This window comes from Lepus europaeus, chromosome 17, assembly GCF_033115175.1.
Source record: "Lepus europaeus isolate LE1 chromosome 17, mLepTim1.pri, whole genome shotgun sequence".
NCBI classification, from domain to species: domain Eukaryota; kingdom Metazoa; phylum Chordata; class Mammalia; order Lagomorpha; family Leporidae; genus Lepus; species Lepus europaeus.
The window spans coordinates 65,871,045-67,008,513 of record NC_084843.1 but is presented as its reverse complement, the minus strand read 5'-3'; the positions used below and the strand labels follow the sequence as shown (position 1 = coordinate 67,008,513).

At 49.7% G+C, this 1,137,469-nt stretch overlaps 2 protein-coding genes across 4 annotated transcripts; both read left to right on the top strand.

The window, feature by feature from the left end:
* The first annotated feature begins 29,687 nt into the window (after positions 1-29,687).
* DLG5 (discs large MAGUK scaffold protein 5) lies at positions 29,688-134,309 on the top strand. The gene is made up of 32 exons (XM_062214093.1): positions 29,688-30,001; positions 74,949-75,017; positions 84,260-84,422; positions 86,215-86,358; positions 86,968-87,151; positions 98,303-98,562; positions 99,800-100,112; positions 102,458-102,642; positions 103,981-104,106; positions 106,424-106,556; positions 106,896-107,023; positions 107,560-107,735; positions 107,970-108,073; positions 110,397-110,489; positions 112,717-113,736; positions 113,928-114,051; positions 114,446-114,590; positions 116,664-116,776; positions 117,229-117,318; positions 117,500-117,650; positions 120,201-120,363; positions 120,441-120,574; positions 121,132-121,278; positions 121,846-122,029; positions 122,347-122,495; positions 123,133-123,303; positions 123,897-124,093; positions 129,914-130,057; positions 130,162-130,289; positions 131,206-131,315; positions 131,921-132,030; positions 133,048-134,309. The coding sequence occupies exons 1-32, from the start codon at positions 29,698-29,700 to the stop codon at positions 133,149-133,151; spliced, it is 5,766 nt and encodes a 1,921-aa protein (XP_062070077.1). The 5' UTR covers positions 29,688-29,697; the 3' UTR covers positions 133,152-134,309.
* Positions 134,310-266,959: 132,650 nt separating this feature from the next.
* Positions 266,960-1,049,743, top strand: KCNMA1 (potassium calcium-activated channel subfamily M alpha 1). 3 transcript variants are annotated; one of them, XM_062214106.1, is made up of 29 exons: positions 266,960-267,343; positions 500,555-500,716; positions 667,120-667,181; positions 734,062-734,155; positions 734,988-735,099; positions 799,456-799,531; positions 810,842-810,917; positions 812,862-813,032; positions 814,576-814,667; positions 833,913-834,023; positions 837,253-837,358; positions 839,049-839,131; positions 842,321-842,390; positions 848,681-848,836; positions 882,174-882,283; positions 895,184-895,252; positions 904,541-904,627; positions 913,501-913,577; positions 955,090-955,183; positions 972,757-972,880; positions 977,322-977,546; positions 981,203-981,395; positions 1,011,807-1,011,920; positions 1,015,905-1,016,035; positions 1,033,330-1,033,524; positions 1,036,230-1,036,348; positions 1,039,978-1,040,202; positions 1,042,408-1,042,436; positions 1,049,421-1,049,743. In XM_062214106.1, exons 1-29 carry the CDS (start codon positions 266,960-266,962, stop codon positions 1,049,570-1,049,572), a joined length of 3,699 nt encoding a protein of 1,232 aa, XP_062070090.1. In that variant the 3' UTR covers positions 1,049,573-1,049,743. The 3 variants fall into 3 exon arrangements, with proteins under 3 accessions (XP_062070090.1, XP_062070088.1, XP_062070089.1); XM_062214104.1 differs by lacking the exons at positions 1,042,408-1,042,436; positions 1,049,421-1,049,743 and having other exon boundaries at positions 1,039,978-1,040,454; XM_062214105.1 differs by lacking the exons at positions 266,960-267,343; positions 1,042,408-1,042,436; positions 1,049,421-1,049,743 and adding an exon at positions 483,690-483,756 and having other exon boundaries at positions 1,039,978-1,040,454.
* The last annotated feature ends 87,726 nt before the right edge of the window (positions 1,049,744-1,137,469 follow it).

Sequence of the window (1,137,469 nt, the reverse complement as noted above, 5' to 3'; positions counted from 1 at the left end):
GCTGAGCTGGTTCCGGGAAGTCCCAGGTGTTCTGAAGGGAAAATGCCCTCCCAGGGACCCCAGTGAGGCTACGGGTCCCTAAGACTTCCCTTGCTGACCCAAGGCCCCAGCAGGCATGCCAGGCCTGGGAACAGCAGTTTCACAAAGTGGCCAGGGGGAGCCAGGCTCCCTGAAGCCAGCATTAAGCTGCCACCTGTGACACCCGATCCCGCGTGGAAGCACTGCTGTGAGTCCCAGCTGCTCCACTTCCCATCCTGTTCCTGCTAATGCACCCGAGAAGGCAGTGGAGGAGGCCCAAGTGCTTGGGCCCCTGCACCCATGTGGGAGACCTGGCTGGACGTCCTGGCTTCATCTGGGCCCAGCCCCAACCATCATGGCCATTTGGGGAATGAACCTGCAGGTGGAAGATCTCTCTCTCCCTCTGTTGCTCTGCCTTTCGAATACATAAAAATACATCTTAAGCCAGCAAGGTGGCCACTCGAGGTCCAGGTCTTCAAGCCGGGAGGCGGGGAGGCGGTGTCGCTTCCCTTTGGGGGAAATTGCCAGAGCCACCTGACACCTGTGCTTTGCTCCCCTCGGCAGGCCCTGGCTTAGGTCACCCAGCCCAGCTCCAGGGGGCCGGAGACTGGACTCTGGTGGCCATGCGCCCAGCTAAAAATAGGGGCCTCTTAGCAAAGAAGGAGGGGGTGGCAGGAAGCGAGGCAGATCATCTCACTGATCCCTGTGTCTCCGCTCTCCTGGGTCAGGGCCTGGTTTGGTTTTTGGGGGGTGTTTTTTTTTTCGTTTGGCTTAACAAAAGTCAAAATATTCCCCTTAAGCCCCTCAGAACTGGAACTCTGCTGAGCTTGGTTGAGCCCCAGGAACCACTTAAAAAAGGGCAGGGGGGACCGAGACCCCTTCCTGCCCCCTCACTCTCCCTTTTCCTACCCCTTTCTTGACAGATTTGTGCCTGTTCTTTTTTATAAGCTGTCCCTTAACTTAGATCATATTCCCTTGGCCGGCTGATGGAAAAATGACTTGCCAACGTTCATTCAACAAGGAACACTGCCTGCTGCCCACCTGCCAGGGCCTGGACGCAGTGCCAGGTTCTGGGGGCAGAAGTGCTGAGCAAAGCTGCCGTGGCACCTCAGCCCGTGCAGCCGTGACAGACTGCGAGCCTCGTGCCTCCCGTCACATCTCCCGTATCCGCCCTGGAAAGCGGTGAGCAGCTGGGCGTGGCTGTTACAGCACCACCTGTGCCCGCTTCCTGTATCGGAGGGCTTGGTTCCCGTCCCAGCTTCCTGCTGTGCACGCTCAGGTGCTTGGGCCCCTGCCACCCACGTGGGAGACCCAGATGGAGCTCCAGGCTCTTGGCTTCAGTCTGGTCCAGCCCTGGCTGTTGCAAGTATTTTGGGAAAGAACTAACAAATGAGAGATAGCTTTCTCTCTCTGACTCGAAAGTAAATCAATAAAAATGGAGAAGAAACTGGAGAAATTAATTTGAATGATGCATGTGAAATGTTCTAAGAAGCCATAAGCATATCGTGAATGAGCTGGTTTACGTTCTTGATGCTGAATTTTCGTGTGGAACCTTGACTGCACATTTCAGTTGGCAGGTACATGGGACCGCACAGCCCGAGCAAGTTTGCAGGTGGATAATCCACACTCAGAAAAGGCTGAGAGGCTGGCGCCGTAGCTTAACAGGCTAATCCTCCGCCTTATGGCGCCGGCACACCGGGTTCTAGTCCCGGTCGGGGTGCCGGATTCTGTCCCGGTTGCCCCTCTTCCAGGCCAGCTCTCTGCTGTGGCCCGGGAAGGCAGTGGAGGATGGCCCAAGTGCTTGGACCCTGCACCCGCATGGGAGACCAGCAGGAAGCACCGGGCTCCTGGCTTCGGATCAGCATGATGCGCCGGCCGCAGCGGCCATTGGAGGGTGAACCAACGGCAAAAAGGAAATCTTTCTCTCTGTCTCTCTCTCACTATCCACTCTGCCTGTCAAAAAAAAGTGAATGCTGGTTCCCTCCCCAAATGCCTGCAACAGCCAGGACTGGACCAGGTCAAAGCCAGGAGCCCAGAATTCCATCCAGGTCCCCTCCATGGGCGGCAGGAGCCATCATCTTCTGCCTCGCAGGGCCCTTCTTAGCAGGGAGCTGGATCAGAAGCAGAATGGTCAGGACTCAAACCAGGCTCCAGGTTAGAGGCAGGCATCCCAAGTGGCAACTCAGCCTCCGCGCCAGCCGCACCCAGGCCTCCATCCTTCTGGGGCCTGAGAGTCCCAGTCTACAACGGAGGCTCGGCCCCTGGCCAGATCTGTCTGCTGCAGAGTTGCTTGTGAGGCATCCAAACGCCGGAAGGCTTTGTGTGCCACGTAGCTACGCTGCCAGAGCACACGGAAGGAGCCAGACACTGCCGATGGGGCCCCCAGTGGCCACAACAGCTGAAGCTGAGATCATCTGAAGCCAGGTGCCGGGAGCCTCTTCCGGGTCTCCCATTGGGTGCAGGGACCCAAGGACTTGGGCCGTCTTCTGCTGCTTTCCCAGGCCATAGCAGGGAGCTGGATTGGAAGTGGAGCAGCCGGGTCTGGCACCCATATGGGATGCTGGCACTGCAGGTGGTGGCTTCACCCACTATGCCTCAGAGCCAGCCCCTGGGTCTGTGTTTCATATACGGCAGCCCTATCACAGTGCCTGGTGCAGTGTAGGTGCTTTGAAAACACTGGCCAAATAAATAAACGTGGGAAGGAGTGGATTCCATCTCAAATCCTCTCTTAAAATGCACCATCAAGACAGCATAAGAGGCCGGCCGTGTGGCCCAGTGGGTTAAGCCAAGGCCTGCAGTGCCCACATCCCATATTGGAACTCTAGTTTGAGTCCTGGCTGCTCTGCCTTCAGTTCAGCTCCCTGCTGATGTACCTGGGAAAGTAGTGGTGGAAGGTGGCCCAAGTGCTTGGGCCCCTGCATCCACGTGGGAGACCCCGATGGAGTTCCAGGCTCCTGACTTCAACCTGGTCCAGCCCTCACCTTTGCAGCCACTGGGGAGTGAACCAGTGGAGGGGAAATCTATGTCTGTCTGTCTCTCTCTCTCTCTCTCTCTCTCTCTGCCACTCTACCTTTCCAATAAATAGATACTTTTTGAAGACAGCATGGAGCCCCGGAGGCCTGGATAGAACCCCTGCCAGCCACCCCATGGCCTTCCGTGCTCATCCTGCTGCAGCTCTCGCCATGCAAGGCGTGCACGAGCCCGACTGCTTCTCATCCCTCCACCACTTTGCAAAAGGCTTCTTTCCAACTTTCCCAGAGAGGGCCCCTTGCAGAGCTGGACCGGGGGCGGCAGGCCCTGACCCCTGCCTCCCCCCTTCTTCTGCCTGTGGGCCTGGGCCCCAACCCTGGCCCCAAACACAAGAGCCAGAGCCAAACGTTCCGCGCATATACCACCACGGGTGATTTATTTAAGGGTCTCCAAATAATCGCTTAAGTGTCGCCATGGCAACCTGAGGAGTTGCCATGGAGACCGGAGCAGGAAACGTCCCCATGGAGACACCTGGGAGACTCCATAGGAAATCATTACCAGGTGGAGGGGGCGAGGGGAGGGGGTTTGGATAAATAAGGGAGGCCTGTGGTCTGCGTGCTGGCATGAGAAGGGGGGCTGAAGGGGTGAAGCGGGAGAGGCCAGCTTGGGAAGGCGGGCAGTTAATGATCTCCACCAGCGTCAGGGTCCCGTGCAACAAGTCACTTCCATTGCATGCACAGGAGAGAAGAGACAGCAAAGGCCCGACCGTGGTGGGCAGTGGTGCCCCCCAGGAGTCGGTGGAGGAAGGCCACTCGCTGTGTGTTCCTGTCACAGGCATTAGATTTCAGCTACCCCAAAGCATAAGTACGGTATCTACTCTGTTCGAGGTGTTGTATCCTCGGAACAGCCCCTTCTGATGGGCGTTGTCTGCGTGGTATGGATGGGGCAAGTGCTGTTGGGAGAGCGGCGTGGGGTCGCACAGGAATCTCAGGCGTCCTAAGTAAGTCTGCATGGGCTGATGTCAACGCAGCGACCCCCCACGAACACGCCGAGCGCCAGCTTCTCTCTGGCCTCAGTGTGGTGTGCGGGAGCCAGCATTGTGACTCAGTGTGTTAGCTGCAGCTTGCGACACTGGCACCCGTATCAGAGCGCCCGTTCCAGTCCCCGCTGCTCCACTTCTGATCCAGCTCCTTGCTAACGTGCCTGGGAAGGCAGCAGAGGATGGCCCAAGTCCTGGGGCCTCTGCCACCCACATGGGAGGCCTGGATCGAGTTTCTGACTCCTGGCTTCTGGCTTTGGCCCAGCCCAGCCCTGGCTGTTACGGCTGCTTGGGGAATGATCCAGCAGATGCAAGATTCTCTCTCCCTCTCGCTCTCTCTTCCTCTTTCTCTCTTACTGTCACTCTGCCTTTCAAATAAATAGATTTTTTTAAAGGTGTGTCTTTTAAAAAACACAATGAAATAGTCTGGCAGTTTGGGGTGGATGAACACCAAGGTCCCCCTAGCCTGAGTTCCTTAGGGCTGTTCTCATACCCTGAAGATTCGCTGCTGTGAGTGAGAACCCTGGCCTGCAGTGCAGGAGAGGGGAAGAGGAAGAAGATGGGACAGCAGCTCTCAGGGCCTTTGAGAAACCTGTGGATTCTGCCTTAGCAGAAGAGAGGGGACTTTCTCCACCCTCAAAACCTCCTCGCCGTCACCAGAATGGCTAAGGTAGAAAGGACGACCACAACACGGGGTGGGCATTGTGGTACAATGGGCTAAGCTGTTGGTTGTGATGCTGGCTTCTCATAGTGGAGTCCTGGCTGCTCTGCTTCTGAGCCAGCTTCCTGCTAATGTGCCTGGGAAGACTGACCAAGTGCTAGGGCCCCTGCACCCACAAGGGACACCCAGATGGAGTTCCAGGCTCCTGGCTTCGGCCTGGCCCAGCCCCAGTCATTGTGGTCATTTGGGGAGTGAGCCAGCAGGTGGAAGAGCTCTATCTCTCTGCCTTTCTAACAAGTAAATAAATCTTTGAAAAGAAAAAGAATTCTGGAGATTGGTATACAATATGAATGTTGTTAGTGCCACTGAACTTAAAAATGCCTGCCAGGGTAGATTTTGTTGTGTGTACTTTGCCGCAATGTTTAAAGGCACGTAGCTGAGCCGTCATACTCCTGCTGTTGTCCTGTAGAGAAGCTGCCCAAGGCAGTGGGAATTAATATTTAAAATGTCTCTCCAGCGGTGAGCTTCCAACACTTACTAGGATTCCCTTGGCACCCTGTCTGTGTCATGGGCCGCTTTGCCCCCTTGCCAACACTAGCTATTACCATGTCATTATACGCAACGTTTATAGATTCACACAGTTGACCCTTTGCTAATGTGACAGGAGAAATAATCTCCCCATTTTAATTTGGGATTCCTTTTTTTTTCTTTTAAATTATTATGCATTTATTTAAAAGACAGAGAGCTAGAAAGAGAGAACTCCCATCTGCTGATTCACTCCCCAGATGTTCACAATGACCACAGCTGGGCAGGGCCAACGCGGGAAGCCGGGAACACAGTCTAGGTCTTCCATGCGGGCGGCAGGAGCCCAATCACTTAAGTCATCTCTTGCTGCCTCCTAGAGTCTGCACTGGCAGGAAGCCAGAGCCAGGTATGGAACCTGGGCACTCTGGTATGGGCCACGGCCTCTCTCTCTCTCTCTCTCTCTCTCTCTCAAGATTTATTTATTTATTTTAAAGGCAGAGTTACAGAGAGGCAGAGACAGAGAGAGAGAGGTCTTCCATACTCTGGTTCACTCCCCAGATGGCTACAATGGCCAGAGCTGGGCTGATCCAAAGCCAGGAGCCAGGAGCTTCTTCTGGGGTCTCCCATGCAGGTGCAGGGGCCCAAGCACTTGGGCCATCTTCTACTGCTTTTCCAGGCCAGAGCAGAGAGCTGGATGGGAAGTGGAGCAGCTAAGACTTGAACTGGTGCCCATATGGAATGCCGGCACTGCAGGCGGCAGCTTTACCCACTATGCCACGTTGCTGGCCTCTGGCCACAGCCTTAAGCTTCCTCAACCTTTAGGCCACGTGCCTGCCCTTGGACTTCCTTGTTTACCGCTGGCAGTCCCTGTTTTATTGACTGTTTTTCTGCAAGTTGCCTGTTGCTAAAACTGAGAGAAAGACCTGCAGAGCAAGCGCCCAGACCGGGGGCCCTCAGCCCCACTCGGGTTTCAGGCCCGGTTGCCCTGTGCTTGATAACTTGCATCATCTTTGGCATCAGATGTATCAATCGCAGTTCCTGCTCACAAGAAATAGCAACCAAATCTGGCAAACACAGTGGAAAAGCTTTGTTTGGGTTTGGTTTTGGAAACATATCCCGAAACCATCATGAAGGCTTAGAAGCCTGGGATGGGAAACCGGGCAGGCACCAAGGGTGACTGGCAGCAGAGTCTGGCTCGCTCACCCCAGGCCTGGTCTGGGGAGGACTCCGCACCACACCTGGGCCCCACTGCCAAAGTAAGAGTCTCCATTCTTCCTTTGCAGGAGCCTCCAGTCAGCCACATGGGCCACGAGGGAGCAGGGGACGGGGTGCTGAGGACCTGCCTGCCATTCTTGTGCTGGTGAGTGGGAGGTGAGGGGAGGCCTTGGCACAGTGTGGGAGGGAGACTTGGATGCTGGGCTGCCCAGAAAACTTAGCAGGTACAAAGCATCTTCACGTGGCGGCTGCTGACCCTGCTGCGGACTGCGTCATTCGTTCTGAATGAGAACACCAAACCCTCCGTGGTTCCATCGCTTTCCCTGGCACACAGGGAATACAAACCCGGCTCTGCGTGACTCTCCAGCCACAGCCTGCGGGGTTTACCTGACAATCACAACACCCACACACCACCCCCAAAGGCCAGAGGTCAGCCAGGTGAGCAGGATACCACCCTGCCCTTCTGCCTGGACGTCTTGGCTGTGCCACAGGCCCCAGGCTCCCGACGCCAGGGCTCGGCATCTGACGGTCATAGGGAACACGCTGTGACCAGTCGTTTTCTGCATGGTCCCTGTTGCAGACAGCATGTCAGGGAAATGTATAAAATGTGGAGTTGAAAAGAGATTTTTTTTTTTTTTTTTTGGACAGGCAGAGTGGACAGTGAGAGAGAGACAGAGAGAAAGGTCTTCCTTTTGCCGTTGGTTTACCCTCCAATGGCTGCCGCGGTAGGCGCGCTGCGACTGGCGCACCGCGCTGTTCCGATGGCAGGAGCCAGGTGCTTATCCTGGTCTCCCATGGGGTGCAGGACCCAAGGACTTGGGCCATCCTCCACTGCACTCCTGGGCCACAGCAGAGAGCTGGCCTGGAAGAGGGGCAACCGGGACAGGATCGGTGCCCCGACCGGGACTAGAACCTGGTGTGCCGGCGCCGCAAGGCGGAGGATTAGCCTAGTGAGCCGCGGCGCCGGCCGGAAAAGAGATTTTAAAACTTCTGGTTCTGGGGCAGGTGTTGTGGTGCAGTGGTGAGTTAGTGGATGGAAGATTGTGTGTGTGTGTGTGTCTGTCTGTCTGTCTGTCTCTCTGTCACTCTGCCTTTCAAATAGATGAAAACAAATAAAAACAAACATTAGGGGCAGGCACTGTGGCGCAGCGGGTTAAGCTGCCATTTGGGACGCCCGTGTCCCATATTGGAGCATCCGTTTCCATCCCAGCTGCTCTGCTTCCTACCCAGCTGTGCCTCGGAAGGCAGCAGATGATAGCACAAGTGCTTGGGTCCCTGCCAGCCCCATGGGAGACCCAGGTGGAGTTCCACACTCCTGGCTTTGGTCTGGCCCAGCCTTGATTGCTCCAGGCTTCTGGGGAGTGAACCAGCAGATGGTAAAACTTTATGTCTCGGCCGGCACCACGGCTCAACAGGCTACCCTCCACCTGCGGTGCTGTCATCCCGGGTTCAAGTCCCGGTCGGGGCACCGATCCTGTCCCAGTTGCCCCTCTTCCAGTCCAGCTCTCTGCTGTGGCCCGGGAGTGCAGTGGAGGATGGTTCAAGTGCTTGGGCCCTGCACTCGCATGAGAGACTAGGAGAAGCACCTGGCTCCTGGCTTTGGATCAGCGCGGTGCACCGGCTGCGGCAGCCATTGAGGGGTGAACCAATGGCAAAGGAAGACCTTTCTCTCTGTTTCTCTCTCTCACTGTCCACTCTGCCTGTCAAAAAAAAAAAAAAAAAAAAACTTTCTCTGTCTCTCCCTCTCTGTCACTCTGCCTTTCAGACAAATAAATAAGCATTCAAAAAAGAAAAATCTTTTAGTTCCAGGCACAATGGAGTAGTTTGTGTCAGATTCATCCTGTCCTGACTTCCGGTGTAGACAACTATAAATCCTGGACAGAATGTGTCAAACCAGCTCTGGGACAAGAAGCGTCAACCTGTGCGGGGCTCCAGTCACCAAGACCGTCCTCCTAGCTTTGCCCTCGCCTTGGTCTGGATGTTCGTTTGGATGTTGAATGTCCCCCCTAATGCCCATGGGTTAAAGGTTTAGTCCCTCTGGGCCGGCATGTGGCGCAGTGCGTTAAGCTGCCTCCTGCAGTGCCGGCATCCTATATGGAGAACAGTTTAAGTCCTGGGGGCTTCACTTTTGATCCAGCTCCCTGCTAATACACCTGGGAAAGCAGAAGAGGATGGCTTGAGTACATGGGCCTTTGCCACCCACATGGGAGACCTGGAAGAAGCCTCTGCCTTTGGACGAACCCAGGCCCAGCCGAGTGGCCATCTGGGGAGTGAACCAACGGATGGAAGATTTCGCTCGCTCTCTCTCTCTGTAACTCTGCCTTTCAAATAAATTAATTAAGTCCTTTTTTTAAAAAAAAAAAAAAAAAAGGTGGGGGCAGAATAACAGAGAAAGAGATCATCCTGTTGGTTCACTCTCCAAATGGCTGCAACGGCTGGAGCTGGGCCAGGCTGAAGCCAGGAGCCAGGAATTCAACCTGGGTCTCCCACATGGGTGCAGGGGCCCAAGCTCGTGGGCCGTCTTCTGCTGCTTTCCTAGGTGCATTAGCAGGGAGCTGGATCAGAAGCGGAGCAGCTGGGACTCAAACTGGCTCTCTGATGTTGGTATCACAGGCAGCAAACCCGCTGGACTGCAGTGCCAGCCCCTGGGTATTGTATAAACATTTAAGCTGTGGGAAAGCTGATCCAGGAGGGATTTTCTAGGACTCAAAATGTTACAGTTTCTCCCTGTGTCACAGAAAATACCACAACCAGCAGGCTAAGATTGTGGCAGAGGCTCCGGCAGGGCAGAGCTCAGCCGCTCACCTGGACAGCTGAGACGGGTGCTCAGGGGCTTTCCACGTGTCCAGCGGGAGTGGAGAGAACTTGTCGCAGACTGGAGGTTTCAGCCGTGGCCCCAGAAAGCCCACGCACCTGCAGAAAGGCCAGGCCTTAGCAACAGAGCCGAGGACAGCAACCAACTACGCAGCTCCCTACCCTGGAAAGCAAAGGAACCAAAGGAACGAGCGGCAACTAACAGCAGATCCGAAGGAGCTGGATCCCCAGATGGCAGCGAGAAGCTACAAGCAACTCCCATGACTCTGGAATCCCCAAAAGGCTCCAGAATGGGGAGCACTGGAACTAGGGTGAAGGGTGGCGCTAAGGATGATTTGGCATCTCCAGAAGAAACTAGACACCCCAGGTGCCCTCTCCAGTTCTCCTGTCCACCTTTGTTCTCAAGTGAAAGTAAGCCAGGGGGTCTCCTCATGAGAGGATATGAGGCTCAGCTGGCCAGGGGCCCTGCGCGCTCTGGCAGCTGAGCGCCCCTCCGGGAGGCTGATGGGAGGCTCCACGCTGGGGACTCTGGGCAGCCCAACACCAAAGACCTGAGGATGCTGCAGTGAAGTCATGGGCAAGAAGCCCTCAGTGCCCACAGTCAGATGGCAGCCATCAGACATGTGGCCAAAGCCCCTAGCATGACAGAGAGCAAAACAAACAGAAAATGTAACCTGGAGGACATGGTTAGTGCAGGGAGAGGGAAAACATTTAAATATACGGGGCCAGCGTTGTGATTTAGTGAGTTAAGCCTCTGCCTGCAATGCCAACATCCATGTGAGTTCCAGTTTGGGTCCCAGCTGACGCACTCCTGATCCAGCTCCCTGCGAATGTAGGAAAGCAGCAGAGGATGGCCCATGTACATGGGCCTCTGCTAACCACACGGGAAGATTTGGATAAAGCTCCTGACTTTTGACATTGGCCTGGCTCAGCCCCAACTGTTTCAGCCATTTGGGGAATGAACCAGTGGAGAGAAGACCTCTCCGTCTCCCTCTCTCTGTAACTCTGCCTTTCAAATCGATAAATAAATCTTTATAATTTTAAATATAATAAAATAAACCTATCATTAATATTTCTTAGAATTAAAAAATATCATACATCTCTGAAGCAAGAACAAAATACCCTTAAATATATATCTAATATATATGGATATGGCTTTTATATAGACATTATATACATGTACATATAAACTTGAGACAAGAACAATGATACTAGTCTTTTAGTTTTTTTTATTTTTTTTTAATTTTATTTTTTTCACAGGCAGAGTGGACAGTGAGAGAGAGAGAGACAGAGAGAAAGATCTTCCTTTTGCCGTTGGTTCACCCTCCAATGGCCGCCGTGGCCGGTGCACCACGCTGATCCAAAGACAGGAGCCAGGTGCTTATCCTGTCTCCCATGGGGTACAAGGCCCAAGCACTTAGGCCATCCTCCACTGCACTCCCTGGCCACAGCAGAGAGCTGGACTGGAAGAGGGGCAACCGGGACAGAATCCAGCGCCCCGACCGAGACTAGAACCCAGTGTGCCAGCGCTGCAAGGCAGAGGATTAGCCTATTGAGCCACGGCGCCGGCCGTCTTTTAGTATTTTAACAATATTGTTTTTGTCTCATATTTTTAACTATACCATTATTTTGTGTTAGACAACAAAAACAAACTCTTTAGAATTAAAATTCAAAAACTCAATAGAGATTGAAATATAAAGTTGAAGAACTCTTGCAAAAAGTGATATAATTCATAGACATGGAAAATAGGAGAGACTAGATAAGGAAATTAGAGGAGTAATCCAGGAATCCCACCTTCTGAATAACAGGAGTTTCAAGGGCAAGGGGAACAGAGAAAACACATTGGAGGAAATAGTCCAAGAATTACTGGAAAAACATTTCCTGGAACTGAAAGACATCCATTTCCAGATTAAAAGGGTCCACTGAGTTCCCCCTGAAATGCATGGAAGACCCTCATCAAGACAGGTCATTATTCATAACACTGAAGACAAAAAGATCCTAGGAGTTTCCAAAGGGAAGGGAGAACAGGTCAGGAAACAGAATGGCTGGAATGTCTCCATAGACGCAGTGCAAGTTGGAAGACAAGGAATGCTCTCAAAATTCTGAAGAGAAATTACCTTGAAAGGCACAGTTACAGAGAGAGATATCCGTCCACCGGTCCACTCCCCAAATGTCCACAAAAGCCAGATCTGCACCAGGCCAAAGCCAGGAGACTGGAAATCCATCCAGATCTCCATGTGGGTGGCAGGGACCCAAGCTCTTGGGCCGTCTTCTGTTGCTTTCTCCAGCACATGAGCAGGGAGCTGGATTGGAAGTGTAGCAGCCGGGATGCAGACAAGCTGCCCCTTAAATTTTTATACCCAGCAAAATGATCAATTGAGTTTGAAGGTAGGAAAGATATGTTTGGTCATTTAAGGTTCAGAAAGATTTTTTACATGCTCATACACTGGAGTCTGTGTTTCCCCAAAACATGATAGTAAGCCAAGAAAAAGATAGGAAACAGGTATATAACACAGAGAAAGGAGAAAAAAAATCCCCCCAGGATGTTGGTGAAGAGAGATGCAGGGTGAAAACAACACAGCGGCCTTCCAGGTCAACCAACATAGACCAGATCATCTCAGACAGCTCCAAGAGTTCTCTGAGAAAATAAAGTTAGGAGAGTTCCCTGAACACACTGAGGGTAGATTTCAACAACAGGAAGAGTTTGATGTGGAGCACATAGAAAGCTAAATGAACGAGGGAAGATAAAGATGTGTGCATGAAATGAGAAGTCATGGCCCATCACACAGGGACACACAGAGGTAGTGGTTATGGCGTGGTCCTAATGTACACATTGGCTACTGCCCTAACCAGATTACTATCTGACCAAATTGAGGGGCCGGGAAAGGGATGCAGGTGGCTGGGAGTGGGGAAGACAATAAATAGAGCCTAAAACCAAAGAATCATATTATTATGATTTTACTTGTAATATGGTATTATTGTGAGAACAGATCACAGTGTAAAAGTCCAGGGTGGAGCTCTCCAAGGAAAGACGATGGCACAGGGCTCTTTTTCAGAAGTCTCATACCATTCCTCAACTTTTTAAGCTAAGCAAATGAATAACTTCAATAAAACCATCAACAGTGACTAAATTTCTCTCTCTCTCTTGGAACCTACAAGCTGAGCAGACAAGCCCAGGAAGCAATGCCACAGAGGTACACAGCATCTAGACCCCTAGGAGGAAAGTTGGGTTGGGAAGGTGCTAGGAGTGGAACTTCCAGAAATAGGCTGGGGATGAGAGCGAGACCTCCTTAGACTGACCTGGGAAGCAACCCGCCCTGGTCTGTTTGCTGTTGCTGTGACAGAACACCTGCGACCAGGTACTTGACGGAGAGTTGAAGCTCATCGGGCTCTCGGTCCTGGAGCTGGGAAGCTGCAGAGTGTGATGCCGTGAGGGCTCTTGCTGGGTCATAACATGGAGCAGGGCATCCCGTGGTGAGACAGAGCAAGCTGCTCGCTCAGGTCTCTCTCCTGCTTCTTATAAAGTCACTCAGGCCGTCACGGGGTGGGAATGGCGGGCCCTGCCCTTGTGACCTCATCTAATCCTAATTCCCTCCTGAAGACCCCACCTCTGAATCCCATCACCATATGAATGTGGGGACTAAGTTTCCAACACAGGAAACTCTCCAGGGCCATATTCAAACACAGCACCCTTATATGTAACATAACCCTGAACTTGACCTTCCAGGGTGCAACCCTTTTCTTCCAGGGTTGGAAGGCAGGAGCTTCCCCAAGGAAGGTGGCATGGGATAGAAGTCTCTCTGCCTGTTTCCTGCTGTCCTGTTCTCCATCCTGTCTGAGGCCCCCGCTCCCCACAGGCTCACATGGGACTCCTGTGCAGAGGCGTGGCCCTGTGCCTGTGTTGGCCGAGATCAGACCAGCAGAGGGGATTAGGATGTGTTTCAGAGCTAGCAGGCAAACCCAGCTTTCCTGCTGCTGCTACATCCTCCGTCCCCAGTCCTGTGGCTGGTGTCTGGGCAGCCAGCCCACCTGCACACCTCGCAGACACTCCACAGCCAGACAGTGGTGCCGGGAGGAAAGCTGCGGAGAGAGGGGAGGTATTAGGGGAGAATTAAGGTGAGGAAGTGACTCAGCCCAGCCTAAGCCTGCAGGCATCCGGAGGAGTTCTCACGAGGCAGTGGCTGCCACTTGTTTCAGCTTTCAAGTTGGCCCCGGGAGTGCCGCTGAAATGTGACCGCTCTGCCCCACGGAGCAGTCTGGGGGACAGGAGGGGCAAGCTGGCTGGGCACCTGTCTCCATTCTGGCCCCCGAGCTTGCCTGGTGGGCTGGCAGCGGTCTGGGTCCTTGGATTTTGCATGCCAACAGGCTTCTGTCTCCTGGATTTGTTTGCCTTGCATGGGGGCACCAGGTTGGTGACTCTGGGTGGAGGGTGACTTCAGCCCTGAGAAGCTGCTCACCCAGAGGACAGAGGCTGGTGGGTCCTGGGACCTGGCTCAGAACAGAGCCGCTGTTCTAGAGGAGCAGGGCCTTGTATGCAATTCAAATGCAGCTGCTGCTGCTGCTTCTGCTTCTTCTTCTTCTTCTTCTTTTTTTTTTTTTAATTCAGAAGGCAGAGACAGACAGAGACAAAGGTCTCCCATTTACAAAATCTACATTCATTTCATGGTAATTGCCAGTGTGGTTATGATCACCGTCATTCTTTTGTGGTTCACCTTGGGCAGTGATTAAGGATAAAGCTGAACCAAGTGTCTTCGTGTGGAATAGCCAAGAACTGGGTCATGTTCTTCCAGCCCTTTGGGGGCAGGGACGTCAGAACGGATTTGCTCACAGCTCAGTTTTATATGTTCCGGGGCTGGATATGTCATGTGTCTGGATTTCAATGCGCTATCTAAGGGGCTGGAGGTATCAGTTCCTTGGGGACAGACCCAACAGAAAATCTCTAGCTGTAAAAAATCAAAAATAGGCTGGCGCCGCAGCTCACTTGGCTAATCCTCAGCCTGCAACGCCGGCACCCCGGGTTCTAGTCTCGGTCGGGGCGCCGGATTCTGTCCCAGTTGCCCCTCTTCCAGTCCAGCTCTCTGCTGTGGCCCGGGAAGGCAGTGGAGGATGGCCCAAGTGCTTGGGCCCTGCACCCGCATGGGAGACCAGGAGAAGCACCTGGCTCCTGGCTTCGGAATGGCACAGCACGCCGGCCGTAGCGGCCATTTCGGGGGTGAACCAACGGGAGGAAGACCTTTCTCTCTGTCTCTCTCTCTCACTGTCTAACTCTGCCTGTCAAAAAATAAAAATAAAAATAAAAATAGAGGGAGATGACAAAAGTGTAACAGGGCTTTAAAAACAGTCACATGAGAGCAGCCACGTAGCCTAGAGGTTAAGACGTCTGCATCCCACATGGGGAGTACCTGGGTACTATCCCAGCCTCGGCTCCTGGCTCCAGCTTCCTGTTCATGCAGACCCTGGGAGGCCGTGTGGTGGCTCACGTGACTGAGTTCCTAGCACCCGTGTGGCAGACCTGGATTCAGTCCCCAGCTCCTGGCTCCAGCCCTGGCCATTGCAGGCACCTGGGGAGTGAATCAGCAGATAGAAGCTCCCCTTCTCTCTCTGTCTCTCTGCCTCTCTCTGCTGTGTCTCTCAAAACAACAACAAAAACAAGCCAGGTTGGGCACAGGTTCTAGGTGAAAAGACATTATACCTTGTAATATTTAGAGATGTGGCCTTGGGGCCGGCATTGTGGCATAGCAGGTTAAGGTATCACCGGAATCCCATGTGAGTGCTGCTCCACTTCCCACCCAGCTCCCTGCTAATGCACCTTGGAAAGCAGCAAAAGATGGCCCAAGTGCTTGGCACCTGCCACCCATGTGGCAGACCCGAATGGAGTTCCAGGCTCCTGAGTTTGGCCTGGCCCAGCCCTGGTCATTGCAGCCCTTTGGGGAGTGAACCAGTGGATGGAAGACCTCTCTCTCTCTCTCTCTCTGGGTGTGTGTGCATGTGCATGTGTCTGTCTGTCTCTCCCTTTTTTCTCTGTAACTCTGCCTTTCAAACAAATAAATATAAATCTTTAAAAAAAGAGAAAGTGGCCTTCCTCCATATGGATGCTACTTTCCTATACTCGGAGTTGTAGGAATTGTATTTTCGTAGAAAATGGAGTTATTCGGTAATTTTATCTTGGTGCAGAAACACTTGAAAGCACGCAGTTTTTCCTAACTGAGCTGCCTGTGAGCCTTGCACAGCTCCACCCTGTCTGCCAGGGCACTCACGGTGAGCGTTTCAGGAAAACTCACTCAGGCAAGAACATCGCAGAGAGATTGCTCAGTGTCCCGCAAGCCCATTCTCTCCTCTTCCTTAATGATGGGACTCCCAGTTTTCAGCTGGGAGCAGATTGCATTCCCCAGTGCCTCTTGCACGCCGTTGGGTCTGTGAGGTTCAGCTTGGGCGCCTAGGATAGGAGAGCGCCTCATGTGATCTTCTGGAAGTGTATTCAGGGGCCGGCGTTGTGGCACAGTAGGTTAAGCCTCTGCCTGTGACACCAGCATCCCATATTGGAGCTCTGTTTTGAGTTCACCTGCTCTGCTTCCAATCTAGCTCCCTGCTAATGGGCCCAGGAAAGCAATGGCAGATGGCCTGTTTACTTGGGTCCCTGCCACCCACATGGGCAATACAGATGGAGTTCCTGGCTCCTGACTTCAGCCTGGCCCAGCCCTGGCCATTACAACCATATCGGGGAATGAATCAATGGAGGGAATATATTTCTCTCTCTCCTTCTCTGTCTCTGTCACTCTGCCTTTCAAGGAAATAAACAAATCTTGAAAAGAAAAGAAAGTGCATTCAAAGAGAAAGAGTAAAATTTTCTTTTTCCTTCCTTCTTGTTGGCAGGACTATATATGTGACGTGTTGTGATGTGATGGCTGGAGCTCAAGCAGCTCAGGACAAGTACAGAGGATGATGGAACAAGATCAGTTCTACACCGTGTATTGCTTAGCGTCATGGACACTCATGGTCAAACAATAACAGCAAGGGAATGGCTCTCCCTGGAGGGAGGGAAGAGGTCGGTGAGGGCAGGACCGGGGCGGCAATGCTGTCGCGGAGCGGGCCAGGGCAGGCTTCCGAGGCTCTGCCCCGTTCTGGGTGGGAGAGGCGTGTTTGCTTTGAACTACCCTGGGTACTCTACACACACATTGTCTGCTCTCTTCTGATGTGAGGGATCCCGCCAGGGAGGAAGCACTGAGCTGCTGTTTGGACAGAGGAGGGAGAGGGGCGAATGCCTCCCCGCTCTCCCTTCATGCCAGCCTCGGTGGCTCTCCACGCTGCTGCAGTTACTGTTCCTGCTAACACGTCTGTCTCCCTCTGCATTAATTTATTCATTCAGCCGACAATAGCCGCAAGTCCCCGGAGCGTCAGCAGGAGGGAGAGGGCGACGGAATGGAGCCAGCGCCCAAAGATGCACAAACCTGGCCTCGCCGTCTGGTTGGGGAGACGGACAAGGCTGCAGCCATGCGGCTGGACGCGGCCCTGCACCCTGAGGCTGGGTTCTGACAGCCCTGACTTCCTGAGAGCTGGGACGGGTCTTCCTGCCACTCTGTACTCCACGTTGCCTGGCCCAGCTGTGGGACACGTGGCCAGTGTAACTCGGGGCCCGTGTGCGAGTCCGCGTGGAGCTTGTACAGCTTGGACTGTAAGCTGCACCTCCAGCCTCACTGACCATCCCTAGGAAAGGACTTCACAGGGTCCTGGGTCACTCGTCTTGTTTGTTGGCTTGTTTTTAATATAATTTATTTGAAAGGCCAAGTTAGAGAAAAAGAGAGAGAGAGAGGTTTTTCCATCAGCTGGTTCACCTCCCAAATGGCCACAACATCTGGGACTGGGCCAAGTCATAGCCAGGATCCAGGAACTCCATCCACATCTCCCATGTGGGTGGCAGAAGCCCAGACGCTTGGGCCATCTTCTGCTGCCTTCCCAGGCGCATTAGCAGGGAGCTGGATCAGAAGTAGAGCAGCCGGGACTCTATCCAGCACTCTGACAGGGGATGCTGGCATTGCAGGCGGCAGCTTAACCTGCTTCGGCACAAAGCCAGCCCCGGGTCCACTTTTCCCCAGACTTACTGATCCACCAGGGGTGCTAGTTACAAAAAACACAGCTTCGCAGGCCTTTGTGCTGGAGGGCCCTGCCTGCAGGTCTGAGCCGAAAGCCCAGGAATCTGGGTGTCCAGCCAGCCCTGCCCGTGTTCCGTGTGTTGTCCAGTAGCACAGACACCCTGCTGTCTTCTGAACGGGAGCCACAGTGACCACCTGCGAAGCCCAGGGCTGTGTGACTGGTAGAGGCTGGCAGAGCAGGGAAGTGTGGGCCAAGGTGGAGAGAGCTTTCGTCTGGCCTTCCAGTTCTACCCTTGGCGGTCCACGAGCGTTTGTAGGACCAAAGTGAGCTAAGAATGCACGAGAGCTATGAATGCATGAGAGCAGTCTCCGCATTCCTCAGCAATGTGGGTGACTTTTGCTCCCAACTTGAGAACACCCTCGGAGATGGCCGATTAGCACCCGCGTTCACCTGCGAGCATGCGGAGGGGGTACCGGCCGTGGTTAAGAGGTCATCTCTGGGCCCGGGTTGGAGTCCCTGTTCTACTTCCTGCTGGTTGTGTGACCATGCGCACACCGCTGGACCGCTCACTGACTCGGTTCCCCCGTGTGCTCAGTGGACATGCTCAGACAGCAGAGGACTGTGGGGGGCTGAGAGCAGCTGTCGGGACAGCAGGTGGCCCGGGGGGAGCAGGTGGATAGGTACTGGGAAGGAGGTACCGTTCTGGAGCTAGGGGGCCTCCCTATATCCAGGGGGCGTGGAGAGGCCTGCTGGGGCTTACTTTCTCTGAGTACTTTCTGAAAAGGCTCCTGGGCAGTGAGGAGGGAGGAAACCCAAGACCAATACTGGTTTCTTGGGACTGGCACTGTGGAGTAGCGGGTAAAGCCACCAGCAATGACACCAACATCCCATATAAGCGCTGGTTCATGTTCTGGCTGCCACTGATCCAGCTCCCTGCTAATGGCCTGGGAAAACTAACGGAGGATGGCCCAAGTATTTGGGTCCCTACCACCCACATGGGAGACCTGGATGAAGCTCCTAGCTCCTGGCTTTTGCCTGGTGCTGCGCTGATAAATGAGTTCCTAAATAAATCTCTAAAAAAAAAAAAAAAAAAAAAAAAAAAGACAGTTATTCTCATTTCAAAAAACTGGTTTCCTTTTCTCCTTTATTTTAAAGATTTATTTACTTATTTCACAGACAGAGTGACAGAGAGAAGAAGAGCCAGAGAGATCTTCCATCCGCTGGTTTACTCCCCATATGGTTGCAACGTCCAGGGCTGGGCCAGGACGAAGCCAGGAGCCTGGAATTCCATCCAAGTCTCTCATGTGAGTGGCAGGGACTCAAGCTCTTGGGCATTAGCAGGGAGTAAAACAGTGGGGACTCAATCAGTGGCAATTGTATGGGAGGCCGGTGTTGCAGACCCTGTGCCACAGCCACACCCGGTTTCTCAGGGACTTGGAAGTGAGGACCTTGGGTGAGTGAGTGTTTTCCTGCCTGGGCTCCACGTTCCTTCCCTGATAAAAGGAGGGAACCGTGCATGTAGCCATCCCCAGATGTGCTCACAGTAAGAGGGAAGCAGGCTATGTGGCACTGAGTTGAGGTCAGCCCCGCAGAGTGGGAAGCATCCTGTGGCCCCTCCCAATCTGGAAGAAGCAGACCTAGGATTAGCATCCCATTTCACAGATACGAAAGCTGAGTCACAGAGCAACTAGGAAGCGAGGGGGTCTGGAAGTAAACGAAGACCGCCCAGACGAGGACAAGCAAAGGTTATTCGTGCCGGCTTGCCCCGACAAGGGAGTCAGCCATGTCCCTCGCCTACAGAAAGCTGTGTAGTGGGAAAGCGGAAGTGTCAGGTGCCTGATTGGAGGTTGCCGGCCTGTGGCAGGGGTGCTGATGAGAAGCCAGGGCCCCCTGTGTGAGAGGCGAGTGGCCGAGGAGGGTGTGTTAGGTCTGAAATTGAAAGCAGGCATGCAGATGAGGGGAGCTGGCCGCTGGGGCCAATGTCTGCTGGGGCTGTGGTCTGGCTTCCTCGCCTGGCTGTAGATAGTGGGCTGGCTCTCAGATTGCAGGTCCGAGTTCTGTTTTTATACACAGAGAGTCTGGCCACTGTCCATTTGTAAATTCAGTTTCCAGAGACCTTCCTAGCCCTGCCCGTGCCCATCCATCTCTTCAAAAGCCCCTGGGTGGCTGGGCTTGCCTGGAAGAGGCGCCCCCTCCTCCAGGGGCACCTGCCCACCCAGGAAAACTGGAAGCACAAGGCCAGTGTTGCATCTGGTGCTGTTTCTCCAGCTGCTGCATCTGTACAAAGAAGCCTTGCTGGGCCGGGCAGCCGCGCCGACACCTGTGAGGCGTTGTTGGAAGGTGACTGGCAGCCTCGGCATAGGATCCTGGCACTGTCACTGCTGCGTGGTGGGGGGAGGCACAAAGGTTGCCAAGCAGCCCCGTTCCTGCCCTCGGGGCATTCTCATCACCTCCAGGAGCATCATGGGGCCCCTGGGTCTATTTGCATCTTATTAGCATATGTGTGCACTGAGGGCCCAGCACCATCCTGCATTTCTGACCGGTTCCTCAGGAGCTGGGTGCCATTTTTTCATTTAGCCATCTACTTATCTGAGATGTAAAGAGAGCTCCCACCTGCTGGTTTACTCCTCAGATGCCCACAACAGCTGGGGCTGGGTCAGGCTGAAGTTGGGAGCCGGGAACTCCATCCAGAGTTCCCCTGTTCAGGGCAGGAAACCAAGAACTTGAGTGATCCCCCCAGGGTGTGCATTAGCAGGGAGCTAGAATTAGGAGCAGAGGCAGAACGTGAACCCAGGCTCTCTGAGACGGGATGCGGGCATCCCAACCACAAAGCCAAGTGTCTGCCCCCAAGAGAAATGATTTTGATAATTTTTTTTTGGGGGGGGGGCTTCCATGGAAATGACATTGCAACCGAGGGCTTACAGGGTGGCAAGGAGCTTGCTTCCTTCTGCTTGGGTTCTTCCAGCTACTCCAGGTCTCCAGTCTCGTGATCACTGCGGGATGTGGGAAAAATGAAGACGCAAGGTCCCTGACTCCAGTGGGCTTGGAGGTAGAGCACAGGGCGGGAAAGACTCGTGAGGGAGGCGGGGCATAGTGACGAAGGGGGAAAGTGACTCAAAGCATAAGCACATCAGGACTTTGGGGAGGGAGGTGAGGGTCAGAGGAGGGTTTCCTGGCTCTAAAGTGGGGGTGGGGAATGTCACGAAGACTGCTAAGTCATTTGCTCTGGCCCTGCCAAGGCAACCACAGAGGGACTCAACATTCACTAAATCTACAGCAGGTTAATTTTTCAGTGGATAATTTGGTGTGGCCCAGAACACACACACACACACAGGCTCTCTACCCCGTCCCTAGAGAACGACAGGTTTGGACAGGCAAAGAGGAGCCAGAAGGCGTGGGCTCCAAAGGAAGTGGGACCCCATATATTGTTGGAGGACAGAGCGGTCCAGTCGCTGGACCAGGAGATGAAGCGGGGAGACAGCACGGCTCGGGCGTCCATCTGAGGGTTATGGGAATGAGTAGCTTAATTGTTATTCCGAATGCTCGCCCCCGTAGAGATGAGAATTCAAAGCAGAGGCATCAAGACAGTGCATACCTGAGAGCGTGAACACACATTCATGCGTGAACGTGGGCAGTCCCGCACGGAGAGACACCCATCCTGAGTGGATCAGAGTGGCCTATGAGCAGAGAGTGTGAGAGGAGGCCACAGAAGGACCCAGAAGCCAAAAAGTACAAGGGCCATTCCCACGCGTAGCAGTCCCCTTTATGGGGTAGGGGTGGTGCCCTAACCGAGTGTACACACAGGGTGCAGTTTGGGTGGGATTTAGTGTGTGTGAGGCCTCTGGGAGCTCCACGGCACCTGCACGTGGAGTTGGACTTCCGTGTGGCCTCCGTGGCGTCGCCTCCTGCCTGGTCCCAGATGAGGAGCAGGTGCACCCTGGGCAGGCGGGTGTACTGGATTGGCAGGTGAGGGGTGGAGTTTCAGTGTAGGGCAAGAGGCAGACATGACCAGGAGCCTCTTCCAGCTGGCCTATTCCTGCCTAATCGTCTAGCCTGTCTCGCCCATGTCAGAGGAGACGCACTTTGTCCTGCAGGCCACCAGGAGCAACATCCTGGGAAGTGACACAGAGCAGTGAGTCTTGCAATATGTGAGGTGTGGTGGGAGGTGAGGCCGGCCCGGATATGGGCTGCTTGGCTGGCGAGGGCTCACCAACAAGGTGGCTCAGACCTTCACTCTAGCTCCGTGGTCATTAAACTGCCAGTCCTCTGGGAGAAGTAGCCAGAAAGATGTTATCCCACAGCATCAGATCCTGTCCAAGTGTGACCTCAAACTGGCTTCTGAAGAAGACACACACCTTAGGAGTGTTTTAGCAGGTGGGAGGGACAACAGATGAGAGCTGGGGCGTGGGCCTGGGGGTTGCAGCTGGATGTTTGTGCAGGGGCCTGAAGGAATGAAAAACTGAGGTTTCGGACTCCAGAGGAGGCATGGGCTCCAGTGGAAAGAACCATGGATTTGGGTGATGGATGGTAATTGGCTTCGGGTTGGGGCTAGCGACTTCTCAGCTCCTCACTTGCAGAGTGAGGTGAGTAGCCTTAGGGCCCAGCTTGGTGCCTGGCACACAGCAGACACTCAATAAATAATTGTTTATTTAGTTGTTAACCATTAGTTAATCCTCCATAAGGCTTAATTGAAGGTTCTCAAAGGCTTTGAATCTCTGATCTCAGAAGTCTGTCTTGTTGCCGGCAGTCTGGGCAAGATTCCCTGCTAGGTACTGGCCACTTCCACAGCTGCTGGTTTTAAATCATAGGTCATCTGTCTCTGGGCCATGCCCGGAATAAGAACAAAAGCAGTCTGGAAGGACAATGTAAATTTATTGACTTATTTGAAAGGCAGAATTACAGAGAGGCAGAGGCAGAGAGAGAGAGAGAGAGAGAGAGAGTCTTCCGTCTGTTGTTTCACTCCCCAGATGGCTGCAACAGCCAGAGCTGGGCTGATCTGAAGCCAGGAGCCTGGAGCTTTTTCCGGGTCTCCCACATGGGTTCAGGGGCCCAAGCGCTTGGGCCATCTTCTACTGCTTTCCCAGGCCACAGCAGAGAGCTGGATCAGAAGTGGAGCAGCCAGGACTTGAACCAGTGTCCATATGGGATGCTGGTGCTGTAGGAGGTGGCTTTACCCTCTATGCCACAGCACCAGCCCCAAAAATAAATAAATCTTAACAACAACAATAACAAAAGGCCAGCTCCTGTGCTCCCATACGCCCACGTGTTCACATTCTCACACATCAGGTCTGTGCTTACAGAGGCACAGAGAGGCAGTCTCCTTCCTGCCCACAGAGCCCTGGCTTTGAACTTGGGGGCGTGTGCTCACACTCTCGCAGGCTGCCTCACGTACTTCCCAAGGGGCTGCACGCTCGGAGCAGAGCTCCAGGATCTGCTTTCTCCAGGGAACAGCTGTTGCTCATCCGTGAGGACAGAAAATCCAGGATCAGAGGCCCCTGGCGCCCGGAGAGAAGGTCGGGCTTCTAGATGTCGGCACTTGAACGCCTCCCCCCAGCCGGTGCTGGGAATAACCTCCCCAAAGCACGGCTCCATGCATCCATGCAGCAGGCGTTTCTGAACGTGGCCCAGGTACCAGGCACTGTGGTGGGTACACTGGCTACAGCAACGCGGAGCTCGCCGTCACTGGGGGCTGTGAGTCCTCCGTGGCGACCATAATGAAAGCTCCACATGGACCCATTTAGTGCTGTGCTGTGCTGTGGGTCGGGGGTGCAGGCTGGCTCCGCAGGCGTCTGCGAAGGTGCAGGTGGTGGCCGGCTGGGATCCTGCTGAGAGGCGCCGAGAACCCACGTCCCGGCTCATCCAGGTGGCTGACGGGGTCCTGTTCCTCGCAGCTGTAGGATGCAGGTCCACGTTTCCTGCCTGACTGAGCTGTGGGCTGCCCCTAGCTCCTAGAACCTCTCTCTGGTCCTCCCACCTGAGCAGCAATGGCTGGTTAGACCCTGCTCACCCTGGGCATCTCTCTCACGTCCCTTCTCCCACCTCTGCCCGAGATGACACTCTGCTTCTGAGAGTTCGTGGGACACGACTGGGCCCCCGTGGGTAACCCAGGGGCCTCTCCCTATGGCAGGTCCACAACCTCAATCACATTGCTAAGTCCCCTTAGCCAGGGCACGGGACGTAGTCACAGGCTCTGGAGACTCCCCTTGGCATCTTTTTTTTTCTTTAAAGATTTATTTATTTATTTGAAAGGCAGTTAGAGAGAGAGAGAGACAGAGACAGAGAGACAGAGAGATCTTCCATCTGCTGGTTCACTCCCCAAATGGCTACAATGGCCAGGGCTGGGCCAGGCCGAAGCCAGGAGCCTCACGCAGTTCTCCCACATGCGTGCAGGGGCCCAAGTACTTGGGCCATCTTCCGCCGCTTTCCCAGGAGCATTAGCAGGGAGCTGGATAAGGCCAGAGCAGCCAGGACACAGGATATCAGGCATACAGGATATCGGGCAGTAAAGGCAGCAGCCTTATCCACCATGCCACAATGTCAGCCCCCGGCCCCTCTTTTTCAAAATTTTCAGTTTTGACTGATCCATAAAAACTGCACACATGTATGGGGTACCACTTGATATTCCCATACACGTGTACACTGTGCAGTATTCATATCGGGGTAGACGTGTCTGTCTCCTTAAGCAGGGAGCGTTCTGTCCACCAGAGATGGCGAAAGACACTGGTAAGTGGAAGGGCAGATACTGACGCACGCTAGTAAAGAGGCGGATGCTGCACTGCACAGGAGCAAACACGCCAAAGCCTCCTGCGAGGCGGCTGGTAAAGCACGCCTGGCTTCCTACGGCGGCCCACTCCCAGGGTGTCAGAGCATCTGGGACGTCCCTTGCTTTGCCTCTGGTGCTGCTCCTCTTCCAGGTACTCACTTTCTCTGTTCTTTTTTTCAAGTCTTAATTTTTTTCTTATTTGAGACAGGGATCTATCTTGCATTTGTGGGTTCCCTCTCTGAATACCCACAACAGCTGGGGCTGGACCAGACTGAAGCCAGGAATCCAGGAGTCAATCCAGGTCTCCCACGTGGGCGGCAGGGACCTGAGTACTTGAGCCATCATCTGCTGCCTCCCAGGGTGTGCAGTAGCAGGAAGCTCGCTCAGAAGCAGAGGAGCTGGCACTGGAACCGGGCAACTCACTGTGGGCTGGGGGTCCCAAATGGCAGCTCAACTGCTGTGCCAAACACCCACTCCCATCTTCCCAGTCTTGGCTGATATTATTTTTAATTCAAGAGGCAAAGAAAGAAGGATAAAGGAGGATGAAAGGAGACAGAAACAAGGAGGTGGGAGGAGAGAGAAAGAGAGAGAGAGAAAGCGTGTGCGAGCTTCCATCTACTCTATTTTTTTAAAAATTTTTGATAGAGTTAGAGAGAGAGAGAGAGAGAGAGAGAGAGAGAGAGAGAAAGGTCTTCCTTCTATTGGTTCACTCCCCAAATGGCCGCTATGGCCGGCACTGCACTGATCCGAAGCCAGGAGCCAGGTGCTTCCTCCTGGTCTCCCATGCGGGTGCAGGGCCCAAGCACTTGGGCCATCCTCCACTGCCTTCCCGGGCTATAGCAGAGAGCTGGACTGGAAGAGGAGCTACCGGAACTAGAACCCCCGGCGCCCATATGGGATGCCAGCGCTGCAGACAGAGGATTAACCAAGTGAGCCAGGGCTCCGGCCCCTCTTCCATCTACTCTAAATGACCACAACAGCTGAGGCTGGAGCCAGGAGCTGGGAACTGAATCCAGGTCTGTCACTCAGGGGCAGAGACTCAGGTAGTTGAGCCAACGCCTGCTGCCTCCAAGGCTTTGCACTGTCAGAAGGCTGGAATTGGGAGCTGGAGCCAGGTCTTGAACCCAGACACTCCAATAGGGAGTGTGGGTGTCAGAGCCAGAGTCTTAACTGGTAGGCCAAATGCCTGACCCTCACTGATATGGTTTTGAAGTATGGTCTCAATATAAACCCCTCTAGTTTATTCATTCACTGGTCTCTTACTAGTGTTTACATTTACAAATAAAAATTTAAATAAAATTTAAATTTAGTCATACATTTACTAATAAAAAAATCTATTGAGCACCTGCCTGACGCAGTGCTAGGGGAAATAGAGCAGAGAACAGGTCTGGCACAAGCTAAATGGGAGTCTTTCAGGCACAGTTTACAACTGTTCGTTCAGGAAGCGCAAACCATCTGTGCAAACCCTGCAGCTCCAGGCCAAGGAACAGTGGCACGCGTCATGGGTTGAGCACTTCCCTGCCACTGTTGTCACCATCCCTTTCCTACATGGCAGGAGACAGGCACAGCAAGGTGTATACCACACTCCCCAGCTAGTGAGCTGCAAAGCCAGCATTTCCACCGCACACTCTAAGGGGCAGAAGTCGCCTGCTCAGGCCCTGAATCGGGAGCTCATCTAAGTACTCTGTATCCAAAGTGAGGCTTCTTCCCAGGTTCAGGTTGAAGACATGGGGAAAGGAAAGTCCAGCAAGGAACCCAGGACACACAGGCAGGGTCAGCATCTGCCTCCAGGGCGTTTCCTGTGTGTGAGGGAGGGAGGATGAGGAGCCCCTTCCAGGAGGGCTGACCGCTGGAGGAGGTGTGAGGACAAGGGAGGCTAAGCGGGAGAGCGCCGTTCCCATGGGCTCAGAAGCTGGACTGCAAACACGTACCCAGGAGTGAGCCGCCAGGGTGCCTGTGAGGGTCCCTGTGTCGGGCAGGGACTCTCCCTGAGGAGGTGGGAGAGGGAAGGGATGTGGGAATGAGCGGACGGAGCCCGTTTTGGACACAGGGGAAGGATGCCTGGGGGATGTAGACCATGTGTGCACACATGTGCAAGTGTGTGCAAAGGCTGAGGGTGCAGGACTGAATCCAGAGCCCGGGAGGGCTCCCATCAAGCAGCAGGGACCCTCTTCTTCCCAGCCCAGGAGGAACATGAAAGGTCACTGAGTTTACAGAGGAATCCTCTGGCCGTGGGAGAAGTGACAGGATGATACTCATATGGGGACATTCACCTTTTTAATTTTTTTTTTTTTTGACAGGCAGAGTGGACAGTGAGAGAGAGACAGAGAGAAAGGTCTTCCTTTTGCCGTTGGTTCATGACCCAAGTGGCTGCTACAGCTGGTGCATTGCGGCTGGCACGCTGTGCCGATCTGAAGCCAGGAGCCAGGTGCTTCCTCCTGGTCTCCCATGCGGGTGCAGGGCCCAAGGACCTGGGCCATCCTCCACTGCACTCCCTGGCCACAGCAGAGAGCTGGCCTGGAAGAGGGGCAACCGGGACAGGATCGGTGCCCCAACCGGGACTAGAACCCGGTGTGCTGGCGCCGCAAGGCGGAGGATTAGCCTAGTGAGCCGCGGCGCCGGCACCTTTTTAATTTTTTTAAAGATTTTTTTTTAAAAAAAATTATGAAGGCAGAGTTAGAGAGTGAGAGATAGAGAAAGAGAGCGAGGTCTCCCACCCACTGGTTCACATCCCAGATGGCTGGGCCAGGCCAAAGCCAGGAGACGGACCTCCAGTCTTCACAGCATTCTCGTCTGTCCTCTGTCCCAATGTCCCAGACGCCAGCCGCTGGATGGGAGCACACCCTAATCGGCTGTGACCTCATCGTAACGTGGTGACGTTACGTCCATGCACAGGTACTGGGAGTTAGGGCTCCGAGCTCTCTTCTTTTGGGGGCTGGTTTACATAATTCAACCTAGTGTAGGGGACAGAGGAGACAGTGTGTGGGAAGGTATCCCGGAATGGGTAAAAAAAAAAAAATGTGCAGAAATATATAGTCATAGGGCCAGCGCTGTGGCACAGCAGGTAAAGCCACCACCTGTGATGCCAGCATCTCATATGGGCACCGGTTCCTGTCCCAGCTGCTCCACTTCCAACCCAGCTCCCTGCTCATGCACCTGAGAAAGCAGAAGGTACTCGAAGTGCTTTGGCCCCTGCACCCATGTGGGAGACCTGGAAGGGGCTCCTGGCTCCTTAAACAAATTAAAAAAAAAAAAAAAAAGAAAAGAAAAATGAAGTGATACCAAGGTGCCCGGTTAAAGGAATCTTAAAGTTGAGTACATTTATAAAGTATCTGCTTCAGAATGTATGCTTTCCATACACCCCAGAGGGACCAGTACCGCAGGGCCTGGCAGCAGGCCGGCCTAGTACACGGCCCCGCACTGCTTCCGAGGAAGCACGCACCCTCCGCACCATGCCCTCAGGGCTGCTGCCCACCACGTCCCAGGTGCCTTTGGCTTCTGGGCTTATGCTCAGTTCTAACCATAAACCAAACCAGCCTCCAATTTTTCCTCGTTCCTTCTCCCCTGCTTCCACCTTCCTGCCATCTCCTGGATTCTAAATGAATGCAGCCGAGAGCACAAGGTCCAGGCATGCCCGGAGAGACGGACACTCTGCAGATGACCGTGGCTCTGTGGCTGCTGGGAAGGAAGTGGTGGCGGGAAGAGGAGGGGGAGGAAGGCAAGAGCTGGCAGCCTGTCTAGAGCCCTGGCATGGTGCACATGGCCCGCCTTCCACTCCCCTCACACCGGGCTCAGGGGCAAAGCCCAGGCCCTCTGGGCAGAGAAGTAGGGGACCTGTGAACAGGTGACTGCCCCCACGCTGGGATCACGGAGGCCCTAATAAACTCAGACAAAGCCGTGGACTCTCATCCTGCCCAAGTACATGAATGCCTGCACAAAAAGGCTATGATAAATTGAAAAGTCTCGCTGACTCCCTTGGGTGTTATTTATTTAATTCAAGAGGCAAAGAAACAGAGACAGCTCCCCTCGGCAAGGTCACTCCCCAGATGGCCAGGGTCCAAGCCAGGAGCTGGGAACTCCATCCAGGGCTCTGGGGACGGAACTCAAGCACTTGAGCCATCACCTGCTGCCTCCCAGGGTTTGTACTGGCAGGATGTTGGCCTCGGGAGCCGGATCTGGGAATGAAACCCAGGCACTCTGATGTGGATGTCCTAACCAAATGTCTGTTCACGAAGCCAAGCCTAGCACCCTTGCTCTAGTCCCCTCGACCCACAGTATTTCTCCTAGAGACAAAAAACAGATCAGCAAGGATAACTGATTTGTGCAGCTAGAGGGAGGTCCAGCATTAATCCGTGCTCTAAGCACTACGCAGGGACTGTGCTCTCATTAGACCAAAGAAGCAGCTTTTGCTTGTGGGGCAAGTGTGGGGATGGAAACAGCAGTGGCAGTAAACCGAGTCCCGGGCCTTGGGTGTGGGCAAAGCAGTTTCACCCCTTCCCACACAGGCCTCTGGAATGGACCTGGGATTCCACCCCAGGAGTGCTGTGGGGTCACTGGGAGCCCTGCGCAGGGCCGTGTCCCCCAGAGAGAGGTACGCAGCCTCTGTCCACACTCAGTCGGTGGTAATGGGGGACTGAGGACTGGGGCCTTCTTGGAGCTGGACCTGGTCCCTCTTGCAGTCATGGGGGGGATGCAAGGCAGCCCATTGATTTGCCTCCTTCAGAGACCGGCTACCAGCTGGGGGATACCATCCAGACAGGGCGCCTGGGGGTACCACCGCCACTCCTCTGCTTGCCCCCTCCTCCGGCCAGCACCCAACGCCTGTAGATTGGGGACTAGCTCCTCTCAGATGCGGGTTAGGGGAAGGACCCCATTAACAGGGTCTTAGTTTGAGTTTAGGGGACGCCCCCTTCCCCCCACTATGATCAGTACGAGGGGGGGTCTCCGGTAGCTCGGGGGCTGCAGCCAACCCGGGGTGGGGGCCGGGGACCCCTGCCTCTCGCCCACCCCCTAGCTCCTCGCCGCCTCCCGGAGGGACGGCCGGGGGAGGGGGAGGGGAGAGCGGAGGGGCGGGGCGCGGGCCTCGGCGGAGCGGGCGGCGGCCGCGGGGCCCCGCTGAGCCGGGCCGGAGTCGTCGAGGGGCCGGCGCCCGGGTCCGGGCCGCTTTTCCCGGGGCGGGGGCGGCGCAGCACCCTCGGCGGCGACTCCTCTCGCGGGCCGGCGGCGCGCGGGGGCGGAGGCGGAGGGGGAGAGGGGGAGGGGGCATGCCCGGCTGGAGCCCGGCCTCGGGGCGCGCCCCGGCCGCCGTCCCCACCTCCGCCTCCTCCTTCTCCTCCTCCCTCTCCTCCTCCTCCTCCTCCTCCTCCTCCTCCTCTTCCAGTCCCGCCGCCGCGGCAGCCAACATGGCTGCGCTCCGGAGCCCGGGAGGCGGCCGCTGCTGAGCGCCGCGCGCCGCCCGCCGCCCCGGGCGCCCCCCCAGCCCGCGCAGGCCCGGCCCCGATCCATGGCCCCCGGCGCGGCGCGGCCCCCGGCGCGCTAGGGCTGCGGCCCAGGCGCGGGCCCGCCGGCCTCGGAGCCGGGCGGCGCGGCGCGGCCGCCACCATGGAGCCCCAGCGCCGCGAGCTGCTCGCCCAGTGTCAGCAGAGCCTGGCCCAGGCCATGACGGAGGTGGAAGCCGTGCTCGGGCTGCTCGAGGCCGCGGGCGCGCTGAGCCCCGGCGAGCGGCGGCAGCTGGACGAGGAGGCGGGAGGCGCCAAGGCGGAGCTGCTGCTCAAGCTGCTCCTGGCCAAGGAGCGCGACCACTTCCAGGACCTGCGGGCGGCGCTGGAGAAGACCCAGCCTCACCTGCTGCCCATCCTGTACCCGAACGGCGTCGTGGGGCCGCCGCAGCCCGCCGAGGGCGCGGGTGAGTGTCCGCCCCCCGCCCCTCCTGCCTGCGGCGCGCGCGAGGGGGCATCTCGCCGGGGCCCCCGGTCCACCTGGCGGCGGCCGCGGGGGGGGCGCCCCTCCTTTAGCTCGTTCGGACCCTGAATTCACGCCCGGGGCCCCAGGCCCTCCGGTCGCCGGGTGCAACGTCTCCCGGGCCAGGGGCCCTCGCCCTCCCAGTGCCAGGCGGCAGCGTCCTGCCCCGTCTCCCAGGTGCCTTTCCCAAGGCTCTTCCCCGGTCACTGGCCCTTTGGGAGCCCGTGCTGTCCTTTGACCAGCGGACCCCGATCTCGCTGCTGCCCGTCCCGGCTCCCTTACCTCTGCCCGGTTCAGCCCCTTAGCTGGCCCGGACCTGTGGTTGGTTGTGCACAATGCCTGCCTAGGTCTCTTTGCAAACTGTGGGCCGGGAAAAGTTGGGAAGTTGCATTGCACCATGGGAAAATCCTAGCAAGCGGCTGGGGCTGAGCTCCCTCCCAGAACGCTGAGCTGCCCACGGGTCCCCTTGGGTGGTACCTTTTGGCGCTTCTGAGTTCTCGGTGTTGGAGGTGACTGGTGCGTGTGTGTGTGTGTGTGTGTGAGCTTGTGAGGGAGGGGGAGGCTTGTCCTGACCAGGTTGGGGAGGGCAGAGAACTGGTCATTTGTCGGGCACCTCCTATTGTGGTAGGCATTCTGCTCTGTCACCTTTAATTGTGGCTGCCACGCCGCGAGCTGCGACTGCTCCTGCTTGGCCATAGAGAAAGCTCGTGCCTGGGTGGTTACCATGCTCAGAAAAAGTGCTGGGCACCAGGAGTTCTGAGTTCTGACCAAGGGTTTTAACATGTTCAGAGCCAGGAGAGAGCAAGCGGCCATCGTATGTCTGTTTTAAGAGTGAGCCAATGTATACAGTAAAAGTAAATAAAGACGCATGCATTAAAGTTAAAGAGGATGAGCCAGGAGGGCCGAAGTGCTGCCCGAGCAGCTTGTGGGCTAAGGGCTGACGGGACCCATTTATGTGGCTGTTAAAAGCTTCTCTCATTACGGGGATGATTTTATAAGGTGTTCCTGGTAACAGCTCTTGTGTCTGATGGCCGTCCCGGCCTCGCTGATTTTATAGCAGACGCACACAGAGGGACCTGACGCTGGTTGCCCAGCTGTGGATTTCATCGGCAGCTGGTACATCTCTGTCCCTCAAACCTGCATTCCGTCCCCCGACCTGTGGGCCCGTCAGAGTAGAGGATGAACCGTGCCCTGGCCTGGGATAGTACCTTGGAAGCTGCTAAGGAGGGGCTGTTGATGTAGCCAGGGGTCTGAGGACAGGGGAGGGTCTCGGGGGGAGTGCCATTCTTTCCCCTTGTTAATTGCTCCGTCTATCCACTTGTGAAAGAGGAAGTTTATCAAAGATCCGTGTCCAGCAGTCTCTTGGAAGCACAGACGTGAGAGTGCAGAGCAGGCGTTCTCGTTGGATGCCTGAGACTCAAGCCCCCCCCCCCCCCCCCCCCAGTGATTGGCCCTGGATTCCGTGTCCCCTGAAGCTGTGGGAGCAGAGTCCCGACCCCTTTGCATTTTATCCCTCGGGGCAGTGATGTCGGACCCCAGCTTCGCCACATTGCAGAGTTCCGTGGCTTCACAGAGGGTCATGAGATTTTTTTTTTTTTAAATTTTAAAATTTTATTTATTTTATTTTTGACAGGCAGAGTGGACAGTGAGAGAGAGACAGAGAGAAAGGTCTTCCTTTGCCCTTGGTTCATCCTCCAATTGTTGCCGCGGCCGGCGCGCTGCTGCCGGTGAACCGTGCTGATCCGAAGGCAGGAGCCAGGTGCTTATCCTGGTATCCCATGGGTTACAGGGCCCAAGCACTTGGGCCATCCTCCACTGCCTTCCCGGGCCATAGCAGAGAGCTGGCCTGGAAGAGGGGCAACCGGGACAGAATTCGGCGCCCCGACCGGGACTAGAACCCAGTGTGCCTGTTGAGCCACGGCGCCGGCTTGGGTCATGAGATTCTTAAGACAAATAATTGCCAAGGGAAAGTTGACTTCATTTGATTCAACACTTCAGGAAGAAAAAAGTTCATTTGCCATTCTAGAGCCTGGGGGCAGTGAGTGATGTGGTGTGCAGGTCAGCAGCGGCACACTGGGGTCTCTATAGCTTTTTCATGGGGGCAAGGCTCTGTGCACGAAAGAGCGGCTGTGGTAGGAGGGCTGGAGGCCCCGGCCTCACCCGGGAGCAGCCACTGTCAGGGAGACCCAGCGCTGTGCCCTGCCTCCTTTGACTCCTCAGCGACTTCCGCAGCTTCCAGGTCCTGTTGGCATCAGCGTGGAGCCCGAGAGGAAGCGGCTGGCGCTCCTGGGACCCCGGCGTCAGAGGGTGGCTGCTTTGTCACCGTCTCTATGTCGGAGGCCACACCGTCTCCCACCTGGGGGCGTTCATGGTGGATTCAGCACTCTGGTCCAGAGCGCCATTCCCCTGGGCCCCTGTGCACTGTGGGAGTCTGCAGTGGCGTGGACACACAGAGGCGACAGCCCTCCACGTGGGGCTGGAAGGGAAGGAAACTGGGAGGGCTCGTGCCTGCGTGTGGCTGTGCCGGAAAGCAGACCGAGCCCCCTGGGCAGCTTGGGCTCAGTTAGATCCCCAGATGTTTATAACCCGCTCCAATCAGGCCTGGGCTACAGAGGTGACAAAGAAGCATCCAGTGTGGTGGTTCTGCCCCTGGCAGGGCCGTTCAGCACTTACCTTCTATTCTTTATTGTTCTTTTAGTAAGTCATTAGTTAATTCGAGAGACACAGAGATCACACTCCCATCTGCTGGTTCACTCCCCCGACAGCCAGGGATGGGCCAGGCCGAAGCTGGGAACCGGGAACTCAATCTGGGTCTTCCGTGTGGGTGGCAGGGACCCTAGAACTTGAGCCATCATCATCTGCCGCCTCCCAGGGTGAGCTTTAACTGGAAACTGGAATTGGGAGCATGGCTAGGACTCGAACCCAGGCACTCTGATACAGGATACAGGAGTCCCAAACAGCATTTTAACCTCTAGGCCAGATGCCTGCCCTCTGGTTTCTTACTCTCCTTTCTCACTGATTCTGTGGCTGAATGTGTGATGAGTGGAGTCTTCTGGCTTCATTGTATTGGGTTCCAGGGCCCTGTCTGTAAGGTCTAAGGAAGAAGTCACAGGACGGGGGCCAGTGTTGTGGTGCAGCAGGTTAAACCACTGCCTGCAACCCTAGCATCCTGTATGGGTGTTGGTTGGAGTATTGGCCACTCCGCTTCTGATCCAGCTCCCTGCTAATGCGTCTGGGAAAGCAACAGAAGATGGCCCAAGTGTTTGGGCCCCTGCATCCACCTGGGAGACCCGGATGAAGCTCCTGGCTCTTGGCTTCGATCTGGCCCAGCCCTGGCCATTGTGGCCATTTGGGGAGTGAACTAGTGAATAGAAGACTTTTCTCTCTCTGCCTCTGCTTCTCTTTCTCTGTAACTCTACCTTTTAAAAAAAATAAGTAAGGGTCTGGCATTGTGGCTCAGTGGATAAAGCCACCGCCTGCAACACCAGCATCCCATATGGGTACCAGTTCGTGTCCAGGCTGCTCCATTTCCAATCCAGCACCCTGCTGATGGCCTAGAAAAAGCAGTGTAGGGTGACCCAAGTGCTTGGGCTCCTGCTACCAGTGTAGGAGATCTGGAAAAGCTTCTGGCTTCAGCCCCATCTGTTGTTGCCATCTGGGGAGTGAACCAATGGATGGAAGATCTCCTGTCTCTCCCCCTGTCTCTGTAACTCTGACTTTCAAATAAATAAATAAATCTTTAAAAAAAGTGGAGCAGCTAGGACATGAACTGGCACCCATATGGGATGCCAGCATCGCAGACGGTGTTTTTACCCGCTATACTACAGCGCCAGCCCCTCAAATAAATCTTAAAAAAAAAAAAGTTTCAGGACAGAGGGTGCAGAGTTGAGGCTAAGGGCAATGTTCCTGCTTCCTTGTCGGGGGTGTCCCCTATACCCAAGGAGGCCTTCCCACCAGTGTCGGGACATTTCCTGCCGGTAGGGAACTCTGGGATTACGTGGCTCTCTCTTGTCCCCGATGCGTGCCTCTCTAGGGAAGAAACGACTGCTTTTGGCCCAGCTCGTGGCTGAGAGGGGCTGATGTTCTCTGGCTTGTGTGCTTCTCTTGGTCGTATCCTTGTTTGGAGGATACATAGGAGCCCAAGGAAACTCTCCCCTTGGAGTGAGCCCCAGTGTCTCCACCTGCGAGCCGGGTACAGCGTGCTGCTCGGCCTGTCTCAGTCCCTGGGAGGGCAGGATGTGTTTGCGGAGGACTGGCGCGCCTGCCTCTGTGCCGGGCCCAGGTGGGTTCAGGTGCAGAGAGACGCAGCCTGTAGCTCGCAGCCTTGGGGAATGGGATACTCAGAGCGCGACATCGCGAGTCAGGTAAGTGAGTAATACAGATACGAGAGCAGGCGCTCCCCTCTGCTAAAGGCTCACCGTGGCATGCTTCCCCAAATACTCTCATCCACCCCCGGTGCCTGCAGTACCGCGTGAATGTGCAGGGCTCCCCATACCAGGTCACAGCAAGCCTCTCTGGGGAGGCAGAAACGGCAGAGCGTGGCAGTCAGCTGACTGGAGAGAATGGAGCCAGCAGTGTGTGCTGGAGAAGCCGAGGAAGGCAGGCTCCGTGCAGGGCCTGGCCCTGGAGCCGGTGTCCAAGGAGCCTGGGTGCACAGTGGGCAGTGGGCACAGCAAGGAGTGAGACCAGCATAGGCCGAGCAGGGGATCAGCGTGGGCCCTGGGTGGAAGGGAGAAGGGGACCCTAAGGTGACGCAGAGGCCGAGGGAGGTGCGTAACGTCACTCAGGAGTGAGGTGTTGTGTGCTGGCAGGGGTTCGAGTTGGGAGGCGTTTTGTTCTGAGCTTTATAGGAACAGCCCTGCCAGGCCTTCCCGGCAGCGCCAGCGCAGGAGGTTGCAGACTCCGCGTGGGCTGTTTATTATTCAGTAGAGGTTACCTGGCCCTTGGTCCTCTGCCAGCTCCCTCAGGTGCTGGCCAGGCCTCCGTCCACTCGACCCTGCCGGGCAGCAAGGGCTAGAACAGGAGTGGAAGCCCCAGACGATGGTAGTTTTGTGTTTGGGCGGGGGCTGGGCTTGTTTGAATTGTTTCAGTTGACAGGAGGTAGCAGAAGAACCTGAAGGTAATGGTTGAGAAGAAGTTACTTTTTTTTTTTTTTTTAAGAAAGATTTATTTATTCTAAAGGCAAAGTGACATAGAAGGAGATAGATCTTCCGTCTGCTGGTTGACTCCCCAAATGGCTGCAACAGCCCTGGCTGGGCCTGGCCAAAGGCAGGAGCCTGGCACTCCATTCGGGTCTCCGGTGTGGCCGCAGGGGCTCAAGTACCTGGGCCATCCTCCGCTGCTTTCCCAGGCGCTTTAGCAGAGCAGCGGGGCTCAAGGTGGCGCTCGGCTGTAGGGAGTCGGGTCACAGGCAGCGGCTTAACATGACAGCTTTCTCAGTGAAGGGATTTTATTTGTGTGTGTGTGTGTGTGTTTGGGACACCTTGTTGCAAGTGATAGCGAAGTTAGCCCAAAGCATCTTATGCAGAAGAGAGGGATCCATTGGTTTTTAGTATTCCCCAGCCTGGGGATGCACAGGGGAGGGTGACTGCCCGCGTGCTATGGGCTTTTCCCATGGGCCTGGAAGGTGGCCTCAGGCCCCTCTGGGCTTCATGCTCACAGCTCCTTGCCAGAGAGGAAAGGCAGCAAAACCTCACAGAAGGGCTGTGACCAGCCTGGCCAGGTCCTGTGTCTGGCCAGGGCTGGAGGAGTACGACTGGCCCCTCCTTGGAGCTGCCCGGTGGGGGAGGGTGTTGGGGGGCTGTGGTTGGGGACCCACCCCTGGAGCGGGACAGTTAGCCTGTCTGAGCTCATCTCCTGCACAGGGTAATTCCAGTGCCGGCTGCTTCATGATGCTGTTTGACAGTCAGTGGTAAGAAGACAGGAGGAACCTTCCGTCACCATGGGGAGCAACACTGCACAGGAACAGGGGCTGCAGGAGACCGGGGCCAGCTTCCAGGGAGAGCCAGGCTCCTGGGAGAGCGCCCCGGAGAGCAGGCTGAGCAGGTGTCAGGGTGCCCCTCCTGTGGCTGTGGGTCGTCAGGAGCAGAGTGTGTCCCCCATGGGCGGAGTAGCTCAGGCGAGGTGTTGAATAGCTTTTTGTTGAATGGACGAACAGTCAGCTGCGTGTAGAGTGAATGGGCATCCCCGTGCCGATCCTCTGGATTCCTGAGTGGTGACTTCACCGTGGCAGGAGGCTGTGAGAGAGGAGGGAGCCCCAGATGTGCACCCCCGGATGTCACCACCCACAGAGCAGCTGTGATGGAGCAGGCGGTGTGACATTGGTGTCTGACGTCCCCAAAGTCGCCCGTCAGGTGCTGGCAGCGTGGGGCTGGCTGCCAGCAGCCATGTGGAGCGCCCATATTGCCTCTTGGAGAACTGGAGTCTTTCCCTTTCCGTACTTGGAATTTGAATGTCAGCTTGGTGTCCTCGAAAGAGCCCTGGCTGGGATCTGCTGCTCAGTGCAACACCCTGACCTTGGCTGAGCCTCCTCGGAGGTGGAGCGCTGCCTGGGGTGGTACAGGCCTTCTGAGTGCTTCCCGGGTGGCATTTGGTGCAGAGCAGGGTGGTGATGGACTTGGACCAGCTCCCTGGCTCCCCTCACAGCGTCACACCCCCATTACCGTTCATCCGATTTAATACTAGCATCGAGTCGTTTTCGGTACTCTGGCTTTCCAGTTCCTGAACAGTCAGCGGAGTAGGAAAAACATTTTGTCCCAGTTTTCTGTCCCACTCCATTGCAAGCCCCCTTCGTGTCCTGCAGGCCCGAGGGGGAGGGGCCGTCATCCTTCGAAGGTGTGAGCTGCAGAAGCAGCAGACGGAGAGCAGGAGCGGCGCTGCACCGAGAGGAATTTTGAATGGGGCCGAGCTGCAGGAAACGGGGTCCCTTTTTGCTGGGTGCCCAGTGCAGCTTGCCTGTCTCTGCTCCCTTCGAGACACGGCCCCACCACAGTGCAACAGAGGCGTTTTGAACTAAATAGAGATGCTCCGTGAATGGGGATTGGCCCTCTTAAATCCTTTGTGAGTTGTTACAGGTTGACTCTTGACCTGATGCTCAGTTCGTAACCCCTTTGCTGTTGTAAAAGAATCATGGTAAAGTGTATATAATATTCCATTTACCATGTGAACACTAATTATGGCAAAATATATGTAGCATAAAATTCTACTGTTTTAACCATTTATTTGAGAGGTAGAGAGACAGAAAGAGAGGGAGCGCTCCCATGCATGGGTTCCTTCCCCAAATTCCTGTGATGACTGGGGCTGGAGCCAAGAGCCTGAGATGGCACCCAGTTACCCGAGCCATCCCAGGGTGTGCGTTAGCAGGAAGCTGGATTGGAAGTGGAGGAAGCAGGGTTCAAATCAGGCACTCTGATACGGGATGTGGGTTCTTTAGGGTCCTCTTGTAAGTGGAAGTCGATACGGTATTTGTCTCTTTTGTGACTACCTTATTCCCTTAGCATAACGTCCTTAGGGTTCGTGCGTCTCAGAGCAGGTGCCAGAATTTGGTTTCTGAAAGGTAGAAATGCCCTGCTCTGCGTACCATGTTTCATTTCCCCATTCATCTACTGCTGGGAGCTTGCGTGGCTGCCACCATCTTGCTGCTGCGGGAGATGCTGCCACGGGCATGGCCGTGTGCTGTCTTTCCTGGTTTCACTTCTTTGGGGTTACTACCTAGAAATCGGATGGCTGGATCACACAGTAGTTCTGGGTGTAACTTTTTGAGGAACTGCTGGACTGTTTTGATTCATCAAGTGCGTGCTGTCCGTGGCACCTTGTGCTAGGATGAGTGGCCTGGCTGGGAGTCCTGGTTCCGACATTTTCTTTCCATTTGTCTTCTAAAATGTACGTGTGTGTGTGTGTGTGTGTTTCTCCAAATACCTTTTGAAAGTCTCGGGCTCGATCCTGTGGACTTAGAGGAAGCAGTGTGGTTCCAGCGGTCACCTGTGCCGCGTTTGGGCCAGGAGTTAGCCAGGCAATCCCGGCAGCATTCCTGCCTGGCCGCTAACGGGGTGTTCACACATTGCCCGTGTTAATATCTTCATCCCCAAAGACCCTGAAGTATGTGAGTTATTTCTGCCTTGTAGACACTTCTTCCTCCTCCTCCTCCCGTGTGGGGTTGGTTTGGTCTCTCAGTCTCGCACACAGGGTAACCAGGCCATGGCGATTTTTCTTTGTAAGAGACCGAGGTCAGCGTTTCCCAGGGACACATCCTCTGAACCCTGCTTTGCGGGGTTGTCGGTGGCGTTGCTTGCCAAGCGGCCCCTGCGGTCGTGTGGGTTTGGGCCGTGCTGCTCTGAGCAGCTCTCGCACTGTTGGCCTTGTGAGAGTTCACCAGAGCAGCGGTTCCCTAGTGGATTTGACCACACATCTTTTTTTTTTTTCATGGAGTGGCTTGCAACATCCATGTTCTGAGGAGTGCCCCCTGCGGAAGCTTCGGCTCTGCCACAGGGACCTGGAGCGGCGGTGGATACTGTTTACTGTTTATTTTTTTGACAGGCAGAGTGGACAGTGAGAGAGACAGAGAGAAAGGTCTTCCTTTACCGTTGGTTCACCCCTCACTGGCCGCTGCGGCTGGCGCACCGCGCTGATCCGAAGCCAGGAGCCAGGTGCTTCTCTGGTTTCCCATGCGGTGCAGGGCCCAAGCACCTGGACCATCCTCCACTGCCTTCCCGGGCCACAGCAGAGAGCTGGACTGGAAGAGGGGCAACCGGGACTAGAACCTGGTGCCCCAACCGGGACTAGAACTCGGTGTCGGTGTCGGTGCCACAGGCAGAGGATTAGCCTGTTGAGCCGTGGCGCTGGCCCTGTTTACTGTTATGTGCATTTCCCCGGGTGCTCTCCCTGTGGCACCAAGGCCTTGAACTTGAAGTTCTGATACCAGCCGGGAGAGTGCTTGTGATTCTCGGGAGCCAAGAGCGGTTGTTTTTCAGATGCTTTGTTCTTGCTCGGCCTCAGGCCTCCCCTATCCCCATGGGACTCGGCAGAGATGAAGCCTGGTTTCCTGGTCATTATCCTTGGAGATGGTTCAGTCTCTCATGCTTTTCTCTGGGCCTGAGTGCACTGGGTTTCTGGGGTCCCCGGCCATTTGCTGTAGGTCTGGGGATGGCACGGGCTCGGCACTGGGCATGTCCTGGACTGGGGAGCGGGGAGGATGGTCTGTGCCCTGGGAATATGTGTTACTTCTGGGAGGACGGGTGATTCGGGTGAACGACCCAGGTTGCCTGCACATAGTTGATGGGCTTGGAGTGGGGAAGGGGGGCAAGGCCTGGGGGCTAGAGACAGCTGAGTGTCACCAGCCCACTCTCGGGGACGCCTGCAACCAGGGTTTCAAATCTTGGCTCTCCCACCCCACGCTGGGTGATTTCAGCAAGTCTCATCACCTCCTGAGCGCTCTTGTCCCCACCCGTGGAGGCAGGGCTGACGCGTACCCGTGTTTTCCTCCTTGGGCTGTGGCGAGGATGGAGGTGCCTTACGGAGGACAGGGCCCCCGAGTGCAGAGCCAGCCCTCAGCCTGTGCGTGTGGTCAGGCGGTGTCATAGGCACGGGTGGCACGTGGGGTTAGAGCCACAGCTGCCCGAGGGAGGGATCTGCAGCGGCCATGGACGAGGAGGCCCACGCTTCTGTGTTGCACTGCTTTGGTCCTGAAGCCTACATTGTTGTCGCTCTAGTTTGAGAGGCAGAGAGCTCCTGCCCACCAGTCCACTCCCCAGATAGCCACAATGGCCAGAAAGGGTGCTGGGAACACGTTCCAAGTCTCCCATGTGGGTGGCAGGGACCTGGGTTCCTGCTGCCTCCCAGGCCTGCACTAGCAGGAAACTAGAACCAGAGCTGGGACTTGAACCCAGGTACTCTGATGTGGATGTCTTAGCCACCAGGCCAAGCACCTGCCTCCTGGAGTCCACAGCTCAAGGAGGGTGTCCCCGTGACCTCCGAGGAGTTTGGCCTAGAAAGGACCTTGGGGAAATTTTATCTGGGGGTTTTACAAGATGCCCTTTTTCACACGGACACAGGGCAAATGGAGGCCTGGTTCTCTTTGACCCCACAGAATTGAACGTGAGCTGAAAGACAGGAGAGGCTGGGAGGCAGAGTGGAGCTCTTAAGAAAAGACCTCTCGGGGCTGGCACCGTGGCTCACTTGGTTAATCCTCCACCTGTGGCACTGGCATCCCATATGGGTGCTGGGTTCTAGTCCCGGTTGCTCCTCTTCCAGTCCAGCTCTCTACTGTGGCCCGGGAAGGCAGTGGAGGATGGCCCAAGTGCTTGGGCCCTGCACCCGCATGGGAGACGAGGAGGAGGCACCTGGCTCTTGGCTTTGGATCGGCACAACGCCGGCCATGGCAGCCATTTGGGGAGTGAACCAACAGAAGGAAGACCTTTCTCTCTGTCTCTCCCTCTCACTGTCTATAACTCTACCTGTCAAATTAAAAAAAAAAAAAAAAAAAAAAAGACCTCTCTTCCTTGCTCTCCTCCTTCCTTTTGAACTTTCCATCATCAGTCTTTCAAAGACATGTATAAAGAGACAGGAAAATGCAAGGAACACCCATGCAGCCTTCCCCCACCTCTGCAACAACTTTTTGCTTGCTATGATATTTTATGTTTTAAGATTTATTTATTGGGGCCTGGCCCTGCAGTGTAGTGAGCACAGCCGCTGCCAGCAGTGTTGGCATCCCATTGGGCGCCGGTTTGAGTCTCGGCTGCTCCACTTCCAATCCAGCTCTCTGTTGTGGCCTGGGAAAGCAGTAGAGGATGGGCGAAGTCCTTAGGCCCCTGCACCTGCCTGGGAGACCCAGAAGAAGCTCCTGGCTTCAGATCAGCCTAGCTCTGGCTGTTGGGGCCATTTGGGGAGTGAACCAGTGGATGGAAGACCTCTCTCTCTCTCTCTCTCTCTCTGCCTCTGCCTCTCTGTAACTCTGCCTTTTTTTTTTTTTTTTAAAGATATATTTATTTATTTGAAAGGCAGAGTGACACACCAGGAGAGACAGAGAGAAAGTGATCTTCCATCTGCTGGTTCATCCCCCAGATGGCCCAACAGCTGGGGCCAGGCCAGGCCAAAGCCAGGAGCCTGGGATTCTATCTAGGGATCCAAGTACTTGGGCCATCTCCTGCTGCTTTCCCGGATGCATTAGCAGGGAGCTGGATTGGGACCAGAGCAGCTAGGCCCTGAACCTGTACTCCCGTATGGGATGTTGGCATTGCAGGTGACAGCTTAACCTGCTGTGCCCCAGCGCTGGCCCCTGTGGTATTTAAAAACAAATTGCATGCCTCACTTCATCCATGCTTACTAAAGGATGTGTTCCTAGGAGATAAGGCCTGAACAAAACAGCAATATTAACAATAATATCTTAATGTCATCCAGTACCCAGTTGACGTTCCGTTTTCCTTGTCTCAGAAATGTCCTTTCACGGGTGGTTTGTTCAAATCAAGATTTAACAAGGAAAAAAAAAAAAAAAAAACCCAAAGAGATTTAACAAGGTCCGCTGGCTGCGTTTTGTTGATAGTTTCGTAATCGCAGGCAGTTTCCCGGCCTAGGTTGTTTCAGGAAGAACTCTTACGATGTTTGGTGCCACCTGACTGGGGTGGTGTGTGCTGGGTGGCCTCCCGAGCGTGCCATGCGCAGGGGCTGGATGGGTCCAGCCTCAGTTTCCCTCACAGGGCCCCTGCAGACACTTGTGAAACAGTGGGTGAAGGGCCCGTGTCCGTGTGGCTTGTTAGTTCTGGCTGTGGGCTCCTTGTTCAAGGTAATGAGACTTGAAGGTGAAATGAGCGTTATGAGAGGCACAAGGGGTCCTGTGGTGACTGGGAGTCCAGCACGCGGCCCCCTTTCCCTGGGACTCCAGTGAGGCCCCTCGGCAGGGTTCCGTGGAACACGGCTTGGAGTCCCTTGGTCTGGACCTTCTGTTTGCAGCCGTGGGAGAGAGAAGCTCCTGGAGAGCCTGGCCTTGCCCGGGTCGGCGAGGCTGCTGGGCACGGCTGGACCCTGTGTGCCCTCCGGCATCCCATCTCCACCTGCCTCCTGGTAGGTGTCTGGTTCTCCAAAGGACACGTGACCACAGCGTGCCCAATAAAAAACCCCATCTGCTACCCAGGATGGAGATGTGGGGAGGCGTGGCGTGAAGCCTGATCAGACCGTCACTCTGTACCTGTTTCTGAAAAATACTCTCTCTCTTTTTCTTTTTTTAACCTCACCCTGCACTGCATAAGAGGACCGTTTGCAATTGGTGAATAATTCCGCCCCCTAATGGGATACCTGCTGCGGGGTCTCTGGAGCCCCCTGCGTGGGAAGCAGCAGTGCACTGTGGCCCTGTCTGCCGTGACTGAGCCCCGGTGGCTGTCTCCAGCCAGGCTGTGTCTCTGCCCAGGGATTTTATGGATGTGAACTGGCTCTCGGCAGCCCTGAGTCTCCTTGATCCACCTCAGTGCTTGTCTCGCTCCTCAGCATGGCCCCGGGGAACCCCACATGCCCCTTGTGTGACATTTTGGCCACTGCCAAGCTACTGTCCGAATGTGGTGAAGATCTGTCTGGCCAGTTTTTTTTTTAAGATTTATTTATTTATTTGAAAGGCAGAGTGACAGAGACAGAGGGGGAGACAGAAAGAGAGAGATTTTTCCATCACTCCCCAAATACCTACGAAAACCAGAGCAGGACCAGGCCAGAGCCAGGAGCCAGGAGCTCCACCTGCATCTTCCTCCTGGGTGCAGGGACCCAAGGACTTGGGCCATCGTCTGCTGCCTTCCCTGGCACATGAGCAGGGAGCTGGATCAGAAGCAGGGCAGCTGGGACTCAAACTGGCGTGCTGGCATCGAAGGCCACAGCTTAACCTGCTGCACCCCAGTGCCCGCCCCCGTGCAGCCAGTGTTGAGTAAGGAGATGAAACAAAGGGAAAGGAACTGTGTGTATTTCTGTATTGCAGTGTAAGAAGTGTACTTAAGATGCCTTAATTCTTTAAGAAAATAGTGACCTTTTTAGCGTCACGGTAGCTTCTGTTCTTTTCACTCCAAATAATTCTCTCCCTCTTTCTCTCTCTCTCTCTCTTCTCCCTCTCTTCCCTCTTCCTCTTCTTCTCCTTGTCTCTCCCCCTCCCTCTCCCCCCTCCTCTTCCCATTCTCTCCCCCATTCCTGTCTCTCTCTCCCCCTCCCCCCTCCATCTCCTGCCCCCTCCTTTCCCTCCTCCTCCCCTCCTTCCCCCCTCCCTCTCTCCCCCCTTCCCTCATCTCTGGCTAGACCTTTCTTTCCGGCTTGCATTTCTTACCTGCCCTGTGTGAGCCTTGTGGCTGGACAGGATCTTAGAGACCTCTTTGCCCATACTCCTCATTTTACAAATGAGAAGCAGTGGTCCAGAGACACAGGTGACTGTGGCTGAGCCTCCTGTGCTATCCATGCCTCTTCCCAGACTGGAGCCGGCTGGGTGGGGAGTCTCCGTGTGGGTGCTGGCTTTTCCTTACGTGGGCCTGGCTTAACAGCCACCAGCCTTTACCACGAGGGTGGGCAGGTAACAGGGCTCCCTGTGCATGGACTGCCCTCCCGTTCCTGATCATCGAACACAACCTTTTATGAGCCCGTGCACTTAGTACTTGCGTGATCTCATCAGGGGAGCCCGGCAGCTTCTCTGTGGGGCCGGGCAAGCTTCGGGGTCCTTGTGGGTATCTTTGTAGAGACCGCGTGTGCTCTGTGACCCCCCTGTCCCGTGAAAGTCCATGCTGCGATCGTGGTGTCCCAGGCCTGTGCGTCACAGCAGTCATTCCTTCTGGGCACCTGTCTCCTGATGGGGCCGACGCGTCTGCAGTTAGTGCTGAGTCACAGTGGGTCTGCCATCGGCAGGACCTCCGTGTCGCCTTCACTTATGATGCAGCAAAACCTCAGGGTGCTGTTGCCGTGCCTGCTCAGTGCTTAGTCACAGGACAGAGCTTGGGCAGGGAGAGGCCCCAGCCTCTGGACAGAGCCTTTGATAGAGATAAGAGGATAAAGGTCCCTGGACGCTGAGTTGGGACGCACCCTGATGGCCAGCCTCGGTGGGAATTGGATCCAGGAAACAGGCAAGAAAGTAAACAAAACCAAAACTTGCCGGTTCTGGGTCCTTCCTCTGACAAAGCCGCAGAGCCATGGCGGCAGAGCTCGGGGTGCTGAGTGTCTACACGCCGGTGTGTTTTCCACTCATTCCTGCCAGAGCTGCAAACCCCCTGTGTGTGTGTCTCACTGTGCCCCACTCCCCCAGTACTGTGGGCCCCGGGAGAAGGAGCAAGCCAGCGACCAGCTGCCCTGACCTCCTGTTTGCCCTCAGCCTCCTGCATGTGGAGGCTTCTCCCTCACCCTGCAGGGCTGGCCCTGGTGCCCGCGTCTGGGTGTGGACCCCGGGCAGATTGAGACCCAGGGTTTGGATGTTGCCCCCTGCCCGCCTCCATCAGTCTGTCCCTGCACCTTGCTGCCTCGGCCCTGCTCCTGTAGGCTCTGCACAAGTGCAGAGCACACAAAGATGAGAACGGTGCTGCGGTCCCTGGGGGACACTGCAGACCAGTGCCGCACCCTTGGCCTGGGTTTGTTCTCTTGGCTGGGGTGCGTGTCGTGGGGGTTGCTGGAGGTTTCCCTTTGCGATGGCTCCGTCTATCCTGGAAGGTCCTCAGCCTGGCTGACTCAGGGCGCCCTGAGTCTGTTACATTGCGAGCGGTGGCAGTGTAGATGGAGCGGGACAGATGTTGCTGCCCGGACTTGGGGCACCTAAGGAAGGAGGACGTCCGGTGAGTGGGGGACGCACAGGGCTGGGAGGGGCAGGCTGCTGCTGGAGGCTTGATGGCAGCCTTGCTCGCGCATTCGCTGAGCAGGCGCTGGGAGAGCCTCTGGCTGCCGCCCATGCAAGACGGGGCAGGCCTGGCTGCTGCTTCCAGCCCTGCTCCCTGGGGCTGGACGGAGGAACGGGCTCAGGGGCGGGCTGTGTCATGTGAAGGAGGGCCCCGTGGCCAGCGGTGAGTGGGTCAGAGTACAGGCCAGCTGGCTCTCCCAGGTGTGGGTGGGCTTGTGTGAGTTGTGGGTGGGTTTGCAGAGCTGGCTTTTTCCTGTTGGGAGTCTGAGAGTGAAAGCTGAGATGCTGGAGATGAGAGAGTGAGGCCTCTGGGGAGCTGGCGATGCAGTCCCTGCAGTGGACTTCTCTGTGGGGCGCAGGGAGTGGCCGAGGAGTGAAGTTGTGAGTGACCATGCTCTCCATTGGTGTCCCCATGGCCGCCGCACCTAGCCTCTCCAGACCTGGTGTCCTCTTGCCTTCCACGGGATCCGTGCTGCCACCTCCCTTCTGGAGCTGGAGTGCCAGGCAGGTGCGTGTTACAGGTCGATGGCACACATACACCATGCAGTGGCATGTGCACACGCTCGGCGTCACTGGAGTGCCGGGCAGGTGCGTGTTACAGGTCGATGGCACACATACACCATGCAGTGGCATGTGCACACACTCGGCGTCACTGGAGTGCTGGGCAGGTGCGTGTTACAGGTCAATGGCACACATACACCATGCAGTGGCATGTGCACACGCTCGGCGTCACTGGAGTGCCAGGCAGGTGCGTGTTGCAGGTCGATGGCACACATGCAGGCGACTGCGTGCACACGCTAGGCGTCAGCATTGCATGGCACGTGGTCTCTTTTCTCGTTCCATTGTACCAGCAGCCCTTGAGAGGTAGTGATCTAAAAATGAGAACCTGGTGGGGGTGGAGGCCAGGTGACTTGGGGATCAGTTTAGGGAGGTGGATCAGAGCCAAGGTGCTGGGTCTAAATCATGGCTCTGCCCTGGATGGTGACCCTGAACAAGTCACTTTCATTCTCTGCCTTTGTTTCCTCATCCATGCAGTGGAGTCAGTGAGAAGGCTTTGTATTGCGAGGATTAAAGGAGCTGCCGATGAGAAGTGTGCAGGGCAGGGCCTGGCACCATAAGCCCGTGTGCGCACGGACTGTGGTCTTTATTGCCCGGGCCATGGTCATTTGTTTCCCATACAATCTCACACTCAGGGTGTGGTCTACAGCCCTGGGCTGGTTTTCAGACTCTCGGTTCCTGGTCCGTGATGAGCTGTGCACGGAGACTTAGGGTAAATGTTTAGCAACCTTGAGAACAGCTTGCCTTTGCTGGGACTCAGTGAGCACACGGCTTCAGGTGCCGTTGGATCACGCGGTGAGTGCCATGTGGCATGGGTCACGGGACCACAGGACTGCAGGCGAGAGGGTGGCGTGATCTGAGGGGCTTGCGCCACTGCTGCCCACCTCTGGACGGTCAGCCTCCTGTGGGGAGCCTCAGCCAGCAGCAGCAGGGGGCACGGACAGCATGTTGCAGGCCAGTGCGTGGCAACTCCAGGCGGTGAGGTCCCGTGGTGGAGACTTTTATTAATGAGCAGTTGTCTCCGTTTCCCTCCACTGATGCATCCTGTGACAGGTGCTTCTCTCGTCTCGCCCCTGGCAGGTGTGGTTCAGGCAGCCTTGGTAGAGTCCACCCAGCAAGGCACAGGATCTCTTTCTACCTCTTAGACTGGTGGGGACTAGAAGCTGGAAACTGATGGTGGCAGGTGGGTGTGCCACCCCTGCTGTACAGCTGTCCTGAGCCAGCAGCTCCTGTTGCTGCAGGGCCCGTGGGGAAGGTCCAGGATGCTCACGGCAGTGCCATAGGAGGGGTGTAGCAGGTGGAGAGCAGGGGCAGGCCGCCAGCGCGACCGAAATGCGTGCACAACAGGCAGCGTGATGTGTCTTGAAGCCCGGCGGTGCTCAGGGGAAGGTAAGAAATGAGGCGAGATGGGTAAGGCAGAGCTGGTATGTAAATGAATGCAGAAACTGTGCCCTGGGTTGCCAAAGCAGAAGGGAGCAGACCTGCAGAGAGGAGGGACGCCCATAGGCGCAGGAAGGGAAATGAGAAGTAAAAGGAAACACGAGAGGGAGTGGAGAAGACACGCTGCTATCTTTGAGGCAAGGCCCTCGGCTGTCACTCAGCTCCTGGCACCGTGGCGTCTGTGTGTCTGGGCAGAGCTGGCAACCTCAGCGTGGCCTCAGTAGGGTTATCCGCGCTGTCAGAGGCTGGGAAAGGCCGGGGGTGGGGGCAGCGTGGTTCATGGCACAGGTGGCACACTAGGGACACGGATGATTTTAATGATCTAGGTGATTGCTGGTAGCAACAGGTGACCAGGCCTTTGATTAGTTTACTTTTACTTTTTTTTTTTTTTTTTTATTTACTTGAGAGACAGACAGAGGAAGAGATGGAGATGAACAGGTGGAAGAGTGAGCTTCTGTCTGGTGGTTCACTCTCCAAATGCTCACAACATCTGGGGCTGAAGCCTGGAGCTCGGAACTCGATCCCGGTCTCCCGCGTGCGATGGCAAAGATCCAGTTATCTGAGCTGTCGCTGCTGCTGCCTCCCAGGACATTAGGAGGCGGAGTTAGGAGCCAGAGCCAGTCCCCAAGCTGAGAATGCTGCTTTGTTATTGTCCTGAATGTCTCTGGATTTTTATCTACTTTAAAGGCAGCACAACAGAGTAAGAGTGGGAGAGAGAGAGAATCTTCCATCTGCTGGTTCACTCCCAGATGCCTGTAATAGCCAGGGCTGAGCCGAGCTGAAGTCAGGAGCCAAGAGCTCTATTTGGGTCTGGCATGTGGCCCAAGCACTTGAGCCATTGTCTCTGCCTCCTGGGATGTGTAAGTAGGAAGCTAGATGGGAAGCAGAGTAGCCAGGACTTGAACCAGGCACTCTGACATGTGACGCGGGCATCCCAAGTGGCAGCTAAGCCTGCCGGGCTGAACGCCTGCCCCAAACCCAGGCACCTTAACCGCGAGGCCAAACACCTGCCCGGTAGCACTTGATGTAAATGTGGCATTGCGTGTGTGCGTCAGTGATGCATACTCTTACCCTGGCCCTGGTGGAAATTCTGGGTGGTCACCCCTCCAGGCAGTCAATTAGGAAAACAGGTGCTCAGTTCCTTGTGCTGTGGACTTCAGGACATGGGACATGTAGGACAGGGACACAGGAGGCTTTTGCTATAGGAAGGGGAAATCCCGTTTGGCATCAGGAGCGGTGTTCTGACCGCCGGAAACTTGTTTTCGGGGAGAAAGCGCGCTCCTGCTGGCCAGGCGCGTGCCGGTGGAGCGGCAGGAAGTGCCTCCGCCAGTTCCTCGTTCCCGCCACCTGCGGCCCTTCCAGCTCTAACTGAGCTGGGCTTCGGGCTTTAGATTTGGGGCTGGCAATTCAAAGCACTCGAAACAAGATATTACTATAGGTTGAGTGTCCCTTACAGGAAACACAGGAGACCAGAAGTGTTCCAGATTCCGGGACATTTGTGTAGACTTACCCGTGAAGCATCCCTACTCTGCAGATCCAAAATCTACAGCCTCCTGAACCCAAGACCCTCTGAGCGTCATGTTGGTGCTCAGCAACTTCTGGATTTTGCACCTTACTGGATTTCGGGTTTTCAGAGTAGGGACCCTCAACCTGTATGTGATTAACCAAGTTTATTGTAGAGCATTTAGAAAACGCTGGTGATAGAACAGCATCAGTTGTAGGTAACGTTATTAACCAGAGATAGCCACTGGAAGGCTTTCTCTCTCTCTCTTTTTGATCACAGCGTGAAAAGGGAGGTGGCTCTTTGGGGTAGCAGCTGAGACGTGGCTTGGGACACCCAGATCCCATCCTGGAGCTGCCTGGGTTTAAGTGCTTGCCCTGTTCCTGATCCGGCTTCCTGCTCTCGTGCGTCCTGGGAGGCAGCAGTGGTGGCGGAAGTGCGTGGGTCCCGGCCACTCGTGGGAGACTGAGATGGAGCTCCTGACTTCAGCCTGGCCCAGCTCTGGCTATTGCAGGCATTTGGCGAGTGAACCCGTGGATGAGATCTCTCTCCTTTTTTGTAAAAAAAAAAAAAAAAAAAAGACTTATTTATTTATTTATTTATTTGAAATGCAGAGTTTCAGAGAGAGAGAGAGAGAGAAAGAGAGATCTTCCATCTGCTGGTTCACTCACCAAATGGCTGCAACTACTACGGCTGGGCCAGGCCAAAACCAGGAGCCAGGAGCTTCTTCCAGGTCTCCCACATGGGTGCTGGGGCCTGAGCACTTGTGCCATTTTCCTCTGCTTTTCCCAGGTGCATTAGCAGGGAGCTGGATTGGAAGTGGAGCAGCTGGGGCTCAAGCCAGCACCCATATGGGATGCTGGTGCTGTAGGTCCTGGCTTAACCTGCTGTGCCACAGTGCCGGCCCCCAGGGGGTTGTTTCTAATGAGTGCCCCGTCAAGATTTATGTCCCCCATTCCCCTTGACCAGAGATCAGAGCTGTCCCATCTTCCCGTACCAATGGCAGCGCACTGCAGCCCTGCATTCACAGGTCTCTGTCCACCTCTGTGTTTCTTCACGCTGAGACCTGGCCAGGGGTGCTGTGGGCATCAGAGGTGTGGACATGGCTGAGGCCGTGCATACGAGTTGCCCGGCTGCCCCGTGCTGGTCCTGAGTCGCTGCCTGGTTTCTCAAGGTGTGCTCTTCGCATGGCTCCTTCAGAACCACCTGGGAAGCTTCCAGAAGGCGACTCTGGGGTCGTGTCCCCAGGAGGTCGTTTGTGCAGAGGCCTTTGGGAAGTGGCACGTGGTGTCTGTGCCTGCCCTGGAAGGGACGCAGACAGGCCACACCTGTTCCCTCGCACCTGAGGCAGCGCCGCCACGCGAGGCCGGGTCCAGGGACAGCCAGGCCGGGAGACCGTAGCTGGGAGATGCGGCTCTGTAGGCCCCTTTCCTCAGACGGAAGTTGGGGCTTCGCGGTGGCTCTGCTGAGCCTGCGTGCTGTCTGGCATGTGTCTCACAGTGTCCCCAGGAGAGATGGCCCTCACAGTTGGCTTTGGGACGAACATCCAGAGAAGTGGGTCAGGACAGAGAGCTCCTCGTTCTGCCCCTCCCTAGGGAGCCAGCTGTTGGCCCGGGCCCACCCAGGCCCTGGCATCACTCTAGGTCTGCAGAGGAGCTGTCTGTGTGCCTCGGCTGGTGCCTAGGTTTGAGGGTGTCAGGTGGTGTGGGGGCGCCATTCAGCCAACGTGGGGAGGACGCAGAGGACGCCCCAGGATGCCTCTGGCGCTGCCGCTCCTAGCTGTGCAGCCTCTGTCCTGGAGGCCTCGCTGTGTGGGGCGTGCTGCTTCCTTGCACTGGGCTGGGGAGGCCAGGTGAGTCGCCCAGGGGCAGGCAGCCGAGGAGGCGCTGTCTGGCAGGTGTGAGCCGCGGGGCTGCTCTGGACGGCCGCTCACGGCCTGCTGTGCCTGCCCTCTGTCTCCTGGGCTGTGCTGCTTGGCGTAATTCACACAGCCGTGCTGTGGCGGTGTCAGCGAGTATCGGCCCACACGAGGAGCCCACAGCAGTGAGCTGGGCCCTGATGTGCCGGGCCCATCCAAGGAAGGGAGTGTGGGCTGATGGCCAGTCTGCTGAGGGAGGTAGCTTCAGAGCCGGGCTTTGAGGGCTGGGTTGCAGTCCGTCAGGTGCCAGGTAGACGCCTTCTGGGCAGGGGGAGTAGGAGCCCACGAGTGAGGTGGGAAGAGCCAGGCCCGCTGGGTTGCTGTGGACACGGCGGTGAATGGATGGTGGCCTGGCTGGGAAGGGTTGGAGGAGCTGAGCCGAGGGAGGAAGGGGTGCCCGTGCTGTGCTCGCCTCCGCGTGTGTTTCCCTTGCTTCTGGGCCGCGTGGCTCCCACAGGTCGCCGGCTGTCCGGGAGCCTTGGCTGTGTCCCCCGTACGACGCGGGCAATGGGGCAGCTTGAAAAGGAGTTTGTGTTGGTGATGTGAGCCACGTAAGTACGTGGCAGGGAACTGGGCGCGCAGTCAGATGCGCAGTAAGCACTTGTCTTCTTTGAACGTTGGGGTGGGACCGGGTGATTTCCCGTGCTGAGCCACAGGGAGCCCGGAAGGCTGTGGCGTGTGGAGTTGATAAGCTAATGCCCCTTTGCTGTCATGCCTGACTGTGGTGGTCTCGTGGGGGTACTTTGGGGGTGTAGGGTGGTGGGCGGGAGGCATGGGCCAAGGCCAGGCTGAGAGGAAGCGTCTTGCCCATCACGGGCAGCCTGCTGTGGCGGAGCTGCTGCCGTGCGATGCTGGTGCTCTGGGCACAGGTTCTGGAGGGGGAGGCCAAGGCTTGAGCTGTGGTCCGGTGAGGCCCGGCCGCCCCCAAGGGATCCTGGAGAACTGGACACTAGCTGAGTGGGAGTGGGATGCACGGCAGGAAGCCGGGCCACGATGGCCGTCGTGCAGCGTCATGGTGGCCGTAGCCAGCGTTTATCCAGCTCTTACTGTGTGTGCCTGGAAAGTGTTCGTGGTTCATCTCAACCGGACCTCCCAGCAACCCTGAGATCCAGGTGCTTGCAAGCACACGCGTGAGAGCCCATGGTGGGGCAGGAATAACCTCACCATGTCTTAGTGTCGCTGCTCCGGCCTGGGGGACCACGGAGACCTCAGACATCAGCCTGAGGGTGGGCTCTGGGGGCAGCTTGGCCAGGAAGTCGTCAGCAGGTGTGGAGGAGCAGCCCCCCGCTGGCTTCCCCTGCCCGCTCAGTAGCCAGCTGTCCCGGAGCTGCACACCTCTGTGCTGCATCTGGGGAGGGGGCGATCCCAGGACCCACTCCTGCCAGGGCTGGCCTTGAGCCAGAGCCCTTCCTCCTGGGGTCTTCCCGTGACCTTGCCCCGCATCGCACCGCTGCTTCCTCCCCTGCCCCACCTGCCGGCTGGGCCTCCCAGGCGTGCACGGGCCTGTCGGGAGCCAGGCCTTGGAGGGGCAGGGGCCACTTCCTCTGGAGCATGGGCAAGCTCAGGCTTGAAGGCACAGATCTGGGGCCCAGCCTCGTGACTTGTGCCCTCAGGAGCTGCTCCTGCACGGGTGCCAGGTGGTGTCCTCCGGGGGTCGGATTAAAAGATAACTCTTGGCAGGAAGCAGCAGGCCTCTGCTGGCCTTACTAAGCAGGCCTGTGGCGGCTCAGCGCGCCGTCTCCTGGGCCCTGCTCCTGGCTGCCTCTGCCTCTCCTGCTCACCCGTGCCGTCCCCCTGCTGCACGCCCGCCCTGGAGCCCAGGCAGACAGCCCCGCCCCGTGCGCCTCACCTTGTCACCAACCTCCCTTCGCTCCCCTTTCCCTTCCGCCGCCTTCTCCGAGAAGAGCAAAGTCCCAGAGAATCGCAGCCTCGAGGTGTGGTGGGAGGTGGAGATGCGGAAGCGGAGAGCAGGGCCTCCTCGCTGGGCCTGAGTGTGGCCCTGGGTGAGCTTAGTGTCATTCGTCACCAGCAGTGACTGCTGGGAGGAAGGTGCTTGTCTGAGGCCAGGGCTTCCTGGAAGTAGTGCTGGCCATGAGTCAGCCTGGGTGGCCCCCCGTTCCTGGACTGTGCGTGGGACGTGTGTGGGTCTCTGCGAGGCCCACAGGGCTGTACTGGCCTTGGGCAGTGGGGACGGAGAGGGCGGCCCTGTGGGAATGCCCGCCACCCTCGGGTGGCCCAGAATGCTGTGACGTGTTTTCAGACTTCTTCCTTGTGTCTCCGTCTTGGTGTAGACCCTCACTTTGGGAATCACGTACCTTCATTGTTTGACCCTACCATTAGGAAGCGGTACCATAGATTCTCTCTCTCTTTTTTTTTTTAAAGTTGCTCTTTATGTATTTTCCTAAACATTAATTTTCTAAGAGAGAAGATTATTTTAGGAATATTTTCCAGGGCCTGCACTGTGGCTCAGCAGGTTAATGCCCTGGCCTGAAGCACTAGCATCTCATATGGGCACCAGTTCAAGACCCAGCTGCTCCACTTCCGATCCAGCTCTCTGCTATGGCCTGGGAAAGCAGTAGAAGATGGTCCAAGTCATTGGGCTCCTGTACCCATGTGGGAGACCCAGAAGAAGCTCCTGGCTCCTGGCTTTGGATCAGCGCAGCTCCGGCTGTTGCGGCCATTTGGGGAGTGAACCATCAGATGGAAGACCTCTTTCTCTCTCTTTCTCTCTCTCTCTCTCTGCCTCTCTTCTTTCTGTGTAACTCTGACTTTCAAATAAATAAATAAATAAATCTTAAAAGAAAAGAAGGAATAGTTTCCTTTTTGGGTACTTAGCACATGGCTGCATACACAACAAGACTGACCTACTTTTATTTTTTATTATTTTCATCCCTCTCTCTTTTTTTAAGGTTTATTTATTTATTTGAAAGGCAGAATTACAGAGTAGAGGCAGAGAGAAAGAGAGAGAGAGAGGTCTTCCATCTGCTGGTTCACTCCCGAAATGGTCGCAACAGCCGGAGCTGTGCCGATCCAAAGGCAGGAGCCAGGAGCTTCTTTTGGGTCTCCCACGCAGGTGCAGGGGCCCAAGGACTTGGGCCATCTTCTATTGCTTTCCCAGGCCTTAGCAGAGAGCTGGTTCGGAAGTGGAGAAGCCGGGATGCCGGCATTGCAAGTAGTGGCTTAACCTGCTGTGTCACAGCACCGGCTCCAATGCCCCTACTTTTAAATCAACAGTGAAATAGTAAAAGTGATTTGTAAAGATTTATCCCAGTAGTGGGATTATTTGATTTTCTTCAGACTTCTGCTTTAAACAAATTTTGAGTGCTGGGATTTTTTTCTTCGAGTTTGTTTTGGAAACTGTTCAGATCTGCAGACGAGTTGATCGTAAGGAAGCTCTTGTCCAGTCTTCACCTGGATTCACTGGTGGCTAGCAGCTGGCGCGCCAGCTGTCTTATCCTCTCTCTCTCTGCCTGTGACGCCATGTTGATAAATTTCCTGACCCATTTGGGAAAAATGGTGTGGCCATGAGGACGCCTCTCCCTGGGTCCAAAAGCGTGCATTGCGCTCTCAGAGGGTGCGTGGGGAACCAGGATGCATCCCCTGCAGCACCCGGAAACGGGACCTGCTCATCCTGCCCTGTGCACCTGTTAGAGAGTTAGACTCCTGAGCAGCATGTTGTGCTTGGTGGCTGTCTTTATGTTGTTTTAAAAATACGGGGTATAGGCCGGCGCCGTGGCTTAACAGGCTAATCCTCTGCCTTGCGGCGCTGGCACACCGGGTTCTAGTCCCGGTCGGGGAGCCGGATTCTGTCCCGGTTGCCCCTCTTCCAGGCCAGCTCTCTGCTATGGCCCAGGGAGGCAGTGGAGGATGGCCCAAGTCCTTGGGCCCTGCACCCGCATGGGAGACCAGGAGAAGCACCTGGCTCCTGGCTTCTGATCAACACGATGCACCGGCCGCAGCGGCCATTGGAGGGTGAACCAACTGCAAAAAGGAAGACCTTTCTCTCTGTCTCTCTCTCACTATCCACTCTGCCTGTCCAAAAAAAAAAAAAAAAAAAAATACGGGGTATAGGTTTGGTTGTCGGTGATTGGCACGTGCCTGTGAGGTAGCTGTGTAGGGCCCCTCTGCTCTCTGCAGGCTCTGTGGCCACAACAGCCGGGAGACTCTTGCAGCAGCTCCAAGTTGAAAGTTTCTGTGTTCTGAATCCCTTCGGTCTCTGAAATTGACACCTCCAAGGCTGGACATTTTGAGCAGTCTTGCTACATTCCTTTAAGTACCCAGGGCTCAAATGTCCCATTGCCCACAGGGCTCCAGGTCGTTTGACATAAAACAGAGAAAGGCCAGGAGCCTCTCATTCCGAAACGAAGCTTCTCCTCCCCTCTCCTGGTAGTGTGGGGTCACTGGCCTCCTTAGCTCTGGACACCTCAGAGCACAGCGCCACCTGCCAGGGCAAGAGGGAAGCCCTGGGGAGGAGATGGAAGAGGTGACGAGGGTCTGGCTGGGGGCTGCAGACAGAGTGCCCCCTCACTCTCGCCTTCCCTTCCCCGCCCCGTGCTGGCAGGTAGACACAGTGAGGTCTGTGCTGCAGAGAATGGAGGGAGCAGGTTCGGGGAAAGGTGGCCAGGTGGTCACAGCCAGCAGCGTGCCACCTCCGCACAGCACGCTGCCCTGCCGCACCGAGAGCTTTGTTCCTTCCTGACTTAATCCAGCACCCACGGTGTTCAGTCTGAGCGCAAAGGAGGAAGCCAGGGCTCCACAGCCAGCTTTGTTTGCCCTTGGGTGTGTGGCTGCCTCTCCCTCTCCCCTTCCTCCCTCCCTTAAGATATATATATTTATTTGAAAGGAAGAGTTACAGAGAGAGAGAGAGAGAGAGGGAGAGATCGATCTTCTCTCCACTGGTTCACTTCCCAGATGGCCTCAACGTCTGGGCTGGGCTGGGCCAAAGCCAGGAGCTCAAAACTCCATCTGGGTCTCCTGCTTTCCTGCACCCTTCACTGCTTTCCCAGGCGCATTAGCAGGGATCTGAATCAGAAGTGGAGCAGCCGGGACTTGAACTGGCTCCCACCTGGGATGCCAGTGTTGCAGGCAGCAGCCTAACATATTGCACCACAATGTCGGCTCCCTTTATTTTTTCATTTTGAAATTAATTTAAAAAATGACAAATTGTTTATATTTGTACACATACTGTTTTGGTTTTGAATGTTTTAAAATTTGAGAGGCAGAGAGAGAGAGAGATGGAGAAAGATCTCCCATCCATGGGTTCACTCCCCAGATGCCCTCAGCAGCAGGGGCTGGGCCAGGCTGAAGCCAGGAGCTAGTGGCAGGGGCCCAACCCCTGAGCCTTCCAGGGTCTGCATTCACAGGAAGCTGGCATTGGGAGCAGAGCCTGCATTTGAGTGTCCCAGGTGGCCTCTGAACTGCTGTGTCCAGTGCCCGTCCACCACTGAGTCCCTCCTGGCTCCCCGGCCCTGTGGAAGCTGCTGGGGCTGCAGAGGTCTGGTCTCCGGAACGCACAGTGTGCTGTGGGTGGTGGCTCACGGACAGTGGCAACACAGTGCATCGATGCGGTGTCCAGGGCGTGCGTGCGGGGTGGGGTGAGGGTTCCGGAGCAAGAGGCAGCCAGTGCCTGACCCGGCTGGAGCCTCAGTCTGCCCGTCTGTCCGAGGAGCGCAGTGAACGGCCCCCACCATCTGTTACATCTCCTGGCTGTCCGTGGTGACCGGTGGTGTCTGAGGACCTATGTGTAGAAAGTGCTCCTGAGCCAGACAGACCTGTGTTCTCTGTGTTTATCTTTTCCCAGGTACTTCCTTATTCTCTGATGGGCCAGTGACACTTGTTTTGCATGGCCGGAGTGTTTTTCTCACAAGTTGGCTTGGCTTATGGCCGTGTGCTGGTGCCAGCAGGCCACTTATGGGTCACGGGGTAGAGAGGGATTGAGGGCACGTGTCAGATGTGCTGCTGTGATCGGAGCCAGGATTCGCTGTGACTCCATCTGCTGCCATGTCCCTGGCTTCCTAAGGCCTCATCCAGCCTGTTTGGGTCTCTGTCCTCCGGAGTGTGGACTGGGAGGACAGGGCCAGGTGGTCACCGTGGGCTCATGTCACAGAGCCCACCCACAGGAAGAGACAGGGCCCGGCCTGCAGGAGGGGCCGGGATCTCCCTGCAGCTCCTCGTCCCTGGGCCTCCTGCTAGGAGCCTTGGTCAGGGCTATACAGCCAGCAAGTAGATCGGTGTTGCTGTGTTCTGGAGCCACACAGAGAGGAGTGAGATTTGCAGCACGCCAGCTCACAGCCAGCTGCTCGGGGAGGAGCTCCTGGAGCGTGTGTGCTGACGCCATCTACGTAGGTCCTTGGATCTTTACCGCACTGCCCTGCGGGAGTGACGTGTGGCACGGGCTAGGGGACCGGAGCTCTTGGAAGTGATGTGAGCTGAACTGTTTTCATTGCGTGTGAGACAGCGAGAGACAGGCAGACAGGTGAGCTTGCCAACCTATGAATGGCTTGCCTGGGTGGCAGCTGCTCCCTACTGCGTGTCACCTCCTTTGCTGCATCCCCACTGTGTGTGTCACGCGCTGCTGCCTGCTGTGGGATGTGGAGGTTAGCCAGAGGCTTGTCCCTGGGCAGCTTTAGCAGGAGCACCCGGCAAGAGAGAAAACACAGGGCTTCTTGCTCATAAATTATTGAAGATTTCTAGCCGATGACAGCAGAGTATGAAGCCACCTGTGGGGCTTCCTGGGACTGCAGCAGTCACATGCCCGTGCAGCTGCCCTGGTCTCTGGCATCAGGAGAAGCCAGGCCTGGTAGACATCGGCTGAAGCTGCAGAAAGGCCCACATCTCCCAGTGGGGTGATGACAGCAGGTTGTTTCCAGGCGGGGTCTGGGGAAGCTCCAGAGCCTGGAGGGGTAGCCAGGATGCCGGCAGGGGTGGTGAGCGTGCTGGAAGCACCCGGGCATCAGTATGTGGTACGATGGCCGGGCCGGAGGCCTTGGGGGGACTGCACTGAGTCCTGCTGTGGAGACCCTAGACCGGCAGCTGCAAGGCAGCCAGGAGGAAGGTCCGGGGACGCACAGGGGACACGCTCTGTGCAGGTGGCATTTATAGGGGCTTGAAGTGGCCGTGCCAGAGCTCCCCCGTGACCCTTCCATGTGAACTGTGATTGTGATGCTCTGTGTTGTAAGATGCTAAGATGAGGAAGCAGAGGTACCCTGTCCCTTGCCATGGAGGAAGGTGGCAGAGCTGGGACCCTTGAGAGCCCAGGTGAACTGGGAGGCGGCTGAGATGGCTGAGCTGCGAGAGGTATCGACAGTGGAAGGAGTGGTGAGTGTGAGAGGCAGGGCGTGGTGGGAGGATGGTGGACCTTGTGGCTGCTGGAGTCATCTCCCAGTCAGGAGTTCCACCAGCTGTCCTGTGTGGGCCACCAGTGCTGGCAGGAGCACCCCAGTCGGGAGCTGCTTGCCGGTGTCTGGTAGACCTGCCAGGTGTTATCCCTCGAATTTGGCCCCCATCTGCTTGGAGGCTTCCCCTTTTCCTCATTGGCGCCTTTCGGGCATGAGGAGGAGGCGTGTTCTCCCGGACTTTATCTCGGCCTGCATACGTGGTTTTGTGCCAAGTGCAGCGCTGCAGGGGTGGATGGAGCCACCTGCGGCAGGTGCTGTGGCCTGCTGGATCTTGTGTACGATTAGGACAGTCCTTCTCTCTAGCTTCCACCCACAGGGGCCTAGTGCTCCTCCTCCTCAAACCAGCTGTGTCCCCATTTGTTTCTAGACACCTCCAGGAGGGCGGTTACCAGGCGGGGACCTCCCGGAGCTTGGTAACCCGAAACTGCCTCTTGCGCACTGTCTGCCTCTTCCATCGGGACCTCGGCCTCCTACTGGGCCAACTGGTTGAGCCACTGTCATGGGCACTCATGGGAAACAAGTGGCCTTTGTGGTGAGCCCGTGGACGGAGCGTGCCGTCAGCAACAGCGAGGTGGCCAGGCCCTGGGCAGCCAGCCTAGAGCCGGGAGGCCCAGGGCAGACTCGTTTTTCTCACTGGTGGGAGATGCAGAGCTGCAGGAACTAGCCTCCTTTTCAGGCTGCAACTCTAGACTATTTCCCAGTGTTTTTAGTTTCAGTTAAAAAAAATCAAAATTTATTTGAAAGAGAGACAGAGATAGAGCTGTGTCATCTGCTGGTTCACCTCCCTAACACCTACAGCAGCCAGGGCTGGGCAGGGCCAAAGCTGGGATTCTGAAACTCGATCCAGGTCTCCCATGTGGGTGGCAGGAACCCAAGAACCTGAGCCATAACCGGCTGCCTCCCAGGGTGTGTGTCAGCAGGAAGCCGGAATCGGGAGTGGAGTTGGCACTCAGCCCCAAGCCTTCAGTATGGGATGCAGGCACCAGGTGGCGTCTTAAGTGTCTGGCCAGACGCCCGTCCTGTCTAGCAGTTTCCAGGGGACTTGTGCCTTGTGTCTTGGGCTGGGCCTGGGCCTCTGGGACCCCTTTCCAGGCCAGGTGTTTACCTTTTCTGCACAACTTGCAAACGCGCAGGAGGACCAAGACTTTGGGAGGTTTTTTTCTTTTTCTTTTTTTTTTTTAAGATTTATTTATTTGAAAGTCAGAGTTACACAGAGGAGAGGCAGAGAGAGAGAGAGAGAAAGACAGGTCTTCCATCCAATGGTTCACTCCCCAATTAGCTGCAAAGGCTGGAGCTGCACCGATCCAAAGCTAGGAGCCAGGAGCTTCTTCCTGGTCTCCCACGAGGGTGCAGGGACCCAAGGACTTGAGCCATCCTCCACTGCTTTCCCAGGCCATAGCAGAGAGCTGGATCGGAAGAAGAGCAGCCGGAACTAGATCTGGTGCCCATATGGGATGCCAGCACTGCAGGTGGAGGACTAACCTACTGTGCCTTGGCGCCGACCCCATCTGAGTATCTCTTAATTTCACATTCTCGTGAGCTTTTGGAGGTTCCCCCTCCTGTGCATAAGAATGGATTCTCCATACCTCAGGACTCCGCCAGGTGGTCATGGGCCCAGAGTGGATGTGGGCATGTTCTTGTCTGTTCTTGTCCGTGACTGGCAGAGCTACCCTGTGAAATGGTTTCAGCGGGGTTGGTGTCATTCATTCCCTAGAACTGTGTCCCGAAGCTGTGCCCCGCGAGTGTCCGTGGGCCTTGCAGCCCAGCCCTGTTGAACCCTCTGCCCAGAGTTCTGCTGTCCTCTGTTGCAGGTGGGGTACGGTCTTTGGAGGAGGCAAGGGGGTGGGACCCTGGCCGGCCCAGGCCGTTCCTGTGGGGCTGGCTGAGGGGCTCAGCCTGCAGCCTGCACCAGCCCTGCTCTGCCGCGCTCCCCCCAGCCCCTCCCACCTTTGATGCAGTCACTGTGGGCAGAAGTGCTGGAAAGAACGCGTGTGGACTCAAAGTGTGCCCCTAGGACAGCACGTGTTTGCACACCATCCTCCCTGTTTCCGTCTAAGCTGAGAAGCTGGGGGCCCAGCAAGCCCCAGGACACAAGAAAATTGGCACTTTGTTGGGCTGTGTGCTAGTGGCCGCTGGGTGTCTGAGCCCCGTCTGCCATGAGAGCTGAATTTTCCAGATGAAAATGACTGGCCACGGCAGCCCCCCTCCCTCCCTCCCCCCTCGCTCCCCTCCCTCCCCTCCCTCCCCTCCCTCCCCTCCCCTCCCCCTCCCCCTCTCCTCCCCCTCCCCCTCCCTCTCCCCCTCTTCCTCTTCCCCTCTCTCCTCCCCCTCTCCCTCTCCCTCTCCCCTTGTTGCTTCAGAGCCTGTTTGCCCCTCAAGTTCTCCTCTTTCTTTTCCTGAAATGTGAGGAAATGGAACGTGCCTTTAAAAATAGGTATTTTCTGGAGACGGCCTGGCTGGGTTCCTGGCTGCGGCGGCTTCGCGGCTGCCCCACCATATCCCTTATCTTCTCCGCTAAGGGGATGTCGGCTGGGCAGCGCGTGTGTCTCCTTCATTCTCGGTAGTCTTTCCAAATTCATTCTTTTGGATCACTTCCTTCTTGGCACACAAGCTGAAGATTTCAACAGAATCTCTTTAACTGTTAGGTTTTCTTTTCCCCCTAATTAACCAAAGCAATATGATGCTTATGGAAAAAGAAAGATTCTAGAACTATGCACGGTAGAAAGGCCAGGTTCACTTTAAGTGTGTGCTGGTGCCTAAGGCTGGGAAAAAAGTCACAAGGTTTGGTGCTCACCCAGGCAGGTGAGGGGTGGGGACAGGGGTGGGGGAGGGTGGGACTTCCAGGTCCAGCAGTTGTTAAAAACTCAGGGCTTGAGGCTGGGTGCCTCTGGGCTGCTTCCCTGACCTTGGAGAGCCTCAGGGTCCTTGTCCATAAAATGGAGCAAACAGCAGCACCTCCCTTCCCGTTGCACAGTGGGCCCTGAGTTCGGTGATGCCCCCAGCTGTGGTCGATGCCTGCATGGCCCAGCACTGGGGGAACTGCCCAGCCGTGTGCCGTTGCCAGGGCTGCCTTCACATGGTACCATGGACCAGGAGGCTTAACCAGCTCACCAGTTTCTTGTCTCCAGGTCTGCAGGCTGCAAGCCAAGGTCAAGGTGTGGGCAGGTTGCTTTCTTCCGAGCTTGCACACAGCGTGCTCTGAATCCCTGGATGTGTGTGTGCTCATGTCCTGGTCGCACACAGGCGCCAGTCACCTGGGCTCATCCTAGCATGGCCACCTCTCCCAAGACCCTGTCTCCAAGGGCAGTCGTGTTCTTAGGTGCTGGGGGCTGGGGCTTCAATATGTGAGTTTGGGGGAATACAGTTGAGCCTGCAACAGTAACTGTTAATTTTCCAGGGTCCTAGGGTGACACCTGGGGGACCAGGTGTTTCTGGGTAGGCGTTAGCCAAAGGAGTCAGGACGCGCCGAGGGCAGGCAGGAAGGTTGAGGTGCCTGTGCAGAGGCCCTGGCGCCATTCCCGAGCTGCCCGTGCGTCACAATCGCTGAGCAGCTCCCGACAAGTCCTGGGGAGGGCGTTCGGCCTGAGGTACAAGTGCCAGCTGGGAGGCCTGCGTCCCCCAGCCACGTGCCTGGATTTGAGTTCCGGCTCTGCTCCTGGTTCCAGCTCCCTGATAGTGGGCACCCTGGGAGGCAGCAGGTGATGATGGGCCAAGTCCTTGGGTCCCTGCCTCCCACAAGGAAGACCCGGATGGAGTTCCTGGCTCCCAACTTAAGCCTGGCCCAGCCCTGGGCATTGCAGGCATTTGGTGAGTGAACCAGCAGGTGGGAGGTCTCTGTCTCTTCTCTGCCTCCCATATAATGAGAATACATAGAAGTCCTAGCTGCTGGAAGTGCTGATTTTGAGAGTGGGGCGAGGTCCTGAAATGTGGCGTTTTAAAAAAAGGCTTGAGACGCTGCGGCTCAATAGGCTAATCCTCCGCCTTGCGGCGCCGGCACACTGGGTTCTAGTCTGGTCGGGGCGCTGGATTCTGTCCCGGTTGCCCCTCTTCCAGGCCAGCTCTCTGCTATGGCCCGGAAGTGCAGTGGAGGATGGCCCAAGTGCTTGGGCCCTGCACCCATATGGGAGACCAGGAGAAGCACCTGGCTCCTGGCTTGAGATCTGCACGGTGCACCAGCCGCAGCGGCCATTGGAGGGTGAACCAAAGGCAAAGGAAGACCTTTCTCTCTGTCTCTCTCTCTCACTGTCCACTCTGCCTGTCAAAAAAAAAAAAAAAAAAAAAAAAAAGCTTGAGTGATTCTGAGCAATGGCAGCTTTGGGATCCCGGGGCCAGGAGCTGTGTTGAGTGACTGGCAGCTCCTGGAGCTGGTGGAGGGTGTCTGGGCACTGGCTGGGGTGCAGTTGCGTTACCTGCGTGGCCAGCACTCTTGCCTTCCCTGTGGGCACATCCTTCATCCCTTTGCTTCCTCATGTGCTGCCTATCAGAGGGGCTAGCGCGGGCCCATGCCCCAGTCAGGGCCCCCTCAGGATGTCTGGGGTACAGAGCCCCTAAGCCCTGATTGGCTGATGTCTCATTAGAACATGTGGCTCCAGCTCCTGGCCTGCCGTGCCTTGCACGGGGACCAGCCATTGCAGGCGTGTTGTGTAGGCTGATGGGTGTGTTCACTGCGTGCCCACCTGCAGCTGTGGGACATTGGGATCTTTGAGGGGCTGTGTGCCTTGGTTTCTTTCGGGGCCTCTGTGGTAGTGGATGTGGATTTTTTGCTTTTTGCTCATTGCACACCATACTGAAATACTTCTTCTCTTACTTAGACTGAAAGATAGCCCGCGGCCTTTTGTGCATTCGAAATGCGCTTTGATGTCCTCTGGTGTTTCTTGTGGTTGACTTGGGGGTGTCTGGGGTGCCGTGGGTAGGGGGATCTGAAGGGCATGGTTGTGTACTCAAGCCAAGACCCACACGAGCATTGGGCTCCCTGTGATGCAAGGTGTGGAGCTGCAGTCTGAAACCCAAGGTCTGCTGCAGCAGCTCCTCGCCCCTGCGTGGTCTCCACGGGTGAGCTCGTGCACCTGTCTGCTGAGTAAGCCATCTTCTGAGATCCCTGCGGTTTGGGAATGGACTCTGCAGCTGCCTGTGGCAGGCCACCACTGCAACGCACTTACCCAGCGCTGTGTGGACAGGGTGCCCCCTCCCGATGGTGTCGCTGTGCCTGTGCTGCAGCTACCTGTGGCAGGCCACCACTGCAACGCACTTACCCAGCGCTGTGTGGACAGGGTGCCCCCTCCCGATGGTGTCGCTGTGCCTGTGCTGCAGCTACCTGTGGCAGGCCACCACTGCAACGCACTTACCCAGCGCTGTGTGGACAGGGTGCCCCCTCCCGATGGTGTCGCTGTGCCCGTGCTGCAGCTACCTGTGGCAGGCCACCACTGCAACGCACTTACCCAGCGCTGTGTGGACAGGGTGCCCCCTCCCGATGGTGTCGCTGTGCCCGTGCTGCAGCTACCTGTGGCAGGCCACCACTGCAACACACTTACCCAGCGCTGTGTGGACAGGGTGACCCTCCCGATGGTGTCGCTGTGCCCGTGCTGCAGCTACCTGTGGCCGGCCACCACTGCAACGCACTTACCCAGCGCTGTGTGGACAGGGTGCCCCCTCCCGATGGTGTCGCTGTGCCCGTGCTGCAGCTACCTGTGGCCGGCCACCACTGCAACGCACTTACCCAGCGCTGTGTGGACAGGGTGACCCTCCCGATGGTGTCGCTGTGCCCGTGCTGCAGCTACCTGTGGCAGGCCACCACTGCAACGCACTTACCCAGCGCTGTGTGGACAGGGTGCCCCCTCCCGATGGTGTCGCTGTGCCCGTGCTGCAGCTACCTGTGGCAGGCCACCACTGCAACGCACTTACCCAGCGCTGTGTGGACAGGGTGACCCTCCCGATGGTGTCGCTGTGCCCGTGCTGCAGCTACCTGTGGCAGGCCACCACTGCAACGCACTTACCCAGCGCTGTGTGGACAGGGTGACCCTCCCGATGGTGTCGCTGTGCCCGTGCTGCAGCTACCTGTGGCAGGCCACCACTGCAACGCACTTACCCAGCGCTGTGTGGACAGGGTGACCCTCCCGATGGTGTCGCTGTGCCCGTGCTGCAGCTACCTGTGGCAGGCCACCACTGCAACGCACTTACCCAGCGCTGTGTGGACAGGGTGACCCTCCCGATGGTGTCGCTGTGCCTGTGCTGCAGCTACCTGTGGCAGGCCACCACTGCAACGCACTTACCCAGCGCTGTGTGGACAGGGTGCCCCCTCCCGATGGTGTCGCTGTGCCCGTGCTGCAGCTACCTGTGGCAGGCCACCATTGCAACGCACTTACCCAGCGCTGTGTGGACAGGGTGCCCCCTCCCGATGGTGTTGCTGTGCCTGTGCTGCAGCTACCTGTGGCAGGCCACCATTGCAACGCACTTACCTAGCGCTGTGTGGACAGGGTGCCCCCTCCCGATGGTGTCGCTGTGCCCGTGCTGCAGCTACCTGTGGCAGGCCACCACTGCAACGCACTTACCCAGCGCTGTGTGGACAGGGTGCCCCCTCCCGATGGTGTCGCTGTGCCCGTGCTGTGTCAGGAGCCGCGAGGGCTCCTTGGGTTGGGAGGAAGGTCCTGTGCTTTGGGCCCAATCTCCAGAGCCCCTCCCAGCCAGATTCTTACTCTCTCTTCCTCAGGGCCTCCCTGAAAGAATTGATAGAAACATTCTTTTTTTTTTAATTCTTCTCCCAGGACTTTCAATCCCAGTCTCCTCTCTCTCTCTCTGTCTCTGTCTCTCTCTCTTTCTCTCAAATATTTATTTATTTGAGACGCAGAGTTACAGATAGAGGGAGAGACAGAGAGAAAGGTCTTTCATCTGCTGGTTCACTCCCTAAATGATTGCCAGAACTGGGCAGATCTGAAGCCAGGAGCCAGGAGCTTCTTCTGGGTCTCCCACTTGGGTGCAGGGGTCCAAGGACTTGGGCCATCTTCCACTGCTTTCCCAGGCCACAGCAGAGAGCTGGATCGGAAGTGGAGCAGCTGGGGCTAGAACCGGTGCCCATATGGGATGCCGGCACTGCAGGTGGAGTCTTAACCTACCACGCATGCCACAGTGCCGGCCTCATCTATCCCAGTCATTTGAAGAATGTTGGAGAAGCAAATTGGATCTTAGACTTGATTCCAGGCAGCAGCTGATGGGCAGTAGTAAGCCCACCAAGCACCCAGCGTGACGGCATGGTGTTTCTAGAGGCAGCCTGGCTGTGGTAACCACTCTGTCCGGCCACGTCACCTGCCTCCCCTGCCTTGCCCATGGCAGACATCACTAATCCATCCCACATCCTCCCCTAGTGAGGGCAGGTGTGACCTCCTGTGCCTTTAGCACAGTGCTTGAAGCAGGCCTGGCGGTTCTTCCAAAATGCACCTCTTCCCTTTTCCAATCTAATCGGCTCCTCTCGCCAACCCAGTCAAGTCTCTCTGCCTCCTGAGTCCTCCCTGGCCTTGGGCAAGGCAGTGCACCCCTCGTACCGCCCGCACCCCGTAGCCTTCTAGGGTGCATTGCTCTCTCCCCCTTGACCCCCCACGTGGTCTCTGTCACTTCCAGAAGAGGTTCTTCCTCCTCCCTGTCAGCAGGCAGATGGTATTTCCCAGCATCCCCCCGGGGTCCTCCCTTTGGAGGCCTTGGGTGTGCCCTCCCCTCTGTTTTATTTTCTTACCCGAGGATTGAACGGACCCACTCTGTGCCTCTGGGCCCCTCCCTCGTGTGGCCCACACTTGGTGGAGGACTCCGAGAGGCCTGGGAGAGCCTGGGACTGCCTCGCTAGCTCCAGCTCCAGTTCTCGAGCTCCCGCAGCCCGTCATCCCGGGGGTTCCCCAGCACTCACACCTGGTGGGTCCCAGCCATCCTGTCCTTCCTCTTCACTTCCCTGTCTGTCCCCTTCCCAGACCCCCCTGCCCCCAGGCCGGAACCTCAACCCCCTCATGCCACCCTCCCCACCTCCGCACCCCGCGACCTGTGGCTTGGGGGCTCTGGCAGGAGCAGCCTGTGTGTCCTCTTTCCTCCCATGCCCTCTCCCTTTCCCGAGCCTTCCTGTCCACAACCTGGCCACGCGCTCCCGCTGAAGGCAAGGCTGAGCCCCAGGTTCCCCGAGGGAACACGGTGGGACCTTTGCCTTGGGGTTTTACTGCTGGCTTATTCCCGTGCCCCAAGCCCTGGCTTGCCTGAGTCCCAAGGCTGTGGCGCCTGGTGGGGTCTGGAGCACAGCTTGGACAGCGCCGTGGAGAGGGTTGGAGGCGAAGCCCTCTCTGCTCCTCCATTACCCAGTTCTGCGTGCGCTGGTTGTGTTGGGTCTTGAGTGGAAGTGGCAGAAAGGAGGAAGAGGAGGAGGAAGGGGCTGAGCGTAAAGGGGAGACGGGGACGGACTCGCAGGGACGTCGGAGCGGCCTGGGAACATGGCATTGGTGGTCAGCGGCACCTCGGCACACGGTACCTCCTTCTCTCAGCCCCACAGCCTGGGGAGCCCTCGGGTACGCTGGAGGGAACTGAGGCTCAGACTGTGTGTGTGTGTTGGCCACACTGGCGAGGGCCCAGGTCCGGGCAGCTCCTGACCCCGGCCTCCTTCCCCTGTACAGTCATTTGTCTCGTGCTCCTGCGGTAGGGGTCTTGGTGAGTTCTGGCCCGTGTAGAATGGTGGGCGAGGGATTCTCCACAGCTGCTGAGCTCTGGTTGGAGTTGCCTGGGTGGGCAGGAAGAGGGTGGTGATGACACTGATGGACAAAGCCTTTGTAGTTGTCCCCTTCGGCCTCTGGATGTCATGTCCTTGACATGTCCAGCCCGGGGTGTCACGGTCACCTGCCAGCTCGCGCTAGAGCTGTTCCCAGCTTACCTGGATCTGAGGTGAGTGGACACAGGTGGCCATTTGAGGGCTGATGTGGCATTTAAGGGACATTGGACAGAGACACCTTGCACACTCAGAATCACCAGTGGGTTCTTGGAACCCCAGTGTGTTTCCTGCTGCTTTGTGAAGACCTATGGTAGAGACGCTTCTCTAGCTCCTTCCAGAGATTGCCCTGGTCTCTTCCGGGGACCAGGAGAGGCTCATCCTTTGGTTGGAGGAGTGACAGGGAGAGAGAGGGTGAAGCAGGACCAGAGGATGACACCAGCAGAGCTGCGGTGGAACCTGTCTCTTTCTTTTTTTTTTTTTTCCCCCTAAGATTTATTTATTTGAAAGGCAGAGTTACAGAGAGGCAGGGGCAGAGGTCTTTTATCTGCTGGTTTACTCCTCAAATGGCTGCAGAGGCTGGAACTGGACCGATCTGAAGCCAGGAACCAGGAGCTTCTTCTGAGTCTTCCACGCAGGTGCAGGGGCCCAAGCACTTGGGCCATCTCCTACTGCTTTCCCATGCCACAGCAGAGAGGTAGATCAGAACTGAAGCAGCCAGGACTTGAACTGGTGCCTATATGGGATGCCAGCACTGCAGGTGGTGGCTTTACCCACTATGCCACAGTGCTAGCCCCCTGGAATCCATCTTTCATACGCTTGCCTCCCTTCCTTCCTGCTGTTGAGAAGGAATGACCTTGCCACAGTGCTGAATGCTGGCCCTGAAGCAGGTGCACCTGCTCCTCAGAGTTCCTGACCCATCAGGTGTAGCTCCCAGGTGCTTCTTATCACCTGAGTGGTGATTGGACAGATGCTGATGGTTCACATCCTCTGCTGGCCGCTGGAGAAAGAACTGGTGAGTACTCCTTGCTTTGAGTACTGAGCGCTCACTGACAATTCCCAGATTGTTCTTCTGGTCCCGATGTTCTCCCTCAGCTTGAGAGCTGCGCATCCAGCCGCCTGCTTGACACCGGGGCTCTGGCGTCTGTCTGCAGGCGTCTCACGAGCTCGTGCCTCCCACCCCTCCCCGCACCTCTTCCTCTGCATGGCCCCGTCTCAGCCGGGGGCCAGCTCCATCCTCCCCGCGTCCTGGCCCTTGCCTTGCCCTCCCCTGCTCGCTCTTCGCTGGCCCGCGCTCACTGCGTCAGCTGACCCTTTCGGCTCTCCCTCAGAAACATGCCCAGGGGCCGGCACGACACCAGCATCCTATATCAGGTTGCTGGTTCTGTTTCCAGCTGCTCCACTTCCGACCCAGCTCCTGGCTCACGCACCTGGGAAGACAGCGGAAATGACCCGAGTACGTGGGCCCCTGCCACTCATGTGGGAGCCCCGGATAGAGTTCCTGGCTCCTGGCCTCAGGCTGGACCAGATGTGGCTGTTGTGGCCATGTGGGGAGTGAACCAGTGGATGGAAGCTTGGTTGGTCAGTCTCTTTCTCTTTCTCTCTCTGATGCTGCCTTTCAAATAAATCTTTACAGAGAGAGAGAGAGAGAGAGAGAGAGAGAGAGAGAGAGAGAGAGAGAGATCTTGCACCCGTTGGCTCACTACCCAGATGGCCACGTTGGCTGGGACTGTGCCGGGCCAAAGCCAGGATCCAGGAGCTTCTTCAGGGTCTTCCACGCGGGTGGCAGAGCTCATGCACCTGGGTCATCTTCCTCTGATGTCCCAGGCCATTGGCAGGGAGCTGGGTCACAGGTGGTGCAACCGGGACACAAACTGGTGCCCATACGGGACACCAGCATTGCACAGAATGCTTTCACCTGCCATGACATAGCGCCAGCCCTGAAATCCAGCCGCTTGTCACCTGTGTCACTCGTCACCCTGGTACAAGCCACCAGCTCAACTTTCCTGGCTTCTTGCATCGGCTTCCCCTACTTCCATGCCTCCCTGGCTGTGGAGACAGCGTGTGTCTCTTCTACCCAGCCATGCAGAGGTTGCCGGTCTCATTTGGGCGGAAAGCCCGACATCCTCCCTGCTGCTTCATGCAGGTCGCTGCACCCGGGCCACACAGGGCTTCTTGCCTGGGTTGGCCCCAGGGCCTTTGTGTGTGATGCTCCACCTTGTGGAACAGTCTTCCTTCAGCACACACTTCCTTTAGGTCTCTGCTCAAGGGTGACCTTCCGAGAGAGACCTCCCCTGGCCACTGCACCCCAGTCTCCGCCTTCTGTTCTGTTCTCCTTTTATTATTATTATTTTTTATTTATTATTTACTTGAAAGGCAGAATTACAGAAAGACGCACACGCAGAGACCTTCCATCCTCTGGTTCATTTCCCCAGATGGCCACAATGGCTAGAGCTGAGCTGGTCCACTTTCCCCAGGCACATTAGCAGGGAGCTGGATAGGAAATGGGGCAGCCAGGACTCGAACCAGGGGCCATATGGGATGCCGGCATTGCAGTTGGCCAACGCCAGCCCCTCCAATCTGTTCTAACCTGCTGTGTTTTTCTTCATTGCGTAGTTACTGCCTGATACAATTTACATTTGTTTATCTCTCCTTGGCCGTGGTTACTGTATCAGGCAGTAAATGCTGCCGCCTGCAGTGCCAGCAAGCTGCGGAAGATGGCGCACGTGCTTGGGCCCCTGCACCCACGTGGGAGACCCGGAAGAAGCTCTTGAGCCCGGCCAGGGCAGGGATTTGCTCATGTTCTCTGCTGTGTGCAGCGCTCACTGCGCTCTCGCAAGGCTCTCTGCTCCCTGGGCACAGATGTGCCCACCGCGGGCGGGGGCGTCCTCTTGGCAGTGCCTTCACTCCCTCTCTCTTGAGGTGGGCTGCTGACGCCTGTGCACGGTGGTAGTGAGGACTGGAGGAGCGTCGGGGTGGGGCCTGCTGGGCTGCCAGGGACGCGATGAGCACTCTGCTGTGTCCTGTGTGTGTGTCAGAGAGCGGCAGGTCTGCGGAGGAGCCCGGGGCTGGGATTGGCTGTGGCCGGGCAGGAAGGTGGAAGGAGCCAGGAGCCCCCTTACCCTAAGGGAGAAGAAAAACGGAGCTTGTGGTTGGGAGTGGGGCGGGACGCTGGCTCCCGAGGGAGGTGGCACCGGCGGGCACACAGGGTGCTCTGCAGAGAGCCTCTTGCCGGCTGCAGGACTTTCAGAAGCAGAGGGGCGGCTTGGCGATCGACTTCCGGCCCAGGCCTTGCTCTGCGCTGCGCAGGCGACTGCGTGGCCTGCCTCCCGAGCAGTCCACGTCCAGGGCTCCCCCCTGCCCCTGTGTGCGGGCTCCGCCTCTCTGCGTACTGAGCCCCCTCGCTCGTTGTCCCTCCTGTTTCGTACACTCAGAGCGAGGCCCAGGAAGTGGAAGCAGCTTGCTCAGGCTTGCGTGGCCTGGTGCCGAGACCCTGAGCTGGTGGAGGGCGGCAGGCTGTGCCGCAGTGGCTGCTGCTGTCCTGTTTACTGCCGTGTGGCGACTGGGCCCCAAGCGAGCCGGCCTGCTGGCACCTTGCAGAGCGCCGCCTCCTGCTGGCGTGATTTCTGGTGCCCATCAGAGGTTTATCCCGGGCAGATGTGCCCACGGGGGGCTTGTCTGGCTGGAGCCTACAGAGGAGGGGCTGCCCCTCCCGTGTCCTTGCGTCTGGGTGTGGTAGGGGAGCAGGGGTGGGGGGTGGAGAGGGGACACTGTGGCCTGCCCCCCTACTCCCTCACCTGTGTTCCCTGTTTGTAGGTACTGGGCAGGCTTGGCCATCTTCCTTCCTCCCTCCCTCCCTCTCTCCTTCCATCCTTCCTTCCTCTTTTTTTTTTAAGGATTTATATATTTGAAAGGAACAGGAGAGATAGAGACAGACCGAGAGCAAGCGAGCAAGCAAGCCAGTCTTCCGACTGCTCGTTCACTTCCCAAACGGCTACAACATCTAGATCTCGGCAAGACCAAAGCCAGGAGCCAGGAGCTCCATGTGGGTCTCCCACGAGGGTGGCAGGGGCCCAGGTGCTTGGGCCATCTGCTGTCTCCCAGGCCCGTCGGCAGCGCTGTGGTCACTGTCCAGCTCCCTGAGATGCTGGGTCTCGGCGTCCACAGCCGTGGGCCGGATTTTGAAAGGTTAAGGAGTGGACATGGTTCTGTCAGCCAGGGAGCCCCACTCCCCCATGGCATCCTAGGAAGTCCTCAAAGCAGGGGGGCGCAGCTCCGTGGGAGGGGGCCAGTGCACAGTGGCTTCTCTGCAGTACCTGGAGTTGAGTGGCCTCGCTCTGGGACCTGCCTGTGCACCTAGCACGGGTGCCCGTCAGCAGTAACACTCCCCTACCTCTCCTTCCTGCATAGCTCCTGTGCCCAGCTCAACAGTGCCCTTTGAGGGTCCTCTCAGTAGGTGGAGGGGGCAGTGAGGGACAAGGCCACTGCCAGGCCCGCCCTGCTCTGAGACGTCTCGCCTGCACAGGGATGGTTCTGCCGTCTGCCTCAAGCTGCTCGGCCGCAGCCACGCTCTTCCAGGGCCAGCTCTGGCCCCTTCCTCTGTGGGGTCGTCCATGACCGCTTTTCTGTGTTTGGAGCCAGCAACAGGATTGTGGACTGGGGTTGGGAGCACATGCTCTGGACTGGACGGGCCTGGGCTTCTCCACCGTTTGTCCCCTTGCTACCTCTCTCAAGACCCAGAGCAAATGACTTCATTTTTCTAACCTTTAGTTTCTTCCTCTACAGAATGGGCCTAAGGACAAGCCCAAGGCTGTTGTGGGCGTTAACCGCGGCGCCGCCTGTCAGGGGCTTGGCGCAGCCCCGGCGCGGGCCATGCCGAGTCCCCGCTGGCTGCTGTTTCCGTGCAGTGTGCTGTGCCGCCAGCGGTTTGCCTCCCCGGGCTGCATGAGCTCCCTGTGCTAGCCCAGCAGGTGCTTCGGTCAGCATGCAGGACAGCAGGCCCCAGAGAACAGCAGCTTTCCTTCTGCCTCCCTTTTCCCGGATGATTGAGGTGGGGGCGCTGCACTCCCGGTGAGCCCAGTTTCCTGGCGGGCTCCCCGGGCCCCTCTGGGGGACATGGAAAACTGTGTATGCTGGTTTGGATGTCTTGGGTTCCATGGGGAGGAGACCGTGAGTCACTGGGGCCTTGTCCAGCGCCAGGTGGACGGAGGGGTGTGTTAGGGGCTGCAGGCATTGGGCCTTGCGGGCATTGGGAGGGCTGGGGCGTTCCCTTATCGCTTGGGTGACTTTACTGGAAGCTCTTTTGAAGTGGTCTCGGTGACCCAGTGGGGCTGAGTCAGAGTAAACAGAATTAGCAGAGGCCGGCTCCTCTCAAGGACACAGACAGCGCCTGGCCTGGCGTGGCGTGGAGGGTCCCCAGGTCAGCTCTCTGTCCAGGCTTCTGCACCTCCCGAGCCACTGCTGCCTCACCATCTGCTTCCCCCTTGCTGCCCCCAGCCATCCATGGTGCCCTGCGCCTCTGTGGTCTGTGGGCCACCTTCCCCAGGGCCGTGTTGTCGATGCAGAATCTCAGGCCCCACCCTCGTGGGCTGACTCAGAGCCTGTCCTGTGCCGGGCCCCAGGGAATTGCTTCGGCAATAAAGAATGCCCCGCTGGTGCAGCCGGCGGCGGAGGCTGGCCTCCAGCTCACCTGTCTGAGTTACTTCCCCACCGTGCCACTGGTGCTGACAGCTTCCTCCCGGGCAGCCCCGGGCCTCTCTGGCCACTGCCTGCTGCCCTGTGCCGGGGGGGGGGGGGGCATGCTGATAATGTAGCCCTCGGTAGCCTGGCCGCCTGAGCTGGAGCACGGGGCACTGGCTTCCCTGCTGTGGCAGCCCCGCTCGCCTTTGCACTGCCTAAGGTTTGAGGGCTGCCAAGGTAGACATGGATGTGTCTGCCAGTGACCCCGGGGATGACCCTCCCTCCTTAGGTTGGGCGGGGGGCCAGGAGCACGGGGCTGTGCGGGGTACGGATTCTCCTGAGAAAGGGCTCTTAGGGAAACCCCAGGCCCCACAGAGGCCACTGGCTAGGAAAGGACACCGTGTGACTCTGGGGAGAGAGGCTCCTTTCCCAGCAGCCCCGACCACGCAGGCGTCTAGGACAACAAGAGCCGCGGAGACAAAGCCTGACCACGACAATGTCATCTTGGGGCCCTTTTGTCCTCTTCGTGACGTCCAAGGCTCTGAACAAACTGGGTCCTGTCCAATGTCACTTGCTGTTTCCTGCCAGCTCCTAGGAGCCCTGCCAGCCACCTGGGGCAGGGTGGGGGGCGATGCCCAGCGATGCAGATGAAGATGTCACACCGCCCTGGGTCAGGCCTGGGGCCCAGCCAGGACTGCGGGGACAGAGACCAGGAACAGAATGTGTCACCCGGCCCGTGGACTCCCTGGCCAGGGTGAGAGGCGGGTGGAGGGAGAGAAGGACGCCTGCCAATTTTAATTATCGGTGGAGTCTCGCCACGGGGAGGAGAGACGGTTGCAGAGGAGGGGCGGTGAGCTGGGGGATGGGGCGCTGCCGGTGTCGGGGGGAGGAAGGAGTCAGGCCCCGGAGCGCGGGCTGCTGGTGTCGCAAGCAGTGTGGAGCCGGCCTGCAGAGACTGCTGGAGTTGGGAGTGGGAGGGTTTATTTGCGCCTGGTTTTCTGAGTAGGAGTCTTTCGAAAACAGTCCACCCACATACCAGCTGGCTGGCCTGCCTCGCCCCCATCAAGGAGGAACAAATGATTCAAGAAACAACAGCTGAGTTTAGAAAGTACCTGGACAGACATCGTGGAGGGTTCTTGGTTCTTATGTCAGTGGATTGCCCTAAAGTGCATCTGACTTAATCCCTCAGGTCTTGAACAGCACTCAGTGTGTGTTACAGGTAGGGGATGGTTTGAGCAATCTGCAAGGCTCACTGTTTGGGGGAGACGCAGGTGCAGAGACGCTGAGCACACAGCAAAGTGGACAGTGCGGGTTGGGCTTAGAGCACCGGCTGTGGGACGCCGCCTATTGTTTTTCAGTAGGACCACAGAAGTCTAGAGCTCAGTGGCGTTTTGGCTGCGTCTCCCCGAAGTGCTGTGTGCATTTCTGCTACGACGGCCGTGCCAGGTGCACTGACTGTCCTGACCCGTTCAGAGCAACAGCTTTCTCTGGCAATATGCTGCTGTCCCCGGCTCCTATGCCTGAGGCCCCTCTGACAGTCCTATGGAAGGACACGATGCCTGCCCTCCCCCAGTCCCCACTGAACACCTGCAGGCTCCTCAGAAAATGTCATGCACCCTGGCCACTGCCCCCGTTCCCGTGGCCACTCAATGTTCCCTTTCGCTTGTGTCCTCTCCCTGCCGTCCCTTTTCCCGCTGGGTGCACCTGCTTGCTCACCTGCTTGCCCGCCTACCTGTGTGGCCCTCACCGTCCACCCAAAGTCCAGAGTTTGGGAAGTGGAAGCAACTTTCCCCAGTCGCTGGGGTGCGGGCAGGGCTAGATTCAGAAAGTAGGTGCTCTGAGACAGGTTTTTCCCATGCCGGGCAGGTAGCACCTGATGTTGAAAACGTTGGAATTCATACCAAGCCGTGAAGACTATGTGTTCACAACCAGGAAGGAACCGGAAGTGCAGACCCAAGGCCAGGGGCCAGCGGGGTGAGGGTGGGGGACAGGCGCCACTCACTCCCCAGCTTTGATGACTGTAATTGCTCATAATGTTCTGGGTGACTTTTTTTTTTTTTTTAAGATTTAATTTATTTACTTGAAAAGGAGAGTTACAGAGAGATTGAAAGGGAGAGAGAGAGAGAGAGAGAGAGAGAGATCTTTCATCCACTGGTTCACTCCCCAAGTGGTTGCAACAGCTGGGGCTGGGCCAGGCCAAAGCCAGGAGCCTGGAATTCCATCCAGTTTTCCCACGTGGGTGGCAGGGGCTCAAGCACTTGGGCCATCCTCTGCTGCTTTCCCAGGTGCATTAGCAAGGAGCTGGATCGGAAGTGGAGCAGCTGAGATTCAAACCGGTGCCCAGATGGGGTGCCCGTGTCTCCGGCGGCAGCTTCACCCCCTGTGCCACAATGTCGGCCCCCACGGGCGACTTTTAGTAAGGGGGCAGATGTTGACTGAGTTGTTGGGTACTGAGCTAGGATGTGGTTAGAACATGAGTGCGGAATGGCTGGGGAGTGAGCAGGAAGTTTTAGTTGATGTTTAATTTGTGTTCTGTTACCCTCGGCGTGGGGTAAAGATCTGTAGGAAATCCCCGCCCCACAGCAAGTGCTGCTCCCTCGCTCAGCTGTGCCCCACGGGTGCCAACAAGCCCCCGGCCAACTGTCTCCCGAGCCGGGGGGTGTGGGCACAGCGAGGGGGCAGGGCCCGCAGAAACCGAGGTCCAGACCCTGCCCACTGCACTGCTTCCGCCCGGCCCCTTGGTGACAGGTCCCTGGCCCTGGTGTGACAGTGGCTCGGGCTGCAGGCGAGGGATGCCTTTGGACTCCATCACAAACAGTCTCCCCTTCCGTCCCCAGGTTCCACGTACAGCGTCCTGTCCATCATGCCGTCAGACTCAGAGAGCAGCAGCTCCCTCAGCAGTGTGGGTGAGTACCGTGGCGGGGCTCCCTCCCAGAGCTGGGAGGCGAGCCTGAGGGACAGGGAGCCGGGGGATGGGAGGCCAGTCTTGTTCTTGTCGAACCATTCTCTCTCTAGGAACCAATTGGAATCCACAAGGCCTGCATTACAGGTGCCTCCAGCAGCCTGACTGCCTCCCACTAGGCTCCACCACCTCTCACATGGCCCCACCACCACACACACCCCTGGGGACACTCACCACATCCAGGCACAGCCGTGGGCTGTGGTGTTGGAAGGCAGGCAGGTGCCAGGGATGTCTGTGTTTTGCTGTTTGCCACCTTTGTTGGGGTGGATGTCCTTCCCAGTGTTCTTGTCCCCCCTCCCACACAGAGGCCATGTAGGAGGTCAGGGGTCACCGTCTGCAGCCAGCCCTTCTGGGACTGTCTTCCAGACAGGAGCAGTCTGGTGGGCAGTTTGTTGCCTTGGGGACAGGAGTAGCCAGTCGGTGCTTCTCTGACTGTGGGGTGCAGAGGCCGGCCCTGCTGTCAGCTCACCGACACCAGTACTGGCAGGAAAGTCAGCCGTCCCTCCCCTCCGTGACCCTGGCCCCACTGCTGGGCACCCCCAGTGTGGTGTCCGATGTGCCCATCTGACCGTGGTGGGTGAACGCACCTGTAGTGCCGAGTCCTGGAGTGCTGGAGCCGAAAAGGCTCATGGAGCTGATCTGGGCACGGAGATGGGCATTCCTGGAGGGGAAGTGGCCCGCCCTGGATGCCAGCACTCTCCGGTGCAGACTGTCCGTTGGTCAGCCCGTGTACTGGACAGCTCCGGTGTGCTGCTGGGGGCGTGGGAGCAGCGGTGAATGGGGCAGACATGGATCTCGGGGCCCGTGGGGGGATAGTCACGTAGGTCAGTGTGGTGAGTGAGGGAGGAAGACAGGTATTGGTGTTAGTTTGCTCAGGCTGCCGGCACTCAGCACCACGGACAGGGTGGCCTGCCCAGCAGACATTCACCATCCAGGTTCTGGGGCAGAAGTTCGAGATCAGCGTTGGCAGGGCCACGCTGTCTGGAGGCACCAGGGAGGGTCTGTTCCAGGTCCCTCTCCCGCTTCTGGTGGGTGTGATGGCCTTCGGCGCCCCTGGCCTGCTGGACTCACAGCACTGATCCCTGCCCTCCTGTTCCCAGGGCGTTCTCTCAGCATGTGTGCCTGTCTCCAAGTTTCCCGTTTTCATGAAGGATGCTGGTCACAGAGGGTCAGGGGGCTGCTCCATGTGACCTTGTCTTAACCTGACCGTCTGCTGTCCCCATGCGTCCGTCAGCCTTTGCTTGTGTTAACTAACATACCCTAGAGGAGCGACTTGGGAAGTGTGCAGTTGGAGGTCCACGGTCTGAGCTCAGGTGGTTCCGTAGCGTGGCGTGGGGTGGGGGCTGGCGCTGGAGGGGCTTGTGCAGCAGGACGGTCACATGGTGGGCCCTGGAGCAGAGAGGGCACCGGAGGCAGGCTGCGGAGAACTGCCCCCAAACCTTCCCACTCCCAGATGCCATAAATCGAGCCTCCTCCCGGCCCCCGCAATCCATCCACATGAATCTGTTAACCCTTAGCATAAGCCCTCGGGGTTTGAATGTGTGCATGAGTTCAGGGGAGCTAAGTTCCATTCAGTCCAAGCACTACATATTCCAAGTAATATTTCACTTCCACGTCACCTCATTAGGACCCAGTATCTGTTGGGGACCACACACTTCGCCCCGTGGCTCTCGTGCTGTCTGGGGTTCAGGGAGGACCCTTTGGGAGGAACCAGGGCTCCTGACAGCCTCACATCACATCCTTGTTGTGCGTTACCCAGTCTCGGTCAGCGCTGGGCAGAAGGAGGGCCCAACGTGCTTCCGAGAGACCAGGTAGCCCTGCTGTGTGAGTGCACCCGGCATGCACGCTCAGCCACCTCAGTGCCCGTCTCAGAGCGCACCCCGACGCCCAGCGGGACGTGCCCGTGCTTTGTCCTGCCTGCTCTGGGGGCCACGAGGCACGTTCCCTGGGTGATGGGGTTGTTGGGGTTGGTCCTTTGGGGAGCGCATGGGGTGGGGCAGTCAGGGCAGTAGGAGGGGCCCCGGGGGGCTTTTGTGAGTCCCGATCGTACCCCTCTTACTTGTCTCACGCCTCTCCCTTCTCGTGGTCTGAGCGTTACTAAGTTGTGGACATTGACAGGGCAAGGAACGGGTGCCTTCTGAACGGGCTCCAGGGAGCAGGCTCAGGTTATCAGTTAAGCAGCTGGGGGCCTACACCAGCCTGCCTGCTGGCTACCTCTGGCTCCTGATCGCAGCTTCCTGCTGGTGTAGACCGCGAGGCAGCGTGATGGCTCCAGTGACCGTGTTCCTGGATGACCAGTGCTTGGTTCCTGGCTCTGGCCCTGGCTCTTGTAGGCATTTGGGGAATAAACCAGCAAATGGGGGTGCTCTCTGCCTGTCTTTGCCTCTCAAATCAACACTTTTTTTTTTTTTTTAAAGGAGGCTCCAGGGAGAGATGCTTAACTCCCAGTGCTGCTGTGAGTGGTGGCGTCTCAGGCCTGAGTAGGGACTTTGTGTGCAGCTGGAGGTCCGTATCCCCTGGAGAAGCATCAGGGAACGACCGCCAGTTGGCTGCGGGTGCACTGGCAGCTGGCTCGGCCCCTGTCAGCGTCCCCAGGTGCTCCCTGGGAGTCGCAGGCAGGTGGAGAACAAGGGCTCTGACGTGCTTCCCGGAGGGCTGCGCCAGCTGTGCCCACATCGTTGATGCCGAAAGCCCTGCCCCCTCTCTTTGGTCAGGCCCCCTTAAGTCTGGGGAACCCAGCGTGCCTTTTCCTGCTCTGCTGCTCCCTCATGGCTGACACTGTGCCTTGAACCCCGCTCGTGCTGCCTCACCCCGTAGGGAGACGTGGGACCTCGCACAGCAGGTGGCACTGCGGGCAGCATGGGCGTGTCAGGATGTGGCCCAGCCCCCCTGTGCATCTGCCTTCCCCTGGACTCTGGGTGGCGTGTTCAGCAGCAAGTCCAGCCATCCCATCCAGACCTGATGGTGCTCGGTCTGGGAGGTCCGAGACAGGCTAAGGTTGAATGGACAAAGCAAAATGGAAGTTTCTGGTGTCTAAGTCACACCAGCAAATGCTCTCAAGTCGCCCGTGGCTCAGCAGTGCCCCTGTGGGACGTCACAGTGAGGACCCTCTCCATCGTCAGGGGTGCTCCCTCTCTGTGTGAGCCACGGAGCCATGCCCCGCGTGCCTGCACGGTCCTCCTGCATTGACCACAGCTGGGTTGTCTGACTGTGCCCCAGCCCAGGACCCACACAGCCGGGGCCCTGGCCCAGCAGCACTTGGGCACTCGTTCAAGATGCAGGTTCTGGACCTTCACCTCGTGCCTGCTGTATCAGAAACTGAGCGAGGGTCCAGTGTCCATGTGACGGCCTCACCTGATCCCTGGCAAGGCGGCTGGAACATCTCGGGGGCTGGGAGCAGTGCCCCAGGGTGGGACCCCAGTGCGAGAACCAGAGCCCTCCACAAGCACACCCCTGCCCTGGCAGTTGGTCGGGCACTGCCCACTTTGTCTGGTCTTTGTGAATCTGAGGACAAGGAGAGCGAGGCCCTTAGCATCTTGACCTTCCCACGTGTATCTCCCTAAGAAGAAACCATGAGGCCTGTGTTGTGGCACAGCAGAGGTTAAACTGCCACTGGCGTTGCCAGCATTGGGTATCGGATCACCGATTCGAGTCCCTGCTGCTCCGCTTCTGATCCGGCTACCTGCTAATGCACCTGGGGAAGCAGCGGAAGATGGCCCAAGTACTTGAGTCCTTGCCACTCACATGGGAGACTTGGATGGAGTTCTGGAATTATGGCCATCTGGGGAGTGAACCAGCAGATGGAGAGAGCTCTGTCTCTCCCAGTCTCTCTGTCACTCTGATTTTCAAATAAATAAAATGAGTCTTTGAAAAAGAAAAGCCAGTATGGAACAGAATGGCAGGTTATATTCAGGAATCAGGAAGCAGAGCCTGGAGTGTGTTTTCTCTGATGGCCAGGTCCTGGCGGGCTCAGGTGGGGTGCATGGGGCCATCAGATGTCTGTCCTGTTCCCCATCTCCGGCCACATGGGACTTGTTCTCTTCTTAGATCCCGTGCTGCCAGGGAAACAGAGAGGTAAGCCCTTCTTAGGACAGAAAGCAATAGCTCAGAGTGGGGAGCAGTTAGTTCTGTTAGAGAAATCAGAGAAAGCTTTCTGGAGGAGGTGGCACGTGAGCTGGGCTTTCTGGGAATGGTGCTCCTGGATCGGAGCTGCCGGGAAGCCCTCGGCCACTGCTGCTCGTCTCTGTGCAGGCCGTGAGTCAAGGATTTGAGGGCAGTGTTCTACCTGGCTGGGGTGCCGGGCCTCGCCCCTTTCACTCCGAGTCCCTGATGCCGTGGGTCCTCCCTGCATCCTGCCCGCAGCAGCTGCTGGACAGCCAGTACCTCAAGCCAGAGAAAAGCTGCTCTGGCCAGCAGGTGCAGTGTCCCTGGGTCCAGACTAGCGCTGAGCAGGCGTCCAGCAGGCGTCAGACTCACCCGGAGGGCTCAGGACACTCAGTGCTGGGAGTCGCCCTCGGGGACGTCGTTCAGGAGGTCTGGGTGGGACCTGACGGTGCACATTCCTGATGTGTTGCCAGGTTCCGGGTGGAGATTGGGTCTTCCCTGGCTGGCTCCGGCGGCCCTGGGCTGTGGCTGAGGCTGGCTCGATGCCTCTGAGGCTGGTGTTCTGCCACTGACTTGCCTCCCTTGCCACCCGCCCCCCCCAGCCAGGACCTGGAGGTGGCCGAGAAGGTCACCCGGGCGTCTCCATGCCACCAGGCCACTTTTGGCCACTGCCGGCCTTCTCCTTGGTTTCAGGCAGCCCAGGCCCCCTGGGCTCTGAGGCTAAGTTGTGCCCGGTCCAGCTGACAATAAGATGGAGGCGGTGGCCTCTGGGGTCAGCAGGAGCCTGAGGGGGAGGGGTTGCAGGACAGAGGGCTCAGGGGCCCTCCGCTGTAGGCGAGCTCGGGTGCGGTGGGCAAGGGGCTCTGCTCCCGCCGCCTGCTGGCACTCCCCCTCATGCCCAGGCCCAGCTGGTGCTGCTCGCTGTCACCATCCTTACCTGTGTGGCCCTCCAGGTGTCTCCCAGCAGTGCACGGCGAATGCCCTCCCTCCCGAGTCCTGGGCTACACACTGGAGGGAAAGGGGAGGCCTTTCTCTTCTCTCTGGTGGGTTCTGGACGTGGAGCAGGAAGCAGTCAGGTCCGGGGAGTGGGCAACTGCGCATCTGGACGCGAAAGATGTCGCAACAGAGGGCGAGGCCTTTGGGGTTCCGCTGCCCGCCCGCTCCGTGGTCGTCTCCACTTCGCTTGTTTTCACACCACAGGGATGGCGGGGTGACAGTCCTTCCCCTGTCACAGCACCCCAGGGATGCGGCTTGGGTTCAGGCTACTGCCTGCAAAGTTTTTTTTTTTTTTTTTTTTTTTTTTTTAACTTAAAGAACATATTAAAAGTTGTATCCATTGGGGTGTGGATTCCATCAGCAGTTAAGGTGCAGAGCAGCGCCCTCCCCGGGAAGGTTCCCTGGTGTGGGTCCTCGTCAGCAGCCTTTCCCTCCGCCCCTGGGCCTGGCAGGGCCCAAGCTCTTTCCTCCTCTCATAGGTCTGCCTTCTGCAGAACGGCTTGTGTCACTCAGCCGAGATGCTGGGCGTGGGGGACAAGTCGCACCCCCCCCCCCACGCCGTGTGGGTGTGACGCACTGGACCCTTCACCAGCACTGCGAAGAAGAGCTGCACACTGCTCTTTACGGGGAGTGTACACTTGCTTGTCTCGTGGGTAAAATCAAATCCCGGGAGTGGGGCTGCCAGGGGGCACAGTTGGCTGGGCAGGAGGCTGCCGCCCTGTTGGCTGACACAACTGCTTCACTTTGTGCCCCGGCCAGCAGTGTCTGAGGGACCCGTTTTGTGAGCCCGGCCACATCCTTGCCAGCCTTTCGTGGTGCTGCCCTGGGTGTGTGCGGCCGTCAGGGCCCTGGCAGGGGTCCTTGCAGACCTGCAGGTGTGTTTTATAGAAGAGGAATTAGGTTTGCCCCCGTGGCCCTCGGCCAGGTAGGTCACAGGCCCACGGAGGGTGCATCCAGAGGCAGGTTCTACTGCCGTGCGGCCGTGGGCTCCCCTCCGCGCAGGCGCTGAAGCTGTTCTGGTGGTACCCGGCTGGACAGCGGGACTGCCCCGTCCTCCGGATGCCTCTCAGTCCTGAGCCGTCTCCGTGGTCAGATGGGTGGGGCGGGGCTTTGGCAGCACCTGCTGCTGTTGGGAACGTCCTGGCACAGCACAACTTGGGGCCTGGCTCGAGGTGCCTCTGGGGCCCTCCTCGGCCCTTCGCCTCCCTGGTGTTTTCTAGGAGCCCGGCCCCGGATGGGCTCGCAGGCCCAGCTGGTCCTGTGCTTCTGTCTTCCCGTGTGTGGAGGGGAGAGGGTGCCGCTTGTGTTGGGAGGCGGTGTCGCCTTGTGGTTGAGCCTTGCCTAGGACTCACAGCTGGGGGTTCTCCAGCCCTGTGCTCTTCCTGGATGTCCCTTTCTGGGGGTGACGCTGTCACACACCTGGCAGGAACCATGGGGACGAGGGGCATGAGGATGGGTGTGTTTAGCACAGAACGCAGCACGTGGGCTGTGCTCAGTACACATCGGGGTTCGGTTCCTTGCTGTCGTCGAGTGCATGGCCGGCTGCCCCCAAGTCCTGGACACCGAGACAGGACGTACCTTAGGACGATCTGCTCTGATGGCCCCTGCTCCTGTCTCCTCAGCTTCTCCAGAGCCAGGGGTGCATCTTGATGTTGCCTCATTTGCAAAGTGGAGGTGGGAACTCCTTACTTCCCCGAAGGCATCTGCTTTCCAGTCCTGAGCCTGGGCCTTTGATGTTTCTCTGATTACGGCCCAGAGCAGCTGTTGTCCAAGCGCGGCCTGTCTCCCTGAGGTCCTCTCAGGGCTGTGAGGTCCGAACCGTTCCCACAGTGGTGCCGGGACGTCACCGCCTTCTCCACGCTGGTCCTTGCCATTTGCAGAGGCTGCATCTGGTGTGTGGCGGCGTTGCCCAGTGATGTTGCGGCCAGCTCAGGGAGGCGGGCGTTAAATGGTGATGGAAAACGTAGACACTGCGACTCTTCTCACTGCGTTTGTGTGTTTTGTAATGGGGAAGGAAAGTTAGTTTTCTATTTAAAAAAAAATCTTAAGACTATGCAGTGGGTTTTGTTTTTAAATAAATACTTTAAAATCCTGTTAGTTTTTTCTGTTATGTTTTTAAAGGTTTATTTGTTTATTTGAAAGGTGGAGTTAGAGAGAGAGAGAGAGAGAGAGAGAGAGATCTTCCATTGCTGGTTCACTTCCCTGATCGCAGCAATGGCTGGGGCTGAGCCAGGTGGAAGCCAGGAGCTGGGAGCTTCATCCGGGTCTCCTATGTGGCTGGCAGGGGCTCAGGCACTTGGGCCATCTTCCACTGCCTTTTTCCAAGAGCATTAGCAGGAACTGGATTAGAAGTGGAGCAGCCAAGACATGAACTGGTGCCCATATGCTATGCCAGAGTTGCAGAGGGTGGCTTTACCTGCAGTGCCACAACACTGGCCCCCTCTCTGTTGGTTTTACTTTTTAAAAAGAGTTATTTACTTACTTGAAAGGCAGAGTTAGAGAGAGAGAGAGAAATCTTCATCTGCTGGTGCACTCCCCAAATGGCCACAACGACCAGAGCAGGGCTGAAAAGCCAGGAGCCAGGAGCTTCCTCTGAGTCTCCCATGTGGGTGCAGGGGCCCAAAAACCTGGACCATCCTCTGCTGCTTTTCCCAGGCACATTAGCGGGGAGCCAGATTGGAAGTGGAGCAGCTGGAGCTGGAATCAGCGCCCATATGGGATGCTGGCTTTAACTGCTACGCCATAGCGCTGGTCCTCTGCTTTTAGTTTTTAATCTGGTAGATGCTACTATATAGCTTCAGTGCATTTAAACCAAAGCTCATTGGAGTCCTTAGTTCTTTTAGGAGCATACAGATGTCCTAAGGTTGGAGCTTGGGAACTTCTTGGTAGTGCCTCGAGCTCCAGGTCTCAGTCCTGGCACTGAGCTCCCTTGGCTCTGAGACTGGACAGCTGCTTAACCCCAATGAGTTTGGTGTGTTTTTTTTTTTTTTAATATTTTTATTTAGTGGAGAAGCAGAGAGACAGAGATTGAGAGCAAGGGAGAGAAGTCTACCTGCTGAGTCACTCCTCAAATGCCCACAGCGTTGGCTATGGCTGGGTCAGGCTGAAGCCAGGAGCCAGAAGTTTGGTCCAGGTCTCCCAAGAGGATGGCAGGGATTCGGCTACTTGAGCCATCACCTAGTAACTCCCAGGTTGTGCATCAGCAGGGAAACTAGAACAGGGGATCCAGAGCCGGGACTTGAACCCAGGTCCTCTGATTAGGGATGGAGGTTTCTCAGCCACAATGCTAAATGCCCACCCCTCGGTAAAGTTTTGTTTCCTGATCTTCACACTGAAGACAGCAGAAGTATCTGAATGGGATAACATGAAATGCATTTCAGAGATGGCCACGCAGGCCAGGCACGCAGTCGATGCTGCTAACAGCTGTGGTTTGGGAGATGGTGGGGCTCAGGCACAGCATGTGCTCCCCATCCTGGCTTCCCTGGGCTCTGCTGTTGGCCTGGCTCATCATGGCTTTCTTGGTCGATTACCTAACCTGCTGGGACTTAGTTTCTCACCTGTAAAGTAGGGATGATACTATCAGCACCCACCTATGGGGTTGTTGTGGAGACTAAATTACTACCTGGGATGGCCGTGTCAGCTGCAGTTGCGTGGGTGGGTTGTGGGTCGTGGCCATGAACACTGAGCCCCCTTTCCTGGGTGCTCATTGGCTTCTTCAGCCTGCGCTGTCTCGGGGTGGTTGGGCCTCCGTAGAAAATTTCCCCCTGCACCTGTCTGGTGGGCGGGTAGTGGGCGTGTCCAGGGGAGGCCCCACATGTCAAGAGTCAGGGAAGATCCTCCGCTGCCTCTGAGCTTGTGATGGAACTGGACAGAAATGACTTCATGTAGTGGAGGAGGAGGAGGGGGAGGAAGCTGCCCAGCCTGCTCAGAGCCCACCAAGCCAAGACAGCGTCTCGCTGGGAAAGGGGATGCGTGTGGGACCGCCTTGTGGGGTTGTCAGGAGTGGCGAGCCGCAGCCAGGAGGTGTGAGCACAGGGCGGTGGACGGGGCCTGGGTGCAAGTTCACGCCGCTGCTGCCTCTCACAGGCACCACCGGGAAGGCGCCGTCCCCGCCACCCCTGCTCGCTGACCGGCAGGTGAACGAGAAGGTGGAGAACCTGTCCATTCAGCTGCGTCTGATGACCCGGGAGAGGAACGAGCTGCGCAAGCGCCTGGCCTTCGCCACTCACGGGACGACCTTCGACAAAAGGTAGTGACGTGCCTGTTGGCTGTCCTGCTGGGGCCAGGGGCCCGGGCTGCTGTCCCGACGCCACCCTTAGCTCTCAGGGGCCCAGGCTGCAAGGCTGGGCAGTCCTCTATCTCGAAAGCTCTCCCCCAGCGGCAGTACCTGCAGGCTGGGATGCAGGGATGGGGGCCCCAAGCTGGTTCTGTGTCCTCCAATCAAACTCAGAGCCTGTGGCCTGAATCCCACCCCCGGGGATGCGGTGGGGTGGGGGGCCATCCCTGGTGTGCTTTGGCAAGGCTCCTGACAGTACTGTACTTCTGTGAGCAGTGGTCTCGTGTGTGTCCACTGGCCAGTCTCCCAGGCTTTGTCCTGCCTTGCAGATAACTGTGGAGGGGGGCGGTGATCTGGGCAGCAGCTGGAGGAGCCTGGCCCTGCTCTGGTGCCCCTCACTGATTGCTGGGATGGCCTCAGGCTTGTCACTGCCCTTCTGTGGGCCCCCGCCTTGTGACTGGGAGACGGTCTTCCTCCTCCTTTGTTCCCTGTCTGCTGCATGCCGTGGCCAAGTCTGTGCGCAGGTGCACCTCCTGCATGTGTGTGTGTGTGTGTGTGCGCGCCAGCCTCTTCTCTCAGAGGGCCCTGGCTGGCCTTGTTGAGAGGAGCTCTGTGTGGTTTGTAAACACAGTGGCTGTTCCTTGCGTGTGTGTAGATTGAGGAAGGACACCTTGCACCTTGCATCTTGGTGGTTTTTGAAGAAAATATGTGCCTCCTCCGTGGGGCTCTAGAGGTAGATACCAGGGAAGGGCGACCCATGGGCTGGGCAGAGAGAGGGTCGTTCCCTGTCTGTGTGATCCCAGAGGGCTTCCTGGAGCAGGAGAGACAGAGTGTCAAGTGTGCGTGCCTCTGGAATGCCTGGGGTCTCTGCCTGGTCTTTGAGATCGTCCTCGTGGGGTATGCCCCTCAGTCAGATGGGCAGGGGGAGCGAAGACACGGGTGCTGGCCCAGGAGTTGGTACACCACGGCCCTCCACGGACCAAGCATGGCCTGCTGTCTGTTTACCCATAAAGCTTGGTTACGACACAGCCATGCTCGTGGGTCAGTACTGTCTGTGGCTGCTCTCGTGCCACAGGGCCCAGGTGAGTGCCTGCAGTGGGGCTGCAGTTTCCCGTGTGGCCCTCCTCCTGCTGGCCCTGGCACCCACCCCAGTCCCCCGCAGAGCTGGTGCTTCCCTCCAGAGCACCTGATTCAGGGGCTCTCGGGCTGGGCCTGAGAAAGGACTTGGCTGGTGAGCTCCTGGGTACTGCCAGTGCTGCAGGTCTACGACCCCCCACTCTGAGGACCACAGCCCAGTGCCAGTGTCCTCAACCTGGGCTGCTCGCTGAACCCCCTGGGGAGTATAAGCCAAGTCCTGATGTCTGGGTGCCCTCCTGGGGGACGCTGCCGTGACTGGCCTGGGCCTTGGTGCTTTAGTGGGGCCCATGATGCAGAGTCAGTGTGCCAAGGAGGGGAGAAACTCCACGCAGGTTTGTGGGAAGGCCCAGGCCTCTTACACGGACTTCTGACCAGAATGACCCCTTTTCAGTCCCGTAAACCCACACGGGGAGCTCGGGCCACCCAGGCTCCCTCCCTCCTGGGGGCTCTGAGTCTGCTGGCCGGGGTGAGGCCAGGGTACCCGAGTTTAGCAGGCAGCCAGGTGGTCAGGGTGTGGCAGAGACCAGTACTGGGGAACTCCTGGACTGGGGTGCTGCAGAAGATGGCTCCCCGGTCAGGGGGAGTCGCGGGGCCTGAGTTCTTGGGGGCTGTGTGTTCTCTGTGCCAGGCCCTCCCATAGGCTGAACCCCGACTACGAGAGGCTCAAGATCCAGTGTGTGCGGGCCATGTCGGACCTGCAGAGCCTGCAGAACCAGCACACCAATGCCTTGAAGAGGTGCGAGGAGGTGGCCAAGGAGACTGACTTCTACCAGTGAGTGCCGCCCGCCGGCCAGGGCATCCCAGTACCCGTGCCATGACTGCCTTTGTCCCTTGTGTCTGGACTGGGCTTGAGCCTGGGCCTCTGGTTCTAGTCCCACCTTGGCCCCATGGCAAGCCGTCTTTCTTCCACGAGAGGATTTGTGCCCTTGGGCCTCAGTTTCCCTAACTGTAAACTGAGGCTACCAGCCAGTCCTGCTCGTCGTCCGCCAGCTTCAGGAGCCGCGGAGACGGGAAAGTGGAGCAGTGGAGGCGGGAGGCAGGCGCAGGGCTGGGCTTTGGAGCCTGCAGCCTGCTCCCGGGGGGCAGGCAGATGGGTTGAGCTCCCTTTTGGTCTCCTGGTGCCCCCACCCCCCATGGTGTTTGCATGCCCACCTGTATGTGTTTGAGGGTACAGGGTGACACTTGGCTCCTTTCCTCAAAGATCCGTGTGCCCTGTTTTGGTGTTGCGTGTTTAAAAGACGGCTTAGGTCTTTGAGCATTCGGCCGTTGGTGGGTCTCTGCCCGCTCTGAGTGCTGGGTTGGGGGTGGTGGAAGTGTTGGAGGCTGCCTGGCATTCACGCTGCGTGTGTGTGTGTGTGTGTGCGCGCGCGGCGGGGCTCAGCACACTGCACAGCCGGCTCCTGAGCGACCAGACTCAGCTGAAGGACGACGTGGACATGCTGCGGCGGGAGAACGGGCAGCTGCTGCGGGAACGGAACCTGCTGCGCCAGTCCTGGGAGGACATGAAGCGGCTGCACGAGGAGGACCAGAAGGAGATCGGCGACCTCCGCGCCCAGCAGCAGCAGGTAGGCCGGCGGCTGGGGCTGCCCGCCTCCCCGCCTCCCCGCCCGTCACTTAGCGAGTGTTCTCAGGAGGTTGGCCTCGCATGAGATCCCGGGACCACCGGGATGCCTGTGAACAGATAGCACCTGCTCCCCTGGGAGCTGCCATCCAGTGAGGACGACACGTGTGGATCAGAGAGTGACACACATCGCAGCTCCATGTGAGCTCTGCAGGGGCTGCCCTGAGGGGTGTGACCGAGCGGTTTGACTTTTTCTGGGTTTGGGGGTCTGCGTATTTCCTGTGTTTGAATGGTGTGCAATGACTACCGGAAAGAAGCGTGGACGGTTGCTGGGGTTTTGGGCGTGGCAGTGGGAGCGTGGCCCGTTGCTGCCGCCGCTCTCTGCCTTCTGAGTTAGTTTCTTTGCTCGGTTTAGCTCTTGGCTCATGTCGACAGAGTGTCATGATGAGTGGCAGGCTGGCCAAACGCTGGCTGGCTTGAGTGACGTGGGCGGGTTCTTCCCCTCGCGCGGCTAACAGGCTGTCCGGGCTATCCTGGGATCCGAGGGGTCTGGCAGCCGAAGGCTGGGTGTTTGGGGTGGGGAGAGACAGCAGCGTAGGGCTGCCTCCAGGACAGCCTACACCCACCTGTTCATTAGCGTGACTGTCTTTGTTGCTTTCTTTGCATTTGAAAAACTCAAATGGGAAACTATTACAGGTGTATTAGAAGGTCGCTAAGTGGGAGATGAGGAGGCCGCCTCCTCCCTGCCGGAGTGCATTGCCGCCCTGGCTGTGCGGTGTGAGCGCGTTCTTACCAGCAGGCAGGCTCTCTCGGAGGCCAGGGGGCTGACCTCAGCCAGGGGGAGTTGACGTTGGCGCGTGGGCACCATCTAGTGCTCAGGCCCCGTCTTCAGGAAGCGCCTCTGCCTCCTCTGGCTGTCCTGTGTCTTCTGTCACCTTCATGCAAGCGTTCGGGGTCTTTGCTGACCTTCAGCACCTGGGTGCTTTTGAAGGCTGCAGGCCAGCGGTCCTGTACGTCGTCCACCACCTTGGCGGGAGCGTCCCGTATTCCACCCCATGCCTCCTGTTGACTGGGGCGTGGTTTGATTTGATTGCCGCTGGTCCCGTGACTGAGGTGACGTCTCTGGGTAGCTGTCCTCTCTCTCCATGGACTCCTAGCTCCCTGTTGTATTCAGCAGGTTGTGACCGCATGCAGCTGACCGCTCCGTTTTCTTGACCCATCCTTCCCGTTCTTTGAGTACCTCTTGTTCTCTGGCACAAGATGATGTCCCGCACGGCCCTGCCACCAGAAATCGGCCATTCCTCTGAGGCACCCTTGCTCCTTCTCGTGGAGCTCGTGGTTTGTCTGTTTAAGATTTACTTATTTACTTGAGAGGCAGAGTTGCAGACAGAGAGGGAGAGACACAGAGAGAGGTCTTCCATCCGCTGGATCACTCCCCAAATGGCTGCCGTGTATGGAACTGGGCCAATCTGAAGCCAGGATCCAGGAGCTTCTTCCAGGCTTCCCACGCGGGTGCAGAGACCCAAGCACTTGGGCCATCTTCTACTGCTTTCCCAGGCCATAGCGTAGAGTGGGATCGGAAGAGGAGCAGCCAGGTTTCGAACTGGCACCCATATGGGATGCTGGCGCCGAACACAGAGGCTTAACCCACTACGCCACAACACTAGTCCTTCTGGGACCTCGTCTTAAGAAACAAGACCAGGGGCCAGCACTGTGGCGCAGTGGGTTAAAGCCCTGGCCTGAGGCGCTGGTATCCCATATGGCCGTCGGTTCTAGTCCTGGCTGCTCCTCTTCTGATTCAGCTCTCTGCTGTGGCCTGGGAAAGCAGTGGAGGATGGCCCAGGTCCTTGGGCCCCTGCATCGCGTGGAAGACCCGGAAGAAGCTCCTGGCTCCTGACTTCAAATTGGCTCAGCTCCGGCCGTTGTGGCCACCTGGGGAGTGAACCAGCGGATGGAAGACTCTCTCTCTCTCTCTCTCTCTGCCCCTCTGTAACTCTGTCTTTCAAATAAATAAAATAAATCTTTTAAGAAAAATAGAAACAAGACCAGAATGCTGGGTGTTCCTTGGGGCGTCTGCTCCCAGGCCCCTGCAGTGCACAAAAGCAAGGAATATCTCAGTGTACACACACACGTGCAAACCAATATTTTTAATAAAAGCTTTATTAGTTTTATTTGAAAGGCAGAGAGACAGAGCTCCCATCGGCTGGCTCATTGCTCTGCCTACAACAGCTGGGGCTGGGCCAGGTTGAAGCCGGGAGCTCGGAATTCAAGCTGGGTTCCCTGCTGTGGGTAGCAGGGACGAGGTTACCTGAGCCATCAGTCCTGTCTCCCAGGGGGCACAGTAGGAGAACAGCGGAGTCAGGGCAGGGCTGGACTGACACCCCCCGCAGTCCCTGTGGGGGTGGACGTCCCTGGGGCGTCCGGGTTGCTGCACCAGATGCCGCCCCAGCCCGGCACTCAGACACTTTCAAGACCCCGGGTGCATTCCAGTGTCTCCCTTTTCGTTTTTGTAACTGCTTTTCCGCAAGGAAACCTGGTTCCTTTTATTCTTAATCTGTTTCTTCACTTGGTCCACGCCCCCTGTAGGACGTCCCTCCGGTCCCCCCTACAGCCCCCTCCCCTCTGCAGGCCCTGCCCACCCCCGACCCCGGTGAGCCCCTGTCTGGCTCTGCCTCTCCTGACGGCTTTAAGGTTAAGTTGTTCACAATGGGGAAGCCTTCTCATTTTTGGACTATTTTTTATTGCAAAATTAATATGCATTCTGTAAGAAACAACAAGGGTGTCTCACAATACAGAAATTTGTAAAATGGACGTCAGCCTCCCTGCAGAGAGGTGAGCGGCAGGGAACAGTCGAGTGCGTGACCGAGCCCCTTGCATCACAGAATGGAATCATACAATACCTTTTGTGCTAACTTTTTTTTTTTTTTTTGCTCAACATATAATGTGCATCTTTCTGTTTTTGTACAAACTCTGCTTCATCGTTTTCAGCCGCCGTGGGTATTAAGTTACATAGGAGCAGCCGGCACCGTGGCTTAACAGGCTAATCCTCCGCCTTGTGGTGCCGGCACACCGGGTTCTAGTCCCGGTTGGGGCGCTGGATTCTATCCCGGTTGCCCCTCTTCCAGGCCAGCTCTCTGCTATGGCCCGGGAAGGCAGTGGAGGATGGCCCAAGTGCTTGGGCCCTGCACCCGCATGTGAGACCAGGAGAAGCACCTGGCTCCTGGCTTTGGATCAGCGAGATGCGCCGGCCGCAGCAGCCATTGGAGGGTGAACCAACAGCAAAAAGGAAGACCTTTCTCTCTGTCTCTCTCTCTCACTGTCCACTCTGCCTGTCAAAAAAAAAAAAAAAAAAAGTTACATAGGAACACTGGATCAGTTTAGCCCGGCCTCCATTGACTGACCCTGGGTACTTTCAGTCTTTTCCCATTAGAAACCGTGTTCTGTTGAAAACCTGCTGCCTTCGTGTGATTTCTTTCTCTGATAGTCACTCACGGTAGGCCTGGGGACCTCAAGATGCACGTGTTTTTGAGTTATGGGAAATCTTTCTTTGTTTTTTTTTTTTTTAAGGACTTATTTAAAAGGCAGAGTGTCAGAGAGAGAGAGAGCCAGAGAGAGAAGTAGTTTATATACTGGTTCACTCCCCAAATGGCCCAACAACCAGGGCTGGGCCAGGCCAGGCTAAAGCCAGGAGCCTGGAACTCCATCCAGGTCTCCGCGGAGGGTGTAGGGGTCCAGGCACTTGGACCGTCTTCCACTGCTTTCCCGCGTTTTCCACTGCCGGATCGGAAGTGGAGCAGCGAGGACTGCAGCTGACGCTCCGGTACGGGCCGCCCGTGTCCCAGGCTGTGGCCCAACCCGCTGCGTCACGGTGCCGACCCCTCTGACTGGGGGTGTTGGTTTGCGTTCAGGCACAGGGCTGGTCTTTTACCCGTAGGCCTTGCCCCAGTCTTGGCGCTGGGAGAAGTTGCTGGAAGGGAGGGGAGTGTAGGCTGGCTGCAGCACCCCGGGAGGCGCACCCTCCGCCTTGCTGTCCCCTGCCTTTAACAGCCCCAGAGAGGGGGCAGGGGACAGGGTGCCCTCGCAGCTTCGCGCTGAGGGTGACCCGGGACAGACGCCAGGCGGAAGAGCCATCCCAGCTCTGCTGAGCGCCGATTCCTCCTGCGTGTCGGCGGTGATCCCTGGAGCAAATGGATCTCAAGGCTGTAGGCTTTCGAGCTCTCTAGTGGGAAGCATGTTTTCTACGTGATGAGAGGAACCGCTTTGGAGGAATGCGCGTGTGAGGCCAGCAAGGAGGAGCTGCTCTGGTGGCTCAGGGAGCCCGGGGGTTGCCTGTGGGGCAGGACCGCTCCAGCCGGCCACGAGCTTGTACCCCTCGTCTGCACTGGGCGGGGGCTGCTCCCTGTGTCCGCCTGCACCTCCCACCTTGCTCTCAAGGTGGCTGAATTAACCTTTGGCCTCGGGCTTCGCTTTGAAGTTGGCTCTGCTTTGAGAGGTTGGTGGTTGTAGGAGTGTCTGTGGCCGTCTTAGTCCGTGGGAGGTCCCACAGCCCCTCGTGGAGGCTGAGAGGTCGTCTGGGTGGAGGACACTCGGTAAACTGCTGTGGGTGCCGCCCAGTCCCGTCAGGCCCGCGTCGTCAGGGGCGCGGGGACACTGGGCCCCTCGTCCACTGCCAGGAGGAACAGAAAACGGCATGGCCACTGTGAAAACTGCCCTGGAGTTCCGCAGGACGTTACACCAGGTGCCAGGTGACCTGGCCCCTCCAGTGGCCGACACCCACCCAGGCGTGTCGGAAATGTGCGTCCTCACAGAGAGCGGAGGCGTGGCGTGTGCAGCCCGAACATCCATGGCCCCGTGGGTTTGTTCTCGCTCAGCCAGAAGGGAGTGAAGACTGGGCGTGCGCCACCATGTAGGTAACTCCCAGAGCCCCCCTCCTGTGACTCGCGACCTCGAGTGACCACGGTGACAGCAGTGTGTGGGTGTCTCGGGCTCGGGGATGGGAGGATGGCCACCGTGAAGCTGATGGGGTGACAGGAACGTCCTGGAATTAGATGGCAGTGGTGGCTGCACCGGCGTGTGGACTCAGACCCTCGCGAGTCCCCCAGAACACCGCACCGAAAGGGGTGAGTGGAATGCTGTGTAAATAACATGGGGCTGGTGCTGTGGCTCACTTGGCTGGTCCTCCGCCTATGGTGCTGGAATCCCATATGGGCCCCAGGTTCTGGTCCTGGTTGCTCCTCTTCCAGTCCAGCTCTCTGCTGTGGCCCAGGAAGGCAGTGGAGGATGGCCCAAGTACTTGAGCCCTGCACCCTCGTGGGAGACCAGGAGGAGGCACTGGCTCCTGGCTTCGGGTCGGTGCAGTGCACCGGCCATAGTGGCCATTTGGGCGGTGAACCAGCGGAGGGAAGACCTTTCTCTCTGTCTCTCCCTCTCACTGTCTGTAACTCTACCTGTCAAATAAATAAAATAAACAAATCTTAAATAACATGGAGGCAAAGAGACTTTGCCTCCGCCCCGCGCTCCTGAGCCGAGGCTTCTGCGCCCCCACTCCCCTTGTCTTGGGGTCTTGCCACCCCCACCTCCCCATACAAATGCCCTGGGGAGTCCCTTTGCCTCCGCCCATCCTCTGCTCCCCTTCTGCCCTGTGATTAACCCTGGTTAGCTCCCCAGGTCCGTTCAGCTGGGCCAGCGCCCCTCGGCCACCTGCTCCTCTCACCTTCCTGGAGTCTGGGGCAGGTGCCTTGTGGACCCCTCGGGCAGTGCGGAGGCCACAGGCCCGCTCCCTCCCGGCCCGAGGGCAAAGGTCGATCTTGCTGGACGAGGCAGGTTTTGTTGCCTGGTTCCTCCCACGCCTTGTAAACTTGAAGAGGCCCTTGCAGGGTGAGTGGTTCTGTGTGGCTTGCGTGTTTGCTTGGGGATTTATGGGCTCCCCAGCCCTCTGCGTGGTTGATCTCTGAGGAAATGAGGCAGCCCTGGGGAGGGGGTGGGGGTGGGGGTCGGGGCACCACGGGCCCAGGCCTCGGCCCCCTCCCGCTGGAGAGGAGCAGGCAGGTGCTGGGTCCCGGGTGTTTGGGGGCGGGGGCCCAGCCTGGTTTGTCCACGCCCCTTGTCCGTCAGACGGCTCCCTCTGGGGTCCTGTGGGCTGCAGCAGGGGTTCCGGCAGAGGGGGAGGCAGAATGAAAGGTGTTTTTGCTTCATTTCCCCCCCTTTGCTAAAATGCGTATTCTTCAGTCAAGAAAGGAAACTGCAGTGAGGAAGTCCCCCAGCAATGGCTGACTGCTGGCATGCGTCCTGGTCACACGCGTGAGCACACACACGCACACGCGCAGGCGTGTTTCACCCAGCACTGTGTCAGCGCTTCTGTAGGTTCCATAGGTGTGAGTGAGCGACGTGGTGGTCAGCCCTCACCCCCACCCCCCACAGGCTTTCAGTGCACACAAGTGTGACCTTATGCTCTCCTGTACATTTCTCCTTCAAAAAGTAGCAGAGGTCTTCCACCAGCTGGTTCACTCCCCAAGTGGACACAATGGCCAGCGCTGGGCCAGGCCAAAGCCAGGAGCCAGCAACTCACTCAAGGCCTCAAGTACTTAAGCCACCCTCTGCTGCCTTCCTAGGCGCATTAGCAGGGAGCTGGATTGGAAGTGGAGCAGCCGGGACTCGAACCAGCACCTGTGTGGGATGCTGGCATTGCACGTGGAGGCTTGACTTGCTGTGCCACAGCGCCACAGCGCCAGCCCCAGTACATACATTTTTAAGTTCTTTCCTTAGAGATACAGTTGCTGGGACCAGCACAGCACGTGTTTTCCGTCGGGCCTGCCGGTTTGTTTGAGATACTGCCAGAGTCCCGCGGACCTTTCCTCCTCCTTGTCCTCTCCCCCATCCTCGAAATACACGTTCTTCCTCTTGGAATTCACTCTTTTCTCCCAGATATCCCAGATGTTCCCTGTCTTCTGTCAGCCTAGCTGACTGGAGTTGTGAGTGTGTACGTGTGTGTGCATGTGTGTGATGCGTGCGTGCTCACGTGCACGCGGCACTGGCTGCTGGGAACGTGATCCAGAGACGACTCATCTGTGCACTGTCACTCAAATGCTCCGTGGGTGACCGTGCCACGATCGCTCGGATCAGAGGCCGGTGACGAGCGGGAGCAGCAGGACCCTGAGCCTCCTGCCCCGCCTCGAGTAGACGGTGGAGCACTGCGGGGGCCTGGGCGCCTCTCTGCGGATCGGGTGATTCCCGTGACTCCCAAGGCTGTGGGGAGATGGACCTCCCCCACGGGGATGCTGGCCGGAGCAGTGCAGGGCCGGCCCTGCCCTCTCTGGCCCCTGCGTCCCACCGTGTTTGTCACAGCCGGGTTGAACATCGGAATGGATTCCTGCGTCTGCCCTGGGCCTCTCCCTAGCTAGCCCCTTCTCCCCAGGAACTTGGGGCTCATCCTGGGCCCCGAATTGCCCCTGGATTGTTGGGCCTGTGAGCTCCTGGAGGCAGGGGCACTGGAGCACTGGGGGGACGGTTGCCCTCTGGGCAGACTCCAGGCTCTCCTGTAAGGTGCTCTCTGCCAGGCCAGGGCTCCGCGTTGGGTGTCTGTATCATTTCAAGGCCACCTTCAAGGCCGGTTAGTGAGGCTGGAAGGCAGGACCGCCCTGGGAGCACATCTGGCTGGTCTGCCCAGCACTGCCCCCTTGTGGAGATGCGGGTGATGGCTGCAGTGCCTTGGTCAGGCAGTAGGGCGGCTTCTAGTGGAGCCAGTGGGGTTCTCCCCCACTCCTTAGGGGCTGTCTAGGAGAGTCAAACATTACAGTTTTTCCAGTTCGTTTGTGAGGCAGACGTGCGCGCACACACACACGAGTCAGAGATCTCCCATGTGCTGATTCCCGGCCCAGATGCCCACAGTGGCCAGGACTGTACCCGGACAGAGATAGGAGCCCTGAATGCAAGTCTTCTACATGGGTGGCATGGACCCCAGTGCCTGAGCCCCTGCCACCTCCCAGGGTGTGCATTTGCTGGAGCTGGGGCCGAGCCGTCCGATCTGGGACATGGGTGAATGAAGATGTTCTCCATGGAGCCTGGAGGTGCTGCCCACCAGCCGGGCCGGTCCCATCTAGACCTCTGGGCCTCCTGCCGACGTGGTCACCTGTGTGGTCCGGGGGAGCCCCCTCACTTCTCGGTGGCGGGCACTGGGCCACGTGACATCCGTGGTGTCTTCCTGCTGTCGGCGCTGCCCGGCGCTCCTCGAACAGGTGACTTCCAGAGAATCTCGCTGCACCCGCTCCTCACACCGCGCCCGGAAGTGCATCTCTAGTAGTTTAAAAGTCTAAATGGGGAAAATGGAGCTTTTGTGCTTTTCCCCCAAAAAACAGTAGAAGAGTGTATTTATGATCGCGAGGTAGGAAGGAAAGAATTCCATAAATAGAACAACCAGAGCACAAACCGGGAAGGTGCAGTAGGCCAGTGCGAGAGCCACAGCCCCAGGGGAATGGAAAACAGCGGGAAGAAAGGGGTGGGGGTGGGGACACAGGGAGGAGGCTGGGGGGAGGGGAGAAAGTGAAGGCCTAGGAGCGGGCGGGTGAATGGAGGGCAGCGTGTGTCATCTGTAGACACACGGGCGGTTGCGTCGTCTCCTTAGTGATCGGAAGTATAAGTGACTAGAAAACAGTGATGCAATTTTTTTTTGTCCCTGAGATTGCCAGTCCCACGTGTCCATCGCTAATGAATGATGACCAACATGTGATACGTAGGTACGAGAGAACATTACTCAGTTGTAAAAGGAGGGGCATTCTGGGTGCTGGCGGCGAGGCACAGTGGGTGAAGCTCTGCTTGCAACACTGGCATCCCATATCGGAGTGCCCTGTGCCGGGAGGCAGCGGCAGCCGGTCCCCGTTCTCGTGCCCCTGCCTCTCTCTGGAAGACCCGAGTGCGGCTCCTGGCTCCCGGTTCCAGCCTGGCCCAGGCCTGATGTTACGGCCGTTTAGGGAGTGAGCCGGCGGGTGAAAGATCTGCCTTTCAAATAAATAGATACATAAATCTTTTTTAAAGAGCGAAGGCGATGTGGACCCGCGCTGCAGCGTGGTGCACATAGATGACGTTACGCTGAGTGACTTCAGCCGCATGGATTCTTCCTGTGTGAGGCGTCTGCGGTGTCAGAGTCACAGGACACAGAGCAGGCAGGCGGCCGTCAGGGGCGGCGGCAGCTTGGCGGCCGTGGCGCGCTGCTTTTGCAAGGTTTCTGGCCGTGCATTTTGCTCACGTGAATGCTCACGGGCGGGAAGGGTTGTGTTCCCATATTTTACTGCAAAGAGAAGCAGCAGCTGCCTGTGGGACACCTTGGTGAGGAGGTGGCGGCTGTGCCGAGCGTCCTGCTGATGGTGTGTGAGCTGGTGGGCTGTGGCCACTTAGGACAGCAGTCTGGTATCATACTGCAAGAGCGATAAGCCTGTGCGCCTTGGGCACACAGGGAGAGGAGACAGGTGCAGCCAGGTTGTGGCCGTGTTACGTGTGGTGGCAAACAGAGGCATATGAGTGTCCCTGGATCAGAACAAGGAGCACGTGTGGTGCCATCGGATTGTGAGACACTGCCTGCCTCCGTGATGCGTCTGAAAAGCAATGTGGAGGGACAGTCACTCTGGTTACCTCCCCCCCCCCCCCCCCCCAACAGAGTTCCTGGTCCAAGCCGCAGCTCTGCTTCCAGTCCCGCTTCCTGCGAATGGGGGCACCATGAGGCAGCGCTGTCGGCTCAGGTGTTACCCTCCTGGGAGGCCTGGGTTGCGTTCACAGCTCCTGGCTTCCGCCTCTCCCAGCCATGGCTGTTATGGGCATTTGAGGAGTGAGCTGTGGATGGGAGCTCTCCATATCTCTATCTCCCTGCCTCTCCGGTAAATAAATACAGCAACGAGAAGTTTGAGAGGCAGCGTGGAGTAAGAAGAGGCACCCCAGGTGTGCAGGCTGGCTGTCAGACGTGTGTGTGCACACGCATGGAGGTGCACAGCTGTGCGTGGAGACGGCGACGGCCGCAGCAGGCTCGGGGCCTGGTTAACCTGCAGGGGAGGCTTGAGCAACACCTGTTGTGTTTGGTTTCCTTGACGACACTTGGGGAGGTGTAGTAGCGAGATTGCAGTGAGCAGTGGGTGTGTAAACTGTTGTTACCGTGTTCAGGGTGCTTTCCCGGATGTTTCCTTGTCGTGGAGAAAGATGTGCAACGGCAGCATTGGGGCTCGGGTCAGGGGCTGTGTGCCTTTGCTGGTGCCCTTCTGTTCTACAACAGGGAAGCGTTTTAATGAAGCAGTGGCGATGCTAGGCCTGCGCGCTGGGTTTTCAGATGAGTCTTGTATTTTGGTTTCCTTGTGACATTTCCTTTGCAAAACAGAGTTCTGAATTAAAACAAAGAAGAAATAAAAAGGGGGCGAGATCGAGGCTGGGCTGGGGTGGGCTGATGGCCGAAGGGGCTTCCTGTCTCACCCTGAGAGCCGAAGCGTAGGTCTTGGGCAGAGAGTTGGCATCCTGGTCCCTGGAGGTCTGGTTTGGAACTAAGTCGTCGTCTGCTGTTTGTCCTGATTGTGTCACTGAGGGCCGGCCCTGCCGCCACAGGGCGTAGTCCGTCATCTCGAGTTCTGGCTCCCTGTGCTGCCGCGATCTGATAGCCCAGGGCCCGGGTGACTGCGGCGGGGCCAAGCAGGCCTTTCCGGTTCTGTCCTGTCATTTGAGGAATAGGGAGACTGAAGCCCGCAGAGGCGGAGTGACTCACGCCAGGGCTCGGGTCGCCTGCGGGGCTTGGCAGGAGTCAGCAGGCTCGGCTCGCTGCTGTTTTTTTGCTCCAGAGCTGCACCTCGAGTTAACTTCAGTGCCTTAATTCAGGGTAGAACCATCTCTCCCTTGGACACAGTCTTCACCATGCGCGTTGGAGCTGTGCCCTGGGCTCCAGCTATCCTGCCCCGTGCTTCTCTCTGCCCCCAGAACACGCCTGGTGGCCCCTGCCTCAGGGCCTTTGCACTTGCTCTGCTCACAGCCAGGTGTGCTCTTACCACCACCCTTCACACGTCCAGACTCGGGTGAAGTCACCTTGGTGAGGCCTCCCCGGGCTGTGGCCTCCCTCGCAGCCGTCCTCTGCAGCCCACAAGCCTGCCCCCCTCCCTGCCCTCCGTCAGCTTGACTCTCCGGCCCCCAGGTGTTGAAGCACAACGGGTCATCAGAGATTCTCAACAAGCTGTATGACACGGCCATGGACAAGCTGGAGGTGGTCAAGAAGGACTACGACGCCCTGCGGAAGAGGTACAGCGAGAAGGTCGCCATGCACAACTCAGACCTGAGCCGCCTGGAACAGCTCGGCGAGGAGAACCAGCGCCTGCTCAAGCAGACGGAGATGCTGACCCAGCAGAGGGACACGGCCATCCAGCTGCAGCACCAGTGTGCCCTCTCCCTGAGGAGGTAGGAGCCGGGCGGGGACAGGGTGGCGGGCACTGGGGGCTTGAGGTCATCCGTGAGAGTCCCTGCCCTGCCAGGAGGGAAGTCAGCTCTGGCCGCCCTGCTGGACGTTTCTTATTTGTTTTTTAAATTGTTTTATTTATTTAATTTATCTGAATGAAAGAGAGCAAGCACCCATCTGCTGGTGCTCTTCCGAGTGCCTGTGACAGCCAGAGCCGGGCTGGGCAGAAGCCAGGAACGAGGAGTGCAGTCTGGGTCTCCCGTGGAGGGCAGGGACCCATGCGTTTGCAGTCTTCTGCTTGCTGGGGTGTGTGTCAGCAGGGAGCTGGAAGCAGGAGTGGAGCCAGGACTTAAACCCAGGCATTTTGATACGGCACGTGGACATGGCAAGCAGGGGGTTGAGCGCTGTGCCGAACACTGCCCCTCCAGTTCCGTTTACTGTTAAGGAGTGTCCTCTGGGAGCCGGGACTCCCAGCTGCCCGCCGTGTTGTGTCAGGTGCATTCCTGGGCAGCACCTGTTCTCGGGAGTTTACAGGTTTCCCAGGAGAGATGCCCCCTGGATTCAGCAGGTCCGGGGTCTGCTGGGCTGAACCCAGACAGGTGCCCTGCTGCGGGCCTTCCCAGAGCCGTCCCCGAGGCCCTGTGCGCTGCCCTGCGGCAGGAGGCCAGGATGCACAGCTTCCTAAGCGTGGGTCATCGGGGACCCTTTTTGTTTCTCAAGTGGTGCCCCCTGCTGGTTTGCCGTTCCTCTGCTGTGGGACCCAGGCTTGCCTTTGCCGCTTGCCTGTGTGCAAGGTACCGCCTGGCCTGGCAGGGCGGAGCTGTGTTCTTGAGCCAACCTCATGACCTTGGGTCAATTGCCTGCATCCCAAGGCTGCACCGTCCGTGTCTGGTCAGACTGAGTGACCCTTAAGTCCGTGCTGGTCTCTGCTGGCCGTGGTTTTGGCATTGTTTCGTTCTGAGTATTATTAAACGTGCTGATATTTCCAGTAAAATAGAGGGCGCGCCGTCCTCAGTTCCGCTTCTGGTGTTCATAATAGGCTGAGAGAGAGCCCAGGCCCAGGGCACTAGGACCCCGGGCTGTTCCCTCACTGGGCTGCAGGGAGTGACCTCACCCGAGGCGCCACGCCTGGCCGCCGTCCAGCACAGTGGAGCTGGCGGGAGGTCGTGGAGTGGCCCGGCGGCCAGCCCAGCAGGCAGGTCTCTGCCCCGGCCACGTCCCGGCTGCCTTCCTCCGCAGGTTCGAGGCCATCCACCATGAGCTGAACAAGGCCACGGCCCAGAACAAGGACCTGCAGTGGGAGATGGAGCTGCTGCAGTCGGAGCTGACGGAGCTGCGGACCACGCAGGTGAAGACGGCCAAGGAGTCGGAGAAGTACAAGGAGGAGCGCGACGCCGTGTACAGCGAGTACAAGCTCATCATGAGCGAGCGCGACCAGGTCATCTCCGAGCTGGACAAGCTGCAGACCGAGGTGGAGCTGGCCGAGTCCAAGCTCAAGAGCAGCACGTCCGAGAAGAAGGCGGCCAGTGAGGAGGTGGAGGCGCTGCGGCAGGTAAGCGGGTTCGAGAGAAGGGCTCCTCGGGTTAGCCCTGACACTCCATGCCGGCCGGGTGATCAGCCGCCGCCCAGGTGACTCCTGGGCTCTTGTTAGAGTCCAGCTTTGGCGTGGGCTGCAGGACGCCCAGAGGTAGGTGCAGGTGCAGCCCCAGTCCTGGACGTCTGGGGCTTGCAGCCAGTGTCGATGGTGCATACAGACACTCTCATGCCCAAGGCCATGGTTATGTGATGGTGGGCGGGTCAGGCTTGTGCTGGAAGTCAGCACATGAGCCCAAGGCCAAGTTCCCCAAACCAAAGACCTGTTTCTCGGGGGCTTTTCCTGCTGGCCACGTGCATCTGGCTGTCAGCTCTTTAAACAGGGCCCTCGTCATAAAGCTTTGTCCTGGCAGTGTGCCTCCAGGCTAGGGATTATAGTGTGGGGCAGGGTCCGTGTTGAGCCGCCCAGCTCACCTCGCCAGCCCCCTTCTGGGATCCGCGCGTCCCTGCTATGAGACCACTTCCACATCTTCATGGACACTCGTCCTCCCCGGGTGCAGGGGTGCCTGCCGGGGCTGAGACTGCCGCGAAGAGTCCGTTCCTTGTGGGGAGCCGGGTGTTGCGGCTCTGATGAGTGCTTCTAGCTTTGATCATGAATATCGTTAGCGTTTTAGGCCGGGTCATTTCCCTCTCAAAATAGTTTTCTGTTCTGGTCTCCTTAGAAGGCAGGTTTTAAACGTGGTCTCTGGGAGGCGGAGAGCTTGTTGTTGGAGGTCAGGCACGTTGCAGGAAGGCTGTGCATTGGATGCCAGCAACGAGGCCTGGGGCAACCAAGGCTGTCCTGCTGCCAGCCAGTGCTGGAGGCCATCGGGCATGAGAGGGACGCAGGCCTGTGCGTGATACAGAGCCTCTCGCCTCTCCCTGTCTGCCTCTCAGCTTCCTCTTCCATACAACGGAGCTGAGAACAGCATGACTCTCAGGGTAGTTGTCGGCAGGAACACTGTCTGCCTGGGGTGCCCACGAGGCCGGGGCGGGGGATGGGGGGGAACGCGAGTCTGTGTTGCTGAGCTCACGGTGACGCCCGCCTGCATCCAGTTGGCCTGCCAGGGCTGGGTGAAATGGGCTGCGTGGTGTGGGTTCCCACGAAGGCTCCGAGCCGTGTGTGGAGGCACAGGCGCTGTGCTGCGGCCATGTGCCACCTCCGTGCCCCTGCCTTCCTACTGCCCCAGCATGCAGTGGAGGAGCTGGGCTGCATGGCCCTGGGGAGAGCCCACGGCAGGGAGGCAGGGGGCACCGCAGGCACTTTGCGGGCAGGTGCTGTGGCCTGACAGGTGCCCCCTCCTCAGGGACCACAGGCAGCACGCCTGCCCACCCTCCCCCTGGGACCCGTGGGTGTAGGGACAGGGTCTCAGCCTGGGCAGGGCAGGGCAGGTGTCTCCTGAAGCCGGCTCATCTCTTCCCAAGCCCCAGGTCCCATCCCTGGGCGGGCAGAAGGAGAGGCTGGGGTTGCTTCTGCAGAATAAGGAAGGTCTGACACGGCGGGGGTGGGGTGGGGGGGAGAGGTGTGGAGGGGCAGCACCAGGGGGCACACGCCCCACATCCCCGTCCCCGTCAGCATCCTCGTGGGTCCCTGCTATGCCCTCTCACCAGCTCCGACTGCTTCTTGTCCTTCAAAAGGAGCAGGCTCAGGCGTGAATGCATTTGGAGACCAGCAGTGACGGAGGAAGGGGAGGTGGAGGTGGGGCCGCCTGGACTCCTCTGGGCCAGGTGTGCACGGCCTGAGCTGCTCTGGGGTGGAGGCGTCCAGTGATGCTGGCTCGCTCACTCGGAAAGCCCGGGCGCCGCAGTGGAGTCCTCTCGTGGGAGCGGCCCTGTGGCCGTTGCTTTCCCATGGTTTCTAAGGGAATGGGGCAGAGGCGGAGAGAGGGCTTCCTGTGCCAGTGCTTCTGAGGGAAGCATCGAGACCCAGGCGCGAGAGAGCCACGGTGCTTCCCGGCAGCAAGGTGCACGCTCTCTCCTGGAACTTGGGATGCCCGTCATAAGGTGTGGCATTGTGGAAGTCATTCTGAGCATGCCTGGCCCTTCCTGGCATCCCTGCGTGTTGCCATGGGGTCTCTTCGGACAGTGCAGTGGGCTCTGCACCAGGTAAACCAGGTGGGAGGCAGGTGGAGCCGGACACAGCGGTCCATACGTTCTGCCCCGGGCTGTGGTCCCAGCTCAGGAGGGGTCAGGCTCTGCGTGGGGCTGTGGCCATGGCTGTGACCGTGCACGGTGCAGGAGCCCCACCCCTGCCCTGACTGGCAGGTGCTTCTGGCCCAGAAGGCTCAGTAACCTGCTACCCTTGCCTCCCCCTTGCCCCATCAGATCAAAGACACGGTGACAATGGACGCTGGGAGAGCCAACAAGGAGGTCGAGATCCTTCGAAAACAGTGCAAGGCTCTGTGCCAGGAGCTGAAGGAAGCCCTCCAGGAGGCGGATGTGGCCAAGTGCCGGCGGGACTGGGCCTTCCAGGAGCGCGACAAGATCGTGGCCGAGCGGGACAGCATCCGGTACAGGGCCATCGTGGGCCGGTGTCTCCCCGGCACTCACTGGGGTCTGCTGGGAGGGCCAGAATGGTGTGCTCCGTGTCCAGGTGGGTGGGAGGCAGCAGGTTCCTCTCTCCTCCAGATGGTGTCCTTGCCTCACGTCTTAGCCTTAGGGTTTGCCTCGTGCTGTGTCACCCTGTACATCCCGAGCGCACCAAGACCCCCGAGAGCTGGTGCAGGCCATTCTTTTCTCTTTGAGCAGCGCATCAGGAATGTATTCTTTCAGCATGTTCGCTAGGCACCTGCCGTGAGCCAGATGCCAGATCCCTGAGACAGGAGACCTGGGGAGAGGCTTGGGAGCGTGTGAGGCCTGTAGGGGCCTGCAGGCAGTGTGGACAGACAGAGATACACAAGGGTGTGCTCAGGGCTGGGGTGTGGGCCTGGCTGGGCCGGTCATGTGCTTGGGGAGTCACGAGGAGGGGAACTGACACAGTTCCTGAGGACAGGTGGTGAGGGCCTCCAAAGCTAAGCCAAGGAGTGTGGACATGATCCTGGGTGGGAGCAGAACTGGCAGGACCCCTGGTGCTGGTGGCAAGCAGCTGGTCATGGAGGGGTTTCTGAAAGACCCTGTGGCCGTTCAGTGTCCCTGGGGGTGGCGGAGGCCCTGCCAAGGCTGAGCAGCTTGGTGCCCAGGCCCCTGGAGCTCCCTCTCTGTCCCTGCTCCTACCTGTTCTGTAGGTTTCTCCATGGTACAGTCCCAACCTGGGCTCTGATTGAGGTGGGAACAGGACTGGGGCTGGGAGTGGTGGGGTCCAGCCCTCTGGGCACAGCCAGTTCTGGAGGGGGCATAGGGCACAGGCTCCCACTGTCAGGTCATTTGTCTCTACCTCCTCTCTGGCAGCTGGGGCGGTCTGGGGTCCCAGTTGTGCAGAGCCCAGCCAAGCTTGCACTTTGCACCTGCCTGGAGCCCAGGGCTACAGAGGTGTGTGAGGACTGAGTCCTGCCCCAGGGGCCCTGCATGTAGGAGATGGCAGAGCTGTGGTATGGGCTGAGGCTCGAGGGCCTGCCCCGTAGGCGGGGGGCTCCACTGCAGTGGTGAGTCTGCAGAGGGTGGTCCTTAGCCCCAGGCACGCTGGGAATGGACCTGGACAGGCGCTGTACCTCGCTATCTGACGTGTGTTGCCTGGTGTCTGTGGGCGTGTTTCTGGCACCCCTGGTCCTCTGTCCCATGATGGGGGCCGGCCTGGATGGTCTCATCCCCTGGCCCCCGTACACTCCTGCGCCTCTGGAGAGGGGGCTGCCAGGTCATCCGCGGCTGACCTCCAGCCCTCAAGGTGACCCTGCCGTCTGCCCCTCCACCAGGACGCTGTGTGACAACCTGAGGCGGGAGCGGGACCGGGCGGTGAGCGAGCTGGCCGAGGCCCTGCGCAGCCTGGACGACACCCGCAAGCAGAAGAATGACGTCAGCCGGGAGCTCCAGGAGCTCAAGTAGGTGGGCTGGGGAGGTGGGTGAGGGGCGTGAGCCTGGACTCCTGGGTGTGCACACCTGCCCGTCTGTCCCTTCCCCCACTGCTCGGCTGTCAGGCAGCCTCCTCTCATTTAAACTCCTGGGGCCCCCAGAGACCGGGGTCTCCACTAAGAAGTGGCTGAGCCTGGTATCCACCACCGTGGTGCTGAGCTGGACTCGGGAGGGGGAAGCAGCAGTTCCGTCTGAGTGACGCTTCCTGAACTGGCTGTGTGTGTGTGTGTGGCTAGGGGGAGTGGTGGGCAGGCCCTGTGTGTGTGTGTGTGTGTGTCTGGGGGGAGCGGTGGGCAGGCCCTGTGTGTGTGTGTGTGTGGGGGGAGCGGTGGGCAGGCCATGTGTGTGTGTGTCTGGCTGGGGGGAGCGGTGGGCAGGCCCTGTGTGTATGTGTGTGTGTGTGTGCGCGCGCCCTGCGTGCTGCAGTGATACCTTTTGGAAGGACCTGGCAGCTTCACCTCCTGCCTCTCCATGTCGCCTAACAAGATGCACAGCTGCATTGATTACGTACAAGCACAGACCCTCTGGCATGCTCTGGGCTGTTTCAGGCCTTAACAGGCAAAGTGACAGATTGCACAGGCCCCCACCTGGGCTCCAGCAGGTGATGGAATCAAGGAAGGGATGGGTCCCTTTCCAGGACGAACCTGGGAGGAGGTTTGACGCCTGGACTCCTGAGAAGTGTCCCCTTCCTTGTGTCCACGCGCCTGTTTGCACTGGCACCGCCTCTCTGCCAGGTGGTCGGGTGCACCAGTCCCCGCTGCTGCCCAGGTGGCTCGGAGCCTATAGAAGCCGCAGTGCAGTGAGCGCCCAGTTTAGCACTTCAGGCTGTGTGGGCTGGGAACGGGCTCCCAGGAAGGGGGCTGAGAAGCATCCTGGAGCCAGCGAGAGCCCACCGGGCCAGGGCTGTGAGCCTGGGCGCCTGTCCAGTGGAGCAGGAAGAAAGCAGGCCATGCGTGCCAGGAGCCCCGTGGGCAGCAGGGATGAGCAGGAGAGCTGGGTTAGGGGCAAAGGTCACGTGCCAGTCACCGGGGTTTCACCAGGTGTCTCGGTCTTTTCCCCACCCTCCTCCTTGAGTCTTTCTCAGAGCTCAAACTTGGAGTTCTGTTGAAGTCTGGTTTGCTCTTTTTCAATCATTTTAATGGATGAGTATGTCTTAGAGCCCCTTGCCTAGCCCTGGAGCTCAAGGATTCTCTCCTCTATCTAAAGGGTTTGGAGTGTTTTACATGCCACATTTAATCCAGGGTGTGGTTTGGGTAAGGCGTTGACATGCGGTGGGGGGTTCTGGGTGAGACTGACCTTGGGCCCTGGGTGTGGACCGGGGCCGCCTCTTGGGTTGGAGCCCATCCTGCTGCCGAGTGACTCTCCTGGTCTGTGCTGTGCGGCGCAGTTTCGAGGTTCTTTATCCTGCTATGTTGGTCTTTATAAATGTCTAGCTCCCTGGTCGTCTGAGGTGACCTTGTGTGGAAAAGTGCAGTTAACAGATAAGTTTATTTTGGTGCAAAAGATGGAAATCCTTGCACAGGTTTTTCAGAATAATCATTTTCTACAACCTTTTGGGATACACCTCAGACGTTACTACAGTTAATATAATAAGTCTTAAAATCAGATAGATTCCTCCCCCTTTCTTCTTGTTTTTTAAAATTTATTTATTTACTTGGAAGATAGAGTGTTGGAGAGAGAGAGGGAGAGGGAGAGAGAGAGAGAGAGAAAGAAAGAGATCTTCCACCTGCTGGTTCACTCTCCAGTTGGCCTCAATGATCAGGGCAGGGCCAGGCCAACGCCAGGAGCTAGGAACTCTACCTGGGTAGGGCCCCAGGTACTTGGGCCGTCTTCCATTGCTTTCCCATGTGAGACAGCAGGGAGCTGACACTTGAACCAGCGCTCCACACGGGAAGCCAGCAGCACAGGTGGTAGGTAGCTTAACCTGCTGCTCCCCAGCGCTGGCCCCTCCCACTATATTCTTCGTTGTCAAAATGGTTTGAGCTATTCCGACTCCTTTCTGTATAGGTTTTGAGATAGTCCTGTGTCTGTAAAAATTCCTCCTGGTGTTCTGGTTTGACTGCATTAAACCTCTAGATGAATTGGGGCAGGATTTCTGTCTCTTTTTTAAATCCACTGTGAAACCCCCTGGGATCCCAGAAGCTGTGACCGCTCGTCCAGGCTTGCTGGATGCCCGGCGTCGAGGACGATGGGGAAGGAGGCACATTGAGCTTTTGTGCGGGGCCCACCTTGGTTCAGCTGTGACCTTGTAGGAGGTGCCGCCTGCCCAGGGGCCTCTGTTCACAGGGAGCAGATGGAATCCCAGCTAGAAAAGGAGGCCCGGTTCCGGCAGCTGATGGCCCACAGCTCCCACGACTCTGCCATTGACACCGACTCCATGGAGTGGGAGACGGAAGTTGTGGAGTTCGAGAGGGAGACGGTGAGCCGTTTTCGGTGGCCTTTCTCCTTGTCCCCACCCCCCAGCTTTGAAGACTTAGGATGGGAGGGGGGAGAGGATGATTGTCTCACAAGGCGCCCCCAGGTCTCAGCTGCCAGTTTGGAGGTTTCACTGCTCCTTCCAGGGGTGCACCTGCACCCTGTCCCGGGGAAGAGGCTGGTGCAGTGCCTGGAAGGCTGGGGGAGGAGCAGAGTGCCGGGGGGAGATGCTGAAGGGGCCGGGGGCCAGGGGGTAGCTGCTCACGGGTTTCCACCATGGGAGTGGTGCAAGGGGCTACGAGCTGGGGGTTTCTCGTCCCCGCTTTATGACGTGTGTTGACAGGAGGATGTCGACTTGAAAGCGCTGGGGTTTGACATGGCAGAAGGTGTGAACGAGCCTTGCTTCCCTGGGGACTGTGGCATATTTGTCACTAAAGTGGACAAAGGAAGCATTGCCGATGGCCGCCTAAGGTGAGCGTCGAGGAGGCCCTGGGGGGGCTCTGCAGCCTGTGGCAGCAACGAAGCGAGCGTCTTCCAGCACCGGGGGGCTCAGTTGTCCACCACTCATTTCTCCCTGGAGGGCAGGCGCTCTCCTTGTCTCCTCCGGGTGGGAAGGGGCCCAGGCGATACTTGTGCCTTGCCCACGCGTGCCCTGAAGCAGTGAGGGTAGTGCAGGGACTCGGGCTCCCACAGCGCCGCTGCTCAGTACTGACGTGAGAGGTGCACTTTCATAAACCCATTTTCACGGAGCTTCGCAGGCCTGTGGCTGTTGCCCGCGTTTGACAGGTGGGGGTGCTGAGGTTCAGCGGGGCTGGGGCACACAGCCAGTGAGTGGTGGAGCCGGGGGGTGAGCCCAGGCTGTCCAACCCCAGCATCTGCAAGCTTTAACCACTTGTGCGTGGGCATGTGGCTCTGGAACGGGAGTGGCCAGCGTGGGGAGCACTCTGCCCTCCCCACCCCGTCCCGAGGCCCGTGTGGGGCGCTGACCTGGCCGTGTGCCTCCTCAGGGTCAACGACTGGCTGCTGAGAATCAACGACGTGGATCTCATCAACAAGGACAAGAAGCAGGCCATGAAGGCGCTCCTCAACGGGGAGGGCGCTATCAACATGGTGGTGCGCCGCAGGAAGTCGCTGGGAGGGAAGGTGGTCACGCCGCTGCACATCAGCCTCGGGGGGCAGAAAGGTAGGGGCTGCGCGGCACCGGAGGTGACCGGGGACCCGGGCGATTTTAATGCACCTGGTCCCCTTAAATACAGCCCCATGCACTTCCCTGGAAGGAGGGCATCTGGGTCCTGGGTCTTGGTTGCCTCTGACTCACCGGGTTGGAAGTGTCCTGCGGGGAGAGGGGGGCGCCAACCTCCAAGGAGGGGGTGGGCGGCCAAGCCGGGGGCTGTGTGGTGACCTCCTGTGGTTGCAGACAGCGGCATCAGCCTGGAGAGTGGCGTGTACGCGGCCGCCGTGCTGCCCGGCAGCCCTGCTGCCAGAGAAGGATCCCTCGCCGTGGGCGACAGGATCGTCGCGGTGAGTTCTGCGCGGAGCTGGGGTCCTTAGGGTGTGCTGGGCGGGTGCGCTGGACGGAAGCCGTGCGTGTTTTTCTGCTCACCTGGTTGTTGAACATGGCATCATGCAAACATCTAACATGGATTTCTTTTTATTACCAGTATAGTTCTATGTACTGTAGGAAATCAGGGAGTGTAGAACAAGCCTAGGAAGGAGCTAAGACTCACTCCCTCTGCGAGTGGTTTTTGTGTGTTTCTCTGTGCTTGAGTATATGAGAGTCTGCAGGAAATTCGTGGAAAATGTGTATTGTAAAGCAACTGCATGGATTTCAAATTTTTTTGCACTAAAATATACTTTTCTATTGATTTCCATTTTTTCCCATGAATTTTTTGAAATCTTGTATAAATTGACATTATCTGTGATTTTTTTTTTTTTTAATTTGTTTAAGAGATAGAGAGACATACAGAGGGGAAAAAGAGAGCGCCCATCACTGGTTCACTCCCCGAATGCCCACAGCAGCCAGGGTTAAGGCTGGATCTCATCAACAAGGACAAGAAGCAGGCCATGAAGGCTCTCCTCAACGGGGAGGGCGCTATCAGCATGGTGGTGCCGTGAGCTGGGCACACAGTCCCAATGGCAGGAGCCTAACTGTTGATCTGTCTCCGGTCTGCAGTAGCAGGGGTTGGGAATGGAGGTTAGGCATTCTGCAGGCATCCCAAGTGACATCTGACCCACTAGGTCTAGCATCCACCCTTGTGAGAAGTTTTTTTGTGTGTTTTGTTTTGTTTCGTTTTCTAATTTGAGAGGTAGAGTTATAGACAGTGAGAAGAAGGAGAGAGAGTGAGAGAGGTTCACTCCCCAAATGGCTGCAATGACTGGAGCTGGGCCGATCCAAAGCCAGGAGCCAGGAGCTTCTTCCAAGGTCTCCCATGCAGGTGCAGGGGCCCAAGGACCTGGACCATCTTCTGCTTTCCCAGACGCCTTAGAAGGTAGCTGGATCAGAAGTGGAGCAACCTTGGCTAGAACCGGCGCCTATATGGGATGCCAGCGCCAGAGGCAGAGGATTAACCTACTTTGCCACAGTGCCGGCCCTGAGAAGTTTTTAAATGTGGAAAAATTGTAAGGAAAACAAAATCCATCACTCTAAGAGAATCACTCTGGATGCTTTTTTTAATTCTTGGAAACAATTCGTTCCGGGGAATTCTGTGTCTGCTTCATCTGGCTTCCCCTGTTGGTGGCTTCATGTGTAACTGGAATGCGCGAGCCACAGCTGGCATCGGTACAGCGTGTGTGCGTGGTTCCTGGAGATTGTACCCCCTGCTGTCCCGTGTAACCACAGCCAGAGTCACACTTGCCATCACAACAAAGATCTCTCTGCTGCCACCTTTGACAGCAGCACCTCCCAGCCCCCACCGCTCACCAGCCCTGGCAACCAAGGCTTCCAGCATCTTCTCGATCTTGTCGTCGTAAGCACGTTGTGTAAAGGAACTCCTGTCGTCTGCGACCTTTCACGAGTGGAGCTTTCCACTCGGCATTGTGCCTGTGTACCTGCGCAGGGGGTTGCCAACAGTTTGTTCCATTCAGCGCTGAGTAGTGGTCTGCAGGGTGGACGTATCTCCGGTAACCTCTCCCCAGCGGCACGGCCGGCCCTCTGCACCCACAAGTTCCACATCCCAGGTTCCAGCCCCCCGTGTCCGTACCGAATACGTACAGACGTTTGTTTCTGTACTCTTGTTGTGTGGCGTGTACACCTCCGGCTGTTACACTGTCGTTGCGAGGTGATTGAAAGTGGAAGGGGAACGTCTGAGGCTTACATGCAAACGCTGCACGTTTTCTAGAAGGGGCTGGAGCAGCGGCAGATTGGGACCAGGCCGCCGGGTCTGCTGAGGGGAGTCTGCACTGGGCAAGCATCCCCGGCCCCGTGCGTGAGGGGCGTGGAGTCCCCGACGAGCGGTGTATTCGGCACTCAGCCTCTCTGAGGGCCTCTCACAGCCACAGTCCCAGTCTCGGTCTCCTGGCCACTCTGTGTGGTTCTCTCCCATCTCACCTGCAGAGGCAGGCCAGGAGGCTCTGAGTGCTGGCCCAGTGTCACGGGGTGGGAAGTGGCGAGGCCAAGGGGCTCCGCGGACCCCTGGGCAGGCTCCTTTGCGTCTCATGATGTGGAGGGTTTGTGTTCCAGTTGCCTCGGACTCTCCTTACCTGGACTGCTCAGCCTTGCTCCTGAGTTGGGCGCCTTAGGGAGCCAAGCTGTCTGACGTGGGCTTGTGCTGGGCCAACCCGCTCCCCCCCCCCCCCCCCCCCGCCACCTGCCGGCGGGCCTGACCAGCTCTCTGTTTGGCCCTAGATCAATGGCATTGCACTGGACAACAAGTCTCTGAACGAATGTGAATCTCTGCTGCGTAGCTGCCAGGACTCCTTGACCCTCTCCCTGCTGAAGGTACGGGCCCCGCGCTCGCTCCGCTTCCTCTGTGGGGAGCCCGGACAAAGGCAGACGCCCCACGTACCCCAGCTGCTTCCTGTGTCGCCAGCATCCTGGAAGAGAGGGCCCTGGCTTGCAGAGTGCAGGGTGTGCCCGAGCGCTGGGTCCTGGCTTAGACACACAGTTCTCCAGGCCAAGCTGGGATGCCTGGGTCCACACGAGGCTGAGCAGAGTATTTTCCTAGGTCCTGTAGTGGGTGGCTTGAAGGCGCTGGAGGCGCGTGCGTGGCCTTGTTTGGGGGAAGTACTTGCTAAAGCCAGGGGTGAAATGTGTCAGTTGTAACTTCCCAGTGTTGGGTGCTGTTGACAGATACGGACCATAAGACCTTGGTAAAACACTGCTGGATCCAGATGGGGGGTTATGGGCATTCGTTAGATGTTCTTTTTCTTTTCTTTCATTCTTTTCTTAAGATTTTTTTTTCAAAGACAGAGATACAGAGAGAGAGAGAGAGAGAGATCTTTCATTCGCTGGTTCATTCCCCAAATGGCCACAATGGCTAGGGCTGGACCAAGCTGAAGCCAGGAGCTTCTTCTGGGTCTCCCATGTGGGTGCAGGGGTCCAAGCACTTGGGCTATCTTCTACTGCTTTCCCAGGGGCATCTGCAGTGAGCTGGATCAGAAGAGGATTAGCCAGGACTTGAACCAGTGCCCATATAGCCCATATGTGATGCCAGCACTGCAGGCAGCGGCTTAGCCTTCTACACCACAGTGGCGGCCCTCTTTTCACATTTTCTGTGTAGTTGAAAACATCAGTAATAGAAAGTAGGAAAAAAAAGAGACCCATCTCTTTCATGGATAGCTGTTTTCCAAGTCAGTTGTCTTTGATTTAATAGGATTTTGAGAGAGCGGATTTAGGTGTGCAGAGAAGCTGGGCTGCTACAGAGTTCTCAGGCTCTCCTTGGCCCACCCCGGCACCCCGCACCCCCAGTTTCCCCTGTTAGTGACGCCCTGTGTCTGTGTGGCACACTGGTTACCAGGGAGGAGGCGATATTGCTGCCTGAGTGTTGTCTGGCGTTAACTGGGGTACATAGCTGATTGGTGCGTTCCCTGGGATAGGTGTGGGAGGACTCGTGTCCCCTGTTACCGTATCCTATGGAGGGCGTTGCTGGCCTGAGCATGCTCTGTGCGGGGCTCTCATCTGCCCTCCCTGCTCCAGCAGCCCCAGCAACCACTGGTAATTTCCCAGTGTCCACGTCCCGTCTTTTCCAGGATGTGTGTAGTGGGCATCGTGTCGTACAGAGCCTCTCCAGCCTGGCTTCTCTCGGGGATAGGCATAGAGGGTTCTTCTGTGTCTTTTTTTTTTTTTTTCCCTAAAGATTGATTTATTTATTTGAGTGGCAGAGTTACTAGAGAGAATGAGGGACAGAGAGAGAGAGAGAGAGAGAGAGAGAGAGAGAAATCTTCTGTCTGCTGATTCACTCTGCAAATGGCCGCAATGGCCTGAGCTGGGCCAGTCCAAAGCCAGGAGCCAGGAGCTTCCTCCAGGTCTCCCACGTGGGTCAGGGACAGATGCCCAAGAGGGCTTCAACAAGTTCGTGGAAAAATGGAATTCAAAGATGCTTATTTTGATGCAGAATTTTTGTGGAATCTGCCATTTTTCCATAGTATGCATTTTCATGAACTTTTTGTAGACCTGTTATGTGCATGGATTTCAGAATTATTTTTTGGTACCAGAAGAAGCATGTTTTAAATTCTATGTTTTTGGCCGGTGCCGTGGCTTAACAGGCTAATGCTCTGCCTTGTGGTGCCGGCACACTGGGTTCTAGTCCCGGTCAGGGCACCGGATTCTATCCCGGTTGCCCCTCTTCCAGGCCAGCTCTCTGCTGTGGCCCGGGAGTGCAGTGGAGGATGGCCCAAGTGCTTGGGCCCTGCACCCCATGGGAGACCAGGAGAAGCACCTGGCTCCTGCCTTCGGATCAGCGCGGCCATTGGAGGGTGAACCAACGGCAAAAAGGAAGACCTTTCTCTCTGTCTCTCTCTCACTATCCACTCTGCCTGTCAAAAAAAAAAAAAAAAAAATTCTGTGTTTTTAGGGAGCCCTGGTGCCTGCCTGTGTGTCTCTGCATGCATGCACTGTGTGTCCGCCTGTTTCGGGGGTGTGGCTCGTTGGGGCCGTCTTCATGGCTGTCCCAGGCCGGCGTGCCGTCTCACCTTGTCGCTCTCGCTGCTCTGCGCCCCCTGCCCAGGTGTTCCCGCAGAGCGCCTCGTGGAGCGGCCAGAACATCTTTGAGAACATCAAGGACTCCGATAAGATGCTGAGCTTTCGAGCCCACGGCCCCGAGTTCCAGGCCACTGGCAAACGGCACTTGATGCAACACAATAACTGCACGCAGACGGATGTCTTCTGCGCCGACCGCCTGGAAGACAGGAAGGAGCCCGGCCCCGCCGGGGGCAGCAGCCCCTATCCACACAAGCCGTTCCCCGGGGGACCCTTTCCCGTCTCCCCCCAGGCCTGTCCCAGTGCCTCGGAGCGTAGCCTGAGCTCCTTCCGCTCTGACGCGTCTGGGGAACGGGGCTACGGGCCGGCAGACGGGCGCGGCCGGCGGCCACTGCTGTCCTTCGAGAGCGAGCTGGGCCCCTGCGGGGCGGCAGATGCCCCCCTGGAGCAGTCGGACCCCGAGGGCTCGAACAGTGGCGGGACCTGGCCCAAGGCTGTGCTCAGCTCCACGGCAGGGCCCGAGAAGCTCTCCGTGTACAAGAAGCCAAAGCAACGAAAGTCCATCTTTGACCCCAACACTTTCAAACGTCCCCAGACACCCCCCAAAATAGACTACCTGCTCCCAGGCCCCGGACCTGCTCACTCCCCCCAGCCCTCCAAGAGGGCGGGGCCCCTCACACCCCCCAAGCCGCCCAGGAGGAGCGACTCCATCAAGTTCCAGCACAGACTGGAAACCAGTTCCGAGTCAGAGGCCACCCTGGTGGGCAGCTCCCCGTCCACCAGCCCCCCAAGCGCCCCGGCCCCCGACGGGGGTCCCGGGGAACCCATGCATGCCTCGCCCCCACGCAAGGCCAGGGTCCGCATCGCTTCCAGCTACTACCCCGAAGGGGACGGGGACTCCTCCTGCCTGCCAGCCAAGAAGTCCTGCGACGAGGACCTCACCTCCCAGAAGGTGGACGAGCTGGGGCAGAAGCGCCGCCGGCCGAAGTCTGCGCCCAGCTGTCGGCCCAAGCTTGCTCCCGTGGTGATTCCCGCCCAGTTCCTGGAGGTAACGTTCAGCCCCAGGCCGGCGGCGTCTGGCCAGGGGCAGTCCTGCCGGCGTCACCTGTCTTGCGCTTGGCCGGGCTCCTTTGCTTGGGAGGAGGCCAGGTGGCAGGGGGGTGCCAGCGGGGAGGGGAGAGGAAGTGCCTGGTAGTGGGAGTCGGATGCCAAGGAGGGAACCCTTCTGTGGGTCCGCAGGAGCAGAAGTGCGTGCCGGCCGGTGGGGAACTCTCCCCAGAGCTCCAGGACTGGGCCCCTTACTCTCCAGGACATTCCAGTAGGCACAGCAACCCCCCGCTGTACCCCAACAGGCCGTCTGTGGGTGAGCCGGGGACCAGGGGTGGGCAGGAGGCTTGGTGCGGACTTGGGGCTGCCAGTCCCTGGGGAGAGAGAAGGCAGGCATTCCGGGAACTGCCACGTGGCTGAGCCCCTGAGGCCCGCAGAACCAGCTGCCCTGTCCGGTTCGACAGTCTTGCATCCCTGACTTTGCTTAGCTTGTCGGCGTGCTTTTTCCCCATTGCAGCCTGGGAAGTAGAAAGCATGAGAGAGAGAGAATTACTCCTTTTCTACAGGTGAAGAGAGGCCAGTAGCCAAAGTGCCATGGCAGACTGGTGGTTCAGACTCTGGTCTCCGGGGTCCTTTTCCCAAAACCCTGTGTCCCTGGGTTACAGGGGAGGCTTACCCCGAGTGACTGTCCTCACCCCGCCCATTTCCAGGCACTGTTCCCCGCAGCATGACCCCCAGCACCACGGTGAGCTCCATCCTGCGGAACCCCATCTACACCGTGCGCAGCCACAGGGTCGGCCCCTGCAGCTCCCCTCCTGTGCCCCGAGACGTCGGCCCCCAGGGCTTGCATCCCAGGTATGCGAGGGCTCCCTACCCCCTGCACCCCAGGTGCCCACATCCGCCTGGACAGAGACTCACCAGGGCACAGAGGGGCTGGTCCCTGGGCAGAGGCGCTTCCTCGCCTCTCTGAGGGGCTGGGTGGAGCAGGGAGAGAACTTGCAGGGTGTTCTGAATTCACCAGTGTGGAGCTTCCGAGGAGGTGGGGGGGGGTCAGTTTCGCATTAGTCAGTGCAATGCCCGGCACAGCTACTTACGAACCAGGGGGTTTAGTTGGGCTCTTGATTGTGGCCAGAGGGAGTGGTGCATCTGTGACTGTCCTATAAAGCCACTGTGGTTCCGTCACATGCTCTACATAGCAGCCTGATCCAACGTCACCATTTCTCAAAGGCCCACCTTCAGTCTTCGAAATTGAGGTTTCTGCCTTCTCAGTACTGTGAACGTAAGACTTCAGGAGCCAAGGGCCAAACGGATATCCAAACCAAAGTAGTATTTATTTATTTGTTTATTTATTTATTTTTAAAGACTTTATTTAATGAAAGGCAGAGTTATAGAGAGAGAGAGAGGGAGAGACAGAGAGAGAGAGGTCTTCCATCCACTTGTTCACTCCCCAAAATGGCCACAACAGCTGGAGCTGGGCAATCCAAAGCCAGGAGCCAGGAAATGGGAGCTTCTTCCAGTTCTCCCGTGTGGGTGCAGGGGCCCAAGTACTTGGACCATCTTCCACTGCTTTCCCAGGCCACAGCAGAGAGCTGGACTGGAAGTGGAGCAGCTGGGACTCAAACCGGCACCTGTATGGGATGCCGGCACTGCAGGCAGCAGCTTTACCCGCTACGCCACAGCGCCGGCCCCCCAAAGTAGTATTTAAAGAAAGCTGGTAGTGCTCGCAGCTGACGGCTGAGTGTGTGGGTCCCAGGCTCTGTGCTCACACCTGTGTCAAGGTCGTCTCATCTCTCATCCGCATTGTCAGCCCGTTGAGCTGAGTGTACTATTGTGATCTCCGGTTCAGCAGTGAATGCACTGGTCAGGGTCACTGTTCATTCCTTGTTTTTGTGTTTTGGTTCTCTATACCGTGTGCCACGGGCCACGAACTAAAGAGAAACCTTCCTGTTCACATGGGGCTCTGTGTGCAAGTGTGGGAGTAGGTGGGGAAAACATGAACCAAGAGGGTAATAGCTGCTGGTGCTGAGGGGGCCTCGGACCTAGTGCAGAGGTGGCCAGGCAGGCTGAGACCAGAGGACAGTGCGAGTTAGCTTGAGGGCTTAGGGAGGGTGGCGGCCATGACCAGGAAGGTGAAAAGACCGGAGGAGAGCCTCCAGGAGTAAGGACTCCGGGCTGAGGTCCAGGCACCTGGGGACAGTGTGGGGGCAGCTTGGCCAAGGACCGTGAGTCAGGAGGAGGCAGACACCCTGTAGGACCTGCAGCTGTAGGAAGGAGTTCAGGTTTTATTCTGAGTCCAGAGACAAAGAGACCAACAGAGATCTCATATCTCTCGATTCCCCCCTCAAAAGCCTGCTGAGCCAGGCTGAAGCCGAGAGTCCAGAACTTAATCCGGATCTCCTAAGTCGGTAACAGACACTTGAGCCATCGCTGGCTGCTTTCCGGGGTGCACGGGAGCAGGAAGCTGGGATCAGGAGTGGAGCTAGGACTCGAACCCAGGCATTCTGATACGGAATGCAGGTGTCTAAGTGGTGGCTTTAACTGCTCTGCCAAATGCCCCTCCCTCCCCCAAAACCCCTTACACTGGGGGAAGAGCCATCATCTCATCCCAGCCGGGAAAAGAGCCTGTTGGGGTCTGATCTGGGGCCAGCCTGATGTGGGTGAGACTGGGCTCTGTGCCCATGCAGCCCTTCCCTGCCCACCTCCTAGGACCAGAGTCCCCCATCCCCAGCCCTCCCAGGTTTCCCCGCAGCTACCCCTTCCTGCCTACAAGCCCCATCCTGGCCCCATGGCTGAGATGCTGGGTGCCTCCCCATTGCGTGTCCCTCTGCACAGCAGCCGGGGCGGAGTCTGCTGATGAGACAGGTGGCTCCTGGGCCTCCCTCCTGTCCACTTGGTGGGGTCCCAGCCCTTCCTCTCTCTGGTTTTCAGTGTCCAGCACCAGGGGCGGCTGAGCCTGGACCTGAGCCACAGGGCCTGCGGCGACTACTCGGAGATGCGAGCCTCCCATGGGTCCAACTCGCTGCCCTCCAGTGCCCGCCTTGGTAACTCAGACCCTGTGCTGGGGGCAGGGGGAGGGCCCCTGCTGCCTGCATGCACTCCTCTCTGCCCTGGGCAGGCACCGGCACCTCCTTGGGCCACCGCCTATGTGCCACACCCAGGGCCCTCGCCTCTCACCGCCTGCAGCTCTTCCTGTGACTGGGTGTCTCACTCCCTGTCCCGGAGCTGGGGTGGCCTTTCCAGGGTGTTTCGCATGGCTGTTCACTTAGGGAAGACTCTCGGTGCTGGGGAGAGGAGGCCAGCAGCCGCTGTGCCTGGGTAGGAGTTGGGAGTGCAGTCTGTGCCGGCATGGCTTGTTCAGAGACCGCGGCCGAGGGTCTGCTGCTCCAAGCTGTGCCCCACCCAGGACCCTTGGGGTTGCAGTGGCCGTGTGGGAGTAAGGGTGGGAGGGTGGTGGAAATGACAAGGCCTAAGGTTTCGTCTCATGCAACAACAGGGTCTTCCAGCAACCTGCAGTTCAAGACAGAGCGCATCAAAATCCCGTGCACCCCAAGATACCCGCGCTCTGTCGTGGGCTCCGACAGAGGTGAGCACCGCCCCCGCGCTGCCCACCCCCCACCCCGGGAGGTCTCCTGCCCGGCCACTGTCTGTGCAGCCCCGCCCTGGGCCTGGGGATGTGGGGGCAGAAGGCAGCGCGGAGCCAGGTCCTGGCTGCTGCAGGGCTCAGGGGTCAGACCTGGGCCGTGACCCCGCCCCTCCCCCCGCAGGCTCGCTGTCGCATTCTGAGTGCAGCACTCCTCCGCAGTCCCCGCTGAGCGTGGACGCCCTGTCCTCCTGCAGCCAGTCCCAGGCCTCAGCCTCCACGTTGCCCAGAATCGCCGTCAACCCGGCGTCCCTTGGTGACCGCAGGAAGGACAGGTGAGCGCGGCTGGGCGTCTCCGGACAGGGCGTCGGTCCCTCCTTCCTGGGCCTTCGGCTCAGCGTCTTTGTGTGCTGGGCCGTGGAAGCCTTGTGGGGTCCCCAGCAGCGTCAGCTTCTTCAGAGAGTGGGAATGGTCCGCTGTGGTCACGTGGTTAGGGACTGGCCCAGCCCTGTGAGGGTCAGGCCTCGCCCCCTGCTGTTGCCCCTGTGGATGGAACTTAGCAGGCCCTGCCTATATTTAAAGGGTTCTCTCTGCTTCCTGGGTCCTCACGAGGTGTGACCGGGCTCAGACCTGCTCCTCTTGCCCACCTGAATCCCAGGAGCCCAGGCTGCTGTGCGTGTAGCCCCGACGGGCCGTGTGCGGGGTGGGCTCCTGTCTGGCCTCAGGCTGGGAACCGTCAGACAGCAGACGTACAACAGTGATGTGCCTGGACCGCCCCGCAGGGAGCAGCAGGGCACCTGAGCCCCAGGGCCCGGCCCTGCTGGGGAGCCAGGTGCAACTGAGAAGGAAAAGCTCATGAGTTCTTGCCGTGCGGCACACAGGGACACGGACGGGCGGCTCTACCGCTTTACCCAGCCCCGGCTTTGGTCGCTGGGAGAGCAGGGACTTGCCCCGCGTGGAGTGGTGCCCAGAGTCGGGGAAAGGCCTTGGCACACTCGGTCAGCCTCCCTACAGGGAGCTCCTGTGTTTGGGGAGGGTGCCAGGCCTGTCCCCGCCGCACGTCCCACCGGGGTAGACACCTGCTCCCAAAGCGGCCCCTCCCTCTCGGTGCTGAGGCTAACCATCATGCACTCATTAGAGGGAACCAGGAGGGGTAGAAAGTCGGAGGGGGAGAAAGTCACCAGCAGTCAGTCAGCTCTGTTCATCTTCTGAGATCATGTGTGTAAGTGCATACATATAATCCCGTGAAATCATACAGTCTCAAATGTACATACATGAGGGTTTTAGTTATATCATATATAATCACATCTCTCTCAGTATGGGTTAACCACTTGTAACATTAAAAGCAGATTTTACGAGTCTCATACAAAGCAGCCTTATTTTTGCGAGAAAACCTGTGTGCCTGTCACTGAAAGATGACAAAGTCACAGTGGCCTTGGCCCCCCTTGCTGGAGACCGGTTGTTTGTGTATGGTTCAGGCTGCAGGAGTCTGTGCACACGTACGTACGTGTGTGCAGATGGCAATGCCCAGAGCTGCGCCCTCCGTCTGGCCCTGTGCGCCATGTGGGTAATCCTGATTGACATTGTTGCCATAGCAGCCTCGTGGCTCCTGGCGTGGCCTAGTTACTGGCTGCTCTCTGGAGACAAGTGGGCTATGTGGCTGTGGGACAGGGGGAAGGGTGTTCAATGGGGCTTGAGGGTCCCCACTCAGGAAACCAGCTCTGTCCCCAGATGCGGGGTGGCCTGGGGAGGGTGCCTCTGCTCTGTCAACTTGGGCTGGACAGGAGGTGGGTGCTGGGATGACTGCTTGAAGGGTCTTGCCACTCACCACCTCCTGGCACCTGGCATGTGGTCAGTCACAGAGGTGACCGGGGCGGAGGGTCAGGGGACAGACTGTGGAGGGGTAGGTTTGGAGGTGAGAGACAGCAAGGAGAACTTGAGAATTTTAATCTCATTCCGAGAGGGCTGGGCCCTGGGTCGCGGAGGCCCAGGCTGCAGCCTGCTGACCTCATGCCTCCTGGCGGCAGGGGTGGGAGGGCTGGGGGTGCCTCTGGAGCCTCTGCCCTGCCGCTCCCTCACCACGTGCTCTGCAGGGACCGAGAGAGGTGGAGGTCAGGCTGCCCCTCCGGCAGCCTTTGGCCGTGGCTTTGCCCAGAGAGGAAGAGCTCCAGGGTTCACACCCTGGAGGAAGAAGGCCCCGGGAGCCAGAAGCGCCAGTCCCTCCTGTCCCGTCCTCCCTGTCGGTTGTGTCCTTCTGTGGTGTCTTCTCTGAGCGTGCTTCTCTTCTTCCTGACCTCTCGCACCGTCCAGACGTGCCCTCCACCACAGATCTCTGCTGAGGCTGCCCGTGGCCGCCAGGCCCAGGTCCTCCTCGCTGAGGAGTCTGAGGTTGGCCTGACATGAGGCGCGCTCCCGGCCCCCCGCCCCTCCTGCCCGTGGGAGTGGGGGCCCGAGTGCATGGTCACTGCCTTGTTCACTGCCTCTCTCATGGCTTGGGGTTTGCGGCAGCTTAGTTCCATCATCACCGTGCATCTCCCCTCGTAGCTGGGGAATGTAAAAACCCACATTCATCTCCTCCACTGGGGCGAACGTCACCCCAGAGCCATCTCTTGTCTAAGTGGTGTCTCGTGAGGCGGCCCCTCCCGTGCTGACCTCGGGGTTCCTCCCAGTGTCTCCCGTGTCCGTGGGATTGCATGAGGTTGCAGGAGTGTGTGTCCGTTGCTTCCTAGGGACAGGTCCCTCGTGTCGCCATCCGGCTGAGTCACCACAGGAGCCTCCAGGCTCGGGGGCCATGGCTGCCTAGCCTGCCTGCATGCCTCATCCCTGGGTCTCCCCGAGCCTCTGTTGTGGGTCTGAGCCCCACAAACCTTTGCCCCCTTCCCAAGGCCTTACGTGGAGGAGCCGCGCCACGTGAGGGTGCAGAAGGGCTCCGAGCCGCTGGGCATCTCCATCGTGAGCGGCGAGAAGGGCGGCATCTACGTTTCCAAGGTGACCGCGGGGAGCATCGCTCACCAGGCCGGCCTTGAGTACGGGGACCAGTTACTTGAGGTAAGGGGGCAAGCCTGCTTTGGAGGAGCGGCGCGCCTGAGGTCACGTCACCGAGCGCGCCCCGTGTGTCTCCCCAGTTCAACGGCATAAACCTCCGGAGCGCCACAGAGCAGCAGGCGCGGCTCATCATTGGGCAGCAGTGCGACACCATCACCATCCTGGCCCAGTACAACCCACACATCCACCAGCTCAGCAGCCACTCCCGGTCCAGGTGCGTGCGGCGGGTGGAAACGTGGCTGCGGCAGGTGCAGCCGGGGGCTCTGCTGCTGGTCAGGGGGAGCAGACCAGCCCTGGATGTCAAAAGGCACGTAAAGAGAGGATGCGAGCTCCAGAAGTGGGGGTGCCGGCGGATGGCTGGGGCCCCCTGGTGGTGTGTGTAGCTGAGGACAGGCATCTCCCCGGAGTGGTTGACACTCCACTCCTGGAGCAGGTGCTGGACGCCTGCCTCTGCCTGCCCCTGTGCTGTGGCTCATGTAGACAAGTGCAGGGGGAGACTGTGGTTCTGCAAGGCTCAGGGAGGGAGACAGGGTGCCCAGGGGACAGTGGACCATGGATTCACACGTGCCCTAGCCTGGACACCTTGGGAGAGGGCCCCTGAGTGTGAGCGCAGGCCCGGAGAAGGTAGGCACGTCCTATGGGCCGGGTGCTACATGCCTAAGCTGCTGATAGCGACTTGACGTCTGCACAGAGCTGGTGGCCCGGTCCCCGTTCTCAGCCAGTGGAGAGGGAGTGGCCGTGAGCTGCCTCACTCCTGTTCTCCATCCTCAGCTCCCACCTGGACCCTGCCGGCACCCACTCCAGTCTCCAGGGCAGCGGGGCCACCACCCCAGAGCATCCCTCTGCCATCGATCCGCTGATGGAGCAGGACGAGGGCCCTGGCACACCCCCAGCCCGGCAGAGCACCGCCGGCTGCAGGTCAGCACACATGCGCCGCGGGCCGGAGCGGCGTGGGCTGTGTACCGGGGCTGTCGGCACCGCACGCTCCTCGCCCTCCCTTCCTTTTTTCTCCCGGGCTGGCTTCTTCCTGAGCCCCGCTTCCTCCGTCTGCGTCGCTGTCCCGCTCTCTTCTTCAGTTTGTCTCCTCTCTCCAGCTTCCCTTGCTCGGTTATCGGTGCTTGACGGCAAGGCGCTGCCTGTTTGGGCATGGCAGAGTGCCTGGTGCACAGAGGCTAGGGAGCTGCTGTGCCCTGGACGGGGGGGCCGGCACTGGCTTTCCTTGTGCAGGCCAGGCGGGGGTGTGGGCTCCTGAGGCATGAGATTGACAGCTGGGCCCAGAAGCAGGGGCGCTGGTTGTGGCTCTGCCCCAACGGGCCTTGGGTCCCGGGGTCGTGCTTTCACCTCTGCCCCCTGGCACCCTGCCCGGTACTCTAAGTTGGTAGATCCCCTCTTCTCCCCGTGGTTCTAAGCCTCGAGACGCAAGGCTGCTCCTCACCCTCCTCCTTCCCCAAGCTCAACTCAGGCCTGCGCTTTCCTTCCCGAAAGGATTGCGGGGGACGCCCCCAAGAAGCCCCTGGAGCCTCGTGTGGTCTTCATCAAAACGTCGCAGCTGGAGCTCGGCGTGCATCTGTGTGGCGGGAACCTGCACGGCGTGTTTGTGGCCGAGGTGGAGGATGACAGCCCCGCCCAGGGTCCCGACGGGCTCGTGCCAGGGGACCTGGTCCTCGAGGTGAGCTCACGGCCACCCAGAGTGCTCCCTGAGTGGTCCCCGGGAAGCTGGGCCTTCCTGGCTAGAGTCCTGGGTGCCCTTGTCAGCAGCTGCAGTGACCCTCCTGTCCTGTAGGGGGGCCAAAGGAAGGGCCAGATTTTGAAAAGCCCTTCGTTGCTGGGGTCCAGGCTGGGACAAGTCCAGGGCAGAACAGCCCCCCGGCTGGGGCCCTGGCAGCCCGGGAGACCATGAGGACTCAGCTGCCCCGCAGAGGGAGGCTGTGGAGTTGCAGTTTGGGGGGTGCTGACTCCTGGCCGTGTGCTCCCATCCCCGGGCAGTACGGCGGCATGGACGTGCGGACCAAGACGGTGGAGGAAGTCTACGTGGAGATGCTGAAGCCCAAGGATGGAGTCCGCCTCAAGGTGCAGTTCCGCCCCGAGGACTTCGCCAAGGTCAGGGGCCTGCCGGGAGACAGCTTCTACATCAGGTACCGGCAGCCGGGGTCCTGGGGACTCGGGGCCTGGGCCGGGCTTTCCCTGGAGACCCTGGTCCTCGTGCGACTGTTCCGTGTCCCCGAGGCTGTGGCCGCGATGATGGGAGGGGACCCTCCGAGTCCCACGCCGCTCTGGATGAGCCGCAAGGGCTTGAAGGGCCAGGTGGGCACTTGCTCTGGGGAGTTTTGGGCCCGTGGGTCCCCCTTTTCCTGGGCTAGGGTTAGGGCGCCCCTCCCACAGAGCACCTCACAGTGTGGGTGGCCCCCTAGGTGATCCAGTGCCCCCGGGTCCTGTACGGGGCTGGCAGGTGCATCTCCTGGGAAGGGCTCAGAGCTGTCCTCACGCTCCCTGAGAGCTGAGACCCACAGAGAGACCGGTGACGCGGAGGTGGCCCAGCTCCCTGTTGTACCCGGGCCCGTCTGTAGGAAACCGGGGCCCCGACTTTGGGCAGAGGGCGACCGGGAAAGGCCCGTTGCTTTTTCCTGCCTGTCTCGGGAGGAGGGGCGAGGTGTCTGGCCTCGCTGAGTGGTACCGGGCACTCTCCTTGGGAAGCCGCTCCCAGAGCGGGCGGTGGCCTTGGGGGCCTGGCAGCTGGCGGCCGCCTCAGCGCCTGCCTGTCCCTGGGCGCAGGGCCCTGTATGACCGGCAGGCGGAGGTGGAGCACGAGCTGAGCTTCAAGAAAGACGACATCCTGTACGTGGACGACACCCTGCCCCAGGGCGCCTTTGGGTCCTGGATGGCTTGGCAGCTGGACGAGAACGCCCAGAAGATCCAGCGCGGGCAGATCCCCAGCAGATTCGTGTAGGTGGTTCCCACCTTCGGACTGGGTCAGGGCCGTCCCTCTGGTCAGGACCGCTTGTCCGAAGAGCAGGCGTGCGCGTGAGCCGGCAGCACGGCGGCGAGTCAGGCGGCTGGGCCTTTCCGTTTTAATGAGCCAGATTTACGGCGGCGCAGCTCCCACACCCCCCAGCCCACCCGGGGTGTGCGGCTCCGTGGCTTTTCAGGCACCTGCGGCTGTGCAGCCACCATCAGTCAGTTTGGGAGCGTTTTCCCCATCCCGGACCCATGACGCTGTCACCCCCTGCCCTGCAGCCACCCCAGCTGCCCCGGCCCCAGCCCTGAGCGGCCACTGACCTGCTTCCCCGTCCTGGACTTTGTGTGGGAGGGGCCCCACGTGGCCCATGGGGCCCGGCTCCTCTCTGCTTCCCTCCCAGCCATGGCAGAAGCAGCACGTGGTGCGTCCCCGGTCACCGGCTACGCTAGCAGCTCCTCTAGGCCCCGAGCTTGCGTCAGCCCCAGTGCCCGCCGGCACAGTGCCACAGGGTCCTTGGGCGTGGGGGGGCCCGCAGAGGTGAGTGGGGGCTGGCTCATGGCGTGGGTCTCTGTGGCTGCAGGATGGACCAAGAGTTCTCCAGGAGACTCAGCGTGTCGGAGGTCAGAGACGACGGTGGTGCCGCCAGGACGCTGTCGGCAGCCGCCCGCCGCTCCTTCTTCCGCCGGAAGCACAAGCACAAACGCAGCGGGTCCAGGGACGGCAAGGACCTCCTCGCCTTGGACACCTTCTCCGGCGACTCCATTCCACTGTTTGAAGGCGAGTGCGCTGCCTGGGAACATCTCAGCAGGGCCTCGCTCGGGGCTGCTGCGTTCCCAGTCTCCCAGCCCCGGAACCTGGATTCCATCCTCCAGGTCTCCTCATGAGCGCCACCCGCCGCTGTAGCTCCAGCCATCACATCCATGCTCCGGGCAGGACGCAGGAGGAAGGGGCAAAGCAGATGCTTGTGCCAGCTGAGCGTGCCTCTTTCATCAGCTCTCTGCAAGCCCCTGCCTGCTGTCGCTGGGTGCGCCGCTGGCCACGCCGCTGGCCCCAGAGACACAGTTCCTGCTGGGGAGGCAGAGCGAGGAGCTGGCCTTGGCAGGCGAGAGCGGCCCCACTCAGTGCACTGCCTCCTGCTCGGATTTTGGAGCTTGGGGGTGGCCATGCACCACCCGACTCTGCAGGCCGCTGGCCTTCTGCCCTCGCTCCTATTGGCTTACGAGAGCCCCCGAGGGCAGGGCGCCGAGCCGGGGCTGGAGTTGAGGATGGGGAGTGTCAGGCACCCCTGGCAGGAGGCCCTTCTGAGTGTGGCTCCCAGGACCCCAGTGTGTGCCAGGTCCCCGGGGGCGGGCTGTGAAGGGCCGCGAATGGCAGGGAGTGGACAGCTGACCGCCACCCCTCTCTTCTTCTCTCCTTTGTTCCTTGTCTTCTAATGTTGCCCAGAGGCCTGGCAGCGTGTGGCTCACACTGTGGTTCGTGGCTCACTCTTTCGCATGGTGCGGGCAGAAGAGAGAGCACGTGGGCTGTATCTGGGCTGCTGCCAGTTCTTGTGTGGCCCATGGGCTCCGCATGGGTTTTTTTTTTTTTTTTCTTTGTTAAAGAGTTATTTATTTATTTGAAAGAGTTACACAGAGAGAGAAGGAGAGGCAGAGAGAGAGAGAGAGGTCTTCCATCTGCTGGTTCACTCCCCAGTTGGCCACGACGGCTGGAGCTGCGCTGATCCGAAGCCAGGAGCTTCTTCCGGGTCTCCCATGGGGGTGCGGAGCCCCAAGGACTTGGGCCATCTTCTACTGCTTTCCCAGGCCATAGCAGAGAGCTGGATGGGAAGTGGAGCAGCCGGAACTCGAACCGGTGCCCATGTGGGATGCTGGTACTGTAGGCCAAGGCTGTACCCGCTACGCCACAGCGCCACCCCTCAGCATGAGTTTTTACTTTTTTTTTTTTTTTTTTAAAGATTTTATTTATTTGAAACACAGAGTTGCAGAGAGAGAGAGAGAGACAGGGAGACAGAGATCTTCCATGTGCTGGTTCACTTCCCCAATGGCTGCAACAGCCAGGGCTGGGCCAGGCTGAGGCCGGGAGCCAGGAGCTTCTTCCAGGTCTTCCACGTGGGCAACAGGGGCCCAAGCCCTTGGGCCATCCTCCACTGCTGTCCTAGGTGCATTAGCAGGGAGCTGGATCGGAAGTGGAGCAGCTGGGACTCAAACAGCTGCCCACGTGGGATGCTGGCATCACAGGTGATGGCTTCACCCTCTTTGTCACAAGACCAGCCCCGGGTTTTTACATTTTTAAACTTAAGGTTGAAAAATACCATCAGCCTTGTGGTGGTCCCAGGTGCTCACGCCAGGTCTCCCCAGAGTCATCGGTGGATGCAGGAGCGAGGGCAGCACGGCCAGTGGCCTTCTGGGACGGTGGCGCATGGCCACTACTAGGCTCTGAAGCCAGCGCTTCCCGCCTTTGACCTGTCGGGCAGGGCGAGGCGGTCCTCCGCCGTGCCCTTGGTGTTTCCCCTTTGTTCTCGAGCCCCCGGCTCTGACTCCTCCCGCCCCTTTCCCCTGGGGTGGTGGCTCCCGTGTTTGTCGTTCTCGGTGGATGCGCTTGTGTCTTTGGGAAAGGAAGCCGTTTGTTCTACCTTCCGCTTCTGCGTGTTTTGGAGTTGGCGTTGGACGGTGGCTGAATTGTTGCCTCCTGCAGGCGCATTGAGCCTGCTGTCGCCTCCCTGAGAGTCTGCGTCATGAGGCGTCCCCTGCCGTGCCAGTCCCCACGTAGCGCGGGCACGGCTCATCTTCCCTCCTTCTCTTCTGTGCACCATGTGGGCTTTGAAAACAAATCTGTGACGATCCCTCTTTCTAACATTTATACCCAAGCTCGACAGGACAGCAGAGTGTGCGTCCACAGCCTGGGCGCACCTGTGACGGTCTCACTCACCCAGGTGTCTCATCCACTGCAGGGCACCTGACGCACGGCACCGTCTTACTGTGCTGCTCGTTTTCCATTCCCTCGTCTCTGCTCTTACTTATTCTGTTTTTTGTTTATTTATTTATTTGAAAGTCAGAGTTACATGGAGAGAAGGAGAGGCAGGGAGAAAGGTCTTCCATCTGATGGTTGCAGCCTCAGAGGTTGGAAGTCCCATGTCGGGGCGTCAGGGCGTCAGTGTGGCTGGGCTAGGGCGAGGGCTCCCTGCCTTGTTGTGGACGGCCACCTTCTCCTCACGTGCTGGAGAGCTCTCTGCTGTCTCCTCCCCTTAGAAGGTCACAGTCCCATGGGCTCAGCGCCCTGCCCTGTAACCACCACTGCCTCCCAGAGATCCCATCTGCAGGTACAGGCATGTTGGCATAGGAATCTGGAGGGGACCCCGTGAAGCCCCCACGAAAGTTCTTGCAGCGAGGTCTATGACGGAAACCACTAAGGCCTCACCTTGGCCGCGCCCTGATCGGCTGTGACCCAGGAAACAGGGCAGGATTCTTCTCTGGGTTGGGTCAGTGCTGGACAGAGCAGGCTGTGCAGTGAGCAGACGTCTCCTAAGTTGGCACTCTGCGGTGTAGGATGTGAATAGTCGTTAAGTGCAAGACGTGCAGTACCTTCCGGCGTGGTGGCTGTGCGTGCGTGGGCTGTTCCCGGGCCCTCACTGGCCCACGTCAAGTCTCCCCAATGCTCACACGTACGCATACATGTTTTCTAGTATTTTTTTTTTTGACACTTGACATCAGTTTACAAGAGTAGCAGAAGCATGAAGGGACATGAAAGGCCACTTTAAAACAGGGGTGGGGAGCCTTACTGTGGTGCAAAAAGAAAAAAGAAAAAAAAAGTTTGGGGGCTGGCACTGTGCAGCAGGTTAAGCCGCTTGCGATGCGGGCGCCACATATCAGAGAGCAGTGTCCCTGTTATCCAGCTTCCCGTCCAGCTCCCCGCTGATGTGCTTGGGAGAGGAGCAGAGGATGGCCCAAGTGTCTGGGTCCCTGTCACCCACGTGGGAGACCCAGATGGAGCTCCTGGCCCCTGGCTTCAGCCTGGCCCAGCCCTGGCCCTTGTGGCCATCTGGGGAGTGAACCAGGGGATGGAAGATCTCGCACTCTCTCCCTGTTGCTCAGCCTTTCAAATAAAGAAATAAATCTTAAAAAAAAAAAAAAAAGCTTGACATTGTATATATGAAGGGATCTTCAGAAAGTTCCTGAAAAATGTATATTGTAAAAAACTTAAGCATGGATCTCAAAAGTTCTTTTGCACCAAAAGAAACGTCTCTCTCAATTCTGTTTTTTCTGCCGTACTCTGGTACTGTTTTTTTTTTTTTTTTTAAACAAATTTTGTTGGACCACTATTAATTTTTTTTTTTTTAAAGATTTATTTGTTTGGCCAGCGCCATGGCTCAACAGGCTAATCCTCCGCCTTGCGGCACCAGCACACCAGGTTCTAGTCCCGGTTGGGGCACCGGATTCTGTCCCGGTTGCCCCTCTTCCAGGCCAGCTCTCTGCTATGGCCCGGGAAGGCAGTGGAGGATGGCCCAAGTCCTTGGGCCCTGCACCCGCATGGGAGACCAGGAGAAGCACCTGGCTCCTGGCTTCGGATCAGCGAGATGTGCCAGCCGCAGCGGCCACTGGAGGGTGAACCAACGGCAAAATGGAAGACCTTTCTCTCTGTCTCTCTCTCACTATCCACTCTGCCTGTCAAAAAAAAAAAAAATTATTTATTTGAAAGACAGAGTTACAGAGAGGTAGAGAAAGAGAGAGAGAGAGAGAGGTCTTCCACCTACTGGATCATTCCCCAAATGGCTGTAACAGCCAGGCTGGGCCAATCCGAAGCCAGGAGCCGGGAGCTTCTCCTGGGTCTCCCACACGAGTGCAGAGGCCCAAGCACTTGGGCCATCCTCCACTGCTTTCCTGGGCCACAGCAGAGAGCTGGATGGGAAGTGGAGCAGCCAGGACTCGAACCAGCGCCCATATGGGATGCCAGCACTGCAGGCAACAGCTTTTCCTGCTACACCACAGTGCCGGCCCTGGTCCTTCCAGTTCTAAGAGTGGTTGCCTCCAAGGAGGCTGGTGGGGCCACACCTTCAAGGAGGGTGTTGGCTCTGTCGCTAGGGTTCTCATTTTTAGAACAGGAGACACACAGGGCTGCCAAGGCCATGATGTTGGCCCCCGTGCCCCGCCCCTGCCTATGGGTCTCCAGTGGGGGAAGCAGCCTCTGGGGAGTGCTGTGCAGGGGAGCCGCATTGACCTAGCACGTGGATCATCCGTCTTCAAGTTAGCACCCGAGGCAGGACCCGTGTTGGGGAGAGGCCGGGCCCTGCCCGCTGGGTGCTCTTCATGGAGCTCGACCTGGTACGCGGTGTTCTCGCCAGCCTCAGGCCTCCCGGCCGCTCCTTTCCTGTCTCTGAGCCACAGCTTGCTCCACCGCATGTTCAGGTCCCTCTGTCGCAGCCATGTACAGGCCTGCCTTGGTGTCTCCCAGCCTGCAGCTGTTGGGGGGGGGGGAGCCACCCTCCTCCCTGCCCCGCCCTGGGACTTGCCCCACCCCTGCCCGGAGCCATTGTGTTGCCGTGAGCTCTGTAAGGTCGAGGCTGCGCTTTCCCTGTTTCTGAGCTGCTGCCGCGGTGACCTACACCAGGTGTTGCCGACTTCCTGCAGGGGCTTTATTCACTGGGTGGCCGGGTGGGGGGGGTGTGTGTCTCCGGTGCACATCTAGAAGGCTGTTGGATGGGCTGCTTTGACTGAGACGACTTAACAGTGGCCAGGCCTGACAGGTCTGAGCGGCGGTGGTCTGGGCTGGGCAGCTCTGTCCCAAGGGTCGCCGGAGAAGCCAGCTCCCTCTGCCCTCGAGGCTCAAGGGCTGTCCCCATCTGTGCCAGCTGTCGGCACCCACTCTTTTTGCCCACAGCAGGGGTTGAGGAAATGGGAGTCTTACCTTTTTTTTTTTTTTCTTTTTTTGAAGATCTATTTATTCTGAGAAGCAGAGTTAGAAAGAGAGGGTGAGACACAGAGAGAGCTGGTTCACTCCCCAAGTGGCTGCAATGGTGGAACCGGGCCGATCCGAAGCCAGGAGCTGGGAGCTTCTGCCAGGTCCCCTACATGGAGCAGGGGCCCAAGCACTTGGGCCATCTTCCACTGCTTTCGCAGGCCATCAGCAGGGAGATGGATCGGAAGTGGAGCAGCTGGGACTCCAACCCGTGCCCATATAGGATGCCATTGCTGCAGGCGGAGGCTTAACCTACTACGCCATAGCACTGCCCCCCCCGCCCGAGGGGGGGGCTTGCCTCTTATCCCCTGGGCTTGCTCCCAAGCCTGTGCCTACCTGTGTGGGCAGCTGTGTCCCTGTAGAGCAGAGGTGGGGGCAGCTGCAGCAGTAGAAGATGGGCAAGGAAGACTTGAAGCAGAGAGAGGGGCCCCGACGCTGGCCAAGATTGGCTGGCTTCTGCTTCCACAGAGTGGGCTCCATGACTGCCCCAGTGCACGCTGGACATGCTAAACGTGGGGGAGCCCCAGGCCCCCGTGCCACTCTGGGTTTGTGGGCTGAAGGCAGTGGAGGTGCCTGGGCTGAGGGAGGCTGGGGAACAGAGTTCTGCAGGCTGTGCCTGTGACACGGCGTCTCTCCCGCCCACAGACTCAGCGAGCCTGGCCTATCAGCGGGTGCAGAAGGTGGACTGCACCTCCCTGAGGCCTGTCCTGATCCTGGGGCCTTTACTGGACGTGGTGAAGGAGATGCTGGTGAACGAGGCTCCCGGCAAGTTCTGCAGATGCCCCCTCGGTAAGGGGCCCCTTCCGTGCCCACTGGACTCTGTGTCCCGTGTCCCTGCCCCCAGCCCCTTGCCAGCCGTGCCCGGGCGTCCCGACTGTGTGTGTGCCCCGCAGAGGTGATGAAGGCCTCGCAGCAGGCCATCGAGCGCGGCGTCAAGGACTGCCTGTTTGTCGACTACAAGCGGAGGAGCGGCCACTTCGACGTGACCACGGTGGCCTCGATAAAGGAGATCACAGAAAAGGTACCTGTCACTCAACCCAGGGGCAGGCACCTGTGGGGGCCCCCAGGTGCTCTTCCCTCAGAGCTGCCCTGGGCTCGCCCTCGTGGCTGCTGGCTGCCCTCCAAGAGGTCTGATGAGAGCTCAACCCTGGGGAAGGGTCTTCCCCAGGACCTCCCCAGTGGGGGCCCCTGACTGCAGGAGCCAAACCTAGGAGCACAGTTCCATGGGTCTATGCCAGGGAGCACCGTGCCTGTTCCCGTCTTGATGCCTCGGAGTGTCCAGGGTCCATTTGCTGGGCAGCACTAGCATGGGGTGGCCATGGGTTTGTGGCCCACAGGGCGTGGGGCTCTGTCTTCCTGGCTGCTCCTGTACCTTGCTGGGCTGGCATCTCTTCCCATGAGACAGGCGTAGCTGCCCCCCGTGGCTGCCATGGCTCTGCCCAGGTGAGTTGGGTGAGCCCGGCAGGAGGCCCACCTGTGGAGGTCCTGGGGATTCAGACAAACCACAGGACCTTTGGCTCGCTCTCTGCTGGAGGCTCAGGGGACCCCGGCATGAATTTCAGTCCCAGCCACGCAGAGGCCACACCACTGCCCCCCCCACCCATGCATAGGCCCCCGAGTGCTGCGTGTGCAACCAGCCCTGTGCAGAGGAGCCTCAGCCTCATCTCAGTCGGTGCATGCACGTGGGTGTGCGTGGGTGTGCGGGCAGGGGAGCCCCCTGGGTCAGGTTCCCCATGGTTCACGTGTGGCCTTTGGGAATGGCTGCAGCTGCCTTTAATATGGGCAGGGCCATTCACCCATGGTCCATGGAGGAAGACGGAGCTGGCTGGAGCTGGGTGCGGTGCAGGTGGGCCCCCTTGGGGCAGGGAAGCAGCCGTGCTGAGTCCTCCGAGGGTGCCCCCAGGGCTCAGTGTGCCTCCCCCGCCCCTCCCCCCCAGAACCGGCACTGCCTCCTGGACATCGCCCCCCACGCCATCGAGCGGCTGCACCACATGCACATCTACCCCATCGTCATCTTCATCCACTACAAGAGCGCCAAGCACATCAAGTGGGTGCCTGGCTCTCCTGGGGCCCGGTGGGGTGGGGTGGGGTGGGGGCTGCGTGTGTGGATGACGCTTTACCTGGAGCCCCCCCAGTCCTAGTGCAGCCCGAGCACAGCCCCTCCTTCCCCTGCGGGGCCCTCTGCCTTGTATGGGTGCTGCCAGGGTTCCCTGCGCGTGGCGGGCCTTGTCTGTACGCTCGCCTCCTGCCCACCGCCCTCCGATCCCGTGCTACGAGCCCGCCGGAACTGGGCGGCCTGGGCTTGGTCCTGCTCAGCCGCACTCTAGCTTGCGACATGGACGGCCTCCGCTTTCTCTGTTCTTGCCACGCCAGTCGGGCGACCGCTGGGCTAGGCCTTGTCCGTCTCGCTGTCTGGGCTGCCAGGCCCCTGGTGCCTGCGCTGGTTGGGCACAGGCGGGGGTGCCCTCCCTCCCCGCCTCTGCCCGGAGCTCCCAGGAGCCTCGAGGCGTGTGCTGTGCTCTGCACGAGGGGTGTGAGGCAGAGCACTTAGAATTTCCCAGCACAACCCGCCCCTGCTGCCCCGGACACAGGAAGCAGGGCGGAGGGCCTGAGAGGCACGAGGCCCAGCTGCTTCCTTGGCTGTCCCCACAGGGAGCAGAGGGACCCCATCTACCTGAGGGACAAGGTGACTCAGAGGCACTCCAAAGAGCAGTTTGAGACGGCTCAGAAGATAGAGCAGGAGTACGGCAGGTACTTCACAGGTAGGTGTGTGGGGACACTGCGGGCAGGGGGACCACGGGGTGAGATGCACGGGCCTTCCTGAGACAGCTCCTGGGTGGCGGGGTGCACAGGTTGTGGCCACAGGTCCCTGTCAGGATTCACACAGGGTGCCGTGTTAGGCCCGTTCACTTCTGGGCCAGGATACCTGTGTGCAATGGCCGCACCACATGGGGAAGCTGCAGTGTCCCCGGGCAGGCCTCTGGTGCTTGGCAGCATGGGTGGTGGCAGCCAGGGCCGTCCTCAGCCCATCGTCCGTTGTCTGTAGGGGGTCAGTGCTGTGGGCCCAGAGCCCAGGGGATGGGTTTTCTCACCCTGTGGAGACTGTCCTCGTTTGGGCTAGCACTTCTGTGCCCCTGGAAGTTGGTGTACTGCACACGTGTGTGTGTTAGTTTACAACCCCCACTGGCTGATAGCCAGATGCATCAGCAGTTTCTAGAGAGGTGACATTTTAAAGTTACAGCAGGCACACGCACACACACGCGCACACACACACACACGGGAAGTGACGCCGTCCTGCCTCCAGAGTGGTTCCTTGCTGCTCGCTGCGCCTTCAGGTGCACCTTGCCGCCGCGGCAGGGGCGGTGTGTGTGAGTCTGCACACCCTGGGGCCGGCATCCCCCTCTCCTGCACCTGTGTCCTGTGCAGGACCGTCACAGTGGCCCCCACACTGCTTTATCACGTGCTCACCAGACATACACGCACACATGCAGTGACACCGTCCTGTCTCTAACACTCACACGCACGTGCGACACACACGCACAGAGGCAGCCCTAGGCCAGTCTAGCCCAGGGTGCTTCTGCCAGGGCGTGGGCAGTTCGTATGAGGGAGGCCAGCGCCCAGGGGGCCGCATGCTTCTCATTTTCTTCCCCAGTGTCCCGCTGATGGAGGAGCTGGGTAACGATGGGGCGGGAGTGCCAGGTAGCCCACTGTGGGTCTTGCCTTGCACTGGGGGCTCCCCTGGGCTGAGGGTCGTGTGTCTCCTGGGGGTTCTCTTGCAGGGGTCGTCCAGGGAGGAGCCTTGTCAAGCGTCTGCACTCAGATCTTGGCCACGGTCAGTGAGGAGCAGAACAAGGTCCTGTGGATCCCCGCCTGCCCGCTCTAGGGCCGAGATGGCGGCTGGCCTGCCCAGCGCCAGGGATCCAGAAGCTCCTCCTTTGTGGACAGAGGGTGGCCGCCTGGGACCCGGCCCAGGCCAGCAGGCTATGAGCCGCCCACGCGCGTGCTTGAAGACACGAGCTAGCAGACAACAAATGACTTTGGTGGAGGGCTCTCGCCGCCGCCTTCCTCGAGCCACAGCCGGTCCGCGGTGCTGCACACGGGTGCCCTGGGACCCCCAGTTTACAAGCCTTTTCCAAGTGTTGGGTTGCTCATGTTTACTTGAACGGCTCCCTGATGCCGGGGCCCAGCCCTTGCCCCCGTCAGCCCCCCGTGCTTTGGTGTAGGTTCTGTGCCTGTCTACGGCAGGATGACCCTGGAACCTCGTGGGTGGCTCTTGTCCCCAGGACCAGAGCCCTGATGGACCCCCTGTCCCCGGCGGCACCTCTTCTGGAAGGACATCACGACCGCAGGTGCTCAGGCCGCTGCTGGGGGCAGGGCCAGTGCCTTCGTGGGCCTCAGTCCCTGCCCGCCCCGGGCTGGGGGCGGCTCTGGGCCTGTGTCTCCTGCCTGCCACAGCCTCCCGTTTCCTCGCTGCATCCACCCGGCTCGCCGGAGCCCCGCGGTTCCTGGCGGGTGCCGAGTCCGTCCTCGGTTCCGGTTCCGTGGGCCGTGGCGGCCTTCCCGGTGCAGCACTGCAGGGCGGTCGGGAGCCCGTTGGTGCGTGGTGGGCACAGCCTTTCCCCCTGATGTGGAAGCACTCGCGTTTCAGGATTGGGCTGCACAGCAGCATCACCACATCTGAAACCCACAAAGACAAACCAGGGTCTGGTGTTTTTTTTTTTTTTTTTTTTTTTTTTTTTTGGTAGTTTTGGTTACCGGACTCTGCCAGGCTGGCTGAGGGTTTGTTTCTTTGTTTCTGTCTTCGTTCCTTTGCACTCTGAGCTCCATGTGTCGGCTGCAGGTGGGCGGCGGTTCCTGCTGGCACTGTGCCTCCCGTTAAACATAGGTACTGTACTGGGCTCCGTGTGTCGGTGGGGTAGGACCTGTATTTTAATACTGTTCCCAGCATTTCATTTTACTAGCAGGAGATCCTCGATTTCATTTTATTCTTTGTAATTCTAGATGCTAGATTATAGTTTAGCCATTACTGACTTTTTTTTTTTTTTAAAAAAAGGGATCTATTTTCTTGCACCATTGTTCAAAAAAAGAGACAAGTTTCAGCCCTCGATGCTGTCGCTTGTTTCACAGGTACAGGCAACTGAGAAAAACCCGAGGCCCCTCCCCACCGCGGGGTGGGCCCACGTGGGCCACGATGGTACTGTGCACCTGCCCGGACAGGTACTGATCCGACAGACTGGGCGTGTCTGTACTAAAATGTTACTTTGTATCAAAAGTTTAAAAGACTTTAGTACAACAAATAAAGGTCAATTTCTGTAAATGCCTGTGTTTGAAAACACCTGAGCCTCTGTGGGTTCCGCCTGCCTCCTGCGCCCCAAGCTGTGCCACGTTCCTCAGTCTGAGAAGCTTGGCCCGGCTGCAGCAGGTGGCCAGAGCAGCGGGAGGGAGAGCTTCCTTCTCGTCGTCCTGGTAATCGGAGGCCTTGCTGCCTGCTGCCAGGGCCCCTCTCTCGGACGCCCACCTTTCCCGCTCCACCTTCTGTCCGTCTGTCCGTCCATCCAGCACAGCAGCTGATCCGACACATGCAGCCTGCCCTCAAGGCCTCCCGCACAGGCCTGCAGTAGGGGCTGGGCCGTGGAAAGCCGTGGGATGTGAGCCTGGTGCTGTTGAAGGGGCTCTGGCTGAGGCCCAGGGTGGTTATGGCCCTGGCTGGCTTCACATCGTGACGTCACACAGCATCGCAGGGACCTCCAGAGCAACCTGGAGGCGGGGAGAGCCGAGAGGCTCAGCCTGTGCCTGCCAGGAGCTGGACCGGGCCTGGGGCACAGCAGAGCCCCCTGCTTTGCTCCTTCTCAGAGGAGGGGCTCAAGGCTAGACTGTTGTGCACAGCCTCCTGCCACTGTGGTGGCAGGACTGAAGGGCGCAGACTTGATGGGGGTGCCTCCTTGTCTCTTCCTGTTGGGTCAGGTTCCCCCTTGCCCAGCAGGCTTGGCCTCCCCTGTGTGTGTGTGTGGGGTGGGGGGCTCTGGCAGCTGAGGGTTGTGGAATCTGGAGTCCACTCCATCTCCCTGCCCCTCCTTGACCGCCCGGACCCCATGCCATAGGCTTGAAGCCCCGTGCCTGGTGGGGGAGGGGTGCGGCTGCTCTTCCAGAGCTGAGTTCCGAAGCTTTGGCTGTAACCCTAAGCGCTCCTGGCCTGTGGTTTCTCTGTGTTTCCCGGATTTTCTAGGGGGAGCTCTGCGCTTCGCCTCCCTTGTTCCGTGGGCACAGCATCTTCTCCGAGGGTGGTACACTTTTTCTTCCTTGCACCCTGTAATCCTCATTGCCTGTCTGTCTTGGTGTCTGTCCGGCACGTGCGTGGCTGTACCCTTGGGCATCTGCCTAAGTTCGGGCATGGAACATCGGAAAGTCTAGAACGAAGGGGATAGGGAGGGTGGGTTCTGAGTTTGGCTGGGGGCGGGGGGGGGAGGGGGCGGACTCCTGAGCCTTTCCCTAAGAGTTCCCAGAGGCCCCCTCCCTCCCTCCTGGAGCCCAGCAGCGACTCCAAGCCCCACGTGGGAGGAAGGCGGGGCCTCCTCGCACCCTGCACCATCATGGCGGCCCGCAGCCGCTCAACCCTCTTGTTTTCCGAGTGGTGCCGATTCTGAGACTGAGCTGCCCGGACGCCCTCTCTCAGCTCCCCAGGGAGCAAGCCTCCTGGCTGAGTTGAGCCATCACCGCCATGATTCCTTCTATTTAAAGCTCCTTTCCTCTGCGGGTTTGGCCTTGGGTCTCCCAGGTGCGTTCAGTAATTGGCCACTGGTCTGCTTTCCAGCTCGCGTGGTGGTTTTATGGCTGTGGCTTCTCCGAGCTCCCCTTGTGTTTCTAGAAACCCTTCCACTGTAGGCCCTGCGTTCTAGAGGTAGATCAGCCAAGGAGCTAACTGACGGTTGTGTGTCAGCCTGCTTTCTTAGCCCACAGATAAGTTTCATACCTTTTTGTATGCCTTTGCTATGCATCATTTTATTTTCATTGATGGGGGCCTGGAACCACAACGGCCGAGGCTGGGCCGGGCCAAGCCGAAACCAGGCGCTCCATCCGGGTCTCCCACCGTGGGTGGCAGGGGCCTAACTTGGGCCAGCTGCTGCTGCTTTCCCCGGGCTCATTAGCTGGGAGCTGGGTCGTAAGGGAGCAGGTGTGGCAGCTTCCCACCCACCCCCTCCCTTTTTAGCAGTAGAACTCCCTTCCAGTGTGCGCCTGTATGGGAAGCCAGCAAAGGACATACACGCCGTGCGCATTTGTTCTAAGGAATGGGCTTCGGGGATTCCGTGCTGGCTGAGAAGCAGAGGCCCTGGGCAGCATGAGCCAAGTGGGGGCGCCAGGCTGCTTTCAGGGAAGCGTCAGCTCTGAAGCCCCTGGCCCTGATGGAACGCGGCCCGCACGCGCCCCACCTTGTCAGCCAATCAAGGCTTCAGTGACACCTGCAGGCGACTTGGGCGGCAACTCCGCAAACAGCATTTAGTGCGGTCATTGGCGGCTGTAGCCCAGCCAGGCTGACCCCCCCCCCTCCAGAAAACCCCCCACACTGGGTTTACTGGCAACTTAAGTGGTTCCTATAAACAGACATCTAAGTCTGTTGTTTTTATACGCTCATCTTCTGGGAGCTTCTATGGGCAGTTTATGGACAAGGACTGTGTGGCTCGCCCGATCCCTTCCTTACGCCACTTGTCAATAGTGGCTTCACACAGAGGCTGCCTGTGCAGAGCAAGCAGACCGCCCAAGCCTCTTAAGTCAGAGACGGGCAGGGAGCCGAGAACCAGGTGGACGTGGTCCTGAGACGTAGGAATGGCAGGGCGCTGGGCCCACCTGCAGCCTGGAGGGCCTCGCGGGCGGGGCTGGCCCCAGGCACATCCGGGGTACCCACCTCAGGAAGCAGCACAATCGGAAGCTGCTTGGGTCCGGCAGCAGTGCGTGCCGGTGCTGGTTCTCCTCGCCAGTGCCAGAATGACGGATCCAGAATTACAGCCAATAATTTGCAGTGGGTTTTCTGGCTTCAACTCCCTCCCCTGGCTGCTGGAATTTGGGGGAGAAAATCAGCAGGTAGGAGATCTTTGTCCATCTCTTTCTCTGCCTCTCAAATCAACATTTTCAAGTTTAAACTTACAAGCTACTTTGCCGGAAATGACGGTAGCTTCTTTTCTTTTTCAGCAACAGCATATTTTTATTAAGAGTCTCTGCTAGTCATTAGAATGAAGATAATATACATTTAGCTTTTACATTTTAGAAGTTGACATTTTTCTTGAGGTTTGGTAACTTACATGTTTGTGTTTGAAATACATTAAATACTTAGCTTAACAGAGATACTAAATAGTTCATTGTGTTCTTAAAAGCCAATGACGTACCTTTTAAAAATGGCATTTTCAGAGCATCCTAAGTAATCTTATGTCTGCAGGCTCCCCGGCCTGGGGGCTGCGGCTTGCAGCGACTGTTATTTGTGGTAAACCTGCTTGTTTAAAAACCACCAGTTCTGGAGTTGTGTCTGAATGGTACAGGTAATAGAGACACAGAATCCATAGGACGTATGGATACGCTTATGAAAGACCATTGATCAGGTGGGGCAGGGGGTTGGCTCCTGTGACCATGGTAGCTGAGAGGTCCCATGGCAGGTCGTCCGCAGGCACAGAGCCTGGGATGCTGGAATGCCCGAGGCACCACTCAGTCCCAGTCCCAAGGCAGAAACAGCCGGGGGCCAGCTAGGGGGACGCGGGCATAGACCTGGGGTCAGAGGCCAGCCACTGATACCCCAGACGGGAGCCCCTCCCCAGGGGAGCCCCACAAGGAGGCCGGCTGGTCCCACTCAATCCCCGCGGTCTCACTTGGAAGAGCTCTCACAGGCACACCCAGAGGAGTGACGCCATCAACGCCATCACAGTGTGGATGTCCCCGGATGGTGGCAGTCAGCCCAGATAATCACCCCTTAGAAAGGGAGGGGTGGGGCCAGTTCCGAGGAAGCAATCGCCTCCTCGCTTGTTCGTTCCGGCCCCTCCCCACCGGTTTCCCAGCAATCAGCGCGCCGTTGGTCAGCACCTGACCCTGAGAGGTGTGCGTTGCTCAGTCGCGATCCACCGGGTAACTGTAGAATACCTCCATGCTAGACAAGAGGGCAAGAATGACCACTAACGGTGTGCATATGGCCTGAGAGTTTGACCCCATGCATCCCATATCCAAGTACCTGGGTTCAATTCCCCAGCTCCGCCTCCCAACTCCAGCTTCTGGCTCCTGGGAGACTGGGGGAGGCAGCTGTGACAGCCCAAGTGACTGGATTCCTGCCTCTCACAGGAGAGCCCTGGATCTAGTTCCTGTCTCCTGGCTTTGGCCCTAGGTGGGGCTGTTTACACATTAGGGGAGGGAATCACTGGATGGGGTCTCTCTGTCTCCCTTGGTCTCTCTGCCACTCAGGAAAAAACCCAAATACCTGAACCACAAAAGATGGCGCAGTATCCACTCCGCAGGCAGGGGGAGCAAGAAGGGGGGAGGACTGTGAACGAGGGGTGTCACTCTGCAGATGTGTTCGCGATGGCCTCCTTGGCACTGTCGTCAGGTCCATGGAGAAGAGAACTGCCAGTGCTGACCAGGTTCAAGGCTGTTGAAGGCTGGTTTTGGGGTGTCTCCACAAGCAGGAACTCACTCGACACCTGTTGGTTGGGACAGTGAGCATCATTGTGAGCCCACTCAAGTGCCCAGGGAAGGACCCCGCTGAGCAAGTCAGGGTGGCCGCACGTGTCGATGACCTCGGCCAGCGCCGTCCCGGGGGCACTCAGGCTGACACGCGGACAGGACATTTGCAGCCCCTGAGATTTCATTCTCGCCGCAGGGGTTCCCCGGCAGGGCAGTCCACAGCGCCCACTTTGCCAAATGTGAAGCATACATCCTCGTGGGCTGGGTCGCAAGCCCCAGGAAGGACAGCCACAGCTGCGGCTCCCAGGGTGGAGCCGGTGGAGCAGGCGGGGGACAGTGGGGTACTGCAACTCATCCCATCTGGAGGGGGTGAGCGGAAGACAGAGGCTGCACCGACAGATGGCGTGTGGCGCCGGCAGGGAGTACCTAGCTGTGGCCTCCCCTCCTCTGGGGCCAGGTGGGGGCCTGGCTTCCCTACTGCACGAAAGGACAGTGCCTGTCACACAGCAGCAGTGAAAGATTCCAGGATTTCAGGGTGCGCCGGAAACAGCCCCTGTGACAGACTCTGCACCGACTCCGTCATCAGATTTTCCTGGGAATTTTTTTTTTTTTAATTTTTTTTGGTTCCAAAGCAGGTAAAGATATAAAAATGTGTACATTGAGATACCTTGTCTACAGTGGAATGAGAAGGCCATGCCAAGATGGCCGCTGGCAACAAAAACTGCCTGGCAACAGGGTGTGATTGGTTAGGGCATAGACCGCCCCTTGACCGGATTGGCTGTCTTGGCTATATAAGCTGCTGTAGCACCTGACCCGAGTCTGCAGGCTTCTCCCCTCAGCTCTCACTAGACTCCCGGGGTCTGTCCTCGCAGAACGAATCCACCGCGACACTCCTCTGTCTCATTTCACCCCTTATCCCAGAAGGATAACACATTTTTATCCGTTCCTGTGTCCCTGCTGCTGTTTCATGCAGATGCCAGCTAAATCAGACATGAGTTCCTCTCCCCCGTTTCTCACCTGGAAGGTGACGTGCGTAGCGTTGCGTTTTTTCATTCTTTTCACGTGACACGACACGAGACACAGGTGCGGTGACTCTGGGCTGCAGACTCTCCTGGGGTGACCCGTGGAGCTGTTGGAGCCGAAGCCAAACGTTTTGAGATCCACCAGGCAAGTACCCCGGAAGCCGGGAAACAGACGTGCAGGTCAGGGAACCCGCAGGTGCTCAACGCCAGGGACAGGGGGCCCATCTCCATGGGCAACGCTGCTCAAACACCCACCAGCCCCTTGGAGAGGAGACTGGGAGGAATGCGCAGGTGTGTCGGGGCCCCACGGGCACCCCTGGGCTCTTGGGCCACTGAGGTACCACAAGCAATGTGGTACTAGAAGGAAAGAGTTTGGAATGTAGTTTCTGCCCCAGCACGAAACATCGTGCAGCTGTTTATCATCGGTAGGTTCTGGGGAACGTTTCATAGGATGGAGAAGGCGCAATGCTTATCCTATGGGAAGATACACAAAAACCATATGTCCAGGATGGTTTCACTCTTTAAAAGGATGCATAAGGGAACGAGGCGCGAGGCTCACACAGTGAGTGTGGCTACCTGCCAGCCAGGGAAGCGTCCGAGGGATGGAGGAAGAAGGAGCCAGCTGGCAGAGCAGGCAGCACACCGAGGGAGGCCGGGCAGGAGGAGCCGCGTTTTGTGCTGCCCCGTGGTTCCTAGGACTGCTGTGCTAACCCCATTGCTGCTCTCCTGAGTCCTTTGTTGCCGGGAAACGGCGCACGTGTGCAGAACATAAGTTACGCGCAGGCAAGCACCTGCTGCAGCGGCCTGCCCCGCCCCGCAGCCCCCGGGAACCCGGTGTGTGTGTGTGTGGGGGGGGGCTTCAGAGCAGCTGCTCTCCCACCTGCAGCTGCTGTCACCCTCCTTTTCCCGTTTCTCTAACGTCGTTTTCCTGGCAATTTGCCTTAAGAGGGAGCCGGGGGGGGGGGGATTTCCTTAAAAAACTAGGGCTCATCTCCTCTTGAGTTCTGAATTTGAGTGCTCTAGAAAGGCGGGGCCTCTGGAAACCCCGCCCACCCGTGAACAGAGCCTCCTGATTGTTGCATTGTGACTTCAGTCAGCTGGGACGTCCCTCCCCCCCCCCCCCACCGTGGAGGGGGGTGGCCCCAGCCCACCAAGGGATTCTAATTTGCAGCCCCTGAATTTAGGTTCTGTGGATCCACAGAGATCCACAAAGATCCACAGCTAACTCAGAAAACCGGTGAGGATTAAGCTGGACCCTGAAGTGTCGGGGCGTAACAGGAAGCAAACTGGAGAGCGACCGGCAGGCCCCAGGCTTCCAAATTAGGAATAAGTAGACAGAAAATGTGTGCCCGGGGCCCTTGAGAAGCCTCTGCTTAGTCCCGGCCTCTTTCCCACCAACAGCATCCCAGACACAGAACACGTGTGGAGCAGGTGAGAGCCTCGGGAAGCCAACCCCCTGGCCTCTATAGACATACCACCAGTTTCTCAACGGGTTGTTTGGCACTGGTGTGGACAACCAAGGGTCCCATGTCCAGTGTAAGTGGGCACTTCCTTCTTATTAACTTAGCGTAACTTCAGTCCAACCCGGCATGGGAGCTACTGCTGTGCCCTTTCACAGACGGCAGAGCTGAAGCACAGAGAGTCCAACTCGCCCAATGTCGTCCAGCCAACCAGCCGCAGGGCCGGGCCGCCCTTCGCTGTGCTCCTGCTATGGCTGCCAGGTTGGCTGAGAAGGGGATTGGGCCGGGCGGGTGGGGGGAAGACAGGAGGCACAGACAGGTGTGCTGGACCCCAAAAGACACAGAGCATAAGCACAGAGAGGCTAACACCCACCCGGACCTGGAGCCTATCCTTGAACTTGGTCAGTTACGGGGAGCGTCCTGGGCCTTTGGTTCAGGGGCTGGGATGGGCGGGGCGAGAGCCTGGGGCAGGGACAGCTGCCTTTCCTGCCTCTGTGTGCCCTGGGGAGGCAGTTTGTGCTGCCAGGGCTCACGGGTGTCTGGAGGCCTGAGGTGAACGGCCTTGCCAGGGCCACCCCCAACGAGGTGGCAGGGCTGGCGTTGGCCAGGGCAGGCACGTACATGGACTGCCCTGGGACCCCACCCATTAGCAGGTGTGGCCTGATCGGCCTCCTGAACACAGAGGGAGGTGTCTCTCCCATCAGGACAATGACATGAATACTTCAAATGTCATCTCACGAGAGGCCCTGGGCGGTGCTCTCTGCAACCCCCTCCCCCCACACCTCCTAGGGGCTGCTAGGGGAGTGAGGGTGGCCCGCTTCCAAAGTGCGTACTACTGACTTTGGGAGACATGGGCTCCCTAAAAAAAATCTTTTTAAGACAAAATTTTAATTGATTTAAAAATTTAAATTTAAAATGATTAAACTGCTGGAGATGCACGTGTAGGAAGGCTGCCTGGTGGCGATGTGTCTTTCAGAAGTTTTAGCAACAAAGCTGCGGTTTTCAAGCATTCTGCTACCTGTGTGTGCAGGTGGGAGCCCAGGTCAGGACCTGTGCTTGGGGCAGAGATCTCCAGAAAAGCCCCTCTTGGCTGTGTCTATGGGAGATGAGGGGGGCAGCCTTGCCCTGCGTGTAGGTCAGAGGTCTTGGACAAAACTCCAAGCTCATGGAGGCAGGGTGAGTCCATACGCATCCGTCCTGGGTCGAGAGACCCCCTTCTTGGGTGGGGTTCTCGGGCTTTGGGCCCTTTGGCCGAGGGCCACTGCGAAGAAAGATTCCCCAGGGAGTGCTCGGCCAGGCGAAGGGTGGCGGCGCCGCCCCAAGCTCAGTGGGGATCTGAACCATCAAGAACACCATCCTACCTGTGGGCGGGAGTGAAGTTTTGCTGTTCAGTAACAGTGGTGGGCCCCGGCCCTGTGTAGGAGCAGCAGAGGCAAGGGCACCAAAACGCTTTTGTTGTCTTTTTCCCTCTCTTACCAGGGACACCAGGGGCCTTCATTCTTTTTTTTTTTTTTTTTAAACCCCCAGTAAGAAATAAGACTGAGCCACCTCCTGCTTGGACAACTCCAGGGGACCAGAGGCTCCCCAGGAGACACACCAAACCTGTGTACTCATCTGGAACACAGAAGATCGATAGTAGGTTTGCATTGAAATCACATAAAACGTAACACCAGCCCAAACTCATGAAGCAGGTCATTATGTTCTCCCGGAGGAAGTCCCCCGAGCTGCTGCGGGGGGCTCTGGCCGGCTCAGCCTGACCCCAAGTGCTGAGGACAACCCCAGAGCTGATCAGGGACACAGCATGGCCTGCAGGTATCAGAAGGGCCAGCAGGACCCAGCCCGAGCGTTCTGGCGGGGTCCCCTTTTGCTCAGCATGGGGGACTTCCTCCCTGCCACTGGTTGGGCCAACAGAACAACCAGTTATGGGACCCCGGGCCCCGGTGTGGCCAGCCCATGACTCTTCAGAGCCACAGGTCCCTGGGGTCACCTCCCACCCCCACCCCCACCCCCCGTGCCATTCCTGGCACAATTTTCAGGTTGCAGCTGCCCTCGCCCTGGGGCACTCACAGTGTGCCTCTGGGGCCAGCTGCTCCTCCCTGGCTCGCTCTGGGGCGGGCAGCCCCTCTCTCTGCTCTCGCCTTCCTGGGGCACAAACAGAGGCCGAGGGAGGTTTCAAGTTCTCTCCTTGAGGGGCTCCTGGGAATGCAGTGGAGTCCATGAAGCCAGGCCCCGCCGGCAGCAGGAGGCTGAGAACTCGGTCTGGGTTGATCCACCACTGACAGGACTTCCGAGGTCCCAGCTTCATCTTAACGAAGCTGCTAGAAAGTAGGAGCATCAGCAGTCATAAAGCATCCCCGAAGCATTGGTACCTGAGGCTCCCTGCTGGAGGGGCTTGGGGGCTGGCGGCTGCTGCCCGGGTGACCCGTGTGGAGGGACTTCAGTCAGCGTGGGTGCTCTCTTGGGTGGCGTGGTCAGCTACTGCTCTGGGGATGGAAGTCCCCTTAGATGCCGGGGAACCTGTGCTGGGCGCATCCTGCCAGCGCCTCTGGGGCCTGCACAGAATCACCCCCGGGTCGTGGGTCCCAGGGTGCCCATCTGTAAAGACAGAGCTTCAAGACCCACCCTGGGGGACTCTTCTATGGGAACAGTCACAGCAGAGGAGTCCAGTCTGCCGGAGCCCGAACGGTGTGGAATTCCTTAGAGGAACACGTGGCAAGGCTGACGGCAGCTCCAGTAATGACAATGAGGTCATGGGTCAGAGGTGGAGCTGGGTCTGGGTGTCGCCAGAGCAGGGAGCTTAGGGTCTGCCTGCAGTGCTGCACCCCGACTGAGGCTGGGCCCTCTTCCAGACTCTTGGTCCTCGACTCCTGAGTGTTGGAGCAAGACCGACCCTCCCCTGGGCCCTGTTGCTAGCGCTCTAGTAGGCCCGCTGGGCTAGGCCAAACTGTGTAAGTAGTGTAAAACTGCTCTGCTCAGGTGATCCTGATGAGCAGAGAGTCCCCCCGACCCCTGTGTCACAATTTGAGACAAGTACATCCCTCGGGACTTAACAACCACGTGGCCGGTACCTCAATTCCTAATTCTTTTGGAATTGGACTTGAGACACGACAGCTCAAGCTTGCTTGTGTTCAGAGAGCACAGAGGAAGAATTGAAACATCTCCAGGAACGGAGGAGCTTGCCCGGTTGTCCAGAGCCTTCCACACACTCAGGGGCCGCCCGGGCCTGTCTCCACTTGTGTGGCACACGCCGCCCGGTTGTCCAGAGCCTTCCACACACTCAGGGGCCGCCCGGGCCCGTCTCCACTCGTGTGGCACACGCCGCCCGGTTGTCCAGAGCCTTCCACACACTCAGGGGCCGCCCGGGCCCGTCTCCACTCGTGTGGCACACGCCGCCCGGTTGTCCAGAGCCTTCCACACACTCAGGGGCCGCCCGGGCCTGTCTCCACTCGTGTGGCACACGCCGCCCGGTTGTCCAGAGCCTTCCACACACTCAGGGGCCGCCCGGGCCTGTCTCCACTCGTGTGGCACACGCCGCCCGGTTGTCCAGAGCCTTCCACACACTCAGGGGCCGCCCGGGCCCGTCTCCACTCGTGTGGCACACGCCGCCCGGTTGTCCAGAGCCTTCCACACACTCAGGGGCCGCCCAGGCCTGTCTCCACTCGTGTGGCACACGCCGCCGTCTGTCCACACACACCTGGGCTCTTTTTCATTTTGCTCAAATGAGGCAAAAACTAAGTTTATGTGAACTCACTGCAGTAAGAGAGAACCTCGCCTCGCTGGGCTCTTGGCCCCATCTCCGAAGGAGGCAGTCAGAAGTGGGAGCACTGTGGAGCTTGGGGGTTTGGGCTCACGGGGGCGGGCGGGGGCCCATCCAGACGCTGGCTGGGGCCTGGTCAGCAGCCGGGGCAGTGAGTCTTGGCTGTTGGCTTCCCCTCCTCCTCTCCCTTTCTGGCTCTCTGTGTAGATCCAAGTTTCCACCTGGAATCAGCCTCCTCCTGCCTGGAGAATTTTCATACCTTCCTACCCTGGAGCTGGTGCTGCTGCCCGTGGCTCCTCTCCCCTTTTGGTGGTGCAAAAAAGCCACCTTCATTTAAAAAAAAATATTTTATGTTATCGTTAGGCTTGTTGGGGTTTTCATGTTGACGCTAGGCGCTATTCACCACGCTGACTCTGAGCGCTCGTCTGTCTAACAATGGCGTCCCTATGTCTTCAAAGTGCTCCGTGTTCAACAGCTTGAGTGCCTAGACACAGCTATTTGAAAGCAGAGAATTAAGACTTAGAATCGCTATTTTTTTGTCTGATTTTTTTCCCCACGTCTTTTTTTTTTTTTCAGCTGAGGTGAAATTTACATAACGTAAAATTGACCATTCTAGAGTTACAATTCCATGACATTTTTCCCTTCACAATGTGTACAGCCGTCGTCTCTATCTAGTTCCGGAACATTTTCACCACCCCAAGCTGTCCCCGCCCATTCTACTCACCCCAGCCCCTAGCCATCACCAACCTGCTTTCTCTCTCTGCTCATCAAAGTATTCTGGAGCGCTCTAATAAACAGATTTACACAATGCAAAGCATTTTGCATCTGGATTCTTTAATGTTTTTGAGGTTCATGCACTTTGTGCCAACTATAATACTCAGCTTTTTTTAATGACTGAGTAATATTTCATTGTGTGCATATAACACTTTATTTAGCCGTTCTCTACTAGTGGACATTTGGGTTGCTGCCTCTGCTATCATGAGTAGTGCTGCTGCACAGGTGTTTATTGGGATATGTGTTTTCCATTATTTTCATTATCTATCTAAGAATAGAACTGCTGGTCATGTGAGGACTCTGTTTAGCTTTTTGAAAAATGTTTTCCATTGTTACAGAATTCCGAGATGGCTTTTTTCTTTGGATAATTTTTCTTAAAGATTTATTTATTAATTTAAAGGCAAAAGGGAAGAGAGAGGGAGAGCTGGGGATCTATTTTCCATTTGCAGGTTCAGTCCCTGAACGCCCACCACAGCCGAAGCTAGGTAAAGCCGAAGCCGGAAGTCAGTACCGCCAGCTGCGTTTCCAGTGTGTGCTGCCTCCCCCCTCCAGCGGGAAGTTGGGCTGGAAGTGCAGAGGGGCTGGGGCTTGAACCAGGCTCTCCCACGTGGGGATTTGTTGCCTTTAATTTTGGTAAATTTGGGGCCGTTAGTTCTTCAACTATTTCTTCTGTTTCCTCTCTTTGCCATTTGGAATTCCAATTGTGCTAGATTGTTTTGACATCATCCCACCAGCTCTCGGATGTTTATTTCTGGATTTTATTATTTGTTCACTTTTTTTTTTTTTCCTTCCTTTGTGTTTCCACTCTGGCCATGTTTGTTGACCAATCTTTCAGGCTCAGCTGTGTGCTTTGCTGATGAGCCTGTCCCAGCAATTCTTCCTCGCTGATGTCATGCTTCTAGCATTTCCTAGTTTCCCCAACTCGGCTTTCTGGAATTCCCCCTCTGTTCATGCCTGCTGTCTACCTCTTCACCAGGGTCATTTGACATGTTAATCACACTTGACTCAAAAGTCCTTTGACTGATAGTTCCAGGATGGGAGTCGTCTCTGAGTCCAGGTCTGTTGAGTGCCTCATCGTTCCACAAAAAGCCTGCTTTGTTTTCTGCGTGTATTGCAATTTTTTATTTGGTGCTGGACATCACTTCGGAAGGCCAGGAGACAGTGAGGTAAACTGTGTTCGTGTCCAGAAATGGGCAAACCTCTGTTAGCATCCCCATATAGTGAGTCAAGGATGGGCTGGCTAGGTTCTCTTTCTTTGGGGGATAGCATTACCTCGGTGTAGCAGATGTCAAATTCCTCTAAGCGGTTGTTCATCACTCTGAGTGGGGCCTGTGGAGCCACAGGGGGCAGGGGTGCCGGAGGGTTTTTTTGTCAGTGTTCTGGCTGCAGCATTAGCTTTCAGAGCCTTGGTGTGGCTGAGCCGTGGAGAAGGGGCCTTGCCGTGCTCCCGCTTCTCCGTCAGTGGGAGGCTGTGCTAATGCTTGTGACTTACTCTAGCCCATGTTGGGAGTGTTAGTGCATTTCTCTCTGCCTCTGGTCGTTCTTAATCTTCAGCAGGTCTGTCCGCTTGTGTGTGGGTGTGTGTTTCTTGGCAGTGGGTTTTTCTTTCACCATTTCTACCCCTCCCCTGCCGTGGTGACCAGACTCTGCCTTCTGCCTGCGGTTGGTTGTGAGTGGCCTTGCTTCCGGCTGCTCTCCCTGCATGGATGTGGTATGGGCCACAGGATCTGGGGTTCAGAGAGGGCTTGCTTTTTCATTGCTGCCTACTGTTCCAATAACTAGTCATCCAATTATTCCTCTAAAGGTGGTGGACTTTTCCAACAAAAAGCCATAAAAATGGTGCAAGGTCTATATGCCACTTGATTGGCTTACAATTTAGGGCTCTGAGAGGGGACAGAAGCGTGGCCTCGTGGTTAAGCCACCAGTTAAGATTGCCTGCATCCCACATTGGAGGGCCCGAGTTCCATCCCCAGCTTTGACTCCCAATTCCAGCTTCCTGCTAATGTGAACCCCAGAGGGCAGTGGTGGTGACCTTCGTAGCTGGTTCCCGCCACCCGTGTCAGAGACCTGGATTGAGTTCCCAGCTCCCAGCTTGGTCTCCTTTGCTGCTGCAACATTTGAGGAGTGAAAAAGTGGACGGGGGCTCTGTCTCTCAGATACTCAACATTTTAAATACACCTTTAAACATTATCTGAATTTAAAATTTTCACTTTGTGTTGACCTTCTTTCACGTTAGTAAAAAATAAAAATGCTTTTATTGATAGAAAGGGTTCAAACCACAAAAAGAGCTCAGTTAAGGTGCTGGTGCCAGGTTAGGACACCTGCCAATATCAGAGTACTTGGCTACGGCTCCTGACCCCAGCTTCCGGCTAATGCAGACCCTGGGAGGCCGCAGCAATGGCTCAAGTAATTGGGTTCCTGCACCCACGTGGGAGATCAGCTTTGAACTCCCTCCCGGCTCCTGCCTTTGCTTTGACCTAGCCCTGGCTCTTGTGGGCATTTGGAGAGTGAACCAGAGGCTGGGAGCTCACTCTCACTGACTCTCAAATAGAAGTCTTATAAAGGAGCTGTGATTAAAATTGGTATGTGCCTATGATATTTTTTTCAGAAAGGAAGAATTGTCTTTTTTTTTTTTTTTTTTTTGCTACGTTCCCATTCCACATCTTAAGCCTGTCTGATGGCCTTCCCGTGCCTCTTCAAGTGTCCACCTCTGCCATCTGCTTTGCCAACCTTGCTGCTTCTGGGCCAAGCCTGCAGGTCACAGCCACTGAGTGCCCAGGGCTACCAGAGCCTTCTCCACAGTTGGGGCACACTCCACTCCCCCTCGTACCATTCTCAGAATGCCTCACACCTTACCTCTGCAACAGTTAGCAGTCTCAGATGTGTTGAAGTTTTCCATACAATTATTTTAACTGAAAGAAAAATTTCTCACTCATTTTATAGTTGAGAATATATAGCAATACCCCATTGGTATAGAAAAGTCTTTGGCCTGGCAATCTGAAACAGTCAAGGAAAAGGAAAAAAAAAAATGCCAACCACAGTAAAAAATAGCTGCTAGCAAGCCATGTGCGTGGCGCTGCGTGGAAGAGGCCCTTCCAGGTCCTCGGGACGTTTCTTAGTCATTAACACACTATTATTGAGCACGCATGCACGCGCGCGTGTGCGTGTGCGTGGGTGTGGTTCCCAGCAAGGGCTGGAGAGGACAATTAAAGGCACAGACGTGCTGAACCCAACAGACTGAGCAATCACTGAGGGAGACCACGGTCCCGGGGGCAGCCTGGGCTGCTGGCAGGAGGGTGTCCTTGTGGGGCATGGTGGGCAGGGCAGCAGCAGTGAGCCGGCACCCAGGGCCAAGGGCACGCTCATGACGACGCTCATTTTGTCTTCTCAGAGACTGTCATGTGCCAGACGCTTGACACGGCTTTCTTGTGTCCCCAGAGTGATTTGGAAAAGGACCTGCTGCTTCTCCTACTTCAATAAACAAAAGAATCCCACAAGAGGCATTTGCTCCTGGGTCATACACCTTTTTAAGAAAGTGGCACAGCTGGGATTTGAAGCTAGGGGGTCTGCCTTTTACCCCTTCCCTTGTCCCTCTCCAAAGAGACATGACTTGGAGGAGAAAATTAAAGACTGCACTCCTGAAAACGGGGGGTGGGGGGGGCGCCCTGCACAGGCGGCTTCGGCATAGGCCCAAGAACTGCACCCGAGGCTGGGCCAGTGGGGCTGCGGGGGTCCTGGCTCAGGCAGTGGGGGCTCTGCAGGCTGGTTTTGCCCAAGCCCATGCTGGGACCTGAGGAAGAGGAGCACGGGATGACCCTAAGCTACCGAAGCTTCGGGATTAGCTGCGAACACAACACGCACCAAGAAAGATGGCAAAGGCCCCGCAGCAGGCCTTGGCTTTTGATCCTGTGTCCCTGCACGCGTCCTGTCCTGCGCGCACGAGGGGTTGCGTGGACGCCAGTCTCCTCCTGGTCAGAGGGAGGCTGCTCCTCTTGGGGACCTGGGGGAGCTCAGGGAGGCTGCCCAGAGACAACGGGTTGGAAACGGGCCTTGGCCTGTGGCCACAACTCTGGTAAAGGAAGAGCAGTGAGAGGCCGGCTCTGTGTAGTGACCCTCAGAAGCCCCATTCCCTTGGGTCCCCTGGGATGTTCTGGTTTAGTACTGGGCTGGCGGGCTGGAGAGCGACTTGTCGCCTATAGCTGCATCGTCTACAGCTGGAGATTCCATCCAATCCTAGTGGACAGTGGAGACCTGGCACGTGTCCCGGCCCTGCTGCCCCCACCAGCCCCTTTGGGTGCCGTCCTTGGCTTCCATTCACAGAGTCGCTTCCCGCACCAGCCACAGGCGAACAAAGGTGAATAAGACATGCTCCCCATCCTGCAGGTGCATGGTCCCAAGGGACAGCCACCACACCCCCTGCTGTGTGCTGGAGGTCTCAGCCCTTGATGGGGTGGGGCGGGGGGGAGCCCTGCCCATGCAGGTGGCTGTGGCCCCCAGGCCTCCTCTGTTCAGCAGGGCCCTTCTGTATGGCCACTGTCGCTGGGGCCAGGGTGCATCTGTTTCACTTCTGGCTCCCCCCACCCGACCCCACCCTGGTGGTCCCAATTATGCTACCCACAGCTCAAGGACCTGAAGGCCAAGGTGCTAATGGGGGAACGAATCCCGGGGTTTTCTCAGTGCTGTTGGGCCGAGGCTGTGCCCGCAGGGCAAGCTTTCAAAAAGAAGATGCAGTGGAAGCTCCTGGGCAGGCATAGAGCCCCGCTTGTGGGGGAAGGGGGGGTCTCTCCTTGCCAGTGTCACAGGTGCCGGCGGGCAGGGCAGGACGAAAAGGCTTCTCTGTGGATTGAGTGTCTTTGTCAGAATACTGTCAGCCATCCGTTGGGCAGCTGAAAAACTGCATATTTAATTGAGTATCTTTGAAGACAAGAAAACCCGAGATCTCGACACGCCTCCAGTTCATGGACCCCTGGCTCACCTTTGGCAGGTGTTGTGCGTGGAGCACCGGGGTGGGATTCCCGATAGAGGGGTGTGCCCGTGAGCTGCTGGTGCACAGGGCTCGGAGCACTGATCCCGTGCACGTCACCCCGACAAAGCAGAAAGGGAGCTTAGATGCCGCCCTGGGGTAGTGAGTCTCGGCTTGGTTCTAGGATGGGGCGCACGGTGTTCTGAGGTCGAATCCCTGGACTGGCGCTCAGGAAAGAAATGGAGTAAAATGCTCTATTTTTCGGCAGGGAAAGGGGATTTCCTGACAGTTGGATGGGATAAGATACCAGTTTGAAAAAATCCCCTATCAGAGCAACATGAATTCTGCCAACATTGAAGCGAGAGCCTCCATTGTATCCATTGTATGGCGAAGTTGGGGTGGGAGAATGGCGACATCATTGATGCTTTAGCAAAAAAAGAAAAAAGTCAACATTTTACAAATGGATAACTCATTTTGAGAAGGAAGGAGACAATGCTAAAGACGAAGCCCTTGGCAGCAGACCACACATACACGCTGGTTTGCGAGGACAAAAATGAATTCTGTTCCTGCCCTAATGGCAGTGGGCCAGCATTTAACCATGGAAATACGAGCCGGCACCCTTGACTGCTCAGACGTTGAGTTTCCTTCCACAACTGGGACCGAAAAATTGAAGTGGAGCAAAGTTGTGTGCCAACACCCTTGTGCCCTGATCCGCTATAGAAGCAAAAGTGCCGGTGGACATTCGGACAAGAGGGAGCTGCGTGCCCAAGCATTGCTTTGAAGAACTCGGACGGGGGATGACATGGGCGGACCAGTCCAGAGCAAAGGTCGTGGCAACAGCTTTTTGGGCTGCTGGGGGCATTTTGCTTGTTGACTCTCTGTAGGACCAGAGAAGGATAACATCTGCTCATTAGGAGAGAGTTTTGAGAAAGTGAGCCGGAGGTCAGGCAGCCACACGCCCTGGGGGAAGCTTCACCAGAGAGTCCTTCTCTACCATGGCACTGCTTCTGCTCACCCTGCTCATCAAACCAAGGGAGGCTCTGCAGGGTTTCCATAGGAAATTAGGCATCCACCTTACAGTTGCCATTTGGCTCCTTCTGACTGCATCCCAAGACATTTTTTAAGGGCTTTCATTTTTTCTTCAGTTAATAATGTAAAAAAAAAAAAAAAAAAAGATTGCATTCATGTCCTTGAATTCCCAGAACCCTCAGTTCTTTAGGGATGGACTCAATGCCCGGTATCATCACTCACAGAAGTGCTTGAATTTACGGCAGCTTTTGCTGACTCAATATGTAGTTTTCATTTTCAGCCTAATTCCATTTTTCCACAAACCATTTGAAGTCCCTTGGCACACCTCTTCCAGGCAGGTTTGCATTGCTTTGACGCTGTGGGAGAGGTCGTCTGTTAGAGCTTGGCCTCTTTAGCTTGTGTGTGCACGCGTGGGTGCGTGTTTAAAGTCACTCCAGGGACCCCCAAAGGACAAAGACCATGAAGAGGGAATCCCAATGGAGGTGACAGAAAACCACGTTGGTCTGTCTGGGTCACTCAGCAGATGTCCTCACATGGGAGCTGGTACTCTCTGGGCAGTGAGGGGACAAGTGGGAATAGTTTGAGGCAGACCTGGGGAGCTTGAGGTGGGGGGGGGGGAACCAGCGCAGGTGGGCGGTCCAGGACCTGCAGGGCGTGGGTCTGTGAGGGAGGAGCACAGCTGTTAAGATTGGCAACCTCTAGGGCATGGGAGGGACAAAGCTGGATAACTGATGGTTGAACATAGCATTGTGGCCTTTTCCCCTGGAAGCCCATGCTTTGAGTTTCAGAAAAGCTCACGTTGCCTTTGAGCTGATGGTCAAGTTTGTCCGCTTTAGAACTTGAAAGTGCCACTCTGCCCCCAATTTAAGTGGGCGTTGCTCTGCTGTTGGGTTGGGAGGGGCCAAGCCCAAGAGCAGAAAGCTGAGGACTTCTGGGGGTCTTAGGCATGCAAAGATAAAGGCAGCAGGACACCAGCCAGGGTCGCCTCTCTGTCACTGGTGTTTCAAGCACGAGGAGGCCCAGCTAGACACAAACTGGCCCTGCCTACCCGCACGTCAGCTCCAGGAAGTTATGTTCTTCCTCGTGCCTCTCTTGGCTTGTGCCATCGAGTAGCTTAGTCACAACAAAGACCGTGAATGCAACCAACCAGACACCTTAGCAGGGTGGGCCACGGGGGAGAAGCCGTGTGCTCCGTGTAGTTGGTCTTGTACAATAGCGGGTACGTTGTAGCCAAAGAGGGATGGGAATGTGTGAGCCACGAGAAGGGTGGCTGCTACTATCCGTGTGAGCTCAGTCCAGGGCCTCCCAGGGGCCTGCCAGCCCCGCCAGGCTTCAGAGCTGCCTGCAACACTGCACTCCCTCACTCCCTCCTCACCGCCCGCGCCTTGAACATGGGCTTGCAGAGCCACGGATGTTGGGGACCCCAGGTCACTCTGTGGCCTCTGGCCTGACTCTGCTGGGTTGCCCAGATTCTGCAGCGGTCACATGGCTTGTTGGTGGAGTGCTGATGGCATGCCACCATCTCTTCTGCGTGGCTCCCAACACAAGGGTATTGAATCAGACATGGGCCCCACCCTTGGGAGGCCGACAGCACCCTGCTGGCAGCAAGGTCCGGGGAGCCGGCTGCCACTTTCACACACAGACATCAGCGCCTGCCCAGAGTGCGGCATGCACTCTTCGTCCAGTGGGTAATCCCCAGCGAGACGCCGAGCGAGCCCCCCACCCCCGCCCCGTTTATGCTGCCGTCTGCCTGCCACCCACCCTTTGGGCTTTGCTGCTTCTGGGTGATTTACAAGATCCTCACTGGTCCTGTTAGATTACTTGTAGCTTCCCCCTGCCAACCTCACGCGTGGAGGAAAAATAATCCTGACACCACCCTCCCCGCCTTTCCCCAGACCCGCTCATCAGCCAAGTGTACATTCAAGCGCCGTCTGTCTTGGGAATTCCGTAGTCATAGTTTTAGAAGCAAACTGGCTCGTGAGACGCTCTCTCTCAAACGTCCTTGGTGTATTATCACAGACGCGGGGGCCGCCTCCGTGTTGCCCATGCTGGGTTGCAAGAAAGAGAAGAGCAAAACAGTGAAGTCCAAAGAGAGAGGGAGAGTGCAGGCCAGGAGACCTTCCCCGGAGCCTCGAGGCAGACGGGAGCTGGGTCGCGGGCTCTTCTTGGGCGCATCCTTCTCTGGGCCTCACACTCAAGGTTACAAACACAGCCTCGGTCTGTTATTTACGGCGCCCCTTGTAGTGAACTTGACGTGTAAAGCGAGGTGTGGAAATGGTGAAGAATGGAGAGGTTACTCTCAAGGAAGAGAAGGATATGGGAGAGAGAGACGTTCTCAGGTTGCTGCTTCTGCCGCGTGCAGGAGTTGTCGGTACCACCGGGCAGGGGAACTTTGTCACTGGAGAGTGTGTGGAAAGGTGGACTGTGTTACCTCCTGGACCGGGAGCTCATCTTCAGTCGGGTTTTCTTTTGGGGACTGCTGTGGAGCCCAGCTTTGGGGGAGGTCCTGTAGATGCTTCATTTGCTTAGGCCACATCTCCTAGGGATATGTAAGATTTAAAACCTTTTTTTGTGCTCTCCAAATATGAGGGTGATATATATATTTAAACTCCAAAATCTTTTCGTCCTAGACCTTGGGCGAGACTTATCTGGGGAGCTTTTCCTACCTGGACCCCAGGTGAGGGTAGGTAAGTCCCCTTGTCTTCCTGTGAGAACGTCCTAGTCCACCCTTTGAGAGCCCCCATCTTGTCTTTGTGAGGGGTGTCTTTGTTCCAATACCTCCTGGCAAGGCCAAAGGCTTCTGTCTCCTGTCTTAGTATGAGTATTCAAAGCCTCGCTTCTCACACCATTGCCCCGCCCACCACACCTCCCGCCTGCAGGCCACCAGCCTTTTCACGGTGTTCTGGCTCCTGGGGGAAATCTCCCTTGCTTTCTTGCAAGCTCAGCCAAGCATTGACAAAAACGTTGTGCTGCACCCAACACTCCCCACCCTTTTCTAATGCTGCAGAGAGCTCTCTAGCAACATGTCTGCCATGACCTGACACCAGGACAGAGAAGTTGCCTAAACATGAGTCATGTTTGACTTTTCTGAACCAAGGGGTTAAGACAGGAGGACTTTCCGGAGCCGTATAGAGGGCGTGTGGGCATTCATTCTCAAAATGTGTCGGTTGTTGAGCTATTTCATAATCAGTTTAAAAAAAGTGGTCCCAACATCATAGCCACAGTCCTGTCTGTTCCAAAGGGAGAGGGGCAAGTGCCCAGCCATGGCAGGGAAGGTAGATTCTTTGGTGGGAGACATTTTCCAGGGGCAGGACAAGCAGCTTAGCTTCGTTGATAGTGGGCAAAGGCAGTTGGCAGGCAACTCCTGGGGACTTGGCCTGGATGCCTGTGAGCTTATTAAGTGCTTGGCACCACTTGGAGTCCCATTCCGCTGATCAGCAAATAACCAGCTCTTCTTGCCCAGGGGGTCATCTGTCCATTAATATGGGGTATGGCCATTTACAGAAATGACTACAAACCCTTACCCTACTCACAACCTCAATATCATTTGTATCTTGGTGGCCAAGAGGGAGTAAGTAGCAAAACTAGCTGGATTGCTACTTCTTCCTTCTGATCCTTCCTGTCTTCACTCTACTTGAGGTAGGTAAAGAAAACTCCTTAAGGCACAAATGGCGGCCAAGAAGATACAGAAAGTAATGATAGCTGAGCTCCGGCATCTGTGGGTTACGACCATCTCTAAGGTGTGTTTGGAGGGCATGCAGCAAATTGTTGTTTTTTTTTTTTTTTGCTCAAAAGTGTGGGGCCCACAGCCTGACATCAATGTGTTAAGAGGAAAATCAAATCCTGTGGATTTCAGATTGCCTGTGGTAGTGGCTCTTTGGCTCTGTCATACCCAAAATGAATGTTCAATTACATTTAGAAATGTATGCATTCCACACACATAAATTCAGGAAGGGACAGTGTGAAACAAGGAAGTTAAACATACTTCGGTGATAGAAGTTTTTTTTTTTTTTTTTTTTTTTTTTAAAAAGCCCATATATGAAGTCACTCTGCTCCTGCAAAAACCGTTCTTTTCAGCTGTCACCAGGGAGACGTCTTCAAGCTGGAACACAGGGCAGGCAGGGGTGAGAGTTTCCCTCGAATATCTTAGTGTTGCTGCCCGTGGCCCTCCTTCTGCCCGCCCACTGCTTTTTTTTTTTTTTTTTTTTTTGACAGAGTGGACAGTGAGAGAGAGAGAGACAGAGACAAAGTCTTCCTTCCGTTGGTTCACCCCACAATGGCCGCTGCGGCCGGTGCACCGCGCTGATCCAAAGCCAGGAGCCAGGTGCTTCTCCTGGCCTCCCATGCAGGTGCAGGGCCCGAGGACTTGGGCCATCCTCCACTGCACTCCCGGGCCACAGCAGAGAGCTGGCCTGGAAGAGGAGCAACAGGGACAGAATCTGGCACCCCAGCTGGGACTAGAACCCGGTGTGCCGGCGCCGCAGGCGGAGGATTAGCCTAGTGAGCTTCGGCGCCGGCCTGCCCACTGCTCTTGATCCTTCCTCCCCGTGCTTGGTGAGGCAGACAGGTGCACTTCCGGGGGGTCAGGGCACATGGCCATCATGAGGAAGGCAGCTTCCTCCTCCTGAGAGTGAGGTCTCACGGGCTGAGATGGCTTCTCCAAGGATCACATTGCTTTCTAGCAAATGGACTTGGGCTGTTTTTCCCTGGCCTACCCTCGCCCTTCGCTCCTCTCGTGGGAACTCCTCAAGCCAGCAGGGTTCAGGCCCGGTCAGACTCAGCTCCTCCAGGGTCCAGTACTTTCTCCCCGCCTTGAACTGTCCCTCCATTCCACGTGCACCACCTGTACTGCTCATTTTACTCAAGGATCCCGGGTGACACAGCGGATGCTGTTCTCTTGCGACAAGCTTACCATCTAGGGCGGGCCACAAGTGGAGCAGAGGGACGAGCAAGGGAAACACAGGTGATAGGTTGAGTCAACTACTCTAGAAAACAGCAGGCGACAGACGGGGGTAAAGCCTCCAGCTTCCAGGCGGCTGGTCCTCACCCCCGCAGGTCCGCCTCACTCTGACTTCCCTCCTGAGGTGCTTTCTAAGGGAGTAGCCACTTCCTCTTGACCTCCCTTTTTTTTTTTCCCCTTAAGTATAAAATACGCAGCATGTTTCTGTTTCCACCTTTTATAAACAGCCATGAATATAACTATCAATCACTTTAAAACCAGATTTAAATGCACATATTTTTCCTATCATTTGCTACAAATTGCTATGGAAATTTCCTAACTTGACTACCTAACATAGTTCGCACTGTAAACACCTTTTTTTTTTTGCCCTCCTCCCCACAACCCGCCACCAAAGAAAAATTTTATTTAAGGAATACAGACTTCATGCACTTCGTAAGTACAACTTTGGGAATATAGTGATTCTTCCCACTGTACCTGCCCTCCCACCCAGTCTCCCACCCCTCATCCCCCTCCCTCTCCCATTCCCCACTAACATCCATTTTCAGTGAGACCCCAGGGAAAGAAGGGGCCATTAAAGAAAGTGGTACCTTTCTCTGAAGGGAGGAGAGAGCTACGTTTTGCTTAAGGCCCTGTCTAAATACAGAAGGAGTTTGTGGACTCAACAGGCTTCCATAGCCTTGGCAGCTCATGTCCAGGGCCTTGGGTGGTCACTGCCATCACACATAAGAGTTTTGTTAAATTAACACCAGGAATCACTGAGCACTAACTTCCCATGCAGGACCTCTGTCCACAACAAGTTGCATTATAATCACGTCTAAGTGGTCACAAAAGATGTAGCAGTCTGAAAAAAAAAAAAGTGAAATGGACTTCAAAATGCAATGACTTTGACCAGCCCTTATCTCGGCTGTTGAGGAGCAGTTCTTTTTTTGTTGCTGTGTTGGGTTTTTTGTGTGCGGATTGTTGAACTCTTTACTTGCATGGAGTTGGTCTTCTGTGTGTGAAGTTAATCGTTCGGTCCCTCCTGGCACTGACAGTGGCTGACGCGCCAGAGGTTACCAACAAATAAGTGTTGAACGAACGAGTAAATGGACGATTCTGGGTGTCGCGGGATGTGACCTTGTCAACACCCACACTTCTCCCCGAGTCCTCCCATTGCTGCCTCCTCGTCGGCCCTCCTCTCTCCTAGTGGCGCCCGTCTTCTCTGCCACGTGGCCGCCTTGGGCTCCCTTCCCTTGTCCCTCACCTGCCCGAGCCAGCAGCTGGCCCATCATTCCCCTTTTCCTTTGCATAAGCTGCCACCCGGGTTTTGGTGACAGCTCATGTGCATTCTGGACCCTTCTCAGCCGAGCCTGAACTTCATTGCAAACGCCTCCTGTTTTCGCCGCCTTGTGCAATGAGACAAGACTAATCTTCCTAAAACCATTTGCTGTTCAAGTCGCTGAACTACATTTCAAAAGACCCAGGGTGCCTGGGACCAGCGAGTATCATACAGACACTTTGGCCTGGGCTCAAGGCCTCTCCAATCTGACCTGAGCTCATACCCTAGCCCTCCTCTTCCTGCCCGTGCCTTGTGGACTGGTTTGCATTCTTGAGTCTCTTTGCTCATCCTGCCACAACCACCCTTGTCATTTGGCCTTTCTGAACCCTGCCTTTCATCAAAGCCTGGCCAGGGTTCAATCCTATCTCTCTGACACCTCTGCCAGCCATTTGCAATGACCACTTAACCTCAAGGCCCCACGGGCCTAGGCCTGAGGCCTTATTTCATGGTTCTAATTTGCGTTGGTTTCCTTAAAGATGATCTCTTTAAAGTTAAGAACGTCAGTCCAACGTACAGCTAGCCCTTAGCCCTGCTGCTGATCATCTGTAACTCTCAGGGTGGAGCTGATCTGGAGGGCTGGGTGCTGCCCCTGGCTTGTTACCCAAGAGTCCTGGAAGCTTGCTCAGAGCTCAGACGAGGCTCCTGCTGTACTTTTCGGGGGAATCTGATCCCCCGTTGTCTGTTGAACCTGCAATTTGTGCAAGACTTGAGAGCTTGTGGATACAGAGGAAGAGAAAGGTTTGTGCTTGGCACCAAGGCACAAGTTGTTGGGAGGGCTCAGTACAGATGGTCTGTGAAGGGAACGGGTAACACAGCAGCCTAAAGGAAAATGCCATGGGAGGTTGAAGAGATGAGCCTGGGGCCAGGTGTTCTACCTGCAGTCTCCCCACACGCCAGCAAGCATCCCATGTGTGCCGCCACCAGATCTCAGCACTGACAGTTAATGGGGGTTGGGGCGGGGCGCCGAGCCTCTTCCTGGTGCCTGGCTCATTCCCCACCCCCTCCTGCCACCTGGCTCTTTCCTGGCTTCCCCAGCAACTTGGACTGTCGTGCCCAGATCGTTAGATCCCTGCAGAGACCCCCAGAGAGTCGATTATACCGAACTGCAAAAGCAAGGTTTATTTGGGAGTGCAAGTCGCGACAGGGACCCCATTTAACCAACCGGCACAGAGGAGGAAGGAGTGAGGCCCCGTCTTTGTTTGGGAGAGTTTTTAAAGGAAAAAAAGGGCTACATCAGCAGGAAGAGAAATCAGAGTGCCTCCCAGCCTGACTTTCCAGCGGGCAGTCCTTTTAGGGACAGCAATGACTGCTTTTGCTTTGGTTTTTCAAGCCCTGTGTGTGCCCGTAACTTAACCAGAGCAAATGGCTGAATCTATGCAGCTTGCTCCAGATGAACAGAGGAAGAGAGAGGACTTCAGGGGAGGCCCCTGTGGGTGTAGAGTTCTGAAGTCAAACTTCACTAGCTCGGGGTCACCCTTGGGCTTCCTTGTGGGTGAGTCTTTTCTTCGATTTCCTTGACTTGGTAGCCCTCACCATCATCGCTCTGGGCAAAAATTCCCTTCGCACCTGTTTCAGGTATAAAGAAATAGAAGGAGGGGTTAAGGCTTATTGTCCTGTTCAAGAATCAGGAAGTACACTCTGCTCCTAAAACACTAGACCTTGTGCCTCCTTCCACCTGCCAAGGAGTGGCACGTCACTGTCCCCTTCTCTGCTCAGCGGCCGGGACGCCCCGAGCTGCAAGCTGTGCGGCGTCTCCAGCCTTCGGAGAGTAACTCTACGCAGTTACACTCCTTGACGTTGCTTTCTGCCAATTTGTGTCCACGAGCGTGGCCCCTTTATTTACACCAGTTGAAGCTGGTCTCCCTTCGTGGGAGACCCGGGGTTGGGGGCACCCAGTGAGGGCAGAGCCTTTCTTCCCTGTTGGCCCTGCCCAGGCCTCCCTGTGACCCAGCAGCCTTGGGAGGCCGCTGCCTGGATGAGACCCCTGTTAGGGTCCCCTGCCCTCATCCTTTCTCCCTGTCTCCACGCCTCTTCCTGACGCAGGAAAGCGAACAGCACAGAGGACTTCTCTGGAGCTCCTACTCCCCGTGGTCTACTGGTGCCGGCACCTGGTTGCCCTGGCAATGTGGGAGGGGCTACGCCCACCAACTGCCATTAACAGTTGTTTAAGAACTTTCAGTTGGTGGCACAGGAAGTGACCGTTTAACTGCCCATCACAGATAAGGGGCGTGGCTCCATCAGAGTCATTTTTCCTGGGACTAAAACCCAGATAGATGGTTTTCTTTTATGTTTTAAGAGTTGTTTTATTTCAGAATAATTTTTAAATTTACAAAATAAAAATTGTGAAGTGGCACAGAGTTCCCACGTACCCCACACTCAGCTTCCGCTATTGCCGACTTCTATATTGATATGAAACATTTGTCACCATTAACGAACCACTCCCAACTTCCCTCCCCTTCTTTTTTAAGCCCCTTCTGTCCATTCCTCCTCTCCCAGCCTCCAGGAATCAAAATTCTGCTTTCAGCTTCAATTCATTTTAGCTCCCATGTATGAGAGAGAACATTTATGTTTGTCTTTCTGAATCTGGCTTATTTCACTCAACTGTTCCATCTATTTTACTGCAATGACAGGATTTCCCTCTTTCTTATGGCTGAATAGCATTCCATCGTGTATATATACCACATCTTCTTTATCCATCTGATGGTGGACGCCTTGGTAGATTCGTATTTTGCATTCTTTCATGTACGTGTTAGCCATTTGCATTTCTTCTTTTAAGAACGGTCTATTCAGGTCCTTTCCCCATTTCTTAACAGGGTTGGCTGTTTTTTCTTTGCTGGCTTTTTTGAGTTCCTGATATATTCTGGATATTATTCCTTTGTTGGATAAGTGGCTTGCAAACATTTTTCTCTTTTGTCGGGTGTCTTTCGCTTCAGTGATGTTTCCTCTGCTTGTGCAGAAGCTTCTGATTTTGATGGAATTCCATTTATAGGGGCCGGTGCTGCAGTGCAGCAGGTTCAGCCACCATCTATGATGCTGGCATCCCACATGGACACCAGTTCGAGTCCTGGCTGCTCCACTTTTGATCCAGCTCCCTGCTAATGTGCCTGGGAAAGCAGTGGAGGATGGCCCAAGTCCTTGGGCCCTTGTCCCCTCATAGGAGACTTGGATAAAGCTCCTGGCTTTGTCCTGGCCCAGCCTTGGTTGTTGCGGCCATTTGGGGAGTAAACCAGTGGATGGAAGTTCTCTTTCTGTCTGTCCCCCTCTCTCTCTTTTTGTAAATCTGACTTTCAAATAAATAAACAACAGAATAACATTTGTACAGTTTTGCTTTTGTTGCCTGTGTTTCTGGGGTCCTATTCAAGATATCATTGCCTACACCATGGTCATGAAATGTGTCTCCTATTTTTTCTTCCAGAAATTTCTTATTTTCAGATCTTACAGTTAAGTGTTTGCCCGTGTTAAGTTGATTTTTGGATATGATGAGAAGTAGGCACCTAATTCTCTCTTTTTTTATGATTTTATTTATTTGAGTCAGAGTTACACAGAGAGGAAGAGGTCTTCCACTTGCGGGTTCACTCCCCAGTTGGCCACAACAGCTGGAGCTGTGTCGATCCGAAGCCAGAAGCCAGGAGCTTCTCCTAGGTCTCCCACGTGGGTGCAGGGACCCAAGGACTTGGGCCATCTTCTACTGCTTTCCCAGGCCATAGCAGAGAGCTGGATCAGAAGTAGAGCATCCAGGAATTGAACCGGTGCCCATATGGGATGTCAGCACTGCAGGCGGTGGCTTTAACTGCTACGCCACAGCACCAGCCCCAGTAGGCATCTAATTCTTCAACATACATATGTCCAGCTTTGCCCACAAGCCTTTCTCCAATGTATGTTCTTGGTACCTTTGTCAAAAAACAGCCTTCTGTATGTGTGTGGATTAATGTCTGGGCTCTCTATTCTGTTTCATTGATCTATATGTCAAGTTTCTGTGCCTACACCATGCTGTTTTAATTACTATAGCTGGGGCCGGCTTTGTGGTATAGCAGGTAAGATCATTGCCTGTGATGCTGGCATCCTATATGGGTGCTGGTTCAAGTCCTGATTACTCCACTTCTAATCCAGCTCCCTGCTGATGGCCTGGGAAAATAATAGAAGATGTCTCAAGTGTTTGGTATGTGGGAGACCTAGAAGAAGCCCAGTGTGGCCGTTGCAGTCATCTGGGGAGGGAACCAGTGGCTGGAAGATCTCTCTCTCTCTCCCACTCTCTCCCTCTCTAACTCTTTCAAATAAATAAATAACCTTTAAAAAAATCAACACTTAGGGGCTGGCACTGTGGTGTAGTACGGTACAGCTGCCGCCTGTGGTGCTAACATCCCATATGGACGCTGGTTCGAGTCCTAGCTGCTCCATTTCTTATCTAGCTCTCCGCTAACGCACCTGGGAAAGCAGCAGTGGATGCCCTGGGTCTTTGGGCCCCTGTGCACATGTGGGAGATCCAGAAGCCCCTGGCTCCTGGCTTCAGATCAGCTCAGCTTTGGCCATCGTGGCCATCTGGGAAGTGAAGCAGTGATGAAAGACCTCTCTCTCTCTCTCTCTCTCTCTCTCCCTTTAACTATCTTTCAAATAAGGAAAATAAATCTAAAAAAAAAACAAAAACAAAAACAAAAAATTACTATAGCTTTTATAATATGCTTTTTAAAAATATTTATTTTATTTTATTTATTTGAAAGTCAGAGTTACAGAGAGAGAGACAGAGAGAGAGGTCTTTCATCCACTGGTTCACTCCCCAGATGGCCGCAACGGCTGGAGCTGCGCCAATCCGAAGCCAGGAGCCAGGAGCTTCTTCTGGGTCTCCCATGAGGGTGCAAGGGCCCAAGGACTTGGGCCATCTTCCACTGCTTTCCCAGACCATAGCAGAGAGCTGGATGGGAAGTGGAGCAACCGGGACTCGAATGGCGCCCATATGGGATGCCGGCATTTTAGGCCAGGGCTTTAACCCTGGCCAGCCCCTATAATATGCTTTGAAATCAGGTATTGTCATGCCTCTAGCCTGAGATTTTTTTTTCCTGTGGTTCCATATGAATTTTAGGATTGTTTGTCCTAACTCTGTAAAGACTATCATTGATCTTTTGATAGGGATTGCATTGAATCTGTAGATTGCATTAGGTAGTACGGACATTCTAATAATATTAATTCCTCCAATCATGAACAAGGAATATATTTCCATTTTTTGAGTCCTTGATTTTTTAATCAGTGTTCTATAATTTTCTTTTCTTTTCTTTCTTTCTTTTTCTTTCTTTTTTTTTTTTTTTGACAGACAGAGTGGACAGTGAGAGAGAGACAGAGAGAAAGGTCTTCCTTTGCCATTAGTTCACCCTCTGCAGCTGGCGCGCTGCGGCTGGCGCACCACACTGATCCGAAGGCAGGAGCCAGGTGCTCCTCCTGGTCTCCCATGGGGTGCAGGGCCCAAGCACTTGGGCCATCCTCCACTGCACTCCCTGGCCACAGCAGAGAGCTGGCCTGGAAGAGGAGCAACTGAGACAGAATCCGGCGCCCCGACCAGGACTAGAACCAGGGGTGCCAGCACCTCAGGTGGAGGATTAGCCTATTGAGCTGCGGCGCTGGCCTAGTTAGTGTTCTATAATTTTCAATAGGGGGCTGGTGCTGTGTAAGTTAATCGTCCACCTGTGGTACAGCATCCCATATGGGTGCTGGCTCTAGTCCCGGCTACTCCTCTTCCAATCCAGCTCTCTGGTATGGCCTGGGAAAGCAGTAGTAGATAGCCCAAGTGCTTGGGCCCCTGCACCCAGGTGGGAGACCTAGAAGAAGCTCCTACCTCCTGTCTTCAGATTGAAGCAGTTCTGGCCATTTGGGGAGTGAACCAGTGGAAGGAAGATCTTTGTCTCTGTCTCTCCCTCTCACTGTCTGTAACTCTACCTCTCAAATAAATTTAGAAAATCTTTAAAAATTTTTTCATTAGGAGGTCTTTCATTCCTTTGGCTACATTTATTTCTAAACATTTATTTTTTGTAGCTATTGTGAATGGGATTTTTATTTCTTGATTTTCTACAAAGTCATCATTTGTGTATAAAATGTTCCTACGCGTTGTATATTGAGTTTGCACCTTGTAACGTCACTGAATTGGCTAATTACTTGTAACAGCTTTTTGGTGGAGTGTGTAGGTTCTACCACCATCATGTCGTCTGAAAACATGGCTATTTTGATTTTCTATTTTCCAACTTTGATCTTTTTTTTCTCCTCTCTAACTGTTCTTACTAATACTTCTGGTACTATATTGAATAAGAGTGATGAAAATGATGTTTTTCAAAAGATTTATTTATTTATTTATTTATTTGAAAGAGAGGGGGGAGAGACAGAGATCTTCCATCCACTGGTTCACTCTCCTAAATGGATACAACAGCCAAGGCTGGGCCAGGCTAAAGCCAGGAGCCAGGAACTTCTTTTGGATCTCCCCAAGTGGGTGGCAGGGGTCCAAGCATCTGGGCCATCCCCTGCTGCCTTCCCAGACACATTATCAGGGAGCTGGATCAGAAGTGAGCAGCCGGGACTCCAACTGGCTCCTATAATGGGATGCTGGTGTTGCAGGTGGCAGCTTTACCCGCTGTGCCATAAAGTCATTAGACATTCTTGTCTTATTCCCAAACTGAGAAGAAAAGTGTTTTCAGTTTTTTCCCATTCAGGATGATATCGGCTGTGAGTTCATAATACCTAATTCTGAGGTATGTTCCTCCTGTATCCAACCTGCTCCTGAACAGGCACTGAATCATTTTAACAAATGCATCTATTGAGATGATTTCATAGTTTTATTCTTCATTCCACTGATGTGATTTATTGCATTTATGGGTTTGTGAGTGTTGAGCCATCCTTGCACCCTTGGGATAAATCCAATTTGATGGTGATGTTTGATCTTTTTGATGTAGTGTTGGATTGAGTTTGCTAATGTTGTGTTGCAAGTTTTTGAATCTGTGTTCATCAAGGCTATTGGTCTGTAGTGGTCTTTTTTGTTTTTGTTTTTGGCTTTGGTATCAGGGTAATGCTGGCTTCATAAAAAGTGTTTGGTAGAGTTCCATCCTTTCCAGTGTTTTGGAATACTTGGAGAAGTATTGGAGTCAGTTTTCCTTTAAATGTTTAGTAGAATTCAGTAAAGTCATAAGGTCCTGGACTTTTCTTTGTTGTGAGACTTAAATCCTGCTTCAGTCTCATTACTCGTTATTGGTCTGTTTAGATTTTCTGTGTCTTCTTGATTCGCTCTTCATAGGATGTTAGTATCCTGTAATTCATTCATTTTCATATTTGTTAGTGTACAGTTGTGCATAGCTCCTCGTGGTCCTTTATATTTTTGTGTTGTCAATCGTGACATCTCCTTTTTCATCTCTAGTTTTATTTATTTGAGTTTTTTTTTTAAAGTCTGGCTATAGGATTATTTATGTTTTCTAAAAATCCCCTTTTTATTTTGTTCAGCATCTGTATTTTTTAAAATTTCAATTTAATTTATTTCTGCTGATTCTTATTACTTGCTGCCTCCTGCTAATTTTGGATTTGATTCATTTTTGGTTTTCTAAGTCTTTGAGGGAAGTTATGGGAGGGGGGAAGCCATTGTAACCCATAAGCTGTACTTTGGAAATTTATATTCATTAAATAAAAGTTTAATAAATGAAAAAAAAAGAAATGCATCATTAAATCATTTGAAATGTATTTTTAAAAAATATTTTACTTATTTGAGAGAGAGAGAGAAAGGTCTTCCATCTGCCAGTTTACTCCCCAAATGGCTGCAACAGGTGGAGCTGGGCCAATCTGAAGCCAGGAGATAGGAGTTTCTTCTGGGTCTCCCACGTGGGTGCAGGGGCCCAAGGACTTGGGCCATCTTCTACTGCTTTCCCAGGCCATAGCAGAGAGCTGGATGGGAAGTGGAGCAGCCAGGACTCCAACTGGCACCCATATGGGATGCCAGCGCTTCAGGCCAGGGCTTTAACCTGCTGCACCACAGCGCTGGCCCCAATTCCTTTTTTTTTTTTTTAAAGATTTATTTATTTGAAAGAGTTACAGAGAGAGAGGTAGAGATGAAGAGAGAGAAGGGAGATCTTCCATCCCCTGGTTCACTCTCCAAACGGCCTCAATGGCCAGAGCTGGGCTGATCCAAAGTCAGGAGCCAGGAGCTTCTTCCGGGTCTCCCCATGCGGATGCAGGGGCCCAAGGACTTGGGTCATCATCCACTGCTTTCCCAGGTCATAGCAGAGAGTGGAGCCGCCGGGATTCGAACTGGCATCCATATGGGATACCAGCACTGCAGGCAGTGGCTTTACCAGCTATGCCACAGAACTGGCCCCCTTAATTCTTTTTTTAAATTTTTTTTTTAAATTTATTTGATAGGTAGAATTCTAGACACACACACACACAGAGAGAGAGAGAGAGAGAGAGAGAGAGAGAAAGGTCTTCCTTCCGTTGGTTCATTCCCTCCCCAAATGGCTGTTACGGTTGGCGTTGCGCTGATCCCAAGGCAGGAGCCAGGTGCTTCCTCCTGGTCTCCCATGGGGTGCAGGGCCCAAGGACTTGGGCCATCCTCCACTGCACTCCCTGGCCACAGCAGAGAGCTGGCCTGGAAGAGGGGCAACCGGGACAGAATCTGGTGTCCATATGGGATGCCAGCGCTGCAGGAGGAGGATTAACCAAGTGAGCCACGGCGCCAGCCCTGGCCCCCTTAATTCTTTTAAACTCTTTTCTCTTTATTTCTTGTCTGCCAGGGTTACTTCAAAAGTCTTGTCTTCAAGATCAGAAGTTGTTTTTTCTTTGTCTACTATGTTATTTAATCTTCGATTCTATTTTTATTTCATAGACTGAAGTTTTCAACTTCAAAATTTCTGATTGGTTCTTTTTAATGATTTCTACTTCTTTGCTGGACTTGCATTCACATGACGTCACACACTGTTTCCTAATTTCCTCAGACTCTGCATTCCCGGGCAGCACACAGGGACTCATTACGATCGTTATTCCGAATTCGTTTCCAGCCGTTTGGTAGATCTCAGTCAGCTTGGGATCTGTTTCTGGAGAACTACCGTGTTCTCCAGCAGGTGTCCTGCTTCCTGGTTCTTCACTTCCTGTTCCGCTTGTTGATGCTGGCACATCTGGTGTGATAGCTCCCTCCGAATGTTAAGTATCGGTTGGGTTGTCACTCCGGCTGTGGTTCTGGGTGAACCTGAAGTATAGCCCCTGAGTGTTTTCCTCGACTGTGTGATGTAGTTGGGACCTTGCCCCAGTGCTGCGGGGTGGGATGTGATTGAGGCCCAGGCTTAAAGCGCCAAGAGCCCTAGTCCCAGCACTGGGCGTGTTGAGGGGACCTTGCCTCAGTTACAGGGGCGAGCACAGGTTTCCCTGAGGACTGCACACTTGCAGGTGAGGGTCTAGAGCAGCCTCATGCAGGCAGGTTCTTCCCCAGGTCCCGGAGGGTGGACGACTGTCACAGCGCCGCCTATGTGGAGCTGCAGGTTGCAGTGGGGTCCCTACCCAGGTCTCCGTGGGGAGTTATGGTGGGAGGTACATCACGGCCCCTCTCTGTTTGCCTTGTCTCTCGGCAGGGTGGCGTCCTCCCGGCTGAGGAGCCAAGGCAGGGGCTGCTTGCGCGCGCTGTTCCCCGCTCTCTGCTGGCTTGCAGCGTCGCTGTGCCCTCTGCTGTTCCCTGTCACTTTTCTACTGACGTTTTCCCTCTTTCAGCTGCCGGAAACACGGTTCTTCCTTTGCTGCTCCGGACCTTTTCTGTGGCCGAGATCCTCTGTGTTCCCCTTTCCTGATCGCTCTCTGCTTGTGGTCTTGCACGCCAGAGTATCTGCCATGGACCCCGCTCAGGTCGCCACTAGCGCTGCTAGTCTTAGAGCCCCTGCTAGACGATCAGAGAGGGGCGAATGCCAACCTAGGCAAAAAAATAAATAAATAAATAAAAATAAAAAAGCCCCTGGCAACTCCACTCAGAGCACAATGTGCTCAGAACCGTCTAGAATCCTGTTTCCAATGCAGCATCCTAGGCCCCATTTCCTGTGACACACTGCAGGGGTTCTTAAGCGAGCCTCCCTGGCATTAGTGCCCTGGCCTTTTGAGGACCACGGGTGCAGGAGACAAGGCTGCATGGGTGAGTAGAAAAATCTTACTGCTTTTAATTCATTTCAAAAAATGTGCTTAATGAGGTACATTTTTGCATACAAATTTTAAAGTATGCCCGTCTGAAACGGGCAGCTGGAAGGGCGCTGACGAACGTGTCAAGGTCGTCTCTCTGCGCCTGCATTTGGCTGCCAGCAGCCACCCCCCAGGCCCCGGGCGAGCCAACCTGCTTTTTAGAGCAAATGAGCTTTTCCTCAGCTTCTGGAACCTCACACGAACGGAATTGAACAGTGCGTCCTCTTGTGTTTGGCTTCTTTTGCTCCACGCAGCGTTCCGGGGACTTGTGCGTTCTTGTAGTGCTGAGTGATATTCCATCATTTGGATAAACTGTTTATCTGTTCAGTCATTGTGGTTTGAGTTGTTGCCAGTTTTTGGCTTTTGTGAGTAAAGTTGTTACAAACATTCTGCAAACCATCTCAAGTAAAATTTTGTGGAAGGTAAGGAGTGAGATTTTTTCCCCTTCTTTTTGTCTCTATAGGTATCTGATTTCCCATACGGTATTTATTCCAACAACATTCATTGAAAAGATTCTCCTTTCTCCTACTGAACTATCTTGACATCTTTTTTTTTTTAATTAATTGATTTATTTCAAATGCTGAGTGGCAGAGAGGGAGAGGCACGCACATACATACACGTCTTCCATTTGCTGGTTCATTTCCCAAATGACCACAAGAGCCCAGGCTGGGTCAGGGCAAAGCTGGGAGTCAAGAATGTCATCCCAGGGAGTGGTATGAACTCACGTTCTTGAGCCATCATCTACTGCTTCCCAGGTGCGTTAGCTGGGAGCTGGATCAGAAGCAGAGCAGCCAGGACTTAAGCTGAGATTCCAATATGGGATGTGGGAGTCCCGGGGAGCAGTTTAACCCATTTTGTGATAATGCCAGCCCCTATCTTGGCATCTTTATAATTTTTAAAAATTTACTTGAGGGGGCCGGCGCTGTGGCAAAGTGGGTAAAGCTGCCGCCTGCAGTGCTGGCATCCCATATGGTGCCGGTTCAAGTCCCAGCTGCTCATCTTTTGATCCAGCTCTCTGCTATGGCCTGGGAAAGCACTGGAAGATGGCCCAAGTCCTTGCTGGTTACTGTAGCTTTCTAGAAAAGCTAGAAATCCTTTAAAAAAAAAAAAAAGGATTTTTCTAGAAAAGCTAGCCATCCCTTCAGAGGAAGGCGTCATTGAACACCCGAGGGAGCTGCAGTTTGGGATGGAGCTTGTCCAGAGACCTCAGGGGTGTCAGGGTGTCAGGTGCATGATGGGAGTGCCGAGCCTGCCGCCACATTGGGTACTTGTAGCCAGTGGCACTGGGCACGCAGGGAAGAGGGTGGAACTTGGGTGTGGCAGAAGGGGCTGTGGCGCAGTGGCTGGCAGTCCTCGGTTCCTGTGATAATAAGACCCACAGTGTACAGTGTACTGGAACAGGTTGGTACTGGTTCAGCAGGCCCAGGCTGGCAGAGGTTGGCCTACAGCTCATTGTACACTCACTGTAATACATGAGCACGCTAGTCTCCCCCTGCTTTCCAGAAAATGCATGAATATTCCTCCCTTGTATTAGAAGGCACCTCCCCTTTCCTTAAGCACAGTTCAGAGGCAGAGACACGCCCCTCCCAAGGAGTATGCTTTTGCTTTCTCTTCCCTGCTCTCCAACCTGATTTTGTTCCCGAGGCAAAGCCTGGGTACTGGGCAGCTCACTGTCTGGCAGCTTACGCATTTTCAAGAAAGGAAAGAAAACAACAGCGTTGTTTAATTCAATCAGGAGCTGCTTAGATTTCCTAAGCTCCACACTACATAATCAGTACTGGTATACCAACGGTGAATTTTCAAGTCTTGTCTGTTGACTACATCTTTGGTTCATATTTATTGTGAACGGCTTTTTTGGATATTGAGGGACAAAATTATATGTCAGCAGTTGTTTTTTCAGTACATCAGGGAAGTCATCCCACTGTCTTTTTGATGCAGGCAGCCATACAGGTTAAATTGATTAGGTTTGTGAGCTGGAAGACCGCGCCTTTACCACGCCCCTGTGTGACCTCATGTCCTACCTGGCCACACCTGTGCATCCACCGGCCAATCAGATTAATTAACCACTCCCCTTTGAAAGTGGATTAAAAGACTGGAACACAGTGTGCCCGCCCCTTTTTTCTTTGGCCTTTTGCCAGTATGGGGTTTGTTGCCCCTGCGCCTCCACGCCTTTGGGATACCACCCCGTGCTTCCTGGCAGTGCTTCCTGGTCTAGACACTCCTCCACATGGCTGGTTCCTGGCACTCGGTATGAACCCAGATTTCTCTCTTTTAGATAAAGCCTTCACTCCCCTATGCATCTCTCTCACTGAATAAAAGCTTAAAAATGTGCCATGCTGCCTCGTTTATTTATGCCGGTATTTAGAATTCTCTGAATATTAAACAAGAACCCACACGGGCTTATTAATATTGGGAATTTATTAATAAGCATACGGTGATATTGTATGGCCCCCCAATTTCCGATTTCATTTTGGCCTCCATTGTTTCTTTTAAGAATTCTAATAGTCTAATTGGCCTCTGAAAACTTCTCTAAAGGTTTTCTCCTTGTCTTTTTTTTTTTTTTTTTTTTTTTTGCAATTTCACTATGATGTATCTAGATGTGGATTTCTACCCAGGGTGTATTTAGCTTCTGAGACAGGAGGATTGGCATCTTTTATTGGTTCTGGAAAATTCTCAGTCACTATTTCCGCACATCTGCCTGCGTTGACAGTTTCTCTTTGGTTGTCTTTCTTCCGGGACGCCAGCACAATGGTTGTGTGAGGTCTCCTCCCGCTCTCCCCTGCAGACACCGGTCAGAAGGAAAGGTTCTCAGGGCTCGCCACAGTTAGGGTTTGCTCAGCAAACCTTGCTGAGTCCCGAGGTTAAGGGAGGTAAAGCCTGGAGGGGCTGGAGCCATCTGTCCCATGCAGAGGCTAATCAGGCTTACTTCTGACTCTCCCTACCCCCCTCAAGTCAATCCCTGGTATTCTGGAATAAGGGTTTCCCTCCTTCCTTCCTGAGATAATAGGTTTTTTTTTAATTTAAATTTTTTTTTTTTTGACAGGCAGAGTGGACAGTGAGAAAGAGAGACAGAGAGAAAGGTCTTCCTTTTTGCCGTTGGTTCACCCTCCAATGGCCGCTGCCGGTGCACCGCGCTGATCCGAAGGCAGGAGCCAGGTGCTTCTCCTGGTCTCCCATGGGGTGCAGGGCCCAAGCACTTGGGCCATCCTCCACTGCACTCCCGGGCCTCAGCAGAGAGCTGGCCTGGAAGAGGGGCAACCGGGACAGAATCCGGCGCCCCGACGGGGACTAGAACCCGGTGTGCTGGCGCCACTAGGCAGAGGATTAGCCTGTTGAGCCACGGCGCTGGCCTAATTCTTTTACGTTTCAAGGGAGGGTGGAGTCTGGCACCACAGAACCAGCTGGTAATATTCCAAAAGATCAGAGAGTAAATCTTGCCCTCCCTCTCCTCCTCTTTCTTTTCCTTGAGAAAGATTGAGCATGGTGTAGTCTATGGAAGCTGCCAGATTCATCATTTTAGAATTTCTCTTCTGTGGTGTAAGTACCCCTTTGTGCGTGGAGACTGAGCCTCGGGGCTCTCCTTGTGCCTCTCTGAAGGTGGAACCAGTTGGTTAAAGCTCAGGCGAGCTGGGACTCTGGTATCCCTGGGTAATGTTGCTGTCTCTTTAACAGCCCACCTGCCCAAGATGTACCTGGGACCAGTGCAGGTGCTAAGACCCCACCCCGTTTGCATATCCAATTGGGCTACCACCCCCGAGGTTCTGGGTGGGCAAGAGCTCTCCCTCAGCTCGGTTCCCAGGTGTACCGCTCTCCCGTGCGCCCTCCGCTGCAGAGCCCGGACGGACCGTCCCAATCACAGGCACCACTTTCAGCTTTACTTCTCTCTGATTTACGGGCAACTCTTTGGCCCACTCCGGTTGGGTGTCCCACCCTCATGTGTGCATGTACATTTATTCCCTCACTGCCGAATAAACTCTGTTTCTATTTGCACACGATACCAATCTCCACTTAGCATCTCTGTCTCTGCCTGGATTAAAAATTGGTATAGCCATTGCCCACTTCATTTCCATTCAACATTATATATGCAGATACCTGAAATGCAGCACTTAGCTTTTCTTCTGTGTTTCCTGCCTTCTCGACTGTTCTCTGGACAGTTTCTCTGACCTGTGTTGTGGTTCACAGGTTCTCTCCAGCGTTTGTAACCTTCCATTCAACCTTTAGTTGAAATATCTTGGGATGATGGACATGTTGTATCTCTGTATTATGGTGGTAGTTGCATAAGTGTACCTTGTCACACGATGCACTTTAAATACTCGTAGGTTGATTTTATTGTATGTAAATTTAGATTTTGGTAAAGATTTTTTTAGAAGTAAAGAGGAAGATAGCATAGAAAAATCCATTAACATTTTGATTTTTATCGTTATTGTATTTTTCAGTTCTAAAAATACCATTTGTTCCCTCTTGTATAAGTCACATCACTTTTTATAGCAGCTTCTGGTTTTCCATCCCAACAGTGTAGGCTGGCTTTTATCTCCTTGAACATAGTAAACCTATCTGTTTTATAACCTCAGCTGACAATTCCATTATTTGAAGTCTCTCTGGGCCTATTTCTCTGTTGTTTCTGCTTATTCTCATTCATAGAGTCTTATCTTCAAGAGTGCCTGGTTATCTTTAACTGCATGTCGGACATTGTATTGGGGAAAAAATGATCTAAGGGCCAGGAGGTATGCTCCTCATCTTTGTGTGAAAGTGGGTTTTTTTCTGGTGCTTTTGCACGGGATGCACTAGATGACCCGGACTCCCCCCCCCCACCCCCACCCCCATCCAGGATGACCTTACTCCAGGTTCAGGTCTTGTTATTTTCTGTCATCCAGATAACTCAAAGCTAGATTTTCATGTGAGGGCTGGTTTATTTCTGGTTATTCTTATTTCTAGTGTGTAGCCTTTTGGGGTCATGGCCCAAAGTCAGGTCACATATTGGGGGCCATATTTGAGGGGTCCTAGACTCTAACAATGTCCCCATACTCCTCAGAATCCATTCAAAGCCCCGGAAGTGCAGCTCAGCCTGCAGGAAGTGCCTCACTAACCTCTCTGGGTTCCACAAGTCTCTAGAAGTCTGGCCAGATAGTTTTTTTTCTTTTATTATCTTTTGAGCACTGAGATACTTTTAAGCTATTTTCCCCCAAAATTGTCAAAAAAACTTTAAGCTGTTTTCAGTAAGAATTTAGTTTGAATTATCTTGTCTGCCATTAAGTATTTATTTTTTATTTTTATTTTTTGACAGGCAGAGTTAGACAATGAGAGAGAGAGAGACAGAGAGAAAGGTCTTTTTTCCGTTGGTTCACCCCCCAAGTGGCCGCTACAGCTGGTATGTTGCAGCCAGCAGGCTGCACGGATCTGAAGCCAGGAGCCAGGTGCCTCCTCCTGGTCTCCCATGCGTGTGCAGGGCCCAAGGACCTGGGCCATCCTCCACTGCAGTCCTGGGCCACAGCAGAGAGCTGGACTGGAAGAGGAGCAACCAGGACAGAATCCAGCGCCCCAATCAGGACTAGAACCCGGGGTGCCAGCGCCGCAGGCAGAGGATTAGCCTAGTGAGCCGTGGTGCCTGCTGCCATTAAGTATTAATGAAGATATTTAGGGGCCAGTGCTGTGACATAGTGGGTAAAGCTGCCGCCCACAGTGCCGGCATCCCATATGGGCACTGGTTCAAGACCCGGCTGCTCCATTTCCTAAGCACCTCTCTGCTATGGCCTGAGAAAGCAGTAGAAGATGGCCCAAGTCCTTGGGCCCCTGTACCAGCATGGTAAGACCGGGAGGAAGCTCCTGGCTCCTGGCTCCTGGCTTTGGATTGGCGCAGCTCCAGCCCCTGCAGCCAATTGGGGGAATGAACCAGCAGATGAAGACCTCTCTCTCTCTCTCTGCCTCTCCTCTCTCTATATATAACTCTGACTTTCAAATCAATAAATAAATCTTAAAAAAAGGTTTAGAAGAAAGGTTTTTCCATTAAGGAGACATTGATTTTTCTATTTAGAAAATTTACACATTTTTATTGAACAGAATTGTGAAAACTAAAATAGAAAAACAGAAAGGAGGAAGTACATAGCTTAGACCACCAAGGATGAGTTCTTGCTCATGTGGTGGTCCTTTTGCTAATGCATGTCAGTATTTTCATCTGTGTGTGTAACAATTCTAATGCATTACAGTTTTATATCCAGCTTCTATTTTCAAAAATCATATTGTCCATATTTTCACTCATTCTATGAAAAAAATTATTTTATTGGTGTTGTCAAGTTCAATGTAAATTATCAAAGTTCGTTCAGCCTCTTTTTTTTTAAAAGAAAAAAGTTTATTTATTTATTTGAAAGGCAGAGTTACGGAGAGGCAGAGAGAGAGAGAGAGAGAGAGAGAGAGATCTTCCATCTGCTGATTCATTCCCCTGATAGCCGCAACGGCCAGAGCTGTGCTAATCTGAAAACAGGAGCCAGGAGCTTCCTCCGGGTCTCCCACGTGGGTGCAGGGGCCCAAGCACCTGGGTCATCTTCTACTGCTTTCCCAGACCATAGCAGAGAGCTGGATCGGAAGTGGAGCAGCCGGGACTTGAACCAGCGCCCATATGGGATGCCGGTGCTGCAGGTGGTGGCTTTGCCCACTATGCCACAGTGCTGGCCCCCTCCAAATGGTTTGTTGCTGAACAGGCAGGTGCACGCCGTTCTTCACTGGTTGCACACCTCTGCCTGTACTGCCTCTGCTTCCTCTGCACACATGTGGCGCAGCTGGGGTTTGGAAAGTCATGGTCCCCACCCCACCCCCTGCAGAGCTCTGTCGACACCTAGCCTGGCTAACGGGCTACCTCTGCTCCCCAGCAGTGGGTGTGGGGCCACCTGACCCGCAGATCACTTGAATGCGTGTGGCTCCCAGTGCCCTGTCTCCCCCAGAAGTAACTCACGCCCTTGGCATGTGAGTTGGAAAACAAAAGCTTTCCGGGCTTTCAGCTGGGACCGCCTGCTGTCTCTGTTGCCCAGCTACGCTGAAGAATGTTGGCTCTTAGGCTCTTCCATTATAGGCAGCAAAGGATTTGTTCTCCGGATGCACTGCTCAAGGTGCACCCACCGAGTAATGGCCTCCGGAGTGCATTTTCTAACTTCTCCGTGAGCATCTCCCGAGTGCGCTACTCCCTAAGCAGAGTGAGCTCCCTCTTCTCTCTCTATCCCTTGCCTTGCCCACAGCTGCTTCTGGGTGGTGTCATGGGCAGGCCACAGGGGTTTGTGGCAGGAGGGGCCCTGGCTGTCACTTCTCCACTGTGGGACCTCGGGCTATCCCTTCCCCTCTCAGGGCCCCGGGCCTCCTGTTAAATGGGATCACAGCACCGAGGCTCCTTCCAGCTTGGGGGTTGAAGCCTCGGCTCTTCTCCCCACTCCCGGCTTGGAGCTGACCATTTGGGAGTGGCCGGGGGCCTCCATCTGCTACAACTGCGGTGGCCCAAGCTAGGACGGGCAGGCTGCTCAGCCTGTGCGCTCTGCCCGCAGCACGGGCTCTGCTGAGGCAGCCGATCCACGAGGCTCCTAATCAGACCCCAGATGTGGAGTAGTGATGATGACCTTCTGCGTGGCTACTCTGGGACCCCAGAGCTCTCGTCCAGCTCCCCGTAAAGCAGCACTTCGGCCAGACTCATGGCTGCTTCTCAGAGGCCGAGATGAGGCCTCTTCCCTTGTACCCCCGTGAGGTACAGCACAAGACTGGGGGCCCTGCAGGTATAGCAAAAGCCAACGGTAGCTGTGGCTGGCTGAGAAGCCCAAGGTCATTGCAGGTAGAATGACAGGGGGCATAGCCTCACTGTCGCATGCCGTGGAGAACTCACCCGGAGAGCTAAGTCTCATTTTAACTGCTGTCCATTCCTTAGTATCCATGGGCGATTGGTTCCAGGACTCCCCTAACCAAAGTCTTTAGACACTCAAGGCCCTTAAATAAACTGGCATGGCATTTGCCAATAACCTAGACACATCTTCCAGTACCCTTTAAGTCATCTGTGGCTCACCGATCTATCGGTGCTATGTGCACAGTTGTTCTACTGCGTTGTGTAAGACCCAATGGCATGGGGAAGCCTGTACGTGCTCAGTGCACGATTCAGTGATTTTCCTGAAGGTCTTGGATCCATGAGGGGTTGAGCCCACAGCCGTGGAGAGCTGAGGGTACCCACTGGGGCCCCCTCCCCCCACGGCAGCAGGCAGTAGGCACTGCGTTCGCCTCCTCTGCTTCCATATTGCCCGTACTTGGGCCCGCCAGAGTGCACAGGGGCAGCCCTGGGAGACCCAGGGAGCCTGACAGGCCTGCCCGCGGAGTCCATGGCTGCTCCCGCGAGGGCGGGTTAGGCCCTTAGCATGTGACTCCGGAGACAGGGGTGTTCTGGGATCCAGAGCTTTCTAACCATGAGAGCCACGCCCAGGGAGATGGATGTGGCTAGATGGTGAGCTCTCTGTCCCCGGGGGACCTCAAGCACACAGCGCCGTGAGAGAGGGCGGCTCTGCTGGGGGTGTTGTCCTGGAGAGGCAAACGCTGGCTGGGGAGGGGCACAGGGACCCCTGCTTTGTTTTTTTTTTTTTTTCTTCCCAGAAATCCTGCTGAGTACACCTTTGGCGGGGGCATCTCTCTGCATGCCCTGTGCTCCCTGGCTCAGCCCAACCCCATCTAGGATCACTTAGCCTGGTGGTTCTCCATCTGAGGGGCCAGGTGGGGCTGGCAACACCTGTGCTTCCTAGGAACTGGTTTGAGTCCTGGCTGCTCCACTCTGATCCAGCTCTCTGCTATGGCCTGGGAAAGCAGTGGAAGATGGCCCAAGTGCTTGGGCCCATGTACCCACCTGGAGGAAGCTCCTGACCCCTGGCTTTGGATCAGCTCAGCTCTGGCCAGTTGGGCCAATTAGGGAGTGAACCAGTGAATAGCTCATTTGCTCTCTCTCTCTCTCTCTCCCTCCCTCTTCCCCTCCCTCCCTCCCTCCCTCCCTATATATCTCTCTCTCTTTTTAACTCTGCCTTTCAAACACATAAATAAATCTTTAGAAAAATGTAAACTTCTGGGGGCGAGTGTTTGGCATACTGGTTACAGATACCACGGGAGGCACCTGCATCCCATAGCAAAGGGCCCGGGTCCACCCCTGCACCCCTGATTCCAGCTTCCTGTTAGCGCACACCCTGGGAGGCGACAGGTGATGACTCAAGTGGTTCTATCCCTGCCACTTACTTGGGACACTCAGAGTTTCCCGGATCCTGGGCCTGGCCCAGCCCTGGCTGCTGTGGGCATTTGGGATAAAACATCCCCTGTCTCTCTGTGTCTATCTGTCTGCTTTTCAAATAAATAAAAATAACTATACAAATTTAATTAAAAACGCAAGATCCTGGAGTCCTTATCATCAGAAGCTCTGCAACCTGCGACTGAGCGCCCCCAACCCCCACCCCCGGGGAGGGGGAGCCTCAGAGGGTGCAGTGGTCTCAGTGTCCTTCAAAAGCGGCTCTTGATTCAATCACAACACTCGAAGGAATCCTCCGCAGGGCCCCTGGCGCCTGCCTGGCAGGGGTTCTAGCTCCTGAGATCCTGGCACCTGTCCACTCACCAAGTGGATTTGTTTTCTTTGTCGAATCCCATTCTGATGCTTAGAACCAAGGAGGCCCAATGAGGCCGGTGGGGAGGATCTGGGCTGCTGGGCCAAGGGGCCCTTTCCAGCCCAGCCACTCAGAATGTGGGAGGCAACAAATGACCCACGGAGGGCCCCTCTCCCCGGAGCCGTGGACCCCGAGCTTAGGAAACCCGGCCAGGGTGAGATGCTCCGTGCTGACCAGCAGGTGGCGCCCGGCAGGCCACGTGCCGGCCTGAGGTCCATTTCCCCGTCTCGAGAGGAGACCCTTCCTCCTCTCCGTAGCTGACTTGAACGCACCGGTGACTAACAGCTGCGTGGGGCGGCCTGCGTGGAGCGCGGCCTGTTGGGCTGTGCGCTGTCTGACGACGGCGGCCCCGCCTTGGTGACGGGGGCCAGATGCTTCCGCGCAGACCCCGCCGACTCAGCCGCAGTCCCTCCCGGGGCTGGGGTCAGCTCTGAGCCAGTGCCATCTGCCTTCCCAGAAGCGTCGGCTCGGGTGGTGCGCGGAGGAGGAGGGGGGCGGGAAGAGGCATTTCGGGAGAGTAGGTGGTGGGCCAGGGTGGGCGGGGCTGGGGGGTGCCTGTAACCGGTGTGAAGATGTGTTGGAAAGGGGGCCGTTGTAAGGGGAGACGGGGGAAGTGTCTGCGGGGGCCCTCGGAGAGGCTGTGAGGCTTACGTGCACTTGGGAGGGGAGATGCGCACAGGCACCTGTTCTCCTGCGTTCCCTGTGGACCCGAGGACCGAGCTCCGGGCTGGGCCGTGTGGGCTGTTGGGAGGCCAGGCCAGGGGCCACCTGCAGATTCGTGACTTGTGTTCCTTCTGCCTTCTCCGGCTCTTCCTGACCCTCACTGCCACAGGGCCCTGGCTTCACCTCCTGCAATCCCTGCTGGCTTTGGCTCTCTGGGTCTCAAGGTGAATTACAGAGAAAGCTCGTGACCAAAAAAGAAAAAAAAAAAAAAAATCCCAGCACATAGTCACGATGATTCTAGCTCTGCCCAGGACCAGCGGTGTGACCTTGCGAAGGGTCACCCTGTTGAGCACCGGTTTTCTCATCTGAGAAAGGCGTGTATCAGAGAGACAGTTGTCTCTTACAGGCGGGGAGAGAGGCTCTGCAGCCAGGCTACTTGGCTTCAGCCTCAGCCTTGCTTCTTGCAAGCCGGGAGACCGAGCTGGGACCCCACGACCCCTGAGCTGGAGAGAGAAGAACAGCATCGCTGGCAGCACTGGTGTGAGGCGTGCGTGTCATTCCCACGCCGGGCAGGACGCGACTGTGGCAGGCAGTTGGTACAGGTTCGTTTCTTGCTGTCTCTGCAGCTCCAGACCAGAGAGAGTTAGATTCTGAAGAGTTAGAATTGCTGCTAAACCAGCCAGGCTAGGGGCCCTGGGCCACGCCCCCTCAGCTGGTGGCCCATTTCACTCCTTCCCCCCCCCCCTGCTCCTGGGGTCACATCCCATAGGAGCACTGGCTGGAGTCCCGGCTGCGCCACTTCTGATCCAGCTCCCTGCTAATGCACCTGGGGAGGCAGCAGAGGATGGCCCAAGTGCTTGGGTCCCTGCACCCACAGGAGAGACTTGGATGAAGCTCCTGGCTTCTCCCTGGTCCAGCCCTGGCTGTTAGGCCATTTAGGTAACAAACAAGCAGATGGAAGATCTCTCTCTCCCTCCCTCTCTCTTTCTAACTCTGCCTTTTAAATAAATCAAATCTGTTTTCTTTTTTTAAAGAATGCAAGAGAATAGGAATTCAGGAGATGTTCCTGTAGGAGTGTTCTCATTCATGCCTTTAAATAGTGCATCCTAGGGCCTCGGTTGCCTGTCATGAGTGGGTTGCCTTTAGGAATAGATTCTAGCCGGTCACTGTGTCAGATGCTCCATAGAGCATTCACGATTCCGTCTCACGGTCACCACCCAGCCAAGCAAGCGTTCGCACCCCTGTCTCCCAGGCTAAGGAAGCATATCTCGGAGGAGCACGGTTAGCCAGCTGGAGGGACACACCTTGGGGAGGCAGCGTGGTTCAGACCCAGTTCTGTCCAGTCCCCAAGCCCTTACACCTGGTCCTTGCCCTAGAGGCATCTTCTGGGGAAGCTGAGCCTGGATTGGGCAGGTGACGACGTTTCCTGGAGACTCAAGCCCCGGGGCTCCTGTCTGCCTCTGGCTCGCCACTCCCTGCCTGCCCAGCCTTGCTGGCTGCGGCTTTGTCCGTACGCCGCCTTGTTCACGCCATGGCCCCTGACCTGACTCGTTTTCCTACCTAGACCATGAGCTCTGTGTCCTGGGCATTCTGCCTGAAGTCATTGTCCCCCTCACCCGCTGCACCCAAACAGGGAGCCCGGCCGCTGCCCTGGGAACCCCGCCTGCCCAGGTACAGATCTGGGCTGGAGGAGAGCGAGGAATGGAGCGCGTCAGTCCTGCTCTGCACCAGGAGGTGGCGCCAGTCTGCAGGCCTGGCCAGGCTCTGCAGAGGTGGGGACGGGTTTGGCAGCTCCAGGTCTTCCCTGACGCTGGGGATTGGCATCGTCTGTGTGGCAAGGGGCAAGGAGAGAGGCCAAGAGCGTGGCAAGACCATTGCCCAGGGTGTGGATGTTCGTGTGTTCTGCCCAGAGGGATACCTATGGGTCATTGTTCCTGCTTTCTGGGACTCCAGGGTGGCCCCGAAGGTGCCAGCCCTGCAGGACTCAGAGCTGGGCCACCCTGGGCTGGGCATCAGGGCATTTCTGAGCAAGGTGGTGACCTGCACGGCAGCACTAAGGATCTGGTGAAAATCCTCCATCTCGGGAGTGCTGTATTCACCTGGGCCCACCCCAGTGATGCCACACCCTGGGGTTCTGCTCGGGCACAGGGGTGCGCAGGGGCAAAGCTGTGCATCAGAGGCAGGGAGGTGGTGCCGTGCTCTGCTGGGGCAAGCACCTGCCTTTGTGAGCTGCTCCGGTAGCTCCGACCCTGAGGGGCCCTTCCGCCTGTGTCTCAACAGGCTGGAGGTGCCAGCAGGGTGGGCTGGGCTGTGGGTTTTCTCCTTGCTCCCCACCAAAGGTAGACTCTTAGCTCCCCATAGGATCCTTTCTGTTTCCTGGCCCACAGCAACCGGTCCAGGACGATTGGTGAGACGGGGTGGTTTTCCCAGGCATGGTGGGGCAGGCTGTGCTGGCGGGACGCGCCGCCTGCCTCCCCGAGTCGGGGGTTCCACCAGCCTCGCTGGCAGGAGGAACTGAAGGTACAGGTTCCCCACGTGCATGTCTTTGGGCCACAGTGGGACTGCATTACTCTCTCTCCTGCTGTCTGATCCAGGGCCTGCAGGCTCGTGTGTTGCTGGAATTCTGAGGACGGCCCTGGGCCTCCATGGCAGAGATGGCCAGTGGTCACCAGCAGGCAGGCACTTCATCCTCTGAGGGTCCGTGTCCCTGACCAGAGGAAGGTGGGGGGCACCTCCTGCAGGAGAAGGCGTTCGGTGAGAAGTCTGGGCCTTGCTGGGCTCTGTGTTTCTTGCAGGGTTTTGCAAAAGCGCTTTGCGGTAAGCCACGCCCCTGAGTTTCAACTCCTGCAAGATAAAGGCTCTGCTCCCCACCACCAGGAGCCTGGGGCTCCATCTGGGTCTCCCACGCAGGTGCAGGGGTCCAAGGGCTTGGGCCGTCTTCTACTGCTTTTCCAGGTGCATTAGCAGGGAGCAGGACCAGAAGTGGAGCAGCCTGACTCTAATCAGCACCCATTTGGGATCCTGGCATTGTAGATGGCAGCTTAGCTCGCTGCGCCATGATGCCTGCCCCAGGAATTTAAGGTAGGGAATATAAACTATCCAAACAAAAGCATATAGAGTAAAAAAAAAAACTTGAAAAAAATGAGCAGCAACTCACTTCCCTGTAGCACAATACAGACTAATCCCACCTACGTATACTGGCATACTAGAAAGACGGTAGACGGTGAGGACACAAATAATTGAAGAAATAATGAAAATTTCCAAATGGGACTAAACGGATAAATACACACATATGAGAAACTCAGTATGCTCCGTGCAGAATGAGCGCAGAGAAAGCCCCACCGCAGGCACCCAGAGGATGGCTCAACTGACAGTAAGAGAGAGAAGGTGGTAGAAGCAGCCAGAGAGAAAGACACGGCTTAGTACAGTGAAGACAAGAACGCCTATGACTTCTCGTGAGAACCAGCGCGTGGAGGTCACGGAGATCCCCGAGCTGTCCTCCTCCCACAGCCAAGGGCAGTGAGGCTCCCAGAGACAGATGTGCCCGAATCACGCTGCAGGGCGCAATTTAAACTCAAGTCTGTTGGCTCCGAAGTCTCTCATTTTTTTTCTTTTTTTTTTTTTTCCAGTTTGCCTCTTTTTTTCACGTATGGGAATACCTGCAATGTTTTTATAAGAATGGATTTGTTTATTGCAAAAAGAAGTTCAAGAGGCAGGTGCTGTGTCTGCAGCCCAGGACACCCCCTTTCCATACTGGGGTGCTGGTCTGGATCCTGGGTACTCTGCTTCTGATCCTGTTCCCTGCTAATGCACCAGGAGGCAGTAGATGATGACCCATATACCTGAGTCCCTGCCACCCCTGTGGGAGATGCAGATGGAGTTCCTGTCCTGGAGAGTGGACCAGTGAATGGAAGATATCTGTTTCTCTCTCTGTTGCTCTGCCTTTAAAATCGATCAACCAATCAATCAGTAAATAAATCTTTTTTAAAATTCAACATAGAAAAGTGCAGAGAACTAAATAAAAGTAACTTGAAAACCCCATCCAGCGGTCAATCACAAATACATTGGCAAATAGCAATCAATCACAAATACATTGGTCAATAGCAATCAATCACAAATACATTGGTCAATAGCAATCAATCACAAATACATTGGCAAATAGCAATCAATCACAAATACATTGGTCAATAGCAATCAATCACAAATACATTGGTCAATAGCAATCGATCGCAAATACATTGGCAAATAGCCTTCCAGATACAATGATGCATCAATACTCATGGCACAGTGGGTTAAGGTGCTGCCTGTAACACCAGCATCCCATGTGAGTGCCGGTTCAAGTCCTGGCTGCTCCACTTCTGATGACCCAGTTCTTTGCTTATGTGGCTGGGAAGGCGGTGGAAGATGGCCCGAGTGCTTGGATTGCCAGGCTTTTGATGGAGTTCCAGGATCCTGGCTTTAGCCCAGCCTAGCCCCTGTCATTGTGGTCATTTGAGGACTTCATCCAGTGGATGGAAGATTTCTCTCTCTTCTCTCTCTCTCTCTCTCTCTCCCTCTCCCTCTCTCTCCCTCTCTCTCTCCTTCTCCCTCTCTCCCTCTCTCCCTCTCTCCCTCTCTCCTCCTACCTTTGTGTTAACTCTGCCTTTCAAATATATAAATAAATCTTGAAAAACCCCATATGTTGGGCCAGTGCAGGTTAAAGCCCTGGTCTGTAGTGCCGGCATCCCATATGGGCGCCTATTTGAGTCCTGGCCATTCCACTTCTGATCCAACTCCCTGCTGATGTACCTGGAAAAGCAGTGGAAGATGGCCTAAGTCTTCAGGCCCCTGCACCCATGTGGAAGACCTGGAGAAGGCTCCAGTCTCCTGGCTTCGGCCTGGCCCAGCCCCAGCCGTTGCGGCCCTTTGGGGAGTGAATCAGCAGATGGAAGACCTCTTTCTGTCTCTACCTCTCTTGTAACTCTGCCTTTCAAAAAGATAAAATAAATCTTTAAAAAAAAATCCATGTGTATATACAGTTTAAGAGATGTGGAATGATATCCTGTGTGACCAAAACTAGGAATGGCCTATTCTCATGTTTCCCTTTGGGAACAGGGCTCTTGGCAGTGTGCCCAGTAGAACAGTTCCATTTCCCAGGCTCCTTGATAGGTGGGAGTGACAAGTGGGATGTGTGTTGGAAGAGCTCCTGGTCAAGCTGTGTGACCCTTCGCTCGGCCTCCCAGGCCGTGGGCATGAAGACCAGAGCTCTTTCCCAATGCGGCTTCGAGGGCGGGGACCCCCTTCCAAGATGGTGGAACAGGGCCCCTGAGGCTGGCAGGGAGCTGCCACGCCCACGTGTGGGATGTCTGTCTCTAATTTCTCTTGGCAAGAGAAGAAACCATTTATCTTCAAGGTGTTAGGCTTAAAACACTGTGTGTCCCTGTGAAGACTTTTAAGTTGACAAAATTTTTGTGTTTCAGTATTTGCCAAGAATGTAGTTTTGACTCCATTAAACTGTTAACTCTAAAATGTTATATGTCATATCACTCTTTAAAATGCATTCATAGAGATATAAATTTCATAGTAACCTGATATTTATCATCATCAATTTTAAATACAAAGTCCTGGGGCCCGCATTGCAGTGCAGTAAGTTAAGCTGCCATTTGCAGTGACAGCATCTCATATCGGAGCGTGGGTTCAAGTCCTGGCTGCTCCTCTTCTGACCCAGCTCCCTGCTAATGCGGCTGGGAAAGCAGCAGAAGATGGCACAAGAACATAGGTCCCTGCCACCTACGTGGGGGACCTGAATGGATTTCCTTAAGCCTGGACCAGACCTGGCTGTTGTGACCATCTGGGGAGTGAACCAGTGAATGAAAGATGTTTCTCTCTGTCTTTCCCTCTCTCTGTCACTCTACCTATCAAACAAATAAAAAAAATACAAAATCTTTATCCATTAAATTTTTATAATTTATTTTTCTTCTTGAGCTCTTATTTCATTTCTGTATCATAGAATTTCATCTAACATATTTTTGTGCTTGAAAATCCTTATAGATTACATTATCCTGTATCTTTACAATAAGACTATACACATGCACACATGTACAAGTGAACCCATACATACATTAAAATATTTTTCTAGTTCTTGTGACAAGTCTCTGAGGATTAAAATTTTTTCTGGATTCAGCTATATTACAATCTGAATGAATATACATGATCAACATATAACACAACTATATTTAAAAACTTTGTAAATGATCAATATAAAAATTTAAAAAATGGGAAATGCATTCCTTAATAAAATGGAGAAGCATTTTTTTTTTTCAATAAGTAGGTCCATCTATCCATGGTTGGATATTACTCATTGCTAAGTTGAGACAGGATCAACCTCATCTCTCTTCCTATTTATTGTTTTTATAGAAGCAAGCACTCACATAAATAAGCCAAGAGAAATGGAACATATTTAAATATCATCATAATTCTTGAACCATTTTATGAATTACACGCTAAATACACAATGACATATCATCAAAACAATTTTTAATATTCTATCAGCTAATGGTTTAAATTCTCCTTTAGTTTGTTGAAGGCAAATAATTAGAAACCATTGACTTGCAAAAGATTTGGAACACAATCATTAGAAGAATTCATGTTCTTGATTTCTGGGAAGTCTATCAAAAAGACTATCAAGTGAACCAAATCCTAACAAATGGTTATTAACTACCCTCTGTGTCCTTTACAAAGTGGTACTTCTTTCAACTGCTATTCACAAAAAGAGTTGGGAAAAATCCAAACGTACCTTTCAATTTACCCTTATCAGCATAAAATTTTTTATGAAATGCTTTGTCTGAGAACAAGGTTTAAATATATTTTCATTTAAACCTTGGAAAACGTCCACAAAATATCCTAGATTACAAAGCCACTTCTTACTGCCAAGCCGATTAGCCAAGTCAGGTTTACTTATTCTGAAATCTGACACACACTCAACACAGTGCAGTAAGCGAACTTCTACATGCCCATAAATAATTAAAAGCAAATACATGTAATTATCCCTCTTTGCTGGCACCCTGAAAACCCAATCTCATGTCCCTTCCCAGTCACATCTTCTCATCTCCCCCCAGGGGATACCACTGTCCTGACTTTTATGCTTAACTTTGACTTTTTATAAATGGCAATCTTTCTGTGTGTGTGTGTGTGTGTGTGTTTCAACATTGTGTTTGAAAAATTCATACATATCCCTCTGTGGATCAGTTCTGTTGCATATTCATTTTCACTTTGGTAGAGCCGTCCATGGTATGGCATCATCACCATCTATCGATCCATTCTGCTGTTAATTAATGCTATGATTTGGATATGGTTTGAGTGTCCCTGAAGGTTTCATGTGTTGAAATTTAACACTGTCTCCCTGAGAGGCATTAAGAGGCTGGAAATTTAATCCAACCGTAGTGTTTAGATGTGGGGCCTTTGGGAAGTGTTGAGGATTAGGTAATATCATGAGGGTGAATCCTGGTGGCTTTGCAAGCAGAGAGAGACACACAAAGGCGCACATGGGCTCCCTGAAGGTTGCCATGGGTGCTGTGTACTTCCTTGGGCTTTGCCAGCAAGAAGGTACCACCAGTGGAGGCCACTGGATGTTGCATTTTCAGAACTATTAACCTATTTTAACATTAACCTATTTTCTTTTCAATTTTTATTTATTTGAATGGGAACTGTGTGTGTGTGTGTGTGTGTGTGTCATACTCTGGTTCACTACCCAAATGCCTATAACTACTGGGTCAGGGTCAGCCAAAAGACAGGAAGTAGGAACTCACTCCAGATTTCTCTCTCTCTCTCTTTTTTTAATTTGACAGATAGAATTAGACAGTGATAGAGACAGATAGAAAGATCTTCCTTCCGTTGGTTCACCCCCAAATGGCCTCCATGGCCGGGACTACGCTGATCTGAAGCCAGGAGCCAGGTGCTCCCTCCTGGTCTCCCATGCGGGCGCAGGGGCCCAAGAACTTGGGCCATCTTCCACTGCCCTCCCAGGCCACAGCAGAGAGTGAGTGGAAGAGGAGCAACCGGGACTAGAACCCAGCGCACATATGGGATGCCAGCACTGCAGGCAGACGATCAACCAAGTGAGCCACAGCACGGGCCCCAGATCTCTAGTGTAGGTGGCAGGGACACAACTACTTGGATCATCACCTGCTGCTTCCCAGGATGTGCATTGTCAGGAAGTTGGAATTCAGAGTGGAGCCGGACCTTGAACCCAGGCCATCTGACGTGGGATGTAGGTATCCCAAGCAGTGTCTTAACTGCAAAGCCAATGTCCACCCCAACGTCTTTTCTTTATACAGTAGACTGCGTAGGTGTTCCACTGTTGGGAGGAAAGCTGACTTGCCCATGGATATTGGAAGCATTCCCAGTTGGTTCTATAATGAATCACGTTGCTGTGAATGCGAATTTCACTTTGACTTAGAAGTAGGATTGCTGAGTTCTAGGACATGTCTACCTTCAATTATACTGTATAGCACCCACATTTTCCAAATTGACTGTTCCAGAATTCTATGCCTACCCACAACAGGAGAGTGCCCACTGCTTCCCATCTTCACCCACACTATGATTTGTCAACCCGAAGACTATAGCTTTGTACAGGCTTTGTAACTCCTGCGTGTTTGTCACTCTGTACCTGAGAGCTTAGGTACATTATGGAGGGCGCACGGTGAGAGCACTTGCTGTGGTTTGAATTTGCATTTCTTTGATCACGAATGGGACTGAGTTCCTCCTGTGAATTGCTCCAGACCTTGGCTGTTTTCCTATTGGAATGTTTGTTTCATGTTGTTTTCGAGGACCTCTTTTGATGTTTTGGGGATGAGTCTATCATCAGTTACAGGTGTTGCAAATATCTTCCCCAAATCTTCAAGTTATCTTTCAAAGCTTTAATTTGAGCAACAGAGAGATATAGATAGAGCAATTGATTGCGTATAGATGATCAATTGAGAGATAGAGAGAGGTCCCATCTGCTGATTCACTTCCCAGATGCCTGCCACAGGCAGGCCTTGGTCACCCAAAGGCAGGAGCTAGAAATTCGATCCCACATGCATGCGTGATAAGAACGCGATGACTTGACCCATCATTCGAGCCCGCAGAGTCTGCATCAAGAAGCTGGGGTGAAAAGCTAAAGGTGAGTATGCAACCCAAGCACTGGATATGGGCTGCTGCTAGAAGTAGTGCCGGCCCTAAGTGGCGGTTTTTGACAAATTGAAAGTTCTTATGCTAGTGGATTGTGAACAGCAACCTTTTTCCTCTTGTTAGTGCTTTCTGTGTCCTGATGCAGAGGTTTTCCACGCATTGCAGCCATGAGGATAGACTTCCATGAACCCCATCTGCTAGAAGCTTCATCGCTTCTTCTACATTTGGGTCCACAATATGCCTGGAATTTATTTTCTTATTTTTAAAATTGATTTGTGAGGGGGAGAGGGAGACAGACAGAGAGAGTGAGAGGGCACTCCCATCTGCTGGTTCACTCAAATGCCCGCAGGCTGAGGTTGTGTCAGGCTAAACCTAGAACCTGGGAATTGGATCCAGGTCTTCCACGTGGGTGGTAGGGAGCCAACTACTTGTATCATTACCTGCTGCCTCCCAGGGCACAGGGTGGCAGGAACCTGGAATTGGGAACAGAGCCTTGACTTGAACCCAGGCACTCTTACAGAGGATGTGGTTGTCCACTTAACCACTCTGCCCAACAGCCCCGACCTGGAATTCATCTTTATGTGAAGTGTGAAGTAAGAATTGTTTCATTCTCTCCTCTGAATAGAGTCCAATAGTACAGCTTCATTTTTTTAAAAGATTTATTTTATTTATTTGACAAGCAGAGTTACAGAGAGAGGTAGAGACAGAGAGAGAGGTCTTCCATCCGCTGGTTTACTCCCCAGACGGCTGCAATGGCCAGAGCTGTGCTGATCCGAAGCCAGGAGCCAGGAGCTTCTTCCGGGTCTCCCATGTGGGTGCAGGGGCCCAAGGACTTGGGCCATCTTCTACTGCTTTCCCAGGCCATAGCAGAGAGCTGGATCGGAAGAGGAGCAGCTGGGACTAGAACCGGTGCTCATATGGGATGCCGGCTCTTCAGGCCAGGGCGTTAACCTGCTGTGCCACTGTGTCGGCCCCAATAACTTCATTTATTACAAATGTTTTCCCTCTTCATTGTCTTATGGAGCCACATTTGTTAAGTGGTGTGTGTGTGGCGCGTTTTTACGTGCACACCCATATTGTAAGACTTCTGGGCTCTCTATTATTATTTGGTCTATTTGTCCAACACTGTGTCAAAACAACACTATCTTAATTATTGTGCTTTTGTGACAGATCTTGATAATAAAGAGAGCACAGTCTCCTAGCTTTTTCTTCTTCTTCTTTTAAAAGATTTATTTATTTGAAAGTCAGAGTTACAAAGAGAGAGGAGAGGAAGAGAGAGAGAGAAGTCTTCCATCTATTGGTTCACTCCCCAACTGGCTGGAACAGCTGGAGCTGTGCTGATCTGAAGCCAGGAGCCGGCAGCTTCTTCTGGGTCTCCCATGTGGGTGCCGGGACCCAAGGACTTGGGCCATCTTCTACTGCTTTCCCAGGCCATAAGAGCTGGATCAGAAGTGGAGCAGCTGGGACTTGAACTGGCACCCATATGGGATGCTGATACTGCAGGCAGCGGCTTTACCTGCTATACCACAGAGCCGGCCCCTGAACATTTTTTCATGTGTCTGTTGGCCATTTGAATTTCATCCTTTGAAAAATGCTCGTTCATGTCCTCTGTCTGTTTCTTGACTGGATTGTTTGTTTTGGTGCCGTTGAGTTCCTGGAGTTCTAGATATTAATCCATTATCAGTTGCATAGTTTGCAAATATTTTCTCCCATTCTGTTGGCTGCCACTTCACTTCGTTGAGTGCTTCTTAGTTTGATGTAACCCGATTTGTCTATTTTTACTTGTATTGCCTGTGCTTCCAAGGTTTTTCCAAGAAGTCTGCCTATGCCAATGTCTTGCAGTTTCCCCAGTGTTTTCCTCTAGTAATTTGATGGTATCAGGGCATAGATTTAGATCCTTGATCCATTTAGACTTGATTGCTGTATAAGGCATAAGACAGGGGTCTCATCTCATACTTCCATGTGCAGAGATTCGATTTTTCCAGCACTATTTGTAGAAGAGACTGTGCTTTCTCCAGGGATTGGTTTTAGAATGTATGTCAAAGATTGGTTGGTTATAGATGTATGGATTAATTTCTGGGGTTTCTATTCTGTTCCTTTGGTCTACATGTCTGTTTTTGTGACAGTACCAGGCTGTTTTGATTACAACTGCCTTGTAGTGTGTCTTGAAGTCTGGTACTATGATGTCTCAACTTTGTTTTTGTTGTTTAAGATTGCATTAGCTATTTGTGGTCTCTTGTGTTTCCGTTTGAATTTTATCATTTTTTTCTAGATCTGAGTAGAATGTTGTTGGTATTTTGATTAGGATTGCATTGAATCTGTGAATTACTTTGGGTAGTTTGGACATTTTGATATTAATTCTGTAATACACATACATGGAAGATTTTTAGATTTTTTTGTGTCTTCTATTTATTTAACATTTTATAATGTTCATTGTAGTGACCTCTCACATCCTTGGTTAAATTTATTCCAAGGTATTTAAATTTCTTTGTAGCTATTGTGAATGGAATGATCTTAGAAGTTCTTTCTCAGCCATGGCATTGTCTGTGTATACAAAGACTATTGATTTTTATGTGTTGATTTTATATCCTACAACTTTACCAAACTTTCCTATGAGTTCCAGTAGTAACTTTGTGGAATCTCTTGGTTCCTCTTTATATAGAATCATGTCATCTGCAAACAGGGATAATTTGACTTCTGCCTTCCAATTTGTATCCCTTTGATTTTATTTTCATGCCTAATGGCTCTGGCTAAAACTTCTAGAGCTATATTGAATAGCAATGGTGAGAGTGGGCATCCTTGTCTGGTTCTAAATCTTAGTGGAAATGCTTTCAACTTTTCCCTAATCAATATGATGCTGACTGTGGGTTTGTATATATGCTGCCTTGATTGTATTAAGGAATGTTCCTTCCATACCCAATTTTCTTAAGGTTTTTATTACGAAAGGATATTGTACTTTATCAAATGCTTTCTCTGCATTTATTGAGATAATGAAGTAGTTCTTATTCTTCACTTTGTAAATGTGATGCATCACAATTATTGATTTGCATATATTGAACCATCCCTGCATACCAGGGATAAATCCCCTTGTTCTGGGTGAATGATCTTTCTGATGTGTTATTAAGATTTGTATTTTGGGCCGGCACCATGGCTTAACAGGCTAATCCTCCACCTTGCGGCGCTGGCACACTGGGTTCTAGTCCTGGTTGGGGTGCCGGATTCTATCCCGGTTGCCCCTCTTCCAGGCCAGCTCTCTGCTATGGCCCGGGAAGGCAGTGGAGGATGGCCCAAGTGCTTGGGCCCTGCACCCACATGGGAGACCAGGAGAAGCACCTGGCTCCTGGCTTCGGATCAGCGTAATGCGCCGGCCGCAGCGGCCATTGGAGGGTGAACCAACGGCAAAAAGGAAGACATTTCTCTCTGTCTCTCTCTCTCTCACTATCCACTCTGCCTGTCAAAAAAAAAAAAAAAAAAAGATTTGTATTTTGTTGTAAGATTAGTGTTTTGACCAGCGCCGCGGCTCAACAGGCTAATCCTCTGCCTTGTGGCGCCGGCACACTGGGTTCTAGTCCCGGTCGGGGCGCTGGATTCTGTCCCGGTTGCCCCTCTTCCAGGCCAGCTCTCTGCTGTGGCCAGGGAGTGCAGTGGAGGATGGCCCAAGTGCTTGGGCCCTGCACCCCATGGGAGACCAGGAGAAGCACCTGGCTCCTGCCTTCGGATCAGCGCGGTGCGCCGGCCGCGGCGGCCATTGGAGGGTGAACCAACGGCAAAGGAAGACCTTTCTCTCTGTCTCTCTCTCTCACTGTCCACTCTGCCTGTAAAAAAAAAAAGATTAGTGTTTTGTTGAGGGATTTTTGTGTCTATGTTCATCAGGGATATTGGTCTATAGTTTTTTTTTTGTTTTTTTTTTTTCTGTTTCTTTTTCTGGTTTTGGAATTAAGGTGATGCTGGCCTCATAGAAGGAGTTTGGGAGGATCCTTCCCTTTCAATTATTTTGAATAGTTTAAGAAGAATTGGAGTTAGTCCTTCCTTAAAGGTTTGGTGGAATTCACCAGTGAAACCATCCAGTCTTGGGCTTTTCTTTCCACAAGGTCTTATAGTCTGTTGGATTTATTCCAGGGTATTTGGGATCTTTTGCTATTTGTTGCTAGTATAGACAAACACTGGATTGGAAGTAGGGGAGCCTGGAATTGGACCAGCACTCCAATATGGGTCATGAGTTTTCCAAGTGGCTTCACCTGCTACGTCACAACACCTGTCCCCCAAGTGGCATCTTAACCACTGTATCAAAGGACCATGCTCTCTATGAACTTTCTGAAGTAGTCTTGCATATTAATGATGATACTATAATGTTAATAGCTTGTACACATGTGAATAGTCGGTTCCTGAATATTAATTATGTAACATAATTACTTATTTCTTTTGGTTTGTATCTACCATCTTACTGTGTTCCGCTTTTTCTGCCTGTTCTAGTTCCCCTTTTCCTCCTTTCTTGCTTTGTTTTGGATTGAGTACATTATTATATATTGTTAGTACTATTATATACAATATCATATATTATTACTCATCCATACTCTCTGTTAGCCTCTCATCCCAAACACGTGGGTGTTTTTCTTTCACATCAACCAGAACTCTGGCTTTCCATACACAACCTGTCCTGTAGTTCAGTTCAGGTGTGACACTAACTTCTCAGAGTTAGTACAGACCCCACAGCTTAAGGTTTCAGCCCCAGGAGACTGCACCAGCTTCAGATGTCAATCAAAAGCATCCAGTGCCCAGAGTCTCAGCACCCCTTCCTTGGCTTCAGCACTTTCCCATGATGACTCCCAGAGCTCAGGGGAGCACTGCACCTACAGTTATGTTTATTACAAGGGATACCATACAGATGATGAGTGAACTCCCAGAGGAAGACGCACTCAGGGCAAGGCCCAGATGGGTGCTCCCCAGGCACGGGGGCTTCTGTTTCTGTGGAGGTGGGGCCTGCCACCCTCCCAGCACACACACCCACTCACTGGCCAGGAAGCCCCCCAAACCCTGTGGCTTATGATGTCCTATGGAAGTTTCATCGTGTAGGCATGATCAATTATTCACTCAATCTGTAGCCCCTCCCTCTCTCCTCAGAGGTTGGGAGTGGGTTTGAACATTCAAATCTGCTAATCATGGTTGTTCTCTGTGGCAAGCAGCCTCCATCTTTAGGGAGCCACCAAGAGTTGCTTCATTAGGACAAAAGATGCTTCTCAAGAAATTCCACAGGAATTTAGGAAACCGTCAGGACAGGCCAAAGATGGAATATATGTGTTTCTTATTCTATAATGGTATCACACTTTAACACTATCTCTGGGCTTAGAAATTATCCATACTATAATATTCTTTCGGTGTTCACCTTAGAAACGACAGTTTTCATCATGGACTTATCAAAAGTAAAATCCTCATTAGTAATACTACAGTTTTTCTGGACAACGGACGTTTGTTAGAACATTTTAGTTCTCTTTAGCCCTTTTTTGACTTAAATTTCCATTGTTGACGTGTATTTAAATTTCTCCGTACTTTAACAATAGACTGTCATGGAGCAATCTGTTGTCCTTTACTCTGCCCATAGTTCCTGTGATTTTCACTGCGCCTCCAACCTTCCATCCGCAAGCACTGTTCTTGGTTGGGGGCACCACTCCCTCTGTCCGCGGGCTGTCTGAGGAACTGTCTTCATTCTGAAAGGTGTTCTTTGCTGGGTGTGGAAGCCTGGCTTGCAGTCACTCCCTTGCTTCCTGGTTTCCCTGGTTTATTTTGAGAAGTCGGCTGTGTAATTGTTTTCCCATTGAACGTTATTATTATTTTTTTTCCTACCTGCTTTTGTGATTTTCTCCTTGTCTCTCGTTCTCTACGATTTTACTAGGATGAGGCTAGGGGTCAACCCACCCCCTAAACAGCTTGGTTGGAATTTGTAAGGATTCTTAACTCTGTCTTGATGTCTTTCATCAGTTTGGGTTCTCTGTTTATTATAAATGTAATTTTTGTTATATATTAATGTTAGCCATCGCAAAGCATACCGGACACCGGAGTAAGGGAAAGGGTTTATTGGGGAACACCCTACAGACTGGAGTGAAGGGGCGGCGAAGGAAAAAGAGAAGGAGAATGTAAGAGAGAGAGACAGAGAGGAGGGAGAAGAGAGACGAGAGGAGGAGAGAAGCCAAGAGAGGCCAATTGAGCAGGGAGCAGAGCCTAGAGAGCATGTGTTCAGGAACAGGCCCTTTTAAAACTTTGCCTGAGGGCGCACAGGGAAGTAGGAGCAGCGAATCCCATTAGGATGGGGGTGGAGCCTGGCTCAGGTAGCTGGGCCATGCGGCCACCTGGCTAAAACCGTGCCAGTTTCCTAATAATTATTGTTTTTGTCTTATTGCCTATCTGCTCTTTCTTGTTTCTGAGACTCTAGGAAGAAATATGTTAAATGTTCTCCATGTTTTATCTGATCTTTAACACTCCTCTCCCTTTCTTTATTATATATTTTTCTGTCCAACATTTTTCCCTGGTTGTTTCAACTCTAGCTATTCTTTCTAATCAAATTTCCAATTAACTAACTTTCTAAGTATGAAGGGATTTCAAAAAGTTCATGGAAAAATGGAATTAAAAGATAAGTTTTTTTTTTTAAGATTTATTTATTTATTTGAAAGTCAGAGTTACACACAGAGAGAAGTAGAGAGTGAGAGAGAGAGAGAGAGAGAGAGAGAGAGAGGTCTTCCATCCTCTGGTTCACTCCCCCAATTAACCGCAATGGCGGGAGCTGCACAGATCCAAAGCCAGGAGCCAGGAGCTTCTTCCAGTTCTCCTACTTTGGCACAGGGGTCCAAGGATTTGGGGCATCTTCCACTGCCTTTCCAGGCCATAAGATAAGCTTTTATGGTACAAAAATGAAATCTATGCATAGTTTTTCCATAATAAAATTCATGCATAGCATTTCCCACAAACTATTTGAAGATCTTTTGTATATGACTTGTCTACCAAATTAATACTTTTAGTTGCTGTATTTTTTCAGTTCTAGAATTCATATTTACTTATTTTTCAAATCTGGTGTATCTTTTTTATATGGTTTCCAGTTATTTGCTAACATTGTTAATTTTTGAATTTTATCTGGCAGTACATAATGAGCTTACATTAGAAAAAACTTTATTATAGAACTTTATGTATGGATTTGGGCATCAAACATACACAGAATGGGAAAGATATTATGAAGAATTCTTATGTATTCATTACTTTGATATTTATAAATATTCTTTCATTTTATTTTATTTAAAGATTTATTTATTTGTTTGAAAGGTAGAGTTACAGAGGTAGAGGCAGAGAGGGAGGGAGAGAGAGAGAGAGAGAGAGAGAGAGGTCTTCCATCTGCTGGTTCACTCCCCAAATGGCTATGATGGCAGGAGCTGGGCCAATCCGAAGCCAGGAGCCAGGAGCTTCTTCCAGGTCTCCCACGTGGGTGCAGGGGCCCAAGCACTTGGGCCATCTTCTACTGCTTTCCCAGGCCATAACAGAGAGCTGGATCGGAAGAGGAGCAGCCGGGACTTGATCTGGCGCCCATGTGGGATGCCCGCGCTGCAGGCGGTGGCTTTACCTGCTACGCCACAGCACTGGCCCCCTTGCATGTTACTTTTTAAAAAAATCTGTTCTCTTCCCACTGCTACTGTCCCTCTCCTCCTTTTCCTCATTCATTATCATCATCTTCTTCTCCATCCTCCTCCGTAGTCTCTGGAGTAATTTAAAACAAGTCTAAGAAGTTCATATGTTTCTCTAACAGATAGGGATTTGAAAAAAAAAATCAACACATTCAGTGATATTAATACTAACTCTTAAAGGTTATCAGGCTCACTTTGACGTAGTATTTCCAACTTAGCTTTAAAACTTTGGAGCTATTAGATTTTTCCAAGGCAGGCCATGTATGAGAGGTACATGTTGTACTTGGCTAACGCGCAATTCTCTCTGTAGTTACCTTGATGTCTGTTGATCACACGGCTATCCAGAGCCCCTGTGCACCTCTTTCTAGAGTCTACTGTTTTGCCTTCTGTCCTTCATGTTGTTTGTCTCATGCACTGTGTGCTTGAAGTTATTTCATAGAAAGATTTAAACATTGTGTATGTATTTACTTTCATTTATTTGACACACAGAGAGGAGAAAGAGAAAATGAGAGAAGTCTGGCCTCTGTCGGTTCATTCCGGCAAATACCCGAGCCAAAGCCAGGAGCCCACAACTCCCTTGCAGGTGGGTGGCAGGGACCCCAGTACTTGAAGCATCACCTACTGCCTCTCCCAGCCCCCAGGGTGTGCATTAGGGGAAGCTGAACCCAGAAGCAGAGCTGGGACTTGAACCAGGCACTCCGGTGTGGATGTCCCAGGTGGTTTCTTAACTGCTGCTTCAGGTGCTCTCTATCCCCTCTCCAAATAATGTTTAAGCTAGGAAGAAGTTTCCTTCTTGTAGAGTGGATTTTTTTTTTTTTTTTTTTTTTTTTTTGCTTCTTCCTGATGTTTGGGGCAACAACATCCTGGGTCACCTCACGCTGGCCGGGAGGTTCTCTGAAGGGACATTTCTGCTGCCAGGTCCGGCTGCCTTAGTGGGGCTTCTGCCCATGGTCCTGGGAGGTAACCACAGACACTCTTCTGCCTTAGCGTCACCCCTCCCCCCAGGTGTCTCTTATTATTATTTTTTATTTATGTGATAGACTTACAGAGAGAGGCAGAAACACACACACACACAGAGAGAGAGAGAGAGAGGTTTTGCATCTGCTGGTTCACTCTCCAAATGGCCAAAACAGCTGGAGCTAGGCCAATCCGAAGCCAGGAGATAGGAGCTTCTTCCAGGTCTCCTACATGGGTGCAGGGGCCCAAGGACTTGGGCCATCTTCTGCTGCTTTCCCAGGCCACAGCAGAGAGCTGGATGGGAAGTGGGGTAGCTGAGACTCGAACCAGCGTCTGTATGGGATGCCGGCACTGCAGGCCAGGGCTTTAACACATAGACCACAGCACCGGCCCCACAGTTATCTCTTCTGAAAACATCAGACACCCACAGGGGGAAACCAGACGACCTTCAGGGCACCAGGTCCACCTCTCTGGATTTTTGTCTTCTCAAGAATCTTGGCTGGCTTTTTGGGTTTGTCTTGTATTTTGGTTGCTATCTAGTTATGCCTTTGTTTTGAAAAAACCTGGTAGGGGCCGGCACCATGGTGCAGTAGGTTAATCCTCTGCCTGCGGTGCTGGCATCCCATATGGGCACCGGTTCTAGTCCTGGCTGCTCCTCTTCTGATCCAGCTCTCTGCTATGGCCTGGGAAAGCAGTAGAAGATGGTCCAAGTCCTTGGGCCCTGCACCCACGTGGGGGACTGGGAGGAAGCTCCTGGCTCCTGGCTTCAGATTGGGGCAGCTTCGGCTGTTGCGGCCATTTGGGGAGTGAACCAATGGAAGGAAGACCTCTCTCTCTGTCTCTTCCTCTCACTGTAACTCTACCTCTCAAATAAATAAATAACATCTTAAAAAAAAAAAAAGGGGGCCGGTGCTGTGGCACAGTGGGTTAATGCCCTGGCCTGAAGCGCCGGCATCCCATAAGGGCGCTGGTTCGAGACCCGGCTGCTCCACCTCTAATCCAGCTCTCTGCTATGGCCTGGGAAAGCAATAGAAGATGGCCCAAGTCCTTGGGCCCCTGCACCCATGTGGGAGACCAGGAGGAAGATCCTGTCTCCTGGCATCAGATCAGCACAGCTCTGGCCATTGCAGCCAATTGGGGAGTGAACCATCAGATGGATGACCTCTCTCTCTCTCTCTCTCTCTGTGTAACTCTGACTTTCAAATAAATAAATGAATGTTAAAAAAAAAAACCTGGTGGATAAGAAGCTGCCATCAAAGGCAGAAGGTGCTGAGAGACAGGAGAAAGAAGACATACTGGAGACTCCACAGAGTCTGTGATGAGCACGCGATGCTGTGGACAGAGGCACGGTCCTGGGCAGCTACGAGATGTGTGGGTCTCCCTCCCCGGCGCTCGGGAGAGGCCTTGGGAGATCCAAACGGCTGAACAGAGAGGCCCCCTGCTCTCCTCTGCTGCAGAGAAAACCTGAACGGCAAAAGATGGACCGCGCCTCCAGAACGCTGGCTGACCCCAGCCAAGGAGCAGTGGGAACTCTAAGCAGCGCAGAGACTCAGCAAGTCGGCAGGGAGAGATCAAAGCATGCGGCAGCTCCTACCCCAGCTCCCTGGCCGTGGGGTCTCCGTCTTGCCAGGACAAGGTAAGAGCCAAGCTCTAGGACCCCATCATTGCTGCAGACTGGCTGCCCCAGCCACAGGAGAGTCCCACAGTCCTCATGGCTTCACTGCCAGCCTGGAAAGCTGCCGGGGGGGGGGGGGGCAACGATTGCTTTGCTCCAAAAAAGAAATCCGCGTTGCCTCCCTCTGTCCCAATGCCTCGGACCCCTAATCAGCTGCAGCACAGCCACTATGGTATTAGGGGGCAGCAGGGAGCCCCATTGCCGCCAGAAGCTCCACCCCAACCCCTAGATGCTAGGGTGATTTATAGGGCAGAGCCCAGGCCCCTTTGCACCCTGCAGCTGTTAGATTGCTGGGCGGAAGCCCCAGGGCCGTGTTTGTTCTGCACACTCTAGGGAGGTTCCCGTCTGTTTCTTGGGAATTGGTGCCGGCAGCAAGCAAGACACAAGCCCAGAGGATGTGGCTTGAGGAAGTCCCTTGCGCAGCACCTCAGCGCAGGGTGCTGGGTAGTCGGGGCGCAAGCCACATGCCGTCTGGGAACCGGGGGCAGTCCCCATCATGTCCTGCAACTCTGGGACTCTGGCTGTTGGTGCTGTGACCCCTGGAGTGACTCAGACTCACTTGCAGGACCTGTTGCTTCAGACTGGCAGTGTCCAGTCCACAGTCTCCAGCATAGCCTACATTTGCTTGTCAGACCTGGGCAAGGACTCCACAGAATCCTTCAGCTTTGGGACTGTGATATTGGTCCTCCAAGTCCCGGGGGCACCTGCACTCCCACAGAGGGCCTGGAAAAGACCCTATCTGCCTTCTCCTGGTCCAGGCCTGCACCTGCTAGTGCACAATCCCCAGTGAAATGAGTGATTACCGTGGGGGACCTGGACAAGGAGCCCTCTGAGACTTGCAGCTCTGAGACTGCAGCTGTTAGAGGTACATCCCAGAGTCACCTAGGTTTGCTCTGAGACCTACGTGAGGACTCCACTGCTTCCTGAAGTTCTGGGTCTGCGACTGTGTGTCCTGTAAGTCCCAGAAACACCTGTGCTAAACCCATAGGGCCTGGGAAAGGCTCTGTGTGCATCCAGACCTGCACCTGCTAGTGCACGATCCCCAGTATAACCTGTAATCCAACTGTGGGGCTGGGCGAGCTACCCTCCAAGTCTGACACTCTGGGTCTGCCACTGTTCGGTTTTCCATAGTCGCCTGGTTCTCCTCCCAGGACCTTGCGAGGTTGCTATCTGCATTCTTCCCCTCCAGATCTACGCCTGCTGGTGCACAGTAACCCGCGTAGCCTGTGTGTTAAACACGGGCCTTGGGTGAAGGGTGCACTGCCTTCTGCAGCTCTGGGGAGGTGACGGTTGGTTCTATGAGTACCAGGAACACCTGAGCTTGCCCTGTGGGGTCTGGGAAAGGCTCTCTCTCTCTTTTCCACCACTGGAGGTCTCAGATTTCCTGTGCACCATCCCGAGTAACCTGCATTCGCCTCTTGGGACCTGGACCGGGTCTCTCTACATCCCCCAGTGTTGGGACTGGGACTCTTGGTGCTGTATGCCTTAGCCTCACCATGCTCACCCAGCAGGACCAGGGAAGGTTCCCATGCACATGCAAAGTTCCAGGGCCACATCTGTTGGTGACCCAGGCTCCGGCATCACCCAAGGCTTTCCTAGGGGGACAAGAGCACAGCCCCTTCTGTGTCCCCCCAGCACCAAGAATATGGCTGCTGCTACCACAAACCCTGGTGTCCTTGACACATAACCCTCTCGGGCCTGAAGACACACAACTCTGGGTGCCCATGCGTTCTTCAAAGCCATACCCCTGCCTGCATAGACGTGGGGAGAACAGACAGCTGTGGCGCTCAGACACTGCTGACATTGATTCCCAAGGAAGAAAGCAGTCAAGAGTTGCACTTCTGGGCTCAGTGACCCAACTAACAACCCGCATTCCCTCTAAGCAAAAGAAGCCTTTTCCAGTGAAAGCTACTCCATTAATAAGAAGAGACTGTTACACCAAATGTGCAGATATCAACATAGAAACTCAGGAACATGGAAAAGCTAAGAAGTCCATCACCTCCAAAACAATACAATAGTTCTCCAGAAAAATATCCTGACCTGAAAGAAATCCATGACATGTCTAAAAGAAATCAGGATTCTGTGGAAACTCAACGAGATGCAAGAGAATACACAGACAATTCAGAGAAATGAGAAAACAGTGCATGATACAAACAAGAAATTCAACAAAGAGAAAGAAAAACCAATCAGAAGGTTGGTGGTAAAAACTATAAAAAAATACAATTGAGAACTTTAATAATAGAAGAGACTATTAAGTAGAAGAAATTCTGATGTCAAGGACAAGATTTTTAACATAAACCAGTCAGGCAAAAATAAAAAGAAAATAATTTGAAGATTGAAAAAAGCCAACAAAAACATGGGATGCCATTAAGCCAATATATTTCATTATAGGGGGATACCAGGCAGAGAAGAGGAGGAAAAAGGCATTGAGAATATATTCAGTGAAAAAACGGTTGAAAACTTCTCAAATCTAGACAGAGGTGTGGACGTACAGATACAGGGAGCTTAAAGGGTTCCACCTAGACTCAACCACAAAAGGCCATCTCCATGAAATATTATAGTCAAATTGTTCAACCATAAGGACAAGGAGAGACTCTTAAAAAGACAAATATCAAGTCACGTAGAAAGGAAAACCCATGTGACAAATAGTAGGCTTCTCAGCAGAATCCCTACAGCCTGGGAGAGTCGTAGGGAAAAACAACAAAAGACAAGCAAACTGCAAAACAAGAATGCTCTACCCACCAAAGCTCACCTTTAGAAGTGAAGGAGAAATAAAATATTTCCTAGACAAGCAAAAAGTGAGAGTTCAGCCCTTGCAGCCCAGCCCAATAAGAAATCCTGAAGGGGTTTCTGCCTTAGGGGTAGAATGATTGTAACTGCCATGAAAGCACATGACATACACACCTCGCTAACAGAGCAGATACACAGACGAGAAAAAGGATCCAACTCTTTCATGACAGAAAGCTACCAAAGCACAAAGATAAATAATGAGAAAGGCAGAAACAGAGAGTATATAAAACAATGAGCGAGCAATCAACAAGATGACAGGAGTTAGTTCTTATCTGGCAGTATTAATGTACATAGATTAAATTCTCCAATAAAGATATAGGTTGGCTGAATGGATTAAAAAAATAAGACCCACCATATGCTGCCTACAGGAAGTTCATTTTGTAGGTAAAGATACACAGAGACTGAAAAATGAAGGGTTGGAAAAAGACATACCATGCAAATGGAGTAGCAATAATCATATCAGATAAAATTGACTTTAAGTAAAAAACTGCCTGGGGCCGGCACTGTGGTATAGCAGGTAAAGCCACTGCCTGCAACATCGGTGTCCCATATCGGTGCCAGATCAAGTCCTGGCTGCTCCACTTCTAATCCAGCTCTCTGGAAAAGCATTAGAAAGTGGCCCAAGTCCTTGGGCCCCTGCACCCATGTGGGAAGACAGGGAGGAAGCTCCTGGTTCCTGTCTTCGGATTGGCGCAGCTCCAGCCATTGTGGCCATCTGAGGAGTGAACCAGGGGATGGAAGACCTCTCTCTCTCTGCCTCTGCTTCTCTGTAACTCTGCCTTTCAAATAAATGAATAAATCGTAAAAAACAAACAAACAAACAAACAAAAAACCTGTGGAAAGAGACAGAGAAGGACATTACATATTGATAAGGGGCTTCATTCAGCAAGAAGACTAATCATAAATATGTATGTACCAAACACATACAATCCAGATATTTCAAGCAAAAGTCATTAGACCTAAAGCAAGAGAGAGCCTCCAGCCTGATCATAGTGGTGGACTTCAGCACACCACTGTTATCAGAGGACAGATCATACAGACGGGAAACCAACAAGGACACATCTGAGTTGACCATAAGAAAGAGCGAATGGACCTAACAGATATTTCCAGAGCATTTCATCCGTCAGCTACAGAATACATGTTCTCATCAGTACATGGGACCATTTTCTAGGATAGATCACATATTAGGCCACAACTAAAGTTCAGTAAGCTAAAAAAATAATGGAATTACAGCACAAATCTTCAGAGACCATAAAGTAACGGAAGTAGAAATCAACAAGAAGAACAATAGAAATTTATGAGGCCTGCGCTCCGGCTCACTAGGCTAATCCTCCGCCTTGTGGCGCCGGCACACTGGGTTCTAGTCCCGGTCGGGGCGCCGGATTCTGTCCCAGTTGCCCCTCTTCCAGGCCAGCTCTCTGCTGTGGCCAGGGAGTGCAGTGGAGGATGGCCCAAGTGCTTGGGCCCTGCACCCCATGGGAGACCAGGAGAAGCACCTGGCTCCTGCCATCGGATCAGCGCGGTGTGCCGGCCGCAGCGCGCCTACCGCGGCGGCCATTGGAGGGTGAACCAACGGCAAAGGAAGACCTTTCTCTCTGTCTCTCTCTCTCACTATCCACTCTGCCTGTCAAAAATAAAAAAAAAGAAATTTATGAATCCATGGCAATTTAACCTCATGCTCCTGAATGATCAATGGATTGTTGAAGAAACTAAAGAAGAAATAAAAAATTTGAGACAAATGAAAATAAAAGCGCAATGTATCAAAATACGTGGAATACAGCAAAAGCAGTATTAAGAGGAAAATTTACAGCAGAAAGTACATACATTAATAAAATAGAAAGATTTCCAATAAGCAATCTAGTGATGCATCTCAAGGACTTAGAAAAACAAGAATGAACCAAATTCAAAGTTAGCAGAGGCAAGAAATAAGGATCATAGCAGAAATGAATGAAACTGAAACTAAAAAAGCAATGCGAAAGATTAACAAAAAGAAAAAGTTGGGCAGCCAACACTGTGGGGTAGCAGGTAGAGCCACTGCCTGTAGTGCCGGCATTCCATTTGGGCGCTGGTTCGAGGCTCAGCTGCTCCACTTCAGATCCGGCTCTCTGCTATGGCCTGGGATAGCAGTAGAAGATGACCCAAGTCCTTGGGCTCCTGTACCCACGTGGGAGACCCAGAAGAAGCTCCTGATTTCGGATTGGCTCAGCTCCAGCTGTTGCAACCAACTGGGGAGTGAACCAGCAGATGGAAGACCTCTCTCTCTCTCTCTCTCTCTCTGCATCTCCTCTCTCTGTGTAACTGTGACTTTCAAGTAAAATAAATAAATCTTTTAAAAAAAAAAAGAACAAAAAGTTGGGTTTTAGAAAAGATAAACCAAGGGCTGACATTTTGGTGTAGCCAGTAAAGCTGCCACCTGTGATGCTGACATTCCACATGGGCACTGGTTCGTGTCCTGGCTGCTTCACTTTTGATTCTGCTCCCTGCTAATGGCCTGGGAAAAGCAGTGGAAGTTGGTCCAAGTTTTTGGGCCCTGCCACCCACGTGGGAGACATGCATGAAGCTCCCGACTCCTGGCTCCAGCTTGGCCCAGCATTGGCAGTGAACCAATGAGTGCAAAATCTCTCTCTCTCTCTCTGTAACTCTGACTTTCAAAATAAATAAATAAATTTTTTCTAAAAAAGATAAACAAAAATAGATTATCTTTTAGCCAGACTAGCAAAGAGAAAAAAGAGAACACACTCAAATAAATAAAATTAGAACGTGAAAAAAGAGACATTACAATGGATACCAAAGAAATACAAAGGATCATAAGAAATCATTGTGAACAACTATATGATACATTGGAAGATCTCAAAGAAATGGTTAAGTCGCTGATTACATAAGCCTACCAAGATCAAATCAAGAATACATAATAACTCTAAACAGACCAATAACAAGTAATGAGATTGGAAATGTGTTTAAAAGTCTTGCAATGAAGAAAAACTCAGGACCTAATGGCATTTAAACTGAATTCTACAAAACATTTAGAGGCCTAACTCCAATACTTCTCAAACTGCTCCAAAATATTGAAAAGGATAGAATTCTGCCAAACTCTTTTATGAGGCAAGCATTACTCTGATACCAAAACCAAGACAATACAAAAAGAGAACTACAGAAAAACACCCTTGATGGATACAGATGCAAAGTTTCTCAACAAAAGGATGGCAAATCGAATGCAACACTACATTTAAAAAAATCATACATCATAATTGAATGGGATTTATCCCAAGGATGTTTCAACATTTGCGAATCAATGAATGTAATAAATTGGATCTACAGAATGAAGACTAAAAACCATATGATCATCTCAATTGGTGCAGAAAAAGTATTTGATAAGATTCAACATCTGGGGCGGTGCCGTGGCTCACTTGGTTAATCCTCTGCCTGCGGCGCTGGCATCCCATATGGGCTCCAGGTTCTAGTCGCTATTGCTCCTCTTCCAGTCCAGCTCTCTGCTGTGGCCCAGGAAGGCAGTGGAAGATGGCCCAAGTGCTTGGGCCCCTGCACCCGCATGGGAGACCAGGAGGAAGCACCTGGCTCCTGGCTTCGGATTGGTGCAGGGCTGGCTGTAGCGGCCATTTGGGGAGTGAACCAACGGAAGGAAGACCTTTCTCTGTCTCTCTCTCTCTCTCACTGTCTATAACTCTACCTGTCAAATAAAAAAAAAATAGATTCAACATCTGTTCATTTTATTTATTTTTTATTATGGATTTTATTTATTTGAAAGAGTTACAGAGCCAGAGAGAGAGAGAGGTCTTTCATCCGCTGGTTCACTCCCCAATTGGCCGTAACGGCCAGAGCTGAGCTATTCCAAACCCAGGAGCCAGGAGCTTCCTCCAGGTTTCCCTTGTGAATGCGGGGGCCCAAGGACTTGGGCCATGTTCTACTGCTTTCCCAGTCCATAGCAGAGAGCTGGATCAGAAGTGGATCAGCCAGGACTTGAACCAGCGCCCATGTGGAATGCGGGTGCTGCAGATCCACTGAGCCACAGCACCGGCCCCCATCTGCTCATTTTAAAAATTCAACAAATTAGGTAAGAAGGAACAGGTTAAGTATGGCAAACTCACAGTCAATAGCGTATGGAATGGGACAGAGGTGAAAGCATTCCCCTCAGATCTGTGACAAGGGAGGACGCCAACTTATACCACTGTGATTCAGTATAGTCCTGGAAGTGTCAGCAAGAGCAGTTGGGGAAGAGGAAGAAACGAGGGCATCAAAGCTGGAAAAGAAGTCAAAATATCCATGTTTGCAGATGACATGATGTTGTGCATGGGAAAACCTAAACACTCCACCAACAAGCTGTTAGAAGTGATTAGCCGGGGCCGGTGCTGTGGCGCAATGGGTTAGGGCCCTGGCCTGAAGTGCCAGCATCCCATATGGGTGCTAGTTCCAGTCCTGGCTGCTCCTCTTCCAGTCCAGCTCTCTGCTGTGGCCTGGGCTAGTGGTGGAAGATGGCCCGAATCCTTGGGGCCCTGCATCCGCGTGGGAGACCAGAAGAAGCTCCTGGCTCCTGGCTTCGGATCGGTGCAGCTCCAGCCATTGCGTCCATCTCGGGGGGTGAACCGGTTTATGGAAGACCTCTCTGTCTCTCTGTCTCTCTCTCTCTCTCTCTCTGTAACTGTCTTTCAAATAAATAAAATAACTCTTAAAAAAAGTGATCAGCCAATTCACTAAAGGCTTAAGGTACAAATGCAACATATTAAAAAAATAGCACTTTTATACACCAAGAGTGATGTTGCTGAAAGGGAAAACAAGAAATCCATTCACAATAGCTACTGCAAAGTAAATGTTTGGGATAAATTTAACCAAAGAAGTGAAAGATCTCTACAATGCAAATTATAAAACATTGATGAAATAAATCGTCAAGGATACAAAAAATAGAAAGATATTCATTCCTTGTTCATGGTATGATGTCATGAATTTGTCACCAAATGATATAAGACGCTGTTGCTGTCAAAATTTCTTACTTACAAGTGGTTTTGTTTTATTTTGTTTGCTTTACTCACGGAGCATTCCTGCAGGAGTGATGCATCCTTTGACAATAGTTAGAGTATGGAAAAGGTGAGATCGTGAATTGAAAATTGTCATCACATGTGAGACACTTCTCTACACTATAGCCAAGTTGAAAACATGCCCATGTCCAAAACACTGCGTTTTCATGCCGTGCCTCACCTGGAACCTGTTTAACACAGGGAAAAGTCCTAAGCCATCTGGCAGCAGTGGCAACATTGGTGTATGGTACCTTGATTAAGGGCATTCTCATGGCAACAGGACTTCAAACGGTTCCTTGTTTGACACCCAGGGGCAATGCACTATACTATGAATGGGAATGGGTGGAGGCTGGTTTTCCTTCCGTATGGTAGGAAAAGGGAAATTTGAAAGATTTGGAAAAGGAGAACTAGCTAATGTGGATGTTTAGTTCTGGAAACTGATTCCCTTGAATCTATTTTGTCTGGATGTCTTTTGGGAAAGTTTTTATGTGTCCAAGGATAAACACACCCTGATATGAAGATTGCGTTAAGTCCCTGGAGTCCACTCCATACTACAGCCAATCTCAAGAGATTTTATGGTACAATGTGATGCTTTTGATCACTGGTCAGGTTTTCAAGAGATAACTTTAATATGATACAGAGAACATGAGGGGATAAACCTAGGATCTTGCCTCAACTCAACTCTTGGGAGCTGCTAACATCTTGGGTCTTGGTTTCATCACTGTCTGCTTAGGTGAGGAACTTAGTAAGAGCGTAAACATGAGACTCCTTGAAACGCTGCAGAATGTGCCAGGGGCCCTTAGGACTCCCCCTGAATCTCTGCAGGCTAAGGTTCCTCTTCGCACAGTGGCCGCACCCCTAGGCTGCTCACGTGACAGCACTGTCCCACTAACAACAGCTGGCATAGACGCTATCACTGTCATCTGGGGGAAGACAGACACAGCAGGACGGGCGTGGAGGTGGGGAAGGGGCTGGGGCTACTCCTCTGGAAAAGTCCCTTGGAGAATCTCTGTGCTGGAGAGGCGAGCCCTCCCTGTCTCCTGGGAAGTTCCTGTTTCCCCCAGCATTCCCCAAGCGTGCACACAGTGCTGCAGAGGGACTGTAAGGGGATTCTGGAAGGCAGGAACGGCCATGAGCCGGAGGGAGTGCGTGGGACGCTGAGACAGAGGCACCCCTCCCCCCAGGTCCCCCCAACTCTCCCAGTTCCCCCCAACGCTCTGACTCCACTGTGAACAAAGTCCTATTGGTGTTTATAGGTTTTCAGCTTTAACCTTTGTTCATCTCTGTTTTCAACAGGGAGAAAACTAATCCCCATGCAGACAGGCAGTCTTTGGGTAAACTTTAATTAACTGCTTGTCATTCTGTTTCCACTTATCTCTTAGTGTTCCCGGTCACGGAGGGGAGGGAGGTTGCCAGAGTGAGTCTCGTGGGTTCTTTTCTTCAGCTTAGTATAGAAATAAAAAGCTGGGAAACAATTTGTAAAGAGGCAGAAACTTTTATTCAATTGGCAAGCGATGGAGAAAGCGTCTGGTCCGAGAGGAGACCAGGCGGAGTGCCCGAGTGGGACATAAGCTTTGAGGACATGTCCCGGGTTTTTAAGGCATTACTATCTGTTCATTGGGTTATCCTACTGGGGGTGCCCATGGGACAGGGGGTCTCGTATATGTAGATTGATTGGCTTGGGGCTCATGGAGATAGTGGGGGTCTCCTGGAAACTGTCTCTTTAGGGGCTCAGACCCCCTTCTCTGCCAGCTCTGAGTGAAAGATTGCCCCCACCCTGGAGGTATGATTTAAAGCTGCAAGGTCACTCGTAGGGGAGATGCCTGTCGGCCTGGAGACAGGCTTTGCAGCCACGGCTGACAGCTTGCTTGGGAAGGACATTCTACCTGTGTCTGAGGGACCAACAGACTCGCAGCCCCACTGGCCGGCCTCACTTAGCAAAGGATTTGCTGTAAGTAGTAGCTAACACCAGCTTCTAAAAATGTTTCAAGTACTTTATTATCTGTAATTCACTTCCTTCTTACAACATCTCTATGAGAGAGGTGCTTGCAGTCCCATTTTACAGGTATGGAAACAGAGGCTCCCAGAGTTTTATTAAATTTCCCAGAGAGTGCCAGCCAGGAAAGGGCTGAGCTTAGATTCGATGCAGAGCTTACATTCCTGGCAAGTCTTCATCTGGACTCCTTTAGGGCCGTGTCTCTGTTTTCTCTAAGAAATATTTAATATAGAGTGAGCCCATGTAAAGGTAATACCAAAACAGCGAATGAAAAATAGTGCTACCAAGAGGATGGGGCAGAAATCCAGACAATGAAAAGAGCTGTGCTTGGGAGACAGCAACTTAGTCCATGGTTCCAGTTTAGACGTCCCCACCAGAGCTCGCGCTGAAGCTCAATCCCCAGAGCCACATGTTGGCGGTATTTGGAGGCGGCTGCTTTGGGGGTAGTTAGGATTGGATGGGGTCATGAGGGTGGGGTCTCTTCCCGGAGGCGTGGGTGCGTTTGTTAAGAAGAGGAAGAGCGAGGCAAGCGAGCAGCTCGCTGTCTCATCACTCGATGCCCTCCGCTGTGTTAGCAAGCTTCTCCAGGTGCTGATGCCAGGGCCGAGCTCTCGGGCGTCTTTAGAAGTTACCCAGTCCATGGTGTTCAGTTATAGCTGCAGAGACACTCCAGGGTCCGCTGCCCCAGCCCAGGGGCACAGAGCCTTCGGCTCAGGTCTGGCCTCGCTGGGCGGGGAGGCGGCTTGTCTGAGGGCGGAAGGAACGGGGCCGTTTTGGTTCCCATTTTGAGGCTCCTGAAGAGGAGCCCATTCTGGACGTGGGCTGACAGATATCCCTTTATCCTTTCTGTGTTTTCATCATGCAATTGCGTTACCAATTCAAGCCGTATGACATGATAATATATTTTAATATAATGTAATGTAATACAATATATAAATCAGGGCTTTTTCCAGTAAACCTAGCATAGTAAAGAGTCAAAAGGATTAATGTGCTAATACACGTCAAACATTTAGGGAAGAAACTCTAGCGACAGGTGCATGGGATGAGGGCTGAGGGGGAGTGGGTGGGGCTGGATCAAGGACTGTGGCCAAGGGGCTCTGCGCCTGTCCCAGACGAGGAAGGTCCTTAACAAGCTCCTACTTGTGCTCCATGGTTTGTTTTTTTTTTTTTTTTTTTTTTTTTTTTTTTTTTTTTTTTTTTGACAGGCAGAGTGGACAGTGAGAGAGAGACAGAGAGAAAGGTCTTCCTTTTTGCCGTTGGTTCACCCTCCAATGGCCGCTGCGGCCGGCACATCTCGCTGATCTGAAGCCAGGAGCCAGGCGCTTCCTCCTGGTCTCCCATGGGGTGCAGGGCCCAAGGACCTGGGCCATCCTCCACTGCCTTCCCAGGCCACAGCAGAGAGCTGGCCTGGAAGAGGGGCAACCGGGATAGAATCCGGCGCCCCAACCGGGACTAGAACCCGGTGTGGCGGCGCCGCAAGACGGAGGATTAGCCTGTTAAGCCACGGCGCCGGGCTCCATGGGTTTTAGGACTTCTCCCTGGCCTCTGGCAGAGCCAGATGGGGACCATAGCAGCACTCCACCCCGGTACCTGGAGAGGCGGGGTCCGACCCAGCTGACCATGGGTTACCGGGGTCAGGACGTCAGCAGGCTGCTGTCAGACACCTGCCCAGGGTGGAGGGCTGCCTGCAGCTGGCAGATGAATCGGGGAGTGTGTTTCCCAAGGCAGGCAGCATCAGGCAGAAGAGCCAGGGCTGCTAGAGCAGATGATTCTTGCATACACCTTAGGCCGTTAGCCTAATGTCAAGAGAACGGGATTCGGCGGAAAGCCAGCCTGCTCAGTGAGATCAGGGGCTGAGAGCTCAGGCACCCGTCAGGGTTTCATTGATCTGTTGAGCCCTTACCTTCTACAGTGCTCTGCAGCTCCCAGGGTAGCTGCAGGCACGTCCAGTGGTTCAGACGGGGCTGTGCGTAGAATGAACACGCGCACGTCACTTGCTAGAATGAACACGCGCATGTCACTTGCTAGTTGTCCAACCCTTGACAAATCGTTTGTCCCTTGAGGCCTTTGCTTCTTCCTCTGTGAAGTGCAGGGTGTAATTAGCACCTGGCTTCCAGGGCGGCTGTGAGGATCAAATTAGATGAGGTGGGATGGTGTGTGATCCATCAGCGGCGGCGTTGATTAGTGCTGGCTTTGCCGCACCAGGTAGGGGGGGTCCTGGAGCTGGTTTGACATATGAGGAGGCTGCAAGGAGGCCAAGTGACTCCTGCAGGAGCCATGGCTGCCGTAGGATGGAGACCTGGTTTCAAGCCCCACTGCCGTCTACTTGGGTATTAAGATCTGAGCATGGTGAGAGGCCTAGCCTAGGGGCCCCCTGGACTGGTGGCAAGATGGAGCAATGAAGTTCAAGACTGAGTCGGCAGTCTGGGAACTCTGTAGGTTTGTTTGATTTATGTCATGGCTTTGGTCAAAGTCCCCATTTGGGGGTGCAAACTAAATCAAGATGAGCTTTATTTTCACCTTTGTGGGAAAAGCTGATTGTAGGGGTTTCTTTCTTTCTTTTTTTTTTTTTTTTTTTTGATAGGCAGAGTGGACAGTGAGAGAGAGAGACAGAGAGAAAGGTCTTCCTTTGCCGTTGGTTCACCCTCCAATGGCCGCTGCGGCTGGCGCACCGCACTGATCCAAAGGCAGGAGCCAGGTGCTTCTCCTGGTCTCCCATGGGGTGCAGGGCCCAAGCACTTGGGCCATCCTCCACTGCACTCCCTGGCCACAGCAGAGAGCTGGCCTGGAAGAGGGGCAACCGGGACAGAATCCAGGGCCACAACTGGGACTAGAACCTGGTGTGCCGGCGCCACAGGCGGAGGATTAGCCTAGTGAGCCACGGCACCGGCAATCGTAGGGGTTTCAAATGAGAGGTTCTATGTTGTTGGTTGACTGCGCCAGAAAAGTGCCTTACATTTCCATGGTGTGTTTGATGTCCCCAGGCTTGGGAGCAGGGTTTTGCCCTGCCTGGGGTGCAGTCCTGCCCTTACTCCCACCCTGCCACCCTCAAGCTGGTCAGCCTCGGGCAAGCTTGGGCTTCCTCATGTGCAAGGTGGTGATGAGAGCGGTGCCTGTTTCACAGGTTGCCCATCAATGCAGATGAGGCTTAATAGGGGCTTAGCTGTAGAAGGCACTGAGCAGACTGGAGTGGCCCCGTCATGAGGGCTGTTATCCTAACGAAGACGCACAACCTCACGGAAGCTTGTAAAGTATCATCTTTGAGAGCCAAAATGCAAACAATTTGTTCTTTCCAGTCTTGGATGTGCACCCAAACACCTCTCATCTGGGCGGAGTCAGCCTCTGCATCTCGTGCGTCTCTGTACCTGTGGTCCCACCCCCACTCAGACAAGGTTCTCCATAGTGACCTGCCCGCTGGCACTGAATATGCTGTCCACCCCCCTGGGGACCATTTTTCTAGAAGGGTGGCACATGCGCCATTCCTGGGGCTGGGGCCAAGTCCAACAAAGCCAGCAGGAGCCTGTTGGACAGACAGCCGGCCGTGACTTCAGCAATGGCCTTTCTGATTGGGATATGGTACAACTGGGCGAATTAAAGTTGAGGTGAGCTGGCACTCCTGTATGCCTACAATGTAACCCTGTCTCTTTAACTCTCGATTTGATACGCCCATCTTCCCAGGATGCACCTGTCACATCCGGGACCAGGGCGCACGCTAAGGCCCCACTTCATCCGCATGTCTAATTGGGGCACCAAGGCCTTCCTTATAAAAAGAAGCGGAAGGCCGGAGAGAGCAGGCTTCCCGGCCTGCACCCGGCTGGAGGCGCCACGTCTGTTTGCGCACCTTGACCTGCAGACCCACCATGGATGGACCTCTCTCACCAAGGTACTGTTTTCAGTTTCTTCTCTTTCTCCCTAGTTTTCGGGTAATTCTCTGGCCCGCTCAGGTTGGGTGTTTCTCAGTGTGGGGCGGCCCACGCTCGCATGTAAATGCGCATTTATCCCCTCACTGCCGTATACATTCTATTTTATTACTATTTGTGCGTAGGAGCTGTCTCCATTCAGTATTTCTACCTCTGTGGGACGCAAGAACTTGGGCTTAAAAACTGGCATATTCATTGCCTGCATCAATTAGAAGTGGATGATTGTTTCAGCCCTGTGTTTTCTGTGGAGGAGCAGTGTCTTTTTTTTTTTTTTTCCCTTCATATTATTTGTTGAACTTTTTACTTAGTTTAGGGCTAAACTTACCTCCATTAAATAAACCAAAAATAGATCTTTGTAAAAATTAAGAGTGGGAATACGAGAGGGAGGAGGAAGAAATGTTGGAGCGTTGGCGGGAAGTACTACTATGTTCCTAAATCTGTGTATATGACTACATGAAACTAGTATAAGTTAAATAAAATAAAATAAAATAAAAAAGAAGTGGTCATTTTCAAGGAGCTGATCCTGGATCCATGTATGGTTCATGCCCGTCTGACTCAAGTCTTCGTCTGTAAAGATAGGAACAAGAAATTGCCTCCCCATGTCAGGTGACAGAAACCTGAGTCCTTGGGCCATCCCCAGGTGTGGTCCTAGGGAGCTGGGTTGGAAGCAGAGCAGCCAGGACTCAAACCAGTGCTCTGTTATGGGACGCCCATATGTTTTCTGTTTGTTTACCCTCCTGAAAGGCCGCTGGGCCTCCAGCCTCCTCTCTTCCTTAGATCAGCTTGATCCTGGAGAGGGAGAGGGGGAGGGAGGGGGAGGGGGAGGGAGGGAGGGGGGAGGGAGAGAGAGAGGGGAAGGGAGGGGGAGGGAGAGAGGAGGCTGGCAGGGCACTTGCTGGGCAGCAGGAGATGGATTGCCAAAGATGGCCGTGACCATCCGAGCAAGTTGTCTCCGCTGGTGGCTTAAGAAGCAGACATTTTTTAGTGCAAGATTCACCAGCTTAAGGCAGTCCTCTCATGAGGGCAAGCAACTGGGGGCCGCGGGCAGAAGGAAGCAGAAGCGTTTGCTGTGGGCGGGGGAGCCTGCTGACAGCTCAGTCCCTCCCGGTGTGTGCAGCCCTGGGCTCTGCAGCGCACTTCCGGTTCATCTGCCCTTCCCGGCATCTGAGCTGGCCCCTGGCCTCGCCTCCAGGTCTAGCTTTGTCATTTACAGCGCCCAATAAGCAATGATAGCAAGGAGGACTTTGTGTGGATTGTTTAACTTAGTTCCCACGACATCCCAGCAAGGCAGGTAGTATCACTATTCCTATTTGACAAGTTGGTAAACCGAAACACAGAACGATTAAAATGCACCCCGTGTTACACCGTCCTGTGCCTGGTCAATCAGAATTCACATCCTGCAGGTCTGATCCCAGAGTGTAAACTTTTGAGTCCCGAGCCTCACTGACTGGAGGGGGAGGAAGGAAGGGAGGAAGACCGGGGGAGGATGGGTCTCTTCCAAGTTGTGAGGCTGAAACGAGAGACTGCAAGCGCCTTACCCATCTTGGAGTGTAGGGATAGGCTGGAGGGGGTGGTGGTTTAGCCTAGTGGTTAAGACTCCCTCGTGTCATAGGAGAGTGCCTGTGGTTAAATCCTCGTTCTGGCTCCTGGTTCCAGTTTCCTTGGAATGCACGCTGTGGGAGGGAGTGGTGATGGCTCAAGTAATTGGGTTCCCGCCGTGCACACAGGAGACCTGCCTGAGTAAGAGCCAGGCTTCCAGCTTTGGCCCTAGTCCATCCCAGCTACTGTGGGCATCTGGGGAGTGAGCCGGCAGATAAGCGGGCGCTCCTTCTTTTTGTCTGTCCTTCCACACCTCAAATCTTAAAAAGTTATTAGAGAAATGAACCACAGCGTTATTGCTGTTGGACCAAAGCTGTCCCCTAGAGGGCAGTTTGCCTGTCTAGGCTGGGAGCTGGGCACTGCTGGTATCTGGCTAGGACACCTGGGGTTTCCAGTCCTGCAGTGTGCTTGCCTCACCCCAGCCCCAAGGCTTTCCCCTCTCTCTGGAATGTGGGCGCCAGGCTCGTGCCTTAGACTTGGGCGATTCTGAGGTTTTCTGTCTGTGGTCATCTTGACGCTGTGTGTGATCTTGGGTGGGTCCCTTACCCTCTGTCCCTGAATCTGCCTTTGCATCTCATGCAAAAACCATCGCAGCCCTACCCAAGCCATGGAGTTGGGGTGACCCATGAGAGTGTGTGTGTGTGATGGTGCCATGTTCTGTAGCCAGATGTGGCCAGTGGTGACTGTACTGCACAGCACACACAGGACACGTCCACCACCACAGAATATTCTGCTGGGCATGCTGCTCCAGGGTTTGACATTTGTTTGTGTTTTATTTTCTTTCGAAGTAAAACTTCCATACTGTCAGCTCTCTGTACACATGGCTTTCATATTCACCGAGTTGACCAATGCAGATCGAAAAGCCTGCAACTATCCTGAGCTTGTGTGGACTTTTCCCCTTGTCTTTACTCCCTAAACAAGATGGTATAACAACCATTTATATAGCACTTACACTGCAGTAGGTATTACAAGTAACCCAATATGTTGTAAGGTGGATGGGAGGATTGCATAGGTTATGCAAACCCAAGTCTTGTATTGGGGACTTGAATGTCCTTGGGTTTTTCCATCTGTGAGGGCCCTGAAACCAATTCCCCTAGGACAACAATGGACAATTGCACAGGGCAACCCACGTGGACTGGAGCTATGTTCAAGAATCTGGAGATGGCTTCAGGGTGCCTGGACCACCCCAGCTCTCTCTGTTCTAGTCTGACCCCTTGGAACTGGGCTGGTCCAGTTTCCTGCCTTGTTCCTTTCTCCGTGTATCCAGCTGGCGTTCCTGACGCAGGCTCTGTGCACCACAGGCAGGGCAGCCAGCTGAATGCCATGGGCCAAGGCAGCAGAGGCTGCCACCTTTTTTTTTTTTTTTAAGATTTATTTTATTTATTTGAAAGTCAGAGTTACAGAGAGGGAGAGACAGAGATCTTCCATCCACTGGTTCACTCCCCAAATGGCTGCATCGGCTGGAGCTGAGACTGGGCTAGGCTGAAGCCAGGAACCGGGAGCTTTATCCAGGTAGCCCATGTGGGTGACAGGGACCCACAAAAATTGGGCCATCTTCTGCTGTTTTCCCAGGCCATTAGCAGGGAGCCAGATCAGAAGTGGAGCAGCCGGGGTATGAACTGGTACCCATATGAGAGGCCGGCATTGCAGATGGCAGCTTAACCCACTATAGCACAACGCCACCCTCTGGCTGCCACCTTTTGAGGACTGTCCTGCCAGCCAGGGCTGACCCTAGGACACTGGCCCTCCACTGCTCGCTGGTGGCTCTGATCCTGTAGTGAGAGTTACAGGAGATGTGAATCACGGCAGAACTATGCAGTAGGGGATGTGGGCCACTTTTGGACTTGGAGTTCTGGAAAGGGGTAAGGAGCCACAGTATACCCTTTTTTCCAGGAGAGAAAAAAAAAAAAAAAAACCCACAACAAATCTAACCCTGTTCAGAAATTCTAGCGCCATGGATTGGGAAATCCCCAGGTGCTCATGTACCTGAGTGAGTGCAAACAAAGGAGCTCCACACATTGATAAAATTTGATGGTCCTTTATTGCTGGTGGTGGAGAGTGGGCTCATGCCCTAAAGAACTCTCACCCCTGAAGCCCAAAGCAACAGGGTTTATAAAGGCAAAAACCACAAAATCAGGAGGGGAATACATGGTTGCTAGGATGGCGGGAATACATGGTTACTGGGGTCAAGCTGACCTAAAACCTATGCGAAACTAGTATCAATTATAATCTTGACAATACCAGTTACAATCTTAACAATTCCAATTATAATCTTGACATTAATCCAGGTATTGGTTTTAATCATATGTAGGACATAGACAAATTACATTTTTATCATTAACCCAGGTGTAGCCTATCCACTTCCAAGCTTGAGTGATCATGCTGGGGGTTTCTATGCTCTGCCAAGTGTGATGTAGTGGACTGCTATTGTTCAACTGTTTTAGATCATAGTTTCAGACCAGAGTCTCACGGTGTGTGTGTGGGGGGGGGCACCTTCCCAGAATGGAGTCTCAGGTTCTCCAAAATGGAGTCCCTACTGTCAGGGTGCTACTTCACCCACAGCCTGCCCTTAGGCCAGCTCTCCCAGTGCCTGCTGTCCATGGGGGCTGGCCTGAGATGGCCTCTGTGTGCTCAGAGCCAGCCAGGAGCACAGGCACTGTGACTGCCGGGGCTCCAGAGCTGGTGGGGAGTGACCTTAACTGACTTTTCCTGGGTGAGGGAAGGGGACCTGCAGCGGTGGAGGTGGGAGGAGGGTGTGGGATAAATGTCACAGCACGGGGTGGGAGACTTCCTGAGCCATCAAAGGGGCGGGAGGATGGAGGAGTGGTTCAGTGCCCTGCAGGAGGGACTTGTCTGCAAAGCCTGGAAGCTCGCTTCCCCCTGCCTGGGGGTCCCGCGCCCTTTGGTGTGCACTGATTGGCAGTTAAGCCAGGATGAAAGCAAAGGGCCTTGTGACCTGGATCCCAGGAAGGCGGAGAGAGGGCGGCTGAGGACACGGCAGCCTGGGAGGCAGGAAGTCAGGGAGGAGCTGCTGGAAGCAGCAGGGCCTTTGAGGCTGATGGGCAAAAAGCAGGTCTGGGATGGGGAGAGGACCAGGGACACACCTGGCAGCAGGAGGACTGTGGGCAACCCTGGAAATGCAGTGTTGGCCAGGCCAGGGAACGGTGGGCAAGGGGTCTCCTTTGGAGCACCTGTAAGGAGGGGACCTTTTTCTGCTCTCTAGGGAGGGCCCCATGAGTGTATGCGTGTGTGTGTGTGTGTGCCACAAGAGACCCAGCCTCAAGGGTCTTGTGTGTCAGAGGATTACACAGAAAATTAGAAAACCCGAGAGGTGTGTGTTTGGAGAGGGTCCCAGGCTCTCCCTGCCCCCTTCTGGGACCCCGGGATTCACAGAACACATGCAGCTTACTCTGCAAGGTGCATCTGTGAGACAGCCTAGCCTTACCGGCCCTTTCTCCTTCTTCTGCCCAAACCCATAGAGCCAGAGTGACAGAAAGCTCTTGGCCTCCAGCTGGAACCTGGGAGTTAGCACACGTTGCATGGAACTTGGGATTGAAGCCTTCACTGGGTGTGGATGGCTCAGGCCAAATCCCATTAACACGGCATTGCATAGGATAAGGCTTGGCGGGGCGGGGGTGGGGGGAGGAGGGGGAGCAACTGTTGGACAGCATTGTGTCAACACTTTCTCATTTTGAATGTTGGAGCCATAGATTAGTAAAACCCACTAGAAAGGCAATAAGCTCTCCATCATTGGGGAGGTCCAAGCTGAGAATGAATAAATGGCAGAGATGTGTGTGTGTGTGTGTGTTTCATAAAATAAATAGGGTGATGATTCCCACAATGCTCCTTGGTTTGGACTAGGTTAGTGTTTCTCTTCCATGTACCATCTTTCAGATTTCTGACATATCTGTGAACCATTCCATTATATTTTTCCTTTAAATAATTTACTCTGTTAGACACAAATAAAGATGTACCTAAGGAACACATGAAACCAGTACCATGGTGGTCAATACCATGGGTGTCACAAAGAGTTGACAACCCCTCCAGCGACCGCCCTGCCACCAGGAGCTAAATGGCTCTGCTGGACAAGGTTTCCTGCCTCATTGTCTAGGTCAAAATGGAGCTAGCAAGTGTTGGTGTTAAAGAGAGATGCCCTCCAAACAAGGCTGTCTCCCAAAGATGATCAGATGCAGTGGGAAGGAATTGGGAGGCTGCTGACCTCTCCCTGTGTGATTCTCTAACACCCATGGGCCATCGCTGCAGTCACACAGCCGCCCCTCCTTCACTCCCCGTCTGCAAGACAGAGCTCTCGGCTGGAGAACAGTGACTGCAGCTCCGTCATTCCTTCCAGCTTGGCTCTCTCGGGCTCCTCCCACCACTGTCCAGCTTCTCCAAGGTGGCTCGCGCCAGGAGTCATCACTGGGGGGACCTGCTCGTCCAGGAGGCACAGAAAGCATCCTTTGTTACGGAGCTTCCGTCTTCAAACTCTCAGAGCCCGTCTCTCCGCCCACCCGTCTCCCCTGCTTCAGTCCGGCCCCAGGGAAAGCCTCACCAGGCAAGATGTGGATTTGAAAAATAGGATCGCACAGGAAGACTGTTGTCGGCCTTCTTACTCAAGCCACGAGATGCAGTCTGTCCTTATTTGATTTGGTTCAGGGGCACTTTCACAATAAAATAATAAAAGGACTGGGCCAGGGAGTCAATTTATCACCGAGAGGGAGACAGCCCGTAAGTCAGGCTTCATCTGCGGTTTGGTCTCTCCCTTGGCAAGGTGCTTTGTGATGTTTCCACCTGTGGGCAGGTGGGCGGTTGGCAGGGGATGTCCAAGCTAAGCACCACACCTCGGCCGGAACACGGCAGCACCTGGCTGGAAGCAAGTTCTCCACGTGGAAACTAGGCCGGAGGAATAAAAGGTAAATTAGTAGGTAATTATGCACTCAGCACAGGAAGTTTCTACAAGGAATCCTTTAGGCAGGCGATCCCTGGTGAGTTTCAAATGAAATTCTATTTTTTTTCTAGGGAGCGATAAGGACTTAATAAGATGACCGTGTTTCCAGCAGATGCATGTTGGGGGTGGCTTTCCTCCCGGAAAACACTGATTTCTTTTCTGTCTGTGGCATGCTCTGGGTGCTTCATAGAAATGGAATCGTATAGTACGTGGCCTTTTGAGCCTGGCTTTTTTCATTTAGCATGATATTTTCAAGGTGCGTCCACTCATGGATTAGAACCCCGTCCTTTTTTAAGGTGGAATCATAATATTTCATTGTGTGGGTATTCCTAGTTTCATTCACACATTCCTTGCTTGTTTGGCGCTTGGATTGTTTCTGTCTTTTGGCTGTTAGGACTAATGCCTCCATGAATATTTGTGTACATGTTTCTGAGCAAAAATAAATTTTTCATTTCCCTTGGGTATTATCATTAGTCAGCTTTTCGCTACTCTAACTAAAATACCTCAGAGGATCTTCTTGGGAAGGGAAAGGTTTACTTCCGTTTGTAGCTGGAGGGTCCAGTTCAGGGTCGGGTGGTCCCATTAGGTGGATTGTGAAGGAGCAGGTGTGGTGGAACAAGGACAAGGTGGGCTAGGAAGCAGGGAGAAGCTAGGCCAGTGGTTCATACAGCGACCCCTCCTGTGGGAACCACCTTCTGAGAGCCTGGCGCTGGTGGCCTAAAGACCTCCCGCCACACTCTTCTCCCAGACACCGTAGTTAGATCACGTGTCCACCCTGGATGCATCATCAGCCCTTAACGTTAAGAGTTTAAACACCTGCATGAATTTAGCAAGCCAAGTCCTATTCAGTCCTTAACAGACGTGCACCTGCGAGTGGACTTGCTGAGTCACGTGGTAGGTGTGTTTGCCTTTTTGAGGGCCTGTTAGATTGCTTCTCACAGCTGTTGTACCATTTGGCATTTCCACCAGCTACCTCGGAGGGTTCTGGGTTCTCCATTTCCAGCACCTCTCATTTTGTCACTGAGAGGCTATGAAGTGGTATCTCCTTGTAGGTTTGACTTACATTTCCTAATACACACCTGGGCGTCGACCCCAGCTCGCTCCATGCCCGAGTCTGTGCATGGTCACAATACCGAAGGACACAGATGAGAAGCCCTGAGGGGAGGGAGACCTCCCACCACTGCATCTGCTGTGTGTAAAGGGGGAGGGGTTTGTTCTGGTTAAAAATTACATTGAGGACGGGACGGTCTGTTTTAGTTGATGCAAAAAGCTCAGGCCAAAATAGACTTTAAAAGATGAGGGCAGGGAAGACACCGTAGACATGTGCAGCTAGCTCGTTTACGCCATGACAGTGATTGACAGACAAACCCACAGCGGCGACGTCCACCCCTATCTGTGGAGGACACGTCCCAGGACCCCTCTGTGATTTGGATGGCACCGAATCCCATATACACTACGTTTTTTCTTATAATTACGTATCTATATTAAAGTTCGATTTATAAACGTGGGCACATAAAAGATTGTATTAGTTAGTTTCTCATTACTACAGTGACACACCTAAGAAAGGCTACCTATGAAGGGAAGGTTTGTTTTCTCGTGGGCCCTTGGTTTAGCTGCCTGGTGAGGCCAGTGGGTGCTGGAACATGTGTGTGGAGGAAGGGCCATGTGGTGAGCCGGGCAGAGAGAGAGAACGGCTGGGCCTGACTCGGGCCCACCCAAAGACCACCCTCCAAGACACCCCTCCCACCATGGGTCCACCTCCTGGATGGGTTCAAGTCTGTCAGTATCTGTAATTTATGACTTTGGGGATTCAATGTCTACCTGGGTTCAGAGATGAACAACAATAACTAAGGATAAAATAGAGCAGTTAAAGCGGTGAACTGCTATAATAATGGTATGTGAATGCGGGCTCACTTTCAAATATCCTGTACTGTACTCACGCTTCTTGTGAAGGTGCAAGCTGGTACAACCCCTATGTCATAAGATGCGGGGAGGTGGGTGCTGTGGGCGTGGTGACGAGGCACTAGGCTACGACATAAGGATCACTTGAACACCAACACTGCAGAATTGTGACAGTCTGATGAGCCAGATGGCCGCTAAGTGACCTGTGGGTGGGCAGTGCATACAGCATGGATAAGCTGGACATGGGGATGCTGCAGGATGGAGCAGGTGGTAGAAGCTCTCATCACACTACTTGGCATGGCACACCATTTAAAACCGGCCAGTTGTCTACTTCTGGACTTTTCCGTGAATATTTTTGGACTCTGGTTGGTGCTGGGTAACTGAAACTGGAAAACCAGACAGTGGATGGGGGTCAGGGACTACTGTGGTGACCGACAGACAAGGGCCATTCACACTTGCCAACAGAGTGGCTGAGCACAGTGCTTGTCCTGGGTGCATGCCCCCCGCCCCCCTTCCCCTCCCCTGGAAGGCACGGAGCCACTGTCTCTGCTTGAGCTTGGGTTGGTCCCCCAAGAAGGCTGGGGCACAATCAGCATTGAGAACCCCTGCCCCTGGCCGGCGCTGTGGCTTAACAAGCTAATCCTCCGCCTTGAGGCGCCAGCACACCGGGTTCTAGTCCCGGTTGGGGCGCCGGATTCTATCCCGGTTGCCCCTCTTCCAGGCCAGCTCTCTGCTATGGCCCGGGAAGGCAGTGGAGGATGGCCCAAGTCCTTGGGCCCTGCACCCGCATGGGAGACCAGGAGAAGCACCTGGCTCCTGGCTTCGGATCAGCACGATGTGCCGTCCACAGTGGCCATTGGAGGGTGAACCAACGGCAAAAAGGAAGACCTTTCTCTCTGTCTCTCTCTCTCACTATCCACTCTGCCTGTCAAAAAAAAAAAAAAAAAAAAGAGAGAGAGAGAGAGAGAACCCCTGCCCCTGTGGCTGATATTTCACAGAATAATGCATTTCACCACTTCGCAAGTGAATTACCGGTCAAAGTAATAAAGTCTTTTTCAAAGGGCAATCCCCTAGTTTTTACCCTTTGACTCCTCCGTGCCTGGCATGCTGTAGGCTTCCAATAAATGTTTGCTGGATCCACTGTCTCATCTATTCGTCCAGCTGTCCGTGCAACAAATGTCTACTGAGAACCTACTTTTTTTGCCAGGAACTCTGCTAGACCTCAGGAGACAGCGAAGAGGAAAACAGCTAAACATTCCCTGGCACAAGAGGCTGAGAGTCTAATGCATGAATGAATACAGTTTAGGAACTTGTGCCTAAGACCATGGCTGTAATGGGAATCGCCAAGTTTTACATGAGACATTAAATCGGGAATGGTAGTCACACAAAGACATCATAAGAATTCTAGCCGCGTGACACGTGGTGGCATTGATGACATGCTTATCACTGTTCTTTTTTTTTTTTTTTTTGCATTTATTTATTTAGTTATTTTGTTTTGCTTTTAGTTGTTTTTTTTTTTTTTTTTTTTTTTTTTTTTTTTTTTTTTTTTTGACAGGCAGAGTGGACAGTGAGAGAGAGAGACAGAGAGAAAGGTCTTCCTTTGCCGTTGGTTCACCCTCCAATGGCCGCCGCGGTAGCGCGCTGCGGCCGGCGCACCGCGCTGTTCCGATGGCAGGAGCCAGGTGCTTATCCTGGTCTCCCATGGGGTGCAGAGCCCAAACACTTGGGCTATCCTCCACTGCACTCCCTGGCCACAGCAGAGAGCTGGCCTGGAAGAGGGGCAACCGGGACAGGATCGGTGCCCCGACCGGGACTAGAACCCGGTGTGCTGGCGCCGCAAGGCGGAGGATTAGCCTGTTGAGCCACGGCGCCGGCCTTTTTTTTTTTTTTTAAAGATTTATTTATTTATTTGAAAGTCAGAGTTATACAGAGATTGAAGGAGAGGCAAAGAGAAAGAGAGAGAGAGAGAGAGAGAGAGGGAGAGAGGTCTTCCATCTGCTGGTTCACTCTCCAATTGGCCACAATGGCAGGAGCTGAGCCGATCTGAAGCCAGGAGCCAGGAGTTTCTTCTGGGTCTCCCACATGGGTGCAGGGACCCAAGGACTTGGGCCATCTTCTACTGCTATCCCAGGCCATAGCAGAGTTGGATCGGAAGAGGAGCAGCTGGGACTAGAACCGGTGCCCATATGGAATGCTGGCACTTCTGGCAGTGGCTTTACATTTTACGCCACAGTGACTACCCCTTGTCACTGTTCTAATATCCATCCATTTCCTCCTCATCACAGCCATAACAGGTGGGGTTGTTACCACCTGCGTTTTACAGAGGAGAGAACTGGTGCACAGAGGGGTGAGTAACTTGTCCAGACTTACACAGCCAGTAGATGGTCAGTCAGAATCTGAACTCAGCGTGTGGAAGGCACAAGGCTACTTCAAAATGTTTGCAGAAAAAATGAGCTCAAAGATAAGTTTATTTTGGTGCAAAACATCTTTGGAAAGCCATGCACTTTTTTCATAGTATTCATTTTCACGAACTCCTTGAAGATCCCTCATACGCCCGTATTTCAACATCGATTCAAAGGCAACTTCTCTTTTCATTCCACTTCCCGTGGACTTTTGAAGTTCCTTCATAGAGCCTGTCTGGTTCAACCTTCTCGTTTTACAAGGAGGGGAAACTGAGCCGCAGCAAGCAAAAGTGACTCAGCTCAGCTCATATTTATACCTAACAAGTAGGCGAGCCAGAGAAGCGGGCCAGGCACCCGCGGTGCACTTCAGAAGCAAGGCTCGTTCCCTGGCTCCAGGTGGTGGAGCTCTGCGGGATGCCTCTCCTAGTGGGAGCTGCGAGTGAAGTCCCTGCCCTCCCCCCTCTGAGCTCCCAGAACACCTGCTAATTAGCAGCCCAAATTGGATCGTGGGAGGCAGGGAGGAACCAGTTCACTTTTGCAGTCTGAAGTGCTTTCATGGGAGGAGTGGGGGAACAAAGGGGAACAGCGGCAAAGATAGTGAGGTCCGGTTTACTGAAGATAGAGGCAAACAAGCCTCTTCACAAGGATTATTAATTGTTTATAACATTGAAAAATTTATTTATTTGAAAGAGAAAGAAAAGGGACAGAGCTCTCATCTGCTGGTTCATGTGCACAAGGGCCAGGGTAGGTGAAGCCTGGAGGCGGAAGCTGGGAACTCAATCCAGGTCTCCCACATGGGTGCAGGGACGCAAGCACTTTCAGTACTTTCACCATGACCGCCTCCCAGGATCCACATTACCAGGAAGCTGGAGTCAGGAGCTGAAGCCAGGACTCAAACCCAAGTACTCTGATATGGGGTACAGGCATCTTTTCTTTAAAAAAAAAAAGCTAGTTTTTTCATCACTATTTATTTGAAAGGCAGAGCTGGTCTCTCTTTCTTTCTCTCTCTCTCTCACTCACTCACACACACACACACACACAGAGCGCTTCCATCCACTGGTTAACTCCCCAAATGCCTGCAACAGTGGGGCTGAACCAAGTTAAAACCTGGAACCAGGAACTCTATCTGGTCTCCTACACGAATGGCAGGGACCCAAGCGCTTGGGCCAGCCTTTGCTACCTCCCAGCCCCATTAGCAGGGAGCTGGATCAGAAGCAGAGAAAGGTCTCCATCACAGACACTCTGATATGGCGTGCAGGTGTCCCCAGTGACTTAACTCAGACACAATGCAGGCCCCATAGGACACAGACATCTTAACTAGACTTTACACCTGCCACTATATTAATTTTGATTCTTCAACATTCCTTTGTTTTATTTCCCATGGTTCAATGGTCCTGGCCACTGCTTTCAATAAGGCAACTGATGAAAAATGTCTCTGTGTCTCTCTCTCTCACTATCTATATCTCTACCTGTTTAAAAAAAATGTGCATGTACAGGGTCTGGTGTTGCAGTATAGCAGGTTAAGCTACCACCTGTGACACTGGCGTCCCATGTGGACTCTGGTTCACCCCAGCTGCTCTGCTCTGACCCAGCTTCCTGCTAATGCGTCTGAGAAAGCAGTGGAAGATGGCCCAAGTGCTTGGGCTTCTGCCGCCCATGTGGGAGACCAGGATGAGGCTCCTGGCTCCTGACTTTGGTCTATTTCAACCCTGGGCATTGCAGCCAGCTGGGGAGTGAACCAGTGGATGGAAGTGTTGTGCCCAGATCACTGATCCCCAACAAGTCTCCAGCAGCCCAATCACTCCAAAATGCAAAAGCAAGGTTTTTTATTTTATTTTATTTTTTTTTGACAGGCAGAGTGGACAGTGAGAGAGAGAGAGAGACAGAGAAAGGTCTTCCTTTTGCCGTTGGTTCACCCTCCAATGGCCGCCGCGGTAGCGCGCTGCAGCCGGCGCACCGCGCCGATCCGATGGCAGGAGCCAGGTGCTTCTCCTGGTCTCCCATAGGGTGCAGGGCCCAAGCACTTGGGCCATCCTCCACTGCACTCCCAGGCCACAGCAGAGAGCTGGCCTGGAAGAGGGGCAACCGGGACAGGATTGGTGCCCCGACCGGGACTAGAACCCGGTGTGCCGGCGCCGCAAGGCGGAGGATTAGCGTTTTTATTACAAAGGTACAAGCCACGACAGGGACCTCATCCAACCAACCCGCGCAGCGGAGGAAGGAGGAAAGGCCCGGGTCTTTGTTTGGGGATGCTTTTAAAGGGCTTAGGGTGCGGGGCCTTTTGTGATTGGGCAGGGCAGTTCCGGGTTGCTCTTAGTCGGACTGGGTGGTTTCCAATCGGCCTGGGTTCAGAGAGTTACCGTACTTGGTAACCTCCACTGTGCTGCCCTTGGTGTGTCTGGAATGTCTGCTCTTTCAAGAACTCATGCCTACTGCAGGACAAGGGCCTACTGCTGTCCCTTCAAAATGGAGCCGCTTTGGCTCTTCAGGAAGATCGCTCTATCGCTCTCTCTCTCTCTCTCTCTCTCTCTCTCTCTCTCTCTCCAGGCTGTTTACCACGATCGCTGTGTCAGTATACATCCCATCAACAGTGTGTGAGGGTTCCCTTTTCTCCAAATCCTCACCAACATTTGTTCTCTTTTGTCTTTTTGATACTAGCCAATCTTACTGGAGCATGGTGATAGCTCATTGTGGTTTTGGTTTGCATTTCTCTGATGATTACTGATGTTGAATGTGTTTTTCATATACCTGTTGACCATTTGTATGTCTTCTTTGAGAAAATGTCTGTTTAGGTCTTCTGCCCACTTTTTAAAATTTGAAAGAGTTACAGAGAGAGAAAGAGAGACAGAAAGATTTTCTATCTGCTCTCTCAACTTCCCAGATGGTCACAACATCCAGGATGGCCAGGTTGAAGCCAGGAGCCAGGAGTTTCATCTGGGTCTCCCATGTGGGTTGCAGGGGCCCAAGCACTTGGGCCACCTTCCCCTGCTTTCCCAGGTGCATTAGCCGGGAGCTGGATTGGAAGTGGAGCAGCCAGGGCATGAACTGGCACTTGTATGGGATTACTATGTTGCAGGTGGTGGCTTTACCCACTGTACCACAACCCCGGCCCTGACTCCCCACATTTTAAAAAACAAAATTTAATTTTAAAAAAGGTATTTATAGGAGGTGTTTCATGACAGGGGAGCTTCCCAGGGAGTGAGTGAAAGGGCCTCATCTTCCTTCCAGGTGACAGAGCTTTATGAGTCGGCAGCCCCAAGGCAAGCTTGAAGGTGGTCCGGGGCCAGAAAGGTGGCCTGGAAGCAGGCTTCCTCCCAGCAGCTTCCCTCAGGGCACGGACCGCTGCTGACAGCCTCGCCCTGAGGTGAGGCAGGGACCTGGCCAGCGGCTGGAGAGAGTCCTGAGCATCTCTGATAACCTCACAGGACTAGGTCGTGCAGGCTGCGGCCAGGGAGCAGGTGCAGGAGGCTGCATTTGGCTCTGCAGTTGAGAGGGGACCCTGGTGACCTCTGGCGCCAGGACCAGGGAGTAGGGTCTGCCTCTGTGGGAGTGCCCGGCTGGCCCTCACTGCTCGGAGCGAGAGGAGTGTCCAGCAGAGGGAGTGAGAAGAAACCTGCAATGCCTGACAGGATCTCTTTCATCAGTAGCAGGATGGGGACACCGAGCCGATGGAATCTGGTGTTAGGAGTGCACAGCCGTCCCTCGGAGTCTGTGGGGGATTGGTTCAGGGGCTCCCTGTGGGTGACCAGGTCTGCAGATGCGTGAGTCCCTTATCTAGAATGAGACAGCGTTTGCACAGGGCCCGCGCACATCCTCCCGTACACTTGAAATCATCTCTGGATTACTTACAATGACCGACACAATGCCAATGTCATGTAATTAACTGTCATTCCTATTGCTTGGGGGAATACTGGTGAAAAAGGTGTGTGTACATGGTCGGTACAGGTGCAATTTTAAAACAGTATTTTCAGTTAGCATTTGTTGAGTGTGAGGACCTGGAACTCCCCGAAACGGCGGGTGCCTGTTCCTTGTGCCCGGGTGTTGGGCAAAACTGAAGTCTTACAGACCCATCATCAGCATATTTAAGTGTCATATAATAAGAACGGATCCGTATTTTTAAGAATTGTACAACACGAGCCAAAGCCCTCTTACCTGGAGTTGTCACTGCTGATTGATTTTAAAAAGCAAGCGCCTGGGCCGGCACTGCGGCTCAATAGGCTAATCCTCCACCTGCGGTGCCGGCACCCCGGGTTCTAGTCCTGGTCGGGGTGCCGGATTCTGTCCCGGTTGCTCCTCTTCCAGTCCAGCTCTCCGCTGTGGCCCGGGAGTGCAGTGGAGGATGGTCCAAGTGCTTGGGCCCTGCACCCCATTGGGGAGACCAGAAGCACCTGGCTCCTGGCTTTGGATCAGCGCAGGGCGCTGGCTGCAGTGGCCATTGGAGGGTTAACCAACGGCAAAGGAAGACCTTTCTCTCTGTCTCTCTCTGTCTCACTGTCCACTCTGCCTGTCAAAGAGAAAAACAAAGTAAAAAAAGAAAAAAAGAAAAAAAGCAAGAGCCTGGTTATAAAAATTGCATACTGGGGGGCCGGCATTGTGGCATAGTGGATTAAACTATGGCCTGCTGTGCCAGTTTCCCATATGGGCGCTGCTCCATTTCTGATCCAGCTCCCTGCTAATGTGCCTAGGAAAGCAGTGGAGGTTGGCCCAAGTCCTTGGGCCCCTGTACCCATGTGGGAGACCCGGAGGAAGCTCCTGGCTCCTGGCTTCAGTGTGGTCTAGCCTTGGCTGTTATGGCCATTTGGGGAGTGAACCAGTGGATAGAGGATCTCTCGCTCACTCTCTGTGCTTTTTTTTTTTTTTTTTTAAATTACATAGAATAGCTTTAAACATTTTATTCTAATTCACAACATAGAAGGTGGTACTAATTTGGCTTTTCTTTTTACTTTTTATTATGGGAAATATAAAACACACACACACACATGTAGGCAGAAGAGTATATTGAGACATCACGTGTCCATCATCCTGCTCAAAAAGAATCAAGCCCCAGCCGAACCTGTTCATCTCTGATCCCCACCCTCCACTGCCTCTGTCCTCACCGTCACATGGAAGCAAACCCTACAGGCAATTGTGCTTACACTTCTGTGTCTCCAGAAGGGAACATTTTCTTCTTCTTTTTTTGGAAAGCTTTTATTTAATAAATACAAATTTCATAGGTACAGCTTTAGGATTATAGTGGTTCTTCCCCCCCAATACCCACCCTCCCACCCCTACTCCCGTCTCACCTCCTACTCCTTCTCCCATCCCCTTCTTCATTAAGATTCATTATTAATTATATTTATTACAGAAGACCAACTCTATACTAAGTAAATATTTCAACAGTTTGCGCCCACACAGACACACAAAGTATAAAGTACTGTTTGAAGGCTAGCTTTACCATTAATTCTCATAGTACAACTCATTAAGGACAGAGGTCATACATGGGGTGCAAGTGCACAGTGACTCCTGTTGTTGATTTAACAATTGACATTCTTGTTTATGTTGTCAGTGATCACCTCAGGCTCTTGTCATGAGCAACAAAGGCTATGGAAGCCTCTTGAGTTCACAAACTCCAACGATATTTAGACAGGGCCGTAAGCAAAGTGGAAGTTCTCTCCTCCCTTCAGAGAAAGGTGCTTCCTTCTTTGATGGTCCCTTCTGGGAAAATTTTCCTAAACACAACAATACTATTGCAGGTATAAAAGTGCTTGATCTCATGGGTGTCAGGGGCTGGACTTTCCTGGTGGGGCTGAGGGTCTCTTCTGTGCATGTATTAGCTGATGTGTTCTGCATTGTCCCTCAGCAGACACCATGGGGCTGTTGCAAGGTGTGAGTTAGATTTCTTGGTCTTGGAATGAGAATGGAAAGATATTTTTGCAAGATGCTAGAACAGAAACCTCCCAGGATTCATCTCTCCCACCATCCTTTGCCGTCATCTGTCTCTCTCACATTTACGTTGACAATATCTTGTTTTTTTAGAAACTCACTTTTTCAAAAATGTTCTTTTTCTTAAAAAATATTCATTTACTTAAAAGGCAAAGTGACACACAGAGAGGGACACACACACAGAGAGCGAGAGGGAGAGAGGGGGAGAAGGAGAGAGAAGAAAAAAGAGCAAGAGAAGGAAAGAGAAAGAAAGAGAAAGAGATCTTCCACCAGCTTGTCCAACCCCTCGATGCCCACAGTAAAGCTGGGAATGAGTCAGGCCAAATTCAGGAGCCAGGAGCTCCATCCAGGTCTCCCACTTGGGTACAAGGGGCCCGGGGACTTGGGCCATCTTCCACTGCTTTTCCACTGCATTAGCAGGGAGCTGGCTCGGAAGCAGAACATCTAGGACTCCAATATGAGATGCCAGTATGGCAAGCAGCAGCTGAACCTGCTGCACCACAGCACTAGTACCTAGAAACTCAATTTTTAAAAAGATTTATTTATTTGAAAGTCAATGTTACAGAGAGAGAGGGAAAGACAGAGACAAAGAGGCCTTCCACCTGCTGGTTCACTCCCCAGATGGCTGCCGATGGCCAGGGCTGGACCAGGTCGAAGCCAGGAGCTAGGACCTTCATCCAGGTCTCCTGCATAGGTGCAGGGGCCCAAGGACTTGGGCCATCTTTTGCTGCTTTCCCAGGCACATTACAGAGAGCTGGATTGGAAGTGGAACAGCTGGGACTTGAACTGGCACCTGCACAAGATGCCTATGTTGCAAGTGGTGGCTTTACCCGCTACACCACAACACTGGCCCCTAGAGACTCAATTTTTATGGAGTATTTCTTTTCTTTTTTTCTTTCTTTTTTTTTTGACAGGCAGAGTGGATAGTGAGAGAGAGACAGAGAGAAAGGTCTTCCTTTTTGCCGCTGGTTCACCCTCCAATGACCGCCAGCCTTCTTTTCTTTTTTTAAAGATTTATTTATTTGGCCGGCGCCGTGGCTTAACAGGCTAATCCTCCACCTTGCGGCGCCGGCACACCGGGTTCTAGTCCCGGTCGGGGCACCGGATTCTATCCCGGTTGCCCCTCTTCCAGGCCAGCTCTCTGCTATGGCCCGGGAAGGCAGTGGAGGATGGCCCAAGTCTTTGGGCCCTGCACCCGCATGGGAGACCAGGAGAAGCACCTGGCTCCTGGCTTCGGATCAGAGCGATGAGCCGGCCGTGGCGGCCATTGGAGGGTGAACCAGCGGCAAAAAGGAAGACCTTTCTCTCTGTCTCTCTCTCTCACTATCTACTCTGCCTGTCCAAAAAAAAAAAAAAAAAAAAAAAAAGATTTATTTATTTGCAAGTCAGAGTTACAGAGAGTGAGGAATAGGGAGAGAGGGAGGGAGAGAAAGAGAATGTCTTCCAGGCTGAAGCCAGGAGCTTCTTACAGATCTCCCACATGGGTAGCAGGGGCCCAAACACTTGGACCATTTTTCCATGACATTAGCAGGGAGCTGGATTGAAAGTGGAGCAGCTGGGACATGAGCCAGTGCCCACATGGAGTTCCTACATTGCAGGTGGTAGTTTTACTCTCCACACCATGGTGCTGGCCCCTTATTGAGCATAAGACTTTCTAAAGCATAGAAATCTTAGCTTTCATAGAAACAACTCTCATTCTGTAGATTCTTCTTTTTTTTTTTTTTTTTTGTGGTATTTGAGTGCTACGCACCCTGCATCCAGAAGTTTGATCACATCTTCTGTTTTCACAAAATTCATAAATCCTAGTTATGAATGAAAACAAGTACAAGTGGCATCAACAGGCCTGGGAACACATGCAATGATTTGCTTCTGGACATTGCACTCAGCTTGTGGGAGAAGGGATCTGGGCTGCCGGAGAGTGGCAGTGGTCGTGGTGGTTATAACTTGGTCTGTTTTCTGGGGGGGATTCACAGCATCTAATGATTTGGTAAGGCTTAAGTGGAGAGGAAGTAAGCTCTCCCTGGGTGTTCTGGAGATATTTGCTTAGCACAAATGGCTCCATTTCATTCTTTTATACCACATCGTATCTATTCTATAGATGTACTATATGCCACTTAACCTGTATTTTTTTTTAAAGAAATTATTTGAGTGGCAGCAAAATAGACACAGAGACAGAGAGTTCCCATCTGCTGATCCACTCCCCAAATATCCACAGAACAGGGTGAGTCAAAGCCAGGATCTGGGAATACAGTCCCGTCTCCCATGTGGGTGGCAGGAACCCACTATTTGAGTCAGCACCACCACCTCTAAGAGTCTACATTAGCAGGAAGTCGGAGCCAGGAGTGGGAGCTGGGAATCCAACCCACATTCTCTGATGTGGGATGTGGGCATCTTAACCAACGTCTTAACTGCTGGGCTGAACGCCCACCCCTGTGGCTTTTATTTTAATGTCTTTATGAGTAAGCTTTAGTATTTTTGTGTGTGTTTAATGGGCGTTTGCATTTCCTTTTCTATGCCGTGTGAGTTTGCATTGTTTGTTCTGCTTGTCTTTTAGATCGTGGGACTCTCTCATAAGCTTGTCTAAGTGTGACATAAACCATGGTGCAGCCGAGATGGCTGACTGTCCATTAGAAATGGCCACTCTCCTTTCTCCTGTGTAGCTGTGCCAGTGAACAGCCTGCCAACTAGAGACTATGTTTCCCAGCCTCCTTTAGGATAGGTGTGAGCACGTGATTGAATTCTAGCCAATGGTCTCCAAGCATAAATGATAGCTCCACTGCCTGGTCACGCCCTTTACAATTTCCCATCTGCTCTCCTCCACGGTGCCCAGGGTGAAAACTGGTAGGGCATCTGTCATCCTGGCCTAGGCTGATCAGGAGGAGGTGAGCTGCCCTGTCCTGCTAATTGAAATCCCTGGGTTTGAACCATTTACATGTTAGGGTCCATTTCTTTGTAGAATAGCCATTAGCCTACTTTAACTAGTGCACAACATATTCAGGAAGTAGCTGACTCTGACTGTATGCTAAATATATTGAGTAGTTTTGACCTTTTCCATACCATTTTTGTAAACCTATAGATTGAAAAAACTTTTTCCATGATCAATATTTTTAATGACTTTTGGGGTTTATGTTATTTTTGGAGAAAATCTCCCAGACCTAAAATTATTTTTAAAGTCATCTATGTACCCTTATAGAACTTTTTTTAAAGATCTATTTTATTTATTTGAAAGACAGAGTTACAGAGGGGCAGAGAGAGATAGAGAGAGAGAGAGTCTTCCATCTGCTGGTTCACTCCCCAGGTGGCCACAACGACCGGAGCTGAACCGATCAGAAGCCAGGAGCCAGGAGCTTCTTCCAGGTCTCCCACATGGGTGCAGGGGCCCAAGGACTTGGGCCATCTTCTACTGCTTTCCCAGGCCATAGCAGAGAGCTGGATCAGAATAGGAGCAGCCAGGACTAGAACTGGCACCCGTATGGGATGCCAGTGCTTCAAGCCAGGGCTTTAACTTGCTGTGCCACAGCACCAGCCACCTTATAGAACTTCCCCAGGTTCACATTTTACATTTGCATTTTTGCTCCATTTGGGGCTTATTTTTGTGCTTAGTCCCCAGCCCCTAGGGGTTAAGCAGTTGTACCCATTCCATTTGGATTACACGTTTATCATAGACCAAAGTCCAATACACATTTGGGTTTGGTCTAGACTCACTGCTGTTTTGGGAATCTGTTTGCCTGTTAACGCACTGGGGCAAACTGTTTTAGTTGGCATAGATTTCAGTCAATACATTTAAATATCTGGTGAAGAGGTCCATCTGCTCAGCTTCATTTTCTCCATCATTCTCATGTATTTCTTTTTTCCAGATAGATGTTAGGATAAGTTTGGGTTGAGTATTTGGGGTAAGCTGTTGCTTGGGATGGTAGCATCCCATATCAGAGTGAATAGGTTCGAGTCCCAGCTCCAGTTCTGGTTCTAGCTTCCTGCTACTGTGCACCCTGTAAGACAGCAGGCGATGACTCAGTGGCTGGGTCCTTGCCACCCACATGGGAGAACTGGATGGAGTTGCAGGCTCCTGGCTTCAGCCTGGCCCAGCTCTGGCTGTTGCAGGCATCTGGGCAGTGACCCTGTAGATGGTAGTAGCTCTCTCTGTCTCTCTGCCTTCCAAATAAACAAAAAATAAGTTTTAAAAAGACATTATGTTGGTACTTTAACTTGGATTGCTTTAAATGAGAATAACTGAAATTTCTATAACACTAAAATTCTATATTCATGAATTTATGTCTTTTAATGTATTCAGATGTTATTAAAATTCCTCAGTGGTCGTTTAACGCTTTTTCTGTAGCGCTCTTACACAGTTCTTGTGAAATTTATTCTTGGGTTTTATCTTTTTTCCCCCTTATCATACATGACATATTTTCTTCCAGCATGTTCTCTTAACTGGAAGTTATTTATATAAGAAGAAGCCACCCAACTCAATTTTCTTTTTGGTTCTAAAGTTCTGATGGAGATACATAATCACATCATCTACAAATCACATTACATGCGCTTCCTCCTCTCTAATACAGTTACCACTTCTTTTTCTCCCTGTCTAATTGCATTGGCTTGTACTTCCAAGACAATGTCCAAGAGTGATGTTGATGGTGCCTTCCTGCTCCCCAAGACCAGGAGAGGGGTCCTGGCCATCTGCTGGCCGCCCGCCAGCCCTCTGAGAGAGGAAAGAGAGGCGTTTGCCACGGGAGGCCCCTCTGAGGACAGAGAGGCAGTGACCTGCACAGGGAATTCCCTCCCTGACCCCGGTCTCCCCACACCCCCCAACACTCACCTGCTCATCTGCCTGCTGTCAAAGTGACTGTGTGACCGCCAGCACCTTCCATCACCCCGCAAAAGTGTGAGCTCTTCGGGGCAGAGGCGCGTCCCTTCATCCTGGCTTTTGTCAGCAGCCTAGTGGGCTGCTGTGACGCCGGGACATAGAAGCAACACATATCCAGCACAATGACACTGCCACAGAACGCCTGGGCACCTCCTGTCACACGTGGTCGTCCTGCTGCCCGCCCCTCTCATTTCTGCAGCGCCTCCCGTTAGCAAAGCCCTGGCACACACACCACTCACACGCGTGTCTCTCTTCATCCTCACTGTACAGACACGGACAAGGAGCTTCAGAGAGGGTAAGCCACTGGCTCAAGGTGGCTCAGCTCAGAGATGGCAGGGCAGCGGTCCCTTGGGCTCTGCTCCTTCTTCACCAACCGAGCCCTGGAGGGCCAGTGCGAAGATTTTCCATTTTGATAACGAAATGGGACGTTTTATTTTTTTTTTTTTTGGCTGATTCCACATGAAGGGGAATTGGAGGAGGCACCTGGAAAGCCCCCCCCCCCCAGCCCCGCCCCGGGAAGGGCAGAAAGGCCAGAGAGAGCAGGCTGCAGGAGGGATGGGTGAGCTGTGTGGCTGGCGGTAAGGAGAGATGAGCAGGGTTAAGGCCAGGCGCTGCATGGAAGGAGTAACTGCTGAGTCAGCAGCACCGAAGGCTGGGCTTCCAAAGGGCTGCCCTTGGCTGTCAATGAAGTTCACCCCCAGCAGAGTCCAGGTTTCTCATTCAGCCCGGTGCTGTTCCCTGCACCCCCTCTCCGCCGCTCCTATGCCTCGTGCCCCCCGCATGCCATGCCAGGCGCCCCAGCTGCGCCTCTGCAGATGTCTCTGACACTGTATGTGTCGTCAGAAGCCACGGAGCCCTCCAGGCTGTCTACGGAGAAAGGTCACTGATGTGGGCATTCTACGGGACTCTCTTACAGTCACGGGGACCGCTCTGCCACTCCCAGACCCCACACGGGGGATCCTTGGACTTGGGAAGACACAGAGCTAGCTCTGGGAGAGGCTTTTCCCATCTCTGCCCTGGTACAGGACGGCTTATGACATTGACGTCCCTCTAAACAAGCAAACTGGAGCAGCAATCCCACGTGGCAGCCCTCCATGGCATGACTCAATTTCGCTATCAGAACGGAAAATCTTCAGGGGTTATTATTTTCCAAAGGGCTGGCCACCTCCCACCCCCATCTCCATTTAGTAACTCCTTAAAACGCAATCTAATATCTTGGTGAATATCACTTGGAAACCAAATCTGGTGTCTCCTGCTTCGCCCTAATCCCTATAAACCTCCTGCCTTTGCACAGCGCTGAGCCAGCACCTGTCCCCTGCAGCAAGGCCCCAAAGTGACTTGGCCTGGGCGATGGCACAGATAGACAGCGGCAGCTCACACGTTTAGAGGATGGCCCAAAGGGCCTGAACCTGAAGCCACTGCTCTACAGGGGTTGGGGTCCCCTGTAGAGGGCTAGTGATCCACACAAATAGGTAAGTCATGAGCAAACACAAACAATCCTTAGTTGAGGATGGCATTGGTACAGAAGGAAGCAGCTCCCCTCAAACCAACGCAGGGACCAGAGCGTCATTAGCCCTCCACCCCCAGCTGTTTCAACCCCCGCTCTTTAATCTACTCCAAATAATACAAACATTAGGGTAGCACTAGGAAGGCCCATAATGTGTGTCACCACGGTGCTGCGAACACACACACACACATACACACACACACAAGCTTCCAAAGACTCTGGATATGGCCCTTGGTGTGACCTTCACAAATAATTGAGCTGCCGTCAGCTTCCACTGCACCCCAGAGCCTCACACGGTGCACACTCCGTGTCCCTGACATTGAACCTGATACCCAGGACCCTTCTGCTTCCCCACTGCTCTGCTGTGCTTTCTCTCCATATCTTTCTCACTTTCGTTCCATCTCATTCACTTATTCATCCTCTCTCTACCTTGATCCCCAACCCCTTTCCTTTCCTTCTTCTCAGGGAAGACTTTCTCCCCATTCCTGCCCCATCCCTGGGTGTCTGACCCAGCCCTCCAGGCTACGCCAGCTGGGTCTCTGCTGTGGCCTGGGTCCTCCTCTTGTGTCCAGCTCTTCCTTTTCACAGGATGCCAGGAGCATACAGCCCAGGGGTAGACCCTTCTTCCTGCTGTCTGTCGGCCTCTCTTTAATTAATTAATGTGTTTATTTATTTGAAAAATGGAGAGATCTTCGATCTGCTCATTGCAGTTCCCAAATGACCATGACAGCCAAGACGGGGCCAGGTTGAAACAAGGAGCCGGAGCTCCACCATGGACTCCCACATGAGTGGCAGGGTCCCACATATTTGGGCCATCTTCTGCTGTCTTCCCAGACACATTAACAGGTTCCTGGAAGTGGCGCAGAGCGGCGGAGATTCAAACCAGCACTCCAATATGGGATATCGCCACAGCAGGCCCTGGCTTAAGCCACTGTGTTGCAACGCCAGTCCCCCTTCTGTCATTTCTTGAACTCCTTGTTCTGTGGGCACTGGTCCTTTCTTCCTTCCAAGATCACAGACTCCATGAAGACATGTGTCTTCCACCCTTCCCTGGTTAAGACACTGGTATCCCATGTGGGAGTCCTGGGTTTGATACGCTGCTCCGGCTCCTGACCCCAGTTTCCTGTTAAAGCAGACTCCGGGAGACAGCAGGTGATGGCTCAAATGCTTGAGTTCCCAGTTCTCAACTTCAGCCTCAGTTCACGCCTGGTGACAGAGAGCATTTGGAGAGCGAACCAGCAGATGGGAGCGCTCTCTCTCTCTCTCTCTCTCTTTTTCTCAAATAAATAAATAATTATTAAAAATACACAGAAAGTGAAGCAAAATAAATGTAATCAGGAAGCATTTGGGTATTTTCCACAAGATGTTCTAAGAGTGCCTGCTGTGTGTGTGTGTGTGTGTGTGTGCATGGATATGCTTGCTTTCATGGGTACACATATGGTACTTTGGAGCCAAGGCAGAATTAGACGCATTAACGTAGTTGCTGGCACCTGCCAGTGGGTGCATCCACACAGTCTTCAAATGGTCCTCATTTGAGATGCCTTTTTCTTAGCACACTCTAACAACCTTGCAGTAGCGGCAGGCAGCTGAGGCTGGAATGTCTAATGAGCTGTGGGTGAAGAAATGATGTGATAGCATCTTGCAGATTGTAATTAACACGCGGCCTCCATTGTGTCCTATCACAGCCACATCTTCCTGCTGACAAGCTGTTCTCCCAAATAAGTGCTGTCTTCCAACGTCTTGATGCGAGGACTAACTGTGAAGAGCTCCTGCCTGGAAAGGCCACCCGGAGCAATTCGGGGACAATTACACAGGAACCGGCGGCTGCTGGGCACAATTACCTGGCCTGGAGGACGTGGTGGGTGAGGCCGAGCGTGGGGAATGAGGCTTTGGCCAGGCATGCGGAGCACCTGCCCCGAGCTGCTGGCTCCAACACAGGGTTCTACAGAACCAACGTGTGGAAGCATAAAGCACTCATTAGGAAGACTTGAAAGGACTTGAATCATGTCTTTAGGATACTGGTCATGATTAACTGTGAAAAACACAGAAAACAAACAACAAGACCACTCCTGCTATCTCGGTTAGAAGAAAATCATCACCGTCTACATTGCTACCATCTGGAAGTTTATACTCCGCCCCACCTGCTGTGCTACAATACCTTAAATGTCATTTCTAGATCTAACAAAAAGCTTGCAAGGTAGGTAATGACAGTTACATTTTATAGATGAGAAAACCAAACCTCAGACCTGTCCCACCTCACACAAAGCAATAAGTATTAGAGTTGAGGTTTCCATTCGGCTCTGTTTGTCGGAAATTGGTGTTCCCGCTGCCATACTTGTTTTTCTTTTTATCTCTAAAATGGGATGAGTACTTTTTCTCTCCAGGCTGCCTGGGAGAGTTGAATGAGATGCTGAATGTGAACGTGGTTTGCAAACTCTGAAGTCCTGCACAGGTCCATGGCTTGTTAAGCTGGGCCTGGCATCCATCCAGACACCACATCTGCCGTGGACGTGGACACGACTCATTGAACGGCATATAATTGGGTCACAGTGCCACAGAGAGCCGGGAAGGTCTGTGCGCAGTCTGGGTAAAGGGAAGAAAGGGAGACGATCAAAGCCAGGCACATGGACACGGGCGTCAGAAGTTGAGGGACAATGACTTGACTGAATGGGTAGGATTGATGGAACAGACATTGTGCAGGGCACTGAGAACACCCTGATAATTCTCACTGGCTACTCCAGGTAAGCATTTAGTCTGAAGCTAAACAAGATACATGTGCACATGTATCCTCAAAAAACTTCCTTAGCATCTCTCCCTACCAGACTGTCAACTTCCTATATAAAAATTCTAGAGCCACCATGGGAGCCAGGGAGCAAGAGGGTCGTAAGTTTGGGGATGACAGGTGGGCAGGGTCAAGGGTCTGGGTGTGAGAGCAGGCCTGGGGCCAGCCTTGGAAGGAGGCTCTCTTGGTACCCGCAGTCTGCTTCTCTCTGCTTCCATGTCTCTGCTGGTCTTATTGCCTCTTTCCTCTGACTCTTGAATTTAGGAAATATGTGGGGTGCGAAAGTTTTGTCCCTGTCGTGTCTGTGAGAGTGTTGAAGCCAGGCTCTGGTCCTCATAGGGAAATCACAGGTAAAGAGGCCCCAGTGTCCTCAGTGTCCACCCAGAACGCCAGCCAGGTCCCCCGCCAGGCTTGGAAGCTGACCTCTGGTCCCATGTTGGAGGTCCTGATGGCAACCCGAGAAATTAATTGAAGTTCTGTTGGGCAACTCTCTGCCAGGGCAGCTCTCCAGGCCCCTGTGGCTTCTGCATTTGTCTTGGAAGGGGACCAAGCCAGGAATGGAGTTTGACCAAAAGTAGGTGGAATTGACTCATAAGAGTCAACTCGGGCAGTCACTACCATCCAAAAAGGAAAAGGGAAGAGGGCTGGGGAGGGAAATTAGAGAACATCGGTGAAGACGGACTTCGCTGGAAAGAGCCCACGGCCACAGCCGGGGAGGAGCTGAGAGTGGCTGCGTGCCACCATACATGTCCTCCTGCTGGGGCCAAGGCAAGGAACGGAGCTTAAACTTGAGCTTCACATCCCTCCACTGTGAAGGTCAATCTTCCCAGCCAGGGCCCTAGTGCTGGGCTGGGCTGGATTTGTCCCAGCATGCAGAAATAGCCAGGCATCTTGAAACCAGCTGAGCGTCCCTGAGTGCAGTGAACTGGGACAGTCACTGGGATTCAGTGATTCCTATTCCGTACAGCATCGCATGGTGGCATCCTTAAGAGTGGACACCAGAGGGTTCAGCTCTCTTTCCTGGTTCTTTGCTCATAATCGAAGACTACATCTACCTTCATTCTTAAAATTGCAGCTGGGCTGGAGAGGGAAGGGAGTGTTGATGTTAATTTGCTCTGTGGAGGTTTTCAGAAGTAACGTGATGCGAGGAGGAAGGTTAATGGATAGAGGAGATTTTCTCAATGCAAAGTAATGACTGAATGTTTAGGAAGCTAAACTGCTGAGTTGCAGCAGTAACTGTGCACTTGGATAATTAGGGATGAAAAACATAACATAGGACTACAAGATGTGCTTGTGTGTAATAGGCACATAGTCTAATTGAGGTCAGCACGACGGATCTGCTACCCTATTAACTTGGATAATAGGATCATCACTGTTAGCTACTATCATTCACTGGACCTTGGTGATGACACAACTGCTCTATCAGTCTATGGACCCCCAGAGATTTCCATGGGAAGGGGAAGGGCCACACTCAGTGTCCCTGCCTTGTCCAACTGCCCCTCCACTTTGTCCTGCACTGCCCCCAGCTTATTACAGGAATATGAAGGGTGGGCTCTTATGTTTAAGGGTGGAATGTAGACCTTGAAACATGATGTTCAAAGTCTTCATACCTCAGCTCAACTCTCCTTGCAAAAACAGAGATGGTAACTTTGAGAGGGTGTTGTGAGACCTCCCTGACTCCCCACGTAGATGGGCTCACCCGGACGTGAACTTCAGAAATAGATGCTGGAGAGCAGAATTCCCAGGGCTCAGCCATGGAACCCTACTGACCCCTGACTGCTCTTGGCCCAAGGCCAATCCAGACAGTAGTCCAGTAGTGGTGGTGGAAAAGGTCATGGTTCTGGACCAGACCTGAAGAACCATCTGTCTGAGCCTTTGAGCCAAGGAGTCATTCATTTCTCACGCTGTTCCCTCAATCTCTGGGTCCATCAAAGTCACCTGTATCCCATCCACTGTAGGCACTAGGAATCAAGTTTAAGGAAGGGTGTTTGAAGAATAATGAGATATTCAGATGGAAGAGAGGGAGACACCAGCAGGGACCGTTGCCTTATTAAACGTATCTGTGTGTCTAGAAGAATGGTCAGATTTGGGGTGGCCCAAGAAGTAAAATTATGACCCAAGGGTGGGAGTAGATTTGATGTTAATATAAGGAATTTAGCATCTCCAATAATTAGGAGGTGAGCCACCATCCAAGGAATCTGTCCTCAATATCACCATCATCATCATTATCACAGTCTTCATGACCTGTGTCCTCATCACCATTGACTGAGCTTTTACTACAGGGCAGGCCCTCTGCTAAGCACTTGACATGCGTTTTGTGTCCCCCACTTGCTGCCGCCTGCTTCTCTCCCTAGACTCATTCTCCCTAATCCTCCAGTGCCCCTGGCCTGTAACCTGCAGGGGGTCTGAAGCATGGGAAGTGGAATCTCAATGAGGCTGGATAGTCTGGAAAGAGAGTGAGGGTAGGAAGGTGACCACAGAACTGCAGGGCCAAACAAACCAGGAGTAGCTGGATCAAAAAAATAAATTCACTCTTCTCCATCTGACAACTAAGCCTCATCCTTAGTCAAGAAAGGAGGTACAGTATATCCTGTGGCCCCATTTTTGCTTTCTGAGCCCCTGGACTCATGAGATACACAACACTGCACTTTCTAGCAGTCTCTACCTGACCCCCACAGAAAGCTACAAATAGGAATGGGTCATTGCCAAGTTTATGTGCAACTTAAAGATTCTGATTTCCTATTCCAGGAAAAGCTTTTTCTGCAGGTTCAATGAAAGACTTTGTTCTGCTATTAATACATGACTGTTTGGGTTCAGAGGGTGAGTGGGAGCATTTTAGGGCTTAGCAGTGGGCTTGGTTCCCTTCAAACTGTGCTAATTGGCCAAGTGCTAGAATAAATGAAAAGGGGCCAGGGAGCTGGGGAGTTATGGTTATAGGCTGAGTTTCGGTTTGGGCTGATGAACACATTCCGGTGGTAGGTTGTGGTGATGGTTGTACCATACTGTGAAAGGACTTATGCGTTGGACTGTACACTTAAATTCAGTTAAAAGGGTTTTAAAAAGAGAAGAAATAGTTGCTAAACCTAACATTTGCAGACATGGGAGGCAGAGAGCAGAAGAAAATAACGAAAGGAATTAAAAGGGATTGCTTCCTCTCGTGTGTTGCTGGACAGGGTGCAGAATGATACGGCCTGGTAGGGAGTCATCTGCGATACTGATCACCACCACTGAGGCACGTGCCCTTTGACCCAATGACCTTACTGCTACTGAGAGTTCATTCTAAGACTGTGCCTGTTCTCGTGCACGTAGACCATGGTCAAGGTTGACACTGCAGCGGTGTCTGGAGCAATAAAAGATGGGAAACAGAGACATGCCAGGTGTCCATCCGAGGGGACTGGTTACATAAACTGTGATAGAGCTATGCAGTGGAAGACAGAGCAGTGTGTGTGTGTGTGTGTGTGTGAGAGAGAGAGAGAGAGAGAGAGAGAGACTGAGTGAGCTTCTCAAGTGTTTACCAAGGGACAGAGGCCGAATTATGTATATGTATTATCTTCTTCCTCACATGACCTTATGGGCATTAATGGTGATTATTGTAGATGAAGAAGCTGTGGTTCAGTTGCCAAAGGTCATACTTCCAGGAGGGCTTGGTGCTGGGATTTGAACCCAGATCTGTCTGGCTATACTCCCATGGTGCCAGTCCCCATGTTCCACTTCCTACACAGGGAACCTTCTCAGTTTTCCACATCACCTGAGAGCCCCCAGGCATGACATTGCCATTGATGGGGAAAACTCAACTCTTCTGCCATCTCCTTCCCTGTGCCATTCTTGGGGGGTGGGGGGTTAATGAGCAGCTTGACATCGCCAGGCTGCCGCGGGCCCTGTTGATCATCCTGTCTTCAGGAGGTATTTTTGGTTGTAATTTCCCCACAGTATCCGGATAGGTGCCATGGTGAGGCACAACACTTCCTTGTGGTTGCTCCCTAGTCTTCCCGAAATATCTTTCCAGGACCATGCTGGCAACACCACCTGGGATGGAGCCCGGAGGAAGTTTTTATGGAACACGTCTTTAAGCTGGTTAACAATTTACAAGAGTCTTGGCTATGGGGCAGTGCGCACACGGATGCACAACAGAACATTTTCCTGTGTCCAGGTGACCTCAGAGCTGAGCACTTCAGCCTGCAAATAGGGCCTGGTAATTACATAGTCCCAGAGGAGGCCCAACAGGGCAAGGAAAATTTACTCATAAAAATAATTAGATCACAGGATATTTAAAAATAGGGCCCAGAGGTAGAGCTGCAGGCTTCTGAGAAAGGACCTCAAGTGCAGAGCAGGTGCGGAAGCCACAGGGTGGGCCTGTGGGGGATGCAGATCCCGGGATCCTGGGGCACAGGCAGGCCTGCTGCTGGTGGGATTTCCCATGGAAGGAAAAACTTCTTCCATAGATTGCACTGGGGACGCTTGCAACCCGCGAGTGCCCGGTGTTCCCATAAGAGGAACTCACCCTTTCCCCAGGATTCTTGATGACCTGCCTCTCCCACAACAGTTTATAGAATTTTAAAGCCAATGGTGCTCTGTGCCCCATGGGCGAGGCAACTGACGTGCAAGTGCTTCCCAGGAGGGGTGAGTTATGGGATGTCTCATGGAGACTGAAGAGCTGGCCTGGTTCAGGATAAGTGGCCTTGTTTTGTTCTGTTTCCCTTATCTTAGCTGATTTCCCACAGCCAGCCCAGTGTGTTCTGGTGTGGTATTTAGGGTAGGAAGAAGAAAAAGCCGTTCATTGGTTTTTCCCATGGCAGCATCACCTTCCCCTAGGCCACATCCTCTCCTGGGATCTGAGCAATAGTAACAGTGCAGGGTGTCCTGACCCCTTCCTGGTGGGCACTGATTCTTCCTCCTAGGGATATGCACGTCAAAAATCAATGATTTAGGCCGGCACCGCGGCTCACTAGGCTAATCCTCTGCCTGCGACGCCAGCACCCCGGGTTCTAGTCCCGGTTGGGGCGCTGGTTCTGTCCTGGTTGCTCCTCTTCCTGTCCAGCTCTCTGCTGTGGTCCGGGAAGGCAGTGGAGGATGGCCCAAGTCCTTGGGCCCTGCACCCGCATGGGAGACCAGAAGAAGCACCTGGCTGCTGGCTTCGGATCAGCACGATGCACCGGCCGCGGTGGCCATTGGAGGGTGAACCAATGGAAAAAGGAAGACCTTTCTCTCTATCTCTCTCTCTCTTTCACTGTCTAACTCTGCCTGTCAAAAAAAAAAATCAATGATTTTTGCCAAAGTCACCAAGGGTAACTACAAAACAGGAGAAATCAACACAGAATCTCTCACCTCTTGTCACCAAAATGTGTGGCTTTTTCTTCCCCTTCTAGATTTCCAAGACTCATTGGGTGTCCCAGAGTTCAATTCAATTCTTTTTTTTTTTTTTTTAAAGATTTTATTTATCTATTTGAGAGGTAGAGTTACAGACAGTGAGAGGGAGAGACAGAGAGAAAGGTCTTCCTTCCGTTGATTCATTCCCCAAATGGCCACAATGGCCAGAGCTGCGCCAATCCGAAGCCAGGAGCCAGGTGCTTCCTCCAGGTCTCCCACATGGGTGCAGGGGCCCAAGGACTTGGGCCATCTTCTACTGCTTTCCCAGGCCATAGCAGAGAGCTGGATCAGAAGTGGAGCAGCCAGGACTAGAACCTGTGCCCATATGGGATGCTGGCACCACAGGTGGAGGATTAATCTACTGCACTACAGTGTCGGCCCCTCAATTCAATTCTGATATGGAGTCAGCATCAGATCCCACAGGCTAAAGACTCCAACCTGTAAGATTGCCCCCACTTGAAACACCAGAGGCGAGTTCCAGGTTGTGACCAGCAACTGTAAAAATTCAGGGTTTCCACATATCGAGTGTTTAAAATGCTTGTGTTTATTGGTTTGTTACAAAGGGTATTTGGTGGAGTGAGATGGAAGAGATGCATAGGACAGGGCGTGGGAGAAGGGGCTTGGAGCTTCCATGCCATCTCTGGATATTACCCTCAAGGCACCCCGATATTTTCAGCAATCCAGAAGCTTCCTGAACTCCATCCTTTTGGGCTTTTATGGAGGGTTCATTATGTAGGCATAATTGATTGCACCTTTGGTCATGGATGATCAACTGAACCTTCAGTCCTTCACCTCTCCCCAGAGGTCAGGGGCTGGAATGAGAAGTTCCAACCCTAGGCCGGCACCATGGCTCACTTGGTTAATCCTCTGCCTGCTGTGCCGGAATCCCATATGGGCGCCGGGTTCTAGTCCCTGTTGCTCCTCTTCCAGTCCAGCTCTCTGCTGTGGCCCGGGAAGGCAGTGGAGGATGGCCCAGGTGATTGGGCCCCTACACCCGCATGGGAGACCAGGAGGAAGCACCTGGCTCCTGGCTTGGGATCGCCGCAGCGCCGACCGTAACGGCCACTTGGAGAGTGAACCAATGGAAGGAAGACCTTTCTCTCTGTCTTTCTCTCTCACTATCTATAACTCTACCTGTCAATTAAAAAAAAATAAAGAAAAAGAAGTTCCAACCCTCTCTTCACATACTTGGTTCCCCTGGCAGCCAGCTCGCATTTCAAGGCTCTCCAAGAGACCTCAGCTATCTCATTAGCCCACAAGAATGCTTCTCTTTGGAGGAGTCAAGGGATTTAGAAGCTGTGTGCTAGAAAACCCAGATGGACAGCAAGTACATCCTTCTTACTGTACATAGTACTCAGCTTTTCACCACTACAACCAAATACCTGGGAGAACTACCCACGAAGGAAAAGAGAGGTTCCGTTTGGTTCACGGTTCGGGAGGTTCCTGGTCCAAGACCCACCAGGCCCCCCTGGATCCACATCTGGGGAGGGCATTCTTGCTGGCAGAGTCCCAGGGAGGCGTGGAGCATCGCAGGGCAAGAGGGAACATGTGTCTGTTTATGTCTATGAGCTCTCTTATAAAGCCACCATGATTTAATAATGCAGGCTCCACTCCAACGGCTCAATCCAATCCAATCCCTTCCCAAGGGCCCCACCTTCAGGCAACATAATCGAATTCTGTTTCCACACTCTTAATGCTGAGACAAGATAGAACCAGCCAGTGCTCGCCTGCCATGTGTCCATCTCCCACCAGAACACATACCCATTTCTGATGGCAGGTGGCTCCACCCAGCTCCAAACCAGCTGGGAGCAAGGAGCATCTACATCCTAACCTTGCCCAGGCCCCAGGTAACCCAGTGCGACCTTCCTGGGGCGGCGGTAGTCAGCCATGTTGCCATTTTAAGCGTGTCATGTGCAGGAGAAGCCACAGAGCCAGGGCAGAACACGGGCTAAGTGTCTTTCTAGGTGCCATGTGCTGAGGGGGAGACAGAACACTGCACAGGTGCCGTAGACAGAGGAGGTGCCCCACCCAGCTCCCCTCCCTGAGCTGGCCGGTGGAACCTAATTTCCAGCAAGCCTCGTCTGGTTTGCACGTTGACCTCTTGTCAATTTCCTTCACACAGGAGTCAGAGGTCCTGGGGTTGGTATCAGTCCCTCTGACAGAAGACCTTGGGGACCAAGCCTTCAGCACGTGGACCTTTCAGGGACAATCAGCATCCACTCTAACATCTAAACCATAGCTTCATACATCGCACTATCGTAGAAGCATGTGCTGTGATGGGTGCGGAACACACTGCAAAGGAGTTCCTGAAACAAGACCCTCTACTGACCAGCCCCAGGAACTTTGCTTCAGAAGGTCTGAACGTACCGGCTCCAGTGCAGGTCTTAGACACAAGGCAGGAGGGCTCCCATGGTGGCTGCTCCCTTCGGCCCAGGCTATGGGTGGGGTCTCTTTCCTGTAGTCCCCCAGGAGAGAAAGGCTCCATGGTGGGAAGATCTGTCTCTGCTGGCCAGGAACTGGGGGCAGGAGGAGAGCTGCTGCTGTGAATCCCAGTCTTCCTTGTAAAGTTCCTGGCCTGCTTTCTGGCAGCTCTTATAAGGTCTGTGTTTTGATATCACTCAAATTGGGAAATCACTATAAAGACACAATTATTCCTGGAGATTTTTTTTTAAAAACTTATTTATTTTATTTGAAAGTCAGAGTTACAGAGATGCAGAGGCACAGGCAGAGAGAGAGAGAGAGAGAGAGAGAGAAAGTCTTCCATCCATTGGTTCACTCGCAAAATGGCTGCCACGGCCGGAGCTGGGCCAATCTGAAGCCAGGAGCTCCTTCAGGGTCTCCCATGCAGGTGAAGGGGCCGAAGGACCTGGGCTATCTTCTACTGCTATCCTAGGCCATAGCAGAGCTGGATGGGAAGTGGAGCAGCCAGGACTTGAACCGGTGCCCATATGGGATGCTGGCACTGCACATGGTGGCTTTATCTGCTACACCACAGTGCCGGTCCCCCTGGAGCTTCTTAAAGAGAAATGTGGCCGGACAGGATTTGCCAGCCCTTGGTGATCTGGTCTGAACTCGGGTGGTACTTGAGAGTAGTTCCAAATCCTCTTGCCTGCGTTCCATGGTGGAATACCGGGTCCTACAACAACCATGTCACCTGCTGCTCCGTGCGACGGGCGTGCAAAGCCAGTGTGATCTCCAGGGTGCTCTCATTGGGGCCAGGCGCAGCAGAGCCCTGCTCGGTGAGTGCCGCTGACACAGGGCTGCGGTCGTCAAGCTGGCTGCAAGAGTTGACTTAGAAAAAAAAAAAAAAAAAAAAAAAGGAAGATCTTTCTCTCTGTCTCTCTCTCACTATCCACTCTGCCTGTCAAAAAAAAAAAAAAAAAAAGAGTTGACTTAGGAGGCAGACTTCTGCTGCTCTTTTCTTCCGTGGACGCAGTGCAGGCCTAGATCATTGCTTTAGGGAAGGCAGGGGGCTTTAGGGAAGGCACTGGATTTGCACAGTAGGCATCCACTCCCATTCCCACTTGATCCTCTAATGCAAGCTTTCACTGTGCTATTTGCAAATTGGAATAGGCGATTCTTTGTTGGCTAGGGTTGTTTCGTTCACTGAGGGATGTTGAGCAGCAACCCAGGTTCCTACCTACCAAATGTCAGTAGCAATGTCTCCCCAGTTCCCCGAATCTGGAAATGTGACAGCTAAAAAGATCTCCAGACGCTGCCAATTACGTGCGGTGGGGGTTTAGGAGTAGGGTGACAAAATCACACTGGTTGGTAACTGCTGCTCTAGTATGTCCACCTGCATGTCACTCTGTGTGAGCTTGCATCTTTGCTCATGTTCTTAGGGCCAGGAGTGCTCCCTGCTGCAGCCCCCAGCCCACCCTTGCTCTTTGCCAGGAAGCAAAGGTCATCCCTCCTTGGAGACTTTCTTGCCTGGAAACATTCCCTCGCGCTCTCCCTCCTGCCAGTGTTCCCACGGGTCGTCTGCATCCCTCTTCCTTGGCACTGACCTTCTTGGGACAAAGTCATTGCTTCAGCATTTGTCTGGAGCTCCCAGGGATCCAGGCCAGGGTGTCACTCTTACTGTGTATCCATCCCCAGGGCTAGTGCGGTAGCTGGCACACAGCAGGGACTCAGCGAGTGTTTCTTAATCAAAACCGAATGGGATCCATGTAGGTAACAGCAAACTACGGGAGAAGTCGTCTCTGGAGGGTCGGTACGTCGTGGTCATTTAAGACGGTCACACATGAGTTGGCCTCCAATCTTTTCAAGTCGATTAAATAGGCTGCTAATGCCGTCTCTTGGCGGGCCAGGTACTAACTTCTCCTCTTCTCAGGCAATTCTCAGTTTCCAGGGATCTGTGGATGCACTTCAGGAGGTCTGTAGAGTCCCTGGAAGTTTTGTATGTGTATAAAAACAGGCATTGATTTCTCCCATATGGGGGTGGGAGCCTATAGGCTTCATCCATTTTCCAAATGGGCCCATGAGTTAAAAACTGTTAAGAATAATTGCCTTATCCAAATAATGGAGAACACCTACTGGTAGCTCAGCTGGGTGTTGGGAGAAGACAGGGAGACACCAGCTATGAAACAATTAAAGATGGCTTCAGGGCTGTGTTGCACGATATAATGATCGATGCAAAGGGATTCTGAACAGGAAGATCGATTGTGATGCCCAGTTCACTGTTGTCTGTGGATGGCTTCGGGGAGGGTCCATTTGCTTCAGGATCGTTGGCTGTCATGTTCCTGGTCCCAAGGCTTTTAATGGCTTTCAAGAAAAATGGCCAATTATCTCCACATCCAATAGCTACTTTACCATCATTAATTAGCATATGTCTTGAGAACTTGCTCTAAGTGAAGTTCTGTGTCAATTGCTTGGAGAATCAGCGTAGCTTTTAAAGGAAAATAAGCTTGGTTTCCCGTCACCTTTTCCATGTAAGGAGATTGGGACTCTGGACAAGTGCTTTGGCTTCACTATAAAGGAGGATAGTAAAGTCTCATCTTGAGGAACTGGTGGTTTTATGAGTCTCCTTCGGCTGGAGAAGTAGCCCTTCCCTGCCCATGAGCTGCCACAATCTGTCAAGTCTCACATTGATCATGAGATGTTTGGTGCAGGTTTTGGTTGTGAGATCCCACGCTCCATGCTGTGTAAGCATTTTATATGAGATTATCCAATGACCTATCATCCCAAACTCAGTGAGGAGCTGGGTAGCGGGCATGTGGTCTACACTTTGTCCATCAGGGTCTTTACATGTTTTTTTTTTTTAAGATTTATTTTATGTATTTGAAAGACAAAGTTACAGAAAGAGGGAGGGAGGGAAGGAGGGAGAGAGAGAGTCTTCCATCTGCTGGTTCACTTCCCAGATTGGCGCAATGGCTGGAGCTGCACCGATCTGAAGCCAGGAGCCTTCGCTGGGTCTCCCACGTGGGTGCAGGGGCCCAAGGACTTGGACCATCTTCTACTGCTTTCCCAGGCCATAGCAGAGAGCTGGATTGGAAGTGGAGCAGTCGGGACTCGAACCGGAGTCCATATGGGATGTCGGCACTACAGGCAGAGGATTAACCTACTATGCCACAGCACTGGACCCTACATGGGGTTTTTCTAATGGGAGAGCCACCCCTGTCCTTTTAACTGGGACTGATTCAGATTTGATTTCTCCTTCCTATAACCAAGGTTGCACTGACTTACAAAGCACCTGCACTGAACAGTGAAAGCCTTTCTCCACCCACAGTCCCACAACCAGGGATCCAAACAACTACAGGTCAAAAATAATTGGGATAGGGGCTGGCACTGTGGCGCAGCGGGTTAAAGCCCTCACCTGAAGTGTTGGCATCCCATATGGGTCTTGTTCAGGACCCGACTGCTCCTCTTCCTATCCAGCTCTCTGCTGTGGCCTGAGAAGGCCGTAGAAGATGGCCCAAGTCCTTGGGCACCTGCATGCACGTGGGAGATCTGGAAGAAACTCCTGGCTCCTGGCTTTGGATCGGTGCAGCTCCAGCCATTGCTGCCATAGGGGGTGTGAGCTGGCGAATGGAAGACCTCTATCTCTGTTTCCACCTCTCTGTAACTCTGTCTTTTAAATAAATTTTTAAAAATTAGGCCGGCGCCGCGGCTCACTAGGCTAATCCTCCGCCTTGCGGCGCCGGCACACCAGGTTCTAGTCCCGGTCGGGGCACCGATCCTGTCCCGGTTGCCCCTCTTCCAGGCCAGCTCTCTGCTGTGGCCCGGGAGTGCAGTGGAGGATGGCCCAAGTGCTTGGGCCCTGTACCCCATGGGAGACCAGGAGAAGCACCTGGCTCCTGCCATCGGATCAGCGCGGTGCACCGGCCGCAGCGCGCCTACCGCAGCGGCCATTGGAGGGTGAACCAACGGCAAAGGAAGACCTTTCTCTCTGTCTCTCTCTCACTGTCCACTCTGCCTGTCAAAAAAAAATAATAAAATTAAAAAATTTAAAAAAGTAAATTTTTAAAAATTGGGATAAAAATTGTGTCTCTACTGAACAGGCACAGACTTTTGTCCTTGTCCTTATTCCCTAAATAATACAGTAAAGTAACTATGGTCATAGAATTTACACTGTGTAGAGTATTATCCGTAAGTACGTGGGAAGACATGCTCAGGTTATTTGCAGACATTGTACCAATTTCTAAGAGGGACATGAGCACCTGTGGATTTTGGTATTTGTGAGGAATCCTAGAACTAATTCCCCATGGTTACTGAGGGAGACGAGCTGTAGAGTAGTGACTATGGTGTCTGGCACCTAGACACTCAAAAACAATCCATGTTATAGTGAAGAAGGGTCTGCGTGTTAACCCACGCGGGAGTTTGAGCCATGGACCCCTGAAAGGCACGCTTGCAGCTTTGTGTTCCCTCTGCCTTTAGTGACTGCCCCTTCTGCACTGACCAGTGCCCTTAGATCTGTGCTAGTTATTCCTCAAGTCTGTTTTGTCTGATTGCAAAACTCCTAACTTGTTTTCTTTTGGTTCGAATCGGTCCGGTACATCATTTACTTTCAACTGTTTTTGCTCCTTAAGTCTCAAGGAACCAGGACCTTGTCTAAATACAGTCAGGTATTTCTTGAATTGGTAAGTTAAATCTGTCCACATTTATGGTAACTTCAGGTATGTTTGGATATATTCTATCATTTTCTGTTAGTATTTCTGTTTATCCCACTTCATGATATTTTTTCTGCTTCTTCCACCTTCTTTAACTTTTCATCCCTCAATGATTTTGAAATTATTCATTTGATTTTTGTTCTTTCAATGTAAAATTTTACTCCTAAGTGGCTGGCAGTGTGGCACAGCTAGTTAACCTGCTGTCTGAAGTGCTGGCATCCCGTATGGGTGCTTGTTTGAATCTGGCTACTCTAGCTCCTTACTAATTCTCCTGGGAAAGCAGCAGAGGATAGCCAAAGTGCTTGGGCCCCTACACCCATGTGGAGACCTAGAAGAAGATCCTGGCTCCTGGCTTTGGTCTGACCCAGTTCCAGCTGTTATGGCCATTTGGGGAGTGAATCAGTAAATGGAAGATAATCTCTCTCTCTCTCTCTCTCTCTCTCTCTCTCTCTCTCTCTCTCCCTCTCTCTCCTCCTTCCCCCCTCCCCCTCTCTCTGTAATCCTGACTGATGAATAAATAAATCTTTAAAAATTTTTTTACTCCTAAAATTTTAATATGTTTATTTAACAAAACCAAATCGATTTGTATCTCTATTTTCTTTCAAATAACTGTGAATCTTGATGTGCTTTAACTTGACGTAATGGTCTCTGCGTAACATGTTATTGCTGACTATTATTTTAGTTTCATCTCATTCAAGTACAAAGTTACCTTTAATATTGTCTTAGAAGTCAGTGCTTGGTTAGCATCGCCTCTACGGTGAACAGCACTTTGCCCATTAGTGCATTGTCTTCGTTACTCCTTCCTGGTCCAGTTTCTGTCCTGCTGAAATGTATCCTTTAGATACTCTTCCAGGCTGTGGAGAGTCTATGGTGACGGGTTCTCTCAATTTTTGTCTCTCTGCTTGTATTTTACTTCAGCTCCATGTTTGAGTCCCAGCATTGCTCAGCACGGACTTCTGGGAGAATATCTTCTACCTTCTGGGTCACTACCCAGATGGCTGCATCCAGGAGCCAGGAGCTTTATCCTGGTTTCCCAAGTGGGTGCCTGGGGCTCAAATGTTGGGCTGTCTTCTACTGCTTTTCTCAGGCCATTAGCAGGGAGCTGGATTGGAAGTGGAGCAGCCAGGACATGGGATCCCAGCATCACAGGTAGAGACTTCACATGCCACACCACAGTGCCAACCCCTGCTCCTGATATTTTACTCTTTGACTTTGGTGGATTTTGGGTTCTCTGCAGGGCATCTAAAAGTGGATTTTTATTTGTTCTGCTTAGAACTTGTATGCTCTGAGCTGTGGCTTGTTTTCCTTCTGTTCTTAGTCATTATCATTTTTTTAAAGATTATATTTATTTATTTGAGAGGTAGGGTTACAGACAGTGAGAGGGAGAGACAGAGAGAAAGGTCTTTCTGTTGGTTAACTCCCCAAATGGCTGCAATGGCCGGAGCTGCGCTGATCCAAAGCCAGGAGCCAGGAGCCAGGAGCCAGGAGCCAGGAGCTTCTTCCGGGTCTCCCATGTGGGTGCAGGGGCCCAAGGACTTGGGCCATCTTCTACTGCCTTCCCAGGCCACAGTAGAGAGCTGGATAGGAAGAGGAGCAGCCGGGACTAGAACTGGCGCCCATGCGGAGGATGGCCCCATGTCATTGTCATTTTGAGTATTTCTTCTCCTATCCTCTATGATCTTAGTCTGGAATTTAATTAGATATGTCCTTATATTTTCTGTGCCATGTCAATGCTCTTATTTCTATCATTTGGTTTCTATACCCCTCATTCTGAATATGTTTCTCAGGTTTATTATTTTTTTAAAAAAAGATTTATTGGGACTGGTGCTGTGGCATAGTGGGTAAAGCTGCTTTTTTAAAAAGATTTATTTTATTTATTTGAAAGACAGAATTACAGAGAGAGGTAGAGCGAGAGAGAGAGAGAGAGAGAAAGAGAGAGAAAGGTCTTTCATCTGCTGGTTCACTCCCCAACTGGCTGCAACAGCCAGAGCTGTGCCAATCTGAAGCCAGGAGCCAGGAGCTTCTTCCAGGTCTCATACGTAGGTACAGGGGCCCAAGGACTTGGGCCATCTTCTACTGCTTTCCTAGGCCACAGCAGAGAGCTGGATCAGAAGTGGAGCAGCCTGGTCTCGAACTGGCACCCATATGGGATGCCCACCCTTCAGGCCAGGGCTTTAACCCGCTGTGCCACAGCGCTGGCCCCAACCTCCTATGTCTCTAATAATCCTAAGCCTACTGGTTTTGTGTTCTCTATTTCGCTGGTTTTTTTTTTTTTTTTTTTTTTTGCCTCAAGATCTTGGTGGTCTTACGTTTCTATTAAGATTTGCTCTGGGTGTGGTTGGTTGTGGATTTTGTAGTTTTGGATTGTGAGTTCATATTTCATGAGGCTTCATGTTTTTGGAATCTTTTTTGTTTTGTGTTGAGGATCTTTATTATCACTTTCTAAGTTCGTGGTAATTAATACATTTTCACATGCATACTAGGTACTCAACAAACACTTGTGTTGATGACATGAACAACCTACAAAGAGACGCAAGATCTCACTTCCCCTTATTGGAAGGAGACCTCATTTCTTTTTTTTTCTTTTTTTAAAGAATCATTTATTTTATTTGAAAGTCAGAGTTACATAGAGAGAGAAGGAGATGCAGAGATGCAGAGAGGAGAGAGGTCTTCCATCCGCTGGGTCACTCTCCAATTGGCTACAATGGCTGGAGCTGTGCCAATCTGAAGCCAGGAGCCAGGAGCTTCTTCCAGGTTTCCCACATGGGTGCAGGGGCCCAAAGACTTGGGCCATCTTATACTGCTTTCCCAGGCTGTAGCAGAGAGCTGGATCGGTAGTGGAGCAGCCGGGTCTAGAACCGGCACTGCAGGCAGCGGCTTTACCCCCTTTGCCACAGTGCCAGCCCCAAGGGACCTCATTTCTCTACCACATTCCCTCCAAATGTGTTTCGCTTAGAAGTCCGTGAGATTCTCCTTGCTGGTTGGACATACATTCTCGGGACCTGAGAAGCAGGTAGCCTTGGGCAGAGAGGAATGAACAAAGTTTCTGGAAGGGGAAAAGCGAATGGGACAATCCTTCCTCGCAGGCAGGAGAGACGACGTTGCTCAGCAAAGATGAGTGCATGAGAGCAGCAGCCTTCCTGGCTCAGGCGGGGGAGAAAGGCAGGGCTGCACGGTTATGAAGCCACGCCGTGGAAGGGGTACCTCAGTGTGCATCCCAGGATGGAGGCCCAGGTGTTGCCGTTGATTTCTCAACAATGCTGCAGTGGGTTCGTTTCTGAGAGGAGCAGCGTGGTGAGGGCAAGAGGCACAGAGTCACCACACAGACTCCGGGAGTCGGGTGAAAGCAGGCTTGAGGCGAGCAGCCCGCAGACTCGTTTATTTGAGTTAGTACAACAGCTTATATAGTCCAGACCAGCCAATCCAATCAAGCGGCTGTCTATGCCCCAGCCAATCACAGCCTGTTACCAGGCAGTTTCCAAAGCCATCCAATCACAGCCTGTTGCCAGTCAGGCTCTTGTTGCCAGGCAGTTTCCGAAACCATCCAATCACGGCCTGCCGTCAGTCAGGCTCTGTTGTCATGTGGTTTCCTCTGTTGTCATGTGCCATCCAATCACAGCCTGTTGCCAGGCAGTTTTTGTTGTCAGCGGCCATCTTAGCATGACCTTTTCACCTCAGTGGCCATCTTGGCATGAACTTTTCACTTCAGCAGCCATCTTGATATGACCTTTTCACCTCATTCCACCACACCCAGGGGAGTGGGCAGAGGTGTCTACAACCACCCTTCTGCCTTTGTGAGTGCATCAGCAGACAGTGAGAGGCCAGCCCTTGTTGCGGGCCAAGCTGCGTCCTAACAGCTTTACCTGGATTCTCCCACTTGGGTCTCACCGCAACCTGTTGAGAAGGCACTTTTATTCTCTCTCAGAAAGAGAGGAGGGCGTGGACGTTTGAGCAGCTACCAAACCTAACCCCTGCCCAAGAGCTAGCGAGAGGGGCAGAGCTGTCATGTGAGCGGGAACTCGCCGCCATGTCAGGGCTGAGCTAGCACTTCCTCTGGGGCACGATGTCAGATTTTTTTTTTTTTTTTGGACAGGCAGAGTGGACAGTGAGACAGAGAGAGACAGAGAGAAAGGTCTTCCTTTGCCGTTGGTTCACCCTCCAATGGCCGCCGCGGTAGGCGCACCGCACTGATCCGATGGCAGGAGCCAGGTGCTTCTCCTGGTCTCCCATGGGGTACAGGGCCCAAGCACTTGGGCCATCCTCCACTGCACTCCCTGGCCACAGCAGAGAGCTGGCCTGGAAGAGGGGCAACCAGGACAGAATCCGGTGCCCCGACCGGGACTAGAACCCGGTGTGCCGGTGCCGCAAGGCGGAGGATTAGCCTAGTGAGCCGTGGCGCCGGCTAGATGTCAGATGTTTTAATCCACGTGGCAGCTCCCCCGAGGACCCCTGGTGCAGCGGGGCGGGGGCGGAGGTGGGGGGAGCAGCTGCAGGTAAGATGCTGGTCAGGGACAGCGCCAGTCGCACAATGCAAGCAGCACAGGGGAGGCGTGCAATGTGTTTTTACCTAAAAGGTTTTAAGAAAACAGTATTTTTCTCTTTGTAGAACTGAGGAGCTGAGCTCTAGGTGAGTAGACCAGGACATGTGACATGGAGAGGCTCTGTGCCTTCCCTGTGCCTCTTTGGCTTGAAGCACTGCCCAGTCAGCTGGAAGGACCATGGCTCACCTTCCCTGGCAAGGAGCCTGGGCTGGGGGGGATTCCTGTGACACATGCCACACAGCAAGCCACTCATGGCGAGCAAGAGACCCCGGCTGGCGTTTGTTTGGCAGCCTCTCCCAGCTCGGTGGTAGCAATTTCTAGATTCCATTTCTGTTGGGTCCTGATATGATCGGTCCTACTCTTGATGCTAAGAAGAGAATTCACAATAAAGGCGGTTTCTCTCATGTCCCTTCCTCGGACACATACTGCCCAGGCTCCCTGGAGCTGGTACAAACCCCGAGATCCCCTAGGGCCCAGATGTCAATGCTGTAGGGGCTCCCCGGGCACCCCAGGATCCCAGGAGTGTATTCCTGCAGGAAAGGAGATAGCCCCGTGTGTGTCTGTGTGTCGGGCTCACCTGCCAGAAATCTGTTCCTTTTCTTTCTACAAGACTTTTCTTGTTTCTCACCATGGGCGCCTTGGAAGCCACCTCCTCTTACAGGGGTGAGCTGACTGTGCTTTGCCAGCCAGGGATGGGTAGCACGAGAAAGGGTCACCAGCTCTGGCCCTTCTATACCCTGTTCTCCTCCTTGCTTCTCGGGGGGTCTATTTCTTTCTCTCCTTCCACTTTGTATTTCTTTTCTTCCCTCTCTGCTTTCTCACTTCCATCCCCATGCCTCACACATTGGTTTCCATACCTCCCCCCACCGCCATGCCGACCCCTCACCTCCACCAGTCTCCCTGGGGCCTGGAAAAGCTCCCAGCTTGCCTGCAACCCCAGGGCCCACTCCATGAAGGCTCTTCAAAGATCCCATCCTGGTGTGGGCTTGGAGCTGAGCTGTCACATGCCACGTCCTACACTGAAAGTCCCCTGCTGGAGGCATTTCCAGGGCTACCTGGGCTCTCCTGGCCCCTGCAGGGTGTACAGAGGCTCCCCTGCCTGGCCACCCCCAGCTGGGGACTTCTGAGGCTCCCTGCACTGGCTCACTGTGCGAGCTCCCCTGGCAGTGGGACTACCCACTGGGGCAAAGGGCCTCAGGGCCCGGGAGACCCAGATTAGCATTTTAAAGAAAGGTCAGCAAGAAAGGATTTCCCAGACCTGCTGGGAGCAGACTGGAGGCTGGCAGGAAAGTTCAGCGCCCCAGCCCGCCCCCCCTCCCCCAACAGGCCCATGTGCTGGCATTTGAGAGGATCTGAACAGGCAGAAAGGGCACCAGATAAGGATTCGGACTTCAGCTCAGTCACCGGCGAGCAAAGAAGGCGTTGGGCAGGTGACTTCATGTCTCCAAGCTGCAGCTTCCTCCCTGTAAAGAGACTCACCAAAAAAACCCTGTAAAGTGTCTTCCCTTCCAGAATGGTGATGGCCCAGGAAGGGGGTGGGGGCAGAGAGCTGGGTGGCCACCGAGGACCCTGTTTACTGACCCTGTGCAAAGGCTTTGGAACAAACACCAGCCCTTCGTGTGACTTTGGATGAGGTACTCACTCAACCTTCTCTTAACCTCAGTCTTCGCATCTGCATAGTAGGGGTTAAGTGACTGCTTGAGATTATGTAAGAATTACAACAGGCAGGAAAGCACCGTGTTTCACAGAAAGGTGGCTTTAGCTCATAGTCCATCCCTGGCACTGAAAAAGAGAGTCATGCCCTACTCCGTTCTCTCAGATCCCATTGCCACCGGGACCCGGAGTGCCTGCTTTGTCTCTGCCGCCCCCATCAGTTCTTCCTTTAGCAAAGACAAGTCACAGCTCAGTTAAGAGCCTTAACTTCAGTTGGGGCCAGCATTGTGGTGCAGCGGGTTAAGCTCCCAGCCGTTCAACCCCCAGCTGCTCCACTTCCAATCCAGCGCCCTGCTCATGCACCTGGGAAAGCAGCAGAGGATAGCCCAAGTGCTTGGGCCCCTGCCACCCACATGGGAGCCCTGATGGAATTCCAGGCTCCTGGCTTCAGCCTGGCCCAATCCTGGCCTTTGCAGCCATTTGGGGAATAAGATAGGAGATGGAAGATCACTCTCTCTGGCTCTCCCCCTCTCTTTCCGTAATGCTTTCAAGTAAATAAATTTTAAGGAAAAAAAAAAAAAAGACAACTTCTGCTGACAATATGAGGTGCTGATGTAAAAGCCTTCTTTTCATTCATCATGTTTATTTTATATTTTTATATACCTTTTATATTTTTCATCTTTTACTTATATTTTACTTACTTTTATTTACTTACCTTTTGAAAGAGTATATCTATATAATTTTTAACTTTTTAAAATATATTTGAGACACACACAGGAGACAGGAAGTGCTCCTATCCAATGGCTCACTTTCTAAATTCCCATAATAGTCAGGACCAGGCTGGGCAAAGCCAGGATCTGGGAATTCAACTCACGGCTTCCACCTGGGTGACAAGAACTCGGCCATCACTGCCACCTCCCAGAGCCTGCATTACAGGAGCCACAGCTGGGCATGGACCCAGGCACTCCAGTCTGGGGCCTGGGCATCCTGACTCACATCTTGACACCGAGGCTAAGTGTCCATCCCTTATTGACCTTGTATTTATGGCGATGCTGGTTTTCCACCACGGTAGTGTTACGTGATTTCCTTCTGGAGTAAAATAAAGAAGGGAGTTGTCTGATGACAACTAAGTACTTGAAATGGCAGCATCCGAAGGCGGGGTCAGAGTTGGGAAAATGCTAGCAGTCACCCTGGGGACATGGCAAGTGTCCACTGTGGCCTCTGACCTCAACACCGGGTAGTTGCGAGTCCAGCACCCTGGGAAGCAAGGCGTGTTCCACCTGCCTGACATCTGGGCTCCCAGGGAGTGCTGGTTTCACCAGTCTTCATGGAAGAGAAGGGAGGAGAGGGCAGTGTGGCTCCTCCAGGCAGTGGGATGTGTGGATAAATTCTGCTGAGTCTCTACATTGGTTCTGACTCAAATGGTCTCCCCACTGAATTGAATGGAAACTCATTTCAGTGGGCCACCAGATGATGAGCCATTGAGTTTAATGGGAAGAGTTTTTACTAGGCTCCCAGATTTGAACCACTGACTCTCTGCACTAATGACCAAGGGGTAGGAATACGGAATTCCCATCTGAGCCGTTGTACTTAAAACAGAATAGGCGTTGGCTTCCGAAATGAAAGCCACTTACGCGTCCCAACCGATTTATCTTAGTTTCATGCACCCAGGCGGATCTTGATAGAAGAGCCAAATGCAAGTCAAATAAAAAGCTTGACGCCTGTGACTCTGCAGCACCCAGGGAGTTTCCTGGGGTAGACTGTGGGCAACATCACTCAATGTGCAGCTTACAGCAAATGGGATTTGTAGATAACCAAAAGGATGCCTTCGCACACCTGCAATGCAAAAGAACGCTTTGTGGAAAATGCGTTCAGTACGTGCCCTGGTGCTCCTGGAGGCTTTTCCCAGAGCAAGGGCTCAGGCGCACGCCAGGGGGTGCTGACTTCTGACTGTCGCTCTCTTCTGGCTGCGTGGTGCTGAAGGCGGGGCGCCTTTCTGGAAGAGTCTCAAGTTCATGTTCAGATAAGCTCATGTTGGAAGTGCTCAGGGAGAGAGAGAGCTGGTGGGGCACTCAGCAGATGGCTCCAAACAGCAGGGCTCCTGCTCCCGGGGAAACCGCACTTCACTGCTCTCTGCGTGTGGGCTTTCCAGAGAGGCTGGGAGGTTGGTCTCCTCCACAGTCAGTTTCCTTCTAGATTCAGCAGGACAGCCATGCAAGTTCCCCCGAGGACTCAGGTCCCTGCCGAGGGAGAGGCGTAACCTCCCCTTCCTGTCCTCAGACAGCATCCCCAGAGTGACACTGCCCACGTTCTGGAATCTCCGACAGCGACCTGCTGCTGAAACGTGGCAAGCCCCTCCCATGAAGAGTTTTCCTGACCTGTCCTTTTGCACCCCGAGGCCTGTGGATTGGTCCAGATCTCCATTACGGTGTATTCTTTTTTTTTTTTAAGATTTATTTATTTAATTGAAAGAGAGTTACACAGAGAGAGAAGGAGGGGCAGAAAGAGAGAGAGAGAGAGAGGTCTTCCGTCTGCTGGTTCACTCCCCAGTTGGCCGCAACAGCCAGAGCTGGGCCGATCCGGAGCCAGGAGCTTCTTTCAGGTCTCTCATGTGGGTGCAGGGGCCCAAGGACTTGGGCCCTTCTACTGCTTTCCCAGGCCATAGCAGAGAACTGGATCGGAAGTGGAGCAGCCAGGACACGAACCAATGCCCATATGGGATGCTGGCACTGCAGGCGGCGGCTTTTCTCGCTACACCACAGCGCCGGCCCCCTTAGGGTGTATTCTTCTGTACCTAACAGGACATTGCTAGATTGGGCTTTTATTTTGCTTTTCTTTGCAAAAATGTAGCAAAAGCAAGATTTCTTGATTTCATAGAAATATACTTACCTCTCATTAAACAAACAAACAAACAAACAAAAAAACAAAAAACAAAAAACTACCACGGTGTATACTTTTTAAAAGCCATTCTATTACTGCCTCATCTTTGGGAATGGGAAGTCTGGGTTACTAAAGCTGAAGGGGTACAACATCAGAGGAGGGGAAGCGGCATCGAGGAATAAGGGGGCCCTGCTGTGGGTGACCTTGGGACAGAAGTATACACCAAGATGGCAAGCCAGGAACCACAAGCAAAGGAGACCCTCCCGGATGTCTGACATCCTGACTTCTCCACTTATTCCCAGGAGGGTTCCTAACCAGGACGAAGGACTCACTATTGTTCTTATTGCAAACATCACAGGAGCTGCCAGGCAGAGGTGGGATGAGGGCCACCCTGCTCGTGGCACCGTCCCTCTTCTACTGTGCTCATGAGGTGACCATGGAGAGCTAGGCTTGAGCAGGGGGGCCCTGGCCTAACCAGATCCCAAATGAATCAGGACCCTTGGGAAGGCTTATCTGCTTTGCTTCCCTCTTCTCCCACCGGTGGAAGTGGGTATACCGAGTTTTGCCCTGTCTGCTCTCCCAAGGCAAGACCCAGTGACCACACAGGTGTTCTGGTGGAGTGACAGTGATCTCAGGGTCAAAGGGAGGTGTGGGACTTGGCCTGGTTATTCTACAACTCTGCAGAATGGAAGTGGAAGGGGAAACCCAGCCAGGGTGTGCTCCGTGAGTTGGGTCCACTCCGACCCAGGCTTGGACTTCATTTTGGGAAATGAAGTATTTTCCTACACACTCGTGTCTTGGCAGCCTGGAGGGACCACAGCACTCTTTTCCCCGAAGGCACTAATTTTGGTGTGGTAGAAGGGAGAATATTTTGTAGGTGCTGCATCCTGGCTCATAAACTCTTCCCTGGGAGTTGGCCGGTCCCTGCCCCCCAGGAAGATGCACTCCCACACACCACTGCCTCTCACACATCCACTCTCTCCACTCTCCCTGCCCGGGCTGGACAACTTCTTTGTTTTTTTTTTTTTAATTTTTAAAAAAGATTTATTTTATTTATTTGAAAGAGTTACAGAGAGAGGTAGAGACAGAGAGAGAGGTCTTCCATCCACTGGTTCTTTCCCCAGATGGCCGCAATGGCCAGAGCTGTACTGATCCAAAGCCAGGAGCCAGGAGCAAGGAGCCTTGAGTCTCCCCCAGGTCTTCCACACAGTGCAGGGGCCCAAGGCCATCTTCTACTGCTTTCCCAGGCCACAGCAGAGAGCTGGTTTGGAAGAGGAGCAGCTGGGACACGAACCGGTGCCCATATGGGATGCTGGCGCTTCAGGCCAGAGCTTTAACCTGCTGTGCTACAGTGCCGGCCCCAACTTCTTTGTTTCTGCCAAGGGCTATTTGGAATGTTTATAGCATCATTTGTGGGCCATACAGTATGATCGAGTTAAACGAGGCCTGCTCTGGATGCCTTGAACTTCAAGTCTTGCCTGTGGTTGCCTTGGCAGGGCCAGGACAGACACTTTCCCGGGCGTATGTGGCCCGCGGACTGGACATCTCCCCTCCCCGACATCCACCCCGACCTGGACAATGGTGCTGGGGCTGGGCTATAAGGACATCAACAGAAACCGTCTGCACATCTCTCAGTCTCCTGTCAATCACTTGTAAACAGTTTTAGACCTCACTTTAAGATCTATTAAACTCTGGAATAGCCTAAATGTTGGCAAGATGACATCTACTGGAATGGTATTCAATTATTTATTTGTTTTTTGACAGGCAGAGTTAGACAGTGAGAGAGAGAGAGAGAGAGAGACAGAGAGAAAGATCGTTTTTCTGTTGGTTCACCCCCCCAAGTGGCTGCTATGGCTGGTTCATTGTGGCCGGCACACTGTGCCGATCTGAAGCCAGGAGCCAGGTGCTTCCTCCTGGTCTCCCATGCGGGTGCAGGGCCCAAGGACTTGGGCCATCCTCCACTGCCTTCCCGGGCCACAGCAGAGAGCTGGCCTGGAAGAGGGGCAACTGGGACAGAACCGGCGCCGCAACTGGGACTAGAACCTGGGGTGCCGGTGCCGCAGGCGGAAGATTAGCCTAGTGAGCCATGGCGCCGGCCTCAATTTTTTTTTAAAATAGTATTTTCCATGATGTTTAGTGACATGGTGAAAGTGCTTACAATATTAATGTTAAGAGAAGTAGAATAAACATTAGGTATTCCATATAAGCATAATTTTCAGAAGTACATGCCCAGAGAAAAAGCGTGAAAGAAATATGTAAAAATATGGTTTGAAAAGTAGGTTAGCCATAGGCAATAGAATTCCAGGAGATTTTTATAGTCTTTTGGGAAATGTTTGTATTTACATTATTTGTAGCAAGCTTGAAGTATTCTTATAAGCAGACATAAATATAACTATTTATAAAAATAATCAAATCTCAATTCTTGTTCCCCGAGGGGCTCCTCTCTCCATCCTGGGGTTCACTGCTCTCTTCTTGTATTCAAGTCCCTTGGGTATGGTGTAAAGGGATGGGCCACGTGGTCTTCCTCCTTCGTTAATAAGTCACAAAGAGACAATTGCTCCACAAGCAACAGACTCTCTGGTCATGTCAGGAATTCAACAAAGCTAAGCCTCAGTTTGTTCACCTGTAAAGTGGGAGAATACCTATTGCCCCTTCCCACTTTGCAAAGCAACCATGAAGACTAAAGGAAGTAAGAGAGGGGCGAGTACTGTCGAGTGTACTGGCGTATGGCTAAGAATTCAAGACATCCAGTCACAGTAACAACACGGGTCTTGTTAATGGCCTTTGTCAGAACAGCTTATGTTTTTAATTGACAAGTAAAAACTGTTTATGATATACCACTTGATGTTTTGAAATAGCTATGCTTTGTAAAATGGCTACATCAAGCTAATATATGTTAATTATTTGCTCATGGTGAGAATGTTTAAAGTCTACTGGCTCTGCGGTGCTTAGTCTACAGCACGTGGTCCCCAACCAGGGCCACCAAGTTCAATCCCTCTCCTGAGCTCAATCTTCCTTACTGAAACATCGTATCCCATGCCCTCACCTTCCCAGTTCCTCTCCCCACCCTTCTTCCCCTCCTCCGGCCCCCCTCTCATTCTCACAGCTGTAGTTTTTCATAGCAGATTTTCTTCTTTGGAATGTCTATATTTCAAATTTTAGAGTTTTTCAAAAGACTTCCTTTTTTGGAACACTCATAAAATGATGTCATGTGCTTGGGGAGGAAGCCACCAGAGGGCGCTAGATCACTTAGGGAGTCACCCCTTGGCTTCTCCATGGCAACACCTGGGAGATGTATGTGGAAGAGTACTGGGTTTTGGGTCCAGGTGGCAGAAAAATGGAATTCGCTCTCCATTAATCACAGTGCTGGGCCAGGATTTCAGTAAATGTTCTTGTTGGCTGTGGTTCATCCTTTTCGTTGTTGTTGTTGTTTGTTTGTTTTAGTTTGTATATTTATGCACTTCCTTTTACTTCTTTTAAGTCAGTAGGGGTTGTCTAGATTAGAAGACTTCAGAAACATGAGCTCTCTGGGTTGCTTTGAACGCTGACATAGACATAGACACAGGTGCACGTGGTAAAGCAGCTGCCCTCCCTCTGAGATCTGGAAATGATGAGTGGCCTGTATTGTTTTCAGAACAGGGGTGGCTTTTCTGCTTTCATTTGGTCTTTACACTTTTGTACAGTGCACTCAAGTACCAGCCTGCGGCACACCTGTACCAGGTGAAGCTACATAGCTTCCATAGGTGCTGCTCTATTCTGCTCTACATAAGGTACATAGCTTCCATAGTGCTGCTCTACTCTCTAGCTACCTCTGAGGCCATAGGGGCATGGCAGGACCGTCAGTAGGCAGGATGCCAGGGGTCTGTCCACAGCTTGGCTGTCCAGAGGAGCCCCTGGGCTGCAGTGCAATGGCCGTGGTAGAGTAGGAGCAATTGCTTTGCCTCAGTTCTCATGGGTGCAGATCAGCACGGGGACAGGGAGCCGCAGTCCTGCCACTTTTCACTTCCTGCAGGGCACTGTGCACCCACAACCATGACTGGCCTTGGGGCCGCAAGACCTGGTCCCAGTCTGACTCTCCCAATGTTGGGGTCAGAGTAGTGACAAGATTTGAGTTTTCTGTTTCATCCTTACCCATAACCACATGACGTGGACAAGGGAGTTCCCATTTTTTTCCAGTTTTACAAACAGGGAAACCCAACAAATGAACAATCATCACAGATCCTTTTAAGAATGAAGTCCTAGGGGGCTGGCGCCATGGCTCACTAGGTTAATCCTCTGCCTGCAGCACCGGCATCCCATATGGGTGCCAAGTTCTAGTCCCGGTTGCTCCTCTTCCTGTCCAGCTCTCTGCTGTGGCCCGGGAAGGCAGTGGAGGATGGCCCAACTGCTTGGGCCCTGCACCCGCATGGGAGACCAGGAGGAAGCACCTGGCTCCTGGCTTCAGATCAGCATAGCTCTGGCTGTTGCGGCCATTTGAGGGGTGAACCAATGGAAGGAAGACTTTTCTCTCTGTCTCTCTCTCTCACTGTCTAACTCTGTTAAAAAAAAAAAAAAAGAATGAGGTTCCATTGTGTCTGTACACAGATTGGTAAGGCCAAGTGCCAAGTTCTCTGAACATGGCACAGAAGGTTGGGGACGACGTAGAAGTGGCTGCACAGAGCTGGGCCAAGGCCTGAACATGGCTATTTCTGGTGGGTGGTGTCATTCTCTCATTCAATGCCTACCAGCCAGGCCATGCAGAAAGGTGGTGAGAGACTGGGGATTGGGGAATGGAGGGATGCTGATTTTGACATTGAGGGTCTCTGAAGAATCCCAACTAAGCTGAGGTTCTGGATAACACGGAATTTGCTAGATATTTTAATCAGCAAAGACAGGGGGAAGGAGGGAGGGAGGGAGGGAGAGAGAGAGAGAGAAACAGAGAGAGAGAGAACAGGCAGATGATGTCTGATGGCCCTTCCAGCCCCCTCTCCAAGCATGCTGAGAGCTGGGATCTCTGCACTGGAGGGGTGGAAGTCACAGCAGCCAGTGGCCCCTGCCTCCAGCCCCCATCCCCACATTTCAGGGGAAGCCAGGCTGTAGCAGATGCCTCAGAAGGTCCTGGGGTGGGGGACTTCTTGGTTTGCAGAAGTTCAGTTTTGTGGGTGGGGAACTCCTCTCTGGAGGCTGCATATCCCACTGAGAAGATAGCCCTGTTCTTTGCTGCTTTATTTTTAAAAAATGTTGTGAGTATTTCATTTTTAAGTTTGGAGCCATGAATTTGATGTAAGGCAAGTTCTTCATTTCCCTGGCATATGTGTTGAGGCACTTAGGCAGCAAATGCACAAAGGAGTGCTGAGGCCGCGGCCACCTTCTTGCTCATCCCCATGGTAGCACTGGCGCCAGCTCTCCCCAGCCCAGTGCTGGAAGACACAGGAACCTTGTGTGTGTGTGTGTGTGTGTGGGGGGGGGTGGTGACTCACACAGCAGGGGCGGCCTTCGGAGTGGCTGCTGTACCCAGAGGTCAAGGCCAGCAGTGCCACTGGTTGGCACAGAGGTAGACCCGGAAAGGTCCACTTTTCTGGAAAATGCTACCTGCAGCTCCCTTTGACACAGGCTCAAGAACTCTCACCCCTGTCCTGACTGCAACCTTGACTCTTTGGCCATGGCTGGGGGACTCCAAGCTCAGTGAATGTGTTCCCAATGGAGCCCGGCCTCCCTGCCCAGCTGGGCCTCCCTGGGGGGTCTCTTCCCCTGCATCCCCAGGCCTCCAAGGTCAAGGGGAGGGCTGATCTCCCACTCAGGTGGACCCAGACTAGAAGTAAAGGATGCTGACTCGGGTCTTTACTGCGGGCAGAGCTGAAAGGAACCTGAAAATGCCAATTAGGCTTAAACTAATGAGCTGCGAACTTCGGGGGAAATCACCAGACAGGAGGGGAGAGCTGATCATCTTCCTTCTAGTGAGCACTGGAAGAGCCGGAGGTCCAGCCCGTGGCAGGGGAAGGACGGTGTCCAGAGAGGGCAGCGTCTCTGCGAGTGTCAGAAGCAGGCTTCCCCTGGTGGAGCTCTGGGCGAGGCAGGTGCACAAGCCCAGGGCCTGCCTTCCTCATGACGAGAGGAGGGAGCAGTGAGACCCCTAGGTGGGTCCCAGCGGTCCTCCTCTCACAAGGGAGAGATGCAGTCTGACACCGGGTCAAAAGGGGCCACCCTTTAGGGAACCCTGTTGTCCCTCGGAGTCCGCACCACCCCAGGCGCCGGGGCTCCTGGGTCATCTCTGCCCGCTCTCTTAGGCGGCCTCTGTCGCTTAATGGGGAAACGGGGGAAAACCCACCTGCTGCTGTCGGAGGCCACGGCCCCCTGCCAGCCTCCCAGACAGCCCTACCCTGGGGCCGCTCGCCAGGCACAGGGGCAGATGAGAGATCAACTGGGGATCGTAGGTGTGTGTGTCGCGGTCGCGGGGTGGGGTCCTCCTCCCTCCCGAAGCCCGCGGGTCTGTGGCATCGAGTTGACAGCCGGCCCCTCCTCCCCTCCCTACGGGAGGCTCTTTTTTGGGGGGAAACAGAAAAACAAAAAGGAGACGGCCTGCCTTGGAGAAACGGCGCTCGGCTGGGGGCGCAGCACCTTGGAGAGAGGCGCCGGCCACGCGCCTGGGCTGGGGGCGCTCCACCCCGCGGCCTGGGGGTCGGGGGTGCGTGGCGGGCCGCGGCCGAGGGGCCTGTTTGCTCCTGCCCAGCCCGGGAACAGGCGAGCCTCCTCCCCTCCCGCCTCGGGCGGCCTGAGCCCGTGCCCGCTCCAGTTGCTGCAGCTGCCGCTGCTGGCGGCGGCGGGGAGCGCGGGGCGCGCGCCGAAGAGGCTCAGGCGGCGAGGACGGGGACGAGGAGGAGCCGGAGGAGGCGACGAGGAAGAGCGAGCGGAGGCCCAGGAGGCCCGGCGGCGTGGCGACGCGCCTCGGGGGTCCCGGGAGCAGGGGCCGGCGGGCGGCAGCGGCCGGGTGAACCTGCCGCGGCCGGGCGCGCCCAGGGGCGGCGAGCGGGAGCCGAGCGCGACCGGGGGAGGCGGGCTGGCGCGAGGGCTCCCGGGCCGAGGGGGCTTATGATCCATTTTTCACGAGTTGCCGCCTAAGAAGCCCAGAGCTGCCGGCGAGAGGTGCGGGAGGCGCGCGGGGAGGGGGTCCCGTGCCGGGGCGCAGCGCAGCGCACACACGCGTGGCGCACGGCGCGGCGCCGCCGAGGGCACCCGGGCCCGCGCGCGGAGCCGGGGCGGGCCCGGGGGGCGGCGCAGACCCCGGGCGCGTGCGGCCCGCGGCGCCCCCTGGCTCTGTGCGCTCGGGGCCGGCGCAGCCCGGGGCGAACGGGGCGCGGGCCGGGGAGGGGGAGCCGCCCGCGCGCCCCCTCCCCCTCCCCCTCCCGAGCGGGCGGCCGGGGGAGGGCGGCGGCTGCCCGTATATATCTCGGCGCGCCCCGCCAGGTCGCGCACAGCGCCCCGAGCCCGGCGCCTCCCCGCCCCCTCCCCGCGCCCCGCGGCGGCGGCGGCGGCGGCAGCAACATGGCTGTTGACGGGTGCTCGGGGTGGCGCTGGCGGCGGGAGGAGCTCCCCCGAGCCCCTGCGCCGGCCGCCCGTTGCTAGCTATGGCAAATGGTGGCGGCGGCGGCGGCGGCAGCAGCGGCGGCGGCGGCGGCGGCGGCGGCGGCGGAGGCAGCGGTCTTAGAATGAGCAGCAATATCCACGCGAGCCATCTCAGCCTAGACGCGTCCTCCTCCTCCTCCTCTTCCTCCTCCTCTTCTTCCTCCTCCTCCTCTTCCTCCTCGTCCGCGGTCCACGAGCCCAAGATGGATGCGCTCATCATCCCGGTGACCATGGAGGTGCCGTGCGACAGCCGGGGCCAGCGCATGTGGTGGGCTTTCCTGGCCTCCTCCATGGTGACTTTCTTCGGCGGCCTCTTCATCATCTTGCTCTGGCGGACGCTCAAGTACCTGTGGACCGTCTGCTGCCACTGCGGGGGCAAGGCGAAGGTAACGCGCGCCGCTGCCCGGCGTCCGGCTCGCCCAGCCCCTGCTCCTCGCGGCGCCCGGCTCCCGCCATCCCCGCCGCCCGCCCTCGCCTCCGCGCGCCCCGCGCCCCCGGGTCGGGGCAGCGGGCGGCGCGCCGGGGGCGCGGAGTTGCCCCCGACCGACCGGTGCGCTCCAGCACGCGAACGCCAGCTCCCGTCGCCTGGCTTTTTGTGGGCTCGGTGGCGGCAGCGGCAGCGGCCGGGGCGGGGAGAGCCAGCCCCGCGGGGACGGAGGAAGCGGGGGGCCGCTGGGTGCGCGTTCCGCACCGCGCGGGTGGGCTCTTGGCGGGTGGGCCGGGGCAGGGGGCTACCTGTCAGCCGGCACTTCAGGAACCTGTTGGGCAGCTGAGTTCGTGGGGTCTGAAAGGAGGAGAATCCTTGCGCCAGGGCACCCCGGGGCAGGGATGTGGCCGGAGAAATGTGGGGGCGCTCAGGGGGGAAGAAGGAAAGTTAAGGCGACCCATCCCAGTGCTGGAGGTAACCCAGGAGTGCGGCGACGTCGCGGATGCGAGGTCGCTTCCCGCCCCGTCCCTCAGCTAGTCTCGCGGAGCGTGCCCCCACGCCAAGTTTCTCCGAGGCCTGTGTGCTCTCGCCCCCAAGGCCACCCACTTTGGGTCCCCGGAAATGCCACCAGCGGCGCCCGGCTGGAGTGCGAGGTCCGCCCGCGCGGCGCGGCGGCCGGGGCCGCGGAGCCCCTTCCCGGAGCGAGCGGGAGGTGGCTGGCTGGCGGCTGGAGCTGTTGCTGGCGTGGGCGCCCACCCGCCCCGGAGCTCCCTGCGCCTTAGATGTAGGGTTGCTAGGCGGAGAGGCTGGGCGCGAGCCGCGTCCCTGGAGACGTCCGCTCGCTCTCTCCCCCGGCTGCGGGGAGGGCCGCAGGGGCAGAGTGGCACCCAAAACTGCAGAACGAAACAGGAGGAGAGGAGAACAGGAGAGAGTGCCGGCACTGCCTGCCTCCTGGGTGATTCCCGTCCTGGGAGGCGTCCCGGCACCCCCGTTTCTCCGCGGATGCGCACACCTTTATTCTAATAGAGTGAATTCGGGGGCCCCTGCGACTTGCTCGCGGGGCACAGCGACTTGTAGCAGCTTCGGCGACTGCTGGGGGGAGAGAAACAGGACAGCTGGCTGGGTGGGGGGGACTTAGAGGTGCACGCTGGGTGTAAAAACAAAGGGGAAGCCGAAGCTCGCTCTCCGGGTCATTAATTATACACGGTGCGCTGGGTGCCGGAGCTCAGCTGTGTTTTGTGGCAGCACATTCGTGTTTTGGAAAATACTGACGTGTTGGAATAAGGGAGAAGAAGGCAGACCTAGAGGCCCCCGGGGTTGGCCGGCCAGCTTTGAAGGGAGTTCAAGTCTCCGCTGGGTTTTGCTTGTGGGGGAACACCTCCCACGAGCCGGCGAAGCCCCCGCATTGAATGAAGTCCTGAGCACCAGGCTGTGCGACCCAGGCCCCTGCCTAGCTGAGCCTTCCTCCTGCAACACGCTGTTCCGGAGACCTTCTTATCCACACTCTCCCCTTCCTCCAGCTGCCCCCGCCAGTAGTTGCAGGCATCTAAAGTGTTCTCGGCTTGGAGCGATTTTGGTGAACTTTTTAACAGCCTGTTTTTTATTTTATTTTATTTTATTTTCAGGAAGTGGGCAATTTGGGTCATAATTTTTTTTTTCAATGAGTCAAAATAAGTTGTGGTATTTTTGTGATGGCAGGATTTTAAGCCCTGCTTCTAAAATCGTTTTATTCCAAGGGGCACAGAGAGGCCCCTGCAGTGTCTGTAATGAAATACTCCCCAGACAGTTCACGGAAAGAATGTCCTCCGTGATGATCAAGCACGCTTCTGGCGGCGTTCTCGAGAAAATAGGTGCTTTGGCAAGGATCGTTAGGAGACACAATCTCCAAGTATTTGGCTGTGTCTGGTAGCTCTGAGCCCAGCTGGGTGAACCTAGCAGGAAGTTTCTGTAAGGAGTCGGTGTGGGATGAGGGATGGTGGTGGGGGGGAGGAGGGCTGTGAGGCCCATGTGGAAAGACATCAGGATATTTCTGATACCATGAGTCCACTTAGAAGCACGCCCTGAATCTCTTAATACAGTTAAACCGCGTGTAGCCAGCTCATTATACCCAATAATGGCAAGTCAGGCCTTTTGTAAGCTCTGCCTTCTCCCCTTGGGGCCTGCGTTCTCAATCGTGTTCTTTTTGTCCTTTACTGTTTCTGCTTTCCAAGTATTTGGTAGTTTTGTTGAGACGAGCTTCTCGATACAGAAGAATGTATTTGGCTTAAGTTTTAGTGCTGGCTTTGCTGAGCAAACCTAGGCTGCATTCCACGGCGTTTCTCCCAGCCCTTGGACCCGTGGTTCACCTTCCCCTCACTCGGCCCCAAAAGGAGCTGCAGGCGGGAGGAAGGCAGGTTTTTTGTTTGTTTGTTTTTGCATTTGGAATTTCACGGAGAAATTTTGTCTCTGGGACTGCAGCTCCTTTTGGATCAAGGGCACCCAAGACTGTGGCCGTGCATCGTGGCCTTTGACCTGTGGATCTCATACAGCGAATGGCCTTAGCGTTGTGGACGCGTGCTATGTGCACTGTTAGAGAGAGTGCAGAAGGAAACTTCCTGCACTTGCCCGTGGGAACTTGGGCGCAGTCATCCCAGTGCTGTGTTCTTTGCTGCACTGTTTCACGTTGTTGGATTTTCTCCCCTCCTGGTGGAGTTCTTCAGAGCTCCCTGTTCATTCAGCTGTGCTGTTCTGATGAGCAGAGAGCCGCCCTGGCAGCCCGAGTAAGGTCATGACTTTGAAGCAGTCGTTCAGCCTCTCTGGTCTGCTTCCTTGTGTGTAGAATGCAGGGGCTGACTCCGCTGGCTTGTGACGGCCTCCCCTGCCCTGTGATGCCACAGAGGAGAGTGGCAGCCGTGGAGGAACCCTGGGCCAGGTTTCTAGCCCGGAGCGTGGTTTTTGCAATTCTCCTGCAGTTCTTTTAGGAATTCCAGCCTTGGAACACTTAGGTGCCTTTATTCCCTTCTTCTGCTCACCTCCCGGCACCGTCTACTTCTCTTTAGATGGCTGGGGAAACTGAGGCTAGCTTGCTCATGGAGGTTGGCTGAGAGGCTTGGATGTGGTGGGCAGAGACTCACTTCTGTGCTCCGTCAGAGCTGTGTGTGTCCTTGTGGCCACTGGGCTCGGTCAAGGATGGCCTGGGCATAGCGTGTGAGGTGTTATCTCCGTGGCTGTGTCTCAGAAAACAGCACGTGTGCTCCATCAGGCTTGTGACTAAGAGAAGCATCAGATCCCGTGATGGCTTGGGGATCACCCAGGGTCTGGCCTGATGCATTCAATTAGGGGCAGTGCTTCAGCTCCTTGGGACTCTTAATTCCAGATTGGCCCCGGTGCATCATCTTGTCCTGAGATGCCGGGCCAGGGCTCAGCTGCACTGGATGACCTTCAGATACTGGCTTTTGATCGGATCACTTGGCGTGGCAGTGGAGACATTCTTAGGTCCCCAGTCCCGGGAGGGGCTGGGGCGGGGGGAGAGCTGTGATTTCCCTGGGGCCTTTGTCTAGTGAGCTTGTACTTCTCATTCCTGGCTCTCTTCCTGGAGATGCACTCCATAGTACAGGCCCTGTGATCAGACAGAACCAAGTTCAAATCGTGGCCCTCATGTGATGAGCAGTGCGTCTGGCTGGCAACTCTGCCCAGCCTTGATTTCCTTATCTTTAAGAAGAGCATGATGATGCTTGCTTTGCAAGGTTCTTGCAAGGCTTGGCAGTAACGGGTAGAGAGCGCCTGAGGAAAGCCTGGAGCTGACAGGCCTCTTGTATGTGAGAGTGACTGTAGCTTCCCTAGGTGTTGAGTTAATGGCCCATGGAGGGGGACAGACTATGACAAACAGAGCATTGGAGCCAAAAGGATCTTGGAGTCTACCATGGCGGGTGGAGCAGCCAGGTGAGGTCGCACTGAGGTTTGGACTCAGGACTCTTGGCGCTGGCAAGGCCAGAAGCTTGGGGTGGGGCAGCCAGGGTGGTTTCCACGGATGAAGTCGTGGCAGCATGGCTCATGTTTTGATGGGGAGTATATCCGTGGGCAAGCAGTGACAGCATACAGGGTCCAGGAGCTGCAGCACTGGCCAAAAGAAACCCCGTGGCATTAGGTGGATGGGTGGGGTTGTTGTCTTGGCCTTGAGGAGCGACAAATGGCATGCCTGTTACCCTAAGTCTGTGCTCACCTCCAGTACCCCAAGTGATGAAGCAGTCCCTTGGCTGGAGTGCTCTCCACCCAGACCAGCTTTTCCTGGACCACCCCTAGGCTGGCGTTTCCCAGCGTGTGATCTGTAGTGCACTTGCCCTTGAGGTTACCTTGGGACGAAACATCAGCAGTCACGGCACAGCTGAGCCCGTCCCGGTGGAGGCTCACGGCACTCACAGCCCTGCGGGTGGAGATGCCAGTTACCCTGCCCTTGAGTGTGCTCACCTTGGGTAGCTTTGCCCAGGGGTCGGGTCTGCTGTGCAGTGCCCAGGAGCCAGCCTGTGACCTTGGGCAAGGACTTTGCTGCTTTGTGTGTCCTCATCTCCGAATTGGCAAAGGCGATAGAGCGCACAGTCCTCTCCCCAAGCCCGTGTGAGGTGTTTCCAGGGAGGACACCGAGCACCCTCGGCCTCCCTTTGCAAGCTTAGGGCTGGCCCTGCTTCCAGAGGACTGGACCAAGCGTGCATCAGGTAGAAAGGAAGCTGCCGCACCCTTTGGCCTGGGGGAAAAGGTGGTCCAAAGCCAAGTCAAGGCCAATTCAGCCCTCTCTGCCTCCTTGCCATCTCCCCCGCCCCCCTATGGGGAGAAAACACTTGCTTTGGGGCTTTCTTCCTCACCTCCTCTCCCTGAGGCACAGAAGGCTGGCACTGGATTGCAGGGCCAGGACCTCCTTCCCAAAGTGGGCAGCAGGGGTGTCCTGGCTCACACACCAGCGGTGGCTGCGCTAATCTGTGAATCACCTTCCCGGGGCTCCTAGGGGGACGCCTCCGTGGTTCTCTTGAAAGGGCTACATTTTATCTGTGATGCTGAAACCCCTGGGTGCCTGGGGCTCAGGTTAGGCCTCCCACAGAGCCCCAGAAACTCCACCACGTTCCCCTGCACAGTGGGAGCTGATCAAGAGCATCTCTTTTTGTAATATATATTTTTTATTTATTTGCGAGGCAGCGTTAGAGAGAGGGAGAGACAGAGAGAAAAGTCTTCCATTCGCTGGTTCACTCCCCAGATGGCTGCAATGGCTGGTGCTGAGCCATTCCAAAGGCAGGAACCAGGAGCTTCTTCCAGGTCTCCCACGTGGGTGCAGTTGGGCCATCTTCTACCACTTTCCCAGGCTATAAGCAGGGAGCTGGATCAGAAGAAGTGGCACAGCTGGGACTCCAACCAGCACCTGGATGCTGGCACCGCAGGCAGAGGCTTAGCCTGCTACAATACAGCACTGGCCCCAAGAGTGTCTCCTTTTCAAAAAAATGTTTCTTGAGTTCATGGAACGCTGGCCCTGGCCGCATGGAGGCTGGGTGTCCTAGCATTCGGGACAGAAGGCCCCAAGTGTGGGCATTCGGGACATTAGGTCTCCTCCTGCTGGTCACAGGGCTTCTCAAACCTTAACACACACGGGAGTCCCCAGGGGAGCTCTTCCAATACAGATTCGGATTCAGAAGGTCCAGGGCGGGGCCCGAGGGTCTGCATTTCTCGCACACTGCAGGCTGTGCTGAGTATACACAGAGCTGGGCTCCAGTCCCTTCGTCAGCCTCCAGCAACCCATCCCTGAAGACAGGCTTGTGTTTAAACGTGGAAATTCCCAGCTCTCCTGTGGAGGGAAGGGGGTGAGAAGAGGAAGGGTGTGGGTGCCAGGGAGCCGGGTGTGGCGAACTCAACGTTAGCCCTCCGAGGAGCTGCGATGTGGTACGGGCGCCTAGTGCTAAGGCGAAGCCTTCGGTGCCGGCTCCCAGGGAGCCCACAAGAGCACTGTTGATCTGGGCTTGGGTTGCAGCAGCCAGGGCAGTGTTCCGGAGTTTACAGGGTGTGGTCTGTGTGTTGCCCATCAACGTGTGGGCTCTCCCTCATGCCAGCTGGTCACACTGCAAAGGGTGCGGCTTCCCAAAGTCCAGGGTGGCAACTTGGCCAAAACCACCTTCTTGCAAAATTGAAAGGCTGGTTGGTGGCGGAGCCAGGGCTGCACGGTGGTGGTGAGGCTCCGGGAAGCCAGCTGGTGGCCACGCCCTCGGGGGGGAGGGTTTGGAGTCAGCCTACAGCAGATCTGCCAGCTTCGGTTTCTGCAGGACCTGGGTGGGCTTCGAAGGACTGGGCTCACATTCGGCTGTTGAGTGAGTGTGTGTGAGTGAGTGTGTGTGAGTGTGTGTGCGTGTGAGTGTGTGCATGTGTGTGTGTGTACGCATGGGGCTTTGCTTCCAAGAAATCCGACAGATCAAAGTGCAGGTGGCGCCCGGGCTCACCAGAGCAAGGGTTTTTCTCAGCTCGAACTGGCAGGGGCGTTTTCCCTTGAGAAGTGCTTTTTATGCTGCTCCCTTGTCGTAGGGGAGAATCTGGAATAAACTTTATCCAAGAAGCTTCACAGCCGCCAGAGTGAAGAAGGGCTTAGCCTGAGCTCCCCCCTCACTGCATCCCCTCCCCACAGTATGTCCTCACCTGAGTTCTTCTGGTTATTACTATTGTTGTTGATTTTATTTGCATTGCATATTAAAGTCTGGGCGATCAGGGAGTCATCGTTAAGACCCCAATATGGTCAGCACTGCGGCTCACTAGGCTAATCCTCTGCCTGCGGTGCCGGCACCCCGGGTTCTAGTTCTGGTTGGGGCGCCGGATTCTGTCCCGGTTGCTCCTCTTCCAGTCCAGCTCTCTGCTGTGGCCCAGGAGGGCAGTGGAGAATGGCCCGGGTGTTTGGGCCCTGCACCTGCATGGGAGACCAGGAGGAGGCGCCTGGCTTCTGGCTTCGGATTGGCGCAGCGGGCTGGCTGTAGCGGCCATTTGGGGATTGAACCAACGGAAGGAAGACCTTTCTCTCTGTCTTTCTCTCTTACTGTCTCACTCTGCCTGTCAAAAAACAAAACAAACAAAAACAAAACAAAACAAAAAACCCAACCAACCAAAAAAAAAAACAAAAACAAAAACAAAAACAAAAAAACCCAATCTGACACCTGTGGATCAAGGCTTCAACTTGTCAAGGTGTGAAGGGGGCAGTCACCTTCTCGTGGGTGTAGACACAGCTCATCTGAGGGGCTGTCAGTCTCTGAAGGCAGGGACGGAGTCATATACATATGTGTGTGCCGGGGAGGCTCTTTCTGGTTAGCTGGGGGCTAGGTGGGAATGTTGTGGGTGCACATACATTTTTGCTGCTTTTTTGGGTACTTTGTTCAATGCTGTGAAGAAACTGTGGGTGAAAGGGATGAGCTTTGTATGGTGACAAAATGATGTTTGAGTCATTCCTGGATTTTAGTTATTCATGCCACCCCTGTGCCTCCTGACCATTGGATAGCAAGGATTTAGTTCATGATAGACAGTTGTTTGTGAGGTGGATGAGTCAGGTGTGTGTGTGTGTGTGTTGGGGGGCGGGGGAGGGCAGGTGCAAAAGAACTCCTTCTTTAGGATGGCATTTGCCTTGGTTTTGGCATTGTTTGGTGATTGTCTTTGGGACATTATGTCTGATTGCCAATTTGGAACTCTGATTGGTGCTGCCTGGCCAGAATGGATATATTTACCGCCATCAAGCTGAGCCTTGGACTCCCCCAACCCATAGGATCTCATTACCTGTATGACTAATGCCTCTCTACATAGCCAAAAGCAGAACTACTGAAAGCCTCTTGTTTACCATGGATTCTTTTTTAAAGATCTATTTATTTATCTGAAAGGCAGAGTTGAGAGAGAGACAGAGAGTGAGTTAGTTCTTCCATCTGCTGGTTCACTCCCCAAATGGCTGCAATGGCTGGAGCTGAGCCGATCCAGAGCCAAGAGCTTCTTCCAGGTCTCCCATACAGAGGTGCAGAGGCCCAAGGACTTGGCCCATCCTCTACTGCTTTCCCAGGCCATAGCAGAGAGCTGTATGGAAGGAGGGCAGCCGGGACTTGAACTGTTGCCTATATGGGATGCTGGTGCTGCAGGCGGCGGCTCTACCTGCTACATCACAGTGCCGGCCCCTACCATCGATTCTTTATGCTGGTCCATTGGCCCCCTACTGGGTTTTCTTGGGGACCCAGATCCAATGGGTCCTGGGCATTCTGCGGTTGAGTAGGCAGGAGCCCTCAGCTTCCTGTCTTCTTCCCTCCCTCCTTGCCCTTCCTTCTGCCTCAGTGGCTCTCATTCCCCAGGGCTCTTGTGGAACTTGGAGTTGTTTAGCTTCAGATTCCAGCACTCTATGGAGGAATACTTCCATCTGGGGAAGAAGTCATTAAAAGGAGCCTCATCTGTATCACAGTTTGTTTCGATTTGGGGCAGGAGGCTTATTTGTTAAAGAAAAATACAACTGTAGATTCGTGGCTGGAAGCACTGTTATTTTTCACCTGTTGGCTGCTGACGTCTGGGATTTGATGCCTCTTGCAAGAGTGTTTTTTAAATTTTTTTAAATTTATATTTATTTATTTATTTGACAGGTAGAGTTATAGACAGTGTGTGAGAGAGAGAGAGATAGAGAGAAGTCTTCCTTCCGTTGGTTCACCCCCCAAATGGCTGCTACAGCCAGAGCTGCGCTGATCTGAAGCCAGGAGCCAGGCACTTCTCCCGGGTCTCCCATGTGGGTGCAGGGGCCCAAGCACTTGGGCCATCCTCCACTGCCTTCCCGGGCCACAGCAGAGAGCTGGGCTGGAAGAGGAGCAACCGGGACTAGAACCGGTGCCCATACGGGATGCCGGCGCCGCTGGCGGAGGATTAACCAAGTGAGCCATGGCGCTGGCCTTGCAAGAGTTTTTAAGGCAGGATTTCCAGTGTTGTTCTTCCCACAGTCACTGCTGACTGTGCCGCACTGTTCAGTCCCGATGGGGCTGCGTCTCTGCATGTCGTTAGAAGGCCAATTGGCTGCAGGCTGCTGGGATTCCCACGTGGGTTCAAGTTGAGAGTTTAAGATGAATATGTATCTTATTGTCTTGTCCCATGTCTTGTACTTGCGCCTTCATCTGTTTTTGGAGACAGGGCCGTCCTTTCCTGGTCGTTGGGAGTGAACCCGAGGGTGGGATAGGAAGGTTGGGATTTGAAGTTTGCAGGTTAGTAGCTCTCAGCTTTCCTGGTCATTGACTCTTGAAGTTTGCCTGCTGAGACCTGCTCTGTATTTTCGGGAGCTCTGGATGGAGGTTTTGGCTTTCCTTGGGCCGTAAAGTTGCCTCCTTATCAGTGACATGTGTCCTGCATCTCCAAGATTTAGCTTGGGTTTGGCCAAGATCAGATGTCATTTTGTGACCATGCCAAGAGTCCAGATGTGGGGTGTGCATCCCTTCTGTTCAGCAAACAAAGGCAAATGACAGCAATGGGCCACAGCCAGGAGGAAAAGGCATGCGGCGAGCAGGTGAGGAGGGAACAGCCTTTAAGCCAGAGGGACTGGAGCTGGGCTCTGCTTTCTAGGTGTCAGCTCCTTTGAGCTAAAGGGGAGGGGACAGGTGCCCCGTGAGCCTCCTTTGGCATCACTGGAGTGTTCAGTCTGGGTATCCCTTGTCCAGAATGTCTGGTGCCAGTCAATAGTAGTGCTTCCAATTTTGAATTTTTTTTAAAGTTTGGAATATTTGCATATATATATATATATATATATATATATAGCAAGATATCTTGGCATTGGGACTCAAGTCTAAACATGAAATTCATTTCTGTTTCATATACATCTCATACACACAGCCTGAATTTAATTTTGTGAATATTTCCAGTGCACCTGCATTTTGACTATGACTCATCCCTCGTGGAATTTTCCACTTGTGGCATTATGTTGGTGCTAAAAAAGTTTCAAGATTTGGAACGTTTCAGATTTGGGGGCGAGGGATACTTAGCTTGTCTTTGAGGCTCTTTGGTTTAAAGGTTGTTCCTTCCTCACCTGCTCATCTTGTGTCCTTTCTTCTTGGCTGTGACCCATTGCTGTCATTTGCCTTTGTTTGCTGAACAGAAAGTAACCAAAGGAGAAAAGAAAACATACCGGAGGAGAAGGTGAGGGAGAGTGGAGGTCGACGGACACAGGTTCACAACAGGCAACAGAGATTTTCACTGCTGGTGTCAGGAGTTGTATAAACAGGTACATGGATGCATTTGGTTTTCAGTCCCTCACCTTTGTTGTAATGAATAAATCATGTCAAGTGACCTCACCTCCAAGGAGTGAAGCATTCAGTAAAGACCAATGGGCAGAACAATTTCCCTTGGAACATTTTAGTTTTTCAAATGAGGAGTTCTGTTTAATTAGCTGATAGCATGGGGCCTCTGTGGCCCTGTGGCTCAGGCATCCAGGGTTATCTGGCTTTGTGGGGAATCTTCTTTGTGTGCTTGGTGTAGGAGAGTGGAGAATTGTCCTCCAGGAAAAATTGCCATAGTCGTCTTTATGTGGCTTTGCGTAGAGGAAGCACTGTGGCTCTGGAAGGGGGACAGGCGGGCGTCCAGTGGTGTTCAGATGGAGAACGCGGAGGTGAGGGCTCTGAAGCTTGGAGGAGAGAAGATTCGGAAGATGAGAGGCCTTATCCAAGTGCTGGGGATTTTTATGACCAGCGTTGGCTGGCAACAGCTGTATCTGTTGTTTTTCTCCTGTGTGCATCTGGAGCAGTTTCCCCATAGAACTTAGAGGAATCGTGTTAGCTGCCCTTGAATTATGGCTGCTCCTTTCATGGACTGTGGCAGTGGCAGCCGATTGGCTGATGGATTCTTGCACAATTTGGGAGCGATGTCTCCAGTTCAACCCACGGGAAAATGCAACAATTTGCCCAAGTCTTAAAAAAGAAATCCATTTGTGAAGTTCATGCGCAACCTATTTTCCCAGTGTTTTACATTTTCGTCCTTAATCCTAAATGTACTGTCTGTCCATTGAAGAAAATGTAGGCCATGCAGAGGCATTAATAAAAATGAAAAGGACACCTCGCCCATTAGGACAGATACTATTAAAAACAAAGCAAAACAAAAAAACCCTCAGAAAGCAGAAAATGACAAGTATTGTTGAGGATGTGGAGGAATTAGAACCCTTGTATACTGTTGGTGGGAGTCCCGAAGGGTGCAGATGCTGTGGAAAGTAGAATGGAGGTTCTTCAAGGAAAATTAAAATTCAGCAGTTCCACTTCTAGGTATATATTAAACGACTAAAGGCAGGGACTTGAGGGCCGACGGTACACCCACGTTCATGGCAGTGTACTCAAAATGTGCGGAAGTAGAAGCCAGTGCCCATCAGTAGATGAATGGATGAAGTAGGGATGGGTGCTGAGGTACCATTCAGATTTTTTTTTTGAAGATTTATTTATTTATTTGAAAGAGTTACATAGAGAGAGGAGAGGCAGAGAGAGAGAGAGAGAGAGAGAGAAGTTTTCCATCCGATGATTCACTCCCCTATTGGCCGCAGTGGCTGGAGCTGGGCCGATCTGAAGCCAGGAGCCAGAAGCTTCTTCCAGGTCTCCCATGCGGGTGCAGGGGCCCAAGGACTTGGGCCATCTTCTACTGCTTTCCCAGGCCATAGCAGAGAGCTGGGTCTCGAACCGGCACCCATATGGGATGCCGGTGCTTCAGGCCAGGGCATTAACCTGCTGCACCACAGCGCCAGCCCCATCATTCAGCTTTAAGAACAAGGAAAGTACTGCCACATGCAGTGACACGGATGAGCCACGAGAACCTTAGGCTAGACACAGAAGGACAGATTCCACCTACACCAGACACCCAGAGCAGTGCAAGTGCTAGACTCAGAGAGAGACTGGTGGTGGTCTCTGGGGACCAGTGGTGGAGGGAGGCTCTTGTTGAAGGGGTGTGCAGCTGTAGCTCAGCAGGGTGCAGATAGGGTGCCCAGCTGTGGGGATACGCCCAGCACAATCCAGCTATCTGCCCGAAAATGGGTAAGATGCTACATCTTTATGTTGTGTGTATTTTTATCACAAATAAAGATAAAATTGTAAAAATATTTTATGTTTTTGAAAGGCAGAATGAGAGAGAGAGAATGGTGGTAGGGGGATGGGAGAGAAAGAGAGAGAGAGAGAGATCTTCCATCTGCTGGTTCATTCCACAAATGGCCACAATGGCTGGGGCTGGGCCATGCTGAAGCCAGGAGCCTGGATCTCCATCCAGGTCTCCCACGTGGGTGCAGGAGCCCACACACATTGGCCATCTTCTCTTGTTTTCCCAGGTGCATTAGCAGGGAGCTGGGTCAGAAGTGGAGCAGCCGGGACTTGAACTGGTGCTCTGATATGGAATGCTGGTCTTGTAGGCGTGAGCCTAACCTACTGTGCCACAGTGCTGGCCCTGAGATAAAGACTCCCCTGGGGCATTCTGCACGTGGCACCCTTGATTTGTTGGTGTGGCTGCTTCCTTTCCTCCTCTGAGGATGGCAGCCGTGGAAGAGCACTCTGGCTGGCCTCATTGCTGTCGAGTGGTTCCCATCGAGAGGGACAGCACAGCCCTCTTTCTGCTCGAGGAGTCTGGCTCCGTGGTGTCCTAGTGAAGTTAAAGTGTCACTTTTTTTTTAAATATTTATTTTATTTGAAGAGTTACAGAGAGAGATACAGAAAGAGATAGGTCTTCCATCCACTGATTTGCTCACCAAATGGCTGCAACAGCTGGAGCTGAGCTGATCCGAAGCCAGGAGCCAGGAGCCAGGAGCCAGGAGCCAGGAGCTTCTTCCGGGTCTCCCACATGGCTGCAGGGGCCCAGCACTTGGGCCATCTTCTAGGCACATTAACAGGGAGCTGGATTGGAAGTGGAGCAGCCAGGACTAGAACCTGTGCCCATATGGGATGCTGGTGCTGCAGGCCAGGGCTTTAACCTACTGCATCACAGCACCAGCCCTTGGGTTGCTGGATTTTGATTTTGACATGCAGCATCCGTGGAGCTATGGTGTCTTGGACCAGTCACTGTCTCTTGGCCTTGGTTTTCTCATGTGTATCATGGCCTCTAAGTTAGTGGTTTCCAATAATGCCATTTCTTGAATCAAAGTTCAAAGCAATCTATTTTACCTGACAGAGAACCAAAGATGAGCTGAATCAAGGCAGTGGGCCCAGGAGCACTGCTTGCTCTGGTGTAAGTCCCAAGACTGACATTTGATGGCTTCGTCTCCAAAGCTCCAACATCGACTTCGGTGAGGCGATGTATCTAAGAATGACCACCTAGGGGTTCAGGCCCCATTGGCTATATCATTGAGACCGTCATTGTATTAAAAGAGTCAGTGTGTCTGGCCTTGTGACACAGCTGGCCAAGCCACCGCCTGCAATGCTGATGTTCCATTTAAGTGCCAATTTGAGTCCTGGCTGCTCCACTTCTGATCCAGCTCCCTACTAACGAACCTGGGAAAGCAGCAGAGGATAGCCCAAGTGCTTGTCCCCTGCACCCATATGGGAGATGGAGTTCCTTGCTCCTGGCTTCAGCCTGGGCCCTGGCTATTGCAGCCATCTGGGAAGTAAACCAGTGGGTGGAAGATCTCTCTCTCTTTCCTCTCTATAACTGTGCCTTTCAAATAAGTAAATAAATCTTTTTTTAAAAGAGTCCCAGTGTGACTCTGCTGCTCTTTAAAGTACAGTTGAAGTTTTCACTTTAATTTTGGCGTGGGGGGTAGACTGGAGATGTCTCTGATTATGGACTATAAATGGTGCGTGATGATAGACTGGCTCTGGGGAGGTTGGGCATAAAAAGAAACATCTTATTACAGAAGAGGTCATACAAAGCAAGGGATTCTGTTGTTTTCTTTAACTAACCCCAAAAGGCAGGCAGCCCCGAGCCAGGACGGTCTCCTCGGCCCTGTGCCGTGAAACCTTCCTGATACTGAAAGCGGGGGTAAGCTAACCCCGGCCTTGGTGGCAAAGAGCGAGTGGCGGGTGGCACAATCCCCACACATTCAGGATCCTCCAGACCATAAGCAACCAGTGCACCAGCACTTGCTGGAATTGTTCTCAAAGGCTGCATGACATCCATTGGATTATGCTCCTGGGGGTGTGCATTCAGTCTGAAGCTGTCCCAGAACCGTGACGTCAACACGTCTCAGGTCCACAGAGCACTGGGCGCTTTGGGGTCTTAGGGGAGTTGGGGAATGTCTAGGACTTTAGGCAGCCTGGACCAAAGAAATACTTGTGCACTTAAATTCTGTGTTATAATTTAATTTTTTTTTTTAAAGATTGATTTATTTTTTCAAAAGCATTACAGAGAGGCAGAGAGAGAGAGAGAGAGAGAGAGAGAGAAAGAAAGAGAGAAAGAGAGAGAGAGGTCTTCCATCTGCAGGTTTACTCCCCAGATGGCTGCAACGGCCAGAGTTGGGCCGATCTGAAGCCAGGAGCCAGGAGCTTCTTCTGGGTCTCCCATGTGGGTGCAGGGACCCAAGAATTTGGGTCATCTTCTTCTGCTTTCTCAAGTCCTATCCGAGAGCTGAATCAGAAGTGGAGTAGCTGGGACTCAAACTGGTGCCTATGTGGGATGACGGCACTGTAGGTGGCGGCTTTACTCACTACACCGCAGCACTGGCCCCTAATTTTTTTTTAAAGGATATATTTATTTACTTGAAAGGCGGAGTTACAGAGAGAGTGACACACACACACACACATAGATCGTCCATCTGCTGGTTCACTCCCCAAGTGTCACAATGGCCAGGGCTGGGCCAGCCTGAAGCCAGGATCCTGGAACCCTGTCCAGGTCTCACACATGTGTGCAGGGGCTCAGGTGCTTGGGCCATCTTCCACTGCTTTCCTGGGCACAGTACCAGGAAGCTGGGTTGGAAGCCAAGCAGATGGGACCTGAAGCTGCACAAAAGGATGAGATGCAGGCATCACAAGTGGTGGTTTCAGCCAGTGGGTCACAGCACAGGCCCCTGTAGTTTCTCTCTCTCTCTCTCTCTCTCTCTCTCTCTCTCTCTCTCTTTTTGACATGCAGAGTGGACAGTGAGAGAGAGAGAGAGAGAGACAGAAGGAAAGGTCTTCCTTTTCCGTTGGTTCACCCCCCAATGGCCGCTGTGGCTGCCACACCACGCTGATCCGAAGCCAGGAGCCAGGTGCTTCTCCTGGTCTCCCATGGGGTGCAGGGCCCAAGCACTTGGGCCATCCTCCACTGCACTCTCGGGCCACAGCAGAGAGCTGGCCTGGAAGAGGGGCAACTGGGACAGAATCCGGCATCCCGACCGGGACTAGAACCCGGTGTGCCGGTGCCGCAGGCAGAGGGTTAGCCAAGTGAGCCGTGGCATGGCACCGGCCCCCTGTAGTTTAATTCTTCTTGGGGGAGCACATGGCCTCCTCGAATTTCTTAAAAACCAACTAAAAACGTAGACAGTGGTAATTGCAACTGTAGTGCCCAATGCTTCCTTACCACCATGAACCAGTTGTGACAGGGAGTTGTGAACCTCAGGGAACCTTTTTCTTTTGCTGTGACAGTGCAAAGCACTCTGTTTTTAATTGGCCCCTTCTTTAAGTCAGGAGTCGAAATGTGATCATGCAAATTTCTCCTGAGTTGCAATGAAACTAATAAAATCGCCAAGGTTTCTATTTGTACTCTATGAACACAGACCGTAATGAAACCGAAGCAGCCATCTCCAGGGATGGTGCTATCTAAATGCCAGGCAGGGCTTGAAAACCCTTTGAATGGTGAAGACACAAACAGGCCAGCGAGACGTTCCTGTGCTTTCTGCCCTGCCTGGGTGGTGCCCGGTCCCTGGGGCTCCGCGTGGCCTCCTGACCTCAGACAGAATTCATTTCCAAGAGGGCCCTGCGTGTCCTGGGTCCCATCTCCCACCTGCTTTCAACACAGCCTTCTCTCGCAACCTGTTTCTCTTCCCTCACACCTCTCCTCGAACCCCAGTGCTTTGGATCTAGGAGGTCTGAGGGTACTTTGGAAAAAGAAAATCAAACTTTATTGAGTGGTTCCTATACTAAGTTCAGGACAGCTGTATCTCATTGAAGCCATTTTGTGAGTCCCATTTTACAGACTGGACAACTGAAGTGCAGAGTGTCATCGCTCTCTTCTCCTTGCTGTGGGTCACGAGCTTCGAGGGAGCTTTTGGTACGCCTCGCGTCATCCTCAACACAACCCAGGGGAGTGGGTCGTGCTGTCCCCGCTGTGCAGGTTAGGGAAATGAGGCTCGTTTGGGATGCCGATGTCATAGGCAGCGGTTTAACCCATTGCACCACAACTGTGGCCCCCAAAATCTCCTCATTAAACCTGGGAGCTGTGTATCCCGGTGTGGACTGATGCCTTGTGTTATTATCCTCACATGCTGCCTGCTCCTTCCCCAAAGTCTGAAAACGTGTTAGTAAAAGAATGGGGATTCTGTGAACGAGAACTAAATACACCTGAATTCCCTGGGCTGCTAAAATTAAGTGCATGTGGACGTTGGTGGCACAGAAAATTTAATCTGTACTCGCGGGAGGAGCAGTGGTAACTCACTCAGTGGTCATGAATCTTCCTTTGCCTTTGAGAGATCGATTCCTCGCCCTGTCCACCTGCACAGCCCGGAAATGCATTAGCGTATCTGATTATGGATCTCTTTCTAGACCACTGGGCTTTGTGGCCTTGTGTCTGCTGAGCTCTGGGTGTGGACTGTTTGAAGCAGTGGACACATCGGTCAGTCAGTGAATCTTTATTAGCGTGGCTGTCCTTTCCCCAGGCTATGGGGTCATTTCCTCTGTGGCAGTGCCAGGAGCCACACTGCATGGCTCTAGGGAGATACTTCACATTGTGGTTATGAGTCCTGCCCTCTGCAGTTGTGCAGTGCACAGCCCGAACATTCATACATGTGTCTCTTCCAGGCATCTGGTTGGGTTGGTGAAAAATATACATGGTGCAAGGCCCACGATTTTTAATGGCAAAATGAGCAAGAGGAACATCACAAGCGTGGGAGTCATAGAAGGCAGAGGAGACAGAATTGGTCTGAGAAAGAGTCCACTGGGGATGTGGGGGTGTGATGGCAGCCCCCACCTGCCCATCTCCCAGCCCAGCCCCACAGCAGGCTGTTTCCATGCTGTCTGACCACTGTACAGCCCCCGCTCCCACACTCATCATGTGCACGGGTGTTTGAGAAGGACACATGCTCAGGCCCAGCCCATGTGTGTCCCCACAGCTCATGGACAGGGAATAACAGGACCCTGAGGACTTAGCTCCTCTGTTGCAGGCTATGTTATTTTTAGCTCTCTCCCACAGCCCCTGCTGTCCCCAGGTGTTTGTCAGTGGGCATCCTGTGCCTATGTGGAAAATGGCCGTGGGAGCCCAGGCTGGCTGTGTGGTATGGGCTGCACACGTGTTGCTTGCAAGCGCAGTGGCCAGGCCTATGCTGGGAGGCTGGCAGACCGGGGCAAGGGTGCTTGCATAACTGGCCTTTCTGCTGCTGGTTCTGGGTGACCAGGTCAAGCCGGAGAGCGTGGGTCCACAGTTCACGGCCGCTCCCAAGCACTGTGGATTGGGCAGGCTCCCGGGCCTGGTGACAGCCTGCTGACAGCAGATGAACCTGTGGCTGTGCAGAGATGCAGGCCTGAGTGACACCTCGGGCTGAGACCTGGTTCATGGTGCATCTAGATGTGGTAGAAGGCTGGGGTGGCCTCACGGATCCATCTTTCAAGGTTTTTCCAAGAACGCCTCTTTCCTGGGAAGCCTTGTCTGCCAGTCCCAGCCAGCTCTCTTTCTCCCATCTCCATCACCCACCTGAAGCTGCCTCCCTGCTTACTGTGCAGGCCTCCTTTGCCGGAAGCGCCTTGTGGATGGAGTCAGGGCTTTCTCTTTGTCTCCCTGTGCCTGGCAGGTAGTCCTGGGGGGTGGTTAGCAAGTGTTGGTTGATCACTCACAGTTGGCAGCTGGTCCACTAGGAGGGTCCTCAGTGGTCTACAACTCCGGGTGCTCACACCCTGGAGTGGTCCCCTTTGGGTTGGGGCTGGCTCTGTGGCTTGCTTGCAGCCAGTAGAGCGCAGTGAGGCGATGCAGTGTGATGTCCGAAGCCAGGTCACAGAACTCCTGCAGCTTCCCTTTTGGTCTCTTGGGACACTTGCTCTCAGGGAGGCCAATTGCCATATAAGAAGTCTGATACTCTGAGACCACCAGGCTGTGGGAAGTGCAGGCCACAGGGAGAGGCCTTGGAGGATGAGATGCCACCTGTGTGCACGCGCACACACACACACACACACGGAGAGAGAGAGAGGAGTCCCAAGAGCATCAAGGCACTACGTGTGTGCCTACAGCTGCCATATTGGAAGTAGCTCCTTCAGCCTCTGCTGATGCAGATCAGGGATGCACCAATCAGCTGATACCCCCATGAATGACCAAATTAAACATCATCAACAAAATGTAATGATTATTTTAAGCGACAGTGCTTGGGAGGGTTTGCTGTACAGCAGTTAGTGACTGGCCCAAATAACTGCTCTCAGTGGGGTCCTTCCACAAGGTCCTGCTCTTGCCCTCTCTCTAGGTTCCTCTTGAGCTCTCTTCTCTCGGTCCACCTCTGGCCACATGGGACTGCCTTCATTGCATTCAGCTGGTTGGTTTTGTACCTCTGGGCTCTCCCTCTGCTGGAACTCTTTCCTTGTCTTCCTTCTCACCTTGCACTTAGCTGAGCCCCATTTATCCACAGTTGTGCTGGCAACTGGATCTCTAGAGAAAAAAAGCCCCTGTCGGTAATGTGTGGTATAAATACCTGACCCACATCGTGGTCAATTTCAGGATACCGGTGTGATGGCACAGAACAAGGAGGCAGGTCTTGTTTTGCACTTTTCCCTGGAACTTGGAGAAGTTCGGTCACTTTTCTGGGTAAATCACAGGCAGATATGGACTCTGACATGCTTGGCTTCTGAGACCGCCCCCTTCTCAATGCAGCACACTGTTCCTTGAAGAACCTAGGAGGCCCGCTGCAAGCAGGCAGTGCTGCTGCTGGGCTGACCTCTGCCTCCCAGACTGCTGGTCTTGCCGCTGCTTTTCCCGAGTTGCTCCTGCCGCTTCCTTTTGATGACTACAATTAGCTGGTTGTAGCTGCTGACTGCTCCCTTGCACCGTATTGTGGTGTCTCCTCTCAGGTGTGTGCAGTGGCCATGGGAGCCACCGGGGACCTGTGAGTCCTCTGAGGCATGGTTAACAGGCACGTTAGGCTGGACCAGCTGCTGTAACAAGCAACCTCAGTGTGTTGGTGACTTGGAAAAGCAGAATGTATGTGTTGCTCACTCATGGCACAACTGATGGTGTGTATTTTGGGGTGAGTGAGGACTGGCTCCATGAAGTTATTCAGGGACCCTCACTCCTTACACCTGTGGACCTAGAACCTTCTAGGGGGCCTTGATGGTTTCTGCTGGGTCTCCTGCTTCTTTTCTGGCTAGTAGGGAATGAGAAGTGAGGATCCTGAAGGGGGATAGTTCTGTGGGAAGCATTTGTGGAAGTCATTTGCATCGCTTCTGCCCACACTGAGTTCCATTCACTGGAGCTCAGTCATATGGTACTGCAGCTGCAAGGGATCCTGGGAAATGTAGTCAGTGCAGCTTGGAGTGGATTTGGAGAATGCTAGACTGCAGCAGTGGCTCCCAGGCTCAGGGCTTCTGCTCTGCCATGGTGGCGCTGCTGTAGTTCATGGTCTTTGTGACCTGATTGCAGATCTGGGTGTTGACTCAGCACCTGCTAGCTGCATACTGTTGAGCGTCGTACATCCTTTATCTCACCAGGTCCTTTCAGTTAGCCTGTGGTGATGACATCAGCAGCATTATACCCATCTTACAGGTGAGCAAGGATGGAGGCCCATTATTGCTGTGTCACTTGCCCAAGGGCATTGTTAATGACTGGCATAATGGGCATTAGAACCTGGGGTTTCTCTGGCTTCCCAGTGCTAATTCTTAGCCTCTCCCTCAGCTCTTCTGGGGTTCCCCAAGTGTTCCCTCTCTTTTTTTTTTTTATCCCTGCCTTCAGCTTGTAAGCTTCTCTGTTTCATTTTTATTCTTTATCTAAAGGGGAAGAGAAAGCGAGAGGGTGAGCACACTTCTGTGTACCAGCTCACCTACTAACTGTCCATGACCACTGCAGCTGGGCCAGGCTGCAGCCAGGAGCTGGGAACTCAGTCCGGGTCTCCCATGTGGATGGCAGGGGCCCAGCCACTCGAGCCTTCACCGCTGCCTCCCAGAGTCTGTATTAGCAAGATGCCGGAGTCGGGTGCTCCAACCCAGACACGCTGGTGTGGGACCACGCGTCCCAACTGGTGTCTAATCACTACGCCGAGTGCCTGCTGTGATACTCTGTTTCTTAAACATCTTCAGAAACAAGGGACTCATGGTCTTCACCACCTCGTCTCTCCACGTTGGCAAGGTGTTGCCCCTCGCTCTCCACTGTGGGAAGGGGCGGTGAGCTGACCGTGGTTGCCCGCACTCGCCCTTAGGGTTTGAAGGTGTCATCTGCCACTTCGCGCTCTCCAGCGTTGAACGTCACCTTGAGTGGCTCTTCACCTGCAGCATCAGGAGCAGAAGGGAGATGGGCACCGAGGTCCCCGCATCCCTTGTCCTGCTCCCATTGTGAAGTGCCTGACCCTTGGAAATGCTGCTTTACTGTAGTCCGTTCTACCCGGTTCCAAGTTCACGTTGGAGCAGAGCGAGTTCAGGAGTGCACTGCTGAGGAAATGGGATCGGATGTGAGCAGTAAGGCTGCTTTTCTGAAATCCAGTGTGGGGGCTGGCACCGTGACACAGCGGGCTGAGCCGGTGTTTGTGTCCTGGCTGCTCCGCTTCCTATCCAGCTCCCTGCTAATGGCCTGGGAAACGCAGTGCACGATGAACCATGTGCTTGGGCCCCTGCACCCATGTGGGAGATCTGGAAGAAGCTCCTGGCTCCTGGCTTTGGCCTGGCCCAGCCCTGGCTCTTGGGGCATGAACCAGAAGGTAGAAGATCTCTCTCTTTCTGTGTCCCTCTTTCTCTCTGTAACTCTGACTTTCAAATAAATAAATAAATCTTGAAAAAAAAAATATCCAATGGGCCAGAACCTAAATGTCCAAGTGAATATCCTGTTCATTCTGGTAGTACAGGGTGCACATGCAGAGCATAGTTCCTACCTTCCCATGCTCCTCTCTGTCTCCTTAGCAGCCTAGAGCAGTGTCCAGTGTCACAGAGCACTTTTGAATACATGCAGGACTGAGTGAATGAATGCTATCATCCTTGCTTGAAGAAAGAGGGTCTCTGTTGGGAACAGGCTGGACAGTGTTGATGTGGCCTTTGAGCATCGTCTCGGGTGACATCTCTCTGACTTTAGGGAGTGGAGGTGTCAGGCAAGGTGAGCAGGGCACCTCTGGTCCCCCCAGTGCGAGATGATGATGTAGCCACTCTGGTGGTCTGAGCAGTTGGCTCCCAAAGAAAAGCTGTAGAGGTTCTTTGAGTTTTGGCTGCATTGCCTTTGTGATTGAGTTGCTGCCCCCCACCCCAAATGCAACGTGGCAGCGCTCATTTTGAATGTTAACTTTCGTCTCTTAAATTCAATTCTGGGAGCTGCTTGGCTTAGCGTGGTGTTGGGTAAAAGTGGATTTGAATCCTTGACCAATTGACTTCACCTTGCCAAGCTTACCTCCTCCATCGGTAAACTGTGAATCCTAAAAATACTCAGCACACAGGGTTTTGGTGAGGGCGGAATGGGCACTTAGCGCCTTGTAAGTGCTCACTCGATGTCACCTGCTGGGTGAGGCCCCTCTCCTCTGGCCAGGCTCTCACTGAAGTGAGGAAGAGGAGGCTGCTGGCTCTGTGTGGGAGGGAGGCTGGCACTCAGGGCCCACTGTGAGTCCTAAGATGGCCCAACAAGAAGGCGATGGTTGCTGACCTTGGGACACTAAAGATTGAGGCAGAACCGAGGGCACAAGGCCGGAGCCACGGCTCACTAGGCTAATCCTCTGCCTGCGGCCCCGGCACCCCAGGTTCTAGTCCCGGTTGGGGAGCCAGATTCTGTCCCAGTTGCTCCTCTTCCAGTCCAGCTCTCTGCTGTGGCCCGGGAAGGCAGTGGAGGATAGCCCAAGTGCTTGGGCCCCTGCACCCGCATGGGAGACCAGGAGGAAGCACATGGCTCCTGGCTTTGGATCGGCAGAGTGCGCCAGCCATAGCGGCCATTTGGGGGTGAACTAACGGAAGGAAGACCTTTCTCTCTGTCTCTCTCTTTCTCTCACTGTCTAACTCTGCCTGTTCAAAAAAAAAAAAAAAAAAAAAAAAAAAACCGAGAGCACAAGAAAATGGGGTCCCTGCTCTCTTACCTGGAAGAGATGGAAAGAGAAGAAAGAAAATCTCACTTTCAGGGGGTTCATCATGGGGGGTCCTCAGGTTGCCCTCCTGTGAAGTGAGGATTGGAGGGGTTGATGCTGAGGGGCCCTCCTGACTCCAGCCATCCCCTATGTTCTATAAGAATCTGGATTTTACTTCTAGGCCATGCGTGCTGCACCAGCCACCTCCCGTGGCCTCATGCGGATGGAGCCAGGGGCCGGGTAGACAGTGCCAGGGGCTACAGAGAGGCTTCTCTCAGAGGCTGAGGGTCTGTGGGGAGGTTTAGGAGCCTGGGGGCCAGGGCAGGAAGGGCCTGGTGAGTCTTGGGCTGTGATGCCCACAGGGCCTGGTGAGGGTGCTGGGTGGGCTAGAGGTAGCTCTCGGGCTGTCAGGGCCAAGCCCTCAGCCTTCCTGGCTGGGAAGGGCTGGGGAAGCTTCCTTCTTAGTCTGCAGCGTTCCCTGTGTAGGATCTGTGCGGCACTGACCCCGCAGAGGCCTGCAGGCTGACACCTGTTGTGAGGTCTGCACAGCCGCTGCTGTTTGTCCCCACTCTGTCCTCTCTCGGGGCCTATGTGTCCTGAGGAGCTTGAAACGTCTTTGTGCACCGAACGCCCCCAGCAAGACTTGCACGTTGCCTTTCCTTCCTGCCCCCCGTCCCACTCTGATCTCCAGTTTATTCTGCCACTGTCGTTGAGTTAAATAATTGCTTTGCTGATTGACATCTTGCCCATCCTCAGGCTAGGCTGTGAAGAGGATTCCAAGAGCTTCAGTCACCGGGGAGTCTGGTGTTGGGTCAGGACTGGGTGCAGGACAAGGATGGGGGTGCTCCTTTCTCTGCTTGTGCTGTGGAGGGGCCTGGGTTCTGCTCTTGCCACGCAAGTTGTCTGCCCTCCCCCAGCCTCCCTGGCTGTAGATGAAGACCACAGAGGGAGGGTCTTCCTGGCTCCCCAAGAGATGCTCAGGAGACTTGTCCATGGGGAGTAACGGCGTTTAGCCGAAGCTCACCTGCCAGTCCACCTTACACAAAGCACTGTGTTGGGGTGGGGATGCAGGCGAGAATCCCCTGGGAGCCCGACATGGCCTCACACTCAGCTCTCCAGGTGGGCTCTTGGCAGGCTCTGGGCACGTGAGTGGACAGATAGGCCTTTAGGACGTTCTTGCTAATGGATCGACCCTCCACACCGGTTCAATGTATATTTTGGGCACTGAAGCTCTTTGTTGTCCGTGGCTTCTTTTGGAAGCTGAAGTGGAGCCTTTCAGGCCAGTAGATGAGACAGCCACCGTCGCCTGGGCGGCGGCAGGGCGTGGTGATCTGGGGGCGGCCCCCCAGCGCCACACACCAGTGGCTTGGCGCGGCGCTGCCAAAGCGTGTCACGCCTGACTTGCCCAGAAGAAAGGGCGTCTGTAAGCGCTGCTGGTGTGCGTGCTGGACAGCAGCTCCCGCCAGCAACAGTCTTTACCTGCGTTGGATAAAAGGACAAATGTGTTCTCTTCCTCCCCACCTCTCCCTACCCCCTTGTCTCATTCCCCGCGTGAAGGCGCTTGCCAGGCCAGCCACCAGCTGTCGAGAGAGGAGCCAAGTTCCTCATCACACGGTGCTGAACCAAATTGCAGCAAATTGGATGGAGGGGGCCCTTGGAGCGCGAATGAAAACATCCTGTTGGAGAGGAGAGCGATTATAGTCTTTGCGGCACACGGGGAAGTAACAGCACAGGTCTGCTTGCTGCTAATTAACCCCTCGTGCACACCGACAGCACCCTGTGAGCTGGCCTGCAGCCTGACCACGAAGGTTCAGTCCCCTCAGCTGGCCTACAGTCTGGGGGGGTGGAGGGGGCTTCGGGCTCCACTGTGTCTGATCTTAGACAAGAGCACAGCTTTTGGGCCGTATGAGCTTTGGGCTCTTTAATGAGGCACCAAGTGTATTGGAGAGAGGCACAGAAGTAGGGCTGGTCAGTTCTGGTCAGCCAGGGCTTATTGGGCTCCTGGGAGGTTTTCACCCTCAGACTATCAACTGGAAGGTTGGGGCAGGAACCTCTGTTGATCGAGGGCTTGTGTTATGCCGTGTTCTGAGCTGATCACTCGGCATCAGAGCGGGCAGAATGCTCACAGCGATCCTGAAGGGTCACAGTCGTTGAGGACCTGAGACCTGGGGTCACACGGGCATCCCAGAGGTGGTCAATTAGCCCAGACATCCAAGAACGTACAGACTTAACTGCGTGCACTAGAAAACCAGCCACTTTTTTAAAAAATATTTTTTTTATTTGAAAGGCAGAGATAGAGAAAGAGAGGCACCTTCCATCTGCTAGTTCATTCCCCAAATGGCTGCAACGGCCAGTTGAACTCCACTGGGGTCTCTTACGTGGGTGCAGGGCCCAAACACTTGGGCCACCCTCTACTGCTTTCCCAGGTATAACAGCAGGAAGCTGGATCAGAAGTGGAGCAGCCGGGACTCGAACCAGAGCTAATATGGAATGCTGGTGTCGCAGGTGGCAGCTTAGCTGTGCCACAACACTGGCTCCGAGTTCCAGCCCATTGTGAATTATCCCTGTGATGGACAACAACTAAATATCTACCATAGGTCTGTGGTCAGTGGAGGCGTGTGTGGGGGCATAGAAAGGATCCAGCCCCTGCTTTGTCTCCCAGAGGGGACTCGGCACTTTCATGGTTTATTTGGGGGCCAGGAGCTGTGTGAGGGGTGCGCTAGGGCCAGGCGAGGAGGCTGGGCCTTCTCTCGGGGAGTGGAGGAAAGAGCCCTGCCTCTGAAACCTGCCTTGAAGGAAGAGATGCACCTGCCAGGCTTCTGACTTGCAGTTTACAAACTGAGCGCTGACAGACACAAGGGCACGCACAGGTCTTCCATGCACAGGGTGTTGAATTTTTATGTGTGCACGCACTGTGCAGCTGCCCGTTCTTCAAGGCAAGCCCCCTGCCTTACCTTCTCTGTCCAGGCGGAATGATGAGATGCACACAACTCTCCAAGGAATTCGGAAGCAATGGAGCTCAGTGAACCTTCTGGAATCTAGTTCCCATCAGAAGGAAAAGGAGGATGAATATTCATGTGTCTCCCTCTCCTGGTACATCATTTACATTTTGCTTTCTCTGGATTTCTCTGGATTTGAGGCCTCCCACCCGCCCCTGTGTTCTGCAGAATAATTGTTTCATACACCACGTTCCTGATGGTGTTGGGAGGAGAAGAAATTAGGGGGGAAGCAGATGGGGGAATTTCTTGACAAGCGGTGTGTTGTCTGTGACCTGGAACACGCTGGGTTTCTGGCCGTGGGCATGAGACGGGCACATTGTTTTGGGGGTCTGCGGGAGTGTGTGAGTCACCTTTTCACCGCGGAAGCCAAAGTACCAGAGAGGAGCTGCTTGTGAAAGCAAGAGGCTTTGGAAGCCCCCAGTCCAAGGCTGGGTGGCACCTGGTGATGGCCGCCGTGGTAGCAGGTGGCTCGGGACATCACATGGCAACAGCGGGGTGAGCACGTGTGTCTCTGTGCTTATGAAACCAGCGGGATTCAGTCGTGGTCTCTCCACCCCAGTGACCTAATCCAGTCCGATCATTTCCCAGAGGCCCCTCCTTTAGACACCACAATCAGGTTAGGTTTCCACCCTACTGGTACCATTAAGCCTAGGGCTCCAGGGACCAAGCCCTTAACACACGGGTCTGTGGGGAACACCCAAACTGATGAACGAGGAGTACATTCTGGTGCTGGGGTCTGACGAGCTGGATCTCCCATATGTTCTTGGAAGGGCTGTGTTTGGGTCCGTGCAGACCCACAGGAGAAACAAGAAAGCCGTTAGGTTTCCATCTTTTTCTTTCTTGAATGTTTTTAGTTTTTATTGTCATAGTCCTGTTTGCCTAGTCGTGTCACTAGGCAAATATGTGCTTTATTGTTTTGTGGCCTTCCAGGTGAAGTTATACATTCCTCTGTGGATCTGTACTCGTTATCATCACAGCGCCTGACTCTGTCACACAGACGCCTGCCTCCCTGGTCCTCTCTTAGCACCCTGCACCCAGCACATTGCCCCTTGAACACCTGTCGTGTGCACTCACCTGAGGGTCTGTGGTAGAGCTGCCTGTAGCTTGCCGTCACAGGGACGTGGGGTTGGATCCAGTTATAAACCAGCAGAGGCGTCCATCTCTAGACACCTGGGTTAACACTGGTCTCGGTGACCAATAGAAATCTTTAGAAGGAACCGCAGGAACTCAGAGTTATGGAGGCCTCACTGTGTGCCAGACTAGAGGTGAAAGACTTCATGGACCTGATTCGGTTATCATGCCGGTAACAGAAATACTGGCGTGAATCGGCTTAACCATTCAGGGGACTTCTTTGGCTCACATACTCAGAAAGGTGAGTGGTTTCAGGTGAGGCTTGATTCAGGGGCTCAGTGGGGAGTCCAGGGACCCAGTTTTAAAGGCACGGCCTCTTGTGTGTATGCCAGTGCCCCACAGGGGTGTACAGTGAGGGCTAGCTAGTCTGCATTCCTCAGCACCCCTGTGTGTCAGGTTCTGTTAGAAGCCCTGGGAGGCTGCAGTGAAAAGGTTTGGGTTCGGCTGCGTCGTTTTTGGGGGCCGTGGTGCAGACAAAGCATCAATAAAATCAGTGAGATAATTTCTAGTGACTCCATGAAGACCCCTGAAGAGTGTGACAGGGTCACAGGTGACCGGGGCAGGCTTTTCTGACAAGGCGGTGGTCATCGAGCAGTGACACATGGCCGCAGGACTGGGGTCACTGAGTCCTGGGCAGAGGGGCAGCAGGTGCAAGGCGGGAGCCGGGTGGCCTTTGGGTGAATTGGAGGTGGTGGTCCCTGGCCACCTTGTTTCTGCTTTCCCTAGGTCACGGCCTTTCACCTGCAGCCTGTGACAGCTGTGGACAGGTGTGGGGAGCGTCCTCTCTGAGGGCCTTGGAGTCCCTGCAGGGCTCTAAGCTCACTCCCTGCTTTTGAAATTTGAGCCCTGACTTCCTCCTGCTACTGACTCGGGTCTCAGGGTGCCAAGCACCTGTTTTTTCTTGTTGTTGTTGTCTTTGGTTTTTGTTTGTTCTTAAAGGCAAACTTGATTATTCAGAGGTCTTTACGTTCTTTCTCTTAAGACATCGGGTCAGCCACATTTCAGGGCCTGCGTGCGGCTTTGTCCAGACGGAACCGTGAAGTCACTTGCGGGTGGGCATGACACCAGCCAGTGTGTGCTGAGTGCTAGGTGGTTGTCATGGAGGGAGATGGGGCTCTTGCCTCTAGGAACTCTCATGGTTGACGGGAGACACATTCCATGCAACCCCCATTGTTTTTAGATTTAATTTTTACTTAAAATTATTTCAGATATTTTAAACGGTCAAAACCTGGTATGTGTTTAGAATGTACCAAGTGATGTTTGGAAATATGGGTCTATTGTGGAATGGCTCAATCAAGCTAATTAGCAGGAATTAGCTCACATACTCATCATTTTTGTGATGCGAGAGCTCTTACAGTCCATTTTTTTTTTTTAATTGTGATGCTGTGCTGGTAAGTATTTGGACTGGTACTCTACTTTTTTTTTTAAATATTTATTTATTTGTTTGAAAGGCAGAGTTACAGAGAGGCAGAGGCAGAGGCAGAGAGAGAGAGAGAGAGAGAGAGAGAGAGAGGTCTTCCATCCACTGGTTCACTCCCCAAATGGCTGCAAACAGCCAGAACTGGGCCGATCCTAAGCCAGAATCCAGGAGCTTCTTCTGGGTCTCCTACATGGGTGCAGGGGCCCAAGCACTTGGGCCATCTTGGAGCATCTGGGACTTGAACCAGCACCCATATGGGATGCCGGCACTGAAGGTGGTGGCTTTACCTGCTACGCCACAGTGCTGGCCCCTGCAGTGTCCTTTCTTAGTAGTTAGAGTGTAGCACGTTCCTGTTCACCCTGGTCCTCATTGTGTATGACAGGTGAGCTCACTGCTCCTGTGTAACTGAAGTTTTATATCTGACGTCTCCCTGGGCCTGTGCCGGCCCCAGTACGTACCCACCATTCTGCTCCTGGTTTCTGTGAGTTTAAGGTTTTAAATCCCACACGTAAGTGTGATCAGGTGGTATGTGACTTTCTGGGCCTTGTTTCACTTCATATGATGTTCTCCAAGTTCATCCATGTTGCCACAAATGACAGCATTTCATTCTTTTAAAAAAAATTAAAAATTTATTAGGCAAGGAGGGTCAGAGGGGGAGAGAGGTGACAGAGAGCGTGAGGAAGTGAGAGCTCCAATCCCGTGGTGGGTGTTGGGAACTCAATCCAGGTCTCCCCTCTAGGGGGCGGGAACCCAGCTGCTGGAGCCATGGCTGCCGCCTTGCAGGGTGTGCGTTAGCGGGAAGCTGGAGTCAGGAGCTGGAGCGGGGAGTGAGCCCAAGTGCTCTGATGTGGACTGAGAGAGGACTAACCAGGGTCTTAACTGCTAGGCTAAACGGCCACCCCCAGGGCTTCCTTCCTTTTAAGGGCTGACCGTTGCTACACTGTACATACACCTCCTCTTCTTTATTCGTTCCTCTGTTGGTGGATACTTAGGTTGCTTCCGTATCTTGTCTGTTGCTAATGGAGATGCCGGAGGGTGGGAGTGGGGCTGCCTCTTCCAGAGCAGGACTGGAGGTGTACCCAGTAGTGGGATCGTGGACGATACGCTAGTTCTCTTTTTAAGTTTGTGAGCAACCTCGGCCCAGTTTTCCTCGGTGGTTCTATGGCAGAGTGCAAGGGTTCCCCTTTGTCCACATCCTCACCAGCAGTTCTCCTAAAAAGCAGCCATCCTATGATGATAGCAAAGTGAGAGCTCATGGCTGTGATTTGCATTTCCTTGACCAGTTCCGATGTTGCTGACTTTCTTCCACACCCGATGGCCATGTCTGTCTTCCCTGGAGTGGCCTGTTTTAACAGAGATGCTAAAGGGAGTGGTTCTGGGCAGGGGGAGACCCACGCAGGTGTGTGCCATGGAGTGGGTGAGTTCAGCTGAGCCCTCAGAGCTGAGCAGGCCCCCTGTCTGGGACGGGATAATCACTGTGATGGCCCGTGCACTGTGGTGGGAGTCCTCCCTCTCCTGGGCTGGGCTCAGGGACGGCTTCTCTGCAGGTGAGACCTGCAGAGTTGTGTTAGCCAGGCCCAAGGTGGTGGGTGGTATGCAGAGAAAGGGATACAGTCTTGCACAGGCCCTGAGGCCAGAGCAGAGCTTCATGGAGGTGCCCTTCTGAGAGGAGGTGCTGGTACCAGCTGTCCCATTGCTCCCTGCCAGACAGGTGGAAGTGCGACTAGGGCAGTTCCTAGGGCAGGGTGGTGGAGGGAGGCGCTCTAGACTGAGAGTCAAGTCTGACCTTTGAGCCGCATCACCTGTCACCAGCAGGGAGACTAAGGCAGAGGGGGCTGGGGCGGGTGGACTGCAGAGCCTGCAGGAGTGCCCGGCCACAGCCAGTGGGAAGATGGCAGCAGCGTGTGGGTACGTCTCGGGTTGGCAGCTTTCTCTGCTCCCGCTTGCTGTCAGGTCCTGAGAGGTGGGGTGGCATGGCGAGCAGTCGGGACTGGGGCTCAGCTCTGTGTTTGCAGCTGTGTGACCTGGGGTGACTCTCAATGTTCTGTTTGTGGGTCCTTCCGTTGCAGCATTTGTGTCCATGCAATGACCAGTTTGTGATGTCCATGCTCATGGCCATAGCACTTAGGAAACTCCCACCACACTGCCATATGTCAGCCAGTGCAGGGACCTTTGGAGTCTGGCCTGGGACATGCAGGAGCTTTTCTTAAAGAGGAGGAGGAGAGGGGCCATTGCTGTGGCCATAATGGGTAAAGCCACCGCCTGCAGTGCTGGCATCCCATATGGGCGCTGGTTCGAGTCCTGGCTGTTCCACTTCTGATCCAGCTCTCTGCTATGGCCTGGGAAAGTGGTGGAAGATGGTCCAAGTCCTTGGGCCCCTGCACCCATGTGGGAGACCCGGCAGAAGCTCCCGGCTCCTGGCTTCAGATCAGTGCAGCTCCAGACACTGTGGCCATTTGGGGAGTGAACCAGCAGCAGCAAGTGGAAGACCCCCCCCCCCCCCTTCTGCCTCTGCTGCTCTGTAATTCTGCCTTTCAAATAAATAAATAAATCTTCAAAAAAAAGGAGGAAGATACACTCCTACCCTCCCACTGCCCCCGGCCTGGCCCTGCTGTCAGAATGGAGTGTGGGCTCATGCTCATATAGGACACCTCTGGGATCATCGCAGCAGTTGGGAGAGGCTGCCTGCAAGCCCAGGTACCTTGTGTTGGGGGCTCCTTCTGGCACCTGACAGTCCATCCCCCCACTTCTCCAGGGGCCTCTGAGAAAGGATCAGGTGGGCACAGCCCAGTGCTGGGAGGCAGACACACCTCGCCTGGAGCTCAGTCATCTTCTACTTGTGCAACTTCTCAGAACCTTGGTTTCCCCACCTGAAAGATGGCAATCAGACCAACCTACAGGTGCAGGGAAGATGAAGGGTGCATTCGACGGGGGCCTTGCCAGTGGCAGGAGGCACGGTGCCAGCTTGCCTTACATTCTGTACTCGACACCCTTCAAGGCGGGCAGCTGGTGCGGTCCCTGGCAGCCAGCACGTGCTCAGCCAGGGGCCCCTCCTTGCCATACCCTGCGGTCCTGGGCTGCAGCTGGGTGGGGTCCTTGGCAAGGACGTCCCTGTGTGGTTCACAGGATGAGGGGGCAGAGCGGCCAGGGGTGTGTCTGCTGTCAGAACTGCCGGCTTATGGCTGTTTGTCGGGAGCTCACCTGCCACGTCTGAGGTCTCCCAGAGGCTCTGGAAGCCCCAGGTAACATAGGGTGGGCACCCAATGCCTGCCCGGGGAGCCTGTTTCTGCAGGACTGTGTTTTGCTCTCTGGCTGCTGACTACAGCCTGTGGACCCCAGGGAAGAGAAGGAAGCCCTAGCTCTGTGCTCTGGGACCAGTGCGTCTCGGAGGCTGAGGGGGAGAATTTGGCAGTAGGAGAGGAAACATGCCCCCCTGCTGATGGGCTTTAAAGAAGCTGTTTCCCCCTCTCGCCCTCCAGTTTCTATTTCCCTGCTCCTACCTGTTCTTGACAAGAGTGGCTGTGTCTATACTCTGCGGGTTTTGCAGAAGGCAGTTTAGGTTAGGGTGGTGGTGAAGGCGTGGGCTAGGGACAGACAGATCTTGGCTTGAAGCCTCCACCTTTCAACTTTTTTTTTTTTTTAACAGACAATTGTATTTTATTCACGTGACTGAGTGAAACACACACACAGGTTATTTTTGAAGTCATCTATGTACCCTTATAGAATTTTTTTTAAGATTTATTTTATTTATTTGAAAGAGTTACAGAGAGAGGTAGAGACAGAGGGAGAGGGCTTCCATCTGCTGGTTCACTCCCCAGATCGGCCGGAGCTGTGCCGACCTAAAGCCAGGAGTTTCCTCCAGGTCTCCCACGTGGATGCCCAAGAACTTGGGCCATCTTCTGCTGCTTTCCCAGGCCACAGCAGGGAGCTGGATTGGAAATGGAGCAGCCAGGTCTTGAATTGGCACTCATATGGGATGCCGGCACTTCCGGCCAGGGTGTTAACTCACTGCGCCACAGTGCTGGCCCCATCCCCATCTGTTTTGTTTTTTTGAAATTTGTGTTCATTTATTTGAGTGGCAGATGGAGAGACTAAGAGAGAGGCAGAGATGGACAGACAGACAGAGAAAAACAGGGAGAGGGAGCTCCTGGCTCCCATCTTTGGTTTTCTCCCCAGATGCCCACAATAGCTGGGGTCGGGCTGGGCCAGGCTGAAGCTGGGAGCTAGGGACTCAATCCAGGTCTTTCAGGTGCATGGCAGAAACTTGGCAAAGTGAGCCATCACCACTGCCTCCCAGGGTATGCATCTGCAGAGAGCTGGAGTCAGGAGCCAGAACCAGGAATTGAACCTGGCACCTCTGATGTGGGACACAGGTCCCAGAGCTGGGAAGCAGCAGCAGGATTGGAACCCAGGCAGCCCAGTGCCAGGCTCTGCACTCATGATCACCACAAACCGTGTTACCTTCCTGAGGCCGATCTTGCTCCAGAATCCTCGAGTTCTTGATGGATAACTTGGTACTGGGCAGCCCCCGTGGTGGGGGTGGGATTTGTGGAAAGAGTGGGAGGTGGCTCTGCCCTGCACGGCCGTGGCTTTTCCCCCCTCTGTCTCCTTCCTCTTGATGCCAGCCAGAACCAAGGAGCTGGATGTCCAACCAGGTCTCAGATCTGCACATCTCCCCTCTGCCCCCATCCTGGCACAGATGCTCAGAGCCTGTTCTCCCCAGGGGACACACACTTGTTCCCAAGTTTGGATCCCAGGGCCATCAGCACATCCTTGCATGGGGACATCAGAAGGAGACCTATCCCTGCCTCACGACCTGTGCCAACCTTTCCTTCCATCGTGGGCTCCTTGCCTCCCCCTGGGGCTGCAGAGCTCGGTGGCAGAGGTGATGAAGGGGAGGCAGGCAGACGGAAGGCGACCCAGAGCAGCCTGGCTCTGCGGGGGATCCTGAGAACTCTGGCATTACAAATAGCATTGCCTGTTGCCTTATTTTTAGCACTAAGAGGGGCCCGAGGGCAACAGGGGGATGTGGGAATCCTATTTTTTGCTCTGCCTTGCTAATGGAACCTCTAGCAGTTTTTATGCCTGATTTGTTTTCCTCTGAAGTCTGTCTGCCTGCAGCCCCGAGTGGTACTTTTCCTTTGACACAGCTTGGAGGAGCCAAACACGATGATGTCAAGTACTGGGCGTACAGTGGCCCTACCTATGGGCTGCAGCGACTCTCATCTCCATCCTGGCCTACACGTCTGCCCCTAGCCTTGGGCTCGGAGCAACCGTGGTTGCTAGGCAAGCAGCCAACTCTCCTGCAAGATGAATGAATATTCCCAGAGGTGCTGCCTCGGAATGTTCTGAGAACTTTCTTTGGCCTATGGGGTTGCCAGGGCTGGGCAAACGCAGGCTGCTGTGTGGGGTGCTGGTCCCACCCTGCAGGACTGCGAGGACCGCTTACGATGAGAGGTCCCAGTGCAAGGGTGGCACGGGAGAAGGCACGGGGCAGGGAAGCACCTCCAAGTACCCTCATGTTCTTCTCCACTGGCAGATTTAGAAAACAGAACAGATTGGGGCCTCCCTTGTGGTACAGTGGATTAAACTGCTGCATCAGACATGGGGAGACCATATCAGATTATTAGATCACTTGTTCAACTCCCGGCTGCTTCACTTCCAATCCAGCTCCCTGCTAATATACCCGAAAAGGCAGGAGGAGATGGCCCAAGTACCTGGGCCCTGCTACCCACATGGGAGACCAAGATGATGTTCTGGGGTCCTGGTTTCAGCCTGGCCCAGCCCTGACTGTTGCAGCCATTTGGAGAATGAACCAGTGTTTGGAATATCTTTCTGTGTCTCTTCTTCTCTCTTGCTCTTTCAAATAAATAAACAAATCTTATTTTTTAAAATGACCATTTGTTGAGATTTCACTTCCATATATAGTTTACTCTTTTCCAGTGGGTTTTGGTAGTAGTGCAGCCATCACCTTTTTCATTCTCCCGAGAGGAAACCCCATACTCACAAGCAGGTGCACGCCAGTCTCTTCTACCTGTATGGAGTCACCTTTCCTGAACGTTTCATGCAAAGGAGACCATGTAATGAGCGGCCTCGCCTTGCTCCATAGCATGCCACACTCATGATCCTCTGTCTTTCCTCTGGGCCCATTGGCAGCAGACACAGACTTATCAGAACCTCAAGAGTCAGTAGCCAAGGCATCTTGCTCTCCCCAGAACAAAGCTGCAGCACTAGGGCATAGGTGGGAGCCTGGGGTGTGTGTTGCTGCATTTTGCTGTCAGGCACTGGTGGCTCTGTGCGACCCACAGGTCAGAATTGAGACCCGCCCCACCAGCTGGTGTGTTGAAATGAAGGAAGCGTGTTCTCTTACTGCATGCCCTTATGGGAGGTAGTTTCAGTGAGAAGCAAGGTTTCTTAGGTATGAACAAGGGAGCAGAGATGGGGCTCCCATCACAGAACTCAGCACCGCCTAGACCTAAACCTTAGCACAGTCTGTGCCACCTGCATCCCTTGACCAGCTTGGATGTGTGCTTCAGGGCCCAAGAGACTGCCTGGAGGCCCACATGTTTTCTGGTTGAGTCACTGACAACTTAAGTGGCCTTGTGTTCAGCAGGGCTTGTGAGGCACCCCGGTGAAGATCCCCGACAATAAACAGATCGTCGCGATGAGACTGCTGACTCCCGTCTGGGAACCAAATGCGGAAGCTGCTTCGTGCTGGGGCCGATAGGATGAAGCTGCCCATGAATATTTTGGTGCCCAGCTTAGGAAGGGGGAGCGAGTGTATACCCCAAGAGTGATACAGGTGGTCCGAGCCTGAGGCTTGGTTGGCCGAGCCCTGCGCTCACTACATCCTCATCTGCCTTGGCACACTTTGGCCGTCACGCCCTGAGCACGTCGCCGCGGGTTTGGATTTGGAGCTGGGTTCAGTCATACCTCTGCTGTTTACTGGCAGTCTCCTGAGCCTCCTTCCTCTTCGGTCCCTAGGCTTTAGTTTGGGTGAGAAAATAAGTGTGGCTGGTGTCCCTTGACGTGGTGGGCCCTTGGGCAGACTCTCCATCTGTGAGCCCCAGGGACCTTCTCTGTCACAGCCCTGCCTCTCACCTGAGACCGTGTTTCTGGATGTATTTTGCATGGGTGGAAAAGGCTGGCTGTCAAAGCCACAGAGCTAGGCCATCCTATGTAGGAAGGGCTGGGATGAGGTCTCCCCTTCCCTTCGCAGGTGAGAAAGTTGTCTTTGCCCATCTCAGTTTGGGGTGCATCACGAAGTGCCATCCTGTGGCTATCGTGGAGTTAGGTGGTGTGACAGGCAGCTTCCCAGTCTGAAGCTTGGGAGGCAGCATGTTGGAATAGGGCGAGCACAGGGCTGGAGCAGGGGTCCTGGGCTCTGTCACCTCCAGACTCTGGGACTTGGGACAGAGTCACTTCTCCATGGGTGCTAACCCCTCAGGAGGTGGTTCTGAGGACCAAGTGACCAAATGCATGCCGGATGCTTGCAGATCCTGTGCTTTCGGGAGTCCGACCTCTTCCTCCTCTGCCTTGGGATTGGTCTCGTCACCCCTGACGTACAGAAGAGTGACCCCCGAGTCACTCTGCATCCGGTGCAGAAATACCCTCTGTAGCAAATCTCGAGGGCAGCATCCCCATCTCTGTTTAAATACCTCTGGCAGTGTGGCGCTGACGACCCCACTCCTCGCTGGACTGGCAGGCTTCATGTGAATCCAAGCAGGCTGACAGCGGAATGGTGAAGTATCTGCATGGAGAGCAGGAGCTGTTCAGCTTTAGACAATGATAGGATGGGCCTGCTTCCCACGGCACCTGCTTGGGAGTTTTTGTGGCATGGGGATGGGTTGGCAGTGAACTTTCTCTTGACATCACATCCCCTTGCTGCAGGTGAAAGCCCGTGGCATTTTGGGGATGAGCGAGCATTTGGGATGAAGGGGAAAGAGGTTAGCCCGGAGAGAGGAGGAGCTGCACACGGGAAGAAGGGAGCATCAGGAGGGCTTAGGCAGCCAAGGCAGGAATGACGTCCTCCCCAGGGTCAGAGAGCGCATTCCTTCTGACCTTGGCAGTCATCATTTGGGGAGGGGCATCCCAGTGCTCTGTGAGGCTCTTTAAAAAGTCCATTAGGGGAGAAACAACGTGTGGTAATCTCTCTAATTGCTGAGAAAGCATCCAGTATAATCAAGTGGGAACTTTCTGATGAAACATTGCAAACAGGGCACAGTGGGAACTTTCTTTCTTTTTCTTTTTTAAAGATTATTTTATTTATTTAAAGGCAGAGTTACAGAGAGAGAGAGAGAGAGATATCTTCCATCCCCTGGTTCACTCTCCAAATGGCTGCAACAGCTGGGGCTGGGCTAAGACAAAGCCAAGAGCCAGGAGCTTCATCCAGGTCTCCCATGTGGATGCAGGGGTCCAAGCAAGCACTTGGGCCATCTTCTGCTACTTTCCCAGCCCATTGGCAAGGAACTGGATTGGAAGTGGAGCAACTGGGATTTGAACTGGTGCCTATATGGGATGCAGGCATGGCAGGCAATGGCTTAACCTGCCATGCCACAATGCCAGCCTCAGTGGGAACTTTCTTAATCAATGACAGATGATTATCTATCTATCTATCTATCTATCACAAATATATCTGCAAATATCTATAACAAATTCATTTGTAATAGACCAACAGATGTATTCCTTTTGGGTTAAGAAGACAAGCCTGTCTCATATCACCTTTCTGGTTGAATATGGAACTGTAGGTCTGGGCCAGTGCAATAAGACAAGAGAACAGCAGGCGGGACATCAACATTGGAAAGGAAGAGACCCAAGTGTCTTTATGTGCTGGTGATGTGATCATCTGGCTGGAGGAAATTGTAGACTCTGAATCTATAAATTATTAGAAGCAACAGAGTTCAGCCAGGTGGCCAAAGGTCAAATACAAAAATCCATAGCTTTCTAATAGACTCACAGGAACTACCTGGGCGCTGCAGTCCTGGGAAGCCAGCTCTCTCTGGCGTGGGGTCTGGCCTCAATGCCCATTCCCTGGGCGAGACTGGGAACTTTGTTCAGATTTTGAGAGAGGAGGAGCCTGTGGCTTGGAGAGGCTGAGCCGGCCCTTGCTGAGGTTGCTCAGTGAGTGGAGGCAGAGCTGGGGCCTGACCCCCGGGGACCCTCCTCCTGCCTTTTTACTGCTCTCTACTCTTCTTCAGACCTTGCACCAGTTCATTGTATTTTGTCTACCGGCAGCTGAACTGGCGGAAACGCTAGTCCTGAAGCCTTTATCTATGGTAAGCACATACTCCATGATTTCTTTCATGAATGACAGTTGACAACCTCCCCCCGCCCCCCAGTACACCTGGTACGTGTGGTGCTGGGGGTGGGTGGGTGGCGTTCTTCCAAGGGCAGCTGGCCTGGCCGCCATGGAGGGCCCAGCAGCTATTGGATGTGATCTGGGTTTGCTCTCTGTTTTGCCTCACCTGCCCTCCATGCTGCTTCCTCTTAGTTGGATTTACACCTTTGCTTTTTACAATTTTTATTTAAAGCCTCTTCAGAAGTTATAAAAATAGCAAACATTCACTGCAAACTGGTGGGATCTTAATCCAGACAAAAGGAGGCTTCCTTATTTACCACTGACGACTCTGCTGCCACACGCGACGCTCCTGCAGCCTCACCCCCCAGCGCTAAGAGCCTCCCCCCCCCCCCCCCTGCAGACTCTTCCACTCGCTTCCCCAGGCTCAGGTCTAGGTGTGCAGGCGGGGCTCCCATTTGACTTAGTGCTTACGATGTTAGTAAGGTGCCTGTGTCCCACATCTGAGTGCCGGGGTTACTGCCCAGCTCCGGCTCCTGACTCCAGCTTCCTGCAAATATTGCAGACCCTGGGAGGCAGCAGGGGTGGCTCAAGTGGTTGGGTCCCTGCCACCCATGTGGGAGATCTGGATTGTGTGCCTGGTTCCTGGTTTTGCCTAGTCTAGTCTCAGCTGTTGCAGGCATTTGAAGAGTGAACCAGAGAACAAGAGCTGTCTTTCTGCCTCTCTAATACATTTTGGGAAGAAAGGTGTGCAAATAGGTTTTCCATTCACTCAGTGAAAATTAGCTGGGCATCTACTCTGCGCTATGTCATGGTAAAGTGGCTATTGTGGCAGCCAACAGTGAGTGCTTTAGAGAAAAATAAAGCAGCAAAAAGCCTCCCTCCCCCATCCCTATCTCGTTTGTGATTTCAGATGAGGGGTCTGGGTGGAGTTCACAGAGCACGTGAATTTTCTACAGAGCTCTAAAGGACATGCAGGAAGAAAGGTGTGCAGCTCTGTGGGGACAGAACACTGAGCCTGAGGGTGGGTGCAAAGGTCCTGAGGCAGGATGGTGCCTGTTGTAGGCCCCATACATGTGAGCAGAGAGTGTGGTGGGAAGAAAGGTAGGAGATGAAGCATTGGAGGAGAGGAAGGAATGGGAGGAGGGCAGACTGGGCAGGGCCTTGTGGACTTGGTACTGGGCTTTTCGGTTTTGTGGAAATGGGATCATAGTCTATACTTTCCTCCTGTCATTTGTTTTCGTTTTCTTTTTTTAAAAGGATTTATTTATTTATTTGAGAGGCAGAATGACACAGAGAAAGAGGGCAGGGAGGGAGAGAGAAATCTTCCATGTGCTGGTTTACTCCCAGATGGCTGCAACAGCCCACACTGGGCCAGGCCAAAGCCAGGAGCCAGGAGTGCCATCCAAGTCTCCCACGTGGGTGGCAGGGGCCATCTTCCACTGCTTTCCCAGACTCATTAGCAGGGAGCTGGATTGGAAGTGGAGCAGCTGGGACTCCAACAGGTGCTCCAGTATGGGATACCAGTATCGTAGGTGGCAGCTTCACTCACTGTGCCACAACGCTGTCCCGGTCTTATTTAAGAATGTCATGGACATCCCTATAGGTCTGCAGGTGCAGCTCTGGTTCTTTGAAATCTGTACAAACATTTCTGGTGTTGATGTACCATGTGGCTCTAATTGTTCTCTTTGGACAGACTTTCTGGTTCTTTCCACGGCAGTTGAACTAAATAGTCTTTTTTTTTTTTTTTAATTTATTTAACAGGTAGAGTTATAGACAGTGAGAGAGAGAGAGAGACAGAGAGAAAGGTCTTCCTTCCATTGGTTCACTCCCCAAATGGCCGCCATGGCCAGCGCTGCACTGATCCAAAGCCAGGAGCCAGGTGCCTCCTCCTGGTCTCCCATGAGGGTGCAGGGGCCCAAGCACTTGGGTCATCCTCCACTGCCTTCCTGGGCCACAGCAGAGAGCTGGACTGGACGAGGAACAACCGGGACTAGAACCCGGCGCCCATATGGGATGCCGGCGCCACAAGGTGGAGGATCAACCAAGTGAGCCACGGCGCCGACCTAAACACACAGTCTTGTATTTGATTCCTTCCATGGTGCTTTCATGCAGGGGCTCACAGCCAAGGGATTCCTAAGTCAGAAGGTGTATGTATTTAATGGCTGTTTTTAATAGGTACTCTGAGGTTTCTCTCCAGACCGTCGTAGCTGGCTTTTTCAGGTAGAATTGTGTTCCTAAGTTTCTGATGCCCGGTTTTGCCCCCTGAGCAGCGACCTTGGGAGGAGAGGAAATCCCGCTCACAGGAAGGGGTGAGGGCGAAGGTGTGTGGCCCTCTGGCTTGTGCTGCCGGGAGCAGTGTCGTTGGCTCCCGTTTGGAGCTTGTGTCTGATGGGCTGTGACGTCAGGAAAGCCCAGAGGACGAAAACACAGCTGTTGCTGCGCTGTTTGTGTTGGGGCTAATTTTCCATATGCTTAAAATAAGCACAACACCAGATCGCGCACGGCAACCGGTTCACACCTTGGCAAAGGACGAACCATGTCCCCGCAGCCCCGGGGGCGGGGGAGAGGCGGCTTCTCCCTTGTGGTCCCTCTTGTGGGCGTGGGAGTGCTGATAACATCTCACTGGGTGTCTGCTTGCCCTGCCCTGCTCCCCTGCCCCCAGGGTGTTCTGGAGTGGGATCTTGTGGACTGTCAGGTGCTCTTTCCAGCTGCTTCGTAGCCAAATGTACTCGGACGCTGAGCTGCTTGTTTGCAGTTCAAACAGGGAATGATCCCCTGCCTGAGTCTTTTCGTGCTTGGGTGTGCGGGGAGCCCATTTCTACAAGCAGAACAGGCTGTTGGGAAGGGTTTTCTATTTATATGTGGACGGATAGTACCCAGCTGACCTCAGGAGGAGGACCAGGGCCCCCGTCCACAGGCAGGTGCAAGCCAGCCCCCCTACATCCTAGGCACTGCTGGGTCTTGTGGGACTCCGACGTTGGCCAGCCTGTGCAATGAGATGTTGTATCTTGTCCTTTAAGTGCAGGCCTCTGTGTACATGTTCAGGACCTGTTCCTATTTAGTGTTTGAATTGGCTTTCACTTCCTTTGCCCGTGGTGGGCTCTTAGTCTCTTACCTGGCCCCTTCCAGCTCAGCTGCTGCCCAGCACAAGGGCATTGGACACTGTGATCAGGTAACCTGACCTGGCTGAGGAGCGACAGGTGGGTGCATGCCCAGGGGAGAGCATCTGGGTGTCAGCATGGAAAAGGCGTGTCTCCACACCAGCCATAGCTCCTATCGGTCTGGACAGGTGTAGGTGCTGATCCTCCCCCAGACAGGCTAGCGCACATGCAAGACGGGACTGCCGGACCCTAGGGTCTGCCTGCCTAGGGACATCTTCAGAAGATCTCATTTCCACCTGCTTACTGTTTTGAGTAAATACGAGCAGGCTTGGCTGTGTGCTAGGAAAACTGTTTGCTCCAATTACTTGAGTTTGCTACGCTGGGTGGGGGAGGGGGAGTCTCTTGCAGGAGCAGGGGGCCCCACCCCCAGTAGTTCATCATAGTGAAAGGGTACTTCCTGCTTCTGTGGCATCGATGATGATGGTGGTGATGATGTTCCTGGTGGGGCAGCCTTCCCAACATTTGGTCAAGGAGGCAGGCTCCTGCTATGGGTCCGGTCTAGATCCCCAGAGTCCTCCATGGGGTCCTTACCCGGAAGAGGGCAAGACGTGAGGATGAATGGGGGCAGGGGGTGATGGGCGGAGTGCTGTGCCCGCCCTCCCCTGGCCAGGACACAGTCTCATGGTTGGTGTCTCGGAGTAGAGTCCAGCCCGTGCCCTGGTCCTCAGTCCTGCCCTGGAGGGGCATGGCACGCAGCAGTGTCTGGGCACTGTGTGGGACATGTAGGTTTTCAGAGCATCTTCTCAGGTCATCTCGCTCTGTCCTCAGGGTTCTGTAAGAGGTAAGAAGAGAGTCCCCATTTGAGCCATGCAGAGGGGCACGTTGGGTGTTGAGTGCCTTGCACAAGCCTGGGCACTAAGCTGTGGACGCCCAGTGTGTGGAGCAGGCCTGAGAGCAATGCCATCATTCTGGCCATCTGTTCTCATGTGGCACAGAGTGGTCACCTCCTCGGCATGCTCAGTGGGTGTGGGAGAACGGGGCTGCTTAGTGAGGGGGGGTGGGATGCAGGAGACCGTATCTGCAGGCCTGGTGCGTGACAAGAGGGGAAGCTGTCTCTTACCGTTTGAGTGTAGCCACCGTGTGGCCTGGGGTGACAGAGTTGCTTCCGGTGGGAAGCTCGGCCAGCAAGGCCCCTGGAGGACAGAACCGCTGTGAACCTGGTGCCCCTGGGGATGCTGTCGCTCTCAGCTTCACTGGGGCCCTGCGCCCCGTCTAGCCTTTGCATGGAGCACTAGCGTTGAAATTGGGGTTTTTTTCCTTCACACTCGCATTTCCCTCCTTCTCATTATTTTAAGGCATCTGATGCAGCAGTGAGATCAGCTGTGGTATCTCATCTGTTCTATTTCGAGCCGCAGGGAAACAAATGTGGGATGCTCTCACCTCCCCTCTGGCTGAGGACTGTGCTCATCAGAGCTCTGGGCACCCTGGATGCTTCCAGTCCCCCGGTGGGGACTCCTGGGCTTCCTCACTACACGAATGCCCTGAACTCACCTGGTCAGCACCCGCACGGACAGATTTATATGTGGTTGCCTGGTGAAGGCAGCACCAAGCGACAGGAAGATGAGGCATCAGAACTGCTCAGGGCTTAGCACCGTCACTCCTCGTGGAATGACCACCGAAGCTGGTTTTCTCATCTGTGCGGAAGAAATAGCATCTTGGGGCCTGTGTTGTGTGCAGCAGGTTAATGCACTGCTTCCCACACCGGTGTCCTCTATGGGCACCCATTTAAGTCCCGGCTGCTCCGTTTCTGACCCAGCTCCCTGCTAATGTGCTTGGGAAAGCACCCAAAGATGGCCCAAGCACATGGGCCCCTGCTTCCCACTTTGAAAACCCAGATGGAGTTCTGGGTTCCTGGCTTTAGCTTGGATCAGCCCCGGCCATTTGGGGAGTGAACCAGCAGATCAAAGATCGATTCCCTCCTCTACCACTCTATTGAATAATTAAATAAGTAAATCTTTAAAACAATCCTTCTGATAACTTTTACCAGGCTTTTGTGAGAACGACACAAGATAATGTATACAGAAGTGCTTTGTGAATGGAAAATCACTTTGCAATTTCAGACATTATTATATTAACAACGACAATTATCATTTGCCGTCCTGGTGATTCACCCGATGTGGGAGCTCGGGGGCGCATCACTGCTACCCTTTTACCCTGTGCTGGGTCTCACAGCTGTCATTTCCTTGCACAGTTTCACTGCCTGTATTACTAATCAGGCAAAGGAGAGCTGGAAAGAATTGTGGGGACAAAGGAACCCAGCCCTATCGCTTTACAGATGGGGAACCCTGGAGGTGGGGACATTTGCTTGGGGTCCCTAGAACCCAGGACCTCAGGCTGTGGGCTCTGGGGAGCAGTCTGCTCTGCTTTGGGATTGTGGTGCTCTGTCTTTTCTGAAAGGCTGTGAGTGGGCAGCTTTGGGTGGGACGTTTATCCCTGGTCATTAGGTGGAGCCGCAGCCTGACTCATGTCTGCTTGCTCACACTGACCCCACTGTGAGGTCCAGGTTGTGGGCAGATTTAGACAGGGAAGGCCCAGAGGATGAGGTTGGTCACAGGGTCTGAGAGGGAGAAAGGAGGAGGGACGATCGCGGTTTGCCAGTGAGGAAAGACCAGAGCAATTCCAGAACAAGAGACAGGTGGTGCCGATGCTCCTGACCTTGGTCCCGGCTGGACCACACTGCCCTCCGGAACTCTCCCCGACTGCTGTCTCCGGGAGACTCAGGCCAGCTGTAGGATGCTTCTCAAGAGAGAAGACGGAGGGGCACCCAGACTCCCTCTAAGTATTTAAGGAGCAGTGGGACTGAACAAGCAGCCATGGATAGAAATCTTAGGAGACGACTTTGGCCCACTCTTCATCTGCAGAGGCCCTCGGGGGCTCCCTTGCCACCTGTAGGGCTAGCTCATACACCGTCTTCTAGAGAGGCAGCCCTCTGTCTCAGAGTGCAGCTTGCATGCCACTCCTGTTCACATCTTATATAACAGGCATAGCATAGAACGATGCTGGGACCCAGGAATTTCGTGCTGATGTAAAACTACGGCACAGACCATCTTCGGAGTGCACCAGCTGCCTCCCCAGGAGCCAGTCCAGGATCCCACATTGCATCTGTCTACCCTGGCTCCCTAAGCTCTTCCAGCCTGTGGCTCATCTTTCATGTCGCTGACGTCTGTGGGGAGCACCATGTAGATATTTTCACAGAATGTGCCTCCATTTGGGTTTGTCTGCAGTATCTTGTGGCTCCTACGTGGAGATTGACTTGCTGTTCATTGGGTTTCCCTTGCAAGGGTTCTTGTCTGTCTGGTTTGCTTGTGGACATGGACGGCTGGCACACATGTCCAGTGTGTATTTGCTGAGCAAATGGCCAGGGCGGTGGAGTCTCCAGTGTTAGTGGCCTGAAGTGAGAGGAGCACAGAGCACTGGTCACTGGGCAGTGCTGTATAGCCCCTGTGCACGTGCCAGGAGTGTGACTGGATGCCCGACGGTGGCACGAAAGCTCACAGTATGTGCGTGCTTGGGGCCTGTGCTGGGCCGGGTGGGAGCTTGGTGGGTACCTAAGAGCCAGACTCCGTGATGGATCTAGCTACCCTGCAGAGCCAGGAGCACAGGGAAGGCCCGAGAAGGGCCAGTGTCTTCCTGGCCGGTCAGAATCCAGACTCTAGATCCAAACTCTAGCCTGCTTCAGACTCACCGGAGGACTTTGTCACGACACCGAGAGCTGCGTCCTGCCCTCAGTTTCTCCTGTGCTTGGTCTGGCGTGAGGCCCGAGAACTTGGATCTCTAACAGCCCCCCGGGGGATGTTGCTCCTGCTGGTCCTGTGGCCCTGCTTCGAGAAGCACAGCTCTGTGTGTTCAAAGGAGAAGCAGGTGGCTGCCAGTTGGCAAGAGCCGGGAGGGCTTGGTGGAGGAGCAGGCAGGCCCGGGTAGGGTTGGATTATCACAGGCTGGTGTGGGGTCTCACCGTGCACAGCCAACTCGCTGCTAACACACGCAGTCAGTGGTGCCTTTCGCCTGTCTTTGTCCTGTTGGCATCTGGCTTCACTTGAAGCCTCGTCCAGCCCACTTGGTGCCACGAGCAGTCTTGGCTGGGGGGGAGCTTGAGCCCCCAGAAGAGGAGGCTGACTAAGCCTTTGACTGGAGTTGACCTTGGCCGGCTTGGATAAAGTCATTCCAAGGCCTGGACGTGTCCTGTGCTGCACGGCCTGTCTTAATGTGTTTATTTGCCTGGGCCGCGCTCACTGCCCGCTGGCACCGTGTGAGGTGTTGCTGCTGGGCTCCGTGGCTCTGTTTCTGTTTTCTTGTCTGGCACCAGCTCAGTGGGGGCATGTGAGGTGTGTGGCCACCCCTGCCTTCCTCCTGGCTCTGTGGTCTTCTTGGGCCCAGAACATAGTCAAGCAGAACGTTTGCATCTCCCTAGTGTGTCTGGCAGTGAAGCGGATGGGTCTCTTTCAGGAGAGAGATGTTCTAGAAGGAGGGAGAAAGTTAATGAATGATATTATGAGGACTTGAGGCACAATGATAGGAATGTTTACGTGTGTGGGCTTCAACTTCCAGGACTGTTTAGGAATGTCGACCTGAGCAACATTTGTAAATCCGTGTTAGAGGTGGGAGGAGGCATCGGCAAATTTGTGGGCGGACATATTGTGTGCGTCGTTGGAAGATGCTGGACAAGAAGGCAGCAGGTTCTCCAAACTACAGGAGTTTGGAGCAGGCGGGGCCGCGGTGAACTCTGACCCAGCCTTGCTTTTTTAACTGAGTCCCAGAAAAGCTCAGGTGCCTTGCTCTGCTCCAGTGCCACATCCCGACCCTCCCCCGCCGGACTCAGTGACTGCCTGTCTCTGGGCTTCAAAATCATTTTATTTGTAACACAGCTCTCTCCTTGTATAAGAAGTCACACGTGGGTGTGTTTTACCCATGAGATCAGGATCACAAAGTATAGCCTGCAGGTCAAATCTGGCCTTCCACTTGTATTTGTAAATAAAGCTTTATTGGAACACAACTGTGCCCATCTGTGTTAGTGTGCTACTGTGGTGAGTCCTGATTCCAGAGACCTACTGGCCTGCGGAGCCTGAAGTGTCAACTACCTGGCTGTTTATAGAGAAAGTTTGCTGACCCTTGCACCAGGTAGGGGCTTCCTTGGGGGCGGGAATGGCGTTTTGTTATCTTTGCATCTTCCTGTTCTGCACTCAGGGTGGGGACTCAATCAGTGGACTCCTATGTTGATCAGGCTTAAATACAGTGGATTTGTCAAAGGTCAGTGCAGCCACTGGACTGTCCAGGTTCCCCAGCTTTCCCCCTGTTGTTTGGTCACTTGGTGCCTCTATGGAAGGAACACAGTGTGGCCAGCCTTGTTGAGCTCCTTGATCTGCCGAGAGCATAGAACTGGGTATTCAGATGTCGGCCTGATGATTTGAACCAAGTCCAGCCCCCAGCACCAGGCTTCTCTGATGCTCCCTTGTTCCCCGTCCCACCCCTCCAGTGCTCCGTTTGGTCTCCAGGCTAAAGTACACTCCCTGTCACTCAGGACCTCCTCTTCTTTGCTCTTGGCCTCCCTGTCTGTCTTGATCTCCATTCTTCAGTGCAGCCTGTTGCTTGTTGTCTCCTACATACATGTGGCACCTTGGCCTGGGATCCTCGTCCAAGCCAGACCTTCTCTCACCTGCCTTCTGTTCTCTGCTTCCTGCTGTCCCTTGCAGGTCCTCCCTCTTTTTGACCTTGTAGGAGTTCTGTGACCTTGGCCAGCGTTCAGTGACTATCTCATTTGCCTCTGAGTAGAGTGTTTGATATTACTTTGATTTAATCCTGTGACTGTTTGTTAAACAGGAGTTCCGACTCCAGACTCATGGAATTAGAATCTTTGAGGTGTAATCCAGGTCCCTTTGTTTGGTGTTAAACAGGCTCCTAGAGTGAGGATTCTGGCTGCGGTTGGAGGCACACCCACGGAAAGAACAGTGCTCGGCCGTGTTATCGCCCTTGTGTCCCCAGATAGATTGTGCACATCTCAGGGACACACCCCAGCCTTTCTTCCCTTCGGAGAAGCATATCTACGTGAAGATGAGGGGCATGAGCTGGTTTGGGGGTGTGATGATCTCCCACCCCAGGCCCTGCGTCTGGTGGGTGTTCGTTGACTGACACAGGACGTTATAGAGTCTGGGAGAGCACAGCAGATTTCGCAAAGCACAGGATCATTGCTGCGAGCAGACCTGAGCCTTCTCTCCCAGTTCTGCCAAAGATGTCCTCAGAGCAGGTGGCTTAGACGCAGAGTCCACCCTGCTGGGAGACGCCTCCCTGGCGCTCTCCAGCTCTCCTCCTCGCCTTGGTCTCCCTATGTTTTGGCAAAAGGCTCTCTCTTCCTCCACCCTCAGCTTGTCCCGACAATGCAAAGCCATAGAAGTGCATGCTGGTGGGGGAGAGTTTATGTGGACACTTCAGAATGTAGAGGAGGGTTTAGCATGAGTAATGAGTTTTACTTTCCCATTTAAAACACTCAGAGAGGAGTGCAAATGCAAATGCTTTACCCCTGCCTGGCGGGTTAGGCGGCCTGTTTGCATGGCCTGCGCCCCAGGCCTCGGCCTATGTCGGGGCATGATGCTGTAACTTACTGTTGGGTTGCCAAGCAGAGACAGTGGTGCTCAGGCCGGCCTCACACGGTAGGAGGTGAGCTGCTTGGTTGTGTTTCAGGAAATGGAAGTTCTAGCTGTTAGTGCAGAATCGGGGTGCAAGGTTGTTGAGGACAAGGGGTGCGGCCCTTTGGTTGAGCAGTAGGAGAACATCGCGGACAGACCCATCATGGTGGTGAACCTGGAGCCCGATCAGGGTGCTTGCAAACTGGAGTAGACTCCTGCAGAGAGACTGGAGTCCAGCCGTGCAACAAGATGAGCCCAAGGCCAGCCAGGAGTGGAAAGTGAGGGTCGATGCAGGGTGTGCACCGCACTTCCTGGGGTCTTTATAGCCGCCCGAGCGTATGTGGGAGCACTCACAAATAAGTACCTCTGTGGCCAAGATAAAAACTCCGTCCACCTGCTGTCTGATTTTTCTGGGGAAGAAATCTAGGTTCTAGAACGTCTTCTCTCCCTGCCTCAGGATTTTATTCCATTTATATTAGACTTAATTATTCTAATGTACTACATTGAGGCTTTTTGCTTTAACAGATTGAATGGATTATTAGCTTTTTTTTTTTAAAAAAAAGATTTATTTTGTTCATTTGAAAGGAAGAGTTACAGAAAGGGAGGGAAGGAGGGAGGGAGGGAGGGGGGGAGAGAGGGAGGAAGGGACAGAGAGAGAGAAAGAGAGAGAGAGAGAGAGAGAGAGATCTTCCTTCTGCTGGTTCATTCCCCAGTGGCTGCAACTGCCAGTGCTGGCCAGGCTGAGGCTAGGAGCCTGGCACTCCTTCCAGGTCTGCCATGTGGGTGGCAGGGATCCAAGCACTTGGGCCACCTTCTGCTGCTTTCCCAGGTGCATTAGGAGGGAGCTGGATCAGAAGTGTAACAGCCAGGACTCGAACTGGTGTCCATATGGGATGCCCAAAGTGACTTAACCTGCTGCGCCACAACACCAGACCTGGATTATCAGCGTTTAAATAAACAATAACATTTGCTATCTATTGATGAGGGCTCAAGCCATTGAATTTATTACTGTGTCTCTGTTTTGATCGTGAAATGGAACAGAAGCCATTGCCCACCTGCAATTGGATGTCTTGTCTCTGCTTCCACGGCTGTGGACAGTGGAGGGGGCCCCTGCAGAATCCGGGCCACGTTTCCCACACAGCACAGCAAGAGGCCTCCGACACGTCACAAGAGCACCCAAGAGCTAGAGTGTTTCTGCCTGCACCATCCCAGAACCATGGGCGGGGGCGGGGCTGCCTCAGTGACCATGTGTACCTGTGTTGCAGCTGAACATGGAACCTGCACACAGCTTCTCCAGTGGCAACCGTGGAGCTGACTGGTCTCCTGCCAAGTCCAGACATGGACAAATATGACATCCTGATTCCAGGAAAATGATGGATGGAAATGGGGGCCCTTTGTTTTATAGAGGGGATAGAAAATGGGTGTCAACCACCATATTTGATTTGGACATTCAATTTCATCGTAGCATACAGTATGCAAGGTTAGACTGGCTTCTGTTTCTTTTTAGAAACAAATTTTATTTGAGAAGGAGAGAGAGAGAGAGATCCCATCATCTGGTTCATTCTCCAGATGGCCAGGGCTGGGCTAGGGCTGGGGCCAGAACCAGGAACTGGGAACACAATCCAGATCTCCCAGGTGAGTGGCAGGAACTGTTATTGGAGCCATCATCGCCTTCTCAGAATCTGAGCAGGGAGCTGTAGTGAGGAGCAGGGTCAGAATTGAAAATCAGGCCTTCCAGGGTGGGACACAGTATCTGACTGCTAGACTAAACACTTGCCTGCTCCTGACTGCCATTTTTTAAAGTAATTTATTTATTGGAGAGGCAGGAAGAGAGCGAGAGTGAGTGTACATAAGAGAGAACTCCCCTATCTGCTTATTCACTCTCGGAATACCTGCAACAGCTGGGACTGGGCTGGACCAAAGCTAGGGGCTGGGAACCCAGTCCAGGTCTCCCACGTGGGTGACAGGAACCCAATTAATGGAGCCATCACTGCTGCCTTCCAAGTGCTGCGTTAGCAGGAGCTGGAGCTAGGGCCTCGTTTCAAGTATAGACACTCTGATGTGGGGTATGGCTCTTCACTGCTAGGCCTCCATTTCTTAGAAAAATTTATTTATTTCCCTGGTAGGGAAAGAGAGAGACAAAAAGAGAGACAGAGAGCGTCTGCTCTATCATCTGCTGGTTCACACTCCAGATGCCTGCAGTGGCTAAGACTGTTGAAACCAGGAGGTGGGAAGTCAGTCCACACCTCCCTCAGGGGTGGCAGGAACCCAGTCCCTGGAGCCATCATCACTGCCTCCCAGAATCTGTACCGGCCGGACCCTGGAGTCGGGAGTGGGATGTGGAGCTTGGTATTGATCCGAGGTACTCTGGCGTAGAATGCAGGCTCTTAACTGCTAGGCCAGATGCCTGCCCCTGACTGCCCTTTCTGATAGGTGTTTCCTGGTGTGTGCCCAGGCAGGTGTATGGGTGGTGCATAGGGAGACAGGGTGGCACTGGAAGGTTCCGCCATGGATGGCCTTCAGTACCGTGGACACTGGGTTCTCTGTGAAACTTCTCAGGGTCAGCACAGCCCCTCCCCAGCTCCCCCGATGGTGTTTCTGTTAGAAACAGAAAAAGGGACTGGGTGGCCCACACCCTGGATTCCTGAGAGCATTTCCTTCCTTAGACATTTGGAACTGAAATCACTCATTCTGTGGCTAGCAAGATAACCAAGGGCTGCCCACAGGTCTTATCTGGGTGTTCATTGTTGGTGCTTGTTGCTGGGCAGGACCAGTGCATGGCGAGGCCCAAGGCCTGGCCCAGGCAGCTGGATGGCTGCAATGCTTCTCTAACCCTGGGTTGCTGATAGGCAGGAGGCCTCGGTCTCTGAGTTTTTATAACTGTGCTACGCAATCCAGATCCTTCTCAGAGCCCGACATAGGCAAGAGGACAAGAGGCCAGTCACCCTGCTTGCTTCATACAGCCCATACCTTCTTTGCTACCTAGAAAGCATTTCTAGTGTGGTCAAGACTTAGGATGGAGACCAGGAGGGCCCTTAGGCAGTGGGGATGAGTGCCCTGGCTTCCCCTGCTGAGCCAGCACTGAGGCTGCACCTGGAAGGTGGTGACAGGGATGGGCTCTCTGGGAGGGCCCCGGAGCCAACAGCAGTCGACACTCATATCCTGCCCCAGCCTCAGGAGTAACTGGATCCCGCCCTGCGGGTGTGCATCAGAAGGAGGAACCCGTTTTCTTCCAGAAGGGGCTCTTGGGCGGGAAGCCGTCACTGTTGTGCATCTCAGATTTCAGAGCCTAGAAAATTACAGTGCAGCGGTCCCCAAGACCACACTGCAGCTTTACAACCATCTTTTCGCGGGATGCGACTCTGCTGCTGTTAACCACCGGGACTCACACGCGCCATCTGCCTTCCGAACCGGTGTCCCCGTCTGAGAAATGATACCCACTCCAGCGCCTGCCCGCCAGGACCTGGATTCCAGCGGCCATGTGTGCCCCCATCCATCTTTCTGTGAAACCAGGTCGGTGAGACACTGACCTCATTCTCATGAGCTCCAGCTGCCCATCCGGGGAGCTGCCGTGGTCAGGGTGGGGCTGACCCAGCAGAAGCCCAGCCTGTGAATGCAGGGAGCAGAAGTGAAGGTCAGGGCCAAGGAGGAGCAGGGCACCCCAGGGACTCTGCCCTGGGCAGTCAGAGGGCAGCAAGAGCAGCCCTGCTTGTGAACTTGGCTCAGAGGTGCCGGTCGCCATGGCAGTCCTGAGCCTGTACGAGGTATTTGAAACCAACAGCAACCGGAGGCTCCCGGTGCAGCTGACGAGAGTAGGAGGGGACGGAGAGGCTGCATTGCTCTCTCCTTGCCACGGTCAGCTTTGCCCTGCACAGGGGCAGGTGTGACTGGGGGGCCGGTCACTGGTGCAGATGAACTGCAGGGGAAGTGGGGGCCCCTTGGCTGGCTGCTTGCCCCATGCTCAGGGGCTGTGCCCAAGTAAGCAGTCACATGCCTGTTGAAGCTCATCCAGAGCCAGATTCCAAGGTGTTTTCCAAGGTCTCCACCATCTGGGTCAAGAAGGCCCTTGTAAGCCATGGCTCTGTGAGCTGCCCTTGGGGTGCCCTGATGGGGCGCAGCTGGTCAAGAGAGGGCAGTGCTGCTTGCTTGTCTCAGGAATTCCAGAAGGGTGCGAGTGGGACCATTGGCAAGGAGATGCTGCTTCTTGCTGAGTGAGCATTTCTTCAAGTCCCTAAACAGGGCTCGAAACTGCTTGCATGGGGCTGGCGATGTGGCGCAGCGGGTTAACCCCCTGGCCTGAAGTGCCGGCATCCTATATGGGTGCCGGTTCGAGACCCGGCTGCTCCTCTTCCAATCCAGCTCTCTGCTATGGCCTGGGAAAACAGTGGAAGATGGCCCAAGTCCTTGGGCCTCTGCACCCACGTGGGAGACCCAGAGAAAACTCCTGGCTCTCGGCTTCGTATTGGTGCGGCTCTGGCCATTGCAGCCAATTGGGGAGTGAACCATCAGATGGAAGACCTCTCTCTGTGTAACTCTGACTTTCAAGTAAATAAATAAATATTTAAAAAAAATACTGCTTGCAGTTATTAAGCCCTTGTTGCACGTACATGAATGTGCTGACCCATCATAACCCTGGAGGAAGCACTGTGGTTTCTGTTTTATAGAGGAGGTAACCGGGGTATAATGACGTTAACTTGTAGCAGGCAGGTTAACTCCCCAGCCCCTGTGCCGGCCTCATTGTCAGCAATGATGCCGGTGACCTTGGGGATGGACTCCGCTTCTGCCCTGGTGCGTTTCATTTGATCTTGCTGGAGAAATTTCCAATCTTCTCACCCCCTGGAAACTATGAGAAGTGGAAGCTCAGAGCTGTATCCTGAGGGCATAGCTCCTGGTTTGCTGAATTTTTAAACAGAGGTTTTATACGACGCAGGCTTTCTTGTCAGGAGATCAGAGACTGATGGTGGCTGGTGGCATCAGCTTTGTCCCGGCTCCCTCACACCCCTCCTGAAACTCAGACAGTCTTTGAAGTTCTCTGTCTGTCTCTCGGGGAGCATGCGCATCTGTTGCTGGAGCCAGAGATGGGGGTGTCCCTCTGAGACCCTGCCCCCTGCACTGTCTGTAGCCACTGTCCCAGCGACTCTTGGCACAAAGGGTGTTCTCCAGGATGGAGGAAGGGCTGGGAAGAAGGGAGTTGGCCCTGGGGGCTGCATTGGCCCAGGCCACCAAGGCTTTGTCTTGCCTGGTTAGAAGCCTAGATTTGGGTGTCAGCTGGCTCCTGCTGTCTGTCCTGGCTCTGCCTTTTAGGCGCCTGGAATCAAGTGGGCGCTCCATGCCCATGCTCCATGCCGTGGTTGGCAGGCAGGTGTTTACCTGGGTTCACCTGGAGCCACGTGACCTGAGCACCTCGCTCTGAGCAGGACCGGCCATGTGATTTGCAGCAGCGTCGTGTGTGGAACGCACACACACCCCGGGGCTCATGTTCAAACACCGGGAGTTTATGATGGTGGCAGCAGTGTTGCCCGAGCACGGGACCCAAGTGCAGGGGTCTGTAGGCTTGCACAAGTGGTAGCTCCAAGCCGGAAGGGACTCTCGGTGGCAGCACTGCAGCTTCAGGAACAGGTTGAGGTTTTGTGCTCTGACCCTGGCTGCCTGTGGCTTGGGACTTTCACCTCCTGTGCGGAGCACAGATGCCTTTCCAAGGGAGCAGAGACCCCTCACCGTGTGCACAGCCTGATGTTGGAGACACCTGTCTCCCGGTGTGCAGGAGATCTCATGGCGACCAGGTCCTGCCCAGTGTTTCCTTAAGCCACGGACCAGGAGGAGAGCCAGGGCTGATGGAGCTGTTTTGTTGTGTTCATTCTTTATTTGCTGACACATGCTCAAGCGACTCACCAGCATCACAGTTTCACCCTAAAGATTTCATTATGTCTCTCTGAAAATCAGGACATTTTCTTACAGGCTTGTGTGCATGTTAACATTGTAAACATTGAAGATTTTTTTAAACAGTATTTAATGGGAAGTTCAGCTAGGTATTGTGGAGAGGTAAAGTGATAAATGCTTTCTGTTTTATTTTAAGGTATTATTTCTTTGAAAGGCAGAGTTACAGTGTAAGAGAGGAGAGGGGAGAGGGAGAGGGAGAGAGAGAGAGGCAGGAAGAGAGAGGGAGAGAAAGGGAGAGAGAGAGAGAAATCTTCCATCTGCTGGTTCACTCCCCAAATGGCTACAACGGCTGGGGTGGGCCAGGCCAAAGCCAGGAGCCAGAAACTCCATCTGGGTCTCCCACGTGGGTGGCAGGGGCTGAAGCACTTGGGCCATTTTCTGCTGCTTTCCCAGGTGCATTAAGAAAGAACTGGATGGGAAACAGGGCGGCCAGGACTTGAACTGGCACTCTGATAGAGCATGCAGTTTCACAAATGTTGGCTTAACTTGCTGCACCACAGCGCACCACCAAAGTGCAAAGTGTTGACTTTCCCACCTAGGCGGAAGGGCTGTCATCCAGGTGCAAGCTTGGTGTGTTGCCATTTTGTTTGATGGCCATTCAGATGAGACAGTGGCTCACCATAGTGGGGGCCGGGTCCTGGCACCTACCCCCGTGGATGAGATGGAAACCACCCCTGGGGGGCCGGCGCCGTGGCTCAATAGGCTAATCCTCCGCCTTGCGGCGCCGGCACACCGGGTTCTAGTCCCGGTCGGGGCGCCGGATTCTGTGCCGGTTGCCCATCTTCCAGGCCAGCTCTCTGCAGTGGCCCAGGAGGGCAGTGGAGGATGGCCCAAGTCCTTGGGCCCTGCACCCCATGGGAGACCAGGAGAAGCACCTGGCTCCTGCCTTCGGATCAGCGCGATGCGCCGGCCGCAGCGCGCCAGCTGCGGAGGCCATTGGAGGGTGAACCAACGGCAAGAGGAAGACCTCTCTGTCTCTCTCTCTCTCTCTCTCAGGGTCCACTCTGCCTGTCAAAAAAAAAAAAAAATAAATAAAAAAGAAAGAAAAGAAAACCACCCCCTGGGGAGACCCCGTCTCTGCTTTCCTTTGCTGGGGGCTCTTCCTTCTTTAACCTCACCTGACCCCCGAGGCCTCCTGTGGAGTCCCTGCCTCTGGAGCAACATCTGTCCCAGGCGTCCTCTGCCAGCCACCAGCACGGCCCCTGAAAATGAACCTGTGTCTTGTCCTCTGACCTGGAGCAGGAGCCCTCCAGTCCCCTCTCCCTGGTAGTCCATAAGATCAGAGCTGCTAATGTATCTGTAAATGGTCGAGGGGGGAGGGGGAACAAGCAAAGGGAGAATACTGTTTTTTGACATGTGAGCTTCATGTGAAATCCAAATTCCAGCGCCCATAAATAAAATTTTATTGGCCCTTAGCCACGCACACGTCATTTACGTATCTTCTGTGGCCGCTTTCACAGTTTTTGCCAGCTCTCAGCTGTAGGATGAGGTTCAGACTTCCAGGCCTGGCATGTACTGGCATGTAAGGCCCTCTGTCCCTGACGGCCACCTGCCATTGGTGGCTCTGGTGCTCGGGGGAGCCCCTGCCTGTGGGGTGGAGTCCCTGAGCCGGCCCCTTCCACGTCTGTGCTTGGCCTCTTCTCCTCTGCATTCCCCCTGCTTCATGGCTGGGTGCTCCTCTCCCAGAGGACTCCCGGCCTCTCTCCTTTGCCTTCTACCCTCTCTGGTTCAGCAGCTCCCTGATTGGATGGGAAGAAAGGAGAGAGTCCCAGAGAGTCAGGGAACTTGGCAGCTCGGTGCTCAGCACAGAGGAAGGAGGGCCAGGGTCTGAAAAGACTCTCCCGGTCAGCACACTTGGGTCAGGTGCCCGGTGCTCAGTGTTGGAAACAGCCTGGGCTCTGTCACTGTAGGGCTCACATCCCAGTGGGGAATGCACTGGGCTCTGGGCTGGGAATAGGACGAGGTGGAGTGGTGTTGCGGGGCAGGACGGTGTCTGGGTAGGGAGGCCAGGAAAGCCCCCGAGGAGGTGGGATCTGCACCCTGAGTGAGGCAGTGTCCTGGGCGGTGAGACGGGAAGTGAGCCTTCTTCCCTCTCTGGGAAGGCCGGCAGCCTGAGAGGTCACAGCTGGCAGCAAGGCAGAGTCCGCCCTCGTGGGTGGGCCACAGGCTTCCCTTGCAACCCTTCCCTGGAGCCTCCTGGCCTCCATCCCAGCCACAGGACTTAAGCTGTGCCCCCTCCTCTGAGGTCTGTGCCATGGCTGGGAGCTTTGTGTAGGGAGCAAGTTCAGTGATGATCCGACAACATGGCGAACCTAACACCCAGAGCAGGTGAGTCCCTCAGTTGCTGGGCCCATCCGGGGCAGAGCCGGGAGCAGAATCCTGGCTGCCCAACCCTCAGTGAACCAGATCACTCTTCCTGTGATTTTCCTGGGAGGTACCAGGAGACACCATTGGCTAGATTGGAGAGGAGGCCATGGCCGGCCACAGGAGGCCATGTAGCCCCCAGGACGAGGACCTGCTGGGGAGGTCCTCGCAGGCACCACCTGAGCTTTGTGCTGGAGGTGACCAGAAGCCCCGGTGTGAGGCCTCTGGCCCTGGGTCCCACCCCGAGGGACTTGGCTGTAGTTGTAGCGAGCTGCCCATGCTGGGCACTGTGAAGACGATGGAAAGCTCCCAGTTGATCACTCCCAGGTGTTTTACAAAGGCTTCTGTTGCCGGGCAGGGTTTGGTGGGGGCACCTCTAGAAAGTACCTAGAGGCCTTCAACCATGTGTGCTCTCTCTCTTTTTTTAAAAAATATTTATTTATTTATTTATTTGAAAGTCAGAGAGAGAGAGAGAGAGAGAGAGAGAAAATCTTCCATCTGCTGGTTCGCTCCCCAAGTGTCCACAATGGCCAGGGCTGAGCCAGGCTGCAGCTAGAAGCCAGGAGCTTCTTCCAGGCTTCCTACATGTGTGCAGGGGCCCAACCACTGGGACCATCCTCTGCTGCTTTCCCAGACACATTGGCAGGGAGCTGGATTGGAAGTGGCGCAGTGGGGACTTGATCATATGGGATGCTGGCATCGCAGACGGTAGCTTTACCCATTGTGTCACAGTGCCGGCCCCGAAATGTGTGCTCTTGGTTCAGTCAGGGGAAGCCATTGGGAACTGGGTGGGGGTCATGAGTCCCCTGGAAGCCCAACTTTCAGAGTGCGAGCCCTGGCTTTGCCACCAGCCAGCTGTGGGACCCTGGGAAAGTTGCTCAGCCTCTCTGACCTTCAGTTCTGTCATCGGCATCAGAGGTCTCAGTATGGACCTAATAAGGCTGTTGGAAGAAATGAGTCACAGAGATACAATGCGAATAATTTATGTGTATATACAAATAGTCTGGTATATTAAGTGTCATGAAATCATCTGCCGTTATTTATGATTATGTGAGATGGCGAGTTCCCCTTCAGCCGCAGTCTGCCCAGGCAGGGGTGCACCAGCTCACGCTGGAACGGGGCGGGGGGGTCTGGGTCCCCACCAGCAGCAGTACCGTGTGACTGCTGAGCGTGTGGGTTCTCCAACCTGGAGCTCAGTTCCGGCTCTGTTCCTTGCTGCCTGGCACCCAGGCCTCTCTTCCTCAGTGCCCTAAGGTGGTGAGCACTTTGTGCAGTGATGGTGAGCACTTTTCTGTGGCAGAGCCGTCAGCGCAGCAACAGCACAAAGCGGGCGCCGCACGGGGCAGTTTGTTATTGTTCTCACGCCTCTTCTTGTGTGACCTTGGTAGGTGCCTGGCATCTCCAGGCGGATCCCAACCTGGAGAACGGGGCCAGTGCCTCAGAGGGCAGGGGGCTGGCAGTCCTGAGACTCCGCCTCCCCTGCCCCAGCTTGAAGAGGGGAGGTGGGGAGCTCCTGTGCCGTCTTGCTCTGCACGCCTGTCTTTGCGGCTGTTAGCGCCACTCCACGTTGGGGCAGATGGCTTCCTGCGTCTCTCACTGTGTTCCAGCTGCGTTCTGAGTGCCCAAGACTGCACACGGCATGTGGTGGGCACTTCGGAAACATGGCCCCAATGCAGAGACTTCTTTGTTGTGACACGGGAAGAAACTCGAAAGGACAAGGGAGGCCAGGAGATGGACAGGGGACCAGAGACTTGGGGGCTGTCCTGGGAGAGGAGTGTGTTGGCTTTCTCCCTTGGCTCAGAGCGAGGATGTCGGCGTGGAAGTCTGGAGGAGGCAGAGCCCTGTTGGGGAGTGGGAGCTGCATGGTTAGGCCTGCCTGCAGCCAGAAGCCTGCTACAAGTGTGGACTTGAGGAGCAGGAGTGCAAGCCAGGTCCCTGCTCCTCACGGTGTGGTTGGGGCACCAGCAGCAGGGTCCTACCCCTGGCCTACAGAGCCTGAGTGGATGGTTACCCAGCTCCTCAGGTGTGCACACACACAGAAGGCAGAGGCTTCCAGACCAGTGGCTCTCAGGCCAAGAGCTGCCCTCCCAGCCCACAGCTGAGAAGACTGAGGCTAACCCATGGGCTGGCCCCGAGTGCTGCTTCTCTCCCCTACTCAGCAATATCAGCCCCACCTGGGAGCTTGCTAGGCCTGGAAATTCTAGGCCCCACTCCACATCCAGAGAATCAGACCCTCTGGGCATGGCTCCCAGGCCTGCAGTGCGCTGCCGAGGTTGAAAACCAGGAGCCTGGTTCTCAAGCTGCGTACTGCACTGGACCACCTGGATGGATAACAGAGCAAGCCCCCGGATGGAGCCCCTGGATGGAGCAGCGTCTGGCTGTGGCAGGGACACTGGCTACTTCTGAAGCTCCCTGGGTCTCGCTGGATTCCTGAGCTCGAGGCCTATGAACTAGCCCTTGCTAGGGATAGGATAGTGATAGGAAACTGCCTTGAGGAGCCTTGTCACTTAGTTCCCTGGGTCCCAGAGAAACACACAGGGCAAAGGGCCTCCTTCAGTCCAGGAAGCTGCAGCCAGGATTCCTGTGCTGGGAAGGGAACATTGGGCCCGCAGAGCCCGGCCCCCTCACCCAGGGTCTGAGTGCTGCAAACAGACCCTGCTTGATGCAATGCAGCAGCTCTGCCTGGTGAGCCCAGTCCCTGCATTTGCCTCCCTTCGTGCCTCTGCTCCCCCCCCCCCCCACCAGTGCCTACTTCTGGGAGTTGCCTCTAGTGGAGTCTTTGGCGCTGCACCCTCCAAAGCTCCTTGGGTTAGAAAGGTGGGCCTGCCAGGGGGCTGGCCACTGCACTGTGCACTTGGAGGTGGAACGAATGAGGTTTAGAGAAATATTTACCCCCCAAGTAATCCCTTTGCTATGGCACTGCCCGTCTCCCAGGAAGCTGGGCAACAAACACGGCGTCTTGATCATCATTTATTGAGCCTTTCAAGGACTGACATGAGGCAGGATACAGGGGATTGTGATGGTCGCCAGTGCCAGCGCCCGCAGCGGCCAGGGTCTAGCGGCTGCTGAAAGTAACCGTTACTGCCTACTGCTGTGGGGCAGGCTACACGAGCATCATCAGCGCTGGATTCTCTCCTGGAACACGAGATGGGGAGAATCATCATCATCATCTTATCTTAGAAACCAAGTTACACGGCAGTGCCCAGCTGCCAGGAGGCACCAGTCCGTGGGTGATTTCACGGGATCCTCGTGCCCTCTCTGGGAGTCAGGTGTTGGTCATTTTCCCAGTGCAACATGAGCAGGTGCACCTTGGTTGTCTGTGATGGTCAACCTTGCATTTCACAAAAAGGGGAAACAAGGCTCAGAGACCAGGTGGGTGTCCTAGCAGACATAAAATGAGAAGGCAGGTGGCTGTCGCTGAATAAGGGCAAGAGACCTGGTCTTGAGTCTCAGTCTGGGGTGACTTTAACAGGAGTGCCTGCATTATACAACACAGTGAAAAATAGTTTGCTGGATGTCTGTGCTGGAAAGAGAGTGCACTAAATTTGAGAAAATGTTAAACCGTGGCCCTCTGTATAAAGCATGCTGTATGTTGTGTGTATATTTGCATATTATAAATGATATGTACTTGCCCCTTGGCACCCACAGAGGACTGGTTCCAGGATCCACCGTTGCTCAAGTCCTTCATATAAAATGATGTATAATTTGCATGTAACCTACGCAGCCCTCCCATAAAACCTCTCTAGATTCCATTTAATACCTGACACAATGTCAGTGTGATGTGAGTCTGTTAATCTGTATGGTTCAGAGTATGACGACGAGGAGCATCAAGTCTGTACGTGTTCATATAATTTTTCCTGAAGATTTTCCTTCCACGATTGCAGAAGACCAACCGTAAATGTTGGAGCGCACACACCTGCATTATATGCACGTGTACTGATTTTATGCTCACATTACACTAGATATTATGCACACATGTCCCGCAGAAAGCAAAAACAAGGGCTGGTCTTACCACATGAGGTGCAGCTTGTCAGCCTGTTCTTTTATTGTTATAAGTACTAGTAGTATCGGTATCGGCTTATTGCAAAGGATACCAATGGCCAGATGGACATAGGGTGAGCTTGCAGGGGTCCTGAGCCCAGGAGCTCCTGCCCCTGTGTGGTTGGGGTGGGAGATAGTCTGTTATCATCCTCTGTATTACAGATATAACCCAGTCTGTAGATGACAGCATCAACCAAACACCCCCGACCCATCGTTTGCAAACTCTCACAGCTTGAGAAGGCTGAGGTTTTGCTTCACGCGCCTCTCTCAGCCACAAATCTGAAATTACATGCACCTGTCCTGGTCCCCACCCCCACCCCCGCGGCTGCCCTTGCACCTGAACTTTGCTCAGAGCCCATCCTGGCCATGGCCCGCCTGTCTTGTGGCTTCCTGCCCACACTTTGCCTCTTCCTACAGATGCACTGCACACGGTGGCCTCCAGGCCTGGCTAGGCTCTCTCTGGCCCTTGCCCATGCTGGAGTTTTTCTCTCCTCTGCTTCTGTCCTGTCTGAGAATACAGTTATGGATGTTGAGACCTGGCCCCTAGGAGTTTTGGGCTGCAGGATTTAAGTGTGAGATATTTTGAGAGCTGGCTTAGCCTCAGTGTGAGACGTCGCTGTGGGAGGGTTAAGGTGCTCTGTGGTGCCAGGTCCCACCTCATTCATTTCTGGAATTTAAAACACAGCTGGTCTGGCAGGTTTTGGGTGTGGGACTGCAGGCCAGTAGATACATTGGGAGTGTGTGTGCGCTATTGATTAATCAATACAGGGTTTCTGAGAGGGTGAAGCCAGAGATGGCAGGAATGGCTGGAGGGCCAGCGTGGGACTCTCCAGCGAGCCTGAGGGCTCTAGCAATGAAGTGAGCGTGGCTATGAAGGCACGTGGTGGAAACCACAGATTATATTTTGCACCTGCATAAGGTGTTGGGTGTGGTCTGATTTCTTTAAAAAATGCTGAATTGTAGTCTCCAAGCATACACTTTGCCAGCTTTCCCAGGGGCCCTGTATGTGTGTGTGGCTAGCGTGGGGAGGTCCCACCTGTATGGCCATGCCACAGGCTAGAGAAAAATCCAGAAAGGGGGGGGGGGTGGCAGGCAGGCAGGGAGGCAGCTGTCTCTGCTGTCATTGCAGATTCTTTTCCCATCTACTCTGCTCTCTTTGAAAACTTTCCTCCTTTGTCCTTCCTTCCTTTTTTTTTAAAAAAATATTTATTTTATTTGAAAGTCACAATTACACAGAGAGAGGAGAGGCAGAGAGAGAGAGAGAGAAGTCTTCCATCCGATGGTTCACTTCCCAATTGGCCACAATGGCCAGAGCTGTGCTGATCCGAAGCCAGGAGCCAGGAGCTTCTTCCAGGTCTCCCGCGCGGGTGCAGGGGCCTGAGGTCTTGGGCCATCTTCTACTGTTTTCCCAGACCAAAGCAGAGAGCTGGATAGGAAGAGGGGCAGCCAGGTCTCGAACCGGTGCCCATATGGGATGCCGGCACTTCAGGCCAGGGTATTAACCAGCTGTGCCGTAGTGCCGGCCCCATGTCCTCCTTCTTCATAATGTTCCATGGGAGGTGCCAATTGCTCACCTGTGCACTGTCCTCTACTTCCCGTAGCCTTGTAGGTCATTAAAACCTTGTTGCTGGTGTTTCGTTTCTTGCCCTGGAAAGGCCTACAAATTGCAAAGTTCTGAATGCTGCTGCTGCTGCAGTGAGCCCTGGGAACTCGGCTCCCGAGCCTGGAGGACAGACTGTCTAGCTTTAAAATAAGCACGGCCAGGGGCCGAGAGCCCAGCCCCGAGAGATTCTTGGAAATGCCTGGTATAAATCAGATTCCGGAGTGTCAGGATTGACAGTAGGACTTGATGGGTTCCCCGGGAACCAGGACTGGGCCCTGGCCAGCTGGAGAGTTGGAGATGAGATTCCTGCACAAGGCTGACCCCTCCAGAAAGGCTGTCTCCCTAGGGAACAGGTGGGTGGGTCAGCGTCCGCAGGAGGGGGAAAGCAGAAGACCGGGGGACTTGTGTGTGTTGGCTTTGGCTTGGGGCTGGGAGGACGGAGCCACCACTGGTGTGAGGATTTGGCAGGTGGAGCCGCTGTCCTGCAGGTTCGGTTTGAGTGCACACTACCTGTGGGACCCCGGAGACCCTAAGCTGAGACTTGAACCTGATGTGATTTGGGGTCACTGACACGCCAGGGGTTTTGTCAGAATCACAAGCAAATTCCCTCTGGAGGGACAGAATCACAGCTCGCTCCTTGAGGGGTTTCTGTAGGTAAAACCTGGCCACTCATAATACGTGAGTGTTCACCCCCCTCGTGTTACAAAACAGATGAGGAAACAAGTTGCCAGGAGACAGAGTCAGCAGCAAGATCAGGCTCCTCAGGGTGTCGGCTCTAAGACCTGCTGCGTGTACAGGGTATTTAAAATGTTTGGACACAGTGAGGAACAAGCACCATACTAATTTTTTAAAATCCATGAATATTTAAAGAATAAATAGAACTTCCAGAAATGAAAAAAAAATTTAATAACCGAACTAAAAAATATGATCTTTAGCAATTGGCGTATACTTTTCCAGATTATTTATTTACTTTTAAAATATTCATTTGAAAGGCAGTGTGTATGTGTGTGTGTGAGAGACAGAGACAGACAGACAGACAAAGACAGAAACCATCTGTCTACTAATTCACTCCCTAGCTACCCACAGCAGCAAGGGCTGAGAGAGGCCGAAGTCAGGAGCCCAGAACTCCATCGAAGTCTCTCACATGGATGGCAGGGACCCAAGAACTTGAGCCATTCATTACCTACTGCCTCTCTGGGTGTGTGTTAGCAGGAAGCTGGGATTGGAAGCCAAGCTGGGACTCAAACCCAGGTCCTCTGCTGTGGGATGAGGGGGTCCCAAGTGGCAGCTATTCAGACACCTGTCCCTTCAAGTTACCTACTAAACATCAAGACAGTCATTTTGAATAAAGATAAGTTGATGACAATATTTTGTAAGAGATAATTGTTACCATTTTGCAGGATCAGACTGTTTTTGTGTATTGAAAAGCATACAGACGTTGTAGACAGACCTGCCTATGTCATTGGGTAGCTAGACGACCATGGGTTACACTGTGGCTTCTCAGGTTGTTGGTCTCTGTGCTCATAATCTGATTCCAGAGATTTGCTCTGTGGGTCAGTTGGATGCTTGTGGAAGGCTCTTCATTTCCCTTTGCTTCCCTTGGTTCTGGAAAGGAAACTGTCCCCCCCCCCCACCTTCCTTCTCTCTTGGGAAGGGCCCTACAATTTCTCATTTAATTAAATTAGCTCCTCAAATGATGAGCGGGAATGTGTTCAGGATTGCCCAGGGACTGGTGCTGTTCAAGAGTTACTCCTATTTATCTGCAAGCCAGCAGGAGCTTGGCCGCTGAGAGGCGGAGGGTCAGTCCTGGGCAGCGAGGTGTGGCCCTGCCTCCTGTGCCGGGGTGGTGACGGATGGCAGGGCTCTGTCTTTAAGAGGGGCCTGAATGTGGTTAGCATGGTGACAGATACGCATCTTGGTCCAGGACAGTCTGCAAATCCCCATTAATCTAATCCCAACTCTTGGGAAATCTGAACTTTGCCTCGAGCTTGAACTCTAGGGCGCAGGGCCCAATGTGTTACATGGGCCCGCAGGCATCCTGTGTGCTGTCCCCTTGGTAAGATCTTGTAGAGGACATGATCAACCAGCCCTGCCCTGGGGCCCCAGCACCCTGGGCTCTGAGGGGAGGAAAGGGCAGGGACCTGAGGAGGGGTCTCCTTGCAGAGGCCGTCACAGGCCAGATCCATCCCTCCCTCCCCCCCCACCCCTTGCTCTCCCTCCTCCTCCTCTTTTATTTTTCTTTGCTTTTTTCTCCTTCTTTTTGCCTTTCCTTTGATTTTTCTCATTCTCCTTTCGGATTTCCTTTCCATATCTGAAATAGAGAACTGAATGACCTGCTTTTTCCATGCATGGAAATGAGTGTGGCGAGAGTTTGGGGAGTCGCTGTCATCTGGGGTCGCTTGGACCCTGGACAATGTTTGAGATGCAGTAAGTTTTTAGAAGTGGTCAAGAGCAATCGTCCCGGAAAAGGGTCTGACCCTCTCCTGGAATCCTACACAGGAGAGGAACTGGCCATCCCGAGCAGTGCCCACCTCGTGGAGGAAATGGCCGCTTCCGCCCTCCCCGGCGACAGCCTCGGCCTGCAGGGGCCCTCTGTGCCCAACCCCGCCTTGGAACTCCTCGTGGTCAGGCTTGCGGATGACGTCACTGGCCTTCCGCGGGACAGCTGCAGCCAGCAGCAGGGCACTCCAGAAATGCCAGCGGTAATTGGACACTTTATTTTCAAATGCTTCCCACGGCATCTGTGCATGGCGAGAAGAGCGTGTGCTGTGGGACTTTGCAGGTGGTTGGCCCTGGGCGGGGACCAGGCCGAGGTGGGGTGGGGAGGAGATCTGAAGCCCACTTCCTGTCTTCCCTGGGTCAGGACTCTTGGGCCAGGGGCAGAGGGGACCCTCAGTCCGTGCGATTCCTTCAGAATAGCCCTGCACAGGGCCTACAACCTAGGGGAGAATTTTCACAGTCCCTTTTTTGCTATTCTATCTAAAAAATATTTTTTTTTTGTTTATCCATCACTGCTGCCTAAGCTTGTGTGTGCAGCAGGTGAACAGAAGATAGGTGAGGGGGGGAGAGAGAAGCGTAAAGGCAGGTACTGGGGCAGAGGGCAACTCCTGAGACACAGCCCCTGCCTTTACATGTCTGGAGGGCTGGGCTGGGGTGGAGGCCTGCCTGTGCTGTGTGCATCGGGGCTGGGGAGTTGGGAGGTGGGAGGCTCCCATTTCTGCCCTGGCTGTGCCACAGCCCCCGTGCTGGGGCTCGCTCCATCAGGTGTTAGAGACAGGTGATGCCACAGGAGATAAACTCTGGCACAGTACCTGTCAGCTACCAGGTCCTAACCTCAGCCTGTGCCAGGTACCGAAGGCTGTGCCAGATCAGCTCATGGAATTCTCACTGCTACCTGCTTGGGCAGGAGCTATCTCTGTGATCATGTGACACAACGAGTCCAGTTGCCCGAGGTCACACATCTGCCTTGGCACCAAGGCTGACCACACCAGGACTCTCCGTGCTGGTCTCTTCTCCACTGGGGTCTGCTTCTCGATCCTGTTTTCATTTTAACCGCAGGTTGAACTTGCCCTGTCTTTCACATTCTATCCTTTGTCTTCTTTTTATCATTGTCTTAACTGTCCCATTCCCTTACTACCTTCTAAGACTGCCGGAAAGAGAGCACTCTGTTAAGACGTGCTTAGAAATGAAAGCTCCGTCCCTGTCCCCCAGTCCCTCTCCTCCCTGACCCGTCGCCGTCCCTTTGATGGGAGAGCTTATGATCAGAGCTGTCATCCACACACGGGGTGGCTCAGCCCTCAGGAGGGGCAGGTGGCCACTCAGGGCTGGAGGATGCTTTAAGGTCCCATCCAAGGAGGGCAGCCTCCGAGGTGGCTCCTGTTGGAGCCCTGCCCGGGTAGGACCTGGGTGTAGACACGGTCCTCTGATGGGCTGGGCAGGCAGTGGCTTCCCTGCCTTCTCCCCATCTGCCTGGAGATTGCATTTGCTTCCCGAGCACGCTGCCAGCGTTCCTGCACCCCCTCCTCCAGGCTGACCTGCGTGCAGCTGCCAGATTAGCCTCTCCGAATACTGACTTCATGATGTCACTCATTCCTCTGAACTCCCTTCACCGCCTGCGCCCCAAATCGGTGCTCTGCCCTCTGACCCAGCGTGCCTTTCCAACCTCCTCTGCCTCATGCCTTCCCTGGTCCCCTGTTCTTCCGGGACTGGTCTCAGCAGACCCTTAGACATGCCTTCTCAGTGGACTTGTCCTGGCCCAGGACTTCCTCCTCTTCTCCAGATATCCAAGTTCCTTGTTTGTTCAAGTTTCAGTTCGTTCCTTCGTTCACCTGTCCTGAGCCTGCTGGATCTCAGGAGGAGGCTGGGAAAACCGAGACAGAAGGCAGGTCTCCTGCCCTGGAAGAGCTCTCCGCCTAGGAAGCGCTCAGAGCACAAGGGCCACTCTGTGTCTGATAGAAAGTCTTTCTCTTCCAGGAGGCCATGATTGATGGCTCTGTTGCTGTGACCTCGCCCTTCTCTGGAGCCCTGTGGGTCTTGCTGCCTGTTCTTTTCCAAGTCCTTGTTTTCTGCCTGATAGAATTCACTTTCTTTTGATGCCAGTATTTCTTGGACTTTAACTCCAAGGAGCATACCACAGTGCATAGCACTGTACCAAGTGCCTAATAATAGCAATGTGCGTTCGCACCGGACTCGGATTACAGAGCCCCGCTCACACCCGTGATTCCTGTCGTCTTCCCTAGCGGCCCTGGGGTGCAGGCAGGACACAGGTGACGGGTTCCAGCTTGCAGAGCAAGCAGTGGCTCGCTCACAGGCACACAGTTTGTGAGGGGCAGGGACTGGGGTCTTGCCAGGGGTCTGCTATGTAGGATCTGAGAAAGATGGATCCCAGCTGGGATCTTCCTCTGGGCCCGCAATGTGTAGGGTGGTGCTGGGGGGGGGGGGGGATAAGAGGGCAAGAGGCAGATTTTTTTTACAAGGATTATTTATTTATTTATTTATTGACAGGCAATGTGGACAGTGAGAGAGAGAGATAGAAAGGTCTTCCTTTTTGCCGTTGGTTCACCCTCCAATGGCTGCCGCGGTAGGTGCGCTGCGGCCGGCGCACCGCGCTGATCCGATGGCAGGAGCCAGGTGCTTCTCCTGGTGTCCCATGGGGTGCAGGGCCCAAGGGCTTGGGCCATCCTCCACTGCACTCCCTGGCCACAGCAGAGAGCTGGCCCAGAAGAGGGGCAACCGGGACAGGATTAGTGCCCCGACCGGGACTAGAACCCGGTGTGCCGGACCGCAGGCGGAGGATTAGCCTATTGAGCCACGGCGCCTGCCAGGATTATTTATTTATTTATTTGTTTATTTAAGAGGTAGAGTTACAGACAGAGAGGGAGAGACAGAGAGAAAGGTCTTCCCTCCACTGGTTCAATCCCCAAATGGCTGTAACGGCCAGAGCTGGGTCAATCTGAAGCCAGGAGCTTCTTCTGGGTCTCCCATGTGGGTGCAGGGGCCCAAGTACTTGGGCCATTTTTTGCTGCTCTCTCATGCCATAAGTAGAGAGCTGGATCAGAAGAGGAGCAGGTGAGACATGCACCCTTGCCTATATGGGATGCCAGCACTGCAGGTGGAGACAGCGTACTATGCAACAGCACCAGCCCCAAGAGGCAGATTTTGTGGCTGGAATTTAGAGGGTATGTGAGGGACCAGGTGGATCCATGGGACAACTGGGGCTGATTGGGTAAACGTGATTTACACCCCTACTTCGTCTTACCTGGGCATCTCCTTTTCTTCACCATGGAGACTGAGGGTAGCTGGAGGAAGTGAGGGCCAAAGGGATAGAGGGTGAAGGCTGAACGGTGGGCTGGAGAGGATATACAGGAAGAGAGCTGGGTCCAGGGGCGGGTGGCAGACAGGCGATCGACCAACTCCCCACGGAGTGGCACTGGCTCTTGGAAGGACCGAAGTCATTTGAAGGCGGTTTCCTCAACCACCCTGCTTAAACACTGCAGAATTGATGTAGCTTTTTTTTTTTTTTAATTTTTAAGTTTATTTGAGATATACAGAGAGGAGAGTGAGAGAGAACATGTTACTCTTACCTGCTGGCTTAATCCTCAAATGCCCACAAAGCTAGGAGCCCCAAATTCAATCCAGATCTCCCGTAATGGTGGTAGGGACCCAAGTACTTGAGCCATCACTTGCTGCCTCGAAGGGTGTGCGTTAGCAGGAAGGTGGAATTTGAAGCGGATATTCTGACATGGGATGTGGGGTGCAAACCAGCGGCTTAACTGCTAGCCCAAACGTCTTTCCCTTTGCAGTTTTTGTAAGTTTTCTGGGGAGCTGGGGACAGTGTACACAGGGGTGGACTTTGCCACTGCAGCAGAGGTGCTGCCTTGGGAACACGAGCTGTTTGGAAAACTCGGCTTCTGAAGCTCAACCCTTTCAGCTGCCTATGTGTTAAAGAAAATCGTACCTTGCTGTAGCAAGAACAAAGTGTGTTTCTCTAGCCTGGGCATGAATCAAAAATAGTCGAACATTTTTTTTGGCTCAAGTTTAAAAATAAAAAAGTCACCTTTGGGCTGAGATCAAGAATGGAAAATTTCAGGGCACAAGAGTGATTTTTTTCCATCTGTTCTGGGCAAGGGACGATAAGGGGTTTGGATGGAAAAGTAGCGTGTAAACATCAGCTGGGACTCTCACTGTCTTGCTTTGTGAAGATGTCCTCAAGGAGGGGACCCTTGCTCCCCCAGCAGAACCGAATGTGCAGAGTATAGGGGGACGTGCAGAACTGGATGTGAGCAATTCGTCGGAAGGCAAAGAGGAGAGGAGGAGAACTAAACTGCAGTTTCTCCGACGGTGGTGTTGCCACCTCAAGTCTAGGTCTGCACCCCAAATGATCAATGATCAATCACTACAGCTCTGCTGAAGGGGCTGAGCCCAAGCAATACTATTGGCAAGCAAGAGTAAAGGCAGAGACCCCCCTCTTTTAAAAAGAATTATTTTATTTCTTTGAAAGAGTTACAGAGAGAGGTAGAGACAGAGAGAGAGGTCTTCCATTCCACTGGTTCATTCCCCGAATGATCGCAACGGCCAGAGCTGAGCTGATCCAAAGCCAGGAGCCGGGAGCTTCCTCCAGGTCTCTCATGTGGGTGCAGGGGCCCAAGGACTTGGGCCATCTTCCACTGCTTTCCCAGGCCACAGCAGAGAGCTGGGTTGTAAGAGGAGCAGCTGGGACTCGAACCGGCGCCCATATGGGATGCCGGTGCTGCAGGGTGGGGCTTTAACCCACTGTGCCACAGCGCTGGCCCCGAAGGGAACTCTTTTAATCTTCATTAAAGCATCTGAACAATTCTTGAAATCAGTAATAATGGTTAACTATTGAGAGAGAGACAGAGAGAGAGAGAGAGAGAGAGAGAGAGAGAGAGAGAAAGCAAACTCCCACTTACTGCTCCACTCCCCAGATGCCCACAACAGCCAGGACTGGGTCAGTTAGAAGCCAGGATCTCGGATCTCAATCCAGGTCTCCCACGTGGGTGGCAGAAACCCAATGACTTGAGCCATCACCGTCACCTCCCAGGGCCTGCATTGGCAGGAAGTTGGACTTGAGAGCTGGAGTCAGGCATCCAATGTGGGGATGTGGGCATCTTAACTGCTGGGCCAAACACCTGCCCCTGGAGTTGGCTTTAGTAGCAGCTTGTTTGAGAGCCCTGTCTCTGCAGTTCAATAGGAGTGAGGCATGGAGAAGCTGTTTTCTGTGTCAGTGTTAACGGTCTCTGACAGCAGCTTCCGAAGTATACGTGCGTGCAGCAGATTGCCTCGGATGTTCCTTCCACATTTAGGTGCCGCCTCCAGCACCTGCTCAAATCAGTTGCCCAAATTCAGGTGCTCACTCAAAAAATCTGAGCCCCACAGATGGAAATATGGGCAGCCAAGTCTCCGTCTTAGGACCTCTGGGGTTGGTAGGGTGTGGCCTGTCCCAACTCTGGGTGGGGCCCTAGGCGGGCACATCAGCATATGTTTATTGTCACGGATGGAGAAAAGACGGAACGCCTTGGACAGATGCCCAGATCACAGGTCCGGGCACCCAGACTCCCCAGGTTTTGGTCTTGACTCCTTCACTTGCTGCCTTCCTCACTGGCCATGTGACCTTGGACGTTGCCACCCCATATATAGCAGCCTTCATCTCGTCATCAGTAAAATGAGGGTGTTGAATCCTCTGTTGGCTGTTTCCCATCCAAAGTCACAGAGTTTCAACCAAGAGCTTCAGCTCTGTCTCACTGAGAGATACCAAGAACCCTCCTAACCCGTGACGTTAAACATTGCCCTGGGTTCTGCGGGCATCCTACTCATGCTATTGCTTACCCGCACGCCTGTGGAATGTCCAACCAGACAGCTGCTGGTGACTCTCTGTCCAGCATGGTAAGAGGGCTCCAGCTGATGCCTTCTGTGTCCACTCAGACTGGCCCACCGTTCAGTATGCTGGTTGACCGGCCCCTGGTTTATGGGCGCAGCCTCTGAGTGAAGTCGACACAATTAACAGCACTTTCCCAAGTGTCAGTTTCTGCACCTGCAAGGGGATCTACTCAGAAACAGCTCACTTAGAGGGGGTGGTTATGAGGGTGGGATCTGAAGCCAGGACAGTCTAGGTTTGCATCCTGGCCCTGCCATGACCTGTTAGCTGTGCAATCTTGGGCAGGGCACGTGGCCTTTCTCACCGATCTCTATTACCTGTGTGACGGGGAAGGTACTAGCACCTGCTTTAGCTAGCCGATGATGACATCAAATGATGCTGTGAAATACACACGGTAGAGCAAGCACTGTGGAAGTGGTGCAGCTCTGTGCATATGTGATATTAATACGCCTCTGTCATGCTTTGTTGCATGTGCATTAAGTGAGATAATATGTGCAAAGCCCCTAGGGAATCGGTTTTCCGTGGAGGTTAGTCCTTGGAGCAGTTTCTGCTGGAAGATGTTATGTTTCTAACTGGAAAACGAATGGTTTCAATGCGTGAGCAGGGGAAGCTCCTCTTCGGCCCCAGTCTCCCACCAAGCTCCCAGTCACACCCGAGTGTTCCAGTAATCACGGGGGTGGGCCACCTGTGGGGACAGGAAGCCAGGCCGAAGAGGGCAGCCTCTTCAGAGAAGAGCTCTAGATGCCTGCTTAGGGAAGCCTCCCTTGGGGGCCCACGGCCCCGCGGTTTGCTTAGGACTTCAGAGACTTGAGGGGAGGGGCAGTGTGAGGTGGAGGCTGGGCGAGAACCTGCTTCCTGTGTCCTGCTGTGGCAATGGCAGGCCTTAGCTGGGGCGTCTCCTCTCAGGGCCTCCTGGAAAGTCTCGGTGGCACTGAGGACCCCTCGAGTGTAGCTCTTAGGGGCTGAAGAGCTGGCTACGTAGCATCCAGGAAACCTGATGCCCTTGTCCAGAGCTGGGGCTGCTTGGGGGAGGAGTGAGGGCCACAGGCTGAATGGACTGTCAGTCACCTCTGTGCTCCACGAAATCTGAGTGGCCGTGGGTCAGTCAGGCTGCTCCCTCAGCCTCAGCGGAGTTAGCTACATCAGTGGCATTCCTGTTTTTAAAAAAGATTTATTTGTTTATTTGAAAGCCAGAGCCACACACAGAGAAGGAGAGGCAGAGGCAGAGAGAGAGGTCTTTCATCCGCTGGTTCACCCCCCAATTGGCCACATGGCCGGAGCTGTGCCGATCCGAAGCCAGGAGCCTGGAGCCTACAGCCTCCTCCAGGTCTCCCACACGGGTGCAGGGGCCCAAGGACTTGGGCCATCTTCCACTGGTTTCCCAGGCCATAGGAAAGAGCTGGTTTGGAAGTGGAGCAGCCGGGACTTGAACTGGTGCTTGCAGGTGGCAGTTTCACCCACTACGCCACAGCCCCCCCCCCCCCACGCCCCTTTTAGGATTTATTTATTTGGAGGGCAAAGTGATAGAGATCTTCCATCTACTGGTTCACTCCCCAAGTGGCTGCAGCAGGTGGGACTGGGCCAGACTGAAGCCAGGAGCTTCATCTGAGTTTCCCAAGTGGGTAATAGGGGCCCAAATATTTAGACCGTCATTCAGCTGCCTTCCCAGGCACATTAGCAGGGAGATGGATCAGATGCAGGACATCCTGGGCTGGAGTTGGTGCTCAGATGTAGGATGCCAGAGCATAACCCACTGTGTCACAACACCAGCCCCGGTCGGAGGCTTCCAGAATTTTTTTGAGACCCACACTCTGATACATCCTCTTTCTCAGCCTGATGCACACGTCTGTGTATATAATTGAAAGTTCCACACAGCAGCCTTTTCTATATGGAATATTGCAGCCCCTCCCCCACCTCAGCTTCTGGTTTTGTTTTCCACAGTTTCAGTTATTCATGATTAACTGTGGTCCAAGAATACTAGATGGAAAATTCCAGAAATCTGCAGTTCCTAAATTTTAAATAACTTGTATTACAGTCTATTGTTCTAATCATTGTACTTTTTTTATTGTTGTAAATCCCTGATTGTATAGGAAGAAACACCATGCCTATATAGTTGGATACTTTCTGCAGCTCCAGGCATCCGTGGGATATCTTGAAGAGTACCCTCCATGGACTGGGGAGGGGCGACTGCTGTTCTGTACTATTTTCTGCACTGTTGTTATTTCTATTTCAGTTGAAAAATACCAATTGTGAACTATTAAATTGCTTCTGTGACCTGCTAGCGGGTCATGACCTGCAGGTTCAGAGATGCCAAACTCCGTGGTGGCTGAGGGTGCCTGAGGGCTGTTGTGCTACGGTTCTGTTGGGACTGGAATGATGGGAACAGCAGCTTCCTCTGTGTCGGGCCAGACCCTGCTGAAATGTCTGCTGCATTAGACAGCCAGAGATTTAGTTCCAGGCGCTGGTTCTTTTTTTAAAAAATTGATTTTTTTCCCCTTAAAAAGAGTGGATAAAAATTAAATAAACACTAGGACTCAAGGGGTGGAAGGCTGGAGCTCTTCCTTCTGGTTTTTCTGTTCCAGTGTGGATGAATGTGAACCGGAGAGCAGGAGAGGGTGCCCTCTCCCCAAGGCGAGAACCGTCAGTGGTGGCGTCGCAACAGGTCCCTGACGACAATGGATCCTTCCTCTCCAGCAGTGGGTGTTTGGGTCCTGCTGCAGTGCCACCGGCTGGACACACGTGGAGGGAGGGTTCAAAGTGCCTCTCACTGGGGCAGGTGCTTGGGTAGCAGTTAAGACCCTGCTTAGAAGGGATGCTTCTCATATCAGAGTGCCTGGGTTTGAGTCCCAGCTCCACTCCCAATCCCAGCTTCCTGCTGAGGTGCACCTGCGAGGCATTCGTGATGGCTCAGGTAGTCGGGTCCCTGCCACCCATGTGGGAGACCTGGTTTGAGTTCCTGGCTCCCGGCTTCAGCCTGACCTAACCTCAGCTATTGTGGGCATGGGGGCAGTGAACTGGCAGATGGGAGATCTCTCTCTCTCTCTCTTTCTGTTGCTCCACTTTTCAGAAAATAAGGAAACGAGCAAAAAACTGAAAACTAATCTCCCTAAAACAGAAGCAAAATGTGTGCCAATCACAGAGCCTGGGCCCCGATGTAGTTCTGGAGCCAGCTCCACTTCTGTGCCAGATGCCAGCCCTTGAGTTGCTGGACCATGAGGCAACCTGGAGGGATGGTGGGAGGTATGTATGGGTTCAGGACAGCAGCTACTTAAAAGCATTTCAGTATTTTAAACTGGGTAAGGCTGTACCTGCACGCATCTCCCAGTCTCAGCCCTGGGCATTTATCCTATAGTCCTGGGTTGACTCAGAGAGAGCCCCGTTACACATTACCTCTTATGCACCAGCTGCCAGATACCCACCAAGTGTTGCCAGGGCTAAGCTGATTGGGAGCACGGAGGGCGACTAGCCTTCCAGGGCTGAGCACCCCCATACCCCAAGCAAAAATAACTTGTCAGATACTGTCCTGATGGCCAAAGATCAAAGCCAGACACTCAGTCCCCCTTGGTGTTGGAGCCCAAGCACACTTTGTTGTGCCATGAGGACATTGTATCAGCAGCTGTACACCTAATGGAATACAGGCTGTGCCCACTTTAAGGACAGAAAATCTCGCTGGGAATGGGTATTGTGTGGGGAGGTTTCAGGCCAGCGGGGACTGTGCCAAGGTTCTGGGTGGAGGTGCTGGGCTCGATGCTTAGCTCTGAGTGGCTACTTCTTGGGTTTATTTTGTGCCTTTTGCTGTCTCGCCGCTGGAGTGGGAGAGATCGGATTTGGAATCCTGGGACTGCTGTCCAGGCCTCTGCTGAGATGCCGCAGTGTACCTAGCTGACTGGGGCAGTTGCCGTTTGGGTGGGGACTGGGCTTCTGAGTTTTCCAGCCCGGGGCCATCCATTTCTGCCCCCTTGATTGGCCACTGCTGAGCTCTGTGGATGAGGGGACACGTAGTTGATACCCACTTTAGTGTAGGAGCCCAGCTCCTTGGAACAGGTCAGAGCCAGGGTCTCTTTTCTGCTAGGACACTCAGCAGCTGCCCAGCTCTCTCTGGCCGACATCCCTGTGCTGGATTCAAGCTGATGAACCACAGGTCCAAGTGCTCAGCTGCTGTCCCCCCATGGCCGGGACCCTTCCCTTCTCATGCCCCACCCCTACCCCCAGCACCATGGGGATACAGTGGGTCTGATTGTGATGCGATAAATGTCCACTCACAGCTCAGCAACAAGGGGTGCTTAGCACATCTCTGTCCCCTGGGCGCCCTCACTCTGAAGGGAGGCATTGCTGGGGTGTCACCTGTGAAGCTTGTCCACCATCTGGGTGTCTGTGTGCTTTAAGATGAGAATTACAAACTTGGTGGGAGCCCATTGGAATCTGGAGAAGCAAGAACCCGCCTACGTTCTGAGCCTTTCCCTTAATCATCCCAGGTGGATAAGAGTATCCACTTCCGGTTCATCCTGACAATCACAGGAGATGGAAGACCTGCCAAGGCTTTGCAGATACTTTAGTTCCGAGTGAAAGAAAGCGGTTTTTTATTTTATTTTTTAAAGATTTATTTATTTGAAAGTCAGAGTTACAGAGAGAGAGAGAGAGGTCTTTCAACTGCAGGTTCACTCTCCAATTGGGTGCAATGGCTGGAGCTGCGCCTATCCTAAGCCAGGAGCAAGGAGCTTCTTCTGGGTCTCCCACGCAGGTGCAGGGGCCCAAGTACTTGAGCCATCTTTTACTGCTTTCCCAGGCCATAGTAGAGAGCTGGATCAGAAGTGGAGTAGCCTGGACTCGAACTGGCACCCATATGGGATGCTGGCACTGCAGGCAACAGCTTTACCCGCTTCACCACAGCGCCAGCCCCATGCAGTTTTTATTAATGAATATTGTTATCATGTAGCATTTCTTAGAATGTCCACACCTCAGTGCCTCATTTGGTGCTTTCTACGATTCCAGTCCTGGAATCGTTTTGCTTAGAGAATGGTGAGAAAAGAAAAGTCACTTGGGAATCTGAAATTTGTTTCAAAAATATTTATTAGAAATACAGAGTGACAGAGTGCAAGAGACAGAGAAATCTTCCATCTGTTGGTTCACTCACCAAATGGCCACAGCTGATGTTGGTCCAGGCTGAAGCCAGGAGCCTGGAACCCTATCTGGGTTTTCCATGTGGGCAGCAGGGGCTCAAGAACTTGGGCCATCACCCACCGCCTTCCCAGGTGCAGTTAACAGCAAGTGGATCAGAAGCAGAGTACCCGGAACGCAATCTAGCTCTCAGATATGGGCTCCGGTCACCATGCCACAGCATCTTCCCTGGGAATCGGAAACTTTAAAAACTTGTCAAGACAGCTTCCAGTTTTTGAAGACCTGGGGAAGGGGATGCAGGATCACCCAGCCCTCTCCTGGTGGTACATTCTGTCCTGGTTTCCCACATCGGCTGCTCCTCTGTGAGGCCCTGCAAAGGATGAGTTACTGATGGCCACCGTTGCCAGCGTCCCCCATGAGTCACAGGAGGTAGTGAGATGCACACCAGTCTCATAAGCCCTGTTGGGCTGGGGTTACAGACCTGTTTCTGGCCCCTCTGGCTGTCTGGGCGTCTGTGTTTGTCCACACATCCTTCCTGCCCAGGGTACACCCTCCCAGCTAGAGGACGCCCATAACGCATGAACCCAACCTTGGAGAACTAATTGTGGGTCTTGATTGATCGTGCTCCTGAAAGCTTTGGGGCAAGATTAAAGTGCCTTTTGACAGTGATTGACATCTTTCAAGATTGAAATAATGAAGCCGGAGCCCCCACTTCCCTGCAAATCACTCTGGAGTTAATGTCCTTATGTAGCGCTTCCTACCTTTGGAGACCTGCTCCTTGTGCTGCTCTCCGTTCAATGGATGCCACATGTTTATCTCCTGCTCTTTTGCCAGAATGAATTGCTGGCATTATCCGAGGGAGTTATTTATTATTAGTCTCAGACCAATCGGTTATTACAGCTCGAGGACCATCCAACATAGCACACGTCCTGTTGCCTCGGTGACTTCCAGAGTTGGCCCTATTGGGGGCCATAGCAGGTTGGTTTGAGGAACAGGGGTTTGGTTGTGCCTGTGAGTGATGGGTTGCAGGCAGGAGCTGGGGAAGTGCCCCAGCAATTGCATTTTCTTAGGATGGTTTTGTCTCCCAAGTCTGCCTCCTCATGCTGTGACTGTTGGTCATGACTGTTGATGGAAGATGGCTCCTTGAGGACCCATGGCAAGAGGCCTTTGGCTAGGTGTGTCTGCTGCCATTGGTTACACTTTTAAGGTGTTTTTAAAAATCTATTTATTTTACTTCTTTGAAAAGCAGAGAGAATGATACAGAGACAGAGATCTTCCATGTGCTGGTTTACTTTCCAAAACTCTGCAACAGCTGGGGCTAGACGGAGCTGAAGCCTGGAACTTGGACTTGAACCTGGGAAATTTGGTATGAGATGTGGGCATCCCAAGTGGCATAGTCACCACTGGGCTAAATGAAAGCCTTCAGAGTGTTCTTGGCTCACAGGTGTGCATCACCACGGCATGACTGTTGTGCATTAGATAGAGTTGGGTGTGAGGCCCTGGATTGGGGGTGACCCAGGGATCCATGCTCATTTGATTCAGATCTAGCTGGGTCTAATCCATATATCCAGGGTCCTAGATTCCACTTGACACAGCGTGATCACGGCTTTGAGATTTCTGAGGAGTGGGGGCCCTGTCTTATCACTGTCTCCATCATCATCACTTGCATGGGGAGTACTTGAGAGGTGACTGTCATCTGTCATCTCCATTACGTCTTTGCTGCTTCTTGATAACTTTGAGAACAGTAGCTCCATTTTTTAAAAATTAATTTTATTTACTACTTGAAAGTCAGAGTTACACAGAGAGAGGAGAGGCAGAGAGAGAGAGAGAGAGAGAGAGAGAGAGAGAGACAGAGAGGTCTTCCATCCAATGGTTCAGTCTCCAATTGGCATGACAGCCAGAGCTGCACCGATATGAAGCCAGGAGCCAGGAGCTTCTTCCGGGTCTCCCATGTGGTTGCAGGAGCCCAAGGACTTGGGCCATCTTCTACTGCTTTCCCAGGCCACAGCAGAGAGCTGGATAGGGAGTGGAGCAGCCGGGTCTCGAACCAACACCCATATGGGATGCAGGTGCTTCAGGCCAGGGCGTTAAGCCACTGTGCCACAGCGCTGGCCCCTAGTGATTCCATTTTTAAAGATGAAGAAACAGGCTCAGGGAGGTTGTGTGACTTGGCCATGGCAAGTGACAGCTGGGGCTTGGAGCCGCCAGATGATAGCAGCACCCAAGCTCTTCGGCCGGGAGATTTCTGAGAGGAGCACGTTGCTAATGCTGCTCTCCAGCATCCGTGTTTGGCTCAGCTAATTCTCAGGTGGTGATGGTCAAGGCTGCCGCAGTTCGCTGGGGTTTGCCTTGTGGATTCCAGCACAGGACCAGGGCCCCCCAAGTAGAACCGAGATTCCTGGTCTTGCTTGCACCCACTTTGTCTCTAGGGCCACTCTCATGAGGCTCACGCGTGTGCCAGGGGTGGTGGAGAGCCGTGTTTGGGTCTCAGCACGGTTCCTTTCTCGTCTGTTTGGTTTAACCTCCTGAGGATTATGCCCCATTCTTCGGGCCAAATGGAAAATGGTGTTTGTGCCCGGATTCATACATCATTCTGACCCCAGCTGGGGACTGGGATGTTGGAACACTCGAAGACACTCATTACAGCTACGAGGAGCTCTAGGATTTTTGTTTTGCTAAGCTGGCTCATCTGGTAAGATAGTTTTACAACTGTTTTTTTTTAACGTTCGGCTCAGAAAGACAAGCTTGAAAAAGTTGGTGACGCTGGTGGGTCATGTTGATTTTTTTTTTTTTTTTTGCTAGAAGAGAAATTTGCTATTGCTCGATGCTGATTTTCAGATTATTTCTCCAAGAACACCAGTTCTGGCCTCTTTTCCTGCCTCCACGGAGTCTTCACCCCTGGATTCTCACTGCTTATAACAGCCAGGAATGACTCTTGATCCACCGAGTTTTATTTGGGCTCAAATAAAGTCCTAAGCAAACTCCACAGGCCCTTGTGACTTTGTCATGTGGTCACCGTGGCCTGGGAGGAAGGGCCCTGCTAATTCTCTGAAGTAGGTCAGTCACATGTCACCTTGCTGCTCCCCTGCCCGCCGGGTCACCTCCCTAGTGCAAAGGCCCCCATCCCCTTTAGATCTGGACTGGATCCGTGAACTCTTCAGGTGCGCTTTCCGAGGGTGCACACATGTGTGTATGTTGATGTCTGGGGGAAGAGACAGTGCACGCAGGGTGCGTGTGCAGAGAGCAGTGTGATGGGAGGAGTTAGGAAGCTGTCACCCTGAGCCACACCCACACCACCCTGTGGTTGCCAGTACCTCGCACCTCATTTGCCTTATAAATGCTTTCTACCTTTCATTTTTTTTTTTTTTTTGACAGGCAGAGTTAGAGAGAGAGAGACAGAGAGAAAGAAAGGTCTTCCTTCCGTTGGTTCACCCCCCAAATAGCCACTATGGCTGGCGCACTGCGCCGATCCGAAGCCAGGAGCCAGGTGCTTCCTCCTGGTCTCCCATGCGGGCGCAGGGCCCAAGCACTTGGGCCATCCTCCACTGTCTTCCCGGGCCACAGCAGAGAGCTGGACTGGAAGAGGAGCAACCAGGACTAGAACCCGGTGCCCCAACCGAGACTAGCACCCGGGGTGCCGGCACTGCAGGTGGAGGATTAGCCTAGTGAGCCGCGGTGCTGACTTCTACCTTTCCTAGGGCCTTTGGGAACTGTCTCGCTCAAGGGGATGCGCAGTCGGGGCTGACTCTGAGCCATGCCCTTGAAAGTGGGGCTACTGTAGACAACCCTGGGGAAGCACGAGGACGCCTTAGCCAGAGGCTCTGCAGACTCCTCCTCACTTCACCAGAGAGGATCGACCGCCTCATTGCCGGGGCATCGTTTTCAGGGACCCCTGGATCCTTTCTCTGCTCTGCCCTGTGGCGTAGCCCGGGCTTTCCGAGGGTGAGAGAGACAGCAGACCTGCCCCTGGCTATGGAAAATCTGGCCTTGGCCTGGCACCAAGGAATTTGTTTGGCCTGCTTTGAAGAGCTTGTCCTACTCTGCCAAGGACCCCTGTGGGCTTCTCCTTCCATTATCTGTGGCCAGTGGCCTGGTGGGTGGCTCCCAATCACGGCTGCAGGATCACCTGTTGGAACCTAAAAATAAAAATGAACTCAAGGCTTGCACAAACTGGAATATTCAGGAGTGGGAGACTAAACCCGTGTTGATTAGCCCAGACCTACACGGGGTTCTGATGCCCCTCCGTGCGTGACGACTGCTGGACTCCAGGCTCATCTGGGCAGGCATTCAGGGAGGGCAGTGGCAGGAGGGGAAGATGCCACTTAGTAACCTTAGATGACCTTCAGTAACCTTGGGACCCTCTGTCCTCTGGTCACCTTGAGCTCAGCCCCTGGCCACAAGCCTTCCTGCTGCTGGGAATAGCCTGCTGCTGACCTTGAGCCCTGGTGAGGGTCTGTGGGTCACTCCAGCCCCTGATGGGGTGTTGCCTGGGAGCAGCCCTGAGATGGGAGCTGCTTTCCTGGCATCACAGCAGGTGGGCTCCCCATGGCATGACTCAGCAGCTTCTCTTGGCCCCCAGAGGCACCCAGGCCCTGGCGAGCTGTGCATTATGGATGAACAGTTTGGTTCAGGGCCTGCGGGGTTGCCTGGTAACTGCCCAGCAGGAGGCTGGCACACTTGTTGGGCCCAGTGATGAGGAATGTGTATCTCACGCGGGCTGTGCCCCCTGCCTCTCCTCTCCCAAGTGCTGCTTTCCTCCCTGTCCCAGGAGAGGAGATGGACGCTGTGGGTGAAGAGGGAAGACTCGGGGACATGTAGGATATCCACGGGCTGCTGTGTTACAAAATGCAAAGCGGAGGTAGTTTCATGGAGTCTGAGATTTAGATTTTTTGATTTCACTCAATAAAAGAAGGCTATGCGGGAAATGGGCCTTACCGTTGCGTCACTTAAACGTTACTGTGTGTGCCGCAGGGAAGTGACTTACACATTTGCATTCTTAAGTGAGATTAAGGGCTTCATCAGGAAGGCCACAGGTGGTCCCCAGGCCTGGTGCGTCCAGATCAGGGGCAGTCGTGAGCGCCCTGGCCGAGGCAACAGGAGTGGCACTCTGCCCTCTGGGGACAGGGCATCTCCTGTGAGGGGTCAAGGCTGCGGCATCAGTCAAACGCTGGCTGGAATCCCGGAGCGTCAGTGAGCTTGGCAGACACGTCTCATTACGCTTGCTAGGATGCATCTCAGTGGTGTGCTGCCCTCAGCCCTGGGCTGTGCTGGTCAGATTGGAGACAGACCCTGCCCTCGTGAAGGAGCAGCTTCCGGTGGGAGAGGGTGCTGGGTCAGTGCAAACGACATTGATCACGGGGCTCAGGGACTTAGGGTTCATTCTGCCTTTGTTCTTCTGCTGGGGGGTCCCAGTTTTGTCACCTATAAAGTGAAGCTCTTAGAAACCTGGAGTATTAAGGAATTTTCTATAGAACATGTGAGTAGATTAGTCCAGGGAGTATTTTCGCAGCATGGTTTAGGGAGATCTGTGAGTGTCATTGCCACTGAAGGAATTGGACTTTGGATACACAATTTTTTTTTAAAGGTGGGAAGAGTGAAGGTGAATGAGCCCACAGTCACCCACGCAGAGTGTGGCATTCACTTCGTATACCTGTGCAGGTTTTACCTGTTGCTCGTGATACGTGTGTCTTATTTCATGTGAAGAGAGTATTCGGCACAGAGGTTTGAATCAGTTATATACGCCAGGAACGTTCCCCTTGGTAACTTTGTACACTTCTGACTCTAAGATCCCAGCCGGGGCTCTGCGACCTGGGAGGCGAAGCTCGGGTGTGGGCAGGGACTGTGGGCAGGTGGGTTCCTGGGGCAGATGGCAGCATAGAAGAGCAGTACCCCACGTGGACTGCCTTCTCGGGATGCCTCGGGCCCATGCTGCCCCCTGCTTCCAGCATCTTTCCTTTATAGACTCAATGAGTATGTCAACCACTCACCTTCCGAACGCTCTCCTTTTGCAATGTGCTCAGTCTCTGTGGGGAGGGGGCTTGCCCGAGTCCGTGCTGCGTTTTCCAGGGCCCCTTCCAGCCCGTGTGTTCTCTGGGTCTCCAAGAGACTCCATCAACGCCCCGGCAGGAGGCTGAGCCATGAGGCAAAAGAGAAAGTGAGGCAGGAGAAATGGAGTGAAACCCCAGGGGGAGCCCCAGGCCCCCAGGGACTTCCTGTTGCTCCCGTCAGCTCCTGGCACTGAGCACTCGGGGAGGGAGGTCTACGCTGCAGGTGCTGGGAGAGAGGCAGGGCCAGCCAGGGCCAGTGTCAGGTGGGAGTCTGTGGGGAGGAAGCACCCGACCTGGCCGTGGAGGGAACTGATCACTGGCTTTTCCCATCCTGTACCCTCTCAGTCGGGCGCCAGGGCTTCCCCAAGAGGTGCCTTCTGTCTCTTCTAATTTCTCCTTCGCTCTGCTTGGACCTGCTGGTGATCAGATCAGACACATGCCTGTCCGTGCCGAGCTTGGGAAAGTGTCCTGGACAGCAGGGGTGGGGGTGCCTCCGCAACCTTTCTTCGACACCTCGTCCCCTGGTCCTCTCGGCAGCCCCCTCCTCTATGCTCTCTGGGCACCCACAAGCTCCCCACCCTCCAGCACTGGCCCCATGGGGGCCCAAGGTGACTGAAGGTCACTGACTCCCCCGGGCTTTGCCCTCCTCTGGGGGAGTGGCTCATTGCTGAGTGCTCCCGCCAAGATACTGGATTTATTCCGCTGATGGTGGCCTGAGGGTCCGCTGATTCCTTATGTTGTGTTGGGGGTCTGGCTCCAAGTGGGATTTTACTGAAAATGTGGGGACAGCAAGGGGGAGTCATCGAGGGTAAGAGAACCAAACACAGTTGCCTTTTGGGGCAGGGCTTATCTCTGTCAGCTCACGGATCCCCTGGCAGACTCCGCGGGGTTTGTTTAAATTTTCTTGGCCTGCCTCCGCTGGCTGGGGTCAGTCCTCTCTCTGCAGCCACGGTGAGGTCTCTGGCCTTTTCAAAGTCAGCAGCGAGGAGAGTGAGGCGCTAGGAGGGTCAGCGCTTGCCAGGAGTTCCCGGCCTGTCTTCTGGATGGTGCTCTCTTGTTGGAAGTGGCCTTCTTTTGAGATCGTTGAAACGGAAAAGCGCTGGCCTAAAGGGGTATGGCCTCAATCCCTAGACAATGAAGAAGACTGTAGCCTCCAGCCCCCATGGGGGTACCCACTGGGCGGGGTGCTTGTATTTCCCTCTCAGTAGCAGAATAGTGTATTGGTTCCGTGTGCCATGTGTATGCCCTGGCATCAACTGCCTGAGTTATATAAGTTGTGTCTTTCTCGAGCTATAGCTTGATTGCTCTGGGCCGTGGCTTCCTTATTTGCTAAGTGTTTGTGTTGAGAAGGCTCAGTGCTGAGGGCTGTTTGCGATCCCAGGGTTAACACACATGGACATGTAGAGCAGTTGCTAGTCGATGTGGTTATATATTCTCAGGCACTCTACCCTGTGTGTGGGTTTTGCCCACGAATGGCCCAGAGTAGAAAGATGACATCTCCATTCCTGATGCAAGTGTGGCATCTCGTGATTTTTCAAAGGGTTCACACACGCGCATGTGTGGTAGGCTTTATTCTAACCCTAGGGTATAAGCTCCCCGAGGCAGAGAATTTGCCCATCTTGTTAGCTAAGTGCTTTGAGAAGTGTCTGGCCCATAGTAGATGCTCAACTATGTGAGTTAGAGGAGGAGGTGGTGATAACTCATTTGCCAGAGGAGGACAGGTACCAAGACAATGATGGAGTCTCCTGCGGTTAGAAGGAGTGCGCAGCAGAGCTGGGATGAGATCCCAGGTCTTCTGAGTCCTGGTCACGCCCTCCTACCCACAAGTAGGCTAGAATAGGGGCTAACCACTAGGCTGTCTCTGGGCAGCATCACAGAGCTCCACCCACTGTGTTGTTCTGGGTCTCTCTGTGTACAGTGGCGTGTGTGTGTAAGGGGGTCACAGGCTTGTGGGGCCTGGCAGCCTGGTGGCATTTGCTGCAAGCAATCCTACCAAGGGACAGCTTTGGGGAAGGCTTCTGTCTGCCTTCTGGGGTGGAGCAAATGCCCGCTTGCTTTCCTGAGGTGTGCATTGCCCACCTTGGGCACAGGTGTAGCGTGAGAGTGTGTGGGTTTGGTTCCTGAGATGGTGCACAAGCTGCCTTTATGTTGTCAGGATCATATCTCCTGAGGCCCTGGGCACCAGACACCCCACACCTGTCTTGACTTCTTGTGGGGTTGGGAAGGACATCTGGGATCATTTTTATCGTCCTTTTCTCTCCATACAAGACTGTGCCACAAATATTCTAGAGGAATTTGTTCTTACAAATTGTAAGAAACAGGTCTAACCCTGTCTGAAAAATTTTCTAAATCGAAGGTTGGTGATTTTTTTTTTTTCTGTAGAAAGCCGGAGAGTAAGTGTTTTAGGATTTGTGGGCTGAGTTATTGCAGCTACTTTGTGCCTTTGTAGCATGAAATAAGGCCTAGACAATATAGAACAGACCAGCATGACTGTGTCCCAATAAAGCTTTATTGACAATCCGAGGCATGGGGCCAGATTTGGCCTGCAGGTTGTTGGTTTGCCGACCTGTGTTCTAAAAGGTGGTATCTGGGGTCAGCCAGTTTCCTTCCCTCTTGCTGGTCCTGGGTACTGCCTGAGTCAGATAATCCATGGAACAGGCAATTAATCCCACGTTGGCTTCTTTCCTTGGCCTCTGCATCAAAACCCTCTCAGAAATACCCAAGGAAGGGCCTGGAAGGTTCTGGAATCATGGGACTTCCCTCCAGAAGGCTTTCTGTGCATGGAGATGCTGACGCGTTTCGCACATTGCAGTTGATCTACAGAGGCCACAAAAAGGTGGGCCGGGATCAGGGGTCTTGGGTGGGCCAGATTATTGTCAGTGCTCGGGCCTTTGGATCCTTGGCTTGGTACCTTCTCCCATTTTTTTTTTTCTTTTTTTTTTTTGGCCTTCCTGATGCCAAGAAAAACGAAAAGCCAGAGCTGTCCGAATTGGGGCATAATATTTAAGATTTAGTAGGTGGGATAAACTATAATGGAAGATTCTATTCATTCAGCAGAGCCCGTATGGCTCCTTAATAATTCAAGGTGAGGATTGCAGGCCTATGGGGAAGCAGCTTGGGGTGGAAGTCTGATTCCAGGGGTGCCGGCTTTTAAGAGATTCAGCATGAATTTTTTTTGGCTCACTTTTGCACAAGGAGATTTTTTTTTAAATGGAAATCTGAGCACGCCCAGCTCAGCGCCCTTGCCGTTAGCATCTATCGCTTGGAGAGAGGGCTTTTCCTGCCCTGCTCTGATGGATTCTCCCGGGCTGGGCTGGTTTCCCAGGTGGCATTCTCCACATACTTTAGAAGCAGCACTGGGTATGGTAGAAAGATCCTGGCTTCTGTCTGTCTTGGCCATGCTCTGTGACTTCGTCGTGGCCTTCAGGCAGCCTCCTGAACCTGAGTCTCAGGTCTCACCTGCGCTAGGAGGAGGTGAGAGCAGGCTCGCTCTTGCTGGAGGACCCAGTGGGAGTTGGTGTGCCAAGCCCAGGTCACTGCGCCTGACACACAGTAGGTGCCCTACGAAGGGAAAACAGAAGCTCAGCTGCTACGGTCCAGGGCCTCTTCATCTTTGGAGCTGTCTGTGTGCTTTCCTGGCAAGGGGCCAGCCAGTAATAGTGTTTCAGCATGGGCAAGGAGGAGGCGTGTGAGGACAGCCGGCTGCACAGCGGCCATTTCTGAGGGTTGCCTGGTCCCTTTCCTTCCGTGGAGGCGCTCAGCACTAGGGGCCCCAGGCAGCATCCAGGGAAGGGGCGCACGCCTGAGAATCTTGGGGGAATCACCTTCTCGTGTGAACTTGCCCAGAGGCGTCAGACAGCAGTGGCCTGGAACTCTGGGTAGCTTGTGCTGTCTGCTCGGAGGGCTGGTTTCCCACGCTGTTCCTGCTCTGGGGTTTTAGCAGTCTTTGAGGCTGTGTGTGTGGGTGGTGGTGGGGGTCCTTTGTTGTTCCCCTACGTGAGCCATCTTGAGACCCAGGCCCATTTGTCTCCCCCTGTTCCTGTGTCCCCCTGTCTGTGCCAGGCCGTGGCATGTCCCCATTTCCCGGTGGGGTGGACCGGAGCTTGCCTAGGGTTCTTGAGGGAGCTGGGACGAGGCGGGGTGGGGTGGGGGAGAGGCCAGCACAGTGTGAGCTGGGCATTCAGTGGGGGAGGCAGGCCTTGAGGGCTGAGGGAGGGGGCAGTAACGGGGAGCGGGGAGCGGGGAGCAGGAGGAGGCTGCTGTGTGCTCTCACTTACGCAGGCACTGTGCCGTCACAGCCGGCCCCACACAGGCTTCTCTCCAAATGAGAAGGGGGTGAGAAAATGTAATTTTGGTGTCTGGCTTTTGCCGGACTCCCTGCAAAGCTGCTTTCTGGGCTGTGGTGTTGGGTGTCTCGTCTCCCCTCTGAGGGACAGCGGGGCCTGGCACGGGCAGGTTCAGATGGTGCCAGGGGAGCGGCCCCAGGGAGGGGGTGGAGAGCCACCACGCATGTGCCCTGGCACCTGGGGGCGGGGTTGGGTTTCTGGACATCCGGAAGGTGACATCCAGGACTCTGCAGGGGGGATGTAGGGACAGGGCAGCAGGGTCAGCAGGCTGACTCAGTCTGGCTGGTGAGCCATATCAGGTCTCTCTGTTCCTACACCAGGGCAAGCTCTCCCAGGCACGAGGCTGTGTTTTCCAGGCCTGGGTCCATGGCCCCACGGCCAACACAGGTGTGCGGTTTGGTGGAGGCTGCTGACCTCTGCACGGTACCAGGGCAGCCGAGCGTGTGCCTGGAATGGGAGCTCCTGGAAGAAGACCCTGCTGGGAAGCCTGCAGACCCATGACAGTGTGTTCCAGGCGAGGCCGGGGCAGGGGCGGGGGCTGCACATGGCCTGTGGCTCCTGGCACAGGAGGTGAGATGCCAGGTAGTGTGGCAGTGGTACCAGGCTGGCTGGACAGGGCTGTTGCAGCCCTGTGTGAAAACCAGGTTCTGGGAGCATCTAAACCAAAGTGAGCCCCCATCCCCAGCCCAGCGGCTCCCACGCAGGCTACAGAGCTCCCTGTGATTGTGTGGGGGGGAGTCACACTTGGTGGAAAAATCTTAACATTTTCATCCTCCGTTCCCTCCCCCCTCTGCCAGTCAGTGTGTGTTAGGGGAGTAGAAACTCATTTAAATACAAGTCTATGAAAAGATACCACTTGGAAGATAAATGGAAAAATGCATATAATGTACTTCTGTGTCGGATATAAATTACTTGATGCACACCGCTGCACCCATCCATTAACGCACAGAGCTGCAAGTTGTCTGTGGTGTGAAACCCTCTTAGGAGACTTTCCCAAGGAACCCAACTATTAGGAGCTCCCTCCAAATGGAATTTAGAGGTTAGCAAATAGATAAGTGCATATTAAAACGTCACGATTCCGTTTCCATTCATCGTTTGGTGACTTCTTCGTGAGTTGGAACAAATGCAATCTTTTTACCGTACCTTTTGCACCTGCTGTGGGATCCCCTGAGGAGGACGAAGGCTGGAGAGGTGAGGTCACGGTGCTTCTTAGCTAGGGACCGGGATTAAACTTGTTGGCTTTGTGCCCAGAAAGCTGAGTCGGTGTCATTGTTTAGGAGGTAAAGAAAGGTGGTGTTGGGTTCAATACAGTGTATGATTTTGTAGCAGAGTAAGTTGCAAACACAGGCTCTGGATTGAACTGGAACATGAGCTGAAGTGTCTCTGTCTGCTACATCGGAGTGCCTCGGTTCTATATCCAGCTCTGACTCCTGACTCCAGCTTCCTGCTCGTGCAGACCCTGGGGGCCAGCAGGGATGGCTGCAGGACTTGGGTGTCTGCCACTCATGTGGCAAACCTGGGTTGAGTTTCCAGTTCCTGGCTTTGGTCTGGCCTAGTCCTGGCTATTGCAGGCATTTGGAGGATGAATTAGCAGATGCAAGCTGTTTATTTGTTTCTCTATTTCTCAAATAAAAAAAAAATTAAAACTTGATCGTTTAAAAAATAATCACTACAAATAATTTAAACAATCGTAAAATTCAGATAAGAAATTTCAGAAATTCCTTGATATCTTACCACCCAAAAATCATCAGTGTGAGAATTAGTAGGAAATTGCTAAAGAATCTTTCTGTGGATATGTGTGTATGCACACACGTGCATGCAATCCTTGATGTATGATGGGATTATATCCAGATAAACCCATTGTATCTTGAAAAGGTCCTAAATCTAAATGCATTTAATATACCTAGCCTATCAAATATCATAGTTTAGTATGACCTAGGTTTTAAAGAAAGTTTTTGTGTATTTGCGAGGTGCAGAGAGAGAGAGAGAGAGAGAGAGAGAGAGAAAGAGAACTCCCTTCTGCTAGTTCACTTCCCAGATAGCCACAATGGCTGGATCTGGGCTGAGCTGAAGCCAAGAGCTTGGAACTCAATCTAGTCTCCTATGCAGGCAGAAGCCCAACTACTTTAGCCATCATCCCCATCCTGCTGGGTCTGTATTAGCAGGAAGCTGAAGTTAGAAGCTGGAGACTGGCCTTGAACCCAGGTACTCGGATATGGGATGTGACCTTAACCAATAGCTAAATGCCTGCCCTAGCTTACCCTACTTTAAATGTGCTCAAAATATTTATATTATCCTATAGTTGAGCAAAAATCATTGAACACAAGCCTTCTTTTATAATAAAGAGTTGAACAGCCATGTGATTTATTGAATATTTGTATCCAAAAATGTCTGGCAATGTAGTACACCATAGAGTATTGATGGCTTTTCTCATGATCAGAGGCCTGAGCAGGGACTGCCCAGCCTCTGTGGCCATGCTCATGTGAACACAGATCACATATCACCGGCCAGGGAAAAAGACCCACATTCAAAATTCAAAGTACAGTTTCTACTGCATGTGTATCACTTTTGTGTTATTGTAAAGCTGAAAAATCCCTAAATGGAGCTATGATTAGGGACTGTGTGTACGCTTGTGTGTGTGCACATGTGTGCGTGCTTGTGCGTGTGTATGGTGGGACAAGGAGCTTTACAAGTCCTGTTTCGTTCACCCTCACCGCACTCCTCATCTCTAGAAGTTGGTGGCGTAGGGTATGCCAGTTCCGGTTCCTTGTTTGGTTACTGCTCATTTGTCTCCTTTGTAGTTTGCTTTTGTTTTGCCTAATTATGCATCAGGACAGAGAATTATTGTGGCGTGGCTGCGCCCTGCTGTCTCCAAAAGCATCCTTCAGAATCGTTTTAGAAAATATGGTTTCCCAGGCTCAACCCAGATATGTGGACCCAGATTGCCCTTGCCGGCAGAGAAATCAGTATTTTCACAAAGTTTCCAAGATAATGCCAGCAATCAGCCAGCTAGGATCCATTTTTAAGTTTCCCCTATGATTCTTCCCACCCCTAAGATTCTGTGATTCATGTGTTCTCTGTGAGAAGCAGAGAGGAGGTGTTAGCACAGGGACTCTGTCAGATGTTCCCATGCGTGGCTTCCCCTCACCATGTGGAGGAACGGGTCACACCCCACCCCGTATTCTAATGACTTCTTTTTTGAGTTGTAGGTAGGAGGCTCCTTGGCCCATTTGGGCTGCTGTAGCAAAAATACCCTAGGTCTTGTGACTTACACACATCAGACGTTTGCTTTTCACAACTGTGGAGGTTGGGAAGTCCAGATCAAGGTGCCGGGGGTTTCTGGTGAGGACCCACCTACTTCCTAAGTGGCATTCCTCAGGGACCAGGTGGCTTCGTCAGGGAGCTAATCCCATTCATGAGAATAGGGATTTCAACATATGGATTTGGCTAGGTGGGGTGGGCAGAGGCATAAACAGGCAGACCATGGCCCGGGGATGAGGCTATAGGGTCATCTGATCCCCGCTTCCTACAGGGACCTAGAAGTAGCTTTTATCTTTCAGCAAACTTGCCCTCAAGTTTGTGTATGGAGAAGTTGTTCTCAACTCTCAATTAGAATCATGTTGGATGCTTTTAAAGCATTGGTGGTGAGCCTCACCCCTGGACATATGGTGTTAATTGTTCTGGGCTGGGTTCCAGACCCTGGCCTTGTCTGAGGTGTTCCATCCGTGTCCTCCCAGGATTGAGAAGCAATGTGCGGTTCTTCCTTATTTCTTTAGTGTCCCACAACCCATTCTCCACTTTCCTTATTCATATCCAAGATTTGGCTATGGAGCATGCATTTTCCACCTGCCATATGCTTCCCCAGGTGATGAGACTTAGAACAACAGCCTTTTATGGCTGTGAGGATGAGCACTGGAGTAATAGAAACCCAAATGTGGATCCTCTTTCTGCCTCTGCTTCCTCTGTAGCCTTACTTCTCTGGTCCTTGGTCATCTTCTGCAAAAGAGGAATTTCTCATCTACCTTGCATCGTTTCGAGGACCAAAGTTAGTTCCCAAAGATGTCACTTACATGTCACACTGGTTTTATTTTGATTAGTGATTGCTTGGTATATTCTTTCTTTATTATTAACTCTTTAGTAGGGCTTTGTTTTAGATATAAGTCTTGTAATCATCAAATAATTGAATTTTGTTTAACTTTTTAAATCCAAGCTAGTAATCTCTGTCTTTTAGCAGGTAAATTTAATCCATTTATGTTTATTATAATCGCTGGTATGATATTTGAGTTTTACCTGCTCTTTAGTTACCCTTTTCTTTGCTCTTCTTTCTTCCTTTATTGTCTTATATGGAAGAGATTAGCTCCATAGCTTCTGCCCGATTCCTTTGTCCGCAAACTGTAGGTCATACTCTAGTCTGTTAGTGATCACTCTTAAATTTTCAGCATACATACTTATCCATTAATTTTTCTAGAAACATTAAAGTGATACAATATTTTTACTGAAATGTGTGTAAAGCATCCAGTATGTCTGTCAGTCTTTAAAATGATAATAAATCCTACGTAGTGTGCTGCTCTTATTACTGCCAATACTATACTTAGTATTATGGTTTTATCCAGAGAGCCATGAGACTTTTTTTTATCTGTAAGTACATGGTCTATAAGCTGAACACTTTGAAAATTATCCAGAAGAAATTCTAGTCTGAACAGTGCCAGCTTTTTCTCAATGGAGGGACTGTTAGGCAAGTCAGCCTTGTTTTTTGATGCATTTTGCCTGTAGACTCCTGATAGTCTATTTTCGGGTAGGTTTACCCATTTGTAAGCCGTTCCACTGAATTTTTCAGTGGGATAAATCTGGTGAAGTACATAGCACATAGGAGGTGCTTAATAGTTGCTGACTTTCATTTGCACTGTGAACTGAACTTTTATTTATTTATTTATTTGAAAGTCAGAGTTACACACAGAGAGAAGAAAGGCAGAGAGAGAGAGAGAGAGAGAGAGAGAGAGAGAGAGATGTCTTCCATCCGATGGTTCACTCCCCAATTGACTGCAATGGCCAGGATTGTGCTGATCAAAGCCAGGAGCCAGGAGCTCCTTCTGGGTCTCCCATGCTGGTGCAGGAGCCCAAGGACTTGGGCCATCTTCTGCTGCTTTCCCAGGCCACAGCAGAGCTGGATTGTAAGAGGAGCAGCTGGGACTCGAATCGGCACCCATGTGGGATGCTGGCGTTTCAGGCCAGAGCATTAACCTGCTGTGCCACAGTGCCAGCTCCCATGTGAACTGAACTTTTTTTTTTTTGACAGGCAGAGTTATTCAGAGAGAGAGAGAGAGAGAGACAGAGACAGAGACAGAGAGAAAGGTCTTCCTTCCGTTGGTTCACTCCCCAAATGTCCGCTATGGCTGGCACGCTGCACCAATCTGAAGCCAGGAGCCAGGTGCTTCTCCTGGTCTCCCATGGGGTGCAGGGCCCAAGCACTTGGGCCATCCTCCACTGCACTCCCGGGCCACAGCAGAGAGCTGGACTGGAAGAGGGGCAACCGGGACAGAATCTGGCGCCCCGACCGGGACTAGAACCTGGGGTGCTGGCACCGCAGGCGGAGGATTAACCTAGTGAGCCACGGAGCCGGCTGTGAACTGAACTTTTAAAACATCCTAGCCTGGGTCCCTCTGGCTCTTGGCCCCCTGGGAGCCAGTTTTGGGTCCCTCTGGCTCTTGACCCAGAGCTGCTGTGGACTGAGTGTGGATGTGAATGCTCTGATGCCCTTGTCTGGGGCACAGCTTGGTGGGGGGGGGGGGTAGGGGGAACAATCCAGGGCTGTGAAACTGATGATGATAATTTTTTGGTACACTTTATTTATTTATTTGAAAGTCAGAGATATAAAGAGCGAGAGACATAGTGATCCGTCGTCTGCCGTTTCATCCCCAAGTGCCGCAATGGCTGGAGCTGGGCCAGGTTGAAGCCAGGAGCTGAAAACTCAGTCTAGATCTTCCACGTGGGTGGCAGAGACTCAGCCACCTGAGCCATCACCTGCTGCCTCCCAGAACGCACGTTAGCGGGAAGCCAGCACTGGGAGCATAGCCAGGGCTTGAACCCAGGCACTCTAATATAGGCATGTGGGCATCCCAAGGGGCCTCTTAACCACTGTGCCAAATGCCCGCCCTGGTCCTGATGGTTTGGGGAGAAATTATTTGTGGTTGTGGGGATGCTGTGAGGGAGGGTGGCTCCAGATGGAGGTAGGTGTAGAGCCGAGCTTGGCTGGCTGGGGTTGTTTTGCACAACATATTGATCTCATCCTTGGGGTGAGAGAAAAGGAGCGGCCGCTCCTCACTGCTTTCCTAGAGCGGCGGGTGGGAGAGGCCGGGTGGGAGGCTGTGGCCCCCTCAGCTGGCTTTTTTTAGATGTACCATCCGGTACGGCCACTGTACTCGCTCTGCTTATCGGCAGATTAGGAAGCAGGGCTGGGCTGGGGGCAAGCCGTGCTCTGCTTTTCCTCGGCAGTGTTAGCCCGTGTTGGTGGATGGTGCAGGTACTCTGGGGGGGGGGCACCCCATGCCGGGGCCCACAGACCAGGCCCACAGACAGTCCTCAAACAGAAAACCAGAGCTGGGACTCCGCCCTCGGTTCCGCAGTGCCAGGGTCATTGTCAGGGGCTAGGAGGAGGGTGGAGCCCTCTGGGGAGCAGTGGTCCTGCCAGAGCCGTGCTCCATCCTTGAGTACGGGACAGAGGTCCGGTCTCCAGGCCTCGGTGCTGTCTCTGTAGGTGGTCCCGGGCCACTTACTTCTCCTGTGTGTGTGCTTTCTAACCTGTGATGCAGGAATTGCAGGTCTCTCAGTTGGGTGAGGGTCAGGAGCCGTGAGGGGGTTTTCATCCCACTCCATCGGGTGGGCAACCAGCTGGCAGGGGTGTGTCTGTGTGGAGAACGCGGAACAGTGACTCCTGCGTGTGCTCACTCACGGGGAGCTGGGGGAAAGGCAGCTGAGAGAGTGGCTTTGCTGGCTGTCAAGGGGAGAGGCAGCGACAGAGAAGAGGGCTCCTCAGGGCTATGGATGCTTCCTGCCCTGGGCGGGGGAGCTGGCAGATGGACCATCTGAGTCTCAGAGGCCCCGGCCTCTTCCCCAGGACACCCCTAGACCAACCAGCTGGTCCTGGCATCCGTCCAGTCCCGCCTGTAGATGCAGGAGCACAAGCAGCAGCATGAGGGAGACAGGTCCTGCACGGGAGGAGGGAGCTGCCGGCAGGGCCGCCCAGCCTTGCGGGGAACTCGTGCAAACAGGACGTCCTTGTTAGCCTCGTGCTAACCCCTGCTCGTGCAGCGTCCACCTGACCCGTGTCCTCCCAGCCGATCCCTCACAGGCAGAGACCGATCAGGTCAGGTTGCTTTTGTGGAGCTGGAGCGGGGTCCAGAGGCCCTCTGTTGCGTCGGGATTTCACCTTTGAGCTCTAAGCTTGTGGGGGCATCTCAGGGGCTCATGGAAGAGGGCCCAGGGTGGGGGCGTGTGCACGTGGGGGCGCCAGACTGGGGGCTCTAGGCTAGCCGTGAGGATCGGCTTCACGTTAGCCCTAGAGTTGATGCTGGCTCTCTAAGACACACTTAAAGAGACTGAGGTCCAGAGAGGCCAGGCGACTTTTCCAAGGCCATCCAGCAGGTAAGCAGTGGAGCTGGGATTCTGGCCCAGATCTGCCTGACTCAGGGATGAGTGAAACCCAAGGGAGGCTGAAAAGACCCGGGTACAGGGGACACTGGACTGCTACCGTGGCCAAAGGGCTTGATGGGGACCCCTGGCCCACAAGAGTAAGGTGGGTTTTCCTGAGGGCTGGTGGCCATGAGAAAGTGTGAGTGTATGTGGGCGTGCATACAGGGTTGGGGTATAGTCAGCATATAGAGTGTGTGTGTATAGTGTATGTGAGTGGGGGTTGTATTGTGTGTAGGGTATATGAGTGTATGCATAGAGTGAGAATGTGGAGTTTACGAGTATGTAAGTGTAGGGTGTGTGCATAGGGTAGGTGGATGTGTGGGTACATGTGTGCGTGTGTAGACCGAGTAGAGGGGGTGTATGTGGATTCTACGTGGGTGCATGTGTAGAGGGAGTGTGCAGAATATGTATCAGTGTGTGTACACGATAGAGTGTGAGTGGGCATGGCTGTGTGTGGGGTATGTGAGTATGTGGAGTGTGTGAGTATGTACAGGGAGTATGGGTGTGTGATGAGTATGTGAATATGAATAGTGTGTGGGTGTGTATGAGTGTGAGTGTGTATATGGAGAGTAGGTATGTGGAGTGCATGAGAGTGTGTGTATATGAGTGTGAGTGTGTGTATATGGAGAGGTGGTGTGTAGAGTGCGTGAGTGTGTATATATGAGTTTGAGTGTGTGTATATGAGTGAGTGTGTGTGTGTAGAGGGCTCACCACAGGCCCTGTGTCACCAGCAGCTTGCTCATCCAATACTGTAGCAGGCCGGGAACCAATTCTGTTCCCGCACACCCTTGCCAACATCTCAGGGTGAGGGAGCGCCATGAAGAATGTACATGGCTCGCAGAGCAGCGGCTATGTTTTATGGTCCGAATGGCCCATTGTGATGATTTGGGTGACAGTAGGGCCAGCGTTGCCACCAAGATTCTAATGGCTCCTTAGGAGCTGTTATATTCTTTTTTTTTTTTTTTTTTTTTTTTTTTTTTTAATTAAACTTTTATTTAATGAATATAAATTTCCAAAGTATAGCTTGTGGGTTACAATGGCTTCCCCCCTCCCATAACCTCCCTTCCGCCCGCAACCCTCCCCCCTCCCGCTCCCTTTCTCCCTCCATTCGTGTAAAGATTCATTTTCAATTCTTTTTGTATACAGAAGATCAGTTTAGTATATATTAGGTAAAGATTTCAACATTTTGCCCATATAGCAACATCAAGTGAAAAAACTACCATTGGATTACTAATTATAGCATTAAATAGCAATGTACAGCACATTAAAGACAGAGATCCTACATAATTTTTTTTCAAAATAATTAATTTTCTATGCCATTTCCATTTTAACACCAGGTTGTTTTTTTTTTTTTCATTTCCAATTCTCTTTATATACAGAAGATCACTTCAGTATATAATTAGCAAAGACCTCATCAGTCTGCGCCCACACAGAAACGCAAAGTATAAAAATACTGTTTCAGTACCAGTCGTAGCATCACTTGGCTTTAGACGACACATTGGGGACAGATCCCGCATGGGGTGTAAGTACACAGTGACTCCTGTTGCTGACTTAACAATTTGACACTCCTGTTCATGGCGTCAGTAATCTCCCTGGGCTCTAGTCATGAGTTGCAAGGGCTATGGAAGCCTTTAGGGTTCGCTGACTTTGATCTTATTCCGATAGGGTCATAGTCAAAGTGGATGTTCTCTCCTCCCTTCGGAGAAGGGTACCTCCTTCTTTGATGGCCCCGTTCTTTCCACTGGGATCTCACTCACAGAGATCATTCACTTAGGTCTTTTTTTTTTTTTTCCCATGGTATCTTGGCTTTCCATGCCTGCTATACTCTCATGGGCTCTTCAGCCAGATCTGAATGCCTTGAGGGCTGATTCTGAGGCCGGAGTGTTGTTTAGGACATCTGCCATCCTATGAGTCTGCTGTGTATCCCACTTCCCATGTTGGATCTTTCTCTCCCTTTTTGATTCTATCAGTATTAGCAGATACTTATCTTGTTTGTGTGATCTCTTTGACTCTTAGACCTATCAGAGCTATCAATTGTGAGCTGAAATTGATCACTTGGACTAGTGCGATGGCATTGGTACATGCCATCTTGATGGAATTGTGTTGGAATCCCCTGTACATTTCTAACTCCCCCATTTGCAGCCAGTCCGATTGAGCATGTTCCTAATTGTTTACCTCCTCCCTCTCTTTTTCCACTCTTAGATTTAACAGGGATCACTTTTCAGTTAAAATTTAAACACCTGAGAATAATTGTGTGTTAATTACTGAGTTCAACCAATAGTACTAGAACAACAACAACAACAACGAATACTAAAAAGGATAGAGTATTACATTGTACATCTAAAGTCAGGACAGGAGCTGATCAGTTCATTGTTGCTTATAGTGTCCATTTCACTTAACAGGTTTTCTCTTTGGCGCTCAGTTGTCACCGATCAGGGAAAACAAATGAAATTTGTCTCTTTGGGACTGGCTTAATTCACTCAGCATGATGTTTTCCAGATTGCTCCATCTTGTTGCAAATGACTGGGTTTCATTGTTTCTTACTGCTGTATAGTATTCTATGGAGTACATGTCCCATAATTTCTTTATCCAGTCTACTGTTGATGGGCATTTGGGTTGGTTCCAGGTCTTAGCTATTGTGAATTGAGCTGCAATAAACATTAATGTGCAGATGGCTTTTTTATTTGCCAAATTAAATTCCTTTGGGTAAATTCCAAGGAGTGGGATGGCTGGGTTGTATGGTAGGGTTATATTCAGGTTTCTGAGGAATCTCCAGACAGACTTCCATAGTGGCTTAACCAGTTTGCATTCCCACCAACAGTGGGTTAGTGTCCCTTTTTCCCCACATCCTCTCCAGCATCTGTTGTTGGTAGATTTCTGAATGTGAGCTATTCTCACCGGGGTGAGATGGAACCTCATTGTGGTTTTGATTTGCATTTCTCTGATTGCTAGTGATCTTGAACATTTTTTCATGTGTCTGTTGGCCATTTGGATTTCCTCTTTCGAAAAATGTCTATTGAGGTCCTTGGCCCATCTCTTAAGTGGGTTGTTTGTTTTGTTGTTGTGGTTTTTCTTGATTTCTTTGTAGATTCTGGTTATCAATCCTTTATCTGTAGTATAATTTGCGAATATTTTTTCCCATTCTGTTGGTTGCCTCTTCACTTTCCTGACTGTTTCTTTCGAGGTACAGAAGCTTCTCAATTTGATGCAATCCCAAATGTTAATTTTGGTTTTGACTGCCTGTGCTTTTGGAGTATTTTCCAGGAAGTCTTTGCCTGTGCCTATATCTTGCAGGGTTTCTCCAATGCTCTCTAATAATTTGATGGTTTCGGGTCGTAGATTTAAGTCTTTAATCCATGTTGAATGAATTTTTGTGTAAGGTGATAGGTATGGGTCTTGCTTCAAGCTTCTGCACGTGGAAATCCAATTTTCCCAGCACCATTTATTGAATAGACTGTCCTTATTCCAGGGATTAGATTTGGATCTTTGGTCAAATATAAGTTGGCTGTAGATGTTTGGATTGATTTCTGGTGTTTCTATTCTGTTCCATTGGTCTATCCATCTGTTTCTGTACCAGTACCATGCTGTTTTGATAACAACTGCCCTGTAGTATGTCCTAAAATCAGGTATTGTGATGCCTCCGGCTTTGTTTTTGTTGTACAGGATTGCTTTGGCTATTCGAGGTCTTCTGTGTTTCCATATGAATTTCAGCATCATTTTTTCTAGATCTGTGAAGAAGGTCTTCGGGATCTTGATGGGTATTGCATTGAATGTATAAATTGCTTTTGGGAGGATAGACATTTTGATGATGTTGATTCTTCCAATCCATGAGCATGGAAGATTTCTCCATTTTTTGGTATCCTCTTCTATTTCTTTCTGTAAGGTTTTGTAGTTTTCATCGTAGAGATCTTTAACGTCTTTGGTTAAGTTTATTCCAAGGTATTTGATTGTTTTTGTAGCTATTGTGAATGGGATTGATTTTAGAAGTTCTTCCTCAGCCGTGGCATTGCCTGTGTATACAAAGGCTGTTGATTTTTGTGCATTGATTTTATATCCTGCTACTTTGCCAAACTCTTCGATGAGTTCCAGCAGTCTCTTAGTAGAGTTCTTTGGGTCCCCTAAATAAAGAATCATATCATCTGCAAAGAGGGATAGTTTGAGTTCTTCCTTCCCAATTTGTATCCCTTTAATTTCTTTTTCTTGCCTAATAGCTCTGGCCAAAACTTCCAGAACTATATTGAATAGCAGTGGTGAGAGAGGGCATCCCTGTCTGGTACCAGATTTCAGTGGAAATGCTTCCAACCTTTCCCCGTTCAATAGGATGTTGGCCGTGGGTTTTTCATATATTGCTTTGATTGTATTAAGGAATGTTCCTTCCATACCCAGTTTGCTTAGAGTTTTCATCATGAAAGGGTGTTGTATTTTATCAAATGCTTTCTCTGCGTCTATTGAGAGAATCATATGGTTTTTCTTCTGCAGTCTGTTAATGTAGTGTATTACGTTGATTGTTTTGCGAATGTTGAACCATCCCTGCATACCGGGGATGAATCCCACTTGGTCTGGGTGGATGATCTTTCTGATGTGTTGTTGCATTCTATTGGCCAGAATTTTATTGAGAATTTTTGCATCTATGTTCATCAGGGATATTGGTCTGTAATTCTCTTTCAGTGTTGCGTCTCTTTCTGGCTTAGGAATTAAGGTGATGGTGGCTTCATAGAAGGAATTTGGGAGGATTCCCTCTTTTTCGATTGCTCTGAATAGTTTGAGAAGAATTGGAGTTAGTTCTTCTCTAAATGTCTGGTAGAACTCCGCAGTGAATCCATCTGGCCCTGGGCTTTTCTTTGTTGGGAGGGCCTTTATTACTGTTTCAATTTCTGTGTCAGTTATTGGTCTGTTTAGGTTTTCTATGTCTTCCTGGCTCAATTTAGGGAGGTTGTATGTGTCCAAGAATCTGTCCATGTCTGATAGATTTTCTTGTTTGCTGGCATACAAGTCCTTGTAGTAATTTCTGATGATTCTTTTTATTTCTGTGGCGTCTGTTGTTACGTTTCCCATTTCATCTCTGATCCTATTGATTTGGGTCTTTTCTCTTCTTTTTTTAGTTAGTTGGGCCAATGGGGTGTCAATTTTGTTTATTTTTTCAAAAAACCAGCTCCTCGTTTGGCTGATTTTTTGTAATGTTTTTTTGGATTCAATCTTGTTGATTTCTTCTCGGATTTTAATTATTTCTCTTCTCCTACTGGGTTTGGGTTTGGTTTGCTGCAGATTTTCTAGATCCTTGAGGTGACTTGAAAGCTCATCTATTTGGTGCCTTTCCAATTTCTTGATGTAGGCACCTATTGATATAAACTTTCCTCTTAACACTGCTTTTGTTGTATCCCATAGGTTTTGGTATGTTGTGCTGTTGTCCTCATTTACTTCCAGAAAATTTTTGATTTCTCTTTTAATTTCTTCTATGACCCATTGTTCATTCAGGAGCATGTTGTTCAATCTCCATGTGTTTGCACGTGCTCTAGGGATTCCTGAGTTGCCAATTTCCAATTTCATTCCTTTGTGGTCTGAGAAGCTGCATGGTATGATTCTAATTCTTTTGAATTTGCTGAGACTTGCTTTATGGCCTAGTATGTGGTCAATCCTAGAGAGGGTTCCATGTACTGCTGAGAAGAATGTAAAGTCCTTAGATGTAGGATGAAATGTTCTGTAGATGTCTGTTAGATCCATTTGGGCTATAGTGTCATTTAAATCTACTGTCTCCTTGTTGATCTTCTGTCCTGTTGATCTGTCTATCTCTGAGAGTGGAGTATTGAAGTCCCCCAGTACTATTGTATTAGGGTCTAAGTCTCCCTTTAAGTCCCTTAACAAGTCTTTTAAATAGGCTGGTGCCCTGTAATTAGGTGCATATACGTTGATAATCGTTATATCTTCCTGTTGAATGGATCCCTTAATCATTATATAGTGCCCCTCTTTGTCTCTCCTAACAGTTTTTGTGGTAAAGTTTATGTTGTCCGATATTAAGATGGCTACGCCCGCTCTCTTTTCATTTCTGTTGGCGTGGTATATCTTTTTCCAGCCTTTCACTCTCAGCTTGTATGGATCATTGTTGGATAGATGGGTTTCTTGTAAGCAGCAAAAGGATGGGTTTTGGTCCTTAACCCAATCGGCCAATCGGTGTCTTTTAACTGGACAGTTCAAGCCATTAACATTCAATGTGACTATTGAAAAGGAGTAACTTTGCCCTGCCATTTGCCAAAGATATTTTCTAATATCTGGTTTGAGCTTCTTGTGATCTTTTGCTCTGAGGTTTCCTTCCTTTACCTTCTTTCATATTGGTGACCGTGTTTCTGTGTTTCTGTATGTAACACATCTTTAAGCATCTTTTGCAGGGCTGGACGAGTGGCGACAAATTCTTTCAATTTCTGTTTGCTGTGAAAGGTCTTAATTTCACCTTCATTCACAAATGAGAGCTTTGCAGGATATAATATTCTGGGCTGGCAGTTTTTCTCTCTTAGTACCTGGGCTATATCTCGCCATTCTCTTCTGGCTTGTAGGGTTTCTGATGAGAAATCAGCTGTAAGTCTAATTGGAGATCCTCTGAGAGTAATCTGGCGTTTCTCTCTTGCACATTTTAGGATCTTTTCTTTGTGTTTCACTGTGGTGAGTTTGATTACGACGTGTCTTGGTGAGGATCTCTTTTGATCATGTTTATTAGGGGTTCTCTGAGCTTCCTGTACTAGGATGTCTCTGTCCTTCTCCAAACCTGGGAAATTTTCTGCTAGTATCTCACTAAAAAGGCCTTCTAATCCTTTCTCCCTTTCCATGCCTTCAGGAACTCCTAGAACCCGAATGTTGGGTTTTTTAATAGTATCCTGTAGATTCCTAACAGTATTTTTTAGATTACTGATTTCTTCTTCTTTTTTTTGATTTGACTGTTTCCTTTCCTGTTCTCTGTCTTCTAATTCCGATATTCTCTCTTCTGCTTCATCCATTCTGTTTTTAAGGCTCTCTAATGTGTTTGCCATTTGATCTATTGAGTTCTTCATTTCATTGAGATTTTTTGCCAGTACTGCAGTTTCCTGTTCCACTAATTTTTTCATTTCATTTTGATTCCTCCTTAATATTTCATTTTCACGGGAGAGATTTTCTATCTTGTCCATTAAGGATTTCTGTAGTTCAAGAATTTGTTTTTGAGAACTTCTTAATGTTCTTATGAAATTTTTGCCATCTGCTTCGTGCATTTGCTCTAACTGTTCCTCTTCATAATCTTGCATTGGCGTGTCTTGTTCACTTGGGGGCGTCATAGTGCCTTCCTTATCTTTGGTACCTCCGCTTCTACGTTTCTTGCTTGGCATGTTAGAGATAGTTTGTGGTGTTTTTGTTTTTGTTTTTGTTTTTGTTTTTTTCTCTCGTTATACTGTGCCTCTGAGTGAGCTGTCTGTTTTGTTGCAGCCTTAGGGGCTGTGATGGGTGTGGCTAGAGAGCTATGCTTGTTTCTTGAGGTTTAAGGCTGTGTAAAGAGCGACTCTCCCGGATTACTTGCTCCTTGCTGGGACGCTCTCTCTCTCTCTCTCTCTCTTTTTTTTTTTTTTTTTCTTTTGACTCAGTTGGGTGTGGAGTTGAGGGTAGTTGAAATCTAGCCTCTGTGGGTATTCGTTTGATTTATGCCTGGGAACATACACAGGGTTTATGCAGCCCTCAATGTGTTCTCCAGTTTCGCTAAAGATACTGAGTTTGGCTGAGCTTTACATATGTAAAATCGCGGTGCTCTTTGTTTTGCTTGGTGAGTGAAGGGAGAGGCCTCTGTTCCCCCTCCCCCCAGTGTCTCGGACTTCTCAGGTCTTTGTCTTACCGACCTCCGTTCCCGCGCTGGCGAGATTCTGTGGCTCTGGCTCCTCTCCCGCTCGACTCGTCTCGGTTGGTTTTCCACGCGGTGGGTTCCCTGTAAGTCCTCCGTGTCTCATCCACAAGATCCGGAAGCGTCTCTCTGCAGTTTTTTTTTTTTGAGTCTTTTCCTGAGGCTACAGTAATTCCACTTTTATGAGAGTTTATTTTCCCAAACTAAGGCACACGTCCTCACTATCCGCCATCTTGGCTCCGCCCCCCAGGAGCTGTTATATTCTTAATAACAGATTGTTCCTAGTTTCTCGATGCCGGGCCTTTATTTTTAAATTATTTCTTCCCTTAAAGTCAGATGAGAATGAAAAAGAGAGGGAAATGGAGAGTAAGATTGAGAGTGATTTCAGGCATCCTCAAGTCAATCCTGACACTATGGCAGAAGAAAGAGAATTCTGAAGGATTTTTATGTATTTGCAGTGACAGGAGATGCCTGTTCCTAATGGAGGCTGCTTTCTAAGTAAGCTCGGGCCCTGTTCTAGCATTTGTGCATGGTTTGGGGAAGGTGGGCCAGAGGTGTCCCCTGTAGCAAGGCTTGGGTCCTGCCACTTGGATTAGGTTCTGCTGAGCAAGCGGCCCTTGTGCGGAAAGGTATGTCCTTGAGTTGGCATCTGGTGGGTTTGGCACAGGGTGGACCCGAAGGAAGGCATTTCCTGTTACTGCAGTTACAAGTGCAGGGGCATGGGGAGGCGGGGTGGCCGTGGGGCGGAATTTGGCTCTGGAGGACCTGGAGCCCCTGGGGGTGCTGAGTTAGGTGACACAGTTCAACTCCGGGGGTGGGGGGGAAAGGGAGGGTCTGTGTGGTCCCTTGGGGATTTTAGCCATGTGTAGAAATGTCTTGGGAAAACTCACGTGAACATAAACTGAGAAGGGGCTGGCCCCACAAAGAAAGTGAACCAGAGTCATGCACATTTTGTAGACACCATACTGGGTGTGGCGCATCAGTGGACATAGCAGACACCCCCAGGACCTCCTGCTCTGTGTAGTTAGCGTTGTGTTTTTCCCAGTCGTTGACCGTGTTGAATCGTGCATCCTACTGGGTTCAACCGGATGCACTGTTGAGAGGTGGGCACAGACGTGGGCTGTGTTGGGAAGGAAGCCAGTGACAATGGAAATCCTATGGACCCACGGTTGGATTTGACTCGGCCGGCCTGGAAAGCAGGCCTCTGTCAGATGCTGAGCAAGTTTCTTATTTTCTCGGCCTTCATGTCCTCAGCTCTACAATGGGGGTGGCAGTCATGAGGCTGCTGCATGGGATAGAACCCCTGAAGCCATTCGCTTTGGACTTAGCACAAGCCGAGTGATGAAGATACCCTCTTGCTCTCACCCGTGAGGAAACTGAAGTCCAGTGGGGTGCAGAGGTGCGCTCATTGGTGGATTCCAGTCCAGCTTTTGGAGGTGGACAGAGAGCTTTTCCTCTGGTAGGAGCTGGGGAAGGGCAGGTGCAGGGGTCACACCCCAGCCTTGACCCCAGCTTGAGCCCCTTCTGCTCTCACCTGCTGGAGGGGAGGAGGGGGATCTTTGGAGGTAGCATCCTGCTGGGCTGCCTGTCTAGTGGGCCTCTGAGTCTCAGTGCAGCATCCTCTGTGCATTCCAAACCCAATGGGGAGAAAGTCTGTGTCGGGATGCACCTGCTGTGGACAAGCCCTCACTCGGATTTCAACAAGAGAGTGCTGGCTTCCTCCTGCGCAGATGCCAGCTACTGTGCCCTCACCTGAGGGAAAATTCTGAACTTTATCTGTGGATGTAAGTAGTTGCCAAGCCAACCACATACACAGAATACACCTGCCAGGGTGTCATCGCTATTTCTTTTTGTCTTTGTTTTCAAACTGAATTCAAACTTCTTCTATGTTTCTTTTTCTTTTCTTTCTTTCTTTTTTTTTTTTTTGACAGGCAGAGTGGACAGTGTGAGAGAGAGACAGAGAGAAAGGTCTTCCTTTTTCCGTTGGTTCACCCCTCAATGGCCACTGTGGCCGGCGGGCTGCGGCTGGCACACCGCGCTGGTCCGAAGCCAGGAGCCAGGTGCCTCCTCCTGGTCTCCCATGTGGGTGCAGGTCCCAAGGACTTGGGCCATCCTCCACTGCACTCCCGGGCCACAGCAGAGAGCTGGACTGGAAGAGGAGCAACCAGGACAGAATCCGATGCCCCGACCGGGACTAGAATCTAGTGTGCCGGCGCCGCAGGCGGAGGATTAGCCTAGTGAGCCGCAGCGCTGGCTTATATATTTATTTTTCAGAAGAGGGGTGATGAATTTCTTAGACTGAACCTGATGGGCTCTGGGAACCACTGATTAGATGACAGGGGCTCCCAGGTGGACATTGTGAGTCCTGGTGGGAATTGTTTTGGATGTTAGCTCTTTCTTTTAGAATCAAGATGGACTGCTGCTGGAGTGTGTGTGTGTGTGTGTGTGAGAGAGAGAGAGAGAGGACAGAGAGAGATTGTGTCTGTGTATAGATTAGAGAAACCATAATGATTTTGTGTCTCTCCTTCCTATCACGTCTTCGTATAAGAGTTGGCATTTGGATGCTCTCCATGACCCTGTGGCATGGAGGTGTAGGTTGCAGGTATAGGCCGTGGGTTTAGGACTGGTTATAGATTCAGGTTGTAGTTGTAGGTTTGGTCTGTGAATTGTAGATACAGGCTGTAGGTTGTGGGTTGTAGTTGTATGTAGGTGTAGGGTGAAGATGGGAGGCTGTGGATACAGCTGTAGGTTGTAGGAACAGAGGGTAGGTGTGGGTTGTAGGTATAGGTTGCAGGTTAGAAATACAAACAGGTGTTTTTGACTTCCGATGGTCACCTGCCTTTGTGAACAGACAGAACGGAACTCAGAACTCAGAACTTTTGATGCCAAGATCCCTGGTCTTTTTGAGTATCTTATGCTCTTCCGGGGCAAATGAGATGTATTTCACAGGTCATAGGTCATACTTTTGCTCTTAGAAATATACCATGTGGCGAGAAGAGGGACCTTGTTTCTCATTTCTACCTAGAGACACCAGTGGGTCACATTTGAGTCATTTCCTATAGGCCTGTTTGCTTTGTGCAGATTTTGAAATTACTTCAGTTTGGTTGGCTACAACCATACTCTTCCTCCAATCTTGTAGGCCATTTTTCCGCCTCAGTAATGACAATAGACATTTGCTTTGTCGTATTTATGATGATTGCATCCTATTTGGTGTGGTTGCGGCATTGTTCTTCAACCTGTCTCTAGTGGAAGCTATTTATACTGTTTGGCTATTATCAATATATTATCAAATAAAGCCACAGTCATCTTGGAGCTAGAAGTTTTCTTAATGTTCTTATCGTTAGATTTGCAGAGGGAGTATGGGGCTGGGTGTTTGCCAGTCCTAGGAGAGGCTGGGGGGAAGCCTGGCCTGGAGCTCCACAGCGGCCTGGCTCAAGTGTGCCCTTGGCAGGGCTGTGGGCCAGTAGGCCAGCACTGGGCAGCAGAGCAGGCTCACTTGGGGCAGTTGGGGCAGTAGAGAGTTCTTCTCCATGTGACCATAGAGCTAAGAAAAAATGGATATGCTTTAGAGATAGGGATTTATGGGGCCCACAGAGGTACGCATGAGATGGAAAGCAACAATCATGCATTCACAACCTCCCCTGGGTCATTCCACTGACATTGCTGCCCTGAGTTAGGTACCAGTGAGCAGTGGGTGCACTCTCCCACAAAGCCTAGACAGGGAGTCGACCCTCCATTGTCAGGGTTTGGGAAACCCTGGTTGACACTGGTGCTCATCAGAGGGGTCTATTTAATTTTTTTAATTTGAAGAGAGAGAAAGCGAGTACTTGCCAGTGCGCAAGAGCTGCCTTTGCCCTCATCCCCCTGCTGCGGTTTGCTGGTTCACTCCCCAGATGCCCACAGTGACTGGGGCTGAGTCAGGCTGGAGCTAGGATCCAGGAACTAAATCCAGGTCTCCCAGCTGCACTGAAGAGACCCAACTCCTTAATCCAACACCGGCTATCTCCCAGGGTGTACATTAACAAAAAGCTGGAATTGGGAGTAGAGCTGGGAATTGAACCCAGGTCCTACTAGGCTAAATGCCTGTTCCCCATAAGAGGTTTTTGAATATCAGCGGCTGGAGGAATGACCCCTAGCTAGGGTTGGTTGAGTGTTGCAGGATGGTGGTAGAGGGGGCAGGACAGAGCCTGGCACATAGGGAAGATAGAGGAAGAAAGACTGACCCCAGCACTTGTGGAGGTTGGCACTCGGGATGCCTACCCCTGCCTTTGCTGCTCTCTGGTGGGATGCCTGCCCTCCTCTTGTTTGGAATGCCTTTGCACGTGATGCAGCCAAGCCTGGGCAAGTGAAATGATTTGTCTGAAGCCAGGTACCCATTGAATGGGGATGGGAGGGTGGACTGGGAGCCCCTGCTTCCCAGTGCCCTTCCTTCATGTCTCTCCACACAGGCTGGCTTGTTTTCACAGGAGACCCTCAAGATTGCACCTGTCTTGTTGGACACCCCACACACGTGGCATGGCCTGGTCAGGATGTGGTGGGCACGTTAGCAACATGGAGCGATTTCCCAGGGTGAAGAAGGCGCAGAGCCCATCCTGGCACAGGAGGTCAGCCCTTGTTTGTTCCATGCACGGGTGTTTGCCCATGGGAGCACACAGTGCCCTCTGCAACATTTCTAAGTTCTCACCATGTCCTGAATGTAACAGTAGAGCTCCCATTCCTTCCTGTGGGGAGAAAGTCCTGCCTGAGAGTCATGGAATTAATTGATTGCAGATGGTAGAAGAGCTGAGAAGGAGAGAGAGTTCTGCTTGCCAAGAGGACATCCTCTGAAGTGCATGACAGCACCTGGGGGACGTCTTTCAGAATCATCAGAATGGCCCAGGCTGAGACGTCAGGATCTCCTGGTGCCAGGGAAGGGTTTCATTAGATCTGGATTTCTCCTTGTGGGCTCTGGTTTTGGCTCCACTGCTGACCATCTGGGTTACTTCGAGGAAGTCCTTTGCTGCTTTGTATCTTACATAAAGACGTGGGAAAATCCTGCAGTAAACAGTGCACCTGCCTTGTCACCACTGCCACTATGCCCATAGACACACACCTAAGGAGTGCTAAGCCTGCGTTAGGAACATTCAGCCCGTGCAATGTTTTACTGTTTGTCTTCTCCCTTGGCCACTGGCTGTTTTTTGGTGGGTGAATTTGGAAGGAGATGTTCTCCAAGATGATTGACTATCAGATCGTCACGGGGAACCCAGCTATTGAGTTCTGAAGTGGGATTAGGTGGAATACATGAATGAGGCATGGATGAGGAACAGCCTTAGGGGAGGGGTACTAGTGTGACCATGGTTCCAATTTCCTTTGCATCTGACATCTCCACTCTCACTGACGGCTCAATCCCTCCTCCACAGCCAGCCTCATGCTCTCCTGGGCTGGTCAGACAGCCCAGAGAGCCTGCTGCCCTTCCGAGGGGACTGTGTCCCCTTTGGTGTGCATCCTGGGGCCTCTCGTGTTGGTGTCAAATGACAGGCTCTCGCGCAGGCAGGCCTGCATGGGGGATCCCGCGGAGTCGGCGGATTGCATGACACGCGGGGGTTTCTCTCGGCACTCGAACGCGGGGCGAGCTCCTGGCTTCAAGCACGACTCCGCAGTGAGTTTTCTCCCCGACGGCTGCTTTCTGGAGATTATTTCTGATGCACATTGACTTGCTGCCGGGGGACGCTTCAGAGGGATAATGAGCCGAGCAGCTTTCCTCTTCATTTTTCCTTGTTATTGTTGTGACTTCGTGTGGGTAGTTGGGCTTTCCACTTAGGCGTTATTGATTCCTGAATTTAGGGGATGGCTCTGTAATTGACAATTTCATCTGTGCCACGTGCACAGAGAGAAGTCCTGTACCTGTGGCTGCTGACTCTGCAGGAACTGTGCTATTCCTGGACCGAGGCTCTGGCCTGGGACAGGGGCACTTCCTTCCAGCCCTGGCCTGACACAGCTGTGTACCCTTGGGTGAGTCCCTCGCTGTCTGTCTCTTTGCTGGCTCTGGTCTTGGGGTCAGGATGAATGACCTTGCGTGCTGGACTCTCTGGTTCTTGCATTTTCCAGGCTGGGGTGGCAGCCCTGTTTCTCACTGGCTGTGTGTGTGTGAAGGCCTGGGCATTCCTGTGTTCCCAGATGGCGCTGGTGCTCCTGGGTGCTCCTGCCATTGTTTTCCCCGGAGGCCTGATGGATGTGTGCTGAGTCACGCTCACGCGCAGCCAGAGTCCCTTGTGACTAAGCTGTGCATTCTGGGAGTGCTGGCAAGGCCGCTGGTGCAGCCTTTGGCCTGGGACAGCCTGGACCTGGTGTTGCCCAGATGGAGACTAAACCTTGACCTTGCTGGTGTGGGTGTGCATTGCCTGTCCACAGAGCTAACCGGTCTGGATTCACAGAGAGCTCTCCTGTCCATTCCGGCCTCGCTGGCTGTCAGCTTTACTTGGGCATAGATGAATTGCTCCTGTTTCAGATTATCATGGAAAATCTTGCTGTCAAGGTCTTAGGACCGGATTAAATAGAATAGGTGACAAAGGTCGTCGGCATTATTTTCAACCTCTTGGCTTTTGATCCTCCCTGGAGCCCGTGGTTGAGCTGGATGCTTACAAGAGTGGCAAAGACTCGGGATTTGGAGTCGGGCACACCTGAGTTTGAAGCCCAGCCAGCCATGTGCTCTTGTCTCATCACCGTAAACACCACCCTCATCGAGTCTCAGTTCACCATCTGTAAAATAACAGAAAGCAGCTTTGGCCTAAGAGCTCTGCTGGTGAAGACAAGTGACCCCCTGCTGTGTGCTCACGCCTTCCTGTGGGTGCTGCCTTCAATGCTTTGAGGAGGGGCGCACGGATTTCCTGCAGCCGAGCTGGTGATCTCACGGGCCCTGTCACTCGGGACCCTGCTAATGTGGAAAAGAAAGTGAGACAAACTCAAGTTGATGTCAAAGACAATATTCGGTGGATATTAGTTGCAGGGCGTGCAAATGTGACAGCCAGCAGGAAGGTGGGACAGAATGACAGAATCTTGGCCACAATCAGGCTGTTCTCCACTAGGGGCTGTCCATAGAAGACTTGGTAGGAGCAGAATTGGCACCAGTGTGTCTTTCCTATGCACTCCTGGATCAGCGACTCTGGAGGGCACTGGTATAAGATGTTTCCAAGCCGGCGCCGTGGCTCAACAGGCTAATCCTCCGCCTTGCGGCGCCGGCACACCGGGTTCTAGTCCCGGTCGGGGCACCGATCCTGTCCCGGTTGCCCCTCTTCCAGGCCAGCTCTCTGCTGTGGCCAGGGAGTGCAGTGGAGGATGGCCCAAGTGTTTGGGCTCTGCACCCCATGGGAGACCAGGATAAGCACCTGGCTCCTGCCATCGGAACAGCGCGGTGCGCCGGCCGCAGCGCGCTACCGCGGCGGCCATTAGAGGGTGAACCAACGGCAAAGGAAGACCTTTCTCTCTGTCTCTCTCTCTCTCACTGTCCACTCTGCCTGTCAAAAATTAAAAAAAAAAAAAAAAAAGATGTTTCCAGAGACAAAGCCATCACATCAGTGCTGTGAGTGAGTGAGTCTCACTAAGTGGTGATGGACAAGATATGGTTGTCTAGAAATTAAATAATTCTTATTTATACTAATTTTATTTCTTTTCTGGCCATTTTTCTGGCCATTTCTGGATAGCAGAATAGTCTGCGATTTTAACTCATTCATTTGTTCATGGAACTATTCTGTGCCAGGTTCTAGGAGTGCAGGGGGAGTTAGAGCTAGCTCTGGTCGGAAAGCAGCTGACAGCTGAGTGGGGAGCTTTGTCGCACTTGCAGAGAAAGGAGTGCACTGATGAAGGGAGCGGCAGGGGTGAGGTGGGAGCCCAGGGGTGGAGCTCAGCTCAGCCAGCCTGGGGAGGGCAGCTCAATAGACAGAGGCTGAGCTGGGTCTTGAGGGGTGAGGGGAGTTGGACAGGCAGAGCTGGGCAGGTACTAGAGGATGGGGGTGCACTCGCAGTGGAGGAAACAGCTCCAGAAAGACCTGGGGTGGGGGTAGGCGGCCTGGCAGAGAGGAAACCACAGGCAGTGAGGTAGGGGGATGGGGGGGACCAGCACCCAACTCACTCATAACAGCTGTCTCCAAACTCCCATTCCCGGTCCCTCCATGGCCCCTTCAGACACAAGGGGGCTTTGAAACATCCACGGAAGGGGTCGGCGCTGTGGCGCAGTGGGTTAAAGCCCCGGCCTGAAGCACTGGCATCCCATATGGGCGCCGGTTCTAGTCCTGCCTGCTCTTCTTCTGATCCAGCTCTATGCTATGATCTGGGAAAGCAGTAGAAGATGGCCCAAATCCTTGGGCCCCTGCACCTGCGTGGGAGACCCAGAAGAAACTCCTGGCTCCTGTCTTCAGATCAGCGCAGCTCTGGCCGTTGTGACTATCTGGAGAGTGAACCAGAGAATGGAAGACCTCTCTCTCTGTCTCTTCTTCTCTCTGTAACTCTGTCATTCAAATAAAGAAAAATAATTTTTTTTAAAATAAGAAGCATCCATGGAAAATGGAATTCAAATATGGTCACTTTGGTGCAAATACTTTTTGAAATCCATGCATGTGAAAGGTTTTCAAAAAGTTCATGAGAAATGTATATTCTGAAGAAACAGCATGGATTTCAAAACGTTTTTGCATCCAAATCAATGTATCTTCTGATTCCCTTTTCCATGTACTTTTGGAGGCACCTTTGTAAGAGGTCCTGAGGGAGAAGGGTCTGCGTGCTGTGTTCCTTTCTGAGTTCCTTTCTCATTGCAATACAATACATGTGCCATGAAACCGACCATTCAGTGTACACTCACAGCGCTGTGTTGCCATCACTGCCACTGAGTTCCAGAGCCTGTTCAGCACCCGCGTGGAAACCCTGTGCCCAGGAATAGGCCCTCCCAGGTCTCTCCTCCCTGCAGCCCCAGGGACCACGGGCACACGCGTTGCTACAGATTTCGTAGCAGTAGAATCACATGCCTGAGGGCTTTCTGTGTCTGGCTTGTGTCACCAAGCACAACCTTCTCAAGGTCCCCCATGTCGCAGGCTGTGACCTGCCCCATTCCTTTGGTGGAGCGCTGATTCTGCACCGTGCCTCGCTCTGTCTGTCCATTCACCCACAGGGCGGCCTTTGGGCTCCTTCTGCCTCTGGCTGTTGTGACAGTGCTGCTTCGAACACTTTGTCCCAGCTTTTGTTTGCGCACCGTTTTTAATTCTTTTGGGGCTACACCTAGCCGTGGAATTGCTGGCTCATATGGCCATCCTATATTTAACTCATTGAGGAAATTGCTGGATTCTGAGCGTGAGAGCTCCACCCGTACCACCTGCTCTGTTTAATGTGAGCTCCAAGGCACGAACTGGACGCCCTGATCCAGGCACAGTTTTATTTCCCTATTGGCAACCCCAGGAGGTGGGCACTATTCTTAGTCCTTGTTTTCAGATGGGAAGACAGAGGAATTGAGTGGTGAGATGCCATACCCAAGTCCACGCAGCTCTTGAGTTGTGGGTCTGGAACTTGAACTCAGACCAGTTGTCTCCAGAGCCCAGTCTTTCCCTCCACACACCCTGTGGTGCCTTAAAGATGGCCGTCCCCATGGAAGACACTGGGGACTGAGCCCTGGAGGCCGCCTGATTGCAGCAGGATGCTGCGTGTGCACCATGGGGCCCGAGCGAGTCCCTGGGTGTGGAGACAGCTGGACATGCAGCCCCACCCAGCTGTGTGCTCTCCTCATGCCCACCTCTCACTCCCCAGTCATCTCACTTCTCTCTCTTCATCAGTGGAAATGGCTTGTGGACTTTTCCAGAACTAGCTGCATAGGAAGACCCTAACATACGGTAAGACTTGGAGGAGAGGAAGGAGAGGGAGACAGACAGACGGGCTTCCGCAGATGTAGCAGAGCCTGTGGGACCCAGCTGGGGCCTCTCCCGGTGCCTGCAGGTCTGCCGTAGCAGAGTTGACCTTGCTCCGGGCTCCGGCTCTGCTGTCTGGGGATGCCTTCTCCCCCACCCCACCCTCGTGACCTTGCCCAGCAGGGAGCATCTTCTCTGTATTGTAGAAGAGCCCTGGCTGGGGCTGAAAGTGGGGATCCCTGGGGAAGAGGGGGCCTGGCCGCAGAGAGGAGAAAGGCTGTCCAGGGAGAGGAAGAGGGGGCCCCAGCCCAGTTTGTCCTGTGGGAGCTGGCCTTGGGTATGGTTCACAGTGCAAATCTGGGAGTGTGCCAGGGCCGTGTTAATACTGCATGAGGCGGTAAGGAGACCTCAGGCTTGAAACCCAAGCTGTGGCCTAGAATGGAACTGAGCAGCGGGTCTCGTCTTAAAGGGACATGACGTGCGCCTAGTGGCATGTGCCAGCGTGGCTTCCCTGTCATGCTGTTTACTATATTTGCATACAATGCCCCTGAAGGGATTCAAGAGGAAACAGCAGTGTTAGGTGGGAGGTGTTTTGTATTGCACTTGGTGGCAGCATTTAATGCCCGGCCACTGAAGTATAGCTTCTCTTGTTACCTTGGCTAGTGAGAGGGGTTCCATGGGGGAGGCGCCTTGGATCTCCCTGGTAGTTTGCTGAATGCTGAGCTCGGTGGCTGAGCGAGTTGAGAAACCAGGGGTTTGTGCACAGGTGGAGGCAACCGAATAGCACCGTGGGAGCTCAGAACTGCCAACGTGATTCCGAGTCCATCCGCAGGGCGCCGACAGCCAGCCTCCTGCTCCCTGGAGGGCCTGGCTGTGCTCGTGGCTGGTGTGGAGAAGTGTGAGCCCAGGCTGTGTCTTCTTAGAATGTTCTGGCCATGCAGTCGGTCTACAAAGCAAGTACCCGAGCAGTGCAGATGTCTGGCTGCTGCTAGCTTGCTGGGGATTTCTTTGAAAGGGTCGTGTGTACCTGGCTGCTGGCCTGGCGCGTTTTCCCAGACGCTACGGGAAGCAAAGGTGGAGTGTGGTACTCTGGGCATCACCAGTGCTTCACAATGCTTCCATTCTGTTCCACTTGCAGCCCAGCACTGTAGTTAGCATGCTGTTGATGACTAGTAATGGGAAGTATTATTGGTGGCTCAGGTGGGCTCAAAGAGGAAGGAAACGTGTCTCCCAAAAATAGAACAGAGAAGGGCAGGTCAGTGGTTCAGGGTCAAGGCCCTGGATTCTGGTTCTCCGCTCTGCTGTCCTTTCTGACAGCCTCATCCCACGCCTGGCTCCTGCCATGACTGCACGGTGGCTGTAGCAGTCCTGGACGGCACACCTGGACCTGGCCATGTCCAGAGGCAAGCTGGGGAGCGTCCCTTCTCTTGAGGGCTTCACAGAGAGAGGAACCTTTCCTCCAAGCCTCAATGTCTCACTGGCCAGAAGGAGGCCACTCGTCTGCCCCCGAGTCAGGCAGTGGCAGGTGGAAAGGGAAGGTTGCTGTAAACGCGGCCTGGGGTCAGTTTACCTGGGAACAAGGCCGTGCAGAGAAGCGTGGGAACCTGAACCAGACGGGGCTGTGCTAGCCTAGTAGAGCGATGATGTCGAGCTGTCTCTTGTGTTCGGGAATAGCAAAAGGCTACTTCCGTTGTTGCAGGATGCTAGAACATGGAGGCCAGCAGCTTCAACCCATTGTACACATGAAGGCACTGAACCCCAAATTGTCCAAAGTCATCAGGTCCACCCTGGAATCCAGGCTCCCATGGAGTGGGCAGGTGGGGTGTCCTGGCTCATGTTAAACAGCCTGTGGAGCTGTTCCGGAAGCTGGCTGGGGGGTGTTGGGCAGGCCTTCTGCAAACAGTTTGTAGGGCCTGCCATTTTCATTCTGCAAGTTCACTGGTCATCACTGAGCCTCTCACCCTGCACTCTGGGTGGCAAGGAGGAAAAATAAAGTCAAGGAAGCATCAAGGTGTTCATAAGGGAGAGTGTGGAGGCTGGGCAGGTGTTCTCTTCTGGGAGAACTCTGATTGCATCTTGCATATCTTCACTGCCCAATTCCAAGGACCCAACACAGTACAACAACCAACTGCGTGTCAGACGGCAGCAGCGAAAGCTGCACGAAGCCCAGGAAACGCTCGTTTCATCTGGTTCTGACCTGTGTACGTCGGCTACAGAATTACGTCGTGTAGCTGTTCTCCGCACAAGGTTGTCCAGGGGGAAGCAGTGGAGCACCCGGCCTTCCTGTTTCGGCGCCGTGGTCTTGCTGGTTGGCAGCTGTCTGGGTTAGGGAATTGGGCAGTGGTGTGGACTCAGCCTGCTGGTGCTGAGAGAGGCCAGAGTTTGTGTTCACGCAGGTCAGCTGTGACCATCAGATGATAGGGTTCTTCATACTCTGAGTTTGCTTAAAATGGAAAGCTATAAACAGGCAAAAAGAAGGAAGCTAAACTATAGTAAAAGCTAGCCAGGAGAGAAATTCCTGCAGCCTGGCAGTGCATAGGCAAGGGCAGATACTGACGCAACAGTGTCCAGAGGATGTCGGACTGATGCTAGTCCTCCTCCTCCTCCTCTTCCCTCCTCAGAGCCTGGGGTGTCCCCGAGGCTCCAGTTGTCCACGGTGCTTTAGCGTCAGTGGCGACGGCATGCGTGGGGACATAGCTCTTGGGCATATCTAGGCCCAGCGCCTCTGTCACTAGGCGCTGCCCCCAGTGAACCGACAGCTACATCAGTGGCCCTGGCTTGGCCCTTTTGCTCCTCCTCAGTGGGGTCTCCAGGGCTCACCGCAGTTCAGGACTCAGGACACCGCGTGCGCCGCCGTGCTGAGGCTCTCTGAATGCTGGCTCTGCTTTCCCGGGAGATTTCTGCGAACGTCAAAGACTTTAGGACAGGAGGAGCTTCCCAGAGGAGGAGGAAGCCGCTTGCTGAAGATTCAGGGAGAGCATGGTTTTGCACACTGTTTGCTTTCTTGACAGCAACCCCCATGGAAGCTTCTGGAACACTTCCTGCACCTGTCCTCTCGCTCCAGCATTCCGTGCACTTTCCACATCTCCCGGGCTTCTCCTGTGTTCCGTGTGTGGTGGGGACAAATGCACTTTTCCGGTGGTAACAGCTGAGCTCTCCACAGAGTGGATTTTTGCCACACGACCCCTATTCTCACATTAACTTCAGTTGGACGTTGATGATGTGTCCCCACAGGGGTGATGTTGTTTAATTTTTTTTTTTCTTTCTGAATCGAACTGTTACCAGGGCTGGCAATGCGGTGTCGTGGGTAAAGCTGCTGTTTGCAATGCCTGCATTCCATAGGGTCTCCTGTTCAAGTCCTGACTGCTCCACTTCCAACCCAGCTCCCTACTGATGTGCCTGAGAAGGCAGCAGAAGATGACCCAAGTCCCTCAGCCCCTGCCACCCACGGGAAAACCCAGAGGGAGCTTCACCCTGGCCCACACCTGGCTGTTGAAGCCATCTGGGGGAGTGAACCAGCAGATGGAAGATCTCTCTCTCTCTCTGTCTGCCTCTCCCTCTCCCTGTAACTCTGACCTTCAAATAAGTAAATAAATCTTTTTTTTTAAAAAGTATTTTAAAAAATTGAACTGTATGTTGAAAAGCACACATACCATAAGGCCTACAGATCTCCAAACCGAGCACACCCAAGCAAGGAACACCCAAACGGAGACACAGAACGGCTTCCAAATGTCTTGAAATAGATGTGGAGCTGGAGACACAAAGCACCTGCCTGTTCTTTGAGCATTTCTCCCCTCTGACATCAGCCTCGCCCACACACTGCCAGGCTGTGGGGATTTCTCCCGTGTGGGGGTTACCTGGCTTGCATTTGCTATAGTTTAGTTTCCTTCTTTTCATATATTTATATTTCTCTATTTTAAGCAAACCCAACATATGAAAAACCGCATTTACCAGTGGCAGTGGCTAGGGGCAGAGTCCTATTTAATGCTATCGCTGCTTGCTGTCTTCTGTTTTTGATGCTGGTGCTGTACACGGGGGAGCTCCAAGGTGATTCATTGTAACCATTTATAACCATTTCTTAGGCACGCACTCTGGCGCAGACTGTGTGTGCCTTTTTCTGTGGTGCGAGTGCAGTGGGGGCCAAACTCAAGACTTCGCAAGGATGTGTGGGTCTGGGAGGGGAGATCAGGTGTGCACTAGCTGCAGTGATGCTGCTATGAGAGAGAGAGAGAATGAGAAGGGAAATCCACCCCACTTGTGGGTGGCTGAAGGGATTCAGGAGGACTTCCTGGAGGAGGGGACATTTTACATGGCCATTTAGAAGATTCTGCCCCTTGCTGGGATCCAAGCTTTACATTTAAGGTGTGAAAAACAGAGGAAGGAGTTGTAGTATGCTTTAATAGCAGGTGCTGCTGCTCAATGCATGGAGCTGACTCCAGTGGAAGACTTGGTGTTTATTGAAGGAAATCAGAGGTCGTCCCTGTGCACTCCAGTTGGGATGAACTGGTTGACTTGAACGGTTGGCCACCCGAGACCTGTTTCTTTTGGAGTTGCTGGCTGTAGGTCTGTAGGTCGTGAACTTGCAAGCTGCCGGAAGCAGCTCCCCCTCCCACCCCTGAGGCCCCCACGGCTGTGCTGCCAGCCCTCTGCAGCAGCGACAGCTGGGCTGTGTGGGTGAGGGGCTGCTGCCAGGCAAGGGCGTGCCTTTGCTGACGTGTGCCCGTGAATTAGCATCTCTCCACGCACATCCCACAGTTATTCATGCTTCTGGGGCCTCGGGGGCGGCTGGGGGGGGGGTGGAGGCGGAGCAGAGGTGAACCGCAAACATTTGGGGGTGTTTGTGAAAGGTTAGATCAGGGAAGGAGCGTCACCAAGGGGGAGAGCACCTTCCAGGCCTGGTGCAGAGTGGGGAAGGACAGCGCTCCCATGGGGCCTGGCTTGCTGGCTTATGTGTGAAGCCCGAGGCCTCTTAGGGGCCCAGAAATTGTTATATGGACTAAGGATGCAGACTGGACACAGCTGAGTGGAACTTGTCCCCTGAGCAAGAGGGCTGCAGGGCTGGGTGAGGAGTGTGGCTGAGTGTTGTCCGTCAGATCGCGGGGCAGAACTCCCTAGGGGCCCGGTGAGATGGAATGTCTGATCGGAAGTGTGATGATGCTCCCAGCAGATCACAGCAGCGCCCACCTGTAGTGCTTACTGCCTGTGTGCTGGGGCCCGAGCCAGGAGCCTCCCAGCTGTCCCTCGTCTGATCCCCACAGCAGTGCTCAAAAGTGGCTCTCTGCAGTCCCTGGTTTGCAGGCATGTTAGTCTGTGTTCTGTGGCTCTCACCAAATCCCCGAGGCTGGGGGTTGGTAAACAGAGGAGGCGTATTTAGCTCACGATCCTGGAGATGGAAGAGCAGGGTACTGGCGTCTGTGGCCTCTGGTGAGGGCCCTCTGGCTGCAGCAGGCACAACAGTGACGCCATGGCTGGGGAGATATCTACGGTGCAGCTGGAGTGATCTCGGCAGGGGCTGGTTTTGCTGTGGTTCTAGCACTGGGGACGCACTGGGTCCTGAGCGAAGCACATAAACCCCTTCTCATGATCTGGGGCACGTGATCTACCTTTCAAATGCTCCGACGTGTCCCCCAAGGCCATGCTGGGGACCCAGCCTCCAGCACATGCGCTGGGGGATGCACTTGATCCACATTCGCCTCCCAGCAACAGATGAAGAAACGAGGCAGGAAGTGAGGAAGTCGCCCCAGCAGGAAGTGGCAGAACCGGCGTGGAAATCCAAGATTCCTGCATTAACCTGCACGCCTCTGAGCTTGTCAACGGCACCAGGAATTAGGCACAGGAGTAGAAACTGGGGAAGCCAGATATGAGGTAGAATGTGGAAGTGGCAAGTGGGAGGTGGGAGATGATGCTCGGGCAAGCTCCCTCAGTTGGACATAGTCTTCCTGTGGCGGCTGCTGCTGCTGCCACCGCCTTTTTTTTTTTTTTTTTTTTTTTTTAAGATTTACTTATTTGAGTGGTAGAGAGGGAGAGAGGGACAGTGGGAGAGAGGGAGAGAGAGAGAGAGGTCTTTGATCTGCTGGTTCACTCTCCAAATGGCTAAAATGGCCAGAGCTAGGCTGATCTAAAGCCAGGATCCAGGAGCTTCTTCTGGGTCTCCCATGTGGGTGCAGGGACCTAAGCACTTGGGCTATCTTCCACTGCTTTCCCAGGACATCAACAGGGAGCTGGATCAGAAGTGCAGTAGCCGGGACTTGAACCAGTGCCCATATGGGATGCCGGCGTCAACCTGCTATGCCACAGTGCTGGCCCCTCTCCCATGCATGCTGCTGCTTTTTTTTTCTTTTAAAGACTTATTTTGTTTATCTGCAAGGCAGAGTTAGAGAAAGAGAGAGATCTTTAATCCACTGGTTGATTCCCTGAATGGCCACAACAGCAGCAGCTGGGTCAGGCTAAAGCCAGGAGCTCCCATGGCTTCTTAAAGGTTGCTTTTGGGTGAGGGAGACATGAAAGTGCCGAGCTGTTCTGGACATCACCCAACCCCAGAGCTGTGTCCATAGAGAACATGCCTCATTCTTGTGCACCCCAGGGCCTTTGCATGTACTGTCATCTTTGGCTAGACTCATTGTCCCCTTGCACTTTGGAAACTGGCCCCCTTTCACCTGTCGTATCTTAGCTTAAAGCCACTGCCTGTAGACACAGCCCTGGGCTGTAGCAGATGCCTAGTACACGTTTGAAGGCCTTCGAGATTTGCACACCTTTCCAAGGCCAGAGTTGTTGGGGGAAATGGTGCCAAGGCAATGCGGGATTCCATCCATCAGGGTTCGACTCAAGCTCTTGGCCAGGACTTTCACCCAGGCTGGGCCTTTAGGTGGTCTCTTGGATTCCTCCTAGGCTGACTCTTCAGGGTGGGAGCAGTGGTGCCCTTTGCTTTCAGTTGAGGCTGGGAGAGTGGGTGAAGAAGAAGCAGGCCGAGAGTGAACCTGGGTCCCAGGGCGTAGTGTTGGGGGGGGGGCAGCAGCTTCCCCGGGACAGCTGCCTGATTCGGGGGACAGAGGACCTGGCCTTCTGAGTGGGCGTGGGGACCCCCTCTTCAAGATGGTACTGTTAATGATAACTGCTAGGCTTGCAGCTGATGTTGGGGACCACTGGGTGCAGGCTGGGGCTTGTGGGTGCACTGTGCTGCTGAGTCCGCCTGAACTGTCACGGGGTGCGAGGAGCCTGCCCAGAACCCCACACTGGTGGGGCTGGGAACTGCACCCACGCCATCCCCAGATCTCATGCCGCGGACAAGGGCCTTTTCCGACTGTCACCGTTGTCACGCACAGGAGGTTCCTCGCTCGAACCTTAGAAATGCAGGTTCCATTGTGAGTTTGACCAGTGAAGGCTTGCACTGTAACGACACCTGCCGACTTCCTGTGTGCCATTTATCCTTGTTACCATTAACAAAAGCTGTCCTAGCTCGGGCTTTGGGTTGGAAAGGCAGCGGGAGCCAGCCGGGTGACCTTGGTCGTGATGTTCCTAGTCTTTTCATTCTCCCCTGATTATCCAGGCTGATGGAAAGGCGGCCAGTGTCCACAAAAAAATCAATTCTCCATTCACGGGGAGACAGACCAGTAGGTACTAAGCCTTCTCTGAGGCCGGCCTTCAGGCACCACTGCTTCCCGGCTGATCTTTGGGAAGCCACGCGGGGGGACTTGGGACGTGCTTTGCCAGTTGAGGACAGAGAAACTGCTTGGCTTGGGCCCCTCGTCTCTGAGCAGCGACGGCGTGTGGGTATTGTCAGCTGCCAGGGTAGGGGGCCCGGCTCGCCCCCGAAGCACTTTGCTGGCTGCTGTGGCCGCATGGAAAATGTCAGCACGCTGGCCCGGGGCCGGCACCGGCGCAGCCAGCACGCCTCACGGCTCTGCAGGCTGACGTGGCGTGCGGCTAGAAGGGAATGGAAAGGTCAGGAAGGCCGGGGACAAGGGAGTGGACGGGCCCAGTGGCACTGTCCGGTAACATTATATGGAAGATGAAATTGTAGCGTGGAGCCGAGAGATTCAGAGCCGGGGAAAGAGACCTCAGCATTTTCCATGATTAACTTTCTAATAGTAACCGTGTGTGTACAGCGGGTGCCTAGCAACGGGAGCCGGTCTCCTCTGAGTGTGCAGTCGCTGAGTGTGTGTGGCTTCCCACAGCTACGGGGTCGGGGGCAGCAATTGGACCGCAGGCCTGTCGTCCTGGACGGCCCAGCGAGGAGGCCGCCCCATCTGTCCTCCGTCCTCGCTGATCCGTCCCCAAGCCTTGGGTGACCATGGAGCTCCCTCAGCTCAAAGTCACGACGCACCAGGCACAGGGGCGCGTTCCCAGAAGCTGGGGACGGAACCTCAGCTCTTAGATTTTGAAGCAGCCGCTAGAGAGAAGCGATGGCTTCTTGTTGGAGTCTTGCCTGCCTGGGGGCGGGCATCGTGAACCCCCATCTGTAGACGGAAGTCGGGCTGGCCTGTTCCAGGTGCTGGGGTGTCTGTAGGTGCCTCTGCTTGTGGGGAGGCAGAGACATCACGAACAGGAAAGAATGCAGATCTGCACAGTAGGGTTTGAGTGGGAGGCAGGCTAAGCGGAGATGGACCTGAGCGTGAGGGGGCGTCTGCTCTATGTGAGAGGCCAGGGAGGGTCTCTAAGGAAGGCACCGACAGTGAGCTGCCTGGGGGAGGTGTGAGGAACAGAACGGCCTCCCAGCATGAGGAACTGCAGCTGTGAGGCCCCCGGAGAGGGAGCGAGCTGAGTCGCGGCAGAGCCTCGCCGGCTGCTCTATGAATTGCTGCTCTTCCCGCCGCCCGGCCCTGTTCCATTTTCACCATCTCCTACTCTTTACGTCCCCTTATCAGTGGGGTCCGTTGCCTGTTCCCCAATTACATCGGCTGTTCCAACAGGGAAGTACTTCTGTCTGTTCAGTGCTGGGCCCTAGCAGGGTACCCAGAGCTGTGACGCTGAAATAAACGGATGTAAGACGCAGTGGAGGAGCTGGGGGCACCACGGTGGGAGGGAGTGGAGTTGGGGCACAGAGCAGGCAGTGGGGAGGGACAAGGAAGGCAGTCCTTCTGTCTCTGCTGCCTGGAGGGGCCAGCAGGGAACAGAGCTCCAGCCCAGGAGCCCCGGCTCAGCAGGAAGGACCCCGCTGGTCTCGGCATCTGCAAGCCTTGCTCTGCCTAGTGGCTGCCACACCCATTGGCTGGGTGACTGATGACCAGGCATCTGCATTGCCGCACCAGTGCCTCTGTGGCCTCCTGGAGTCACTAGGACCCCAGGGCCCCATGCTCAGGGTGCTGAGGTACCCCAGCGTGGTGTGGGTGTGTTTTTCAGGTTTTTTTCTGGTCTGCTCAGCTGCTGCTATGGAACTGCCTTCTGGGTCTTTCTTTCTTTTTTCTTTTTTTTTTTTTTTGACAGGCAGAGTGGACAGTGAGAGACAGAGAGAGACAGAGAGAAAGGTCTTCCTTTTGCCGTTGGTTCACCCTCCAATGGCTGCCGCGGCTGGCGCGCTGCGGCCGGCGCACTGCACTGATCTGAAGCCAGGAGCCAGGTGCTTCTCCTGGTCTCCCATGGGGTTCAGGGCCCAAGGACTTGGGCCATCCTCCACTGCACTCCCGGGCCATAGCAGAGAGCTGGCCTGGAAGAGGGGCAACCGGGACAGAATCCAGCGCCCCAACCGGGACTAGAACCCGGGGTACCAGTGCCGCAGGCAGGGGATTAGCCTATTGAGCTGCAGCGCCGGCCAACCTTCTGGTTCTTTCTACACCCTTGCCCTAACACACACACACACACACACACGCTCTCCCCAGCTTTCCCCATCCTCTCTTATCCTGCACACATCTGCTCCCTGTCCATTTGCTCACACACCTGCGGTGCCCCCAACACACCTGCACAGGTGGTCCTCTCCACCTCTTAGCTCACCTGCACCTCACGCCCTCACTGCCCCTCCCATGACCATCCCCCCCAACCTCTCGCACTTACACAGAGAGGCTTGTTGACCTGCTTTGTGGCACCTGGGTGCAGAAACGTGATGAGGCACAGGCAGTGGAAAAGTCCTGCAGGTGTGCTGCCCGCTGAACAGAGGAGGAGGGGAAGGAGGCCGGGGTCCTGTGCCTCTCGGCACAGCACACAGGGGCTCGGGGCCTCGCCTTGTGCGCTGCTGTTTGGAAGCACTGCACTTTCTCCGTCTTGGGTTCATCCGCGTAGCCGACCTTTGGGTGCACCTTCCCTGTGATGGCCACCGTGACAGGCACAGAGGCAGGGCAGAGAACAAGGCAGACACGGCCCTGCTGTCCAGGGGGTTAAGGTCTGGTGGTGGACCCAGACCGTGCATGGGACCCACAAGTAAACAGGGTGAATGAGATGTGCACGGGGGCAGAGGAGACAGGGAGACAACAGCCGTGCGGCTGTGTGGTCAGGCGAGCTCTGAGCAGGTAGCAAGGAAGAGCATCTCAGGCAGGAGGATTGGCAAGGTGCAAGCCTGAGGCTGGGGCGAGCATGGTCCTGGGCGGGGGCAGCAGCCTGGAACCTCTCTGATGGGGATTTCTTGGATATTTTTCGCCTCCCGAAAGACCCCAGGTGTGTCCCTCTCGTGTCAGGGGCCTTCCTTCTCTGGCCTTCGCTCTGCCTAGCGCAGACTTGGTGTTCACAGAGCCTTTGCCACCTAGGAGGGTGCTGGGCTCTGTTCAGGTCCACCCTGGTGTGGGGGGATGATGGAGGGGTAGCACCTCGCCCCTCCCTCGAGGAGCCCTTGCCAGTGATGAGTGCGCTGATAGGGGCCTGCTGGGAAGGTGCTGGCAAAGGGGGGTTGGTCTTGAGTGGGAAGGAACGAGACGCTCAGGCCCAGGGGTGAACCACAAGGATTTTGGGAAGTGGCACCAGTGCTGTGGATGCTGGGGGATTCCTGACGCTTCCTGGCTCCCGTCCCCAGCATGGTGGGAGCCACATTCCTGGCTCACGGATGGGTCCTTGCCCCTGAGCTGGGACTGTGTGTTTGGGAGGCAGCCCAGGAAGCCTTCCCTGGGGATAGGCCTCTGGATGGTGGCCTCTGACCATGTCCCCAGGACCCAGTGTCCCCTTCAGAGGGAACAATCTGCAAGTGTGTGTGGTCTGGCCTGCAGTTTCACCGTCTGCCCTGATTGCCTGCATTTACAAAGTAGGAGATTGGGGGGAAAGAATCTGGGTTAGTAGTTTTTCTTGGGAACAAGAGTGACGAGGCACATTTGTGGGCCCGTGCCCTTCTGGGGGGCGATCGGGGCAGAGCAGTTTCACCCCCTTCCTCCAGTGCAGCACCCCTCCCTCACCGTGACAGCCTGACTCCTGTGGGCACGTGAGCCCGCATCCTGTTTCTGGATTAAGGAAACAAACACCCAGGATTGTGCTCCTGCAAGTTCTCAGGGATGGCTCTTGAGCCCTTAAGCTCCTTTGGGGCACTCTCATTCCCCAGCTAGAAGCCAGCGGCTGCTAGCCTGCTCTATTGCTCTATTCTCATTTGCTGCCATGCGGCTGGATCTCACTGCATGGCAGAAAGACAGGGAGGTGGGGTGCCACTGGGAGACACAGGCCAGAGCTCCTGATTCTGCAAACAAGGCCTTCAGACATGGGTTTAGGTAGAAGGTCAGGGTCGTTTGGAATTGCAAAGGCTGGGCACAGGTGGCCAAGGAAAGCACCGGGGCAAGGACAGAGTGTTCTTTGCTCTTCTCTTGCTCCGGCCCTCCCCCAGTTCTGCTCCCCAAGCCAGGCACTTACTGAGCCTTCCTTGAGAAATAGAAGGGAGGTGAGGTTGGCCGATGCGGCAGAGCTTCTGATGAGCTGGATCCCTTCCGTCCACCTTTGGCCTGTGACACTCACACGTGGTCCTTTGCTGTAGCTGGGAAGTCTAGGGGCCACCGGCAGGAGGTGAGTGCAGGGCACCTGCCTCTTGTCATGTGCTGTCGGGAGGAGGCTGACCACATGGCACCTGGGCAGGCGGGTTTGATGCCACCCTGCATGGATGAGAGAGGGGTGTGATGATCCCCGCCCCCGGGAGGTGATAGACAGGAGGCCGGGATGTAGGCCCGTTTACTTCCCCCATCGGCTGGGACTTGCCGGGGTGTGCTGTTGGCCTGCAGCTTCTGGGGAGGCCCGGCTGGCACTGGGGGACGGATCAGGGCGCCTAGGGATGCAGGAAGGCAGACGGAGGGGAAGCCACGGGCTGCCTGCCACTGATGCCAGCTGGGAGGCCCCAGACCCCGGTGCCAGGCGGGTACGTTGCTTTTTCAGCCTGTGCAGCTTCTAAAGATAGGCTCAGTGGCGCTCTGCTGGCACGGGAAGGGTGGGCCATGTGTGATTCACAGGCCCACCCGCTGGGGGAGCGCGGGCCGCGGGGAAGGCAGTGCTGCAGTTAGATGAGAGGGTGAGTCAGCCCTGCTTGCCAGGCCAGCACCCCCCCTTCCAGGCCACCCCGGGGAGGGTGTCTGGCTGCCAGGCTCTTGGAGAACCCTAGCAGTGTCTGTGGCATCCACTCCTGCAGCTGGACTGGGAGGAATGGGTTGTCAGTGTGGCTGGCACCCCCCTGACCCTCCAGCCTCATGCATTTGACACACGGGTTGCTTGGCTCGCTTCTCCACCGGCCGGCCCCTGGAAGTCCCTCCACGTTCATCCCGAGGTGGCCCGGCCTCGTCTTTTGTCCCCGTTTCCTTTGCAGTACTTGGCTGTCTCTTTGGGATACTGGTGAGACTCCCTTACATGGATGCGGCATTTGTAGATGGTAAAAGCACTTTGGCATCTGTGATGCAGGTAACACCTGCCAGGCGTCTTTACAAAGTTCATGGAAAATGCAAATTATGTAAAAAAAACGATGCATAGGTTTCCAAGTTTTTTGCACCAGAATAAAATGTTTTCAGTCTGTTTTTCCATGAACTTTGGAAGTGCCCTCATATTTACTATGTTCTTTCTAGGCTATGAACGCAGCACTAAGAGCTGCTGGAGCAGCAGTGAAGTAGACAGGGTCCTGCCCTGAGGGAGATGCTGCCGCTGCTGCTGACTGCTAACAGAGAGACAGCAGTGTGAGGCCGGGAGTGAGGTTTCTTTATGATGGATGGGGAGTGCTGCTTGGAGGAGGAGATACTCAACCGGAGAGGCGGCCAGCCAGGTAGAAACCGGGGGAAGAGCACCCCAGGCTCCGGAAACAGCTAGTGCAAAGGCCCGGAGGTCAGAAAAAGTCTGCTTGTTTTAGAAACTGCAAACAAGCTCTCTGTGCAGGGCAGGTGTAGGGGGCATGTGGAGATGTCTGTGGGAGGGGTTTCTTGGGCGCCGATTTACAGGGCTTTGTGGTCAGGGGTGACGAGTCTGCCTTCCGCCTTGGTAGCATGGGTCGTTGTTGGGGACAGTGAAGTGGCTGTGTGTGTGATCTGATTTACTGTTATGCTTTTCATCAATGCTTGCGCTTGCTGCAGTGAGGTCGGGAAGTGAGAGTAGGCATGGAAACAGAAGAGCCCCCTTGGGGGCTGCTGCACTGATCCCAGCCGGGGCCAACGGGGGTTCTGGCTGTAGTGTCACAGTCCTGACAGTGGCTGCATGAGGTTCAGAGAGTACCAGGGACTTCATCCATAGCCAGGAAGCAGCTGAACGCTGCAGCCAGGGTCCCCGTTTAAGGACACTGTGCTGTGTGCGCACCTCAGCTTTGGTCCTCCTTCTGGGTAGCAAGACCCCGTGCAGGGTTCTGCACTGAGAAGGATCCTGTGAGCTCACCAGGGCTGTTTAGCATAGTGCCCTCAACAGGTGGCTGCTGTCTCCCGGGTCTGGAAGCTGGGGGTCCAAGACCCAGGCGGGGTCAGGCTTGCATTCTTCCGGGCCTCCCTCTTTAACTTGGAGATGGCCACCACCTCCCTCTGTGTGATCTCTTCTTACAAGAACACCAGTCACATTGGATTAGGACGCACTCTGTGACCTCCTTAACTTAATCACCCCTTTTAAAGACCAGTCTCCAGATCCAGTCCTATCCCAAGGGCCTGGGCACAGGGGCTTCCGCATGGAGATTTGGAAGAGGACATGGCTTAGTCTGCAACAGCCCCTTTCCCGAGAGAGCCAGTACGTGGGCAGCATGGAGCTGATGGGAGCACTTGGGCCCACGCTCGCTTGGTCTCTAGGTCCATGACCGGCCCGGTGCTAACAGATATTTGTGGGTGGCCACACAGAGAGTCCAGTGTCACAAAAGTTGGGCAGCAAAGACACCAAACGCACTGTGTATGCACGGTGGTAGACGGCAGGAACCGTGACAGGTAGCAGCTCTTTGGTCCCTGACTTTAAGAAGTGTCACCTCATAGCACCCAAGGGATGGACTGTTTACCAGATAAGGTGGGTAAACAACCACCTCATGAAAAAGCATAGCCAGTGTGGACTGAGCACCTGCTAGGTGCTGGGCATGCCCCCACGCCGTCTGCAGGGTCGATTCCAACAGCGCAGGAGTTCTGTGAGCTGGGCGTTGCCCGCGTTATCGGGCTGGCCAGTGTTAATGTGTCCGTGCTCTCTCAGCAGGGGTTTGCAAACAGGCCCTTTTATGACTCCAAAGTCCGTTTCTCTAACTGCGATGAAATGCTTCCTTGAACTGGTCCCCGAAGAGCCTGGCTATTTCAAATTCCGAAATAGACTGGATTCTTCTGGGAGCCACCGAAAGTGGACAAGGTTTCTCCTGGGGTCCTCCATTCAACTAGTTGGGGAGAGCTTTTTTTTTTTTTTAATCATCAACATCAACAGTTCTTCAAATAGGGTTCCTGGATCAGTAGCAGCAGCATCACCCGAGAGTTAGAGACGCAGATGATCAGGTGCCGCCCCAGAGCTACTGAGTCAGAAGGCGCAGCTGGGGGGCCCAGGGCTCTGGGTTGACAGCCCTCCGGATGATTGCCTGCTTGCTGAATTTTGAGACCACCCCCAGCATACTCCTGAGGGCTCGCATTTGGAAATCCAAGGGTGGGAGAAGGGCTGGAGGTAGCCCAGCAGGCCAGGTGGATAGTGTTCAGTGAGCCATTCTTGGCACAGTTGTTGAACATGATACTAATTTTTTGTTTTTCTGATTATATACATACCACAAGGAAACTCTGAAGATTCAGAGATGAATAAAAATGCATACCCATTCGGATCTGAAAAATCAGAAAACAGCAAGTGAGGCTAAGGTGTAGAGGAATTGAAGTCCTGTGCGTTTCTGGTATATCAAAACACTAAACATGGAATTACCACCTGATCCAGCATTGCCACTTGTGGCTGCACACCCAGGGAATGGAAGCAAGGGCTCGCACAGACATCGTACATTTGTGTTCAGAGCAACATCACTCAGAGTAGCCGCGAGGTGGAAGCAGTGCAGGTGCCCGTTCACAGATGGGCGCTGGATGAATGTGGCGCGGTTCAGGGGAATATTATCCAGTCTTCAGCAGGTAGGGAATGCTAAGGTGTGGCGCACACGAGATCCCTGAGGACGTGATGCTAAGTGAAAGGAGTCTGTCATGAATAGATACAGTCCTGTGCCATTCCGCTTAGTGGATCAACCTCGGTAGCTGGTTCCATGGAGGGGGAGCAGTTGTTGTTTGAACAGTTTGAGTTTCAGTGTGAGACGATGATGAGACAGTTCTGGAGATGGTGGTACGGATGTTTTCCCAACAGTGTGAGGGTGCCGGATGTGTGGAATTCAATACTTGAAGACGGTGAACAGTAAGTCTTACCTTATGTGCATTATCTCGCAATAAAAGAGGAAAAATGAAAGCAGTGATTATGTCCCGGAGATAATCACTGCTCACATGTGGGTAGGTTTCATAATCAGCCCCACATAAGCCAGTTAGATGCATTTATAAATTTTTCCCAGTTCATCAACAATTCTTTGAGATGTTGCTTTTTCATAGTGCGTATTAGGTTCTCAAGTGGTTGCACTGCAGTTTATTTGAACTATTTCCCTGTCATCTGATCAGTTATCATTTAAAAAAATTATTTATTTGAAAGAGTTAGAAAGAAAGATCTTCCATTTGCTGGTTCGCTCCTCAAATGGCCACAATGACCAACAACCAGGGTTAGGCCAGGCCTAAGCCAGGAGCTTCCTCCAGATCTCCCACGGGGGTACAGGGTCCCAAGTACATGGGCCATCTTCCACTGCTTTCCCAGGTGCATTAGCAGGGAGCTGGATTGGAAGTGGAGCAGCTGAGACTCGAACTGGTGCCCCTATGGATGCCAGCACTGCAAGTGGCGGCCTAACCTGATGCGCCATTAGGCTGTCTCCATTTTATTTATTTGAAAGGCAGAATAACAGAGAGTGAGGGAGAGACAGAGCACCAGAGATCTTCCAGTGGGTGGCGCACTCCCCACATGACCACAATAGTCAGGTCTGTGCCAGGCTAAATTTAGGAGCCTGACCTCCACCCAAATCTCATACATGGGTGCAGGGGGAAGTTGGGTCATCTGCTGCTGCTTTCTCAGGCATGTTTGTAGGGAGCTGGATCAGAAGCGGAGGAGTTGAGACGTGGATTGGTGCTGGCCCCCAGCGATCTCACACTGTTTTAGGCAGTGCTGAAGTCACGCTCTGTCTGTGCTCAGTTTGTTCACATTGTAGACCGTTCCCTTAGCACAGATTTCCAGAAGCAGGGTTTGCTGAGCCAAGGGATGTGCATTTCTCTTAGATTCCTATACACACATCAGAGGTGCTAATAGGAAGGCCCTGAACCTCACGGGAAACCTCAGCAGCAGCAGCAGTGTGTGGGAAAGAGCATCTTCTCCTGTGAGCTTTCCCACGCTTCCCAAGGGCGAGCCTTGGGGAGGTTGCAGAGGACCAAAGAGGCAGCCCGGTCCTTGGGATCTCAGAGCTGGGTGCCTCCTGGGTGTCGGGCAGTGAGTGGGGGCAGGGTGGAGGGGCACTCTGGTCCACCTGCAGGAAAGAACAGCCAGTTCAGGCATAATCCCTGGATATTGGTGCTCTGGTTCTGGTCTGGAGATTCCCATCAAGGCTGATTGCAAGTTCAGCCCTAGGCTGGGGCAGGGTGGTCGTCTGGCTGAGCCTCCTGTTTCAGCTCTCAGATCTCGTTCAGGGAAGATGCTAGAAAGATGTCTCTGTGTTGCTTTTCACTCTGATATGACATTTTAAGGAATGAGAAGACAGCACCTGCTTCCTCACAGACGTGCTTCTGTCTAACAGGGAGCAAGAATATGAATTTTCCCGTGTGTCCCACAGGAACGTCGACATTGTATTTGTTTTATAATACATTTTAATGTGTACATTTGAGAATTATAACATGATATGGGAATACAAATAGATAGTAAAATGGTTATGATAGTGAGCAGTTTCATGCAAAAATGAAACTCAAAGATACATTTATTTTGATGCAAAAAAATTTTGAAATGCATACATGGTTTTCCACAATATACATTTTCCACAAGTCAAGAAATTCACCAGAGGGTGATGGGAGAGAAAGGGAACATGAGTTGGTCTGTCTTGCACAGCCTGCAGTTCAGGGACCAGCTTCCTCCTGAGCCTTCTTTAGTCAGCTGCAAACCCTGGAGGCTTTGCCTCCATCGCTCTGTGCTGTGTGTTCCCTCCCTGCACTGCTGTTGTTGCTGTCTCTTGTCCAGTTTAGGTTTCTACTGCTGCTGGCTTGGACTGGTGCAGTAGTCTTCCTGTTGGTCTCCCAACTCCATTTCGGTTAGTCTGACTTCCACACGAAAGTTGCAAAAAGCCGATCATTTCGCTTTCCTCATCAAATACTCTTTCATGGTTCTTCACTAGCCAGGGGGAAAATACAGAGTCTGAGATTCTTTTCTTGATTTCTGAGTCTTCTGTGGTTCTTCCCTGTCTTCCCTGCCCCCTTTATTTTCTTACTTTTATAAGATTTTATTTTATTTGTTTGAAAGGCAGAATGACAGAGAGAGAGAGGGAGAGGCAGAGAGAGTGGCTTTCTGTTGGCTGGTTCACTCCCCAGATGGCTGCAACAGCCAGGGAGGGGCTGGGCTGGAGTCAGGAGCTAGGCAGTCTCTTCCATGTGGATGGCAGGGGCCCAGGTACGTGGGCCATCCTCTGCTGCTTTCTCAGGTGCATTAACAGGGAGCTGGATCGGAAGCCGAGCAGCTGGGACACGAATGTGAGCTCCGACCTGGGAGGCTGGCATCGCAAGTCTTGGCTTAACCCGCTGTGCCACAACACCAGCCTCCTGCCCTCCCCTTTATGTTGAGGGTCTCCAGCCCACGTTCCAACTCCCCTCTGTTTCCCTCTCCGTGTGACACTTCACGTTGTCCTTTCTGCTTCCTTGGCTGGTTCCTGCTGAATCCCACTCATTCTTCACGGCTGGGGCCCCAACCAGCTTTCACAGGAAGCCTCTGTTTGGATGCTCCAAGCCAGCAGTAACGCTCTTCATTTAATGAACTGGCTTTTCCCAGGCCCATACCCCCCAGTTCCTCTCTGAAGGTGCTCATCGTCTGTTAGAGTTTGCTGGATGCCACTCTAACCTCCTTGAGCCTTGTAAAGGCCCCATACACCTTTAATGCCCCATGTTGCCTGGGTGGGGTCTCTTGCACCTGGCAGGTACCCAGTAATGTCTGATGCATGAGTGACCCAGCGCCCAGGGGGGCCTGGTGTGGGCAACCTTTGTTTCCATCTCACTCCGCTCTTTGCCCTGCTCTCATTACACCTGTTCCTGCTGGTACCACTTGACTTCAGCACATTCTTGCACTTCCAGGCACGAAGAAGGGGCAGCGGGTTAGTGACTCATGAGTAGGTTGGAAAAGGTGAGCGCTTGGAGAGCTGCTGACTCAGCCACTGACCTGGGGCTCCTCGTTACGCGAATCAATGGGCAGATGCCGCGCATGAACAGATGGTCTGACAGTCTCGGGGGACCCTGCGCTCTGGGATCCGCACTTCCCAGCTTTGGAGGTGCGCAGCTCAGGGTCTCCCGGGGACTGCTAGAAGCTGCAATATAAACATGGCTCATTTTCCTGGAGAACCAGTTATTGAATGTCTAGAAACAAGTACTCTTTAATATTCAATCACATTTGTGATGGAGAAGCGTGAAAGATGGCTAGGTTTTTTTTTTTTTAAAGGATACTACAGTAAAGCCCCTTCCTGCCTGTGGATGACTTGCTTGGGTTCCAATTCAGACTCTGAGGTAAGGGCAGGGGCTGCGATGAAAAAGCATGCAAGGATTTGGGCCACTGTGGCCCCTCCATTGCTGGTTTGCCCATCACTGCCTCCCCACCACTGTGACTGCTCCTCAGCAGGTGTTGATGGTGAGGCCAGGTCAGACTTGGAGAGCGGACCAGATGGAGCTGGGTTTGGATCCATCCCGCTTTGCATAAATCACTTCCAGGGGCCGGCACTGTGGTGTAGCCAGTGAAGCCACCGCCTGTGATGCCGACATCACATATGGGCACCGGTTCAAGTCCCAGTTGCCCCGCTTCCAATCCAGCTCCCTGATGATGTGCCTGAGGAAGCAATGGAGAATGGCTCAAGTACTTGGGACCCTGCACTCCAGTGGGAGACCTGGATGAAGCTCCTTGTTCCTGGCTTCGGCCTGGCCCAGCCCTGACCATTGTGGCCATTTGGGGAGTGAACCAGCATATGCAAGATGTGTCTCTTCCCCCTCTCTGTGTAACTCTTTCAAATAAATTAAAAAGTTAAAAGATAATGATATCCAGAGGCTGACGGGAAAGGACTAGCGTACTCTGCCTGTCCAGAAGGGAGCAATGAGTGTTGGAAACATGATAGGGCTGAAAGTGCATGGTACGCATTGTATTGCAGGTGACGTGTAAGCCCACAGCATCAGTGGGAGAAACCCATTCCTGTCAGGCAGGGACAGCAGGGGCACTTCCGGTGACAGTGCTACTCCCTGTACCCCCGTATGGAGAGGACCTGCAGTGCTGTATCCCAGCCACCTGTGCCCTGACTCCCACACTCCCTGCGCACCTTCTGTCAAGCTGAACCTTGGAGAAACCACATGTGCTGTCCCCTCCCCCGGTGTGCAAGTTGTTAAGTGAAAAAGTGCTCAGGGAAAAAGGAGTTGTAATGATGCCAGTTGTGGTACCGCTGTTGGCACTTGATACAGGGCAGGCCCCTCTGACAGCACCCACGGCAGCACCCATGACTTGGGAACAGATCATGCATTTGCTCCCCTGAATGAGAGCGGGAGACTTACCTGATTTGCCACCAGATTCCTACCTGGATTCCAGTCTTGGTTCAATACCTGCAATGCCCTGGGCGCCTCTCGTGCCGAGGTGCGAGGCAGCTGTCCGATGACCGCATGCGGGCAGCAGAGCCACACACGCAGGAGGGCAGCTGGCACCAGGGAATTCACCCAGAGGCTCCGAGAACTTATTTTCCATTTTGCTAAAATGCTGTGGCTATCATGACTTCTTCCATTTGAAATGAAGCCACTGAGTTTTTCTGTCTTTAGGAGCCTAGAACTGAGCTCCTGACCTCATTGAAATGCCCTACCCAGTGAATAAGGCACCACCAAATACAGAAGTGTCTAGAATATAAGAAGCAAAAGGATCTTTCTCTCCAAGTTGCTGGGCCTAGGGAGGGAGAGGTGGTGGTGGGGAATTCCTTTCAAAGACTGAGCAAACTCTTTGAAGAAAGGAAAAACTTCAGTGTTGGCTAGATTAGAGTTTGCTTGAAAGATGGATTTCATTATTACATCTTTATGTTATTTTTTAAAGATTTGTTTATTAGAAAGGCAGAGTTACAGAGAGGAGGAGAGAGAGGGAGGGAGGGAAGGAGAAAGCTCTTCCATCCACTGGTTCACTTCTCAAATGGCCACAACAGCCAGGACTGGGTCCAGCTGAAGCCAGGAGCTTCATCCAGGTTCTCCACCTGGGTGCCAGGGGCCCAAGGACTTGGGCCATCTTCTGTTTTCCCAGGTGCATTAGCAGGGAGCTGGATCGGATGTGGCGCAGCCAGGATTCAAGTTGACAGTCCTATTGGATGCCAGCGACGCAGGCAGCAGCTCAATCAGCCATGTCACAACACCGACTCCATCATCATTACATGTTTATACCAAGAAGTCCGATCGCAGGTCATCTCATCCTCTGGCATAGAGGTTTGGAGTTGCTACATCTGCTGCATTTTTACCACGAAGGTTCTGAGCTGTCTGTGCTGCTTTGATACACTTGCCAGGTGGCCTTGCACCAGTCAGACCAATTTGCAAAACGTGTTATCTACTAGTGATGTCTAGCACCATCCCTTACTATCAAATTCATGTTTGTTAGAGCGACTTCCAGTTCTGAGTTGGTTGGAGCTTTGAGGCACGTGCTCTCGTTTAACCCTGATAGCAACCTAAGAGGAAGGCATTACCCTTTTCCGTGTGGGAAAACTGAGGCTCATGGAGGAGTGGCTGGCGCAGTCACAAAGGCTGGGTCTGTGGCAGAGATGAGATCCGAGCTCAGGAGAGAGTCCAGGCTCTGCTGTCAGAGGAGGGGTCGGGGGAGGCCCAGCAAGATGGTCTGTGGTTGAGTCTGAGCTCCGAGCCCTCCAGAGGACCCAGGGCAGCAAAAGTACGAAGAAGTTCACAGGGAGGGCTTCCCGGAGGAGAGGGCTCTAACACATGGGGGCATATGGGCAGATGGGGGAGGGGTGTTTCTGGAGGAGCAAGTGACTGAGGAAGGATCCAGGGGCAGTGGCCGCCGTCTCCACCTCTTCCTAGGCAGGCCTGACGGTGAATGAAAGGAGGCGAGGCATGTTCTCCGTGTGAGAAAGCCGCCAGGAGGGACACACGTTTCCGGTGTCAGGATCTCAGTCATCACTGGGAATGTCGGGAGATTTCCCCTCGCTTCGTGACATTTTCCCTCTTCCCAGGCAGTGCGGTTGCTGGATTCAGGGCAAACTGACCTCTTTGTAGGAGTCCGCAAGCGTGCGGTGCTAATTTTTTGCTGCTGTGTGAGCCTGGGGCTGCCCAGGGCCTGCTGGACAAGGAGGTGGCCCTGGGTGATCTCTGGGGGTGATCGAATCACGAGGAACCACGGTGAAACCCTCAACACGTCTCCCATTTGAATTGCGTCTATAAGAGGGAGAAAATCGTCTCCTGCCCCACAGGGCGTTCTGATTCCACTGGGGCACAGTTGAGGTCAGACTCCTTACGTGGGACCTCTGTCTGCCATGCCCTTTTCCCAGTGTGGTCAGCGGGGGCCATAGTGCTCTCAGGCAGTGCCCTGGGGCCCGCCGGGGACTCCCACGTGCTGGCTTGCCCTCCTCTGCAGAAACTAGGGCTGAGGGAGGAGAAACTGGGCTGGGGACTGGGCTGAGGACAGTGAGGGTGGGGAAGGAGGCCCTGGGAGTCACTCAGCCTCTCCAGCTGCAGAGCAGTGCGGCATGGAGCAGATGAAGAACCCGCGTGGGATAGCACTGACCCATTGCCGGGGTAGCACATCCCTGCCCCGGGTGCAGGCACTTGGAGTGGGCACACGAGAGCACTCACTGTGGGAGGCAGGACGGCGCTGGGCTGGGGGTGCGGCTCTGCCCTGTGAGTCCCAGAGGGCTGTGAATGCAGGGGCAAGATCTCATCCCAGCCTCACAGCCACACCTCGAGGTCAGGGCCTCACGGTTTGTTGGTGATGAATCGGAGGCACAGAGAGGCTAAGCGACGTGTGGGACGTCACCCAGCAAGGGGAGGGTCTGGTCCTGTGTTGATGGTTCTCAGCCTTGAACTTGAATCAGAACTGTGTGGAGGGCAGGGCCCAGCTTGGGTTTCTGACTGTGGTTTCGTCCAGAGTGGATCTGAAGATCTGCATCTCTTTTCTTTTATTTATTTATTTATTTATTTATTTATTTGACAGATAGAGTTAGACAGTGAGAGAGAGAGACAGAGAGAAAGGTCTTCCTTCCATTGGTTCACTCCCCTAAGTGGCTGCTACGGCCAGAGCTATGCTGATCTGAAGCCAGGAGCCAGGTGCTTCCTCCTGGTCTTCCATGCAGGTGCAGGAGTCTAAGCACTCGGGCCATCCTCCACTGCCTTCCCGGGCCAGCAGAGAGCTGGACTGGAAGAGGAGCAACCGGGACTAGAACCCAGCACCCATATGGGATGATGGTGCTGCAGGTGGAGGATTAACCAACTGAGCTATGGCACTGGCCCCTGATCTGCATCTCTTTTCTCGTCTTCCTGTCCCAGGATCTGCACCTGGGTGGGGGTGAGGTCTCCCCACTTGCCCAGTTACCTAGTTATCCGTGTGTTTTTACCACTCGTGTCTATGCACAGCTTTGGATAACTGAAAGACCAGTGGTAAACTCGCCCACTGCTCCCAATTCCTGTCCAGTGCCTTATTTTTTTTTCACTGTTTTTCCTTATGTGTCTTGATGATGCTCGGTGTGGGCACATCCTTGACTTGGAAGGAGAGCCTTTGTTTATCCATCCCAGATCTCCTGCCTTGTCTTGGTTAATGTCTGTGGTCTTCACTTTTACTTGCAGCCTGCAATCATTGCTTTCAGTTGATACGTTTCCCCCAGAAATATTGTATCTACTTTATTGCTTTGTTCAGGGTATATGTTTTATAAAAAGTATATGATTTTATGTTTACCATACACAAGGGTACTGAAAAAAGTTCATGGGAAAGATGCATTTTCTTCTTATTTCTATTTTCCTGCCACCTTTCTGAAGTGCTTTCATATTTTGGTGCATAAATATTTTGAAATGCATGCATAGTTTTTTCATAATACTCACCTTTTTTTTAAAAAAAAAGATTATTTATTTGAAAGGTTTTATTACAGAGAGAGAGAGGTAAAGACAGAGAAAGAGATCTATGTGTTGGTTTGTTCCCCAAATGGCCACAATGGCCAGGGCTGGGCCAGGCCAAATCTAGGAGCCAGAAACTCCAGCCAGGTCTCCCAAATGGTTAGCAGGGGCCCAGGCTCTTGAACGATCTTCCACTGCTTTCCCGGGTTACAGCAGCAGGGAGCTGGATTGGAAGCAGAGTAGCTGGTGTCTGAGGCCATAAAACTGGCCCCATAATACCCTTCTTGAGTAAACTTTATTATGCTTGGCTTTCATGATTTTTTTTTGTACCAGAATAAACTTATCTTTTAATTCCATAGTCCATGAAATTTTTGGAGTACCCTCATATATTGTGCCATGCTTTTTTATAGCATATTTTTTTTTATTCTAATAACCCAAATGCTCTGGCCTTTCTTCTTTGTTATCAGTTTGTTTGCTGTCTCCTTGTCTTTCTATAATGGGGTATTTTCAAAATGTCATTTTATCATTTTCTCTAGTGAATTGGAATGTTAGCTCTCCCCATATCTCTGCCCCGGCATCTACAAGTATCGTTAGCTGTGGTTAATGTGCAAGGGCATTTATTGACTTTCTGACGTGTAGGAGAATGAACAGTTCTTCCTTCTTTTCATTCCTCCACCACATAATATTACATTCATGCGTTCACTGTGTAGTCTGGTATGTTAAACCTCTGTTGTATTTAAATTTAACTTGTGTGGAGTTTTAAAATTTTTTTATATATTTTTTTTTCAAGATTTGTTTTTTTAAAAGTCAAATAGGGCCTGCCCTGTGGCATAGGGCATCCCATGTGGATGCTGCTTTGAGTCCTGGCTGTTCCACTTCTGGTCCATCATCCTGTTAAGGTACCTGGGAAAGCAGCAGAAGATGGTCCAAGTTCTTAGGTCCCTGTGCCTTTGTGGGAGACCCAGAAGGAGTTCCTTGGCTTCTGGATTTGGCCTGGCCATTGTGGCCATTTGGGGAGTGAACCAGTGGTTAAAAGATCTCCTCTCTCTCTCTCTAACTCAGCCTTTCAAATAAATAAAATAAATAAATCTTTTTAAAAAATGTCTGAAGTTAAAAATAAAAAACGAGTTACAGGGATACAGAGAGAGGGAATCTTTGATCTGCTGGTCCACTCCCCAGATAGCTGCAACAACTGGGGCTGGGCCAGTTTGAAGCCAGGAGCTTCCTCCAGGTCTCCCACATGGGTAGCAGGGCCCAAGCACTTGGATGACTTTACCACGCTTTTCCCAGGTCATTGACAGGGAGCTAGATTGGAAGTGGAGAAGCCGGACATGAACCAGCACCGAAAGGGATGCCAGCATTGCAGGCAGCAGCTTTATCACTTTGCCATAATGCTGGTCCCTATTTTTCATTTTATTTGAAAGGTGGAAAGATCAAGAGACAGAGAGAAATCCTCCAAGTGCTGGTTCACTCCCCAAATGCCTGCAACAGCCAGGGCTGGGCCAGACTGAAGCCAGGGGCCTGGAACTCCAATTGGGTCTCTCACGTGGGTGTCAGGGACTCAAGGCCTTGTGCCATCATCTGTTGCCTCCCAGGATGTATATCAGCAGGAAGCTGGATCAGAAGTGGAGTAGGCGGGATTTGAACCAGGACTGCAGTGTGGGAAAGGCGCATCCTAAGCAGCAACTTAAGCTGCTGTGCCAAGCGCCCTCCTCCTCCACTGGATGGCTATTACAGTTTGTTTTTAAAATATGTTCATCTTCTTAAAACTGTTCTAGCCTCCCTTTCCACTGCGATTCGTAATCCCAGGTGTAATAGTTATTTAAACCAAAGGCACCACAGGGCTCACTGCCTTGCCCTAGCATTAGCCTGAAGGATGCCTCCCGTTACTGAGTTTTGATCACCTCCTAATCCTATGTATGAAACCAGGAGCACCCGTGGGCCTCCGTGAACCATTTATTCTGAAAGTCGTGCCTTGTTTCTTCTGACATAAAGGGTAACTCGGCCCCTGCCTGTTGAGTTTTTGTGGAAGTCAGGCACCAGCCTGATGTTTCTTCCTTTCGTAGGCTACCTAACATCTTCTGCCGGCACGCTTATACTTTTTTACCATAAAACATAGTCATGGACTTGTCTAGGAGTCAGTGAGGCTCCTGGCCGTCTTTGATGTTAGAACTTTTCCTTGTGTTTTTGCAATTTTGTCATTTCAGTTCATTGTGCATTGGCCGTGTGACCCGCCATTCTTCCGTGTGATGTACCATCTCAGACCTCACAGTACTTCCTCTCCTGCCTTCCCCCTCCCTTCATTTTGGGAGTCCTTGCTACCGCAGCCTGTATCGCGTAACATCTTGCTTCCCGGATGAGCTCTCTTGCTTTCTCCGCAGGTGCAGAACAGTGGGTCTCTCCAAGCTTCAGCTCTCACGAGAGTCATTCCCCAAGCCCCGCCTTGAGTCTTCACGCCGTGCTGAGCCTTTTCAGAGCACAGCCTCCTAGGGTCCTCAGAACCACCCTGGGAAGCTTGCATTTAAGGAAACACAGACTCGGAGGTTGAGCCCTGCCCAGCCTCCCTCCGGGGGGCCCAGATCTGGCCGTGTTCACCGCAGAGCCCATGCCCTTGGCCGTGGCCTATGATGCCTTTCTAAGCAGTCATTCTTTGTAACATTTGGGAGTGCTGTCTGCTCTGCCTTTTATGCTTAAGAATGTTTCACAGGTCTGGTGGGAGGTTTTGGTGTTTCTCATCGGCGAAGGCACGCAGTCTGTGTATATACACAGGGAGGACCCATCCCCCTGCGTCCCACTGCTTTCTGCCTCTGCACTAGAGTGCTCCTCTTGGCTCTAACGCAGCAGCGCTGGCTGATTAAATGAAGTTGTGTGTGATCCAGCAACCCAGGGGGCCGGGCCAGGGAGCTCGGATCATGAGCAGTTCCAGAGGGGGAACTTAATCCCTGTGATACTTCTTCTCTGCTTTTGGTAAAGCCGCTGCGCCGTGTGCCAACTGTTTGCATCTGGCTTGCTGTATGACCTGGCTTCTATGCCAGGTACAAACTGTGCTTGAACTTGTCCTTCCTGGAGCTGCCACCTGCCGTGTCAGGACTAAGCCCCTGCCCCCAGCCTGTACCTGCCACATGATTCCTGGGGCTTCCCGGAGCTGCAGTGATGAGAGGGAGCCTGGTGCTGTGCAGCTTCTCTGCTGGACGCCTGGCTCACCCTCCCGACAGCTCTGCTGCGAAGTTCAAGGGCCCCCTCCTTGTTTCACAGCCATTCAGCCTCTTGAGGGAGAAGGCTACCCAAGGGCTTTACTGCCTTGTCCCTTCCTGCATCATTGCTTTTCTTTGCCCGAGATTCCTTTGTGTTTCTGGAGCATGGGTGGCGCCTGTTCCCGGTTCTCTAAGCTGGTGCAGGTTTTCCAGGCTTGCTGTATTCGTTGGGTGATGTCCACAGGAATCTGGGCACCGAGGCATTGTGTGCTGTGCCCACGGAGTCACAGTTCTCGTAAATGGGCAGCTACCCTGGAAGCTCTTTCTTCTGCACTGCCCATGCTCACCCGATCTGAGGCTGAGTCACTGCTTGCTCCTGACCTCTCCTCTACTCACCTGCTAGCTGCATCTCCCACCCTCCCCCTTGCTCCTCATCTCAGCTAGGAGGTCTTCCTAGGAGGGGATCAGAGGGCCCATGGCAGTCTCAGATGCTATGGCCCTGGGTAGTTGTTTTTGGTGATGTAAGGAGAAACCCAGGTCTCTTGTAAGAGACTTTATAATAGTGTGTCCACTTCCAACTCTCTTTGCACAGCACATGGTCACGGGTTGGGAACTTGGGTTTCAGATGGAGTTCCTGGAGCGCAGGGGTGTACAACAGCATTGAGCTGTTGGCAGGGGTGAGGGTAGCGGTGTCAGGAATAGACTTGGTGTCTGAGCTCCCACACTCTCAAGGGGCATCAACTTGGTGCATCACCTCCAAATGCCTCTGTGCCTGGCTCCAGGAATGGCTGCATCCTTGGCGTTTAGTTCCTGCAGTTGTTTCTACCCAGGTACCCGGCATTGCCGTGGACATAAAATGTGTTGGGCACATGGCTGTCGTGCCCAGGCTAAGAAGGCAGTCTCTCTTGGATTCTGGTTACTCGTAAATGACAGTTTGATAATCAAGCGTCGGCTGCTTTGGAAAATGCATTAAGCAAAATTGCAGGGTTTTCTCGGTGAGAGCTTGGACAAAAGGGAACGGGAGGCCACCTGAGTACCAGCGATGTCCTCCCCCGGTGAGCTTGCTCTTGGAGGCACTGTGTGGCCCCACGCGTAGGTCTCTGCCAGACCTTGGGGACCTGGTCCTCCCATCGGGCCAGCAGAGCACATGGTGGTGACCCAGGGAGCAGGTGGAGTCGGGTCAGGAAGAGGAGGAGGGTGAGGAAGGAGAGCAGGAAGCATGAGGAGGGGCACCGTGATTGGAACTGCGGGGTGAGTTTGAAGGGTGCACGGGGCACCAGAGAATGACAGCCCATGGGCTACAGGAGTGGGGAAAATGTTTGCAGCCTGGGACAGGGGTGGCCTTGGGCTCCTGTTAACTTTCTGTCTCTGGAAACTAACTTGACCCAGTCTCTTAAATGGGAATGGTCATGGCTCCCTCCCAGTGCTCTTGTGCAACTAAGAAGTAAATAAACATGATGTTACTTTGAGCACCCATGGGTCTGGTGGGGAGCTCAGACTGCCCTCTGTCCCTCGAAGGCTGCTCCTTCTGGAACATTTTTTTTTTTTTTTTGGCAGGCAGAGTGGACAGTGAGAGAGAGAGACAGAGAGAAAGGTCTTCCTTTTGCTGTTGGTTCACCCTCCAATGGCTGCCGTGGCTCACATGCTGCGGCCAGCGCACCGCGCTGATCCGAAGGCAGGAGACAGGTGCTTCTCCTGGTCTCCCATGGGGTGCAGGGCCCAAGCACTTGGGCCATCCTCCACTGCACTCCCGGGCCATAGCAGAGAGCTGGCCTGGAAGAGGGGCAACCAGGACAGAATCCGGCGCCCCGACCGGGACTAGAACCCCGTGTGCCAGCGCCACAATGCGGAGGATTAGCCTATTGAGCCGCGGTGCCAGCCGTGGAACATTCTTTATACTCTCCATGAGACCTGCTCCTGGAGAGAGGAGGATTGTGACCAGCAGGGCGACAGGTAGATGGGGTTTTGGTGGCCAGGAGGCAGCAGGAATGGTCTGGAGTCCAGGATGGTACTGAGTGGTGGCCGGGCGATCATCCTGTGTGATGCAGGAGCTCTGGGGACGAGGTGGACGAGAGTTCTCCAAGGCCCTGCTTCTTCAGACCGATGCTTGCCCAGAGTCTTTGCCACATGAGCACAGCAACCTCTGTGGCAGTTGCTTCCTGGGCAGGAAGACTCCCTGAGACTGGTGGCCTCTGGGCAGTGAGGCAAGGCAGCTCACCAGCCCTCTGCCTCCTCCCGGGGAAGAAGATGTCCATCGCTGTTGGTGCAGCCTCTTCCCCAACCTCTGCTCTGTGTGAGGCTGCCATGCACCAGCAGTGTCAGGGTGGTGACCCTGTGGGGCAGGCGGTGTCTGGCTGCACACATGCCAGCCCCGCTGGTGGTGCCCTTGACCTGGCTCCAGGCAGGCTTCCCGCAGGCCTCTCAGGGCACCCTGAGAGGTGCAGGAGAGGCTGTTTCTTCTCCCTTTTGCAGACATGACCACAGGGGTCTGAGAAGTCAGCCCCCCCTTGGCTAATGTCCTATGTCCTTGTTGGTTCAGAAGGCCAGGAGGAGCAGGCCACCTTCTTCTGTCCTCTGGGCAGTGGACAGCCACTGGGGACTCCAGGACAGGACGGTGGCATGACCAAAATGCAGCCTGGTAGTAGGATTCATGGTCTGGCAGCGTGATGGATGAGACAGTAGGGGGAGACAGACCAAAGCCAGGGCAACCGACAAGGAGAGTCACAGAGCCGTGCAGGTGTGAGGTCACACAGCCTGGGCTGGACGGGTCACCTGGACCTGAACCAGAAAGCTCTTTGAGATGTCCAGTTCCTCAGCACAGTGACCCGGTATCTTAGTCATGTTAGGAATTCTAACTTGCCTCTTAAGAGCAGCAGCAACCGTTTTTCTTTTGGGAAACCCAAGTATCATGTGTGGGATGGTGTCTCCTCCACCTACCCCCGAACGACAGTGAAGTCCTGGCCCTCAGTACCTGTGCACCTGGCCATCTTTGGATGCAGAATCTTTGCAGATGCTTAAGATGAAGTTGCTTCGGGTGAGCTCCTAATCCAAGGTGATGGTGTCTTCCTGAAAAGGGGATGTGTGGACGCGGCTGCTGTGGGAGGATACAGGCAGTGCAAGAAGCCCACAGGAGGCCTGCCCACAGGAGGAGCCGGCCCTGCTGCTACCCTGCCCTCAGCCTCCCAGCCTGTGGAACTGGGAGAGCCCATGCTTTCTGACAATGGTGCTCCTGCCAACATGTACACCCAGCGTCCCAGAGCCCACTCTTGCACTCCTTGGAACACTGCTTCCATGGTGACTCCCCCCGGCCCAAGCCTGAGAGGTTCACGGGTGACAAGGACTCCCCGAGCTGGGTGCCAAAAACCACTCTCCTGGCTGCAGAGACCTGTGTCCGCTCCTGCAGGCAATGGCTGCCAGTTTGTGACCTGCCTTAGGAGACTCCATCCGTTTGCTCCCCAGGTGCCAGTTTGCCCAGCCCCCTGGGAAACCCTAATGGGCCTGAGCCCAGCCAGGCACAGCCCTCCTTGGGAGTTTCCTGTGTACTTGTCCTTGGCCCCAGCTCTAAACTGGGTGATGAAGGCTGGGGCCTCGCTGTCAGGTGCTCATGGTCTGGTCCGAGAGGTATGATCTGTCTCTCCGGGGCCTTGGTGATAGCATTCATAGTCACACACCAGGGGTGTGTTCTTCCACCTAGCACGGAGTAGTGGCATCTTTTGAATGTTTGATTCTGCTCCCCTGAGAGTCCTTGCAAGCTCCTGGGAGCAAAGGCCTGGCCCCGTCTGGTCCAGGCTCCCCTCGGGGAAGCGGGCATTTGCACAGGGCTGGCCCCTTCTGCAGGTGGTGTAGGCTGTTTTATCAGCCTTGCCCTCATTGTGCAGGGGAGAAAAACAAGACTGTGGGCTGGAGGGGCTGGCTCAGGGCTCCACCGGCAGCAGTAGGGCAGGACTCAGAGGCCATCAGCTCATAGCAGGGTCACAAGAAATGTGGTAGTTGAGTGCCACTGTATCAGGGTTTTCTTGGTCCCCTCCATACTCCCACAGGTGCCAGTCTTCTGCCCGTGTCTTAGACCATGAGCCACTGGGGACAGGACTAACTCCCTGCCCTGTGCCCCCAGGCTCCCAGCTCTGGGTTGGGCATGCCCTCCCTCCCGGCACACCTGTGTTGATTGACAGGCATGGTGTTAAACTTCTGGCTTTTTGCAGGCAACTCTAGGAGGGTGATGAGCTTCACAAATCTGCTGGGTGCCTAAAATTGAACCACACGCATAATTCACCCACATGCACTGCTCAGCTGGGCCCGCCTGCTCCCTGCCATCCTGCCTCCAGCTCACACTGGATGCCTTACAGCTCTGGACTTCTCCTCCAGCACACGGCAGTGCTTACCCGAGCCAGCCAGGACCAGATTCCTGACCTTTGGGCCTTGGGTCCCCACGGACAGCTTGTTGCTATCCCAACACCAGGCCTGGCCCTTGGCAACACTGTCCCAAGTGTGGCTGCCCTCCTTCTGCTTTCGAAGCATGGAGCCTGTCCTGGGGTGGGAAAGAGAAGGAGGGGATGAGGTGGGGGTGCCCTGGAGGGGACGGGGCGGGTGCTCCAGACCTGCGGTCAGAACCCTGCATTTCAAAGCCTTGCCAGAGCCGGCTGTTGTGATTGAGTCTGTTTAAAGGGCCTGCCCCAGCGCCAGCGACTGCGGGGACTCTGACGACAGAAGCAGTTTGCTGAGACTCGTTGACAACTGGTAGAGGACTCGGGTTAATAAATGTGGACGTGTGTCAGGCCACCTGGTTCAAATCCTCACCAGCTTTGGCTTTTGTTGAACGGTTTTACTTCTCCATTCTTAATTGCCTTGCAAAATTTACTGTTTTGTGAGCATCAGATTACAGATGCAAAGTGCTTCAGCATAGTGCACAGTGCAGCGTAGCTTCTCGGTAAATCTTAGCTTGAATCCATGGCCCTGCAGCCCCCCTTCTGTGGCTAGAGAGGGCCTCTGGGCTGTGCCTGCTTTGTGCCAGGCACCTGCAAAGGGGCCCCGGAAGCTTCTCTGGAGCCCAGAGAAAGAGTGAGGCACTGATTCTAAGGAGCTTGTCTGAGGTTCTCAGGTGCAGAGCTGGAGTCTGTCTGGACAGTCCAGCCCCGGAACAGTTGCTCCATGGCTTTGCTTACAGACCTGGCTACAGGGAAGCCTGGGCCAACCTCCCTGTCCCCCAGGTCTCTCTTTAACATTGTGATGATGCAGGTTCCAGCTAGGCCCCTTAGGAGAGTTCCTGAGCTTTCTCCATTCCTTTTTTTTTCCTGCATTTTTGAAGGTTTGTTTATTTATTTGAAAAGGCAGAGTGCCAGAGGGAGAGAGAGAGAGAGAGATGCAGATATCTCATTTGGTTCACTACCCAAATATGCACACCAGCTGGGGCCAGGCCAGGCTAAGACAGGAGCCTGGAACTTCATCCTGGTCTCCCATGTAGGTGACAAAGCCCCAAGCACTTGGGCCATCATCTCCTGCTTTTCCAGGGAGCTGGATCGGAAGTAGAGCAGCTGGGACTCGAACCAGCACGTTGCAATATGGCATACAGCATCACAAGCGGCAGATGAACCCGCCGTGCCGCATTGCCAGTCCCTTGAACTTTATAAAGGGCTTCTAATGCTGCCTGGCGTATCTTAAGCACTCAGGAAAGGTAGAAATAGACATGCACAGACCACAAATTACGAATGTTGGATGTAGGATGCTGATAAGGTGACCCAATTCTCATTTTATACTGGACAGAACAATGGTGCATATTTATGGTCTATAAGGTGACGCCTTGGCACATGTATACATTGAGCAAATGTGGGCAATTAACCTCTTCATCACCTTAAACATTTATCTTTTCTTGGTGGTGAGAACATTCAAAATCCTTCCTTCCGGCTCAGTGCAATAGACAATGTGCTATTGTTACTTACTCGCACCCTGCTGTGCAATAGAGAACCAGGGCTGGCACGGTGTTACAGCTCTTTTGTTGTAGGGATTCAGAGTGTGGAGTTCAGCAGGGGCTGGGTTGTGAGAAGCTGGGAGGAGTGTTCCAAGTGAGTGTGTCAAGTGGGGTGGAGAGGAGGAGCTGGGAGAGCAGAGGGCAGAAGGTTGGGCACAGACAGCGAGGGCCCTTCACGGCTGTGCGAATTTGGAACCTTAGGCCACAGGCTTTCCCTTAGCAGGTTGGCTGTCACATGGCTTCTCTTTCCTTAATCCTGCTGCCCGTCCCTGGAGAACAGAGCAGCAGTCGCCCTAGGAGGGGTTGCCAGGGCACAGGAGATGCTCAGCCTCTCTGTCCATCTCACTGGGGCCTGGACGCACCCAGGACCATGGGTTTACTGCCTTTCAGCTGCTGTTTATGTCACAAATGCCTGTCACACAGGGGGCATTAAAAATAACCCAGTGGCTAATAGCATTTCTCAAAATAACTGTTTGCAAAGTGCTTTGCTGGGGCGAATGGCTACTAAAATTAGACTCCCGGGTAGTGTGTGTGTGTGTGTGTGTGTGTGAGATTTTTAAACCCCTTCCAAGCCCCCCAAGGTGAGGGCCACAGTTCACACCATTTGTTCCGTGGTCCCTCCTGTCATTGATGGTGTCTGCAGGGTCAGCCCATGGTGGCCTCTTCCCCCTTCCAGTCCTGGGCAAATCGGAGCTGCTGCCCTACCTTGCCTATCGTCCTGTCCCGAGGAGCCGAATTTTGAAGAATCTTGGAGGGTGGGGTGGCCTCATTGTAGGGGTGGCCTCGTTCCTCACCGTGCCAGGTAATAATAGCACGCCGTGGGAGGAATCTCGCTCTGCGCACTGTCCAAGCCTGGAAACTGGGCCACGGAACGGCATGGCAGCCCCGCTGAAGGTGACCCAGTACCTGAGGGCACGGACACGTGATTTTCCAGGCCGAGCCTCTAGGATCCATCAGTGGTCTCTGGGGCCAGTCCTTTCTGCCACCAGGCAACCGGGCCCTGCTCTTCGCCAATCAACTCTCCCTTCACTAATAACGCAGAAGGGAGTGTGGGATCTAAGAACAACAAAGTGAGTCGGCACTGTGGGGAGCTTTGGAGGCAGGACAAACACAACCAGGGACCCAGAGCTGGTTTTTCCTTAGAGAGTGACTTGCATTCAAAGAGCTGGGGCTTTACTGTCCCCATCTGTTATTCACACAGCAAGTAGTTTTTAAACACAGATTTGTTTATTTGAAGGGGTCACAGCAAGAGATCTTCCGTCCGCTGGTTCATGCTCCAGATGGCTGCAATGGCCAGGACTGGGGCCGTGCCAAAGCCAGGAACTTCATCTGGGTCCCACATGAGTAGCAGGGACCCAAATACTTGCGCCATCTTCTGCTGCTTTTCCGAAGCCCGATGGAAGGGAGTTGGATTGGAATCGGTGCCTGTATGGGATGTCAGAGTCGCAGGTGGCAGCTTTACCCACTATGCCACAGTGCTGACTCCACGTAGCAAGCATTTATTGAGCGCATTGCCTGCTGTGGCCTGGCTCTGCAGCAGGCACAGGAGTTGCAAAGAGAGGTTCAAGATAAAGACAAAGTCAAGAAACTGGCATCAGCGAGTCCTCGTGGGCACAGCTGGGCCATGACTCTTGACAGTTTATCTGAGGACTCTCTGACTCTATGGCCAGCAGGAGCTATGCTTTGAATTCTGAGCCTGGACCTGTTGTTGGGCTGGGGACCTGCCACCTGTGCTACAATCCTGTGTCCTGTGACTCCCAGGCACAGGTTGAGGGCCCTGGTGCAGTAGCACTCCTGTCACCAGCATTTGCTTTTTGTTCAGCAACAGTGGGCTTTCTGCTGTGGTTGGATGCTATGGCGTCCAACTGTAGGTGAGGGTAAATGGTCTGCCTACCATTTAAGGTAGGTCAGGCTCAGCCCTGGTATTTGGTAGGCTAACTGCATTAGGTGAGTTCTTGACCTATGATGTTTCAACTTACAGTGTGTTTATGGGGATTTAATGTCATCGTAAGTGAAGGGGCATCTCTATGAGAGCACTTCATGAAGTTTGTGGGGGGGAAAAGGAATTAAAAGGTATTTATTTGGGTGCAAAAGTTTTGAAATCTGTGCATAATTTTTTAATATACATTTTTATGGAATTTTTGAAGACTTCATGCATGGATTTCACATGCATAAGATTTCAGAATTTTGTACCAAAATAAGCTCTTTTTTTAAAAAAAAGATTTATTTATTTATTTGAAAGTCAAGAGTTGCAGAGAGAGAGGAGAGGCAGAGAGAGAGAAATGAGAGAGAGAGAGGTCTTCCATCTACTGGTTCACTCCCCAAATGGCCACAACAGCCAGAGCTGTGCTGATCCGAAGCCAGGAGCCAGGAGCTTCTTTCTGGTCTCCCATGTGGGTGCATGGGCCAAAGACTTGGGCCATCTTCCACTGCTTTCCCAGGCCATAGCAGAGAGCTGGATTGGAAGTAGAGCAGCCAGGTCTCGAACTGGTGCCCATGTGGGATGCTGGCACTGCAGGTGGCGGCTTTACCTGCTATGCCACAGCGCTGGCCCCCCAAAATAAACTCTTAATGAAATTTTCTATAAATTTTTTGAAGTACCCTCATTATGTGACCACACCATAAGGACTGGGATTCTTTGTGATCCCAGGTGAGAAATACAGCCTCATTGGGCTGGCTGCATGGCCGTGCCTGCTGGCTTTGTATAGAGGCTTGGGCCTCAGGGGAGAGCCTGCGAATGCTTCCCCAGGAGGGAGACCCACGCTGGAGTGAAGTCCCCACTGCCCAGGAAGCTGTATGTAGATGGAAGGCATCCATTGAGAAGTCAGGCAAACTCTGTGACCCTACACAAATTACTTAACCTCTCTGAACCTCTTTATCAATGGCTAACTAGGACCTAGCACCGTATTTATCTCCCGCGGCTGCTGTGAGGATTAAATGACATAAGGGACCCAGAGTGTGGTAGTGCCCTATATATTGTAGCTATCAGTGGTGGTATGCAGGGACATTACGAAAGATTATGAGAAAATGGAATTTAAAAGTGAGTTTATTTTTATACAGAAAAGATGGAAATTCATGCATAGGAGGGGTTTTCAAAAATGTTCACAGAAATGCATATTACCAAACTCTTTGGCTGGCGCCGCTACTCACCGGGCTAATCCTCTGCCTGTGGCGCTGGCACCCTTGGTTCTAGCCCCGATTGGGGCGCCGGATTTTGTCCCAGTTGCTCCTCTTCCAGTCCAGCTCTCTGCTGTGGCCCAGGAGTACAGTGGAGGATGGCCCAAGTGCTTGGGCCCTGCACCTGCATGGGAGACCAGGAGGAAGCACCTGGCTCCTGGCTTCAGATCGGTGCAGCGCGCCGACCGTAGCAGCCATTTGGGGGGTGAACCATCGGAAGGAAGACCTTTCTCTCTGTCTCTCTCTCACTGTCTAACTCTGCCTGTCAAAAAAAAAAAAAACTATTTGTAATTTTCAAAATTTTTTGTATCAGTACTTTTAGTTCCACTTTTTTTTAAGATTTATTTATTTGAAAGGTAGAGTTACAGAGAGGCGGCAGGAGTGGGGAGAGAGAGAGAAAAAGAAAGTCTTCCATCCACTGGTTCACTCCCTAAATGGCCGACATGGCCAGAGCTGGGTCCATCAGGATCCAGGAGCTTCTTCTGGGTCTCCCACGCAGGCATAGGGGCCCAAGGGGCCATCTTCCACTGCTTTCCCAGGCCATAGCAGAGAGCTGGATCGGAAGAGGAGTAGCCAGGACTCAAACCGGCGCCCATATGGGATGCCGGCACCACAGGGAGCGGCTTTACTTGCTAGCCCCCTTTTAGTCCCACTTCATAAAGTTTTTGAAGATGCTTGTATTAATATTAAACTAATAAAAATGTGTTTACCTGGGAAGTTCCAATAAATCATCGCCTTCAATCAGAGTGATAATAATTTCATTTTGTGGTATTATCAAGTCATTGCTGCTTGTAGGGCCATCAAAGAGCTGGAACCACCTGCTGGAAACCAGATAAGACCAATTTCTAAGTGCTAGAATAAGGATGGGGAGCAAGTGAGGAAGGGGTGTGTCTTAAGTGTTTCTGATCATGGCCAGCGCTGCGGCTCACTAGGCTAATCCTCCGCCTGCAGCGCTGGCACCCTGGGTTCTAGTCCCAGTCGGGGTGCCGGATTCTGTCCCGGTTGCCCCTCTTCCAGTCCAGCTCTCTGCTGTGGCCAGGGAGTGCAGTGGAGGATGGCCCAAGTGCTTGGGCCCTGCACCCCATGGGAGACCAGGAGGAAGCACCTGGCTCCTGGCTTTGGATCGGCACAGTGCACCGGCTTTAGTGGCCATTTGGGGGGTGAACCAATGGAAAGAAGACCTTTCTGTCTCTCTCTCTCACTGTCTAACTGCCTGTCCAAAAAAAATAATAATAATAAAAAGAGTTTCTGATCAGACCAGGGCGCTTCACATCCAGTGTTAGCTTCATGCTGGGGAGCTGGATACTGAAGAGGAATCTTTCCCACAAACCGAAATACATAACCTGAAAGTGTTGCCTCTCAACGTTGGCAGAGACCCTGAATGTGGGGGCACAGGGTCTTTTATTTTATTTATTTATTTATTTATTTATTTTAAACAGGCAGAGTGGATAGTGAGAGAGAGAGACAGAGAGAAAGGTCTTCCTTTGCCGTTGGTTCACCCTCCAATGGCTGCTGCGACCAGTGCACCGCACTGATTAGCCTATTGAGCCACAGCGCCGGCCATCACAGGGTCCTTTAACCCAGCAGTTCTCAGCAGGTACAAGACCTTGGGCTCAGCCGAGGTGGATTGCTGCTGGCATCCAGGGAGTAGAACCCGGGGATGCTGCTGGTTACCTTGCAATGCACGGGTATGGCTGCCATGGGCCACTGTCTCCACCAAAATGAGAAATCTTGTGGAAACCTAGAAATGACAGAACTGAGCCCCCTGGGGCGAGGGAACCAGACCAAGGTCAGGTGGTGCATCTGAGCTGGAGCTGGGCCACGAAATCGAGTTTCCTGACCAGAGGCCAGGTCTTTTCCTAGGTTACCTTGTGTTTTCATGTCTCTGTGTTATGTAAATCCCGGGTTCATGAAGTCCTACTCTGGGTCATTTTCAAGGCCCTTTCTCTTGTGATAAAATTCTGCTTTAATCCAGTTTCCCTTATTCTGGGCCTGCTGATAGAATCAGACTGGTGGATTTAGCAAATGAAAATACCGGATGCCCAGCTACTTTTGATTTTCAGATAAGCAAGAAAAAAAGATATGTCCCATTCAATATTTAGGAGATACTGAGGCTGAAATTTATTTCTTATTTATCCTGAAATTCAATGTAAGCAGTATCCTGCCTTTTATCCACCCACTGCATGATTTGTACCCTCTGCCCTAAGAGTGCATGCAGGCAGTCAGCCCCTCTGTCCCCAGGTGGGGCTCCCAGCATTGTTTGCAGGCCCTCTGCCCGCAGGGGGAGGGTGGGGTCCAGCAAGTGTCCTTAGATCCTGGCTGGCAGTGCCTGGGGGAGGGGCTGGCTCTCCCCACTGTGCCACAGGCCCCGTACATGGAACGGTCAGCTGAGCTGTCCCTTTTTATAACCGGAGACGAGTTCAAGTGAAGTGTCAGCCAGTGACCTGTGTCCCTGGGCCACCGGGTCTGGGAGAAGCCGAGGACTTTCTCCTGGACGGGGAGCAGGATGTCCTCACTGCTTCCAGAGAACGTGGCCGCCAAGGCCCAGGAGCACAAGGCTGCAGCCATGATGAGGTGCCGTTCCCACGGGGCCCTTGGGGCTGGACCTGGGCAGCTGCACCTGGCCCAGGGGAAGACAGGGCAGGGCGGTGCCCACAGAGCTGCCTCCCTGCCAGCCGGTCTTCCTGAGCCCAGCACCGTTGTTTAGAAGGGACTGTCCGCAGCCTGGTGAGGAGCAGGTGCAGGTCCGGATGCTGCACCTGCTCAGCCTTGCTCCTTCCAGGGCCCCGTGCAGCCCTGCTGCTCCAGCCCAGATGCTGTGACCCAAAGCCATGAGCAGTCAAGAGTCAACAGCCGGCTGCCTTGCCCCGGCCCCTCCGCCGCCGACCTGAGGCCTGGGCTGCTGCTCCCGGGCACCAGCATCCTGTCTCTCCCTTCATAGAAGCTTCTTGCTGGGTGGCTCCCCGACAGCGGCTCCTGACGGGTAGGCACCTGGCCTGGCCTTTCCTCTTGCTTGAGGGCCTTTGAGGGGTGGTGCTGACGGGGGGACTCACTGTGTGGCCCGCCATTCTGTGCACATGCGTGGACCTCCTGACAACCATGGCTAATTATACCTCACCTTTGTGAGTAGGTCCCTAATAAGGGTTTGTTGAATGAATATATGATAGCACAGCAAGCCCATATTGCAGAATGTCTCTGATGAAAATGAAAGGCCTAAGCAAGCTGGCTCCGTGGCTCAACAGGCTAATCCTCCGCCTTGCAGCGCCGGAACACTGGGTTCTAGTCCCGGTCGGGGCACCGGATTCTGTCCCGGTTGCCCCTCTTCCAGGCCAGCTCTCTGCTATGGCCCGGGAGTGCAGTGGAGGATGGCCCAAGTCCTTGGGCCCTGTACCCCATGGGAGACCAGGAGAAGCACCTGGCGCCTGCCTTCGGATCAGCGCAATGCGCCGGCCGCGGCGGCCATTGGAGGGTGAACCAACGGCAAAGGAAGACCTTTCTCTCTCTCTCTCTCTCTCTTTCACTGTCCACTCTGCCTGTCAAAAAAAAAAAAAAAAAAAAAAGGCCTAAGCAGATGTCGGCTTTGCCTGGGGGCCTTATTCAAACCCAGTCTCCATCCCTAACTTGGCATCCCTGACTGCCTATGTGGGGTGGACCATGAGGCTTGGTTTTTGCACCAAGCTCCCTGGTGATGCTGCCAGTCTGGAGCCACACTTTGAGGACCATAAGCTTAAGTTACTACCCTTCTCAAAACACCTGCACTTACACATGGCTTTTATTAAAATACCCATTCATTAACAAAATTAATAAAACCTCCATTACATACCCACTATGCCTCATGCATCAAATTTTGGAGATAAAAAGACAGAAGTGGCTGCAAGGAGCTCCCAGTGCCCCTTAACAGGATCCACGGCCTCTCCACATTGCTCTCCCTGAAGGTGCAGTGGGAGTGCGGGGGAGGGGCAGAGCCTTTGAAGGCTGTTGGGACGGGGCCCCTCTGGGTGTGTGGGAAATTACACTTCTACGTGGCTCCTCTCCTGGCTGACCTGTGAGATCCCAAAGAGCAGAGGCACCGTGGCTCTTGGTCTTCTGCCTGTCGCTATGCGCTCCTTCCGGGGACATAGCTGGTGATCCACGAACAGCATTGCCCAAAGAAAAGATGTTGTTATCCAAGAGGCAAATGTCTCATGGTGGAATTTCAGGCACAGGTGTATGTGTGTGTGAGGGGATGGCGGGGGTGGGGAGAAGGGGGTGAGTGCTTACTGATTTGGGTTCTCTCCTATCTACCTCGTTCCAGGGCTGAGCTTGGCCTTCCTGGTCCCCAGCATCTATTGACTGCTGGGCTTTGTAGGCAGTGCTGCTGGCGTTGTACCTGCAGGGGTTCTTGGCACCTGCCACACCTGCAGAAACGCATTTCCCAGGATATTAAGTGGTCCTGAGCTGATGCTTAGCTGGGTTCTTGCTGTGGCCCAAGAGATTGCACCTTAGAAACAGAGACAAGTTGCTTGGAGATTTCTTCAGAACTTGGGTGGCTGGGCAGGATGGGAAGCCCCTCCCAGGGCTGTGTGCTGTCCTTGGAAACTGAGACAGGGAAGGCACTCCTTGTTCTGGTGGGGGACCAGGGCTGGCTTCTGGTGACACTCCCACCCCACCCCTATGTCGCTGTCATCCCTCTGGGCATCAGGAGTAACAGACAGGGGCAGGACAAAGCCTTCCGTGTCCACCACTGAGAACCAAACCCTTGAGAACAGCTGGCGCTCACGGAGCCATGCTGCAGACGGAGGCCTGGCTCAGGACCCACCGCAGGGGCAGATCAGATGACAATGGTCGACAGAAGTTAACAGCCATCAGTCATTTATGGGCACGTGCTGCCAGACGTGATTTTGAAGCTTTCCACACGCCTTGCGTTGCCTAAGCTTTTGGACAGCCTGGGCAGTGGGGGTAAGAGTTGGCCCCATTTTAAAGAAAAGAAGACTGAGGCTGCAGAGTTTGAGTTAATGGCCCAGGGTTACTTTGAGAGAGTAGCACCGAGGTTTGAATTCCAACAGGAAGCCTGCAGGGAAAGGGCGTGTTTGGATTTGTGCCACATCTGTCTCTTCCTGAACACTGGCTTCCTCTAGGGGTGTCCTGGCTACACCATCCTACGTGATGCCCTCTGGCGTTGACCTCATGTGACACAGACCTTGGTTGGGCTTAGCATCGATATTAACTCTCCCTGGGTAGGATCAACACCTGCTTGGGAGCAGCTCTCTCTAGCTCTTGTAGGACACAAGGACACCTTCCAGTGGAGATCAGGGTGGGGCTCAGAAACACCCAGACTCACCCGGGGCTGGGTACCTGCCCACACCCAGGGTGCTCAGCCATCCTGGTATAGATGAGACTGTCCTGGGTTTTGCACTAAGATTCTGGCAGCCTGGGAGCCTGCAGGCCTGCCGGTTGGGCTGGTTGCTTACCATCCGCCTCACTTAGCAGACCATGCACTGGTGTCCAGGGGGAGGCAGTGTTACCCAAGCCTCACCCATGGCTGTTGGTGGAACCAATCCTGGGCCAGCTCTGTGACTCCTGATCCAGTGCTCACTCCTTCTACCACCTCTAGAAGTGAGGGCGTGGCCACCTGCTCCCCACCACGGAGTCACCGGCTCTCTCGGGCACCTGCCGTCTCCTCTCTGGAGGCCTCTGTGCTCATCACCCTGTTTTGGACAAATGGCCCCACCATGCAGGGTTGCTGTCTGGACACCTAGAGCTACCCACGCTGGGCTGGGCGCTTGTCAGGGTTAGCTCACAGAGAGGCAGCCCGCGTTCTCTAGGGGCTTGGAGCAAACACAGCCAATGGCTTCTGCCGAACCACAGAGAGCAGTGATTCCTCTGGCGTGACCTGGTGGTCCAGGGGGCAAGTTCTCAAGGGTGGATCCTCTAAGAGGGTGTGCGGACCTCTAGACCAACAGCCTCCGGGGAGGAGGGGGGTGCCCAAGCTGTTCTTTCCATTATGGGAAGAAAATGCTAAAAGGTCCATTTCTGTTTCAACTGATCACCCTGCAGGTGAATGTGTGTTCATTCGGTCATTCATGTAGCACTGGCACTGTGGGAAACATGGCCATACAAGCACACGTGGGAGCATACGTGGGAGGGAGAGCTCCTCTGTGTTTCCCCATGATGATGTGGTGGCGTGGCTGGGGAATGGAGGTCAGAATCCTTGAGTGTGTGTGTGTGTGGTGGGGGTCCAAAGGAGAGGCGGACAAGTCTTGGTGGACGTAGGCTTAGAACATCCCTGGGTGGAGGTTCGGGTGCTGCAGCTGTCACCTGAGCGTCACGGATGGTGCGCGCTGTACTTATGGGGGTGTCCTGTGTACCGCAGAGGTCGCGTCCCAGAGCCGTGCTGTGTGCATCTGGTTTCATCACCTCTCCACCAGAATGTTCCCTGTTAGCTGCTGGGTGACAGAAGATGAGCTAGCTAGCGCCCAGGGGTCCCTGCCGCAGCATCACGTGGAGCATCCCCAGCACTGTTAGCCGTGCACATACTTAGGCTCCACCGCAGGCCCAGGGAGTCCGAGCCTGTGCGCTGGGGCCCAGCATGCCTTGTTTGAGCCGTTCTTCTAGGTGATTCTGACACACGGGCAAGACTGCAGACCCCTGAGCTAGATACGGGCAGGGGCTCCAAGTTAGGGGATAATTGATGTCTAGTGCTTAGCCCTGGTCAGAGCACACAAGAAGTGCTCAGAATCTAGCCTCCGTTATTATTTTTCTTTATTAATTGGTACTTTATTTGAGAGATGGATCGCGTTCCTCTCTGCTGGTTGAATCCCCAAATGCTTAGCAGCCAGGAGCTAGGAACTCGGATCATTTGGATGTCAGGAACGCAGCTCCCTGAGCTTCTGAGAGCCTGTGTTTGCAGGAAGCTGGAGTCGGGAGCCAGGCCCAGCAGTCCAGCTCAGGTACTCTGATGTGCGACGTCTTCACTGCCAGGTTCAAAAATGCTCGCTTCTCCATTCCTTGTAATCATTGGTTGGATTAGAATGTGGTGGCATTTCTGTGAAGTTACTTCAAAAAGCTTCTGTAAAAATGGAATGAAGTGATAAGTTTATTTTGCAGTAAACTTCCTGAAATACAAGGATAAGCTTACTGTGGTGCAGAACTTTTTGAGATCTGGACGTAGCTTTTTCACAACGTGCATAGGATATGAACTTTTTGAAGACCCCTTGGGTGCATGGGTTTTAAATGTTTTTGCACTCAAGTAAACTTGTCTTTTAATCCCATTTTCCACAAGCCGTTTGAAGTGCCCTTGTGCTCTGAAGGAGGCCCAGGGACATGGGATTTTCCAGTTCCTTCTCTTACGAGCTCTGTGAACTTGTGCAAGTAGACCGTTGTCTGTTAAATGTGGATAACAACACCCACCTAACAGAATCCAGTGAGATGAGATCCCTGGAGGGCTTTGGTCTTTTTCAATTTACTTATTTGAAAAGCAGAGTTACACAGAGAGAGGGAGAGAGAGAGAGAGAGAGAGAGATCTTCCATCTGCTGATTCATTTCCCAAATGGTCTTAATGGGCAGGGCTGGGCCAGTCTGAAGGCAAGAGCCTGGAACTCCATCTGGGTCTCCCAAGTGGATGGCAGGGACCCACACTCATAGGCCATCCTCCGCTGCTTTCCCAGGTAGATTAGCAGGGAGCTGGATTGGAAGTGGAGCAGCCAGGACATGAACCAGTGCCCATATTGAATGCTGCTGTTGTGGGTAGCAGCTTTACCTGCTGTGTCACAGTGCCCGCCCCAGGACTTTGGACTTTTTTAAAGGTGTGGGCACTTGGCGCAGTGTTTGAGATGCTGCGGGGGTGCATGCATTTCATGCCAGAGTGCCTGGGTTAACGTTCTGCTCTGTTTTGAGTCCAGCTTCCTCCTAATGCACTTTCTGGGAGGCAACGGGTGATGGCTAAAGTCCTTGGGTTCCTATCACCCACATGGCAGTCCTGGACTGAGTTCTGGGCTCCTGGCTTTGGCCTGGCCCAGTTCTAGCTGTTACAGGCATTTGGAGAGTAAACCAGCAGATGGAAGATTGACATCTCTCTCTCTCTCTCTCTCTCTCACTCTCAGCAGTTCTTATTTTGTCCTCTTTGGAAAATACTTCCCCTCTGCCCGAGAGAGAGACTGAGACACCCCCCCCACCCATGTAAGGCCTGCAGGTGGACCCACAAAGAGCTATTTCACTCCACTTTTTCTCTGTGCCAGCCCTGCCCCCCCCCCCAACTGTCCTCCCAGGCCACAGCCTGGCCTCAGCTCACTTCCACAGTGCTCCGCTGCTGATTCCTTATTAAAATGTCATCCACAAGTCGTGAAAACCGTGCCTGGTTCCCTGGCCGAGCACACGGTGATGGGGACTGTCCGGGGTGTCCTTTTGTCATGATGGTAATTGCACAGGTGGCGGTGCCAGGACATCAAAGAAATTGCCTCCACCCCTTCGGCATCTCAGTGCTGTTTCTGCAACTCGAATTGTACCGGTGCAGAGATAAGCTGTGCTCATAATTTCGGTGGATCCTTCCATGAAGAAAACGGGGAGGCAGCTCTCCTTTCCCACACGCTCACTCCCACTCTTTCCACGATGGTGTCCAATGGCCACACGCTCATCCCCAGGGAGGTCCGCGGCCAGCCAGCACGGGCTGCAGAAGAGTGGCCACCGCCCTCTGGGAGTCTGCAGGGCCCAGGGAGGCATCTGGGTAGGGAGATCTGGGCATGGGGTGGTGGGAGTTGGCCCCTGCCCCCTGCAGCGCTTGGCACCTGGAGGGGATTGTGCTTGTCTCGGGGGCAGAGGCACCTTGCTGTCCTCCTCCTCACAGCCACTCCGGGGGTGAAGCGAGAGCTGCTGTCGCCACCACGTCTGCTCGTTTAGGCTGGTGCTGAATGGGGACGGCAGAGAAGGGAGCTGGCTCTGCTGGGCATTTCTCTACTTCCTGGAAGAGGGAAGGGAGGACAGGGACTGGAGCTGGGGGATTTCAGATGCGCTCTTGGGGGCACAGTGGATTAAAATGCAATTACAACAGAAACCTTGGCTGGCTGCTGGGAGGGACAGGTCTCCTCCCCGGGCCCTCTAAACCCTCAGGCAAGTCCATTGGGTGGATGTTGACTGACTACCAGTTAATTTCTTAAAAGCCTTTTCAGTTCTTTGCCTGGTGAGCAGAGAGGGAGAGAGAGGGGACCTTGGGGTGGTGGTGCTGGGGACGGCAGGGGCCGGCGCAGGGATTGGGAGCCTGCTGCGTGGCATTTGAGCACTGGAGGAGACACAAGCTGCTGGCATCCCATTCTGAAGATGATAAGGGGTTTGGGAGGGAGAGCTCCACTCTGAGGCAGGCAGCTTGGAGCTCTGAAGGACTCTTGGGCCCTGGTCCCTCTTCTCTGTAGACGCCCCAGCCTCAGGAGAGGCCCTTGGTGGCTGTGAGCGCTGTGTGCTGCTGGAACGGGCCGGGAGGGACCCGGTGGCCCCGTGGTGCCGTCAGCCGCCAGAGAGAGGGACGGGGTGACCTTGCCCTGATGCACGTCAAGCGTCTTTCCGGAAGCTTTGCTTGTGCTGTGTGCTCACTGGGAAGGAGGCAGAGGGAGGAGCCTGCCTCTCCTTCCTGGGGTCTGGAAGTTTTGAGCCACCTGGATTTCTTCCTGATCCGGTGATAGCTTCGGCCTGCTGTCCCCATCGCTGTTCTTTTCCCTTCTTAGGTTCCCTTGAGGAACTGAGCAAACAGCACATACGGCTCACTGACCACAGCCCATCAGGCCTCTGCCTCTGGCTTCCTGAGCCAGCTGCGGTTCCATCCCAGGGACAGTGGTGGCCTCCCTGGGAGCCGTCCCCTCCACTCACTGAGACATAAAAAATTAAGCCACAGGGTCATCAAATATTTAATGCTCCTGATGAATGAGTGCTTGCAGATTCTTATGAATTCTTTGCTTTGATTAAATAAAATTGAAGGATGGCCGTTGTCTGCCCAGCACTTTAACAAAAGGCAGCTCAGGGCAGTTGCTTGGTGCCAAGAATCTGGTCCCGAGTCCTGGAGAATCCTCTGGTTCATGTTTCATTACCAACTTCCCATACTTTGGAGTTTTGGACTTTTGCCCAAGTTTTGGAGTTTTGCCCAAGTTGCAGTTAAGAAGGGCGATCTTAGGGCCAGCGATTCTTAGGGCCAGTTGTGGTGCAGTGGGTTAAGCCACTGTCTGTGATGTCGGCATCTCATCTGGGTGCCAGTCTGAGTCCTGGCTGCTCCACTTCCAATCCAGGTTCCTGCTAATTTGCCTAGCAAAGCAGTGGAAGATGGCACAAGTGCTTGGGCCCTGTACCCATGTGGGAGACCAGGAGGGACTTCCAGGCTCCTGGCTTTGATCAGGCCCAGACCTGGGAAGTGAACCAGTAGATGGAACATCTCTCTGTCTCTCACTCTTTCTAACTCTGCCTTTCAAATAAATGAATAAATCTTCAAGGGCAAAGGACAATCCTAAGAATGACAGAACTTTACAATTTATACATCAGATGCCAACACCAGTGTGCTCCACTTTGGATGGCTTTTGTTCTTTATTTTCCCTACCTGTAGAAAGGGAATAATAATAACACCACCTAACTTATAAGAACGTTGCATGGGAAATAGGTTAAATGTGTCATGCCCAGCACCAACAGGTTCGAAGAAGTTGTTAATCTCAATATTTAATTCTAAAATATCACGATTAAGTGTGACATCAGCTTGGGTTGGAAAAATGCATGATTTTTGAGCAGGATAAGGATGTGTAGGCTGCTACTCATAGTGTCCTGGAGTTCTCAACTGACCCAGAGTTCTCAACTGACCAGTGACCTGGAGTTATCAACTGACCAGTCCATTAACACATTCACTTATTCATGCATGCATTCATTCATTCAAGGCTCCTGGCTCTGTTCTTCAGGTAGGTGTAGGAAGTCTAAGGCATTCGTTGTTGCCCTAAAGGAAAACATGTTTTCTTTGGAGAAGTAACGTGTGCACACGGTATATGCATGCATGTGTGCATGTGTGTGCTTCATATGTTCATCACACAGGGAGGGAAAAGATTCATTGAAGTTCATTGAAGTTGGGGTTACTATGGGCAGGGTTCCACGCAGCTGTGGCTTTAGCACCTTGTGGCAGAATCTGTGGATTCTAAAGAACTCTGAGAGGGGAGCCACAGCCTAGTCTGCGAAAGTGCACCAGCCTGGGGCAAGCTTAGACCTACAGGGTCTCCTCCTCTAGGCCTGCACGTGCCGAACCTCCTGCTTCGAGAGCGGGGAACCTGAGTCCCCAGCATGCTCCCGTCTGCCTGCCTCTGGCCCAGCTGGGAGACGATGGCTTCATTGCCACGCAGGAGGGCGCAGTCGGGCCCAGCACCTGACTGGTTAAGGTCAGCGTTTTATGACTGGGACATGTCTGCGGGAGTTCAGGGTCACCATGCCAGACCCAGCTGTAGGGCAGTAACTGCGACTGGATTCCTGAGGCCAGATGGGAGGCGGCAGGGCCAGCCCTTCCCTGTACCTGGCCTGTAGCCAGCTCAGGTCTGGGCCAAAGTGAAGGACATATCCTGATGTCCCAGGGCCCTGCGATTTATTGGCTGGTGGCTCCATCATGCAGGGGACAATCGGCAGTTGATATGCATTGGCATTCTGGGTGGTGGGGACATCAGGTCCCCAAGGGAGTAAGTCCAGCTTCTGTCTTGGTTGCAGGCCAGGGTTCCTATGGAGACAATGTCCTCTTGAACCTATTCAATTAGTTAATCAATGAGCAACGATTTCCTGGGACCCGAGGTGCTGAGTACTGAAGGAATCTCCAGGCTTCACTCTGTAGGGACAGAACTCATTGTAAGTCCAGGACTCCCTCCCCTGCCTGGGGAGGAATTGAGAGAGATAGGCACACATGAAAGGTTAGACAACTTGTTCTAGCCTGGAAGACAAGACCCGTGGGGAACAACTCAGGGAATGTCACGGGCAGCAGCTTCTCAGGGCTGCAGAGATGCGTGGCGGGAATGACTGGCTGGGGCGCAGGGCTGAGGTGCAGGCTTCTGGGGCACCTGGCTTGACTTTCCAAGTCTCAGTCTCCACATCTCTCAAATGGGCCCAGTACTACTCACCTTGCAGAGACAGGAGAAGGATTTAATGGGATAAGATATGGAAAGGATATCTTAAACTTCCCGACAAAGGGAAAGTCTCTCTGTGGGTGCTTTATTGTTGTTGGCTGGGGGGTGGGCAGAGCGTCTTCAGGGAGGTGAAATGTGAGCCTGACCATGTCTGACTCATCTTTCAGATAAGGTAAGGGGCGGGACTGTGTGAAGGCGGGATGCCCCCCGCCCACCCACCCCCATCATAGCTTGAGTGGATTTTATCCCGTATCTGCTGTTTGCCTAGCGTTAGACTGGCTGCCAGCACCAACAACCTAACATTTGCCTCCTTGGTAGATGTCTCTGTCTCTTTATCAGCTTCTCTATGTGAAAAGAGAGAAATGATCTCTTTTTCCAAATGACAACAAGAATGAATAGTGTCTGTGGACATTCTTCTCTGTTTCTTAGTACCTTGTACTGCTGAAGGAAGTTCTATGGGCTCATTGCAATCTATTTGTGCAGAATAGAAGTGTGCAGGGAGCAGGAATCGAACCTCCCATAATCACAGCAGAAGCAGCCAGTGCTGCTCCTGTTCTGCTTTATGCCCTCACGGCAATGTTCCTAAGTATTTTTTCTTCATGCTGAGATCCTAGAACACGTGCACTGTGCGGTTCAGCTTCTTCCCTTAACATCACATGTGCACCACCAGCATTTCCAGGTGCCGCTGGGACTCTGTAACCATGTAATGACTGATGTCCTTAACAATTATTTTATTCTGAAGAAGTGTATGGGGAGAGAGAGAGAGAGATCTTCCATTTGCTGGTTCAGTTCCCAGATGCCCACAACTGGGGCTGGGCCAGGTTGAAGCCAGGAGCCTGGAACGCAGCATGGAACTCAGTCTCCCGTGTGGGTGGCAGGGACCCAGGTGCCTGAGCCATTACCTACTGCTTCCCAGGGTGTGCCTTAGCAGGAAGCTGGGACTGGGAGCGGAGCCCAGGCTGAAACTCATGTACTGCAGTATGGGGATGTAAGAGTCGTAAGCAGCATTTGATCTCCTATATTGGAAGCCCACTCCTAAATGACTAACATCGCGTGGATACTTGCCTCTTTCTTATCTTTGCTCTTTAGCTTGTCCTTGGTTTTGGCTATTATATAAATAGCACCGTACTGAATATATTTCTGCAGAATTATATAAATTACTTCACTTGCTCATTTAATGGACTTCGAGTGCCTTCAAATAAAATGGACTTCTAGCCCTGAGAGAGAAAGGGCTTCCAGGTGCAGTTTAGTGTTGTGAATGATATGGGGGGGAAAGGCTTATTTTTAGGAGGGAGCCATCAACATAGCAAAAAAGTACATATATGAGATACTCAACATATACAGCTTTGTGATGCTGTTGGCTTTAGTAGTCATCGCTAGCTTACAGTAGGACCACAGGAACATTCTCAGTTTCCATGTCTGTAGTCACTAGGTGGTTTCTAAGCTACCTTCTTGCCTCGGGCAGTCTGTGGTTCTAACTGCAAAGGCAAGATCGCCCCAGGATCCATCCGTGCTCATGACTCACTCAGGCTGTTTGTTTGCACCGTTCCTGGGGCACAGATGATATGGATGGGCTTGGACACAGTCTGTTCCCTTCCCCTCTGAGGATCAGAGTGTTCATTTGCTCAGCTCTCTTTTTCCTTAAGTAGCTCAGGGCTTGACTGCAGCCCAGCTCTGATGGCAATTAACACAGATGTGATAGAGTTTTATAAAACTGTGAGCCAGGCAACGAAGAAGCCCAGACTCTTCGCTGAATCGGCTTGCCAAGCGAGAGGTCCTCTTGAAATCTCAAGCAGACTCAATCTTGGGCATAAAACCCACATTGAACTCAGAGAACATATTGTTCTGAGAAGTGGTTAAGGAAAAAAAGTAGAAACCATGGTTAAAAAAAAAAATACCCCAGAAGTAAAGGCCAAGAGGCTAACTGACACCTGCAGAGTATTTTTGCAGAATGACTTTGGGTGGCAGTGGCCAGGGTCTGTAGACCCTACATAACGGCATCCACGTTGGTGAGACTTGTTCTCGCTTAATAACACCAGTGAGACCACCTACCCCATCTAAACGACTGAAGGACCAGCTCATTGTCCACAAATAGCAGCGCCTTGCTGGAGATACATCTCTGGCCTTGCTGGCTCTAGAACTCAGTTTTCATTATGCACACAGAAGAAACTGAGTTCAGGAGACTGACAGCCTGAGCTCACTCCTAAGTGGCTATTGGATGTGCCTTTGAAGGCACACAGTAAGGACTGTAGGTAAGAGGGAAAGTCATCGGCTGAGGTCACAGATGACCAAGTGCCACTGTCCCAATCCTCACTCCCAGCCGATGCCCTACTTCCATCAGATTGCTCTTTCCTGCGGGGTCAGGGTGCAAGCCCAGAACCCTTCTGAACACAGTGCTCCGGCAGCCGCTCCCAGACAAATGGAGCTCATTTGCTCCGTTTCCTGGAGTAAAACCTTTTGTCATCCCCAGGCATAGATTCATTCTTTCTCCCGAGGGCAACACCAAATGAGAAAATAAGCCACCATCTAGAAGGTTCTACGGTAAGCATAAACAGCTGACTGATAAATTGTCTTTGTACTCCAGGGATGTGTGTCTAAGGAACTAGAGACTGCCTTGAGTGTGAGAAAACACAGGTACTCTTGTCACTCCCAGCCGTCAGAATCCCATTGGTTCTACATGGTGATTTTTTAAAATTTTATTTATTTTAAAGGCAGAGTGGCAGAGGCAGGGAGGGGGAGGGAGAGAGAGAATGAGAGAGAGAGAGAGAGAGGTCTTCCACCTGCTGGTTCACTCCCCCAAATGGCTGTAATGGCTGGAGCTGGACTGATCCAAAGCCAGGAGCCAGGAGCTTCTTCCAGGCTCCCCACACAGGTGCAGGGGCCCAAAGACCTGGGCCATCCTCCGCTGCTTTCCCAGGCCATAGCAGAGAGCTGGATCAGAAGTGGAGCAACTGGGACTCGAACCAGTGCCCACGTGGGATGTCAGCACTGCAGGCAGCGGCTTTAACTGCTACGCCACAGCACTGGCCCCTCCACGTGGTGATAAGGAGTTACAGGGCAGGTGCTTCTCAGGAGGCTTGCTGCTGTGTTTACCATGTGTTTGCTATGGCAACGCCATTGGGCTCCACAAGGTTGATGTCATCTCCATGGCACAGGAGGTGGGGGCTCAGAGAGGACCGTGACCTGCGGGAGGCACAGCACGCAGTTGGCAGCTTTTCCTGGAAGCCAGGCGTCCCACCTCCAGGGGCTCGTTGTCTTGGTGTTTTTGTTTTTTAGTTTAAATAATTTTTTTAGCCTCTCAGGTTTGCTTCACTGAGGGTTCTCGAAGGACACAGTATGTCTTAGTCATTTCTGGGTCTGTGACAGCTTTTCCTCCCTATTTCAAGCACTCTGACTAACACACGGGACATGCTCTAGAAAATATTTATGACATGCGAGTCAACAGAAGATTCATTCATTCACTCAACTATGAGACAGGGAGGTGCCCCCTCCTCCCTTGCGTGCTGGCTTTGCCCATTCCCCAGTGGGTGTGTGCCCTGAACTGCCATCGAAAGAACAGGGTTCTGGCTGGGAGGCCCCTTGTGCACACCCACTTCAGCAGTAGCTAATGGCATTATCCGTTTACTGGAAGCATTTGCTTGCACACAAAGAAGTTAGGCATTAAATCTTTATTTGCAGCCCATGAGAGCAGAAGCTAAGAGCTTAGACCAGCTCAAGACCTGGTAGGGTGGAGCTGTATGGGTCCTGAACCCAGGGGTTCTGTGCACGCCAAAGAGCTTCCGGGACAGTGTCCCCCCTCTCAGGCTGCACAGGAGGACGCTTGGGAAGCATGGGACCCCCCCATGCTGAACTGGTACATGGTAGAGCAGCAGGAGAGAGGCCAGCCCAGGAGGGGATTGGGACCAAGGTGGTGGGAGGGATCAGATTGGATTTGGGGCCATGGGGAAGGGTAGGAGGACAAACAGCCCGGGTTCCCTTTCTGAGGCCATCTTTGTTTTTGGATTTCAAATGCATCCCTTATGGGGATGGCCTTTTGACTTGTGCTAATTATAAATTGTCCTTTGGTGCATCCCAAGAGTTCTAATAATTAGAATTTCTAATTCCAGTCCTCCGAGCTGCTCCCAGCAGCCTTATCCTGGGAAAGGAACATTCGAGTCATTTGCTCTCCTGCTCAAAGTCACTGTGGGAGCCAGCTGCTTGCGCCCTGAGCGAGGGCCTAGGTGTGAGGGTGGGCTGGAAGCCTCTCTCAAGTCCATGCAGATATTCCAGAAGGCCTTGCTCTTAGGGGTTTGTGCATTTTCAAAAAGGGAAATGTTGAAGTCAAACAGACAAGGCAGGGTGGCCCGTGGATAGAACCTCTCCTGGCTGCAGCCATGACGCAAGAACTGAATCAGGTGCTCTCTGAGCCTCAGTTACCCAGGGAATCTGATAATGTGATTGCCAAGGGCCCTTCCAGCTCAGAATCTGTGAAATGGGGTGATGCCGTGTCCTGGGTTGAAGCCCTCCCATCCTGTTTTGATTCTGTTAGTGCTGGCCACGTGACTGCCTTTGCAAGTAATTTGGTACAAGATACTACAGGGTAAGAGCCCAAGCCCTATGTTTTTTTTTCTTCTGTACTACTACATTGCTTTGGTTAATTTCCTCCTGCCTTGACTGCTGCTTCTGTGAAATGGGAATGATACTCCTTGGAAGACATGTAGGGGAAAGCCCCATCTAACGTGCCAGGCACGAAGCATGCACAGGGATCTTCCTAAGTTCACTGTTTGCTTGCATGGGTCCTTTGGAGGAGGCCTCATTATAGCACCTCCCATGCCCTCACCCAGTGCAAACCTCAGTCCCAAAGCATCCTTAGGCCTGTGCAGCCATTTGGTGGGAAGGTGAAGGGCACGCTGGAATTTGCACTGGACTTGCCCTACCTTGCTGGGAAGCTGCCTCCTAGGGATTCTGATGGACTTGGCCGTCAGTCCTCAGCCACCAGGTGTCCACCCTTCCTTGCTGTCCACCTGTGGTGGTGACCACACTGGCTTGATAGGATGTTTCCTGGGGTACTCCCAGCTCTGCTTGCATTCCAGGAGACAGTGGAAGACGACTCAGGTACTGAGATCCTGCCAGGCTCATGGAGACCTGGCTAAAATTCTGGGCCCCTGGCTGTTGTGGGCATTGAGGGAATGAGCCAGTGGATGGAACATCTGTCCCTCTGTCTATCTGTTGCTCTGCCTTTCTGTTGCTCTGCCTTTCAAGTAGATGTAAGTAAATAAATCAATAGGGGCCAGTGTTGTGGTGCAGCAGGTTAAGCTGCTCGCTGCAATGCTGGTATCCCACATGAGCATCGATTTGAGTCCCGGCTGATCCAGTTCCGATTCAGCTCCTTTCTAATGTGCCTGGGAGGCACTGGAGGATGGCTTAAGTACTTGACCCTCTGCCACCCACCTGGGAGACCCACATGGGGTTCCAGGCTCCTGGATTCAGCCTGGCCCAGCCCTGCCCATTGTAGCCATTTGGGGATTGAACAAGGGGATGGAGGATCTTGATGTCTATCTTCTCCTTTTTCTCTGTAACTCTGCCTTTCAAATAAAAAAAATAAATCTTTTTTATTTAAATATTTATTTATTTATTTGAAAGAGTTACATGGAGAAAGAAGGAGAGGCAGAGAGAGAGAGGTCTTCCATCCGCTAGTTCACTCCCCAATTGGCTGCAACGGCTGGAGCTGCGCCGATCCTAAGCCAGGAGCCAGGAGCTTCCTCTGGGTCTTCCCACGCAGGTGTAGGGGCTCAAGGACTTGGGGCATCTTGTACTGCTTTCCTAGGCCATAGCAGAGAGCTGGATTGGAAGTGAAGCAGCCGGGGCTTGAACAGGTACCCATATGGGATGCCGGCACTGTAGGTGGTGGCTTTACCCACTACACCACAGTGCCAGCCCCCAAATAAATAAATCTTTAAAAAATAGACTAAAACAACAAACCTGTGTAGAGTCCATGTAAAACCGCATACCTTGTGAGCTCGCCAGGGAGGCCACGACAAGGCACCACAAGGCTTCAGCTGCAGGCTGTTTGATTCTCACAGCTCGGAGGCTGTACATCCTGGAGGAGTGGAGTCCATGGCAGGGGAAGGGGACATTGGTTGCTCTGAGGCCTCTCTCCTTGGCTTGCAGATGGCTGTTGTCTTCTCCCTGTGTCTGCACATGGTCTCCCTTGTGTGTGTGTCCTTATCTCCACACCAGTCGGGTGGCATTAGGGCCCACCCCAGTGGCCTTGTTTTAACTCTTTGAAGAGCCTGTCCCCAAGCACAGTTCCATCGTGAGATCCTGGGGATGAGGAGTGCCTCATCTAGGGTTCAGGGGCACAGAATTCAGCACTGCCTCTCCAGGTGCCCTGTGTCTGGGGTACAGGTGTTTGCTTTCTTGCCCCTGGGGACATTTCAGTTTTCACTCCCATCTTCCATTGGAAATCTTGGTGCATGATCAGGAGGGAATGTGAAACCCAGGATGGGATGAATGTCCCAGGAACACAAGAGAGGAGAGAGAGGAGAGAGAGGAGAGAGAGAGAGAGAGAGAGAGAGAGAGAGAGAGATCCAAAGGGCTGCCCCTGCACCTGACCTTTGTCCTGGTGACTGCTGTAAGGACTGGCCCTGGCCCTGAATGTGAGGTGGGGGAGCAGGCCTGCTGAGAAAGGGGTGGGCACCGAGGAGGGGGCTGGCTGTCCTTCCAGGGAGCAGGGCTCATTGAAATAACCATGTTACCTGGCCCTGAAAGCGGCGTATTTATAGCCAGGGTTGCACGTTATTAAGGATCTAATTTGGATCAGGACTCTGGGAATTTTATTTTTAGGCTCAGAGGAGAGCCCTGCAGGCGGGTGACCAGGTCTCCCGAGGCTTGGTGTTCATTCGTCGAATCAGAGGCTGTGAAACTTGGAGGAAGTGTGGAAGGTCACAGCACCCCAGGCTTCCACCTGCTGCTCCAGGGTCCAGGGAGGGGCCAGCGGCCAGTGCCACAGAGCCTCTTTCCCCCCAAGGAGTCTTCTCCTATCCTATGAAAGTCTAGGAATTCTCTTCTTCCTCAATAGGCCGTCTGCCAGTTCTGAGTTTTCTTCTGGGTTTGGGCAGACTCTAACTACTTGGCAGCCCCTCTGCCCATAGAAGCCAGGGCTCCAGCTCTTGTCAACGTTTGCTGGCCCAGGCGGAGGGTCCCCAGCTCATCCTATAGCAGGACCCCTCAGCAGATGGTTGCAGAGCCTTCCCACCTGTTGCTTGAGGGGTGTGAATGTTCGCATTGCGTCCAGCAGCTCCTCCAGTGCCTGCCTCCCGGGAGAGCTGTGACTCTGAGCGAAGATGAAACGTGGCCAGTGTGAGTCAGCTGGTCTTGTTGGGGGCCCGTGAGAGAATCAGGCTGTTTGTAAAAAGAACTCATTGCATATGGGGGTAGGGGAGGGAGGAGAGGTAAGGAGGTTGAGTGTTGATGGGGGCATTTGATTCTTGGGAGCGGCAGCACCATGCCCATGAGGCGACCTGGGGCAGGCCACAGCAAGGGAGAGATGAGCCAGGGCGCCCTGGTGGCAATGAGCATTTAGGTTCTGTTTTGCAAACTTCACCTTGCCCAGCCTGAGTCCAGGGGATGCTTGTCAGCCCCAGCTGCTGTGCCCCTGCCTGTGTGGACCTGGAGGGGCACCTCTGTAAGGCCATGTCCCTGGCTCCCAGCAGGCTCCCTGATGGCATTGCACTGTGTGGACAAAGCACACCTGGGAGCTGGTGCCAGTCCTGGAGCAGGGGTCCTCACCCCTTTGGCCCCTGATGAGATGGGACGGTGCCTGTGAATGAATGGAGGGGCCGGCACTCTCTGTGGATGTCAGGGTGGCAAGCCCAGGGTGATACCCAGTTGTGCACAGATCTTTCAGGGCCAAACGACAACAGAACAAAAAGAATGAATTCTGTTCTCACCTGGGGGAGATCAGGTTGTGGAAGGTGCTTCACAAGAGAAGAGGGAGCACTGGGCTCATCGAAAGTTCTCTATTGCATATTGAAAGCAGAAAGCAAACAGTGTACATGTGTGTGCCTGGTGTGTGGTGCATATATATATCTATGATGTGTATGTGGAATATGTGTGTGTTGTGTATGTGTGGTGTATGGTATGCACAGTGTGTGTGATGTGTGTATGTGTGGTGGATAGGCGGGTATGTGCCCATGTGTGTAGTGCATGTATATGATGTGTATGTAGGGTATGTGTGTGTTGTATTTATGTGGGGTGTGTGTGCATGTGTGTTATGTACCGTGTGTGTGTGATGTGTGTATGTGTGGTGGGTGGATGGATGTGTGCCCATGTGTGGTGTGCTTATGTAGTATATGTGTGTGTAATGTATGTGTGTATGGTGTGTGAAATGTATGTGTAAAAGTGGTATATGTATCTGTGTAAGTGTGGTGTGCTTACGTATGTCCTGTGCATGGTGTGTACGTGGGGTGTGTGTGTGATGCGTGGTATGCAGGGTGTGTACGTGGTATATGTCCATGTGAGGTGTGTGTGTGTGGTATATGTCTGTGTGAAGTGTGTGTGTGTGGTGTATGTCCGTGTGAGGTGTGTATGTGGTATATGTATGTGTATGTATGTAGTGTGTATGGTGTGTACGTGGGGTGTGTGTGGTATATGTCCATGTGAGGCATGTGTGTGTGGTATATGTCCATGTTTGAGGTGTGTGTGTGTGGTGTATGTCCATGTGAGGTATGTGTGTGGTGTATGTCTGTGTTTGAGGTGTGTGTGTGTGGTGTATGTCCATGTGAGGTGTGTGTGTGTGGTGTATGTCCGTGTGAGGTGTGTGTGTGTGGTATATGTCCGTGTGAAGTGTGTATGTATGTAGTGTGCATGGTGTGTGTGTGTGGTGTATGTCCGTGTGAGGTGTGTGTGTGGTGTATGTCCGTGTGAGGTGTGTATGTATGTAGTGTGCATGGTTTGTATGTGGGGTGTGTGTGTGGTATGTATGGTATGTGTGTATCTTTATTCCTGGACCCTCCAAGGCTGCTCCCGGAGCCAGAGACCCTCCTGCCTCCCTACTGACTCCTGCCACGGTTTCCTCCTCAACTCCTTGGCGAGTACAGTTGAGCTGAGGTCATCTCCAAGAATGAAAAGGGAGAATCCAGGTTGAAGGACGACACAGATGGCAGGTGCCGGTGCTCTTGGGACGTGGCTTGGCTGGCCGTCCCCAGGAAGCACTGGTCTCTGGACCTAGGATGAGCGTTACTGAGGTGAGCCCCGCAGGATGGCGAAATTGATTGGATTCCTCGTTCCCATGGCCAGGATTACAGCTGAGTGGCTCCTTTCCACTCTTCTGCCCTGCTTGAGGCTGAAAATAAGATTCCAGAATTAGCTTGTCCTCTCCCCCTCCACCAAAGTGCGCTCTTGGCCCGTAGCTCAGGTTTCTGGCACACAACCCTTCCTCTAAGTGAAGACTCTGTCTGGGGTGCCACCCCAGGTCTCCCTTTGTGGCACGCAATGAGTAGCTTCAGTGACCTGATTCTGGGATGTCTCCTCCTTGGTCTGCTCGCCTAGAATTGTTGCTAGGTAACATGAGGAACTAGGATCATCTTCATCTTGGTTAGGGTGCAGGCAGCCCATCTTCATTTGTAGGATAAATGAATGCATTTGCACCTCTAAGACCCTTCTCAGAGTTTGCCCGGGGACCAGAGACTTCCTCCTGCTTCTCTTTCCCGGATCCTGCCAGCTGGGGCCCAGAGGCAGGGGTAGGTCGGAGCCTTGCCCCTTGCTCATCCTGGCTCATGGGACTAACAGGAAATCCTGGCAGCATCTTAAGGTCTTCGTCTGCAGTTTTTGATTAATATTTCAAAAGTTAATGTGTATCCCTGGATAGCCAGTTCCTTGCTGCGAGTGAGGAGAGGCCAGGAGCTATCAGCTACTGCCTGGCTTCTGGGACCTTGCTTGTGGCCTCAGACCCATTGTGAATTACTGTCTTTTCCTGAGCTGGAAAACAGTTAACAAATTAAAGTCCCTGCAGAGTTAGAATGGCTTTGGGTTTCCAGATGACCTTAATCGTCATCACCACTGCCATGCAGGTTTGGAGGAAGCCACAGTTGCTGGACTTCTCACCACGTACCAAGGTAGGGGAGTGCTGAGGTTCTCATGGGCTGGCCAGGCCTCTGGGTTCACAGGTGATGCCTCTGCACGCCTTTCTGGTCTCCAAAGGCTTTTGTGCCCTTTCCTTCCTGGGCCTGTCCCAAACAGCATCTCAGGCAGCTGGGATGAACTTAATGAGACACTGTTCTCAAGGTGCCACACACCTGTTGTGTTGCCCTGGGGTCCAAGGGAGCTGTTCAGGGCTGTGTCATCCCCTCCTCATCTCTAAGGAGAGTACATTCACCAGATGTCCTCCTTCTGCAACCAACCAGAGGGGGAGTCTTCTCTTTTCCATAGTTTGGGGACTTCGCTGGTCAAGATTCAACTGCATCCTAGCTTTGATAATCAGGGGACTCAGGGGCCCTGTCTGGGCTGTTGAAGGCATTGGGTAGAGAGAGTATAAGGTTAGCAAGCAGGTCCTACAATAATGAGCAGGCTGAGTGGGCGGGGCCATAGGAATTCCATGCAGGTGCAGGCTTGGAGTCTAGGCTGTTTGGGCTTGAGGTCCATGGGGTGCAGGCTGGGTTGCGCTGGGCTTGCTTCCGGCACGTCCTCGTCTCTGCACTAATGGTGAGCCACTTTCTCACACAGGGGGGCCAAGACCAGGTTGGGTAAGCTCCTGCTTGGTAATAGTGCCAGGGACACTTGTTGGGCAATCTCCAGGTGCTGGGAGCTGGGCTCTCAATGCGTGGGGGAAGGGCTTTCATCATTTCTATCATCATCATCAACCCTAGATGAAGACGAGGCCCTGGGTTCCTGTGAGGACTGTGTGACAGCACCACGGAGCGAGGGCCCACACTGCACATGTTGCCTTTCTTAGTTGTAGAGGCTCAATTCCAAGATCAAGGCTGCTTGGGGAGGCCACAGAGAAGGATGTGTAAGTGCCCCTCTCCTGGGCGTGTGGATGGCCCTCTTCTTCCCGTGTCCACCTCATCCACGTCAGTGTCCTGATCTCCTCTTGTGTCAGGGTCACCAGGCAGGTCGAATCAGAGCCCGTCCTGGTGACCTGTTTTGACTTCGTCACATCGGCAAATGTAGTCCTGTTTGGAGGTCCTGGGGGTTAGGACTTCAACATGAAGATTTTGGGGGCAGGGGAGGTACATAAACCAGCCCGAGACAGGCACAGGGAGCCGAGTAACTTGTCTGTGGTCTCAGCTGCAGGGTTAGAAGTTGGACATTCAGATGCCAGCATCACCTGGTTCTGACAATAGTGAAAAGAAAAAAGACCAAAGCAGGGTTATAGAAGTTGTGGTAGTCTTTAAACTGTTTGCGTGGATTAAATAGTTGAGTTCTCTTAACAAAGAACATTAGACACAACGTGATCCTGCTATTCAGATGCTGGTTACTCAGTGTGTAAAGTTATTATTAATTCCTAATGTCCTTATACCAGAATTGGATCTGGTAAAAAGATAAAAGCTTTTTTTTTAAGAAATTTATTGCAAAGGTAGAGTGACACAGAGAGGGAGGGGAGGGGAAAGAGAGAGAGAAATCGATCGATCGTCCATCTGCCAGTTCACTCCTCAATGTCTGCAGTGCCCACTGCTGGGCCAGCCCGAAGCCTGGAGCCCGGAACTCCATCTGGGTCTCCCATATGGGAAGAAGGGACCCAAGCACCTGGGTCATCTTCTGTTTTCCCAAGTACATTAGCAGGCAGCTGGGTTGGAAATGGAGCAGCCAAGACTTGAACCAGTGCTGCAATAAGGGGTTCTGGCATTGCACAAGGTGGCTTAACCTGCCGTGCCACGATGCAGCCCCCAGGATAAGCTTAAGCATGATGGTCAGTGTCACCTTTTCCCCATTCCATGAGCTGTGAGCACATCTTCATGGGGGTCTGTATAACCTCCCGCAGGGCCAGCGTAGAGGTCGACGTTCAAAGCCCCTGTGAATGCAGCGGGCCTTGTTGAGTGGCTTTCCATGCTCCGCCCATCCCCTTCTCCCCCCGCATCCCCGTGAGCTGGTCAGGGCTGCCTCAGCCTGCTCTTTCTGACCACTGTCTTCTGTTCTCCCCCAAGTCTGGAAACTGGGGAACTTGCCTTGACTTTGCTGGCAGCAGCAGGGACCACGGAGGCCATGAACACCTCAAAGTAGCATTCCCTAGGGGCAGGTGAAGGCGCTGGAGTAGAGGGCGACCCCTGCGGGCCCCAGCAGCTGCAGACAAGCTCGCCGCTCTAACCCTGTGACCGACTGAGAGTTCTGCTGTAGTCGTGGCCGAGTCTGAAGTCAGACAAAGTGGCGACGCCCTTCCCCGTCAGCACCCCGGAGTCCCGTGCTGTCTTCTCATCACCCGGTGTTGCTTCTGCAGAGCTGTGCTGAGCATGCGTGATTGCAGATGACAGCTTGGAAGACGGGCTTTCCGTCATGTGGTCAATGGGGTTGATGACAATGGAGTTATTTCGTGTGAAGCCCGTCCTGCCAGCCGCATGGCGATAAGGCTCTGAATGAAGCTGAAATCTGGCATGCTCACTGAGAGCATCTGCAATGTAGGGTTGGGTTCTGTTTTTTCTTTTAGCCGATGACGGGGATGGCACATGTCACATGGAGGTGGCAATAGCTTTGTCGCGCGGTGCCCTTCACTGTCTGGCTGAGAGAGGTCAAAGTGCAGGCTCTGTGTTCTTTTGGATGAGTTCTTAACCTAGCGCGGGGCTCTGTTTGCATTTCTCTATTTTTCTCTGTTTTGCTCTCTTCCTTTCCCTCCCCTTCCCTTTTCTTTCCTCCTCTCTCTCCTTTCTTTTTATTTCTTCATGTTTTGAAAAATGTATTTGAGAGAGAGAGAGAGAGAGAGAGAGAGAGAGTGTTCATCCACTGGTTAACTCCCCAAATTCCTGCAATGGCTGGGGTTGGGCTGGGGCCAAAGCTGGCAGCTGGAAATGCAACCCAGCCTCCCACATGGGGTCCCAAAACCCAGTTACGTGGTCCATCACCTGGTGCCTCCCGGGCTCTACATTAGCAGGAAGCTAGAATCGGGAGCCAGAGCTGGGAACTGGATCCAGGCACGCTGATGTGGGCCACGGAGGCTAAATGCCTGCTCTGTCTCTTCTTTCTTTCAAGTCTTGCTCTATGATTTTGACACATTCCCATGTCCAAGGCCTCCCTTGCAGGCATCTCGCTCCGACGTGGCGGGTTGTGCTCAGTTCTGTGGATGGACATTCAGTATACGGAAACCCCTGGCCACACAAGGGTCTTTGGCTCATCATCTCCCCTCTCTCTTACCTATCTGGCCCCATGCTATCTTGCTAGAATTGGATCTAGCCTGTCTCTTGCATTCATTTTTCTATAGCCTTTGATGGTTGATCATAAAATACCGTGAACTCCTTTCTTGAAGTTGCCGCAGCTTAACACTGTAGAATCTATAACCTATGTTTGTGCATGCTGCTGGCTTTGCTGTCTCGTTAGAGTCTTGTCCTCCGTGAGGGCAGGGGTCCTGTGTGCCTTTTGCAGTCTTGCACTCCCAGAACTTAGCAGGCTTTTGATGCGTGTGTGTGTGTTGAGTGAGGGAGCTCCTTGGAGGCTCCGAACCCCTATGAGATGGGTTGGTGGCTGTGGCAGTCTTTCCTTGGAGCTGAAGAAGCAGGTTCAGAGAGCTGAGAGGCTTGTCCAAAGCGTCACTGCTAGCCCACAGGTGACACAGACCTGGTCTTTCATGGCTCAAAAGGATCATAGTGGCCTCGGTTGCTCCTCTGCCCACAAGGGGCCTACTGTCCAGTTGAGGAGACCAGGTGATGGAGGGGGAGGGCCGTGTGGGGAGCACCTGCTAGCAGAGTGAGGGGTATGGGGTGAGGGAAGTCAGGTTCAGAGGGGCAGAGATGTCCGGGCCAGGGTTGGGCAGGTGCACCCATGAGCCACATGACCTATCTTTGCCTCCACCTGCAGCAGCTTGTGTTAGCTCCTGCTCAGGGCACACCAGGTCAAGCTTCCACCTTCTGCCAGGTGTGCTTTTTTTTGGGATGGTCCCATTCCTGGCCAAGGTAGGTTTCAATCCATCATTGCTTTTTCAGAACTCCGTGGATATCTCCATAGACTGAGGCAAGGTATGGACTATGCAGCCCCAGGGATTCCAGACTTCTAGCTACTACTTCTAAGTCTGGAACTATTCCAGACTTCCAGACTACGATGTGAGCAGTGCCCCCTGTGGTTGTGCAGTGGAATAACCCTAGACTGAGGGATGGAACTGAGAATCTGGCATGGACTGGGGCCTGAGGGAAGAGAAGGTTCCAAATGGGAACTCATCACCATATAATTAATGGTTTCTCTCATCTTGGGAGAGGGGGGCCAACACTCGTTAGATGCCTGCTGTTCGCCAGACACCAACATGGTGCTTTGTATGTGTTGCTGATGGTCCCTGCAACCCTTCTAGGCTGGCTCTGTCATCCTCCTTTCCCTGATGAGAAAGCTGAAGCTCACGGTTTAAGGGGCTCACTCACTCAAGGTGGGTGCAGCTGGCTAAGAGCAGTGTGAAGATTTGAACTCAGGCTCTGTAAAACCCCAGGCATTTCTGTGATACCTCATAAGACCTGGGAAAAGCTAAGCAGCTCCAGAGGCAGGGGCTGCCATCCTGGAGCCAGGAGGGAGGGTGCTGACTGGTGTCCCTGGGCCTGGGGCTAGCAGCTTTGCCCTCAGTTGGAGCTGCAGCCTTTAAGCCCTTCCTGAAGCCCAGGGAAGGCCAAGGAGTTTGCTCCCGGCACTCTTGGTAACCAGCTGTGGACTAGGACCCTGGCTTCTGCTGTTCCCAGTGTCGGCATACACTGTGACTGGGGCCTGGGTGGAGGCCAAGAAGGGACCTGGCCTGGAATTCTCCGAGCTTCACATCTGAGCTACTAATGGGTGTGTGTGGAAGGCAGGTCATTGGCCATCTCAGCCCCAGGAGCTACAGGAGAGAAGCAATGAATTTGATGCAACAGGATCAGCACCAATTAAGGAACTTTCTGTCTAAGCTCCGTGATGTAATTTCCTCCCGTGGCATATTTAAGTTCTTATTTCTGTGCGAGCTGGGCCGCCCTCACAACGACTTTCCCCTCTCTGTCCTTCCTCTGGTCTGGGTCGGCCGTCAAGGACATGGGTACTCCGAGTTACGGAAGACCGTTTGCTGTGAGAGGCAGAGAGCCTGGCTCCTCATCCTGGCCCTGCGTCTCCCTGGCTGCGTGGCTTGGACCCACTCACCTAACCTCTCGGAGCCTCAGGAGCCTCATTTCCTACATGAGAATTCAGCGGTGACGCTGGAGCTGTCCTGGCCTCGTGCTCCCCAGTGACGTGCTGCAGCTCACTTGGCCTGGCTCAGGTCCCCTGCTTCCCCCTTTACCTGAGAGACATTTGGCCTTACGAAACCAGAAAGGCTTCCTGATGCAGTGTGTCCTTCCAGGATCACCGCCTGCCTCTGTGCACCGAGGGCATCAAGAAACGGGCAGAGTGCAGCCTGGTAGAAAGTAGAACCAATCATTTGGATGAAACGGATCTTTGCAGGTGAAAGATCTGACTGAAATCTTCCAGAACCCTAGAGAGAGAGAACCAAACAAAGCTCGCCTGACCCCTGGCCCAGAGGACCTAACTCTGGCAACCCGAGAGGTCAGGGTTTCCCACAAAACCACACAGCCAGTGGGTGGTGGTGCTGGCTGGGCCAGGACTCTGGGGTCCTCCAGCTGACCCGGAGCTTCTCAGACTTCGAGGTCAGGTCTGGGGTGGGGTCTGATGGTCTGTGTTTCTAGCAAGGCCCCTGGTGGTGCTGGGCCATGGGACCTGGAGCATCGGGGGCTCCGTGAAGCCAGGATCTTCGCATCCCAACCCAGAAGGGAGTCGCCCTTCATCCCGCGTGTGAGACCCGCCACGCCTCCTGCCGCTGACTGTCAGGGCCGTGTCTCCTTTCTCTGCTGTCCCCAGGGCCTGCGCTCTCCGCCAGTGCCTCCCCAGCCCATTTTCTCTGGTCTCCTCTCGCTCAGTCTTTCATTGGCGGATGTCAGCCAGTTTCTGCGAGGCTCACAGCCTTCGTTCCACGGAGACTCGAGAGCCTGAATTAACTCCCTCTTGGAGCAATAAACCACCCCGAGTGCTAACCTAGTTTGTATTTTTAGCGTGTGCGCCGTCAATTACTCAGCTCACAGAGCGGCTCCTGTCTGCTCACGGGGGCGGCATTGCCAAGCGCGCCGCTTCCCCAGGCTTGCACAAGCCCCCTCGCCCTCGCGGCTGGAGTCCGCCCCCTATGATGCTGTGTCCTTGGCCTCTGTACATGTGCAGGAGACACTGAGGCCTCGTGGGGTGGTGGGTCAGGCTTGGGCGGCGCAGCGCGACGGGGCAACCTGCAGGTTTTGAGTCCTTTGCCGCCCCTTGGGGGTGAGGTCATGGGAAAGGGGGCCTCCTCCAGGCCGCACAGGGCTGCGGGACTGTCTCTCTGAGCCCCGACTTTGCAGCACAGTGACCTGTAGGGCAGCCAGGTGAGGGGTGTGGCCCAGGTCACCCTCAGGGAGAAGTGAGGCTTGCTCTGGTTTTTATGGATCAAGTTCAGCCAGAAATTCCAAGTGCAGGCAGAACGGGGCCAAGGCCATTTTGGCCAGGGGCTGTGCCACACCCTCCCCACCCCACAGACAGCCACAGACAGGGTGCCAGCGTTGCTGGATTGTTTCATCACGGGCTGTCCCACCTCCAGCAGAGGCGTTAATGAGCCACACTCTGCCAAGAGGCCAGCTGGGCTGTGCTGGAGGAGGAGAGAGAGGGTCGCTTAGAGATTCTGGGGGCACATGGACAGTGGCGGCACATCTTAACCAAGCTGTGCCGGTAGACCTGAGGCCCACGGACCTGAGGACTTCCCTCCTTCCCCCACGGCTGGCAGGTGGCACCAGCCATGGCCAAGGCACCAGGAAGGAGGCTGTGGGTGTTCCAGGGCTGGGGTGCGCTGCAGGACACCCTTTCTTGGGGACTTTAGACACCTTTCCGGGATGCTATCCTGTGTTTATCTGTAGAGACAAAACTGAAAAGCTGAAAGCAGTGTGTGGGTGTGTGTGGACTCACAGTGTGTGTGTGAGCACGTGTGACTTTACCTGTCTGCATAGGTTTCTCTGTCTATCTGAGAACACACGTGTGTCTGTGTGGACTGTGAGAATGTGTTACTGTGTATATATACATGTGTACCTAGGTGCACACACATGTTCTGTGTGAATGTGTATGTTTATGTATAGACATATCTGGGTGTGTAGCATATGCATGTATATGTGTCAGATGCATGTAACTGTATATGTACATGTGTGCTCATTTGTACTTGTATATGTCAGTGTGTGTGTGTGTGTGTGTTTCTCTATGGGGCTGTGACTCGGAAGCCCACCCCCAGTCAGGGTGCCCCTGCAGTCCTAGCTCAGACCTGGATAACTTGGGGAGGGGGCAGGACAGGACAGGGTCTCAGTGCTGACCTTGACCTTGCCAGGCTGGTAGCTAGGACAGTGATGTCTCAAAGCTCTGCTTGGGGCTGTCCATGACATGGCTATTCAGGGACCAGCCTGCCTACCAGGACTGTCAGTCTCCAGCTGAGCGTCTCGAGCTCAAGTTAGCTCTGGGGCCGACATTAGCTGGGCATTGCTCGTGAGGCTTCTGTGTAAGGATTTCCCAACCCAGAGTACGGGCCCATGTTTGAGCGCTTGCTGCAGGCAGCAGCCTGTGTCCTAGCTGCCTGCTATAGATCAGAAATGCTGCGAAGGCATGTGTTGTCCCAGGGAGAATGGCGTCTCACCAGGTCACAGGGCTCTGGGGCCACAATCCTCTCTGCAGGGTGCTGTGCCCAGCGGCTTTGGCAGAGTAGAGGTGATGTGCTTGAGGGGCTGGTGATTGAAGTGGGTGCTGAGAACACTCGTGTCCCCCAGTGCTCCCCATTGCTGTCCCTCTCAGCTGGCCCTGGTGTCAGTGCCTCCCCCTCTCCCTTGCCAGTGTGAGCCAGGATGTCTCCCAGTAAGCTTCTGTGCCTGGAGAAGCCAACCTGATGGGGTTTAGGGTTGTGCTTTGCTTGTGCAAGCTTTGGGAGGGAGGTGGAAGTGATTCCTTGCCTCAATTTGGTTCTAATCGATTCCGGCTCTGTCTCCAAAGGCTGTGTGGCCTTGGACAAGCCACTAAGCCTCTCTGTGCCTCAGTCTTCAGAGAGGAGAATCCTACCTGCACCTCTGTCCCAGTGGCTGCCCTGCTTGCCCTGAGAACAGCTGGGGGCTCATAGGTGGGTCTGTTTGTTAGCAGAAGCCTGCACAGGGAGAACACATGGTGCCTGCGTGCATGGGACCATCTGGGGAGTCCCCTGGGAGAAGGCCACCTGCCTGTGGCTACTGGAACCCCGATGGTGATGACTTTAATGCCACAGCAGCCGCGTTGTTGCTGCCCCAGGCCTGGGGATGAGCATGCCCGGAAGCTGTTTCAGCCTCTCCGGGTCTTTTTGGCAGGGGGTGTGAGCAGCTGGCCTGCGCTTCCCAACTGGAACTCTAAGAACGTTGACCTTGGCATCCGCTGGATCTGAGTGATAGCATGATTGGGTGGGCGGCCACCCCAGGCGTCCTGTTTGTTTCTGTGATCCACAAAAAGTCAGCGGCAGACAGTTCAACTAGGGACTGACTCTGGGGCTCTTATGCTACACTTTATTCCAGGGGTGGAACTGGGCAGTATGTGTTGTCCCAGTCCGCATTTTCTTGTGTGCCCCAGGGGTTTGTGTCATCAGCTCAGTCTGGCCCTTGTGGGCATCCGCCGTGCCCAGGCTGAATGGAGGCTGATCCCTCAGGGACCACAGAGCTCAGGCTAAGCAGTCCAGGAGAAGGAATGTAGCTGGAGTGCTAATTACAAAGGTGCATGGGAGGCAATCCTGAGACCAGCCACAGCAGGAAGCTGAGGGAGATGAGAGGATCTGCTATCCCAGAGCCCAGCGTCCAGCAGCACCTGGTGAACGCTGGCGCTTCCCAATGTCTGCTGGTCCTGGCAGGAGCACAGAGGGCAGGCATCTGGGGAGAGCAGAACACTGGGAGATGGAGGAGTACTTTCTGCCTGTATGCCAATTGGTCAGCCCTACCCAGAAGGCAGAGAGCAAGGGAACTTGGGAAATGTAGTCCACAGAGGAGGGACCAGGACTGGTCATGGGGCCTGCGGATGAGCTTCAGGGTCTCACAGGAAGTGTAGGCACATTTTGCTTCCCATGCACCTGCATTTCTCTAGAGTTGGTGTCAGAGGATTCAGCATAATTGATAATCCAGCTGCCTTGTCCTGTACATGGGACATCTGAAGGCACAGAGGCACACCCACGAGTGCCCCCACTCTTGGTCTAGGCCCTTTCTGCTAACTGGGTGCTGTCGGTCACCTGGCCTGGCTGCATGAGTCTGTCAGGAAAGCTCCCTCTCTGCTGTCCGCTCTCCGGAGCTAGCTGTGCATCCCCTCCTCCCAGCAGCCTTCCCTGCTGCCCCCAGCATGCTCCTGTAGTCCCTGGCCGCCACGCCAGGGATCTCAATGCCTGATTGAGCGCCCTAGGCAGGCAGAGCCAGCACCAGACTGGTTCTCCCTCCCTCAGTCTCCCTCTTTCTGTGTACCTCCTGTGTGCCAGCTATTTGCTAACTTCTGGGGATCAGGGCTGATCAAGATAGATGTTGCCCCTGCCCTGAGGAACTCAGAAGAGAAACAGGGTAAGAAATCTAGAGGTGAGACAACTTCTAATCATAAGTGCCAAGAAGATAATCCTGCAGGGTGGATTATTATTATGTATTACATGTAATAATATGTTATTACAGATGATCCTCTAGGTAAGGAGGAGAGGAATACAGGAGAACCCCTCTGCCAGTAGGTTCTAGTTAAGCGGAGATGTGAGAGTAAGAGAAAGTGTGCCAGATGGGGGCAGTAGTAAGTGCAAAGGTCCTGGGGGTGGGAACAAGGATTGAATACCAGGCTTTCGTGGCTGAAGCTGAATGAGGGCTCCTGCCTTACAGTCTGTAATCCTTCTGACTGCCACCGTCTGGCCTTATGCAGGCTCTTGCTTCAGTGAGTGAACGGTGGCCTTGAGCCCCTTCCCACCTCTGTGTTTCCCAGGATGCCCTGCAGGTGGCCAGAAGCTGGCTTTCTGCCTCCTGACGCCCCGGCAGAATTTTGGCAGTGTCTCGGAGATGCTAGGAGGATGGCAGATTGTTTCTGTGCAGTCCATCAGCCACACAAAAGCTCCCAGATCAGAAAGGCTGGGCTTCATTTGTTCTGTTTACTTTGCCGAGGATATAGTGCTTCCTTGGGCCGAGAGCTCTGAAGACCAAAAGCTGAATGGAGAGGGGGAGTGTGGATTAAATGAATGGGCTGGCCAGCCCTGACCCAGTTTCCACCCAGCAGCAGGGGTGGGGGAGGGTATTGCATTCTGGCGCTCTGTGCCCTGGCCCAGGGGACAGCGCTCTGCAGCCTGCCGTCTCACAGGGGCTGGGCCTTCTGCACATGTCAGCTTGGTGGATGCGTGCTGGAGGGTGGCTCATGAGCAGAGGTGGAGGGTGCAGGGTCCGGCTCATGTCTTGCCCAAGTTCCCCCTCAGAGCCTCCAGCTGTGCCCGTGCTGCCCTGCTGCCCTGCGGTGAGGACAGGTGCAGGTGCAGGTGGTGTTCATTCAAGTGTTACAGGGTGAGATAAACCGGGAGGGAGCAGTCGGGATGCAGGAGTTCCCAGAAAGCCCAAGTGGGGAGGGCGGGAGACAGCCCCACTCCTATGGTGTCTAGTTAGTGCTATGATCACAGTGAGGGAGACATGGCTGTGAGAGGCTTGGTTCCTTTTTTGGTTGTTTTGTTTTGTTGAAAGATTTATTTATTGGAAAGGCAGAGTTGGAGGGAGAGGGAAAGACCTAGAGAAAGAGAGATCTTCTACTGGTTCATGGGCCAGGCTGAAGCCAGGAGCTTCATCCAGGTCTCCCACATAGGTGTAGGGGCCCAAGCATTTGAGTCATCTTCCACTGCTTTTCCAGGTAATTTAGCAGGGAGCTGGATCAGAAGGGGAGCATCCAGGGCTGGAACCGGTGCCCATATGGGATGCCAGCGCTGCAGGTGGTGGCTTAACCTGTTATACCACAGTGCTGGGCCCAAGGCTTGGTTCTGGGAGTCTTGGATGCATGTTCCTGGCTCCATACTTGTTGAGTTGTGTCACCTCGAGCTGGTGGCTCAGTCTGTGTCCCAGGCCTCCGCTTCCTCACCTGGGAGCAATGATTCCAGAAAGAATGCACGAATAATTGGGTAACTTAGGGGAGAGCACAGAAGGTTCAAGAAGGCTGAAACACTATGAGCTAAAACTGCTGAAAACCACTAAAGGTAGCCAAAGACCTTGTCAGAGTGCGGTGGTGAACATGCAGGGATGGTGCCTGCCTGCAAAGGTGACTGCTAAGGATGGAAGCAGCATTGAGTCCTTCTGTGTCTCCTCACCCGGGGTCACTATCCAGAGCAACCAGGACAGAGCAAGGCTCTGGGGGGGGGGGGTGCTGGGGCAGCACGTTAAGGTACATTTCCAAGGTCAGGTGCATTCCATACCAAGGTCCGAAAACAGACTGTAGATGTCATTGCAGGATTAGCAGTCTAGATGGACTTTTCTCTTTATTATGAGTTGAATCTTGCTGCTTTGAATGCCTGGTGATTCTTGATCCAATGCCAGTAGCTCTTGCGGCAGTGTTGTCCCCATGGGCTCCACGGTCCAGAGTTCCCTGAGCAGCCCTCTCCCTGTTGCCTGAAAGGACCTTCCTTTGTGCATCTCTGCAGTGGGTGATTAGCCCAGTAGCTGGATCCAGGCTTGTCGATTATAAATAAACCATCACTTCGCCTCCTCATCACCACCAAAACGCCTTTCACACCCCAATTGCATTAACCCACTTACTTTGTTCTCTAATAAACTTTTTCCAGAGTCGTCCCCAACTTTCTGAAAGAGAACCCTGGTGTGACGTCAGCTGTGCTTTCCTGCCTCGCTCCCCTGCCTGCCCGTCCCTGCAAGCACCCCTGTGTGAGGTCACCCTGCCCCATGCAGGGTCTCACATGTGGCTGGGGCAGGACCCTGAGGAAGGTGTATTGGGGAGAGGGTGGGGGCAGGCAGGGAGAGGCTCGGAGTCGGGTAGCCTCCCTGCTGCAGTGGCCAGGCTGGGTTGGGGGGAAGGAGAGGACCTTGTTGAGGTGTGGGAATGCCAGCTTGCATTGGAGGCAGCCGAGAGCAGTCATTCAGCAACTGTAGGATCTGTGTTCACTGCTGAGAGGAGAGTTTGGGGATAGGGGAAGGAGATGTTGAGTGATGTTTCATCAGAGCTGGGGTGTTGCATGGGAAAATTCTCGTTAGGCCTTGTTTGCTGTGACAAAAGACTAACACGTGTCACACATGTTCTGTGACTTTCACAATTTGTTGTTCCCCGTGGGTGTGTCATTGAGCTATATGCCCTGGGGAAAAAGTCTCTGGAAATACAGGTGGCCCGAAGCCATCCATCTTGTGCCCTAGGCTGAAAGTGGTCTTCTCCCCGCTCCAGGCCTCAACTGCTGTTTATCCAGAGCTCTGTGGTTTGGGCTCTGGTCGCTTTCTGCCTGGGGTCTGAGTTGGTTCTGTACCATCTCACCTCTCCACCTGGCTGGCACCTCTTCAGAGAACAGGGTCCAGGTCAGGGTCATCTTTGCCCATGACAGGTGTGGCTTCGCACAGGTGGGAAGATGGCCTTGAGAGGCATGAGGGTCCGCTTTGGGCCTGCCTCATGTTCTCCGGCTGGTGTGTTGCTCCGTCTAAGAGTAGAGGCAGGTGTCTTCTTTCCCTGTTGAATTCTGGAGTGCCTTTGACTCCGGCTCCATTATATTTCAGTGGTTCCCGGAGGAAGGGTGCAGCTTTGCCTGGGATTGGGGCTAAATCAGTAGGGTTTGGGTCTCCTGTAGTGAGTCCTGTGGGATCGCTTCCAGTCCTGCCATCCCTCGACTTGCCCAGTGTGACCCTCTGAGTGTGTCTGAGCCAGAATATGACTTTAAGGTCCTTAGGAGAGGCAGTGCATCCTCTCACTAGGGGTTAGTCTCATGTCTAACTGTGAGATGTTTTGTGATAATAAAATCATGTGTTTATGGCAGAAAACTTGGGTAGTAGTTAAGAGCAGAGAAAGCCAGGTCCTCTTAATTCTGCAGTGCACCCATCACATTTGGGTGTATTTTATTATTATTATTTTTTTTTTCTGTGTGTGTGTGTGTATTTTTTTTTAACTTTTATTTAATGAATATAAATTTCCAGTGTACACCTTATGGATTACAATGGCTTCCCCCTCCCATAACTTCCCTCCCACCCGCAACCCTCGCCTCTCCCGCTCCCTCTCCCCTACCATTGGCATCAAGATTCATTTTCAATTCTCTTTATATACAGAAGATCAATTTAGTATAAAGATTTCAACAGTTTGCACCCACATAGAAACACGAAGTGAAACATACTGTTTGAGTACTAGTTATAGCATTAAATCACAATGTACAGCACATTAAGGACAGAGATCCCACATGAGGAGCAAGTGCACAGTGGCTCCTGTTGTTGACCCAACAAATTGACACTCTAGTTTATGGCGCCAGTAACCATCCTAGGCTGTCGTCATGAGTTGCCAAGGCTATGGAAGCCTTTCAAGTTTGCCGACTCTGATCATATTTAGACAAGGTCATAAAAGACAGAGTGAGGATAGTAACCAATGATCCTAAGAGTGGCATTTACCAGGTTTGAACAATTATACAGCATTAAGTGGGGAAGAGGACCATCAGTACACACAGGTTGGGAGTAGAGCCATTGGTGGTAGAGTAGAGGTTATGATTACAAAGGAATGAGGCCCAAGTGCACTAGACAGGGCCTAGAACAAAGGACAGAGTCATTATTAGAGGAGCTAAGAAAGGTGCTGTCTAAGCTACAATTAAGTTTTCTGATTGAGAGGCAAATAGAACCTGATAGAAGGGGCTTGATAATAATCTGGTGGGCTTTAGGCCTTGTAAGTTAAGAGGCCCAGACCTATCTATCTCTTCACATGGGGTATATCCTAAGGGAGGTGTGAACCTCCTAGGGGAAGGCACTCTGTTGACTTTCATTACTTGGCTGGCCTGGGAGGAGAGCTGGCCAGGTAAAGGCAGGTGGCATCTCTAACAAGAAATTTACAGTACTGCCTGCAATGTTGCTGACCCTACTTGACCATCCCCTCAGCTGCAGTGGTCACTTTGGCAGTTGGGCTGAGTGAAGGGCTTTTCAGCTTAGAGCCAATAAGATCTGTGGCTCTGACCTGGGCATCCTTCGACTCCAGGGCAGGTCCATTTCCAGTGATCCAACTCTTGGCAGAGCTGCCAGGGCTCTTCACAAGCTGACTTCTGCTGAAGCCCAGGCTTACCACATTGAAAGCCACTGCAGTGGACTGGCCTGTTGGGTCTCCTTGAGGGCAGATCACTGTACAGATCAGCCATTAATAGGCCTGCCACCCATTGCTTCTGATGCCTAGCTTTCTTTTCCTCCTGGTTTGTGTTAAAGCAGACCAGAGGATGCAAGTCAAGGGAGTGCCCAAGTCCCATCTCTAATCTTCAGTGGCCTGAACTACAAGTCTATAGTCACAGGCATATTCTGTAGTAGTTTTTCTAAGGTAGACAATGCCCATGAGGAAAATTATATTCTCACTTTAAAACTTTCTTTCCCTTTGGTCTGAAAGGGAGGTTTTTTCTACTTACTGTATACTTCGCTGATGGCGAAGTGAATCTAGCTATGAGATTATTATTTAAGTTCTTATTTTGGCTATGCTATTGCAGAAAAATGTTAGCCATCTCTTTTATAAGGTCTAAAGATTAAATTGTGCATCCTACAGATTCCTTCATAATAGAATTAGTTTCCTACCTTGAAGAGAATAGAGAAATGAAAGAACAAGTTGGGCTTAGAATAGAGAAATGAGGGAGCAAGTCCTAGATCGCTTGCTGACAATAGCAATATCACATGAATACTTAGCAAACCGTTTCAACCATTAGATAACAACTTAAGAAAACATTTACTAGAAGGTCCAATGCCTTCTATAAATTTTAAGAATCATGTATTTGAAAACACCTCTTAAATATCTAACATGGTGTAGTTTGTTTAGCCAGTAAACTTAAGCACAACCATCTAAAATGTTTTTAGTTTCTTTCTACCAACAAGTCTAAAACATATGATACACAGATTCAGGTCCCACAAATTAAAATGTATCTTTGATTGATTTTAGCAGCTTAAATTTATGGACAATCTTATCTATAAGCCATTTAAAATAAAACTCTTAATAAAATTTCCCCATGTGGACATACAATATGTACACACATATAATATAGCATAATAGACCAATATAGCAATTTTAATAATAGCTTTTAAAATCTTTAACTCTTTTTGTAGATTGCCAATTGATTTGAATTGCTTTTTCTTTTTAGTAACCTCAGTTAACCATACTTTCTCTCAGTTGGTACTGTTAATACATTATTGGCTTCATCTGTTTGCAGAGCCAGCCCAAAGTACTGAATACAATAAACGGGGCTGGAAAAAGTCCATAGGAACCTATAGGAGGACAGCTAAACACAGAACCAACAACGCTTTAGTTTTATGAGCAGCACATCATATATAACTGTGGATGACAAAAGACTTTAAGTCGCCATGTTTAAAATTATAAACTCATCAACCAACAAGAGGCACTTGCTTACTTCACAGTATTTTTGAAAGCACCTGTAGGATTTTACAAGTATTTAACCCTTTAGGCCTCTGGGGCTTTCTCATTAAGATAACTATCATGTCTAGTAACACAAGATCATTAGACTTTTTAATTCTCAAACATTTGTATTAATAGCATTTTCCATTATAGAAACTTAAAGTCTGGTACCACATCACATCTTGACAGTCCTTCTAATATACTCCAAATAGCCTGATTAGATGAGAGACATAGGTCCTTCAATTTTTTCAGTTGGGCCCAAACTGGAAAAACCAAAGTCCAGGATTTACTGGAAATTTTAGAAACCAGATTGTTTGAAACTTTGATTTTTTGAATGCCTGTCAAGAATGCCAAGAAGGCTCAAAATCCAAAATATCTGGTTGAAATAAGATTTCTTAAAATCATGACATAACATAGACCAAATTTGATCATTGTTACAAGGTGATTATTCAAATTTTTGAAAAAAGCACATATTTAAATAACCCATAGCTCTTAATAAAAATTCAGCTGTTTTTGAACAATTAGAATTTAACAGACATCAAGAGAACATAATAGATTACTTTAACACATTGCTTTAACAGAGCATCAGAGTTTAATTCTATGTCAAAGAGAAATTGAGCTTCCTGTGATCTTTTGCTGTGAGGTTTCCTTCCTTTACCTTCTTTCATATTGGTGACCATGTTTCTGTGTTTCTGTGTGTAACACATCTTTAAGCATCTTTTGCAGGGCAGGATGAGTGGCAACAAATTCTTTCAGTTTCTGTTTGCTATGAAAAGTCTTAATTTCACCTTCATTCACAAATGAGAGCTTTGCAGGATATAGTATTCTGGGCTGGCAGTTTTTCTCTCTTAGTACCTGGGCTATGTCTCGCCATTCCCTTCTAGCTTGTAGGGTTTCTGATGAGAAGTCTGTTGTGAGTCTAATTGGAGATCCTCTAAGAGTAATCTGACGTTTCTCTCTTGCACATTTTAGGATCTTTTCTTTATGTTTCACTGTAGTGAGTTTGATTACAACATGTCGTGGTGAGGATCTCTTTTGGTCATGTTTATTAGGGGTTCTATAAGTTTCCTGTACTAAGATGCCTCTGTCCTTCTCCAAACCTGGGAAATTTTCTGCTAGTATCTCACTGAAAATGCCTTCTAATCCTTTCTCCCTCTCCATGCCTTCAGGAACTCCTAGAACCCGAATGTTGGGTTTTTTAATAGTATCCTGTAGATTCCTGACAATATTTTTTAGATTTCTAATTTCTTCTTCTTTTCTTTGGTTTGCCTGTTTCCTTTCCTGTTCTCTGTCTTCTAAGTCTGATATTCTCTCTTCTGCTTCGCCCATTCTGTTTTTAAGGCTCTCTAATGTGTTTGTCATTTGATCTATTGAACTCTTCATTTCATTATGATTTCTAGTCACTATCAGAGTTTCTTGTTCCACTAGTTGTTTCATTTCATTTTGATTCCTCCTTAATATTTCACTTTCACGAGAGAGATTTTCTATCTTGTCCATGAAGGATTTCTGTAGTTCAAGAATTTGTTTTTGAGAACTTCTTAATGTTCTTATCAATTTTTTGAGATCCGCTTCTTGCATTTCTTCTATCTCATCATCTTCATAATCTTGAATTGGGGTGTCTTTTTCATTTGGGGGCGTCATAGTTTCTTCCTTGTTCTTGTTAGCTTGGTTTTTGTGTTTGTTGTTTGGCATGTTGGAGATACTTGGTTTCTTCACTGTGGTGTTTTTTCTTGTTACACTATGGCTCTATATTAAGTGGACTGTCTGCTTTCAGTGGAGCCTTTGAGGCTTGAGATGAGTGTGGACTGAGAGCTGTGTTTGGTTCCTCAGGGTTGAGGGTGTGTCAAAGATGACACTCCCAGGTTAGGTGTGGTAAATCTCTCTGTTTCTTTTTTTGATTTAAAAGGGAAGTAATTCCGCACAGCTGAACGTAATTGGAGGTAGTTAGCAGGCAAATGATATACCCACAGGAGCCAGAGATCAGAAGCTCTTTCCCAAGGACCACACAGGGAATCTCTGCTGCCCTCAGTGTGGGCTCCAATTCTCCTGCAGTCTCCCACTGGGTTGCCAAATTAGATGCTAATCTCCTGTTATTTCACCCCTCCCCCCAGAGTCAGGTTTTTCTGCTAGGCTCAGGGCTGGTGCAGACCTGAGGTCGCCCTGCTTATGACGTATGTCCAAAATGGCGCCTGCTCTGTCTTGCTCGCCTTTGAGAGGTGAGCGGAGAGAGAGAAACTTGTGTCTGTATCGGTCACTTTTTAAATTTTTTTCCTATCTCTCTTCTAGTTAGCCTGGTGAACTTTTCCCAAGGAGTTTCAAGCCTCGTTCCCTCTAGCCTCCTCTTTCCGCTTGCCCGCTGGTATCTCGGGCTATGGAGGTTCGGCTCACCTCGCGTTCCAGCGCTGGTGCGTTGAGTCTGCCGCTGGTGTCCCGAACTTGGGCTCCCACGCTCTCCACTCAGGTCCACTGTGAATCACTAGTTCCGGAAGAGTTTCCTCTGCTGTTTCATCCCCTACTCTTCCTTGACCCTGCAGTATCTCCACTTATATTAAACTTTCTCTCCCCCCGGACTAAGTGTGCTCCCTGCCTATTCCGCCATCTTGCCCAAAAATCCCACATAGACGGGTGTATTTTATTATTAAATAAGGCAGAGTTATTCTGAAAACATGCTTGGATCATAATGAATGTAAATCTTTAAAATACATTGAGTTTTAAAATAAAAATAATGTGTGATAACCATTTGAATAATTTATAAAAATAAAAAATGTAAAGTAAGTATTCTGCCGATTCCATCCAACCTAATCCCAAAAAAACCTCTCTCCCAAGGAGTTTACTCCTGGTAGAGTCCTTTGCCTTTTTCTGAGGGAGGTGAATGTATATATGAGCATTTGCATCCTTGGATATCTAGCTTATTGGATGCTCTGTATGTCTAGAAACATGTAACAAGTGTTTCTCCCTGTTGATACTGTTTTAAAAATATTATTTATTTGAAAGGCAAAGGCACATAAGCTTAGAGAAAAGAGAGGGAGAAAGGGAGAGAGGGAGAGAGGGAGAGAAAGATCTTCAGTTGGTTCACTCCTCAAATGCCTTCAACAGCTGAAGCCAGGAGCCTAAGACTCTGTCCAGGTCTCCCATGTGGTTAGCAGGGACCCAAGTACACCTGCTGCTTCCCAGGTGCCTTAGTAGGAAACTAGATCAGAAGTGCAATGGCCAGCATTGGGATGGGCAGCGCCCTATGGGATGCAGGTGTCCCAAGAAGTGGCTTAACCCACTGCACCACAATGCCTGCCCCTGTCACCATTGTTGATGGACTGATGGCCTGTTCTTTGTGTCATGTACCACCTGCAGACTCAGGCTGAAATCGTGCTAGAAGGCTATTCCCTCATTGTGACAAATGCTGGCCCCTCTCTGCATGATTGAGTAAATGGAAATGCAGTGCGGTGAGCTTCCCCGTGGGAGATGGCAGCTGTCCCACCAGCTTCTGGCTGCTGTCCTTGGGTGGTTGTCCTAACCTTTGAGGGGCAACATCTCTTCATGCCTGTATGAGGAGGGACACACCTGGAAGACGTTTCCTGGGAACTCTGACTTTACAGAGAGAAGATTCAGCCAAGAGAGGTCCCTACTTAGATGGGCATTCTGGAGGGTTCCCTTGGAACGTCAGGCTGCTCAAAATTTAGACATGGCATCATATGTCCTGCTATGTATATTACACTAGACTCCACAAGTATCTTTAATAGCACGAAGCCCTGGGTGGTTTGAGTAGCATCTCTAATTATAACCCTGTTCCCGTGTAAGGTGCCATCATGCCACCCTTATTACAGGGCTGTGGCGAGCAGAGCTCTTTGCACCTGCAGGTGGCACGGCTGAGGGGGTGGTGCCATTGGAGCTGACCTTCCAAGGGGTAGAAGGCTGGGTCCTCTCTTAGGACATGGCAATGCCAATCAGCCAGTGTTCTGGATCCCAGGACCCACAGCCTCCTGGGGGAAGCACCTGCCCATGTGGTCTCAGGAACCACATGGTGTACAGTTCCTAGGGAGCTAGAGGAAGTCAAGTTCTTGCAATACTCTTTCCATTGCATTGGCCTCATGTCATCTCATTTCCCTGATTAGCAGCTACTGTGCATTGGTCTGTGAGAGCACAGTCATTCCTTGTGTATGTCAAAGGTGTATCTGGAATCTTCTGTGGGAGAAGCAGGGCTGGGGGAGCAAGGGCAGGGGTTGAGTCGGTGCAGAGGGACGGGCATGGGTGCAGATCGTGGTGTCCGAAAACAGGTACTGAGTGTGGGCTGATGATGCTCCTTTGTGATTTACACGTGGGACAGAGGGGAGAGGCAGGAGCGACCAAGGGCATGAGTCCAGGGCTGATGCAGGCTTCACAGAGCCTCCACCCAGCCAGCAGGGAGCTCTGGAGTGAATTTGCTGGAAGTTGGTCCCTTTGGGCAGAAACCACCGGGCCACATGGTCACCAGGTGCAAGGTGACGCTGGAGGAAGCCACTCTGTGCAGCTGGGTCAGATCCTAGAGGAGCAGAAAAGCTGGTGGCCCCACTCCCTGGAGCTGGATTCCTTCAGCTGGATCGCCTCTGTGTGGTAGGCACAGATTCATGCAGGAGATGACCTGGACCCTAAAGGACAGCTCGGGCCATAGCAGGCCGAGGGGGAGAGGATAGCTGTCCCAGGTGCACCGAAGAGTGTGGCAAAGACACGGAAGCAGGAGAAGGGCACTCGTGACGGAGACCCAGTGTGAACACCCGGCTGGAGAGGCTGTGGCTGTTGAGGCATGGCCAGGGCCACCTCTGTGCGACCTTCCCTGTTGCTGCTCTCTAGCGCAGCTCCCATGCCTCTCAGCAAACCCGGCTGCCCTGGGCAAGTGTTCTCCAGTGACCTGTGGTAGCCTTCTGCAATGTCCTCCGGCCAGTTCACCTTGAGAAGCCCTGGGATTATCTGCTTCTCCCCTCCTCAGCGTTGAGAAGTTCAAGGCTCAGCTCATCTTTCCAAAAGGTAGCGCTGACTTCCGGGACAGAGGACCAGGGCCTTGGAAATCTCCCTGGGCCCCGTCACCCGTTACCCTCTGTAGGCTCTTGTGAGGTGGCCGCAGGGCATCTGGGTAGAGAACCCCTCACTCCCAGGCTAGCCCTCTGAGACTGGCTCCCAGGCCAGAAGCTGCCAGAGACAGCCCAGTAGCTTTGCTGGGCCCCTGGCAGCCATCCAAAGAGAGGCAGCCCTTGGCTGCATGCCTTGTCTGGTCCAAGTCCTCAGATGTTCCCAGCCAAAGGAGCTTCAGGGCAGGGACTCGATTCTGCTTCGTGCTGGTCCAGGGTCCCTCACCCAGGCACTGGAGGCCTCGTGTACAGAGACTGGTTGGCTAGGTCCGACTAACCCCCTCCCTCGGCCTACTGAGGATCTTGGTCCCCGCTCACTCCCCTACCTCTCTGGCCCATGCTGCCTGTGGACCCATGAGGGCTGTAGCTTGAGTCCCTGTGGCTTGGAGTTGGGGCTCCGCTCGTGTGTCCTCAGAGGGCCTGGCTTGGGTGTCACTGTGGTATTTGGGGATTTGACAAAGAAGAGAGACAGTGGCCCCCAGCCTGTGTGTGGCTCACCTCCCGGGCCTCCACTAATGACTGAGGTGACACCTGTGGACAGTAAGCAGGCCCTGATGTGACTGTGTTTTCTGTTATTCCATATCAGATCGCTGGCTGCTGATTGTGCCTGCTTCTACCAGTTTAGTTCGGGTTTTGACTCCCGGCCTGGCTCCTCCTCCCTGTCTCAGCCAGCAATCCTGTTAGGATAAAACTCCAGTTACTTCACTGGTAGAGTTGACGACAGGGTTAATTAGAAATGGTCCTTAAAGGACCTTGCTTAAATCGCTCCTTTGTTGAGATTTTTCTGATCTGCAAATAAGCCATAGGCCACTTTGAACGATGGTGAGATCTTTGTTGTAATTTTTCAGTTTTCTTATAGGTGCTTGCAGTGTGTTTATGTGTATGTGAGACAGAGACAGAGATGGGGCTGTGGATTCAAGTCCCCAGCACAGCTGGATTCACCCAGGGGGCCCGCACCAGCTCTGCACACCAGCTTTGGGTTGCCGGCTTTTCCTGGAGCTGGCCTTGCCGAAAGCTGAGATCCCAGCCACGTACTTTCCCCAGTGGCTTCCCTGAGCTTCCGTGACCTGAACCAGGCTTACTCTCTATCTCTGAACACTGAAGGCTTGACCTGGCTGTTGAGGTTCTAAAATTCTGGCCCAGTCCCCAGAAGGTCTTGAGGACTTGCTCTTTCCCGCCGGTCCCCACTCATTCTCCTACCTCTCTGGCACAGGCTGCCACGGGTGCTCATGCAACCTCAGTGAGGTTGCTATAGAAACCCACCTCCCGTGTGTGTGTGTGTATGTGTGTGTGCCTGCTTTGTTCTCTAGGTCCTGCCCCTGTCTTGGGAGCTCATAGTGGTGATGATGGCACTGTTCAGTGCTCAGGGAGGGGATCCCCTTTGTCCTCCAAGCAGGGCTCCAAGCAAGGCTGTGAGCTGCTCCCCAGGGCTTAACAGAGCTCTCTGGGGCAGGAAGTCCTCCTCCAGCCTTGTGAGTACTGGGGAAGCTCCGGCTTATCACCACTCTGGGGTCCATAACCTCCCCTTGCACAGCCCGCACCGCACCTCTTGGCGTGGGAGGCAAGCGAGGTGGATCACGTGACTCTGTGGCATTTTGCAGCTCACGGGCCAGCTGATAGCATAGTGACTTTAATTGCTATATGGAAAACTGAGGGGGCTCGGAGCTAACAGGTGTTGTTTCATTATTAATTCCAATCAAGTCATTTGTTGCTATTTGAGGATCTAGCTTCGCGGCCACCTACACCATACTTGATGTGGTGTAGCACATCAAGCGAAAGCAGTCTTTCTCTCTCCCCTCCTTTCTTCCCTGCTGCTCAGCCTGGAGATGGTTCTGGGGGTGAAACACGGGGTGAGCCTCAGGACCAGCCTTCCCCCAGAGTGGGAGCCTGAATGAGTCACCCCCACTGTTGGTGGCTCGGGACCTGTTAACTGAGCTGCTACTGTGTGTGTGCTGACTAAATGACACAGCCTGTGGTCTCCAGGCAATCCCATGGAGAAGGCATTTTGAGCTGCTGAAGAAATAGTGGCTCAGGAGGGCACAGGGACTAGGAAGTGCCACAGCAAACATTCGCCTTACCTCTGGGTCCAAAGCTCCTCTCCTCTCATGTTCTGTCCGAGTGCCAGTGCAGGGCTAGGCATCCCATGAGGGGCCATCATCCTCTCGTCCTGTGCTCTGTCATTTCCATGAAGCCCTGCCCAGCCCAATGTCCCAAGTCACAACCACAGCCCCCTAGTGTCTCTGATGGTGCCGTGGTGGGCGTGAAGCTGGCAGGTGGCTGGGGCAGACTCTCTGAACACAGGTGCTTTGAGACAAAGAGAAACCCAGTCCATGGCTTGCAGGTGTGTTCTGGACACCTCCTGAGACCTCCAGGAAAACTTTTCCTTGGGGACAACGTGCAGGGGAAAACCCCCACATCCCTCCACCAGGAGCCAGTGTGACCCCTCAGTGGAAGTCTGATGGCCTCCAGGGCTTTCTCCTGTCCGGTTGCCCATCTACCCCTGTCCCAGGCTGTCACCATGGTATCAAGTCACCAGGCAAACACATGTACTGCAAAGCAAACATGTGCAAGGCAGGAGGGCTCTCCCCACACCTTTGCCACCTGTGCAGAGCCAGGAAGGGAGGAGGGGCAGAAGACAGAGGGTAAACAGCAGCTGTTGGGCTCGGAAGGCAACAGGTTCAGATTCACGCTGGACAGCGTCAGGAGCCCCAGGTGCTGACTGCTGTGGACAGTGGGCTGTGTCTCTGGAGTGGGGGGAGGAGGGCGGAGCTGAGCATCCAGCCACTCAATGGCTCTGTGCTGGCTTCAGTGCATCTGGGGCTCTGGGGATGGGGAGTACTTGGATAAAGGCCACCAGCGACACAGTTTAGGTAGTATTTGCCGTGTGCCAGGCTCTTGGTGAAACCTTTTAAAGAGTTTGATTTATTTATCTTCACTTTATTTAAAAGTCAGAAAGATAGACATAGACATAGAGATGGGAAGATAGCTAGAGATCTTCCACCTGCTAATTCACTCCCCTCGGAGGGAGGGAGGGAAAGAGGGAAGGTGGGAGGGGAGTTTTCCATCTGTTGGTTCACTCCCTTAACAGCCAGGGCTGGGTCAGGCCAAAGCCAGGAACCAAAATCTCCATCTGAGTCTTCCCCATGGATGGGGGCCGGGGGGCGGGGGAGACCCAATACCTGAACCATCATCTCTGCTTCCTGAGACATGTGTGAGCAAGGAGCCGGATTGGGAGCAGAGTGGCCAGGACTTGAACCAGGCATTTTGATGTGTGGTGTGGGTGCCCCAGGCACTAACTTAGCTGCTGTGCCAAATGCCTGCCCCTCGGTGACAACCTGAATAAGCAGTCCCGGGGGGTGGGGTTAGTACCACTTATTGCCCCTGCTGCATGGAGTCACTGAGTAATCACGACACTTGCCCAAGGTCTTAGAGTTAGTGAGGGAGCAGGTTCAGGAGCCAAACCAAGCTCGTCGGATGTAAAGCAGAGTCCCCGCTATGGCTGGAGAGCTGTAGGGCAAGAGAGGGCCTGGTGTGCAGCACAAAGGGCCCGTTTGGGCTGGTGAGAGCAGTGGACGGCAGTGACAGCTGGTGATGGTGAGGGGTAGGGGAGAGAACGGGGGAGCCATGGGTGCCAGTCTTCTTCTTGTGTGCACTGTTAGTGTTCGCTGAGCTTGCCTTCTGGTTCTGGGTCCGAGAATCCACTCCTTGCAGTGGCTGTAAAGGCTGGGAGCAGGCAAGGGTGGCAGGGAATGGTGAAGGCAGGTGCAGTGGGTGGTGAGGTAGGACAAGCCTCAGGCGACTGGATCTACGTCTTGGCCCCATAGGCAAGGGGAGCTTTCAGGTCTCCTGGGTTTCCTTATTCCTGAAACTCACCCCACTGTAAGAACTATGAACGACCCCAGCACATGGCCCTTCCTGGCCACCCAGGAAGGGACAGCCCCAGCAGATGCAGGGTGGGTCTGGAGCCACCTGAGGAAGCTGGACGTGGCCTGACTGCAATCCCGCCAGCAGGGGGCCCTGCGTTTGTTGGCCAAGACCTTCATATAAACTGCCTCTTACTAACACTTCTATTTATAGTTCCAAATAACTAAGCAGTTCAACTCGCCCAGGATCCCGAGGGTCGGCCTGGCTGGTGGGCCATACGGCCAGTGAGCCTGCATGGTCGCTGCCTGGTTCACGGGAGGGGAGAGGAGAGTGTGGACCTTTGGTAGAGGTTCATGTTTCCATTCTTCCCAGTACACTTCCGGTCAACAGATTAAAATAGCGTTTAAAAAAATTCTGTCCCCTGGGTGTGACCCTGGGAGGCTTTAGATCCCAGTTGCATGTTGTTCTGACGGCACCAGGTGCCAAGTTCTAGACGGTCCCATGAAGAGGCCCGATGAAGAAGTCAGGTGTCCCCGCTCAGTCCGAGGCATATCGTGACCTTAACCTCTCGTTCTCCTAGTCAAGGGCTCCTTGGCCAACACCAGTGAGGACCCATCGGGCTCCCCCTCGTCACCAGCAGGCGTCGTGGTTGTGGTACTCCTCCACCCTCCCTCGGATCCCTGCAAGGCTCCCTGCTGCTGCTAAGCTGCCCCTCCAGCTCTGCACCCCGCTCTCTTTAGCTGTCTTCCATCTCCAGGCATGGGGACTGCCATTTGAGTTTTGCCTCTTGCTGGAATGGTCTCTTTCTCCCTCTTTTCTGTTCAGATCCAGCTCAGCCTGCAAAAGCCAGTATATTCAACCCGCTGGTCTGTTCCTGCAATCTTGTGCTTGTGCTGTTTCTTTCTTTCTTTCTTTCTTTCTTTCTTTCTTTCTTTCTTTCTTTCTTTCTTTCTTTCTTTCTTTCTTTCTTTCTTTCTTTCTTTCTTTCTTCCTTCCTTCCTTCCTTCCTTCCTTCCTTCCTTCCTTCCTTCCTTCCTTCCTTCCTTCCTTCCTTCCTTCTTCCTTTCTTTCTTTCTTTCTTTCTTTCTTTCTTTCTTTCTTTCTTTCTTTCTTTCTTTCTTTCTTTCTTTCTTTCCTTCCTTCCTTCCTTCCTTCCTGGTTTGGACTCCTAGAGCAATTCTGTATGAATGCTTTTGTTGGACAAGCCTTGTGGCTTTCTCAAAGAGTCATTGAAATAGTTGCTCAGCATTTAAGCTCTCATGGTCATCCTACTCCCAACCCTAGATTGGCTATATCTTGGAGGGTGGGAGGGGGTCTTGGGCTTCTAGTGGGTGGTGGTACGTGGTGGTTGTCCACATGGATTATAGAACCCACTGCAGGGCCAGCCCTGTGGTGTGGCAGGTAAAGCTACTGCCTGCAGTGCCAGCATCCCATATGGATGCTGGTTCCAGACCCAGCTGTTCCACTTCTAGTCTAGTTCCCTGCTGTGGCCTGGGAAGGCAGTGGAGGATGGCCCAGGTCCTCTGGCCCCTGCACCCATGTGGAGGACCTGGAGGAGGCTCCTGGCTTTGATACGGCTCAGCTCCGGCCGTTGCAGCCATTTGGGGAGTGAACCAGCAGGTGAAAGACCTCTCTCTCTCTGACTGCCTCTGTCTCTCTATAGCTCAGCCTTTCAAATAGATAAATAAATCTTTGGAAGAAATAAAAAAAGAACCCACTGCCTGTGTTTTCATCCCCGCTCTGCCTCCTTCTAAGATGCATTTTTTTAAGATGCATTTTTAAAAATTTTTTAAATTTTTTATTTTTGACAGGCAGAGTGGATAGTGAGACAGAGACAGAGAGAAAGGTCTTCCTTTTGCCGTTGGTTCACCCTCCAATGGCCGCCGCAGCTGGTGCGCTGTGGCAGGTGCACCGCGCTGATCCGATGGCAGGAGCCAGGTGCTTCTCCTGGCCTCCCATGGGGTATGGGCCCCAAGCACTTGGGCCATCCTCCACTGCACTCCCTGGCCACAGCAGAGAGCTGGACTGGAAGAGGGGCAACTGGGACAGGATCGGTGCCCCGACCGGGACTAGAACCCAGTGTGCCAGTGCCACAAGGCGGAGGATTAGCCTATTGAGCCGCGGCGCCGGCCCCTGCCTCCTTCTAACAGTGTGACCTTAGGGCTAAGGTACACCCTCTCTGTGCCTCAGTTTCCTATCCTCTGCTATATGGATATAAGACCAGCTGCCTCCTAGTGAGACTGAATGGATTTGGTGTACCTCCTTCCTCAGCACCCCGCACCTGTCCATTGCCTTAGGTGTAGGAGACGGGCCAGAATTTGCTTGCTGTTTTCATTGGCTGTGCTGTCGTTTGTGCTGTGGTCCAGAGAGGGTGGGAGGGTTTCTTGAGGTCACACAACAGGAAGTGGTGGAGAGCCTGTGGTGGCAGGACTGGGAGTCCTGGACTCCCTGATTCCAGCCCCAGGGCCTTTTCATATGCGAGTCCCTGGCAGGGTTATTTTCCAGGGGGCCTGAGAACAAGCTCCTTTTGTGATTGAACCAATTTTTCACAGAACAGCTGCACTTGGGGTTGGCAAGGGTGCCCCCACCCTACAGGAACCTGGGGGACCATGTAAATTGCATTCTAGGGGACAGATGTCCTTGTAGGGGGACAGAGAGGCCTTGGCTGGGCAATTTCCCTGCCAACCCACCCACCTTGCTCCTGGGGCTGGTGAGGGAGCCTGAGGGGGCTCCAGAAACCCCAGAGCACACTGAAGGTCTCTGCAGGTAAGCATAGCCACCCTCTCCTGTGATCCGCCACTCTTGCTGGCCGCTGCTCCCTGTCAGCAAGCCCATGCGCCAACGTAACCCCTGGGGACCAGGAAGGTGTTTCAAGGTGGAGAGTTTTCCCCTCATAGTGCAGAGCTGCTTGACACATGTGCTGGGCTGGGCTGGGCTGCAGGGCCCTTCTCGGATGGAAACGCCCTGTCCCACCAGCCCCCACCCTCTCCTAGCCACGAAGGGAATGGGCTGAGTGCGTTTTGGAAGACGCCAGCGTCTGAGCTAAGCTCCACAAGCATTTCCCCGGCTGCTTCTCAGTGGGACGGAAGGAGACGCCCTTTGGGTGGTTTTGCAATGAGGCAGTGCCCTGAAAAGTGATGTTCATGGCGGAATCAGGTCGGGGTATGCGGGCATTGTCTGTGAAACACCTTCAGCCTTGCTGGGTGTTTGGCATTTTTCATGATAAAATGTAGCAGGCAGAAGGACTCTAAGGCTGGCTGCCTGAATAGCCAGTCCAATCTCTGCCCTTTCCAGCTGTGTGACCCCAGACAAATGAGCCTCTCGGAGCCTGTGTGATCACCTGTAAAAATGCAGCTAATCATGGGACATAGGACAGGGTGGTGTGATGAGGCATTGGAAGTCCTTAGGTGAGAGCATTCACAGGAGCTCCTGCCGACTCTAGGAACCGACCTGAGGAGCCCACCCTGCATTTTTCCCTTGCTCTTGTACTTGCCACCCTTGTGCTAGTGTCCCCCCACAGAGGCAGTGCCTTGTAGGACCCCAAGCTGAGCAACACCAGTGCAATGCATTAATTAACCTGGGGGCAGGCAGCAGGCCAGCTGGGCATCCTCCAATCATAGGGGATTTCTGGACTATCTAATCCAAAGAATACACCTGTGGTGGGTACTGCCTTCAGGGGGTTTCTGTTTGAAAATAATTAGATGCCAACAGAAAAAAAAATAAGAAGCTTTCTTCCCCTACCCCAAATAACTAAATCTTTAAATTAAAAAGAGGGGTGGCATTGTGGCACAGCAGGCTAAGCCACCTGTGATTCCAGCAACCCAAAAATCAGTACCTGGTTGAGTCTCTGCTGCTCCACTTCCGGTCCAGCTTCCTGCTAATGTGCCTGGGAAGACAGCAGATGATGTGTCAAGTGTTTGGGCCCCTGCACTCACATGGGAGACATGGATGGAGCTCCAGGCTTCTGACTTTAGCCTGGAGCATCCCTGGCCATTGGCGAGTGAACCAATGCGGGGAAGATCTTTTTATCTGTCTGTCTCTCTCTCCCTCCCCTTCAAGTTAATAAATAGTGGTTTTGTTTTTAAATGTGAGTGCACACGAAGGGTGCGAAGTCCAGCTGCTCTGAGTCAGCATGGGCTGCGCACTGACTGGGGTCTGCTGGCAGTTGCCGTGAGCCATTTCCACACCCCCACAGTCCCCAGGAGCTTTGCTACCAGGGTTTGGGTTTGTCAGCCCTGGGTGACCACAACATCCTGCCTCCCAGAAGAGGACCCTGGTCAGCCAAGCTAAGGATTCCCCCGAGGCATCTGTTTTCATGCTGGCTCCGGGGGTGGGATTCCCCATGCTGTATCCTGTGACCTCTCTTCTCTGGGGGTTTCTGGGCCCCGCCACCAGGCATCCCATGAAGCTCTTGGACGTCCAGAGACCTGGCCCTGCGGACCCTGGTTCCAACTCCCAGGACCTCTGGGGATGTGTCAGGGATGGGGGTTAACAGTGTTTTGTCAAATGGTCACCAACCAAGCTCTGAATTTTTCATTCATGAATGTTGTTAAATCTTTCCACTCCAAAAGGCTACCTGCTGTAAAAACTGAATAATAAGGACTTTGCAAGATGTTGACAAAAGCCGTCATAATCCCAACCCATAGCGCGGCACCTTTCTTTGATTTTTTTAAATGTTTGCCATCACAGAAAAGAGTATTTTTTGTGTGAATGTGTCCTGTGCCACTGACAGTATATTTTAAGGAAACTTCCTGCCTCTGACCCCCCTCCGACCCTTCCCTTCCTTGACTTTCAGGCCTTTCCATCCGTTCCCAGCTGCTCTGCAGTGGAAGACAAGTCCCCATCCACAGTTTATCTCTTGGAGGACGCCACAGTCACCCAGCCCTGCTCAGTAGCGGCCCCGGTGCACCTTAGAGAGTGGAGCTCTGTGCTCTGCTGTCTGCTGGGCCATAAGTCCCAGGTCCTGGGAGACGGAGGAGGCAGCACCAGGCTTGGGTGTGTGCTGGAATCAGGCTTCCCCGTGACTTCCTTTTCCATCCACTTGGTGTTTGGCTGAAGGATCCCATGTGTGTGCTGGTAAATGAGACTGGAATGGTGGGGTTTTCAGCACCCGCGGTTCCCGCCCTCTCCAGTCAGGTGCATTCAGATACTTTACCTTGGGTGTCTCTGACCTGTAGTAATTGTCATTTTGTTTCTGTCTATGGCTTCCTTAGCATTTATGCAAGTTCCTGTCAGTGGATAGTTACTACACTTTGGTACAAAGTAACAAAAATGCTTAGCGAGCCGTAGCAGCCATTTGGGGGATGAACCAATGGAAGGAAGACCTTTCTCTCTGTCTCTCTCACTGTCTAACTCTGCCTCTCAATAAATAAATACATAAATAAAAAACAAAGTAACAAAAATGCTAGGGGCTCTGTGTTTAGAAGGTGGTATTGAGGGAGCGGCCCATGCCCTTGGTGCTGTGAGACCTCGGACAAGGAACTACAGTTCTCGCTGCTTAGTTTCCTTGTCTGTAAACTGGAGAGTCCCAGCCTTGCTGGGAGGGTGAATTCCATGGGATTTTGTGAGGCTCTGAGTGCGAAGAATAGCGAATCAGGGAGCCAGGGGATTGCTGTTTCCTCCCCTTCCTTTGCCTCCCCTTCCTGTTGCTTTAGCGCTTGTGAAACTACCAAGTCGTTAATCATCTGTCGACAAACAGGTCAGTGGATGGGGGAAGCTCAGACCCCAGGGCCTGCTCTGGGAGATGAGGAATCTTCTGTGACGTCAGCACTCTGCTCCAGGTTGAGTTTTTGAGTCTGGGGAGCCTCGAGCTTCACCTGTTAGGTTTTGGGCTTGGCTGCTCTTGGTCTCGTGGCAAATCTAAGCTGGGTGCTGACAGACACAGGGGCCCAGGCAGACCGGCTTTGCACACAGGGGCCCAGGCAGACCGGCTTTGCTGTGGTCTCCAGACCAGGTCTGTTGTGCAGGCTTCCCCTGGTGGGTCTTAGGGACACCCTGGGACCCCATTCAGTCTTTCACAGTTCAGGTGTGCGCTGGACCTGCAGGACCTCAGCTGATGCATGGTCTCCATGTCTTCTTCTTTTTTGAGATTTATTTTATTTATTTGAAAGAGAGAGTGAGTGAGTGAGTGAGTGAGTGAGTGTAAGTGATCTCCCATCTGTTGACTCACTCCCCCACATGGCTGCAACAGCCCAGGCTGAGCCAGGCTGAAGCCAGGTGCCTGGAACTCCATCCGGGTCTCGCACATGGGTGCAGGAGCCCAAGCACTCGGGCCATCTTCTGTTGCTTTCCAAGATGCATTAACAGAGAGCCAGATTGGAAGCACAGCAGCCAGGGCTCGAGCCGGTGCTCCCATATGTGATGCTGGCATTGCAGGTGGTGGTTTACCCTCTGTGCCACAGTGCTGGCCCCAGTCTCCATTTCTTGAGGGCTGTTGAACTCCCCTGGTGGTCTGAGATAGGCTGGGTCTCACGGGCCAAATGCTGAGTAAGAATTCTGATCTCCGGGTCTGCCAGCTGAGGGACTAGATGTGTTCCTTCCTCCCCAGGCTCCTTTGTTTTCATCTGTAACCTGAACACCGCAGAGTTTACTTAACCTTGGACACGCTGGAACTCTGCAGACCTAATGCAGTCAATAGTCGTGTGTTGTTTTAGCATCGTCTCTCTTCCGTGTGCTTGGTTTCTTCGATGTTTGTGGTTTTACAGGATGTGGATGCTGGAGGAAATGTTAATGTTTGTTTAGGATTTATGGGTTCTCCAGGTTCAGGAAGCACACCAATGGCGGCATGCCAGGGACCTCCTGGTGCTACGTGGTCAAGACCCTGAGTCAGAGGATGGCACTGCCTTTTGTTTCATCCAGTCCCCCGCATAGTCCTAGGAAAGTGTCGGTTTGCTGTTCTGAACACCTGTCAGCCCTCACCTGTCACCCTGCGGAACACAGGCAGAGCCAGTCTCAGGAGACGGCCTTTGCGAGCCAGCAGTGGCGTCCGGCTGGAATTCCATAGCCTGCCTTTGTTTTGTGTGTGGTTTGCTGTGAAGGTTTCTTCAGAAGTGATGCCAAGTTTTCCCATATGGCAGGCTGACAAAGTTTCATTGCATTGATTTAAACAGGTGAGTCTGTTTAAAGAAAAAACGCCAAATAGTGAACAGTATAGTTAGGGGCTTTGATGGGGTATGTGCCTAGCACATTTAGGAATCACTGACCATGCCCTTCTGGCCTTCTAAAGTTTTATTTATCTACTTATTTTTTTAAAAAGACTAATTTAATTATATGAAAGGCTGAGGTAGAGAGAGAGAGAAAGAGAGACAGACAAACAGACAATATCTTCCATCTGCTGTTTCACTCCCTGAATGGCTGCATGGCCAGGGCTGAGCCAGGCTGAAGCCAGGACCCTGGAACTCCATCTGGGTCTTCCATGTGGGTGACAGAGGAGGCCCAAGCACTCAGGCCATCTTCCGCTGCTTTCCTAGGTGCACTAGCAGGGCGCTGGATTGGAAGTGGAGCAGCTAGGACTTGAACCGGCAGTCATATAGGATGCTGGTATTGCAGGCTGTGGCTTAACCTACTGTACCACAGTGCTTGGCCACAGTCCTTCTGACCTTGACTCTCTTTGTGACCCACGTGGTGACAAATAAATAAGGGGATGACATCCACCTGACAGAAAGTCCCCTGAAGGCAACAGTGGTATTGTTTATCCTTGCTTTCCAAGCATCCAACGCGGGGACCTCAGTATCTTCTTACTCACTTATTTGATACATGTGCTGGGGAGACGGGTTCTCAGTGATGGGCCCTGGTGCTGGCTGTCACTAGCTCTGCACCACGCTGCCTGACACAGGGTGCATCCTGGCCACTGGGGCTGCCATTGTCCAAGATTCCCAGTTCTGGCCCCTTTCCTGGCAGGCAGTTCTTCCATGGGGATAGTGGCCCAGGAGATGAAAGCTTAGCCCCGCTGTCTGGGAAGGTGCTCAGAGCCTCCCAGTGGTTGCGAGAGCATTGATGTGGTCAGCAGGAGCTGTGGCTGGGGGAGCAGAGGAGCTCAGAGTTAGATGGTGCTGGCGGAATGAGTCCTGTGTGGATGAAGAAGGGGTAACATTGGGATTGTGGCATGTTGGTGACATAAAACGTTTCACTGAGAGGTAGGTATTGTGAGCAGTGCATTAAGCCACGGTTTGGGACACCCAAATCCCATATTGGATTGGCTGCTCTGCTTCCAATCTAGCTTCCTGCTAATCCTCCTGGGAGGCAGCAGATGATGGCTCAAGAACTTGAGTCCCTGCCACCCACCTGGGAGACCTGGATGGAGTTCTGGCCCTTGGCTTTGGCCTGGCCCAGTCTTGGCTATTGCAGGCATTTGGGGAGTGAGCCAGTGTTTGGAAGATCTCTTGTGTCTCTCCTTCTCTCTGTCACTCTGGTTTTCAAATCAATCAGTCTTTAAAAAAAAAAACAAAAAACAAAAAACAAAAAACAACTCCACCAAGTTTCCCAAATGCAGTCCACCTGTGCTGAATGTGGCTCTGGTGGAAGCCCAGTTGCCCCCTAGCCTGGGATCCAGCCTTCACACTGCTAGGACATTGAACTTCATCCCATCTGGGTCACTGTTTGGACTGGTGGTATCAGAATCATCTGTAAAAAAACTGAAATCACTTTTTTTAAAAAAAGATTTATTTATTTGAAAGGCAGAGTTACAGACAGAGGGAGAGAGAGGTCTTCCATCATCTAGTTCACTCTCCAAATGGCTGCAATGGTTGGAGCTGGGCCAATCCTAAGCCAGGAGCTTCTTCTGGGTCTCCCACATGGGTGCAGGAGCCCAGGCACTTGGGCCATCTTCCACTGCTTTCCCAGGCCATCAACATGGAGCTGGATGAGAAGTGGAGCAGCCAGGACTTGAACGAGTGCCCACATGGGATGCCAGCACCATAAGCAGAGGTATAGCCTATTATGCCACAGTGCTGACCCAAAAATCACTTTCTTTTAAAGAATTAAAGCAAACATCATGACTGCCATGTGACCCCTGAGACCTGCTCCTCTCTTAGCTCCTTTGGCTGTGAAGTTTGAAATCGCGGATTCTTTCCCACTTAGGGTCAGATATCCACTGTCTTCCCTCACCTTGACTCTGCACGTCATGCTTCCTCAACCTTCCTTGTTTCACCCCTGACCTTGACCCCTCCCCGACCCTCACTCAATCCCTCACCTCCTCTTCTGGGCCTCCTCCTCTTCCTACCGCACTCCTGTCTCCTCTGTACATATCTCCCACCCAGGCCTAGGATAGGCATGTCTGTTTTGCATTTACTTGATAATTTTAAAAACTTGCACATTTAATAATTTAGGGATTTTATTTTGTGTTTTATCAAATTGCCCCAATCTTAAAACTGCCTCCAAACACAGAGAAATGATAAGGGTGCAATGCCCATTATTCTGATTTGACCAGTATATAGTGTATACATGTATCGAAAAACCTCCGTGTGCCCATGAATGTGTACAATTATTGTGTGTTCATTAAAAAGAAACAGATGACAGTTTGGGGAACTATGGTTCCTAGTGCAAGGTGCCTCTGGCCTCCCGCTTCCCCAGTGCTGTCTTCTCATTGTTGGGGTGGGGAAAGTGCTCGGGGTCCCTCACTGAGCGAGGCTCTGCACTTTTGTGTGTCGGTCTGCTCCCTCTGTGACAGTGCCTCTGAAGCTGGTCCAGTTCCGGGCCTCTGACACTGGACGGCTGCACTTGGCTTCCACGCTGGTGAGATGGGAGAGAGTGATACCAGATTGTATGGGAGGGATTGTTAAAAGAGAGTTTGCAATAAGATCAGAGCAACAGGTGAGCAGGGGCCTTCTCTGTCTTGGTCTCCACCACCTGCCCGGTGCCCAGAAGAGTGCCAGTAACAGTTGGCTGATACAGCGAGAGAGCACAGCTGACTGAGTGTTGTGCAAGGCCATTGGTGTCCCCCTAGGAGCGGAGTTCCTTCAGCCTCTTCTTAAGGTGTTCCTTTGCCCCAGGAACCTGAAGGTGCTGAGAGGGCGAACAGAAAGGAGAAAGAAAGTGAAGAGTGGCTGTTGAGCCCAGACTCCCAGGGGAGAGGCTGGCCATGTGCCTCTCCAATCTCTGGCAGAGCATCCCAGCCTCTGCCCCTTGACTCTGGGTTGGGGAAAGCTGCGAGGATCTAACAGTTGCGGCTGCACTGGTCTTGCAGCTGTCCAGACACCCTGTGGTTGCAGCTGCCCTGGGTCTGAGCCCTCAGCCAGCTGGTCCCCCTCAATGTGCTCTTCAGACTGGCAGGAGCCAAAGTGAACCAGAGGAGTCCTGCCCTCTGGCCCAGGCCCTTCACTATTCCTGTGTCCTTAAACCCCACTGTTTAGGCAGTCACACAGGGCTTGGAGCAGCCCCTGGGACCCTGTTCTGCTCCCCAGGGCTGAAAGAGGATCCCTGGGATGCCAGAGGCCTCAAGGTCTGATTAGATTTCAATCCCCATGCAAAATCGTAGAATGTGACACCATCCTGTTTCCCTGTCAATGTTATTTTTTGAGTTTTGCAATCTGGGAATGGGAGCCAATGCGTGGCCTCAGTTTGGCAAGCGAGACCTTCGAGAGTGAATGATCAGTCGGTGCATGCTGTCAGGTATGGAGTGACAGGAAATTGGTGCCTGGATGTGCTGTTGTCAGGGGAGGAGCCTTGAACCAGCTGATCTGAGCTGGAAATTGACCTCTTGGCCCCAGGAGCTGGTGGCAATATGGAGATGGACAGAGGACATGTCAGGGAAGGGAGACTTACCGTCTTATGAAGAAGAGTTCTTTGCAGTGTGAAAAGACCAGGGTAGGAGATAACCCAAGAAAATGACAAAGAGGACAGAGAGGAGTAGGAAGGCTTTCTTGTGTTACTGGTGACCTGTGAATTATAATGCAAGCATGTTGATGGACAGTGCCTTGGCTTTTATTAGCTGACAGCTTATTCCTTCCACTCAATCTAATGGAGACGCACTCTGTGGCCGTCCCCACTCAAAGGTGTACAGGTGATGCAAAGATGAGTCAGGCTCTGGAGCTCTCACAAGAATTGCACTGAGATTGGCAGGTGAGCTGTGCATGGACGAGACATGGAGTGGGTGGCACTCCCTCGGCATCCCTCGGCTGTGGGGGCCTCTTTAGCCATGTCTGCAAAAAGGATCTGCTTTATGTGCTGTCTTGGGGAATGCACGTGCAGGTTTTTCACCAGGTATGGCTCTAAGGCATGTGTTCTGGTTGGTGATGGTAGAGCCAAACTGGGACATGGCGGTGGGAGGATGGTTTCTTGCGTTTTGCCATGCTGTTTGTATAACAGGAGGAGGTAGACTGGGAATCGGGACTCCAAGCTTCCAGACATGGCTCTGCCATGCATCTGTTAGTGAGATTTAGAAGCATGACTTGCTTTTTGCTTCAGTTCATCTGGCCAATGAGGAGGTTGGGTTGCCTGGCATACCATATATGTAAGATAGAAGCTATGCTGCAACATATTCATTGACGCATCAGCTCTGAAAGATGTGGATAGATAGTAAGACTAAAGGGGTTTGTCTGAGAAAGTTTGCAAAATGCTAGGCTGAACAAAGTTCTTGGGTGGTTTCTTCTTCCTATAGATCTTTTCAGAGCCTTTATTAAACTAGCAAGCGGAGTCGCCAAAGAGGAATCTAGAATGCAAGGATTCCCAGGCTCAGTTGCCTGTGGGATTCTTGTGTCAGGAAGGAGTTTACTGAGCGAATGTTCTGGTCATCTACTTTGGGAATTGTGAGGCCAAATGAGCCATTCTCAGCTGCTGATAATTGTATTCTCTAGGGGACATTTGGCAATGGAGAGGCGGGGCTTGGGGTGCCACTGGCATCCAGTGGAGAGAGGCTGAGGGTGCAGCTGAGCTGGGGGGACAGCCCTCACACCAAAGCTTTATCCACCTAAAATGTCAACAGTGTGAGACTGAGGAGCCATGCACTTGACACTCCCCAAAACTCCCTTCCACTCCCAGCTCCTGGGGAGTGGGTGGTTTGAGGACCTGCTCCAACTTGGTAGACCAGTTCACCCTGGGCATCTGTGGCCCCTGAACAAGAAGGCAGGAGAGACAAGGTCCTTCTGCTTCGTCCACGCAGCCATTCACACATTCCTGGCATCAGAACTGTCTGTATCTACAAAAATGCACCCATGTACTCAGCGTGTGCGGTCTGACCTTGCTGGCAGCTCCAGGGCAGGTGGCTAGGTGAGAAGAGCATGCGGTACCCCTTTCCTTGGTCTCGTTTCCACCCTCGGAGGCCAGGCTGGGAGAGCTCACTTTGCTCTGTTGCCTGAGAAACTTGGATTCCAAAACCCACTGCCTGCCAGGAGCCCTTCCCACAGATGCAGCTGAGATTCCGAGAAGACTTGGGGGCTCTCAGACATGCATCATGTTTATGAGGTTTTATAAAATCACAAGATGGTTTTCATGGATGCTCAAGGTACCGCAGCCTTTCCTGCTTCCTCCTGACACTGCCCCCTCCCCCATCCCTTCCCCAAACACATTTTTCTCCAGTAACCAAAACACAATGGGTAATGAAAGTCCCATCAGAGCCTGCCCTGCAGAGACCCAAGTGGGACTGGTGCAATTATGTCTGAAGCAGCCCCTGTCAGGTCTGATTAGCGTCTCCCAGAATCGACTTTTCCTATACACAACTTCAGGGAAACCAGCTTGCAGCATCTCGAGGTACCCTCTTTTTCCACTTGCGCTCCCTTCTCTAGACTTGGGAGTCATGCTTTCCCACCATGAGGCCCTGGGAACCTTGGAGTCTAGGGAGGAAGTCTCCCCACCGCCCACCCTCCCGCACCCTGCTCACCCTGCAGCCCGTCGTCCTATGGGTACTCTCATCAGAAAGGGCTGTGGCCTTCAGGGATGTGAGCCACTTCTGAGCAGCTTACTTCTCCCTGGGAAGACAGTGTAGACAGTGGCCTATAGGGGCTGTCACTCCCTGTAACTTAGGTGAGGGGGGCAGCCCTGGCGAAGCCACACTGACACTTGCTGTATGTGTTTTCCCGTGTGTAGCAGGGAGTGCGTTATCCTGGATCTGAGCGATCAGATGAGACTGGACCAGTGGAATTCCTGCAGCAGACTTTATTGGCCACTGGGCTCTCAGGGCATTGCAGAAAATATTTACTCAATGGGGTCGGTGCCGTGGCTCAGTTGGTTAATCCTCCACCTGTGGCACCAGCATCCCATATGGGCACCGGGTTCTAGTCCCGGTTGCTCCCCTTCTAGTCCAGCTCTCTGCTGTGGCCCAGGAGGGCAGTGGAGCATGGCCCAAGTGCTTGGGCCCCTGCACCCGCCTGGGAGGCCAGGAGGAAGCACCTGGCTCCTGGCTTCGGATCGGCGTAGCGCCAGTTGTGGCAGCCATTTGGGGGATGAACCAACGGAAGGAAGACCTTTCTCTCTGTCTCTCTCTCTCACTGTCTATAACTCTACCTGTAAAATTTAAAAAAAAAATACTTACTTGAAAGGATGCTCAGAGGTGGATGACCTGCTGGCCCTCACAGCCTTGACTCGGACATTGGTTGAGGTGACCCATGTGCTACACAGTGCTGTTTCTTCTGACTGCTGCAGAACCTGTAAATATGGAGATGGAAGCACGGCCCTTGTGAGGTGTGGGGTTAGGCTTAGGGGGGGCCGCCAAGACCTCCCATGCCCACCCCCCAGCACCCTTCTGTACTTGGGTACAGTACCAAGTACCCGCCACCCCTTAGCTAACCCTACCACCACCCTTCATGTGGGTGGTACGCTGAGGCTCGCGAGGTTCAGAACCCGTCTGAGGGTCAGCCATTTAGCCTAGTGGTCTCGATGCCCATGTCCCACCCTGGAGTACTTGAGTTTCACTCTGGCCCCTGACACCAGTTTCCTGCTAATGCAGACACTGGGAGGCAGCCATGATGACTCAAGTAATGGGTTTCCTGCTACCCACCCATATGGGAGACCTGGATTGAATTCCTACTTCCTGGCTCAATTCTGGTTGTTGTGGGCATCTGGGAAGTAGACCAGTGGAAGAGAGTGACTCATTCATTCATTCATTCATTCTCTTTCTCTGTATGTCTCTTTCTGCCTCTGGGAAAAAAAAAGAACCTTTCCTAGGACATGTGAACTACTAATGAGCATAGCTGAGATTTAAACTCCGGTTGGCCCAATTCTAAATCATGCTTGTTCCCCTGTGCCTCCCATGAGGGCTGACTTGAATTGACTCCTTGACTCTAATCTGTAGAAGCTCCTGCCTCTGTGTCCCTGCCAGGCTTGGGGCTCGGGGGTGAGGGAGGGTCTGAGTGATGTCCCTGCTGTCATAGCTCCTGGGTCCTCAGAGGCAGGTAGGCAGGACTGCCTTTGGTAAGAATTGCTGGGTACTGTGCTCAGATGTCATGTGTGCTGGATGCTAGAACTAAGCAGATTTTTTCCAAGCTGTGGCCACAGGCATAAGTGGATTATGAAATCAATGTAGGGAGTTGCAACCAATGTTAAAAAAATAAAAATAGAATCAATCAAAGCTCATCTCTTGTAATAAGATTAGGTATTGTTCATGAATCCCATCTTGTAATTACCTGTGTAGTAGGTATATATGGGGCAGGATGTAAGACATATCTTGTAAAAAAGATTTATTTATCTGAGGGGGAGAGGGAGAGAGAGGAAAGAGAGAGAGAGAGAGATCTTCCATCCTTGGTTCATTTCCCAAATGACCACAGCAAGCATATCTGGGCCAGCTTGGACCTAGGAGCTTGATCTGGGTTTCCCATGTGGGTGGCAGGAACTCAAGTACTTGAGCTATCGTCTGCAGCCTTCCCAGGCACATTAGCAAGGAGCTGGAACAGAAACAGAGCAACCAGGACTTGAAATAGCACTCCGATGTGAGATGCTGGCATTGCAGGTGATGGCTTAGCCCACTGTGCCACAACGCCAATCCCAAACATATTAAGTTGGTTTTCGTTGACACATCATAATTGTACATATTTATGGCAGGGACCCAAACACTTGGGGCATGATCTACTGCTTTCCCAGGCACATCAGCAGGGAGCTGGATCAGGAGTGGAGGACCTGGGATATGAACCAGCACCCACATGGGATGCCAGTGCTGAAGACTGTGCCACATCACAGCCCCAAAGCCCATACTCTAGCACCAGACAACACATGCCAACTTTGGCCTGCGCCACTGTTTCATTTGAAGATGTCCTTTCTGGGTTTGGAGTGAGAAAGGACACTGTCTGCTCACTGGGAAGCCAGAGGGTTTTGAAGCACCCTGGCTCTAGGAAGTGCCCAGGTCCACCGTGGGAACCTGCTTTCCTGATGGCCCCCAGCCAGCCATACTGCATTGTGCAGGGGTCTGGAGATGGCTCTGGCACGTGCCCTCCCCTGTACCTGGCCTATCCTCTCTCAGCCTCAGGCCCCAGGATTGGTCTGGACACCCAGCCCTGTGATAACCCCCAGGCTGCTGCTTGCAGGGCTGTGTTGCGCCAGCCCAGAGGCCAGCAGGCTCCAAGCAGGAAGTGCAGCCCAGCAGAGACCCATGCATTTTTAAACACCTGCCTGCCTTTGCAGGACAGTCCTCAAAAAATTGCCAGCATCATTAGGGCTCTTAGTCATCCAGCTCAGCGGCGGGGAACTGAGGATCAAGGCTCGGTTCCCAGCAGGAGAAGTCCTGAGCCTGGGTAAGGCTGGAAGGGCAGCCCATGCTGCTGCACTGGGGGGATCTCAGCACTGACACTTCCGGGGTGGGTGTGGGCTGATTGGCAGCTAACCCTCAGGATCCCTGAGGACAGCCAGCAGGCAGGGCCTCCCAGCTCACAGCATGACAACAATGCAGAGGCTTTGACTGAGTGCCGACCCTATATCCAGGTCTCACCCAAGTGTGGAGGGCAGACGTGGAGAAGGCAGGGCTGCTGCCCACGTAGGGAGCCTGGTCTACGTGGAGACGCATCTGTGCTCAGGAACCTAAATCTGAGTGCTGTGGGAATCCCGAGGGAAACTGGAGTTGTCATACACAGCCTACTGCAACAGAGAAATCTCAGGTGAGGATAGCAAAGGTTGGAGAGACTATAACGGGAGATCTGGGTGGTGCATTTACACAACACTTTCTGTCTTATGGTAAGCAACCACCAGTCCTCCAACACTGACTCCTCCCTCCCTCCCTCATTCATTCATTCATAAATACCTCCTATGTACCTGCTCTGGTGCTAGGTCTTGGGTCAACAGCAGTGAGCACAGTTGCACTCTGCCTCTCCTCCTGGTTTACGGTCTCTAGACAGAGACTAGCATTAAATAAATCGGCACTTAGCTGGGCGATGAAAACTCCAGTGAGTCTGATGAAGGAAAAGAGTGAGTTGCTATGAGAAAGAGCAAGGAGGCCTTGATTTAGACTGAGCCGTGCTGGGTGCATCTGTCAAAATCGTGCCCGTCTTTGAAGGTTTGCGGAAGTACCACCTCCCTCATTAAATCTGGCTGTGCTGTGCACAGTCTCCTGCCATTTAACAGGTACTGAGCCACACTGTCTCCACCCCCCACTCCAGCATCATAGTCATCTGCCTTTATTTAGTGCGGGGCACTTACTTATCCTGACAGATTTTCAAACCTTGGAAGGAGAGGTTGTTTTATTGCCTGAGAACCAGTTGTGAGTGCTCCATTTCTGAGATGCACAGATGAATTTTTGAATGGATGAGTATAGTCTAATCCCAGAGACCCGCGATGGGATGCAGCGGACCCCTGTGGTGACAGCACAGGTCCAGAGCCAGTCTTCCTGGGCTCAGCTCTGCTGCTTACTCTGTGGCCACGGGCAGGCGCCTTCTGCAAGCCTCAGTGCCCACATCTGCAGGATGGGGAGAAGCTCGAGTCGTCGTGAGTACGGAAAGGGAAAGTGGATGCACAATTCCTTGGGTTCCTACTTGGCATGTCGTGCTTTATTAGCCAGCAGTAATGTGCCAGACAAATCCAACATCTCAGGATTTCCACAGGCCCACTGCAAAGCACTTGTCATTATTCCTGTCTTACAGCTTCCAAGACTGAGGTGTCAGAGGATTTACAAACCTGCTGCAGTTTGCATAGCAAATGAAATTTTAATACAAAACCAACTACTCACACAAACAAACAAGACGAGGCCCATCTGCAAACCAGAACCGTCTGAATTCCCAAGGCTTGTCTTCGGTGACAGTGCACCCTTCCCCTGGGAGCTGATTCTCAACTCCAGGGTCAGATTCTAAGGTGTTGGTGTTTGGGGCCTCTACTGTACCAGCCACAGGCTAATGCTGGCCCTGGGAGGCATGAGGGAGGGAATGTTTAAGTCCCAGGGATCTCTGCTCCATCCATCTCACACAGAGGCTTCTCATCTTCCCAAAGCCTTAGGGTGGGGTGGAGGGAGGCAGCATCCCCAAAGGGTCAGGATAGGGTGCAGCATAAACAAAACACAGACGTCTGGAGGTTTTCAGGTTCAGGCAGACTGCACGTGAGTGGCCAGCCCTGGGTAGGCTTTGCTTCAGATTGGCAGAGCAGGCGTTTGGTTGGTCCTGATTTTTCATCCTGCAGTCTCTGAGTGTGAGAATAGAGTCCCCACCCCCTGGAGTCCCGTCCTCTCCATCAACAACAACAAGCTGTGTCCAAATTCTCTCCTTGGCTCTTTCCTGAGGTATCGGGCACATAGCTGCCAGAGTCTCTTTTGGAAATAAAAAATTATACCCCTTATTTTCCAAATGGAGAGGGCTATAATTTATGGCTAAAACCAGGGTGCTCAGACTGTGAAAATGTCTACTGTTTGGCTGTTTCCATGTCGATTAGAGAAGGCATTTATAGCTCAGACTCCGAGGAGAGGAAGCCGTTTCCTTGTCACCAAGAAGCCCCTTGCAGGTGCCCCCTAGTGAGAGACAGGAACAGGGAGCCCTGCAGGAGGGAGAGCCAAGTCTCCTTAATTTATTCATTGACTTTTCCTCTTTAGAGTGAAAAATAATCACATGCTTTCTGCCAAAACCAGCCCCAAGGCATGGAGCCAACAAAGCATCACATATAATTAGATAATCTAATTTTGAGAGGGAGACCCCCCAGCTCAGGCACCTTCCAGCCGGCAGCAGCATCAACAGTGTCAGAAGGCTGAGGCCCGTTGCTCCTTTGCAGTTCATGTGGACACACACCAAGGACATGGCCTTGGCCGGAGCACCGTCTGTCCTCAAGACTAGGTTTCCTGGGCTGCAGTGGCCAAGTGCTGCAAAGTAGAGAGCTTAAAACGAGAGATGTGTATCGTCTCACAGAGCTGGAGGCTGTAAGTCTGAAGTCCAGGTGTCTGCAGGACCGGACGTGTAATGTGTTTCCCGTGGTGGCCAGCAGTCCTCGGTGCCCCTTCGCTTGTAGCCGCATCACTCTGATCTCTGCCTCTCTTGTCACATGGCCTTCTCCTCCCTGTGTTTCTCACTCCTCCTCTTGTAGGGCAGTCTTTTTGAATTAGGGATCAGCCTCCTCCAGTTTGACCTCATTTTGCAAGACCATGCTTCTAAATCAGGTCACCTTCCCAGGTCCTGGGGGTTAAGATGGGGTCCTATCTGTTTGGGGGACACACTGCAGCCCAGTATGGGTACCTGGTTCTGGCAGGATGGGTGAAGGATTTTTCTGCTGGTGTGAGGAGGTGGAGAAGCCGGGGTTCTCCCTGGGAATAGATCCTTGAAGGGCGATAGGAACCCCAGGTGGAGGACTTAGGCCCTTTTCCCAGATCCAGATCATTCATTCTCCAAAAGTGGTCCCCAGACCAACAGCACCAGTGTCAGCTGGGAACTTAGGAGGAATATGAAGTCTTAAGTCCTGTTGAGCCAGCAGCTCCAGGTTCGGCTCGGCAATCTGTCTCAGCTGTCGGGTACCGCTGATGTACGTTAAAGCTTGAGAACACTCGCCCACGTTCTTGTCCATCCTCACAGCAGCCCTTTCCGATTGGGTTGCCCGTGGATTCTGGTAGGTGTTTGGGGTTAAAGTAGGAAGTTCTTTGGTCAGGTGGGTTTGATCAGTACCGCGTTGGTCTGAGTCAAATATGTCCCTCGAGTGAAGGCCAGTTTTTGAACTTTTGATATGCTTTATGCACTCAATATCGAGTGTCTCTAGGAAGTGGAACTGCCTTATTTCCAAAGTGCTCTAGGGAGGGGCCGTCCTTTTTGTGTGGGGCGTCCTGTTGGATGGGTCTCCTGCAGCCTATGCTGGGGAAACACTATTGGTCCACACATCAAAGCCTTCAACAAATGTTTACAAATCACTTTATAGGAACTGGGCGCTGTGTTGGGGGATACATTGGTGAGAAAGATGCAGTTACCCAGGAAACAAACAGTCCAGTGCAGGAGAGGGCAGCCGAGGCCTAAGTCCCACCTGCCTGCTGTGTTCCTGTGGCTCACAGGCTAAGATCTGAAGATAGTTGAGAAAAACTTTAAATGGGGCATAGTTCATTAAAGGTGAAAATGATATGAAATTCAAATTTCAGTATGCATGAATATAGTTATCTTGGTGCACAGCCATGCTCATTTGTTTATGTAATTCCTGTGGCCACTCTTGCCCTACGACAGCAGAGGTGGGCAGTTGGGACGGAGCCTATAATATTTACTCCCTGGCTCTTGGCAGAAATGATGTGCTGATCCCTGGTGTGGTGAGGCACAGAGCAAGTGTTTGCAGGTGCAAGGTGCAAGGCTGGCCGGTTTTATTGACTCCCGGTGATGGCGCTAGAGGCTTCCTGGAGAAGGGTCTTAAAGATAAGTAGAAAGTCTGGAATATTCTGGGAGGAGATGGTTGTCACAGGCCAAGGAAATAGCACATGCCAATCTCTGAGGCAGAAAAGGGCCATGGAGGAAAGTCCAGTAGAGTGGCACATGGAAGGCCAGTGCAGGTGAGTGACCCGATCATTGGCCAAACACCCAGGCGAGACCGGAAGTGCCAGCGTGTCTTCAAAGGCCACACCGGGGATGGTGAGCTTTACTCCGAGAGCAATGGGAGTCACGGAAGAGTTTAAGCACAGGAAGGATGTGATTGACCCAAACTCTGTAAGGGCTCTCTGACTTCAGAGAGATTACATGGAGGACATGGTGCAAATAATCGTGTAGCTTAGTGGTCAGCAGGGGCTCAGACGTAATAGCTCTCTGTGAAGCCCTCCCCCGCTGGGCCCTTTGTGTTCCTTGACAACTAATGCACCCTGTTTCTGAGGTGCTGCTTCTGTGTTCTTGGACCCTGAGTGATTGATAAACATTTATTGCTCGTTGCTTACCCACTATGAATCCATTAGGCCCAGTGCTTGAAGCTATGTCATGTAAGAATTAATAAGCTCTGGGTCCCGGGGTGTGCATTTGGCCTGGTGGTTAAGATGTCCACCTCCTATATCAGAGTACTAGGGCTCAGTACCTGTCTCCAACTCTTGGTTCCAGCTTCCAGATAATGCAGACCCTGGGAGGCAGCAGGTGATGGCCCAAGGCTGCTGTCACTCACATGGGAAACCTGGACTGGGCTCTTCCAGCTTTGGCCCCAGCCCAACCCTGGCTGTTGTGGGCATTTAGGGAGTGAACCAGCAGATGGAACACATGTTCTCTTTCTCATTAATAAAAATAAATAAATAAAACTTAGAGACTAAGCCCTGGGTCCTGGCCTCCAGGTTCTTAGCTGGGGGAGTGGTTGGTGTATCCACAGGACTTGAATGTAGTGAGGGCTGATCACTAGAGGAATAAGAGATGCTCTTCTAAGAGGGTCGGAGGGGAAGTGAGTAGCAAATAGCGCTGTTGGATGTTGACTCTAATGAACAGATCTAAGGAGGCTTCCCCAGGAAAGCAGCTTTTCAATTGTACTTTGAAGAATGTGTAGGGTGTAGAAAAGCAGGGGTCAACAATGAACTCAACAGGAGTCTAACAATAGGCTTGTGTCAGGGTGTGATGGGTACAGGGAAGGGCTAGGGGAGCGATGGATCTGATCAGGAGGGCAAAGAAGTGGTCTGGAAACTTGAGCCAGAATCCTCATTGTTTCTGTTACTGGTGCTTTAATTCAGGTTGGGCCAAGACCATGAGCAAATCCAGGAGCGGGTCAGCAGGTGGCAGAAAATTGGCTCTTTGTCCGATGGCCAGGGCCCTGGGTTCCTCATCTCGAGACCTCCCATGGCAGGTGCACCCCACACATCCTCTTCCCATGACCTTGTTTGTAAGCATAGGCCTGAACTCTTGTATCAAAGTCAGCCTCTCCAGCCTATTTCTCCTCACCTTTGGCCTCTGCTTTCTCCTTTTGGCCCATCTAGGACTAATGATGCCACCTGAGGTTGTCTGCTTCCTGGTCCTGCTGACCAGGGCTGTGACACAAGGTCGCCTGTAGCCACCTGCAGTCTGAACTCTTTGTTTAAGCACCAGAAATGATGGCACATCCCTTAAAGGCAAATTTGACCAATTAAGTTGTCAAAGTCTTTTTAAAAATAGTGACTTGGTGAGAGAGATACATAGGGAAGCATCTAAAACACAAAGATACAAGACAGTGAGCGCTGATGAGAAAATCCATGTCACTACCAGGTGGCTCAGGAATAGAATACACTGTGTTCTCCCCATCTGTATGTTCTATGGCTGTGGAGCCCATTAACCTTGAATCAAAATTTTGTTGTTGTTGTTTTAAACAGTGTCTTCTGAACACGGACAGACTTTTTTCTTGTTATTCTTGAAACATACATAGCAGTTACATTGTGCTGGCTGTGATAAGTGGCACAGAGATGGTCATGGAGCATGGTGTCAGTTCTGTGCAGATACCACACCTCTGTCCATAAGGAACTTGAGCATGTGTGGAACTGTGCTGCCAGGAGTGCTGGAGCCAATCCCGCATGGATACCTGGGAGCAGCTCTACTAGTGATACTTGCATGAGCTCCCTGCCATGCATCCCTTCTGCCTGGCTGGCTTCTCACCTTTGATGTTCCAAGGCCCCAAGGCTAAGAAATCCTTCTATTCTAAAATGCCATTACCTTTGCCTAGCATCTAGGCAAAAGGAAAAAAAAAAAAAAAGGAAAGAAAGCCTCAGCTGAAGAAAGAGAGAAAAACAGAGCCTCGGGACTTGGGCAACAGTCTGACTTTTCCTCTGGAGCTGCCCACACAAAGGAGATCCCTAGGGGCCATGTTAGGGGCCATGCTAGGGGCCGGTTGTCATGGAAACGTGGGACTTAGGGGCTGCTGCCTTGCAAGGCTCCCCTATCCTTGCTGCTGTCCCTTGTTACCATAAGACACTTCTGAGGTCGGAAAGCCTCCCCCTGTTGTGTTACTGTCTTCCCAGGGCCCACCTGGTCAAGCCTCACCAGGCACAGGAAACTCAGCACTTCTGAAGCGAGACCACATTTCTCTTTGTCCAGATTGCAGTCCTCGGGCAGAAATGCAGCAGAACTGACAACAGTTGAGTCATAATTCACTGGCAAACTTGACATTCAGACGACAGTTTTGCAGAATGCATTTTTTTTTTTTTTGACAGGCAGAGTGGACAGGGAGAGAGAGAGACACAGAGAAAGGTCTTCCTTTGCCGTTGGTTCACCCTCCAATGGCCGCCGCGGCTGGCGCGCTGCGGTCGGCGCACCACGCTGATCCGAAGCCAGGAGCCAGGTGCTTCCTCCTGGTCTCCCATGGGGTGCAGGGCCCAAGCACTTGGGCCATCCTCCACTGCACTCCCGGGCCACAGCAGAGAGCTGGCCTGGAAGAGGGGCAACCGGGATAGAATCCGGCGCCCCGGCCGGGACTAGAACCCGGTGTTCCAGCGCCACAAGATGGAGGATTAGCCTATTGAGCCACGTCGCCGGCCAGAATGCATTTTCTAATGATTGCCTGGGTCCCCCTCTGGTTGGAGTTGGTATGCATAGGCGGAGGCCAGTCCCAACAGGAATGGAGGAAAGCAGTTCCGTGGGAGAAGTCTGACAGGCTTTGGTCTCTTTTTCCAAGAGAAATGAGTGTGCCTATCAGGATTTCGATCGTTGACTCCCTTCCAGCAGGCACTCTTCCATTTGTCCTGGATGCATTGCAGGTAGAGCCACAATTCAGAGAATTATGTGGCAGGGGAAGATGTACCCCATGCCTGCATGCAAGTGTATGTGGGCAGCGCCTCTGGGCTTCCTGTCGGTTCATTTTCTGTATGTGACTTCATCGCAGGGCTCTGTCCACTGTGGCCTGCTGACCAAGGTCTGGAGACAGGGAGAGGGTGTGGGTGCCCCGGGTGTAGCGTGCTGACGCTTCCAGACACTCGCTGTCTGGGTGGAAAACCTCATCCGAAGCCAGACTGAATCACACCAGTTTCTAAGACATTCCTCAACCATGTTAGGCAAAAGAGGCTCCCGCTGACAAGCCGGGGTAGAAGGAAACCTGATATCATTTTGGAAAAACCTTCCTTGAGCAAGGAGGTTCTCACAGCTGGTGAGTCTCTGCCGATGTCCAGGCCTTGGAGGGGTCCCAGGCCACAGGGAGGAGATGGATGGGAGTGTTGGGTGCCAAGTCCAGGGCCGAGGCTTAGCAATGCCGGGGCATTTGCCCTTTCTGATTCTTCTCAGGGAGTTTGAAGTAAGGGGGACGGAAACGCAAGTCCCCGCTCTCATCCCTAGTTGTTGGGTCGTTTTTACTTGACACGAGCAGCCAGTCCAGTCTCTCGTGCCTGGCTACTGTGCTTGCAGTCCAGATCCGGACAAGGGTGTGTGGGAACCCAGGAGGCTGAGGTTCCAGAAGGCAGCCAGGTCTCCCCAGGGGCAGGCAGCACAGAATGCAAGGGGCTGGGGTGCCCTGGGCGAGTGCCTGGAGGCCAGAGCCTGCGTGGCTTGAAGCGGCGGATCCTGACTGCTCCTGTGTGCCTGCTACCCTGGCCATCTCCAGCTCTGGCTGGCTGGCTGGGCCTTGGTTTCCCTCACGAGGGTCGTGTTTCACGTTGGGAAAGTCTGTCCAGTGGCCTCGTTACAGCATCTCTTCTGACCTGAAGCCAAACCCCGTGCAAGTTCAGCAAATGAGACCGAGGCGGAGAAATGTCCGGTCGCTGAGGTCTATAGGCGCATACTGGATTAGGTCCTAAATCACGGTGGAAATTTTCCTGGACGGGGACAACTCCTTTTGTAAACAAGGACATTCGTCTCTTTTTGACTGACGGGCCTGGGGAGGCTTGTGCCTCTCAGAAGCCCTATGACATCTGATCTTGTTTGGGAGCTGGTTTTGTATTTGAAAATGTAGCTGCACGGGGCCAGTGATGAGGAGCCTGTACTCTGTTGAAGCTCCAGGCCGTGGAAACTGGCCTGGTTTAACTGGATGGCGACTGCCAGGGAAAGCAAAGTCCTGCACTTGTTCAGTACGCTTCTGTTAGTCACTTTAGTGTCCTTGCCATAGGTCAAGGACTCTGGGTATGAAAAAAATATATAGACAGGGCCCACATTGTGGTGTTAGTGGGTTAAGCCCATGTCAGGGAGCTAGTTTGAGTCTTGGCTGCTCTGTAGCCAATCCAGCTTTGCTGCTAATGTGCCTGGGAACACGGCAAATGATGGCCCAAGCCCTTGGGCCCCTGCTGCCCATGTGGGAGACCAGGGTGGAGTGCTTGACTTTCGGCTCTGTGGTGGAAAATATCTGTCTCCCTCTCTCTGTCACTTTGCTTTTCAAATAAAAAAAAATCTTTTTTGAAAAAAATGCTGCCTTCCAGGAGTTTCCAGGCTAATGGGGTGGTATGACATGTGTGGATAGAAAAACAGCTAAGGCTTCTAGCCTATGACTGTCCAGAGCTGGGTTAGGGAAGCAGATTTTGGCCAGGGCTGGGCCAGGCTGAAGCCAGGAACCAAGAATTCCATCTGGTCTCCCACGTGGATGGCAGTGGCCAACGCACTTAGGCCACCTTCTGCTGCTTTCCCAGGCACATTAGCAGGGGGCTGGATCAGAAGTGGGGCATCCAGGATACAAATTAGTACTCTACTATGGGAATGTTGACATCGTGGGCAACAGCTTAACCTGCTGTGCCAGGACGCCGGCCCCGAGTTACTCAGCTTTCTGCTCCATCCTGCTTCTATCTGTGGCCTTGAATGAGAATATTCAACCACAAGCAAGTCACCTGCTCCCTGTGGGGAGTTCTTTGTCTCCATGTGGCCCCTGAATGGTGCCTTGGGCCATGTCCATCATTGCAGTACATCCAGGGAAGTTATTTCAGTGGTGTGCATTTCCTGCAGAAGTGGTAGGGAGGGAGCTCCAGGTGTGGCCCTGAGCTCTGAAAACGGATGCATTCCCTTTACACGTGCTCCCTGGACCACTGCTAGCTGGCTCTTGGAGCTCCGAGGGATCACGCTGCCACCGTCAGACCCTACCGTTCGTGATCCCGGCTGCTGTAACAGACATGCCCTGGGCAGCACGCAGGGTGACCTGGGCCACTATGAGTGCAGCGTTTTGGGATCTTAATCTTCCCATCTGTAGAATGAGGCATTTGGACCTAGGTGAGCAGTTTCTAGACTTTTTATGGGACGGTTAATTAAACTTAAAAAGACAATATCACAGAGCTGCCAGGTTTTTATTTTGACAGACAAGGGCATAGAAGAGAAACCGTCAAATGCCAGCTCTCCCGTCTCTGTCATTGCATTCAAAGGGCATGCTAATGCCCAACAAAGGAGTGACGACAATGTCAAAGAGAAGGACGGCCCTTCCTGGGAGAGGAGTGTCGCTTGTCTTTCACGGGTACATGCACGCCACATTATGCTGTGGCTTTTCATTTCCAAGCCTCATCCTGGAGCTGGGGAGTCCCTGGGAACCGAGGACCTGTGAGCCACCTCAGGAGACAGGCCCCTCCCAGGCCAGAGCCACCTCCTGCTCCATGGGGTGGCCCTGGGCCCCCTTCCTGTGCCTGCTCCCCTCTTCATCCTCTCACCGTTTTTGCGTGACTCCTCTCTGGAGGAAGGGTACCCCGACATCCCAGGGCTGCTTTTAGGAGCTGGGAGAAGATGAAAAATCCAACAGAGCGTCACTGACTGGGTGGACCAATTCCTCATGCACCTCGGAGACTCCTGGCCTTGGGTCACATTCGGTTTCCCAGCCACGTTCACATCCTTGTTCTAATGTGATTAAAACTTGAGCCCTAAGAGTAAACTTGGCCATGCCATGAAGGTTTCTTTCTGTTTTCTTTTATGAACATGAGGGTTTGGGATTTCCTGTGGGACTCAGTTGTCCACATCCAGGTTTTGCCTCCACTCTGGGTGAAATGGACAGACGTCAGGTTTGCTATCTGCAAGACCCAGATTCTGATATTCGAGTGGGCAGTCTGCAGCCCTGGGCCAGACAAGCACATTGCCTGGTACTAAGCTAATTACAACGGCCGTTTGTTATTTTTTACATTTGTTGCCGTGGTTGATTCTCACTATGGATTCCGTGTGATGAAGGCGTTTTTCAGCCTGTTTGGCCAGTGCAGAAGTCAAGGCCAGGGGGAGGGGAGTGACTTGATGAAGGCTGCACAGCCGGAGAAGGGGAAGCCAGGGCCTCTCACTCAGCAGAACGGGTGCTTCCCACGCTTCTTCCTGCCCCCCTCATTCATGGGGGCTCTCCAGAGCTCTCTTGTGAACAAGTTGTGCTTTCTTGCAAAGGTGACACAGGCTGCTGGGTTCCCTCTTTCTAAAGAGAGGGAAGCAGGCGGCAGACATGGGCTCAGCAGCTAAGACTCTGTTTAGGATGCCAACATCTCATATCCGATGGCCCGTCGTGGTCCCTGCTTCCATTTCGGCTAATGTACATCCTGGTAGGCAGCAGTGATGCTCAAGTATCTGGGTCCTTGCCACCCATTAGGGAGTCCTGGATTGAGTTCTTCCTCCTGGCTTCAACCTGGCCCAGCCCTGACTACTGGGGGCATTTGGAGAGTGAGCCAGTGGTTGGAGAATCTGTCTCTCTGCCATTCAAATAAATACAGTAAGTAAATGGCTTGAAAAAAAAAAGGGGGGGGGGGAATCAGGCCAGATGTGTTCTAAGGTCCCCTGAAGCTGTGACCTCTTCAGTCCCCTGAACTTGAGATCCATTTCTTATTTTGTTGCTGCAGTTTTACATGTTTTATTTGATGATCTGTGATCCATTCTCTTTCACATTGCCTGTCTGTAGGAGTTTTTTTTTTTTAAGATTTATTTGTTATGTATTTGAAAGGGAGAGTTACAGAGAGGCAGAGGCAGAAACGGAGAGGTCTTCCATCTGCTGGTTCAATACCTAAATGGCTGCAATGACTGGAGCTGCATGGATCTGAAGCCAGGAGCCAGGAGCTTCTTCCGGGTCTCCCAGGCGGGTACAGGGGCTCAAGGACTTGGGCCATCCTCTGCTTTTTTCCCAGGCCATAGCAGAGAGCTGGATCGGAAGTGGAACAGCCGGGACTTGAACAGTGTCCATATGGGATGCCGGCACTGCAGGCGGTGGCTTTACCTACCATACCACAGCGCCAGCCCCTTGCCTGTCTGTAGGTGTTTGAAAAGTAGTGGGCAGTACACAGGTGCAAAGCACAGGGCTTGTGTGCTGAATCTTTGTCTGCACTGTGTCTTCTGGAGACCTGGCCAGGGGTGGGATGGGTGCTTCTCTTAGCTGTTTGGCTCAGAGGGCTCTGCAGAGCCTGGGACCCTGCATATATACAGAGGCCCCTGTCTTGCATGGCACACTTCTGGATCTCTCTGAGCGCCTGGGGGACCTTCCATGGTTGCTCTTATGGAAGCTGATGGGATGCTCTTGGGCCACCACCTCACTGACAGCTGAACCCTTTCTACAAGGCCACAGGGCTGACCACAGCCCTGCGGGGGGTCTCGCTCTCTCAGCTACTCATCATGAACATGGGGACTGCAGTGCCCGACTTGCAATACAAGGTACCTCAAAAAGTTTGTGGAAAACGGAATTAAAAGATGAGCTGGTTTTGGTGCAGAAAAACTTGAAAACCATTCCATTTTAAAAATAAAATATACATTTTCATGAACTTTTTGAGGACCCTGTGTATGCATGGATTTGCATGCACGTGTTGCACACCAACAGAAACTTACCTTTTAATTCCATTTTCCACCAACTTTTTGAAGTCCCTTTATGGTATTGGCAGGATTCAGTGAGATCACTCAAGGCATCAAGGAAACTATGTCCATCATTGCTAGTCCTTATGAACTCCTAGCCCGCCTCGGGCATCCCTGGTGTGGTTACAGGTTACTCGTCCTCTGTAAAGAATGTGATTCCTGTCTGCCACCTGGGACCCTGCTGTGGTTTTCTGGCCTGGGCAGTTCTCTGGGGGCGGAGTGGGCTGCCTGCAGTCCGCCAGGTCAGTCTCTGCATCTCTGCAGGTGCACAGGCTGTCGTGGGCCTGGCAGGGGTCACCGTGCCTGGGAAATCGTGGCTGGGATCTGCTAATGTAGTTGGAAATCTCTGTGGGCCCAGTCATGAACCCTGGACTGTCACTCAGAGTTTGCCACTTATTGAGCTTTTTAAAGGAAAAGGAGACCATCATGTTGAAATGTGGTGACACGTGCATTGGCCCTGAAAGTTTGGGGGTCGGCTTCTTGATTTTCAGCAACAAATGTGGCCGTTTGAGAATGTACCTAAAGTCTCATGGCTCATTCTGTTCCTTGGTTGGCACCTCCTCCACTGGCCCATTGCTCCAACACCCTGTCTGTACTTAACCAAATTTAGATGCCTGTACTACCTAGTTCTCTGATTTATAAGCCATAGGGTGTAAGATAATTGTTTCAGTGGTAGTGATAAACAGCACTGGTTAAGGAGAGCCTCTGTGTGTGTGTGTCTGTGTGTGTGTACCTTGTGCCTTTCCCGAGGCAGTATGGAATAGAAAGAAAATGTAAAATGTAGCCTTTAGATTTATAGTAGATTGGGTTTAAACTTCAGCTCTGCCACTTAAGTGATCTTGGAGTTACACAGCTTCCCTGAGCCTTGTAGCATTCCCAGCTTGCAGGCTTGTTGAGGGAACTAAGTGAGTTGATGGGAAACCACCCAGCAGAGACTATGGCCGGTACACAGAACAGGGAGTCAGGGTTTCCCGAGGGCCGGCTGGCTGATCCCCCCACCCCCTGGTCCACAGTAGACTGGAATGCAGCTTAGAATGTGGCTCTCAAAGAGCTAAAAAGACCCCGTCTTCCTCCCCCAGGCCAGGAAAACCATGCCGACCGACTGGCGTGGTGTCGCACAGCCAGGACACATGCATGCCACGTCAGGGATTTCTCATCTGGGCTCAAGGTCAGGAGGCTTCGGAGCTCGACATGGCCTCTGAGAGCACTGACACAGCCCCTTGGATTTCGAGACAAGGAAACACAAGGCACAGAGATGGTCAGGACTTGTCAAAGGTCACCTGGCCTTCATCTGCCGACACTACTTCTGCCACAAAGACTTCCCATGAAGGGCAGATGCTCACAGCCTACGCCAGGGTGCTTCTAGCCTGAGAATCTGGACCGTGCCTGGGGAAAGCCGCCACGGCTGATGGCTGATGATGAAGCTCTTAGGGCTGACACAGATGTCCAGAGACCCACGTGGCTTCACAAAGTCCCACAGCGACAGGATTGTCCCCGCTTCGTTCAGAGCACCTGCACCTGAATCTGTGGGCTGTTTGTCCCCTCCCTTTCCTGAAGGTGTAGCCTGGAATCAGCACACACAGTTGCTGCTGGATGAGTTTTTCTGGTACAAATATCTCACCCACCCTTCCCCCAGCCATTGTGTGGTCTCCAGGGCGTAGAAGGAGAGAGATGTCCTTGGAGGCAGCAGGTGCACAGGGAGCCCTGGCCAGCCAGGGAGAGGCTAGATAGCAGATCGTCCCAATGACAGAAATGGACTCTGTGCCCGCTCATTCTGGCTCCTGGTGGGAGCTGTGCCCTCTGCTGCCCTAATTCCCCCACATGAGCCTCGGAGCGGTGCCTCCTCCCTCTCCATTCACAGAACTCTCTGGCCGGCCGGGCCACTCCCAGCTGGCGGTGCCTACATTATGCTTTGTTTGCTTGAGCCGCCTTCTGTAACCTGCCTAATCCCATAATATGCAGGATTACTGCTACCTGGGAGGATGCCCACCCTGCCGGCTGCCCGGGTGGTGAAAGGCAGGGGGTGAATTTCCTCATTGCTTGGGGTGGAGACCGGAGGCACAGGGATCTGGAGAGTGATCTGCGTGGATTCTCCATGAGATATTAAAATCCAGGCTTTTCTGGATCTCAGGCCACGCCGTGCCACAGAACGTCGTCATTACGATCATGAGCTCAAAGGACCTATGGGTTTTGGGTCAAAGGATTTCAAACTTTTCCTCCAGAAAAGCCCTTGCTCCAGATGCAGGGGAGCACAGAGACTGCCCCATACACAGATGATCGGTTGTCATGAGGGCAGGGGCCTTGCAGCCTCTGTCCTCCCGTGGTGGACCCCTAAGGCCCATCAGCAGGCTGGGCTCCAGGAAGCTGAAAACTATGGGATGAGTCATCTTCCTACTGTCCATCAAGATTTGGGCTCTGCTCAGAGAGGTTAAGTGCCTGCCTGAAGCCACACAGCCTATTCCTGGGGCCAACTGTGGGCTTTCTTTTCTTCTCTTTTTTAAAGATTACAGAATGAGAAATCTTCCATCTGCTGGTTCACTACCCAAATGGCTGCAATGGCCAGAGATGGGCCAGTCCAAAGGCAGGAGCCAGGAAGCTTTTTCTGGGTCTCCCATGTGGATGCAGGGATCACACACTTGGGCCATTCTCCTCTGCTTTCCCAGGCATGTAAGTAGGAAATTGGATTGGAGCAGCCAGGACTCTGGCACCCATATGGGATGCTGGTGCTGCAGGCTGTGGCTTTCCCCACTACACCACAGCGCCAGTCCTCCAACGTGGGCTTCTGGGCCAGTCCTTCACCTGCCCCAGCCCCTGACAGGAGAAGAGGGGGCTCTCCTGTTTGTGCCCAGCTATGGGCAGCTGCTGGGTCAGTTCTGGCAGAGGACAGGGCAGGGAAAGGCAGGGGAGCTGCCAGGCAATGCAGTGGGGCCCTGGGAAAGGACTCTGTAATGTGGAACAGGGAAGTCTGAGGACAGAGAGGGACCATGGGCACAGGAGAAGACAGACAGTGATTTCTTGGCCTTTTGCCATCCCATGGTACCAGGGGGAATTGGGGGGGGGGTGGTGCCTTGCCAGCCAGGCCACCTGCAGGCTCAGGATTGGGACCAGCAGGCTGAGCTGCAGGTGTGGGGGCCGAGGTGGCCTTTGTCTTCTCAGCGGGAGGGCCCCCTGGCCTGTAGGCCTGGCCACCTACACTTCCGGTTCTGTGCTTTGTTCCTTGGAGGGTGATTTATGGTTCTGGGCTAGATTTTTGGCAGAGAAAGGAACCATGCTCCTCTGCCCTTGATCTAGCCGCCCTCCCCACACACAGGGACCTGTGCTCAGAAGTGGGGGAACAGGGTGCCCACAGTAGGTGCAGACCTGTTCCGGGCCCGTGGCAGTGGCCGGTGCTCCTGCCGCCCACGTCGTCCCCTTTGTCCTCACACTGGCCCGTGGAGGACAGCAAGACTCACCCTTTGGGCATCAGACAGCGGATGTAAATGCTGGCTGTGTCTTCCTGGGCCAGCTGCTTCCCCCTCCTCGGTTCAGTGAGGGCATCAGTGCCTGTCTCATGGCGCCTCTGTGACCATGCTCAGAGACGGTGGCCGTTGTGATCACTTCTCTTTATTGGCAGTGTCATCGATTCTAGAGATTGTGCCCACCAGGGATTGACTCTCCCCTTGCTGTAGCTCCCCTCTCCCCCATCTTTCCTCTACTTTCTCCCTGCCCCCTCCATCCTGCCTTCTCTCCCTCCTCCATCCTTCCTACCGTCTACCCAGACGTATCAAGTGCTGACTCTGGACTTGCGGTGTTTCAGGGTTGAAGACAGAGCCATGAACAAAGTGGACCCGCATCCTGTCCCTCATGGGGCTTCCAGGCCATAGGGAACGATTCAGCCCCGTGTGTAGGCTCCCAGATGGATGAGCACAGGGACAGGGGACTCCCAGGCCAGAGTGGGCATCATTTATAATAGGGTGCCCAGGGAAGTATTCAGCAGTAAGGTGAGGATGCTGACAACAAAGCCCCAAGAGAGATGGGGGAGCAGCCGACTGGGCAGCCAGGGCAGACAGCGCCGAGAAGGGAGGGACCTGGAACCTGCTGGCCCCACTGGAGGCCTGTGTGGCCTTGTGGAGCAGGTTGAGGTGGAGTCGTGGAATGACAGGCAGACTGTGTGGAGACTGGCCTGCTCTCCCAGTGGGAGAATGAGCCGTAGCAGAGGGCGAGCACACAGAACCTGATCTGATTTGGCGATTTTAGAAGAGGATTCTCTCTCCCATGTGGCCATTGCCTGAATGACTTGCCAGTTCCGGGAAGAGAATCCAGTGCTTGAAGAACTAGGGCGTAATTAAACTCAAACTGACTTGGGGTGTAGGGGGTCAGCCCTCAGTAGGAGGAGGTGGTGGAGGGGTGGGTCTGGAACCCCCCCCCCACCAGCCCAGTTGGCCCCTTATCCCTGATACAGTCACCCAACATATGCAGTGCCCGCGGTGACCTTGGCACGATCTGACAGAGGTCAGTGCACCCACGCCTGTGGGCAGGGACACCCCTGGGGCCCCTGCCCTGCAAGGTGCATCTGGGTGGGGCTCTGAGCACGGAGGCACATGCAGCCTCTGGCTTTGGGGTACCAGACTCCTTTCTCCAGAGCAGCACTGCTACCTGCCTGGGGCTGGAGGACAGTGGCAGTCCCCCATCCAGCCACTCTGCCTCCCCAGGAAGCCGGTGCTCTCAGGAAGTGCTGGGCTCTACGTTACCAAATTAGGGTTCTATTTTTTTTTTTTAAGATTTTATTTATTTTTGAGGTAGAGTTATAGCCAGAGATTGGGAGAGACAGAGATAAAGATCTTCCATCCTCTGGTTCACTCCCCAAATAGCCACAATGTCTGGAGCAGAACTGATCTGGAGCCAGGAGCTTCTTCTGGGTCTCCCATGTGGGTGCAGGGACCCAAGCACTTGGGCCATCTTCTACTGCTTTCCCAGGCCATAGCAGAGAGCTGGATGGGAAGTGGAGCAATAAGGACTTGAACTGGTGCCCATATGGGATGCTGGCGCTGCACGTGGAAGCTTAGCCCACCATGCCACAGCACTGCCCCCTCCCCCAGCCCAGGGTTCTTACCAGAGCTGAGTGGGGAGCCAAGGCAGTGCTCATCCATTCGCAGAAGAGAACACAGAGGCTTCGAGAAAAGAATAACCTTGCTCAAGCCGCTCAAAACTGCTGCACTTGGACTTGAGTGTCTTTTGTTCCCGGAGCTCTTCCTGCCTCCCCACCAACCTGAGACGCTTCAGGAACCGGGCCCAAACAGGAGGGGTGAGGGACTGAGACACAGCCCAGATGTGCGAGTCAGGGGCAGTGGGGTCTAAGGACAGCTCAGGGCGGCCCTCACTGCTAGGCTCTTGGAAGACAGGTGGAGTGCTTCCTGCTTCGGTCCCTACACCTGAACCCAGTACCAGGCCAGGCAGGGCCGTCTACCAATGCTAGAAATGCCCCGGGCCCCAGGTTGCAGGCCGGGGCTGCAGAGGAAACTGTGCAGAGTGACAGGCTGCCTCCCTGTGGCCCTCAGTCTCTTCACCTTGAAAATGGGAGGTTGGTCTAGTGATTGAGCTTGGAGTCGGGAGGACTTGGTGTGGGCCTGCTCATTGTGGGAGTCCCTCCCCCAGCTGGCCTGCTGGGGCCTTCGCAAGCCTCAGCTGGGACTCCTGCAGAAGGCAGGCTCCTGGCCTTGCGGGGTCCTTTGCCTAGTAGCGGGGTACCAGCCGCCTAGAACCTCCTGTGTTGATGCTCTGTGTGGCATTATGTGGTGAGGGCCAGCAGGGGTGCCGATTTAACCAGACGCCTGCTGGGGGAGGTGCGCTCTGTCACGACAGCTGTGACCACAGTGCTCACTTGCAGGAGCGCCCCACTGCTGGAATGGGGTGATGGGGTTGTCCCTGTTTCCCTTGGAGGAGGCTCGGTTCATGCATTACATGCCCATGGTGGTCAGTTTGGAAATGGCAGAGCAGACCTGAGCCGAGGGGAGCTCTGGGCCTTCCCCTGAGAGGTGTCTGCCGTCAGTGGCCCTGTCTGTGAAATGGGCACAATGCCACCTGCCCGTGGGGTCTATCTCAAGGCCAAAGGTAGATAGTGCAAGAAACGGTTAATTCTTTGTTGCTGGCACCCAGTTCTGGCTTGATAAATGGTGGCCATCTCTGTGATAATGGGCTCTGTCCCTACCACTCTTTAACCATGACTAACGACATGCAAATCCTGCCCGTCGCGGCGAGGTCGCCGGATGCTCTGGCCCTCCCGCCCTCTCTCCTCTGGAGCGTGGGGTTCTGATGGCTGCCGCTGAGCAGGGGTGCTTTGAGCAGCACGAGGTGAGCGCCCTGTCCAGCCTGGCCGCGGGCATCACCCTTCCTGCGGCTGGGGCTTGCTGTCCACAGCCACCGCGGAGTCCTGCTTCCCACACTGCTCATTAAGCTCACACCCAGCATATGCAAATAATAACAAGGGCATTATCTCCTTGTAGTCTGTGTTTCTCCTTGCCTATCACAGAGTAATTAAAGTAATGAATGCCTTGAGAAACAATAGGTAAAAAGGCCGGCAAAACAGCATTATCTGCCGTTTACCCCTGCGCTGTGAATTATTGATGCGTTGGCCCCACTGTGGCTGCAGGGGACTCTCTACTTCCCAGCCTTTGCATGCTGAGTTCTCTGCTCCAGGGACTGCCAGGTGGCTGTGGAGTGAGGGTCCCCAGGGTGCAGGAGCCCTCCAGGGACCAGTTCAGGAAGCCTCTCTGTGAGGCGGTCCTCAAAGAGAAACCCAAGAACCTCTGATGGGAGGGTTTTCCCCCTACCCTCGTGTCTCCCTGTGTCCTCTCCACTGTGCATTTTTTTTTTTTTTTTGACAGGCAGAGTGGACAGTGAGAGAGAGAGACAGAGAGAAAGGTCTTCCTTTGCCATTGGTTCACCCTCCAATGGCCGCCGCAGCTGGCGCACCGCGCTGATCCGATGGCAGGAGCCAGGTGATTCTCCTGGTCTCCCATGGGGTGCAGGGCCCAAGTACTTGGGCCATCCTCCTCTGCACTCCCGGGCCACAGCAGAGAGCTGGCCTGGAAGAGGGGCAACCAGGACAGAATCCGGCGCCCCGACCGGGACTAGAACCCGGTGTGCCGGCGCTGCAAGGCGGAGGATTAGCCTGTTGAGCCACGGCGCCGGCCTTCCACTGTGCATTCCTGAGAGAAGCAGGCAGTCCTGTCCCTGGATGGATGAAGAGGCTGGGAGAGAGCCAGGGGTGAACACCCACGCTCCGTTTCAGATAAGGGCAGACTCGTGCTGTATCAGGATGGGCAGGAGCCGTAGTTCCCAAAGTGGGGTCCCCAGGCTAGCAGCATTGGCCTTACCTGGGCATTTGGTGGAAACACGGGTTCTGGGGTGGGCCCAGCTGCCTGTGCCTCTGGTGTCTGCTCAGACTTGGGAGCTGCTACTCTGCAGCATCAGAGGCAGGGCTGTGGGTGGGGGGATGGCATGAGGACCAGGAGCCCTGAGCATTGCTTGATCCTGCCACTGCCTGTAGGGTGGCAAGGCTGTCGCCAACCTACGGGTTCCGGGGTGGACACCTCCGGCTACTGTGGCTGCTCCTGGGTCAGGGGCTCTGCCTTGTCCTGGACGCCCACCTGCTGAGAGTCTCACATGGCTGAGTCTCCGGGATGAGGACAAATCCTAAGAGACCGCTGTGGATGGTGCCAGGAGGCTGGGGAGCTGGGTCCCACACACACTAGATGGCCCCGACTCTGCCCACTTCATGGCTGCCCCCTCCTGGACCTCCTCTTCGTTCCAGCTGCACAGGGCCTTAACACAGCATGTACGTGCTACCTCTTCCCAGGCTCCTTGCGCCAGGGGCAGTCAGAGACATCTGGGCATCAGGAGCAGCTTCCTGTCTGCCTGGCCGGGTCCCCCGGAGGATGACTCATCGGTGTGCTCTGAGCACCTGCCTCCCACACTCTCCTTGCCTCACCTGCCCTGCCCCCACTCCCTGAAGACAGAGCTGTCACCTCTGCCTGGGCTTTCTCCCCCCACTCACAGGCACAAGGGGTCCTGGGGTGGAGGGAGGGGGGATTTTCTTTGGAAGTGAATTCTGGAGTTTTAAGTGACAAACCTATTTGGCTGGCATCTCTTTCACCATCTTCATCGGCAGTAATCATCACATTTTTTTTTATTTTTTAATTATTTTTTAGCTTTTATTTAATGAATGTAAATGAATGTATAGCTTATGGATTACAATGGCTTCCCCCTCCCATAACTTCCCTCCCACCCGCAACCCTCCCCGCTCCCGCTCCCTCTCCCCTTCCATTCACATCAAGATTCATTTTCAATTCTCTTTATATACAGAAGATCAATTTAGTATAAAGATTTCAACAGTTTGCACCCACATAGAAACACAAAGTGAAACATACTCTTTGAGTACTAGTTATAGCATTAAATCACAATGTACAGCACATTAAGGACAGAGATCCCACATGAGGAGCAAGTGCACAGTGGCTCCTGTTGTTGACCCAACAAATTGACATTCTAGTTTATGGCGCCAGTAACCATCCTAGGCTGTCGTCATGAGTTGCCAAGGCTATGGAAGCCTTCCAAGTTTGCCGACTCTGATCATATTTAGATAAGGTCATAAAAGACAGGGTGAGGATAGTAACCAATGATCCTAAGAGTGGCATTAACCAGGTCTGAACAATTATACAGCATTAAGTGGGGAAGAGGACCATCAGTACACACAGGTTGGGAGTAGAGCCATTGGTGGTAGAGTAGAGGTTATGATTACAAAGGAATGAGGCCCAAGTACGCTAGACAGGGTCTAGAACAAAGGACAGAGTCATTATTAGAGGAGCTAAGAAAGGTGCTGTCTAAGCTACAATTAAGTTTTCTGATTGAGAGGCAAATAGAACCTGATAGAAGGGGCTTGATAATAATCTGGTGGGCTTTAGGCCTTGTAAATTCAGAGGCCCAGACCTATCTATCTCTTCACATGGGGTATATCCTAAGGGAGGTGTGAACCTCCTAGGGGAAGGCACTTTGTTGACTTTCATTACTTGGCTGGCCTGGGAGGAGAGCTGGCCAGGTAAAGGCAGGTGGCATCTCTAACAAGAAATTTACAGTTCTGCCTGCAATGTTGCTGACCCTACTTGACCATCCCCTCAGCTGCAGTGGTCACTTTGGAAGTTGGGCTGAGTGAAGGGCTTTTCAGCTTAGAGCCAATAAGATCTGTGGCTCTGACCTGGGCATCCTTCGACTCCAGGGCAGGTCCATTTCCAGTGATCCAACTCTTGGCAGAGCTGCCAGGGCCCTTCACAAGCTGACTTCTGCTGAAGCCCAGGCTTACCACATTGAAAGCCACTGCAGTGGCCTGTTGGGTCTCCTTGAGGGCAGATCACTGTACAGATCAGCCATTAATAGGCCTGCCACCCATTGCTTCTGATGCCGAGCTTTCTTTTCCTCCTGGTTTGTGTTAAAGCAGACCAGAGGATGCAAGTCAAGGGAGTGCCCAAGTCCCATCTCTAATCTTCGGTGGCCTGAACTACAAGTCTATAGTCACAGGCATGTTCTGTAGTAGTTTTTCTATGGTAGACAATGCCCATGAGGAAAATTATATTCTCACTTTAAAACTTTCTTTCCCTTTGGTCTGAAAGGGAGGTTTTTTTCTACTTACTGTATACTTCGCTGATGGCGAAGTGAATCTAGCTATGAGATTATTATATAAGTTCTTATTTTGGCTATGCTATGACAGAAAAATGTTAGCCATCTCTTTTATAAGGTCTGAAGATTAAATTGTGCGTCCTACAGACTCCTTCATAATAGAATTAGTTTCCTACCTTGAAGAGAATAGAGAAATGAAAGAACAAGTTGGGCTTAGAATAGAGAAATGAGGGAGCAAGTCCTAGATCGCTTGCTGACAATAGCAATATTACATGAATACTTAGCAAACCGTTTAAACCATTAGATAACAACTTAAGAAAACATTTACCAGAAGGTCCAATGCCTTCTATAAATTTTAAGAATCATGTATTTGAAAACACCTCTTAAATATCTAACATGGTGTAGTTTGTTTAACCAGTAAACTTAAGCACAACCATATAAAATGTTTTTAGTTTCTTTCTACCAACAAGTTTAAAACATATGATACACAGATTCAGGTCACACAAATTAAAATGTATCCTTGATTGATTTTAGCAGCTTAAATTTATGGACAATCTTATCTATAAGCCATTTAAAATAAAATTCTTAATAAAATTTCCCCATGTGGACATACAATATGTACACACATATAACATAGCATAATAGACCAATATAGCAATTTTAATAATAGCTTTTAAAATCTTTAACTCTTTTTGTAGATTGCCAATTGATTTGAATTGCTTTTTGTTTTTAGTAACCTCAGTTAACCATACTTTCTCTCAGTTGGTACTGTTAATACATATTGGCTTCATCTGTTTACAGAGCCATCCCAAATTACTGAATACAATAGAAGTGGCTGGAAAAAGTCCATAGGAACCTATAGGAGGACAGCTAAACACAGAACCAACAACGCTTTAGTTTTATGAGCAGCAAATCCTATATAACTATGGATGACAAAAGACTTTAAGTCGCTATGTTTTAAATTATAAACTCATCACATTTTGGCATTTGGATAAGGGTTCAGCGAGATTGAAGTGTTCCATAAATGGCGAGTAAGTGTAGGCTAGGTGAGTACTATTTAGGACAAACGTTTGGCTGCTTGTGTAGAATTCAGAGGTAGCTGGGTATCTTGTGATTTGCCGTCGTGGCTCCCTTTGAAGCATCCGTTCCTGGTTCCTGAGTCCCCTTTGTGCCAGGTGTGTGTTAGGCACCGGGGTAGCTGAGTGGGGGGGCCCAGATCATTAGTGAGTTAAGTGGTGAGCTACATAGTGTGTTAGAGGTGAGTGCTACCGAGAAAGTGCAGCAGCAAAACGCTGTTGGGAGGAAGGGATTGTGACTTTAAGAGGCGCGACCGTATCCAGAAGATGATATTGGACCGAGGCTTGAGGGAGCCTCTGAGAGAGAAGAGCATGGCAGGCTAAGGGCACGCCATGTGCAGAGTGGCACAATTTAGGACCCCATGTGCAGGCTTCATTATCTAATGACCTCCGCCCTGTTTCCCTAAGGGAATTTCAGCTATGCAAGGGAATTTATTGTTTCCTGTACCTGGAAAGCCCTGGTGTGGGTTTCAGGCCGAGCTGGAGCCAGGTGTTCGAATGATGCCCCCAGTGTTCTGTTACTACTTTCCTCTGAAGTAGCTTCATTTTCAGGGAAGGTTCACTTTTGTTGCTCTTTCCAGCAGGGCTGCCAGGCTTACAGGGTTGGCAGGGGCCGGGGGACCAGCCCTGGCCCAGTCACTCTTGCCGGGGGGATAGGATGGACTGATGGCTGGAGCCCGTGTGGGGCTTGCTGAACCGCATGAGCTGAGATGAGGAGATGGAAATTCCTTGTGGACAGTGAGGGTGCTGTTGTGAGGGGGGCACGGAGGCTGGGCAGGCAGAGGCCACACCTCTCTCCTAACAGCTCTGAGACCCCAGACGGGGATTTCCCTCCTGAACTTTGAGGCTTTTTTTTTTTTTCTTTAAAATGAGAAGAGAATAATATCATCCTTCTTACTGTCACAGAAGAAATAAAAGATTCATATTTTTAAAATATTTATTTATTTATTTGAAAGGCAGATTATAGAGAGAAAGGGAGGGGGAGAGAGAGAGAGAGAGCGAGAGAGAGAGAGAGAGAGAATCTTCCATCTCCTGGGTCACTCAGGCTGTTATAGTTGGGGCTGGACCAGGTCAAGTCCTGGAACTCCATCCAGTTTTCCTGTGTGAGTGGTAGGGGTCTAAGCACTTGGGCCATCCTCCACTGCTCTCCCAGGTGCATTAGCACGGAGCTGGATCGGAAGTGGAGCAGGGAAGATTCAAACTGGCACTCCCGTGTGAGATCGAGCATCGTGAGAGGCAGTTTAACACACTGTGCCACATATGCCGGCCATGATTCCTTTTTAAAGAACTGAAAATAGGGCCAAATCCAGACTCTGCCCCTTCTCCCTACCTTTGGACCTTTGAGTCAATTCCCAGCCCCACCAGATGCCCCTTTGAGTCTTGATTCTGCATGGGATGGGTGTGTTACGTAAAGTCACCTGTTCCTCGTGTCTCAACTCTCGTTCTCTCTGTTGCCAGGAGGCCCAGAAGATTAACAATGGCTCGAGTCAGGCGGACGGCACCCTCAAGCCGGTGGACGAGAAAGAGGAGGCGGTGGCGGCCGAGGTCGGCTGGATGACCTCCGTGAAGGACTGGGCGGGAGTGATGATATCCGCCCAGACGCTCACTGGCAGAGTCCTGGTGAGTCTTCAGCCCCTCCCACTGCCCGCTGGGCCGCACTTGCTCTGTGGACTCCGTGTGAGGTTCTCCGGGCAGGTGGCTGTTGAGAGAGGGGCATAAACAGCCCCACAGGTCGTGGTGTTCTCCATGGATTCCTACGCCAGTGGTTTGTGGAGGGATTGGTGGAGAGTGGGCCAGTGTCGTCGGCGGAGGGGGTCTGTTGAGATGGTGTACAAAAATAGGAACATACACTTGTGTGTATAGGTATACACATGTGTATACACACATGTGTGCATGCACACGGACACACACACACACTGCTTGACTCTCTTGGTGCAAAAGGGAGATCAAGGAAACGTTTACCAGAAACTTATGGAGGCCCAATAAATGCTGGGGTCCAGGGAGCTCTGTGTGTGTGTGTGTGTGTATGGTGGCTGTCTGGGGATATTACTGCTGTATTCTGGGGACCAGGCAAAGGGCTTCTCTTGGGTAGTTTCTGAATCTCTGGCCTGGATCCTGCCCTTGGTGGTGGTCCCCATTCATGGGATGGTGAAGCTTGGAGCATTGCTCACGTACCCTGGTTTCTGATGAAGTTTCCTGAACCCATCTATAGCCAGGGCCCATCCTGCCTCTGAGTGCGTGTCCTGCTTCTCTCTGATCTGCTTGAATGGAGATTGGCTTCACTGGCTGGCCTTGTGGGTCCTGGACTTTGGCAAGGAACGTGGGTAAGCCAGCTTCTAGTGACCAACTGTCCTAATTTGCCCGGGACTGAGGTGTACCTGGGACAGGGTGCAAAGACTGGGAAAGTTCTGAGCAAACAGGAGCGCATTGGTCACGGTGGCTGGGCCCATGCTTCTGCCACCAGATGGGCTGCTGCCCCGTGGTGCCCTGCCCATCAGCTTTCTTAAGTTTGTTCTGGGCCAGCAGTTTCTCTGAGAAGGAGTCTGTATACAGGGGGTTCGTCTGTGATCCTGGATGGCAACTGTTCTGTATGGGCCACCCTCACTGGGCCTGCAGCTGATACTCGGTCAAGAGCCATCAGACCCATAGATAGGGTGAACAGGGACATCCTGATGGCTGAGTGGTCCCAAGGTCAGGCAAGAACAGTGGAAAATGGATGCCATCACTTCAGCCCAAAGCCATGGAGGAAGTCATTGTAGATGGAGAGAGATGGCAAGGAGCTCACTGACCAGGGTCCCTCTTGGAATGAACTCTCTGCTGTGTTTTGGAGAAATTCCTCACAAACTGATTGCAGGAAAGACAGACACTGAATGCCATGGTCAAGGAGTCAAAGGAGCAGGCCAGAGAGCCGGGAGGACAGGCGAGTGTCCCCAAGGGGTGGCACTGAGTCTCCAGAAAGGTCTGGCTGAAGTCAGCTAGTGGCAAGGAAGCGTAGAGCTTGGAAGTTGGGATTCTGGAGGAGGAGAGAGACACGGGCGAGGTCGGTTCCTGCATGCAGAAGATAGCGAATGGGGGCAACTCAGGCCCGCGGGAGACTGTGTCTAACGAGCACTGGAAGGTGACTTGCTGCTGACTGCTCTGTGGCCCCTGCTGTGTGTCCTGCCTGCTGACCGTCCACTGATGTCTCCGCTTCTCTTTCACGCTGTGTGAGGGTCCTTCCAAAAGCTCGTGGAAAGTGGAATTCAAAGGTTACGTGTGTTTTCCATGAATTTTTGGAAGGGCCCTCATGGGGGAGTGGGCTCTGCATTGGAAACTTGCAGAGGTGGCATTCTGGGTCTGGCGTCCACCTGGAGCTCAGCGGAAGCCCTGTGTTCTGTGTATGTGGTGGTGACGGTGAGTGTGACACTCACTCCTCCCACGTGGCCCACGTAGACAGTCCTAATTACCTTCCTCTGCACCAGCTAGGAGTTACTGGGCACCACCTCTGGGCTGTGGAAAACCAGGAATGATACCGATTCTGCTATCCCACATTTACAGGTTATTTAAGGAATATCTGGAGGGTAAATGCCATGAACTACATGGGTGTCTTTGTGTATGGGTGTGTGGGGAGGGGGAGGAGGAAGGAGAGGGGGTCACAGACGTCTTCACAGTGCTTCAGGGGGAGGAAGGCTCTGAACCGAAACTTGCATTTTGAGATGGTCTGAGCATGTGCTCAGATATCAAAAACGACAGCATTCCTGAGCTTGGAGACAATGAAAGGTCTGCCCAGCAGGCCGGAAGCTGTGAAGAGCATTGAATAAGTCATATCGCTTTTCCAAGTTGCACTTTGAACTGGGAGTTAGGATCCTGAAAGTCAGAGGAGAAGAGATCCTTCCTGAGCCAGTGAGCCACGGGAGCAGAGAAGGAGCCCCTGTCGGAGTGGAGGGCCAGCCATTGAGACCCAGGGCTGCAAAACAAAGGCATAGAGACCCAGGGAGGCTGTGAAGGTGGGCTGGGGACAGCTTGCAGGCTCTCTAAAGCCAAGCTAAAGAATGCGGGCTGAGCTTTTAGGACAAAGAGCTTTCCAGAGAAGGGCATCATGGTTGGTCATTAGGCAGTAAATGCTGGCGGACCAGTGGCTGCCCAATGCGTTGGGCAAGGAACTTGCCTGTTCTGGGACATGTGAGTTGTCCCAGTGGATAGCACAAGAGGGGCTCACTGCTGTGGTCCTGGTGAGGCAAGGCCTGAACTGACACCAAGAAGTGAAGACTGATGGGTGAGTGTGGATCAGACATTGTGGGCCAGGTGCACCCAGCGGCTGTGTTGCCAAGGGCTTCTGCAGAGCTGGGCCCCATACTGGGCCTGTGCCACTGGTAAGCGTGCTACAGTCAGACTGGGGAGAAAGGACCATGTGGCATTCAATCCCAGTCTCCTGTATGGCTACCGTGTTACGAGGTTCATCACGAAGAGGCAAGCAGGTCTGTCTGAATTTGTCTCTGTTTTACAATAGAGAAAATGAAGGGACAGGAAGGACCCGGACTTGCCAACATTGATAACTCTAGGAATCAGAGCCAGGCTCATCCGCACGAGCCTCCAGACTGACAGCCTGGTGCTTTTTGTGTCATTACCTCCCAGCTGAAGACAATGCCTGTTCTTTGCCAAGCCTCTGCTGCCTGTCACTTTGGCTGTGATATTTTGACATGACCATCTCCAAGCCAGCTAGGTCCTGGAGCTGCCTGGCCTGATTCTCTGGACATTTGCATGTAGAAGCACAGTTGGCTTGTGCCGCCGTGCCTGGGCTGCCCAAGGTGCCAGCTGCTCTCTGAAGGTCCCCGTGGAGAAAGCTGCATCTGGGCTGCTCAGGGTGGAGTGGAACCTGCTGTACAGGGAGCAGGCATCTCTGAATTCAGATGGGACCTGGGCACAGGGCACAGGCCTCTTCCTCAGGAGAAGGCAGGGCCTCGCTCTGAATAAAGACCAGATTTCATTTAGAAGTTGCAGCTTGCGAAGGAAGGTAACTCTGCCCAACCAGAACCCAAAGCTGTGTTTGCCGGGAGCTGTCCAAATGTTGATTCCTGCAACAGTGGGGCCCCAGCAAGACCAGACACCAGCTGCTCAAAGTTTGCCTTTCAGTTTTTTGTTTCCCTTGACGCATGCGTGGGAGCTCAGGCTCCACATCTGGCCCCTTTCTCACTTTCTCATTGTCACAGGCGAACTTCTCGAAGCTGAGATATGTGGGTGAGATCCAGCTGGGAGCGGATTTGCCAAGACACCCTCAGCATGCCTGTTGGGTCTCACATTCATTCATTCATTAATTCAGCAGGTGCTTTTCTTACCTGTCCCTGCCTGTGTTTCAGGAACTGGGCATAAAGCCATGAGCAATAGAGAGACAGGCTGTGAAGTATGTATATTGATATGCTGGATATAGACTTATAAAGCACAGTTTAGAAAATGACAAGTGACAATTACCATCCACAAGTACTTTCTGTATCCAATGCGTAGAGATTCAGCTCCAGACTGATAAAAAAAAATTCCTTAACCCCTGGACTTCTGGTCTCAGAATAGTCTGTTTTTGCCTTGTCTCTTGCCTGGCCCTCATGTTTAGAGCTCCTGGCTGAAGGATTCTATGTTAAAGTACACACCAGGCTGTCAAGGGTTACTGTTGCCTTTACCCTTTTTTTTAAAAGATTTATTTATTTATTTGAAAGGCAGAGTGATGGGGGGCAGTGGGAGACAGACGAGATACAGACAGAGGGCTATCCGTCTTGAGATCTGCTGCTTCACTCTCCAAATGCCCACAACATCTGGGGCTAGACCAGGCTGAAGCTGGGAGTGTGGGACTGCATCCAGTCTCCTGCGAGGTGGCAGGGACCCAAGTACTTGAGCCATCAGCCTCTGTCTCCTAAGCCCATTAGCAGGGAGCAGGCTCTGAAGGCAGAGGGAGGACTCCATCCCAGGTGCTCCAGTATGGGATATGGACGTCCCAAGCTGCAGCTTAACCTGCTGTGTCATAACGCCTGGTCTGCCTTTATGTTTTTTATTTAATTGAAAAATATTATGTAATTATAAAAATATAGTTACCTCTTCATATTGATGGGTTCCACATGCATTCAATCAACTGCAGATCAAAAATACTTGAAAAAAATCTCCTCCATATTGACCATTTAGACTTTTTTCTTGTCATCACTCCCTACACAATACAATGTAACAACTATTTACACGGCATCTGCATTGTATTAGGTGTTATAAGGAAGCTGGAGATGACTTGCAGTGTGCAGGGGGATGTGCTGTGGGTTCTATGCAAATGAGATGCCATTTCATACAAGGAGCTTGAGCATCCATGAATTTGGTATATCTCTGGGGGTTCCTGGCACCAATCCACTACAGATAACGAAGGGTGGTGACAATGCAGTGCATGGCCATTTAGGACCTATGGAACACGCGGGAGAAATTGACGATGGATTCCCCTTTGGGAAATGTTGTTGGCCAACCTGAGGGACATTTCAGTGCAGCGTGGGACGTCACCAGCTTCTCCCCAGCTGAGTGGCTGCTATTGAAGACCTTGTTCAGGACACCTCAGGTTAGCTGCTCTAGGCACGCGCTCATGGGATAGCTCTTTGCATCAGAGGTGGTTGTGGTCCTCCTGGGGAGCATCCAGTGAATGCGGGGGATTGGGAGAGGGGTCGTGTCTGTCTCTCTGGTGGCTGCTCTGAGCCAAGATGATGGCCCACGGAAAACACAGAGCACCTCTGTGTGTGTTTTACATGGCCACACCCCCGGATTCCTCTCTGTGTCTCTTCTCTTGTTCCCCCTTTGCCCTGATCTCCTTATTCTCCCAATTGAAATTTACATGTATGCAGCTGTGTGCTCCATACATTTTTGGGAACCACATTAAATCTCAGAATAAGGTGCTATTCACCAGAGAGGGCAAGAAACACAGAGTAGGCTTCGGTGTAGTGCGGTTGTATTTTATAGCCAACATCAATAGAGGGTCTAGTTCAGTTGGTGCCTTTTTCTGGTAAATATTTTAGACTCTGGAGACCAGGACTCTGCCATGACAACTCCACTCTGCCATTGTGCCTAGAAAGCAGTCACTGTGTGACCATGCTCCAGGAAAAGTTTATTTGCAGAAACAGGGGGTAGGCCAGATTTGTTACACAGGCCACAGTTTTCTGACTCTTGGCCTAGTTCATCCTCTTGCTTTAAAGATAAAGACATTGAGAGAGACCAGGAGGGAAGCATTTTGTGAGGTCACACAGCATGGATGACCGTACTAGGGAACTCATTTAGAAAGTTGACCCAGAGATCAACTCAGGTGCCTCCACACAGCTGCACCACCTCCATGAATACTTGGTTTATGAATAGGCCTCCTCTTATCTCAGAACACCAACTCCCTGGGAAAGCTGTCTGGGGACCAAGGATGGATTCACTTCAAGGTGTGAGCCGTGTCTACACTGCATGGGTTTGACTTCAACCCCCTGAGAGAGTCCGTGTTCTGTGTTTCTCTTCGTAGGTTGGTCTTGACAAATACCTTAGACTCTTTATATTTGCTTTCCCTGTGATCTTGTGCGGCTGCATTTGAATATTGCTCCAGGAAACATCCACCTCCAGTTCTATGAACTGAAAATATTTGCTGCTTGCTTTAATGTCTAGGGGATGGTTTATCAGCGTATGGAGAAAGAAAACACCAGCCTCTCCCGTTATCTGACAAAAATATGTCACGCGTGAGGCATTTGACATTAGCCTTATGGACCTAGCCGGGCCCGTTTTGCTCTTATCTCTGAGGGCCCAGAAGAAACTATGTATCAAATATGCCTTCCAGGTAAACAGGGCCCGGTTGGTTTAATAGAGGCAAATGGATGTGCATTCACTGCTGTGCTGCCTGCACGTGAAATCCGCCCGGCTGAGCCAGACGGGGGTGCACGTGGGCACGCGCATGCTCAGATACGCGACACTCGTTGTGTTCGTTCCTCCCATTCGGTGGCTCGTTGTGCTGGGGACATTGCTCATCTGCGTCCTGTGCTTGTCTTCCCTTAGACACAGCTCACATTTCCATCTCGTGTTCTCCTTTTTCTCTTCGATGCTCTTCCTGCGTAGAATTCTCAAATCGTCTGCAAATGCCCCATGTAGCAGAAAGACCGGAGATTTCATGGGACTCTCTCTGTAGTAAGAATGGCTCCGCAGTGAACAGGTGCCTCCTGCTCGCTGTTCTGTTGGGAGTAAGTTGAGGTTTTATTTGAGTTGATTTAATACCCCCAAGAAAGGTTTCTATTGGAAGGAACCATGTGTTATAGTTTCCCTCCAAGATTTCATAATGGCTCTATGTTGTATCCTATACCTAGATGCAGATCTTGGTTATCAGTCAAAAAGCCCAAGAAGGTGCACCCTGTTTGAGAAAAAGACTAGATTTGCTATTTGTTAACTCAGGTGGAAAAACACGAGTTGGAGGAGTGACTGAATTGAACAGGCCCCCATGACGGGTCGTGAGCTGCCTGCCACTGGAGATGTCCCAAGAGAAGCAGGTTCTCATTTGGTGCTGCTGTTGCTGGCAATGGGTCAGAGTTCATCCTCGCTGCTTTCATTAGGTTCCCCAGAATTAGGTCCAGGAGATGTTCCAGGATAAGATTCCTTCCTTGGGAATGTACACGGACTTCATTTATCATTCCCCTCTTGAGGCTGTCAGTGTGTCAAGGGGTGGAAGTGCCCTCACTACAAAGCAGAGGTCTCCCTTTCGCCTGGCAGCTTCCCTGGGAATCACCAGTAGGCGTCCTTTCTCCCGGGCATCATGGGCCAGTCTGCCTCACTTCCTCTTTTGTGTGGTGTGTGTGAACCAAGGCTGGTTTTCACATTTTTTCAAAGAGTAAAAATAAAAAGACTATTTTGTGACATCTGAAAGTCATATGAAATTTAAATTTAAGTGTCCATAAACCAAGTTTTATTGGAATACAGCCTTGCTCACTCATTTACACGTTGTCTATAGCTGTTTTGTACCACGCTACAATGACAGAGTTGAGTAGTATCTGCAGGATCCAAAACACCCACCAGCCTAAAATAATTACAGTCTGTCCCTAGGTTTTAAAAAAAAGTTTTTTTTACCTTCTCTATGACAGTATTTCCAAGTGACTGATGGCATTTGATCCACAAGTTACAGGTGGCACAAGGTAATGGATAAGCTGTGATACCTCTCTCCGTTTCCTAGGGATGCACCTACGTTTACGTCTATAAGCTCAACAAATAGTGTGGTAGAGACGGCAAGGCAGAGGCCACAACCAGTGGGCCTCCAAGTTCCCCAGCAGGTTTCCAACTGGGCTTAGCATGTGGAATTCCACTTCCCGAGGTCTAAGAATTCTGTGACAGGGTCATTGCCTGGGTCTCCCCGGGTACCCACATGCAGCCTCTGCAACCCAGGCTCCCCTGGGAAGCTCAGGGTCTGGTGCTTAGCAGGTGGGGGATCCCTAATCCGAGTCCACCCTGGCTGCTGCTCTGCAGGCTGCACGCTCCGTGTGCCTGGCTCTCCGGTGCATTTTGCAAAGAGCAGCTGTTAATTTTACTAGCTGGTGTGTTGGCTCCTCTGACCTCCCCAGGGCTGCTGTGAAAATGAAGGCGAGTTTCAGAAATCAATCCTCGGGTAGCTGTGGGCAGAAGAAGAACCTGGTCTGGGAACAGCCCGCTCGGTGCTGGCCATTCATCTCCAGCTCCCATGGCCTCTGGGCACTGGTGACAAGTCTCTACACTGCTGTTGGCCCTCTTGGGGTGTTGGGGGGAGGGGTGCTGCTTTGTCCCCTCATCTCCTCTATCTGTCCATCCACCTGTATCTATTTCTCCCTCTGTCCAGTTCACACCCATCTATTGATGTTCCCCAGCGTAGCACGAAGTCCCTGAGTGCCTTGTCAATGAAACGGAGCTCGGGCAGGATCAGTGCGGTGGGCAGGCCAGGTTGCCAACCTTCGCAGGTCCACCTCGCCTCTGTTTTCCCGGCTGAGTCTGGGAGGCAGAGCTCCTGCCCCTTTGCCAGCCTGGCACTGGAACTCTTCCCTCTCCGTCTCCATCTCACTTCTTCACCGGAACCAGCACAGAGGAGAGATGGAACCCCTAGCACGCACCCAAGCTCCTGCCCCTGCTTTTCCTTTCCCTAGAGGATACAGCCCTTGGGCGGGAGTGGCTGTCACCCTGTGAACGAGCCAGGCTTCTGGGCGTGGTGCAGCTGGGCTGTGAGAAGCCAGCCTCTGTGGCCAGGCTGTGGCATGCCAGCTCCACCACTCCCTGGGGCTTTTACCTTGGCCCTGCTCAATTCCCTCATCTGCAAATGGAGGTAACTATGGTCAGTCCCTCTTAATGTCATGGCCAGGATTTAAGGGGTCAACACAGTCAGACGTTGAGAAGTGTGCCTATGGTGCTGCCTAGTGTTTCAGATGACTTTACTACTGTCTGTGTGAGGCCGTGGGGATGCACAGGGGCTGAGGGTAGAGAGTAAATCCTTCCCCAGGGGAAGAAATAAAGCAGGCCCCAGATATCCCCAGATCCAGACACCTCCTCGAGGGCTCAGCAGCTCTGGGCCTGGCCATGCCAAAGGCTCTGTGTATCCCAGGTGGGCCCTGGGTCGGGTCCAGCTGGTTAACGATGTTTGCTCTGTGAATGAGCTAAATTCAGGCTTATCCAGGCTCTGTCCTTTCTTCAGCTGGCTCATGCCAGCCTGACTCACCATTGTCAAGTCTGCCAGGAAATTCTCACTTCATATAGCCTCCCTGAGCTGGCCAGAGGCCGGAGGGCGGGTTGGGCTCTCTTTGGAGCTATACGTTAGAGGCCTGTGTGTCACAGGAAATGCCTTGGCAGGATGACAGATGAGTCTCGTGGAAAGAGGGTCAGTGCACTCACTGTGGTCTCCGTATCTGGTCCCTGGATGAGGGCTGAGGCTGACAGGGCAGAGACAGGCTGGCTTCACAGGGTACCTTAGCCTCAGTATATGGGTGTTTAGCATCTTTTTTTAAGATTTATTTATTCATTTGAAAGTCAGAGAGGGGAGAAGCAGAGAGAGAGAGAGAGACAGAGGTCTTCCATCCGATGGTGCACTCCCCAAGTGGCTGCAACAGCTGGAGCTGCGTCGCTCCGAAGCTGGGAGCCAGGAGCTAGGAGCTTCTTCCAGGTCTCCCACGCGGGTGCAGGGGCCCAAGGACTTGGGCCATCTTCTGCTGCTTTCCCAGGCCAGAGCAGAGAGCTGGATCGGAAGTGGAGCAGCTGGGACTCAAACCGGTGCCTATATGGGATGCCAGCACTGCAGGCGGCGGCTTTACCTGCTATGCCACAGTGCTGGCCCCAGCATCAATTTTGATGTGTAGTGACTCCAGAGCCATGGGGATGACATGAGAAAGTCAGCCGCATCACCCAATGATAAAGACACTGATCTACTCCACACACAGGCATTTCCTCTGACCTCTCCGTCTGTCCATCCATCCGTCCATCCATCCCTTCAAGCATGCATTCCTGGGACTCCCACTAGTCACCAGACACTATCCAAGACAGCGTGTTGGTTCTTCCAGCAACATCTCCAAACATGTTAAAAGATGTCACACTTGCATTTGCCAGAACGCTTTTGGGTAGCACAGTTTAGAAGTAGAGTTTGGTGATAAACCAGAGCCCATGGCCTATCCCCAGTCCTCTTTTTTTTTTTTTAATTTAATTTTTTTATTTTTATTTTTTGACAGGCAGAGTGGATAGTGAGAGAGACAGAGTGAAAGGTCTTCCTTTGCCATTAGTTCACCCTCCAATGGCCGCTGCGGCTGGCGCGCTGTGGCCAGCGCACCGCGCTGATCCGAAGGCAGGAGCCAGGTGCTTCTCCTGGTCTCCTACGGGGTGCAGGGCCCAAGGACTTGGGCCATCCTCCACTGCACTCCCGGGCCACAGCAGAGAGCTGGCTTGGAAGAGGGGCAACCGGGACAGAATCCGGCACCCCAACCGGGACTAGAACCCAGTGTGCCGGCGCCGCTAGGCAGAGGATTAGTCTAGTGAGCTGCGGCGCCGGCCTATCCCCAGTCTTCGGAAGAAGGAGGAAGGGAGGTTTACTCTTCCAATCTGATCTCACACCCTGTGCATTCTTAGTGCTGGATCTCTGGAGCCTGCGCAAATGTTCCTAGAGTTAGGTCAACCAAGCTACCTTCTCTCCGTCTCTCCCTGCTCCAGGAAAGCTGGAGCCCCCTGGAGGCTCTGTGGGGAGTGGGATTTCTGCATTTGGAGGCCACCACCTTGGGAATTTTCATACCCAGCACCCCCCTCCCTCCCCCAAGAAGGACTTCAGAGCCTGTTTGGTGGCCTGACAGTACTCTGTTGGTTAGAAAACTATCCTGGTGGCCTGAGACACTCCTTGGAGCATTCGTTTTAGCTGCGAGGAAGCTTGTTTAGCAAGAAGACTCAAAAATAGAGATGGGGATGATGACAGTCGCCAGCCTTTGTTGTGGTGGGAGCACGTGCGTGCGAAGTCACACGGGACCACACGCATGCTGGTGCTTCCCAGTTTAGCCACAGAGGCTATGTTTAGGAGGAGGCAGACTGACTCGTGCCTGTGGGTCCCGAACATTCTGATTTGGTGCACTCGAAGCCCTGTTTTTAGGGACTGGGTCCAGAAGGAGGCTTCCCCCACCCCCAGAAGAACAGCTGCTTCAAGGGTACAGCAACAATAGAAAACTACCATTTGCCCTAAGAACTGTATGGTAATAAATGTTCTCTCCTGCTTCTGGAGGGAGGGAACTGGGACATGACAGTTGCTTCTCTTTCTTAAGGAATTAGGGCACTTGAAAATGCAATTAAGTGCACACCAGGCTCTTAAGCGCCCAGGCTATCTTTTTACTCATCTAGTTAATTTTAGTTCACAAAATTGGCCTTGGGTTGACATGGAAGACACGGTGATGGATGGAAGCAGGGCAAGCTAGGACCCCAGTGCACCTGCCTGCGGGGCATAGAGCTGCCCCTGTAAGCTGGGTGTCTCCCCCCTGGGCAAGCACGCCTCTGGGCTTGCCTGGCTGATCACAGAGGGCTACTCCAGAAAGTGAGTGGCTGCAGGATCCAGCAGACGGACCCCAAGTGTTGAGAAACTGTCACCTTTCTAGAAGGGTCCTCGGACAGTTTCAGCAAAGAGCCTGGATTTTTCTCAGTTCTGATTTCTTTTTTTTTTTTTTTCCTTTTTAAGATTTATTATATTGGCTGGCACTGTGGCTTAGTGAGTAAAGCTACCGCCTGCAGTGCTGGCATCCCATATGGAAGCCGGTTCAAGTCTCAGCTGCTCCACTTCCAATCCAGCTCTCTGCTGTGACCTGGGAAAGCAGCAGAAGATGGCCCAAGTCCTTGGGCCTCTGTACCTGTGTGGGAGACCCGGAGGAAGCTCCTGGCTCCTGGCTTTGGATCGTTGCAGCTTCAGCCGTTGCAGCCAACTGGGGAGTGAACCAGCGGATGGAAGATCTCTCTCTCTCTCTGCCTCTCCTTCTCTCTCTGTGTAACTCTGACTTTCAAATAAATAAATAAAATCTTTTAAAAGAATATTTGTTATATTAATTTAAAAGGTAGGGTGCAAACATCTGCTGGTTCACTTGCCAAATGGCTACAACAACCGGGGCTGGGTCAGGCTGAAGCCAGGAGCCAGGAACTCCATATGGTTCTCTTACATGGGTGCTGGGGTCTGAAGTACTTGAGCCAACATCTGCTTTTTTTTTTTTTTTGGCAGAGTTGGAAAGTGAAAGAGAGAGAGAGACAGAGAGAAAGGTCTTCCTTTTCCGTTGGTTCACCCCCCAAATGGCCACTACGGCCAGCGTGCTGCACCAATCTGAAGCCAGGGGCCAGATGCTTCCTCCTGATCTCCCATGTGGGTGCAGGGCCCAAGCACTTGGGCCATCCTCCACTGTCTTCCCGGGCCATAGCAGAGAGCTGGACTGGAGGAGGAGTAACCGGGACAGAATTCGGTACCCCAACTGGGACTAGAACCCGGGGTGCCAGTGCCACAGGCGGAGGATTAGCCTAGTGAGCCGCGGTACTGGCCCATCATCTGCTTCTTTCTCAGGGAGCTGGATCAGAAGTGGTGCAACCAGGACTCGAACCAGCACTCAGCTATGGGATGCAGGTGTTGCAACCAGCAGCTTAACCTGCTGTGCTCCAATGCCTGGCTCTCAATTTCCTATGGAGTCCCCTCCCTTCCCCCTTTGTGGCTGCTGGGGAAACTGTTGTCCTAAGGCAAGCAGGGGGCCCTTTTCCTAGCGCCCTCCCTTCAATCCCATCTTGTTTACACTAAAAATACGCTGGCACCCAGGCTGCATCACAAAAAGGTCCCATTTCTAGGGGCAGAGGCTTCTGGCTCCCTGACTCCCACCCTAGCCTGCTGGGTTGGCTAGCCTGAGTCCTGCCTTGCCCATGAAGGTGGTGGGGTTGGGGAGCCCACCGGGGAGGTGTCCCGACCACTCACCTTGTTTCTATAGCAAGGGCCTGGTTGAGACCACGTGGGTCGGAGGGTCAGTCGGGGACTTATTACAGCAGCTGGCCACTCTCAGAACTGGGTGCCTGGGCTTGGGCCCCAGGGCTGCAACCTAACTTCTTGCAAAGGAAAGCAGCTGTTTGCAGGGGCTGGTTAACCCCACAGGCAGCTGTGAGGCTCCCAGAAAGGCTGTCCTCACCCACCCAAGGGTGAGCCATCTCCCTCTGAGATGGGCAGCTTGGGTGCATGGCCAACTTAGTGAGAGGATTTTATTCCTCCAGGTTCAGGCTGTGTGTCTGTCTGGGCCTTAGGGACAGGGGCAGAGTGGGGATAAGAATCATTTACTTCCATCTGGGCAGCTGTGGTCGGCAGAGAGCCTGGTTCTAATCCTAGCTCTGTGGTGACCTGTCTGGGTGACCCTGGGCAAGTCCATTGCCTCTAACGGGTTGGCATCCCTGTGCGTAGAACAAGAAGGTAGCTGTGGCTTGTTAGTAGTTGGCTGTCTTGCCACCCACAGCATATCTACAGGTCTATGTTTTCTTATTCATTTTACCTGTCAGCAAAGGCTGCAGGGTTTAGGTCCAGCCCTTCGTGCCCTTAGCACAGTGCTAGGCACAGGAGGAGCTGCAAAAGCAGAAGGAACAATCATATTTTTTTTTTAGCTGTCATTGCAACTGGAAAGCAGTGGGATAAATCAAGAGCTGCCCTTCCACAGCCCTCTGTGAGCACTATGTCCCATTTATCATAATATCTAAAAGTCTTCCTGCAGCTTGCACGGCCCTGTGAGATACAGGCCTGGCCACTGACTCATCGCCTCTGATTCATTTCTTTGCTGCCTCCTTTCCATGTGGAGCATGATGTGCAGAGGGGAAGGGAAGCCCTTGACAGAGCATCCGGAGGCTCCTGTGGTGGTGGAGCCGGCAGGGAGGACAGATGCCTTGGGAGGAAAAGGCCAGACCCCAAAGGCCAGTTCCTCCCTGGGGGAGTTGGCTGCTTCTTCCTTCTCCTTTCTCCTTCTTCTTCTTCTTTGTTTATTTGAGAAACAGAGTTACAGAGGGAGAGATGCAGAGAGAGGTCTTCCATACACTGGTTTACTCTCTAGTTGGCCACAATAGCCAGGGCTGGGTCAGGTGGAAGCCAGAAGCTGGGAACTCCATTTGGGTCTCCTATGTGGACACAGGGGCCCGAGCATTTGGGCCTTCTTCCATCACTTTCCCAGGCCTCATGCAGAAAGCTGGATTGGAAGTGGAGCAGCCGGGACTCGAACCAGCGCCCATATGGGTTGCTGTTGCTGTAGGAGGAAGCATGACCTACTACGCCAAAGTGCCAGCCCCAGCGTTGGCTTCTTGGCCACAAGTTCAACCTTGGAGTTCCCTTCTTGAACCATCCTCAAAGAGTGGGAACCCCCAGAGGGGATTGTGTTGTGACTTGGTGTTAAGGGTGGCACCCAGCCCCCAGTGGAGTCCAAGAGCCCCTTTTCCCACTGAGCAGCCCCTGTGTGAGAAGCCCCTGAGCAGGATGTGCCTCTGTTCTTTGCTGGTTGCCTTGCTTTGATGGACATGGCTGGAGCAGGTCATGGCGCTCCTGAGAACCTGCCCTGCTTCTGGAGGCAGAAGCAGCTCTGTCCCTGCCTGTGAACATTTCATACAAGGCAGTTATTTAAATCAATGACCAGTGGAGGCATCCAGGGATGCTGAGGATGGTGGAAAAAATAGCAAACATCATTTTTAAAAAGCATTATTTATTCATTTGAAAGGCAGAGTTGGGGCGGAGGGGGAAGAAGAATCTTCCATCTGCTGGTTCATTCCCCAAATAGACATAACAGTCCTGGTTGGACCGGACTGAAGTCAGGGGCCTGGAACTCCATCTGGGTCTCTTATGTGGGTGGCAGGGCCCCAGCACTCTGACCATCTTCTGCTGCCTTTCCACCTCACCTTTGGGCTGGTTTGGAAGTGGAGCAGCCGGGACTCATTACTCAGATGGGGGTGATGGTGTCACAGGTAATGGCTTAACCCACTGCACCGTGCCAACCCTGCAAGTCGTTTGTAACCTCTGGAGCAAGTTGGTGGACTTGGGGCTGGTGGGAGCTGCCAGGTGACCTCCATATTGACAGCGAACACCATCGATGCTGCACGCGGTGCCCGCCCAGTGGATCTGACATTGCAGGAACTTCCAGAATGAGGCTTCCTTTGAGATTCACTTCTGAGACGAACTTTGAAAATGGCTGCAACAGATCCTCCGTGGGCTATTTCAGATGTTCCCAGTTTCATTAACATGATTTAAGCAAAGATGGTCCCTATCCTTGGGAGGAAGGGCTCAGCACTTCCCTGGATGCTGAGTTACAGACCCGCACTGCTCCTCCAGCTTGTGCCCAGTTTGCAAACAGCGGCTTTAGCTGGGTGTTTTCCCTGGAGAGTTTGTGGAGGATGCTGGTTTCCATAGCAACCTGGTCCAGAGGGAGTTGCCTGTTGGGGGAGCAAACCCTATGGAGGCAATTGGGCAGGACACCCTTGCAGGTCTGAGAGATACAGTTCTTCCTCCGGGGGGCTGAGAGGGAGGGGTCTGGACAGAGAACGGAGTCCCCAGCTCCTCTTTCATTTACCTTTCATTCAGCAACAGCCTCTGGTGCTGATTATTTCTGCTGTGGATTTTTATCAGACTTTGAATCTCAATCCTTTTGCCATAGGTGGTATATTTTAGCGATGCAGAATGACAGAAAAAGAATTCTGCTTTCCTGGAAGATAATTTTGTGTACATTAAACAGACACATTAATCCATTTACAAGAGAGCTGTTTGTTCTCAGGAATCTGGGAGAAGTCTGCATTTCTAATTCTGGGCTCTTCAATAATTTTCTAAAACTCTGAGGGTAAGAATGAAATGTCTTTGCGCCTCCCCAGGCTACCTCCTATACCATGATCTCAGAGAACTGGGAAACTGCCCCTCGATGGAATCCTTTAGAGGGTGCAGGGGGCGTTAGCCGGAGAGGGGTGCTTTTCTGGAACAGGGGAGAGAGCCTTGGAAAATGCACACAGTCACTGTCAGAGCTTCAGACAGTGAGCCAGGGAGGAGCTCTCATGCCAGTTTTTCTTTCATGGCGTGGGCTGCTCAGACCGGGAAAGGGGCCAAAGGGAAACAGGTAGGACTCAGTTGACCAGGTCTGCCATGAGATGACATGTGAGGTACAGTGCTGTCTCATCCCAGTGTGTTTTGGACCTAAGGGAGACCTAGTCCAGGGACAAGAGTTTCCTCTCCTGGGTGCCCTCTGATCGGGGAGCAGTGGCTTCAGCTTTTCCTGCTAAAGTTTCAAGGCTCAGCAACAAGGAGCCTGATGAAGCTCTGTCATAAAGATGGCTGCGATTGATTAGTGATGTCTGCCACGAGTGAAGGCTTCGAGGGTGCCAGTCTCAGTTTGATTTATGCCTTAGCTCTCTGTTCCCTGAAGCTTATTGTGCTGTGGTTAACGTGCGGCTTGGCAGGGTCATGCAGTCCCTCCCAGGTGGTGTATGGGCTAGCGTCTGATACCCCAGCTCCCTCGGATGGCGGACAGCAGAGCCGTCAGCTGCCTGTGCGAGCTGTCTTTTCCTCTTCGCTTCTTTTTCGTATTGCAGGCTGCCTCCAAACTCTTCCATCTGGAGACTTTCCTTAGTGTCTGGAGAGGCAGAGGGGGCGGATTTCTGAGCCACAGAGATTCTACAGATAAACAGAAATGGAAGCACAAGTTTTCCACTTGTTATGTCTGCTCCTGAGGTTTTCGAGCCGATCACAGCCCTCCCACTGCAGAGTACTCCCAGCCCACTCTTGGAGCCCCGTCCTCTCTCTCTGGAGACGCCACCCTCCCCCGGCACCTTACAAAGCTTCAGTGGGGGTTGATGTGTCATCATTTCCTCACATCACTGCCTCACCTCCTATTTCTTCCTGTTTTCTCTCTGTTCGGCTGTTCATGCTCGGAGCTTAATGGCTGTGCTTACAAAGATAGACAAATACATTTTGTCTCTGACCAAAAGCCGTCTCTACCCTTGGATGGAACACTCTGCGGGGTGGGGGCAGAGCCAGAGGCAGAGACCTCCATTTCATCCTGGGAGCCATAGCGGTTGGGTTAAGAGCTTTTCATCCCCATCAGGATGAAAATGGGATCCCGAGACTTCAAATAGGGGAAATAAATTGGAAGGAAGTCTTCACATTTGCTGGAGTTCCGAGTTCACCTATTGTGCCTGCACCCTGGCATCTATCTCATTGTGATGTCACGAGGAACCTTCTCTGGGAATTCATGCAGAACCAGGACTGGATAGAGGATTGCAGGCAATTGGTACAGCTTGGAAGAAGTCTGGTGCATCGTGTGCTTGGGCCATAACTCACTCTCACACTCTTCATCCGTTCCTCAATGTTGCTCCCTGCTTTCCACGTAACGGGAATTGGAAGAGAAAGCCCCATTGGCTGGCAGACCCAGGCTGGGTTTAGACTGTGGGCTTGTGATTTATAGGGCGCTTTAACAAACAGGACTGCAGTCTGATGTCCCAGCCGTCTTTCATACTTGAGGTGGCCAGGATTCCTTGTCAGGATTGGATTTGCCATGTTGGCTTCCATACCTAGCTATGTGCAGCTGTGTGTCCGAGGGCTGCCCAAGAGAGCCTTGTGTTTCTACTTCCCTGGAAACCAGCGCTGCAAGGTGCCCATGTGCCGCCCTGGGTGGCCAGGAAGTGCCCTGGAGCCTGTTTCGGATTGGCATGATTTGGCGGGGAACTGGTAGGGATGTTGTCCATCTTGGAAGCAGCCAAGTCCTGTGGGTTTCCCCTCTGTGCTCCTTTCTCCATTGTCCTGGCTTTAGCCCTGTGAGCACCTGTGTCATTCACGGTCACAGCTTCTGTGTCACTCTGCTCCCTTGTGCCCTCTCCCCTCTTCAGTTCCTCTTGCATGCTCTTGCCAGATGAATTCTCCCCAAGAGCAGCTTTGCTGAGGTTCCCGCATGCCTCGAAGGCCTTCTGTGTGTCCCCTTGCAGTGGAGCCCAGGCTCCTTGTGTGGATGGCCAGGCTGCCCATCAGCTGCAGGCACCCGCTTTCCCATCGGCTGCCGTTCGGCTCTCCTCTGTACGCTTGGTGTCTGCATCGCTCAGGTGCAGGGCAGAGTGCTCTGCCATCCACCTGCCTTGTGCGCTTACTCGCTTACCCATAAGCACCTAAAAGGCAGCACAGCTGAGAGGTTGAGAGCCAGCCTGGCTTCATGTGACCTTGTAGTCCTGTGACCTTGGGTCAGTGACAGAGGACAATATTATACCTACCCTGTAGGACTATTATGCATATTAAATGACCTAATATTTATAAAGTGCTTAAAACAGTAGCTGGCACAGACCAAGTATTATATATAATTTGTTAATCAAATATCGTGAACTGCAAGTTCCTTGAGAATAGGAAACCTGTATTTTAATTTTATAATCTCCTTTGTCTTGTACTGAGCTGAAATAATCCTGAGCCAGATTGCTATGAAAATGAAATTTAAATGAAAAAAGGAAGAGAGAGAGAGAGGAGAGAGAGAGAGGAAATATATTGGAAGGCACTTTATCATCTTTTTATTCAACTCATATTATTGAGTATCTGGAAGTACCAGGCTCCCTGCTGGATAGGTTGGTGATCAAAGCCGAATGAGATACAGTCTTGCTATTTAGTGGAAATCGGTGTCTAACTCTATTGAATGTGCAGGAGACACGTGATAAACATTATTCTGTCCTCATCCCCACGCAACAGCGTAGAAAACCAAGGCACCGAGTTCCCAATGGTTAGGGAACGTCGTCCTCCCCTAGCATCACAGCTGGGAGTCCGGGCTGGGTTCTGGTGACTCCGTGGGGCAGACTCTGCTGCACCACGGTGCTCCCCAGTGAAAAGCGAGTGAAGGAATGAGTGAGGATGTGAAAGCATGACGTGGCGAGATCCCAGAGACACATGACACATGAAACCAGGGACTTGCCACTGGGGCTGAGTTCAAAGTCAGGTTGGGCAGGTGGTGAACCCTGGCATCCACCATCCACCACCATTCATCCTGGGGAAGCTTTCCTGTGATGGGGAGGTGGTGTGGTTGGTTTGCTTCCCTTTTTGGCATCATCTCACCCCTGTTGCCTTGCCTTGATGCACTCCAGCCACTTCTTTTTTTTTTTTTTTTTTTTTGGCAAGCATGGTTTTATTTGGGGGGGGGGGGGAGTAGTACCTGGGACAAATGGTGGATGGAATAGGTATATAATCATTGTTTCTTTCATCTACTTTTATCTTTTTTTTAAAATTGAATCTTCATTTTTTATTATTATATTTTATTTGAAAGGCAGAGTTAGTGAAAAGAGAGAGAGAGAGAGAGAGAGATCTTCCACTTGCTGGTTCACTCCCCAAGTGGCCACAATGGCCAGGGCTGGGCTAGGCCAAGGCCAGGAGCTAGGAGCTTCCTCCAGGTCTCCCACCTGGATGCAGGGGCCCAAGGACTTGGGTCATCTGCTGCTGCTTTTTCAGGCACACCGGCAGGGAGCTGGATTAGAAATGGAGAAGCCAGGACTTGAACCGGCATCCATATGGGATGCTGGTACTGCAGACAGCAGCTTAACCCAGCAGCTTAACAGCACCGGCCCCTACTTTTACCTTAATGGGCCCCTTTGGAAGGTTCCCATAAGGACAGGGACAATACTTCTCCACTGGGTTTCATCAGCACTGCCTGATCAAAGCGCCAGGCAAGAGTCTGGAGTGAGGCTGGCTGGTTCCCATGGCAACCACTGCTTGCCTGAACCCTGCACTGCTCGCTTCTCTCGTTCTGCATAGATATGTGTGTGTTTATTATTGGCTTAAGCGGGGAGGGCCCCTGCGGCTCTGTGGGTGCCGTTTCTGCCCCATCGCTGAGCTCACTAGTTTGGAGAAGGACCCGCACAGGGGTGGCGGAAGCTCTCCGTGAAGCCCCAGACCTCGTGCTGTCTGCACAGTGACAGCTGTTTCTGGGGAGTTACCGACGCCCATCTAGAACCATTCAAGTCAGATGCCACCTAGGGGTCTGCAGTGAATCACGAACTGCCCCAGAGAGTGCTGCGCAGACCTCAGTGCATGGGCGTGTGGCTCGCTCCTGGGATCCCAGGGGCTGGCTCCGGGTGCAGGGGCCTGTGCAGCTGAGACCCGGGCGCTCCAACCCTGGTGGCTGTGAAGCATCTGAAAGGGCCAGTCTGAGAAGTGGGAAATTCAGTATGAGAAGCCTGTAAAATATCAGATTCATGGTTTTTAGTCATGATTATGACTTAAAGTGATAATCTTCTACATGGATTAAGTTAAATAAGCCATAGTGCTAATATTCATTTCATTTTCACTTTTTTAAAAATACCTTCTACCTGGATGGAGTGATGGTTGCATAACAGTGGGAATGACCTTGGATTCATGGAGCTACATGTATGATAGCCACATTCCTCATCCATGGACTCAACCAACTATGGATCAAAAAATTGTATCTGTACTGAACACATACGGACTTTTTTCTCTTATTTCCCAAATAATAAAGTGTAACAACTACTTATATGACATTTACACTGTGTTTGGTACTATACCTGATCTTCAGATTACTTAAAGTGCCCAGAAGATGAGCAGGTTTTCAGCACACTGGTTAAGTCACAGCTTGTGACATTCACATTCCATGTCGCAGTACTTGGATTCAAGTCCCAGCTCTGCTCTGGATTTCAGCTTCTTTGGGAGGCATCGGGTGATGGCTCAAGTGGTTAGGTCCCCACCACCCGTGTAGTGTAGGGGACTTGGACTGTGTCCCTGACTCCTGGCTTCAGCCTGGCTCAGTCCTAGGGCTTGCAGGGACAAGCCCCCCCCCCCTCTCCCCCTCTCAAATTAATAAAATAATAATTTTAAAATATATGGGAGGATGTATGTAGGTCAAATGCAAATGCTATGCCATTTTGTCTAAGGGATTTGTGCCTTCCCTGACGTAGCTGTCTATTGGGGTTCCTGGAACTAATCCCTTGTGGCTACTGAGGGATGCCTGTCCTCACAAAGAGTTATTTTTAAGAAAATTTTATGCTATGTGTATTTTGCCACAATTGAAAGAAAGCAAAAGCAAAATCTCCAGGAGTCGGGACCGTGCTCCTGGAAGCCCCCAGCACAGGTAACCTCCTGTTACCACGGGGACCAGAAGTAGGCCAACTGCTTGTTTCTAAACTGGTTGCTGGGAAAGGATTGAGTCCACCTGGACTGCCTCTAGCTAGCTGAGGTCTGCCTAGCAGTGGGGCCGCGTCTGTTTTGCTGAGTTGCCTGCACCCCTGTACAAAATCAGGGTCCCCCGAACAAAGAAGGGAGGCGGCAATGGCTGATCAGGAGGCAGCCAGCTCCATAAGCCTGGAGGAATATGCGCAAGAGAGGAAGGCACAGAGCTACAGGTGAAAGCAATTTGAAAACTTCCCATTTAGAAAGCTGTTTATCTTTAAATATGTCTATAATTGTAAAGAAATCAGTTAAGTATCCAAAAACTATGTCTTCTAGAGAAGTTAAAACTCCATAGCTGCTTGTCTTATGTTTTTGGGGGGCAGCACAACTCTGCAGTGTTACTGGTTAAACACAGTCTGGGCTACCAGACTCTCTGATCGTAGCCAGGCTGCGGTTCTGTGCCTCCACTGCTTCATCTTAAAATGGGGTCGCAAGAACCCCTGCTTCACAGGGCTATTAGTTAATACCCGGAAAGCACTTAGCAGGTGTTCTGCATAGCGGCAGAGCTGAACACAGCTGAGCTCTCTCCAGGGGTGGTGTGGGGAGCAGTGGCTGTCCTGGGAACCCCCGGATGCTCCCTTCCTTGCACAGCACAGCTCCGGTAGCACTGGCAGGACAGAGCAGCGCTGACGGCTGTGCAGAGGATTCAGCCCACCGGGAGCTTTTCACAGAGGTGCTGATCGGTGCTTGGTGCACAGCCTTCCTACCCCGATGACCCCAGGAGGACTTTCCCTCCATGAGGGGGCTCCTCCTAGGCTTCGTGGAGAAAAAGTAAGAAGTTGAAAAAAGTCCGTGTGCAAGAAACCCTTCGTCGAGTGCCATCCCAGCAGGGTCTGTCTGAGTTAGCTGAGCCCTGGCCTGCTCTGAGCACGTGCATGGCTCCAGGAGGGATGGCACTGGAAACCAGGTTGCTCAGGGACCTTGCTCTCAGAGTCACACTTTTGAAAGATATTTGAGAAGCAAGAGACAGAGAGAGAGAGAGAGAGAGAGAGAGAGAGAGAGAGAGAGAGGAAGGCGGGAGAGAGAGCTCTTCCAATTGCTGGTTCACTCCCACAAAATGCCTGCAATGGCTGGGGCAGGGCCAGGGCTGAGGCTGGAAGCCCAGTGTTCATCCCAGATTTCCAGCAGGAGCTACGGGGACTCAGCTACTGGAGCATCACTGCTGCCCCCCAGCCTGGGTCTGCATCAGCAGGAACCTGGAGTCTGGAGCCAGGGTCAGGAATTGAGCCCATACACACTGGTGTGGGAAGTGGGCATCTAAACTGGCATCCCACTGCTCAGCTAAAACCCACTCCCATGCAACATCCATGACCCTTTTTAGGGGTTCAGGAAGGTTCCCTGAGGGGAAGACAACCTGGGCTTTAGGTTACTATCAAGTCAACAAGCGAAAAGAGTAACAGGTGGGTCTGTGATTGCCCTGGCAACTATGAAAGAGTTTGTGGAAAAATGGAACTTAAAGCATGAGTTTATTTTGGTGCAAAAGCAATTCTGAAATTCGTGCATAAATTTTTCATAATACACACTTTCCATATTTTATGAAGAACAGTTTGAGTGCCAAAATATTTTTTTACGTCAAAATAAACTCATTTTAAATTCCATTTTTTTCATGGACGTTTTGAAGTCCCATCATATTTTGGCCCAAGGACATGGAAGACTTGCTGGGGATACCAGGAATGTGGAATCACTGTGTCTTGACAGACTAGTGTCAATGGAAATTGCTGCCTCTTCCTTAGAGACATCATTTTAGGGCTAGAAGGTATCCCAGAGAGACCTAACACTGCAGATAAGGAAACACGGACTTGCGGCAACAGGTGCCCTGTCTATGCAGTAAATTAGTGCTAGATGTCTTGGTTTTAGGAGGGAGTTTTCTTTATATTTTTTTCTGTAACTTTGAATTACTTTGATGAATTCCTCCTTGTTTTAAATTGCTCCTATTCCCTATGCCCTGTGTCTTCCATAATTCTCAAATATACTACCTACTTTGCTCTTTTATTTTGTCATTGATCTTCCCTTGTCCCAACTAGAATCCAGTTGGCTCCATGAACACAGAGAGTTCCTTATCTTTTTGAGTCACTGCTGCGTCCTTAGCAGTTAGCTCCTGGAGCACAGTAGGTGGTGAATGAATGAATCAGTTGAATGAATGGGTGAGAGCCAGAATGGGTTTCTCAGAACCCATGGGTAGCAGTAAGTCCTCCCCTGGGGGGAAACAGAAAAGCCAGTTCCACCCCACATGTGGCTGTAAGGTCAGAGAGGCATGGCGTTGCCCAGGGCTAAGCTATAAATATTGACTTGTTAAGAAAGAGGTCGTATGTCTGGGGACTCTCTGCTTCCTCTTTTGACATAGGAAAGTCATCTCATCTCGCCATCTCCACTGGGCCACTTGGTGTAAACCGCAGAGAGGGCTGCCATCCTTTCCTCAGAACTGAAGGCATCGCTCCTAAAAAGCACCAGCAGGGTTTTGCTAGGTGCCGGAGATAGGAGCAGGTGTTCCGAGTGGAGAAATCGCAGAAGCACAGAGGACAGGACACACACATGCATCTGGGCGCCTACTACAGGAGACTTCAGAAGCTCATGGATAGTGGAATTGAAAGTTGATTTTGCTGCAAAAAATGTGTAATCTATGCATGCATTTATACATATATAATCTTTTCTGTGAACATTTTGAGGACTTCTCATATGCATAGCTTTCAAGATTTTCCTTTCATGCACCAAAATGAATTCATCTTTTAATTCCATTGTCCGTGAACTTTGTGAAGTACGTTTGGGCGTGCAGGTCTTTCGGGTGGGAGTGGGTTAATGGCTTCTTTGGGATTGCATTTGAGGGACCAAGGATTCATGAGGAGGACACAGAAGCCAAGAAGGATGAACACTTTCTGCCGGGTCCAGGAACTGTGTTTTACCTCCTTGGTAAGGAAGGCAGAGCAGGCAGCTAAAGCAAGGAGAGGGAGTCTCTTCAAAGGGTTAGGGGACTCCTTTATGAGGGAAATGAAGGAAGCAAAGGAGGGATAGCACTGGCTGAAGGTCCACCAGGTGTAAAGAGGATGCTTCTCAAAGTTTCCAGCCTTGAGCAGAGAGGGGCAGGGCTCAGTGTGCAAATCAAAAGGCAAAGGAGACATGGCACACCCGTGAGTGTGGTGGAGACTGAAGGATGCTCCGTAGAGAACAGGATGGCGCTGAGGGTGACGCCTTTAACCTGCTAGGAGAGGACTTTCAGGGGAGGCTAGAATGTTTTCAAAATGTGTTTAATCTGGATACACCTGGATACACACAGCCCTTCCCCGCCCACCCCCACCCCCACCCCCACCCCCACCCCCACCCCCACCCCAGAGCAACTATTTGTATCACCAGCTAATAACACCTGTTGCTGTTTAGTGAGGATTCACTGAGCCTACCACGTGCCATGGCAAGTGCTTCCCTGCTCTGAGGGGAAGGTACCACCTCTTCCTGCATATCCAGTGGGGGAAGCGGAGGCATGGAGAAGCTGGCTGTTTTCCTTGGTAAGTGGTGATCCTGATGGAAATATGGGCTCACACAGACCCCAAATGCTGAACAGTGACAACCGCATAGCCTGGCACCGGCCGACCCAAGAGCGAGGTGCAGTCTTGAAGTGATTTTACCTCATTAACGAAGCAATTGCCAAGGGAAAAGCGCTGGTTACTCTTGCACTTGCAAACCTGCAATATTGCTTTGAAACCTTTTACTGATAAGCTCCCCACATGAGCGGTTACTTCGAGAAAGTTTCTCTTGATTTCTCCTTGCATTGTTGCTGTTTCCTTTCCTGCCTGCCTGTGTGTGGCTTTCTCTTGCAGTGACATTTCTCTTCCATCACACCCTTTTCCATTTCTTTTCTATCACTCTGTGTTGTCCTATATACTTATCTAGATGTTTCTTCTTTGCTGTTTCCCTTTGTACCTTTTAAATGGTCATGGAAAAGAATTCGAGTGAGTTCTTATTGATAATTGGGTAGAAGAGAGTTTACTGCTTTAATTTATAAATGGTTGATGATTTAATAGTGCCTTTGTCTTTATAATATAATAACATTACTTTTTTTTAAAATTAATGTTAGAAGAATATTCTGATTCCCTGTTGGGCAGTGATCCTAATGGGGGAGGGGAAAGATCGGAACTTCTGATAGCCAGTTGTGCCAAGAGGTTCTGACTTGGTGTGTTGTCTCTCCTGATGATTTATTACTGAGTTCAACACAGAAATTGTTAAACATACACTGTTTTCTTCAATGTCGAGGGATAGCCTTGTTATTTCCCCCAAAATCAAATGAAAATGCACTGTGCTGGTGAACTGAGACCCTCTGGGCAGAGAGCAGACAGTTGTCTAGGGTGTCGGAGCGTCGCGTGCTGGTGGCTGTAGCTGAACGGTGACAACGAATGTGCATGTGTGGACCATGGAAGGAGGTTTTAATTTCAGCAGCAGATGGGGCCAAGAGCTGTCAGTCACAGCCTCATGCAAATAGCCTAACATTGAACAGTCATTCCCTCTTGAAATTGCCTCCTTCCTGCCTGTTGATCACCACAGCTGGGCCGGGGTTATAATGCTGAAAGCAGTGGCTTCTATTTGCATACAACGTGTTTCACACCTGTCAAGGTGCTCTGTCTTACACCCACTGGCCCTAATACTTGAGAGTTGTGCAACCTGGGACTTAGGCCTCCTTTCCTTCATGACGTGAAGAGGCTCTGTCACTGGCCTTGACTGCAGCAGGTCAGCAGTGACGGCAGACCCCATCCTGATGTAGCCCCCATCAGGAGTCTTCATCTGAGTGCATCCGGCCAGAGAGAGATCCCCCCATCCATGGTGCTGGCACAGGAAGCCCCAGGCCTTGGCAGAGTCAGTTGACCAGCTGGATGGCTGTCCCCTAACCAGAGACAGATTCTCCTTCAAATGTCTTAGACTTTTCCTGATGAAGGCAACCTCAGGCAGGATGCAGGTGCATAGGAAAGCAGCGCTCTCCCCGCCTCACTGGGTCTCTGTGATGCCCATCCCCGGAGGAGTGAGCCCACGCACCTTTCCATGTTCTGTTGGCTCCGTGGCGCCCCAGGGCTCTGCTGAGCAGGGTTGCTTTGCGTGGATGAGTACACAGAGCATGTTCAGAACCATGGATTATTTTTCTCAGAGTTGAAAGTACTGTAAACCCCGGGGATGGCTTTGAACTCGGTGCAAGAAATAAAGCCCCCTGTCTTTGTATCCCTGGAACTGGAAGCTCATTTTCTATTCCTGGTGCTGGCAAGGGCAGCTGCTCATTTAGAGAAGATGGAAAACATCTCCCATTCATTGAGGACTCGTGAGGAGCCAGGGCGGAGTGAAGCGCTCAGGTCTCCTGCACCTCTCGCCCCGGATAGGAGCTAGGCAGGGCTTTCATCGCCGTGGTGCACGAGAGGGAGCCTGGGCTCAGAGCAGTTGCGTGACTTGCTGGGGGTTACCCAGCTGCTGAGTGGGATCTGCAGCCAGGGATGCCTTTGGCAGAGGTGACTTTTACGCTTTTCAAGGCCTGGGACTCTGTGTACGCTGACAGGAGCAAGCTGCTTTGGTGAAAGGGCTGTGGGCTCAGGAAGAAGCTCCCTCCCCCAGAGACCCTGCAGGGGTTCCTGAGGGAGCCTTGTGCCCCATGTGGTGATGCCAGCCTTCCCTGGAAGTCCACCTCCTTTGAAAAGGACCTCAGGTGCACCACACCCAGGAGCCCTAGGTGTCAGCATCTGTCTGCCCTGACAAGGGAGTGGGAATTGGAATTCCATTTCCAGACAGAGAAGGAACCAGTGGCCCTTTCTCCGTTGTCTATCTCTTCCTTTTGTAAGCCTGCCCAAAGGAATCCCAAAGCAGTCTGCTGTGTCCTTGGGACAAAGCAGGAAAAGGGATCAGGCAGTGGGTGCGTGCTGGTAAGGAGGTCTGAATTCGCAGACAAGGCCCCGCCACAGGCTCCAGGCCTCACCCATGTGTGGATTGGCCCCAGAGGGGATGCAACCTGCTGCATCCAGGGTCTCCCTGACGGCCCTCCTCTAGGCTGCTCTTCTGGTTTTAAGTTTAATTTATTTATGAGCCCGGTATACCGACTGTTCCACTTCCCATCCAGCTCCCTGCTAGTGACCTGGGAAAGCAGCAGAAGATGGCCCAAGTGCTTGGGCCCCTCCATCCAAGTGGGAGACCCAGAAGAAGTTCCTGGCACCAGGCTTCTGCCTGGCCCAACCCTGACTGTTGCAGCTGTTGGGAACAGAACCAGCAGAAGGAAGATTCTCTCTCGCTTCCTAACCTCACCCCACCCCATCACTCCCTCTCTCTGTAACTTTGGTTTTTAAATAAATCAATTTGCAAAAAAAAAAAAATGTTTATTTGAAAGGTAGAGAGAGACAATGAGAGATCCTCCAGCTACTGGTTCACTCTCCAAATGGCCGCAGTGGTTAGGGCTGGGCCAGGCTGAAGCCGGGAGCCGAGAGCTCCATCTGGGTCTCCCACATAAGGCGAGGGCACGGGCAGGAAATGCCATTCTTCTGTGGCGAGCTAGGACGTTGGAGGCAAGTGGGTTTGAGCACAGAAGGAGCCCAAGAGGAGGCTGTTCGGGAAGGTGGTATGGATAGAGCTGCTTAGATCCCACTCACTCCCCTGCTGTCAGCTGGGCCGTGGGCTCTGACCTGTGGACCTGTGTGGGCTCACCCTTCCTCCCTCACCTCATTGCCACAAAGCTATTTTAAATCTCAGTGTTCCAACCCTTCATTCAAAAAGAAAAGCACTTCATATCCTTTTGAATGAAATTAAAAAAAACAAAACTTAGGCAGCAGTTGATCAAATAATCGTTGTGAAATTAGCCATTTATCTTCTAGAAATAGAAAACGCTCTGGCTCTTCTGATACCCGTAGGAGCTTCCTCCTCTACCCAGGTGACTTTGCAAATGATGCCCGAGGGGCTGTCCTCCATAGTTTATTTTTGTCTGAGCCATTCCACGCTCTCAGGGATTCCCAGTATAGAATTCAGACAAGGGCTCCCTCTCGGTGTGAGTCGTTGCTTCGCTATCTCCCCACCTGGGGCGGATGCTGCCAGCCATGTGGGGAAGTGATGCAGCTGGTGTGGTGCAGCAGGTCTAGAGAGCCGAGCCTGCCGCTGTGGGAAGACGACTGTATCTGACCATGGTGGCTCCCTAGGTGTACCCAGCACCACCACGTGTCATTTGCTTGCCCCATCTCTTAGCCGTGTAGGAGCAGCTTGGAACTAGAGGGGCCAGGGCCACATCTGGTCTGAGTATGAACTCTGGATGTAGCAGAGGCCTTGTTTCAGACATTCTTCAGTCAATAAACACTATCCAAGTGCATGGCAGGTAGGGTTCTTGGGAGGCAGCCCCGGACTCAGACTTGAGGATGGGGGGGGGGGTGAGTATGAGGGTGTGTCCATGGGTGTGGGGGCAGGTTCAAGACTGCACAGCCATGATGCAGACCCTGTGTGGCCTTGACCGAGCACCTGGGAGAGTGCTGGGGCTAAGTGGCCATGAGTGTTGTCCCCAGATGGGCGGATGAGGGCCTTTGTCCCCTTACCCTCTCTGTCCTAGTGCACAAGCTGAGCAGCTGGGCTCTAAGCCCCTCCATGAAGGAGACTTCTGTGTCTCTCACCAGACGATCTCTGTGTCTGTCCGTAGAGGGCTGGCATGCAGCGGCTCAGACTCCAGCAGATGCATGCTGCCATGGAGGGCTCTGTGGGGCCCTGCTCAGTAGCCCTGGGCGAGGTCCAGGTCCCCAACCACTTTGTGCTGCTAAACAGGAAAGCAGAGATCTTTGCTGTTGAGTAACTCCAAGGGGCCATGTAGCCAGTCAAGGAAGACACTGGGACCCAAACTCGGGTCCTACTCTGAACACAGTGTGTTGTCAGTCCTGTGTTCAGAACTGCCTTTGACACTGGAGGCAGAGCCAGCAGGAGTGATGCGATTGTGGTGGTACATGAGTGGTTTCTCTTCTGTAACCCCACATCCAACCTTGGTTCAAGCTGTCTCTTGCCTGTGATGCTACACCTCCTCCATGAAGCCTTCAGCACTTTCCCGGCCCATGTGGCTTCCTTCTCTTCTTGACTACTACACAACTACACATTGGCTGTGATTGTTTGCTGCTGTATTGGGTGAGTCCCACCAGTCTTGAGAGTGCACACTCGTGATGGACTGGTGTGTTGTGTGCATGCTGACTTAAGCCTGGGGTAAGACTCTGGGGTCATGGTCCAGGGAGTTGCGTGTTAGCAACTTTCTTCCCCTGACATGCCCTCTGCTGCAAGCCTTCTCTCTGGGACTCTGGTGTTGGGGTACTCTGGTACCCACTCAGCCTTAGAAGAAATGAGGTAATGCCCAGCTTTTCTCAACTGGTGAAAGAGCCCCAGGTATGTGTTTGGGGAGCTTGCATCCCCAGTACCTCTTGAACTTGAGAGAGGTGTAGGGTAGACCCTAGCCCTGCACATCAGTGGTTGGTGTGTGGGCCCAGAGGGAGACTGGTGCTTAAGACACGTTTGGAAAAAACCCAAAGATGGTATTGGACCCAGAGCCTTTTTTGCCTTCCTACCATATGACCACCACTTAATCAAATGGCCAAGGATGTGTTAAGAGGGAGAAACATGTAAATGTTTAGAGAGCAATGAGTTTGAGCTGTAAATGGCCCTGGCATGTTTATAAGAAATGAGCAGGCCAGAAATGAAACCCCAACAGTGCTCTCTCTCTCTCTCTCTCTCTCTCTCTCTCTCTCTGTGTGTGTGTGTGTATAAAATCACCAATCGGAGGGATGGAGGGAGTGTTCTGGTTGTTAAATATTTGGGCCTTGGGAGCCTTTTGATGTTGAACCTTGTGACAGCTGCTTGCAGAGTGAGCTCAGGCTGGCTGAAATTAGCTCAGAGCCACATGTTCAGAAAGGGAGGCTAGATGGTGGAGGCAGGCCTGCCGTGATGCTGTGTTCAGGAAGGGAGGCTAGATGGTGGAGGCAGGCCTGCCCTGGTGCTGTGTTCAGGAAGGGAGGCTAGATGGTGGAGTCAGACCTGCCCTGGTGCTGTGCAACTCCGCCTTCTAGGACTGTAGGACCTTGGGATTTCAGGGCACCTGGGGAAGGGTTTATCTCTGCCTTCATCCCCACATGAAACACCCATGGTCAGGTGCTGGTGGAGGGTGCATCAGGTCAAGGAGACTCAGAATCCTCAATCAGCTGTTGACATTTGAGAGGACCTCAGAATGCTTGTGGAAAGTATGTATTATTTAAACAGAAACTATGCCTATATTTCGGTTTTTTGCACCAAGATAAGCTTATCTTTTAATTCCATTTTGCACAACCTTTTTGAAGTCCCCTTGTGCTCCAAGACCAATGATCTCTCTTTCCATCTCCCTTTCCCCTTCCCACAGTCTTTTCAGTGACTTACCACAAATGCCCACTGAACACTATGCATGTCCCTTCCAGTTCCTCCTCCTGTAGGCCATGGGTCCTCCAGTTGAGTTGTTTGGCTTATTTTTGAATAATTCTGCCTGAACCTTCAGAGACCAGCTCACAATGGCATCTCCTCTACAAGGTCTTCTAGGTCCACTGGCTGGAAGCAGTCACAACCTTTTCAAAATGCCAATCAGCCAATTAGCCCCATGGCAAGGTCGAACCACCTTTTTGATTGTGTTACCTGCTGTTTGGTCCAGCAGACAGTAAAAAGATGGACGGGAGGATGAGTAGAGTGTCTCCCGGTTCAAAAAGTCTATGGCTCAGCTTTCTTAACCTCACCTGTAAATAGGGCTGGTAACTGTAGAACCTATCTTGTTTTGTTGAGGATTAAATAGGATAAGTGCTTGATACCTAGGCCTGGACAAGTATTAGCTGTTGCTATTGTTATTTTTGAAGATGTTAAACACTACAAGGAAATTATCTTTAGGATTCTATATTAAAAGCCACATTTCCTAGAGCTTGACTTTTCCAGCTACACCCAGTCCCTGACATGGCTGATGCGGAACCGAGTCCTGAGGGAGGAACAGAGGACCTTGCACACTCTCAGAGTCGGTGGCAGGCTGGGTGTCAGGGTATAATCTTCAACAGCTGGAAATGTGGTGTATGGGAACCTAGAATGTGCCTAAGTCAGAAAAGACAATTCGCTCATTCAGGAGGGACCCAACAAGATGGTAGACTGAGGTTGAATGAGCGCTGTAGAAAGAATGTTGGGGTGAGATCGTGCCAATGAATGCAAAGCTGGATATTGTAAACTTTGGGATATATTTTCTGCTGAATGGAAATCATTTGTATTTCTACTGTGCAGTGCTCCACGTGTAACGCCACAGACCCTGAGCCCTTAACTAACAGTAAAGAACAAGTCAATAAAAGGTGACTTCTCCTTGGATAATTAAATATTTATTGGGTGAGCTGTTAAGCATTGCTGCAAATATGACATTGAGAGGGTGTGCTGCCCTTTGCCTTGATCCTGCCCAGAGAACCAGATCTCTCCACCTGGGTTCTGTCAACAGGGACTCTGCTCTCCTTCCTTCAGTTTTCTACTCTCCCCCTACACGCAGGGAGCCAGGGACCCTGCTTCCAAATCCCCATTGGAAAAATAAAGATCATAACAATGCTGCCTCACACCAGACAGGTGATGGTCGTTTATGATTTGGGACTGGGCAGGCCCATGGAAGAAGGGCTACATCCGGAAGTGTTTGACATCTAAGAAGTCACAGGTGGACACATGGCTGCACTACTATTTGGCAATGAACTTGACAGACAAGAGCAAAGTGCTGCAGGAGCCCAGAGAGAATCATGGGAGAGAAAAGGACTGAGAGTAGGGTGTGGAACTTGGATTTTAAGGACCCCTAGGTGTATCTGGGGAGAAGGAAGAAGGGTAACTACATAGGCAGAAATGTCAGGTGCCTTCCGGTCACAGTGTATGTGTTGAGATTTGCCACATGCCAGGTTCTGCTTCTGAGCCTGAGATGTATGTAGAGTGCTGGAGATGAGAACACTCAGCAGCAAAGCAGAAAACAAGCCCTGGCCTTTTGGAACGGTTCCTGGGCACTGGGGTCCTGGGTGCATTTGGGAGGAGGATGGAGTGGAGACAAGAGAGGCTGGAAATGCAGGATAGAGTCCAGCCTTTCCCTGAATGATGATGTAGGTGCTAACCAAGAGGTTAATCTTGGTCCAGATCCTTCTCTGGGCTGCCCTCTGGGGAAAGCCAATAACTGGAAGCATCTGGTGAATGGCCCAAGAACTTGACAGTGTAGCTGGGAACAGGACCTGCTCACAGGTGTGATGGTGGCTTGGGTGGCCAGGAAGACTTCCTGGATTAGGCAGACTAAAGAGCAGGAGAGCATGGTGGGCAGGGAAACTGCCCCCAGCAGAGCCTAGAAGCAGGGAGAGTTTCGAGGGTCCTGGAGTCAGAGTTTGAACAGGGGCCTGGGGCAGGTGTTGAAGCCTCAGGAGGGTGCAGCTCAGGAACTGGACATCCCTGTGATATCAGGGGAGACTCAGATGCTGATTGGGGCTGGGGAGATCATGCAGTGAGGGGACCACTGGGGTGGGGGTCTCCCCACTAAAGGGAGCAACTTGCTCAGAGCTCCGGCCGACCATGGCCATTCGTTCAGGTTTGAGTTTTCAAGGGAAGTCAGAAGTCTACAATTTTGTGAAATCTCTAGAATTTTTACATTAATTTTTTTTTAGTTCTCAACTAATTTTTTTTTTTTTGACAGGCAGAGTGGACAGTGAGAGAGAGAGACAGAGACAAAGGTCTTCCTTTGCTGTTGGTTCACCCTCCAATGGCTGCCATGGCCAGTGCGCTGCGGACAGCGCACCACGCTGATCCAAAGCCAGGATCCAGGTGCTTCTCCTGATCTCCCATGGGGTGCAGGGCCCAAGGACTTGGGCCCTCCTCCACTGCCTTCTTAGGCCACAGCAGAGAGCTGGCCTGGAAGAGGAGCAACCGGAACAGAATCCGGCGCCCCGACCGGGACTAGAACCCGGTGTGCTGGCACCACAGGTGGAGGATTAGCCTATTGAGCCGCAGTGCCGGCCTAGTTCTCAACTAAATATTAAAATCAGTCCACAGGTCAAGAAACAGACCTCTGACTTGGGGAGGGGATGTGTGGGGCTCTGATCTTTCATTGTCCAGCAGGCAGTGTAGTCAGGGAAGGCCCTAGATTGGGTGTTACAAGGGCAGGGGGCAGAAGGAGGACAGGGGTGCTGACATGGAGAGCCAAATAAGGAGTGAATAGCATCTGGGCAAGGCCACGTGCAGTCATGGCCAGGGGTCATATAAGACTTAGCTGAGCTCACAAACCCAGAAGCACAGAAGTTAAAATAAAGGAGGAGGTAGATGAGGTGTCTGGTGCAGGTTCGGTAAGCAGCACAAATTCAGCTTCTTTTGCTTCCTGTCTTTAAAGAAACCTGGGAAGTGCTGGCCTGAACTTGTGAGAAAGCCAGAGTCACTTAATTCTTTTTTTAAAATAATATTTATTTATTTATTTGAGAGGCAGAGTTACAGAGTAAGGAAGAGACAGAAAGAGAGAGAGGTCTTCCATCTGTTGGATCACTTCCCAGATGGCTGCAACAACCAGAACTGTGCTGATCTGAAGCCAGGAGCCAGGAGCTTCCTCTGGGTCTCTCACACGGGTGCAGGTGCCCAAGCACTTGGTCCATTCCTCCACTGCTTTCCCAGACCATCAATGGGGAGTTGGATTAGAAGCGGAGCAGCTGGGACATGAACTGGCATCCATATGGGATATTAATGCTGCATGTGGAGGCTTAGCCTCCTACAGCATGGTGCCGGGCCCAGTGTCATTTAATTCTTAATCCAGGTGCACTGTTGAAGTCCTCAGGATCTTTGTGTGATGGAAATGACAACTGGGAGTCAGGAGGCTGGGGCTGTAGAAGTCACTGGTGTTACTTGATAATCCACTGTGTGTCAGGCACTTTCTGTGGTCATTTTCAATAATTCTCTAAAATGCCTTGTGGTGTAGAGGGCTCAGTGACTACTTCTTCTACTTTGCCAAAGTCAAAGTTATAGAGCTTCCCAATGGCAAGGCTGGGATTAGACTCAGATTCCAAAGGCCATATTCTTTTCTATAGACCGCACTATGATGTTGACTCATCCAACATTCCTCCGTGTGCTCCGTGTCCAGCCTTTTGTGTAAGCTAGGGTATATCACCTCTACTTTCCCATAAAAAAGAGAGGAAATCAGAGGTCTTCCCTGGTTGTACTTTTTAAAAAAAAAAGATTTATTTATTTATTTGAAAGTCAGAGTTACACAGAGAGAGAAGGAGAGGCAGAGAGAGAGAGAGAAAGAGAGAGAGAGAGAGAGAGGGAGAGGTCCTCCATCCTCTGGTTCACTCCCCAACTGGCCGCAATGGCCTGAGCTGCGCTGATCTAAAGCCAGGAGCCAGGAGCCTCCTCCACGTCTCCCACGTAGGTGCAGGGGCCCAAAGATCTGGGCTACCCTCCACTGCCTTCCCAGGCCACAGCAGAGAGCTGGCTCAGAAGTGGAGCAGCTGGAATTCGAACCAGCACTCATATGGGATGCTGGCACCGCAGGCGGCAGCTCCACATGCTATGCCACAGTGCCACACCCGCCTGCCCCCACTCCCACTCTACTTTAACATTGCCATTTTCCCTCTGCAACTGAGATATATATATGTTGGGATTTTATGATATTAGAGATCTTAGAGAATTTAGTCTCGAGGAGCTTAGGAATTAGAGATGTGTCAGTCTCACACAGGCAGTAACAGTGGTGTTGACAATGAACTTGGCAGTCCTGAAGGAAGGGATGTGTTCTCATCATACTCAGGGAGGATTTTGATAGGAAATAGGTTCATGGGGGTCTAAAACACAGGTATCCAGCATGGCTGTTACCAAGGCACCGACCTGGAGGCCTTGAATGCAGCTTTTTCTGTTTTTGCTTTCCTCTCTCGATGTTCCCAAACCCCCAGAAGGACCTGCAGCTTCAAAGAGAAATATTATTGATGCAGTTGAGTCTATTTTTAGCCTGCTGGAGTTGGTGCGCATCCAAAGCAGACGCATGAAGTTTTATATCTATTTTATCTGCATCATCCCCTCTTTCCCCAAAATCCATGAAAACAAACAGACACAGAGCTTGTGCTTTGAGGTCCGACATGTCATGCCCCACCCTGCTGTAGCTGAGATATGCATGTAGCTTCTCTAAGGATTAGCAGTAAATGACAGGAAAACTCCAGTCACCCTTAGAGATTAGAAGCAGGTTTTCACTTAAGGATGGAGTTATTCCCTTGAATAGCAGGTGAGGAAGATGGACATGCAAGTAAAGGATGCTTGCCTACCATGAATCAGGTATTTGGGGTCATAGATCCTATTGATCAGATGTAGGCAATTGGACATTTCTGCTGTACGCACACATGTTCTGTTTCTCCTTTGTCTCTTGCTAACCAAGTAATGTTCAGAGAGACTTCCAAGCAGACAGGAGGCAACCAGAAGATGAGCTTCTGGAGTGTTTGTTCCAGTTCCTGGGGTTGGGGAGGAAAAGGCAGTCCTCAAGTGTGGGAGATATGTTAGATTGTCAGAGTTAGGTAAATGTGTCAACCGGAAATTCTCCTTGACAATTCTGAGAAGAGGTAATGCCTGACCCCTGGGGATTCAGAAGAGCAGCTAGGGTTGAGAAACAATGGATTGATGGCCTTAATCAGACTGATTTAAAGAGTACAGGAACAGAGCCACACAAGTCCTGATTCTCATAAGCTGTCGTCTGGATCTAGAGTAAAGCTAAAATCTGGCTTCCAGTTACAGTCACTTGGAGAACTTGGAAAGAATTCCAGTGCTGGTCTACCTTCAGAGGTTCTTATTCAACTGGTTGGGGCGGGGCCTAGGCAGCCATACTTTGTAACTCTTCTCAAATGACTTCGCTCTCATTTCTACTCTAGAACAGTGTTTCCGAAACTCTAATATGCAGAGGAATTATCTGGGGGTCTTGTTAGGATGCAGATTCTGACCTGGTTAATGACAAGACATGCCATGTTTGTGAGCTGAAAGACTCAGCACAGTAAAGATGTCAGTTCTTCTAACATTTCTCTATAGAATTTGTTATACCGATAGTTTTAAGACTGAGGGACCTCTAAAACCACAGGATTTATTGAGTCATTACAGATCCTAGCAGAAAAACGATCAGGTCCTGAGACAAGATCCTACAATTAACCAGCAACAAGGCTAGACAGTGATTGCAAAAATGTACACTGGACTCAGAGCTAAGAATATTTTTTATAATGAAATAAAATATATTATATATTTTATAATGAAATAATAATTTTATAATGAAATATTATAATGAAATAATAATTTTATAATGAAAGAATATTTGGGGAAAGAAAGCAAAGTTGTTCATACTGAACCTACATTGGCTATAGATAATAGGGGCAAAGTATTGGGATAGGAGGGTGGTCTATAATGAAAGGTGTTTATTCCTTCTGAATTGATTGGTGTTAATCATCTAGAAAATTTATACATAAACAGGATTTTGTTGCCAGCCATGATGGGGTTTACATCAAGTTAAGAGTGTGAAATGGTCTTTTGTTGGTTTCACCTGTAGCTGTCAACCATTTATCTTTCTTTATCTCCCTCACCCCCATCCTCCTGCTCTTGTAATTAAATGTAGGACATCTCAGAATTTTTCTTTTATCAATTTAATGCAATTCTAATAAAAATATAAGCAGAATTTTTCATATATAAAAGCAAGGTAGTTTCTAAAATGTATGCAAGGCAGAGTAACAAGAGTAGCTAAAATAATTTTGAAAATGTATAACTTAAGAAGGAGCTGTATTACTTGATTTTTGTAAATTTGTGTAATCAAGGCAGTATGGAACTGACAAAGGGATAGACACATAAACCAATGGAATGGAACAAGCATCATGAAGTGAACAACACATATTGCCAATCGCCTTTAGAGGTACACAGATGATTCAGTGGAAGACAGTCTTTTCTGCAAATAATATGGACAAAACCTGGACATCCAAAGAGTGGACAAAAAAAACCAAACCTCCATCTAAACATTGCACATTATACAAAAATTTACTCAAAAAGGAGTCACAGATGTAAATGTAAAGCTATAAAACTTTTATAACAAAAACATTCTGAGACCAGAGGTTAGGCAGAGAGTTCTTAGACATGACACCAAAAAGATGTTCAATAAAAAAAAAATGGATCAATGAGATTTTATCATGATAGCAAGTTATTATTCTACAGCTAATATATGAGGATGAAAAGACTATGTACTAGCAGAAAATACTTGAAAATTAGATATATATATATATATATATATTTTTCCAAATATTGACTTATTTATTCGAAAGGCAGAGTTTACAGGGGTGGGGGAAAAAGAGAGAGAGATCAATCTTTCATCTGCTGGTTCACCCCCCAAATGGCTGTGGTGGTTGGAGCTTTGCCGGCCCAAAGCCATGAGCTAGGAGCTTCCTCTGGGTCTCTCATGTGGGTCCATGGGCCCTAACACTTGGGCCATCTTCTACTGCTTTCTCAGACACATTAGCTGGATCAGAAACAGAGCATCTGGGACTAGACCCAGTGCCCATATGGGAAGCTGGCATTGCAGGCAGTGGCTTTACCCACCATGGCACAATGCCAGCCCCTGAAAATTACATATATCTTAAAGGGCTTTATAGATCCAGGATATATTAAGAACTCTTAAAATTCAGCAGCAGAAAGACAACCTAATTGGAAAACAGTCAAGAGACTTGAACAGAGCTCATCAAAGAAGATATGTTGATGGTAAATAGGCATAGCAAAGATCATCAGCATCTTTAGCCATCAGGGAAATGCCAACTGAAGCTAAAATGAGATACCACCACTTATAGAATGACTGGAATGGTAGAGACTAACAGCACTAAGCAGTGTGAGGATGAAGACCAACTGGAACCCCCATACATTGCTGATGGGAATGCAAAACGGCATAGCTATTCCAGCAAACAGTTTCAAAGTATCGAAGGACAAAATTACAGCAATTTAGTTTAAGGATCTTAATTGGCTTTATTTTTGATGCTGGAATCAGGCAGCCCTTCATCCCATAAATCAGAGTAAGTGTTCTGATGAGTCAAGCAGAAGAAGTTGATATTATAGACAGAAAAGTAATGATGGAAGCAGAAGGAGAAGTGGAGGATTGGTCATTTCAAAGTTACTTTTCTTATAAAGCGAGGGCAGAGAGAGCAGGAAACAGCATGACAGGAAAATGGCTGATTGGTTAGCATCAGATGGCTTCAGGTCACTTTCTGTGCAAGGGTTAAGGTAGAGGGAACTTCATTACCACGCCGTTTGAAACTGGCCTGTTTGAGAAATTAGGTATCTCTCCACTCCTGTCTCTCTGGAACGTCAAATCAACAGTTTTATTTCAGTGTAGTGGTGGGCAACTTTAGCACGAGCGCCTCCATTTTAATTTTTAGCCTGCTCTCTGGGGGCCCAGTTCAGGGGTTTTGTCCACAGCAGTGGCCTCCTGTGATTTGTAGAAGTTTACTTATAAAGGTAAGCACACACCACCCATGCAACCAGGAATCCCAGTTCCAGGTATCTGAGGGCAATGAAAACTTAGGTTTTAACAACTCTATTCATAACTATCCCAAACATGAAACAGCCCAAATGGCCCTCAGTGGGTGAATGGTTAAACCAGGGTGGTGCACCCCTGCAGGGTATGCTCCACAGGAGGGCTGGTGTTGTGGAATAGCGGACAAAGCACTGCCTGTGACGCTGGCATCCCATATGGACACTGATCTGTGTCCTGGCTGCTCTGCTTCTGACCCAGCTCTCTGCTCTGGCCTGGGAAGAGCAGTGGAAGACGGCCCAAGTGCTTGAGTCTCTGCTCTCATGTGGGAGACCCAGATGAAACTCTTAGTTCCTGGCTTCATCTTGGCCCAGCCCTGGCAATTGCAGCCATCCAAGGAGTCAGCCAGCAGATCTGTCTCTTCCTCTCTCTCTCTCTGTGACTTTCAAATAAATGAATAAATCTTAAAAAAAAAAATACTCCACAGGACCAAAAAAAATGAACTATTGATGCATGACACATTTGGATGGATAGCAAAGACACTTGACTAACCCTGAGAAGCCAATTCAAAGGTTATGTATTATATGATTCCATTTCTGGCGCTTTCTTGGATTAATGAGATTGTAGTGACAGAATATATTGGTGGTTTTTAGGGGCTAGGGGTGAGAGCAGGGGAGCACAGGATAGCTTTCTGGGATGATGAGGCATTTCTGTTTCTTGACTGTGGATAACACCTACACAACTCTGTATGTGTATTAAAATTCCTAGAACAGTACACCAAAAAGGAAAAGTTAATTTTACCATATAATTATTTTAAAAAATGAAGCTTTAGAAAATACAGATTTTAATACAAGATGTCTGGTAGTGGGGCCTGGGATTCTGCTTTTGTGAAAAGCTCCCGGGGGTGCCATTGCCATTCCAACTGGCACTTTAATTGCAAGGCCAAACACTGGCCCCTCCCCAGCAAACTCTGGGTTTAATCATCAGGTTAATGTAGAGCAGTGGTTGCTAAAGCGTGGGAATTGCTAGAAATTCAAATTCTCCGACTTCACCCAAGTCCCAGCTAATTAACGTGCTGGAAGGGGACCCTGGAATCTATGTTGCTGCCCTCTTCTCCCATGTGGTTCTGCTGTTTGCGAAGTTGAGAGCCACTAGCGTAGAAACACGAAGAAAGCAGGAGATGGCAAGTCTTCTGGAACTTGGGGCAAGTCACATCCCGTCTCTGTGCCTCTCGGTTCCCTTCCCTTTACCAGGTGAGATAAGAACACTAGGGTACATCTCTGTGGCCAGCTTTTCCAAGGTGTATGTTGCCTGGCTGTGGGTCCGTGGTGCTGAGGCTCAGCTGCATGTTGGACTCCAAAGACAGAGGAGCCCCGGGCCTGCCAGGTCACTCTGCGCATGTTGGCCCTGAATGCGTCATATGACAGCCATAGCCCCTCCCTTCCCTGTTACAGTGCTGTGGCATCCCAGGTGCCAGTGGCTAGTTCTTACATACAGTGCTTCCACAGGTGTGTGCTTAGTCAGTGTTGCACCCTGCACACGGTTTAGCTCATGTAATCTGAGCAACACTGTGCAGGTCAGGACCCTTATAAATGTTTTCCAAATGAGACAGCTGAGCTTGGTTGAGGTCAGCCAAACATTGTGGCATACTACTTTTCTAAGGACCTGCTGTGGGCCCACCGGCAACCTTGGACTGACCCCAGAAGATGCTCCTGGTTCTACGCAGGAGAGAGGGTCCACCCATATATAAGAGTGCATTGCAGAGCAAAGCTGTAGTATCAGCATCACATTTGTCACCATCACCATCGTCCCTGTCTTCACCAACAGCACTCTTTTATGGCACTGTCACCACCCACCGCATCAGCAGTGCTGCCAGCTTCACCATCGGTCACCAACACCACCAATGTATGAACCATCGTCATCAGTCACCACCACTACCGCCGCTGTTGTATACCATCAACATTATCACCAGTACCACTGCATGTACCATTGTCATCATTGCCACCACCGCTATATAATGTACCACCACTGATAATGTACCATCAACATTATCACTGATTGTCATCAGTCACTATCATGTCTGTCTCTTAGTGTTATTGCAATTTGTGTGGCACAACAAAGACAATGAATGATGACTCTAGCAATGAAATAATGATTTTGAAGCACATATGCAATGACTGACAATATGTAAATTGTTTCCTTGGATCTAACTTGAGATGAATAAAAAGGATGCACTGAATTATTCATCTCAAGAGTATTTAGTTGTTTATTTGAAAAGCAGAGTTACAGAGAGGCAAAGGCAGAGAGAGAGAGAGAGAGAGAGAGAGCGAGAGCGAGAGAGAGAGAGAGGTCTTCCATCTGCTGGTTCATTCCCCAAATGGCCATAACAGTTGGAGCTGATCCAATCCAAAGCCAGGAGTCTGGAGCTTCCTCTGGGTCTCCCACGCAAGTGCAGGGGTCCAAGCACTTGGGCCATCCTCCACTGCTTTCCCAGAATAGCAGAGAGCTGGATCAGAAGTGGAGCAGCCAGGACTCAAACCAGCGCCCATATGGGATGCCAACACTGCAGGTGGTGGTTTTATCCACTAAGCCACAGTGCTGGCCCCTGATTCTCTTTAGATACTCTACATTTATGTGGAACCCCAGATAAGCATCCTCCCCATTTTTGGAGTTTGTATAATTAAGACCTTGGAAGGATAAACTACAGAACTCCAAAGTGAAAGAATAAGGAGGAAGCAGGTCCTCTCTAGGGCACTAAAGTGGGCAGGATCCCCGTGAGAGGCATGGTGGGTGGCCTGAGCCATCACAGAGCACAGGGACAAGGCTCTTAGTACTCACTTGGGAAGCCAGCTGCAAGTTCACACTCCAGGGCACAGGTGGCAGCATGAAAGGATGGGAGGGGGCACAGAAAAGAGCAAGTGGTGGGGAAGAGAGGAAACAAAATAACAAAATGTAGCCATCGAGTCGGGGCTGTTGTATACAGTAAAGGGCAGAAGGTCCGTCTTTGTCCAGTGGCTGCAGGAAGCCATACTAGTACCTTCTCCAAATTACCTCTCCTCCACCTCCAACTGAAGGAGGCTGGGCAGACAGTCCTTCTGAATGAGAGCCTCTTCAAGGGCCGAACATCTGGGGATCCATCCTGCCTCAGCCCATAGCTACCTTGTTGCAGGATCTTGAACTGATGCGTTGAAGCCTTGTCTCTGGAAGTGTCTTGGATGTGGTATCTGGCTAGCTCAAGGTTTGAGAATGGAGGGTGTCCATGAGTTACCACTGCACGCCTTGGGGTGGGCAGTGGTGCCTCTGAGGGAGGCAGTGACAAGGCGCCCCTGTTCCCTAAATTGGGCTGTTGGGTGTGGCGTGATGATGGCTCTATCACTTGGCCAGTTGCCACCTGCATGCAGCTGCGCTCTGGTTAGTAACCTGAGCTCATTCTTCTGTGCAGATGGCTCTTACACCTCAATTTTCTTGGCAATTACTCCCTGACAGTGCCCTCCTTGCTGCATAAAACCTCAATTAATCCTTCATTAAAATGCCACGGAAACGGAAAGCCTTTCCCCTTGCTTCTACTTTTTCTCCCTTGAGCAGATTGGATGTGTTGTGGCTCCACTGGAAAAGAAGTCAGCTTTGAAAGCAGGTTCAGACTCCAGCCCAGCTCCTGTTTATTTATAGCCCAGGTTATTTCAGCAGCTGCTGTCAAGTACAAACTCTGTTAAACAGGAGGCAGGTAAACACACGTAGGATCTGGACGGTTTGCCTTTTGGTCTAATGATCTTGGTGCCCCTGGGTGCCCATCTCCAGATGGGAGCTGGTTCACGCTAGGCCGGCCCTGCATCTCTGCTCTCACTCACAGGAGGGGCCGTGTGTGATGCCCCGGCTGCTTCAGCTGGGTTTGTGGATCGCCTTGGCTTAGAGAGCAGAGGGACTGTCCCTCCACTCAGTGCTCCCTCTCTTCCTTTAAGCAGGTGGTCTATGGAGAGATTTATCAGAGGCCCATTTGACTGTCTTTTTATAAGCTCCTCATCCAGAGGAGAGGCCTTTATTTTCACCACAAAGAGGGAGCAATGGCAGAGAAAAATTCTCATGCCACAAGGACGGCAGCTCTTGTGTCCCGCAGTGGCTATGATGAGTCCTGAGAGCCAGCTGGCCAGGTCTGAGCAGGACAGGATGGCAGGCCAGGCCCCCCGAAGAGCATGTCACATTTCTGGAGAGTCTGCTATGTCCTGACCACTGCACTTTCTTCCTGTAGGCTCTTATGTCCTCCCCAGGAACGTGGCATTACCCAGAGGGAACCAATGAGGCTCAGAGTGGCTATGCAAAGTGCCCAAAGGGGTAGAAGCTGGATCTTGAGAGCAAGCACATCCTTCTAGCTCTTTCTGTACTGTGTTTTAGTTGTTCCTAGCATCCTGAGTATTGCAGGGGAGGAGGCAGGGGGACGGTGTCGTGAGGGGTGGGTGATGCCCTCCTAGCACTAAGTCCTTGCCTGCCCTGGATTGGGAGGTCCTCCTTTTGTCTCTGGCCTGTCAGCCAGTCATCATTGCCTCTTCTGTGACACAGGCAGCACGCCTGCCTTGCAGGGGCCTGCTGGGAGTCACGTGGGATATAATGGGTCTGAATGGTCTTTAGGGAGGAAAGAGTGCAGGAGAGGCAGCCAAGGTGCCAACAGGCATCCCTGATGGCCAGCAGCCTGCCCAGGGGGACCTTGGACCTGGCTCAGCTATATGTGGGCTGAGCTCCAAGGCAATGGAGTGCCAGGACATGGTTTTCTGGGCGGGATCAGAAATGGCCTTTCCTGAGCCCGTGTCGCCAGCTCCTAGTTACATGGTCGAGGAGGTGCCTGGGTAGTCTGTTCCCTGCCTGCTCTGCCTGTGTGTGCAGGGTCTTATCTCTGCCTCTCACAGCCCAGTGTCAGCCAGTGGGCAGCTCTTGACCCATATGATCAACCACACAGGGCTAGCCATGGTCAGTGGTCACCCTTGCCTGGCCACACAAAGTTGCCTGGGCTCCTCCCAGCTTGAGCCAGCTTGCCTAGTGAGAGCCTGTGCCCTGCACCGCCAGCCCCTCTAGCTCGCCTCTTACTTCTGCTCTCTCCTCCCCTCTGTAATCACCCTGCAGTGGGAGTGGGTGGCATCGGAGCAATTAGGCGGAAACGCCCTTCTAGGAGGCGCTGAGCTTGGAGCTGCTGAGTCTCACCAGCACCGTGCTGTCTTCTCTGCCTTCATGTTCTTTACTGTTCGCAAAGGCAGGGAGCACGCAGTCTTGTTCCTGAGGCACCGACTGGGGGATACCAGGCAAGTGGGAGCACAGCACAGTTTGGGGGCTCTGGTCCTGCTCAGAGTTAGGGCCTTCCCTTCTCTTGTCTGGCTCTGAATGCAGAGTTGGGGTGGGAGGTGGCTGACCTTGAGGTCTCTGTCACCTTGACGATAGTGATCATAATGATACAAATGGTTTAAAAATAGCTACCATTTGCCGATTGTGTATTTTGCACCAAAAGCAATTTAGGTCTCATCATATGTAGCCCTAAAAACATCCCTGCAAGACAAGCATCATAGTTCCATTTGAGATGAGAGCATGGATGCTCAGAGAGGTTAAGGACTTGTCCAGGGTCCAGCAGCTAGAAGGAGACCGGGCTGACACTTGCACCCACATCTCGCTGACCCTGAATGCCTGCTCTGTCTGTCATGGTGCTGCTCCTTGGTAGGTGATGTCCAAGAGTTCCAGGGCCACTCACTGAGAGGTTCCTAGGGCTGGAGGGGCCCCAGAGCACCCTGACAGGGAGGAGACTCAGGCCCCTGCCTGTGCCAGTCTCCTGGCTCCTTGGGTCTCTCCCCTCTGTTTCCTTCCCTCTGTCCCCATGGCCTGCCGGGATGCTGACTGCTGCTTGGCCTCACCCACAGTGCTCAGCTGGGCTGGGGGCTTCAGAACATTCCAGACAGTGATAGAGGCAGTGGCTTGACTCAGCTTCTCTGCTGAGCTTCCCTTTGGAGACCTGAGAGACAGCCCTGGGTGGCTAGTGGGGAGATGAGAAAAATCGGCAACATGGGGAAGACGATGGAGGACGCTGGATGGATGATCTGTGTCTGATCATTGTTGGGTCTGTGAATGATCTGACCCGGGATGACTGTGCTGTCTCTCCCCTGGGCTCCAGGGAGGATTTGTCTTGAGAGTGGGCTGAGGGGCTTCCCGCTGCTTCTCTGGGAGAATCAGAGACCAGAAAGAGGACGGCTTTCCCGGCTTGGCCATCGCTGGGAGGGCAGGGAGCTCTTGGCTGCTGGGCCTGCACAGGAGCAGCTCCTGGATGCTGTCCTGTCTGTCTGCAAAGGGATCTTGCGTTTCACTGGGCCCCATCCTTCCTTGAAGGCCTGCCCAGCGTTAACTCTGCTGGGAAGCCCTCCCAGGCTGCTGCAGAATTACTGCACAAGACATTCATTCTAGATCAGCGATTGCATCATCTTGTACCCTCTGCTCCATGTATTTTTCTTCCAAGACAAGACCACAACCTCTCTTCTGTGCATAGTCAGTTCCAAGAAATATTCAAAATATCACTGACATAATTCATCCTATACAATGAATTCACACTCTTGTATGTTTAGATCAGATTATTGTCCCTGTCACTGCAGTGGATGTTCATCATTAATCTCCTTGTCATTTTGTTCACTTTGTTGCTTTTTTTTAAAAAAAGGAGATTATTTATTTATAGTGATAGAGAAAGAGGGCAAAGAAGCATAGACAGACTTTCTATCCACTGGTTACTCCCCAAAGGCCTGTAGCAACCAGGCTAAAGCCAGGAGCCTGGAACTCCTGTGGGTCTCCCATGTAGATGGCAGGGACCTGAGCACTTGGGCCATCATCTGCTGCCTTCACAGACTCATTAGCAAGAAGCTGTTTTGGAAGCAGAGTAGCCAGGGCTTGAACCAGACATTTATATGGGCTGCTGGCATCTCAAGCAGTGACTTAACTCATTGTATTACAATGCCAGCCCCTTTTTCATTTTTATGTCTTTACTTCCAACCCCACCCCCACCCTGTTTCCTGCCTTGACATTCATTTGTTCATTTAACAAATATCCCCTGGGCACCTGCTGGGTGCCAGACATTGTTTTAGGTGCTGGGGAGACAAAAGTAAACAAAAATTTGATTGGTTCATCTCATCAAAAAGCAGAGGGTTAGGGCTGACTTAGGGTGAAGTTCCATCTATTGGCTCAACAGTGTCATCCTCAAAACTGGTGTTCCTGTGGAAGCTCCCTCTGTGGGTTCCCTGAACGTGGGGAGCCTTTTTGAGTGAGTGTTTCAGGGGCTGGCGCTGTACCATCGTAGGTTAGGCCTCCACCTGTGATGCTGGCATCCCGTGTGGGTGTCAGTTCATGTCCATGCTGCCTCACTTTGATCCAGCTCCCTGCTAATGCTCCTGGGAAAGCAGTGGAAGATGGTCCAAGTCCTTGGGCTCCTACACCCAGGTGGGAGACCTGGGAGAAGTTCCTGGCTCCTGGCTTCAGACTGGTCCAGCCCCAGCTGTTGTAGCCATTTGGGGAGTGAACCTGTGGATGGAGGATTCTCTCTCTCTCTCTCTCTCTCTCTCTCTCTCTCTGTGTCTATCCTCCTCTCACTGTAATGCTGCCTTTCAACTAAATTAAAAAAATAAATCTTAGCTTAAAAATAAATGAGCATTTCAGCTGGTAATGAATGAGGCCACCCAGGCGCACACACACTTGTTCCTGGAGCGGGAGCCACCGTGGGAGCTTTCATGACGAGAACACACTTTTAGGGGAGCAGGTGCATGCACCGTGTACTCCCACGCCTCTGTTTTGTGATTATTCCCAGAGAACTGCACCTCTCCGCTCTGGTTTGGCTGTGACTGTTTTTGTCACCCCCACAGGGCTGTGTTGTTTGTTCCTGGAGCAGAGAGACATCTGTCATCCTTGCTGAGGGTTGACAGATGCTACACGCAAAGAACCAGCACCAGGTTCACCACTCGCAGCAGCTGCAGCAGCCCTGTCACTGCTGTGCTCTCTCAGGGACTGGCATCCTCATTTCCTCCTCCCAGGGGACAAACCTTCCCGCAGCTCCCCGCCAGCCCCTGCTCCCACTCAGCAGGTACAGAACCAACAGTGTCTGTGTGTGCTGTGATGCCCAGGGGACTTGAGCCGGTGGGCTGCAAAGGGGAGTCTGACAGCAGGATTGCAGGCTGTTAAGCACCTGCTGGGCAGTGAGCACTCCTCCGCATCCCCAGGATGAATCTGGGTTTGCAGCCGTTCATATTGAGCACAGGGGGGAAAGGCAGGCAGGACCTCCTCACGGGGATGCACGAGTCCCCTTTGGGCTGTTAGAGGGAACACCTTCCCTGGCTCTGTTTGTCTCTAAGAGTGAGAATGTGGGGAAGTGGTGTGGGCACATGCACTCACATGGGGCTTACTTTTAGTATTAGGGGAAACTGAGGATGCTCTGCTCATTGAATAGGGAGGAGAAGGCTTGATTGAGGATGGCCTTCAAGCCAAACAGGGAGCTGAAGATAAGGATGGATGAGGCAGGACCAGAAGGCAAAGAACCAGGCACAAATTCACGTGTAGCTGGCAGGAAGAACTTGGAAATATTTTTATAGGATTTAGAACCCATCTCCTTACTTTGTGAAATCACCCCTGGTTTTGGCATGTTATCACCCCCTCTCCTTACTGATCCCAGCAGGAATAATCCAGCATAGTGTCAATGGCCTGGCTTTGGAGAAGGCAGGGTTGAGGGTTGGGGTAGTAGGGTTTGTGGTCTGTTTAGCAACCTGGAGTGAAAAGGTGGCTTGGGAAGAGGCAGGTCCCTGGACCCTGGGAGAGAGAAAGGAAGAGATGCATCCAGCCTGAACAGGAGCTTCCTGGCTCTGGGATGTTGGAGAGTATTGTGGAGTGGGGACTGGCTCCGTGGTTCTCAACGCGTCCTCTCTGCTCCTCCATAATCCCCGCCCCCTTGAAAGAGCTGGCCCATTTGTATCTTTTTATTTTGTGCTTCTGCATAATATTTTATGTGGAAAAGGACTCTAGGAGCTGAAACCTTTCTTTGTATCCTGAATCAGATGACCTGCAGGCTTGCAGTGACTCTAAGCTGATTGTGTGACCTGGTGGTCCTGAGAACCAGCACCCCGCACCTCATCTTCCTTTTCATTTTTAAATTACTCTTTATTTTTTAAGCTGACTTTCCAATCCCTCGGTGGTTCTTCCTGCATTTCAGTGGATTATATTTGTGACTCCTCCTCCACATGTTGTTTTAAGTAATGAAGAGATCTGAATCCAGCAGTAACACTGAGAGCTATCTTCATAACAGTGAAATGTTTTGGAATCTATAAAGCATTGCTTTGTATATATTAGACTGAAGTTTTAAAAAGATGAGCTTTCCCCTTCATTTAAATTATTGCATCTCATGGGAAATTTAATTTTATAAATAGATCACATATTCCAATAAAGCAGAACCTCTGCTAGATAAACACGGAAGATGTTTGCTTAAGACATGATTCTTTATTCAGCTAGTGAAGGTCCAGGGGAATCGGGGAAGATAAAAAGTGCTGAATGGAGTACACAGACCAGATTGTGAAACCAAAGCTAAATTCAACATACGCCTCCCAAGCAGAGGCAAACAGAGACCGCTGACCCTCTGCCCTGGGTTCGGCACCCTCTGCTAGGAGAAGCTACCAGAATGACTGTCCCCAGTACCATGGAGTTGGGGTGCAAAGCCATGATCTGCTGACCGAGAGGAAGCCTCATCAGGAGTGTGTGTCTCTTCTGGGCATATTTGATTGCAAGTGAGAGACCTATGGATCAAGATGCTTACAGAAAAAAATTAAAGGAATTAGGCTTGGCTTAGACTGACTCGAGGCACCTAAATGACATGTGTGAGACTCTGGCTCTCTCCGATTCACTCCATTTTTCTTTCCATCTCGCACATCTGATTTCTTCTGTGTGTTTAATAGTTGGGCAAGCTTTCTTCAGTTGGGGTCCCTTAAAAGAATAAAATGCATATGATATTCACTTCTTTTTTGTTTGTTTTTACATGACTGGCAGCTTTATTATTATTCTTTGTGGTTATCATCCTTGTCCCTGTCCCCTGTGTAATTCATTGTTGTCACCAGGCCCAGGTCCCAGCCACACTGAGTCCTGACCCTCACAACTACCTGTTTGGTTCCACCCATAACTGGGGCCACCATGTTGCACAAGTTCAGAGGGTGCCATTCACATCTATGTGACTGCTTTCCCTGTAGTTGTGCAGTGCACAGCCTGTCCAGCTGTGCATAGCAGATCTGATTGGATTTCCCAAGAGCAGAGAGGGGAGGCTGCCCTCTTTCCACCTGCACCTGCTCTACAGGTATCCACCAGCAAGACCCCGGGCTGGTGGCAGCCTGGAGTGTGAATGGGAGTGTTGGCAGACATCTGGGCTTCCCTGAGGCCAGGGAGAGGCAGTGCAGGAACCTCCCAGACAGTCCTCAGGCCTGCTCAATGGGACCTGCTGGACAGGGAGCCTCAGGCAGGGTTAGAGTCCGGGCCTCTGCAGTGCTGCTGGGCTCACCTTGCATATCGCAGGCCTTGCTTCCCCCAGGAGGGGATGCTCATTCCCAAAACCCCCATTCCAGTTCCTTGCTTCAACTTAGGAAAGGTGGGGGGGGGGGGAATTCTGCACCTTCATAGCTCCTGTGGGGGAACCGAGCAGTTAGGAAACAGCTGCATGTAGACATCTGCAAAGGTGGCTGAGGTGCTCTGGGGTCAGTGCAGCCCTGGGCAGGGCCCCTGGGTCTTTTGGGTGCAGATGGGGCAGCCCAGTGGGTTACTTTCGATGCTGTGCCTGCAGATGGGGGGCTGGCAGCAGCTGGAAGGGAGTCCCCTTCAGATTGGTCCAGGCCCACTGGCACCTGAGCTTGGCTGGAGTCGGCCGTCGGGGCCACTTTGGGAGTGTCCCCAGCTTCAGGATCCTGTGTTTTTCCATCCTGGTGGCTGGTTCCACCAGCCAAGGGCAGGCTGCTGGGCCAGCGAGAGCCCCTTCTCATCCCAGCCCCGCCTGGTGCGCACACCCACAGCCTTCAGGATGCCATGCATCTGCTTGGCAGAGTCCAGGTGGCCGCTGACCTGCAGGAGGACAGTGGGTGAGGGCCAGGGGTATTCACTCCTTAACTTCCAATGCAAAGATAGCTTCTGTCTTACATCCAGTAGTTTCATCAAAAGTCCCAGAATCAACATTCACTGGAGCAGGTTGGTTGGGGTTGATTGGCTAAGCTGGTTACCCTGGCTGGGAAAATAAATAGGTCTGGTCAGTGTACCAGGCAAGCCTGGGTTAATCCCACTTCTGGAGCTGACAGGAAGAGGTAGGGCCTATTTTGAGCTTAAGGGATTTGAGAGCAAGGGGTACAGTCAAGTTTTGTTACTAGATAGGGCAATGGATGATAGGGGGTTAAAGATAATAGGGATCCAGTGTGTCCTGGTTTGGTCAGGTGTATTTGAGGGGCCAGCTGACCCTGCGATCCTGTGAGGTGACTTCCTCCTCTTTGGTGTCCTGGTTCTTGGCCCTGTCTTCCAGCCATCTTGCTCCCAGACCTTGAAAGGGCTTCTGGAGCCTGACTTACCAACCTGGGCCAGACTAGCACTATGCCCATCCTTATTCCCCAACGATAGAGTTAAGAGACCACTTCATTCAATAGGCTTGGTATTCATTTTTGCCCATCAAGATTGAGTTGAAAGCTATTACAAATTTTAAAAATTATTTATCAGTTTACTTTTGCTATTAAGCAAATTTTAGGGCAATTCCTGTAACTTCCTGTTATTGGGAGCTTACTATGTGCCAGGCAGTTGATTGCTTTCTCAGCGTGGAGTCATGTCTTCACCAGTCCTCCGACAGGCAGTTAGCCTTACTGCACAGGAAAGGAAACGGAGTCAGAGTGAAATGTGATGGTCAAAGGCCACGCATCCTGGGGCGTCCAGAACTCATGTGTTTGTTGTGGTTCCGATACATACCGAGATGGTGAGACTTTCGCTGCTCTTAAAGCTGGATACAGTTGTTTTATATTTATATTTACATAAAAGAATGAGTAATATGCATCTATGGGAATAACCTAAAGGAAGTGATTAATTTTCCCTGAGTGTAGTCTAGGAAACAGAAAGGAACATTTGAGCTGTGTCTTAGTGAGTAGGAGTTTCCCATGTGGATATGGTACGGGGCTGGGGGGGCCTGTTCTTTAACTGACTCATGCTTGAGTTCTTGTAACACACTTAACTCTGCCTTCTCATTTTGCCTGATGGGTAGCCAAAGAGATCTATATTTGTGTTAGTTTAGATGCTTTCATTTGCGAAGAACAAAAACTCAAACACAATCCGGCTTAAATAATAAAGGAGATTTATTGTCTCATCTAATTGAAAAGCGCAGAATCAGGGCTGACTTAAGGTGTAGCTTTATCCATTGGCTCAACAATACCACCAAGGTTCTGGCTTATGCTATGGTGTCTTCAATGGAGTCTGGCTCCTCTTAGATGACCAGGAGAGCCCTTGGGGTTATCTGTTTCCTTTTTCATGCTCAACAGGAAGGAAATCATGTCATTGTCCCAGCAAAAGACTTGAGAGCCACTCTGATTGAACTAGCTTGGGTCACATGCACATTCCAGAACCAATCAGGTTGCCACAGGAGATCATTGATGGAATCAGTGTCTCTGGAACCACTTGAATCCCCAGATGGAACTTGGGGAACTGATGGAAGGAAGAAGTACACAGTGGTTACAGGGAAGTAATCCTAGACATGTTTACCTCAGCATTTACAGTTGCATGTTTTATTATTTGCATGTTATGTTTGCATATTTGGCATATACTTCTGGCAATAGCCATTTTTGTTTTCTAAAGATTTATTTATTTATTTGAAAGGTAGAATTATGGAGAGAGAGAGGGAGATCTTCCATCTGCTGGTTCACTCCCCAGATGGCCCCAATGGCAAGGGCTGTGCCAAGCTGAAGTCAGGAGCCAGGAGCTTTATTCAGATCTCCCTCGTGGGAGCAAAGGCCCAAGCACTTGAGCCATCTTCCACTGCTTTCCCAGGTGCATTAGCAGTGAGCTAGATTGGAAGTGGAGCAGCAAGGACTAGAACCAGTGCCCATGTGGGATGCCAGCACCGTAGGCCACAGCTTAGCTTAATACTCTGTGCCACAGCACCAGCCCCTGACACAACACCTTTGATGCTTAAGTGGTATCAAACTCTAGGCTCTTCCATGGGTAACCCAGTCTTGAGCTACCTCTTTTTCTCTGTGGAGACTAGTCCCAGTTTGTCCTCTCTGTATTCATATGTGATGAATTTTATGGACAGACGAGGGTGCCATGGCCAGGATGGTCTAAGTACTGTGCTGAGTGATCTAGAAACATTATAGCAGCTGACCTCCTAGGCCTTTTCCAGAGCTGTTTTTTTTTTTTTTTTTTTTTCACAAAGGGCCACAAATTCAGCATTTTTAGAAATTCTTCCCAATCTGTTCCTCCCTTCTTGCTAAGTTTTACCTTAATTTATTTCCAGTCATGGTGTCGCACAGAAAAAACCTGGTGAAAGGGAGAAATGCCTGAGGTGATTAACAAACGGATGTGTTGACAAATTGTGCAGGGATTCTCAGGCGGGGTGGTTCAAGGAAAGGCTGACCAGGTTTTAAGTCCAGAAGTTACTTCCTCTTTTTTAAAAATTTATTTTATTTACTCAAAAGACAGAGTTACAGAGAGTAGAGACAGGTAACAAGAGAGAGGTCTTCTATCCGCTGGTTCATTCCCCAAATGGCCGCAATGGCTAGAGCTGAGCCAATCCAAAGCCAGGAGCTTCCTCTGGGTCTCCCACGTGGATGCAGGGGTCCAAGGACTTGGGCTGTCTTCCACTGCTTTCCCAGACACATTAGCAGGGAGGTGGATCAGAAGTGGGGCAGCTGGGACTTGTATCGGCACCCATATGGGATACTGGTCCTATAGGCCAGGGCCTTAACCTACTGCGCCACTGAGCCAGCCCTAAGTTCCTTTCTAAGAAGTAAAGTGCACAGTGTGGCACATTGGATTGAGCTGCGGCCTGGGGTACGTGCATCCCATACCAGAGTGCCTGGTTCAAGTATGGCAGCTTCGCTTCTGACCCAACTTCCTGCTAAGGGGCATCATGGAGGGCAGCAGGTGATGGCTCAAGTGCTTGTGTCCTTGTCACCTGCATGGGAGACCCAGACAGCTTTCTGGGCTCCTGGCTATTGAAGGTATTTGAGGATTGCACCAGGATGGAAGATCTCTCTCTCTCTCTCCAATAAATACACATTTGAGAGAGAATGAACGAATATGAATCAATGTGCTATGGGGACAGAAAATACACTCTGTATCCTGACTGCCTGAATTAGAATCCTGGCTCCACTGTTTATATCCCAGCTCTCCCATATTCTAGGCCTGGGTCAGGACCTGGTCACCAAGTTCTAATCCTTCAATCCGAGGATTGTTTTCTGCTGCTTAATCTTATCGTGTGACCTTCCTACTTAGTTGGGAGAATGGCAGCTGTATCTTCACCTTCTTGGCTTCCATTGTTTGATCTGTAAAACGTAGATATAATATCTACATCACAGATGATTAAACAACTTAATCCTATTTTAACACATGCATGAGCTATAATATATATTTCCATCGATAATGTCTATGGAAAACACCTGGACTGTCTTCTAGTCAGCCCTATTGTCATGGGTAAATAGATATATCTAATAGGGTTTCAGTAAGCCTTAGCGACACTGCATATATATTGCCTGGCCTATAGCAGACACTTGATAAATGTTAGTCATTATTAACAATAATTATGTTGATGGAATTGCTTAATAATAGTGCAGTTCACCTGGATAGAGCTTTGTAGCTTCTGGATCTTCCTTATAGCTTCTGCTTGCTGCCAGCATTGTCCTCCTGGGTCCTTAGAGCTCCTGGATAATGGGGTTCCTGCTCCTGTCCAGGGGATCTCAGGGAAGAGCGGCTGCCTTCCCGGGGTCTCCTTGCCAGGTGGTCTTCACCAGAACCAGGGAGTGCACTCTGATGAAGAGCTCCCCCGTCCAGGGCTCGGGCCAGACACCCCTTCTCTCGTCCTGGGGGCTCCCTGGGCGTTTGTCACAGCCTCATTTGAAGTGCTTGTGGTTCTCATCTGCAATACCCTGATTGTTCCATTAATCTCCCTGAAGCTTCACGAGAAATACAATGGGCTGGATCACACACAGTCACCCAGTTCTACTTTTGCATTCAGGGGACTGTTTGCTGTGGACATGGAGAGACGGATGTTTCCCATTTGCCGTTTGGCTTCCCGCCTAGGTCAGGAGAGCTGCTGCATTCTGAACTGTCACCCGGTTCACAAGGTTGCGTCTTTATCTCGCTGCCGATCCAGCTGTGCCTCTCGCGGCTTCTGTCTTCCTGTGCTCTTCTTCCTAGCAGAAGCTCAACAGCACTGCCGCAGGGGATGGGAAGGAAATGTCTCTTGACAAGACCAGCGAGCGGCAAGAGCCTAGAACTTCCACTCGTTCCTTTGGGTATAATCCTTCTAGAGTGGAGAACGTCTGGCCTGCAGGCTGGACAGGGCCTGAGAAATCTTCTGGTCCGGTCCTGCCAAGACAGCCACAGGCAGAACTTGAAATTCAATAAATCTACAGCAGGCTCATTTTCTTAAGTTGATCATGTTGTATGGCCTGTGAATGATGTTATAAATATCCAAACAACCCTTGGCAGAAAAAAGGTTCCCCACCCCTGTGACTCTGACCACAAAACAGGACCGATGACAAAGTGTTTATTTTGTCGAAACACACACGCACGTTGCACTAACCACATTTCATGTACTCAGTGGCCACATGTGGTTAGTGGCAACCATATGTTCGCTTGTTCGCAGATAGAGAACATTTCCTTCAGGGCATAATGGGTACAGGACGGAGTTTAGCATGAAGAAGACAGAGAAGGGAGGGGTGGCACGAGTGTTAGCATTTAGTTACATCATGTCATAGACCAAGATTTGTTAAGTACGGTCACGCACTACATAATGGCATTTTGGTCACTGGTGGACTGAATGTATGATCTTGGCTATCTAGCCTAGGTGTGTAGTAGGCTGTGCTATCTAGGGTTGTTTAAGTACACTCTGTGATGTTAACACAAAGATAACATTGCCCACGGTGTGTTCCTTAGAAAATACCCTTGTCTTAAAAACCCATTACTGTTAATTCTCTGAATGCATTTCCTTTGCAATTTCCAAGGGACCTGTATTCCAGGAAAAATGAGAGACGATTATTTCCTGATCTGACCACAGTATTCAGTGAAAATGGTATTTTTCCACCTTGTAGAGAAATACCAATGCATGTTTTGTGATTTATCCTGAACCTTGCACTTGGCTAGCAACAGGACGTGTCAGTCCATTGGTGACTGGCACGGGTGTGGCCAGAAAATCAGTGTGGAAGAACCTTGCTGTGTCAGAGAGAGGAGTTCAGGATGATTGTTCAGGCACATTGCCTGACAGTTCCCGGGCTGGTCACTCGCGCTTGACTACTCCTACCCAATCTGAACTTTAGCATTTTCTAGATGTGGATCACAGTTGTGGGCCAGTCTAATTGTGGACAGTCTGGGCCACTACCTCATTTCCCAAAAGCACGCGCAAGACATGACTGGAAGAGCAGACTTGCTTCGGGTAATGCCAGGTTGGCATTTGCTATTGTGTTCTTGTTGCATATCAATAGACCACTCAATGGCAACAGATCCAAGGAGAGGAACAGAACTGTATGAACATCACAAGGAACCTATGAGTCTCTTAAGGATTCTCCAGCCCCACTTTGGAGGATGATTCCTGTAATCAGTTTGCAGGGTTGAATTCACCTACTCAGATAAGCCTTACAAATTCTTCTGTCTTTGGGAGGAAGGAAAAGCAGGGGGTAACATTGGTTGTCTGGACTAACAAAGTGGGGTGAGGACCTGCAGCTGCCCCTGAGGCCTGAGATCTGAGTGACAGAGCCCAGGTCAGGGAGGAGATGACCTACCCGCCTGCCTGGAGTGGGCTTCTCTGGTGGTGCTCAGAGCTTCCGGTGAGTATCAGGGTCATTGTGTTCCACGTCATCTGTGGCCAGCTTGCCAGACAGGCTCGGGCCTTGCAGAGACTCTCCATCAGCTTTTGCAGAGACCAGAATCTCGAAACATGAAGATACTCATCCCCAAATGCCCCGGGAGTCTCTTATCACTTGTAGCATCCTGGGAATTTCAACCCACGCTAGGGGTCATGTTGCCGATGCCCTTTAACTTTTAGTCCCCTCGGGGTTGACTGGTAACGAGGAGATGAGGCTTTCTTTGCAACTGTCACTGGCTCAGCTCTTAAACTATTTATGAGCTTCTAAACATATCACAGCAATAAACAGAATACACTTGTGCAGCCGTTTGGATCAAGCCTTCCGGAAGCACGGTCCCAGGGGGTTTTCAAACTCTTTCCTTTGGTCCTGCCGAATCTTGGCTCAAACATCTTCTTGGCTAGACCCCAACGTGTGGCACAGATTGCAGTGGCGCTGTGACTGACGGGAGGGGGAGGGTGGATCCCAGCCCCCTGACTGCTGTCCCCCACGCGGTTGAGTCAGCCCCTGAGTCAGCAATGAGCAGTCAGTGCGGTGGCCCAGGGCGACAGCCCAGCGAGTCCGCCCGCTCACCAGGTAGGAATGTGAGGTCAGACCAGTGACTGGCACTGCCCCGCTCTGGGGGGTGAGGAGGCAGGAGTGGCCCCCGCACTGCTTTACTTTCCGGGGTGACAGGAATGCAGGCGAAGGGCCTCATCAGGATCACGGGTGGGATAGGGTGTGGAATCGTAGTAAATGCTTATCTGATACAGAGTCGGTTTCCAAACCGGACCTGACTCCAGTTCTATGAAGGTTTCCTAGGCAAGACAAGAGGGCCTGTGCTCGGGCCTCTGCAGCCTCACTGCAGTGGGCTGCCTGCTCCACGTGGGCCTTCTCTGGCGAGGACTCTCGGAAGGTTTGTGGACCCAGCCGAAACTCCAGGTGGCTGCACGTCCTCTTGCTGTGCAAGCCCAGGTGTGAGCGTTTGGAAGCCACTGCTCCAGTCCTCCCCAGCTGTCATGCTGTTGCCAGAAATAGGATGGAACAACCAACCACACACAGCTGGCCTCCGAAGACTCAGTCATGTCTCTGGGTGACATGTCGTGTGCCAGAGGCCTCAGTGTCCATGCCTGTGAAATGGGGATATACGTCCGTCTATTATCAGACTCACTGGGAGATCGAAGCTCTTAGGGAAAACTGGGCTATGGCAAGCATTCCCAAATAAAACGCTGGGCCCCTTGAGCCAGAGAGTTGGGATGGCTGGGTTTCCCCACTCAGAGACAATCGCCGCCATGCTCCGTGAGACACTGTTGCAGATATTATTCTGAACTGGAAACCACAGCTGTGGCTCTTTATCTGACCTTGGCTAATGATTTTTAGATTGACTCTACATGTGGGAGAATTTCTATCAGTTTCCCATAGGGGAAAGAATGCAGATAAAGGCAGAGTTCATTATCTAACCTTGGTTTCTCTGGCGATGCTCGGAGTGGCTTGGGGGCAACTTGCTGAGTCCTGGAGTCCCCAGTTCGCCCCCTAAGGATAGGGCGATGTTACCATTTGGCTCTGTTCAATGAAGGATCGGGGGTGGCTTGGTCCACTCGGGCTGCTACTACAAGATGCTGTAAACTGGGTGCCTCGTCAGCCGCAGGCGTTGATTCTCACACTGCTGGAGGCTAGCACGCAATGATCAAGGTGCTGTAGGGTTTGGAGCTGGTGAGGGCCCACTTGCTGTCCTCACATCAGGCAGCGGACAAGGAAGCTCTCTGGACACTGATCCCATTCATGAGGACTCCTCCCTGCTCCCCCACCCCCATGACCTAATCACCCCCAAGGCCGCATCTGCTCATCCCAATACATTGGTTTCAATGTAGGAATCTGGGGGCAGAGGGCACACCTGCTCAGAACACGGAGGGAGGATTCTAAGGGCTGCTTTAGGCAGGTGACCTGCAGGGGCAGTGTTGTGGTGCAGTGAGTTAAGCCACCGCTTGGCATGCTCACGTTTCAGGTGAGAGGGCCTGAGATCGCGTCCTGCCATCATTTCTGACCCTGCTTCCTTCCAGTGTACCTGGGAGGCGGCAGAAGATGACCCAAGTACTTGCATTCCTGGCATCCATGTGGGAGGTCAGGGTGGAATTTCTGGTTCTTGGCTTTAGCCTGGCCCAGCCTGGGCTAATATTCCCAGACTGAACCAACGAATGGAAGATCTCTCTTTCACTCTCTTTTAAATTAAAAAAAAAAAATCTTTAGAAAGAAAATGAGTTGCAGAGCAAAAGAACTACTGAGTTTTAAAGGTAAATACAATCCTAATAATTTTTTGAAAAGCTCTCCTGGTTTTAGAATTAGCTCCAAGGAATTTGGCAGCAGATTTCAGAGTTGCTGAGAGACAGAGAAAAGAGACAGGGGTGTTGCTTTTGTCTGGAATTCCAGTACTTTCTTTGCAAGGCCAGCAGTGCAAAGCCACACACTCTGAGAAAGTGTCTGCCTATCCAAGAAAGGAAATACTTAATTATTTATAATTGTGGCAATTTCCAGGAGTGTTTTAGAAATCCAGCAACTAATGTACATGGCCCTGTTCTGTCAGATCCCTATTGGAATATTCAGCATTCTCCTTTATATATTTATCAGTCAAGAGAATTCTAGACGCCGAGGCTGCGGCTCACTAGTCTAATCCTCCACCTTGCGGCGCCGGCACACCGGGTTCTAGTCCTGGTCGGGGCACCGGATTCTGTCCCGGTTGCCCCTCTTCCAGGCCAGCTCTCTGCTGTGGCCCGGGAGGGCAGTGGAGGATGGCCCAAGTGCTTGGGCCCTGCACCCCATGGGAGACCAAGATAAGCACCTGGCTCCTGCCATCGGATCAGCGCGGTGCACCGGCCACAGCGCACCAGCCGCGGCGGCCATTGGAGGGTGAACCAACGGCAAAGGAAGACCTTTGTCTCTGTCTCTCTCTCTCACTGTCCACTCTGCCTGTCAAAAAATTTAAAAAAAAATTAAAAAAAGAGAATTCTAGAAACATAATCCTGGAGCCTGTTAGGGATCAGAGCAGAGTTAGCAAAACCCCCCTGTGTCCCACCAGCCAGGCCCCATCAGCACTTATGACCTGCCGTGCTTGTGTTAAAGGAACCATTGATTCCTGTCAGGCTGTCAGGGTCTGACCTAAGCCTCAGTCCCCCAGAACTGTACCAGGCAGACCTCACGTCCTTGCTCCTACCCCTTGCTGGGACTTCCTGAGCCTCCACTCAGCGTGTGGCTGCTGGGTGCCCGGATTTGCAGGCGAGACACGCTTCTCCTGATTTAGACCAGAGGACAAGAGACGCTGGGTGCAGACCAGTGGCTGCTCACTCTCCCCTTTTCTTTTGCTTTATGCTGAGTGTTTCCAACAGCTGACGAGAGGACATTCTGTCTGGAATGAATGAGTCAGGTGTGATGCTTCTCACCTCACCCTTGCATTTCAGGGCATTGCAAAGTTTGTGGAAGGCTGTGACTCTATCGCTGCCTCGACATGGCCACATTGAAGACCATGGAACTCCCACAGTGCAGGGCCTTCTTGCCTCTGTTTATGCTAGAGGTTTGCAGTGACACTGAAATGCTAGTGTCTGGTGGGACTCAGTGCAGGTGGGCTGCTCACTTTGAGTGACGTTTGGGTGTGGCTGGGTGAATGGCAGACCTCTGAGTTTTCAGCATCTTGTTTTGAGATCTTGAGCAAGTTTCCTAACCATTATATGCCTCGGTTTCCCAGTATCTAAAAGGTAATAATAAAAAGTATGCGCAAGAACTTCATAGGGCTGTCATGAGAATTCAGTGCCTGAATTAAGCTTTTACCAGATTCACAGGAATGTAACACCTTCTATGCTAGCCAGTAGTAGTACTAGTAGCAGCAACAATAATCCCAACAATTATTGTCTGCTAATAGTTTCGAACACCCTGCTAAGAACTGTTAGTGTCTTCATTTTGTAGAATGGGATTCTTAGACGAGAATCCTACTTTGAGTGAAAGATGGCAGAGCACCACTGTTTTATTTAATCCGCACTGCAAGAAACATGCAATTGTTCCTGATCTACAGAGAAAGAAGATAAAACACACCTGAACAGTAGAGAAATCAGCCCTGAGTCACACAGCACATAACGGACTCGAATCCAGGCCTGCTGGCTGCAAGCCCACTCTCCCCAGGCATCTCTGCAGGACTGCCTGTTAGCCAACCCTGATGGGAACCCAAAGACATAGGTCTGCTCTCAGCTCTGGTAGGAGGCCCCTTCCTCATGCAGCCTCCTTACCTGGTTAATGGAGACCTGAGTTCAAATCCTGGTTCTAGTCCTTCCTAGCTCCTTGTCTTTCTTTGTGCCGGTAATTTCACTTCTCTGTTACGAAGTAGGGATGGTGGCACCCATTTCTATGGGTACAGGGAGGCTTAGTGACAACACATGCAGTGTTCAAGTGCAAGGTCTGGTGTGCAGTTAGGACTCCATAAGTCTTCCCTCATCACGATGCTGTGTCCCAGGTTTTGTGCTAGCATGTTGTACATGCATGGTCTCATGGAATCCTCACTTCACCACCAGGAAGTCAAAATTCTGCATGTTTCAAACAGGGAAGTGGGCTCTCTGGGATTAAGTGGTCCATCCAAGGCTGCAGATTGTGTTGGTGAGATTCAAATTCTCACAGCCTCACTTCATGGATACACCTTCCCACCTCCTCCTCAGAAACATAGGCTGGGATGCATGCAGGATGAGTGCGTGGCTACCTTCCTTGGTCAGCCGGGCAGTCTGTTACATGCATTTAATCTTGTCTGTCTGAGACGATAGTGCTATGTGGGCTTTAGGACAATGTTCCTGGCTCAGGAAAATGTGGCTAGTGCCGTTTTGCCAGGAGGGATGCACCAGCTCCAGTCTTGGGTCCAGTGACTCCATCATGGTTGGCAACCATTCATATGTACGTGGTTGGATGGGCTAAAAGTGCCTAGACCCAGGTTCCAGCAACCTCAGTGAGTCTGTTTGCCTGTTTAGCAGTCAAGGTGACCCAAAAAGACACTTCCCTGTAAGACAAACTAAGCACGTACCAGCCAGGCTTCCAGCTGTTTGGAGGGAGAACCCTCTGCATTACAGGGCAGTGAGAGAGGACATTTGAATGTGTTCCTAATCTGAATTCTCCAGATAAACTCTAGCTCACAGATTTGAAACCATGGATGTCCTCCAGCTTGGGGGACAAGAACAAAACAAATGATCCGAGGTACCAGCTACCAAAGGCCTAAATAGGAGAGAGGGAGGGCCAGGGAGAGTCCAAGATCACCAGCTTGCTTTCCCCACTAAATTGGCTTTCAGACTCAAAGGGAAGAACCAAGGTGGGTTATTAAGGGAGCATTGATTGGGATGTGCTGAGCGGTTGGACTGTTTGTGTTCCCTGGACATGAACGCACACTTGGCTTTGCATGATTGGGTTTTAAATCGTTCAGCAGAGCATCGCTCGGCGTTGGCCCGACTGATGCCCGGCAATTCAGAAGGAGTGTTTATTGCAGTACTCTGCATTGCAAGGTTCTTCATGGAGGAGCAGCGGTGTCCTCTGCTCTTTTAACACACTGTCCCCCTCTGACATTGCTATTCTGCCTTCCTTGGCTCAAGATCCTGGGAAGCATCTTTGTAAAAAAAAGAGGGGAGGGGAGAAGTAGTACGTATTCCAGGTCAGTCAGTCCATGCGTGTGTCTAAGATTTGGGTGGTTCTTGGAGATGGAGTCAGGTGCCACATGGAAGTTACGGAGGGGAATGATGGTGAGGCCAAGGTAGGTAGGGTGATGGGGACCCTCATTCATCTATCCAGTCAGCATTCAGTGTGCCAGGCATTGTGGGAGGCACGGGCATATGGCTGGCCTAGTGAGGTCAAATAGAAACAGTCATGTCAGCCCCTGAACATGGGAGCAGGGTGATGCAGAGGAAGGGGTATTGATGAGTTGAAGCCCTGCATTTTACGACCATGCTGCTAACTTAGTAACTCGTCTTGGTTCTTCTTCACGTTGGAACCAACTGAGTACGCAAAGCACTTTCTCTCTTCTCCCCCTCCCATCTGAGCATCTAGAAGTTCGTGCTGAAGGTATTTGGTTTGCCTTTGTCCCTTTGGATAAAGGATGGATGCAGATTGAAATCTATAGCTCGTCTCTCTGGGATTCGGTTTATGGATAGAGGGAGGGAAGGACACGGTCTGAGTCCATTAAATCGGAAGCACTTCTTGCTTTTCTTTTGAGGGTCCTGAGTCTGTGATTTCAGGTCACAGAGGCACCACCCGGCAGCCCTGCATGGTGAGTGCAGTTCTAAGTACCAGCCTGGGGACAGCTCCCATGGAGAGCAGGGAAGATGTGAGGGTTCCACTGAATGATGTAGCAGAGACTTTCAGACCATGCTTGGCACATGGGGGACCAGGAGAAGCTGAGCGGCAAGGAAGGCAGGACATCTAAGGCAGGCCTTTGTTCATGGTTCATTCAGTCAGTCAGCAAATATTTCTTAAATGCCTTTGTCAAAAATGCATGGATTCGGGAGGCCAATTACTTGGTTTCAAACCCGGGCTGTTTTATTTACTATCTGTGTATATTTGAGCAAATTACTGAATTATTCTGTGTCCCTATTTCCTCATTTGCAAAATGGCATTGATTAGTAATAAATAGAAGTTGTTACGAAGACTGAGAGACTGGGAGTATTATGTGTTCATCAGCATCCTTTCATTCATTTATTTGATTGTGTCCTTAATCCGTTGCCTGATGTTGGTCCTTTGTCGACAATATACAGCCAGTGGGATAGGCGAGATCCTCACTGCATCCACCTCGTATTCCAGTGGAAGAGCCAGCTTACAAAAGAGCAAATAGGTCAGTAAATACCCTACTTCAAGACTGAGACAAGTCCTCTGAAGCTAACAAAAGAGGATCAGAGTGAGGTGTCTTCCTATGTAGGGAGGACAAGGGAAGAGGGAAAACCTACACAAAATCGTTGAAAAAAAAAAAAACATGAAATAAGCAAGTCTTTGGAAGTTACCAAATATATATGTGTATCTCACTCCCTCGGTTTCCAAGAAGCAAGCAGGATGAGCAGCCCAAAATAAATACAATTAAATAAAGATTGATTCTGGGGCCAGATAAGCTTCAAGATGATTATTCTCTCCTGCTAGTGCATCACTGTAGCTCACAGATGAATCCATCTTCTCTTGCTTTCAATACCAAGGGGCCTTGAGAGATGCATTAATCCTCCGTTTCAGCTCACCTCCTTCCCCAGGTTCCCTCACCTCTTGTTAAAGTGAAGTTAAGGGCCATTCATTTGGAAAAACCTATTAACCTGCTGGCGTAGAAGACTTCCCCCTCAGCCTGACTGGGGCTGGAACCCTTGACCTCGGCTGTCCAATTTGGGGATTGGGGATGAGGCAGGAAGGGTCATCTTTTGTACCTTTCGCAGTCCCCAGGGTCAGGCAGGACCTGGGAACATAGGAGGCTGCATCTTATGCTGAGCTGAGGCTGGGGATCCCACCTGGGGTGATGCTCTGGGGGCTCAATGAAAGATGGCGGCACTTCCATCTGTCTGCGCCCCGAATGGGGCTAGTGGAGCAGAGTCTTTGTTTATTTTCGTGGGTCCCTAACTTCCTTGCTTCTGCAGAGCCTCTGTGACTGTTCCACCCACTATATTTCATAAGCAATTGAGAACTTCTTAACAAAGCAATCTCAGCCTTGGATAATCCTTCTAAATGTTTTTCTCCCGTTCTTAACACAAACTTTTTTCCTCTCTAAAATAACTGCCTCGTTTTATTTTCTTGATTGTTTTTTGACACTCCTTAAATGTCTTGCATTTCCATGTGATTTCCATCCTCTCAAATATAGTCTGCTGCCTGGTTTTGTCTCCTGCATCCTCACCTCCCCGTCTCCTTCTCCCAGCCTTGCGGCCTGGGCAGGGCCGGCTCATTGGTGTAGTAGGGTGTATGGTTAGGATGAGGGAGTGCAAGCCAGGCTTTGCCTGGGCTCAGCTGTGACTTCCTGCTTGTGTGACTTTGGATAAGTAAACCTCCCTGTGTCTTACTTCCCTCATCCACAAGGTCAGGACAGCACCAGTTCCTATTGCATAGGATTGTGTTTTAGATCCGATGAGTTGAGATGTGTAAAATCCTCATAAAAGTGTATGGTTGGGGAAGGAAAGGGCATATGCCCTAGCTGGGTCACTAAGTACCCTTTGGTAACCTGGAAACTTGTCCTCTTGTTGCCCACGTGGGAGCCGTTGCACAGAAGTATACAGTCACACCAGTGTTTTATCGCAGGAGGCAACACCTCCAAGGCTAGAGGAGGTGTCCCTGAGGAAGATGGACACTCTGGGCAGGGACAGAAGAGGATTTCTCAAGGTTGAAGCTGTCCAAGGCCTGCTGGGGACCTGTCCCTCAGACCTGTGTCCTTCCCATGGCCCGTCAGCACTATTTCCATAATTTTATTAAAAAGCAATGTCTGCCGGCCGGATGAGTGACACTTCCTAGCACTGGGCTTTGCTCTGCTCCTTGGGGCATGGAGAACTTGTTCAATTATGTGCCACCCCTGTGATGGGCTCAATCACAGACGCACATATTGGCTTCTGATTATACCCTTGTTGAGTTTCCTTTGACAGGAAGGAAATGAATTTACCTCCTGTCACCTCTGTATTGCACAAGCAGCCTTGGCTTCTGATAATAGAACTTTCATGCCTTGTATGACCAAGGAGGAAACGCTTTTGAGGCCGGGGGTAGTCCCTGGGTGTCTGAGCCTGGAGGTGGGCTTCAGCTGTTTCCTTATGGGATGATTGCCCCTGGGCCTTGTGGGGAACCCTGGGACCCATGGGGAGGGTGAGAGGTCTTCACAGCTATGGAGAGAAGAGCCCTAAATTCATACTATTAGGGTTTTGAATCACTAAATCCTTGGCAAATTTCCTGAATTCTCCTGGGCCTCCTTTTCCAGCTATAAAATGTGTGTAATGATGTTGGCTGGTGTGAGCGTCAATGAGCTGATATATGGAAAGCACTGCCGACAGTGCCTGGCATATAGTAAATGCTACATTTGGGATTTTCTTCATTACTAAAAATATTCTAATTTTTTTTTTTGCTATTGTTATTGTGACGAAAGGGATGGAACCTCACGTTCAAACATGTATCTCCATTTGATGGCTCTGTGACTGTGGACATGTCTCTTCCCCTGAGGGTCACTTGTGTAATGAGAAGTATGGTGCTTCCCTCAGGGCCACTGTGAAGGGTCAGTGGGTGAGCACATGAGCAGTGTGCGCCCAGAGGAAGTACACAGTGACTGTGAGTTGCCGCTGACTGGGGTTGGGAGTGGCCCGTCACCCAAGGGAAGCTGGGGTGCGGCGGGGACCTGCAGAGGCCAGGGAGAGCTGCATTCTGTCCACACTGGGCTGGCATAGGGACTGAGGTCCTGCTTTGCAGCTGGGACAGCAAACATCCCAAGTCACAGGGTTGACCTTGACCAAAGGATAGCAGGGTTGACCTTGACCATAGGAAAGTCCAAGTTCTGTGAGGTATCCTGGGAGCAGCCAGGGAGGGAGGCAGGAATGGGGTTGATGGTCAGTCCTGTTACTCTGTTCGGAGCCCTCAGGTTCAGCGGGGATCCAGGGGACTTCTATCTAAGACCTGTGACTGAGAGCCTAGAAGGGGCTTTCCCTGGACTTGGGTGAGGTCCAGAGTCCCACAGTCCCTTTTCTGAAAAATCAACAAACCAACCCTCCCTCAGCTTTTTCCTTGAAGTTACTTGCTCCCTGATTTTTAAATTTAAATTTAAATATACATTTCCTGTCCCTAAGCCAATGGCAATGTCATCTTGCTTGGGAGAACCCCTGTAGAGAGGGGGCGGTAAGATTCTGGAACGTTTTGGAATTTGGGTCTGATTTGAAATTCAGAGGCTGAGCAGGACACAATCTCAGGGATCCTTCCTGGCCTTCTGGGGCTGCCCTTGCTGGACTCCTGGGACGTCAAGCACATCCAGGCAATCCTAATCCCCTCAGAGGCCGCTGTGGTGTCACTGAGGTTTGAGGTCCAAGGTGGACGGGTTCTGCCGGCTCCTCTGAGCCCAGCCTCAGCCAAACCCAATAGCGACACCAAGAGATTTTGTTTCCAAAGGACCACTGGGCCCCCCAGTAAGCTGGGACCTCGTTCTGTGCCTGAAGGGATATGACCTCCAGACATTTATTTGAGCAAATTTGCTGCATCCTTCCCCTGTGAAAATGAAGGTGAGGGAGAGGGAGAGGGGAGAGCCAGGCAGAGACAGAGACACTGTAGAGAGATGGACATGCACGGAAAGGGAAAAGGCGACAGTGCAAAAAACAAGGAACAAGCAAACTCTTAGATCGTTAGAGTCGGGCAATGAGACAAACTCAGGAGAGGATGCAGACCCACAAAGGAGAAAATCATCATGTCGGCTGATTAGTATTGAGAGGAGAGTGTGGCCAGGCCCTGAGATGAGCACTCGACAGTCTCACCTAGTCCTTGCCACAGTTCTATGAAGTTCTGCAGTCACTCCATTTTAGTGTCAGAATGGTAGAGCCTCTTCCCTAAGGTCATGCTGGTTTTGTGGGAGAGTTGGGCTAGAACCCAGGTCCACCAGACTGCACAGCCTGTGTGCTTCCCCTCTACAGCGAGGCCCTGACCCTGGTACAGCACCTCTGAGTTCTTCTGCATCTGGACACGGAGAGACATGAGGCGTTCTGTCTAAAGTAGAGCTGTGTTTGTGAAGGCACTTGAAGGGTGGCAGGTGGCTGAGTGCTGTGCCTTTCATTCTTGCTTCTGTGTTTGGATACTTTGGGCTGCAAGGCAGAGAGAGAAAAAGACTTTTTCCCACAACCAGAATTCTGGATGTCGGTGGTTGCTGGTGCTGGTGCAGCCCCTGTGTCACTGTCAGATCTCTTGGTTTTCTCTCATGGTTGCAAGGTGGAGAAGCAGCTTCAGACTCTGGGTCCCTTTTGAGGTAGGAAGAAAGGGGTAAGGGCAGCCTCAGGTCAAGTTCCTCCTTACCAGGCTTCCTCCCCTGCAGAATAGTGGCATGGCCAGCCGTAGTCAGGAGAGGGGCTGGAAGGACAGTATTTAAATTTCTAGCATCTAGTAGAGGCAGACTAGCAAATGGCATTGATTGTCACATTCTAACCCTAACTCCAAACCCACCTGTGACTCTGGGCCTGAAGAGGGGAACATCTAGTTCTCTTGGGAGTACAGGCATGTCCATGGCTCGAGCACTCATCTGAGTTGATCTGGGTGCAGGGCAGTGGGTGAGTGGTGGTGGGATGTGTGTGCATGGGACAGGGGGTGGAGGCAGGGTGCTTGGGTGCTTCCCACCCTGGCATTGCCGGAGGTGGATGTGAACACAGTCACGTCTGTCGTCTGGGAAACCAAGACAGGAGTTCTCAGCTCTCCGGCGCCTGCTCTCCTTGCAGCTGACTACACGGCTCACATCCAGGCGAGGCTGGCAGATCGGATCAGCGGAGCGGCAGAGGGGGCCGGCAGCGGGTGGCGGAGGAAGGCACGTAGATTTGATAGTTTTCTAAGATATCCTGTTACTGATTTGGAAGAGACCTGAGGGTGGAAATGTAAGAGATGGGTGATAAGGAGCCCTGTGAGACAGGCATGCGTCTCCCTGATGGATGTGTGGTTGGAGACAGCCCTGGCAATCTGTTTTTCAGCCCTGTCTCCCTACTGGCCACCTGTGGAGCCTTTTAAACCCTGTTTTCCAGACCAGCCCCTCTCAGCAGCAGCTATCTTTTGTATCTGTTTACTTTCTTTTAAGATTTATTTATTTATTTGAAAGGCAGAGTGACAGAGAGGAACAGAGAGAAATCTTCCATCTACTAGTTTACTCCCCAAATGCCCACAGCATCCAGGGCTGAGCTGAAGCCAGGTTTGCCACAGGTGGCAGGGGCCCAAGTACCTGGGCCATCCTCTGCTGCCGTCTCAGGTGCATTAGCAGGGAGCTGGTTTGGAAGCAGAGTAGCCAGGACTTGAACTGACACTCCCACATGGGATGCCACTGCCACAGGTTAATGCACAGGTTAATCAACTGCACCACAACGCTGGTCCCTCCTATCTGTTTACATATTGGCATATGTTACCTGTGCTTATATGAAGGGTCTTCAAAAAGTTCATGCATAATCCATATTATGAAAAATCTGAGAATCTCACCTTTTTTGCAAAAAAATTGATTTATTATTATTTCCATTTTTCATAAACTTCTTAAAGTCCCCTCATCCAAAAGTGGAGTAAAACTTGTTCACTCTGCCCCTAAAAACCACTTTTTGCCCTCTTAGGCCATACATGCATTAGATACATCTCGGGGGTGGGGCACATCAGGGTTTTCGTGGGGAGGGGAAGAGCTGTCCCTCCCTGCCTCAAACTGGTGGAGTAGGGGAGCTGGGAAGAGTCTCACATTTCTCAAGCAGCTCTTTAGTGCCAGGCACCAAGACAGGTGTTTGGATATGTCAGCTCACCTGATGTTGGTGGCAGCTGAGTGGTCAGACCAGGGGCCAATGCTGTTTCACAAGTGAGGTCACAAAGATTCAGATGGTGGCATGAACAGAACAAGTGGGCTGGGATCCTGGTGGCACTTCTGGGAGGAGGAGTGGAGGGGCAATTGAACTGGGCCTTACAGAAGAGACAGGCATGGACATGAGAAAGGGGAGCAAGCAGTCCAAACAGGGGACACAGCAGGAGCAAAGGCTTCGCACTCATAAGGGACTGTGGCTAAAGGGGAGAAGATGGAACACAGATCTGAGACAGAGTTGAGGCAGAGACATTGCAGGCAGAGCAGAAACCTGTGTGTTTTATTCATTCTGATTACAATGAGCAAGGATGTGGCTTGGATAGACTTAGCATGGTGTTCATAGACATTTCTTCATAGGTGAGCATGGGAAACAGAGGCACAAAAGTCAGACATCTGGAGTTCCTAGCTCAGGGGCTTCCAGAAATGGAGTGATCTTTCCAGGGTATCCTAGTGAAGGAAGTCTTTGAAAGAAATTCGCAAAGTCTGTGACCAGAGAGATGAGGCTCTTGTTTTCTTTGCATTCCCAAGTCCCTCTGGCACACTCACCCCTTGCTTTGCTGGAGCTCTGACTGGTGTGATTGCATGAGCAAGGGAGGGCCCCTCTAACAACCCCCAGATCTCAGTATATTACTAAGGCAAAGATGTAGTAGTGATCTACTGAGATTGCTCCTCTTTGATTACCCCTCACCCATGCTTCGTGCTCTGCACAGGGTACAGAGAAGCCCAGGCTTCTGCATTCACACCTGTGCTTTGCTGTCGCTGCAGTGGAGGAAAGCAAGAACTGCACAGCTCCTAACATCTCAGCCCCTTCTGTTGACATTTTGTTGGCTAGCGTAGGTCCCATGGCTTAGCCTGACTTCCCAGGGGAAGGGCCAGCGAATTCCTGTCCTGTACCTAGGATGTGAAATATTTGTCAACAGCACACACATGACCACTGTTGCCTTTTGGCTGTCTCGGTACCACCATGACAGTTGGCAGGAACAAACACTTAGGAACGGGGATGAACAGGGAGCCGTTTTCTAACAGAGATGGGTATGATGTGAAAGTATCTATTGTGTCCAGTGTAAGAAATACAGGGAGAACACTAGTCATGAAGGCTCCAGGAAGCCAGTGCATCTGATGGCCTCAAGGCTGAGGCGTTTGAAGTGAGTCTTGCTGATCTGCAGATCGATGAAGTTGCATTTAGAAAATTCAAGCTAACTACTGGAGATGTTCAAGATAAAAGCTGCCCAACTTCCAGGCCATGGATCTTACCAATGGCAACCTGTGTTCTATGGTAAACAAATGGCAGACCATGACTGAAGCTCGTGCTGATGTTAAGACTGCTGATGGTTATTTGCTTCGTCTGTTCTGTGTTAGTTTTACCAAAAAATGCGATGATCAGATACGGAAGACTTCTTATGCTCAGCACTGATGGATCTACCAAATCCAGGAAAAGAAGATAGAGATCCCAATTGGAGAGGGGCAAACAAATGACTTGAAATAAGTGGTCAAAAAACTTGGTTCCAGGCAGCATGGAAAAGACATAGAAATGGCTTGCTTATCTATTCTTTCCATGACATCTTCATTAGAAAAGTAAAAACACTGAAGTCCAAGTTTGAATCCAGAAAGTTCCTGGAGCTTCATGGTGAATAGTAGTTGTGGAAAAGCCACTAAGGATGAAACTGGCTAAAGTTGAATGAGCTGATGTATGAGAACCACCAGTCTGAGAATCTATGTAAAATTTAGACTTTAATAGTGGCAAATAAAAAATCCTGTTAGTAAACGTTTGCTTCTGGGGAAAAAAGATGACCACAGTAAGGATATTAAATGATGAACATATATTGATTTTTTTCAAGATCAAGTTGAAATGATTTTTTCTCTATTTTCTCTGCAGCAGTTTGAATCTCTCTCTATTATCATTCATATTGAACCATTTGTTAAGTATTTATTTGTTGTCCCAAATAAAGTAAAAATTTCTGAGGGCAAAGAGCATTTCAGTGAGAGAAGTGCAGATATTTATTGAGGACCTCCCCTGTATATACCAGGCACCGTGCTAGACACACAGAGCATAATCCCAGGTTTCCAGGGTGATAGGTCCAGGGAAGGTGGCAGGTGACTTGCCTCTTAATTCCAGAACACCCTGAACATGTTTCTAGACTAGTGTGGACTAGTCCAGCTGCTTGTTGATTGACTCTCTAAGTAGGAAGTGAGAGGTAGGAGAGGCTTCCAGAAAGAGTTGGCCTATGAACCAGTGACCTAGCAGAGGCCCCCGCTATGGCTTTGGGCATGGTTTGCTCATCCTGTGTTCTATTTGTTTGTGTAAGTCGGAAGATGTAATTATGAGTCCCATTTGGCTGATGGGAAAGGTGAGTGTCTCAGTTGGCTTAGCAGCCCAGAGTGCTTGGTTCCTTGAAGGTGGGCATTCATCTCCACTCTGGTTATGTAAACTGAGCCAGACCTGCCGGTCAGGCTCCTATCACTCAGTTCCCAGTGCCATCAGTCAAGTGTTCTCAAATTGGTGGAGCTTAAAAATGACAGCCATTTGAAATTGAGTAGAATTCCATATTATTAAAATAGCATTCTAAATTTTAATCTTGTGCATCAGCTTTTTAATAGCTTCTACTTTCACTAAAAATTATGGGCTGTGCTCACAGACATTTAATTTAAATACTGTCAAGCAAGACTGATCTTTCTTCCAGCATTGCCAGATTTTCTTTCTTTGCCTCCATTTTTTTTTTTTTGTTAAAATATGGAATTAATTTCACTATTTGGAAATTTTACAGGGTAAGAAATCTAAGAAAGAGAGCACATCGTTGCTTTCTACCTTTTTATCCCTTTCCTTCTATTCTGGGGTCTTCTTTCTAGCTTGCCCGGGGAAGATGTGGGGCAGACCCCTCTGCAGAAGCCAGGTGATGGCTACTTTCCTCTGAAGTGTCTCTTACCATCACCCTGTCACTATCATGCCAGACAAGCTCAGTGGCCAGTGTTGGTGCTCTTGGGTGCTTAGCCTCTCCGTGACTTGCATAGGCTCCCAGGAGATGCTGACCATCCACAGAGGATGCCCTGCCCTGACTGCTGTTTCACCCATTGTTAAGTTTCCTTCCCGACCCATGCTGCATCCTCCCAGGCTGGGTTATCTTCACCCTCCTCCCATCCCCTTTCTCTTGAACTGTGATGGGGTAACAGAGACAGAGGGAAGGATTGAGAAGGAGTGCAAAGGGGTGCAGTGATCATGGATCTTGGAGCCACACCTGACCTGGCTGGAATTTCTTGCTCTATCAGTTGCTAACTTGGTGAACCTGGAAAACCAATTTAACCTCTCAGAGCCTTGGTTTGCTTTGCCTATGAAATGGGTGATGGTGTGGATCCAGTGAGAAAGTGCACATGAAGCGCATTATCCAGCTCCATGTGAATGGCCTCTCTGGACGGCCAGCTTTCTTTCCTCTCCTGTTCCCACAGCCCCATCCAATAGTTCTCAGTCCTAGACCCATGTTAGAATCACCCAGGAGCCTTGAAGAGTCATCCCAACACCCAGGCTTCACTGTAGACCAATTAAGTCAGAGTCTGGTGGTGTATGCTTGTAGCATCTTTACTTTTAAAATTCTCTCCAGGTGAGACACACAAGGATTGGGAACAAGGCTGAGTCCCTAGGGTTGCCTAAAGCAGAGAACACTTCTCTTTTAAGATCAGAAGAGCCTTATTTCAGTGCTGTGGGCAAAGATCCAGATCTCTCGTTAGTGCTGAAATGGGATTTTGCCTTTCCTGACTGCCTGAGAGAATTAGGAGAAAAGTGAAGGAGGATGGAGATTCTCGGGGCGGGGGGAGGAGGTGATTCCTCTGTTTTCTTCTTGGGACACTTAGGCACCTTGCTTCCACTGGGGTGCGGCCAAGGGGAGGGGGGATGGGGAAGGACAGGAAGGAGGAAGCAGAGAGGAGGGGCTTTCCTCCTGGGACCTTCCCTGGGGTCTCCGCCCACTGAGGTTATCCCCTCCTGTAGATTCTGAACAGCCTTTCTTCTAACCCTGAGGCATCCCGTATGGTCCAATGTGAGGCCATTTAGCCACATAGGATGCTTGAAATACAGCTGGTCTGAACTGAGATGGGTTGTGTCACATGCATATTCCAAAATTAAGTACAGAAGTGGATATCGCATTAGCTATTTTTTATCAACCAACTACATGTTTAATGAGATCATGTGCATGAATTGAGCATATTTTGAATACATTAGTTATGCAAATATTAAAATTAATTTCCCTTGTTTCCTTTTACTTTTTAATGTGGCTAACAGAAAATCTAAATTACCTATGTAATAATGATATTTCCATAGGACAACATTGGTTTAACCTCTCATTCAACATTCATTATCTGTTTCATATGAAAGCATGGCTTAACACTTCCATTAGATGGGGAGTTTGAGGCCAGGGATCTCAGAAACTTGTTTTCTGTACCTCAAACATCTGTCATCAAAATTCATTGTGCTCAGTAAGCATTGGCAAATGTTTTCTGGAATTATGGATGATGACGATGGCGATGATGGAATAGATATCAAATGGTATAATGAGACCAAATTTTTAAAAAATTAAGATTTATTTATTTGAAAGGCAGAGAGAGAGAGAGAGAGAGAGAGAGAGAGAGAGAGGAGAGAAATATCTCCCATCTGCTACTTCACTACATAAATGGCAGCAAAAGCCAGGGCTGGGCAAGGCCAAAGCCAGGAGCCTGCAGAGCTTCATCTGGGTCTACCACATGGGTGCAGGGGCCCAACTACTTGGACCATCTTCCACTACTTTCCCAGGCACATTAGAAGGGAGCTGGATCAGAAATGGACTGGCTGGGACTTGAATTGGTGCTCATATGAGATGCTGACACAGTAGGCAGAGGCTTAACCTTCTAGGCATTTGATGTAAGTGATTAAGGTGCTATGTGGGATGCCCACATTCCATAACAGAGGGCCTGAGTTTGACACTCTGCTTCCAATTCCAACTTCTTGCTAATATGCACCCTGGTAAGTAGTAGGAGAACCTGGATTGAGGTCCATGCTTCTGGCTTCAGACTAGCACAGCCCTGGTTGCTGTGGGCATTTGAGAAGTGGACTAGCAGATGAGAGCTCCACCTATCTCTTTCTGCTTTTCAAATAAATTAAATATTTTTATAAAAACATGCAAGATGAAATCACTACACTTTTTAGAATAAAGGTCTTGAAATACATCTCAACTTTTAAAATTATTATATAAAGATCCTTAATACATAGAGCAAAAATATTTTCATTCATTTCTATTGAGAGATGGAACAATTTAAAAAGACTCCTATAATGAAAAGTATCCTAAAATATTTACTGAACTCTTGCTTTTGGGTAGTACGAGATGATAGGGACTGAACAGTGAATTAATGAGAAAAAAAAATCAATGTTCTTTGGACTTTATGCAGTTATGTGAAGATAATCACCTTTCCAAGTAAAATGTTGCAGATGGTATACTCAGCAGGCTGGAGAAAAACAAAGCAAGGCAAAGGAAAGGGTATGGGGGTGGGCTTGGATGGGTGACCTATGGATCTTCCGTAAGGGGAGTCATTGAGCTAAGTGTCCATTGATCACACACTGAAGATGAACAAATCTCTGGAGGATCACTGGGCCTTCTTGCATGAGTAATTCACCAAATGAGTGTCTTTCATGTGTATATTCATTCAACAAATACCTGTATTGAAATCCTACTCTGTACTCAAGGCAAAAGAAGTGGGTTCCGCCTGTCCAGGAGCTCACAGCTTGATTCAGAAGCAGGGATATGCACCAGGGAAGTATCACATTCACATTCTCTTTGAAGCAGATCCTCAATTAGGCAGCACTTTCACAACTGCACAGGAACCGGGTGCATCTCATCTGGAATGTTTTCCCACTCAGATGTGCTGGAGCGGTTGCCTGGGCAGAGACTGCTATAGGATCTTGGATCCCTAAGCAGATACTATGAAGCTGTGTGCTGTGGTTTGGATATTAGTTTGGTTGTTTAATGTCCCACAAAGGCACATGGGTTAAAGATTTGGTCCCCAAAGTATTCTGTTAATGGTACTAAGAGAGTGGAAACTCAATACAGTTATGGTGCCTGGAGGTTGGGCCTTTGCGAGGGGACTGGATTGGATTAGGTAGTTAGGGTGGAGACCCTGTGATCAAATCCTGGTGGCTCTGTAAGGACAGACATAGGTACATGCTCCTCCTTGCTATGTGATGCTCTGTGCCAGCCCAGGACTCTGCCAGCAAGAACATCCTCACCAGATGCCCGGCTCATGCAGCCACTTGATCTTGGACTGTGAACCTCCAGAACCAGGAGCCAGAATAAACCTTTTCTCTTTATTCAGTTAGCATCTCTCAAGTATTCCATTGTAATGAAAAGCTATCTAACACACTCTGGATATCGTTTTGAGTCCATAATGAACTGAAGCCTAAAAATGCTGCAATTTCTTTGCAATGGGATAGTTTAAATTTTGGCACAAAAGTTATTTTTGAATTATGGGGATGTGATTGATTTGTAGCAATGTAGTTTGAAAGGCTCCTTGGGTTATTTACTGGCTGTTCTGCTTATTACATGTGTCTCACCCATTTAGTCCATAAAGAGAGGAGCAAACAGGCCCTCTGTCCAGGGGAGCCCAAAGCAGTCAGACCCCCACCCTGCTCTTTAGCAGCAATGCCATTGCTGTTTCCCCTTCTGGAATCGGCCAGCAGAATGTACACCCTACCTGAGCAGATGAGGCCGCCCTGGAGCTCCAGGTAGGAAGCAGATGAAACAGGTGTCTGTTTTACTTACACCTGATGAGCATACGTGCTCTATGTCAGGGCCCCTTTGCCTAAAGAGAAAAGACCCTGTTCTTTGTTTCACCCTTGAGACTAGAAAAGTTGTCTTAAACTACGGTAACACAGGGGCTTGTTGCTAGGTGAGTCCAATGTATCCGTGCATAATCTGAATCTGGGAAGCAGCGATGAGGCTGAGTGGTTTTCTTCTGAGAGCTGTGTGTTTCCCTCTTCCCTCCTTTTAACCCCTCGCCTTGCTGAGATCATCTCGCTTTCCCGCTGCCACCCCATGGATGTGTTCATCTCCAAATTCTCCTTGCTCTGCTTGGTGGCCCCACACCTCTCCTGTGCTCCAGGCCTGGTGCTCTCAGGAGGGGAGAAGATGGCAGAGCTGTCCATTCTCCCACTCAGCAAGGCAGGTGGATGGTAGCTATGGAAACAGCAGCAGGTGGGGAGGTGGAGTTTCTGGGCTGAGCCTGCAGGGGGCGCCACATCAACGACCCCCCCCCCCCCCCCCCCCCCGGGGGCAGAACAGCTCACCTGGAACCGGCGCTGCTGGCAGAAGGTGGCAGCCGCTGGGCTGCCTCTGCCCTTGACCATGCAGAGTAATGTTGGATGGGCGGCAGGAGCTGCTGCATTTCTGGATATCACCAGGGTATCTACACTAAGGTCCCTGAGCTCTGTGACAAATGGGATTGTGCCCGAGTAGTTCCTTGACCCTGTCCCCTTATCGTCCCGTTCGTTCTCCTACCCTGGACAACTCCTGCGCACCCTATGGGTCTCAGCTTTGAGCTTCAAATTCAGAAGTGCGTCTCAGTTGTGCTTCCCTCTCGCCAGGTCCTCAGCCTCCCACACTGCTCTGCAGTCTGTCTCGCATACCGGGCTTTGCTTTCCTTGATGGCAGGGACTGTGTCCAGTTCCTCACTCTATTTCCAGGGTCCTGAAAAGTCAGTATCTGTAGGCTTGAGTGGATCCTATCTCTGTGTAAAGGTTTATTTAATTAATTGTAGACATCTGTTGATGATCCTGGACGTGAAAGGACGCAGCATCTTGCTCAAGGCAACCAAGCTGATCAATTCAAAATTTACTTCTTTAAGGCTTTGCAGTGCTTCCCAGAGTAATTTGGGAGAGGGGATAGGTCATCTACTTCTTGGTCATTATCTTGTTTATTAAAAAGAAGTGAGGATTTGGGTGGTATGTGAATATCAATAATTATGAGATATCTTTCACTGCCTCCCTTCCCTCTTCTGATCCAGACAAGGATGGATGTTTATGGAAGTGGATATGTTTCATTGGCTGTTGTTGCCATGCATCATAAAGCACTATTGTGTAGAGCACAAGGAGGTACAACTTATGGTTCCTTATTAGCAATTCCTCACGCTCAGACCGCTGTCAGTCAGTGATAGAGGCCCGGGAGACTGGGTTGGAGGGGTGAACCCAGCCAGCATGGGGTGTGAAAGTTCCCAGATAAGCCACACGTGCCAGCTGAGCTCTGTGTGGCTCAGGTGTGTGACTGGCAGGCACACTGGGTGCGAAGGGCAGTAGGATGCTGGGGCTTGGTTGAAACTGGTGTGCCTACTGCCTCCTGTAATCTAGGTTCTACTTGGTGTTGTACATTGGAAAGTGAACAGGGCTGACCAAACAACAGCACTAGTGACTCCAGCGTCCTCGTGTCTAGCCCCATTTCTTTACCAAACAGTAAGCGCCAGGCTTTTGCCACATTATTGTTCACGCTCTGCATCCTGAGTGGAAGCTCCTGTTTCCATTTTACAGAGGCTAACAGAATCCTCCCAGGTTGAATCCCTTTCCCATCGTCACACAGGTAGTAAGTGGTGAAGCTACAGCTTCATCCAGTTCTACCTGACTGCTTTTTGCACTAAACCTTGCTGCCTAAAGAGCCACACTCTTTGCCAATCACTGCTGCCCATGTGTGTTTTAGCAAGCCGCATCCATCTCTGGGCCTCTGCTCTCTGCTCTCTATGATGAGGACGATGCTCACTGCCTGCTTTGGGAGGATGCTAAGCACAGGGAAGGCACTCGGGTGGATTGCAGTGGTTAGCAAAGTATTGGGAGGTCAGGAGAAGGTGAGATCGTTATCATTGTTTGTCTTCCATCCTGACTCCTGCAGTTCTGGGTCATGGGCTGGGAACATTGAGCCAGGCATTGAACAATCTTCAAAGGAGCAAAGCAATCCAGGCCTTAGTGCTGGTGATCTACACAGCCTGTGTGTGTGTCCTGTGAGCCTGCCGGGTGCCTGTGGAGGCTGAAGAGTGATGGAGAAGCAGAAAAGGGGGTTGCCCAGCCTGGCTGAGTGAGGGTGGGCAATGGCTGGGATCTGTAACTTTGCCACGGCTTTCGGGGGAATTGTGAGGTTTTGTGTTTGTCCCTAATTAGCTCTCAAGGTGCAGTAGGTTAATCCTCCACCTGCGGCGCTGGCATCCCATATGGACGCCGGTCTAGTCCCAGCTGCTCCTCCTCCAATCTAGCTCTCTGCTGTGGCCCAGGAGTGCAGTGGAGGATGGCCCAAGTGCTTGGGCCCCTGCACCCACATGGGAGACCAGGAAGAAGCACCTGGCTCCTGGCTTCAGATCGGCACAGCTCCGGCTGTTGCAGCCATTTGGGGAGTGAACCAACGGACAGAAGACCTTTCTCTATTTTTTTTTTTTTTTGACAGGCAGAGTGGACAGTGAGAGAGAGAGAGAGAGAGAGAGAGAAAGGTCTTCCTTTGCCGTTGGTTCACCCTCCAATGGCCGCCGCAGCCGGCGCGCTGTGGCCGGCTCACCGCGCAGATCTGAAGCCAGGAGCCAGGTACTTATCCTGGTCTCCCATGGGGTGCAGAGCCCAAGGACTTGGGCCATCCTCCTCTGCACTCCCAGGCCGTAGCAGAGAGCTGGCCTGGAAGAGGGGCAACCGGGACAGAATCCGGCGCCCCGACTGGGACTAGAACCCAGTGTGCCGGCGCCGCTAGGATTAGCCTGTTGAGCCACTGCGCTGGCCAGAAGACCTTTCTCTCTGTCTCTCCCTCTCACTTTCTGTAACTCTACCTCTCAAATAAATAAATAAAATCTAAAAGAAAAGAAATTTCCAAGTTCCTTTGTAGGTGGGTGAGTAAGCAGCCTTTCCCCCAGCTCTAACCTGCCCTGTGCAGTTTGTTCAGGAAGGGGCTAGGTGTTCGGAGCAGAGAGAAGGAAGGAAGGAAGGGCATCCATGCCAGCCAGCCGTGATAGGGGAGGGGGAAGAAGGCTGCTTCTTTGTTAAACCTGAGTTAGAACAACAACAGCCACAAGGTATAATATTAATAATATTTTTCTTTTCTGGGTTCTTATTACATAGCAAGCACTTTCTAAGTTGTTGAAGGGTATTTTTTTTTTCATTTAAAAAATTAACTTGCGAGTTCATTAGTATTTTATGGTAAACTTTACAGGTGGATATACTGAGGTACTTGACCAGCATTGCATCCTGGCTAGTGAGTTAGGACTGAAATTCTCGACCTTTGCTCTAGGTAAATAGTCCCTGCCACCTCTTTGTAGTAAGTCAGGAGTAGAAGAGGGAACTCATTTCATGATAGGAGATCTTGTTTGTTCAGTTTCTTATTACCCAAACCAGCAAAGGTGGCTATCTTAGTCCATTTGAGCGGCTGTAACAACAATATCATAGACAAGTGGCGTACTTAGCAGGCATTTGTTTCTCACAGTTTTGGGGACAGGGAGGTCCAAGATCATGGCACCGGCAGAGCGTCCGTCCAGCAAAGGCCCACTTCCTGGTTCTTGTCTTCTTGCTGTGGAAGGAGCAGGAGCTCTCTCTGGAGTCTCCTTCCAAGGGAGGGCTCCTCCTCGTGACCTAATCACCTTTCAGAAGCTTTACCGCCTCACACCGTGGCATTGGGTGTCCACGTTTCAGCCTATGCATTTGGGAGGGGACACAAGCATTGAGTCCCTGGCAGGAGCCAGTGATTTCCCAAATCCTTCCTGTCGGCTCTGGTGTGCACTATGAGGGTTTTTTTTTTTTTTTTTTTTTAATACATAACCTTAGAATCATGGGCACAAGAGGTAGAGGAGCACAATCCCTAAACTAAAACATACGTGTTCTCCATAATTGTGTTTCTTTGAACATAACAAAAAAATCTCTATTTAGTCCTTGAAAGCCTTCTATAAGTCACTACCTCCCATATGTACCGCATTCTATTACCTGTTGTCTTCACCTGGTTGCAAAGGGGGAAAAAGTGTCATGACCTCTTAGCCTCCATTTACTTAGCTATTTCAGGAGCACAGACAGGGTCCAGAGTGTTTGGGCACACATTTTAATTTAGGTAGCTAGCCCTGTGTCTTTGTCACAGCTTATGCTTCCAGAACACTGTCAGATCTTTGTAGGAAGTCACAGTAGCATTGTCTGAGTACAACACCTGCTGATATCAGAATGGATGATGCTTTAAAATATTTTTCGAGGGTAACCTGCATGAGTAACTGGCTCCTTTTGGCTCTCTGCCAATGTGGATGATGGCTCAAACCAAAGGAAGTAATAAGGACTTACCTGTTGATGACCACGATGATGTGGGTGATGATAATACCCATCACTGAGTGCTTACTGTAGGCGGCACTGCTCTGAGTGCTTTGCCTGTGTTATTTTATGCCAACAACAATCCCAGGGCGTTGGGGTATGGCTGGACTTAGAGATGAAGAAAATGAGATATAGAGACACTGAGTCAGTTGTACAAGTTGGGTCATAAGTAGCAGGGCAGAGTCCCTAGTCTGAACTTCAAGGTCTTGCTGTCTGCACGCCTACAGGGCCATCTCTTCTGTGTGTATGTGCACTTCATGAACACCTTTATCCTTGGTGACTGTCTCCCGGGGTTGTGTTGAGGCTGGAATCTCACCTTCATAGCAAAAGAAACTATAATCACACAGATTATAAAGAAGCCGGGCTTGTCTGCTATGGATCCCCTTTGCAGTGGGCTGTGCCTTTTCCCAGATTGTGCCTGTCTCTGTCATTGTCAAGCCTACCTTACAGTGAAGTGAGGCTTCTCACCATAGGGAGAGGTGTTTGGTACCTGACGGGATTTGATGCTCTGTCCCCTTCTCTGCTTAGGATCCGAGCTTCTCCAGACAAGAGGGGCTGACAGCTAGGGATGGCAGGGCAGTTGCCTTCTTGGCCATACAGTGTTGGTCCTAAAGCAAGGAGGGTTATGTCACACAGCAGGGTTAACGGACAGCTCCAGTCTGAGGCATTTTGCTGCAACATCTGTTGTGAACCCAGTGCTGGGAGAAGGAATGTGAGCTGTGCTGCTGCCTGGAGTAACCTTAAAAACAAACAAATCCTTTGCCTGTTATGGTGAGGATCAGTGTTCTGCTTGTTGGCTGACATAAATCTCAATTTCTGCCATTGCCTCCATGGCGAGCTTGCATGTGTGTGCCCAGCATACAGTCTGTGTGGTGTGGATAAACCTCACCAATAACCACAGAACTGTAACGCTATCCCCAGATGGGCCTCGGATCATCCTAGAGAATTCACTGAGGTCGGAGTGGGGAGTCAGGATGAAAGATCAGGGCTTGACCTCAAACCCAGCGCTCTTTCCATGCCCACTTGGTTAATATTAATAACATGAAAATGTTATCAGTATTATCAATAAAGCTTCCATCAGAGATCACATATTGGGTTATAGACCAGGAAGTTTATTGAGCAGAGGTGAGCAGTGGTTCTTCCACTCCAAGATACAAAACAAACCAAAAAATGTCGCCATGACCACCACCACCACCTCCATCATCATCATCGTCATCGTCGTCATCATCATCAAATAAACCTATAATGAGTGCTTCTGATGTGCCTGGCTCTGTGCTGTGTGATTTCTCTATATTGTGTCTTCATTTAGCACTTACGGCAGACCTGTTGTTAACCATGGTTGTGGGTTAGGGTCAGAGGTGTTAAGTACCTGTTACAAAGCCCTCATTGTAAATCTCCAAGTGTGGGATGCAGTTTGTCAGGCCCGATAGAAGCTTAGAGAAGACAAAGCAGCACACGGGTTTCAAGATGTTGAGGCTTGTGGGGGAACTTGAACTAAACTGCAAAGAGTGATTAGGGTGGTAACGAAGACATCCAAGGTGGACGGGACAGTCCAGATGGTGGTGAGCTACTGCAGGACTCTTGGAGTGAGGAAGTTTGAGGTTTAGACTAGGGAACAACGTGTATAGAGATCTGAAGAATGAATGGATGAATGGATGAATGAATGACCTTCTAGTCACTACTGAGCATGTTCTTTGTTCCAGGGCCCATGCAAGACTCTGGGCATGCAGAGATGAGCAGCACAGCTCCTGAGCTCAGGAATGGGGGCTAAGACCCCACACCAGCCCCAGCCGTCTCAGTGATTACAGCTGGGCAGCATGAAAGGCCTTGGTCTATTCAGAGGAAAGGGGTCTAACTTAACCGTCCATGGTTTGCCTCGGGTTTGCCTTTATACTAAAGCCACAGGGAACCATGGAAGATTCTGAGTGAGTTAGAGCTGGCCAGATCGTCCATCTGAGGAGGCCAATACTGTGGAGACAAGGACACCTGTTGAAGCAGGCACCAAGCACCACAAGTCTGTAGCAAAGGCAGTGCCGGTGTTACTCCAGAGACAAGACAGAAAGAGTTGGATAATGAGGGTCAGAGTGGATAGGGACTCACTGATGGCAGGGATGAAGAGGTCCCCCAGGGCCCTCGTGGCAGATGCATTTGAAGCCAGCTGGTCGTTGCCCTTCTAGGTCATCTTCCCTCCACGCCTGCCTGTTCTCAGCCTGTGAGCAGAGCTGGGGAGGAACTTCTGTGAAGGCCACCCCTGGCTTGATCGGCTGCCCAAGCTTCAGCCCAAAGCCCTCTTGTCCCCAGAGCCAGAGCGTGGGGCCTGTCAAAGCTCATTGCTCCCCATGAAGGCTGCCTCCACTCTGCCTCCACTCTGGTGTTTGCCAGGCACACCTGCTCTTCTCAGTTCCCAGAGCTGAGGCTAAGAGGCTGCTGCAGGGCGTGCTTCCGGGAGCCCTGGCTCGCTGTGGCCAGGAAGGAGGGGGGAGACGCAGCTGGTGCCAAGAGAAATATTAACTTGACATTTAGCAAAAGGGTGAATCCATTTACTGCGCTGCAACAATGAGGCACTTGCAGCCCGAGTTGCCTTCTGTTTTCCTATCATCTTTCCTCCTCGGTGGTCTGGCCAGCCTGCAGTTTCCACAGTTCCAATCAACATGGTAATGAAGGGAAAGCTCCTAGTCAGTTCAGTCAATGTCTGCCTCTCCTCCTCCCTCCCTCCCTCCTCCTTCCTCCCTCCCTCCCTCCCTCCTCCTCCTCCCCTCCCTCTTTCTTCTCTCCCTCCTCCTCCCCTCCCTCCTCTTCCTTTCTTCTTTCTCTTGCTTTCTCCTCCTTTTTTCTCTCTTTCTTTCTCTCTCTCTCTCTCTCTCTCTCACACACACACACACACACACAGGTGCCATCCTGATTATTCACAAGAACTCTCTTCACTCATTTTTAGATACTTCTAAAGTTGCAGCCCTGGGTGCTTGGAAACACTCATTTTAATGGGATTCCTTGGGTTTCTTCTGTTGCCTCTGCCCTGGCCTGGCTTTCCAGCTACCAGCAAAAGCCACTTGTAGGCAGGAAGGAGCATGGATTGAACTTCTGATACGCACATCCGGGAATGCTGAGAACATGACACAAAGTTCCATGCTGCACAAGGATTTTAGCATGTATGGGGCTTTTGTTGTCTTGTCATCTCATGGTGGACAAGAGAAGTGCCATCTCATGGTGGCTGGGTGGGATGGACAAGAGAAGTACCATTCTGGGTGAGGAAGCTAAGAACTCTTAGATGCTGATGATGTGCCAGTACTGTGTACTTTAATTGCATAACAATTTAATTCTCACCAGGGTACCCCACCAGGGGTGGGTCTGGTTGTCCCACTACATAGATGATAAAACTTGGAAGGAAGAGTTTGAGAATTTCTTCCGTGAGGAGTTAGCAGAACCAAGGCAGAAGCTCTAACTATCTGACTCTGAAGTGGCCACATCACTGCTGCAGGTGGCACGGGCGAGTCGGAGAGCTGCACTGTGTCCACCCAGAGCTGGCAGCAGTTTGTGGTGGAGTAGTGTGTTTTGAAGAAGGAGGAAACACTGATTTTGCTTCAGTGTCCATTCTGCCCCCACAGTCCTTGTCGAAAATGTCACATCCTGCCCTCTTGGCTCTTACCAACTGGATTGGGTAATTCAGGACCCCAATATCTAGCACAGGACGATTTAGAAGTTCATGGGATTTTTTACTCCAGGAAGTGCTTCTGGACTGGCTTTAGCCATGACCGCCAGACTACGGATGGCTCTATTGCCACTTCAATCTCCAGAGCAGCACTAACCCTGAATCTGTTTATCCCGAGTACCTCCCTTGATGGTGGGAGGGAGATCCTACAAGCCTGACATGAAACTTGACCTCTAAGGTCTACAGTGGTAGGTGAGGCAGGAGAGAGACGTGAAAAACACGTGTGAATATTGTGAATGTAACTTTGATCACTGAATGGGCACTCAGCTCTCCCACTGTCTGCATATTGGCATCACTTGTCCCACAGCTCAGCAAATAAATGTAATAAAACTAATGTTCTTGCAAAGAGATTGAACTGGCCATAGCTGAGATGAGACAGAAGAAAAACCCTAGATCCAAAGCTAATCCCTGTTCCTCTGTGCCCTATCCGTGCACCTCTCTGCCTCCCAGCTGGGTTTCCAAGTTGGCATGGAATGGGAAGGCAAAGGCTGACTAATGAGAGAGGCTTGGCTCCTTGGAACTTGTGCTCCACTGCACTTCCACTCTTGCATGGCCACAGACATCTTTTTGGCAAGTTCCACTTGTCACTTTTGCATATCTTAGTTTTCAAACAAGGGGACCAGTTGTACATTTGCTGTGTCAGCTTTGCCCTACTGTTGGGATACTATTGGGAGTCTTTGGATCTGCTCAGCTGATGGAATGCATCTATTTCCACTAGAAGCTGATGCACAAGTATACATAAAACAGTCTATGAGAGTGCCAAGGTCACATTTGCCTTCTCATTTCAAAAATCTTTTTATTTGAGAAGTAGGGAGAGAATCACAGAGATAGAGTGCTTGTATCCCTTTTATCCTCTGTTTCACTCCACAAATGCCCACAATGGCTGGTGCTTGACCAGCCTGAAGCCTCAAGCCAGGAACTCAATCCAAGCCTCCCATGTGGGTGTCAGGGGCCCAGTCACTTGAACTATCGCTGCTGCCTCTCAGGTGTGCATTGGCAGGAATCTGAAATTGGGAGTGGAGTCAGGACTTGAACCTAGGTACTCGGATGTGGAATGCAGGCATCTTAACCAATGTGTTCACTGCTAGGCAACACATATTCCCCTTCATAATCCCCATTTTGAAGGGAGCAGCTTTGTGTTGGAATAGAGTTTACATGAGAATCAGCTATATGGTTATGAAATCTGATCTAGGTGTGGTCCCAGCCAAATATTTGGTCTTGATTCTCATTTTGATACTGGGTCAGTCTGTCCCCAGCGGTAAACTCCTTCAAGGTGCCACAAATAATGAAGTTCTTGGGTTTTCCTGGAGTGCAATAGTGGCAAGATGTGGTTATTCATCAGGATTACCTGGCAGGACTTGCTAGAGTGTCCATACATGGGCTCAAGCTTAGACTGGCTGAATGAGAATGTATAGAATCTGTGTCCTTTTCAAAACAGTCCTCCTTCCAATGTTTGTGAACAATGATCTGGTTTGTCTAATAGCGTCCAGGCAGAGGAACATTTGCAGTGAGATTCTCCCAGCATGAGCACTCTTGGCCAATCCCCACTGCCATTCTCATTCAACAACTGTCATTCTCATTCTGTTTCTGAAGAGTGAGCTGTCATAAAAAACTCAAGGTGAGGGGCCGCGCCGTGGCTCACTTGGTTAATCCTCCACCTGTGGCACCGACATCCCATATGGGCGCCGGGTTCTGGTCCCAGTTGCTCCCTTTCCAGTCCAACTCTCTGCTGTGGCCTGGGAGGGTAATGGAAGATGGCCCAGGTGCTTGGGTCCCTGCACCCGCATGGGAGACCAGGAGGAAGCACCTGGCTCCTAGCTTCAGATCAGCGTAGTTCCAGCCGTAGCAGCCATTTGTGGGGTGAACCAATGGAAGGAAGACCTTTCTCTCTGTCTCTCTCTCTCTCTCTCTCTCTCACTGTCTAACTCTGTCAAAATAAAATAAAAACACCTAAAGGTGACTGCCTCCCTTGTTCCATTCTTCTCTTCCCAAAGCACAGGAAGTAATTCCATCTGACCCTCCTGAATTATCTAAGGATAAATGGAAGGATGCAAACTTTCAGAGTCTGGTAGACAAATCTGCACCACACATCTGGTGAGCTGCCCAGTGTCCTGAACCCCCTCTTTACTCCATGCGATGCTTTGATGATGAACTTGGGGCATAAACATTCAGAGTTAGAATTCAAGAGTTGCTAAGTAGAGTAGCAGCATCATAGAATCTAAATACTGCAAAGTGATACGCCGTGGGAGAAACACATAAAACCTAGCAAACAACCATGGACTCTCCTGTACTTCCAAAGCTCCTTGCAGCTGTGTGGATTGTTAGCAGACATGACAGGAGCCACTTCCAGCTGGAGCCAGTGACACACCCCTGCCTGCTTCTCTGTGTCTTGGAAATGATGGAGGTCATGTGTTGAGATGGTAGAATTAGCCTTGATCCCGGAGTCAGCTTTTAGAAAGAAGCTACCTTGGAGAGCAACCAGAACCCAAGTGACTTTGTATGAGCGAGTATGATGAAATGTTGCCTTCGGCATCTGGGGGCTCATGTGTTACTGCAGCGTAACCTTGCCTATCCTGATGAATGCAGTGGTATCATCCTAAAGCAGGCTTCCTTGTGGGGGAAACTTCTGGATCTTGGCAATTGTGGATTATTTTTCCTCCTAAAAACTGAATGGAGCTAGAACTTTCTAGGAACCCTTTCAAGCTGCGGTAATGATTTACTGAAGCAGAAAGGATGTGGTTATTTTGAGCTGCAGAAGAAAAAAACAAAACAAAAACTTAAGACTATTGTCTTCATCCTAGAAAAGAATTAAAAATAGAGACATATGGACAGGGAAAAAAAAAACAGCTCCACTGCCTAATCTGGTGTGGATGTGTTCTTCAAATGTACTAATTACACGCTCATGCCATTTAAAAATATTAATTTGAATGCACAGAGCTTGAAATCTCTTGTTCTGTTTGCTGGATGACTTGGGACAAAGCTAGCTGAGAATTAATTGATTAATAACACGCTGCAGACTGTGTCTGTTTTCACTAACAATATACTCAAGACAGCTTGGAGCCACGCTCTGTCTGGAGGGGAATTAGATTCCCCTTTAGGGAAATGAAATCACTCAGCAGGTTTCGGGTTGGATCCTTTCTCCTCTGGCCACAGCAAAGCTCACTTACTTGAGAATGGATACTTAGATGTTCTTTTTGAAGTTGGGGCCGGGAGGCTTACTTTGTGCCTGTGGCATTTAAACGACGTGTGGCGCAAGGGACTGTGGAAGGGATGCACTGGCTATCACTGCAGAACTACACCAGGAGTTACACATGTCTTTACATTAAAGGTGCGTCATCCCCAGAAGTGGCTTACTTAGATATAAATGTCTTCGCTAGGGAGGACCAAATAGACAGCCATTAGCGGCGTGGATCTGAAATTTCCTTAGAAAGAATGGACACAAGTCAGATAGGTTTTGATGCAGGATGTGAAATGGGGAGCTGAACTGCCCAGAAGAGGGTCTGCAGATGACCACGAGAAGAGTGTTTCAGTGGAAGAGCTGGCCAGCCGTACAGCGCTATGCCCTGGAGGGGCCGGTGAAGTGGCTTCCAGAGGATCTGGACAGGGCTATGAGGGCCGGTCTTGGTGTGTCGTAAAAGTCTCAGGGGGCTGACTTTTTTCGCATCAAATGCAAGCTTTCTGGATGTTTTACAACAGCATTCGGGCTGGAGTGATGTCATATGATTTCAAAATCTCTGCAGGTGAGGGATCTTCAACAAGTTGGTGGAAAATGCCCATTATGAAAAAAATATGCGTGGATTTCAAAATGTTTTGTGCTGACATAAACTTATCTTCTTGTAATACCATTGCCCAGGAACTTTCCATAGGATCCTTGTGTAGGTCAAGCGATCTTCCTGCCAGCCTTATGTGTGGTAGGGCTGGCAGGTGTGAAGGTAGGAGAAGGGGCCAGGAGTTTTGCTAGGGGTTCCAAATACTGCTTGAGATGCCCACATTCTGGGTTCCAGTGCCAAGGTTCATGTTTGCATCCTATTCCATTGTCCTGCATCCTGGGAGGGAGAAAGTACCTGGGTCCTTGCCACCCACAGGGGAAAACTGAATTGAGTTCCAGGCTCCTGGCTTCAGCCTGGCTGCTGTGGCCATTTGAGGAGTGAAACAGCAGATGAAAGACATCTTTCTTTATCTCTCTGTCTCTGTCTCTCTGTCTTTCAAATACAATTAAATGAATAAATAAAAATTAAAAAGAAAAAAGGAGAGAGAAGTGAGGCAGTGTTCAGATCAGGAGATGTCTACCCCTGTGCATCTCTGCCTGGGGGGCGGGGTGGGGGAAGGCTGCAGCGGGCAGCCCTGCCGAGCCATTGACGCTTGTATGGTGAGAAGAGTCTGATGCAGGATGACAGACCACCGAATGCCGTGGGGGTTCCTTCCACCTGGGGTCTCCCCCTGGGCTTTGGCATCCAGAGCCACATTCCAGCGAGGTTCTCAGAGACTGTCCCCTTCCTTGCAGATGCCTGGTGAAGGTCTTGGCATCTCATGTCCCTATCACCTCTTGTTTCCCAGGTCCTCACTGTATGGATGCCCAGCGTTCTGTGGCATGCACTAGAGCACTTTTTTTTTTTTTTTTTTGGTACTAGCTGAAGCCTCTGTTTCCACACTTTCACCATTTTGTTTAGAAAAAATGTTGATAACAATAGGACATTTAGCCTAGTGGTTCAGCTACCTGTGCCCCATCTCAGAGTGCGTGGATTTGATTCCCAACTCAGTCTGGCTACTCACTCCAGCTTCCTGTCAATTCCAACTGCAAGGCAACAGTGATGGCTCAGGTAATTGGGTTCTGGCCACCCACATGGGGGACTTGCATCGAGTTCTTAGCTTCTGATGCTGGGCTCAGCTCAGTCGCAGCCATTGCAGCATTTGAGGAGTGAACCAGTGAATGGAAGTGTGTGTTCCCTGTCTCTCTATTTCTCACTTTCTGTCTCTGCCTATTGAATGCATAAAATTTTTTTTTTTAAAAAAGTGAATGATGGAGCAGATGCTTGGCCTAGCAATTAAGATGCCACTTGGAATATCCACAGCCCATTTCAGAGTGCATGAGTTCAAGTCCCAGCTCTGCCCTCAATTCCAGCTTGCTGCTAACACACACCCTGGGAGACAACAGATGATCGCTCAAGTAATTGGGTCCTGCACTGCACCTGCTTCCCACGTTGTCCTGGCTGGAGGCAGGTGCAGTGCTCTGGCTAAGAGGCTATATGAGAAGGTCCACACATCACACTGGCTAGAGAAAACCACTTGGCCACACTTAACATCAAAGGAGACCAGTGTCCCAGACAAAGGAGTGGGTATGTGTGTGTGAATACTCCTCATGACTTCCACGAAGGGTGAAGCCCACTTCTGCAGGAAGGCAAGGGTCAGGAGGCTTTTGGAAGAAGAGTGGGGGACTCAGGATGTTTAGGGACATGTTTGTGCCTGGAGGGGCCGCGTGAGGCATGGCCAAGGAAGAACGTGCTCGGCTGTGTCTTGGTCTAGAGGGAACTAAGGTGGACACAGAGCCTGAGAGCCATCTGCAGTGAGGTGGGTGACCTCACGCCCTTCTCCACCTCACCTGGGGAGTCTTCTGCAGGCTGTGTTGGCCCTTAACACCTGTGTCTGAGAACACTGGGTGGCGTGGTGATGGGGGTCCTCAAGAAGTGCTTTGTTCAGGATGCAGATCACTCAGGGCAAACCGAGAGGCTGTGCACCTAGCCCCAAGATCTGGGTGTGCCAGAGACTAGAGTTCTTTGACCTCTTAGATTGCACATTCCTCAGGGTCCAAGACTGGTCATCGTTCAGATGTGTGTCCACTGCAGAGCCCAGAACTGCTCTGGATGCATGGGTTCTCAGTGGCTTGAGCCATGTTTGCAGGAGAATGAATGAGCAAACGTCTTTCTATGTCTTTGTCTCGCCGAGGCCCAGCAGTCAGGGGAGGGTGTGGAGTAGGCTGGGATGCTCAGGGCTCAGCACAATTACTCTCTCAATTCTATATCCACCCTTGATGTCTGAACCTGCTGAAGGAAACAGACTCAGAGTGTGCTCATGGTGGGAGCAGAGAAGCTTCCTGGACCCTCCTCATCCATGCCTGGGAGCAGTTAGCCCTTGGAGCGTGGCACCACCGATACATAGATGTGAGCAGCAGCGGGAGGAGCTGGACCAGGAGCTGGAGGGGGAATGGAAGACGGGAGCCTTCACGCCTGAGATGAGTGAGGAGTGGGCGTGCGTGTGACAGTCATGGCGCTGGCCTTGGAATCTGCCTTCCCTTATCTGCACTCACTCCTTCATTCATTTGTGTATTCCTGCCTTTGTGCCCTCTCTCATCCACAGTCATCAAAGAGGCGGTGCCTCGCACCTAATGAGCACCTAAAGCTGCACGTGGCTGGGTCCTTCATCTGCAGGGCTTCCCCCCAGGCCTCTACCACACCTGGAGAGACAGCCGAGCATAGACAAACACAGGTCTCTCTGCTCTCATGTTGCCGATGCCCAAGAGAAGCACTGGGTGTTCACAGTGTTCCTGTGCAGTGCAGTGGTCCCTCCCTTAGCTACAACTGCATGCTCCACAGTTTCAGTTGCTCACCATCAACCATCTGAAAACATTAAATGGAAAATTCTAGAAATAAGCTGTTCATAAGTTTTAAATAACTTTTATTATAGTGCTATAATTGCTCTATGTTATGATGACCTATCGTTAATCTCTTTTTCTGCCAGCTTTATAAAGGAAACTTTTATCGTAGGTATGAATGGATAAGGAAAAAAATGTGATGTTGACAAGAATAGGGGTTGGTACTTTCCATGGTTTCAGGGACTCACTGGAGTCTTGGGACGTATCCCCCAAGGATAAGGGGGAGCACTGTATTTATGATGTCCTGGTAATCCCTGGAAATGGACAATGTGGTCTCACTCTTCAGGGAGGGCAAATATTAGTAGGAGATAAAACACGCACTTAGGCTGTAAGATAGGAGTAAATGGTGTCTTCAGGGGCCTCCGGGCCACGTGGTTGCAAGTGTCAGGCCAGCAGTGATGGGGTACTCACCAAAGGCCTGAGGCCTCTGATAGGGCCAAGTCCTGGAAGCTGGCTGACAGGGGTCGGGGTGGAGGGCGTGGTGTGGATACGCACCTGCTCCACTCCGTCCTAGCTGTGGGACTGTGGGCAAACTGCTGTCCCTCTCTGTGCCCTGTCAAACCTCTGAGAAGCCTCCCAGGGCTGTTGTGACTTAGTGAAGTTCCTGGTACCTCCGGACATAGACAACTCCTGCATACAGGTGTGTGGTTTCAGCACGTGGATGGAAGAGTTGGGAACGCAGGCTCCTGTTGGAAGTGCTGCTGGCCAGATGTGAGGACAGCCTTAATCACGCAGAAAGGTTATGGGTAGACAGGAGTGCACATGGGCGCTCCTCCATCCACTCCTGGGCTCCTCCCTCTGCCCATCCCACCTTGTCCTCCACTGCATGTACCCCTAGTGTCTCTGGCAGTGTCAGGGAGACGGATGGTGTGTAGGCATCCTTACGTGATGGGAGGTGCACTCTCATCATGTGTCACCACGTTGCACGTAGTCTTATTCTGGGACTGGCCTCTGACTTCCAGGACCCCAAGCCCACCCACAGGCACTTGAGGAGGGCAGCAAGCCCTGCATGGACTGAATGTTGGCCTCCACGACCTCCGGCACACACTGGGGGAGGCGGCTCTGTCCTCAGTAGCACTCTGCTCCAGGCATTGCCGGCAACAGCCGGGCAGGTGGGGGATGAGCCGCTGGGCAAGGACGGGAGTTCCATCAGCTGTTGCCTTCATTTTCCTTGGAATGGTTCCTGTTTTCCTCTGGTCCTCCTGAGGGCAATAATCACCACAGTTGCCATCAGGACAGCAAATGGCACCGAGGGAGGTGCCCCTCTTCCCTTGTTACCAGGCACCAGGTCCTTCCCCTGCCTGGAGTAGGTGATCCCAGACCCCCCCCACCAGGGCCAGTCCCAGGGGTCACCTGAAGATGTCCTCTGAGCCTGGCCGCCACGCATTCCACACAGAGGGTGGCCTGTGTCCCGAGGGTGCTCTCTGTCTCCGTAAGGCAGTATGCGCCAGGCAGTTACCCTCCTGAAGTGACCCTCCACCCCGTGACAGGTGGGCTGCCCTTCCTCATCCTCAGGGAGACCCCCCCCCACACTCCTTGCAAGGCCCGCAGCAGGCCTGAGTCCCCGTCACCCACAGCGGGAAGTACCCCGCCACCCATGCACCATCCCTGGCTTCCTGCTTTCCTTGTCTGTCTTCTTGACCCCTGTTGGACTTTCCCTGGGTCGTCCCCCAAGTAAATGGCTTGCACCTGGCTCCTGGCCTGTGGGTCTGCTTTTAGGGGAAACCCAGCCATAGACTAATCTTGTCCCCAGCTGCAGACGTCTCTTACCAGGGTGATGGAGCCGGTCGGGGTGCAGCAGGAATGACCCTGTCCTGGGTTCAGAGTCTCCCTCTGACGCTGACTGTTATCTTAGGTGCTGCAGGCTCTTTGCTCCAAATCTTGGGGCTCTGAAAGCTGACCCACAGCACCCACATTTCCATAGCCTGCTCTCCTTGGGGACAGTCTCAGCACCGACTCTCTGCTTGGTCCAGGCAGGGACTCTGCTCCCTCCTTCTTTTTGTCAAATTACTGCCCTTAGTCCTTGATGGCAAGACACAGGAGAAGCATTCCTCAGTGAAAGGCACAGTGCAGTGACACTTGAATTCTCTAGGGAGCACTTCTGCTGTGATGGATAAACATGTTAATTACTCTGAATTTAACTCCCAGCTACTGCCTTTTTGGAACTCTCTCCTCTCAGCCGGAGTTTGAGGCCTGGCATGGAGGACTCTCCAGGAGTGCTCTCTGTCCTGGGAGAGCCTCCCCATGAATTCCGGGCCGTCTTGCTCTTGGGGGCACCTGGTGGCAGCCACTAGGCCAGGCCCAGGAGGCTGTGAGTGGACAGATGGAGGGCAGAGCTCTGCTGCTCGATGGTGTCGGTTGGAATCCCAGCTCTGCCACTCATCACCTGGGGGACCTTGGGAGAGTATGTCACTCTCTGTGCCTCACTTCTGCTATCTGTAAAATGGGTTGTTCTGATGATGAAGTAGGCTCGTATCTGTCAAGAACTTGAGGACTTGGCAGTGTGCCTGGTGCGTGAGGACAGGGAAGTGTGTGCGTTACCATGACTACCTGTGCAGATGGACACCTTGGTGCCCTGTTCTCTTGTCCATGGCATTTACTGATACTTTTCCTTTAGTGTCTCCACTTCCTTGCGTCTTAACTCTCTTGGGTGACTTGACTTCATCTTGTCCTGCGCCTAATTTTAGCTCCCACAAGCAGAGGAGTGGGGACACTTCCACAAAGCCTTCCAGGACTTGAGCAGGGATGGCCCATTAATTCACTTATTTATCAGATGTTTAAAGAGCGCCTGCCAGGTGCCAGGCCCTATGCCAAGAGCTGGGGCTACAGCCTCCAGTGAGATGTGTCCAGGACTGCAAGAAGCTTCCGTATGATGCTATGGATTGGGCAGGACTTGGCTCCCCAAACTCGTGCATGGTTTATACCCCCGAAGTCTTATCATTGATGGATTAGTGCTAATAGCTGATGGACTGGGGCAGAGGCTTGATCCAGTGATGGTATCTGAAGGTGAAGTCTTTGGGAAGTGATTGGATTGGGCTAGTTGTGAGGGTGGAGCCCATGACTGAGCATGACAGCTTTGCAATGGCAGGGTAGAGGGTAGAGGAAGAGCGTGTGCCCCCTGGCTCACCATGTCGTCGGTCCTGCACACCTGCTCTGCCAAGGCCAGCCTCCAGCAGATGCCGGACTAAGGGGGCTGAACCTCCCGGCTGTCGGCCAAGGAAAGCCTTCTTCCTCCTAAGTGGCTCCTCTCAGGTATGTTAGTAACAGTAACCAAAAGGTGAGCAGCACAGGTGGGAAGGCAGGATGGCAGGTGAACTGTGTTCACAGTGTGGAGAACTGGGTGGTCCAACAGAAATCCGAGCATCCCCTCCAGTCTTGCCCCATCAACCCCTGCAACAGGAGCAGCCTGTGGCAGCGTGAGCTGTAGGATCCAACAGTCGTGGATTCCACCACCAGCCCTGCAGCCTGTGTGTGCCTTTTTTTTTTTTTTTTTTGATAGGCAGAGTGGACAGTGAGAGAGACAGAGAGAAAGGTCTTCCTTTTGCCGTTGGTTCACCCTCCAATGGCTGCTGCGGCCGGCCCGCTGTGGCCGGTGCACTGCGCTGATCCGAAGCCAGGAGCCAGGTGCTTATCCTGGTCTCCCATGGGGTGCAGGGCCCAAGCACTTGGGCCATCCTCCACTGCACTCCCGGGCCACAGCAGAGAGCTGGCCTGGAAGAGGGGCAACCAGGACAGAATCCGGCGCCCCGACCGGGACTAGAACCTGGTGTGCTGGCGCCGCAGGTGGAGGATTAGCCTATTGAGCCGTGGCACGGGCCCTGTGTGTGACTTTGAGCCACATGCTTCATGTAAGCCTCAATTTCCTGCTCTGTACTGTGGGGTAATAGTGCTTGATTGATAGGCTTGTGGGAAATGAAAGGTGAAGACGCAGGGAAGTTCCTAAGCAGTTTTATGCAAAGCTCTTAATGTCAGCCAGCACGAAGCTGGGGCTGATATTGCTAGTGATAACCTCTCTAAGCTGGGATGGCCTCACCTAAAAATAGTGCCTCCTCCCTCAGAGCCTGTGATGGACATAGGATGAGTGCTGCAAGACGTGGAGCATTTTCTGTCTACAAAACAAGAACGGGTTAACATCTACCTACGGCTTCTGTGCCAATGCCCTTCTTCCAATAGCTCCTGTCTCATCTGGGCACCTGGTGGAGCGCAGGTCTGGGGTGTGGCTCAGGATTCCCCAAGGAGCCGCGCAAGCAGTCTGCAGCCTTCAGCCGTGAACTTCTGGTCTCCCCAGGCTGAGAATGGCTCACTGCTGATGGGATCATCAAGAGTGCCAGCCAGATCTGATCACTGCATTCAGCGGTTTATTAATATCACCTCGAATTTATCTTCCCTGCTGGGAAATTTCGCCGGCATCTGATAAAAATATACAGCGGCCTTGTGCCAACAAGAGCCCTTTCCCTGTCATCAGCCGTTAGAAAGCTCGTGCAGCGAGCTGCGACGGGACTGATGGAAATATAATGAGAAAAATGGGTTGTGCATCTTTGGTTTGGAATTTGGGCTTCATTCCTCCTCCCGAGAACCTACCGTCCCAGCTTGATTGTAAAAATACATTCCAGAACCTCATCTTCCGCCGAGAGTGTGGACTCTCTCCCCTACTCATTCTTCAGTACCCACGGAGACAGAGCACTCACAGGGAGACTACTGTTGTCTCCTCTAAACACATTGATGAATCCTGTTTGTCTTCCAGTCTAGAATGCAACAGCAAAGGAATATCAATGAGAGGCATGGAGGGGAGCTGGCGTGTCGATGAAAAGTAGAAAAATAAATATTGGTTGGATGCAGTAGATTTCAGCAAGAAAGATCTCAGGGTGAGCTGCCGTGGGAGTAGCCCCTTAGACTGAGTGAGTAGAATCAGATGGGGGGGGAGGGGCACCAGCAGCCCAGGGAGGGGTAACCCTCAAGGGCAAAGGATCCAGGCTGTGTTTCCAAGGTGGTCTTGAGTTACTCTGCTGGCGTTGACATGGGAAGCCTCAGGTGATAAGGGGCGTGTGGGGAAGCTGTGCAGATAGATGTGTAGTCAACAGCAAGGAGCCTTGAAAGGTTCTAACTCGAAGGCACCCTCAACCCAGGATGGAAAATTCAGCATTCTGATTTTATTCATCACAATGTGAACCCAGAGAGGTGAAGTCACTTACCCAGGGTCACACAGCGGCTTGGTGGTGGCACAACTGGAACAAGGATGATGTCTGGCATCCCTGACCTGCTGCCTTTCTTCCTTGTGTGGCTAATTTTTTTTTTTTTTTTTATTTTTGACAGGCAGAGTGGACAGAGAGAGAGAGACAGAGAGAAAGGTCTTCCTTTTGCCGCTGGTTCACCCTCCAATGGCCGCCGCGGTAGCGCGCTGCGGCCGGCGCACCGCGCTGTTCCGATGGCAGGAACCAGGTGCTTATCCTGGTCTCCCATGGGGTGCAGAGCCCAAACACTTGGGCTATCCTCCACTGCACTCCCTGGCCACAGCAGAGAGCTGGCCTGGAAGAGGGGCAACCGGGACAGGATCGGTGCCCCGACCGGGACTAGAACCCGGTGTGCCGGCGCCGCAAGGCGGAGGATTAGCCTGTTGAGCCACGGCGCCGGCCTTGTGTGGCTAATTTTAAAGAAGCCAACCAAACCCCACCTAAGCCATGGATGTTCTTTGGTCTTCACCGTGACACTCATGGGAAAGATGTCTTGACAGGATGGTGGTTGGTGTCCTGGGGCAGTGAGAGTTGAACTGACTTGCCTCCAGAGATTTCGTGGTTGATGCATGCGGGGCTGCCGTCAAGACAGCCAGCTGTGGTACCTTGCTTCTAGAACCTTGCTTCTATAGGCAGTCTAAACCAGCGCTTCTCAAAGTAGGGTGCCTGGAGGAGCAGCATCCCCTAGTGGTTGGTGTGTGTGAGAGATGCAGATTCCTGAATCAGAAAAGGGGTTGAGGGGCAGTGAGGGTGCTGGTGGTGTTTGGATAAGCCCTCCAGGCAGTTTCAAGGCACACTCAAGGTTGAATTGGTCTAATCTATGAAAGCTGATAAATCTTCCAGCTGCAGAGTGAGTCTTTCTTCCATGCTTTGTAAACCAAACAGTTGGCTTCTCACACCTGAGAAAATATCCAAGGTCATTGCTATTCTCAGCAGCCCAGTTTCTGGTGGCTTCTTTTAACCATGGGATCTTCCAGGAAGCCTGAGATTGGCAGAGGTTCTCTGCCACCCAGCGGGGCTCCTGAGCTTGAAGACAGCAAAATTGGTGTCGTTGAACCTTCCGTCGGCCAGAGGCGATTTTGAGAGTCCTGTGTGCTTTCAGGCAGACTTGGGCAATTTGGTGCAGTCAAGTGGAAAATTAACAAACCAGAAAGGAAGGAGGCACAATATGATACACCACATGTTCATTGCAACCAGGGTGCCTCTAGACTTCCAAAGCATTGCTCTTGTGAAACCATGAGGAATCCCACTCCGGTGATGTTTTCCTCTCGATCCAACAGATATGTATCCGGCACCCACCAAATGCGGGCCCCTTTGCTACTGATACTGGAAATATGAAATGAAGGGGCATGGTCACTCCCACAGGGAACCCACAGTCCAGTGTAATGTTCTGGTGATAGATTCTCCAGTGGGGAAAATGCTTTTCCATCGATGCAGTTTATATTGTCTGGTTAATAGAGTGTCACATAAAAATAAAGCCTTTGCTTATCCCTTTGGTGACAGATTGCCTGGTGGACCAATGAAGGCGGCTCTTCTCCCGTAGTGTGGGAGGGTAGAATTACAGTGCAATGAAGGACAGTCTGATGAAGACCTCATCACTTAATGAGCCATGTCACTGTGAACAGCTGTGGTGCAACCTAGCCAGGACAATTATGCCAGTTGGATTATGTCTCTAGTAAATTGATTCTACTTTATTTGATGAGGTTAGTTCTCCAAAGACAGATTCTTCCAAGTTGGGTTGGGTTGGGTTGGGTTGGGTTGGAGGGGGTTGGAGGGTGTTGAGGCTTACCATTCAAACTTTGCTTCTAACTCCTGGTCTTTAAATTGCTTTTGCCTTCAAACCTTAAGAGGAAACACACAAGGGCTGCTATGTTTGTATCAGCAAGAGAACGAAGAATAATCATGAATCTGTAATAGCTGTTAGTGTGCTCTGTGCAAGACTCACACTGTCTTTCCTTGATGAGCTTGCCCAGGACAGTGATAAGAGACAGGCAGTAATCTGTGACCATTTCTTTGTGGGGCCCCAAACAGTAGGACTGTAGCTCATGGAGCCGTTATCTTGCTTTGCATGCACCAAACACATGGCACAACACAATGGAAAGAAATGGGCTCCATGTCGAATTCTTCCATTGCCCCCATCTCTGACATTGTCAGAGAAGTAGACACCGTCTAGTGCGTCCAGTGTCACTGTGGGGTCGTGGTGCGTGGGTTCTCACTCAATATCATAAAGTATGAAATAGAATAGAATATCACAGTGCATCTTACACACTATGAGAGTAAGTACTGCTTCATGAAATGGCACGTTCTGCAAAATGTTCATGGTAAATGGAACTCAAAGATACATTCATTTTTGTGCAAATAGTTTTGCAGTGTGATTTTTTTCATAATTTACATTTTCAGTGAATTTTTAGAGATCCTCTCATGTGCATAGCTTTCAGAATATTTTTGCAACAAAGTAAACTTATCTTTTAAAAAGATTTATTTATTTGAGAAGCAAAGTGGCAGAGAAAGAGAGATCTTCCATCCCCTAGTTTGCTCCCCAAATGGTCACAAAGGCTAGGGCTGGGCCAGGCCAAAGCTAAGAGCATAGAACTCCATGTGGGTGACAGGGGTCCAAGCACTCCAGCCATCTTCCACTGCTTTCCCAGGTGCCTTAGGAAGGAGCTGGATCCGAAGTGGAGCAGCCAGGACTCAAACTGGTGCTCCTATGGGATGCTGGTGTTGCAAGAAGCATAGTGCCAGCTTCATAAACTTTTGATTCCATTTTTCATAAACATTTTGGAATAGTCTGATATTTTCTTTAGGATATTTGTTTCAGTCTAGGAAACTTCTTTGTATAGCATCTCTGATTGTCTCCAATTCCCACAGTAAACAGAACGGGCTGCTTGTGGATGAAATTTACTTCCTGTTACAAGAGGGGCCAAAAAGTTGGGACGTCACTTGTCTCCATGTGACTCTCAAGGGCATTTCTAGCAGTGGACTAATAGTTGGACTTGTCTGTGGCTTTGGTCTTCTTAAGGCACTGTACATCTCATACATACATACCCATTTCTTACAAGTTTGGCTTACTGTATATACGCGTGGGATACTTATTGCTAGTTTCCTTTCTAAAGCAGTCTATGTTGTTCTGCATTCTATTCTGTTCCAGTTCATTTCTATTTCATTTATAAAATAATGGTCAAGTCTCAGCAAATTAATTTCATGATCCACTAACGAGTTGTGCCCTGCAATTTAAAAAACATCAGATTAGGTTATTTGCAGATTCCTTCTCAACCCCCAAATCCTGTAACTCAATGCAAAGCATAGCTGTATTAAGGGATATAAAATTCTGTGTGCAGCAGGCTCCTAGATAAAGTTATTGACCAATGAAAGCCACCTGTTAATTCACTCACTCACTGAATCACTCGTTCATTCGTTCTACCCATAACTTATGGTGTGCCAGACACCGTGCTGGGCCCTGGTGTTGTAAAATACAGCTCCTGCACTCAGAGAATCCCCGGTTGGGTCTCCTGGGGTGTCTGAGTCCCAGCAGCTGCTTGCCCCAGGGCTCTCCTTGGGAGGGAGGTCTCGAAATCCTGACGGCCAGCATTTCCTCCCTGGTGCTCCAAGCGAATTGTCCAGCTCCAGAGACTTAGTCTAGCAGCCGAGACCTTTACATCTGCAGTTAAACTGGGAAAGCAGTGTAAGGGGCTGGCCTTGCGGCTCAGTGGGTGAAGCTGACACCAGCATCCTGTTTCACCGCACCAGTTTGAATCCCAGCTGTTCTACTTCCCACCTAGCTCCCTGCGAATGTGCCTGGGAAAGCAGTGTATGATGGCCCAAGTGCTTGGGTCCCTGCACCCACGTGGGAGACCAGGATGGAGCTCCTGGCTCCCGGCTCTGGTCTGGCCCAGCCCTCCTGTTGCGGCCATTTGTGAACCAGCAGAAGGAAGATCTCTTACTCTTGCTCTGCTTTTCAAACAAATACAAAGAATCTTAAAAGTTTAACACCCAAACTGAGAATAGACATACACTGGAAGACACGGACGGGCAATGCTGTGGAGGTCCTGTCTGTCCCTTAGGTGGCTTTAGGGGAATTGAATTGCTCCTCCTGCAGGTATTAGGAGCCCTAATTATTCATTGTTTAATGATTCATTTCTTGCACAGGCCACTAATGTGCCAGACCGCTGTGCAGGGCTAATGAATGAGATTGCCTGTGTTGGGAGCTAACCAGACTTCTTGTGTTTGGACAAGCTCTGTGTTACAGTATTGGGAAGCTCCTAACCCAAGCAGTGGGAATGCTCTGTTTAACCCTTTCCTGGCCAGAGCTGAGCTATCGTGACCTCCAAGGGGAGTCTGGGGGGTGAGGCATCAGGGCCTGGGGCATCAAGGCCAGCAGGTCCTGAAGGCTCACGAGCCACAGGAAGCCTCCTCCCATGTCCCATTCCAAGTTGCCCCTCCCTGAATGCTGGACTTGGAGGACAGTGGGAGGCTTGGCCTGTGTCAGTTTGAGTTAAGGGGTAATTTTTTCATGCTAGTTTAGTTTGCTTCCTAGCAAGATTGTGAACTGCAGGAAGGGAGTAGCTTGGTAGGTGGGTGAAGCTGCTACATGCGGGGACTTCTAAGCATTCGTGCACAATTCACGGGATCTTTGCATTCCATTTTTCCATGAGCTTTTTTCAGTCTCCTTGCACTTCTGAGTTGCTGTTTCTTTATGCCTCCCATGGGAACAGTTGTGTGTCCCAGTGAGTTCATGGGGATCCTAAGCTATAAGCCTGGCCCCTGGGCAGGGCCAATCCCCCTGTCACGTCCGCGAATACCAGCACTGGGCACAGGGCTTACACCTCCAGCCTCAGACCTCCGCCTTCTGCCCTAGTGCAGCCCTGGAGCACCCCGACACTCTGGCTCCTGACAGCCTCTGTGCGTTTCCTCTCGACTGTCCCCTCACGCCACACCCCTCTGCCCACCGTTGCCAGTCAGAATTGCCATGACTTCCCCATGCCCCAGGGGCTGTGGAGCCCACAGCGGCCTGCGTCTGCTCTTGGCTTTCCCTTGCTTTGCGCTCCACACCCCTGGCCTTCCCCAGCACTGTTCAGGTGTGTGGCTTCCCCGAGTCCCTCCTCCTGGGCAGCCCCAGCAGGCAGGCACCTAGCAGGCAGCGCCCATCTGGATTGGAGGCTGAACCCAAGGGTGTCGGTGAGATGGGAGGCAAGTGGCAGGTGCAGGAGGGTGGGTACCATGTGGCCTTCTGCCTTACCTGCCATAGCTAGCTACATGTTTCCAGGAAGCCTGAGCACCCTTAAGAATGTGTCCTGGGTCCCCTGTGACGGCTTCAATGAAGGGAGGCAGCCTGACTTGGGGCGGGGGGATGTCAGTCCCTTAGTCCCTGAGGAAGACAGACTGCAGTGAGACAGACAGCTGTGCCTGTTTATGTGTCTGACAGTGAAGGCTGCAAGTCCAGACAAAGCCGTTCCGAATGGCCAGCTTGGCCAGACGAGTCATTGGCTCCAGAGACGCTGTGGCTGGAGTGGCTGCTGCACTGGATCATCCCTGCCTCTGCCTGCTCCACGTATACATGGAGCCCAGAGCTGGGACGTGACTTGGGCAAGGTCACTGAGCACTGCAACTGTGGAAATGTGGGGTGGCAGCTGCCTGGACTTCGAGGGAAGGGAGCCTGCTGTCACTGCTTCCTCCAGTGGCCACCGTCTCCTCTCGGGTGTCCTTGTCCTTCCCTGGAGCCGAGAAACAGAGACGAAGGAGCACTCATTGCCATGGAAACCAGCCCACAGCACAGGCAGGCTGCTCCTGGGCTGTACTGGTTTCGCTGCTAAGCCTTGATGGGGTCGCTGGGACCAGCCACCATGTCTACCCGGAGAGAAAACAGGGGGTGGTGTCACTGCACAGGCTTAACAAAGTGAGGCTGGGGGTGCATTATGCTGATTCCTTTTGTTCCCTGAAACCTGGGACTCCTAACAGGGCCTGAGAATCGTTTTTAGATCAGCCTTGGGCAGACTCTGGTCTTTGGATGCCAGCACCAAATTTCTGAGCTCACAGCAGCTGTGGCTGAGAAGGTCGTGCTTGGTAGCCCTGCCAGGAGAGAGAAATCTCAAGTGAGGAGCTGGAGTTGGGGAGAGTGGGAAGGCAGGTGATGTCTTTGCCTTCAGACTTAGGCCCCCCAAGTCCCTGCGCAGTTACATTAGGGCTTTACAAATAAGTGAGCTTTCCTGTTTACACGGGAGTGCCGAGTCCAGGGGTTGGGCAGGGCCATTCTAGGTTGTCTCGTCCATCCCTCTGCCTCTGCTCCTGTCCTGATCCCTCTTGTTTATGAAACTCTCTGGAAACGGTGATTTCATAAGCTCCCACAATCATTTGTTCCACTGTCTAACAATGCTTGATCTTAAAACCATCTTCCTTGCAGCAGGGCCAGATTCCTCCTGCTGCCTCCAAAGCAGATCTGTCTGTGGGCCAGGGCCGCTGGGGTTTTATGAAGTGAGCACTGGGCTTGGATGCAGTTGTCTCTGTTCAAATCCCATCTTCTCCATTAGAAGGCCAAGCAGCTTTGGACAGGCCATGGTCAGTGTGATGGGTATTGGAAATTGTGCACATAACTGTGCCTCACATGGTATCTGCCACAGGGGGATGCTCTGTAAATGTGCCTGGGTTGGCATGGGACACCTGTTGGATGGAGAACTCAGGCATTGATGTTTTGGCTGTGGGGTGGTGGGCTCAGGGTGGGGGGTGGGAAACTGCAGCAGCAGGGGCAGCTGGAGGGGCACCCAAGGGGGGCTGCCCAGTGGCTGTTTACCAACAAGAACAAAAAGTTTCAGTATTTTAGGGACCAATTTAGCTGTTCTAATGCATCCTGTTGAAACCATCAGCCCCAGGAATTCCTTCAAGCTGCCAAGCGAATTCTTGCTTTCATGTCTTGTGTCGCTCACTTTGTGTATGCCTTCTCACCCACCCAGGAAGACCCAGCTCAAAGCCAGCCTCATCCGGGGATATGATTCAGCTCCCAACCCAAAGAGCCTCATGTGCTTTGTCAGGAGGGAACAGAAGAGGGAAGGTGGGGCCTGCTTGGCCTCGTGAGCAGTTGGCCGACTGGCACCACTGGAGTCATCAGCCACCATTCAGCCTACAGATCTCAGAGGAGGAACCAGGGCAGAAGGGGTGGGGACCCACCGCTGGCCACCCTGACCGTTCTCTTCAGGCCTAGAACCTTGGCCTCCTGACTTCTGCTTTGGCTTCTTGTCCCTGACTTTCTCCATGACTGAGGCTGTTCCTTGAACCTAGAACTGGGAGGGTGTCATCTCCTCCCCCAGCAGCACCCTCCCACCCTGCACCTGCTGGCTGAGTCACTTGGAGGGGAGGCAGGTGGTGAGGAGGAAGCATTCTTTGGCCTGGAGAATGCAACACTCCGGAAAAGTTTTGCCAGGCACAATCAGCATAGGTGGGGTCCCCACCCCAGCACTCACACCAGGGATGAGGCTCTGGAGGAAGGAAAAGTCTTATGCACCTGGGATGGCTGGCTTTAAGCTGCATGTCAAGAAAATGGCAGTTAGACTTTATGAGCTACCTTGCCTGGCTTAGCTTCTACAGCTTTTGCTTTTAGGTGGGCATTCCTTATGCACACTTGTTTTTTGCTGTCAGGGAGGTGCTAGCTGGTCTCGAAGCACCTGGGTTACAGAAACATCTGGAGAGCGTTGTTTGCGGTAGCTGCTTGTGGATTTGTGTGTATATGTGTGTCTGTGATCCCCTTTACTGGCTGCAGATTCTGTCATTACATCATGGAAAAATCCTTCCGAAGGAAAGTAGCAGGTGCAAAGATGCTGATGTTGGATCCATAGAGGAAGCACAGTGTGTGTGACAAAAGGGGTATTTATGCACTCATGTGGCACGTGGTTGACCCAGCTGGGGAAAACTGTTGAGATGGTCAGGTTCCTTTGGGCCAGGGAGATAGAGTGGCTTTCAGAGAAGTCAGGGACTGTGTAGGATGGGGCCAATTGGTGCTTTGAAGTTCACTGGACTGGAGTTCAAGTCCTGACTTTGCTGCCTTGTAGCTGTGTGGCCTGAGGCCACTCTACACCACCTTGAACCGGCAATGTGAGTGGGTGCTCAGTGTTTATTCGGGGTTCTTTTTGCATAGGGCTTTGAGGGAGAACTCTGGGCATCTCAGGGGAATATGGTCCGAAGGTTTGAGGCGCCAGCCTGACAATGGAGTGGACTCAAGGCAGGTAGGCACATGGGTGATGATGGAGAGACTCCCACTTACAGGGAACCCCTGGGCTGCTGCGTCGGCCCCATCTTGGCACTGGGAAGCTGCCAGCTGGCTCGCTCTGTTTCCTGGGTTCTGACAAGGCAGCAGCCGGAGCCGACTTCTTAGCTGTTATCTGGAACAGCTGCTGGGATTTAATAGTGCACTTAGAGGAATTACCTGGACTCACAGCCGGCATTACGAAATGGGAATGCATTTCTGTAAGCCAAGCTGATGTTTGAGGGTGAGAGAGCTCGGGCTTTCCTTCCTAGTGGATGAGACCTAAAAAAGGGCTGGAGTGTTGGTGATGCTGCCCCAAATATGGAAATCATTTCATCCCGGTTTGTGGGATGAACAGGTTGCAGGGGGTGGTATGTGAGAACGCATGGCTCGGATGGGCTGGGAGATGGACTTTCCCATCAAGTGCTTGGTGAAGCTATCAGCTTCGCTCTGCTCGGGGGAGTGGCAGCTGCCTTGGCCAGGACTTGGGGGCGACTCTGGAGGTGGCACAGCCAGTTCGCTGGTCGCCAGGCGTCGTAATAGACCCACTAGGACTCCCCACCTTTTCTGAGTGCAGAGGGTCTTCTCTCAAGGGAAGCGATTGCGTTCCCTGTCAGTAGGTACGTCCATGGTACCGCATTGCCAGGGACACTGGGCCTGTCTCCAGTGGCTGAAAGCCTATTGGGGACTAGGACTACGGAACATGCAATTATTAGACACCAGTGAAGAGAGCATACCTTGTGGTTACAAACGGAGTGTAAGCAAGGTTGCTGTGTGAATGGGCTGATAGAAGTGCCCTTGGACTTCTTCCAGGAGGGAGAAGCTTCTGCAGGTGGGAAGAGATGGGCTTCGGAATGAGTGCTGACTCAGTCTTCAGAAGAGATGCGCAGGACTCAGGGAGTTATGCCCCTCTGCCGACCCAGTGGAGGATGAACTTTGAACCTAAGGCTGTAGCAGAAGCCGCGTTACGTAGAAGGATGGAGGTCCAGCCTCAGCTGTCCTTTGGCAAGCTGGGGCTTCCGTTTGGCCTGGAGACCATGTGGGCTGCATGTGTTGTGCTGTCTTGTCCAGGTGGTCACTTGACATAGTCTCAACGCTGGCCATTGACCGTCTTCCAGTTATGACCTTGGGTTCAGAGCGCTTTGCAGATGCTGTGTCAGCTGAGCACCAGGATCTGTTGTGTGCCTCCTACCTGCCCTGCTCTTTTTGCATAAGCAGCCCGGTCAGCCCTGTCTCCTAGATACCGCCGTGGTCCATTCCCTTCTACTTGGTTCAGGCCGCCATCACTTCCTGTGTGGACAACAGCAGTGTCCCCGAAACTCTGCGCACGTTTCTACCTCCCCATCATTCTCCCAGCAGTGGCTGGCATCTCCTTCAGAAATGCTTTGCTGATCATGGCAATGCTCCTTTTAAAACTCTTCAGCTGCCCCATTGTTCTAAGAATAAAATCCTTATCATGAAAATCCTTAGAAAACAAAGTCTGTAGGAGAAAATCTTTTAGCGTCTTACATTGGCTGTCTGTGCCTGGACATTTCCCGCTTTGTGTTTGCCACTCATAGTAACTTCAGCTGGGCTCCACCCAGGCCACTCTCCTTACTCAGCAGATCCTCTCTCTCTCTCTCTCCGCCACTTTCTCCCACCTTCCACTTAGCTCCCTTCTCATCCTCCATCACCAGCATCGCCCTTATCAGTGCTTGGTGGCTGCTCCTGGTGCTCACCTCACAGCTTAAATACCTCTCCTTTCCGACACCTAACATCCTGCCCTGTGTGGTCTACATAGTTCTCATGTTGAATACCTGTGTCCACCTTCCTGTCGCTAGTGCAGTACCCTAGGGCAGGGACCGTGCCCATAGTTTTGGCTACTGCTCCAGACCTAGCATGGAAGCCTTCCATTCCTCAGGTCTCAGGATGCATTTGCTGAGATGGGGGTGAGGGGATGGGGAGGGTCTTTGGGCTTCCAGAACATTCTTGGCAGATTTCCACTGACCAGAGGACTCTGGGGGTAATGGCAGCTCCAGACAACCCAGTCAGATGTTTCCATCTTTAGATGAGCTTTGTGCCCAGGCTGTAGCCGAAGAAGATATTTCTGTTCATAAATGAAGCAAATTTATAGTGAAAATCAGGGCAGAGAAAACACATGAATCTCTCTGATGTTGTTTTATGGGCTGCTTTATACATGGTAATCACCCATTTAGACTTTGCAGGCTATTAATTTTGTTTGCAGTGAGCCCAGGACTCTTGGGGACAGAATTAGCAGAGCTGTAGTGTCTCACTCGTGGATCAAGGCCATGTGCTTCTGAAAGGCTTGGGTATGAAAGCGACAGGAAGCCTTTGGAGGAGTGGGGGACCCATGGATCCTTCCTGGGATTCTCCTCCTGAACAAAGGAGGGAACATCAACAAGTTCCTGGTAAATGGAACTCAAAGATGAATTTATTTTCATGCAAAAATATTTTTTTGACGATTTACTTATTCAAAAGGCAAATCATCACAGAGAGAGAGAGAAAAGGAAAGAGAGAGAAGAGAAATCTTCCATCTGTTGGTTCACTCCCCAGATGGCCACAACAGCCGAGTCTGGGCCAGGTGGAAGCCAGGATCCAGGAACACTATCTGGTCTCCTTCATGGGTGGGCCATGTTTTGCTGCTTTCTCGGGTATATTAGCAGGGAGTTGCATCAGAAGTGGAGTAGCTGGGACCCACCAACACTCCAAAATATGATGCCCGTGTCACAGGCGGTGGCTTACCCTACTATACCGCAACACTGCCCCCCCCCAAAAAAAAGTCATGAAATCCATACATAGGTTATTTTTAAAAATAATACCCATTTTCCATAAACGTTTTGGCGATCGCTTTTATATACAGTTTCAGAAGCTTTTGTACCAAAATAAGCTTACATAATTCCATTTATCCGTGGATTTCCTGACATACCCTTGTAGACTTAAAAACAGTTGTTTGCTGTCTTACTGTCTTGATTTTGCCCTGGTCTACAGGCTCCTCCTTCCAATGAGCTACACATCTATGTGGAGTTTGCATCCAGCCCTTGGCAGAGAGCTCCATGCAGACAGAAATGGATAGGACCCAGCTCTACTCTTTGGCTTGTGATCTTGAGCCACTTTCTGGTTGTTAACTTTTTGAACCTCTCTTTCTTCCTCTATAAATTAAGACCAAAGCCCTCAGCCTCAAAGGATGATGATAAAGGAGATAAAATAGCAAAAGAACTTGGAACTCAAAGAGAATTATAGTTCATAAGATGATTAGGGTGATTGCTTTGCTAAAGTTAGCCTGGTGTAGCAGGAACAAAGTGAAAACTAAGAGTCTGGACACCTGCTCCCAACCCTGTCCCTGACATGCTTGCTGGGTGACCTTGGGCATATTCATTAGCTTCTCTGGTCCCAGACTCTGCACTAGGGAAATGGTAGTGGATATCCCTGCTCCCTGACAGCTTGGCCAACTGCCGTACCCTGACCCTGGAGGAGTACCCTGCTGCGTTTTGGGCAGGGTCTCTCTGAAAGGTCCTGCAGAGGTGATTCAAGGAACCACACCCACTGCAGTGGCTGCTTTTACCTGGTTCTTTGTAACATTTTCAGGCTCCCTTGCACCTTCTGTCTTTAAGATATCTTTGGAGCCTCTATCAGGTGCACTGATGTATCAGGTGCGCCAAGTACCTTTGTATTTTCAGGAGAAAGGAACTGCAGAGGGGAAGGGGAGTAGAGGGTATGGAAGCAGGTCCCTTTTTGTTATAATTTGAAAGTCATAGAGGAGAAAGAGAGAGAGAGAATTTTCCATCCATTACATGCCCCAAGCTCTGAGCCATGCTAAAGCCAGGAGCTTCACCTGGGTCTCCCACATGGGTGGCAGGAACCCATGCACTCAGGCCATCTTTTGCTGCTTTCCCAGGCCATTAGCAGGGAACTGGATCAGAAGTGGAATAACTGGAACTGGAACTGGCAGCCTTAGGAGATGCCAGCATCACAGGCAGCAACAGCCCCTAAAGCAGGTCTTTTTGGGTGGTAGTTAGATTTGTCTTTGAGAAGACACTTTAAATAGTTCCCATGGAAGTTGCACTTGGCCTTGGCCTTGGCCTCATGCTGATTATGTACAGAGGTGGGCTGTGTGTAGTTAGCTCTGAGCAGTCAGATTGAGTTTCTCTTAATGCAGTTTCTGGGTGCCAACCATCCTACCAATCTCTGAGGACAAACCTAAGTTGGTCTTTCTGGGAACTACCCTGCCACACATGTTAGAGCCAGAAGAGCAGTATTTGGGGCAGCTGATGTCAATTCTCCCCTCCGTGCAAATGTTACGTGGTCTTTTGTTACTGTACTGGAGCCATGGATGACTAGAATCAGGTACCTTAAGACCAGTGACCCGTTTCTGGGTGGACAGAAGGCAAAAGCAAGCACTTTTTTGTCCATTCATCCCAAAATGCTCTCCCCAGGTCATTTTGCCTTCATAACACCTGTTGGCCCTGCCCGGAAGCTGCACTCTGCTGGAAAAGCAGCCAGAGGAGGGTCCCCTGCCATTGGCTGTCATTTAGAGCTCCCTGCTCCTGTGGCTTCAGGACCTAAGTGCTGTTGAGAAGGAGGTGGAGCCCTTGGTGCCAGGGTTCTCCCCACAGTGCAGGGGGAGGCAGCAGGATGGGGGGAAAACCAACCCAGCTTTGTCACAGTCTCTAAGACACATGGCCTCTCCCCAAGAGAGCAAGCTAACAGTATTTTTCAAGTCCCTTGCTAATATTCAATCATTTCTCAAAGCCCTCTCTAGTTGAGGAAGAAACCTGCAGCATGAAGATTGTGGCCTGCACTCTTTGTTAATTTTGAAAAAAACATTCATATACTTTCAAGGCCAGGTAATGGAGAGAGAGGGAGAGACAGAGAGATCTTCCATCTGCTGGTTCATTCCCTAGATGTGCACAACTCCAACTGGGCCTCCCACGTGGGTGGCAGGGACCCAAGCACTTGGGTCATCTTCTGCTCTTTCTCAGGTGCCTTAGCAAGGAGCTGAGTCGGAAGTGGAGCAGCTGGGACTCGAACCAGTGCTCTGATACAGGATGCTGATGTTGCAGGTGGTGGCTTAACCCACTGTGCCATGGTGCCAAGCTGGCGGCCTTCATTCTTTCTTGTTCTCATAGCCTCCCTGTATTTCCAGCTCCATGTTCAGGAAAACTGGGCAGTTGCGATATGATTTAAGGGACCCACTGTGGTTCTGGGGCCCACTAATGCCTTCGCGTGGCCCTGCGAAGCCCATGTGTGTTACTGTGGGTCCAGCCAGGAAGATGTCTGTCTTATCAGATGCCCTAGCATCTGAGGAGGGAGGCAAAGCCATTGACTGTGAAAGGCTGAGCATGTTTTTAGCAATAGAGGTAGGAGGCTGGAATGAGTGATGGAGTTGAGGAGTGTCCTGTTGAGGTTAAGGACGAGACTCCTGGGCTCGAAATCTGAGTCTGAGCATTTCAAGCTGTCCCAGGGCACGCCAACACTGCTGTCTCTGCAGGCTGCACTCGGGGCACAGGGAGGGAGGGGCTGTGCTGCCTTCCTGTGGCCACAGCGGAAGGTTGTGGTGACGTAGGACTGTGGATGGCATGGCTTGTGGGCTTTTCTAGAGTGGAGGTCGGAGGTGGGGAGGCGCATGGATGGGGTCAGTAGCAGGGATCTGAGGGTCACCTTGGGTTTCGGAGATGCTGTGCGGAATGCACTCTTCACTAGGAAATGGTGATGGCCAGGCTGGTATAGTGAACGGGACTCTGAAGGGATGAGAAAAATGAGCCCCTCCCTGAGGGGGCCTGCAAGATGCATGCTTTGTTTTTTAGAGGTATTTATTTGAAAGGCAGAGAGAGGAAGAGGAGAGAGAGAGAGAGAGAGAGAGAGAGCGAGAGAGAGAGCTCTTCCACCCACTGGTTCACTCCTCAAATGGCCACAATGGGCAGGACTGAGCCAGGAACTCCACCGGGGTCTCTCACGTGGGTAGCAGAGTCTCAAGTATATGGGCCATCTTCTGCTGCTTTCCCGGGTGCATCAGCAGGGAGCTGGATCAAAAGAGGAGCAGCTGGGACTTGAACCAGTACCCATATGGGATGCCGGCGCTGCAGGAGATGGCTTTAACACACTACACTACAATGCCAGTCCCAAGAAATGCACCTTTGAAAAGCAGATAATGCAGTCCCGAGAGGCTGCACAGCTGGAAACAGTGCCAACGAGGGGAGAAGGGACAGTCAGTCCTTAGCAAACATCTAATTCCATCAAAAATGGGCTTGTTTAATGTCCATAGCAGAGTAGATATTATTTCCATCTTAAAGATGGAAAGACTGAGGCCAGAGAGGTTTGGCTAACTTGCTCAAGGCTACACAGCTTGCAAGTGGTCAAATGGGGATTTGAACTCAGAGCTGCTCACAGGAGACCACTTGTTAAGTGCTTCAGGAGCAGTGTAGACAGGAAGCAATTATAGGGGTGCAGAAAGAGAGAAGAATTCTCAGCCAAGAGCTTCTCGAATTCAGAGGCGCATCCCACTCCCCAGGGATAGACCCCTGGATTGAGAGCAAATTACTCCACCTTTTGGTGAAAAGAGGCTTGGACGCCAGAGGGAACAGGGCTGATTGCATGTTCACCTTGTGGTAGTGTGAGTGCCTCCCTGGGCACTGTGGGAAGGAAGTGAGGTGAGATAACATCTGCTCGCCAAGCACCCACCCAACGCCTGGCACCCAGTGCACTCTGGGCAGTTGGTAGCTGTTCTCCCACTGGCCCATGGCGGCCCTGCTCCCAAGGCTTGCAGTGTGGGGCGAGAGGTCACCCTGCCTGGCTTTCATTGGCTTCGATTCACCACGGTGCTTTCCAGACGTGCCAAGACTCTGCGCGTTGGTTGCGATGGGTTGAACTCAGAGATGGGTTGAAGACAGGAAGCTGCTGTGTGATGCTCCCATTACTGAGACTGAAAAGCTGCTCCGGTGCCTGGTGTAGCTTTCCCTCTGGTTTGCAGGCTTCTCAGAGAATGCAATATTTTGTGCCCAATGAGATAATTTGCTAACCTGGATATAGGAGGAAGTATGTGTACCCCTCCATGTGATCAAGTGCCGCTGAAGGGGCCGGCTTTGTGGCATAGCCAGTAAAGCCACCACTTTCGGTGCTGGCATCCCATATAGGCACCAGTCTGAGTCCCGGCTGCTCCACTTCTGATTTGAGGAGTAAACCAGCAGGTGGAAGACCTCTCTCTCTCTCTCTCTCTTTCTCCCTTTCTCTCTAACTTGCCTTTTAAATAAATAAATAAATAAATAAATAAATAAATAAATAAATAAATCAGAGAGAGAGAGACATGATGCTGACTCCCTGCGATTCTCTGAAGCGGAGTAGTGGCTTGGTGGTTGCTGGGATGAGCCGTGTGTATGATTTGCTAGCTCTTTCTCTGAAGGTGGAAGGTGGAAGAGATACAGGATTTTTGCTGTAGAGAAGAGAAGGTGGCACGGGTGCCGGAGGAAATGCAAGGGGCAAAACCCATCCTTCCAAAGCAGGCCCAGTTTCCCTGGAAACAGATTTCCCTAAAACGCCAGGAGAAATTGGTTTCTGATGACTCCCAGTACTGTTCCCCGTTCCTTAGGGGACTGAGCCAACGTAGTTATCTTGCAGTCTCAGCATGGTGGGTTAGGAGAATTAGGTCATTTGTAAGTCAAAATTTTTCTACAGAATTTAAAATAGGTAAATTTCCAGGTATCTGAGCTTGGCTGGCTAGCAAGGAGGGCTCGGTGCAAGGCAGGCTCCCTGATTCCACAGCTTAGCTTTGCCTTCAAGGTCTTACACTGCTTTCACAACAACAAAGGCACAGCCTGGGGAAGAAGGCTGCTTTTTAAAAAGAAGTTAGTGAAGTCTTAGATCCTCCTGGAATCCAGGAAAAGCTGGCCTGCCGGTGTTAGCTGAAGGAGTGGAGGAGAAATCAGATGCCAGGTGAAGACAGGGCGGGCTGGAGCTGGAGTTCTCCATCCTGCCTGCTCATGACCCCAGGCCCAGAACCTCCTGGGTATTGGGCCCCCAAGGATGCCACTGAGTCAGCTGCACTGGCCAGTCCTCCTGCAGGACCCTGGAGCTGAGGGTTGCTAGCACTTCAGGGGGTCCTGTGGGGGCTGGGGAGCGAAGAAGGTGCTCGCTTGCATGGCCCCTATCCCTCCAGGGGTGTTAGTGCAGACTGCACTGCAAAAGAGAAAGGAGTCCCTGACATTTGTTCCTAGGCATGCAATGATAGTAAGAAGACCCCAATTCCTTGATTGCAAATGGCAACAGTTGGAGCACCGGCACTGTGGTGCAATGGGTTAAGAAGTTGCTTGCAATGCCAGATCCCATATTGGTGTGCTCGTTCAAGTCTAGGCACTCTGCTACTGACCCAACTCCCTGCTAATGCAGGTGGAAAAGCAGCAAAAGATGACCCAAGTCCTTGGGACCCTGCTACCTATGTGGGAGGCCAGGATGGATTTCGAGGCTCTGGCTTCAGCCTTGCCCTGCCCCAGCCATTGTGGCCATCTGGAGAGTGAACCAGCAGATGGACCATCTCTGTCTCTACCTTTCCTGCTCTGTCACATATATTTAAATAAAGGTATCGGTTAGAAAGATGCACCATGGACTTAATCTGGAGGATTGAGGTGGGAGAAAACTTCATTAAATATCTGTTAACATATATTTCAATTTCATAATTATTATATTTTGGAAAATGTGTCTCTTAGAACTGATCTAGCAATATAATAATACTGTGTTTTACATAAATTAGCTCATTTCATTGTTTAAACAACTTTACCTATGAAACAGGTGCCACCATTGTCCTCATTTTACAGGTGAAGGGGCTGAGGCCCAAATGGGATAAATAACCTCTCCGAAGTCACAGACAGTCCAGTACTTGTTGGTGATGGGACTGGAATTTGAAGTTTGATTTTCAGAGTTAGCCAAGAAAATTTCACGAGAGCCAAGGCTATACTTTCTCAGGCTCTTTACCTCCTCCAGAGCCCAGAGAGGCCACTTTCCCTTAATTACAGCCCCAACTCCCCTAAGTGTAGGGGTGTCCTGTACAGCTGCTCCTGTTGTGCACTGCACACGAGTAATGAGCTTACAGAATGAGTAGGGACGAATTCCAGCTTGAAGTACTGCACCACAGCCTGAACCCACAAAGACTCAGCCAGGGCTATGGATCCCAGTCTGAGAGAGAGAAGCTGCTGTGATTGGGTGAGAAGAGAGCCAAGAGCAGGGGCCTCGCCCCCCTGTCTGGTGGTTCCTTCTTGGTTCTGGCACAGCTTCTGGAAGAATCGCTCTCATGGATGGATTTGATGGCGGGGACCAGCTCCGGGGCCCCAAGGACTTCAAGGAAAGAAGTCTCCGCTTCTGCCAGTTTGGGATGGTAGTCGCCATGGAAATGAGAACAGGGAGAGCAACGTGAGCAGGACCCATGGGACCGGCGGCTTCTGACTGCTGCACCCACTCCTTCGGTGCAGCTTTCCCTCCTTGGTTTCCTCGTCTCAGGCTCCTTGCTGGGCAGGCAGCCTGACTCTCTCAGGAGCTGCAGTCTGGAACAACCTGGGGAACAGAAGGTACCAGAACCACTGCAGCTTATGCCCAAGGCATGACGCAGACATCTCACAAAGGGTCCCCTGGGACCCAGGACATGACGTCCCATTTGCAGGCTCGTGGTGGTGGTGGGGACAGGAGGACAAGAGTGTCACGCCACAGCTCAGGCATGGGCTGGATGGGAAATTCAGACCCAGGCCTGCCGAGCTCATGGGCACGGTCAAAGCAGCAGCCTTCCTGGGACCCGCACCACCGGCTCTGACATGCTGCTGCGTGGGGGAGTCTGGAGGGAGGGGGAGCGTTACTCGGCCCCTGCAGCATTTAGCTGGTGTTAGAAGCATGGCTTTTTCCAAAGAGAGAGCAGTGGCTGCAGAAAGGCAGGGAGGGGAGCTGCAGGTGTGGTCTTGAGCTTTCTTCTTTTTCTTATTCCAGAAGTCACTGTGATTCAACACACCGTCCAAATGAAGGTGTTCTAGTAATCCCCATCCACCCTTCCATCCATCCATCCATCCGTCCATCCATCTGTCCATCTATCCATCCGTCCATCTATCCATCCATCCATCCATCCATCTATCCATCCTTCCATCCTTCCATCCATCCGTCCATCCATCCATCCATCTATCCATCCTTCCATCCTTCCATCCATCCGTCCATCTGTCCATCCATCCATCCATCCATCCATCCATGAGGCTGAGAGACAGAGCCAAAGAGAGAGCTCCCATCCACTGGTTCACCCCTCAAATGCCTGCAATGACAAAGCTGGGCCAGCCTTTAGCCAGGTGCTGAGAACTCAGCTGGGGTCTCCCACATGGGTGGCAGGGACCCAATCAGTTGAACTCTCATCTGCTGTCTCCCAGGGTGCACATTAGCAGGAAGCTGGGGTCAGGAGCCAGAAGCAGAAACCCAGTCTCTCTGATGTTGGTCGGCGGGTGTCTGTACAGGTCTCTTAACCAGATGCACAGCCGTCTGGTGGTTGTGAGGGAAGCCTCTGGGTTCTCCTGTGCCACAGCACTTGCCGCCGTGGAGCCTGCACTGGTGAGCAAATGTGCATGGATCCCAACAGCAGCAGCAAGAGCAGCTGTTGCAGACGTACTTCGTGTTCCTCAAGCAGGGAGGCTGCTCTGATGTTCCAGGGTGCCAGTTCCTTGGGCGCCTGTAGAGTGGGTGTCCAGGACCATCTCTGCCTTGGCCAGCCCCTGCCCCAGTTGTCCACAGTGAGATGCCCACAGATGCCCCTCACTGCTCTGTGTGCAGACAGAAACCCGGGAGGCCACCGTTCTGGTAGCCATCACGCCAGTGGGTACCCATGAGAGAATCCTGGTGCTGAGGGCCCTTCCTCTCTAGACATGCCAGTTGGCAGACGGCGAGTGGCCTGGAGCCTCGGGTGAGTGCTGTGATGTGGCAGGGTCTCCACCAGCTGGACATTGGCAGTTCTTCAGGATTGATTTCCCTGTTGGAGCACACCCCTCCTGCCTTGTGCTAGGTCTACAGCGGTACCCAGGCTTCTGTTCTTTATAAGCTCCGTGGTGAGCTCTGATAGTTCAAGGAGTCCCTCTGATTGGCTCACTCCCCAACGGGCATTAATGGCCACTCTGTCCTCTTCCTTGACCAGCTGTGTCTGGTTGGGGAGAGCATGCTCAGTTATGATGACTGTGGAAATTTTATGGTGTGATTCCTGGACCTGACTTGGATACAAAAGTATATACATTGTTGTCTCTTGACAAGCTCAAGGGACTGGCATCCAAAGCAGAGGAGCTAAAGGTCTACTTGGCTGCCTTTGGTGGGACCCCCGTGTACACTCATCTGGAAGCCCGGTAGCACACAGAGCTCTTCATCTGGGTCTCCCTCTTGGAAGGCAGGCCGGAGGAATTAACCAGGGAATGAGATGCACCTGCCTTTGTCCATGCCCATCACATTCAGAACCCATGAATAAGACCGAGCCCAGCAAGGGTAGTCACCCCTGCCGAAGGAGGGAGTGTGTTCTATTTTCTGGCTCCCTTTCCTCTCATAGGTGGTGCCTGTCTCCTTTTTGCCACCTGTCCTAAAGGTGCAGCCACCGTGATTGCGTGTGTATTTTGCATTTGCTAGCCCTGTCACCAGGCGTGTGGAGCACCTTGCGGGTTACAAAGCAGGTTCCCATACTAATCTCTTCTGACTTAATGAGACGATGACTCAGCAGGTTATAAATCATCCATGTGGCATGAAGCATTGTACGTAACAAACACCGAGCTACAGTGAAGTTGCCACTTGAATGAAAGATGATAAAAAAGTGTGTTCCCCAAGCAGCAAAAGGAAATAGCTGTAAAACTTCTATTGAGGTAGTTGCTATTAGTAGTTTTAGCTCTTTTTAAAATAAATACTTATTTTATTTATTTGAAAAGGAGAGAGAGAGAGATCTTCCACCTGCTGGTTCCTTCCCCAAATGGCCACATGACTAGGGCTGGGACAGGCTGAAGCCAGGAGCCAGGAACTGGGTCTCCAATGTAGGTGGCAGGAGACTTGGGTGTTTTGGCCATTACTTGCTGCTCTTTCAAGCATCTTAGCAGGGAGCTGGATTGGAAGCAGGGCAGAGCTGGGACTTGAATGGCACTGGGATATGGGATGCTAGATGCTGCTGCACGCTGGTCCCCATGTCTTCAGCTCCTTAACAAGCTCATGTTTAAGAGGCCTAAGGATTTTTCCAACAACAGTAGATGAGACATGGACAGAGGCACTGACTGGGCTCCCAGTTGCATCATGTTGGATGTTTTGGGGACCACCTGCTTTGACTCTGTTCTTGAGACCAGAGACAATGGGCCTGTGGCTGGCTTTGTAGTTTTCCAAAAGCCACAAGAACACAATGAGGGTGAATTTCACCCCCTAGAAAAGCAGGGATGAGGTCATTAATCCCCACAAATGGGCCACCTGCATGGCCTTGACTTCTGGAGCAATGAGACAAGCCAAACCCTGTTGGCTGTCTTGAGTGCAACCAGGTGAGTGGTTCAATGCAAGCCTCCCCCAGGCCAGAGAAAAGCTCCGCTCCTCTCCACATTAGTCCCCTATGTATTCCTCTTACATTCCGTAACCCTTGTTAATTAAGCAGGTTGGCAGGTAGGGCTTCTCATCTGTTTCCTGCACATGGCCATGTCACAGCCTGTCAAGTAGGATTGACACCTGCTCGGGAACAGATGTCATTCTGTTAAGAGAGTAATGAAGAGGCCAGGCAGATGCTGAGACCATCCCAGTGGGCAGGGATGCCAGCTCTGTCCAGGAGTCCGCTACTATTGGACCAACTCTGAGCGAAGTGTCATTGACCAGACTTCATTGTAACTGATGTGTTCTGAAAAACCTGCCTGTCTGCAGCAGGGTGACCAGGCAGGGCTGAGGAGCTGCCACATGGCACGGGCCTGGCTGGTGGTCCCTCTTCTGACACATGGCCTTCAACTGATTGAAAAGGCATACTTTTGCATTTGTATCCTGTTGCCATCCCAACCAGGTATAGCACACACGGTGGCTTAAAATAGCACAAACCTATCCTACAATGTCTGGGGCCAAAAGTCCCACATCAGCCTCACAGGGTCAAAGTGAAGGTGCTGACCCCTGGGGAGACCTGATCCCTGTTCTTTCTGGATTCTTGGGGCTGCCTGCATTTCTCACTCATGGCCCCTTCCTCCTAGCACTCTGACCTCTGCTGCTGCTCTCACGTTTCCTTCCTCAGCTCCAGCCTCCTGCCTGTGATTACAGGAGGTCCATCCAGATAATCCAGCCTGGACTCCCTGTCTCAGGATCCTTAGCAGAACCACACCAGCAAAGCCCCTTCGTGGTGTCAGGTAACATGGGCCCAGGCCCCAAGGTGTGGGCATCGCTCATTGTTCCATGGCGGAGGACAGCACTTCAGCATACTCAATGTGAAGTCTGACTTAGGGCAGTGCCCCACTGATGCCGCAGGAAGGTGCCCGGAGGAGCTGGGCAGAGCACTGGGCTCTTGGCAGGAAAGGCCTGGGGAAGCAGAGCTGGGGAACACAAGCAGAGGGGCTTTGGAAGTTACCTTCCTTGAAGGGTTGAAGCAGAGCCGACTTCCTTGCCGCCGTGGCTCAGGCCGAACAGACCCCTCTGGTTGGCCACTGGGAGTCTCCTGGCTTCGTGTTGTTTGTTAAAACTGGCCCGTGTTGAAGCTCAGTGTGAGTAGATGACAGCTGGGAAGAGTGGCCTGGGCTGGGCTGGGCTGGTCTATCGGAACCAAGGGTAGGAGACATAGCAAAACCACGGCCTCCCGTGAATTTTGTGTAACTTCCAGTCAGTGACTCCCTGTCTTATCCAAAAGAGCTCCAGGAACATTGGAATTGCTCCTTTAAAGAATTGTTTCATAAGAAATAGAAGAGGTAAAATGAGTACGTGTGAAAGAGAGAAGAAAAAATGATTTAAAAAGCACATACATACAAATGTATCTGCATCTCTGGTTTCAGATGCTCCCTTTCTGCTCCCAGAGGTGGAAGCTGTATTCATTAACATTTCTGGTGTAGCCTTTTAGTGGGATTCCATGCATCTACAAGCATGTCTGCGTAGAAGCTTCCCGTTTGAAAAAGACAAATGATGGCATGTCCGTGCTGATGTATTTCTTTCTGTTTATTTTCACACACACACACACACAGAGAGAGAGAGAGAGAGAGAGAGAGGGAGAGAGAGATTGAGATCCACTGATTGAGAGACATCTTCTATCTGCTGGTTCACTATCCAAATGCCTACAACAGCTGCGGCCATGCCATGCCAAGCCAAAGCCAGAAGCTGGGAACTCAATTTGGGTGTCCCAGGTAGTAGCAGAGACTCAGTTACTTGAGCCATCAGCACTGGTTCCCAGAGTCTGTATTAGCAGAAAGCTGAAGTCGGGATCTGGAGTTGGGATGTGGGATGTGGTCATGTTAACCACCAGGCTGGATGCCTGCCCCATGATGCTATGTTTCTTAGTGATCTGTTCATTTCAAGACCTACACAGCTGCTCTGTTTAACAGCCACAGGGTTTTACGTTGCATCCATACATCAGAATAGTGTACGTAACTAGTCCCTTAGTCATAGACCTTAGCATTGTTTCTCATCTTGGACTGTAACCAGCAAATGTTGCAGCAAATGCCTTCTTACATTTCCCTACACATAGGCACCCGTATTTCTAGGGGTAAACTCCTATGGGTGGCATTGTTGGGCCCCAAGTTATAGGCATCTTCAATTTTGGTAGTTGTGGCCACACTGTCTTCCAAGATGGGAATGTGAGCTTGGAGACCGTAGCACCCATCCAGAGCTCCATGGTTCCCTCGTTGGGGGGTAAATGAAGGATTATAAGACATACCCCCGGCCGGCGCCGTGGCTTAACAGGCTAATCCTCCGCCTTGAGGCGCCAGCACACCGGGTTCTAGTCCCCGTTGGGGTGCCGGATTCTATCCCGGTTGCCCCTCTTCCAGGCCAGCTCTCTGCTATGGCCCAGGAAGGCAGTGGAGGATGGCCCAAGTCCTTGGGCCCTGCACCCGCATGGGAGACCAGGAGAAGCACCTGGCTCCTGGCTTTGGATCAGCGCGATGCACCGGCCGCAGCGGCCATTGGAGGGTGAACCAACGGCAAAAAGGAAGACCTTTCTCTCTGTCTCTCTCTCTCTCAGTGTTCACTCTGCCTGTCAAAAAAAAAAAAAAAAGGACATACCCCCCACCACCATCCCACAAACCCCTACAAACCTGGTCTCCACGTTGCAACCAGAACAGGTGTGTTCCTTCGAAAGGATATTCATTAGGAACCTTTGGCCAAGATACTATGTCAAATGCAGGGGACATAGCACGCCACGTCCCATTGAAAACCACTGACTGTGTCTGCAAGCGTCGGGAGCTAGGCAGCCGGAAGACTTTGATTTGAGCACTGCGGTGGCGGGGTATCCTGGGAGGGCTAGAGGTGAAAGAGGTACCGCATTTGCCAGTGCCAGCAGCCGTACTGCCGGGGGCCAGGGTGCTTGGATGGGACCGAGCTATTGTGTGTGGAAGAGACTGGCTGCTGCATTAGAGAAAAACTGCGCGGAACGTGACCGAGACGCCCAGCAGCCTTCTGATTCAAGGAGCACACAGCCTAAATGCCAGCTTAGCGGCGTGCGGGGGACGAACGCGTGCGCAGCACTGCCTTCCTGCCCCCGCCTTTCCCACAGCCTTGCTTGGTGGCCGACGTTTGTCGCTTGCTTTAAGGAAGTGAGAAAGGGACCAGCCGACCTGGCAGAGCAGGAGGGGAGCAGTGAAGCAGAGTTTGGAAAGGGGGAGGCGGGGGCTTTCTGGAGGCCACGGGGCAGGCTGCAGATTCTGTCCGAGTGTGCCAGCTCCCAGAGTCCTCATAAAAGTCCCAGTGGACCGCCTCAGAGCGCAAGGCTGTGCTTGTGTGCAAGGAGCCTTCCAGAATGGTTGAGCAGAGGGGAAGGACCCCAGGGTCCCCTGAGTGACAGGGCTGTCACGCACATGGCTGCCTCAAAGCCCGGTAGACCGCCAAGGCGATCTTCAGCTCTTAGCCGAGAAGCGCCGTGCTGTCTGACCTGGTCTAGCCCCACTCCTGCCACCGTGCTACTAGTTTCTTCCACAGTCCCTGCTAGGTATAATTAAAGGTGCGTTTCACTGGGCACAAAGAACTTTGGAAAGCCCATACATCGCTTTTGCATAGAACACATTTTCCTCAAGCTTTTTGGAGGTCTCTTGCATGCATGGATCTCAATTTTTTTTTTTTTTTCCACTGAAGTCAATTCCCAATTCCATTGTCCCTGATCTCTTCGGCATGTCCTCATACTGTTTGTTTATTTGATTGCTTGCCTGCCAGGGGTGTTTCTCCCCACTAGATTGTAAGTGCTTGGGAAGCAGGGATCCTGTCAGTCACAGTCCACGTCAGCAGAGGTCAGAGTGCAGTTAGGACATCCTGTGGCTCAGGAGAGAGAGTGTAGCATGGGCCTCTTGGAGGACTGGGGCAGGAAGAATGGACAGGGCAAACAGGCCACCTTGGGGACAACCCTGAAGTTAGCAAGAGAAGGGCCCTGGGCATGGAAGGGCAACGTGGAGGAGGTGGTGCCATGAAGGGGGTCCAGTCGCTGCTGAAGTGGGGTGGGGAGGGGAGGGAGGGGCAGGCACACTCCAACACCATCCTTCCTTCCAACTTCAAACCTCCTGTCTGGCTCCTGCTGCTTCCACCAAGGGGTGACCCAGTTGGCAAGGGTTGCCAGGGAGACCAAGCTGGTAGGGGCTGGCCCCTGTCCTCAAAAAAAGGCAGGGAGTCAGCTGAGAACCCTCCAGTGGTGGTGCCTTGCTTCTGCCCCAGCAGCATCAGCTCCTAACAGGTCCTCAGCCCACCTATTCTTCTCGGTCCCAGCATGGATTCCAGTAGGGGGAAGCTCCGAGGTCCGAGCTGGCTGTCACCCCTGTGCTTCTGATAGGTGCCCAGCCTGCCGTGTGTTCTCTCTGCTGGCCAGAGGAGGGAGAAGGAAATAACACCCCTTCACCAGCCCTTTCGTCTGAGCCCGCAGCACTCTTATATGAGCAGCGCTATGAGATCTGAGAAATTCCTTTGAAGACAATTTTAAACTTCCATTCCTTTGTTCACTTTTAACATGTGTAGCATTTGGGACCTTCCCAGAGCCCTGGGTTTATTCCTGGTGTCAGGCTGTGAAAGCCAGAGAGCAGCTGGGGGCAAAATCCCACATTCCTGCGGAGCATCACCTGGGGAGCGTGGGGTTTGTCTCACAGATCGTGGTCCTGATTTGTCTGGAGGGTGGCGTTAGGAGCGCCTTGATAGGAACGTGACATAAAGGTCCAAGTGAACCCAGCACATGACAGGCCCTTGGCCATGAGGATTCCTGTCCCCCAACCCGGGAGCGATCAGGTGTCCTCGGGCCCAGGTGTCCCCTGCAGCGCATCCTAGCATCTGTGCTGATGTTTGGGTTTCCTTCTGCTGAGTTTTCCTCTGTGGAAGAATTTGCAGTAAAGGAGGGGCTTGGCCATTTATAAATATGTCTCCTTCTCATTGTGACATTTTGCTCTTTTTTTTTTTTTACTTTTTAAAAATGTTTATAAAAGGGGGGGCCGGCGCCGTGGCTCACTTGGTTAATCCTCCTCCTGCGGCACCAGCACCCCATATGGGTGCCGGGTTCTAGTCCCGGTTGCTCCTCTTCCAGTCCAGCTCTCTGCTGTGGCCCGGGAAGGCAGTGGAGGATGGCCCAGGTGCTTGGGCCCTGCACCCACATGGGAGACCAGGAGAGGCACCTGGCTTCTGGCTTTGGATAGGCACAGCACCAGCCATAGCAGCCATTTGGGGGGTGAACCAATGGAAGGAAGACCTTTCTCTCTGTCACTGTCTAACTCTGTCAAATAAATTAAAAAAAAAATTATAAAGGGAACAAATTTCCTGTATTTTATATATGCAGTCTTAAGAACATAATGATACTTTCTCACCTTACCTTTCCTCCCTCCCTCCCTCCTACTCTTCTAAAGCTGTAATTGATTGCTGGCTTTCCATGACTTTTCCTTTAAGGGTTTGGTTTGTTTTGTTTTTAAATGCCTACACTGGTTTCTGTGGGTCATTTGTGGAGTGCATGGTTTTTCTTTCTTTCTTCTTCTTCTTCTTTTTTTTTTTTTTTTTTTTTTTGCTTGCTCTTTCCCTTTCCTTTCTCTGAGTTAGGGTTTCTGCTGCCTGGTCCCTAGAGTCCTGCAGGAGGGTTGAGTTTTTGAGCTGCAGCAGTTTTTCTCATTTAAATGTTAGGGTTGACTGGTGCTGGATCAAAGCTCTGTCAGTGGCTTTTATTATGGGAAATCTCAGCAGGTTAGAACCCGGGGACTGTTACTGAAACCTCTAATGTAACAATGACACCGGCCTGTAATTAAGGCATTGCTAGAAGTTTGTTCCATTGAATTGTAGAAGGGAAGGTAACAGCCCATTGGGCTGGTGCTAAGTTCTGCAGAGAGAGATGCAGTGAGTGGGTTGCGGGGTGTGTGTGTGTGTGTGTGTGTTCACTTCCCTGGGTTTCCACCTGCCTTGCTAACATGAGAGCAAGTGAGGAGCACCTTGTAAAGGATGCTGGATACCTGGTGCTCACCCTGACTCCCGGCACCACCCTTCCTGGCCAACCCTATGAGACCCTGAGGGAGAAATCCAAGAAATACGCTGCAGCTTTCCAAACCGCTCGCCTCTCTCCCACCCATTCACACACAGCCCTGGGCTGAGCCGGGCTGGTGATGACTCTGGTGAGGTCCCTTTGTGCGCAGATCTTCAAAAGCAGAGTCATGGTGTTTTGCTTTTTGGAGAGGCACCGCCAGGGAAGTGGAATTTCCCACAAGACGGCAATTTCATCAGCCTTCATTGGTGACCTTACTATTTCAGTTTTGAAGGACAAACTTGCCCTGTTTGGAGTGGGGAAGGAAAATAGCCAACTCCCAGTTGTGCATCTGTGCGCCGAAGCAATCGCCTAATGGGATAAAAGTGCATGAAAACACAACCCTTCTGGCGGTGCAGGGCTCCTGGGCAGGAGGGGCGGGCCTGGACCCAGGCCTTTGGACCCTCACTGAGTGGAAGGTTGTGGGGCCTCATCTGACCTCTTTCTGTAAGCGCTGCCACCCCTCCTACATCTTCCAGGCATGTTCCCTTTTAAAAGCATGTTAATACGTTGTTTCAACTCTCCTGTAACTCTGTCGATTTAAGATTCATTTTACATAATTGATAGTGTTCAACTGTGACCCAACTTAGAAGGAAAATGAACAATCTATGGGCCCTTAAACATTTTCTGTTTTAAAGGAGCGTACCGTGAAATGAGCACTGTTGTCTTCCTGGTGGGTAGGCCTTTGGGTTAGAGCACATATGTGGGTCACGTGACCACCTGGTGCATGTAATCAGAACCCAGAGTCTTACCCCCTCAAACTCCCTGCACCCCTCACTCCTGGCAGCCACGGGTCTGTTTTCCATCACCATCGTTGGTTCTTCTCAAGAATGTCAGATCAGTAGACTCCACAGTGTGTGACCTTTTCAGACTGGCTCTCTTATGGGCCTTGTATTTATTTTTTGATTAGAACTTTCATTGAAAATAAACAGTCCATTGAAATCACCTATTTGCCAAAAACTGGAAAGATGGCTTTGGATCAACAACTTTCATCATGAAGACATTTTTGGTAGAATATTTATTTTGCATGTTCTGTATTTGTTTCCATCCTGTAGCCATATCTGCTAAATTAGTGTCATGTTGAAATAACCCAATGATACATGTGTAAATAACCTTAATGAGGAAAAAAAAAAATGGGCTAGGAGGAAGAGTGAGGCCCTGGTTGGAGTCCTGGCTGCTCTACTTCCAATCCAGCTTCTTGCTGATGGGCCTGGGAAAAACACTGGAAGATGATTCAAGTGCTTGGGCCCCTACTACCCACATAGGAGACCTGGAAGAAGTTCCTGGCTCAGCTTTGGCCTGGCCTAGCCCCACCTGTTATGACCATTTTGGGAGTGAACCAGTGGATCAAAGATTCTCTCTCTCTGTCTCTGTCTCTCCGTCTCTCCTTCTCTCTCTGTAACACTTGACTTTCAAATAAATAAATAGATCTTTAAAGAACATACAACCTTATAGGCCAGGACAGGCGCTTAGTGAGTCCTCTGTCATCATTTAGCAATTAGAAACCTGATGGGCATCATCTGTGTCATTTTGGGATTTGCTGCTGCTTTTTTTTTTTTTTTTTTTTTCAAGCTTGGAAGAATTTGAATGGTTTTTTAAGAAAGAATTTTCTCAAGAAATTGGTGATGGGGTGAAAAAGTGGCTTTGAGACTTCCCTTTCTGCCCCAGACACCAACACCCCGTGGACCTTGGCAACTTCCGGCTGTTGCCTGTCTCCCATGCCTAAGCGCAGGTGGTGGTTGTGTGCTGCGCGGGAGGCCGGCTGGTGCTCCACACGCCTGCTGATCCTCAGAGTATCAGTGAAGTGTGCTGGAGACGCACTAACACAGCCTCGGGGAGCCCCTTGCCTTTGAGCCGGGCCGCGGCTGGGAGAATGGGGCTGCCTGCCGTGGGGGCCAGGCGAGCTGGATTCCAGGTGCAGGAGCTGCAACAGGGTGGTTCAACTGCCGAGGAGGCTAATTGGAAGGAGGGCTCAGTGATCCGATCTGACAGCCACCAGGAGACTTCCCGGGAAGCTGCAGGAGATAAGCTTGTCAAGCAGCTCCCTGCTACTTCAGGCCTGGGATTGTCTCTGCTGTAGCAGCAGAGTGGGGGAGCCGGCACACCGCCCTGGGCCTTCTCAGAGCCCCCAGGTGTCATAGGTGTGAAGGCTCAGTGAGGTGGGACCAAGGAGCTGCGTGGTCAGCAGACCCCGGCATCCCGTCTTCTGGTCTAGCCAGCTCACAGCACTCACTGTTCAGACATGAGCTCTGGGTGGCATTGTCAAACTGTCTCTCTAGGAAGCATGTTCCAATGTGAATCAGGGTAGCCTGCTATTTTCAGCCTCAAATCTCCTTGGATTGGTCATCCGATCGATGGACCATAACTGATAGCTGTTCTTGATCTTTACTGAGAGGCAGTAGGTTATCGAGAGGTAAGTAGTTAAGACTGGCTGGTCTAAAGTCCTACAGTGTCTGGCTGGCTTGGCCACTCCGGGGCAAGCTGTTGACCTTCCTGAGCCTTGGTTTCTTCATCTGTGAAATAGGAAAGATAGTAGTGGTCCTTAATCCCTAGACTGTATTAGTTCCTACCAGACTTTCGTTATAGGTTGATTTTGAGAACTGGGTGTCTGGCCACCTCCACGAGGACATGTCATATTCTGATTGAGAACTGCTGATCTGTCTGATGGTCTCACTTTACAGGGACAAAAGCTGAAGCCTGCTAAGGCTTAGTGACACGCCCAGTGACAGGCCAGGGCTAGGCTGTTCCTGGGGTCTGACTCCCTTGGGTCTTAATGCAAAGCAGAAGGCTGGTTATCTGTACCGGGTGTTGGCTCTTGGGCACTTGGTTAACCGGAAATTGCCAGTGAGTTGGCCTCCTGTGTAGTGTCTCTACAGTGGTAATTAAGCTTTAGGGCAAGGACTCCACGCCATTGGAGAAAGCTGTGACGGACTTTGGGAGAGTTTTGCTGTTGAATGTGTTTCGGCTGTGCTCATTTGTAGACAGGGATGCTCACAGTTCACTGGAATGTGTGCTCAGCGGGCTGTTTGTTCATGGACTAGGAGCAATATCAGAGGTTATAGCACTTAATCCCCTCAGCCAGCTCATCTGGGTCAACGTGTTTCGTTCTCTGATGTTGGCTCTTTCCATCAAGTTGCTCCAGAGACTAACGAGCTGGCTTGGTGATGACAAGTTTGTTAATAGCGGAGCTGGAGATAAGGTGGTGGCGACTGCCTTTGCCCTGAGAGTTTGCTGCCTGCCTGATGAGTGATCCGGGGACTTGTCAGCCCTTGGAGTTGCTGCATGAGGAAGAGCACTTGACGTGTGTTCAGCTTGCCTACGTGTCCGGCCCCACACTCCCCGACCCCTGCCAGGAAACTTTCTCTCCGTGCCGACAATCCTCACGCTGACTTCATCCGGAAAATAACTACTTGTCATTTGGAAATCACATTTTCTTAGATGTCCAGTCGGTGCCCAGAATTTTGACTGATTCAGTGCCTAAACTTGATAACTCCCAATTGTCCGTATGAATGATCTGTAGTCAAATTTAGGATCCCAAATCCACCTCAGCTGTCACCGATCCAGTTTCTAGATGCAGCAACATCATCTGACGTTGCCAGAATGAATGTGACAGGCAGAGGCAGAGGAGCTGGTGCTGAGGGGGCACCTGCCTCTCTCGGTGCAGGTGTAGAGTGGGTGCTTCCATGACACAGGCTCTGTCCCTGTGAGGATGGTTGGGGGGGAAGCGTGGGACATGGGCTTCCTCTGCTTCAGAATTATCTGGGCAGGGTGTGGGTCTCTTTAAACCTGAGGAGGCAGTAGTGGTCTGAACCTGCAGGGGAGGGCGTGGATGCCCAGAGAAGACTCCCAGCACTGGTCTGTCCTTGCAGGTCCATTCATCTGATTAGAGCAGGCAAAGCCTGGAGCGTGAATGAACTGCTCTTCAGCTGAATGAGCTCAGATTTGCTGCGCAGGCTGATTCAGGAGCTGTCCTTGCTTCCCCTGCCGCTCACCATGCGGCGACGCCTGTCCTAAGTGAAGGTGGTGTCTGTATTGGACGAAGCCTGTAACTCAGCATGAAAATTGATCACACGCCTGCTCTCATCCTCAACAGGATGCTTTTCACGTAAACCGTCTTAAAGGACATGTGTGCTGTTGGACTCGCACAGTATTGGGGTCAACAGTATTTAAGAGACAGAGATGGAAGTTGTGAACCATCCACTTAGAAACCTGACCTTAGGAGAGACAAAGATCTTAGTTTATTAGTTTTTAAAGATTTATTTATCTATTCAAAACGCAGAGTGACAGAGAGGGAGAAACAGAATGAGAGAGAGAGAGATTGAGAGAGAGAGAAAATGAATGAATGAGGATCTTCCACCTACCGGTTCACTCCCCAGATGTCTGCAACAGCCAGGGCTGGACCAGGCTGAAGTCAGGAGCCTGGAACTATATCTGGATCTCCCATGTGGGTGCAGGGGCTCCAGAACTTGAACCATCTGCTGCTGCTCTCCCAGGAGCATTAACAGGGAGCTGGATCAGAAGAGGAGCAGCTGGCACTCCAATATGAGATGCTGACATTGCAAGTGGTGGCTTAATCTGCTGTGCCACAACACTGGCCCTCAGGTGAGCATCTTAGCTTTAGAACCTACCCCCGAACACACAACAGCCCTAGTCAGAGTCACAACGACGTACTGATAAAGCCAGTGACATTGCTGCTTGCTAGGGGAGCTCCCAGATCTGTAAATTTCATGAATTCTAATGTCTCTGCAAATTTCAAGGTGAATGGGCAAGAATGAATTGGGAGTCTTCCTTCTAAGGGGATTTTGAAAGTGCCCTTGAGTGCCATGGAGCACTGCTGATTTCTGTATAGGAACCCAGGACTGCATTGGAAGTAACCCCAGATGACACCATGACATACAGCTATCACCAGGAGTATGGGGTATGATGTTAGGTGGTGCCCGGAGCCAGCCTCAGGGGACACAGACTCACACAATGACAGGGTTGTATTTCCTTTTACCTTCTCCTTACCACAGGCAGATGGTCCCCCTAGGTTCTACGAGGTTTTTAACATCTCTGTAAGTCAGCTTCATGCTGCAGGCTCAGAGTCACTGCTAGGTGACAGTGTAAAAGTAGGACTTAGAGGATCTGGGTTTTCTTTCTTGCAACATATTTAGGATTACTTTCCGGTGATAGCAAATGAGATGGGCATTCCATTTCCAATAATAATATAGATCTTCATATAAAAAGTAAATTCAGGGGCTGGTGTGGCACAGCAAGTTAAGCTGCTACCTACTAAGCTGGCATCCCATACGAGTGCTGGTTCGGGTCCTGGAGGCTCCACATCCAATCTAGCTTCCTGCTATTGAGCTTGGGAAAGCAGCAAAAGATGGTTCAATTGTTTGGGTCCCTGCCACCCATGTGAGAGACCTGGATGGAGTTCCAGGCTCCGGCTCCTGATTTTGGCCTGGGCTAGCCCCGGCTGTCACGGTCATTCAGGAGGGGTAAACCAGTGGATGGAAGATTCCCCCTCCCCTTTCAAATAAGTGAATCTTAACAAAATAAATTATGCCATTTAAAGAAAAAAAAAAAAGCGTGATTACTTGTGCAGTGGATCCACGTTATAGACCTGCTGTCGGGACATGAGCTATGAGCAAGGGCCGGGAGGAGACCCTGGTCCTGGGGGATGATGACAGCTTAGTTTGCAGGGGGAGGCAGGAAGGATGATGCCTCCCGTGTCTTTGTTTCAGCAGAAAAGAGATGACCGCCAGCCTTCGCAGAGGCACTGTGCTGAGCAGGCATTTGCCATGCACCTCATTAACCATCTCAACCACCCCAGGAGGAGTGGGTGGTAGCAGTCGCCTTGTTTTAAAGACGAGCCTGCTGAAACTTAGAGGTGGGCACTGTGTTTTCCAAGAACCCTAAGGGCCAGAACCACATTTGAACACAGGCAGTTTGAGTCCAGAGCCTGGCACACCACCGCTGTGCCACTTTGCATCGAACACTTAATAACCAGCCCAGGGATGTGCAAGAAGACAACATTCTGGTCATCTCCTTCACCTTCTGTTGGCAAACTGTGTTTATAGTGAGGGTAAAGAGAAACAGATCTTTTAGAGATCTGGCTGATAAAGATCTGAAAGATAGAGTGAGCCAGGTGTTGAGAGAGAGAGAGAGGTCTTCCATTCCCTGGTTCACTCCCCAGATGGCTGCAATGGCCAGGAAGGAACAAGTGAAATCCAGGTAGTCTCCCATGTGGGTGGGAAAGGGTCCAAGCATTCCGGCCCTCGGTCACTGCTTTCCCAAGCATGTTAGCAGGGAGCTGGGTCAGGAGTGGAGCGGGCAGGAGTAGAATAAGCTCCTCCTATGAGATGCCTGCATCACAGGCAGTGGCTTAGCCTGCTGTACTACAACAGCAGTCCGAGAAACAGGTTTTTTGAAATGGCAGCACGTACTCACGCATTGGAGACTCAGATGCGATCCCTGTGTGGCCTCCTAATGTCTGCCTCTGTTTCACCATCCAGTCTGATTGTCTCGTGGCACGGCCTGTTGGACGTGGATGTGCTCTCTTAAAATCCCCCGTGTACTCATTAACGATTGGATTTTATGAGTCTTTCTTCCAAAGCCTGGATCAGCACAGCCTTTGGGTTTGGAATACACTTAGCCTCCCATCAATATTTATACACAGGCAAGAAGCGATGTTGAACTCTGACAGAGGGGCTGTCTGACCACTTGACTTAGGGTCAGCAGTATTCTCACCGAGACAGCGTGAGCAGGGTCAGGTAATTTATGCTTTCTATAAATATGCACCATGCTCAGTGCAAGCAAATGCACTCACTTCTTTCTTCTTTTGTAAGTTTTCTATGTGAATTTCCGGACCATCAGGATATTCCTTAAGGTGGTAGATGTTATTAAACCTCAGGAACACAATTAACTCATTTTACAAATTGTTAATGCTTACAGAAACTCGTGATAGATGAGCCCACTTAAGACGATTTCGTAAGAAAACAAGAAGTAGCAGCTTGTTAATGCTACCCCTGTCCTCTGATATTTTGAGAAATAAATGGATGTTTATCACTTGCTATTATAGCCTTAATTTGAGAATCTTTAAAAGGCAATTACGTACATTTACAAAGGAATGACACTGACATTGAAGGCAGTGTGTTCAGCTTTACAGAGTCTCTCCTGAAAGAGGATTACAAAGGCAGCTAGAGATAAGTTTGAGTTGATTCTGCTGTAATTCTAACATTTTAATATGACTGTTTCACAACCCAGCCGGTTTTAAGAAGTAACCAGAGTTATCAATGGGCAACTTCCATCTGACTGCATTTTGCTCCAGGGTTCCTGGGGCCTGAGGGCTTTTGTTTCGGGAACTTTGATTCTAACTGCTTATTAGGGGGGCATATTTCTGGTGCAGGGTTTTACGGTGAACCCCTTGCTGCTTGATCGTGCCTATCACCAGTCTCCATCGCTGAACCCTCTGGAATTTTCATTCTCTTCTTCAGTCCTGCATTGTACTCTCCCCTCAGCGTCTAGGCTCGGATCATGTGGCTTTTGCCAATGTTTCATGGTTCTTCTTGCTACCTAGCTTGGTATATGACATTCCCTCTACACATGCTGTTCCCTATGCACACAACACTGTTCCCTCTGCTTGCAATGCTGTTCTCTATATCCTCTTCTCCTCTCTTCCTTCCCCTACAATTCACATCTTTGGCCCTAACCACACCTGCTTATCCATCAGATACCAACTCTAGTGCCTGTTCCTGGGACCCAGTCCTGCTCTCTGCTGCTCGCGTCTCACTTGGGGTTTACACAGTGGCTCACTGGGTAAGTGGCTGCTGCCCTTACGGTATTGATCCCTTCCCTACAGCTGCTGCTGTCTGGTTTTGGCCGCAGTTCTGTCCCCAGCATTTCACGTGGCACCCAGCTCACAATGAGCACTCAGTTAAGTGTTTATGGAACAGTAACCAGGCAAAGTGCATGCACATAGCATCCTGCCATCCTCCCTCAGTGCCAGGGACCCCGGTTCTCTGCTATCCTGCTTGCATCCTCGGAGCTGTGGCCTCTGCCACGGGGATGTCAGCATGGTAATTACATGGAGGGCCCACAGGGTCCCTGGCAGGAGCCAGACGCAGTCTGGAATCTGACAGGCAGCAGGGCGGTAACTGTTGCTGTCAAGCTCTCGGGGTCGACAAGCAGGCTCCAACCTGGTGCACGCTGTGGGGCCGTGGGGTTTTTATCCGGCAGCAGGGCAGCTGGGCTGCAGGGGGCCTGGCTGACCTGGAAGCGGAAGCCTGCCACCTCCTCGAGCCAGAGGGAGGTGGTCTGACGCTCTATCAGGAGAGCCCTGAGACTGGCAGAAGACGAAATACGAGGTTCTTACTGACACTGCTGATCCCAAAAGAGACAGGGGAAGGAAGAAAGTGGACGTTTTCTGAGTCTGTTACACACATCATCTTCCTTAGTTCATCGGTTGTCACAGATTAGCCAACGAGATCACCAGTAACTAGGTAAAAGGCTTGGATTTAGTTATTATGAGCAGTATTGTTATTATCGATACTATTATTTGAGAGAGAGAGAGAGAGAGAGAGATATCAACAGACACACACAGTGGGTGGGTCCCATCTACTGGTTTACTTCCAAATGGCTGGGGCTAGGCTGGGACTGAGCCAGAAGCTGAGAACTCAACCCAGGCCCTGTCCTGGACAGCAGGAATCCAATTGCTTGTGCCATCAGCACTACCTGCCAGGGTCTGCATTGGCAGGAACCTGGAGTCAGGCCCTAGGACTGAGAGCCAAACCTAGGGACTCTAATGAGGGATACTGGTGTCTTTACCACTCAACATTGAATGCCTGCCCCAGGACTGACACGTAAACCGGGCCTTGTAGCGCCAAAGCCTGTATATTTTCCACTATAACTTCTTTCCCGAAAGGAACTTGGCCCTCCCTGGTCTGACTTGGGAGTAGGCAGTGTTCAGTCTCCAGAGGTAGGAACACATATGGCCTCTGAGGCCATTTGGCTCCTTGCTGGGGAGCAGAAGCTGTGAGGTGGAAGAGATAGGACCCCAGGACAGAGTGCATGCAGAATTAATTACCCCATGGAGGAAGAAGCCTGTCCTCCTCCTCTTCCCCGGCCTCACGGAGTCAGGAGCCCCAGAGTCCAGGAGTCTAGCCTACGCAGATCGAGATACACCTGCCCTCCACCCCTGGGAGATGCGTTGCCATGACAGCCAGGGACTGGAGATCAGCAAAGGCTTCCAAGATGAACACCTGGCGTGGGGTCTGGAGGTGGGAGGGTCATCTGGAGAAAGGGCCCCGGTGGGAGAGAAAGTTCCTCAGGGCGGCAGCGTGTTAGCCAAGGCCGATGTGGTGCGCAGGAAGATGTTCAGCCACATCCGGGAAACTCGGGTGCAGCTGGGGGCTCCAGGAGCAGAGGGTGCCTGAGGTCAGATGTCAGAGAGGCCAGGGTGCTGATGGGGCAGGGTCTGCTTCTGCCATCCAGTTGGATAAAGGATAAAAGGGGTGAGGAGAGGGTATAAGGGCAGAGGGAGAAGTTGGGGAAACCTGGGGAGAAAGGGTAAGCAGTACTAGTTGAAAGCAAAAGTTGCCAAAAGCTTGTTTAATGCAGGCAGAACCAGCCGGTAATGAGGGTCAGGAAAATACAGTGTAGCAATGAGGTCTACTCTCTTGCTCACCTGCACTGCAGCCTCCCTGACTTGAGAGAGAGAAGAGAGAGAGAGAGAGAGAGAGAGAGAGAAGAGAAGAGAAGAGAAGAGAAGAGAAGAGAAGAGAAGAGAAGAGAAGAGAAGAGAAGAGAAGAGAAGAGAAGGGGAGTGGGGAGAGGGGAGAGGGGAGAGGGGAGAGGGGAGAGGGGAGAGGGGAGAGGGGAGAGGGGAGAGGGGAGAGGGGAGAGGGGAGAGGGGAGAGGGGAGAGGGGAGAGGGGAGAGGGGAGAGGGGAGAGGGGAGAGGGCGAGATGTTCTTTCTGCTGGTTCACTCCCCAAATGGCTGCAAGGCTGGGGCTGGGGCTGGGGCTGGGCCAGGCCAAAGCCAGGAGCCAGGAAACAGGAAATCCATCCAGGTGTACCACATGGGTGGCAGGGGCCCAAGCAGTTGGGCCATCTTGTGGTGCTTTTCCAGGAGCATCAGCAGGGAACTGGATGGGAAGTGGAGCAGCCAGGACTGGAACCAGTGCCCATATGGGATGTCTGTGTCACAGGTGGTGACTTACCTCACTGTGTCAACAATGCTGGCCCCTACCTGCCTTTTTCATCAACAGCAATGTTAAGATCCAGACACATGATTGGGGATGTGCTGGGGAGACCACTTCAACATCCACACTACCACTTCCCCAACCCTAGGCCACCAGTCCTCTGTTTTCTATTTCTGATAGATTTGCCTGCTCAGGACATTTAATACTTGGGATGACACAATATATAATCTATGTCTGGCTGTTTTGACTTAGTAAAATCATTTTGTGGTTTGTCTGTGTCTTGGCAGGTATCGGTACTTCAATTCTCTGGATTGCCACTGAGATACCTCTCTTTTTAGCATTATTTATTTCAGACACAGACAGAGAGAGTGAGAAAAAAAGACAGAGCTCCTATCTGCTGGTGCATTCCCCAAATCTCTGCAACGGCCAGGGCAGGGCCAGGCTGAAGCAGGGAGCCAGGAACACCATCTGCGTGTCCCACACGTGTGGCAGGGACTCAACGACTTGGGCCGTTACCTGTTCCCTCCTGGAGTCTGCACTAGCCGAAAGCTAGAATTGGCAGTGGAGCCAAATCTCAAACCCAGGCAGTGTGACACAGGACACGGGGGCCCCAAGGGCATGTCTGAACCACTAGGCCAAGTGCTGTCCCTTGGGTACTTTCAGATGCCCGGAGACAAGCACCAGATCGTGGGGCAGACACGGTTTCCCGGGAGTGGCTGCAGCAGGCTGTCAGTCAGCGGATGCTCCTCTGTCTTCTTGGGTCTTGGCTGTCTGGAGGGAGCCAGGCCTCCCGGGTTTTCTCTTGCCCTGCTCTGCAATGGCCATTCTGTAGCTCTGCATGCATCCCTGTTAGGGTTCTGGGTGTATTTATTGCTCCTACCCAGGGCCAACCTGTTCAGTTGTGTAGGTTGAGCATTGTGCAAGGGTGCCCAGCTGAAAGCCTAAGAAAAGACTCAAATGCAGCCTGCTCTCTACTTGCCAAGACATGGGCCACAGAATGCCCGGGTTTGAGATCTGGCTCCACAGGACGTGCTGTATCTATGAGGAAGGGGGAGGGTGCCTTTTTTTTTAAACTTACACAGGTCTTTTTAAGGACTTCTGGCTGCCCTTTGGACAGCATGTTGCTACGTATTTGGCGCATGTCATCACTGAGGTCTTGGGATCAGTTAACACGTTGATTTATTAAGACAGAAGTAGCAAAAACAAAGAGGGTAAAATTACAGATATTTTCTAATTCGTAGATTTAGTCCCCAAAGTAAAACCTCCTTACGGTGTGCTTAGATCTACAGCTCTACTTGCAAACGAGGGGGACTTTCCACCTGCTTTCTCCATCAGTTCCGAGCTCCAACATCTGTGTTTTTAATCCAGGGTAGAGCCTGTCTGAGGTCGAATGGGTGTTAAAAAAATAATTCCCACAAAAGGCGAAACTCATGACTTTCAGATAGCAGGATGAACATGCTTTAAAGATTTTACTCTGCTCCTAAATCAATGAGAACCGCAGAGATGTTATAACCAGTGGGGAAAAACAGATGCATTTATAGATCAAGGATATAAAAACGAAAGTGCAAATGAAGGCAAAACTGTATTTTTTTCCACAAGGGGAGAGAAATCAGCTGAAAGGCTCCTGGAATCCTGGATGGGGCTGGATTTGCATGTCTATACACAGGAGTTATTTACCACACTACCGTTTATCTACAGTTTACAGGATTGTAAAATGACTTCCCTACAGCAAGATCGGATAACCCAAGGCTGTGTTTTCTGGGGCCTGGCACTGTGTCCTTTGCAGGGAGGCACACGTTGGGCCTGGCTCTAATGATCTGTGGAGTCTCTAGCATGTTAGTGAACCCCGGGCTGAGAATTCAAGATTAAGGATGAGATTCCCTTCGGCTCCAGGTGCTCTCTGGCAGGTGGCGGTGGAAGAAGAAGAATCCGGAGGTTCCCTGCGGTTGATTGAAAGAGCGAGGGCTGGGGCTGCACAGTGGCGCTCAGGGGGGAGGCACCTGTTAGACCAAAGCCTGGGGGATAGGGCCTGGGTTTTGCTCTTCAGATCCTCATCTGCTTTCTGTGTGACCCTTGGGTGTGTATGTATCTCCTTGCCTCTTGGAGTCAGGAAAATAAGTGTTATTTGTCAGGAGCCTCACTCCTTGCCTTCCGGAGTCAGTTTGCAAGTGTTATTTGTAAGGTGAGTTGAGGTTCTCTCATGAAAGGTACCACTTAACTACAACATGTTATTAATTTGCTGAGCCCCAGGTTTTCGATGCCCTGGATGGGTTTGTCTGACACATCTTCCATCTCTTCTCCTCTTCCCACCATTAATCTGCACTGTGGCAGGTGGGGACCCCATCGTGGGATCAGGCGTTTCTGAAGGTGGCACTGAGACTTGTCTGTTTACCCTTGAAAAATCTTTTATAAAAAGCCTCAAACGTTTCTTCCCTTTCCTCAAAAATGCTGAAATAAATAGTTGATGGAGGGCCAGCGCTGCGGCGCAGCGGGTTAACACTCTGGCCTGAAGCACCGGCATCCCATGTGGGTGCCGGTTCTAGTCCTGGCTGCTCCACTTCCGATCCAGCTCTCTGCTGTGGCCTGGGAAAGCAGTAGAAGGTGGCCCAAGTCCTTGGGCCCTTGCACCCCAGATGGAGACCCGGAAGAAGCTCCTGGCTCCTGGCTTCAGATCGGCTCAGCTCCAGCCATTATGGCCATCTGGGGAGTGACCCAGCAGATGGAAGACCTCTCTGTCTCTCTCCCTCTCTCTCTCTCTCTGCCTCTCCTCTCTCTGTGTAACTCTTTCAAATAAATAAATAAATCTTTAAGAAAAAATAGTTGATGGAATAATTGCCCTAAATGCAGTAGAATTTGCATTGTCTTATGAGACTCACTAAAAATTCTGAACTAGCTTTGTCAAAGCTTAATGGAATTCTTGGGCTCCACCAGAAGGCTCTGCAGGTCCGTGCCGTGGGGGGTGGGTGGGGGGAGTGCTAGTGCTTCCAAAAATAAATGAATAACTAAAAGCACATCTGAGAGCTGCTCGTTGAGAACTGAGTGCTGCTGTTGGTGGCGAGGGGGACTTCAGGTGTATTTCTGCTTTGTGAGAAAAAGCCACATCATAGGAGAGTCTGTGATAGGTTTGCTATGTGTATCTGCTCAGTTAGCTTCTCGTGCATAACTGGTGAGCAGAGGGATGGATAACAGCAGTTAGAAGACTAATTCTCCCTTTTAGCTGTGATACTTTAATGACTTCAGTTTCCCCTGGGCTGGGGTAATACTCTTTAGCAAGTGAGGTCGTGGGAGTCTTACCTTTTCCACACCTAATTCTATGAGAGTACTTCAAAAAGTTAATGGAAAAAATGGAATTAAAAGCTAAGTTTAGTTTGGTGCCAAAAAATGTTGAAATGCATGCATTATTTTTCTTTTTTATTATTATTATTATTTGACAGGCAGAGTTAGACAGTGAGAGAGAGAGAGACAGAGAGAAAGGTCTTCCTTCCGTTGGTTCACTCCCTAAATGGCCACCACGGCCAGTGTGCTGTGCCGATCCGAAGCCAGGAGCCAGGTGCTTCCTCCTGGTCTCCCATGCGAGTGCAGGGCCCAAGCACTTGGGCCATCCTCCACTGCCTTCTCAGGCCACAGCAGAGAGCTGGACTGGAAGAGTAGCAACCTGGACAAAATCCGGCACCCCAACTGAGACTAGAACCTGGGGCGCTGGCGCCACAGGCGGAGGATTAGCCTAGTGAGCCGCGGCGCTGGTCAAGGGATCCTCCATTTCTAATCCAGCTCTCTGCTAATGTGCCTTGGAAAGGGACAGAAAATGGCCCAAGTGCTTGGGCCCCTGCACCCATGTGGGAGATGGGAAGAAACTCCTAGCTTTGGCCTGGCCCAGTCAGAGCTGTTGTGGCCACTTGGGGAGTGAACCAATGTATAGAAGATTCTCTCTCTCTCTCTCTCTCTCTCTCTCTCTCTCTGTCTCTGTCTCTGTCTCTCTCTCTCTCTCCCTGTAAACTCTGCCTTTCAGATGAATAAATAAGTCTTTAAAAAATTTCCACACTGCTGGGTTGAGGCTAGATTTGGGAGAGAGCTTTATTCTGCTCCAGACAAACGCAGGGATGAAGAGCAGGGGCCACAGTTGGCCCGGCACACAAAATTCTTGCAGCCGTCGGGGACACAGTGCCAGGACTCACTGGTGCGTCCCTTATTTATCACTTTGCTTCCTTTTGATGGATTATTTTCCCAGCCTCCCTATCCACACTGATGATTGGCTTCTCAATGGCTGAGGCGTTGCTGATCTCTCCTACTGCTCTTTCCATTTGGACCATACACAGTCTGATAGGGTTGTGTGTATTCGTTGGGTTTTCCTGTTGTCTCTCCATGGGACACACACATTCCTTAAAGGACAGAATTATATTTGTCCTCTGTAGTGCCCGAGCAGGTGGCCAGAGTCACAGTAGGTGCTGAGCAAATTCTTTTCCAATTACCTAGATGCAAATAGCATTGGGTAGACACATGCTAAGTTACATAGATCCTCACCAAGTTCTATTGTGCAGTAGGCTGATTATATACATAGCATCAGCATGACAGACTTCAGAAATTCACCGTGCTCATTTCTGAATGGCAATGGGCACAGTGTGAGGTTAGCCGAGTGAACAGCTCTTGGCATTGAAGAGTGGAAAATAAATAAACCTATAATTGTTTGGAGGGGGAAGGAAATCTCTCCAGTCTCCTTGTTACCCTTGAACTCTTAGAAACTGAAAGGTCTCAGTAACCCACGGACACAGGGACTTTGCAGGCAGCTTTGAACATCAGCACCCTGCCTCCCGTTGGTGTCTGGGATCCAGTGGAGAAGCAGGAAGACCAGTTAAGAGGACAACGCAGTAACCTGGTTGCAGGGAGGTGCCTGAGACCTGAGTGGGTACAGTAGGGGTGCTGAGAAGTGTGGTCTGTGAGGGCAGTTACACAGCTAAACAGTCACGGCTCTTTCAGTGTTTCCAGAAGTCCAGACACTGAGTCCCAAGAGGGATGTCCCTCTGTTTGGAATGCCTGTGTTCCTGCAGGCCAGCTGGGGCAGAGAGCTTGGGTGCTGGTGCCTAACTTGGGGTCAATCCCAGTTACGCTGGTGGATTGGCATGGGATCGGCCCAGAGCCTCTCAGCTCATTCCTGGCCCTGGGGAGGTGGCATCAATCATTCAGCAGTTTTACGACCACCCCCTTTGCCCCTGGACCTGGGCCAGCCACACCCTGGGCGAGCTAGCCTCTCTGCATTGTGCCTTAGTTGTTCTCTTTTTCTTGAGGGGCTGGAATCTGAGCCCACATCCAGGGATTGGACGCATGGTTCTGCGGGTGTGATTGACCCCTGAGAGTGGCTCCTCGCCTCCTCCTCCCCTTCCCTGGAGAACAGAAGGCCTTTCCTATGATGACTTTCTGAGAATATCACCATACACCCAGGATAGAGACAGCAAAAGGATGGAACGAGCCTTGTAGTTGGCTGGCATCACAGGGAAGCGGGTGTGAGTTGAAGAATCCTAGCTGTGTGCCATCAACTGGGAAAATCACCTCACAGCCCTGGGCCTCAGTTTCCTCTGCTGTGAAATGGGGATGATAGTTGAACTTATCTCCTAAAATCTTTTGGTGGGGATTGAATAAGCTAAAATACATAAAATATTTAGAGTTGTGCCTGACACAAAATAAGTACCCTATTTTTAAAGACTTTTATTTATTTATTTATTTACTTATTTTTATATGAAAGGAGTTAGAGAGCACTTCCATCCACTGCTTCGCTCCCCAAATGGCTGTAACAGCTGGAGCTGGGTCCATTTGAAGCCAGGAGCTTCTTCCAGGTCTCCCACGTGGTTGCAGGGGCCCAAGCACCTGGACCATCTTCTGCTGCTTTCCCAGGCCATTAGCAGGGAGCTGGATCAGAAACGGAGTAGCCAGGACATGAACTGGTGCCCATATGGGATGCTGGTGCCATAGGCGGAGGCTTAGCCTACTATGCCACAGCATCAGTCCCTAAGTACCATATTTTACTTGCTATTAGCATTTTATTTTATTATTAAATATTATAAAATGATACATATTTGTTATATTATGTATGTATTCTATTAATTAGTGTGTACTCAAGTCAGGCCTGGTCACTCACCTTTTGATAGCCACCGGCTGTGGCTTTGGTTCAGGGTAGTGACTGGATTAGTCTGTGGAGGTCCCAGACAGACCTCACTCCTGATACAGGTAGCCCGAGTGCAGTGTAACAGCTCCCCCCGCCCGCAGATTTTAATTACCCATCGTCAGTGCAGTGTTGAGGATATCACTTAAAGAGTTGCAGAAATAGCAACCGGCACTTTTTTTTTTTTTAAGATTTATTTTACTTATTTGAAAGAGTTACAGAGAGAAGTAGAGACAAACAGAGAGGTCCTCCATCCACTGGTTCACTCCCTAGATAGCCACAATGCCTGGAGCTATGCTGATCCGAAGCCAGGAGCCAGGAGCTTCTTCCAGGTCTCCCACATGGGTGCAGGGGCCCAAGGACCTGGGTCATCTTCTACTGCTTTCCCAGGCCATAGCAGAGAGCTGGATCGGAAGAGGAGCAGCCAGGACTAGAACCGGTGCCTATATGGGATGCTGGCACTTCAGGCCAGGGCATTAACCCGCTGTGCCACAGCGCTGGCCCCAACCCGCAAGTTTTAAATTGTGCTCCATTCTGAGAAATGCGATGAGCTCTTGTGCCTTCTTCCTGCTCCGCCCTGTGCGGGTGTCCATGCTGTATATGCTGCTGACCCGTTACTCGCTCAGTAGTCTTCTCACTTACCAGAATGACAGCTGAGGGGTCAGAGTGCTTGTATCCAAGGCACCCTTGTTTTCCTTCATAACTAAAATAATAATTTAAAACAGTTTATTGGCCAGTGCCGCAGCTCACTAGGCTAATCCTCCGCCTGTGGCGCCGGCACCCCGGGTTCTAGTCCCAGTTGGGGCACCAGATTCTGTCCCGGTTGCTCCTCTTCCAGTCCAGCTCTCTGCTGTGGCCCAGGAAGGCAGTGGAGGATGGCCCAGGTGCTTGGGCCCTGCACCAGCATGGGAGACCAGGAGGAGTCACCAGGCTCCCGGCTTTGGATCAGAGCAGCGCGCCGGCCATAGCGGCCATTTGAGGGGTGAACTAATAGAAGGAAGACCTTCCTCTCTTTCTCTCTCTCTCACTGTCCAACTCTGCCTGTCAAGAAAAAAAAAACAATTTATTAATAACAATAAAAGAAAACCCCTAGTTTACTTAATAACGGCCCCGAAGCACAAGAGCAGTGCAGAGAAGGTAGCGTGTGGCAACGCCATAGGGCATACAGAACAATCACAGTGCATACAGGGCTGAGTCTTACCTGCAATTTGTTGCAGCCACAGGGGCTCGGAATGTCTCTCCTGTCGATAAGGGAGCTATGACCCACTACACTTGCATCTGCGTTGGAAATGCCACACCAATGATCCACAAGCTGTTTGAGAAGTGAAGTAACGGAGACCAGAGGCCACCACAAGGCTTCACAGCAGGTGTCCTGACCCCAAGCCTAGTCTTTTGCCCAGGATCTCGGTCTACACCACTAATGGGCCACGGTTTCCTGAAGCCTGCTGCCCGCCTGTCACGGTACGAGGCACACCGGGGCAGTTATTCTCCACCAAGACCTAGACTCTGAGTTTGCCAGTCCGGGATTAGGCCTGAGCATCTGCATGCCCCGTGGCACCTGTGCAGGTGACCCCAGAAGCAGACTCAAGGCACGGTGGTGGAGAGTGGCTGGCCACAACTCCCAAGGGGCCTTATCATGGAGGTGCTGGTCCACGTTGGTGGCAGCGAACTGCAGGTCTGTGTGTGGGCCATGTTCACCATGAGAAGTGGCCTGGTTAAGCAGTCAGGATGGTGCCATTCAAATAGGAAGGGCCTGCCTTCTTGGGGTTGATCAGGTGACGAGGGGCCATGGAAGAACCTCCCAGAGAGGAAGGCCTAGCCCACACAAGATGGTCACCACCGAGGTTCTGCAGTGAAGCCCAAGCCTAAGCATGGATCTTGGCATTAACACTGCATGTTAACTGCCAAGGCTGCAGTGGGAGGCAGTCTTTTGGATTGCAGACACCAATCCCACCTCATCTTAATCTTTTGTTTGTTTTTAAAGATTTCTTTATCTGAAAGGAAGAGAGAGAGAGAGTCAGATACACGGTGAGATGGATCTTCCCTCTGTTGGTTCACTCTCCAAATGCCCACAACAACCAGGGCTGGGCCATATTGGAGCCAAGATCCTGCAACTCCATCTGAGTCTCCCCGGTGGGTAGCAGGGAGGGACCCAGATACCTGGGCCACCATCTGTTGCCTTCCCAGGTGCATTTGCAAGGAAGCTGGATTGGAAGTGGAGTGCTGGGACTCAGTGGGTGCTCTGATGTGGGATGTGGGTATTCTGGGCACAAGCCGCTGTGCCACAATGCCCCCAATCTCAAGTCTTACCTCTTTCCTTCTCAGCTTCTCCCCCTCCAGAGCTCACCACAGGGAGGTTTACCCTCCCCCAGATAGGAAGCCCGTGGCACTTGGCTAACCCACCACGCTTATTCCATTTCCTCTGACAATCCATACTCAGGATCACTTCCATTCTCCCAAAGTCTGTACATGGCCTTCCTTTTGTGTCTCCAGAACAGCAAACGCAGGTGGACTTAGCCAGCCAGGCTTCGCAGGCGTTGGAGCTTAAGGCTCATCCGTGCCCTTTGCCGGGATGAAATAGTGGGCCTTCCACTAGGCACGGCTCAGCAGCTCTGCTAGTGTCGGTGCTTTATTGGGCAATAAATTAATTCTGAGCACTGCCAAGGAAACAGATAAATGGATAGGACAGCAAACACATTTTTTTAACAAGGAAAATAGCTTTGTTTCTCGGCAGCGTCATTTAAATGATTAGCTCAGTTGTTGTGCGGGTTCCTTGATTGGTGATGGGGGAAGGGATCCTGATTAAATACTTCATTAGGAAGAACAGTGGGGGGCGTCTGCACTGCCTTAGGGGATTTGAGGAAGGTGGGGGCCTGTGTTTGGGTCTTAGGTCCTGGGGGAGGCTTGCATTTTCCTTGTGTGCGATAGACATTTTGCCTGGGTTTTTAGTCTATGAACTGCGTGGCTCACGGCTCCCTGTACCTGCTGGCCATACTCAGGACAGTCACCCCTGAAGGAGTTGGGAGAAATCTTTTATGATTTGTTCTGATCATTAATTGCATCCCTATGGCTGATAAGGGAGGGAGGGAAGGAGAGCCAGAAGCACAACTGACATCACAGGAAACTGGAATTCTAGCATCATCAGAAAGGAGGGCCTCCAAGACCCGAGGGGAGGGTGGGAGAAAAGAAAAGTGAGAAGAATCCCTCCTTTCCAGTATGGCCATGGAAACGTCGAATTGTGCATGTCTTTTCATAAGGGATTCTTTTTTCCCCTCCAAGATTTATTTTACTTATTTGAAAGGCAGAGTAGCAGGGAGACAGGGAGAGACCAAGAAAGAGAGAGAAATCTTCCTTTTGCTGTTTCAGCAATGGCTAGGGTTGAGACAGGCAGGACTCAGGAGCCAGGAATTCCATGCTGGTCTCCCACATGGGTGGCAGGGGGCTCAAGTACTTGGGCCATCCTCCACTGCTTTCCTAGGCGCATTAGCTGGGACCTGGATCAGAGGCAGAGCATCTGGACTTGAACTGGGGCTCATATGGGATGCCAGAGTCGCAGTTGGTGGCTTAACTCAGTATGCCACAACATTGGCCCCCAGAAGGGATTTCTAAAAGGGGTGCTTTCTCCACTAGAATATCAGCCACACAAGAGGCCTTCGTAGTTGGCTCTTTGTGATGTCCTCATACTGGGAATGGTGCCCAGCATATAGTACAAGATCAAAATGTGTGTGGGGAGAAAACACAATAATAAATGGACTATTTCCCACCATCCGAATTCTACTCCGCGTTCTTTCACAGCTCAACCACACTTCTGCCAGTGCCTTCCTCTCTGCCTTCTGCCCGAATAATTGTTCTGCCCTCTGCTCATCTGATTGACTCTCCTTTTCGCTTTTATTGGAAATCGAGGCCTTGCTTTGAGCCACATTTTCTATTGTCTCAATTTGACATTAAAATCTTACAGTATTGATCTTTTTTTATATTCATTCCACAAACCTTTTCAGGTTGCTATAAAATTTTTATCCGTGTTTCTGTAGGAATAGATGAGTTGTACACATGTGAATACAATCCATCTTGCAAGCAGGATAGCTGATCATAATAGCCTCTGTGTGTAATGTGAGAAGTACTTCAGAACATAGCGTAGGCTTTGCTGGAGTTTTTTTTTTTTTTTTCCACTTCAAATGTTTGGTCTGCATGCTTAATTGCTCACGAACTCAGCTTTCTGATCTAAATTGAATTTATGTTTGCATGTGACCAACCTACTGTTTGTTGTTTTAGAAAGACTGAAAGGAAGGAAGAAAGAGAGACACGGGAGAAACAGAGCGAGCGAGAGAGAATGAATGTGAATGTACACGTGTGTCTAAAGGTTTTTAATTTGAGGTCTTAGAGTTCTCTCCTAGAAGACGTTTACAGAAATTAAGTGCTGTAGGATTTGGAGTTGGGAAAAGGGTAAACAAATGCTCCCCCTGTTTTAGAGGATACGTTCTAGTAACTTCTGGCCAAAGGGACTTTCTCATCTCTGGTGCTGTGGCACGTCCATCTCTTCTTGGGAGAAGGTTTGGGAGAAACGGCAGCTCTCTGCCAAGGCATTGCTGCATTGGCACCAATCATTTGCAGCAGAAATGTGTTTATTAAGATAAGTGCCATTTTAAATGTAGTGTGCCGGAGCCCTGGCAAGGGATCTTAAAGATGAATCAAAGCTTTTTTGAAACACTGCCATATAATTAAAGAAAACCAACTTAATGATCTAACGTGTACCATTATTCTTTACAGTTTTACCCTCGGAATGGAAAATTGTTGCAAAAATAGCTTCATTTAATTAGGATGAGAAGCCCAATACACACATACAGATGTGCATATATATTTACTTCATTTTAAAAAATCATTGTTGTTAGAAACAGTGCACTGTGTGTCACTAAGAAAATTAATTGAGGGTCTGTGCTTTACCCTCTCATTCATTCATCAAGGATACGTCCTATGCTGAGCACTGAGAGCATCTCAGAGGAATGTGACGTTCAGGACACAACACCCAGGGGAAGTGAGATCTCTGCACAAGAGTAGTCAACTGTGTATGACAGGTAGTGTGGGTCGTGTGCTCCCAGGGTGAAAGCAGGAAAGTGACCCGAATGTCAAGCCAGGGGAGATGGGAAGGTATGAGCCAAAGAGGGCGCTCACTCATTCACTCACTCAACAATTGTCTGTCACGCTCGTACGTGCCGACCTGGCTGCTAGGGACACACCAAGGAGAAAGCAGAGCAAGTCTTTGCCCTTACAGGGTTCATCTTCCCTTGGGGTTGGATTAGAGGGAAAGAAGGAAATAAAAGGAATGATTGCAGGGAATGATGACCCATGAAGGAAATGAAAAAGTGTGAGGTGTCAGACTGGTGCTGTGTGCACCTGTGTGCACCTGTGTGTAGGTGCACGCCCACACACAGCTCACACACAGCCTTTGGAATAATCAGCAGGAAGGCTCACAGGAGGAGCTGGCCTGGACTCAGACCTGCGTCAGGGGAGGGAACCTGCAGGTGGGGTGGACTGGAGGATGGGGTAGGCCAGACATTCTGGAACGTTTCACGCTTGGAGCTGTTGTGCCCCACAGGGGACTGTGGTATTTTCCATCAGGTAAAAACTCACGTGAACCCGTGAATGACATCAGCAGCTGAAAGAGCAGTAGCTGTTTACAGGCCAAAGGGTTTTTTTGTTGTTGTTTTGTTTTAACATTCTGGAATGAAAAACATCAGTGCTCATTGCCAATCAGCTGTCACCATGCTCGGAACTTCCTTATCTACCACTTCCTTTGAGAGCCTTTACTGTATACCAGACATGGTTTTGAGCGCTTTCCAGATATGTTCTCTTAGTTCACCTGCACACCCCTTTGAGGGAGAAACATGTCTTCCTCCCACTGGGCAGGTGCTGCAACTTGAGCATAGAGAGATCAGCTCCAGTCACCTCTCTAGAGGCTGTCTGGCCACTCTGCCCTCACCACGGTGCCTCCTTCCCACAAGACAAAGGAGCGTGCACGTCACTCAGAGCCCTCCTGAGTGCCCATGTCCTGGATGGCCACAAAGAGAGCAGGGGCCCTTTCTTGTTGCGCACAGGGTCTAAGAACTTTCTGAGATAACGGGAATCTTCTCTGTGCTGTCCAGTACAGCAGCCACCATCATGCGCGTTTGTTGAGACCCGAGTCTTCAGTTTTTATGTAAGTTTCATTAAGTATAAACCTACAAATGGAAGCAATTTAAAATATTTTTGCTTTAAGTGCAACTCTGTTGTTTTGGTGTTTCTAATTGCCATAAAGTGCACCAACATTGCCCATGTAAAAACATGGTTTTATGTAGGTGGGGGGTATCAGGTGCACAGATTCTAGGATCTCAACTTGTAATATGAATATTGATTATATGTTGAATAAAATATTTTGGATATATTGGGCTAAATCTAAACTACTTTAAACATGAATGTCACCTATTTCTTTTTTTTTTTTTCTAATGTAGCTAAATAGGACATTGAAAATTAGAAATGTAGGGGTGAAAATTTGGCCTAGTAGTTAAGATATACACACTGGCATGCTGGATTAAGTTCCCAACTCCAGCTCCCAATTCCAGCATCCTGCTAAAGCCAGCACCCTGTCTCAAGTGATTGGGTCCCTGCCACCCATGAGGGAGACCTGGATTGAATTCCTGGCTCCTGACTTCATCCTGGCTTAGCCCAGCTGTTGTGGGCATTTGAGGAGTGAACCACCAGTTGGGACCTCTGTCTGTCTATCTGCATCTCACATGAATAAAATAAAAGGACAAAAGTGGCTGAGTTCCATTTCTGTTGGAGGGCACTGGCTACGCTTCACCCTCCTGCCTCTGGGAAGTGAGGGGTAACACAGTTTGTGTTGCGGGGGGTCACTGAGCTGTCCCCCTGAGGATGAGCCCTGCCTGCACTCCTGGGCCCTCACTCTGCTCATTCTGGTTCCCAGGACCTGGGACTGACATCTGCTGGTGTTCATTACACTTTGTGGGTGGAACACCGCAGCAAAGGTTTCGGGAACTCACCTGTCGCAATGACTCCTGCCTTGCTCTGAAGGAGTTGCACTCGGTTGGGTTTGGGGAGTCTCCTAACCAGATCCTGCTCCTGCCTCTGCTCTTGCCTGCTTCTTGGCGAAGGCTGAGTTCTGCATTGCCTCGACCAGGAAGCAGGTGTCCAGCCATCCCGATGCTGGGGGCCCCCAAACCCTGCACCTGGCTCCAGAGGTGCCTAGGAGCCGGCAGGGAGAAGGATGTGCTTGCCTAAGGGACCCTGACACTCAGGCTCCTGAAATCCAGGCGCAGCAAGTGACTTGATCAATGCTGGGCTCTGGCTTGGTGGGAGCTTTCACACTCGGTCCGTGTCCCCTATATGACCAGCTTGCTGCAGCCGCCCTGCCCCTGTGGATTCAAGGAGGGTGCGGGTGTGTGCAGTGAGAGGTGGGACTCCTAGGTGACCGAGTGCACTGAGGACCACTCCTGCAAGGTCTCTCAAGTGGACACCAGAGACCAGGGAACTCCCCACTTGGCCAGCACAAAGACTGGGCTCCTGGGCAGTCTGGGGCTGACTCTGCACATTCCCCTTCACCCTGCTGTCATCCCTTCCTCCCAGTCGCTGTCAGGTGACCATGGTTTTCCGATTCTTTTTTTTTTGACAGGCAGAGTTAGACAGTGAGAGAGACAGAGAGAAAGCTCTTCCTTCCATTGGTTTACCCCCTAAATGGCCACCACGGCCAGCACACTGTGCCGATCCGAAGCCAGGAGCCAGGCGCTTCCTCCCTGTCTCCCATGTGGGTGCAGGGCCCAAGCACTGGGGCCATCCTCCACTGCCTTCCCGGGCCACAGCAGAGAGCTGGCCTGGAAGAGGGGCAACTGGGACAGAATCCAGTGTCCCAACTGGGACTAGAACCAGGGGTACCGGCGCCACAGGCGGAGGATTAGCCAAGTGAGCCGCAGCGCCGACCATGGTTTTCCGATTCTTGACATCAGTGGTTCTCAGTCCTGGCTGTGCATTGAAAGTGCCTGGGAGTTTTATTTTTTTTTCTTTCCTTTTTTTTTTTTTTTTTTGATGGGCAGAGTGGATAGTGAGAGAGAGAGAGAGACAGAGAGAAAGGTCTTCCTTTGCTGTTGATTCACCCTCCAATGGCTGCCGCGGCCGGCGCATTGCGCTGATCCAAAGGCAGGAGCCAGGTGCTTATCCTGGTCTCCCATGGGGTGCAGGGCCCAAGCACTTGGGCCATCCTCCACTGCACTCCTGGGCCACAGCAGAGAGCTGGCTTGGAAGAGGGGCAACCGGGACAGAATCCGGCACCCCGACCGGGACTAGAACCCGGTGTGCCGGCACCGCAGGCTGAGGATTAGCCTATTGAGCCATGGCGCCAGCTATTATTTTTCTAATACTTCATGAAAATACAGATGCAGAGGGAGTAAGCCCAGCCACTGGATTTTTAAATCCTCATTTTCTCTTTCTCCAAGAGGATCTGATACATTAAAATTATCTTTCTCAAAATGTGTTGGAATTACAGGGGGTAGGGGTGGAGGGTGCTTGTTGGAAACACAGGTTGACCAGCTGTCCATCAGTCTTTGAGAATCGGTGCCCAGGTGGAGATTTGATACATTATGGTTTCAACATCACTGTTTTAAATCATTGACAGATGAGAGTGCATTTGTTTGTTACTCTTTGTGCTTTTTAAGAAGTTCAACTCATTAGAAGATAGAAAGACCACTGTGTGTGTATGAAATAGGAATATGGACAAGGGCTATAAGCAATAGTCAAATCCAAAGATGTCAATTTCACTCACATACGTTAAGCCTGTGAGTATCAAGTAAATTAAAAATATGTTATTGCAAAAATTAGGAAAGGAAAGAGGGAAAGAGGGAGGGAAGGGAAGAAGGGGAGGAACGGAAGTATCATACTAGAAGTGTACCTATGGGCCGGCGCCGTGACTCACTTGGCTAATCCTCTGCCTGCGGCACTGGCATACCGGGTTCTAGTCCTGATTGGAGCGCTGGATTCTGTTCCAGTTGCTCCTCTTCCAGTCCAGCTCTCTGCTGTGGCCCGGGAAGGCAGTGGAGGATGGCCCAGGTCCTTGGGCTCTGCACCTGCATGGGAGACCAGGAGGAAGCACCTGGCTGCTGGCTTCAGATTGGTGCTGAGCGCTGACAGTAGCGGCCATTTGGAGGGTGAACCAACAGAAGGAAGGTTGGTATAAAGCTCAAAGGAAGTAATCTCTAATGGTGAGACTTCAGGATCTCAGATAGGAGACTTTTGGAGGCAAGTGATCTCCCAGAAGCCCCTGAGGTGATGACATGGAAGTGAATGCCCACTTGTCAAGCCAGAACTGGAGCAGTGTGTCTGAGAATCATTCAGGATGGGGGTACTGCCTCCGTTGGGGGGTAAGCAGCTGCTGTGTGTCATGGCCAAACTCCTTGGATCACTCTCTTCCCGCGGGGCTGAGGAGTGCTGGAAGCTTCTGCCATGAGACGCTTGGGTTGCTTTGCTCTGCGCTGGTGCAGTGTGTCCTGGGCTTGCTGTTTTTCAGTTATTAGTGGGCTTGTGTTCAGTGAATCACCACACTCACCCAGGTACATCACAGGGACACCCTCTGCACCACATGGAGCCGGCCCATCCTGCCTGGGCACACAAACTTCCTCTGCCCTACCTACCCTGATATTGTGGATACAGACAGCCTATCACACAGACCCACACCCCACGTGGGAGAGGTCAGTGTGGGGTCAGTGGCTCGGGGCTCTCCCCCTACCCAGAAGTGATTATGAGAGTGAATTGGGTTAGGTTGTTCTTAGAGCCTGCAGTTAGCACTCCTGTGATCTTGGAAGCTGGCGTTCACAGCTGCTTTTGATCTGAAGTCTTGAGGTTTCCTGTTTTTCTCCTTGTCAGCATCCCATGACTCCATTAGACTGGATCAGTTCTCATCATCTCCAACAGTTTATTAAACATGTCCAGTGCCAGACAAGGCCTTAAAAAGAACAACAGTCACTCATCAAAGGAACAGTGGCATCATGGACAGACTACCAACTGCTCACAATTTCCTGTACTGGGCACATAGCATGAATCTCACTCTCGCTCTCTCTCTCTCTCTCTCTCTCTGTGTGTGTGTGTGTAAGAAGTAAGGAGGTCTCAGACCTCCTTCACCTGTTGCTATGCCTTATTCGTTGTTATTGAACAGAGAATTGGTCATTCTCCCCAAGTGGCTGAAAGACCTTGACACATTCTAAATTGTACTTGCTGCCTTTCTCTGGAGACAGAAGTCCGTATGTCAGGATGGGTTAGCCTCTCCACGGGCCCAAGTGCAGCTTAAATTGGAGGACTGTATTCTTAGACATCTGCACAGAACATGTAAGGGAGTGGAAAGAGCAGCTCCTGCCATCATTCTAGTACCAGCTGATGGGGAAGTCGAGTCACCACGGGCATCAGACCCGGCACACAGCTTGCTGCTCTTCTTGGCTTGTTGAAATACTGTCAGAAGACAGCAGCACTCTGGTGTAATAAGGAATTCCTTCCGTGGTAGTCTTGGCTGGTTGTCTTCTGTGTTGGCTTGAATCTCACCAGGGACAGATAGCTCAGTACCAAGTGTTAGTGGTTTGGTTGTTGGTTGGAGTCTCACAGATTGGGGTTCGATAGAAGACCTTTCCAGTATGGAGTTGGAAAAGATGCTAGTAGTGTGTGCAGTAAAGCAGTGAACATTCACTTTTCTTGGGAAGGAGAGAGGGATGATGTTGGTTTGGGAACAAGGTGGGCCAGTGCCTACTCTGAGTGTACTGATTCGGTTTGAAGGGGTCTCTGCCTACCATGGCCATCCCAGAGAACCTCCCAGGCTCGATGTGACTTCACTGTAGTGCTCACAGCTTGCTGAAGAAGCACCAGAGTCTCAGGGAGTGTGATGGAGAGGGTTTCCAGGATGCTGGAGGCCGCCTGCCCCCTGTTCAGGAAAGAGTTGAGGCCCAGCTCTGCTTCTTGTACAGACATTTTTAATTAAAAAAAATTATGTAAGGTAAATAAAGTTAATGTATTTCCCACAAACAGATTTAGGAACCTAGTGATACTTCCCACCCCACCCTCCCGCCTATGATCCCACCCTCCTCCTCCCTCTCATTCCCTCTCTTAATTTTTACAATGATCTACTTTCATTTACTTTATACTCATAAGATTAACCCTACACTAAGTAAAGAGTTCAACAAATAATAAAAAAAACTGCTGTTCCTCAATAGTAGAGACAAGGGTTCTAAACCATCATCAAAGCTCAAAATGTCAATTTCACCCCCACACATTACATTTTAGGTACTCTATTAGTTACCCCAGATCAGGGAAGACACAAGGTATCTGTATTTTTGAAACTGGCTTATTTCACTAAGTATATTGGTTTCCAGTTGCATCTGTTTTGCTGCAAAAGTCAAGACTTCATTAGTTTTTATGGCTGAGTAGTATTCCATAGTGTATATATACCATAATTTCTTTCTTTATCCAGTCATCAATTGATGGACATCTGGGTTGATGCCATATCCTAGCTATTGTGAATTGAACTGCAATAAGCATGGGGGTACAGATAACTCTCATTTGCTGATTTCATTTCCCTTGGGTAAATTCCCAGGAGTGAGGTTTGCACAGACATTTAAGCTCACTGTACCTTGGTTTCTCCACCCGCAGAGTGGAGGTGCCTTTTCCAGAATGAGGACAACAGGTTTTCATGCAGCTGATGTTTTGTAGCTCCTTCCATGCAGGGCTCTGCACCTGGCCCTGCTGTGTTGAAGGCAGAGCCCTGTCTCTGCTCCCCCATTCACTCAGCAAACATCCGTGGAGTGCAGTTCAGGAGCTTTGAGCATGCTGCTGTGGGAACAGGGTTCATCTGCAGCTGGTGGTCTCCACCTCACCCTTCCTTGTTTGGGGAAGCCCCTGCCCAGAACCTCTAGAGACTCCAGAGTTCATGGCTTCTCTCATATGCATCTTCCTCTCCATGCACCCATTTTGCTGTTTCAGGGGATCCTTGGCTAAGCATCTGTCCCACCTCCAGACTGTGAGGTTCATAAGGGCAAGGGCCACATCTCTTAGACTATCCAGGCATAGCACCATGCTTGGTAGACAGTAGTCACTCAATAAGTGTTGAGTGAACAAATCAATGAGCGACACACGTTCCACCCTCCAAGAGAACACAGACAAGAGAGTGGGAAGAAAGCCCGTGACGACAGCAGGCGGTGATGTGAGTGCTTTGATCTGAGTGTGCACAGCAGAGCAGCAGATTAGAGGTAGCTAGGGGAGGCTAAGAGTTGTCAGTGGATGATAATTCAACAGAATAAGCCAAAAGGAAAAGAAAACAGAACTTAAGCACACAAACAACCCAAGCACCCGAGGAAACATCATTTAAACCCATATCAAGAACAGTGACAAAATGACAGGTGCGACTGCTGATGGCATGGTTCTTACAGGGATGGCCCAGTGCAGGGCACCTAAGAGAAGCCAGATGGCTGCCAGGATCTGGAAGCCACGGGGCACCCTTCTCCTTTAATACATTTCTTTACAACTGTGAAGGAATCTGGATTGATGAGTTCCCGTTTTCTATTTGTGGCATCTTCTGATGACTTTCTTTGAAACTGAAGCCTCTTAAGCCACATGTATACAAGTCTTATAATCCTGGGTCCAAGTCCAGTTGGCCCTTCCTGCTTTCCAGCCATTTCAGCCAGTTGCTGTTTGAAAATATTCAGGGCGAAAATTGCATGTGTATGGAACACGTACAGACTTCTGTTTTCTTGTCATCATTCTCCAAACAGTACATTGTGACAGCTTTTTCCTTAGCGTTTGCGCTTACATTGTATTGCATATTATACAGCAATCTAGAGATGATTTTAAGCACATGGAAGGATGGGAGTAGGTATTATATGTGAATAGCATGTAATTTTATATAAGGGACTTGAGCATTCGTAGACTTTAGTGTTTGGAAGGAGGAAGCGCTCCCAGAACCAAACCTCCGTGGATGCTGAAGGACAGCTGTCCGTCTTCAGAAACCTAATCCCACATGTTTTAAGGGAGCCTTGTAGTCATTTCGATAGCAGAAGTGACATTGTATCTTATTTAAAATTACTTATGTATTTACTGATGTATTTGAAAGGCAGAGTGAGAGAGAGGGAAAGAGAGAAAGAGAGACATCTTCCATCAGCTGGTTCACTCTCAAAATGGTCACAACCATTGAAGTTGGGCCAGGCTAAAAACAGGAGTCAGGAACTCCATCTGCCTCTTCCACATGAGTTGCAGGAACCCAAGCACTTAGCCCATCATCTGCTGCCTCCCAGGTGTATTAGAAGGAAGCTAGATTGGAAGTAGAGGCAAGACTCAATCCCAGACAGCCTGATACGGGATGCAGGCATCCCAGCAGTGACTTAACTCATTACAACACAACACTCACTCCAGTGCCATTATATCTAAATATGTAAGTTATGTTTCTATGGAGGAAATATATCAACTTAAAAACAAAACACTTGTGAGGCCAGCACTGTGACGCAGTGGGTTAAAGCCCCAGCCTGCAGCACCGGCATCCCATATGGGCACCAGTTCGAGTCCTGGCTGCTCCTCTTCTAATCCAGCTCTCTGCTATGGCCTGGGAAAGCAGCAGCAGATGGCCCAAGTCCTTGGGCTCTGCACCCATGTGGGAGACCCGGAAGAAGCTCCTGGCTCCTAGCTTTGGATCAGCTCAGTTCTGGCCGTTGCGGTCATTTGGGGAGTGAACCAACGGAATGGAAGACCTCTCTCTCTCTGCTCTACCTCTCTCTCTAACTGTTTTTCAAATAAATAAAATAAACCTTAAAAAAAAAGACCACTTGGGGCTGGTCTTGTGGTGTAGCGGGTAAAGCTGCCACCTACAATACTGACATACCATATCAGTACTGCTTTGAGTCTCAGCTGCTTCACTTATGGTTCAGCTTCCTGCTAATGGCCTGGGAAAATCAGTGAAACCCAAGTGCTTGGGTTCCTGCCACCAACCTGGGAGACCTAGATGAAGCTTGTGACTACTGGCTTTGGCTTGGCCCAGTCTTGGCCATTGCAGCCATCTGGGTAGGGAACCAGCAGATGGACGATCTCTTTCTCTATCTCTTGCTCTCTGTAGCTCTGACTTTCAAAAAATAAATAACTCTTAAAACAATAAGTAAAGAAAACACTTGCTGGCATCCCCCAGCCCACTAAACTAGACTGTGGCAATCATTTTGAATAATACTTCAAGATAAAGAGTTGTAGGCTTTTCTCCATTTCAGAAATAGCACATAACTAAAAGCTAAATGATTTAAAATATTTTATATTTAAATTTGAAGAAAAAAGTACTTTAAAAAGATAAGCTTTTTTTTTTAAATGATAGCTTAAAGCAGTGATTCTCAATATGTGGTCTCTTGGGGCTGGTGCTATGGCGTAGCAGGTAAAGCCACCACCTGAGATACCAGCATCCCTTATAGGCACCAGTTCAAATCCCAACCACTCCACTTCCAATCCAGCACCCTGCTGATGGCCTGGGAAAGTAGCAGAAGATGGTTCAAGTGCCTGGGCCCCTGCACCCACATGGGAAACCTGGATGAAGCTCCTATCTCCTGGCTTCAGTCTGGCCCAGCACTGAGCCATGTAGCCATCTGGGAAATGAACCAGCAATGGTTTCTCTCTCTCTCTCTCTCTCTCTCTCTCTCTCTCTGTGTGTGTGTGTGTATGTGTGTGTGTCACTCTCTCTCTGTAACTCTTTCAAATTAAATAAATCTTTTTAAAAAGTGTGGTCCCCGAGCTGGGAGCATCAGCCTTGCCTAGAACTTGGAAATGAACATTTTCAGTCCCTTGAACTCCTGAATAGAATCTCTGGGTGGGGCCCCATTGTGTGTTAATAAGCCCTCCCTCCAATCATTCTGACACATGCTCAAAATGGAGAATCGCTGTTCTAGGACATAAGCACTTTGAAGCCAGGAGCTGGGAACGCTATCCAGGCCTCCCACGTGGGTGGCAGGGACTCAATTACTCGAGCCTTCCCTGCGTACACATTAACAGGAAGCTGGCATGGGAAGTGGAGCAGGCACTCATACCCATGCACTGAGATGGGGTGTAGATCCCATTCCTGCCCCCTGAAAACCTTTCTGTGGAGTTCCATGATCAGGCTGGGGCTGTGGTGCAATGCAAGGCAAGGTTATGAAAATGAGGTGCCCCTCAGCCCTAAAAAGATGATGGGTCTCCCCACATATAAAGTGGAAACACAGAGAACCCATTCAATAAGCTTAAGGAACCCCCACCTCGGTCCTAGTTTCTCCCTGACAGCTGTTGAAGCTCTTGTGCATAACAAATAAAAAATTCACACGTTCTCTGCCTCCTGCTTTGCTGATGCCCTGTGTACTTGGTCTGTTTGTTGGAGATGCTGAGGTGCAAAGCAGATCTGAGCTTCACACAGACACACACTCTTGCTCTGGTTACGTGATCTTGAAAGGACAAGTGACACTCCACGGAGGGTCTCCTTTTCCCCTCTTTCGCTTCCAAGCTAAGTATGCAGCTCAGAGAACCAGGAAGCTGTGCATCCTTTGACCACGTTCACAACCTCCCCACCCCCAAACATGTGCCCTGGGACAGATGATTTACAGCCTGTCCCCAGGAAGCCAGAGCTCCAGTCACTCCGTGTGGCATCATGGCCATCTGGTTGAGTGACAGGGAGATTGGGGGACCGTGGCAGCTGCATCTGTGGCTCATCCTTTGTAAATGAGTAATGCTGAAATGTTTGGTGGGGGTCTGCCCTTGCTCAGCCCGCCCACAATTGCAGGTGTTGAGGTTTATGCTGCTGACCTGCCTTCTGAATTTTCAGGCCATGAGCCCGAGAGTTTGTGAGCATGAGAGGTGCTATCTCGTGCAGCTTCCTACTTCTTTCAGAAAGGGTAGCCTACCTGAGAATTTAGTAGTTCATACCAGAAAGTCATTTAAAGAAGAAGGGAGAGATGTCAGAGCCTGACAAGCCAGGGCCTTCTCTTCGGAGACACTGGAAACCTTACGAAAAGGGGCTTGCTGGCTTCATTCTCTTCCCTGATCGCTGTTGTCAAAGCCACCTTCCTTGTTACAGGCAACAGTCAGTTCCACAGAGAAGGAAACTTGGGATTCCTAGTGTGTGAATGGGCGTGTCCACAGCCAAGTCCAGGGTGGGGCAGGTCAGTGCTGGTGTCACTTGTCAGTTGTAGGGTTGTTTATCATCTTTGGTCAACTCCCTTGGCACTGATGGGCTTTGGAGCTGTTGCTTTCTAGGGCACATTGATGATCCTTTTTGGAAGTGAGACCTTTAGTAGCAAAATCATTACTGTGAAAGATGGAAATTTTGGGTACTTTCATGTCCTACTGACCCACTTGAGAGCCTGTGACCAAGTTACTGCAGATTGAACTTGAAAGTTGGACTCAGTGGCCAGCACCGCGGCTCACTAGGCTAATCCTCTGCCTGCTGCGCCAGCACTCCGGGTTCTAGTCCCAGTTGGGGTGCCAGTTCTGTCCCAGTTGTTCCTCTTCCAGTCCAGCTCTATGCTGTGGCCCAGGAAGGCAGTGGAGGATGGCCCAAGTGCTTGGGCCCCCGCAGCTGCATGGGAGACTAGGAAGAGGCACCTGGCTCCTGGCTTCGGATCGGTGCAGTGTGCCGACTGTAGCGGCCATTTGGGGGGTGAACCATCGGAAGGAAGACCTTTCTCTCTCTCTCTCTCTCACTGTCTAACTCTGCCTGTCCAAAAAAAGAAAGGAAGGAAGGAAGGAAGGAAGGAAGGAAGGAAGGAAGGAAGGAAGGAAGGAAGGAAGGAAGAAAGAAAGAAAGTTGAACTCAGAGATGAAATACACTGTGCCTTTCTCATTATCTTCTGGGGGAAAGTATTATGAGTTTGTCAAGTGGTTATAGGATCGAGGGCATACTCTTGTTAAAATTCCAACCATTATAAGACTCTGCAGTTCACAAACGACAAAGTAAGTCTGGCTTTGGTTTGAGTACCCAGTCTCTAAGAAATTCATGATCTGCTTGTGCATTGGTCTTAGACTTTGAGGGGAGAGTGGAGACCCAGATAAAGTCCCCATTGGCTAAATGGGAATAGATTCTGGAGACTGAAGGAAAAATTGCAGCTTACTAAGGGAGAAGATCAGATGTCTGGAGAGGCAAGAGTTATTTGCAGAAATACAGGTTTTCTGGAGATAGCTACTGCTACAGAAAGGAAAGATATGAGGATACTTCTTTGAAAAGGTCATGGGAAATGCAGCTCATCTTTTAGTTTATTTTTCCCATGAACTTTTTGAATTTCCTTTGTAGTTAATATTCCCATGAGAGTGATTATGGTTGAATTTTTAAATACAAATGTACTTCTGGTTTCTACCTGCAATGTCTCAGTTTTCTTTCACCAAAAAATTATACCTATATATAAATTATATATATAATATATACTATAATATATACTATATATTATATATTATTATATATATTATATATATATTATTTTTATATTATATTATTTAATTATATAATTATTATTTAATTATATAAATATATTATTTATATTATAATATATATTATATATATTATAATTATATTATATTATATATGTCATATATAACATATATTATATTATATATTAATTATATAATATATAATAAATATTAAAAAATAAATAGGTATATAGAATTATACCTATTATAAATATAAAAAATTATACACATATATATGGCTGACTTACCCTGTTGGCCATCTGTAAGTGGACAGGCCGGTGACATTCAGTGCATCCACACTTTGTGACCATTCACCTCCATCTGCAGCACTCTTCATCTTGTCTATGTCTCTCTCACTTTGACTACTCTTGGCACCCCACATAGGTGGGCTTCCACAGGATTTGCCCTTTTACTATTGCCTGTTTCACGGACCCCCCCATGTTGCTGCCTGTGTCAGAATTTCCCTCCTCTGAAAAGCTGAGTGCATTCCATGTGTGTACAGCCCCTGCTTTGCACATGCACCTGTTGATGGACCCTTGGGTTTCTCTACTTTCAGACTGTTGAGCCTGGTGCTGCTATGAACATGGGTGTGCAGGTATCAGTTTGAGTGCCTGCTCAATTCCAATTGTGCTTTACTACAATCTAAGAACTGGCAAGGTTTGAGAAGTAGGGCAAAGATGGCCATAATTTTAGTCTTTGGTGACAGTGAGTGACAACTGGTGAGCTGACAGTGCCATAGATTTCTCATAAACCTAATTAAATTAAAAATCCAGTTGGCCAAATCCACATGTACTTAAGGCAGACAATTTCTCAAAAAAGCTCATTAGCTACAAACTTGGGCCTCCACCAGCAGATGGAACATTCTCCCCCAGATTTTTCAATAATTAGACAGGAAAGGTCTCTCAAACTTTAGACCTCAGATGGAAGATTTTTATCTTGCTTGCCAGTGCATCAGTTTTAATGTCGTTGGTAAAATTATGCAAAAAGTAACCTTTTGAGTTTTATGATGAAATGATGTAAGATGTCAGTGTCATTAACTCTCAGCTCTTTTTTTTTTTTCTTAATTTATCGATTTGAAAGGGGAAGAAAGGGACACACACACTGCAATGCTAAGAGAAAGGTCTCCCATCTGCCACAGTGGAGGCCAGGCTGAAGCCAGGAGCCGAGGACTCAATCCTGGTCCCCGTCCCACGTGGTTGGCAGGAATCCAACCACTTAGACCCTCACTGGCTGTGTCCCAGGGTCCGCATTAGCAGGAAGCTAGAGTCAGAACTCAAACCCAAGTTCTGTGATGTGGAATGTGGGCATCCCAGTGGCGTTACAGCTGCTGTGCCAAATGCCCGCCCCAAGGACACTGGGTTTCAGGAATGACTTCCTGGCTTCCCAGTGCAATGCCTTCCCTAATTTCAATTTCTTGATTAAATTATAATCAGCTGGCACCTCAGAGGAACACAGTGAGCTTTTCTGTATTTTTAATTGGGCAAAATGGGATGTCAACAAAAGTGCAGGATGTGAGACAAACACCCTTGCAGAATGTGAGGAATACTCACCTGCGGAGGTTCACCTAACTCTGGTGCTAGAGTTGAGTCAACATGATCCCTTGAAAAGGGTGATTAAGGAATTAGCTTGTAATTTATGTCCCATATGATTATCCTTTGGGGGACATTAAAAAGGAACGAGTCAGACCCTCTGTATCTATATGAGATAAATTCTTCTCTCTCTCTCAAACTGAGCCCTTTGTTAGGCTGTACACTTAGTTTTGTGTACATGCCAATGAAGGCGTGATTTCTAATAAAGACGTCCTTTATAGGTGACACAGGCGCCATTATCACCAGACAGTCATTTTGAAATGATATGATTTACAAATAGGGGCACACGGCTGGGAATGGAATTGAATAATAAATATGGACAGAGACCAGCATTTCTGATGCGTGCAGGATCCGTTTGTGTCTATGTCCCTTGTTATAAATCACACACACACATTACGTAACACATGGAGCTCGGCATTATTTGGGTCTCACCTCTTCATGACGTGTGCTTCCCTGTGTTTGCGTGGGTTCCTTGTCCAAATCCAAATCTACATTCTCTACTCCACCCAACGCTCGCTTCACCATCCTGGAGGCGTTGTTTCCCTCCTTCTCAGCAGAGGTCGCTGTTTGCAGCCTGGCGACCGCCAGACACTCTAGCCCTCTGCTGACCCTCCGTCCTTGTTGGAAACCCTTCTCCTGGGGCGGGCCGGGACCATCTGCTCTGCCAAGTCCTCTCTCCTCTACCCTTCCCGACGCTGCCTCCAGGCCCCCTCCATGCTTTCTTGTTTCCCCATCAGCTCCAGCCATCAACTTGGAGTCTGTGCCTGCAACTTTCCTCATGACCCCCGTGAGTGCCTCTTGGACCCTTGACTTCCAATGAGTGAGCTTCACTCCCACTCCACTTAGGCTGTGTGTACCCCTGGGTGCTGCCGTCACCTCGTCCCCACCCCAACCCTCCCCGGGGTTTTAAATGCCAGTCATTCAGTGACAGTAGTCCCTGTTCATCCACCTCTTTCTGTTGGCTTTACTATTCAGTGTCAGAATGCATTTTCCAGCCTTTTCTCCAAATATTCGTTTATTTAACCAGCACTGATGGAAGCACTTTGCTAGCTTCTGGGAATTTAGTGATGACTGAACATGGGCATGGACTCGGCCTTCATAGTCTGCAGTCCGTAGAAAGGTGAGAGCGATGCATCAAATGATTGTGAAAAGGAAATGCAACATGGCTGCTGTGCCAGCTGCTGGGCAGCCGTCCAGAGGCCAGTGTCCCGGACGAAGGACGTGCCCGTGCAAAGGCCCTGTGGGCTGGGAGGAGGCAAGTGGTGAAGGAGAAGAGAGAGTTCAGTGTAGCAGGAGCTCAGAGCGGGGAGGGGAACGAGAGCAAGGCAGAGAGGAAGAAAGGGTGAGTTTCTAAGGCCTGTAGGCTCTGGCAGGGAGGTTTTTTTATTTCCATAGTAACGTTATGGAATTCATTTGAAGTGATTTAAGCGGGGGGAGCTTCTCCAATGTCTGTGTGTGCTCTCAGAATCCGGTCGATTTTGCACTGAGCATGGCTTCATAGAATTGCACTTTTAGAAGTACAGACCCAAGTGCCTTGAAAATGATAAGCATTTTTACTAGGCTTCCTCGCAAGTGAATACGCCACACTTTGTTCTTGTCTGGAAGCCCCCTGCATTTTATTTTCATGCTGTAATTCCAATTCCCGACTATTGAAAGCACCCTTTCTTTTTCCTTTCTTTCATCCTGAAAACATCTCTCCTTAGACCATTGTTTGGTGTCTCGGTTTCCAGGGAATCAATTTTCAGTATTTTTATGTCTGCACATCCATAAGTCAAGTGTAATGTTCCAGAATGATAGGGTGGAAACTTAGGGGGACCTTTGGATATTTAAGGGACACTGTCAACATGTTGAGTTTTATACTTCACAAATGGCTTTTATTTATGATAACAAAAATACCTTTCTTTGGTAGTAAGATTGTGTCTTCTGTTAAGAAGCACAAATGATTTAGGGATGAGAACACATATTTCTGGACTAGCCAGTTTGTGGGGAAAAAATAAGCTTTTTTCCCTTTTTTGCTTAGGAAACACTGAGACTTAGCTGTGAGTTCCCAAGGACAAAAACCACAAGAGCTTTTCAAAGACTCACAGAGGCAGGAGAGGAAAGGTGGGGTCAGAGCAGAGTGGAGACTCAGGCCCGGGGGAGCTCTGCTGCGGCCCCTCCAAGCTCTGTTCTGTTCTGTTTTGGTTCTGTGGATGCCATGCTGCTTGAGCAACTGATTGTGCTGCTGGAAACACAAGCCATGGATCCAGGTGTCCATGGAGTTTGCACTTGTGATTTTGCAAAACAAGCCTCTTGGATGCAGATTTGGTGACAGGCGTTATTGCTGTCATGCTGAATTCTAATTATGCACACATAGTATACAGTTGGCATAAGAGTGCCACCTCTCCGAGCCAAAAGCTTTTAGTTCCCAGATTACTGCATACCACTGACTACTAACCTCATCATCATCTGTCTCAATCCCATCGGTTCACAAATTGGGAAACTGAGTCCTAGAGAACTTAGTGGCGTGCTTAAAAGCATACTGCTTATTGGAGTGTAACGCATTTCCTACCACAGATCTCTCACACAGTGTGCCTGCTGTCTTTCCCGCCCTAGGACAGCCAGGTACGCCTGGGGCGGGGGTTGGGGGTGGGTAGGGAAGGACTGGGGTCCTCTTTCTCACTTCTCCATCCTCCTCCTTGTCTTCCTTTCCACCTTGGGGTTTCACAGTGAAGGAGGAGTTACTTCTATGCCCCTTCCTTCCTGGGACACCCCGTAGGTGCCTGTTAACAGGTACAGCAATTCTTAAATCCACAAGGGACTTTTGCATCATTTCAGCTTCCAAATTCCATGCTCATTGAGAGCCAAGGCCAGGCCTGACTTAGCTGCTTCAACTTAGAACTCCCTTGTCCCTCTCTCAGGGCCTTGTGACAGGAGTTCAGCAAATGTTTGCCAGTAGTGTTGAATTCACCAGCCCGGACTTTATGATTTAGATTCTGGAATGATGTTCTCTCTCAGAAACACGATGTCCCCAGGAGGTTTTGCCTTGGGAGTTCTCATGTCTGTTTTTATAAGGTAGATTTTATTGTATATAAATTATACCTCTATAAAAAAAAACAGCCGTGTGTCTTTGGGATCATATAGAGAAAATTGTCTATTTTCTAAGAAAGGCTTCTGTTGCTAGGAGCTGAACTCTATATCAAACCTGTAGGATCATTAATTGGGGATCGAGGAGAATACATAAAACCTGCTCAGGAGAGAATGCACCCTCCTCTCTCCACTCTGCAGAGCCCTCCCAGCTCGATCCTCCCAGCCTGCAGGCCGCATGTGTATGTTCCGATGTGCTAATTGTGAAGGCGACATTTGTGAATTAATCTCTGACTGGAGCTAAGTGGTTTCCCCTAATGGCTTTAATTCAGTGACTCCCGTTCTTGGCCACACATCAGACTCACTGGAGGAGCTTGTTAAAAATAGAGAAGCCCGGCGGCTCCCGTCCCCGCCTCCTGCTCCTGGTGTGGGATGATGACTTTTAAGGGGAGCCCCCAACCAGGACGACAGGATTCTGGTGGGGACCCCTTTGGTGAGCTGTGCCTGCACTCCAGCACTGGAGGCCCATGGAGCCTCACGAGCCGACAAACCCAACAACTGGGACGCAGGTTCTAGAACAGGCGTTGTGTCTGGAGAGCCCAGTGTCTGGGTGCAGTCAGCGTCTGTGCCTTTGCCTTGTGAGGCTGCAGTGTCCTCAGGTCCCATTTTCATCAGTGTTCTCAGACGTGTAGAAGGTCTTTGTGGCCCGTGACAACATCCACCTGGGAGGATGGCTGTGAACTTCCCCCTCTGCTGTTTGTCACCACACTCCTCACATCAGGTGTCAGGGACAGACTTGTGTGTGTGTGCACTGTGTATGTGTGCACTCTGGAGACACCACTAGCGCTCAGCATCACCGCACAGCACATGGTTGTTTTCAGTAAACCTCAGTCAGCCAAGGTGATTTCGATGAGCTCAGACTGGGGCAGGTTGGGCTTCGGGGAAAGATGGCAGCAGTAGTGCCCTGAGAGACAGTTCTCAAATTATTCTGTATATATGACTACTGCCTACAAAGCTCTTATATGGCTGGTGCTTTGGAAAGAGCTTGGTCATTGTCAGGAGTAGTCCATGACTCAGCATTTCTCACTTGAGGTCTTATGCTCTCCTCAGCCTCACCTTACTTACCATGTCCCATCAAGGCTGTGGAAGGCACGGGAGGCTGCCAGAAGGCCATGCTCCTTACTGAAGGAGGAGCATGTAGACGACATTGAGTCAAGGACCCCTGTTGTTACGTTTCTAGAAGATTCACCTGTCAACAGCTTATTAGATTTTGTTGATCCCTCTGCTACACAGGTTGACCAGGAAGTGCATAATAGCGCAGGGTTAATCTGTACAAGCACTGTTTCCTAAATGGGTGTGTTTTACGACTCCAAGGGGACAGCCGTCTTTTGTTTTTCTTGGCCCTTATGCAGAGCGTGTGTTAAAGAAATAGTTTGATGCGTGTTTGGGAGTGTTCTATCGTAGAGCCATTATCGCGTAGTTTAAAGTCTGTTCCCTTTTGGTTCTCAACTGATGATTTTCATACTTCGAGTAGGGCCATCAGACAACGAGGGATCTGTCAGAGATGGAAAAAGAGAGAAACGAGTCCTTCTTGGTGGGTCCGCCACGGCCCAGTTGAGTCCTTCTTGGTGGGTCCGCCACGGCCCAGTTGAGTCCGTCTTGGTGGGTCCGCCACGGCCCAGTTGAGTCCGTCTTGGTGGGTCCGCCACGGCCCAGTTGAGTCCGTCTTGGTGGGTCCGCCACGGCCCAGTTGAGTCCGTCTTGGTGGGTCCGCCACGGCCCAGTTGAGTCCGTCTTGGTGGGTCCGCCACGGCCCAGTTGAGTCCGTCTTGGTGGGTCCGCCACGGCCCAGTTGAGTCCGTCTTGGTGGGTCCGCCACGGCCCAGTTGAGTCCTTCTTGGTGGGTCCGCCACGGCCCAGTTGAGTCCGTCTTGGTGGGTCCGCCACGGCCCAGTTGAGTCCGTCTTGGTGGGTCCGCCACGGCCCAGTTGAGTCCGTCTTGGTGGGTCCGCCACGGCCCAGTTGAGTCCTTCTTGGTGGGTCCGCCACGGCCCAGTTGAGTCCGTCTTGGTGGGTCCGCCACGGCCCAGTTGAGTCCGTCTTGGTGGGTCCGCCACGGCCCAGTTGAGTCCGTCTTGGTGGGTCCGCCACGGCCCAGTTGAGGATGCACCTCTGCTGTGTTCTATTTTTGTGCCCAAATCCAAAGAGCTGATATGTTTCTGCAGCACCTGGCCCCGGGCTGACTACATAATCCAGCCAAGCCTGATCCAGCTGAGAGGCTCTTAGCAAGTGTCAGCGTCATGCGTGTTTGCCTACAGAGTCTCTCCGCAGGTCACATGATGCGTGGAGACACTGGAATGCCCTGCACCTCACGGAATCACAGCCTCTCCAGTGGGCACATGGACCCAAGTATTGCTCCTCTCAACAGAACCTTCAGCCACGCCCCTGGATTCTTCCCTCACTGACAGATGCTGATGTTTGAGTCTGCCTCTTAACCAGGACCCCCTCTTGTCACTAGCTGATTTGCTTACACAAGCAGCACATTTTTCCCCAACACGCATGCCAAGTGCACACAGCTGGGATGCATTAGTGTCAACTACTGTGTGTGGCCATCCTGATGCTACTGCCGCACAGCTCAGATTTTGACCTCTTTAGAGAGCGACATAGATGCCATCTGCGTGGGTTCTTTTTCCTTTCCTGCAACTGTAGCTTTTAGTGGCATCCTCTCTAGCCAGCTGGGACAGAAGCTCAGCATCCAGATGCACAGGGAGCCCAATTGACAGGGATTAGTCTTGGATCAGCTGTTTATGAATGAAGAGAAGCCACACCCCTTCTCTTTGCAGCTTTTTGAGAATGGGGTCAGGACCAGGATCTGACACTTGTGTCTCAGAAACAGCAGCACTGCTCAAAAATTAATCTTAAGCTCTTTGTTTTGCTGCCTCCTTCAGATAATAGAGGAAAAAGTGGGGGCCTGCTCATGTTTTTGTTTTCGTGTAAACCTTTGCAAGGAATATGTGAATGAATGGGTGTGAGACGCAGTGAGCCAGCCAAGAGGGATTAGTGCTGGGTAGAGGGTAATTACTGACAGGCTGCAGGGGTTTCCTGGCATGCACCAGGAGCAAGTTTTAGTTTTTAAGACAAAGTGGAAGAATAAAATTGTCCCCAGTGGCACATTGTTTTTTAATACTTCCTTTCATAAATTTTTAATAGTTGCTCTGAAATTGCTTATTCCTTTAGGGTGTCCAGTTAATTTGATGGTTATTTTCCATCCTTTGTCACCTGTCATCGCTCCTCGGTAGCTCTGTGGGGTTTTGCAATGTTTGGATGAGTATCTCCTACAGATTTCACTTTCCATCCACCCCCTTTGGCATGCACACAAAACACACATGTGTGTGTGTGTGCACGTGATTCTCTTTCATGCTGAGTCCTTACACAATTTGAGACTCATGAGTATCCCCCAGCCAGTGCCAGCAGGTAGGTAAGTGAATGCTCTGCGGAGAGGGACATTGCCAATGTCCTTCAGTCTGCAGTTTGCTTATGATATTAGCTCATCTAGAAGGCATTTGTGGGCCACTTATGGGCATTGTTATGTGGCTAATAGTCTTTAATTTTTGTTCTCCGGCTCAGTTGTTGGCCGTTAGCTTCTTTTTCTCGGTGGGTGTTTTTGACCATCGCGTGTTTGCATTCATCTCCTCTATCAAAGCTTCAGTAAATTAGGATGCTGAGTGAGGACAGAAGTGTCAGTATCAGCCTCGTGCACTACCTGTTCATCTGATGGGCTTCAGTATCACATGTGTCCACTGAAGGAAAGCCAAAGCTCTCTTTCATATCAGTAGTGATTAATTCTGAATGAAGAGTATAAAGAGGAATGCAGATTGTCATAGAAGTGGCCTGATGTTATTACTTAACTTGGCATCCTGCAACTGAACTCTTTTCTTAAATGCATAGGAAGTGTTGTGGCCATATATATCTATGTAGTTTCTATATTTGTATATATATATATATATATATATATATATATACACACACACACACACACACACACATGGATGTTTTCACAAAAGCACATTTCTTGACAATCACTTTAAATAGCACTCTGATCTCAGATTCAGCCCTTAAGACATTCTGGTCTGGCTGAAAAGCCTGTGAGAGCATTTCAGGCTTGGAAAGCCAAGACACTGTGGCAAAAAGTGTCCTACATGATGGACCTCTGTATGTGATACCCCAGTGGAAAGAAATGGTCATCAAAAAAGGATGTACTTTTCTCTGAAGGGAGGAGAGAACTTGCACTTTGCTTATGGCCTTGTCTAAATACGAAAGGAGTCTGTGGGTTCAAAAGGCTTCCATAGCCTAGGCAGCTTATGTCAAGAGCCTTGGGTGATCACTGACATCATACATAAGAGTGCTAATTGTTGAATTAACAGAAGTCACTGTACACTAACTTCCCATGCAGGACCTCTGTCCTCAAAGAAGTTGGATTATGAGAGTTAATAGTAAAACTTGTTTGCAAAGATTTACTTCATTTTTTAAAACTTTTATTTAATAAATATAAATTTCCAAAGTACAACTTTTGAATTATAGTGGCTTTTCCCCCCATAACCTCCCTCCCACCTGCAACCATCCCATCTCCCACTCCCTCTCTCATCCCATTCTTCATCACAATTCATTTTCAATTACCTTTTTTAAAATTTAATAAATGTGAATTTACAAAGTGCAACTTTTGCATTGTTGTGGCTTCCCTTGCCACAACTGCCCTCCCACCCACAGCCATCCAATCTCCCACTCCCTCTCCCATCCCACTCTTCATCAAGTTTCATTTTCAATTATCTTTATATGCAGAAGATCAACTTAGTACATAATAAGTAAAGATTTCAACAGACTGCACTCACAAAGACACACAAAGTATAGAGGACTGTTTGGATAATAGATTTACTGTTAATTTGCATAGTACAACACATTAAGGACAGAGGTCCTACATGGGGAGCAGGTGCCCAGTAACTTCATTTTAATGTATTAAGTGGAGGATATTTTTATGTCTCATAAGCTATAGTTATGTCTAAGTGCTCACAAAATACGTATCATTCTAGGGTTCTTCGACAAAGTTAATAGGTTTATAAAAAGTTATATAAATTAAACCTCAGAAATGCTTATATTGAATTAAAAAGTACTTTTTTTTCCTTAATGTAAAAATAATCCTTCTGGTATTCTGTTGCACAGTAGGGTGACAATAGTTAACAATAACATACTGTATTTTTCTAAATAGCTAGAAGAAAGACTTTTGAATGTTCACACTACAAAGAAATCTTGGATAATCTGAAGTGATGGATGCTAATTATTCTAATTTGATCATTAAAATGTATGCATGTATTTAAATATTGCATTGAACCCCATAAATATGTACAATTATTACTGTCAATAAAAACAAATAAAAATCTGCTTTTCAAACTGATACTTCTTGTATAGGAAAAGGAAATAGTTGGTGACCTGGGCAGGGAACAAGACTGGGAATTAGGTGGTATGAGGGCTCTTACAAGGATGATGAGAATGTTCTGAAACTGGATTACGGTGAGGGTTGTACAGTTTGGGAAATTTCCTGGAAGGCATTGATTAACCATGTGTATAAAATAGATGAATTTTAGGTATACAAATTATACCTCAATAAAAGTGGTTGAAATGGATATTGCATTCAAGTCCCTTTGGGTCCTGGGTGACTTATAATGAGAAATTGTGTCATCACTAATTGTTATCTCCTCTGTTCCCACTCAAGTGCATTGACTTTAGTTATAGAGAGGAAGCCAGACCTTAAGGTAACAGGCCAGATTAAAACCCAATACCGTAAGATAGAAGGGGCTGCCCTGACTCCTGTCGGCAAGAGCAGGGATGTTCCCCTTGCCGGGTAAGGAGCCAGCATCAAGGTAGGGACTTTGTGGGGGCAGCAAGGGCATGAGATGTCCCAGCTGGTCCCAGAAAACAGGTGGCACAGGGCTTCAGAGCTGCTGCTTGTCAATGCCAAACAAATGGACGTCCCTGCATTCAGCCTTGAAGTGATGGCATTTTTCTCTTCTTTTGCAGGTTGTCTTAGTCTTTGCTCTCAGCATTGGTGCACTTGTAATATACTTCATAGATTCGTCCAAGTGAGTATTCAAACGCATTCTCTCGCCCTCTTTTCTAAAACGATCATGAGCCTTTGCATCTGTCAAGTTACTGACCTTGACACCAGCCTTAGTGAAAACCTCCTGAGTGTGTGAGGCAGGGCTGTTCCGTGCTGACATTTTGCATGGGCAAAGAGAGCCCCTCAGAGGGAGGGCTGCCGGGTTCTGCTGGCACAGGAGGGAGGGGAATCTAAGGTCGAGCCTTCTGGCTGGGTGCTGTTTGTTTTGAATGTTTCCTGATGAAGCATTTCTGCTGAAGGTGTCAAGAAGTTAAGAGGGCTTTGGTGGGGATCTACAGCCTCCGGGAGGGTGACGTTGTTCAATGGATGAGGGGTTGAGCCGTTCATGCCCTGGCCTAATTCTTCCTTCATTGAGGTTTCCCTTGCTTTGATCTTATGGGGGGGGGGAGCTCAACAAGCCTGGCACTGTCCTTTTACCTGCCCCCCGAATATTCAACTGAAGCATTTCATGCTGGTGCTTCTTGACTGGTGACATGTATGGATATGGGATGGTGGCATGTGTGGTGACTCCCAGAGGTGGAGGCCCATGGATATCTCAGAATTCCTAGAATAGAAACTAGCACAGATCCCTGGGGTGCCCACTGAGTGTGCTTGGGTGTGGGCTTGAGTGAAAGACGCTAGAGACCTTGCAAGCAGCTGGAGAGGGCACACCAAGGCTTCCAGGTGGCAGCCAGTTGTGCCCTCGCTCTTGCAAGTGCCGCTCCTGGGTGCATCTTTCGTTCCAGTGATTCTGTTGCAGTCTTCAAGTTGATGGCTTTGGGGAAATGTGTGGCGCGAGAGTCGGACTCGGTTTTTTCTTATGACATCAACATGGCAACTCTGGCCAAGGACAGTGGCTTTGAGCTGGTTGTCATCATTGTCCACTGTGAGAATGTTTTTAGCTCATGCAGCTCTGTCTCTGATCCAGGTAGATTCTAGACATTGATCCTAGGGAATCTATGTGGTGTCGCTGTTTGCTCAGACCTCTGTGTGCCTGAATTCCGAGCTTTCTCTTCTTTGGTGGCTCAGAATGTTGGCAATTTCATGGATGCCTAAATTCTGAGTTTCTCAGAGGGCCATCTGGTCACCAGCCAAAGGATATTTTGCATTTGAGTGCAGAGGCCAAAATGTCATGTCAAGGAAAATACAGAAAAGCCTTCTAGTAACCTGTCTCTGGGAACCAGCCAACTCTGAGTGTCTAAGGTCCTTCAGCCCACGCCAGTGCATGGCTGGGCAGCCCTCACCCATTCTGGATGGAGGGTCTTTAAACCTCTTCAGGAAATGAGATTTCTCATGCGCCCTCTGTCTGAAATCCCTGGCCAAGAAAGAGAAGAGCGTCCTTGAATTTGGAAGACTCCAATTGGTGTGTCCTTGATGGTAAGCCCCTTTTAAATATTTACTCTTGATGATTCTGGACCATATTTGAGTTGAGTGGGAGACCTTCTAATGCCCTTGATCTTGTCTCTCCCTTCTCTCCCCAGAGGGGTTCTCACATGTCGTGGTGTGTATAGCCTGTCAACTCCCACTCTGGGGCTCAGGAAAGAGGGCCAGGCACGTATGTATGTAGTCTGTGTCACCCATAGAGACACAAACTATGTGGAGGTGAGTGTTGGGATCGGTTAGAAGGACAGCTGCTTCGACCGTGCCTCCCCTGCCTTCTCCTACCTTTTTTGGCTCTGGATTTCTCATAAATAAAATGCTCTCCCCGGATGGATGTGGATCGTGTCCTTTTTTACAGTGTCTACTGTGAGGCAGTCCTTTGCACCATAGATCCCGGTGTTTCTCACCTCTGTGGGAAAGGATGAGAGGGACAATATCCCTCTTTCTCAAATGCCCTGCCTGGCTCAATGTGTTTTGTATTTCATGCTCATTCTGCAAAGCCTTGGGGAAGCCAGTGTTGAGGGCCCTCTGTGATTCTCGTGTGTGTAATGGACCTGCAGAAGAATCTGTTCCAAGGATAGACCATCAGTCCTATCCTCAGATAGGACTGTCTCCACTGTCTTTGGGGCTATCACTAAGCTGTGTAGTTTGGCTTAGCAAGACCCCTTTGTTTATAAGACCTTAAGGCTATTAGTGCAGCCATTTCCACTTTTCATCCCTTCCTCTGGCTCTGAAACCCTGCCCAGAGATTCTGTCTGGGGGCCCAATCGGCAGAGTCAGCATGAAGGAAGCTTCCGTCTTCCTGGGAAAGCCAGCAAGCATGCTCTAAGTAAGGGGGAGAGTTGAAGTAGGAGCTCTAAAGTCCCCTTTGTAGTTAAGCCAGAGATTCCCAGGAAGAAGGGTGACGAAGGTAAGGTTTCTCCACCTAGAAGTTACCCATGGAAAGAGAATAAGAAACAAGAATGTAAAGTCTTTTTAAAAATCTTACGAAGATATTTTTACATAAGTTAAGTCTTCCAAACTTCATTTATTTACAGAAGAATGTTAGTTGTCAATGCCGCTCTTTTTCATTCAGAAGTGTCACCAGCCTTGCACAGTTGTGGTTTGGTTAGCTATCCGGGCATCTTGGAAATACAGCTTTAACTTCTCTGGGAAGTTATACTGAATCATCACCCCAGGAAAAATACCCCAGATTTTCCAGAGGAAATTTTGGTAGTATTGACACCTTTCAAATAAAGAAATAAGGAGTGAACTGAGGTGGGCAGATCCTGTCTGTGTAATGACTTATCTCAGGGAATTTGAACCACGGATGCCTCTCCAAGCTGGTAGGAAATATCCTAGTCCCACAGGTTCCCCGTCCAAGCCTGCAGCCCTTTGAAAAGTGCGAGGAAGTTCCCTTAAGACACAGAACGGGCTCTGGTGGTGGGAAATGCTGGTTAATACCTAAAACAGGTGCTGACAGCCTGCTCGGCCAGCTCGGTCTCAGGACAGGCAAGTCCAGGCTGTGCAAGTAGACAAGCCGTCTCGGTGGTTACCCTGCTTCTGCTCGTCAGCCTGAGGGGCCAGGCAGCTCAGAGAAACATCATTTCTGGTGAGTTTGTGAGCTTTTGAACCTTTCAGATATCATTTTACTATCAAGAGGTGGAAGATAAGCACTTTCATTTCCATTGTTAACCCAAGATGGATCCCCGAGTCGATCTTTTGAATTCAAGAAGCCCTTCATTGGGTCTTCATTTTCCTGGAGTGATGGTGACGACTGTTTTCCTTGCCTGGAGTGATCGCTGTATGGCTGAGACAGATTGTCCTCCGATCTCCTGGAGTGGAGAGCCAGAGAGAGTTAGATTAGACTGTGTTAAAATCGTGCTTCATCATCCCAGCGGCAGACTCTGAGAAACACGTAAGGGCAGGGAGTTGTTCCCCCACGTCTTTGATAGACATACACGTCGGTGCTTAACGCAGGAAGTGCGAAGCCAGCCGCGCCGTCATCCCACCTCACAGTGACCCCCTCCAATTAGCCGTATCCTTTTGGATATCATCCAGAAGAACTCTTTTTCTTCTTAAAAGGCTTTCTGCCCAATGTATGGCACATGGCACTACGGCTCTTAATTCTGACTTTTCCTCATGCCTGCACCAACCCTCTGCTCGCACACACTCTGATCCCTATGATGCAGATTAAAAAAAAAAAAAAGTGCAACCAAGCCCCAAGTGCCCACAGACACCCTAGGATGCTAATGTCACCAGGTCAGAAGAGCTGTTCCATCCACATCGGCTTCCTCCTCTTGACACGAGCACAGTACTTGTTATCTAACAGATAAGGAAAATAAAAAGGCTTTATAGTGTCTGGGTGAGGGCAGGAAGTATGGATTGCATAATGCAGCAGCAGTCTGCATGGCTTCCAGAATTCCAGGAGAAAGTTGGAAGAAAGTGAGCTCAGAGCCTTGGGTGTTTGCATTTTTTCCAGGGGCATCCTGGGAAAGGATGACTCACCTGTGTGAAGATACTTATTCTTTAATGCATAGTTAAATGCTGCTGCTTCTTATGCTACAGTTACGTGGATTATGAATATTTAATGCTGCATATGCTGAAAATGAAGGTCAGGTCCTGCTCACTGGCAACTTCCATACAGGCTCCTGTCTCTGAAAGGCAAGGCACCTGCTGTTAGCAGAGTAAAGCCAAAAGGTCATACATTGGTAAAATTTTCCTTCATGACTCTATCTGCTCAAAAATTGCTGGCACACAGTAGGGGCACCTGCTGATTTTGCCAGGCTTTGGTCTTGGCTTCTAGTGTTAGCACTGGTGTTTTTGGGATGTGGATCTTAGGAAAGAGGAGAGAATGACAGCACCAGGTGTTTTTTGTTTTTTGTTTTTTTGGATTTGTTTATTTACTTATTTGAGAGGTAGAGTTACAGAGAGGGAGAGACTTAAAGGTCTTCTATCCACTGGTTCACTCCTCAAATGGCCACAACGGTCAGAGCTGGGTAGATGCAGAGCCAGGAGCCAGGACCTTCTTCTGAGTCTCCCACATGGTGCAGGGGCCCAAGCACTTGGGCCGTCTTCCACTGCTTTCCTGGGCAATAGCATAGAACTGGATTGGAAGAAGAGTAGCCGGGATATGAATTGGTGGCCTATGGGATGCTAGCGCACAGGTGGAGGCTTAGCCCATCTCACCCCAGGCCTGGGTCCAGTTTTGTAGAGCGTCTAATCCGAGGGCTGATTGCCAGGGTAGCAGTGGTGTTATGATTAGGAAAAAGCTGCTCTCTGATCTTTTGTAAGTTTGCTTTTGTCTTCATTCATTCACTTTGGATTCATCCTTTATTCATTGAAACATCTTCAGCTTGATAACGCTGGACAGTTTCCAGGGGGATAAAATTGCTCTGTGTTTAGGTATGGTTAAGGGAAACTATCTTTAAGGGTGTGGTAGAAATTGACCAGATTGTTTTCATAGTCTCTGAAAATAAAACTGGCACTGTTGGTGTAACAGAGATACCCAGAGCTTTATCAGAACTGGTTACAGTTGCCCAACCATTTCACCCACCCCCTTCTTCACACACCCTGGCTCTCCTGCCTCAGCCTAGGAGTTCTCTTTCAAGGGGGAAGAAAGGGCAGGTGTTTGGAGGGAAGTAGCATCCGTGGATCACGTGCCATAAGCCGACTGGAGTGCTGGGCACCTTTCTGCAAATAATGCAGGCAGGCTGGCTCAAGTCCTCTGACCACTGGTTAAGGTGTGCTTGTGGCCACTCCCATCCTACAAGGTGGCCAAAGCTGCAAACTTTGTCCCAGACCATACTGCTGACAAGTAGTAGATCCAGGATTGATTCCAACATAGCCATCTCTCTTCCAAGGGTCAAGAAGTGAACTTGCAGATCCTGGAAGCAACTGAAGGACATGTTGCAAGAGTGTTGCAAGAGTGGGAGGTGGCTTCAGCTCAGCCTGCCAGATTCGGTTTCTCTCTGTATCCGCATTTCTTACCCTGGGGTCCAAGTCTGTAGTGGGCTGTGCTTAGGAGGGACTTGTCCCTTGCATTCCCCCTAAGACCCTACCATCCATCATCTGCTGTGCCGTGTCTGTGTGGACTTGATTCATTTTTCTCTGATAATGACTTACCGAGACTCCCTTTAACTCAGCGCAGTGGCTGATGGGGTAGAGTCAGGCTAGCAAAGAACAAGGAAAGTCGATTATTTTCTCAAGTGGATCCTTCCCAGGTCGGAATGCTCCGAGGTCTTCCCACCTTGTCTCGTTTTCTGTGCACACTGAAGTCGAGATGCCCCATTTGCCTATCAGACGAATCTTTTCATCTTTTAGAGAGTTACAGAATTTAGCTGACTTGTTCTAATTCCCAAGGATGTTGCCTGATATTTACATGTCTTAGCATTCTAAGACTAACAGGCTTCAGAAACATTCGGCCCCAAAGAGGCCTTTGGAATGATGTAAGGTGTCTGACTTCCTTATTGTCTTAACTGACAACAGGCAGCCCTTGACCCAGTGCTTCCCATGTGCCCAGCTTCACAGCAGGTACCTAGCAGAGCTGTGAGGACACCACGGGTCACGTCCACAACGGCTCTGCAAAGCTGTGCATGGTGGGTGTCACCATCACCTATTGCACAGCCCCTCTCCATAGCCTGACCAGCTGGACAGTTCCTGGCGTGGAGAAGGAAGGTCTGAGTTCTTTCTCGCTTAACTCCTTTGTAGGACATGGCCTTTCTAGGTATTGTTCCGAAGAATTAGCTGCAGCTCCTCGCCTTGATGCCCTTTTTGAGAATTCAAGGCATGCATTTAACCTGCGTTGCCGAAGTCATCACAAATCACTGTGTGTGCAAAGCATCTCCCTGCTCTTTGCTCTTTTCCTTTTTTTTTTTTTTTTTCCTTTCCCTTTTTAAATACCCACCACCAATTTTCTGCATCCCTCACTGACATTTTTATTGCCAGGCTTTGGTTTGGAAAATTATGGGTAGGGAAAGTTCAAGGGCAGGGTGTTCAGAACAGCACTGCACATCTGTGAAGGGAACACAACAGGAGAGCCAGCAGCTGTTGCGAGAATGGAACGTCAGATGGTACAGGAGCTGAGCCCACTTAGGGATGGGGGAAGAGGAGCCGCCTTCAGGGCAGTGAGGCCATAAATAACCCCCCTCCCCGTGGGAAGAACTTGTCCCCTTTCAGAAGTTAACCTTTCATGGCAGTGCTCAGGTCTCCGACATGGAAGTAATCCCAGCCCAACCTGTGTACCTCAGCCAGTTTTCCAAAGTGCCGTTCTTTCCGTTGTTAGATGTAGACCTGGTTGAGAAGACGACAGGACAGTATGCCCAGGAGTAGAGCCAATTTCTATCTTGGAGGGTACTTCAGAAAGTTCATGGAAGATGGAATTAAAACATGTTTATTTGGGTGTAAAAAGTTTTCAATCCATATGTAGTCTTTTCATAATTTGCGCTTCCTACACACAGACTTTTTGAAGACCTCACATACCCATGGATTTCAAAATTTTTTGTAGCACATGAACTTATCTATCAGTTGCATTTCCCATGGATCTTCTGAAGAACTCTCCTAAATCTCTGTGTCATTGTAGGTAGGTACTGGGAGACAGGGTCTGTTCTGTGGTTGCCAGACTGACTTTGTTTGCGCGAAGTTCAGAGTGTAAGTGCTTTTCTTCCTTCAGCCTGGCATGTTGCCGAGGCGTTCTTGTCTTTCTCACTTCATTGTGCAGTTGGTACGTAGGCATCATTTGCAACAGCATGTAGAAGCCCTACGGGAACTCCTTATTCTGGACAATTCTGTACAAAAAAAAAAAAAAAAAATCAGGATTGATAGGAGTGGGAAGGAGGACTGAACTACACTTTGCACATTTGCTCCAAAAGATGACTTTACAAACCCATGCTAGAGCTTGAAGACACCTTGGAGTCCACTTGGTGCCCCTGTTCCCTGCACCTCATTGTGCCCTCTGAGGAATGACCTGCTCAAGGTCATCCCACCAGCTGCAGGCAGAGCCAGGACCGGAAGCCAGAGCCCTTCCCTCCCAGGGTTAGCCCTTTGTGATTTGATATCTTGGATTTCTCATACTAATTTTTTTTTTAAAAATGAACGAAAATATGATAGTCTACCTATTGAAAAGCATATATTGACTTTTTATACCAATTCTGGACTTTCTGGTTTTCATCCTGGGACAATTTTAGGGCCGTGGGGAAGAACAAAGAGAAAGCCAGGTGGGAAAGAGCAAACCCAGCCGGGCGGTGCTGGAGAGTGGATTGCTTCATCCAATTGGCCAGAGGTCTTGAATGCCTTGATCTTTCGCCCTGCTCCTCTCTCTTTTTCCTCCGCTATTTCAGAGGAGTGGTGTTGTCATTAAGAGTTTGGCCCTGTGGTGGGAGGTTCAGGAGGGTGAACACAGTGACTTTCTTGTTTGGAATGTGTTCTGCATAACTTTGGGGGACATTTTGCCCAATTGCTCATTTGTTCTCCTTGTGAAAACACTATCTGGTCTATAAATTCATATCTATTCAACCTTCCAAAATTAGAATTAATGATTTCTTCCTGTCTTACCACTTTCCACAATTCAACAAGAATGATCTGACACTTAGCCTTTTTTTTTTTTTTTTTAAGAATGACTGTTCCATGGTAAATGAAGAAAATGCGTTCCTTTTCTGGCTTAGTAGTCATTTATGTGCTCTGCAATTAGCTTGTGTCTACAGCATGTAATGGCCGGCTCTCTCCCCACTGCACAGTGCTGGTCCTCTTCTTCAAGTCACAGACAGTGTATTAGACACTGTGGAGAGATGGGGGCAGGAGCCAGCTAGAGGGAAACGCTATGGCTCAGAACAGTTTAATGCAAACACAACTCGGACCAAACTTGGCTGTGGTGGCGCTGCAGTGTGATGGCAGCCACCCCAGCTGCACTGTGCTGGTCAGGGCAGGAGGAGATGTGACCTCTTTCTTGTCTTTTACCCCCTTATCCTTTGTTCTGACAGCCTGACAAATTATAGCTTTGGGGAGACCCTGGTCAGTGATGAGTCATTTGTAGTTTAAAAATAGAATCCTTTGCAGCAAGGACAGCCTTGGGACCTTTTGATGCATATGTCACTGTGTGGAGGATCTGGGAGGAGGGAGGGAGGGAGAGAGAGAGAGAGAAAGTGAGTGTGTGTGTGTGTGTGTGTGGGTGTGGGTGTGGGTGGGTGGAGAGGACAACCAGGCCCCTCCTAGACTCACAGTGGGCAGCAGAGCATGAGAGATTGGCCATGAGGTTCATCACAGTAGCAATGATGATGATAGCTGTGTACCTGTGGCTTTAAGAAGATGTCAGTCAGGTAATAGATGTCTGTTGATATTTTGCTACCTCCTGGGGGATTTAAGGCTAGGCCTCACCCATTAAGATGTTTGAATTGCATATATTTTCACTCGGTTCAGAAAGTCCAGCATAAGTAAAGGAAAGGTGAGAGAACACAACTTGATGGTAGAGATGTCACTGGCATCTGATCCATTACTTAGAGGAGCATTGCTAACAGTAAATGCTGAACATTGAGAACCTGAAGGGATAGCGGGATGCTATGGAGAGGTTTGGCTTCGGGCAAGATGTTTGAGATGAGGAGATGGAAATTTCTGTCTCCCCTGCTCTCAGCTCCAGGAATCCACAAGGATGGACTCTGATCGATTTTTTATTTTCAATTTATGCCACATCAGTGAAACCCTGCCTTGAAACCAGCCACTGAGATTAGGGATTGAGAATTGTTCAAGAATGGCATAATAGAATCAGAAAGGCAAACTGGCTGCAGTGATGGTGGCACCAATTACTTGATTGCACCTGATTGAAATCCCTGGGAAGTTCCATTTAGAAATTTCTAGAAGTGACAGGAAGGCAACCACATGGTTCTAAAACTGAGATCAGTGTGTGACTTGTTTTACAGGGGCCTTTTTTTGTTTTGTTTTGTTTTGTTTTTTGACAGGCAGAGTGGATAGTGAGAGAGAGAGACAGAGAGGAAGGTCTTCCTTTTTGCCGTTGGTTCACCCTCCAATGGCCGCTGCGGACGGCGCATCTCGCTGATCCGAAGGCAGGAGCCAGGTGCTTCTCCTGGTCTCCCTTGCGGGTGCAGGGCCTAAGGACTTGGGCCATCCTCCACTGCCTTCCCGGGCCATAGCAGAGAGCTGGCCTGGAAGAGGGACAACCGGGATAGAGACCGGCGCCCCAACCGGGACTAGAACCCGGTGTGCCGGCGCCGCAAGGCGGAGGATTAGCCTGTTAAGCCACGGCGCCGGCCGGGGCCTTGTTTTTGAACGTGCTGCATGCACAGCATTGCAGGGACATGATGGGGAGGAAGGTTGGTAGCAAAATGAGGCTGAGCTGTGGACAAGTAGGCAATACATGGACCCAGAGTTCCAGACTGGAGGTCAGTGCTTGTTCCTAGCCACACATTGTGTATTTCTTGGGGTCTAGGAATTTTTGCTTTCTTGGGTCCCTTCTTCTATAAATTAAGAGTTATATTTCACAGCTGTGTTTGTAAAAAGACAGATGTAGGCTAAATTCATTATTATTTATTGTTATATTTAATTTTCTTCTAATTTTAATAAATTAAGATGAAGACTTTTTTACTTGGGTTTCTAGAATTGTGGTTGCCCCCGACCCTGGGCCTGCCAGGACTGGTGGAGAAGTTCTCTTACTTCTCCATTTACTGATAGCCCCATCCTTCAGGAAATTTTCACAGATAAGAAAGTATGCCTGGGTAGGCACGTGGCGCAGCAGTTAAGATGTCCGTTGGGAGGCCTGCATCCCCTATCCAAGTCCCTGGGTTCAAGTGTTAGCTCCACTTCCAATTCCGGCTGCCTGCTAATGTGCATCCTGGGAGGTAGCAGGTGATGTCCCAACTAGTTGAGTCCCTGCTACCCATGTGGGAGACCTGGATTGAGTTCCAGGATTCTGGCTTTAGCCTGGCCCAGTCCTACTGTTGCAGGCACGTTCGGAATGAGCTAGCAGGTGGGAGCTCTGTCTCTCTACGAAATAAATATATAAGTGAAAAATTTAAAAAGGAAACATGCTCAGAGACAGATGCCTCCCACCACACCCTTCTCCGTGTTGTCTAATTGTTTCAGATGAGAACATAAAAATAAACATTCCATTTCAAGCTCTGTCTTGTCACTTAGTTTTGGAACCCCGGCAACTTCCAACATTTAAAACAAATGGTGCTTGTGACTATAGCCATAATTTTAGGAATACCCGACGATCTTTTCTGCTGGGTTTTGGGAAAGCAGGTGTTTTTTCCAAACTTATGTCTGAGTATGAGTCTTACTGGGTTAAGAGATGAGCTCGCTGAGAGCACCACAGCTCTCACAGGCTGACACTTTCCTCCACAGAGGCTAGCAAGCTTAAAGAGGTTGGGGAGGCAGGTGCGAGAAAGGATGGAGGTGGACCCGGTGCAGCCTCTGGTGAGCTGAGAGCCTGGGCTTCCCCTGAGGTGGCTTCTCAGCTGCACTTGATCATTCCCCAGAAGAACCACAGGATCTGGTGGCTGTGGTCTTCTGATGTCTCAGAGGAGAAAGAAAACGAGGCTTTTATGTTGAACCTCCAATTTTAAAATACTGGTCACACATCCATAGCTTTTCAAATACTCTGCAGGCCAAACAAAACACCTCTGCAGGCCAGATTTGGGTCTCCTGTTTTCAGCCTCTGTTCTAAACTGCCTCTCTCTCTTGTCTTGAATTAGCTCTGCTCTGGGTGCCAGGAAATGTTCTTAATTCTTGCTCCCCTATCTCCCAAGAAGGGCTCTGCTCTGTGCAAGGTGAGGAGTTCTTAGTATCAGGGTATTCGAGGTTGCTTCCCATCTAATACGTTTTCAAACAGTCCTTAATTAAATTTCCACTTTTCTCTAGGCAAATACTGCATGTCAGCACAGTAAATCACCCAGAAGTTACTGTAAGGCCCAAAGCTACATATCACTGGCTCGACGTCATCTCTGAAAATAACGTTGTTAGAGCCTCATAAACATACACTCTGTTTGTTTAAGAACTGCAAGAGCTTTTTAAACATGGTTGCTAAGACACAAGGGTGTATTTTCCAGGACATAAATGGAAGCGAACAGGCCCTCCTTCAGTTGTCAGACTCTTTATAAGAAGACAGGCCCAAATCTGTCTGTTCTGCCAGTGTATGAACTTGACCAAAACAGTTGATTATAGGAAATGTGTAAGTGCTGATAGCTGTTGGAGACTGTCTCCTGACCTACTTAGTGAAGGTGGGCACATGATGTGAAATGTGGTTTAACATCTCTGTGCGTGTTTATAAAGCATGGCTGACATCAATAAATCCTGCTGGTCATTTTCATCAGCCTTCTCCTGCACCATTTGCCAATTATTGTGTTTAATATTTACTGATAACCTCTTAATCACGGTCATTCTAAAATAGAATCGGAGGTCTCTAGGCTTTTTGCCCTGGTCATAGTCTCAAGTCTGGGTGGTGGCTCTTTTCACTTTTTACGTGGGAACTTGGCAGTTCTTGCCTTGAGACCGCTTGCGCTCAGTGCCTACGGCTCAGCTGTGTTCAGAAGCAGGAACGTGGTGGCCACCTTGAGTCAACCTCACTTCCAGTAGAGCTGCGTCCTCATTCTGGTTTCCACGTGGAAAACCCTCTAGCACCTTTCAGGAGGAAACACTGCTTAGGGACCCTGGACCAATGATGCCGGAATCCAGCGTCAGGCATTTGTCCTGAAGGAGAATGCCATGACCAGGCAGAGGGCCGCCATCTCTTTCTTGGAGAGCTGGTGTTCTCGTCCTCTCCCCTCCCCTTCCTATGAACCCACGACCCAGTTGGAGATACCCTTGTTCTTGCTGCCCTGGAGGGAACCGCAGGGACAGTGTGTACAGAAAGAGAGAAAGGACACGGGTGCAATTAGATGGCTCCACCTGACACGTGCTTTTCCTCCAGCAGCGGGAGGAAGCGGGCGAGGAGTGCATTAAGGATTTTGCCCTCTTCATAATAGCAGGAATGGGAATAATAAGGCAAGGGCACAAACAGCCGCGTTAATAATTGAGAGGTGCCCCAGGCAGCTGTGCAGCCTGTCAGTGTCTTCGAGCACTGGGCATTATCAGAGATGTGGCTGGGGAGTAGACCAGGAGGCTGCTTCTGGTGCCTGCACTCGCGTGAGCTCAGAGGAAGCTCAGGTAGGAAGTGGGAAGCTCCGGCAAGTCAGCTTCATCAAAGGCAATGAGGATACCACGTGGACTGGGACTGGAGCAGGCACCCCTTTGGGATTGGGGGGGTGGGGCTACAGAAATTCTGCTTGCCAGGCACCGTGAAGTTGAGCCAGGGAACCCCAGCTGAGGATTCCTGCTCTGTGAGGTGTGTTCATATGCTCACTCACTCCAGTTTCTTCTCCGTGAAGACCACACGACCAACAGAAGGCCAGCTTCCTATTGAAGGGCAAAGAGAGATTGACCAGGAACCCACTTCCCCTTTCTGGAATACAGAACATGTCCAAGGGCAGATCTCTCTGCTGTGTGTTTTCTGTCCCTGAGCAAACTTTCCCTTTTCCATACCCACCCCAATGCCTTCGACATCCTGCCTATGAAGAAGCAACACTTGTGAAACCAGAGAAGGAAGGCCCTTGGTTTCCTAGCTTTCCTTCCAAACCTAGGTGACAGCGGAAGGAGTTGGTAAGGCCAGGTGCATCTGTTGGGCAGAGCCTAAGAGCTCTTTGTTTTCCTCTTGCCTGATGCATTGAGGCCTAGCACCTGATTTGCGAGGAAAACTTGCTCTTTTGGCTGCGAGCCTGGGATGTAAATAGTCTCCAGCTCATCTTTCTGCCCCGGACCCCCTGCCGCTGCACCAGGACCTGGGCACCGTGGGGGTGCCGGCACAGACATGAACAGCTGGCGCTACCCACGGCCAGGGAGGTAGATGCCGGCGAGGAGAGCCGCTGGGAATCTCTGCGGGCTCAACCCGCCAGTCTTCAGCCATTCTGATGGAAAACAGAGAGCAGTCGGCAGAGGCCCGGTCTCCCCTGAACCCCCTGCTTGCTTCGGATCCTTCTGCCCTCACCTGTCTCCAAGCCAGCCAGCCGTGACAGTTTAATTGGTGTGGGAAAGCCAGGCAGCAAGGCAGCAGGCAGGGGTGGCTGGTGTTCTGGAAGAAGGAGCCTCCCCTGAGATGAGTGAGGGGAACCGAGACAGACAGGCCCGCGAGTGCTGCACTGGGCAGAAGGTCACTGGGCCCTGCTTGGGCAGAGCGCCGGCTGACAGAACTGTTCGTCAGCTGCCTCCCCCCTGAGCTGAGCATTCCTTGTCTAGGCCTTCATCACCGAGGGGCAGCCAGATCTGCTGGGAGCCCCTGGACTGAAATGAAAACGGATGAGAGGAGGCCTGGTGGTCAGAGCAGGGATTGGGGTCAGAGCTTCCTGGCTGGGTTCTGCCGTGGCACTTGGTAGCCAGGTGTCCTTGGCCAGTCTCCATGACCTCTCCAAGCTCTGCAGTCTTGGCTTTGTGAATCGCGGTTGAAAGTGGTGATGGAGGATGAGGATGATACCGACCTCATAGCAGTGTTGGAAAAAAGCAAGGTGGGGCTTGCAGAAGCTGTTGGCACAGTGCTCAATGTGAGTGTGGCCAGCAGCGAATAAGAGACTAACGGCATTGTCCTTTGGAGGTTTTTTTTTTTAAGATTTTATTTATTTATTTGGAGGTTTTGGTCAGGCAAGCTGTGAACACAGCAAAGTTAAGAAACAAAGCAGGATGTGTCACGAGGCTGTAAGGTGGCCCATTATCAAGGTGGTGGACAAGGAGCGCTTCTTCAAGCTGCAGATCTCCACTCTAGTGGTCTGGGAAGGCAGTAGAGTAGGTTACAACAAGCTTTCAGAAAGGATGAGCTTGAACAGCCTGAGACAAAAGTGTAGCTAAAGTATGATTATGCAGAACTTTAGTTTGCCATACACAGAGATCTGTATATCAGAGGTTCTCAAAAATTTGTGGAAACATGGAAATAAAAGATAAGCTTATTTGGTGCCACCCCCCAAAATGAAATCTGTGCATAAGAGGGGTCTTCAATAAGTTCACTGAAAATTTGTATGATGAAAAAACTAGGCATAGATTGCACTTTTTTTTTTGCACCAAACATAAACTTAGCTTTTCATCTCATGTTTCCACAAACCTCATGACATGTCCTTGTAAGCTGTATAAACCATGTGGGTGCTGGTTCGTAGTGGAAAATGTATTTCTTACTGTGAGGTTTGCTGGAAAGTAGTTTGAAAGACACCAGCTTTGAGACCAGAGCATTGTGCTTTTTTGGCTGCAGTAATGTAGGGAGGACAGGTTGGCTATGTTGGGTCCCAAGGCTTGGGTAGAACTTGGGCCCTGCAGAAGAAGGGGATGGGTTAATAGGAGGGGCTGGCGCTGTGGCTCACTTGCTTAATCCTCCGCCTGCGGCGCTGGCATCCCATTGGGGGCTGGTTCTAGTCCTAGCTGCTCCTCTTCCAGTCCAGCTCTCTTCTGTGGCCTGGGAAGGCAGTGGAGGATGGCCCAAGTGCTTGGGCCCTGCACCCTCATAGGAGGAAGCACCTGGCTCCTGGCTTTGGATCGGCGTAGTGGCCATCTGGGGAGTGAACCAATGGAAGGAAGACCTTTCTCTGTCTCTCTCGCTGTCTATAACTCTACCTGTCAAATAAAAAAAAAGAAAAGGGATGGAGTGAGTGTCCCCTGAGACCGTCCTTACCTGGACACCATCTGCAAGTGTGGGGGAGAGCGTTCCCAAAGCCACCCTTAACCTCAGTGATTTGCTGGTAGGCCCGCAGAGCTCATAAGGGCTACTATACTCACAGCTACAGCTTACTACAGGGAAAGGAGACATTCTGACCTCGACTAAACGATGACGTGCACATGGCAGAGCGCAAGAGGGTTCCAGAAAGGGTGCTTCCTCAATCCCCTCCTTGGGAAGCCGTACACGGTGCCACTTTCCCAGCATTGATGTGTGACTGCACGCCAGGCGTGTTGCCCATCAGTGAAGCTCACCTTAACCTCAGAGTTCAGCGTTTTCCCTTGCACTTGATTGTTGTAATCTGAATGACCTCTGCTGGAGATTAACTGATACCCTGTGACTCAGGACCACCTTGCTGAAACTTTACAGCAAGACTTTCTGGGGTGGTCAGCTCCACCTGAAATTGCATGGCTACTGTCTAGCTGGCCCAAGATCCCAGACAGAGATATGTTCGTTGGGCATGGCATTCCAGGGGGTTGGGGATTGCTTCCTGGAAGGTGAAGGTAAGGGCAGGACCTGTCTTTGGGCAAAGTTAACATATTTGCGAAACAGCCAGTGCTGTCTTGTGAGGAGACCGGGAGGGGCTCCTTGACTTGCATGAAGAGCAGATGGGAGGGAATCACCACATCGTGAATTCGGCTGCTGCCAGGTTCTGTGAATGTCAGCTAAATCACTGTTGAAAACAACATGATTTATCCATTCTCTTGGCCCCTGTGCACCCCCAGGCTGAACAACTGGCCAGGTGAGCCTGCTGCTGTTAACTTAAAACTGGGCACAGCAGACACGGTGGGTGCTTCCTGTGTGGGTGAGCTGCCCTGGGCATAATGGACTGTAGGTTCAACCTTAGTGAAGTAAGCTAGACCTCTGGAAAAGAAAGAGCAGGCTTTGGTGAATGCCTGTTAGTATTACTCCCTGTGCCTTGGTCTTTGCAGCCCACAGGTGTCCTTAGTAACTCCAGTAAGGAAGATATCTGTCTCCCTGCTCCAGTGTAACTTCCCTTCTGCAAGATTTGATGAGGTCAAAGCCAGAAAGCAGGGAGACCTGGAGCTGGGACGCAAAGCAGATCTGGCGTGTTGTCTGGCCAACCTGACAAATGAGACAAGCTCCAGCCAGGGACAGTTTATAATTGTGCAAATTAACTTGCATTTCAGCTTAATGAAGTGCTTAATGTCCTGAATGAGGCTGAGCCCTGATACTGAGAGAAGTAAGCTAGACCCCAGGAAAAGAATGAGCAGGCTTTGGTTAACGCCTATTGGCATTAATTGTGCTTGCAAAGTAAACCTTTCCTGAATTTAACTCTTGTAGGAGGCGAGCTGTTAGCACCCAGCTGTTGTATTTTTGCTAAGGAGCTTTTCTGCTGTGGCTCATAAACAGGACAGTGGAAAGAACATTTTATTGGAAATCTCCACTGAACGCTCTGTCCTGGGGCACCTTATCAACAGGATCTCAGCCTTTTCAGTTGAGCAAGAAGAAAATGCTAATGCTGTTTTTCTTTGAAATTCACATCCTCCCCCCACCCCAACAAGTGTTCTGTTGTAGTTAAAACCTGATCAGCTGTGGACAGGTAGGTTGGTTCCACATCCTGACTCTGTCCCTTACTCCTTGGGTTAGAAGTTCATCCCTCTGCCCCTTAATTCTCTCAGCTGTAAATCTGGATGGGAAATATTCCTGCTCCTTGGTCTGAAAACAGTGACGAGGTACAGCACATAAAATGCTTAATACAGAACACAGGCTATGCTGGTGCCTAGTTCATCTAATGGCATTCAGGAGGGTATGAAGATAAAATCATTTTCAGCATGAATTGCATTTCATCAGGTCGGTATCAGTGGTCTTTGTTTTCATTATGTTGATGGTTTAGATCCTGTTTAGAAAGTCACATATGATTCATCCATTAATTGGATGACTATTTATTGATATTACTATGTGTCGGGCATTATTTTAAGCCTTAGACCCTTATATTTTAGTATCGGAGAGAGACAATAATAAACCAAGTCAACAATAAATAAATCAGAGAATATCAGCAGGGAAGAAAATAAAGCTGATGATTGGGGAAAGCAGGGCTTCTGCCGAGGACTCCTTTCTTATCATACTATCATTATTATTTTTAAAGATTTTATTTATTTGAGAGGTAGAATTACAGACAATGAGAGGAAGACAGAGAAAGGTCTTCCATCTGCTGGTTCGCTCCCCAAATGCCCGCAACTGCCGGAGCAGAGCCGATCTAAAGCCAGGAGCCAGGAGTGTCTTCCAGGTCTCCCACGTGGGTGCAGGGCCCCAAGGACTTGGGCCATCTTCTGCTGCTTTCCCAGGCCATAGCAGAGAGCTGGATTGGAAGAGGAGCAGGTGGGACTAGAACCAGTACCTATATGGGATGCTGGTGTCACAGGCAGAGGATTAACTTACTGCGCCACAGCACCGGCCCCATCTCAGCATATTATTTTTAAATGTCTAACAAAAACATGAGATTGAAAAAAAAAGGCAATTATACTAATACATAGTTATTAGTATATAAAAACAAATTAATGGCATAGTGTACTCAATTCTCGAGTAGGACATTTTATCGAGATCTAGCAGCAATTCTCATACACTACCTTAATTTTAACATAGGATTCATATAAATGATATTTTCAAGATATTTGTAATAGTTATCTTATTTGTAAATATCTGGGATTTCTCTGGCTAACAAAGCCACAATAAGCTTCTACTTATTGCCTATATTTGTAGTAAACAAAAATGCCAAAAAATTAATTAGAGGCTAATAAAAATAAAGATGTAATTTTTCTCACCGAAGCTCATTGTATCCTGAAAATTGAAATTGGTACAGACTTGTATCTCATATGGAATTAGTATCTAGAGAATGTGAAGACTCCTACAACTTATTTTAAAAAAAACTTATTTTTAAAAAAATTATAAAAATAAGCAAACGTTTCAAAAAGGTATTTTTCAGAGAAGATATTCGGATGACCAACAAGCACATGAAAAGATGCTCAACACATTAGTCATCATGGAAATACAAATCAAAATCACAGTGAGATACCACTTCATGCTCATTTGGATGGCTATAAGCAAAAGTACCAATCCTAGCAAGAGGTGGTGGGGAAGGAGGACAAATTGTAACCCCTGTGCCTTGTAGATGGGGGTGTAAAGTGGTGCAACAGCGTTGGGAAACAGCCTGATTGTTCCTCAGAAAGTTAAATGTGGAGATACTGAATGGCACAGCCATTTTCCTCCCAGGTATTTACCCAAGAGAAGTGAAAGCATACATCTGCAAAACTTCACCCAAATTTTCAGAGAAGCATTAGTTATAATAGCCAAAAGGTGGAGACAAGTTAAATGCACATCAACAGATGATTGGATTAACAAAATGTGTTAGGCTCATGCCAAGGAACATTATTAAGCCAGAAAGAGGAATGAATACTTTTGCCACAGCATGGATATACCTTGAAAATGCTGTTCAGCGAAAGAGCTGGTCACAAAAAATAGTGTATTATGTGATTCCATTCATAAGAAATATCAAGAACAGACAGATGTATTGAGATAATAGATGAGCAGCTGTTTAGGGATTGCACAATGACGGGATTGGTTGATAGCTAAAGGATACAAGGTTTCTGATGCAGATGTTGTAAAAGTGGTTGATAGAGTCTGTGAATATAGTAAAGACTATAGTATTGTGTGCTTTGAATGAGTGAATTGTCTGATTTAACTCCATGGGGCTGTTGTCCAGGAGTCACTCTGTGATGTGAAGCATGGAGTGTAGAGCAAGACAGAGGCCAGGAGCACACTTGGGGGACTGGATCATGACTTAGCTCGGGGGACGGCACCTGCAGCTGAGGGGTGGGGGGAGCACCTCTGTAAGTACTGTGGACAGAATGGCCACTCAGTTGAAAACAGAGGAATCGAGTGTGAGTCTGGGGTTGTTGACTTCAAAAGCTGGCATTATCCTCCTAGAAAATGAGAGTTTCAGTTCTATTCTATGGAAGTGTTAGGAGGAGTAGCAGCAGACCCAACACTACAAGCTCTTGGTAGAGTTGGGCAAGGTGTTCGGATCATGAATCTCATCATACCTTTGGAGAGCTGTTCATCTTCCACACATACATGCACGTGCATCTCTCTATGTGTGAGCTCATGCAGGCAAGGCAGAGCCAAAGCCGTGCCCTTCAGAAAGCCAAGCTGAGGGGAGGAATGAACCCAGACTCCCAACCTCTCATCAATGCTCAGTTTCCTCAGTGGAAACAAATCAATGATCAGAACAAGCACGAAAAAAAAATCGTTGCCAGAACTTACATGTCTGTTTTTATTTCTTTATTTGACAGGCAGAGAGACTGAGAGATGGAAAGATAGATCTTCCATCCTCTGGTTCCGTCCCCAGATGGCTTCATCAGCCAGGGCTGGTCGAAGCCAAAGCCAGGAGCCTGCAGTTCCATGTGGGTAGCCCTCATGGGTAGCAAGGGAAGGACTTGGGCCAGTCTGCTACCTTCCCAGGCACATCAGCGGGGAGCTGGATTGGATGCTGAGCAGCCGGAACTCATACTGGTGCTCTGCTATGAGATGTCCATGTCACAAACAGCGGCTTAGCCTGCTGTACCACGATGCTGACCCCAATAACAAATATTTCTCAAACATGTTTGTTAAGTAAATTTTCTCCCACTAGCATGCATAAATGGTAAAGGAGACGATATTATTTTAGGACCTTGGGTACTGTAGGGTTTTGATAATGTTAGCAGAATAATGGTTGCTGCCTTTCTTGGGCCCATCAAAAGCCCAGGCTAAATAACTTGTCAGCCCAGGTGTGTCAAAATCCCTGTTCCAAAGGGCTCTTCCCTCGAGACAGCGTGGCTTCCAGTAATGAATGAGCTCTGCAAATTAAAGATGTAATCAGATTGTTAATTGAGGCTATCTCAGTTGTTCACCTCAAGTGGAAGTAAATCAGATGGACTCCCCCTGAAGACGGGGAGGTGCCTTGTGGGCTGCAGCTCAGGCATTCTGTGATGCTGGGTTCCCCCTGGCTCCTCTGTGTGTGGAAGGACTGAGCCGTTTTCCCCAGGGGGTAGAGGAAGAGGCTGATTTCCCAGGCTTCTGAGCCTTAAGCCAGAGAGGCAGGAGTTGGGAGGATCTCAGTTATGCTTGAGGAAGATTTACTTCCCTCAATATCGCTCTCCTTTTCCTCCAGGGCCCCGCTGGGAGCCTGGGTGCCAGCTCCGTTAAATTAATTGACAGAGGGCTGATGTCTAACTCTGACTGTGCCAACACAACTTCAGTTGTATAATTCGAGGCGAGGTGGTTAGACTTACATGGCTCCTTTTCTTCACCCACAAAGAATATAGTGCAATAAGAGAACTGGCAAAATATCTTCTTGTACATTTTGCCACTCTTTTCGTATTTTTTTAATTAGAATAAAATTCACATACATAAAAGTAGCTGTTAACCATTTTAGAGTATATAGTCCGGTGGCACGATGCATGGGTACGTATTGTTACGTAACCATCATCAGCTCCTCTGGCAACCAGTGGTCTGCTTCTTGCCTTGACCAGTTTAATTCTTCTGTTTCATATGACCATATGTATGTCTTGTGTCTGGCTGCTCTCACTTAACAATGCTTCCACAGCTCACCCATGTTACTGCATGTTTCAGTACGTTATTCCCTCATGTGGCTGAGTAATATTAGATCCCACTGTGTATCTGTACTGTATTCTGTCCATTCATTACTTACTGGCCTTTGGACTATTCCTAGCTTTTAGCTTTTGTGAATAGAGCTCTTCTGAGCATTTCTGCCCAGCTTATTTAAAATTCTTGCATGCATAGGAGTGGCATCGCAGGGTCATCTGATAAGTCTATGTTTCACTTTTTGTGGAATCAACAAATTATTTTCTACAATGACTGCACCATTTTGCATTCCCTCCAGTGATGTACAAAGGTGGCAGTTTTCCCACATCCTCAGTAACACTTGTAATCTTCTGGGTTTGTTTGTTTTTGTTTGTTTTCTGCTTACGGCTACTACTGTTTGCTTTGGAGCAAGAGAAGCTCACAGTTGGCATTTGAAATCCACCTTGGTTTATCCCAGAAGGGTTTGATCCACCCATGGCGACAGCTTGGAGAGTGGACCAGAAAGGCCAGGTGGGTGGAGCATAGACTTTGGACTCAGACTGAGGTGGGGTTCAAATCCAAGTCTGCCTCACTCCAGGAGAGTGACCTTGGGCAAGTTACAACCTCCGTGAGTCCTGATCTCTCCATCCGAATGATGGCCGTGACATCACCCACCTGGATACTGGGGTGAAGAGAGGATTCAGTCTTCTAGCCCTGCCTCCATTCAATTGGCTGTATCAAGACTCTCCCTCCACAGTGATGGGTACCATACAGAGAGAGGAGATGGGTCTTAAACAGTAGGCTTTTAAACTTTCCTTATTGTCATGTTTGGTGCTGGTTCTTATCAGAGAGTGTTTTTTACAGGTTTCCTTGCCAAACCCTGATTGATTAAATTAATATTGAACTTCTGAGCTGTTTATTCTCTAGGCCAGTGGAATCAGGAAGATGAGCTGGGCTGACCCCTGATCTTGAGATTTCCAAGTGGCCAACACACCCCCATTTGCTTTATCTCCTGTTTGAGTTTCAGGGTGAACTTGAAGTGACCACTGTTCTTTGAGTTCCTTCAGAATATGGACTTCTTATTCATTCTAGAACATGGAACAGCGTTGACCACAAACTGCTTTGTTAACTTTGGAGGAGTCAGCACTCACCCCTGCATACCCAGTTTCAGTCACATCTTTCACATACCACTGGGTCCCAGGGATGTCATTTTCATGGTGAAATTGTCATTTTCTCGGTTGTGTGCACAGTAGCTCCTGGTACAGTAAGTGCTGAGGACCCTTCTTTCTTTTAGGATGGCTCTCATGGTGGTGAGAGCCTTAAATCCCATGGCATGTGGAGGAGGGCTGCCCAGGACCGGACTACGTGTGTCCAAGGTCGGCCTGTCTGATCCCTGGGGGTTGCTGAAAAAAGAGAGAGAATGAGAAAGGCAGTGAGAGTTAGACTCAGTGACCTGTTAGCATTGAGGAGACACCTGGGTGGGCTGATACTCTTGCATGCCTTCCGATTGATAATCTTTCCATATTTATTAACTAAAGAGTCAGCTTTGTGTGTAGGAAGGGAAGGAGGGAGAGGAAGAGGTGTGTCAGAGGCCTGGCCGGCTTCTCTTCAGAGATGTTCTGCAAGACCTAGAATCTGTCTTTATGAGTCTTACCTGCTCAGGAGCGGCTTTTCCAAGTGTTCTTCCTGACCACAGGTAGAGAGTGCTGTCTCTGAAAATCCCATTCTTCCATTCTCCAGTGATCTTTTGGGCACCTTATAGATGGACTGTCAGGAAACCAACCAGTTGTTTTTCTCCCTAATTCCTCTCTGGCTGAGGGTTTATTAAAAGAATTCCTAGTTAAATATCAACCTTATGGCTGGCACATTGCGGAAGGTCCTCTGTAAGTATCACCTCACTTAATCCTCACAACACCCTAGAAGGCAGGTGCCAGTATTAGACCCATTTTACAGAGGAAGAAACCGAGATACAGAGAGGGTTAAGTGGCTTGCTTAAAGTGACAGCCAGGAAGTGGCAGAAATAGGATTTGAATCCAAAATTTTAACTTTAATCCCTACATTGGGCTTGGGCAAAACCTCAACATATTTCAAAGTCAAGATTTCAGACCCCTGATACAGTCGGTGAAATGAAAGTGATTTGAGGACAGTCTCATCCCAGAACGTCCCATGCACCAAACTTGGTGATTTATTTTTGAATCGGGATTGACACAGAAATATCTGTACAGAAATATTTCTCAGAGATTGTGGGAGACACACCTCTACCAAGGTGTTTCTGTTTTACTTTTGGCTCCCAGAAGTAGAGCATTGTTGTCATAATTTGCATCTGGCATCTTGCAAGGGCTGATGTCAAAACCTTGGAGTGATAGGACCCTGACATCTACAAGCATCTTCTGGGGCTTGGTCAATCTCAGAACCAGAACCTGGGTCGAATCAGACAAAAGGGAAAGGACGGATCACGTTTCCTATCTGCACTTAATTATTAAAAAGAAAAGCCAAAAACTTAACGAGGAAACTTTTCCCTCTCCTGCTTGTCTCCAAGGACCCCAAAGTGCTTGATTCTTGCTGTTTCCAGGGTGATGATGTCAGTGGAAGCGGCACGCACGGAATAATTATCTTATATGCCGTAAACTCCATGCTATGGTCTGGCAAAGGAAAGAGCGCCCCAGGCAAAGGGAAAATTAGATGATATAAAAGGCAACACGCCTTTCCTTAATTACTCCCTAAGAAGGAATAGTCTGGCTTTTAAGATGAACGAAAAATACAAAATGAGCATATTTTGTAATGAGAGACATTCACCTCTCTCAAACACTCTGCAATTACTCTTCTGGACTTCGGCTTTAGTAAAATGGAGACACTGCAAAACCGCCCATCCTACACTTAGGAGTGTGTCGCAGTCCCGATGGCCCCCTCGGCTTCTACCTAAGCCCCCCTCAGCAGTATGACTCATTCCTCTTCTCTCCTGAAATCGTCAAGTCGTGGGCTGGGCCAGGGAAAGATAAATGACTCCCTGTGGCCACTCTGTAGATTACTTAGTGCTAGTTGTCAGCTCTTTTCTCCCTGGGAAGGGTTTGAAATGAGATTGTTTTCGACAGACTGTCCATGATAAATGATTTTCCGAGTAAGAAATTGCTTTCCAGGGCTGAACTTCAGCAAATCACTCTGACGAATGTTAGTGGCTGCAGGGGGCTTTCCCCTTGCTGTCTCACGCTTGGGAGAAGGGGAGGCTGGGATCTCGGGCCAGGAGGGGCCAAACAGGATATCTCTTGGGTGAATCCCAAAGGACACAGGGATTTTTGTCTCTGGAATGTGCGTTTGATGAGCTTCTTTGAGCTTCAACAGCTTAACTGTTGCAAAACCAACAAGTGAAGCCCAGAATATTGCAGATCCTAGAGAAGAAGCAGGTAGCTAAAGGGCCGTAGGTATCTTTAGTTCTGGATTATCGTGTTGTTTGCATGTTTAACTGTTCGGAGTGGAGCGAGGTTATAAATAGAACTGGGGTTGTGCGGGTAAGCGTGGAAGGGGCAAGGAGCTTCAGGCAATGTTCTCAACCTGCTATTAGTCTATGACCCTTCCTGAAAGATGGTAAAAATAGCATTCCCTCCTTTAGTATTATTTGGCATCTCAAAAAGGATTAGCTAGAACATCAGAAATCACCAGGGACTGTTAGAATTTGCCTCTTCCAGCTGCACAGAGGACTTCTGCAACAACAGTCATCCTCCTTGGCAACAGAGGCCCCGGGGCACTGGCAGGCAGGCAGCTCTAGTGCTACCCTCTGGGGTCTCTGTCGGTGGCATAATGAGGCTGCTTTGTCAGGCTCCAAGTGATGTCTGTCCTGTGAGAGGGGCCCACAGTGCTGTCTGAACTGTAGGCAGCACCTTGGCTATTCCAATTTCAAAGAGGGTCCGTTTTCTCCTTGACTGGGGCAGGTGGCCTCCAGAGCACCTTGGGACTTGCAAGGCCCCTGTCCCTGCCTCCTCTTGAGAGCACAGGAAGAAGGTCACACAAACCTCTCCTTGATGGCCACAGGAGGGTCACATGCTTCCTGCCATGTGGGTTCTGAGACAGCCCAGGGTGGTTCCACTGCAATCCGTGGGCCTGGGCTCAGGAGGAACAAGGACCCACAGCACAGCCTAGAGAATTACTGGGGACACCAGAGTTGCTTTGGTTGTGAGTTTAGAGACAGGGTCTGCTGAAGGCTTGCTAGTCTTTCCCAGCCATGGCGGAGTCTCTTGGGGCAGGTGCAGAAAGGTAGGTCCTGCTCCACCTCCCTCCCTTGATCTGCCTGGATGATAGCCCGTCTTTCCAGTTGTTGTAAAGACGAAGGAGGGAGGCCCGAGGGGAGGCGTGTGTGTCAACACTGCCCATCTGGGCAATTTCAAGGCCAGTCTGTTTTGTTTGACTTTGGCCACCCTCAGATTGCTGAGTTCCTCTCTGCCTGGTGTGCCTGCCTAGTGACATTCTGCCCTCTCCAGGGCACCACAGGGGAGGACTGTATAAGACAGCCATTCCCCGGTCGAGATGAGTGTAACTCATCTAGCACTGCCCTGCGCATTTTCTGTATTTGTTCGTCCACTGCTTCCTGAGCATGCGTCATGCTTTGTGCTGGCTGCTGCGGCCATGGGAGGGAATACGATTTAAAGAGTTCCTGATCTCCTGTGCAGTCTGAGAAGTGATAGTGCAGGTTGAACATCCACAGTCCGAAAATCCAGAATCTAAAATGCTCCAAAATCCAAAAGAGGTTGAGGGCTCACATGATGCCACAAATGGACACTTCCATATCGATACCTTGTTTCATGCACAGAATTATTAAAAACATTATATAAAATTACTTTCCAGCCAGTTGTATAAGGTGTGTATGAAGTATAAATGAATTTCATGTTTAGACTTTGGTCTCACCCCCAGGACATCTCATGATAGGTAAGCAAAGATTCCCAATTTCAAAAAATAAGTCAGAAACACTTCCAGTCTCAAGCATTTCAGACAAGGGATACTCGTAGGTGGCAAGAGCAACAACAGTGAAGGTGTATTGAGGGCTTACAATGTTCTAAGGCATTTTTTTTTCTTAAGTCATGCAAGTCTTGCCCTAAGCCTGTGGGGTGGGGACAGTTGTTATCTTTATTTTATATGTAGGGAAATCCCAGAGTCACATAGGTAATGGCTGACATCCCTGAGGTCTGAATCCCAGGAAACCGGCCTCAGGCACACAGGCCGTGGTTTGGTGCCATAGTGGAAGCAAGTCTACAGGAAGGAGTGGTCAGCACCAGGGACAGAGAGAAGCTGCAGGAGGGAGCTGGTGCTGGAACTGGGTCCTGTGTCTCCTCAAAGTGCCCCAGATGTCAGTATCACTGGGAAGCTCTGGGCTTGGTGCTTGGGTGCTAAGGTTGCCCCACGGCCCCTTTCTTGTTATGGGAGGAGCTGTACGGAGAAGGGAGCTCACTGGGGTTCTCCATGGGGTCCACTTGCGCTCAGCTCCATCCTTGAGGCACCCCCTCAGGAAATCAGCTGCATGGGCATGAAATTCTCTTAGGAAGGAACCAGCATCCCAATGTGGGTTTCTGAGCCATACGCCTTGGCCACGCCTTGCTGGTCAGAGTGGAAACTGGAATAACTGAGTGTCACGTGGGAGCAAATGCATCTAAAGTGAGTGAGAACTGAGGACTCTTGGGTGTGTCTGGATGTGCTGGAGCTGTGAATCCCAGATCCACAGCAAACGTGGCAAATAAGAGACAAAGGTTGAAATTCACTGAATCACAGACAGCCCCCCTTGCCCTGTGTTCCTGTTCAGCACCAGGCAGACATCAAAGGCAATGGCAGGGCAAATTTTGTAGCCACCAACCTGGTGCCAGGTGAGACACAGCAACGTGCCCTGGGACCAGTCTCCTCTCTGGTGGCAGGTGGATATTGCAAGTCATGAAGATTCCCACACACTTATTTGCCCAACTCCTGGCTCACTGGGCCCTTGGGTTCTGTACAGGAATCAGCATCATCAATATGTTCCATGTCCCTCCCTCTTCACCCGTGACCTCTGCCAGATCTGAGTGTCCCTCTTTGATACAGTGCTATTCGACCCTATGAAGCTATCCTTGGTTAGGGGACCATGTTCTCCCTCAAACAGGGAAGGGAAAGAGGCATGGAAACCAGGCAGAGCAAGGAGAAAATGAATGAGGCGCCCAGTGAGCTCCGTTCACCCTGACTGTGGCTCTTGGAGCCTTCACCTTGACCCCCTGGCCTCTGGGTTCCAGTCATCATGTCTTCATGGTGAGGCAAGCACTGTTACGGGGTTCTCAGTTTTGAATGACTCAAGGTTCCAACATGTCTGCCTTTTGTCTACTTGTTCTGGGGACAGACACCTTCTCTTGGTGCAGAGTGAGGCTGAAGAGGATGAAGTTAATGATGCGATTGAAGATGAGCAGGGATCATCTGAACAGCATCAGGATGAGCAAGTGCCTGTGTCAGTGTCGTCTGAAAGCCAGTGCCTCTGTATCATCGCATGGTCTGATGAGAAGAACCCCAACCACTGTACATGGCTTCCAAATGATCATGCTTGATAGCTAAAGATCATTGATTATTTCAATGCAGTTACAAATTTCATAATGTAGCATACGATACATAGAGAACAGCAATCAGCTGCAGTCCCCTTCCTCGTCTCAGCTAATGAGGTTAAAGTTCTTTTTGTCTAAGGGTGGGAGCAATTATGTCCTGGGAAATGGAAATACAGAGAATGGGCGCCTCTTCTATTCTCTCTGGAACCTGGCCCAGAAATCAGGAGCTGACTAATCAAGATGTTCCTGAGAGCCCTGCATCTGCTCTGAAAGCCCCAGCAGCCACAGGGCCTGGAATCAGTGCTGCTGGCACGGGAAGATCTGGCTGGTGGGTCAGGACCCCTGGCGGCTGGCTGTGCAGGCCCCCTTGGGCTGTTTCTGTACCTTTGGAGCCATGTAACTTCACATTTTACCTGATTGAAATGTTGGGGCCTTGCCACATTATGTTGGAGAAGAGGATAGAGGGTTGGAGGTTTATTTTAATTCATATTGGGCATTTCACTGTAAGAACCATTAAAAGGATTATAACCCAATATGCAGCTCTTCCTATCATGCTCTTATGGGTTTCCCAGTGGCTATCCCAACCTGGTTGTCCATGTAGCATGATGACTGTCATCTTTAATAGAGCCAGAGTGCACTTCCCAAACACAGGGGAGCAACTTCTGTGCAACTGAACTCAGATCTGCCTTTTTTCTCTCTCCTAGAGAGTTTTCATTTCCCTCCTTCTATATACACATGCAATGTACTTTATTGTATGTTTTCTATAATCAATAATCCTGCAATAAAGTAGTCATTATGGTTATCATTTTATGGATCCTGAAACTGAGGCTCAGAAAAGTTCAGACATCTGTCTACCTTCTTGCAGTTGATGAAGTGACAGAGCTGGGATTTGAACTTGGGTCCATCTGGCTTCAAAGCCCAGGCTCTGCTGGATAAGTGTTCCTCATGACGCAGGGCTGAAATAGGTGTGGATGAGTTCTTCCATGTGTGATGCTCTTTGTGTAGACCTCCTTCGGGATCGGATGAAGCTTCTGGACCTCTGGGGAGGTGGCCGTCAGGAAGCATCCCCACCTCCGTAGTTCTGCACATGATTTCAGGAAGTTCATAGGGTTCTTGAAGCCAGTCTTGGCCCCAGGGGCATCTCTGGATCCCAGGTTAAGCTAATGAGAGTCTTGGGAAAATTCATTAAAATTCTTTTAAAGGTTTGTATATTCGCAAGGCAGAGTTACAGAGAGAGAGAGAGATTGTCTTTCTGCTGGTTCACTCCCCAAATGGCCCCAGTGGATTGAGGTTGGGCGAGGCTGAAGACAGGGGCTTTATCAGAGTCACTCACATGGGTGGCAAGGATCCAAGTACTTGAGCCATCTTCCAGTGCTTTCCCAGGCATGTCCATAGGGAGCTGGATTGGAAGTAGAGCAGTAGAGATGCTGGATTCATAGGCGTAGCTTAACCTGCTGTATGAAAACATAGGCCCCCATTAAATTTTTTTTGAAAGAATGCTTGGGCCATTGAAAGGCCATTCCTAGGAATTTCATTTTGGATCTTCAGGAACAGAAAACCAGGAGGAGGAAAGAGAAGGAAGGTGAGGGGGCAGAAGATGGCCCAGTACATGGGCCTCTGCCACCCATGTGGGAGACCCAGATGAAGTTCCAGGTTCATGGCTTCATTCTGGTCCAGCCCTGGCCATTGCAGGCATTTGGGGAGTGCATATAAAAGGGGCCACAGAGATCTTTTCTAGACACAAAGAGCAGGAGGTTGTGTCAGGATCCCTCACTTCCCTTCTGATGAGTTTTCAAGATTTATTAATGTATTTGAAAGACAGGGTTCAGAAAGAGAAAGAGGGAGAATCACAGAGAATCTTCTGTCTGCTGGTTTACTCTCTTATTGCCACAAAAACCAGAGTTGGACCAGACAGAAACGAGGAGTCAGGACTCTGTCATAGACTCCCATGTGGGTGCAGGGGCCCAGGCACGTGGACTGTCTTCAGATGCTTTCCCAGGAGCATTAACAGGGAGCTGGATTGGAAGCGGAGCAGCGGGAACTCTATATGAGATGCCGACATTGCAAGCAGCAGCTTAGCCTGCTGTGCCGCAATGCCAGCCCACTTGAGGGTGGGTTTGAAACAAGTTGTAACAGAAAATTCAGGGGCCTGTGCTGTGGCTCAGTGAATTAAAGCCTTGGCATGCAGCTCTGGCAACCCACATGGGTGCCGATTTGAGTCCTGGCTGCTCCGCTTCTGATCCAGCTCCCTGCTAATACACCTGGGAAAACACCAGAAGATGGTCCAAGTCCTTGGGCCCCTGCACCCATGTGGCAGACCTGGAAGAAGCTCCTGGCTTCTGGTTTTCAGCCTGGCCCAGCCCTGGTTGTTACAGCCATTTGGGGAATGAACCAGTAGGTAGAAGATCTCTCTGTCTCTCCTTTTCTGTCTAACTCTGCCTCTCAAATAAATAAATAAATCTTTAAAAAATATTTAAAAGTCACCAAGCTCTTGGATCTGTTCTCGCCGCCCTTGCCATATAGTCGTTTTTGCTAAGAAGGCTGCCCAAGACATAAATGGCACCCAAACTCATGAGGCCACTTAGTTTTTCTTAGAAATGAGACATCCTGGGGCCTCTGAGACGTGTCCGGCAGTTACAGACCAGCCACCAGCAACTGGAGCCTACAAACAGTGGCCCTGGCAAATGCGGGGAAACTGTCACTCACTCACCCACACCAACCTTAATAGAAAATGGATGGATGGAAGGTTTAATCTGGTTCAGTCCTGGGGTTCACCAAGGGAAAAGATAAATACACCAAGACTCCAATTAATTTTAACCTGAAAAGAAATTGCTTGGGAGTAGCGCTTCAGCCAAGTCCCCGGGGTCTGAACCACCTTAATTATTCACAATGCAAATCACTTTTCCTGCCTGCTAGATAATTCCTTCATGTCTTCCCCCTGCTTCCTCTTTCCCTCACCTTCCTTCTTCTTTTTATTTTTAAGATTAAAAAAAAAATATTTATTTGAAAGGCAGAGTTACAAAGAGAAAGAGAGGGACAGAGAGAGCGAGAGAGAGCGCGCTTCCGTTTGTTGGTTTGCTGTACAAATGGCTGCAATGGCCAGGACTGGATCAGACTGAAGCCAGAGCCTGGGACTTCATCTGGATCTCTCACATGGGTGTTAGCAGCTCAGGCACTTGGGCCATCTTATGCTACTTTCCCGGGCACATCAACATGAGCTGGATCAGAAGCAGAGCAGCCAGGACTTGAACCAATGATTATATGGGATGCTGGCATCACAGCTGGCGTCCTAACCTGTGGTACTGCATCACTGGCCCCCAGAATGCATTTCCTATGAGCTTTCTGGAGACACCCTCACACGCACAGATTTCAACTTTTTCGGCACTAAAATAAGCTTATCTTTTAATTCCATTTCCATAAACAGTTCGAACTAACCTCGTAGGAGCCACAGTGCTATGCGAAGTTACTGTATCAGCTGAGAATGGTGTGTGACATTTCTAGCGGGTTAAGCAATGCCCCATCATGCATCTTCATTACTGCTACTGCTTCTTCTGCACACATAGCACAGAGTTGGTGCTGGCAGGGTAGTTGTCAGGATAATGAGAGAATTCACCTGAGTGCTTAGAGCACGCCAGGCAGAATGTGGGAGCTCAGTCCGCGTTTGGCTACACTAGTCCAAACTCCCCTGACAGGAAGTAGAACACAGGATTGCTGGATGGTTCTTATGTGGATTAAGAGTTAAAGTTTCTGCAAAACATTATAGCAGGTGAGAGCCTTGCAAACGCCTTCCTTTCTGTATTTTTGGCACTGACTGAAGCTGCCATGCACAGGGCTCAGACCCAAGGCAGCCCACCTCTTGCTACCCACACACGTGGCTGATGTGGGCCATGCACCTGCCCCCTAGTTTGGCCCTACTGAGCCCAAGTGTCTGTGCCCTTTGTCTATTAAGACTGTTGTCAGCCCACTGATAAAACCACTTAGAAAAAAAAAAATGAATACACGAAGAGTTCTCAAAACGCTCATGGGAAGTGTGTATTAGGAAAAAAACTATGCATGGATTTTGAAATCTTTTGCACGAAAACAAACTTACCTTTTAATTTCATTTTCCAGGAGCATTTTAAAGTGCTCCTGTATTAGAGGTCTTAGAAGAATGACTTCAAGATTGTATTATGTGGAGAGAAAGCAGAAAATGAAAAAAAATCAATATTTCTCTCTAGGCCCTGTGGTCTGAAAGGGTAAAATTAATTTATTAAGCATGGCTGTGAAGCAAAAGCTCCAGAGGCATGGCTGCCACGCCAATCACCTGGCAAAGCTGTGATACGGAGGCTGCCTCAGGAGCAGAGGATCAGAATAAATTTGGGATGGGTCTAAAAAAATTAATAACTTTTAAAAATGGAACAGTAATAGTCTCATCAGTGTTGAAATATGCACATTAGAGGACCTTCTTGTCCCAGGTGTTTGTGGGCCATTGAGGGGACTGGGTGAAGCTAAGGGTGCCTCCCAGCTACAGTAGCTGAGCCCCATGGGTGTGGGGGCTTAGCTCCAAATGGCCTACTGGGGTTTCAGTGAAAATGCCATGGCAGCCATGTATATGATGTACCTCAGGGAAGTGGGGACCATGGAGACCTGTCCACAGGTGCACCTGCTCAGCTCTTGTGAAGGATTTCTCAGGGCGGGACATGCAGCAAGTCTCAAATCTTCCATTTATACAAAGGATTCTGTATTTTTTTTTTAATTGTAATCTGGTTTTAAAAACTATGTGGGTGGGGGCCGGCGCTGTGGCGCAGTGGGTTAAAGCCCTAGCCTGAGGCGGCGGCATCCCATATGGGCACCAGTTTTTGTTCCAGCTGCTCCTCTTCTGATCCAGTTCTCTGCTATGGCCTGGGAAAGCAGTAGAAGATGGCCCAAGTCCTTGGATCCCTGCACCTGTGTGGGAGACCCGGAGGAAGCTCCTGGCTTTGGATCTGGGGAGTAAACCAATCTGGGGAGTAAACCAACGGATGAAAGACTCTTTCTTTCTGCCTCTCCTCTCTCTGTGTAACTCTGACTTTCAAATAAATAAAAAAAAAATCTTTAAAAAAAAAAAAAACTATGTGGGTGGCCAATTTGAAACCTTTGACTGCAGAGAAAGACCAGGGAGCTAGTGACTTTGTATTTGTAAGGAGGCTGTAGGGGTCACTTGGGATGGGATGCTGGACCTCAGCTTCTGCTCTGTTCCCCCTGCCATCAAGAGAGAAAGATGGTCTTATGGCCATATCACCATGAACATGCCCGCCTAGTCTACTATGATCCCTGAAGCTAATTTGTACTTGGATGGGAGGCCTCATGGAATACTGGGTGCTGTGGCAGGTGTGTGGAGGGTGGGGAGGGCAGGACGAGGAAGGCATGCTTGGCACTTTCTGTGGCCCTATGGGAGATGCTCTTATTTTTCAAGTTCCCCTTTCCACCCTTAAATAAGCTACTCTAGTGGTGGCCCTGGAATTCAATTCCAAGGCTCACCCAATCTCCTTTCTCTTCCAAAAAGCACTCCCTGAGACCCTCATTGTTTTGCCATATATTTAAAGCATCAAGGAAATGTCTGTTATAAATAGGGTGGCTGGGCAACATTTCTGAGCTTTTCTGAAGCATTTTATTCTAATTTCCCATGCATCCAGAGTACTGGTGGGTTATGAAATGTGTATGGATAGGCGGGCCCCACTCGAAAAGAAAAAAGCAAACCAACTTCACAGCAGAGATTGGGAATGAACTATTCTCAGCACAAATGGATTGCTCTCATTACAGGCGTTAGCATCACAAGGCTCCATCACAGCGTTCTTGTTGTAATGGGCTTTAGTTTGCGCATCAATTTGATCTACACCTAATTTCCAGGAAAACATCTGCAGCGTAAATTGAGGTGCACCTGTGCTTCATACACCTTCCTTCTCATTTTGTTGTTATTTTCCACTTTGTCTGTGTCATCTTTTAGCATCTCCATGTGGTGGTTCTGGCAGTTCCTAGGGGCTTCAGAGCAAATCCACGTGTTGAAGGTTGGGGATTCAGAGCGGGGGCTAAAACACCCTCCACAAATAGATCATAATCCTCATTGCTTTAATGTATGCCTGTTGATGTTGGGTGGAGATGACCATGGGAACAAGTAGGGGTTGAGATAATGGGGACTGATGAACATCTGCATATTTAAAGCTGACAGAAAAAAAAATCCACAATGAAAGCTTACAGGTTTTTACATTTGCATTTCTCATTCATCATGTGTGGCAGAGACTTAGAGATGTGGCTTAGAATCCTGGCTCTGCTACTCAGAAATTGTAGGAGCTTTCAGTCATCCATTTCCTTGCCTATGAAGTGGGAGTGTGAGGCTTATCTTGAAAGATTGTTGTTGAGGCTTACATGAATGATGCTTTCAGAGTCAAAGCCACATACACAACCAATGTCCATTGGTTGTCCATTTATAACATTTATTTGATAAATGTTAATTCCTGTTCTTATGAATAAATGAATTCATGGTTAATGAATTCCCTTTAAAGAAATAATTCCCAGGGCCGGGGCTGTGGCATAGCAGGTAAAGCTGCCGCCTACAGTGCCGGCAACCTATATGGGCGCCAGTTCTAGTCCCGGCTGCCTACTCCACTTCCAACCCAGCTCTCTGCTATGGCCTGGGAAAGCAGTAGAAGATGGCCCAAGTCTTTGGGCCCCTGCACCCACATGGGAGACCCAGAAGAGGCTCCTGGCTCCTGGCTTTGGATTGTCACAGCTCTGGCTGTTACAGCCAATTGGGGAGTGAACCAGCGGGTAGAAGACCTCTCTCTGTCTCTCTCTCTCTTTCTCTCTCTCTTCCTCTCTGTGCCTCTCTGTCTCTCTCTGTATAACTCTGACTTTCAAATAAATAAACAAATCTTTTAAAAAAAGAAATAATTTCCTTTTAGAAAGTTTCAGAAGGGGGCTGGACTGTGGCAAAGTGGGTAAAGCCACCGCCTGCAGCTCTGGCATCTTGTATGGGCACTGGTTCAAGTCCCAGCAGATGGAAGACCTCTCTATCTCCCTCTGTCTCTCCCTCTCTGTAACTCTGCCTTTCAAATAAATAAATAGATTTCAAATAAAATAAATATATCTTAAGGAAAACCTCAGAAGCTTGTGCCTAGATCTGACTACATATACCATATTTCATTAGGTCTAAGATTCCCCACATTTTAACATCCCCAAATCAGGAGCTATCTTGAAATTGATGGCTTCTTTTGGATATAATTGGCAGCATTTTTCTTAACTGATGGCAACTTATATTTAATGATACTGAGCATTTACATTTTTTTTTGACAGGCAGAGTTAGATAGAGAGAGAGAGAGACAGAGAGAAAGGTCTTCCTTCTGTTGGTTCACCCCACAAATGGCTGCCACGGCTGGCGCGCTGCCCTGTTCCGAAGCCAGGAGCCAGGTGCTTCCTCCCGGTCTCCCATGCGGGTGCAGGGCCCAAGCACTTGGGCCATCCTCCACTGCCTTCCCAGGCCACAGCAGAGAGCTAGACTGGAAGAGGAGCAATCGGGACAGAACCAGCATCCCAACTGGGACTAGAACCCAGGGTGCTGGCGCCACAGGCGGAGAATTAGCCTAGTGAGCTGTGGTGCCGGCCTGAGCATTTACATTTTTAAAGGTTAACATATCTATATGACATGTGTATGATTCTTTGTGCATCTCAAAACACTTGGAGTGAAGCCAGCTCATGTGATCCATGTGACGAAAGGATGGGCATTATTGTTTGCTAGCCACAGGACATTGTCACCAGACCTCAGAAGGATACTGCTGTTTGTAAAGCATACAGTTTAGTAAATGCAGCTACCTTATAGGTTCTTAAACTGTTTTGAATTTGATCCTGCATGTTAATCTTCATCTCTTACTTATTCAATTCTCTTCTCTTTCTCTGTCTACAAAGACAGATCAGTCAGCATCCCAGTTGTAAGTGTGAGTGTTGAAAGCTTAGCGAGTGACTGTATAAACTAACCCAGCTCAGCAGGTGCCCTAGTTGCTCTTGCCCTCTCCCACCTCTCCTTTCTCCTTCTCTTTCCTTTTCTTATTCACATGTAACATAATGTGTACCTACGAAAAGTGGTTTGGTGCTTTGTAGTATATTCAGAGTTGTGTAATCATTGCATTTTCAATAGCCTGAGAAGAAACTCTGGGGCTGTTAGCAGTCATGCCCCCACCATCCCTTCCACCAATCTTCCCAGCCCTAGGCAACCACTGATCTACTCTCTGACTTTGTAGATTTGGCTGTTTGCATATTTCACATCATTGGAATCTTAGAATAAGTGGACTTTTGTGACTTCTTCTTTCAGTTAGTATGTTTTCAGGGTTCTTTCATGTTGCGACCTGTGTCAGCAGTTCGTTCATTGAATAGCTGAATAATATCCCATGGTTTGGCTGCACCAGATTGTGTTGATCTGTTCATCAGTTGATGAATGTTTGAGTTCACTTTTTGCCAGCCATGAACAATGCTCCTGTGAGTGTGTTTGGGTTTTTGTCTGGATGGATGTGTTCATTTCTCTGGAGTCTGGAACAAAGAATTGCTGGGGCTTATGCTACCTTAGTCTACTTGGGCGTCTACAATAACGCACCACAGAGTGAGCGACGTGATTTCTCACAGTTCTAGGAGCTGAGAAGGCCGAGATCAAGATGACAGTGTGGTTGGTTTCTGGTGAGGGCTGTCTTCCTGGCTCCCGGATGGCTGCCTTTTTGCTGCTTTTCCTACTTGGGGTTGGGAGGTGGGAGACAGAGAGAGAGAGAGAGTGAGCAAGAGAGCTCTTTGCCCTGTTCTTTGGTTACTACTCCTGTCAAGGGACCCCACCCTCACGACTTCATTTAAGTCTAATTGTCTCCCAAAGGCGTCGTCTCTCAAATACTGTAACACCGAGGGTTAGGGTTTCACTGCATGAATTTGAAGATGGCACAGTTCAATACACAGCATATAGTAGCTGCATGTTTAACTGGTTGAGGAGTTTTTTTGTTTTGGATTATTTGTCTGGCCCAGCTTCTATGATGACCCTGAACAGATGTCAACCCTATGGTCATTCATTGACTCATTCAGCAGGAAGTTAATGCTCCGTGCTGGATGCAGTAAAAAAGCAAACAGAAGACACTTATGTTCTAGTGAGGGACACAGGCAAAAACAGGAGGAGAAAAATTGCCATCTGTTGTCATGCTTTGAAGGTGGAGGAGGACACTAGGCAACCAGAAAGTCATCCTGACTTGACCTGGAGGGTGAGGAATCGAGGGAAGAGGAAAAGGCATTTTAGATAAGGACCCGCCGAGGGATCGGATGGAAAGGAGGAATGGGGTCTTTCCGGGTGTTGGGATTGGATGACGGATTGGAGGCAGGCCGTTCACCGAGAATGGAAGGCTGGCATGGTGGAGGCAAGGGGTTTGGGGACGAGTAGGCATTCCCATCTTGTAGATGTGAAGTTTGAGGAGAGTGTGAGACTGAAAGAGGAGATGTCAGGTAGGAAGGTAGGCAGGAGAGTCCAGAACCCAGGAGAGAGGTATTGTATTTATATTACATTTGGGAATTATGATTTTAATCAATTTTATTAAATAACTGTATTTATTGGAGATGGAAAGAAAGGGAGGGAGGGAGACAGAACGCCCCCATTCTGTGGTTCACTCCTCTTAGGCCCGCAATGGCTGGGACTGAATCAGACTGAAAGCAGGGACCTGGAATCAGTCTGGATGGCAGGAACTCAAGTACTGGAGCCATCACCTGCTGCCTCCCAGGGTGTGCAGTAGCAGGAAGCTGGGGCCAGTAGAGCCAGGACTTGAACTCATGCACTCTGATATGGGATGTGGGGGTCCTCACTGCTAGACCAAATGACTCCTGCCAGTCAGTAGGATCATGTCGGGGAAGAGTGAAGAGGGGGAAGAGATGGTGTCTCCAGTGAAGGCAGCAGCACCCCATCACCTGCAGGGCGAATAGCAGGCAGAGCCTGGATAGGAAACTAAGGAAGAGCACTTGAGGGAGCCTGGGATGACAGAAGCCTGAAGAGAGAGCCTCTGGCAGGTGTATGTGGCCAACAGCCAAATACCAGTAAAACATCAGGGCAGATGAGGATCAGGATCATCTGCAGAGTTTTCGCCATGCATTGGCTTTGTTGGTGTCCTTGACAAGGAAAAGGCTTAGGGAGAGGCAGGAGGGGCCAGGGCGAGGCAACTGAGGATGCAGCCCGTGGCTGCCCTCTGTGAGTGCGGCTGACTGTGGAAGGTGGCTCTGCCTACAGAGCTCCCGTGGTGGAGAGGTTGTGAGAGCAGTGTGGGCAGAATGGAGTGGAGAGAGACGCTGTGGAGGGCGTGGCCTCTTGTGGAGCTGGGAACTCCCTCCACTGAATGAGGAGGCACAGAGAATGTGTGTGTGAGTGTAGGGTGGGAGGGCTGTGGGCAGAGAGAGAAACAAGTGAGATTTCCTCTGCTGTTTGACTCTCAAATGCTTGCAACAGTCAGGGCTGGGCCAGGCCAAAGCCAAGAGCCAGGAATGCTATCCGAGTCTCCCATGTGGGTGGCAGGGACCAAACTACTTGAATCACTAGCAGCTGCCTCCGAGCACGCACAAGTGCTGGAAGCTGGAATTGAAAATGGACCCAGGCCCTTTAAGATGTGATACAGGCCAGCTTCACGGCTCAATAGGCTAATCCTCCACCTGTGGCACCGGCACCCTGGGTTCTAGTCCCGGTTGGGGTGCCGGTTCTGTCCCGGTTGCTCCTCTTCCAGGCCAGCTCTCTGCTATGGCCCGGGAAGGCAGTGGAGGATGGCCCAAGTCCTTGGGCCCTGCACCCGCATAGGAGACCAAGAGAAGCACCTGTCTCCTGGCTTTGGATCAGCGCTGGGCGCCAGCCGTGGTGGAGGGTGAACCAACGGCAAAAGAAGACCTCTCTCTCTCTCTCTCAGTGTCTACCTTTCCAAAAAAAAAAAAAAAAAAAGTGATGCAGGCACCCCAAGCAGGTTCTAAACTGTGGGTCCAAAGCCCATCCCTTTTGGATGACTTAATGACATTGTGAGGGGAAGCTGTCAGCTGAGCATGGTGGTGCAGAAGAGGACATTGGGAGTCGAGAGGAAAGAGGAGAAACTGTGGAACTGTGACCTAGGAAAGCTGGAAGGTAAGCCAATTCAAGAAAGAAGGCAGCTTGGCAGCCAGGATGGAATACCATGTCCGGTGTCAGAACATGCTGGAAATTGATGCTAGTCATTTTACTTGGGTGCTTTTATCCTGGGATGTTCCCTGGCTCAGGTGTGGAGCCAGGCAGGGGATTTCTCTTAGGGGCCCAGAGTGACTGTGGGGATTAGGTGGATAATGCAGGTCAGCAGGTGAAGCAGAAGACAGATGGCCAGCAGGGCGATCAGGGATGGGGGTGTCCCTGAGGCTGAGCCAGCGGGCAGCACAGGAGTGAGAGGGTCATTTGTGGACTAGGGTGTCTGCAGCTGAGATAGCAGAGATCTAAAGTTGCTGTGGCTCCTCAGGGCTGCAGCTGGTGTGAGTGAGAGGTGCTGGCGTGGAGTACAGGGAAAGGGGGCACTGACAGCAGGGCGAGGAACTGCGAGGTCAGCGTAGTGGGCCAGTGACAGAGGTGACAGCAATGGGGCTGGGTGGGAAAGACTGGGAGCTGGGAGCTATGGCCCAGGCGTATCACTAGGCCTCTGGGTAATTGTGTGGTCTGGAGACGTTTTCCCACCCTGTTTCTTGTGCCCGGCTTACAATTTTTAAAGTGGACATGCAGGAATGGCAGTTTCAGACATTGATGTCTATCCCTTGCAGCCCTGTTTTCTGTTTAAGGGATGGTTCTTGGAGTGATTTTGTTATTTTTTTCTTTTATTTTTGACAGGCAGAGTGAACAGTGAGAGAGAGAGAGACAGAGAGAAAGGTCTTCCTTTGCCGTTGGTTCACCCTCCAATGGCTGCCGTGGCCGGAGCACTGCGCCAGCGCACCGCGCTGATCTGAAGGCAGGAGCCAGGTGCTTCTCCTGGTCTCCTATGGGGTGCAGGGCCCAAGGACTTGGGCCATCCTTCACTGCACTCCCAGGCCATAGCAGAGAGCTGACCTGGAAGAGGGGCACCCGGGACAAAATCCAGTGCCCCGACTGGGACTAGAACCCGGTGTGCCGGTGCCGCAAGGCGGAGGATTAGCCTAGTGAGCCGCGGCACCGGACATGATTTTGTTCTTGATGTGGGGGCTTCAGCCCTCACAATTACCTTCTTCTGGCCTCTGGCACTGCCTTGGATTAGCAGGGAGCATAGCACTCTAGGTTAGGTTAGGGAAGGTAAGGGGAAATGGGCCCAAGGGTAGATGCTGAAAGCTGCCCTCCAGGTCTCCAACCATAGCCACATTCCAAGAGGCAGGACCAGAGCAGTCTTCACTCTTTGCAGGGTACCCTGTGAATGTTACATTGTCACGCATCATAATTGTATCATTGCACGTCATAACAATGGGATTTCAGCAGTTATTATTGCACATTCTAATTATGTGATTACCCAGTCTTTCACCAATTATGTAATTAGATTTAATTACACCAATTGCACAAATAAGCGAGAGTCAACTACAAATTACTTAAAATAAAATCCAGAATTGTGCATATGTCGGCAGTTGCCCTGAAAACAAGAGGAGGAAGGAAGACAGGGAAGAAGGCTTATGTGTGCAGTCAGGAAAGGAATGCTGTGGTTGGGATTGACCTCTGGGGATAAGGGCAGGGAATCACCTTGTCTAGGAGGTGTCTGTGGGGTTTTTCCCCCTCCAATGCAACGTGGCTGTAAGAGCTGAGCACATCAGAGACCAAGGATGCTGATTCTCCTTTGCCGTGCCTTGATGTCCAAATGTTCTTGATTCATTCACCATGCAGCTTAATGAGTAAAGGTGCAAGGTGGGACAGCCAGAGTGAGAAAAGAGCAGGAGAACTGAAGGAAATGAGGTAGAGGTAGACAGAGATAGACAAAGGGAAGGAAGGAAAAGCCAGGGAGGGAGAGAATGCGACAAGGGTGCCGCTTAGTAATTAAAAATAGTACAGCATGTATATTTATTTATTTTTAATACAGTGTATTTTTTAAATAGTTAAAAAAAACACAGTGACAGAAATGGAGAGAGGGAGATCTTCCATCTACTTGTTCACTCCCCAAATGGCTATAATAGCCAGAATGGTGCCAGGAGCCAGGAACTCCCTCTGGGTCTCTCACATAAATTTCAGGATTCAAGTACTTGAGCCATGACCTGTTGCCTTCCGGGTGCATTAGCAGGGAGCTGGATTGGAAGCCAAGGAGCTGGAGCTAGTACAAGCATTCTCCTGTGGGGTGCAGGCATTCCAAGCAGTGGCTCATCCCACTGCACGGACATGTCCACCCCAGCACAGTATATTTTAATGTGGAGCACAGAATCAGTGCTAAGATCATTTAAACTTACTATTTGAACCTTAGTCCTTTCCTGTAGCACTCTGGTATTTCTGAGTTTTTCTTTCCTTTGCCCGGAGTTGAGTTCCTGAAACTCCTGCTGAGATTATTATCCGACATGGGGACATCAGGGCCCATATCCTGTGATGTTCTAGTCGAGCATAATTTGTGAGATCAGAAAGTTAGCAGGCAAGAACCCAGTCAGTGGTACAGGAATAGATGTTGTACTCATTAGTATTTTTCTTTTAAGTTACCTAACTTTGGGGGTAGGTTATTTAAAAGAAATTTTTATAAAACCTTGAGAACCTGGCATGATGTCACAGGTGACCTTGTATTTCCTATGGAGATGTCCTAGAGGCATGGTCTTTCCTGGAGAATAGGAAGTCTCTGGCTCAACTCTCAAAGCCAGCGGGGAAAAGAGTGACAGGGCCAGCGGTGCAGAGTTCACACTGCACAATGCTTTTGTGCCTGGAGCAAAGTGCACCTTGGAGCTGCCAGGGGCAGCAGGGTGGGGAGAGGGTTTTGTAGGTGGGAGGGGAGCACACAGCTGGGAGTGTGGGCACGCCGCATGGCGCACTTTCATAGAGACAGAAGTGGTAGGTACCGTCACGCACATATATACTCAGGGAAAATGACCCACCGACTTTGCCCAAAACTACATAATAACAGAGCTCCAGGATTGCTCGGTGTCTGCCTGGAGATCTTAATGCCATTGACAGGAGGAGCATTACTGTAAAAGTCCATGTAATGGCTGGTGCGCCTACTTAACTTTGCCATTAAAAATAAGTCTGGATGCTACTGAGGGTCACACTGGGAGATCCGTGTACTTGGTGAGCTCTTGACTGTACATTAAAAATTAACACATTTGCTGCAATAGCACCAAAGAGAAGAAAAAGTGCATTTCAGTTCAGTCTTTCCTGCCAGCTGTTTGCCGATAGAAGCCCCGACACAGACACTGGAAGCCAGGGGACTTTGCTCTAGCCAGAGTCATCTGTCCTTTGGTTTCCATGTAGCTCCAACATGGTGTTTCATGTTTTTGCTCTGCCGTCCTGGGCTTTCATTGCTGTGTGCAGTTTTAATTACTGGGGTGGTCAACCCACAGCTCTGCAAGGTGACACCTAGCATAGGGTCACGCACTTTTGTTGAAAATTTGAACAAGCATGTCCTGAGAAACTGGAACTAGGAGAGGGGAATTGGGCTGGGATTTTGCCACCCACATGTCTTCCCCCGTCTCTTAAAAATGAACAGGAACTGATGTGTGGTTAAGCCTGTGCTTATCAGCAGGTTTGCAGCAGTGTGGCATTCACTCTCCACCTTCCTTGTCAGAAACCAGGAATGCGTAAAACGGAAGATGTGCTGATACAGGGCTGTGGAAGCTATTTTCTAAATGAGAGCAAGGAAGCACTGAGCAGTGTATACGAAACGAGTGAACTCCCTGAGCAGTTACAATCTGCATTCCCGAATCTCGGTCCAGAGCCAGCCTTTCTTGGTTTGTTCTTCTCAACAGAAATGCCATTGCCAAGATTAAAAGGGAGTGCACTGATGTAGAGGCACGTGCAGAACCCAGGAGCAGCATCTTACTGAGGCATTTCTGCAGTTAAGCATTTATGAAAATGCATGCAATTCCAGCCCTCAGAGGCTCAAGGAAAAGGATCCTAGGGAATACATCCTACCAGTGTAGGAAGCACTGCAGAGCGCGAACAGACAGCAGAAAAGATGGGAGAGGAGGGGGCAGGTGATCGGGGTAGTGGTGGAGACATTGGGCTAGACGCCTATGTCCTATATCTGAGTATCTGGTTTCAATGACTGGCTTGCTTCTGACTCCAGCTACCTTCTAATGCAGGCCCTGGAAAGCAGCAATGATGGCTCAAATGATTGGGTTCCTGCCACCCACATTGTAGATTAGATTGTTCCCTGCTCCTGGCTTCACCCTAGCCATGGGTATTTGCAGAGTGAACCAGGGGATAGGTGCCTGCGTTCTCTCTCTCTCTCCCTTTCTCTCTCTCTCTCTCTCTGTCTCTGTCTCTGTCTCTCTCTCTTTCTTCCCTGCCCCTGTCTGTGGGTATGTGTATGTGTGTACAAACCTCTCAGATAACAATTTAAAAAAGAATGTAGAATTACCACACGGCCAGTAACCAGGAAGCAGCCCTTCATTCTGCAAGTGCTCATCAGCTGTGCACTAGGTCAGGCGCTTGGCTCAGCTGGCTGTCATTGGTGGATTCTGCCATTAGCTTTAATTCGCTCTCCCTGGGTTTATGAACAGTTTCTGTGTGTTGACAGCCTACTATGTGCAAAGCACTGTAATAAGGCCTTTAGAAGCTTATTCCACTCAATTGCATTACTGTCATTTTGTACAATCCATTGATGAAGCAACTGAGCTTCAGAGAGGTTCAATAATTTGCTGAGGTCATGTGGTTAGAAATTGAGACCAGATCGGAGTACTCTGCCTTCACTCTCAAATCACACAGTGTGTTATATTCTGAACCTAAGTGTACTTTAAGTATGGTGTTAAAATTTATTTAGGTGACAGGTACTCTTTTGTGAAATCTAGATAATAAGCAGAGCTTTGGGTTAACGTGGGGCAGGCTGTTAATGTCTTCTTCACATTACCTAGGAAAACAGTTGGGAAGGAGATGTTCCATTTGGCCTTCCCATGAGACTGGAAGTACATGGTTGAGTATAGGTCAAAGAGAGAGGTCAAATATATTTCCAGGTGTGTATATTACAGATTATTAAAGTACCAAGGGACTCCTTGTATTGCAGTAAGAGAGATGAAAATCCTTCCAAGTGGGTACAAGAGTCATACAGACGTAGGAACTGAGATATAAGCAACCTTGTAGTAGTTGCAAGTGTGGTTTGAAGAAGGGAACTACTAGAGACCTAATAGTGACTGCAGACTTCATCTTAGTGAGGTTGAACTAGGGTCTTAATCGTCTTTCCTTCTCTTTCTCCTTCCTTTCTTCATCTCTCCCTTCCTCCATTTATTTATTGATCTGTTGAGCACTTTCTGTGTGCCAGGTACTAGTCCAGGAATCAACAAACAAGACAAATAGAGTTTGTATTCGTAAAACGTGCATTTCAGGGGTGATGGACAAAATCATAGGGATTCAGAGAAACAGGAAAAAGGAGAGTTTGGTTGGGTGCATACTGGGAAAAGGGGAGAGGGACATGGGTGTGGGCAATTTTTGTAATTTTTGCAGAAGAGGTCCACTTTCTAGTTTGACTTGCCCAAGAGCAGATGGAGCCTTGCTTATGGTTTTACACCTAACAATAGTAACAGCAGCTAACAGTTAATGAGCCCTCACCAGGTGCCCTTGACTGTTTGAATGCCTGTCATTGTTTAACTCACTTAAACTTCACTAAGTTGAAAAACAGTGAAGTCAGCATCAGGTTGATAATTTTTCTTTCTTTCTTTTTTTTTTAATTTTTGACAGGCAGAGTGGACAGTGAGAGAGAGAGACAGAGAGAAAGGTCTTCCTTTGCCGTTGGTTCACCCTCCAATGGCCGCCGCGGTAGGCGCGCTGCGGCCGGCGCACCGCGCCGGTCCGATGGCAGGAGCCAGGTGCTTCTCCTGGTCTTCCATGGGATGCAGGGCCCAAGAACTTGGGCCATCCTCCACTGCACTCCCTGGCCACAGCAGAGAGCTGGCCTGGAAGAGGGGCAACCGGGATAAGATCGGTGCCCCGACCGGGACTAGAACCCCGTGTGCCGGCGCCGCAAGGCGGAGGATTAGCCTATTGAGCCGCGGCGCCGGCCTCAGGTTGATAATTTTAAGTACTCTTTCATTGAGTTAAGGAGTTAGGACACAATGAAATTATTTTGTTTCACTTTCAAGCAGTGATGATGCTTACTAATTTAAATGCCTTAGCACCAATAGATTTTTTTAACTGCGGAAAAGCATTTAGTATTAATGTGATTGTTTTTAAGCTTTAAATTGGGCTTGTGCTCTCCCTCCTCATGATGAAACTGTCTCATTTGCGAATGGCTCTGGGAAATAGCTTTATTTTGTTTTGTTCACCCTGTGATATCATGTTATTCAGAGTCTCCTTTTAGCCAAAGCAATGTATTGGTTCTTACAGCTTTGTCGCTGCTCTTATTCAACAAATATTACATCTTCACTTCTCTGCTAGAATCTCACACATCATTACGAATAGTTGTTTTAGCATTGCTTGCACAGAGCGTGGCTTTTCAGAAACTACTGACAACTTAAATTTTCTTTTTTACAATGTTAGAAAACAATCCTGACTTTTTAATCCACTTAATATTTAGAGACAGTACAGACTAGGAGGTGCTGTCCATCAAAATCTGCCAAACTGAGAGGACAAATTGGAGGGAAAGAAAACTCGTCAGGAGAGTTAAATGATTGGTTCAGGTGGACTCCCTGATGGAATCGTCATCACATGTGCAGCATGGAATAAGAACTATGATAGGAATCACCCTCAGCTATGTAAGGATGCATTAAAAATTATTATCTTTTTTTAAATGTATTTGACAGAGCTAGACAGTGAGAGAGAGAGAGACAGAGAGAAAGGTCTTCCTTCCGTTGGTTCACCCCCAAAATGGCCGCTACAGCCGGCATGCTGCGCTGATCTGAAGCCAGGAGCCAGGTGCTTTCTCCTGGTCTCCCATGTGGGTGCAGGGCCCAAGCACTTGGGCCATCCTCCACTGTACTCTCGGGCCACAGCAGAGAGCTGGACTGGAAGAGGAGCAACCAGGACTAGAACTGGCACCCATATGGGATGCTGGTGCCACAGGCGGAGGATTAACCAAGTGAGCCATGGCGCTGGCCCTATCTTTTTTGAAAGTTAGAATATGTTGTATTCAGCTGCATTTGAAGAATGAGAGAACACTGGCTCATATTCAATAAGGCTTATCTCTTTCTAAGAAGATTCTTGGAATCCAAGTCACCATCCAAACTCCTCTGTGCTCTCTTTTGTGGGCACTTTTATGTGTGTCTTTCCAGAGTTGATTGAATACTTGGTTCTGTGGGTTGGATTCCTAGAAACACGGATCATCAGGACACCCTTGAGCTGATTTTCTAACCTCTGTGTGTGCAAACTTCTTTACAATTTTAACTTATGCTGCTGGTTCACTCAATGTCAAGTTTTCAATCAAGCTTACTGAGCTAGAGCCCCCGAAATCTATTATTTGCAGGAAAGAGAAAAGAATGAACTGAGGCTCCAGTGAGCTCTGTGTATTATTTTCATCCTAGGCTCCCAGTTAGAGAAGATACCCTCATGTAAGACAAGATACCCTCATACGTATTCACTAGTTTAAGAGAAAGATGTTTTAAGCATTTAGTTTTTTTTAAAGCTTTATTTATTTGAAAGTCAAAGTTAGAGAGAGAGAGAGAGAGAGATCTTCTATCCACTGGGTCACTCCCCAGATGGCTGCCTCTGCCAGAGCTGGACTGATCTGAAGCCAGAAGCCAGGAGCTTCCAGGTCTCCCACATGAGTGCAGGGGCCCAAGCAGTTGGGCCATCCTCTGCTGCTTTCCCAGGCCATTTGCAGGGAGCTGGATTAGAAGTGGAGCAGGCAGGCCTCGAACCCATGCTCAAATGGGATGCTGGCACTACAGGCAGTGCCTTAACACACTATGCCAGAGCGCTGGCCCCAAACATTTAGTTTTGTGATACTCAGTGACCCAGAGAACTCAAACACCTGGGAGACGCCCTCCTACTATGGGTTTCAAGTCTCCTGTGATGATTTTGGAGGAGTGCCCTTTCATGGCTAGGAAGGTTGTATGGCTTTGCTGAGTGAATCTTGCTATACCTAGATCATTCCTGTCCTTCCCCTTATACACTAGGTGAGCTAGCCTCTAACTCTCATGGGATATGGGAGGGAGGAGAACAGAAATCAGCCCTGTGAGAACATCATATCCTCTAGGGATTGTAGTAACAGCACAGACGATGTCACTGTCATGGGATTTTAGATGGGAATCTGAACAGGATCCCAGAGCCATGGAAAGCAGTGTTGGAGGATGGAGTTTCTCTACTACGCCTGGCATCTCATCTTGGTGCTGTTGGAATATAATCAGTTTTTCCCGGGTTTCTCCCCTCCATCCTTTAATTTTTCCTCCTCTTTGCATAAGCATTTTTGGAGGGCCAACTGTGCAGACACTTTGTTGGAATGGAGCCACAAGGAGAAAGCCCCTCCCCTCAAGGAGTTGGCACAAGCAGATGCTACACAGCAAACTACTATGGCATGAGTGATCAGTGCTATAGTACAAGGGCCAGGAAGAAAGAGACAGCCCAGAAGCCTTCTTGCGGGAGATAACTACAGAGCTGGCTCTTCCAGGGCGGATGAGTGAGTCTGCATAGAAGTAGCCAGGAAGTGTAACAGGTGAGTGCGCTGTAACCTGTGCATTCTCAGCTGGTGTTGGAATGGATAACTAGGATAGGCCCCTTCTTCCTAGGAGGAGCATCCCAGTTCTCCAAGGACTTCACTGAAGAAGCTCATTTGTTCCTGAGCCAAGCTGCTCTGGTTGTTTATCCTCTAAGAAGAAAAAGGTGGAAGTTCTAGACCGTTCTGAGCCCAGCCACCTGCAGGGAGTAGCAGTGTGAGGTTAGCAGCAGGGATGGGTCTTGAATTGCAGGGAGGACTGTTTGCTCTTCCTGGATATTCGTTTCTAAGGCTTTGGTTCCAGGAGGTTATATTCTTTGCATCTTTCTCCACTTTTGTTCCTATTTGAACCGTCTCGAAAAATAAAAACTGTTGACATGTGTTTTGTGAAGTTTTGCAGTCTAAGGATCCAGCCTGACTGTTTCCTCTTGGCCTTGACTTAACTTCCAATAGTGTTGCCAGGACAAATGATATTTTCATAGGTGAGTGGATGGCCATCCATGGGTGATTAGGGAGTGCCACAAAGACCCTTACACTCCCCAACATTCCTTCTTACAACTTGAAACTTATTTGAAATTCCATGAGTAGATACTCATTTTGGAAGCCTTTCAGTTGTTTCTTAAAACCTGAGTGGTTTTTAAATTCATTAATTAACTTGAAAGACAGAATAAAGAGAGAGTGATCTTCTATCTGCTGGTTTTTTATTTTTTTATTTTTTTGTGAAATGTCCCCAGCAGCTGGGGCTGGGCTAGGCTGACGCCAAGAGCCAGGAGCCAGGAACTCCATCCAGGTCTCCCACATGTTTGCAAGGGCCCAAACACTTGGACCATCTTCTGATGTTTTCCCAGGTGCATTAGCAGGGAGCTGGGTTGGAAGCAGAGCAGCTGAGACTGGAACCAGCACTCTGGTATGGAATCCCTGCATTGCAAGCAGTGGTTTAACCTGCTGCAGGACAACATCAGCCTTGCCCCGTCCCTGCCCCACTCCAAGAAATTCTTAGTATAACCTTGTGTCTTACTTAAGCAGGTGTCACTTAGTGACTCCTTAGTATATAGCAAGCCCTGGGCTCTGGGACCAGGAGATGGATAACCTAGCCCAGGTCCAGTTTATGTGAAGTCAGGGGTCGTTGTTATCATTAACACTGGTCAGCACCTCCTGTAACCTGACATCTTACCTGGGGAGATGTCTGTGGATTCATTCTGGGAGCTCCCTGATGTTAATGATCTATATTCGCTGGCAGCTCTTTTGGTCTTCAGGGCTTGTCTCTAAGAGTTTGCCTAGTAAGTAAATAATGCCTTTGCTTCAATTGGTGCTCCTTTGAGAAAGGGAAAATAGAATGGTTACTATTGATTTGTGTCCTTGTGGTTTTCTATAGTTCTTTTGGAACTGGACACAGTATTACCCCTGCAGCAGGTGCCACAAAAAGGCTGTTCAAAGAAATTGGCTTGGAGATTTTTCTAAGACCACCGATAGATCACTAGCCTGACACTATTCTGGCTATACTAAAAGTCAATAGGCGAATAACTGATTTTTAAATTATAACTTTATTTTGGAATAGTTTAAGATTCACAAAGAGTTTCTGTGTGCCCTTCCCTAGGCCCCCCAAGGGTAATCCTGCATGTTATCCACCTATAGGATATTGTCAGGACATGACAGGTGATCTTGGTGCAATACTAGTAACTCCTGTGCAGGCCTTTGGTTGACTTTTGCCAATTTTTACAGCACTTTTTCCTGTGTAGTTCCAGGACATTTGATCCTGTGTGGATATGTGTTATCTCCTTGGCAGTCAGCAATGCAGTAATCAGAGCAAAGAAAGTCACATGTGAGAAACTGAGTTGTAGCAAGAAAGAAACAAGGCCGGCGCCGTGGCTTAACAGGCTAATCCTCCGCCTTGTGGCGCCGGCACACTGGGTTCTAGTCCTGGTCGGGGCGCCGGATTCTATCCCGCTTGCCCCTCTTCCAGGCCAGCTCTCTGCTATGGCCCGGGAAGGCAGTAGAGGATGGCCCAAGTCCTTGGGCCCTGCACCCGCATGGGAGACCAGGAGAAGCACCTGGCTCCTGGCTTCGGATCAGCGAGATGCGCCAGCCACAGCGGCCATTGGAGGGTGAACCAACGGCAAAAAGGAAGACCTTTCTCTCTGTCTCTCTCTCTCACTATCCACTCTGCCTGTCAAAAAAAATAAATAAATAAATAAAGAAAGAAAGAAACAAAACCTTATGATCAGAATTTCTATTAAGTCACATGGTACTCATTTCAAAGTGACTTAGATTGAGTTTTAAAATTAACTTGAAAACTACTGGCATTCAGCTGATTTGTTTTTTTATAAAAAGATTTTATTTATTTATTCAAAAGTTAGAGTTACACAGAGAGAGGAGAGGCAGGGGGGAGGGTCTTCCATCGATTGTTCACTCCCCAGATGGCCACAACTGCTGGAACTGCACCGATCAGAAGCCAGGAGCCAAGAGCTTCTTCTGGGTCTCCCACATGGGTGTAGGGGCCCAAAGACTTGGGCCATCTTCTACTGCTTTCCCAGGCCATAGCAGAGAGCTGGATAGGAAGTGGAGCAGCTGGGACTAGAACCAGTGCCCATATGGCCAGGGCGTTAACCCACTGTACCACAGTGCCAGCCCGCTCAGCTGATTTCCTTTAAACACAGGATGTTTGGGTGTGCCTTTTTTTCCCACCTGTTTTGTTTGGTCTTTTTAGTCCTCTCCCTCCACTGTGATAGAAGTATTCTTGAACCTGGGTCTGTTCTGATCATGCAACCATGGGCTTGCTATGAACTGAGAGGTCCTTCTCACTTTGGCGTGGTCGTGTCTGATCCCACACCAGTGCATACGTGTAGAAGTGCACAGTTCCTACTGCTGCTTAGCAGGACCTCTGGGCAGAGCGAGGCCCACCTACTGCTCTTGACTGAGTTGCTGGGAAACATACTGAGGGAGATGAACGGGAGCTTTAAGCCCTTGTGATTTCTGCATTGGGTTCTATTCCCTCCTGCCAGGTGGGTGACCTGGGAAAAGCATCAAGGCTTTGATGTTGCTGTGCTGCTCCCTTTGGGCTGTTTCATGTGTGTGTGTGGGTGTGCGTGTGTGGGTGTGGGTGTGTTCGCCGCCCAAAGGCACCAGGACAGAAAGAACTGCTTTTGTTTGGTTCCCATCCTTTTCCTCATTTGGCAGCAAACAGGGACGTGTCAGGTAGCTGAGAATAATTCACACTCTTGGACCAAGGCAGACTATCCCCTTCCTCTGTTCTCTGGAGGTAGCAGCCACCTGGATAGGGCCTTTGCTTTTCAGCTTTCGTTATGCCGTATTCCACTACCCACGGGAAGGAGCTGTGCTCCCACACCTCCCCACAAAAAGGACTTCCTGCCCAGAGACTGCTGCCCTCACCGTTCCCCTGAGGGCTACCAGGCAGCAAGGTGGCCACTGCTTTCGGGAATCTTGCTGGGGCTCCCATTCTGAGCTCATTATATCGTGGTTTCTTCTGACCCACAAGTTCATGTACAGAAGATTCCTGTCCCCATGTCAGCTTTTCTACTCTTGGTTTCATGGAAACCCCACGCCACAGTGGTCTTGGGACACACAGAAATCTACCATATACATGATCACACGGTCATAGCAATATGGAGGCAGGGTATTGAGTACCTGCCACACACAGACTCGGAAGTGGAGCCAAGTGAGCCACAAACATGCTTGGTCCCTTTCAAAAGAGAGCACATCTCATCAGAAAAGGACGTCTTCCTTCTTGCTGTCTTCACTCTCACCTGTTGAAAACACCATTCCCCAGATTTCACACCCTCAGTGCACTCTCTGGGAGCTAAACCCTGCAATAAAAGACCAGGTGAAGGAAGACCAGTCCTTTGTGATCATTGAAGCCTAGCTGTGCACAGGGTGGATGGACTTCTGAAAGGCATTTAAGTCAGATGGCTGTGTGGTCTTGCTAAGCAGGCTCTTACGACATAAGCCACAGATGCAGAAAATGTGCTTACCATACCTCTTCTGTGTGGCCGTGTGGGAGCACTTGTGTTAGCTGTCACTGTTGGTGTGTATCCAGTGTGTACACATCCCCCAGGGTCCTGCAGTATGTTCATGTCATGTAGATTCTAGCTATTAGAGACTGCTCTCCCAACAGCAGAGGATACAGCTCCTTAACAAATGTGTTCTTTCAGCCCTCAGGGGACCTGTGCTTTGACTGCTGTGTGCAACAGGCAGCTGTAATAGACTTGATGGTGAGCATGGTAGCAGAAGGATGCTGTGGTTTGAGTGACTGATTCTGTGATCCCGTTGGCCTAATTCCTTCTCACTAAAGAACCCCTGGAAGTCTGTGGCCCTGAGGAAGTGGTATTCTGTAGGACACTAGGATGCCTTATTTGTACTGCAGCTGTTTTCAGCTTGGTATCTGCATAGGTGACATTCTTCCTTTGGGATGTAATTTGACAAAGCGACCTCTTTACCTCCACATCTCCTGCTTCCAATTCCTTCTCCCTATTATCCCGAGAGTTAATTTGCCATAAAACACAGATAATAGCATCATTCTCCTGCACTTAAACTTTGGTTTCCATCCTTAAACTTCCATCAGCTCCCTGTATCCTACAAGATAAAAGACTAGACGTGCTGCCAAGGTTCATGGGTGCTCCCCTGTGCCCCTGGCTCCCATTGGGTCTCATTTTTGCCAGTCCCGCTGCTGATATAGACTTTTGTCCCACAAGGATGTCCCTCCATCTCCGAAACACAACATGTCCTCCTATGCCTCCATATTTCTGCCCACACTTAGCCCTGTGCTCCAAAACCTTACCTGCCTTTCGTCCCTGTACTCACCATTCAAGACCTACATCCAAGCTTAGGCTCAGACTGTCTTCTGCTTCCAGAAGTGTCTCTTGTCTGCCTTTGAGTATTGCGATCCCAGCAGCTGTCCCTTACCTATCGGGTTTACCATATGCTGGCTTCTAACAAAGTTGTGTATGTTTACTAACTCATTTATCTCTGTCTACAACATTGGGGAGAAGGCGTTACTTGCACAGTATGGCTGGGGAGACTGACGTGTAGACTGATGTAGGAGCTTACCCAAGGTCAGTAGAACCCTGAAGCAAACCACTCTTGCAAATATACGATCAGAAATGGAAATCTGGGTAACTTCCTCTGCTATATAGAAATCTACTCAAGAGCAGCAACCATGTTTTACAGAATTTTATGCTTAGTAGAAGCAGCACAATGCCGGCTACCAAAGAGGAGCCTGGAGACATTTGTTGAATGAATATACAGATTTGTATTTTCATTCAAAAATGTAATCCTTTTGTGAATGTCATTCAACTTAAGCTTTTAAGTTCATCCGTAGGAGGGAAGAATGACCCAGTGGAAATGGCTGCATGTTGAGGAGTGAGGAAGGTGGCGTTGAGAGGCATCTCATGTCGCATTTCAACCTCATTCGTCTACATGCTCTGGGCACTCAGCTCTCGCTGGGTATGGTGGGCTGAGACAGAGCACTGCTCATCCACCACGGGCCTAAGGTCTCCATCAAGAGGGTCATCATACATGGAGCAGGAAACGTTTTAGGGGGGAAGGTTTGTAAACATGAGGCTTGCTCTCCCCCTGCTGTTGTTTACGCTCAGGGGCAGGTGGGAGGAACTGCGACTTAGAACGGGACTGCACCCTTTTTGAGTTGTGTTCCATGTGTCAGAGCTCGTGAACGACAAGAGAGGCAGGAAAATGAAGACAGACATTCTGTCAAGCAGCCGTGTTAGATGACAGCAGTCTCCAGGTGCCTGTCATAGCCGTGGCAGTGGAGGGGAGCTTCTCGGGCCTCTGCTGGCCCCGTAGTGTATTTTTTTCCTTTAACCATGCACTTTATCTTTTCTGATCAATTGATTTAGATTAAAAGACACCTACAGAAATCTCACCTGTAAGTAAGGTTCCTTTATTGGTCAATGCGTGTGGGGAGAACTCACTGTGTGACCTGCTCTGCACGCTGAGATGAAGACAAGGCGACTCCCGTTGGGCGTGGGTTGAAACTCAGGGCCACTGGTGACTTCTGGGGGTGTGGTTGCATAGCGGTCGGTAGCCTTGCCCCACCTGACCTTTCATGGCTGTTCATGACTGTTCAACTCCATGTGACACCTGGCGAGTCATCACAAGCTTCGTGAGCAGTGTTAAGGTTGTTGGCATTTAACCGTCTCTTATTTATCTGACCAGCCTCAGCTCTGCCTCCTTAATGAAGTGTAACTGCAGGAAACCATGGTGTGTATATGTCACTGTTGTCCTACTCCTCCTAATTTTCCAACTGTCTTAACAATTACGGTTGATGTTAAAACTCTCAGGAGGTTATTTGTTGAAGCACAATACATAAGATGCATGCCTATGCAAGCGTGGCCGGGGAAACTTTCTCATCAGAGGAACAACTGGTTTTGTTCTCCCCTCGCCTCACTGTCCCTCTCCACCTTATCCCTAAAGCTGCCTCTTCTCACATGTAACACCAGCGCTCTGTACGGTGTACTGTTTATAGTGGTTTGAACGTTCTTGTGCCCGTGTGTTTCATTGCTGAAGTAACTCACCTCTCTCATATCGACTCTCGCCCAGGAGCCGCACAGCAGACTCTTTGATGTAGGTCTTTCCTGCATGGCAGCCGAGGCCAAGCTGTGGTTTTCATTGCATGATGCAACCTTACCCTTTGGGTCGTTGCCTCCAGGTTAACCAGATCTCTCCCTGCACTGCCCATGCATGTGGACACGCTTTTCCTGGTGGCCTGAATGTGGTGAGCACTGGACGCATGTGTGGACTTGAAACGGGGAGCGTTGCAACACACTGAAGCACTGGGGTGTCAGTCTCTCCTCGGACGTCATGGTGGCTCCTGGTGTTGCTGTGATACCACCAAGGCCACTCTGCTGTGTGAACACTCGAGACTAAACAGTGAAAAAGAGACATAAACCTCCTAAGTAGACATGTGCTGACCAAAGGCTAATGATTTAGAAGCTGGGGTCAGCTTTCCAGCAACTCCCGGAGGATCAGCCCTGCAGAACACCGACTGTACATGGTTGTGCCCAAAGTCACCACGCTCACTCTCTCTGGCACATCCTTCTGAACAGCTGTTACCCAGTTTTGTCTGGCTAGCATCTAGTAGATACATACACGTATGGACAACTTAAAAATGCTCTTTAAGCTAAATGCCTTAAACTTTAAACTACAATCATTTGCCTTTCTCATAGTTCTCATTGTGTTTAGGAATTCCATTCATTCAACTGTAAATATGTACAATGGCAGTACTATAAAGGAATATTCTATTTATTGAAGCTTGCTGGCACTGGCTCCAACATTATTGATTAGTAATTGTGATCATTTTCTGTCCTTGTTTAAACCATTTTTTGACTCAGGGCTGTCTAATGATTTTTTGAAAGTAAGTTCTTTCTTTCTTAGCATCTACTTCTTCCTCCCTGTATTCTCAGAATGGACTTTTATTAAACAATTGTCACTATTTTCTCACTACCTTTTTTTGTTATTTCAAATAACTAAATCCTTCACTTTTGAGATGCACTTTGGTTGTGAAATGAGAACAATGCTCAGGCCATCCTGGAGTTTCTGGGACTGGCTTGCCAGGGCCCCTTAGACTCAAACTCACCACAAGCCCCCCCAGTGACACCCAGGGGCAGGCTCTTACGTATGACCTGAGATTTCCTTCTATCTTCCTACACCCTTTATTCCCCTGTTCCACTAAACATATCCTACCCCCTCTATTGAATGGGATTTTACTTAGGAATTCACAACATGTTCTTTGGGTACCAGTAAAAAAGGCCCTTTGTGTGGGAACATTTCCCTTTCTGAAAAGAGCTTAGATGGAACTGTAGGTCCTAGGGACCTGTGCCGGCAGGTGATTCTGACCAGCTCCCCGCTGATGCAAGCTTTCATCTGGGGCTCGATAAAGGAAACATCTGATTCTCCTTTGTGAGAAAAGGTTCTTGAGAAAAGAAGCCCATTCCTCTTTCTTACAAAAACACAGTGCTTTCTGCCGCAGTGAGAGGGTTCTGAAGCCCAGCGGAGTCAGGGATAAGTGATCCTTTCACAGAGACAAAGGAGAAGAGCCTGCGCTCCCTCCCAGAGATGTTTGTACAGTCAGGGAGAGCATCTCTGGAGGACGTCAGAGCCGTGGCAATGGAATTAGAGAGAGGAAGCACAGGAGGAAGCCAGGAGAAAGAACCGTCACCCCAGTGAGCATGGAACTCACCATATTCCTTTCTAAACTGGGCCTGAAAGTCGAGTGGACGTTGCTGTGCTGGGAAGAGCTGTTCTTTGTGAGGCCTTGGCAGCACAGCATTAGTGTTGCTAAGTGAACGCTTGCCAGTGCTAACCAGAGGCAAGAGAGGCGGAAAGAAAGAAATGGAGGAAATGTTCCAGGGACAAAGAAGTTCTTCTCATGAAGTAGTTTAGAAGGCAATTATCAGAGTGTTTATTTGAAGATGGATTGTGTCATCCGTCATAGGGTTTGACAAGTCACTCCCGTGCCCCTGCTCATGAGGGCAAGTTGCTCCCAGAGGTAGCCGTCCCATCTGGTTTTCCGTGGCAGTGATGGTCTCCACCGCCCAGGTTGCTTTCTGCCACTCCCGAGGAATGACTCCCGGCTAGGACGCTGCAGACTCCTGGCTTGTAATCGGCAACATCTCAGATTCTGCTTGCTGTCTCTGAGGCCGCTGGGCTCCCAACCGAACTCCTAAATAGGGAATGCGTACAAAACGGCCACACCTCAGCTGCCAGCCCAAGGCAGAACTGAAGCACAGCTATTTTATTTCCTTGTGTAATAAAGGTATAACTGTTCTCTATGCCAGACGTCAGAAAGACTTATGCCAGGTCTTTCTCTGTGTCTTCTCAAAGAAAACAAAGAAAAAAATTCATGACAACCACAACACACACACACACACACACATAAACCTCAAGATGTCAGAAGCAAAATAAATACTGCTTAGGCATTCCTGCATAACTTTTCATAAACCAGCATCCCCCTGGAGAATATGTGTATTTTGTGATGTTGTTTTCTGCTCTTCAAAGTGACGTAGCCAATGAATGGAGCAACTGTTTCTTTCCATAATTATTCTTTTTCTGAGATGCTCTCAGGCTTCTTCCCATCAGTCCCAGGTGGGTCAGCAGCATTGGTCCTGCTTCTCAGTGCAGACCTTGAGAGGTTTTTGTGTCACTCTGCGTGAGTGCAGACATGGCTGGGAGGCATCAGGGCTGCCATTGTTGAGGGTCTCTTATACTTCTGGCTCAACGTTAGAGCTCATTGAAGAGAACAGGAAAGGGACCGGTCTCAAACATCCCCATTACTCTAATATGATTCAGCTGAGGGTCTGGGACCCAGAACAGGCTGAGCCTGGCCATGGAAGCAGGAGTTCGGGCTTTCCTACCCTTAGATAGACCTGTAGCAAGGCAGCATTGCCAAGGTCGCCTGTCCAGGTGTGTCAGAATGGTGTTAAAGCCAAGGAGGTGGGCAAGGGAAGGGAACTTAGGGCTCAGGAGGGAATAGTGAAGTGACCAGAAATACCCAGAGAGTGCAAGACAAACATCTGGAGAAGGCTCTGACAGGTGAAGGCTGCACCCAGAGTAGCCCAAAGAAGTCCCACCATGATGCAAAAGCCTGCTCAGCAGTGAGAATCCCTGCCCACATACTCAGCTTTTCTCCGAGTGGCCAGTCACTGGCAAAACAGAAGGCTTGCACTTTTTCTGAGGAGCCACTGCCATTCTCTGTGTCATGGAAGTGGCAGATTTGGGAAGCCTTGGTGCTGCCACGCCTCAGACTCTGAGATGCTTTCTCAAGGATGATGTCTTCTTCAGAAATGATGACATTGGACCATTGCTTCCCAACATACAGGAGCTGACTGTTTGCTGCTTTGGGTTAGAGATGAATATGGGCTTCTTTTAAAAAAAATATTTATTTATTTATTAATTTATTGTTTCAAAAGCAGAGTTACAGATAGACAAAAGCAGAGAGAGAGAGAGAGAGAGAGAAGGAGGTAGGAAGGGAGAGAAGTCTTCCATCCACTGATTCACTCTTCAAATGGCCACAACAGCCAGAGCTACTCCAGTCCAAAGCCAGGGACCAGAAGCTTCCTCCAGGTTTCCCACACAGGTGCAGAGGCCCAAGTACTTGAGCCATCTTCCACCGCTTGCCCAGGTGATATCAGAGAGCTGGATCGGAAATGGAACAGCCAGGTCTTGAAACGGTGCCCATGTGGGATGCTGGCACTGCAGGTGGCAGCTTTGCCCATTTTGCCACAATGCCGGCCCCAAATATGGGCTTCTTAACGTGTGTGTGGCAGCGTTTAATATCCACTTAAAAGAAGGCATCAGAGCAGAAGACAGCTGTTGGATTAATCCTCTATTCTTGCTCCTGCACATCTAAGTTTTTGTGGGTGTGGCAAGAGTATGTCTCTAGGGATCAAGGAACTCCATTTCCCTATGACAGACTTTGTGCCTGGGTTCCCACATCTCCATCAGATCTAAGACTTCCTCCCTTCTTCCCTGTCCTACCCCTCCTCCCCCCCATTTCTGATGACTTCCTCTAGGCTGTCCAGTTCTGAGGATGGCCCCAGGGTGTGGATCGAGTGATGCAGAGAGCATGCATTTGTACTGCAGGGTTGTGGTCATGGGCATGCACATGTCTGTGTGTGCTCACTCCCATGTACCACCCCGTACCTATCCATGGCTCCTTGATCCTGCCCTTGGAGGGCTTCCATCTGCTATGTGTGCAGGGCTGTGTGTACACTGAATATGATTTGAGTCATCTACCCCCACGCCTTTCTTCTAACTGATAAACAAGAGTTTAGTAAATAAGAGATGGTAAATAAGAGATGACTGGAATCAGTGGAGGTAGGGAAATGAGTAAGAATCAGCGTGTCGTGGTTCCACAGTTAGTTTAATGAAAACTAAATCAGGCAGCACTTGTTTGGCAAAACTGTTTTATGTAATAGCTTAACTCTGATTTATTACATAAAAGTTGGTGGCAAATAAGAACAGTAATTCTACTCTGGTGACAGCCGTGATTGAAATAATTGTAGACTGTAGACAAGCTGGAGAAAACAAGCACTAGTGGGTAGGTTGCCTTGGACATTGTTCTGGGAGTCCAATAGAGAAGAAATACATACTGTTACGAAAGTAATTGGAAGAGATATTTAGAAGACATATGACTGATGTGTCCCTCTGCTTCTCCTCCTACCAATCAGGAAAATGCAGCTCTCTCCTCTGCTTAACACCTGGGAAAAGAATGTACACCCTCCAATGGCTGTTCATTAAAGTGACTCATGGCTCTTTCTCTCAAGAAAATGTAGTTAATTATTTAGCATTTGATGAGACTGTGTGGCTCACATTGTGGAAATGTAATTTCCCTGTTTCTTCTTTAATATTATTCGACATTAATATTCCATTATGTAGATTCACCATGCATATTGATGAAATCTCTGACAGTAGCTTATTGTACATCTTGTTGGGCATTTGTGTTGAATCACAACCCCTACAAGGACATGATAAAGCAGATTTGAATGAAAAATAAAGTGTAGAAATAATTGATTGTATCAGTTTTCATTCATTTATATGACTGTATTTTTGGACATTTCTCATCAATAGTTATTATTATCACTATTGTTATTCCTTAGTTGTAAAAATAGCTCTTATTTATTGAGTGCTTATTCATCTGATCTTTATCCTTATGACAAACTTTGAAATTTGTATCCTTATCCCCAGTTAACAGATGAGAAAACCAAGGCTTGGAAAGGTCAACTTGTTTGCCCAAGATCATACAGCTAACAAGTGAGGGGGCTGGGGTTTTAAATCTTCCATTAAACTCCAAAATTACCCAACTGCTAAATGCTTTTAAGGTCAATTTGTACTGCCTACATTTTGCTTTTGCTTTAGGTAGGTGCATTAGTAGATAAAAAGATATGACATAAAAATGAAAAAAGGAGAATGAAAGCACGAATAAGATACTGAAATCTTCCTAAGAGAATATTTAGGAGCATTCCTTCAGGAAGTGACAGGGATCTCGCCACTTGAGCTTCTTGAAAACAAATTACCTGTGTGTTTCATTGACAGATCCAATATGTAAGGATCTGACATGTTTTGTTCTCATGTTCAGCAATCTGTGTCATTTTCTTTGTCTCTAGAAGAATGCTTCATTCTTAGGACTAATTGTTGAGGTAGACGCCCTGAGCCGTACAACTGTTCAGCAGTCTACCCTGATCATTGTTTCAGGAGACTATAATATTCAGAGCTCAAGATTCAGAGGGGATGAGGATTCCAAAGAAAATGAGAGTTAATATGCCACCTCCTATATGCTCCAGTTCATGTCAGTGTGGTCCGAACCATGTCAATGTGTGTGGTTATTGGATCACATCTTATTAATCTAGAAGAAGCATAATGAGAAGCCTTCTGCCATCAGAGAGATCAGCAGACCTATTATTACAAACACATAACTGAGTCCTTCCCAACAAAGCTGTCTAACCAGTTGGCTTAGGATTGTGATAGATCAGCATAGCAGAGGAACCAAAAGTGTTTCCTAGTCACACTAGAACCATTTCAATGTCTAAGAAAAACATTTTAAGATTCAACAAGTGATTCAGTTTGATGTTATTATCATTAATATTAATTACTGAACACAAACCCACCTGTCAAGAATAAAAATATCTTAGAAGATAATTACCCCAAGATGTTCTAGGATAAAATCATAATGCTATTCAACAGAAAAGATTTTATTCTGTTTAGTAAGCTCAGTGTAAACACCAAAAGAAGCAGTGTTTGAAAGGTAAACTCTTAAGCACAGAGCTTGACCAGGTCAAGAAGTAAGGGCACTGAGGACAGCTAAAGGGCACAAAGCTGTCAGCTTGGGTCTGCTCAGGGCCTGGGCAGTCCTGGGTGCTGTCCAGTGTAGGAGACAATGCTTTGTATACAGATGATTGCCCTCTCAGTGGTTAATAAGGATCATGCCATTCATACTAAATCCATTATTGTTATTATCTTGCAAGCTATTTTTTTTAAATTTACATGACTTAAAATTGCATGGCTAATAACACTGATTACTAAATTGGATTTTATTGCAAAGTCTTGCCTCCTGTTTGAAATTAGTCTCATTACAATCTAACTAGATGGCACTCCTCCTACTCTGTAGGCAGGGAAATGGAGACACTTAGTTTACCCAACATCTCCAGATACTACCAGACAGATTTCTAATCATGAGGATCTGCCTCCTCTTGGCTGTAGGAGGTTCCCTAGAACCCATGTCTGCAGGGTATTGCTTATTTTCTTTATTTTGATAGGATAGGATGGAGTGCCATGCTTATCATTGGTCTGCTCCATAATTCGGATGGCTCAAAGTATCTAAATATCAGCCTTCGCTATATCCACTGTTGTTTTTTTCACAGTAAGAAGTTGAGGGAAAATTAGGGCACCTTGCAGTCCGTCCTTCTTTAAGCAGGTTGATGACTAGGAGCTACTCCTCTGTAGTAGAACTTTCTCTCAGCATATTGGCTCAGTCTTCGTGATGTCACCACCCATAAGTACCAGGGAGGACTTTGCAGGATTATTAATGTCCCACAGGACATTCTTTGCAGAGCGATAACGTGTGGGTTGGACAGGTCTGCTTCCCGTGAATTTTCCCAGACTATCCAACAAATGTTTGGTTTTTTTCCTAGGGCAGGTTGACCTCCTCCATACTCAGTCAGACCTCATTGTCTTTATGATATCGAAGATGACCCCCAAAAATCTATTATCAAAATGTGGCCCCTTAAAGTTCCCCAGAAGTGCCATCTGGGATGCCACATATGCTACCGGAATTTGGGGTGCCATATGATATCACCATATGCTTATTAATAAATCCCCAATATTAATAAGCCCAAGAGGGTTCTTACCTAATATTTAGAGAAGAATTCTAAATACTGGCATCAATAAACGAGGCAGCATGGTACATTGTAGTCTTTTATTTAGTGCAAAAGATGCATAGGGGAGAGCTTTATTAAGAGAGAGAGGTAAATCTGGGTTCATACGAAGCACCAGGAACCAGCCACAAGGAGGAACATCTAGGCCAGGATGCCTAGGGTGGGTGGCCAGAAGGCCATGTGCCCTGGAGGTACAGGGCTACAGCAAGGCCCCTCTTGGCAAGAGGCCAGGGAAAAGAGAAGGCAGGACACACCCTGTCCCATGCTTTTAACTCACTTCCAAAGGGGAGTGGCTAATTAACCTGATTGGCTGGTAGGCACCCAGATGTGGCCAGGTAGGCGCATGAGGTCACACAAGGGCATGGCAAAGGTGTGGTCTTCCAGCTCACAAACCTAATCAATTTTAACCTATAAGCCTTCCTACTTCATTTGCCTATGAGCTCCTTGCAAGGCTCTGTAGATAACAGGGTCTATGAATTATGCTGCTTCTTCCTCTCCAAGTAGACTGCAATCCATCTGGGGAGAAGAGGAGGTGTGTCAGTCAGGCTGTTGGGTCTCTTTCCCAACTCTACCACTTAGCTACATGATCTTGGATAGGGATCAGAGCCTCTGCTTTCCGATCTACAAAATGGGGATTAAAGCAAAATACCTATTTTTGCCAAACTGTGAGGATCAAAATCCTCAGTATGTGTAAAAAATCCCCCAGTAGTATGTGTAAGCTTCATATTGCCTCCTATTATTATACAGTATTCAGAAGGAATCGACACTGTGAGATAGTTTAGAAGTGCTTGCTCCCAATATCATAGGAATCCACACATGGAAGAGGTCAGCGAAGACCTGAGTCATTTGCTGAGTTAAGTCTTTAGCATGGCCTCCAACTCTGTTGAAAGTGTGATGACAGGTGGAAGAGCATTTGAAGAGACCACAGCCAAAGTACAGATCTAGAACTGGGGCTATGAGGGACCTGTTCATGACATTATGAAGGTGCCAGCTCATGGTAGAAAGGGATTGGATTGAAGCACAGTGGCAAACGAAGTGGGAGAGGTAATGTGGGCTAAGATCTGAAAGTCCTTCCCAGCCAGGCTTAGAGCTGATGTATGAGGCAGGAGGGAGTCATGATGCTGGGTGAGTGGCATCTTTTGATTAATCTGGCAACATTGCAGAGGTGAGGCAAGAAGAGTCTAGACTCTTTAAGCACATTGGATTGACACTTGTCTGTAGTGCTGTGGGCCTGGACTCTGGTGGTCCTTAGTCCTGGTGGGAATTGAGATGGCCCAATTCAATTTAAAAAGGGACTAGGCACAAGAATGTGGAGAATTTGAATGCTGGGAATTATTTCACAAAGTGCTGCTTTGTTCCTCAGCCAGTCCCTTCCCTCTTAAATCATCTCAAATGTCTGCTGTTGTTGTTTTGTTCCTAAGCTGTTTAACGGTTTCTTTATCCCTTATAAACCATGGTCTCTGCAGCCACCTCCCCATCGATACTCCATCATTTTTCCTTTTAATCTTCAACTAAAAATGTGCTCAGCATGTATTCCCTGATTGTTAATTGCAGCAGGCACTGGTGAAGCTTGCGTGATGGTATTGTAATTACCTCCCTGGATCCTTTTAATTTTTACCCCCTTGTTCCCATCTGAAACTGAAAATATCTGTTCCGCCCCTTGATCTCAGCGAGTAGCTAAGTGGTGTGCAGCTGGTTATCTGGGGGCAGGCGCAAATGCTTAATCATCCCGGTTCAGGTCTGAGCAGCGACACCTGTAATTAGTGCATATCTGCAAGGAAGTTTTTCGGGGGCAGTGGTTCTCAAAGTGGGTTCTCTGGATGAGAGCCTCTGTGTTGTCTGAGACGTTGTTAGAAATGCAAATTCTTGGCTCCTGCCTCCCCGGACCTGTAAGTCACATACTCTGGGAGTGGTTGCCCAGCAAGGTTGTACAAGTTCTGCAAGTGCAAGCTGAAGTTTAAGAACCACTGTCTTTGAAATGACAGCATGCGTGGTTGGAGAGCCAGGCTCAGGGAGCTAGGAAAACAGACTTCAGGGAACAGCAGGAAGTGAGAAGAGGGGGTGACACTTCCCTGCTGGAGATAATGGAGATGGCCAGAGCCCTAGCAGTGAGAGTCTGTCCTCAGCCCCCCTGCACTTTGAACAAAACCCCAGGTAGCCGTTGCCAGCCACGTGCTTTGGAAAGACAAACTCAGCATTCAGTCTTCAGGAGGGGCTGTTGGATCCTCCTTGCTTGAGGGTCTTCCCTGGAAATTACATTGTGAAATAGAGGAAGAGAAATGAGACGTTTCCCACTCTAGCCGAGTTTCATTTTCCTTTACGGAGACGTCTAACTTCAGAGGATGTCCTTACTTGATGTTCAAGAGGAAATGGGATTTGTACTTCAACATCTCTCTTACACTGAAGAATCTTATAAATAGCAGCTGCTTGTTGAGGTTCTTTTGAAGGAGCCTGTCATAGAGTCTGGGTCAGGATGCGAAAGTTACCGGGGATTTTAGTATCATACTCAATCCATGCATCATGGGAGCCTAGGAATGGGTAGTCCATTAGCCTACTAGTATTTTGTATCCTGTAATTATTGAGTTGTTCATTATGGACAATTTAGGTTAAGTTCACGTTCCAGGTCAGAAATAGTGTCCTTCATTTGATTCTTAAAAGTATATATTTCTCCTATTTTCAACATACGCCCATGCAAAGCCTTTTCTGGGTGGGCCTGCCTCATCGAAATGGCCATCAGAATGGTTCAGTGTGTGACCCCGAAGCCCTTTCTTTGTAGTTTCAATGAAAGCATGATTTATTTGCTAGTTCTTGAAACTCCTGTGTGTCTAGACCTGAAAACTGTCCTTTGCACAAAAAAGGAAAAGGAGATTGTATTGCATTCTCTGTCCTCAAGTGGGCATTCATTATTAAGATAGTGTTTCCTGAGGAGAAAAATAAATCCTGATTGATACAGCCAGCCCTTTGGTTGTGGGTTTATGTATTCTCTTTTGAAAAGATCACTGAACTGCTCCATGGGTTGTTTCCATTTGGGTAATGAGATAAAGGGGCTTTGGACTCTCCACTCTGTAGTCTCTGATTGTATGAGTCCATGAACTATAGGCACTTGGAGGATTTATCTCAGAGGGGATTCTGATCAACAGCTCTGTTGCCCCTTGACAAATCCAAGCATCACATTTTTCCTTAGGCACTTACGGCAAGCATGGATGGCATAAAAGAGATAGAAAAGCATTCCCTGATTGCTGGTCCCACCTGGGTCCCAGGGCCTGGCTCTGTTTTGTGACAGCTTCCTGCTTTTCCTCCTTGCTGAACCTGTCCATATTATCAGGTGTGTTCCTATTATCCGTGGCTTCAGCCAGAGGAAAAGCAACTTGTCCTAGCAGCATAATTTCTTTCCTTTAGTATTTCAGCTGAAAGTCTAGGACTCAAGAAATGATAATGAAATGATTAAATCAGCTCTAAAATTTTTTTTTTTGGGAAGGACTAGAGGAACAGTTCATTATAATTTTAATGTTGTTTTCTATAACTCAATGATAATATTGAGGTATGTTTTATAACACAGGGTCTCTAGTGTCAAGACCCCTCATTGCTGCTTTTGTTATGGACAATGTAGGAGAGAAACCCAACATGACCAGGAAGGCAATGGTCAATAGAAAGAAGTCGCTGTAGCTCAATTCCTTTTGCTCTTTTGACTGTTTCCATTCCTGTTGAACCAAGAAATCCTCAGTGACATGGACTTAATATGTCTCTTTCCAACTATTCCATTCTCTACCACAGCGTTGCAAGTACTTTTCCGACTAAATATGTTTCTACAGAGACCATGGAATTAATAAGATATAGAAAATTCATGAGACACCCCCCCCCACACCGAGTATGCCATCAGTGACTAGTTTTGTGATGGCAACAGTAAGATAATTGGCCCTGGTGAAGTAATGGTGGATTTTCCATGAAATATTGGGAACCAAGGTTTCTCTCTGTTGCCTTGACTGTGCATACATCAGTCTTGATGAGTATGCATTTGTAATGCACAGCTAAGTCCCTGCTGGAATAAGTGAAAAGTGAGTGCAGCATTTACCTACGTATCTCCCTAACCTTGCCCACTTGCTCTGTTTTGTGCTCGTGTGTGGGCACTCATGTGCATGTGCACACACACAAACGTTTACACCATCTATTCTTCACCAGCAGAGGTGCTCCCATCACAGATAGGTGCTGTCTGGTCCACCGTTAGAATCTATAGAGGATTTCTGGTCAACCTAGTTCATGTGCTTCTTTTCTGTACAACTTGAGCAGCCAGGAACTCTGATACAAGTGCGCCTTATGGGTTCTGTTCTTAAAACAATCCAAAGCTCCACTACAGCCTGAGAACTGCAGCAGTGTCACGAATGAACTCTAGGCCTGGATTTTCCTTTTATCCATTGAATGAGTGCCTGTGTAGCAGATCCAGCAAAGAGCAGTGGTAGGATGTGCTCTTTAGCTTCTTCTGCTCCTGCCTCCATTCTGCATGGGTCTAGTTCAACCCCATATCGTCTCTCCTACCCATTGCCTACCTCAGTGAAAAGCTGGCAGCTGTCCTTTCTTTTAGAGAAGAACCGTTTTTTCAGTGTTGTTTTTGTTCAGTCTGCTTAGTTTGTACATGTAAATGTAGGTTACTCTTCATGCTTGTTTGGAGGTTTTACCACCTATTTGTGTTTTGGGGGGATAACAAAGGGCATGTTTGACTTGTAAGAGAGATGAAGAATGGATAAGTCCAGTGCATGTAACATGATCGGAGATTTCCGTAGTTGGACTGATCAGGCATCTAAATGGGCCACTCCCCTTCTGGTACTGCACCGACCCCTCCCTGCCTGTTGACCAGCCAAGCATTGTCCTTACAGAGGTACAACTATACTAACTGCTATTGCATACAGCCAGTTCCAAACTGGCAATGCCCAGAGACCCATTCTGCACTCCCCCCAACCCTGGAGGGATGAGGTCCATGCTGTGTCCCATTTGGGGAAAGTATTTTGCTTCCCCCTCAACTCCATCCCCTTTCCCTTGCCTCATATTGCTCTTCCTGGCTTGGGTATTACCATATGCTGATTGATAGTAGGGCACTATGAATTTTCATTCACAGCTTTGAAATGCGTGTGAGGCTTTCTTGCTTCCCACCCAGCCCAACTTTTGGGGCTTCTCACACACTGATCAGTGTGACGCAGGAAAGCACTTCAAAGCTGTGTACCAGTTTGTATAGTAGTACCCTTTTGAACGGCCTGTTCTTGAACAAAACAGAGCGTGCTGGGTGCTGGGGGTTTGCATTGGCTGCTTGACACATATATGAAGCCAGTTCATCTGCATGCTGAGAACAACAGCAACAGAATTAACCCTTAGAGTACTGCTTCAGCATTTCGGTTTTATGATATTTAAGTTTTCCAGTTGGGCAGTGCTGTTTTCCTCAGATCAGGGTGCTACATGGAAGTCCAGGCTTAGTCTACCCAGAACATCAACCAGAATCTTCTCCTCACAGCCTTCCTGACATGCTCCTGGGTCCTTGATTTATTACCCAACCAATGTCTTTAAAAGGCTCTAAAACAGAGCCACAGTGTTTGGTTGAAAATGGGCTCCACTTCAGTGTGCTGAAGTCCTCTAAATATGTATTCTCCAAAAGAAGTCAGTTCTTTAAGGGTTAATACAAAGTCAAGGAATTTGTTGGTCCCTCCTGCTTGTCCCTCCTCCAAGGTCTGCATGATCCTCTTTAGATTCTTAGTTCAACTGTTGAATGAAGAGAAAAATAATATATGTATAACTACACAATTAAAAATTAGAAGAATAAAACACTGAATGGTTGAATGGAAAGACCCCTTGGCAATGCTTGCTCGATGTTCCCAGGGGGCAGAAAGACCAAATGTTTTATTTTACAAACACTCATTCCACCCTCCACCCCGTGCACCACCATCTCGGCACAGTGGAAGATGTGACGATGATTCTCATTTACCTCTCGCTTTCTCTTCTTCCTGTCTAATAGCCCGATAGAATCCTGCCAGAATTTCTACAAAGATTTCACATTACAGATCGACATGGCTTTCAACGTGTTCTTCCTTCTCTACTTTGGCTTGCGGGTAAGTTGGAGCAACTTTGCTTAGTATCACAAGGGGGCGTGCGAGTCTCGTCCTCAGAGATCACCCTCCACCGGTCTGCTGCTCCCCAAAGCAAGGTGCAGCCCAGTATTTCTAGAAGGGACAGCAAACCTACATTCTGAATTTGGCTTTGGGAGAGTCCTTTCTTTAGCTAAGCATTTTCTCAAATGCACTATTAATTTTGTTTCAAGAAGGAGAAATAGTGGTGAAAACAAAGATGACATCTCTGCTGGCCAACTGTTTCTCCTCTCAGTTGTCAAATATGAAGGCATTGTTCTCCCCTGAAAACTAAATACAAAAAACATTTCAGCTCTTGAAATTACATTTAACAGTGCTCATCCAGCAGAGAGAGCAGTTGTGAGGGTTAATCAGGGTGAGTAGCAGAATTTGGAGCTTGGGGGAGTTACACTACACCCTGTCTATAAAATATACAGTACAGAATGTAATTATATTGATGTGTACAGTGTGTGTGTGTTTGTGTACATGGATGTATATGTATATGCCTTGTAGTCAATTTTATTTACATTAGAGATTCTAATGAATGTGAGATCGTTCACTCATCTGTATGAGGCTATTGGAAACCACAGAAAAATATAGCAGCTGACCTTACTCCAAGCTAGCATCATATAATTACTCTGGAGAAAAGGCCAAATATCAAAAAAAGCACATGATTGGCATTGATTTGGGAAGAATGAAATATCTCTCTCTAGACCCCTGATGAAGCTCAAAATTTGCCCTTGGGCAAAAGAGTATAGATTGAATGCTGGCACCATGGTTCTCATATTTTGTCTCTCTTATTTCTTCTTTCTCCTAGTTTATTGCAGCCAACGATAAGCTGTGGTTCTGGCTGGAAGTGAATTCTGTAGTAGATTTCTTCACAGTCCCCCCAGTGTTTGTGTCTGTGTACTTAAACAGAAGTTGGCTGGGTAAGTCAATCTCTCTTGTATTCTCTTTACTGGTGCCTGAGCCATGGCTGAAATATAGTCTCAGGTGGATCATGGGGCCGGGCTGTCCCCATGCAAAGAAAGTTTTATGCAATAATGGGAACAACTCTTTTGGAATTTTAGAAGTTGACGGTGACAAAGTTATTTGGCGCACTAGCCCAGATGGATTTGTGCAGTTAGTTTCAGGTGATGGAGGGTGATCATTGTTGAAGCAGAGCGGCCATCACTGTCACAGCCAAGACCTCTGTGTTCATGGCTCTGTCTCTTTTCATTCAGGAACTCAGAGGCAGAACTGGATAGGGAAGCCCAAGGGACAAGGCCAACTTTCAGAGTGGCTGAATGAGGTGTCTCTGTTAGCCTCTGTCTGCTTTGGAGTTTCCTGAAGAGTGGTTCCTGCAGTCTATTTAAACTCACGATTTCTGTGGTGGGATGGAGTGAGGTCCCCTCTCACATCCCAGGAGACCAAGCTCCCTTCCTGTATAAACGGGAAGGCTTTTGCTGGTGTTTTGCTTGGCAGTCACTTCCTGTGTCAGGACTGGGACAATTTGGTGGGAAAAGTGACTTGTTCAGAGGCTGGTCGTGGCAACCAAAGGCTTGGAGAGACCTTCAGAGTTCTCTGATGTGCTGGACTAATTTTTTCCCCTGAAATCAGAGTGTTCTACTGGGGTCTGGTGGGGGAAGTGGGAGGCTGAAACAGGACGTGGAGGACTACTGTGGGCTCCTCATCCATCACTGCCTTCTCCCCGAGATGCCTGGTGTTAACAGGCTTCCTTCCACATCGTCCATGCTCATGCCACCACAAACATAAATGTCGCATGCAATAGAGTTTAGGAGTTGGTGGTGTTTGGAAGAGAAATGCTATCAAATTATCATATCACACTGTAACTTGGCCTTTTTACTGAGGGGTACATGATGGACATCCCTTCAATTCTGTGATAGTTTATTTTTTAACAGTTGTACAAAATTCCGTGATTTGTTTGGACCACAGTCTAGCCATACTCCTAGTTATGACTACCTGAATATTTTCATTTTCCTTCTTTTCAACCACGCTAAACAATGTTTTAATAAACACCTTCACCCATAGTGCTATATTCTGTTTCTAGAAGTAGCTCCAGGTTTCTGGAAGAGGAATTGCTGGATAAAAGATTTTGTGTATTTTATTTTACACAGATATTGATAGATAACTTTCCAAAAATGTTATGTCAACATACTCTTTCACTATTAATATATTTTGATGCCATTTCTAGGACTGTGAATTGATTATATAACTAGTATCAAGTACTTTTAAAAATAAGCATCTTTTATATACAGTGTATGAGGAAGTCACAATACATGTGTATGTGTACAGATGCTGTAAGGATTGCATTTTTCAGTCGCTTCCATGGTAGAACCATATCCACTTGTCAGTAGAAGAAGTTTTATCTTTACCTGCTTGCTTAGATTGGGTTTTCTACAGTGTGATGAGACCATGATAGCCACACATGAATGTAGGAGAGTCCCGAGCATAGCCTACATATGCCTGGGCGCCCAGGGCTCCAGCTGCCCCAGCTGTACTGTAAGCTGGCTTTGTGACCCTGGCTCACTGGTGTTCACTCCACCTGTTGCTTTTCCTCTGTACAGGAAAGATTGAACTAAATGATCTCTTAAGTTTCTTTGAGCTCAGAAAGTCTTTAAGAATCTTGATTCACTGCCAGGTTTGGCATCTAGGTTGTTGGGGAGGACTGGGAAGTGAATACGGTTAATGGAGTTGATATTAGGATAAGCTGTTAACCAAAGCTCTTTTTTATAGTATGCTCTTGTTAAGAGTTCAAATACCAATGCATACATGCACGCGCACACACACATGCACCCCAAATCCTCAAATAGGTAGAGGAGAGGGATCCTGCCTTTTTTCCTGGCTGTGTTCTCATTACTCCATTCATGTGAGCAACCACTTTGCTTTTCAGGATTCTTCGTTTCCCATCTGAAAGTGAGGGTTTGGACTAAATTGTCTCCCAGTGTTCTTATTTGCTGGAGCTGACTTTTATTCCAGGTGTGCACTCGGTTGTGGTTGCTAGGTAGGATGACAGAAGGGCTGCCTCTTCATGACTGTGGTGGAGACATCCCCTCTGCAGGGAGCAGATCCCCCCGCCCCGGGTAGAGGTGTGCATATGAGTCTCTTCCTTGCATCAGGCATCCGTGGATGTTTTTAATTCCATGGCGTTTTTGTAGGTGATTTAATCCTGGTTTTTGGAGGATTGTTCTGATCTATTAGAGCAGAGGGGGAGAAAAAGAATAGAAAATGAAATACATGAGGTTCAACTTAATTTCTAACAAGAAACATCTTTGCATCAACTGTGGTTTCTCTTCAAAAGAAATATTCTCTGGAGCAAGGGCTTGGTGCAAGGCTTAAGGCACAGCAGGGAAGATGTTGCTTGGGACCCCTGCATCCCGTATCCGAGCACTAGTTTCAGTCCTGGCTTTGCTTCTGATCTAGCTTCCTGTTAATTTGTACCTAGTGATGTGGCAGTAATGGCTCAAGGACTTGGGCCCCTGCCACCCACAAGGGAGACCTCAGTTGAGTTCTTAGCTCTTGGCTTCAGCCTGGCCCACCTCTGGCTGTTGTAGGCATTTGGCGAGTGAGCCAGTAGATGGGAGTGCTTGTTGTCTGTCTCTCTTCCTTTCAAATAAAAAATGAAAATTTATAAATCCATTTTTAAAAGATTTTATTTATTTATTTGAAAGGCAGGGTTACAGAGAGGCAGAGAGAGAGAGAGAGAGAGAGAGAGAGAGAGAGAGAGAGAGAGAGAGAAAGTCTTCCATCTGATGGTTCACTCCCCAAATGGCCACACTAGCTGGAGCTGTGCTGATCTGAAGCCAGGAGCCAGAAGCTTCCTCCAGGTCTCCCACATGGATGCAGGGGCCCAAGGATTTAGACCATCTTCTACTGCTTTCCCAGGCCATAGCAGGGAGCCAGATTGAAAGTGCAGCAGCCGGGTCTTGAACCTGTGCCTATATGGGATGCCAGGCGACTTTACCTGCTAAGCCACAGCACCGGCCCCTATAAATACATTTTTTAAAGATGCCCCTTGAGACCCCCACATACTATATTATTGGAGCCCCTGAGTTCAAGTCCCACCTCGTCTCTTAATTCAAGCTTCTGTCTGATATGTACCGTGGGAGGCAGCAGGTGATGGCTCAAGTAGTTGGGTTCCTGCTACCTGCATGGGTGACCAGGATGGAGTTCCTGGCTCCTGGCTTCAGCCTGTCTCAGCCCAAGTTGTTGTGGGCATTTGAGGAGTAAGCTGGCAGATGGGAAATGCTTATTTCTCTTCCTTCCTCCTTTCTGCCTTCTCTCTCAAATAAAAATAGTTAAAAGTATGCTCTAAAATGTGGCTTCAATTTGCTTATTAATTGAATAATGGTTGTTGAGCACCTACTGTGTACAGGCACTATTGACTGACAAGTAAGAGTGAAGAAAAGCAGAGTGCTGCCCTCTCACAGCACAGAGGGGCAAGCAGGTGCCAGTGAATCAATGAATGGTGTAAGTGAATGGTGTAGTATATTTGAAAGCATATGTGCTATTGAACCCCAAAACGTAGACCAGTAACTTTGGGGGCCATAAAATAGCAACAATAACAACAATAAAAATAAATCTGTCCTCTTGTGGGCGAAAACAATTTTTGGCTCTTGGGTAACCCATTGCCATGGGTGCGATCCCAAATTGATCTGCCTTTTATGGAAAGGAATTAAGTGTAACAGTTTCTCAATTGAGGTCCCTATGCCTGGGTTCTTACATTGGGAAGCAATTGTTGTACACACGAGCTGACCGAGATACCATGATCCCCTGAGGTATCATGTTGAAAGCAGAAGGAATCATCCCATTGAGTGAGGGCATTTCAGGCCGGGCTGCCCTTCTGCAAGGTGGAAACTTGCCGCCTTTACTGGCTGTGGTTTGGGGGAAAATACAGGAAGCCCAGGTCTTTCACAGTTCTCCTGCACAAACTTCCTGAGCTCTGCTGAGGACTGGAGGTGGCACCCTGAGGATAAAACCAGAAGGGACAGGCCCACAGCTTGTTTGATTTCTTATTGTTAAGATGAGTGACCTTGGTTAAGCCACAGCCTGCAGCGCCAGCATCCCGTATGGGTACTGGTTTGAGTCCGGGCTGCTCCACTTCCTATCCAGCTCCACTGCTAGCAGCATAGGAAAACAGCTGAAGGTGACCCAAGTCCTTGGGCCCCTGCACCCACATGGAAGACCTGGGGGAAGCTCCTGGCTCCCAGCTTCGGCCTGGCCCAGCCCCAGTCATTGTGGCCTTTTGGGGAGTAAGCCAATGGATGGAAGACCTTTCTCTGTCTCTCCTCTCTCTGTAACTCTGCCTTTGAAATAAATAAATAAATCTTAAAAAAAATTTAAAAGATGAGTGACCTTCCAAAAGTTCAGAAGAAATTGGTGTTATCGATTCATTCCATTTTCCATGAGCTTTTTGAGGCCAGCTCATATATAGTTACATGTAAGCATTTATTTTCCATATTGCATCTGTGACCTTCTTTAATAATGTATGAAGCTGCTTCACAAAGATCATGGGAAATGGATTCATTCATTCATTCATTCATTCTTCAAGTAAGAGAGAAAGATAAAGAAATGGACAAACAGAGCTCCTATCTATTGGTTCACTCTCCAAATGCCTGCAAGGGCAAGAACTGTGCCCATCCCAAACTGAATACTGGGAACCCAACCTGAGCCCCTCAGGTTACTCAGTTACTTGAGTTGCCACTCACTGCTGCCTCCCAGGATCCACACGGACAGGAAGCCGGGACCAGGAACCAGAGCCACGGATCAAACACAGGCACTCTGATGTGAGAAATGGGCTTCCCAACTGGTGTTCCAACTGCCAGGCCAAATGCCCACTCTGAAAACATGGAATGAAAAGATTTCTTTTTTCCAGGCATAAAAAAATTGTGAAATCCATGCCGATGAGGGATCTTCAAAATGCTGTGGAAAATGTGTAACACGAAGAAACCATGCATGGTTTTCACAGTTGCACCAAAATGAGTATCTTTTCATTCTAATTTCTCACAAATGCTTCAAGGCTGGTGGGTATCCAAGTTCTGCTCTGTCCTGGGCGGTTCCATAAGCAGCTCGTGTACATGTAGGCTCACTTAATCCTCAGAGCAAAGCCATGAGGTAGGGCTTGCTCTCCCCCCACCCCCCTTTCCCAGCTGGCGGGATCTAACATTTCACCCGGGGGTTAACTCTTGCCCGTGGTGGGGGAAGGGATGTGTTGCCCCGGTCAGTCTTTCTGCACCCCCTTGCTCTGCTCTTCTGCTCTGCCTCCGTCCTTCCTCCTGCAGGAGTCGGGATTCTGAGCCGGCTGTGCTGCTGTGTGCTGGCATCCCTCCATCTCCTCTTACTCACTCCAGGCAGGAAGGTGGGGAAGAGCTCTTAGTAAAGATTTCACATCCTCGTGTCTCCTTTCTCATTCCTCCTGCCCACCTCCAGTTTCTAGAAATGCCACGAGGACCAGGCACATGCTCAGAGCCTGTATGTTGTCTTGTGAGTCTCAAGGTATTTGCAGCGTGGGGATCCAACCTGCTGTACCTGTGCAGGAGAGACCCGAGGAGGGTGGGGACGCCACCTGCCCTCCCTTAATAGAGTGCAGTGAATCAGAGACAAACTCTGGGCTTGACCGCCTCCGTTCATATCTTGACCCAGCCACTTGCTGATGGCTCACTTTGAGCAAGGTCATTTTTCCTGACTCAGGCTCACTCTTCTCACCTGTACGATGGGGTTAATAATAGCTCCCACCTTATGGGGCATAGTGGAGATTCCAGGAGGTCCTAGGAAGAAAGCACCACAAGTATGGTACGAGCTTAGTGAATGGAAGCCAGGTTGTCCCCATCTCATCTTCCTAACCTGCCTGTCATATCTTAAAACACCAGCGGAGAAAACAAACCAACATGGAACCAAAAATAAGGCAGTGGGATGTGAGGACATACGTGCCGGCAGGCAGGTGGCAAGTCACTGCTTATTTTAATTCCTGTTCCCACACACTGGTGTATTCATTTTTGTTTCCCTTACAAAATCCTTATCCTGCCTCACTAAAATAAGTGCACCTTGCCATGAGACATGCATCTTATTTTGAGACATGAACAACACGCTCTGGAGAGAACTCATCTGTCTGCCTGCCTTCTTCTTTGGGGAATTATTTCTCCAGGGCAATTCGTTGGGCTGTATTTCCTTTGTGTTTTTTCTAAAGATTTTATTTCTTTGAGATGTAGACTTACAGACAATGAGAGGGAGAGACAGAGAGAAAGGTCTTCTCTCCGTTGGTTCACTCCCCAAATGGCCACAACGGCCGGAGCTGTGCCAATCCGAAGCCAGGAGCCAGGAGCTTCTTCCTGGTCTCCCATGTGGGTGCAGGGGCCCATGCACTTGGGCCATCCTCCACTGCACTCCCGGGCCACAGCAGAGAGCTGGACTGGAAGAGGAACAGCCAGGACTAGAACAGGTGCCCATACGGGATCCCAGCGCCACAGGTGGAGGATTAACTTACTGCACCACGTTGCTGGCCCCTGTCTATATATTTTTGTTTAGGGTCATTTTGTGTGGTTCAAAGAAAGGCAGTAGCAAAAAAGTCATCATGTACTTGTTGGCCAGTTGTGTAACCTAGTTTGTTAAAGATTTATTTGTTTAGTCATTTGAAAAGCAAAGCAACATAGAGGGAGAGATTGATAGGTAGATAGGTAGGTAGGTCAGTAGATAGATAAATAGGTCCATTGATTTATCTTTCATTCACTGGCTTACTCCCCAAATGCTTGCAACAGCCAGGTTCAGGCCAGGCTTAAGCCAGGATCCTGGAACTCCATCTTGGTCCCCAACGTGGGTAGCAGGGGCCCAAGTATTTGAACCATCTTCTGCTTCCCAGGCACATTAATAGGGAGCTGGACAAGAAGTGTAATGGCCAAGACTTGTACTAGCCCCCTACTATGGGTTGCTGGCAATGCAAGTGGCAGCTTAACCTGTTATGCAACAATAAGGCTTTGTCCAGCCCATTTCTCTCAAGCACCCACGCTGCTCTGACACATGCATGGTCATTCTCCTTGGTTTTACTGTGACTTCCAGTATCCTCCACTTTTCTCTGATGCAGTCAGAAAACAGTAAGGAGACACCGTCATTGGGAAACTGTCAACCTGGTCCTCTTGTCCACATCACCTATCTCCTTGCACCTTAACACCTTCCTCAAACTTTGCCAGAGGATAGGAAACTGCCGGAAAACAGAAAAAAAATGAACTTGTACTCAGTTACAGGGCAATTAAAATGATCTGGGGTATCACCTAATAAACACATACTTGAGCAGGTGCTTTTTGTGTCAAAAAGGTGATAAGAACTAGTTTATTAAAAAAAAGTCCTTAAAACAGCAACCAAAGGACAAAACACAGTTTCTGTTGAGACCAAGGTTTCAGTGTAGTTTTAGAACCAAAATAATTGCTTCTTGGCCCTTTGGCTAAGATCAAGTGTAGAACCAAAATAAACACACATGCAGCAACAGCAGGTGACACTACCCACTTTGTAATTAAGTCCGAAATTGCAGGCTGTACAGGCAGCGGGAGTTCAGAGGAGAGCGAGCCCATTCAGTGGGAGGATGTGGAAAGGCTGCTGGGCTCAGCTGCGGCTCGTGAGGACGGGCAGGGCGGGCAGGGTGCGAGGAAGCAAGTGCTTCTATGGGCAAGGAGCCTCTGGCGTGTGGGGGTGGTTGGTGCCCATGGGTGACAGGTCTGTCCTAGGTAAGAGTGTCCTTTGCAGTGCCAAGCATCGGGGTCACAGCCCTGCAAGATGTGTGTGTTTACTTTCCATTGCTGCAGTACCAAGTGATCCCAAACATGCTGCCTCAACACATGCAAATGTATTTCCATGCAGTTCTGTGGGTTACAGGTCCAGCCTGGGTCTCTTGGGCTAGGATGACAGTACCTATCCGGCCACTCTGGAGAGGATTCTGTTTCCCAGCTTCCTCCAGCTTCCTGAGACCACCACATTCCTTGGCTCACAGCCCCTTCCTCCATCATCAGAGCCAGCAGTGGGGAGAGGGGTAGCTGCAGCCTTGTGTCTCTCTGATGGTGCTTTCTGCCGACTCCTTTCTCTGGCTCTCCTTTTCTGGCCCCTCATATGTTTGTAAGGACCCACCTGCATAATCCAGGCTCACTTCCCTGTCTCAGGGTCAGCTGATTATAACCCAAATCTGCTGCCTTGGTTGCCTTGTGCCATGTTGGTTACCATCTCCACAGGTTCCGGAGACTGGCATGAACATCTTTGGGGACCACTTGTCCTGACTACCAAAAGGGACACTGTTGTTATCATTCCCAGTTTTTCCAGTGGGGAAACTGAGCCTCAGAGCTGTTAAATCACTTTCCAGGTAGTGTTAGAGCTGGGATCTGTGCCCTGTGGGCTTTGCCAGTGGCTCTGCATGGACTTTTGGAGCCCAAATTCCCCAGATTTGCCTTTAGGGTCCTTCCGCATTGTCCTTGTCCTTGGAGGGAGACATTGGAAGGAAACCCTTGGGAAGATCTTTCCGGAGCCTGAGACCTTCCTGCACCCCGACCTGAATGTCATAATTCTTTTTCTTCTCACAGGAAGGGATGCATCACTAGGTAGACTTGCCTGTTATCCATGGTCCTGAGGACCGTACAGGTCCCCTTTCCTGTATGGCTGTAGCAGCTGCGAGAACAGCTTACGTCTGCACAGCCCCCGCTTAAAAAGCCTACTTCTTTAAGGAATTGTGCTTTCTGGTTTCCATGGGGGTTCTCAAGACAACTAGAGCCCGAGAGCCTATAAGGCCAATGAGTCATCGTGGTACCACCAGTTCCCCAGGGAAAGCGATGTATGGAGTCAGGACAATGCTCTCCTCTTTCAAGGACAGCCTGTTGGGGCTCAGCTGGGATCTCTGGAATCTGGCTGCTGTCCACTCACCTCAACAGAGTGTCTGGCCCAGGGGCCGCCCCTTTGGTTGAAGAACCACATCTTCAGAGGAGGTGGGGAAGGTCCCATTACACTGGACCCCACGCTGGAGCCTCTGCATTTGCCAAGAACAACCCAGGCCGGGACTGAAAACTGTGGGCTGGTTTCAGTTCTTGACATCAGTAATGTCCAGTGTACTGAGATGCAAACAAACAAAGCGGAGTGGTTGGCCAGAGAGTGGACCCTGCTCTCACCTCCTCCATTGCTCCAGGCACACAGCCCTGACTCCCTGGGTCCGTTGCCTGTAATTCCGGCCCCAGCCCCACCAGCTGCTCATTTTCATTTGCCTGGCTGCTTCTTCCCAGAGCCTGGCCATGAGGAAGCTTTGGCGCCCTCTGCAGGTTGTAACCCTTCTTTTCATTAATGCAGAGCTGGGGGCTTCCCATCACCCTAGTTGGAAGGAGTTCCTGTCTGACCTCTGCTTTTGCTGTGGCGATGAGTGCTGTAAGAGCAGTGTCCACAGTCTGCTCTGTGCCATCAGCTTAGAACACAAGTTCCATGATGCCAAGGAGGCAGGGAATGCCTTATTGTATTTTGTCCCTAGTACCTGGCGTGTAATTCCTGCTTGCTGAATGAATGAATGAACGAGTCTTCTCACAATAATGATAGGAATGAACAATTATTGATTGCTCATTAGGAGCACTCATTATGCTCAGCATCTCATATGTATTCTTTGAGGTCATCAGTATCTTTGTGAAGTCCTTGGAAAATATCTATCAAAAAAAACTATGCATGGATTAAAAAAAAAAAATTTGTGCCAAATAAACTTGTCTTTTGATTCCATTTTCCATGAACTTTTGAAGTCTGCTTATATTCATAGTAACTCAGCAAATCAGTTCTGTTGGCCTGATGTCACCATGTAGGAAGCAGAGGTTTGAGGGGGTTAAGTAACTTCTGTTGGTGGTGAGTGCTAACTCCAGGAAGCATCTCAGGTCTGTCCCATTCTGGAGCCCTTGCTTTTAAAATTCCTCTGCCAGTGGTTCTCAAAGCGTGGCTTCCCAGATCAGCAGCTTTAGCAACCCTGGGAACTTCTTAGACTTGAAGATTCTTAGAGCCCAACCAAGACCCACGGATCAGAAACAGTGAGCTCCATGCAGCCAGGTGTGTCTTAACTAGCACTCCTGGTGACCTTGAGCCTCACTCAGTTTTGGGAGCCCTGGTGCTAGGCTGCGCTGGGCTGATTATCAAACTTGGCTGTCCATTAGGATTCCATGGAGAACTTTTAAAACTCTCCATGTTCAGGCCAAACCTCCACCCAGTGGCGTCCAGTCTCTGGGTTGGTAGGGGTGACCCAGGCTGAGAGTGGTTAATATGCCCCAGTTGCCCGGCATGTGCAGTAAGGATGAGAATCACTTGTGAACATGTCTGCCAGCTATGGGTTTTGAGGTCATTCCTGCTAGAACAGCACTGTCAGAGCTTCAGGGTGCAGAGCAAACATGAAGAGCTCTTGTTAGGATGCACTTTCCGAGTCCAGAGGTCTGGGGGTGGGGTTGGCGGTCTCTACCCTGTACAAGCTCTTGGGTATAGCTGATGCTTCTGGTCTGGGGGCCACACTTTAAGGAGGAGGCTTTCTGGTCTAGACTGTGCTGTTCAGTCTGGTAGCTACTAGCCACATTCGGCTATTTAAGTGTAGGTAAATAAAAATTAAGCGAAACTAAAGACTCAGTTCCCCAGTCACACTAGCTACACTTCAAGTCTTGTCTTGGCCCATGTGGCTGGTGGCTTTGGTGCTGTACAGCAGCATTCTTGAACCAGCTCTAGAGATCATAGGTACCCTGTTAAAAGGAACCCCTCCTACCTCCAGCACCATATTCAAATTAAATACACTCAAGTCTTTGATAGGCAAAAAGCTCCGCACAAACCAACCAACCCCATAAAAGAGGTGCCTGGCCTGGCTCCAGCCCCAAATTAGACCTAGGACTCTTAGTCTGTGCAGCTTGAAACAGCTTTGTGGGCTCTGAAAGGAAAAGGAGGTCTCTGGTTCCCCCTACAGGATGGTTCTGGAATTTTCTGGGTTACTGTGAGATTAAACAGATAGCATAGGAGAGGGGCAGCTTGTGGTTGACAGAAGTGGGGTAGGCTCACTTTGAGCTGCTATAAGCAATCTGATGTCTGATGACTTGACTTGACTCACCTATATGGCCATGAACATCTGCCCCTTCCCCAGGGAATTCTACTTCAGTGCCCAAGGTCTGGAAGGAAGGGCCTTTGGGAGCCTGCGGAGGTTACCTGTTCCCTAGGCAGAGTTACAGAGAGGCATAGGCAAAGAGAGGAGAGAGGTCTTCCATCTGTTGGTTCACTCCCTAAATGGCCGCAGTGGCTGGAGCTGGACCAATCTGAAGCCAGGAGCCAGGAGTTTCTACCAGATCTCCCCCGTGGGTGCAGGGACCCAAGGACTTGGGCCATCTTCCACTGCCTTCCCAGGCCACAGCAGAGAGCTGGATGGGAAGTGGAGCAACTGGGATTAGAACCGGTGACCATACAGGATGCCGGCACTGCAGGTGGTAGCTTTACCTGCTACACCACAGTGTTGGCCCCGCCCCTAACCTTCAACTTTGATGTCTGGGTTTTCTGAAGTGCAAAGGCTTCTGAGTAAACCCCTTCCTGAAGGCTGTGGCTTAATTTTAAAATCATAAAAATAAAATCTGAGAAAGAGAAGTGTGACTCCCCCCCACCCCATACTGTCTTTAGGGAGGAGAGAGAGAGAGAGAAAACAATCAAAAGGAAAGAGTGCCTTTGTAACCAGAATACAGTTGGATGTGTTCACATTACATATATATGTGTATTGTGTGCGTGTTCATGTATGTACATATATGTTTGGGGGCACGTCAAAAGTTTGTAAGAAATGGAATTAAAAGATAAGTGCATTTTTGTTTGGTACAAATTTTTTTTTGAAACCTATGTGTAATTTTTTCATAACATCTTTGGGAACTTTTTGAAGACCCCTTGTACATATGATTTCAAAAACTTTTTTTGCACCCAAATGAACTTATCTTTTAATTCCATCTCCCATAAATGTGTTGAAGGACCCTCATATATGATGTGTAATTGTGTCAGTTCCCAGCAATGCCAGGAAATGAGTGCCACGTTTGGTCCTTTTTACAAATGGGAATACTGAGGCTTAGAGAAATTGAAGTCGTTTGCATCATGCACATAGTGAGCGAGTGGCAGAGCCAGGCTTTGAACCTGGGTCGTCTGCCTCCATGGCTCACACTGTGTGATGTGATCCTGTGCTGGCTCTCAAGCTATCAACTTATGTAGCTGTTATACTTAGTTAACGTCTTGTCCAATCAGAGTGAACACTAAACACAGCATCTTCCTTGGACTAGACCCTTGGCAAAAAGCCAAGAGACTCCTTGGTTGACTAGCACTGGTACTCCCAGGTGAGGGAGTTAAGAAAAAAAAGTAAATCATAGTTTTTTTTTTAAAAAAACTCAAGTTATTAGAATTTCTGTGACTTACAAACAACTCCTTCCCCCTCCCCACCCCCTTTGACTAGTCCTCTCTCCTGAACTTTCTGGCCTAGTCTGTGCAAGCAGTCACGTAAACAAAAATAATCCATGTTCTTATACTTAGTGTCTCTCAGCCCCACTTTGGTGAGATGCTAGGTTGAAACGTCTGTGTGCAGGGGTTTTGGAGACGGGGACTCTGGGAGGTGACTGAGTCACGAGGGCTCCACCCAGGTGAGTGGGCTCAGTGCCCTTGGAAAAGAGGCCCGACAGCCCCCCTGTCCCTCCACGGTGTGAGCACACGACAGCAAGGTGCCGTCCGTGCAGCAGACAACCCCCAGAGGCCCCACGTCACAGAAGCTGTGCCATGAGCACTGAGTGTCTGTTAATGACACATTGCCCAGTCTGAGGTACTCATGGCAGCCCAGAGGGACCAAGACATGCGACTCTACTGTCTGCCTGCACTGCTTTTTTCTTTGGAGGGGCACCCTGCACCCTGGCGATAGCGCTGGGACCGAGTTGCTGTCGTGTGGCTTGCGAAAGGAGCTCAGTATTGAGCTCTGCTGCTGTGATCCGGCTCTGAAGAAGGCAGCCCCAGCCAAGTGGATTGCTAAAGTCTGGATATATTTCAAGGAGCTGCTTGCAGTTCTGGTGGCTGCTGTAGCTGAGAGAGCTTCTGGAGAAATTATACCTCTCTGAGAGATTTCCAGTCGTGTTCCCTTGATATTGCTTTGTCTGGGCGACGCTTTCAATAAGATGCCCTCTGTAGGCAGCAGAGAGTCTAAATCCTCATTGACTTGCACAGCTCTGTTATATGCCAAATTGGAAATAGCATCCTGAAATGAATGTCTTCAAGGAACGATTTCAGCAGTGGGTTTTCACGGATGCCAAAACCTTTGCAGATGGCTGTACTTCATCTGGGGTGTTATTGGAACAGCATCCTCAAGCAAGCTAAATCTCTAGGGTTGGACAGATATTTACCTTTGCATCATCTTCAAGAAATAGATGCCTTGATTCTTTTCCATAAGACTGTGGCCATGACGGATCGACCTGGCTAGCAGATCAGGTAGGAAGAAAGGAAACACTGGGAAGCAGCCCGGAGACACTACTGCGCTTATTCAGTTGGACGCTTGTATGCAAATCATGAGTTCCTAGCAGTGACCTAACAATGGTCAAACATAGACCCTGCCCTTATAAGATGTGGATAATTTAATTAAGTGGGCCTGTCTATATAGGAAGAACACATTTATAGGAATTTAACGGAGAAACAGATGGAGGCAAGTTGGCCTCAACTCAAATCTACTGAGTCCCTTGCTGGTCACAACTAAGGATATTTGCTTTGGGTCACGAACACTGTATTCTAGATAGACCAGTGTTTCATGAGCTTTAATGTGCATTACATTTCCAGGCCCTATCCCTAGAGGACATCTGGGCTAGGGCCTGAGAGTTTGCATTGCTTACAAGTTCCCAAGTGCCATTGCCGCTTTGGGAGTTTGGGGGCCACAGTTTGGGACCCATTGGCTTAGCCTAGCTTGGAGCTGAACTTGAGCTCTAGTAGTGGTTGTCACCCAAGTTTCCAGCCCAAAGCAGATTTCCAAGATCTAAAAAGAAGCAGAGTTTTGCTATTGCAGCGCCACTCAGGGTGTGGTCTATAGGCTGGGACAACATCCTTGAGTTTGTTGAAATGAAAATTCTCCAGCCCAACTCCAAACTGATAGAACCCAACTCTGTGGGAGGTGGGGCTGGGGAATCTGTTGTCACAGACCTTCCAGATGGTTCTTATACAGACTCCAGTGACCTTGGCAGTCTCCTGGAATCACTAGGGGAGCTTGGCCACCTCTCCTATTTCAAACCAAGTCCATCAGGATTGCTGGAGTGGAACTCAGCCGTCATAATGGTTTCCAGTTCCCGGAGTAATTTCAGCACATAGCCAGGGTTGAGAAGCTCCACACAGTGATGGATCTTCAGCTACAAGAACACACCTGAATGCCTGAGAAACTTCAAGCAAAGCCAAAGCCCCTTCTCAAATCTACCGAGTCCCTTGCTGGTCATAACTAAGGATATTTTTTTTGCTTTGGGTCACGAACACTGTATTCTAGATAGACCAGTGTTTCGTGAGCTTTAATGTGCATCACATTTCCAGGCCCTATCCCTAGAGGACATCTGGGCTAGGGCCCGAGAGTTTGTATTGCTTACAAGTTCCCAAGTGCCATTGCCACTTTGGGCTGTCTGGGGGCCACAGTTTGGGACCCATTGGCTTAGCCTAGCTTGGAGCTGAACTTGAGCTTTAGTAGTGGTTGTCACCCAAGTTTCCAGGATCCTGGTGTTCCCATAAACCTTGATATTTGTAATGCTTCAAAACATCAGTATTTTTATTGATGTGATTCCTTATTCCTGTATATTTTTGAAAATAAAATCAAAATCCTCCACATTTTGAGATACACCTGGTGTATTCTATTCAACTTGGACCGAGAAGGCCTCTTGAGAAGGCTTTCTGACCTCCTGTGTGTAATCCCCTACTCGGGGATTCCAAGTCCAAGGTTACCAGTGAGAGTGAGCAGCTGGGCTTGTGCTCACGTGTCACTAGTATTTCCTCCAGAACCTGGACTCCCTGGAATTGGGATGAGATCAGCTTCAGCTCATTCAGGAAAGTAGGAAGTGTGTGTTGGAAATTAGGGGAGGGGAGTTGAGTGGAGGGGGATTTCCCAGGCCCAGTTCCATCTCTTCCCTGGAGCCTCACCGCTTCTCATTCCGCAGTAATAGAGCCTATGAGCGTGTTCATTCAGGAAAGATTTCTCTGCAGGCCCAGCCTCACTCCAACCCCAGGATAACTTACTTTCACAACCTCCTTTCCCTGTCATCTTGAGACACTGGGATGTCCAGGCCGGAACCCAGGCCTGCTTGCAGGAGTGAGGGCAGGTCTCGATTTCTCATAGGACTCCGTGGATAACTCAAACACCAGACCCCCATCATGGTGCTTCTTTGCCCCATACCGCAAACACCAAATTCAAGTTCTTTCACTGAGTCCAGATGGGAAGTTAGCAACCCACTCACAAAAGGTGCTATTGACTAGCTGTTTTCTGGGTAAGATTAGGGGAACAGCGAATTTCGACTTTTTTTTGGAAAGCTCAGTCTCACCATCTTTGTCTGTTATATTCTCGCCCAGTCTCCCTTTCCACTCCTGTTGTTTGCTTGTCTGTGAATCTCACGCTTTTTGACTCCACCCAGCCTACTTACCAGCCACTTCTACCTTGTTGGCAGGTGTAACACATCATCATGACTTTAGGAGCTCAAGGTCTAGCAGGTGCTCAGCCGCCTTCTCCTTACCTGAACTTAACAGTTACAGTCTTGCCTCTTCTAAAACCATTATCATCCACATTACTTTTCTGTTCGTGGTGGCCATCTAGTAGCTGTATCTTTATAAGTAACATGGATGTGCTCTGACTTAACAGCTGGATCAGGAGTCGGCCAATCCAGCATACTGCCTGTATTTGTAAATAAAGATTTATTAGAATGCAGCAATACCTGTTCATTGTCTAAGGTAATGAGACAGAGACCACAGGTCCCACAAAGCCTAAACAAAGTCTTAAGTCTTTTGCTCTTTGGAGAATGTTTGCTGAGCCTTCTTCTACATTCACAGCTACGTAAAATATTCTTCTACATTCCTCTAAATGTCTGGTAGTGTTTTGAATATAATAGCTACTAATGAGTTTTGACAAATTGGTCATGAGGTTCCTCTGAAATCATTAGAAAAGTAATAGTAGTGAAATAAAACTTATTTCTGCTATAATTATTATCATTAGTACTACATGTTGTGTGGCAGGACTAGGCTAAGCTCTCTGTGAGCGGTGCGACTTCAGCAAGGGATGCAGCAAGAACTTGAACTCAAGTCTTCGTAAGCTCACAGCTGAGCTTCCAACGCCTCTGGTTACCGGTTGCTCAGTACTAGCCTGTGTGCGATGAGAAGCAGAGATGGCGAGGATGCCTGTGGACTGGGACTAGGGTGAAGCAGGTGACTGAAAGGGAGGCCATCCTTCCGGTTGTCTCCCTGGGGGCCCTGTTCTCATGATTGCCGCTGCTCATTACTGTCGTCAGCTCCATGGACTCCTTCACTCCACAAACTCGAACACAGTGTGATAGGAACGAGTCAGTTCTGTTAGTAAACTGTGAATAAAGCATCTTTCCCTTAATGTGGGAGAGAGGAATCTACAAACTCTAGGCTGAAACCCAAATGTTTATGGGGCAGCAGGAGAGCACACAGGGGAAATGTGCAGTGAATCCCCTCTGAAATTGATCTAATTGTCTAATTCTCACCCTATTGACACCTAACTCCCTTTTCTTCTTCTTCTTCCTCTTCCTCCACATCCTCTTCCAGATTTATTATTTTGAACCACAGTAACTTGCTCCTTCCAGCTTGGTCGAGGCTGCAGCATTTACTTCTTTGCCGAAACACAAGGAATTGTGGTTTCTTCTTGTAGGACATGCTCGTCTTAGACTGTTTTCCTTCTGACCATGTCCACTGTCCGGTATCTGTTACCAAGCCTGGAATGTGAATTGCTGATGCCACCAAGGAGTTTATGTCAGACAAACACACAAGCAGGACTTCTTACTATAGTAGTCACAAAGATTTTAGCAAACTTAAAGCACTATAGCTTGGATTTACACACTGGAGCAGAAATCCTTTTTCAGAGCTAGCACTGGGTTAAACAGTGCTTTGGATTAAACAGCTACTAGTGACACCTGCATTCCCTATCTGAGTGTTGATTCGAGTTCCCACTCTTCCACCACTGATCTTGCTCCCACCTAATGTGCCTGGGAAGTTAGTGGATGATGGTCCAAGTATTCTTGGCTCCTGGCTTTAGCCTGGACCAACCCTGACCACTGTAGACATTGGGGAGCAGATCAGCAGATGGGTGGTCTCTTCCTCTGTCTCTCCCTCTCTTTCTGTCACTCTGTCTTTTGAATGAGAAAATCAATCTTAAAGAAGAAGTCCTTTCTCAGATCTTCTGATGACTGGAGCAAAGGGCGTGCTGTCACAGGCTTCTTCTTCCCTTTGTTGGCTTGTTTTTATTAATTGTATGCAATAAACAGTCTGCTACTAGTACCAGTGCTTCTAGTCTGGGGGAGGAAGCACCCAGGCTCCAGACCTATGGGAAGTGCAGCGGCCACAGGCTTGTCATACATAGGCTTTTACGTGCACTGACCTCCCCCTGGCGTGTGTCCTCCTCCCAGAGCCACTTCTTCAGCTCACTGAGTTTTCCAGGCCACAGTTCTGAAAAGATTTGCTGTGCAGGCCTGCCACCTAGTGAGAGCAAGTGGGAATGGACTGTATGGTTGCTGTTGCCCTCAGCATGCTGTCTGTTTGGATGCCGGACAACTTCTTGGCTAAAAAAGACCATGAGTTTTTAACCAGGAGAAGACAACAAATCCCTCACAATGTCCCCAGACTACAGGGGATGATTGAAAAATGCAAATATGTGAAGTCTGAGAATGAATTGAAGAGCTGGCAGTGCGGCATAGCAGATTAAGTCACTGCCTGTGGTGCTGGCATCATATATGGGTACCAGTTCATGTCCTGGCTGCTCCACTTCTGATCCAGCTCCCTGATACTGGCCTGGGAAAAACAGCTGGAAGTGCTTGAGCCCCCGCACTCATGTGGGAAACCCAGAAGAAGCTCCTGGCTTCAGCGTTGCTTAGCTGTGGCCGTTGTAGCCACCTGGGGAGTGAACCAGCAGATGGAAGATATCTCTCTCTCTCTCTCTCTCTCTCTCTCTCTCTCTCTCTCTCTCTCTCTCTGTGTCTCTCCCTTTTTTTCTTTGTAGCTATGACTTCCAGAATAAATAATCTTTAAAAAGAACAAACTGAAACCAACTACCCACAAATTCAACCCAAATAAACTCCCAGGGCAGGTCAAGGGGAGCAATTCCAGACTGACCCCAGGGCAAAGACAGTCACCTGTGTTCACACAAATAAGAACCAGCTTCAAGTGTTGATGCTACCTGTTGAAGCTTGGTGGGACATCTTCCGTCTTTGGACAGATTTAGAAATATTGAAGAGTTCTATCAGTTTACTTTTTTGCATGTCAAACTGACAAATTCAAAAAATGAAAGAAGGCACAGTTTCTGAATAGATGCTTCTCTCAAACCTAAACAGGAAAAGCAGGCTTGTTAAGAAAGGGAGTCTAGTTGTAATCAGCGTACCCCGATAAGGCAGAACTGATTTGTGACCCAGAACTGCAGTACTGCAATAAGGACTGCACGATGCCAGTGCGGTGAGTGACGTCACTTCATTCTTTGCTCCTAAGAGGCAAGGTAGGATGATGTTACCATTGACAACCACTGGGTAGGCCCCAGGGGTCATTTCTGGGGAAGATAATAGAGGCTTCCACACGATGTGCTTTGAGCTGCCTAGCAGACAGTGCAGAACAGGACAAGAGGCCAAAATAAAGTAGAGAATATTTTTATCCCGAGTTGTCATTGCTTGTATCAACTCATTCTTAGGGAAGAGAAAGCCTTTAGGTTTTTTTTCCCCCATTATGGCATTTCTGTCATTTTCCTTAACTCTCTGGCTGCCCTTCATTTCAGCAAAGTGGAAAAAGTAGAGCTTAGGTGGAAGAAAAAGATGGGAAAAAAGCAGAAAGGTGAGTGGTACAAGGGGAACCAGAACTCAGGATCCCTGTTCCTATAAGGAAAGCTCAGGATTTGCAAGGAGGAAACATGTTTCCGTAGTTGTCCTATTATTCCAAATCGCTCAGGAAGCTATTGAATTTGCTCAAGGAGCCTCTGTGGGAGCACACAAGGACCACTGTGGAGCCAGCAGCTTATGGGGCCAGAAAATTAAATGACCCATGGGTGCAAATCTTCTGTCAAAACCACTTCCACGGAGTCTAGACAGCAAAGGAAGACAGCTGCTTCCAGAGAGGGCAAGAGTGATGAAGTTATCATGGACTCGGGGTCCCAGGATGCCTTGTGTCCCAGGATCTAGCAAGTATGTGTGTGCGTGTGTGTGTGCAGGGGTGTGATTTATGTGTGTGTGTTTTAAAATGTGTACTCATACTGAAATAGCAATATTAAAATCTGTGCTGGAAAGAAAATCTTCTTCATTCTGAGATCTTACAGGGCAATTTATGAAGTCAGTGTCATCTCTCTTCCCTGCTGGTGTATGTTCAGCCTGGCCACACTGATGCCAAAGACCTTGAGCAGACCTTGGCTGAAAACCCAAGGTGTCCTCCCCACTCGCTGTCAGCAGTGATCTGTGGAGTGGATTGGTGTGGGCTGTCTTGCCTCGGGCAGGGTTCATGTGTCACTCAGGAGAAGATGCACCAGGCTGCCGAGTCAGAGGGAGCTGCCTTCTGTTCCCAGAGATGAGTGTATCAGAAAGCCAGTTGGGGGGCCAGCTCTCAGGATGTGAGAAATTACGGAGTGGGAAACTAGAGGGCTTAGGAACATCGAGCCTGCTAGATATTCTCCAGGAATGAGTGAATTCTTTCACTGATTCGTCAGCGATGCTCGGAGTAGCTCCCCTGTGTCTGGCTTTGTTCTAAAAAGAACATAAGGAGCAGAAGCATGTCACAGGTCAACCTAGAAGAGAAACTCAACTGAGGATGATGAGTTTTGGGGCAAAAAATGAGAGAAAGTTGCAAAGAAACCCCTCTTAGCACTGTGCAGTTTGGATCCTGCCTTGATCATGGTTCCTACTGATGATGGCTATCAGAGTGCAGTGGAAAGTCGCCACACCCACCATGCCTTGGCGGTCATCACAGCCGTAATGGCAAAGGTCCTCGTGAGATTCTTTGATGCTCCTCTCCCAGACTGCGAGTGCCTCATGGCAGGTGTAGTTCTCAGCTCTGTTTTCCCCCCAGAACTGAGCATCTGCTCAGAAAATAGCCATTGAGTAGACAACAGAATAAGTGCAAAATGATAAGAGTAGCCAGTTCTGTCCTACAGCCCAGGGGTGTGTAAAATTATTCCAGAAAGGACCAGGTAGAACATGTCTTTGGCTTGGGGACACATAATCTCTGCCTACACCATGCAGTCTGCCATTGTGGCATGAAAGCAACTGTAGACCCATCATGAAAGAGTGGTCTTGGCCGTATCCCAGTGAAAGTTTATTCATGAACCCTGATGTTCAAATTTCACACTATTTTCACATTCCATGAAATGTCATTCTAAGATATTCCAGACAGGGAGGGGGAAGGAGAAACAGAGTGTCTGTATCCAAATCCATAAAAACTCCAGTCTGAAAGCCAGCTGGGTTCCTGGTTCTTTCCTAAGACACCTGCCTGGTCTGTCAGGTATATTCTCTTCATTCAGCTTGGGTGGTATGCTTAGTTCTGATAAATACATAAATTAAAAAAAAATTTGACAGGCAGAGTTAGCAGAGAGAGAGAGAGACAGACAGACAGAAAGGTCTTCCTTCCGTTGGTTCACCCCCCAGATGGCCGCTACGGCCGGTGCGCTGCGCCAATCTGAAGCCAGGAGCCAGGTGTCTCCTCCTGGTCTCCCATGCGGGTGCAGGGCTCAAGGACCTGGGCCATCCTCCACTGTCTTCCCGGGCCACAGCAGAGAGCTGGACTGGAAGAGGAGCAACCGGGACAGAACTGGCGCCCCAACTGGAATTAGAACCCAGGGTGCCGGCGCCACAGGCGGAGGATTAGCCTAGTGAGCCGGGGCGCCGGCCATACATAAATAAAATTTTAAAAATAAAAAAAATTAAAATGTGAGGAAAGGACAGCATTCTTAGTGTGTGGGCTGTCTAAAACCAGGTGATGGACAGATTCACTCACAGGCTATAGCTGATGGAATGTTACCGGAGGGAGATGAGTGCTTAGGAAAGAGATTTTGTGAAGCTTTTAACTGGTTGTTCCTTCTTGCACTCATTCCTTAAGCACCTGCTCTAAGTCAGGTCTGTACCAGGTATGGGACATGCAAGCAGAAATAATATTTGTCACCAATATAAAGTCAAGATCATTAGCCTTTGCAGGTCAGCTCTTTGAAGCATGAGTCGTAACTGTGTAGTGAGTAAGGACCCCACAGCCCATTTAATTCATGGATGTGAAGTACTAACATTAATTGGGGATTTCTCGGTAACTCCTTTTAAATGTCAGAAGCATCTTTTGAATGTTACTCATTTGCAGATTGGAAAATCAATGGAGAAGGCAGGGTTCTCCCACTGGCTCTAAGTCAGTGTGCCTATCCAGCTCTCAGAAACTTTTGATTCCTTCTATCTCATTCTTTGTCAATTGCACAGTGTCACTGGATTTTTAGATAATTTCTTTGGGATCAGAGAGAAGGATTTAGAGAAAAAAAAGTCAGCTCCTTTCATCTAACTTGGGTCTTCCTGGTCTTTATCTTGATTGAAACCAGAGATGAAGGTGTTATCTCTGGATTGTGCTCAGAAAACATTGAAACTCCTTGTTTTGTTTTCCCCTGAAGATGGAAAGTGGTCAAGGAAAATATTAATTAAAAGAGAAATAAAGGGGTGGGTGTTTGTTATAGCAGACACCACTCGGGATGCCTGGATCACACATCAGAGTGCCTGGGTTTGAGTTCTGTCTCTGCTACTGAATACAACTTCTTGCTAATGCAAACCCTGGGAAACACCAGTATTGGGTCCCTTCACCAGTGTGGGAGACTTGGAATGACTTCCCAGCTATTCCCAGCCCTAGCTATTGTGGGCATTTGAAGAGTGAACCATTGGATGGGAGAGCTCTCTGTGTCTCTGTCTTTCAAAATAAAGTTTTAAAAATAGAAGTAAAGTGATGTTATGATCTTAAAAAAAGATTTTGCATCCAGGGCCCGTGCTGTGGCATAGTGAGTTGTGCCTCTGCCTGTATTGCCAGCATCCCATGTGGGTGCCGGGTTGAGTCCCAGCTTCTCCACTTCCAATCCAGCTCCCTGTTGATGGCCTGGGAGGGCAGTGGAGGATGGCCCAAGTGCTTGAGCCCCTGCATTTGTGTGGGAGACCTGGGGGAAGCTCCTGGCTCCTGGTTTCAGATCTGCTCAGTTCCTGCTGTTGTGTCCATCTGGGGAGTAAACCAGTGGATGGAAGACCTCTCTCTGTCTCTCCATCTCTCTGTCTGTAACTCTGCCTCTCAAATAATAACAAAAAATCTTTTAAAAATTTTGCATCATTCTTTTTTTTATTTGTTTCTGGCCTGTCTTTTAAAGTTTTTTTTATTAATACAGGAAAAGAGAATTCATGTATTTCACAGGTACAGTTCGGAGAAGATAACCATGCTTCCCTCCCCCTATCCATCCCCAACCTCTCTCCTTCTCTCCCTTCTCTTCTTTTCATTAATTTTGGCAAAGACATAATTGCAGTCCACTCTATAATCACAGGCTTAATTTACCACTAACCATAATATTCAACAAGTAAGAAGTACGGAGACCGTAGTTCCACAGGAGCATAAATAAGGGCTAAAAATGCCAATCATATTATGAGATATCTGTTTCATTGCTTTATTTTGTGTGTGTGTGTGTTCTGAATTAAGTGCCACGTGTCAGAGAAAACATGGTATTTGTCTTTCTGAGACTGGCATAATGGTTCCTAGTTGCATACAATTTGTTGCAAAAGACAGAATTTCATTCTTTTTTATGCCAGAGTAGTATTCCATAGTGTGTGTGTGTGTGTGTGTGTATCATATTTTCTTTATCTAGTCATCACTTGATGGACATCTGTGTTGATTATCTTAGCTATTGTGAATTGAGCTGCAGTGAGCATGGGGGTACAGATAATTCTTTCATATGCTGATTTCTTTTCCTTTGGGTAGAGTCCTAGGAGTAGAATGGCTGTGTCATATGGTAGATCTATTTTCAGATTTCTGAAGATTCTTCATACTCTCTTCTGTAATGGCTGTGCTAGTATATGTTCTCACCAACAGTGGCAACACCACACACATCCTTGCCAGCATTTATTGTCTTTTGATGTTTGGATGACAGTCATTCTAACTGGGGTGAGGTGAAACCTCATTGTGGCTTTTATTTGCTCTTGCCTATGGCTAGTAATCTTGAGCATTTTTTCATGTGTCCGTTAGCCATTTATATTTCATTATTTGAAAAATGCTTGTTCATGTCCTTTGCTTTGTTTGTTGTTGAGTTTCTTGAACTGTTTATGGATCCTGGATATTAATCCTTTATCAGTTGCATAGTTTGCAAATATTTTCTCTCTTTCTGTCAGTCACCTCTTTGTTGAATGTTTGTTTCTTTTGTAGTACAGAAGCTTCTTAGCTTGATGTTATCCCCTTTGATTATTTTTGCTTTTATTGCCTGTGCTTCTGGGGTATTCTCCAAGAAGTCATTGTCTATGCCAATGCCTTGCAGAGTTTTCCTGGTGTTTTCCTCTAGTAAATTCATGGCATCAGGTGGTAGATTTAGATCCATAATCCATTTTGAGTTGATTTTTTATAAGGTGTAAGGTAAGTGTATGATCTTGTTTCATACTTCTGCAAGAGACTGTTCTTTTTCCAGGGATTGATCTTAGCTCGTTTGTCAAAGATGAGTTGGTTGTAAATGTGTGGATTAACTCCTGGGATTTCTATTCTGTTCCTTTGGTCTACATTTCTGTTTTTGTGACAGTACCAAGTGTTTTGGTTATGACTGCCCTGTAGTATGTCTTGAAATCTAGTGTTGTGATGCCTCTGGCTTTGTGTTTGTTGTGTAAGATTGCTTTAGCTATTTGGGGTCTCTTGTGTTTCCATATGAATTTAGTATCTTTTTTTATAGATATGAGAAGAATGTCAATGGTATTTTGATTGGGATCATACTGAATCAAATGCTTTGGGTAGTGTGGGAATTTTGATGATATTAATTCTTCCAATCCACGAGCATGGAAGATTTTTTAATATTTTTTGGTGTCTTCTTCTATTTTTTCTTTAATTTTTTAAAGATTTATTTATTTGAGAGGCAGAGTTACAGGGAGAGGGAGAGAGAGAGAGAGGTCTTCCATCCGCTGGTTCACTCCCCAAATGGCCACAACAGCCAGAGCTGGGCTGATCCAAAGCTAGGAACCAGGAGCTTAATCCGGGTCTCCCATGTGGGTACAGGGGCCCAAGCACTTGAGCCATCCTATACTGTCTCTCCTGGCCATTAGCAGGGAGTTGGATCAGAAGAGAAGCAGCCGGGATATGAACCGGTGCCCATATGGGATGGTGGTGTTGCAGGTGGAGGCTTAACCTATGCCACAGCGTCGGCCCCTCTTTGTTTAATGTTTTATAATTTTCATTGTAGGGATCTTTTACATTCTTTGTTAAATTTATGCCAAGGTATTTAAATTTTTTGTAGCTATTGTGAATATTTGATAATCTATTGTACTCCAGCCATTAGTTTTCTTTCTTCATCACCAACAGGTTTGCAACCATCCAGAATCTTTTGAGAATATCAGAGCAAATGGCCTTAAACAGGAACTTATTGTGTGAGAGATTTTATTTGCTTATTAGCATGGCTTGGTCCACAGCATTGTCTGCATTTGGGAATAATTCCCTTAGCTGCAACCAGGCTTAGAGCTTCTTGCTCATAGAATTACAGTTCTTTTTACATAAAAGGATTCTTGGAACAAGGTCACCCAGAGTGACAATTTTGGGTGCCTTTAACTAGGTCCAAAGTAATAACAATTCAAGGAGAATCCATGTGCCTCTTGAGGTCTGGAGGAAGAAGCAGAGGAGGAAAGAACAAGATTTGGTGATGTAATGTGCAGTTAATCACTGATTCATTCAACAGATGTGTACTGATCACAGCCAGGTGCTTGTTGTGCAGGGTATACTGTGAAACGTCAGGCACAAGTTTAGTGTAGAGTAGCCTAACCTCATTATGATACAGGATTTCAAAATACCTTATCTGCACTGAAAGTTTAAAGTCTTTGATTAGTAAATATAGCAGGAGTGAATAAGCAGGTCAATAACAAAAACGGAGGAGTAACCACGAGAAGATCCGCATTGACATGCCTGCAAATGCACATTTTGCTTTAGGTATACTTCACATATTATCCATGTGTTGGCTGCATGTTACACACATGTATCCATGCATACACATGGTTGAGCTCAACTTAGTGTGGTGGTGATTGAATGAGGGACTCCCTGCACCTGACTTTTCTCAGGTCAGGTATTTGGATGGCACAATGCAATAGCTAATACTAAAACCAGTGAGTCGTATACCCTCATAGTGGGTTCAAATGAAAACGTTCCACCTGTCCTATTCACCTGGCCCTGCGTGAGTGAACACAGATGTTCATAAAACAGATGCTATTTATTTCCTTACCTCACATCTGTCCTCGAAGGCCATCACAGACAAGGATTGAGGACTTTCCATCCACATGCAATGCAAATCGGGTCTACGTTCGGCCACAGTGAATTACAGAGCCTTGGAGGGACTGGACCACCGAGAAAAAAGGGCTCATAATTCAAGAGCCGGGTGTCCGCTCCCTGTGTGTATTTCACACCGAGGCTGAAAGCAGACCTAAATTATGAGCTGTTGAGTCTCCTGCTTGAATCTGTTCAATTCTTGATGTGAAGGGAAGCTTGTTGCCGAGGGAGTGCCCCAGAGGAGAGGAGTCGCCTCGATGGCTAACAGAATCGAGGCCTATCAGAGATGCTTGAATTTACTTAGGTGCATCTCTGAGACTTACTCCTTTGCTACAGCTGGGCAGCTATGGGAAAACATCTTGCACACTCTCGTGTGGTATCAGCTCTGTGAGATGGGTGCTGCTGTTATCCCTGATTTGGCAGATAAAGACAAGGACATTCGAAGAGGCCTGTGATTGGGTCAGTGTCACATAATTAGTATAACCAGGACCGGAAGTAGGAGGCCTCTAACCAGCCCCATTCCCACTGTGCAGTGAGAGCCGTGGCAGGCCCCTGGGCTCCCAGTGCTGGACCACCAGTTTAGGTATAGGAGTGTTTTCGGGTGGGGAGGGTGATGATCTGGGCAGAGGCCAGGTGTGGCTCTGGCTGTGGGGACTTGAGAGGGGATTTGGACTTGATTCGAGCTTTAAAGCAAGGGCAAGGTTTGACTGAGTGGAGCAGAGGGACAAGAGTGTCCCAGAAACAAGAATGAGGTGAGCAGGAGAGGAACTGGCTCTGCTGCTTCAGGGAGCCACTGAGTAGTGCAGTTGGGATATTCAGAGCTGATGGCTCTGCTGGGGGTGCTGACAGCAACTGGAGCAGATTTGCTCTGGGGCAGGCAGGCCCCCTGAAGCCGGTGGGGAGACTGGGGAAGTGGGAATTGGGTGGGAGCTTTCTCTTTCCCTCTTGCAGATGCGCAGTAGATAGAATTCAGCCACCTGTGCACCCACCCATTCCCTCATTTCGTACCATTTAGCTTCATCCAGCAGACGTTTATTATGGACCCACTATGTCCCAGTCATCATGTTCAGTCTCAGTGAAATTACCCAAAGGAAAACTCAATTCACGTTTGGTGAATTCATACATGAACCAATCAACAAAAGAGAAGGGCTGGGGCTGGTGAGCTTGCAGGGTGAGGTGGGAGTAAGTAAGTAATTCTTCCAGTGTGGTCTCTAAATAAGGCTGCATGGTGCTGGGGAAACAGGGAAGAGACGAGCCAAGGGCCCCAGGGAGGGCTTTCCCTAAAGAGGTGGTGGCTCTTTGTTTGGTTCTGGGGTCTGAAGTAGAGATGGGGAGCGTGGGCAGGTAGAACAAGGATTCGTGTTTGCAAATGCAGGACAGCCTGAGAGTTGGGAGGAAAGTAATAAAATGTAACTGAGGTTGAATGGGGGGAGCAAAATAAGCAGAAAGATGGGGGGGGGGCAACATGTTTCCTCCTCAGACTGAACAGGATATCGGTGGCTCCAAGGTCATTTCTTTCCTGCATCCTCTTAGGCAAGCCCTGGTGCAGCTCTGTAGCTGGCATCCAAGCCGTGCTGGCCTGAGAAGCTCAATGGGAATCCCACCTGTGGCTTCCTAAGCAGCTGCCCTGCACAGCCCCTTTGCATCCCCTGGGAGGTGAAGCTTTGTACTCAGGAATGGTGCAGCTCCGGGAGGTTTCTAGGTTCTCATAAGAAGGCGGAGGGAGGCGGAGGGAACACCTATCTAAGATCAGATGCCAGTAATCTGAGTGAGAAAAAAGGCAATGATCCAGTGTGGAAGGAAAGGAAAAGAGGATCTGACAGTGTTGATGGACTCTTATTTTCCTAAAACAATAGCCAGAAATGAAGCACCTTTTAACATCTGGCCTCGAATGCCATTCTAGGGGCTTAGGGAAAAAAGCCCTAAATGTAACAGAGCCTGCCCAGACCTTGGATGGTTTATGGTGGCCTCTAAAATTGCTGGTAAAATTATGGCCTTGTACTTCACAGCCATGGTGTAATCTACGTCCCCAGTCAGGTGCTTTGAAATGCACACAACAGGAAGTTTATGAAGTGTTGTTATTTAAATGTATAAGGTCTGTAGCCTACACCTGTGGTGTTCAGAGGAGGGGTACACTGCTGGTCAAGGTTATTACCATGTTGCTGCAGGGTGGGGGCGTGTGTGAAGCTTACTTGTTACACCTGTTTTTTCACTACCCAGGCTACTATATGCAGAATACACAGTTCTCCCTCCTGCCCTCCTCCAAATAAAGTTCTTGCCTTGAACCTCTTCTTCCCTTGACGGGGCAACTACCGAAGGTTGTTAAACCTGAGCACAAAGCTTGACCTGCCCTGGGAAGCAAAGGGGCTGTGCAGGGCAACTTGTTAGGAAGCCACAGGTGGGATTCCCGTGGAGTTGAGCATCTCAGGCCAGCTATGGAGCTGGAGAGGGAAGGAGCTGGGATCCAGCTAGGACCTGTGGAGAGTCGCAGATTCATGTGATTCTCACTTCCCTGAGCCAGAGGAGGGGCGAGCACAGCCCCAGCCCTGTGATCAGGAGAGCAGAGGCCCAGGCTGCACCCTTCCAATCTGCTTGAGCGGGAGCAGCGTGTATGGTGTCTCTGGATCCTGTCTGTAGGACCATGAGCTCTTGCTTTTGCTAGCTAAGGGAGTCATTGTGAAGATCAGAGGAAATATTATATCTTTTAACCCCGAGCCAAGGACTGGGGTTATTATTTTCCTCTTGCTCTGCCTGTGTCATTTTCTCCTCGTTGCAAGCAGCCCTTTTGCCTGAAAGAAGATTCTTAAGGACAGTGGAGTGACTCAGACTTCCTTTTCCCAGAATGTGTTTCCTTTTGCTCATTTCTGTCATTCCTGCTATTACTGCTGGCTTTCTCTGGCCCTGTTAGAAGTCTGGTGGCTTCCCTGTATCGGGCCCGTTTGCTCTCCCTGGATGGGGCTGCATGCTCTGTAGCTCTGCTTCTTAATTCTTTTGCCTCTGTCCCTGCCTGCCCTTGACCCACCTGACACCCGCTCACTGGTGTAGCTGTGAGGAAGGTGAGCAGAGGTCAAGCTCACCGCTGGAGCAGGTGCCATGGGGTTCCCATGGGAGGTGGTGGAGCTGGCAGACACCGCAGCCCCGAGCCGAGCTCAGGAGCGCCCATCCTTGGGCCCTCACTCCCAAGTCTTGCTTAGCTCAAGGCTGGATTCAGGGTGAGTGTTTGGGTTGATACATTACATCCCAGAAGTCATGAAGATGATTCCAGTCCCCCCAAGTTAAGGAAGCTCTTCTTTTGGGCTCAAGGAAGGTTTTGCATTTTAGGGTCAGGTAGAAGAAATCTGAACATTTTCGTTGTATATTTTCATTGTCCCTTTTTAAAAAAAAATATATTGCCATTTAAAAGAAATGGAGGAGGCCCCACATTGTGGTTCCATGGGTTAAGCCTCTGCCTGCAACACCTGACATCCCATATGATCACTGATTTGAGTCCTGGCTGCTCCATTTCCAATAGAGCTCCCTGCTAACGTGCATGGGACAGCAGCGAAGATGGTCCAAGTGCTTGGGCCCCTGCACCCATGTAGGAGACCTTGATGAAGCTCCTTGCTCCTGGCTTGGGCATTAGAGCCATCTGGGGAGTGAATCAATGGTTGGAAGCTCACTCTCTCTCTTTCTCTAACTCTGCCTTCCAAATAAATGAATAAATCTTAAAAAAAAAAAGAAAGAAATGGACATACACAAAGAGCAAAAATAACATAAGCAAAAATAACATAAAATTTGATCCCATTTGATGAATATCATTCTAGATATCTTTCCATGCATTAGATATACATAAGTACAAGATAGACAAATAAAAATTTATACAAATTTATATTAGGTATGCTTTCAAATATTAAAATGTTAAATTTGAATTTACTTGAATAGAGGAAAAATGAAGAAAATGAGAAGAAACTGTGAAACTTTGGTAACTATCATTTCCTAAAACTTGCTAAGATTACAAGAAAGAGACTAGGAAAAATAATGCAGGTGGAGTCACGGTGTTGTCTGTTTAAAATTCAGGTAATACAGACAAACTTCCCAGTGTAAAAGGAGAAAAGCACCACATCCACCTTCCCTCCTTCATGCTCCCCTCTCATGTATTATTGTTTCCATTTTGTTAGATTTTCTAGCATCATCTTCTGGGGCTATAGTTTCCCTTTTGATTTAGTCTTGGGTAAGTACTATAATTGTTGTTATTTTTTTATTGCGATGAGAGACAGAATGTCAGACAGAGAGCTGCAATCCACTGGTTCACTACAATGACCTTGCCTACACTCCCAGGGCTGGGCCAGGCTGAAGCCAGGAGCCAGCCACTCCATCCTGGTCTCCTATATGAAAGACAGGCCCCCCCGAGTATTTGAGCCGTCACCTGCTGCCTCCCAGGACCTGCACTGGCAGGAACGTGGAGCCAGGAGCTATAGCCAAGAATTGAACCCTGGCACTGCAGTGTGGTATGTGGGCATGTTAACTGCTGGGTTAGGTTTCTGTTCCAGCTAAGTATTTTAAAGTGTTCAGTATTCATCCTGTGTCTATCCCCCCGACCCCCTAAAATGAAATGTTGTTTAAAAGGAACAGAAGTGACATCTTACTGTGTCAGTTCAGCTCATAATGGTAGAGAAACTGCCTCCACAAAGCTGGGGAGAGGGGCATTTGGTGTGTGGGTTGGGGCTGTGAAGGATGAAATGTCTGGTCCACGGGGGAGGGCTGGCTTGAGCAAGTTCCTGGGGAGGCAGAGGGCCTCGGAGCCCCACTGCCTGGTCGTGAACCCCTGACTGCTGGGTGAGCTTGGGCAACCTGTGCCTAAGGTGCCATGTCCCTGAAATGGGCACCACCACAGCCACCCTATGGAAAGGATGTGTGTGAGGTGTTAAATGAATTACTTACAAATTGTTAGAAACGTCTCTAACCCTCCGTGTTTGCTCTTAGAAGACCACACACGGCTGGGAGATCAGGGCAGGCAGGGAAGAATGCTCCGAGATTCTCACACCCACGCCCCTCCCCTAGTTGTTTTCAGGGACCCTTTAAGCAGTCAACTCCTTGTCGTCCTGGTCACACTGCTCACTCTACATACTCTGTATATGCTATGGATTTCCATGTTCTTAGACTAAAGCCCAGTCCCCATTATGTCCTGTAACACCTGCCACAGCCAACCATCGCTTTCAGCTACAACTTCAGTCAGGCCCGGTTATAACCCTGCCCGGGTTATCCCAGCACAGCACATGCTGGCACCAGCAGGTGCCCAACAGATACGTATGGAATGAAAGGCTTCTGTATATCTGTACCGTGTCTGTATCTCTGTCTGCAGGTATAGATGGGCATTAACTGTATACAAATTAAGCTATTGACTGTGTGTAGTGGGTCACCAGCTATCTATGCAGGTAGATGCTCACTAAGTGACCTGAAGTACTCGGCCACCATATTCTCTCACCATTGTTTCTTCTCTTCATGCGGTCATTACCTAAGTCAGTCAGGGAGTGAGTCCGGGCTCTGAGCGGCTGCGGGTTGGTTAGAGGAACACAGGTGCCTTCACTGAGTGTTAGCTGGTGGCTGCACTGTGCCACAGGCTTTGTGCTGTACTTCATTCCATCTTTGTAGCAGCCTGCGAACTAGAATCATTTTCCCATTTTAGAAAGGACACTGGAGCTACAGACGCCTGCCCATTAGGTAACGCTGTCTATTAAAGAAGTATGATGTGGGGCCGGTGCCGTGTGGCTCACTTGGTTAATCCTCTGCTTGTGGCGCCAGCATCCCATATGGGCACCAGGTTCTAGTCCCGGTTGCTCCTCTTCCAGTCCAGCTCTCTGCTGTGGCCCAGGAAGGCAGTGGAGGATGGCCCAAGTGCTTGGGCCCTGCACCCCATGGGAGACCAGGAGAAGCACCTGGCTCCTAGCTTCGGATCTGTGCTTCGGATCTGTGCTTCTGGCTGTGGCAGCCATTTGGGGGTGAACCAATGGAAGGAAGACCTTTCTCTCTGTCTCTCTCTCTCTCTCACTGTCTCTCTAACTCTACCTGTCAAAAAAAAAAAAAAAAGTATGATGTGAGAAGTGCCAGCCAACTTCACACCGGCTGCAGGAAGCCTTGCCTTTGGAGATATGAGCCGCTCATGTGGGTCCCAGAAGGAGCGATTTCAATTTATTTTAATTTAATTTATTTGAACAGGAAGACAGAGAGACAGACACAGACACTAGTTTACTCCTCAGATACCTACCCCATAGCTAGGGCTAGACCTAGCTGAAACCAAGATCTGGCAACTCATTCTGGGTCTCCCACGTGGGTGGCAGGGCCCCAAGTGCTTGAGCCATCACCTGCTGCCTCCCCAGGTACACATGAGCAGGACCTGGGGGCAGAATGTAGACTGGGACACAGGCCCTCAGATGTGGGATGTGGACCTATCAAATGGCATCTCGCCTGCTGTGCCAAACATCAGCCCCAGAAAAATCAATTTCAAATTGCAAGTTAAATACAGCAGAAATAAACCTCAGAAATGAAGGGGATCATCAGGGTGAGTTTGGGTTCATCCAAAAAAGGACGCGAATGCAGAAGATTGGGGCGGAGCTAAGGAAATAGATTTGTCAGCAGAATTTGGGGGCACAGCTGGGAATTATGAAACATTCTGCTGGGTAAAATTTATGGGTGTCAGGTCTTCCTTTCCCAAAATGTGCCTCAGGAAACGCTGGATTACACTGAAATTTGGTCGGCAGTATTTGGAAAGGGAGCTTTGTGGCCAGGTGGATTTGGGGAATCCTCTTCTAACTACAGAGCTTCTGAACCGAGGGAGTAGAGCCTCTACCACGTCACTTTCTAAGGACATCTAAGGATGTGGCATCTCTCTGGACCTCGGATGTCTTCAGATGCCCTGGGAACAGTGTCCTCCCCAAGATGCGGCCTCCAGCAGTACTTGGGAGGGAGCTTCACCCGTCCTCGTCCTCTCACGAGAGCAGCAAGCTCTCAGTACGCAGAGGCCCCGTGCAGAAAGGAGTCAGAACAAGTTCTTTCCGTACACTGCTTCGTGTCAGCCTGACAGCAGTCTCGGAGGGATCTGTGGTTACTCATTTCCACAGAGGGGGCCTGGTAGGTGCCCCATCCGCACCCGCTTACCTGAACCCTGGTGCTGGGTCTCCGATTGCCACCTTCAGCATTGCTTGCCTGGAGTGCTTTCTGCACTCACTGAAAGCTGCCGGGAGGCCTGCCTGTGGGTCATATGCTGGCGTCAGTGCTCCACTCAGCCAGTGACTGCCGGAGGTGGTCCGTGCACCTGCAGCTCCCTGTGCCCTCAGTGCGGAGCTGTGCTGTGTGCACCGTGCCCTTCCCTGGGAGACTCGGCTTCCGTGGCACACAGGGAACTGGCCTGACAACACAGTCTTCATGGCTGCTTTCCAATCCTTTCTCACTTCCCCAATTCTCCCTGGTGTTTGCTGAGACCACCTCCAAATACATGTAATTGAGTCTTTTTCTCAGGTTCTGCTTTTGGGGAACCCAAGCAGAGAATCCTATTTTATAAAATAAAAACAACAGAACACTGAACATGGTTTGCAAGAGGCTACAGAAGGTGTCCCAGCTCGTAGGGTGTGTATGGTGGAACCAGGATTGTCACTTAATCAGCACACCCATTGAACATCCATTTGCATCCTAGATGCTGAAAAGGATGGTCTTGAACTTCAGACAGAAGTACATTAGTCTTCCAAGTCTATGCCCTCATTAGCTATGGTACTCCACTGATTCTCCAATGGTAGACATTTGACCCCCATTCCAAGTGGAAATCTATGCCAGACTTCGATGCCTTCTGAGCTGCACGGTTCAGCTCCTACACTTCCCTCTGGGACACAAAAACCAGTGCCTCCAATCAAAGTGTTGGCTCATGCAACGTGCTGGAAAGAAATGCAAGATTTGCCGAGTCAGTGATTTTTCCACCCAGCCTATCATCTCTCTTCCTGAGTGAGCTGCAATTAGCACTTATAAGAAGAAATCCTTCCACAAAATGAGCCCGCTGAGATGTAGCATCTTGTTCCGAACGCTGTCCTCCTGGTGTGAGTGGGATCATTCAGAAATTAGGCCTCTTAATAGGCCTTGTGCTCCAGTGTTCAAAGGCATCTGGTCCAGCGGGGAGGGCACAGGCTGAGGCAGCGTAAGGAAGTTCACAGGAATGAGTCAGTGCACTTGTTAAGAATTGCTAAGTAGCTATGGAAACTGCAGATTTGTGAGAGTGATTTTTAATTTACTTGCTTTGGCTCTATTTAAAGTGAAGTAACGTTTCTTTGTTTGTGAGTGACTTCCAGAAGCAGAGAGCCACATAATCATAGAAATTTGGTCTGAAAGGGATATTAAATATTAGGGAAACAACACTTTCCCTTCCCTTTCTTACTTCCTCCCTCCCTCCCTCCCTTCTTCCCTCCCTCCTCCTCTTCTCCATTCTTTCCTATGAGAAACTGGACCACACAGAGGAACTTTGACTTACCTAAGGTGACACAGTATTTTGGAAGACTCCTGAAATTAGGACCAACTTTGTTCCTCAAGCTGTCACCCGGTTCTTTCCACACAAGTGTATTTCAAAAACTTTGCAGAGGGGCCAGTGCTGTGGCATAGCATGTTAAAGCCCTGGCCTGCAGTGCTGGCTTCCCTTATGGGCATTGGTTTGAGTCCCAGCTGCTCTACTTCTGATCCAGCTCTCTGCTACTGCACCTGGGAAAGCAGGAGAGGATGGCTTAAGTTCTTGGGTCCCTGCACCCGTGTGGAAGACCCAGAGGAAGCTCCTGGCTCCTGGCTTTGGATAGGCTCATCTCTGGCTGTTGTGGTCATTTGGAGAGTGAACCAGAGGATGGAAGACCTCTCTCTCTCTCTCTCTCTCTCTCTCTGCCTCTACCTCTCTCTATAACTTCAGTCTTTCAAATAAATAAAATAAATATTTTTTTTAAAAAAGTGTTTTCAGAAACATAGAGTTAAAAGATGGCTTGTTTTGGTGTAAACAAATTTTGAAATCCATGCCTAGTTTCTCATAATATGCAGTTCCCATGGACCTTTGTGAAAGCCCCTCATATGCCTGGATTTCAAAAAATTTTTGCCCCAAAATAGATGTATCTTTTAACTCCATTTTCCATGAGCATTTTGAGGTACCCTTGTAACCATCAGAAACAGTTTTATTTTTTAAAATTGTCCCGGTCTCTCTCAGAAGTTCTGACATAAGGATTTGCATGAAAGGAAGTTCATCCTGTCAACCAGTTGAGGCTGCTGGTTTTCATTTTTGTCTTTGTCTTGTGTGACTTCTTGTGCATCTGTGGAGTGAGGACCCAGCGTTCCTGGCTCTAACCATTCCCAGGAAAGAACTTAACATATGATAGCAGTGCAGTGACCTTGGGCTGATTAATTCCTTTCAGATATCTGTATTCATCTCCTCTGCTTCCTGGGTTTGAAAGTTCTGCCCATTTCTTTCTGTGTTGGCTCCTCATGTCATCAGTGAAATTATTACAGAGAAGGCATAGAACAGAATAGCCTTTTGCATCCCCTAGTTGGATAATGGGTCTGGAATAATGGCGGTCAGTCTGATTTTCTTTGCAAACCTGCACACTCAGGCAGTTGGTAAAGAAAAACAGGTATGTGCCAGTGTCGGTGTGGGGTTCACTTAACCCTTGGCTCATCTGTGACAGGGAGACACGGGCCCTTACTGCTCACGATACAGTAGCAGACCCTCTTTATGTATTGTCACCTAAGTCGTGCCTTGGCAGGCATTGCCATTGTCTGAGGGCAACTTGCTGGTTTTTTTCTTGGTTGTGGGATTGTTGTAGATGAGCTGGGTCACGTGTGCTCCATCTCATCAGTGCAGTGACATGTGGGCATGGCCGAAGCACTGCTGGTGGCCACCTGATCGTGGAGTGGATGGTTTTTGGTGCTCCCCACTGATTCGGGGAGAAGAGGGAGGTTTCAGTCCTCACTCTCCATCACCCTCTGAGTCGGTGTACAGAGACCAGGAGGTCATGGAAGCCCGGCACTCAAACACACACTAGGGATCTCCTTGCCCCTGGGGATGGGGATGCAGGCTGAGCTTGTGCCACACGTACATTTGAACCAGGCAGAGCGACAGCACAAGGGCTTGCCTAACAGAGTATTGTAAGCACTGGACCATCTGGCAAGGGCCTCTCATATAATTAAGGGTTTCTGAGCTAAGTCCAACTGCACCAAAATAAACATCTTTCAACTCCAGTTTTCACAAACTTTTTTTTTTTTTTTTTAATTAAGAGAGAGAGAGAAGACAGACTTTTTTCTCATTCCTTCAACACACAGGAAGATACTTCAGGTGGTTCACAGAGGTATGGGTATTTGGCTCAGTGGTTAAGACCCTGGTTGGGCACCCATCTCCATGTTGGAGTGCCTGCATCCGAATCCAGTTGTGATACTGTATTTTGGGGGAGAATGATGACAAGACAAACAAAGGTCCAATTCCAGGTTCTTCCTAATGCAGATCCTGGGAGGCAGCAGGTGATGGCTCAAGTACATGGGTCCCTGCCATCTGTGTAGGGGACTCAGATGTGGTTCTGGGGTCTGGGCTCTGGCTTAGCCCAGCCTTGGACATTGTAGACATTTGGGGAGTGAACTGGCAGATGGGAGCTGTCTTCTGTCTTTCTCTCTCTGCCCCTCAAAAAAAAAAAAAAAACAACAACAAAGAATAGGTTTGTGGATGATGAATGGAATTATAGATAAGGTTTTTTTGGTGAAAAAATTTTTTGAAATGCATGCATAGATTTTTTTTTCCTAATACACATTTTTTGTGTACTTTCTGAAGACCCTTTGTATTTATTGAATGCTATTGTGTTCTGGACGCTGGGAATATGATCAAATTAGGTGACAGAAGTTATATAGCCTTGTGTATATAGGAAACAATGCCAAAATAAGCACATGACCTAAGGCCTTTGGATTATGTTGGACTTACTAACTTGTTTTTGATTGGGAGGAATTAGTTCATGCCTTGAACATAGCTTTATTCAAGAGTGATGGGAAGTGTGGTGCTTGCCGAAGGGGGGTCAGTGTTTCCTTTGGAAGACACTCCTTCTCCTCTTAGGTTAAACTCATCTCCATGTCCTTGGATGTCAAAACCAGGGATGTGACTCACACTCATTCAGCAAAGGAAACATCATTCTAAAGCAAACGCAGAGTTCTCAGCTGTGCAAAGCACTGCAGGATGCACAGGAAGAAGGGGGACAGAGACCCTGACCTTAAGGAGTTCACGCCCGGTTTATTTCTGTAGAAATGATTTACTGCCGCCCCTCAGTATGGGCAGGCGATTGGCTGCAGGATCCCTTGAGGATACCAGATCTGCGGATGTTCAAGTTCCTCGTATAAATGGATGCAGTGTCTGCTCTTGTCGCCCACACACATCCTCCTGAACACTTCAGATCATCTCTCTGGTACCTTTAGAGTACCTAATACTATGTAAGTAGTTGCCATACTGTAGTTTTTAGCGAGTAATGGCAAGAAAAAAAAGTTTGTATATGTTCAGGACAGGCATAATTTTTTCCAAGTACTTTTGATCGACTCACAGTTCATTGAATCTGCAGATGTGGAACTCAGGGATATGGAGAACAAATTATACCCAAATTTAAAGAAATGAAAGCAGCGTTATAAAAGGGAAGGAAGTACCGTGCATTGTGAATTATAGCCATTTACCTCGCAGAAAGCAGGAGTGATTTTGGCAAATTAACTGTTCCTTCTTCCCTCTGAAATGTTCACCAGGTCAGAGTTTGACAAACTATATTGCCTGCTGGCTAAATCTGGCCACTACCTATTTTTGGAAATAAAATTTTACTGGAATTGGCTAAGCTCGTTCATTTAACGTATCATTGACGGCTAATTCTTACGGTTGTAGTGGCCAACTTGAGTAGTTGAGATAGAGATCCCGTGCCTCACAAAGCCTGGAATATTTGTTAGCTGGCCCTTTATAAAAAAAAACATTTGCCAACCCCTGATTTAGATTACCCACATTGATCCTGATGTTATTTGGAGCATCAGAACTCAACATGGCTGAGATGTGCCTGGTGGCAAATTAACACCCCCACCACCACCACACACACTTTAAAAAATAACACTTAATTTTCATTTTCCAAGTTCACATTAAATTAATTTTGAGCATCAAAATCAAACACAGCTAACTCCCATGAGACCTGCAGCCCTGGCAAAGATGTTTTTTCTAGAATGAAGATTCAGTGTTATGTGTTCTGCCTTTATAGAGAGCTCGATCAAGAGTGCCTGCTTGGAAGGAGCGCCTGTGTTCTTGGTAAACTGTAATTGAAGATGTAATTCACTCTACTCCTCAGCCTGCATTCACAGCTGCTGGCACAAACATTCTGCTGGGATTGAATTTTAGGATAAAGCTGATCTCTGAATTAGCGTATAAGGTTTCCCCAGTTGGCAGCCATCATAACTTAGTACGTGTCTGTGTCTCTCCTGCCACAGGTGACACAAGATACAGAGCCACTCTCAGAGATGCACTTGGCAGTAGACTCACTACAGGAAACCCACTGAGAGGTCTGGCGTGCAAAATGTAAGGAAGCACGCAGGCTCAGGGTTGCTTTGCAAAGACAGGTCAGCCTTACAAAGGAGAGCCTCCTTAAATGTTGTGCCTCTCCCTCACTTGTCCTGATGCTGACAGTTGTCTGGTAACATCTGTCTGTTTTTGGAAGGTGGGGCTCTATCCTGGTTAATCCCTGTAATTGGGTTTTGCATTTTTATTTTTTAATTGATTTGTATTCTCCATGCAATTGCTGGGGTACAAATCTCAAAAATCAAGCCCAATGTGACTTGAGGGACCGGGGACTGCCATCTGTCCCTTGTGGGTCCAAATGTCAGGCAGGAGGAGGATTCGGGGCCACACGTCAGCTGCCCAGATGGGGCTCACCGTGGGAAGAAGGATTATGGGAGATTATCCTTGTTCTCTTCTTTGAGCTCAGCTAAGAAGAGGGAGATTGGATGCAATCAGATTCATTTGTCTCCAGCATCACACACGGTGTGCAGGACAGACAGTGCCTCTGGGCACTGAGAGGAAACCACAGGGACCAAGAGGTTTGTGATGGTCAAGGCTATGATTGGTGATAAGAGGCTGATGAGGAGGGAGGAATGGCTGCATCCGAAACTGCTCCACCTCCCAGATGGCATTTCTCGGAAAGGAGGCGAGAGAGGGAGGGTGGGGAAGCAGATTAACTGGAGATTCTGGGGGATTCTCCTGTATAGTTAAAATCAGAGGCCAGGGCAGAACATCTCTCCCGCTGGTAACCTGGGGTCTGCCTGCACCACAGGCTTCTGGCTCCCAGTTTTGATAACAGCATGAGTGTAGGGAGATGACCTGGGGCATTTACCTCAAGTGTCCTGGGCTCCAGAGTGCTCACTACCTTGCATCTGTGAGCTCTGCATCCATGGATTCAACTCACCTCAGATAGGGAGCAGTTGAAAAAAGATGAGGTCAGGTTGTGGCACAGCAGTTAAAACCCACTGCATGTCACGTTAGCATCCCATATGGGTGCCAGTTCGAGTCCTGGCGGCTCCACTGCTGATCCAGCTCCTGCTACTGCAGTCGGGAAAGCCCTGGAGGGCGGCTCAAATGCTTGGACCCCTGCCACCCACGTGGGAGACCTGGATGGAATTCCAAGTTCCTGGCTTTGGGCTGTCCCAGCCCATTGTGGCCATTTGGAGGGTGAACCATTGGATGGGGGATGTGTGTGTATCACTCTGCCTTTCAAATTAATAAATAAATCTTTAAAATGATTTTTAAAAAGAGAGCATTTTGTTTATACTGAACATGTACAGACTTGTTTTCTTGTCATTAATCCCTAAACAATATAGTAAAGCAACTACTTACATAGCACTTGTATTGCATTACATATTATAAATAACCTAGAGATGACTTAAAGACCTGAGAGGATTGTGTAGGTTATATGCAAATACTACTCCATGTTATGTGAGAGACTTGAGAATTCATGGGTTTTGGCATTTACAAGGGATCCTGAAACAAATGTCTCATGGACACAGGAAAGTCTGTATGTGCCTGGCCATAGATTTAGTCTTGACCCTTGTTTGTGTTCATTCTTTCAAAATGCAGACTTTGGATGACTTTTGTCAGCTAAATTTAGGACTGTCCCTTGCCAACAAGTGGAATTGGGTGTTCATTCACTGTTTGCTTCTTGTTGGCCCCTCTCCACTTCTTTCTCTGTGCCTGCACCCGGCCCATGCTCAGGTGGCTGCATAGTGTCTCTCCACCCATCAGCAACACTTCTGTCTAACTAAGGATAAATGACTCCCACGGAGATGGGCATTTTACTAGACACCAGTCTATTAAACCCAAGAAAGAGGGGCTGAGTGCAAGCCCTGGGCTCAAAAGGATGGAGAGTGGGTAAAGCCTCTGCCTGCAGTGCCGACATCCCATATGGGCACTGATTCGAGCCCCGACAACTCCACTTCTGATCCAGCTCCCTGCTCACGTGCCTGAGAAAGTAGTGAAATATGGCCCAAGTGCTTAGGCCCCTGCAGCCGTATGGGAGACCCAGAAGAGGCTCCTGGCTCCTGGCTTTGGCCCATTCCCAGCCATTGTGGCCATTCGGGATGTGAACAAGCAGGTGGATGCTCGCTCTCTCTCTCTCTCTCTCTCCCCCTCTTTCTCTACCTTTCAATTAAATAAATAAACCTTAAAGAAAGATGGAGAGCCTGGAGTTCTGATACCCAAGGGCAGAGGAGAGGGGTGGAGAATTGGTCCTTTCTGTGTATTTTTGGTTCTATCCAGGGTCCCAGCTGACTGCATGGGCAGAAGGGGTCTTCCTCCTTGTGTTCAGCTGATCTCCCCTGGAAGCACCCTCACAGACACACTTAGGAGGGATGCCTTCCCAGCTCCCTAGGTATCCCTCAATCCATCAGGCTGACACCTACAAAGAACTGTCACACCCCTTAGAGGTATGATTTTTATCCTCGTGGTTTTACCTGTGGTAGCAGGTGGCAGGTTTCCCAGAGCCAGCTCTAGTTCTCACCATGCATCAGGAGTGGAGGCAGGATTCCAGTTCCCTTCTGTCTGACTCCAGGAGCCCAGGCCTTTCTATGTAGTGCTTCTGCAGGTACAGGGGGAATTATGTAGGTTATAGGCATCAGCGAACAAGTAAGGGAAGAGGGCTAGCATGGGATGGGGGTGAGGAGTCTTCCCTAAGATAAAGTGATACAGTTAGTCATCCTTCCTATCTCAGCTGAATACAGGAGCGAAATGTCAGCTGCTCCACAGGACTGGGATTTGTTTAAGAATGCAAGCAGGCAATGTGGTGCAGCAGGCTAAGCCATTGCCTGAGACACCCTCACCCCCTATCACAGTTACTGAGTTTGAACCTTTCCTTTGCTTCTGAGCCAACTTGCTGCTACTGCACCAGGGAGGCAGGAGATGAGGGCCCAAGTAGTTGGGTCCCTACCATGTGGAAGGCCCAGATGGAGTTCCTCATTCCTGGTTTCAGCTTAGCCCAGCCCTGGCTATTGTAGTCATTTGGGGAGTGAACCAGTGGATGAAAGTGATTCTCTCTCATTCATCTCTCTCCTTCTCTCTCCCTCTCCAACAGCACAATGGGAATAGTAACAGTAACCTGACTCATAGGTTTGCCATAAGGAACAAACCAATGCACCTGTAACAGTTACAGTGGTCCTTGGCACACAGTCAGTGTTGAACAAATGCTTCTTATTACTATGAGCCATATGCTGGGTTAGGCATACTGAGGATACAAGTGTGATTTGGTATAAATTTGTATTTTTAAAACATTGTTTATTTATTTGCACGGCAGGGGAGAGAGAGATATCTTATCCCCTGCTTCACTCCCCAACTACCTATAACATCCAGACTGAAGCTAGGAGCCAGGAAGTAAAGCCAGGTCTGCCGTGTGGGTGGCAGGGACCTAACTTCTTGCAACTTCCCAGGGTGAGCGTTAGCAGGAAAGCTTGAACTGAAAGCAAAGTCAGAACTCAAACTCAGGCACTCAGATATGGGATGCATGCATCCAAAGTGGCAGCTTGACCGCTGTGGCAAATGCCTGCCCCATCTCAGGTTTTTAATGGGGCATATTGTATGAGGGTACTTCACCAAGTCTGTAGAAAATGGAATAAAAAGGGAAGTTTATGTTAGTGCAAAGTTTTTTTGAAATCTCTTTGTGAGGTGTCTTCAAAGTGTTAATAGTGGGTCGGCCATTGGGCTTAGAGATTAAAATGCCCATGTCCCGGCTGGATGCCTGCCTCCAGCTGCTCTCTTTAGCTTCTGGGGCACAGGGGTAGAGGTGGAGGACAATGATGGCTCAAGGAATTGGGTCTCTGCACCTTGACTGGAAGACCAGGATTAAATTCCCAGCTTGTACTCTCAGGCTCAGCCCAGCCCCAGCTGTCAGGGGGCATTTGGGTAGCAAGCTAGTGGGGGTGGGAGAGGTTTCTCTCTGTCTCTTATAAAATTAAAAAAAAAAATCATGGAAAATGCATATTATGAAAAAAACTTTATGTGAATTCAAAATCTCCTGTACCAAAATAAGCTTGCATTTTAATTATGGTTTCCTGTGAATGATTTGAGATGCCCTCATGCATGTGATGGATGCATGGATCTCAAGGATGCAGTCAGGTGAGTGTCGGCAGATGTGTGCACACTGAGTAGTGTTCTGTTGCACATACTGACATAGAGAGCGTCTCCATTACTCTGCAAAGTTTCTTTGTGTTCATCCCTAGTCAGTGTCTTCCTTCTGCCCTTGACCATAGCAAGTCATTGTCTTGCTTCCTCTCCCTATGGACTGTTTTTTCTGCTCTTGAACGTCTTGTAAATGGGCCCACGTGCCGTATTCTCCTTTCTGTCCTGTTCCTTTTGATATTGGAATATGGGGCGCCATTTGATATCGCCATGTGCTTATTAATAAATTCCCAATATTAATAAGCCTGTGTGGGTTCTTGCCTAATATTCAGAGAAGAATTCTGAATACCGGCATAAATGAACGAGGCAGCATGATAAGTTTTAAGCTTTTTATTCAGTGGGAGAAATGCATAGAAGAGTGAGGGCCTTGTCTAAGAGAAAGAGAAAAATCTGGGTTCATACCGAGTACCAGGAGCCAGCCACGTAGAGGAGCTCGCAAGCCAGGAAGCAGGGGGCGGGTGGCTTGGAGGCCACACACCCTGGAGGCACAGGATAGCACAGGCCCACGATGGCAAAAGGCCACAGAAAAAGGGCTGAGCCCACCATGTCCCAAGCCTTTAATCCACTTCCAAAGGGGAGAGGTTAATTAGCTTGATTGGCCAGTGAGCACACAGGTGTGGCCAGGTAGGGGCATGAGGCCCCAGAGGGGCATGGTAAAGGCGTGGTCTTCCAGCTCACAAGCCTAATCAGTTCTATCCTATATGCCAGCCTACAACACTTCCACTCAAAAGAAGGCTTTTGAGATTCATGGTTGTTATTTTGTGTTTTACTTTTGAACAAGTTTGTTACTATTTATTGCTAACACTGTTCCTTTATAGGGATGTCCCATAATTTGTTTAGCAAATCAGTTACTGGTGGTCACTTAGGTGGTTTCTGACTTCAGTTATTTGAAATAAAGCTGATATGAGTATTCTTGCACAACCAATTTTGTAGACTTTGATTTTTGTTGGGTACATACTTTGGAACTGAATTCCTGGGTCATAGGATAATTGCCCGTTATCCAAAGCAAATGTGATATTTTATACGGCTATCAGCCATGTGTGAGGGCACCAGCTACTTTGCTTCCTCATCAGCACATGGTATTGTCATCTTTAATTTTACCATTGGAATGGGTTTCTGGAGGTATCTCATAGTAGGGTTAATTTGCATTTTTGCAAGCTTTGTCATGTAAGTGTCCTGCACATCTTGTCTCCCAATCTGTGGTTTATCTTTTAATCTCATTAATTGTCTTCCTGAGAAGTTCTTAATTCCAAGGACATTTAATTTCTGAGCATTTTTTTTATAGTGAGTGGTTTTCTTGGAAATGTTCGCCCTGCTTCAGTGTCCTCCTGGCACTCTCTCCTGTTCTTCTCTTGGAGGCTTTACACTTGGCCTTTACATTTCAGCCTGGGGTCCTCTCACACTGGTTTTGTATGCAATGCTAGGTGAGAGCTGAGATGTCTTTCTTCACCTTTGTAGATATCTGTTTGTCCAAACACCATTTGTTGAAAAAACTTTTTTTTTTTCCTCACTGAATTCTACTAGTGCTTGGTGGCAATTTAAATGACCGTGTGAGGGAACTTCCAAAAGTTTGGAGAAAATAGAAATTAAAATGTAACTTTATTTTGGTATAAAAAAATTTGAAACCCAGGTATAGCTTTTTCTTTTTTTTAAAAGTTTTTTTTTTAATTTATTTATTTGAGAGGTAGAATTACAGAGAAAGAGAGAGAGAGAGAGAGAGAGAGAGAGAGAGAGAAAGGTCTTCTGTCCATTGGTTCACTCCCCAATGGCCGCAACAGCTGGAGTTGCGCTGATCCGAAGCCAGGAGCCAGGTGCTTCTTCCAGGTCTCCCATGCAGGTGCAGGGGCTCAAAGACTTGGCCATCTTCCACTGCTTTCTCAAGCTACAGCAGAGAGCTGAATTGAAAGAGGAGCAGCCAGTACTAGAACTGGCACTCATATGGGATGCTGGCACTGCAGGCGGAGAATTAACCTACTGAGCCATGGAGCCAGCCCTAGGCATAGCTTTTTCATAACATGCATTTTCCATGAATTTTTTGAAGACCCCTCATATATGATATATGTGAATTTACTTCTGGGCTTTCTGTTTCACTAATAAACTTGTATTTCTTTAAAACAATAACACTATGGTAACGTACTGCAGCTTTAGAATTTTTATCAGAAAGTGGATATTGTAAGTTTGTCAGTTTTTTTATATCAATTGAAATGGTTTTGTAAATTTTTTTCTTGTCAATGATATTGTTACCGGAGAATGACAGGGTTCTTGTCTTCACTCAAGAAAGAATTCAGGCGTGAGACAGAGAGTAGTGGGAGGTAAAATAGCAAGGTCTATTAGGGAAGGGACATCCCTAAGAACAGATGGGCACCTCTCCAGACAGAACCTGAGGGAGAGTGCCCAGTCGCTCGGACTGGGAGGGGAGAGCGGGGTTACATGGTTGAGTGGAGAGAGTACACCTGGGCAGGCCAGGCGGGCGGCTCAGCGGAGAGGCAGAGGGCTGAGAGCCCAGTCTGGTTGGGGCCAGGGGTTTTTAAGGAGATGGGTCTTTGTCTTCACACATCTCCTCCCGAAACAAAGGATTTTATGGATGTAAATATTAAGAATCTCCTATCTAAGTTTTCCCCTGAAGGTATCAGACAGGAGGAAGCCTAGCTCGTGCCTGCCAGTCCTGAGTTTAGAGGGAGGGTGAGCAAGACCCCCTGGAGAATTAGGATCCAGAGAAGGGTGTTTGAAATGCAGATGCTGGGCTGCATCTGGAAGGTTACCAGGTAGAAGGGGCAGGGACCCCCACCTAGCAGGTTATCGGGTAGGAGGGGGCAGGGCAGGATGAAGATACTGGGCTGCCCCTGAAACATTATCGGGATGACTTTGAGATGAAGATACGTATGCTGGCCTTTGTCACACACACATAAGCTCATATCTGACTTCCTACCTAACAGTATGAATTAAATTAATGGGTTTTCATCTGGTAAACCAATCTTTTATTCCTGGGATAAACTTTACTTCCTTGGCCATGTTGAATTATTCTTTTTATGTGCCACTGGATTCATTTTACCAGTATGTTTTTAAGGATTATTGTTGGGGCTTGTGCTGTGTCGTCGCAGGTAAAGCCACTGCCAGTAGTGCCAGCATCCCATATGGGTGCCAGTTCAAGTCCCAGCTGTTCTACTTCCAATCCAGCTCTCTGCTGTGGCCTGGGAAAGCAGTAGAAGAAGGCCCAAGTCCTTGGGCCCCCACCCACGTGGGAGACCTGGAGGAAGCTTCTGGCTCCTGGCTTTGGATCAGCGCAGCTCTGGCTGTTGCGGTCAATTGGGGAGTGAACCAGTGGGTGGAAGACCTCTCTCTCTCTCTCTGCCTCTGTGTATCTGTATTTCAAATAAATAAATAAATAAATAAATAAATAAAATTTTTTAAAGGATCACTGTTGATGAAATATATTGTCATGTAATTTTTTTGTTGTAATTCCCTTATCAGGTTTTGGTGTTGTGGGTATACTGGCATCATAAAACAAGCTGGGAACTTTCCCTCTCTAATCTCTGAAAAAGTTTGTTACATATTGGTATTTTGTCCATTAATTTTGGTAGAATTTTCCAGTAGCAACCATAGGAGTGTGGAAATTTCTTTGTGAGAATGCTTTAAATCAACTTTCAGTTTCTCTAACAGATAAATGGCTCTGAAAATTTTCTATCTCTTCTTGTGTCTGTTTAAGAAAATTATATTTTTAAGGAATTTGTGCACTTTATCTGGCTGTCAAATTTGTAGACATAATATTGTTCATACTGGTTTTTTTTTATTATCCTCTTTGTGGCTGTATAATGTCTGTCATTTACAGGTGGACTTTGGAATTAAAAAGTCAATTTCCCACTGGTAACTTCATTTTAAGCACCTTGAGTTCCTTTTTAGGTGGGAGCAGGGCATTTTCTTCCCTCATCAGCGTATTTCTCATGCTGTTTCCTAAAAGTTGCCATCACCCTTTTCACCTGCTGTCCTGGTGTTCAGCCAGTAAGATTCAGAATTAATGTGAAGCCCCTTCTGACACACACTCACAACATCTTGCAGATGCATATCCATCCAGACACACACTGACGTAGCACACACATCCACACACACTCGAACAACTACTTGTGATTTTCCTTTGTAGCACTTTACCCAAATTACTAATTGATGATAGCATGCCTTATATTGCTTCTCTGCCCTATAGATTATAACTTCATGCATGGCTGGACTTGTATTGTTCCTGTTAACACGGGCACAATACTTGACACATGGTAGATGCTCCATACATCATAGTTGCATAGATGAACTAATGCATTAAGAAATAAGTTGTTCCCTGAAAATTCTACCTAATAATTTTAGTTTTCTTAGAGGGCTGCAAAACTGTGTGGGAGCAGAATTATGGGGAGCCTTGAGTAACAACTTCTTGAATGTGGGTATTCCTTACTTTACATTTTCAATGCTTGCCCTCTCTCTGTCCTGGCTGTATTTCTTTCTTTCTTTCTTTTGACAGGCAGAGTGGACAGTGAGACAGAGACAGAGAGAAATATCTTCCTTTTTCCGTTGGTTCACCCCACAATGGCCACTGCAGCTGGCGCAGTGTGGCTGGCGCACTGCGCTAATCTGAAGCCAGGAGCCAGGTGCTTCTCCTGGTTTCCCATGCGGGTGCAGGGCCTAAGCACTTGGGCCATCCTCCACTGCCCTCCTGGGCCACAGCAGAGAGCTGGCCTGGAAGAGGAGCAACTGGGACAGAATCCGCGCCCTGACCGGGACTAGAATCCAGGGTGCCGGTGCCACAGGCGGAGGATTAGCCTTTTTTTTTTTTTTTTTGACAGGCAGAGTGGATAGTAAGAGAGAGAGAGACAGAGAGAAAGGTCTTCCTTTACCGTTGGTTCACCTTCCAATGGCCGGCGCGCTGCGGCCGGCGCATCACGCTTATCCGAAGCCAGGAGCCAGGTGCTTCTCCTGGTCTCCCATGTGGGTGCAGGTCCCAAGCACTTGGGCCATCCTCCACTGCCCTCCCGGGCCACAGCAGAGAGCTGGACTGGAAGAGGAGCAACTGGGACAGAATCCGCGCCCTGACCGGGACTAGAATCCAGGGTGCCGGTGCCACAGGCGGAGGATTAGCCTAGTGAGCCGAGGCACCGGCCTGTCCTGGCTATATTTCTGTTAGCACTCAGGACTCTGGGGATGGAGACTATCTTAGTTAGCTTTTTGGGCTGCCAAAATAAAGCACCATGAACTTGGGCTTGAACCACAGAGGGATGTTTTCTGTTTGTTCTGGATACTGGAAGTTCTAGATCGGAATATCAGCACAGTTAGATTCTGGTAGGGCTCGCTTTTGGGATTACAGACGGCTGCCTTCTTACTGTATCCTCACATAGCAAGAGAGAGAGGGAGAGAAAGGTACAGCCGCTTGGCATCTCTTCTTAAAAGGACACTAATGCATTCACGAAAGCCTTACCTTTATAACTTTGCCTAACCTGGCTACTTCTCAGAGGCTTCATCTTAAGGTATCACTCCATTGGAGTTAGGGTTTCAACACTGAGATGTGGGGAGGGAGGCATGGTTTAGTCTGTGGCAGAGACACAGCTGGGGCTGGGGTTGAACGTGGGAGTAGACGCGGAGGTCTGGAGGCCCAGGGAGTGGGGGTGGGGGGAGGTGGGGACCTCTGATGAGAGTATCCCCTCCCACCTCCCCCTGGAAAGCCTGGTGTCCCCTCTGCTTCAGGTCAGCTGGGTTAGCAGAGGATTTGCATGTTGGGGTTAGGTTGGCAGTGGGAGGCAGGCCAGGAGGAATGGGGCCATGCAGTGGCTCGCTCTCATTGGGCATCACATCCTCTGAGGGAGTCCTCCCTGTGAACCCTCAGTTGTGAAGCAGGATCACAGAACTCAAAAACATGGCTCAATGGGCCCTCTCTCACACTCTGTTCTGTACTGTCTGATTTGCGGGATTATAGGTTTTTTTTTGCTCTTTCCACCCCCCTAAAACATGTCCAAAGGAGCTTACATGGTAATTTCCAGAATGAAGCTGTTGGATCAGCTTGTAGGACATAACGGATCACATGGTTCCCCCTCCCCTCTCGACCTCCTTTCTGACGTGGCTGCTTGTATCTGGTGCCCAGAGCATGTGTGGGGATCTTACAAGTGGTGCTGGTGGCAGAGAGAGGAGGGGTCATTTTGCTCCTCCAGGACCTACATGCTGGAAGCCAGTGTGCAGGGCAGGAGGACCTGGGTGCAGCTCTGGGTCCTTCCTGGCCATCAGCTGGTACAAGAAGTGGACTGAGAGGAGCCTAAAGCCCAGCCCATCTCTCTGCCTCCACCATGATCCCCAGTAAGATTCTGGTGTACCATCACCCCCCCATCAACAGCCACACGGAGGCTTACACACCCACCAGGCGCCGCAAGAAGTCCCTGGGGGACCTGTTCCATAAGGGCTACCGGGTGAAGTCCGGGCCCGCTGCTTCTGAGAAAGAGGAACCGGAGAACTTCTGGCAGTCCCTGGTGTCTTGCTGCCGGGTTTGCACCTCTTGGGGTAAGGTCCCTGCTGGCCACAGCTCTTCTCCCTACAAAGTGTCCTGTGTTCCCAGATGCTGCCTGTGCAGGTTGGGCCTGGATTTAGGGAGGTGTCCAGTGGAGAGGCACCCAGCACCTCTGCTCCTGTTGGCTTGGCATACTCACTTTCCTCAGCTGTGCACACATCTTGTGCTGCATTTGGATGAGTGTAGCTGCCTCCATCCCCAGAGCTGCTGAATGTCATTATCTCTTCAACAATATATTTCAGAAATAGTGGGGAAAGTTTGATAAGTCACAGGAACTGACGACTTTGTCTTTATTCAATGGCAGTGATTTCCAGCTAGTTGGTACTTTCTGAAGAGGCTTTTGGAGCTACCAATAACATTGCTACGGTGGACCCATCACAGTTGCTGTTTACTTTGGTTTTTTTTTTTTTTTTTTTTTTTGGACAGGCAGAGTGGACAGTGAGAGAGAGACAGAGAGAAAGGTCTTCCTTTTGCTGTTGGCTCACCCTCCAGTGGCTGCTGCGGACGGCGCACCATGCCGATCTGATGGCAGGAGCCAGGTGCTTCTCCTGGTCTCCCATCGGGTGCAGGGCCCAAGGACTTGGGCCATCCTCCACTGCACTCCCGGGCCACAGCAGAGAGCTGGCCTGGAAGAGGGGCAACCGGGACAGGATCGGTGCCCCGACTGGGACTAGAACCCGATGTGCCGGCGCCGCAAGGCGTAGGATTAGCCTAGTGAGCCGTGGCGCCGGCTGAAAGTTGCTGTTTACTTTCTCCTGCCTTACTCCTGGCTTTGGGAGTGTGTGTCACCTGTCCTGAGTGGTGCTTCATTCTCCTTACCTAGAAAAGACCATAAGAAAACTCATCTGGATGGATTTTTTTTCTTCTCTCCATTGCTTTCCAATTGGGATTTGGTTTTATCTGGGTATCCATAATGTATGGGAGTTTCATATAAATGACTTAAATTTACATTTCTGCACCTAGGAAAGGATAGCTTTTATTTCCAGAAAGGTTAGCGGTACCAGGAGCTTCTTTAGAATGAAGTGTAGTCCCTTTGAAATCCAGCTTAGGCTCCTGACACCCATAGTCACAGCTCAAATACCTCTGCATTATATAAGTATGCATGGCAGAATCCCAGTTAGCTGGCAATGTGTTGGTGCTAGCCAATTATTTTCATTAGAACCAGCAGAAGAGGTTTCCTTCGGCTGAAATATTAGGAATCTAAACATCCATGCCTCTGTGCCTATAGTGTTAGAGTAGGCTGGCCACATTGTTACATTTCCCTGTAACATCTAGCCGTGCTGAGGGCCAGTGTTGAAGCAGCCAGAGAGGGGAGCATGAATGATGGGAGAGAAGAGACTGTTTCCTGAGAAAAAGGGGTGATTGAGTAAAACCATGGATTTCACTGCGTATCCAACACCTTTCTTCCTTTTCCTTGGAGAGGATTTCTGAGTGCACTCACTCGTTTGCAGCAGTGAGTGTTTCCCACCTGCTGGTCGGCACTGTTCTGGAACATTCTGGACTCCGTGGTGAGTGGGGTGTGTGCTCAGCTAGAGCAGACATTCTGCTGGGGACCGGGGAGGAAACACCCCAACAAGCCAACCAGGTGATTTTTAGATAGTGATCAGCACCATAAAGTATAAGCTCTTGGTGGGGGAGTCATGGGGTGGCCAAAGAACACTTCTGAAGCCAGCCGTGCAGGGACCTGGGGAAAGAACGTTCCAGAGAGAGGACACAGAAGGGAGGATACCCTGGGGAATGTTCTCAGAGCAGAGAACCAGCGGGAAGGGTGTCAGGATGGGGGAGTGGTAGTGAACAGGGTCCTGGCCAGCCTTCCAGGGCGCGATAAGGGAGCAGAAATGTATTGTTAGAAGGAAGCTGCATGGTGGCTTTTCGGGGGAGGCGATATGATCTGGCCCGTGTTTGAAAAGACCATGTTGGCTGCTTTCTGGAAAATGGTGTTGAGGCCAGGTGGGCTGGGGGCACTGGGGGAAGCAGGCTGCCTGGCAGCGGGCTCTTGACCATGATTCTGCCACTGCAGAAGGGACATGCAAGTGCTTTCACATCTATTAGGAGACTTCACACAGTTCATAGAAAATGGGATTAAAAGATAATTTTGGTGCACAAAATTTTGAAAGCCATGCATAATTTTTTCATATTATGCATTTTCCATGAGCTTTCTGAAGATGCCTGATATTCATGAATTTCAAAAAAATTTAGCACCAGAAACCAAGGTCTTTAAATTCCATTTTGTACAAACTGTGAAGTCCCCTGGTATTAAGAGGTAAAGTCACTAAGATGTGTTTGTTTCCTTTTGCAAAATTGTTCCTCTACTTTCTGGCTTCTCTATTCCAATGGAAGATCCTTAAAGTAGGAGCTTCTCCCCTGCCCCTTCAGGGTCCAGCACAGAGAGTGACAGGTGTAGCACTCAGGACGCTTGCATGAGACGAGGGAAGGGATGAGGGAACGAATGGATGGATGATTATCCCAGGTTGAAAACATCAGTTGAGGGGCCGGCACTGTGGCTCACTTGGTTAATCCTCTGCCTGCGGCACCGGCATCTCATATGGGTGCCGGGTTCTAGTCCCGGTTGCTCCTCTTGCAGTCCAGCTCTCTGCTGTGGCCCGGGAGGGCAGTGGAGGATGGCCCAAGTGTTTGGGCTCCTGCACCCGCGTGGGAGACCAGGAAGAGGCAACTGGCTCCTGGCTTCGGATTGGCGTAGTGCTGGCCGTGGCAGCCATTTGGGGAATGAACCAATGGAAGGAAGACCTTTCTCTCTCTCTCTCTCACTGTCTATAACTCTACCTGTCAAAAAAAGAAAAAAAAAATCAGTTGAAAATCTGCCAGAACAGGAGCCAGGACTGGGGTAAGGTGAGGAGCCTAGTGGCCTGAGCAGTTACCCAGAGGAAAAATGGCGAAAGGTCAGACAAGCAGGAGCTGTGCGTAGAGCACAGAACAAGCATTCTGACTGGCGGCACAAAGATCCAGGAGCATCTGAGAGCAAGAAAACCAGTCCTCTCCCTCCTGCTGGGAAACACTCTGTTCTGGGACTGAGGAGCGGTGCCCAGCAGGGGGTTGGAGGTGGGACTGGCCACAGTGGCAGCAGATCACACGGGACCCCTCTGAAGAAGTCCCCCACCGCTTATGTCCCTCTATCCTGATAGTCTGGTCCTCAGTTCGATCCCTCGCCCTCCCGGGTGCAGGGATGGACGACGATGATCCATGACCCTGTCAGAGCCCCCCAGAATAATGGGTCTCCAGGGTTTGTGTGGAGGTGCAGGGATTGAAAGTGGCTGAGGTTTGTTGCAATCTTTTAGCCTTTTGGATTTAAAGATTAAGGAATGACCAGGAAAGCAAGGTAGGAAATCAGAAATCTCTGGCAGTCTTCCGCCACAGGCAGAGATGTGTTCGCTGTCCTGTCTCCTGTATGGTGCTCTCTGGGGACCTCCCGTGCTCAGATCTTCCGAGTCATCTTGCAGGGGGCAGTAGGAACCCCGGACTGTGAATGATCTGCCATTGACCTGTTTATCTCCGCTGGGATTACAGCAGTGCACCGCCGCCTGGGAGAGGCGCCTGACTCCCTTCCTCTGTCCAGCTGGTGCCAGTTCTCAGCTGGTGTGAGGCCCTGGGGACCAAGTATGACCCTCTGGGACAGCTCTGGGGGGCCTTCCCAGCGGCTGAATCTTGGGCGTAGATGCAGAGCTTAGGGTCAGAAAACCTGTGTTCCAGTCCTCACTCGACACTGACTTTGTAACTACAGCAAGAAGTAATTGTAAGTAAAATGTAGGGACTTTAATGTAAACATTATAAACTGAAAAATTTGAAAACTGGAGAAAATGAAAGAAATCCAAAATTTCTGCCTCAATAATACAACCACTGTCACTATTTTATGCTTTTCTTCTACTTTCATTTTTCAGATACCTATGTTTTTGTCATAGGAACATGCACTTTATGTTTTACTTCCTTTTGTAAAAATTACTTCATTTAAATTAAAAAAATATTTATTTATATGAAGGGCAGAGTAGAGAGAGAGAGAGAATATCTTCCATCTGCTGGCACACTCCCCGAATATCTGCAATGGCTGGAGGTACGCTGGTCTGAAGGCAGAAACCAGGAGCTTCATCCAGGTCTCCCATGGGGGTGCAGGTGTCCAAACACCTGGGATAGCTTGCTCTGCACTCCCAGGAGCATTAGTAGGGAGTTGGATTGGAAGAGGAGCAGCTGGGTTTTGAACTGGCACCCACATAGGATGCTGGCGTCCCAGGTGGCAACTTTACCTGCCAAGCCATGATTCCACACCCATCTTTGTTTTTCTGATGTTTTCACTTTGCTATTTAAAGAAAAATGTTTGGTAAAGAACACATAGCATAAAACTTTGCATCTTAGCTAATTTAACCTCCATAGTGTTAAGGATGTTTGCATGTTGTGAAACACATCTCTAGAGTATGTTCATCTTGCAGACCTGAAACTCTACATATGAGACAATTCCCCTTCCCTTCTCTCTCCAGCTCCTGGTAACTACTCCTCTAATTTTTATACCCTACTTTTCTTTTTTTAAAGAAAAAGATTTATTTTATTTATTTGAAAGAGTTACAGAGAGAGATAGAGCCAGAGAGAGAGAGGTCTTCCATCCTGGTTCACAATAACTCAGGGCTGAGCTGATCTGAAGCCAGGAGCCAGGAGCTTCTTCCAGGTCTTCCACATAGGTGCAGGGGCCCAAGGACTTGGGCCATCTTCTACTGCTATCCCAGGCCATAGCAGGGAGCTGGATCGGAAGAGGAGCAGCTGGGACTCGAACAGGTGCTCATATGGGATGCTGGCACTGCAGGCCGGGGCTTTAACCCGCTGCACCACAGAGCTGGCCCTATACCTACTTCATTAACTTAACAGTATAGAATAAATTTTTTCACTGTTGCGTTTTTCTGAACATGTACAATGTCCTATAAAGAAGTCAAGAAGACCTAATTTTAGATATTAAGTTGCTTTCTATTTTTCTGGTTAATGAATAGTTTAGCAATGAGAATCTTTGTTCCTGTAGCATTTTCCCATATTTTGTTAGGCTATATTCCCATGAGAAATGAAATTACTTTGATTGGTAATGCCAAATTACTTCCTGGAAAGACTTCATTGGTTTATAATTCCACCACCAAATTAGAAGACTGTTTCGTTGTGGAGTGATCTCCACTCGGCAAAACTTAAATACATTGCCAGTTAAATAGGATAAACTAGTGTTTACCATATTTTTGTCTAATTTGCAGTAGTTTTTAAAATTTTTTGGCATTTCCAAGAATGCAATATATTGTGATTAACTATAGTTATTATGCTGTATAAGAGAGCTCTTCAACGTACTCCTAACTGAAACTTTGTGACCTTCAACCAGTATCTTCCCATGAGTCCATATCTTAGCCATCGTGAATAAAACTACAGTGAACATGGGAGTGCAGGCACCTCTTGGGTTCTGATTTCTTTTCCCTTGGATATAAACTCAGCGGTAGGATTGCTGAATTTAGAGTAGTTCTTTTGTTAAATTTTTGAGAAACCACTTTACTTTTTCCACAATGGCAGTGCTACTTTTTAAAGATTTATTCATTTATTTGAAAAGCAGAGTTAGAGAGAGAGTGTGTCACTCTTCCATCCACTGGTTTACTCCCCAAGTGGCTGCAATGGAATGACCAAGGCTAGGCCAGGTCAAAGCCAGGGGCCAGGAGCTTCTTCTAGGTCTCCCACGTGGGTTGCAGGGACCCAATCACTTGGGTTATCTTGCACTGCTTTCCCTGGCCATGAGCAAGGAGCTGGACCAGAAGTAGAGCAACCAGGACTCAAACTGGCACCCATCTGGGATGTTAGCATCAGAGTGGGTTTGCCCACTGTACCATAGTGCTGGCCCCTGGCCATTGCTAATTTATATGTGACTGAGGGGATTTCTCCAATTTGGAATTTGATACAGTTTCTTTTGGTCAAATGTCATGGTCAAGTTTTTTTGGCTGTTTGGTGGTTGTTATTAGAGAGTGCATGTTTCTAGATTTCTCAGTAACAGATATATATGTTCATTCAATCAGATGTTTAGAGATACGAATATATCCCAAAAGATGAACTAATGCATAAATATCTTATATTTATGTTTAATTTTAGCTAATTAATTTCTGAAAAATGAACATTAGAGCCCTCCATGGGAAGGTGGAATTACCAATTTTTTGTTATTTGATGCATCCGTGTCACATTTTGCCTTATTTATTTTTTGGGTACAGTCTTAGGTGTTTAGAGTTTCTTCAGCTGCATGTTCATGGTGGAACATGATGATTACTCTATCAATATGACACAGTACTGCTTGTTTCTTTTATAATTTGTCACAGTAGCTGCCACTTTATTTTATATCAGTATTGTTCTGTTTGCTGCTTTTTGTCAGCACGTTCATGGAATGTACTTCTCATCCTTTTATTTCTAACTTTCCTATGTGGTTTTTTTTTTTTTTTTAATTTTACAGTGTTTTATGAGCAGCACACATCTAGAAGTTGTTGTTCTTGTTGGGTGTTAAGCCATCTGATGCTCTTTGGACGTGCTGAGGTTACCCTGTCAATGTTGTAATTGCAAGCTTAGTTGGATCCTTTTTGCTGTTGCAAGTCTGTATTCTAATCAATATCCTCTTCATTGATTCTTTTCCCCCCTGTAGTTGGAGGAATTAAATTCATTTTCTTTTCCTTCTTGGATAACTCCTTTAGTTTTTTTTTTTTTCGCTTTCAGATTTGGAATTTATAATTTCAAATATGCTCAAGTTTTTCATACACCTCCTTAACCTTTCTGTTTTCTGTTAGGACACAGGACGAGTCGTCTCCTGCCCGCTCTCCTTCGCGCCTCCTTCGTGGGGTTCTCGAGGTTTTCATCTCAGATCAATGACACTGTTTACTCGCTAAGAAAATAACCAGGCCAACCAGTCACTTTTATCTTTTCCCACACTCTTCTGAAGGCATCTCACTTCTTTCAGATTTATTTTGCTTCCAGATAGCTTAATGTATGGTGCTTGGTTCCACACAGTTTCTCCTGAGTATTAAGAAGATGTCCTTGGATTTCTTGCATCCACTCCACCCAGGGAAATGATGACATTGCTTTGGAGGGATTTAGTAAGTTTCACAGGATATGTCTGGATTTAGGTCTTTTATTTTATTTTAAGATTTTATTTGTTTATTTGAGAAGTAGAGTTACAGAAGGAGAGACAGAGAGAAAGGTCTTCCTTCTACTGGTTCACTCCCAGATGGCCTCAATGGCCAGAGCTAAGCCAATCCGAAGCCAGGAGCTTCTTCCAGGCTTCCTACGTGGGTGCAGGGGCCCAGACACTTGGGCCATCTTCTACTGCTTTCCCAGGCCATAGCAGAGAGCTGGATCGGAAGAGGAGCAGCCAGGACTAGAACAGGTAACCCAAATGGGATGCCGGCACTGCAAGTAGAGAATTAACCTACTGTGCAGAGCGCCAGCCCCTGAATTTAGGTCTCTTTAAAAATAAAAATAAAAAAATTCAGTCTGCAGGACACTTAACAGACCATTCTGTCCTGAGGGTATATATGCATCATTGTTTTGGTCTAGGAAATCTTATCCTAAAATAGTTTTTGAATGTTTTTTCTCAATTTCCTTCATTTTTTCCTGGAAACTGAGTCAAGTAGAGGTTGAGAATTTCCCCTAGTTTTCCGTTTCTCTTTTTTGTACTTTTCATCTTTTTGAATGAAGGATCCTTTGATTGACACTCCCGCCCTCCAGTTTGCTAAGGAGCTATGTCTACTCTTCTGTTTGGTTGCCCTTTGAACATTTTGTTTCACAGTTTGAATTTCTAAAGTAACTAGTTGAGGTTCTCACAGCTTTTTATGTTTTTCAGTTAATTTTTTTCTGAATCATTTTTTTCTAAAAAAAAAAAAAGCAGCAATTTTATTTGTTAATGTTGTATCGCAGAGTGTTAGGTTTGCTGGAATGTACGTACCTTTCTTCAAGGAAAGCTTGCTTTTCCTGAAATGGTTTGTGGTTCTTGATTTTGTGCTCATCTTTGGAATTGGGTATTTTCCCTTAGCTTATATGTGGATGCCTTTGTTTATTTTTAAAATGCTTTTTAAAATTTTATTTGAAAGAATGAGAGAGAAAGAGACAGACAGAGCTCCTATCCTCTGGTTAACTCTCCAGAGTCCTTAAACATCAGGAACTCAACTGGGATCTCCCGCGGGAGTAGCAGGGACCCAAATACTTGGGCCATCATCTTTGGACTCCCAGGGCTTACATGAGCAGGAACCTGGAGTTGGAAGTGGAGCTGGGACTCCTAAGTCCCGAGTGGCATTGTAACCACCGCCCGGAACACCCACCCTATCTTTGTTTATTGCAGCTTGTCTGGGGATATACTGCCCCAGTTTCTTCTGGTTGTCACAGGTTCCCTCAGGGTATTGCAGTTGGCACGCCCACACTTCCTGCTGTGTCCTGGCTGCTCCTGTGACATTCCAGTGTCACTGGTACCACCTCCCGCTCCCCAGGAGTCCTCATACCATTTCACCCTTGGGCTGTCGATTTCTTCTACACTGTAGTCTCCCAGCCACCACCCCCTCCAACTTCTCTCTGTAGGGAACTCCTTTGGAATCTGCTGGCTCAAAACAGATCTCATGTTCACTTACTGATGTGGAAGCATAGGTAGATAGGTGTCCCCTGGTTGGTTCCAGGATGCCAAGAGCTGTAGGTGCTCCAGTCTCTTCAGGAAAATGCCGTAGTCATGGTGTGTATCACCTACGCATACCCTCTCTGTACTTTAAATCCTCTCTAGGTTACTTAGAATTCCTCATATAACATGAATGCCTTGTAAATAGTTGTTGCACTGCATCAATTAGGGAATAATGACAAGGAAAACAATTGTGTTATGTTCCAGGTGAAATTTTTACAAAGTGGTTACAATTTGGGGTGAAACAAGTAGAAAAGCCTGTGGCTGTGGGGAGCTGAGTGCATGTTTGTATTTTTTTTTTTTACTATGCATATTATATGCACATGAGACCAGGTTTCTTAGCTCTGCCAAGTGAGTCTCTAGCAGAATATCCACATTTTATCTACCAGCGTTTTGTCATGTTCTCTTAGGTGCTATAGTCTCCAGTTCTATTCTCCCTTGTTCTTGTGGGATTTCCTGGTTTCTGCCTTTAATATCACTTTAGTGAGGTTTCCAGACGTGTCAGAGATTAACTGCTGTATTCCATTGCCATGGCTAACCAGAACACACTGCATTAGTATTTCAGTTCATTGATGAATTGTGCATGTTGATATTTAATATTGAATTTTTACATTTATGACTTTAGTGATATTAGAATCTTCTATTTTGGGGGGTACTTTGAGGGTCAGTGTTTGGTGCTAGGTTTATGTTTATTTCATAATAAATTCAGTAGCTGTCCATTCCTTTGGTGTTATGGCACAATTTAGAATTTTAATAAAATGTTTAATATCAATTACATGAGTGAAGAGTGTTTGAGAGTTCCCTGTGAACGTATTTTCAGTGTCTGTTCCTGGAATGGGCGTTTGGCTTGGTGATTAAGATGCTGCTGGGGATGCCTGCCTCTCACATCTCGAGGGCTCAAGGGCTCGGTTCAAGTCCCTGCTCCACTGTCAATTCCAGCTTCCTACTAACGCATAGCCAGGAGGCAGTAGGGGATGGTGCAAGTGGCTGCATCCCTGCCACTGACTGGGGAGACCTGGAGTGAGCTCCCCATTCCTGGCTTCAGCCTAGCCCAGCCCTAGCTGTTGTGGACTTTGTGGAGTAAGCCACAGGATGATTTTCTGTATCTTAAGAGTGTGAAAGAGCATACTTGTACAGCTGTCTAGGAGAAGTACTTTTTTGGGGATGGGGTGATTCATGGCTTCTGGTATGGATAGATTTTTTTAAAAGATTTATTTTATTTATTTGGAAGTCAGAATTATAGAGACAGAGGGAGAGGGAGACATACACACACACACACACACAGAGAGAGAGAGAGAGAGAGAGATTGTCTATCCACTGGTTCACTCCCCAAATGGTGGCATTGGCAGAGGCTGGGCAAGGCTTCAGCCAGGAGCCTGGAAATCCATCTGGATCTCCCCCATGGGTACAGGAGCCTAAGGACTTGGGCCATCTTCCTCTGCTTTCCCAGGTGCATTGGCAGGGAGCTGGATCAGAAGTGGAGCAGCAGGGACTCGAACTGGTACCCATATAACCAGCATTGCAGGCATTGCCGATGGCAGCTTGACCCCTTATGCCACAATGCTGGCCCCCTAGATTTTCTCCTTCACAGCTTTGGTGTAGACATTTTATGTTTTCCTAGATCATTTTGTTTCAGAGATTTTCGTGGAGTAAATAATAAGAAAAAAGTGTGATGAAGCCAGGAAGACAAGTAATGTGTCACTCGGGAATGTCCTTTCCCACCTCACCCTTTCTCACCCCTCTTTATGTGGCACGGAATTGTTGTCTCTGCTTCCCTGGGCCTTTCTGGGTGCAGCAGCAGTGGCCATGGATTGAGGCTCTTCTCCAGTTTGGCTGCGTGTGGTTCCTGAGAGTGTCAGCCTTGACCTCTCTCTGGTCACCCCTCAAAGCTCGTGGCTTTCCCTCTTAGTAAGCAACCTATAGTCTTAAAAATCTGAATGCAGATTCTCGAACCGTCTACTCTCCACCACCTGATTCCTTCTCAAAGCCCCAGTTCATTCATTCTGCTTGAACAAATACCAGATACTACATCAGCAACTGGCAATACAGCCATGGACAGGCATCCGCCCCTCTGGTGCCTCAGACAGGGGGACAGGAACTGCATAGCATCAGTGAGATGCTGTGCTTTCTTTTTTCTTTTACTATTTATTTATTTGACAGGTAGACTTATAGACAGTGAGAGAGAGAGAGACAGAGAGAAAGGTCTTCCTTCCATTGGTTCACCCCCCAAATGGCCACTACGGCCGGCGCGCTGCACCAATCTAAAGCCAAGAGCCAGGTGCTTCTCCTGGTTTTCCATGCTGGTGCAGGGCCCAAGCACTTGGGCCATCCTCCACTGCACTCCCGGGCCACAGCAGAGAGCTGGACTGGAAGAGGAGCAGCCGGACTAGAACCCGGAGCCCATATGGGATGCCGGCACCACAGGCGGAGAATTAACCTAGTGAGCCACAGCGCCGGCCCCAGAGATGCCATGCTTTCTGCAGAGGAGAGGATTGGAGAGTTTCAGGGGCGCTGTGGGAGGAGCTACACCCCCAGGTAGGGTAGCCAGGGACGGCCTGGCTGATAAAGTGACATTTGTGAAAATGTGAAGTAGGTGAGGAAGGAAGCAGTGGTTCAGGCGCTAAGCCCAGCCTGTGCAGAAGAACCATCCTTGTGTGGTCAAGGCTCATTGAGGAAGGTACCCAGGTTAAAGGGAAGGTAAGAGCAGGAGAAGCAGAAGGCCATCAGATCCAAGAGGACATAGTAGAGGAGATTTGCTTCAGGTATTGGAAGGACTTGGACATCTTCTCCATGTGAATAGAGGGACAGTGGAGCAGGGATCGCCAAGGATCCAGGGCGGAGAGCGGGATGCATACTTCAGACCCTCTGCTTCTCCAGGTATCTTGGTTTGACCTGAGCATAAGTGGAGACTGACTTTTAAAAGATATATCTTTGAGAGTCAAAGTTTTACACACACACACACACACACAAAGGGGCAAGGGGGAGGAGAGAGAGAATCTTCCATCTGCTGGTCAGTCACTCCCTGAATAACTTTAATGGCTAGGGCTGGGCCAGGCCAAAGCCAGAACTCTCTCTCTGGGTCTCCCATGTGGGTGCAGGGGCTCAACTACTTGGGCCATCCTCCACTGTTTTCCCAGGTGCATTTTTAGGAGCTGGATCAGAGGTAGAGCAGCAGGGACTGAAATTGGCCCTCATATTGGATGCCGGTGTTACAGGTCGCGGCTTAACCCACTGCCCCACAATGCTGGCCCCTAGACTGAATTTTTAATTCATGGAGAACTGAATGCACCCATTTCTGTTGATGAAAGCCAAAGCTCTGAAAGCGACCTGTACAAAACAGATCAACAGAGCTCACCATTGTTCAGCTCTGAAGAGTCTTGGTCCTGTGTAAGCCTGGCTCTCTTTGAAAGGGATGCATTTCCCACACCTGAGGACCAGTTTGTTTTCCCTTTTTGGGTAGACAGTGTTAATCTGAGGCTATCTCTCTACTTCTGCCAAGGTGCTTAGAGCTAGATCTGCAGATGGCCTGTAGGTGGATTGCAGAGCCCTCCATCCTCGGCGTGTTTTATCCTAGCCTGATTTCCATGTGTCTCAATTAAAGCCAAGTTTTTACTCTACTGTACTTTTGATCCTGTTAAATTTTTATGTCACTAAAATGGGGGAAAGCTACAAATAAATGATATAGGATGCAAATGCCATCACTTAAAATAAAGTCCAATTTGGAGTTTAGGTCCTTCGTATTCGACTTTAACTTCTATAAATGAGAAAAATGATGCACACACAGAATTTTCAGGATGAAACCATGAGTAACTAATATATAATGTGTACCTTTCACTCTTGGCTAGGTTTTGGTGCCAGCTGCCAGTCTTCCCATTTCAAGTTTCTAGGTGTGTTATTTTATCACATAGCCACACATGACAGCGATGCTGGTGTGAGATTGGCAGTCTGGGTTTGGCTGTATGCTCAGTGCCAGTTGTGGAGTCTGTACATTCCAGCTCTTGCTACCCATTCTGATTTAGTGAGTCTTGCAAGCCTCTTTAGAAAATATTTTGCACAAGCTGAGCAAACAATATATTTTTTGGAGATCTTGGATATTTGAAAGAAACTTTGTTTTTGCTGTCTTTACTTGTAAGCCACCACCTGACTGAGCAAACAAATCTTGGGTCAGACTCTTTCTGGAAGCTGAGGGTTGCCCAATTGTTGCTCAGCATTAATACAGGGTAGCATGAAAGCCGGATATCCTTGGCATTGGTCCCTAAGAACAGGTCATTCATTTTACCTTTGAACCTCCAGCCTTTATTCATGCCAGGGAAGGTCTTTCCTCTTGTGTCCTTGCCGTTGCTGAAGACCTATGTGTTATGCTTCCCTTTGCACACTCCATATTCTTTTATGTATTGATTTTTTCCCAGATACCTTTTACTTAAGGTATACAAACTTCATGCATTTCATAATACAAATTTAGGAACATAGTGATTTCTGCCAGCCTACCCTCCCTCCCTCTCACACCCCCACCCTTCTTCCTCCTCCCTCTCCTATTTCCACTATTGTTTTTTACTAAGATCTATTTCAATTAACTTTACACACAGATTAGCCCTATACTAAGTACAGAGTTCAACAAATAGAATGACAAAAAGAAAACCTGTTCCTCAACCATGGAGACAAGGGCTGTTCAAAGTCACTGCCTCTCACAGTGTGCATCTCACTTCCGTAGGTTACCTTTCAGGTGCTCTATCCGTTACCGCAGATCAGGGAGAACGCGGTATGCATTTACTGGTTGTGTCTCTGTGATCTGCACTCCACTTCTCGTCTTTGAAATTTCATCGTTTCCCCTCCCGTTTCCTTACATCCTCTGCTTTCTGAGATGACCCACCAGCGTTGCCCTCTGCAGGAAATTCAGTTCTCAGCACTGCAAGGCAGCCGTTCATCAGTTTGTTTGTAGCTGTTTAGGCTCTGGAACCTTTTCCATTTTGTCAACTTCCCTTCTCATCTCTGCAACTTCTTGTTTAATAAAAGTTATATGAATATTGTTTAGCGTAGAGGGTGAATTTTTTAATGCAAAAATCTGTTTATGAAAAGACTCCTTTTCAGATGAGAAATACACCTTTCGAGTCATATCCCTCCTCCTCCTTTGCTTTTACAATCAAATGTTTGCTCCTTGCCACCTAACAGTGCCACTGTAGGCCGTTAGAGGAGGCCTTGTCCCAGCAGGAAGTAGGGAGGACTTACCCTGGGCTCCTGGTGGGTGCCTGTGGCTTCTGCCACCACAGGGTGTCAGACTTCCTTTTATTGCCTCCCCTTGTGGGCGGAATAAAGTCTTCCCCACTGGCACGAGGCTGTCTGACAACTCAGTTCCACCTGGCGTTTAGCACTGCATTGGCCCAGTCTCCATTAAGAAGATGCTTCCAGGAAACATTCAAAAGACATCTCCCTGGGAGTGGGTGTAATAATCAGTGTGTCTCAGTGCTGTAATGTTCAGCATCTTTATAAATAATTCTGCATGATGACTGAGGCACTAATGCCCACGACTGACTAAGGAGGTTTTTGAGTCATGAATTTGACCTTAACAGAAACATCATTTACTCCTGGCTATTAAGGCATGAAATAATTTGCATTTTAAAAATTCTTGATGATGTTTTCCTTCTGTCTCTTTTACCATCGGGAAATACTTCTCTTCCATTCACGACAGGTGGTTGCTTTAGCAAACACAGGCATTTATGTTGAGGTTGAGTAAAAGTAGAGTTATCTAAGTTTTTTTTTTTTTTAAAGATGTATTTATTAATTTGAAAGTTGGAGTTACACAGAGAGAGAATGAGAGAGAGAGAGAGAGAGAGAGAGAGAGAGAGAGGTCTTCCATCTACTGGTTCACTCCACATTTGGCCGCAACAGCCAGAGCTGTGCCAATCTGAAGCCAGGAGCCAGGAGCTTCTTCTGGATCTCCCACGTGGCTGCAGGGGCCCAAGGACTTGGGCCATCTTCTACTGCTTTCCCAGGCTGTAGCAGGGATCTGCATCAGAAGTGGAGCAGCTGGGACTCAAACCGGCGCCCATATGGGATGCTGGCACTGCAGGCGGCAGCTTTACCCACTATGCCACAGTGCTGACCCCATCTAAGTTTTGAATCCTGAAATTGCAGCGTGTCATATCGTACTGATCTGAGTATTTGCAAATTTTCTTTTTTATTGATTGGGAGGAAAATGCAGAACCCTGTAAAAAACAGACAACGCTGTGGGGGCATAGTCTTCATTTTATCAGAGCTGAAGATAAAGATAAAAAAAAAATCCATCAAAGATGTAAGGTTATCCGATTTGTTCTTAATCTGCTCTTGGCACAAGGGTTACCCTGTGCTATCACAGAGCCTGGTAGTTTTGAGAGAAAAAACCCTGCCAGACAACTCGGTGACTTTAAACCGGAGATGGAAGATGGGAAGCCTGGCTAACCCGGACCCCCCTCCCCCCCCCCCCCCCGGCCTTCCCTCGCCCGCTTCCCGAAGGCCACCTTCCATGCAGAAGTCAGTCTAGCAGCTGGGCTGACATCCGCCACAGATCAGCATGCAGCCCTGTACTCAAGGTGCCGGCTCCTCTGTCTCCTGCGAGAACTGCCTGCCCCTCCAAAGCCAGGCAGCTGGGCGCCAGGTGGCAGACTGCAAAGATGGAAACCACACGTGGAAACTAACACGTCTCGCTTCCTTTCTCTTTCCAGGTTTGAGGTTCCTAAGAGCTCTCCGACTGATACAGTTTTCAGAAATTTTGCAGTTTCTGAATATTCTTAAAACAAGGTAAGATGTGCTTTCTCCCCTCTTCCCCATCCCAGTCCCCAGGCGATAAATACCAGGTGTGTTTGCTTCCATCCCAACGGAATTGTAGCTATATCTCAGGCGCATTGATCTCACTCAGAGATGGAGGGAAAACGCACAAGATGGCTTTGTTGCTGTTCTCTGCAGGGCTGGGAAATCTTGACCGACAGCTGCACATGTTGGGGGGCATGGACAGTTTTGGGGGGATGTGTGGCTGGTCCCTGGGTACTGGCTGGGCTTGCTCAGAGATGAGCCCCGGCATCACTGGGAGAGCGGTGCACAATGCATGAGCCATAGATTTGCTTGTGGACTGGGAAGTCCTGCGGTCAGGTGCTAAATCGTCCCTTTATTACATCACTAAATAAGAAATTGAATGTGGTCGTAAAGGCAAGAGAAGCAGTGCTCTTTGAAAGGCAATCACAAACCTCATACGGCAAACAGAAAATCATTTCATTTCCAAGTACATTTTAGTTGTTCACTTTATATCCGGAGAGCCCTGGGGGCCTGCTCTGCGAATTGCCTGTTGGGGGAAGATGGAAGAACCTCCTGCGAATGCAGCACGGCCACTTCTGTGAACTCTGATCTGGAAAACACAACTGGACGGGAGGAAGAGCCCCCAGGGGCTCCGTCCTGATGACCTGCCGGTTTGCAGAGCCTGAAACCAGGCTGCCTTGATAAATACACTCATAAGAGAGGTTAGACGGACTCTAATGGAGAGTAAGTAGGGCTCGTAAACTTCTAGGAAATTGCACTTGAAGAGGCTCGCTTCTAATGTTCCGTTTCCTCTCTGGTTGTCCTTCATGTGTTTGCTGCATGATTAAAAACAGGACACCTCTGTATTTGGTGATTTATAACGAACATACCTGCGTTTGGAAGGCCTGGGTTTAGCATAACTTCCCCAGTAATGCGAGGCTAAACTCCTGCTCCTGAACCTGGCCCGTTTACAGCTCTCCTCCTGGGGTGCCAGTGTTGTTTGTTAATTATCTGAATCTCTTTCCTCTCCCCAGATAATCATCTATGGGGCTGTAAGGTAAAATCCTCTGTCAGCCATGTGTTAAACAGAAAACTGGCATCCAGTGGCATGAGGGTGTCCTACCGCTCTTTACTTTTCATTATCCTGGTGGTAATACTGTATCGATCTTCTGTTTATTAATGAGTAGTACTCTTCAACCATGAGGATACTTTGCAGTGTTTGTGGACAATGCATGGATTTCAAAATTCATGTAGAGGCTGCAGTTATTTTTCCTGTTTCCTCGGAGCAGTGCGCATTCTGATTTCTGTCTTTTTGTGGCTCTTCAAGCAGTAGACTCCTGTTCCTCTTGACATGTCAATGATCACCAAAGCTAGCGTCCCCAGTATTTGCCTGGATCACGTTTGCTCCATTAGGAGATATATGTATTTAATATTTATATTTATATTTATATTTGGACAGAGAGAGCTTGCACTCCTGTCCACTTGTTCACTCCCCAAATGCCTGCGAATGCTGAAGCTGGACCAGGGCTAAAGCCAGGAGCAGGGAACGGAATGCAGTTCTCCCCCGTGGGTGGCAGGAATCCAATTACATGAGCAATCACTTCTTCCTCCCCAGGTCTTCTTTAGCAGGAAGCTGGCGCCAGGAGTGGAGCTGGAGTCAGACCCAGGTTCTCTGATATGGGATGCAGGATTCTTAATGGACATCTTCACTGCCAGGCTAAATACGGAGCTTTTACACTGTATTTTTGATGGCAGAATAGGGCCTTGTCCTTAGAGATACATTTTTTTCCTAGTTGGCTCACTCGCACTTTCTCTCTCTCTCTCTCTCTCTCTCTCTGGCCTCCACCCCACGTTTACCTCATACTTTGGGGGACTTCCATTCTCTGACAGCAGCACTTTGGAAGGTTCCAGTACCCTGAGGAATAGGGAGGAGAGAACTGTCTTCTTGGCCTCCTCACGTCCCCCCTGGCTCTCTACTTCAGAGAGTGATGTGACAACTGGATCTCTAATTCTGACCTTCTGCTAGGACACCCATCTGTTTCCCGTTCTTTGGAAAAGATTCCTTTCTTTGCAGGAAACAGCTCTGGCATCCCTGGTGAACACTGTACCTGGTAACTGCACCATCAGGGCTGGTTCCTTTTCACAGTGTAGAAAGGAGAGAACTGAACAGGCAGCTGTGGAATCATGGCCGGAAGCAGGGAGTGAGCAGCCCTAGGGAAGACTCCTAGGAGGCAGGCTGGTGGGGCACCTGCCATCTGAGCCCCCAACCACATTTTCCCAGCACCCCACTATGCACTGAACTCTGATTGTCAGAGGATGCTTTTCATTTTAATCCCAGAACTCGGATTTTTCTGAGCTTCCATTGCTTAGGGTCACAGACAGGTGACTGAATCAATCCAGCAAGGCAAAGTGAGTGCTCACTGTGCCAGCAGCAAGGTGGGCGTGCAGATGGTGTTCTGCTGCCCACGAGTTCCCAGGTGGACGGGGCGAGGGGCCTGCCTGTGTGGTTGGCACGAGACAGGTGCCCAGGGCTGTGAGGCACGGCGGGGAGTGATTGTGTCGGGAGTAGCATGAGCTCTGCAGCTGCCAAGGATCTTTCCAAGGAGCAGGACTGTCTCAGATAAAGCCCTGGAGAAAACCAGGTGCCATCTCGGTGAGGCTGTGGGATGGGCACTGGCCGGGTAGAGAGGGGGAGGCTGACTTCCAGCCAAGTCTGCAGAAATCACAAGGTGGGAGACACAGTCCTTAGGGGCCATGTGTGTCAGCCCTGTGCTTCTTTTTTTTTTTTTTTTTTTGGACAGGCAGAGTTAGACAGAGAGAGAGAGAGAGAGAGAGACAGAGAGAAAGGTCTTCCTTTCTGTTGGTTCACTCCCCAAATGGCTGCTATGGCTGGTGCACCGTGCTGATCCGAAGCCAGGAGCCAGGTGCTTCCTCCTGGTCTCCCATGCAGGTGCAGGGCCTAAGGACCTGGGCCATCCTCCACTGCCTTCCCAGGCCACAGCAGAGAGCTGGACTGGAAGAAGAGCAACCGGGACAGAATCCGTTGCCCCAGCGGGACTAGAACCCAGGGTGCCGGCACTGCAGGCAGAGGATTAGCCTAGTGAGCCACGGCGCCGGCCAGCCCTGTGCTTCTGCACACTGGGGCTCTGGGGAGGACAAATGGGAGCGTCAAGCAAGTAGGCAAAGACCGGAACCCCAGATGAAAGCTTCCGTGAGTTGGAAGAACTTAGGAGCTTCCAGAAGCTCTGAGCCCCCACGCTCTTCAGGTGCTGCGGCTCCCTCAGCCCTTCCCCTCCCCGCACCCCAGGTGCTGACCCTGGAGCCCTGCTGCAGAGAGCTGGAAGCCTGGGCTCCGTGCAGGGCACTGGACTTTTTTTTGGAGCTGGTCTCCTGGGACCCCTCTGACCTCTGCTGGTTTCTTGGTGACTTCTGACGGATGGGTGAGGTCACATTGTTGTCTCTAGGGAGAATTTGTCTGCCTCTGCCTTTGACAGTGCATCCCTGCCAGTCTGTGGCATTTGGTGGGAATGGAGGGAGGCGTCACAGATGTGATCGCAAGTGATGCTGTGGAATTGCGGCTTCGTTTTCCTGTCCTTCAGTTATCTCCTTTGTCTCGGAGCTGGATGAGAAGCAGAGAAGCTCAAGGGAGGAAAGAGAGTGCTAAAGAATCCAGAGGGCCGAGGCCGGGGCCTTGGCTCACTTGGTTAATCCTCCACCTGCGGCGCCGGCATCCCATATGGGCACCGGTTCTAGTCCCAGTTGCTCCTCTTTCAGTCCAGCTCTCTGCTGTGGCCCGGGAAGGCAGTGGAGGATGGCCCAAGTGCTTGGGCCCCTGCACCCGCGTGGGAGACCAGGAGGAGGCACCTGGCTCCAGACTTCGGATCGGTGTAGCTCTGGCCGTAGTGGTCATTTGGGGCGTGAAACAACCAAGGGAAGAACTTTCTCTCTCTCTCTCTCTCTCTCTCTCTCTCTCTCTCTCTCTCTCACTGTCTATCTGTCAAATCAAATAAAATGCAGAGGGTTGGGAAAGGAGCAGGATGACATAGGCAGGTCCCATCTGCGTGAGCAGCGTCAGGACCGCTCCTCACCACTGCGAGCTGGCAGAGGGCCTCAGACACTCCACATCTTGGACATGGCCCATTCAGAGGGAGCCTGGGAGGCTCCGCGGTGTGGGTCTTCCTCAGTGCCCCTGCAGACTGGGGAGCTGACTTGCAGGTGGTGGAACACTTAGGCTACCGTCAAAGCAGAGTAAGCAGCCTGTTTAAAAGTGATGACGCCACATCTCGCTGGATGCGGTAGACCCTGGTGATTAAAGCACGTGCCACCTAGCAATATTTTTTCAAAATGAAAATTGTCTTATTACAGTAAAATAATGTTCCTTGTAAACATTTCAACAGTACAGAAAATTGTAAAGGATAAAGTGAAGTTGCTCTCACAACCTTATAATAGCTCCTACTGACCACGTCACATTCGTTTCCCACGTAGCATCCGTAGGTACCACCCTTTAGCTGGTTGGTGCATCTGCAGGGGGATCGGTTTGAGAACTGAACTGCACTCAATCTGTGACCTCAGAAATGGCTCCAAGGTGAAGTTTGTGGGCAGAGCATTTGATGTGGAAGCTGCAAGGGATGCGCAGGCAGAGGCCAAAATCAGGAAGGTTCTTAGATTCCTGGATTTTACGGAGAGAGCTGTTGAAGGATTTCACTCTAGGGGGGAAATGTGGCCATTATCCCACCAATTGTTAAGAGTAGGTTTGAAGCCCTAAAGTCTTCCTCTAGTCAGGGGCAGGTATGTGTATAGTCAGGGGCAAGGTTGTATGTGTGTGTGTGTGTGTGTGTGGTCAGGGTTCGGGGTGTGTGTGTGTGTAGTCAGGGGCAGGGGTGTGTGTGTGTGTGTGTATGTAGTCAGAGGCAGGGGTGTGTGTGTGTGTGTTGTGTGTGTAGTCAGGGGCAGGGGTGTGTGTGTGTGTAGTCAGAGGCAGGTGTGTGTGTGTGTGTATGTAGTCAGAGGCAGGGGTGTGTGTGTAGTCAGGGGCAGGGGTGTGTGTGTGTGTAGTCAGGGTTCGGGGTGTGTGTGTGTGTAGTCAGGGTTCGGGTGTGTGTGTGTGTAGTCAGGGGCAGGGGTGTGTGTGTGTGTGTAGTCAGGGTTTGGGGTGTGTGTGTGTGTGTGTAGTCAGGGGTAGGAATGTGTGTGTGTGTGTAGTCAGGGTTCAGGGTGTGTGTGTGTGTGTGTAGTCAGGGGTAGGAGTGTGTGTGTGTGTAGTCAGGGTTCAGGGTGTGTGTGTGTGTGTGTGTGTGTGTAGTCAGGGTTCAGGGGTGTGTGTGTGTGTGTGTAGTCAGGGTTCAGGGGTATGTGCGCGCGCGCGTGTGTGTGTGTGTAGCCAGGGGCAGTGTGTGTGTGTGTAGTCAGGGGCAGGGGTGTGTGTGTGTGTGTGTGTCCAGAGCTGTTGGGGAGCATCCTAGAGCAGTGCTAGGCAGGGTAGGGAAGCGGAGAAGGGATCCAGAGACAGCTAAGTGGTAGAATTGCCAGGACTTGATTTTGCTCCACCCCAGGTCTTGTAGCTCAGACCAGTCTGCTCACTGTGATGCAGCCCAGCTGATGTGGCAGGGCTGTGTATTGTACATCCATCCAGCAGAGATAGCAGTAAAAACTAAGGCCACTGGCACCTGCTGTGCCCTCAGCCAGGACCAAAGAGGAAAATTGGAGGCAACCAGGACAGGGACAAATCTGTGCTTCTGTGTGCAAAGCCAGTGACATTTTGTGTTAAGCAAAGCTTGCTAAACACGTGGCAAGCAGACAGTGCAGCTGCGCTGGGTTTGCAGCTATCATCTCCGGAGTCAGACTCCCTCCCAGCACCCACGGACTCCTGGAAAAGCCTCTGATGTTGAAGAATCCTGTGGCTGCCCTTTGGCTGCGTCTCTGTGTGTGTTGATGTGTGCATCACTCGAATGGCCAGAGGTGTGGGACAGAGCAAGGGATGGGTCAGGTTTTCATGATAAGGTCCCAGTGCATCCCTCCCTTGGGGCCATAGCAGGGAATCTAGAATCTGAATGGTTCTGAGTAATCCACGCATTGGTAGCTTCGTGCTTGGCCCAGAGCCTTTGCCCCAGCTCCAGCGGGCTCCTTTGCCACACAGCTGTGCTCCGGGCACCCCCTCCCTGTGTCTCAGGAGCCTGCTCACCCTTGCAAGGTCTACATTGCAGAGGCTGTAGAGGGTCCCCAGGGGTTAATCTTGCATCCCTTGTAAGTAGTTTTCACATGATTGCTTAGACCTGGGGTTTAATTTGGAGAGCAAATTCCTAATACTGGGGATCTGTGATAATGTTGATGTCATAAAAATAATCAGATTCCAGGACCGAACACGGACTGTTTCAGCAGCAGTGATTAAATGCGCCACACACAGCAAGAGCTCCCTTAAGCACCATTAATATCACAGTGACAGGCATTTAGAGTTTAATAATCACCACATTCAGGTCATTCTTCCAGAGCACCAAGGGGCTTGGAGCCTCCAGTAGGTTTTGTATCTCAGGAGGACTCCACAGGGTTCTTGGGGGCACCTGGCCTCGTTCAGGGCTCAAGGACCGGGGACTGTGTAAATGAATCAGCTCGCTATCTGATGGGCTGCTGAGCCTTGGTCTCCAGCTCTCAGTTCTCCATCCATTTCTTCCTCTCCAGTGTTCGAAACACATCGGAGAACCTACAAGGCGGAGCAGGGGAGGGACCTGCTCCGTTTTGGTTTTCCACTGAGAAATGTGTTGAGAAAAGGATGTGGTGGTGAGATAGTCAGGGAAAGTTCAGCTTCTTTTTTTTAAAAAAATATTTATTTGTTTTAGAGGCAAAAAAGTCTTCCATCCAGTGGTTCACTTCCCATATGCCCATGGTTTCCGGAGCTGAGCCAATCTGAAGCCAGGAGACTCTTCCAGGTCTCCCACGTGAGTGGAGGAGCCCAGGCAGTTGGACCATCTTCCACTGCCCTCCCAGGCCATAGCAGAGAGCTGGATCAGAAGAGGAGCAGCTGAGACAGGAGCTGGTGCCCATGGGGGATGCCGGCATCTCAGGCAGAGGCTTTGCCTACTACGCCACAGTGCTGGCCCCAAAGTTCTCCTTCTTGATTTCCCATGTCGCTTAGCCTGATAGGGCTCATTGGGTGGCTGCCTTGTATCTATTTGCCTTATTTCCCACTTGTGGAGGAGGCTGTCCTTCCAGAGAGAGAAGACTCTGGAAGCTGGGAACAAAGGTGCTCAGACTCCTGGCTGCTTGGGAGCAGACAGGCGAGAGCTATGTGGATCTCTCAGCACTAGGAGAGGCTCCCATGGAAGAGAGTTGGTGGGCTGTACAAGCCACCTGGAGGTGAGGCTGGGGTAGCATGGCCCATGGTGGTATCTAGGGGACCAGGGATGAAGATCAGGCTGTAACAGACCTGTAGTTGCTCTTATGAGTGCCAACTGTGCATCTCAGCTTCTAGAGCCACAAGAATAATTGTGCCATCAGACACAAGAGGGGGTGGCACAGGAGGCACCTTCCTGTCGGGGATGGAGACCCCCTGAACCCCTTTTGAAGACTTGATCAGTCATTACATTCTCAAAGAACCTTTTTGGGTACCACCCACTTTTTTGGTAGGCAGATGAGTCTTAGTGGCCAGTGGCAGAGCCGACCTGGAGCTAGCCTTGGTAATGATAAGGGGTCCAGGAGGGAACCGGCTGACTCCAAGCACGTCTGATCCGGGAGTTCAGCCTCTGCCCTGCGGCTTCCCCCTTTGGGGCTCATTCTCACAGAGGCGTTCTCCAAGGCAGATGGCCCTCTCCGTGTAGAGCTCTAGGCTCGCCTTTTCACAGCCACATCGCAGAAGGAGACTTCCTGTTCCCCTCAGTTCCCTGAAAGGTGACTCTGATGGGCCCTACCTTGTAGCTTTCCACAGCCAGGAGCGCCTTCCTTTGCCAGCCTGGATCAGGCCACTGTGGTCAGAGGAAGGTGTGGGAGTCCTTGAGTGACACCTGCCCAGGTCAGAGGCTGTGCAGGGGGCTGTTGTTAGGGAAGAGACGTTGGGCAAACCACGAGGGACAGCAGGACAGGTCCCCATGGCTTCCCCTCACTGTATCTCCAGTTACCTGCGTGAGCAGGCCTTGGCTCCCTGGGCCTAGGGGTGAATATCAACCCAGCACTTGCCAGTCACACGGCCCTGGCCAAGCTACGAGGCTCATTCAGCCTCAGCTGCTTGATCTTGTTGGTGAGAACAATGGCCGTACGTGTCTAAAGGGCAAATGGTGAGAATCCGGAGAGATCATCACAGTGCCTAGCACAGAATAAGGGCTGTATGCGTGTTGGCAACTACCGTGCTCTGACAGCTCTGCAAGACAGAAAGGACCTTTCTGTGGTTCTTCTGCCTGACTCAACCAGGAGGAAGTTATTCTACACATCTCAAACAAGCAGCTCACCCACAGAACTGAACGCGGTCTGCCAGTTCTTTCCCGGCTGTCAGAGTCAACTCTGGGTAGAGGAAGCCCACAGACTGCTTCCTGTGTTCAGTTCCATCAAAGAGAAAGGAAGGCTGCACTCAATGGCCAGCCTGGCCTACAGCCCGTGACCTTGACCTCCACGGAGGGACTCCTCCTTCAAGTTCCAGGGCTGCCTGGGGACCACAGCCCCCTCCTGCACTCCTGGTCCCGCGGTGGCCCCTGGGATAGAAGTCAGCAGAGTGGGTGGCAGTTGAAAAGGACAGCCTCTCTCCTCCCTGGGGCAGCACCCTTGACCTTTTCCTTCCCTGTGCGAGGAGTGGGGTGAGGCTTGGCTTCAGCAATCCAGGCAGATGTTGTCTGAGCACCTGCCAGTGCCTGTAGTGCACCTGTTGTGGCTCAGAGTGTCCCTCTGTGGCCAGACTGCCTGGGTTCACCTTCTAGTCCCCCCCACCCCTGCCTGGGTGAAGTCGCTGCTTTGTTTATATTGGCAGGAGCTCCAGTAGTCCTTATGAGGACTAAATGAGTGCGTGTACCTATAGCACTTAGAAAGGTAGCATGTGTGGTCTGCAGGGCTCCGTGCTTTCAAACTCTTAGACTTTATTCTTCAAATTTGTATTTATTTCAATCTTCCTGAAGAGCAGAGAGACAGATTTTCCATCTGTTGGTTCACTCCCAGATGGCTGCAACAGCCATGGCCGGGCCAAGCTGAAGTCAGGAGCACAGACCGCCAGCCAGGTTTCCCACCTAGGTGACAGTAGACCAAACACTTGGGCCACGCTCGCTGCCTCCCCGGGTACAGTAACAGGACGCTGGATGGGAAGTGCAGGGGCTGGGACCTGAGCTGCCACTCCAGTGTGGGATGTGGGTGTCCCAAGCAGTGGCTTACCCCGCTGCTCTACAACAGCTGTGCCAACTCGTAGTATTGAAATCACGGGTTCCCTGAGAGAGCTGGGAGAGGGTGACGGAGATGCAGTGACCAGGGGTAGGGAGCTGAGCAACCCTGTAGGCTGACCTGGGCCACTGCTGGGGGAGGGGTAGATAGTAGACTCTCTGCCAGATGCCGCAGGGACCACAGGAGCCAGACTGGGTTCTCTAACTTCACAGGGATGGCGGACGATAGCAGGCTGACTCCCAGGGGAAAGGAATGCAGGTGAGAGTGAGGTTAGAGGGGTCACTTTATATTGCAGGTGGGCATGAGGGCTTTAAGGAAGAGGTAGGGACCACACCAGGCACGGATATTTAGATAGGTAGCAGATATTTAGATAGATGGGACAACTTTCAGTTTGAGTGACTGCATCGACAGAGCTACAGGAAATAGGTTTGCCTGTGACTGACACAGTCCTAAGAGTTTCCATGGATGCAGTGGTGGGAGGGTCCAGGACTTGACAAGGTCAGCGGGAAGCCTGTGAAAGTCAGTGTCCCACTGCCCCCAGTGCCAAGGAGCTGAGTCCCAGCAGGAGTGGACAGCACGCAGTTTAGTAGGAGTAGCATGGAGGGGGCCACCAGGTCTCTCAGAACAGATTCATAGGGGCCCTGCTAGGCGTAAGGGAGTGTGGGCTCCTGGGATGCGGACAGGCAAGGCCGTAGGTGTCACGGAGGTTAATGTTTGTTCTACTGGAGCAGCACCAGCGGATGCAAAAGCTATTAGGTAGGAGGTTGTGGGACAACTGGCTATTCCGGTAGTCTGGGGTCTCACCCAAAGATGGCGTATTTACCACTGTGGGGAAATGGCCACTTTTAGTGGAGAGCCCTGACATTCCCTTCTTGGCCAGGAAAGTGGACCTGGCCTCGCTGAGGTGGGGTTTCCCAGGGCGGTGCCATCCCCACAGGTATTTAAATAGAATCTAATCCTGGAAGCTCACTGAGACTGACTGCAGGACACGGGGCATTCTGTGAGGTGGTGCAGGGTCACGCAAAATCAAAGGTCTTCAGAAACAAACCAGAAAGGAAGCGGGTGTTGTTACTTAGCGGAGAGGCTAAAGCAGAAGTTGACACACTCCAACCCATGGGGGGATCCAGTCTTCCTTTGTAAATAAAGTTTTCTTGGAACACAGCCACATGCGTTCCTCTACCTGTGAGCCAAGGCTGCGTTTATGCCATGGAGGTGGAGATAAGAGTCACAACAGAGAATAAATGACCCGAAAAGCCAGAAACAGTGAGTGAGTATCTGTGTACAGGGAGAGGGTGAAAGGCTTCTGGCAGCAAAAGCAGTGCGTGAGCTTTGACTAGAGCCTGGACCTGGTGGAAAATGCAAAGGAAGCATCACTGAGCCGTGATCTGGGGGCAGCTGGGGGCGGCTGAGTGAGGACAGCACGTGGGGTAATGTTTCCGACGTCACCGCAGTTCTCAGCTGTCACAATGGTGTTGAGTGAAACGCACAGTGCCCTTAGGAGTTGAGTGCTGAAGTGTTTAGGAGTTGTGTCTCGATGTCTACAGCTTATCTGGAAATGGACAACCAAAGCATTTGTTTTTTTTAAAAAAAAGAAAGTAAGAGAAAAATGATTTGAAGATAAAGCAATATGGGGAGGGGCACTCAGTGTTCCTTGTACCATTCTCTCCAGTTTCTGGCAGATTTGACAAGTTTCAAAATGAAAGTTAACTTTTAAAACAGTTGTAACACAATGAGAGGGTCTACCTGGTTGGGTGGCCCAGGTGTGATCTTCCTGCGGGCTCTGTCTGGGTTTTCAAGCCTGACCCAATTACTTTGTCTTGTCTAGGGAGAATTCCCTTACAATGGAGACAAGGTTGGCAGCTGGAGGGGGCCCGCCTCTCCCCACAAGGGGGCGCTGTTCCCCACCCAGGCAGCCCCAACAGAGCCTTCCTGCTATGACCTGACCATTTGGCTTGTTGTCTCTTTGCACAGTAATTCCATCAAGCTGGTGAATCTGCTGTCCATTTTTATCAGCACGTGGCTAACTGCCGCCGGGTTCATCCACTTGGTAAGTATCCTGGCTTGCCTGGAACAAGCCCCTGTATGAGTCATTTTGTTACCAGAAATGTCTCTTGCTAGAAAGAAACTCCAGCCCAGTGGTAGACAGGAAGAGGGGAAACAACTGCTCCACGGCCTGGGTTTGCAGCCCTTTGACCCCAGGCTACTTCCAAATGGGGAGTCGCGGCCACAGTGTTAACCTGGCTGTGTTCTGTCGTTCAGTTGTGCAGTGCGTGCTTTGGTCGATTTTTTATTCTATCTGCAATGACCCAAGAGAGCCACAAGATGGCAGTGCTTCCTCAGCAAACGCCCAGCAAAGATCTGGGGACAAGGTTGAAGTTCCACCCGCTTGTCTTAGTAAACAACAAATTCAGATTCCCCAGTTTCTCTCCACTTCCCCCTTACAGAAAGTTACATCTGACTCTTTTGTCTGTTTACCGCACATTATCCTGTACCTCCACCGTCCCAAAGCCTTGCCTTAGCAGCTCAAGCCCTTCTCACCTCCCTGTGGCTAACAGAGCCCGGCTATGTGAACTGGAACAGCCTCATCCAACTGACGATGAGATCTTAGGTAAAGGTGGCCTTTCCTTCCCCAGTGGCTGGTCGCAGGCACAGCTACCCACCACGTGGGGTTGACGTCATTGTTACCCAGAGGAACACAGGCCTGGGGAAGGGAGCCAGGGGCTCGCTTTCAGTCCCCAGATCTGGGGGTCCCCACCCAAGCCTTTATGCTAATGGAATTCTTGGCTGGAGTCACTCTTGAGCTCCCTAATTCTTGCTGTCACCAAGCACCACAGATGTGCGGGAGATGGTCGTCTTCAGGGAGCTCATGACTGCACCCCCTTTATTCTGTGCCGTGCCCTCTGGCTCACCGGGAAACCCCGGGAAACGGTGTGTGCTGAGGGCGAACTTGGACTTGCGAAGCAGCCCCAAGCCTGGGAATGAGAAGCAGAGCTGGATGCTTGGGGGGCCCCCTTTGGGCCATGCAGGGGATCGTAGGCATTGGCTTTTCAGTGTTGGGAGGGAATCTGGATAGAACTGGCCCGGTCACTCGCTCCAACCTGGGAGTATCTAAACGACTTCTGCCCATTTCACAACCTGTGGGCAAATCAGATGTGCTGGGAGGGAGGGCAGGAAAGAGTTTTGTGAAGGCTGAAGCAGAGGTGGACAACCTGCAGCTGGAGCCCAAGGGCTCCAACCCAGCCACACCCATTCACAGAAGTGCTGCCTCCTGCTGGTGTCCCACACAACTGCAGAGCTGAGTCGCTGGGGCAGAGACTGGGGACCGGAGGGCCCACAGCAGGGAAAGCCTGTGTTCTCCCGCCCTTCACAGCGACAGACTGCAAGCCCTTGGTCTGGAGCGCTTTGCTCTGCTGAGCTCACTGCACTCCTGGGGAGGTTCCTGCTGCCTGAAGGGTGGACCCGCTGTTGGCTCGCTACCAAGGAGAAGGAGCAGGATCTGAGGCCGGAAATGCTCTTTGGGGTCTGGGCTGGAGATCTAAAGAACAGTTCCCCCGCCCCTTGCAGCTCCTGTGCCAAGAGCATGAATGGGGGCGCCCCCTACAGGAGGCTCCTGGACTTGGGCAGGAGGAGAGAGCGAGGCCCCCTGAGACTTCACAGGGCCCCACAGAGAGAAGTCAGGGAAGGGAGAGAGCGCTGGCAGATGTGGCCAGAGGCCCTGCCCTAACTTTCAGCGGGCTTCGAACCATTAGCAGTGGGAAGAGCCACCGATGAGGGATCGCTCCCTCAGTCCCTGTGCCCCCGTCAGCCAGGAGAGCATCCTCTCCACCTGCTCAGGGCTTCCATGCTGTGGCTCCCAGAGCTCAGGGCAGGGCGGGGAGCGCCAGCCAGGAGCCCACTGGAGCTGGGCTTCCCCATGCGTTGTGTAAGGAGGCCGATGCAAAGGTGTAACCATTTTCTCTTTTCTCCTCCCCATCCCCCGCCCTTACTTTAGGTGGAGAATTCAGGGGACCCATGGGAAAATTTCCAGAACAACCAGGCTCTCACGTACTGGGAATGTGTCTATTTACTCATGGTCACCATGTCCACAGTTGGTTACGGGGACGTTTATGCCAAAACCACGCTTGGGCGCCTCTTCATGGTCTTCTTCATCCTCGGGGGACTGGTAAAAGCCCTTTATTATCGCCTTGGTTCTTATGGCCGTGGATATTTTCTGTTGTCCATTTCCGTAGCTCTTCATACGCTGTTTCTTTACTGGAAGCTAGCGGCTGCCTGGGCGTCGCAGTCAGGTTCAGGAAGTAGAAACACAAGGGTGACTTCCCTGCCCACTCCCCTGGGGTGTTAGGCGCAGCCTGAAGACCCAGGCGTGTTGCCTTTTTCAGGGACAGCTGGTCAACCTGTTGTAGGGAAGGGATGTGGTAATAAGCCCGGCTAGCACCCCACAGTCATGGAATTCAGCCCTCAATGTCCTGCGAGGACACTGGCTGTCCCTTAACCCTCGGGGGCACTGTCCACAGGGCGTAGATGGTTTGCGGTTTCAGGAGCTCCCTCTCCCCAAGATGTTCCTCCCCCAACTTCCAACAAACACTGTGGCTGGTGCCTGCCCTGAGGAACAGGGTCCTCCCCGCCCCCTGGTGGACAGGAGCTTCTGTCCCCAGTGAGCAGTGCGTGCCTCTGCAGCCCCACGGAGGGGATCTTTCCTCCCCTCCTTTTGCAAGTCCGAATATTTCGCTTCTTGCTTTTCTGGGCCGTACAGCTCCTTGGACAGCAATCAAGCGTCCACGTGGTGCTGTCCTTGGGGACTTGGGCAGCTCTTTGGGGTTGCAGCCTTTTGTTTTCCCTACTGGCTGGTTCTAAGTTCAGATTTTTGCTGTGTGTGAGGTAAGTGATTAAAATCCCACTTCCCACACAGCTTTCACGGATGGACACGGCATGCACATTTATATCTCACGATGCATACACGTCTCCCTGTTAGGTATGCATGGAGCACATGTGTGTGGGAGCTGTGCATAAATGTGCCCTGCGTGCATCCATACCAGTGTTTCTGCAGTCGGCACGAGGGCCCCAGACTAGGACTCCCCCCTACCCAGCCACAAGCACGATGTTTGTTGGACAAAACATGGCAGATTTGTGTTTTTTCCCTGCTACCCTTTCCTCCTGTGTGACTTCCTTGATTTACCTTTTGTGCTTTTTAGTGATTTTTTTTTTACAATGAAACTAATTTATTTTTTAGTCTTCTTTTGGTGTTAATTGGCTTTAATCCCAGACAGAGACATTGGTGCTCCTTTGATTTTAACTAGAAAGATCTTTTTGCAAAAATATGTCAGTGTGTATGCGCGCATGTGCGTGTGTGTGCCTGTGTGCGTGTTTAATTTCACCAGCATGCACCCTTTTTTGCTTATTTATCTTCAGAAAGAAGAGATAGATGTCCACGTATCCATCCCTTGTATTTTTCTCGATTGTGATTTTTAATTTTTTTTTTAGTCGCCTGCATTGGCCAAAGTTTGTTTTGCCCTGTGTATTTCCAGGATGTCACCCTTTTTTATTTATTTTGTGCTTTTTTTTTTTTTATAACCCAACATGTGAAGGGATGCCTTCCGAGGTCTGGTCCTTTTGTGTTTTCAGATCTTAGTATCCGCTTCTGGAGAGACGCCCCTCTCTTGGGCCTGTCGGTTCAGTCTCTCTTCTGTCTCCTGTCTTTTCCTCAGGCCATGTTTGCCAGCTACGTCCCTGAAATCATAGAGCTAATAGGAAACCGCAAGAAATACGGGGGCTCCTATAGCGCCGTTAGTGGAAGAAAGTAAGTACGCCGCGGGGCCGGCCGCCCTGCCTGCGGGAGAACCCCCTCTGCATGCCAGGTTTTTTTTGGCTCTTGTTTCTTTGTCTCATGCATGTAGGCAATGTTTGCCCGCTACGTGCCCGAAATTGCTGCTCTCATCCTGAATCGGAATAAATTCGGCGGGACTTTTAACAAACATGGAGGCAGAAAGTAAGTCAGTTGCATCAAGAAGAGATGTGTTGAGTGACTTCCGAGAGCCCCTGGGCAGTGACTTTGACTCCTGCCCCTCCCCCACCCCGCTCCTCGGAGGGAAGGCCCAGGGTCTGCATGGGGGCCACGCCAGAGCTTACCCCAGAAGCTGCCCTGCTGGGACTGACTCCCTGGGCCTTGTCACCATTCAGTTTCCAAGAGACAAGTGGATTTATCCGGGCAGAGCTCCGTATGCTGCTGGGTGTACCGAGCTCCTATACTCTGCACAGCAAATGGCTCTGTGATGAAATTCTGGTCCCTCCAGCTAAGGTGGTGCCGTGCTACGGTGGGTTTTGTGCGGCAGCAATGCGGGGTACAGCTGTAGCTACAGAGCCCAGGGCAGGGGGCGAGATCCAGGTCGTTGTCCATCCTGTCTGTGGTCAAGGCCTCGTGGCCGCCAGGGAATCAGTTCTCCTTTTCACCGACCCCGTCCTCAAAGGGACTCACTTCTCGCTGGAGTCCCTGGGGCAGGGACCGCTGTGTCTAGGGAAGGTCTGTGGCACCGCCTGCTGCCCCCGACGAGTCTCGGTCTGGCTTCCCACACACGCGTGCGTTCTGTTTCCTGCTCGGCTCACTTGAACAGAATCAGCATCCATATCAGCGTGTGGGTCCAGTGTGGACCGGAAGTTTCTCTCCCGAGAGCACGGTCTCAGGAGAAATGTTGAGCACATGGAGTGACCCCATCCTTCATTTACGTTCCCGAAGATTTTCTTTGGGCACTCAGCTTTTTTTTTTTTAATAAAGATTTATTCGAAAGGCAGAGTTAACAGAGAGACAGAGACAGAGGCAGAGAGAGATAAAGAATTCTTCCATCCACTGGACTGCAATTGCTAGAGCTGGGCTGATCCAAAGCCAGGAGCTAGGAGCTTCCTCTAGGTCTCCCCCGTGGGTGCAGGGGCCCAAGGACTTGGGCCATCTTCCACACTTTCCCAGGCCACAGCAGAGAGCTGGATCGGAAGTGGAACAGTCAGGTCTTGAACAGGTGCCCCATATGGGATGCTGGCGCTGCAGGCGGCAGCTTTACCTGCTAGGCCACAGTACCGGCCCCTGTTTTGCTTCTGAAAAAAAATAGACCATGCATGGTGCACATTTTCAGTGCACAGCTCAGGGACTTTGCGGGTACCCAGTGTCTCCCATCCCTCCATCCCAATCCAGATACAGAAAATTTCCATCACTCATGCTAGTCATAGAAGTTGCTGTCACCAAGCTGTGGGGTTTTTTTTTCCCTTCTCATTTATTTTCAAGTAAGCTCTTGATTTTTTTTTTTAACTTATTTTTTTAACACTTTAAAATAAAATTCCACTGGCAGCATCGGGTCTCCTCCGACCTTGACAGTTGGCCGTGCTGGAGGACGTGGGCCCCCCTCTGCCCAGTGACTCCAGTGTACCCTGAGCTCAGGTGTCCAGTCCTCCACTCAGAAAATGAGGAGGTGGGAAAACAGGCTCATTTTCTTCAACTACCCACAAGACACCCGTTTGCGTTCAAAGGCACAGAGGACTGTGGGCGAGAGGTGGCCAGTTGGCGTCTTGTCAGTGGCCACAACACATCCCTCCATCTTCCTTCTAATGGATCCCTCCTCTGTCTATTACCTTAACAGCCCTGGATGAGGTTAGAACCAAGCTGTTGTGATTTCTGGGCCATTGGTTGGATCCAACAGGCCGAATAAGTCCAGAGATTCCCTTTGGTCATTTATCCCATGCCAAGAGGCAAATAGCTCCTCAATTCATTTTGCCTTTAAAGTGTGGACAGGTCTCCATAAAGCAGAAGGCATTCCCAGGGCCCCAGGCTCGGCCAGCATTTCCTTATCGCTGTCTCTGAAGAAGTCAGTGAAATCAATTGCCCTCAAGTCCAGATTGAAAATATTTCTTGACTCGCATTCTGGGTTGTTGGCTTATTTATTTATTTTGTCTAGGACAGTTTCGCCCCTCTGATGTGGGCAGCCTTTGTCGATGATGGGCCGGATGAGGCTGTCATTCCAGCACTCGCTCGCTCACCCCCGTTCAGCTCTGGTCATCTTTTTGCCTTGGCATTTCTGCCCACCCCCACCTGCTGAGACTTCAATCGCAGGCTTCCTGCCGTGTTGTTCTGGCTCTGTAATCTTTCTTCACCACTTTCAGCCCGGCGTTCTCCCTCTTTCTTCCCTCCTTTTTTTCCCTTTGTCTTTATGAAAATGCACTTTGCTTTTCATGTTCTTACTGGGTCTCCAATGTCCCCCAACCCTGGGGACAGAGAGGCCGTCCTGTCATCAACACGGGGACTGTTCGCTCTACTTTCCGCATGGTTCCCCAGTTCAAAAGCTAATTACTAAGTAGTTTAAAGCAGTCCTTTGGTCACTTAGATCTTTCATCAGAAAATATAAGCTTGGGAAAGGAGCGGTAATAAAGGGCCATTAGCACCCTTTGTTTGATGTTGTTTTTCCAGTCAGTAGAACAAGATTGATGAAATGTTATGTTTGGCCAAAATTTGAGTTTTCATTTGGAATTCAGTGTTGAGAGAATGGGCTGTCAGAATCAATAAGTTTTCTTTCGCTTGGGATATGGGCATGTGGTAGTAATTAGCAATATAAGGTCTTTAGTTGAGCAACCAAGCATGGATTCTGGCAGCAAACATAATGAGAAACTACAGTTGTTCTATTTCTAACGTCAAAAAGTTTCCAGATAAAATTAAATGCATTTGCAAAAGGAAAGCAGCTAAACTTTCTTGAAAGATAGAGTTCAGACTCTTAAAATAGCACGCTGTGCTCTGAGTGTTTGTGTACCCATAAATATATGAGCAGGACCCACAGACACTCATTCATCGTCCCCTCTCCCCGGGGCCGAATCCGATGAACGTCCAGAACGTGATTAAAACGCACAACACAGGGAAGGGGTTTATTTACGTGTGCATATTTTACTCGGAAATATCTCTCTGCCGATGCATTAGCTTGTCGCACAACTCAAGGTCACTCATGATCCAAAGCTGTGGAGATACAGAACTCTGGACAAAGATGATTTAAACTACAAAGTGTAGGCAGAGAAGCTCAGCGTTTTGTGTATGCAACACTCAAGTCCAGGAGATAGGGACGACGGAGATCTCACTGGCACTTCATTCTCCGTGTCAGCCCACGTGTTTGGCGTGACGTAAACACGCCGTGCAGCATCCCCCAAACGTCCTCACCCCCAGCAGGGTATCAAAGGCAAGGGAGACTCAGGCCAGCATTTCAGCACCTCCCATGTGACCTTCAGACCCGGCCAGAGATGTGGGCTCATGTGCCTGTGTGTGTGTGTGTGTGTGTCCGGGGGACGTTCGTTGTCTGATTTATCTTATGAAGATGTGCGTGGGAATCCGAAAAATGGGGCTGTGAGTGTCAGTAGCCAAGAGTTCAGGGAATGGTAGAGACAAGCAATCTCTGAGCTGCAGGCATGAGGGGCGATGTGCCCCGTGGCCTGAGACCTTAAACCCTACTCAGAAGACTAGCCCAGCCTGCCTGCCTGCCAGGGCCACACCTCCTCCTCCTCCTCCTCCCTTCGTGGGAGGTCAAAGCTGCTCAGAGGTGGGGAAGGGCCTGGGGGTGCTGAGGCTCCCATGGCCTTTGGGATCCCCGCCTCACTGTCCTTCCGGCCACAGCCCCTTGCAGCCTCCCCAGAGGTTTCCTCCCTGAGTGTGACTCATTCCGCTCCTGGATCGTTTATGAGAACTGACAGGATCATGGCCTAAGGTCATGTGGCCAAGGACCACTGAAAATAATAGGCCACTGAGAGGAGTCCAGCTGCTGTGGCCCCCTTCCAGGGCAGCCACCCCCGGGAGCCACTCCGACCTGTGTTTCCCATCATGGGGCTTTAGTGGCCCCCACAATGAGGCAGTCCTGGGCCAGGTGTTCGGGACAGAGACAACGGAGTGATTTGGGATTGTTCTGCTGGTTCTTGGTAGAGGACTGAACCCTGAAGACAGGGAGGAGAGTGGAGTGACACACGGGGAAGGGCCCCGCTCAGTCTGGGAGTTGCTATCCCGGACTCACTCATCTCTTGCTCCAATTCAAGAGAGCCCTCTTGAGACCTAAATGCGGTGGCCTCTTTTGGAACGCTCCCTTAAGGAGACGGAAGGACTGTGCATCCTTGCAGAAGTGAGAGTGTGAATGAATACGGTCCGAAGCCCCAGCACGGTTGCCCTCTGTGATGGTAATAGTACCAACGACGGTGATAGTACCCACGGCGGTAATAGTACCCACGACGGTGATAGTACCCACGGACGGACATGCTATACCGCGCAGCCCTCGCAGTCCCTGTGTGGGGCAGGACTTACCATCAGCTCTGTTGGGAATGGGTGAGGAAATTGAGGGGATCAGCAGCTTGCCCGCCATCACCAGCCATTAAAGGGAAAGGGGGATTTGCTCCGCTGTGCCTGGAGGCCTGTCCATGCCATCTCTCGAGGCCCTTTCTGCTCTAAGCTCAGGGATCCTGCCTTTCTCCCTCTTTACCTCTAAGTGGGGCCAGTGCATTGTGCCTGTGGTGGAGAGGAGGAGAAGGCATGGGTTTTAATGTGGGGCTGTCTCTTCCTGCTGCTCACCTATTACACCTAAGGATCCTGACCTCAAAGGAAAAAAAAATGATGGGGAGGGGACAGAACATGTCTTTGTTTTTCTCATGTGGCCATACTTGAAATTAGTTACCACTTGAACACTTGTGGCAGTGAGGAGCTCTCCAAGATGGGCAGTGATGGGTAGGTGGATCTTGCCCCAAATGAGACCAGCGCCTTCTGAGTCCCATCCTCTCAGGGTAATTCATCTCCTGAGGGTCTAGCCACAAAACATTGTAGTGGTTTGCAAGCATAGTGACTCTCTCTTAGGCGGCTCCTACCTGCAGAACGTCTTAAGAAACACGTTTTCTGTCTTTGCAGAGGTAGCTACCCATCCCCTTTCCCTCTGGTGTTGGTTTGTAGTACGCTACAGAATAGTTCCTTGGTGATGGTTTCTTAACTGTAAGTGGAGCTACTGGAGTAGGAGCCCCTCCCCGCAAAGGTGTTCTGGAAGGTATCCTCTGGGGTTGCTTACAGCTTTGATGTGGAAATTAACTGTCAGGAGGCTGTGTCCTTCAACAGGGGGTTAGGGAAGTCTGTCTTCAACCTTAGATGTGGCCTCACTGAGGAGTTAAGAGAATTGCTCATGCTTTGCAATGTAAAAGTGAAACCAGAGTGCTTTACCATGTTCCCCAATGTAAGTGGTCAGATTTTAAATATGGAACACTTGACAACCAATGGTTGCGTATTCACTAACTTGGATCAAAATTTCAAGAATGCAAATCAGCTGGGCAGGGCTAGTGAGCTTTCTCATTGGTCCATTCATTGCCTCCAGGAATCAGTGGTGAACCAGCCTCTCCTGGAGCCTGTCCTCACCCAGTGGCAGTGTACGGTCTCCAGGGAATTGCTGGCATTGAGCAAGGGTACAATGAAAGAAGACACCATTACACATGTAATACCTGTTGCCCAAACCAAATCCCCAAAGCCCAAGGTTCTCTGATAGAGAAAATCAGCGATTATTTACAGTAGATCAAGCCGACCAAGGAAGTGCCACCTGGGAGGAGGTGACATGAAAGCGTGCTCAATGACCATTTAACCCAGTGTGCATTACCCAGTAAGCGAATGAAGCTAAGACTCTAGGTTTAAAATTCAGCTAATGCCATTCCTCTTGCACCTGTAGGTCTTTAGTTCTCCTTCCATTGGAGTAAAAAATCTCATCTTCTTTGTCCATGGGTTCTGCATCTGCTGATTCAGCCAACCCTGGAGTAAAAGTTGGCTTTTAAAAATTGTGTCTGTATTGAAGATGTACAGACTTTGATCTTGTCATTACTCCCCAAACATTGCAGTATAACCATTTCTATCGTATTGACGTCTTCTTAGGTATTACAAGTAATCTAGAGATGACCTGAAGTGTAGGAGAAGTTGTGTATAGGTTATATGCAAATGCTGTGCCATTTTTTATAAGGAACTTGAGAACCCTCAGATTTTAGTGTGTGCATGTTGTGTGTGTGTGTATGCTGGACTTAGTCCCCCCATGGACTGAGGGATTATTGTATTTCTCTTTCACGCTCTGATTGGCCTGAACTCAATACTCTGACTTAAAGGAGACAGCCTCCTGCATGTTTTCCCTAGTTCGTTACTATTGGGTACTTTTTTTAAAAAAAGATTGATTGATTTATTTGAAAGTCAGAGTTACACAGAGAGAGGAGAGGCAGACAGAAAGAGAAAGAGAGAGAGAGAGAAAGAGAGAGAGAAAGAGAGGTCTTCCATCCGATGGTTCACTCCCCACTTGGCTGCAATGGCTGGAGCTGTGCCAATCCGAAGCCAGGAACCAAGAACTTCTTCCAAGTCTCCCACGTGGATGCAGGGGCCCAAGGACTTGGGCCATCTTCCACTGCTTTCCCAGGCCATAGCAGAGAGCTGGATTGGAAGTGGAGCAGCCGAGTCTTGCACCAGTGGCCATACGGGATGCTGGCGCTTCAGGCCAGGTGTCTTTCCTCTTATCATAAATAGAATGTTCATCTCAATCAGAGCCTTTGTTCCTTTCTGGGATCATGTTTCATTTTCTCTGGCTTGGCTGTCTTGCATCAACATGAAATTCCTGTCCAGTTTCTTACACTACACTCTGCTTTTGTCCGTCATAGTTCTAGACCAGTTTCTGAAGGACTTGAACTTGTGGAGGCTTTGCTGTGCCAGAACGTGGATTGTGTATTTGCAAAGACTCATGTAACCACCCACTCCCCAATACACACCCATAGTTCACCCCCACTGTAAGAATTAAAAGAAGTTGTGTCTTCATGTTCATCCGCTCCATGTATGTCTATTGGGTGCTTGCTACGGGCCAGGCCCTGGGCATGACAAGTGGATTCCTGCTCCTGTACTCTCACCCCCCAAAAAAGAAAAAAAAAAAACAAACACCCAAACATGCCATAGCTCTCTCTAACTCATACTATTTGACCACCAAAAGGGCTGGGAAGTTTAAATTCAGAGCTTATTTAGACACACACTTGCTACCCCACCCCGTGCACCCTTCTGTTACTGGAGATGAGAGTCTTCCTACAATAACCCTGTCCTCTCTACTCCTTCTGAGGAGGCCTGGCCCCTTGCACTAGGGAACAGGACCTGGGGTTAATGCCTGTGGTGTTGGCTTGAACTGATCCGTGGGCCTCCTTTCCTTTCCTCTTGGTGTGCATCTCGGGCAGCAGTCGCTGTGGCTGCTCCATGAGGCGAAATGGGCGGACTGCTCCCGTGAGCCATGTCTTCTACCAAACGCCATTGTTGACTTCTCTATCGCAGACGTCATGTAGGTAAAATGTGACTGGAGCTTTCCATTTTACAGACTTCGCCCCTTGTCGAGTAAGCCGTTCAGCCCTCTTGTTGCGTGTCCCACGTGACTCCCAGCGCAGGCTCTCCAGCAATGTCTTCAGATTCCTAGATTTTAAAAGCCATAAATTAGCAAATCATCAACATATCACCAGGAAGGATCATCTGGTAGCGATTCTAGTCAGAAGGAAACACAGGCCCCAATAACTGATCTTCACAAAGATATGAAGAACTGTAGACAGACAGATCCAGTAAATAGGAAGACAAATAGATAATTCAAGCTGACAGACCATCTTGGACTGATTAGGCATTCTGCTTTGATTAGCATTAAACTTTTTGGAGAAGGGAAAAAAAATGAGATTTCCCTAATATGGGAAAATGACCCCTTGACTACTTCTAGAATTCAGCACTGAGAGGCAGATACCAAAACACTTGTCATTAGATACCATATCATACAACGCAGTGTGCCAGGCATCCCTTCCCAACGAGAGGGGTCTTGGTGAGGGTGCATGTGGGCACGTCTCTCTTGGCATCTGCTTTGGATTCTTCTAAGCCACATCGTCAGTCCCTTTCAAACTTGAAGCTCTATTTAAGGAGACTTGGGTGCATATTAAGTCAATTTCCTGATAATACTGATGGAATGAAGGCATGCTTCCCCCCACGTTCCTGCTGTCTCCTCCCTTCCACATGCTTATCAAAATGTTCCAGCTATTGTTCTGAAAACAAGAATAGAAATGTAGGTGGGAGATGAACTGTGTTCCTTAAAAAATGTCTTATTCAAGCCTAGATGTTTGCTCTCAAATATTCTTTCTTCCATTAAAAAAAAGAATTCCAAGTATGACTTTTCTAATCATAATCTCCCGGGATTTTTTCTGCTCAGCCTCACGGTTGATTGGGTGAATCCTTAGATGGATTCAGAATCCAAGGAACAAATGAAACTCTGTGAGACTAAGTTGCTGTGCTTTCTGTTTTCCTGGTCTGTTATTCATTCTGATAGAAGTCTTTCCAGAGCTGTGCAAAGCAGCTCCTCAAAGATTTGGGGTTCATCCCACTGCTGCTGTCATCATCCTCTGAAAATAAACCAGGAAACTTTCTAATTGGCCAAGTCCAGTGTCTGTTTTTATTAAAATGCTATAAAGGCCAATACAGTGTGAAAGTCGTGGAAATCTGATGCTGTTGCTCTCAGGGTTAAGCCTTGCCCTGGTACTGGTCTTGTATCACAGTGATGTGCTCCCAGCCCTAGAACCACTGGGACTGGTCTCAGTATGGGTACCAATCATTGGTAAAAGTCACCTTGATCTCCCCTTCCTTGTACCTTTTCAGTAAGGACACGTTGCGTACCTGTCTGGGTGAAAGGGCTTATGACCTTCATCACTGACCCCCAAAGGCAAGTGTCAGCTTTAGGAAAGTTCTTGTTTTAATGTTTTTGTTTCACATACAGTTACCTGAACCCCTGCCACGTGCCAGGTACTGTATTAGGTACTTTGGTTAAAAGGGATGAGCGAGAAAATGAGATTCTTTCTTTCTTGGAGCTGATTGAGACATTGATCAATCAGAGCTATCCAAGGAGACAGTGCCAGCTAAGCCGAAGCTTGATTATGCAGGAGCCCTGTCCCAGTGCAATCCTCTTTTGGCAGATATTTCATTCAATGAAATCATGAGGATCTGACATAATCACAAAGTAGGGGGCATAGCAGAGTGTGTGATAATTCACACTGCTGAATGTACCCATTAGTACAGCTGAGGGCAAATATAATTAATAGCAGAATGCTTTATGTACCTGAAAACTTAGAGATCTAATGAAAGACCTAGGCAAATGGAGGTGCAGAGGCATTTGGGAGGTGGTGATGCTGCCCTGGGGTCTGTTCTTTCCAGACCCCCCAGATGTCCTGTCATGGAACATCATGCCTAAGTGGTAAGCCTTTGAGCCCATGGCTCCTGTCAATCCCTATGTGTGTATCAGATGCTGGGAGTTAACCAGGGCTGTCACAAATATAGCTGCTTCTCAACTTATGATGGATTACATCTCAATAAATCCATTGCAAGTTGTACTATCACATTTAGTGCCCCTGGCCTACTGGACATCATAGCTTTGCCTAACCTACCTTAAATGAGCTTCAGATCCTAAATTAGCCTACAGTTGGGCAAAATCATCTGGCAAAAAAGCCTATTTTATAATCAAGTGTTGAATGTCTCCTATAATGTATTGGCTACAGAAAGTGGAAAACCAAACAGTTGTATGGACGCTCTCTCATGCCCCTGTAAAGTTGGGAAATCATTAAGTTGAACTGTCATGAGTCTGGGCCCTCTGTACATTTGTTGGTTCTACTCACAGTGAATGGATGGCAGCTTATGCTACCCGGGCCCTTGGGTGTGACTGGAGAACAAGGGAGGAGGATGTGTTGACCCGATCTTCATTATGGGAGGATCTTCCCCACCAGGATATGCTCTGGTGCCATGGTATATGACTTCCCAGGGATGTTGGGCAGGAAGGTAGGGCTCATTTTGCAAATCCAAACCTTCTCCATGGCAAAGTTACCAATCATTTCTTTGCTTAGACTCATCCCCCATCTATTCCAACTTCATCCCCAAGGGGATGGCCTTTGTCTCCCTTAGTCTTCTCTCAGTCCCTTCTTATGCAGAGGTGGCATTATCAGATGGAGACAAGCAAATCTAGTCTGACCTGAAGAGAGGAAAAAGCCACTGAGTGCACCAACATCTCTGCAAGAGCAGGGAACTACTAGGATGGGAAGAGTCAGGTCAAGAAAAGACTGACTCATTGTAACAGGACCAAAGACCACCAAGCACTGGCTAATGCAAAGAATGAAAGGCAGAGGGGTGAGGGTGATGCAAGGAGACCCAAGGAAGAACCAGGACAGTTGTGGGGTTGTTGACTTAAGAAGGCTGTTCCTCTTCCAGGGAGATAGGAGGGAAAGGATCCAAAGTCATAGTGATATTTACGTGATGGCCATTGTGATGATTAAATGAGAAACTGAAGCAAAGCTCAGGAGATCTACCAATCAGGACTCAGGACTCATTTTTTTTTTATTTGACAGATAGAGTTAGTGAGACAGTGAGAGAGAGAGAGAGAGAGAGAGAGAGAGAGAGAGAGAGAGAAAAGTCTTCCTTCCATTGGTTCACTCCCCAAAAGGCCGCCACAGCCGGTGCTGTGCAGATCCGAAGCCAGGAGCCAGGTGCTTCTTCCTGGTCTCCCATGCGGGTGCAGGGCCCAAACACTTGGGCCATCCTCCACTGCCCTCCCGGGCCACAGCAGAGAGCTGGACGGGAAGAGGAACAACTGGGACTAGAACCCAGTGCCTCTATGGGATGCCAGCACCGCAGGTGGAGGATTAGCCAAGTGAGCCATGGCGCTGGCCCCAGGACTCAAATTTTTTTGCCAACTTCATCAGAAAAGGAAGTGTGTGTATGTGTGTGTGTGTGTATGTGTAGTGGGGTGGGTAGGAGGCTGGTTTGAGTACCTGACAGACTCCAAAGGAAAGCTGAAGGACAAGATCCCAGAAAAGACACAAAAGGGCTAGAAGCTCAGCTAGAGACCCAGGAAGCGAAATCCAGGGGCAGTCTTCACAGGGTGCTCTGCCATCAGGAGGAACCAACTCCCACTGTGACCTCAGCATCCCTGCTTTTAATGTTGGAAAGCACTGATTAGCTTCACTTAAGCAAGGGACCATGTATAATTGTGGAGGGCTGGTTCCCTAAATTGAAAATGAGGCAATGTTGACAGAAGGGAGGGTGATGTTGCACAGACAAAAACCAGCAATATTTCCTACACTGAGGTTCCCAGAATTTATTTTTAAGACTTGGACTGAGGCTTCACATAGGCTGCAAGCTACCGAAGATGTGTGAGCACTCTCCCATGGTCTAATTATGACCATGTGCATGGTCTGACTATGGAGGGGTAATTATGAATGGCCTGGTAGAGGTGCAAACCCCCCTCCCTTGAGGATGACTTAGCTCCTGATTGTCTGCATATGGTAAGATATATCACTTTCCTGCAGGAAGTTCTGGTCTGGCCAGGACATCCGAGTGTTTTCTGTTGCGGCCGCCAGCAGTCTGTCCTCTGACCTTGGGGCTCTGTTTCACAGAGGTGACTTTGCTGCACTGTTGAGATCTATTTGCTCAGCCTTCTGCCCTGATGTATGGAACCAGCAGAGCAGCCTGCCTTCCCCAGAACGGCTCTGCTGACAGCTGGATACGATGACGACTTTATTCTCTTCCTCACTAGGAGGGAGAATGCATTTCCTTCCTTTGTGATTAGCAAAGTACTAGATGAGGCCACTGGAAGGAAACTATCTTATTTTTGAACCTGTTTGTTTCTTTTTAATGTGTTAACCAGAAGAGGCTGTAGTCAGGATTTGGGGTTATGGGTTACACACTCTCAGCTGCCTTGTTTTTGTGTTTCTCTTTCTGTGTACAGCTCACTTGCAAACTTAAAATGTGATGGTAGATTCAAGGTGGCGGGATCATCCAATGTACTAATAGGCTTAGAGTAAATTAATTGTTGAATTTCTTCTACACGTACTGTGACATAGGGTATCCATGCAACACGTACTTCGCCAACCAGTGTCTGTCAACAGACAGTTCTGGAAAGCCCAAGCTTCAGGGGCTCTGTGCTGGGCGCTGGGGTAGAGTAGAAGGATGAGGCCAGCACTGCCTGGAGTGTTTCTTTGCCAGCCCTGATCCCCAGCACGGAGGGCAGGCCCTTGGGGACAGGCTCTCAGTGAAGGAGGAAGTAGAAAGACAGAACCTGGATTAGCCTCCTTCCTTTACAGCAGTGGGCCAATGAGCCTCACGGGGAAATCTGGGGGGGCAGTAACCCTGAAGGCCATGACCCAGATCAGGGAAAGATGCATTAAGACCAAGTAGTCAAAATTGCAGCACCAGGAGAGATGGAATCTGAGATCCACCTTGCATGAGAGCCATGGAGAGAAGGTGATGCAGACCCTGAGCGGGGTCAAGTTTAACCTAGAAGTGGAAATGTGGACTTTCAGTACTGACCGCTGTAGTTTGGGTTGGTAAGGCCTGTAGCCACCCCACTTCCTTCTGGATAAAATGCTCCGACCCCCCCACCCCTTGACAAGTACTTCTTAAAATTCATTCCCATCATGTCAGGAGCTACCAGCGGTGGGAGGCCGGGGGTGGGGGCCGTGGGATGAGGAAAGTGTGATTAGAAGGCTCAGCAGAAAGGCAGAAGAGAGTCTAGCATATGTACTTGATATAAATATTATAGTTTTACAGAGACATCTAGATCAATATATGCCACATTTCATCTACCTCTTTGACAAAGTGAGCACAATGTATTCAGGGAAAGCTGTATAGGATTTTCAATTTACTCTGTATGATTTATTGTGACAGGATAGCTATGGGTTTCTTAAGTTCTTTATACTTGTTCCAGTAAAAATGGATATAGTATCTTTAAAAATAAACAGCCCAGAGCTGTGCATTTTACATTGTCTTCCGAGAGCGAGGCTCTGCTAAGGAAAGATCTGAGACCTCCCCGCCCTTGTGGAGCCCGATTGCGGTCAGATTTGCTTCAGTCCTTGCTCTTCATCTATTTTTTTCCAGGCTAGAGGGGGTTGGGGGGCAACAGGCGAGTAAACAAGGAAATCAATTAGGAAGCTACTGCAGACGTCTAGACAAGATAGGGTGATGGCGTGAGCTGGGATGGGGGCAGAGAACTGGAGCTCAGTGTAGGGATTCATCATTGTCTGGCAGGTGCAGCTCAGTTGTCCCGGGCCTTTCCATTTGACAGGAACTGGCCCTGCATCACACAGGCCTGCCCCTCACCCCCAACCCCGCTTTCTCTGTTCCTAGGCCAGGGTCCTTTCACACACCAGCTGCTTCTCTTTAGAAGGCATCAAACAGTCAGAGCCATTCTGTCTTTGGTCTGGCACTGAAATGCCAGGCCTCAGTTTCCCCACCAAACAAATCAGGCACTGGGGTAAACAGGAACCAAGAGCCGTTCTGATGCTCAGATGCACTTGAGGATGTGGAAGGGTCTTAGTGTTACCCCTCTGTCCCAGTTCCCCTTTTCTAAGAACTACTCTCTGAGTGTTTTTAAAAGCACTGTGTGTAGACTTTTGTCCTCAGAAATGCACCCTCAGTGGTCCAGAGCTTTGAGAGGTCGATGGTTCGAGGCCGCCCCTCCCATCTTCCTATGCCCCCTTCCATAAATCGGCCTAAAAGGCACCCATGGAAGTGAGCTGTGAACCCCAGGTGCCAGCTCAGCGTGGGTGTTCAGAGCTCCCTGTGTGTCACAAGCCATGCTTAGAATGGTGGAACAGGTAGTACGGGGTTTCATTCTACACGTGGAGAGGGTGGACAACAGGAGAAGCCCATGGGTGCAAGTGTTTTTAGCGAAGAAAACCCACAAAATAAGCAGTTGGCAAATTCCTGGAGTCCCCTCGTGGAGCTCATTGTCAAGCATTATTGTTATCCTTGTGAAATCGCTTTCAACTCCATGGGTCTGCTCCACAACCCGACAGAGCCCAGCTGGTGTGCGTGGAGCCCTTCCTCGGGCCCAGGCACTGCCTGGCCTGCATAAGTAACTCCTTTCAAAAAATAAAAAAGTCCTTGGCTACTGATTGGGCATTTCAGACGCTTCGTTGTGCACCTAAATCATTTACATTTGTTTATGGTCAGTTGATGTTGCCTTTGCCCAGGAAGTATTTGTTCATAGAATTAAGCAAAGCCTTGAAAAACCAAAAGGCCAGTCATATCTTTTTTTTAAATTTTTTTTTCTATCTTTTTTAAGAGTTGTCCATTCATTTGAAAGAGTTACACAGAGAGAAAAGGAGTGGCAGAGAGAAAGAGAGACAGGTGTCTTCCATTTGCTGGTTCAATCCCCAACTGACTGCAACGGCGGAGCTGTGCCAATCTGAAGCCAGGGGCCAGGAGCTTCCTCTGGGTCCCCCACGTGGGTGCAGGGGCCCAAGGAACTGGGCCATCCTCTACTGCCTTCCCATGCCATAGCAGAGAACCGGATTGGAAGTGGGGCAGCCAGGATATGAACTGGCGCCCATATTGGATGCCGATGCTTTAGGGCGCTAACCCGCTGCACCACAGCACTGGCCCTGGCCAGTCATATCTGACATGATTACTGGTATAGGGCTGTTGGCCATCTTCAGACACCAAGTGGGCAGGCCCTGTGGATGTCAGTCATGACAATGGCCAGCCATCTAAAAAAGTTCAAATTGGGAGTCATGGGGACAATTTGAGCTGCTTTCATGGCCTAACTTTCCTAAACATTCCATGTTTAAAGGGGCCACTGAGACCCGTGCTATCCTCTGGATACCAAGCTGCTGAGACAGTCCAAAGCCGGGTGTGGTGATGTGGCAGATAATGTCTAAAACGGGCATCTGCATTAATTGGCAGCCCCGTGGCTCACCACACAGCCTGGCTAAAACAAAGTTGAGTGTAGAGTTTCTCACAGGTGGGAGCTGGGGCCTCTGCCCATCGCTCAGCCTTTGCTGAGTCTTGTGATATCACCTTTGCAGCCGGAAGGGAGTGATGCTACCACTGTGATGTTGTATCCACCCCAGGTCCCAGCCCACTGAGGACCCACCCAGCACCCCCTTCTCAGGCACCCATGAGGGCTTGTTGGTCTAGCCCTGCCTGCCCGCCCGGAAGGAGCAAAAACTGAAACACCCATGCCTTTCCCCCACTCCCTCATCTTTGTGATACTGGGTGCTGTATTGCCTGCTCTGGGATGTTGGGCGCACAGCTTATAGGCCTTGGAGTCCCGAGGGGTTATCTGAAAGGACAGAGTAAGAACACAGGGTGCTTGAGGATTAGATGTGGTCACAGGGCCACAGAACACCCTGTGTTTGTTTCATGTGGATGTCACCTGAATCCCACCACGTTGTGCTTACATTGGGCCAACCCCTGCATGAGACCCTTATCTCTTTAAATCAGTTCTCAGGATAATCTCATGAGTCCGGGAGTAGCTCCAGCCTCTGGGAGCCCGACTCTGACTTGTTAGTTGTAAAATGCAGAGTTAGTACCTTGTCCAGGACTCTCAGTTGTTGGCGAGTGAGTTAACCTGGGGCTGTCGGGTGTGAATCTCACGTGTTAGATTTTTCATTGTCAGGGGACCCAGCAGAGGTCATTTGGGAGGAGGATCTTTTGAGTGTTCTTCATATCACACCCTGTGAACACCCACCCCTGCTCTTAACCTTTGACTGGTTTTCTATCGTATTTGTAATCATTGAAGATACCATAAATTCTGCCTCTGTTTTCCCCATAATATCTTTCCTTAAGCAATCGCCCCTGGAATTTTCAGTAATTTTTCCATAGTCACCTTCCACCCTTCACGCTTCTGCAGGGCCTCCAGTGGGTGCTTCCCCAGACCCCGGCTGGTGGAAGCAGATCTAATGCTGGTGCTGACTTAGAAAGGGCGGCCTCTCCCATCCGTCAATTCCAAGTGCATTTGAACATTTTCAGTATGTGAGCTCCTTGCTAACTTTCACTACAGGGAAAGCAAAATGGAGGGGGATGGTTATTGGCATAAAAGGGGGAGGCCGTACATCTTCAGATCGGATACAAGACAGATTGGAACAGTATGGGTCCTCCAAGGTCGCCATGATAATGTACCTAATAACTCTCCCTGGGCAAAAAGGCAACCTGCTTTCAATCAATCTCGCGTTTTCTGAGCAAAAATACCAATTATGTTGAAGGAAGTTTTTTTTTTTTCCTTCCTTTTTGATAAAGACTGCTCTCCACCCCAGAAATCAGGTTGTAGTTAAAAGATATATATTTTCAATTGTCTAGAATGGTATTGGACAGCTAGCGCCAAATGGAAAAGCCATTCCTTTTTTTTTTTTTTTCCCTTCCCTCTCCTGCCAGCATTTGTCTACTTCTTAAGAGAAGTGAAAGCTAATTAAAGGCTTAAGGGATAATATTGATTGCATTGGAATATATTTTATATGTACCCAGCACATTTCCAAGTAAGAGAACCCTGGCTTTTTCTAAGGCTGAATAAATCAACCAGCTGAGCCTTTGATTCCAGAGTTGGGTAGCGGGGGGAGGCTCGTCTCCTCCCCTCCCACTTCACACACATCTTTTCCAGGATGAATGATTTAAGAGGAGGGAGAGAGGCTGCTGGCAGATGTGCCTGCAGTCTTTCACGTACAGGGTAGGAAGGATGGATGTCAGGCATTTCCACTGACCTATCACTGACTGGGGTCCAGCTTTGAGTAATACCTGGGCTTCTACTATGAGAGAGCTTTGAACTTCACAGTGCCCTGTGTGGGCGGCTGGCTGGGTGGTTTTAACCTCTGAGCTTCTTTTTGTGTTAAATATGGATGAGAAACTTGACCAGGGTGCCACGCACCTTTGGAAGCAGAGAATCCTCTGTGACTTTCACATCCATAAGACAAGAACAGCCTCAGCTACACCTGGCCTGTGGGGATACCCGTGCATTGGATTTGTGGTGGCCTTGTTCTTAAACTTGGAACTCTGTGGGCAGAAAGCAGTAGAATGGTATTGAGCAGCTGTATTGCATTTGTTGGCAAGGTCGGGGGGGGGGGGGTCTGGTCTGGAGGGGGAAACCTGTTTCCTGGTCAATTTGAATACATTTGGGAAGTTCAGAATCAAAGACCTTATCTAGCACATGTAAATTCACTTGCAGCCTGATTTTAAAATTTATTTAGTTTATTTGAAAAGCAGATTGGGGGAATATATATAGCTCCCATCCACTGATTCACTCTCCATGACAGGAGATGCTGGGAGCCAGGAACTCAATCCAGGTCTTTCCTAGAGCCGGCAAGGATCCAATTACTTGAGCCATTACCTGCTGCCTCCCAGGGGTGCACATTAGCAAAAAGCTGGAATTGGGAGCGACACCACTGGGACTGGAGTTCAGGCACTCCCATATGGGACACAAGTGTCCCAAGTGGATCTTAACTGCCCTACCAAATGCCCGCCACTGCAGCTAGATTTTTCCCTATAAAATCACATGTGCCACAGGAAATATTTAAAAATATGATATAGTAAATAGTTATGTGAGTATAACCCAAGTGTTCACTGGTATCCCATAGTCTGATACACTGTGTATTTCACAGCCTTGTGGTCAAGAGGGACCTTGTGAACAGGCTTCGGGCATACGAGAGCACTGGCTGCAGGGCAGAGGGATCCTGGCTCTCTCCTTAAGAACCAGTGACATCTCCCCTCCCCCTTGACGGCCTCCGCTTGCCGGATCGCTAAGTGCACCACCGTAACAATAACAGTCCATAATGGAGATATTATTAACTGCCTCGTGCATTTTATTGATTTACTCTTTGTTCTGCATCATTATCCTTTCACCAATGAGTTTACTGCATTATTCTCACATACTTAGTCAAGCACCAAATTACAACGAAAGGGCAGGCTCTTGTAATGGCATCTAATGGAACATTGCAGAAGCCATCATTGCTGCCTCCCATTATGAGCTGCCTCCAACCAATGAGCTTTCTGCCTTACTGGAATGTGCACAGAGCAATTATGAAGTGCAAAGGACCCAGCCGTGTTAAATTTTACCCAGGAAATTACCGTACTGCGTGCTCACCACCTGCCCAAGTCTTAAAGCGCACATAGCGATCCGTCCTCTATCCCTGCCAGTTAGGGGAGCCCAGGGTCATACAGCGAGCCCCGTGCTACACACAGTCTCATCTCTGGAAACTATCAGCTATGTCTCCACAGTCAGTCCCCAGCTTTTGGTTTTTGGGGTAAACTCTTGCTCCAAAGTGCTTACTCCTAATTGGGGCATCATGTAGCAAATAAAGTGGACACGGGGTAGCCTAGTGCCAAAGTTAGACTGGACCAGGTGGCCACAGGTGTCGGAGGGACACTGCTCTCAACATTTCTGGAGGAAGTTCTCATTTCCTGGGCCCAGACACTGTTACCCAAAACACCAGTCTAGGGCAAAGCAAGCAGTTCCAACTCTACTCATTCCTTGCTTCTTCCCATCTTGAAGCCAGTACCTTCGCCCTTCCAGAAATCACAGGTACCCTCTGAGCGTTGCAGGGACGCATGGCTGCCGTGTGATCTTTGATTTCGTAGGCATTCTCTCCCCATTTAGCCCTGAGTAATGCTCACTTACTGTAAAGTGTTCCATGCCCCCATTGTCGGAGGAGTTATGGTGGAAAAATGCAAAATTTCCTTTTTACTGCTTATGACCAGCAGAGCCTATAACGTGTCAAGCCACACATTAGCCACCCTGATAAAAGTCCGCTTTCTTACACACAAAATCATCGTTTCAGCAAGATTTGTTATCTCATTACCTGATAAGCTCTATGTCATAAACCAAGACTCATACTGTAAATCTCCCGGGAGGACGCTTTGTGGGCAGAAAGGGAGAGATATGAATCTGCAAGGGACTTGATAGTGCAGCGTTTAAGCACAGGCATAATGTCACTTATTGTTAAATGCATAAAACCACTTGGCCAAATGGTTGGGCTTTTAATAGGATTTTGTGCAGCATCAGGTGAGAAGCCATATGCCTATTCTGTCTGGGAGTCTCTGAGCACCTGCTAGCACCGCCGCTTTGCCTCACAGCCCTCTGGGGATGCGAGCTGGCTTTATTGAAGAGGAGGGCGGAGATGAACGCTTGCCCTGCAGCTGTCTTGCTTCTTCTGCCTTGCCAGGGTTGGGGTGTGGGGTCATGGTGCTGCGCCTGGCCTGAGCTAACTGGCCTCTCCTGTTCAGGCACATTGTGGTCTGTGGACATATCACTCTGGAGAGCGTTTCCAACTTCCTGAAGGATTTTCTACACAAGGACCGGGACGATGTCAACGTGGAGATCGTCTTTCTTCACAAGTAAGAAGCAGCTCCTGCTGTTACTGGATGCTCTACCCAAACCATGCACCCTGCCAGGGCACTCCCTGGGCATCTCCAGGGGTGGCGGTGGTGGGGGTTGTTGGGGATCAGGGCAGAGTTGAATAAGCCATGATCCCTGTTGACCTTGGAGAGAACATTCCAGAATCAATAGAAAGGGAAACAACACTCAAGTTCAGTGATGAGAACAGAACCTGCTTCTGCAGAGACAATTCTGGGACCACATCTGAGTTGCTCTTTGGGACAAATGCTAGTGAAGTCCCTATGGGTCCTACTCATTGCTGTCCCCCCAGCCAGTGGGACCTGCACAATCCAGGTGTGTGTGCAGTGTCTGGTGTGGGATAACTAGCTGTAGGATGTGTACATATCAAGAGTGTAGGAGTAAGACAGCAACCAAACTAGACACCAATACCAGAGGAATCAGGATGGAAAGTAATGATAATAACAACTGCTATTCCTAGGAGCCTAGGGCGGGACCCTAGGCCAGTCTTTCACTTAATTTACAAATGGAGTAAAAGTCCATGCTGGACTCACGTTCCTCTAACTGAATTCTCACTCAACAATTAATGGAGGTTAATCAAGTTAAGCAAATAATCTATGTAAAGTGCACAGAGCAGAATCAGCCATGTTGTTGAGGGCTCAATAAACGTTAGCTGTTATCATGAATGATCAAACAGATTGGGCTGCACAGTCAGCTTGGAGGTCGGTCTTATCACGTGTGCTTCCCAGGTGAACAGAGCAGAACATCTCCCCTCTGCCCAATGCTGTTGAGGTGTTAAGCTTTGCCTGATCCCCCTGTTAGGGAAAAGCTAGCTTGCAACAGGAAGCTCTGCCATGTTCACAGTGGGAGGACCGCCATCCTTCTCTTTCATAGAGATGGAGCTAACATGGAGCCAGCCCTGGGACCACATTGCAGAAGCTCCCATGTTGGCGTTGGCATGACACAGTGCTGACCCCCCGGGCTCAGTCTGCCCTGCAGGCTCCCCATTCTGTGGATCTGTCCCTCGCATGTTTGTTCACAGAATGCCAGACTTCTGACTTGCCACCGTGTTGGATGGAGCACTACCATCGTCCTTCTCTGCACTGGGTACTCCACGCTCTAAAAAGACAAAGCCATAGTCACACAGCAGTGAGCGCCCCTAGTCTAATTCAGTGCTCAGCTACTGACCCAGTTCCCAGCTGAGCGTTTCTGAAGGTTCAAGAGAGGCCTAATCTGTAGGTTCTCCCCTCACGTTGGTTGAGCATTTCTGGGTGAGTACACATGCAGCAATTAAAGGACCTAGATCCAGGATTGTCCAGTGAATGCTGAAGTCAGTTTCATCAAGTGGCAGAAGCACATAGGGCGTCCCTATCAGGGAGCCATCAGGGCTGCTTGTATTGTCAGGGCAGGCTTCTGTGAGAGGTGTGACCCACGTGGATCTGGAAGATGGTCAGATTCACAAAGGGGCCGTTCTTCTCTCACCTCCTGTTTAAGTTGGAATAAAAAGCCGCCTGCTAATGCTTCAATCGCTAGCATTCACCTTTGCGTCCTCAGCATATATCAATAGCAGATTTGCAGTAGATGACCCAGTTCATTAACCTCTTGAAGCTTTGACTTAATGATATGAGTTTAAATGAGCTAATAATTGCCAAGTGCTTAGAATAGTGTCCGCCACTTAGGAAATGTTCAAAAACGTGAACAATGATTGTTGCTAAATAAGTGGCAAGCAAGAGTTGACTTAGCACAGTAGCTGACATGCTAATTCCTAACACGGTACCTTATAGGTAGTAGATATTTTCTGTCTCTGCAGAGTTAATCAAGGAGTACATGGGTCACTTGTTACATCCTTATTCTCCAGGGGGTGTCTGCACAGTCCTGCCCTAAGAATGGTCGTGAGGACCACGCACACGTAAAAACAAGATCGGTGCTAAGTAAATTAAGTCCCGTGCTTCACAGAGGTGACTTTTTGGATCTAGGCCTGGGGAATGAGAAATCTGTCAAGCTGGGAAGCCTCCTAAGAGCAGAATGGCTCTGCTGGGGGAATCTTGGGCCAATCTCTACTTGTATTAGTCAGGGTTCTCCAGTGAAAGTCAGTAGGTGAGAGCTGCAGATACAGGGGTAGAGGTAGAGATTATAGGTAGCTGGCCCTCTGTATCTGTAGGGTCTGCATCATTGAATTTAGCTAACCATGGGTCAAAAATTGTGAGAAAAAATAGCATCTGTACTATTCCTATCACAGTTTGTTTTTCTTGTCATTAATTCCTAAACAATAAGGTATAATAATATCGCATTTACATTGTTTTAGGGATTATAAGTAATCTAGAGGTGACTTATATTGGAGGACATATATAGTTTGTATATGAATAATACAGCATTGTATATAACAGATTCCCTTATATAAGGGACTTAATTATCCTTAGATTTTGGTCCATGATGGGTCCTGGAGCTAATGTCCCACAGATACTGAGGGACGAATCTGTCTATCTATTGATCTGGAGATTGATTATGAGGATTTAGCACACTTGAATCTGGAGGCTGTGCAGCCCCACAATCTGCTGTTTGGAGGCTGGAGACTCCCGAAAGCTGGGGTGTAATTCAGTTTGAGTCAACAGGCCTGAGAACCGGCGGCAGGAAAGGGTGGGGAGGCAGGTTGTGGGTGCTGTACCTCCAAGCCCAAGGGTAAGAGAAGATGATGTGAAATGTCCCAGCTCAAGGAAGCAAGCAAGAAGCAAAAGGAGCAGATCCTTCTTCCCTCTGGCTTTTGGTTTCTTCAGGCCCTTAAAGGATTGGATGAGGACCCTCCCTGCTGAGAAAGGCCAACTACTTTAGTGAGTTTGCAGACTCGATAGGAATCTCATGCAGACACACCCAGAGATAATGTTTAATCTTGGCACCTCACCTGTGATGTACTCACATGGACCCACAAAATTAACCATTGTCCTGCATCACAGCCCCAGCTTCTCACAAAATGAAGACATTGCATCCTGTAGGTCTCAACCTTCATAAAGACCATGAACGTCTTCCTTTTACATTGGTGCTGGTTTTGGTTTTATGCTGAGCTGGATTTTACCTTTCTTGAATGTGAGCCTTCTATTTATGGCAAGAAAAAGGGCTGCTTTGAAGGTGGAAGTCTTTCCCCAAGTCCCAGTATGGAAGAGAGAGGGGGAGAGGGGGCATGTCAGCTGGAAACCCCAGCTCCTGTATGGTAATGCCTGTCCCTTCTCTCTGCAGCATTTCCCCTAACCTGGAGCTCGAAGCTCTGTTCAAAAGACATTTTACTCAGGTGGAATTTTATCAGGGTTCAGTCCTCAACCCACACGATCTTGCACGAGTCAAGGTAAGGAGGAAGCGGTGACTTCTGCATTTATTCCATCTTGGGGGAGGGGTGGGTCTTGCAGTCTGACTCTTTGATGAGGGGAATATGACTCCCGGAATGACCAATGTCATCTCCTAAACCCCTAATGAGATAAGTCACATCCCAGCCTTGATGTCACCCTTCCATCGGCTGTAGGACCTCATGCTACTGGCATGTACTAGACCACCTAGAAGAATTCCTCGCTGGGACTTAACATCTTTCAGCATGAAACTTACATCTAAAGGAGTAGACCAGTTGTACCCATCCAATAATCTTACATGTAACGTAATAGCCAAGTAATTCCCATCTTGAATGCTTACGTTGAGCTCAACATAGCTGTGACACCTAGTTTTCACATCTGAGAGAAACATTAGGGTACAGTATGAAATCGAACTTTACTAAGCCATAAACCATTGTGAGCATTTTCCACCCCAACTAAAGACTCAGGTGGCTGAAGTACACCTGCTGGTGTTGGACATCACTTGGTAATGAGCTCATCTTTCTTTCCAGATCTTGCTAAGTTAGGGTGTTCTCGTGCAGCACGTCTGAAGCTTAGAAGGGAAAGGCAAAATGGCTTGTGCTGCACTCTCATTTTGTAAGCGTACCCAGCGTTTGCATGCCAGCGGGTGGATATTAGTATTGTGAGTTCACTGAAGCCTAGTGCTGGCTGTGGCCATCACTAATTCTGTAAGTAATAACGTTGGAAAGGATGAGCAATCCAAACGCATTTGGGTAAATTGCTGGCATTGTCAAAGGAATCTTGAGACAATTTGTGACACACCATGGAGGGGACTGCACCTTCCCAGCAGATGCAACCGTGTCCTTTCTGTGAGGGACAGCACACCACGCAGGACCGATTTCAAACCTGAACCAGCAGGAGAATTCTAACGCTTACATAGTCTGGTTCCTATTACCCAGGCATGACCCAAGTGGTGAATAAATGAAGCCTTGTGAGAACTTAGAGAAGGTGGTTATTGTTCATGGACCTAATTTAAATGCAAACAATTATTAGCACATGGAGCTCACAGTCCCCCCTAAGGAAGAACCCCCTTTCGGCTCATGTTTAGATAAGTTGTGTTTTGAGTGTGCCTCTAGCAACCCCTTTTATGCACATTGATTTCTTGTCTTTTGAATGCTTGAACACTACTGGAATACTAAGCCGCGCTGCGGTGTCTGGCTTGGGATGCTGATCTCTTCCTGGTCCGCAGACAGTGACGACGTAGCGCTTGGCAGGCTAAATTTCTGAACTCCTCACCGCTCAGCTAACTGGCTGACCAGAGAGAAAGGCTTAGCCCCCCGGCCTTCATTCCCTACCTGGAAAAATGAGGACAGTGAAACAGATGGTTGAGGAAGGAGGTGAGGGGCGGACTGGGGCCTTACTTAATTGTTTCTTAAAGAAATCTGGAATTTCTACGTGTAAGCAAATGTGCCGAATGAAAAGTACAATTAGCAAGGTACACGTTGTCTCCTCAGACAGAAACAGGATGAAATGTTTATCCCGTAAGAAGAACGCACGACCTACACTTTTGACAAAAACTATAATCTCTCAGGATTGTTTTGTGCTTTTTTGCAAAGCACCAGGCTCCCCGAGAGCTGTCGAGAGAGAGAGGCCGCAGTGGAGCGTGGCTGCTTATATGTTTGTGTTCTGTGATTTTTCCTTTTGGTGTCTCAGATAGAGTCAGCAGATGCGTGCCTGATCCTTGCCAACAAGTACTGCGCCGACCCCGACGCTGAAGATGCCTCCAACATCATGAGGTAACCTTGGGGGCTGTGTCCCACTCGCAGCCCTTTGGGATATTCTGCAGGGGGCTATGTCTTCCAGGCCTTTTTTCCTCCAAGAAGTCCCCTGCACGGGCCTGGGGTGGAGGACGAGCCGTGGCTGTCCTGGGCGAGGAGGCAGGGCCATCCAGGGCTACTTGCGGCCCCACCTCCGGCCCCATATCCCTTTCTCATTTCAGAAGCAAAGTTGTTGGGTGCTTGTCCTTTCCCTACACCCCTGGCCACATCCCACGACTATGAAATGACTTCAAAAGTCAGGACATTTTTCTCTAGGTAGTTAAAGGCCCTTTGCACATTGTCTCTTCTTTAGCATCATTGCAGAGCACTTGTTTGAGCTGGACGGGGATAAGACAGAGAATCTTTGGGAGAGAAACATCACTCCCACTGTCCTCTCAGGAACCCTCACCTAATTGCACACAGCAGTCCTTTGGTCCAAAGACCCCCCCTATCCCTGCAGCTTGGGTTTCTGAGCCCTGGGAATTGACCTGGGGCCAGGGCCTTTGTCTTTGCTTTTAATCAGTGGCCCCTAGAGATAGGAGCTTTCCCTTCAGTGAGGTGAAGTGAATCCTCCTGTCCATTCCGGATGCACGAGCTCTCCCCGCAGCATCTGGTCCTGATGTCTCGCAGGCAACATCTGGAACAGGCTTCTCTTTCCACTCATTTTGCTTTGGCAATGTGTGCAATAATTTCCCGGAAGCTGATGGGGGAGCTCCTTCCAGGCTGTGCAGAGGGCGCCATGGGGCCTGGCTTCACACCTGGGCCCTTCCCCAACTAGACACACCTGGGAAGTGGCTACACCAGCCTCCTTTTAGGGTGTGTCACTTGTCCTTCTTTTTTTTTTTTTTTTTTTTTTTTAAATAAATAGGATATCTGTCCTGCAACATGTTTTCCTATTATTTGAAGTGATGAAAATGCAGATTTTAAGAAACTAGGCTTCATTTGTTTTCAAATAAAAAAAAAAAAGATGAAGCTTTATGTTGTGACTCCTCAGAGAAGTTTGGGGCTGGCCCCATCCTGCAGAAGTGATAATAAGAAAGGGTAACGGCTTTGACGTGGACATCTGTCTTCATCATAATACTGTATTTGCACTCTGTGATGAGGTCAATATGAAGGCGTTTAGGTCCTAGGCATAGAAATGTAGTATCAGAAATGTAGTGACGCCATCCATGAAGGAGAAGCAGGACCAAGGGCCAGTTAGCAAAAGGAGATGGGAAGCTCAGGGTTAAGAATGGGCTCTGTCTTCCTCTTATTTGTATAATCCTCTTTCCTGCTTAGTTTAATGAGACCAGTCTGCCCCCTCTGAAATTAAAATGTCAAAGATCCGTTTGAAATGAGGGAGTGCGGAGAGCATCCTGGTGCTGGGAACTGCAGGGCCAGGCTGACAGGGGCTCAGAGCCCTTGAGTTATAAGCATCGCCCAACGCAACACTTCTTCAAAAATAAAATGAAATCCGTCAAGTGCAAAAGCCCAGGGTGGATTTGTGCAGGGCGAAGCTGGGGTGTGATCCATTTCCTGAATTCCCAAGTTGCAGCTTTTCAGCTGAAACTGCTCCCCGGCTGCCTTCTCTCCCCGTCTTTGCACAAGAAGGGGTGAAGCAGGGAGCGTCGCTGGGTGGGAAGTTTGTGGGGGCGGTCGTAAGAACTGCGCTTGCATCTCTGATGAGGCTTAGGGGGTGGGCCTTTCGGTGGAATTCCATTTGTTAGCCTCCCTTGTCACAGAAGGAAATGTACAATGTCACCTCTGACAGAGTCGGTAATGACAAAAACCATAACTTACACGTGGAGAGAGCTTTTAATGATTTCAAAGCATTCTCACATCTGGTCTCCCATTTGCTGCTCATACCAAGCCTGTGAAGTAAATAAAGCAGGTACCGGTGCCCCCAGTGACCAGATGAGGAAACAGGACCACAGAGCTCAGGGATTTCCTGAAGGTTGCCCCTTTCCTTAGCACAATAGCTGTGACTGGAGCCCAGGTGTTTCCATTCTGCTGCTCTCTGCCCCTCCCCTCTCAGCACAGTGATTGACACTACCGAGAACCAGTGAGGGCTGGGTCGGGGCAGGCGATGTGGGTTACTACAGAGTATGGACTGAGATTTTCCACCGGCTCATGACCCCCCTTAGGGCCTTGGCACTTGTCATGAACCAGCCTTGTGTTACTGTTTAGACTCGGTTAGCTATGGGACGCTCAGTCCCAGATCCCATCCTGAGAACTCTGCTTAGCCACCATTTCTGTGAGTGGCCAAGTGTGTGTGATGATTAGAGCCACTTGGCATGCTGCTTGTCTGCTTTGTCATTGTTGTCTTAAGTTATGAACTTGGAGAACAGACTCAGAGCACATTATCTTTAGGTGGCCCCTGGAAGGTGAGAGCTGACACATGCCCAAGACCCCAAGCTCTGAGCTTGCTTTCCATGTCCATATGGGTAGTGTTAGGAAAAGAGGCGCAGAATAGAGAGGAGGCAGTAAACCAATCTACAGCCAGACCGAATTTACCCAGAGAAAATAAATTCATATAGGTAGGTGACCAACTGTTGGCATGCATGTTGATGGAACACGTGGCAGAAGGCCCTGACCCCAGGGGCCGGGCCTTTTTATATTTTAGGAGGACTAGGGATGGAGATTGGGGGTAGGGGGCATCAGGTGGAGGTGAATTCCTGGAACTGATCTTTCAGGTGGTCATGTGGCGCCTTGGGAACCTGGGAAAGAATGGAGGGGTGTAAAGGCAATAGGGTGGGAGACACGATTGAGATCCAAGGGCAAGGGATCAATTCAAGTGTCCATCTATCTTTTGGGTGATGAGTGAGAATGGCTAAGGCTTATGTCCTTGTTTCATCAGGTAGTAAGCCTGTGGCTCCTGTTCCAGAATTCCTTCCCAAGTCCTCCAGTTTACACACACACACACACACACACCAGCACCAAGGCATCCCACAGCTGCTGCACACTAGCCCAGGAAATAGCCTGTGACAATTTTGTGATTTCTCTTCCAACACCACCAAGAGGTAAGGTGGTGGAAATGCTGTTGAAGTCGGTCCAGTGCTTAGAGCCCCTCCGAATGGCCTTGGCTGCTGGCCCCACGTGTGCCCCTTTTGGAGATAATCAGGTTCATCTTCCTCTCAGACTCTGTGGGACAGGCCCTTCCTGCCTCAGCATTGGTTCTTTCTTTTGCAGAGTCATCTCCATAAAGAACTACCATCCGAAGATAAGGATCATCACCCAGATGCTGCAGTATCACAATAAGGTAGGCCAGTGAGGGCCTGGTCCAGGCTTGAAGACATCTCCGTGGCTGTCATTTCAGTCCCTGCCACCTCTCCATGCAGCCACACATGAGTGTGCCCACACACAGACACCAGTGCAAGACAAAGGCCTGAGTGAAGATAGAAATCTCCCCAGCAGGGGTGGATGTCTGGCCTAACGAGTGAGACACCCACATCCCACACTGGAGCGCCTGGTTCAGGTCTCTGCTCTGGCTCCTGATTTCAGCTTCTTCCGAATGTGCACCCTGGGAGGCATCAGGTGATGGCTCAAGCAGCTGGGTCCCTTCTTCCACCCATACCAGAGACACAGATTGAATTCCCAGCCCCTGAATTCAGCCTGGTACAGACCTGCTCTTTGAAGGCATTTGGGGAATGAATCAGCTAATGAGTGCGCTTGCATACGATCCCCAACCCAGCCCTCCGGCTCTGTCTCTGTACCTCTCAAATAAGTTAAAACCAAAAAATATCCCTGGCACATTTCTTTACTCCGGACAACTGGTTTGCAGCTGGCCACTAGAAGGGAACTCCTTCAGGTACTGATTTGTTGTTTCAGGAAGCATCCATTGAATGTCAGGGTTGGCTATCTTGATGTGTTCTTAGGTTGCAGCCATACCTTGGTTCCAACAACTTCATCATTATGCACTGCATTTCTTCATTGCGTAGTGATTGACTCGCTAGTGTGCAACCAGCACTCTCTGATGCCCAGAGGGCTGTCATTGAAGGAGGGGGCTGGATTTGTGCCCTCAGCTGAGGAGTTCCGGTGTAAAGCCAGCCCCAGGCAGCTGACAGGGCGTCTCTATCTGACATCAGGTGCCTTGAAGGAGCGTCGCGCTGGACACGGGATGTGCAGCATGGCATTCTTGCATTCAGGATGAGAATTTGAAGAGCTGAATTCGGGAAGATAGTTGACTTTCCAGAGGTTGAACCTAAAGGAATGTTTAGCTCGGGATTGATTGGGAAGAAAACACACGTCAGAGTCTGCGTTGTTTCCCGTGGTTACCCCTCAGCACACCGGGGTCCAGTCTCTCATTCAGGGGTGCTGCTCCTTTACTCGGCCAGTCAGTAAACTCCCCAGAAGACGGCTTTGGGGGAGGAAAGGTGGCACCTTGCTCTGCGTGACACGGCACCAGCTTTCTCCTTTAATGAAGCTTTGAAACTGGAGGCCGTGCCATACCTGGGGCCAGGTGTCCTGTCTGAACAGAATAACTCCCTGCTGGGTGATGAGTGAGAGTGTGCCCCATCTTACAGGCCATATTCCCTGCGAAATAGGCCATCAGGTGACCCAGGGAAATCCCCCTTCTGCCAAATGCACCAGCACCATGCCATTAGCCTGTAATTGCTGGCAGTTGCTGGCAAACGCTGGCCCATTGTGGAGGCCCAGCAGTGGCCATTGTTGAGTGGAGCCTGCTGTCAGTGGCTGGCCCACGGCTGGGAGCTGCTACCCGCTGCCAAGCACTGGCCAGCCCTCGGCAGGTGGCTCTGCGGCACACGCTGCTCTGCAGCCAGTGGGCACCACCAGGTCACGTTCTCCTGTCTGGAAACTCAAGGACACTGAAGAGAGAAAGTGAGGACATTGGGAACCCACAGGCGTCAGCCCGGGGCTGTTTTTTGACAGCAGCCCTTGTAGGCGGGGGTGAATTTTGTTAATAAGATTGTGACTGGTGACAGCTCCTGCCGCTGTGAATGTTCCTTCTTTCACTTGTTATTTGAAATTTCCTTTAGTGTGGGAGTGCTTTAAGCTGTTGTTTAGATTTTTGGCTGAATTTAGATTGAATAGGAAAATTAATGTTGTATGTTTAGAAAGGGATGTCAGTTCTTTCTTTTTTTTTTGTCTCCTTCCAATGAGTGCTTATGTAGTGCCTTCAAGAAATTAAGGAGAGTTACTGTTATGTGGTTCTTGTCAAACTCAAAGTAGCTCACTGGCCTAACGTCCAGACGGTACCTGGCCAGGAATCACATGATCCTAGCATCTGATGTCTTTGATGAATCTCGGCATTGAGGTACCCAGAACAGCAAAGAAGCCACCCACTGACCCATAATTATTTGCTTAGAACACATTTTGTTTAGAATCATCTAGGAGTATTTGGGTTTGAGGGTTAGGCAAAAATCACTTACAGATCCCTGTAAGAGTAGGATGGACCAGGGATAGTGTGACCTTGACCCAAAGCGTGTTTTTCTGCCATTTCATCCTCTCTCTTCCAGCAAGAGGACGGACACCCTGGTCATCGCTTTGACCCCATTCCTTGTAGGGCTCCAGTAGGACATTCTCCCTTTTCCTCCACAGTTTTGCTGTGTACCTTAAGATGCTTCCACCTAACCTTTCCACGTGTTTTCTTTCTTTTCCCTTTTGATGTTTGTTTTCTTCCTATCTTGATAGTTTCTCTATACCTGCCTTAGATGTCCAGAAATTTCTACCCATTAAAACTTGTTTTGGGGAAGACCTGGGACATGCATGTAAATTCATGTTACAACGAACATATTCCAAGAGATAGTTCATTCCATCATTGGACACCAGCCTTGAACTAGAAAACATTTCAACCCTTTGTGATCTAGTGATGATGTCTAGAGCCCAGAGGGATAAAGGGAAACTGCCTGCTTTCGCTCTGTGTAAAACTGGCCCACATTTGTCATCATCATAACCATAGACATTTGTGTCGTATTTTATGATTTTAAAAGAGCTTTGACATCCATTATCTCATTTAGTCCTCATTGGACCATCTGTGCATTTTAGCATCCCAGTGTAACTTCAGACTAGGGAGTCTAAGCTCTGTCATATGGAGAACAACTCTGTTGGGTACAAACCATGCTCGTTCAGAGCCAGCAAGCTAAGAGATGGACTTGCAGCTGCCACCGTCTCTTTCGGTGGAGCCATAGCCCCTTGGACCAAGCTGTGTTTCCTGAGAGTAGGCCTTACATAGAAGGGCTGTTGCTCTCTAAAGAGATCTTTTATATGACCACACTTCCCATGGAGAGAAGCATATTCAGTCTGGCCATCTCTGAATGCAAAAGAAAGGTGGGCCAGAGCTCCTTCTAATGTGAGCTTAAGTGGCTCGAAGCTCTTCAAGAATGGTTCATGATGGCTGGCAAAGTATCACTCCCAATAATTTACCTATTGATTACCTTTAAAAAAATTTTCCCAGTAGACTCCAGCAAAAGAGGCCTTTGTCTCTGACTTGGAAGCCGTGTGCCAATGGCCTAACGCCAATGGCCTAATGCAAATGCAAGCCCTTTGAGCTGCCTCGCTGGAAACCCTTATACTTGTGCAGTTGTATTAAGGTGCTTCCTTTTCCTTGGCCTTTTTTTGTTCTTCGTGGTGGCTTCTCCGAAGTCCGTTGTCCATAGTGAGAGCTGGAACTAGGGCTGGAATGCATTTCCCAAGACAGCCTATTTTCACATTCCTTCTCCATGAGATGAGGGTGGTGCAGTAGCAGAAGTGGAGGGAAGCCTTGATCCTGGTAGACCTGCTCTTTATCATCTCCACATTAGAGAGGATTTGCCTCCTGACTGCTGTGTATTTGGTGAGGCTGGCATTTTCTACCAGACTCGAACGAAAAAGGACAAAGTTGTCAGAAACAAAGAATGTGAGTTTGTGGGTCCATCTGCTCTCTTTGTTCCATGCACACAGACCTCCCTGCTAGTCTCTGGCACATCACCCTTACTCCCTGCCCCATGCCTGGGGAAAACAAGAGGGCCCGAGAGGAGACCATGGAATTCTGAGACATGAAACAAACTTGATGTTCTTGTGCAATAACATGTAAAATATGTCTAAAGAACTCAAACCAGATGAGGGCATGCGAGACCCACGGCCTACACGAGTGTTAGATCCTGGATGACACTTGGGGGATAGGAGAGATTTCCTTGGAAGGGTTTTCTGGGTGTGTTTGAGGGTGGCATGAAGGCTATGTGGTGGTCTCTGGGGCGTGGACCACCCAAGTCTCCTTTCACTCACAATGATTTACTTGGTCATTACTCAAGAGTTAATTTCTCTCCATTCTTCTCAGATGATGTGACTGCAAGTCAATATTTATCCACTTAAACTGACATGCTTTCCACAGTGCTAGGGCCATGAGGTGGGAAAGTGGCTTTGTAGGCCAGTGACGAGTAAGGAGAGAAATGGGCCAAAGGCAGGGCCAGTGGTGGGAGGGAGCTGACTCCAGGATGGGGGGCAGTTCTCTGACGCTCAGCCCCACAGATGTTCCCTTCTGCTGTGTGGCCCACATGCAGAACTGCTTCAGCCATGTTCACATCAGGGAGGACAGAGTCCTCTCCCCCAGGGGGAATCAGTGCTGGCTTAGGACTCGGGGTTGTCACAGAAGTGGATTTTGCAAAAAGGGAATTTCACAAGAGTGGCATTTCTGACAGCAGCGCACGAAGCCCTTGACCTTGTTCTTTGCACAGCAGCCTCCTCCATCCTCCTGGTACAACTTTGTGTGCTGTCTTGAAAGTGAGAGAGCTCCTTGCATCTGCTGATGCATGGGGAGAAATAATTTGAGGGCCATGGACTCTTGGCACATGCAGGGGCTTAGAACGGCTCTCGGATCCACCTTGTCATGCAATGCTGAGTTCTCTACAGCCACTTGGATGGAAACCTAGTCATAGGGAGGAAGACCTTGTGTGTTTTGTGGCAGTCTTCTCCATTTATTAGACACATTGTGTCTTTAGAAAGTTCCTTTATGAAACAAGCCTAGAAACCTGCTTTCTTGTGATATTTGCCAGCTGGTCCTGACTCTGGCTCCTTGAACAAAGCAGGATGAGCTGAAGCTCGCTGCAGCAGCAGCACCCGAGATGCTCAGATACAGCCTTCCTATCTCCATGGGGATGAGGCCATTCTTCAGACCAGACATTGCTGGCCTCTTTTTTATTTTTATTTTTTTGGACAGGCAGAGTTAGACAGTGAGAGAGAGAGGGAGAGAGAAAGGTCTTCCTTCCGTTGGTTCACCCCCAAATGGCTGCTATGGCTGGCGCGCTGCGCCGATCCAAAGCCAGGAGCCAGGTGCTTCCTCCTGGTCTCCCATGCGGGTGCAGGGCCCAAGCACCTGGGCCATCCTCCACTGCCTTCCCGGGCCACAGCAGAGAGCTGGACTGGAAGAGGGGCAACCAGGACAGAATCCGGCACCCCGACAGGGACTAGAACCCGGTGTGCCGGTGCCGCAGGCAGAGGATTAGCCTATTGAGCCGTGGCGCTGGCTGCTCTGTGTTATTGTTTTTTTGTTTGTTTTCTCTTATGTCTGCTACCAAGTGAGGTCTTCTCATTTTGAAATTATGGGATTGGTTTTTTTAAACCAAGTTGCTATACTTGACATTAGGCCTTGTAATTATTTTCTGTTTTTTTTTTTTTTCCCCTCTGATTTTTCCAACTCCAGAGAACTCTGAATTTCACTTGTTTCACCCAATGTATAGGGAGGATTTTCAAAAAGTTCATGGAAAATATATATTATGTACAAACTATGCGTGGATTTCACAGATTTTTTTTGCACCATCATAAACTTATTTTTGAACTGCATTTTTCTATCAAGTGTTTGCAACCCCCTCTTCTTGTCTGCCAGTCTCCCCTGTAAACTGCTTAAAAATAACTAGGTAAGCGTTTCTCCAGGCCCTCGTCTCAGGCTCTGATCTAATTGTCTATAGGAGCACGTTGTGAAAGGTCTACACGGTGATTTACCCAGTGATCTGGGGCAGTGGTTCTCAGAGTGCAGCCCCCAGCTCAGCAGCAGCAGCAGCAGCATCCCCCCAGCACGCCAGACATGCAGGTCCCCAGCTGCACCCCAGATCCACTGAGTCAGAAACGCAGGAGTGAGGCCAGCAGTCTGAGGGAGGCTGCACAATCTGTGATTTTGTTGCCTGCTCGAGTTCGGGAGTCCCTGATCTGGAATACTAGAAAGGCCCCTTTAAGAAAATCCAAAATACTCGGGCATCTGATATCTCACAGTCCACGTAAGGAGCCAGAGCATGAACAAGCTAGTCAGACGTCCTCGTCTCCCAACTGATATGTCTGTCACCACAGGAAATCCTCTGTGGGCTCTCTCTGGCTCCATAGCAAACCCAAGGGGAGAACTTGGACTCCCCATAGGTGCAGAAGTAGCATCCCAGAGAGACTGGAGTCTGGCGGAGCAGAGAGTAGAACAAACCACCAAATGCCAGACCCAGGCAAAGCAAAGCAAGGATGAGTCTGGATGACCCTGAGTAATTGGGCAGTGCAGCGTTTCCCAGAAGAGATTCTAAACAATTGAACATTTCACAAAGCGAGGTCTCATACCTGGTTTTGTTTCCCCAGGCCCATCTGCTAAACATCCCGAGCTGGAATTGGAAAGAGGGTGATGACGCAATCTGCCTTGCAGAGCTGAAGTTGGGTTTCATAGCCCAGAGCTGCCTGGCCCAAGGCCTCTCCACGATGCTCGCCAATCTCTTCTCCATGAGGTCGTTCATAAAGGTAACGTCTTCTCTTATTAGAGTGCGTTAGCCTGGGATTCCATGTGTCGTGGGGTTGAGTAGAGAGCACGGCTTAAACTCAAAACAGATCGATGGGCCTTAACCACTTTGGTTAAGAAGAAATTCCTTGTTATGGATTTGGGCACAAGGCCAGCTCCTTTCAAAATTATGTTTTTATTTTTATTTGGCACATCCATGGCCATTAAATGATTGTTCAAAGCACAATCCTCTCTTTTTTTAGATAAACCACATGTTTATCTATCAACAAAGCCTCCGCTGTTAAAACAAAAATATGATTTATATACATTCCATATGGCACCAGAGTGCCTAAAGAAAAGAATTATCATTTTGCTCTTTTATATCAAGTGGCTGGTGGACCTCTCACTGTGTGGATAAATGCAAACCATGTGTTTGTGCTGAAGCCGAAACCCCAACAACATAATTCATTTATTTATTTCTGTACAATCAAGGAGGCCAGCAGGGCTGACATGCCATGGTTATTTGAGTGGAAAGTGAAGCGGTGAACTGAGGCCTTCATGCTGGGAGACAACAGCCTGGATGTGTTCTTCTCCTTCTCAGCCAGTACTCCATGGAACTGGCAGGACAGCCTGTCCTAGGTCCCCAGAGTGGCCGCTACCTGCTGAACAACCCAGGCAAGGAGAGAAAGGCCTACCTCCATCCTCACAAGCCAGGCCAGCCCAGGAATCTGTTCCCAGGGCTTTGAATGAAGGCCCCAAGTCTTTGCAAGGAAACCTTCTGAAGCCTGGGATAACAGCAACTCCAATCTAGTGCCATGAACATGTCTCGTTGGGGCTTTTCTGATTTGCAACTGATAAAACTAGCCCCTTATCTGGTTTGCATCCTCCTTCCTGTTGTATAAGCAGCTGATGTAGTAGTGGTTGAAGATAGAAATTGACAAGTACCCACAAAGTCCTAGAGGCTCTAAAATCTAAGATGTGAGACCTCCCTCCACCACCAATGGACTATTGGTTGGGTTTGAAAAAAAGACCCTGGATACAAGAGAGGGGTGGGTGGGAAGCTTGAGGATGAGATTTGTCAACACTCACCCTTGGCATCTCTGAATTGTTAAATGGAGCAGGAGTTTTCCTAGGTCCTTACCCTTGTACCCACCCAATTAACATTATTTAACCAATAGATAATTAACATTTCCTACAAGAAGAACAAATTGTTTTGGAGCTTCCTCGGTGATTTTACTAAGACTCATTGTGATTAATACCTTGATTTTAAAACCCCTCCTTTTCTCATTATGCACCCAAAGACTGCAGCTCAACAGCATTGTGAACTCCAACTCAGCTCACCAAGAGGGGGACCACCTTGCCTTAAGTGTCTTCCTAATCCAGGCTGCCATTTGTCCTGCCTGGACAAATCTCAACACAGTCAAAGGGGAGGCGGCAGGGGGGTCCTTTGTGACTTGGTTTGGAGGCAAGTCCCAAAGCCAGACGTAGCCTTGTGTCTCCCAGGGCTCTTGTGTTCAGCGCTAGCAGCCCAGGCCTAGGAGAGAGGACGGTCACCAGGAAAACTCCTCCGCCTCCTTCAGCTGAGCCCTGGTGGTTTGCTGCCCACAGGGGATTGCTCACAGGACCGAGCACGTGGCCTGCGGAGCTGGGCTCTGCTGCCTCGTGTTGATGTGACATGGGGCTTGGCAGGGCCCCACCACAGATGGGGCCACTTGACATGCGTATGTTTTGATTTTGTGGTGCCTGCATGGTAACTAGAGCTGCCTGTCAAGAAAATTAATAGAAGGGCTGTGAGGCTGATTCTTCAGTGTTATTCCCAGCAGGGAGAACTTCTGCCTGACTCGCCTCAGGACGCTGAAGGGCCTCACCTCCACAGCCAAGGATGGCCCCTCCAGCTCTGCCGAAACCATTGCCAAGTTCCTATTTAGGAAGAGCCTGGAAGGCTGGGCCAGGCCCTGATGTAACTGGAAACACGTTTCCCTCCCAGGGTTATGTTGCCACAGTATTTCTGTCCCTGGGCCAGCTCCCCCGTGTTTGGAAGTCACTCTTTGAATATGGCCTTTTGACCTTGAGGTGGCCTTTGAGTTGGAATTCGCTAAGGTGGGTGACCTGGAAATGACAAGGCCTCCATCGTATAGTTCCTTTAGTTACCAGAGGGACTGTCCTCCACCTTCTGTCTTGTGCTTACCCTCCGGATTCCAGGTCTGTGTCTCCTTTAGGTCATGGTGAGCACTGCGAAGGTGCTTTCCTTGGTATGTCTTATATATATAATACACACACACACACACATATATATACATATATACATATATATATACATACATATATATATATATATATATATATATATATATTATCTCTTATTCCAGCGTCACAAAAGCTCTCACTTATTTTTCTTTGGTGGCAGCAGGTGGAAGAGGAAATCTATAAAAGGGTAATTGTTTACTGAAATTGCTTACTTCCCCAGTGACCCCCCCCCCCATTTTCTTTGGTGGAGAATTCATCAGCACTTGCATGGGGCCGGGGGGCCATTAGCATGGAGAAGGAAGGAGGCTTCGGCAGCCCTTGGTCTGTTGGGAACACTTAGCATTTCTGGCAGCCAAGGGGACAGTGTGAGCTTGCCCTCTCCCTGGCCCGGGGCAGGTATTGTGTGACTCTTGGTGCGCCAGATTGCACTCTAAAGTAGAAGAAATGCAGCAGGACTGTCTGGCACAGGTCTGCCCCAGGCAGAAGCACGGTGACTGTCCACTGGGCTTTTTATTAGACATGAAACCAAAAAGGCAGAACTGAAAGTGAGGGGGTGAGGTGCACGAAAAAGAGAAGAATTGCTGACATAGAAGAATCACAAGAGGCCCAGCCTAGCAGAACCAATAAGTATGGGGCAAACTTATTTATCCTTCCCACCAACGTCAGTCTCAGAGATGCTAACCATAGGGCCCCAAGTCGTTGCCCTGAAATGCTAGTTTCCAATTGGGTATGTTACTTCTGAATTGATGTAAACTTTTTGGGAATCCATTTATATTTTTTAAAAAGGTTTATTTATTTGAAGGGCAGAGTGACAGAGACAAAGGGAGAAGCAGAGAGAAACAGATCTTCCGTCTGCTGATTCCCTCCCAAAGGGGCTGCCACAGTTGGGGCTGAGACAGGCTGAAGCCAGGATCTAGGGACTCCATCCAGGTCTCCCACATGGGTGGCAGGGACCAAAGTACTTGGGCCGTCTTCTGCTGCCTTCCCAGATGCATTAGCAGGGAGCTGGAACAGAAGAGGAGCAGCTGGAACTCAAACCAGCAGTCTGTTATGGGATGCCAGTGTCGCAGGCAGCAGCTTAACCCACTGCATCACAACACCAGTTCCCTAGCCTACCTACATCTTTGGGAGTAATAAATTCCTCAAGTTTTCTAACTAATGTTTAGAAAAAAAAAATGTTTTTCTGTTTGTTCTTAATTTACTCCATTTCAACTTCAAGGCAAGGCCTCTGCAGTTTCTAATGTGCTGGAATTCAACAAATCCACTCTAATCCTTTGTCCAATATGTTCAGGAGAGCCTGAGATTGACAACCCAGGAGTAGCTGTTGCTAATGATGGCCTGTGCATTTTGTCTTCACCCTTGAGTTCCTATAAGTATTGTAGGTGAATGTCCGGGTGCTTGTAACTTATCTACCTCTGCATTATCAGCTGGGCCTAGAACAACCTGTTCATTTGCCGGTATCTAATCTTCTGCCCCTGGCCTGTCCTATTCCACTGAGGAGCTCCCTGACGTCTTCTATGAAGACCAAGACAATGAACTTATTTAGCCAAGCTGCCATTGTGCCTTCCCTGCGTGAGTGGCCACAGTTGCTCTCAGCTTGGCTTTCTCACATGATGTCATTTCAGATCTATTGCTTTTCTTGTTTGTGAGTCTTACTATGTATAATACTTAACTTTCTCTTCAACATGTAAGGTTTCAAGTCAGGGCTGCCCCTGCCATTTTTATGAATTGTGCCATTATTCTTGCTAGGATTAACTACCCTTGGACATGATAAATTGCATGTGTGTGTGTATGTGTGTGTATTTAGAAAGAGATTATATCTTTTTTTTTTTTTTTTGACAGGCAGAGTTAGACAGTGAGAGAGAGAGACAGAAAGGTCTTCCTTTTTGCCGTTGGTTCACCCTCCAATGGCCACTGTGGCTGGCGCATCTCGCTGATCCGAAGCCAGGAGCCAGGTGCTTCTCCTGGTCTCCCATGGGGAGCAGGGCCCAATGACTTGGGCCATCCTCCACTGCCTTCCCGGGCCACAGCAGAGAGCTGGACTGGAACAGGAGCAACTGGGACGGAATCCAGCGCCCCAACCGGGACTAGAACTCCAGGTTGCCGGCACTGCAGGCGGAGGATTAGCCTAGTGAGCCGCGGCGCCAGCCTAAAAGAGATTAAATCTTAAAATTCTTTTTTAGTCTACATTGAGACTTTGAAATGGTTCTTACAATTGCCAACTATTTTGACTCTGTTAATCTACCATTTTCCAAATACACACACACACACACATACACACACCTGCATGTGTGCAACCTGGAACATGATATGCAGTCCGTAATTATTCCTTTGGAGAAGATACAGGATGGACTTTTCTTTTGTCCTCTTTTTCTTTTATTATTATTTTTGACAGGCAGAGTGGACAGTGAGAGAGAGAGACAGAGAGAAAGGTCTTCCTCGTGCCGTTGGTTCACCCTCCAATGGCCGCCGCGGCCGGCACGCTGTGACTGGCGCACCGCGCTGATCCGAAGGCAGGAGCCAGGTGCTTATCCTGGTCTCCCATGGGGTGCAGAGCCCAAGGACTTGGGCCATCCTCCTCTGCACTCCCAGGCCACAGCAGAGAGCTGGCCTGGAAGAGGGTCAACCAGGACAGAATCCGGCGCCCCGACTGGGACTAGAACCTGGTGTGCCAACTCCGCAAGGCGGAGGATTAGCCCATTGAGCTGTGGCGCCGGCCTGTCCTCTTTTTCACAAGATTTTGGGTTTGTGGATTTTTGGATATTAAATGTTATTTAATATCAGTCAGATAAACTTCAAGCAAAACATAATCCTTGAACTAATCATAGCCAAGGGAATCATTTCAGTACCAAAATACAGGTTATATTAACATGTATAAGTATTTGTACATATGCATGTATATAAAATCTAGTTCAGGTTCTAGAAATATATATATATATATATATATATATATATACCCTGGAAAATTGCCCAAAATGCACAGAATCCTCACCATGTACTGAGCCTTCTGTTGACACTTTATGTACATTGTCTCATTGAATTCTCACCATGGCTATGCCCACACTTGGCCCTGCTGTTATCCTCACCTTACAGCAGCAGACAGAGTGTAGTAAGAGAAGTTCAGCATCCTGCACAGGGCATAGAGCTTGGAATTAACATTTTTAAGCCTTCAGTCCCAGGGAAATTGGCCCTAGGTTTATCCTGAGGATGCTGGAAGAACATAGGACACTTGCTATATATATATATATATATATATATATATATATATATATATATATATACCAGCATCCTTAGGGCTAGAACTGGGATGTGTGGATACATGCTTGCACAGCCTTACCCTGTGGGTCTTGTCATCTTTCTTTCTAACCAGCTCTACAAGGGCAAAGTTCAGTGTTTCAAAGAGGTGAGAGATTTAGCGTAGGCTTGGCTGAGTCTGGGTAAGGAATGGCTTAGGTTCCCAAGAAGGGCTTAACATCACACAGGGCTATATTTGATTGCTAAAACTAATTGAAGTCTGAACCAAGTGAATCTGAAGGGGTGGGATGGCTTAGGTAGGCACTTCTAGGAAAAAGTAAATGTATTAGGGTTCTCTAAAAAAGTGGAATCCAGAATGTTTACCAGAGAGAGAAGGAGGGAGAGAGGGAGGGAGGAAGTGGTGAGGCGGAGGGGAGAGAATAGAGATCACTGTAGAGAGTTTGTCTGGCAGAGGAAGTCCACGTGGTGGAAGTGAGGTAGTGAAATGAAAACTTCTGTTTATCTCACGATATATGGATGATTTCACTCTAACATTGGTGTCCTGACAGTGGACTTGCACACATATTTCTCAGCAGCAGAGAACAGCCACCCAATGCAGTTATACTCACTTTTCTTGGTAGTTGCAGTTATTCTTAGAGCTTTTAGGTACACAGATGACTTCAAACACAGGTCTGTCTGTACCCAGAACCTTCCCCCTGAGCCCATGCTTAGCGTCTCCCTTTGAATGTCTCATCTCATCTCAAACTTAACAGACTCAGGATTGAAGTCCTGTTCTTTGTCCATAACTCCGTTCTTCCATTTTGCTATTGGTGTTCTGCTGCTCAAACTAGAAGCTTTGGAATCATCCACAGCTCCATTCTGCACTCCCCACCCCCCCAATCAATATAATCCATTTCAATTCAGCATTGAAATCTTGGTTCAACTCTGAAAATATGCCCAGAATCTGACTGTACTTACCCAGCGCTACTCCTGCAACTAGATCCAAACCACTGTCCTCTCTCTCCTAGACGGTTACATCAGCTTCTTAACTAGTCTGTCTGCTCTGCCCTTATCCTCTGCCCTTACCCTCTCAGTCTACTCTTTCCTGAACAAATGCTTCTCACTTGGATGCTGTTCCTCTTCAGTGTAAATCTCTCTGTCACATCTCATCTCACCAGAATCAAGTCCTCATGGGGGCGGGTATTTAGTTTACTGGTTAACACACTGGCTATGATGCCCACGTGCAACATTGGAGTGCCTGGGTTCAATTCCTTTCTCCATCCTGATTCCAGCTACCTGCCAGTGTAGTCCCAGGAAGACTGCTGTTGTGGCTTAAGTAATTGGGTTCCTGACACCTATGTGTGAGACCTGGGTTTAGTTCTTGGCTCCTAGCTTTGTCCTACACCTGACCCCAGCCAAGTAGGTTTTTAGGTAGTAACCCAGCAATGGGAGGTGTCTGTTGCCCCCACCTCACCTCTCTGACTCATGGATGATTGAATGATTGGGTGAATGAATGAATACCTTACAATGGTTTATAGAATAAATTTGGGTTCCTATGATCTTGCTGGCTTTATGTCCTAAATGCTGTCCTGCATATTAGCCATGCTCCCTTATGTTTTTCTAGGGCTCTGTACTTTCTGTTCCTTCTGGTAGGGATGTTTGTTTTTATTTGCAAGGTAGTGTTCAAAGGGAGAGACAGTGGGAAAGGTCTCCCAGCTGCTGGTTCACTCCCCAAATGGCTGCAATGTATAGAGCTGAGCCAATCCGAAGCCAGGAGCCAGGAGCTTCTTCCAGGTCTCCCATGTGGGTGCAGGGGCCTGAGCACTTGGGCCATTTTCTTCTACTTTCCAAGCCATAGCAGAGAGCTGGATCAGAAAAGGAACAGCCAGGACACAAACTGGTGTCTGTATGGGATGCCGGTGCTGCAGATGGTTACTTTACCTGCTATGCCATAGCACCAGCCCAGTGTTTTTCTCTTAAGTTGCTGCTTGACTTCCCTCTATGAAACCCTTTTTTATTTTTTTCTCACTATTAGTTTTCCATTGAGACCTTCTTCTAAAAATTTGCTAGAGATGCATTTTGAAAGGAGATTAAAAAAAAACTTCAGATGCAGACTTATTTATTCATTTATCTAAGAGGGAGAGAGCAAGAGCTCCCACTGTTCCCTAAAAGCCTGTAATAGTGTGCGTTGGGACTGCAATCAGGAGCCTGGAACTCAATATGAGTCTCATATATGGGTGGCAGGAACCCAACTGCTTGAACCTCACTACTGCCGCTAAGGGTCTGCATTAGTAGGAAGTTGTGGTGAGGATTTGAAGCCAAGGATCAAACCTCAGTACTCCAATGTGGGATGCTGGGAGTCTTAAGTGGTGCCTTAACCACAATGCTGAATGCCCGCCCATAAAAAGAACTTTTAATTGAAGTATAATATTCAAACAGAAAATAAGTATAACAAAATATGCATGTTGTTAAGTAGTCATAAATCCAACTTTCTCACATAAAACATGACATAGATTAAGAAACAGTATATTATCAGTGCCTTGGGCTATTTTTATAAACCAGATGATGATATGTGATTGGGTCTGTTTCTGGATTCCCTTGGGGAGAATGGATGTCTTCACAATGTCAAGCTCTCCGAATATGGTGTATCTCTCATCAAGGAGTTTCAAACTCTCTGATCTATGAATATGGTATATCTCTCATCCAGGAATGTTTTATGATTCAACAGTTTCCCTTGAAAGTACATAAAAATCATGAAGCAAGTGACTAAGTTCATCAACTTTTCTGGTGCTTTGGGGCATCACTACAGGGAGTAGGTGTCCCACTGTATCTTACTCTCTAGGAAGAATTTAGATGTTCCCCTTGATGTCATGTGGATGGAGAGAGTTTCCATGTGGTAGATAACGTCAGACTCATAGACATTTGCACCGCCCTTCCTGTACAACCCAGATATTCTCACATCCACACCTGCTCTCCTAGAGTTTTTTTTCCACATCATCATTTATTATTCATTTCTCTAATTCCAGAAGTCATGTTTCAGCAAAGGGCTACTTGCTGAATCCTCAGTATGTGCAATAGCACTTGATTGCATAATGAACCAATAATAAATGTTTGTTGAATGAATGAGTGAAGGAACTGATTGGCCTCTGCCTGTAACATAGAATGGGCAGTCAATGTTATAGACAACTGTGTGAGACCAGGACCAGCAGGGACTTACAATTTGGTGTGATTTTGGTGCTGAAAATTTCTTCTTTTGCTACTGCATGTGATTCCTTTGCCAAATTAAAGAGCTTTGACGTGGTGTAGAGACTTGGACTGCAAAGCTCTATAATCCTGGCAAGGATTTCACAGAGGCTGGGTAGATTTGGTTATAAATCATTTCAACTGCCAGAAAATCCAGTCAATGTGTTGTTTCAAGTCAAATCCAAACAAACACCCATGAATTTGCAATGAATTTGCTAACCCTCAGTATCCCGTTTGGGTTAACATCATTGGGCATCCCTTTTCTTCCTGCTTGAAGCTCATTAGATCAGAGACTTTCATACAAATGCTGCTCCCTTGACAACACTCATTCTGCCCAAGATCACTAGGCCCACCTGAAAGCAGAACAACTTTTGTGAAAAGTTTTTCAAAGAAAGAGAAAAGTAATCCATAAGCTATTAACAGGGACTCGGTTCCCTTATGACCCTGGTAATTTCTAGAACATTGAATTAAAGAGTTCTCAGACCTTTACAAATTCTCAAGGCAAACATTATTAGCAAAGAGAAGCCCATGCAGCGTGTTAGAAGATTGCCAGAAAATGTCAATGGAACTTCTGGATAAAATAAAAGAAGTTGGGGCTCCTTCTCCACATCTTCCTCTCTTCTTCCCTCCCCCTAACATGATTAGAAAGTCATTTCATGTGTCTTATATGTTTGGTCAATCAAAGCCAAACGTACATGATTGATGGTGACAGGGAACACATTTAACTCATTATTCTTTACTTTGCAGCAAAATGATTTGTGTAAACTGTCTGCCTAGCATTAAAGGTAAAACAAACTTAGAAACCCCAAAATGTTATATTTTCATCTAATATTTTCCTTTTGGTTTTATAGTTGTAATCACATATGGATTCTTTTATTTGGCTTTTGGCATGTGCTGAACAAAGAGGCAGGCAATATAGAAAGATTACGTAACATGAAAACAGAGCGGGTGCCCAGAGAGATTGGAGCTGCAAGAGCCACACAGGCTGGGCTTGATGTGAACACCCAGAAGAAGCCACGGCTTCCCTGGGCTCTTATCAGCTGGCAGGATATTGTCGCCCAGGCGAAAAGGGCCATCTCCTTGAATGAGCCGATTGTCCCATCAGACTGAGCTCCTTTGGACAGTATAAGCCTTTGATTAATTTTACGCCTTCCTGAGAACACCTGGGCATCCACAGGTCGAGTCCACCTGGCCTCCCCAACTTCAGTTTTTTAACTTGGGCTTTAGGAAAACCATCCGCTACTTCAGATTGTTCAAGCAAAAATCTTAAAATGCTTTGGAAACCATAAGGAATAAAAATCTCAGATTCCCTTATTACGTCTGTGGGCTATCACAGCTCTAAAGCAATACCAAGTGATCAGTGCCCAGAACAAAATGATGAGACATTTGGAATGTTGATGCAGCTTTCCAACAGATAGAGGTGGTGCTCACGACTGATTTCTTACAGTGGATATTTTTTCAGAGACTTTAGAATTATACCAGGACCCTGAGTTTGAAGCACACTTTTTAGTTTATAAGATACATGTTTCTAGGCCGGCGCTGTGGCTTAACAGGCTAATCCTCCACCTTGCGGTGCCGGCACACCAGGTTCCAGCCCCGGTTGGGGCGCCGGATTCTATCCCGGTTGCCCCTCTTCCAGGCCAGCTCTCTGCTATGGCCCGGGAAGGCAGTGGAGGATGGCCCAAGTGCTTGGGCCCTGCACCCGCATGAGAGACAGGGAGAAGCACCTGGCTCCTGGCTTCGGATCAGCGAGATGCGCCAGCCGCAGCGGCCATTGGAGGGTGAACCAACGGCTAAAAGGAAGACCTTTCTCTCTGTCTCTCTCTCTCACTATCCACTCTGCCTTTCAAAAAAAAAAAAATACATGTTTCTATTTCAGGTACTTTTATTTGATCAGGTACAGAATCATTTTCTTGAGTATCATGTGGAAAATGTGCAGATACAAAGTAGCTAATATCTCTGACTCTCCCTCAGCTATAGAGAAGGAAGAAATAGCACCCACTTCCCCTGCTTTCTGGAGGGGGAAAACCGGAAGATGACTTCTGGTTGCACAACAGGTTGGGGGACAGTAGAGCTAGGGCTGAAGTCCACTAGATTATTGATTTCTTAGCTCTATGTTTTCTCTACTATATTCATTGCTTCCTCTAGCAAAGTGTTTCACATAGATAAACAATGCTTGGTTTTATTTGCAGATCAATAGCTTCTAAGAATAGAAACGTCTCTGCAGTATTTGTGAAAGTAGTATCCTGGGTTTTCTGCCAAGCATGCCAAACAATGTGATATAAAAATTAAGATTTTTGGGCTGGCGCTGTGGCGTAGCAGGTAAGGCCGCTGGCTGCAGTGCCAGCATCCTATATGGGCACCGGTTCGAGTCCCGGCTGCTCCACTTCTGATCTAGCCCTCTGTTGTGGCTTGGGACAGCAGTAGAGGATGGCCCAGGTCCTTGGGCCCCTGTACCCATGTGGGAGATCCGGAGGAGCCTCCTGGCTCCTGGATTCAGATCGTCCCAGCTCTGACCTTTGCGACCATCTGGGGAGTGAACCAGTGGATGGAAGATTCTCCCTCCCTTCCTCCAACCCCCTCCCTCCCTCCCTTCTTCCCTCCCTCTCTCTCTCTCTCTCTCTCTGCCTCTCTATAACTCTGGCTTTCAAAAATAAATAGATAAATCTTTTAAAAAATTAAGATTTTTTTTGAAGGTAGGAAATACATATTCTGCCCTGTTCTCTGTGCGATGCCCTAGTTTGAAAGCAATCTCAGGCATTTATGTGTTGGTGAAGCCATAATGCCTTATAGCATGGGAGGATGTGTTGCTCAAGCAGGTGGTGCAGCTGAGCAAGGAAGGGGGTGACTACTTATTTAATGAATGAGATGTAAGACATCCAAAGAGCTTAGTCTCAGCCCTCTGAAGGAAGGAAGGAGTGGATCAGAGCACAGTATGGTGGACTTGCAGCCCGGAGGAGGTATCAGAGAGGGTGAGACCCAGAAGGTTAAACAGTGTTGACAAAAGGATGAAAAGAACTTTCCAAGGAAGAGAAGTGTGGCTGGCCAGTGCTGCGGCTCACTTGGCTAATCCTCCGCCTGCAGCGCCAGCACCCTGGGTTCTAGTCCTGGTTGGGGTGCTGGATTCTGTCCCGGTTGCTCCTCTTCCAGTCCAGCTCTCTGCTGTGGCCCGGGAAGGCAGTGGAGGATGGCCCAAGTGCTTGGGCCCTGCACCCACATGGGAAACCAGGAGGAAGCACCTGGCTCCTGGCTTCAGATCAGCACAGCACGCCAGCCGTAGCAGCCATTTGGGGGGTGAACCAACGGAAAAGGAAGACCTCTCTCTCTCACTGTCCACTCTGCCTGTCAAAAAAAAAAAAAAAAAAAAAAAGTATGGTTAACCCTAATCCTCAGGGAGTCCTAATGATCATAATAAAAGTATTCAAGTAACTCAGACAATTTGGGTATTTGGGTGCAGGTGATAGGATTTTGAACTCATAAATCTCCAAGGTTAATAAAGAAATTGAGTTGTGTCCTATTTAGCATTTCTTTTGGCCATTTTCTGTGATCTCATAGTAAGTGTAGTGGCATGGAGGGTTCAGCCGCTGTCTGAGATGCCGGTAGCCCATATGGGTACCTGTCCAAGTCCTGGCTGCTCCACTTGGGATCCAGCTCCCTGCTCATGTGTCTGAGAAAAAGCAGCGGAAGATAGCCCAATGGTATGGGACCCTGCCACCCATGTGGGAGACCTGGATGAAGGTCCTAGTTCCTAATTGCAGCCTTGCCCAGCATCCCAGCATCCCAGCATTGGTCATTGTGGCCATCTGGGGATTGAATTAGCAGGTAGAAGATATCTCTCTCTCACTCTCTCCTCTTGCTCTTTCAAAATGAAGTAAAAAAAGATATGTGGTTCCACTAAGTCTTAGAAATGATTATACTTATGCAGATATCTATTTAATGTTATTTAAAAAATATAGTAAAATTGATTTGTGTGTGTGTGTATGTAGCTGCATGCATTTTAACACTTAGTATAGAGTCATGCATTCACCATCAAAACAGGATTTAGAATAGTTTCAGTACTCCCCAAAGTCCCTCACACTCCCACTTGGCAGTCGCAAAGCGATTCTCCCACCACATTGAGTCCCTGGTAACCATGTTTCCACTCCCTATCACAAGATTTTTGTCTTTTGAGTATGTCCAGTGAATGGCATCATGTAGAATGTAACTTTTTGGCTTTGCCTTTTTCCTGTATAATTCCCTTGTGATCCATCCTGGTTGTTGCATGTATTAATAGTCCATTCCTTTTTTATTACTGAATGGTATAGCATTTTGTGGATGTACCACAATTTATTTAGACATTCATCCATTGGACAGGATTTAGCTGGCTTCCAGTTTTGAGTGATCATGAATAGAGTTGATATAAATAATTGTGTAGAAGTTTGTGTGAATATGAATTTTAATTTTTCTGGGTTAAACACCATAAGTAAGACAGCTGGATTATAGGGTAAGTTTATATTTAAACTCAAAAGAAACTGCCACAGCATTTGCTAGAATGGCTACAGCATTTATCATTTATCACTTCTGTCAACAGTGTGTGAATTGCTCTGCATCCTTGTCAGCACTTGATGTTGCCAGTCTTTTGATTTGAACCATTCTAATAGGTGTGTAATGATGTCTCATTGTGGTTTCCACCTGTGTTTCCCTAATGGCTGCTGCTATCGAACATCTGTCCATTTACTTATTTGACATCTGTGTATCCTTTTTGGTGAAGCATTTGGCAGAGTTTGTAGTTGGTTTGGTTTTACTGCTGAGTTTAAGAGTTCTTTATATATTCTGGATATATTGTTGGATATGGGATTTGTAAATACTTTATTCTAGTCTGTAACTTTTCTTTTCATTTTATTAACACTATCTTTCCTGGAGAAAAGTTTTTGATTTTGAAATTTTCTCCCTCAAAACGTTAAATGTACAGTTACTGCATGACCCAGCCGTTCTCCCCCTTGGCATCTATCCAAGAGAAATGAATCCATATGTGCCTGTGTTGGTTTCCTATGGCTGCTGTAATAGATGACTGCAAATGCAAATGCAGTTGCATAAAACCACACGTAGGCCGGCGCCGTGGCTTAACAGGCTAATCCTCCGCCTTGCGACGCCGGCACACCGGGTTCTAGTCCCGGTTGGGGCGCCGGATTCTATCCCGGTTGCCCCTCTTCCAGGCCAGCTCTCTGCTATGGCCCGGGAAGGCAGTGGAGGATGGCCCAAGTCCTTGGGCCCTGCACCCGCATGGGAGACCAGGAGAAGCACCTGGCTCCTGGCTTCGGATCAGCACGATGCGCCGTCCGCAGCAGCCATTGGAGGGTGAACCAACAGCTAAAAGGAAGACCTTTCTCTCTGTCTCTCTCTCTCTCACTGTCCACTCTGCCTGTCCAAAACAAAAAACAAAAAAACCACGTACATTTTTCCCCTTCCTTTTCTGGAGGCCAGGATTTTTCTTTTTATTTTTTCTTTCTTTTTTTTTTTTAGGTTTTAAGGATTTTATTCAGTGAGAGAAATGCACAGGAGAGTGAGGGCTTTATTTAGGGGAAAAAGAGAAGTCTAGAAGATAAGTCGGGCCCATACCAAGCAGAGAGCAGGCCAGGAGCTACGTGGAGCAAGTGCGCAGGTGGAGAGAGGGACTGGGCGGCCCGAAGGCTCAGGGAGACAAGCATGGCCAGGGCAGTAAGAACAATAAAAGGGAGGGGCCCACTGTGTTCCAGGCCTTTGATCCACTTCCAAAGAGGAGTGGCTAGATAGCCTGATTGGCAGGTGGGCATCCAGGTTTAGTAAGGTAAGGGCATGAGATCACACAGGGGCGTGGTGAAGGCCCCGACCTCTAGCTCACAAACCTAATCAATGTTATCCTATCTGCCTGCCTACATCATTCCCCCCTCCTGCCTGTCCTGGGTCTGGAAGTCTCTGCCTATCTCATCTAGCAAATTCACTTTATGAGCTGTAGTAGCCTGGTCACCACCAATGGCTGTGTCCCCTGCATGGTTAGTTATTCCCAGAAGTTGTTGAGTTCTGAAACATATAAGTTTGTTAATTAGCATAAATAAAACTGGAACAAAACCAGTTGCGAGTGGGGTGCCTCCTAAGATGGAAAAAACATATCTTACAGACTCCCAGAGAGTGGGCAGTGATTGGCTACCCTTACGTAGGTTATAAAACCATTTAGCTTGAGCATAGAGAGTTATAATAGAAGAACCCATTAGAGATTTTATTGTCAATAACAGTTCCCAGAGAGAATCAAAAGAAGAGATACGTTCACTCTGTTTGCCTTAAAGTACAGCATTCTTGATGTGACAAAAGCGAAAGCTTTACTTTCTTTTTGCGTTTTGAAGAGGCACTTAAGGTCTCGATTGGCTTACAGGACTAATCAGGCGTGTCTTTTGAGTTCACCTGTGAAGATTTAAGAGGTAGAAGCTTAATCCTAATTTTACTGAGGCGGTCATGTGCAGTAGCCCCTGGTGAGGTTCCCTTCATTTAAGCTGCAGAGGCCAGGATTCTGAAAAGGAGTATCGGTGGACTCATGTCCAGTAGCTAGCAGGACAGTACGTGGAGGAGTAGGTGTCTCCTTGCATTTTCTAGCTTTGCAGGCTGCTTGGGTATCTGTCTCCCAACCTCTTCCTCACAACACTCCAACATTTTGCTGCTTTTGTCACATCTCCTAGCTCCTCTTCCTCAGTCAAATCTCCTCTATCTTCCTTGGGGTTACATTTGGGTCTGCTTGGATTAGCCAGGAGCATTTCTCTATCTGGGTCCTTAACGTAGATCTGTCAAGTCGTCTTTGCCACATGAGGTGACGTTCACAGGCCCCAGGGGTTAGGGTGTAGGTATCTTTATTCATTTTACTGAAGCCTGTCCCTCAACCTTCATAGATAGATCCCCATCCATCCCATATGCAAAATACATTCTCCTCATCCCCAAATCCCCGAAAGTCTGAACCTTGCAGCATCAATCTAAGCCTGAAATCTCATCTAGAGAGCACCAACTCAAGTGTTCCAAATGTCATCATCTAGATCCTTATGGGTGAGACTTTGTGTATAATCTATCCAGGGATCTATAAATCTAGAAAACAGTATTCTGCTCCTCCAGTACAATGGTGGGACCGCCATAGGATAACAGTTACATTCTCATTCCAAAAGGAAGAACATAGAAGGAAGAAAGGAGCTAACAGCAACCTGAGATCCAATCAGGCAAAATCCATTATGTTTCAAGTTCTGCTAATGAACCTATGTGTTTTGAAATTGGCTTTAGGTAATTTGATTTCTCTAACTATGTTCTTTTTTAAAATTATTTTGACTATTCTAATGTCTTTGTCTTTCTGTATACATTTTAGAGTCAGCTTGTCTATGAATTCCTGCTGGAATTTAAAAATATCCATCCTTTCCCCATCCATCCATCCATCCAGAGTGACAGGGAGAGGGAGAGAGGAGGGGGAGAAGAATAGAGAGAGGAGGGAGGAGGGAGAAGAGGGGAGAGAAGAGAAAGGGAAGAGAGAGAGGGAGGGAGAGAGATAGAGAGATCCTCTCCCTGCTCGTTCATTCCCCAAATGCCCACAACAGCCACAGCTGGGCCAGGCTGAAACCAGAAGCCTGGAACCCTGTCCAGGTCTCCCATGTGAGTGTCAGGGACCCAAGTACTTGAGCTGTCATCTGTTGCCCCCCATGCACATTAGCAGGAACCTGGATTAGAAGCAGAGGCAAAGTATCTGGGATTCAAACTGGCTAATAATTAACTCATTGTATAACGATACCCAGTCTCTTGCTGGTATTTCAGTGAGAATTGTGTTAAACCTACAGACCAACCTAGGAGAGCACTGATATTTTTGCTGTGTTGAGTCTTCTGATCCATGATTAGAATCTTCTCATTTATTTAGGTCATCATTGTCTTCATCTGCCAGTGTTTCGTAGTTTTCATTACAGAGAGTCTATGTATCTTTTGTTAGATTTATAGTTAAGTCTTACATTTTTGAACTATTATAAATGACATCATACAAATGTAGGTTTTCAGTTGTTCATTGGCGGTACATAAAAATACATACTGTTTTCCCATACTATAGCCATATTGTAGTGGCTAGTTCTTTTTGCAGAATGTTGAACAGGAGTAAAAGTGTATGTGTTTACTCCATTCTCAGTCTTAAGGAGAAAACATTCGATTTTTCACCATTAAGTATGATGTTAGCTGCAGGTCTGTTGTATATTCCTTTCTTTTGAAACTGAAGAAGTTCCTTTTTATTCTTAGTTGGATGAGAGTTTTTTTTTTTTTTTTTTTTTTTTGACAGGCAGAATGGACAGTGAGAGAGAGAAACAGAGAGAAAGGTCTTCTTTTTTGCCGTTGGTTCACCCTCCAATGGCCGCCGCGGTCGGCGTGCTGCGGCCGGCGCACCGCGCTAATCCGATGGCAGGAGCCAGGTGTTTATCCTGGTCTCCCATGGGGTGCAGGGCCCAAGGACTTGGGCCATCCTCCACTGCCTTCCCGGATGTTTTTGTTTTTAAAATCACTTACTAATGTTGAATTTTGCCAAATTCTTATTCTGCATCAGTTTATATGATGGTATTTGTTTTATTTGTACTAATAATAGGGTAGTCTGATTAACAATAGAATAGTGAATCAGCCTCCTTGAATTCCTGGGATTAAATTGCATTTGTTCATAGTATAATTTTTTTTTAGATATATTGGTGGATTCGATACACTAATATTTTAATGAAGTTTTGTATTTTTATGTTTTGGGAGAATATTGGTTTATAGATTTTTTTTTATCATATCTGTCTTGATTTAGTGTCAGAGCAATGTTGGATTTGTAGGTGAATTGGAAAAATTTTCCCTCCCTTTTATTTTCTGCAAGAGATTCTGTAGAGAATTGATGTTATTTGTTCTTTAAATGTTTGGGTGAATTCAACAGGGAAATCTTCTGGTCCTGGATTTCTTTTATGAGAGGTTTTTAAACATGAATTCAAATTCTTAAATATTTAAAGGACTGTTCTGGTTATTTATTTAATCTTAGGTGAGTTGTGACAGCTCAAGGTTTTTGAAAAATTAGACTAATTTATCTGAGTTGTTCAATTTATGTATGTAGAGTTATTCACTGCATTGCATTATTGAATTTTCAGTGTCTGCAGGGTATACAGTGATATCCTCTTTCATTTCAGATTTTGTAATTTGTGTCCTCTCTTTTTTTTATTCATCACTCTTAGTAGATATACATTTTGCTGATCTTTTCAAAGAATTGCCTTGTGTTGTTTTCGTTCTACTTGCTTTGGATTTATTGCTCTTTTTCCCCCTAACTTCTTAAGAAGAAGCTTAGACTGTTCATTTGAGGAGCTTCCTTTTTAATGCAGGTATTCAATACTATAAATTTCCTTCTAAGCACTGCTTTAACTACATGAAACAAATTTTTGGTAAGTTGCATTTTTGTTTTTATTCAGTTAGAAATATTCACTAGTTTTACTTGAGTCTTCTTTGATCTGTAAGTTACATAGAGGTTTGTTGTTTAATTTCCAAGTATTTGGAGATATTCCTTTTATCTTTTGATTATTGATTTGTACTCTGATTCCATTATGGTTCAAGAACCTACTTTGTGTGATTGCGATTCTTTTGAATTGTGAAGTTACATTTTATGGCCCAGAGTGTGATCTTCAATCTGAGTTTAAGAAGCATGGGGATTCTGCTTGTTGTTGAGTAGAGTATTCTATAAATCTCAATATCAGCTAGTTTTTTAATGGTGTTTGGTCCTTCCACACCCTTGTTCACTTTCTGTCTACTAGTTCTACTACTGGTAGTACCATAATACTGCATACTACCTGTTATCACCCTGGATTCTTATACCTTAGTTCTGTCAGGCTTTGCTTTGTGTATTTTGAAACCCTGTTGTTAAGTATGTATACATTTGGATTGTTGTGTTTTCTGGGTGAATTGAAATCTTATTTTATTTATTTTATTATTGTATGAGAGAGAGAGAAGAGAAAGAAGAAAGGAAGGGAGGAAAGGAAGGAAAGAGCCTAAAAGGAAGGAAAGAGAAAGAAAATCAATGATTTCCCCATTTCTCTAAATGTTAGGAATCCCGTTTTGTATTCCTTAGGCCAAATTGACAGCTTCTAGAACTTTCTCGGTCCACATTCTAACGATCATAACCAGCTTTTGAGCTGCTGTGAGATCAGGCCAGAGGCTACCAGAGGAAAACACTGCTGATTGGTGGTGCTTCAACGCTGGTCTTCTTCCTTAATCCACCTGCTACTGTTTACTTCCCAGAGTCTTCCAGTAGCTTCTGCGTGCACTCTCCAAGTCTTATAGCTGAGAGACAGGATGGGCTGTGTTTGCTCTGTCTTATGCAGAACCAGAAACCCAGCTACTTCTTTAGGAGCCTATGTTTGCTCTTCATGGTCAGAACAGGGAACATATTTACCTCCCTTGCAGTGCTGTCCATATCGTGTCTCTCCAGCATATTCTAATAGTTACTTTCTTTGGGGCAGATTTGAGGTAATCCACCTTTGTATCATTCAGCAAGCTGCATTACAAAACGGCATCCGGCCTATCTCCTGGTAGAACAACGTGAGGTGGCTGCTCCAACGTCAGACTCGTTTGGCTGATTTAGAGAAACTTTGGGACGCCTCTACAATGACTCTGAGATCAATTTAGGTACCAACTGCCGTCTTGGAAAAATAGCATGCAATAAAACCTTTCAACTGGGTATCATTTTTGTAGTTTTTATCATTAACTGCCACATGTATTTCATGGTAACAAGAATGATGCCGTCCCACTGATTAGGCTTTCACGGTCAGAGAAATATGGTTGTCCTGACTCGATCGCTGTGCACTAGGAGATGAGAAGTGGATGGAGCTAACTGACAAACACGAGAGGTAACGCTCCATCCCTTTTCCTGTTTCCATCAGTAGATTTCCTGCCCACTGAGGGATAGCATGCGTCTCTGTGCCCACAGAGCTTGGCGTGCGAAGGTTCTATCTCGGTCTGCCAGGGAAGTCTGTGTTTATCCCTAGCCTCCATGTCTGTGACATTGCTTTTTAGGACTCATTTCCCCCTTTCTAGTCTGTGACAAAATAGGTGTAGTTTCTTATTTCTCATTTTAACTCAAGTTTGGAAATGAAAAGGTCATTTCCTTCAGTGGTGGGATTTTTTTTTTCCCCTTGACTAGACTAGTGAGGAGGGAAGCAGTGAAAAGGAATATTTGGTGCTGCCTTTAGATTTGGAGTTAGCTGTTCCAATCTATTAGGGATTAAGCTTGGTCATCCAAAGATCTCTGAGGGTGTTTCCTTATCCTTGTTTATACTTGGAACACCGTGTTATAGAAACTCACTGCCACAGTCCTCGCCCTCCCTGTTCACCCCCATTTGTGAAGTGTGAGGGGAGTTACGTAGTGTGCAATGGGAGGGAGAATGGGGTAGGGTCCAATGGAAGACTTTGATTTGGGACCTGATTTGCTGTTAGACCTTGGGAAAATTCCTCAAGCTCTCTGAGCATCATCTTTCCTTGCTGCACAAAATAAAGAGTGTAAATTACTGTTAGGAAGCTTACCCAGTGCAGGAAGGCACCTAACACATGGTTATCTATGCATATCAATGGTATACCAGTGCTGCTCCCTCCCCCCTTTAAAGAGTAGGTAGTAAGTGCTGCTCAAGTTTCTCTTTGTGGTGAGACTTGGGTGACTGGCAGCAGAAGATAGAGGCATGGACCTGGTATCAAACCTTCCTCTAGAGCAGAAAAAAGGAATCCTTGCCTGTGATGCTTAGAATTCTGTGTCGCTGACATTTGAATACGTTTCCTAGGGCAGCAGGGGCATCAGTGTTCCTCAGCCTGAATGACACTGGTTTCCTCAATCTTGTCAGCTTTTTGGTCACCCTCCACCCCCAGGGCTAGATGATTTTATCTGTCAGAGTACCTGAGAGGCACATCTGTCTGGCTTTTCCCAAACCTCTACAGTGAGTGGAGATTTGCTGACTGTTCTTTCTCACATGCTAATGAAAACCCACCCAGCAAGTGCAGCTGTGCCCAGGGAGAGCCCATCGTGGAAGTGACTGGAGGAAGACAGCTGGAATGAGGTATCTGTGCAGAACTCAAAGAAGGTAGCAACCTCCTGGTGCCTGCCCAGTAGATCGAAATCTGTAATACAACTTGAACTTGCTCATGGCCTGAGTGAGCGAGGGGGTGGAGAGAGCTCCCTCTACTCAAACTGGATCATCTCACATGTCTTTCTGTCCCTTCTCATCTTATGCTAACTATAGGGGGAGAACCAGCCTGGCAGTTTTTTTGGGGGGGATACTGAACTATCATGAGGCTAAAGCTTCCCTAGAAATGCAACAGATTGAGGTTAGAAGAATTACTTTGGTGAGCTATATGGGATGAGAGGGATTGAGTCCCTTCTCCCAAGAGGAATGTGCAAGTAACTACAAAATTTTCTGACCTGCAGAGAGCAGGGGTCCAACTCAACTGTATGCAGGATGGGGGCCAGAATTCAATTCCAGATGGCAGCAGGGGCTGAGGACTCTGACCACAGATCACTCCTCTTCTCTTCCCACCTGGTGCTCAGCCTCTCCTCCAAGTACAAGTTGAACAATCATTTTAATTTTTTAAAATTTATTTTCATTTTATTTGAAAGACAGAGAGAGAGCAATCTTTGATCCATTGGTTCATTCCTCAACAGTCAGGGCTGGGCCAGGTTGAAGCCAGGAATATGCAGCTCAATTCAGGTCTCCCACATGGGTGGCAGGGACACAAGTATTTCCTGCCTCTCAGGGTGCACACTGGCTGGAAGCTGAATTGGAAGAGGAACAATCAGTACTAGATCCCAGGCACTCCAGTATGGGATGCAGGTACCCAAAGTAGCAACTTCTGGGCCATATTGCCCCTACAAGGTCTTTTTTTGTCAATGATTTGAACAAGTACCAATTTATTAGCATTTCCATCCTGTGTACCAAGGATATACCAGGTATCAAATAAAAAATCCCTCTAGAAGTTGAGGTTTGAAGTATGAGGATACTTCAAGTACTTTGCAGGAAAATGGAATTAAAATTTACTTTTTTTTTGCTGCAAAACCTTTTTGAAGCCTATGCGTGTCTTTTTCATAGTGAACAGTTTCCATGAAGCTATTCAAAGAGCCCTTCTATCCATGGATGTTGAAAATGTTTGCATTAATTAAAATAGACATCTTTCAGTTCTGCTTTCCATGAACTTTTTTATGTACCCTCAAGAGGAGCAAAGCCATTTGATAGGAAGGAGGATGAGAGGTAAGAATGAAGCACAGGAAGCAGCAGTTGAGGGATGTGGGCAAACAGCCCACCCAAGACTCAGCAGGAGCTAAGTCATTCTGGCCACCAGGGCCTTGCTGGCTAAGGGCTGCAGCCTGGGCCACCCTGCACCAGCATTGATGGTGCTGCGCAGACATGGCCTCTCCTCTATTTTGGGAAATCATCAAGTCCTTCAGTTACCTTATGGTCATATCTGTGCAGAGTTTACTTATTACCATTAGGAACATCAATGGTGGGTAGAGAGGAGCGCCAGAGAATAAAGCTATCTTCTGGAGATGGATTCATACTGCCTAGTGTTTTTCCCAATGCAGAAAATCATTTGATGATGCAAACTTTTGTAACACCAGCTAAGCAATAGGAAGTCATAAATCCCAGGCCCAGTGTCTAATTGGCTTATGTTTCTTCATCTGAAAAGTAGAGATATTTTCATGGTCACCTCCATCACACCCTCATCTCCATCACTCATTGCATACACTGATAGATGACATTCATAGAATGAATACAATGTAGTTGCACCATCAATGCTCTCTCTTAGTATAATTAAGCCACACAAGCGCCTGACTCGTGGGAAGTGGTCCACAGATGTCTGCTGGTTGATCAGCGCTCTGATAAGCACATTAAATGCATCACATCCTTTCAGCTGTCTTCCTAGGAGATAGGGACTAGAGTTGCTCTCATTTTGCAGGTTAGGGGAGTGAGGCTTAGAGATGTCAGACACCTTGGCCTAAGGGCCTAGAATGAGGCTGGGGTTGGCATCCAGAGTTTGCCTACGCTTTGCTACTTCCCATCCCTGCTACTGTACTCAGTGAGTGCTCCAGATTACAGTTCCTCCCTTCAAAGGAAATAAGCCCAGCTAAATACCTTGGCAATTTATAGGCCGTCCACTTGCAATCTCTGAACCAAATGTCTTTTTGATGAGGCCTAAAATCCACAGTAGGAAGCGACAGAAGGGAATTTCTGAAGTCGTTTCTAACTTCCTGTGAAAATATTCTCTAACTGGCAAGAGATTGTCCTGGTAACAATGAATGCACAGTGAAGCGGCTGCCTCTGCCTTGGATACCTGGCTCACAAGGAACCCATTTGGCTTCCCACTCACTCGGCTACCTAAAACCAGCAGAATTTATGCTCGGGGCTGAAATGGCTCTGTTCAGCCAGAAAGCAGAAGTTTACGACCAAAGCCTTTGCTCTGAGATGAGATCTAGTCTCTTTGGCTGGCCTTTATTAGGCCATATTGTACAAGGATAGGAGACATAAGTATCCAGAATCTGCTGTCACTGAAACAGGACTGGGCTGGCGAGCGCTTTCGTCCTCGCACTCAACACTGTGTGTCCTGACACAGAAAGTTGAATGGAAATTAGGGATGCAAATCAGGGCTATTTTCTGAAACTTTATTTTTAATTGACTTCAATATAGCCGTGCCCTTCTTTATCTACACAGCCCATTCAAATGGAGATTAGGCTTTTGGGGTCACTGGTTCAGTGGAGAGATTAAGTAGATAATCTGAGTCCCTGAAATGTTTGTAGTAATTAGCACAACAGCCCAAACACTTGGATACCCATCTTGTGCTTAATTCTCTACAAGCTTTCTTTGTAAGAGGCCCCAGTATTTAGCAATACGTCATGTAAAGCACATTCTTTTATCACAAAATCAAGTATTTTAGGCCTCAGTGGATTCTGCTGATCTCTGGTCTTTAAAGTCCTCATGGAGAAGATGTATTTCCTGGTCTTTTTTGTTAATGGGAATAGCTCCTTGCTACTCAAACTGTGGCCCATGTGTGGGGAACATCGGTATTGATTGAGAGATTGTTCAAAATGTAGTCTTAGCCCCCACTCCAGTACTACCAAATCAGAAACTGCATATTATCAAGCATCCTGGATTATGTATGATGCCCATCAAAATTTGGGAAACTCTGGACTTTTATGATGCAAGCCCTAGGACATGTCCACTGGTGAGAAATTTTCATTTGTCTACATCAGTGAATGCAGTGGGAATCTCACCAAATTGTCTAGAGTCCTGAAAATTCTTCAGAAGCAGACTCTTCTTTGGCTGTTTGTGTCATCACAAGCAAGTTTATAATCCCTAGACTGATTCAAATGTTATTTCCTTTCTAATTCCTTTCCTTTTCTTCTCCTTCAAAACAAAAAAGATCAATGCCTCCATCTTTAATGTAGAAGTAAGGAAATTGCCAAATATAGCTTTGGCTGGGCTCAGTCTATTTCCTGTTGAATTGTTGTTTGACTTGACCTGGGAATCCAAAAAGTAAAGCTGAGGAGAAAGCATAGGAGCTTTGTCCCTCGTGGAAGGCAGCATGAACATGAGCTTGGAAGAAAAGGGGATCCTTGCTGAAGGAGTTGTAGCCGGTAGGAAGCACTCAGCTCGATCGTGACAAAGCACCAGTTCCCTCCAAGTTACTGGATGCAGAATTTAGAAAACCATAAGCCACTTGCTAAGTAGCCCAAGATGTTCCGTGGATGACAAAATTTTCCAGAAAATATTGCTCATAATAAGTTTTCTGGGAAGTATTAAAATGACCCAATTATACATACTCCCTGTCCTATCCTCAAATGAAGATTTCTCAGCACGCAGAGGCAGAAACTGGTTTGTTTCGCGCCCCAGCACCAAATGCTGCTGCGTGCTTACTTATGGCTAGATGCCTGGACAAGTAGTTCTTGCTTCTTTGTGTTGCTCTCTCCAGTTTTATCTTGTGTAATTCAATCAGCAAATGTTAATTGAGCACCACTTATTTGCAAGGTAGATGGCAGCAAGTTCTAGAAAATCCAAAATTGATTGAGATAGCTCTTCCCTGCAGGAAGTTACAGTCTACTAAGGGAGTGGCTCGGGTTCATGAGACGTCAGCGCTCTCATGGTAGCGCGTGGTAGTTCCTACATTCTGCTCACTTACCGTGTGTCAGGGACTGTCCAAGTATCTCATACGGATCACTCCTTGGCTCCTGTGGCCTCGCTGAAGTAGAAGGGTAGACTTTGTAGTCCCATTAGAGCAATAGGGAGAGCATCTCCAGGAAATGAGGAAAAGCCTCACAGATGAGGTGGCATTGAACTTGAACTTTACAGAAAAGGTTGGATTTTGACAACCGAGAATGACCATGGAGAGAAATGTCTGACAGAGGGACCAAGGGGAACAAAGAGACCATGGTGGGAAGCCAGAGAGATGAAGTTTTTAGGTTGTCATTTCTCATCTTCATGGGCTACCCTGTGAAGTAAAGGATTCTGTGACTGACCACCACGTTCCCTTGGAGATTTACGGGTCACATTAACATGTTAAGTACCTAAAGAGCATCGCACTGAAAAATAAGATAATATAAAATGAAATCAAATAAAAGACCCAGTTTGACTTTGTTAAATCGCAGTGCTTCCCAAGTTTGTTTCATTCATCCAAAATGTACTATTGAACTATTACTAACGTTGACACTTCAAACAGTCTATGGAAAAAATGGAATAAAAAGATGTTTATTTTGGTGCAAAAACATTTTTAAAACTATGTATAGTTTTTTTATACTGTGCATTTCTGTGAACTCTGAAGATGATTGTGAAAACCTATTCATGCCTTTTAAATTTTTTTGTACCAAAATAAGCTTATCTTTTAATTTTATTTTTACAGAACTTTTTCCATACACCTTGTATCATACCCTGTTTTTAATCATACACCTTGTGCCATATCTTGTGCCCCGTTTCAGGCACTGGAGACTCAGATTTTAAAAAAAAAGTGCCTTTCCAATAATCTAGGTTTTTTTTTTTTTTTTTTTTTTTTTGGTGTGGGGAGGCAGAGTGGACAGTGAGAGAGAGAGAGAGAGACATAGAGAAAGGTCTTCCTTTTTCTGTTAGTTCAACCCCACAATGGCCGCTGTGGCTGGCGCACTGCAGCTGGCGCACCGCGCTGATCCGAAACCAGGAGCCAGGTGCTTCTCCTGGTCTCCCATGCAGGTGCAGGGCCCAAGTGGGCCATCCTCCACTGCCTTCCCAGGCCACAGCAGAGAGCTGGCCTGGAAGAGGAGCAACCAGGACAGAATCCAGCGCCCTGACCGGGACTAGAACCCGGGGTGCTGGCGCCACAGGTGGAGGATTAGCTTGTTGAGCCGCGGCGCCGGCCAACCTAGGTTTTAATAGGGAGACAGCACAGAATCTCATCCTCATCCTCTTTGTTCTAGGTGACAGCTGACAGGAAGTTTTATCAAGTTTGCTTTGTGACATCTTAGTTGAAAGAGATCTGTCTTTCTGAAGCTTAGGGTTATTTGTGGGAAGGAAGGGCAGCAACATAGAGTGGTGCCCTGTTGTTGAAGCACAACTCTAAAAGGAGCCCACAGTCTGTGGATGGATGCTGGGATCTCTTTGTCACTCATCTGACGTGAGTTAAGAGCAGCGAATGAGAGTGAGTGCTTAGAAACTTTCACAGCAAATGATGGATTAATTTATACTGATTGAATCTAATGGCAGAGGGTTTGGACTTGTCCTTGGCATGTGTTTTCTTTCTGGCTCCTTTTCTTGTTGTTGTACTTTATTCTTATTGGATTTTGCAGAAGTATGGTTCTACGGAAGAATGGATGTTAGGAAGCAGGGTGAAATTCTGGTCCCTTATGTCAGATAGGCTGCAAAGGGCTGCCTAGGAAATCATGCATGCCAAGCTAAGATGACCTCAGGATGGCTGGGCAGGCACTGGTCCAAGATCATTGACATCCTGCTCACTGCACCCAGATTTATTTTGAGTGGTATTGTAAGAACTTCATTCTTTGAAGCCTAAGTGAAGATGTTCTTGCCTATAGGATTATAAAACTAGATTTCTATTTGGACAGTTAGCAAATAGACCAATCTTTAAAAAGTTCTGAAATTTCTTAAGCAAAAACAATTTTTCTGCCTTGAAGAGAAAAATGAGAGGGTGGAAAAGCCTCCTTCATGTTGGAAAAAAGTGCCAATTTCCTTCTATATGGCTAAAATTTCTTAAATAGTTTATAAATACAATGGCTCCTCAAAAAGTTCATGGGAAATGCAAATTATGAAAAACTATGTAGGAATTTCTAAATTGTTTACACTGAAATAAACATATCTTCTAATTCCATTTTCTGTGAACATTTTGAAGCCCCCATCTAATTATCCCTTATGAGTTCTGATGCCACTCTTTGTGCTAGCCCTTTGTTGGCCTTCAGGCTGACACTGTCTCTCCAGAGGTAATCTGGGTTGAGGTTACAGAGTAGGGGAAATGCCATGTATTTCATACTTTTCAGTGTGGTGTGGTCTGTTAATCTCTCTCTGAACACCTCATGTGGGCTGATTTTTTTCCTCTGTAGTGCCTGATGGAAGAAATCTCATTTGATAGTCTGCAGCCCACTTGTCTGGGAGGATTTGGCTCAAGTCCACCCTGAAATGAATCTTCAGAGTTGTTTATTTATTCGTTCAGTGCTAAAGCAACCAGTTATCTGGCATTCTATCAAATCCCAAATAATTTGTTTTAATTGACATTGTCCTGAAGCCTTTGGAAAAATCCGAGATCCTTTTATCCTATTTGCACATTCTGGAAAATGTGATCTGAAATAGGCTATAATCATGGAATGCCAAATTGTTATAGGGCTCCTGAAATCCAACATTGCTGTCAGAAAGGCAGCCGACCTGAGTCTGTGTCCAGTGAGTACAGTGTTACTAGGCACTTTGGCACAGAGAAGAAAGACATTCTGAAAAGGTGCAAACCTCCATTCTCCTCTGCTTCCTTCCTTTGGTTTCAACTTTATCACCAGTCTGCCCCACCCCAGAAAGCTGTGTGGAGAGGAAGTCTCTGTGCTGACCCCCTTTGGACCTCAGCTAGCAAGATTCAAGCCTTGGCCAGTGCTGCGGCTCAATAGGCTAATCCTCCACCTGCAGCGCCAGCACCCTGGGTTCTAGTCCTGGTAGGGGCGCTGGATTCTGTCCCGGTTACCCCTCTTCCAGTCCAGCTCTGCTGTGGCCTGGGAGTACAGCAGAGGATGGCCCAAGTGCTTGGGCCCTGCACCTGCATGGGAGACCAGGAGAAACACCTGGCTCCTGGCTTCGGATCAGCGCGGTGCACCGGCCGCAGCAGCCATTGCGGGGTGAACCAACGGAAAAGGAAGATCTTTCTCTCTGTCTCTCTTTCTCACTGTCCACTCTGCCTGTTAAAAAAAAAAAAAAAAGATTCAAGCCTTGTGTTTTCTAATGCTGTGGGTAGCTTTTAGGATTTGTGACTATACCTGCAAGAGCCTTGAGGCTTAGAAGGGGTGGAGAAGGAAATGCCCACATGCTCTTTGATGAAAACAGGGTCAGTTTGTTGGCATTGGAACAAGGAGTTGGAGAATAGAATCTAGGAGTCCAGTGAGCACGTCTTCCTAACACCCAGGGCCCTTAATATCATTCTTTCCATCAAGAAGTGAGCAGATGCTACGTTCAGTCAACTTTTCCCAGTGACAGAGCATGCTCTTGATGAATGACGCCACTCACCTTGGTAACCAGCCCCCACACTCATCAGATTGAACCCTGCAAATTCTGATTCCGTGTTTATTGTTGTGGTCAAGGGCTTGACACATTCGGTGCATGCCATCTCTTTTTGTCAAAATAAATATCTTTTTATGGGATCTGAGATACGTCGGTCAGTTCATGTCAGCACTCTCTGTTGTAGGCTGTCATATTATAAAGGACAGTGGCGATGTTATATAATTTATAGGTACAAATGTTTGTTCAGATATAGCTAGTTTTTTCTTATTAAGCACTTCTGTGAGTTAAAAATGTGGGTCCTTCGGAGGAAAATATTCACTGAGAATTCAAATAGATTTTTAAAAATAGTATGTGCAGTAAATAAATAATACACTAACTTCCTACGACCCGTTTGGGCAATGTTCATTCGTGTATGTTACGACTCATCTCCTCTTATTGCTGCTATTAACATAATGGTCATTGGTTTTTATAATTTCCTTTTAGTTCTTTGTTTTTGATGTGCATAATATAACATATATTTGGATTAAAACAGGGTACTTGTTTTCAATTAAATGAGGATTGGTGTATGAAAACCTTTGGAATTATTTCCATGACTCCAGAGGTAGGGATGGACATTTGCAGAATTGTTTGGCTGTAATCAACATAGTTATCCAGACTCTTTACTGGGGACAGAAATCACCTGTAACATACCCTAGCCAGGAGAGTTGAATTTTTCCCATTCACAGGGCTGTTAACATTAGAGAAACACAGTTTCACTCTAATCAGAGGAAGCATAAAAAATAAAAGCCATCGTTACTGACCCACCATTAGCAACACATACAGAACCCAGGACCAGGAAGGTGTGGCTCTCCTGGGGACATGGCTGTGGTTTCCAGTTGGAAGTCACATTTGATGGTGGCGCCGCCTTCCTGTGGATTGGTGGAAAACCATTTGCCAGGGAGGATAAACTAGACTGGCTGAGAAATGAGATGATGGAAAGTAGATAAGGAAGAGCATGAAAGGTGTGGACAGACTATCCCAGTGGCTCAGCTAGCTACCCTTCCGCCCCGACAATGCTGTGTGTGTCTGACGACTAAGGACCTACAGTGCATCACCTGCCCACCTTTGCCAGCTGCTCCTCTGCAGTGGCTAGGGTTTGATGTGACAGGCAGAGGACAAACTGTTGCTTCAGGAAACACTTTGCCTTTGACTGATTGCTGAATGGCTGGCTAATGAATTTTTGGCATCTCTCCCTGAGTCATTTTGGTCCCATTCCTTCATTTTTCTGCTGGGAAGTGTCTTCACGTTATAGGCAAAAATACATTGACAACACGAATGTGGAGACCAGCATGTACTATTTTAGAAAAGAAGGTATGAGCTGCAGTGGTTCCATTTTATGTAACAGAAATGAGGCTGGTGTGCTTTGACAGGAGGCCTGAATTACCCTCCCAGCCGAAATCAAAAACAGTGTTGCATCTTACTGACCTTTTGGTCTTGGGCTCAGGGTTGGAGCTCTTGAGTCCTTAGGGAGCGTCTGTTCTGATATTTACCACTTAGGTATTTTACAAAGCAGATCTCCCCTTTCCCAAATCCTGGTACTCCAACTCCCCTAGGCATCTATCCTGTCCTCTCTCGCAGGAATTCCTGTGGTGAGAGTTAAGAGCATCAGTTCTGTATCCGGCCCACACCACTAACTGGTTTTGTGACTTTGTCTGTGTTGCTAAACCTCCGCGCCCCTGATTTGCCATCTGTGAAAGGGGAATCCTGACAATGAATCCATCCACTCTCCCCGGATTTCTTTCTTCACCTTGATTTTTTCAGGGTTAAGACAAGATTTTAAAATCTGACATATTTTACGCTGATTTTTGCCTTCCTAAGAGTGCATGGGCTGAGGCAAGGGGGATGTACACTTCTATTTTTGTTTTTTCAAAGTGAGTCAAAGGTATTACGCTTGGGGCTTAGAAACCTTGCCAGGACGTAATGATTGAAGCCCTTGCACAGGTGTGAAGATTGCAGCCCTGCAGCCCGAGTGAGCCGTGCACCCCGGTGTCGTGGACTTATTCTCACCCTTGTTCCAGCACAGCCTGCCATTCTTGCTGTAAGGATTAGAGGGGCCCAGCCTTAATTATAATTCCTGATTCTTCTACTCTTATATTTTGCATATGAGATTTTTTCCACTATTTTTTTCTAATTGTAGTAAAATATAGAAAACATGAAATGAACTATCTTAACCTTTTTAAGTGGTATTAAGTACATACACATGGTTGTATGACCAGTGCCACCATTCCCCTCCAGAATTTATTTTTCCTATGAAAGCTGACATCTTACAGCAGTTAAACAATAACTATACCTTCTCCCTCCCTCAACAGCTGATAGCTACCATTTTATTCTCTGATTTAATGGATTTGACTTTTCTAGGAACCTCATACAATGGAATCCTAAAATATTTGTCTTTTTTGCGATTTAGTTGTTTCGCTTAAGGTAATGCCTTCATTGTTCATCCATGCTGTAGCATGTGTTAGAATTTCCTTCCTTTTTAAGGCTGAATAATCTTCCCTTGTTTGTGTACACCACACTTTTAGCCATTCTTCTGTCTGTGAACACTTGGCCAATATGACCAGTGCTGCTATGAGCATGAGTGTACAAATATCCCTTATTTCTGATTCTTTTGTTTATATTCTAGGAGTGGAGATGTTGATCATATGGTAACTGTATTTTTAATGTTTTGTGGAGCCACCAGCAGCTGTATTTATACAGTCGATTCAGTGCTACTACACACATACTGTTGCAGATACCATCTGAGAATCCACATATGGAGATAGAAGAGAAAGTTTGCTTTACAGAATGTTCCACACAGTTTTCTGGTTACTTGACTTGTAGTTCCCAGGCATTTCTAATTAGCCACAAAAGCAAACTTGCAGGAAAGGAGATGTGGAAAAATCCATAATAGTCAGTTCTACCTGTGAGATATACCTTAGCTAGAGAGATCTGATGCTTTTCCCAGCAAAGAGAAAAATATGGGGAAATTAATGCCAGTTTAAAATAAGACTTAATCAGCAACTAGAACAAATATAAACATACGATATATACTCAGCAGAAATTTACTGACTGAATGGACCAGTGAAACATTTTTCTCTGAATTTCAGTATTCAAAGAAATCTGAATAACCTGTTTCCTTGTATTTAAATGATTAGTGATTAACTTAGAATAAAATTTTCTTCAAAGAGTAGGTTCATTAAGACATAGAAATATGAGAACACTGACCATAACTCAAAGAAATAGTATTAAAGCCATATTAATTGAGGACTACCACCAATAACCAGTAATAACGATCGAGGTTCAAGGGTGGGCATTTGGCACAGGAGTTGAGATATTTGTAGGGATACCCTGCATCCTGTGTCGGCGTGCCTGGGTTCAGGTCTCAGCTCTGCTTCTGATGCCAGCTTCCTGCTAATGCATAGCCTGGGAGTCAGCAGGGGATGGCTCAAGTACTGAGTCCCTGCCAGCGGCACAGGGGACGTGGGTTGAGTTCCAGGCTCCTGGCTCCAGACTGGCCCAACTCTGGCTCTTAGGAGCATTTGGGCAATGAACCAAAAGGTGGAAGATCTCTCTATGTCCATCTCATCTTTTTCTCTCTGCCTTTCAAATAAATTAAAATGAATAAGTAAGTTTCAAAAAGATAGTTAAGTTAGAACCTACAAACACTTTATAAAATACATGTCTGCTGAAAGAATAAACTGAATTCTCCCACTTCAGGAATACTATGAGCATTTTCCAATAAAGCCCTAGCATAAGATTTATAACTAGCAATGACTCATCTAGTATCCTATTTACTTGGAAAACAAATGAACGTAATATTGTTCCTCAAATATTCTATATTTCAAAAAAATTAATAATGTAAAGTAAAATAGACTTTCTTCAAATTAGTTAGAATTAGTGACCTTTGCTTGTAAATCAAGAATATTTTTCATTTGAAAAAAAATTGAGATCTTATGATTTGGGGAAATTAAAAGATTTGTGCTTTGCTAGACACATTGCAATTAATTTTTAAAAAGGTGTCGTTTCACAATAGAAGTGGTTGAGTAACTTTTTATTTTGGAGACTTCACTCTGAGAGGACCAACTTAGAGATCACCAAGCCATTCCCAGAAGCCTTGCAGAGCTCATGTCTAGCTTGTGAGAGTAGATTAGAAGCAGCTCCAACCAGTGGGACCAATCCACAGCATCTAATGGCCCAGGACCAGTGCAAACTGACAAATAGCATAAGGGCTGCAGAGGAGCAATCCGTTGGTTTCCAGATATTTTTCTTTCTGGTTTCTGTGTGCCAGAGTGTCACCAAATACAAGTGTTTTTTCAGAAGGTTCATGGAAAACTGGGGTGAAAAGAAAACATGCTGCATTTGCTGTGAACTCTTTGAAGACTTTTTGCAGATGGGCACTGTACCCTGTCCTGCAGTGGCCCTGTGTCTTTCGAATCTGGGTGTTGCATTTTTCCCAGTTGACTGACTGATGAGGCTACAGGAAAGATGCCTTTTGATTCCAGATCAGCACAAGAGATTCTGCAGAGCCACTTCCTGTTGGCTGGGTGGCTTCCTCTCCACTTCGTCTTACTAGAGTCCCCACTGGAAATGAAGTCTGGAAGGCTGCAACCTGAGTTCCCTGGAAGGCAGAAACCTGCCTTCCTGCAAGAGACCCGTGACGTCCCTAAGCTCCCAGAGTGCTTTCGAGGCCCTGAACCTCAAGTCTATGAATTAAGTGTCATTGGCAGCTCCCTTGGGTTGGGGGTGTGTGGTTGTGTCCCTAGGTGCTGAGGGTGACCACCATCATCTGACTAGCCCCTTCATTTGCTGGCCAGAGGGTCTGACTCAAGGTGCCCCTCACAGCCTACCATTCTGTTTTAAACCTCTTCCTGTGTTCTTCTCCTAGATCGAGGAAGACACGTGGCAGAAGTATTACTTGGAAGGAGTCTCAAATGAAATGTACACAGAATATCTGTCCAGTGCCTTCGTGGGTCTGTCCTTCCCTACTGTTTGTGAGTAAGTGACCACTAACTAGACGCTCTTTGGCTCCCAGGGATGTCTTATGTGTTCCTTGCAGGAAAACTGCCCCCTTCTTTTCAGAACACTCGGGACACTTGGCGATTTCCAAAGGCACTCTTTGAGTTTAGCTCTTTGCAATGAGCAGGACAGCAAGGCGTTATACCATTGCTCTTGGCCTGAAGGATCTCTGTTGGCCCTGTTTCCCCTCCAGGCCTGAGAATCTTGGGCATGGACCCTTGTTTCTAGTAACATGCACGGTAGTTATCCTGCGTTTCTTGAGCCTTGCTCCTGTGATACCTGTAAGGATGGTGGCATGAGCCCATGTCTGTCTGATTCTAATGAAAGCAGCACCAAATCCTGCCACCCCTTGATGAAAGGAATTTTAATCTGTCTCCCATTCAAGTCAGATCCTCGAGATATTGCAGAAGCTACTGAAATAAACTCAGAGTGTTTTTACCTTTTTCTGAGGACCTGTGGACCCAAATATAGAGAAGGAAGACTTGAACAAGCCCTTAGCAATCTAGTCCCAGTGGACAGCTGCCATGGTGTAATAGCGGCAAGGCCGAGCTTCTCCTAACTGGCTCAGCAGCGTGGATCAGAGCAAAGGGCAGCCCCAGGCTGCTGTGTCCCTTCCCAGTAGAATAGGCGATCCCTGACGGCCGAGGACCTCAGGAGCTCCAGGTGGCCAGTGTGAGGCATGGCTGTGTCTGATCCCCGCTTAGAATCTCAGATGTTGGGTTTATTCCAGACGGGGGCTTTGTCTTCTATTAAAATGCAAACTTCCTGAAAATGGTGAAACAGAAAGCCTGATCCATTGAGACCTTAACAAAGGCTTTGATAAATGCTGTCTCACTGATGATAACTGGTTGGAAACAGAGAGATCTGAGAACGTATTTGAGGAAGAGAAGCCATTCCCTCTGCTCCCTGCCAGCTCACAGACAAAATCCACCTTCTGGAAAAGAAGATCCAAAGGTGCTGAGACGAAAGCAAGTGCCCTTTACGACAAAGGGGAGGTTAGTCCCAGGGCTCTCGCGCTCCGGGTTCACGTGTTCTGTTCTGTATGGAGCAGGGAGAGGAGGGAACAGAGCACTTGGTTGCTCTGTGTTTACCTGGAGACTCCTGTCAGTGAACATAGCGGGTGCACTCTGCCAGTCCCTGGGCCCAGACCCTCAGCAATCCAAAATGGTTCGGCTGTTTACTGAAATTTCTCACCCTGTCTCTAAGCAAAAGTTTAAATGCTAAATGGACTGGAAAAGTGAATAGGTAATTGATTCAGAAGGAGTTATTTTCTGAAAATGGATGCCCTATTGTCACTCCCACGTGTTCCTTTCTTTGAAAGCAATTTCTGTTTCTGCCACGGAAAGAAGTTAACCATGCAGAGGCCTCGAGTCTTGGAACACTGAGGCTGTCCTGCGGGGTTTCTCTTCCTTGGAGCTTGCCCTGGCTAGGATAGAAACCCCGGGGAAAGTTGGTGCTTAAAACAGAAGCTGGTACTAAAAATGCAGTTGAGGTCTCTTGTGTCCAATGTGGGGGTGGCTCTGAGTACGCAGCAGAGCTGCCAATGCCAGCAGGGCAGAGTGGGGTGTCCCAGGCCAGAGGTCATGGGACATCCTCAGCTGTTGAGTTTCCTAGGGTTGTCTTGCTTTGATGTCTAACATGACTGTGCCTTCCACTGCCCCCTGATTCTTTCTGCTTTCTCCCTCTTCTTATTTTGTGGCTGGGAACTGAGTCTGTTCATTTTAAGTCAACTAGAAGGGTTAGGACTGCTCCCAGTAGAGGCTCTGACTGAGGATACCCGCAGGGTGCTGTGCACTCACATAATTGACCTACAGTGTTTGATTTCTTAAGATCTAGTTACTAGTATTTCAAAACAATGATATTTCACATAGACACCAGACTCCTGGCCTCCCCCAAAGGTATGATGTGGCCACATGAAACCTGCTTTTTTTCAGGAACTTAACTGGCTCCAGTTTACTGTATCCAAGGGGTTAGGGCTGTCCTTCACCCCCTTACATCTTAAATCAGCCCAGATTTGCGTCTGTATCCCCCGCCTGGCCCGGCCCATGTACCTGCAAGCTTGCCAACGCAGGCCCTTGGCAGTGTGAAACTCCATTGCCTTCAAGGAGCAGCTCGAGACCTGGGCATGAGTGGCTGCTTTGACTATTTCCTTTAATCGGTTTGTGTATTTAGAACATGTTCCAAAAGAGGAGAAAATTCTCCAGACCTGATTTATCAGGGAATTTAACATTAATTCAGTAAAAGCTTCTGAAATAGCAAAAAAAAAAACAGAAAGAGCCCAACTTCTGATGTGAGTGAGAGTGTGTCCAACTCCATGCTATTATTCGTTTAATACAATGATACAGCAGAGGTAGAAATAATCAATAAAGAAAGGACATTTAATGAGATTTAGGAACATCCCAAAACATTGAAGCTCTCCTCAAGCATTTGATTATCTGGGGGCTTAATTATCTGTGTTTTCTACTTTAAATTAAAGAAAAGCCATAACTCAAAGTTACCAGCAGTTTAATGATAACACTCTTCAATTCAGGTTAATTAAAGCACAGCTGTAATTAGAGTGTAGTGTTGTATATCACCGGGCTGGCGCATAAGTATTTTCATTACAGTAAGAATTGGCTATTCAATTTCAAGATGACATAAAGGACGCCAAAATATATTTTAAGCTGGTTCATGGAGAAGAAAAAGAATCGGGGAATATTCTGGGTGTAATAAAGCACAGATAAAATATACAGATTTTCAGAGCGGTTTCTGTAATTATGCGCTGCACTAAAACAACATGCAGCCAGTAATGTCTTCAAGCACGAAAAGAAATAAATTTGCTCTTCCCCTGGGCTGGCAGAATGTCCGCTTGCAGGGGACGATCTCCTCACAGCAGAGCTTGAGAGGTGGCTCAGAAGCTGGGAGTCATTCTATGAAAAGCTAAGAGTTCAGGATACATGGGTGAGATTCAAGGTCATCTCCCAAGAGAACAGGAAGGGGGTAGAAGAGAGGCAGGAAGGGCAGGAGGACTCCCCCTCTTCCACCGACACACATACCCCGAATGCTAGCTCTTTAAAAATTTTGAGGAGGAGACACTCCCTCTCATCCAAGGTGAGACCTCCAGCATCTGTCTGCTTTGACATCTCTGTACCAGCCTTTTGGCTGCTCCGTTGTGTACCCCAGAACTCACTGGGTGCTTCATCCCAAGAATAGAAGCTAATTTCGACAAAATGCAAACTTATCTCTAACCTTTCATCTACACTTTCTCACTTACCTACAACAATCCCAACATGTGTGTATGAATGTCCCTGTTTTATAAACAAGGTGACATAGGTACCCCTTCCAAAGCCAGACAAGTCACAGAGCCAGGATTCCAGTGTGGGGCCTTGTGTGACTGGGAATGACTTGGTGTGGGTGCTGTTTGAAGGCTGGCTGGTTAAGAGTGTCCTCAGGAGCTTAGTAAATGCAGTGACATCTAGGCTGTATCTCCAGATATTAATATTCGGGGTAAGGCCTGAAGGCCTGCATATGTTTAAATAAGTAAGCCAGGTGGTTCAAATTCAAATGTCTAGGAGCTAGGAACCCCTCCCGCACCCCACGCTCTGAAGCAACCACTCATTCTCACTTTGGGCTCAGTCATTGGAATGTTTCTTCCTGATGGTGGCCTGATCATCCAGTCATGGGCGGGCCACCTCGTCAAGCCAGCCTTCGTTTAAGAATCTCCCCATCAGTCCTTCTTCACGCAGAGTGCTCTGCAGAGGCGTGGAGGGGTGAGGCTGCTATCTGCCATGCCAAGCAGACCCCTGGCTGCTCCCCTGTCCCCCCAGGCCTAATCCACATCAGTACAGCGGAAAGATGTGGGGTTTGTAAGCCAGGCTGGCTTTGCTCTGGGAATTAGGAAGGTAACATCTGGTTGGGGAGGACAGGGAAGTGAGGACAGCTCATCTCAGCCTTGCTGGAGGCCATGGTCAGCATGTCCTGCACCATCGCCGGGATTCCTCTAGGATGCTCTCTTTGACAACCAGCAGCTCTAAACAGCTTCCTTTGGTTTTGCACAGCTGGCTAGCCCCTGAGTCTGTGGGCCAGAACACCAAGGCACAGGAGCTTTGGGGCCAGAAGGAGACGACAGGGTGCCATCCCCTGTGTTCTCTGCTAGCAGACCACTTCCCGCCTGCCTCGGTAGGTGACTGGGGAAGCGGCAGTGGCCAGTGCCAAGCCTGCAGGAAGCAAGAGACCCTGTTTGCCTCTACAGAGTCCCACAACGAGGGGTTCCCACAACAGGGTGCAGTGGGATGCATGGAACATGAGCCGTGGAGTCACAGAGGCCTGGGGTCTATGACTTGGAGCAAGGTGTTTGCTTTCTGGGCACCTCCCTCAGTTACCAACTGCCTGACCTTGGACTTGGGCTTAGCCTGGTTGCCTCACCTCTGAAACAAGGAGGAACATTATCTCTTACAGTGAATCAGCATCCTTTTCCCTTCCTCCCACCACTCAGCCTCCCTGTCAAATACGACAGAAGCGCCTAGAAAGAATGACACTATAGCATCTCCACGTTCTGTTTGCTCTTCCACTTCAGGAGCTTCTCGGTCGGTCAGGCGTCAGGAATTGACCAGATATTTGATGAACTTGGGATCTTTGCAGCTTGTGCAGGTTTGTGCTATTCCACAGGAAACTGCAGTTAGACTGGATCAAAGTTATGCACATGGAAGATAGTTTTGTTTCTTGATGATCTATTTGTTTCTTTATTTGAAAGGCAGAGTGACAGAGAAAGAGTGAAAGGGAAGGTCAGGGATAGAGAGCTCTTCCATCCACTGGTTACTCTCCAAGTGCCCACAACAGCTGGGCCAACTTCCACTGCCTCCCAGGTACATTAGCAGGAAGCTCTGTTGAAGGCACAAGAGCCGGGACTTGATCCCAGGAGCTCCCACATGAGCAGTGGGAGTCCCAGATTGCAGCTTACCCTGCTGCACCTACAGTTTTAAATGCCAGATAAAGGACTCTGTTTCCCTAGAGGATCTGCCTTCAGAGTTTGTAGTGTGGTTTAGGAAGTAAAACTTATCCCCAAGGAGATGTAGCACCCACTGAAAAGTCATTGATGGGTGCACAGAATTGGAGCACAGCTGCTTCAAGTTATGGGAAAAGCTGCAGGTGAGCAGGGAGACTTCCTGGAAGAGGTGGCGTTTGAGCTGCCCCTTGTAAGGCGACTGGATTTAGATAGGAGATAAAAAGGGAAGTAGGCATTCTGAGTGTAGACTCAGGAGCCTGGGCCACACGCAGTATCACACAGAACTCTCTTAACACTGTAGTCTCTGTGGGAGTTTGAACGAGAGCTGATGAAAGGGTTCCCCTGTGGATGGGAGAGACACATCAGAGGTATTTGATGTGAGATGCTTTTGGGGGTTTTCTTGGGAGACCTCGCTGAAGTGAGGATGTGCTCCCCTGCCCCCTGCCACAGGACAGTGAGGGCAGAGGGAGGAGGGGTTGGACACGGAGGACCTGGAGAAAACCACAGGTTCAGCAGCGAGCTGCCACAAGAACACTGCTCCTGGTTCTGAACCTCACAGCGAGCCCATTAGTCAGCCATTCATCACTTGCAAAATATAAAAGCTTAATTGCATCAGGTTTTACCGCTCAGAGGGGATTAGGACAAAAGATGTATTTAAAATATGGTGTGTCTCTGTCCCTCCGCAGCTGATGGAGCTGTTAAAATTCAGATGTGATGCGGAGTGTTTCCTGCCTGGGGAATGCCAGTCCCCTCTTCCTCAGCTGTGCTGAAGGGCAGGTGTTCTGTCCACAAGTGCAGGCTCAAGTGCGGACGCTCCTGTGCCCGTTTAAGACAGTACAGGTGGTGGGGCTTCTCCGTCCCCCCAACCCCCTACCTGTGTCAGTGCCTCTAAAACCCAGAAAATCCTGCTGACATCCTGTGGTGCTTTGCTTGGACAGATCTTTCAAAATAAGCCTATCAAGGAAACTAAGTTAATTTTGCCCAGTGAAAGCTACGGCTAGTTTGGCACGAGCTCTGTGAAATCATTACTTTTTAGAGAAAGTTCTGAATCTGGACAGAAAGAAGCCACCCAGACCGAATTGGTCCGTGGTAGATTGCTTTAACCTGGCTGCAGAAGTGAGCATTTTAAGAGAATTTACAGGGAAGCTCAGATCTCATCTTGAAAAAAAAAATTTTTCCCTGCCAGAACTCGCTCTATGTGTGCAGTTATTTGGGGAGTATTGTCATTCAGGCTGCATTTGGATGAGCAGAGATATGAGCTCAGTATGGATGATTATTTCTAGCTTAGGTGACCCGTTCTCTTCCTTTTGCTAGTGAATAAGCCAACGACCATACATGCTACTGAAGTTCTGAATGGCGGGCTACAGAGACTGTGGCAGGTGCATTGACTCTCCTGCAGGGGGTCAGGGAGGGAATCTGGTTGGAAGTGGGGCAGTTGTTAGCGCCGTGACTCAGTGCTGCATATGCAGGACAAGCATTTTATGGATGTGATTCAGAATGATAGCAGAGATTTCTACAAATGCTTTTGTTACACATTTGTCCGCATCGGAGGATGTAATGAGTTTTGGACTCAGATGTCTCAGGTGCTGGTAGAAATACTTTGTGTATGTGTGACAGAGACAGAGAGTATATGTGTGTGAGTGTGTGTGTATGTGTGTTTGTGCGGGAATGTGTGTGTGAGGTGTGTGTGTGAGTGTGTGTATGTGTGTTTGTGAGGGAGTGTGTGTGAGGTGCGTGTATGAGTATGTGTGTGTATGTGTGTTTGTGAGGGAGTGTGTGTGTGAGGTGTGTGAGTGTGTATATGTGTGTGTGAGGGAGTGTGTGTGAGGTGTGTGTATGAGTGTGTGTGTGTGAGTATGTGTGTTTGTGAGGGAGTGTGTGTGAGGTGTGTGTATGGCTGTGTGAAGGTGTGTGTGCATGTGTGTGCGTGAGTGCGTGTGTATGTGTGTTTGAAGGAGAGTGTGTGAGGTGTGTGTATGAGTGTGTGTGCGAGGGAGTGTCTGTGAGGTGTGTGTATGAGGTGTGTGTATGACTGTGTGCGTGTGTGTATGTGTGTTTGAAGGAGAGTGTGTGAGGTGTGTGTATGAGTGTGTGTGTGTGAGGGAGTGTCTGTGAGGTGTGTGTAGGACTGTGTGAGTGTGTGTGTGATGGGGTGTTCTCAGGTCATCCCACTCCAGCCTTCCACAGCCACGGGGAAATGCAATCTTAACAAGATCCCCATAGGATTTTAAATCACTGCCATTTGCTTGGTGCTGAGTCTTACAAGTCCTGATGTGTGGGGTTTTCTTTAACTGGATGTTTCCATCCTGAGACCCTATCATTTTAAATCAAAGTTCCTGCATGTGAATATTTTCCATTTTAGCCCCTTGATCCTGAAGACCTGGATTCCCGGCGTGCAGTGTGCACACTGCAGCTACTCTGATGAGGCGAATGAGCCTGGCCTTCACCGGGGCCCTCGGAGAGCTGGAGAGGGGCTGGTGGCCCAGGGTGGGGCCAGGTTTGGAAGGACATCCTGGAGGCCAGCTCTTCTGCCCTCATCCGCTCCCTCGTGGGGCCAGTCATCTTCAGCAGCGTCCACCTCGTCTTTGCCCGCTCTTCCCAAACACATTAGAAGGTGCAAACGCTATGACAGGTTTCCATGCTTAATTCACACCCGAAAGCAATCTTTCCAGGCAAAGGGGGGTGATTTAATGGCAAGAACAATTTATTTCCCTCTGGGTAGGTAGAAACAGTTGGACTCTAATTCTTAAGAGCCTTTGTTCAGGAACATCTGGGTTGAAACTACTGTAGTTAACAGATGATGCTGGCAGTAAAAAAATTTTTTTTAAAAAAAGCTTTGTATAATGTCATTGTCAAATGTGGTAGGCCTCTACTTAATAATTATCAGGAAAGCAATCTAACTTGTTATTACAACAGTTTTATTGCAGATTGCTGGTTTAAGACCTTTTTGTGACAAGTGGCATTTTTTCCTTGAAAAATAGGAGTCATTGCTATTCCCCTGTAATTATTTTTGTAACCAGTGACTACTTCCTGCATTGGACATATTGGGGCATTTTATTTTAGAAACCGAGAATTAACTTCTTGCTAACCTAGGGCTGTTTGTATATTCAACACTTTGTGAAGGCGTCCTTGCTTCTTTCTTGCACCTGACTTGATCCTGGCCCAGCTTGCTGATCCTGTGCCATTGAACCACTACAGCCTGCATCAAGCCAGAAGAGTGACAGAAAACCTTAGGTGGCTGATGCCCATTCCATTTTACCAAAAAGAAAAAAAAATGCTGAATGGTACAAGTAAGTAATTAACTGTAGAATACAGATTTCGGATATTGGAAAGGTATAATCTTAAGAGTATGTTCCTTGTAACAGGATCTCTACAAGATCCCAAGGATGCTTGTCTGCATCTCAGAACTGGAATTGTATCATGGCCTAGTGGATCAAAGGCAACAATTAGACTCCCAGAGTGTATCATTACTATTTCATCCTTCTTTTCTGATCTGTCTGCTGCTAGCCTATGGGACAAGTTAAAAGCGTCTCATTTCAGAATCGGAAACTCACTTCCAAGCCTTCTCTATGTAGGTTTCTCTAACACTGCTTGGAAACCTGCCCCCAGCTCATTCATGCATCTACTTAATCAGCCTTTATTGAAGGCTTACTCTTTTTCCTTTGCAAAAAGGCCAAGGAGGTCAAGCTTGCATCCCACGCTAGAGAAGGGCGCTTACAGGGAAGAGAGACAAGCAAACAAGTGACTGCCGCCCAGGCTCCCCGTCAACTCTCTGGGCTGCTCTTTTCCCCTGGACACCTCCCTCTCCAGGTAGAGGCAGCACCTCTGCAGCCTTCAGCCTCGGATCCTGACGTTGGCCAACTCCTAGTGGCAGGATGCAATCTGAGCACTCATGGAGAAGCCACGGTTCTGCTTCAGGTTTCAGTCGTGGCTTATTATTCAAGACTCGTGTTTTGCCAATATCCACAGGATACCCATTAAAGTGAGGAGTAAAGGCTCAGCGGCCTGTAGGGGGGCAGGAATTTGGCTGTGGACAGGGAAGAGTGAGACCTGAGCCACTTGGTGGTGGTGGGGACTGTCCCATCAGAGGGAGACAGCACTGGTGGAGAACATACTAGAGTGCTTTCAGCTTCCATTCCTCTTAGCCACATGCGATGTGGTTCTACTGTGATTTTTTTTTTTTTTTGACAGGCAGAGTTAGACAGTGAGAGAGAGAGATAGAGAGAAAGGTCTTCCTTCCATTGGTTCACCCCCCAAATGGCTGCTATGGCCGGTGCTGCACCGATCCGAAGCCAGGAGCCAGGTGCTTCCTCCTGGTTTCTCATGCGGGTGCAGGGCCCAAGCATCTGGGCCATCCTCCACTGCCTTCCCGGACCACAGCAGAGAGCTGGACTGGAAGAGGAGCAACTGGGACAGAATCCGGCACCCCGACCGGGACTAGAACCCAGGGTGCCAGCGCTGCAGGCGGAGGATTAGCCTAGTGAGCCGCGGCGCCGGCCTCTACTGTGATTTTTAAGGATGGCTGAACAGGCAGTTTTTATGTGACATCACCCATTGGATTCTGGTTTCTATTTTTAAAAACATGGCCTAGACCAGAGACTGTGTCTGCATAGTGGGCTTGAGTAGTAAGCACATCATTCCCACTGTGCAGGCACCTAACTTGATCTTCACGTTTGCCTTGGCTGTAAAGACGTCATTTGACCTTGAGCCAGTTGCTTCCTCTCCTTTGGGTTTCAGTTTGTCAAGTGTATAAGAAGGGCAGGTCCCTTCTGGAGTGTCTGGAAGGGCCTGAGACGGAACACCTGCACCTGTCACTGCTCCCCATATCCACTTTGTTTCCCCCTCCTGTCCATCTCCTCCTCATCGCACCTCACCTTGGCCCGTGAGCAACAGTTTGTTTTGGACCAAAGGGATTTTTAAAATGAAGCCTCTGTAAGGTAGTTCTGACTCATCCGAAGTGTGGATTTGGAAGTTGCAAAGTTACGCGTTTAAAACTAGAAGAGGGTAGGGTAAGAAGTCTCATTATGCTATCAAAGTATCACATCGTACCCCAGATATATATATATAACTCTTCTGTGTCAATGAAGATGAAAATATACTGAAATGGTTTAAAAAGAAGAAAGACATGAAATGTGTTCCCTTTATATAAATACAAAAAAAATTCTAAAGGTTAAATTAAAAAGTGGAAGAAGACTGAGTTCCCTCCCTCCCTGTCCAGTAAATATTAAGGAAAATACACAGGTCGTGTTGACTGTCCTGCAATAGGAAGTTCCTTTCTTCCTAAATCCAGTTGGTTAATGGCATCAGAATAGCTTGGAAGACATAATTCACCGGGACTATGAACTGTTTCTTCCCTTCTCAAAGTAGGATTACATCCCCAAAAGAGCATTCAAAATCTTTGATTCCATGAACTACCTCACTCCCGGATTGGATTGGTCCTTGCTCATAAGATACCAGCACAATTGCCCGTTGGATAATCCATGATAATTTAAGGCCAACCTTCTCCTTGAGTTTTTGGCTTTTAGCTACTATTTACATTAGAAAGCTGTTAATTAATCTGATACTTTGGTTCAATAAACACTGCATAAGCTATCTGATTTTTTAAGCAATTTAAGCTCCAGAAGTAAGCCTCATCCAGGGTAGGTTTAGCTGTGCTCTATGGTACATACAGTAAGAAGGGCATTTTTCCTAGCTGCTCTTGGATCTGTGTGTTGGTGTTTCAACAAGCCGTAAGAAAGCTACAACAAAGCTCAGCACCAGAAAACCTGCAAATCATGGGGAGAACCCCAATAAGCCTGGGTGATCTTTTGCTATGTGTGTGTTTTAGGCAATACTAGGGCATCACGACCTCACAGGTAGGAATGGGAAGTTGGACCCCTTCCCCTTCACCAGCATCTTCCTGGGAAACAACACATCTCCATGACCAGCACATCGGATTATGTCACTTCTGTATTTAAAAGCAACTGAAGCCCACCCACTCTTCAGGGATAAACTGCAGACCCCTTGCTGTGGCAAGCCGAGTGCTCATCACCTTGCTTCTCTTGCCTCACTCTCTGATCTACGCACGGCCGCTCTCAACTTTGCTCCTCGGCTCCAGCCCTGCAGGCTTTATTGCTCATCCTCACACCCTCAGAACTCCCTTCCACCGCGGGACCTTTGCGCTTGCCATTTTTGCTTCCCAGAAAGCTCCTTCCTCCCGTCTTCCCACTGTCTGCACCATCTCATCGTGCCCAGGGTTCTCTCTGCATCCTTAGAGCGATCCTCCTAGCTCATCATCGGGAAATACCCCTTCCCAGTCACTCTCCACCTCACAGGTGGTTTTGTTCTGCACAGCGCTTGTCAGCATCTGGAGAGTTAGTGTTTTCCACTTTTATGTTTGCTTATTGCCTGTCTCTCCCAATGCAAAATAGGCTTGACTGGAGAAGAGGACGTATCTCCTGCGAGGTATTAGCTAGAGACTCTAGGCGAGTGAAATAGGCCTTCGGAGCTTTAGAATCATCACCTGTGAAATGGAGATGTTAGTAGAAGTCTGCATACCTGGGGTAACAACATCTTAGGGATGTTGTGCAGATTAAATACCACCACCCAGAAAGGCCCTGCCCCTTCACCTCATCCCCCTTTACGATGCTGGGACTCAATGACTTCAGCTCAGTGTTCAATCTTTCAGCTAATCAATGTTTTATGATTTAGAGAGACCTTAAGACACAAGTGATAATGACCATTAGATAAAGTTGTAATCTGGAACATATATAAGTCTTTTTGTTTATGTGAACATTTATTTCTGGAAGTATATATGTTTTCATTTAACTGTGAAATTACTTTTACGTGTTTATATCTTTTTATATAATATTATTTTGTTGGCCTTATATCTTGAAGTGTTCTTCGAAAAGTCATCTTGAATGCTAACACCCTATTGCACCACACTTTATTTAACCACACTCTTTATTGGACACTTAGGTTGTTTTCAATTTTCCTACTGTATATAAATAACACCACCCTGAACATCTTTAGGCAAAAATATTTAACTGCACCTCCTGTGAGTTTAGTAGAACCAAAACCCCAACAGAACTCAAAGAAGTTGCCGTGGTAAAGGAGGAAAAGTTCTGACACAGGAAACAGTAGGGAACATGCACAGCTGGTGGGAAGCTGGCTGAGGGCTCCACGGGGTCGTGACAGACACGGTGCCGGTTAGTCCTAAGAACTCAGTCTCTTAGGGGGCTGAGCTGGGGAAGACCCACTGCCTGGAGCCATAGCTGTGCTGTGGCCTGGGAGGGGAGAGGAGAAGGCATCTGGGGGGAAGAAGGCCCGGGGTAGGCATGGAGGCCACACAAGCTGGCCCATGGTCGGGAGCACCCGGCAGACGAGGTAAGACAGCTTGGATGGAGCCAGGAACGACGAGGCCATTGTCAGGCGGTGGGCACTTACACGGAGGCTAAGTATTATTACCATCATTCCATGCACACAGGGGTCTGCTCGAAACAACAATATGAGCCATTTGCACAAAAGACCGAAATGCACTCCAAATAGCAGGTCCAGCTGCTCCAAATCCCTCCCTCCCCCTGCAGTTAACATTTTACTACCTGACCAAGTAACTAATGAATCTGGCCCAGGCTAAGTCCCCAGGCACAGATCCCTGCTTGGGGCCTGTGTCTAGACATCCAGACCTGAGTGCAATTGGCACTGTGAACATCTAGCACCTTCTCACGTGCGAGCAAGCAGGTTTAATGGGGAAGACAGGGGGTGGTCGTCCCAGCCCTGCCTTTGGCACAGCAGCCGTGGAGTGCGGCTCCCTTGGATAACGACTGCATTAGGAGACGGAGAGGCCATGAGAGGGTTTGTTGTGTGACTTGGGTGTTCAGAAGCAGTGACTGGGAGGCCTTTCTGTCTCGTTGCAGGCTGTGTTTTGTGAAGCTCAAGCTCCTTATGATAGCCATTGAGTACAAGTCTGCCAACAGAGAGAGCCGGTAAGTTGGTGCGACCCGCCCAGTGCCCGGCTGAGGTTAATGGTGTGAGAGTGGGCTCTGAGAATGTTCGGTCCACTTCTTTCTGGCACATTCTGGCTTGGAACACAGTGCAAAAACACCTGTCCCACCCTAGAAGGCTTGCTCTGCCCAATGCTGCAGCTTCTATCCCAGACCAGCCTGGCGTCTCAAGCCCCCTGGGTTTTTGAGAGCATTTCCCCGGAAGAGAGAGCTGAGCCATCCAAGTGTCTCCACCCACCCATGCCACCCTCTAAGTGTCAAACTGGGCACAGACCTCATCCGAAAACCCTTCATTACTGCCGTGAACAAAAAGCAGGTGGACTCGGCCTTGTTTCCAGAAAGCCTGCGGTACAGCCGTGATGGGAGACACCGGCTCTCCTGATAGCCAAATTACAAGCAGCCTATTGTGCACCATATGTGCTTCTCCTGGTGCAGCCGAAATCCGGGTGGCAGAATATCAGCTGCATGCAAATTAGCCGGGAGAGCAGGACTCAGAGGCAGGAGCTCTCCATTTATTTATTTATTTATTTATTTATTTTGCACTTAATTACGTGCAAATCAGACTGCTGGGGGACTGGGTCTGGTGGAGTAGATAACACCCCAGTCAATATATGAGTTCACCTCTGGAAGAGGAGAGCGTCACATGAAGAACAAATTCTGTCGAGGGGGTACTGCGTGTGTTATATGAAAACCAGGGTGATCTTTGCTCCCCAGTCCTTATCAATAGTTTTGGATGAAAGGGAGTTCCTTGAAAGAGGTTCATGCTTTTGTCCTCTGAAGTGGCGTCCATCGTTTGTTCCTGCTATAGTGAATCATTGGTTCCTGCAGGTGTGCAAGTACTGAGTGCAGCCCCCCTCCAGCACATGTCTAAATCACAGCACGGTGCAGAGCAGGACCCGAAGCCTCCTGCTCTCATCATTTAAGGGTTTCTCATGGTCTGGGTGAATGAATCAAGCCAGACTTCCAAATGTACAGCCTGTGTCTCTGACCAACTACAACAACGCTGGATTGGAAGCAAGTCAATCCAATGTTTCCTGTTGCCTTAACTACCAGATCAGATTGCTCATAAAGCCAATCTGATCAAATGTTAAGCTATTTCAAAAAATCCAAATCCACCACATGGAAAACTAAATGGTAGATTTGGTGACATGTAGAACGTGACCATGGCTGTGAACAAAGACGTATATGGATACGCGTTTCTCTTTCTTGTGTTGGCAAAGTGAAGCATATCATTTGCAAGACACTGTGAGAGTCCTGGCAATTTGCTGTTCAACAGATGAAGTGGAATTTTCTGGGATTACCGTTAGCCCACGTTTGTGCCGATTCTCAGTGCACCTGTGTAGGGGAATGGTGTCTCCTGCATTTTTGCAAATGATAATCTTCGTGTTGCCGCATTAGTCAATCTTTCAGTGGCTCAGTGTTCTTTACCGCCTTCGTGTATCTCTTCAAAAAAGTGTCATGATGCAGATGATGCTGATGCTAAACCGTGTTTTTTGACCACACTGGAATAATTTCAAGGCAGGAGACTGCACCTCTATCTTTGAACTAACACTTCCGGAGGATGAGCGGCTATTCCTGGCTCAGCATTCATCTGAGAAAATGAACCTAGAGCTCTCAATGAAGACAAACCTTTTTTTTTTTCTTTTTCTTTTTCTTTTTTTAATGCTGGATCCTCTGATTGATTCCGGAATCTGAGATGTTTTCAACAAAGCCAAATTTGTAGACATAGAGAATTTGGTATATTTTTTTTAAAGGGCAAAAAGATATTGTTTGGCCTTTTTTTTTTTTTTTTTTTTTTTTTTTTTTTTTTTTGGCTTTCTTGTGCATTGGCCAGCTGTAGTCCTCAAATGTGGCTTGGTCTCAAGTGTGGAAGCACACTGGTTCTTGTGGAAAAAAGTGTATTTGAGGGAATGCAGATCATGCCCATAAGCCAACACAGGGATTCCCAAACAGAAGTACCATGTGAAAGATAATGTGATTATTTGGTCCTTCCCGAGATAATGATGTCAATACCTTTCTTCATTGAAAAATGTCTCATTTCCTTTCCCATCCCCTTCCCCGGTGGACCCTTGCCTCGACCTGTGTTTAGCTCCCTCTTCTGCTGTTGGATTGCCCCCATGGTATTGTTTTCATGCTTTGCTGAAAACCTTGTTTTCACATGCCTCCTTCAAATGACTTGAAACAAAGGTTTTTACTCCTTCTTTCCTTCTGGTGTCAGTCAATTTACGATCGAATTGTTTGATTTTCAATTCTTTTCTTGTCGTTTTGCAGAAGCCGAAAGCGGTATGCCCTCGCCGTTACCTTCCCTTCCTGCCTCCATCCTCTCTCTTCACTCCTAACCACAGGACTAACCATTTGCCACGAACTCAAGAAGAGAGAGATTATATATCTACCTGTATATAATCTCAGCCCTTGTCTAGTGTGGATATATGTATATGATATGGAAATTATATACATATATGTACACCTCCCTCCAAGTGGAGTACAGAAAAGTGAACGTAGTCTATTGCTGTTCTTGTTTGACTTGTTGGTTCTCTAGGATGACGCACTAACTTCTTTGCAGGAAACCTAAAGAAACAGGGGAAAGGCACAGTCCTGTTTTCAGTCATGGCACCAATGTTGGGAACAAATACCATCAAAGCTGAAAAGGAGGATGCTTCCCTCCAGCCCTTTGTGTTTGTTTCTGTACCGTCCTGATGTGTCTTGGTGTCCCCTGGACTCTGATGCCATTTTGTCTGCATCCCACACCCATGTTGCCAGTCACTTCTTCCTCCTTGGGTTGAGCAGAGTTCATGTCCTTTTATCCACAAAACAGAGACCAAGCCCTTACACTTCTGTTTTTCTTTACACTTATGTTTACTGATCTCCTTTGAAGTATTTTATTTCTTGGGCAGTGTTCAGTAAGACTTAAAACACTGCTACTACATTGCCAGGTGATCACACTTGGCTTGCTGAATGAGTACTGTTTATTGGGACAAACTTGTGACTGTTCTCCTCTAGTGTGTTTGGGCATATTTCTTCGTAGAAAGTCTCTCAACTTTCACCACGTGACCCCGCCCTGTTTTGCTGTTGTTTTGTGTTGCATGAAGCATGACTAAACCATTGTCAGTGGTTTTAATTTTTTTTTTAACTTTTTGGGTTAATTTTTCTGGCATAGTTTTTCAATAATATGTTCTCTAAGACAGTGTCGTTGAAAACACACTATTTAGATGCCTCCTTGTTCAAGAGTTGCTTTTTTTCTGTGGTTGTAATCACTGTCACGTGTTTGTGTTTGTAACTCTGTGTGTGTGTGTGTGTGTGTGTCTGGAACTCTTTCCAAAGGCAGATCATCTGTGATTTCTTGAGTAGATGTATACAAAGAGAGGTGGCTTCCTGTCAGTTTGGTATTATTGAAATGATCCAACTGCGAGAAGTTACTGCAACACTTTGCATCTTCCATGGTCCACAGTGGTTGCACCTCTGCTTGCTGTCTTTTGGCCTTTGAGTACCTCTATCTTGTGGTTGAAGGCATGTTGTGATGTAGGCATGAAATGTCCCAAAGTGTCCCAGAGAATGACATGGCTTGCTCCCAGCCTTTGCTTTCTTAAATCAACTCTGACTTCCCAACTCCAAGTGGCTAAAATTTTTCATACATGTATGATATATTTTAAAATGCCATTTCTACAATTATTGAGATGGATTAAGGCTAAACAAGCCATTGCCCTTATCACTGAGGGGCAACAGTGATGGTGGTCATTTGAATCTGACCAACTGGGAGCAACCTTTCTTAAGCTGTCTCTTTGTAAGTGGATTGGGCTCATGTATACTGAAGCATGTAATGTGCAGTTGGGTCTCCTGCATATATCCTCAACTGAAAGTGTGTGTCTAGGTGTGTGGGACTCCAGCAGTATATATGTGAAAGCCTACAAGAAAGGAAAAGTTTCAGACGGATAATAAAATTTGAGATTTGGGGTGTTCCCACCCAGCTCACAAACTCCAGTGTGGTCATAGTCCCCAAGAGGGGACACAATTGGTTCAAAGCCCCTAGTGATAGCAATTGTATATGAACTTGTGTGATTAAAGAGTCCTCTTCTGAGAGGCATGGCTCATCTGGGTATAATATGAACTGAGGTCCTAGGTGGTTCTTAATTGTTGCTCTAGTTAATGAAGTCCCATTAGCTTACTAGACACAAATATAATTACCATGTTACTAAGCAGAAACTATATTCTTGTATGAGTCATCATGTTTCTTTAATAGTCTGAGCAATGGTACATGACACCTACCAAAAATAGAAGAGAGGAGAACAATTCATATACTATTTATCACATTCACCATCATGGATGCTGTTTGCTTTAAAACAGTATGTTTCAATCAAATTACTGATCATTGGTAATCCTCCCAAATAGTTAACAGGTAAAATTTACAGTGATTGAAGTAAGATCACTAAGTGTTCCCCAGTTGTTATGCACATGTGGACAAAGGGAAACAGGAGATTCTCCATGTGTGCCAGGAAGCTTGAGAGTCAATGCTCCCGTCACAGAGGGACCTGATCAGACATTTCCGTGTGGGACTGAGCTCTGCTAGCCAGTTCCATTGGATGCATTTCATGTTTTTTAAATAAATATTTCAGCTGCAAGTGAGTTATGTTTTCAGTATTGAAATCCATTACTCCAATTCTAAAAGAGGCTGGCTTCTTAGATATGCATATTTATACTTAATACCACTGGGGCACCATTGGCTTATGGGTCAACCTGCTGGAAGGATGTGGTCACTACTTCGGTTAGCCTGACTGATGAGAATCACAATTTGTTTTTTGAAAGAACAGTGGTGGGTGACTGCCTTTCCCCTTACTAGAGGGAAAAGCAGAACTTTTGGAACTGAGATCAATGACTTACATTTATCATCCATTCAACAAACAGTTGAAAAGTGCTTATTGCCTGCAGGATTCTAAGCTTTCCAGTTTTAAAAGCCTGAAGGTAAATAGAATGTGATCATGTTTTCACCTCCCTACTCAAATATAGGTTCCTTCCTGAAAATATCTGCTCAATGTAGTTGTGAGTAGGTAAAGAAAAAGCCTATAGGTAGAGCTAGTGTGTGATCCAAAGAGAAAGGGGGAAGGAACCACACCCATGTGGTGCTCCCAGCTGTCACTGGATGTTTTCTGTAGAAATCAACAAGGTCACTGAAGAAAGAGGGTCATTTATAGGTTCCGTAAGTGAGCGAATGGCCACCCCAGCCAAGAAGATGTCCTCACTGGAATTCTGCTAATGGATAAATGGGCTTTTTTTTCTTAGAGACTTTCTTGGTTCTTCACATGACACATCTTGGATTATCTCTGATAAGCTAGTGAATTAGAGAAACTTGGACCCACTCTAAATCAAAAGCACACAGGAAGGGAGACTTTTAGCAATCACAAGAACAAAACAAACTTGACATTGGATAGTCTCCTACAGAGATCAAAAAGATCCTTGGAAAAAATGTATGTACTCACTTTCGGAGGTCTATAACAAATTCTTGGGGTAGTTTCGTTTTGTAGGAGAAAGAAAAATAAAGTTATTTATGCCTAGAATGCTGTTTTTGCATTTTTCAGGAAGAGGAGGATTAGCGCTTTAGCTTTTGGAATGTAGATAGAAGAGCTAATGTCTGAATTATCAAAAAAAAAAAAAAAAACAACTAATATATCTCCCCAGAGTGTCTAAGAAGTGCTGCACCTCATGTAGATTGTGTTCTATGCCATGGTCTGTTAGAAACAGGAGGATGTACTTTACCAAACCCAACTCTATGAGCCAAAAACAGCACAGTGAGCGTCTTTATGTATCCAGGTTCTTTTCTTTCATGGCTCTCAAGGGTTGGGCTCATTCTTTGGATTCCCACCAGGAAGGCTGCCTTAGCCTTATCTCGATATCGTTGCTGTCTCACACCTCACATAGAGGTGATTTAAGTTGCCCCACCCATATCCACAGAGAGTAAGAGGGCAGTCAGTGAGGCCACTGGGGATGTTTTCGGCTTCTTACCCAATCAACCACAACAGTAAAGGAGCACGAGATGTCCTCTGAGCAGCCTAACTGAGCCCACCTTCAGGTGGTATGCAGGTATAAAATGCACTGGATACTGCAGTCAGGGGAAAGGTCTTTCCAGAATGGTATGGTACCTTCTGGGCAGTTGATTAGCACCAAGAGCAAAATGCAGATTCGTATTGCTATCGGATGTACGTCTCATTTAGTTTTTTTTTTTTTTTTTTAATTTGACAGGTAGAGTTATAGACAGTGAGAGAGAGAGACAGAGAGAAAGGTCTTCCTTCCGTTGGTTCACTCCCCAAATGGCCACTACGGCCGGTGCTGCACCGATCCGAAGCCAGGAGCCAGGTGCTTCCTCCTGGTCTCCCATGCAGGTGCAGGGCCCAAGCACTTGGGTCATCCTCCATTGCCTTCCTGGGCCACAGCAGAGAGCTGGACTGGAAGAGGAGCAACTGGGACTAGAACCGGTGCCCATATGGGATGCCAGCACCGCAGGCAGAGGATTAACCAAGCGAGCCATGGCGCTGGCCCCGTCCCATTTAGTTTTACAACCACCTGGCTCACCATGAATAGCAACTGTGTCAGAAGGACCTACTTTGTGATACTCAGTGTCTTAGACACACTGTAAACTAGTGATTTTTTGCCCCATGTTACAGATGAGGAGAGTGAGGCTTAGCTTTATCCACATGCCCACAGCCAGGACCCAAACTGGGGAGGCCTGATTCCTCTGGCTGAGTGTTGAAGCACCATCAGTGGTGAGCCTGTGATTCGAATACAGCCTTACCATATATCAGCATTCAGTCTCTTTCCTCTCTGCCTCAGTAACAGAAATCCAAGGGCTATGATAGATTGTCTAGAATTTTCTAGAGTGCTAGTCCCACATTGTCACTGTAGACCAAGTCTTGTTCACAGTAGATAACAAACAGAGGAAATGAAAAGAAACCTTCCATTGAGAGGAGACTTGCTGTCACCACATTTCAAAATGACCTAGCGGGCTTGATTGATAGCATACAATGAATGAGGTCCATGATGAGAAAAAAAGAAGTAGAGTTCTATGTGGGGCTTATTTTAAAATGAATATATGTCACCAAGTTGATGCGGGTCAATTTCTCCTCTTGAACTATGTTATTCAGATCATTTTTCACCCAGAAGCTTTTCTTACATTTTGAAATAAAAACTTATCAAAAGGTAGACTTTTCCAACTTTAGAGAACTAACTCCTGTAGGCTCCAGAAGTAAATGAAATGTTTGATGGATGACCTTGTAGATTATTTTGGAAGGTACAGGTCTTCGTCCTGTAACTTCATCTCATTATGGGCAGGGCATTTCGATAAGAAGCCTTAAGTTCCATTCCATCTTGCCATCTAAAGACAATCTATGATAATCTTACTGAAAACAAAATATCTGCTGGTCTTTTTGTAAGAATAAGATATATTGAATTTGAAACGTGGAAGTAGCGATGACCAGCATCCAGTACACCTTCTGCACATGCTCTCACTGCATTCCCTGAAGCAAGGCTGTCGTCATTGTCCCCAACTTGCAGGGGGAGAACATTGAGTTCTTGTCCAAAGTCACAGGGCTACTGAGTTGCAGCACTGGCATTGGGAAGCAATTTCTGATTGTAGAGCCAGGGCGTCTAGGAACTGCCTGGAAGGAAGGGAAATATGAAAATGTGCAAAATCCAGAGTTCTGCTATTCTGAAGCATCATCTTTAATTGGCTTTGAGAACGAGATCCGTGAGTTCTGTAGGTGCTGTGAGCCTTTCCTGGCGTGAGCTTGTGAAGTCAGAGAGCTTGTGTTGCCCACGTGAAGAGTCTGTGATGGGTAATTAGGAGGCGCCTGCATGAGGTGTGCTATTAGTGTGTCCTGCTGCTTTCTGAGTTGGGTGGAATCTCACTGCTGCCTGTAGTTCGGGGACAGAACAGTCAAAGCATCTAGACTCTTGCTATTATTTCGTGTTAACAACAGTGATGAAACAGGCTTGGTTTCCTTGTGTCGGGTCTTGCTGTAGATAATGGTGGATGTTCTTGTGACCTCAGACAATTATTTTGCCATAATGATCTGCCCTGAGCTCTCTCAGCAGAACTCAAGTTCACCTGTTTTGCTATGGCCATATCGCTGTGTTGGCCACAGCACTTTCCTGGAGTGGTTTTACTGGCAGTAAAGGTTACATGTTAATTATCCTCTTCCATTTTGATTGTTTTGGACAGCCAAAGCCTTCCTTTAGTCTGGTTCCAAATATCTACTATGTTAAACGGCAGCTTTCAGATCAAAGAATACTTTTGTTGTGTATTGCTTCAATTTAGAGTCCCCAAATTCAGGACCCATTACATCCAAAGCCTCATTTCAGCCCCTTTGTAGGACATTCTTGTATCCTGCTTTTGATCTGCATGAGATTAAACTTGTTTGTTTCATTCATTTATTAGGGTAGGGTATATTTATCTCTTCTGTCAGTCTGAACACAACTTGGTCAGCTAATCTGTTTTACTGCTATGAAACAGGACAGTGTATATTCAGGTTCACACTTCCCTAGAGGGCAAGGATTTGTTTTCTAACTACAGTTTGTCCCAGTTAGGACATGTTGGACATGCCTCTTATTCAAATACCCTATACAGTTTTATCAGTGGCACGCTGGAATCACTGAAGATGTCCAAAGGCTGACAGTTTTCTGTCCTGCTCATGAGGCAGATCCAATACATAGGGTGCACACAGCCTCTACTGCCTTGTCCTATCATTGCTATCAACACGTTTGCTTTGCTTCTGAATTGGTGATGGGTGTCGTGTACCATTCCCCATAGTAATATGTGGTGTGTATTCATGTATGTTTCTGAGTGCATATAGGGGTCCCATTAATACTCTGTCTCCTAATGGAAAATTGGTGCAGCAAGAGCTATATTAGACCAATCATGCTTCAACATTAGCCATCGAAAGCACTTTCAAAGGATTCAGAAGAAAGTTGCTTCAAGTCAGATGCCCTTGATGGCAGCAAGACTGTCCCTTTATACAAACCCAGGCCCTTGTCAACCCTAGATATGCTTTGGTTTCCTCAACTAGGAGTGTACCAACCTGGGAAATCAAGCATAGAGCTTAATGATGGCCTCATCCAACTAAAAGTGTGGGCCAATGTACGTCAAGCTCGAGACAAAAATCTTAGGGGAAAGCATTAGACTAGTGGGCCCCCTATAGAAACAGCAATATGGTATAGCCTTCAAGGTTTTATTTGAACATGGCCTCACCCATGTGTCTTCTTTGTTTGTTTTTGTTCGTTGAGCAGTATATTAATTAACCCTGGAAATCATCTTAAGATCCAAGAAGGCACGTTAGGATTTTTCATCGCAAGTGATGCCAAAGAAGTTAAAAGGTAAGCATTTATTTTCATTTGCCTTTGTTTCTGGCCCACTCATGGACATCTTGACCTGCTGAAGTGAACGTGCTTCCATGGGCATGGGGATCTAGCCCTGAATACTGAAAACTTCCAGATGAGTTCTAGATAATAGGAATGTCAGATGCAATGTTTTAGAAAAAGAGGAGTAAAACCAACAAAGTTCTGTCTTCAAAAGGTCATTTTGAGATGAGCATTTGGAGATTTGTTCTTTATTCCTTGCCACCAAATATTTTTCCTTTTAAATAACCTTGGCATGTAGTCTTTAATACAGGAATCATGAAATGGTGGTACATTCACCCAGTTTGGCTTGCAGATATGATTCTTGTATATCCAAAAAAATCAATGATGATTTTCAGTGCCTCCATGGACTCCCTTTCAATAGTGAATTTCATGTTGTTGAATTAGAATAATACCGTTTTAGAAGTGGGAAGCCTAGTTACCTGCTCCTTCATTTCACAAGGTGGGAAACCAAGGCCCACAGATAGGAACCGACAGGCTGCTTCAGGTCATTCTGATTCTTAAAATTTCTTTTTTATTTATTTGAGATAGAGATGGGAGTGGGAGAGGGAGATGGAGAAAATTTCCATTTGCTAATTTACACCCCAAATGACTAGGACAGCCAAAGCTAGGCCAGGCTGAAGCTGGGAGCTGGGAATGTAATCCAGGTCTCCTGCATGGGCAGGAACCCAAGCACATGAGCCATCAACACTGTCTCCCACGGTCTGCATTAGAAAGAACTGGGAGTCAGAAATGGAGCCAGGACTTAAACCTGGGTGCTCTGATGTGGGAAGTGTGTCCTAACTTGTGTCTTAACTGCTAGACAGAATGTCTTTTCCTCTTTCTGACGCCTGATGATCCAGAACAAGACAACTGGCTCCTTGTCTAGCACTCCTTGTTTAATATGATCTGGACAAGTTTCCTTGAGAATGATCAATTTTCTACTGCAAATGGGATTTCAGAAGGTTTGGAGATTTCAGATGAAATATCTTCCTGACTGTATTTCTATTTGTGGCTTTGCAGATAAGTGGCAGCTTCAACTGTTAATCCCTGTAGGGACAGTCTAGGCTTTCACTGGCCCCAATGTTTCATCATGCCCTTTTTATTAGTATCCTTAAACCTATCTTTAAGTTTAAGCAGCCTAGGAGTCATAGGGCTCACTGCAGAACAACATGTGTTCTTGTTATTCTATGAGAAACATTGTAAGTGAATCGTGAGTTGTGAACATCTGTAATTATCTGTATGAGCCTATTGTCTTCATTTAATGAGCTCCTCATTAGAGAGAGGCCTGTGATAGGTGTGTCACATTCCTTATTAAAATTCCTCTAAATAACCTTGGAAGGCAACCTTGCTAAACACCCAGGGCCTTGGTTTCCTCATCAGTAAAACATCAATCAATTCTTTACAGCCACATAGCACATAAATAAGTGTCAGAGTTCCAATTGGAACTAATTTTTCCTTTTCTAAAACCAAATATTTCTACTAAATTGAATGACTCCCACATGGCTTTTTTTGGAGGGCTGACTATGTACCAGATAGGAACCCATCTAGGTGCTAGGTGCTTGGTATTTATGAGTTCAGCTCATCCTCATGACCACCCTATGTGATAGGCACTATTGTTGTTTCCTGCTTTACATAGGAAGAAACCATGGCTTAGATCGATTAACTAACTTGTTGAAAATCCTGCTGCTGATGAGAAGCTAGAATTTGAGGCCAGGAAGTCTGGTTCCAGGGCCTTCATAATTTTCTCAAGAGTGGGCTTGACATGCTAGAAACAGAGTGGAGTTGTTTGTAGATGCTTGTGTTTTCTCTCTCCTCTCCCAGTTGAGTAAGCCAACTGTGCTAGAGACAAAAGCTTTCAGGAAACTAGTAACATGGGGCGGAGGAGAAAAAACAGAAGCAAAAACTGAGCTCTCTAATAGCAAGTTTATATCTGCAAATGGTGGGGAAGGCGCCATTACTTGATGGCAGGAGAGAAATACTTCCTGTTCAGTACCTGGGAAAGCCTCACTGTTCTTCAGGAGTACCCTGAGAATGATATTCACCTCAGAAGGTGAAGTGGGGAGCATGGGGGCTGAACACTGCCTCCTGCCCAGGTCTTCGGGAAGGCAAAGTTGTGCTCTCGTTCCGAGAGTCACAAAAGCTCGAAACAGCATCTCGATGCCAAGTATAGGAGGCCGGGGAGCACGGCGGCCCCATACATCATGTGTACCTCCCAGATAGCAAATATAACATGAAGCTCCCATTTGTGTAATTCTGTTTCCTATTGCATCTCTCACTAATGAATGTCACAAATACCAAGCAGTCCAAAAAACAAATTACCTCCTATATTAGGGAGTGCACTATGTCTCATTTCAGTGCTTTATGGTATTCACAAACACATGCTGACACAATCAGCTCCAACAGCAGCCGGTAATTTTCCATGGTGTGTGATGTGTCAGAGCAAATGCTGTCAGTTAAGGGATTTCACAGAGATGAAGACTGCCGAAAACCACAGAAAGGACATTGGAGATTTGAATGAAACTAAACAAGTTTTGTGAAAATGGAAAAGTAGATTATGATGATCTAGTGTGGAGTCTGCACCCTCTGCTGCAAACAGCCACAAAAGGAGTTCATGAATTCGGGCTCAGAAGCTTCCCGATGCGGGGCTTTAGAGAAAGGACTAAAGCCATCCAATGCCAGCCTTGAAAGGCCACTTTGGGCTGGGCATTTGGGGACTTGCTCTCTACTCTTGCCACTGAGTATTTTTCTTTTTATTTCTTCTTATTTTTTAAAGATATTTATTTATTTGAAAGGCAGTGATGGAGAGAAGGAGGGAGAGAGCGAGTGTGTGTTTTAGATTTTCTGTTTGCTGGTTCACTCCTCAAATGGCTACAATGGGCAAGGCTAGACCAAACTCAAGCCAGGAGCCTGGTGGCCCATCCAGGTCTCCCACATGGGTAGCAGAGGCCCAAGCACTTCCTCCATCTTCTGCTACACATTAGCTGGGGGCTGGATCAAAAATGGAGTGGAGACTAGAACCAATGCTCTGATATGGGATGCTGGAGTTACAGGTGGCACCACAATGCCAGCAGCCCCAGTATTTTCCTTTTTTTTATATGACAGGTAGAGGTATAGTTAGTGAGAGAGAGAGACAGAGGGAAAGGTTGGTTCACCCCCCAAATGGCTGCTATGGCCGATGCTGTGCAATCCAAAGCCAGGAGCCAGGTGCTTCTTCCTAGTCTTCCATGTGGGTGCAGGGGCCCAAACACTTGGGCCATCCTCCACTGCCCTCCTGGGCCACAGCAGAGAGCTGGACTGGAAGAGGAGCAACCAGGACTAGAACCTGGTGCCCATATGGGATGCCAGCGCTGCAGGCGGAGGATTAACCAAGTGAGCCACGGCACTGGCCCCAGTATTTTCCTTTTTAAATAGCATTAGAACATGGTCTTTGCTGTAGAAGTCACAAAATGGTAGTATGCATTCCTTCAGTTGTCTGTAGGTCACTCACTCTTCAGGACGCTCCATACTCACTAGGTGCTGGACAAACACTGGTGAGCAAGAGGGGGAAGCCTAGGGCTCATGTTCTAGGGAGAAGAGAATGATGGGGTCTTTAAAATTCCTGGCGGAAGAAGCAGTGCCACTGAATCCCTGTCTTAGATGGGCTTACAAGTGAAGACTGCTCTGAGCGAGTGGCATCTGAGCAGAGAGAGAGATGAGGGGAAAGGACCCCCACGTGGAGGTCAGTGCAAAAGAATGTGTGACTAAGGGAGTAGAGGAGGGGAAATGGGCAAGGGGTAAGAGATCAGATTAGGGGAAAAGGCTGCTCCCTGTAACACTTCATAAAGAGCTTGATATTTGTTACAAAATGGAAGTTATTGATGGTTTTAAGCTGAGAGTCCCATGGTCTAATTTGTATTATTGAAAGGTTTTCAGAGCCTGGGATGTAATGGAGCAGGAGGCTCAGAGACTGTTGCATGGTTTGTGAGAGAGATGAGGGATCATCGACTGACTGGTGGACAGAAGTGGAAGGTCCCCTTCAGGATATCCATACATTATGTATATGCAATGGACTGCATAAAAGAAGTGGAGAAAGAGTGTCTGGGGTGAAGCCTTGACTTGAGCCCTAAGCAGGCTTGTGGATGATGGCTGCAAGGTGAGAGCTAGGGAAGAAAGTTTTGGGTGGTGAGGAGTTGGAGAATCTGCTTTGGCTCTGGTACATTGGAGATAGGTACTGAACACACACTTGGAGATATCATAGAGGCAGTGGGATCTAAGAGTCTGGAGTTCCAGGGAAAGATCAGAGTTAGAGATGCAAATTTCTGGCATCTGTGAGGGTCCTAGTAAGAAACAGGGGACATGTTTCAATGCAGAAAAGAAGCAGAGTTTTAGGAAGAGGCCAACCGTAAAGTCGTGGGCATTAAGTTCAGGAAAGCCAACAAGGCATGGTCAAGCACCCCAGACCTAGCAACAGAGGGGTGCCCCACCTCAGTCCATATTTGCAGGGTCCCAGGGAAGGAGTGCTTGTCAGGAGCTGGAGAGAGAAGTTGTAATGATGGAAGGGAGCCCAGCAAGAGCTGTGTCTTGCGTGGTTCTGTCATTTCATGACCTGGCAGGGAGCGAGTCCAGGAGTAAATGTGGTGAACTCATCCTTCCCACTGTCCAGTCTCCTGCTGGCTCCCCGCATTGGCCAGACACGCCAGAAAGCAGAGGACAAAGGGAGCCTCGAGGCCAGCCTCGCAGGACCCAGAGCTGGTCTTCCCGATGATGTGCGAGGCAAGGTCCTTGCCACCTGAAGGCTGCTTGTGGAGAGGATGTGATGACAGGAATATGTAGAAAGGTGAGCAGAGGGCGTGGCTCTGGAGAGTGGGAAGGGAGCACCAGGAGAATGCAGTAGTCCCAGGAGTGTGAAAAGACCTCTGGCGTGCACAGCCATGCATGTGAAGTGCGGGAATGCGCGGTCCTCAGCAGCACTAAGTGCTCGGGTGCAGGTGTACAGTAAGTTGGGGCTTGGCCAGGTGGGCACGACAGAGGCAGAGCCAGTGGTGCTTGTCAAGCAGTGTCAGCCGGAGCTTCAGTGCTCTGCCTCCTCCGGGGGGGGAGGGGTGTGTGCCTCCAGGTCACCAGGGACACCCCAGACTCTTGCCTCATTTCCTTCATTAGCCTTACTTGGCTGACCCTGAAAGATATTACATTCAGTAAGATAAGCCAGGCTTAGAAAGACAAATCCTGCATGATCTCACTTATATGTGGAAATTTTTAAAGTCATTGAAGCAGAAAGTGAGTAAGGTAGTGGGTACCAGGGCCTGAAGGTGGAGGAGATGGGGGATGTTGATCAGTGGGTACAAGATTTAAGTTAGGCAGGAGGAGTAAGTTCAAGAGATCTATAGGACATCATAGGGACTATAGTTAATAACACTGTATTGTATACTTGGACATTGCTACTAGAGTAGAATTAAGTGTACTTATTCCCCCAAAATGGTAAGTATGTGAGGAACTATATGTTAATTAGTGTGATTTAGCTATTCTGTAGTGTATACAGATTTCAAAACATTAAGCTGGGCCGGCACTGTGGCTCAATAGACTAACCCTCCACCTTGCAGCGCCGGCACACCGGGTTCTAGTCCCAGTCGGGGTACCGGATTCTGTTCCGGTTTCCCCTCTTTCAGGCCAGCTCTCTGCTGTGGCCAGGGAGTGCAGTGGAGGATGGCCCAAGTGCTTGGGCCCTGTACCCCACGGGAGACCAGGATAAGCACCTGGCTCCTGCCTTCAGATCAGTGCAGTGCGCCGGCCGCAGCGCGCAGGCCGCGGCGGCCATTGGAGGGTGAACCAACGGCAAAGGAAGACCTTTCTCTCTGTCTCTCTCTCTCACTGTCCACTCCACCTGTCAAAAAAATTTAAAAAAATAGAGAAAACATTAAGCTGTATATCACACACACATACACACACACACATATATATATAATTTTTCTTTTTTTATCATTTGAAAAGTAACAAGACAAAGAAACAGCCAAAAAGAAAGAGAGCTAGCTATCTGCTGGTTTACTCTCTCAAATGCCTGTCACAGCTGGGCTGGGCCAGACCAAAGCCAGGAGCTGGAAACTCAATCCAGGTCTCCCACATGGATGACAGGGACCTGCATACTTGAGCCATCACCTGCTGCCTCCTGGGGTGCACATTAGCAGGAAATTAGCATTGGGAGCAGAACTGAGATGCAAACCCAGATACACCAATATGGGATATGGGCATCTCAAGGAGTGTTTACTAGCTACACCAAATGCCTGCTCCTATATAGTTATTAATTGTCAATTAAGAAAAAAATTAAATTGAAAAAAGAATTCAGCTTTAACTCCTGAGGTACTTGCATTTTCAACAGCCCTTTTAGACCCACATCATCTCTTGAACGTAGGGGTGATTAGGACCTTAGACTCTGGTGCCAAACTGTAGATTTGAGTCCTGGCTCTGTCACTCTTAGCTGTGAAGCCTTGGGCAGACCACTCATCGGGTCTGTGCTTCAGTTTCCTAATCTGTATAACAGAGATAACAGTCATACCTCCACAAAGGGTTGTTTGAAAATCAAAGACATTCAAGCTTACGAAATGCTTAGAACGTGTTGTCTGTGACCTGTAACCGTTAAGGGCTGTCTTCATGGCCGCATTACTATTATGTATAGGATCAAATAGGGAAGAGAATGGCCAAAAGCACTGCCCCAGCCAGGATTTCTCCTTTCCTGTCCCATTTCAGGCAGATCACCAGTGACTGGAGCCCTGTTGTCACATAGGGCAGATAGCTAGCTACCCTTCCTTTTCCTGCAAAATGATGTTAGTTGGTATTTGAAGCACAAGTAGAATTGCTATAGTAGAAAGAGCATTGATGGGCCAGCACTGTGGTGTAGCAGGGTAAGCTGTTGCCTGTGACACCAGCACCCCATTTAGGTGCTGGTTCAAGTCCTGGCTGATCCACTTCCAGTCTAGCTCCCTGATGATGTGCCTGGGAGGGCATTAGAAGATGGTCCAAGTGCTTGGCCTGTGCACCCATGTGGGAGACCTGGAAGAAGCTCCTGGCTTCAGCCTGTCCCAGTCCTGGCCGTCGTGGCTATTTGGGGAATGAACCAGCAGATGGAAGGTCCCTCTCTGTCTGTCTCTATCTGTCTGTCTCTGTCTCTGTCTCTCTCTCTCCTCTGTCTCTGTTCTTCTCTCTCTGTCAATGAAATAAATACATTTTTTAAAAAAAAATGTTATAAAGAAAAAGAACCAGATGTGGGTTTAGACGTCCTGGGGCTGGCCTAGCTATAGATTGGGATGACTTTGGGTGGGCCATGACACCTCCTCAACTTACAGATGAGGACACAAGTCCCAGAGGTTTTGACTGTAGGGTCTCCCAGATCTCTTCCAGATGCAAAAGTCTTGATGTTGGTAACAATCATAAATGTAAATGCAGTGAGAAACAAAAAGGAACTTTGGAATCAAATGGTCAAGAATTGTGTTCATTTCTTTAACCCTGGAAGACCATATTTGTCTCTGGCATTTAATTTCATGTCAAGGGTAGTGAAGATGCGAAGCCAGGGATTTTTTAGCTCCCAGATCTGGAAGTGGAAAGGTTGTCCCAGTGAGTTTTATCACATTTCCAGTCCAGATAGGCTCCTTGACATAGAATGAGGCTGCCTGTGTTCCCCTAAAACCTTCCTAACTTGAAAACACTGCAAGTTGAAAAATCCTTTTAATGCAACTAAGCTACTGAACATCATAGTTTAGCCTGTGCTCAAAACACATTGTCTCAGAGTTGTGCAAACTCAGGTAACACAAAGCCTCTTATAATAAAGTGTTGAATATCTCACATAATGTATTGGATATCATACTGCAAGTGAAAAGCAGGATGGTTGCATAGGTCTGCTTTAACACCCACATAAAGCTGAGAAATCCTATATTGAACCATTGTAAGTTGGCAACCACCTGTATGGAAAGGGCACAGGCCTCTGGCACTGTTCTTCTAGGCATCGTGATTTTAAATAGTACTTGAATGATCTTATTTTGTCTCATCCAGAATATTTTTGACATAGTCAATGCATTTCACAATCCCATACTGACACTTAGGTCAGATTAGAGGACTTTCTTATTGACTGCTCCTTCTAGATTTCCTTCTACCCTTCCCTGCCATAGCCTCTGCTCACCATATCCCAGTGGTCGGCCAAGCTTGCTCCCTCGTGTGAAGAAATCTTTCATTTATTTCACGATCTCAGGGTTGGAGAGTGTGGGGGTTGGGCTAGCCAGCATTGGAATGAAATGTGCTATGACATCGCAGGGGCAGTTTGACAGAAGAACCAACTGCTCAACTCATTGCTTTTGCTGTTGGCTCTCCAGCCCCCTCCTCAACACTCTCTCTCTTTGGCTGACAAGAGAAGGTGCTTTCAAAGTGACAAGGTTAATATTTGTGCTTGACGGAGGAGCGTCAGACATGTGTCCCCTTTAATATAGATTTGACCAGACTGTGGGGTTTCTGAGCTACATTTAACTTCCCCACCAAGGGCCCAGAGCCGATTGCCTGCTCGTTCTCCTGAGCGGCTCCCGAGGCGGTTCTCACTTGAAAGGCAAGCGAGCGGACACCGTGTGTCACTGATGCAACCTTTCTCCCCGTTGCTTTTCAAGTGGAAGTTTATGAAAAGAAGCACTAACTCAAATCACGGAATCCTGTGTTTGAAATAAATGGTCTTGCAACAAACATTTCCGTCTGCAAATGTCTAAACTTTTCAAAAGATTAAAGGAAATTAGTGCTGGCATGTTTCATTAATTTGGCACCACCGCAGAGGAAATGTGGTACTCGTTTCGTTTGGGTGGGTTATGAAACGTGTCAGTTTTTCCATTCTCTTTCTCCAGGGCATTTTTTTACTGCAAGGCCTGTCATGATGACATCACAGATCCCAAAAGAATTAAAAAATGCGGCTGCAAACGGCGTAAGTAGTGTTTCTTCCCCCCTCCTCTCCCCTCTCCCTCCCTCTCCTCTGACTCCCCAAACTCCTTTTCCTATTAGAGAAACACTAAACATCAAGAGTTTTCTTGGCTATGTTTATGTTTCACCCAACAGTTTAAAGACACAGGAAATAAATTCCATCCTCACTTGGTTACAGCAGAGGATGAAAAGTCACCACTGTTGATCCCTGGTCTTTGACTGTTGACCCCACTCCTTGACTCAGAAGAGATAGATCAAGGTATATGGGTCAAGAGAGGTAGCTATGTCCAGCCTCACATAGTCAAGTGCAAAGCCTAAAAAGGAAGATAGCTAAGGTTATAGAGCAGGAATGATGTGGTATAGTGATTTCCAATGGATAGGAACCACCAAGTGCCAAGAAGGCTGTACTGGGGTTGTACTGGAGCTGTACTAGACTCAGTTTCCAAGATCAGAGTGGACTCACTTTCCATTTGGGATTCCTGCAGCTCTTGGTGCCGAAAGCCACAGTTTTCCATTGTGATACACTTGGTCTTCCCCAAGAAAAGCACATTGCCATCATCCATGGGCTCTCATTGCCGCGTCTCAAAAGGTCAACATCAAGCACCATTGCTCTCTGGGGTAGACTCCAGTGAGCTCAGGAGCCTCTGGCTTATCCTGTCTCTAAATTGACTTGCCCTGGGGGCCTCCTGAGATGGCTTTGCTGAGCTGAGAGCCTCAATGACACCTTGACTTACAGTGTGCTTTGCCTGGGGCGGCTGTTCCGCTTGCAGCAGTTGTGCTGTTGCCCAACAGAAATTGGTCTCAACACCAGAGAAAGCAAAAATCAGGATGCCTCCTTTCCTTGGTGACTCAGAGTTTTAAAGCCTCCTTATGATCCTTGTGTAGATCCTGTCAACCGTGCATAATTGGCGGGAGTGTTATTCATCCCATTTTACAAAAACAGAGGGAAGGTAAGCTTCCAAGGGTGGTAAGAGGATGAAATGGCTGACAGTCACACAGCCGACACCCAGGACTTCAGCTCCCCTGAGGGCCTCTCCTGAGGCTGCTCTCTGAGTACCTTAATCTTTCTGGCAGGAGAGAAGGGCGGGATGGGCGCTCTTGATTCTGATGAGTAAGAACACAGTTAAGAAAGATCACTCCATAAAATACTTTTTCACAAGCCGAAACCAGACCGAAGAGCAGCATTGTGGGAGATGCCAAGTCAAGCAAGAGCCCTTTTCACTGAACTTCTAAAGGGGGCACACACAAAGCCAGTGGGTTACAATATTGCTCTGCTGGGGCATGAAAATGCCACCCGGTCTCAGGAGCAGATACCCTATGGGACACAGTCGTGGCCCACAGAACTTTCTGTGGACCTCCTTACAAGCTGATTCCCAAGGTTGGGGTAATTTAGTTCCCCTGTTTTGCTCCCCTCTCCTTCCCTGACTTAACACACAAGATTCCCATCTCCCATACTCTGTCACCTCACCAAGATGAATACTTACTGACATCTTGGAACAAGAGCCTCTAACCTCAGGGCCTACAAACACCCTGGTTCTGACCTACCATGAACAGCATCTGACAGTGTAAGGCACAGAGCAAACCTCATTCCCTAACCAATCCCTGTAGACTCCATGATTCAAAAGGCCCCTCCTACCAGGAAGTCAGCCCAGCTCCATCCACAGCCCAGCTGACCAAGCATCTCCAGGCATCTCTGGGATCATTCCCATGAGAAGTAGTACAACATTTGGAGGCAAGAGAAGTAGCAAATTCAAGAGGGTGAGCTCTTTGGAGTGTGCGTCTTGGGAAAGGCAGGGGAATGTTGAGACCAATAACTCATGAAGGGCTATTTGCAGGGGACTGCATCCCATAGTGGTATCAACGAACTGACAAGGCTATGATTTGCTAATTGGTTAGTTGTGCAGCCCTTTTCTAAGTGCCTTCTTTGTGCAACGTGCTATTCTTGGTGTCAGAAATGGACAGTAAACGCAACAAAGTCATGTCCTCCTGAAACCTTCACTCTAGTGAATGGAGCCAACCCATCATCATGGACGCAATTAAATTCAGACAGATAAGTTCTAGGAAGAGACATGAGACTTCCCAAGAATGTGAGGAATCACGCAGGGATGCTGCTGCTTCTCTGTATGGAAGGCCAGGAGGTCCTCCATCGCTGCTTGACGTTAAAGCCACGACTGGGTTCAGGTAGGAGGAAGAGCAAGGCCTTCGGCAGAGAGGCATGACTCAGTTTGCAGTGTTTGGTGGGCAGAAGGACAGCCAGAGGAGTCGATGACATTGGGAGAAGTGTGATACAAGATGAGATCTGAGGAAGGCAACAGCCATGGCAGGAAGCGTGAGTTTGGGTCCTCTCCTAGGAAGCTGGTGGAAGATCTTAAGCAAGGAAATGGCATCATCAGTTCTTCCCTGTAAAGATCTCGATGGTGACTGAATGGAGAACAGACTTGGGGAGGTGAGGGTAGAAGTGAAAGGGAGAAGAGAGCTTCTTTGACTCTCACTCTGGTACAGGACACAGCAGGGACATATTAAAGTCCTAGACAAAAGGATTTGGCCTGTGGGTTATTTTTCCATATTCCTTCCAGGCAAGTAACAGTGGTTTTTAGCTATATCCTGGAGGGAAAAAAGCACATAATTTTTGAAAATTTTATTTTCTTGATTACCTTTTAATGTTGCTTGAGCTGGTGAAGTGAATCATCTCCTTTCATGCATGGCACCGATGGCTGCAGAAGTGGTCCCCGGGGTCTTACCCCCATCTCCCCACATCCTCCCACTGCCTTGGGCTCCACAGCTCACAAAAGCCCTTGGTTGTGAGGTTCATATTTGATAAAAACCAGAGTTGTCCAAATATTGTTCTTCTTAATTATAAAGCCATAGCACTAATGGTAGGATGCAGATATGTGTGTGAAGGAGGGGAGGATGGTTAGAATAAAATGAATTATTGAACACAAATTTCCCATTGCAGGTCAATCCAATGAGGACGTCAGAGATATGTTTTGGTGGCAAAGAAACTTTCATGAGAAGGAGTTAGGGTTGTCAGTAGTGCATTGAAGTGGCCCCATGCCATTGAACTGGCGTTGCCTGGTGCCCTAAGTGAGAGAGAGCAGCTGACCCACATAATCATTGGTCAGAGCTGTTTGTCCAGGTCATTATGAGTCACCTCCTTGCAGACAGAGTGGATGACAGTCCCTGGCCTTTACCCAAAGCTTCCTGACCCTTCTCTCCCAACCCAGTCCTTTCCCTTCCTGTACCACCCTTACCTCCCCATTCATTTTCATTCAATAACCTTCAATGTACTGTGTTGTGTTATCTGGAGAAATATGGAGTGTGGTCATTCCATTCCTGGAAATCCTGTGGTAGTACAGTTTAACGTTTTCATTTCTTTCCATTTCTTCATAGCTCTGCCAAAAGGAAGTCGGTCCAATGCATCTGTCTGGCCAAGGAGCAAGCTCTTGGAGTTTACTATTTACCCCTTTTCTTTTTCTGTTTAACAAACCTACCTGGTCTAATGATTTACTTTCCTCCCTCCTCACCCCTCAGCTTCTCAAATTTGCCAAAGGGTGGACTCTTAGGGGGCAAGTCATGTCTAGATTGTTGTGTTTGAAGGCATTTTCTTTAACTTCTAATCATTGACATATCTTTGATTTATTTTTTCCCCTGTGCTGCCTTGGAATACGGCCCCTACTCTATATTAACTGCACACTGGTAGTGATCTATTGTGAGTAAAACGGGTTCCCAGCAGCCCTGAGTCTAGTTTCCCCTGTCTCTCTCTAGAAGAGATACCTCTTTTCTTTTCTGTACAGTTTCTTTCTTTTGGTATTTATGTTGCATGTAGCAATGACATCATGCCCAACTCCCTCATCCCTCAACATGGTCCACGGAGTAGCCTGGAGCCGGGGAGTATGTAGGAAGCCTACTCCCCATTCACCCACCCACCCTGCCCCCAGCCTCTGGCCAGCTTCAGGCTTTGTCTTATTTTTCTCTTTGAAAATAAGACTTTGACAACCATGTGTTTCTCTCGAAGGCCTTGTCTCAGGAATTTTAAGGGACATTGATTAGGCTGAGGTAATTGCCACCACAGTTCTAGAGGCCTCATCAATTGGGGGGGTCATTGTCATGCCTGCCTTTGGTTAATTATACTTGATCTCCTCTGCTGTTGAGCTTGAATTCCTTTCCTGAAGGAAACACACACATGCTACATAATTATTCCTGTGTTGTGGTATATATATGATATATACCCAGATTTTATATGTAAAAATGCATATTTTTATATATAAGTGTAGAGGTAGTCCGTAGAGAGAATGATGTATTTATTACAGCATACGTGCCTCTCTATCCAAGAAAGCACTTGCTAGATGGAATTGATTGGATACCCAAGATTGGGGCTGTGAGTACCTAAACTGCCTTCCTGGAGACAGGCATATCCACAGTGGTAATTGTTTCCTGCAGTCTGAGATGTTCCTTTGCTTTAAAAATAAAGTTTCCCTTCTAGTCCATAACCAATAGAATGTACCCAGTTCCTCTAGGAGTATTAGTCAGCCATCTTGGAAGATGACTTCCAGGAGGGTGTCCCATTTCATTCATGAATTCTAGCGAATGAAGTCATTGTCAGTCTCTGGGCCTCTGACCTCCTCAAGGAGCAGGACCCCATCTCACCCAACAAGATGTGGCACTTGAGGAGGAGCGTTTAAAGCCAGTATTTCTGTGTGTGACTTAGAGCGATGTAGCGCTCAGTGGAAGCAGCACTGAGCACTGGGTGTTTCCTCATGTACCTAAGAGTCTTTTGAATAACAGACCCAAACTGGAGACCCATGCAGTCCGATAGCTCTGGGATTCGGAGAAGATGTTCGAGCTCTCGATCCTCTGATACTCCTTTGCAGCAGAAGGACAAGTTGACATCTGATTTTGGCCACTCTTCAGTGTGTGTGGGATATAGAATTCTCAATGTAAAAAGAAAACAATGACCTTCTTCAACTCAGCGTGTACTTCTTCCAGAATTGGCTCTGTGGTCCCCTTCACCTGTAGAACACATCTGAGGATGGCTTGAAGGCATGAGCCATGATATGCCTGCACAGCTGCCTACTGTACCTAATGCCCTTCAGAATCAGATGGAAAATGAGATGCCACCAACAGATAACCCTAGTGCCAAATTCTTCTTTACAGGACTTGAAAGAATGTTCCGTGATCCTCAGTGCCACGTAACACAAATGCCTCAACCTTAAATCTCAGGGCACTTTTTATTCCCTGGGTATTTCTATTTCTAATTTTAGTTGCTTCCAAGCCCATGGAGAGCAGCTCCTATGCTCACACTTGGAAATACTCCTTCCTTCAATTTTCCTTTAATTGAAAAGTGAGGCTGCAATCTAAAAAGGTGTAATTAATTGAGTGGCATATTTTATCTTTCACATGAGTCCTCTGTTGAGCTTGCTCCATTTGAAACTTAAACTATCTCCTCCTTCCCCAGCAGTTGGAACATTCTACCTGGGTCTCTCCGGTCAGTGTTGCTTTTCCTGCCTCCTCCAATCCACCCTACAAATTAAGATTCCACAATTGGAAATTGGCTGACAATTTGGTTCCTGATGCAGGAGGCAGATGGTGTTGAGGACAGGATGGAATCCAATTCCACCTTCCACTCCAGGCTTGGCTGGGAAGTGCTCACCAGCAGAGAACCTGAATTTTACAGCTGATTGTCAGTTTGACTCAAGGAAAAAGCAGTAGCTAAGCCACATCTTCAGCAGCCACTTTCTTATAGTTTGCTTTCTCCTATTCACAAAATAGAGAAAAAGCTGTCCAATGGATCTTTCCATCCTAAATATTCAGTAGTAAATGGAGAGATTGGATGATAACCATAAGATGGGAAAGACTTTTGTTTATACACAGCACTCGGAAGTCAGCATGGAACTGCTGGGTGAATGTACACTTCACTGTGGTGAAGAAAAGCCCATGGAAGCTTCCTCTCTAGTGTGACACAGCTAGGACAGAGGTCTTTGGAGGAGGGGGAGACCCAGGCTCTGATTCTTGGCAACCACAGAACATCTTTGAATCTGTGGCACTGGTCCAAGAACAAGAACCATATGATGTGGGCCAAAGAGCAGACAGAGCCCCCAGAGGCTTATATTTCTGATTTCCCAGGGTTAAGTTGGCCTATGGGGACGATTAATTGAGCGTGAAGTTCCCAGAGCCCTAAGTCAGAATACTAAGCAGCTAGGGCATTCGCACCTGCCAGAGACAAGCTCTGGGCTGCTCCCCGTCTCAAGACGCTGCTGCAGGGCCTGGAGGAGCCTAGCCAGCTCTTGCAGAACACTCCATTGGCCATGGCTACAAAGCCAGTGCGCTCTCAAGTTGCCACTTTAGACCACTCCAGGACAGTCTCCTAGGACCCTCCCCAACCCCTTTGTCCCACGTTGCTGTGGATCATGAGAAACCACTGAACTGACATGACGCTGCAAACATTTCGGTTCTCGGAGTCCAATTCCTGCTCTCTTCAGAGCAAGGCCTGCTAGTTCAGTTCCTTTTAATGAGCTGCTCTTCCACCCTGCTCCACTAGATGTCCTCGTAGATCTGTATATCACCAAGGAATCCCCAGCCAAAACCTGTTCGAGGATTGGGATTGGAAAGAAAATCAACAAACACGGAAGACGAGGGGGCACTTTGTGTGGCTGGAGAGTAGTTAAGAAACTTACTTCTGTTTTAAATAAATACTGGGACTTTCCAAGTTGATCTTTGAAACCTAACCTTAGGAGTTGTGCGTGGAACTCTGATATCTGAAATTTGCTTTCTAAATGAAATCGGTTCTAGAAAAGGAACCAATCACCAAGAAATGGAAATGAAATGCTAAGAGTTCTGAGGTAATTTCCAAATTAAGAGATCCGTGGCTCAATTTTGATAGAATTTTATTTTTCAACTCAAGAGTGTAATTTTACACCGAGGATGTTCACGTCTGCTGGAACATCGACCATTGGGGTGGCAAATGCCCATCCGTTTTTTAGCTGAAGACCTCGTTCATGATTTATTCAATGGCCCAGAGGAACTCTGTGGCTGGTCCACACACCCTTCAGGACCAGTGGCTCCCCCTACCAGATGGGAGGTCAGAATCAACCTTGTCTTTTAAGAAAGTGGACCTGGAAGTGGATAGGTGAAGACGCCCAACAAGGATCAAAGGAAATGGACTATCCTGGAAGTAGAGAAAAGGCATCACTCTCCCATTCAGTGACGCCTGGGTCTAGAACTTGTGGTTGGTGAAGGTTTGTCAGTAGGTGGGGGCTCAACCATTTATAACTGTCTCTGTCTTGTCTCTGAGCCTCTCCTTGGTCCTCCTTGCTGCTTTTGATTTTTTGTTTTGTGTTTTTTAAATTTTTTGTTTGTGGTGGTGTTGTTTGTCTTTTGAAATTTCCACTTTGCATTTGGTGTGAGTGTCAAAACGACTGAGATGATGAGTAATAGCATGTTTTCTTTTTCGTGCATCTGCTGCTTCGGAATGTGACTGCTTATAATTAACAGTTAATCTTCTTATAGCAAATGGTTTTTTGCTGCTTCGATGACCAGTTTCAGCCTGTTCCTGCATGCTAACAATATGAAACTGTAGAACAGTGCATGGTCTCCCCAACAACCACACTAGCAGTCACAAACAGTCCCTGAGAGCCGCTGGTCTGATGCTGTGTTTCCTTTGGAACTCTTATCAAGGAGGAGACTTACCCCGCCCATGATGATGGATTTCCCTCTGACAAAGTAGTTTCAAAATGTATTCCATCACTTTCATCCCTCCCCTTGTCCTTTAAGATGATGATGATGATGATGTGTGTGTGTGTGTATGAACTTATATATATATATATATAAATATATATATATATATATATATATGAACTTTCTTTCCCCATAACTGTGTCAGATTCTATTATTGTCTATGAACCTAAAATGGCAGTATGGAAATGAAAACCAGGGACTGTTGCTAATGAGAAGCATAGTGTTTCAGAGTTTGATGGGCTTCTCTTCTGCCACAGCATTTGATTAAAAATTTTTTTTTCAAAACCATTTATCTACAGCAAAAGGAAAAATCATCTTCATTTCCCTCCTCTGTGTAAATAACAAACCAATATTTTTAGTAAAAGAAGTAAGGAAGAGAAAACCAGAGAATGTCCTCCCTGTTACACACTAGATCCAGATGCATTTGAAATAATTTTTTTTTTCCTGTCTTCAGTGGAAGACTTTTTTTCTCTTTTCAGTTTTCCTGACTTCAACCACTGCTGTTCATTTGGGGTGTCTGGGCATTCACACCATGCCTTCTAACGCCCCCTGACTCAAATGCTATCGTGGAACTTTTCTCACTCACTCTGTCTCTTCTTTTGGAAAAGCTAAACTCTAAGGAATGATATACCACACATTGAACGGGGCTGAGACTGCATGATGACACCAAACGCTCACGAGCTAGGATGCTAAAAGAACATGTCACAAAAAATGGGATCCAAGTTTACAGGAATGGGATTGTTGCTGCTGAGACCCCTCATTCATCTCCCCCAGTGCCTGTTCTTCACAATCATAACGTTACCCTTGCTTGACAAATATACTGTATGGCAAGTCATAAAGGTCTTAGAACAGGACTTGACCCATTTGAGAGATTTAAACCCTTCTTCCTGGTGACTGTAACATTCAAAGAGGGCAAAACCACAAGCCATATTTTAAAATAAGACTGCAACCATTCTGTACAAAGGAAAGAAAGAGGGGGAAATGGCTTTCCAAAAGGAAGGTGTGGGTGCAGGGAACAACACCTCCCCAGGTCAGCTTTCCTCTTGGGCTGTGATGCATGGAACAAGTACGAATTTCTCTCCCATCCTGTGAGAGAAGCAGGTGGTTCATGCTAAGTGATAAGCAAACACATTTGCCTGTGGTAGCATTAAATTGAGGTACAAAAAACTGCTGTTGTACTGAAAGATAAATTGGCTCCAAGGGTCAAGGGCAGTGGAGGCCACTATGGAGTCATCCAGCAACTTCTGTAGGCCAGCACGTGGGTTCAGTCCCTGGCACTGCCACTAGAAAAGCCAGCAATGCTGCATGCATGTTTCAGTGCAATATTTCACGTGGAACCCCTTCTTGTATATCTTGCTTTGTAATTTTTTATCTGTTTGGACCACTATTTTCTGTACAAGGGAACAAAAGAATGATTAGCCCACAGCCCGATTGCTGTCTGAATTTCTGGCAGGTGGGGAGAGGAAGGCAGATCTAAGGATCTGATTCTTCCAGCTTTAGCCATGAGTAGCTAAATGCATTCCAATAGACCAACATCTCATATGTTTTTGGTGATTTCTTATTTGTGAACTGCCTTTAATGTCAAATACGCAGCGTTAGCCTTGAGTAGCTGCATTTCTTATACGGACAGATTTGGATATTTGTTCTGTCAAGAGTAAATTTAAATTCCTGCAGCCATCATCCAGACTCACTCTCGGGAAGTTCAGCAAAGCCATCCTCAGATTCTGTATTAACACATAATCGTTTCACATCTAATTTGATGAAAGCTTGTCCCAGGCGCTGCCCAGAAATGGATGGAAATTAGAAAACCTCCAGATTAGATAGTTTTACATCTTGCAAAAACCACTTATTGTACCAAATAAGCAATCCATTGACTTGATTGGCAGTGTGTCTATTTTGTTCTCCTGTGTTAATTGTGCCAGGGGAGAAATGTTGGGTACATTATTATTATTATTATTTTGCTGTGTATAATTTGCTCTTCTTTTCATGCAAGAACCTGATTGTATTCAGCCATGCCCTTTTCCTGTGGTCACCGCTTTACAGAGGGGGAAAAAAAATACTATGCAACAGCTGTTTTGATGTACAACCAAACTGTTACTGACAATCACTGAGTATTTTCCTGGGTCAAGACTGTTAATGTGAACTAAGACCTGTGTTAAACGCCTTCAGCTCCCTTCCAGCTGCCTCGCTGTGTGTGACCTTGCCATTAACTGCCGCTCTTCCTCTCCTCCCATCCAACCACGTGGTTATAGCCAAGATGTCCATCTACAAGAGAATGAGACGGGCATGTTGTTTTGGTTGCGGACGTTCTGAGCGTGACTGCTCGTGCATGTCAGGCCGTGTGCGTGGTCACGTGGACACCCTGGGGAGAGCCTTCCCACTTTCTTCTGTCTCTGTTAGTGATTGCTGCACCCGTTTCCGTGCCTGTAAGTTTAACCTCGACGCACACAGTCCTGTGTCCGTGCTGTGCGTGGTGTTATCCGTGTCTTGTGTTGTGCCCCGTGGTCCTGTGAGTCAGTCGGGCTGATGTTTGCTTCTTAACGTGCTCTCTCACCTGGTGAAATGTAGCCCTGCTGCCTGTGTCTGTGTACGTGCGAAGGAAGACCTTCACTCCAACCTGGTTGTCTCCTTGTGCTTCTCACAGTCACATGCAGGCCTGTGACACATAAGTGGAAACTAAAATGACAGACTAGCAGAGCCTGTGTGAAAACAGAGATGTGCAGTAATGTATGCGTCATTGGCTTGGAAGTGGATATAAGTTGGGTCAGATGGACGGGAGGAGGGAAAGGGTGGATAGAGAGCAAGTGAGCTCTAGCGTTGAGTTGTTTTCGACAAGTTCGGGTGGTTTCTGCAGAACAGCAGAGTTTAGATGCAGAGGGACGTGTGGTGCTGAGTCTCATTCCCCAGTGCTGGACTTTTTCCTGTGAGTATCTGGATCTGCCCACCAACACAGGTTGGTGGCTTCTAGGGCTTCTCTTTAAAAAGACAACTAATTCCGAGGATCGTGCCATTAATATCTTTTGCTTTTCTTACTATATATATATATATATATATACACACACATATATATATAGTTAAAATGATGTCCCCATTTAACCATGGATTCTTGTAGCAATTATGATTCCAAATAACAACCAACAATGCAAATTGCAAACCTTCTTGATTTCCTTTTGTCTATAGCACAGGTCAGTCTTCTTGGTTGCTCGTCATTTAACTGGCAGCTGGCAAGGCTGAGCTGGGCAGAATTTTTTGAGAGCTTCTCATTCTTATCTCCAGGATACCAAGATCAAAGACAGCAGCAGGTGTTGGGGGGGGGGAGTAGACAAAGGAATGAGCTGTGAGGGTGCTGTTTGGTTTCCACTCTTTGATAGGCATTGGTGAGTGTAACCACCAGCAGCTTGGGTTGCCCTTCTGCCGAAGGCACAACTTCTTCTATTCTCAAATAACAAGGCTCTAAAATACTGGCCAAAGGCTTGGCGGAAACCAGGAAGGAGCCACTCTGGCTCTGAGCTGGGGTGCTGTGGTCATGTCTCGGTGCTGGCCGTCCCAACAAGTCCCAGCAACATCTGTATCCCCTGCGTGGGACCCGTGATGCCCAGCGTGTGCAATTTTCATGTTACTCAAGGGAAACCATAATGAGAGGGACTTCTCAGCTCTGTAATTCCATCCAAGCACTGGTGGAGGCCAGGAGGAGAAACACTTGGGGTGGGATGGTCCGATCCTCTGAGAAACGCGCTCTGCGTGACGTGGTTGTCTTGAGCGCCCCTCAGTGTCAGTCCCCACCGTGGAAAACGTGGCGCTTTGGGCTGTGTTTGAACCTTAACTGGTATTGACAGCTCAGGGGGTGACTTGCCGTCTCTGTTTCATCGGTCTTCCCACGTCGTCACTCTGTCAAAGGAAAGCAGATTTCATCCATCCCCGTGTGAGGCCACTCACCTTTGACCATTAATAAGTTAGAAAACTCCATTCCGCTGGGAGCCCCTTCATGTGCCCACATGAGCGCTTCTTCTCCAATCAAAGCATGCCTGTCGCCGTGCAGAACTCCACTGGCAGGGCTCCCGTAGCCATCCCTGGGTGTCCCTCGCTGGGGGTGCGGTTGGGTGGCGCCCACTTGACAGAGCGAGTTGACTCAAAGAGCAGTGGTGAGAGTAGGCTTTTCATTAAATATGAGCAGATGTGAAATGTAGGGGGTTTGACAATTAGAAATGGCAGGAGAAGGGTCCTTGAATCAAAGTGAGGTCAGATGGGCGGATCAGATTACTTCTCTTACATTCTTTAGTTGTTCTGAAAATCATTTTGAATTAGTGTCAGCCGAGTCATGATGGGTTTTGCCCTTTGTCTTTGATGCTAGGGCTGTATTGTTTCCCAAGACACTCATTAAGGGTCATTATACCATTACAGGGCTTGCTTTGGGCGCAGTTTCTCAGTTGAGCCAGTGTGCTCCAGAGACTGCCTAATTCGTTTCTCTCTTGCCTTTCGTCTCCCTCTTTACTTTTTTTTTTTTTTTTTTCCTATAAGGGGAAAGATTTCCGTTTTCGGGGGATGTTAAATTGAAACACAAAAGTCCCATTATGTGTTTTTCTGAAGTGGGAAGAGAAGTAGCTGGTTCCCAGCGGAGTGGTAATATATTAAAAGTGTTCACACAGTTTTAAAAACCTGCCTTCTCGCAGCATGGCCTGCCTGCTGCCTGCTGGGCGCACCTCTCTTTGGAGGCGTGGCCGTTACTGTGGGTCTGTTGTTGCTAAGTTCGGTGCTGATGAACAGTCTCTTCTGTTGAGCTCAGGAGATGTGAGGCCAACTTGTGTTGGCACGAAGACCTTCAGAGAGGCAGGACTGGTTTGGAAGACAAATAAATGTGTCTGAAAAGTAGGACAGAGAGCAACCAATAAGAATTCATCATAAGACTTTTTTTTTTTTTTCCCCAAAGATTTATGACAGACAGAGAGAGAGCTTCTACCTACTGGTTCACTCCCCAAATGGCTACGCAGTCGGGACTGGGCCAGACTAAAGCCAGGAGCCAGAAACTGCGTTGAGGTCTCCCACATGGGTGTCAGGGACCCAAGTACTTGGGCCATCATTCACTGCCCTCCCAGGCACATTAGTAGAAAGCCGGAATCAGGAGCCAGAACAGCCGAGACTGGAACCGACACTCTGCAATGGTATGCAGGTGTCCAAACAGTGGCTTGGCCTGCTGGGTCACAGCACCAGTCTGATTTCCTTCTTCTCTTCTCTTCTCTTCTCTTCTCTTCTCTTCTCTTCTCTTCTCTTCTCTTCTCTTCTCTTCTCTTCTCTTCTCTTCTCTTCTCTTCTCTTCTCTCCTCTCCTCTCCTCTCCTCTCCTCTCCTCTCCTCTCCTCTCCTCTCCTCTCCTCTCCTCTCCTCTCCTCTCCTCTTTTCTTTCTTTTCTTTTCAAGAGATTGATTTTCTATTCATTAATTGATTTCCCAAAGACTTGCAACAGCAAGAAGCCAGGAATTCAGTCTGGGTCGCCCATGTGGGTGACTGGGCCATTACACTGCCTCCCTGGAGGCACATTAGCAGGAAGCTGGAATTAGGTGCAGAGCTGGGACTTGAACCCAGACCCTCCAATATGGGATGCAGGCATCCCAAATGGCATCTTAAGACTATTTTGTACTTTGGCATTTGATACTTGATCATTTCCATTTTGTTTCCATGTTGGTTGGAAAGAATGCCAACTCTCTTAAAGGACACCATGATCGTAAGCCTTTTCCAAATAGCTAGGTTCTAGTACTATCAAATGTAAAAAATATATATGTCTAGTAAAACACACACTCATATTTATGTGGATTCTAATCAGTTCCACTCCTCCCCCAATATAATTTTGGAAAGTGGACCTCTCCCTGTAGAATTTTATTCTTGTTGTTTCAGTCTTGCCTGATATCTGATTGCTAAGTGTAATACAAGGGGACAATTAAAATTAGGATTCAGTGACAGCCTAGGACCATATTGATTCAAACCTGCTGAGACCTGCCTGACATGATTCTGGTCACAAACCATCAGTAACCCTGGCACGAACAAATTCATCATGTGGTAGAAGAGAAACAGATCTTTAGACTTGTACTTGGAGCTAGTTTTAGCTAAAGTACATGTGCGATCACTCACACCGAACTTTCAATTTACTAATAGTTTAAACCTGCGCCATTACATGTACCTTCTTGCAAACTACTGTAGCAAATTTTAAATGGTGCATGACTTCTGTGACTTTTATTTGGGGTGCGAATATAATACAAGGAGGCATTCAGCTCTAATGGTTAAGCTAGGGGAGAAGTCCAATATGATTAGGTTGAAGGGAGACGTACCAAAATCGGTTTAGAGTAATCTTGAGTCTTGTCAGATAATAAACAAAAATCAGCTTATCCTGAGTAGCCTTTGGTTTGCACAGGCAGAGAATTAACATTGTCAATAGAACTAAAGTCACTCGAGTGAACTAATGGCATTTTGAAGTACATGAAATCAGATACTAGGGCAGGGGTGGCTGTGGCTTTAGGAAGGTGTCTATAGTAGGACACGCCCTGTGCTGACAGTCTGCAATGCCTGTTATGGGGAGGTTTCATTTAATTGGCTGCACTTGCAAATCAACAGCCTATAATGACCTCATTCCCTTTGCTCATTCCCAAGTTCCCCAACCCTAGATTTTTTTCCTTTTATCGCTGGTCTCTTGTACCCATGCCCTCCTCTTCTCCTCAACATCCCACTGATGACAGAAAGATAGAAACAGGACAGCCAAAGAGTTCCCAGCACACATCAGTTTAAGGAGAGTTTTGCATGTGTTTAACTTTTAAATTTATCCATAATGATCACACAAGATTATAGGGTCCTGTGTCGTGTTTCCACACCTATATAAACTGGTAAGTCGGGGTCATTAGCCTTTCCATCTCCTCAAACATGTACATTTCTTTGTGGGGAAACATTCAGATCTTTTTCTTTTAATTTATTTATTTGACAGAGTTAGACAGTGAGAGAGAAACAGAGAGGAAGGTCTTCCTTCTGTTGGTTCACCCCACAAATGGCTGCTACGGCCGGCGTTGCGCCGATCCGAAGCCAGGAGCCAGGAGCTCCTTTCCGGTCTCCCATAGGGTGCAGGGGCCCAAGCACTTGGGCCATCCTCCACTGCCTTCCCGGGCCACAGCAGAGAGATGGACTGGAAGAGGAGCAACTGGGACTAGAACCCAGCACCCATATGGGATGCTGGCGCCACAGGCGGAGGATTAACCAACTGAGCCATGGCGCCGGCCCAAAAAATTCAGATCTTCTAGCCATTTTGCAGTATGCATTGTTGTTGACCATAGTTGCCCCCTGTGCAATAGATACCAGTATGTACTCCTCCTAACTGTAACTTTGCACCTGTTGTCCCACCTCTCGCCACGCCCCTTCCCTGTACTTTCTCCCATTTTCTCACGGGTGTCATGATGATGGGTTCTCTCCCTCTCCTCTGTCTGTCCTCCAGTACCCATTGCACACATTCACACCACTCCCAAGGAGCCTTTGGCTTCTACTCTGATGCTTAGCCTCCCCTGGCCTGATTTGGCCATTTGCATTGACTGCAAAAAGTGAAAACCGAGAGGCAGATGGACCTGGCCCACCCCTAAGCCATTCCAGGTGACAAGGCTGATTCTGTCCCTGGGACGGTCCTCTTTAGGGCACTTTTGCTGGTGGCAGGTGAAGCCACAGAAGCCAGTGCCTCTCATTGATTCCACGGTAGCCACATTGAGCACAGAGTTGACCAGATGCACACCTTCCTATGTGTGGACCATAGTCACCACGATACAGTGGTCACTCCTTCCATCAGGATCAGCAGATGAAAATCATGCTTGGGCGAGATTTCCTTTGAAACAAATCTCTTTAATTGCCTGTCTCTAAAGAGCGACACACAAACCAGTGCTCCGTCCAGCATAGAGAGCTGTTTTCTTTCAGTTTAGGGCCGGTGAAGCACTGGACTCACATTCGACAGCCTTCCTGTGCCTTCCCCCTTTCTTCTCTGCTCCAAAGAAGCAGTGTAGACTCCCTCAAGGTAAACCTGCCGTGAAGATGTACCATAGGCAAGTGCAGGAGCAAGGGAACAGTAGGCGAAAGGCAGCCAGTGTTTTTAAAGAAACTGAAGCAGAATTGGGAGATAAGAAGGAGAAAGGTCAGAATGAAGGGGACCAGATGTGTGCCCCATCCCTGAGACACCCCCTTCCCAGGGTCACGGTGCTATAATAAGCGCCTTGGCTCTTTAAGAACAAACCAGAGAAGACAATTGCATGCCACATGGCAGCTGAGCAGAGGTCCTTATGCAAGGTGACATGGAAATTATGTTTGCATTTTTATTTCAGGACAATGGTCAGTAGTCAGGGTACTCACCCTGACAGCTCCTACCACCAGCCAGAGGATCCCTCCCTTTACCTCTGTGGTGCAGGACAGCTGTGGCCAGTTAGCCCTCCATCGTCCTTCGTCCTCCGCTATCTCAGGCGACAGATGCCAGGGCTGGCCCGCCTTCCACTTGAGCTTTCTTGTCAGGGCTGTGCCTTAAGCCCAAATCCTGACCTTTACAGTATGAAATAAAGTCCTGATGAACAAGCAGAGGTTTGAATTAGAGCAGGCTTGGGGCAAATGTCAAGTCCATCTCTGGCTCCGTCCTCCACCTGCACCAGGAGCCTGGATTAGACCCAGTCCGGAGTTTGCAGTGCCTTCGGCTTTATGGGGTCTGGGGAGACATAACTTATTAACAAAGAGTTATTAAATTTTTATCAATTTTACAACACAATGTAAATGCCTCCTATGAATCTACATTGTATTCATTATCATTTAAAACGTTAATTAAGTCAAAGTTGCATTTAATTTCTCCCTAAATGGGCCTCTGGGAAAAGGCTTTTAGAAACATCTGTGGGAGCCTGCAGCTCGTGGAGCCAGGGAATCCCCCAGCCCACATTTAGGATAGCCCCCTGACTTGATTGCTATGGCATGGCAATGGCTAATGTGTTGTGATGCGATTGAACATTGGCTCAAATTAGTATCAGAGCAATCAGGCCATAAGGAACTTGAGAGGGGCCTGCAGGGTGGCCTTCCAATTGCCTGCGGACAGAAGCGAGCAGGTGACCCACAGCGCCTCTGCTCTCTGTTGCATATTGGGGTTCTCCCTTCTCATATGGTCCCCATTGTTTCCGTCAGATACTTCCTTCCTCTGAAATGGACACTTGTCATCCGATCCAACAGACTTAGGGCATTTGCCAGCATGCTCGTTGTCAAGATGGTGGTGGTGGTTGGGCTCCTTGACTCTCATCTAAGCTCAGAAGCCACAGGCACAGAGCAGCCAACTGGGAACCATTTTCAGAATGCAATGGAGGTAGACATTACAGACGGGCCATGTTCATTGGTGAGGAGGGAATGCAGGAGGCAGACAGAGTGGCTGGAAAACTGCTTTCCCTTTTCGGGGCTAGAGCAATGTTTTTGTCTCGTCTGAGCAGAAGGTGGCTACCCAAACAGATGTGTAATTATTCAAGTGTGCTGTGGACTACTGCCCAAGAACTGAGGCTTGTTGGCTTGGTGGTACTAAGACGTAGCCCAGTAGATTCACTAGGATTCTTGTAAAGAGAACCTCGTGTCATCTCTTCTCTTACTCTGTGCAGAGTATTCTGCCAACACAGCAAGGGTGTGTGTGTGTGTGTGTGCTGCTAAACTCAACGCCTATGTAACATTTGTTACATTGCCGGCACTACTCCGTGTCTGTATCCGTATATCCAAACGCCGACTAATTCACTCCTTCTTATGAGGTACTTGCTAGTACTTGTTGTCGAGGGGGCCATGAAGGGAGGCAGCTGTGCAGGATCTCGTTTGCAGGTGAAACAACTGAGGTGCAGAGGCCGTGGCCTCATGCTGGGTCACACAGTACATGTGTGGCTCTGTGGTCCGTGGAGCAAGGTCAGTTGCTCAGTTGCTGACATGGCTGCGCGAGATCCACAGGCCACTTCAACTCTGCAGGAGTAAACGTGAGGAATCCCGTAGTGACAACTGGAGACAACGTGTTGAGAACCACGCAGCCCAAGAAGAAGGGCCTGGCGATGCGGAGGCAGGTGTGTGGCGGCGCTGCTCTCGCTCGAGAGAAGACGGCAGAGCTGAGGCTGTGCTTGGTGGGGCCGGGCTGTGTCCTGCAGAGAAACCTTGGGCAGGAAGATGCCACCTACAGCCTGTAGGACTCCACAGCTGGGGCACATTATCCCGAAGCAAGTCCGCAGAGTTATAATCTTTTTTAAAAACCGTCTAATTAATGGCTCTGAAGCGGTTGAAGTGCCTTGGTTAAGTTCTTCCTAATTCTCCCCAGCTGACCCAGCAGCCATTGTGGCTGCCGTGTGGGCTTGGTGGGTTGTCACTGGAGGAACAGCGCTGAGACTACCAGGCTGCATCCACTGTCACTGCACTGCTATTTCCGTTTCCTGACCAGTATTTCTCCTTCATCCTCCACCATCTTCCCCGGTTTGAATACGCAGCCCGTCTTGAGGGTGTTGAATGTGACAGAGGTGGGCAGCTCTCAGCTGCTGGCATGAGGGGTACTGGCCCAGGCCCAGCAGCAGGCACAAAGCCCCTGGGGGCCACCAACTGGGACACGTCCCCAGCCCTGAGGATTTGGCTCCAGCTGCGTGTGGTAGCCCCAGTTAGCATCCATGGGAATGACTTTTTAAATCCATGTGTATGGCATTGAGGCTTTTCCCCTCCCTTCTTTCTCAGGGAGACAGCATGTCTCCTTCCATCTATGAAAGGGAAAAATAATACAAGTACTTCACATCCCATTCCCTGGAAATCCACTGTAGCTTTCAACCACTTATGCTAGTCCAGTGGAAACACGAAACACATTTCCTGTGAAGCAACGCCGCAGAGACTCCGAGGATGTCATGGGACCGTGCTGAGTGCCACGCACGATTTTCCGTTTTATTTCTTTGTGCATAAGACCTTTGTCTGCGTTCATTGTGTCTCGGCGTCACCAACCGTGACTGTAGCATTTGTGTACACCATCGACCCCAAAGGGTCAGACAGCATGGAAAAATACTGGAGCCTGGGTTTTCTCACAGTGCAGGGTGTGCCTGCTGAGTATGCTCACTTCTGGAAGGGGCAAACTGTGCTTTGCTGACCAGCTCTGCGTTTGTCCTTCTCCCAAACCACCGCGTTGAATAACCTGGATAAATGGGAGAGCCCAGTCCCTGTGCTTGCTTCCCGGAGTTCAGCTATCCCAGCTGACATCTCCCATAGCCATTCTGAGTGCACGGAGCCCAGCCCAGCACTGGGAGACCCACACTTTGGAAAATGCAGAAGTGGTTGAAAAGACTCTTGTAAATAGCTAGACAGTACCTAGCTGGAGTTGCTATGCATGCTCGTAGATTCTTCTGGAGAAACATTCTTTGGATGTCCAGCTCAGATGAGTTGGGCCCACAGCAGTGGCCTTTCTTCTCTGGCCATTGCATTCGGCCATCCTCTCAATCCAAGAGAAAGAGCAAGGGGAAAAAATCTCCTGCGGCCTCTCCTAGAGAACCTCGTTGCCCGCTTCTAGCCTGTGCAGGGCAGCACGAGGAGGACCACCAAACCTTCCCAGAGCTGCAGAGAAAGCCCTGTGGAAACACAAAGTGGGATGTTTGGGGGCAGACCTGTGTCAGGGATGACCAGCTGCCCTGAGAGCCATTTGAATGAAGTGAGACGACTCCGGCTTCAGAACTGGAGCTGCACTGGATGTGTGGGCAGTGCACAGAGGGGCACCTTTAGGCTACAGAGTGGCCGTTTTCTGGGACTGGAGCTGACTGCTTTGCGTCACAGGGGATCTCTGTTTTGGTGCATGTCAGCTTTCTGGCTGGAGCCCATTGGATCACAGTCAGTCCAGAAAGAACCTAGGGACTGTCTACCTTCTCTCCAGGGTCGGATGTATGGTGTGCTGGCATCTGTGGCTGGGATTCATGCATTGGCAAGAATAGTTGAGTGGGCAGTGGCCTGAGGATTCCAGTTCAGTAACTATTTGATGAGGAAAAGAAGGAATAAATGAAGAGATGCTGAACCGTGACTGGAGTAGGAAGTGATGGGCCAGAAACAGGGCTGCTGCAGGTCTGTAAAGGCTCCTGAGGCTTCCCAAGCAGCTTCATATATGGACGATACGTAACCAACATAAGGAAATGGGATAAGCTGGGAGATTACAGAGGAGAATGGTGGTAAGGAAACCTAGGAGATGAACTTCATTACCGACTAGTGGGTACGACTGATACTCTTTAGGAAAGATAAATTTTGGGAAAGAAGGGCTAGAAACGGTGTATGGTTAAAAAAGCAATCATGTAAGCCGCATTCTGTCAGTGTTTCAGATCGGGAGAGACAGAGACACCTCCACGTTGACAGCATCAGTTTTGGGTCAACATAATGACATTTGCCCTTGGTTGTCTTCATTGCTGGGAAGCGGCTGTTTTCTGAGTCGGGGTTCCACAGTGTGGTGGGGCCGATGTGAGAAAAGGGGGGCTGTTATAGAGAAGTGTACCATTTGGAGGTGATCCCCTCCACTCGCCCAAGTAGGAAGAAACGCTTAAGGCCACTCAGGTGTATTAGGGACCAGTGACTCTCATTTGAAGAACGCAGAGCAGGTTGGGCAGCAGCACCCAAAAGACACCTCCTCTCACCTTGAGGTTCCAGAGCCTAATGGCGCCTCACCGTTTCTTTCTTTTTTTTTTTATTAAGTGTTATTATTCTGTTTATTTCTCTTTTTTAATATTTGGAACTTTAATTACTTTGGTTTTATTTATTTATTTATTTTTATTAGATAGAGTTAGACACTGAGAGAGAGAGAGAAAGAGAGGTCTTCCTTCTGTTGATTCACCCCCAAAATGGCCGCTACAGCTGGCAAGCTGCGGCCGATCCGAAGCCAAGAGCCAGGTGCTTCCTCCTGGTCTCCCATGCAGGTGCAGGGACCCAAGCAGGTGGGCCATCCTCCACTGCCTTCCTGGGCCACAGCAGAGAGCTGGACTGGAAGAGGGGCAACTGGGACTAGAACCCAGTGCCCATATGGGATGCCAGCACCACAGGAAGAGGATTAGCCAAGCGAGCCATGGCGCCGGCCCCCTGTTTATTCCTTTTGAGACAAGGAAGAGGTCGCGCACTCTCTGGACTGCTCTCTGGCTGCACCAAGCCTTGTCCTGCCTTTGAATGCCTCTGAGTCGCTCTCGGCTTTTCGTCAAGCTGAGCGGAGCTCGCCATTTCTTCGGTGCAGAGGCGTCCATCTCCACATATGGCCTGCGACACTTCCCACCGAGAGAACCTGTCCAGCAGGGATGCTATGAAGCCAAAGCCCTAAACAGGTGTTGCTGAAAAAAGGCAGAACAATGACCTGCAGAGAAGAGAGACAGGAGGTGCAAATGGAACTATGAAATATGTTAGGAATGCCGACAGGGAGGAAGGGGCTCAGGTGAAGTCTCTAGGGACATGAATGTAAAATTTGCAAGGGACTTGTTGCTGGAAACCTCACTCCTTCACGGATTTCTTCTATTAAGATGAAGCTGGCGATGAGTTAGGCAGACACCTGTCTTTTCTCTACGTTGGAGAGTTCCCTAGCCATTGCCTTCACGTCCCAGCGAGCTAGGTGAGCTCATCGGCAATTGAAACCTGAAATTCTAGTGACTCAGAGCAAAGAAAGAAAGATGTCTGTTGTTTTCTGGAGACTTTGGCAGTCCATCCTGGGGGATCCCGGTTTCGTATGTTCTAGGGCTGCTCAGCTGGTGATGACTGCTATAATAAGATCAAAGTGCTTTCATAAGTCTCAAGGCACAGCCTCCTCTCGTTTCACCTAGTGACCCCAGAATAGATGTGATTCTTGCTTTTGGGGAACTTCCCTATTGTTGATCTTCCCTTCTGTAAAATGGAGATAATAATAGGATTATTGTGAGGGGTGGTGTCAAGGATTAAATATGTGAATATATGTAAAATTCTTACAAGGTTGCTTGGCAGATGTTGAATGCCACGGTTCATTATTGTTATTATCAGCAGCACCCTTTATTAACACGTGGAATGACAGAAACAGGAATGAACTTGACCAAGATGACACAGTGAGTGGATTGCTACATCACAGAACTGCCATCTCCCATAATATTGATGGAAATAATGATAAACCATTTTAACTGTCGCTAATGCATCTTTTTTCGAATGATTGAGTCTTGTCAAGCTCGTCTTACAAAGGACACATCAGTCCCAGGGAAGTCCATGGGTAGTGACTGAGACTCAAACAGCTTAGGGGAACTGACTATAAAATTAAAATGGAGATAATTTAGTTAATTTTTAATCATAGTCTTAACAGAAATAATCCAACAAAAATGCCAGGAGGCAGCTAACAATCCATTGATCCCAATGTTGTCTACCCAGAAAGCCCTGCAAAATTTGCATATAGAATGAAAGAACTGGAGGGTCCTCTCTCTGAGGTTCCCTTAAACTCAGACGGATTCATTTCCCTGTTGCAAACAGAACCTGAACATTGTTTCCACACTTGCTGGAGGACTTGCTGGCGGATGTCTTTCTAAGATGCTGACATCTCCTTACCAATGCTCGTAAGCCCTGTAGGGAAAAACACTGCACACCTGTGAGTGTAGAAGTCTTCGTGTGTATCAGTGCTGAGCTTCTAGTAGGAATTCTCAGCTTTCAGGCCAGGAGATAGAGGAGCAGGGAGAAGACGGGCAGCCCAGAAGATTCTCATGGGTCTGTATTTCATTACCAGTTTGTTCTCTTTTAAGGTGTTTTTGTTGTTTTTTCTCAAGAAAGTACAATTTTTTTTTTTAACTTTCCAGCGACTTGAGGGTCATCCATAGTCAGATCACTGTCAGCTTTTGAAGAAATCAAAGACCAGCTCATTGGTAATTTCTCTGCAACTAGGACTTAACCCCAGACAACCTCCCTGGCCACGCTGACTCTGCCTTGTTTTGTTATCATCAGGTCTCCAGGAAAGTGATTTTGTGATCAAGTAGGGGCACCCTTCTCCAGGCAAACGGGACTTCCCAGCTATTATAGTACATATTTGATAGCTGAAAAACAAGTCTTTTTTTGTGAAAGGACTTCAAAAAGATCACAGGAAATAAACTCAAAAATAACTATTTTCTAAGAATTTCATAGCCAGGCGTAGATTTTTAATAAGTATATATTTCCCTTGAGCTTTTTGAAAACTTAGCTCTCAAAATCCTTGGTAAGGTCTTCTTTGGGACTAGGATCCTTGGAAAACTATGACGTTGGTTCCCATAACCCCTCATCCTACTGAAAGCCTCGCCTCTATGACTTCTGCATCTCACAAGTGCACCTGGAGGGAACAGATGGGAGGTAGAGATGGCATGTCTTTTCAGGTCTACCGTAACTTCTGTTCTTGGTGATAGCCCTGTCCTCATCCCATCTGATTGGTGTTGGGACTCAACACCATCACTTTTCCTAAATTCCATTATGAGTACATGAGCTCTGCATCTTATTGGTTTTCTCACTGTGATATTAGTACCAGAATCAGGGCTAAGGCTGGGCTTGTGCCCTTCCCTCATGTTGCCACTGCCCCTTTCTTTGGGCAATGTGAGGGCAGGTCTAGAATGGGTTGCATGAATGTTGATCTGCCACTCCGAGTGTTCCACTGTCCCTCTCTCTTATATGTCCACTGATGGCCAGGTCCTTGGATTGGCCTCCTCACTGCCAGACCATCTCTCACCATCACCATCGCCCTTCAGCTAATCTCTCTTGCCACCAGACCACCACCACGCTTATTCTTTTAAAGCACAGCTTTTATCATGTTATATTATCCCATTTTAAAGAAGTTTAAAAATACTTTTGATGGCTCCCTAGTTTCAGTAGTGCATCTTCTGTTATTAACATGACATTAAAAATCCTTCTGAATTTGGCCAAAAATTTTCTAGTTTTGTTCTCCACATACCTATCCTCCATCTAACCATTCTTCAGAAATTTCCTGTTCTTGTTACTCTGCCCATTTCTGTAACTTTTTCCTGTGCTTGATTTTCCCCTCCTCTCTTGTGCCAATTGGAATTTACCTTTCTTTTAAGATGGAGATGGGCCAAGTGGCCACTGGGGCAAATCTGGCCCACAACCTGTTGGTAAGTAAAGTTTCGTGGTAATCCAGTCAAGCCGATTCACTTGTACATGTCCATTCAAGCCACAACAGGCAAGCTGAGTAGAGGCAGCAGAGAGTGTATGGTCCGTAACTCCCAAAATATTAACTGACCTCTTGGGAAACAATTTTGACAATCTCTGCTTTGAAGCTCAGTGGTCACCACTTCTGTGGCATTGTGTTGACTGGCCTGTTCTTGAGTTCAAGTCAAAATGAGTGAGTCTCTCCTCTGTAAGCCCTTGACACTTCACAAAAACCCTTACCAGAGCACTTTTCATGTTGAGTTTCTCAAAGAGAGAGCAACAATAACCAAAAAAATCTCACTGGCCTTTGAATTCTCAGCACACTCTGTGCAATGGCCAAGGTGCATGGTGGGAATTCAGCATTGTTGAAGGACATGGCCACTCTTAGAAATATGCTCCTGTCGTTTATTAGACGTATGTCTCTAGAGAAAAGATGCTTTCAAGGCGGGGGACCTTCCTTCTTGCTCCTTTATCTTGAGCACAACATTTGTCACTGAGCAGCCGATCCCTTGGCCTGCTGTGCATCATTGGAATGAATTGATCTAGAAGTGGTCACTGCTTTTTCTGAAGGTGACATTTCTTCTGCTGCTGATACACACACAGTGGCTGGACTTCAGGCTGGATCTAGGGATGCCTTCTCCCGACTAAAGAACTTTATCGCTACTGCCCTGAAGGCAAGGCTTTTATCTACAAGTTCTCAGGCTGCAACCTGCTGTATAGACATCCTCTTTCTGGAATAATTCACTGCCTGGTACACTAGCATCTATGCAGTGTAGTTCCCCTCCCCACCCTAGATTCAAATCTTGGCAGCTGGAACCCCACCAGACTCCCCCACACCCTCCCCATTGGTTTGAAACTGCTCTTTGCAACCTTTCCTCTTCAGAGCGAGTGGGAACAGGTTGCGTGGGGGTGCCCATTGCCCATGCCCAAGACTCTCCTAATCACGCTCTGTGTGGATGAAACTGTGAACACTTGAGGCTCAAAGGAAGCATTGGGGCATTTGGCTCTCTTCAGTGCATTCTCCAGCTTAGACAGATGGAAGAGCTCAAGGCAAAGAGATTCCACCATTTCTATTGGAATAACAAAATCATGTGTGTATTTCTTAAGGGACACTGCTACATGAGCAGTTTTTTGCTGTCATTGCTAGAGATTAAATCTCAATAACTTTTTGAAATTAGAGTGGGTTTCCCATCAGCTGAATGGGCCATGGTGCTCACCTCCCTCCTGTAACAATCTAAGAACGCTCACCCTTCTTTGAATGCCTTGGGATGTTATCAGCACGGAGATCAAATCAGGGCAACATAGGAACTGTCATTTTTCATTCGCTGGCGCCCTTTGATCCCATTTGGACTTTATTTGTTCCAAGTGAAAAATATGACCCCCATTGCATACATCTCGCCTTTGGAGTCCTCTTTAATTTTTATTGTTTTCTGTTAGAGATCAAATCGCAATTGTAAGCAGAGTGGCCATTCGTTATCTCCACTGGGTTTCACCGCCCGGGCTTCATTTCTGCTCTTACACAATCCCCAGCCTTCCCTGTTGCGTAGCAGTCACTCGCCATGAAGCCACGATACGCCTTCCGTGGGTACTTGGGTGTTAATTTATTTCACAGTTTCCTTTGCAGATATAATCAGAGTCACCTATCACATTCCTGTTTCTTCTTTTTATTGTGTTCCTTTGCTATCACCTCGGTGTGATCTTTTTCTGAAAAATGACAGGTGGTGTTTCTGTGCTCTTTGTATCCATGACTTACAGGCTTGTGGCTTCTCTATTGCCATATAGATTACCATATATATATATATATATATATATATATATATATATATATAAATAAATACATAGATTTTATAGATGTAATCTCAGTTATTTAGAACTCAGATTTCGTTAGATGAGCAAATTTCCTAAATGCCACCTTGGTTTAGGTGCACTTTTTTTTTAAAAAAAGGAGGGGGAATGCTTTGCAAGATATTTTCCTCTAAATTGCAAATGAAGGTAAAGCTCTCAGATTATGCTGTCTTTTTCCTGATCTCTTAGTGAATCGAATGCATGAACATTATTTTCATGTAAGTGATCGAGTTGTGGTGTTTAATAAGATGATGTTAGAACAAAAAGAGCTTTCCCTTTTGATTTATTTGGATATTTACTGGGTGACTTACAGTGCTTTACATGTTAGAATTGGTTTGTCAACAATTAACATTCTAGGTTTTTATATAACCCATACTTCAGGTAATGGAGGATTATTAAACTGCAACCAGTGTGTTAGAAATCTGCCCACTGGTAATAAAATTCTTATGTATAGCAGCGGCTGAGAAATACTGCTGTGTATTTATGCATAGATGGCAAGATACATGGCCACAAACCACAGAGGGCCCTGAAATGCAAGTGGGCCAGCAGGTGGCGCTGCTTCTCTATAAATGAGATCCTGTCCCTGGCCCGATTCCTCGTTCTGTTCCCCTGCCCACTTTCTGGTTTTTCTCATCTCAGTTGATTCCCTCCTTGATGTCCCTAAAATGAATACCTAAAGCTGGTGGTTTTTTCGTTTCTTTGAAGAGATAGTTTCAAAAGTTCATGGGAAAAATAGAGTTAAAAAATAAGTTTATTTAGGGGCAAAAATTTTTTGAAATCCATAGTTTTCTTGTAACACATGTTTTGCATGAAATTTTTAAAGACTCACCCCCAAGCCCCCCAGGCCGGTATTGTGGCGTAGTGGATAAAGCTGCCACCTGCGACACAAGCATCCCACATGGGTGCCTATTTGAGTCCTGGTTGCTCCACTTCCCATCCAGCTCCATGCTAATGTGCCTGGGAAAGCAGCAGAAGATGGCCCAAGTGCTTAGGCCTCTGCACCCACTTCAGAGACCTGGAAGAAGCTCTTGTCTCCTGGCTTCAGCCCTGGCTATTGTGGCTATCTGGGGAGTGAGCCAGTGGATGGAAGATCTCTCTCTTTTTCTTTCTCTCTCTCCATCTTTCTGTCTCTTCCTCTCTTCGTAACTTCACCTTTCAAATAAATAAAATAAAACTTTTTTTAAAAAAGACCCCTTCCATACCTCTCCTAAGACAATCCCTCTCACCATTAAGACTCAGAGTACCTGTGCTGTAGGTACGATGGGGCAAGCCCGTGTTTTTATCTAACACTTATTTAAGCCTTGGTTTACACCAGGATAGTGAGGGACATTGTTATAAAGGAGACCGATGTATTGCATTAATGTCCTGTATGAAGATATTATAACACGGTGCTCTTCCATCAAGAATCCAGGTGAACTGACGAATACTGCTTTTCCCTGCAGACCAGAATGCAATTCTGGCATACGAGAAGAGGTTTCTCATTGTTTGTTTTTTATGCCATTTCCCCATTAGCTGAACAGTTCAACACGTTGAGTATCATCCATGGGAAGGAGGGGCAAGCATACATACAAGCAAAACCAATTTTTATCCTTTCGTCCACACATAGATTACTGTCCAGCTATGTTTTTAAAGTCACAGCTAAGTCTTTTAACACATTTTTGTACAGGATGCTTGGGTACGAACGTTGACCTGTATAGGAGACCATGGATTTAGTGATGTTTATGGAAAGTGAGAATTAAAATACATCCCAGGAGGACTCATGTATTGATTTTCTTTGGTGGAGTGCTCCGCTTTTTCCATGTACAACATCCATCATCTGATATTTTGACTTCCTCTTTTCCGATTCTCATGCCCTTTATTTCGCTCTCCTCCTCAATTGCTCTTGCTACTCCTTCCAGGACTGTATTGAATCCGAGTGGTGGAAGTGGGCACGCTTGCCCTGTACCAGCTCAAGGGGAAATGCTTTCAACTCCTCCCCATTCACTAGGAAGGATGCTGGCTGCTGGTTTTTCATATGTAGCCTTTATAATTTTGGGATATGTGCTTTCTGCACCTAATTTGTAGAGGATTTTTTTTGTTATCATAAATAGGTATTGAATCTTATCAAGTGCTTTTTCCCTGTCTATTGTTAAATTCTACCTTTTGGACCATAAAGAACTTTGAATGCATATACTTTATTCCTTTTGTAATTGAATCATGTGAACCTGTTGACTTTTTAGAGGCCAGTGGAAAAACCATTTTCTCTGTTGAGTTATTTGACTTTTCGGAGGCCTATGGGGCTCAGAGTTGCAGAGGGAGGATCTAGATCTCATCATGTATGTTTTACTCCTGTATGTGGCTTTGACAGTGAGCTTCAGGAAGGGGAACTGATTTGGGAAAAGCTCCAGGAGCAGAGGACTGGGGAGACATTGCTTTCTCGGTGTCTGCTCTTGAAAACACCGCTTTGTTGAAAATGTGCTTTGAAAACATAGGTTGCAAGCACTTTTCAGGCAAGAGTCAAACCCTTACAGCTTTCCTTCCAGTTCTCTTTGAAGGGGACAGAATCGACCCAAGTGCCTGACGGCAGCAAACAGGCCTGCTGGAGTCGAGGCTAGGGTTGCCCGGCTGGGCTGTGAGAAGTTGGCCTCGGGAGCTTCACGGGAGCCCTTTCCAAGGCATTCAGGGCAGCAGTCAGTTCGTCTTCTGTTGACTGTGTCCTCCAGGGTAAAGACAAGACTTCCAGTGAAACAGGACATTTGCTCTGTGCATGTGGCTGGACCCTTACAGCTTTTAAGTAGCCAGAAACAAAGTAGGGTGAGCTAGGCCATCTTTGATAGACTTTTCCAAGATGCAAACCCACCCACTGTCCTCTTCAAATCTGTGTTTTTAAATCAAAGGAAAAATAATGTTCCAAGGATTCAGATTGTTACCCAAAACGGCCCAAATTCTGTCCCCATGGAGGGAAGCCTTGCCCTTCCAGCCCTCACTCTGCTCTCAAACACATTTTCCTGCTCCAACTAACCTGGCTTCCCAGCAGTTCCCTGGTTTGGTGTCTCCTGGCCTCCTTGCCCTGGGCCAAGCTGTCCGTCACCCACAGGCCCTCCTCACCTGCCTCTGCCACCCTTCATTCACCTGGCATAGGCGGGATGAGTCGGTGCCCCCCCGAGGTGTGCCGCACCCTGGTGTATGTGGGTGAATCAGATTGACATCTCTCTCCATCCCATCTGCTTTTCCCAAAGACTACCCCCCACCCCAGCACTTGCTGATAGTCTGAGGCACTTAGCCCTCCACTTGCCCTTGTGTTGCAGTATCTTTTGTGCTGTTGTTTTGTGTCACTCTATGTTTGGAAGATTTTCCAGTTAGACTTGTAGTTCTCTCTAAAGTGTGCATCTCCAAAGACAGCAAAGGGAAGAAAAGGGAGAGACACACGCGATGCCTCCGAGCTCCTGGTGGAGTGAGGCCCGGTGGGGCTGGAACACCAGCGTTCTCTCTGGAAGCTGGGGTTCAGAACCACAGAGCGGAGCCCCACTTTTCCCGGCCCAGGAATCCTGCACTTCCTGTTCTCTGGCACTTTGGGCTGATTGTGCTAGGAAATTCTGGGTAATTGTTTGTGGCTTTGTCGTTATGAGGCTCTTAGGCCCTGGCTGGCTCCTGTGATAGCTGTTGAGTAACTAGAAACAGCGTGAATCTGGAATCATTACAACTCAGGGCCAAAAAGGTCTTCTACTGAATGCCAAGTCCCACCCCCCTCCCCAGGAGGGGAAGGGTCCTGCCACGGTCACGTAGTGGATCCAAGCCACGGCCACGTGGTGGATCCGAGCCAGGCCCAGGCCCCGGGGCTCCTAACCACTGGGCTGAGCATCTCCCCTGGGCAATGCTGCCTGTGTAGCCACTGGGAGCAACGTGCTGGGAGCGCTCCCAGGGGCTGTGAGGGATTCAGAGAGGAGCAAACTACGGCAAAGGCGCTTCAAAGCAAATGTCAGGGCATGAGCTGAGAAGGGCCAAGGAGGTGGCAGGCATGGGAATACTTCCAGGAAGAGGCAGCCTAGCCTGTTCCCCATAGCGAGGTGAGCAGAAGACATCTTGGGAAGTTCCCAGTGAAGGAGTCGCTGGCTCCCTATCCCAGCCTCCCCCGCCCCCTCCCCCCTGCCCCCCACAAGCATCCATCAGCCCCTTGTCCTCCCATGGAAATGCAAGGGAAGGCGCCCTCCCCATTGGCATGCATTTCCTATGATTTGAGGGAACCGTGGGGGTTTCTCCACATTTCCTTGTGACTTTCATTTGTTCCCACCCTGAGTGCTCCCAGCCTCCTCCAGTTGAGGTCCATTTAAGCATTTTCTGGCTTTGCTTGTCTTTATGGCACTTGGCAATGCCTAACCATTGGGGCCACATGACACATGAGACAGGGTGACAGTTGAATGGGGAGCAGAGCATGGGGACGCCAGCCCATTCTAGTGGCTGGGTACTGGGTTCACGTCAGGCAGGGTGGAGCCCATGAGCCGATGTGTGTGGAGCAGCAGCACACGGGCCAGTGGCAGAAGCCTCTGACTTTTCAAAGCCAAGATATTAACAATCGATAGCATTTGGTGAGAGCCTACCACAAACTCCTCTCATTGCTTTACATGGTTTCAGTCCATTCTCGCAAGAACCCTATTAGTTATTGTAATTATACCCATTTCATAGATGAGTAAAATAAAGTTAGGTTCTTTACAAGATACCCAGTTTAGAACCCAGCAGGGTGGCTGCAAGGCCTGTGTACTTGACCATTGCCCTTCCCACCACTTAGTGTGTACTGACGATTGTAGGACAAGGCCCATGCCTTAAAGCCCTTCTCTCAGGGGTAGCAGGCTTGAGTGTCCCTGGAGCCGAGGCTGGGATGCAGGTGTGGGCTGCCTGCCAGAGAAGGCAGTAGCGGAAGTCTGACCAGCTGGTAAGCTTTTGCCCCAGGAGACGGGGGTCCCTCTGGAGGCAGGCCCACTCGCTGCAGGATTTCTCAGTGGAAGTCAGAAGTTGAATGTTTTTAGGGGCCGTCTCCAGCACTGAAAGTTGTCCCATGTAGAAAACCCTATGTAACAGCGGTTGGTGGGTGCCAAGTAGAGGATATCCATGGCAGTGTTAGGTCCTCAACTTGTCCATCTGTGGCCACTGGATCCCTCGTTTAATCCTATAGCCGCTCCAGATGTGGTGTCCTGACCGGTCCTGCAGGGGCAACGTAGATCTTAGGACATCGGGATGCTGATGAACCTATCTGAGATCAGGGCTCTAAAGAGGGTCAGAGCTGGGGCTTGGACAGACAGACAGATTCTAGAAGCTCTTGGAATCCTGGTGGTTTATAGGATCTGAGTGAGAAGTTCACAGACCTGGACCTGGTTCTGCGTTTGGGTGGTGGTCTTGTCTTGAGGGTGAGGCCACACGTCCAGGACATCCCCAGACCTCTTCCCATCCCCGCGGCTTCACACCACAGTGTCCTCTCCCTTTGCTCACCAGCCAGGGGCCCGCCCTGCGCTAGCACTTACAAGGGTGGCACACAATGTGCCTGATGATAAATTATAGGAGAATATAGATAACGATTTTATAGTTCAGGAACATCTTTAGAAGGTGACTATGCCCTTACACAGTAGACTAAATGCTGTGTTTAGTGTAAAATCGCAATCGAGCCTGGGCCTTCCTCCCAAGGTTAAGAGCACACTGTATTTCTGTAGTGTTCTGGCAGAACATTCTTCATCGGGCACCTGGGTTGTGCTAAAAAACCCATGCATTTTACCTTTATCAGCTCCTGACAAAGTATCGGGGCAACCATCTGGAATACGCATTAGAATTCCAGGGGGCTCTCGACACCCCTGGCTCGGTGGGGATATGGTCTTTATAGATGAGCCGATAATAATAACAGTGTTAATAGTAATACCAGTCCTTATCAGTGTCACATTTATGGCTTAGAAAACAATATCACATGCACACAATTAAGAGTCCAAGAATCGCTGGGGCAAGCATTAATTTTAAAAATGTAAATAGCAAAGAGAAAGTGGAAATGAAAATATGACTGACGTCTTCTGCCAGTCATGCGTATTTGAAGCTGTCTGGGAGAAGGGGGAAAATCAGAGGAAAAAAGCAGCCTCTGTATCCAAACATAGAAGAAAATGGAAACTTGGGCCCCCGAGTGGCGATGTAAATCAGCAGACCGCGTTCCGCAGGAGCCGTGGACGTGGGGTGTGAAATCAAGTCCCTGAGACACCTGACCCCTTCTCTCCTTTCTGCTTCTCACCCTGGGCAGGTGGCACATCTCAGACTCCTGAGGCAGCGGGATCTTTTCCCCACTCCTTTGGATACCTGACAATTTGTAAATCCACGAGGAAGCGCCTGCTACAAGGGCTCTTCCTTCAGGAGCCCATGCAAACAGCGTGAAATGATCCAACAAAACAGCTCCTCCTTTGTGTCTGCCTGTCCAGCTCTCTGGGGTAGCAGAACCAGAGCCGTGAAAACCCTTGAGAATTCCACAGGGCAGGGCTGGGATTCGGGTGGGGTACGGGAGGCCCTCTGCCCTAGGCTCTGAATTTAAGGGGTACCCAATTCCTCAGGAATCAAGATGAAAAAAATCCAGAATGAATAAAATGTCATAATTTTCAGGATAGACAGGGAAAATAGTGATTTTCAAGCTGTTATTGAACTTGTGAGTTCAGGAGGACGAACACAGTTAACTAGCCGGTGCAGTCGCCTGTGGGAGGGAGCCCTTTCAGGGTGCCGGGCATGGTGTTTGCTGTTTGACAGGCCTTTCTCTTGCTACGTATCAGAGGGGACCCGATCTGACCTATGGTGAATCCGAACCTCTTTGATAAGAAGGTGTATTAGGAAGAGAGTTCCTCCACAGGCTTCATAAATTCCATTACGCTCCGTTCTGTCTTTGTTAAATGTAAGGGTGGAAAATTGCACTTCACCCATTCACTGTGATCATTTTAGACACAAAGCTCAAAAAATCAGCATTAACTTAAAAAAAATATATTAGCACGCTTGTATCCATTAAGCACCAGGGCTTTGTAGGCTCCAGCTGATGGTCTTTATTAAGTATACTTGCAAGAGGGGAAAAAAAAATCAAAGATAATTATAAATTCATAAATACATAATTCATTGGCACAAAATGATTTTAATGGGGTGGATGTGGAATTATCTATTTCCCCAAGAAAATAACAGAGATGCTCTGATTAAGTCCATAATCTAGTATATGTGAATTTCTAGCCAAACTGATGGGGCACATTTTCTTTTCTGAAACTACCTTTGATAAGAAATGCATTACAAACTCATCAGTTTGGCTTCCTGTTAACAAAGAGACAGCCGCCGTCTGGATCATTCTGGATTCACAGTGAAACTGCCACACCATGTATCCTCCAACTAAAGCTGTGTGAGCTTGACAAGGGGCAGATGAATGCAGGAGTTATTGTGCAGGGGTTTAAATCTATGCGGCAGCTGACGGTTGAAATAATCATCTATATATCGCTCTGAGCTAGCTGGGGAAAGGTTGAAGCTGTATATTTCCAGCATATCTAGTCTAATGGTTAATCTGTTGTCTCGGACGGGCCTCTCACAGGGTGGACTGGCAGCACACACTGACAGCTTCGAGGCATGGCTCACGGGAGCTGGGGTTCGCCTTGATCCTCAAAGTACCAGGTGGAAGAATCTAACTTAGCTGGAGCCGGGAGACGGGAGACTCTCCTGACCCGTGTGCTCAGCCGCAAGGACAGCAGCGGGGCTCGCGGCAGGTTGCCTGGTAGGGGCGCGTGTCGCCAAACCACGTGGGTCCCTCGCTCCTGACTTCCCCGGATCTGCAACACTTCACGTGGCCTCCAAGTGCTTCTCTCTCTTGTTTGGCTGTTTGGGCAGTTTGGGAAGAGCCTTGGCCTTTTGGAAAGCTTGGGAAGCCAGGAAAATGTGTGACGATTAAACGACTGGGGGAGTGGAGGGGGACTTTTTCTGGGCAGGGCCAGCTAGTTCACCTCTTAGACTTCGCAGGCCATCTGGCCTTTATCACAGTTAACTCGGTTCCGTCACTGCAGAGCGAAAGCAGCCACTGGCAACAGATAAACAAGCCGCTGTAAATGGACAACATTTTATTGATAGTCACTGAAGTGTGCATTTTACATCACTGGAATGTGTACAAAAGATTGTTACTCTTACGTTTCTGCCCCCAAACCTTTTTACAAATGTGAAAACCCTTCTCAGTTCTGGGCCATTGCCTGTGGATGGCGTAGGCCACAGTTTGCTGCGAAGGATGAGGCCACTCTTGGTGAGAGGGACGTGGCACGTCCTCTCCTTGCCCTAGAAGTTGGCCCCCACACACATGGACTGCGCGCGCTAGGGCCACAGAAAGGGGTCAGGTGTACCTTCGGGCCTCAAAGCCGTAACTATCTGGTTGATGTCGGGAGCGGGGAGTAGGAAGAGAAGAAGTTGGAATGAGGCTGTTTCTGTTAGACTCGGGTACCCTCCGCCCCGACTGCCAGTCTCATTCCGACAAAGTGAGAATGGTTCTCCGTCTCCTATAAGCTTCCTGAGCTCCAAACTGCTTAGCAGTCAGGCCGGGGTGTTCTTGCCTCTCTGATTGCAGCCGTAGATTTCCCCTTAGCATTCCATCACTTGTCTCTGGGACTCATCTCTAAGAAGCTAAATACCTCACGAGCTTTGCTCAAAATGTCTCTTTGCCCTTGAGGCAATAGCGATAGTGTGCTCCGGGCAGAAAGAAAAGGCCGCAGACTACTGGATCTTCAGAAGGAATTTTCTACCAGATACAGAGCAGGGCCCAGTGTTAGACAAGCGATTCCGGCAAGTCGGCTTTTGAGTGGAGAAACTGAGCTGAGATTCTGCTGCCAGGAGGCTCTGGTGGGTGCTGGACTCCTACCAAGTTCAATGTGGTTGGGGAAGAGGGTGGTGGCAATATGTGGATTGTGTCACCACCAAATTTGATTCTAGTGGACCCATTAGGCCTACGGTACTTATATAAAAAGCATTGCATTCCAGGTCATGTGGATTCTGTTAATATATTTATATAGTGTTTTTTTTTTTCTCTCTCTCCCAAGTAGGAGGTGAATTCTTTCATTACTCTGTGTTGATGGACTCAAACTTACACAATTCAGGTTTCCCAGGCAGTGAATAGAGCCGGAAATGTACCCTGTGATTAACTTCTACATAACCTATTGTTCCTTAAAGTCTCCCTCCCCATCCTCCTATTAGCTCCACAAAAGCCAGAAATGAAATAGCTGCAACAAGCACCCCCCCCCCCACCTCCTCAGCCCACTGTGGGGTGGGCGCTCCCTGAGCTGGGGCCAGCCCAGCCCAGGCCAGGTCACTGGCAGGTCCTTTTTCACTCACATTTTATAGAACCACAGATTATTGTTTTAAATCTACACCCTTTGGGTTTTCCGAATGAACGTCTCTTCTGTTTCTTGGCTAGAAGTTTGTGAAATTAGTTGCGATAATGTGATTGTTCAATTTTACAGAATTTGATAACGCTTGAGATATTTTGACGGTTGAGGTTGCTTTGGGGGAGTAGCAACCTTTCTCTTTTCTTTATGTTAATATTTGCATGATTGGCAATAAATAGTTTCATATGTTGCTTTGATCAAGATTGCCACCAAGTGGTCCTCAGACTTCTTAGAGATATAAATAGAGGTATTTCACAAAGTTCATGGAGGTGTGGGCGTTCGGCCTGCTGCTTAAGATGCCCACATCCCACATCGGAGTACCTGGGATCGAGTCCCACCTCCACTTCCCATCCCAGCTTCCTGCGAATGCAGACCTTGGGAGCTCAGGCAGTTCTATCTTCCGCCCACATGGGAGACCTGGATTGATTTTCTAGCTCCTGGCTTTGGCTTGCCCAGCCCTGGCCATGAGGGGCATCTGGGGAGTTAATCAGTATATGGGAATACACATGCTCTCTCTCTGTCTCTCTGCCTTTCAAAGAAAAGTTCATGGAAAATGGGATGAAAGGAAAAGTTTAATGTGGTCCAAAAATATTATAGATCTTCAAAAGTTTATGATAAATGAGTATTATGAAAAAAACTACATGAATCTCAAAAATTTTTTCACACCAAAATAACCTTTGATTCCAGTTTTCCATGAACTTTTTGAAGTACCCATGTATTATCTCAATCTTGTTCGACTGGAAACTCATTCCAAGGGAATCACCCATTTTAACTGCCCTGTGCTCTGACACTGAGCTGCTCACTGCCCTCTAGGTTCAGAACCTGACCCTCATGTCCATTTTTTCTTATCAGAGATGGACTTAGCTCATGCCCATTGGTGGGCCCGATGGTCTCTCCTATGGGATTCATCTTGAGACCGTAGTCAAGTGCTCCCTTGCAGCAGTTATAACACCAAGCTCACAGGATGGATCACAAATCTGGCGTTTTGTGGTTGTTGTTTTGGTTTAATCATTGCTTAAGGCAACATTCACACTCTCTCCCCAGACTAGGCTGTGTAACAGGCAGCCAGGGTCCTGGCGGTTCTCAGAGATCAGGACAGGAAACAGCCCCTGTAAAGTGCTGCCATTCCATGCTCCAATCCCTGCTGGCCCTACTGTGGCCACGTAGACCTTCCTGGAGAGTCTCAGACAATATCAGAGGAAGGTTGGGTCAGCTTGGGCGTTCTGTCCATGGTGGACTATCATATTACCAAGTGACTGTGTTACTAAGTCTTCCATGATTTTTCTTGTGGAAAAGTTTGGTAAGCCCATAGAAAACAGGAAGCACGCTATTATAGCTCTGTTCTAGCAATGTCTCCCTCCATTTTTCACTTCAATTTTAATACAGCAGAATATGCAGCCTGAAAGAATAATAAAAACTTTTCATTGATGTCTCTGTGATTCAAGGAGGTGCTTCACCACACTCAGACCAGTGGCACACCCACGCCATCTAAGTTAGCCAGTGACGTCACAAACGGGGGACCTGGCCATGCCGGCAGTTCACGTGGATCGCAGTAGCTTAACAGTGAGCGTTGTGACGTCGAAGCAACGATTGTTTAGGAGAATCCCCTTCTGCAGACTTCGGGAGATCACGGGGCTGACTCTGCTGTGCAATGGAGGTGTCTGTGTCCATGTATGTTGTAGGGGAGAGGGCACTAGGTATTGTTATTGTAGTGCAGAAGTCATTGCCCATAGGCTAGCTTTTGAATTTCCACAGATATTCTTCCTATTGATGTTGATGACAAAAACACAACAAAAAGAGCTGGAGGAGGTCGTGAGCACCAGCAAAAGGGGAATTTAGCTGGGAGGGACAAACCTCCCTTTCCATCCCGCGTTTTGATTCTATTCAGTGTGGAGACCGCTTTGGAACTTTTCTATCAGCAGATTTCACTGAGGATTAATTTCCATTTTCTTTTCTTCTTATTGTTTGGCAGTCAAGCATGGAGCTAGATCACGCTATCCCAAAGACCCATTTGAGTGCAAGAACGCAACTCCCAATTCTCGGCTTGTGAGCGAGCCAGGTGAAGGAGTCCTGGGATCCATCCCAGGTTTTAATAACTGCACCCCTCAATGCTCTACGTTAACATGCTGAGCCCACTTGAAGCAGAGAGATGTCCTAATGCAGATTTCAGCATGCATTTAGCTTGTCGGGCAGAAAAATACCAAACAGGAAAAGCTTAACCAACAATGAATAATCATGAAAATGACCCCACCCTCCAACTCGAAGCCTGCTGGAGACTCCAGTAGGACGTCCTGTTAGCTAGAAGCCTTTGTGCTCAAACCACTTTGCATGATTCTTACTCCGAGTGATTCCAGTGTGAATATGACGTTACTAATGACCTGCTAAGTGTGTGCAGATGTGGGTTTCTCCAGATGTGGTGATTAATAACGTAGGAGAGATAGCCAGCTGACTCACGATTACAGATTGTTTGCCTCTCACTATGTTTCAGAGTTTATTTGCTTTGAACTTTTGTTTTTTTTTTTTTTTAACTCCAGCCAACAAACTCACCTTTATGTATCAAACAGAATCAGCCCCCCGAAGTCTCATTGGGGAAGCAGGGAACCGGGATTGTGGTCCAGGCTGTAGCTGAGCATTGGTCCCTGCGTGCAGGTACTGGATTATTTGGGAAAGCTCAAAATTGCAGTCGCTGCCCCATTTCACTTCAAGGACCCATAAAGAGGCATTAGTGAACCCTGACACGGTATTTGCAACCTGGCTAGCCTGATAAAAGAAGATATTTCTTTTAAAAAAAAATCTAGTAAAATATATGATCATTTTGAAGTAAGCCCAGGCTTCTGGCCAGTGTTTCTGGAAGACGTTGCCCAGCTTTGTGCTGGAAAACAGCACGCTGATGAAAAGTGGAATAAAATGTTGTTACAGATGTTCGACTCTGCATTAGGGCTGTCGGAATTACCACCACATCTTAAATCAATTCCCAGAACATTGTCTGGAGGTTATGTCATTGAAATAATGAATCCTCTTTAGTCAAGTATAAGCAAACATGTTAAAACATCATTGTAACTTTAAACTCCAGCGCAAACCAGGGGATCTGAAGCCTCATTAGACTTGCCTGACATTTTTCTGGTGCTGAGTCTTTCCAAACTGTAAAACTGTTAGATTCAGTGCCTATTAGACAAGGGAGCGCTGGGAAGTTACAACAGCACATTAAGTGTTATACTTAGGGATGTGCAAAAGCAAGCCCTTGAATTTTATGAGTACTTGGAGACTGGATGGAGTTCAGCTCCTATAAAAATTCCACATTAGATTCCTGAGCTTGTTTGTGTTTTAAAGAAGCTGGTAAGTCAGATTTCTTTAAAGGATCATATCTCTGGGTAGCTTCTCCAGCACGAAGGCAAATGCAAATGCTGGAGACAAGAGGTGTATTGCAATTAGCAGAGAATGAGGTTAAATAGGAGCCCGTCAGTAAGCATTGTCATGAGGTAGTGGCCCATTACTCCCACTCCTTCGTCTTTCCTGAATGTAAGTAAATTGAAATCTCCCTTTTAATTCCATTTTTATTCCTCTCATGGAGTCACAGAAGCCATGAAATGAAAATTACATTTTATAGTTTAACTAAAAGTTTTCCTAGATCTGCTTTCTTTGAATACGTAGACATGGATGGAATCCATATAAAGGCTAATACTTAAATATGGTTTATATCCTACTTATGAGGATGAAGTTATCACTGCTTCTCTTGTGGGACCTAAGCCATACGTAATGGTCCCTGTCACACAACGTTCATATATTTAAGCTGGAGACATTGCCCCCATCTCTGCAGGGAACAGATCTGCATTTCCAAGCCACAAGTGCAGGAAGAAACCTTTGATCTCGAGTTGCGTTTAAGAAAACAAATCCCAGTTTAAATGCAATATGATTATGATGGATGATCTCTCTGAGTTGTAATGAAAATAAAGTTTCCTTGCATAGAAGGAGGCAGAACTGTGCCGCCACAGTGAGGTGTCTCTCTGGAGCTGGCTAACTGGTATGAACTTGCTAGTGTTCCATCAGAAGATCAGGGCTGTAAACAGCTAGTGACCAGCTGTAGAGATAATGGGTCCTTAATCAAAGAAGAGATCATTTATTACAGACCCTGTGCAAACAGGGAAGCAGAAAAATCCAGCAAAAATTCCAGTAAGAGTGACTTCTGTTCAGGTCTTAGCTTGTATAGACTCATTGTATAACTGAGCACAACCATTGGTAGTATCATGGACTTGAATAAAGTTAGCCATAGGCGAGGTTAGGTAAAAGACCTTTCGGGTATTGCATTAGAGGCTTAAGAAGACGATGTAGAAGAGAAGAACAGAATCGGATCCCCACAAGACCAACTCTAATGAACACACACACACACACACACATTCAGCTCAGCCTGCTACACAGCTAATCCAGGACATCCTGAATACAATATAACAATTGCAAGTGACCCATATTAAAAGGTGACCTTGTATTATGGGTGCATTCATTGTAAGACTTTCCATTCCTTCCAAGGTGGGAAACATGCAAAAGTATACTTACACACATTTCTATCCCATAATTGCCTGGAATGCCCGACCCCTATCCTGTGAAAGGAAGATGGATTCGGGTCAAGCTCAGGGTCCCTGTTTGCTTGCGGAGAGATGCATATCAACTCCAAGGGATTTTTTTCAATACCATTTATGTGGCTTGTATTTTTTTTCCTTTAATCTTTTAAGTGCTGTTTAGTCTCTGTGTGATTTGCTGTGGATACTCATTTCTGATAAGATGTGATACCCTCTGAGCCACATAGTCCCTGCCTGGAGCACTAAGTGACTGATATGGTAGTGGCTTGAGCAGAGGGCCTCTGGTGGGGGCAGGGGCAGAGAGGGGTGGAGCAGAGGGAGCAGGTGGTGGAGTGAGTGGGCTGAGAGCCTTAGCAGGTGCTTTCTTGCCGGCATTCCTTTCAGTATCACTCTAACCTCACACCACTCTCTGGTTCCCTTTCTCTGTGTCAGCCAGAATTTGGCCTACACCACACTGAGAGTAGGATAGGTTTGAACAGTCATTGGATTATCATAATCCCTTTGGAACCATGCACCCTAACCTGCTACATTTATTTGGGGTTTTCGGGAAGTACCATATAATGCATGCTCTGGTGTGGGTCTCCCTGCACAGCGTCATGTAGCTGAAATGGCATCTTCTCCCCCATCAAAGACACACACACCATTAACATATTTCTAGCTTCTTTCAACATGGTCACTGCTAACATTTCTCTTCTTAGCTTGAACATAACTGCCGTGCATTCTGAGTTTCAGGGGTGCTACCTGCTAGCCTCTGTTGCAGTCAACTCTAGAAATCTGAAGATTCTATTTTTCCTTCTTAACATTACAGCTTTAGCTTGAATTATGGGGTGGGGGTGGGAAGAGGAGGACTAGCATTTTGCTGCTGATGCCCTTAGGTGATGGGCTGGGTATGCATCTGCTAATTATTAAGCAGCACTCCTAAAAAGAAGCATGATAACAGGTTACTACATCTGCAAAGCTTTTTAGCAGGTTTCTTGGGGCAAGAGCAGTAGAGAGTGCCGTGCTGTTGGTGAGTGACGCTTGACATCGCTTAGCAATCTGTGTGGTTCAGACATTTGGAAAACAGCCTTTGGTTTCCGATCTCCTACGCTGCCCTCCATCCTGCCCCCTCTGCCACATTTTCAGAGATAGCTTTCAATGGCAGTCTCCTCCTTCACTCTGTCACTCTTCTCCGACCCAGCTCGCCAGCCTGGCCCTCTCTCTTCCTCCTGTCTTCATGCATTAAGGAAGGATCCCATTTGAAGGGATGAGAGCTGAGTTGGTCTGGGGATTCTGTGCCAGCATGCACCAATGTTCCCAGTCCTGACTGACGGGAACATTGGCTGGGAAGGCCCTGAATCCTTGCCTCTCTTCAAGGCTCTTTCTCTGGTGTGCAGGGACCAGGAACCTGTCAGCTGGTTCATCCGGAGAAGCAGCAGGCTGCCAGTTATCATGCTGCTTTGTCACATACAACTCTATTTCTGATTTGGGTTATGAGAAAACTCATTCGCTGAGCCAGCTAAGCAAAGTAACCCAAAGTAACTCGAAGAATACTGATGGTGTGTTCATAGATAAATCTATTTGTTATACAAGCAAATCACAATTTCTCCCACTCCCCCCACCCCGTAGGGTGTTGACAAACTCTTGTAGTCTTTGAAGTGCATGTTCAAAGGGTGGCGTGGAAAGGGCCCCCCCCACGCCCCCTAGGCTGGCCTCCCTGACTAACTCATTCGCTCTTTGCCATCGGGTCTAAAAGACAGCCATGACTTCTAGTGAGTGACTGAGCCTTGAGTGTGTGTCCTTTGATATCTCGCCCGTGTCTCGCCCTCTGCCCTCACGCCCTTCCTGATCTCACGAGCTGCCTGTATTTCCAGTTGAAGATGAGCAGCCATCAACGCTGTCACCCAAAAAAAAGCAGCGGAATGGAGGCATGAGGAACTCGCCCAACTCCTCGCCCAAGCTGATGAGGTAAGGACGGGGGCGGGGGCTGGGGGGGGGGGGAGGCGGCCGCGCCCTTGTCTCTCTCTAGCTCCCTCTCCTCTCCTGGTCCCCTCCCCACCCTGCCTCGGCCCAGAGCCGCCCCCACCCAGCCAAGAGTGAGCTGGGGGGGGGGGGGAGGGGAGCGAGACGCTTAGACGGCAACTTAAAGGCAGGAGTATTTACTCTGTCAGCTTGTCAGCAGTTAATGATAGAGCTGGAAAAATTCTGTCATGAAAAACAGTTTGAAAAGCTGTTTGAAAAATACATAGGCTTTAAAGTCTTAGCTGTCACCATGTCCTGTCTGTGTGTAGCTCCTAAACAGCAGTGGCACTAATGATGGCGAGAGCCAATCGGAGGAGCTGGCGGGCTCGGCTTGCCTGCGGCAAGTCTCTTTCTGCTGGAGCCCCTCCGAGGGCTGTTTTCTGTACTTAAGGCCATATGTGAGATGTATCATCACAATCAAAAATGAACCTGAAGATTACCTTCCTTTTATCCTGTCGATTGAAATCAAATTTCTGCTAATTGATTTTGACCGATAAAAAAAACCTCTAATAATCTGCGGACTTGCCAAAGCAAAGTTCAAAAGTAATCCCATTCTGCTCAGGCTAAAAGCAATATTAATTATGAAATACAGTGCGCTCCCTCGCTTCTTAATTTCGCTCTCTCCCTTCTTCCTGTCCCCTCCCTCTTTCCTATCTCCCTTCCTCGATCCTCTGCTTCCTCCCTGCTGCCCTCTCGCCTCCCTCCCTCTGTTCCTTCCTTCCTCTTTACCTCTCCCTCTAAGAGATAGTAGGTGAAACCGTCTCTCACCAGAGCTCACCGCAGGGTCCTCTTACTGACCTGTGTCAGTAAGGGAGTCTCCCCTTTTTGTCTGCTATTCGTCGGCCAACCACAGTGTGAATTTCCTCTGACATCCTAACACACACCTTGGAGACACAGGACGGATTCCATCCCTGCTCACCCTGCCTGGTTCCTCCCATTGTGATGTGGCTTCCTCTCTTGGTTGCCGTTGGCCACGCCCCTCCCTTTGATAGCTGAAGTAAAGCAAGGGCGATTTCTGTTTCCTGCTTGTTCATCACCTCTGCATCTCCCTCCACGTGTCTCTTTGTGGGACGTGGGCAAGGGCAGTCCCCGTTCACTTCACCTCCTGGGGGATGCAGGTTCTCGGTGGACGACTCACCCAGCCCTGTCCCCGTTGGCATCAGGACCACCTATTCCTGCTTAACATTTGCCTCCAAGTTCTCTCCGATCCCCTGCACTCAGCCTTGCCGGGATGTGGCTGATTTACATGCTTGTTTACCGTTTACGAGGAAGAATAAAACGCACCAACTGCCAAGCTTCTCATTTTTATGACGCCAGTTGTCATGTTAGCACTCATTTCCTATTGACTCACCTTTAGGTAATCGCCTTATCTAATGCTAATAGCGTTCTCCATGTAAAGGAGAGAGAGGGCCTAGGCGCTCTTCTTTGCCTACATTTAGAGAAGCAAATAAATAAATAAAGAGAAGTCTGAAAAATCTGAAACCTTTGGAGCCAAATTCCCTGTCCCTGTTTGCTATGTAAAGTATGGCTCATTTCTTTGATCTTGAGTAATAATAATTCTGAGGAGTTATACTGTTTTCATATGCTTCAAAGCTGTGTCAGACTTTTGCTGCTTAAGGGTACTTCTTTATTCTGTTGGCTCTTGGGTACCAGGATGACAAGTCTGCTGTATGAGGTGGAGGCTTTTTTAAGTCGTAGCCTTCAGCAAAACATCAAATTACCAAATCCAGGGTAACATACTTCTACACAAATGCCTTTCCTGTAGATATATTATACCATATATATTAAATACTTTAGTGTTACACGCTACATTTTATGTGCAATAGAAAGTGATGGTTTGAGGTAGCCTTGGGGGACTTTTTTTTCCACAAGCAGAAAAAGCTAGTGTATACCGTATCAAGTATGGTTTTTACAGGACTTTCTGCCCGAAGGCTTTTGTAAATAAGTAATGATCAACAGATTGGCTGTGGGTTTTTGAAAAGCATGCCTATGTCAGTTTGCATGATGGGGGAGAATTTTCAAAGTGGATCTTGCTTTCATTGCTTGCCGGAGAGGGGCTCAGGGAGCCAGTCATCCCAGGCTGGAGCTGTCTGCCCCGTGGTGCAGTGGAATTGCTAAACGTGGGTCAGGTGGTGGATGGAACTCGCCATGCTGCAGAACTCCGGCTTCGCAGGCTCGCGCGTTTGGGCTGCCGCTTTGGCCATGGCGGCTGTTGTGCGGCTGCTTTACCCGGACAGCCCACAGCAGCCTCTGTCGCAGTGTGGCAGGCATGGGTCATCCCGTGACCAGTCGGGAAGTCTAGATGCTCCTCCTTTGCCTTGACTTCCTGTATCCCAGGTACCCTACCACCTCTGATGCTGGGCCAAAGGTGGACCCCACTCCATTTTCCTTCCCCTCCAACCCATGAAAGAGGCACCCAACTCAAGGCTCTTGGGTTGGCATTAGAAGATCCCACACTGGCGCGGAGGCTGCCAGGGCCTAATTTTGCAGGATCGCTCTTGTTGATTGGCAGGAAACAGAAGGGCTCACCAGCTTCTGTGGCTTTTTCTAGTTCCCCTACCTCTTCCAACACCCCCTTTCTTCCTCTCTGCTTTGCAGAAGATAGGACTCCCAGGCCCTATTCCTTATGACCTGAAAAACCCATAAAGGAAGCTAATGACTTACTTGAAGTGGGTTTTTCAACACGAGTTTGTGGCTTGCTGTTGGAGCAGAATCAATCATTCTGAATGCAGGTGGGTTTTAGTGGCCTGTGGGCAGTGATAGCGATAGCTCCAAGAGAAATCCCGGTGCCCAGCATGGGCTAGGATGGGCTCTGATTTACCACTGTGGCTTCCGCAAATAAAAACAGGCTTCTGGGTGAGGGTTCCTCCTGCATCACCTGCCAGCAGGGAGTGCCACGGGGCCTCTCCACTAATGGGCTTTGTCTCCCCTTTGCTATGGGTCCGGGCTGGCTCTGGGTTTTAAGTGTCACTGAATTCTCTGTGTGCTCATCAGGTGAACAGCCTCGTTTATTGTGTCTGGATCCTGAGGTAGCGTGTTTCGTAGTCAGCCTGACAGAAAGCAACCCTCCCTGCCCGACTGAGCCAAGGCGAGCATCCGTGCCAAGCTCGGGGCAGGGAGGGGGGCATGCTGGCTGTGACAGATGGCCTCCGGCTGGACACTCATCCAAGCAGACAGAGCCATGGAGCTTCCCGAGACCTTCACTCTGCCTGCCTCGTTGATGTCTTAACATGAAATGATCTTGGGAGTCTCCCCTGTTTTTTCACTAAAATCATCAAGAACCTTGCTATGGGTTGGGCAGAGCTTGAGTGCCCCTCCAGGCTTTGTGCATTGAAACGTAATGCCCATGTAGAGGGTGAAAGCTGCACCCAGCAATGGCGAGTGGGGAGTGATGAGGATTAAAGTCATTAGGATGGAGCCCCCATGATTGAATTCTTATGGTTTTATATGCAAGGAAGGAGATCAGAAGACATGCACATGCACACACACATACACACTCACATGCACACACCCCTATCTCTCGTCAAATGATGCTGTGTCCCACCCTCGGAACTCTGCCAGCAATAAAGTCATTACGTGGTACGATTCCTCAACCCTGTACCTCCAGAACCGGGAGCCACAGTACACCCGTTTTCTTTATAAAATAGTCTGCCTGAGGCATTTCACCATACAAATGGAAATGAACTAATGCAAGCCTGTGCCCGGGTCTCCTGGCTTGGTGGATCTGTGCCTCCTCAGGGTAACCACGCCTCTCTTCAGATGCAAAGCATTGGAGGACTAGGAATGTGTCTCTCATTAGGCGACTGTAGCGTTCTTAATTTGAGGCCTCACAGAACCCACCGAACATTCAATGAAGGATCTTCCAGGCAGTCTCTCTCAAAAACATGAAGTATAATAGGAAGCATTTTTGTAAAAGATTTATTTATTTAAAAGGCAGAGTGATGGAAGGAGGGGGAGAGAAAGACAGAGTTCTTCTATCTGCTAGTTCACTGCCCGAAATGTCCTCAACAACTGGGCACAGAAGTCAGGAACCAGGACCTCCATCTGGGTATCCCACATGGGTGGCAAGGACCCAAGTCCTTGGGCCATCTTCTAGTGCTTTCCCAGGAGCTTGAGTAAAAAGCTGGATCAGAAGCACAGCAGCCTGAACTTGAACTCTGAGTTGAGATGCTGGTGTCTCAAGCAGCAGCTTAACCCACAATGTACTGGCCCAGCACTTGGTGTAATTTTAACTACCACTGAGGCGAATTCATGGGTTCCTGCCATATGCATTCAGGACCCCCAGTGGTGATCATTCATTTCATGGCCACCTTCAAGGAGCAGCTTTCTGAATGATGAGAATATTTCTCCAGTGGGCAGGTGGCATAGATTCAATGCCTGAACTCTCATGCTGTGTCCTCAAGTGGAACCCCCAAAGACTGTGCCTTTCAACTGCCTGCTTGTGTTCCTTTTTCCAGACGAATTCCTACACGGTCCATGTTTAGTGAGGGCTGACTGTGCTCAAGGTTTTGTGGAAGGCCCCTGAGGGATCTAAAGCAGGATGGGTTAGATGAGATCTCTGTCTTCACAATGCTAATGGTTTAAAGTAGGAGGCAGAGAAGGAGGTACAGTTGGCTGTCTGCATCCGTGGATTCAGATCTATGTTCAACCTAACTGTGGATCAAGGATATTTGGGGAAAGAATGTGTCTGTACCAAACATGTACAGAGGTTTTTTTCCTTGTCATTTTCCCCAAATAAGACAGCATGACAACTAATTCTATATTGTTTACATTGTGTTTTTAGCTATTACAAGTAATTGAAGTATATGGGAGCATATGTGATTTGTTTACTGTGTGATTTTACATAAGAGACTTGAGCGTATGTGGATTTTGATATTTGAGGGAGTTCTTGGAACCAAACCCCCATGAACACTGAAGGGCAACCACACTGGAAAATAGAGCAAGAATGACTTGTGGACTCTACTAACACTACTAACTCTACTAATGCTACTCACTCTACTCACTCTTCTTGCTACAAGAATAGGAAAAACCATCTTTACCCCTGGTTTGGGAGGCTGAGCCTGGAGTAGGAGATCTCATTTAACTAGCCCTGTGTGGTAAGATTTCTCTCCTCTTGTTCACTGTTCACCAGGTGTCAGATATCATTCTTAGAGTGTAATGCCTGTGAACTCATTGACTCCTAACTACCAGTCTTCCCCCGTTTTACAAATGTGGAAGCTGACGCACAGCAATGTTCAGTCTGGTCAATCTCGTTACAGAGGACACAGGCAAAGTGCTGGGGCCATGGTAAATGGTACAATATGGCAGGAGCAAGTGATCTTTGGACTGGCATCACTGGCGTTGAAAATGTGAGCGTATTCTCATAGCCAGTCATGAAGGCTGTGCCTTTCATAGGTACTAGGGACCCCTTACAGGTTTCTGGGGAGGTAGTATCCTAAGTAGCATTTAGAGAAGGTCCTTGGTGGCAGCCTAAGGGGTAGCATCTCTCTCAGGGCCCCTTTGATGCTGTCAACATGGAAGTGTCAAAGAGAAGGCCCACCCAACCTCAGCCTTCACCAAGGTTCCTTGGAAGCCAAACCATTCAGGGGCTACTGGCGAACAGTGCACCAGATGTGGGGTAGACAGTTGGACGGTGTTCTTAAGCAGCACACACAGCATTCCTGACATCAGTCCTGAGACTTGGAGTAAGGTGGAATAGCCATTCATGAGGGTTTATGTAGGATGTGTCGGGAAGGCAGTCAACACAAAGAGGGACCCCTCAGCTGGCCTAGCGTGGATAATCAAATGACATCCCAAGAGAGTCTCATGCCGTGAGTCTTAGAAAGCATTAGACATCAGTTTCCTGAACAGGAAGGGAAATATGATTGGACGAAAGCACATTATCCTCTTAGGCATCAGCTAATCATTAAGTGAAATAAACTCATCTGCTTGTTAAGTCTCCTTTCCTCTCTTGTGACTCATCCTTTTCTTGGGGTCTTTATGTTCGGACTTCCCACATCAGCGCCTGCCAATGTGACAGGTCCTAGTATAGAAAATGGCAAAAATGGCCTGAGTGAAGTCAGAGTGGAGGACAGAATGTCACCTTCACAATTTCTTCTGTGGGCAGAAAAAAAAAAAAAAAGAAAGACAAGACAGCCTCGCTAAGTAAATTCCCCTCATGATGCACAGACTAATAGCATATGACAGGCCCTCCTAGGGCTGGAGAAGAAGGAAATAGTGGGTGTCATGATGCCAAGGCATGGGTGGGCTTGACGCAGGCCCCTGAACAAGTTCATAATCAGCAGAGGGTCATTAACCTGTCTGCCGGTTTCTCGAGCATCTCACACAATCTCCTCTAGGACCGAGGAACATGGCAGTTCTTCAGGGCTGTCCCCCGAACATCAGCCAGTCATTTCCTTCTTCCTCTGCCTAACCAGAGGTGACCTATCAGATAGCAGCAGGAGTCAAACACCCAAGTAGTTGGACACAGAGAAGCAGGAAAGGACCCTAGTTTTGCCAAGGTGGTTCCAAGGATGGCCAGCAGGTGGGCGATGAGGGAAGGGTCGGGGGAAGCTCAGGGAACAATGATAGTTAGCAGGAGGGTAGAAACAGTATTCAAGGATGAATGAATTAAGGCAGGAGCCAGAAACCAAAAAAAGTCAGAGTCCTTGCTAAGTAGCAGGATATGGCTCACCCAAAAGTAAAAGGCAGCCAACAACGAGGCAGATCCAGTTGGGACCAGTTATGGTGGTAAACACCCAAATATGAGCCCTTTTAAAGGAGACTATGTTTAATGTCCTGTGTGTAACCCAGGCAGGGACCCACCCTTGTGGCCTGACACTTGTAAGTGCCAGATTGTTTTCTACAGAATGGAAGCAGAGGTGGGTGACAGCAGAGTAGAACAACGCCTTATGGTTGGTAGTTTTGTACTTTATGGGTACTAATACTAGTGTTTTATTTTCTCCTTTATATTTGTTTATTTGTGGATTGGCTCATAGAAATGGAGCTCTGGGCTGGCGCCGCAGCTCACTAGGCTAATCCTCTGCCTGCGGCGCCGGTACCCCCGGGGTTTTAGTCCGGTTGGGGCACCAGATTCTGTTCCGGTTGCTCCTCTTCCAGTCCAGCTCTCTGCTGTGACCCAGGAAGGCAGTGGAGGATGGCCCAAGTGCTTGGACCCTGCATCTGCATGGGAGACCAGGAGGAACCACCTGGCTCCTGGCTTCGGATTGGTGCAGCGCCGGCCATAGTGGCCATTTGGGGGATGAACCAACGGAAGGAAGACCTTTCTCTCTGTCTATGTCTCACTGTCTAACTCTATCTGTCAAATAAAAAAAAGAAATGGAGCTCTGCAGGAGAATCATTAGCATTGCATCCAGGCTGATAATTCCCATCAAGTACTGACACAACCCCAGCAACCATATCCACAAGCTTAGGATAGGCAACTTGGAAGCACCTTTGCTACCAGGCTGGTAACTCTTCATTCGAATAGCAGGGCCAGGACTAGGGTGAGGCTCCTCCTTGTGTTTTACACCCTGGGCACCTGACTTGCTTCAGCCCAGTCTGGTCCAAACCTTACTGAGTAGAAGTGTAGCCTTGCAGCCTGGGTGCTGCTGACAGTGGATACCATTGCCGCCTGGGTGCTCCTCTTGGACAACATTGTTTGGAGGTGGTTCTCAAACCTTAGCATGTGCCTGATTCTGACCCTAGAGGGCTTTGTTAAAAATGTCTCTTGTTGGCACTGTGCCACACCCTGCCGTATATGGTTCAGTAGATCTGGGCAGAGGCTCTGAATCAGCATTTTCTATCAGGTTCCCTGGTGATCCTGATAGAGCTGGCGGTGGACAGTGCAGCCTTTGAGAACAACCACTTATAAGAGAGAAACATGAAGGTGTAGGTGCCCACCTCTCAGAAGTGATCAGACTTTACACTGGAGCACTAAAGAGCTGCCTCATTAGAATCATCTGTGTCTATCACCATCAGCCTTATACCTGGGTCTTGTCTGCTCATGACTTCCAGCCGCAGGCTCCATGCGGACTCCAGACAGTCTTCACTTACAGTCCTGATGCTGTTACATCCCGATTCCAATGTAGCCCCTGTAAGTGAAAACCAAGGCAGGAGTCTAAAACACATTGTCACAGTATATCAAAGTGAACGGGTTGTCACCAGGTGCATTTTCTGGTGTCTGCAGAAGGTCTGGTGAGTTTCTGCTGACTGTGTCAGGGGTGTTCAGAGACCAGAGATCATGCATCAGCTCCTTACAGTAGTTTGGTTGTTTATTGAGTGTCTACCATGGCTTCCAATGAGTTCTGAAAATCCATGGAGGAGAAAATTAGAAGCAGCTCACTGTCTAGCAGGTGCGGGGAACATTTTTATCTGCCAGAGGCTAGTTGTCACTTCATTTGTTGACCATGCAAAATTATCAAGTTAAAAATTAGCCTTCTATGGATTTCTTGAATTTGGAGTCCCACCGGCGGTTGCCTTGGCAGAGCCAGACATGATGATGGTGCAGGTCTTTTCTGGCCCTGGCGCTGGATGTTTCCCATGAAAAAGACATGCAAATTGTTATCTCTGGCCGGCGCCGCGGCTCAGTAGGCTAATCTTCCGCCTTGCGGCACCGGCACACCGGGTTCTAGTCCCGGTTGGGGCGCCGGATTCTGTCCCGGTTGCCCCTCTTCCAGGCCAGCTCTCTGCTGTGGCCAGGGAGTGCAGTGGAGGATGGCCCAAGTTCTTGGGCCCTGCACCCCATGGGAGACCAGGAGAAGCACCTGGCTCCTGCCATCGGAACAGCGCGGTGCGCCGGCTGCAGCGCGCCTACCGCGGCAGCCATTGGAGGGTGAACCAACGGCAAAAAGGAAGACCTTTCTCTCTATCTCCCTCTACTGTCCACTCTGCCTGTCAAAAATTAAAAAAAAAAATGTTATCCCTGAAGGGACAGCTCATCCCGCTCCAAGTGCTCCCAGGAAGGGAAGTCGATGCCAGTGTTGGTGAAACACTTCCGCCTTGCTGGCAGGTCTCAGAAGTGCTCAGCTATCCCCACTACAGTGCCTGATACAACAGACACGCAAGTCAACCAGTATGCCATGATGGACTCCCTGGAGAGGGCTGAGACCTTGGCTCCACGGAAGAATTGGCTTTGAGCTAGGGGGGTGCTTGCAGTGACTGACAAGACCTTAGAACGGGATGCGGCATGAGGTCCTGCAAACGAAGCTGAGGAAAGCGTGCAATCCTCAAACGCATTTGTAGCTTTGCTCTTTCATAGCTGTGGTTGGTTGGTTACTTGCATTTTAGTGTACATTTCCAAAGTCCAACACTGAACCCAGTGCCATAGGACACATGAGGTTTGCTGTATTGTCCTGTAAGAACTGTGCTCTTTAAAATATAATACTGGCTTCCTTGCAGCAGGTTTGCTAGGAAGGGGATTTGTGGTTTAGCTCTAGGCTGTTGTCTTCAAGGCAGGCTTTTTGTGCTCCTGCTATGGCAGGCATTTAATTCACTTCCTGAGATTAATTGATGGCAAGTGGCAGTCTTTGCTCTGCAAACCCCCAAACAGAGATCTTTGATTCTTTATCTGAAGTCAGGCATGCTTAATTTCTAGCTGTGGATGTTGGAGATGTGAGCTGAGATGCAAGGAGCATTGGTATGAAAAATTTAACTCACTGGGGCTTCTCTGTTATAAAAAAGTAGGTATTCCTAGACTAAGCCTTCGGATATTTGGGACATGACAAAGACTCACCCAGCCTTAATTGCGTACTGAGCCTCTCCGTAGCACATTGTCTTGACAAGGGCTCATGGGAAATTTTCTACTATTTATTCATGCAAGCTGTGCATTTCATAAATGCCTGCAACACTGGTTTCTCTTTCCTTGCAGCTTAGAGCACTGTGGCTTGGGGCGCTCTGATGGAGAAGGGACAGGTGGAGGGTGCAGGTCAGGGGCCCAGCAGTACTGGCTTCCAGACATAAAGACCTTTCCACAAAAGCCTTGCTCTCCTCCAACTTGCTGGGCCATCTGAGCCAATTAGCTCACCGCCCTGTTTCTTGTCTACACCCAGGGGTTGATAATAATAGAACTTACATACAAGGATTATTGTGATGGGTAATTCATAAAATGTAGGCAAGAGTTTTAGTGCGGCAGCATTTGCCAGGGTTCAGGTCATGTTGGCTGCCCAACGTGGAGCAGCTGTAGAGGCAGTAGCAGATATAACAGATCATTATTGGTGGACTGAACTGCCTTTCCTGTCTACTTTCATCCTAACCAGGGCTAGGATATGAGTAGATCCTGAGATAAGCATAAAGAATGATAATGCTAGTGGTTAACATTTCTTGGGACCTGTTCTGTGGCATGATCTATATTCAAGGTATAGCATGTCTGTAATCATGAAATCCTCAAATGCAATCCATTGAGTAATGATATTGAATATTCCCACTTTATAGATAAAGAACAGAACCTGAGCAAGATACAACATGGCAAGTAGTAGGTGAGGCAAGATTGGAAAATTGGCATTTTGGTTCTGGAGCTAGTGCACTTAACCAGTGTGTTATGTTGTCACTAAGGAAAGGGTTGTTTCCTGCCCTCAGTTGTTTCAATTCCAAAATTCCTCCTTTGAAGGTTAATTCTCTCTCATTTTTTAAGATTTTATTTATTTACTTGAGAGGCAGAGTTACAGACAGAGAGAGGGAAAGACAGAAAGAAAGGTCTTTCACCCACTAGTTCACTCTCCAAGTGGCCACAATGGCTGGAACTGGGCCAATCCAAAGCCAGCATCCAGGAGCTTCTTCTGGGCCTCCCATATGGGTGCAGGGGCCCAAGCACTTGGGCCATCTTTTACTGCTTTCCCAGGCCACAGCAGAGAGCTGGATCAGAAGAGGAGCAGCCGGGACTAGAACTGGCGTCCTATTGGGTGCTGGTACCACAGGTGGAGGATTAACCTACTGCACCAGAGCACCAGCCCCTAGAGTGTTATTAAAACCATTCAAGAAGGGCAACCAGAACCATCCACTGAGGACTCTCTAATACCCTGGATCCTAGTTTCCTTATTTTGTAAATTTGCACAAAATGCGGTAACAAAGTACCATAGATGCCATGTCTTAAATAATAGAAATTTATGTCCTCAGCTGTGGAGGCCAAAAGTCCAAAATCAAGGTCTCAACATGGTTGGTTCCTCCTGAGTGTCATGAAGGAAAGATCTGTTCCAGGTCTTGCTCCCTGACTTGTGGGTCTCTGTCTTCTTCCCGGATCTTTACATGGCTTTCCCTCTGTTCATGTCTGTCAAATTTTTCTTTTAAAAGGCCACCTCATTTTAGCTTAATTACCTTTTTTAAAAGCATATCTCAAAATACAATCGTGTTCTGAGCTACTGTAGCTTAGGACTTCAACATACAAATTTTGAATGTGGGACATGATTCAGTTTTTTTTTTTTTAATTTGACAGGTAGAGTTATAGACAGTGAGAGAGAGAGAGAGAGACAGAGAGAAAGGTCTTCCTTCTGTTGGTTCACCCCCCAAATGGCTGCTACGGCCGGCGCTGTGCCGATTCAAAGTCAGGAGCCAGGAGCTTCTTCCTGGTCTCCCATGCAGTTGCAGGGGCCCAAGCACTTGGGCCATGTTCTACTGCCCTCCCAGACCACAGCAGAGAGCTGGACTGGAAGAGGAGCAACAGGAACTAGAACCTGGCGCCCACATGGGATGCTGGTGCCACAGGTGGAGGATTAACCAAGTGAGCCATGGTGCCGGCCCCATGATTCGGTTTTTCACAGTGATATATCAGGTATCCATCACCTAATGGAGTTATTTTTGCTTTAAAATAAGGCATCCACATTGGCTGCTTCATGACAAATGAGCTTTGAATTAATGATGGTGCATTTTAGGGGAGTTGGGAATTACTGTATGAGTTGAAAAAATACAGGGAATCATTATGAAATGAAAGGCAAAATGTAGTATAAACCCTTGGTTGCAGCTAAGTGGTCTTTATGGAGTTCTCTGAGAGCCTTTGAATGAAGTTCTTGGGATTTTGTAAACTGATGATGTTGGCTTGCCTTCTTCAGGGAGGTTTCTGATGATCCTTCTTTGCATGTACAACAGGCTGCCTAATCGCTCTGGGTCTCCCCAGGTCATAGCAACATTGATTGGTGTGCTCAATCAGAAATGCTTGGGATTTTCTTACAGTAGCCCAAACCTTAATTTGTCAGCAGCCATTCATGTGGATAACTGACTCTTCACTCTCCACCTATGTCAGAGATCTCCTTGAAGCATAAGCCAACCCCAGATGCTTGACATACAGAAACATAAATGGTAAAGAAACGTATCCTGGCTGTACTGAAGTAATTACCAACTCCATGTTTCTGGAATGAATCATATTCTAAGCTTCTTCCTACATAGTGGAAGACAGTGAATGCAAAATAGAGCTGGCCTCTGATGCAATGATGAAGTCATCCATTGCCTGTGTTTCTTATCTCCCATCTTTGCTCCAACAGTCTTTCTTCATGTACTCAGTATACCCAGGCTTTTGAATGCCCAACAGTGGTCCAACACTTCCAGAATCCTTCCAGCTACTTCTCTGCTCAGTGAGAACACACTACTTCAAACCTTCAAGATCTTCAAGGCACACTCAACATTAATGGTGAAATCTCTATAGCTCTAGCTCTTCTGAAGTGTCTCAAATAGTAGGAAATCCATGGTCTTGGGAAACAACTCATTTCATTTTTGAAAGCTGTCCATTTTTTTTACAGCATTCTTCCTTTTTTGGAAATGTGTTTCTTTTTCTCTGAACTCATACAGAATTTCTAGAGTTGTCCACAGTTGATCCTGCGGAACCAGTGGAATCCACCTGCCATTTGGTGATTGCCAGTGCATCCCTGAAAACTTCTTATAGACCTGGTCCAAGTCTCTTACACCTAGACAAGGCAGTTCCATATGTGACATTTCCAACCAAGCTTTTGGATGTCATTACTTGGCCTTTTTTATTGGGATCTCAGTTCTCTGAGGGGCCCAAAATGGCTACTGATGGATCAATACTAAAATTTAAAGAGGTTCCTCTTTACATTTCATGGCTCAGGCCAAATGCTACCTTCTTTAAAGTCTTCCTTGATGGGACTCAGTTGGGCAATGAGCAGCATCTTTTGTGGTATCCTTGTACCACCTAGGACCTTACTTTGCTTATGCACCTACCACAGTATATCATAACTATTGATTTATCTTTGCTTTCTTCTGTTACATGGTGCCCTTCTCTTTGACAATGGACTCTATCTTAATCATTACAGTCCCTCCATTCCTGGCTTAGAATAGAGGATTTGTGCTGATTGATTGCTTTACTGATTCAAGAAACCAAAATTGGAGTTCCAGATACTGTGGCTGGTCAGAAAAAGAAATGTCTTTGTGCGGAAGATTGTTGATGTTCCACAGATGAGACCCTTTGGGGGGAGTCCTGGATGTTGCATATTCACATTATGCAGGCTAGGCTGAGAGATTTGTGGGGAGCAGAGTGTAGACTGGCGTGCTTCTGAGACTTCCTGGACACTGCTGTGTGTCCCAGTGCCAGTCATGACAATCAAGACTAGTGTCTTCTTCAGCTCCCCAACACAGGTAACAAAGCATGACCTTAGCTGGTTTTTTTTTTTAAGATTTATTTATTTATTTGAAAATCAGAGCCACACAGTGAGAGGAGAGGCAGAGAGAGAGAGAGAGAGAGAGAGAGGTCTTCCATCCAATGGTTCACTCCCCAGTTGGCTGCAATGGCCTGAGCTGCGCCGATCTGAAGGCAGGAGCCAGGAGCTTTCTCCAGGTCTCCCATGTGGGTGAAGGGACCCAAGGACCTGGGCCATCTTCCACTGCCTTCCCAGGCCACAGCAGAGAGCTGGATGGAAGTGGAGCAGCCGGGTCTTGAACCGGCACCCACATGGGATGCAGGTGCTTCAGGTCAGGGCATTAACCCACTGCACCACAGCACCAGCCCCATGACCTTAGCTTTTTTTTTTTTTTTTGTACTTTTTACCAAATGGCAATTGATCATCAAACTTACTTATTTACTTTTCTACAATGAGGATTGCAGGTCGTTATGCCCAAGGAATGAGTCCTTCCCAGGACATGTATCTTCTTCTTTAAGATTCATTTATTTATTTAAAAGTCAGAGTTACACAGAGAGAGAAGAGAGAGAGAGAGACCCTCCATCCACTGGTTCACTCTACAATTTGCTGCAGTGGTCGGAGCTGCACCCATCTGAACCCAGGAGCCAGGAGCTTCTTCCAGGTCTCCTACATAGGTTCAGGGGCCCAAGGACTTGGGCCATGTTCTACTTCTTTCCTGGGGCCATAGCAGAGAGCTGGATGATAAATGGAGTAGCTGGGACTAGAACCGGTGTCCATATCAGATGCTGGCATTGCAGGAAACAGCTTTACCCGCTATGCCACAGCATTGGCCCCAAGACATGTATCTTCTAACAGGAATTTTCACCAGCTTGCTGTATCATTTGCTTGTTTGCAGATACTATGTGAATGTAGTCCTAGCTAAGACCTAAATACAGAAAATACTAGGGATAGGTCTCCACTCTACCAGACATAACACTTTCTCTCCACTAGACAAGCAGGGTGAGAGAGAATAAGTCTGGCTCAGTATCTTCAGGGCAACATTATTAACAGCCTCTTGCAACTGAAATATGTTCTTCAGGGGCTGGAAAGTATTCATTTTGTTTATTTTCTCAAACCTCTTCTCTATGGTGGCTTTTGTCTAGCTACCTATCCTGGAGACTAGGTTTCTATAGAGCTACTAGAGATTCTTCAAAGATAAAAACCAAAACTCAAGGCTCAAACTTTTCCCTTACCCTAATCTGTTATCAGCAACTTCCTTTTTATTTTAGCATTTTTGTCCCAGTTCAGTATTTGAAAGATGGCCAAGTGTTTTACAATACCCTAAAACCCCCAAACCACCCAGCCATTGAGATGCTGCTCTGAGTTGGTGGGTGTTAGACATGGCAGTTCCTGGAGTAATCTAGCATGTGTGTTGAGGATAACCTTGGAGGATGGTCTCCCATGGAAGCTGGCAACTAGTATAGCTTCAAAGCAAATTATCCAGAATAATTAAATGAAGTCAGAGTTTTTCCCACTTTATGAGAGGGTGGGGAACATTTGGGGGTGGGGGGTGGGTCACAGTAGGTATTTAAAAGGTTAACTCCTGGAGCTGGCATTGTGGTGCAGTGGGTAAAGCCTCTGCCTACAATGTCAGCATTCTATATGGGTGCTTGTTCAAGTGGCTGCTCCACTTCCAATCCAGTTCTTTGTTAATGCACCCGGGAAAAGCAATGGAGGATGATCCAAGTGCTTGGGATCCTGCCACCCATGTGCGAGACCCAGAAAAAGCTCCTAGCTCCTGGCTTTGCCCTGGCGCAACCCTGGCCGTAGGCAGCCATTTGGGGTGTGAACCAGTGGATAGAAGATCTCTCTCTCTCTCTCCAACTCTGCCTCTCTCTAACTTTGACTTTCAAATAAATAAATCTTAAATAAATAAATAAAAGCTTAACTCCAGGTCTGAGACCATGTCAGAGACACTACTGTCCCAATCTCCATGTCCTGGACATATAAATGAGAAATATAAAAATTTCAGGGGATGGGGCCAACGCTGTGGCATTAGGGGGCTAAGCCTCTGCCTGTGGTGCTGTGGTGCTGGCATCCATATGGGTGCCAATTTGTGTCCCAGCTGCTCCTCTTCCAATCCAGCTCTGTGCTTATGGCCTGGGAAAGCAGTGGAAGATGTTCCAAGTCCTTGGGCCCCTGTATCCATGTGCAGAAGAAGCTCTTGGCTCCTGGCTTCAGCCTGGCCCAGCTATTGTGGCTATTTGGGGAGTGAACCAGGGCATGGAAGATCTCTCTCTCTCTCTCTCTCTCTCTCTCTGTGTGTGTGTGTGTGTGTGTGTAAGTCTGCCTTTCAAATAAAATCTTAAAAAAAAATTCAGAGGGAGAAATATAACATAGTATGTGAATATCACCTTTTGATTCTTTGAAATGGGTCATTTAATAGGTAAAATCACTTTATAATAAACTTTTGGAGTTTGAATCTATATTATTTTCACTATTTTTTAAAAATGTATTGACTTGAGAGAGAGGGAGAGAGAATGCTCCTATCTGCTGGTTCACTCTTCAAATGCCTGCAGCACCTAGGACTGAAGGTGGGAACAGGGGACCCAGATTTCCCCAGTGGGTGGCAGGAACCCAATCACTTGGGCCATCGCGTAGGGTGTGCATTAGCAGGAAGCTGGAGTCAGGAGCCAGAAGCAGGACTTGAACCCCAGCACTCCTATATGGAACACAGGCATCTTAGCCTCTAGGTCAAATGCCCTCCCCACCTACTTATATTTCCTACCTTGGTTAACAAATATTATGTGGGGGAAGAAAGCTCCATAGTTAGGTGTGCCTGGCAGGGTCCTCATTGTATGTGGTCAGTGCAGAAAGCCACAGCGACCTCCCCCAACAGTGCAGTGCTAAGACCACCGTGGGCAGTGAATAGGACCCAAGATGCAAGCGTTGATTTGAAGCTTGTCAGATGTGCCTGCTTCTGTGGTAATTCTTAAGGCTGTCATGTCAGTGAGGCTCCACCAACCCCTGGGAAGGGGGCCACTATGGAAGTGTCTTCCTTTTCTTCCCATAAACACATCACGAGAGGGTAAATGTAGCCCTGTGAGTTTGCGACAAGTTTATTAAGATGCTCCTGGGCTGAGGCTCTCATCCAAGAAACGCTGCAGTTGGGAGGAGAAGGTGGAGATGCTGGTGGAGGGGGAGGTGTCATTGGGTGGTTAGTGAAAATACAGTTGTCAAGGCAAGGAGAGAGGGTGGTGTTTAGTATTGAAATCATGTATCCCAGATGTGGGCATTTGGTAGTCAGTCTGCTCTGAAGTGGCACGCTGCTGAATCTTTAAAGGGCTTCAGCCGGAGAGAGCAAAATCTGATTGGGCAAATTGCTAAAATATTTAAAGAGCAGCCTGTTAAAGCTTTTACTGCGAAGAGCATCGCGTCAGAAGTTGTAGTCAGAAAGAGTGAATAATTGGCTTTCCATCCCCACACCAGTCAGTCAGCATGAGGCTCTATTCCTATTGTTTCCTCTTCATTGCCAATGCTAATAGCAACCCTTTGGTGAGCGTGTGCATGCGTGTGTGTGTGTGCATGCGTGTGTGTATGTGTGCGTGTGTGTGTTCTGGAAAAATTGGATAGTTGGTCAAGCAAGAGTCCAGGGAGCAAGAGAGCCCCATCAAAAGCTAGACTGAGTCCATGAAATGATGTGGCTGAAGAATATTTAGGGAAAGAGAAGCAGAAGAACGGTGACTGCCTGACAAAGGTCACCTGTACTTCCAGATGAGTGGGGGTGGTTTAGGGCTGTTGTCTTTCAAAGGATAGATTCTGTAAGCAAAAAACCAAACCAAAACAAAACTCCACAAAACTCTTCAGTGACAGCCACTTCTTTTGCATCTTTCATCCCCTCTGAAGGGGAACTCAGGGGACACTTTGCATTTATAATTTATCACGTTTTCCACTTAAGTTTTCCTGTCCTTTCCTTCCCAGACACGACCCCTTGTTAATTCCTGGCAATGATCAGATTGACAACATGGACTCCAACGTGAAGAAGTATGACTCCACGGGGATGTTTCATTGGTGTGCACCCAAGGAGATAGAGAAAGTCATCCTGGTGAGTGAGGAACCTGGGAATGATGCCACAGCTACATGTGCTAGCAATGAGGTTGTGTTAACTGAATAGTGGGCATGATATAGTCCCTGGCCAGAGACTGAAGCAGATAGAACTCTGATTAGAATATGAGCTGTGAGTAGAATTTTCAATCCATGAATATTTATTGATTCATTACAATAGCGAGTGGTCAGGTGCTGTGTAAAAGGCATCATGGGAATTCTTGAGTCCGGGCTCTGGAATCAGAACTTGCCTTTGTCATGTGAGCCCATGGCCTTGGGCATGTTGCTTGACTTTTTTTTCACATATTTCTTTTATTTGTAAGATGAGATAAGAATGATCCTAACTTACAGGGTTGCAATCTGACATATGCTTCTATAAAGTTAGCTGTTATTATTCTCATCATTATTAAAAGCCATGACGAAGTCTGGGTGCTGCCTTCTTAGCATATGGTGTGGACAGACAAGTGCATTTGCTGACAATGACGGTGAACTCTGGTCCACCTTGGGAAGGTCAGGATCTTGTTTTGTTGTTGGCTCCCGAACGTCCCCACCTCAGCAATGGGCTTCTTCCTGTCCCAGGAACATCAGCAGAGCTAACACTGCATCCTGCTCTCTACCTTTGTCATATTAACAGCTTTAGGTTTTAATGCCAGTGTCGGCTTTCCTAGAGTGGATTGTTTTGCTAATCCATGAAAATGGATTAATAATCAAGGAAGGTCACAGGGAAGGTTCCTCTCCTTAGTGTTTCTAATCCTCAGACTGCTGTGGGCTTCCTTGTTCGCCAGCCAGGGAAGTTGACCATTTCTGATGACGGGACTCCCTTCACTAAATAAGAATGGGGCCAGATCGCCACAGTGGCTTTGTACTCTAATCCAGCAAGTTCCCCCTCTGTTTTTATCCAAGTGTATATATTTTTTTCAACTTAATTATAGGCAAGCATGACAACCGATACAGCCTCATGCTGGAGGCTCTCTCTGAGGTGTCAAAATTGCAGACAAAGGCACAGAAAGTCAGAATTCTCAATACTCATTGTCCAATATATGAGGAGTACAAGAAGTTCTAACCACAACGCTGCTCTGTGTATTTACCTTGTGGTGTTCTGTCCACTACGCTGTTGCTCTGGTGACATAAGCTTAGCTGTTACCCACCTGTGGTAGGTCATAGGTGGAGTGCCCAATCTGATACCCAAGGTTGTAATGATTTGCTTTGATATTCCTGAGGAGCACTTGCTAACGGACATCCGATCAACATCTTTCCATTGGGAAAGAGTTTAAACAAATTCATCTGAAAAATAGCATCCTTTACAAACTATTTATGAGAAGCCCATTATAAATGCTAGGCAGCGTTCTTGTTGTTAGAGATACAAGCCCTACTGAGTGCTATTGTAGAGCTGTACTCTAGTGGGAGCAAAGAGATCTCCAGGTAGGCAAATGAATATGTGATATATTCCAAATACACGTTGAACATCCCTCGTTCAGAAATCTGGTGTCTGAAATGCTGGAAAACCGGAAACTAACATGACACCACAAGTAGAAAGTTCCACATCTGACCTTAAGTGAACAGGACCCAGTCCAAATGCAGGTGCACTAGAGCTATTGTATAAAATTACTTTCAGACTAAGTGTATAAGGTATATATGAAACATAAATGAACTGCTTGTTTAAACTTGAGTCCCATCCCCAAGATATATCATATGCAAATATTTCAAAATACAAAAAAATCTGAAATCCAAAATAGGTTTAGTCCCAAGTGCTTTGGATAAGAAATTCTCAACTTGCATTGACGAAGTGCTATGAGGAAAATAAACCAGGGTCTTAAACTAGAAAGAGACTGGCAGGTACTGTTGAGCCAGTGTGATAAGCCCTCTGCCAAATGATGTTGGAGTAGAGATGAGAATTGTAGAAAGGGCCACGTGGAGATGCTTTGAGGTATTACATACCCACTGGGCACAGGACACTAACTGCTTTGGGGATCTGAGTATATAAGAGATGGTCCCAGTCTTAGAAAGAAATGATCATCTAATTGGAAAGAAGATGTGAATGTGAGTGTGAGGCAAAAGTGGTGTTCAAACCTAGAAGAAAAGGACCATCTATGTTTAAGTAGCTCAGCAACTCCCATCAGAGGCAAACAAGTTGCACTTCAAAGAGATTTGAGGCTGTGAGGGCCCAGCTCCTTGGAGGATGGGTAGAGAAGCACACGAGTAGTTTCTCTAGTGGGTTTTAGACCTGGCAGAATCGGGCTCTCCAGGGCAGAGGTGCAGGCATCAGGATCCTACAAGGTTCTCCAGGTGATGTTTTTGCAGCTGGTCTGAGGATTGATGTGTTGAGTCCCTGTTCTAAGCTCCTGGGATCAGCATCTGTTTCCAACCCACTCTGTTAAATGGTGTGACTTTTCCATCTCCCCGTTTTGGGTTTCCAGCTTCAACTCTAGACCCAGTTTGTAGTTCTCCAGCTTTTTGAAGGGAGTCAGCCTCTCAAGTGACTTGGCCAATTAAAAATAATTAGGAGGCCCAGTGCAGAATGTGGCATGCTGGTTGACTCTCTGCTGGTAGTACCCAGGCATTCCCAATTCCATGCAGCCCAGATAACTAACTCCATGTCTTCTCCACGGAGTGGTGATAGATTGTGTGAGCTCCCCTGGGCAGCCTCTTTGGTCACAGTTTATAAGACGTTTCTTTTAGCCTGTGTCTCAGCTTGCCCTGTGCTGTTACACAAGGAAACCAATAATGGTGACAGCCTTGCTTTATTCTAACGATCAGGGAATGAGCGCTAGCTTCCTGCTCTCCTTGGGGGTTACTGTAATAACCCTGACATTGTAGTGAATTGCAAAATTGGCATTTAAACAATCAATACACCGGTCAATTCTAGGAATTAAATCAAGCAGGGTTTGATGTGTGCAGTGGACATTAATATGCCTTCCCTGAAGCGTTGTAAGCCACACGGTTCCATGCAGGCATGCGGTGGGTGGGCAGGGAGGAGGGGAGGTGAGGCAGGAGGCACTGGACCAGAAGGAGAGGCAGAGACAGGCTGACAGCTGGCATCCTTGTGCTGTTCTCTACTTCTGTAGCATGGTGAACATCAGGGCCAGCAGTAGCAGGGAGCCACTCACACTGCCTGGGTTCCTTCTCTAAAGAGAGTGACTCTGTAGTTTCTTTTGTGTCCTTCGGAAATACGGACTTGGAGTTGACCTGTTGCTCTTACTGATCTTTCTTTAGACCCTTTTAATGGTCATTGAGGAGAGGAGGGCCTTTCTCTAAATGGCTTATACAAGGTGGACCCTCATTGGACCAGGTCAGCATTGTTTGTCTATAAAGTGGCATACGGTGAATAATTTAGGTTTTGTGGCTTTAAGATCTCAGGCACAACTAATCAACTCTGCTGTTATAACCTGAAAGCAGTCATGTTCAGTACCTAAATGAGTGAGCTTGGCTGTGTCCTAATAAAACTTTATTGGATTTTGAATTCTAGTCTTTTCAGATAATGTGAAATAATTTTTCATTTTTTTCCAACCATTTAGAAGTATAAAAATCATTTTTGGGGGGCTGGTGCTGTGGTATAGTAGTTTAGGCCTCCACCTGTGGTGCCACCATCCCATATGGGCACCGGTTCATGTCCTGGCTGCTCCTGTTCCAATCCAGCTCTCTGCTATGGCCTGGGAAAGCAGTGGAGGATGGCCCAAGTGCTCGGGCCCCAGCACTCTCATGGGAAACCCAGAAGGAACTCCTGGCTCCTGGCTTCAGATCAGCCCAGCTCTGGCTGTTGCAGCCATTTGGGGAGTGAACCAGCAGATGGAAGCTCTCTCTCTCTCTCTGTCTCGCCTTCTCTCTCTCTGTAACTCTGCCTCTCAAATAAATACATCTTCAAAAAAACATCTTTAGTTTACAACGCACAGAAGCCTGCAGTGGGCCATGTTAGGCTGTAGGCCTCGATTTTCAGCCCCGGGCTTTAGATGTTGTGTTCTACCTGCTGACGTTCTGTTGCAGCTCACTGGTAAGTCTGGAACGGAAAACTCGAACTTCTCTAGCTGAGACCAGCATCGGAATCGGAGCATTTCATCGTCATCACTGCAAAAAAGCTCAGATAGATAGGCCTTTCACGTTATCAACAAGTTCACATTGATAAACCAAGACTTTCCTCCTTAAATAACATAACCATTCATCTTCCCTCTGCAAATCAGTATAGAAAATGGACTCACGTGCATGGAAGCTGTGTCTTTATCAAAGAAGTGGTGAGTATAGGTGTGGGTTTGTGCTTACATTTTTTCTATCAATATAGTACTTTATGGTATATGCGTGTAAATAACATTGATAAAATAAAAAAACAATAGCACGTAGGAAGCACCTAGCACTGTTTCCTTGGTCTCTGGCACAAGCGATCTTTTTTCCTCCTTATGCAACCCTCTGGAGTCTTCTCCCTAGCGCTCACTCCCATCTTCCTGCCACAGACGCGGAGCGAAGCCGCCATGACTGTCCTCAGTGGCCACGTGGTGGTCTGTATCTTCGGCGACGTCAGCTCAGCCCTGATCGGTCTCCGGAACCTGGTGATGCCGCTCCGTGCCAGCAACTTCCATTACCACGAGCTCAAGCACATTGTGTTTGTGGGCTCCATTGAGTACCTCAAGCGGGAATGGGAGACGCTTCACAACTTCCCCAAAGTGTCCATATTGCCTGTAAGTCCAAGGTCACATCATTGACGCCCTTCTGCTCGTTCCCAAAAGACAATCCCAGAGGGACGTCCTTGTGGCAGCTTTGATCATACCTCGGCTTCTCCATCTGGATGTGGGTCTGAGGACCCGGTCCTCCCCTCTGCTCTGAATAGGAAAGTCCAAATCCTGGGAGACTCTATTAGGATGAATTTACCACCAAGTTCAGCCCCTTGGGAAGGGTGAAGTTTAACTGATACCAGGTGTATTGACCGTATCTGTGTCTAGATACTCTCCCTCTCTCCTATCCCAACTGTAGAACATTGCAATATTGCGATGGTTATAGAAAGAAATTGCTTGTAGATCTATTTGAAGCATTCTGCTGTCCTATTAAGGCATAGGGAGGCTTTGATCTGTACCACCTTGTATTTTTGACTTAGTAAGTGTAAACAACAGAGTTCTTTATCTTGGCTGTAGCCAATCCCTACTGTAAGCCAGGCCCTATCGCCATTCATTCAGAAACCTGGCAGTGTTTCCAGGCCACTGTGTGTATGTCTCTGTGTGTGTACACTATATGCATGTGATGTTCTTGATTGCAAAACAGAAGGACCTCAATCTAAAAGGAACAGTTTGAGACTCCACAATTTAGTGTGAGCATATAGGACACAATATAGCTAATCAATTCCTAATCATAGTCAATGTCTTTCCCACAAATTACAGAAAGGGTATTCACTTAAGTGCTTGACACTGTTTTCCATGTCACAAATCACGCAAACATCATTTATCCTTCGGACATTTTTCTCATAAGTTCGTATCTGTAAAACATAGAAACTTTTCTTTTTTTTTTTTTTACATGTCAAGAGGTCTGAGTTTCTCCACTCTTAGGAAGCCACATCTGTTATTTCTATCATGAGCTTCCATAACCCCAGAAAAGCGGGGAAAGCAGTCAAGTGTTGTAGTTTGTTAGAGAAGACATGAGGCTCTGTCCTCAGATAGTACTCATTAGTGGCCACCGCTCGTCTTTGCATAGTGCACAGTAGGTACATAATAAATATTTAAAGGAAAATGTCAGAGCTCTCCTCGATGCAGGGCCCAAAACCTACTGCCTTAGAAACCCATGCACTAGGCAAAAATAGTCACCTAGGAACCAACAGGCAAGCACAAAGCAAAGCATAAATATATGCATAGTTGGCTAATTTCAGAAATATGATAGATTTGATTATTATCTTCCTATACACTCCTCCATGTGGTTCCCTAACCACTAACAGTCCCTTTATGAAGAGCTTATTATTTTAGATGGATATTTGAGTCTGTGTGTATGTGTGCGTATGTCTGTATGTAAGTGTGGGTGATGCTTTTTGTACATGTATATGCATGTTGTATATGTGGATGTGCTTCCTTCTCCCTGCTCTTGTACACATTCCTGCCTTCATATGAGTGATTGAACTCTCCTATTTCCAGGTCCTTTTCAAACCCTCCAAAAATCTGACATACATAAGCACAAGAGATTTGTACAAAACGGGCCCTCATCTATGCCATCACATATGTCACTGTTTAAACAGTATCCTACAGATAGGGCCAGTCCAGAGAAACTCAAGAGGCTCCTGTGTATGTCATTTGTATTTCTTATGGTTTGGAATCACGTGTCTATGACTGCACAGGGAACGTCCTATATCACAATTACTGCTGGAGTCCCTACAAGGTGAAAATTAAAAGAATATGGATGTAGGCACTTGGAGCTTATACACTGGCAGAATGATTCAGGAAGTTGATCAGAATTATTTTGTACTATGAGGAGAGAATATTCTCCTCCCTGTCTTGAAAGGTACTGCTCCACAGCCTGGAACCTGTGTCTCCCAGAACCCACAGCACTACAGGCGCCTCCCTCCACAGCTACAGTTTCCAGCATTAGTTTGGAGTCTGGGAATGGCATCATGACCACCACCAGTCATACAATAGGATCAGTGGGTTCCATATCTTCAGACAGGTCATGGTCTCTCAAAGTCACTTCCCTAGGAACAGGGGTGAGAGGAAGATATGCAGAAGCAGTTGGCCACGTGGTCAGTGAGTTGAAGGTGACACAGGTCCCCAGGCTGGCAAAGCAAAAGCTCAAGTCTGGTTGGTGACCCAGGAGGCTCTTGGCCCCTGGGAATCCCGAATGATGCTGCGTGGCCGCTGGCAAGCTCTGACATGGGGTGTCTGTCCTGGTTCTCTCTGCTGCAATCCCTCTTGAGGACAGAGAGCTCGTGCAGGTCATGGCCCTGTCCTTGCACCTCTGTGCAGGTTTACCTGTGGTTACATCCCTGGATTGTCTGCCATTACTACCCCGAGCTGGGTATTTTTTCATTATCTTTTGTTGTGGCATTAAAAAAAAAAATCTGTTTACTGGCTTATTTATTTTTAATTATACCAGTAATATAAAAGTACATCCTTGTTATAAAATATTCAAATAATACAGAAATATATAAAGTCAAAGGGAAACTTCCTCCTTCACTTTCTCCATCCTTATCCCCTTCCCCAGAGGTAATTACTGGTAATAGTCTAGTGTGTGTTTTCCTGTGCTTTCTCTCGGAATTTACATACAATTATAAATGGATGGCTTTATTTGTGAGGTTTTTTTTTTCCCCCACATAAATGAAACAATTCTTTTTGAATTGTCCTAGGACCTTTTTTTCCCCTCTTCTTCTTTGAAATGCTTGATGGCTAGCAGGAACATGTGCTCAGCCGCTTTCTTGGTGACGCTTTTCCACTGTGGACATGTCTGGTAGCACGAGGGTGTTTCAGAAAGCTTGTAGGAAAGTGGTCTTGAAAGGTAAGTTTATTTTGGTGCAATTAAAAAAACTATGCATAGTATTTTTTTCCAAAATATTTATTTTTGTGAATTTTTGGAGGCTCCCTCTGATGCATGGATTTCAACTTTTTTTTTTTTTTGCACCAAAATGCATTTGTCTTTTAAAACCATTTTCCACAAACTTTTTGAAGTACCCCAGTATATTTAGTCATTCCTATATTGTGGAATAGTTAGGCAGTCCCCTTGTATTTTTTTTCTTACTGAAAATGTATTGTAACATTGTATGACCTGAAGCTTAACTCTTTTGCATCTCCCCTTTGCAAGGTGCACATTAATTCCACTCCCTCCCCAAGCCTCCAAACTGAGCAGAGCTTTCCACCCCCACCTCACCCCTCTCCCTGCTCAATGGCGATTTCCCCCTGGCTGCCTTGGAAATTTCAGATGGAACTGTTGTCTTTTGCCGGAGACAGAAGCGACCTGGCATTAAATAAACAGGCATTGCAAACCCACCCCCTCGCCGCATTCTGAAAGCCAGAGGTTGCCACAGGACAGTGACTTAAATCAAGACAATTTCCAGGCAGGAAGAAGATGTAGGGCCCTGGCATGACTCCTCTCCTGCGTTTGTTAGTAATAGCTTGATTGAGTACTGAGAGCAAGGCTGAAACGCTGCCATCAGCACTGACTACCCTTTAGATTAGCACACAGTCCCTATTCCCTGGAATGTAGTTAGGCCAGCTTAATGTCAAGGCATAAAAAAAGATACTTGTTAAATAATTTCCCAAAGCTCCGGCTCAATCTTTAATTTGTTTTTTTTTTTTTTTCCCCTCCTTCCCTCTCCTCTCTCTCCCTCTCACTTTGGCTTCTTTCTCCCTTTCTTTCCTGTATGCCAAAGGGTACGCCATTAAGTCGGGCTGATTTAAGGGCTGTCAACATCAACCTCTGTGACATGTGCGTTATCCTGTCAGCCAATCAGAATAATATTGATGATACTTCGCTGCAGGACAAGGAATGCATCTTGGCGTCACTCAACATCAAATCTATGCAGTTTGATGACAGCATCGGGGTCTTGCAGGCGAATTCCCAAGGTAAGGACAGCCTGTAATACTTCTTTGCTGTGCCTGTGGGGGACAGGGACTGGCAAGAGGGATATCCTTCACTCAGTAATTCAAAGAGGCTCACATCAGCCTGCCTAGCAGTAAAACCTGTGGTTGCTTTCAAAGGGCGTCTGCTACCCCTTCTGCTGTCCCAGGACATGGACCTGAGATGGCTCACCCCCTCCCCCACCCCCCGCCAACACGTTAGGTCGCCTTGCCTTAGAATAAACAAGCCTTTAAGTGGCCAGCCCCCTCAGTCACCCCAAACCGTGGCTTTGCGACCAGGGCCGCCGAGTAAATGTCAGAGCCCTGAAAAGATGCTGCACAATTCTAGCATTTTCTGCCAGTGTACAAGGGGACTTCAAGCAGTTCGTGGAAAAATGGAACTAAAAGATAATGTTATTTGGGTGCAAAACATTGAAATCCATCCATGCTTTTTTTTTTTTTTCTTCATACTACACATTTTTCATGTATTCTTAAAAGACCTCACATGTATGTTTGCCACTGTGCTGGGATGGGATGTCAAGCTTCGCTATTTTTAGGGCTCTGTGTAAGACTCTGCTCACCACGGGGTGTGTGTGTCTGGCAAGTGGGGTTTGTATGGACACCCAGAGTCGCTTAGCAGGAGGAGCTCCTTGTCAGCGTGCGCATTTTCCCGGGGGAGGCACAGCAGCCTTGACTGACACACATCTGTTTTCTGCTCTGCCCCCATTCTTTCCTGTCATTTGCTCTGGGACTGTGGGCAGGTGGTTATCAGTAAAGATGTCATCCAGGAGTGTCAGAGAGGCTGCGCAGCAGAATCGTCCAAACAAACGACTTCACCATCAGGACCTGGCAGGATGGGCCGCATGGCCTGTCCCTCTGAGTGACGCCTCCGTGTGGGCTTCCTGGGAACTGTAGGCTGGTCGTCATGCAGGGTCTACCGGATGGCTGCCAGTGTGTCTCCCTGCTGGGGCCTGAATCCTAGCATTCCCGGATAGAAGGCTGAAGGGGCACAGCCATGAGGACTGATGCTACCGGGATGCAAAGCAACGTTTTAGGAGAGCAGGGCAAGTGTCTGACCACCCTGGTCCGTATGCAGAGCGTTCTGGAAGCTCAGCTCCATCGTGCAGCCTAGGGTTGTTGTATGCTCCATGATCCCTTGTCAACCTCCTCCTAGCGTGTGCTCAGCCTTGTAGCAAAGCCAGGAACAGTAGTTCCCAGAATCCTCTTCCTCGCGCGTTTTCTACCTTTCACCAGTTCTGGACTAGAGTTTGCCCGTGAAAGAAGGGCCCTGGGGTGTGACTTTGAAAGTGAAAGAGAGAGAGAGAGAGAGGCCTCGACACTGGAGGCAGCTGCAGCCATACTGGAGGCTGAGCAGACTGGTAGTGCAAAGCGGTTCTTGGAGAAGCTGTCTGGAAACAAATGGTTGTGCACTGGGGACTGAGAAAGGTGGGATCTTCGGGGAGGACCTCCCATGTGGTGGTGCCTGTAAAATGCCCTTGCCCTGCTGCTGACAATACTGATACAGCCAGAAGTCGATTCGCGATCTCTCTACTCTACGGTCCTCTCCTCTCCCCAAGTCCTAAATCATGGTATCCCCTTGCTCAGCTGTGCCTGCGGGAAGATGTAGCAAGTCCAGGCCCCAGGAGGAGCCCAGAGCTGGTCCTTCCAGCTGCCCGAGGAGGCAGAGTCCAGAGTCCCAGGCAGGCCAGGTGAGAAGGGGTTCAATAGCACACCGAGACGGCCTTCCAGGAGGAGAAAGAGGCAACCTGGCATTTGGTCCCCCCCACTTAAGCCCTGGCCCCTCATGACATGACCCTCCACCTCACCTCAGGATCAGCATCACCTGGGGGGAGCTTGCTGGCTAGGGAGAGCCTCATGGCCCAGCCTGGAGTTTTGGGTCAGAATCTACCTTCTAACAAGATCCCAGGTGACTCACATGTGCTACTTTAAGGTACAACCGGTTTTCATGGTAACAAAACCAGTGCCACAAGCCAGATTAGGCATGCCTCCTCTCCTGGGGAGTGGCGAGCACGTGCCGTGGACAGAAGTGGAAGCAGCAGGAGGTGGAGGAGGCAGGAGGAGCAAGAAACACTCCTTTTCTCTCCTCTCTGTGCCTTGTACCCCTAATCCAGGCATCAGGGTTGCCAGGGTCTATGGGTCAAAATGTCCGTGTATCCTTTGGTTGCACTTGCCTCTGACACAAGTGCTTCTCCCAGCTCGCATAACCCCTGTCCTGCCTCTCAGATTCCTTGTGTCGGCCAAAGGGACAGAGAGGCTTCCCTTCGCCAGTGCTCAAAAGCCTCCTTCAATGCCTTCTAGCACAGGGATAAGCAAGAATCATAAAGTTTGGCAGGGGATGTAGAGCCAGGGAGCTTATTTTTCTTCTAAAGAAAAGAAAGAGGAGCTTCCCTTGGTGCACACACTGCACACTGCTGTCATGTGGAGTTCCGTTTCCCTGCCCACAGTCACACGCCGAAATCCTGACGCCCAGGTGATGCCCCTCCGTGTTTGCATCCCCTCGCTGCTCTCCACTTATCCTTGTTTGTGACCCTCTGGTCACCTTCTGACCTGCCAGCGGCGGTGGTCCCATGATGGCCGTCGACACACCCTCCCAGTGCACACCTCTGGCTAGGAGGCCCAGCCTCAGAGACTCTTGTTACCATAAATCTGGGCATTTGGCATGACCAGGCTCTGCGAGGATTGGAATGACAGGGGACAACAGGGATTCCAGGTTACTTTTTTCGTTTTGGGAAACAAATTTAGCTCCACTCGAATGATAGCTACGTAGATTTCTTGCCAGTGCCACACCCTTGATTTTCATTACCATGAACTCTGGTCTGTACATCACTCCATCCTCCACCTTTCTACAGAGCTCTGTTACCCTCTCTCCAGACCCCAGCTGGACAGACAGCTGGGCTCAGGACACATGGGCTCTTGGGCCAGGATGTTCCTATAACGGAGATTTTCTAACGTGATCCAACCGAACGTGAAAAACCTGTGTTAACCTGGAGAAAGTAGAAACTTCCTTGGGAATTGTGTCCAGACCCTCACTCCTGTGGTTATCAGGGCTCTCCTCTTGTCCTCCCTTTTCACGTCCCCTGCCAGTGTCCCTTTTCTAGCCCACATGGTGTCAGAACTGACCCAGCCTAAGGATTCTGGCCCAGCCAGCCTCTGAAGAGATGGGCAATGTGATGGCTGGTTGTCAAAAACAATTACAGAAAGCGGTGGCATAGCCCATGCTGGATGGTCTATCGGATGTGACATTTGGGTCTATGAGATGCAGTTTTAATATACAGCAGGCAAAGCTGCAGTGACAATTATATAAAGCAGGTGAAGCCGCTTCTTGCTGGTCAGCAAACATCAGCTCTGAACCACTTTACAGCTCTTTACCAGCAACTAAGAGCCTTTATTTACAGAGTGCCTGTCACTTCCCTTTGGCTGGAGAGCTGGTGTATTATTTAGCACGCATTTATCTGGGGAAAACATTTCCATTTAAATCAGCTGGTACAACAGTGGCTCTCACCAGACTGTTTCCCTGTGGTTCTCAAAGACAAGAATTGAGTGTGATCTTCGAAGGGAGGGTGAGCCGATGGAGGATCCAATCTCAGAGACCCACTCAAGTCAGTATTTGGAGAGAGGGCACCCATGGCAGGTTCTCCCATTCTGCTTTTTAGATCAAGATACAAAATGAGGATCGTACAGTTTCTTCCTGCTTAACTTCCCAAGAACAGTAACTGAGGGGAAAGAAAGAGAAATAAATGGGTGTCTCCTTATGTCAGGTGCTATAAAAACCGAGGGCACAAAGATGACCTGGATGCAGGCACTCAGTATCCTTGAGGGGCTCAGGGGAGTAGTAGAGGAAGCCCCCTCCTCAAACAATGACAAGATAATGAGACAATGACCAGGCTCCAGAGAGGGGAGCACAGAAGGCTCCTCATTTGGTTTATTTCAAGGAGCTGAGGACGCTTCTATGGCTCAGGAGCTCCTGAGATGTGGTCAGTGTGACCAAGGAACTGCATTTCCCTTTCATTCAGTTGTAACCAATCTCTATAGTCACTCACGGCCAGCGGCTACCATATTGGACAACACAGGCCCAGAGTGTAGACCTGTTGCATTGCTAAGGGTTTGCATTTCAGGGAGTCATCAAATATGTATAGGAAAATGGTGATTCAGTCCATCTTTAGAAAAGATACCAGGCAAAAACATGAGTATATAGTTAAAGGTAGGATGAGATCGAGGACCAAACTGTGTAATCAAACTGCTGCAGAGGATTCGAAAGGCTGGGATTAAGGCTGACAACCTAGCCTTCTCGATGTAAGGAAGGGGCTGGTGCCGCGGCTCACTAGGCTAATCCTCTGCCTGCGGCGCCGGCACCCCGGGTTCTAGTCCCGGTTAGGGCACCAGATTCTGTCCCGGTTGCTCCTCTTCCAGTCCAGCTCTCTGCTGTGGCCTGGGAAGGCAGTGGAGGATGGCCCAAGTGCTTGGGCCCTGCACCCGCATAGGAGAGGAAGGCAGGCATGACAGAAATTGGGATGGATTTGAAGCGCAGAAAAGAAAGTGGTTGAAAGTCATTTGGGCATGTGGGGTGGAGGCCTGAGTAAGGATGAGGATTGGGGAGTGAGTTTTGAGCTTGGCAATTAGGTGGATGTGAAGCAATTAAATAAGCCAAGTCCCGACAAGAACCAAGCTTGGGGACCAAGGTAAAGGGTTCAATCCTGGCCTCTCTCCGTCCGTGAGGACCAGCTGAGCATGTTGTGAAGCTGGTCAGTGTAGGCCTGGGTTTTCCTGGAAGTATTTGGCAGGATGAAAAGCAGACGTTGGCTTTAGGGCAGGGTGGGGGTCCACAGGAAGCAAGGGATTCCATGAAAATGACAAAATGAGTGGTCACTGCATCTGAGTTGCGAAGTGAAGAAATCAAACCAGGAGTGTGGGGCTTATAGAGCTAGAGGCCAAAAGCAAAGCCAGAAATAAGGCCCCGCGAGGTCAAAGAGCAGGGGGTGTGCATGAAGCGTGGGAAAGGCAAAGGGCGGAGAGGTGAGCAGAGAGAAGAATAGGGATAGACTGGGAGAGCCGTTCCTGGTTTAGCCAAAGAGCTCGGCGGGACTACACTGGGAAGTGCATACTCAGGAGAGCTCCAAGCCCAAGCAAAGTTCATCTGAACCCTGCTACCGCCACCACCACCAACAGCAACCATAACAATAATATCAGTGTTAATGAGTATTTGCTGGGATTAGGTGGTAGGCAGGAAAACACGTATTTTTCTTTTTAGATGTATTTATTTACTTGCAAGTCAGAGTTAAAAGAGAGAAGGAGTGACAGAGAGAGAAAGATCTTCCATCTGCTGATTCATGCCCCAGATGGCCACAGCAGCCGGTGCTGGGCCAGGCCAAAGCCAGGAGCCAAAAGCTTCTTCCAGGTCTCTCACATGGGTGGCAGGGTCCCAAATGCTTGGGCCACCTTCTGCTGCTTTCCCAGACCATTAGCAGGGAGCTGGATCAGAAATGGAGCAGCTGAGACTTGAACCGAAGCTCATATAGGATGCTGGCATCGCCAGAGGCAGTTTTATGCTCTGTGCCACAGCACTGGTCCACAAAAATATTGATGCTTGGGTTGCAGCTCAGCTGTTGTGAGCTACGGAGTTTGAGGCACAGCCTGGACATCTGGAGTTTTACAGGCCCCCGCTGAGTCCCATGTGCAGCCAGGGTGGAAAAGCACTGCCCTCGTGGCCCTCAGAGGAGGTGTGTCAGCTGTGGCGGGTACTGTTGGAGCTGTAAACAGGAGCACGCCCTGGGCCTCCCAGCTTCGGCAAGTGGGGATTCTGTCCCTTCAAACCATTTTGCTGCTTTAACACAGTTCTGTTGTCTCAGCTTAGTGGTATGCCTCCTTCCTTTCATACAGATGTGTAGAAAATTCATGCAAAGTACATACTATGAGCAAAACTATGCCTGCATTTCAGAATTTTTGCACTGAAAATTGATTTGTCTTTTCATTCCACTTTTCTACAAGCTTTTTTTTTTTTTTTAAAAAAAAAGATTTACTTATTTACATGAAAGGCAAAGTTAGAGAGAAACAGAGATGGAGAGATTCTCCATCTGCTGGTTCATTCCCCGGATGGCCACAAGGCCGGGCCTGGGTCAGACTGAAACCAGGCACCTGCAACTCCTCAGGGTCTCCCACATGGGTGGCAGGGGCCCAAGCACCTGGGCCATCCTCTGCTGCCCTCCCAGGCACATTAACAGAGAACTGGGTAGGAAGTGGAGCAGCTGGGATTTGAACTGGCACCCAAACAGGATGCCAGAAGTGCAGGCAGTGGCTTAACGCATTGTGCTACAATGATGGCCTCACTACAAGCTTTTTGAAGTAATTTTATATTAGTGGCGAGGTAGACAGTCCTGCTTGGTGACATCAGCTTTTGAAAGGTGACAGAGTTGAGATCCAGCAGTGCCCTGATACCAAACAGCAACGTCACTTACTCCAAAACCAGCATCAAGCCCCCCTTCCAGGAGCCTGGATTTCTTTGCAAAGATAGGGATATGTGTGTGTTTCAGTGTCTGGGCTAAATCTGGGGTCAGTGTTAAGGTTTCCTTTCCCATTACATATGGGTTCCCAATCCCGTTGCATTTGTCTGATTTGTGTTGCCTGTTTGAAAGTGTCAATCCAGGCCGGCACTGCGGCTCAATAGACTAATCCTCCGCCTGCGGCGCCAGCACCCCAGGTTCTAGTCCTGGTCGGGGCACCGGATTCTGTCCTGGTTGCTCCTCTTCCAAGCCAGCTCTCTGCTGTGGTCCGGGAGTGCAGTGGAGGATGGCCCAGGTCCTTAGGTTCAGCACCCACATGGGAGACCAGGAGAAGCACCTGGCTCTGGGCCTCAGATCAGCGCGGTGCGCTGGCCACAGCATGCCTGCCACAGCAGCCACTGGGGGGTGAACCAACGGAAAAGAAAGACCTTTCTCTCTATCTCTCTCTCTCACTGTCCACTCTGTCTGTCATAAAAAAAAATTGTCAATCCAATTCCACAAACCTTTATTAGGCACCTGTGGTGTTCCCAGGCTGCGTGACAAGCATTTCTGGGGAGACAGGGGAGCATAAGATGTATTCCTGGCTCTAGCAACCTTCTTTACAAAACTGTGACTCTACTTAAGAACGCTGGTTTATTACTGTGACGGGATTACAGTCTCTGGGGGTCTAATATTGTGGACAGAAAGAGGAGCATGGGTTTGACAGACGCTTTGGAAAAAAATTCAGGAAAGTCCAGCAAGTAATGAAGAGGGCTGACTTGAGTTCAGAGGGAGCAGAAGCGTGGGGGCCGAGGTGTGGAGGTGCGTGGGGTATGTTTGAGAAACAGGAACGAGAGTGATATGGCTGCATTGCAGGGTATCCTAAAGACAGCATAGAAAAAACAAACAAACAAAGACAGCATAGAGAGATGAAGCTGAAATGCAGGTTGGGCTTTAAGGATTTTTTTTCCTTTGACTTAGTAAGCTGTAAATAATTTTGTAGGCACTGGGGAGCTACAGACGGTTTCAGAGCAAGACAGTGATGGGCTCGGACCTGAGCTTTAGGGAAGCTGATGTGGCAGCCCTGTGAAGCAATGTTTGGAATGGGAGAGACAAGGACGCAGGGACACTGGACAGGAGCTGTGATCTTGCAGAGGAAGCCAGAAACTGAAAAAAGAGTGGGGGTTTCTAGCAAGGAGACACTGTCGCCGTGACATGGACTGCATGGATGTGAGCTTCCTTCTCGGCCGTGGGGGCTGGTGATGCCACTCACAAGGAGAAGCCTGCGGAGGGGAGCACCAGGTTGGGGAGAGGGATGATGGTAGAGTTGGGGTTCATCTTGGGTCATGTTCCTGAGGACGTGGGAAATCCATGTGGGTGTGAATAGGAGGTGGGTGGAAATGAAGCCCCTAATCCAGTGCAGTGTGCCAGCGGGAGATCCGGCCCCTGCTCACGTGCCCAGAATGAGAGCTCAGGGAGAGAGTTTGTGGGCCAGCTTAGAAACAGATGGCAGAGGGAACTGTTGCTAGAAGCAGTGGAGCCGCAAACTGAGTGTGGACCCCAAGATCCCAAGGAAGGAAGAGCAAAGAGACCTACCCAGGCCTGATTTCCCTTGCATTCTCTGAGTTTATTGTTCTATGTCCTATATGTTTTTATTTTTTTTATTATTATTTTTTTATTTTTGACAGGCAGAGTGGACAGTGAGAGAGAGACAAAGAGAAAGGTCTTCCTTTTGCCGTTGGTTCACCCTCCAATGGCCGCCGCGGTAGGCGCGCTGTGGCTGGCGCACCGCGCTGATCCGATGCAGGAGCCAGGTGCTTCTCCTGGTCTCCCATGGGGTGCAGGGCCCAAGGACTTGGGCCATCCTCCACTGCACTCCCTGGCCACAGCAGAGAGCTGGCCTGGAAGAGGGGCAACCGGGACAAGAACCCGGTGTGCCGGCACCGCAAGGCGGAGGATTAGCCTAGTGAGCCACGGCGCCGGCCCATCCTATATGTTTTTATAGGCACCAATTTAAAAGCAACACTGCAGTGGCTTGTGGACACATGTGTGCATGAATGCTCTGGTTCCTCTAGCATGCCCTGACACGGAGCCACACTTACACCAAATGGAAACAGTATTGAAGGTGCCCTTACAAGTCAATGCTGTCCTTTGTCTGCATTTCAGAGGTTAGCAGGCTCACCCCGGCACTGGCCATTTCCTGGGAGAGCGGGCATTCATCAGGGACATCGGACACACCTGCCCTATGAGAACGTCTGAGATGCCTTTACTATTCCAGAGCAGAGAGTGTGACTTCTGTGTTCTTTGTGTGAGACAAGCTGGATTAGGCTCTCTCGACTATTGGATGGCAAAATACAGGATTGAAAAAGGTCCTAAACTGAAACTCTGGGACAAAACATCCTGGCTGTGGCAAGGACCTCAGAGTTCCTGCTCAAATGACCTCTGATGACGGGCTGGACAAGCCTTATTGACAGAAGTGTGATGCATGTTGAGCAGGGATTGTCTCATTCTGGTTGGTATGAGAAGGAATATGTCAAGGGCTTTGCAGATTTGAAGGGAACACTGACAAACAAAAGATCCCGCAGTGGGCCCATGCCCAGTGGGGAAGGCTAGTGGACCTAAAGGGCTGTTTTTCTTCTCTGCTGGACAAAAACCAGAACCAATGGCTGATGATTAAAGAGAACCCTGCTTTGACCCAACATAAGGAAGACATTTCCAGAATAGAGCAGATTGCCTAAAAACATATTGAGAACCTTATGGCTCCAAGTTCATCTGCCCAAGGGAAGTTATTGACATGATCTTTGTGATGAGATTGGGTGAGATGAGTTCTGTGGTTCTTTAGAACTGAGGGTCTCCTGGACTTTCTTGGTTTTTATTGCACAGGGGTCTGCGTTTTATATGATCCTCTCTTGTACTCCAGAGGGAGAGCTATGGTGTTTGGCAGGATTGGGGTCATGGGTCTTCCCCTGGAAGCACTCACATCCTTCCTGAATGGTGCTGTCTTTGTGTCAGGATGTGGAGCGGCTGGTGTCGGGGTGTGCAGCTGCACATCTGGTGTTTCCATTCCTTGACAGCCCACCCCATCCTCAACTCCCACGCCACCCTTCCACACCTGCCCTTTCCCGCTGCCTCCCTTCCTCCGATTCCCTGCGCCTGGCTTCCCTCGCCCCCCTCTTGATCGCTGTCTCTTGCAAACACACCCAGACACACATCCTCACACACGTTCTCCCTCCGTGAAATCAGAGAAGCATTCTGTCAGCTGCTTCCATATAACATTTCATTACCACAATATTCTCTCTCAATTCTGCAATGGCGGTGGGGGAGAAGCCATTTCTCTTTATACCCACCGAACGAACAAAGCTCAGTGCTAAAATATTTTTCTTCCATTGTAACTGAAACTGCTGTTGGCTTCTATCCCAAAAACCAGAAAGACAATTATACTTAACTGTTTAGAGATTTATAAATACCACACTCGAGTAGCCTCTAGGTAGTAACTTTAGATACCCAGTCCAATAATTTTCTTTTATTGGTTTGTGATTTAGATCTTATTTTGAGTCCTCTATAATAAGAGTAGTACATTTCATTAAAAGAGCTTACTAAACAATAAAGAAAATCTGGCTTAGGGCTCGGAGCAGGTCTCCAGTACAGAGCGGGGCTCGCCCTGTCACATTTCTTCTGTGGACACCACAAGATGAATCTCAGCACAAGGGTGCAGATGTAATTCAGCAAAGCACAATTGCAGCTGTTTTCTAAATGACTTCAACTTAGGAGAATTTTTCCTACACAGCATAGTTCATCCCATGAAAGATCCCTCTTAAGAATGCCACTTACTATTCTGGCAATAGATTCCCAGGCAAAACAGGCACAAGCAGCCACAGCCACGGGCAGAGGCTGGGAAACCTGGGCCGCTTTCTGAACCCGAGGGCAGTTCTGTGCCTCCCCAGTCTGAATGCCTTTCAATTTTTTTTTTTTTTTGGACAGGCAGAGTTAGACAGTGAGAGAGAGAGAGAGACAGAGAGAAAGGTCTTCCTTCCATTGGTTCACCCCCCAAATGGCTGCCATGGCCATTTGGGATCGGATGCTGCACTGATCCGAAGCCAGGAGCCAGGTGCAGGGCCCAAGGACTCAGGCCATCCTGCACTGCGCTTCCGGGCCACAGCAGAGAGCTGAACTGGAAAAGGAGGAACCGGGACAGAATCCGGCGCCCCGACTGGGACTAGAACCCGGGGTGCCGGTGCCGCAAGCAGAGGATTAGGCTAGTGAGCCGCGGCGTTGCCCTGAATGCCTTTCTTAGGGGGTGGGGGAGAGAGGAAGAGAAACTAAAAATGGACAGAATCTTCAGTTCCTTTCCGCTGCACGGAGAGCAGATCCACTTCCCCAGCAGGCGGTCCACTGCCTGGGACGGCTGTAGAGACAGAAAACAGGTGGCATTGGGCTGACTTCGTCCTGGCCTTTGCATCAGGCTCTTATGTGCTGGTTGATTCCTCGTTAATGCCCTTCTCAACATTTGCAATTTCTTCCGTTTTTTTTTTTTTTTCCAAATGAGCTATGTACCAGGCACATATCTCATTTAATCTCTACAACCTGCTAAAGCAGAGGTTACTATTTCCATTTCACAGATGAGAAGACAGAGGCTTGGGAAAATTAAGCCCTCAGAGCTGTTCAAGGGCACATGGGGTTGATCCCCACACTGCCTGGTTACAAAGCCTGTGTACTTCTCACCGTAATAATCTGGCCCCCAAGCAGTACCCAAAAACCAAGAGTTATTCTGATGAGAGTGAGCCTACAGATAATCAACACATAGGCTTTTTTTTTTAAAGATTTATTTATTTATTTGAAAGTCGGAGTGACAGAGAGGAGAGGCCGTCCATCTGATTGTTCACTCCTAATTGGCTGCAACAGCTGGAGCTGCACCAATCCAAAACCAGGAGCCAGGAGCTTCTTCCGGGTCTCCCACGTGGGTGCAGGGGCCCAAGAACTTGGGCCATCTTCCACTGCTATCCCAGGCCATAGCAGAGAGCTGGATCAGAAGAGGAGCAGCTGGGACTAGAACCGGCGCCCATATGGGTTGCCGACGCTTCAGGCCGAGGCGTTAACCTGATGCGCCACAGCGCCGGCCCCAACACATGTGCTTTTAAGGGCCATGGAAGCATCTCCAGGGACAAAGATTTGAGCATTTAGTGGGTACCGGCCTCACTCCACGACTGACCGTGGTACCCAAGCGGTTTGGGGTTGTTTTGAATGGTTCTTGCCTCCTTGAAATTCCATCTTTTGAGTGCCTGCACTTCCCTGACCCATGACAGACACTTGCATTCCTTTGGCCTGAGCCTTTCTTACTACAAAACTGGACAAGCTAGGACAGAACTGGGAGACGTGTGAAGTGTTCTGCTCCGCTTGTCACTTGGGAATATCTGAGTGCCCTCTCCGCCCAGTGCATACAGATTGGACTCTGGTACTGTCAGGAACAATATGGAACACGTGAGACCGAGCCATTGCTTTCTTGTGTCAAGAGACTTCAAGATAGCTCCAGGTTTCGTCTACTCATTTCCCTCTCCAGGTGGAAGTTCCCACAGAAGTCAGTAGATGAGAATGAACAGACCACGGCCGCCCCCAAAGTCAGGATTTCGGGCCATCTGTTAGGCTGAGAACATAGCCCAGAAAACAGCCTCACGGGAGGAAAGTACAGTTGTAAAATCAGAGAGGGGTACAGGAAGTCTTGTAATCCCATGGACTTGCTAAGGCCGCTGATGAAATTCTGCTTACGGCTGAGTCAATGAGCAGTTCTTTTCCTATGCCTGAGGTTAGTGTCCCTAGTCTTTCCATATTCTGTGCCATCAAGGAGCTAATGGGTTCTATAGGCAAAAGCTCCAGAGACACGTGAAACAGTCTCTAGGACACAACTTGAATTCGTATAGTTAATGATACAGGCTTTGTGATATTCCACCACACTTTGAAAAGTTAATAGTATGAGCCATTTATAATTTTCTGAGACATGGATCTGATCTACCTGGCGTGAAGACAGCACGCATGCCTCTAGCCAATGTGCTTAGCCAACCATCCGCTGCATTTTTGTCTTTGCTCATCTCATCTCTTTATGGGCAAAAACCCATGTAAAGTCCTGGATCCTTCATTTGTTTCCTTCAAAGTGACCCTGTGTATAAGTCAACTGATTTATAAGTTAGCTGACTTTAATTCTGAATTTATAGAATATTTACGTTTATGAATCGTTCTCAGATGCTTCAGTTATTGTCCATGGAATGTTCTAGAAGAAAATAATCTCCAGTTCTAGAAGAGTGGTGTAGTAGTCCTTTCGCATCTTGCTACATATAGCCAGGGAAGATTTTCTGCATGCTGTATTAAGTGTCAAATGGATGATAACATGCAATGTGATGTGAGAAGGCAGAGAATGCTTTGGGCCATGATCGTTAAGGAATACCCAGAGTAAACCGACTTGAATTTGAAAATAGAAATGATTATTTTAAACAAAGGAGCTGGAGGACATGTGGAAGGGGCTGAAGCCAAGTAAGAGAAGGAATGTAAGAAGGTAAGGCATTTCACAAAGGGTAACGGAGCTGCGTAGCACCTAATGATATAACCAAGGGACTTAAACCAGCTCATCATGTCAAAAGCAAAGAGTGTGGATGAGTTTCTTGTTGACTTGAACATGCCCTGAAAAGAATACTGATTTCCCCACCCCACACGATGTCAGAAATGTACGTAAGGGCTTAGCATAGCATCTTGCACCTGGTGAACACTTACAGAAGTGTGTGGATAAAGGAGTGAGGAAAGGGTTTAATCCTGCAGTCTGGTGTTTGTAGCCCGCTGTCTTAGCGGGCTTGCAGATGAGCTAAATCAGTTCAATGTTTTTATTAAATACATACCCTTTCCCACCAGGCTGTAGTCAGCCTTTATTTGTTTGACAACTGGGCACTGGGCACTGGGCGAGGGTTACAAAGATCAAAGACACCTGCTTGTCTGCAGGAGTCTTGGGCAGAAGGCCAAGTCTTCTCTAGTGTAAATTGTCCCAATCTTTCAGCCTTTGCTAATAGCTCCTCATCCCTAACCTTTGATTGGCCTCATTGGAGGGAGGTACTGGTGCAGGGAATCAGCCCAGGGCTGGGAAGGCAGCAGGATTGCAACCTCCCAGTTTCAACAAAGAGCAGAACATTTTGCTACTTCCTGCCCTCGAGAGCTTCAGCAGTGCCTGAGAGCTCCCATGGCCACATGGGAAGGACACTCCTCTCAGGGCAGGAGAAACTCAGAAGATAGGCTCTTTGCATGGGTTCATGATGGTGAATTACAAGCGTGGCTGTCAAAGTGATGACATAACCATGTAGGGGAAGGGAACCAGGTTGAAGTCTGTCATTTGATTTTGGATAAACACTCTATGCTTTCAACTCTCCATTTATAAAGTGGGTTTATTAAAGTGGTCCCTCCCAAAGACCCTGAGCAGTCAGTGTGAATACAAAGAGCTGATGGCTGCAGAGGCTTTTATTGTACATCAAGGGCTGTGCAAATGGCACTTGGCAGTCACGTTTGCTTGGGACACATGTGGGCTCTGGAGCAGACCGCCCGGATGTGAATCTAAGCTGTGCCACCTACTAGGCTGAAAAAACTATTTAACTCTCTGTTCCTCTGTATTCTCACTAAGGATACTAATTGTACCTGATGCATCGAGTTTTTGAAGTGTTTCTATTGTCTGTGCAGTGTCTTCAAATGCGTCAGGAGAAGTTGCTCCTTTATGAAGACATGATTTCCATATATTGAAGAAACATTGTCATAATGTACTGATTAGGTTCGAACAATACACTTGTCTGCCCGCTATAAAAATACTGCAACGAGTATGCAAATATACACTATCCACAATCGGAGTGGTGTCAACTTAGATTAGCGATTGTGCAGTGCCCACCCTTCACAACGATTCATGACAGCCTTGTGTGAACGGATGTAAAGCACTGGTATTTAGCGGGTAGTTAGAGATCAAGCAATGTTAACTGTGTTTGTTGTGGTTATTGTTATTGCATCTTCTTTCATTTGGGCCCACAAAATAGCAAGTAACAAGGTAGGGTTATCCATTCGTACAGAGCAGCCAGAATCACCATTGACTCCTTGTCCATAACTGTGTAGAGGAAGTGAATGATAGTGGGAAGAAGGATACCTGTGGGAGGGAAGCAGGCTGGGAAAGGTAGACCGAGAAAGCCTGTGGAGGAGTTGGGGAAGAATTGAGGTAGATGGGCAGTGACCTGCTTTCTCTCCTTTGCTTCTGTTGTTTCTTAGTGAGTAACCCTGGCCCTCAAGCAGGACACCTGTAGCACATTAGTTCTTCATAGAGGGAGGAGTCTCAGACTCCAGTAAATACCTAATAAATTGGCATTCTTCTTTTTGCCCCCCGTACTGATGTATGAAGGAATATTCGCGTACAAGTTCAAGAGGTTTAGCTAACCCAACAGTTTGGGTATATTGAAATATATTTGGCATATAAGAATTATGTATATATAAGGTATATGACATGTTGATTTGATATTATGAGATGATTACCCCCAGTGTAGTGCATGAACACAGCCATGACCTCACATAGTACTGTGTTGTGTGCATGTGAGGGGGCGGGGACACTTAAAACCCCTTGTGTTTGCAGATCTCAAGTCTACCCTGTGGTATTATGGACTGCAGCCATTGCACTGCACACTTCGTCAGCATCTCCACAAGGCCCTCTGCACTTTGGCAACCCCTTTCTGCTCTGTGCCTCTGTGGGTTTGACTTGTTCATATTCCACAGGTTCCTGAGGTCATACAGCATTTGGCTTTGTCTTTCTGCTTACTTCACTCATCAAGGCATTCTCACGGTCATCTGTGTTATTCAAGTGGCTGGTTTTCCTTATGGCTAAATGATATTCATAAATGCATGAATATATTTTCTTCCTATGTTGAGGATCCATAGATCATTTCCACTTTTTTAAAGATCATTTCTCTATCTTGGCTATTGTGGAGGTGCTGCAATGAAGGTAGGGGTGTAGAGATCTCTTTGCACTACTGCTTTCATTTCCTTTGGATACCTTTGCAGAAGTGGGATTGCTGAATGGTATGGCAGTGTTTTAAGTTTTTGTTGTTTTCCATGGGTCTGTACCAATTGACATTTCCAATGACCGTGTACAATGGTAATGTTTTCTTCATACACTCATCAACACTTGTTACCTCTGGTGTTTTTGGTAACAGCCATTCCAGTGGGTGGGACTTAATGTCTCATTGTGGTTTTGATTTGCTTTCTCTGATGACCAGTGAAGGTGAACACCATGTAATATACTTGGCCACTTGTATGTCTAGAAAAATGTCTCTTCAGATCCTTTCCCCATTTTTCATTTGGGTCTGTGTGTGTGTATGTGTGTGTGTGTGTGTTTCAGGCTATCTGTGTTTCTTACGTGTTTTAGATCTGAACCTCTTACAGATATATCATTTAGTAAACATTTTCTCCCACTTCATAATTTGCCTTTTAATTATGCTCATTTGTTAGTCATAGCTTTTAGGTTTTTATGCAGCCTTAATTGTTTATTTTTGCTGGTGTGGCCCATGCCTTTGTGCTCATATCCAAAAAAATCAGTGCCAAGACCAATTTTAAGGAGTATTTTCCTTGTTGTTTTTTTTTCCTATGAGTTTTATGGTTTAAGGTCTCACATTGGAGTTTTTAATTCATTTTAAATTAATTTTTAGATTGTATGAGAGCAGAGGATAATATCGTTCTTTTTCATGTGGATATTGAGTTTGCCCAGTGCCATTTATGAAATCTTTTTCCTCATTGTATTTCTTGATGCCTTTGTCAACAATTAGTTGATAGTTGATTCTGAATGAGAAATAGCCTTGGTTGCATGTTGTCATCACCTGGGGGACACTGATCATTCTCAAGATGCTTATGCTGCGCCCCAAGGCAACTTAAAGAATGGGACTTAGGCGTGGATGTGGGCAGCGGGGATTCCAACTTTCAGCCAAGCTGAGACGCACCAACATCCACTTTTTCCTGACCCAGTGCAGCAATCTCTGATCTTCGTATCAGAGCTGTCGATTCACTAAAGCTTGAATCTCCTTAGAACTGGCAGCCTCCGGAGGGGTGGTAACTGGGAAGTTTGAGGGTGGGGAAGGAGAGCATGAAAGTGGCCACTGTATGAGAGTCCAGCTTTGATTGACAGACTTCCACACGGTTCCTAGTAGAGAACCTGAGAGGACAGGGAACGTAAAGCAGAGGAGCGTCCACGTGAGGGGTCAGGGCAGCTGGGCACAGGTGGTTCTGTGAAGGTCTATTCGGCAAAGCAAATGGAAGAATTCTGAAAATGTAGCAGACCCTGGATCTACAGGCAAGCAAGGCAAGTGAATAATGAGAACATCGGAGTTGAGGTTTCACACTTAATCTATAAACCTACTTTTCATAGGCCCCTGGGTGATTATAAATTCAGAGTGGCTTTCTTTTTATTGGATTATGTGGGGGCTGTTCTACATTTCCAAAGGAACCCCTCCTATTCAGCAGGTGTGTCTATTTATTATTTATTTATTTATTTATCTGCATTTAAGATACTGATCACTTTAAAAAAAACCCACTTTTTCAATGAGTATTAATTATATACTGGGCAGGGAAGCAATTGCCTCCATGTTATGAAATATTAAATCAAAATGCTTCCATTCCCACATGTCTCAGATAAATACAGCAGTATTTTGAAGCCCCTCTTGGAGCTGTTTTGCCTGCAAATTTATTGTTTTGTCTCTATTTTCAGAAAGCCCTGTTTTCTGTGAAGAATAGCACTCTAGGCAGTTTTTAAGGCACCGGCTCCTCCGGAGTTGCCAGTGTCGGCAACAACTCTTACGTGGATGGCACACGAGGGATGGCGGGCTGATCGCCTGCTTTAAGATGACAAACGGGCGGAGAGTGTTATTGTCTTTGATTGCACGCTTTACATCATCTGTATGTAGGAATAAGAGGACCATCCTTTATCTTTAGCCATTTTATAAATATTTAAGTCCTTATAGTTGCCTAAAGATATTAAAGCATATTTTACAGTCGTCGGAATATAAATATTATATATAGCACATGATAGCAAAGTAGTTTAATGAATTCATAATTTTCTGTTCACAGTTATTGGAATGTGTTTTATGTTCCAAAAGTTCCATTTAAAGAATCAGATACCACTGGGCTGCCTGACAATGTGCACGGAACACGGGCGGGGCCTCACGGGCAGTGGCTCAGAGGCTCCCTTAAGAAGCAGGGAGGCAGGAAGTCGGCCCTAGGACCGACTTCCTCGCTCGCTGGGTTTTAGGAAGATCTAGATAAATAATTTTTTTGAATAAACAGTCCTGGTGCTTATTTAAGTCATAATGCGTTTTTCAAAGCGAAAACTTTTTATAGGCCCTTTTCCTCCATTTCAAGGAGATGAATTTGAAAACCGAAGTTAAGAACACTCGAGAGGAAGTTTGCAGTTCTGTGCTGGCTGCTCCGATTGCCTTCTCTACCCAGGGCTGCGGGCCCTGTTTGCCCAGCACGCAGTGGGGATCCAGGCTCTCGATCTGGACAGAGACTGCCCCTTGCGGTCTGAATTTTCTCCCTAAATTAGGGGCTTCCAAGTCACTTTGTCCTCTTGCAGTAGGCTAGGGAGTGACAGGGAGAACATTACCGTGCCTCTTTTCAATTTCCCAGTGAAATATACAGACTTTTCCCTTTAATATTTCACAGAGTTTCCCCTGCCTCCCAGCGGGAGTCGGTGCTGGGTAATGTTTGCTAATTACCAACAACAAAACTAGACATACAATGCTGAAAATTACCTGACCCTTTCCATTTTAATGAGACAACAAGGATTTCTCCAAGTGGTGTTGTTTCGCTGGTTAATGGTGTCAGCGATGTTGTAATTGTGGGTTGAGACACATTAGCTGAACAACCACATGTAGAAAGGGCTTTCTCTCGACAAGCCCTTTGGAGACTAGAACCATATCATCATTAAGCCTTTGTCATTTGCATGCTGCTAATCACTTACTTTATTATCCCGCGTATCCATTGTCTTTCTTTAATTGCTCTTTAAATTAAAATTAAAAATAGTTCTGCAGCCTACAATGGCTGGGATAGCATCTTGATTATGAAGATAACTTCCAGAAAATGGAACAACTGGTAATCTAGTGCCAGGATGATGGGAGTCCCAATGTTACCCACGGTGCCTGCGGGCCTCGGGGGCCTCATTGTGGTGGTTTCTCTTCTGTCAGCCCATACTGTTTGTTTAATAAATGGTTATTTATGGCCTCTTTGGCCAAGAGAGCAACTTTGAAGGAAGTCCATCTTTCTCACCGGTTTGGGCACTGAAGGTTTGTTGTCCAGGCAACAAAGGTATAAAACTAAATGAAAGGCAGGCTCTGCACTTGAACTAGAGACAGCATCCAAAAGTGGACTTCCCGTCGTGAGCTTGCTCCGTCTGAGCTTTGCTGCAAAAATAGGCAGTGAGGAAAGAGACGTAAGTGTTAGAACTAGAAGGACCCTTCAGGTCATCGCCACTTTACAGGTGAAGAAGCCAAGGACCCCAGAAGAGCCAACGGCAGCATCTTGTCTGTTAGCAAGCGGAGTGGATGCAGGACTCCTGGGCGGACGATGGAGCCCTATGGGCTACCTGTCGGGGAGAGCATGATGTCACACCTCGCACTGCAATGTGCACGCTACGTGGCTGTCACAGTACGGTGTATCTAGTGTGTGTCCCTGGCAGGCAGAGGCCACTGTGTGTGTGTTGATACAGACCCTGTCGTAGGCTGCTCCCCCCAAAACAGTAACCCAATGAATGATGCTGCAGTCATTCCGGAACAGTGAGTGACTAAGTCAGAGTGATTATGGCTTTGACGTTCCGTCTGGTGCATCATAATCTCAAGGAATCCAGGGCCTTGCCTTTGCCTGATTTTCAGGATGAGAAAACCAGGTGTGGATAAGACACTGAGCCCCTCTGTGTTCTCAGAGTTAGGGGTCGACCTCAAGCTAAAAGCTGTCTCTTTGTCCATTCTACTCCCCTGTTGTTGGTACACAATAGGAAGTCAGTACTCACCAAGAGCCCGGTCTGTGCTGGTCCCTGTTGCAAGTGGTTTCCCTGTGTTAGTATTAACTCATTCATTTTTCATGACCTGTTACTCTTCCCATTTTACAATGAGGAAAATGAGACACGGAATTTAAGTAAATTGTCGCAGGTCACAAAACTAGACGTTGGAACAAGCAAGGCTCGGAGGGAATCAGTCTAGCTCCAGAGTTCAAGTTCTTAGCCACGTGTTCTAGATCATTTCAGGCTGTGGTCAGAGGGCATTGACCATGCTGCAAGCAGAGTCACTCAGAGTCACCCTGGGATGGATGAAGCCGCCCTCTAGCGAGGACTTGTGTGGTGTACATGTGTGTACTTATGAGGGACTCATCTCCTGACCCGGGACCCCAGTTATGCATTCACGCACTACCAAAATCGTAGATACAGGAAACCTCTTAACGCTTACAAGAAGAAAAGTGAAAGTGCTGCCTTTGAAAGGACCATTGCAGGTTTGGAACCTCAGCCGCTGTCTCGGGCCAGGCATCCTGTCGCTAGACCTGTGCGGGGACAGCTGACTGCAGGTTGTCCGTGACGGGATTCTGCCTTTCCCAAGTTGCGTGGCAATGGCTTGGATCACTTGGCAAATCCATCTTTTGCAGCTACTTAATTTCCTGTGTGCTTAACGTATGGCAGTTTTAGCTTGCTTGTGATTTTGTAGCTCTGGTTTGTCCTCCGCTGGCCATCGGTTCATGCTAAACCAAACAAGTGGAGCCCATTTGGCATTTAGTGTTTTAAATGGAAAAGGACATTTGAACCACATGACAAATGCTGAAAAACAAAGCCCACAGCACTGAGAACATAGAGGAACTGTTTATAATGAAAAGGTGGTTACATTCTCAGTCAATCTATCACTTTAATGAGCTCTTTGCATTTCTTTGATTAATGCTCACCAAAGGGGGAGAAAAAAAAAAAGGATGTAATGGAAACAAAATGGTATATAGTCTTGGCAGCAGGAGGGGGGTTTCTGCGGGTTTTATAAGTATCCACTTCATATCACTGTCTTGCAATGTATACTTCTGCCTTCTCCCCAGCACGGTAAGCCTCTGGTTTACTGGTAACGTGATCCGGCATGAAAGAGGAGGTCCCGTGTGAGAGGCAAAACCGACTTTGTCCTCTGGTGGTGACAGCAAAGAGGGAGGGTCTCAGGACAGGAATTCAGAATAATGACCAAAAAAGGCCGGCATGGTCCCTGCCACATTGCAAGGAGGACTCCAACAGATGTATGAAGATCAAAAAAGGGAGAAGTAAAAGATGTTTCAAAATGTTGAAACACTGGCATGTAGTAATTAGTCCATAATTGAAAGTCATCTGTACATTTTAAAGTAGCCAACAAAAGGAGTAGACAAGCACCCAGGAAGACATCTTTAGGAAATAGCTCTGTGCAAATGAGGGGAGAGAAGTTAGTCAAGGCAGGCTTCCTGGAGGAGGGGGAAGAGGGGCAGGAGCTGGGCTAGAGAGAAGGCGTGGAACAGGACTTGTGAAGCAGGTGAGGCGTGGCAGGGATGAGCAGTAGCAGGTGCCTGTCTTCTGTTCCTCCCCTCTGTGTGTAGTGAGCACTGTGGCTGTCCGTGGGCTCGTAAGCAGTCTGTGAGAGCATGCACATTCTGTGGCCTGTGCTCTGAGACTGAGTGGCTCGTACAGACTGCTGAGCAGTGGGAGGCACAGGGGGCTGGACAGCCCGAGAGCTCTCTTGGGGCCTCTTTGTTCTGCTGCCCCTCGGCTCTGGGACCCTGCGTGGGTCAGTTCCACTGCAGAGCTTCAGACCCTTGCCGCCGAGTGGGGGCCCGCGTCTGCCAAGCCCAGCAACCTCTCCCGCCCACGGAAGTCACCCGTTTTGCATGCTGGCCTACAGTCTGGTCTAAGTGTGCAATTCAGATCTGGTTTTTTCATTGTACAAATAAAACATATTCATTGTATCAACTCATTGGAGAATACCTTACAAAGTTAGTGGAAAATGTTTATTAAAAACTATGCATGGATTTCAAGAACTTTTGTACCAAAATAAACTTATCTTTTAACTCCATTTTCCATGAACTTTTGGAAGTACCCTCCTATAAGCAAAAGAAGGAAATACACATTTGTCATGATTTTGCCACTTAAGTATCAGAAAATAGATGTATTCATCAGATTCCCATAGATACAAACACTTTCACCCTCAAAAAGAGGGATCGTATGATGTAATAAGTGATATGCATTTTTCACAAATATTTAATCATAATTTTTCCATGTCATCCAGTGTATTTGTGTATTTTTATGGATATGTATTTAACATAACCAATTTCCTAAAATTAAACATTTATGTTTCCAATTCAACATTGTTACTTAGTAACTATGAACAAAGAACACCATAGCCAAGTATTGAATATAATTATTAATTATAATTACAGCTACATATGTTTTTTATACATGTATCTTTTTAATTCCATTTTCTGCAAACTTTTTATTTATTTGAGAGAGAGAGAGAGAAATATCTCATCCACTGGTTCCCTTGCTAAATGTCCACAACAACCCTGGGCCAGAGGCTAGAAACTCAGTCCAGGTCTCAGAAGAACGGCAGGGCGCCAACTACTCAAGCCAGCAACACTGCCTCCCAGGGTCTGCACTAGCAGGAGGCTGGAGGCAGGAGGCAGAGCTGGAACCCAGCCCTCGGATGTGGGATGCAGGATCTAAATGTCTGACAGCGCATATGTATTTTAAGACGTGAAATTGCTTAGTCCAAAGGGTAGCTAAGATTTTAAGTCATTTGATTTGTAGTATCAGAGTTAGGATGTGTTATTTTTAAGTCCTAAGATGAATTAGGAGGGGGTAAGAAGCAATTGAGAAGTTGTGGGACATGCACTGTGACCCTCTAAGCTCCTGGGTAGGTGAAGGCATGATGCTGAGTGAATGTCGGGTTTCTTCCTAAATCTGCAGCTTTGGTTCTATGTGAGTGAGGGCGGGCTTTGTCCGTTCCTTTTTTCCTTTGTTTCTTCCTTTGTAAACCACTCTCTCTGGCAGGTGGCTCTTTGAGCTGATTTTAAGGAAAGAGAGAGCTTGGAGAGAAGAACCTTGCAAACATGGGGGGACTTCAAAAAGTTTGTGGGACTGAAGAGATCAGCTGATCTCGGTGCAAGCATTTTTGGAAATCCATGCATAGTTCTTCCCAGAATGCACATTTCTCATGAACTTGTTGAAGACCCCTTGTGTGTAAGAGACTTGTCTGAGTGTGGAATATATCTTCAGACTGAAGGGGTAGAGAGCTGTAGAGGACATCTGTTTCGTTGGATTAATTTGCTTACATTTGGGTCAGACCCAAAAATGCAAACTCTTAAGATGGAGGCAGCATTTAATGTCATGGGTGGAGCCCACTCCCCCAGGCGCTAATCAAATGCAGTCCGTAGAAAAATGTAGTGCTGAAAATGTCAGTGTTACTTATTGTAAATAGACAGCAACGGAGGCAGGCGTAGTAACACAAACCTCGCCCCTGGTCTCTGGAACTGAGCGGGAAACCTAGAATGAAGATGCACTCACGGGTTTCAGTGGGAAATCAGGCATGCAAGAACCATTCCACTAGAACAGACGTTTGTTTTTCTCGGCCACTATACTAGTTGGAACATTTTGGTACAGGTGACAGAAGCCCAATCTGAAATAATAGGAGAGTCGCGTAACTGGGGTGTCACTGGCTTTCAACACATTTGGGTTCAGGAGCTGCAAGGATGCAAGGGCTCTGCCTCATGATGGCTTTGCTCTGTTTTCATCTACACAGTGGTGGCCCCAAGGGTCACCCACAAGCCCGTACTTGCAGCCCGCTGCCTTGTCGCCACAGGTCCTGGGAAGAATGTGGATTGAGGGGCACAGGGCGCTGGAGGACCCTCTTATTAGTCCTGGGAAGTCACACTGCCTGGTTTCCCATTGTGACTGCTATGTCCAGGATTGGGGCAGGGTTGCCACCACCGTGACCACACATTGTGGCATGGTTTCCTCCCATGGAGAAGGAGTGGAAAGGGAACAGATAACAATAGGTATCCACTATGCGGATCTGCCACCGACTGGTCCCATCTCCTTGGATCTGTTTCTCTGCCCTGGGCCTCGGTTTCTTCATCTGTACAATGGGTCCCAAAGCTCTCATATCTCTCTCACATAGAGGGGTTGGCAGAGAGACGAGTGAGACCCAGTGCTGCAGTTTAGGTTTCAAAGGTTGTCTGCTTGTGAGGAGAGGACAGCTGTCAGCTCCTGTTTCTGTGCTACCAGGTTTCCTTACTGGCAAGCAGTGGGGTATTTGACATAGGGCAGTTATAGCCACATAGGAAAAAAATGCAGGGCTCCCCACCTCACCCCCTTCCCTCCTCAGCACTGGCTTGCAGCACCTTGCTGGGCTCTAGAGCACCTTGGGCTCCTGAGTGGAAAATGGTTGCTTGAGGTGACCTCTGGGCAGTGCCAGGAGCACTGGCCACCCCGAGGAGTAGCCGTGGTCAGCCGCCTGGCCCCCCTGACTCCAGACTCTAACCTGGTGGGAAACCACTGAATGCTACCAGGTTAAAACGGAGGGCTTTTTCCCTTTGGGTGGGGTTTTCTTGCCGGTTTTTCTTCCCACGTAGTTATTTTCCGAATCAACACTGGCGCGTGGATTGTTCCCCTACAAGACAGAAGGCAGTTTTTCTCCAATAGGTGAAAGTTTCTTTACTTTAGCTGCTGAAGAATTGGTTGGCATACAAACTGCAAAAATGAGTGTTGTGGCCATTACTGTGGTTGCTCAGGGGAGCTATTCAGATGCCTCATTTATTGGAGCTTAATAGATTAAAAGTCCAAATGGAGTCTCATGATATAAGCCTAATCAAGTTCTAATCTGCATAATTTTCCCATAAGCTGCAATGGGAAATTTGGATAATTTATGTTTCAGCAGTTGCCAATCATGTGTTAAATAGCATTGTTGCATTTACTTATCAAAATATTTCTATTGATCTTCACATCAGCTGACATTTGGCTTTGGGATTCTTTTTTGCTCTGGCATTAACAGTAAATGTAATTCGTCTCATAGATGATGTAATAGGAGATGTTTCTCTTGATTGTAACACGTCGTTATAGATCATTCTGAACGGTGATCTTTCCCTTTTTACAACTTCATATCGAATACCTGTCTCAGCAAACCTAGATGACTGGGCCTAATTTATTTCCGAGTTTAACGTAGCATATGGATTTCTAACCATCATTTATATGCACACAATAAAAGATAATTTGGTCCAGCATTTGAACCAATTCCTTTATGTTAAGCCTGTGGGGGCGACTGAAGCACTCACATTCATTTCTCCAGCTCTTCTAGGGGAGGTGATTGATAAGAATTTCCATCTCCCTCTTCTCCTGGAAAGGCGTGGGGATTTAACTAGTGAAGATTTAGAAAGTGCTTTGTGTTTCCCCCATGGAAAAGTACTGTAATAAAGCATTTATTATATGTACTGAATTCTGCATGCTGCCGTACTGAAGCAAGTTAAGCATAACTGCAATGGGTCCCAGTTGTGATCTGCTATTGTTTAAAAGTGAAAACAATAAAAAAGGAAGACTGGCTCGAGCCCCCGACTTGCCTGCCGGGGCTGGTACCCAAGCAAGGAGAGGGAGAGCGAGAGCGCGAGCATCCCACGGGGAGGGACCACTGCAGAGGTGACTGTCCCAGACTTGGCACCCGCCGACTCGGTGTGCTTGAGCGAGTGACGTCACTGCTCTCAACCTTATCTCCCTCCTGTCCGAAATGGGAACATGAGCAGTATCTAAACCCACTGGGGTGCCACGAGGACCTTCAGCACGGCGTGGTATAGTAAGAAGCGGCGAGGTGTGCTGGCTGAGGGGATGCGACGGCTGCTTTGCTGTGTTCAGCTTTGCAGCCTGCTCATCCTGAGATCTGTGCCTTTGGGCAACTCGCTCAGCTTCTCTGTGCTTCTGTTTCCTCATCTATAAAACGGTCGTATCTACACGGGAAGGTTTTGAGAAGTGAGTTCTTACGGGAGCAGATCTTGTACGTGGTACGCACTCGGGAAACGTTGACTATTATTTTTCTTCCTTGAGATTCGATGGCAGCCCCCACGCTGCCCATCTTTGTTCTCAGTTGTCTCAATCAGTGCACGTCTGGAGCGTTCTTAACTCTGTGTTGTGTTCCACAAGGCCCATGGTCCCGAGCCATCTGTCAGTTTTGAAAGCCCTGTGTCAGCTTCATCCTGCGACTTTTTATCCAGCGTTCCCCTCCGGCTGATCTGGTCTGAGCCACACGGTGCCTCTTAGATGCCGCGTGTGCATACCTATGTGTAAGCATGCAACAGCTAGCAACAGCAATTCGTTCGAAAGATATAACCTTGGCAAGCCTCTTATGTCTTTGCTCCTTGAACTTCTTAGGATTGGGACTAAGTGTCTGTGGTATTTTTTTTTTCTTAAATTTCAAGCCATCCTAAATGAAATACCAGTGTCTGAACCTTTCACTAAAGGTTCCGTAACCGTCCAGTAACCTCGCTGGTTCAGGCCCAGTGCTATGCATTCCAGCCCCTGGAATGACCAATGTCATGTAAAGAACCTCAGAAGCTGCTGATGTTGTCCAGTCAAAGCCAGCAACCTGGGCTCATAAAAGCTGGGGAAGAATGCAGAGAGTGGAAGAAATCATTTCAGGAGCTAGAGAACCAAACGAGGAACTTGATGCTCCTAAATAATTAAAGAAACTGGGGGATTAAGTCTAGAAAACAGAGGGCCCCAGAGAGATGTCACAGTTGCTTTGAGGAATGAGGAACTTTTCTTTCCTGCAGACTGGCCTCCAGTTTTTCAACATCCCCAAAAGCAAACCCCAGGCAGCCTGCTATCCAGCCTGTCTTTGGATATTTGGGGCTGAATTCTTATTACAAGACTGATCTGATTATTTCTACCAGAGGATATCCTCAATGCTCATTGCTTGCTTGTCAGTTTTCCAGAATTTTCTCAGGGTGAGAATTCTTTCTAGAAAAATCCATCAAATGCTTCTTCACGTCTTTTGCCATAGGAGAGGCATGGCAATGGGTGCTGTACTCATCCACAAGAAGGTGTTGTGCATCTCGTAATTTATGAACATTGGCAGCCAGCACTTTTGAGGATTTGCTTCATGTCAGGCACTGTGCTAAATGTTTTGAATGTGTTATTTGATTTTACCTTTAAAACTGCCCAGTGTAAGAGGTACTTCCTGTTTATGGATGAAGAAACAGAGGCTTGGAAAAAGTCTATGCAATGCCAGCAGTTTTGTGGTTAATAAGTAGGTGAGTCAGACTTTGAACCCAAGACATCTGACTGCCAGGTCTTACCTGTGTCACTGCATTTTGGATCAGCATGTCTGGAATTTTGTAGACAATCTGGGAGGTTCAAAGAAACAGAAAACCAAGGCATTGGCTTAAAGCTCTCATATAACCTACGGAATGGGAATATTTGGCAGGAGATATCGTCGGTCAAGGCTTGTACACCTGATGCCTGGTGAATAAAACAGATAACAGACACCTGCCACATCTGTGGCTGGACCCTGGGATGGGGAGCAGTGTTGGGCTAAGAAGGCGATCAGGTGGTCTTTGGTGGTCCCTTTTAGTTCAGCCTTGCACCACTACCCCCCACCCCCCAACAGCCATGTTCAGCAGAGACCCTTGGGTACACATTAAATGCATCAGGAGCCCATCTCAGTGGAAGCTTGAGTCTTCCTGGGTGAGGACTTCTCGTTCCAACACTCCGATGCTGATGTTCTTAGTGCTGTCTTTTTGGCAAGTGCAGTGGTTGTTTCCAAGGTTAATTTCAGAGTGTTCTAAAAATGAGTAAAGTGCTTCCCAGCTTCACAATCCTGGAGCTGGGGATTTCTGGAGGATATTTTGTGTGCTAGAGTTTTCACACGTAGAAATGGACCATTGTTTGACGTAGAGAGACTCAAAGAGTAGCCAAAGATACATCTAGCGCCACCAGATATCTACACTGGGAGGCACGACAGACTCCTGGACACCTGTGCTTGGTGACCTGCAGCCGTGGCGTCGTGTGGCATCCAAAGACCGGATTGCCTCATCCCTTTGGATGGACAGACCCTGCATGTTTCTTCCTTTCTAGGTGGTTGAGGGAATCTGGGCCAGCGTTGCCATTTCCAACCACACTTGCCACGTAGTTTACAAGTCCTCAGAAAGAACAAAGCTAATAAATTCTACTCCTCTTTAATACAACTATTCACAAGAGAGAAAGAACAAATCTGTCTTGTTGTTGTGGTTGGCTTTGTCTTTTAAAAGATGTGCATCTAGAAAAGTAGTGGAATAAAAAGAAGCATTATCATTGCTGAAGTTTTCTGGCCAACGAAAGCACCCTGTTCTTGGGGTCATGCACAGGGGAGAGACAGACCCTCTCTGGAGAGATGTCTTTGGACACTCACCCTAGTTTGTCAGGCGCAGATGCTAATGGAACCAGGCTTGGTGACTGAAGGGGAAAATGGAATATGAAAGCAAAATGAAAGAGGCCCAGGAAGCAAGCATGTCATTTCTAAATGAAGGTTTCATGCAAAGGAATTGAGTCTTTTTCACAGCTGAAAATGGAATCTTTAAATAAGATAAAATAAAAGGATGCTTCGGCTTGTTGCAGCTTCTGTAATGAAATACAGTTTTCCTAATACCGTGTGCCCTGCATTTCTCCCTACTGTATGGGTGCTATTCCTTGACGTACAAACCCGTATTTTCTCAAGTCAGCATTTGATGATGGATGTCAAAATACAGGCCATGTATTATGCATATAGCATTACCGATTTAAGGTGTTTACTTGTCAAGTTGAAGAAATTCAAAAACGTCACATCCACGGAATCTGCACAGCTGTCACTTGCAGTTTTTCATGCTTTTGAATGAAACTTCTGAAGAAAACAGTTTAGTTTTCCCCTTCGCTATTCTGGGGGAAGAAAACAGCTAGCATTTAAAATGCATGTTCTCGGTTCTATGGTTGGCTGAAAAACATGTGTCCCTAAGTTTAGAAAGATGGACACTACAGTGCCATTCAAAATGACTCTGCTTCTTCGTAGTACATTAACGCAAAAATAAAGTGAAGCGCAATGAGGGAATGGATATTCAGTCAAACTTTTTGCTTTCTGAGTGTGGCACTCAATATGAAATTTATACACTGGAGAGCAGAAAATAAGGAAACCCTTTTATAAGTTTCCAGCACTTCGTGCAGTATATGCTTCTAAAACAACAGGCAATTATTGAGCACCTGTCATTGCATTCCTGGTTCACACGTAGCCAAAATGCCAGCTTCAGCCCACTCTTGTCACGTTCCGGGGAGTGAGTCAAGAATCCCGTCGTAAGATCTGTTTGGAGTTTTGTCCTTGGAAACTTCGCAAGTGGCTTTTCACCTGCAAGTCCCTAATTCATTGTTAAAACTCACAGAGCAACCCAGCAAAGGCAAAGAGGAGAAACACCTGCCTCCCTGGTCCTGTCAGGTGAGAAGCACATTTGGCCTTGCAGCCACCACAGAGCTGATGGTGTCATTTTCCATAGGCTTCCCTTGAAAAAATTAGTTTTCACCCAATGAACGTATGTAGCAAATAAATGTTCCTGTGTCTCTATGCACAACGGTCATGCAGCCTGGCTGTGCTGATTTCTCTGTCTCCCTACACTTGAACCTATGGTTGGTCCAAGTTCATCTTGATGTGTACTCAGGGCTTGGGCCTGAGACCCAAAGAGGCCCAAACTGCAAACTCATAAACCTGCCAGGCTGATTCCCATCTCCTCCATCCCACATCTACCTAATTACCTCCATGTCTGGCACACTGAGAAGTTCAGGGGTCCACAGTTAGCAGGTGGCATGTACATTAGTCAGGAGAATTTTCACTGCAATTAAAGAAAACAAAGAAAAAACGTGTACCTGTTACTATGCATGCGTGTATAAACACTACATTGTACATGTGTGTATGTCTGTGTATAAAGTCTCATAGAGTAAGAAATTCTGAGGTAGGAGTGTTCCAGGGCAGCTACCCCAGGAACTCAAGGAAAGTTCTTTCTGACATTCAATTCAGCCAATATCCTTAAGTTAGGCTGGTGTCACTATAAAATGCAAGATGACTGCACAGTCCCAGGTCCTACAAGTTCATAATACCAAGTCCAGTGGATTAAGTGAGAATCTCTTCTGGTATCTTTCTTTTGAAGAGCAATCAAGTATTTCCTGAAAGCCCTCAGATTGATTTCTGCCCACATCCCATTGGCTAGGATTGTGTCTAAATTCAAGCCTAAATCACCCACTGGCAAAAAGTTAAGTAACTCATTTGTTTAAGATAACAACCAGGATAGGGTTGGTTATATGATAATAATAACAAACACTCTTCAGTGGCTTATAGCAACATAGCTTCATTTTTCTCTCATGCAGAATACTTCACGTTCTAGGCAGCTGGCCAGGTCCGCTCTCTGGCCCTTATGTCCATAGTAACCCACGTCCCCACAGTCACCATGACCAGGGAAGGGCGAGGTAGCAAGTCTAATGCTTGCACTACCCTTTCTGCTTTCCATGGGCCAGAGCATTCCACAGCTCACCTGGTCATGTCTAGCTGCAAGGGGCAGCACAGTTCCTCCTGGGTAAGTGGAGGCAGAGTGGACATGAAATCTGAAAGCACAATAGGTGATTGGTGCAGTCTGGTCTTTGAGGGAGCCATCCGAGTGAGTTGGAATGACTGACAGTGGTTTGCTTCTGTGTTCTTCTAAGACAATGACTCATCAGGGCGTATCCCAGGAGTGATCGTTGTTAACCTGCAAATAATGCACATGCTACTTTTGGGGGGATGTATATGTGCATGGTACTCTCATTCTTTCCAAATTTTCTGCCTCTCTGATTCTTATTCCTGTTTTGTTTCCATCCCACCAGGATTCACACCTCCAGGAATGGACAGATCCTCTCCAGATAACAGCCCCGTGCACGGGATGCTACGCCAGCCGTCCATCACGACTGGGGTCAACATCCCCATCATCACAGAACTAGGTAGGGGTGAATGTCAGCTCTGGGGACATTATTATTTGGTCCTGTCTTCCAGCCTGCGGGATATGAGGTCAGCCTCTTTCTTAGTCCTGTCAGCCTTGTGGGTTTATTTGGGGGGAAGTTGGTGAGAGGTATAGGGAGATATGGCAGATTATCCAAAGGAAAACTGATCTATCTTCCCTGAGTTGAATAGACAGTTTCCTTCATGCTGGTCGCTGTTTTCAAAGAAGCATGAGATAATGGCCTTGAGACTGGGGTATGAATTCAGAAAGGGGGAGGACGGGAGGAAAGGCTTAGTCCATGGAGCCTTTCTGATGATAGTCGCCGGACACACCTCTTCTGAGCATTGTGTCTGGACAGATAGTACACACCAAGCCCCCTCCACTGATACGCAAAACTAAGATCCCAGCCAAATACGTTTTGACAACTGGGTAGAAACGTTGAGCTACTATGTAATCACTCGACATTGAATCCTCTCTAGTTGAACTTTGAGCCAAAGGCCATTTTCAGCAAATGGCCACCGTGGTCCAAAAACGATTAGGTTTTGAGGGCCATGATTCTTGGCTCATGGAGTCCAGCTTCTAATCCGGCCGTGGCATCCACTGCGACTGTTTGCGACTTTGCAGAGCTGCCCAGTGGCTCTCTCCCCGCAAGACAAACGCCAGGTTTCTGTGCTCCCGGGTCTCTTGACTTGAGAATGTTTCTCTGCTACTCCCTCACCTTTTTCTTTTTCTGTACTTTCCTCCACTCCCTTTCCCCACCCCTTAAATGCCGTATCCAATTAGCTAAACCGGGCAAGTTGCCTTTGGTATCAGTCAATCAGGAAAAAATCAGTGGGACGCACATTCTAATGATAACTGAACTGGGTAAGAAGCACTGTTTTCCTTGACATCAGCATCTCCTTTTGTTCTCGGTGTTTCCAGCTCTCATCGGCTTGTTTTTTATTTCACCAGCTGTAACAGAAAGGCTATCCCATGGCGCTGCTTTGAATGTGTTTTATTTGTGGCTCTGGTTGGAATCGACTGTCTTGTTCTGGCCTTTCTTAATGATTTTTTTTCCCTACGCAGCATCCGTAAACCTTTGATCGCACCCATCTGACCTGGCAGTTGTTTCCAAAGCATCTTTGCACTAATTCATTTTCTATGGTCCAATCATTTTTTTTTCCACGTGTGCCCTGCTCTCTGCCTTCTCCCTCGTATTCCTCTTCCAACACACTGTCAGTTTGACTGACACGTCTTCACAGCTCTCAGAGGAAGTCAAAGGAGAAATATAAAATTTTTAAGATAAGAAATCTAAGACCGTGCCTTCCCTCCAGCTGTTTATTTTCCTTTATTCTGACTTTATTTGCCTTTTTTTTTTTTCCCCTGCTAGGCCTTTCTCAGAAGCTCTGCTTCTGAAGCCATAAAAGTAGTTGGTTCCTAGGAGACTCTTTTTTGTTCTAAAGCCGGATTTCAAGAAGGATCTAGAAGATGAGACTGGCAGGCACTGGCATGTAGCCCTGCTCTGACCCCCACTTCCTGGTCCAGAACCCTCTCTGGGTGTCACAGTGGACTCATCGAGAAGAGGAAGGCTTCCAGTCACCACTGCGCTTGCCAGACCCATCCACACTTCCCCATGATTTGGGGGATAACTCCATGAAGGAGCCAGCAGCAGGGGCTCAGAGCTGGGGCTTGGCCTTCTGGGCAGAGACAGTGAAACGTTGCTTGGCAGGGCCGTAGGCAGAGGGTGGGGAGCTCCTGCCGCCAGTGTCTCCAATGTCCCTGGCCCCCAGATATATTTCAAAATAAGAGAGGAAGCTTTCGACACAGGTGTCTTTCTCGGGAGATGTCTAGAAAGTATGAAAGACATTGCTCACCCATTCTGGTGCATGTGGTCTCCAGTTTACATTTTCTGAGTCACAAAACAGAAAGACCAAACTATGGGACCCACAATATGTCTTTGGACTGTTAGAAGACAAAATGACAACAATATAACTGATCTTAACTGGTTTTGTTTGTGATTCTAGCATCAAGCAATAGTCACGGCAAAAAAAAAAAAAAAAAAAAAAAAGGTTCAGAATGCCTCACCCCGCCACCTGTCAGATTATATTGGTGGCCAGGGAAAAGGAAGTGACATACCCAACCTGGAAGTGAAGCGATTCAGCCTGTGTCTGTCTTGTTTGAACCTGGTTTGAATAGTTGGCTGCTTGTGATTGGCTGAGACCCTTTCCTTATTACCAGCATAGGTTACAGACTATTTATACATCGAGTTATGTTACAGTTCACTAGGAGAAACCTTCAAGCCAATCTTAACATATGCACAGGGGCAGGTTGAAGTCAAACCTAATTTAACAGGACAATGAAGGGCGATGAGGAAAAGCTACCACTTGAAGGACCCATGAAGTTTCCAAGAGACACAGAGGGCAGCTGGGCGGGTTTGTGAAGCAGTGGGTGGATGGCAGGGTGATCAGGATAGCTGCTCCCATGTATGTGGTGCACAGTGTGATCCCAGAGCTGGGTCGAGCTATCAGGTACCATTTCCTAGGAACCTGCTAACAAACTCCTGAGAGAGCTGCTCGAATTTCCCCATTTTATATAGAGAGAAACTAAGGGAGGGGAGGATGAGATGCTTTGCCCTAGGATGTTGGTGGTTGAGCCTGACCTTAAATCTGAGTTATCAGAACCTAGAATTTGGACTTACTTACACACACACACACACACACATCAGCCTCCATGCAGTTCATAGGCTGATTAGACAGTGGGTACCCAGAATCAATCAACTCTGGAAAAATCACGCAAAGATTTTTCCCTCATTAGAACATTTCTCTGGGGAAACAAGATGATGTCATTTAAAAATAATTCCCTGCCTAGCCTTGTATCCCATTATCATTTATTCTGCCTCATGCAATAAACAAACAAAAGTTTTTCTAAAAGAAAAAGTTCTCAAGAAAGTTACTTTCAAAAAAAAAATTAAAACAATAACTCCAGGAAGGAGAATTAGTTGCTGATGCATTTGGAAAGGAATCAGAGGGGGGAAATGTCATCTGTTCTCTTCCTAAAAGCACGATAATTATTTCAGGAGTCATGAGTGCCCCCTCTTCTCTTCCCCTCTCACCCTCCCCCTATTACTTGCTCTGCAAAACTGATCGTTTCTGCAGCCAAGATGGGAAGGGAAATTAATTTGTCATTTAATTTTTAATAAGTTAATGACATCTGAGTGACACAACTAATCAGTCTGTACGTGGTGCGGGAGAAGTCCTGGAGGAATCCTGAAATGGAAAGGAAGTAGTACAGCATCCAGGGCAGAAGCACATGAGAGAGAGAGAGAGCTGTTTCGAAGGGGAAAGGGAGAACGCTGGTGTAGCCTGGCAAATCAGCATATGGAGCAAGTCATTGCAGCAAGCAGCAGGGGACAGCCAGGGAGCCACCCCACCTGGGGCTTGCTGTGTAGTCAACAGGGCCTGGAACATCCCGCGCTCCCCAGGCCAAGCCCCAGGGCAGGCTGTGTGGGTCCTGCTTGCAGGTGAGGTCCTTGCTGTTTGCCTGTGCTGTGCTCCTGGTTCATTGCTGTTTACTCTCCATACACTGCTTTCTTTTCTTTGTGCTTAAACTTACATCCCAGCATGGCTTCTCATCATTGAAATATGTCCACCCCTCAAAGGATGTGGCTACCAAAAAATAATGCGCCAGGGTGGTTTTTTGGGGCCATGATTCTAAAACTGTACCTGAGGATGGCCAGTGCTGTCTCCTGGACCTCTGGCAGCTGCCATGGAGCAAGCCTGCTCTGTCTCATGCTCTCCAGATCTCAGAAGCTAAAACAATCACACAGGAGCAGTCGCTTGAGTCTCACTGCCTCCACCCCAAAGATCCATCTACAGCTCCCCCCCACCCCCACGCTCTGCTTCCTTTTCAGTGACTTCAGTGTTTCTACACCAGTAGCCTGGTCTCTCCGGCTTTGCCGCACGGGTGTGGTCTTGAGAGCTCATTCTGACTTTCACACTTTTCCCAGTGAACGACACCAACGTTCAGTTTTTGGACCAAGACGATGACGACGACCCCGACACAGAACTGTACCTCACACAGCCCTTTGCCTGTGGGACAGCCTTTGCCGTCAGCGTCCTGGATTCACTCATGAGTGCGGTGAGTCCCCCCTGCTCCTTCCTCCCTACTCAGGGTCGCAGGGTGTGGCCATGCAGCCCCTCCAACCTTAGAGGCACTGGGCTGGAGCTTCAGCCACAGTGGGAAGCGCAAGTTCTCGAAGGTCGCAGTCTAGGAAGGGCTAGCAACATTAACCACGCTCTCACACAAGTCAAGGTTTGATTATAAATTCTTCCAAGTGCAAGGATGGCAAGACAGGCTGTGAGTAAATGGGGGGGTGGGTCGCAACGTCTAGTTCTGGGGATCAGAGAAGAAGTAATGTACAGAAACTTCAAAAAAGTTCATGGAAAATGGAATTTAAAGATAAGCTTATTTTAGTGCAAAAAAAGTTGAAATTGATGCATGCAGAGCTTCCTAAAAATGTTAACAGAAAATGTGTTTATGAAAAAGCTATGCATGGGTCTCTATAGTATCTTGCACCAAAATAAACTAATCTTTAGTTCCACGTTTCCATGAATGTCTTGAAGTACCCTTGTGTATTTTATGCTGAGCCCTAAAGAGGGGAGACTTTGTGGGGAAGAATGTTTCTCAAAGGACAAGGTGAAGCCGTGCAAATGCCTGGTGGTGGGAGGAGCCTGGGGTTCTGGGGTTCTCACGGAAGGCAAGAGAAGCCTGTGCACTGGACCACAGTGAGAAAGGGACTGGGCCAACGAGGCAGGGTTAGACCTGAGTGACCTCAAAACCCATTTCCACGAGTTTGGTCTTTTCCATAAGATCAGCGAGGAGGCGTCGAAGGGTTTTAAGTTGGAGAGTTGGCTGATCAGGTTCATGTTTTAAGGGGGTTGCCTTGGCTGTGGGAGACAAGGTGGAAGCCGGAAACATCAGAGGCTCCTGTAGCTTGGACTAGGTGGACCAGGTGGAGATGGAGGGAGGTAGATGGGTTTCTGTAGCGTTTGTCAGTAAAATCGGTAGCACTTGGGAATCGATAGAACATGGGACAGTGTGTCCAGGGGGACTCCCAGGCCACTGCCTGGCCCTGGGGCGAAGCTGTTGGGCATGAGGACAAGTGCTGCAGAGGGGGGCGGAGTGGAGGTAAAGGGGAAGGGTGGGCTGGCTGAGCCCAAAGCAGCTTTGGTTTCTTAACACCAAGCAATCAAGGCATCCACTTCCTCATTTTTGAAACAAATAGCAATTTAAAAAGCCGATCCCAGCTTAATGGAGCAATCTTTCACTGCAAAAGATAAAAGCAGGCATGTAGAATGGGTCATAACCCGGGTGCTCTGAAGTGTTCCTACTGAGTGTCTTTATTTACTACACAGCAAATCCTCTTTATTTTGGAGTTGTCAAATTCCCAGTTTGTGAAAGTGCAGACATAGGCTGGATAAAAACTGACCTTTGGAGAATCCACAAAAAAGAGTTTTATCAAACACATTAAAATCAGAATTTGGAGTTTTTTACACAGACATTTCTTAATAAGTTTGTGCTCTTGGATGTGTTAAACAACTGATATGCTAATTATGCATTATTTTCATCTGTTCATTAAAGCTAATCCCAGAAGGACCCTCTGTTTGTGGGGAGGGGAAAAAAATATGAAGCTTTTTAAAACTAATTTAGGTTATTCTGTATTCTTGAACATGGTCTAACTGTAAGCCTATCATAGTGAAAAATCAAAATTACGGATTTAAACATAATTATGAAACAGTCTCATCCCAAGGCCTTGCCACTGCCGTCTAAGCCAGCAAGGAGATACAGTGGTCCCTGGAGAAGAGCACCCTTGCTTGTCTGAGGTTGTGGCTGCTCTGATGGCCTTGGAGTCTGGGCTGGCTTTTCGTAGCTGGAATCAGTGTGGGCAGACTCCTCTGGCAGGCAAGAAGGAGTGATGGAGGCCTTGAGGTGATGTCCTCATGAGGGTGCCAGATTCCCTGGAGAGGGCCTCATTCTCCCCAAATCTAGTTGCAAATAGATGTTTAAGATTCATCTCTTTAGAAACTGCATGTTAATTTTGAACATAATTAGAGAGAATGCAGAAACCTCCTGTTCTCACTGAGAGATTATTTGCCTGTTTGGTAGATCTTTATATTTTCTTTTTACAACTACAAAGTAATTTTGTTAAAATTGTTAAAAATCCAACTTTTCAGCTTCTTGATGTCAGACATTCAGTATATGTCAAGCAGGACCAGCTACAGAAGGCTATTTTTACCTTTTTTTTTTTTTTTTAGATTTTATTTATTTATTTGAGAGGTAGAATTACAGACAGAAAAAAAGATCTTCCATCTGCTGGTTCACTCCCCAAATGACAGCAACAGCCAGAGCTGGGCCCATCTGAAGCCGGGAGCCAGGTGCTTCTCCTAGGTCTCCCATGGGAGTACAGGGGCCAAAGGACTTGGGCCATCTTCTGCTGCTTTCCCAGGCCATAGCAGAGAGCTGGATTGGAAGAGGAGCAGCCAGGACATGAACTGGCATCCATTTGGGATGCTGGTGCCGGAGTCAGAGGTTTAGCCTACTATGCCAAGGTGCTGGGCTCAAGGCTGCTTTTTCATGAATTATTAAGAATTTCTACATGGTGATGGGTGAGTGTTTAACAGACTGTGGACCCCAAGCAACCACCTAGACAGAACACCCCACCCCTGAAGCCAGCTCTGGCTCCAGCAACTACAGTTGGTTTAAGCACCAGAGAACTTCATCTCTTCATAGCCAGAGCGGTCCACGGGAGCCATGGAGTAGAGGAGGGGGCCCATCTGGACTTGAGTTGCACAGCTGTCAATCTATAGCTTCCCCAGGGAGTCAGTTCTTAGAAACACAGGTAGGGAATCAAAATGAATTTATTTGACATTTTTCTAAAAAAGACATCAACCAAAATGTTTGGGAGAGAATGGCTAGGGCATGTATGGACACAGTAGTCTGAAAACACATCTCTTCCATGTTCTAGCCTGGAGAAAAGGGGGGCTCTGGAATCTGCTAGCACTCCTTGTACTTGTCATCAGCATTACCCTCTATGCAGGGCCCAGAACAGCACTAGGCATCCCGGCTACGTTGTCTGATCTTTTGGACAATAACATGAATGAACCTGGTCGAAGTATTGAAGGACGATACATTGAACTGACCTGTGAATGGTGGCTTTGAAATCATTGACCACAATGTCTATCAGATGGTTGCAGACCTTGTTTTCCTGGTCTGGGATGAGCAAGTTCTATAGTGAGGTCTTGAATTGAGTCTCTTGAATCGGGAGGTCTAGACTTTTCCATCAGAGCTTACCTGTGATTCCTTTGTATTCCGCACTAACCCTTATTTATGAAACAGTAGATTAGTCAAGTTCCAAGGCAGCCACTAGAAAGAGCTAAGAGCGTTGGCAAGAATATTAATTGAGGAAGTGAGGCTCCTCCACACAGCAGGAGCCAGAGGCAAGCTTCCATCTCAGGCGTTCTCTCACAGGCAACATCACAACATCCACACACAAATCTCGAAAGGTGCTGGCAATCTCCTTTTTTCTAGCACTCCTCCCAAAATTGCCATTTAATCATGTGTCTAAACATTCCCTGAATATTGTCCTTCAATAACTCAACTCCTGCTGCTCACGGCTTCATTTGTTAAAAGAATAACGTCTCGATTCATCACAAGCATTCCAGGTGAGACAGGGATGTTACAGATGTGGCCTGGTGGCGTTCTCCCGCAAATCAACAGCAGCAGCTTTTTTTTTTTTTTTTTTTTTTTTTGACAGGCAGAGTGGACAGTGAGAGAGAGACAGAGAGAAAGGTCTTCCTTTGCCGTTGGTTCACCCTCCAATGGCCACCGCGGCTGGCACGCTGCGGCCGGCGCACCGCGCTGATCCGATGGCAGGAGCCAGGTGCTTCTCCTGGTCTCCCATGGGGTACAGGGCCCAAGCACTTGGGCCATCCTCCAATGCACTCCCTGGCCACAGCAGAGAGCTGGCCTGGAAGAGGGGCAACCGGGACAGGATCAGTGCCCCGACCGGGACTAGAACCCGGTATGCCGGCGCCGCAAGGTGGAGGATTAGCCTAGTGAGCCACGGCGCCGGCCAACAGCAGCAGCTTCTGAAGAGAGGCAGTCATGATGAGGAGGAGGATATTTCTCTAGGAAGAAGATCACGACTTAGAAATGTGTTTTTAGAGTGACATCACCTTCCTGCACAAGTGCACATGTGCACACACACATACGTACAGAGAGAGAGAGAGAGAGAGAGAGAGAGAGAGAAATTTTAACAGAAACCTGCATGCTGTCAGGGCTGAAGCCAGCATGTGAGCATTCAGACTTGTTCTCTATCCAGCCACCACGTCCTCCTAACTCCAAGCCCAGTTTTAGCTCCACTTGCGAGAATATAAGACGTGGACTCAAGAGCCAGACTGTGTGGATGCAGTGGCCATCCACTTGTCCTCTGACCCGGGGAGGTGGTGCTCAGGAACCTTCAGCCCTGCCCCAGAGATCTACCACACTGAACCCTCAGCATCAGTGGAGAAGGAACAATGGAGAGATACTTCCTTCGGGGGAGAAGAAAGGCCATCCTAGTCAAAGTTTGAGGTTAATGAATTCCTGTACATGCAAGTCACCTTCTGCCTGTCTGTCTGTCTCGTTCTCAAGAAAGTAAGATACAAAGTTTTAGGTTTGCAAGGTCACCTAATCTGGAAAAATACAGAAAGAGTATAGCCTTACAGTGTAAAGAGAAAGGGCAAGGCAAAACAGAGAGCCACTTTGTGAGTGCAGGATACATCTGAGTCCTAGAGGCAGGGCAGGGCACGCCTTCCCCTGGACAGACCTCCGCCGCGCAGCCCTGGCACAGAGGAGACTGAGTGTGAGAGTCTGACGCCAGCTGTGTCTTTGCTTTCCCACTGCTCCACAACGCCCAGGGCGCGGTTTGTGCAGGCAAGGAGTTCGTATTTTCATAACAAACATGGCAGAGGGGAACAGCATGGGGCCCGGCTGTGATTTAGGACTTACCGCCCTGGGTTCTGGTTCGCTAGCAGCCCTTACCTACCTTTTTTCCTTGTCTGGGGCTCATTTGGGTTAGACTGTTAAATGGGAATGATATTAACAACCACTTACAGCTTTAGCGTATTCAGGTATAAGCAATGGTATATGAAAATATTTCACAGAACAGGTAAATACTTCTTAACATCACATGTATTTACAGAAAAGAGATTGATTATCTATGAGGGGTCATCAAAAATCATTGGAAATGCATATTATGAAAAAATGCATGTATTGATTCAGAAATATTTTGTATCAAAATTAAGTTACCTTTCCATACCATTTTTCAATGGCCATTTGAAGCACAAACATGTTTGTGTATGTGTGTTTTCATGAGCAGTCTCTTTCTCTCTCTCTTTCTCTGAAAGATTTATTCATTTATTTGAAAGAGTTACACAGAGAAAGAAGGAGATGCAGAGAGAGAGAGAGGTCTTCCATCTGCTAATTCACTCCCCAGTTGGCTGCAACAGTTAGAGCTGGACCAATCTGAAGCCAGGAGCCAGGAGCTTCCTCCGGGTCTCCCACACAGGTGCAGGGGCCCAAGGACTTGGCCGTCTTCTACTGCTTTCCCAGGCCACAGCAGAGAGTTGGATCAGAAGTGGAGCAGCCAGGACTTGAACTGGCACCCATATGGGTTGCCTGCACTGCAGGCGGCAGCTTTACCTGCTACGCCACAGTGCTGGCCCCCAAGCTGTCTCTCTTTTTCTACCTCTGCCCCCTGCTCTCATATCTTACAGTGGTGAGATTTGGGACCTAAGTGGGTGATGAGTCTGGGGTAGCCTGTTCTGATGTTCACATCTCTTGTATCAGAAGGCTTGCTTCTGTTTGCCAGAAAAACTTCGCAAGGCCGGAAACTGGGTTCCCGGGAGTTACTGTCATGAATCCACTGGACTTCCTGAGGGCCCCAGCCCCTGGAGTGATGTCACAGGGAAGAGTGAGCTCCCCATTAGTGCCATGTGATGTCAGCCGCATCCACAACGGACTGGCCCTGGTCCTGTGGCTTGCACACGGGAGCCTCCACTTCATAACCTCCCTCCTTGCGCCACCCCACCTCTTCCTAGCCTCTAGTAATCTCCATTCTAAGTTCCAATGGACTTCGTAATACTTGCACATGGTTGTAGTCAAGTATGGCGTTAGAATTTAAGAAAGCATATTTTTGGAAAAGGGCTTCTTTTGTTAACTGTACACAGAGGTTAGGTGGCAAAGGATCCACCTGAGGCAGATGGGTGAGCAGCAACGTCCCAGTGACAAACGGTAAAGGAAGTTCAAAAAGTTCGTGGACAGGTTGACTTAAAGTATGAGCTTATTTTGCACCAACAACCTTTGAGATCCACACCTGTTTGGTTCATGCTATGCATTTTCCATAAACTTTTTGATGACCCCTAGTGTTCTGCTGGCCCCGGGAGCGTGCACCGCTCTCACATCAGGCCCAGCAGGCCTGAGAGAGGGAGAAAAAAACTCCAGTAGTTCTCGTCCCTCATGGAATAAAAACACTAAAAATAAAAATCTACACCATGAAAACCAGCAAATATAAAAAATGGCAGCTATGACATGGAAAATGACAATTTTAGAGCAATTATAAACGAAAGGCAGAGTGCCATTAAAGTTAAGGCAATGTTATTAAAAGATGTGTTAATTTTCAGTTAAATTTTCTATAAAAGACCAATTAGTTTAAAAGGCTTGACAGCATTAACTGTGAAACATAAGCTCTGGTAATTATACTGTAAAAAAATAAAAAGAGGAGGATGCTGGAGCGTGGTGGAGGCGCGTGCAGAGGGGCCGCCCCAGCAGGCTAGATGGCGCTGCCCGCCCAGGTTTCCGGGCTGCAGTTCTGTGGTTCTGTCTTTGGCTTCCAGGACCTGAGACTCATCAACCTTGGAGGTCAGTGGGGTCTCATGCGGTCTGGGCCAGCTCTCTGATGTCAGAGATGAAAGCAAAGAGGTGACAGGAGAGGAATTTTCTAAGCCGATTGCGTTGCCAATTCATTGTCCTTTTTATGAACCACCGTTTATGTACCTATGAGCTGTCTAGTGCAAGTTAGGCAGATTCTCTCATTCAATCTATTAGCTGTTGCTTTGTGTTTCATTTTTTAACCCCTGTTATATGGATGAGGCAATGACAAGGTGGGCAGCCTTCCTGTTGTCATAGCTATAGAATGGCAAAGCAGGGATTAAAAACCGGCGCCGCGGCTCACTAGGCTAATCCTCCGCCTTGCGGCGCCGGCACACCGGGTTCTAGTCCCGGTCAGGGCACCGATCCTGTCCCGGTTGCCCCTCTTCCAGACCAGCTCTCTGCTGTGGCCAGGGAGTGCAGTGGAAGATGGCCCAAGTCCTTGGGTCCTGCACCCCATGGGAGACCAGGAGAAGCACCTGGCTCCTGCCATCGGATCAGCGCGGTGCGCCGGCCGCAGCGCGCTACCGCGGCGGCCATTGGAGGGTGAACCAACGGCAAAAGGAAGACCTTTCTCTCTGTCTCTCTCTCTCTCACTGTCCACTCTGCCTGTCAAAAAAAAAAAAAAAAAAAAAAAAAACACCATGTGGATTCTGAAGGCTCTGCTCCTCATCAGGCACCAAGTTGTCTTACTCAGAAGAAAGACTTGCTTGGCCAGATGTGGAACCCTAACCTAGGCAGTGGGAAGCAGGATTTCTATTTTATACCTGACACTACACGAGTCTCCTAATTCCAGGTACAGCACAGGACCCTAACTCAGCTCTCTTTTGCTCCCCAATGCCCATGTGACACAGGAACAACCCTCAGGAATGTCTCTTCCCAAGACATTAATCCTGCCAGGCTCGTGGTTCCAGGCAAGAGTCCCTCAAGTCTTCTAGCACAGGTGCCATGAACATGGACCATGGGAAGGCATGGGACAAGCTGGCAGCATAAAAGCTTAGCAGACGAAGGATCACACCTGCACAATACAACGCTCCCTGGAGGATTGTGTCTTCCTTCAATTCTAGCATTTCTTTTAACCCAGGAAAGAACTGTGCCTTGGGATCAGGAGCGTTGTTACAAGGGCTTGTCTAGCTGGCCCATCCTCTTTAGAAACAGGTAACTCACATTTGAAATCCCGGCACCGGCTCTGGCCCATGATGCTGAAATAGCCCGCTTCCTAGACTGAAAGGCCTGGCATGGTCTTCATTGCTGAGTGCTCTGGGATGGGGTCCACACCCCCAGCCACACAAACAGATCTGTGTTCTCTAATATGGCCAACTCTACCGCTTTTACAGGGAAGACACTGTCTTTGCACCAAGTCATTCAGATCACAAAGAAACCCCGATAAACGTGCTCAGAGCATGCACTGAGTCGTGTGCAAAGTACTAATCTGCATGGGAATATCAGGGCACGGGAACAAGAGTGTTCTGCTGATAGCAATGCACCACTATTCTCTGCTCTCAAATCACTGCTTCTTGGTGCCTCTGTGGAAAAACCAACAAGAGCTGTTGGGGTGCAGTGTCCGCTCCAAGTGTAGAGTCATGAGTGGTCCCAGAGTTACACAGACACCAGGGAGAGTCAGTGGGCGACTTCTGGATTGCACCTGTTGATAGGCAGTTTTTTGTTTTGTTTGTTTTTTTTTTTTGTTTTTTTGTTTTTTGACAGGCAGAGTTAGACAGTGAGAGAGACAGAGAGAAAGGTCTTCCTTCCATTGGTTCACCCCCCAAATGGCCACTATGGCTGGCGCTGCGCCAATCCGAAGCCAGGAGCCAGATGCTTCCTCCTGGTCTCCCATGCGGGTGCAGGGACCCAAGCACTTGGGCCATCCTCCACTGCATTCCTGGGCCACAGCAGAGAGCTAGACTGGAAGATGAGCAACCAGGACAGAATCCGGCGCTCCAACCGGGACTAGAACCCGGAGTGCCAGCGCCGCAGGCGGAGAATTAGCCAAGTGAGCCGCGGCACCGGCTGATAGGCAGTTTTGAAAATGAAACACCCATAAACTGTACTTTGGAAATTTATATTTACTAAATAAATAAATAAATGAATGAATATATAGGAACTTAAAAAAAAAAAAAAAGAAAGAAAATGAAACACGCTCTGAAATGTGCACAGTGGCAGGCCACACCGAGGCCTGTGGAATAGTAGTTGCTCAATTTATGCCAGTGACGCGTTATCAAAAGATTATGCTGTTTCATCCTACCTGATTTCTGTGCAGAAGGGGAAACATGTTGAGGTCAAATCCCAAAGATCTGGTAAAACAGTAACCATCCTGATTCACCTTCTAGACATACTGAAGTGGAGAACTTTTTAGTGTTCTTTGCTTAAATGCATGGACTATTTCCATTAGAGTTGCTCATGCCCTTGTAGTCAGTTTGAAAGCCACAGAAACAACATACAGGAAATTTAACGGACTCCTGTTCCCACTACCAAAGATAGAGCTGGTTGATGTTTTGGTGTGCCTTATTTCAGAGGGACAGATAAATATGGCACTGTCTAGTTTTCTGTCTTGGTCCCTTCTTTCCTTTCCAGTTAATATCTTATCAGAGTCTTCTGTCCTGTCATATTCTCAGGTGTCATGATTTGAAAATCTCTGGGCCGGCACCGTGGCTTAACAGGCTAATCCTCTGCCTTGCGGCGCTGGCACACCAGGTTCTAGTCCCGGTTGGGGCGCCAGATTCTGTCCCGGTTGCCCCTCTTCCAGGCCAGCTCTCTGCTATGGCCCGGGAAGGCAGTGGAGAATGGCCCAAGTCCTTGGGTCCTGCAGCCGCATGGGAGACCAGGAGAAGCACCTGGCTCCTGGCTTCGGATCAGCACAATGCGCCTACCGCAGCGGCCATTGGAGGGTGAACCAACGGCAAAAAGGAAGACCTTTCTCCCTGTCTCTCTCTCTCTCACTGTCCACTCTGCCTGTCAAAAAAAAAAAAAAAAATCTCTGTAGGATGTGACATGGCTTCATTCTCTAGATGACCACGAATCCAACTATCAGTCTTTTTTGAGCATTTTGGTTTTTCAAACTTTGATAAGAATGAACCCTGTGACACACACGGTTGCATAAAAAATCTTTGACCAAGTAGCATCTTGAAATCCTGAGGTAAAACAACTGGTTTTGTTTTTTAAACAAGGGAGCGCATTTTGAGAGCTCTTACTCTATACTGTTGTTTCCAAGGAAATTACGCTTGTGCAGTCTCATCACCGGCTGTAAACGCCATCTCGGTGCTCTGGTGGGCGCTGATCGCTGTTTTCCCTAGGAGCCCCTTTAATTGTGTTTATGATGGTTCGAAGCAGGCATTTCCAATTTGTATGTAATCATATACATGTATATTTTCTTTTATGAATTATTCTATAGTCTTTATGCTTAGAAAGTGCTTGCTGAATGAGAGAACCATCAAGTATCCTGAAGTGAAAATTTCCCCTATATTTTCATGAGGTTGTTTGTGGCTGCTTTTTGGTCTTTAAGTATTTTATAGCATTTTCTGTTTTTAGCCATTTAAACATATTTTCACAGTAGAAAATGTATAAAGCAGAGGGAGGCACTTGGCCTAGGGTTTGAGACAGTGGCTAACACACCTGCATCCCCTATCAGAATACCTGACTCTGGCTCCTGACACCAGCTTCCTGCCAGTGCAGACCCTGGGAGGCAGCAGTGATGGCTCAGATAACTAAGTTCCTGCCACCTGTAGAGGAGATCTGGTTTCAGCTTTGGGCTCCTGGGGTCAGCCAAGCCCAGTTCCAGCCATTGCAAGTACTGGGGAGTGAACCAGTGGATGGGAACTGTATCTGTCTCCCAAATAAATTAATTAAACAAGTAAATGAAACTTTGCATGTAAAGATACTATGTGCGTGTGCACACACACGTGCAGTTTTTATGCCTTTACTTCCATCTGTGTCCCTCCTTTTTCTGACTTTAAAAAATAATTTTAATAATATTGCATTAGATTATTTTCCATCTTATATTTCTTTCTCTGAAGAATTACTTTTGACATCTGCATTCAGTATTATAATAATATATACAATAGAGGTCGGCATGTGGCATAAAGCATGCTACCTGGAGCACTGACGTCTGATACAGGCACCAGTTTGAGCCCTGGCTGCTCCACTTCTGATCCAGCTTCCTGCTAATGTGCCTGAGAAGGCAGTGGAAGATGGTCCATATGGGAGATTTGGAAGAAGCTCCAGGCTCCTGGCTTCAGATCAGCCCTGCTCTGGCTGTTGCGGCCATTTGGGTAGTGAACCAGCAGATGGAGGACCTCTCTCTCTGCCTCTGCCTCTCTGTAACTCTGCCTTCAAATAAATAAATAAATCTTTATATATATATATATATATATATATATATATATATGTATACATAGTCTTCCCAAATTCAATGTTTTAATAAATTTTATTTGTATTTTTAAACCAAATTTCTTATTTTTCAATGTTAAAGCTTTTAAATTATTTTTAAGGAAGCTGCAGTGTTTTGTTTGTTTCTAAGTATTCTTGATAATAAAGTTAATAAATGCTTAGGTACTCAGAGATTCAAAAATGTTGCTGTTGCCTTTGCAAATGATTGCCAGTTTAGCTACATGTAGAATTCTTGGAATAAATGAGTCACTTCAGAACACAGTTGACATCTCTTGTGTTTTCTAATGAAGCCCCACAATGGCGTGACTTTGTACCTGTTTTGTTGTAGTGCTGTTTAGGCCATTTTAATTCTTCATTTAATAACTTACTTTTCAATTTTTAAATTCATTTACTTGTGAAAGAGACATCACTGGTTCATTCTCCCAAATGCTTATAATAGCTAGGGCTGAGCCAGGCAGACTGCTGCAAAGAGCTGGAACCTTAATCCAGGACTCCCACATGGGTGACAGAAATCCAATTCCTTGGGGGCGTCATCACTACTTCCCAGGATCCACATTAGCAGGAAGCTGGAGTCAGGAGCCAGACGTGAGTATCAATTCCAGGCACACCAATGTGGGACATGGGTGTCTTAATTCCCAGGCTAAACACCTGCCCCTGTCTAATATTTAAATTCTAATATTCACCTGGAACAAGCCTAGGTGATGGCCACTTTCACTTAATAAACATTTTTTTAAGATTTTATTCATTTATTTAAGAGGTCAAATTGCAGACAGAGACAGGGAAAGACAAAGAGAGAGGTCTTCCATCTGCTGGTTCACTCCCCAAATGGCCACCACAGCCAGAGCTGGGCTGATCCAAAGCCAGGAGCCAGGAGCCAGGAGTTTTTCCAAGTCTCCCATATAGATGCAGAGGCCCAAGCACTTGGACCATCTTCTACTGCTTTCCCAGACCATAGCAGAGAGCTGGATCAGAAGAGCAGTGAGGACACAAACAGGTACCCATATGGGATGCCAGCACCACAGGCTTAGCCTACTAGGCTAAGCCCCAACAAACACAGCACCGGCCCCAATAAACATTTTTGATCTGCATGCGAGGTTCATTTCCTACCTCAGGCCACATTGCTTTTGTGTTTTTCCTTCTTTTACCTGTTTTAATTTTGTTTACAGCTTGTAAACACTTATATTTATCAATCTGACCTCTATTGCCTTTCTTCAGTAAAATATTAGTATTCTCTTAAACAAAAGAAGAAAAGAAAGTCTCTACACTTTTCTATATGTAGTGTAGAACTTTCTGGTTTTACCTCTACATCTGTGTGCGAATTTCAGTTCAACAACTCGCTGCTGCTTCTTCTTCTTTTAAAAGATTTATTTATTTATTTATTCAAAAGGCAGAATTACAGAGGCAGGGCCAGAGAGAGAGGTCTTCCATCCACTGGTTCACTCCCCAGATGGCCACAACGGTCAAAGCTGTGCCAATCCAAAGCCAGGAGCTTACTCTGGGTCACTAATGCAGGTGCAGCGACCCAAGGACTTGGGCCATCTTCTACTGCTTTCCCAGGCTATAGCAGAGAGCTGGATGGGAAATGAAGCAGCCAGGACTTGAACTGGCACACATATGGGATGCTGGCGCCACAGGCAGAGGCTTTACCCACTACACCGCAGCACCGCCCCGATTGCTTCTTAATAGATAAAAATGTGGCCATTACAAATTTAGTTACCATTCAGATATTTATTTTTAAAGACATCTTTATTGCATTATGATTAACCAACCTGCAATTCACCCACTTAAAGTGGACCATTCAGTGGTTCTTAGTACAGTCACAGATATGTATGTGCAGCAACACATTTGATTTCAGAACATTTTTATCACCTCAAAAAAAATCCCCTATCTTTCCTTCTACTCCACTTATCCCCCACACCCATTTCCGAATCTGAAGCAACCACTAATTGATAAACTGTATTTGTAGATTTGTGTCATCCAAATAGTTCATATAAACGAAATCTCACTTAGTATATTGTTTTCAGGGTTCATCTGTATTGTGACATGTTTTGTTACTTCATTCCTTTTTAGGGCTGAATAATACTTATTGCATGGGTAGAACACATTTTGGTTATGTAGGGGTCATTCCCATCCTTTGGGTATTATGAATAACGCTGCCAGGAGCATCCATGTGCAGGGTTTTGTGTGGATATCTATTTTCATTTTGGGTGGGTTGTATAAATAGGAGTAGAATTGCTGGGTCATGTGGCCATTCAGTGTGTAGTCATGTGAGGATCTGCCAGACTGTTTTTCAATGTGGTACCACCATTTTCCATTCCCACCATCAGTGTAGGAGGGTTCCAATTCCTCCACAGCCTCACCAATTTTTATTATCTGTATTTTTGGTTACAGCCATCCTGGTGGGACAAAATGGCTTCTCCCTGTAGCTTTGACTGGCACTTCCTTGATAACTAGTGCTGTTTAAAATATTTGCCTTATGTTTGTTAACAACTATTGAAAAAAATAATGTTTATTCGGCTCTTCTGCTCATTTCTATTTTTGTTTGTTTTTAAAAAGTTTATTTATTTGAAAGGGAGAGTTAAAGAGAGAAAGGGAGAAAGGGAGACAGAGTGAGAGATCTTTCATCCACTGGTTCGTTCCCCAAATGATCTCATCGGCCAGGCCAAAGCCAGGAGCCAGGAGCTTCTTCCATCCACTGACTCACTCCCCAAATGCCTGTAACAACAGGGCCTGGACTAGGAATTAGGAGTTCAATCTGAGTTTCCCACGTGACTGGCAGCCACCCAAGCACTTGTGGTATCATGTGTTGGATCCAGAGTGTACATTATCAGGAAGCTGGAGTCAGAAGCAAAGATGGAACTCCAGCCAAGGAATTCCAATAAGGGATGCAGGTGCCCCACAAGACATTTTAACTGCTATGCCAAACCCTGTCCCCAAGAGTTTTTACTACTGAATTCCAGACCTTATCAGATATGTGATTTAAAATGCTTTCGCTCATTCCATCGATTGTCTGGATAGTGTCCTGTAATGACAATTAAAAAAAAGCTTTGTCTGTTCCAGTTGGTCTGTTTTTTTGTTTTGTTTTGTTTTTGTAGCTTATGCTCTTGGTATCATACTTATCAAAAACCAACACTGCAGTCAAATCTAAAGTCGTGAAGATTTACCCCTATTTTTTTTTTGTAAGTATTTTATAGTTTCAGCTTTTGCATATGGTCTTTCACCGAGTTGGAGTTAATCTTTGCATTTGGTGTAGGTACAGGCTCAGCTTTATTCTTCCCCATGTGGACACACAGTTATTGCAGCACCATTGTTGGAGAGACTGTATTTCTCCATTGAATGGACTTGGCACACTCATTGAAAATCAGTTGACTGCAACATATGCATGCATCCATGGACCCTCCATTCTGTTCCATTGGTCTGTGTGTCTGTCCTTAGGCCAGTGCCCCACTGGGCTGGTTACCATAGGTTTGTACAAGGTTTTGAAATCAGTAAGTGCGTTCTCCAAGTTTCCATGTGAGTAGCGTTCATTGCAAGGACAGAGGAGATCATGCCATCTGTTGAGTGGGGATAGTTCTGCTTTCTTCTTCCCAGCATCAGCACCTTTTCTGTCCTGGTGCTGGGTGGCACGTGCTGCACCACGGGGACTGCACGTCATGGGAGCAGCTTTCCTCGTGTTGTTCCTGACCTTAAGGGAAGCCCTGCAGTCTGTGATGACGCACGATGTGAGCCGTGGGGGATTCTTCACCCAGCCCCTTCTTTTCCCAGCTCTTTGAATGTGTTTATCAGGAAAGGAAATTGGATTCTTTGAACTCTTTCTTAAACACATTTTAATTCTAGCACCTCATATAAAAAAATAATAATTGGCCAAGATGTATGAAGTCATCTTTCTTATTATTTTATCTGTTGCTGTTTATTATACATACTTTATATTCTTTATTTTAATTCCAAAGCAAACATTTTCCCAATTTCTCTTTTATTTCTTCTGGGAACTCTTCACCCAGTCAGAAGGTGGAAGAGTTTTCCTTTACGTCCTGGACACTGGGGTTCTGTGTCGGAGGACACTTCCGTCGCCTTGTTGCCTCCCTCTGTATTTGAGCCAGAACAGGTCTGTTCTGAGTGCACGAGGTCCTGAATGTCCCACAGCCCCCTTCCATGCTGTTAGGGTTCAACCTCATCTTGATCTAGAGTGGTCCTCGTGGCACAAAGGCCCGTGTCTGTTTAACACACGCACGGGGCTGAGGAGTGGCTTATCCGACTGTGGGGAAGAGGTTTACATCTGCATACGTGCCCTGAACCAGCCTCCTCCCGCGTGCACCCCTGCTGCTGTCACAGTGCAGGAAGCAGTGCCCAGCGCCCTGCACCGTGCCATTCCTGAGCCCAAGTGGAGCTCCACAGTGCAGGGGGACTGAGAAGCACAGGTTCAGGGTAAAGTGAAATGGCCTCCGTGTGCCCCCCCCCCCCATCCTCCCTGCCGGTGAAAGATCATGACAGAAAAACTTAGAGGTCAAAGGAAGGTTGGAAATGAGCTTGACCGTTCCTGCCCTCAGTGAAGGCACCGAGTCTCCGACATCAGGTCAAAAGTATCTCTCTGTGCCTCCTGTGCACACATCACATTTAGGTTCCCTATAGTTGCTCTATTATTACATTTTACAGATTGTGAAACTGAGGCCAGGAGATGATAAATCACATTGCAAGGTCGCACAGCTGCTGAAGTCAGCAGGAAACCACAGCCTGACTGCGGATCCCTGCACGCCTCCAGCCACCCTTCCTCCCACGGGGGACCTGACCTCCGCCCAGGGCACATCTGAACTCGAAGTATCAGTTGCCTTTGCAGCCGGGGGGGTTGTATCACTCCGAGCTGCCCTTGGAGTATTTTCCTGAGCAAAGTGAATCCAGCTCCGCTAGCGACTATCGTCCTAACTCAAAGAGTCCTCGTGGGATTCTTTGCATATAAAGTTGATCTTAATGAGCGTGGTTATTTTATGGATGAGAAACCCGAGCCCCAGAAGGATTAGGCAGCCTCCTCCAAGACACAGAACTAGCGATGGCAAAGTGAGGATGAGTGAGCTCGTCCTCACCTGGTTTGCTCCCCACTACACTTTCCAGGTAAACCATTTAGAAACTGCTGAAGTACAAATGCATCTGTCTTTCCTAACCTGCTCCCAAAGGCACATCCATCCTGCGAAGCCACAGGCAGAATCTGGCTTCCTCTTATTTAGCCTGCTTGATTTCTTCTCACACAGCAAAATGGAATGCACACCTTTAACCGAGCTGTTTCTCAAATGAGGCTGGATGACAAATATCTTTTTAAGTTCTTTTATTTGACATCCTATTAATTTTTTTTTAAACTCCCATTGTTTTGTTCTTGACAGACCTGCTATATTTCAGATGTGAGGCAAACGTGCACTTGGAGGGAAACCTCTTCCATAAGCTGTTCTCGCCTCAGAGTACTGGGTTTTTTTTGTTGTTGTTTTTGTTTTTGTTTTTGTTTTTGTTTTTAAAAACAGAAGCCCAAGTACACTCAGCTGGGTGCTCAAGTCATTATCAGTTTATCTGGCTTGTTTAGTGGACGGAGACTTTTGGGTTGGACTCTTAGCAAAGCATGTGATACATTGTTCAGCCATTAGGATGCTTTGCCACCTGGATGTACACAAAGTTTGGTCATGGCTGGGGCAGGTGGCTTTCTGGCGCATGGGCAGTGGGCCCGAGGGGCGGCAGTGGAGCAGACTGACTTGGTCACACATGTCCAGCGTCCCACGGCAGACAAGTAGACTTCCCGCGGCAAGGCAGTGTTTGCATCCCAACGAACACCAATGCTGGTAAACACCAATTAGGCAGACGGTAGCCCTTGAATAAAAATCCCCTGGGCTGATTTTTAAGTCAGGTGGGGCGGCAGCGTGAAGCGTGGAGCAATTGCAGACTGCGGTCTTTCGCCTTCCCACGTGAAATCATTTGAAGAGACAGGCCAGAGCTTTGAACAGCGGTTTCCAAGGGGCGTCATCATTTGCATGTCGGCTGTCGTGACTGGAGTGTGTTTGCTGAAAGGATGCTTTTGTCGCCGTCCCTGTCCCCCGCAGACGTACTTCAACGACAATATCCTCACCCTGATACGGACCCTGGTGACCGGAGGGGCCACGCCGGAGCTGGAGGCTCTGATTGCCGAGGAGAATGCGCTTCGAGGGGGCTACAGCACCCCCCAGACGCTGGCCAACAGGGACCGCTGCCGCGTGGCCCAGTTAGCGCTGCTGGACGGGCCCTTTGCGGACTTAGGGGTGAGTTCGTGGCTCGGGGGAGGTCACCTGCGTGCACTGTCTGGGCAGAGTCGGATCCGAGTACACCTGATGTCAGACCCTGCCAAGCAGGGCTTCCGTCTTTTCTCCTTCCTGCCGTAAGCAACCAGTGGAAGCGGGGTTCACGGTTTACTGTGTATCAGGCACTGTACTTCAGGTGTAGAAGTTCATTTCCATCTTTGATGGGTCTGTGGTCACTTACTCTAAGGCAACTGGAGGCCAGAGAGGCTGAGACCTGACCCTACGGGAGTTTGCCCTGGGGTACCCTGGCTTGAGGTGTGTGGGCTTAATTACGCCTCAGCTATTGTCCATCATGAGCTGGGAGGCCGCAGGTGATAACAATACGTGGTCAGTGGTCCTCATTTCTGCAGGGAATGAGTGTAGCTCTCAGCTCCTCGCCCCCCAGCATTCTCTAATGGCAGGTGGCCCAGCCCCACTTCCCACAGTCAGAGGTTCTGCCTCTGAGTATGACCTAGGCACTGGTGTTTTTCTTTCTTTCTTCCTCCCCCCCCCCCCCCCCAGGATTTATTTTATTTATTTGAAAGGCAGAGTTATAGAGAGCATTCACTCCCCCAAATGGCCAGGGCTGGGCTAGGAGCCAGGAGCTTCATCTGGGTCTCCCACATGGGTGCAGGGGTCCTAGCACTTGGGCTATCTACCACTGCTTTCCCAGGCACATTAACAGGGAGCTGGGTTGGAAGCGGAGCAGTGGGGACTAGAACCGGAGTCCATTTGGGATGCCGGCATCGCAGGCAGCAGCTTTACCCATTACGCCACAAAGCCGGCACTGGTTTTACAAGCACCGAGGTACTCACGTTCTAAGACCCAGTGGCCAAACTGGGTCTCATGTGGCTCCTTTAAGGCCTCTGCTCCAACATCTAGGTCTTGTCATCACTGAGCTGGGACCCAGCCACCCTCCTGCAGACCCTCCCTGCGGCAGAGGTGGCCAACACCTCCCTTTGGGACTCACGTACAAGCTGAGGTCAGGCACTTTGGCAGGAAACTGTGGCCCTGATCCTTGCTCCCACCTCAGCCCCAGGGAGTCTTTCCAAGAGGGAACCCTTGAACTGCACTAACAGTAGCTACCCAGAAAGTCCAAACAGCAGCAGTGTTGCCAAGGCAAAGGGCCGCCTCCATTTTTCTGAACCACGGAAGCCGACTGGCACCCTCTCTTAGTTTGGGTGTGGGCCAGGAACTTGGTTAGACTGGGCTTTTCAGCACGGGCACTTCCAGAGCCAGCGTCTGTACCTATCACTGAGCAATATCCTGAACTAGGGTAAAGACTTCTAATACTTCAGACAGTGATTAAATGTGGCCCCATTAAAACTTATGTGAGAGGGAGGAAAGGGGCGGGGGGACACCAGGTTCCCATTTTCTGGTCCTTTTCTTTTTTAAATTTTATTTTTTTGACAGGCAGAGTGGATAGTGAGAGAGAGAGACAGAGAGAAAGGTCTTCCTTTTGCCGTTGGTTCACCCTCCAATGGCCGCTGCGGCCGGCACATCGCGCTGATCAGAAGCCAGGAGCCAGGTGCTTCTCCTGGTCTCCCATGCGGGTGCAGGGCCCAAACACTTGGGCCATCCTCCACTGCCTTCCTGGGCCACAGCAGAGAGCTGGCCTGGAAGAGGGGCAACCGGGACAGAATCCGGCGCCCCGACCAGGACTAGAACCCAGTGTGCCGGCGCTGCAAGGCGGAGGATTAGCCTGTTAAGCCACGGCGCCGGCCTGGTCCTTTTCTTAAAACCTGCAGTGGCTTGAGCTGGGCCAGGTGAAGCTGGGAGCTAGAAGCTCAGTCCCAAATGGTGGTCCAAATACCATCACCTGCTGCCTCTCAGGAAGCCGGAATTGGAGGTGGAGTTGAGACTCAAAGCCACACACTCCGAGATGCGGTGCAGCGGCCCCAACGGTTGGCTTGCCTGCTGCACCGAACAAGCACCCCTGGCCTTTCTGATAGGAAGCCCATCTGGAAATTCCCAGGATAAGAAGGATAAACACAGCGCCTTTCTGTCCCGTGGAGTCATCTTGCAGCGCCTCCTGGGTACCGCTCCCTCCCTGGCGCCCCCTGGCTGCGGGCGGCCCATCTCTAAGGCAGTGTGTCTGCTTTCCCCTTTGGCATCAGCGCTGGAAGCCGGGGAAGCTGGTGTGTGCTGATTACAACTGTGAATCCCAGCTCCTGAGGAAACACATTGTCTTCTATCCCTGCCACCTCGGAGGTCTGCAAATTGTGCTTTTCACACAGTCCCTCCCTGAAGTTGTCTATCACCCTAGGACCTGGTGGGGTCTTTTCTCCTCCGAGTGATTTCCATTAGCACTCAGGCTGTTTTGACAGCAGGAGCTGAGCACCGAGGCCACCATTGAGCTGGGGCAAAGCCCCTGCCCCTTCGAGGGTACCTTAGAGACCTTCCACCCTTCCTTACCCCTCCCTTACAGTGAGAGGCTGACTCATTGCTGCTGGTAGAAAACGGGTGCGACCCCAGAGGAAAACTGCATTATTTTCTGATCCCTCAAATCCCGCTGGTTGGGTGCAGGCTGTTAACCACGTTGGGTTCTTTGGCCACGGTCCCTTGACACAGACCCTGCACCCTGGCAGACACCAAGACCGGCTTTTATAGATAGGTCTTCACCCCCTTGGAGCTCCACATTCAGGCACGTAAAAATGATGTTTCTCTGTTCTTTCGTTGTCTCCCAGGACGGCGGTTGTTATGGTGACCTGTTCTGCAAAGCTCTGAAAACCTATAATATGCTTTGTTTTGGAATTTACCGGCTGAGAGATGCGCACCTTAGCACCCCCAGCCAGTGCACGAAGAGGTGAGTGTGCCCACTCTGCTCTCCCGCCTAAGTGCTGATTCTCAAGCGTCCCTTCCTGTCCCCGACCGTAAAGGCAAAGGACCATGTAGGCACACGCTTGCAACACGCAGATCACTGTGGCTACCTTAAATCACCCTGAGATGGGAGGTTGTGGGAGACATTTCTCTTTACTTCTAATAGCTGGATGTAAAAGCCTTGTGGCAAGAATCCAAGTTCTGTAAAACAGTTCGCTTGCCCAGTTACAGAAGTTTCCCAAACCCTGGCTACTGGAATAACCTCTGTGGGTGCCTAACAGAGATATTTCACATCGCTGGTGTTTAAGATAAATGGTTCCTTTGCCATTTGTTAGAATCCTATATGCTTTACTGTGCATATTTTTAATTGATTCACATTTTTACTCTTACATATTTATTTTTAAGAAAATTGTATATTATCACCCTAAGCAGAAAAATAACAGTTTAGGCATGCTAGTTACATTTTTTTCTAATATGCATTAAAGTAAATTCATAGCAGGCAAAAATTAAAAGTGCATCCTAGAATTACTGAAATCAATGAGTTTGCATAATATACCCCAGGAAATAATGCCATAGAGAAGAGTGTTTCCCAGCTCTGTTTGCATTTTTGAATCACCTGGGGAGTTTTTTAAAAATACTATGTTTACCCTGATTTAACTGGTTTGGAGCCAAAAAAAAAAAAATTGCAAATGAGAATACATCAAAAGGTTCATGGAAAATGGAATTAAAATCTAAGTTTATTTTGGTGCAAACAGTTTTTTAAATCATGCACATGAGTATGTACGCACATTTAAAAATAAATAAGAATTATATCTACACGATGCCCAGGAATTGCGGAATATAGCCAGAGTTGGGGGCCACTGCTGTCTGTCAGTGGGTTCTCACAGTTTAGGGAGAGTGAGCATCTCCTGAGGACCTTGTTGAAACAAGAATTGCTGCGCCCTGCCCTCACAGGTGACGACTGGGGGGGGGGGGTGTCTCAGTTGGGTTGGCTAAGAATTTGCATTCTTCACTTTGTTGCTTGTGTCCTTTGCTGTGCAAAAGCTTCTTAGCATCATGTAATCCCATTTGTCCGTTTTTTCTTGTATTACCCAAGCTTCTGGGATCTTATCCAAGAAGTCTTTGCCTAGGTCAATATCTTGCAGTGTTTCTCCCATGCTTTCCTCTGCTAATTTGTTGGTGTCGGGACTTAGGTTTAGGTCCTTCATCTACTGTGGATTGATTTTTGTATACAGTGTAAGGTGAGGGTTTTGTTCCAAACTTCTGCACGTGAGATTCAATTTTCCCAATGTGATTTTTTTTTCTTTTTAAGAGACACTGTCCTTTTATCAGGGAGTGAATTTAGCTTGTTTGTCAAAGATTAGTTCTTGATATCTGGTGTTGCAATGCCTCTGGTTTTTTTTTTTTATTGTTTAAGATTGTTCTGGTTATTCAGGGTCTTTTGTATTTCCGTATGAATTTTAAGATTGCTTTTTCTAGGTCTAAGAAGAATGTCCTTGCCATTTGATTGGGTTCACATTAAATTTGTAAATTGCTTTGGGTAGTATGGACATTACGATGATATTAATTCTTCTAATCCATGAACATAGAAGATTTTTCCATTTTTTGTGTCTTCTTCTATTTCTTTCATGAGTGTTTTGTAATTTTTCTTGTAGAGATCTTTCACATCCTTGGTTAACTTTATCACAAGTTACTTAAATTTTTTGTAGCAATTGTGAATGGGACTGAGCTTACACATTCTTTATCAGTCAGAGTACTGTCGGTATATAATAATGCAACTGATTTTTGTATGTTGATTTTGTATCCTGCAACTGTGCCAACTTCTCTTATGAATTTCAAGAGCCTCTCAGTGGTGTCTTTTGGTTCCCTTACATAAAGGACTATGTTATCTGCAAATAGGGACAATTTGACTTCCTCCTTTCCCTGTATTCCTTTGACTTCTTTTTCTTGCCTGATGGCTCTGGCTAAGAGGCAACCAATACAATGGGAGAAAATATTTGTACACTATGCATCTGATAATGCATACATATCCAGAATATATAACGAAACTCAAACATCAAAGCAAACAGCTCAATTAAGAAATGGGCAAAGGATATGCATAGGCATTTTTCAAAGGAGGAAATACAAATGATCATCAGATGCATGAAAAAATGCTTGGGATCACTAACCAACAGAGAAATGCAAGAAAAACAGCAATGAGGTATCTTCTCACCCCAGTTAGAATGACTATCATCCAAAATATCAAAAAATAACAAATGCTGGTGAGGATGTGCAAAAAAAAAAAAAAAAAGTACCCTAATCCACTGTTGGTGGGAATGTAAATGAGTACGACCATTAAGGAAGACAGTATGGAGATTCCTCAGAAAACTAAAGATAGATCTACCACATGACCCAGTTGTCCTACTCCTGGGACTACATCCAAAGGAAATGAAAGCAGCATATGAAAGGGTTCCCTGCACTTCTGTGTTTATGGCAGCTCCATGCACAATGGCTAAGAAATGGAAGCAACCTTAGATATATTTTAGCTGATAAGTGAATAAAGAAAATGTGGTATGTATACCTGATGGACTCTTACTCAGCCATAAAAAGAGTGAAATCTTGACGTTTGCAGCAAGATGGATGCAGCTGGAGAACATTTTACTAAGTGAAATAAGCCAGGCCCCAAAACAAAATAACAATTGCTTTTTTTGTGTGGTAATTAACATATATAGAGAGGACAAGATGTCAGATCATTTGGATTGTAGTTATAAATGTTACTTCACTGAATCATAGCATGTAAATGACAATATACTCTTGTTTCACGCATTGAGAAAAAGAAATGGAGTGGACAGGAGTAGCGAGGACTTTGGGGGAACTACTAATGTTGTGTTCCTAATTTGGATGTTGGTTATAAGGGTGAGCAGATGACCAAAAACTCATCGATCTGTATACTTAAGTGCCTTTCTTGATATGTATGCTGCATTTTAAGAAACTATTTTAAAAAATAAAAGACGTGCATTTTAAGAGTTCCCTGGTGATGCTGATTGGTCTGGTCTGAGGACCTCGCTTTGAGACCCACCGCTGTAGAGGAAACAGGTCATTGCCATCCCTTAGCTGAACCAGAGTGCCTGATCTCATGTGGAAGAGCAGTAGAGACTGAGCTGACAAGCGGGGAGCTGTGCTATGTTTTTCCATGGAAGTGAAGCTCCTCCCAAAGATACTATAAGCAAAGATTAAGGGCCGTCGAAGGAGACTTTGGGTCCTGGTAAATAAAGATCTAGTGATGGGTGTCTGGGATGGAAAATTCAAGAACCCAAGTTACAGTGTAGTGCATGACACCTCCTGCCTGTGGGATGCTGGGGACTGAAAGTGAACATGATCTTCTATAGAAAGGTGTATGTAGACCATAGGAAGCATGGTTTGGTCCTCCCATTTCTAGCTGTAACTCAACATCTTTGCCTGAGCTCACGTCTGGCCTCCTTAAACAGAGGAAGATTTCATCGAACTTGGAAGAGAATGCTAAGGTGTTGGACCAGCTAGAAGAGCAGCGATAGAGCGCACCTGGTTCAAGGAGCTACAAGTTCTCCATCCGGTTGCCCTCAGGCTGTGACATCTGTCTCTGCTTTCCCCGTCTAGGTATGTCATCACCAACCCCCCCTACGAGTTTGAGCTCGTGCCGACGGACCTGATCTTCTGCTTAATGCAGTTTGACCACAACGCCGGCCAGTCCCGGGCCAGCCTGTCGCATTCCTCGCACTCGTCACAGTCCTCCAGCAAGAAGAGCTCCTCCGTGCACTCCATCCCGTCCACAGCAAATCGGCAGAACCGACCCAAGTCCAGGGAGTCGCGGGACAAACAGAAGTACGTGCAGGAAGAGCGGCTTTGATATGTGTATCCACCGCCACCGTGTGTGACACTGTATCTGCCGTTCATTTCCCCAGTTGCTGTCCCCAACAAAGTCACTTTCCCGTTCTCCCCTCTAGTCCCTTCCTCTTTTTTACACATATTTGCATATGTATGATAGTGTGCATGTGGTTGTCATTTTTATTTCACCACCATAAAACCCTTGAGCACGATGGCAAATAAGCAGACGGACCAAAACAGTTATTTATGATTCTTGCGGGGGGTGGGGTGGGGGTGGGGGAGCCCCACAGCATGCTCCACACAGGAACAGCTCACTGCAGATGAGAGGGTAGCTCTTGCCATCCGTGTCGGTGAGGCAGAGCCAGTTTATTTCATGGGGCAGAGAATCAGAACTATTGGGGTGCTTTGGGTTTTGATTTTTTTTGTTATTGTTTTCTTTTTTATACTCACACAAGAAGCTAGTGCACATGTATTTGAAACAAGCTATCAAAAAAAAAAAAACAATGAAAACTTATCGATTATTTCCACTCTTTGGGCAGAAGTATTGCAAAGCCTTTGAAAAGCTTTCACAGTTTTTTAGATGATTACTAAGCACCTACTTCTTGCAGGGGACATCGAGATTTTTTTAGTTACTCACCAAGGCCTTTTGTCCCAGCGCCAGCTTCCTTTGGGAGTTCTATGGACATTTCTCCCACTTACAGTGCAGGAGAGAATAGTATTCCATTCATGGATGGATCAACTTCTAGTCCTTTAGTTTAAGTGAAAAGAGGCTTGATTGTACATTAAATTGTTATTCTGTCTCCTTATGCTGCCATATGAATAGGATTTTTTTTTTCTTTCGCTTTTGACATTTGGGATGAAAAGCCATATGTATCATAAATATCAAATGTAAGTCATTAAAAACTGCCTTCCTGGGACTTTTACATCCTTTAAAAGGTGAATTCCTTACCTTATGTACAGAATAAATAATGCTCAGGAAAGAGCAAGTATTTTTCCACGCATTCTCAGGGGAACGTTTTACTCCCCTTTGTTTGATCAGCAAGGGCCCCAGTGCAGGTAGGAGCTGAGGGCTGGAGAGAGGAGAAGATACACCCAGTGGCAAATCGTGTTTTTCCTAGGAGCCCACTGGCTAAATAAACAGGATGTGGGAAGAGCCAGCCTCAGTGGTCTCAGCAAAGACCATAGCCAGCTAGCACAGCTGCATGGTGCTGGCTGTTGGAAAGAGAGCTGGGAGGACAGAATTCCTTGTCCTCTCACACAGCCAAGTCACCTTGGCGGGTGAGTGACAGTAGCAGAGGACTGCTCCTCCTTATTATGTGATGAGCAGTAAGAATGCCACAGTGAGCCAACAGGTTTCAGGATATTTTTTCTTTTGTTTTCTCTCTCTGTCTCTGTCTCTTTTTGCAATTAGGAAGCACGAGAGGAAAGGTAGAAAATTTCCCTTTTGGACATGGAATTATCAGATGTTTCACACATGCAGATCATGTTTTAATCGGTGCATCAGATACTAAGCATTGGCCATCTCCACTATTACCAAACTCTGGTATGGATGGCCTAGCCCTGGGCTGGGAGAGGCATGCTCACAACATTTCCTTTCAAGAAGTCCATGAAAGCCAGTAGAGGTGAAAGGGAGGAGACGAAGTGTCACAGATGGACCTTGTCTAAGAAAAGGTGTTTTTATGGTGAATGCTTTGGGTTTAGATTTTGGATCCCCTGTCCCCTGCAGCATGACAGTTTGGAAGATTTGCTTGCTGTGTGAATTGACAAGCACTTTTACTGACAAAAAGAGTGAGGCTTGGTCACCACCTTCCACCTTCCCACATCAAAGACAGGGGTAGTGCAGTATTGAAAGCAGTTCCTGGGAGGGGAATACTTGTATACCTGTATATTAAAAAGCCCTAGGAGTGGAAGAATTTTTTCAAAATTATTTTTGCCCCTCTATGTATTGATTTATGTATTACGTATAACTCTTTATATATAACTATATATATATATATATGACTATATATAGATAACTATACCTACATATCCCCTAGTTTTGGATCATAAAGAGCTCTATATGCATTCTTTGCATAGGAGGTTATAAAGTTATGCCCTCAGAACATTTATAACTATAAGAATGTGCCAGTTAAAGTGCTCAACAGGAAGTATGACAGTTTCAAAGCGTTGTAAAACTCACATAGCTTACTTCTCTCTCTAAAGTGCAACAAGGATGAATAGGATGGGCCAAGGTATGACAATTAATGGTTCTGCATGACCTAGCCACTGCTGGGGGTTTTCTTCTATAACGTTGTCCTTGTGAAAACTTTTGTGAAATTAAAAAAAAAAAGGAGTTACAAATTTTATTCTGTTATTGGTTTGTTTATTTTTGTTTATATTGTTCTGTTTGTGGTTTTGTTTATTTTGTTTGGCTTTGATTTTTTTTCCCCTCCCTTTTCCCTCTCCTGTTCCCTTCCTTCTTCTCTTCCTCCCTCCACTCTCTAAACTGCTCAGCGCGATGAGGCTGTGCTGCTGCTCTTGCTAGATTCCTTAGAGTTTGTTTTGGTGTTCTTGGGTTTGGGGTTGGGTCATTTGGGGGGAACTTCTCTCCATCTGGCTTGCCTTTAAATCTGCACGTGGCCTCCCTGCCCACCTCGGTACCTTGCTCCAAGTCCAAAAGCATTTTCCCATCAAGAAACCCAGCTTCCTTCACTGCCCCACCCCATCACCCACAGCCCACCCCGGCCCCCACCATCAGTCTGTTCACATCTCTGTGTTTATCTTGGCGAGACCCTAGCACCTCAAGTGATGATGTTTCTGGAAAACATGGACAGCTATTCCATTTGGCAAACTTGCTTCTCTGAATGTTCTGTCCTCCTTGTCTTTGTACCAGGAGGGTGGTTAATGGCAAGAGCATTGGTCTCTTTGATGTTTGAGCAGTGTGACCCGGAAGTAAAACTGTTCAGCTGTATGGATGGACTCAGGAGCCCCCACACAGGGTTCTGGGGGCTGATGGCTCAGTTTCTGTAATACCCACAGCTCTCCTGCCACCTGCCTTTCAGAGACTTGTGAAATCCCCACCTGAGATTGGGCAGATAGAAAGAAGTAAATCAAAAATCTGTTTTATATTCAGTTTGTTAATACTCTGATGCAATGATACTGTGATGGGACTAGAATGAGAACAGACTATGACATGAGATGAATTTTGGGGGTTTTCCCTGGACTTGGGGCACGTGAACCCCATTGGGAGATAATTAAGAATTGACTGCATTTGAGTTATGATGTATTTGATGATGGAAAAGGTATTGTTATTATATTCCACTAGAAACTTCTCTCTTACACTGCACGTCGTGGAGGGAAGAGTCTCTCCCACTGTTTTCCATTGGACCCAGACTTCCCCTTCTTCAGGGGCATATCTGCTTCCTTAGGAAGGAGGCTCACAAGTTGGTCAGATTGTCTCCCTCCCGCCTCTCCACCACCACCACCAGAAAAAAGGAAATAAATGGATTGGGATAGAGAGGGAAAAGTTCTTTGAAGAGAAAGAACATGCATTTTAAAAGAACTAAGCCAAGAACTCAGTTTTCTGCCCCATTCTAGATGCAAAGCGATTTGTAGACCGTTCAAACTACTTTGAATGTGAAACTGGTAGACCAGGAGGCAGGCTGAAGCTTTCTCAACCTTAGCGGGCATCATGGATAACCCAAGACCCTCAGCATCCTTCCTGAAGCCGGTTCACATGCATTAAGAGACAGCTGGACTCTTATATACTCGAGGGGTCTTTAAAAAGTTCATGGAAGATACACATTGCCAGTTAGTCTTATTTTTTCCAGGAAGTATTTGAAATATCCACATATATTTAAATTTCTATGACAATCAGGAGAGGTTTAGAATTCTAATCTGAATATTAAGGATTAGGTCCCTGGACCTGATTTGCAACAGGTGCTCAATAAATATTTGAAATAAATTGACCTTAAACAGTGTTTTAACCATTCCATATACTACTTCTCCTTGTCCCCTTGGCTTATCTTAGCAAAAGAATACCATGAAGGCCTCCCACTGGCTCACCATGCTATTGTGCTGGTGGCACTTTCCCTATTTGGGCACACAGCTTCCGAGAAAGTGGATGGCCCTGTAAGCTCAGTGCTCACGGAGTGGAGAGACTGACTGTGCCCCTTGGCTGCATCGTCAGGATCCCAGATGACCAGAAGAACCTTTTGACAGGCTCTTCTTCAGCATGGGAAAAGCCTAAAGGCGTGTGCATCCCAATAGAGACAATTAAATCCAGCAGCCAGGTTCCTATAGCAACAGGCTCCTGGAAGGAGAAACCAGAGACTGCAGAAACTTCAGGGCCTGTGGAAGTCAAGACAGGGCAAAAATCAATTTCTCCATCAGTTTCTTTCAGCCCATGCCTGCTTTGTCATAATATGATAAAGAGGTAGCTGTGGGCACCTGTCACTATCCTGGCTGGCTCCCCGAGCAGATTGCACATTTCATTGTAACCATGGCAGGTAAGCGGGATTAGCCCCTGACATCTGAGAAGAGAGAGTGAAGAGGCACCCCCACCCCCTGCTGGAAGGGTGTTGGCTGAACTAAGGCACACAGAGCAGGACTGGCAAGGGGCAGTTTGCTCTGCCCAGCCAATGGCAGCATGAGACTTCCAGTTCAAAGAGACAAATAGAAATACGGTGGACAATGGCAAAGAAGGGAGGTGGTTTTAAGGGGAAGCTGCTCTGGCTCTGGTAAAAAGGATTTTCATGTCTATGAGGTAGCCATACTTTGCTCACAGAGAGGAGAGGAAGCAGGAAGTGTGGGTGGGATGGCTGGGAGCGTCAGGCTGCCTGTGAGAAATGGGAACTGAAACCACAGAGCCTTGCCTGTGAAGGCTGTGGATCCCTGTTAGCCCTCATTGTTGTCAACTGTTCTCTCTCTCCAAATGGCATCTTCTCCTTGCAAACCTAAGCTTCAGCTTGTGGTGCAGCCAGCAGAGGCCAATTAGTCCCGACGCCTTGGCTGTATCGCTGTCTCCCCTGCGCTGTGCTCTTCTCTGGGGAGTAGTCATGGGAAAAGGCTAAATCCTACAGCACTGACAACCCACAGAGCCAGCAAAGGAGCTCCGTCTTAGCAGTGCAGCCTGCTTGTTCCTCTGCTTGTGGGACCCCAGGCAGCTCGGTCAGCCCAGGGCTGGGGCCCTTCTCCACCATAGCCTGCTCTTCTGGGATCGCAGCTGACCTGCAGCAGCGTGACAAGAAGAGGAGGTTCTGACCTTTGTTCTGAACCCTGGCCCTCAGTACTGTCACTAGCAATGGCAGGCACTAGTGTGGATTCCTATAGTGAAATCCAGGTGGTCCCAGGGAGGCTAACTGCCTAGAAGTCCCCAGACGTAACACCAGGTGTCCCCTCCCTCTCCTTTACCTTGCCAGTGAAGACCACCAACCACATCCCCTCAGTCATCCCTGCCAGCACAGTCCTTAGGCCAGTACGCCAGCACGTACACCGCCACTCTTTACCAGCAGCTCGTCTGCTGAAAGACATCATTTGCAGCCACACCCAAAGGGACCACACGTCCTTAAGTCTTGCCTTAGTATGGAGAGTGCTCACATTAATGCTAAAACTAACACCCTTGTGGTGACTGTGGACCCAACCTCCTCCTTCATACTTTCCATGTGGTATTAACTCTTTTGATCCTCATGGAAACCTTTGTTTGAAAGGTGCAGACTCCAAGGACCCTAAATCCTGTGACATTAGCCACTATAATTTAAGGCCTGCTAGTATTCTTATTAATCCTGGTAGCCTTAACCAACCCACATTTGCTCACCGTGTATTTCATCCTCATGGGCACCAGCTCCCTTGAGCTGAACACTAGTATTAGCATGGTCATGTCATGAACCCTGTTTAACAGAAGAGAAATGACGCTAAGATAAATGAATAGCTGGCTCAGAGTCGTGCAAGTTGTATGTAAGAGAGCCAAGTCTGCCTGACTTTATCTGCTACCCTGTGCCATCTCCTTGGCCTACCCCTCATCGTGTGTCCGAGGTGGACAGTTCCCAGCAAAGCTGGTCTGGAGAGATGACGTCTCCCAGCGGTGGTAGCCATTGTTCTCCAAGCACGTCTCTGCAGTGATGTGATCTATTTTACTAGTTTCCGTGCCACACGCCGGGAAATACCACTTTTTCCCTAGCACCACTGGCTCCTTACCGGGCACACCTTGTGCTCAGAGCAATGGCACTGTGCATTTCACCCTTACGGAGCTTATTTAGAGGTTGGGTTCCTTTTCTCAGGCAGTGAGGAGGACCTCCCAGCCGCCAGGTCAATTGCCTTTCTCATCTTAGGGATGAAAATGAAGCTCCCAGAAATCTTCCTGGCATGTGGGACCGGGCAGGGGTGGAGATAAACTCAGGGACTTGGAATTGTGCTCCACCACTTCAGCATTTGAATTCAGTCATTTGAATTCCCTCTCTGAGTCTTGTCCTTTGTGGCCCATTCTGTAGCCACCCACTGGCACAGTTCCTTCTCTGGAAGCCACGGTGCCATGAGCCAAAGTGTCGTTGTCTGGCCTGAAGCACTCTGTTGAAGCCAAATGGCTGGTGATCATGAATAGCCTGTTCCTTTGAAGCTGTCTGGGAGAAATCTCATCAGAAAATACCTCTGCCACTGGACATTTTAGCAAAACACCCGCGGCATGCATCCATTACCATTTTCCCAACATCCTCCCTAGCCGAGTCTTCAACAACACACAGACCATAGGAGGCACCCAAATTAAACAGTCATTTCTCACACAGGGTGAAAACCGCAAGCACACGCCGGGGGTTGCTTTCACACTACACCCTCCTTGTGTTGAGGCTGTGTGGCCAAAACACAGGGGCTAGGCTACTTAGGTGTTTTTTAGTGGAAAGACATTTAGAAAGGAAAAAAGAGAAGCTTAAATGGGGAAATAATGCTCTTTCTCACAGAAAGCAGAAAGAAATTGATATTCTCTCTGCTGTGGAAGGTCGCAATGCCAACTCGGAATGGAACTGCGAGGACTAAATTCTAAACAATTACTCTCTGCAGCAGTTGTAAAAATTTCAGCAAATTGCCGCTGCCTTGGATCTTTTGCCCAAACGACCTCCTTGTTTCCATCAGCAGAGTCCCCTCTTCCAACCTGGCACGACCAACCTAGCTCTAAATCCCTTTGCAAAATCTGTCCGCGCAGCAGCGGGGCCAAGACCGCGGGCAGCGCAGGCCCCGCCTCTGAAAAAGCACCTTTACCTATGAGCCGATGGAAAAAGTCGTGGTTTGAAATTGTTTCGGAGGCCTGGCGGTGCTTTTAGAAGGTGATAACCATCACACTTTACTCCTCACTGAAAGGTTAGTTTAATCGTAGATCACAAAAAATTGGTTTCCACAAATGCATAATGGTTCATCTATGTCACACTTGAACTAAATGGTTTTTTAAATGGAGCTGAAATTATTTTGATGTGTACACAGTCCTGGATTTCTATACAACCTTTTTTAACCAACCCATCAGGAGCCTTGCCTCCAAAGTCTCATTAATAATTCAATGTGCTGATGACTTTAAAAGATCTATGGAATTGAAGCTTAGGAAAAAAAAAAAAAACTGTGCTTGACAAAAAGATAAATGAATGTAGAAAGAAACTGTAGGAGCCTGGCAAGCTGTAGATCATCTCAGAACAGATTGTAACTTTATCATTCTGTCAGGGGGAATAATTTAAAGCACTTAATCAGTTAGCTTCACTGTGAGGATGTAGCATTATGAATTCCTATCGTCCAATCTGTTCAAATCAAAGTGAACTTAATTATAATAGGTGAGAGAGCCAGAGCGGGAAGGGGGCAGGGAGAAGGCTGCCAGAGGTAGCCAGCTCGGAGAGGAGTAAGCTGAGTAGCCGAACAAAGGGCTTCACCCAGGCACACCCCGGCACACCCAATTTCAGCGGCAGAACCTTGGCGACGTTAAGACCGCAGGGCGCTTGTAACAGTAAAAGGATGGACCGAAGAGAAACACACAGTGTGATTTGGAGCTTATCATAAATTCTGTTTACAAGCCAACAACACAATGGATACACACACACACAGAGGCACACACTCAGCCAGGTGAGCAGTTTTTATGAACATCCAGGACTAGTGACAGGGCATCTGCGAATTGTGCCGATAGGCAGGAGACAAAGCTGGAGGGGCCATTGTCTCCATAGCATGGGGTGTGCTGAAAGACTTTGCGGTTTCTCCTTCCTTTCCCTAAGCCACTAACATGAGACATGGGATTCTCAGATCAGAATGTCCTATGGGCCCAGTCCCTTCCTGTCTTTACACATGGCCAATCAGACAACTTCCATTCTAGAAAGAGGCAGGGATGAGAGCTGAGCTGTATAAAATAGCGCTGCCCCACTGAGAGGATGCTAAGACCATTTTTGTTCTCACCCTAAGCCCGAACACCCTGACTCAGCATTGTCTCTCCCATTTCTGAATTTAGGGTGGAAATGAAATGCTCCCCTGTCAACAGCTTGGGTTAGTATAGTCCTTTAAGACAGTGCCACTTGAAACTCTTTTTATAACTTGATACCAACCCAGAGGTCTGTTTCTTGAACTAAAAAAACCATCTCGAAATCCTCTTGAGAATATGGGCTTCCATTTTGAGTTTCACTCTCTTTGGCTAGCAAGTGCTGCGGACTTATTTTAAGATCTCCAAAAGTGACTGCAAAAGAATCAGAAGAGAGGGTTGAGATATAGCTTGAAGTCTGGTTGCTATCAGGAGAGCAGGGTAAAAGGCTGGGCGGTGGCAACCCTGAGGAAGGGTCCAGATCATTCGCTCTGCAGGACGGACGAGGGCCTTCTGTCTTCTACTGCAAACCAAGGAGGCACAGGCCTTTCCGCAGTGTCCAGTGTCCATACCCAGTATCTGATACAGGCAGCTTCTTCTCCCCACCAGCTTTTCAAGCCACTCACATAGCTCAACACTGCCAGAGCTCATCGTCCAGCCCCTCGTGTTCTCTGAGGTCCATTCGTGGTAACTGCAAGCCCCAGAGGCACACTGTGTTGGGCCCCTGCTGCAGGAAGCAGAGGTATGTCTCAGATTCTGGGTCCTCCCCACACTGCACTGGCTCCCTCGGCAATGACTCACTGTCGGCTTCTGTCAGTTACCTTTTTGCATTTTTCATTGAGCTGTCCGAAAGCTTTACCCTAGGACTAATTGAGCTTCTCGTTTCTCCTTCTTGTTCTCTGTCCATTTTGCCCTTCAGCAGAAAAGAAATGGTTTACAGATGAGCCGGATAATGCCTATCCCAGAAACATTCAAATCAAGCCCATGAGTACTCACATGGCTAACCAGATCAACCAATACAAATCCACAAGCAGCTTGATTCCACCAATCAGAGAAGTTGAAGATGAATGTTGATTCCCAGGAGACCAGAACTATTTTTTTAAAGCCTGACAAACTTCATAATGGTGACGTGACTTTTCTTCCTCTTACATCCTGAATCACTGGTGGAAACGTTAGGATAAGCAAGAATTGCAAGAAAATAAAGTAGACAGATCTTTCTCGTGGTCGGCCTTGAATATTGCTTCCATGTACTTTGGAAACGAAAATGATTTCATTTATAAATGAACACACTAAAATAGTCATGTATAGCCTCTAGCATTTTAAATTATTTTTATTTATTAGAAAGAAAATATATTTTTCTTTTTCTCATTGTCAAATATCTGCCCTATATCTACACAATGCAAAATCAAAATGAATCAAGTGGCCAGACTCCTTAACACATATTTCTCTTCTTTCTCTCTTTTTCTTTGAGGAGAATGATGGTCACATCACCACAGTTAATTGTAAATTAAGGGAAATGGAATATTAACTTTAAAATGGCCAACGATGTATACATGTATTTTAGTAAAGCCAAAAAGATAGAAAACAAACAAACAAACACAACAACCACAAGAAGACAAAAGGGGGCAACTGACTACCTGCTTCGTTCCTGGATGGGTGTGTATTTTGATCAGCATTGACACCAGCTCTTAATAAATGGAAAGCTTATTTATTTTCACAGTTGAAAGTCATATTTTTGTAGTTTTAGTTTCCATTCTGTATTTCTCATCCCTTGGCTCATATCTTTTAAGGGAAGACCTTCTTGCTGCTTTATTATGACTGCCAGGTGAGGTTTACCTGGCCAACTAATGCTGCCAGGAAGGTTGTGGGCACCCCTGGGGTGAGGAAGTTGATGACCAGATAGACTCATGACATGTGTCTAATAGTGGGGACTCCTACACGCTGCGATGCTTCTCATTTCATATAACCAACACCAGAAGGAATTTCAACTCTGGAGGGTATGGTGGACTTTTCCCCCACTCCTCAATTCTCAGAGCTTGCAGTCTAAAAATTTGTAATCATCAATGAATTGTTTTAATATTAGGATATGAGAATGCATTCATTCTTCTTACTATGTTTTTGTTTAAATGCCAGAGAATTGCTGGAATCAAGGAGACAACTTTAGCCCAGATTTTATTTTGTAGACTTTATTTTGTTGCTGGAACAAAATACACAAAGTTGCTACAATAATTAAAAATTAATATTAATGAAAAAGGAAAGCAACAAATGTACTGCACGCAGACTGTTAGAACAGGCCTTTGAAAATTACCAGCAGTGAAATCAAACGTATCAACCACTTCAAATTGTGGCCAAAAGGTTATTCTAGCCATCAGAGACAATTATGGCTCAGAGTTCTGCTGTCACTTGCATGCTCACTATACAGTCACCCAACAACCATTTTGTTCCGAATGACTTAGCAAGTCTTTCAACTTCAAAATGATCAATCTTTGATACGATCGTCAGGGTCTCTGGAGAAGCATGAATGTGATCGTGATTTTTATTTTCTTAAAAATTTTAACTGTGGACATGTAAAGAACCAAGCTGACCAAAGTATCCCACAAAGTCCAATGATATCTACTGCATTAACACCTTAGGCCATGGCCCTGTGGTGCCTAGTTCTGGTAGTACAAATCAGATCAGAGCAGAGCAGTGAGATCACCATGCAAACATGTCCACTCAATACTCCAATTACCAATGTAGGCAAAATGAGCTTCCACTGCTGTCCACTCCCTGCAGAGCCAATGTAGCTGTGCTTCCACCTCGTAGGCATTGTCCTGCAGTGACTCGTCGGACTGTGGTTTCTCTGTCGTCAAATTTTGTAGACTTAGTTCTATAAAAGTACTGTGAATATAATGTATGTCCAATTGGATTGTTTAAAAACTACTTATAATTAACCACTAGTCTACTCAGCAGATGAAAATGATGTCAACGGTCTATATTCAGACTTATACACATCTCTTGGTTTCTAACAGAAGTCAAACGTGTTTGCGGGAAGAACTCTGCTAGGATTTTGATGACTCTCCTGAGAGCTGGGCCTTCTTTTACATACTGATTTTGCATTGGGGTCACCTTAGTCCATTCACGTCAATCCACGCTCTTTTTCCCTTCATGAACCGTAGTGGGCTCCTTCTTCACTTCTGTTCCTCACAACTGCCTTGTGAATTTGTCACAGCTATTTGGTCTCCTCTCGCAGGTGATGGTGGCCACCAAAGGATCTTCCATTATAGGAACACAGCGCAGTTCTCCATGTCCCCCACCTTGTCCTCCCTCTGTTGTCTTCAAACCAAGACAGTCCAGAAGTAGAAGTACAAACTCCACCCTCATCTCACGTCCATTTACGGCTAAATATTTGAGTCTAATTTTTAAAAAAATCATGAGGGTTAAGATGTTTTCCCACAGCACCCCAACAACCCAAATTGGTAGAAACACTTTTATGCTTGGTAGAGTATTTTCTGCCAAGGTAGAGCAACACATTCATGCTTGCCTTTGTAACAATGAATTGTTCTGGACCAGGGAACAAGATCAGGCATTTTTTTTTAAGAAGATAAATAAAATGATGATGGCCCCTTTGGCGAAAATTGGTGCTGGGTAAATTAACAGTGAACTGGAAAAGGGAGTAAGATTTGCAAGGCTACTGGAGGGTTCAAGGGAGTATAAGAGCTTCCTTATTTGTTTCTATTTGTTCAGTTCTTTGCCTCTAGGTCCCCCTCCAGCTCAGCTGTGAAAGAGTTTTGCCACTGCCATCAGGTCTGAACCAATGATGATCTTCTTTGGAATAGTCCCTCTTATGAGACTGTGGTCTCCCCTTCAAGTTTAGAGTTCCAGAAAATCTGTTTTCTGAAATTGATGACTCTTGGATGCTTTGGGAATAGCTTACCAATGGACTGTTGACAAAGCAGAAAGTATCTCTTTACAACCATAGCACCACCATCTTCACCTTTCTAATTGAGAAAAAAAAATTATTTTTGTCTAAATATTTGAATAATTTAGAATATCGCCTCTAGCCAACATAAAACACCTTAAATAAAAGTGCTTGAGACTAAGATATGTTGGAAAATATTCAAGCTCTTGAATTCTAAGGATAATGACATCTTATAATGCACTTTGGGGAAATCTTTATCAAAGACATTAAATGAACAGAAAACCAGAACCATTTGATTAGGTTTGGAAAGGGGGAAAAGGAAAAAGCCTAAGATTTTGGGGATATTTTCATGTTGAATGGAGGAAAGAGCTCAAGTTCTCTACTTCCGGTTTAACATGGGGGTTTGAGAGCCATATCTGCAGCAAACTAGCTATAAGCTTTGAAAACTCTTTCCGCGCGCCCCAGATTTCAGAGGGGAGATTCACGGAGACGGCTCCCAGGTGCTTCCAGATCCGAGAGGATGTGATCTAAGTGAGGGATGGAAACCTGACTGGCTGCCTCTCCTTGGCCAAGCCCTTGGAGACCATATTGCCTAGGGCTGGAATAATGGTCATTCTTGCTATATCATCCAAGCCATACTTCTGACCTTAAGATTGTGTACAATTGCTCTGCACATGGTGTACTTAGGTTCACTGTTGCATTTTCACTTTGGAGTCTCCTTAGGTCCAACATGCAGATATTTCTAGATCAACATACCCAAATCACATAGACCAGATTTTTCCATTTCTAGTGGTTTCTTCTCGATATGATTCCTGCCTGCTCTTTTCCTTGGTTTAAGGTCAGGGTTGAGTTAAGCCCTTCATCTTAACTCCTGTTGTAAGAGGCTCAAGATGCCCAAATTTCTCCTGTCTTCCCCATTTTGTTTCTTAGTTTGGATCTTGGATTCCAGAAGTAAGCAACCTTAAATTCTCACTTCATTCCATTATTTGTGTGTTTTTATCTTTTCATTAATATACTAACCATCTCTTTGCTACTCACATTCACATATGTAATTTGAATCTATCATTTTTCATTGTGAAAGAAAACCTGATGGAAGAGACTGATGAAGGAGAAAGAAAGGAAGAAAGAAAGAAAGAGCGGGCTGGAGGGAGAGAATGAGGAGGAGGGAAGAAGACAGGAAGGCAGGAGGGGAAAAGCAGAGGAAGGAGGGGAGGCAAAAATCAACACAGTGACTAGCAGGTGAGCCATCTTGGCTTCGGAGAGCCCAAGCAAATCTATTCAACTTGGACACTGAGTTCCAGGGCAGACCCTGTCGTGTTTCTGTCCCATTCCTGTTTGCCGCTTCGGGAACATTGGCAACACTCCCAACCACTCTGGCCCTCCAAAGGGTTTTCACTCATTAGCTCTTGGCTCAGCCTCTTTCAAAAAAGCAAAAGAGACTGAGAATTCACATATAGCCTTTCTCCCCTCTCCTATTTACTTCATATTCCCAAAGAGCAACATCCCCCATGTCCAGCAGAGATGATGTAGCATTCACGTCCCTTGGCCATTCAAAGAGGTGCTGAAGCCCTTTGGATTTGTTTCTGAGCAGGTAGGCCTCACCGATGGTTTCCAGCCAGCGTGTCCCTGTGTGGCCATATTGGATGTTTCAGCAGTCTGTTTTGATTGGTTGCTGCCCATGCAGTACTAATTGTTAGTAATTTCCATATTTGCATAGAAATAAGGCAGCTCATAGAATGTTTTTAATTTCATTTCTTAAGAGACTACAGAGCGAAATTTTCCACTCCTGTTTCTTAAAACACAGACAGACAGGAGTCCATGCATCCCAGGGCAGGAGCCCTCGTGAGCCCCACTGCGCTTGGAAGCTCCATGATGTCATAGCCTTCATAGCTGGACTGAAGGGATTCCAGCAGGACTGTCTGTACTGGGCCTTCCTCTATATTCTTTAATCAGGAAAATGGGCCCAAGAATCCCCCTAAAACCAAGCCCCTGACCCCAGCTTCCTGCTGGCGCAGACCCTGGGAGGCAGCAGTAGTAGCTCGGGTATTGGGTTCCTGTCATCCATATGGGAGACTTGGACCGCATTCCCGGCTCCAGCGTGGGCCATTGCGGGTACTGGGGGAGTGTATCAGTGGGTGGGGAAGCTCTTTCTTTCTCTTCCTCTCTCACTTACTCTTACTCTACATTTCTCTTTGCCTCTCAAATACATGAAAAATATGAAAATTAGAAGCTTTCTAAAAACAAATGAAAATAAGCCAGACTTGAGACATCTATTAAGGAACTGAGAAGAAAAGAAAAAGAAAATGTGAAAAGCGGCATTTAGAAAAACACTTTATTTATTTGGTGGGAGGGAGGGGTGGTGGGGGGAGAGAGAGAGAAAGAACTTCCATCTGCTGGTCTACTCCCCAGATGCCCTCAACAGCCAGGACCACGTTAGGCTGAAGCCAAGAGCTGGAAACTCAGTCCAGATCTCTCACACGGGTGCCAGGAACCTAATTACTTGAGCCATCCCTGCTACCTCCCTGGGTTGGCACTGGTAGGAAGCTAGAGCCAGGAGTTTCAGCTAGGCCTCCCTCTAATGGGGGACACACAGGCATCTTAGCCTCTATCCCAAATGCCCGCTCTTCTAAGCAGCAGCTTAAGAAATGTGAGCCAAGGGCACGCTGTTTGTGGTGCCAAGAGCTAGTGCTTTAGATTGGGGGGGTGGGGAGGGGAAGGTGTTGTATTGAATTGCATAGTTTGGGAAGAATGCAGAGCAAGGTAATGCTTGATGGACTTTGGGGATATTTCAATAGGAAATGAGTGGCTAGACAGGAGAGAGGTGCAACACGAGGATTTTCCAGGATGAAAGGGCTTAAATGGGCCATGACACATTGGTAAGAATGTGATTGCAATAAATAGACCATTTGCCCATGGTGATAATTTTATGTAGGGGAGCTGAGGAAAACTAAGACAAGATTACTTAGAAAGTTTGGCTGAAGAGTAGGTAGTCTAAGGGCAAGCTAAGGAGTTGAGAGTCGATTTAGAAAGACACAGGCAGCCACGACAAGTTTGAAGCTGAGAGGGATGGGCAGCACTGCCTGTGCACTTTTTAGTGTGACCATAGCTGGAAGTCCTCACGGGACTGAACACAGTGCTGAATGCTGGGGTGCCGCACTGAGCCAGCAGCTCGCCCTGACAGTTCCTCTCTCCCCCCATGCATTTTGCCTGATATAAGGCATCGCTGCTCCACTGAATTACCCGATCATCAGTAACAGACTCACATGTAGATCTGAGGGAAGGATAGATGTTCAGATGTCTTCAAAGTTTACTGATCGTGCTATAACAAAAGCACTTGCTATAACAAAAGCATGAGGCAGGCCATCGGCAGATTGTACAGAGTAACCCATATCTCAGAACACCAGATGAGGGGCCCCATTATTAAAACCTCCTGCAAGGTTATCAGGAGACTACTGCTTGGGAGCCAGTCAACGTTCAGTCAGTATTTATAAAAGGAGTGCAAGTGGGCAAAGGGATGGAGATTCTAAAGGCATTGCTATCAGTCAGCAAATAGCTCAACTAAGAAGAGAAACACACACTCAAAAAACCACTAAGGGGCCGGCGCCACAGCTCACTAGGCTAATCCTCTGCCTGCGGCACCGGCACCCCGGGTTCTAGTCCCGGTTGGGGTGCCGGTTCTGCCCTGGTTGCTCCTCTTCCAATCCAGCTCTCTGCTGTGGCCTGGGAAGGCAGTAGAGGATGGCCTGGGTCCTTGGGCCCTGCACCCGCATGGGAGACCAGAAGGAAGTGCCTGGCTCCTGGCTTCGGATCAGTGCAGCGCCGGCCCTGGCGGCCATTGGGGGGTGAACCAACGTAAGGAAAACCTTTCTCTCTGTCTCTCACTGTCTAACTCTTCCTGTAAAAAAAAAAAAAAAAAAAAAAAAAAAAAAAAAAAAAAAAAAAAAAAAAAAAAACTAGGGAAAGAGGCAGCACTAGCACTAATGGCAGAGTCATCTCTCAAGACTGGGGGGACATCTGGGGTCTGAAGTGGTTCCAGAAGGTTGGCTTCATAGGAAAAGGGGAGTGGAGGAGTTGGGTGTGTATGGGGACAGTGTTCCCGGTTTGAGGGCAGGACCACCTGTGGCAGTATGGGTGACCTTAATCAGTAACAGCCAATGGATACCTATTGAGTGCTTACTGTGTGCTCGCTGCCCCATAAGACTTTTAGGCAAGATGGCCCTAGAACCTGGGAAGTGGGAAACAGAGGGAGAATGCTGAGGACAAAAGGGAGAGTCACCGTGAGACTGGAGATGAAGCCTTTGGGAGATGGTGACTCAGAAGGAAACAGATTCCTTTGGAGGGCGAGGGTGTTGCTTCTTTGTCTTTAGCCACAGAGTCGGGGGTGAGGCTGGCCTGCTGGGCAGTGCCCCCACCCCTCTGTGCGACTCTTGGTGTCCCAGGGAATGGAGGTTGCACAGGAGCCTCGGTCACTGGCACTCTGGAGGAGTCGAAAGACAGGGATGGTGAGGTGGCCTCATCCTTCATCTTCTGTTTATGTCACTGCATTGATCCTCATGCCACCACCACACAGAACATGCCCTGGCAGCTTTGGTTTGCAAGGTCTTAAAAAAATACGGTCTCCTCTGCTTCTTTTGGTGGGCTTTCTGGACAGGCAGTGCGAGGAGAGATGCCTGGGCCAGCTGAAGTCTGATCTTTCTTGGTAGAATTGTACGCTTAGGTTTCCTCCAGCCCTTTCGTGTCCTTGAGGATTTCCGTGTCTCTTCTCCGTCTTGTCATTCAGCAGGACAGGGATGTGAGGGACAAGAAAGCTCTCCAATGCACCTGCCTTGGCAAGCAGTTGTGGCCCCATTGTTTGGAGTCTCAGATGCAAACGCACACACGCACCAACACACGCCTGCCAGAGTGACCCAGTGCTCCCCTCCCTGGGTCAGTGTGAGAGGCAAGCAGCAGAGAAGCAGCCCTAATAGGAAGGTAGACAGCACCCCAATTCCCCTCAGCACCAGCCGACCCCCGGCCACCTCACTTCTCTTCCTGTCCTTCTGAAACACGCTTGACCAAGCTGCACTATGTCCAACATAAACCAAGATCTGCCTGGAAATCCTAATTAGAAAGCGTCCATTGCCAGGTGACACCTATCACATGCTGCCTAAAACTTCTGGTCACCTCCCACCACCCAGACACTAACAGGCAACCACTGAGCTCTGAACCCTGCACTCACAGTTTCTTCAGGGGACAAAGAAAAAGAATACAACACAGGCAGAGGTCAGCCTTCATGTTCATTAAGGAAAAAGAGCGTGGCTTATTCATCTGTCTTTCACACTTTTGATTGTTGGCATGAGGATGATGGCGACGACGATGACGATGACCTAACAGGCATTGCAGAAGAGAAAAACGCTGGTGCTCTGACATGCTCAGCCCAACTCTGTCATCTGTAACAACCAGTGATAACTCTCTTGTCTTGTAAAAAGGGTTTGTACATAACTTGTACATGGTTTCATTTTGTATTTTTCACAGATTAAAAATTTATGTATTTGTGTTCTAAAACCCGGAGTGTTTTTTTGTGTCTTTGTAGCAGTCGCACAGCCCTGGGGGGTGGGGAGGCTGGGGGTGGTGTTGGCAAAGTCCTTGAGTTCACTTGGGACTACTCTGTTCTCCCTCTCCCTCTCTCTCCTTTCCCCTCTCTCTCCACGTCTGTGGTTCTCTCTTTCTCCTGTCTCCCTCTCTCTCTTCTCTCCCCCGCTCCTTTCTTCCCCTCTCCCTTCTCCCCCTCTTTCTTCTCCCACTCCCTAGCTCTTATTCTTTCTCTCTACCTCTCTCTTTCTCTCCATCCCTCCCTTTTCCTCTCTTTCTCTGTGTTTCTCCATCTCCCCTCTCTTCCCTCTCCCTCTTCCTGATGTTTTCTCTCTTGCTCTTGCTCTCTCTCTCTCTCACCAAAACCCCCCTACAACTCCAAGTGCTGCCCAAGACTGCAACGGGCAGTGAGGGAGACGAAGAGCTGCTGCCATTGGCTACGGTGCCTGACATGCCTACGGAGTTATACCATGGTCAGGGGGACCACACACCCCCTCACAGAAGGTTCCAGCATACAGGCTGTGAAGAATTGGGTGGCATTTGGCAGACCTTTAAAAAAAAAAAGAAGCTAGGATGTTGGCTCTTTAGCCATCTGCTCTCAAGCTAGTTATTTTTGTATGCCATCTGCATGGAGAAGCAGTGTTCTTTCCCTTGCACTTGCTTGTCACAGCCCAGGACAACTTGCTAAAGATGTGCCTCATCCAGGTTCACCCTCACCTCCAACAGCATAGCAGATGAAACTGGGTCTCAAGGCCAAAAAGACCTCCTAGAAGCCAGTGCAATTCGGGGCTGGGTTTGAATCTGTTTCAAGATCCTGTAGGGGGGAACTCCTTTCAGGAGTCTGGACTTCCAGGTTAAGGCTGGATTGGTCTTGAAGAAGGGGAGGAGCTGGAGCCTGGGGAGTACTGTCCAAGTGTTCTACGTACGCACAGAATGTGTCGGCGTTTAATGTCTTCTAGAGAGTGCCTCATTGGTGCTCTCGCTACCCATTTACTGCGCAGCGGCAACGTTCATGCTCCTCTGCTGGGAGCTGCAGATACAACAGAGTGATGTGATGACCCCAGGCCTCCTCCTGGGGAGGAGGGGACCAGCAAACAAGCAGGTACCAGTCACGTATTAAAAACTGATCTGGCTGGACAGCACGGGGTGCTCCCCAGAACTCGTGGGAGGGACACTTAGCTGTTTGAAGAACAAGCTACCAATTGATTGATACTTTCAAAAACAAATCCCCATCCTGCTGAAGCCAGTAAGAGCCAGGGCCGGGGCTGCTTCCCTGGGGACAGCAAGTGCAGGCGTACCTGTCGGAGTGTGCCAATTCCCAGCAGTCCCTTGCGCTGCAGCCTCTCAACGCGCCTTCTCCAATATTTGCTAACAAATCTGAATGTTGTTGGGGAATGTAATCGCAGAGCATATGGTCCCCATTAGTTAGGCAAACTTCACTGCCAAGTCCAGCTCCAAGGAAGGAATCTGCAGAAAGGATGAAGTATTAGGAAAAGATCAACAGTGACAGAGAAGGCAACTCAAAGAGACGAGACAGGGAGATACAAACAGCAGGCGCCACACACCCGGCCCAGTGAAGGCAGGGCATACTTCCCTATGTGTTGAGAAAAGGATATTTGCAAATTTCTACTAAAACCATCTCTGGAGCAAAAATCAAAGTAGATCGTTCACTGGATTCAATGATAACCATGTTGCAATGTCAGACAAGATAGATTCTGCCTGGGAGGAAAAAAAAAAAAAAAAACATGGAGGCAAACAGAGCAGACAGGATGCTAAGGACACAAAGCATGAATGACTTAAAATGTAAATAGGGACCTAGTGCTTTGAAGGGACTCTGAAAGGTTCATGGACAAATGGAATTAAAATGTAAGTCTATTTTGGTGCCAAAAAATATTGAAATCCATGCATAGTTTTTTCATCACCTGCATTGGTTATGAATGTTTTGAAGACCCCTGGTATGCATACACTTCAAATTTCTTTTTGTTACTAAAGTAAACTTTTGTTTTTATTTTCCATAAGCTTTTGGAAGTACCCTCATGTTTTAAATGTTACTGGACTGGGCCTTTGCAAAGAGAAAAAGAGCCTCATGCCGGCTACTCTTTCATATTCAGAGACTTGCAAACTATAGGCCAGGTCCCTAGAGATCCAGAAAAGCTGATGGTGCAAGGTGGGGGGTATGGGGTGTCATCAGGCAGAAAGCATTCTCCCCATCCCTCACCCGTTAGTTGCTGAAAATCATGGAAGAAGCAGGGTGGTACCACATGGGCCTACATCCACTACCCATCACATATGCCTACGTTTTTGGTCTGCTGTATTAATATCAACCCTATACTTAATTTGACAGATTTTTTCCCCTTTTTGTTTTCTTATAAGAATGATTTGTTTATATTTGAAAGGTAGAGGGGGAGAGAGAGAGAGACAGAGAGAGATCTTCCATCTGCCGGTTCATTCCTAAATGGCTGTAATGGCCAGAATTGAGACTGATGAAAGCAAAGAGCCTAGAACTCCATCCTGGTCTCCCACGTGGATGTCAGAAGCCCAAACACTTGGGCCATCTTTCACTACTTTCCCAGGCACACGTGCGGGGAGCTTGATGGGAATTGGGGCATCCAGGACTCAAATGGGCGCTGTGATAAGGAATGCCAGTGTGGCAGGTGGCACCTTAACCTGCTGCACCACATGCTGGCCCCATGACAGATCTTCTTAAGGCACTTTACCTTCATTGAGTTTCCCCAAAAATAAACAACTCATTTTTTCTAGAGCCAACATCCTCTTTCTCATACCACTATTTCTTTGGTTAATATACTATTCAACTAAACCTCATACCACTCTAATGAGCACACATGTTTAGACAAAACTTGGACTGCTGGTAAGTTCAACTTGAGAAAGCTCACCCAACAGGGTGCACAGTTTCAGCGACCCATAGGGAAGGGTTGACTTACTCCCAGTGGAAAGATAGAGACTAATCTGGCTGCCTGAGAAGTGCTTGGTTTAAGGAGCTTTGATCTCATAGAAGTTAAGAGAATAAAGGTGATTACCAGAGGCTGGAGGAAGAAGGGGGAGGGTGGGACAGAGAAGCATGATTTCAGAGCTACAAAGTTGCGTATGCATAGGAATTTCTGGTTTTCTATTGCATAGTAGAGTGACTATCAAAAATGATCATAAACTATATTTCTCGGAAAACAAACCAGCCATAAAAAACAAAAAGAAAGGATTTTGAAAGTTTTCACCATAAAAATGAAATGTTTGCAGAGATAGTTATGTTTACCCTGATTCGACATGACATGATGGATATATGTTTCAAGACATCACAAGGCACACCAAAAATACGTATAATTTTTATGTGTCAGTTAAAAATCATAAAAAAATATTCAAGAAGAACTCCTAATGGAAGTGACTTTTGCTATGTAAGGGGGACTAGTGAAACGAATTTATCTATCCATCAATAGAATACTAGGTACCCAATCAAAAGGATGAGATAAACATACGTATAGCAGAGGCTGACGAACTATGTCTTAAGAGCCAAATGCAGTGTGCCTCCTATTTTCTCAGCAAAGTTTTATTGAACCCCTTCTATGCCCATTCATTCATGTATCACTCATGACAGTGTTCAGTAATTGCAAAAGAGACTGTATGGTCCATAAAGCTTAAAATATTTATAGTCCGGCTTTTTTTACAAAAAAAAAAAAAAAGTTTGCTGATTCCTGGTCCACACTGCATACTGGGATAAAATAAAGTGTATAGAAAGATCCACTTCTGTTAAACAATTAGGTATATTCACACGTTTGTTACAATTTAGAAGCAAATTACGCCAAGCCAAAAATAGTGAGTTTTAGGGCAGGGCAGGCAGGGGAGGGAAACAAGAGTGTAGAAGGGATTTTCCCTTTTTACTTATGCATTCCTGCTTGCTTAGGTTTGTGTAGATCAAACATCGTAATTGCTCTCATCATCAGGAGAAATGCTAAAAACACTTCCTTTTAGGAAAGAAACAGTCAGGGCCTAAAGCTACTCTTGATGGAAGGGGCTTCATTGGAAGGGGACCCCGTACTGATCGCACTGAACATCCTAGAGCTCTGTGTCTCCCAGCTGCCCTTGCCCATGTGGCACAGAAGCAGAAGCCTGGAAACATGTGGCAGTGACACTTTCTCTGCACTCTGGTAAGCTGCAGCTTTTGTGCTCTGGACCCTCCAGGTTACAAGCGGGGGGTTCCTGTTGTAACAAACGCTGCCTCCTGCAATTGCATCCCTAGCATCACTCAGCACCCTCTGTGCACCTGCAGCACTGAGCCCTCCACCCGAACCTGAACTCCTCTGCTCTGACTGTATTCCTCCCCAGGCCTCAGCTGGGCAACATCAGTCTGAGTCCCGGCCACATTCCGTTCTACATAGCCTTCTCTGTTATCATTTATCCACTAATGAATTATTTAAAACAGGAGTTGATTCATCAGTTATAACAGATGATGCATATTAGTGACACACTTTAAAAAAAAAGATTCATTTGAAAGGCAGAGTCAGAGAGAGAGAGAGAGAGAGAGAGATCTTCCAGCTGTTGGTTCACTCACCAATTGGCTACAGTGTCCAGAGCTGAGCTGGTCCCAGTCTGAAGCCAGGAGCCAGGAGCCAGGAGCCAGGAGCCAGGAGCAGGGTACAGGGGCCCAAGCACTTGGGCTATCTTCTGCTGCTTTTCCAAGAGCATTAGTAGAGAGATGAATTGAAACTGGAGCAGCCAGGACTTGAACCTGTGCTCATATAGGATGCTGGCATCTCAGGCAGTGGCTTTACTGACTATACCACAGTGCCAGCCCCCAGAGACACATGTTTTAAAGATATACAATAAACAAAGTAAATCTTGCAAGAAATAATGGAATAAATTAATGCAGCATACTTGAAAAGGGGTTAATAAGTAAATGAAACCAACTTTAGAGAAGCAAAAAAAAAATTAAAGTAAAACTATTTAAGGAGATATCAATGAATTAGACAACAAACAAGTTGTGAACTAGTGTTCATAAAAGATCAATTCTAGGAGATCAAGAAACTGAAATATTCACAACAATATGAAACAAATAATGACAAATAAAAATAAAACAAATTTCAAGTATTTTTAACTTTGTTATGGGAAATTTGAAAATCTGGCTGAAATACAAACTTTTGGAAAATGGAAACTAAATCTAGAATAGTGATAAACAGAAATTAATCTGTTGTGGGGGGAAATGGAGTCCATTGTTAAGGTATAATCACCTCTAATGAAAACTTTGTAAGGCAAATGTAGTTTTCTATGTGAATTCTACTCAAAATAAAGAGAGGAAATATTTTCAATGCTACTTCCAAGCATCTGAAAAGAACTAATACTTCCAATGATTTTACCAAATTTTCAAAACCATGCTCTCAAAATCTGATGACTATAGCTGAAAAGTCCCTTAAAGGCCGGCGCTGCGGCTCACTAGGCCAGTACTCCGCCTGTGGCACCGGCACCCCGGGTTCTAGTCCTAGTTGTGGTGCCAGATTCTGTCCCGGTCACTCCTCTTCCAGTCCAGCTGCTCTCTGCTGTGGCCCGAGAAGGCAGTGCAGGATGGCTCAAGTACTTGGGTCCCTGTACCCACATGGGAGACCAGGAGGAAGCACCTGGCTCCTGCCTTCAGATCGGCACAGCGCGCCAGCCGTAGCAGCCATTTGGGGGGGTGAACCAACCGAAGGAAGACCTTTCTCTCTGTCTAACTCTGTCTTTCAAAAAAAAAAAAAGTCCCTTACAACCTGATTTCAGTTATGAAGTTATTCTAATATATGAAATATCCCAATGAGCTCTGTAGCCCATATAAATAAATGTTTCAATGTAAGGGCTTGCTATATTATAATTTTCTATACTAACATGTTAGAGACACAAATATTCTCATTTCTATATATAGTGAAATATATTTCATAAAATCTAACAGTTATTATTAATGGAAACTTACAATAAAATAGGTATCATAGTTTTCCTTTTTGATAATATTTATTTTAAAATTTTAAAATTTAATTAGTTTTTGACAGATTCAATGTACTTTGTAGATTCAGTTCTAAGAAACTGTATCCATCTCTCCCTTTCTCCCCCTCTCCCTCCCAGCCTTCTTCCTTCTCGCTTTCTTTCTTTTGTAATTTTTGAAATAGCATACTTCAAATTGACATTATAGTAAAAGACTTAATACTTCACCAAATAAGAAGTTTGACAGTAAAAAATGAAAAGATCCTAGTTTAGTAGGAATACAGACAATGGCTATAAAAATAATTTAAATGAAAAAAATGGCCATGTCACCCATATACAAGAAATTTAAAGTAATCTCAGGTCATTAAAACTACAGTAGCGTAACATTCTTAACCATTGGTTTCACAAAGGTATAAAAAAGTTTTATAAAACTCTATTTGCAGCAATACTGATACACACATTTCTTTCTTTTTTGTTTGTTTTTAAATCTGAGCTCCCACATTTTAGGGGGACCAGGTAGTATTTGTCTTTCTGGGTCTGGCTTATTTTACTTAACATAATGTCCTCCAGTTGCATCCGTTTTGCTACAAATTGTAAAATTTCACTCTTTTTGATAGCTTAATAATATTTCATTGTGTATATATACCACATTTTCTGTATCCATTTATCTGATGATGGACACCTTAGTTGATTCTGCATTTTAGCCGTTGTGAACAGTGCTGCTATGAGCATGGTGGTGCAGGCATCTCTTTGATATAGTGTGTTCAAGTCTTTTGTGTATATATCCCATAGTGGGATTGCTGAATCATATGGAAACTCTATTTCTAGAGTTTTAGGAAATTTCCACACTGTTTTCCACAGGGGTGCTCTAATTTACATCCGACCAACAGTGTGCAAGGGTTCCCCTTTGTCCACTTCCTCACCAGCATTTGTTACTTTCTGTGTTTTGGATTGTAGTCATTCTGACAGGGGTGAGGTGATACCTAATGTGGTTTTGATTTGTATGTCCCTGATGGCTAGTGATGTTGAACATTTTTTCATATATTTGTTGGCCATTTGTATTTCTTTTGAGAACTTTCTGTTGAAGTCCATTGCCCATTTCTCAACTGGATTGGTTATGTGTTCATTGTTGAGTTTTTGAAGTTGCTGATATATTTGGGATATTAATCCTTTGTCACATAGATGGTTTCCAAATATTTTTTCCTGTTCTGTGGATGTCTATTCACTCTATTGATTATTTCCTTTGCTGGGCAAAGCTTTTGAGTTTGATATAGTCCCATATGTTTAGTTCTGCTTTTGTTGCTATGCTGTGATGGTGTTGTTCAAGAAGTTGTCCACTACACCAACGTCTTGGAGTGTTTCCTCTACATTATCTTCCAGCAGCTTCATGGTCTCAGGTCTTAAATTTAGGTCTTTGATCCATCCTGAGTTGATTTTTTTTTTTGACAGGCAGAGTGGACAGTGAGAGAGAGAGACAGAGAGAAAAGTCTTCCTTTGCCATTGGTTCACCCTCCAATGGCCGCCGCGGCCGGCGCACCACAATGATCCAAAGGCAGGAGCCAGGTGCTTCTCCTGGTCTCCCATGCGGGTGCAGAGTCCAAGCACTTGGGCCATCCTCCACTCCACTCCTGGGTCACAGCAGAGAGCGGGCCTGGAAGAGGGACAACCGGGACAGAATCCAGCGCCCCAACCGGGACTAGAACCTGGTGTGCTGGTGCCACAGGCGGAGGATTAAGCTATTGAGCCGTGGCGCCGGCCCTGAGTTGATTTTTGTATATGGTAAGAGATATGGATATAATTTCATTCTTCTACATATATTAATCCAATTTTGACAGCACCATTTTTTTAAAGATTTATTTATTTATTTGAAAGTCAGGGTTACACAGAGAGAAGAGAGGCAGAGAGAGGGAGAAATGTCTTTCATCTGATGTTTCACTCCCCAATTGGCCACAATGGCAAGAGCTGCGCCAATCTGAAGCCAAGAGCTTTTTCTGGGTCTCCCATGTAAGTACAGGGGCCCAAGGACTTGGGCTGTCTTCTACTGCTTTGCCAGGCCATAGCAGAGAGCTGGATTGGGAGAGGAGCAGCTGGGTCTCGAACCGGCGCCCATATGGGATACCGGCACTTCAGGCTAGGGCATTAACCTGCTGCACCACAGCGCTAGCCCCTGACAGCACCATTTGTTAAACTAACATTATACTTTGAATTTCATTAAATATGGGCATTACACATAGTGAGGGAACTCTAGAGTCTTCGCATTCAAAGAATTATTCAAGAAAGAAAGCAATACTTTGTTTATAATGTCTAGCTTATTTTATTAGATGGTAAAAAGGTGAGATGTCCTTAAAAATTGGAATGGGATTAAAGTTTTCACTATTTGTAGATTATGTCTGTGTAAACCCAAGAGCAACAACTAAACCAATCATAAGGGAATTAAATTTTAGTAAAAAAAATGAACTCTAAGTCAATAATCTTTCTAAATAAAAATCACAAAATATGAGACATGAAAATTTTAAGGAGAAAGAAAATATTTCATGTAACAACAGTCAGGGTCAGTCTTGGACTTGGTGGTTGAGATGCCATGTGGGCTGTCCACGTCCTATAACAGGATGCCTTGGTTTGAGTCCTGAGTCTTCAGGAATCCAGTTTCCTGCTAATGCTTGCCCTGCGAGGCAGCAGCTTATGGTTCAAGTAGTTGGGTTCCTGCCACCCATGTGGGAGACCCAGACTGAGTTCTAGGCTCCTGGCTTCAGCCTAGCCCAGCCCTGGCTCTTGTTGGCATTTGGGAAAGTGAACCAGCAGATGGGGGATCTCTGTTTCTCTGCCCTGTCTCTCTCTCTCTCGCTCTCTCTCTCTCTCTCTCTCTCTCTCGTGTGTGTGTGTGTGTGTGTGTATCTTTCTCTATGGCTTTGCCTTTCAGTTGAATAGACATAAAAAACTTGAAATATTGATCATTAGCTAAAAACATACATTCAATGAAAAAGACTAAGTATCATCAGGGAAGCACAAATTAAAACTACAATGAGATACAAACTTCGTATCCACTCAGATGGCTAACGGTAAAGAACAACAATGCTATGAGAATGCAAAGCAAATAGAACTCCCATTCTTAATCTGTTTTGTGTTGCTATGATGAAATACAAGACGGGATAACTTATAAGGAGGAGCAGTGAGTGTTTAGCCTGGTGGTTAAGACACCCACATCCCAGTTTGGAGTACTTGGGGTTGATGTCCAGCTCTGGTTTTTTGAGTTTTCGGCTCCTGGTTTCAGTCTGTGTGCAAAGCCAGCTGTTGTCCGCATCTGGGGAGTGATGCAGTAGACGGTGGCATCTGCTCTCTCTCTTTCTCTCCCCCCACCCCCTTCTCTCCCTTTCAAATAAATTTTAAAACTTCGAACAAATGAAGTGAAGAGATTTAGTTCACTTAGGATTCTGGTGGCTGGAGGATCCACACAATTTGTTGCTGGCATTCTGATGAGGAGCCTCCCAGGTGCATCACAATATGGCAGAGAAGGAGAAGGGGAACTGGGTGTTGCAGGAGCCAAGTGCATGGGCTGTCTTTGCTTTATAAAAACACACTCTTGCAAAGACAGCATTAACCCTTTATGAGGGTGGTACCCCCATGACTCAATTACCTTCTAATAGCACCCCCACCCATCCACCCCCATACACAGCTACAGGAGGAACCACCTTAACCACCATGCTAGGACCAAGCTTCCAACACATGACCCTTCCGGGGCCAAACCATAACTAGACCACAGCATTCCCAAACATTGTTGTGGTAGCTCCACTTTGGCAAACAGTCTAGAAAGGCCTAGCAAATTTATACACACCCATTGTGTAGAATTCAAGAACTCTATGTACTATTTAAATTAAAAAGATATTCATAACTTCAAACTGAGGGCAACCCAAAGGTGATCAATAGAACCATGTATAAGCTTATTGTACTATATCCATATCATGGATGACCATGCAACAATAAAAAGTAATTGACTAGCGATGTGTGCAAGGCGAGATGAATTGCAAAGTATTAGGCTGAACCAAATGAGCAAGACAAGAGTGATACACTCTGTACACAGGGTTTCATTGATTAGAAACTCCAGAGAAGCCTTTCCTATGGCAGATATGTGATTGCTTAGGGACGGACATAAGAGTACAGGAACAACTGGGAAAAGATGAGAAAAAACAGGGGGGATAGAAATTTGCTCTCTTGATTCTGGTGGTGGTTGGGGAGAACACACAGAGATGTCCTCTCTTTCATTTTTGTTATTGCAATCTGTGCCTTTCTTTTTAAAACCCAACCCTGCTTTATTTATCTTTGTGAAGAATCAGCTTTTGTCTTGGAGCAAGGAAGTTTGTTTTTTTTTTTTTTTGACAGGCAGAGTGGACAGTGAGAGAAAGGTCTTCCTTTGCCATTGGTTCACCCTCCAATGGCCACTGCGGCTGGCACGCTGCGGCCGGCGCACTGCACTGATCCGAAGGCAGGAGCCAGGTGCTTCTCCTGATCTCCCATGGGGTGCAGGACCCAAGCACTTGGGCCATCCTCCACTGCACTCCCGGGCCACAGCAGAGAGCTGGCCTGGAAGAGGGGCAACCGGGATAGAATCCGGCGCCCCAACCAGGACTAGAACCCTGTGTGCTGGCGCCATAGGCGGAGGATTAGCCTAATGAGCCATGGCGCTGGCCCAAGGAAGATTATTTTAAAAGTAAATGCAATGCAGAATGAAGGGCCAACCCAGAAGTTAGTAAACATGTGAGGAAGCAGGAGAACCAGGACTGTAGAAAAAGGAAAGCAGTGATGATACACTAAGGAAAAAAAGTTTAACAATATAAGTAGGATGTAAAATGATGATCAGAGTTAAAACATCCCAGATTCTTTAAACTATTCAGAAGGGCAGAACTATTCATTATTTTTAAAATTATTAAGTGTAATGTTTACAATATTAAAATCTGAGAATAACCATTAAAAGTGAGAAATAAGGTATAGAACTCCCAAATCAGCAGATAGATGCCACAACAAAAAAAAGCTATCCAAAATAAGCCAGAAATCAGTTGTATTAAAAGCTGAATTAAGAAGATAGTACAATTAAGATCACAGAAGTAAAGATAAGCAAATATATATAGACAGGAGTGACTAGAACACTTTGTAATTGAAACCCTGATGATGGAACTTCAAGAGGTAACCATTACTGTAGCTACTTTCTGACTTAGTACCAAGTATTAAATTATTGATACTGATTACTAAAAGCTCTGCTGAAAAAGCAAATACTCTGAAAAGTATTTTTTAAAAAAAAGTAGTAGGAAGACTGAGAAAGTAGAAACATGAACAACTAATACTATTATGAGACAGAGTAGAATAAAAACAAAAAAGACAGAATAGAAATGTGGAATGTGCATATAGGTAGTTTACCAAAAGTACATACAATTATAAAGTCATAAGAACCTAATAATCTCACATCCGACCTTAAAATACTTTTAAAATTATAAATTTTTCATTTTAATAAAACTTTTTTCTCCATGTAAGATAGATCACGTAGACCAAACTTAGGTAAAATTAGAAGCAGTTTGGTATAAAAGTATGTGTAAGAAAACTAAGAAGCTTATTTAATTATATTTTAGGAATACATATTTTTCTGCAGTATGCAGGATATATTTAGGAAAAAAAATGGCTGTATAACTAATGCATAAAGCAAGCCTCAATAAACTTTAAGGAAATAGTCTTAGATTAAAGAACAAATCATTTTGTAGATCAGAAGATGTTTGTACCTGAACATCAGTAAGTACTCTATGCATGGAAACATGGGGGTGCAGATTAAATGGCATTGACAGGTCAGGTTAAGGTCATGCATTCATATGCTAGCAATGAATACAGGCTCCAACTAATGCTCTCAGCACTTCTCTTAACACTCAGAGAGAAGAGAAACTCAACAAAATAAAAAAGAAAATAGTTAAACAAAAAATTGTAAAATTGAAGATATAGTAGAAAGCATATGTTTTAAAGCCAAGAGTTATTTTTTTTTTAAAAAATCAAACATTAGCAAAAAATTAAGCAGGGAACAAATTATCAATATAAGATGTACCTAAGACTGAAAATATTGAGAGAAATATGCTACATGTTCTCCCTTTTATGTAGGAGCTAAAGTTTTTTTAAAAAAATGAAAAAAAAAATCCAAAACAAATAAATGCCTATGACTATCAGTTTTGCTGTAAAAGTAATGTTTTTGTCAAACTTTGTTTTGCATCTTTGTCAAATTATTAAGAATTACATACTACTTTAGTTATATGCTACCATACTTTTCTTTAAATGTATGCTAAATACTACTATATAAATTCTGTAAACTATACAATATAAACTACTATATACCACCATACAATACATGAATAAATTTAAATGCTGTTAAAGTTTTAATAAGAAACAAAACATCGAAACTGGCTTAAGGAACAAGAGAGGGGGTGGCACTGTGGTACAAGGGGTTAAGTCACCACTTTGCAATGCGGGCACCCCTTATCAAAGCATGGGTTCAAGTTTGAGCTATTCTACTTCCGATCCACCTTCTGGCTAAAGCTCCTGGGAAGGCCCATGTTTGGACTCCTGCCACCCATGTGGAAACCAGGATGGAGCTCCAGGCTGCTGGCTGCTTTTTTTTTTTTTTTTTTTTTTTTATTTTTGACAGGCAGAGTGGATAGTGAGAGAGAGAGACAGAGAGAAAGGTCTTCCTTTTTGCCGTTGGTTCACCCTCCAATGGCCGCTGCTGCCGGCGCACCGCGCTGATCCGATGGCAGGAGCCAGGTGCTTCTCCTGGTCTCCCATGCGGGTGCAGGGCCCAAGGACCTGGGCCATCCTCCACTGCACTCCCGGGCCACAGCAGAGAGCTGGCCTGGAAGAGGGGCAACCGGGACAGGATCGGTGCCCCGACCGGGACTAGAACCCGGTGTGCCGGCGCCGCAAGGCGGAGGATTAGCCTAGTGAGCCGCGGCGCCGGCCCAGGCTGCTGGCTTCTAACCTGACCCAGCCATGGCTGTTGGGCCCACTGAGGGGAGTGAACCAATAGATGAACGATTTCACTCTCTTTCTTCCTGCCTGTCTGCTCTGCCTTTCAAACCAATCAATCAATCAATCTTCTTCAACAAAGGAGAAAAGATATCAAGAGGGGAATGGATAAGGGAAGAAAGAAAAGAAGGAAGAATGGCTGGCTTAGGAAGGAAGAAACAAGCTACCTCTTGGGTTATTTGATGCTTCTCATTCTTGAATTGTGAGAGTTCTTTATATATGCAGGATATCAACCCTCTTTGGGATACCTAGTTTGCAAATCTTTTCTCCACCCCTGCAGATCGGTCTTAATACTGTGTTGTGAAAGGCTCATCCACACTGTGGCAAAGATCAGAGCATCATTCCTTTCTATGGCTGGGTAGTCGTTCATCCCACAGATACGCTGTTTTACTAACTGATGGTGGCCGTTTCGACTTTCTGACAATTGTTCGCTGTAATGAAGGGGTCTTCCCTCCCCTTTCCATACTCTGCCTGCCACGGGCTGGCTGCTGTGAATCGCAGTATTTGGGTGGACATTTCAGGAAGCTCCTTGCAAAGGCAGATCTCACACCCAGCTGAGCAGAGGGCGGCGTCCATCAAGTGCAGACAGCTGAGCACCTAAGACGCCTCCGCCCAGGTGGACCATCATCAGAACCAAGTTTGAAACCTGCTCGATGATCAATTGAGTGGGCTCTCTTCCCTGCCCCCCGCCGGCGGCTACCCTTTTCCTTTAAAAGCCCTTTGTTGTTGGCCTGGTGGGACGGAGAGAGCACGTCATGGGTCCAGAGCGCACTCTTTCCCCCAGACCGCCGAATTAATCTTCTTCCTCTGACCAGCTCTTGTCTCTGGTGGCCTGGCCAGCCCGGCGGCGCGCGAAGGGCCTGATTATGCGTCCACTCCAGCGCTGTAAGTAATACCGCTGTGAACAGTCCTTGGCAAGTGTTTGTGGGGACAAACACCACGTCTCTTAAGAAAATGCATAGGGATGGGGTTGCTGGGTCAGATAGTAAATCTGCATTGAACGCGGGGAGGAGCTGACAGTCTGTTTTCCAAAGGGGGCTGTGCTGTCGTGCGTCCCCACCGACACCGTGGGAGGGTCCCAGACCCCACGTCCCCACCAGCACTTGCTACTAGTCCCTTCTAGCCGGCCTAGAAGACGGGGCGTGGCATCACGTTTTGGTTTTATGCCCCGTTTTCTGATCAATGTGGAACATCTTCGCAGGTGCTTGCTATTTGTCTTCTTTCTACTTCTATTTGCGCGTTTTAATTCGACTTTATCACCGACTTGCAGCCATTGGTCATACACGAGTATATTAGTCTTTTATTAACTATGCTTTACAAAATGTTTCTAGCATGTTATGTGTCATCTTTTTACTGTTAATCATATTCTTCAATATTAAGATTTTCAATATTGATATAATGATTTTTGTCTAAGGTTTTCAATACTTAATCATTGATTTAATTTGTTTGCTTACACTTCTGGTGTCATTTGTAAGAAAACTTGGCCTAATTCAAAGTCCTGAAGCCATACTCCTGTATTTATTGTGAGAGCTTTTATAATTTAAGCTCCTACCTTTGGGTCCTTGAACTATTTGAGTGAATTTTTGTATATGAGGAGTCTTCAATAAATTCATAGAAAATGTGTATTATGGAAGACATTTGCATAAAGTAAACATTTTTTGTACCCAGATGTATCTTTTATTTATGAGCCTTTGTAAGTTCATGTAAATGTGCATTACCTTTGAATTTCATTTTCCATGAAACTTTGAAGTTTCTGTTTATCTCTCATCATTTTCCCCTCTATCTGTTACTGATTTTTTTGCCTTAATTGAATATGTTCTATTATAGTACTTCAATTATTTAATATTTTCAGTATATTTTTCATCGTACTTTTTATGGTTGTTCTTGGGCTTTTAATACACTTACCATAATCTAATTCTGACAATCGCAATATGAGGTTACTGATAAATAGTTCAATTCTCTCTTCATTTCTATGTCACTACTTTATATATGTTACAAGTATATTCATATATGCTGACAACCCAGCAATGCATTGTTGTAACTACTATTACTAATAGTAGTTACAGTAGGCTTCTTAAAGGACTAGAAAGAAGAATGAAAAACAAGTATATATTTGAAGAAGATTTTAATAAGATAAACTAGCATTCAGAAAAAATAGATTTATTTAAAAGGCAGAATGACAGTGAGAGAGAGATCTCATCCACTGGTTCACGCTCCAAATGCCCACAACATCAGGACTGGGCCAGGCCAAAGGCCGGAGTGAGGGACTCTGCCTGCCCAGGTCTCCCATGTGCCTGGAAGGGACCTAGCTACTTGAGCCATCACTGTTGGCTCCAAAGATGCACATTATGAGTAAGCTGCCATGGCAAGTAGAACTAAGACACGAACCCGGGCATAAGAGCATTTTTGATACCATCCTTGATATTTAACATGTCTGGTTTCTTTATTTTGTTTTAATTCTACTTATCTGTTATTTCTTTATTCCAATATAACTTTGTTCCAGACTATTTGCTTTGTGCTTTATTATGCATGCTTGTTTCTTTGCTATATGTTCAAAAATACAATTATATGTAATTTATGTAGTCACTGCACAAATCAGGAGAATAACATATGTGTATACATTTAAAGTTGTATAATTGTACAGTTACATAATTACTGCACTGTATTTTTACCTGGATTTTAATTACTGAGATCACTTGCCTCCAACCTGAAGATACTCATTAAGAATATCTTGAAAGGTATGTCTGATAGCAACCAAGTTGAGGTTTTGTGTTCCTGGCAATGTCTCTTTTTCTCCCTTTGTGGGAGATCGCTTTGCTGGGTCTATGATTCTTGTAATCGGTTATTTTTAAAGTGCTTGCAGTACATGACCCGAGTGCCTCCTGACCGCCGCCGTTGCTGATGAGTAGTTGGCCGTGGATCTCCATGAGGAACACCTGTGTGTGAAGGATTGCTTCCCTGTTGCTTTCAAGATTTTCCCTTTGCCTTTCAACATTTTTATTGTGATGGGTCTGGGAGTGAATCTTTGTTTATCATGCTTGGAGTACATTTGACTTCTGGATGTGTAGATGAATGGTTTTAATCACATTTGTAAGACTTTCAGCCTGTAGTTTTTTTTTTTAATTTTTTTAAAGATATATATTTGAAAGGCAGAGTTACAGAGAGGGAAAGACAGATCTTTCCTCTGCTAGTTAGCCATTACTTCTTTAATAATTTATCTCCTCCACTTTCTCTTCTCTGTCTCAGTGGTGTCCCACATTTTTCTAAATCTGTTCATTTTTTTCCATGCTTTTTTCTCTGCTTTGTATGTTTTTCTGTGTTCTTTGTGTTGAATGATTTTTTTTTTTTTTTGACAGGCAGAGTGGACAGTGAGAGAGAGAGACAAAGAGAAAGGTTTTCCTTTGCCGTTGGTTCACCCTCCAATGGCCGGCCAGCGCACCGCGCTGATCCGAAGGTAGGAGCCAGGTGCTTCTCCTGGTCTCCCATGCAGGTGCAGGGCCCAAGCACTTGGGCCATCCTCCACTGCACTCCCGGGCCATAGCAGAGAGTGGGCCTGGAAGAGGGGCAACTGGGACAGAATCCGGCGCCCCGACCGGGACTAGACTTCTGTGTGCCAGCGCCACTAGGCGGAGGATTAGCCTGTTGAGCCACGGCGCCGGCCTATGTTGTATGATTTTTATCTATCTTCTAGTTTTCTGTTTGTTCTGCCAATTCACATCTACTCAAGTTCTTACAGTAAAATTTTAACTTTATTTGGTTTTATCTTTTTAAAAGCTTTATAAAGCTTTTTATATATTGATATTTTCTGTTATGACATTGCCAACATACCTTCCTTTACTTCTTTAAGCATGGTTTCCTTTAGATCATTGCACTTAATTATAATGGCTTCTTGTACATTTTTGATTGCTAACTCCTACAACAGCCCTCTTTGCTTTATCTTGCCATCTTATTACCTTGTGTATATTCCCTCTTTCCCCTTCCTTCACATGTTTCATAATTTTTGCTGAAATGAGACATTTGAGATAATGTAGCAACTCTGGATACTGATTTTTCCCTTTACTTGATCATTATTATTTAAGTGATTTTATGTATTACAAAGAAACAAAGAGAAAAGGAAAGCAAGTATATATTCATATCATTTAAAAAATATTAACCTCAATTAGTTTGGTCTCTTAAGCATTATGTTACAGCTATTTGTGCGATGATCTGCCTGGGTTATTTTAGTAAATTCTGTTTGCCCTGCTCCATGAACTCTGATGTCCCTCCTCAGAGTGCCACCTAGGGCATGGGGCTAACCTCCTCAGATGGCAGTGGCCTCTCTGGCAGTCTCACTCTGGATGTTTCTGTTAAGCTTCCCACCTTTCTTGGTCCCACACTCAGCAGTCAGAGCAATCCATCTGCAATTAGTGAATCCTATCTTTTTTGACAACACCTTGGAGTTTAAATTGTCTCACTGTTTCATCCAATGATCTTAGGCCCCTCACAGCATGGGTATTGAAGCAAGTCACTGCAGATTGTTTTGACCCCAGGTGGGCTCTTCTTAGCTGCCCCTGTCTCTGGTTCTGCCTAGTAACCAGCTGGCCTGCAGTCCGATGCTGTCATGGAGGAGTAGCTTCCTTTTGAACAGTTCACAACCCAAATCTCTATTCTTTTTAAGAGTAGTCTTAAGCTTGGGCTTTTTGCTTTTAAGATTTATTTATTTGAAAGGCTGAGTAACAGAGGCAGAGAGAGAAGTCTTCCATCCGATGGTTCACTCCCCAAATGGCCGCAACAGCTGGAGCTAGGCCCATCTGAAGCCAGAAAACAAGAGATTCTTCTGGGTCTCCCACATGGGTGCAGGGGCCCAAGGACTTGGGCCACCTTCTGCTGCTTTCCCAGGCACATTAACAGGGAGCTGGATCAGAAGTGGAGCAGCTGGGACTCGAACCGGTGCACATATGGGATGCCAGTGCTGCAGGCAGTGGCTTTACCTGCTACGCTACAGTGTCAGCCCCTAAGCTGGGTCTTTTAACAGTTCTGTTCTAAATGGAGTCTACTCCCTTAGGGGGAGATTCAGAACTCCGTGTTCCTGTGGTGTGCTTCTCCTCCTGAGGAATGTCTGTAGGACCTGCCCCAGAGCGGGGCATGGGGACAATGGCATGCTTCTCTCCAGCGACAGTTCCAATTAATGAGCAGTGCGCTGCGTGAGCAGTAATTACTGGCCTTTTCTTGCCTCCACAGGCATGAAAACTCTACCTCACTAGCATTCTCAGGCAAGGATGATCAGGATCCCAATTGTAGCCTACTGCTCCTGAGTTAAAGCCTTTCTGAGCAGGTGCCAATAGGAGAATGGAGTCTGTGACATCTTGGCCACATTCATCTGTAATTTAGCTTCTGCAACATGGAGCTAAAAGCATCTGAGATGTGCTGGTGGCCTGTCACTTGTAGGAAGATACAGTAACCCTGGCTAGAAACTGGATGGAAAGGGAGAGCCCCATCTTCTTGACCGAACCTAACCTGAAGGGTGCTTCTGTTATATTGAGCTGGGAAAAATGAGGGAGGGACAGACTCTCATAATCCTCACCAAGGTTTAATAGATTGTCTTGCATAAGTATTGCCTCATTTGTCATATGCCTTTAAGACTGTTTATAGAGACTTTGAATGGATGTTCTTTTTATAATTTTGACTAATTACAGTTATAGAGAAGATCTGCATAGCTCCTTATACCACCATCCTAGATATTATCTTCTCTAGAAATTTCTTTGCAACACAGAAAAAGGTACAAGCTACAGAAGAAAATAAAAATACACTTAATTACATTAAAATTTAAAAATTTCTTATTTAAAAATATAGTTATCCCCATCATCTTGAACCTACCTTTTTATTATAAGTTTTTTGAAACAAATATAGCCACCAAAGAACTGGTATATAGAATATATAAAGAACCCCTCCAAAGTCAATAAGAAAGACAATCCCATGAGAAAATTAATAACAGGTGAAAATCTAATTGGTGGGAACAGAAAGCATAATGAATAGAGCACTCCTACAAATATTCAACCTAAGTAATTGTCTAGATGATACAAATTAAAACCACAGTGAGACAGCATTATACAGCTGTCCCTTAACAAGAACTAAAATACATCATGAATAGTTCTCTATGCTTATACTGCAGGCTCCAAATGCTATCTCCCATGGAAGGAAATCAGGATTCCTTAGGGAAATAAATGATTTTGGATCCAGGCCAGGATAGTATGAGCATGAAGTATTTCATTGTAGTAAATATCAAAGACATCAACACTCCCAAAGGGACTTGGGCTCATCAGCGAATATTGAGAAATCTCAATATCTTTTTGATTTGAACACAAATTTTAATTTCAATTGAATTCAATTTGAATTGAAAATTTGAGATTTCAGTTTGAATCAAATTGAAATAGATTGAAACCCATCAAATATATGTAAATTCATGTTGATTTTACAAGTATTATTGTGAATTAAAAATAATACAAATAATCTATAATGTCAGTGTTGAAGGATGGTTGTCAACCAAGTGGTTTGTTTTTCAGGAACTAGTAAACAAATGGGAAAATGTCATCTTTGTCTCATCTTTTGTGTATAAAATTTATTATGTGAACTAAGCCACTAGCAAAAGAGGTGGAAAATTATTTTTATAGAAGTATCTCTGCTACTTAATTAAGGAGGAATGCAAGAACCCAAAAAGCCACATCTTGCAACATCAAATTATGACTGAGCACCAAATGCAAAAAGCACAAGGAGTCAGACAAATGGACATCATGATGGAAAAACAGTTCCAGGCCTGTAGTTCCTAGCAATTTTCAGGAATGTGTCAAATGACATCATAGAGATGCACTCAGCAAAATCCAGCCTGTGGAAAGTTCTGCAGGACACAGCAGCTAATTTAGGTAACAAGTAATGGGAAGGAAAGTGGAGGGAAAATAAGAAGGGACTCTATTAGACTAAAGAGACAAAAGGAAAGAATCAATTGAAATATTCTTTATGTTTAAAGTATTTTAAAACACCAGAGTTGTTGACAACAATAAGTTTAAGTGAGGATTCAGACAACCTAATACTTTTCCATATTACTGGGAAAAGGGAAAGTGCGTTCCCTTTGAGGGCAGGAAAACAGTAATGACTAGTGTATTTGAAGATGTACAAAGTCTATAACCAAGCACATGTGCTCCTGTAGTTCTGATGACTACAGAGGTATCCCTTGCACATGGGTACAAGGAGGCAGGCAAAGTATTTGAAAAGCAGCATGTCTCTATGTGTGTCCAAAATAGGGAACAAATGATGTCCATCAACTGGAAAATAGACTTATTGTGGTATGCTCATCCAATGCATTTCAGTAGAGCAGTAAAAGTTAATGAACTGTAGCTAAATAAATCAACTTTGAGTCTCGCAGCATGATTATAAAGTGAACAAAAGGAAAAGGGAGAAGGTAAAAATATAGTTTAGAAGAGTCCATATATTTTATATAACACTTTAAACATTTAGTAATGTTATATTTATGAATATATTACTGCAGATGTCATAATATTATAATGATATGCAAATGAATTGCAAGTACCAAATCATGGATAATGTGCTCCTATGTGGCAGAGAGTGAATGTCTTCTGGAAAAGATACAATGGACTTCAAATACATTGGTTATTCATTAATTGGAATGCTCAGTGTCTACATGTTAAACAAGTTCTTATTTTAATATTATACAGCATTCTAAACATCTGAAGTTTCACTATTTAAAAATGACAGAGTAAGTTGAGATACTACATGTCAGCATAGTAGAGTAGGAATGTGGGAAAAAGGAGCACAGTCCACCTAGGTGGCTATGGGATGCTCCAGGGAAGTGAATATCTGTGCTGACTCTTGTTAAAGATTTTATGTTTTATTGGGAAGGCAGAGTGATGGGAGGGGGGCGGAGAAAGGACTGAGAGGGAGATACACAGGGAGCTTCCATTCTCCCAGATAGGCAGGGTTGGGCCAGGTAGAAACCAGAACACTTGAACTCCATCAGGGTCTCTGACATGGGGAGCAGGGACCCGAGTGCTTGAGGTGTCATCCGCTGCCTCCCTGGCGTGTTAGGAGGAAGCTGGAGGGGGCGTGTGGGGCAGCCAGGATGGAGCCAGGGACTCCGACGTGAGATGCGGGCACCTCATGCAGCAGCACAACCCCGCCTCCTGTGCCGATTCTTGAAAGGCAGCAAACTCCTTCTTCTGAAAGGAATCAATGAAAGAATGTTCCATGCAAGATGTGTTATTTTTCGATAGAGTTTGAAGACCAAATCTAGGCAGCTGATAATTTTTATAGCCTGGGATTTATTAGGTTTTTTTAAATTTTTTTTTAGATTTAAACCATTAGAATTTGAAGGGTGTCTTAGCTTGGGTTGCTGTAACAAAGTTGCCGAGACTGAGTCCTCTCTGAAGAACAGGATAAGCTGTGTGGTTCTGGAGGCTGGGCAGGTCAAGCTGAGGCTCTGTAGGTTTGGTGTCCAGTGAGGACTGCTCTCTGCTTCTGAGATGGCGCCTTGTTAGGTTTTCCAGAAGGAAGGAGCCCTGTGTCCTCAGATGGCAGGGGGGCTGCTGCCTTTAATCTCAAGTCCTTTTATAAAGGAGCTAATTTCAAATACAGAGGACAGAGCCCCAGGTTGGTGTCATGGCAGAGCAGGTTAAGCTGCCACCTGTGACACTGGCATCCCATATTGGTGCCAGTTCAGGTTCCAGCTGCTCCCCTTCTGATTGAACTGTTTGCTAATGGCCTGGGAAAAGCAGCAGAAGATGGCCCAAGTGCTTGGGCCCCTGCCACCAGCATGGTAACCCGGATGGGGCTCCTGGCTCACACTTGCTCAGCCCTGGCTGTTGTGGCCATAGTGGGAGTGAAGCAGCATATGGATGATCTCTCTCTCTCTCTCTCTCTCTCTCTCTCTCTCTCTCTCTCTCTCTCTGTCTCTCTCTCTCTCTTCCCCTTCCACCCCTAGTTCTGCCTTTCCAAAACAAATCTTCACCAAAAAAATTTTTGTAAGTCCTAGGACTTAAATATTTGTTTCCCAGTAATTCTAGGGCTATCTTCCAGAAAATGGTACAGGGAAAAGAAATACTATGTTATCAAACTTCTCATAGGGTGTAAATGCAGTTTTATAATAGACAATAGCAAAGGGCAGAAATACAAGTAAAACAACTTAACAGCAACTCAGGCAAGATCTCCTATGCTGATGGAAAACGCAGCCAATGGCAACCTCAGATGTATAGCTGCACAGTAGTGTAACATCCCGTTCACAACTGTTCTAGGAAAAGTCTGAGGATCTGTGTTCTCTGTCCTGGCTTTGATCTAGTGGTCACACCAGGATCTGGGGGTGTGCATCATTCTTTCTTGAAAAACATGACCCAAAAGTCTAGAAGGTAATTTTTCTAAACGGAAATAACAGGACTTGTGTTAGTCCATTTACTGCTGCTTTAACAAAACATCTGAGAATGGGCAATTGATAAATTTTAGAAGTTTATTGGACTCCAGGTTCTGGAGGATGGGAAGTGCAAGACTGAGGGGCCGTCTCTGATGGGGGTCTTCTAACTCTGTCGTCACCTGGTGAGAGACAGAGATGGCCAGAGGTTGGGCTTGTAGCCTGAAGCACTGTTTTTTTTTTTTTTCTTTAAAGATTTACTTATTTTTTTGAGAGGTAGAGCTACAGAGAGAGGGGGAGACAGAAAGGTCTTCCAACTGCTGGTTCACTCAACAAATGGTCACCACAGCCAGAGCTGGGCTGATCCAAAGCCAGGAGCCAGGTGCTTCTTCCAGGTCTCCCACGCAGGTGCAGAGGCCCAAGCACTTGAGCCATCTTCTACTGCTTTCCCAGGCCATAAGCAGAGAGCTGGATCAGAAATGGAGCAGCCGGGACACAAACTGATATGGAAGGAGCCTTAGCCTACTACACCACAGCAGTGACCCCTTGAAGCTCTTATATAATTGACATCAGTCCATTCATAAGGGCAGAGACCCTGTGGCCTCCCAAAGGTCTCAACTCTCAACACTGTTGCACTGAGAGTTAAATGATAACACATGGACTTCAGGGACAAATGCAAACCACAGCAGGATTGGATGACCAGAAGGAAGGGTCCCACGTAGGTAAAACTTAGTTGTTTTTTTAAACTCTGCTACAGCGTGATTATTTCACCTCCACTCCTGTCCCTTCGCACTGCTTGGGTCTACGTTTTTTCCATATGTTGTTTTTTCTGCTCAGTCCTTGGCACACCAACGTTCAGATTGCCTCTCTTTTGGTTTTGGTCATGAATACGTAGCTTTAACTCACGTTTGCCACATTGCTGCAGCTCAGTGACACTTATGCTTTGGCTTCTCAACAGTCCTTTTGAATTTTAAACTTTTTCCTTTCCTATCTATTCTACACATTAGAAGAAACAGGTATATTTCATGCCGTCTGTTGCTAAGGCTCCATTACAGATGCAACAAAGCGGTATGTTCACGCTTCCCGTGTGACTTAATTGTGGCAGCCAAGACCAGAGAAATACAGAAAAATAAAATAGGAAGAATATGAAGAGAATTTTTGCAACTCAGAAATAACTTTGCCAACAGCGAAGAATCTGACTACAATGAAGGATTTAAAGTTTAAGTTTACATGAGAACTATTGAAAAGTCACTTCCTCTACACATGTACTTTCTGGTTGATTCCTCCTTAAAAAGCTTTGAAAGTTAAAAAAAATGAAGCAAAAAAACTAGTAAGAACTGTGGCATGTGCGTAAAACCAGCACTTAACTGACATTTGGAACACCTATAAGGCAAACCTTTGTTTTACCATATTTTCAAGATAATTAAAATCTCTTTAGATGGTCATCTGCTGTTTTGACCAGTTTGTGCTGGAGTTCAATTCCCAACTAGGAGTAGAAGGAGGTGAGAAGGTTACAGTGTGCTGCCACACCAGTGAAAGCTGGCTAAAGACTGATGTCCTCAATTCTGCATAGCAGTGGAGTTTTCCGTATTAGTGACTGTCACTACCATGCCATCTGATTAACTTCCACAGACTTTAAGTCATGCCGTGCCATCAAGCATGGACAAAATTTTCAGGCTTTGAGACCCTTCTTAAAGCAAGAAATCTACCAAAAGAAATTTCACAAGGAAATAAAAATATAGACAGAAAAACAAATATACCCTCTAACATCATACGTGTGGACACGATTTCAGAAGAGTTTCACCTTTGGGTTGAGCCAGACTAAAATCATGACTATCAGACCAATCTTTGTGTAGCCAACTCCAAAGAATGTCTGCCGGAGACTCTCTTCCCAGCTCCTGATAGATAGGACCTTGGGTCCCCAACTCCTCCTTCCCTAAGAGTTATCACATACACCCCGTGTTTATGAACATCTCCTTTAGAAATGGGTCATTATTCCATCCTTGACACTGTGACTCCCTTCCTAGCAATGGGTTCACCTAGTCCTTCCTGCAGGCAGTTTTATAACTAGAACTTCATTGGTCCCATTCCTAATGTGATGCCTGGTCACGTCCCTCCTCAGAGCCTAACTGCCTGGATTGGAATCTTGCTCTGTTAACCATGCAGCCTCTATTCCACCTCCATATCTCAGAGTTACAGAGTCACAGAGAGGAAGAGACAGTGAGAGAGGTCTTTGGTCTGCAGTTTCATTCCCTAAATGGCCAGAAAGGCAGGAGCTGGGCCAATCCAAATCCAGGAGCCAGGAGCTTCTTACAGGTCTCCCAAGTGGGTGCAGGAATCCAAGCCCTTAGGCCATCTTTCACTGCTTTCCCAGGGCATAGAAGAGAGTTGGATTGGAACCAGTACCCATATGGGATGCCAGCAGTGCGGGCAGAGGCTTAACCTATTATGCCACAGTGCCAGCCCTTTGGTTTCCTAATTTAAAAACATGGAGGTGTTAATATGCCACCAATTATGATTATTGGGATAGAGCAAGTTAATATTGGTTGCTACACCCAAGACAATGCCTGATGCATAGTGCTGTGTGTATGATGAAAATCCTAGTCCATCAGAGTCTAAGTCATCTTTAGGTGCATCTTTTTGGTTTCTGAGACACAGCATCTGCATTCCCAAGACCAGAAGGGAAACCATCAAGGATAATAATGGGCTGAGAAGGGATTGAGTAGAAAGGAAATCTGGAAAGGATCAATGTAAATGGCCCTTCCCAGGAAAGAACACAGTTCCCATAAAACTCATATCTAAGACTTGAATTCCACTCTTAAAAATGGAGACAGAGCCAGAGAGGAGGAAGCAGAGGTTTCCCACAAGGGAAATAAGAAGCCTGTGTCCCTTAAAAAATAAAAAGAAATTAGGCAGAAGTCTCTAGTTACAGGTACCAAGTTGCTTCCTGGAGGATGGTGGCTGATTTTTATCAGATGTGCCACCTGGTGAAATAATTGCTGGCAATACTGGTGGGATAGCAGCTTGCTCAATGTAGTGTTTATCTGTGTTGGTTTTATCTCTCAACTGCCCAGAGCCCACTGCTCCTGGACACATCAAAATGCCATCACCAGTGTTAATGACAATGGTCTAATGGAACACAAAGATGTCAAGCGATATCTCTAGATAGGCAGGGAAAAACAACTCACTGGCTAATTAGTTGTGTGTATATCCTGACACTGTTTTCCTTCACAGTTGGAGAATGGAACTGGATTGTAGATGTACACATCTTAGGAAAAGAGAGGATCTGAGGTGGGATATGGAAGAGTGATGCCAACAAAGAGACTACAGGCAGGAATTATTTCTCTGGTTCTCCCAGTAATTTGTTCTCATTTTGAGAGTGACCAGGTTTCTTTGTGGTATCAAGAAAAATATGGACTGAATTGTGAATAAGAATCCAGGAAGCTACCATTGAACTTTTCTGAATTCCACCTTGGGAATCTACTTGCACTGTAACATCTCTGACTACCTCAACTTCCACTTCTCCTGCCATTCGCTAGAGGAAACTGACACTTAGATATCATTACATGCTCAAGTCCCTTAACTTGGGATAAGGCTCCTCAACAATCTGTTCCATCCTGGGATCATTTCTACACTATCTGTGAGGTGAATTGGGTTGAATCAAGTCAACAAAATTCTCTTAGGAGTTGGCTCTTGGACTCCTCCGTTTCTTCTGCTTGGTCTTATGCTCAGGTGACCAACTGATTTCACCTGTCCTAGGTCAACTCACCCCTCCTTTTTGAACTCAACTCCAAGCTCACTACCAAAATCTCGCACAAGAATCACATAGTCATGATAGTGGGCGCTACATGTGATGATTTCCAACTTTACCTGGACCCATCATCTGGATTACTTTCCTCACCTCTGGTTAACTGATGTTTCATATTTCTACAACACTGCTTCACAAAGTTTAAAGTACATAGTGGGCAGTTGAAGGCTTATGGAAGCCCATATTTTTAGGCTTCATTTCAGGAAACTTTGATTCAGTAGGTTTGTGATGGAGCCTAAGAATTTGTGATTTATGAATCTGTAATAGGCTTGCAGGAGATAGTAAGGCCATTGGTCCATCGGTCACATTCCTAAGAGCATTAATATTAAGCTCCTGGCATGTAGTGAGTTTTTATTAGATAATTGTTTGTAGATCTCAATCTTGCCTTTCCTCTCTTCAGCAGACTTCTACATGGTAATAATACAATTACCATAAAGAATGAATTCTTTTAATTTACTTTTTGTCCCCTCAACTTGGGTTTGTATCCACTGCTAGTCCTCCCCTTCCTGTGTCACAGGAGGCAGTGGTGACTCAGTGGCTGGCATCTTTGAAGAGTGTGTGTGTGTGAAACGGGAATTCTGCTGAGGGAGCCCAGGGTCAGGTCCTCTGCTGACAGGTCGTCTCGCTTCTCAGCACTGTAGGGAACCAGAAGCTGGGAGTATGGGAGATTCAAAAGCCAGATTCCAAAGCTTGACCCAGTTGATCATTTTCCTTTTGACTCAAGAAAACTAGAGTGCATACTCTAAATGAAGCAGTAGCCAGTGCAATGATCCTGGAGCAGGGCAGACCTTGGCTTCCACAGAAGCTCCATCATCGCCTGGCTGCCCAGTTATAAGCAGTGGTCCCAGGTATTGCAAGCACGGTCTTTGGAAGCAAATTGAACAGTGCAAGAAACACACCTTCCTTCATTTTCTGCAACAGTTACCTCCTCCGTTGTGCTGGTGGGAAAGTACATGATCTTGATCTTTTCAGGTTTCCTTCTCTATTTCTTAAGCTATTTTGTTTTCCAGGACTCATACACTCCTGAAGTTTGAGTTGAGGATTTCTGACCCTGGGTTAGTCAGGATCCATCCACAGTTACATTCACTGAGGTTCCTGTTCTCAACTGGTCCTGTGTCATCCATCAGTGCAGGTTGCTTCTGAGTGATTCCAAATTCCTGAACCCAAGACTTCCTTTAACATCGTTTTCTCTGAGCTACTTTCATGCTTTGCTTGAGTGTACAAGAGTCAACCTGTTGTTTCCAGCTATATGGGGCTGTGAGAAACTTGGAGCGGGTCTTTAAGGCTTCCCTTCTCCTGTGCCACTGTTCAGTCCTGCTGCTGTTACATCTTGCTGGGATATGAGGAGCTCTGTGAGGCAGCCCGCAGTCCATCACCCTGGACACACCATAGTGATTTGCTGTTCCAGGCGTACCTACATGCTGTGGCTCTGAAAACCAAAAATACAAATATCTTTCCTTTCAAATTTCCTAAAGTTGTTAATTTCCAGAAATTAAAAGTCTGGGCATCTTTAAATTGAAACCCTTTTCTCTTACTTTATCTTATCTCCTCTAAGAATTGATGGACTTCATGGGGGAAAAGGTCAATGGGTACAAAGAAATTGCAGGGAAATGTCTGTTAATATTTCTAAACCTCCTAACCACATGTCTAAAGTGGGATAAGCTTATTTTTAGTCTCACAATGAGGATTTAGTACCCTACAAGAGGTTAAGCTCCTAAGAGTGTTTGACTTAAAACAGTAGATAAGTAAACTCCCTTTTAGTTATTCCTACCTTCCTCATCATTTTGTCTTTTCCTCAATAGCTTTTCTTCTCCTATTTCTTCTCCTATTCCCTCACCTGCTGTTCCTGTACCTTTTCTTTAAACTGAGTGGTTCCTCAATTATTAAGTATTCACCTCTAAAGACATTTCTACAGTCCTCCTGAACACCTCATATTCATCGCATCAAGACCCACACCTGGTGCTAGTCCCCAAGTGTACCTCTGTTCCTGGATTCCTAGGTCATTAATAACAAACATCTTTGCTTCCCTTAAGTGAGAAACCTTAGCATCAATCTTGACACCCTCTCAATGCCATCTCTGCCCACACCAAATCAGTGTTCAGTTCATGAATATTTCTCCAGTGGGAACCCACCTATCGATTCTCCCACCTACTAGCATAGTATTTTACATATCAACATATCATATTTTATATCTTATCCTCCTAACTGGTCCCCACTGCCTTTTTCTGGCCGTCCTCTGGCCCTCCACTGTGTCTAACACTTAGATGTGATTGTGGATTCCTCCCAGCTAAAGTGTTTACAGTGCAGCTGCTCCCTGCTGCTAAGTTAGTTGAAGGGTTGGGCCATCTAGTGCTGGTCTCCCTGTCCATCTTCTCATCTCCTCCGTCCTTCATCCAGATCCCAAAGCAGTGCTGGTACAAGAATAAGCTTGTAGACATGACCAACTGTGGTATAACACAAAGACTTTTGCCACTGCTAAAAAGGTAGAGACTTGTCAATATGTATGGCTATATAGTAAACTCAGTTAACAATGGCAGGATCATAGAGGAGAAAAAAAGGGAAGAAGAAAGGCTACATGTCAATACCCTGTCCACATCATCATGAGGTTTACAGCATAGTCCACTGCTTAAAAAAAAAGTTTAAAAAAAAATCACTGAATAAATGATTGGAGGATTTACTGCCTTGCTGGGACACTCCTGTAGAGAGGTGGTCACACGATGCCCCTCCCCCGTGCACACTGCTCGTGGGAATTCTCTTTTGGTGTCCAAGCTGCTATGTTTTCCATCCGACAAAATCACACTAATTTCTCAAGCTCAGCTTAAATATCAACTCCTCTGTTAAGCCTTCACTGACACTTCATTTCTCCTTTCCCAGACATGTGAACTGTTAGGTCGTTTGTCATGCACAGTTCTGACTGCAGTTTCCAAGTACTTGAGTGCCATGGATCCATTGTTTGGGATGTGTGTTAAATCTTAACGCTTTCAATACAAAGTGAGCTCCTTCGAGAGTCTGTCATTGTCTTTTGTTTCCAGTGTTGGTGCTCACAAGTAGGCACTCTGCACATTTTTTGTTTAGTTGGATGACAAGTTTGAAGGCATGAAAATTACAAGCTCTTAGCCCAATCGCACGTGTTGAACAAGTATGCCTGGGTTTCATTTGTAAGCAGACACTTGATGCTTGGCCTTTCCAGGGTGGTAGAATCATCATCCCCTTGTACTAGTCCCTGCTTCCTATTTGTGCATGTGTCCTAGGCTCAGGGAAAATCAAGTCTTCGTTCCCCCAAAGTTTCTCATGGGACAACAGAGCAACAATCCGTGGGACTTCTTTGCTTCTAGAACTTTTAACACTCCAGTGAACAAGTGAAACCCAGCCCCCAAACAACACCTTGAATGCAGATCAGGGCTCAGTCTCATAGCCAAACCTCCCTGAGCTTCACTCACTGCACTGAGAGAGTAGTACAGCTGGCCCTGCAAGACTCTAATCAGCAGACTTAGAAACGCATCTGCTTCTCCAGTAGATAAAGCTTGGTGGCCAGTGTTGTCTCAAGGGGTTGCTTAGGGGAATAAAGTAGTGACCACCTGTGTTTAGCCCAGTCTGGGTGACATTATGCATGCAGATGAGTCCTGAGGACTCGGGACCGCTGGCCTCCCAGTCGTCCATGTCCTGAGGTGCTCATTGCCTAGTTCCTTGTCTCGACTTACTTTGCAGACAACCAGAGCATGGAATAAAGAAGGGATGTACAAGCCTTGATTCCTGGCCCCACACCACAGGCTTGGTGCTCCAGCTACCCTTCCTTGTAGCTTCTTAAAGAAAAAAAAAGCCTCGTTCAGGAGGGTAGTGTTTCCCTCATCTGTCAACAGATTTAAGTATTCTCTTTTCTTTACCCTCAAACCTTGGCCTCATTCTTTTGATTTGGCACCTGGGATAGGGACCAGGCTTTAGGTAACACAAGCATGGATGTAGAGCAAGCAGCAGATGTTAGGATGTTAATCATGTGCTATCAAGACAACCTTGGTTTCTGTACACAGAATTCTAGAACACAGTGGGATGCCCATTCTGCAGCCCTTTCTAAGTCTACCCGTTTGGTCAAAGTATGGATCAATTGCATGAAACACAACACCTGCTCCCTCTCCCCGTGAATGTTTGCAGTAAATTTCCCAATATTTGAAGGTAAGCACATTCCCTCACCTATCTTTTGAAAAGACAGAAATGAACACTTCTCAGTAGCAAATATCTTAGTTTAGGTAGAGTTCAACCATGTTGCTTCACTATAAACTTTTGACTTCCTTTTATAACCTTCAAGAAATTAAACTGGAAATTTGGGAAATCAATTTTCAAGTTATTTGACATAAGGAACTCAACTGAAAAGTTGTCATACCATCCCCAAGGTATCCTGCCTCCCAAAAGAGCACCACCCATGGTCCATCTTGTCTCAACCCCCAAACGTAGAAGCTAATTATTGAAGTCATGTCCTCTTTGATTTAAGATGTTTTAATGGACAGCTGGAAGCTTGGCCATCACTTCTCACCTGCCATAGTGTCAATCAATAGAGGGGGAAACCATTTTTATGTCAATCAAGAAATCTTTGGGGATGTTGTAACCTGTTATGATACATTTACCTATTGACCACTGAGACTTGAAGGCTCTGATATTAAAAGAGGAAGTGCTAGCCATAACTAGAGGCTCATCTTAATTGTATTCACGCACAAATGAAGCATTTTACACTGGAGTTTTTTCTACTGTCTGGAGAGGAAGGCTGGGGTGTCCATCTTGCATGCTGCCATCATTGGCATCTCTAGTAATCAAATGTAGTAGGTTGAGATTCAAAGCTATTGCCCTAACACTGCAAATATTTAACACCAATGTGTTTACTATTAGCCTGTATTAATGCCCTGCCACAAGTGTTAACAAGACCAGTATAGCAAACTGACTAATTCTCAATGCCTCTAGCACCCCTTGGTGAAGGGGATGGATTTTCCAGGAAACAGCCATTGTGGAAAACAGCGATATATAGGGCTGAGGCTAGCCTTACACATTTTAGTGGTTACAAAAACGTCTCCCCCCACCCTTGGTGAGTTATAGCTCACTGAGGTATGGCACTGAATCACCTTATCTTGCCCAGTAACTGCTCTGTTGTGCCTGGCTCAGGCGCATTCATCTGAATGACACCAACCTCAAAATCGGAATTTGGGCTCTAAATCTTGAACGTGTGATATTTCTCTTTATGGTCCAGATTTTAGGGAGCCCAGAAGAAGAGAGAATCACCAACACACACCTGGCTTGCACTTGTTCACAACTCATCTTGGCCATTGCAACATCCTGTCCTTAGAATGACCTTCCAGGAAAGGAGAGCTGAAGGGAATAGCTACAAAAATGAGAATGGCTGAGGAGTAAATAAAACAACAGGAAGGCAGGCAGGGGCTGCAATGCCCAGGCCGAACCAGAATAAAACAAATTCATTATACTGTAAATTGCTCACACTATATGGGAGTCTATTACCGGGAGTTTGTGAGGACTGGGAAGGGGGGTGGTAGGGCTCTATGATAGCCAGAGTCCATCCATCACTTCAAAATCCCCAGGGTCAAAAAAAAGATCTAACTCAGGATGGATTGCTCATGGTTGTAGAGCGTAAGTTGGGAGTAGGTAAATTAAACCCCTGGATAGCTCTGGCCATGGTGTGAAGCACATTACAGGTCTGTCTGCTCCATCTGGGCTGTGCATGCCAGGGGATGATTCACCATCCTCAGGGCACAGTGCAGAGCCACTCAGAGTGCTGAGGGCTCTGTTAATTTCTGTTGATTTCCGGTGGATTGTCCTGAAGTGTTAAAGCACTTATCATGTATCCCAACACAGATTAAGATCTCAGTAAATATTAGCAATGCAGTGGCCTCCCAATCACATTCTCTATGGATGTATAATTCACATTACAGGATACATAAGACTTGTCATTCTCACATCACTGCTCCATTTCCTTCCTTCCTTCCTTCCTTCTTTCCTTCCTTCCTTCCTTCCTTCCTTCCTTCCTTCCGTTAACAATACTGACGGAGCAGTCACTGTGTGCAGGGCACTGTCAATCAGTGGTCTGGAGTCTGGGATCAGTGTTGACATCAGAGGGACCTGAATTCAGATTCTGCCTTTGTGATATTGAGTAAGTTGCTCCAATGTCTGTAACTTCAGTTTCTGCTCTGGACAAGAGAATAGTAATGCCTCCCTTGGGTTACTGTGAGGAGAAAGAGCTTGCATAGTGAGATATTTGGCAGGGAGTTGTGCATGTGGGTAACTCCTTGAATGTAGTGGCCATCGTGAAGCCTACCCTGGCTTTCACAGCACTTATGAGTTTTGTCTTTCTCTTCTTGTTATATGCTCTTTAAGTTTAGGTCTTGACTTTTTTATTCATTTTATAGACCATCCTCATTGGCCTATTATTCCATGAATCCCCACTTTTGGTTTTGCCTATGAAAAAACACAGTGGTAAAGAACCTCAGGTTAGGAGAAAATGATGAGCTTGAGACCAGGTCTAGGTGAAGATCATTGCAGGCCAAAGTTCATCTTGGTAGAAGCGGATTGAAGCTGGAGGGAAAACGCACAGAACCCTTGTTGGGAAAACACGATGGGGTTAAGACAGAAGAATAGAGACGTAGCTGATGGTTGTCCCCAAGAGAGTGAGATGCATTCTGTAGTGTGGGTGGTCCCGTGGAGACCAGAGATTCGGTGGGGGGAGTGTGTTGAGGACAGTGTCTCACGACACCTGGCTGGAAACACAGAAGTTTGCTCATACACTGTTTGGGGCACACACCAAGAGTTGGGGACCACAATGATCTCGTTGAGCTCATTTCATTGTCTCTAATCTGTAACTGCTTGGTTCTGAGCAGCCCTAGTCCCATCGAAGAGAGGGTCTCACGGTGCCTTCACGGCACTCTTCCTGAGTCCCTGACAAATCTAGATCTCCAGTCTCAGGCTGGCATCCAGGAATATCAGTCTAAACAGTGGGCTGAAAGATTAGAGGGAGGCAATTATGGTCCCTGAATGTCAGTGTTCCTGATAGAGGAAGAGAGATTATCCATTTGCTGCTTCACTCCCCCAGTGCCTACAACAGCCAGGATTGAGCCTGGCTGAAGCCAGGAGCCAGGAACTGCATCTGAGACTTCTACGTAGGTGGGGCCAAAGTGTTTGAGCCATCATCTGCTGCCTCCACGGTTCTGCCTTAGCAGGAAGCTAAATTGGAAGCAGAGTAACGAGGACTAGAGCCAGGCACCTTGGACAGCCCGAGCAGCAGGCTCCTCCTCTGCGTTCACAGAGGAAACTGGTTGGATGATCTGCGCTCCCTTGACACACCCTGAGCATTCTAAGGTATTGCCACAGGGGCAGCAGAAAAAAGGCTTAGAATATTAGAGCAGGGCCTCCACTTGGCTTCAGTAAGAGCAATTCTTTAAGAAAGAATTTTTATATTGAAAGAAGGTTTTGCTCTTTTTAAAAGTTGAAAATGTTTCAGAGATGATCAGAAAAAAAAGCCAAAGAGTAGAACTAACTAGCTGATGGGGTTCATTTAGCTCCCACATCTGTTTGTGCCAGAGCAGCTGCCCAGGCACCGGCAACATGATGCACCGTGCCTGCTTGGTGTCCATGGCTCAGCCCTGGCCTGCAGCCACACGCAGTACCCCACATTTTCTCAGTTTCCCAATGATGACTTCATTTCTCAGTTTCCTATTTAATTTTTGCTAGCCCTGTGTAATTCCATTAATGTTGGCAGCATTAAGACCTTTTTGAGGGTGATTCTGTTTTTCCGTACTAGCTTTGATGCTGCAGATCTCCTTGGGTTCTACTTCCTCCAGTTCAGTCCAGCTACAGGTCTCAGCAGGCCTGACTCCCATCATGTAGGCAAATGGTCCGCTGAGCTATGTGGGCCCTGGGTACTGGAGTTATGTCTTGGGTTTCCATCACACTTTAGAAAATATGCCCATTGCATAGACGTGAGCCTCCTAAGCCACACACCTGAGCATCATATGTTCTGAGACCCAGAGGGAATTCACATCGGTGCCCATCCAAACTCTAACCCATGACTGTAGGCCATCATACTACACAGCTACCTGCAACTCTCAACCCCTCACACGTGAGCCATGCAAAAAATTACGTTCACAATAGGCAAGTGGTAATATATGGTGGCATATCCATTCAAGGATAGGCTAAATGATATGTACAAAGAATATTTAATGGTGTGTGAGAAACATTAATGATTGCATCCTGGGTGAAAAAATATAGTTATGCAATAGATTTCTAGAGAGTGGTGAATAACAGACAGTTTTCTTCAGATGCTATGTATCGTTGATTGTCTTTGCCATCTGTGATGGTTACAAGATGTTTGTTGTGGTTCTAGCCATCAAGTCTCTATTCCAGCAGGAACAAAGAAGGAGGAAAAATATGGAGAAAAGATATTGCATTAATAAGGAAAGCAAAAGATTGCCTAGATATACCACAACACAATTCTGCCTGTGTCACATGTGTGTGAGATTGATGACACAAGACCATGGTCTGGTTACACAGCAGATGAGGAAGTTGGAAATAGGGATTGGGTCAGTTGATCAGGAGTAACTCCCCAGATGGCAACTGGATGAGCACCCTGCCTAACTTCTGGCTTGGATCCAGTCGGCCACAGTAACCGCTGAATGGAGGTATAAAGAAATACTCTCCCTTTCCTCCTTGGCCTTGTAAGACCTGAAAGCTCCCAATGCCTCCTTGATGTCTTTGTGCCTCATGGGACCTTCAAGGCCAGCTGTGAGTTTCCATGTTCTTGCCAGAGCTGTCCCCCATCCCATGGGAAGGCTCCCCATTTGGCTAGCCCCCTATCAGCAAGACCACCCTATCTGGACCTCACTTGGATGGGTCTCACCTGCATACTGGACTGCAAACTTACTTACACAAGCCAATCACAAACTCCCAAGTGAATGACAAACACTTCAACCCTTGTGTCACTACAAAGCCTGCCCCCCACGGCCCCTGCTGACACCCCCAAGCAGTCCCCATGTGATCCTGCATGGCCCACAGCATTCTCCTCTGGGCTGGGGGTGTGTGACTAATAAGCTGCTAGGTCATCTGCCCCGTGTTGTGTGTTGTGCATTTAGCTGTCTAACACTATGTAGCGCAGAGTCCCTCCCACAACCAAGAAGTGAATAGGAGGAGATCAGGATGCCCCTCCCTTTCCTTCCCACCCCGTCCCCTCTCCTCTTCCTCTCTTCCCTTCCTTTCTCCCAGTACCACAGGCAGGTGCTTCCCCAGGCACCAGTGTTTCGACAGAGAGCAGGTCTTCCCCAGGCCCTGTTGTCAGGGAGCTCACCATTTTCTTCAGAGATGTTTGCGTATCTTGTGTGTTTGCTCCTTCAAGTACTAGCAGGAGCCCGTGCCAAGAGCACCAAATCTAGAGCAGCGTACACGTTCATCAGAGAAATCTGAGATGGGTGCAGAGGGGGCAGAGGGAGTTTTGAAGTTCAGCGTAGCAAAGCTGAGACTTTGAGGAGCTTGAAGAGACGAGTGTCAGAACTAGAACTGGAACTGGAACTGGAACTAGAACTGGAACTGGAGAGGCACAGCACAGGAGAGGCACAGCACGGGAGCCTTCCCAGCAGAGTGATGCAGGGTGGACTTCAAGCAATGAGGATGGGATGGCTGCTTTGGGCGTGAGAATATGGATGCACATTTGGTTGTAGAGACTCCTCTGGGACTGCAGTGTGGAGGACGCCTGGGAGCCTCGTGGTGGGGAGAAGATCCTGGGGAGACTGCGGCAGTGGTCTAGGCAGGGGGCTCTCAAGCCCTGAAGCAGCAGAGTGGGAAAGCGATTGGGAGAAGCGGGGAAGCGGCTGTGAAGTCAGACCACTCGTCGACAGGGGGAGAGATGTGCATGGGCACCAGGTGGTTTTATACCTAAGGGTTTTTGTTTGACTCATTCTCATGAGGGTCAGAAAAATTAAAAAACCCTCCTCACATAGAAGAAGGGTTCAATTTCCCCTGGCAGACATAATTTCCAACTGTTTTACATCAGTTGGGATTTTCTGCATCTCCAATAAAAATGTAACTGTTATGACTTACACAACTATAGACAATCTTCTGCAGAGAGTGAAAGGTGATTGGGTCAAAACTGTCAGAGCAGATACCACTCCTAGAATTTCCCTCATTGTCTCAAGATAGCTGCTGCAGCTCCATCCATCATGCATTCAAAACTGTGCATGGAGGAAGTGGGATAGGCTGTGCCAACATCCAGCGTCCTTATATCAGTAAAAACAAATATTTTACAAGAGACCTCTCCTGGAAGAATTTTGCTATCCTTCATGGAACACTGATCATGTGTAGCTATATGGGAAGCTGAGATGGCAAGTATTGTTTTTTCTGGACTCTAAAACAGGGGGAGGCAGGAAGGGAGATGTTGAGAATGGCTGTCCAGAAGCCAATCAATAGTATTTTCCCCAAGTGTTTTGCAAGCCTGGTTATATTTGAGGGGGAATGGGAAGTTATGGAGGCAAGCACATAGCAGAGGTCAGCCACAGTCATGAATTTTATGGAAGGTTTGCTGGGAAACTGCATTTAAGAAAATATATCTGGTGACTGTGTGTCCCTCGACAGCATGGTTGAGTGATTTGCAATGTACTTGCATTTCATGGTCCTCGTTCCAAGAACTGCCACTCACCTTCATGACAGACACTTGAGTTGCTTCAAAATCGCCAGGCTGGCCCACTGTTAAATTACCTGCACATGCACACACACTCACACTCAGACACACACACATACACACACACACTCACACCTTTAAGCCCCAGTATATGACGGGAAGTGTCCTTGTGCTCTTCTGTAGCACCAACACTAATGATTCGTTTGGACAAATATGGGTCTTTTCACACCTGGCACTGGGCTCAATTCCAAATAGCCAAGACATAGAATCAACCTAAATAACCGACAACTGGAGACTGGATAAAGAAATTATTGGATATGTCCTCTATGGAATACTACACAGAGGTAAAAAAAAAAATGAAATCTGGTAATTAGCAACAAAATGGATGAATCTGAAAAACATCAAACTTACTGAAATCAGCCAGTCCCAAAAGAACAAATACCATATGTTCTCCCTGATCTGTGATAACTAATAGAGCACCTAAAAGGAAATCTTTTAGAAGTGAAATTGACACTTTGAGAATCAATGACTTGAACACCCCTTGTCTTAACTGTTAAGGAACAGTTTTCTTTTCTTTTCTTTTCTTTTCTTCATACTATTTGTTGAACTCTTTATTTAACATAGAGTGAGTCATGCGTATAAAGTCAATTGAAGTAGATCTAAGTAAAAAATAAGGATGGAGGAAAAAAAAAGAATTGATAGGACTATAGATAGCACAGGGACTGGGAAAGCCAGCATTGAGAAAAGAACACAAAAACAACTGATCTGGTTAAGAAATGGGCAAGGGACCTGAATAGACAGTTCTCAAAAGAAGAAATACAAATAGCCAACACATAGATGAAAGAAATGCTCACTATCACTAGCCATTATGGAAAATTAAGATAAACACAGTAAGTTGGCCGGCGCCGCGGCTCACTAGGCTAATCCTCCGCCTTGCGGCGCCGGCACACCGGGTTCTAGTCCCGGTCGGGGCACCAATCCTGTCCTGGTTGCCCCTCTTCCAGGCCAGCTCTCTGCTGTGGCCAGGGAGTGCAGTGGAGGATGGCCCAAGTGCTTGGGCCCTGCACCCCATGGGAGACCAGGAGAAGCACCTGGCTCCTGCCTTTGGGTCAGCACGGTGCGCTGGCCGCAGCGCGCCTACCGCGGCGGCCATTGGAGGGTGAACCAACGGCAAAAGGAAGACCTTTCTCTCTGTCTCTCTCTCTCACTGTCCACTTTGCCTGTCAAAAAATAAAAATAAAAAAAAAAAGATCTCTCTCGCGAGAACTCACTGTCTCCCTCGCTCCCTGCCTCTCTGTTTCTCTGCCTTTCAGAAAATAAATCAATGTCTTTAAAAAAAAACAAAAAACAAAAAAAACAGTAAGTTACCACTTCACCCCTGTCAGAATGGCTGTTACCAAAAAGACAGAGTAACAAACGTTGGTGAGAATGTGGAGAAAGGGGAATTCTTGTGCACTGTTTGGTATACTGCAGAAAACAACAGGGAGAGTCCATTAAACACACACACACACACACACACAACCTAGAGCTAGAGCTGTCATAGGACCCAGCCATCACACTCACGTGTTTATATCCCAAAAAAAACACATAAAATCCTTCTATCAAAGAGATAGCTGCTCTACCATGTTGGTTACAGCAGTGTTCACAATAGCCAAGGTATGCAATCAACCAGGCTGTCCATCGTGAGGTCAATGGGCACAGAAAATGCAGTATGACAAAGCAATATTATTTAGCCACAAGAATAAGATTTCATTGCTTGCTGCAAGAATGGATGGACCTGGGGGATATCAGGTTGAGTGAAGTAAACCAGACACAGAAAGACAAATACTGTATCTTCCCCTCATCAGTGGAAGGTGAAAAGCTTCCATTGAACACAGTGCAGTGATTAGTAGAGGCCGGGAGGGGTACAGTGGATAGTGGAGTTGGGATAATAGGTACAAAATCAGAATTTTATCAAGAGGTTAAATTCCCAGTGTTATATAGCATGGTAGGTGATACAGTTTACAATAACCTATTATAGGAGAAACAAAAATAGCACGGAGAGTAATCATAAAGTAATGTCAAAGAGAAGTAAATGTTCATTATCCTGTTGCTATCAGTGCATATTATGTGCATGTATTGAAATGTCTTACTGTAATCTGTAGAGATGTGTAATTGGTCATGAAAATCTCAGAGCCATGGTCAATGGAAGTTCTCTGGTTGGAATTTGATTACTGCAGGTGAAAGCATTCTGCTAGGAAGGTCCATGGGAAAGAGGACATGTGATATTACAGTCTCAGAGAGGGACGGGAAACATCCAGGACGCTCACTGTGATTGACCCTATGCCCTGCAGCGGGGAATTGAGGGTGAAGTACGACGGCCTGACTACATGGTGGGTTCTCTACCACATGGTGAAACAACTTGGCTGCAGACCTGGGAAAAAGTGAATTCAACAGAAGCGGAGGTTTTAGAGAGTAACAATAAATGGAAATAAGTTACAAGGTGAAACAACAAATTTAACCTGGAGGCAGATTTTGTTTGGCTATTTGTTGCATTAAAACTATACATTTGGAAGAGTGCAGTGGAGGATGGCCCAAGTCCTTGGGCCCTGCACCCCATGGGAGACCAGGAGAAGCACCTGGCTCCTGCCATCGGATCAGCACGGTGCGCTGGCCACAGCGCGCCGGCCACGGCGGCCATTGGAGGGTGAACTAACAGCAAAAAGGAAGACCCTTCTCTCTGTCTCTCTTTCTCACTGTCCACTCTGCCTGTCAAAAAACAAAACAACAACAACAACAAAAAACTATACATTTGACCATGCTTGCAACACAATCTGGGTGGTTCACTTTCCAAGTAGATATTATACATTTTCATAGGCATGTGGAACATTCACACCACACACACCCCACACCCCACAAAGGAAAGCACCAGCAAGTTCTGTTAATTAGCAATATTGCAATCATCTCTGGTCAGGGTGTGCATTTCCTGGGTTGTTAAAGTCCCCCAAACTGGGGGACTTAACATAATAGAAATTTATTCTCAGGTTTCCTGAGACCAGAACTCAGAGATGCAGATGTTAGCAGAGCCATGCTCTCTTTGAAATGTACAGGCGAGAGTCTTTCCATGTGCTTCCTAGCTTCTGGTGTTTTCTGACAAAACTTGATACTCCTAGGCTGATAGATGCATACTAGAAAGTGTAAATAAAGTATTAAAAAAACTCACATGCCACTAAAGCACCAAAAAAAAAAAAAATCAAGTGCTAATAAATTACCTGAAAAATAGGAAAACAAAGATTCTAGTACAAAAACACTTGATTGGAAGATTTAAATGCAAGAATGAAGACAAGTGAATTAAATTCCAAGCTCAAAAATTAAACTAGAAAAATGAAAACAAAGCAAGCAGAAATAAAAGGAACTATTACAGATGAAAACATAACCAATATCAAGAAAAGAAAAATAGATCTTGAGTTTTTGTTGAAAAAAATGACAATAGTTAAACCACTAGGTAATTAAGAAATAGAAGTCTCTAAACAAATGAATTTGAAAATGTAGATGAAATGGAAAATTTCCTAGGGAACAGAGTTAACAAAGTTGATACTGGGGTGATATCCTGGCTCAGGGGCCAAGTCACTTCTTGGGACTCTGGCATCCTAAGTTGGAGTGCCTGACAGGGGTTAAGGCTACTCTGAACTTCAGTTCAGGAAGGCAGCATTTGATAGCCCAAGTACTTGGGTTCCTGCCGCCTGCACAGGTGACCCAGGTAGAGTTCCTGGCTCCTGGGTTTGGTCTGTCCTAGCTCTGGCTGTTGTGGGCAGAGCTCACAGGAAATCAATGACAAAAGACAGCTAAAATACGATAATTCAGTAAGGTAACCAGATACATGATGATATGTAGAAATCAGTAGTCCTTCTGTACGCAAACAATACCTGCTAGAAGACACAATGGTGGAGAAACTCTATGTAGAATAGCAACAAAGAAAATTAAATGGTTAAGAGTTAGCGGAATGAGATATGTTCAGCATTTCTCTGAGAAAAAACTTCGATAAAAATTTCTGGAGAAAAAAAAAAGTAAACCTGAACAAATAGAAAGTCATTCCTTATTCTTGGATAAAAAGATTTAAATTTATACAGATGTCAGTACCCTAAACCAATTTATAACTTTAGTAAAATACCAATTAAAACAGCAAGTTTTTCATGAAGCTACACTAGTTTATCCTAAAATTTATGTAGAAAATCAAGCATGACAATATAGTCAGAAAATCAGTGATAAATAAAATATATAAGAGGAGTGGGTAGAGTGATAAGCAGCACCTTTATAATTAAAAGAATACCAGGCAGGCTCATGAACAGATCATGGACTAAAATAGAAACAAAAAATGACTCAACAACATATACACATGTAGTAGAGAGTAAAGATGGACTGAGATGGACTTTTTATGTAATGGTGCTAGGACAGCCAGGTAGCTAATTCATGAACAACCAACTTAGATTCATGCCTCACACCATGCACAAGAGTAAGCTGTAAATAACTCATCTGTATCAAGATTTGTACCCAAGGAATTTTAAATAATAAATGAGAGAAAATGACAAGATACTCAAGTTAAGCACAGGAGCTCTGGAAGCATAAAACAAATTGGCTCGGGGGCATGGAGAATAAAATAAAAATTCACTAGTCTACCATCATAACTATTTTTTTTTAATTAGAAGGGAATGTTTGATACTACAAAATTTCAAGAAATAATGATAGAAGACTAGAAACAGAAAATACCATGTTAATTATCATTCCAGAAGTCATCAGTGAATGCTAAAACTGTAGGTGGGAATAACGTGAAGAGAAACAGTTTTTCTAGTAGTTTCAAAGTCATCATTCAAAAGATGCAAAGGAAAAGAAAAAAATAGAGATAACCAGTAGCGCCACCTTGACAATGGAATCAACACTAACACTGCCAGCCATGGAGCAAGTTGATAGATAGAAACTGGGCAAAAAGTGGTAAACTCCTGAACTGTGCGCTGAGAAGAACACAGCATTGCTTCGATTAATCATAAAGAAATCTCAGAGTGGCCGGCGCCGTGGCTCACTTGGCTAATCCTCTGCCTGTGGCGCCGGCACCCGGGGTTCTAGTCCCGGTTGGGGCGCTAGGTACTAGTCCCGGTTGCTCCTCTTCCAGTCCAGCTCTCTGCTGTAGGAAGGCAGTGGAGGATGGCCCAAGTATTTGGGTCCCTGCACCTGCATGGGAGACCAGGAGGAAGCACTGGCTCCTGGCTTTGGATGAACCAACAGAAGGAAGACCTTTTTTTTTTTTTTTTTTTTTTTGTTTGTTTTTTTTTTTTTAAATTTTTGACAGGCAGAGTGGACAGTGAGAGAGAGAGAGATGGAGAGAAAGGTCTTCCTTTTGCCGTTGGTCCACCCTCCAATGGCCGCCGCGGTAGCGCGCTGCGGCCGGCGCACTGCGCTGATCCGATGGCAGGAGCCAGCTGCTTCTCCTGGTCTCCCATGGGGTGCAGGGCCCAAGCACTTGGGCCATCCTCCACTGCACTCCCTGGCCACAGCAGAGAGCTGGCCTGGAAGAGGGGCAACCGGGACAGGATCGGTGCCCCGACCGGGACTAGAACCCGGTGTGCTGGCGCCGCAAGGCGGAGGATTAGCCTATTGAGCCACGGCGCCAGCCTGGAAGACCTTTCTATCTCTCTCTCACTGTCTATAACTCTACCTGCCAAATAAAAATAAATTATTAAAAAAAAAAGAAATCTCAGAGAAACCCAAATCAAGGAACCATGAAGAGAATGGAGCCATAGTCTTTAATGTGTTGAGCCATGAAAGACAAAGACTGAGAGTCTCTTTGAGGTTAACAATTATGAAGGAGATAGAGAATTAATGTAATGTTCTACATCGGACCCTCATCCAGGAAATGGGCATTATGGCCAACTGATGAAATTGTCATAAGGCCCATTGATGATACTATGGTATATCAATATTATTTTCCTGATTTTGCTAATTAAATCATAGATATTAGTTGAAATCTAGGTAACGTCCATACAGAAATTCTTTCCTAATTCTCTCTCCACATATTAACTGCCACAGGTGATAGAAACCATATTTTCTTGTTTGGGTCTGTTTATCTCACTTCGCATGATGATCTCAGTTGCATTCATTTTATTGCAGATGTCAGGATTTCATTCTTTTATATGGTTGAATAATATTCTATCATGCATATATACCACGTTTTCTGTATTCAGTAATCAGATGATGGACACCTGGGTTGATTTCCCATTTTAGCTACTGTGAATAGAGCTGCTATAAACATGGGGGTGCAGGTAACTCCTTCATATGTTGCTTTTATTTCCTTTGGATGTGTTTCCAGGATTGGAATAGCTGGGTGCTATGACAGATCTAGTTTTAGTTTTTCTGAGGAATCTCCATTCTATCCTCCATAGTGGTTGTACTAGTTAGCATCCCCAACAACAGTGTGCTAAGGTACCTTTGCTTCCATACCCTTGACAGCATTTGTTAATTTTTGACATTTGAATGACAGTCACTCTAAGTGGAGTAACGTGAAATCTCACTGTGGTTTCTTGAACTGAGTTTCTTCTTCCTTTTTTTTTTTTTTTTTTTTTTTTGACAGGCAGAGTGGACAGTGAGAGAGAGACAGAGAGAAAGGTCTTCCTTTTGCCGTTGGTTCACCCTCCAATGGCCGCCGCGGTAGCGCGCTGCGGCTGGCGCACCGCGCCTATCCGATGGCAGGAGCCAGGTACTTATCCTGGTCTCCCATGGGGTGCAGGGCCCAAGCACTTGGGCCATCCTCCACTGCACTCCCTGGCCACAGCAGAGAGCTGGCCTGGAAGAGGGGCAACCGGGACAGGATCGGTGCCCCGACCGGGACTAGAACCTGGTGTGCCAGCGCCGCAAGGCGGAGGATTAGCCTAGTGAGCCGCGGCGCCGGCCTGAGTTTCTTGAGCTCCTTGTATATTCTGGATATCATTTATTAGGTGCATAGTATACTAATATTTTCTCCCATTCTGTTGGTTACCTCTTTGTTAATTGTTTCCTTTGCTGTGCAGAAACTTCTTACCTGGATGTAATCCCACTTGTCCCTTTTAAATATTTTATTTTTTGTGCTTTTGGGGTCTTTTTCAAGAAGTCTGTCTTTCAGCATATTTTCCTCCAGTAATTTAATGGTTTCAGACCTTAGGTTTAGATCCTTAATCTATTGTGAGTTAATTTTTTTTTTGCATAGGATGTTAGGTACGGATCTTGTTTCAAACTACTGCATGTGGAAATCCAATTTTCCCAACATCATTTGTTGAAGAGACAGTCCTTTCTCCAAGGAGTGAGTTAGCATATTTTTGAAGATTAGTTGGTTGTAGATGCATAGATTAAATTCTGAGGTTTCTTTTCTGTTTCACTGTTCTACATGTCTATTTTTGTTCTAATATCAGGCTGTTTTGATTATAACGGCCCTGTACTATGTCTTGAAATTTGGTATGGTGATGCCTCAGGACTTGTTTTTATTGTCTAATATTGCTTTGGCTATTTGGGTTCGCTTGTATATCTATTTGCATTTTAGGATTGTTTTTCTTAGATCTCTGAAGAATGTTCTTGGAATTTTGATGGGAATCTCATTGAATCTATAAATTGTTTTGGGTAGTATGGACATTTTTATATTAATTCTGCTAATCCATGAACATAGAAAAAATTTCCTTTTTTGTGTGTCTTCTTTCATTAATGTTTTGTAATTTTCATTGTAGAGCTCTTTCACACCCTTGGCTAAATTGATCCCAAGGCATTTGATTTTTTGTAGCTACTATGAATGGGGCTGATTTTACAAGTTCTTTCTCAGTAAGAGCATTGTTGGTATATAAGAAGGTTATTGATTTTTTTGTGTGTGTTGATTTTATATCTTGCAACTTTGATGAATTCTCTTATGAGTTCTAATAGTCTCTTCGTGGAGTCTTTTGCTTGCCCTTCATAAAGCATCATTTCATTTGTCTTCCTACTTTTCCAGTTTATATCCTTTGATCTCCTTTTCTTGCCAAATGGCTTTGGCTAAAATTTCCAGAACTATATTGAATAATAATGATGAGTGCAAGCGTCCTTGTCTTGTTCCAGATCATAGTGAAAATGCTTCCACCTTTTCCACATTCAATATGATGCTGGATGTGGATTTGTCATATACTGCCTTGATTGTGTTACAGTATGTTCTTTATATACCCAATTTTTAACTTTTTTATCATAAAGTGATGTTATAGTCTATCAAGTGCTTTTCCTGCATCTATTGAAATAATCATTTTTTTCTTCATTCTCTTGATGTGCTGTGTCATATCTATTGTTTTGCGTATGTTGAACTATCCCTGTGCCCATGGGATAAATCCTACTTGATCTGCATGGATGATCTTTTTGTTGTGTTGTTGGAGTTGATTTGCTAATATTACACTGAGAATTTTTGTATCTATGTTTGTCAGGGATATGATCTATACTCTTTTTTGTTGTTTGTTGTATCTTTCTCTGGTTTTAGAATTAAGGTAATGCTGGGCACACAGAATGAGTTTGGAAGGGTCCCCTCTCTTTAAATTTTTTTGAATTATTTAAGAACATTTGGAATAGTTCTATAAAAGTTAGGTAGAATTCTGCAGTGAAGCTATCTGGTTTTGGGCTTTTCTTTCTTGGGAGACTTTTATTGTTCTTTATTACTAATTCAATCCCCATCTTCATTATTGATTTTTAGGTTTCCCATGTCTTCATGCCTCAATTTTGGTAGCTTACTTGTATCCAGAAACCCGTACATTTCCTCTAGATTTTCCACTTTGTTAACATATACATGTTTGTAATAATTTCCAATGATTCTTGGTATTTCTGTGGTATCAGTTGTAACATCTTTTTCACCTTCTACTCTTTTTTTTTTTTTTTTTTTTGACAGGCAGAGTGGACAGTGAGAGAGAGAGACAGAGAGAAAGGTCTTCCTTTGCCGTTGTTTCACCCCCTCAATGGCCGCTGCGGCTGGCGTGCTGCGGCCAGTGCACCGTGCTGATCCAAAGCCAGGAGCCAAGTGCTTCTTTTGATCTCTCATGTGGGTGCAGGGCCCAAGGACTTGGGCCATCCTCCACTGCACTCCCAGGCCACAGCAGAGAGCACCTCCTACTCTTAATTTGGATCGTTGTCCTTTTTCTGGTTAATTGGCCCAATGATTTATTGATTTTGTTATTTTTTCAAAAAACCAATTCCTCATTTCACTGATCTTTTGTATAGTTTTTAATATGTATTTTGTTTATTCTCTAACTTTTATTATTTATTCCTTAGTACTAATTATGGGTTTGGTTAGTATTTGTTTTTCTAGGTCCTTGAGTGCATTGTTAGATCACTTATTTGTTAGCCCTCCAATTTTTGATATAGGTACTTACTGCAATAACACTGCTTTTGCTGTATCCCATGTTTTGTTTTCATTTTCATTCATTCCAAAATGTTTTGTGATTTCCCTTTTGATTTCCTCTATGACTCACTGTCCATTCAGGAGGATGTTGTTCAGTCTCCATTTATTTGTATATTTTCTAGAATTTTTTTTGTTGTTAAATTTCAACTTCATTTCATTGTGGCCAGAAAATATACATGATAAGATTTCTTTCTTTTTATTTATTTATTTTTTTGATGTGTTGAGATTTGTCTTTTGGCCTTTTATATGGTCTCTCCTAGAGAACATTCCATGCACTGATAAAAAAGAATTTGCATTCTTCATTTCTGGGATGAAATGTTTTGTGGATAATTTTAAGGTCCACTTGGCTGATGGTGTAGATTAGTTATGTTGTTTTTTATTGATTGTTTTGTCTGATTGACCTGCCCATTGATAAAAGAGGGGTGTTGAAGTCCCCCTTTATTGTTGTATTGGAGTCTATGTCTCCCTTTAGATCCATTAACATTTGTTTTAAATAGCCAGGTGCTCTGGCTTTGGGTTCATATACATTTAGTATAGTTCTATATTCTTGTTGAACTGATCCTTTAATCATTACATAATGACCTTCTTTGTCTCTTTTAACAGTTTTTGTCTTAAGGTTTATTTGTCAGATATGAGAGTAGCTATTCATGCTCATTTTTTATTTCTGTTTGCTTGGATTATCTTTTTCCATCCTATCACTTTCAATCTCAGTGTACCTTTATTGGTGAAATGTGTTTCTTGTAGGTAGCATATTGATTGTTCTTGTTATTTTTAACTATTCAGCCAGTCTGTATCTTTTAATTGGAGAATTTAATCCATTTACATTCAAGGTTATTACTAATAAGTAATGAGTTGGTTCTACCATATTCCATGAATATTCCTATTGTTATGAATCTCCTTGTTTTTTTTTTTTTTTTTTTTTTTTTTTTTTTTTTTTTTTTTTTTTTTTTAGTATAATGATTCCTGCCTTCACATTCTTTCATTATGTCAAAATGTCTTTGTTTCTGTGTGTTGTACATGCTTAAGTATCATTTATCAGGCTGGCTTGGTGATGACAACTCTTTCAATTTTTGTTTATGTTGGAAGCTTCATTTATGAATGAGACCTTCTCTAGGTAAAGTATTCTGGGTCGACAGTTTTATTTTCTTTGGAATATATCTCTCCATTCTCTACTGGCTTGTAGGGTTTCTCTTAAGAAATCTGCTATTAATATGATCAGAGATCCTTGATAGGTGATTGAGCACTTATCTGTTAGGTAGGACATTCTCTTTTTGTTTCACTTTTGACTGTTTGACTATCATGTGTCATAATGAGGATCTTTCTTCATCATGCATGTTTAGGGATCTATGTGCTTTCTATATTTGAATGTCCAAATCTTTCTCCAAATTGGGGGATTTTTCTGCTATTATTTCACTGAATAAATTTTCTAATACATTCGGTTTTCTTTACCTTCAGGAACTCCTGTGATTCTAAGACTTGTATAGTCAGTTGTTTGATAGTACCCCAGAGATCCCCAACATAATTTTCAACTTTATATTTCTTCTTCTTTTTTGTCTGAATAAGATAATTCAAAAGAGATGTCTTCTGTATCATATATTCTTCCTTCTGCCTTACTAAGTAGGTTGTTAAGACTTTCCACTGTATTTTTTATTTCACTTATTGAATATTTTATTTCTAACATATTTGGCTGATTTTCTCTAGTATTTCTCTTTGCAGAATTTCTCATCTAAGTCATATATAAATTTCTTTATTTCATGTAACTGTTTGTGTTCTTGAATAACCTTACAATGATTCTTTTAAATTCCTTTTCTGGCATTTCATCTATCTCTCCTTCTTCACAGTCCAATATCATTATATTCCTTTTGGGAAGAAATATTGCCTTCCTTGTTCATGTATCTATGTTGGTTTTTTATGCATCTGGGGGATCACTTGTTACACTCTCTGGGAGATTTTTTTTTAATTGAATGCTTTGTTCTTAGAAATGTACCTCTCTAGGTTGCTACAGTGCTTGAGGCTTGTGCTGGAGGAACAAGGTGTATGCTGGCTGGGGCCAGGGAACTCTGACCACCATTTATGGGTGGGGTAAGAGTCCAGAGTGACACCCAAGTTGAGCAGAGTGTAGCACCTCTGGCTACAGTCAATCAGGGGAGGGGATATTGGAGTTGGCTTGTGTGTTCACAATATAAGCCCTTCTCTGTGCCAAAATGACTCAGCTGATTCCCAGCTTAGAATGACAGTGCCTACATACCCACCCATTGAGATGCATGCACCATACAGAATACTGACGCACTTCATAGTGTGTCCCCTGAGTCTTCCATGAGATCTGTCCCCATTACACAGGGAGCTCTGAATTTCCAAGTCAAATAAACTGGGTACACAGGAACCCCAGGCACAATCTATGTCCCTCTCAGCTCTATTGCATATACCCCAAATTCTCACAGTCACAGAGGATGGGGAATCTGCTTTCTACCCTGTGGGTTACCCCATCCCCAGTGCAAGCTGCCTGCTATTTGAGTCGGGACAGAGATCCAATGTAGTTCCAACTCAGCAAATTGAGTCTGGTGCTTGGTGGGAGGAGGGGAGAGGAGGAATGTAGTCCCCCTTCATTGAGCAAAGTGGTTGCTCAGCCCCCTGCCAATGTTCCTGCCAGTGAGGACTGTGAAATTCTCCCTCAATCAAAGCTGCCAGCAGCCTAGTCTGTGATAGCCTCTCTCACCTTGCCAGGGCAGATGGCACTTCCCAGGCAGATGTAGGCCATGTATATGCGGGGTTTGCTGGTGGGCTGCATGTCTGTCCTCTCTCCTCACTGCTCAACAGAGTCTCTGTTCTGTTCTGTCCATTCTCCACCAAAAATTTTAGTTCCCTGGCAATGTGGCCCTTCCTTTGTATCTCTGGTATCTGTGGCTGAAGTCAGTGTGACGTCTCCCTATTCACCCATCTTAGATCTCTCCTATAGGAATACTTTGCACAATTTATGGAACAGTCTTATAAATTTGAAATTACTATAAAATGAAAAGTTAAGAAATAGACAAATATAATGATCTAACATCTCTTTTTCAGTGGCATATGCTTAAGTGATATATGTAACAGCATTTTTTCTCTATGTAATTATAGAAGAAACTGCCAGACCTTACCACTGATTTCTTCAGTGTTCTCCTAAGGTGTTTCAGTCAAGAAAAGTAATGAAAGTTACCAGTTGGATATTTAGTTCTGAAAGCTGAATCTATTCATCTTTTCCTCTATCTCAAATAACTATTGGCTAGTCATTGATTTTTTTCTCTCAATTTAATGATAAGATGCACGTTTTTCTTAACTGGAATCTACTTACAATTTTTTATTTTTTATTTAATTTATTTGAAAGAAAAATGGAGCAAGAGCAAACAGGGGAAGTAGAGTAAAGAGGAAGAAGAGAGGGAGGGAGAGAGGGAGTTCCTATATTCTGATTTGTTCTTCATATGACCACAGTTTTTGGGAATGGATTGGGCTGATGCTGAGAGACAAGAATTTAGACTGTGTCCCCATGTTGGTGTCAGGGACCCAACTACTTGAGCCATCATTTGCTGCCTCCCAGCATTTATTAGTAGGAATCTGAAGTTGAGAATGGAGCTGGGACTTGCATGTAGGGGTTCTGATACAGTATGCTGGTTTCCCAAGCAGTATCTTAACCACTTTGCCAACACCTGCCCCTACAGGATTTCCTTTTAATAATAAATACATTGTGAAGTATTACCCAGAAATTATTAATAAAGGCTTAATATAAGGGTACTTCAAAAACTTTGGGGGAAATTGAACTAACAGATAAGCTTATTTTGGTGCAATTTTTTCCTGAAATCCATGCATATTTTTTCCTAATACATAGTTTCCATGAACTTTTTGAGGATCCTTGTATATCATAAAATTTTCCCTTAGTTTTTTTTTTTTTGTGTGTGTGTGTGTGTGAAAACACATAGTTTTTTTTTTTCTACAGCATTATTCAGGCTCCTGGGTGTTTCCTGTTGACTTCATCATCTGAGTAAACGAAAGGGTCATAATTAACCAAGTGCAGATAGTCAGTAAATATTTCTTCTAGGACATAGGGTTATTGTTGTTGCAAGGACAAGCTCACTCCTGGATTGGGCTGGAAATTCCAAAATACATTTACAGAAAGTCTCTTCTTTGTACAGCACCTGTGCCCTCTGAGCACTCACTTTGTGCCTCCTAAAAATGATCCACAGGAGCACTTTGGAGCGCATCACCACCGTCTGATCAATAGTTGTGCTGCATATAAAGGTATGTCTTACAGGATGTCAATACCAACCTTTTGAGTGCACATCTTCCTTGATTTATCCATCAGTAGGGCTCCTAAATATGTTCTATGTGCTACAAGCACTTATTTTCAGCAGCTAGGGAAACTGGCATTGCAAAGCTCACCACCTTCCATCAGCACACTGTATCCCCTGCAGCCAGGGGAACGTCTCTCCTGCCTGGCCTGGGTCTGACCAGCACTGCCCTTAGCCACAGGAACTGTAAGGATGCCTCCCTGTAACTTTCACAAGGACAAAGCTTGTTATTAACCCATCACATCTTCTCAGATTGTTTGGAAAACGGAGTAAATAAGTGCTCAATGAATATTTTCAAATTGACTCCACCATGAATCTAAATGTCACCAATGTTCACTGATGAGTTAATATTTAGTAGCTACAGATTTTCTGTCACTGGCTATATGACAGGTAATAACTAAAATGCTTGCCCATTTTAGATAAAAATTTAATTCTCATATTAAATACTATTAAATAACTTGTACTAAATTGCTGTTAAATACTCATGTGGGAAGGTCAATCATGGTACCCCTTTTTATAAATAAAATATAAAAATAAGTAGACTTAGTCCCCACAGGCACTTAGCCAGTATGAAGCAGGAAGCCTATCTTTGTATCCATGTATGTCATGAAAAGAGTGAACAAACAATATGCAAGATACATCAGCACAGCCCTTGGGGAACAGGATTTGAAACTCAGGAGTCCTCCTAAATAGTTCATCCTGTAGTTAGGAGCATTGTTTTGCTATTAACCTAATTATTCAAGTAACCCAGATAGTATCTACGGATATTTGGGGCCAGGGTTATTATATATAAAATCTGAACTTTTATCTGAGATACCATGATACCTGCATTAGTCTCCTGTTACTATAGTAACAAATTGGCACAAAGTTTGTGGCTTTTAACAACCTAAGTTTATTTATTGCCCAGCTCTGGGGCTCGGGATCCATGTCAGTCTCACTGGGCTAAAGTCACAGCGTTGACAGAGCCGATGACTGCTGGTGGCCCCAGGGAGCACCGGATTCCGTTTCTAGAGGCCACCTGCACTGCTTGGCGTGTGGCCTCTGCTTCCATCACCACAGCGCCCATTATACTAGTGTCGCCAGTCCTTCTGCCTCTCTCTTGAGAGGATCCTCCTGACTGTAGCACCCGGATGATCTAGGCCAATCTCCTCATCTGAAGATCCTTACTCACAGTGGCAAAGTCCCTCCTACCATGGCAGACAACATAATAAGAAATTCCAAGGATTAGGATGTGGACATATCTGCAGGGTCAATTTCCAGCTGACCACAGATATAAAATTCCAGGGCGAGCTGACACCCCCAAGCACGTGTTCCAGGCAGATAGTGGAGCCTGATTGTGTGACTCTGGAAGTCTCTCCTCCATTTTCAGAACATAAAAGTACCCACAGTGGATCTGGAGAGGTGGATTTCTTTGGTAAAAACCTGGCTATGAGTCCTTTCCCAGGGAAAAAGACAGGAAACACCTTCTGCGCCCAACTTTCATCTTTTGGAAAACTACGCAAGGAGTAGATTTTTGTCCCCTGGGGTTTGACACCCATTAGAGTCATGTTTGAGGGATCTCTGTGCCTGCTGGTCTGAGCAGCAGGACCAAGGGAAAGGAGAAACCTGCACTTGAAAATATCCCAACGCCCACCACAGCAGGGCTTCAGGGTGTCTTATGGACTGAAGCTGAACCACACAGGACAATGAGAGTATGACTCTAGCGTGCGATATTTTATGAGGGTATTTCCAAACTTCATGGGAAATGCATATTTTTTAAAATTTTTTTTAAGATTTTTATTTATTTATTTGACAGGTAGAGGTATAGAAAGTGAGAGGAAGAGACAGAGAGAAAGGTCTTCCTTCCATTGGTTTACTCCCCAAATGGCCGCCACGGCTGGAGCTGCACCAATCCAAAACCAGGAGCCAGGTGCTTCCTCCTGGTCTCCCATGTGGGTGCAGGGCCCAAACACCTGGGCCATCCTCCACTGCATTCCCGGGCCACAGCAGAGAGCTGGACTGGAAGAGGAGCAGCCGGGACTAGAACCTGGCGCCCATATGGGATGCCGCCACTACAGGCAGAGGATTAACCAAGTGTGCTACCATGTCGGCCCCGGGCAATGCATATTTTAAGAAAAAAAAAAAGTTGTGTGGATTTCAAAATATTTTTGCATCAAAATAAACTTACCTTTTAATTTTATATTTCCACGGACTTGTCGATGTCCCCTTGTACCACCGAGTGCCACCTGCAGGAGTGATGGGACTGGGCCCAAGGGTGAGGTCTCTGAGGAGCTGTCCTCCAACAAACTGGAGCCTGACGGAGACCAGGAGGAAGATGGTGGTACAGGTGCTCTTCACACACCAGGGGCTGACGGTCAGAGGAGCCTACAGCACCACTCGGAGCAATCAGCACTTGGAACTTCGGCAGGATTCACCCAATGCCCAAGGAAATAGCATTCCTCAAGTAATAACTTCATAGTCTCTTTTTCTGCTTTCACCTTCAACCTGCAACAGAGCCCCAGGGGTGGGGCAGGAGGAAGGTGGACCAGGGTCCATGTGTCAAGGTCACAATCGTCTTCCAAATCGATGCTCTGGCCTATGACTGCCCAGTGGATGCAGGGGGAGAGATGACCGCACCAAGACTGTTGGAAACCTGGACTGACCATACATTCTCCGTGACCTGAGCGGCAGGAGAGGAGTCTATTAGTTTTCTTTAGTGGCACAAGAGATGCAGCCTTGTTTACCAAACGACCGATTTCACATGGAAGATGACGTGCAGAAGGGGGAGGGGAGGTACTGGCCAATTCTGTCCTGGGCAGGACTCTGAGAAACCAGTGCAGAGGCAGAAGCAAAGGTAGACAGAGGAATGTTGCAGGGAGACAGAGAACACAGCAGGCCTGTGGACAAAAAAAGCCCCTGGGAGCACTTGCTGAATCCTGGGCCTGTGCAGGGGAGGAGGCCAAAGGCCTAGGGTGCAGGTCTTTGAAAAGGAGGGAGCGCAGAGTTCTTGGCAGTCTCCCTGAAGCCAAGACCAGAGCTGAGGGTATGCCGGTGGGCAGGGCCCAGCCTCTTGCTCTGCCACTGGGATGGCGTGTGTGGCTGTAGTTGGGTACGTGCAGATTCATAGCTTTTACACATTCTCCGTGAAGTGCTGCTTTCTACCGTGGCATCCTGCGTTTTTATTCATATATTTTATGTTAAATTTTATATTGTTGATGTGGCAAAGCCATAGTAGTTTCTTTTTTTAATTTTTATTTCATAAATGTGAATTTACAAAGTGCAACTTTTGTATTGTTGTGGCTCCCCACCCCAAACCTCCCTCCCTCCTGTGGCCCTCCCTTCTCCCTCTCCCATCCCGCCCTTCATCGAGTTTCATTTTCAATTACCTTAATATACTGAAGATCAACTTAGTATATACTAAGCAAGGATTTCAACAGGCTGCATTCACACAACCGCACAAGGTATAGGGTACTGTTCGACTAGTAGTGTTTTTACGTTTCATAGTAAAACACATTAAGGACAGAGATCCTACGTGGGGAGCATGTACCCAGTGACTCCCGTTGTTGATTTAACAATTGGCACTCTTATTTGTGACGTCAGCAATCACCCGAGACTCTTGCTATGAGCTGTCAAGGCTATGGAAGCCCCTTGAGTTCACCGACTCTGAACTTGTTTAGTCAGGGCCGTGTCACAGTGGAGGTTCCTTCCTCCCTTCAGAGAAAGGCGCCTCTCTCCTTGATGGCCTGTTCCTTCTGCTGGGGTCTTGTTCACCAGGGTCTTTCATTTAGATTGTTTTGTGCCACCGTGTCATGGCTTTCCATGCCTGTGAGACTCTCATGGACCTTTTAGCCAGATTCGAAGCCCCAAGGGTTGATTCTGAGGCAGGAGGGCTGTTTTGGGCATTTGCCATTCTATGAGTCTGCTGTGTGTCCTGCTTCCCCTGCAGGATCATTCTCTCCCTTTTAATTCTATCCTTCATTATTTGCTTACACTGGTCTTATTTGTGAAATCTCTTCGACACATACCCTATCTTTTTGATCGGTTGTGTATTTATACTTATCACTTTACCAAGTGCACTGGTATTGGTACCTGCCTCCTTGGTAAAATTGATTTGAAATCCCCTGGCACATTTCTAATTCCACCATTGGAGGTAAGTTCGAGTGAACATGTGCCAACCTATATATCTCCTCCCTTTCTTATTGCTCTGTTTGTTCTACATAAGACCACTGGTTGAACTCTATATATAGGTTGGCCCTAGTAGTTTCCCGGTACTGTTTCCTGGTTTGTCTTTTCCCTAAATTGTTGCATTAAACTCGTCGGTGTCATGTTTAAAGTGTTAAAGTGTTAACTTATTCAATTGGAGTTTTTTCCCCCATTTAGTTAGATAGTTCTTCTTTTTATAGATTTTTAAAAATTGACTAAGTTTTTTTTTTTTTTTTTTTTTGACAGAGTTAGAGAGAGAGATAGAGAGAAAGGTCTTCCTTCTCTTGGCTCACCCCTCAAATGGCTGATATGGCCGGCGTGCTGTGCCAATCCGAAGCCAGGAGCCAGGTGCTTCCTCTTGGTCTCCCATGCGGGTGCAGGGCCCAAGCACCTGGGCCATCCTCCACTGCCTTCCCCAGGCCACAGCAGAGAGCGGGACTGGAAGAGGAGCAACCTAGACTACAACCTGGCGCCCATATGGGATGCAGACGCCGCAGGTGGAGGATTAAAGTGAGCCATGGAGCTGGCCCCTTGACTAAGTTTTCATTTTACTTGAAAGGCAGAGACAGAAAGAAAGAGAGAGAAAGAGGTCATCCATCCACTGGTTCACTCCCCAAATGCCTGCAACAGCTGGGGCCGGGCTAGGCTGAAGCCAGCAGACTGAACTCCGTCCAGGTCTCCCACATGGGCGGCAAGGTCCCAGGTACATGAACCGTTCTCCACTGCCTTCCAAGTTCCACCTTGGAAGGATACTCAATCTCAGACACTCCCGTATGGGATGCAAGAGTCCCAAGCAGTGTCAATCACGGTGCGTAACCCCAACACCTGCTCTTCCTTTTGAACAACTAGATTTAATCCATCTATACTTATTTTGATTCCTGAGGTATTTGAACATACGTCTGCTGTCTTATTTTGTCTTTTTTCCATGTATTTCATACAGATCCAGGAACACAATGGTGCTTTCCACGCTACCCTCCCACCCATGCTCCCACCCTTCTTTTCCCTTCCAAAATTCTTTTTAGTTATTTTAGAGAAATAGTTAGTACCTTCTTATCTATAGTCACCATGCAATACAGCACCAAAACTTCTTTTTTAAAAAAAAAGATTTATTTTATTTATTTAAAAGACAGAGTTACAGAGAGAGGTAGGTCCAGAGAGAGAGAGAGAGAGAGAGGTCTTCCACCCGCTGGTTCACTCCTCAATTGGCTGCAAAGGCCGGAGCTGTGCCAATCCAAAGTCAGGAGCCAGGAGCTTCTTCCAGGTCTCCCACACAGGTGCAGAGACCCAAGGACATGGGCCATCTGGTGTTGTGATACCTCAGGCTTTTATTTATTTATTTTTTTATTTAAGATTGCTCTGGCTACTTGGAGTCTTTTTTGTTTTTACATAAATTTTATTGTGAATGGGATTGATCTGACAAGTTCTTTCTCAGGCATAGCACTGTTGGTATATGAGAATGCTTTTGAATTTTGTGTATTGATTTTACATCCTGCAACTTTGCCAGATCGTCTTAAGAATTCTAATAGTCTCTTTTGTGGAACATTGGCTTCCCTTATATATATGACCATGTCATCTGAAAACAGGAATAATTTAAGTTACTCCTTTCCAATTTGTAGTCCTTTGATTTCTGTTTCTCCAGAACTATGTTGAGTAATAGTAGTGTGAGAGTGGTCATCTTGGTTCTAGATCTTAGTGGAAATGCTTTAGACTTTTCCCATACAATGTGATGCTGGCAGTGAGTTTGCTATATCGCCTTGATTATGTTGAGAGATGTTATGTTCCTTAACATAATAAATATTATTAAAAAATAAAAATCAGAAAAGAAATTAATAAAAATAATAAATAAACAACTGTACAAAAAATCACTAAAATGAAGAGAGGGTTTTTTAAAAAAAAATAAAATTGATAAACTGTTGGCCTAACTAACCTACAAAAAGGGGGGAGAAAGCCAAAAAAATGATTAACATGATCATTGATTTAAAAGTGGAGATGGTACAACATATACTACAACTGAGTATTCTTGCAATCAATGCTTCTTTTTACTATTGTATCAGAATTCCTAACCATTGCCATAAGATAAGAAAAATGAAAATTATAAGTATTGGAAAGAAAGGGGAAAATTCTTTTGTAAAAATATTATTTCTATATTTAAAAAATCCAAGAGACTCTTCAACATATTAGAAATGGTAAGATTGCCTGATAGAAGGTAAACACACAAGAATTAATAAATACTTAAGTAAATGGAGAAAGATGTTATTGGAGAAAAGTTTCAATGTGCTTCTATTTTTATCTTCTCTATGTGTTTCAAACACTTTCCATCAAAATGTGTGAGGGAAAACAATTTCTACTGATCCTGAAAAGTCATTGGCAAATAAAGGAACCAAGAATGATTGCTCCGAATCGATTGACAAAGGCCTAGGCAGACCCTGTTCTGCGAATATCCCCTTGGATGGAAGTATTGAGTTGTTACACAGGTGATAACATTCCCAAGGTAAAGCAGTGGTGATGCGACTGCAGATTCGGCAGCACCCGTGCCCGCACATTTTCTCAGAGCCACTGAGTTCATGAGAGTCATATTGCTAATACGCAGATAGGCGCCTGACTTCTCTCAGGTTTCTGCATTTTTATGTAAGGAAATCAGGAAATTAAATAAGGAAGCACTTAACTGTCCATTAATATCTTCACAATTGTCACATTTAGTAAGCCACTTGGTGTTGGTGCATAGATAGAAAATTAAAAAGTAGATCAGGATAGCCTCGTAATGAATAGAAGTAGGAACTTGATGAGGAAAAGCACTTCGTTACAAATCAGTGGGGAACACGGGAGACCAGGAAGAAGCACCTGGCTCCTGGCTTCGGATCGGCACAGTGCCAGCTGTAGCGGCCATTTTGGGGGTGAACCAATGGAAGGAAGACCTTTCTCTCTGTCTCTCTCTCTCTCTCTCTCTCTATGTTTATAACTCTACCTGTCAAAAACAAACAAATCAGTGGGGGAAAGCACTTACTACCAAGTGAGATTGAAGTAACTGAATAGCCACATGGAAGCAAATGAAATTTTGTTCTTATATCATTACTTTGCATTTTTTTATAAGACTAAAGGTACAGAAATTGAAACTTAACTTTTGATTTTGAGAATATTTTTACAGCTCCCTGGTAAGGAAGGCTATCTTAAATAAGACACAGGAAACAGAAATTATGATAAAAATAAAAAGGTTGATCTATTTGGGTACATTAAAAATTTCTGTTTAACCAGAATCTCCACAAGAAAAGTAAAAAGATAGGTTACCAACAAGAAGAAGATACCTGAAGATACACACAGATTGCTTCAGGTCAGTGAGAGGTGTAAGATCCACTATAATACAAGTAATACATGTATCACTACGAAGAGTCCACAGGATCTGTGTTAGTTCTCCAGAACTCACTCAGCTCACAACACAAGTTGTTATTCTTTGACATCTCTCCATTTTCCCATCTCCTGGGCCCTGAGGACTACTGTTCTACTCTTGTTTCTACAAGTTCAGCTTCTGCAGATTTCACATGCAAGTGAGACAATGTGGAATTTGTCTTTCTGTGTCTGGCTTACTTCACTCAGCAGTGTGTTCTCCAGGTTCAGCCTTGGCATCACCACTGGTAATTGTACTTGTAGGCGTACTCACCAGACAAACTCAAATATGTGCATGTAGAGATCTGTGCAAGAATAATCACCAGAGGATTGTTTATAATAACAAAGGTGTCCTTTAAGTCCCTAAGTAACATAAGTGAACTTGGTACAGTCCTATAGCTGAACATTATACAGCAGGTGAAATGTGACAACATAAATTATAAAAGCTGGTGCTTTGTGAAAAAACAAGTTACTGAACTATTTATTTAGTGAGATGCCATGCTATAAAATTTTATAACATGGAAAACAGGGTGAATTTTGTGGCTCAGATGCATTAAAATTTGGGGCAGATAGACAAAAGTTTCTAGAGTGTAATCTTCAAAAAGCAAATGAGCAAATGTAGGTACCAGAATAGTTTACAATATACCTATATACTTTTTTCGTTCAGAAAAGTTTAAATCAAAAAGTTAAAATTTTAAGATCTGTTAAATCATTATTTAAGATTTAATTATTTTGAAAGAGCTACAGAAAGGGAGACATACCACACACACACACACACACACACAATCTTCCCTCCATTGGTTCACTCAGTAGATGGTCACAATGGCCCGGAGTGGGCCAGGAGAACACTAGAAGCCAGGAGCTTCATCCGGGTCTCCCATGTAGGAGGCAGGGGCTGAAACCCTTGGACCATCTTCTGTTTTCCCAGGCCATTAGGAGGAAGCTGGATGGGAAGTGGGGCAGCTGGGACATGAACTGTGGTGTCAGTGTCATAGGCAGTGGCTTAACTTGCTATACTATGATGCTGGCCTCAAGATTTGTTAAGTCTTTTCTGATGTTGTTGTTGTTAAAGATTTATTTGTAAGGCAGAGTTATAGATACACACACACAGATATTCCATCTGCTGGTTCACTCTCCAAATAGCTACAACAGCCAGGGCTGGGCCAGGCAGAAGCCAGAAGCTTCTTCCCAGTTTCCCATGAGGGTGGCAGGGGCCCAAACACTTCAGCCGTCTTCTGCTGCTTTCCTGGGCACATTAGCAGGGAGCTAGATCAGAAGTGGAGCAGCAGGACTCGAACCAGCACCCAATATGGGATGCTGGCACTGCAGGTGGTGGTTTTACCTACAATGACACAGTGTTGGCCTCTATTTATTAAATCTTAGTAGTTGGTAGATGAATGATCATCATATGATCTTTTCCAATTTTCTGAATGGTTAAAATTTTGATAATAAAATATGAAAGCAGGAGTTAATTACAAACTGTTACTCTAAAGATAAAAATAAAGGTGGCGCGGTTGTGTGTGAGTGTGTGTGTGTATGCGTGTCCTGTCTGGGGCTTGTGTAACAAATAACACAGACGGGGCAGCTTACACAACAGGAATTTCCTTCTCAACTTGCTGGAGCTGGGAGTCTGAGATGGAGGTGTCATCAGGGCTTGTTCTTCCAAGGTCTCCGTCCTTGGCTTCTAGGTGTCCCTTCTGCATGTATCTCTGTCTTCAGCTCCTCTTCCTGTTAGGAAGCTAGTCGGATTCTACCAGGACCCACTGTCCTGAGTTCATTTAGCCTTGGTTACCTCTTCAAGCTCCTGTCTCCAAACCCAAAGACAAATGGATGCTCCTTGGCTTACAATGGAGTTATGGCCAGATAAACTCACGTATGTGGAAATATTCTAAGTGAAGGACCTACTGCACATCCTAATGTACACCTCAGCACACTGTGGAGCCCAGGTTGTGTCCCCCGGTGACCCTCGAGCTGACAGAGGAGCCGCTGTCAGCTCACCATTAGAAGAGAGGACTGTACCATGTATTGCCAGCCCTGGGAAAAGATCAAAAATCAAAGTACGTTTTACTAAACACAATGAAAAATTAAGTTGAACCCTCCAAAAACCGAAAACTTCTATACAATCACTTTCTGACGTCCTGAGGGTTAGAATCTCAACAGTTCAGTTTGACAGGGGGCAAATTCAGCCCACCATGGGGTGTGTGTGTGTTGTTCTGTTTTCTCATCTTCTGTCCTGGACAGGGTCTCAGCTTTGATGGAAATTTTCAGCTCAAGCTTGATCTGTCTCTTTCCTTTGGAAAGCCAAATTGTGCACACCTTGGCCTCCCCGTGAGCATCCCATTTCTTCTCCACCTATGCTCCCCCAAAGGCCTCAATCCTTCCCTCTAGGAGTTTGAAACCTGCTTTCCCAGGCCATTAGCAGAGAGCTGGATCAGAAATGGAGCAGCCGGGACTCGAACCTGTGCCCATATGGGATGCTGATGTCACTGGCAGCAGCTTAACTCACTGCATCACAGTGCCATCCCTTATACAATCTTTCTCATGTGGAACTTTTGTAAAGTGTGTGTGTGTGTGTGCATGTCAGTAATGAAAGCAAAGAAGGCATGTGTGTGTGTGTGGGGGTGTGTGTGTAAGTCTTTCCATCTAACAAAAGCAAAGAATCATTAGTGTGCCGTAAGTATGAGCCTGAATTTCATAAACGTGAACAGCAGCAAACCTATTTTTAAAAGTCAAGTTCAAAAAGTGATCCTCTTACACCAAAAATATTGCAAGCAAGATCTTTCCATCTAGCTCCAAACTTTTCTACCTCAATTTAGAATTGTTTTCACTGAGCATTGCTTCTTCCCTTATACTGGAAATAAAAAAAAAAAAGTCACGAGTTCATGTTATGTGATCTGAAGATCTAAAGTGGTGCAGTCTCACTTAGAGAAACAATATATTAGTGGAGGCGATTATCAAAGCCATCTTCAAAAGAGATTTTAAAAACCAAGCTATGCACTTTGCCTGTGATGCCTGTGTCTAAACCAAAATGCATAGATCAGAAGTGAGTCCACTTTTTGTAAGAGATAGTGTTGTGCATATCTGGAGAAAATCCAGGTCAAATTGTGGCCCCAGATACTGAACCACTGTGAACAACACAAGGGAAATAATAAAAATGGCCTTAACTCTAGGAGGAAATGGGAGAGGAGGGATTTTAAGAATTTGGAAATTCCTAACCCCGTATCTTGAAAATCCTTGTCATCAGCTACTATTTTCTGAGCAGAGAGAACAAGCCCATTCCTACACATGGTGCTTGGTATACATGGAAAGTCCCAAATAAGACCAGGGGAAAATGTCATATGAAATCATGCCACCACCCTCAGCTGTCTTCTGGGATAATTAAGTACCCCGCTCTGTAAACTCATACTTGTTTCTTTAAAAATTGTTAAAGCAGAAACGCCGGCATGTCCATAGCAGAGTAATACCCAGATCATATATAACTCCTTCCGGGAGGCTGGGCAGACGCCGCGGTCGTCCCCCACTGAGGACAAGAGTGATGGCGGAGCCAGGGCCAAGCCTGCGCAGATTTCCCCGGGGAGCGCATCCTTTTACTGCATGTCACAGCTCCGCTCGGTCTTTCCAGGGGAACTTTCCTCCCCTCCACCGGCGCTACCCTTCTGGAGAAAGAGCACTGTAGTAAAATCTCATCCAGGACAGGGCTGGCCTGACGCCGAGGTCCGTGGTAGCATCATTCTTAGAAAACAGGAAGATAGCGATGTCGCCCCCTACTTGAAGATGGCGGCTTTGACTCTTCCCCGCAGCAGCACCGGCATCTAGTAATGGAGTACTTGAGCACTTACCAGAGCCAATGCAGGCTGCCCACATCCCCTGGGCCACCCCTCCTCACGCTATTTGCTCTCTGCTTCGTTCGTCCCCATGCATAGCTGTGGCTGGTTTTGGAACCATGAGTGTGCCCTCATGCACCACGTGTGAACATACACGCAAGCACACACACACACACACATACAGATTGCCACTCTGCCTTTGAAGTCTCCACTTAGCTAGATCAAGATATATAACTCTCAAATATTAGGAAGACTGCAAGAATTTTTTTTGCATTGCTGCTTTTCTGCTATACATGGATTGTCCTGGTAGAGTTTCCCTTGTCAATTCCCTATCATTTGGAAAACAAAATCTCTTAGCTTAGCTCATGTTGACCCACTTCTGCAAATTCAAAGAAATATTTTAATTTTCCCCTTCAAGATGGGCTCAATGAAATGTCATGGTGATGAAGAGCAGGGGGCAGTGGCAGCATGGAGTGTGGAGAAATCCCAGAAGCCCCTCAAGCTGGCCCAAGATTGCCCGGAACCAAGAGCTCCCTACCTCCCCTGACAGGCCTCGGGCAGATCCAAGGAGGGAGAGGGCTTCTCTTAGAGACCACAGTAGAGGTGACAGCTCCGCGGCGGATCCTGGGGTTCTTTGGGTTCAAGTGGCGGGTGTGGAGTCCTTGCCATCCCCAGTGCTCCAGGGCCGGGGTTCCTAGTCGCCTCAGGTCAGTGTTCGGGAAAGCAGCTTCCAGGGCACCTGACCAGGGAGGCAGATGTCCTTTCTTGCCCTTGGCTGTCCCATGCACTGCCATGGAGGACGGCCGCGTGCTGTGGGAGTGCCTTGCTTGGGATGGCTGGGAATGAAGAGACTATCAGCAAAGGCTTCTGTGTGGGTGGCAGGGACGGGGGAAGGCAGGCGCTTCCTGAAGTACAGTTGTCACTCGGCCTTTGTGTGACAGAGGTGCTGTGCTGGAAGCCACGGTGAGCGGCCAGAATGGTTTCAAATGGAAGCCCTGACACCAGAGGACAGTGCCTTTGACTGAGCCAAGCGCTGCCCTTTGTTTCCTCCAGAGCTGTTGTCTGTCACGGAAGCTCTGCGGAAGGCAGCAAAAGACAAAGAACGCCAGCCCCACTCCCCAGAGCACGCTGTGTGCTTGGAAACGGACCAGCTTCCGGCTCAAAACTGCCAGTCAAGGACTTTTTACAAATCAACCAAGGCTCCGTTTCTTCTTTTTGCCTCAGGGATAAGTGACTAAAAATAACTGATAAATATTTGTGAATCCCTCTCCACGGCTAGACTTAGTTTAACCTCCTATTGTAGACTCCCCATCCATTAAAACTGATCTCTCGGTTCAACCCCAACTCTGCTGCTGATGCCTTCGTCCTACTCTTGCTATGTGTACCTCCTGCCAGCCTTCCTCAGGCCTCATGTTCAGCAGCAGCCCATTGTTCCCCGGACGTGAGCCATGAGCCCTCCGGGGAGATTTATTGCGTATTATCCTTGGCTATTATCTAACCAGGGTTTTCTCGTCTCCTTTGGCATGAAGCTCTCGAGCTTGCCTTGTCTCTGGCAGCAACAGAAATTCAATAGGAAAGTGTTGCTTCAAGATGGGGGCCTATTAGTCAAAGACGTTGTAGTAAGCAGAAGGGTCCATTCTGAGCATGACGCCCAAGGCACTAGCAGTGCCCCCATTAAGGGGCAGCAGAGATGGAGTGGATGGGAGGAGTCCCTCAAGGTAAGGAGACAGATGGCTACCGAGCCAAGGTCAGTAGAGTAGATGTGCATGTTGTGAGGATCTGCAGGATCGTGAAGGCGGAACACTGGTAGGAACTGCTGACCGTGATCACGCACTGCGTGTGTCAGGTCTCATGTTTAGAGCGTTACCTGCAGTCTCCATGTCACCCTAAGCACACCGAAGAGGCTGGTGCTCATTTTTCTCCTTCTTTATTAATATGGAAATTAAGAAATTCAGTGCCTTTGCAAGGTCCCCGAGTCAGTGAGTCAGCCAGGCTGAGAGGACGATGTTTGTCCACTGTGTCCTGTGCACTTTGGCCTGCTACTCTTTCTGTTCACTTCAGTCCAGTTCAAAGAGAAATAAAATGAACTGAAATTAAAACTACTGACGTGTATATATGATTCCCTTAGCCTGGCCTCTTCTGATTTCGGACTACAGGTGTCATCACAAGTCACTGTCACAGACAAAACCTTTTGCTGTAGGGCCTTGGTTCGCTCGCTTGTAAAATGAGAGGGTTGGGCCAGGTGGTCTCAGCGGTACCTTCCTGTTCTTGCGATCCTTGATTTCAAGCAAGGACAGCCATCCTTAAAGACTGTAAATTTCAATCCCTTCCACAATCTTCAAGAGGAAGGTAAGGTAGAAAGAATTCATCGCTTGCTTGTGCAAATTTAAGTAATAGAGAACAGATATGCTACCCTTGTGAATTCCTGGGTGATATGCATGACTTGGAAAAAGAAGAAAAATATTTCACACAATACCATAGAGCTCCTTTAACTCAGCCTTTCTTCCTGAAATAAAAATACAACCGAGTTTTTCGAGTTGAGTGGTTGATATATCATCCCGTTCCCCGTCGTCCTTCTCCAATGATTCAACAAACATTAGAGAGAAATTTTTCTGCTTAAATTCTTTCTTGTAACAGAAGTAAATATCTTACTTTTATAAAAATACATTTCTTAGAGATAAAATACAGTTCTATAATGCAGTTCCAGATAGATTTGCCATGAGTCAGATACTCTTGTTCCAATAATGGACTATGAACATAATCCATCTTGGCGAGTCAAGAAGCACAGAACTTGGTCTTATTAAGGTGCTCTGTTACGAGACTTAGTCACTGGCTGTGGCTGCCACCATACGTCTTCAGCATGAATGAAAAGGCAATTAAGAAAGCTACTTGGAACAAGAAACTCAAACTTAATACTCTTCTTTTTCCACTTTAAACACAATTAAAATGCTATGTAACTGCCAGTTGGCTAAACCTAAATAAAAATGTGCAATTCAGGGACAGCTGTGAGACTATATCTCAAACAGTCTTTGCCACGATGGCCACTTGATTCTTAATTTTCTGCTAAGGTATAGTGAACTCTGCATGTGAGCAATGGAGAGCTTGTGATTTCCAGTTTCATGACCTTTAGGGTGGATTGGCCCTGAAGGATATAGTGCACTTCCTGCCACATTGCACAGGGCCCTATGAGTGGGTTCAAAACCCATATATCTACTTACCTTCTTAAGAAACCACAACAAGACAGTTTTAGACTCCCAAGAAGGCAAAGCACTGTACTTCATCAAGGGCAGTGTTAGCAATCTATCGCTACCTAACCACCTGCAGCAAAACTGAGACACTTACAAAACAGTATCTCATCATCGCTTTGGGTCAGGAATCCAGCATGGCATAGCTGGGCCAGGAACTCAGGGGCTTCCCAAAGCTGCAGTCAAGATGGCTTACTTAGTGGCTATTGTCAGGTTTCATGGCCTTGGGGTGAGTTGAGTTGAGGGCCTCGGATCCTCACCACCCTCAGTTCTTAGTCAGGTGTCCTTTGCAACATGGCAGCTGCTTTCAGCCAGGCCAGCAAGATGGAGTCTACTTGGAATCTCTTGTAAGCCAATCATTGGATATCCCATCACCTTCCAGTGTTCTCTTGCCTGGATATAAATTGTTTCCACTAGAGAGGAGATTACAAAAGGGAGATGTGAAGACTAGCAAGTGAGGATCATTGGGAGTTATCTTCCCACAAGAACAAAAAGGGCCCCAAGACTGTTGGCCCCAAATGATAATTAGATGCCAAGGTGTAATCAATGGATCCCCTTCCCAATTTTTACTCAGAATTATTATTCTAGGAATTACAACCACCAGTGACAGGTACCCACTCCCACCTCTTCTGTCATCAGAGCCACTGCTCAAAAATTAAATCTTTTCCTTTATAAAATAGCTAAAGTTAGATAATTTTATTTCTCCCAGAATTTGCAATAGTAACTCTTATTATTTAGTTGCTATTAATACAGATGTGACATAAGTGTATAAAATTGTTCTGAATCTACCAATAATTTCCTGTTACAACCTCCGGGCAAGTCACTTCCTTGCTTTGGACCTAAATTTCCTTACCTGAAAGACAAGTTTGTGCTTGATGGTGACTAAGATGCCTATAGCTTTGCTATTATGTGGTTTTATTTGGGCTATATTGGAAGAAACATTATGGAAAGTCGGGCTTTGTTTCTTTGGTTGATATGGCCAGATAATTTTCTCCTGTGTCTACCTGTTAGGCTTCTATGTAATAAGCAACAGACATTAACTGTGAGTAGCTCACACTCAAAATGATGGTTTGAAGGGGGAAGGGAACTTATTGGAAGAATAATGAGGTTCACAAACCAAAAGGAAGAGCAGAGTAACCAGGGCCTGGCGAGGAGGAAACCCAAGCCCCTTTGAGGCTTGTAGCAGTGTGTGTCCCTCTAGGGCATCTTGATACTGGGGCAGAGCACCAAATTTCTTGCATTCCTTTATGTCTCTAAGTCTCCTCTGCCTAAACCAGTATTGAAGTTCATAGGAGACAGAGTCTGGTTAACTTCACTTGAGCTATTGTATCCCCATAGCCAAGGGAAAAAAACTCTGTGACTCCCAGAATTACACCTCCTAGAAGCAGATCATTTTCCTGAAGTAACTGAGATTGAGCACGGTACCACAGCTGGCTTTGCTTTCAGCCCAAAGGATGTCTGGGACAATGGACGTTTGTGAGAGATTATTTAGGGATCCATGATCCACTCCGGTTCTCTAACCTTGCTTATGGGTCAAGTTAGGCCACGAAGTTAGCAAGTTGAGTTAAATTTATTTTTTTAATATTATTTTATTTATTTGAAAGAGTTACAGAGAGAGGTAGAACCAGAGAGAGGAGAGAGAGAGAGAGAGAGAGAGAGAGGTCTTCCATCCACTGGTTCATTCCCCAAATGGCAATGGTCAGAGCTGAGCTTATCCAAAGCCGAGAGCCAGGAACTACTTTCAGGTCTCCCATGTGGGTGCAGGTGCCCAAGGACTTGGGCCATCTTCTACTGCTATCCCAGGCCATAGCAGAGAGCTGGATTGGAAGTGGAGCAGCTGATACTCAAACTGGTGCCCATATGGTATGCCGACACTATAGGCCGGGGCTTTAACCCGCTGTACCACAGTACCAGCCCGAGTTTAATTAATTAATTTATTTATTTATTGACAGATAGAGTCAAACAATGAGAGAGAGAGACAGAGAGAAAGGTCTTCTTTCCGTTGGTTCACCCCCCAAATGGCTGCTATGGCTTGCGCGCTGTGCTGATCCAAAGCCTGGAGCCAGGTACTTCCTCCTGGTCTCCCATGCGGGTGCAGGGCCCAAGCACTTGGGCCATCCTCCACTGCCCTCCTGGGCCACAGCAGAGAGCTGGACTGGAAGAGGAGCAACTGGGACTAGAACCCAGGGCCCCTATGGGATGCCGGCGCCGCAGACGGAGAATTAACCAAGTGAGCCATGGCGCCTGCCCCCTGAGTTAAATTAAATTGGCTCTATTTTAAGAATATATTCATTGATCCATAGTACTTAATTTACTTAATGGTAGGCACATCAATTCTGCTGGAATGTGTGCCTCCTGAGGGCAGGGATTTGGGGTTTACTGGGCATCACAAGTGCCTACACCAAAGTCTGGCATATAGTTGACTTTACGTTAATAAATACTGGCTGAATAAACGTGCTGACTGCACGTTGCTGGCATAAATGCACATGGGCAGCACAAGTGAACCATGTCCCATCCAGAGGTCGGATTCTAACGTCAATCTCCAGGGGGAGCTGTTTGTCATAAAATTTACCCCCTTAGAGCTCATCAGGAAGCCAGACAGAACTCTGCCATTTTTCGCTGTTTTCTACATAGTCACTTCAACAAGCCTCTTTGTGGAGTGTTTGGCTGAGTACCATAGCATCTATTTCTTTTTCATTTACTGGCTATGATGTATAAAAATAAAAAAATGTATCATTGAGCACTTATTTCTGGCCTCAGGAACTGAGAAGAACTGAACATGAACAGGCTAATCTACTCATCGTAAACTCCTCCCAAGACATGCTCCTACCTCGGTTGTTGTCTCTTTGGAAAGAATAAGATGATAAAGATGTTCATGTTATTGTACCTACCGTGACAATAACTGGGAAATCATCATAGGAAAATAACCAGAGACATAGAGGGATGCATATTGCAATGTTGTCCTTAACAACAACATTGAAAGCAGCCAAAATGGCAAAATAGTTGGAGAAAGGTGAAATAAACAATGTATAGAAATATATGTAAATACTCTGCAGCTTTTAAGTTTTGCTCTTGCTGGTAATAAAATGTTATCATACCCACTTGACCAGTGAGGAAGTTAAAGTCAGAGAAATTCAATTCCATGTACAACAGTAAAGTGTCCTAACCTCTATGTTGGAAAGCTGTCTTTGGGTGTTTACGCCATTTGTAGTAATTCAGGTGACAGCCTTCTCCATACTGTGCTAAGTTTCCCCCGTCACCCTTGCTATGACCAATGGGTGGTGTGAGAGGCAAAATAATGGACCCCAGAAATATATGTGTCCTAATCCTAGGAACCTATCTGTGTATTATTTTACACGGCAAGAATGAACTAAGTCTGCAAATGGCATTAGTTAATCAGCTGACCCTAAAACTGAGAGGTTTTCTTTAAAAACAGATTAATCTATTTATTTTGAAAGAGTTATAAGAGAGAAAGAAGAGAGAAAAGATAGATCTTTATCTGCTGGTTCATTCCACAGATGATTGCTACAGCCCACACCAGGCCTAGATAGAGAAAGCCCAGGTCTCTTACATGGGTGGCAGGGCCCAAACACTTGGGCCATCTTCTGTTCTTTCCAGTCCATTATCAAGGAGCTGGATCTGAAGTGGGGCACCTGGGGGACTCGAACCTGTGCACATATGGGTGCTAACGTGGCAGATGGTGGCTCCATCCGCTACACAGCACAACGGTCCCCAAGCTGGGAGATTTTCCTGAATTGTCAGCTTTGATTCCAATGTACTCACAAAGATCCTTAAAAGTGAAAGAAGAAGGCCAGAGAGAGAGATCGCTATGGAAAAATAGGTCAGGGACATGTGACATTGGGGGCTTTGAAGAAGAAATAAAGGGCCCCACGAGCCAAGGACTGCAGGCAATCCTTTAGAACTGGAAAAGGCACGAAAACAGACTCTGGGCTAAAGCTTCCAGGCTAATGCAGTCCAGCTGACTTTGGGTTTTAGCACAGTGGAGACCTTGTTTTGGATGCTTAAGCTCCAGAACTATAAAATGGCACATTTGTATTGAATCTTTAAGTTCGTGGTAACGTTTCATAGCATGATTGGGACACGAATACAAAATGATCTCCACTTGCAGATTGTGCTGGGCAATATGAAAGAATGGAGTAAACATGTATGCATAACAAACATGACAGATAGATTTTAACACATTTCTGATGCCATGCCTGAAATCTTATTGCAAAACCACATTCCAGTCTACTAAACATGTATGATGTAACAATTCTCACCATATTATCATGCAATTATTTTCCAAGTCAGTTATCTCTCTTCTTCTTCTTCTTCTTCTTCTTTTTTTTTTTTTTGATAGGCAGAGTTAGACAGTGAGAGAGAGACTGAGAGAAAGGTCTTCCTTTTCTGTTGGTTCACCTCTCAAGTGGCCGCCATGGCCGGCGCCGTGCTGAGCCCATCTGACGCCAGGAGCCAGGTGCTTCCTCCCAGTCTCCCATTCGGGTGCAGGGCCCAAGGACTTGGGCCATCCTCCACTGCCTTCCCGGGCCACAGCAGAGAGCTGGACTAGAAGAGGAGCAACTGGACAGAATCCGGCGCCCCAACCAGGACTGGAACCCCGGGGTGCCAGCGCTGCAAGCGGGGGATTAGCCTACTGAGCCTCGGTGCCGGCCCCACCTCTTAAATATGATAGTACATAGGGCCTTGAGTTGCTCTGTTTTCTTAACATTCTTACACATGGATAGTGCAAATACCAAATGTCTTCACTGGGCGAATAGATTGTAGTAACTAATGAAATTAAAGACCTCCTTAAATGCTTATTCATAATCTGTAGCCTGGACATGCTCAATAGGGATTTTTTAAAAAAAGTGTTTTCTTCTTATTCAATTCATCAAGCCTTGAGCTGTTGGAGACAATAAAAAGAGGCATCAAAGTAAATGGTCACATATTAATCATTAGAAATCATAGTTGGTCACGGTTACTTTATTTACTACCATTTTATGCATACCATACGATATTCAGAAACCTACAGACAGTCCCAAGTCTCAGGGGCTTCTAACCTAGGAAGAGTGGGCTCCGTGTCTTTGTTTACTTGCATGAACCCAAAGAAGCATTTCTAATTATGTCGAGACATCACCCAGCGTGGGGAGCGTTGTTGCAAGATCACAAATTAAACAGCAAGAACCGAAGCCAACCGGAGTTTTCGGAGAGCAATCTTGGAGCTTGGAGAATTCATAAACCAAGTAAACCTTCTGACATAACTATAAAATGTGGTATAAACCCTAGAAAAAAATGGCCATCTTGAAAGGGTAACAGCACTTTTATGAGAATTCCAACCGCACCATGGCAACATCAACCCGTCAAAGCAAATGAAGGGTAGTAAAAGTAAAATTAAACATGATGAAGGGGACACCAGCTTGCTAACAGCTTTCTAAGCAGTAAAGCTTTCAAATGTTATCTCTTCATTGGTCTGTTCAATCACACATGCCTGCTACCAAGCTTTATCATATTATGTATCTTTCTCATCACGGCAGCCTGCCACGCGTTTGATGGACTTGTCTGTATATTCACAAAGGAGGGGCAGGGCGCACTCCCCACCCCACCCCCACCCCCGCACCCCCTCCCTGTGTGCCTCGTTCCTCGTCTGTTGCTTTCTCCCCCTCGGCGTCCTCTCTTGCCCTTGTTCTTGTATCCGGTCTGAGTCTCTCTGGCATCAACAAACGTTGCCTTGCCGCTCTGAGCTTTGGGGACTAAATATAGATCAAAGTCCCCTCCCATCATCGCAGAAACACGTTCCACTGCGAAGCTGACTTTGTTCTCTCTCTTTGCCTCTAAACATCATCATTCATCTGTCCTCATGAGTCTTTTCCCTCCCAACTAATTCCCTTTCCCTTCCCTTTTGGCCACCCCCTGCAGGGAGAATTGTGAAGCCATTTTCCTTGTGTTAACTAACCAACTAGCTAATGCCCTGGTCTGAATACCTTTGCCTGATTGGAGGGACCCAGTGATCTCAAGGTTATTTTTATTCAACAAAACTTTGCCCCTTCCTTTCAGCATTTTTAACCTCACCCCAACTCTATTTCCCAGTTCCAAACAAATGAGGTTCCCATTCATTGTGTGTGTGTGTGTGTGTGTGGTGTTTGCACATGCCAAATTCCTCAGTGTTTAGACCATTCGTGTTATTCAGCTGCATGGGAAGAAACAAAGGAAAACAAATGGCTAAACTGTCAACTTAGGCTTCCCATAGCCCACGCCTTGATGAAGAGATAGAGGGCAAAAATAAAAAGCTGGGATGCCATGCTGTGGTGCTTACAAATAATCAGTAGGGGGTGGAAAGGCAAAGGAGAAAGCAAGAAAAGCAAAGCAAAGTTCCTGCAGCCAAGTGTCTCATAAAATCGCTGTGTTTTAGCCTGAGTTTATTGTCTGTTAGTGTTGGTGAGTGACTTGCTTTCTCTACTGTGAGCTGGTCTGGGAGCCCACCTCCCTGTTCTAGGATCAACACTGAAGTGCGTTCCCAGTTGAATCACCTCTTTTGATTCATTCATCCATTCAACAAATGCTTATTGGGCCTCAACTGTTGGCAGAGTAGGACTTGAGAATCCATTTGAAGTCTGAGAAAGGGCAGCCTAGGATGGATCCACGGGTGCTTATGGGAGAAGGTTCTTAAAGCAGGATGGTGGCTCCCACCGCCTCTCCGCACATTCTCCCCTTCTTTGCCTCTCCTGAGGCCAACCTCAGGCATTTGGTTGTTCTCCCCTTAGCATCCAGCTAGGAACCCAGATGACTGTATATGCCAATATTCCATCTCACATTCTTCCAGGATTCCTGTGTAGTTCCCTTGCTCTGATCTACAGCTGTTGCTTAAGGCACCGGCATCAGAACATGTGCGAGTATGATTAACGTGTGAATGAGAGCGTGGGTCCAAAGAGAATCATGAGATTATATGCATGCACACACATGAATACTGCCATGTCCTTGCATTTTCTACTTCACTTAATCCTATGGCATTCAAAGTAATGCACATCTTCTCCCAGCATGTGAGAATTTGGTGATGTAGTTTACGATGCCAAAGCCAACACATTGTACTTCTTGGAGGGTTTTAATATAAACTGAAGGTCAGATTGCAGAAATGTATATGTGACAAAATAGACAAAATCTTCCCTGAGTTCTGCTGAAGCGTTGGATAGACTACGGCAGTGTTTGCAAAGTAACACGCCCAGAGGAGAATAACTCACAGATCTCCCCATGTTGGCTTGTATTATTAATGCTGTTGAAAAGCACGGATTGAGAAGCCACACTGCCAGTGTTGGCATCTCAGATCTGCCACTTTGGAGCTCTGCAACCTTGGCCCAGTCATTAAACTTCCCTTTGTCTCACTCTTCTCTCTCTCTCTCTCTCTCTCTCTCTCTCTATTTATTTATTTATTTATTTTTTGACAGGCAGAGTTAGACAGAGAGAGAGAGACAGAGAGAAAGATCTTCCTTTTTCCGTTGGTTCACCCCCCAAGTGGCCACTACGGCTGGTGCACTGCGCCGATCTGAAGCCAGGAGCCAGGTGCCTCCTTCTGGTCTCCCATGCAGGTGCAGGGCCCAAGGACTTGGGCCATCCTCCACTGCCTTCCCGGGCCACAGCAGAGAGCTGGACTGGAAGAGGAGCAACTGGGACTAGAACCCGGGGTGCTGGCGCCACAAGCAGAGGATTAGGCTAGTGAGCTGCGGCCCCAGCCCTACCTCATTCTTCTCATCTGTAAAATGGGATGAAGACAATTCAAATATGTATATATTCAAATATGTACATATTCAAATATGTACATATTCAAATATGTATATATTGAGATATATTTTATAAAAATGAAATGAGTTAGTACTTGTAAAGCACTTAAGATAAGTGCCTGGCATACAATAGGTATTATATATGTTAAATAAAATTTTCTGTAAAAATATAAATATGAAACTAAGAATGCAATGTTGATGGACATAACTCTTATTTGACTATAAGAACAATTTGAGGGATAGTCCTGGTGTCATGGCAGGTCAAACCATAGCTTGCTATGCTAACATTAATAACATGAGTGCTAATTGGAGTCCTGGCTGCTCCATTTCTGGTCGAGGTCCTTGCTAATGTGTCTAGAGGGTGTCAGGTGATGGCTCAAGTTCTTGGACCCTTGCCATAAACATGGGGTCCCTAATGAAGCTGTTGCCTCCTGGAGTCAGCATGGCCCAGCCTTGGCCATTGTGGTTATTTGGAAAGTGAACCAGGAATGGAAGACCTCTTTCTCTCTCTGTTTTTCCACCTCTTTTTAAAAAATTTTGAAAACAGTGTGGGCTGTAAAGCAAAATAATTTGAAAATTAAGATAAAATCATAAAGCCAATAAAATTCTAATGTACAACATTAATTATATGTGGTCGATAATACTGTTTTTTGCAACTACATCACAAAGATTGTCATCAATTATATAAAGATTTAGCCTTAGATCCAGCTTTGCAGTGAATTGGTTTCTATATTTGGATGTGAGTCATACCAGCGCAGAGGAAGTCGGCATGTTTAGGCAAGCCTTGCAGGATGCTGGGATACCAAGTCTTTGTCTGCTAATTCAGAACAATCAGGCCCTCTTCTTTATCAGCACTCTACTGGTGAGCAGTCCTGAGATGCCAATTTTAATTAAGATAATGCCATCATTACATTATTAGTGAAAGCCATGGAAGGTTGTTTTCAAAACCACAAAAGTGCTCTGGTCTCTCTTCAAATCCTATAAACCTTTCACCTTTCACAAAATTGCTTAAGTCAGATATTAGGGCCTTTCACTATTTCCACTTCTTTATTCCCTTCCTTGAACTGGGCCTGTCCAACAATTACAACTTCAAAATATTCCCTGATTGTCTTTTCTTTCTAGCTATGTGGCTACCCAAGCCTGAGCACAACCCTCTGTTTATTTTCTCGATTTCTGCTCAGCTTCCTAACTGTCCTCCCCCTCACTCGCGTGCTACCTGTTTTCTCAGCAGAAAAAATTATTTATTTACTTGAAAGTCAGAGTTACACAGAGTAGAGGCGGTGGGGGGCATTCTTTCATGCGCTGGTTCACTCCCCAATTGGCCACAACTACTGGAGCTGAGCTGATCTGAAGCCAGGAGCTAGGAGCTTCTTCCTGATCTCCCACTCAGGTGCAGGGGCCCAAGCACTTGAGCGATCTTCTACTGCTTTCCCAGGCCATAGCAGAGAACTAGATCGGAAGTGGAGCAGCCGGGTCTCGAACCAGCACCCATATGGGATGCCAGCACTGCAGGTCAGGGCGTTAACCCACTGTGCCACAGCACCAGCCCCCTGACATAGACTTTAAAACATACCTGTGGTCCTGTGCCTCGCAGACCAAATCCAGCTGAGCCACTGAGGAGTCCAGCATTCCTGGCAAAGCCCATCTTCCCAGCCACCCTTGGGGCCGTCCCATCTCACATTATCTCCAGCCATGCTGCCCTTTGTTCGCTTCCTCCTGTGTCCATAGGAGACTTTGCAAGCCTCGAGGACTTAGACCATAGTCTTTCCTCTTTCTTTGGAATGCCTGGTTCACAGGGGTCTCTCTCACCTCAAGGTATCTATGTAAAGTGGTATCATCAGAAAAGGCATCTCAGACCACTGGAATGACCTTGTCCCCAACCCCTAAGCTTGGTCATTATTTTTTATCATGTCACATTGTCCATTTCCATCTTAATTCCATTTTCCCGTGACCTTGTTGAAGTACCCCATATATGTGAATGTATTTGAAAATCTATATATACTGCAACAAGGAGGAACCATGAACACAGTGTGAAGTAAAATAAGCCAATCACAAAACAAATAGGTGTTTCTACCCCTATGAAGTCCTGAGAGTAGCTCAAACCATAGAACCAAAAAATAGAATGGTGGTTTCCAGGATTACACAGAGTCTGGAACGGGGAATTATTGTATGGTGGGTAAAATGAGAAGGTTCTGGGCATGGGTGGAGAAGATGTTTACATGTGACTATGATTAATGCCTCTGAAATGTGCATTTTAAAAATAGTTGAAATGGTAAAAGTTATACATTTTCCCTCAGTAGAAAAATACCCCTCCCAAGTGTGTGAACTCCTGAGCACGTGGGCTAAGATCTATGGGGTTAAATCCCCTAGCTTGAGTAATGTGCTGTACCTTGTATGCTTATAATCATGGAGAAGTAAGAGGGGCCGGGGATGTGGTGGGCTGCTTCCTGAGGTGGGTAACAAAGCATTCCCACATGCACCTGTTGTATTTCTATTGAACAAAACCTGGAGTTTCCCATGGATATGAAGATGTCATTCATAAGTAGAGGTTTCACCACGTTATCCCAGGAATTTCTTAGTTCCAAACTCTCTGATACAGTCCCCTGTAACCTGGAAGCTCCTCGAGATATCTATTAGAATGCCACCTGTGAGCTTCACCCGCCCAAATCAGTACAGTTGACTATTAATGCGGTACATTTCTGTGTCCTGAGTTTTGCCTTGTGGCTCTGGATTGAGGTCAGGACTCCAGCAGTAACACCTGCTGTGTTGGCCTGTGGAACACCAGCCCTTGATTGAACCTTGCAGACTCGACTTTTAAGGCACAGTCATGGAAAACCGGCACACAATTAGAAATGACCGGGCTCAGCCTCCGTGTTGTACGTGTTGAGAAACAAATGCTGAACTTCCCCAAGAGAACAAAATCCTTAAAGGCATCACACTTCTTGCAGCAGCTTAGTTGAGTAGAAAAAAAAAATGTGGAAAACCTATCTTTTTGTGTTAGAAACATTGCGGTGTAAATCAAGATGCCGTAGAACGATCTCAGCTCTTCTACCATTTGGCTACGGGACTTTGGCTCAGAGGTAGAAGCCTGCCTTGACTTTAGTGCAGAGGCCGATCAGTGCGGCTGCCCTGTCTGCTCCCAGGTGGTACAGGGCACCAAGTCTGGTGCCACCAGCCCTTGGCACAGGACAATGCATCTGTGTGCATGTCCACTTTGTTTGACTGCTGATTCCTCAAATGCTATGAACCCGTGGCTTGTTGGCAAAGAGATTTTGTAGTCAAAGGGTTGTTGAAATGCAGTACATCTTAGCACATTTCCCGTGAAGTTGGGTCTTGTGAATCTCCTCCAGACAAAGAGGCTTAAGACGGCAATTCACCCAGTTTTTCAGTTGGGAAATTTTATTTTTAAGGCACATCAGGTGAGACCTTGAGAAATACTACTTTACCTGGAATTTCATTCCCTGTACACAGTTATCATGCTTTAATCCTCTTTGTGCCCCAAAATAAGCACTGTGCTGAAAACATGAGAGATTATCACACATGTATAATGAAAAAATGAGTGAAGCTATGTAGTTTCCCAAGTTCTCAATTTGTTCCTCTGTGATACATAGAGTTAATATTATATATTCTTTTTCTTGGTGGTTGTGAAGTGTTGAATGGATATTAAGAGATGGTTTTCCTCCTTTGGAAAGAGAAAAAAATGATAAATGTCTGAGGTGATAGATAACACCAATTTCCCTGACCTGATCATTAAACATTGTGCATAGGAAGTGAAATGTCACACTGTATGTCATTAAGAAAAGTGTTGAGAAGTATTTGAGTGAACATAAATTATGAGAATAGAAAATACTTGGTGGAGTTTGTGTTACCATCCACACCACAATATCATTATTTGTATTATATTCTGTTACCATTAATTTTGTTAATAGTATTAATTCTGTTCTATTACTGTTAATAAGAGCTTTGTGGAAATTTATTTGCCTTAACACATGCTCTCTGTGGAGTATTAAATAGCTCCAATGTTTTATTTCTGTAATATATGTAGTTGTAAGTAGAACCATGGAAAAACCACAGATGAAGGAATCAATTGTTGAATCCTTGCTTTCTAAGCTGCTTAGGCTGAAAAAAAGGTGGTGGCTTATGTCTGAATAGTCACCAGTAATTCTCATTCATCTGAATACAGTTTTTGGAGTTATAACTATTTTTATTACAGCTATGTATATATGGAGTTTTTTATGAAAACTGTATGATGCTACTTCAAAAAATTGTGGGTGATAGAGTTAAAAGATAACTTTATTTTGATGCAAAAGCTTTTGAAATGCACACATAGTTTTCTCCATGAAATTTTTGAAGACCTATGATATATACATGTGTATTGTGTATACATAGGTGTACATACACATAACATACATCATTTATTGAGAAACCACCATGTGCCAGTTGTGGTAACAGGCACTTTACATGTATTGTACTCATCTTCATAATAACACGGCAACACTGGCCTCATTGTCTCTATTCTAACAGGAAACTAAAGCCTAGAGATGTTAGAAAACCACAGTGTAGGGACCATTCTGCTGACTGTGATGAGTTCTGGATCAGGAAATTCTAACCTGGATGGAGAGCAGAGAGCAGCCAAGCAACAGAGCAATGTATCTGGAGCCCGGCACTGGGTTGTTGTAACTCGAGGCCATCCCGGGCCCAGAGGAAGGGCATTGGCCTAATGTCGTAATGAAGGTTTCCATGATGCTGGTCGTATGCCCAGAATTATTTTGCACCTTTTTTTCCTCACCGAACCAGTCCCCACAACAGCTACATGAGTGTGCTACGATGATTTAAATCATTTTAGCACTAAGTTCAAACAGAGGTCTTGAGAGTTGGAGGAATTTGCCCAAGGTCCCTGGGTTAGTAAGTGGCCAGCTGAGACCCGAACCCCAACAAATCTAGGTTCAGTAGTCTTGTGTGTTTAACTCCTACACCAGTTTCAGTAGTTTCAAAACACCTATTGCTACCTTCATTCCTGTTTCTCCTCTGTTGCCAATTCCCAATAAATCCACGGTTCCTCCTAACCATGTTCAGTGTTGTAACCATTACCTTGTGATGTTTCATTACCATAACTGCCTCCCAAGTGGCTTTTAGCAGGTTCTCCCATCTGTGCCTCCCGAAAACCCCTACTGAACTTGATGGGCCACAGGCACTCAGCTGCTCTCCCTTGCAGTCCAATTTTACTCCTCCCCACTGTTCAAACTACTCCCGGAGTTTTGCCTTCTAATGCAAGGTTTACAAGGGCGACGTAATCACACAATTACCCTCAGCCATGCAGTGCTGCCAATGTGATCATCTGTCGGCAAACGACCTGTGCGGCTCCTGCATGGGGCTGTCTGGACCGCATTCTGCAAAACCGTCACTGTCGTTGCTTTCTAACCAAAGGAGAACAATAGAGAGCTCCATTACCCAGAGTGGGAGCTCTCCATCGCCCAGCTTTCTCCATCTTTCCAGCCCCCATGCTGAGATCCAGATAGAAGCCACCAAGGGAGGCAGGAAGTAGCTCAAGACAAAATGCCTTTGTCCTATCTCCTTAAAGAGACTTGAGTGTGTTTTGTAGAAAACAATTATGCTAGTCTGTATTTTTTCATGGAGAAGTGTGTTCCTAGTGCTGTCAAATTTTGTCTTTTGGATATTCAAGATTTAGGCATTTTTTTTTCCCACTCAGTGGGTGAAGGAAACAATTGACTTCGAGATCTAAGGGAGACCCACATAGGACCCGAAACCTGTGTGGGCTGTTAATGTTGGTTAGGTATGGCTAACCATCCATCTCATTGCGCTGTGGAAAATTTTCACCTCCAACATGGTATCACAAAGATTTCTATAATACAGAAAGTTTGAAAGGATTTTAGTCAACATTCGTATTCTATCTTTTAACTTCACCAGGTTCACTTGCTTTATAACATATCTATCTATAGTCTATTGCACCATCCAGTTATCAACCCATCATTTTTAAATGCACTTTGAACTAAGTTCCAGACTTTGATATACTTTACCCCAAACACAAATCATTAATTAAATTCATAGTTACTTATAATTCTCTCTGACTTTTTAATGTTGACATAAAATTTGCCTACAATGTAGTATAGAACTCCTAACTGGGCCCTTCCTGATTTTTGACATGTCCATACCCCATCTAGATATAGAAATGACCATCACTCCAGAAAATTCTTCATGCCCCATTCCAGTCAATCACCAATCCCATCGTCCTGAAGGCTATCACCCTCTGGGTTTTCCCCACTGTGGAATAGTTCCGTTTCCTCTACTGTCATACACAGTCTACACAGTCACTTGTCACTTAGTGATGGGGATACATCCTGAGAAATATGCCATTTTGCAGTTTTTGTCACGTGAACATCACAGTGTGTGCTTACACAGATCTAAATGGTGGTGGCCAATCAGTGTGGCCTCTCGATACATTCACTAGGTGATGGGAATTTTTCAGCTCAGTGTGTAATGTTGTTGAC

Excerpts from the sequence above, each read along its gene's own strand:
- DLG5 (XM_062214093.1), top strand. The coding sequence starts at position 29,698 with ATGGAGCCCCAGCGCCGCGAGCTGCTCGCCCAGTGTCAGCAGAGCCTG. Across the intron at positions 84,423-86,214 it reads GGGACGACCTTCGACAAAAG|GCCCTCCCATAGGCTGAACC; the intron begins GTAGTGACGTGC and ends TCTCTGTGCCAG. Across the intron at positions 117,651-120,200 it reads GGTGACCGCAGGAAGGACAG|GCCTTACGTGGAGGAGCCGC; the intron begins GTGAGCGCGGCT and ends CCCCTTCCCAAG.
- KCNMA1 (XM_062214106.1), top strand. The coding sequence starts at position 266,960 with ATGGCAAATGGTGGCGGCGGCGGCGGCGGCAGCAGCGGCGGCGGCGGC. Across the intron at positions 667,182-734,061 it reads TACTTCATAGATTCGTCCAA|CCCGATAGAATCCTGCCAGA; the intron begins GTGAGTATTCAA and ends CCTGTCTAATAG. Across the intron at positions 848,837-882,173 it reads CCATGAGGTCGTTCATAAAG|ATCGAGGAAGACACGTGGCA; the intron begins GTAACGTCTTCT and ends TTCTTCTCCTAG.